The sequence below is a fragment of the Calonectris borealis genome, chromosome 2 (assembly GCF_964195595.1).
Source record: "Calonectris borealis chromosome 2, bCalBor7.hap1.2, whole genome shotgun sequence".
NCBI classification, from domain to species: Eukaryota; Metazoa; Chordata; class Aves; order Procellariiformes; family Procellariidae; genus Calonectris; species Calonectris borealis.
In genome coordinates this window covers 22,539,884-23,635,522 of record NC_134313.1, presented here as the reverse complement: position 1 = coordinate 23,635,522, position 1,095,639 = coordinate 22,539,884, and the positions used below count along the sequence as shown (strand labels likewise).

Sequence of the window (1,095,639 nt, the reverse complement as noted above, 5' to 3'; positions counted from 1 at the left end):
ATGGATGAACGCTTTATACAGTATTTCCACTACCACGGGTGATATTAACGCAGCACTAGAAAACTGATGCCACAGCTCAATGTATATACATTTTTATTATAGTGCTAGCCAAAACAGCAGTCCTGTTTTGTCTGGAGAGGCAAAAGGTAAAAAAGCTAACACAAAATTTCCTTCTGCCTCATTAACATTTCTCTACACTCGGTTTTAATACTTGGATTCCTAACCTTATATGGCTCCATATGCACATTATATTTCATAGATGACTAGACTAACAATTCACGTTTTGTTCTCCAAAGATAAAAAGGCAGCAGAGCACAAAATACATGTCCAGCCCTGAGTTCCCCTTACTTCCAACTGTGAGGCACTTCTACCACATTTCCTTTTTTTTTTGCCTCCACATTTTCTTTTCAGCACGGTTCACAGTTGGATGTAGACAAAAACAGGTGTTATCCCTATGACGCAGATAAACCGGAGCAGGAAAGACACCCTTCCACCTCGTCTTTTGGAGTGCAAAAAATACTCACTGGTGAGGCAACCCAGCGGTCAGGAGCTTCAAATTGATTTGGACAGATGTCTGAAGGCTGCATAGCCTGATGACCTTCCCCACTAATCCCAAGTATTTCCTTCTCTTTATGTCTTCCTACAGGCTACCTCTTCACTCCTCTGGTTCTCCCATTTCCTCTCCCTCTCTGATGCACCCTCTATCACCAGACGTCAGCAGCAGGGTCGAATTCCGCTCCTGCAGGTGAGAGAATGAGATTATTTCCTCCTCTTCCTCTTCCCTCACCGCTGCCAACTCCTGCAGCAGTCGGTGTTTTTTCGTAAAGCCTCAGGTGCAGGAATTATGTGAATACACAGGAATTTCATCTTCCATTGAGAATAAAATGTCCCTAGCTACTGAAAACTGAGCGCAACAGAAGACAAATACAAATAACGATCCACCTTTGGATGTAGGGAAAAGGTTGCTTAGATTTCTGAATGCTTGAACTTGACAATGTGGTCCCTCTCCTGGCTCCTCTTAGGCGCAGCAGCACTCAGTGCCTGGTATAGCTAACAATCTGTAGCCGTCCAGCTGGAGCACCCAGCTGTTGCGGTGGGAGGAAAGAATCAGTCCAAATTGCATTTTTGTCTGAGCTGCTTGGGGCGGGAACGCCCATGCACAGGGCAGAGGCACAAGAAAAGAAAAATGAAGGCTGTGACAGCTCTGGATCCCTTGTGCCCAGTGCTGTAGAAATGCTAGAGTTCAAATAGTCTCTCTTTTTAGTAAAACAACCTGCATAAATAAGACCTTGTGGAAGTAATATCAATTGATGCTCTGATCTTCAGACCTTTTTCATTGCTGCATGCTTCGGAGCTATCACTGTCCAGTTGACAGAAATACTGATAACCAGCTGGAGGAATGATTCATAATTATTAAAAGCCCAGAGGTGGTGGGAGGAAAGACATCTGTGCCTTAACTCACATGGAGCAGTCACCTCTCACCTGTATTTACTGAATTGTTTGCTGGATCAAAACAACTGGGGCAGAAATAAGGTCCCAACTTCCTTGTATGGATTAGTTTGGCTTCAGAAGAAGAGTAAGTTTAAGTGTAATTTAAACACAGAATAGTTACAGAATAGATCTCATACATATGCTAAGTCATTTACACAAAGGAAAGGTTAAAAAAGGTGTATATACCAGCATTATTTTGACTGACTTAGCTTCTACAGATGCCCATGGGGTGATGTCACACATGGAAAATTAATGGAAGCAGCAGCTCAAAGCACTATATAAAAATATCACAAGTAAGTAAAATTAAGTTGGGGTTGTTTTACAAAATCAAAGGTAGAAGGAAAGAGCAAGAGAAAATTCAATCCTGTTTTAGGGATATCCAGCAATATATCATAAGCCCAGTTTTGCTTTTTACAGCTACAATCTCCTATCAGTCCAATGCTAGAATATTTTCACCTCCAAAAAATCTAGATGGATGGACAGAGACTAAAAGAAAATGACTGTGAACTAAATATCTGAGGTATTAAATAAGGACTATTGAAAAGCATATTCAAATATGAGCATTACTTGAGAGTCTAGCGACCTGCATGCCTACACCACATTAACTAGTAAAGAAGACTCAAAAGCTTTAAGTATCTGCAACAGGGTATGGATTTTTTACTGCTAGGAAATGTGCCCAAGTCCAGCCCAGGTTAGAAATGACTTGGGCTCATTACATGATACTGAGTTGTGTATTAATCACTCACACTCTAGTTCCAAGTATCCATGTGTCATGGATCATCACTAAAACCTGAAGGATCAGCTGGAGGCCAAGGGTTAGGCCTCTGTGGAATTTATCATTTCTCATTACAAATACCTCTGGATCGGAGAAGAGGCATGGGGTTTCCCTCCACGCATAAACATGAGGCGGTGGTTCCCAGAAGAGTAAACTAGCCAACAGCAATAAGACTATATCAATTTAAAAATGCAACAGTCCAAACACTAAAGCGGGATAAAGTGGTCTGTGTACCATGCAAGGAGGTTAAAAATATGCATATCATGTGCTGTTACTGGTGGTTACCAAACGGGGAGAGTCTTTTTTATTAACTCTTTCGGAATGAATACTGTCTTTGTTGTTGTTTGTTGCATTTGCAAGGGGTTTTTGTTCCCAGATGTTTATTCTCAGCCCTATAGTTCTTGTGTAAGTAGTCTTCCCCAAATGTGGTCCTAGCTCTATCTAACGATTAAGAGTGTTTTCAGGCTGCTTGGCTTGCTAGTTGTTCTTGTCAGTCACCTTCCCGTTTGCCGAATATGCACATGTTCTTATTTTGACTTCTAGACACGGTGTCCCCTGGCAGCCCCCAGTTTTGTTGAGCATCCCCTGGCTGGTAAGGCATTTCATCGAGAGTGAAGACTCACAGTCTTCAAGAGGAAGATTTCCAGCTAACCCCTGAAGAAGCACTTTCCAGTTGTTAATGTCTTTCATCACCCTCCCAGTTCTGAGACGTGGTGGTGATCTCCCCCTTGTCATCTAAGAGCAGCGAGAAGGAAAGTGTCTTTTGAGATTGCACTCCAGCGCTGTCTGAGATGCCTCTAAATGTGCACCTGCATTTTCTGTTTCATTGACAATGTTGTCTCACACATTTTTGGAATAAGAGAACCACAAGTCAAGGCAGAGGCCTTTCCCACCAGGGCGAAAGGGGCGGGACTCTTTTAGACAAAACCCTAGCAAACTCTTTCAGTGCTTTCAAAGCAAGTGACGACACATTTCAAAAAAAATATTTGACCCATTTAAGATAAATCCTGTTTACTTTGCTTGAATGAATAGAGTTGCTAATGTTTGCAGGAGGAAGGTGAGCAGAATGTGGCACTACTTGCTTCCCTCTGCATTTGAATTTTCCGTCACACGTGCATTTTTCACTTGGATGTTGACAGACCTTTTCAAAAAGAACTTCTTTTTTTTCCCATAAAAACCAGAAAACTCATAGATGGTAGGCTGGCAGTAGTGACCAGCATGAAATAATTATCCCTTTTACACAGTTAAAAGCATACAGAAGAATCTGCAGGATCCATGTCACGTTGGAATGAACAGGCTTTGGACTTGTGCATTTGGTTGTCAGACCACTGCAGTAGTGATGCTGTTGGTTTTTGGGGCCTTCAAACAGGTGGCCTGTCAATATGCTTTTGAGTCCCTAATTGTATGCAACCAAGTTTGATCTTCACCTCTAGGAAACTGTGTTCGTGTACCTGCTGCTCTTTCTCCCCTGGGGCTGGCCCTTAACTCTAAGATTTGTAGCTTGCAATTTCTTTTTCCAGGCTCTGCCTTTCTGTGGTCCTCCTTCCCCTGTGGTTTCCTCCCCTTCTGTGGGGAAGGAAATCCCTTTTTAATTTTCTTGCCATTAAGATCCCTGATCTTGTTTAGGGCTTTAGCCACCGTCGGCTCAAGAATATGGGGCAATGTCCTGGATCAGACATAATGTTGTTGGAAGTGAAACAATAGCTATGGATATCATCTGCTCAGGATACTGTGTCAGTTCTATCCCCCGGCTTTGCTATTGCCAGTCAGATATGCAGAACCAATAGGAAAGTTAGCAAAGCAAAGCAACCAGGGCTGAGGTTTTTTTATTACACTCTATTTCCTCACAGATGGCCAAAATAGTCAGTACCCTCCAAATCTGACCAGCTTGAAATGTAAGTGAAAGCTAAACGTGAAGGGAGCATCAGGCAAGGCTGGAGCAGTGTCTTCTGGTTAGTACCCCATCCTCTTTGTCATGCCCCATTTTCAGCAGCAAGAATATACGACCCAGCGTGCACACTCAAACCAGAAGACACAGTGCTAATCCAGAAGATCTCAATTAGTTTTAACATCTCCAAAACCCCAAGGCAAGACCCCAAGGAAGACATCGTGCGGGGCAGGGGGGTCACGCACAGCCAGGAAGCACCCGGGAGCAGCGGGGGCTGCAGCTGGGGCCCCGCTGGGTCGCTGCAGAACAGGAGGACCGAGCTGCTGAGAGCTGCTGACCTGAGCCCAGCCTTCAGCCCTGGGCAGTCCTTGGGCATCCCTGGCCCTCTCCCAGCCTTGGGCATCTCCTGGCCCTCTCCCTCCCCCGGTGTCCTGCTGGGGCCGTGCGTCTGCTGCTTACCTCCCCGCAGAGAGCTCCCAGGCCAGGGGACAGCAAAGCACCCAGCCCCTACAAGCTCAACCACTGCAAGGAGGAGAGAGATGGTCTTATTCAGGAAGCTATTACTGGTACCAGTAAGCATGCTGTGGCGGCTGCTCCCTGTCTACTTACCCTGCATCTGCTCATGGAAAACACCATTGAATCTAGTCTTTGGCCATTAACTTTGCCTGACGCTCCAAGACTGGGATTTGTTTTTTTTTGTTAAAAACCGTTTTCCGAAGGGGCAGATAATTGCTGTTCATTCTTGAAATTAAAAAAAAAAATCTTTCTTGTTATATACAATTTTCTTGCATAATTTAGAATTTGTTTTCCCACTTCTCTGCCTGGAAGGGTGGGGCAGGGACCCAGCACAGCACCTGGGAGGCTGCTGCAGTCCCACGGCTGAACTGGACACCCACATCAGCTCAAGTGCCGCTGGAGCTGGAGGGAGAGGCGGGTGCCCCAGTGGGAAAGAAATGCTTAAAGCAGCATGTACTTAAGGTTATTACCTCCCAGATGGTCCCTTACTCAGGATATCCCAATATTTTTCTAGTTATGGAGCAGGGCTTTGGGCTTAGGTTTACTCTGAGAAGCCAAAGAAATGTTTAACATTTTCTGTAACAGAAGCAGAGTTTAAATGAATAGCTATAATAATATCTAGGGACTGAGATTTTACCACATGTAAACACAATCATAAGCGTAATCAATGTCAATGACTTCCATTTAATTCTCAGACAAAGTTGCCCAGCAGGCAGCTAAACACCACACAACTGTTCGCTCACTCCCCCCCAGTGGGATGGCGGAGAGAATTGAGAAAAAAAACGGTAAAACTCATGGGTTGAGATAAAGACACTTTAATAGGACAGAAAAGAAAGGGAAAATAATAATAATGATAAAAGAATATACAAAACAAGTGATGCACAATGCAATTGCTCACCACCCGCTGACCGATGCCCAGCCGGTTCCTGCGCAGCGGACCCCTGGCCAGCTTTCCCCCAGCTTTATATGCTAAGCATGACATCATATGGTATGGAATATCGCTTTGGTCAGTTGGGGTCAGTTGTCCCAGCTGTGTCCCCTCCCAGCTTCTTGTGCACCCCCAGCCTACTCGCAGGTGGGGTGGTGTGAGGAGCAGAAAAGGCCTTGACTCTGTGTAAACACTGCTCAGCAGTAATGAAAACATCCCTGTGTTATCAACATCATTCTCATCCTAAATCCAAAAGACAGCACTATACCAGCTACTAGAAAGAAAATTAACTCTATCCCAGCCGAAACGAGAACAATACCACACCAGATTTGACGCGGCCAATGATAAATGGAATGCAATTAGTTCTACTATTTGCTTTGATGATATGCTAAATTATTTCTTACAACAGACCATTTATTATCCAAAGCTAATAGTTATATTCTTGCATTTAACAAGTCTAATGTATCGTAAACCGTGGCAAACTGATAAGTTTTGAAATTGAGATATTAAAGTCTAGAAAAAAAGTCATTCCATGAATGAGTTTCATCTAATAAATCCTTGACAATGCCCAAGTCATCATTTTTGCAAAGAAATCTTAAACTGTAAGAATTTTGTATGTATTTTTCATCATTACATAAATAAAAAATCTTAATTATGCTGCGTCTTAGTGATTTACAGTCACTTAATGAATATATAATCTTAAGGAAAATGTCTGAATTTAAATGTTCTTATGGCATTTTTAACATAATGCCTGTTCTAATTGTTAACAAGACAATTATTACTTTTTTTTTTCCTGTATTTTATCATGAGCTTATCATGGTAATTGGAAATTAATGAAGAGAATGTAGTCCCTGAGAAAACAAATATTTATCTTATGAATTGTTATGAATTGTTAGCCCTTATACTCCAGTGTTGCTTGCTGTGGAGCTTACTCAACTGCTCTGCACTCTGAATTTCCATTATCGCTCCTTTCCTTCAGTATATGCCTTCTTCATATGGACCTAATCCAGCTGAGGAATGTAAATGCCTTACAAAATAAAAAGCTGAAAACAGGTAGCAGCAGAGCACCTGATCCCAGAAATCATATTTGGGCTGCAAACGTAAGTGGCTGGACTTAAGGAAAAATGACTTGCCCAAATTTTACCATTTCTGCAAGGTATTAAAGCTACCTTGTGAATGCCAGGCTTTCGATGCCTGTTGAATTTCCATGGTGGCAAAAGCAGGGCACACATAAAATACCAGATCTCCAAGACTGCGGAAAATCTTCCTGTAGAGTTAACTGCTACAGTGGAAAGAGTACTGAGTTTTTTAATGTGCCACACTACACTGACAGCCTCAAGTCTTTTTTTTAAAAAAGGAGCAGCACAAAATTATCACAGGGACTTTAAAAATTCAACTGTAAGATTTATAAAAAAATAATGTCTTCATATTTTTCACCCATACTCAAATTTCCTCCTATCATCAAAGGACAGATCTGTCCCACCTTGATTTGTTTTATTCCAGGTTTCAAAATAATGCAGGCACAGCAAATTCTGGTTATTATTTAGAGAAAATGCTTTCCTTTCATCACATGAGGGGTTGCAGAAGGGGGCATTTAATTCCCCTTTCTGTGGTTACCTTACTAACAGCAAGCCAGGCCCTGGGCCACCTACATGGGGGTGCTCTGTCCCAATTCTGCCCCCCTCACCTGGCCCTCCCAAACCCCCCTTCGCTCTCCCAGTCCTTCCTCCCCTCCCTCTTCCACCCATGCCTGGCTGCAGCCCCACCAGGCATATCTCTAGTCTTACACTCTTCTGCAATTCCCCTGATGTTTCTTCTTCCTTCTATTTATCTAATTCCTCGGGGATCTTTTCGCATCCTAGTACCTTTCCCCATTTTCTGACCTCCACGTTTTCTTGCTCCTTGTCGTGCAGGGGACTCTTCTTCTTAACAGTTTAATCGCTCTGAAGGTGACAGGAAGAGGTGATCACTAGCGATAAAGGCAAACTCAGAAAATGTACCAGTGTTTTGTGATGAACACTTAAAACGACCTCAAATACATTATTGTTCTCAGTAAAATCCTAAAAATTAGCAACCATGGATTGTCCCTTCTGCTAAGGACTAGAAAATGGGGATGTAAGGGCATCTTAGCATTTTTCCTGAGGAGAAAAAGAAATGGACTAGACATTCAAATCATCCTTCTTATTCTGCTGTCCATACTATGTGTTCATAAATCTGTTCACCTTGAATAACAGGAAGATTTGACAAGGGTAATCCCACTTGCAGGACCACAGCTAAGACGCTGCTTTGGTGTGTTTGGTACCCTTACTCTAAAGCTCTGTCTCATTATTGTCTCTGTAAGCCGTCTGGTTTCTAAATTTTGATCAGAAGAATATTTCCATCATCCAGATGACATCCTGTCTCCTGCCAACCTTTTGGCTGGGATAACGTTTCCTCGAGGTTCTCCGTCTAGATAAAAGAGCCCTCAACAGACTCCGCATGTCTCTGCCGCAAAACTCTGTAGTAGGTATTCATCACCCCTCCATTTATCACAGAAAGATTCATAAAGATTTTTGACAGATGATACATGACTTCTAAACTTCAGTTTTCTAATAGAGATACCAGAAAGCGGCAGACAGCTGCTTCTTTTTCAGTTTGAGGGAAGGCTACAGATACCAACAGTAGCAGTCTATCATTGCAGCAAAGGCAATCCATCATATTCGCTATACCTTCCCCTCAGCTCTGGTCAGATACAGGTCTGTGATTTTAGCACTCCAAAGTCTCTGCATTTCTCCAGTGTAACCTGTCTTTTTCTAGGGACTCATGTTAAAAGTCCCACCTGCAGCAGGTCTGGTCTTCATCTTTTTCTTCCAAGTAAAAAGGATTTATTTAGCAAAGAGAGTCCTCTTCTTTTGGTGGGAGGGCACTGGATAAAACTCGCATTCTGCTCATCATTTTTTTCTGCAGCGGAGCGGCCGCTTGCACTGAGATGAGGCGTCAGCAGGAGCTCAGCGATCATCTGCTCTGTTTAGCCGGACAGCAACGGCTTGGACCAGCTGCCTCCTCCCTGGCCAGCCTTTGGCAGGCTACCGTGGGCAAGGTATGGGGAGAACCTGGGGCTGTGGAGAAGGAAGGAGACAGGGATATGATAGCATGAGCTACAATTTCTGCAGTATGAAAAATAAGGCGCAAATCATGGGAAGCAGACGTGGTTACTCCTGATGACCATGGAGCAAATTGTCTCTTCCTACCACAACCTCGATGAGCTTCTATGGGTCGGTGACACCACAAAGCCGTGGGGCCCACGTAATGTTTCTATTTGCCGGAGTCCCATACGGGAGATTTAAATCACACGTTCACATGGCATCCTTAATGACCCAATGAGTGAAGTATAAAATAAAGGTAATAGTGAAGTGCTGCAGTGAAATCCCTTAGGGCATCGGTGAGAAAGCACGCAGCTCTGCTTCCCGCAAGACGGGTGCTGATTTCTTCCGATGGCAGTACCAAGCTGTCACTGCGGCTGCTTGCTTTAGCGTGAGATGCCAGCTGCACAATGCCATTAGCATTCCTCATCAGCCGCGGCTTATGTCTCTCTCTGTGCACAATGTTGGAAAACCAGGTCATTCTCTTGGCTCATCCTCCTCTGATAACTCCTCTTTTCTTCCACTGCCGGGAAGCTGAGGACAGCGTAATTAGTTTTCACTGATGTTCAGCTCTATGTGCAACTGCTGTTGGCTCGAGCCAAAAATGAAGTTTTCACATAGTTTCATGCCCTAATAGGAGGGAAACTTGAGACAAATTTGAGAGGTACCCATTTTCCTTGTGTTACAATGATTCAGCTGATACTTTTCAAAAGACCACAAAGAATACTAGTAACATGTTAAGCTTCCAGTACTCGCAGAACAGAGAATAAATGAGTGAGATTCCAATGAAAATACACAGTTATATACCTACCCATGCCAGATAACAACTGCTCGGTGTTTGCAGGCAGATCAGAATCCTGATATTCCAAAGAAGCTGCAGGGGAAAATAAAAAGGAAAAAGTGAACCCCAACCCCAGACCAGAAGTTCAGGTTTTCATAGTAAGACAGTGGAAATAATGGCTTTTATTCCTGTGAGGAATAAATTTTGAGAGGGCTGTATGGAGCGTGGTACAGAGAGATAAAGCAACAAACTTCACTAAAGGTCACGTGATTTTGTGCTGCGGGTAAATACATAAACATAAATGCCCATGAAGAATTATCTGGATAGTACAGTGCAGCTTGTATATTGGAAGGGTAACCATATCAGTAATTAAAGCTGCATTAATGTGCTTGAGTGATGCTCTGAAAGTGTCACTGTAATGGCAGTCACAGCATCAACTGAAGCAACTAAGCTGTGAGAGGAGGAGCTATGAGCTACAGAGACTCCTTGCCAAGAATGTGCTTAGAATTTAACATGCTGGAACACTATTAAAAATAACATGATTTAAATAATAATAATAAAACCTCCGCAATATTAGTATCCATTACAATAATTGCAAAATCAACCGAATTGTATGCAGTATTTCAGGAAATAAAGTATGAAGCAGAGAATGCATTAACAGTCATTCATGTCCCCTCATCACCAGGTTGGCTCTTTGGAAAGAAGCACACCAAATTTCAAGGAACTAAATTGTGTTTTGTATACCTTGGGGGGCTGGGAAAGATCAGAGGGACCCTGAAATTACAGTTGGAATTGGTGACCCTGGAAAAATTTTAATTTCTCTTTTGCAGTGATTTAGGTTAAGAAGTCCTAAACATGGGGTATAAGCTGTCCAAACCTCTGCAAACAAATACGGATCTGTTCATTCAATTTGGTGAAAGTTACAACTCACTGGGGGAAAAATATCAACCAGAAGAGTTTGAAGATGGAGTTAGCAGGAATACTTGTGCTTCTAAGGAGAGAGAAACATTTTCAAAAAAATTCATACTCAAGCATAGGTGATCCTAGCTGCCCAAGTTCAGCAGAGTAATTTTAGAGAAGTTTCAGATACATTAATTTTACTATCACCATTATTGAAATAGGATTTGGCCCAAAAGGCCACACAGCAGTTAAACTTGTCATATATAATAGAAGCCCAAGTTCAAGGTATACTTCAGATGTGTGCTCCTAATTGCAGATATTAGAAGAAGTCTTATTTTTCAGCTTCATCTCTTGCAGGCCATCAGGTTACAAATAGATCATGGAGAAATAACTTCTTTTGATAAGTCTAATCATATATTACCTGTTTCCTGAAGTGGTTAATTTAGTAAGAGCTATTTCAGTGGTATCCACAATCAGTACCAATGTAATAACGAGTATCATCTCAATCCTCTACATTGTATGAAAGCATTACTTTGGTTCACAATTTCGTACATATACGAGACCAATACTGAGGACTCAATGCTTACAGATGATGCGCAAAGAATTAATTCAAAGAACCCCAGGACAGAAATCCTTCTTTGAATCATTTCCAGATTAGTACCTTGAATGTTAATTGTTCTTAATACGTAATTTGCAGCAAAGACCATTTTACCACAACTGGGCTTTTCTTATGCATTGCAAGAAGCGAGATAAAGGAACTTCTGTGATGCTTTTAGGCCCAGATTCTTGCAGCCTACGTTCTTTGGTGATATTTAGATTATATAAATATGGGCAATATAGGTGGTGGTCTTATTTGTAAGGCAGCTACCAAACTGTTAGGAAGAAACCTAAACCTTGCAGTTGCCTCCTCCTGTAAAACAAATGGTGCCTTCTTCATCACCGGAGGTGCAAAGTAGCCTCTAGTCAGATCTTGTACTGAAGAGGATCACAGTGTAAAAAGCCCTACTGTAGGAATAAACTCTGCAAATGAAAAAATACAACAAGCCACAAATGTTTTTATATGTTTTAATACACATCTCTGGGGGGAAAAAAAAAAAAAGAGATTTCCATATTCACAACATATTACAATAAATGCCCTTTTAAAAACATTGCATAAGATATTGTAATAGCTCTGGTTTGATTCACTATTCATGCCTTATGATTTTCTTTACAGACGGAGGGACACCTCTTCCCACTGCCAGCCCTCGGCCAGCTGCTGCTGCTGGCACTTTGGGGCTCATCCTGCAAACAGTTCGCTTCCAGGCTCTAGCAGGCCATCGATCAGTTAGTAACACTTACAGTTGAGCAGAGACTTCCAAGGCAGGAAAAAGTGACAAAAGCAGAGGAGGCAGATTGTAAAAATCCGACCAGCCATTGTAACACGCGCTGGAGGACAGCTTGAGTTTGCATATTAGCTTCTTTGTTTGTCCTTCTCTAACAGATGATACTTCTATTGCATAGTAAATGAGCAACATTATCTGGTATTCTGCGTATGATTAAAAGCTAAAAAAAAAAAGCCTAAGTCCTCTTCTGTTCTTATTTCTTGCACCCAGTGATCTTAAAGTTTTCACCAAACTGTTGCACTAATTTTTGTAGTAACGTATCGGGAAGTGGGAAAAGTAGAGAACATCGAAGCATAGATTCACACAATATCCTGAGTTGGGAGGGACCCAAGAGGATCATTGAGTCCAACTCCTGAATCCGCACAGAGCAACCTAAAAGTTAAACTGTGTATCTATGAGCGTTGTCCAAACGCTTCCTGACCACCAACAGACTTGGGGCCATGACCACTTCCCTGGAGGCCTTGTTCCAGTACAGATCTCTGAGAGTATGACCTGAAAGCTGTGCAAAGAGACCCTTTGTTGACAGCACTGCCATGGAGAACACAAACCTTTGCTGTGGTTGTGCAATTGTGTTGCAAGGGCATGAGAGAATAATAATTAGTTGTGTAGGAAAAGTAGGTCTGTGGGACTGAGTTGAGGCCCCAGGCTCTGAACATGAGCCAGCACGGTGGAGCTGCTCAAGTAGAAGACCTAAAGACTTTGCCTCTTCGAAGCTGGTGGAGGCACTACCATGGAAACACCTGTAGTTGTTGGATCTGGTCCAGAAGATTTGGCTTCAGCACCCATGGCCCATTAACATTTAAGCAGTGTTATATATTACAAATAAAAAGCAGTTCTGTGTGGGTCTTTTGTCCTGCTGGTGACAAGGAGATTTTTTCCACGGTTCCATCCACGCTTTTATAGGAAGAATGGTTTCTAGAGCATTCGTTTCTCACAAAAAACGTTGTGGAAAGAGCCTGTGATCTTCTTTAGGATCCTGAAAAATGTAGCTGTAACAGAGCAACAGAGCCTTTCTTCACCTGCCTTTTCATTAAGAGAATATTTTGTATGCAGATCAGCTTTATTTGCCTCCGGCTTATCGCAGTTACACATCTGAAGCATCACTGCCCTGAATGTTATCCATGCATTATAGTCCTCTACTCAATCCCACAAGGCATACACAGCACTCACCTCAGAGATATAGCCAAACTGAGAAGGGATACTCATGGGGCTTCTTTTTAATAAAATAAAATGATAGGGCCATTTCCCTCTGCCTGAAGATATATTTTAAATAAGAAAATACCCTGATGAAAATATTCTGAAAAAGGTCAGGGCAACAAATGACCCAGTAAAGTGACTGGCTCTTTGGGCACTAACACTGCTGAGCAAAGAACCGCCTTCTCGCTCTGTGCATCGTAAATCCTGTCCTCAGTTCTTAAAGTGTTCACAAATAATCTTCCAAAACAGAACATAAAACCAGTTTCTGCATATCCATGTTCATTTCTGCATAGGCTACAAACAAGGGCTTTCTCCAGGAGCAAGCCTTGCTTCTCCAGCATCACCATAAATTACCTACAGTAATTACCTACCTATGCTCCTACGTTTCACAGACCATGCCTGATGCTGAAAAGAAAGTTTTATTACTGAAAAGAATTTTCTGAATATTACTGAAATTATTTTAAAATGCCATCCCAAAATACTTACATGGCATCGTCCTAAAACACATATGGCTAATACAAGCTGTATTTGCAAGCACAGGACAATTTTTGTATTTGTGTGCTTTTAGAAGTGAAAAGGATTTAGACCAGCACTTCTAAGTTCATAGCTGATCATTTAAGGAGAATGTAGTCCTTACAGAGGAACTGATCACAAACTGCTATGCACTTTTTCTCTGAAATTCAGGTCCCTTTAATTCAGGTTCCTCAGAGTGTCTGTAATGTTCAGTGATATGGAAATCTTGGGTAGGCAGGCATGGAAACGTCACTGACGTTTCTGCTCGTCTGGCAGAAACCTTGTGATGCCTTCGACTAGGGTGTGTTATAACACAGATGGTTTCAGTCTTTTCTTTTATCTCTCTGACTAAGACATCAGCATGACAGAGCAAACACTTCCAGGGCATCAGAGGACATGACATACAGAGCAGGACTGATGCTGTGTAGGCTCTTGCAAGCCCCAAATGGCTGGGGAGCTGCGGGTCAGCCTCCTCTGGCCTCGTGCGCTGCACTAAAGCTTACTACAGCTTTCCACCTTAACTGGGTTCAAAGAAAGGCCAAACCAAACCCCAAACCAAACAAACAAGCCCTATGTGCCCCTAGAAGCTTATCAGCACGGCCGAAGCTTTTCTTTAATTTCTTGTTTGCTTGCTTGCACGAAGAAATCTGCAGTCACTTAACAGGCTTGGCATTGTGTGTGACTCCCTGCACTAACAACTAGGTCAACCGGCAGGGTAAAGCACTGTACATGCGAGAGGCTCCCTCGGCTCAGCCGGTCCCTGCCGATTATATTTTGGGAATTAGCTAGATAGAAGAGAATGTCCTCCCAGGCATGTGCTACCCTGAAACTTAGTCCATTTGCACAAGTCATTTGAAACCTCTTCTTGGCCCCAGCTGAAAAGGGTGCTAAATCCACAGCAGCTAAAGCAAGACTGAAACTGTGGAAACTTCAGGGGGTTTCTCTTCTTCCCTCCCTGCAGCACGTGTAACTACCCAGTAATTAGTTGCCTTTCCAGCACCCAACACTATACAGGGCTTCTACTGTGTTCGGAGAGTATCAGCTTTCCAAAGCAATGCAGATAACTCTTGCATAAGATAAAAGTGAGAGGATAAAGACCTAGGATATTTTTCCTAGGACTATTTTTATTTGCCATATGAATATAATTCCTACCACTGCCTTAGGCGAAGACAAATAAAACGGCAAAGATGACAGCTACCCTTACGTCTAGGCAGGCAGATCTCTCCATCCTGCCAAAGCGTGGGTTTGCCTGCTCCGTCTCTAGCGGAGCTGCCTCTGTTGTAGTGCCATCAATGTGGAAACACTGCTGCAAGAACATATTTTTGGCCGTCACTCAGAAACTGCCGCCAGCCCTCCGCAGAGCCTGGGAGACCTTTCACGCTGTAAGCTTGCCTTTAAGGGGAAAGTCCTTACAGAATATATGATTTCCACATCACTCTCGTAGCTCAAATGTTCAGATAATCTGTAAATGGAAAAAAAAAAACCAACTAACAAATAAAAGTAACAGCTCTGCAGAGTCCTACCTGGGATATACTATTGCTCTAAAAGCTAAGGAATTACACCCAGCTTCCTTCCAAACTCACCCATATGATCAAATCCTCCTTGGACCAGCACACCAGAGAGTTTGTGGCTGCACAGCAAATGCAGAGATCACAAACGGAGGGACACTTCTGTCCTACCTTCTCCTTCTTTGATTGCTTAAAACCTAATCTTCCATATTACCCATAATTTGTAAAATTGCAGCCAAGTAATCTCTCTACAACCCTCTCTGTCCCTCCTTTTGCACTGTGCCCAGCCATCCCTACACACACGATGACAGCACTTAACCCTATTTCAGGAACTATAGAGTCAGAGGGGCTTAAAAGAGGCTTTGGAGGAGGTCATCAACAACGTCCCAGAGAGGATGCCTGCACGGGGAAAGCGGTGGAGGTTGCCAGGGAACATGGTTGTCCTGCCCAGGTGGCATTGCTGTGCGGTTGCGCCTCGGCACAGGTCTGCCCCACTTGTTGAGGTATAGTGGGAAAAGACCTGAGCTATGAGGAGTAAGCTGCGACTTTTGCAACGTGCTCTCTGCGTGCAGTAGAAGTAAGCTGGAACACATTTTAAAAAGCCCTCCAAGTTTGGAGCAGGGGTGGCCACACAAGAAGCTTGTGCAAAATGGTATTGCACTTTGAATTCACACCCTCACTTACTTGTCAACAGCTTATTTCCAGAGATAAGTCTGAAGATGGAAAAGTCTGCTTAAGCACAGACACACAAGTAACAGAAATGCATGAGATAATGACAATATAGAAAAGGCGTAGTACATATGTCCATTCTCTCTCATGATGCAAGAAGAAATGCACAGCTGAAGAAATTAAAATGTGACACATTCAGAAGTCATGTGACGTTAGGCTGTTTCTCATGATGGATAGTTCGACTGTGGGACTCCCAGCTACTAGATGTTACCAATGGCAAAAACTCTGTAGGAGTTAGTAAGGGCATGAATACTAACATGAGTGTTCAGAGTTGCAACAGTTTGAAATTTTGAAAGCAGTCAAGGTTTACCCCAATCCTCAGCTAATCAAGATTAGGACATTTCTTGCCCCTTCCTCTGCTGACTACTGTCAGGGAAAGGATATAGGGCTACGTGAGCCATGCGGCTAATCCAGCAAAACAGCTGGTGTGACATACACATGGATGGCACATTAAAAATGGTGTGACTTTGTAATAGTTATAGCCTTGGTGACAGTGGCATTCCTTTTAAGCAGTTTCTCACCCACTTGTGTATTTTTCTTCTCATAAAACTTCATTAATAACTTGAAAGTGAAAATCCAAAAAATGTCGAATCTAGTGAACGAACTACCCAGTGACTGGAGCCTCCCAGGAGTGTTTCTTTAAAAACAGATAAATGTCTTAGATTACAGGTATGTTATGGCCTTAGATATATGCTAATTCTCAATCATAATTAGCCCTGCACACTTCCTTTCCACACAGGGACACTTCTAAGAAATCTATTTAGATATATATGAACTCTCTGTTCATAGCCTACTCTGAGTGTTAAAAAGTCAAATTTAAAAAATAATCCCACAAGCAGAAATATCCAGCAGTCTGTGCACATCGCCAACTCGGCAAAGGACATATCAAGTATTAGATCTCACTACAACATCCCAGTTTCCCTGCAAGCACCAGCTCTTATCAGATCACGAAGTCTGGATTAATCCATTGGGTTGGCAGTGTGACATTAAGACCAATGAGACGTGCGAGCTACCAAGGCAAAAGATCTCTCTGCAAATGTGGGAAGCCAGCTGCAGTGTCGCAACGCTTGCTAAGGGATTGCGAGAGCCTGTGATATTACATGGGTTTTCTGCCCAATTGCCACAGTGAAGGGACCTGCATATTCATTAAAAGAAAAAAATCATGGGCTGTGTAGAAAAACTGGAAGGTGGGGATCGTTAGTGGTATCAGAAAGGAGCAAATATCTCTAAAATGCAATGTAAGTTTTTTTTTTTTAGTTACTTATTTTGAGGTTTTCAGAGCTGACAACGCTGCAGTTTGCTCATTACTATCAGAATTACAGTTCTGAGCAATGAAGCACAGAAACATGCCCTACTCTTTCTGCCTGGCCAGCCGTTGCTCAGCCGTGGGTTCTTCACACAGACGCAAGATTTACTTCACCACAGAGATGTAAATAATTTACTTTTATCAGAAACAAGCTAACATGACAAAGCAAGCTGATACGCTGTGTGTACCCCGGACACCAATCCTGGCTCCCTGGACACCTCCTGATGCTGATGCGGCTCTCAGCAGGGCACTGCAGAGCTGGATCACCCCAGGGAGGTATGGATATTCCTATGTATATGACCAGTGGTGGCTGACTATGGGGGAAAGGGAAGGTAGGAGAGCAGAGCCATCCTAAGGAGCCGCTTGATGGTTTTCCTCGGCCCCTTCCCTGCCATGAACCCCAAATTTCTGCTCTCACTCCTATCACTGGCTCGCTGCAAAAAATACGCGTCCTCTCAGGCCCATTGCTGGGGGCCAGATTTCCATGAATGTTAAGCATTCATATTCCTAAATGAAATTAACGGGAGCCGTGGATACTCCAGGCATTGGGAAGCGTGATGTTAATCCCTCCATGCGCTAGGGCACGCCTATAATGGAAAAACTGCCCTACTTTAACTAGATCAGTTTTAAAATGTGAGATTTTAATAGTGAGATTTTTGCAACTTAAGTAGTTCAGACAAGGCCTCTCTGCTGTGTCTATAAAAACGACTGTTTCTACTAAACAGGCTTAATTGTGTGTAAAGCCCCTGGATGAAAGGGACTGAGCCCCAAGCATTCCTGCTGCGTTTGTTACGGTGGCACTTTCCAACTGATCCATGGTGTTTGCAAAGAGCTGAAAGGCCGCGGGGCTTCAGTTCCCTCCCTTGGGTTGCAGACCTCCAGCCCCGACCCCCAGGCCTCTCGCTTCTGCTTCATCTCACCCCGCGCGGGCTTTGAGCAGGGACTCAGGCTGGGGACCTGCAGAGATCCCTTCCAACCTAAATTGTCCAACGTTTCTCTCTGAATATCTGAGTGGGCTTCAGCTTTCGTTTCTCTAAACGCCACAGAAAGGAGGAGTGGGGGCAGGTCCATGCTGAGCGCTTTGCTTTGCGAGGTCGAGGAGGTCTCATGGCGAGGCTGCCCTATTTCCGCTGGGGGCTTCGGCCTAGGCCTGGCTGGCCCCCACGGCGCTGCACTGCTGCCCCTCCACTGCTGCCCCCCACGGCGCTGCACTGCTGCCCCTCCACTGCTGGCCCCCACGGCGCTGCACTGCTGCCCCTCCACTGCTGGCCCCCAAGGCGCTGCACTGCTGCCCCTCCACTGCTGGCCCCCACGGCGCTGCACTGCTGCCCCTCCACTGCTGGCCCCCACGGCGCTGCACTGCTGCCCCTCCACTGCTGGCCCCCACGGCGCTGCACTGCTGCCCCTCCACTGCTGGCTCCCACGGCGCTGCACTGCTGCCCCTCCACTGCTGGCCCCCACGGCGCTGCACTGCTGCCCCTCCTCTGCTGGCCCCCACGGCGCTGCACTGCTGCCCCTCCACTGCTGGCCCCCACGGCGCTGCACTGCTGCCCCTCCACTGCTGGCCCCCACGGCGCTGCACTGCTGCCCCTCCACTGCACGACTGCTGCATCTCATCCGGGCGTGCGCTGCAGGCACGTCCCAATGGCCATAGCATACAGTAGCTCCGACCAAGCTGCAGTATAAATATAATCCTAGATACGTGTAACTCCTCCAAACCCAGTGATACAAGTAGAGGACCAGGATAAGCTGAACTCTTGCTGCCGGTACCCTGGAAACCTGTGAGCCGCTGGGCCAAAAGCTCCCAGGAGCTGTTGTTATTTAAGAGGAGGGGTGGAAGAAAGTTAAGGGCCATCCCCAAATCAGGGCTACCACAGCACAGCAACCAGAGTGGTCTTTCACTCGTAGCAGAGCCTGGCGGGCCCTGGGGGAGAGGAACAGATCGATGTGCAATGGTTTGAAGAGGTTTGAATCCGCAAATTGGAATTTAAAAAAATATGAAAAAAACATATTGAGAAGAAGAAAAGCAGATGGGAGGGAAGAAGTCAAGAGCAATTAACTTGCTCAAAGAAGAAATAAAACACACAAAACACCGTTAAAGAAAGGAAAAAATAGTTACTTTCCTAATAATAGTTTGTTTTAAAAGCAGTTGCTGCAGTTAGCACAGGGACCTCGTTCAGTTGCAGAGGAAGGCAAGTGATCCACCAAGCACTTTTGTGAGCAATATATGCTCTGCATTGTCAGAAGCACTGTCTGCCAAAAAGTCTCCTTTTTCTAAATGGGAAGAACCAAAGCTTTCCATGGAGCTACTGTCCAGCTAGATGACTTTCCCCTCCATCACGGCCAAAGAGGCCATTTCTTTCCCATTGGCAACTATGGCCTTCCTGAGCACATTTTTACCTGTTACACAGCTAGTAAACAGCATTTAGACAGTTGCTTTCAAATATCATAGAATCATAGAATAGTTTGGATTGGAAATGACCTTTAAAGGTCATCTAGTCCAAACTCCCCGCAATGAGCAGGGACATCTTCAACTAGATCAGGTTGCTCAGAGCTCCATCCAACCTGACCTTGAATGTTTCCAGGGATGGGGCATCAACCACCTCCCTGGGCAACCCGTTCCAGTGTTTCACCACCCTCATCATAAAAAAATTCTTCCTTATATCTAGTCTAAATCTACCCTCTTTTAGTTTTAAACCATTACCCCTTGTCCTGTCGCAACAGGCCCTGCTAAAAAGTTTGTCCCCATCTTTCTTATAAGCCCTCTTCAAGTACTGAAAGGCTGCAATAAGGTCTCCCCAAAGCCTTCTCTTCTCCAGGCTGAACAACCTCAACTCTCAGCCTTTCTTCACAGGAGGGGCGTTCCATCCCCCTGATCATTTTCATGGCCCTCCTCTGGACCCGCTCCAACAGGTCCATGTCTTTCTTCTGCTGAGGACTCCAGAGCTGGACGCAGTACTGCAGGTGGGGTCTCACCAGAGCGGAGCAGAGGGGCAAAATCACCTCCCTCCACCTTCTGGCCAAGCTTCTTTTGATACAGCCCAGGACACGGTTGGCTTTCTGGGCTGCGAGCGCACATTGCCAGCTCATGTCCAGCTTTTCATCCACCAGTACCCCAAATATAATGATTCCAAGTTGAACTGTACCGTTTCTGTCCTTTTCTAAGCTCTCCTTTACAGGGAAGTGCATCCTTTCAGGCAGCCTTTGCGTGGTAGGAACCAGCAGTCCTACTAGTAGAGTTGCAGTTCAAATTAAATCTAAATTTCTGCTGTCGATGAGAAAAGACAGCCTGGAGAAGGCAGCCATTCCCTCAGCGGGGCCATTCTCACCCTGAGCTAGGGGCTGAACGCCTGGGTTCAATCTTGCTCTAACACTGCTTTACCAGGAGCAAGTGAGGTCCCTTCCCAATGCTTCACTCTCCTCATCCATAAAACAAAGATATACGAGTGACACATATCACTGAGATTTACAAATGAAAGTGGTGTTAAAGAGACATTGTTGCTGTTATTTATTATTATTCACACTTTTACATCTCATTTCTCAACTGCAATGCGTTAGGTATTACCTCACATGAAATTTGTAACTGCATCTACTAAATTTGATTGTTTGCCATCCAAGTTGTGCTTTAGGCAAGAAAAGGTGCCTCCTTATCTTACAGCTGCCTCCAATTCATGTAACAAGTGTCAACAGTTCTTCTAGCTAGCTATCGTGTTCTCAGTGCATGCCTTATCTTAAGAAGCTCTTGTTTCCTATTGTATATTTGAAATCCAGGGAATTCAGTGCAAGTTCATGTCTATCTTCATTGTTTAATTGAAACACAGTTGATCCATTTATTAATTCACCCAAGCAGAATAAATGTGATTCAAAGGAATTTGACATGGAAGAAGCTAGTACATTATTTAACCCAAGTCCAGAAGAGCCCAGTAAAAAGAGAGACCTTGAATATTTTCAGCTGCAGAATAAACAAAGGATTAAATGATGCAAAGGATGGTGATGGAATTAACTGAAAGATGTATATGTGTTTCTGCGTTCCAGGTGTGAGAGAGAATAAAATGTACTCCTTGCCTGAACTTTAGAATATACTTTTAGAATAGACTCAAAGATAAAATATCCAAAATGCCACTGCTGGGTGATCACTCTTAAATAAGCTATAAGAGCTACAATAAACTCCGGTGCCTCCTGTGAGGTCATTTCATTCTGGTAAAGGAATAAGTATCTTTCCAACGAGCAATGTTTTACTGGGAGCAAACGTCCTGTCTGGACTCCCAAACTCTACTGTGAACACACAGTAACTCACCTTTAAAACAATCTTTTTTACCCCACTTTAGCTAATACACAATGCTAAACCACTAGCCTGGCTGTGTTTCAGGTCTGCTTTTCATAGGAAAAATCAATATAGTTCTATACAGCAGTAAAAAATCAGGTCTAAGATGACATGGCTTGCGACTGTGAGCAGGTTGGATGGTCTGAATGTTTGTTTATCTGGGCCTTGCTGTTAAAACTCACTTCTTGCACATACACAGATTGCAATTTTAATATGCTTAAATTGTATCCCAAGGATGTAATCCTATTCCATACATTCAACAGAAGCTTTGCAGCTGAATTAGTCTGGCAGGATTTAACTTTATGTTTCTTCAAACACAGCAAAGACAACAGCCTTCTCCTAGACTCATCCATCATTTTCAAAACCAGGCTTTGTTTCCATGTCTACTGCCCGTTTCAGAGTATACTGGTCACCTTAACCTTATCCCTAAGTTAGAGGGACCTCAACAGCCATGCGAAAACTCCCAGAATTTGAATGTTGTACTGATGAAGACCATACAAGTACTTAAGAAAAGCCACTAGACCAAGCAGCATTTTCATTTGAAAATCATCTTAAAACCGAGGCTTTTTCTGCACTTTCATTAATGGGCAACATAACAACTGCTGCGTTCACCTGCAGCTTCTGTAAGAGTGGAAAAACAGAGCCTTGTGTTTCAGTTTTTGTGAATAAACCCCCTGAATTCTCCTTCCCAGTGATAGCAAAGTGAGAAAAAACATCCCGTGAGAAAGCAAATATGAGATGGAGGACTTAGCTAAATCTTTGGAGACCATAACACTGCCTCAAAAATCTTCAAAGTTTTGGTGCTTCCTGCTTTTACCAGGGCTGGAAACATCCATTTCAAACACTAGACAACAGCAGTTTTTGTTAATTTTTCACTGAAGATCCTACTTGTACCCTCACATCTCCCTGAGACCAGCCTTTCCCGAGTCTTTTCCTGCAGGTTGCTTCTTTTACAGAACAGGACCAAGAAATCCTGAACAATACAAAGATGAGCAAAAGAAGCCACAGGTTATCAAGTCTATTGAAGATGTAGTTGTGCTTTGGGCAGAGGCTTGGTTGGTTTTAACTGACTTTGCTCTTTCTCACTGTATTGTCCATATTGAGCATTTCCAATACACTGCCTGGATTTTAGCACTTCTGTAGTCCATCTGCCCATTGGTAAAAAAACCCACTGTGAGAAGAGAGGGAAGACTTTCCACTGCCACTTGGGGAATATACTCAAAGATCTAAATTTACCAGCAGGTAAATCACTGCCCTTTTGGCAAATTAAAAATAAACAGGCAGTGATGTCTAAGTGTCAAATAGTCCATGTGGTCGCCTTGGAGGTATGCTGCGCAAAATGAGACTTCAGCTCCCGGGAACCTCGAGAGAAATATTAGCTTTGCTGCACATCTGTGAAGAGCCAAACATATCATCATTTATAGACTGTGGGAAACGAGGGCAGAACTAGTAATGACAAGATGAGCTGTACTAACATTGCCCTCTATCAGAAATTTTAAGTAAAGATAAAATTTACATGATTTATGAGTTTTGTGTTTTTGTTGTAGTTAGCATAAGAAACATATAACACCATATAAACCATAAACACATACATAATTTTATTTATGTGAGGACATGATTAGCCGTTCAGTGGAAGTGTTGCACGAATCAGCCGTCCAGCACGGTGCTCCTGTGTCTTCTGAGCCTCTCGCTCTCACACCAGCTCTCTCCTCCCAAGCACTGGCACATTTACACAGCCACTGAGTAGATCAGGTTAAAGAACAGATTCAACTGAAAAATAATAGGGGTGGGGTGGGTGGGTGGAAAAAAGGTTGTTTTTCAGCCACATGAGTCCACTGTGTGGCTGCGGACTGCTTGTGCTGGTGCAGCACCAGGCAGAAGGGGAGGTAACGTGGGGTAGGGACTAGCAGGGATGGAGACGATGACTTTGTAAGCCAGCTCCCGTATCAAAGAGTTTCTTATCAAACTATGCCCTAAAACCTTTTCTAATATAATGCTGTGATGGGGAAATATTTGACCAGGATTATAGCCAAAGGATTTGAATGAGAAGAAACTGAGAATTTAAGGTAACACAGTAAGTTATTCAAATTGGGGTTTTTTTAAAGATTTTTTTTGGTGGAAATTCTCTAGGTCAGTTATATAGGAGTGAGACAGGGCTTTTGTTTTTCCTGTCAAAACCTCTGTGGTAGTAACCTGTATTATCTCTACTCTAGCCAGCAACTTCTGTGTTCAAAAGTACTATCTACAAAGGCACAAGGGATGTCCTGCTTAGTTAAATGAGTGCTTGCAGAGCTGGGTGCCAAGTTATAATAGTACTTTATTGTCACTCGTATCTTCACAATCTTTCATAAAATGTAAGTTGCCAATCCATTACTGCTATTACTGCTGTGATTATATATTGCTTCCATTTTTCAAAATATACAGACATATAATTCATTTAAATACTATTCTATCATACTGAAATTACCTAACCTGACTTTTAATTCAGTGAAGATTCACAAGGGGGTTCAGGCATTTAACTACAGTGAAGTGACATCTGGCATCACTGGTGTCCACAGAGTTTATTCCTGGCTGCTCCCACAGCTCCCAAAGCACCCAACCATTCTGCTGACAGACCCCCCCGGGCTCCGAGATTTCCTCCGCTGGACAAATTCGTAACTGTCTGAAATACTGTGCACCCTGCAAGTTCTGCTGGTGTAGCCAGGCCAGCCGAGCTCTGCCGGAGGTGCAGGTGTGCTGGCCAAAGAGGACATTGCCTGACTTTGCGTTATTTGAGAGTGGGACTAACACGAAGCCTGATGCAGCAGCATGTGGATGGAAGCGCCGCGCAGCTACGGGGCTGAATGTGGCCCTGGGCATTGTTGACCTTATGGAGTTACAGCCTTCCCAGTCCCTTCTGATCAATCCAAACCTGGAACTAGAGCCCAGCAAGAAGCCCCCATCAGCTTATCTCTACAACAGAGCTCTAAATCAGAGGCTCTGAAACACAGATTCATGACAGCACTGAGCTTCCCGGCTCCCCCTTCCACAAATCATATGCTCTCCCAAATACCTTGGCTCCGAGTCCTGCATCAGTAGGGTACTCAAGGACTCTCTGCCCTGCACTGAACAGGCGAGGCAGTGGTCACTGCTGCCCGGCTGGAGCACGCACCCGGGATCGCAGATGCTGTTCGTAACTTCCCTCTGCTTGATTTGGAACCAGGCTTTGGACGTGGATTTCAAGTCCGTCAGAGTACCTCCTGCCCCAAAGCTTTTTAGGCATGCTGATTTAAGTCTTTCTGCACCTGTCTGGATGCTGTCCACATTGTATAGAATAATTAAATGCTCATATGCATAAATACATATAAATGGGGACTTCAACATCAATTGGGGTAATTCAGGATTTTTAAAATTTTTGGAAAATTCAAATTTATTATCTTTCTCAAGTCCTTGATCTGAAGCTGAAAGCCAGGGAGGCAGTTTTAAAACAGAGAAGCAGCTAGGGAAGAGACATTCTGTCTCCTTCACAAAGCTTGGCTGAAGAAAATACACCATTTCTGCTCCGGTTTGCAAACATCTTTTTTCAAAGACTTAAATTTCAATCTTAAGGCGTGTGTCTCCCAGGCAACACCAAGAAAGATCAAAACGCCATGTGTTTTGACAGGTATCTTTTATTAAAATGCTTTCAAAAAGCCACCTCCAGGAAAAAGAAAGGTAAATAACAAAGTAAAATAAGTTTATTTTCTCTCTACTTCCTTTGAATAACTTTAGGAAAACAATAATATTTTTTCTCTCATTCTCCTATCAGCCAAACTGATGGAGGCTGGAGGACAGAGTCTTATACAGCACTTTCCCTGTGTTACACAGAACATCATGATCTTACCCCACTGTATCTCTAATTTTTCAGATATTTGAATCCTGTGCAAGTTGATACTGGGACAAATGTATAGCAATATTATTCTTTTCTGTATTTTGACCTACAGATATTCTCAAGCTTTAGAAAATACAGCTTTCCATTTTTAGGGCTTTACCCCTCCAAATTGTACAGAATCTTTATTTTAGCACCTTTACCATCGGAATAAAAAAATCCCACTGACACATTAATAAAACTGTGAGTAAAATTCTGATCATGTTAAAACTGACGATAGTATTTCCATTGTCTTCAGGAAGTCAGTATGTCAGCTTTTTTTTGTATAATATCTAAGGAACACGCCCTCAGAGAATGCCAGAAAGCAAGGGAAATCTATACCATCTCTGCCAATCTCTGTTGTGTATGTAATCTACATACCAAAGAAGAACACATAGCTCTGCAGAGATCACTGCAGAAAAGTTGGCTACACATCAAAACAAATAAATAGAAGGAAAATGGGTGGATAATCAGAGTTCAAATAAAATCTGTATTTCCCTCAGAAATGCTTGGAGATGTTGAGAGTCACTGCACTAGAATGAAAAGCTAAAATCCTTTCACCATGTTCATTTTGGAAACACTCGTCGCCGAGAGGGAATATGGAATGGAAACCTCGACTCACAAATGAGAGCGTTTCACTGGACGGAGTCCCTGGATGGCTTCTGACAGCAGCCTGCATGGTCTTTTTGGCTGAGGCTCCCGTGCAGCAGGCGTGGATTCCCCAGCTGAGGACTCCCCATCGCTGCCTGCTGCAGCACACATGCTCTGGGTCATGTAAGCCCTGTGGGACTCTTCTAGCCCTCGGTAGCGTTACTTTCATCACCAGGATTTTTGAACGGCAGCAGCTACTTCCATAAGCCATCTCATGTGTTCTTATTTTCACTCTCCAAATCTAAAAGAGCAACCACTTTCCACAGCCTGTAAAAGATCACGCCTAGGGACAACCCTGCCCCCCTGCCACCTCTTGCCTAACTCCTAGGTATGCTTTCTCAATTCTAAGTAGTTTTATCTGCAAATATCTCTGTGCACCCCTGTGCACACTGAAGTCGGTCTGTGTTTAGCCTGTGCATAAGAGTTTTCCTGAACAAAATAAGTCATTCAGATATTCAGAGCTGAATACAGGCCTATGGGGAGAGCTGATCTAAGGTCTTTTTTGACATAAATTTGGGTTTTAGGTTGAGATTTATATGCAATGATTTAAAGAGAGCATTATTTTTCAAAAAATACAACAGAAAACAACTGAGGTCAAAAAGACCCATTACAGTGTCATTCCCCCTCCCCCCAATGAAACTTCAACAAATAAATTTCTCAAGCCATAAAAAAAAGCATGTACTATTTCTTTCAGGCTTCTGAGTCTTCATAAAAATATCCCTGTCAGGCCAGATGGAGCAATGGTACAGGCAAGTACATTTATAAAAATATTTGTGAACATATCTGTTTAATCTACCATACCCGCTCATATCGTAACAGCTCTGGTTTTAAATGTATTCTTTACAGTATTTTCCATGGTACCATTTATAATTACTGCCCACCTGGCTTGGGTTTCTCACTGACAGCTCACTTAAAGACCAAGTTGCAGCTCATTGTTACTGTGTGTTTTTTCTGACGGTGCTAATATCCCGATTATTTAATTTGTGTTAATTCTTTTTTCCTATTTTGTTTTCTAGTGAAAAGTTATAGATTGCCTACAGGCCTGCTTTGTACCTCATTGACCTTAATTAACCAAATGGCAAATATTGTAATAAAACCAACCACATTAGGCAGTGGACTTTAAGTGGCAGATCATAGGTCCTTGTTCTCAGAATCCCCTCCTGCGGTTTTACAATCATGTTGTCATTGTACAGGTTAGAAATGCTTGCTATTCTTCTGTCAAGTACTTATTTTATAGTATCATTTACTAACTACTCTGTTTATTTACAGAGGTTAATGCCAAGTTTCCGTCTGGTAGCTTCAAGCAATGCATCACTCAAAAAAATCTTATCTTGTTCCAAAAATAACATAGATAATGACTTGCATTTGCTAGTTAGTGTTGGCATATGGCATATACTGCCACATTTTGAGGAAACGGCTTGCAATAATAATGAGAAAAGGTGTCTATTTCAAGTTTTATAGTAACTTCCACTGAAAACTGGATGTTAATAATTCAGCCATTAAGAAATGGTTCTTGGTGGAATTTGTAATGCGCGTATTTAAAAATAAGTTTGCCCACTTTTGATGTGGGTAAGTTTCTGTTTTACTAAGTTATTTTAGAGTATGCTTTTTTAATGCTGATACGAGAAATGTCTCTCTAACTAAATTGTACCAGTTGGAGCATGTTGAGAGCATTATAAATGTCTGTGGGCAGTTCAGTAATGGGAACATTTTTAGAAGCCTCTGGTGGTTGAAAAACAACATAAATGGCTGAAGGAAGACTGACTTGCCACATTAAGAGTTGTTTAACAACATTCACATTTTGAACTTGACTAAGCAGAGTTTGGAGCTAATAGATCTACAAACACTTAAGGGGGAGAAGACCACTGGATCAGAGGAGTTGCTCCCAGAGACATGCAGCCACATCCTTTGCTGGGCTGGGACTATGTGAAGTTACCTTTTTGGTATCTGCAATCACATTTGTGCCTCCTCTGTGCTGCAGTTGCCCGCTACAGCTATAGGATAGCCCCAACTCTTTCCTACTTGAAAAAAAAGAGGAAAAATAAGAATGAATTGTTTGGTTCTCCAAAACCAGCAAACCAAAGTAGTTGGTTTGTATGTAAATGGTACATACCATTTATGTATATGGTTCCTGCTTTCTCCAGATAATATTGCCAATTAAGATGATAAGCAGTTTCACATAATAAAAGAAATTGGCTTCTCTAGTAATACAGCAATTTACAACCTGCTATTTTTTATTTAGCAACTACTGCACAAGGTAAGAAAAATGGGTTTTGGTGCCAAAATAAAACTGCAACAGTTTCTAATTCCATCTTTTCCCACTCTTTACCTGCACGCCTATTGTCTTCTTTCCCAAGTCCTTCACAACAGACCAAGAGCACTTAAGTACACATATACTGATAGTTTTGATCACTGAACTACCATTGTATTTTCCAAGACTGTGTGTTTTCCAAGAGCCGATCTGAGGAAAATTAGCCAACTGCAGCAAGAACGAACACACGTTTTCAAACCTGACTATCCTTCTCTGCCCTAAGGACAAAATGGTATAAAGCCTTTTTAACACCATCTGCTTCCTTGTGGTGGACGAGGCTACTCTGATCCCCATATGTTTTTCCCACAAATTCCCCAATCAAGCCCAGTTTTATCAGAGGTGGCTGAAGCCTGCTGGGCCCTGAGGCGCCCATTGCTGAACAGGCCCTGAGGCGGCTGGTGCCCACTGGAGCCTGCCGGGCCCTGAGGCGCCTGTGGCGGCCGCAGAGTGCTCTGCTCGGCGCCCCGAGCAGGCTGGCGGTGTCCGTGACGGCAGCGGTGCCTCGGGCGAGCCCTGGCTGTGGGGTGGGGAGGAGTGAAGGGATGACCGCGCTGGGCCCGGCCGGGCCGGGTCTCGAACCAGGGGACCCACCGCCGCGAGCTCCTCGAGCGGACCTGTCAGTCACTGCGCCGCTGCGTCAGCACCTCCTCCTTCTCCTCCTCCTCCTTCTCCTCCTCCTCCCCCCGGCCCCGGCCCCGGCCCCGCCCCGCCGCTCCGCGGTCTCGTGACCGGCGCTGCGGCGGCGTCAGCTGACCCGGCGCCTCACGTGACCCGCTGGCGGGTGTGCAGGCGGCGCGCGGCAGCGGCTGCCGGCGGGGGATGGAGCAGTGACGGGTAAACGCCGTTGGGAGCCGCCGCCTCCGGCGGGGCCCGGGCCGCTGAGGGAGGAGGGTGCGGAGGAGGAGGGCCTGGGCCGGGCCGCGGCGCTCCCCGAGCGGCTAGCGCAGCGATCCGGCCTCCCACGGCGGCGGGCCGCACTGGGCCTGGCGTGAAGGGCAGCGCCGGCCGGGCCCGGCGGTACCGTGGGGGCCCGCCCGCCGTCGCGTCTCTCAGGGGCTCTGACAGGCCTCGGCGCCGCTCCGGGGGCTGCCGGGCGTCGGGGCTGCCGGGCGTCGGGGCTGCCGGGCGTCGGGGCTGCCCTGCCGCCGCTCTGCTGCTACACCGCGCCAGGAGTGAGGTAGCCGCTGTGGGGTTTTTGTCTTGCGGAGGGCGAGGTGAAAGCGCGGTCCTGGGAGCCTGCGCTGGTGGCTGCCGGGGCAGCTGCTGCCTGCCCGCGTTATGGGAACTGTCATCTAATCCCTGTGATCCAGATCAGCGACTCTGGGGAGAGCAAAGCCAGTCCCCCCGCCCCGTGTGCCAGCCCCGCATCGCCTCTGCACAAGGCATGTGAACTCTCCATTGTGAAATCTTCCCGGGCGTAGCTCTGGCTTCCTCACTGTGGCCACTTCTGTTTATGAAATGTGGAGGCAGTGAAGGCCAAACGCCAAGCGTCAGAAGGGATTTCTGAGAGTGAGCTTGGAGAAATAACATCCCAGGGGCTTAGTGCTGGATACTGGGAGACTTCTAAGTCATGTTAGTAAATTGAGCTTTCCTGTTGAGCTAAATAAGAAAGAAGAAACAATTGTCCCATCCCCCAGACTTGTTGTTTTTGAAAAATGCAATGCAAAGTGTCTTAGTTGAGATTCTGTTTTGACGTTGCTATATGTGTTTCCAGGTATGGCATTAAAACAGCTGTTTAGTGGTTTTATTGCTTAGATTACAGTATACTGCGTGGAAGACTTTTCTTTGGAAATCCATTTTTCTCTTATTGTCCACTTTCCTAATAACATAGAAATTAAGCAGTATAAATTACAGATAATAAAACAAAATACTTTTAAAATAATATATCAGACTTACTTTGGGGATTAAGAGTACTTAGAGTTCAAAACCAGGTAAGCTTCAAGGAAAGCTTCAAGGGATGAAGTATTTCAGGCATTTTAGAGATGAGTTGTGCTTATTTGACTAGCAGAACATCTTGGCAATGTGTTTGTTACTTAAATCTCTTTGTAACAGCACATGGAAGACTATTAAACTTCAACGTTATGTTGCGAGTATGCTTATGAGAAAGTGTCAAGGGAAACTCAATGACATGCTGCTCAGAGAAAAGTATGTTCTAATGAATTTCTAGTATTAAGCCCTTAGAAGCGAGAACTTGCATTCTTTGTGAGTACTAAACAAAATAAAGATGGGTCAAAGCACTGCTGGTCTTGCAAGATTAAATATTTTTGGTTTTTGGAGAACTAACAGTTCAGTCGATCAGTATTAAAATAGTAATTTCATGACCGGCGGAATCATAAATATCAAAATAGTTAGCTTAGTGCCATATGTAATCTTGGAATTCCAGAACCTGTTTTGCAAAGTTCCTGAACTTTGCTTCAGTGTGGTCTATAGAGAGATTCTTGTATAAACTTTGATTCTTATTTTCCTGCCTTTTTTTTTTTCTTCAGTTGTATAGCAAACAGTTTTTGCTGAAGTTGGCCAGAAGATACTTACAATGGCATCTCAGAAGCAGTTTAACTCCTTAATGGGTGGCTTTACCTATATTCAGCAGAAGTAGGACCATAGTTTCTACTCTCGTAATATCATAGTGTGGTAGGGTACTGAATGGACAATATTTAGGAAAAAAACACCACCTTGAAAGCATTAGCTTGATTAACTATACTTGTGCTATAATATTGAATGTTTTTAGATTGGTAGATTTATGTGTTGTAGACAATTCCATTTGTGTATGCGGATATCCATTTATGATACAATTGAAATAGTAAAGATAGCTAATAGCAATTAGGTGAAACTATGCTATGATAAATTCTACTCAATAATACATTACAAAGAAGTGCTGGTCATGGAGGTACACAGTGTAAACAATAGTTCACTTGTCCATTCTTATTGCTTATTCTAGGTTTTATACTTTCTACCTTTTTTTGGTTATTCCCTTGGTTTGTTATCTAAAAACCTAAAAGCAGGAAAGTCTGAGAAAATTTGACTGGAATGATGCAGCTAATGGTCTTTGGGAGTGAGGAAGGTGAGATGATAGCTGATAGGCAGCTTCTTGTTGGGGTTATCCTCCCTGCTTCTGCTTTAGATACTCAGCTTTAATGAATGCTTTCAGTTGCAGTCATGAGCAAAGTAGAGAAAGGAAAGAAGTTTAATCATCGGGTTGTTAGCCAAGTACTTAAAAACTTGAACTGTGCCTTTGGGGTTTTCTTGGGATATGAGATGACTAAAAGCTAAACAAGACTTGCTTCTGCCAGCATGCTTGTTGTAACTTCTTTGCTGTTTTGCTTTTGTTGTGTTTTTTTCCCCTTGTAACTTAAGTTTCAACATACAGTGCTTCACACTGCAGATGTTTAAGTTAGGGTTGTATCTTTATACAGACAGTGCTTAGTACAATGGAATCCCAGTATGCATTGGACTAGAATTTTTGGGTGATCACATATTTGCAATAGTGTAGTTTTAAAATAGTGTCAAAAGTATGGATAAGTCTTTTTAGGGCAAGGTGCAGCTAGTAAATCATAGTATCTGTGTAATTGATATTCTAATGTTAAGGCCAAAAAGAGACTGGTGATAGGTTTTGCAGACTGCTGAGATGCCAAGGCTTGCCAATTCACAAATACCTGTTGATCTAAAGAAAATAAATTCACCACAGTGGTGAATCTCAAGGCAGACTATATACCATTATTTGCAGATCAAAGGAATAAAATAATAGTTTAGTAAAAAATACCTGTCAATGTGCTTAGAAGATTTGAACACTTGGTATGTCCTGCTTTATTCTGGGTCCTTCTCTTTAAATTTCATGGCTTTCATTTTACAGTGGGTCAGTATGTATTTTTTGGCTGACTAGCATTTGTTTCTGTTTTTCTTACCATTCTGCAGCGCTTCTCCTTTCTCCACTTCTTGTTCGTTATTCCCCATAGTTCTGAATTCAAACTCTATCCCCCCTCATGTAAAACAAACATTTAAAACTCTTCTACCAAACTTTTTTTCCTTGTATGTATTTGAAAATACCTCCATTGAATAGGTACCTGAAACAGGGAATCATCTTACTTCCCATGACTATTAGAAATGAAACAGAGCTTCAGGAAAACCAACCACGCAGACAAAAATGGTGAGGGAGGAAGGGAAGTCCTCTAGCTTAATGATTCCTGGGAGCTGCAACTGTTCCACCTGTGCCTCTTCGCTTTGAGCAGTAGAAAAAGAACCTTGGTTATTCAGTGGAACAATCCATTTTTGCCTCTGATATTAAGGAATCATGAAGTGCTCTAGTTCATTGGTTTTTAAGCATGAAAGAGGATTTGCTGCAAGTCTGGCAGGTGTTTGTAACTTCAGGCTTGTTTATGGTAGTCTTGTAGTCATAATATGAAGTCTGAACAGTTGGTCTTTGAAAACTAACTTTAAAACTAACTTTAAAAGGTTGGAAAAATTTACTTATTGAAAGCAATTATTCTTTGCAATGCGTCTATTAAAGATTTTTTTTTTTTCCCCTGGGAAAAGATGTTTAGATTTTTAATGGTGAGCTGATTTTCCCAATCTGTAATGTAGGGAATGAGACTGTGTCATTGTAAACATGTAACTGTTTCCTTAGATGATATAGTATCTGGAAACTTTATACATATTCTTTAAGGGCTATTTATATTTTAGTGGAAAACATGAGAATGCAATGCTCCTTCCGTTTTCCTGAATAGGAGCCTGGATTTCTATATTATGGCTCTTCTGTCTTTTACTCGGATATTTGCACTCTGCTGCTACTGCCACCTGAAGTAGTTCCTCTTATTTATCCAGCGTTCATTCCAAAGCCTCTTCTAGTCCTAGAGTAGTAAAATACAAACAAAAACCAATTTAAAGCTTAAACACTTTGAGTATGTGTGTCAGCTGCAGTGGTGTCTCCCTGCATAGGAGAAGTTTACTGTAAACTTGGCCGTGTCTTTTATAGGGCCAGGGTTCAGTGAAGTGTAGGAAAACATCATGTGCAATGGATTCACAGTTTGGCATGTGTTAGGGAAGATAATGCATCAAAGTAGTCTAAATAAGAGGAAATTTTGTCTTGTTCCAAATCGTTGATAATTAGTAGACCTCCCATGGATACCCATTATGTGAGATAATCTGGTTAGTGCTTCCCTAAACAAAGAAGCCCCATAACATGCTGTGATGTATTGGTGATGACTCATGATGCTTTAATTTTTCATGATACCTCCCGATACCAAAATTGTCAGTACGGTATGACCAAGGATTGTTACAGTATGCGCTTTTGACAGTGAGGGGCCAGTGGTGCCTGAGGGGCTGTTGGCATGGGTTTCACCCCCCTCTCTGATTCTGCTCTCTGGGACCTTCCCCCAACAGTCAAGGCCACAGCATGGTGGGGCAAGTAGACCCAGTCTTTCCACCTGTCCTTCTCAGGTTTTTTTTCCCACCCATACTATTTCCAGGAGCAAAGCACTTCTTATCCCTTCTCCTCCCAACCTGCTTTGGCAACTTGTTGAGGGAGAAGCAAGAGTAGTGCCAGTGAGGAGAGCACAGATAACTTCCAGGTCCTCAACTTTCTGCTGGTGAATAGAACCAGCCGTGCAGGTGCGTGGCCCCAGCACAGGAGAGTGCCTGAAACTGGGCTTGGTCAGGCCATACAAGCTTGTGTGGAACATGTATCCAGTCTTGTAAATATTCTCATTTCTCAAATATTTGTACCCTCCTTGGCATTGTCTGCATTTAGGATTATAGCACTGCTGTGCTACTATCTGGTAATGGAGTGTCAGACATCATGGAGTGTGCGGTATCAAAAGCCTTGATAACTGGATGTCATCATCCCTTGTTATAAACAAGGGCCCTTAATTGAAGGAGGATGGCTGTTATGCCAGTGACAAGATGTGCTTCATGATATTAATTTAACGGTTGGTAAATTTTCTTCAGCTTTAGGCTTCCTGAGTAGCTGAATGAAAGAATCAGCTAAAAGGCCTTTCTTTAGCTCATCTCTAACTTCAACAGCCTTGATAACTTGTTGACCCTAGAATGATTACACAGATGAAGGACCTATATCTGTTGCTTTGGGCAAAGTTTGCTACTGTGTATTAATTCTTACAAATACGATATTTGATTCTCTCTCTCAAAAAAAATTGAATGCTGTAGTCTGTGCTCATTATGAAATGTAGGTTAGTCTCTACTCTTTCAAAGCTGCTAGAGAAGACATTAAAATATCAAAATTTTACATTTAGATTCTGTCAAGGTATGATTTGATTTTGTTCTTCACACCCTTATTAAAAAAAAAATCAAGTAACTCTCAACTGGCTTGTTCTGTTTCTTAGTGACAGAAGAATGTGTGTACTATTAACTTCTTGAGGTCTTTTGCAAAGTAGCTCAACATAATTTGTATTTATAACTGATACTCTCTTGACTAATGCCAGTTATGTAATGTTATTGAAGGTCTGCAATGGCAACAGAGGTACCAAGACTAGCAAGTGTCCTCCTTGTTGTTGAAATTTTTAGCTGCTAGGAGAACCTTCTTTGCTTGAAAGAATAAACTAAAGCTTATCGGATTTAAATATTTTTTAAGCATTTACTCACTTTAAAACACTATCCTAATCTGAAAAGTGATTGGAAAAGCTGTAATGTCAGAGTTGAAATTTTTTTTTTTTCCTCTTATGTGTTCAGAAAAAGTTGTCTGTTGTACAGATGCTGGAAAATATATGCAGCTGTGAAAATATGATTTGGGTCCTGTTTTTTTGGATTTATTTTCAGTTAGATTGTTTGCTTATAATCTTTTGTGGAATTGCAGTTGAAAGGTGCTAATGTTGCAAACTCAGCCCACTTTAACTTGCAGGATGGGCAGTTTAAAAAGACTTTCCAACTGTGCAAATGTGATTTGGAAGATAGGAAAAAATGAATTTGGAACCACGTGATACTCTTGGTAAAATCTCTTACAGTGGCTGGAATTGCACTTTAGTAACATGGAATGAGATGTTTTCCTTCAGGCAAAGCTTTGAATTCTGAACTAATGGCAGATATTCTTTCTTCCTCCCCCCGCCTCGCTTCCCTTCTACTAGCATCTTGCCTCTATCTTCAGAAGCAGAAAGCGTCAAGATAAAGACACAAAAATGACTGAGTTTTGGCTGATTTCTGCTCCTGGGGAAAAAACCTGTCAACAGACATGGGAGAAACTACATGCAGCAACTACAAAAAATAACAATCTTTCTACTAATTCAAAGTTCAATATTCCAGACTTGAAGGTATGTAAGCCCCGTTTCATGTCCTAAGAAGTATGTCTGGTTTGCATCATCTTTGTTTCTTTAGACTAAAACTGTAGATGGGGAATACTTGCAGACTTTTTAGAGAGAACAGCTGACTTCTTTTGATAGTTACGTGCGGATCTAAAAAATAATTTAAACATCAATTATCTTTTTTCTGAAATTCTAAGTTAAAAATTCTTCACTCTAAGTTTTAAAGGTTCAGCTGCATTCTTTCAGCTAATACAGCAGTTTTTCCAGGGATAGTAGTCTTAACCTCATATTGCTAGCAGTAAGCTGGAGAAGAAAATTAGAAGAAAAATGGAGACTTGTAATCTGAGTATTCAGATGTTACGTTTTTCTTTGATAGTTTTCTGTTTTGTGTTGGTTTGTTTGGGGTTTTTTTTTGTTTGGGTTTTGGGGTTTTTTTTTAATTTCTGGATTGTCTGCTTCTCCTTTTCTGGCTGAGATGCAGTGAAAAGGCTCGATTTAAATACAGAGGTTGATCAAACAGCTACTGCCTTTTTTTCTGTCCAGAAGTAACATTCTTCTATTAGAACAGTGGTTGTCTCCGGCTGAACATTCCAGTGTGACCTGCCGATGTGTGTTACAGAGAATGGGAAGAAAACTGTTTGAACTATTACTGTGAGAAGTGAAGAGAAACAAAATCTGAAAGCAGTTTCTCTTGGTTAGATACAATTATTAGGGTATGGAAAAGTTATAAGCCAGTGTATTCGTTATGAAAAGGTCTATCCTGACACACAAATGTTTCTTGAACAAGAAGAATTGTGAGCTCAGTTTAACTGAGTGAAAGTTCATCAAAACATATCAAAATGAAGAGGAAAAAATGCTACCAATCTCTGTCTACAGAATGGATCAAGTTAAGGTGGCGTGATACCTTGTTCTTGTCTCTGCTAAGGAACGGGCCCAGGGCACAAAGTGCTTCAGTGTGTCTTTTAAGAGGACCTTCCAACTGCCATAACTTACATTCACATTTAGACTGTCCTGAGTTATTTCAAGAGAGACACTAGTAGAGGTAAGAAGAGGGACTACAACAAATGTCTGTCTCCTCCCAGGAGGTCCTTGGATATGAGTCAGGATGCCTTTCAAACTCTAGGGTTCCTACAGCATTTAGAAAAGTTATCACTGAAAATTGATGTGGCCCATTAGGATTATAAATGGTTGGTTTTGTTTTTACTCCCTAAAAGGGGCAGAAGCTGAGTATACTTTATATACAGTGGGAAATAGTCTGGCTTCTGTGGACTTGGTAAAACTGTTTGAGGAATGAGATCCTGTAGTTAAAACTCATTGAAACAGTGATGTAGTCTCTATTGAACAGCAGCCTTATTGCTTGAAGACTTACTGTGGCCACATTGTCCTGTGGCTTGTAAGTGACTAGTCAAAACATTAGCTTCCTTATTCTGCGTATAGCTCAGAAGAAGGTGGGGCATGGAAAGCGATTTGGTTGTGATTGTTACTTAAGTAATTGTGCTCCTTTCTGCTTCAAGGCTAAAGAGAACAGGAGTCATGTAAAGTTGAGTGGTCAAATATATAGAACAAAGATGCTAGACTAAAAGTAATGTTAATAGCATCTTGACTAGCCAGAAGATTTACTTATCCCTAATAATATTTCAGCAAGAAATATAAACTAGTAGCTAAAATATTAAAGATATGAAATGTCGTCTTTTTGGAGGTATCTCCTACTTTCATTGAACAGAGTGAACAAATATGTAAGTACTTGAAGAGAGAACCAAAGAAACACTGATATTATATGACTTATTGAAAAATAATCACCCTTTGGCTGTTTAACTTGAGCATAGCTGTACTGTTTTTACACTTTTTGATGTCTTAGACTCATTTGAGACTTGTTTATGAAAGAGCTAAACAGAATATTTTACTGTGCTGTAATTTTTATATTTGAATTATACAAAGTCTAAAATGGTAAGTGTCATCCCTGGCCCCAGAAAGGTATATGTATTGCTCTAGATTATTACATGAAATTAGGGAAGAAAGTGCTTTCTGGAGCAGAAGGGAAGAAAGAGTGAAAGCTTGTAGACAAGCTAGATATTCCATTACTCCAGAGGCAAAAAGTCCAGACTCTTGTTGGTCTGACTGCTGCAGTACTCTTGTATCTTCAAAGTTTTTAATGTTCTGGTTGCCTCCAGCACAGAGATACCTGATTACAGAAATTTCAGATTTGATCTAAAGTAGTAAATCAAATGGTGAAGCAAGTGACTTGTGGGAAATGCAGCCAATTCATAATGTAAAAGTTGTTTTAACATGTTTTGGATGGCTGGAATGCAGGACTGAAACTGTGCACCAAACCAGAGTGAGTTAGATCTGATACAGTGGTGCTTTAGGGGTATCTTGAGCAAATGATCAACAAGTCTGAAATCTTAGAATACAGTATTTTATGTAGTTCTGCAAAGCTACGTGTTCAAGAGATTTAGCTTTTATTGTTATTTGGTTTTATCTTTCTGCTAATACATTTTGATCTTTCCTTCTAGGTTGGCACACTGGATGTTTTGGTTGGTTTGTCAGATGAGCTGGCTAAACTGGATGCGTTTGTGGAGGGGTAACAATTTATTTTTACTAGCATGCAAAATATTAGAATAATGGTGTAATGGTTTATTGAGTCGTAATAATACACAGGTTATTTCCAACTCTTTGTTTTATAGTGGTCCTCTGCAGGCAGTCAGCAAGCTAAGATTTCAGAAAGCTGAGCTGCTGGTTTTTGTAGTATCTGTACTTGAAAAAAAAAATCTGAACTTCTTGTGGAATAGTGGGACATTATGCATTGATGAAGAATGGTTCTCCCTACAGCAGTGCTGTGTGCTGCTGGGTCCTGGAGAACTGTTAAGAATTGAGCCTGACAGCTATAGGAAGTGATGATGAAATGGAGTAAAATCTGTTCTTTTAGCAAGTTAGAGTACTATTTACAGACTTTGAGGTAATCACGTTGTTTCCTAATCCACAGAGATGATTAAAACCATTAATATTAAAATGCAAAAAAACCCTATTCATTTTGAAGAAACTAATGGTCCTTTGAAACTGATTTTGAGCAAATGCAACAAAACTTCACGTAACCAGAACTTGTGGAGCCATCTTCTGTTTCAAGGAGAGAAGTGTTAAGTAGTTGTTTTTAAGTAGAAAAGGAAACTATTTGGCATGGCACATGTGAGTAATATTAAACATAGTTTTTCTAGTGAGGAAGGTAGGTCTTGCGTGTCAGATCTCATGAGGGCTTAGGGCTGGGGTTTCTCCATAGCTCTTCAGTTATCTTTGGTGTTTTGTTGTCATGGTTGTCTTGTGTTTAATTTGGATTATTGATGATTTCTACCTTGCTATCTATTTTTAGAGAGAGGTTAGGATTTTGAAAGTACCACAGCCTTCAAAAAAAGATTGGAATATAGTGAGATTACACCTGAAGTCAACCCCTGTTACCTGGAGGCAATGGAAGTAGGCCCACCTTGTTGAGAACTGATGAGTAGCCACACTAGAGAAGGATTTAAATAAAGTTCTGGCATGTATTTGAGAAGTTGGTCTCCTTCAGATACTGAGCCCAGTTTGTGCTCTTGGAAAGCTTGTATGTAAAGCAATCAATTCTTCCTTTTTGATCAATCTCTTCTGATCCAATCTCAGGCAATTTGAGATCAGTTTCATAAATGGTATTTCTCAAAATGGCACGTTTTTTCATTCTTTTTTTCATATCTTTAACTTTCATTTTTCAGTGTTGTAAAGAAAGTGGCCCAGTATATGGCTGATGTTCTAGAAGACAGTAAAGATAAAGTTCAGGAGAATCTTCTGGCTAATGGAGGTAAAGTGTTAACTGTGATATATGCATCCTAAAAGTGTAGGAGGGAAGACAATGATCCTGAAACATACTGAATGCTGCTTCTCTGTATGACATTCTGAAAGCCTAGTTTAGACATGGAAGTACTTTTTTCCATGAGTCATTTGCCCTGAAACAAATTATAGGATCCAGAATGGCAAGAAATTAGATCTACATGTTAAATACTCACAGAAGCCTTTTGATCCTTTAGGGCTGTATTTTGTCATCACTGGTTTCTGGTGGAACATAATAATTACTGTTACTGATCACTGTAAATGTTCTTTGTATTAGTCTGTCATCTGAATAGGTATGATTTTATGTAAGCTATGCTGGAATACTCAGTTGTTCCCAAATTGTGATAGAATGTCTTTATAAAACTAGTTGTCTCATGGAAATATTTGTCTATTTTATTATAGTAAAGAGTTGCACTGATCTCTAAATCAATATTTTGTTTTCAAAGCCATTTAATAAAATTTAACACAGCTTGTATTGATTCAAGAGGGGCTAATACGAGAGGATTAACATGAAGACAAGTGCAGCGGTCCTAATTAACAGTTATTCTTAGGGGCTTGGAGTAGTCTCTCTCATAAATAGCTTTACAAAACTGTTGCTTCAGGTGAGCCACATAATTGGGTGAGCCACAGAAGCCATAATGCCTTCTTTTTTTCCAGCATAACCCTCCCTTCTCCCACCCATTTTTCACATAAAGCAAAAAATAGTTGGTCTTGTCTGTACTTCTCCAGCCATCATTGACTTAGTAGTAAATATCATTTAGGGTCTACAGAGGTGGAGAAACCAATATCTGAAGGCAGAGGTCACAGATAACTTACAACTTGATTGTTTATTTTCAAATTTCTTAAGCAACAGGGTCCACACATGTGAAGGTCCACGAACAGTCTATTACAGTACTCTTCTGTTGCGGCAACCCTACATGGAATAAAATACATCGGTCTTTTTATTGTCTATCTTAACAAAGTTCTTCTTTAAAATTTTAGTTGACTTGGTCACCTATATAACAAGGTTCCAGTGGGATATGGCCAAATACCCAATCAAGCAATCCTTGAAGAATATTTCAGAAATTATTGCAAAGGTAAGGTAATGGTTTTATAAAAAACTTTCCTACTTGAACTTGAGATATTTATGCACAAAACTTGGTACTTAAAGCTATTTGTCTATTTTTGTTAGCTTCATGTAACTTTGATAACAATAGTAGTGAACCTGGTAGCAGTGTCTGTGTTTTAGTAATCAAAGAAGTGTATTAGGATGGGGATAGGATTTGGAGAGTGCTCCCTGAAGGCCATCATGCTGTCTTTGCTGATTTTGTTTCCTAAGATCACTGAGTTAAGAAATAAATAGCTAGCAAATGATGTCGCTTATGTTTAAATTTTGTGATACTGGCATGCCATTTGTCTGATGTTCTCAAACTTTGTGGGCTATTAGCAGTGAACCAGGGAACTTATTTACTTTCTGAAAGCTATCGCACTCAGTTGTGCGGGGAAAAATAAGCCTTCAATGTTAGATGTAAGGAAAGCTCATTTGAGTGTTGTCATGGGTTTTCCCCCGTCTTTACCTTGGTAAAGTTTTTCGCACTTTGGGAATTTCATTTGATTTGTACTTGCTGTGAGCATAGATAGGGTCCTCGGCAGCGACTTACTGTATTCAAACAGTGGAAGAGTTCTCTGTAAGCTACCCTTGCTTTAATATCTTCCCAGCTTTTTCTTTTTTTTTTTTCTTTTCTGTTTTCTGTAATCTGCAAACTGGTTCTTGGAATTATCTGTGTCAATAAAATATAACCCAGAAAAAAGAAGCAGCTGCTCCGGGTACCTATAGAGATAGTCTTTGGTGATGGATATGTGGGAACTATAATCGGGGTGGGGATGGGAGTAAGTGCTGGCAGACTCAGGCTTTGCTATAACTGCAAATTCTCTAGATGTTAGTTTCTTTTCTGAAACCATTCGTTTAAAATTTTTGCAGAGATTACAAAATTTTAATACAGGGTACATCGCTGACTGAGAATGCAACTAACACTTTCATTTTGGTATTTTCTTTGGGGCTATCACTGCGTCTTGAATTTACTCCACAAATTACACCCAGTAACTATTCCTGGAAAATATCTGCAGTGTGGAGTTTTGTTGGGGGAAGACTGACTGTCTTACAGCTCTTAAGATTTGCATATTAAAAATATCCCACAGATAAAAAATTATAATCTTAATATCTGACACTACTTAAGTACATAAGCTTTTGCTTCTTCAAAAGAAGGTATTGGAATGAAGCGTTCAGCTGTTTTCAGCAGCTACTTGGCAGGTATAAGCATGAAGTTTAAGTTGGGAGAAGAGGAACGTGGTGGGGAAAGAGGGATAGGGAGAACATAAGAAGACAGGATGAAGTGGTTTCTACAAGTCTTATCAAGGAAGAGGTTCTTGAAAAAATTCCTTTCCTTTGGTTTAGCCTTAGAATAGCAGTGAAAATTAATGAACTAAAAAGAAAAAAAAAGTCTTCAACTGTGTTTTGTCTTGTTTTTGGAACTTACCTGTTGCCATAGTATAGAACTTGTTGCTGTATCAATTAAGTTTGTTGAAAAAGCAACAAAGAACAATAAGGGATATGCCCTTTACTGAAATATTATCAAGGATTCAGTGCATGTTATCCTGTGTCCTGGAGTTTGCTAGATAAATCATCTGCTTGTAGCAAATCAGTACTCCAGAACCTGAACTTTAAATAACTGGCTTACATGCTTCATCTAATTTAGGGACCTCATTGAGTTGTTAGACTGGATACTAAATGCAGAGAAACAGGTCTGCTGGAGTTCAGCCTGAATTATCCTGTTGAGGGTTTCCATTTCTCTGCATGTTTAGCTGTACCTGTCTTCTATACTAGGAAACTCCCTGGTGTGGTACAGCCCTCTGGTTATTAGTTACACAGGCTGGCAGTGATGAGGTTGCAGAGAGAAGTCCAAAAGTGATCAAAAGGGACTTCAGGGCACTGGGGTGATTGGTTGAAGGATCAGGAGCACAGGTAGTGTGCTTTTCCCCAATCCCTTCAGTGGCAGGGGAGAATACTGAAAGAAACAGGAAAACTCACCTGATTAACATGTGGCTCAGGGGCTGGTGCCATCGGTGGAATTTTGGCTTTTTTGATCATGGGGAGGTTTACACTGCACCAGGCCTGGTGGTAACAGATGGAGTTCAGCTGTCTCACAGGGGGAAAAGGATTCTCGTGTATGAGTTGGCGGGGCTCATCGAGAGGGCTTTAAACTAGGTTCGAAGGGGGAAGGGGATAAAACCAGGCTCACTAGAGAAGAGCCTAGGGGTGGCACGCCAATGTTGGGGGTGAAATCGATAGCCCAGCTCAAGTGCATCTACACCAATGCACGCAGCATGGGCAGCAAACAGGAGGAGCCGGAAGCCATTGTGCAGCAGGATAGCTACAACTTAGTTGCCATCACAGAAACATGGTGGGATGACTCTCATGACTGGAGTGCTCCAATGGATGGCTATAAGCTCTTCAGAAGGGACAGGCAAGGAGGGAGAGGCGGTGGGGTAGCCCTGTATGTTAGGGAGTGCTTCGACTGTCTAGAGCTCAACGGTTGTGATTATAAGGTCGAATGCTTGTGGGTAAGTATGAGGGGGAAGGCCAAGAAGGCAGATATCCTGCTGGGAGTCTGTTATAGACCACCCAACCAGGATGAAGAGGCAGATGAAGCATTCTACAAGTGGCTGGCAGAAGTCTCACAATCGCTAGCCCTTGTTCTCATGGGGGACTTCAACTTACCGGATGTCTGCTGGAAATACCACACGGTAGAGAGGAAACAGTCGAGGAGGTTCCTGGAGTGTGTGGAAGAGAACTTCCTGACGCAGCTGCTAAGCGAGCCTACCAGGGGAGGTGCCTTGCTCGACCTGCTGTTTACAAACAGAGAAGGACTGGTGGGAGATGTGGTGGTCGGAGGCCGGCTTGGGCTTAGCGACCATGAAATGATAGAATTCTTGATTCTTGGTGAAGTAAGGAGGGGGGTCAGCAAAACCGCTACCATGGACTTCTGGAGGGCAGACTTTGGCCTATTCAGGACACTGGTTGAGAAGGTCCCTTGGGAGACAGTCCTGAAGGGCAAAGGGGTCCAGGAAGGCTGGACGTTCTTCAAGAAGGAAGTCTTAAAGGCGCAGAGCAGGCTGTCCCCATGTGCCGTAAGAAGAACGGGCGGGGAAGACGACCGGCCTGGCTGAACAGGGAGCTCCGGCTGGGACTCAGGAAAAGGAGAGTTTACCACCTTTGGAAGAAGGCACAGGCAACTTGAGAAGAGTACAGGGAACTCATTAGGTTGTGCAGAGAGGAAATTAGAAAGGCAAAAGCCCAGCTAGAACTCAACCTGGCCACTGTCATAAGAGATAACAAAAAATGTTTTTACAAATATATTAACGACAAAAAGAGAGCCAAGGAGAATCTCCATCCTTTATTGGATGCAGGGGTGAACATTGCCACCAGTTATCCTCAGGATATTCAGCCCCCTGAGCTGGAAGACAGGGATGGTGAGCAGGATAAACTCCCCATAATCTGCTGAGGCCAACTGTATGAGGTTCAACAAGGCCAAGTGCCAGGTCCCGCACTTGGGTCACAACAACCCCATGCAATGCTACAGGCTTGGGGAAGAGTGGCTGGAAAGCTGCCCGGAGGAAAAGGACCTGGGGGTGCTGATTGACAGCTGGCTGAACATGAGCCAGCAGTGTGCCCAGGTGGCCCAGAAGGCCAATGGCATCCTGGCCTGTATAAGAAATAGTGTGGCCAGCAGGAATAAGGAGGTGATCGTGCCCCTGTACTCGGCACTGGTAAGGCCGCACCTTGAAGACTGTGTTCAGTTTTGGGCCCCTCACTACAAGAAGGACGTGGAGGTGCTGGAGCGTGTCCAGAGGAGGGCAACGAAGCTGGTGAAGGGCCTGGAGCACAAGTCTTATGAGGAGCGGCTGAGGGAACTGGGGTTGTTTAGTCTGGAGAAGAGGAGGCTGAGGGGAGACCTTATCGTGCTCTGCAACTATCTGAAAGGAGGTTGTAGCAAGGTGGCTGTTGGTCTCTTCTGCCAAGTAACTAGCGATAGGATGAGAGGAAATGGCCTCAAGTTGCGCCAAGGGAGGTTTAGATTGGACATTAGGAGAAATTTCTTTACTGAAAGAGTGGTCAGGCCTTGGAACAGGCTGCCCAGGGAAGTGGTGGAGTCACCATCCCTGGAAGTATTTAAAAGACGTGTAGATGAGGTGCTTAGGGACATGGTGTAGTGGGCATGGTGGTGTTGGGTTGATGGTTGGACTCAATGATCTTAGAGGTCTTTTCCAAGCTTAATGATTCTATGATTCGTGAGGGACAGCTTCAGGGACACCTATGTAATAAATCTAATTTCAAATAGTTTAAAAAATGTTTTCAATTGTGAGCCACAGATGTGTGTCCATAAAGTGGAGCAGAGAAGGAAGATAACTGAAATTGCCTTACATTCTTGTAGAAGTGACACCTAGGAGATAACATCACGGGACTTTAAGCAGTTTTGTCCCAAGGCAAAGAGAGTCCTGACATAGTTAAAATCTTCACTTTGGCATGTGATTAACATGAAGATATAGGAAAATTGAGAGACCTACATTAATTAAAATCTGTGAAGCCTCTTGACATGTTGATGTTAAAGTACCTCGAAAAGCTTGTCAAATCATGACATACTACTTTTCCTGTATGGTTTTATATCCTCCTCACTCATTATAGCAGCAGATTCTGATGTCTGCTAAAATGAGAGTAATGGCAACTGCAGTGGGGAGTTTGTCAGTTGAAGAAAAATTACAGCAGTGTTGGAAACATTTAATAAAAGGAAATCTACCGAAACTATCCATCGCATTTTTTTCAACTTTTAACTTTCAAAAGTATTGTGAACCCCAGTGTCAATACTGAAGACTTTGTAGATGGTATCTCTGCTGTGTGAGAGCTATTACTTAATCTAGTCTTTCTTTATATTTGAAATTACAGTCATAAGACTCTTATGCAAGGAGACAACCTCGATAGCCTTAGTGCCCTAGTCCAACATTTTCAGCAACCCAGGTATCTACTGAAGTATAACAGCTCAGTTGTATGATTACAAGAAGACACTTGTGTATTGCCAATGTCTGTGTAAGTGGTTTAAATATCTGGGTTTTGCTTTGTGTGGAAATAGACCCACTATGTTAGATTGATACTTTCTTTAGCAGTATCATGAGTCTGCCTCATTTTGCAATGACATCTGTGAGTTATCCACCTATTCTGCCACCAAAAGGAAGTTTGGATTGTCGCTTCATTTGGCAGTTTTACACAAATATGTTTTCAAGAGCTCTGCTGTGATATTGAGGTTTGCGGTTCTGCATTCTCTAACATTTTAATAGGAAGCAAAGCTGATTCTTGTTTACAGTAAACTCCAGTCAGTGCAGCAGTAACAGACTTTTGTCTAAGCAGTCATTTTTTAAAAGGTTACCCACTACCCACTTTACAAATTAGAGCAATTAGAGTATTGACAATTAGGAAACGATGAATGGAACTGGTTTGTAGAGGCAGTGTTTGGTATCAATGGTTTTTGCTTTTTGTCATTAATGCATAGTTAGACTGTTGTTGAAAGTTTTGATCCTTGGAAAAGGTGGAGGGGAAAGTTGTTGGTCTGGGAAAAAGTCCAAATGCACAAAGGTACTAGCTTAATAACTTCTGATTAATTTTTTCCCTAATGCTGTCTTCTAGCTGTACAAAAAAAAAAAGTGTTAGTGCCATTTCTTGTAGTATAAAGAAGTTTTCATGAAGATGTGTGCTCTGTGACACCTGCTGAAATGTTCCACATGCTTTGCTAAAGGTTACATCAGTCAAAGAATTTAAATAACCTTAAATACTCATGTGTTTAAAAAGTAAATTGTCTTACTTTCTGAGTATTTTGTCTAAAGCATTGCTGTATCTGTAAAGGTGCCAGCCGTTAACATGTTGCCAAATGAAACTGTGAGAATGTTGAGGCTTTTATGACTTCTTCCTGCTACAGACAAGTGAACTTATGTGCTGCCATAAACAAGGTCACTATATAACTAAGTGATGTTACTTTTAAGAGAGATTTATTTTGTGGAAGTAAAATCATATCTGGATCCCCAAGCTCAAGTGTTGTATGCAAACAAAATGTTTTGTCAGTGGTCTAAGCCCAAATAAAGGGAGAGTCCCTTGACTGTGTTCAGATACTTGTCCCTGGGAATTTTTATATGCTTGTACCTACATACCATAGTGAGGAAGCAATGAAGGGGGGAGTAGGCAGCATTACGATGCCAGGCCAATACTGTACCACGTTCTTTCAGGTATCCAACTGTTACCAAATATATTGCTTTTAAAATACTTTCTTGTACAGGGTACATGCTGATAGGAGTGTGATTGGATGTTTAAGACCTACTAATTGCTTAATTTGTTTTGTGTACTTCCACTTTCTGCCAAGTTACCTAGCTGGGAATGAATAATTTTTGGTAATAATTCTAATTAATTGTGGAGGATGGATTTGAGAAAGATGGCTTACTTGAGCAGCAGTGGCAAGCTGATGTGAGAGTCTGAGTCTAAACAGTAAAATAGTTAGAACTTTGATATGAAAGTTTGAAAGATGATTGAAGGCTGCCAGTGACATTAAATGTAGAATGCTGCCTCTACATGATTCGACAGATATATTCACTGTCTGAAATAAACTGGATACAAGTCTGAAATACTGTTTATCTGTCTACCCTGGAATTGGCCCTGTACACTTCAGACATTCCAAAATACATAAGTTTTTACTAAATGAAGAAAGTCTCTATAAAACAGATTTTTCTTTATAGTTGTAAGCCACTGCCAGTGTAAAACAGCAGCATAAAAGATGACTTTGTGAAGGGAGATGGTGATTGTATTTTCCTTTGCAAACATACAGAATAGGAAATAGCTCCGTTTGGGGGGGAAAAAAAGACCTAAAAAATTGTGATAATATTTAGAACTGTAAATAGTAACAGCCATTTGGAATCAGGCGGATTATGCATTTAGTTGATATTCTATCTTTGAGTGACCAAGGCTGTTAATCTCAAGGAAAGGTAAAAATTGCAGTAGGCAAATACAGTGCAACAGAATCTCCTCTTAAGTTGTAGATGATGCGAAGCATTGATGCTTTGGGTTACTTAGTTCTTGATTTGCTACTCATAAAACTGTACCATCATTCTTTTCATGAAACTCTAATGAGGGAAAAATATAATGAGAAGTGAGGTAACAGCTGGAGGAAGTGATACCCACTGTTCATGAGTGTACTTCTATCACAGTAGGAACGTAAATTTCAAATGATCTCTCCTGTCAGCTGAGGTGGAGGGTGGTAGCCTCAATGTGATGGAGTAATGATCAGCTGGACGCAGTAGCATGTCCACTTGATACCAGAAGAGGATGTGTAACTTTTATTATTGGGTGATTTTCCATTAAAGAAATTCTGACTTAGTTTTCTGAGTTTTGAGTGAAGTTTGTCAAGCACTAGAGAAATAAACATTTTAACTTGTCTATTTTTCATTAAATTGTTATTGGCAGATCTAAGCTTTGAAATTGAGAAATCATTTAAAAACTATTCTAGTTCTTTAGACACTGTTCATTTTGTTTTTATCTTTAAGGGAGTAAACCAGATTGACAATGATCTGAAAGCAAGAGCCTCGGCATACAATAATCTGAAAGGGAACCTTCAGAATTTGGAAAGAAAGAATGCGTAAGTCACATAGTTTTTTGCTGATGTAGCACAGGAAAGTTATCTAACCATGAAAACTTAGTAACGTATGAACAGGTACAGGCTCTAAGCTTAATGTATTTTTGAGGTGTTTATCAATCTTTAATAGCAGCTGTCATAAAAGAACATTTATTACCAGCTGACTTGCTGGTAATAGCTCACTTGTAATTGAAAAGCAATTATGAAATACACAAAAGCATGTACAAATAGTATAAATTGCTGGAGCTTTTGAGAGAAGCTTGCTGTTAAGTAGCAGTGTTACACACGACTTTAACTGTCTGTCTAAACAAGGGAGTCTTTCCCTTCACCCCAATTTATGCTTTAAGCATATCACTATTACTGGGTTTCTTCCCTCAAAATTAACCAGCAGAGAGACAGCTGCTGCGTACAGGCAGATAATAAATTAAACAAGGACTGCGTGCTGTCTTGACATGTACATGTGATGATTATCTGAAATACAGTTGAGGTACAGTAGTTCTTCTGTGCAAATATGGTTGATTAATTTGACCCAACCCTACCATTACAGTTAATGGTACGAGCCTGCTGGCTGATTCAGAACCATGAATAGCCATTTTATGAGTGAGCTTTAAGTTCCGTTCTTAAGCCATGGTAATTTGTCAGCTAAGCCCCATTAAATCTGTGTATGTTCTTAGTCTTTTGTGAATATGAGGCAATATGCTGCTTTAAATTTTTATTGAGGTTCTGTACGTAGGTCTGTACTAGGTTAGTTGTAACTTTGAGACTCTATATACTAGACTTCACAATTAATGGTTTTAATGGTTCCTGTGTTTTTAAATCACTTTTAAAAAGAGAACTTGGCTTCTTAAGTGTGTGAGGTATTTGGAATGTGGAAATGACGCACAGCAGTGGAACTACTGATAAAAACTTTCAGTGACTTTAGACAGTGAGATATGAAATGCGTATAAGGACATTTTGTTTGCTCTGCTAACAGTGAATGCTTAAGTAAAATATAGTTTTGAAAATGTTATACTATCAAGCACTGGAAACTGTTGCCCAGACATGTCTTAAACATGTATTTACTCTGGCTGTCTTTGTTTCTTTGCAGGGGAAGCTTGCTAACCAGAAGCCTTGCTGATATTGTAAAGAAAGAGGACTTTGTACTTGATTCAGAATATTTGGTCACGTTATTAGTGATTGTACCGAAGTAAGCTTATTGTTTGTCCTAAGAGCAGAATAAAATAAGAAATTTAAATCAAATAATAGATTCCACAACCCTACAATACTGTAAGAAAGGACATCTGAATTTGTTTGGGGTTTTCCTGGGTGGACTAATACAAACTTTTGGATGCTTAGTAGAGGCAAATGAGCCTGTGTACCTGTATTCATAAGGAATGCTGAGTGCTCATGAATTTCTTTAAGAAACTGGAGATTAGACTTATGTCTCTTATCTAATATTAGCCATGGCTAGTCATGTTGCAGAAGTATCCTTATGAAAATAATAAATGCTGAGTAAAAACATGACTTGTTTTACATTAGAAAGCTTAATGATTGAATTATCCTGGTTAGGACTGGCTGGCTTTCACCACTTAGTGAGTGAAGTGAACTCTTTACTTCTTTGTTCTGCACTTTTTCAGATTGCCAGAATGCTGCTTTTTCACTTATTTAAGTCTCTACCAATGGAACACTGCTTATGTCTTGTCAAAGGTTTGCTGGGAACAGGTTGTTCCTGTCTGAAATGTTTAAACAACAAAAAACCTACCTTTTCCCCTGGCCAAGGAAAGTGGTGCTACAGACGTTCTTAAGACTTGTAAAATGAGAAAATGGCACTAGGCTGTCTTCCTGCAGCTGGGAACAAAGAGAGCTTCTAACTTGTAAAGATAGCCAGTAGGCTGATTGTCACATGAAGCAATAGTCTCTGTCACATGTAAAACTCTAGTGAAGGCAAAACAGTTTTGCAATGGCTTTAGCAGAAAACAGGTGGTTAGTATATCTCGACTGTGATTTTTCTTTTACCTTTGACTTGTTTTTGGTGTTGCAAGGGTGGAACCTCTTCACTACCAACTACAGAAAGGCAGGGCTTCCAAAATTCTCAGTGGTCCTTCAGGCAAGTGCAGGACCCTGGGGAACCCATCTGTAATTGCGGAAAAAGTATTCCTATTAGTAACTCAGAAGAGCAGAGTTACATAAGGAGTTTCTGATAAACCTTGACAGTTAAGTCCATTTGGTCCCCTGAGATCTGTACTTAATGATGACTAATTTAATTTCATAGTTCTTTGATTTCAAAAATTTTACACTTGTAAATTTACATGAAGACTGAAGATAAAATATGTTACTTCTGCTGTCATTATAGTTTATTTAGCAATAATATTAAAAACAGCATGAGGAAGACTGTCCCTGATCTCTTGTGTATTTCCGACAACCTACGCCTGGGTTGGAAGATGTGCTGATTAAATGTTTTTAACATTTTTTTGGAAAAACTTGATCCATTAATCTAAGATTTCTTACTACACTACTAAAACTCTAACCATAACCTGTGTATTCTCTAGGCTAAATTATAATGACTGGGTTAAGCAGTATGAAACACTAGCAGAGATGGTTGTACCACGTTCCAGCAAGTAAGTTGTTAAATGCTAAATCTCATATTTGCATGTGCTATATTTTATAAGTGTTCTTTATTTGTAGTGACTTTGAATTTTGAAGATTGGTCAAAAACTTGTCAAAATGTCTAGCTTTATAGCTTTATCTGATCAAGCTTGATTATGTTGTAGTTGAGGAAAAATTCAAAGGATCTCTAACTCTAGGATTAACAAAGTCATCAAACTAACTTATGTGGGAAGAGTAAAAGAATTGAGAAGTTAATCTAGTTCAGGTCAGGCACATTCAGCTTCAAGCTAGCGCATGGTTTAGCAATGAATACTAGCTGCTAGCCTGTAAGCTTTATGCCTGTATTCAGAGGACTTGAAACAAGCTACACATGCTCTTTGAAATCTGCTAAAGAATGAAGAACTGGAAGTGTAGATGGTTTTCTTGTGTGCAAAGTAACTCGTCTCTTTCAGGCTAACAAAGGTCCTTGGTACCTTAGTTGGTGCTTGGTGTCCGTGATGGGCAAGACTGAGGCCAGGATTTCATGATACTGTTAAGCCATTTTAGCAATCTTGTAACCATATTGAAAATAAAGTCAACACGTAGCACAAAGCATTGCTGTGTTGTTAATTTTAACTGACAGAGTGAGGTTTTGATCTGGCAGATCTGATATTACAAGCTCTATGCCAGTTATAAAATCTGAACTTGCTCTGGCTAACTTCACATTTGGGTTGGATCAACTTAAGCCTAGTGGGAGATCTGCTAATTATTTTTATTTAATTGCCGGGAAACCATGATCTAGGGATAGCTTAAGAAGAGGTGACTTGTTAAACTGTTGGATAATGCTTGTATTGAAGACATTACAACGTTGAGGAACAGTCTAAATCTCTTCAAGTTTTTTCCTAAGACGAGGTCTCAAAAGAAGCAATGTTGTCTATAACTATAAAATAGTAAATCTAGGGGTCGTCTTTACAGCCTAAGAAACACTTTTTCTTACCAACCTATGTCTTTTTAATTTGTGTCCTTTTCTATTTTAAATCCATTTCCTTTTTCTTTAAAACACGCATTTCTAAGAATTCTGTAGTCAAACTTTTCAGTATTAAACCAGCTTTAGTTCCTTTTTCTGTAAAATAATTTTAACTTGAACAAATATCCAGACGTGTGAAGTGTTTGAGTGGTGAAGTCTCTGAATGTGAAATGGATGCTGCCATCCTTTACGAAGGGAGTAATAAGAACAGTTGCTAAAGTTTCCGTTACTTTCTGTATAAGGTGTTTAATTTGGGAACTAATCTCATGTGATTATCTACATTTATGTTCTTGCCTAGTAGTGATAAAGTACAACTTAAGCTACTGTATATCAGATCTGTGGTGACTTGAACTTTGTTAATTCTACACTTTTTTTTCCTGTGTAGTGTACTCTTTGAGGATCAAGATAGTTACCTTTGTAATGTCACCTTGTTCAGGAAGGCAGTGGATGACTTCAAGCATAAAGCCAGAGAATATAAGTAAGGCTTATTTTGTGTGTGTTCTGTCTCTCATGCTTTGAAGGATCTCTAGATAGCCACTTTTGATTTTATTCACTTCCAAATGCAGATTTATGGTTCGTGACTTCCAGTATAATGAAGAAGAGATGAAAGCGGATAAAGAAGAAATGAATAGACTGTCAACTGACAAGAAGAAACAGTTTGTAAGTCTGTACAAACTAGTCATTATAGAAACATGAGACATCTAAGACTTGTTGTTGCTACATAACAATTTCATGAACTTGTGATTCTGAGAAAGCATTGCAAGGATGACATGACATAGTCAACCTTGCCACCCAGCTAATCTGCTCAGGGATGATTGCGTTTCCTGTAGCACAAATGTTCCTCGCTGCATTGAACCAATTGCTGATATTGCAGCTGATAATATATGATGTTTGAAAATGGACAAGCATTTGAATGAAATAATTGGATATTACTAAGGTGGTCCTTAATATAGTTAGCCCATGGCAGCTGAAATGGTGTACTGAAGAGACAACAGAAGTCTCATTAAATTTCTCTTTACTTAGTATTGAAACACCCTTGAGCCATTATGTCCATAGTAAACTCTGCTTTTAAGTTGTCTTTATTATCATGGTACAGATATTGAGTATCTGCTCAAACATGCTTAATGGGCTGAATCTTTTTCTAAAGTTTGAATAATGTAAATTTTTTTTTCCTCTTCCCTTTCACAGGGGCCTCTGGTTCGGTGGCTGAAAGTTAATTTCAGTGAAGCTTTCATTGCATGGATTCACGTGAAAGCACTACGAGTTTTTGTTGAATCTGTTTTAAGGTAATGAGGCAGACCTGAATAGTGCTTTTCTTCCTAGACTTTGTAAGAATTTACACCTAGCTTGGGTTTGCCAAACTGAGGTGTGTGAATGCCACTCTTCCGGGAAGGACGGCAAGAGGTAGGGCAGTAAGAATAGCTGATGGCAATAGCTCTTGTTGCCGGTTGTGGAATATTTGAGGTAGATAATTGTGTATCTTGCCCCTTGGATAATCTTTACACCAGTGCTTTAGGAATTACAGGCACTCTGTAAGTTGCAGCAAGGCATTTCTGCTGATTCTTAGCTTGCTTTATGAGCTGCTTGTAAAAAGAGCTTACTATATCTTCTATTTAAGTGGGAAATGTGAGTAATTCAGAATAAAAAGTATTCAGGCTTTGAGTAATATAGCTTGACATCTTGAAATGTATGCTTTTTCTTTAAAACATGCCTTTCTAAGAATTTTGTAGTCTAAACTTTTCAGTATTAAACCGTTCAATATTCTAACTATAAAATCTCTGCTTTTTCCTTCATACCTATCCAGAAGTTTAGTTGCTAAGTTGACTTAAGAACAGCTGTAGTTGTTCTGCAGAAGGAAGGACGTGGATTTTTTTAGAGTTGAAAAACTTATGCCTTATTCAGAAAACAGGAAGATTTTTTTTTTTAGCCTTTTTGATAAGTTATCATAAAAGAGACAACCAGAGGAGAAAAAGAAAAAAAATCACATCAACTTGCATTCTAGTCTGTTTCATAGCTGCTATGGGCTTATTTTGAAGACAAACTTGAGTAAGGAAGAAAGCTGAACTTGATTTGAATATTGGCAAGTGTTTCCACACACCTAGAAAGGAGGATTGAGTAGAGACTAGATTCTCCACCTAGTGGCATAAGCAAAGTCTTGCAAGTAAACTAATTGGAATGTTCAAAACTCAGTCCGAGACTTCAGGTAACTTTGAGAATTGTGCTAAGTACTCAAGGATTTAAAATTATTTTAAAAGCATTTAGACTTCTGTGTTGTTATTTTATTTTAAACTTGAAGAAAGAAGTTCTACTTTATTGATGCCTTATGAATTGTAGAAACAGAATAGTCTTGCAAAAATGAAAATGAGCAGAATTTCCTCTCCAGCAATAGGATTCTTTCTCAAAATAAAATAAATTTCTTTGAAAGATAAAAGAAGGGTTATTTCAGCATTTTCATAGTTTTCTGCTTGACTTCCTCAGGTATGGTTTGCCAGTTAACTTCCAGGCAATGCTGCTTCAGCCTAATAAGAAAACAATGAAGAAACTGAGGGAGGTTTTGTATGACTTGTACAAACACCTTGACAGCAGTGCAGCAGCTATCATTGATGTGAGTATTTTTGTAACTGCTACTCTCCTTCAATATTAGGTTTAGTTTAGAAAAAAAAAAAGTCTGTTGGCTTTATTAAAAAGCTGTGCTTCTCCATGTTCTCCATCATTCTGTCACAGTACAGAAAATTATGTCTCTGTATAAAAATGCCACTTCTACTTTATATTTTTGCAAAGCAGGTGGTATTTAAAGTTGCAACCAATGCATTTGATGAGCTGTCTGGTATAAAAGTCTCATGTAATTTCTTCTTACTGCATTCTTTCCTACTACCGATGGAAAGATATCTTATAGACTGCATACATATTCATATCCTCAAAGAATTCAAAGTCAACTTTAATCTGAAACTAGGCTTAAGGAACTTGAACACATTTCAGGTCTTTTTTGAGCCCCGAAGGAATACATAAATTGTCCACAGTCTATGGTAACACTGGCCTTAATACTGAAACAACTTTTTTTTTTTTGGTTGCATTGCTGTCTTTGTTTTTAAGTTAACATAGTTGTCCTTCTCTACTGAAGGAGGCTGAATTGATGTCAAGATGGAGTCATCCTTTCCATCTGTAGAGGTCTCATTTTCATGTTTAAAACTGGTTTGCTGGGAGGCTTATTCTACTAATTTGTTTTGTATTGAAAAGCGGTGTTTTTCATAGTTAAAGATTAACTAAAGATAGACCACACAATGAATTTAGCTGAATTTAAAAGGATTGAAAATAATCTTTCTTAATGTTATATGTAATGTAATGTTTTTCCAAAATATTTCCAGGCCTTTTTGGGGAAAGGGAATTTGAGACAATTAAGGTGAAAATTAAAGATGCTGAACTTCATGTAACTTCCTGGATCACTCAGCACCCTATAACATTCTTTTCATAAACTGTCTGTGTTTAGAAGTAATAAAACATAATTCCAGTACTTTTCCTTCCATTTAGTGGCGGTGTGTTTACTATAGCAACAGATGTGAATTATTGATACAAAACTACTTAGATTTTGAAAAAGCACTTGTATTTCATTTTGAAAAATACTGTTATTCATTTGTCAAAGTTCTAACTTGTCTGTTGCTTAAACAGTCACTCAAGCGTAAAAATTTAAGCTTGAAGTCTTGCCTGGCCCCTATTTGCTTTAAAACGTATATGAATGTTTCATCTACTTCTGAATAAGAGTCTGAATTGTAAGAGTATAACTGGTTTCAAAACTTTGTTTGCAGGCAACTATGGATATTCCAGGCTTAAACCTCAGTCAGCAGGAGTACTACCCATATGTGTACTACAAGATCGATTGTAATTTGCTGGAATTCAAGTAAAAGTTCCCTAACATGACAATCTTCTCAGTGTTGGTGTAAACAAACAGAAGTGAGGTTGAAGTACAGTAATACTTTTAACACTCTACTAATCATATGCTTGCTTCTTATGTTAGGTGAATTTAACACACCGTGGTCCATCTCTAGACATTTTCTTTTTAAAGAACAGTGTAGGTAATCTGCTTTTAATCAATTATGTCTGTAAATGTATATTGAGAGAATTGAAGTATTTATAAACAGAGTGATTTATTTAAGGAAAAGCTCATTCCTCTTTCATATGGTGGTCTGTGTTAATTCCATTTACCATTGTTTATAAAAAAACTTGTTTACAGAAGAATAGTGTAAATGTTCATGGCCATTTTGTTCATTTGATTTAGTAGATACAATTGTGTTAACGTTGTTGAACTGTGATGTAAAGTATGTAAAATTGGTATGAAATTGTGCTTTCTGAATGGTTTAAAATCAAAGCACTGTAAACACAGGAAAAAATAAACATACCTGTGCAAATGTGTCACTTGTACCACATATAACTGTAGTTACATTGCTTCAGTTTAGACACATGTATTAAGTCTTAAAACCAATGCTACATCCTGCATGCAGTGGTACAGAAATGCAATTGACTTCAGCACAAAGACTTTTAAGAGATGCAGGTATTCCTTTTGCTTTGTGCAGAAATGCTAAAGTATGTTGTTTGGCGAGCAAACCTATGTATGAATGTTTTTCATGTTTATATCTTCATGACTCTAAAGAAGAGATCTGAGATGATTATTGGGAAGATGGGAGTAACCTGTGACGCTAACAAGCTAGGCCGATCTAGGATTTTTTGATAATTCTTTGTTCTTTTCAATCAGTTGAAGCTTAGGACTACTTTATGGCTTTGAATGTACTAGTAGATGCTTGCTTTTTTTTTTCGCAGCATCCTTTCTACAATACAGGGAATATGACAGCTTCCTTTTAATGTGTATAGGAGGGGTTGTTTATTTCAGTAGCAATTATCACAACTATTACAACTGTTCTACATATTTCAGTTGCTAAATATGTGGTAAAAACTGCAGTACCTTTTAAAACTGACTTGAATTAAGACTGAGACTGGAGGAACACTGATTTGTCAAAATTAGTATTTGAAGTACTAGATTTTTTTCTAATTTGGTCCCTAACTGAAAATACCAGTACTGTGAATCTAAGCAATGTAGAGCTATAGAATCTCTAATCGTGAACCAGAAGCACTTTTGAGGAATTTGCTGTCTTTGATAAGCCAACATTGAGATCTCTAATTATTAAAAGAGAAGGCTAGCTTTTGAGTGTAAGAGTTGCATCTAGTTACTGATAATGAAATGGGATTTGAAGTCCATAAAAAAAATGTTTACTGTGTAAAATTATATTTGCTTTTCTTACTATTTTTTATAGGTAAAAGGGGAAAGAGTGAGACCAAGTGTTCAGTTGTACTCACACTTCCATGCTCTCTCACTTCCTTACAGAAGATAACAGCTGCTTACTGTGTTGACCAGGTTGTTAAAGTGTGTGAGCAAGTGGAAGAGGTTTTCCCCTTTATCACCCAGCTTCGCCCCTTCCACTGGCTTTCGTTATTACTATGTACAAAGATAGTCGCATTGGTTCTGAGCCCACTGTGACTGAGATAAACTACTTAGGGGTAAAGAGTTGGTTTTTTTTTTTTTTTTTTTTGGTCCACTGGAAGCATTTAATCCGGCTTCCCTGATCACAGAAGAAATCAGGCTAAACTGTTGTCTGTTCTTCGTCTTAGTTCTCTTTTGATTTTGTTTTCAAAGCCTTTCTACAAACAAGTGCAGTGTAAAGGCTTAGGATTCCAGTAAGTACTGTACAAACTGCTTTGCTGTATACTTTTCCCTGTTCAAGGTACCTAGTGCCTGCTAAATCAGCACTAGATTCTTCTCAAATGAATGGAAGCAAGAGGCAGTTGGACAATAGAATGACACCACCATCCAAGGTGAGGGAAGCAGTCAATGTGCTGAAAGACAGGTTTGCTGCTCAGAGGGATGTGGATATGCTGGAGAAATGGGCTGACAGGCACTGCATGCACTTCAGCAAAGAGAACTGCAAAGTCCAGTGCTTGGGGAGGAATAACCCTTATGCACCAGTACAGGCTGGGGGTAGCAGCTCTGCAGAAAAGGACCTTGTTGCAGTTGCACTTGTGGCAGAGGCCAATTTTGTCCTGTTCTTAGTAAGGCAGTAGCCATCCTTCCCCAATATTTGGCACTTGTGAGGTCACGTCTGGGCTCTGTAGTACAAGAAATGAAGTCCCACCATGGAGGAAGTCCAGTGGAGGCTACCCAAGCTTGTCAGGGGGCTGGAGCATGTGACACGACGACATAGGGGGAGAATTGTGTCTCTTCATCCTGGGGAAGAGACAGAGAGAAAGCAAAGGGCAGATGTTACTGGTATTTACAACTGCCTGAGCAGAGGATACAGAGAAGGTGGAGCCTTCTGATGTGCCTGAGCACTTCTCAAAGGTACATGGTAATAAGATGAGAGGCAGAGGACACAAGTTTGAATATGGGAAATTCTCATTAGAGGCTGTGGTGGGTTGACCTTGGCTGGCTGCCAGATACCCACCCAGCTGCTCTCTCACTACCCCTGTTCAATGGGACGGGGTAGAAAACAAGGTGAAAATGCTCATGGGTTGAGATAAAGACAGGGAGATTGCTTACCAATTATTGTCACAGGCAAACCAGACGTGACTTAGGGAAGATTTTGTTTATTGCCAATTAAAATAGATTTGGACGGTGAGAAGTAGACAAGAAATAAAACATCTTATCCCCCTTATTTTTTCTGAGGCTCAACTTCACTCCTTTGTTCCCATCCTCCTTCCTTCTGCCTAGTGGCACAGAGGGATGGGGAATGGGGGATTATGGTCAGTTCATAACAGTTCCTCTCTGCTTCACCTTCCTCCTTACACTTTTGCCCTGCTCCAGCATGGCTCCTTCCACAGGCTGCAGTCCTTCAGGATAAACCTAGTCTAGCATGGGTCCTCTGTGGGCCACATTTCTCTCAGGGCATGTCCACTTGGTCTGATTTGGATCCTCCAGAGGCTACAGTGTGGGTATCTGCTCTGGCATGGACTTCTCTATGGGCTTGCAGGACAATACATGCTCCACTGTGGTCCACTCTATGGGCTGCAGGGAAATACCTGCAGCGCATTTCCTTTCAGTGATGCATCTAGACTGGAGTTATCTGTGGCTGAACAGACTCAGAATTGCTGTTTACAAGGAAGGGAAGATTATAGAGTATTAAATGTTAGTGACCAGCCGTGGAATAGGTGATGTCTGATACCATTGGGCTTTCCTAGTGGTGAAGAGAGATACTTTGGATACAGGGGGTGGGAGTTAGTCTGGGTTAGATTTGATTTATAGGGAAAGGCTAGAACCAAAACCTTCTCTCTTTACAGTTTATTACATTTCTGTGGTTGTTAAAAGATTTCTGGCAAATGGAACAGGGTTTGAACTGTGTAGAAATGGAAAACTTTCATTCTGTTTCTGAGAAGCATGCCAGGTGATTAAGATAGAAAGTAATTTGTGGAAGAAATTAAGAATGTAGTCTACTCTGGAATGTGAGGAGTATAGGAATTTTATTTTTATCATAATAAGTAACTACAGATGATTTATGTCCTAATAGGAAAAGCAGGCATAATGGATTGTCACAATTTACATGTCTGTCATCAAAATCAGAAGGGGAGACAGTGCTGCACAGCAGAAGTAGCTAAAATAGCAATGTACTAATATTTAATAAATTTAACATAGATCTTGAAATGCTGATGGATACCATTTGAAAACTGACAAATTAAACCACAAATGAACTTGTTGGAAGAAAACAAACATCGCTCTGTCTTGAAGAAGGGCAAGAAGAGGATCTGGGGACATACTGTCTGGTCAGCCTCACCTTGATCCCCTGGAAGATGATGGCGCAAACTGTATTAAGGCCAAGAAGGTGATTAAGGGTAGTCAGTGTGGATTTGTGCCTTACCAATCTGCCTTCTACAATGAGATGACTAGCTCAGTGGATGAGAGGAGAGCAGTGGATGTTGTTTATCTTGACTTCAGCGAGGCCCTTGACACTGTCTCCTATGGCATCCTCATTGACGAACTGATAAAGTACAGATTAGGTAAATGGACAGTGAGGTGGACTGAAAACCAGACAAACTGATGGGCTCAAAGGCTTGCAATCAGTGGCGTGAAATCCACCCAGAGGCCAGTTACTAGTGCTATACTCCAGGGGTTTATACTGGGGCCAATATTGTTTAGCATTTTTATTAATGACGTGGGTCAGGGGACAGAGCGTACCCTCACCAAGTTTGCTGGCGGTATAAAACTGGGAGGAGTGGCTCATACACCAGATGGTCCCCCACTTGGAGGGCCCTTAATACACTGGAGAAATGGGCAGACAGGAGCCTCATGAAGTTCAACAGAGGGAAGTGTGAAGTCCCGCATCTGGGGAAGAATAACCCCATGTACCAGTACAGACTGGTGGCCAACTGGCTGGGAAGCAGTTTTGCGGTAAAAGGACCCAAGGCTCCTTTTGGAAAAGAAGTTGAGCATGAGGCAGCTATGTGCCCTTGCAGCAGAGAAGGCCAACAGCATGCCTTAGGAAGAGCATTGCCAATGGGTCGCGGAGGGTGATCAGTCCCTTCAACTCAGCACTGATGAGACCACATCACAGAATGACAGTAGTTGAGGTTGGCAAGCACCACTGAAGATCATCTCGTCCACCCCCTGCCTTGCTCAAGCAAGGTCGGCTGGAACAGATTGCTCAGGACTGTGTCCACTAAGGTGTTGAAAATCTCCAAGACCGGACACTCCACAACCTCTCTGGGCAACCTTCTCTGGTGTTCAAACACCCGTGCAGTATAACTGCTTTCTTATGTTTAGACAGAACCTGCTGTGTCTCAGTTTGTGCCCATTGGGCACCACTGAGAAGAGTCAGGCTCCCTCTTCTTTACATCCTCCCATCAGTTATTCATAAACATTGATAAGATGCTCCTGAGATGACTTATTTTCTTGGTCAGAGGGTGGCGAATGCCTCTGCAGTATTCAAGCACTTGCTTCTCAGGCTGCTTTTGTTTTAAGGAATATAGCAGTTAAACATGGCAATCCACAGTGACCAGCAGATGTGAGATCTTTGGTTTGTTTGGGTTTTTTTTTTAAATATAATAGCATTTTGAAAGGCTTAGCTTTTAAATCTCTGTGTTAGTTTAATTTTCATAAAGATAATGATTTTGAAAGCTTTTTGGAAGATAAATGCATCTCTGTTCTGCTGAACTATTTAGATATAGAAAAACATTGCATGCAGTGACTGGTTCCTGAGCAGAAATGTTTAGAAGGGAACTTCTTCCCAGATACCTTGAGTTTGGGTTTTTTTTGTCAGAATTCCCACTGCAGAAGGGATGTTTGAATTCTGCTCCGTCGCTTATGTCAACAAATGCGGTGTTTGTCTTCCACTCTACTGGGACTGGATTCTTAGAGTGAAAGACTCTAACGTTTGCCAGCAGCTTAGTATTTGTCTCAGGCAGACAGTGTATAGTTTATCTTATACTGACTTAAATATCTTTAAGAGCACAATACGTGATATGGGTCATAAGCAAATGGCATCATCCTTCACTTTGTGGGGATGGGATCCCCGCTTGGGATCTTTTAATGTTGCTTCGGTACAAACAAATGAACTCGGTCACTTTCTGTACTATGGCATTAACTGCAAGAATCATGGATAGAGTAAATCGTGAATATTTCGTCTTGCAGAAGTCTGGGTTTTGTGTATCACCAAGCAGCTCACATTTTGTAGGGTCAGGGGAAATACAAGTGTAATGTTTGAATTCCTGCAACTTCATTGAGTTGAATGTGATTTTCCTGAGGTTCATTTGAGTCCATAAGCAGATTATTGCAATGTTATATTTCCCCGAGACTTTGGGGCTAGATGGTGGTGCTGGTGGGACCTGAGAAGCTGCGGTTGTTTGGACGCTTTTGGAGAGCCCTGCAAAGGACAGACCCAACGGGAAAACTACAGGGAAGGTAAGTTAAGAAAAGTATGTGCTGGAGAGCCAGCTTTGAATAGACAACTGCACTTTTACGTTGAAGAGTTACAAAAAGAAGCGTGAGCGTGCACAATGTTGTAGGGCTGTTTGCTATTTATCGACCCCAGTATTGCTCTTCTAAAAAGTGTGGTGGTTTTAGCTTTTGTCCTATGTAGGCTCATTAAAAACCTCTCCCGTCTTACAATATGTCTGTGTGAGCAGTCTCTAATGAATTGTTTTGATTGAATGGTCTTCAGAAATGAAATCTTTATTTTTCACCTCTAGAGAGCGATCTCGAGCTATTTTCAAAAAGCTGCCGGGGCAAAACTCTCACGAAGCCTTTGCTGAATGATTTGGGTTTGAACTGAAGTGTTTGATCTTTTAATGATTTTATCTCGTGGTCTCATAATACCAAGGAAATTTTTAATATTGTCCATAATTATTATGCTTTGCTTCCCCGTACTCCCTAGAGATTCATATGGTGCCGTGCACATGTTCAACCTCTCACTGAAGAGCCTGAAGAGAGGAGATTGACATGTCCTCACAGTGGAAAAGAATTCTGGTGGACTTAGAATTGCTGCTTAAAATTGTATATGTCTAATTTCAGGTACATTAGGAGATTTCAATATTTTAAAAGGGATTTTTTGACTACACTGTTTACTATTTCTGTTGATTTTACCAAATATTACATGAAGGGATTGTTAGGGATCACGTCCTTTTTCCATCAAAGCAAAAGTCTTCAACTTTCAACCTTCTGTACCACCTCCTTTTGCAATATACAACCCTGCTTCACACCCACGGCAACACAGGGAAAAGACAGTGATCCTGCAGCTGAAGGCTGTAAAACATTTTTGCTGGCCTTTTAATCTTTTTCTCTTTTTTAAATAGATTTCTGAATTTTTTGATGTGTGAAAATATTCTATAGTTCCTGACCTATCAAGTTTTCCTCCCACAACAAACTTAGATTTTAAGTTAAATATTCAAAATGTAGTGTTTTGATAACTTCTGATAGAGCCTGTCAGAGGTTGCCTTCTCTTTCCAGACTCTTCGGGAGAAATTCATGGTCTCTGGGGACAGAGGCACTGTGGACACCATTACACGGTTACTTTATTCTTGCATACATCTGTTTTGCCGTTCTCTACCTTGTGTCAGTAATAGTGTCAGTCCAAGGCAGATCTGCCAACTGGTCCAGCTGAAACCCACCTGTTTTCCCACGTACCGGTTACCTGCTTTGGCTAACAGAAAAGAGAAAAACTGTTTTCAACTTAACTTCATCTGTAAACATGATGGAGAAAGCAATTGTAAGAACAAACGTCGATCTGGGATACACGAAACAATCTCACCCGGTAAGGACCCGCTTTCCACACCGGAGCAGCCAAGGGCAACGGCTTAGCCCTGCTTGCTCCCCAGTCGTGTTCTGCTCGGTCATATCACCTTGGTTGCACCACTCTCTCGTAGGTCATTGCAGGCTCCTTACTGAATCTCTTAGTTCTTTGTCCTTCTGCTACTCTGACTTTTCCGTCTTCCCCTTCCTCTCACTCTTTTACACTCTTCCACTGCTCCCTTCCCTTTTTCCTCTTGGATTTATAAACTGCCACTCTACCAGAGGCTGCAGTTTTGAATGTTTTCATGTTCCTAAGCAATATTCTTCCTTTCTTCTCAGCAGCCTGGTTTTCTTTCAGTATCTGCAATCCCCACTTAGTTGCCCTAAATTCAGATGCATCCTTGTCTTTATCTCCCATAGCTAAACAACAACCTAACTTGCCAAATTCACCCATGTTGAAGTTTGTAGACATTAGTAAAACTATTTCTTGGACAATACTGTTTCAGAATTGGTTATATTTCACAATGTACTTGTTGACTGCGTTGTTACAAGAAATTTGTAATCTGCTCGTGAAGGCTTATCCAACCTGGACCAGGCACTGAGGCCCATCGTGCTGCAGCAATCATCAATGTTCCAAAGCATTATAAGACAAAGGGTACGCTGACCAATTATTTGATCAATCTACTCATTACACTCCATTGATTAAGGGTCTGGAAAAATTAAATTGTATGGATTTTTCAGTTACCAATAGTACAGCAAATGTTTGAAGAGGCAAGATGAAAAGACAAAGTTTTCACCAGCTACTGAAGCCAAACCATCCCCAAAATCCCAGTTGCCCCTTGCGAAACTGTGGATCAGAATTACTTATATAAGTGTTTTTACAGCTCAGTTCAAGATTAAGGTTCAGTAAATAGGTGCCAGAAAAGAACATGAAAACAAGCTTAGATGAATGCAATAGGAAACACACAGCAAAGGCAACCAAAGAGAGGTTCATCACAAAGTGACAGGTCTGTAATGCTGCTGGGACTGTCGTGGGAGAGACGTTAGTACCGATACGGCACCACTGGCTTTATCAGCCTATCATTTATATACTGGGCATCGAGACTGCTTAGAAGTACTCTGCACGTTTAGAGACACTGTAAGGCCTAAATTTAAATTTACTTTTTCAGACCACGACGAGTAATCTTTGCATGGAGAGAAATGTCTGTGATGCAGAGCCCCGCCCCATAGGAACTCCTTACTGTCATTTGCTCTAAACTAACAAATATTTTTGGCTTCTTTCTACCCCCCCAGCAGATAATTTCCCATTAAAAATTAATGAATGTTGAACCAGTGGGATGCAGTTACTCCGCCACTGCTCTTACCTGCACACAAACTGTACTGTGATGGCTACACCAGTGTGAAATGGTGGGGTCTGCCTTAATATGCCATCGTAATACTTGCTGAGTCTATTCCCACATGCGAAAAGGATTAGTTCTGATGCCATTCCTATACTGGTGTATCATGGCTGTACTCGTATTCACACCAACAAAACTATTATTAGGGCAACGAAGCTGGTGAAGGGCCTGGAGCACAAGTCGTATGAGGAGCGGCTGAGGGAACTGGGGTTGTTTAGCCTGGAGAAGAGGAGGCTGAGGGGAGACCTCATCGCGCTCTACAATTACCTGAAAGGAGGTTGTAGCAAGGTGGGTGTTGGTCTCTTCTGCCAAGTAACCAGCGATAGGACGAGAGGAAATGGCCTCAAGTTGCACCAAGGGAGGTTTAGATTGGACATTAGGAGAAATTTCTTTACTGAAAGAGTGGTCAGGCCTTGGAACAGGCTGCCCAGGGAAGTGGTGGAGTCACCATCCCTGGAAGTATTTAAAAGACGTGTAGATGAGGCCCTTAGGGACATGGTGTAGTGGGCATGGTGTGTTGGGTTGACGGTTGGACACGATGATCTTAGAGGTCTTTTCCAACCTGTACGATTCTATGATTCTATGATTCTATTATTTCAGCAGAATATTGTACGGCTGATCCATGTATCTCTACTTACAGAGAAACTGTAAAAAATCAGATTTTAATTCCTGGTGGCAACAAAATCTGAAATTAATAGTGATGAACAATTTTGTGCTAAATAGTAAATCAGTCACATTTTAACTGGGGTACATGACTCTGAAGAATATATATACAAACTTACTTCAGCAGAATGAAATAGAAATAGAAAGTTTCTTCCCAAATACCAAACTGGTGTAATATGAATTCTTCACTTAAACTGTCCAAAATGGCTAGTTTCTAAAAATGTGTGATACACTTGTAGTGGCAAACTTTCCATAAGAATTTAGAAAAGTGCTTTTAAGTGCATATCTATGAGCATCTTTGTTACCAGGTGAAGGTGCTTTTGATCTAATTTTCACTCTGGTCTCGACCTGGACTTCTCAGCTTGTGGAAATGCTGTGGCTTAGAAAAGCTTCTTTCCTCAGCTTTGGAAGAGAAAGCTCTGACTGACCCTTTTTGCAAAGTGGATACATCAGTAATTCCTCTTCTGAAAATATGAGGTGGTCCAAAGGCAGTACAAATGATGCCTTATTTTTTCAGATGAATGAAAGAAAAACTAAAATTTTCAGAATCGTGTCTCTGAGACGACAGTGCTAAGCCATCTTGAAACGCCTACACAGCTGGCCTGCTTGCGCATATTTTTTATAGATGCTGAGTAGACATTTACTGCCATCATGTTCAACAGTATGACTGCTGTCGTAGTCACTATTAATACAAATGACAATTTCAAACCCATTACTCTGAGTGTTTTCGAGTGGGACCAAACCTGTGGAAAACAGATAATTAAACTATTTAGGAAGAACTAGCCCAGCTGATACCAGAATGGATTATGGTACATGCATCTTGGCATTTTTCTAATGATTAATGTAGTTAGTACTGTAAAGTAGTGGTTTCGAATAATTTTATAATTTTTTCTAATGGAAAAATTTCCTAAGATAATTAGGTAAAAATAACTTTACATTCTTAAAAAAAAAGCTTTAAATTCTTAAAAAACAGCTTTAGATTCATGAAATACTTCAGCTCACCTTATGAAAAGGTATTATTTAAGACAGATAGAAAAGGATTCTCTTGTGTTTAGGTGGCAAATATAAATATACAAGCGCTTCAAAACTGGAAAAGCTAAAATGAATGGGTTAAATATTGTCCCCATTTCAGTTAATGATGGTCTTGCCATTTGTTTCCATCAGGCTAGGATTACACTCAAAATGCTGAGCCAAACCTATAATTTTCCTGTTGCTCTGCTTTGCTGGAAGACAATTCAGTTCCTCATTCAGGCCTCTGTATCTCTCGTTGGCTCTCACGCAACCGACCCCAAGGAATTCAACAGTCAGACCTGAACAATAATAAAAAATCCATTTATGTTTAAAATAACTATGTGGGAACATTGTTCCTCTTGAACTATTTCCTAATTAAAAAGAAAAACAAAACAAAAAAAAACACAAGAAGAGAACCCCCGCAACCGTAAAATTTGAGTTTTAGAAGAAGATAGTTGTGAATTTCACAACCACCTTTAGAAGAGGGTCAGCTACTTTACAGTACTACCTACATTCATTTTTTTTCATGTAATTACTAACACCTTGCTGTATCTTAAGTAAATCTTTGCAAATTATAATATCTCAAAGCAATAAATTCTGAAGTATCCAACCTTTTTGCATAACACGGCAGGAATCAGGATGTGTGAGCATCTCCTGCGAAAGAATGGAAGGAGCAGAGTTAGCAGACAGAAGGCAGCTTAACCAAGCACGACGAGGTGTGAGATTCAGCTCTAAACAGCAAAAATCATGTTGTCTGCATGTAAGCCGGACCATAGACAACCTGAGATGTAGTTTGTTACAGCTGTGTAAACAGAGGTGTCCAGTGCCACTTCACACACCGTAAGGCAGCTGAGATACCCTGGTAGAATAATAGAATCGTTTAGGTTGGAAAAGACCTTTGAAATCATCGATTCCAACCGTAGGACTGGCAGGTAAAACATGGGGCCAACAGGGGGCCCGTATCCTTCTGGATCCTACCTGGATCACTAGGTGCTTTTCCTATCTACCTGACTTGACCCCCCTCTGGCTGGGCAGCTGAACTGCCCTCCGAGCTGTTTCTTAGATCCCCACGGACTGTAATGGGCTATAGATAGGGTTAGATGTCTTTGACTCTAACTGAATCCCAAAGGCTTCATTTCCACACTACAATGTCTCCAGCCTCCCGTCTCAAGCTGCAGTTCTTACACAGAGGTCCCTGCAAATCACTGTTTTGTAGTGTTATGCCGGGCTGCTCCAAGCTTTCTATTTTTGCTGTTGCCTTTTAACTGTTCTTGAAGCTATTTAAATTTGTGCTTTTTCTCCCTATCCTTATGATGAATCGCACTCAGAGCGTGAAACAAAGGTGCTACCATCCTGTTGCGTGTGAACCCAGCTGAATGTTGAACGCACTGGTGTCGTATCAGTGATACAGCTGTGGTCTCCGCGACAGCAGATTCAGGCTCATGACTTTGTCTCAGCCATCAGGAATGCAAAGAGCAAACAACAACGGATGCCCCCCTAGGTATCGGGATACCATCCTCCGAGGTCAGCTGACTCAGGCCGCTCTGCTTGCACAGATGTGGTGCAATAAACCCGCAGCACTCAGTAAGGCCTCCCAGGTGCAGAGTGAAACTGCAAATAAATAATCTGTGTGCTGAAGTGATGTTGCGGAGAGACTTAATGGCCAAGCGAGGCAATGCCCTCCAGCAGTGTTTTGGTCTGTAGCACAGCTTCTTCCGAAAACAGCAGCTGAGTAAATCCAAAATTCAGGGAATGTTCTCGGTGTGAATGAACGGACTTCGCCTGTGTGACGTATGGAGAAGGCTGATTTTTCTCCAAAACAACTGTTTAATCTCTGTCTCCTCACTGCACTCAAAGTAACCTCACGATTATGGCTGAGATAAATTTTCTGTAAGTATACTGGGATGATAGCTCTTGTTCTCTGGCCTCTCTTCTTTATCTCCATCTTTCTCTTTCCTCAAAGCCAATGAAAAAACATACTAATCTGATCTGAAATTAGGCTTCTCCCATTCTCTGATTTGCAATGGCGTTAGTGATAACAGGGCTGCAGCCAGGCTGCGGTTACAGAAGGCCATATGGCTGACCAACACGAAGGGCTCATACCATTGTGTTTAAAAATAGGCCTCGAGGCCTTTACAATTGTGACTAACACTGTGGTTATGCACGAATTCCCCCTCCCTTTCCTGGATCATTTCCCAAAGGCGAACGCTATTTGCACACAGTGGTATCAGCAGGCAGTCTTGCACAAACCTCTGACTCTTCTCTTCCTGAAAGATGGGAAAAGAAAAATCTTCCTTTAGCAGGGTCGGAATTGACTTTACTAACCCCCTCTCACAGCCGTATTGATTTATTTTGAGCAGGACTCCTCATGTTTTTGCATGAGGATCTTCACTGCCAGAAATCACCAGAGCTTAATTTTCCCCTCTCCCTCGCCTTGAGGTCTGCATCTGTTCAGACTCTACAAATCTCTTACGTTTCTCTTCACACACTAGGCTAGCATCAAAGAAGATCAGAAAGAAGATCATAATTCTTTTATCTTAATCTACAGTCCTTGATGCCCTCTCCAGGGAAGAGCTCTAGCGTGGTGAGTTCATCTCATGAACCAAGAGAGACGACTAGCAGGAGACCCAAAGGGGAAGGCAGCTAACGAAACGCTCGTGTCATGGTGGGACAATTTCTTCCCAGGCAGCTCTCTGACGGTTTTGTACATAGGTAGTACAAACTGCTTCCCTTTTAAAACCAAGTAGCAACAGAAGATAGGGTTAATTCTTAGGAGATGGTGATTTTCAAAGCTGTCAATCTTTTATATAACATTTCTGTTGTATTCAATCATGACTATGATCTTCTTTTGAAGACTGGAGAGTGAATGTGTTTAAGCCCAATAGGACAGTTATGTGTAGCAAAACTCACAGAATTTCAACAAGTAACTTCTGCAGCTGGCTCGAAATGGCTCACTGAGCTAGTGCTTATTTGCTGGTAAAACACATAGTCTTAAACAGCTAAATAAATTAACACTTCAGGAAGCCATAGTTATACTTAAATGATTGCAGTGCCATTGTCTCTGTTTAAAAATGAAAATAAAAGTTTGTCTCATTTTTGGCTCTTCTGTGTTAGCATGAGTTTTCAGCCATTTGAGATCAGCTGTATCCTAATGAACTGGCTTCTTCCCATGTTGATATCAGGTGGGATCTGCCAGGTTAAAATGCCAAAAAGTAGGTAGGAAGAAAACCTAAAAGGAAAACCGTAGTGTTTAAAAATAACAGATTTTTATTCAGTATATAGCTCCTCTGCTTTGTGCTTTTGAAGTAGAACAGCAGTATCACAGTACTCTAAGCAGCACTTACTAAAAATGTCTTGCAGTGAAATGTGGTAACTGTTTCAGTTGAAATTTTGGTGCTGTTTGTAAAAAAGCAGAAACTTCAGTTCATCATTCAACCACACCACAGCAAGAAAGTTGTAAATCTTTGTTTTTAAACTCGGGACAATTCATCACTCTAATAAATAAAGTTAGTTATATTGAAATGGGTTTTCATAATCTAACCAATAGCTAATGATGAAGCTCTTGAAATAAGGCCAAAAAAATTGAATTATTATTATTATTATTATTATTATTTGCATCCAGATCTTTGTTCAAAATATCTGTGATAACTAGTCAAGAAGAAAATGGTCTGTTGAAAGCAATTCAGCTGGGGCTGGGACACAATCTTCCAGCTGATGAGAAGCTCCTGCATAGTCTTATTTTTTGGTTAGTTGTAATTACAAACAGATGTTTAAAGAGGAAATAAAGTAAGGCATGGAGTCAGAGTAGGAACACCTGTCTTTCACCTGCAAACAATTCCTAGGGAAAGGTAAATCCTTGAGATCTTTTTAAAGATGTATTGTTTTATGTGGAACTGAAGGCCTGAAAAGTTACAGAAGAAGATAAAGAAAAACTTTCTGACAGTTAAAAACTGGCATGAACTTAGGTATGTGCAAGGGAAAGTGGTGCCTGGAGATTGTCTAATAAAAAATTGTGGAAAATGTTGGAAGAGCCAGATATTTATCAACTATCACATATCAGTACGCGTGCCCTGGATTATAGAGCAGGGGAGTGAAGCTGCTTCTGGAGCGTTTTTCTTTAGATTTGGGCCTTCAGACTGGGCCAGACCTGAGAGCTCCATCAGTGATGGGGAAAACCGATGAAGGCAAATTTAAACACAGCCAGGGAGCCCTGGGGTCCCCGGAGCGGGACAGACGGCTTCGGCTCAGCAGCCGCGGTGGAGGGCAATGCTCCCTTGGCTCTGCGTGCCCGTGCCTCCTCGAGAGCAGCCAGGCTCCTTCGTAGGATAGATCTTCCTCTTGATAGACCTTTTTGCTTTTATACAGTATGTCCTAGTTTGTGTACCAGCATGGCATCCCGTACAATGTGTGCATGTTTAGTTTGGCAGCAACCCAAAGGCCGGAGTATTCCCTTTTTCGCCGGTTTGAGAAATGAGGCATGGAGCTAAACCTCCAGATTTCCAGACACCTTCAGATTTGTAAATCTATCTGATCTCAATTTAATTTAAGCCCAAATATTCAAATATACTTAAACGTCATCTACTCACATTTAGACATGAAGTATGGCAGAGCACAGAACCACAAAATTCATAATTTAATAGAATTCCTCAAATAAATAAGAATGCAATTAATTATTTAATATAATTAACAGGTCAAAATCGGTTATAGTGCTTCCATAATACTGAGATAGCGTGTTACCACTGGAGAATAACTAGTTATTCTAAAAGAGACTATCTTCATTTTCCTCTCCCAAATCGACTGACTTCCCACTGCAGTTTGTTTGATTAAGGTGTTAAAAGCAGTAGCAAATTTAAACTGAGGCAAATGAGTCTATCTTAAGTTAAGCAGCCCTTGAGTCGTCATCATTTACAGACTGGCACGTCACGGCAAGCAGAGATCAGCGCTACCTTACGTTAATTCACAGATGAGTCAACTCTTTAAGATAGAAATGAATGGACCTGCTCTTAATAGAGGCAAAAAATCTTAGCTGAAGAAGAAAACCTCCGTCACAGGAACAGGGCTGGGTCATTCAATGGAGAGGGAAGATGCAGCCCTTGCAACACAGCATTTCTGCTCCGTCTGTAAGCCAGAGACCTTTGTTTCTGGCAAACCGAGCTGAACTGGCCAGCCGCAGCCGCCAGCCCTGCTCCGCTTCCGAGAGGAAAACGCGTGGCCGTGTTGTCGTCATTCAGCGAAGGAGTGGAAGGAAGAAATAAATAATCTGCTGAGACGGGCTTGGATAACAGAGATATATTTTGAAACTGATGTAAATCCTGTTCAGTGACGTGCTGGTGAGTCACTAGGGTGGGTGGAAGTGATTTTGCATAATAACGGTATCATCTGCTTTCTCCTCTTGCACTGACACACAACAGCAAACACAGGCACTGTGCAGCAGCCGGTGAGTCAGATGCTGTGTACCAACCTAAAAGGGCTGAAACCTCAAAATATTTACAGTTGCATTTCACATCTCAGTGTAAAAGGGCATTGGGAGTGGGCACCGGTGTTGTACCGCTATTTCGGTTTCCCCTGGGACTGACCCCATCATACCAAGGAGTCAAACTTTGGAGGAGTCTTAGAAAGAAGCAAGTCTAGACTCCATAGTGTTTAGACAGAATAAAAGAGAACCTGAACAGGAGGACAGGCTCTTTCAGAATTAACATTTATACAGAATGAGGTTGAATTCAGAATAATTGTACCGAGGTAAGTTTTCAACTTCATTTTTAAAAAAACTCAGCAGAAGCACTGGAGCTCAAAGGAAGACTCATCAGGAAAGGCTTGTGCTGAAGCTTAGAAATATTCAAAAGTGCTTATTGAATGGAGATGATCTTTATTTCTCATTTTAAAACATTTTAATTATTAAATGACAAAACATGATTTAAAAATTGAGCATGATTGCTCCTAACTGAACTCTTGCCTAACACACCGATAACACAAAGGTAATCAAACCCTGCCAGTTTCCCTCTCCTTAATTTCCATCCCCTTGGAGCTGTAGGGAATGGAAACAAAGCCTAAGAAGAAAAGAGAGCAAAATATTGTATTTTGTCAGGTTTATAGTTGACTGAATGGACCCTGTATGTATAGAATTAGCAATGTCTCAACTTACAAAGCTTTCCTGTACACAGGAAAGCAGTACACAACTAATGGAATGTCTGCCTACTTCCTTTTTAATTGCATTTAGATTTCCTTGCACTGTTGCTTTAGGCTGTTAAAGGATCTAGTCTATAAAAAACAAATGAATTACCTATAAACAATTAAAACGTATCAGTACCTGCTTAATCTTGTAATACCTGCAGAGAGGAGAATGCATCTGAAGGAAAAAGTCAAAGCTATTTTAATTAAGATTTAGGTATTAGGGCCATAAAATTTCAGACTCACTCTGCCAGGAACATCTTAAGTGATGAATGTTTACCCAGTATGATACTTAGTTACATGAAATACTGATTTCATAACTAGGTTTTATGATTTACCTTCTTAATTAGGGACAAATTGTAGTTTTGGAACAGAGTACAAGGTAAACAGATTTTATGCGGAGGAGCTCTGCAGAGACTCGGGTAGATGAGAATAAATCCATCACCACACAGTGCTACTACGCCGTGCGCGGTCTGAGGTTTCCAGCCATGTTACGGTTTGTGCCAATGCCAGCTCCTGCAAGGCGGCAGCGGTTTATTTGCACCTTTTTAGTGATAAACTCAATAGCTCTTTCCTCTGGGGAGCGCCACCCACAAATTCCCTGTGTGAGCAGTTTTGAGCCTCTCTCGGTATTATCCTTGCTGCACTTAGGCTTAATATCCTTGCTGGATATTACACATCATCTGCTACACAATAGATATTTAAACACTCTCAAATAAAGCCTGGCGCACAGCTGACAATTTTTTTCCCGTAAAATAATTTTATTTCGCTAGTTGCCTGTTTATTTGGACAGGTCTGGGACACCCAAAGGGACTGCAGGAAGACCTTCTACCCTCTTTAAGAAGGAGAAGATCTCAGCTTGGCTGTCACAGCCTAGCAATACTTCGTAGGATGTGTTGCCACAGGTGGTTATTATGCCCTTCAAACACTCCAGTGAAGGGAATGGCTATTTAGAACAACCAGCAGCTCTCCATGTTACAAAATAATATGGCCAAAGCTTCTTTATTGTGCCCATTTTCATACCTCCTCCTCTCTCGATCCCTTCAAACTATTTGAATTCACAGGAAAATATTTGAGAAGATATTTTCCCTGAGGGCAAATATGTCTAGTCATTAGCAAGCATGCTACCCCTATACCTAGCATCCCACTTTCCTGAAAACCCAGTTTCCATTGCCATCCAACACCACATTTCTGCCTCTGTTGAGTGGTTGCAATCCACTTTCCATCCTTGTCTGCAGATGGGGTGACACTGTATTCCGAGTGCAGCAAAAGGTACTGACCCTCACTTCCCAAATGAAGCAAATATTCTGGTGTAACTTTAAGATGTTTGAACTCCCAACGTTTTAGAAGTTAGATGGAGGCAAACCTAATATTTTGTCTTTCCACGTACGAATATTGAAGATTTCTTTGCACACAGCACACCAAAAAAGCACAATGGACACTGCACAGACATGCACGTCTGGCCCAATTTTCAGTCACAAAGTATCAGCGAGATGCCACGCAGCGAGGACACTGATGCCTGCTACGTAATAGTTTTCCACTACTTGCTGGGAAAGTGAATATGCTTGTACTGATCCTAAACCTCCCACTTATGCAAAACTTACGGTTGGTTCACTAGGAACCATTCGCTATTCGTGGGGAAAGAAGGCTGGGCCATTGAGAAGTACAGGTCAGCATTAGAGTCCAGCTGTGGTTCAAAGGCTGAGAAAGCTGGAATGCTTAAATGACGGCAAAATTTTCATGATAGTACATCGTCACTTCCGTGCTGCCAGGGTACAATTATTCACAATTAGGAATCTGGGAAAATATTCTTTTTGGGGGGGTGGGGTTAATCCAATTTAAAACTAAATTGGCAGGCTCGGATGGGGGACTTCAAAGCCTTGCTTTCTGACTATGTGGATGTTGGGATTTGAGGTTCTGTTTCAGAGTCATAGAATCATAGATTACCAGGTTGGAAGGGACTTCAAGGATCATCTGGTCTGACCTTTCTTGGCAAAAGCACAGCCTAGACAAGATGGCCCAGCACCCTGTCCAGCTGAATCTTGAAACTGTCCAACGTTGGGGAAGAAACATGAAAAAGAAACATCTTCAAACATGAAAAGGATCCAATGGAAGCGTGAGTGTTGTGGTTTAAACCCAGCCAGCAAATAAACCCCATGCAGCCACTTGCTCACCCCCCCGCTCCGGTGGGATGTGGGAGAGAATCGGGAGGGCACAAGTAGGAAAACTCCCGGGTTGAGATAAAAGCAGTTTAATAATTGAAATAAAACAAAGTAGAACAGTAATAATAACAAGGAAAACAACAACAATAACAGAATATACAAAGCAGGCGATGCACAATGCAACTGCTCACCGACCGCCGACCACGCGTCACGAACTGGGGGCGAGGCCCGGCCCCCCCTGGTTTTTATACTGAGCATGATGTCCATGGTATAGAATACCCCATTGGCCGGCTGGGTCCACCACCCCGGCTGTGCTCCCCTGCCCCGCCCCAGCTTGCCCTGCACGTGGCAGGGCATGGGAGGCCGAAAAGAGAAACCAAAAGTCTCCCCGGTGCAAGCACCACCCAGCAACAACCAAAGCATCAATGGGCCATCAACGCTCCTCTCATTCCAAACCCAAACCACAGCACCCTCCCCAAGCTACTGGGAAGAAAGTTAACTCTGTCCAGCCGGAACCAGGACAGTATCCACCCCTTATTCTATACCATCTACGTCATGTCCAGATCTCACATTTTCCAATACATTCCAATTAGTCATCACCACTTTTCCTGCCTTTATATATATACACAAACACACACAGAGATATTATTCGCTTAGTCCATGGACCATCCTTTTAAAATGTCCGTTGAGTTCATTTAGTCCATGACTTCGGGCTCCATCTGTCATAACAGTCTTTCAGGGCGGGAGAGATGGTGTGTGGTGTGGGACTCTTCCATGCTGAGGCCAGTTCTGATTCCTTTATTACTGCACTCGTCCAGTTCTATCATTGTTGCACTTTGCTCGGTTTCGTCGGAGTTCATTCTTCATTAATCTGAGTGATTCTTACTGTAATACTGTTAATATGGCATATAGTAACCACCGAAGTGATGACATACAGTATTATATCGTAATTAACATCATACAATTCAGTTCATTGGCTATTTTCACCTAAAATTAAATCCCCTTGATGTACACATTGGACTTCCCCATCCTTTCGCATTACCCACCAAGTGCCCCGAGGTCCCTGAGCAAAAGCAATCCCACGGATGGGTTTTCCCTTGCCAGAGGCGGGAGTAACCCAAACCGTCTTCCCCAGCATATTTCTCATATGCAAGACAGGGACTTTATCTCCATCTACAGTACGTAAGGGTTTGGATTGGGCAGGGCCAGCTCAAGTGACAGATCCCCTAGTGTTGACTAACCAGGTGGCTTTTGCTAAATGTGTGTCCCAATGCTTGAATGTCCCACCACCCATTGCCCTCAGTGTTGTCTTTAGCAGTCCGTTGTATTGTTCGATTTTCCCTGAGGCTGGTGCATGGTAGGGGATGTGATAGACCCACTCAATGCCGTGCTCTTTGTCCCAGGTGTCTATGAGGGTGTTTCGGAAATGAGTCCCATTGTCTGACTCAATTCTTGCTGGGGTGCCATGTCACCATAGGACTTGCTTTTCAAGGCCCAGGATGGTGTTCTGAGTGGTAGCATGGGGCACAGGATATGTTTCCAGCCATCCTGTGGTTACTTCCACCATGGTGAGCACATAGCGCTTGCCTTGTCGGGTTTGTGGGAGAATCAATCTGCCAGGCCTCCCCATATTTATATTTCAACCATCGTCCTCCATACCAAAGAGGCTTTACTCACTTGGCTTGCTTGGTTGCAACGCATGTTTCACATTCATGGATAACCTGTGCAATAGTGTCCATGCTCAAGTCCACCCCTCGATCATGAGCCCATCTGTATGTTGCGTTTCTTCCTTGATGGCCTGAGGTGTCATGGGCCCACCGAGCTATAAATAATTCACCCTTATGTTGCCAGTCCAGATCTACCTGAGCTACTTCGATCTTAGCAGCCTGATTCACCTGCTGGTTGTTTTGGTGTTCTTCAGTGGCCCGGCTCTTGGGTACGTGAGCATCTACATGACGTACTTTTACAGCCAGGTTCTCTACCCGGGCAGCAATATCTTGCCACAATGCGGCAGCCCAGATGGGTTTACCTCTGCGCTGCCAGTTGTTCTGCTTCCACTACTGCAACCACCCCCACAGGGCATTTGCCACCATCCATGAGTCAATATAGAGATAAAGTACTGGCCATTTTTCTCGTTCAGCAATGTCCAAGGCCAGCTGGATGGCTTTCACCTCTGCAAACTGGCTCGATTCACCTTCTCCTTCAGCAGTTTCTGCAACTTGGTGTATAGGACTCCATACCGCAGCTTTCCACCTCCGATGCTTTCCCACAAGGCGACAGGACCCATCAGTGAACAGGGCATATTGCTTCTCGTTTTCTGGTAGTTTGTTATACAGTGGGGCCTCTTCAGCACGCGTCACCTCCTCCTCCTCTGGGGATATGCCAAAATCTTTGCCTTCTGGCCAGTTCGTGATCCCCTCCAAGATTCCTGGGCAACTGGGGTTTCCTATTCGGGCCCGTTGTGTGATCGGTGCGACCCACTTACTCCACGTAGCATCGGTTGCATGATGTGTAGAGGGGACCCTCCCTTTGAACATCCAGCCCAGCACCGGCAGTCGGGGTGCCAGGAGGAGCTGTGCTTCAGTACCAACCACTTCCGAAGCAGCTCGAACCCCTTCATATGCTGCCAATATCTCCTTCTCAGTTGGAGTGTAGCGGGCCTCGGATCCTCTGTATCCCCGACTCCAGAACCCTAAGGGTCGACCTCGAGTCTCCCCTGGTGCTTTCTGCCAGAGGCTCCAGGTAGGGCCATTCTCCCCGGCTGCGGTGTAGAGCACATTCTTTACATCTTGTCCTGCCCGGACTGGCCCAAGGGCTACTGCCTGAACTATCTCCCGTTTAATTTGTTCAAATGCTTGTTGTTGCTCAGGGCCCCATCTGAAGTCGTTCTTCTTCTGGTCACGTGATAGAGAGGGCTTACGATTTGACTGTAATTTGGAATATTTTCTCCAAAAACCCACTACGCCTAAGAAACCTTGCGTTTCCTTTTTGTTAGTTGGTGGGGAAATGGCTGTTATTTTGTTGATCACATCCATTGGGATCTGACGACGTCCATCTTGCCATTTTATTCCTAAAAACTGGATCTCCTGTGCAGGTCCCTTGACCTTACTTTGTTTTATGGCAAAGCCGACCTTCAGAAGGATTTGGACTATTCTCTCCCCTTTCTCAAAAACTTCTGCTGTGTCACCCCACACGATGATGTCATCAATGTATTGCAGGTGTTCTGGAGCCTCACCCTGTTCCAGTGCAGTGTGGATCAGGCCATGGCAAATGGTAGGGCTGTGTTTCCACCCCTGGGGCAGTCGGTTCCAGGTGTGCTGGACGCCCCTCCAAGTGAAAGCAAACTGTGGCCTGCACTCTGCCGCCAAAGGGATGGAGAAGAAGGCATTAGCAATGTCAATGGTGGCGTACCACTTGGCTGCCTTTGACTCCAGTTCGTATTGAAGTTCTAGCATGTCCGGCACGGCAGCACTCAGCGGCAGTGTGACTTCATTCAGGCCACGGTAGTCTACTGTTAGTCTCCACTCTCCAGTAGACTTTCACACTGGCCATATGGGACTGTTGAAGGGTGAGCGAGTCTTGCTGATCACTCCTTGGCTCTCCAGTCGACGAATCAGCTCATGGATAGGGATCAGGGAATCTCGGTTGGTGCGGTATTGCCGCCGGTGCACTGTTGTGGTAGCGATTGGTACCTGCTGTTCTTTGACCTTCAACAACCCCACAACAGAAGGATCCTCTGAGAGACCGGGCAAGGTGGACAGCTGTTTAATTTCCTCTGTCTCCAGGGCAGCTATGCCAAAAGCCCACCGGTACCCTTTTGGGTCCTTGAAATACCCTCTCCTGAGGTAGTCTATGCCAACGATGCACAGAGCCTCTGGGCCAGTCACAATGGGGTGCTTCTGCCACTCATTCCCGGTCAGGCTCACTTCGGCCTCCAATACAGTTAACTCTTGGGATCCCCCTGTCACTCCAGAAATACAAATGGGTTCTGCCCCTTTGTATCTTGATGGCATCAGGGTGCACTGTGCACCGGTGTCTACGAGAGCCTTATACTCCTGTGGGTTTGATGTGCCAGGCCATCGAATCCACACAGTCCAGTAAACCCGGTTGTCCCTTTCCTCCACCTGTCTGGAGGCAGGGCCCCTCTAGTCCTGGTCATCATATTCGCTATCCACTTCTTGTAAGTATGAATCAGAAGTCCCTTTGTGAAGGTCGGAAGTGGAATCAGCCCTTCTACTCTGTCTGGGGAACTGCTCACTGGAGACTGGAGCAGCAGTTTTCCTGGAAGAACCCCCTTTTGTGGTTGTTTTTCCTTGCAGCTCATGTACCCGTGCCTGTAGGACTGAGGTAGGTTTTCCATCCCACTTCCTCATGTCCTCTCCGTGGTCACGCAGGTAAAACCACAGGGTGCCCCGGGGTGTGTACCCACGATATCTCTTCTCTTGAATGGAGGGACGCTTGCTCCTAATGGCTGAGATACTGGCCTGTGCAGGTGAGGAGCAGGACATATCCTCTTTGAGTTGCTGGACCTCCCAAGACAGTTTCTCCACAGCAGAGACACAGGCCCATAGGGAGGAAGAGAGACTTTCTTTATATTGCCGGAGTTGGCCAGCCAATTCATCCACTGTTTGTTCCTCTCCATCCCTCCAGGTCATTACTGCCAATGAGTTTGCATGTGACGCTGGTGCGCTCCGTACAAACTTCCGCCACATGGGTCGGGTGCATTTGACGTCATCTGGGTCTTCGGACAACTGCTCGTTGTTCAGGTCATCATAAATCACCTCCAGCACGGCTAATTCCCTCAGGTACTGGATACCTCTCTCCATGGTGGTCCACTTGCCTGGGTGGCATATAACATCTTCCTTGAAGGGATACCTTTCCTTCACACCTGACAGGAGTCACCTCCAGAGGCTGAGGACTTGTGCCCCTTGTCCAATTGCTTTGTCAATGCCCCCTTCCCTAGAAAGGGATCCCAGCTGCTTGGCTTCCCTACCCTCTAATTCCAGGCTTCTGGCCCCATTATCCCAGCATCGGAGCAGCCAGGTGACAATGTGCTCGCCTGGACGATGGCTGAAGTCTTTTCGCATATCTCGCAGCTCACCCAGGGGTAGGGATCGGGTGGTCACCATCTCATTTACGGGTTCTGCCTCCTCCTCCTCCTGTTCTCGTGATGGCCCTGGTTCATCTTCATCCCTTACTAGACGAGCTGATTTTCTTGTGCATTTTCTTTTTTGTATAGGGGCGACTGATACCGGCATGGGTTGGTTCTCTGTCGCAGGGGGCGGAGTAGCTGCCGTGCCTGCCGTGGGGGTGGGGTAGCCGCGGTGCTTGCCATGGGGGGTGGGGTAGCCGCAGGGCCTGTTGCTTTGTCATCAGCTGCAGAGACGTTTTCTTCCCCTTGGGGGTTCTGAGTGGTGTTACACAGGGCTCGGTAGGTGTGGGCCAGGCCCCTGCACATTGCAGTGATTTGCGTCTCCCTAGAATGGCCAGGGTGACAGCATACTTTTGCCAAATATTCTACTAATTTTTCAGGATTCTGCACTTGTTCAGGGGTGAAGTTCCAGAACACTGGGGGTGCCCATCGCCCTAGGCATTTGCCCATGCTATCCCACTCGCCCTGCCACTCGTAACTATCCAGCCTTGGGGCAGATCTCTGGATGACATTCTTAAATTGCTTACTAACCTTGGATAAAACCAAAACTATATTCCCAAGGAGCACCAATAGATGTATCATCTTAACTACCCAGGGATGTTCAAGGTACTGACAAGTTAATTTAACAAAGGAGACGACATCATAGAGGAAGGTAGCGAGGGTGCCATTCTCTATTTCCTCCATAAAAAACCTCTCAGAGGAAAAGGTATAATTGCTAATGGTCTCCATGAGGTGGTACCCGAAATACAGTAACGGCTTCATTACAAATCCCAAATACCAAATAACCCCCAATGCCAGCGTTTTAGTAACAAATCTCCCAGGCAAAACATCATTAATCACTGCAGAGCACAGCAGACTACAAAACCCAACTCCAGTCTTTAACAGGTACAGCAAAAACAACAGCATGATACAGAACAAATTAATATGTTAACAGATATAAATTCCTTTATATGCTCTAATTAATCTGTTGTTATCTCAACCCTTCGCTGCCCCACGTTGGGCGCCAAAAAGGACTGTCGTGTTTAACCCCAGCCAGCAAATAAACCCCATGCAGCCGCTCGCTCACTCTCCCTCCCTCTCCCCCCGTGGGATGGAGGAGAGACTTGGGAGGGCACAAGTAGGAAAACTCCCGGGTTGAGATAAAAACAGTTTAATAATTGAAATAAAACTAAGTAGAACAGTAATAATAACAAGGAGAACAACAATAACAATATACAAAGCAGGCGATGCACAATGCAACAGCTCACCGACTGCCGACCGCGTGTCACGAATGGGGGGCGAGGCCCAGCCCCCCCTGGTTTTTATACTGAGCATGATGTCACATGGTATAGAATACCCCATTGGCCGGCTGGGTCCACCACTCTGGCTGTGCTCCCCCGCCCCACCCCGCCCCAGCTTGCCCTGCACGTGGCAGGGCATGGGAGGCCGAAAAGAGAAACCAAAAGTCTCCCCGGTGCAAGCACCACTCAGCAACAGCTAAAGCATCAATGGGCCATCAACGCTTCTCTCATTCCAAACCCAAACCACAGCACATCCCCCAAGCTACTGGGAAGAAAGTTAACTCTGTCCCAGCCGGAACCAGGACAGTGAGTTAATAAACTACTTCTTATTTATAAGCTGTTTGGAGACATCTTACCAAACCTTCAGTTGTAGCTAATGTTGAGTTTAACCTATACATTTTCAGGAAGCTGTGAATACTAAATTGAAAACTTTCTTAGTTTGAATGGCCATATGAGATAAATGAATGCTATCATTTCCTTGTTGAAAGAAATGCATAATTAATGCAGAGCAATGTGGAAATTGTATGATATACATTTGAAAATTGTTTGAGAGAAATATTTGAGCAATCAAGCCAAGAAAATTACATTTTCCAAGTACTCACAACAGTAAAGATGAACGTTTTGTCATTTACTTGAAGCAAATATCTGCTGTCAGGAGGAAAGCTGACTCAAATATACAGTATGAAAGCTTCGGAGGCAATCTTGCTTCCAGGCATATTGCAAGCTTGGAGTGATGTCAAATGAATATAACACAGCTAATTAATTTTATTTCTCCTCAGATACACAAAATACCTGACTAGAAAGAACAAGTTTTACACACAAACCCTTCTCTCCCCTCTAATGATGCCCTTGAACCACAGCGGTCCCTAGGTAAGTGAGTAAACTGACTTTCTTTCTGCTTTCCAGTGCAAAGTGAACAGGTTTATGAGAAAAGCTGGGGCCTAAAAACAGATTTAACTGTGTACTTGCTAAACACCATCTAATAGAACAAGCAGAGGTACCACACAAAAAGCTGAAGACAGGCAGAACATCTTTTGCCTAAACCTCCTATTGCTTCTTCTGCACTTAACACCAAAAGCAAATATAAAAGCTAATAAACAGCTAGTAATTGTCTTTGGGATCCAAAAGAATTAATTTGACCCAGTAATTTTGAGGGGAAAATTAATAATGGGTCCTATCATGATTTCGTATGGATTTTAGGAGGAAAAGTATAAAAACAAATAATTTTAAACCCATTTTAGAAAAATTATAAACGGAAAATCCCTGAGAGTCCCTTCCCTTTGCTCATCCCCTGCCCGTCCTGTCCCTTTACTTCCTACTCCGGGGTTTGAAGTATCGTGTTTTGAAACCAGCATATACAGAGCATATACATATACATATTTTGAAACCAGCATACACAGAGCAGACATTACTGACAGTGTTAGGAGGAGAAACATTGCTGCATAGTGTGCATCAGGCAGCACAAAACCAGAACAGCTAAAATACAGTCCAAGCTCCACTAATAGGATCCCTGGGAGACCATCCTTTTGCTAATGATGAATGGAGAGAGGTCACATTTTACTGCCTTAACCATCTCCTGGCACGAGGGGAGATGACAAATTAAACGAGACCCAAAATACTGCATTCTTAATCTTACTCCTGCTAGGCTACACCACCTCAGGGGCTGAAGTAAAGGAAGAAAAACAAGTTGTGAAGTTTCTCCCCTGACAATTTCCACAGATTTCAATTCTTCGCTCACACATTGCCATCAGCCTCTTCCTGCTCTACACCGATCGCTCCACCCGCCTTCTCCGGCAGATTAGTTCCCATCTGGTTACGCCGCTGGAGGAAATGGACTCAGGCCAAGGATTCGTCTGATTCTGGGTATTTTCTGTGTTTCTGAGAGCAGATTTCCCTTTCTGACCACTTTCTTCCCTGATACGATTCCCAGTGCAAAATTAATATTATCAAATTAATATTCTTGTATTGTTCCATTGCTGTATTAAAACTGCTATCTGTTTCATGTCAGCCAACATGCAAAGAAAAACACATTTCATTGCCATAGGTTGTGGCACTTTATAGCTGCAGCATAGGCTCATTCACACAACTGTTTCGTACCCCAACTGAGAAGTAATTTTCTTAGTTAATCAGAATGGATTTTGATACAAAGGTACCTGCGATTGATTGCATTTGACTCTTTTAGGAAAACAATGCAAAACTCTGTTTTTCTCCTAGTCTCTTAAATTAATTTAAAACACACCAAAGAATAAAAAATCTTTTAGCTGTGGAAAGAAAATTGCAGTTTTGAAAAGTGGTTCTCGGTTCCACTAGGAATTGATGAAAATAAAATCAAACTGTTTACTTACTAGAGCTAACAAATGTATTTTGTTTGTGTTAGTCATGCAAACCTTTTTATTTTGAAGGATTTTCTAAATTCATTTGAACCTTGTCAAACCTTAATATTTGAGAGTGAAAATTACCAGATCTTATTGCTGTGCAAGTGATTTAATAAACCAATCAAAACCGACACCAGCCACTCAAATATGAAAGCAGTGGTATTTGCATTATTACTTTCCTACAGTAATTTGCTCCATTTTCCACCAAAAGCAGAAATTTGAAAGTCGATGCAAAGTACATCTGCAAAGCAGGCACCTCTGGAGGGCTCAAGGAAAATGAACATGGTTGATATAATGCTTTCAGACCCTACTTTACATTTACAGTCTAATTTCTCTCTAGTGATGGTAGTAATAACAGAAAAGAAAGAGAAGCCTTTTGTTATTCTCTTGCCAGCGGCTTTTCAAGGGTTTGAAAACTGTGCTAGGAAAAAAATATGTCAGAAGACGAAGTTCCTGCCAGTACAGCTAGAACTGAAATCCAAGTGATGTGAAAGTACACGTGCAAGGAGGCAGCATCTTGTCAGAGTCCTTTCAACTTTTAAGTTAGAATGAAACAAAATAAAAAGACTCCCCCAAGGTTCTGTTCCAGCATTGTTTAGTGCTCTGTTGCTTAGTGCTCTCGGTCTAGAAAGTTGCTTCACCTAATTCCAGTGTGAGACATTGACTGTGTCGCTCAGGTTTTCATTTGGAGACAAGCACGTCTGGCAGTTTTTCCTGGGCCATGCCCTATGCCGCCTAGGGCACACACGCCTAGGCAAGTGGGATGTCTGTTAGACCTCTTTGATGGCTTCAGACACCACCATATTCCATTGGCCTGTCTGATTGAAATAAAATCTCTACTGGAACCCCCTTTTTATAAGGAAAAGTCTTATTGATCCACAAAAACATTACTACAGTAATGCAAATGTAGCTTCTTCCTCTCATATCGCTGCCCCGCTGATCCTGGGACCTCAGTAGCACAAGTACGTGGACTATAAATGTCAGCAGCAACCCCATGTTGTGAGGGATCTCAGCAGATCTCAGTAGGAAAGTAAGATCATCGTGAGTCAGTATTTGGCTGAGAAGCTGCTTAGAAACATCTCAATAGTCATTTGCGTTGGGAAGCGTAATGGGTGATTCAGCAACCCAGGCAGCGCTCTCCGAACTGAATCACCTCTGAACCAGAATGCGGGACCTACTGGCTGGGATGCAAAGCTAAGACCTGTTGGATCCTCTTAAAGATCTTTTACCAGCCTTTAGGAACAAGAGCTTTTAGCTCCAGAGAGTTTGTGCTTCTGCTTGCAACTCTAATAACACACAGCAGCCTGAGTTTCTCCAGATTTCACTGGATATATCCTCTTTAGCCAACAGACGTGTTGTGTAGGGCCATGAAGTGCAGTGCACATGATTTCTGTAAATTGTCTTAGGGGAAAGACTTATACCTGCTGCTCTACTATAAAATGATTACAGGAGAGAAACATTTATTTGGGATGAAGTCTCCTTCTCATGATATGATCCCACAGTGCCTAGTGTTCATGGGGCTTGCTCCATCCCTGACGGGGGCCTTGAGAAGCAGATATTGCAATACAAACTACAACCACCATCAATATGACTCAAAACAATGTCAAATCTCTCTCTGTGTCTGTCATTTAGATTACCCACAATAGCATAAATTACAGTCTGTTTTGCAGGAATCTGATGTTCTCAGTTGCTTCACAAAGTGTGTATCCAAGAGGAAAGAGCGGAAGTTTCTCTGGAGTTGAGCACTCAGTATGGCATCTTCAGTTCCCAATTATACAGCAGCAAATCAGCTAATGCCAAAGGTGGAAGCAAGGCTCTCCCGGCTGAATCAAGGAAGGGGCAGATGCCTTTATGAAATGGGGCGCAAGACCCAATCAGGGTACATAAATGGGGTGCAAAACCAGGCCAGGAGGACTGCTACGCAAGGTTAGCTGCCTGTTGTATGCCTGTTAGCAATGTTGCCAGCCTGTATGTATAAATGTGTAAATCCCTAACCTAGGGGAGAGGCAAAGCCTGCCAGCCCGAGGCGTGTGCCTGCTCCCGGCCGTCCCCGCCTGCCGCCCGCGGGGAGCCGAGGGGCTCTGCCGGGCAGAGCCAGCGCCGCAGCCAAGGCAGCGATGCCCCCCTCCTCGGGGCTCCGCCGCCGGCTCCCGGGGGCTGAGGGTGGGGAGACATGGGGGACGGGCTGGGAGGCAGTGGGACGGGAGAGCAGGGAAAAGCGGGAGCGGAGGGAAGGGGTAACGGCAGGAGAAGGGGAGGGGACAGCCCGGGGGGGGGAGCTAGTGGAGATCATAAAGCCGGGGAGGAGGGGGAGAAGGGCGAGCGGAGCCGGGGAGAGCCGGGCGAGCGGGGATGGGGCGGAGGGCGTGAGCGCGGGCGGAGGGGGAGCCGTGCCCGGCGGCGCGATGCTGCCCGGGCGGCGGCGGCGGCAGTGAGCGGGGAGCCGCCATGGGCTGCGGGGGCAGCAGGGCCGACGCTATCGAGCCCCGCTACTACGAGAGCTGGACGCGGGAGACCGAGTCCACCTGGCTGACCAACACCGACTCCGAGAGCCCGCCGCAGGAGGGCGGCAGCGCCGAAGCCGGCGGCCGAGAGCAGGGCGCCCCGCGCCCAGGTGAGTGGGGCCCGCCGCGGGTGGGCACCGCCGGCCGGAAGGGGAAGAACCGTGATGTACATATATATACACATACAGATAGTGTATATAGGTATGTATATCCTCCTAGCTATCTGCTTTCCCTGCTTTTCGGAGACCATCTTTTTCTACCCCCACCCAGAAATGTAGATGCCAAAGTCTGCGCTTAAAAATACCGTGGGTTCGCCACGGCACCACGGTGCGCTCAGAGCACCTGTCGTTCCCTGCCGGCCCCCCGCGCCCGGCCAGCGCGCCCAGACTGGCCATCCGTGCTCCGGGCTTTCCTTTAAATGAGCTGGTTCAGTACCTGCAGGCCTTCTCACGGTGGTGCTTGGCTATGAGAGAGAGCATGTAAATGCCATCAACGGTGTCATAACATCACCAGAAAGGAAGAGGACTTGGTCTTTGAGGCTCTTGTTGCGGAATATCCCTTTTTAGCAAAACAAGTCATTTAGGTTTAAAAGAAGGAAGAGGTAGTGATATGCCAGCTACCTTCTACACTACCTCAAATTAGGAGAATATGCAAAAAAGAAAACTGATCAGGTGGTGTGGGCTGCCCAGGAGCGGACCTACAAGTTTGAATTTCCTAGTTCCTGTCAGTGTAGTACATGCTTAGCTGAGCACCTGAGGTATTACAGTAGCGGCAGAGGTGGGAAAGGGAATGAGGAGCTCTGATCTGATGTGGGTTTAAAATGTTTTCGGAATTATTAGGTATTGCAGCGGTGTCTAGAAATCTCAGTCTAGGTCCAGAAATTCATCATGTGAGATGTTGTTACAAACACAACATGAAAATGGTTGCTGCTCCAGATAGATTATAATTTGCATATAAAGCAGTAAATGCCTATAGGGAGCTTCAGAGGAAAAGAAGCAGCTTTATAGACTTTTACAGTGAGCTATGAAGCACAAGGAAGAAATCATGAAAGTGCAGGAGTAAAAATTCACAAAGGTGGGCATCACAGGCCAACTGGAATAGGGAGATGATGACTCTGCGCTGACTGAAATGCAACAGGGAGGGAGAAGTCATAAAGGATTTATGTTGTACTCTTGAAGGCTGAAGAAAGACTGTAGTAATCACACGTGAAATTATGAGAATTTGAAGGTGAGTTGGTATATGAAATGCTGTATTAAAAAAGATTATATAAGGAATTTAAAGAGGTTCAAGATGATACTGGCTGGTAAGCTTGAATGACAGGTAACAGTCCTGTCTCCAGCAATGAAGACACAGCACGTGTTCCCTCAGTACCCATCCTTAGCATTATCTTAGCCTTATTTAATTTGAGTTTGTGCCTAAACATCATATACAGAAGCCAGATAGTTTGAGATCTGATATTGAATAGGAGGTTATAAAGAGGTAGATCAGTAAGTTTTCTTCATAGAAACATGCGATAACTGAATTTGTGTTTACAGATGAGAATACCAGAGATAAGGAGAAGAGGACAACACTCAAGTCCAATAGAGACTGATTAGGGTAAGAGAAATTCTTTACAAGAAAACCTTGCAGAAGAGATTAGAGAGGAAGGGAATGAGGAGAGGACAGATAACAGGAGCAAAGGAAGGACTACACAGCCGTGGTGGCAGCAGCTTCAGGAACCTGAGGAACGCACACTGGTCCCAATTAGTGCCTTGAAAGTCATAAAGTACTTCGCTGAGAGCTGTTGTAGGGTAAGGCTTGAGGTAGGAAAGGAAAGGAATAAGGAGAGGTACTCCAGGGACTAGAAACAGCATGTTCAGTGAATTTACAGATGAAAGGGAGAGGAAGCAGCAATTGGAGGGGCAAATGAGGTCAAGTATGGGTTTAAGACGTGAAGAGGAAAACATGCCTTTATTGTGAGAACTCAAAAACTACCTAAGAGTGAGACACAAAAGGGAAGAGTAAGGGAGGGGATAAGAGCAGGACGGGGGAGATGAGGAGATGGGATGTGACATTGGCGTAAGTGGAGGTAGGAAGCTTCTGTAACTGGGACATAGAAGGGGAGGAGGCCGCTGGGGAAGGGGGGACCAGCCAAAGGTGGCTGGGGAGAAGAGGATGAAGTTGTTCTTTGTCATTTTTCGCTTGGAATAAATTGGTGAAATTCTCTGAAGAGAGAGAAGTGGAGGCAGGATCAAGGAAAGATTTCAGGAAAAAGCCAAAAGTAGTAAAAAGTGGCAGTGATTGTCAACGTGTTTCAATTAAGTGCAAAAACCAACACCAGACACTGGACATCAAAATAGAGAGAGGGGTAAATCACTCAGGGATGAAAGAATGTATGGTATACAGGATCAGCATGTCTATCAATTACTAACCAGGAAAGGGTTAGTAACTACTGTACATTAATCTTAGCAATCTCATCCCACCCCAAAATTTCATTATATCATTCTCTTTTTGTCAGCTAGCATATTTAGCTTTCTGTGTCTGCTCTCATTGGAACTATATGTATTTGTGTAGCCAAATGTTTGTATCTTTACTAAAGCATTTTGAAAGCTAAAATATTATTAAATTAAAAAGGAAGTAATGAGGTTTTTTAGTTTTCCCTTTCCTTTCTTCCTATTCCAACCGGTCCTTTCTGAGAATATTTGTTCACTTCCCTACTTGATTTTTTACATCCATTTTAATAAAGTGTATTGCAATCTCCCTATTTTTTACAGGAAGACATATAGGACAATATCAGTTATAATATAACTAAAATAAGACAGATGACTTTTCTTAGGTTCATGGCAAGTCACTAACAGCCACTAATATAGGTGGTAGCAACTTGTTGCAGTACACTGCTGATGGCAGTGATGAACAGGGTAAATTGATACGGCTGAAGAAGGGTAGAAATGTAACCAATAACTTCGTGAAGCACTGCAGGCGGTGAAATTGAAAGACATCTTCTAGAAGACAAGTGTACGTTCATAGGGCAAGTGGCTTCCAGGAGGGAGGAAAAAAGGAAAGACTCACAGTGAGCCCATACAACAGAGCAATTTCTCTTAAGAACATCCATCGCTATGTAATCAGAGAACTTTTCACAGGATTCAGCTATTGCATAGGCTATAGCTGGGGAAAACAATAGACTACATTTCTGCTTAGTAACTGTTCCTTGATCCGTGCAACCCTCTGCACAAATTACCTTCTCTTTAGAGGATCTGATTCAGCTAAGTGGAAGTGTTAGCACAAGTAATGACTTTCTGGGGAAGTAAGAATCTGCGGGAGCAGGCGAGCCCCCAGGACAGTCACCACGGGTTACAAGCAAACCGCAGGGAAAAGGTTGAATTAACAAAAACCTGCACAAAAACTGTCGAGTATTTTGGAATACATTTGCATATTCTGCTGTGTTACATTGGGATAACTTGCTGATATGTGGATATGTGTAGGCTAGTAGCTTAAGATGCACAATTTCCTACCAGAAACCAGTACTGTAAAAGTGCTTTATAAACCCGTCCAGTAGCAACTATAACAAAAATTAATATTTTTGTCTAAAGCAGGCTTTAAGTCATCTTATTTCTATTTCTTTCCATTTTTCAGTGATTAAGTTAGCTGCTGTATTCAGTTATTTTTTCTTTATTATACTTGAAAGGGCCTCAGAGTGGATAAAGTAGCATGTTGGCTTGTGGTCAGAGAGAGCTTACAATCATGATTTAGCTCACGGGTTGCAAACTCCGTAGGACAGGATCTATCCTTACTGTTTTCCAACAGCGACCAGCACAGTAAGACCCTGGTCTTGGCTGGAGATGATTGTTACTGATATGCAAATAAAAATAATTAATTTTTAAATGACGTAGCAACCAAGTAAAAAATAATTATCTTGCATCAGAACTGAAAAGCTGCGTATTGATTGCCTCAGGACTCATTTGTTCAGTGCCTCAACTAATATTTTTTGTCATTACCTGACTCACAGTATCGGCTAAGGCTTTAAAAACAATTGCTTTTTATTCTTTGTACTTGGCCCTATTTCTATAGTAAAGTCTTTTCTCCTGAAGCGTATTAAAGAAAAACATTATCCAGTTTTCCCACAGACTCACCAGGTGCACTTGGGAGAAAAACTTGCTCGTGGCATCAGCAAACGTACCCACAGTCAGTGGCCTGCCAGGAATGAAATCTGCAATTTAGGATCGGTTCATTCCCTAGTGAAGACATTTGCAAAATAGCTATGAAATGGGAGTAGAATCGAGTCCTTAGTAAAATAAATAAATAAAGTCAGAGGAATTCAGGAGAAATTTTAACGGTATCTAGCAATCTGGCTGGCTAACAGTTTATCTTGCATAGTTGCCTTTAATATAGTTGTGCATTTATGAATAATTGAGGCTTAAATGACCCGCTTATGCTGCTACTCTGCTATTTTGTGATCGCTGACAACTCTGGGAAGTTTTATAGACCAGGTTCGTCTTTGCAGTTAGCCTCTGGTTGAGACTCCGTATGCAGAATCCGGGGTTGAAGTTCTTGGAAATTGCTTTTCCATCCTTCACAGCAGGCGAGGCTGGAAGCAGCTGCAGCCAAAGAGCAGGGCTGTGTGAACACCAGTTGCCATAACAACAGGGACTGGTGCTGGCTTGGACCACAGCTGCAGTCATCTGCTCCTTCATTTACCAGGTATACCTGAAGTTAAAAGCTTAACAGAAACGCATAAGCAAGCATCAGGTTGTAAATGAAGACCTTATTTTGTGCAGCAGATGGTTTCTTGTAAATTGGACTGCAGAGAAGTATCTAATAAAAAACCTATTTTAGGTTAAGAGCCAGAGAGGGATCACTTTTGCTAGTGCGTAATATGGATATATCAGTATCTCCTTGTGCTCTTATGCCCATTTACTACTGTTCTTTTATTAAAGGGTTGGTTCAAAATCTGGTATGTTTAAGAAACAATTATAGCAGTGATTCTGACAAGTGATCCTTTTAGGAGATAACCTTATTACAGTTTTACAGTAAAAGTGAATGAATACAGCCTTTTCCTGGACTGTAGACATATTACAGTAATTCCCTATTCCACCTTAGTCCAGACCTTGGATATAATGATATGGTATTTGGTAAAGGATCCCATTTTAATATTGTTTCTGGATTTTAATTATATGACCTCTGCCATTTCAGTTGTCACCAGCCTCTGTACGGAGGACGGTACTGAGAAAATCTTTCTAAATCACACAAAAAGGGGAAGACAATTTAAAATAGCATGTGGGATGTTTCATAGAGTAGGGAGAGAAAGTTTTTGGATCTAATTTTTACCACCTAGCTTTCAGAAAGCAGCCTTCTCATGTGCCTGCTCAACTTTGTACACCAACTTTTTGTGTGTTAACATTTATATGGATGGGTAACAGACTTCTTATATATGTAAAGTGCCTCTGCAGAGTGGGTTTGTGTAGGCGCGTCCATCTGCACAAGAAGAAGATTGGGTTCAAAGCCCTCTGAAAATCACTCTCTTAAAAGCCTGATTTGGTAGGGCTATTCTTCAAAGGGTTTCTTTCCAAATGGCACCTAGTTTTGTGTCATCCCTCTGCAACTTGGCAGGAGGGAGGGCAGGGGCTGCGCAGGCATCTCCAGCTGCCTGCTCCTTCCTCGGCAGCCTCTTCGTTGCACTTTCTGCCTCTAGAATTCTCTCAAAGCACTGCAAAAGCTGTAAAAAACCAATTTAAAATATTTTTAAATATACTATGATAACTTTTCCACAAGGTCTCTTACTCTCTGATTAATTCCCTTTTAGCTAATGGCCAACATTCTTGCTAAATCCCTCCTGCCGTCTCAAGCAGACCTACTAGGGTTGATCACCCACAGCTTACCCCAGAATAGTTATTCACCCACGGATAAAATAAATTCATTAAAAATACAATGTGTATGAACACTTGAATTACATGAAAGGCGTTCTTAACTGTCACAGTACCAGAAAGCAGGAAGGTTGTTGAGCATCAATAGAGATGTTTTGCAGGAGAGACGATTTGGAACCTTCTCTCTGGATAATTTTCCAGCAGAAAAAAAATCCTTCTTGCAGCATTGAAATCTTTCATGAGAACAATTTTCTTAGTTACTGAAAGCCAAAGGGCTGTCATTAACTACGGGAAGAGCTGTTGCCCTCTGCCTCTGCGGTGGGGAGGAGGGATGGTGAGAGGGGGAGAAAGGGTTTGAGCAGGAAACCTGAGCACTGTTTTTTGTCAATGACAGGTCCTGCCTGCAGGATGCTCAGAAGGAAATTGCTCTGCGAAATCCTTCTTCTTGTGGAAAAAGCTCTCCTTTTTTTTTTTCCCCTTTATATCCTGATTCAGGACATTTAAAAATTATTTTTTCTTTTCCTCAGGAATTAATTTACACTTTCTGGCCAGTTCTAATCCTGTATTTTCCAGTTTAGGAAGGTATAGTTCAAAACTAACACTTAAAAATGGAATTAGCTTTAAGTGAAGACTCCTGCCAATCTCAAAGTAGAGGTATAATGTATTTCATACAGGAGACACAGTTTAGAGTGCAGTTTATCTTATTGCCCATTGATTAAAATTTCCAAAATTTCCACATTGAGCACATATTGCAGTAATCCAGCATTTAAGTGACAGAAATCTGTTTTTTCAGTACCAGTAGTCAGGCATAGAAATATATTTCTTAATAGAAACAGAATTGATATTGCTAGTCCCCCTTTTTCTCAGGTATTCCTGCAGTTTAAAAATGAAAGAAATTGATTGCAGTTAAAAAAAATTCTGAGATTCAAAGTTGGGTTTTATATTAAATTGAAATGTAGTAATAGTTAAGACTCAGAAACCGAATGATCGAAGCCATGAGTTTATTGTAAGGCTTTTTGTTTGAGTCGCATAAAGCAGCACTCTTTTCTAGATTATGCAGATAATATTTCGAAAGCTATGTGATTGCATGCATTTCTTGGCAGTGGCCTTGCATGAAAAAAGTGGCTTGGTCCTGTATTGTATGCAAATAAATAATGCGTTCCTATCCCAATTTAATTATCTGATGAGTACATGCATAATTACTTCCCTAGATTGTCACACTGCCTTTTGTCTTCTGTTTAGGAAAAATGGAGGTTAAAAGTAAAACAAACAGGTAGATGGGGGAGCGACATTTTACTGATTAGCATGGGCAGCTGTAGGTTGCGAGGCAGGATTTTCCATTTTAAGGTTTTCCTGAATCTACCGAGCGCCTCCAGATTGTTTCTGCATTGCTGCTTGCTCGACTGAGCCTTAAATTTTAAGCATCTGATGAAAAAGAAGTAACGTTGAGCCTCTCATTCCTCCTGGAAGATCATGGATTCAGGCTAGCCTGTTCAGGTGGATGCTAGCTGCTGAAGAGCAAAATAATCAGCCAGTTCCTCTATTGATTGACTGAAATATTTTGATTTTTTTTTACCAGTTTCCTAGCAATGCATACGATCATGTTTCTGTCTCTGTACATTCATATTGTCTTCACGTTGCAGTTGTCACTTGTGTAAACTGCTAGTATTTCCCAGGTGGGCCATCAGAATTGTTTTAAGCACTTGCAGTGCTAAAAGTATTAATTTCTGCCACTTGCATAAAGCTGGTGCCCAACTGCTTTCTGAGTGTTTAGCACTGACTGTGGAAAAGATGAAACAAATGTCATGTGGGAGATTGTTAACAGCAGATGTCATTAGGTTTTAACACAGCTACGGCCCTCGTTTTAGATTGAACACTAAATGCGAGTGATAACTTTTTCACATGCACGCAGATATCTTAAGCCAAAGCATTTTATGATCACAGTGAGCCAATGAAGTCATCAGTATCCTTTCATATATTTATAGACTGTTAGGCTGGAAATGTCACTTGGCCATACAGCCCACTGGTGTTTCCTAAATTTATTCCCAAAAGGAGTGTACTTTTGGGATATTCAGACTTAATTTACAGCTTTCCAGTGGCTGATATTTTGCCTAAGCCTTTGTAAATTAGGCCAGTAGCTAATCACTCAGCATGTCTAATGTCTTACCTGGAACCTTTAGCATCAATTTCCAGCTGCTGAACCTTGGTGAACAAAACTGAAGAGTCATTTCAGCTCAAGTTTTATGTACATACAGGTGCTTTCATAAGGATTTCTGTTTAGTCTGCCTAAATATTTTTGCTGCTCCTCAGTACGATTAATCGAAAGGATGCTATCTACTCATCTTAAAATTCCACGTGTGATTAGGGAGGTAATGCGCATGATAATAACACTTTCCATTTCTGTGTTGGAAACTAGTCTAAAACATAACGAGTGATGTTTCATTACTGCATCCCTAAGGAGAAGGAAAGACCATGCGAACATCTGCAAATCTAAGCCACTGTTCAGAACCTGTCTTAAAAGAGGGTGGGTACAGTTGTGGTCAGGGTGGTTGAGAGAGGGACATCAGTCTGCTGCCTGTTTGCCATCTCGCACAGTGCTTTTCTGTAACGGGAACTTCTTTCTTTGTATCTTAAGGAAAGGTTCAGACAGGAACTGAGCCAAAAGCGAGCACCTTTGGGAAACAGGCTGACTTGACTGGAAGGAATGTCCTATGAGGAGCGGCTGAGGACTCTGGGTTTGTCTAGTTTGGAGAGAAGGAGGCTGAGGGGCGACCTCATTGTTCTCTACAGCTTCCTGAGGAGGGGAAGTGGAGAGGGAGGTGCTGATCTCTTCTCCCTGGTATCCAGTGACAGGACACGTGGGAATGGTTCAAAGCTGCGCCAGGGGAGGTTTAGACTGGACATTAGGAAGCATTGCTTTACTGAGAGGGTGGTCAAACACTGGAACAGGCTTTCTAGAGAGGTGGTCGATGCCCCAAGCCAGTCAATGCCCTTACAACATGCTTTAACTTTTGGTCAGCCCTGAAGTGGTCAGGCAGTTGGACTAGATGATTGTTGTAGGTTCATCCAACTGAAATAGTCTATTCCATTCTGTTCTGTTCTGTTCTGTTCTATTCTATTCTACTCTATTCTATTCTATTGACTTAGTTTGGCCACCTGTGATGTAAGGTATTGTGCATGGAGTTTATCAATTTTAAGGTGAATTTTTCATGGGCGGTACTGAAACATAGCCCATATCTTTGCATATGGAGAAGCAGATCCCTGCACTGCCTATCCTTCTAAAATGCAGTATTATGAAAAGCACTTCAGAGGTTTGCTATTTGTATGTTAGTTTTTCACTTTGGAGGAATGAGTAATCTGTTTCTGGCACATCACGTGGCACTGGTAAGTTGCTTAATCCATCCCATCTCATGATCTTCCCAGGTATAATATGTACTCAGCCTTCAATGTCTTTGACTTCTCTGTGTATTTGAAGGCTTTTCCAAAATGTTGCTGATTCTTATTCCACAATTTAGTGAAATTTCTGTTCTTTCCTGGTGCAGTTATTAAAATTTGTATCTTCACCCATTGAACTCTGTTGCCTTTCTGCCATTAAGTCCTCCCCCCTGGCACCCTGATTACAATTCTTTCAAGTTTGTATTTCCTGTCTTCCCTTCAGGGTCAGCCCAATTGCCCCTTATTCTGCTTCTGGAGTCTATTTTCCATATAGTAGCCTTTGTCTTGAGCTTTGACATGATCACACATTGTTAAAGAGTGTTGTGGTGTGCTTCTTCTATATGGAATAAATATAAATTTTATATTCACCTTTCATTTCACAGATGTGGTTGCAAAATTGTTACGTTTGTTTACAAGATAGTTGTACCATGATTCTGTATCATAATTTGAAATCAAAATATACCAATATGCCAAGATTTAGCATCTGCCTGTACCTGGGAAATTAGGCCATGTAAGGAATATCAAGGTTTGCAGCTTTAATGCTGCCTTTTTTGTATTCTACTTGTCAGCTACAATCCTTGAATACTCTAGCAGAAATCTTTATATTATAGTAATAAATCTGATCAGACCTTCAGAGCTATTTATCATATGCTTATTTATGCACGTGCATGTTAAATTCCAGTTTTAAAATCTTTTCAAAATTCCTTTTATCTGAGAAAGAGGAGCCTCTTGTCTCATTTCGAAACAGCCATGTTAAGAGAAGTTTTGTAATACAGAAATCTATAAGAATCTCAGGCAGGAAATAGGAAAATAAGCAAACCTGCCAGCCAAAACTGTCGCAAGATGTAGTGCTGGGTATCCCAGTTTTGCCAGGACTCCAATGCACGAAAAGTCATTTAAAAGCATTAAATATATTCATCGTGAGCCAGTTCTTTTAGTACTGAATGAGACATTTAATACCATAATCTTACAGAAGAACATAATCCCATAAGGCTCCTGAACATGACAAAAGCATGACCAGAACAGGATCTAAAAGTCTGATTTGCCTTCTGTATTAGCTATTATGTGAGCCTTGTTGTATTGCATAAATATAGAATTTCCTCTTATTTATCACCTACTTCCCTTAGCGCGGAAAGTAAAGCAGATACCTTCTAAACGGAGAACAAAGAGGCTGTTTGTGCTTTCAGGCGAGCTGAGTTCAAATAAGCATCCCATGGAAGTAGGGAGGAAGGCACGCGGCTCCCCGCGCCCGTCTGCGCAAGCTGCACGCCGGGGCATGGCTCGGCCCTGCCTGGTTCAAGTCCGCTTCAGAGGGACCTGCCGTGCACGGGGGGCTTCATGTAAGGAGAACAGGTCTCCTTCCCCCGCTTTTCCGCAGCCCATGGGGGAAGCGTTTCTGTGGCACCTCTAAAGAGAGACTCCACAGAATTTCGATGGCTGATAGAGAATGTGTCGAAGATGCAAATATGTTTGTTTTGGTTTGTTTTGCTTCACTGTTTAAAATTCGTATTGCATTAGAGTTCAGATAGATCATTCTGGATTCTCCGAATGTCTGGGCAGTAAATTTATTGCATTATTGTATTTGCTGATTCAATAAATACAAAACATTGTTTCTGGTGACATTTTCCTGCTGCAGCAAGTACTCCCTCGGCAGATCTTCTCAATCCTTCATCCTGCCTTACAAACCCACTCTCTGCTATGTCTGAACATTTCTAAATTCTTTCTTGTCAGGGAAAAAAGCTATTGCAGATTTCCTGAGCATCTGGCCTCATCCCCGAGGCTACTGCTTTGGAGGAAATGACTTAAACTTGACTTTTGTCACAACTCCACTCCATTCTATGTTCTATTTATTCAGTGGAAGTACATACCAGCACTGAGGCCAGCAGATGTATAGTTTTCTCAAACATTAATAGTTTCAAATCAGGAAAACAGGTCTAGAAAACAGGTATTTCAGTGCTCTCGGTACTTATTGTCACTGTGTAGCATTAAAAGCAAGAAACTCAGTGATGGTAACAAATAGATATTTCCTCTGGAAGCAACTGCATGTTGTGATAACATGCAGTTTTCTTAGAGTCCATTTTTACAGTGCAGTATCTTATTATGCAGGCATTTTATGAAACAGCATCTTATGCATTATTCATGAGATAACAGCCACGATAAATAAAAAAGGGTGTTGCTGAACCACAAAATTGAACCTTATTTGTTTGTTTGTAGTCAATTCCAAAGATATAAATTTAGCATACTAATCAACAACTAACCACTTTAAACAAATTCGTTCTTGTTATTCAATAGCAGAGCATGTGACAGCATAGGGTCCATAGCACTGAGGCAGATCTATAGCGTATTTGGGTCAGAATTCATGTCCAATTTTGGCCACTACCTACTGTTTTAAAATCAGTTTGGAGAATATTGTGGCAAGCACATGTAGAATAATTTTCTCCGCAAAGGTCCATTCCTTTTGGCTAAGATTAACTTCACCTCCGTACTACAAGGCTTCCTACCCCTTCCAAATTTCTTGCCAGCATTAGCTATTGCAGCACTGCTGCTTTCTATTAGTCACAGACATTTTCAGTTCATCTTGGATCTTACTAAGATATTGCTCTTTTGACAAGGTCTATGCAAAGAGATCCAGGCAGAGCTACCTTCATGGCACCTGTGGTTTGAGAAGTTTCCTGTAGTCCTGATAATTAAGGGCAACCCCTAAATGTTGCTGTCTGGTTCCTTCTCCCATTCTTGATCATTAGAAAATATATATTAGCTTTCTAATACATAGATAAGGTCTAGCAAAAAGCCTTGAGGAAGTCATACCTTTATCTTTAGTCATGCACAAAATTGACCCCCCTAATTCTCTTTTTTCCCTCTCTCTGTGTGCCAGCTGTTGATCCATGACACTATTTTGCTTTTTACTCCAGTTTTACTTTCATAGTCTGAATTAATTTTGTCGTTTTCCCACTCTTCACATCATCTTTATTTCCATACTAAAATCTGATTAGAAAGAGTTAAACCTTAAGAGTGAAAATTTCCTCTCATGTTTTTGAGATACTCTCCTAAAGGATCATTTGAATTCTTAGGTGTAACCAGACTGTATGAAGAACTACAGCAGCATTTATGCAGTGTTTATCCTTGGTTTTATTATCACTAGTGTTGTCATTATAATAGAAGAAAACAGAAATACAGGTCTAATGTCTAAAATTTCCATTCCGTGTTTTACATTTTCTTTGACTTCTCTGTGATGAACATCCTATTTACTAAAATGATTCTTTTAAATTCTTTCTTGGACTGCTCCATTTAAATGGTTCTAAAGAGCTATAAAGTATGAGTTAAGCATGCTTTATTTTGAACGGGCATAAGCTTGCAAATCTGTGAGCAACTTTTTCAAGTACAATTTTAAGTATATATCTCCTAAAAACCAAAATGCCTGAGGTATTAAGAACTTATATACTTTAGTATTATTAATAAATTGCTTTCAAGTATCTAGTGCTTACACAAAAGAAATGTTGCAGGGATGGCCTTAGTATTATGTAATTAATTTTCTGGTGATATGTTGTTGTGGTTTAACCCCAGCCGGCATCTAAGCCCCACACAGCTGCTCGCTCACTCCCCCCCGGTGGGATGGGGGAGAGAATTGGAAGAGTAAAAGTGAGAAAACTCGTGGGCTGAGATAAAGACAGTTTAATAGGTAAAGCAAAAGCCACGCACGCAAGCAAAGCAGAACAAGGAATTCATTCACTCCTTCCCATCGGCAGGCAGGTGTTCAGCCATCGCCAGGAAAGCAGGGCTCCATCACGCGTAGCGGTTACTTGGGAAAACAAACGCCATCACTCCGAACATCCCCCCTTCCTTCTTCTTCCCCCAGCTTTATATGCTGAGCACGATGTCATATGGTATGGAATATCCCTTTGGTCCGTTGGGGTCAGCTGTCCCGGCTGTGTCCCCTCCCAACTTCTTGTGCACCCCCAGCCTGCTCGCTGGGAGTGAGAAGCAGAAAAGGCCTTGACTCTGTGTCAGCACTGCTCAGCAGTAACGAAAACATCCCTGTGTTATCAACACTGTTTCCAGCACAAATCCAAAACATATAGCCCCATATAGGCTACTATGAAGAAAATGAACTCTATTCCAGCCCAAACCAGCACATATATAAATGAATCCTATCTGTACGTTATATCTTATTTTCACTTTTCACAGTTCTGGGATGCTGCTGTCTGGGAATTCCTGAAAACTCATTCAAAATTTAAAAATTACTAGGACTGTAGACAAAAGAACACATGCTAGCACATATTAAGAGGTCTCGTAGAACATGGTGGGAGATGGGACTTCGTGACTCTTGCTCTTAGAGAAGTGAGGCGCAGTCTGCCAGGAAGATAAGTGAGGCAGAGAGGGAGATGTTGAGAGAGAGAAGTTAGGGCATAAGTATGTTACAGCAGCAGAGAAAAAAGGGCATCATGGATGGATTTCTCTGAATGCATTGGTGAATGTGCATCGAATTTTCAAGTGTCATTTAGGAACTGAAAGATGCCTTTGAACAGTACTGTTTGCTGCCTACAATTCTGTTATGAAGAAAACATCTGTTCTTTACAAAATGGTCCTACCTGTGATTAATACACTACTTAATAGTCTGAAACACAAAGAATTGTGATGATAATAACTATGGTTAATTAATAAAGACGATTTTAGAGAATTAGGCTAACAGAAGCATTGAAGTGTTCGGAGCCTTCTAAAAACTAATTTTGATGTTTGCTTGGATGTACTGAATTTTTGATTACATTTACAGCAGAGAGAGTAGGAGGTTATCCCAGAAAGACTGGAAAAACTTGGTGTCCTACTGGCAGTCTGAATATTCAACATTAGGATAAACTATTAATTATGAGTAGCAGCAGTTCTTGGAGAGCTAATTTTATTTATACTGTTTATATGAACTACTTAAAAATACCAGTGCCTTTATTTTTGTGTTAGTAGTGACAATTGTCATGTTCTATTCTCTTTGTCCGCTTCTAGGAATTTATATTACCTTTAATACGCCTGTTGTTCTTCACATAAAATACATATTTCAGACAGATTTGTTCTGTCTTGCTGGTCTTCATACTTGTATTGAGATACCTCTGATTTTACGTAGCTTTCAGTTCATTACATATTGCTATAATTGTAAAACTGTTCTTAAACACCCCTCTTTTAGATTGTGGAATAGCTAAAACATACCCAGATATCCTAGGGACTGATTTTTAGTTTTGGTTTGTAAAATTCAATAACTACAGTTGATTTTTGTCCATATCCAAATTTTCCAAAACTTTTTTTTGGGGGGAATTTTGAACAAAAGGCAGTAATTTAATGCCAGCATTTTAGTGGAAAAAAACTTGGGCAAATTTGGTTTTTCAAGATCTATTCAAATTTTGAATGTGAAAACACACAAAACGAAAGATCATTTGAACTGCCATAGTTCAGTCTAAATCATCAGATTTCTTAGTGAAAGAGATTTTAGAAATAAAGTTTCTTTGTATACGTTATTTGTAATCAGTCAGTCACATCACGTCTTACTCTGGGCCAGCAACTTCTTTCGAAGTCTTTGGGACACTGTTTTTCCTGGAACACAACGGGAATCCTTGGTGAATCCAAGCTAAATGGGTGAAACAAATGTATGTCCCCTGACGCAGGGGTAGTTGGAAGCAATGTGAATATACCTCCAGAGGATTTAGCTTGCTCAGCAGGGCAACTCAATGAGAAGAACGAGTGTAGCTGGATGAGTGGGGTTTGGTTTTGTTCTGTTTTATTGGACAGCGCACCAACCTAAGCTGCTTCCTGCTGCTTGTTTCGATGCCTGTGCTGCCTCCCAAGTTGCGCCAGTCCGACTGCTTGCGTCATTGGGTGATGAATAAAGTCTAGGGATTGATTTCAGTTTAAAATAACCCTTTTTTTCCCCGGTGCTGCTGAAAAAAGTGTTTGTCAAACTGCAGCCTAAAGGCTTTCTATTGGACTGGTAAGAAATGCAAGAGTTAGCTCGCCTGTGCAGCCTAGCAAGCCAGTGAAAAGGAAGACGACAGTAAGCATTGCCATGGGAGAGCAAATTCTTTTAAGCACATTTCCTGCTGGAACGATGGGCTTGGGTTTGTGAGCAAGGGGGCTGCTGCTTGGGTATTCTCTCCGCATCCATTGAGAGAGAACTCGTGTATGTTTTTTTTAAATAAAACTGATTACATGCAATGAAATACCTGCCTCTTGTCATCCATTCCTCCGCATAATGGGAACAGCCTGGCTGTCCCCCAAACCTTGACTACCATTCCTGAGGGAAAGGTCACCATCACATTGGTGGGGGTCTGGTGATCACCCAGAAACTCAGGTTTTGGGAATGGAGCCATAAGAATATTCTGGGCTTGCCAATTCATTTAAAAATAAAATACATGGATTTGACAGAGCATTGTGATGGGATCTTTTTTTTCCCTCGCCTCAGGAGGCCCACAGACTTTTGGCAGGGTTTGTCCTGGCAGAGAACATGAAATGAAAACAACATTACTGAACCCGTTTGTTTAAATTTCTACTGAAGCTCTACAGCAAAAGACCGAGGAGGTTATTTACCAAACCCATGCTGTGAGGATGATTTAAATGTCTCGAAAGTTAGCTTGGTTTAAACGACACTGAGGCAAGACTCTGAGCATTACCACCCTGCTAGCTTGCAAATTCTACGTTGTACAGAAGAAAGTTAACTTTTCCATTTTTGTGTACTGTGGCAAACCCCAAACAGCAATGCAAAAATATTTGCTATTTAAAAAACAAACGTGTTCCTAATCATTTCTTTAACATCATTTCTATTTTGCAATCAGCATTCTGTGTTATATATCTGGTCTATAAAATAGGTGTCACTTTATGAATTGCCAACAAATCTTGTGCTCTTACTTCCACCGCTCAGGCATTCTCACTGTAATTTCTGCTCAGCGCTCATACATGAAGAGCAAATCATTGAAGCCTTTAAACTGTTGCCCACTCTGTAAATCACCTGTTTGCCAATGAAAAAGAAATCTAAAAGTTTCTTAACTTCAAAATAGCAAACATATTTCAGAATAAAATAAAAAAGCTTTTTGCACTGCTAGGATACCCTAGTATTGGTGACCACTAGGTCACCCATATAAAAATATAGTGGGAGTGATAGTGGAAGGCTCCGATGCTGATACCTGGTTCATTTTTGACAAGTATTGCAAAAAATGACTCATCCCTGCACTGCAGGATGCAACAAGGATGCTCGGGCTGCAAACTAACAGAAGACAAAAAGTGAACCAAACATACCATTTTCAGGACTGAGATTTTCCATCATCCTCCAGAAATGGATTGATGTAAGAAAAATTGTTCTTTGAGAGACCAAAAGATGCAACATAATCTGATACATGAACAATTGCCCTTGAATAAAGTGGCTTTTCAGCTGACAGCTACTTCTCCAGACAACTTAGAGGCCAGATGGCCAAAGGGACACATGGTGGAAAGCAAATTAGTAGCATGACTCCACAGAAGGAAAAACTCATAATTTGTATATGTTTGAAACATCCAAGATTCAGTTAATGGAATTAGTATGTAATGCCTAGAGCATTTTGCCTGTTCAAAGCTGTGCTCAAGCTTGTTCTCACAGCTCCACTGCAAGGTGAAACAGTAGACTACGGCGTGACTCCTGACTCACACACGGCTAATTGCCTCTCCATCTCCGTTCCTAACAATTGATTTTGTCCAACATACCAGCCTGTGCCACTTACTGTTCTGCACCGAGTCATTTTTCTGCTTCTCATCTTCCATTGTGGAGTGGTAGGAAGAGATAAGACCTAAAACACAAGTAGATATGGACTTTCAGGAGATGCAGGAGAGGTGACTTTACTCTTGTCTTATGGGAAGTTGCGTGTAGATTTAAATGGGAGAACAACATTAGTTTTTATATCTAGCAAAAAAGGCAGCTTCCAAAGACTAAAGTATTTTTTAGTTTTTTTAAATAAACTATAATATAACATTTTCAAGTTCCAACTCAAGTTTTTTTCCACCAAAAAGTAGATGTTTTAGCACTATTCTTAGTGACCACCACCACAAGTTAAACTGTCTCAGGAAAACTCTAACACCATCTTCTGACTGCTCAGGGAAATGCAGTGACTAGTTTGTATTTAGACTTAAGTCTTACACAGCTTTAGATATTTTCAGTATCAAGACTTGGAATATTTGGTTGAAGCTTTATTGATTTCACTCATTGCCTTTGCAAGCTGCTACTGATGTTGCTTTCTACTGATAAAGCAGCTTTTCTTACAGATTTCTGGGAAAGAATTCAGGACTTTGCTTCCTTTTTAGTACTCTTAACACTGTGGTTGAATTCCCACCTGATTTATGGCAGAAGGTTTTGATGACACAATGCACACTTCAAGTAGCAATGAATTGTCATTGGTTCTCCTCATATTTATTTTTCCCTTAATATCTGTGATTCCTTGCTTCTTCCTCCAGTTTTGATACCTGCATTGCCAGTTAGTAGTCTGGGGTTTTTTTCTATTTGAAAATAAACTTGTTATAAATAAGCTTTGCCAAAAATAAAATTGAGAGCTACAGTCATGCATCCCACTTGCTCTTTGTATTTGGATTTGAGACCCAGCGTTGCAACCAGATGTTTAGTGCTCTGCACTCACCATAAATGACAACTGATTTTTGTTAATGCAGTAAGATGAGAAAATTCTTTTAGGCTGGCCAATATCATACTGTACAATGCATGCCTTATCCACACAGCTAGAGCAGAAAGCAAATTAATCATTTATTTGATTCCTGATAGTCAAAACAGTATGAAATATATTTTTCCTGAATTTCTTTCCTCAACTTCTGATTAAAAAAAATGTTGAAGGCCATAAATAGAGCAACCTCTCCATCCATATCAGTCTCATCTGTCATGCTTGCATCTAACCCCTTCATTTACCAGAACTGTGACAGATTTAAGGGGAGCCCCTTTGGGTCCTTAGTTAAACCCTTGGTCATGCAAGCCGCTGTGTGTGTGGAGAAGCCAGTGGAGATCTGCAGGTGACCAAAAGGCTACTGATATGCTGAACTCATTAACCGGTTTTCCACGGTTCCTGAACCAGTGTTTCAAAGAGCAGTGGACTATAGGAGAAAGGCCAAATAATGGGAAGTGTGAGGATAAAGGTGACAAAAGGAGATAGATTGCTCTCACTGTAGTACCGTACAGCACCTTCCATGACTTGCGCTATCACAAAAAAGTGGAGAAACAGAGGGAAGCCAGAGCTGCAGTTATAAACTGCTCCTCAGTATTAATTGCCCAATTTCATGTGGCCCTACTAGGTGTTCTGGAGGATGGAAAATCAGCTCAGACAGGTGTAACTACAGCTGGAACGCTGAACACTGAGAAGAGGAACAACGGTGGTCCTCAGTGTGCAAACCCCGTGGTCCGTGGTGCGGGAGCTACGATGCAGAGACAGAACGGCTTCAGAGCAGCAGAGGTAAGAGTATAATTATGTTCCCTGACGCTCAGCTTCAACCAGGTGAAACTTATTTTTGTGACAATCATCTTCCTCGCTGCAGTCAAACTGTATTTAATGCCTTGGGATAAGAGAAAATGGCTGCACCACAGCCACAGCACGACTGAGCCTAGCACCTCTGACAGTGCCTCATGTCTGAATGGCCACAAAATTGATATTTTATTCAGCAGAGTAACACACACACTTGTTACAGCAAAAAAACTCTAGACTTTTTTTTTTTCAGCTCAGTCCAGCTGTGGCAAGTATTGTGCAAGCTGTTTAAATCAATTATCTGAAAGGGAATGTGTTTTTCCTTAATTGCTGCTTTTCTTAAATTATGTGCACTGCACAAACTCTGTTTCATTCAAGGCTGGATGTGAAGCCTGAAAAAGTCAATGGGAGTCTTTTCAATAACTTCAGTAGGCTTTGGGTCAGATCGTCCCCTCTTCCCCCCTCACATACTGTAGACTTTGCAGAATGATCATCCAGTGTAACAATAATGTACGAACACTCAAGGCTTTGGGGCTAGACCAAAACCCAAACTTCTCCTGTTCAGGCTGCCTACCTGCCTGTCTCTCACAGGTTTCCACCCACTGCCCTGTTTGTGTAGCAGCTGCTGAGCTGCCGCAGATGAAAGTAATCCCAACCTCACAGTTGGTGTACTGCTTCCTCGGTTTCTCCGATGGGCAGACCTCTCAGCACGGTGTGTGGTGGAACTGTGACACCCACTCCTTAAGAAGCTGTCCCCTCTTGGGAATCACGTCCTTGGGAGAGGCAAATGTAAAGCCAGAGAGACTGAGCAAATGAAAAAGGGAATTTGGATTGAACTTCACCTTGCATTTGCTAACAAACAACGCATTGGTACACGTGTGTTTATTTTATACGTTCATTGTATTATCTTCTGTAGTGCTGTAGTACAGAAATATTCGCCGGTGACATGGATCCTGCTGTATCTTTCCATGAGATATTGCAGCTCCAGATGTATAGGGACACATTCTGCAGCAATATGACATCTAGAGCCATGGGTTTGCTGTAAACGAGAAACATAAATGCCTGTCATAGCCACTAGCCCACAGAGAAAAATGAATTGGTCGGGTTGGATATGGTTGAACAGAGCTAACATAATTATTAATCCAATTTCAAATAGACTTGGCCACACTTGAAAGTTATAGTGTATACCTGACATATTGTTGGAGAAAATTGTTTGTCTAATTTTGTAAGTGATTGAAAAATTACTTCTGTATTTAGATTTAGTAGGAAGTATGGGCAAATTCCCGCAACATCTTAATAATGTGAGTGTTGACTGTAATGGGACTACTCAGTGAAGTGTGGGGTCCTGACCTGGGGCCCTCTGGCTTTAAATGTATCCTCCCACCTTTTTCTAGCTAAGATGCATTCAGTAATACGTATCTCTACTGTTGCAACCCAGTGCAAAGAAAATTTCTGATGATAAGTAGGGCATTTACGTTATTCTACGCATCTAATGCAGGTGTCTAAGAAAGGAAAGTAATTTGTCTAAAGTTCTTATAGTCAAAAAAGAAATGTATTTTCCTACAGTGAAAGTGTAGTATCTAATTTAGGCTCCAGCTCCGGTTTGCCATTCTGAACCTCTGTTTCTCCACTGACTGCTTAGGGAAGCATGAGTAGGTTTCCAATTTGTACACCTAAAGTTTAGATGCCTAGAGTAGAGAATGTGACTATTCTCCCCAACTCAAAATGTGCCCATTTTATTCATCTGAATATTCACATTGACTACAGTTTTTCTTTTACCCCCACATGCTGTAGAATACAACGTGATGCAACACCCGGTGCTCTCAGGACACTTGAGTTCTGCCAGCAGCCTGCTTTACTTCTCTTGCTTCTCGTTTTCTCAGGCATCAAGCTCTAAACCATCCTACTTGTGTGACCGGGGGCACTGGGGGAGTAGATAGCAAAGGAGCAGGTGTATTCAGGCTACAGAAATGTGCAGTAATACACACTGGCAAAAAACCACCAGATTTTGCTCTCAGATAAATACGTACCTTCCACTCATGTCAGTGGAAGTTTACCAGACATTATTGCACCTGGCATTATTACCATGTAAATGATGCCTAATCTACCTGGTATTCTTGAAACACTGGGAATGCAATAATCAAATCCACCTAACTCAGCTGTGTGTCTCTATCAGCCCGGTTCTGAGTGTCCTTTGCTAGACCTATCCAGTTTACTGCGCAGTACAGTGCGTTGCTTATGGCAACAAGCAGACAGACTAGGCGATGGAGAAGGATAAATTTAAATTAGGGATGCTCTTGCATGCATCAGACTGACTTTTTTGAATATTTGGAAACAATCTGATGAAGCTCTGAAAGGTATATATTGTACTTGGGTCTTACATGCAGGCAGAAATTAGTGTTATTTTGAAACTGTATTTTCACTTAAGAAACATAAAATAAAATAGAGAAAATTCTGTCTCAGGCTAGTCACACTCAGCTCCCAGTGACATCAAAAGGAACCTCTAATTTCCACTTCTGGACTGAAACCAGATTTATTTGCTCCGCTTTTAGAATACACGTGTGCAGATACGCTAATGATAGCCAAGAGGGTTGATCCAAAGCCTACTGGCATCCACAGCCTTTATAGCAGTTAGAAAAGCTTGCATCCACGCTGAATGAGAAAGTTGCTCCACATCACAGTACTGTGTGAAGAATGCTGGAGTCTTTCTGTTTATTAAGTAGAACTGTTTTCATAAATTAGGAGGTAATCGTCAACGACTCTTTGTGCTGTCAGTGTGGAACTCACTGTACTGTTTAAAACTTTCACAGAGTAAATGGGACGCACGGAAAATGTCCACAAAAGAAGTCACCATTAATGTTACAAAAAGCATCAGACAAAGCGACAGAAGGAAAACAAAAAATTGTATCAATTAATGAAGCAAAGAGCAAGCGAGGATGGACCTAACAGTGCTTCACTGCACTTTCAAAGTCATCAGTCGCTGAAGATAATGAAGATCTCCAGATGTTCACATTGAATACAGCAGGCAGCTGCTGCTGAGTGCCTTCAGAAACATGTCTTGTAGAAACCAGCTGCAGACTCTGCAGGATGTTCAGATATCATTTGTCTAAAGCAGTGGCACTGCACAGACATACGCCGAAATTTGTGCCATTTGGATTTTACTAAGTCCTACATTATCTCCTTGTGTGTGTCTTGTTCTGCATTGCTATTAGGATGAGGCTGGACGATGAGAGGTAGAGTTCATCGCAATTTAAAACAGGAAATGAACAAATGAATCTGCATTTTCAGTCATAAGGGGTTTCGAGTGTGTACATTGAAACCCATGGAGTTAATTTAAAGAGCTCACTTGCATAAAACTCAAACCCAGAGATCTCAGAGAGAGACACATAGGTTGCTTCCATTAAATCTCTTTTAAACTATATATATCAGTTATATATAGTTAAGTCATATAGTAACCTTTTTATATATTAATCTTTTAATTACTTTGTTTTAATTTATTTTCTGTATTGACAGAATTTAGGTCTTAAAACAGTAGCTTTCATATGGATCAGCCTTACTTGAAGTTCCTAGTCTTAGCTGGCAGGTAGGGTTCTGGCTACTTTGTTATTTCATACATGCTCCTTCAATTATGTTGAGGCCCAGACTGACTTGGAAAAAAGTGATCACTAACAATCATGAAAATAACCATAATTCTTAAAACAATATTCCAATGACAGCTCCAAAAATTGACGTTATTTGATCAGATATAGTTGATTTGCTGTGCAGAACTTATTTAATTGCATTGTAAGCATCCTGTATCATACTACTCCATGTTTATCATAAATATACAGCTAAAAAGAATATAAATGTTCAGTGTAGTAAAGACCAGGAATTGATTCAATATATTACTTCTTCATATAGAAGTAATAATATATATTCTCTGTGAGTTTATATGTTTATGAAGATAAAAGAGGTAAATTTATTTGCCTCCCCCATGAGACATACATGAGTATCCTTAGAGGGCCATTTAAAATAACTATTCAAAAATTGTTCATAACAAACAGATGGCGTTGGGAAGAAAATCCATGTATGAACTGCAAGAAGTCCTTTTTGCACGTAGGCAAATAAGTATAAATAGAATTGTGGGACTGAATCCTAATTTATTCCATATTAGGATCATTTTAATAACTTGTTGCTAGGTGTGTGAGTATTTAATACTTTCCTTGGAATACAAGTCTATGCAATAGGGAATTGTTTATTAATTATTCCGACACAAAGGCAAACTGAAATCCAGAGTCAGTGCGAGATTTTTGCATACAATAGCATATGTATAAGAAATATTTATTTTTAAATGTCCTAAAAAGGGGCAAAGAACTTGTGCTAAGCTTTCTGCAGGTCAGTGTGTTATCTGGTAAGTGATCCTGTGCTGCACATTTACGTAGAAGAACTAAAAAAAATTGAAAATAGTGTTGTACGGGTAAGACAACGGCAGTCTGCGTATGTCCTTCCAACGTGTGGCTCTCTGCCAACTTGCTGGCAACATCATAGGAAAGGAAGGGACTTGACTCACTCTAACAACAAACAGTGGCTGTAGCAGCTCAGCAATATTAATTTAGAAATGGATAGCCATTGTTGGTGGCTGTGTCCTGACCTAATTGAAAGCACGCATTCAGGATTCTGCATTATTTGTGTAGAGCAGAAGATGAACCATTTCAGATCTGTGCCAGACTTGTAACCCGCTTCTGTTTCAAAGGATTTACTGGCAGAGAGAGTGCGTATAAACCCGTATGATAGAGGAAAGCTACAGAAAGTGATTAATGATGATGGTGCGTGAAAGGGTAGAGGGGATTTTGAAGGAAGGCAAAAGGGAAGGTTCATTGTGTAAGAAGGTGTTCCACAGATAGTTGCCTCAGGTGGATACCACGTTAGGGTAAGTAGATGCAAGAACAAAGGAGTCCTGGCAGTAAGATTATTTACTAGCTAAGAAATTATTTCGTAATGATGAGCTGACCAGATGCATCTGATGGCTTGGGTCACACAACAGAAGCAATGCTGCATAGCGCATCAGTATGAGAAACAGCCCTAGCTGCATGTCAGCAGTCAGCAGGGAAGCAGTTTTTGAGTCTCGTATTCGGAGCGTGAGATTTGACAGGATGGTTAGCAGGAGGTGGCCTTGGTACCTAATTATCTGGGCAATACTACAGACCTTGCTTATGTTGACCACATTCCCCATCAGGGTGGCAGCTGTGGAGTGGTGAAGGCTGACTGCCCTGGATGACCCCTCTGTCTGCTCATGATAACTTTCTTGAGCTACTTCAAGGTCCCGTAAACCTGTCTATATCCTTAAACTTAACTTTAGGGCATTCAAAGACTGGATCCAATTTCTGTGGTACAAACCATGTCTAGTTACAAGCAACTTTATAAACTCTTCTCATGTAACACATTACTGTTCTTATTCGTTAGGTGGTAACTGAAAAGAAATTACATTATGTTTTAGGTGGCTTCTTAGTTCTTGATGTGTAAGCTTCCAATGACCTTAAAAAAACTAAGTGTGTGTTGTGGAAATGTGGATCCTGCCTCTGTACATAGATAAGGTTATATTTATGTTTTCTTAACTTTCTTTCTACTAGAGAAAACCACCAGTAGAAACAACAAATTTGTTTATAAAATAATACACCGCGCTGTATAATTAAGGGTGACAGAATCTAGTCTATACTGCTTAAGACAATTTAAAGTCCTAAAAATAGATTCCTGTGCTAGTTTTAGTGGAAGAAGTAATCTCAAAGAATCATTTGGACATCTTCACTCCAGATGGCCTTCCTAGGAGTGAAGAGTCTTATTTACAGGGTCTGTTCTTTGAGTACCATCTTTCAACTCTAAACGGCTCAAATACAGGAAATAAAATAACCCTGTTAGAAGACACAGACTTTTAGATAAAGGACCTGTGGACATCTCTGTCTTCTTATATGACAGGATTTTTGAAATGTAATTTTCCCCCAGAAGATATTATGCCACTTAATTTGTTCAATGTCCCTTGGCTGCACACGAGGATTTCTACAGCTACAGTGAAACAACACACTTTCTGCTGGAATGATTCGCCAACATCTGGTGAGTTTTTATGATTTACCTGAGTTCAGGTTTTAAACACAAGCAAACTTCGTCATGTTTTTATAATTCCAATACAATGTATAGATAGGATTTTCCTCTGATATGTATACACGTATAAAATACAATTTCTTCCACTATGTGAGAAATGGAATCACTCAAAAGAAAATGGACATTGGATGAAGAAGAGAGAGAATTTACAGTTCCCAATAGATATCATTAAGCAAATTCATCTTCTCAAAGACTCAGTGCAATTTTATCTTTCAGTATTCCTTCATCTTGTCCCTTATGCTTCCTTAACATATTTCATCATTTCACCATTACTGTAGGACATTGACTGGAAGACACGCAATTTTACTGTGTGACAGAAGTGATCTTGTACTGAAAAAATAGGAAAGTGTAATTATCATGTAAGCAATTTATGAGTACTGGGTTGAACATGCATTCTTGTTAGCTAAATGACTGAGATCGCATACAAAACAGAAAACAGATATTTTTGATCTTCCTAGTATGTTCATATACATATATATTCATATGTGCATGTCTCTGTGTGTGTACATTGCAATGTCTTTAGTGTGTACTTCTGTCCTGCAGTTCAGGCATGGTTTTTTGGGAACCTTTTACTTGTGTTTTTAATTCTGACACCCAAGTGTAAAATGTTTTAATGTTTGAACTGAAATCTGTTTTACATGCCTTTTGAAAAGAATGAGCTATATAATTTGTGCACAGAAATGGTGTTTGAAAAAGCAGGCTTTGTTTTATTTGGAAGTAATGAATAATCTATCTAAATTCAAACGACGTAACGGGAGCGTTTTTGTACTCTCATTTTGTCTGCAAATTATTGAAGATTGACCTTGAACTTGAAAATTAAAATAAAGAAAATTTTTAAAGTCTCTGTTTATTACTCCATGCATTTTACATTCCTGTGTTTGTGGTTGATTTATCTTTAAGAGCTAAGACCAAAGACTGCGAAGGTATAATGAATGGTTCCCACCTCCTCTCTTCATGGAATGAGAATATTTCTGTATCTGATGTCCTCAGGCTGTGGCTCATGGACTGTGTGGTCACATCAAAGAAGCTAAAATACATGTATTCCCCATAAGAAATTGTTGTATTTGCCAAAGAGGGCTTATGAGGTCAAAATGAGAGGAATTGTAGCTCTGTAATTATAAATAGGAGAATTTGTGGTTGCTGTCATGGCTAAAGTGGAAGACATTGGGAATCCAAGACATTTTCTCTAGTAAGATGTGACGCCCATCTACAAGAAGGGCCGGAAGGAGGATCCGGGGAACTACAGGCTGGTCAGCCTGACCTCGGTGCTGGCAAAGATTACGGAGCGGTTGGTTTTGAGGGCGCTCACGAGCCATGTCTGGGACAACCAGGGGATCAGGCCCAGCCAGCACGGGTTCATGGAAGGCAGGTCCTGCTTGACCAACCTGATCTCCTTCTATGACCAGGTGACCCGCCTAGTGGATGAGGGAAAGGCTGTGGATGTGGTCTACCTGGACTTCAGTAAAGCCTTTGACACTGTCTCCCACAGCATTCTCCTGGAGAAGCTGGCGGCTCAGGGCTTAGACAGGTGCACTCTTCGCTGGGTAAAAAACTGGCTGGACGGCCGAGCCCAGAGAGTTGTGGTCAACGGAGTTAAATCCAGTTGGCGGCTGGTCACGAGCGATGTTCCCCAGGGCTCAATACTGGGGCCGGTCCTGTTCAATATCTTTATCAACGATCTGGATGAGGGGATCGAGTGCTCCCTCAGTAAGTTTGCAGACAACACCAAGTTGGGCGGGAGTGTTGATCTGCTCGAGGGTAGGAAGGCTCTGCAGAGGGACCTGGACAGGCTGGATCGATGGGCCGAGGCCAACTGTATGAGGTTCAACAAGGCCAAGTGCCAGGTCCTGCACTTCGGCCACAACAACCCCATGCAACGCTACAGGCTTGGGGAAGAGTGGCTGGAAAGCTGCCCGGAGGAAAAGGACCTGGGGGTGTTGGTTGACAGCCGGCTGAACATGAGCCGGCAGTGTGCCCAGGTGGCCCAGAAGGCCAACAGCATCCTGGCCTGTATCGGAAATAGTGTGGCCAGCAGGAGCAGGGAGGTGATCGTGCCCCTGTACTCGGCACTGGTGAGGCCGCACCTCGAATCCTGTGTTCAGTTTTGGGCCCCTCACTACAAGAAGGACATGGAGGTGCTGGAGTGTGTCCAGAGGAGGGCAACGAAGCTGGTGAAGGGCCTGGAGCACAAGTCTTATGAGGAGCGGCTGAGGGAACTGGGACTGTTTCGTCTGGAGAAGAGGAGGCTGAGGGGAGACCTCATCGCGCTCTACAACTACCTGAAAGGAGGTTGTAGCGAGGTGGGTGTTGGTCTCTTCTCCCAAGTAACCAGCGATAGGAGAGGAAATGGCCTCAAGTTGCGCCAAGGGAGGTTTAGATTGGACATTAGGAGAAATTTCTTTACTGAAAGAGTGGTCAGGCCTTGGAACAGGCTGCCCAGGGAAGTGGTTGAGTCACCATCCCTGGAAGTATTTAAAAGACGTGTAGATGAGGTGCTTAGGGACATGGTTTAGTGGGCATGGTGGTGTTGGGTTGATGGTTGGGCTCGATGATCTTAGAGGTCTTTTCCAACCTTAATGATTCTATCATTCTATGATTCTATGTCATATTATTGGGGGGAGAGAGGAGACCAAGAACTGAGAGTTATAAAGCCAACTCAGACTTGCCTCTATAAATAGCAAATTTGGTACGTGCTGAGGTAATCCTCCCCCATTACGCAGCCTCAGGAAGGTCCCTGCCGAAGCAATCAGCTATTTCTGGCACTTCACTTTAAGAAAGTTGGGAAGAGACCAGCAAAAGCAATTGGCAGCCTTGGAGGCACAGTCCCCCAGGAGAGCCCGAGGAAGCCCACCTGCTTAGGGCGAGAGCACACTGATGGAAGCATGCTTGTAGTCTTCCTTTATATTGCCTGTGAAGAAGACAAGAAGAAATGGACTTAAGGGGATGTTGGAAAGGTTAATGCTAGAAAATAAAAAACTTTGAGGATCAATAAGTACTTGACAGATTATTTTAGGAAAGTTTATTAAGATCACAGTAGACAGATACCTGTTGTGTGGTGTAGGGACAACTGATTCTTCACTTCATGTGTTGTTCTATCACAACCCACAGAAACCCCAGTTCTACTCAATTTTCTAGAACCTCTTGTTCTCCAAGGAGGTCTTCCCTGAGGCAACCTGTGAATAAAAAAGACATTTGACATGCAGTTTTAATCTTGTACTACTCAGAGCTCATCCAAATATAATAACTGTGGGGAAGAGGAATGACATGGTCCTATCAGGCATGACATGCCCATGTAATGAAAGCCCCAATTCTCCTTGGGTGATAATGATAGCTATCTGTCCTTCTTCCTCTCTTGTCATTTTTACCAGTTGCACCCAGAAGATTCATTACTGAGATTACCGTGTAAGAACACAGGATGAGACAGTCCTTGTCCCAAGAGCATTCTCTGAGACAAGACATGGGAACTTGGTATGATCAACAGCAAAAAAACCCAAAGCTTGCTAAGGAGGAGGATGATTCTGTACATTAGCCATGTAGGAGTGTTCTGCTGGTGAGGAATGTTTTGAAATCTTGGAGAAAATCCGTGTGGCATGGCAATAGATAAAGAAGGTGTATATTCAAACATGCAAAAAAGACAACATTGACTTCTGAATCATGGGAAACTGTTCAGTGCTCAGGTAACATCCAGAGGAATGGCGACAGGACATGCTATATTCATCAGAAAGGCATTATCAAAAATGTCAAAAACCAAGTTCAGGCTCCAGGATATAGCTATATCCTCTTCTTCGTGCAGAGAATATTAGGCACTTCTGATGTGTTTGATATAACCATATCCTCTTCTTGCACAAGATATTAGTCATTGTTGATGTGTTTGAGACCATCCTGTAATGTGGTAAAACGAGTGTGCAACGAGTTACTGCTACAAAGGTAGCCAAATGTGAGAGGAGGATTAAAAAGTACCACAAGAGACAGCAAGAAGTGAATCCTGCTTAGGGGCCTCGCCGCTATACACAGCAGGTACAAAAAGCTCTTTTTTATACATACCCCAGTGACATACCAATATAGACATGACTTTAGTGAGGGCTGTGCATTTGGGTCCCCATTAAAGGCAATATATCTATGGCATTTAGAGTTTTCTGTGACGCTGAAAAAAAAATCAATGAAATAATGACAAATTCTAGTCAGTACCCGTGCAAAGATTAAAAAAAATATGCAGTAGTCTAGAAAGAATGGCAGCCAAGTACAATGCTGAAGAAAACAGCACAAAGCTGCTGCTAGAGAAATTGCACAGCCCATGCTAGCAGCAAAGCTGTTAACTGCCTATTGAAAAGATCCATGGTCTCCAGGACTCCAGCAGCAACGGATTAGCAGCCAGCAGCCTGATTCACATCCAGCAGGAGAATCAGCAAGGGGAGGAGACTAAAGTGAACATGGTTTATTCTCCCTCTTTATTCAGTGCAGGTGTTGTGAATGTATGAGGCAACTGGAAAACATAGCTAATAAAATACCCTTGCTCCTGCCTGAACTGGAAAGCATAGGGTGGAGAAAGTAGCTGCCATGTTGTTTAACCTGTGCCATAGAAATAAACTCATAACTTTTACAGATAGCACTTTTTGTTTCAAAATTACACTAATTTTTTAAGATATTTTTCCTTTTATATATTTTTTTTTTTCCTTTTATATATATTTTTTTCCTTAGTGCCAGAAAGGGTTACTCTTGCTGAAATATCATCCCCATCCTAATTGCCTATGCCTCGGGTGTTGTCTGACAAGTAGCTTATTCTCTTTGATTCCTGGCCAAGATGCTGACACAGCAACTGGTTTGTTTCCTGTGGAAAAGGAAGAATAGTATCAAAGGAACGGCTTTCAGATCTGCCAAAAAGAAAAAGGATCTGGGGACATGAGGAAGCTGTAGTCCAGCAGTCAGACATGTAAGAGCCCATGGGGACCCTGCGAACAGGCTGCTTCGAATCTGGGGGTCAGACTGTGCCTTGCAAGCAGAGCCCTTGTTTCTGTAGGGAGTGATGGAGGGGGGGAGCTTGTTGCAAGCAAAACCCCCAAAGCAGCTGAGGTTTAATGGACTCTGTTCCTCTCGTGCCTCCAGGGAATATGTGCCGAGGTGGCATTTCTAAAATTAAAGCTTAGGAGGTGTTATGTGATCTACAACCCTGTGTACACAGTGCGTCCACAGTACATTTTCATTCCACAGTGAAGCAAATTTGGCCTCATATTTTGAAGAACTCAATACACTGCAATGTTTCAAAATTAAACCTTCAGTGTCCTCAGGCCAAGCATCCCCCATTGCACTAGTGCCTTCCCACATGCCTCCTTTCCAGATTTTCTCAGTGAAGGATGTGGAATAGGTAACAGAAAGAAATAAGATGTGGTGGTCTAAGATGCAGGGATGCAAGACCTCTTGTTCTGTCCTGTTATCATCCTGGGGTTTTCAAGTCCTCCAGTCTGATTTTCAGATTTTTTTTCAGGTAGCCTATGCATATTATCCAGCGTTAAAAGCCATTCTCCTGCCGATGAGTAAACTAATGGCAAAGTTGGATCATTAATATAGGAGAAAAAGTGAGCTGATTCACCAGAAAAGACATTTGTTGACATATGCCACTTTAACAAGATAAAATCCAAGTTTATTTGCAACGGCTCCTTGCACAAAAAACTCAGCAAACAATAAAACAGAGGAAATGCTCTAATCTTAATGGTAGAACTAGGATGTTCATAGCAAGAAGGAAGAAGGGAGAATGTAATAGCTTTTCTTTTCTTTCTGGAGGATTGAACATAATTTAAGTTCTGAGTGAGGGAAGTGGGATGCCTCTGTAAATCTGTCCTTGCTAGACTGAAATAAGCAGTTCTAGATTGCTGTGGGTTGCCTGCAGAGGAAAAAAAATAGGGTTGAGGGAGAAAGAAAGAGCGTGTGGTGTGTGGTGTCACAGGTCAGGACTGAGCTGTGCTGCCAGTTGTATTAATTAGCCTTGCTTGCACACTCCTGCATTATAATCAGTATTATTCAGCTTTAATTTAATTTCCATTAACCTTTGCAAAACACCCACATGTTTGGATACAGGGAAAAATGTCTGGGGCATTACTGCATGGAATGAAAGAACAATTTGCTCACAGTCAAAAAGCAGCTTAAGAAAAGGCACCATAGCTAATCAGCAGCCTATTCTTTATCAGCTATAAGGAGCTATCAAATGCAAAAGGCATAAAAATATTTATGGTCATTTGTATCTGTTCTTACCAGGAAATAAAAGTATTGGGGTTGTTCATGCAAGGCAGATAGAACTTTCCAGGTCACACTTAGTAAGCAGCTTAATGTTCAGTTTGCCTAACTCAAGGGCTGAAGAGCTGATTTGATCCTAAAACATCAGGTGCTGAGTCTTGCCAGTGTCCCTCAGCCAGCCCTTCTGCAGTGCTGTGGCATCTACCTTATCCTCAGATTCATTGTCCCCCGCCCGAATGTTCTTTTCCACTTCATTCAGAGTATTAATACGACATAATTTTTGCAGCATGTTATTATACACATTATTATATTATAGAGAGCATAATTTTACCAATTCAGAGATGGATCTGGGAAAGCTAAAGCTCATGATCAAAACTGCCAAGCACAGGAGCAAAGTTACTTCCCATTGATTCACTGACCAGCCACAACCCCACATAAGTAGTATCATAACCCCTGGGAACTGTTGGGACGTTATGTTAATATAATATTAATGCACAGGTATAGTGCTCTATGCAAATGATATTAATTATTCATGTTTCCAATTCAAAACCATCTTTCAGATGAACTAACATATTTAAAATCATTGCTGAGGCAAGTATTTTACACCCACTTCTGGAATGCAGTACTTTACCGCTCTAGCTGGGATTTCACACCTAGCAAATAAGGATTCTTCTGTCCCTTGTCTGTGGTTGATATCATGCCAATCTTTTGACAATTTAGAAGAATAATTAATAAATACAACAGAATAACTTTCAGAATATATACTGGGCCACATTTTCCAGCAGGAAATTGCTGTGATCGATGCTTATCTGTCTGGATGCTGTGTTTTCTTACAACGCATTACTTACTTACATCCATGGTAAGAAAGCAGCTTCTTAAGCCTGTACTCTATAGGTATTTTTCAATTCCCTCTAATAAGATGTCACTGGCGTTTCACGTTACAAATGCATTTATATCACGAGGTGCATCTATGCTGCCAAACCACTTAGCTCCAATACTTGCTTCTGGATCCTAGTCCCAGACCATCTGCACCCACATATGCACATGTGCGTGTTCACTCCTGGTGAACATGGGAACAAAACAACCAGTTCCCTTTGCGATAAAACTGGGCTTTAGCCCAGGAAAAGGCCTGGCCCAGGAGCTGCTCCTTGCAGGTGGTACGAGCTGCATCTCTCTCCCTCTGCCCTACAGAGACCCCTACCACCCCACAGGCATCCCAGCCTGGCACACCCACGGACGCCCTTGCGTTACGCCCCAGGGCACATCTCACAGAGCATTGGCAGCATGTTATAAACAGCTCCTGTGAGCTGCAGAGCAATCCTTTAATTATTCTCAGAACCGTGTTTTCACACATAGTGAAAGCCGGTTCCTATCAGCTCCTCCTTTCCAGCTTCCTGGGGAATGCCACATGGGCAGCCCAACCGCAGCCCAAGCCCTTAGCTTTTAAGTCTCCATCCTCCTTCTCCAGGGAGAACGACCCCGCACACATTCCTTGTTTCTTCCATAACTCAGCCCTCCTGGGATCTTGCATTTTTTCACACACATTTCATTGCAATACACCACTCTTTCCACTTTCATTCATCACACGTTTCTGTCCGCCTATGTACACGGATGCTTTCCACTCAGCTACACAGTCACCCTGTGCTCAAGTTACAAGTACTATCCCACTGCATCAGAAATTACAGGCTGGGTAAAATCAGTTGTTATCTTGTGTCATTGCTGTAGGCTGGTGCCTACAAAGGGCTGTTCATAAAAATGCCACGGGGCTCTCGGAACAGCTCTCTGTGTCAGTGGCTGTACTGAATTGTAACTACCAGTCCTCCAGGACAGTCAGTACAACTTACAGGGGCTAAAGAAACACGTCTTACATGCACAGCCAAGAGTTTATTATTAGTCTAGTAAAAATGTTAACAGTCTAATAAAGTAATTACTATCAGTCCTGTTATACAGCAATATACTAATACTGATAGTCCAAATTGCCCAGTTATTACAGCCCATTGCCAGGAAGGATATCTGCTGCTCAGCACCCACCCTGCTGTCTGGGGCTGTCCTCATCCTGCCCGGCCCTTCTGCGTCCTAGGGTCAATGGCACTGGTCTTCTCCAAGAAGGAAGAGGTGAGTCTGGGAGGAATATGATGTTAATGTTCACAGTTTTCCACCTCATCTTCTCCAGGAGGAGTATGAGTGATGCTGGAGGGCATCTGCACTTGCACTTGAAGGCCTCTACTATCACCCTGTGCTTGTACTGGCAGGGACTCCTGTTACAACCCCCTGTTTTCCTTCAATCACCATAAAGCTGTAGCTTTCTTATAACCTAATGAATGTTTTATTAGCCCAACCTAGTCGCACACACATCCTTGCTTTAGAGCCAACTCTGTCACTTTACAACAAGAACAACCCACCAGAAGACACACATTCAGACACATATAGCCACAGACACAATACTCGTATCTACTAGTTGTGGCAATATCACTGCTAAGTTGTCAATTTATAAACACACCTAGTGCACTTAAGGAGAAACAATCTGGATGATGGCTTCAAAAACTTCCACCATGATCATACTTCTGTAGTCATAAATTGGTGGTCTTAAGGGTGACGAGGTTTCAGAGCACTGTCCTCTGCCATGGACTTCTGCCAGCTGCCTCCAGCCGTTGGAGATGCTCCCCCATACAAGAATTTGGTATCCAACCCTGGTCATCCCAGGTGGTCCTGGCACATCTTGGTCCCACCAGGAACACTGCTATACGGGGTCACAAATCTTTTCTGAACTACAGAGAAACTGGCAAGAATATAGTCCCAGTGACTCCTGGCAGTTCATGTCTCTCAAGCCCATACGCTGGCTTCCCTAGGATGGATGGCTGCTCTACTTGTCAGGATTGATGTCTCCAGCTCTTTTGGGGAGACTTTGTTCAAGAGTAGGAGCCAGGTTTCGGACAAACCACAGATAACATCAAAGTTTCTTCAACATCAACGTGAGCAGTAAATACAGCAGTGGCAGAAGCACCAAAAAGCAGTTGCAATGGCAAGTGCAACGGCAGCAGTGGTGGGCAGCATGTTCTTGCAGGGATATCAGCGTGGGGAGGGCACAGACAATTTTTGAGGAGTCTGCTGGAGCAGTCACTTGCCATACATGAGGCAGGAAAGTGCCGTATACGGCACACCAGAAAAGGCCAAGGGGTGAGCTGGTGGAAAGCCTGCTGGATACGGACCAAGAAAGCTCCATGGCTATGCAGTGTGGATGCAGCTAGCCTGCTCTAGAAGGGACTAACCTCGACATTTTGAAGATAAGCTGCAATAGGGCTGATGCCTTCAGAAGTATAGCTGCCAGCTGCCCATAGCTGAATTTGGATCTGGACAGAATTTGGGCTAAGGAGAGTTCATATGATACTCCTCCCATGAAAGGCAAAGTTTTTCATTTATCTCCACTCTTACAAAATTGTGAAGTCTGGGTTACTTTTAATTATATACCTGGGAAAATCAATAAATTAATACTTCCAAAACTGACCATGTGTTACCCTTTTTTGATCAAAGTGACTAGCACAATTCACATTATTTGATTTAGGAGGACATTTTGATGACAGATCCAGATATCTCTGATGTAGTCCTGTTTATTTATAGAGAGTACACAAAGTCAGGTTGCCCTGGCCACGGCAGGATGCAAGCAATGGGAGATAATTTCTCTAATGTCTCCAAGCACTTCCATGACCAATATTTGCTGAAAAGTTTTGTCTCAGCTCTTTCTCCCGGCCACATCAGCACTGCTTCTCCGACTCAACACCCTTCGAGTTAAGCACATCTCGTGACAGAAGCAAGTGATTCACACTCACAGTCTCTATGTCCTCCTTGGAAGATCCTGCAGTGATACAAAATTTGCCTTTTTCATAGATCAGAGAACCTTCCACTGGTGGTTTAAACACATGAATTACATTGCAAAGCGATGAGAAGTTGCCCCGGGGATTGGCAATCATCCTGTCTCAGGTGGGAGGTCGGTCATTCAGAACCAAGGAGGGGTAACTTCTCAAATGCATTTGATTACTTGTGGTTATCCACTTAGATTAATGGAAAAGTTTTTCCTATTGCCTCAAGCACATTATGTCCTGGAAGTCCACTGTCAGAGGTATTAATAACTGAGGGCTTTTATTTTGGATGCTTTTGAGGCAGCTGGAAGGCTGCTTTCTAAGAGGAGGTACTGCATTTACCACATTTATCATCACCTTACGGACCTCTCCAGTGGTAAATTAATGATCTTTTCTTATTAGCTCAGGATATCCTGATTTATGTCTGCTCAGTTCTTTGAACTGTTTCTCTTCAAATTCAAATGGCGTTTATCCCACATACCTGAACAGTCAGTGCTACAGAATTCTTAGATATATTTCTGTCCTCTCAAAAACCTGTTGGAGATTTCCTTGAGCAAACCCAGGTGACCACTTTTTTGACATGAGTAGTACAATAAATAAATAAATCTTGACACTCCGCTCAGACTGCTTGTCAGACTCTTAGAAAAGTGATAGCACCTTCCACTTCTGCTGGGTATTTGGGGTGTCTTTGAGGTCAAAAGAAATAATGATTTTCTTCCTCACGTGACAGACAAGTTCAAGCTTTGCTTAGCCACATCAGTGCAATTTAGTATAAATTTCTGCTCTACAATTTTCTTCCATATGTCTAAAATACCAGTTTAAAACCCAGTGGGGATAGGTCTATGTGACATCTTCCTTCCTCCATTGACTGACTACTTTGGTTGCACCTACCAAAGGTAAGTTTTGATTCAAGTGACACTGATTTTCACTTCTACTAAGACCATTGCATACCACGCTGTCTACTTTGTTAGCATAAAGGCTTTAAAATAAGTGTATGTTGCACATTCTCATGAATCCCTTTATATTGCCAATGTGGTATAAGGTGACTTTGGGCAAAAATCAGTGGGTTTGTATTTTTTCCAAGGTTTTTGTTTATATAATTTTATACAATATAAAAATAAATCACTTTTGTGCATGTTCACAAGTGAAAACAGCCTTTTTCTTTATTCATTCAACATGTATTATGCTGCTGCTGTTCTCCCACAATAGCCCATAATCCAGAAGAAACCATGTTGCTTTACTACGAATTAGTATGAAAGTAGAAAGCTCTGGTAATGCAGGTTTGATTTTCTTCCCTTTTTATTGCTTTCAAATCCAGAAACAGGTTAAAACCAGCACTTGAACTGACACAGCTAGAGCTCCTGAATATAAAGCAGCTTTAGATTCTTCCAAATTGGTAGAAATTTGAAAATTCTTTCCTGGCATTTGACAGTTTCACTCACACAGTTCACGTAAAGCTCAAACAAAAGCTTAGCTGAATTACTCTCTTTACTCCCAGGAGTGTAGAAACTTTGTATTTGCTAGGAGCTGAAGAAAAGACACAATGCAATTGGCAGAGATGCAGAACCGTGTATATCTTGCCAAAACAGGCACAGAGGGGAGAATGGAACAAGGGAAACATATGAATTATGGAATTATGGAAATGTCAGTCCATTGGATTAAATCCTTATGCTAGTTATATCAGTGTAAATCAAGGAATACATTAAAATTTTTTATATGATAACAGAATTTGTTCTTTGTCTTCTATTAAAAATGTTAGTATCTGTTTTTAGTATAAATTACTCCACAACACTTGCTTAAACACCTTCACCTGCGTTTTGCAAAGGAAGTTGAATTAATTTGATGCCAAATATAATGAGGCACGTGTTAGTATAATGCAAGTGCAAAGAGGAGAATAGAAACAAACCACTATCTTTGTCTATTACTACTGATTTGAATTTATTTTCAGTCCCTTTGCGCAGGAGCAAATAACTGCTCTTGAGTGGTGAAGAATGAAGTTCCTAGATACTTATTTTCAGCTCTTACTCTATGCTAACTGTTATGACATTTCATGCACAAAGAAGAGACAGTAAATTTGGATTTATGAATCCAAGGGCCAAACTGAAAAATCCTAGCAACATTACTCCAATTACATTTCCAGCAGAAACTGAGTTGGGTGAGTTACACTGATTTTGGTGTTGTCTATCCATTTTGCTCTATTGACATTTTGAAAAGGTCCCAGGAGCTGCGTTACAGTACTTTTGGCATGGAATTTCCCTCTCTTTCTGACCTCTGTAAACAATGCTGACATCCCTGGATGTCCCTGCTCCCCTTTTTAGAGACCTGGACTTCTCGGTTGGCCTAGTCCCTTAAGTCCTGTCAGTGTCTTTAGGTCTGTATCAGTTACCAGCCATGAGCAGCCTTTCCATCCAGATGCTCAGTAGACCGATGGCCTCTACTACTATGCTGGTGGCACGGGGTGACTCACCATGGTCATTTGTGCCCAGATGGCCTAGCAGAGATATAAATGCAACTTATAACAGTGCAGGTCTAAAATTAATGCCCTGAGGCAAACTTGCAAGACAGTTAAAACTGATAATGAACACTTAGCCGTTGCTAAGCCATTGCCCTCTGCTACCGTGAGGATCTGAACTGTGTTCTGTTGTGGGACAGGGGCATCACACCAACATACATGAGTGTCTCTGTGGAAGGAGACATGGGCATCACTATCATTCAAAGGCAGTTTGGGTCCTCTGAGGACAAAGACAACCATGATGATTAGGCTGCAGTTAGCAAAGAAGGCCAGAGAAGTTTCCCATGAATCTTAAGTGTCTCTCTGTCTCACAGAAGCTCTCTAGGATCCAGGAGATGATAGTATGAGTGCCTTCCACTTTCCCTTTGTAAGAGGGAATGCTTTACAGATACTTCTCAGCCATATTCCCAGTTTGGAAACCAAGACCACAGGCCTTCACGAACCCTTTCTGAGAAGGGTAGGTTAGGATTCCTGTGTCACAGACATGCATAAATCCCACCTTGCATCTCATCCCATCTTGCTTCTCTTTTCTTATTGCTTATATGCCACATTTTTGCCTTGCTCTGCCATTCTGGATGCTTCGTAAGATCCTTAGCAATCGGCCAGAGCTCAGCTTGATAAGTTTCATCCCCATCCAGCAAGTAAACTCTAGCCCAGGCTCCTGTCTGCCCTGCTTAGAGAACCAAAGAGCTTCCTGGCTTTTTTCCTCTGCTTCTCATCCCACTGCCCCGGAGAAGCCCGTCCTTCTGTCCCTTCCCCCGTGCCTCCTGGCCTTCCTTCTCTATTTGAAGCTTTCCGTTTTGGCTTTTGGCTTCCTCTTTCCCCTTCAAGTTGAACATATCCAGTTACATGGCAGAAAGTACAAGAAAGAAAATGAAGGCACAAGCATGGAACCAGTACACTTTGTTACAAAAATCATGTAAAAATACATAACGGAGTAGTGGTTAGCCCCTTCTCTGACTCCCCTTCTCTCAAATCATCTGTCAGTCATAGCTGATGATACCTGTGAATTACTGAAACTCTGCTATGCCAGGTGGGAAGACAAATTTGAACGTTAACTAGATGTAGTCAAGAAAATGTATTTGTGCTTAGAATCAATTCCGTGCTAATGAAGCATTTTTTTCTGTTTATGACCTACTGAGATTTATGACCTATGGACACATCCTAAAGCCTTTCCTTTCTCATTCATTATTGGCTTTGTTTATTTTTATTTTTTTGTCTAACAATTATTTTACATTTCAATTTTCTGCCACAATTTGTTTTTGAGATGCTTTCACAGTCACACAGTTGGCTCCATAATCTTTATGACTACAAATTCCTGCACGGAAAGGCTTCATTTCTAGACATTGACTGGTGATATAATGGTTGATCCTAAACAGCAAGGATGAAAAGACACGGAAGGAGACTGAGAAAATGAGGTTTATATCATTTGTAAGTCTTATCAGTGGTCAGCACTATCTCCCAGGACATGGTATAACTGGTTCCATAAGCATATTTTGCAAATCCTAGTTTAAAACAGTAATGCTGACACAAGTCCTGGAGTGCAGCAGATTTTATTAACCTGAGAAATTAGTTGTTTTGTGGTTACAGTTACCCTAAGATCTAAAGTGTGACTCATTTTTGTATCCTGCATTGATCTCGCCAGAACTGTATGTCTCAGCTGAAAACATACTTAGTATTCTGCATGATGTTTCCATTTTGTAATAGCTCAGGAGCAGCTTAGGAAAAGCAGATCCGTTCATTATTTCTGAGTATTAAAGTCGTAAGATTCAAATAATTTTACTGTTATCATAAACAGTGACAAAAAAATTGACAGAAAACAACTTGCTGTTCTATTTGTAAAGATAATGGATACAGTGATCATAATACTTTCTACTTAATTCTTACACATTAACAATAACTTTACTCCATAGAATTTCAAAGAAAAGCTATTAAAGATAAATATGAAATTGTGAAGCAATGAAAACCAAAAATTTGTACTTTCTATCTGAACTTCTTCCTTCGCAGTTTAGCAAAGAGTGAATCTGCCACTCCAGAAATCCCACTGGAAGGGGGTGTTGGGAGGATGTACCTACAGACAGATCTGGTTTTTTGTACAAGGGACTCTGTTATGTAGTTCCCCAGAACTTGGGAAGTCCCTTGTCTTGGGAAGCAGCACAGGGTTGTTATGATGGGATGACAGTATGCATTAGCTGGGTATGGGATGGGTGCAATTATCAATATCCTGGAACAGTGCTGTGGATACTCGTTAGTCTGCCTTTAACATGTTGATTAGTACTGTCCTGGTTTTGGCTGGCACATTGTATTGATAGGGACAGTTCAACTCAAGTTAATGCATCAGTGTTTTGGAGGGAGTGAAGAACGAAGCTACACCATACCCCATTAAGTCAGGACTTTCTGTTTTGCTGTCAGCATCACCCGTACCTTGCCTGTCCACTCTAACAGACTGCTTGGTTTGTATCAGGTTTTTCCATTGGAAATGACTCATGCCCTGTAGCACAGATTTCCTTTCCCCCAGTCTTTGTGACATTGTCCAAAGTAAGTACCGCCCCAGCTGCAGAAACAAGGAGATAAGAGGGGCTTCGTCGGGAAAAACACTCAGTGTCGCTGCTACTGTTACTGTCACCCAAGAAGAGAGGCTGCAGATTTAACAGGAGTGAAGGCGGCTGCTAAAAGTCCACAAGGAATGAAATATCCTTCATCATTCTTAGGAAAGTTTACTCTTTACAAGCATATTTTCTGTTTACATTGTGCTTAATATCCGAGGCTAGGTGAGGTAACCTGTTGGGAAAGGAATACTATTAGCATAATCACTGTTTTATTGAAGAAACGCTATGAAGGCACAGTGTTGTCATTTACAGACAAATGAAAGATGAGATCCTTCTAGCATAAAGGAAATCAACATCTTCTTTTGTGTGGGTGCCACAACCCACACAGCCATAATATTTTGAAGGACTAAAGTCTAAATAGGTCATACTTTGTTCAGGGAGGAAGATGACACGGGTTCCAAGTACCCAGCAATGCGGTTAGCACACGGCAATGCATAAACCTTCTGGATTTCTCAGTTTGCTTCCTTCTCTGGTTTTCATTGCTGTTGTGGGGTGTGGGGGGGTTACAGTTTAAAGGCTTTATGGAAAAAAATGTGTTATAAAGAAAGGTTTAAGCTGACACAGCTGCATGAGATTGGAGAAGTGCTCAGAAGGCATTAACTCATCAAAGACTCTATTTTCCAAATACCTAGGAAATTACTATAACACATCTGTGTGTTCTTACTAAGCCTTTCTCACGAGTTTGTGTGTTCAATTAAATGGTAGAGTTTTGACTTAGGAAATGCATTCTGTTTATAAACTGAAATGTTTTCCTTGACTATTACTGTAAACTAATAAGTATAAATTATATCAATAATGCTGTTTTGTCTAGGTTTTTTTCATTTCCAAAATGCATTTGAGAAAAAGACAAGAATTACACTTTTCAATTTTAAGTCTCACAACAGGATTTATTGGTGCCATCTACTGGCTATTTAGTCCTTCTAAATTTCACCAAATTATGAATAATGTGTTTTAAATGTAGAATAATAAGAACATTACGTACCTTTTAACTGAATCAGCCAACATCAAACTATGTAATTGACAAATCTGTAATATTTAAATTACATTAAGTCAAATTTTGGTACAATGTTCCAACAATGTAATTCAGTTATGAAGCTTTTAAATGTGCCAACAGGAGAAAGCTCGAGCCAGCGTACAACTGCTTGCGTGCAGAATCCAAGCACTAAAGCCACACACATACATACCCCTTGTGCCTCAGAGGTAGGCTTCTTCCTGACAACTGCCAACCATTTTAGAACCTTCCTCCCTAGTGCATGAGTGCATTCTAACTGTTCCCGCAGCAGGTAAACGTGGTCACATTGTTGTTTGCCTTTCCTGGAGGGATGTCCCCACAAAAATTTGAAGGAGAAAAGGGTGCTTCAGTTCATAGCCCAGGCAAGCTGTCAACGTTTCTGTCGAGGATGGGTTTAAGCTAGTCGGATGGAGCGTGGGCAGACAATCTGTTCCACCACTTCCGTCGCACAAGTAGTAGGAGCCAGCAGAGCTTGGAAGGGAGCTGCCGCCAGCCACTGCTGAAACCCCCTCTGCTACATTTGTCGAAAGGCGTCTGAAGATGACCTAGGATTTAAACAAGGCTCTAAATCACTTAAACTCTTTGGAGTAAAAATTGCTAAACTATAATCGTTTGAAGCGGTGCCAGAGAAAGGTCAGGAAATTAATATTACATTAGCTGAAATGTTAACAATATCTCCAGTGCCAGGTGAGCAAAGTACTTACACATCCGAGTAGTTGCATCCCTAATCAGCAATATATTTGAGCACATACTTAAAATACTTAATCATACTTAAAGGTGCTTTGCTAGATACCAGTGAGAGTGCTCACATTCCTCACTCTGGTTAGTCAAGACCTTTATAAAGCCAGAAACAAATATATTTAGATCACAGCTCTGAGAACCAACCTCTGGAATAACTCGCTTAGCAACTAGGTTGTGAGCAAAGAAAGTATATTAATAATGTGATTGAAGAAAGGGCTCATCCTTTCTTTTCTCTGCCTTTTCCCATCATCTAACAAAAACATGAGAGTCTTTAAGGAAGGGAAACAATGTTATTTAGCCATATCTGTTTTTCAGCGATTTAATTTATGTGTGAAAATGCATTCTGATGGAAGGAACTAAGCCATCACTTTATATAATGCCATATTTATACAGTATGATACTAGCAGAACTTACAGCTAAGGCTGCTAAACTCCTCACAATACCCTATTTTCAGGTGCTTGTTACTTTGACAAATTTCTGTGGTTTGGCTGAAATTTCCACATCTTGGATTTTTGTCTGGTTGTTTCAGCAACACTTCTTATGAAGCTTTCATGAAAATCATGTAAGACATGCTGTTTTTCCCATATTAAAATTATAACAGAAGCTTGTCTGAGAATTTGTCAACCCTAAATACTGGGAAGCAGAGGCTTTTCACTTGGTATAGATGGTCCTGTTGCTGTTTCCATGAAAATGCCTATAGGCTTAGTCAATGAAGCTAGAAAGGAAACAGTAGAAATCTGCTGGAGTGTGAATCTGCACTGAACCCGTCCTGTCCCTGCAAGGTTTCGGTGTATCTGAGGAACCGATGGTGTTCCTGGAGCAGAGAGCAACTCAGCAACTTCATCAAGGGCTGAGCAAGAACTTCCCTAGAACGGCTTCTGCAGACGTGGAGTGCGGAGACTCTCTCTTGCATGCTCCTGGTGCTTTCCCTGCCAGAGCCGTAGAGTGTGCGGCCTCTCAGAGCTCATGAAAAGAAAAATGTTAATATTTCTAGGATGGGAAGTTGCTGCTGAGAGAGACTAGGACAGAAGCCAGCTGGAAGATGAGAACTGGAACAATGACAGAGGATAACGTAGGTGTCTTCGTACACTTGAGCACATTCACTTCCACAACCTGCAAACATGAAGATTTCATTAATGTCACCTGTGAAACCTGCTGGGAAAATGTCAGTCACCTCCCCATTCAGTTGCTTGTTCGCACAGCAAATTTAACTCCATTACAGCTATGTGGATCTGCGGTAGGTAGGTATAATCCTCCTCATGATTCATACAGGTACTAAAATGGTTTCACATAAGGGAATCTGGAGGGGTTTCGTGTTTCCGTGGGGTGATACAGGAAACAATACCCAAAAGACCTGCATGAAGAGAGAGTTTTTAGATGCTTGTGGTCCTCTGAATAACCTCCACCACCGATGGATGGATTCTCTGGGTAGATGTGCCTGACTGCACAGACTGCCTTCGGGCGCACTAGCAGAAAGGCAGCGCTGCCTGAACGTTGTCAAACCCTTTCTACACCTGGTTTGCATGTCTCGGCATCTGGTGTTTCCTGTTCCAGTCCTGGAGCACAGAGTTGCATGGCTAAACAGCAGCCTGATGAGACCTCGGGTGGCTCCACGCTGAGAAATTTGGTCATCTCTGCCTAGTAACCTTCAGCATTTCCATAGTTAGGTCTCATTAGCTCAGGCCTGTGTTTGCGAACACAGCTAGGCACTGCCGGACGCGTACTTGATGTGTGCGTGGTCTCAGCCAGCAGCAGTCGGTGCAGCGGGAGGACAGCTCTCTCATCCTTGAGCCGGGTCTCTGGAAGACAGCAGTAGCCTGAGCGCCAGAGTCTGGTGCTCCTCCTTCGTCCGGACACTCATTTCCCTTTGTTCTCACCTCAGCATCCCTTTCCTTAGCAAACACCTCATATCACTTCCCTTTCCTTCGTTAAATTCAACCGTTCCACACTGACTTCTAATATCAACCTCCTCCTCAGCCACAGCCCCATCTAACGAGCATCCACACCCCTCATCTCATGAGGATTAGGGCATTTTGCAGGACGGTGGTGGCAGCAGGGGTGCCTGGCGCGGGGCCCGGCCGCCGACCGCCCGCGGAGCCCTCGCACCTCCCGTCCCACGCGCTGGTTTGGAAACAAGCCTCAGAATGGCTTCCACGCGTGGGACAGGTTCATTTCCCGACGCTTGAAAGTCTGCAAGTCGCCTTTATGTAGCGTATCGCAGAGGAAACATTGGGTATTTTTCTGAAAAGCCGGGTGCCAGGTATCGCTTGGGAGGATTTCCATGCCGCTTGCCTCTCTGCGTTCAGCCCCGGGCACTTTCTCACCTGGGGCTCAGCCTGCCCTCAGGTGCGCCGGGGCACGGACAGGCCTGCGCGCCGCGGGACCGCGGGCCGCGCCGGCGGTGGCCGAGCGGGTCGTGGCCCTCCGCGGCGCCCGCGGCCCCGCGCGCTCGGCGGGTGCCCCGCCGCCACCAGACCCCAGCCCGCACCGGGGGCGGCCCCGCCCGCCAAGTATCGCGCGAGCGCCCCCCCCGCCGCCTCCCGCCGCTAGACGTCACATCCTGCCGGTGGCGCGGGGCGGCCGCGGCCATCGCAGCCGCGGCGGGGAGGGAAGGGGGCTGCTGCCGGGCCGGCCCGGTAAGTGCGGCAGGGGAGGGGGCGGCGCCCGTCCCGTCCCGTCCCGTCCCGTCCCGTCCCGTCCCGTCCCGGGGAGCGGCGGCTCCTCCTCGGAGCGGCGCGGGGCGGCCGCCGAGGGGGAAGCGTCCCTCGGGAGGCGGGTCCCGGTGAGGGGGCGTCGGGGGCGCGGCCCGGGCGTGGCGGGGATGCGGCGCCGAGGCCGCGCCCGGCGAGCCCCGGCTCCTGGGCCGACTTCTCGGCCGGCTCCCCGCCCGGCCCCGCGGGCGCCGCTTCCCAGGGCGGGGCTGGGAACCGAGCGCCGACAACGGGGCGTTGGGAGCAGCGGTGGCTCCGGGGCCCGGGCGGGAGCGGTGGCCAAACGCACCGCTCCCCTTGGGCGAGGCGGCGCTCCCCGGGACGGGGCGCAGCGGGAGGGCGGGCTGCGCCGTGCCGCGGCCCCTGCGGGGTATGCGGGGGCCGAGGGCAGCCGCGGGCGCTGCCCCGGCGGAGCGGGGAGGGGGGTGCGGGGCGTGCGGTGTGGTCCCGGCGGGAGCTGCCCTGTCTCCTGCGGGCTTGTGAGGAGGCCGAGTCTGGCCTTCGGACGGGTGGTCACGGTCGGGTTTTTTCTGCTGTTAATTACTCTGTCCGGTCTTTTCCTGCTTCTGCAGCGTATAGGCTCGAAGAAGAAGGGATTTAGCAAAATCACGGTCAGCCAAAATGGGGAAGTATCTCAAACAGCGGTGAGGAGCCTGATCGTCTGCCTTGCTGCCCGTGTCCTTGCCTTGCGCTGGAACCAGCAGAGGAAGATGCGTGTTTTTATCCGTGTGCAAAGCCGGTCTGCCTAACTGCTGAACAGAGCTATGTGCTGAAGTTGGAGATCCTGACAAAATGGGAGGGCTCGTGTTCTCTGCGACTTGCGGTTTACTTCTAACTCTGGTGCAAGGGCACAGTTTATTCACATGTGAGCCAATTACTATTTCCAGATGTTCAGGAATGCCTTACAATATGACTTTTTTCCCAAACATCATGGGACATTATGATCAGGACACGGCTGCTCTCAAAATGGAGGTAAGTTCTCCCACCCCTACTGTAGTATAAGAGTAAATAGTAAATATAAACACTGTGAAACAACCTTTTTTGTCATTGAGAAATGGTTTGTGATATCTGTTGCACTGAATGACAAGGCAGATAATGTTTAGTGACTAGATGTTTCTTTAAATCTTTTTGGAGTGCACTAGAGCTGCATGGTTGTATAAGCACTGTGTAAGGGAGCTATAGACACTCCCCGGCTTGGATCCTGTATTAGAGTGGAAGAGGAATGGGTGTAGCACAGCAATGTGGCTATCAGAGCTCTTTGGTAGAGCTGATCACATATAGCCCAGGCACCTCACTGATACACAGAGCAATTCTTGAAATTCTCTGGGGACATAGCTTATGATATCCTGGCCTGCCTAAACTCAGGTAGTGCAAAAATAATGTTTAGAAGTTGCTCTTTGTTCTTCTCAGCTTACGTCTACTAAGGAGAGGTACCTAAACTTATTCTTAGCCCTCTTCTCCATTGTGGCTTTTGCATTTTGTTGTCTTCTGACTGGATGCTGAAACTTCGGACTGACAGAACAACTTTCCTCTTCTTTTTTTTTTTTTTTTTCTTCTGAAAACAAACACTTTCCTACCTGAACTGACTGTAACATATGGCTCCCTTGAAGATGTGCCACCTTGTGGAAAGGCTTTGCCGATAGCGATAGCTATAAAGGACGAGATCCTCTCTGGGTGAGAGGCTTGTAAAACAAGTTTTAAACCTGTTTTAATAATGGCTTTTCAGTGGTAAGAGGAGGGGGAACATCTTAACACAGGTCTTGAAAAGCTTACTATCTTGTGCTGTGTAGAGAGTGAAACAAGTGAGTTGAAAATTAAGTTTCTGGTTTGAAAAAAATTATACGTGGTATTGGAGGTGGCTACTATTACTAAAATCTTATTTGCATGTTCTTTACTGAGCTTGGAGGAGGAGCTTGGTTCAGTTGCCAAAACATTTTTTAGTGTTGTTTGGATAATCAGGATTCCTTGTCTGGCCTCTAGCTTCTAGTCTGGAGAGGCACAGGCTTTGGTCTCGCATTGTGTTTGCCAGCCCAGTATAGATGTATGGGGAATTCTGGTATCAAATGTTAAGACACGTGTATGCAAGCAACTGAATTCAGCTGCAGATCTCAGATAAATTGTGGGCTTTTAAATTGGAAGGCAGGCTTCAGTTGTAAACTCTCTGTAGTGCTTTTTCCAGTCATCATTTGTCAGGAATGCTTTCTACAGCATCTGCCACTTTATCTCGTCAGGTATGCTGCTGGTTCTGACTTGGTGTGTCTTAACTATGACTGTTGAGCCAGCTTTTGTCAGTATTCGTGCCTTCCAGTCATGCTGCTGTTACAGCAGAGAGACCACAGAGCCATTTTTATTGGTTTGTTATGACTGACTTTTCTGAACTGTCAGTAACTTGTGCCTAGTGCGTGCCTTCTGCGTGGAGGGAGTTCCTTCTGGAAAGAGTTCATGGCTTACCTGTTTTCATATAGCTACTTCATAAAAACTGCATGGTAGTGAGTTGTTTTGTTGTTTTCTCTCTTTTTCCATGCTGTCTCCCTTATAACCACCTTTGACTACTGCAGTGATTGATCGGTACTCAGCCAACTGCCTGGGTGGCTATGTGGAACAACAGTGTCTGTCAGGATTTGATTTCCCTACCCTGTTTCATTTGCTTCCTGGTGTCCTGTCATTGCCACTGTCTGGCCTCTAATTTGGTATACCTCACTACTGTAGTGTTGTGCAGACATTTCTAAACTACCTAATGTGTATGTGTGCTGATCTGCCTGCCTTTATTTGTGATTCAGCAGTGCTGATTGACTGCTTGGTCAAACTGAATTTTTTAGACAGCTGCTTTACTGCTGAAAGAGTAAGGAAGTTTCCTTCCATTCTGTATGTAGCTTGTGTTGAATCTGTTGCTAGCAGTTAGATTGGAGTCGATATGGTAAGCTTATGGTGGTTCGTTGCTGGGCCTTTTTTCTGAGGGAGACCAGTGCATACCAATGTCACTTACATGGTATTCAGTAATGGCGTTCTACATGGATTCTACATGGTATTCAGTAATGGCACCAGTATAGTTTGTCCATGATTGATTGAAACAGGGAACCTTCTCAGTATTGTCAAAGGGTTCTGCTTTTCAGGGGACTTGGTGTTGCAGCAGGGGAGGAGGAGCTGGAATATTGACTTCTGGAATATTGTTTAATTTCACTTTGCAGCCATAAAGAGGCAGCAGGTTGGGAGGTGGAGGAGACTTCTGTTGTTTTAAGAGCTTGAATTTTTCTGTAATTGGTAGTCCAAACTTTGTTCATACCAAAGAAAGAATTTTAATAGCATGTTGGTTAAAACTTCTTTCTTTTGATCCTCAGTAGGAATGCTTAAAGGCTTTGTTTTTTAATTCCACTGCTCTCTTCCCCCTCCCCTCCCCACAGCCTGTTCTCAAGACTGGGCATGGTCTTAGGATATAAACACTAGTTTGAGATTGAAGCTTGTAATATTTTCCTCACTTTATCTTAACTGACTTTGAGCAAGCTGCTTAATCATGCAATCCCAGGGCACATGGTGGAGACTTCTTCCAGAAATCCAAGTATTTTGTGCAGAAAGGGCCTTGGTGCTAGTCCTGTTTTCTGCTCCTATCCTCTCTGGAAACTTCTTCCCATTACTTATTGGAGTGTTTACTCCCAGAAAGAACAAAGAATTGTGAAGGGGACAAGTCTCAAGGAGAAGTTCAGTCTCCAAAACAGTGATAACTCTCTCCTGTATCGCACTCTAAGATGCTCTACAGGTGTGTTCTGCTGTGGGGAGTCTTGTATAGCCAGAAGAACTGTGTTTTCCATCTGCTGGAGCACAAAGGCTTCTGTACAGTTTCTCTATTTTCTGGAAAGGTGTTAAATTGGCATTTCTGGGATGGTGTCTTCATAGTAATCCTCCAGGAGAGGATCGTGTGGAGCCACTGTCTCAGGTGGTAGTTGTCCTCCAGGAAATCAGCTGGACCACCAGCTGATCTGTGGTTTTATGTTTCTGCCTCATGTATCAACTCCTCATAATGATGTGCTGTAAACCAGAACACTGAACTGATTAGAGCAGGAAAAAAGACTAACTCAATCTTAGGGCCTCTGTTTTGGGTGTTCTGGCTAGTGATGATAGTCCCTCTGGGATCTTATTTTCTGCAATAGAAAATTCATCATTTCCAGTTGCTCCCTCCATCTCTGCTTTCAACTTGGCAGACTGAGTTTAGGCTACTTGAGTTTTGCTTTATATTTGGATTAATTTTGTTTATACAACAAATGGTGATTTTTAGGAAAGTGAACCCACATGACTTTGTGGTGTGAAGTTCTGTGTATGTTAGCTAAACAGCTGCATGACAGTGGAATCTAATTATTTGCAGATGCTTACAGTATCTGTATCTCAAGGCGGTTTAACGGTAACGCTGCTCATGTTACTACTAGCTCAGATTGGGAGACTGAAGATCTAGGGTTTGTCTAGTGAGGAAAATGGATGGACACAGCAGAATAGCTGGTTCATTACAGCTATACTTAAATAGGTGTAACTCCCCCTCGTGGTCATCCTCAAAACCAAGTCACTTCCAATTCCAAAGTAATTCCTACTTTAACTATCATCGAATAGGTTGTCAACATAAGGCATTATTCCAGCAAGGCAGAGAATATTACTGTGTCGTAACTTTTTGTTCATATCTCTTAATCTTTTCTGTTGCAGTTCTGGAATGTGTCCACTGTAGACAAGCCCTTAAGACTTCCTGACCTGGGTAAGATCTACAGGTCTGTAGAGGTACAAAGGCAAAAGGCTGGCCAGTGATTTTTTTAAGCAGACTGTACAAAACACTGGAAAATGTCCCACAGAGAACAATAAAGTACCTCAGAGAGACTGGAAAAATGATTCAGTAGTGAGTTTTCCGTTCACTTCTGAGTTCATGACCATGTGCCAGAATATGTGTGTGTGTATCTATGGAGAGTTCAGTGCAACTGGCTGCAGCAGCAGGAGAAACTGTATGAGAACCAGGGTCGGTTTAAACTAACAAAACCAGTTTGAAGTGGATTAAAAAAGTAAAAAGTACCTTCAAAAGCTTAATACTGAAGCTCTGTGAGTTAATGTAATAATTTAATTTGTTTCCACTAAATATAAATTTACAATTAATTCAATATGAAGATGCTTCCAAAAACTGGAAACCTGGTGTCTGGCAAGCTTAAATGAGTACATGTATGTGTGTGTATATACACATAGGGAGGAAGAAGCTGTCCACCTTCTGTAGCTTGGGAGTTTTGGGGAAATAAGTGCTGTTTTGTGTAGAAGGTTGTTACTGTGATGTTCTGCAAAATAGCACAGGTGTGAATTTACTGAAACCTCTACAGACAGGCATCCTGCCTCTCTCTCTTACTCCATATGAGCAGTGCTTGGTAAAATACGTGAACCACTATTACTTAAACCTTGAAGCTTAAATCTCTCTGCTCTTAAATTTTTGGTAGCTCAGCTTCAATTAGGAAAGCAATCAATATTCTCTATCTCCTTGGAGTTACGTTTTGTCCCTGATGCTGCCTCAGAGCCTGAGTTGGAGAGAGTGCAGAGGTGTGGACATTGACCCAATGGAACAAGCACAAGGGGCTCTTTAACTCATATTTTGCTTGTAACATTTTTGCTGTTTCTTTACCATATATTGCTGGTATTAATGGGCAGGGAAGGCTTGTGTAAAAAGTAGTAAATGTAGCATACTGTACATCATATGTTACTTAGGACAAACTAAGATAACTTTTCTAGCTTATCAGAACAAAGTGGTGGTCACAAAAGATTTTGGTCGTGAAAAAGCTAAATTGCTGCTTGTTAAATGAAAGTTGGCAAATGCCAAAGTATTTTCTTTATAGACAATTCATATGGATCAAGGGAAATACAAAGCAGTATGACTGACTTCTGTGCCTTGCTAGAAATACGGAATAGTTGGACATGAATAATTCTGTTTTGAGCATCACCATGTCGCTTGTAGAAAAGCTTTGGCTAAGGGGTCAAAACCATATGAATTATACACATCTGTGTCATTTCGTACAATACCATACAAATCTGGGAAGTGTGTTTTTGTTTTTGCACTCTCTTGCTCTCAGGTGTTCCAAAGAAACGTAAGTCATCATTAGTTCTTACAGTGGTTCTTACAGCAACACATTCATAAACCATCTTTGCTGATTCCTGTGGGTACACTAAATTACAGCCACTAAAAAAAGTGTTTGCTACTTATAGTACTGAGGCCCTTCAGCAAGTGTGATTAGCTTGCACAGATTGTCTGAAACCAGACAGGCAAATGCGTGTAATCCTATTACACTGGCTTTAAGCGTATCAGTCATCTGCAAAATCTAATGTTGCTTTGTCTGAAGAGCATTCCTTGTCCACTTGATAATGTGAATAGTACTGTCTTGCTCCTTGTTCTGGAAAGATACTGGTTGGAATGCATGGGGGTTCAAAGTAGTGCGTGGTTGATGAAGAGAGGGTATTTACCTTATGTTAACTGGAGTCCATTGAGATGGTGCTGACAGTGTGATTCCCAGAGCCTCATCTTTATCCATGTTCAGAGGCTATGTCTACACTAGCAAGTAATTTGGTGTTACAGGAGTGGATCACTAGTTGAAGTTGTTAGCACACTTCTTACCTGAACACTGCCTGAGACTGAGGGCTTTTATTCTGGACTAGATTTAGGCCAGTTCTACTGTGCATGAGGTCTGAAGTTGGCTTACGGAAGGCTGTCTTCCAGACCTTTGTCAAGAGCAGTCCTTTCTGGGAAATACCATGGTATCCTGTTGTTGTTCCCCGGAGATTTCTGTCCCTTCCACAGTGCCCTGTCTAGTGTTCATGTGTAGCTGTAAGACCTGGTGGTTTCTGAGTCTCATTGTGCAGCCTGCGTCTCGGACCCCCTCTTCTCCACACTCGTGTGCTGAGTGTGGTCACTGGCTAAACCAAGGCACCGTAGGTGTGGAGTGATGGGCTTAGTTCTGTGGCTGTAGCCTACTCCAGGAGGACACCTGTGAATGAATGGAGTCATGCAAGTTGTTTATATAGAGAAGGAAAACATAGACAGAGCTACTGGGTTTGGAACTGCTTTGCCTTCATTGATAGGAGGCAGTTAGGGCTTGGGAGCTGAGCCCAGACTGGTGGGAGCACGTCAGTCTTGGAGTTGGGGAAAGCCAGCAGTGGGTACAAAGCTTGCAGACCATTGTCTCATTCAATTCCAAGATTGTCTCCATGTTTTTAAGGAAGTGGCTGTTGCCCTGTGGAACCTCGTGAGCTTCACTTGGTCAGTAGCAAATCAGATTAGGGAGGACAAGTCTGCTAAGGGTGATGTGGTGACCACGATTTCAAAGGTTATTCTTCACATTATCTTCCTTTGAATAGTAGACAAGTGGACAAAATTGTGTACCATTGTGTACAGGTGGCCCACAGTGTTTTCCCTCTACTCTCCATGAGTTGTCAAATTGTGTGGGATCAAGCATGTCATCAAGCAAGCTCACATCCAGCGCATTGGCCCATGGCAGCTCTGGCAACAGCAACTTGATTGTCTTGCAGGCCTTGGTGAACTACCAAGGTACATTTGTGGACATCTTTGCAAGGCTCGTGATTCTTATGTCTTCTACAAATCTAGCCTAGGAATGGAAGAGGATTCTGATGCCTTCTTTCTGAAGAGGGCTTTGTGGTGTTTAGGTGCCTTCCTGCAACTGTGAGAGAAGCTGTTTGTCCACAGTGCTGCATGGGTCGTAAGGCTGTATGGAGCCCAGGCCCTTATTGCATGCAGGTGGAGGCAGAATGCGAGTTTAGTTTTCCGCTTGCAAGATGGATGTGATGTCAGGATGACAGCTTGGCTGCAGGATGTTATCTATGCCTTTGTTCATAAAGACCACAAAAAGAGAATGGTCCAGGACAGGAGTGCATGGGATAGGGGATGTGGTCAAATGTCAATGCTTTCTTTTCCAGTGTGACAATGCAATAATTAAATACGACAATTTCTGAAACTACTACTGTGTCATCTCTTTAGTTCTCTACCCCCTTCCAAAGGAGAGGGTTGGAGTGTCTGCACCACAAAGCTTGCTGCCTTTTTCTCTCTCTCACTATCTATTTGCTGTTGATTCACTAGCCCTTTGGGGCAAACATGGTTGCTTTGTCTCCTGTTGCCTTTTTGGACCTTTTCTGTGTATTGTGTGCAGCTGTGATTACTGCATCACAGTAGTAATTTGTTTGCCAGAGGAAAAGATGCATATGTCTGCCCCCTTCTCCTGAACTACATAGCGGAGATGAGCGGAGACTTGCTTGCTTCCTGCTTAGCTATTAGAAGAAGGGGAGGTGTGCAGGGGACCATAAGAGCTGTGTAAGCAACTGTTGTAAATGGGGGGAGAGAAACTTGCTGTGATATAGAGGCGTAGGGGACAGGCCTGGATAATCAGTCTTCGCAGGACAGAAAGGATGTCCTCTTACCAAAGATATCTGTTCCCTTCCAACCCTGTAGTGAGACAGATGAGAGCTTATGGGGGGGGGGGGGGGAGTGGGGGTGGGAAATCATCCTTCTTTCCTGCGCTTAAACTTCTGGTAGATCAAGTTCTTTCAGAGAATAACCACATCCTTCCCAGTTTGGCCCATGCTATATTCCCCAGAGAGCCTGCGCAACCAGATTTCTTCAATCCCAGTAACTACTGCCACACAGCACTTGGTGGCCAAACTCTCCACACATTTATCCTGCATAAAAAAATTAAAAGCAGCTCTTCAGAGAGGGACTGTACCCATCCAGCCTCATGATGGCCTAGCAATACCCGGTTACCCAGACTCCATGTCCCAGCTCTGTACTGCTTCACATGAGCTGATGCTCTTTCTAGGAAGGTACAAGATGCACTATTTTAAGCAAAGCTTAAGAACCCATCTGGGTGGGGGATCTCTCTGGGGAGTATGCCTGGACCTACAAACAAAATGTTATATGCTGAAGGTTAACATGGCCCACAGGTCATAAGATGAAAGGATAGAAGAAAATGTGGCCTTGAGTTTTTAGAACAAGAGGAATAGGGAAGATAATGGGGTAGAAAGGCACCATGGCCAACAAAATGAGCACTGTGGGCTAACGATAAGGAAACACTGGCTAATACAGGCATCCAGAACTGGGGAGAACAGGAGGCATCCCAGCAGCTGCCTTGCTGTGTCAAGCATGCTGCCTGCCATCCTCCCTTGGGTGCTCAGGTGCCTGTGGATGGGGATAAATAGCAGTTATGGATAAGGATGGAGGTCGCTCTAGGATTGGGCTGACTTTTTATAGACCTTCATGCATCTGCCCTGCCGGTTGCCGCTATAGACAATAGTTCGGCAGTTCTGGAGGGAAATGGAAGGTCTCCTGCAGAAATTACCACCCCTGTCACATGTCTAAAGCCTCCTGATCCTTTACTAGTTGGGCAGCAGGGTGGGGCAAGAGCTGATCTGGTCCTTTTCCATGTCCTTGGTAGGCCTGTCAGTGACTACGTGCACGGTGTTGTTTCTCTGTCTGCCTGCCCCAGTGCCACCTGAGCTGCAAGGGCTGCAGCATCGCCTCAGGGGCGATGCTGACTTTTGCTGCAGTAGTCTAGGAATGAGATGCTGGGAGAAGGGGGAGAGAAGGAAGAGGTGTCATTGCTTATGCCTCTTATAAGGAGGTGGATGCATCCTCCTCTTTATAAGAGCCATCTGTGAAGGAGAAGAAAAGCAAATGTGAGTCCTTGACTGTGAGGTTACAGTACAATAACATGGCTTGTGAGCTCCCTACAGCCCCCAGCTTCTCACGGGGGAAGGTTTCTGCAGTGTGGTGGAGGTGCTGGGGATGTACCTGTTTCTGTTTAGACTGGCCCCTGTGAGGGGTGGGTGAAAGCTCACACCAGATTGTGCTATCGAGTAGTGATGTAACTTCTGTGCTACAGCAAGCAGTGAACTGTTGGGAAACTGTCTCTCCTTTGACTCTTTGATCTCACTAGAAGAGGAGGCAGGGTGTTTAAGGTGTCAAGGATTTGGGTGGAGATTTTGGAGGGATGGAGGAGAGACTGTGTGAGGCAGTGCGTGTCAGGAAGAGGCTCCTGTAGTAACGTCATTAGCTTTGTTAAGAGAGCCCTTTCTTACATTTGGATATCTGGCATTTGGAGGAAGGAGGAGGTGATCATAACGTAATGTGGTAAAGGAATTAGCTTCTTTCCTTAACAGTTGCCTCATCAATCCTTTAGAATTTGGATTTTTTAATGTTATTTAAAAGCAAGTTGTTTTTCTTGCTTTCTTGCCTCTCAGGTTGGCCTGTGTCTCAGAATAAATGAAAATTAAGAGTAAATAAAAGTTAATAAATAAAAGTAATTTAATTAAGATGCATACATATGTCTACAGAGCAAAAATCTATAACTACTCAGGCTGTAATTGTTTTAGACATTTTATCTTCATAAAAATAAATAACTGAACAAAAATGCCACAGAAGAAATATACCTCTGTGGAAGATAAGAACTATTTCCCACAAATACTTGGGAATGAAGTATGACTTTTTTTTCAAAAAGAGATTTTATGTATATCTTTTTAAAAATCTTAAGTACTGCTTTTCCTATTACAATAATTATCTACTCTGAATAATAATGATAATTATTATTGATAATTATAATTTTATGTTTTCAAGCTATAGTGAAGATGATACCTATAGAAGTGAATTTAAAGTGGAAGGCCTGGTTTTCCATTTTGCACATACACTGGTCTTCCCAGAAGCAGTGATTTTACAGAAGATTACTCTGGATCAAAATTTACGGCAGATGGTGGATGCTAAGTATATAGAAATTTGGCTACATGGTGAAAGCTTCCCAAACACAAACAAACCGAGGCTGCCATCCAGTTTTCCATTGTTCTTTTGAACTGTCTCTGGTTTGTGGCCCAGACTCCTAGGTCATTCATTTCTAGTGCTGTGTCTGACTTGTGTTCATCTGTGCTCCTGTGTAACTGAGAATTCTTTCAGAAGATCCCATCCTCCTTGTCAATCCGTGTGCATGACAGAAGCGACTTGTACAGATTTTCTAGGGACTAAGCCAGTCTATTTGAAGTCCAGGAAAGCATTTGATACTGTACTGCATGAAAATTGTTAAAATTACTAATTTCTGAAAACTTTCACTAATCCATTCACTTTGTTGTGATGTAAGAGACAACGTCAATCAGGCATGCACAAGTCAGATGACTGAGTTGGAGCCCATGAAGCTACAGTTATCTACCTCACGACCTGCAGTTCTTTCCTCTGTCTTCTCATTTCAGGATTTCCAGTTGATCATACCTTGAGACACTGACACACTGCTTGACTGGCCATGAGACAAGCTATGTCTCATTTCTATGAGATATGGGCAAGAAATCAACGGATGCAGTTACTTTTCATTTTGTTGGATTTGGGAGGCTGAGGGCGGCAGTTTGTTATTCCCCGTTAGCATGGGAATTAACTTCGTAAGTCAGGAGATTTTCCAACTTAGGTACAATATCTCTATCCCCACCTAACCAATCATGGCTAGCCCAGATCTGCGAAGAGTGGAAAACTTGATGCAGGCAACAGTGTGGCTCATTGCAGAGCTTCCTCAGGTCTAATGGGGTCAGCTTTGAGCCAAAGGTGTCATGCCATATAACCGTGTTCCTGGGTGGACTCCAAGTAGGATCAGCAGTCGTGTAGAAATGGCACCAGGCTGGGCTGGTTGCTGGTCTGTGCAGAGCTGGTTCAGATGCCTTTGCATCAGCCAGCACAGAACTGGCTTTCTTGCCATCCTGGTAACTCTGTGATGGTAAAGTGCGTCGAATACTCTGGTGTTCTCCTAGTATTAGCATGGCTTGGGTTTAGAAAAGGAGAGTTAAATAACTTGTGGGGAAGAGGACTGGTTGTCCCTTCCAGGCTGAGTTGGAGTGATAGGAAAATCTCTAACTGCAGATTGTATGGCTTTCTGGCACAGAAATGTCTCTTGCTTTTTTCCTCTATCACCTTATTTAAAATACTTAAGGTCAGTGGAACAGGATCCCCAGTTTCTCTCCCATGAGCATACCAGTCACTGAGCTATTGACTTAAGTTGTTCTGGGGTTTTTTGGAGGGATTTTGGGTTTTTTTGGTTTGCTTGTTTGGGTTTTTTAAAACTGCTTAAATTTTTATTTTAGAGACTGGCAAAGGAGGTGTCTGAACATGGATCCCTGAGCATTCTGAGAAGTAGTCTGTTGCATAAACGCTGCCTTGGAGCTTGGCGTTAGTTGCCCAACTTTTGGAGATATTTACTAATTCCTGCTCCTCTTGAGCATTTTATTCTGGCTGTGAGGTTATCTCTGCTTCCTGAATTCTGTGAATGTTGAGTGCCTCTCTATGTGGACATCAGATAGGGAAACTGCTGTGAGGGCTTTGTGAAGTGCCTGGAAGTCAGGCATCACAAGTTTCTGTTGCAATAGCCAGTCCCCTTTGTGGATCTGGCTCTTGATTGCTTTACTTGATGTTGCAGAAGACTGACAGAAGATTGCTTGAGAAGATCAATCCTGTCATGACTGAGATTTTCCTGATTTAGTTTGTGTGTGAAGTACGTAAGGAAGAAAGCATGGCGCAGGGTTACTACTCTGGTAACTTGGGTGGTGCTGTTCTGCTAAAGTGCATGTCCACACTCACAAAGACAGAGGGAAACATGAATCTGGTCTGATGTGGACCAGAGCATTTTTGGAACCAGAGCATTAACGACTTCTGCTGGAATTCCCTTCAAATGAGGAGCTGTTTTATAGACAACAGGCAGTTTATCAACAGTATTACTGGTAATCTTCTAAATTGTATTCTACACAAAAAGTTCAGTAATAAATCCATTTACTCCTGTAATATGTGGCAAATACATGAAGAATTTAAGATTATTTTGAGGTTCTTCTGCTACCACAGCCCAGATGTAATGAAGCTCTGTCTAGACTCAAATGTTTGAGGGCCCGCAGTATGCTTTCCTTCAGTTAACTTATATTTTTCTGTCTTTTATGCTCTGTATAGTATACATGGAGATAAAAGCATATATAATTGAAAACTTTGTATAAATAGTTCAGTTCTGTAATGCTTGGGAAAACTCTGTCATGTTTTGTTTTGGACTGTAAATTGCAGAGGCTGGAATATCTATAATTTAGGTCAAGCTATAATTTAGGTTAGAACCACAAAATGCAGTGAATTTCACTAATAAGCTATTTTGAAAAGTATTGGAATACTTGAACTTTAGTTTGCTTCAGAATAACTTCTCAGTGAGATGTAATATTCCTGTTTATATTGTTTCTAACCTCTGCTATAGTTAAAAAAAACAGGGATATATGTATTTTTATTTTGCACTTAAAAATACTTAAAGGGAAAACATGGAACTAAGTTGTTTTACTACAGAAAAAAATTCTGTAGTTGCTAGTTAATGCAAAACAGTCCGGAGCCCATAGAAGTAAAAAGCAGAATAGCCTGCTTTATCTTTCTGTGTGTGTGTGTCTCTGTATACTGGCAATGGCAATGGCAAGTTTAGTGCCCAGTTGTGGTGGTAGAGTGTTTTTTTTTGGGTTTTGTTTTGCTTTTTTGAAAGTGAGTGAGTGTCTTGCTGCCCTACTGACCTCTGAAAACCTTCTCCTATGTGCCTTGTCCTTACCCTGATTGGATTTCTCATTAATAGTCCCGTCAACTTTGAACAGCTAGTATGAAGGTTCACAACTGAATGTGTATTAAAGTATATTGCGTATATAGGTGTAGGGGTGAATGATGGTGAAGAGTTTGCAAATATACTTGTGATTTTATTGCAAATATATTGAACATTTAGGTGATGGGTAATTCAGCTCATTGAGCAGTTGCACAGCCTGCGATCTGAACTGATGCCTGGCTAGTTTACCTTGAAGTGGGTGGTGAAGGTCTGGCTCCCCAGGGCCTGCACTGCACGGGCATCTGACTGCTGGCCAGTCAGTCCCTGAGCCACTGGAGTTTACAACATAGCATTTTTAAGATCAGCTGCTATATGACTTTGCCTTCTAAATGGTGATGCTTCAGGTGCTGACCAGTCCGCAGCTCCCACACCTGTACGGCTGTGGGAGGAGCTGGGAACAGTTCAGCTGATCAACTCTTGCAAGTTAAGCTGTCCCCATGCTTTGTTCAGAGCTCTAAAATAACTTGTTGCCTTTGAAAGTCCAAGTGCATGCATTGCCTTTGCTGTTCCGCTGGAGGACAAAGATGAAAGCTCGTATCTTTGCAAACATCTTCCATTGCAGCATTGTTTGGTCTACTTGCTTGTTTACTATATTTTTTTTTTTTCTTCTCAGCTCTGTGAACTCTAGATTGTCCTTGAGTAGGAAACTTAAACTATTTGTGTCTTTTAAATTACTGGGTTAACCTGATTTCTACTCTGACAAAAGATTTCATTCTTATCTCTGTAAACGCTAGACTGATAACATTTAAAAAACGTTTGACAAGCTTTTAAATAAAACATGATTGTATTTTCCTTTCCTTTCTGTTTTGAAAGCTGTAGAAAGTAATGCTGCTTTGTTTAAAAGCAGATTATTTTAGTAAGTCAAATTCATGTGCTTTCAATGGTTTTCTTTTGCCTCTATCAAATTACCGTGCACTAATGATGCATATTAAATTTATATGTATTCATATCTAAAATATTTTATTCCTATCAGTGAATTTTAGTCCTGAAAAACTTCGGTCTCAGAGGAGTTAACCATATAATTTTGACTGAGGTTAGAAGATATAGATTATGACTGATACTTGCTGCTGGCAGCAATAGTTGATTATTGCTCATAGCTCAGGTAGTGACGTGGAGTATTTGGGCCCCCTCTAAATCAATAGCAAATTAGTTCATACCGTCTTCATTGGTTGTTTAAAGGATGGTTGACATTGCACTAATGTTCATAAGCTGCACCCACATTTCTGTTTTACAGCTCTGCTGTTGAAGTAGGAACTTCTAGCAGACATGTAGCAACAAGATGCTGACACTTAAACTGCCTTAGCCTCCTGCAAAGTAGTTTCTAAATCCTTACATACCAACTTAAAAGTGTCTTTAACTTGCCTTTGATCTGAATCCATCAATATAGCATCCAATTGGAAGAACCTAGTCTTTTCTCAACATTGCTTTGCATCTAATCAAATCTGAAAATTTCATCCTTCATTTAGTTTTGTGTGTTAGGACATTTATTTACCGTGACTTAATTAATTGTGCATGAATTAGGAGTTAAATTAGCATTTCTTGGCAGCTGATTCAGTGTGGCCATGTGCAAATTACCACCCTTGCCAGCCCATCTGGGAATTGTATGAAGGCATTAATCTCTCTCGGTATGATGCTAATCTCATTTGCATCCAGTCCAGAATAGCTCTATTGAAACAATAGTGTAGGATTAAATCAACCGTTCCATACTTGTTTCACTGTTTTTAATTAGATTATCATTATAAAAGTGGCTAAAGATACCACAAAGGTTGTTAATATAGCTCTGTGAGTATAAAGAGTAATTACCGCCTATTCTTTTGAGACCATTTATATACATCATGGTTGACAGTGGCTGTGTTTCCTACATATCACATGTGAAAGTGTATATGTAAAATATATTGTGTTTAGGTTTTGAGATTGTACTTTAATTCTATAATGACACTGGACAGTAGTTGTGTTTGAGTCTAGCACTGTAAATTACTAATCATTATTTATTAATCATTAAGGTGAGGTCTTATTTCCTGTAAAGCAGGTAAATAGTTTCATGAATAACAATGTGTATCTGTAATATAGATAGGAATCTGGAGTACACAGTGTAGTGTGATTGTAGAAATTGAGATTTAAGGCTGTGTTCGCTTCCACAATTGAAATACACGGTTATGTAAGTGACAAGGTTGTAATGTTGTTGCTTTAGGTCACAAGATTCATATCAAATCATGAAACGGGTACCATTGCTTCACAGTGAGACAGCTGGTGTCTCTCATTGTTTAACTTAGTTAACCTCAGTGTTAACTAGGTTAACTAAGCTAAATGTTTTAACTTGGTAGCTAGATCTCAGTGGTTAGGAGAGCAGGCTGTTACTGTCTTAAATAACTGGCTCCAATGGCTGAACAAAGGCTCTTGTCCTCTGTATATCTCAGCAATTCAAGATATTTCCTGTCTCTTACAATGAAGGTTTACTGAAGCAAGAGATTGTAACAAAGACCTCAATATTTTGATCCACCATTTGCTATATTATTTAATATTTCTGTGACATTAATCAGCAGAGTACAGAAGAACATTTTCACTTACTTGTTTTGACGTATGTTAGTAGTTATTACACATCCCAACCCTAGAGACATGTGATCATCTCTGGTAATACTTTTCTCTAGGATAAAACTGAGATGAGCTAGGACAGAGCATCTGCACTGTCTGCCTGGAATAATGAGCTTGTTTCTGTTGTGTCTTGGACTTGTAAGCCTGCTAAGCACGAAACAGAGAAGGATGCTGAACACGAGATTCATATACAGTTCTAGGTTGCAATTTACTTGTTGGCAAAGCATGTTTAAGAGCGTGTTTGCACCTAGCCATTTATTCTGTTCTCTGCACCATTTGTTTTCACTCATCTCAGTTGTGTTATTGTTTGTAGGACCATACCATAACTGGAGATAGTCTGGCTTTTTGCCTCTGGATAAAATATAACATAGACATACTTTGTAAAGAATCTAGGATTCACTAAGTAAGGTGTTGGTGTTTGTTCAGTGCAGAGGATATTCATCTCAGTGGCTAGTGGTGCTCTACTCCCTTTGATTGACCGTATTCACACTCCACAGTGGGTACATGTATGCTTCACGGGGTTCAGTTCAGACTTTTGCACTGGGAGGTTTCTGTACAGGGCACTGACAGAGCACTCTCGTACTCTGCACTGACAACGCAGTGGAAAGTTTGCATTTCACAACCCTCAGTTCTTCACTGCTATTGCTTGAGGCAGCGCTTCTCCTCTTGTTACAGACTACATCATCTTTGGCTTTACAGTTGTGATTAGTTTGTTGGAGGTTTCTTTGGTACATTGTTAGCGTGTTCTAGTTTGCCTCATATTGCTGTTTTTTTTTTCCGTTGGCAGGAAGATGAGAATTTATATTTTAGGACTTGTATTGGCTTTGTGAGGCTTCATTCTTGGTTTTAAAAAAGCCTGGTCTCACTCTATTTTTAGCACTGCCATCACCAAATCTGCAGGTTTTCATCTCTGTCCTTCATGTGACAGGGCAATGGTTGCTAATGCTAGATATGCCAAGTGCCTTTTCATGTTGTTGTGCCGCCTGCACTTCCTGACCTTCCTGAAGAGGAGAGGAACATGGTACTAGATTCTAAATTCACCAGCTTGGTGAATCTGCGAGTTTAATCTTAGATTTGGATGCTCAAGACATTAACACGTGCATGTGTGCAGGTTACCCAGCTAACCACTTGGGTAAAAAATGATTGGTGGTTGGGACACCCGTGATCCAGATAACACAGCCTTGAGGCAACCAATTCATACTCTCAGTGAGCTTGTGATCTTGGTTTTACACTTTTTGCTTATACGCTATCCAGCAGGAGGAGTGAACACTTTGGTTTCGGTGAAATTTTGCTTTTATGGTCCGTCAGGAAATGCAGACCTATTATTTTCTATAATGAAACGTTTCCAAATTGGCTAGCTGGAAGTGAAGCCCACATTTAAAGATACATAATTGTTAGCAGAGTTTCAGGCACAATTCATGACTTTTTTTGCTGTTCTTAAATGGTAAAAGTAGGCAGTAGATCCTATTTGTATGTGCTTGAGGCAAAGTTTTACATTTTACAGAGTTTTTTTGGTTGAGGGAAGTCATTGCCTGTAAAATGTATTGGAGTTTCTTTTGATGGTCTCAACTTTGTTGAAAGGGGTGATTCAGTCTGCATATTGCACTTCAATTTTCAAAAAGGCTTTGACATGGTCATAACCTATGTTTTTTAAAGAAACTATGGTGGTAACCCAACGGGAACTTTCTCTTCCAATGCCTACTTAAAGGACAAGAAGGAAAAGTAGGAATAAATAAATGTTTTGTCACAAAGTAGGGTATGAAATCATTGGCTGGTAGTTTGGTCCTATAGCAAATAAATGACTAGTGTGGTTCCCCCTAGTCATCTGTACTGAAACCTCCGACACACAACTAACTCATAAATGACCTGGAAGAAGGATGGATAGTGAATTTGCTAAGAAAAAAAGAATTGACTAAAGAGTTGCAGAAAGGTCTTGTGATAGATGCAATTGGACAATAAAATGGTAGGTGACATTTAGAGATGGTAAATGCAGAGTAATAAATATAGGGAAAAATAACCCCCACTATTCATAGAAGTAGATGTGCACGGTATTATATTAGTTACTGTCACTCAGAAAAGAGTCTTTGTCGTCACTGTGGATAGTTCTGTGGAAATGTGAGGTCAGTGTTCAAATATAGTCAAGGCAAATAGAAGGCAAAGTATATTATGAAAGGAGTAGAAATCAAAATGTAAAACATTATTATGCTAATACATAAACATAATATGTAAAAGATAGCAGGATGGCAAAATGGCATGGAAAAAGTAGAGTGTGATCTGTTAACTGTCAAAACACAAACTAGATTGCAAAACCAGGTGTTACAATAAAAAAATGCAGTATTTTCTCGGCAGTGCCTGATCAAATTATGCAATATAACTTACTGCTGTAGTATTTTACAAAGAGTATAAGCATAAATGGTTGAAAAAGGGATTAGATATGTTGTGGGAAGAAAGGAGGTCTGTTGGTGTCTTTTCAACACAATGCTGGAGTTACAACCTGCTGCTCATAAAGTTTCCTAAACCATTGACTGTTGGAAACTGGGAGGGATGTCAGCTTGTCATCTTGTACCCCCCTTGCTATCAGCTGGGGTGAGAACTGCGTGTTTGGTATGACTCGGAAGGTCTGCTTGTGTTTTCAGAACACCAAACCTCCTGCTCCTGACTTGCGCTCATACTTTCAGGTGTCAAAATGTAAATATCTTTAGCAAGCTGAAAGGAATACTGTGAGAACAATTGCTTGTCAGTCAAGTCCTTGGATTTCTACTCTGATTACATTACTGGCTGAGCATAGCTTCCTTCCTACAGTTTTGCATTTTTGCATTTATCTGTTAGGGTGGTTTTGCACTTAAATAAAGTATGTTCTTTAAACAACAGTATTTATTTAGCCAATGACAAGACACTGTAGTAAAACTCTTGCAGGCATTTAATTTTCGCTTGTCATTATTTTCCTCTAATATACAGTATTATTCTGTAGTGATTCTTGTGATATTTCAGCTTTTAAGTTAAGTAATTTCATATAACAGAAATTCTGCTGGAATGGTAAAGGTTGGTTTTATGTCCTGACTTTCTTCAGCAGACATCGCTTTCTTTATACTCATTTCCTATATCAAGGGAGTGAACTTATGATACGTAGCCTTATTAGCTGTGTTGGAAAATGCTATCTAAAAATTGTTAGTTGCTAATCAAAATAGCTAGTAAAATATCTCTTTAGATAAAGTTGGTTTCATAGATATTAATTTTTTTTTTAATTCTTACTTTCTAGAGAAAATATTGCTGATTTCCCTAAGTCTGCAAAAGTTCTTGACTGGCACCCCAAAACTTGCTGTAGAAAATTAATTTTGTTTTTTATCAACTGAGATGAACTGTGGATGATAGAAAGGAAGAATTCATAACAGTCAAGACAATTTCTACAAGACTGAGTTTCAAAAGTAAACTCAATTTCTATAGGAGATATATATGACTACCCAGGCTATTATCTTTATTGTATCCTAAGTGCCAGGAAGAACAGAGCTAACATAAATTAAACATTGGAGCAAATAAAATTTAATTGAAAAGAAAACAAGCATCATAATTGTGGAAATTTAATTCCTTTAGGGTTAACTCCTGATTACTTTTTTTCATTTGAAGCCACGGAGCATTTAGGAAATAATCCAACTTATGGAGCTGGAACACATTATACTAGAGCTATACTTCTCTCCTTTCATAAAATACTCAGGTCTGGGGTTCCTGAGAAGGTGGCTCTAGAGCAGACATCCAGAGGGGGATCAGACTTCTGTGCGCCTGCTGTAATGGCATCTGCAGATGCAGCATGCAGCTGGAGTGCTCTGAAGGATGGTGCCAACATTTTTTTGGTTTTTCGTAAAGCGTTTTTCTGTTACTCTTGCTCTGCCTTATCTTTTCCCTTCTCCCTCCTCCCCCCCATTCCTATGTTTATTACAAAGGTGTCCCTCCCTGCTTCGGTTTTGAAGGGGAAAATTTATTTGTCAAGGTCTTTCCTTTTAAATTGCATGCTCAGTAGTAATGCTTGCTCTTGGGGTATGGGTGTAAATATATTTGGGATACTTAAAAGCGGACAAAAATAAGGATATTATTCTGGGCTCAGAAGTTAATCGTTCCTTTACCGGTCGTTTGTTGAATATTTGAGATACATAGCTGTTAATGGCAAAGAATTAAATAAAATTCTTACTAAATAAAAATCTTACTAAAAATTCTGCCTTATTTGAAAATTTCATGCAGTGTCCCTATTTATCAGTGCATTTCAAAGTGTGTTAAATACTCCTCATGCATGAATTTGACTATTTACGTGTGATACAGAGATTCCTTTTTCCTGAAATCCAAGAAGCATTTTATCCAAAAGCCTACGTTAAAAGGCTGCCCTGATCCTGCAGATTGATTTCACCCTCAGCGGTGGGTTAGTTCCCTCAGAATGGTGTTTAAATTAGCTTGTTTTACTCTCATGAGCTGGATCGGGAATGTGTGCCCGGCGTGGCAGGCAGGACAGTGAAGAAACAGCAGCCTGCAATGGATCCAAAGGCTGGGGCTTGCTCAGCGGGGTGGGAGCCTGTCAGCACACGCGCGCCCCACCAGCCGCTCGCTGCTTCCCTTCCTTTTTGCTGGGCAGTCTCTGCAGGCCCGGTGAGCGGGGTGGAGGAGCTGATCCGTTCTGCGCATCCCCACCGGCCTGCCGCCCCAGCGCTCTTTACGTGGGTGAAATGTCGTGCACCGCACATGTGCCCTGTGTCCTGGCAATGCCTGGCACCTCGTGGCCCCAGCTGATCTGTGATCTAGTCTCCACGTATCCAGAGAGTCACCAACAAGTCACCGGCGCATGGTTGGCTTCTTCAGTTTTATTTCTGCCTGTGCTCGCTAACACGAGGGCCTGCTTACACAGCCCCCAGCACCTCCGCTCCCCGCTGTTGGCCCCGTTGCTTAGACATGCGCCTTGGAAGTACTGGATGGCGATGCTCTTAGCGTGTCATCGCTTGCTTCCTTCAATGAGCTGCCCTTACAACAACACAGCAGTTGCAAAAATGACCGACAACTGGTTTGTCTGAAGTTTGCACACATGGTAGTATTTTAGCTAAAGTAATTTTCCCTAATAATAAAGTTGATAAAGTTGATAAAATGTAGAGAAGGAAGGTTGGGTTTTTTCCCAGAAAAGCTTGTCTCACTGTAAATAATGGATTGAATGAATTGGGGGGGGAAGAGAGTTGCATTAAATGTCATTCTATGAATTCTCTAGTAACAAACAGTCATCAGTTATTCACTGGCTGGTGCTTAGTAATACAGGTAGAGAAATTCTCAGTCGTGTTGAGATTTTGAAATGCAGTGTTTCAAAAATGAGGAATAATGATATTTGGACCTCATTAATCAAAAAAACCCAAACCTCTCTAGCATGAGAGAAGATGATGAGTGCAACACACCACTTAGGTCTGGAAATGTAATCTAACAGGGGCTACAAGGACAGAACACCTTTAAAAATCTCAGGGCACTTATTTAGAAGCTGACTGGTGAACGTAGGAACTTAATGTTTTACCCTATTTTTTAAAAATCTTGGGTTTTTGTAATACCTTTCAGATTTCTAACATTGTCAAATAGGAAAAATCAGGTTTGAGTAGTTACAGATTGGTCGAGATCCCGGGGCAGGGGCTGGCCTAGAAGTGCTTACAGAGCTTCTCGCTGCTCAGGCCTCTGGGTTTTGCTCTTTCACAACTGCTGAACAAACACTATTTTCTAGTATCTTTTCAAACCTACAGGAGAACAAATGTGAGCCATAATGATGAAAGTTAGTCTTGATGCCTTGAATTATCTTTTTAAAATTACTAACCAAAGCCTTTTTCTTCCCCGTAGCCTTTTCTTACGCTTATGAATCTTCACTGTTCGCCAGACGTCCACACATTTCTGTGCAAAGCCTTTGTCCCTGCCTGCCTGGAGCAAGTTCACGTGATTCACCCTTGTCGAAGCCTCTGTGAGAAAGTGTATTCTGACTGTAAGCAGTTGATGGATACTTTTGCAATCATATGGCCTGAAGAGCTGGAATGTACCAGGTCGGGTATTTTTCGTGTTGACAGGTGGTGGGGGTGATATTTTCATATTTGACCTAGACTGAGTTGAAAATCTGAGGCAGAATGTTAAATATCACCTTGCTGTAGCTTCCTCGTCACTGGTGACCCTACAGTGCTCATGCGTAGGACTATTTTTATATTAAAACTTTTTCATTATTCAAATGATCACCTCCATTTCCTGCTTGTGACTTTTTGCAACAAAGTTCTGCAGCAGTTCTTTGCAGTATACAGATCCCTGCAAAAAGAAGCTTTTCAGTATTCAGATCCTAAAATTTAAAGTATTAAATGTTACAGCATAGATTTTGCATTGGTTTCTGATCTCTAAGCTAGGGATGATCAATATTTACTTCACAAGGGTTTTATAAAAATTGCTCATAAAATAATGAAATATGAAATATTCTATATTTGAATGGACGCAGAGCATTAAGTAGTAGAAGTCTTATCTTACTGCTAACCGCTTAAATGTGCAAATTCAATCTTGTATTGCTTTTCCTGTACTGTCTGCCAAAAGTATCTTTTTTAAAATTTCACGTTTTTCTCAAATATGTTCACATGTCTGTTTCAGAGAGAAGACAGTTAATACTACATTTGGGGAACAGATGAGTCTATATATATTAAATGGAAACCACTGAAAACACTCCAATGTAATCTTCTTGAGATTCTGACCTTCAACTGCAGATATTTATAAGTTATTAAAGCCAGATGGGGTTTTTTTAGACGCACATCAGGGCAAGAAGTACAGGAAAGGAACCTCTGCTCCTTTGAGTGAAAATTCAAATCATTTTTCTAGTCCTCGTGCAGCTGCTAATATGTGATGGGGCTGAGGGAGAGCTGGGACAGTAGTTCTGTGCCATTATCTCCAGTAGAAATACGTATAGGAATGAATATGACAGATGGCATTAATGCCATTTCCCTTAGTTCTGCAGAAAAATTGAAGTTGTGGGGTTTTAAAACAAGAAGGCATCAACTTTTCCCATCTAGTGTGAGCTTCTATGCAACTGTAGTGCCACTCAGCGCAGCAAATGTCTTCAAGAATTGTTTTGAAAAATTAGGAAAATTACAAGTGGATCCAGTTTTTCAATATAACTTTCAAATGACATTTTAAATCAAATTACATTTTTGCAGGAATCACTGCAGCTTTAAATTATTCTGTTACTGCTAGCATTTATTGAAAATTAATCTGCTCTGTTCATATGTGAAATGATGTCTCCCCAATAGCCAATACAGAGAAGTCCACGTAATGCAGGATGTTCTTGCAACAGCAGGCATCCTGCTGCTGGAGCCCCTGGAAGAGGAGCTGGCATGAGGATGGGCAGTAAACAGAATCCTGAGATTCATACTCCTGTATTCTTACAGACATACATAATGCCTATTAAGACATGGGTGAATAAAGTTCGCGCTGTTCCCGTGCATACTGGTCCAGCCCATGGTTAATGAAAGAATCTGCTACAGAATCAGTTTTCTTAATGATTAGTCTGGATTTATTTGGACAGCATGATAACGCAGAGAAACAAAGAACTGAAGTTGTTTTTTTTTTTTAGCTCAAGCCGAGCTTGCAAACTGACATTGAGGGACTCTTGTAATAGCGTTTGACAGAGAATGTTTTGAGATGAGAGTCTTACGTTAAAAGCTAGAATGCAAGACTTGTTCTTTTTTAAATATATGCTTAAACTCAGAATGCATATAAATATAAATCCCATTTTGAGTAAATGCTTACCTGTTTGAGTTATACTTACACGATCTAGTTTGAAGATACGTCCAACACTGCTAATACTATATTAACTATATAGAAAGGTCACATATTGTGTCCAATTAAACCCTTGAGCAATCGAGTGTTGAGCCATTTTTAAACGAACCTTATGGAGCTAGAAAAAAAATTGCTAAAATAGTGATCATTTTTTACAATGCTTATTTTTTTGCTTTTGTCTTTTTCAGTTAGGTAGTTTTATTGTTGTCGACAATGAAATATCACTATAACACAAAAAATTATAATAATAATAATATACTAGTCATCAGTTAATTCTAGATACCGTCAGTTGTCTTTCTTTGTTTCTTGGTTGAAGCTTGCATTTTGACAAGATTGTTTGCTGTCTCCAACAGTCTATTGTTATCCAGATTTAAAAAAAACAACTAGTGTAAATATTTTTATGTACATACGTAAAAGTTTAGTAGAATTTAAGACTCTAAAAGAACAATTGCAATTTGAGTAGTGTTTCATAAGCAATAAAACAACAGGTAGAGATCAACAGCTAAATAGCTGTGTTTGAATAGTCTTCTAAACTGAAAATATTTGAAGTCTGTTTTTTAAAATGCCACCTGACTTTTTTCACATAATGCACATTTTGCATTATCTACAAAATTTAATGGTGCTTAGAATCAGTTTTTTTTCATGTTTCTAAGAAATAATTATAGTTGAAAATGAGGGATATTAAGATATTTCCTCTTCTGTTTATTTATGTAGACTAGTCAATTGTGATGAGAGTGTTCCTGCCACTGCTGCTGTAACCACAAACGTACACGGAACTCAGAAGACCCCAGGCCAGACCCGAAGAGATTATGGATTCTGGTGTCCACGCCACCTACACACTACGAATGGACAAGGCTACAAGTTTCTAGGAATTGATCAGTGTGCACCCCCATGTCCCAACATGTACTTCAAAAATTATGAATTGGATGTTGCGAAAAGCTTCATTGGAATAGTTTCAATCTTTTGTCTTTGTGCTACACTTTTCACATTCCTGACTTTTCTGATTGATGTTAAAAGGTTTAGGTACCCAGAGAGGCCGATCATATATTACTCTGTCTGTTACAGCATAGTCTCTCTAATGTACTTTATCGGATTTTTACTTGGGAACAAAACTGCCTGTAACGAGGCAGATGATAAGTTAGAAATTGGTGAAACAGTTGTTCTTGGCTCCCAAAACAAAGCCTGTACTGTCCTTTTCATGGTTTTGTATTTTTTCACTATGGCAGGAACTGTATGGTGGGTGATTCTTACAATCACTTGGTTCCTTGCAGCGGGAAGAAAATGGAGCTGTGAAGCTATTGCACAAAAAGCCATGTGGTTCCATGCAGTTGCATGGGGAATACCTGGTTTTCTAACCATTATGCTCCTTGCAATGAACAAAGTTGAAGGGGACAATATCAGTGGAGTTTGTTTTGTGGGTCTCTACGATCTGGATGCTTCTCTGTACTTCGTGCTTTTGCCGTTGTGCCTTTGTGTTTTTTTCGGTCTCTCTCTTCTTTTAGCTGGTATTATTTCTTTAAATCATGTGCGGCAAGTCATACAGCATGATGGCAGAAACCAGGAGAAGCTAAAGAAATTTATGATCCGAATTGGAGTTTTTAGTGGTTTATACTTGGTGCCACTTGTAGCACTTCTTGGATGTTATGTCTATGAACTGGTGAATCGGAGGATCTGGGAAACGACTTGGGTATTTGACCACTGCGACCAGTACCATATTCCTTGTCCGTATCAGGCAAGTAGCAGTTTCCTTTACAAATAATGCTGGAAAGTTAATTGGCAAAAACTCTTATGCATCACCAAATCTGCCATGCAGCTAGTAAATTATTTTCACATTAAGTAATCAGTTCAAGAACATGCAGTGATTAGTGGCTTTTCAAGTCAAAATCGGTGGTGTCATAATTTGCTTTGAAATTTTTCACTAATCAAATTGATAGCACTCAGCAACTAAATTCCAACTCACAGCTCTAAAGGGAATATATAATCTTTATGATATTTGGACTTCATGTTACAAATTGTGCTGAGGGGAGGATCATTTTTCACAGTATCTATTCCTAAAAGTAGTTGCTCAGTATTTGAGTGCCTAGCTCAGTATCAAATTACCTAAGGTGAGTTTGCATCGATTTCAGTTGAAGCTGAAATAATGATTCTTGAAAATTGAGTCTAAATTGGATTTAAAATGTTACTTATCACCGTAGATTTAAAATCACTTTCATCTTTTTTTCTTCAAAGTGTAGGAGTGTAAAACACTTGAAATTACAAAACAAATTTCCAGTATATTTTTTCCACAATAGCTGTCCTTTGCAGGCTGATGCTCAGTAATGTAAAGAAATCTTTAAAAAACCCAACCAAACAAAAAAGGAAAAAACAAACAACCCAACAGCACTTTAAATTACGGAGGTCTTCATATTTAACATTTGACTCTTAAAAAACAACTTCCTTGGAAAGGCTTTTAAAGTAAAGCTGCCTATGTTCTGTACTGTCTATGGATTAAATCTTTTGTAAGTACATAAAACTCCCTGCAATCGCAAGTAATTTGTGGTTTGTTTCTTTCCATTTAAGAACAAATATAAAAGACGACACCATCACTAAGAGAAATGCAAGTGCCTTGTGTCATCTTTCATTGCTTTGCACTTACCATCTATGTTTTTACTGCAATAAACTACCATTAAAAAGAGGAATATGAACACAGGCATTATGGAATGATAAGGCTTGATCCTTCCCCATTCTTAAACATCCTTTATATCCTCTGTATTGAAGTCAGTGTAAGCTGAGAGTAGCATGGCTCACAGACTTCTTGATTGTTTTTGCTTCCATTACCATTCTTAACAAGTGCACTTCATCTTCAGCAGGTTTCGCGCTGAGCTCTGTATCAACCTAAATGGTCCAAAATATACAAGGTTGAAAACAAGGCTTTTATGCTTTTTTAAGAAATATCCTTGTTTTGTAGTGCTTAAATATAACAGCTTGGCATAATAAGGCAGAAAGAGCTCAGCCTTTAATTAATCTATTGGAAAGGGTAAATAGCAACATTACACAGAGACATACTTAATGGGACCTGTCCCTGTAATAAACAGTGTGTGCTAACAATGGAGTAGCTTAAAGTGGTGTGCTCGGCCTTGGCTTACCTGAGCTAGCTTGTAGACTTTTATTGCATTGGCCAGATAAACCAAATAAAACCAAATAAAACCAAATAAAAACAAACCAGTTTAAGTAGCTAAAGTTACCTGGCCATCAAAAATAGTGACTTTCTTAGATGGGACTGGCAGGTATGCCAGGTAACGTAAATTAAATTTGCAGCATGGGAGCAGAAGATAATAATCTCTTACTGAGTTAAATGTCTCAGCTTCTATGATCCGGTTCTGCAAATAGGTAGATTAATTTTGCAATAAACAGAGAACTACTATGTAGTTCCCTGCGGCTCCTTGAAGATGCTGTCTAATCTGATTAACTCCCAACTCATCCACTTACTGTTTCTTTTAAGTTGAAGGGATAAATCTTATACATACAAACTATCTCTGAAGAGCATGGTTACTAATACTATTACCCCCCCAAATTATCTCTCCTTTCAATTTCAAAGAAAAATATTTCCTTCTGACTAATCTCCTCTCTGTGTATTCAGCTGTAGACATTAACCAGGTCTGACTTGACTGTACATGTCTAATGTTTGTCCGCAGTACAAGCCTCAACAAAGAACAGCAGCCATAAGGAGAAAGCCTCTCTTTTACATAATTTCTTTTCTGTGTTTAAAAAATAAATCAACAAGTATATTTTCTTCTTTGCATTTATTAAACTTTGTTATCTTCTAGGCAAAGGCACTAGCAAGACCAGAAATATTTTTGTTTCTGATGAAATATTTGCTGACATTAATTGTTGGCATATCTCCAGTCTTCTGGGTGGGAAGTAAAAAGACCTGTTCTGAATGGGCCAATTTCTTCAACAGAAACCGCAAAAGAGAGTAAGAACAATTTTTTATTCCTGTTTTTTAAAGTGTATACTTTAAAATAAGTTGGATTTCAGACAACGTTTCTTAAATATAGCTCAGGTAATCAAAATGTTGTCCTTAGACCCTTTCTTTTTCAGAGTCTGCATATGGCAGATGCTGCATATGGGCATCAGCAAAATTCCATTGGAGTCTGTGGAAGTTTTATATATGCAATGACTTTTTGACAACATTCTCAGAAGATAGAAAATATTTTCCTCTGCTGATTTGTTCTCTTCATAGAGCAGAAGACATATTGTTGTTTTTAGCATTGATTAATACATCTCTGGTTTCCAGTCAAATGAGGGAAAATTTCAGCCATCAGCTTAGATCCTTTCATGTGTTCCGAGTACTTCATTTGGCACAGTACTTAGCTGTGTTTACTGTCATGCAATAATAACATCCCCTGCTTTTCTCCTGTGCCAGGCCTGTCTTATTTTAAAATTAATTTTCTTTGAAGCCTCCTTAGTATCACTTTTATTGTATTAATTTACTGTTCCTTTTTTTTTTCTGAAACAGAATCATTCAGTTTTATTACTTAATTTTAGTAAATTCCTATCTATGGATTTAAACAGATTATAAATGGCATCTCAATTTCTTGTAGTTATCATTTTTTCCATTCCTTTTTATTCCTGGATTATTTCATTTTAGATTATCTGTGTTACTCATAAATTATACTGTATTTTTAAATCTTTTTATTTCTTTGGATTTCCCAAGGCAGCAGTCCTTAAGCTCCTTTTATTTTACATCTACATTCCTTGATGGTGAGCTTATAGCTTCCTTTCCCTCTCCCCTCTTTTTCCATTTCCTGTATAATTTTTCTTATGTTTCAGATGTTAACTGCTTTCAGCTATAAGAATTTAGAAATAATGAAGTCAATTTTGTAATGCTTACCTTTTTTTTTTTTCACTTGAATGAGGTTTACTTTACATAAAGTTAATTTGGTAATACAGCTGCTTATGAGCTAATCCTGCTTTCCTCTCTTAGATGATTAATCTACTGAAGTCATTGGACCTACTTGCAGAAGTAAGAAATGTAGAAATCTGCTTTATTTAATTGTTCCACAGACATAATTACTTTGGAGCTATTATGATCAGATTTTTTTCTCCTCTTTTCACATATAATTGTTTTCCTTGTGTTCGTTAACATCCAGCTCAGATTGCATCATTGGTTGGTGTTCTTTCGCATTTTTGTGTACGAAGCTATCTTACATTATATTTAAGGTTATCCTCTTTCATTCAGTTACATGCTTGTATTTTCTTTCAGTCCAATCAGTGAGAGTCGAAGAGTGCTGCAAGAATCATGCGAATTTTTCTTGAGGCACAATTCCAAAGTTAAACATAAAAAGAAGCACTACAAATCAACTTCGCACAGATTGAAAGTCATTTCGAAGTCGATGGGGACTAGTACGGGTGGCACAACAAATCATGGAACTTCAGCAGTAGCAATCACTAATCATGATTACTTAAGCCAAGAAACTGTTGCAGAAGTTAAAACCTCTCCAGAGACATCTGAGAAAGAGATAGAAGCAGACGGAACATCAGTCCGAAGAGTCGAGGAAGGTGAAAACAGTGGAGATCAAATGTTATCTAGTTCTAAACTGACCATGGATCAGGTGGAAAAAAGAAACAAAGCAGATAGCACATGTGATATGAGTAGCTTGGCTGAGAGTATGAAGAGAGTAGGTGAAGGAAGGTAAGGTTCCTTAACTCAGTCCTTTTCTTATTTGTGTGTATTACCACTATTTTTGTAAGTTTTCTATTTCTTCTCTCTGAAGAATCAGTATACTCTCAGTATACAGTTAACCCTCAGTAGCTGTCAAGAGTGCTGGAATTCTTACAAGCTATTTCATATGGCCATGTATCTTTAGCATATGGGCTATTTTATATTTTTTTAGGATTCTTCTTTTCCTTTTAAGCATTGAGTGCTGGAGCTTAGCTCATAGGATATTTGTGTATTGTTGAACAGTGACCCTCAAGAAATCTGTGACTGCAATGCAATTATTTTGAGATGTGACAAGTCTGAAAAAGAACAACGCTTGGAAAAGTATACAGAACTGTATTGTGTTCTCTTGAAAGGAATATAGCTTAACATATATTACAATTTTGTTGCTAAAAATGTATTTTTTGTACTGTAATGCACTGTGCTTAAAATTGACTCCCTGTGTTTTATTTTTCATTACTCACAGAATAACTCCTAAAAATGATTTTATTGAATCTCCTCCGTTACAAAGCAGCTGTTCCCAAATACCTGGTGTCTCACAGTCAGCTTCCGTATCACTACTTGTCTACTCGGCTTCAGACACCAGAAGAGAGCTGGATTCAGGAAACAGTTCAAACCCTTGAAAGATTGCAATTTTATATGAATATTTTCAATGTATAAAACTGATACAGATTCTGTGTTACACTGGAAATAACTGATACTCTGTGCCTTATTAAAAAACACACATATCTTGCTTTGCACTTAAAAAAGGTTTGTTGTGGGGACAGCTAGCAATAATATACTATATTTAATCCTATCCAGGAATTATGGAAATTGAAATTCTGTAGGACATGCCTGGATTGACTAGCAGTAACTTAAGAAAAAGATGAGAGAAACAAATATTATTCCCAACATAAAGAACACTTTGTAATGAATTGCATTAAAATAATGCTTAGAAAGCACTGTTACTTTTCAAGGCATAAAAGTTACATCTGCATCTTTGATGTTTTTCCAAACTTGTTAAAATTTTTTTTCTTTACTGTGTTTTAAACAGCAGTATCACTTAAGGGATACACAAATTTATAAATACTCTCTAAATTATGTGTCCTGATGTATCGATTATAGCACTGTTTTATGGTAGTTTGTACACTGAATATGAAAGGGAATCTGGAATTATAGTGATTTATTTTGTACATAAAAATGAATTTTGTAAATAACTGACTCTGTAAGGTCAATATTTAGAACTACTGTTTTGTATGTATTGTACAAACTTGGTAAAGTTAACATGCTTCTGTTAGGTGTTACTAAAGTCAACAGGCCTGTGGTGATCAGACAATGTTATTTAGTTCCGAGTAAAGCAGATTGTACCTTTATATATAACACACACCATACACTGTGCATTTGGGGCAACTGGTCAGACGTCTGTGCATCCTGGTGCAGGGATAGTGCATTAGATGCAGCACTGCCTCAGAAAAATGCTTCTTGGAGCCCCTCCTGGTGTGGTGTTCAGTGCATCATGCCAAAGAAGAAAACACTTCAGATCCCTGGTGGCGTGGGGGACAGAATCTTGAAGTATACGCTTTGGGGTTTTTTTACTGAGCTGCAGTGAAAGTGTGTGTTTCATGTTGTTTCTATGCAAGTAACTTAATTTTTTTTTTTTAATTCTGTAGAGAAATATCTGGCAGAAAATAAACTGTTGAGTTATTAATAATATACAGGCTTGTTTAACAATATATTTACTGAAAACAAGATACTTTTTCTACAAAGCTTAATTTTCTATATACTACAGCAATATATTTTCTTTAAATCAAAAAGGTCTTCATACATGTAGCCTTTCTTATGATAGGGTGGTTCTCAAGAGCAAGCACTACTGACGTGGATAAGAATTTTATCGTTTGGCTTTTAAGAAATCCTGGCTCCAGTGAAGTCAATGTGAGTTATTACTTGAGATAATTTGGAGCCAGGATTTTGCTGTTTTCTAAACGTAAATGTCAATGCGTTTTGTAAGACCGTTCAGAATCTTGCATTTGATTACTAACAAGAATATTTCTCAATATTTTGATAGTATGCGGAGAAATTACTGTGTTCCAATTTGGGCAGCATTCATGGTGATGCTTTGAACAATCAAGCAAAATTGCGTGGTACAAAGGTCACGTAAATGCTGAATCAACAGGAACTACAGTTCTGATAAACCAAAGTTATTTGTTTTATCTATCATGCATTAAAAATTGAATGTATTTACCTTTATAGTACGGCATCGGCGTTTTAGCATTTGTAATTTATTGCCTTAAATAGGACATGCTGTTTCTTTTATAGTTTCCCCATTTAAAATATACAGAATTCTTGCTGCTGAGAAGGACAGTGAGAAAGAAAAGTCTCCTGTGAAAATGCACACTAAGTACTCTTCATTCTTGTAGTCATGTTTGTAAACGGATAACTTTATACACATGTTCAGTAGTTTTGTTATTACTGTCTTTGTTAGTAATAAAATACACTGTTGTATAGTAAGAGCTTCTGAGTTGGTATTTCTTAATAACTAGATGTAGCATGTTTGTTACTGTATTACTGTAGTATTTTTGCACCTAAGACACTTTAATGTGTTTTTTCTTAGAGCTGTGTGAGGTAATAAGTATTGCAATGTTTTTATCCCTCCTGTGTAAGTGAGAAACTGAGACAGAAGAATGCTGGGAATTGTTCACATGAACACGGAGAGTCACAAAAGAGTGAGAAACTGAACAAGTTCTTTCACCCTAACATTTAGAGCATTCATTCTTTCATGACCTCTAGTTAAAGACCTCCTTTAGATTACATAGAATATGTATTTCCACACCATGCTCTTGCTTAACCTTCTTAAAATATTGATACACATTTTTAATTTATTTAATATTATTCCCTTTTTAGGTAGTTCATTAAAAGTCATGCTTTTGTGGTAACTGCTCTAAAAAAAAAGAATACAAAGTAATTTTGAAGTTACAGCAATACAGTGGGCTTAATGGATCTCTGTCATAAATCACTTCAAAATATGCATTACGTTGAGTTTTGAGGTTGCATAGAAAATCTTTCAAAGGACAAGATAAATTTAACATACGAAATCATATTTGATTTGTGATATAAACCGCACCTGAGATTACCACTACAGTAGTTTTATGGTACATTTTGTGTATACTCTTATTTTACTGCCCTATTTTGCTAATTCTTTTTAGTGAAAATTGGGATAAAGTTTACCCAGAGTATAAAATAAAGCTATGCACATATTTGGAAAAAATAGTCCAAGTTTGCAAAACTAACCCAGGATATGGACAAAAATGGTATTTTGTTTCTATTTGTAACATTTGAAAGGTGCTATTAGCAGAGAATAAGAAAAATATTTGCAGTATTTAAAATATCTTTAAATCTGTTTGCTCTTTTAAACTTCAAAAAAACCAATTCAGGTATGGAGTATTAACAATCTGAAGCATCATAGTTTTTTCTTTGCCCATTGTTCAACTGATTTACAGAGAACTGTAGGTCCTTTTTCTTTACAGGATGCAGAATATACTTGGTTTAAAGATGGTCAAATGAATTTCAGAAGCGAAAAAATATTTAAATACGAAAAGTTGAACTTTAATAAAAACAAGTTTAGTGTTCTACAAAGCACTGAAAACCGCAGTAGCTGAATAGGATGAGGAGTCACGTTTCCCTTTGAAGTTTGACCACCCAGTCTCAATGGGCAATTCCGGATCGCTGCACATCAAAACAGAAATGCTACATCCCTCCCTTGACACTGGCCGCTTGTTGAATCGGTCTTTGAAGGTATCTGACCGCTCTCTGTTTGGCGGCGTTCACGGGTAAAGATCCCTGCCAGTACTAACCACTGGTATTTGCAGTAATTTAGATGGCTGGCACCAAAGGTATTTGAGTGTCTCATGAGAATAAATGTTATTTCCTGTGCGTTACCTTTTTTTGCACTCATTCTTTCACTCTTTATTTTTGTCCCTTGTCTATTTTTTTAATGGACTAAAGTTTAACTGTAATTAAAAATAAAGATGTTGGGTAAGCTATACCACACCTTCATGAGCTGTTGGCTTTGTATTTCTAGAAGCGGAGCTCAGAGTATCTTTCTGATGTACATCTATGAAATCCGCTTCTGTATATTAACTGGATTTTACTTCCTATTAAAAAGCACTTGAGATGCAAAGCGTAATTAAAAGATTAAAAACAAGCCAGGACATTTATATCTGAGCTCTTCGCTAATGCTTATTCCCTGTATTTCAACTTTGTTCATCGAAACTAAATCTAAAATAAAAGTTTGTTTTGTTTGAGGTCTTACTAGTTAAAGTAATGACAAACATGAGATATCTTTAAACCTGCCTTCACTGAATGGCTCACAGCTGGTTTCTCAGCACAAACAGGAGCTGGAGAGGAGAATAGTTTCTGCAAGAAGAGCTGTGTGGAAGAAAGCAGTTTTTGTGGAGGGGGAGTGCTAAACTGGGCGTAGGGGAACTGGAGGGACACTGATCTCCAGCCTCGAGAGCATACTCTCAGGTATAGCAGTATAGTCCTGAGGGAACATCAGGTGGTTTAAGTGGAGAGGAATACACTGACGTTTTAGGACTCACTCTTGACATACAAGGTGAAGAGAAATGGCCAGAAGAAATCTTACTTCCATGAAGTAGGTTTGTAAGTTACAGAGGTGATGGTGGCATCATTAGACATGGCCACCAAAGGGATCTTAACAGGAAAAAGTATGTTCCATGTTTGTCGTGTATGAAGGATGAGGAAAGTATGTTTTTATGAAGATAATGTGCATCCCAGTTTATCTTCCTGATGCTCTGCTTGACCACATAAAGCTGGATAACAAGAAATGACATGGGGACAAAAATAAGTCACTGCCAGATAAGGTCCTAGAGAAAATTATTAGTAAGTTATTTAATTAGTTGACCACTTAAATAGCTGGGAAGCTGCCTTCTCTCCAGACCCAGCTCTAGTAGTATCATACCTACTATCCGAGAGTGCATGCAAGACCCAGCTGAAGACGGAGGATTTGAGGATGCTGAAGCAGCTGAACAGGTTTCTTGGCACGGGGTTCAAGTCCCTGACGTTGCCCACTGGAGACACTCCTCTCTTGGACTTGCTCCCCTTCCAGATTCCTGCAGATAGGGCTGCGATCCAGACTTCCAACTAAAGAACAAGTGGATGCACTACAGGGATTAACAATCCAGACTCGTATCATTCTGTGAAACATGAAGAGATGTCACTGACAGGGGTGTGACATGCCGCTGAGCAGATGAGGTGCAAATGTGTTGGGCTGCCTGAAGTCAGGACTCACCATGGAAATTAATCGGAGCTACTTTTCTTAAAATGTGATTTTAGTAGGCAAGATCATCCTGAGAATGGACACTGAGAGAAGCTGATAGTCGGGATGAAGTTCCCTGTAGAGAGAAATGGAAAGTGACCAGGCCAGCAGGAAAAACCAAGAATGCACACCCCAAAAAAGAAAGGAGGACTTTGCCTTTTAAATTAATATAACCTCAACAGCGTTAGATATTTTTAGGGCACACATATTGAAGTTTCTCTACTTGGCAATGGGAAATTATGAACTCATAAATGAGATTTTTAATCAATCAAGAGGTGCTGTAATTACAGCAAAGTTACAAGGACAGAAGTAAGGAAACCACACTAGAAACAAAGTCATGCCTCACAAAAGCATAGTTAGATGAGCAACTGCTGTAAAAAATACAACTCAAAGAAAGACTTGAAAAGACATTTTTATTCACAGGAACCTGGTTGGTCTTCCGCTGTTCTGGCCAAGCACAAGTTAATCTCCACGTGAGCCAGGGATTCAGTGTTGTGCTTGATCCTTTCCAGCGCCATCGCACTAGTCAGTTGTTGATGCAAGTCAAATAAGATTTCTGTTTTAGCACATATGATAATTTTAATGCAAGAGTTTATCTGTTGAAGTATCCTCGGGGCTAGCTATGGGATGACCCCACTGAACTGCTCGTGGTGAACCTCTCTTGCTGTGCCTGACCCAGCAGCCCCTGTAAATCCATTGCCCTTTTGGTGACAGTGGGTCACCAGTGAACAGATGAGGTAGGTGCTGCCCAGAAGCTCCACAGCCCTGCTTGCAGCAAGCCATGGCGCTTCTTCGCTGAGGTCGGGCCACCTGGGGGGACAGTGTGGATGTGAGAAGCCGGATCTTGGGAATGCCATGGTCTCCAGGCTCCACCACTACATTCAACAGGCAGAGCTGCAGCGACCATGCATGTTCAGATCTGTCATTGCTCTTGTGGCTCTGCCCCTCTCCCTCTGTCCCTCCTCTGAGACAGGAAGCTTTGTGCAACTGTTGAGTGTCCTGGGCCAATTCTTTTGTTTCTGTGACCAAACCCTCTCGCATCCACAAGCTTCTGTGTATTTTGTGTGTGCCAGCTATGGTGGCTATTGACCTCTGGTTTACTGTAAGCCACCCCTATAAGTTACGCAGCCCTTCCTCAGCCTGCAGCCCACTCCTCATTGCTGCCTTGCTTATCCTGAGGAACTCCTTTTCAAAGGGCTTGCTGGACACAAATAAAAATAAACATTTCGAAGTTCAAGTCCATTCCTTTAATTTTAGGATTATCACTAATTCAAGGTACTATCTTCCAAAACTGGAAGGACAGACCTGTGGCAGTGCACCTGATGAATGGTGTAGAAAACCCAAGATTGTTCCCTTCATTCCTCTCTGAATGAAGCATTGTATTTCACATCCTAATAACTATTTACTAGTGCAGGATTCAAGGAAAGTTAGCTTTTCTGTTCCGCAAAAGGTCTTTCTATTCATTGAGAATTCAATGAGACAGCCAAGTAATTTTTTCTACCATTGACCAATTCACAATCATTCTAATGCGCAAACGTTTCTTCTGAGCCTCAGCTCTCTCCTTGCACATGCTGATACACTGGAGGCTCCCCTGTATGTTTATTCTGCTCTCTATAATCACCATCTTCTTCAAGAATTTAACTTAAAACTGGACTGAATTAATTTTCCTGTTCTACCATGTGCACAACTCCTTGAGCAACCCAATCTAACTGGACCTGTTTCAACCAGACGAGCTCCAGATGCCCCTTCCAGCCCAAACATTTCCATGACTGCAGCCAGGATTGCGCCGGCTGCACTTGGGAGACGGTCTTGCAGAGCTACAGACCAGGCTCCTTCAGAGGCAGACATTTTCAGCCAGCAATCAATGAAAACAGGTCTCAGTACGGGCTTTTCATCATGAAGTTTACACTGTGGAAATGTCTGGATATCCTGAGTTACCCTTTATCAGCGAAGCAGACAGTTCTTCCAGATAGTTTTATTAAAGTTTATCTAACTCCGTCTAATTTGTGAGTGGTGTTTAGTTTAAGATATTCAATGCTTCCATTATTTTGTAAAAGCCACAGCTATAGGGAAATGCAACTAGAAATCAACTAATGACTTGGACAGAAAAAAAAGATCTGCCTAGAAGCCCCAGCAGGCTATGAAAGGAGCTCTTTCCACAAGATGAGCTCCTTGATATCTGACTTATGTCCTGGTCTTGACTTGCTGGTAACAATGTTAAAGATTTATCTCGATAGAAAACTTAATTAATCTGAGTAATAAAAAGTGTTAATCCTCTCTCTGGTGTTTTCTACTGTGCAAAAATACAATGTTTCCTATAGTAACATTAAGAAGTGCCATGTGCTTATTCAGAAGTCAATAATTAACACTTAACTACAGGATTCTTCTCTCACACTCAAAAAATGCCATCCTCCGTTATGTGGACGCAGGAATCTTCTTCCGCAGACAAGCCTCCGAAGAGTTAGCATGTGCTTTCCTGACAGTTACACCCCTCTTGCCGTTAAATAACTCTGTTATTATGCTCTAACCTCTGCCTGTCCTTTCTGGCTGTCATACAGATGATCAATTTTTTTTTCTCCACGGCTTGCATAGTGAACTGTTAGCATGACTTGATTGTCACCAGGAGGTATAGAGTCTCAGCAAGTAGAACGTTGATATGACTTACACTTTTCTCAAAAGTGGAAAGAGGACATCAGGGAGCATTACAATCCACTAAAAATCTGCCCCAAACTAGTTTTTTAAGATTCAAATGTTAATATATGTACCTGCAAAGCACTACTGTGAATGCAATGCCACGCTTATGTTTATGTAGAAGCTGCTGGAAGATTTGTTAAATAGGTGTATCTGTGCTAGTAAAGCACCAAAATAGAGGGAGAGAAGTTTTGGATTATTTTAAAATATTAAGCATGCTATATAAAAAATATGTTTAAATTAAAAGGTGTTAAAGTGACCAAGGCCACGATCCCATTGATTTTTATGCAGCTCCAAAGATTTTTTTTTTTTGGTGGAAGAAAATGAAATCTATTTCTTAAACCTGTAATAAATTTCCCTGAGAGCTCTTACTTTGGTTTTCTTCTACAGCAGCACAGACGGCTCTTTGTTTCCTTGATCAGACAGGCAGGCTGCAAAGAGTCATTTGAGAAATTCAACAGTCTTCTCTGATCTCAGCCTTCTACACCAGCTCACAACTCACCCTAAAATATCAGTAATAAAGGGAACAAGAGCTAAATGATGAACTCCACAATTAAAAGCACCAAGGGTAGATCAGCAAAGATCCTGAGCGTTGCGATGCTGAGCACTGCAGTGCCAACCCTGAGCGCTCTGCTGCTTACCTTGGGGTATGCATGTGTTCCCCAAAGCAATGCATAGACAGGACTGCCAATCAAAATTAAAATCCCCAGACATCGCCAGAACAGGGAAATGTATAAAGCAATAAGAGTTAAAAGCAGATGAAAGGTCCAGGTCTTGGCACTTACCTTACTGGGACTCTTTTGGCTCAGGATCCTCAGCCTTCAACCTTCTGTAATATTTAGACACCTAAGCCTGGTTTTCCTGGTTGTGAAAATCACAAGTAATATAGTTCCCATCTGAGAAGAATCCATTTCTGAGTGGTTAAAGCTTCTTCTCACTATGTAAGGAGGCTGTTCTACCAGATCTGGGTCTGTTCTACCAGATCCGCTTCTCTTCTACCAGATTTGGAATATGGACTTTGCCTTTCATTCCCAGGCTCTGCACTAACCATGGGCAATGATAAACAATGATAAAATGCTCCTAATCTTTCCTACTGCAGTTGTTTCACTTTGTGAAGACCAAGGCATGAATAGCAATTATTTACTGGTTGAATTCAAACCAATGTTGTAATCGATAGTATTCATAAACTGGAGGAGTTTGCACAAGAAAGGCAGAGAGACCCAATGACCCAGTGGGCAGTGACCCCCTTGAATTTCAACATTTTATAGCTGAGGTGAATGGAAACACGTATGTGTATGAGCACATCCTCCTCTCCAGGCTTGCGTGGCTGGTTTTTGGGAGGCTGAGAAGCTATTTGAGAGGGGGGAAACAGCTCAAGTTGCGCTCATGGCAGCACCTGGTAGTGTGAGCACCTGCTGTGTACGGTGCACGAATGGTGCCACAGGGACCTTGCACGAGCCTGCCTGGGCTGTGCAGCAGCAGACTGATCGTGTGGAAGATTTTAGTGACTTTTAAATGGTGGATGTATGTTTCTCATCATCTTTGGCGATGTAAAGGCTTTGTTTGTAAAGCCACATGTAAAAGATAAATACTATATCATATGGCAGTTTGGGTAAGTTGAAAGAATCACTAGTTGACATAATATGGATCCTGGTTTGAAGATGCTCAGGCAAGTTTATTACAACAGCTCCTTTTGTCCGGGAAATATTTAAGTCAAAATAGATCAGTAGTTCTGATTCAATTTGAGTATCTCACCAGCATTCCACAATGGTTGCTGCCCTCAGAAGCATTTAAATACATCAAAAGCCCACAGAGCATAAGCCTAGCAGATGGCAAGGCTTGCTCGGACTGAAGCAGGCTAAGGAGGATGTTGATATTTCTGTTTCCAGATGGTAATGCACATTGCAAGTCAAATGAGCACTAGGAACTGCACAGTGCACTTACCAGAGCTCAACGCAGATATCCCACCATTATTTGCTAAGACCTTCTTTTACAGCGCTCCTCAGTTTGCTTCCCCTGCCAAAGCCAGCCATTTGGGATTTAAAAGCTTCTAGCCCAGACCCAATCTCTGATGGTGAGCAAATCCAGGTGGGGAAATGCATATGGATGTATGTGCAAACTTTGTTATCTAAAATACTGAGTAATTGTATTAGGAAGGTGTACAGCGGTGCTGTGCTGTGTGCCTCAGCTATTGCACCTTGCTTGTAGAAATTAATTCTGTAACACAGAAGTTTGGCAGTCTGGGAAGGGACGTGCCTTAGTAACAGCCCGTATTGATGCTGGGGATGCCCAGCCACTTGGTAACGATGCTTGTGTGAACATGCACGTGACAGAGAAGTCAAAAGTTACCATCTTCACAGTCTCGTCACCAACCTGGACCAGAGTCGGGAGGGTCTGCTGGCAGCAGCACACAATTGCACAACAAAGCCTCTGCGTGTGCGTGTTCGTGGATGTACACTGAGGCTGTCACAGAAGCAATTGTTGCAATTAAGGATTTACATCATTCCATAAATTTTCCCAACGGGTTTAGGGAACCATTATTATTTACTAGCTGTTTTATGAAGTCGGCTGGGTGTATCGCTGCACATCTCCACAAGGCAGGAGCCCACAGCTCAGCAACGCGGCTGACGTCAGTCCTAGTTCTCAGGACAGTGTGTGACAGGGTTGATGATAGCAGTGTGACCTGTGGTGCAAATCTCACTTCACTGCTATTGTTCAGCCAGTATGGACGTGGAAAGGGGAGAAAGACAGAAGTGGCTTAAAGTGCAGCGGTAACTGCAGTCAGAGCAACATGAAGAGGTTTAGTGTAAACAAAAATCTGGTTCTGCGCAGTCTAGCGTGAATGGCTCAATGTCTTGTGACATGCACTCCTACAGGATAAATGTGTGGTTTTGTTAAATACTTCAGAAAAAAGATGTATTGAAGCTTATCTCCCCCTTCTGGAAACTCTACCTCTACAAATCCCACGATGATTGCAGCATACAGAAGTTATCTTTCAAATATTTGTTACTTCTATTTTTAATGCTTAAGGACATACAGCATTCTTTATTTTATAGTGCTTTCATTTCTAGTATGATGAAAAGTAAAATATTACTTTAAATGACAGCAAAATGAGATGGTTTACACTGGGTTGTCGAGGACTTTTCTTGTGTCATTAACCTGACAATGTTCAGTCAGGCAATACCAAGTTCCTCGATAAAAGTCCAAACTCCGCCGCTGTTCAGAAAGATTTTGTGTCCTTATCTTGTACTTCTGTTAAAGCGAAATCAGTGATTTATACCCAGCCGCTATTTAATCACTGTTTCCACTCACGGTGCATCAGGCTCCTGCTGTGGCGTTACGCGGTTTCTTGGCAAAACAGTTTCATCAGAAAGGTGTTACCGCCTGCCGAGCAAATGCTGGAAGACTTGGAAGAGGGCTGCTCGGTGCTCTGAGGGGGCCGGGAGGGCGACCCTTTCGCGCCGCGACCCCGCAGCCCTGCCGCCGCCCGACTCGGCACGGCACGGCGCGGCCGGGGGTGCCGGCACCGCCCGGGAAAGCTCCGCGGGGCCTGGCCCGAGGGGGCGGGAGCCCCCCGGCCCCCGTGCCAATGGCTGCGGGGGGATGGCTCTGCCTGGACCTTCCCGCTCGGTTACAGGATGGAAATTCCCGGCCTCCCCGGGGAGGGAGCTCGGGCTCAGCGCTCTGAAAGGCTCATTGATCCCCGCGCTGCCGCCCAGAGCGGCGGACACGGGCCCCTGCGCTGCAGCCTCCCGGCCCCGGCCCCCGGCCCCTGGCCCCGGCCCCGGCCCCGGCCCCGGCGCATCCCCGCGCCCCCCGCCCGCACCATGCGCCGCGCCGCGGCCGCCGCCGCCGCCCCGCTGCTGCTGCTGGCGCTGCTGCTGGCGGCGGCCCCGCCGCCCGGCGGCGCGGAGAGCCCGAAGGGGAAGCAGAAGGCGCTTCGCCCGCGGGAGGTGGTGGACGTGGTGAGAGCGGCGGCGGCGGGGGCCGGGGGGCCGGGGCGGGGGCGGCGGCGGGGGCCGGAGGGCCGGGGCGGCGGCGGCGGGGGGCGGCGTGCGGGGGCGATGGGGCGTGCGGGGGAGCCGCGCGGCTGCTTTTCTATTGCAAAGATTGGGAAAAAAGCGAAAAAAACAGCGGTTTGCGAAAAACCTCGCTGCCGCACCGGGCCGGGCACCGCCGGGCCCGCCGCCCTGTTTCCCTGCGCCGTTTGGGTTCTCTCTTGATTTTTTTTTTGTTACGCCCTGGTTGTGCTGAATCAGGAAAATGCTGAGAAAGGGTTGGAGGAGCTTTGACAGAAACCGCCAGTTTTCGGCGGCGGGGTGCGTGTCTTCGTGTTTCCTACCCAGGGTCAGAGTCTGGGGGCTTCGCGGTTGGAGCCGGCGTGGTCTCCGCTCCCAGCCGTGCCCGTACGGCCGAGCGGGGCCGAGCCGGCGGGCAGGCATCGCGGCGGGAATAAAGGCTGCACTGTGAGCAGATTCCGGCCCTCTGCAGAGTGCAGGGACAACGCTGAAACCTTACAGCCCTCGCAACACAAATAGTAAATGCGGTTTAGTTCCTAAAAGGCTAGTGAATAAATAATAAACTACAAAAAGAGAAATAAAAGGACTGCTCTTTAGCAGCCATTAGATACCGTGAAAACTATCTGCACGCTTACTGAATCCACTTTTCCTCAGGGTTGCATTAATTTGGCACCTGGAGCTGCATACCTCTGTTTGCAATTCCATTGCAACTAGAAACCTGAATGCGTTGGGACTATCCCATCTCAGGCATAGAAGAAAGGAGGGAGATTTTCCAGTCCTTGGAATGTAGAAAGCAGATGTGAAGCTATTTCCGTGAGCTGCTGGACTGCCGTTCACCTCCTATAGAAAATCAGTGGCATGGCCATTTCTTCCATGATCTCCACAGAGATGCCCAAAAGCGATGTTCTGGAAGCACCACGGGTGGCAAAGCTCCTTCACTTTCACACTACCTCATTACTCATTCACTTTTACGGTGGAAATTGAATTCCATCGAGAATCATGAGTTTGCACACATGGAGGAGCTTACATTTTCTGTTGGAGCGGTATTTTAGGGTCCTTCATACAGGGCGTTTCTCTGGTATTGCCTCGTGCTTTCAGGTGCAGTACAGTGGGCAGCAAAGCGCAGGTAAAGAGATGGCAGCTGAGTCAGCCACAGCCTGGTTGTACAGACTGCTTCAGCTAAAGCCCTTCCAGGGCAGAATGCAGGCATGCCCGGGAGGGGATCCTGCCTTCAGTGGACATTTTCACTTTAAAAGATGTTTTATGCTTTTCCAGCTTAAGAAAGCATGAAAAAAGACTTGATTTGGCAAGCGTAGATGAATTTAGTTGGAGCGGAGCCCAAAGCTCAGATAATTCTTTCGCTCATCAATTTTTTTGGGTGTGCAATGGCTTAAGCTGCTCTCTGGAAGAAAGCAGTGCGGCTATAGGCGGGCAGCGGTGGCAGCTCCTCTTCTGGGGCAGCCCTGCCGCCTCGTGGTGCTGCCGCCGCCCCGGGGGCTGGGGGGGCCGCAGGTCTGAGCCGCGGCGGGTTCCACGTCCTCAGGATTTCTGTGGTGAGTAACCACATGTAAAGCCAGAGCCAGTCACTGCTTCAAATAGAGTCCAACGGGAAAATAGCAGCAAAAGCAGATAACCAGTGCTGTGTGAAACAGAAATGTCTTTGCATCATTCTCGTCGTCCTTAAGTCCGTGTGTGCTTTGCCAAGCAGCCTTCTCTCCAGCTAACTTTTACATGTGGCCTTCTTGATTATAACATCCCACTATTTCCACTGCCAACAGTGTTTTCTTTGGTGAAGGTAGTAAGGGAATGCCAGCATCCATTAGTCCAACTCTCATCTTACCTCTTACTAGAACTCATAGTCACGGATTTTACTTATAGCGTGGCTCCAGCTGAGCCTGTGTTGCCCATGCTGGTTTTTGCACCAAAGCACAGGAAAAGGAACAACTCCAGAAGAAGAAAGTTCACCAAGCTGACGCAGGAGAGAGGGCAGGGGCTGTAGTTTACAGCTCCTGCGGTGCAGATAGTGGCATGGCTTGCAGGAGGGGGAATAGTTGCATGATCTTTTCTTTCTGAAACAAGTGGGGATTAGGTGGTTTAAAACGATGAAGAGAAATAGGTGTGAGAAAGGGGAAGAGCAGAATATAGTTATCATCTGTGAGGATTTGTATGAAGACTGGAGCAACCACTCAGTCACCAGGTGGGAAAGAGCATTTAAAGTAAAAGGCCTGTGGTTGCCAGCCCCTGCTCAACGTTTCCGTGCCTGCTCCGCTGGCTCGGCACGGGTGTGCTCCCCCCGGGCACCCAGCGCGCGTGCCGCCGGGGGAGGGAGCTCTGGGCTGCACAAACCTACTCTCCAAGGACAGCAAAACCAAATCTCATAAGGTATGAAGGCAGTGTGTGTGAACATGCAGTTTGGGAGGGCAACAATTGACCTTTCCTAATATTGTGATGTTAGGGAGGACATTAGCCTGCCGTCCTCCCGTGTGTGCCTTCCCACCGCTACGGATGGGATCCTGAGTTCAGGTTGATTGCCGGGTGCAGCTTCCCATGTCCACATCAGCACCGACGCGCTGTGTGCTTGACTATCTGGAGTCCGACTCGCGTGGCTTGACTATCGCGACGTGATTCTGTCCCGCAGGAATGGCGGCAGAAGAAAAGCGGCGTTAACCTCTGCTCCCTATGAAATGGAAAAGTTTCTCTACTTAAAAAAAAAAAGGAAAAAATAGTAATGAAAGCTTATCAGCCAAGACAGTTTTACAAGCAATGGTGGGTTAGGAGAAAGTAACTGTTAACATATAACTCTTTTTTGTTTCTATATTGGAATGTTTTGAATCTTCTGAGGTTTTTCAACAGGTTATAATCCTTGCACTAGGCCAAATTTTAATTCTAGGATTTATGCATCTTTTCATAAAATAATTGGTGTCTTAATTTACAGCAAATTCTGCTGGCACTGCCCATCTTTGAAATTTTATTTTTTCTTTTTTTTCCTCTATGGAACCATTTTCTTGGTGATCTAGAAATAGCCCATTAGCTTGTGTCACAGCAGGGGGGGGTTGTGTTTTGTTGTTGTTGTTTGTTTGTGTTTAACTTGGTTAGCCTCGGAGTTAATGGACGGAAGCAGCAAGATCTGTTCTGTGTTTCAGTACAACGGCATGTGCTTGCAAGGCCCCAGTGGCGTTCCTGGACGGGATGGAAACCCAGGAGCCAACGGGATCCCCGGGACACCTGGGATCCCAGGACGGGACGGGCTGAAGGGGGAGAAGGGCGAGTGCATGCGCGAGAGCATCGAGGAGTCCTGGACGCCCAACTTCAAGCAGTGTTCCTGGAGTGCACTTAATTATGGCATCGATCTTGGGAAGATAGCAGTAAGTTAGCTTTGCCTAGGGTGCTGCACTTCACCAGCCACAGCAGCTCTAGACCTGCCTCTATGAGCTGGGTAGCAACAGTCGTACAGATCTCCTACTGGAGCCTTTTTCTACATGTAAGGGTGAACTTCTCAAAGGATTAGCTACTTCAGATTTATCTCAGCTGTGTTTCACAGCTATGTGCCCATTTCAGTTCTGTAATTAATAGTGCTTCAAAAGAATGATGTGGCTGATGTAAGAGTACATTTAGAGACCAGATTTGTAACTGTAAGGCTGAAAGTCACACTACCAAAAAAGTAGCTCCAGCTTGCCCAAAAATAGGGCAAGGTTTTTACCATTTCAATCATAAGGAACAGGAGAGATGTACGTCTTTAATCTGTTAATTGTACCTGTCTTTATACTCCTGCTTCAAAATGGTTGTTCACTGAAACTCAGTTGCAGCATGCTACTGCAGAAAGGATCAGCATTGTTCAGGAGCAGAATTACCAAGTGTTATCCAAATTAACCCAAGTCTGACCTCCACTGCAGCCCTGGGTATAAAACTTTCAAACACAATGGTACAAGCCTAGAAGAGCGGAAGAAATCCCAGCTCAATCCCAGCTACAAAGCAATGCCCAGATTGGTTGGAGTAACTTAACTGCTATTGCTGTGGCTAGAGTGAGAATCAACTTTTTTGAGTAGACATTTCTCACTGCCTTGTACTTGCAGAACTGTCCCTAGCTTCCCCTCCGCCCGCCCCACCATGATATCCAGCATTTTGAAGACAGAATAACAACCTCTTAAAAACCTGAAAATGTTTCTTTTTCAGTTGTGGAGCTTTTATCAGGGTTTAAGCCTCTCACAAATCTTGTGATAATTGTTAAATCCAGGATTTCTGCTAACAGACAGAAATTGTACTGTCCTCTCATGTAAGGACTTGAGTGCAGCTTTCAGACAGCTCATATCCCTTTACATAAACCCCAGAAGGTAACTAGGTTACCAACTTAACAGCAGGTACTATCTAAATAAAGTTAAGAATTTCCATAATCCCCCTTCTCCATTACCATCCATGAGGTGCTGTTTCTGATGTGCATCTTTGCACCGTATGGTATTTGCCAGGCTCTACTCCAGAGGGAAGGGACTAGAGAATAGCCAAAACATTCTGAAATAAATATAAATACATTCCTAATATATTCCTGAATATAAATATACTTCCTAAGTGTAAGTATATAGAAAATAAACAGGTTCAAAACCAGAGGTTGCTACCAAATCATTTTTGTCTCCTCTTAGGAATGTACATTTACAAAGATGCGCTCAAACAGTGCTCTCCGCGTTCTCTTCAGTGGATCGCTTCGGCTAAAATGCAAAAATGCCTGTTGTCAGCGCTGGTACTTTACTTTTAACGGAGCAGAATGTGCTGGGCCACTTCCTATTGAAGCCATAATATATTTAGATCAAGGAAGCCCGGAGCTGAATTCTACTATTAATATACACCGAACTTCTTCAGGTATGTATGCCAAGACCGCATGAACAGAGATGGAGTAGAAGCCAGTAGCAAATCTAGTTACCAAATGCAGAGAGTACAGTCTGCCTCAGAAAGTCAAAAGACTGGACGAAGAGGCAGAAGAGTGGCCAGCTAACACGTGTTACTCTTACTCTGCCGTCTCACAGTTGACTATCAATAGTAACAGTATTAGAATTATTTATTAAGTGGTACTTTATTACTATGGTATTTTTCATGGTACTTACATCCTGCAGTTTAGAAATGGAAGAGATTTCTATCCAGACGGTTCTACTGATCTCTGCTACATCATGAATACAGAGACATTCTGTCCTGTATTAGCATATGGAGAAACAGCCTTACTGCCAAGTAGACACTGTCATCCCGGCTTAAAATACTGATATTTGTGCATTATCTGTGCATAAAATGAGACTTGTTCCTCCTGGAATTTCTGCTATAATTTCAGGCGGGCACAAAAGTACCTCCAAAGTGAAGTATCTAGGAACAATTATTCAATTGCTAAGCAAAAGGCAAATTAGTGAAGTCATTCAGCATAAAAGGAGGTGACACTAGGAAACGGGGACTGACAGCAAGTCTATACTCTTTTGACATTTTCCTCCCTGTACTATTTCACTACTGCATGAAATCCAACATCTAGAGCTATGATAGGTTTTTTTCATCAAGGGGTAGGACCCACCTGTCTTCATTAACCCACCTCCAACTAGTGGTGCTAGTGGGAAAAAAAAGGGCAACAGAAGTGGAACTTTGTACAGAAGCAGTGAATTAGGAGTGGAAAAGATTACAGGGTGGCAATCACCTTGCAGGGCTTAGCTGTGGAAGCTAGGTATGGCTGTGTCCCCGTCCCCCATGCCCATCACTGCTAAAAAGATGGCTGGATGGGATTGAAGCGATATCCCAGCTACGAGTTTGTAAATTTGGACATTTAAAGAAGCAGGTATACCTCCCATTTAGCCATCCTGTGGATTGTGATCTGCTGTAGGTACTGCAACAGATGTCAAGAAGCAACATGGATAAAGTCAGTGCATGACTCTGTAACCTATGTTGCCGCCTCTCTAAGTAATAGTTTTTATTTCTAAAAATGCTATTCAGGTTTAACTAAATAGCGTGAGCTTGCAACGAACTGCTGTTCTTAAGTACTTGTGTCCGCCTTCAGTTGTGAAATACACAGTGATTGTGTCTGCTGAGGTAACTCGATTTTTGTCTTTAACCAGTGGAAGGTCTGTGTGAAGGGATCAATGCCGGCTTGGTGGATATTGCCATCTGGGTCGGGACTTGCTCAGATTATCCACGGGGAGATGCTTCTACTGGATGGAATTCAGTCTCCCGAATCATCATTGAAGAACTGCCAAAATAACTTTCCCTCCCTTTTTATAATCTCTCCCTTTTTTTTTATTTTGTACAATTTTCTTCAGAATTTATTTCTGTAGAGTTGGATGCAAATATTTGACTGAAAGGCACCAAACTCTTGCATCTGTAGTCTTTGTGTAGCCCTTTTTTGCACATTGCAGAGGCTTTTTATAATAATCATTTTTGAATATAAATACCAAGCCCAAGTTCATTAACTTTTTTAATTCCTTGTTTGACGTATGAAAATATACCACCACCATTTTACGAATTAACTGTAACTTTTTGTATCAAATAAATAAGACCTTTTACAAAAAAAGATCCAGGCTATTTTATTGATCATCAAACTGTTTAAGGCATTTTACATTGTGTTATGATACACAGTTTTTTTAGAAGACTTTATAGAAAGTTCTAAGAAAGTAAACTCAGGTCTTGGCTTTAGCCTTCACAAAACATATGTAGCATCTACTCCTGTAAACCTGACTACAGAACAGGATGCTCTGCTCTTACAGTCTTAAGTCTCTCAACAAACTCCTGGTGACTTAACTGTGACCTAGATGATGCGGTAAGCGTTAAATACCTTGTTCTGAATAACTAAGTAAAAATAGACTATCTAAGCTCTCCTTCCCTCTTTTGCTTCTTGATAGACTGGATTTCAGTATAAACTATCTATTATTGGTCTCCACTATTAGCATGCAGATACTAAACAATATTACAGTTACAAAACTTAATTTCTTTGCGCCAACAAAAAATTCTCCTGGATTTAGCCTTTCAGATATATACAATCACTTTGGTGTTAATTAAAAGCTAGATATATTAAATCGTTTGGAAGATACAGAAATCGGGCAGGTTGAAATGCCTTGGCTTTCAAAATGCATACTGATGAGTGAAGAATGATGTGACAGCTATTTGACTGCAGCCTCCAGACTGGACAAGTGACAACACTAATCATGCCAGCACAGCATGTTCAGTGTTTTAAGTATTTTCTTTCAAATGCAACAAGTGATGTACTCAAATATTTTTAAAAATTGTACAGATTCTGAAGGGAAACAATAGTCGTGTTTATCTTACAAAATCAATTTTACATTAATGAAATAAAAAACCCAAGAAAAAGCATGCACGTACAACATGCAGAAATCTACACTCTTCCCAGAAATTAAAAGGAAAAAACATTAAGTCTAAGAGAAGGAATTTATTTCAGCTATTTAGGATTAAATCTCAGCTTTTTTTTCTGAACAGGTTGTAAGATTTTCCTCAGGCATCTCTCAAACCGGTAGCTCTTGTCTGCAGCTTTTGTTAAGAATGCTAGAGGAACATACCTGCAGCTAGGAGAACATTCAGGCTTTCCCAACTGCAAGCTTATGCATGATATTGCTGCAAGCCAGCAAATTATACAGCTGGTATTTTGTCTCTGAAGAACTGTACTGTTTTCATTGGCTTGGACGATGGGTTTTAAGGTATCTGAACACAAACAAGTTACTGTGAGCTAAGCTATGGTGTGAATTTACAGAATGTCAGTTAACATACAGTAACCAATTGTGTACATGCTTGTAGCCTGTCTTTGCATTTATCATGGAGCACGAGTAAGCTGTTCTGGGCCTAGAGCACACTAATCCAGGGTAGTAAGTGCACAACTTTTATTCCTTTCTTAGGATTTATTCATATGTCTTCACAATATTTTTTGGACCCTGGGCGGCAGAGTTAACTCAGTGTTCCATTAAATTCATTCTGTGTACTAGAAAAAACACAAAACCAAGTAAACACCCTCCAAAAACAGAAGTAGTTAGTAGCTGTTAGGTATCTATACAGTAATTTGCATGGTAAACTTCCAGTAAATTTGATCTTCAGCTAAATACACATGGAAACTTTCATAATAAAAACCAAAGTCAGCCACAATGGCCACATGCCCTTTTCAGATGAGATTATCAGCTGTATCAGTAGAGGGGATGAGATCGTGGTGGAGAAAGTGTAAATTATTAATAAAGTTAAGTATACACAAGATGTGGTATGTGGAAATAGTATCAACAGAAACAAGCAAATGGATTGCTGAATTAAGATTCAAAATATTGAGCAGTTTCTGTAGTCTTCCAGATTTTAACTTAAAATTGAAACCAATTCCCTAATATGTTAAATTTTTATAAAAAAGCCTTATTTTTGCTTTAGGTTAGTCTTCTGTTAAACAGGAAACTTCTCTAAGTGATTATTCAGGGGTTTTGCTGGACAGTATTCTCCGCTTCTTACGAAACTTTATTTCCCCCTACCTGTTGAATAATCTTTGCTAACTTATCTCCTCCTTAGTTAAGTGATACTTTCTAGATACTTCTTAGTACCTTCTTACTAAGAGCAGAAGGCAGATGTTATGGCCAGCAATGTATTTTCTTAAAGAAGAACTAAAAAAAAAGAACAAACCCAGATCTTCAAAAAGTACATATCCTTGACAGCAATTATTGGCATGCAAATAAACATCATTATTACACAAATTTACTGAGATGTACTGTAATTTAGTTTATCACTATGTTAGCAATCAATATATTCTTAGAGTCCTTTCCTTAGACCAAATCAGAAGACATTAATGGATTGTTTTGATTTTTTTAAAGAAAGTCCTGTGCACAATATTTTTTAGACTACTTATGGATTTTCTTTTTTTCCTGAGAATAGTATTGAAAATAAGCATGGTCGTATGTTATTACAGTGGTTTGAAAACTGCATAACTATGGGATTACTAGAAAAAAACCTCATTTTTAAAACATAAGCCTACTTTCAAATATGCATTTACTTAGTAATATTTGGTCAGATGTATCAATAATGGAGACATTATTGAGAGAAAGAGGGGGCAGGCAGGGAAGAGAGAGAAAATGAATTAAGTAAGTGGCCAGCAATGCACACAACATACACTTTGGTCTGGTGCTAAAAGCAAGCCAAAAACCACAATGCAAGTCTGTCCTGGTATGAGACAAGAACTGGGTTTCATCAGACTGGCAATTATTCAAACCCAAGAATGGACAGCTGTTTTACAAAACAATTTGAGTTTCCAAACTGCACCCCACTGAGACAGCATTTTTGTGTTGGATGAGCAATGGAATTTGGAGCAATCCATATCCTAAAATCCGACAAATAACACAGAGGTGGATTCAGAAGACATTGCTGTAAATAACTACATACATACATTCTTCATGAGACTCTCATAAACATTTAAGAAAGTTTTGACAGACCCCAGGGTTGCTTTTATATGAAGTTTTCCACTTCAGTAGGGGTAGAATCTGGCCAACTGTTATCTTGAGACTTGTCAAAATAGATTAGTCCGTTATTCCAGGCAGGTCAGGATGAACTGAATTGCTGCACAGCTGCCTTCACCCAGTCACAGTGCTATTATTTCACAGTTGCAGAGACATCTGTTATAAGCAGACACAGCTGATTCAGAAAGGAAGGCAGCAACGCAGGAACATTCAGCAGAAGAGATGTTGGCAGGGTTTTACTACCTCCAGGTTCTTTCCTCAAAATACTAGATCAATTCACAGTGTCAAAAAAGACTGCTGAACTAAATCTCTCCCAGATCATAAATATAAAAAATAAAGGATAGATTCCTTATGAACACAAGCTCATACCTTTAATTATTTTCCTTTCTAAAACCAAGTAAAAAACCAGACACGTTTTCATAAACGACAAAGGTAATACAGCAGGCAGGAGTCACTCTGATCACATTGGGGATAATTCCTTTGTAAAATCCATGAATTCCTTCTTTCCTTTAAAGACACAGAAAATTTAGTTTTAATTAATGTCTTTTAATAGAAATCAGACATAAAACAAAGCCCGGCATTTTTCTTCTCGCGCTCTCACTAAGAGAGGTACTTCAGGTTAGGAATAACAATTTCAAAATAATTTCTTCCTGTAGTGTTTAAAGAGCCATAATATATCAAATCTTAACCCGTCATTTTCTCTTCCGAACATACAATAATATTCCGTAGGTCGGTTATTTAGCCTAGGGTTTGGGTGGTTTTTTGTGGTTTTTTTTTTCTACTGTCTAAGTAGGAGGCAATTTACTATCTTCCTTCATGCCACAAGAACTGGTTAAAATAACTTAAAATTTCTGCAGCCTGTTCCAAAAAGCATTTACATATTTAATCTCACTGAAGCCATCAGGGCTGAAAGGCTTAGTGGTTTTGGGTCATGTAACAAGTGAGCTGAAGGTCAACCTAACTAAGGAAAGTCAGCATTTATTTTCAGAGAATTAAATCACCTCCTCCAGAATTTTGATTCCCCTGGCCAATAAATGATAATCTAACCTCTCCCAATTTGAATCAGAATATTCATGTTAGGGCTGATAAAAAGTTTCAAAGACTTTTAATCTCAGCTCCCTATTTTCCAGCATCATAGAGGCCTAGGACACCTGGAGCAATGAGTACAGTTAACACAGATCCTGGAAAGTGCTTGGGTGTGGTTTGCACTACCCTCCCTAGGGCTCTAGGTTGCATTTGTTTCATAATGAGTACAATAGTGGCCCCAGAATGGCTGTATACATTCACATTTTATCGGAACTAATAAGCCTTCGTATAGACTGCAGCACTGAAGGGGACAGTGCTGAGACATCAGAGCTATTTTCGCTAGAACTGGCTTCAGTCAATATGGTTTTACTGAGTCTGAGCCAGGGGTGGTCCTGAACAACACAGCCCCATTCACTCATTCAGGTGGCACCTCTTAATACCCCAGGAGTTAGCTGGCTCCATTCACGTCTCTCTAGCAATATGCTGCAACCCAGAAACACTGTCCAAAGCAAGATTAATATTGATTGCATGCTGCGAAGGTGGCCAACCTTAGTAACTAGAGTTCTGTGTAGAAACTCTCACGTGCCCTGTGGAGCTGAGGGAAGAGGGTTTGTGAGAAGATATGCATAGGTGTGAGGTAACAGTTCTCTAAAGGTCCTACGGGAAGCTGGGACTAGACTACAAATGCAGTCAGGCCCCAGAGTAACCCAGGAACATCGGTACAAACAGCTCTGGCTAGCTCACTTCCTCCTGCCAGGAATTTGGATTAGCCACAACTCCCAGCAGCACAACACTCCTGTCGTATGTGATAATCTAAAACAGTTCAAGTGAGACTTCATTGTTTAAGAGCCCCAAAACAGCCAACTCAGTTATTTTTTAACTGTAAGTGGAATTTGCTGGGGAAGAGAGAAGGGAGACAGAATAAACAACAGAAGCCTGCAGGCTAGCATTGACCCTCTCCTATCTCCTCCTTTGTCCTTAGATTATGGCTGTTAGTGGCATCTCGCACAAAATGACTTTGTACAGCTAACATTTTGTTTGCTCTGAGCTCCAAATCAGCATGGAAGCCAGTAAACATAGTTCTGATTCTGTAAGACTCACTTTCCAAGACATAAGCTTTTAATTCTGCATGCCTACCTCCATGTCCTGCGGATCACATCAAACACACCAGAATATGTATTATGCTGATCTTGAAGACGAGCTCGCACAACTTGATAGGGATATGTTGCTGACACAGCGAATATTTTGGATACAGCTGCCATTGTTATGTATTCCACAGTGTTCTAAAAGCAACAAAAATTACCAGGCTTGCCTTAAGTACGGTTTAAATTAGCCAATTTACCAAAATCTTATTTGATTTTAAAATGTTGAACTAAACAATACTCTAGATTTTCCCCCTTACAATACACACATTTAGAAAAATGGCAACATTTACTATATACAGTGCTACAAGCAATTAATTGTAAAATGTGTGTTGCACCCTCTCATTCCTATCAAGTGAAACACTTCTTCCAAAAGTAACTACCCTTGCCCAACTTGCACCTGACCAGTTTTCCATGTAAGTGTTTAAGACTACCACCTATGGTTCCACAAAGTAAGACAAAAAACCACTCCTCCCTCTAAAATTCTCAAAACACTTGCCAAAATAAGAAGTTGATTTCCCTACAGGAAAACAGCACTAACCAGTTGCTTGTTCCTAAAAAGTGAAAAAGTATGATTTCCTTCTATATATTCTACATTCCAATTAATGTATCAATACTTTGTACATTTGGCTGTCCTACGACGTAGACAAATGAAATAAATTTCCGCTTATTCACATGCCACAACACATATTTATTCTCAAGAATCGTACCAATTTTGTATCTGATACTCTGTTTCTATACTTGTTGTATCTCAGTTTCAAATCCTCATATGCCATGAACTGAAGTGCTCCATGTGAAGTTCCAAACAGACCAGGCACAAATCCCTAAAAAAAGGAATAAAACAAGGTTAAACAGCAATGCACAAAAACTATACAACTGGGCAGAGCTCAGCTTACATACATACGTATGTCCTCCATTACTTTACGAATTGTGATGGCACAACTGTCACTGTGCAGTATGATTCAAAGCCGATTCCGGGTTTGTATTCTTAATGGCAGGCATCACACAAAAGTTTAATAAATGTTACATTTCTCCACAAGACATACAGGCTAAAGGAACCTAATGAGTGAGCAAGATAAAACAAGTGGCCTAGGGACTCCACCTCATAGAACACAAGCACAGGTCTTAAAAAGCTGGTAACATGGATCAGGATTGTAAGAATACAAATCAAGCTGCAAATGTGCTGCACAGTGCCTGCCCCTTTCCAGGGACTGGCACTAAGCTCTTTAGTTCCCACCTGAGACTGGTAAGGCAATGACAGAAGCTGGCGTCTCAGTAAGGAGGGCCATCAGGAGTAGAGGTACAAAAAAATTCTTGTGATCAAGTCCTGGAGTTAGGCATGTAAGTGTGTGCATGTGTGTGTGTATATATAAATGTGTATATATGAGATGTATGTACATTTCTATACAGAAAATGTGCGTATATATAGAATCATAGAATCATTTAGGTTGGAAAAGACCCTTAAGATCGTCGAGTCCAACCGTAAACCTAACACTGCCAAGTCCACCACTAAACCATGTCCCTAAGCACAACATCTACACGTCTTTTAAATACCTCCAGGGACAGTGACTCAACCACTTCCCTGGGCAGCCTCTTCCAATGCTTAATAACCCTTTTGGTGAAGCAATTTTTCCTAATATCCAATCTAAACCTCCCCTGACACAACTTGAGGCCATTTCCTCTTGTCCTATTGCTTGTTACTTGGGAGAGGAGACCAGCACCCACCTCGCTACAACCTCCCTTGAGGTAGTTGTAGAAAGCAATAAGGTCTCCCCTGAGCCTCCTTTTCTCCAGGCTAAACAACCCCAGTTCCCTCAGCCGCCCCTCATAAGACTTGTGCTCCAGGCCCTTCACCAGCTTCATTGCCCTTCTTTGGACACGCTCCAGCATCTCAATGTTTTTCACACACACACACTTGCACAGTGGAAAGTTGAAGGGCACAGATGGAAAGCTAACTCATACAAGGACTTATGGATGATTTACATTAAAAAAATAAATCTCAGATTCAGATCAGTTTGAGTGCATTCCTCATCCTGCTCAGAGCACATCCGAAGGCAGCCCAGCAGAGGTGACCAAAGGTGTAAACAAAACAGTCTGGGAAATGTTCCCCATTTGTAAGAGGCAGTAATGGACAGTAAGAGTATAATATGAAAATATACAAAAACCTTTTCGTTCAAAAAGTTGAAATGAAGGGGGAAAACAGGTATTTCCTGAAGTCTCTCTACAAGAAAGAGAAGGCAGGTGTTCCTTCAGGAGCAGGACTAGCTCAGTTGAAAATGAGCTGACAGCTGCATGGGTTCCGAGAAGCACTAATTCTCTTTTTGAAGAGTTGGTCACTTACACTGGAAAAATACAAATAAATGGGGAATTAATCATCTTGGCCAGAAATTACTTAAGGGAGCCAAAAGCTTGCCGAAAACTGTTGCAAAGGGACAATTACAATGGAGTAAGTGATCAAAATGTGGGTAAAAGGACTCAAAGAACCAAAATTTCCCCCAAAATACTGCTATCAAACAGTTTATCTTATTTCCCATGATCCCATTCAGGAAGACAGAGGAATTAAAAGACATGTCCAGACACAAAACTCTGTATTAGACTAAATCTGAAGGCCAGAACGTTGAATAAAGACTTATCAATATACTACTAAGAGCCTGGAGAAGGAGGAGAAAAAGAGAAGGGATCCTGGTAGTGGAGTCCAGGAGTCCACTGGAATAATGTAACAGGACAAAATGATATATTACTTCATATACTCCTAACTTGTAGAAAAAAAAAAAACCTATAACAACAGCAGGCATAAAATTGCACAGAGCTTCTACCACTTCAGAGATTAGCTCTCTGCATGCTATAGATTTCTTAAGTTTGCAATATTACAGCCATTCAGGAAGTGATTTTTAGGATGTCTTTGACAAATGAGGATGAATTTCTCCTCACAGTAGAAAATAATGGTCATGAACTAATCATCAGTGACCATGAACTGTCAAAATGCATTAAGGGCTAGCTAAAGTCTCAGAAAAAATACTTCCCCAAACGAGTACAAGCAAACATCTATATTTCGTCAACTGTGAGCATAATCATAGAATTTTGTGAAGTTTGAAGCCAAAGGGCCACAACAGAGGGAAAAGGACAACTTTGGTTTTCCTTTCCAGGATCAGAGAAAAAAATTAACCACTGTTATAAAAACAGAAGAGGAGGAACAGAGAAAAGCAAAATTTTCGAAAATATCAAAGAAAAAATTATCTGGGTCAGCAGAACAAGGAACATTATGAAATTTACGTATAGTGATAGCAGGGAAAATCTTCACAAACATTTGCCCATGATCAGACAGTAAAACCGTTACAAGACCGAGAAAGTAACTGCTCTCTACTTGGAAAAAATTAGAATGATGTGTTTATATCATAAGAGAATGAGGTAATATTTTCCCCACCAACAAAAGAAGAATGTTAAACAACATTTAAGAGTGCTAAACTCTTAAATTTAAGCCAGAAGATTTGGATAACTTGCACCCAAGAGTCCTAAATCATCTACTGATGGTACTTGCTAAATGATTACCAGCACACTCTAAGTCTTGTGCTGATGGGGAAAGCTTCCAAAGACTGAAGGTCTTTTAATGTTGGGCCAATATTAAAAAATGCAAAAAGGGAGTGAGGCAACTGTCGGCCAATGCGCCTCAGTAAAATAAAAGCTGACCCAGGCTTCTGTTTATCATACAAAACAGTATGTTCTTATGGAAAAATGTTTCAAAGCAAAACTGATTTCTTCACAGTAAGGAAATATCTTGGCTGAGGAAGTTTTTGAAAGATATTCCTATTCTATTTTCTTATTCTTACAATTTTACACAAAAATCTTTCTTGCCACAAAATTTGATAGAAGTTGTTATTTATTTTTCATCTATAATATGACTGTGAATATCAACTTTAAAAACATTTCACTTTATGTACTTCTTGTTATTTTTTACTTTAATATTCAAAACATATCTTTAGAAGACTTTTGCCATGAGGGCTTGACAGGATCAATGGTTGCTCAAAGAAGTCCTGTTTGAATTCTCTTTTGGAGAATTAGAACAATAGACAGAATAGACAGAATTAAATATATAATTAGAAATTTAAATGTTAAAGCATATAATTCTGAACAGTAGACAGTGGGAAAAAAATTGTATTTTAAAGTTGGCTTAAACAGCTGTAAGTGTCAAAGATCCAGGACAAGAGAAAAATGTCCTGTTGGTTAGTGTTTCAAAGATTGCCCATCACAATGAAAAGGAACACAGGCAAATGTATATAGTGGAAAGCCTATGCTTCTTAGTAAAGTAGGGAACAAGGTTCATTTGGTGATGCGGTACTCGCATCACTGCCTGAAGTATCTGAGAGCGCTCATGCCAGAGTAGCCTCTGCTATATGTTTCGAAAGAATGCAGCAGATTCCCCTTGTAATCTGTTTAGTGTTGTCTTCATTTGGGTTCTCAGTGTGCCAAAGACCAGCAGTATCAGAGTGCCCAGCTCTGACAACTTATGCAGAAAGACAGTGGAAGTATGCCATTATTTCCCCAGGCACCTTGATTCCTTCATGGTGAAAAACAATACCACCTTTTATGTGAAAGTTACTTACGCTTCTGCCTATCTGTAGAACCTGGGACTAAAGTTAAAATCAAGATGGCCAAATCTCAGTGGATTTTGCTATATACAAGTACAAAGACATAGAAAGTCGCTTAGCTTACAAGCTTCACATTTGCAAGAAGGAAAATAGCATAAGCAAAAGCATAGCAAAATAAAAAGAGCTAAGTGCCTTAGACATTAATGGACTGGAAAAAATACTTTATCCTCAGAGTGGAGAATCTTGCCTACCAAAGGTGAAATGACAATACAGAAGTGTCCAATATATCTATTTCACTTGGTAACTAGCACACTAGGATTACTGCTAGGATATTTTTGTTGTTGTTGTTAGCATACTGCATTATTATTCTCAGTCTTGATGACTCTGTATTTTCTTTTAATCTCCTTACATTTTCTGCACTTCCTGTTTATTTTACTGTTATCTATTAAGCATTGCTCTATTTCTAATTGCTGCTTCTACATCATCGCTGAAAAGAGAACGAAACTGAAAATGCACATACAGAAGCATGGAGGCCAGGAAGAACGTTAGTTGCATTCTTGATTGATGTTTTAGTAGTCAGTCACTCTAGACTAGACATCTAACCGTTTCCCAAGAGATATTTTATGTTTTCCTGAAAGTGCCAACTCCTACAATCTTATAATTATTCTACAATGTTTGGTCTCTCTTGCCTTACGCTTGAAAAGAACCGTACAGCGCTCTTAACATGGAGATGGTTGTATGACATTCAACTTCATGGCAAAGTAATTTTTAGAGCTCAGATCTCCAACAAATCTATAGGCATGTTCAAATTACATAACCACAAGCTGTTTTCTTCCTCAGCCTGGTGTGCAGCAGAGCAGCTCTGTCCCCAGTCATCTGGAGGTCGGAGGCCAAAGGGCAAAGTCTAATGGATGGAGGGTGGGGAAGATCACTGACTAGATGATTACTGGGATAATCAGTGAAGGAAAGACTCCTGTCTTTTCAAAACCAGGCCAAGTTCAAGAACAAGTTATTGAGGAATCCAGCTTCAGATAAACTATAGTTTAATGATCGAACAATACCCAACAGAGCTAATAAAGACAGCTTTGATCCCTGCTAGAAAGATTGATGCACCCTGACATTACTAGCCTTGTACCCCAAAGGACTGAAAGGAATTGATCAGACCAGTAACAGCATCTCGTGCAATAGAGAGCAAGATATGGAATTGCTTGGACAGAAATACCATTCTTTAGAAGACTAATCTCAAATTAGTCAAAAAGAAACTTCCAAATTTTATCTCCAACTTGTGGTGGTATTCTCCGAGATCCCCTTATTTGCTGTAAGGAACTCTATCTGAAATTAAGATTATGAGGAAAAAGACGACATTTGTGCGCACTACACCTCCTGCAACTCAGGACAATTAACATAACTTCAGCCGTGAAATTTCAAATAAAGCAAGAAAGAGAAAAAACGAAAACTCCCCCAAAAACAGAAAATGGAGGAAGGCTAAAGTAAGGACAAGTCAAAGAGCCACCTGAAGAGGTGCCTTTTTCCCCAGTATAGATAAGGTTGAGAGAATCCTGACGTCAAATGAAAGTTGCTCAGTGTGCACAGTTATGTAGGTCATTCAGGATCTATCTAGGTCACCTTCTTTGCAGATTTAAGCAAGTAATTTGCTCTTTCAAAGGAAGTACCTGGTTTAGTTCCCTACTTGCAGATTAACACTAACAAAGAAGTGTCTAGTGCCAAAGGCAACACATGCTACATGCACGAATAATCTGAAAAGTAATTCAGTGGAAGGACATCTTAAACCCTAACAGATGCAAGAAATTAGAACTTTTCTACATGGAACAGAGCAGACATGCAGGCAGGCAAATCAGAAATGCTGACAATTTCATTTTAGAAATAAGTAAGGTGCCTTGTTCCTGGTGTCAGAATTTCACATTCATCTGTATGTGGCATACTAGGCTTTCAGTATAGGAAGGATTGTATTTTTCACTGCAAATAAAAGAAGTTAATGCTCAGTAATCAGGACAATTCCTAAGAGATAGTGTTCTTGTTCTGTAGCATTACTTGCAGGAGAAATGCCAGACTGAACTAAAATAGGTTTCTTCACACCTTCCAGGCACTGATGAATGCATCTTGATCTAATGGCCTAAAGGAAGGAGGAGGCAAAAAGTCCAAATTCAGTTGCCATCTGTTTCCCTAAATTAGAGGGAATAAAAAACCCACACATAGGTAGACAATATTTAGAAGTCTGCAAATTTTATGGATCTAGAGATGACAGATTACAGACCTCAATAACTAGAGGACAAATGAACAGTTGTGAAACCGTCCATTGTGGAAGAAAAAATTAGCAACTACTTTAGACATATGTTATGTTCCACAACATGTCAGAAAGACAGAGATAAGGGATGAAATGGAAGAAACCACTAGCAGCAAGATAGATTACGCTATTGCTGGCCTCCTTATCAAAATTCTAATTATAGGAAGACTCCAAAAAATTAAAAAGCAGCTTGTAGTTTACTCTCATTTCAGCATTATCACCCAATAGAAGATGGCTTAGTCATTCTAGTCTTCAGTGATTTCCTACATTTCAACAGTATCATAGTTTTTCTTCTGATTAAGCCATTTTGCTGCAGTTCTTCAGTGGGAAAGAAGACTCACAGAATAAAAGTAAGTGAGCTAATACAAAAAATGACTTGCATTTTTTTTGTAGATGAGTATTTCCAAGTCTCACCATGCTACTGAGTGGTGCCAGCCAATCCTGGAATTTTTCTTAAATTTTATTACCTTATATAAGCCACGTATGCCCTCTGTCTTGTATATCTTTATAAGAGCATCAAACATTCCTCTGTATTGCCGCTTTGATGGATCAACACCAGCGTTATATTGTAGCACCAGCCGTGTCTTCGTTACCCATATTGGGTTTGTAATACAGAGAGTCATGGCTCCTGAGAACAGATGGAAGTTAGACTGATCGTTATGCCAACTCCAAAGCTTGTCCCAGTTTGTTCAGTCCAGTGTAACACAGGCTTCTATAACGACAAAACTACTTATCCTACAAGAGTACTCATATTACTTAAAACAGGAGAAGTTTATGCCCACCATTGTTCCCTCTCTCTGCCTTCAAGGCTCACAATCAAGTCCAACCTACTCCTGCTGGGGGTACTTCTGTAGAGCATATGGCTTTTTGCATATTCCTAGTACATCCCCTTTTTTGCCTCACCTTTCCACAGTCAGTAGTGTAATCTGTAGTAGACAGGAAACATAAGTAATTTCTTAACGTACTCCTGATTATCTCAGCTATTTTTCGGGTATACAATTGTTCAAAATTTAATGGACACCTCAGTCATAAGAAATTTGCTTAATCATATTGACAGGTTAATAGAAGTAACCTGTTATAGCTTTATAGGTTATTGAAAATACAGTTGTAAAATAACCCATTACTATTTTTCACATCAAACAATATGCCTTATATTTCAACATTAAATGAATGCTCCAGAAGCATGTATAGAATACATGTTAGAAAAAACATATTAAAAGTCTTGCTGATAGGAGTTGTATTTTTACTTCAGATCTTTAGTTTCGAAGAAAACTTGGACCATACATAAAGATTTTCAAAGACCAATGACCAATTCACTTATTCTATTAACTTCAACAGGCCTTCTCTTTTCCAGATCTTATTGTTAAACATTTAACGAGTTAACAAGCTGATAGCAGCAGATTTGTATAGTTATATTTTGGGACTCAACATAGTACTAAATATGAAAATGCTTTTACACAATGAAAACAAGGTCAAAAGGTATTTTGACAATTGCTATTTCTGAGCAAAACTGAAAAGACCACAGTGATCCACCTATTCATCTTAGACATCACTAATTCATTTACAGACAATAAATGATTGCATTTGGACTCAAACACTTACACTTGCCATCTGTAAGAAAAAGCAGCACTGACACACAAAGGCAGGGAGCAACATATGGAAAGGCTAGAAGCAAATATTAATCATCTTTGCATTTAAACTCACCAGCCTCTGCAGCTGACACTAGGTGTTCGGTTGCACTGAGACTTTCCAGCTTCCCTTCCTTTTTGTACGCTTTGATGGCATTGTAACTGGAAAATGTAAAATATATTTTGATAAAGGTGAAAACAAAGCTACAACACTAAAAAAAAACCCAAAACAACAAAACACCTCACTCAAGATCATGGAAAACATTAGGTGGTACACAGCCTTTGAAAACAGATATCTAAGCAAACTATCTTTGTTTAGTTGATTAATTGATCTCTGAGAAGTTAGCTCTTTAAAGTGAACTACTACATATTTAAATTGATAAAGTATTACTGTCAGTATCAATGGGACTGCATCTTGAAACAGCTATTGGATCTCAAGAATTAACTTCTAAAAGAAACCAATTAGATAGCCTCCTTTTTATCGAGAGCAACAGTGACAGTATCCATCTTCTAGCTCAGAAATATAGTGAGCTTTTCTTCTCTTGATCCAGTTTCCAGTCTTTGTGGACTGTCAACAGGAACTGAACCGTCAACAGGAACCTATAGCAAAGCTTGAGGACTGAGGTACAACAATAACAGAGTCTAGCCAACTGACAAGTGAGGTTTGCATAGGCATTCCAACTAACTATTCCCTAAAGTGTTTCAATTAATAGGGATCAGCAGTAAATCAGGTCACAGTTACACAGCTAATAAAGTAGAAAAGATTGAGTATTAAAAAACAGGCTTTATAAGCAAAGCCCATCAACTCACAAAAACAATGAAAGAACTGACTGTCACTAAAATTATTAAAAATCAGTTAAACATTTAGCTTTAGTAGAACACTTTATCATGTTCTCTAATTTTTAACACATCAGTTTAGGTACTTCTTTTTCGTGATGTTTTAAGCACAGTGTATTGGCACTTTTAGAGGATTCTTCATGAATGGTGTTACCATCTCTCAAGTTCCTTAGTATTTTCACAGCATCAAGGGAATGCACTGTATTTGACAAAGTAACAGGTCTCTGGTTCAAATTGCTTAAATTCTAAAACAGCAAACCATAATAAAGGGTAACAGACCTGGACTTACTGAAAGAATCACAAGTTTATAAGCCACTTAGCACATTTTTATACCCCCAAAGAAGATGCAGTGTATATCTGAACATTACACTGCACAGGATATGACACATTTTACAGTTCTACTTACAAGAAAAAGTAAAGTCCCCAGGAAGCCCCCGCTCCCAACATGTTTGGAGTTACGCCTTGATATAAGCCTCGTAGTCCTTCATGCTTCCAGACAGTGGTCATACAGTGGAGAATCCCATTGTATTTTGGCCTCAGCTCCAATCCATCACTTACTATGAAAGAAAGAAATTATACTGAAAAACATTTCAGGAAGCATGAAGTTCAGCTGTGTAAAAGCCACTACAGAAATGCACAGGCTCCAAAGCAAGCTGCAAATGAACGTGAAACCTAACCGATCAGCTGTATTTTAAAGGTATTCTTTTAAAAGCATGAAAGAGTTGAGATTTACAGCTTCGTAAGTCTAAAGTTAAAGAACTTAAAAAAAAAAAAAAGAAAAATAAACAAAAAAAGAGAAAAAGAACTTTTAAGCTGTGCAAGAAGAAAGTTCCCGTCAACCTGACAAGGCTAAATAAATGCACTGCTGTGCATTTTTGGTGAGCAGTAGCTTTGAATTGAAGTTTTTTGTCTCTTCTTTTTAGCACCCCAGCAATTTCGCATCATATTTCAAGTGATACGTGTGGGGTCTTTGACAACACATTTCTATAAGGAGTTTAGACAAGCCCCGAATAACAACTCTTAAATTCAATCTTCCTCTTTAAAATGTTCTGTAAAGATCTGAATATTTTCAATGGGTCATGTCTTATGGATTCCAAAGTCAGCTTTTACCAGAACACTCAAAGGTTATTTCCATCAAAAATTCCTGTGTTCTCCTTCCATTCTCATTGAACACCAAATACACACACTTCTCCCATCCAATAACCAAATAGCTGGTTGCCCAAATATTCAGAAAATATCACTGTCAAAAAGACAAAAACCATGTAAGTTTTTGTTTGACAGATTTCACTTAGAACACAGACTTTCACACAACTTACAGTGGTAACTATTATTGCTCCTGCCGTAACAGCAAGCGAGTAAGTTGATTACTGATGACGTGTGATACAGTGCATGGTGAGATGACAAGAAGTAACAGACACAAGCTGGAACAGAAGGAATTCTGACAAGAACTTTTTCTGCATCAGAATGGTCAAATACTGGAACAAGTTGCCTGAAGAGGCATCTTTGGAGCTACTCAAAACTCTAGCAGACAAGACTCTGAGCAATCTGATCTAAGGAGACCTTATCTGAGTAGGGGGTAAACTCTTAATATAGACATAAGGCTAGATTGCAACTTTACTGAAAATTAATCTCAAAGTTTTACAGTTAGCATAGTTTTTGTGTCCCCATTGAGATTAATCCTGGTAATCACGAATTTCAGAGGTTTTCTGTTTGGTGCCACATTTATTATTCATTCTCCTTTGAACTTTGTGTACAGTATTGTACATTGTGACAGACTTCAGGACTAAAGACGAAATGCTTTTTCTGACAAGGCCTCAACACCCTGACAATCACTCAAAACTAGAACACAAATTAAATGCTTCTTTTCTCCCTCCTGAATGAGCACTGCTAGACCTTTCCCAAAGACCTTTCTGAAATTTTTTTACCATGCTGCCATTAGATTGCGTTTATAAACACATTAAACAACGTGGGAAATCAGAGATATGAATGTAAGTCTGCCTGTCAATGATGCTGCCAAGAATCTTCACAACACTGATTTCTGATATCAGCTCTTATCTCCTGGTTGAAGACAAAACATAGAAATCGTTATTTTCAACCCAAACAAGCATGTGAAAGTAAGTGACCTCCAGAGGTCACCTAATCCAATCCCCTGCTCAAAACAGATCTTATTAGATCAGGTTACTCAGGGACATGTCCAATCGGTTGCTGAACATTTCCAAGGCTGAAGAGATTACAGCCTCTCTAGGTAACCTCTTCCAGTATCTGACCACTCTCACAGTAAAAATCCTTTTTCCTAATAAATAAGAGGAATTTTCCATGTTCCTGCTTGTGCCTGTTCCCTCTTGCCCTACAACTATTCACCTCCAAGAAACTGGCTTCACTTCTCAGTGTCCTCAAATCACATAGTCATAGACTGCCATAACATCTCCCCTCAGCCTTCTCTTCATGAGACCGAACTAATCCTGTTCCGTCAGCCTGTCCTCCTATATCATGTGCTCCAGCCCCTTCACCAGTCTGGTGGTCTCCACTGGAATCACACCAGTATGTCAATGTCTTCCTTGTACCGGTGAGCCCCAAACTAGACACAGTACTTCAGACGTAGTCTTACAAATGTGAAATAGAGAGAAAGGAGCACTTCTGCTAGCTACGCTCTTCATAATACAGCTCAGGATGTGCCCACACTAGGATATGCAAGAAAGTGTTTAAATCCAACTTTGCAAAAAGCCTGTTTGGAAATGTAATGCTTCAAATTTTGTAAAACTTCTCTGTGATAGCTCACTATTTTTTTGAGATCTTAAAACACCCATGTGTCCATTGAAGATAACAAACCAAAGATGCAGCAAAATGTTTCAACCGCTATAAAAGAGAATACGATAAAAGGGCAACGTGTTTCTCATATTAACAGCAAAATCAATAGGGAGAAGCTGACAGGTTTCCCTGCGGAAAAACAAACAAGTTAGAGTTTTCTGCAAAACAATACCACTACTATTAACAACCAAGATTATTACAAAACTATTGTTACGCTTTGAGTGTTGAAAGTCTTTGGCACAGAGGTGAACTTTGAACGTTGGCTTGAGACAATCCGCCTGTTAAAAACAGGCAAGCTTGCTGTGTCCTACGGCACTGGTGGTCATGAAAGAGAGCTCTCTAATCTGCCTGAAAACAGCCTGAGGCACACAGCACATTTTAGAGTCCCTAGAAACGACAGGAAGATTAAGCTTTGGTATAGGGGGGAAAGGAACCGGAGACCGTCCCTTTCGGCCAACAGCCTGTTTATTCCAAGCCGTGGGGCTACCCTGCCTACTGTCATGTAGCCGCACACGTGCTTGGGAAAAATGCGCAGGCTCATTTGGCTGTACTCTCCCTCAAAAAAAGGCCGGTAGGTCGCTGGCTTGAAACGGCGAGCTCAGAGAGATGCGTACGTTCTCAGCACAAAGCACGGTCTGTCTTCGTAGCCCCCAGCGGCAGGCGCTGCGGGGAGCCGGGCTCGGGGGCTTTCCCTGACGGCACGCCCCCCGCCTCAGAAGGCGCCCCGGCCCCACGGGGGCAGCCCCAACCCCGGCCTCCGGGAGCTACGGCGGCCCCCGCCTGGAGCACCGCGGCCTTGCCGCGCAGGGCCCGCAACCTCCCCGGCGCAGGGTGGGGGGCGGCCGGTACGGCCTCACCTGCGAAGCGGATCTTGACCAGGTCCAGCGGGTGGAGCACCAGGGTGGAGACGACGCCGCCGCTCAGCCCCGCCGCCAGGTTCTCCAGCTGCACGTGGCGGAACAGGGACCGCACGGGCGGCGCCGCCGCCGCCGCCGGCTCCCCCGCGGCGCACGCGGGCCCCTGGGCGCTCATCGCCAACGGCAGCGGCGCGCGGGCAGGGGCGGGGCGGGGCGGGGCGACGCTCCCTCCCTCGCCTGCCGTGGGCTGACAACCGCTCCCGGCGCCGCGGGAAGCAGCGTCGCGCGAGAGGAGCCCGCCCGGCGCATCCGGTCACGTGTGCGTGCGCGGGGGAGGGCGGGGCGCGTTTCCCGGCGGCGCGTGGGGAAGGCAGGATGCGGGTCAAGGTGCTGAGCCGCAACCCCGACGACTACGTCCGCGAGACGAAGCTGGACCTGCAGCGCGGTGAGCGGGGCGCCCGGAGCGGAGCGGGGCTCGGCTCGGCCCGGCCCGGCCCGGCCTGCCTGCCGCCCGCCCGGGAGGGCCGAGGGCAGCGGCGGCGGCGGAGGAGGGAGGGAAGGCGCTCAGGCACTGCTGAGCTGCCGCCGGGGGAGGGTGCCGGCCAGCTGCGACCCGCGTAGCCCCTGGCGCGCTGTGGTCTCCCCTCCCTGCCGCCGGGCTCGGCCGGTCGGTGGAGGCGGCGGTGACGGTCGCCGTGCGCATGCGCTTGGGCGGTCCGCCCCGCTCCTCGCGCGGCGGGGCCGTGACCTGTCGCGAGGCGCTGGCGGGGCCTCGGTGCGCCGGGCGGGCGTGCGGGCCTTCCCCGCCGGCTTCTGCCCCGTGCTGCCCGCCGGCAGGACCCGCGGGTGTCTGTCCCGGCGGCGGAAAACGCTCGCTGCCCCGCCACCGGGCCTGGCTGCCGGCATCTGGGTGCTCGGGGTGCCAGAGCGTGCTCTGGAAACGCCGTTAGGGCTGCAGTGCGGAGTGGGGGTCAGTCACCGGCCTGGCACTCCGAGATTACTCCTAGTATTACCTAGGTTACTCTTAGCGGTCATTTGCACTTACTACTGTTCCTTTCCTGGTACATCTCGTGCCGCTTCTTGCATATCCTTTACTAAAACTGGCAAAAATCGTGTAGGTTTCACACATTTTTAGATGCAGCAGCTGTAGCCTGGTAGATGAGATAATGACTTTCCATGCTCTGTTCTGCTCGTCCTCCATAGAACTGATCTTACGCAGTCTGCAGTTTTACCTCTGTAACATGGTAGAAATGAGGTTTAGTTTCTACCTAGTGTCAGAAATAAAGTTTGTAAAATGGCCACCCTTTATCAGAAAGAGTAGGAATAAAACTCTGGGCATCTTGCATGCACTAAATCAAACTATTTTGAGCAGGACAATAGCCCTGTATTATTTTAAATTGCATGTGCTTCATTATTTGATTGAACTAGAGGTAGGTGGCTATGTTGTGCAAAGTAGCATCATAACTAATGTTTTCTAGTTATTTAATTGTGGTTATATATGTATAACATGGAAAAATATTATTGGAGTTACCCACTGGGATAGTAGCTGAATACATCTTAATTTTCTAAGTGGGATTTATGTGTAAGCTTTTAAATCAAATTCTCTGTCATATTACAGAGTGATACCCAGCTCCCTTTCATCAGAGATTTTATCAAGTAGTCTTTGGAAACAGGCAGACTGAACTATGTATCAATTCTTAAGGAGTGATCTGTGGTCAGTTGCTCTGCTGACTTTTCAACCTTTTTGCATGAAACGGAATGAAAGAGACAAAAAACAGAAGCACAATGTCAATATCCACTGTCTTTCAATTTATTGTAAGATATATCTATGCAGGCAGATGCAGAGAGACCCTTGCTTGAAGCTTCTTGGATGTAAACACCTCTGTCCAGGAAACCAGATAGCATTAGCAGAGGACCAAGCTAACGAAACTAATGAGTCTCATTTCTGAGCCAGGGCTGGCTTGCAGCTGACTAAGCCTGAAGAGAACTAGGTTGCCTCTCTTTGTGCATGTCCATGTAGCCGTGTCCTTTCTGCGTATGTTAGAGTTTAGTGGTAGGAGGTTGGTATTGTGGGGTGTTTTTTTCTTTTGCTTTGTGGTTGTTGGGGGTTTTTTTAAGTTGTTTTTTTTTTTTTAATAGTTGCAAGATATCTGCAACTTCCAGTTTGTTGTGTGCATTCATATCTTCCCTTGAAAAGGTCATCAAATAATTTCAGAGTTATTTCAGACTTTATTAACTTTGACCTTGTTAAGTGAACATACTAATGATCCCACAGACCAATTTCAAAACAGGAGGAACAGCAAAAATCTTAGTGTTGCAGAAAATTCTCCCATGGCAGGAAAATCAAAGAGAAGAACTTTTGAATTCAGCTTACCTTGAACTACACTACATACTGTGGGTTTCTAATGTGTTACTCTTATTGCAGTTCCAAGAAACTATGACCCTGCATTGCATCCATTTGAGGTTCCACGAGAGTACACAAGAGCTCTGAATGCAACAAAGCTAGAACGTGTGTTTGCAAAACCCTTTCTTAGCTCACTTGATGGTCACAGAGATGGAGTTAATTGCATGGCCAAACACCCAAAGAGTTTGTCTACAGTGCTGTCTGGAGCTTGTGATGGAGAGGTAAGCTGCAGTTACAAACCACAACAAACAAGGTACCTTTATTCCTTCTTTTCTTTTTTCTTTCTCTTCTGTGGTGTGTTGTGTTTTGTTTGGGGGTTTTTTGTGTTTTTTTTTGTTTTTTTGTTTTTTTTTTTTTAAATGCCCCCTGCTTACCTTTCTTTCGTGTCTTTGTTCAGCACGTTACCCTATCTTCTTTCAGAAGGTGCAGCTTACCCGGTCTGTGCAGTGTTTCTCAAACTGCAGGTTGTAATCTCCCAGCACACAAAGGCAGCAGCTTTCAGCTGTGAGCAGAGGGTGTGACATTCGGTTCCTCAGGATGGAGCAGTGAACGTTAATATTTACAGTCCATAGTGATTGTTTTTTGCTGCCCCTGTGACCCCCCTCCTCCCCTTGAAGAAGTTAAACTGCTGCAGATTAAGATTACATGAGGTCAGATGAGCTAGGGAGAAGGCACACAGCCAAAAATGTTTTTGGAATAATAATTTATCATATTGCCTGAAAAATGTTAACCCTGTATTTGTTTGATTATTTTACATAAATATTACAAATAGCAAGCAAGGGCACTTGAATTGGAGTCAGTTGCAGAAAAAAATTGCCTGTCTCTTCTGTCTTCTCTGCCCTCTCTCACCTTTACGTTGTTCATTTGATAGTACTTGTATATTTTAAAGCTGTCTTCTGGGTAGCTGGTTGCTTTCTGCTTTTTATAGAAGGTGCATATGTCACGCAGTAACGTAAGGGAGATTATTCCCCTCCTCTCTGAAAAAGGTTAAATTTATATGAAACGTTGGCCAGATTTTTTATCCGCTGATAGAGCGAGTAAAGTACTGGGTACTATAAATACATCCAAATATAAAAACTGACTTCCATTTCTTTCTTTTTTACATGGGCCCAAATGCTTTGAAACTGAAACCTCTGCGAGAGGTAGACATCTATATAAAATGTAGTACAACAACTGGACTGAAAATATTCTGTTGATTCCAAAGGCTGTTTCCTTGTGCTTTTCTCTTTAGAGGGGTATTTTTTGCAAAATTTATCACTGCTGCTGTCTTTTAGCAAGAATTCTAGTTCAAAAATAGGGGAATGCAAAAAACAGGAAGTATACAGCTTGGGTTGGGTGGAAAGGGTAAGAAGGAAAGAGCCGCACTATTAAATTTTTTTTCAAGAAGGGAATAATTAAGTAGTTTTAACGTCATAAAATCTGGCCAGTGTTCAAGCCAGCTATGCCATTTCGTTACAACATGTGTGATCTCTTGTACTTGAACTATGAACTGCAGTTGTGGACTGTAGAAAACTTAAATAACAACAGAATACTTTCCTGGTTTTAACAGGTTAAAATTTGGAACTTGACCAAACGACAGTGTATTCGTACTGTACAAGCCCATGAAGGCTTTGTTCGAGGCATGTGTGCTCGTTTCTGTGGTACATCGTTCTTTACTGTAAGTATAGTGTGTCTCCTTAGTACAGTGTAGCAGTACAGAGTGCCTGTTCACCATCTATTTTCCAGTGAGCAACTTACTCTCTGCCATACAATATTTAAATATTGTAAGCATACATTTATTAAATTTGTCAATGAACCTGACAATTCTATTTCTGATGAAATTTTTTTTGATGCTATGATATTGATGTTATTCAAGACTATAGAAGGGATAAATACCAGAAAATTGCTAATGGATGGTCATGTAATTAAAACTTGAGTAAACTAGTTTTCATTAAAGTAGTAGATAGATTATGTTCATTGAAAGATGTACAAACACTTAAAAAAAAGTAACCATTTGCGTATACTATGATTAAAGATAAGCTGATTAAGTTAAGATGATTCCATGTTAATTAAGCTTTATTAACTTATAACAACCACAACTGATTCAGTTGCATGTAAACCATCTGGAAATAGTATGTCTTCCTGTTTGCATTAAAACAATTCTAAGATGATGCAATAAGAAGAATTGGTTTTGAAGACTAGAGTGTCCTGAGGTTTTACTTCTTTTGAGCTGTTTTCACTACTATACATTTATCTTTTCTGAAGTACATACCAGGCCTTGAGGACAGTAGTTAAAAAATAGCAAAAAATTCTGAGTGACTTCAAATTACAATCCCCTTATGACAACCCCTCTGCCTGAAAATTGAGAGAGGGAAAGAAGAAACAGTAGTATTGCTGTCAGGAGAGGAAGTTAAACTTGTATAGCTAACATTTTTTTGGCCAGTTTGCCTGATCCAGGTCACTGCACAGCCATGTAAAAGCTTGTGCTGGCATAGTGCAAGAGGTAGCATGGCATTTGGAGCAGGCAACTGGAGCAGCTGAGGTGCGAAGTGCCTTCTAACTGTTTACATGCTCATCAAAATGTCTTCCAGAAGACAATTTGCAGTTTAAGGTGCCATTTGATTAAGAATGGCACTAAAAAAATAGTCATCATTCCAGCTCACCTTTTTCCTATTCGACCCTGGAAGTATCTCTCTTGAAAACTGGAAAAGATTTGTGGATCGAGATAAAGACAGTTGAATAGGTGAAGGAAAGGTGGTGGTGGTGGGGCAAACAGTGACAAACAGGAAATCAGTCACCTCCTTTCGCAAGCAGACAGATCGCCAGACAGTCTCTGAGCAGCAGCCACTTTGGAAGCCAGCCCCTGCCTCCCTTTTCTTCTTCCACTTACCCCAGTTTTTATTGCTGAGCATGATGTTATATGGTATGGAATACTCCTTTGGCCAATTCAGGTCATCTGTCGTGCCTCTGTTCCCTCCCAGTCTATTGCCCACACCTAGCCTACACGCTGATGGGGGAGAGGTGCTGGCTGATGATGCGGGATGATGACTGACAGAGAGTGTGCGGGGGGAAAATGCCTTGACACTGTGCAAGCACTGTTCAGCAGTAGCCAAGACATTGGTGCCTTTTCAGCACTGTTTTAGCCACAAGTCCAAAACAGTGCCATAGGGGCTGCTATGAAGAATGTTAACTCCATTCCAGCCAGACAATGTACATGTACCTTCTCAGTTTCTAGTGAAATATTATGACAAAGAGAACTAATCTTCAGCTTGGAGGTATAAAAGGGAACAGTGAATAGGCAGGAGAGAGCACTTTACTTTTGTGTATGTTATAGATCATTCTCTTTTCAAAGGCTGCCTGTACTTAATTGCAAAGCACATCTAGTAAAATAAACAGAATATATTTACATAAAACTGTACATGCTTTCTCCAATATTTCCAGGTTGGCGATGACAAAACTGTGAAGCAGTGGAAAATGGAGGGCCTGGAATATGGAGAAGAAGAAGAGCCTATTCATACAATTCTTGGAAAGGTAGTAAATCTAAGTTTTCATTTTCCCACATACCTTCTTTTGAATTAAGTTTGAACCAATTCTTGCCTAGCTTTTGCAGGAGAGAGAAATAGTTTGATATCACCTGTTACCGTAGTGGATTGTAAGGTGATGGCAATAAATTTTATAATGGCTTTATATATGACTATAACTTTTAAAGTATCTTCAAGTTTTTATTAGTTTTATTTTACACATAACCAGAAAGGAGTATCTCAAATGCCATCAGAGACTACTTAGATCTGTCTCTACTAATCATACCTTTCCTGCAAACTGGTCAGATCTTTCTGTAGTCTCTTTCTCTTCAGATGTGTGTTGTTAGTGCTTAGTCCGCTTTAAATAACTTTCTTTTCATGTCAATACCTCGCAGCCATTCAAAACAAAATTTTAACTTTATGTCTTTCTTTTTGACAAAAGCAGACTAAAAATATATACTTCCGCACTTTCGATTTATGATAAGCTTATTTTAAGAACAACATTAAATGCTTTTCATAAATAGCTTGTAACCCTTTAATTATTGTAATGTCTATAGAATCTGTTCAGGTCCCCATTGAAAATTTGTAGTTGTACCCTTAACATTTCCATTTGCTTTAAAGTCAGCCAGGACTTTGTAAATGCGCTTCTAATGCTGACTTCATTGTAAATTAACAAGAAATGCATGCATGCACACTGGGTGAGTATACAGAAAGCTAGTCTATTGTGTAAGGGTACATCTGATAAGACTTAGTTTCTGGTAGCAGTGGTGACTTGGTTTTCAGTAATATAAATGAATAAAAACATGGCAGACTCGATATGCAATGATTTGTTGATCTTTTTTGTAGCAGAACATACTTGCATATTTATGTATACAATTGGTTTTGTAAATGGTTTTGGGTTTTTTTTTGCTTGTTTTTTCTTTTAAAGACAGTGTATACAGGAATTGATCACCACTGGAAGGAAGCTGTTTTTGCCACCTGTGGCCATCAAGTGGACATTTGGGATGAGCAAAGGACAAGTCCCATGTGTTCTCTGACATGGGGTTTTGATAGCATAAGCAGCGTAAAATTTAATCCCATTGAGGTAATGTTGCTGTTATACTGATCAAGAAAAATACTGATTTCCAATATATAAGATTTAAACTCTATTAACACCATCCTTAATGGCTTTTCCAAATTTAGATTTTGATATATGTTTCAACATAATATTTAGGGGTGTGTATATTTTTATGGCTATATTGCTTTGGAATGTGGTACCAGATATTTTCATCTTTTTATCTTTTGGCTCTGTTAGTCGGGGAGAAGAGAAAGAAAAGGAGGGTAGTCTCTGTTCTGCCCACAGCAATAGGTATCCCATACCTCAATCATACAACGTAGCAGTTATGTGGCTGTGGAGCTCTCATCTGTTCCAGTGCCAGTGACCTGGTTCCCTGTGACCAAGACTTCTCCCCCCTCTCTGTGTCAAAACAATTGTATTTGATCTTCTACAGCAGTTCCTAAATACCTCTTGGCTGGGCTGTATTTGTAGATGAAGTGTTCATGAGGAATTGCTTGTTACTAGTAGAGAGGACTGGGTGGATTCTGAATCTTACAGGGAAAGCTATTTAAAATGTTTGTGCTGAATAATTAGCTGCACAGAAAGAACGATGAATGTATTTCCTTGACTGAAAACGTAACTATTTGACTACCAGTTTTGTGAAATAGCTTAGGTATCTAATGTAAGCTGTTAACCATACTCTAGAAGTGTTTAGAAGACCATACATACTGGTTTTCTTCTTTTTTAGACATATCTTTTGGGAAGCTGTGCTTCTGACAGAAATATTGTGCTATATGATATGAGAAAATCAACTCCATTAAAGAAGGTAATCTTTTTCTTTTTAACAGAAGCTTATGGCACTAATAATCATACTGAATATGTAAGTAGTCTGTAACTGTTGATGACAATAGAGAAAAGGCAGCTCTGAACTCAGTTCACTGAGTTTTCATCATCTAATTTCGAGTCTTTTAACTGAGTTTGAATTAATGTTGGGATTTAAACCGCGCAGAGTTAAAAGCGCCCTTTTCTGCATTCAAACGGGCTGTCGTGCTCACTCTGTTGTAATTCTTGATAAAGTGCCTGACCTGACAGCAATTTCACAATAAGAACTTTATGTTCCTGTATTGCATTCTGTCTGTGCATGTGTGATTTTTTTTTTTTTTTCCCTAATGTTTTTTTCCCCCTCCTCCTTGCTGGAAGGAAACAAGGTAACTTCTAAGGCATTTCCTTTCCACCATTGGAGAGCCTTGCTCTGCCTTTGAAAAGGTGTTTTTCTTTTGCATGGAGATAAACCCTCCCCTATGCACCTGGTATAAACATTCAGAAATCCTTCGCAGTGGAATCAAAATTGTATTTATATGTGGAATTTACCAATGATATGAAGATTCCTATTTATCTTTAAGAGAATGTATGTATTTATTTAAAACAAGAAGCCACTAATTCATGCACAAATATTAACCTTGATCAAGTTCAGTAGTTTTGAGCCCCAGAATTATCTTAACAATTTTCTTCTTGAAATACAATATTCTGGCTTGTGAATATACACTCAGTATCCTTTTGGTATGTTTTGTACTGTCTGCAATGACGCTGGTCTGATATGCACTGAACACTATAATAGTACTTAACTTAGTTATAAAAGAGGAATGTTGTTGACATAACAATATTTCTTTCTCTCCCTGTGCCCCAACAATTTTTAATGAAGTTTCGTTTGGGCCACTGAGACAGTGCTTATAAAAAATTGTCAGTGATGCCAGGTGGAGACCTGAATGTCGAAATGAACACAGCCAGTGCTGTAGATCTGCAGTTACAAGTTAAAAGAATGTAGTTTGAGCCTTTGTGAATTAAGTTTGAATCTAATGGAGTTTTACATATGTATATATGCTAAATATATGAGAGTATACATACATGTGCATATATACATGTGTGCACATATGTATATATGTGTATCTCATGTAGTAAGTAGCATGCTTAGGTGCATTTCCTGCTATAGAAGTAAAACACTGAGGAATACTTCCTTGCATCCATGGATACAGTACTGGGTTTCCTGCTGGGACAGGGATGATTCTCCTGTGGAGAGGCAGGTTGAATGTCCATTTCTGCATTGAGAGCTAAGAGCTCTGTAACTCCCAAGAGAAGGGTGCGGCTTATTAGAGGTACCTTACCTACGTATGGGCACCGGCTTCTAGCACTGCTGTGTTCCTGGTGTTTGATCAGCAAAGCAGCTCACACGCTGTCCTGAGTTTGGAACTCAGTGGGAGTCCTTTCCCTAACGGAAGTAGGAGTACAACTTTCCACATCATGAAGCAGTAGCTCTCTTGCCCGTTTGTCCTGTCTGTGAGCTTCGAAGTCTTAAGTTTGAAAGAGGGACGGATAAGATGTTGAGATGCTGCCTAAGTGCAAAATAAGAACTAGTCTAAGAAAGCTAGGAAAAGATGAAGAGAAGCACTCCTGTTGCATGACAAGAGGAAGATGTTTTCATAGAAGTTGGTACACTTTAAAACTGTAAGTCATTCTTGTGCAACCTGGAAAGCCTAGGGTGTTTTAAAGATAGACTTTCGCATTTAAATAGCTGACAGGAACTGTTGTCCATTGCTTGTAACATTTTTAGCTGTTCACCTCAACCAAATACCTTGTAGGTAGTAAAGGAGGACTGATTAATTATTTGGGTGATCTGGTTTTGTATTAAAGTAATCTCAAAATCTCCAGGCTGACACTCTTTGTAAGCAAGTGCTCGCAGTTAAAATAAATAAACCAACATAGCCAAGTCTTCAGGGACTTCACAACTTTGACTTGTCTTAATAAGGACTTTTTCTTATGAAGTTACTAAATGTATCTACAATTGATTGAAAAATAGTGTCAGAAGATGGCTCTGCTACAGGTTTAGATAGTTCTGAAATGCCATTGTTAATGTATTTACAGCAACTTAAATCACTTCCAGCCCAGGTTGCCTTACCTAGTTGTTACTGAATATAATGCTAGAACTGTACAGAAAATCCTTTTCTTAGGTACTATTTTAATTCCAAATGCCACTGCTGAAATAAACTGAATGCTTGTAAATTTGGGTGAAAAAATAGTGAAGCAAGATGTGGAGCATGGACTTTGACCAAATCTGACCCTTTTTGAAAAAGAGCTGGATTTTTCAGCAATATAGAGTTATTTTGTGGCATGATTTAAAATATTTATTATACATAATAATGTGTTAACATTAATCGTGTACTCATTTTGCAGTGGCTGAAAAACTTGGACGGGGAAAAATAAAGAACCATCCGTGATTATTAGCTTCCCAGATATGTGCAAGGTTTATAACTAGAAGAACAATACTGAAATCTGAACAAATTCTAGCTGTCACATTACTGTAAACATAGCGCCTTTCAGTGGCCTATCCTTTCAGTAAAGTCACTTTTTAAAGTAGAGATCATTTTAGACATCTGATGATTACATTCAGTTCTGGATGCATGTAGTTTCTGAAAATGAGCAGTATTTTGCAGCGCAGGCTTCATATTGAATAGGATAATGTCACCTGGGAAATGAGGACTTATGGAGAATGAGAATCATGAGAATATGCACACACATAAAATCACAATCTTTTTTTTTTGGGGGGGGGCAGGGAGGCATTCAGTAGTGGTCATGACTATTAACTTGCTTTGAGATTGAGTTCATTATTGTAAAAGTTATAATTGTACAACTATATTTTGTTTTATGTGTGTAAATTTATGGTGTTTGGTATAGTAAGCTGAGAACAAAAATGAGTTTGGAGTACCATAGCGTTAAACACCCAAATTTCAGGATTTTCAAGTAGGATTGTGGCTGACCTGGAGCATTGTGGAAAATCCTGTTTAGAGTTGTTCAGTTTGTTAATAAGTTGCTCTGTAATTATACATCTACTTTGTGTCAGGCGTACTGTATGGGATTTATTTTTAAACACGGTGGTTGAAAGCTCCTCCAAGACTCAGCAGAAGCCAAAGCTGTTGCGTCGTACGGGCTGTCAGATGACCTCCTCCCTGCCTCCCCTTCTCCCCCAGGGGCCCAGCTGTTACTGCCACAGCTGTCCTCCATGGTGGGGGCATCTGACATACAGCTTCTAATACCTCGTGTCTAATCCACTGTTAGCAAAGTAGAAGGGTCTTATTAGGCTGTCATCAGCTGCCTTCCTCCCACTCAAGGCAGACTGGCCTCTTTGTAGCCATCTGCTTACTAGCAGCAAGCAAGTCATATGAATGTGTAGCAAATGATTCATTGCTAATACAGTGATAGTGGTGAGTAGATTACACCACAGTAACTTCTGCACACATTGCTTGGCACTTCAACAAGAAATGGCAACTGTCCTGGAGAATTCATGAACTGTGATTTCAGAGATAAAATAATGAAGGGATAGTAATAACTGGGAGAACATCAAAATGTTATAATAGCTTTGCAAATGCTGGTTCACAGTGTCAATTAATGACAGTAGCCTTTGAAATAACCATTTAATTAGGCATGTTTATGGATTACTTTAACTGAAGGTTCCTGTAAATATGATGGAGAAGGGAAATTTTTCAGAAGTTCCAGGTTTACATGTTGACCACTAATATGTTTACATGGTTTATGTGTTAAAAGACCACTTAGAAGAACTTGCTTCTAAGATGACTTACAGAGGAAAATTTAATTGCCGTGTAGCACAACGCAGTGAGCATATGATGAGGGACAGGAGGTTCTTGAGTTCCAATTCTAACACTGCTAAGGAAACATTCTGTCATGTCGCTATTCCTCTGCCATAGTTCTGTATCTAGAAAGTGCTTGTTTCCAGTGGTATAGAAAGTTTTGAACTATAGTGAGTATTTTACTGCCTATAGCAAGGTAGCAATGTGTAAATATCTTTCAGGTTATCTTGAACATGAGGACAAATACACTGTGTTGGAACCCCATGGAAGCTTTCGTTTTTACTGCAGCAAATGAAGATTACAAGTAAGCGTGACCTTGCTTTTTGATGATCCTGATCATGTTTTTAATCTGTATCTTGGTGATTTATCATCATGCTAAAATAAAGTTTTAAAAAACTACTTAAACTCTAATTTGACTCACTTAAGTAATAACCTAGAGCATTATAGGCTCTTGGATTTTAAAAAAATATAATTGATAGTAGACTGCCTATTTCTCTGTATTTCAGTACTTGGGGGGAGAAAAAAGCAGTGTAACTTAGAAAAAGTGCAGCTGAACCAGTGCAAGTGTAACTTGCAACGGGACCTGGAAAGTAAGTACTATTGGTCCAGTCTGAGGCAATAAAGTGTTTGTTTTCTTGCCAGCTCCTGTGAAGCTTGATATATTGTACTGGTCAGTTATTTTTGATAAGAACATTTCTTAAAAAAAAAAAAAATTAATCTTTTGTGAAACAGTTCAGAGACTGCAATACTTATCCTTTCAATATCTCAGAGCAGTTTTTTACTTTTGAACAATACTATTCATGTGAACAGCTAATCTGATATTGAAAAAGCTGCCTCTTCAAAACTAGGCCACTGCAAAATGTGCTCCACATCCTTTTTTCCAGGAAGTCAGTGATCTAACAATAGATCACTGTTTTCTTCTAGAACATAGGAATTTTATCACTTATCTTAAGGCTGTTTTTCCAAGGAAATAGAATCTGGCCCAGACCTTGAAAGTGTGTGTTGTATCTAATGTACTGCTTTTCACCTATTTTGGTTATGGTATGGTAAGGCTACCAGGCTACCTATGTTTGTTTGTGCATCTTTTTTTTTTTCCTTTTTCTTTTTTTTTTTTCTTTTTTCCCCTTGCTAAACTAAAAATGGTAGATGTTATTGTTAGGGGCAACTGTCCTCTTGCAAACTAAAGCAATTAGTATAAGCACAATGGCAAGTGCATGTATCGACAATGCCTATGCAAGTGTTAGCTGATTGTATGGAGAGCAGTTTTGAATATGATGCTAGCATACTTTTTCTTGGGAAATTTAGAAGGAAGAAGCAATAGTTGCCAGTAAACTCTTGAATAAGAGACATTGAATTAATTCCAGTTATGCACTCATCTGCAGCAGGGAGGGTGAGAAACCTGCTAAATTACAAATTTTTAATATAGTAGTTCTACTAAATAGTATATCTTAAGCAGGTTTCATTAAATGCTTTGTCTGTAAAGCACCTCTGCTTATTGGCACTAGGCAAATTAATGATCTACTCAGTTATGCCTTGCTATGTATCAGAGTGCTTGTTGATTCAGAGAAGGTGCAGGTAGACATCATCTGAGCTTTGAAGTGCTTAAGAGCAAACCAGCTGTGGTCCAGCAGCTGTGTGTTTATTTTTAATGTAATGCTTTCTACAGAGAGTGTGCTCTGCTAAACTACTATCTCCATGTATTGAAGGACCAAGCTTTCCTTGGGCTCCTACATTGTCTGGCCTAAAGACAATGAAGCAGTAGGAAAGGGTGCCAACCAAATGGGAACTTCACAGTAGACTCTGAATTACTAGGAGTTCCCAATATGGGAATATCTAGTAACCTTGCAGAGTTGATAGGCTTGCCGTAATGATTCAGAGATGCTTGTCCAAGTTCAGGTTATATACTTCTATCTGGAGATGGAATAAAGAGGACAGTGTGGTGGTTGGAGAAGTAGGTTTGGTCAGTGACCCCTGAACAGATGATGAAGGGAATAGTGGAGACTATCTGTTCTTTGACAGTGAGCAAGAAACCTAGGTCTGATCCAGTAACTAAAGCCTCTGGTTAATAAACTTTTTTCAAGTCCTATACAATGCATCATTCTTTCTTTTCATGTGTTATGAGCAGTTTTAAAGAGTTCCCTCTGCAATATGGATCTATCCTTAAGTGTGGTTTATGTATGATTAAAGTAGCTGTTCAGCAAAAATTTACTGTTTACTTAGGAGCTGTTAAGATATTAAGCTGTTGGTGTATTTATTTTAAAGCTTATATACTTTCGATATGCGCTTTCTTGAATCACCTGTGACGGTGCATATGGATCACGTGTCTGCTGTTCTTGATGTGGATTATTCACCCACTGGGAAAGAATTTGTCTCTGCCAGCTTTGATAAGTCTGTCCGCATTTTTCCTGTAGACAAAGGTCACAGCAGGTGAGTGATTTTACACCTTTCTCTCTTGCTGTCATTCATTCCAGGGACCTTCAACCCCAGTCCTCAGAATTCTTAATTCATTCATTAACATCTTCATTGGGGCATTCAATTCCTGTGAATATTGAAATCTTATTCTGTATATAACTTGAGATTGACAGGTCATGTAGTTGACAGATAATTCTGGAGTATGTATTAGAGTAGAACTTCTACTTAACGGATAGCAATACTTATGCAGTTTTGCATTAAGATTACAGTGGATTGTTCTTCTTGGGTGTACTCATTTGTATTCTACCAAGATGAATCCCATCTTATTTCCCTCTATATGTATCTTTAATGTTTTTAGGTCACTTTGTACTGTATCTGTCACCACTTAAGTTTGCAGTGCCTTACAACATTGTAGCATTTGGTTTTCTAGGGACTGTCTTCATCCTATATGGATGATTGCTAAAGACGTTATGTGAAAAGCATTGTTGTATAAATTCCTGAGGATCAGTTTGGGACACTTTTGTTATCTGTTTAGGTATGCTTATTACCTTTTGTTCATATTTTGTTAACCAGGTTTTGATTCATGTGACAATGCTTTGAATACAATTAATTCACTTTGAATTAGTTTTTCATCTAAGATTTCATAAGGCAGTGTATTAAATATTTTGCTGAAGTTCAGATTGGATCTACTATCTCTCCTTTTTTTTTTTTTTAATTTGTCTGGTGTCATTTGTTCTTCATAAACCTACCTTCATTATTCTCTGTTGTCAGTTCTTCCTCTTTTTTCTTTATTAACTTTATTTTACTTCTGGTTGCCTTCCTCTCTCCAACTTCGGCCCCCCAAAAAGTTGCTACTAAGTCAATTTCTAGGTGGTTTGGGGGGTAGAAATGTTGAAATATTGATGGGGGAGGAGTATATTTTTATTACTGATAGATGCAGCTATGTATGTGTTATTCGGCGTAACTGTTTGTATGCTCCTATACTGCATTAAAGATTGAGAGGGGTTGTTTACGTTTTCCTTTATATCTAATCTACAGGTAGTTTTCATTTTCTTCCTGTCTTGCAATAATATTTTAAATGTAATTAGGTATTGCAGTTCCTTTGTGGGTTTGTTTTGGTTTTTTAAATTCTTTTATTATTAAACAATATGGTTGGCAGCTCCTGTGTTCTACAGGTTTTTCTTTCTATGGAATAGTAATGTTCACAAAAGTGGTCATATGCAAAGTTAAAGCACATCATTGAGGGGAAGTTTGCAGACCCCATAAGGCAACAGTAAAAGGCTTTATTCCACATTATAGCAGATTGTTGCCAAGGCCTGTGGAAGGAATTTTCCTCCTTGTCCCCCCTTTTTTCCCCTTCTGTGCGGTGGCCATAAATCTAGTGAGAAAAAACCTTACAAATGAAGAACTTAGTCTCATATAAGCTGACTAGGGCATTCTGGGACACTTAAAATTCTTTAGAAGCTGGGCTTTTTCAGAATTGCATAATTTCAGGATTAATTGAAATTAATCCCATGGAATGGAGGAAAGTCTCCAAATGGAAGGTCTGATCCCACTTGGAAAACTGAGAGGGCAGTTAAGAGTATCTGTAAACAAGGATCCTGACAGTATTCCAGTTTTGACTTTTGATCTCCGGCCAGTCTGAAAAACTTCTAACTTCCATTGCTTTCTATTTTATTTTAAAATGAAAATTTAAATTAGGAACTTGATTAGCCATAAGAAATAGGATTTATTATGAAGTTGATTAAATTTAGTAAATTCTTGGTAAACAGAACCGGATGTCTGTGCAAATTTTTTAAATGACACATCCAGGTTATTTGGCCATGTTTTGTGTTTTTCCTCTCCCTGAGAATGATATTTAATAATTTGCGATGACAGCAACAGGAGAGGCAAAGGCTGAAAATTCAGAGTAAGGAAAAGAAAAGTACTTAGTTCCCCAAAGGTGGGTGAAGAAAAGCTTTGTTATTGTGCCAAATAGTAAAATTAAAGTAAACATAAAAGATGCTTATGAAAACGCGTATGTGCACACATGCTATTAAAGATCAACATCAGTAAAAAGCTGATGTGAGTATTTATTATTAATATTTTCTGAAGGTACTCATGCTCAGTCTTCCACATGGTTGTTCTTGTAGAGCATCACTTGAGTGTGAATTACAAGAGGTGGTTAATCTTCTTAAAGCTTATTGAAGGTGGTATATTAATTACTTTTGTTTCTGCACAACACCTCCAGCTCAACCCCAGTCTAGTTTTTCCATGGCTCTTGAATAGATGTTATTTCCGTATTTCCTTTCCATTACTACTTGGGTTTTACTTGTAAAAATAACTGGGTAGAAGAAAGAGAATGGTCTATAAGCTGCAGTGCGTGACTGATATACCAAAGGGTGGTGGGTATTAGTGGACAGTGAGTAGGCCTTACTTATTGTTCACCTTTAGAATGCTAATAAATAACTAAAATTACCAGAAAAGTGTACTTAGTACTATATTTTTATAGCAGAAATAAAAGAATTAACTTCATGAATACTATTGTTCTGCTTGTTTGGTACATACTTAATGAAAACTAGATAAGCATTTCATTTAAATATTGGTTTAAATGTAACATGTAGAAACATTTTTCAACAGGTGCCAGCACTTGTTGAGCAGGAGTCTGATCGGTGGAAATTAAATGTAGCTTATGCTTTAATAGTCACACAGCTGTTCTGAATCCTTTTTTACTAGCTGATATTTCTTCTTAAGTTCTTGTTTGCAGGACTGGAGACTTTTCTTTGAGTTTTTAGGGGTTTAAAATTTTTGCTAGGAGTCCTTTAGACAATGATAAGGAAGTCCATTTTTGGGGAAAGGAGGGAAATCAGAATGAAGAGTAGCCAGTCCATTGCCATGTCATAAATGGACAGCTGGAGGTGTTTTTTTACTGTTCTCTTTCTTGTTCATAATGGTGGTGTCAGATTCTTTGGCACCCATTCTTCTGCAGTCCCATTCTGTAATGCTTGATCAATATAACAGCATATCAATGAAAATTATTTTGGGAACAGTATGCATATTGTATTATATACCCATGGCATGTTTTGCAAAAAGAGTTATTCTTTAGCTATTTACTGTAATTTCTATGAAAACACTTATTAAAAAGCATCTTATCCTAGGTGATCCTTTATCAGTCTAACCATCATACTTTATTTGAATCTCTCTATATAGATTTAAGATCAGCACAGTGTTTAAAACAAAGTCAAAAAACAACAACAACGAAAAGTAAAAAATATATTTTGCCTTGAACAGAATGCTTTCTGCTATTTGAAAGGTAATGTTGGTGGGAAAAGTGATAGATCGTTTAAAAATGTCTCTCTTTGCTTTAGGGAGGTATATCATACAAAGCGAATGCAGCATGTCATCACTGTAAAATGGACTTCAGATAACAAATATATCCTGTGTGGCTCAGATGAGATGAATATTCGTCTGTGGAAAGCTAATGCTTCTGAAAAACTGGGAGTGGTAAGAGTTGCATTTTACTTTTTGTTATCACAAGACAAGCTGTTTGGGTTTTTTTTTGTTGTTATTACAACTGGTTAGCATATTCAACTTCTAAAAACTTGTTTCTAAAGGGAAAATGTAAAATTGTAGTTTGACATTTGTATTTAATTTGAAAACTGACGTGCAGTATAGCTCATTGCATTTACTACTACTTATAATAATAATAAGCCTTGTTATTGCTACACAAGGTGACTTTTTTTTGGGGGGGGGTCTTGTTCAATGTTAACAATAATCACCAGTTCTAACTAAACTGGATTAGAGTTTTTTACCTGAGTGCTACAGGTGAGAATTCATCCCTTTGCACTAGAGAAAAAGCAATACATTCTGGTTTGCCATACATAAGTCATTCTACTGAAGCTTAGGGTTACTACTTTTAAAAAATTTTGACTGGCGTGCAACTGGTTCACGTGCAGTTCATACTGTGATAAGCATATGCATTGTAAAATAGACCATTTGCACCCATGCATAACTGAGATTGTCATTAACCTATATAATTCTCAGATATCAAGTGGGCAAACTAGTGTGGGGTCTGAAGTCCATTTAATTCAACGTAAGTCAGTTTGGTTAAAGTGTTCCTAGTAGGAACAGACATCAGTCTAATTAGACACATGTCTTTTCAGTTACACTTGTTCAAATGTTTTGTATAGACAAAGCCAAAATGTTCTATTACAGTTGCCATTTGCATGTATTCATCTGCACAGTTGTATTAAAGTATTGAATGATTTCGGAGAATGAATTTGACGCTTTGTCCGCTGGGAGTAATCCCTTTACATAGCTTTATATTGTTACGGTATTTTGGAGGTGCTTACATTGCTTTTTCTGAGCCCATCAGCATAGCTGTCAAATAATGCTTGGGGGAATTTCTACTTGATCTTGTGAAAGATTGAGAGGGGGAGGAAAGGGAAGTTGTAATTCAGGGAGAAATACTGTGTAGTTAAGGGAATGGATCTATTGCATAGTTATGTCTAGGGCTGCTTCTGGTTATCTGAAGCTCCATCAAGTGATAGTATCTGCGTAGGAGGGAAGCGGAGCGGAGCTGGGAGAGGTGGCGGGTGAATGAGAGTGGTAGGAGCACTTAGGGCTACAATGCGGAATGGGATAGTTTATGGACTGTTGTGCACTGTGAAGTACTGGATATGGAGTAGTGCAGCTAAAACAACATATATATCTTTAGCCATGGCCCACCATAGGTATTTGGAAGTCCTCATCTTTGCTATAGATAAAAAAACCCAACTTTGTAGCCTGTACTGTATTTGTGGTTATAAACTACTATTTAAGTTGAATTTCTTTAATGGAATAACTCTTCTTTTTTTGTTGAGGATGCTATTTTTTTTTTCCTGTTCTGAACTGATCTTCGGCTATCAGCTTCAAGTGAACTAAGTCAACAGCTATCTATAACACACAGGTCAAATGGCATGTGGTTTTTTCGTTTGATTTTTTGTTTGTTTGTTTTTGATTGTGTTTTGTTTTTTTTTCTATCAGAAATGAAAGTCATCCCATCATTTAGAATACAAAACTTGTCATCCTGTCTTAAAAAAACACCTTGCAACATCAAAAGACATCTTAAGAAAGAAAAATTATTTAGAAATACAGGAAGAACTTAAAGAGACAGTGAATTATGTAGAAAAGGTGCTCTCATTTCACATGGACGACGCTAATGAACTTGTAAAGAATTATGTTATAGTAAAAAGACATAATGTTTCACATCCCCATATCTTTTGTGGAAATGTGTTCAAGCATGATGCTGTTGAAGTCTTGAATTTAGCAGCACACAGAATTTGGATATTAGATTAGTCACTGTCTGAAGCTGCTATAGTTGTTGTTAAAAATTTTTTTTAGAAGCACTCTGAAATTTTATTTTTCAGATGTTTAGAGAGTAATTGTTGCTAATAGAACTTAAGAGTGGAATCTTTATGGCGTATCATGTTCTTGGATATACGTTGGAAATGTTACTTGAGTTCAGGCAACTGTACCAGTCCTTGTTCCATCCAACCTGGTAGTTCCTGTGATTCTTAACGTTGCAACTGTTAATGGCTATTTATCAGGTTCCACTGTTTTTCTTTAGTACCTACTCCTTCTTTTTTAGAGGATTGGTGTTCTTATCTTTATAGACATATGCTTGCTCATTTTATAAATGTCCAGTTCTATAGTCTGTGGCTTTTTTTTTTTGAATATTTTGAATATTCAAAGCTGAACATTCAGTAATTCTGTCGGAAGTGTCAAAATATGTCTTAAATGCTTAGTTGCTTGGTCTGCTGTTTTTCTTCGCTGAGAAGATTTGACTGAATGACTCATCCAAAAGTCATTGTATTTCTGATACAATGCTAACATCTTGTAATACATTGTATTTTAAGATGGATATTTTTGGGCTAGGGGTGGATGGAAACCAGCATCCTGAAAGAGAAAGGAAAATGGTAATCAAACTTTTTTTTTTCTTTGGTGAGTACTTAGTCTTACTTGTTTTTAGCATTGCTGGGTTCCAAGGAAGTTGTACTGAATATATAGTACTTGTGTTGTTACTGATGAACACTTATTTAGTTGGAAAGTTGTACTTTCTGAACCATGGCTACCCTAGCAGTCATCAGTTCTGACATGCATGTTTCTTTTGGTTTTTAATGTATTTGGCATCACACTCATTATTTAAAATCAGTGAAACATTAAAGTAAGAATGAAAGTCTCTGGAGGAGCCAGAGGCATGCTGTGTCTCCACTCCACTGACAATTAAGACTGCATGGGTTTTACGTAGGGGTAACAAACCCCAAATCTCTTTTTGGAGCTACTGCAGAAGTTGCTTTAAAATAATCTGCTGTGTTTAGTTTTTTTAATAAAAGTTGATTAAATAATAAATAAATATTATTGAATAGGACTTAACAGGTTTTATTTTTAAAGCAGTAAACATTTAGCTTTGCGTGTCCAGAAGCAAAAGATCCAATTCAAATACTGTATGTAAAATATGACGTGTTAAGTATATTGAGGCTTTTGTACCTGTGCTCTTGGAGAGGTTTGGGATTTCTGAAAAGGTAAATGAGTTTGGCTTTTGAAGAAAAGAGGAGAATAGAACCTTGTCTGAGTGAAAAGGCTAGAAAAGCAGCAGTAATAGAGTAGGCTTCAGTTAATAAAATAGAATTAATCTAATTAATACAAAGAAAGGGATAGATTGGGTTTTTTGAATTGTAGTGAAAGCAATGAACCATCAGTAAAACTTTAAAAAGCTGTATTGTTCTTCAATCTATTGACACAGTAGAAAAAATCTACACCCTGCAGTTCTTAGAATCTAAATGCTAAGTAACGTTACTTCTGTGAGTAACAGCTGCAAAAGTCGGCCCTGTTACATTTCCAAAGTAGTTAAGAATTGGAACAGAGCACTGGACAATTGAAGAAGAAAACTTTCTGCTTGGGAATGATTTATATTTCAGTAAGTGTAGAACTAGCGTGAGGAGTGTAACAGTAGTGGAGCATAGGTTTGCTGCTTTTTTACGAGATGCAGAAATAACAGCTTTTGAGTAAGGACTGAAAAAGATGGGAGAAAGTGCAATTACAAGTCTTGGTTTTGATCTCGCAAAGTGCATTAGCAGGAGTGCATCAAAACTGTCTAAGTAATTGTATATCCTTTCAGTCTGCTTCTAGAATACAATTCCATTTTGTGAGATAAGGCTGGTAACAAGCAGTACCAGATACTGTGTGATATGGCATTCTTTTCGTAGTGATTTTGGGTTTCTGATTCAATGCGCATGTAGCTTCATCCCTTTAGCTATGATTTTGCACTCTTAACATCCACATTACCGTTCTTTTTTTGTCATCCATTTAGATGTAAAGAAGCCCTAAGTTTTTGATCCAAGGAAGCAATGAGTGATAAACTTTATGGCCATAAATTTAGAAAGGTGTTTTCGGCGGAGGAATGGAAAAAAAATTAAATAAAGGCAAGCTATGGTGTAGAAAATTGCTGGGATACGTTTATATTCTAAAAATATGCTGCACCTGTGCTCTGTCTGCCCTAATGTAGAAGGGCAACCTGGACAGGATAGATAAACAGCTGTTTCATATTCTCATGCTGAATCACAGGAGCCTAATAGTGTGGAGTTTTAAATACTGCACAGTACAAATACAGCCCTCTTTAAGAGGAGAATTTTTTGTTAAAGGTGGTTTTAGCTCTTCAATCAGGGCTCTGGAAAAATGCTTACCTTCCTTCTGCTTAGATGGGAAAAATAACCAGCCTCTATCATCTGGAGGGAGGAAAGAGGCATAGGCACTTTATTCGAGGACACATTTTCCTATTGCTGACAACTTGGTTGCATTTTGGAGTTCTTTTTCTTCCTTTTTCACTCTAGGTATTTGCTGTGAAGTACTGCTGTGGTAATGGCACAAATCAGCTGTCTTTCCACCACATAATTTGTATTTCCCTCATATAGAAAGAAAGTTGCACATACACTTTTGGAATGTATGAAAAAGGGGTCATACATCATCTTTGAGCATGTCTTCCACTCATGATGTCATATAAAGCCTAATTTATTACATTGTAGAGTGTTCTAGTCCCTATAAACAAAATCTCTAATCCTGCTAAATCGTGCTGTGTTTACAGCATCTTCTCCAGCTCAAAGCAGAATGGGAAGTAATGCTGTTCTCTTCAGCTGTTTGCATTGACCTTTGTAAAATGACTTGCAAGAGAGGCATTGGAATTCAGGGCATTATTGCAGTCTGCTTTCTTAGCTATCTGCTATTCTCATAAATAGACAGAAACTTGTCATTACTGTAAAATTTTCTTTTACCGTCATGTAGATGAGGGTGCACTTAGCACAGCCTGGTATATGGGACGTTGGCATTCAGGCTATTTGCCTTTCTATATACCACATTACACATAAAAATGGAATCAGACTCAAACATAACCACTGCTTGATCTATATTAATTTTTTAAATAAGATATCCTGGATGTATCTTTAATTTACAGATTCACCTCTTGTCTGTAGAATCATCAAGGTTATACTAAATAGGCAGCAATTTTCTCTTCTTAAATTAAAGGAAAATCATTGCATTTAATTAAAATAAAAGCTCTTTAATTTGGATTATGTTGGCAGTTTTCTGCAGAGTGGGAACACCTGGGATTTATTGAGAGTGAACCAGCTATTTAGGCTGGCTCACTAGAAGGATTTTCAGTAAAGGGTTGGGGGAGTAGTTTTAGTGGGTTAAGATTGTAAAATTTACTCACTTGCAATTTGAGAGGTCATGATAAATGTAAGTAAAGCAGAAGGATTTGTTTTTACGAATAAGAGAGTGTGGAGAAAGAGAGGTTGAGAGTATTATGTGTTTCTGATGCCTGAATAAGAATTTTCTGAGTGACGAGCAACACTGCATCTGGTACCTGGTTTCTTTATTGCCCCAAAGGAGAAACTCCTTTGCCATATGTTTTATTAATACTTGCTTTCAGACCATTAATGGTATTTTGGACAAAAATTATTTGAGTATAATATTTATTTTTTCAGAAGTTATGAGGTATTCTAACAGAAGTCACTTCTAAAAGTGACCTTCAGAGGGGAGAAGAAATAGCCAATTGCTGATTTCAAAGGGGAGCAAAGCATGTTTCATGTAGGTGAAATTTCCAAATTTTTGTGTGTGTAATAAAGTTATTGGTTTTGTTATTGCTTTTTTTTGGTACTAGTGTCTGAAACTCAGGTTCTGTTTTTTCTTGAGAAAGTAAGAAATTAGTGAAGCTCAGTCAGCTGCAAAGCTGAATAAATAGAAGTTGTCTGAACTATTGTTTTGCTTTTAATACTTTAGGTGCAGGTAGTACTGGATGAAATAAATGTGGGAGGGCAAAAGACTTGTGCCACTGCTTGTTAGAGAATATGAAAGGTTTTTAGATGTCTGAAATACTGGAGTTATAGAGTGTGTTTTGGGAGGGCAGATAGGAAGACGAGGATAGGATTATCCTCTGTTAATATTAAAAGATTTTCTGTTTAAAAAAACACTAAGTGGCTTGGGAGTAGAAGACTTTTTTTCCGTAAAGATTCACTTGCTGGTTTGGTCAAAGTCTGAAAGCTCACTAGACTGAAATGCAGCTGAAATTCCCAGAAATCCAAGCAAATCCAAAATACATAGAAACTGATATCCCTTGTGAAGCAGTGCATGCTTTAAACAAAAACACAGCTCACAGATTTTTTTCCTTTTGATAAATAAGCATTAGGACCGAAAGAAACATGCCTGATTGAAGGAAAAAAAAAAAAAAATCCTCTGTAGGTTAGCTGTCAGGAAAAGGTGTTTCTCACTTTCAGTGTTGTTAATGGTGACTCAGACAGAATTTTAAACATGGATAAAGTTAAAGTATTTTGTGGTAATACTAGCTCACCTGCATTGCATGTGTTTGTGATACTAAGATATTTTTAGCTGCGTGATGAAAGTTGGAACTCCCTGTGTGCCATATAGTCAAGCTAATACTTGAAAACTGATACGTACACTGTGCTTCCTAATGGATCAGGGCGCTGGGTAAGATTTAGGCCACCTAAAGAGCTGTCTGTAAAGCTGTTCATGAAGACAGTTCATTTATAGCATTGGTACTTACACTGGCTACATTTATAGCATTTGTACTTACACTGGCTAGTGATTAAGATGCCTGCAAATCTTTGTTTCACAGCAAAAGTTGATCATCATCAGAGGTTAGGAAAGCAGGCAGACTCTGATTAAAGAGATTTTATTGCCAGCTATTTCCATTCTCTCTTTTTTCTCTACAGCACATTAAAAACTGTGTTCTGGTTTCGGCTGGGATACCGTTAAATTTTCAGGCAGTAAATTCTGAACTTTACTGAACTTTGAAACCTGTGATAATATTTTGTGTTTGAGCATTGGGGTATTGTTGAAATTGTAGGTTTTTAATACTTATGTACCCTAATGCTGAAGTTTTTGTGGCTACAGCCAGTTGCTAGAAGCAAGCCGTTTGAATTAAAAGTTAATTTTCTCTACAAAACAAAATTTTGTGGCGGTTAAATCCCTGTTCTTTTATAACATGTTTATCTGTGTTGTTTTCCCCATAGCTTGCACCACGAGAGAAGGCAGCTATGAATTACAATCAGAAGCTGAAAGAGAAGTTCCAGTATCACCCACAGATCAGACGCATAGCTCAACACCGTCACTTGCCTAAAAGTATATTTTGCCAAATCAAGGAGCAACGTATCATGAGAGAAGCTCGTCGGCGAAAGTATGTCTTCCTCTTCCGACTTTGTTTTCTCTTGATCTTAATAAAATGCATCACTGCAGTGCTGAGGCAGCAATGTATAGGAGTGTTAGAGCTACAGTGTGTGGGAAGAACAAGTATGAGCTACTTTTAGTATCTGAAGAAGTGATCATGAACTACTGGATTGATTAACCTTTGATTATAAAGAAAATACAGACAAATGCCAGTATCAATGAGGACTGGCTGCTTCCCAAAAGTTCAATATAGGAATGGGAGCAAATACCATGTTGGAAGGAGCCACAATGCTCTGTTAAGCATGACATTAGGAGAAATGGACATTAAGAGAAATTTCTTTACTGAGAGAGTGGTCAGGCCTTGGAACAGGCTGCCCAGGGAAGTGGTGGAGTCACCATCCCTGGAAGTATTTAAAAGACGTGTAGATGAGGCGCTTAGGGACATGGTGTAGTGGGCATGGTGGTGTTGGGTTGATGGTTGGACTCGATGATCTTAGAGGTCTTTTCCAACCTTAATGATTCTATGATGCAGTGGAAACTGAATGGGCTGTTTGGCGATGTGGAGTTTTTGGGGGTTTGGTTTGGTTTTTTTGTGGTGGGTTTTGTGGTGGTGTTTTGTTTTTTTTTTTTTTTTTTAATGCCAGACTCCAGGATGAGTGTTTGTCGTCACCTGGGTCATTGCCATATTGGAATTTCTAGGAGCAAAAGGTGGCATACTTTGCTGTAGCCATTAAATTAACAGTAAAACCAAAAAGTGGTGGGTTTTAGTCCTCTTTCTCAGCTGAAAGACTCTACAAACTTGAGCAGCAAGTAAGCTGAGCTCCCAAGAAAAGGCTCGATTTGAAACTTTTCTAAATTAGCCAATTTTAAAGTTATTTTTCAAAGGGACAATCCTTCTTCTCAAAGGAGGAAGTACATGGCTTTTGATTAATAAAAGCAGAGCAATTCTTAAATTTATTTTTCTTTAAATTGTAAGATATCTCAATTGGTAGCTTAAGGAGGAAGCTAGTGTTTTTTAAATCTTTGTGCTGACTACTGAACTTCATTTTTCTGTTTTTTGTTTCTAGGGAACTGAATCGTCGTAAGCACAGCAAACCAGGATCTATGCCATTTGTGTCAGAGAGGAAGAAACATATTGTGGCAGTAGTGAAATAATTGTTTTCATATGTACAAAATGTCACAATGAAAGAAAATGTCACTATTGAATGAATCCACTGTACAAAATTTGATGGACATTGGTAAGACTGTATGGCTCCAGAAACGTGGCTTTTCTTCCAAGTATATGCATGCTCTGACTTCTCAAGTCATCAGCTTTGGGTAGTCATAAGAATTGGCCCTGTAACCTTTTATTGCCATTTGCCTGTCTGATGTTACCGGCCCAACGCTGGGTATTGCAGTGGAGTTTGACCCTTTTGATATAAGCAGATAACTTGGTAGTTGGATTTTTTTTAACTACAGAGTATCTGTAGTTCCAATCCTATTCCTTGATACTGCTACTACAAAAGAAGGATGAAATCGATTCAGATTTGTCAGAGGCAAAAAAACCCCTTTGTTCCATATAGAGTTATAAAATCAGTTGTCTTTACGCTGGTGTGCTGGGTTTTTTTTTAAACAAATCTAATAAAGTAAACAAGTGACCTTAAGGCAATGGAGTAGATCTTGATTATTCCAACTGATAAATATACTGCATTATACTTATTACAGTATGATTTTTTTTTTTTATCCAAAAGGAATGCAACGGGATTCTCAGACATCTGTAAACATATTTATAGTTTTGTTCTGTCTTCTTAGCTATTGTTATGACTTGACAAAACTTCAGACTGTTGAAGTTGCTAATATTAATAATGACATAGTTGAATAAATATCTTTTCTCTTTAACTTACTTAAAACTTCTAAAATCTGGATGAAAGATAATACAAATTATATAAAACCCAGAAACTTCTTTAGGTGAGATTTATTATAAACCTTCTATTTTAAGTTCATATAAAAAAAATAAAAACTTCACATTTCACAATGTACCTGTAGCCCAAAGTTCTTTTACTGTTTGACTGGGAAATGCTCTGCTTCTCTTCCAATGGGGTAAACTTAGCTTTTTACTGAAGATACTAAGGTGGTCAGAAAACTGTGCTGGAATTTATCTAGGCCTTCTAGGCTGAAGGCTTCTCTTGCAGAAATATGAGATATTTAATAACCCTAAGTGTTGCTTAACATCTTCCATACTAAAGGATTTTTTTAAGCCTTTGCACTACTACGCAGTCTGTAACTACACTCCTCCACCTCCCCAAGTTTATGCACGAAAAAAGTTTATGAGCTCAGTTAGAATAAACTTTATAATTCAACTTTTTTTTTCATTATTTTAATCTGGAAATTGAGCACTTTGAGCACTTACCTTCATATAGCATCCTGTTTATTATATCTACCGACACTAACATCCATGTGCGTTTCTAGTTCTTACTCTTTCACTTGTCTCTTCCAGCACTGATTGGGCAAGATTCCTGGATCATCATGGCAAAATTGTGGCTATTTGGTGATAAGAGGCCATAATGTATCTTTTACTCTCTGGATCACTTACCTTATGGGGTGATGCAGGAAGAGGAGCAGATCTGAAGAGCTAGAAGTAGGATGATGAGAAGCAGTGGAACAGAGCAGGGAATAGACTGATGCTGGCTGTGTGCCTGTTGTACTAACACAGTGCACTCTGTGCCAAACGCAGTTTATTTCCTTCCTGAAACACGGAGAAAATTGAGGGAGAATGTGCGGTCCAAAGTATGGCTTGTGACACAGCTGTAGTCAAGTCTTGCACAATTTGCAAAACCAGACTAATCTTCTGGAATGTGATTAAAAATTTTCAGCCTTGTCAGTTCAGCTTGAGTTGATGTAGTTGGTTGTTGATTTGTTGAGTCATGATAACCTCTGGTGTGAGCAAGCCTGTCGCTTGGAATTTATTAGCTTTGGTGCAGAACTCTGAATGTAACCAGAGAGCTTTCAGTTCTGAAGTTAGTTTGGTTACAGTGTGGTATCGGTGTGGAGCTCTACTGCATGAGCCGTGTCCAGAGGAACTCTACCTTCAAAGACCTTTGTGCACTATTGCTTTCAGACAGGCCCCCAAGTGGAGCAACTCAAAGGATCAGGGTTGGCCAAGACTCTTGCTAGAGAGATTGTAACAGCATGCTGAAAAAAGGCATTTTAAAATTAGGAGGGTACTTGGAGGCTGTCTATTCGGATATGAATTTCTTTTCCAAATTCAATGGGTGTGGACTTGTACAGAGATCTTAGTCTTGTCATCAAGTGGGGCACCCTCTTAGCATTCCAGGAAAAAATCTGTTTTCCAAAATCAAGTCTTGCTATGACTTCTAGAAACATGTTAGTTGTAAAACCAGGGTAGGTGTGGGCTGGGGCTTTTTGGTTGGAAGTCAGTTGTTTGGAATTTTGCAGGTGGTGTTTGCAGTCTGTCTGTTCAGAGGATCCCTGGCCATGGATTTGTACGCTTTAGGGCTAGCTGCTGTTGATTTGTCCCTTTTGGAAACCCTTATAGTTGGTCTCCAACACTTCTTGTGGCCATGCACCAAAAATACATAATGCCACAATACTCAGAGTAGGGGTTCTAGACTTATTTAAATATAGTAATTGCTATTTAAATCCAGTAATTGCAAGCAGTGCTCATACAAGTCTGTCACAGGCCATCACTGAAATGGTTTATAAATTACATTAAAGGACCTGGAGCTCTTAATTTTTTTATTTGGTGGTTTGGTTTTTTATTTTTTCCCTCAGTGATTTGAGAGGTATAATCAGGCCTCATCTTAATCACCTTAAAGGAGTTACCTAGATTTATCGAAATCATTATATGCAAAAAGAATATGGATACATGCATCTGCATGTATGTGTAACTGAATATATGTAGAATAAAATCCTTAGCATCATATAAGATACTGAAAATATAAAGAAACTGTTAATGATTGCCTTCAAAATTTTGGGGTAGTTGATCGAAGAATTAAAAAAAAAAAAGGGGGGGGGGAAATGATGGACTATTTTCTAAACCAAGTGCAATGCCTATGTACCTGCTGATTAAAAAAAGATAACTTATGTATGTATTCTTACTTTGGGAAGATATTTAAATGCTGTTTTGAAAGAGAAATAACTTCTTTGAAACAGAAATATTTAAATCAGTATTCATAGCCTTGGTGAATTTTTGTTGATTCATGATAAAGCATCTATGGAGTCATCAAAGTTTTATTCCTGTTTTATCATAGCCAGGCTATGTAATGACACAGATATTTGAATAAAATAATTTCTTTTACTCTGTGTATATTCTAGATATCTAAAACAAGCTAAACTGCCACTCAGGTTTCTGAGGTGTGTATGGAAATAGATTAAAATTTTAGACCAACCAAAAAAATTCCACAGGAGTTTTTTTGCCAGTGTCCGTGTGGGTATTCTTCACTTTGTTCACAGTAGCAGAATCCCTGGCCTTTGGGACGGGGGGATTTTTCCCCTCCCAATCCAAAGGATCCAAGGCTGCTGTGATTCTGTATCCACAAGCCCATAACAATACAACCTGTGTGCAATACAACAACAAAACTACCTGTGTGCACTCCTACACACAATACAAACAATAAACACATGGCCAGCTGTGAATCAACATGGGAGAGAGCAGTGCCTTTGCTGGCACCTGTGTAATCACAGGCTGCACTCGCCTGTTACAGCTCCACCCTCTTCCTTCTCTCCAGCGGGCCAGGGTTGAAGTTCACCTGTGTGTGTGTGGGGGTGTCTCTGGTAGCTGCTGTGAGACAGTCCACACAGTGACTGGCATCCGGCCCGTCTCTCCCAGTTGCTGGCCCCGAGACCCTCAAGTCCCTCAGACATGTGGTCCTGCTCCAGTGGCTCATACTTTTTCCTATTGTCCCACTCAGGGGCTAGTCCCACTTGAAATTTGCTAGCGCTGACACGTACATGCACACAAGACCAGTTAGAACTAGGGTGTAATAAGAATATCAGATGGACTGCAGCGATGGAGTGCAAGCTCGTGCACTGAAGCGTAATCCGTAAGCTGTCTACGTGGGACTGGCCCCCTTTATCTTCTTTGTCCTTGGTTTTCCATGCTTGTTTCTCTCCAGTCTACCTTAGTCCCTCCCTTTACACACCTTTGGTGCTTCCCCTAAACATCCCATAGTAAGTTTTGCACATTGCTGCAATCCCCTTAAAAAAATCCCATACTAAATTTCACATAGTCCCCAAATTCTCTCTGTTCTGTCCCTGAATTCTCATTCCCCTGTATCCTGTAAGAAGTCTTATATCCCTTTAGGTAATCCCTCAGTTTGCACAGCTTTCTAGGGAGTTTCCTACGCTTGTTTTAGTGGGTTTTGCATCAGGAACAATGATCTGAATCGTTCTCCTTCGATGGTTTTAGGACTAGTGCGTCAGTGTGCTCGGTTTTCACTAATTGTTCTTCTGATCCTCGCCATAGCTTTGTATTTAATTTGCTTAGCCTTTATTCAAATAACCTAACACGCGCTGTTATATGAAAATATCTCTGCAGTGCCTTCTGATCCTAGTTATTGGACCAAGAATGTAGTGGTTGGAGTAGAATTCATCTTGCTTAACCTTAGATGTCTGCAGTACAGGCACGGTGGACAGCTTTGTGTACCCGATCTTGCTTTATACTTAGTGGAGATAAACAGTTATTTTAGGGGACATTTCTCCCATACTTCAGACATTTATATTATGATTTAAAACTTTGTTTTATTTTATAATTAGCATTGTGATACGAAAGGCGGCTAGTTAACTTGTGAATATCTGTCTAGGTTTGTACAGAATCGCACACAGAGGCGATTAGGTTTAAGACGAGAAAAACCAGCGACAAGTTAACACCTTCTGGAAGTTCCTGTCTGCTATTCGGCATCGCAAAAGTCTAAAAATGTTTGAAGGGAGATGAATGAGGTTCTGTAACTGAGGACAAAGGAATTTCTGCGGATAACAGTTTGTGGGAAACTTGAAGAGCTCAATGTTATACCAGGGAAAGATGGAAAGACAGTTGAAGAAGAGGGACTGTAATTGGAAAGAAAAGGCTGATGTGTGATGTGTGGCTGAAGGTGAGCACATACCTTTAGAAGGTATGTGAAGAATTCTAGGACAAAATCAAAGATCATAGTTCAAATACTACCAACTAAAAATTGCTGAAAGTGTCATTTCTTACTATATTAAATGAAAAAAATACACACTTCCTGAGTTGAAGATCATGTTCTTTATACACAGTTCAAAACGAACTTAAGGACTTATTTTCAAAGGTGATGAGTAATTACTGTTATACTGACTTTAAGCAGAGCTGCTGTTTTTCAGTGCCTTGAAAGTTTGATCTGGGATCTCTGTGGATTTTAGGATATAAAGTAGAAGATCTTGGGTTTTGAAGTTTTTCTTATATTAATAGATGTTAGTATACTTAGTGATTTCATTTTGTCCAAGTCTGGAGCAGTTTCAGCAGATGCAGACGATGTGTTCTCAGTGGGTAGATGGATATGATCAGGAGTTTATAGCATGTTGCATAATGTTTTCTACTTTTAGGGCTTGTGTGGGCAAAATCAAAGATCTTTCAGCAGACAAAGGAGCTTTGCTGATTATTAGGAAGATAAATGGATGGAGATGGTATTTTGACTGTCATTGTAAAAACAGAATTAAAAACCACAATATGATAGAAAACCACAGATTTAATATAGATTTAGTAGACATGCTGCACTCACGTATTTATTACAAGACTGACATCCAAGCCTCTAACTTGTGTTCAGGCAGAGTGGAATTACTTGAAGATGTGACTTTTCTCTGTGAGCCTTATTGTAGAATAAGACAATTTTTTTTTCAGTGACTTGGAAAATACCATTAATTTACAAAACAGCGTATAAAAGCTGTCATGGCATAAGGTACAAGCGAACGGCGGGAGGTAGCAAGGGATAGGGGATCTGTTACGTCTGCTAAGAGAGGCCATTGCGTCAAACACCTGCATGAGACAAGTCCACGCGTTCATGACAGAGCCAAACCTTATCAACAGCTGCAGAGTCTCAGTCTGAGCGCTCCTGCTTTTACTATCTGGGGCAAACATCCCTGGGTAGCTAGGCAGCAGCGTTCCGTCATTACTCATTTCCCCTTCACTCTGTCCTGCAAGAACAGCTGTTTGCTGTTTTTCTGCACTTTGAGATCTAGGGTAGAGATTGAATAGTACCTGAGGATGAAGTCACTTCTTCGTATTTGTAAAATTGGTTTGATAAGAGGATTACAGATTTTCCAGCATTATGGTTTTCTTTCTTTCTCATCTGTTTTTGTTCTCTTCACATCCCTGCTTCCCTAAATAGCGCCTCAGAAATTCTTGCGTTCTCTATGGTCATCTTTGACTTGGCTGTATCACTTAGCTTTTGCTAACCAGAAAACAGAAATACTTCTTTCTTGAAGTTATTTCTACAATGTAATATTATCTGGTGGAACATTACCCTGAATCCCTCAAAAAATGAGAATCGTTAAGCTCTGGAAGACCTAGGGTCACTTTAATCATTTGCAGATGCCTATGAACATACACCGTGGTGTGCATAGTGCTTGGGATGTGTTAGGGGAAAGGAAGCCTGGGCTCAAAAATGCTTGGAGGATGAGAAGAGAGGAGAGCCAAAGGGGAAGGATTATTACCAGAATATAACAAGGTTTTGCAAACTGGCCAAAGGGGTAGGCTTTGGCATGGCAGGAGTCGGGGGAGCTGCAAGGCACAGATGGAAAAGGAAAGAGCGTGTCAGCAGTTTTCTCACTCAGTTTGAGTAAAGACGATAGGGAAAATCAATCTCTCTTATGCTATGAGAATGTAAGGCAAAATATCTAAAATGCCTACGTTTATTTTTTTTTTCCACAAGTGGGATAATCCAGCATTTAAGTCTGAAGGCAAAGATTCATTGGCTCAGCTGGATATCTAAAGGTATCATATTTATAGACCAGCTATTTCAGGAATGGAGCCTGTGTTCTTTTGCATCACTTAAGGCAAAATATAACCTTGGCAAACAAAACCACTGGCAATATTTGCAGTTGCGTCATTCTCAAGTGAGTATTTAACATCAGAAAATGTTAGGACATTCATGATAAGCCACTGTTTTTACATAATTCTGTCAGCTATGGCTGTCCAGTGGCTGCAGTACAGTACCTTGAACAGAAAATGTTCACTATCACAAGTTAAAGCAGCTTGGGGTAGGTAACTGGATTATGATATTGGTGTCAAACTGTGAAATAAACTTAATACAGTAATAGGGTGTCAAAATGTGATTTGAAACTAAAGTTTAAGAGGTTTATTTTTTTCCCCAGGAATAAAAAGAATAAAAACAGGAATCTGGCTCAATGACAATTCTTTAAGTTATGGACAATGCATAGTAATTTGCTTCAAAAGACAAATACCTTTATGGGTTTTGTGCCTTATTCTGTGGATAGTCTTTTATGTGAACTGTCCTAGACAGAGATTTTGACTGAGCTCTGTACTTTGAAGAAACTTCATAACAAATTTTGGACCGAGTCAAGATTCAATTGGGTAGTCACGCTAAGGGGTGCATTTATGGTGGCAGACATGGAAAAATATGGCAGAACAGATCAGAACTAAACGCTCAAAAAAAATCTATTAAAAAAAGTTTTGTTAAAATGTTTACTAACCAAAGACTTTATTCACAAGATGGGAAGAGCTGAAATAGTGTGCAGTGGGATGCCAACCTAACCAGTTAAGTCTTTCAGCGAGAGATATCTGAAGGAAGAAACTGCAGATCAGTCAGGTTCTCATTTTATCTGTCTGTCTTAATTCAACCTGCTTTTCATATCATCAGAAGTGGAAGAGTTCGGCTGCCTTAAGCTGTCCTATCAGAAGCCCATGCCTTCACAGTTTTCCAAATTTTCTTGCAAAACTGCTGCTTCAGTGAACACTCTGCTGAAAATGTCCCCCGGGTTTGCTTGGCTTTGGGGATGCCAACGTTCATGTGTCTTGGGCCATGATGTAAAGGCATGCCCAGTCCAAGAAGAGGGCCTGCTTTAGTCTGTGCAACTACGTCTCTCTGAGTAACCAAGGGGAATACCAATGTTGAAAGCAGTTTTCCATCCATTCCTTCCTGACCCGCAGGTATATGTTTAATGCATAGCTACAAAAGACTCCTCGCTTGTCGTGGAGGGCGTTAGATTTCCCTGCTGGAGGCCAGCCACAGAAAAGCAAGGCTTTCCACTCGAGTCATTTACTCACAGATGCAATCGTGCAAAAGTTGCTGTTTTAGTAAGTGAGCTAATAACACTTCTCAAGACTTCCCCCTTATGGAGCAATACAATCATGTGAGGTCACACTGGTTTTCACCACCTTTGTTTTTTGACTTTCTGACTTCAGGACATTTTATTCAGTTCTGACAGTTCTTTAGCAGCATGTTTTTTATCAATGTCTCCAGGAGGCAGATACCATCAGCAATGTCCAGACCTACACGTGCGTGACCTGACCGCAGAACTTCACTGTCTTGAAGATCTGTTACCTCCAAAATACAGTAAATTCAGTATTAACTCCAAACTGACTGGTTAGAGATCTTGGCCCATCTGGTGTCTTAATGAAAACCACAAAATTTTCTGGGTATTGTACAGAGTCGCTGAAAAATTTCAGAGATCCTCTTGAAAGCTTTCTGAAAGTCAGCACCGTCTAGGTGTTTGGTATGTGCCATGTGTTGCTGGTGTGCGTTGGTTGTTCAGTGACAGTGCCCAGCCTGAAAATACAGTCAGCAGAAGATCAGGCTGCCAGAAGTAATTTCTTGTTCTTAAAGTACCTGAAAATGCAGCGATGTTGCAAATCTAATTCAGCGTAAGTATGTAGAAGAATTTTCTGGAGAGGACTGTGATGTTATGTCAGTTTTACAGTTGCTAAAAGTGTCTTTCAGGTAGTTTTTTGAAGTTTTTTCTTCTACGTTCTTCTACAGTGGACTCATTCTCTTGTGCTCAGATTTAGAGCATCATTTTCTGTTCCTCTTTGGTGCCTTCTCTGAGCAGATCTGATCTGTTTTACCCTATGCTGTGCCTTCCAGTTCTTCATTTTTAAGCTACTTTAAGCTTAACGCAAGATGATTTTCTCAGAGTTACTGTCTTATTTGAATTATCCAAACTGATTTTTTTCAGGTGACAGGGCAGTTTCAGCATGCAGTGAAAGTTTCCTCTCCTCTTTAATTTGTTTTTTTGGATGGTAATAATGTTTCCTCATTTGTTTTTTATTAATTCATTCTAGCTATGATTAAAATCACCTGCAAGCTTTTTGTGGTTGGAAGACAATCCTTGGGAGCTCCCTTTTTGCTGCCTGCCAATGTGATTGTCTTTTCTTCATAACAATTTATTCCCTTTTTCCTTTTTTAATGGCATTTTGGCCTTATCATTTGGGAGGTTCTGCTTTGCCAGTCCCTCTCTGATGATGCCACTCTGTAGCAATGCAGTGACCCACCCTCCTTTTTCTAGCCATTGAAAAATACCAGAAAATTCTTAGTTCTACTAACATATTTTACTAAAGATCCTCAAAATTTCTTTACGTGAAAGCTGAAAATTATACCTGTCTGTGGAAAACTTGTTTTTTAAGAACTGACATTTAAATTCCATACATTTGAGTGGTGATTTTCTTATTTGTTTCTTCTGCAAGTATTTGCTTTAAATTTATTTTCACGATGACAGCACATATGTTGTACTCACTGTCGGCACATACAACTTACATGCCCAAACATTCAGAGGAACAAACAAAAATTTCTGCAGATTAAAACCTGGTATGCCTGTGTTTTTGTTGCAACCAGTCTGATGTGATTTTGTGGGCAGAAGAGCATGTTCTTGCCATCAATGGATGATTTAGTTATCAAAATTGGATGAGCACTTCATCGGTGCTGCTGTATGAACAAATTCTTGGTACCCAAGTCATGTTCTGTCCATAATTAGTTGTCCCTACTCTTCCATTCATGCCCAGCCATGTCAACGAGGGTGTCTGCTGCTAATGAGGTTCTGTAAGATGTTTTAGAAAGTGGTTTCATATCATGGTATCACTTGGAGGGTTTTCATCCTCACCTATTACTTTGAACTGTGTACCTGCTCCTTTGCCATTAATTGGTTCCTTGTCTGTCTCACAGGGCTCTTTACATGGTGTCACTCAGAATCAGTGCAACTCTCTCTTTCCCTCCAGCTGGGGAACCTGAGTAGTTCATGATTTTATTATTGTTCTTCAATTTGATACAATCTGTTCCTGACCATCTGTACCCACTCATGCTGAGAATATCAATACTGTAATTTTCCATCTCCTTCATAACTTGAGCTGATTTTTCCAGCTTGCAGCATTGTATGTACATGCCAGAATCTTATACATAACATGGAGTAACTCTGGAGCAGCAGCTACTTCAAGGTTCGAGCTCCTTGCTGGGGCGGGATTGGACTGATGCTTGTTGCACACATTCATTTGGGACTATCCGCTAATCCAAGGACTGAGATGGAAATTGTCATGGAGACAAAGTGAAGACTTAGCCAGTAATATTTTTAAAGAGGAACGTGGTCAGCCTTGCATCCGGCTCCCACGCTTGAAGAATCGAGAGAGAAATTTCTGTCTGGCCTCTATCTTTGATGTACCCAGCCTTGGTAGACCTGTCGGGAGCTTACATAATCCTGCTGACATAACTCTTTGGATCAGAAGTCTCCTAAGCAACCCAACACAGCAAGGTACTAGTTTCAGAAATGGGGAAAAATGTGGGTTTGCCTGAAAAATGGGGGGGGGGGGTGTGCGTGTGTGTGTGTACTCTGCATAATTCTGGCAGTTTGTATTCTAGTATACTCAGAATTAAGCAGGTTAATTTAGATTTTCGTCTATTTGTTCATATCTGGTGCTTAGAGGACTTTGAAAATCCTGTTTTCAGCCATCAGCTAATTTCATTTACATAGAAAATACTACAACTGTCTTTTGTTGTTGTCTGGTGGACTATTTTATTATCGGTTTTTTGAAATGCTTTTTTCTTCACATAATGTCTTGAAGTAAAATGCTTCTAAATGGCATGTGATTAGAAATCTGATAAATTAGGTCCTTTCAGTATTTAACTAATCTGTCAGGTCCTGCAGATTCCTACATTTGTGTGTGTGTGTGAGAATATGAGGGAAAATAAAGATGCATAATGGATGATAACAAGAGGTTTCCGAGATGTTATAAACCACAGGAGTGAAGTTCAGATAGTTTATGGTCCAGTTAACAGAAACTCTCAATAGAATTCTCTCTCTATAAATCAAAGTTTGTCTGTTGCTTATTTTCTATATGTGGTTCTGACTCATGAATCTGTGCCCTGTAGAAATTTCTATTCCTTCTTGAGTCATGCAAATGTTACCTCCTATCACCCAGATCTTGTTTTCTCCAGTGGTTAGCTCTGTTGCACCCTACTCTGTTGTCATGTATTTTTTACTTCATGCAACATCACTGTTTTGGGAAAAAAATATCATGTTGATTTTTCTTCTTTTTCAAAAATAACGTAGAATTCATTGTACCAAAATTGGAGAAGTACAAGAGGCAATCAGTATATACATGATGTAGAACCAAATAGGAAAAAAGTTAATGTAAACAGAATACTTTATGCTACTTCCTTCATGCTACCTTCATCCTGCTTCTGAGGAGGAAGGTCTGAATAGAGCAAAACATCATTGATAAGCACATGTGGGCATCATCAGATAGAGAGACAATATATTCCTCCCTATGAAAGGGTTTAGTCAGGTAGTGAACAGGTTTACCTTTTCCTCTTTAAGTTATTCTGTGAAAGAGTAAAGCAAAGCTGAAACATCTTTGCATATGCTTCTCACCCTATGTACAGATACAGAAAAAAACATGATAAAGCAATGGAGTTAATGGGATATGAAATCATGGACAGTAACAGTGTCTTCAGGGCAATAGCAGATGAATATATAAAAGCCTAAGATGCTTCATCAGGTGGACAAGGTCACAGGAGGCAACTTTCTGAATAGAAAAGAGGAACAGTTCCTTGTGAGAGAAGCAAGCAGCCATGTGTCCAACATGTCCTCGTGGCTTTCAGGGTGTGAGTCAGCAGTGTCGTCACTAGCTGGCCTGCAGTCATCTGCTACTACGGGTTAGATGCAGCTCTTCCATTTGTAAATCTTAGGCTGCATCTGCTGAAGGATAGAAAGAGCTTACCTTTTTCTTCTGTAGCAGAAAGGTTGAGGTGTTGAGCAATGGAAGTGCTTTCAGTAACAGCCAGATCGGCAAAATCTGACTGCCTATTTTGAAATGAGGTTGTCGATGGTCTGCTGCAGGCAATGGCCTAAATGACATTTTTATGTATTGAAGTGGGTTGTCTTTGAAGTGAGATCAAATGTCTCATCTGTTGGTCAATAAAGGGCAACTGTCATGGTGTCATGGTGCTGGTGAAAGGGCTGGAAGGAATGTCCTATGAGGAGCGGCTGAAGACTCTGGGTTTGTCTAGTTTGGAGAAAAGGAGGCTGAGGGATGATGTTATTGCTCTCTACAGCTTCCTGAGGAGGGGAAGTGCAGAGGGAGGTGCTGATCTCTTCTCCCTGGTATCCAGTGACAGGACACGTGGGAATGGTTCAAAGCTGCGCCAAGGGAGGTTTAGACTGGATATTAGGAAGCATTGCTTTACTGAGAGGGTGGCCAAATACTGGAATAGGCTTCCTAGAGAGGTGGTCCATGCCCCAAGCCTGTCAGTGTTTAAGAGGCATTTGGACAATGCTCTTAGTAACATGCTTTAACTTTTGGTCAACCCTGAATCGGTCAGGCAGTTGGACTAGATGATCATTGTACGTCCCTTCCAACTGAAATATTCTGTTCTATTCTACTCTACTCTATTCTACTCTACTCTATTCTATTCTACCAAAGACAAAATTGGTAAAGCTTGCAACCTGGAGACTGGATCCATGGTCTGTATAGTTAGGGAAAGCAAAGAGGGAAACCCCCTAGGTCACTGCTGTAAATCATTATTTCCTTGGAGAAGGCAGGTTGCCAGTTTCATTAAAACTAGATGACCAGAAAAGTAACCCGTTTTTGATGCTGATTTGTCAAATGTTGACTTGTCGTACACTCCTCTTGGGGTGCAGTGATTTTTATGTAAGTTGCAATGCTTTATTTCCATATATAACTCGTTTTTCTGTATCTTTTATGACTGAGTTTTGGACATGGGTACGTTAAAGGCTACTCTTCATGGTTTTTGCACTGCTGACAGCCATTAATGCTTCTGAAAATGATGGTGAATGACAGGTAAATATCTATGAAATCCATAGTATCACCAACAAAATGCCATCAATTGTTGTTGATGGCTTCTTGCTTGCTGTCCTTTGAAATAGCTGGCACAGGGGAGAATACGCCCACAGAAAGGTGGCTACTCATCGGAACAGCTCATATTCAAGACAGAAATATAGGAAAGAATGCACCCAGATAACTAGAGGAATTTATTTGGATATTTACTGTTAACACACTGGTGGAAAATAAAAAAGATTATTAATCTATCCACTGTTATGGGGAGAAGTACAACAGTGGTGAGGTAAGCATTGTAAGGACGGCATTACTGAAGCAACTGTAAACATCTGACCCTCAGTGCAGCTGGATACCTTCTTGCTTTTGCACATTCAACAGGTTTATTGCCCCCCCTAAATTAATGTATAGAACAAATTCAGTCCACTATGTGGTCAATGCTAGAAAGTTTCAATGCCTGCTCATTTTGGTCTGTGGGAGAACACGTAAATTTGCTGTGGAAATCTTTGCTGCGCAAAAGTAGAGATGAGGCTGGGAAGTCTTTCTGCGCAAGTGTATCCTGTTTGGGCTTTGTAGTACACCAACTTTGTAGCACTGATCTGAGTTGTAGTACGGTGGTTAATGAAATACAGGCTAAGCAGCAGCTTTAGCTCAGCATTGTGTACTTTCTAGGTATTAGGGTAGTTACTGGTTCTGTTCTTTTCCTTTCCAATTCATAAACCCCCTGCTTTTGAAAGTGTCGTGCACTAATTTTATGGTGGATGTAGTCCCTTTTATAAGAGACAAGGCAGGCTTTAACAGCTGATAGTCTAAAGTATTGTCTCACTAAGAGATTCCTTGCACACTGAGAGTGAAATAACTCCCTTTAAATTCAAAGAAGGAAATTCACTACGCTTTATTTTTTTTATATACCTCTTTGAAATGCAAGATGAAATGTCAAGAATTGGCTCATATTTTATTACCTCTTCCCTTCAATCCCTTACTTTGCAAGACAATTCTTCACAGAGAATGCTTTTTTTCCTGTCCACTGTCAAAACAGATAATTTGTCCAAGCTGCTGCTTCTCCTACCTCACCGTCATCAGGAAAAGCTGGAAATAAAAATAAAAATATAAAGTTATTATCCACTAATGTTTTAAATATCTTCGTTGTCTGTTATCAATCCTAACATATACTTTTCAAGTCGATTTGTAAGATACTGTAGCCTACGGATGGTAATAGTTGTACTCAAAGGTTGTATATTTTCTTAGAATAATATTGCTAGTAAAAATAGCCAAGCTTTTGTGCACATGAATCCCTTCTCAGAATGTTTTGATTTCCTACTTATTAGGAAATCATTATGAATCTAATTATATTAATGTAGCTAGTGAATGAATCTTGTTTTAATCATACTTGTGCTTTTAAGTATGGCAGAATCCTGGTCTGGAGAGCAGAACACAAAGCAGGCATCGTCGTGTTACCATGCGTTTGCTGACTCTCATTTGGCTTAATGCAATTTTTCCCTTAGCCTAGTAAAATGCCAAAGTTGATTAATGTTGATTAATACTGTTCTTCATAAACTTTTCATGCTGCACAGTTTGATTTTTTCTGAGGTATGTCAACTAGTATCATGGGGAGCTTTTTCAGGAAAACAGTACTAGAAAGTGTCAAATAAGTGCTAATGATCTCAATATACAAGAAAGAAATTGATTTCCAATTAGACTTTAGCTTTTGTCATTCTAGTGCCTTCTGTCTCTGGAGTATAAAAAAATGAAAATACTGGCTACTTTCTTCATGTACTGGAGCTAAAATTGTAATGAAAGACTGTTTGCTTGAATTAAAAAAAAATTACCTGTACCCTTATGCTTTTAGAAGCAGTTTAGCAGTGCTACCACTTCTGCCTTTACCTATTATTTGAATTAATTGAACTTCCTGATTAATTTTCTCATCATTTAGCAGATGTGAAACCTAGATAGGTAGATTTCTAGACAGAAAATACCATATGCTAAGCTTTAATTATCATCCCTTTCAGGCATGTTTTCATTATCAAACCTGCTATATTCCAGGTCTAGGAGAATTAACCTTAGTTGAAAAACCAAGTGCAGCTGCCTTTGAATTTTGAGGAAAATAAGCAGTCAAACCAGTGTTTTCTTTCTCTCGCCAACAGAAAGGCCACAACTTAAACTGGGTGCAGTGAAAGAAAGACCTCAGTAATGGGCTGGTTTTGCATGGATGGATGTTACTTTGAGAACTTCCCACTCGTGTGATACTTTGGGAAAAGCTTAAACAGTTCTTCTCCAGCAATGCCCCTCTGCCTCCAAACCCCTCTCTCCTTATTTTTCTTCAAAGATCTTACATCTTACTATGATGTCCTTGAAAAAATAGTCATCTTCCCCTTATTTAATGTTGCTACCTTTATCTTATTGCCGCCTTCTCATTTCAACCTGCTGCATTTATCTGAGTTACCCATCCATTGCATTTTGTCTGTGGCTCTCTGAGCTTTCTGTGGCAACAGGCTATTGTCTGTGCTATTTTTTCTATCAATATCTAGGGCACTAGACTCTTCATACATGACTAGGCTTTCTAGGCATCACTGTAATAATAATAATTCAGGATATTATTCCTACTTTTAATAATGAATAATGGATTGAGAGACAGAATCACATAGTAGAGTCCATTAAAAAAAAGGGGCAAACAATCATTTCCATCTTGTATAAAATCGGGAGATTTGGGACTTTCAAGCTGTCACTACAATAGGACTGAATATATTCCTGAGACCTGGTACAGGATACTCTGTACCAACTCTGAAGGACAATCTTATGACTGAATGAAAAAAAAATCACATGGGGCTTAAGAATACTAGTGTTTCTTCTGAAGCAGCTTGAGTGTCAGAAATGTAGGAGGGGTCAGGGAAGAGGCATTAGAAGGCAGCAAACAGGGAAGGCAATGCTGCATCCATACCTTACAGGAACATGTAATAACGTTCTAGGCACCTACTGTGCCAATGTGAGCCCGCGTTTTATGTGTTGAATAATGTCTATATACTCATTATTTTGGATTTTGAAACCCGTACAGTATCTGACAACTCAGAATGGTTACAAAGAAACCAAAGTGCCTAATCTGGGGACAATTTTTCATACCGATGAAGGTATTAAATACCAATGAATGTCCTGTGAGTGACCAATAAAAATAGACTCTTGTATGGTTTTGGTAGGATTCTTGAAAATTAACTGGACAATTGCTACATTGTTGAAAACAAAATCCTTGACTTATTACTATCAAGGCCTGTTAGAGTGCAGGAATTAACTTACTGCCCAGTTACTTAGAAACATTGGTGGTACAGGTCAGGAATCAAACAGAAATATATAACCGAAGAACTCTCATTATGCAGGAATTTTTAACTTCTTTCAAAAATTCCTCCTTTGAGTTTCAACTGACTAACTGAACAACAATCAAAATTGAATTGTCAAATTCAGACAGAAAATATTGAGTAAGTTTAAGATCCTCTAAAGATTTCTACCTACACCTTTAATTTAGCATGTTATATGTCACACTTGGTTCAGTCAGAGCATTTCAAACTGAGCATGTAAACAGAATTGCAGGAATAAGACATGATAAAGTTTTTAGAATTGATCAAATTTACAACCTTATGAACCGTATGTCTGTGTAAAATTGCTCTGAACAAAACATCCCAAGCTCTAGAAATCATCTTTATCAAGTATCCCATTCATAGAATCATAGAATAGTTTGGGTTGGAAGGGACCTTTAAAGGTCATCTAGTCCAACCCCCCTGCCATGGGCAGGGACATCTTCAACTAGATCAGGTTGCTCAGAGCCCCGTCCAGCCTGACCTTGAATGTTTCCAGGGATGGGGCATCTACCACCTCTCCGGGTAACCTGTTCCAGTGTTTCACCACCCTCATTGTGAAAAATGTCTTCCTTATATCTGGTCTGAATCTACCCTCTTTTGGTTTAAAACCGTTACCCCTTGTCCTATCGCTACAGGCCAACTAAAAAGTCTGTTCCCATCTTTCTTATAAGCCCCTTTTAAGTCTTGAAAGGTGTTCCCAGAGCCTTCTCTTCTCCAGGCTGAACAACCCCAACTCTCTCAGCCTTAAAACAGAAAACAATCTAACCGATCTGATCCTTTCTTCAGCTTTCAGCCAACTGTGCTTATAGAACACCTATATGCCAGGGCCTCTCCCACACCGTATTTCAAAATACAACCTGGATACCAGCTGCTCGGTCCGCTGAGAGAAGGCAAATCAATATTTCTCGCCACCCAAGCTGATGTAGGAACAAGGTTGAAACTCCTCCGTTCCCCCAGCAGCTACCATGATGCCCATGGTGAGCCCCGACTCCTCTAATCCATTTTGCTAATGGTACTTCCTGAGCAGAGAAAGGGTTTGAAAGTGAGTAGGATTAAATTACACTCTTCAGCACAACTTAAGGACTTCCCCCTTCTGAGTCTGTGAAGATACTGATCACATGCATGGAGAGGAGCAAAAAGTGGGGGTACTAGCTAAAAGACCAATGTTTTTCCATGTACTGCAGACAGATTGTTTACACCAGCGAAACTGGGAGGGGCTGTTTCATCGTGTGTAGTTGACATAGGGATATGGGCAGTACTGTGTAAACTATGGATAACCCTCTTTTATGAGAAACGAGAGTAACAAATAAAGAAAACTAGCTTTTACCCATAAATATCTAACATTCTTCAAATCACTTGTGGGGAAGTATCCCACTAAAAGACATTTGCTTGGAGCCGAAAAAGATTGCATATAGAGTAAGCAAAATCCTCCTGAAAGAAACCAAATGAAAATGTAGGTGACATTATACAATATAATTAGCTTCCTCAATTTAGACAGGGGAAAGCTGGGAAAGATCCAAGACTGCACCAGTAAACCAGTCCATGATGGTTTGATAGCACTTAGTATAGGATCTGGGAAACACAAATTGTTGCAGTGTAAAGTTTTGTCCTTCCTCAACAGGAATTGGAGGAGTCCCTTGCAAAATGCTGCCAGGAAGAGTCCTACAGGATGCATTTCTTGCTGGTTATTCATCTGATTTGATCCATCGAGAGTCTGAGTATTGAAGGTTTTCAACCAAGAACATGTTTTTCATTTTTTCCATTCACTGATCCATAACAGAATACTTAAAGTTCCTTTCATGTTGTCCTGTTTTGGCTGGGAAACTTTCTTCTTAGTAGGTGATATAGTGCTGTGTTTTGGATTTAGTATGAGAATAATGTTGATAACACACTCATATTTTAGTTGTTGCTAAGTAGTGTTTTCACTAGTCAAGAACTTTTCAGCTTCTCATGCTCTGCCAGGTGCACAAGAAGGGGGCACAGCCAAGACAGCTGATCAAAACTGGCCAAAGGGATATCCCATACCATATGACATTGTGCTCAGTAGATAAGCTGGGGGGAGTTGGCCGGGGGGCAGCAATCGCTGCTCAGGGACTGGTTGGACATTGGTCAGCAGGTGGTAAGTGGTTGCATTGCTTGTTTTTCCTGGGTTTTGTTCCTCTCTCTCGTTGTTTTCCTTTCCATTACAATTTATTATTGTTGTTGTTGTGGTGGTGGTTGTTATTGTTGTTGTTATTATTATTATTATTATTTTATTTCAATCATTAAACTGTTCTTATCTCAACCCATGAGTTTTCTCACTTTTGCCCTTCCGATTCTCTCCCCAGTCCCAGCTGCGGAAGGAGGGTGAGCGAGCTGCTGTGTGGTGCTCAGTGGCCGACTGGGGTTAAACCACGACATGTCAGCTACATAAAGATGCTTTCCAAGTGAATGTTTCAACTTGGGGAAAAAATAGTGGAAAGAGTTAGTTACACTGGACTTCTCCCTTATAAAGCAGATGTTAGCGTTACATTTTCAGGAAAGAATTACACTTAGCATGCTTGAACGATGAATCTACCAACTCATTTACTCTTGTAGTTGCTATGAGGAAGGAAATGGGAGTAAGTATAATGAGACCCTTAGTGAAAGACATTTTGTGGTGATATATAAAACCAGGTTACAATACCACTGTTTCCTTGGGAACCCCTCTTGTCTAACAGAACTGGAAAGGAACAGAAAGAAAAAAAGGGTATCAGAAAACTTATATTAATAACCCTACTGGTGACTGTACATTTAGATGACTTAGAGAAGCCACCAAAAGAAAGTATCATGTACCTTTGATATATGACTGGAGTGAATTTTCGGTTGCAGATTATACAGCGGAAGAACGATTCCAACAGAAGAATGTAAAACAGGGATGGGAATCTGTTTTTTCAGAGTATTGTAGTGAGTTCGGAATGAGAGCTGAGATGAACAGGAAGGGCAGGTACCTGGAGACACGTGAACGTGAAGGTCAGAATTTATAGATGTTTCACTCCTGAGGGAATTACAAATGAACACCCCTTAAAAATAAGTTTCATAAATGATCATACTACATGATAATAATTTGTCTTGTTGGTTGATTGTAGATTATTGTTGACACCATTACTCTGAAGTAGGTAGAGAAGTCTGTGCTCTGAGTATATTTTCATCAGTATGTCACCTGGGTAATGTAAATATCAGTAAAAGCATGAGACAATTCTGTGCAGGCTGACAGGAACATGAACAAATAATGTTTTAATTTAATTGCAGGAAAATGCGAGGAGTGATAGGTGGAACTGATGGGGAAAAAGAAGGTAGAAGCATAGAAAGGTCAAGTTGAACCATTTCTTCAGTGAGTCACAGGATGTCTTCTGCTCTGAATCTGCTCTCTCTTTTCAAAGCAAATAGCTAGATAATATATGGGGATTACAGTTCCTGTCCCTGGCTTTGTTTGTTTATAGTTACCCACATAATGGTACAGGATTTAGTGGGAAGAGGGCAAATACCAAGCAGAAAAGAAAGCTCTTGAAACTCAATAATCATGCTGAGACCAGTTATTCGTAATTTGTGGATGAAAAATCACAAGCGCGTTGAAATGATTACAGAAGCAGGCACTGTAAATCCAGAAAGTTCAGAGGTAAATATCCATCAGAAAGAAATTCAGATGAATGAAGCAATGCACAAAGAACTGTAGTGATGTCTTGCAACCAAAACTACAGCCAGAATACTGTTAGTGTTTATGGTTGAGACATGGCATGAAATATTTTTGAAACAACTGTGTAACCTGACAAGGTGGAGAGATTGCTTTCAAGTGGTCTGGTTCTTTTTAATTATTCTTAGAAGCGATTGAGTGGTTTCTCTCTTTCCTCACTTCCCCAGGATAAGTCCCCAAAGGGATCAGTCCAGTTAATTCTTCCATTCAACATTTATAGATTGATAAGGACTGTACTATCTTTGGTAATCTGATGACACACAGTTCTACATTTCCTCCTCTTTTTGACTTCGATGCCAGATTTATCTAGTGCCTGGAAGAAACAAGGAACTGGGTGAGAGCCAGCTGGCTGGAATCCAGTCCGAAAGGTAAAGGTGATGTGGACTGGAACAGCAGAATGCTTTCAGGACTTGATGAAAAATCGTATCGTTTATTTTACAAGGGTATCTGCTTAAATATAGTATGCTCAGTTTCTATACAATGGTTTATGTATAATAACAGAAGGTCTATTATACATAATTTTACATCAAGAAATGGAACACGCTCCTTTCAGCTAAGGATGCCAATGACATCTCTTAGACAAAATTAAAATTTGATGAATATATGTGCAAGATAATAGGTATGGATTACCGTTAAGACTTGCTTGTGGAACCAGTTTGGAACCACAGCCAACTATCATGTCCTTCTGGTGATCTGTTCCTCCAGAACTTGTTTTCCCAAAAGAATGATGTCTTCAGCCCAATATTGCATGCAGAACTCTTTAGCTAGTGGAGCTACATCCTCAAATTTATTCTCTGTGGAAATACAGCTAATGAGAATCAGGATACTTTCAGGAAGATGACTTCTTTTTTCAGGCCTTTGCACCTGGTTATAAGTTGATGTCATAGTCCATTAGAAATAATGCCAGCTCCAGGAATGTATGATCTGTGGTGGAGATTTCAAACTGTCCAAACTAAACCTTACAAAACCACTTTATTATTACTACATGCACTTATATGATATCCAACACTGGTGTGAAATAAGAGTTATGTCTCATAATGTGAAAGAACAGCAGGTAAGAACTCTGCTGTCTGTAAATAGATTGAAAACCTACAGATCTGGATTGAATTGTTTATTCAACGTTCTTGGATAGGTTATTTCCCGTTTATTTTGGGCATTGTATGATTCTTTTTCCAGAAATTATTTCTTGCCATCAAAATGATGGCTCAGGTGGGGGATTTAGAGGTAGCAAAAGTGTTTTGACAGGTTTATTCCACCACTGCCTGGTTTCCGGGGCAGGAGGAGGACTTCCTTCTCCATCCTTCTCTCATCAGTGTCACATTCCTGCTCTTCTGGGTTGGAGGACTCTGTCCAGACAGACGCTGGGGCAAATTTCACACCTTGCGTTGGCTGAAGGACACTCCAGCAGGACGTAATGTAGGCCGTCGTGGAGCAGCTCTGTCGGGCTGGACCCGCACGGCCGAACAGCGATGCCGTTCCCGGCGTGGGGGAGCCGGAGGCCCGCCCGGCGCCCGCCCCACCGCTCCCCCCGGCGTGGCTCTCCGGTTCTCAGCCTAAACTGCAGAGCGCGCCGTCGGGCCTTCGAGGGGACGGGGCTGAGGCGGCCCTGCCGCTCTCCCGGGCTGCTTCCCCCCTCGCCTTTCCCTCCTCCTCCTTCTCCTCCTCCCGGGGGCCTGCGCTCCTCCCGCCAGCTCTTTCACCCCAGAGCTGCTCTCTGGGACGGGCCCGGCCGAGCGCGTGCCCCTCTCCGCCGGCGGCCGCGCAGCGTCTCCCCGCCCTCCCCCCTCGCCCCCCCCGCGGCCGCCGGCTCGGTCCTCCCAGCGCGTCGCCGGCGCCTTGGCTCCTCCTTGTCCTTCCTCGCGTGATTTTTATCGCGTCCATTTTTTGTGCGGGGATAAATAAATAAATAAGGACAGCCGCCGCCCGCCCCCCGCCGCCCCCCGCCCCCCAGCCCCTGCTAGGGGCGGCAGCCGGGCCCCGTGCCCCGCGCCGCTCAGGTGGGGGAGGTGGCTGGGCGATGCGGAGCCCCCTCCCGTGACTCCGGCTCTCCGCCATGCCATGGGTTAGGCGGACTCCATCCCGCAGCCGAGAGGCCACCGGCCAAGCGAGGCGGCGGCAGGAAGCAGCGCGGCCCGGCCGAGGAGCGGCGGCGGGAGGCGGCGGCGGCGGGAGGCGGGCGCGGCGCCCCGCGGCCCCCTCCATGGACGGCGGCGAGGAATTATGAGCCGCGGCCGGCGGCCGGGACTGGCGCTCGCCCGCTGGGGCTTCCTCCGCTGCGCGCCCCGGGGCGCCGGGGCTCCGCTCTCGCACGCCCCCCGCCTCGCGCCCCCGGCAGCCTCTGCCCCCGTCTCCAGCCCCCCCGGCGCTGGCTCCGTCCCCCCTCTCCCCGCTGGGTGCTCGGGGTTGGGGTAATCTCGCTCGCACCCAAACCACAGCGCTCCCGCTCCCGCTCCCGGCGCTAATCCTGCCCTTTCCCCTCTCCCTCTCCACCCCGCCTCCGGCCCTTCCTCTCCCGGCGCTGCCCTTTCTCCTCCCCGCTCCCCCTGCTCGCCCCCTGGGCCCCGCCGTCCCCGTCCTCCCCGCTGCCCCCGCCGAGCCGGCGGCGGGGCGGGTGGGTGCGAGGTCGGGGCTGCCGGCCACCCCGCCCCTCCCCGGCGGGGCCGTCATTAGGCTGCCGGTTGATTACAGGGTATTGATTTGTATGTGCTTCTCCCGGCGCCGGCGGCGGCCGCTCCCGCTGGAGTCAGGGCAGCGCTTCCCGTCGTGGCGGTGAGCTCCCACCAAACATGTCGGCTCCCGCCGGGCCCCGGGGCGGCCCCGCTGCTCCTCAGCCTCCTCAGCCCGAGATGCCCGACCTCAGCCACCTCACGGAGGAAGAGCGGAAGATCATTCTGGCCGTCATGGACCGCCAGAAGAAGGAAGAGGAGAAGGAGCAATCCGTGCTCAAGTAAGGGCGGGCGCATCCCTTCCTCGTCCTCCCGGCCCAACGGGCGCGGAGGTCCCTTCCCCGGCCTCGGGGGCGGCACGGCACGGCCGGGGCGGGAGAGAGGAGCCGGACGGCCGGGGGCGGGCGGGGGTGTCTCTCGCCGCCGGCCGTGCTCCGGCGGCTGCTCGGCGCCGGGCGAGTGTGGGGCGCGGCGGGGGGGACCTGCCGCCGCGGGAGCGGGCAGAGACGGGACCGGAGGCCGCCGGGCCGGCAGGGCGCCACGGCCCGGGCTCGCCGCCTGCCTCAGTCGCGCTCCGCGGGGCGGGCGGCGGCGCGGCAGCTCCGGCTCCGCACGCCCCGGCGCTGGCGGGGGCAAGGCGCCCAACATGGCCGCACAGGTGCCGTTCTCACCCGGCGTGTGCCATCAGGAGGAAGGGGGGGGTGGGTCGAGGCGGCGGCTGGGGGCGGATCGGCGGCATCGGGCCCCATCCCGGGGGCGCGGCGGGCTCCGGGCTGGCGGCGGCGGCCCTGCCCAGCGCTAGCGCGGCCGCCCGGGGCGGAGAGGGACCGCCGGGGCCTAGGCTCCGGCCGTCTCGCTGGGTGGGTTTGCTACAGCCGCCATCTTCCCCCGACAACGTGTCTGCCGCCCGCCCCCGCCCCGCTGCTCTTTCCAAGCGTAAGCCCCGGCGCCAGGGGAAGCGGGGCGCCCGGCCGCCCGCCCGGCGCGGGCATGGGAGGCGGCGGCGGCCGCGGCCGGGGTCCAGCACCGAGAGCTGTCCGCGGCGGCCGGGCTCCAGCACCGGGAGCTGTCCGCGGCGGCCCGGCTCCAGCACCGGGAGCTGTCCGCGGCGGCACCGCCCCTGCAGCCCTGTGCGGGGCTGGGCGGCCCCGGCCCGGCGGCGCGGGGTCTCGTCCTGCCGCTGCTGCCCGGGCGCGGCGCGGAGCACGGGGGGACGGGGAAGCGTGAGCTTTCCCATTGCGCTGAGCCCCAGCCGCGAGGGGGAAACCGGTCGTGCTGGAGGCGCGGCGGTCCTGCTCTCGCGAGCGGCGGGGGTCGTGTCCGGCCCTAGCCTGGCTGGGAGGCCCCCAGTAAACTCAAGGAAACTGTTCTCCCTCCGTGGCAGAGTAATCACGCTGTCTTCTAACGGCTTAAAAATAAGCAAAGCTACTACTGTCGTGGACATGACTTTCATGAGTGCAGTGAAGCTGAAGCATTAAGCATTTTTTTACACCAAAATTAGTATCGTGTCTTGGACATGTTAACTGCAGCTGGCTCTTCAGTACCTGGAAGCTGTCTTCTGGGCTTTAGTTACTGACTTTGGAAGTCTGTTTCCAAGATTCGTTGCATTATTGTTAGCATCATAATGAAAACCTCAGATACCGTTTGTGTGACAGCTACTAAGCTGTGAGGTGATCTCCTAAAAACATTTCAATGTCTGTTTAAAAAGGTTTTTTATTGGGTGAACATTTTGAAGGATGTCAGTGTAATGTAAGCACTGGAAATAAAGTGCCATACTCTGTTTTATCACTACCTCTTAGTCTTCTGCTATACAATGTGCTTCTATTTTGGTACTTTTATTTTAAAGCAATTTAGATTCCTTTACATTGCTAAATTGTGTGGCACATAAAATAGATGCAATTTTTTTTCTAAAATTTCTGCACTCTTAAAAATTATTAACAAAGAAGGAAGTGGAAAATTATTCAAGTTGCAGTTTAAATATGTAATAATAGCATTACAGTTTTAAAGAAGTCTCCTGGCAACTTGTGTTGCGGATGATAGTATTTATGATCCAATATAAAGTATGATTTCAGTATGACACTAGGATCAGCTTGAACTGTTAAGCTTACAAATGAAGAATAAACTGTTCTCAAGTAATGACAAGGTAAAACCAACTTAAGAAATGAAACAGAACTGTTTTCATTTGTAATCTTCAGAATCTTGGAAGCAGACAATGGACAAAAGAAAGGTCTTCATCAAATCTAAAGATAGACTATAAACTTCATGTGGGGTTTAGTTTCCCATTATGTCTCACTAAAGCTTCCTCGAGTTCTGTGTAAGCCGTGAGGGAAATAGTATGGCGTAAAGTTTATACACAAAGGATAGCCTAAAACAGCTCTCTTAGGAAAATGCTGTTGTCAATGGAATTTGGATAGATGGCCCACAACATTTCACAGGATACTGAGAAGTGATCTGTTGTCAGATGAATAACTCACCAGTTTCATTTTTCTTAAAGTGAAATGGCTCTTTGAACCGTCAGGTACATATTCTGAAAATATCTACAGATTTATTAAGCACATTCCTCCACAAAAGTCTTACCAGAGCTTGTTCTGCATTTTTAGGTAGGTATTGCTGAGTTTAATTCTCTTGACAGATGTTTTCCTTCTGTCAAGAGAAGAGAAAGAAGAAAGAAAAAATCCCATATTTATATGAATGAACTACTGTTATTGCATAGAGATAAATATAGAGCCAAATCCTGCAGTCTTTGTTAAAGTGTAATTCTCCTCGAAGGCAAGCTCCTTTTGAAGTGGAAGGTATTTTTGTCTGACTAAGCAATAAAATTGTGCCATTTCATTCCATGGAGAAATATGGAAGGATAAAAAAAGATGCTGAAAACAAGAGTTGACATTTAGAGATATTATCACAAGAACTGTTCAAATGTTGTAGAAAGGGGCAAGCATGGTTTTCCTTTAATTTTTTTTGAGGATTTATGGCGATTGAGTGTCAGTATGAATGGCTAGTCCCTGGACTCTACTTCCTTTCTCCATTCTATTTCTATTTTGTGCTTTTCAAATTTTTTTGCTGTGCCTGTCACTGTGGTATTTGAGCATCTTCCAAAAGTGCATTAAGTAGTGTGACTCACATCTGTAATGTGGACTATTTATTCTTTTCCTTTCACTCCCTGGGGTAAATATGTGTGGATTTAAAATAGATACATAACTTCTTCTCCTTATGCTTGTTTTACTCTTTTGGGGGGAAGGAAATGCAGATGGTATTGAGTTGTAATCTGTAGCAACTAATAGTTATCAGGTCAGCATGAATTCTTGCCAGGATTTGCTGGAACATGATGGCACGGAAAGCAGAAGCTTTCCAGATTTGCTCTCTCCTTTGGCCTGGTTCGGTCTGTGAAATACACCTAGCCACAGTTGTGCACTGTGTTCCTGTGGCAGAGCTTCCGCTTTAAAAGTAGGATGGGCAGCAAACTCTGCTGCTTCGACTGTCTCTCTTCTGGAATTTTTGGGACCCTTGGAATGCATTTTGAATGTCATGTACCAAGAAGGTGCCTTTTTGACAAGGTTATTGAACGTATATTTTGCATAATATTTAATATGCAATAGTGCATGACACTCAGAGAGAGTGAATTTATGTCTGTACACTGAGTGTAAGTCCTTCTCTGCCATTACAGGAATATTTACATATTTTCAACGTTTATCTTTGTGAGTGTTTTACTTTCATGCATACAGCATAGAACTTTTGATGATGGCTTTTCCTTTACATTATGCACATCCTTCCTCTTATAAATTCTAGTTTTGTGTGTGTAAGCTTTCTAACAGATTTTAGATAACACATTTCCTCTATATGCATTGATTTATGGGATCAGTCTTGTGCTTTTTTGTTTTTCATTTGTACTTTATTTCTATATCAAAGGACTGGCTTGAAAGGGTGCACGCAGAAAAAAGATTTGTAAAAGATACTAGGATGCTGACATTATTTGTAAAGACTTATGTTTCAGCCTGTGTGATATGTGCACTTTTCTACTTGCACTATCATGAGTTTCCAGCTCCTTTGCCTAACTATTCTAAAGATAAAATGCTCTCCTTGTAAAGTCAGACTCGCAGCTCTGAAAATACATGCATTTCAGCTTTTCATGCGTATGGACAATTTGGCCCAGTAGAAGGCAGGTTTTTCCAAGAGAAATTTCATTATGAAATCATCCAGTTTTTCATATAATTGCAAAGCATCACCTCATTTACCATGAGGTCCTTATAAAAGATCTCTTTTGTATGTGTGTGTGGCTGAACTCAACTGGCATTGTCATCTGTTTTATCTGGAGGGAGAAGACAGATGGAAACACGGTGGGCTAGGTAGAGAATGGTGGCTCTCCGTTAGCCACCATTGTCAAGTCCAGAGTAAGCTTTAGGAAGGCAGGGCTGACTGCAGCCTTGCGTGTGCTCAGTTGCTGTGTCCGTGATTGCACAGCCATGGTAAAAATTGGATAGCTATACTGACTGAAACAAAATCTCTGACAAGCAGACCTCAGAGAAGCTAGACTGTGTGGGCTCTGTATGGCACTGTGGGTGAGTGAGATGTGGGGCAGGATCTGGGCCTGGGGGAGAGGAAGCAGTAGATTGATGGCTGTGAGTCACAGCAGTGTAAATATCCGCCTCACAAAGCTATTGTACTGCTTTATAAATAATTATCCTGCTTTATAAATAATCAACTCTGATTTACCCAGCTTTAAAACCATTGTACATTTAGGATTTGGATTTCAGGGCTGGAGGGATGAAAGACATGTAGGTGGTGATTATTGTTTTTGTTTTTTGAAAATAGAGATACACATATGGGAATTTGCAAAGTTTATAGGGTAATGCAAAAAGATTTGATTTTGGCTGGATAGTAAACTAGGACTCCAGAAAATGTTAGTTGTTTAAGTCATGCTTCCATAACTTTACATTGCGTTTTGTTTGAATCCGGAATGCTGATCAGCACAGTCGATTGCTATACCACTCATCATTTTGCTCTTCTTTCTATGTATTATAAAATAAAATATGATCAAGGTGACTTTAAAAGTAATAACTTTATGCAGTGTAAAATAAGTGATAGTGAAAGTTATACAAAAATATATAATTGAGGAAGATAGTTGTCCCCTTCACTGCCCTGCCCTGCCCTGCCCTCTTCCCTGCCTTTTCCCTGCCCTTTTCACTTTCTACTACCTCATGCTCCACTCCCTCCTAATATTCTTTATCATCTCCCCTTTCTTTTGTTTTAACAATTTGTACTGCTTTTTGGGCATCTCTCAAAATTGTCATTATTCCTTACTCTTCACTCTTACCACATGCTTAGACATTTTATACTGTAGATAATACTTGTCAGGGTGTTACAACTTGTACCATTTGCTCTTTGAGAAGGCCCAGTGTTTACAACTGTTCTTTAAAGCATCTAGCACACTTTTGGGCACTGTCTACAAATAATAGCAGTAGTACTTCCTCTTAGTGACTAAGCAGAATGCATTTGGAGATTGTACAGACTGGCAGTTACACTAATTACTGGGTTTGCTAATATTAATGTTGGGTAACATTTCAGAAGACTGCCATAGTGCTGATGTTCCTGCATTCAAAAAGTACAAGCAGGATGGGTTGGATGTAGAAAGGCCTGACATCATATGGGGCCGAAAAACAGAAAAGCTGTTACAGGATTTAGTTAACAAAGAACCCCCAAAATAGTTATTTAACACCAGCCAGTATGTGCTTTCTGAAATCTTGTCAAATAAATCTGCTTTTGCATTCTTTGAAACAAAAAGAAGAAAACATTAAATTTTACATCTTAAAGACAAGTGAGTGGATCATACTTTAAAGTGCTGGGACTGTATCCTAGGAAGTGGTGACTGGGTGAACTTTGGTGGTCTCTGGAAGTGAGGTTAGGGGGATGAATGGTCCATTCTGGATTTTGTCTGCATGCATCTGTGAGCTGGGTAATGTCTAAATAAGTGAGAATGTCAAATAATTGATTTTTCCATTGAAACAACAGCTTAATTAGTGTATAAATTGTAAGTGCAAAAATACACAGAAGTGATAGGTTACTACAGAACTGATATAAAATGTGTTTTTACGCTGCCAATGAAGTTTTAAAATACCTGCAGCATATTTGAAGTTCCATAATAAGGAGAAAAAAGTAATATAATGGTATGAACTTTGAAACTTAATCCAGTGGAATGTGAAATTAGCCATGTATATAAATATTCAGTTTTTATCTATAAGGTAGACTTGACAGTCGTGGGAATTTTCTTCAGCTGAATGCCATCTCTCACCCCTCTGCTTTACTGGCTTCCTTAAAGTTTTACTATTGTATTCACAGTCAATCAGAAGGCTATGAAAGTTTCTAAGTCCATTAGGCCTACCTTTGCCAAGAAGGATTTTTTTTGTGTTGCTGTCTTTCCTTTTTTCCGAACATCTTCTCTGATGGCTTTTTTGACAGGAACTTGGGGAGGTAAAACCCAAAAGAACACAAGAAGTTATATACTTGTTTGACTGCAACAGACATTACACCTTAACAATGAGCTTTGAGGTGTGGATGATTTTTTGAGTTAAGATTAGATCATATGGGTTGTCTTAATCATATGTCTTACTATATCATGGTTAATAGCTACAAGTTATCATAGACAACCTAATCTCTTTAAAAGAGAGCAACAGTGAGTCCTCGTAATTTAGACTCATAAGCAGGAAGAATCTCTTTAAATACTAATTGTTGAAAAATGTCATTCAAAACCAGTTGTTTTTCAGATGAATTAATTCATATTAGAAATCTTAAGTTCAAATCAAACCACATTGTTTTCAATGCTCACTGAGTTTAGATTTTGTCTCTTTTACAGGACTATGTGGTGTAACAGAAGGAACTGTTACGTCCTTGAAGTGTACCCTCTGTTGAGGGTATATTATAGTTTATTAATAACAACAGTTTACATCTAATCTGGTGGTGCTTTTGTAAACTCAGTAAACTCCGGCAACTGCATCTCGTGATTTGTTAAACTTCTGGTGATACAATAAAATTGCAGAATCAGTGCTGTGCTGAAAAGCTGCTTCTGCATGACATTATGTTTGACTGTTTCCTCATGTTGTTTCTCCAAGGTATTGTCTTGAAGCTGCAAAGGGATCAGTCAGGACTGAGATCATAAGAGTTAATATAATAGTACAAGATTGTACAGGGGAGTAGTAGTGCATTTAAGAAGTTAATACGTATCATTTTTGGAGAGTAAGCGTTCAAAGTAATTTATACTGTTCTCTGCTGTTTTCATTGAAGGTGGAAGACAGTTCTTTTATAGTCTTGAATTCAAATATCAGCTATCATTACATTTCTCTGCCTAAACATGTTTGCAGAGTGATCTTAGTTGCATGTTGATAAACTGAAACTAAATTAATGCATTTTGATAGGGGAGGAGTTTATAATAGTCTACTTTATGTATCTTTTGGAGTTTTGAAGTTTTGATGTGAGAGCCTAAAGAATATCTTTGATTTAGACCTTAAACTTTTTTATTAAAATCATAGTGAGATATCCTGTTTGTTCTAGCAGGAGTTAGTGAGAGCTGAACTTGTGTTTCAAAAAAGTCCGAGTGCTTCTATTTAGAAAATTCACAAGGAAAATCTTTAAACTTTAAATAAAACGTAAAAAAGTTATTTTCTTTCTACTGTCTGTATGGGGTTGGTTCTTTCTTCTTAAATCTCATATGAAGTTGTTTAAATACTTCCTGATAACTTATTCTTTCTTTATTTAACATTAATATTTTTAAGGTGAGTGGTTTCTTACAGCAAATATTGTATTGTATTTGTACATAGAATATCTCACAGGTCATATAGCATTACTAGGTATTTGATATAATGTGGCATTTTTGTTCTATGTATTTGTGAGGGCAGCCTTTCTTTAGAATGTGTATTATCTTAAGCATATGAGGGACATCAAATGTTCTGACCTTTAAATAAAATTGCGAGAAGTAGTCAGCCTTTTTTGGAAAATGTTTTGCAACCATCTTTCATATAACTTTTCAGAAATGAGTACTGCAGTGTGTCAGCAAGAAATCTTTTTCGTTATACTGTTACTCTAACTCTTGGTGCATTTATACATTTTTCTCTTTGCAGAAAGGATGAGTGAGAAGTAATGCTTTTAAAGCTGTTTAAAGCCCAGATAACCAGAAAATAGGGCTGGTTGGGACCTCAAGAGGTCTTCCAATTCATCCTTTGCCTCAAGGTATGACTATAAGATAGTAATTCCTGACACTTATTTATCTAATCCAGTGATTCCCAACTGTGAGGGCCCACATAGCCAGTGAAATAAATAGGCTTCATGGCCGACGCAAGGGCACATAACAGACAACACACAGAATTCGAGCTAATCCGCTCTGCAAGAGCTGTGCTGCCTACATAGGAGAAGGTGACGAGTGGGCCAAACAGATCTTAGGGTAAAGCTCTTAGATCCAGTATGAAACTTTTACAGTTTTTTCAAATGATAGTTTACTACTGAAAGGTATGATAACAATGAATCCAACTACTGACCTAACCAGGGACGGAGATTCCTTGAAATCCCTACGTAACTTGCCTCGATTACTCAGTCATTATCTTTACTATTAGATTTTTTTCCCCTACTGCTAAACCTAAACCTCTTTCTTGCCATTTGCTACTTACTCTGTCCTCAATGGAAATGCAGAGCAGTCTGTTATTTTTCTGTTTGCAGCAACCTTTTATATATTTCACAAATGTGATCATATCTCCTCCTGTAGATTCTTATCATCTCCTTTCTGTAGACTCAACAGGTCATATTTTTTAGACTTTTGACCATTCTTGTTGCTGTTCTTTATAGACTTTCTAACTGATCTTTTTTGAAATACAATGTCTAAAACCAGAAACAGTATTCCAGACAAAAGCTTATGGGGAGGGCACAAGGATAACACAATGTGTCTTGCGCAGAACACTTTCCTTGTACAGTCAGTGTCATGTGTATTTGGGTTTTTTGTTGTAATATGGCATTATGGACTCATGGCCAGCTTGTGATCTACTATACCTTCAACATGCTTTTCTGCAGAACTGCTGTTGAATCAGTCATTCCTCATTTTGTATTTTGAAGTTGATTACCTCAGCTATGCATAGAGTTTGTCTTCATCCGCGTTGAGTTGTATTGTGTCTGTATCAGATGCCTCTTATGAATTTTGCATTAGAGTGCTTAAATAAAATGTACAAACAGCCCTTGGAGTAAGAACAAGGATTTGCCTCTAGAGTATCCTAATCACAGAGCTATTTAGACTTTCTCTTGCTTGTCCATACCTTCACATTTCTGACTGCACAGTTGCACCACTTCACTGGTAGGGTGCAGAATAATCTTATTCCAGTTTTGCCCATAGCTTGTTCATTAGAGAAGAGAGAGCTGTGTTCAAATCTCCTCAAGCTGAGAAGGGTCTACAACACAGGTCTTGCATTTCCTTGGAAAGACATAACAGCTACATTATTGTAAATGAAACAGTTGCGTCCTCTGCTATATTTATTCAGTCTGTGGAAGCTGTTGGCTGACTTGCAACAAATTTGACAAAAAAGTTGAGGTCCCAAAGATACTTAATTAGTAAGGGTCTAATGAAAATAAGTAGATGGGTAGTGGAAAGGGATTGTTCACACTCCTGACTGTGGAAAAGTCTGCTCACACCATATTACATACCAAGAAGAGAGAACGAAACATAAACATAAAAATAAATCATGAGCTGTGAGTCCTCGTGAAATTAGACTTCTTTAGGTTCAGCTCTCATAGAACTGCTTGGTTAATGAAAATGATTGCCTCAGTTTTGGTATCTTTTTCATTCCCGTGTTGCAACATTTAGAGCTTGGGTTAAGGATTGAGTCCAGAGAATCTCTGGGATTCTTCTGAGCAGATGTGAATATCTACAGTGTAAGACATCTACATCTGAAATAACTTAGATACAATTTAAAGCAAATGGAAATAAAGAGGTGCCCTTAGCGTGTGATCCATCTCATCTTAAATTAGACATTTCAAATAGGCTGGATGAATTGCAGAGCCTATTTCTGGCTATGGACTTAAAAAGAAGATAGAGTGAATGCGTCAGATGAAGAGGTCTACCTTGTAGACGTCGTGAGTTAGGTAAGTTGAATCTCACCCTCAGAGTTCTGCCTTTGAGAGTAACTCTTTGCTGTTTGGTCTTATAAGAATGCCACAGCCACTTTCCCTACTGGCACTGACTTTTATGGTTCTCTAGATTTCTTTAAAAGCCTGTTTGTCAATCTGCATCTTTTGCTTATATTTCAATCAATTATTAATTAGGACATGCTCATTTATCCATATCTTTACTATTTGAGACTCACTGCTGGGAACCTGAGTATGTTTCCCTTCTAGACCAAGGTTATTCTTAGGATTTGGTATATCTTTTATACTAAATTCAGAAAGCCTTCGAAGAATGAGATCTAAAAGAAGACCTTGGAATACAAGATCTTTCCAGCACGTGGGACTAAGCATACCTATCAAGAAAAGTACATTGCAAAGAAAATCTTCACATGCCATTCACCAATAAGAATGATTAGTGGATATTTTAAGCCAGAAGATAGAATCTCATAGCTGAAGCTAGTCTGATTGCTAGGTGAGAAGTTACAAGCACAGGATTTGCCTACTACTTGTAGACTTAAAACAGTGTAACATTAAGACCCAAAGAAAACTCTGTAAACTCAGTTTAAGTTGATAATTTCTTTCCATAACTCACACATGATCTCTCTTTTGCTATGTATCAATGGCAGTTAGAGAGATTTCAACATATGCTTTGAATATCTTCTATACTTTGAATTTCTTCTTTTCTTCCAGTTAGCCATTGCTTTAACAATATTTGTTTAGCTACTGTGTATTTACAAGTTGATAGGTCACTTTTGATAGTAGCCTGTTAAAAACATGCTATTGAATTGCTATGCATTCTGAATTCAGCACTTTCTTGCTTGAAAAGCCTGGATAAACGGGTATCTGTGGAAGATGTTGTGTGGTATAGAAATCAAATATATTTTTGCTGAATCAGGTCCTAAGAGAGTTTGGGAACATGGGTTTTGATTCAGCATGCCTTCATTAATTTGGTTAGTCATTGCGATTATGATTCATTTCATTCTGTGTAACCGACTGCTGCACAGTAAGTGACAGCTGAACCATGTATTATCTAACAGCTAGAAAAATAGCATCACTGTCACATTTAGAAGGCTGAGGATTATACTTTCCTTGAACACGTGTTTTGTACTAAAGTTAAAATGCTTCGGGAAAATCTTTTTTCAAACTACTTGTAGCATTACAGATATGAAATACCACAGTAAACAATATCAACTATTTAAAAATAACAACTTAATTTTAGTTTATGAATAGAATGAAGCTTCTTGTTCTGATTTTTAATAATTTATTAGCTTTTTGGATTGGTTGTAAAATTATGCCTGTGAATGCTTTGCTGATAGTCTGATTTACATATAAGTGGTAGGTTTGAGGAGCTAAATTTAACTGAATGGGAAATGTTTCTCAAGTGCTGATATTACTTCCATGCTAATATATATCACATCAGAAGACATTTCAAGTGAAGCAGTAATTTTAATTATTCTGCTAATATTTACCAAAAATGCCAGGGAAATTCGAAAGTTAGCAGGTTGTAAAGTTAAGCAAAACCCCAATATGATTGAAAGAAAATTGTATTTTTACCCAGTATCCACATTTCTTTTTAAAAATTGTATCTTCCATGTTTAAAAATATGTATCAGAAAATCCAAATATATTTTTTATTGCCCTGTTTATGGTTTATCTGAAAAAATGCTGTAGAGGGTGCTGTGAAGGCACTGAGACAAGAAAAGGTATTTTCAGGGTATAGTACAGAGAAAGTACTTGGTATTTGAAAGTGTTGAATTCTTCTGTCTGCTTGATATCTGAACATGCAGGTGGCCAAAGATGAATGAAATTTAATGGACTATTACATCAGCTGAGCACTGATTTACATTTATATATTTTGAATTTATTTAGGCCTGTTTGGAAGATAAGTGTTTTTAGCTACTTTGTAGTGTTTATATGAACATGTCTTCTGCAGAATTTACTGAGTGTTCTTGTCTAAAATTTGGTCTGAGTTATACATTTGAAAAGTCTATAACACAGATATTCTCTTGTATAAAAGAAGCTTTGGAGAAAGACAAAATAAACATTTAGTTAGATTTTTAACTATTAGTATGAATGGTCATATTTGTTCTGTACAAACAAGAGTGATAATAATTGTAGAATTAGGCCATGATCACACTGACACTTGTGCCCCAACTTAACTTCTCAGACATAAATAACTATTTATTAACTCAGTAGGACCAGTTATTTACAAGTAAGAGACTCGTTAATTAAAAGGAATATGGGTTAAAATAGTGCCTTTGTTTAGACTTTATAATTTTGCCTAATAACACTTTAAAATAACAAAAAAAAAAGCATTCACTGAAACTGGAGTTCCACTGTGGAAGTTGAATCATGGTTCAATAGTTAATAATCAGTTTGATTTTTTTTTTTTTTAGTTTTTAAGCATTGTGCATATAAAGAATATACAATATGCTTTGCAAATTACAGTGTTTACTCTTTTAATAGGAAACGATTTCCTGAAAGTTTACCAGTAAAATTCATTAGTTTAGTGGATCATTAAATAAGTAAAGGCACTGTTGTATACTTTTTGTTGTTATTGTTGAAATAATTGAATGATATACTCCTAATTTTATTCTTAGGTTAAATAAGAAAGAGTAGTTCAGAATTGGGAGCATTTTTTGTCACTCTTCATAGCCACAAGATTTTTCTTTGACAAGGGCTTAGGAGTGTTTTATTATAGTAATCCATGAAAAATTTGTCTTTCAAAGGGACTACTGTTCCTAACACAAGTAAGACTAAGCACTTCCTTAATAATAATGACCTATTTTAAAACAGCTCCTGCCTCCCATTGGCACTGCTGGGTGTTCAGTAAAGCTGCCCATAAGAAAGATGGTGGCTTGTGTTAAAAGAGGGAAATTGCCATTAAATATCTTTGATCTCGGACATAAATAACTTTTATTCAGTATTTATAAAGTTATATGAATGGTATTATCATGACGTGGAAGGAGGTTTATACAAGAGCTCTACTGTACATTTCCATTGCTTAATATGTTTGGTCATCATTAGTATCCTTTTTAGGGATGGTTTGAACATCTGCATAATGGTTTTTACATTTACATTACTGAAATGTATTCTAGTCTTAGTATCAGTTTAATAAAGTTTTCCTTTAACAAATTTCTCTGTGTGTGAAACAAAGGGAGGAAAGGATTATTATTGAACTCTTGCCCATCAATCCGATTATTTTTTGCCTTTTAATTCATAATTAGGCTCGTATTGCTATAATAAATGAAAACTTACATAAGAATTTATATGGAAGCATGTAACTCACTAGATTCATAAATAAAAGTTGTATCACTTCTTTTTCGGTATGGAGTAAGTATTTGTATTGGGTTTACATGTCCAGGTGTTGGGGGAGGGCTGCAAGGATGGCTTCTGTGAGAAAACACCAGGAGCTGCCCTCATGTCAGACAGAGCTCGTTTCAGCCATCTTCAAAATGGACCCGCCGCTGGCCAAAGCTGAGCCCACTGGTGGCATCTCTGTGATAGCATGTTTAAGAGAAGATAAAAAATGCTGCACAGCAGCTGTGAGAGAGAGGAGTGAGAAAAGTGTGGGAGAAACAGCCCTGCAGACACGAAGGTCAGTGAAGAAGGAGGGGGAGGAGGTGCTCCAGGCGCCGGAGCAGAGATTCCCCTGCAGCCCGTGGTGAAGACCATGGTGAGGCAGGTTGTCCCCCTGCAGCCCGTGGAGGTTAATAGTGGAGCAGATATCCACCTGCAGCCTGTGGAAGACCCCAGGCAGGAGCAAGTGGATGCGCCCTGAAGGAAGTTGTGACCTTGTGGAGAGCCTGTGCTGGAGCAGGCTCCTGGCAGGACCTGCGGCCCATGGAGAGAAGCCCACGCTGGAGCAGGTTTTCTGGCAGGACCTGTGGCCTGTGGGGGACCCCTTTCAGAGCAGCCCATTCCTGAAGGAACTGCATCCGGTGGGAAGGACCCCATGCTGGAGCAGGGGAAAAGTGTGAGGAGGAAGGAGCAGCAGAAACGGAGTGTTATAGACTGATCATAACGCTGCATGGGGGGGTGGAGGTAGGAGGTTCAGGAGTAAAGCTGAGCATGGGAAGAAGCGGAGGGTGAGGGGAAGGTATTTTTAACTTTGTTTTTATGTCCACTGTCCTAGTCTGCTATTAATTGACAATAATTTAAATTAATCTTCCCAAAATGAAGTCTGTTTTGCCAGTGATGGTAACTGGTGAGAGATCTCCCTGTCCTTATCTCGACCCACAAGCTTTTCCATCTTATTTTCTGCCCTGTCCTGCTGAGGAAGGGGAATGAGAGAGCGGCTTGGTGGGTGTCTAGCAGCCAGCCAAGGTCAACCCACCATAGTATTTTGAAAATATATTTACAAAGGCTAACTTGAGCCTAGTGACACCACTCTTCCTGGGTTCCCTGCGGAATCAACACAGCAAGAGAAAGAGAGGCTTCTCCAGAAGGCAGCTCTGAGGGGCTAAATTCAGCTCTGGAGCCCCGGGCAGTTCGCTGCTATCAGTGCAGCACAGGCAGCTCCAGCAACAGCCCAGCTGCTGCTTCCTGCTTTCATGACATCATCATGGCCCTGGTGCAAGTGTCTGCTGAACTGTCTAGTGAAACTGCTTCAGGGAAGTTAAGCTCATGAAAAATATTTTCCCCTTCACCATTTTGGCAGAGCATTTTTTTAAGCTACGAAAAGGAACTGGTCTGGTTTACTGTGCAGTCCCGCAAGCTGCTGAGCTAGCACAACTGAGGGGCTGGGAGAGATTAGCTACAGTACTTTTGGAGTTTCTGGGAGCAATGGACTTATTCCACCATTATTTCCACAGTCTGCAATGACTGGTCATGTTGCAGTCATTGAGAAAAGCAGCAGTCAACACTTAGGAAATAATTTCTGGTTTTGAAGGTGTCATTTGAAGTCTATGAGTCAAGGCAGCCAAAATTAGTGTTCAGAGCTTTTCTCGTGAAGAAAACAAAGAAAATGCTCATAAAATTGTGCTGTTGAATAACTGGAGCTGGAAGACCATTGCTGGTGTTAGTTCAGATACAACTAGGTTTTGTGTCTCCATATCAAACAGCATATGCAGGTTTTTTTCTCAGACACTTTTAAAACTCTGATTTTCTGACATAATGGAATAAGTTTGTTCAGCTCATAAGATGTGGAAAGAAAGGAGAGAAGAAATACCTTAGATGAAACTGGCTAAGTGAATGGGCTCTAGAAAGCTGTGTTGTTGTATTTTCCAATGTGATCTGGGACATAAATAATGAAAGATGTGTAGCAAAGGTCCTAGTTGTAATTGCTGCACACACAAGCTCTTATATTTTCACAGGTGACCAGACTCTTTTTATTGTATAAAATAATGGGAGACCTTCTTTGCCCCTAGTATTCCAATTTTTGTATGGAGATAAGATTGTTCAAATTATGTGATGGCTTTGGCTCTAAGTTTGTTTGCAATTTACTTGGAGTATAGGCTACATGGGTATTTTAAAAAAGAGGACATATAAATATTTTTGTTGTAATTTAATATGTTATTAAAACATCATTTTAAATAGTGAATCCTGTAGATGACAACAATTATGACTGAACTTCCATATACTAGGGTCATGAACGCATGAATTATCGAAAGTTTATAAGATTACAGAGAAACACCAAGTGTGAACTTACATTTGCTATTATCTCTGCCAACACATAAGAAAAAGATAGACCTTGTATCAAAGCATTTAAATTTTTTCTAATTGTAATAAAATTGATTCTGCTAAGTTATGGACTTGCGGACTTACTTGTGCATCTGATATGTAGCCTCATTGACTTAATTGAATTTTTTGAAAAAATGACTGTTTGAGAAATATCGCAATTAAAAATATTACCATGCTCGTAGCAATTTTCTGAATGCCTACCTAGCCATCTTATTTTTAAGCAATGCTATATTTAGAGGGACATTTCATTCTTTCAGAAGAGAAATAAATCTATTAGGACTAGGACTATTATGTAGGACTATTAAATATTTACATATTTTATACTACTCGGTTGATAATATTAGCCCAGTATTCATTAGGATTCATTACATTCTACTATTGGTTAGAAAATGTTTTGTTCTTTTTTTTCTCGTGGATTGCTATAACTGTCATCTTTGATCTGCATTTTATTGAAAAATAAAACAGCTATCCCCTTCCTTATGCCTCCCTGCTAGAATGCTGGTAAAAATTACTACAGAAGCAATATTTTAACATGTTAACATGTGTTACACCCCCAAATGAGTGTGATGGTCCTCCTTTCAGAATCAAAGCCCACTCTTCTGGAATGATTTGCTGCCCCCAAATATGAATAAATTATACATTTTTAAAATGCCATATTCACTCAGAAGCCAGTAGTTTTATTAAAACTGAATTCCTTTTGAACATTTTTCCTATAAATATCAGACACAAATTTCTGGAGGGTATAGTAGGCTTTTACTTTTTCACAGGTTAATATTCAGACTGTCTCAGTGGCTGGTTCAACAAATGTCCAGTGTCTGACTTGATTACAGTGACTCCATTACTGGTTTGTACTCCTGCTTGAATGCCTGTGTTATTGTAACATGAAATACTAAAAGGTCTTTCATCCTAATGCTGTATGTAAAGAAGATATATTTATACTAGATGTTCCTCTCTATAAAAAATGAGGACGGAACTTCAGTAGAGGTCTATCTGAAATGATAATGGAATTGTTCTGAAAAAAAGGAAGATATTATGGAGGGCATGTTCATCTTAAACAAGACTTTTTTTTCCATCCAAGAAGTGATATAATTCTTCCAGTGCTCCAAATATGTTTTAAATTATATAAGTGCTAGTTTAATATTTTTAATTTTACTTACATTTAGGTTATACAAGTTAGGATTTTCCAATTTTTATAATTTTATATCCATTTAATATAAAAAAGTGTTCTGGGAGATTACCATTTAAATCTATCAGTCCTATAGATTTTAATACAGATTAATTTTAAATTATACACTTTCCCAAACTCATTTTTTATGGATGAAGCTTGTAAGAAAATATTTGGGTTAGACCATATCACCGGCAAATAAAACACTGCAGAGCTTTTTTGTGATGCTTTCCTGAAAATTTTGTTTCCATAATAAAATGATTGAGCCTGATTTTGGTTTAACTTGCATTCTTTTATTCTGTTATAAGTCTACTGATGTCATTAGATCACTTCTGATTTAATCTTATTGTCAAAGAAAAAAAATTAGGCCCATTATTCCTCATCATTTATGTCGAAACCTATAATGGCCATGCAGAAGTGAGAGACTGCAGACAGCCTTGCTCCTGTCCTGTAGAATTTAAGCAATGAATTTTTAGTTCCTGAACTGGCATTGCTGCCTGTGGAAGAGCAGAGAGAACAGCAATCTGAAGTGAGGTGTAATGCCCATCCTGGCAAAATCTTGAAACAAATAAACCCCCTTTCTGTCACGTTGGAATTGTATTCTTTGGTCTCGTAAGATTTCTTCCATTCTCACTTGATACAGAGGACCCTTATCGTACTGTCATAATCACTGTACAGGCTTCCAAATTTTCATATGTTTACTGTTAATACTGCTTGAGCTGGAGATGTATGTATTGAAAGCATGGATTGTAGATTGGCTGCTAATATTTTGCTGATGTCTTTATTATTCTTACACAGTAAGGTGTTTTCTGGTAATTTCTTCAAAGATTGATAATGTTTTCCCTTCTTAGAAGTGGATTAATATCATAATGTCTAGTGTTCCACGAGATGTAGATAAATGAATAAAATCTGTAAAATAAATACAGAAAAGTGAGACAATTTGCACAGAATGCCCTAGACAGAGACTAAAATGACGGTTATCCATTATAAGTATTGAAATTAATCAAGCTATTCACTGTACCTGTTAAAAATGAATTTACAAAATAGTGAAGAAGTTAGCAAGCCTTGTAGTGTCAGCACTTCTTGTGTTCACTGTCGCTTCTAGAGTTTTTTCCTTTCTATTTCTTTTTTTTTTGATCTTAAATACTTTGTTAATCTCACACATCTTTGGCTACTCTGCTACCTCCAGATATTTTTGTGTAACATCCGTTTGTGGAATACACAAACAATACCAAAAATAAAGGTTAGCATTTTAATAAACAGTGAAACTAGTGTACATTCCGCAAACGTGATAAAGCTTTGGGGTTAAAGTTCAAGAATAATCACATGTGTAACAAGTATTGTGCTTACAATAATAAAAAGTAAGGGAGTTGAAGGAAATTGCAACTTGATATCTACGCTTATGACATCATCTTGTATACAGACAGCTTTAGGTTTTTATATGTTTGCAATAGATAAAGGGAGGACAATATGGCTTTCGATGCTTCTCATTCTCTCTTTTTTACAGCCAGTGATTAGCCTTTAAGAGCACACTCACTTTTGAGTTACTTGAATCAGTTTTTATATAAATTTTTCTGGAATCTAAAAATATTTAAAGAATAATTCTGATTTAAAGCTAAAAGAAAGCTATTTAATTAATAAAGTGCAAAGTAGAAATTATGCATGCATTTGTCTAATATTAAAAACCTAAAATGTCCTCTGTATGTGTGTACATATGATTTTTATGAAAAATGAGAATTATTTTTGAAAAATAAGCAATACAAGTCAATATCTTTTGGGGTCTCATTAAGAAAATCTTTCTGATTGAAAATTTTTTACTGTCTGTGCTATACTATAAAACACTTCAGCGTGATTCTATCTGTAGTAGATAATATGTAAATATAGTTGTCTTACTGTCTTGAATTATCTTTGTCCCTATAGCTTTCTTTTAGCTCTTTTTGGTGGCAAATCCCTATATGTCTGCTGCTAAAGGAATGCATCTTCATAGGTGCTAACAAAATTAACTCCTGTCTGTATTTAAATTTATCCAGTTCAGTCAAGTAAGAATCAAAGTACAGAAATTTGAAGAGGGCATATTTAATTAATGTTATTTCTAACAGTTGGTGTTTGATAGCTGAAGCTTTTTTTTGCACTGTCAGCTGCACCATTTCAAACTGAAGTGCTGTTTTTAATTTGCTAGTGACAGACAGCCGTGCCAGTCAAAATGCGAGAGCCTGCATACTATCAGTTTCTGTTCATTTGCTTATTCACTATCTTGCTTTCCTACAACCTACTTGTGCTCTCTCAATCTGTCAGACACACTTAGGAAGGAAGTTGTAGTCTACATTTCTACACTAGTTCTATTTTCCTATGTTTCCTTATTTTAATAAGCTGTTTTATCCAGTTTTAGTTAGAGCAGATTGATGTATATTCTCAGAAGATGGATAGATTGAGTCAAGGCGCCTGTAAGAATGACACCAAAATGCTGAACGTCCAGTGAAATCACCCAACCCTGTTGCTGATTGTGCTGAAGAGGGTTACAAAGCTCTTTTCAGGGCCAGGAAGGAGGCCTGCTGCTCTCCATCTCCAGCAGCTATGAGGGTGTTTCCTGGGCAGAGGTGGAGAGGGAGTTGACCTTAACATTTGTTAGCAAGTTTTGGGATTGTCTGCACTCTCACAAAGAAGAAGTGATTAGAAACAAGAACAAATCTGACTTAGATTATCCCTTTGCACTCCCAAAATACATTTTCACAGCCTTGAACAAATGTTGCCCCTGAAGAAGCACAAGCAGGTTTTGTTCCTTTCTCTGGGCTTTTAGTAAAAATAGAGCAAACATGCATCATCCACGAGACTGATATCTTAGTGTGTTCATCTTTGTCTCTCTCTGCTTCTGTAATTTTCTGTCCTTGAAGAAGGATGTTATTATTACAAAAAGTTTTCAATGGGAAGGTGGGCCATTCCTTTTAAGGGGCATATGAATTTGAGCTCAGCCTAGTAATTGAAAATAAATAGTTGCAAAACTTGTGTTCGAGACTGAGAATCCAATTCTCAACACTGAGAATCCAAGAGTTTCTCAGAATACATTTCCCAATATCTGCAGCTTGGTACATGTTCCAGTCCTCTGGATCCAGATATGCAACCCAGCTTCGAGGTTTTACTCCATAACAGGACAAAATTAAAGTGTGTACCAATTCTCTCCAGTTCCTGTGTGCCCTGGTTTCCACAAAAAGGAAGCATGCCTGTGTGCATCAGATGAAAACCATGGCATATTATAAAAAATAGCTGTTTTGGATGATTCAGAGGTGAGGAATCTGGGTCCTGATGCACAATGAAAGATTTGTTTAGGTTCATCCTAAGTCCTCTCCTGAATTCCATTACCTGCAGTGTGCATTGCTTTGTAGCATCTACTATCTATGTAGTATAGCAGTATCTATAGCAGCAAAATCTGTAGTTTGGCCCGCAGTGATATTTTTAACCATAGAGTGTGTGATGAGGTATGTTTTCCCAGGTTATTCTTGTTTGACAGGGAGGTTGCTGAATTTTATGCAAGTTATGTTTTCTCATTCTTGTTAGAAAAAGTTGAAGTAGTCTGATCAGGAAATGATTAAAGCATGAATCAGGGTGACAGTGTCCTCATTTGAAAAGAAAAAGTGCAGCCTCCTGGATACTTAAGGTTTTAAAAACACTCTTTGCCATCAGTACAACTGTGCCTCCAGGAGAAATGAAGAATCCAGTACGACCCCATGACTGTGCACTTGATAATCATTTCACTCTTAATAATCTAATCCGTCCATTGTAATGAAGCAATTAGCTTGCTCTGCCCCTAGCTGTAGTCCAATAGTGAATAATGGCATTTATTCTTATTTTAACAGTTTTACTGTTGAATACTATTAGGTGGGGTTTATTTGACCTGTCCTTTCAGGCCTCGTACACAGTAGAAAAAATATTTTTATAAGTGAGGTTATCTGTTGTGAGGACATTTATGATGGATGAATTTAGCTCACTGCCGTAAATTTCTTTAGGTCAGAAATCAAGGCAATGTAACATTGGAGGAAAAAAAAGGAAAAAAAAAAAGAAAAAAAAAAAAAGAAAAAAAGGGCAAGGAAAGGATAAACCACAGCACTAAATCTGGCTGCTATTAGTTCCTCTGGTTTCATTTGAAGTGATCAAAGAAGTGATCTGTGACAAAGTATTACTCATTCCTGATCTCGTCAGCAAGCCTCAGAATCTTCCCTGTATTTTTCAATTTCTTTTATGGTCTAACACTCCATTTCAATATAGGTTATCTTCCTAGGGTGCTCTGTTTAAAATGGGACCAAAAATTCCTTGTATATCTTTAAGTGGGATAAGGGAAAGATATTAATTTGATGTGTAATATTTAAGGATAAACTATGTCTATTTTGACTTTGCAAAAACTGGGTAGCACTTGTTTTCTTTCTTCATTCACTGTCCCTCTTTCAGACTTCCTTTCACTCTCCTTTTTTTTTTTCTGCAGTGCTTATTCCTTGTAAGAGCTTCTATGATACAGGCAGTTTTTGTCCAGAGCAACCGTTACTCTGCTCCTACAATGGCTTTTTTCTTTGTAGGAGTGGCATGCAGTATCAGATATGGCATTCAGGAGATGTGAGGAGAAGAGAGGCAAAAGGAAGAGTGTCTGGGTTTTGTTCATTGTAACCACTGAAAGGCAGATCCAAGTAGAAGGTGACATTAGGAAGTTCTTGAGAGGAGAAAGCACCTTTTTTGTGTGTAGAGTTTTCAAGGTTTTATTTAAGATTTTATTTATTTTCAAACTCTACCAATAGAATTTCCTACTGCAGTGTATTGTGCAGAAGTACTACAACTGTGTATGTTCTTGTGGGCTCCTTGGGATGTTTTCAAATGCTCAGTAAGTTCTGGATGTGCTCAAGGCTTCATTAGACCTTCTCAACTTTTTGTTGGGAATTGCATGTTCACTGAGGTAATGAAAAAAATCTTTTCAATTTTTGTCAGGATTTTTTTTTGACGGAACTTTTCATGCGCTGCTAGAAGCCAGACAAGTTTTGATATCTGGATTCTGCTGGAAGAAACCAGAATTTCTGCCAACTCCTCTCCCCAACTCCTTGGCAGCCTCACTGGCAGGCTGGTGGGAAGCTGTATTCTGCATCCTTTGAGTTGTTCAGTCCCTGGTTCTTCAGCAACAGAGACAGCTGGGGCTTCCAGGACCCTTAGTTCTGGGCAGCATGTCAGGCAGCTTGTTGCAAAACCCAGACACCCAATTAAACTAGGTCAAAAAAAGTAATTCCACTTTGTGGAAAATTTCTGAATTTTTGGTGTTCATTCTTCCATAAAACGGAATCACTGCTACGTTTGAACCTTTCATCTTCCTTTCCTTATCTGGATTTTGAATGTTCTCCTATCTGGATTTTTTTGGTATCTCGAATGTAACTCCTTTCTCTCTTCAGTCAGTTACAGAAAACTGTTACAGAACAATGTTTATGCCTTAAGAGTGTTCTCACAAATATGAATGAAAATATTGAATTGTTAAGAATGTGTGATCTGACATGTGTCGTGGGTAAGAAAAACAATTCAGCCCAGCAAAGCTGTACAGTGAGAGATTATTATTAACTCTGACTACCTCTCTCTTTACTGGGGACTGGAGTCTCCCAACTAACTACTGAAACTACATAAAACAACAAAGTTTTCACCCAGAATTGGCTGTGATGTTAAATATTTTTTGTTCTATTTATGTATTTGATTAAAATCACTTGCTGAATCAACACTTCTTCATTATATGAATCTGACAGCATAGTGGGCTAAACCTCTGCCTTAAAAACTCCCATATTATCTATACTCTATAGAGTTTAAATATTCTTTTCTGTGTATTCAACACAGCCAACAAACAAAATGTACTTCTAATTGTTGCTATCACTTAACAAATAGCCTTCTGTTGTCTCATTTAGAACAAGAAACTTATTTAACTCCTCAGAAAACTACATTAGTCACATGCTTAGAGAATAATAGAGAACAAATTTAATTGCCTACCTTTCCCTATTCTTCCTTATCTAATTTATATTGTGAGCATTTGGGGGCAGCTCACAGGAGTTTTTGTTGGTTTAAAAGTGTATGTCTACTCTGGATTATGCTAAAATTTGTGGTAACTATTTGTCTTTCTACAAGTTTTTTTAAAATGTATCTGTGATTGACATTCCCTAAAGGAACTGCTCTTAAATATGCCTCTTTGCTTTCATTAATTTTTGGACAACCCAGAAGAAAGCTCATGCTGAGAACATACAAAGAGGCAACAATAAACATTTATGAATGAAACAGGAGAATAGTAAATAACACTTAGAATTAATAACAATTTCAACCTTAAATTTCTTTGAAGGCTGCATCTTTGTTAATCAGTTTCTTTAAATATAATTGGAGCTAATTACTAAGTCAGACACGTGGATTTTTTTTTCTTTTTCTGTTTATCACTGGATATTATTCAAATAGATTAAGATAAAAAGTAAGCAGTATTTCACACTTTCACCTGTTTTTTAGGGGTTCTTTTGGTCACTGTAACTGTCAGAATTTGAAAAATTTTGGAACAGTTTTCTGAAAAAAGTTGGGGCCTGAGAATAAGTCCCTTCTGTTTCCTGGTTTACAGCTTCCTCCACCATCTGAATTTCATGTCGGGCCCTTCTCCCAGGACTACTTTACTGGCGCACTTCCACAGGCTCAGACAACTGCCCTCTTAGTCAGGGGTCAATCTCTGAAAAAAGAAGAGGTAGCTGCACAATGAGAGGCAAGAGAATAAGAAGGGGGATCTGTCTGAGTTACTCACAGATGAACAGCTTGGAATGCAATTTCTCCTATACTGTCTTTGGACTTTGCTCCAAATGATGAAGAGTGGGTGTCCTAGTCAGAAAAGTATTTTGGAAGATGCTGATTTATACTAGCTGAGGATGTGGTTTTACACCTTTATTATAAGACTAAACTACAGTCTACTCTCACTTCCCATGCTGGCATTGAGGAAATTACCACGATATCCTAAGAAAAACTGGAAGAATTTATTTTCATATTTTCTCCTGTGTTTGTTTAGCATTCCAATGAAAAAAGCTTGAAGCTTGACTTGTGGGTGAAGCAAATTGCTCATCTGCACTTGGGAGCATATAACTACTTCCCTCTCTTTTTAATCATTCCTGCTTCAAACCTGAATGATTTTATAGCACATTTTTCCAGAATTGTGTTTATTCCTTGTTTTAGGCTACACGTGCAAATCTGTGTGAAAGCACGGAGCGCTATGGTGCTGTTGCTGTTGATAAAATAGCAAATAAACACAAATTTGCCAAGACTGTTTATTACAGATGGACAGTTATTTTATTGAAAAAGGTGGTTGCTTTTTCTGAAGATCTTTGAAACTGAGGAGGAATTTTCTATTAGCTTAGAAATCATTTGTGGTGTGGTGATCAGTTTTGATTCAGTCTCTGTACCTGATACCCATGGCAGATCAAAAACATATAAAGAAATTTGGATCAAACTGGGCTTTTCACCTTTTAGCTTGATACGTTATTCCCATCTTGAACTCCTTGCTCATTCTAAATAAGAGTTGGACTTTCTGGGGAGGTTTATGTGCCCAGATGGTGCCTGACCATCAAAAGCTCATTGTCCTCAAAGATGAGAAGTCTGTCAAGAGGATTTTCAGGGCTTCTTCTGGAATAGAATATAGTGATGCAACTGAAAGCATGTTCTTTCTCTCCTTCAGAAATTTGGGTTATTTAAATTCTCTTTTTTTTTTTCCGGTTTCTGTTAGAAACTGACAGGCCTTCCAAAGAGTCTGAAGGACTAGATGACAGAATATTAAGCTGAATAAAGAGAAATTTGAAGAATTCTGAATAAAGAGAAAATTTGAAATTTCCTCATGTCCTTATTTTGAAAAGTAGGCTCTTTTCTTTCAAGTACAGAGTAGAAGATCACAGACCAGAGGGAAATCTCTGGGTTTCCATCAAAAAGCTTTGCATTCTTAGAGTCTAGTCACTGCCCATTTGTTCCAGCCAGAGAATGAAGGAAGGGTGGATATCAGATCTTTGTCAAATGTTAGCAAATAAATTTTGAGAGGCTTACTTTTTGAGACTGTGTATTGAAATCAGGATTCCTGTTTAATTTTGTGTTCATCTGATGTCTTCTATTTGGTCTACTGAACATTTAGGAGAGAGGCCACCCAAATGGTTATATGACTATCTACCAGGAATATTTTGTGCCATATTATGCACATATATTTTAAAGGACTTCTCAGCACTTTCTGAGGGAGTTTTAGGGAGGTTAAGGTTTTTTTTTTTAAAGCGGCACAGATCAGAATGTCTGTTGGTAATATGACCATGTAAAATCACCAAGCATGTTTTATCATGCTTTTTTAATTTACTGTAACTATGCCTATATTTAGCTCTTGCTTCACCCTCTTTCTATCTTTCTTACACTACTGGCCCGAAGCTCAACAGTACTCAAGCCCTGGCAGATCATTGCCAGTTGCATTTGAATGATTCTGTGGGTCTTTCCAAAATGCTATTTTTCCACCTCTGGGATCCATAGGGACCTAGCTTCGTTTGTATATTCCAGCATTTACAGATTGGGTGCGCTGTTGGACTTCTCTCAGATTAAAGGAACCAGAAAAGCCATCCTGTCTTTACAGCAAATGTAAAATGTGGGATTTGGGATTACTTTCATAGGCTTGTGATAATTTAACACAAACTGGAATTCCAGTTTGTGTTAAACAGAGGGTCATATTACATTGCATATTCTTATTTTACAAAGATATTTATAAGTAATCATTTCCCAAGCTAAATGTATAAGATGATACAGAAAGCAATCATCACATTTACTAGCATGCATGCCTGAGACAACTGTCACAGCTAGGAATTTGGCTTAATGTTGCTAGGACAGTGACTTCTGAAGTGTTGAAGAAAATATATGAAAAAAGATATAGTAGAGTCAGAGACTGAAAAATGTAAGGGATAGGCTAGAGGGCTTTTTTACAGAACATGACACACAAAGAAATGTTATGACAGCTCCCAGACTTTGCAGGATATGTTATGGTAAAGGCCATATAGGAAACTAGTGTTGATGGGACACAAAGAATTAATTAATGAGGCAAAATAGTCATAGATGTGTAAATGCATGCTGAGAAAATGTATGTTAATTCTAGACTACTATTTTCACTTCCTACAGGTAGCTTTACAAGAAGGCACTGCAATTGAAGTGATTTTGCAAACCAAATATGTTTTACATTTTGTAATATCTATCAATTGACCTGTTTACTGGGAATGAGTCATGTAGCTTCCAATGAAGTTTGGTATCAGGTGTGTAACACTAGCCCCTGTTGTTCCACTGGTTGGTGAGGAATAGAATTAAAAGTAATGTGAAACTTGTTGGATGAAGCTGGGGATATAAATATTGATTTATTAGTTTTAAAACACATAGTATCTGGAATATTATTTGCTATGGAATGATCTTTTATTCAAGAGAGATGCATAGAACATAGCAGACATATCAGATAAATTGGGGTTTTGCAGAAGCAGCAAATAAGACTTTGTTTTGATTTGGGGCCACAGGGGGCTTTCACTAATTCAGTAAATGATACAGTCATGTGGAGGAGATTAACAACCCTCAACATCAGGGATGTCATGTGAGTGTGTCCTTAGACTTTAATATTTTCACCACAAATAGTGGTGAAGAAATAAGCAATATTTTTCAACTTCCACGGGAATATGAAGTACTAAGTTTGGCATTCTCTTGAGAAAATTCTAGACAGGCAATAGTAAGATGAGGTTAAGACAGACATGGGATTTAGTATGTTGACAAGTATTTGAAATTCTGTACTAAGTAATAATTGATTGTTCATTGGTAAATGTGCTGGGGAAGAAACAGCGCACTACGTCTTTCTAAGAGGCTTCTGATGTATAACTTGATGTACATATTGCAAAAGTTGGAGACATCAGGAATTGAAATAGTAAAGGAAACTATTGTTTCCCTGATTTTTAGTACCCTGACTAGTAAGAACATACAGTGGAATTCAGGAACTAATCTTTAAATACTAGAGGAGATATGTCTTTTCCTCCCTCTCCTGCAAAATGGGTATAAGAATATTTTTTTCTGCATTTTTGTAGGTTTTCTAAGAGTTGGAACAACGTCTCATTTATTCCATCTTGACAATTAAGGAGGCTGAACTACACTGGTTTTACAGTTCAGTGTAGAGTGGGGAATGGTCTGGATTACCTGTGCATTGTAAATCTCTTTGAATGTATTTAATATATACCTTATTTTGTCTCATCTTCTCAATAATACAAAAGACAGACAAAATATTTTTATTTTGTGAATGACAGACTAAATGATTAAAATGTACATATTATCAAACTGGTCCCCCTGGACCTGATATCTAGGCTGATAGCTTTGACAATGTCCAGGCATGAATGTTTAGGAAATAATATCTCAACAGGCATTTTCATAGCTATCCTTGTTCAGAAAAGTTTTTGCCAGAATCTAGGACTTGCTGAGCTGGGTATTGTACTCACACCACTGGGCATGAGAGGCACCGATGATCGGTTGTGTGTGAATTTCTCTTAATCTTAATCTTATTTGAATCCATTCATACCTCTGGTTTCAGCAACATACCGTGTACCATGTTCCAAACTGAATGAATGAATGCACTGTTGAAGAAAACCCTTCAGTTTTGTTTATTTTTAAATTTGCCACTTGATAACTTTAGTAGGCACAACATAGCTCTACTATTCTGAGGAAAGTAGTGAAGCCATATTCACTGTGACCACATTCATTGTGTTTGGATAGATTTTTTTTACATCCCCCCTCAACTGCTTCTTTTTACAATTTAGACAATCTCAGTCTATCTCAGTTTGATCTTGGGTCCTTAAAAGGATCATGTATAGATTTTCCAATATGGAAATCATTCTCTGCTTCTGAACATTCTTATTGTCCTTCTTGCTATTTTTTTGAATAAATTTTATTCTTTCTGAGGGCTGGTAACTAGAATTGAGATGTTAAAGGTATGAGCATACCATATTTTTATCAGGTCATATAGTAATATATTGTCTTTCATAATAAACCCCCAAAGCTATTGCTTTTGCCTTTTTGACCACCAGTATAAGTCCTTTTTCCTGAATCATAATAGCTAATTTATTAGTGAGCTTTGTATCCGTAGCTGGGGTTATTTTCCCATGTGCATTGTTTTGCACATATCTACACTGAATATTATCTAACATTTAGTTGGTTGGCTATTTAGTCTTTTAAGATTTCTTACAATTCTTCTCAACCAGCTTCAAATTCCAGTAACTTTGTGCTATTGGGGAATTTTGTCACCAAAGTTTATTTTTTCAAATTTGCCTTGAGTTTAGATGACAATATCGAAGCTTTGAGAACTGACATTGTAAAACATGAGAATGCACTAGATATGGGATTAAACACATATTTCTTAATTAAAACTGTTTAATGCCCCATATGAATGTTTTCTCAGATTTGTTTTGTCCTAAGTACACTACAGATGAGGAATTTGTGTAGTTTGATAATTTTATTAAATTGATAATATCAGAAGTTGACTTGAATATAAATATTTTTCAACTGCCTTCTAATGTCCCAGTTACTGAACTTAAATCTTTTTGCACCTCAGAACTACAACAGATAGTTTTCTTATTATATGTTGGATTGTAATAGTTATATCTGCAAATATAAGAGAAATTATAAAAAATGTGGTCTAAACATGATTGTAACCTTATGTAATAACAGTTGGCATACTTTTTGTTCAGAATTTTTGTAAAGAATTTATAGTTTGCCTTAAAAGGAGTAAAACAGTGCTAACTGGAACAATTTAGAGAATATGGATGTATGTGTATATGGCCATAGTATGAGATTTATTTACTTAGCTAGAAATCTTGTTAAAATGGTATATGCGATTATAATTTAGGTAACAGAATAGATGGAGTGCTGTTCTTGCCAGGTGTTAATGTTTTTAAATTTATTTATTTAACTCTTTATGGAATGCAGCCATTTCCATCTCTTTTTTTTTTTTTTTTGTAACATTTAGAAAATTTGGCATTACAGTGTTTCCTGATAGCTTTGGGAGGCTTATAAAGCAACTACTGTACTGCATTTGCACTATATTGTGTGAGTGCAGCGCTTGGAAGAAGTACAAGGCTCCCACAAACCAGAGGATTCCACATAACACACAGAAATACCTATTGAAGACTATTTTCTAAGTCTCACCAGTAAGTCTGAATATCTAAGGCACCTTTATAACCAACTATTGAAATTGTAGATATTTTTATGTGCAGGGCATATGCACATATAAAGATATGGAAGTGTTTGAGGCAAAGGGGAGAAATGCCAAGTTTCTACTTGTATACGCATCTTTAGTACCAAATGTTATAATTTAAAAATCATTGTTTGGCTTTTAAAAGGAAAACTGATAATTATCTTCATTCCTGGTTTTCTAGTGTGTAGCTGGATGGAAGATGAGTCCCTAGAAAGAATAAATGATTCTTAGGTCACCAAGTCCAGACTCTAGCTCTCAGACAAGCATGTCTTAATAGTCCATTTCATAACTATGTTATAGGTACAGGTTGATTAATTTAACAGTATTTTGCTCTCACTTTTCTTATTTGAAGGTGTGCTAGTATACCACTCTCTTTAGAGCCAGAAACCATCTTCAAATTTCCTGCTTAAACCAGTCCCAGCCGACTTATACATGTTTGTTCTTTAACGTTCATCTTTCTCTGATATTTGCCTCTACTTTTACTCCATTTTTTTCAGTTCTCATTTTACTACAGTTCAAATCTCTCATCCTGTTTCTTAAATTAGGCTCTCTCCCTAAGCATCCTCCTAACTCTTCAAGTATAAGTTCATCTTTCTCGAAGAGGGATAAACAGGACTGTGTGTGGTGTTAAAGGTGAAGTTTCACAAGGATCAGTGTCTTGGCTTTAACACTCCTTCCTTTAACAGCAGTGGCTGGACTGGTTCTCTTTCTCCAATTGCTCTCCTCTTTTATTCTGCAAATTATTGGCCATTCAGCAACACACTTAATCACAGATACATTTAACGTTAATGAGTGACACAACATCCCTGCTCCGCAGGGTACATGGCACAGGAGCAAAGCTGGGGGTCAGCGTTGCACGGCCTCCTGTGAGGAGAGATGGCCCAGTCTCAGAGGAGGTCGGGCTGATCAGGTTAGTCCGGGCGCAGAGCTGTGGGGTGCCCTCACCTCGCTCTGAGTGCAGAGCTGTGGGATGTCTCCCGCTGCCCGGAGCCCTCTGCGCTCCCATTGCTGCTGCTGCTGCTGCTGCTGCTGCTGCTGCTGCTGCTGCTGCTGCCGCCGCCGCCGCCGCCGCTGCTGCCTCCCCCAGCTCCATTACCAGGACTCCTCAGTGGACCCCAACCCCGTCACTTATAGGTGTGGGGAGGGAATGCCCCATTCTGATTGGCTCAAGATGCCGTGGCGACTGATGATTGGCTATCACTGTGGGCTCAGCCTGCCCTTCTAGAAGGTTCTCCACAGGCTCGTGGCAGCAGCTGTGTGAGGCTGCAGGTCCCAGGCTGGTTCCGGGGGAATCACTGGAGAGTAACGACTGTTTCAGCGGTCCCAGCCCCATGTGACACCGCCACACTGGCTCTCATCCCGCTTCTGTCGTGGTTTTACTTCAGGTCGGCCAGTTTGTATTGCACAAAGTGTTGATCTGCCTTAGTTCTAGTGGTGTTCCTAACTTGGTGGTGTCAGCAAAAGTACGCTTTGTGCTCTTACTTTTATATATGAGATTAATGACAAATTTTAAAAATATCTTCCCAAGATAGATTCTAGAGGAACTTTACTATTTATGTTTCTTCAGCTTAATGCTTCATCTTTTAAGAGGATACAATGACATCTTTTTGGGCCAGTTCCTGACCGGTTTAATTCATTTCCCTGGGGCATAACTCAAAAGTTTACTGAAATCTAGACAAATTAAGTCTGTTGTTTTTTTTTTTCCCCTCAAGAATCAACAGTTTTTGAAGGAAAAAGATTAGTTTGACTTACTTTTTAACTTTAATTAGTCTGACTTTATCTTGCAACTGCTAAGCAGACTTAAGGTAGAGGCAGACATGAGGTAGGCCTGTCTGCTGCGTGCCCGGTAAACACGGAGTTGCTTTTGCAACCAGAAAGAGAGGTAACTTCACAAAAGTAATCTGAGCATTTAGAAGCCCAAGCATCACTGGGACATTTAGGTGAGATCTCTGCTAGCATAAATAGTGGTATAAAAATGTAATTAACAACTTGCTGTCCTGGCAAAACATGAATGGAGACACATTTAAACTTTTTAAGCAGGATGGCATGTTCAGTGGAAAGGACTATTTTATTCAAGTGTAGTTTTTCTCTTATAACAGTTTTTTCTTTTAATTAGTAAGATTTTTTTTCAGTTGTATACTAGAATTCTTATCCAGGAAAAACATTCCTAATATAGGCACAGTGCGTGAATTAATTTCCATTCTTTTGGAGATGTAACCTTTCCTCTCCTGCTATCTTCTATGTGACCTTTGCTAGAATATTGCATTCACTTTTAAGGTCCCCTGGTCAGAAGTAAATTGATGGATTAAAAGTTGTTCAGGGAATTACAAAGCTTACAAGAACCTGGGAAAGGACCAAGAATATGAATTCTTTTATTTTTTGATGTTATTACAGGGTTTAATGATAGTAAAAGGGGAAGAATATAGCAGTCTGCACAATTTTAGAAGCAAATCAAGGGGAAGAAGTAAAAAAAAGTATGAATTCTTAATAAAAATATTCTGGGAATGAGGATTTATTAGTCTATGGGGTAGTCTATTACAGGGATTGCCAGAACTTTTGTTACTTGATACTTTCAAAACAAGACTGAGCATTGTATCTGTAGGTACACAGTAAAGAACAATACTGATGACCAATGGAACAGTTATTTCCTTTTACTTTATGCTTCTACAGTTCCTAATATAGACTGAGTGATTTTTTTAATGGTCTCAAGAACTTAGTGATTTCTGTGCAGCATACTCCTCTTCAGCCCCATATACTTTCCTCAGAAATGCAAATGATGAGGCACATCCTGGATGCCATATGTTTAAGTTGGAACAGCTTCTCTTTGTTTTGAACCTCTTCTATTTTTTTTGTTTTGTTTGTTTCTGTATTTGCTTTATTTACTTACATTTTATTTACTTTTTTTTCTTTTCCTCACTGTTCATATTCAGTGGGGAAGTTAATTTCCTATAACTTTTTCCTGGACTTTAGTTCATTTTCTTCACAAAACTGCTTCTTAAAAAAATCCTCTGGCTTCATGCCTTGCTTGGCATGCAGTATAGCATCCTCCTGTCAGACAGCCATTCTTAACTTCTTAGATGTCTGTCTGGGTGAAGATATGGAAGAACTATAGTGATTGCCAGACGTTTAAGCTCAGAAATAGGAAGGAACGGCAAAACAGTCTCAAAATTACTTGTCTAAGAGTTTCACTAGATAAATTTCCAATCTGCCACTGGCAGTTTAGGTCAATCTAATTAGAATGTCACATGGGCTTCTCTCTGGACTTGTGCTTGAACACGAAAGGAGTTTTCAAATTTAGTCTAATACCTAGTGTGTATCATCTGCAGAACTGGTTTTTAGAACATAATTTTGAACTTATTATCATGCTCTTTCCCATTGCACAGATACACTAGAGGAAGCTCTTCCTCTTCTGCTTTGGTGAGTTCACTCTGGCCAGCAGCTAAGCATAGCTGCTCGCTCCCTCCCCTCTCCTGTGGGATGGGGAAAAAAATAAAAGGAAGATGAGAAGATTTGTGGATCAAGATAAAGACACTTTAATGAGTGAAGCAAAAGCTACACATGCAAGCAAAGCAAAGGAATTTGTTCACTGCTTCCCACTGGCAGGCAGAATTGTTTAACCAATTTCTGGTAAGCTTGGCCTCAGCACTCAGAACAATTCAAACGCCATAGCCATGACTATGCCTGCTTCCTTGTCCATTCCTTGAGCTTTTACTGCTCAGCAAAACATCATATGATATGGAATATCCTTTTGATCAGTTTGGATCAGCTATCCCGGCTGTGTGTCCTCCCAGTTTCTTGCCAACCCCAGCCTACTTGTGGAGGGACAGACTGAGAAAAAGCCTTGACACTGTGCAAGCACTGTTCAGCAATAGCCAGAACACTGGTGTGTTATCAACATTATTAGTCACAAATCCAAAAAAACCCCAGCACCATACAGGCTGCTATGAAGAAAATTGACTCCATTCCAGCCAGACCCAGTACACCTGCAGAGTTTCTGTCAAAGAAGATCCACTATAGAGATATGAGAATGGGGGATTATTCAGAATCTAGTGGTGTTGCATGGAACAAAGAAACCTCTTTAACTTGTGACATACGGCTACTCAGGTGGTTGGGAGACTGTAGTGGCATTTCTTTGTTTTACTTTCAGTTCCTCAACTGTTCTCATTATGAGTAATTTTTTCACTATTGTACCCTGAGGTGACCTTTCTTTTCCATTCAGACATTGACAAATGATATCACTGATGGTGACGGTAGATTCATTTGGTGCCCATGTGCTTCACTGTGTTTTATTCTCTGGCAATAAAGTCACTCCTTCATATCTGGACAAACACATCTTTTCTGTTGGCTGCCATTTTTGCCTGAAAAGTAGACAGACTCTTATGGATGATTCTTCCTATATGATGTTATTCTGAGTAAGGTTTCACTTAGGAAGGGATCCAGGACAAGTTCTAATGTGTTCTTTAAGTTCTAATGTGTTCTTTAAGTTAAGATAATTCTTCCCTTTTTTCATGAAATTCTTCCCTTTTTTCCAGAACTGAGATGTTGCTTCACATCCTGGATGTCACTTTCTATCCTGGGTGTCTAGAATAATTTACATTGTTAACATGTATGTTAAACAAAATTCTGTTGTCTTTCTGTCTCTGAATCAGAGGTACATGAAGACCCTCACAGAAAAGGTTTATCAAAATTGTTTCTTGATTGGTATGAAAGCACTAAGAAATAGCTAGCTACACTGGGGCTGAGAGTCAACTGCCTGAGGCAGTGATGATAGTATCAACTGCAAAGAGAACCTGCATCCTTGAGGTCTGCAGATCAACCACTTGCTCAGTGACCTCCAGATGTGATGCAGCATCTGGCAGAGAAGTTCTGCCATAAAGCTGTTGGTGAGCAGCACAAGAAATAGTGGTATGCATGTGAACTCTCAAGCTAAAATGTTTGATCTTGAGTGTTTAAATGTGATTTTCACAGTTGGTGGGAACCTGTTTATGGATTACATATCTTGAAGAATTTCCTACTAGTGATAAATAACCTTCCTTTTTTAAAGGTAGGTTCAGATTATAGCAGCAAGAACAACTGAGAAGTCCAGTGCAAATACTGAATTTTGTGGTGAGAGCGGGATTTGAATAGTATACATTAAATTCAGCATGGGGCAAATGCAGAGATCTGAAATAAATATTGAAAAGAAAATACTGAATAACTGCTGCTTAGCTGAACTATGCTAAGTGAGGCATAGGATCTTTGGTAAAAATGATGTCTGATCATGTAATTATTGTAACAGATGCATAGAATCCAAGTAGAAATCACAGAAACAACACTAATTTTCTAATATATTTTCTAACTCTTCACTTCTTCATTTTATAAACAGAAGTGATGATGTGCAAACATAGCACATCAGGTTGCCTTGCTCTCAGAAGTATGGAATCTTTAGGATGACAACTCTTAGGAGCTAATAAAGTATTAGCAGTGACTGTTCATTAGTTTCTGCCTGAATGCATAGAAAGTGCGTGATGGGATATGCTGCCAGTGACTGTCAGCAGTATTAGAAGAGGAATGCTTGATAGTTGTAGGTTCAGTTTTTAGCTGAGGTGGGAATTAAGTGTAATACGTATTAGGATTTATAGAGGATTATAAGGCATCTCCTGTAAGATGCCTGATCCCAGCAGGGAGCTCAGGAGAAAGAGCCTTTCTATTCTCATTTCAAGTGTCTGGCTCAAAACCTGATATGACTCATAGAAGCTCAGAGCTATCATTTCAGATAGGGTTTTGTTCAGCCCAGGTTAGAAGATTCGTCTTGCAGATGAAAATTTGGAGGATTTGCCTTCTAAAATCTAAGAATACTCTTTAGTATGTGTGATCTGAAGTTACTCTCAAAGCTTTTTTTTGTTTGGTTTCCATATGATGACGAATGGCACATCCTTTGTCAAATGTTAAGGCGTTCCCCCCAAGTATGTTGCTCAATATGATATAATCAAATTTTTTGTCATTTTTTAAAAATAAAACAGTTTGTTCTCTTGCAGTTTTGCTTATGTAAATAGAGAAACCTTTAGAGAGGTTATTAAAGAAATGCAAGAGTGAAGTAAAACCTGCGATGTAGAATATCAGGCCAAATGGTTGAAAAGTGACAGTGTTTTATGCAATTGAAAACAGTATTTTATAATGGAAAGCACATGGTCATCCTTGTCTACCAATAAAGAAGAATATTCATGAACCTATGCCTACCTGAGTTCATATGTGTGTATACACATATTTTTTTTTTTTAAATTATAACGTCTTAATTGATTTATTTTGGTTTCTTACCATAGAAAAATAATTTATGAGAAAGTGTGGCGCACACATTGCTAAAAATAAAATCCGAAATCTACTCTAAAAACTCAATAAGGTTAATTTTACATTTGTTAAGATATAGGGGCTGGTGGTCTGTCTATGAAATATTATGTCTTTGGTACAGTATATGAGAACATAGAGGTTAAAGGGAACCCATCATGTGGTTATGCTTTGAAAAATACCAAGTGAAAATGACAGTATGGAGTTCCGTATACACGTGGTTAAATCTATCACCTTTCAGAAAGCAGAAGAGAGACAAAACCTCTGAAACAAAATCTTAGCACTTCATAGTTGCTAAGCTTTAAATTCTGGGAATTTTAAATTAAACTTATGGTTTTTTTCCCCTTATGTTCTTCATCATAAACAAATTCAGATATCAGGAAAAGGAATTTCGGTAAATAATCCTGCTAAAAATGAATAGAAGTTAAAGGTAACATAAAATACAACACAGTGAAAAATCAGCTAGTAAATTGAAATAAAATTTGTTTCATTGTCAGAGCAATGCTATCTTGAAGATTTTAGTGGAGGTGAAAATTCATGAAAATGTACTTATTAAAGTAGGAGTGTGACTTAAAAACACAAAGAGAACATATAAGACAGTAATTTTAACTTTTTTTTAAATTTTATACACTGTAAACAAAAAATTGCTCTATTTTGTGGTCTCTGGCAGCACTGGGAGAACTCTAGAACAACTCTTAAGTGTAAAGGAATTTTTTTTTTCATTGTAAATATATTTGTGGGAGAATCAGAAGATTGTTTTCTGTGAATGTATACTCACACTACAAAAGTGGTATGCCTCACATATTACAGAGAATCGATACTTAAATTCATAAAAAGAGAATTTCAATTTGCTTTTAACTATGCATTGATGACATGATTTTATGTCCTGACATTAGTTTTTATTGAGAATAGGTAGGATAATTTGGTTAACTGTCTGTATTCAATACATGAATTGTTTATGCTTTATGTAACATTTTCTTTCATGTTATTAAGGAGTACAAAGCAGAGAAAAAGTGGCAAATACAGTAGTGAGTTAATTTTTTTAAGTATGCTAAGTGAAGAAAATATAATCTGATTTGAAGTTAAGAGAACATCTAGCTTGATTGGTGTAAACATGGAATAAAACAATTGACTTGCTGACTTACTATTTTTATAAAACATATCAGTGTCATTCTCCACACCAGCCTGTGACTATAGAGGCTCTGTATTACTTGGAGCATGCTTATGTGCACGATGGAGTGTGGACCAGAAATGGTCGTTTCCCCTTGATGGCTCCTGGTTCGGAGGGCAGTGCTATATCTCAGCTGTGATGCACAGAGCCTGCCTAAAGCACAGAAAGAACCAGCATTTCCCGCTATACAAATTTGTAGATTTTCTTTCGAAGATTCTAAATAATCTCTTAAATTGTATTGAAAAGTTTGTGCAGTAAATCAAAGGATGACCTCAGTTATTTTTCTTCCGAGATAGAAACAGGGATTTAACTTTTTAAAGTATACTTAATATTTATATAAAGATTAAATTACATTACGTATTTGCTGTTCATTGTGTTATATCAGTGTGAAAATAGATTATTTGAATACAATGTGAACATTGTTGATAAAATGAAAGGCTAAATAGCTGTAGTTCATGGGCATTTTTGTCTTTGCAGCAAACCAATAACTTCACCAGATCACAATGTAATTGATAGTTAGGAAAAATAAATTCCAGTTCACTTCTTTGTTCATTAAATTGTGTTGATTTTTCTCAAATAGAATTGTGAAACTAATGATTTTGCTGCTTTATCTCACAAAAACCTTGAGTTAGCAAGATGTGCTTCTGACCTCATGGTGATGACCTACCTTGTCTGTATATGGCATGACTAACTTGTATGTTGTATTACTTTCCCCTGTCTTTTTTTCTGTTTAGTGATTGAAAGTTCTGATTTGGTATAGGAGAGGTCATGATACTTCATACAGCATTTAACACTCAGGAGGCTGCCAGAGTGCAGATTAATAATAATAGACTAGCTGAGCTGCGATAGAGGAGTGATATTCTGTCAGTTTTGAGGGGATGAATGAGTTTAGCAAATAGTTTAACAGCATAGATTTATAATGCTGAACAGATAAAAGAAGTCCAAAGTTTTGAGAAGAGAGACCTGGGCCTGCTTAATCCTACGGAAAGGATGACCACAAAAATCTCTTAAAAGCTCTTGATTAAGTGACAGGGAAAGAAGGAACAATTAAAACATTTAAAAGTGTAAAATGCTAAATAACACTTTTTTCTTAACAGTATCTCTTAATGTTTTCGTGCTAGCTAGGGTGTTTTTAAAAAGAAAACTCTCCTTCACAACATCTGACAGTCCTTTAGATGTCCCATTAGGAAAAAGAAAAGAGCTAGACAAGATGGGCTTTAGCTACCATTGCTAGTTTGATTCTTCTTCCTTTTACTGACAAACACACATAAAAGGAAGGTAAAAGAAAGCAAGAGAAAAGATGTATCTTTTTGTTAATTTTTATTTGCAACTCACTGCTGGAGGAACACAGGCAGAGCACGAAGTCTTGTTAGCCTGAAGTAGTTAAGACATTGCTTTTAGCTGTCTTATTCATCGTTGGCTCATGGGGGTGCTGCAGCCATGAGGCTGTGGCTATGAAGGAAGTTTCTGATCTGGTGGTGGCAATAGGAGAGGAACAAAAGAGGAAGTAAAACACAAAGAAGAGAAAGAACCGTTGAGACAGGTTTTGAGTCTTGCCTTCTAGGTTTTTTCTGTGATTTACAAGTATCTGCTTGAGATGCCTTTTTAAAAATTTTGGTCTGGTTGGGGTATTTCTTAGGATCAGGCCAATGAATGCTTATTACTATTGTTTTGGTTATTGGGCCGTAGGACATGAGGGGATGGCAAATTTTCCTTCTAGCAAATGATGACTAAATAAATAATCCAACGTAGCCCATTCTTCAATTGGTATTCTTTCCATCATTTAAGGCTAATTTCTGACATTCTGATTAGTTTACTATTCATCATTAACACACTGTCCTTTGGTGATAGAAGTATTTTTTGAAATGAAAGTTTTTTTCAGTTGTTAATTCACTTCATCTGCCTCTTGTATCTTTTCCTGTCAGTATCAATTGTTCTAAGTTATTTGACATTTTAAGAATCCTTCTAGTAATTCCATATGCAAGATTACTGATTTATTGCAAAAGTAAGATTCCTTCTTGTTCAGCATCTTCATATCCTGAATTCGTGAGGAATGAAGCACAGTGACAGACCAACAGAGACTTCAAGAAGCACATTTCCAATACAATAACCCAGCTGGTATTTTAAGTTGAAGTTTAGGTCTCCAAATCTTGACATTGTAAACTAGTGATAAACTTAGAAAGCTTTTTTTTTTTAGCCCACAGTTATCATTGTAACAGTTAAGATGTCATGTTAACCTCCTATTCAAGGCAGAGAAAACCACGATTGCATTCGTGTAAGCTGACCTTTCTCAACCTTGAGAATTCCTTCTTTTTACTTTTGTACATGAAAATGAAAAGGAAGAATAAAAGAATGTATACATTAATCACATATATTGTAATAATTGCTTACTGAAAGTGGGGTGGTTTGATTTTTTTGCTGATTTCCATTTTGTATTATAAAAACTTTCAAAGCAAAAATAAATATATTTTAGTGGAACTAAAAACATTTCATAGAAATAAATTAATTCAACCAATTTAGAGGGGAATAGTTGTGCTGATGTATTTATTTATGATAACTTCTAAATATTCTACTTATCAGTGTCATTATTTCTAAGTAGTCTTCTGTATTAGATTCGTATTGAAAGATCAGTATATTTGATGTGATCACTAAATCATCATGAAAATGAAGAATGACTTGCTATTGTAGGATGGAATAGAAACCTTTTTATTTAAAAAAATAATGCTAATGATATGATAGTCACTATTTGACATAGTTAAGAATTTTTTTTATGTGACATTTTAGGTTTCTCTTCAGAAAGAAATTCAAAATTGCTGTTACTGGTCAGTTCTACTCAAAATGTTTCAAGCTGTCTTAAACTTCATTCAGCATGCATCTTAATAGTTCATGGTTAAAATGTTCAGTCATAGATTTTAAAGCTATGAGGAGCTCCTCCTAAAGAGGAGTTATTATGACCATATGGTCTAACTTCCGTATAACAGATTGTAGAATTTTTGTAGTGGTCTGTGTTAAAAACTTTGGCTATGAAAGCTAGAAATACCTAGCCTGCTATATCTTCCCCTTATTTTTGGATATTAAACTTTGTGGTTTGAGGACTAGCAGAATTTGTCTCCTTTTGTTGTAAAACTAAAAATAAATATTGATAATAGCTAGTAATCATGCTATTGTCAATACACAGCACATGATTTCTTGTCTTCCAAATGTGTATTAATGTACGCACATAGTTTTTCAAATTTTTGGTCAATAGGAAAAGTCGTGAAACATACTCTTTCATAGATTTTGTCCAGGTGTACATTTCCTGGGCATGTTTCATTTGCCTGCTTATTTTAGTCCCCAGGTTTGAATGACTTTTCACGGTGGGACAACTTTTGGAACTGTAACTCTCTTGTTTTCCATGAGAAAGGAAGACATCTTTTATATATCAATTCATTGAAATGTCTTAGATAACTTCTGTGAGCTTCTGTGAACTGAAGAAGAGGAAATACCTGTTTGATCTCCATGAATATCAAGGTGATGAATTTACCCCTTTTTGTACAGTATGCTTTGAAAATATTAAAAATAATTAAAAAATGAAAGTAGCCCGTCCACGTGTTGCCATTTGTGGTAAATCCTTCAAAAAGCAAATGTTAGGAATGTTATGTTCACTTTGTCACTTAGTGACATCTTGTTCTGTATTAAACAAAGAAGATCAGTGGCATCTGTCAGAAACCACCTGTCATGTTGCTTGATGTGGTTGCTTGTTAGACCTGTTTTGCTTTAGGTAAGAACAATTACAGGAACTGTGTTTGCACATTTCAGTACAAATATTTATTACCCTATTTAATTTTTTTTACAGCTAGTACTTTTTGTAATAAGTTCAAACAATCACAAAAATGGAACATGCATAGATTTTGCTGTTTCAGCTTTTCAGATGACAAAGCTAAATTGATAATTTGTCTCTTTTTTAGACAGTATTTGCTTAAATGAAAATCATAATTACTTTTTTTACACTAGTACTTATCTATCATTTAGCAAAATGGCAAATCTTATTTGTACAGAAGCTGCTTTGAATCCTCATTCAAATGTTTGCTTTTGTAAACTGCATTAAGAATTGTAAATGAATGGGCAGTGTGATGAATGATGACAGAATAAAATGTAATATAAAAAGTGGAGCAGATAATTGTTTGTGGAATGAGCCATTTCTGCTTGAAATAGAATCAAAACAACACTGATACTAGCAATGAACAATTAATGTGCTATTTTGCCTTGAACAGCCATGCTTAACTTTAAGAAAGTGAATAATCTCTAAAATTGCTAAGGTTACTCACAGTCTTAGCAACATATGTGAGATGCAGACGTTTAAGAAATTTATCTTCTGCCATACACCTAACCATCGCCTATGCAAAGAGGTATTTGTTCTAAAGCTCCTTGCGTGTCTAAGTTTGGGCACTAGCATGTGCACAGAAGTGTCTTAGCATGAAGATACAGGAGATTCAGCTTGTCATAATACAAAAACTAATCAGAGAACTTCCTAAACTCTGTCTGAGCATCATCAGACATACAGTGAGCTCACCTTATGAATATCTATGGCTTTGAGTCTGTCATAAAACACAGCAAATGTGGCTATATTTAATCAAAAACATCTTATATTTTTAGAAGGGAATGAGAGGAGGTGGTCAGAATACAAGCCCAGACAACAGAAGATCATTTCATAGAATCATAAGTTTGGGCATGCTGGAAGGGACCTCTTGAGGTCATCTAGTGGTCCTGCTCAAAGCAAGATCAAGTAGGCGAAGTTGTTTAGGAACTTGTTGAATTTTGCACATCTTCAAGGATTGAGATTCCACAATCTGTCTAGGCAACCTCTTCTGGTATGTCACCACCCTCAAAACACGAGATGTTTTCTTTATGCGTAGTTGGAATTTCCCATGTTCCAAGCCGCCCGCCACTTCTTGACCTATACCTGTGCACCTCCAAGAAGAGTCTGGCTCCATCTTTTCTGTGCCCCCCATTAGGCAGTAAGACCTCCCCTTGGCCTTCTTCTCTTCTTAAGGACTACTTAGCCTCTCAGCGTCTTTTTGTACATCATGTGCTCTAGACCTGTGACCATCCTGGTGGCTCTCTGCTGCACTTGCTTCAGTATGTCAATGTTTCTCTTGCACTGGTGAGCCCCAAACTGGATGCAGTACTCCGGATGTGGTTTCACAAGTGCTGAGTAGAGGAGAATAATCGCTTCTGTCAACCTTTGGCTAAACTCCTACTATTATGGCCTGGGTTGTGATTGGCCTTTGCTGCAAGGCACACTGAGGACTCCTGTTCAGCTTCTCTGCTAGGACTTCCACATCTTTTTTCAGCAAAGCTGCTTTCTAACTACTTGGGCCATGAGTTACTTCCAATATGCTGTACTTTCAACTTATCTTTGTTGAAATTCATAATACTCCTGATAGCCATTTTTCCAGACCTTTGATGTCTTCTGCATAGCAGCCCTGCCCTCCTTGACAGATATATTGACAGATTCCCCTTGTTCCTCCCCAATTTGGTATCACCCACAAATGTGCTGATGATGGATAGCATCCATGTTGTTAACAAAGATAATACAGTGTTGGCTTCAGGACTGATCCTAGTGGAATATCACTAGTTCCTGGCTACCAGTTGGACTTCAATATCAGATTACTATGCCTTGAACCTGGCAGTCCAACCAATTTTTCATCTGCTTGTCCAGTCCAGTGCTAAAAAGATCTAAGCTATCAATTGTATACAAGGTTAGGAATCCTGGGATATAATTCCTTCCAAGAATGATTATAGAGAAGATGCCATTCTTTCCCGGGGATGAATGATAATGAATTTGTGTTTTGTTTCTTTTAAAAATGACTTAGAGTATCCACAATCAATGGATTTATATTTAAAGAGCTATATAACTTTTAAGTAGTCATTGACATTCCAACCAGAATATACATTTTTGTATAGTTATCGTGGAGATGACAATTTAAGATAAAATATGTTTGTTATAACATATAACATCACAGTGTCATCACAGATGCTGCTATTCTGCTCTGTTTTATAGAAAATAGCTTACATTTCCTGTCTACTTGAAATTTCAGAACAGAAAAGACTACACTGGCCATTCCACAGATATGTTTCGTATCATACATATTTTTTTAAAAAAATTATTAGTTGACCACCTTCTTTAGTAATTCTCTTAACTTCAACTAGTATATAGGAAAGTGGTTAGCATTTTCCAAATATTTTTAATGATATTCAAACACATTTAAAATTTAAGTTCTCCTTTTATGGGAGTTTGGGTTGAACTTCAAGGTTTTTAAGTAACTGCCAATAAATTATTATACATTCTTTTAGATGTCACTTTTAATATTTTTTTAATTATAGTTTTTTTTCAAAGGTAGTGTCAGTGATGTGCAGAACAAATATCTTGTTTTGTTTAAAGAAAATCTGAGTCCACAATCATTTTTTTGCTGCTGTGATAATACCTATAATTAATAATACAATGATTATAGGAATTCTGACATTTGTTTGTGGTTTCAGTAATTAGTTTGTGTAGTGTTTATAATGAAGTCTCTCAATCCTGAAATCATACACAGGAACAATATAAGACATCAAATATAGAGTATTATTAGTATCGATCAGTTTGACCACAGTGCTGTGTCATCTGTGGCTGATTTAATGTTAATTTTGAATCATAGTCTTCTGGGTTTTTGGCAGGCTTTATAGCAAATTAGAAGTTCTAAAGCATCTTTGTTGGACATTCTATAGTTTTCAATTTAATTATATGTGAAAAAGAGAATTGTCTTTGTTCTTACTTTATACTGTTCCCTCATCTTTAACAATTAGCACTGAAGTGCTAATCCCATTCTATTCTGTAAAGGTTCTTATGTTGTCCTCGTCAACATAGTATCTTTAGTCTTTCAGTCATGCATTAAATGACATGACTAACATCTGTTACATTTGATTTGTTCTCTCACATTCTCTCCCTGGGGGAGGAATTTCATGTGCAGTTAATGGGGTTATTTTAACATGGTGTTTTTTTTAAAATACATACATTTCTTTGTGTTCATATTAAAAAAGGTGAGATCAGTGCACCTTGCAGCTAGAACAAAAGACAGGGTGGTTTAGGAGTCAAGGATTATTGTAGAAAAGCTCTCTTCTTTTATGTATATTAAAACCATTATTATGCCTGAGGAGTGAAACTGTTAACCGTGATCTTCATCCTGGACATGTTGGTCACAACACGCTGAACATTTTGAATATAAGAAATGAAACTTTTCACTTGACGCTCTCTTCTGTTAAAAATCAATGCAGAGAGTAGAAAACTAGGATACAGCCCTTATGGTAGAAAATTGTAGATGGGAATTTGATAATGGCTGATAGCTTCTTGCTGAGGAATTTTGCATTATTGTGGTTGACATAGGTAGTGATAATGGCAGCTGATAAATATGGGCACCCATAAAGATGAAATGGAATCTCCTGACAAGCTAGGAAAGGAGAAAACAGCTGTAGGTGCTGTATGGTAGGCCATTATCAGGAGGAATTCCAAGAGAATTCTTAAATATTTGACTGAGTTGACAGTTTGAGGTTATATATGTTCAACAAAACAGGGATACAAACATTTCAAAGTGGTCTCTTCTGCCCATTCACTTCATCTTGTTCAGCTTCCACCAGCTGTTCATTCCTGAAGAGATCTTTTTCAAGTAACGAAGCCCTGTTATTGTTATAAGTGATAAAAATCAGCACATCCAGATGCTAAGCTGGGCTTTGAAGCATCATAGAAAAATTAGGCAAGATTTCTAAAGCCATGATCAGTGTAACTCTTGTGCTTATTTGCAAAGATATAAATACATTTTATTTATAGAATGCCATTTTATTGAAATCAAAAGAGCTTGCTATTTCCTTTATGAGAACTGTGGAAGAAGGCAGAGTACTTCCATCACTGCTTTCTGTTCTAAGGACATTTTGCAAATCAGTGTTATTCTGCAGCATTGTATTAGCAGTAAAAAACTGTATGTGTAATTAATTAGGTAGCACATAATTTTATTATGCTTTTTATAGGTTAGTCTAGAGTGGTTTTATTTTGTACAGAAATTAGGTTGCTTCCACACTTCTGTTTTCTAAGAGTTTCTCTTCCAGGTATGATCTTTTCTTTGAGCTGCATTATAAGCCACTGTATACAAGTTCTCCAGAAAGTAAGAAAATCCTTTTTCACATAAGTTGGAAGAATTTTTTATTTTCTCCTTCTGAAGTTCAGTAATTTTGTATTTTTATAGTTTCATCTAATCTTATTGAATGTAGCCTTTTTTTTGCACAATGCTACTTTTTTTAGTCACAGCAGTCAATGAGATAATATTGCGATATTTTTAGCATTGCTTGCTATTATCAGAGATGTTGAAACAAAATAATTTCAGGCACACTAAAAACTGACTTCTATTGTTTCAGCTATGCAAAGTAAAGAGATTTGTTTGAAAATGCATGAACAAAATGGACACGTAAAAAACCTATAACTTTTATTCATTGTTATTTAAATATCGTAGAATCACAGAATCATAGAATCATTAAGGTTGGAAAAGACCCCTAAGATCATCGAATCCAACCATCAACCCAACACCACCATGCCCACTATACCATGTCCCTAAGCGCCTCATCTACACGTCTTTTAAATACTTCCAGGGATGGTGACTCAACCACTTCCCTGGGCAGCCTGTTCCAAGGCCTGACCACTCTTTCAGTAAAGACATTTTTCCTAATGTCCAGTCTAAACCGCACTTGGCGCAACTTGAGGCCATTTCCTCTCGTCCTATCGCTAGTTACTTGGGAGAAGAGACCAACACCCACCTCGCTACAACCTCCTTTCAGGTAGTTGTAGAGCGTGATGAGGTCTCCCCTCAGCCTCCACTTCTCCAGGCTAAACAGTCCCAGTTCCCTCAGCCGCTCCTCATAAGACTTGTGCTCCAGGCCCTTCACCAGCTTCGTTGCCCTCCTCTGGACACGCTCCAGCACCTCCATGTCCTTCTTGTAGTGAGGGGCTCAAAACTGAACACAGTATTTGAGGTGCGGCCTCACCAGTGCCGAGTACAGGGGCACGATCACCTCCTTATTCCTGCTGGCCACACTATTTCTGATACAGGCCAGGATGCCGTTGGCCTTCTTGGCCACCTGAACACACTGGCGGCTCATGTTCAGCCGGCTGTCAATCAGCACCCCCAGGTCCTTTTCCTCTGGGCAGCTTTCCAGCCACTCTTCCCCAAGCCTGTAGCATTGCATGGGGTTGTTGTGGCCGAAGTGCAGGACCCGGCACTTGGCCTTGTTGAACCTCATACAGTTGGCCTCAGCCCATCGATCCAGCCTGTCCAGGTCCCTCTGCAGAGCCTTCCTACCCTCGAGCAGATCAACACTCCCACCCAACTTGGTGTCATCTGCAAACTTACTGAGGGAGCACTCGATCCCCTCATTCAGATTATTGATAAAGATATTGAACAGGACTGGCCCCAGTACTGAGCCCTGGGGAACATCTGTATCATCTGTATGGTATACATTTGAAATAACTTTAAATTTGTGTGGTGGTATTGTATTAACTTAAAATATGCCCTGTGCATAAAAACCCTTATTTTTTCAGTGCATATTATTATTTAACCTGTTTTTAAAATGTTTACGTAACTGTAAAAATATTCACATAATGTTCATTTCAGATATATCTCACTTTTCAGTTAGATGGTTATTAATAATGTATGATTAGGACACAACAGATGATGGCTTATCTTGGAGAGGGGTGATCAATTGAAAAAGGCTGCATGTTTGGATTCACACACATCGGAAAATTTCTGAGTGCATAATAAGAGAAGGGAAGAGTGGTTAAGTCGATTTTTTTAGTCAGAGGAGGGACCATTATGATCTGACTTCATCCATCACATATGTAATACAATCTCTTTGAGAATTATTGCATCAAGCTCAAGAAAGTGAGATTAAAATAGAAAATATTTAGAAATGCATCCAATATTGACTTAAAATTGTGACTATTATTGTGAGTAAAATGTTTCAATATTTAAAAAACCTCACCTTTTAAAATTTGCATTTTTGTTCTAATCTTCCCCCCCCCCCCAACTTCTATTCCTTGAGAATAGATATTTCCTTCTATATCAATACTATCCTTTTACATATGTTAGGAAACAAGCCCAGGCTTCCAAAACAGATGGTACTTGTATTCACTCTGCAGACCAAACTTTATTAGCTTCTCATTCATAGCTGCCTTTTCTGCATCAAGATGACTGCTTGGTTCAGCCATAATGGGCCCGGCTGCAAACTAGTATCTGCACACTTTGGATGATCAAGGAGCTAGAGTGCCAAACTGGAAGAGAAAATGAACCTGCTTCGCAGTCAAAACACTGCTTAAGAGTGTCTATGTCTCCTGTGTATACAGAAATTGATAAGATTGAAATCAAGTTACTGATTTTATTACTTTTCCACTAAGGTTAAAAAATCCTGAACTCACGTCTCACTGACATTTCCCCAGTCCTCACGCCATTCTTGCCCATCTTTTCTGAAATCTTTAATATTGCAATTTTGCTGGTCACTCTTTTCACCCCTCTTTTGCTGTACATTGTTTGGAAAGAAAGATTTAAGTAAATTTTTGAATTGTATACCCTGTTCATGAATTGGGGGGGTCAATTTAGCTACTTAGGTCCTTCTTCTCCTTATAGTTAGTGTCTCTTTTGAGGGGAAAAATAGAGAGTATTATTTGCTATATGAAAAAATTGAGTAAGTCTCAGTTTCAAAATCTGTTATTTCTTCAGCTGGGACAAACACATCCATCTCTCTGTGCTTTTTCTGTTCTCCATTGGGGTCAATTCTTCTAGTAAGAATTCAGCTGTGACTAAGAATCCTGACATCTTGGGGGAATAGGCCAGCTAAGTTAAAAAAAATCTGGAATGTTTGATACAGGCAAGCAGTGCCACACACAGGCCTGGCAAGGCTCTGATAGATGAACCTTCTCTGTCTTTGGTGAATAGGGATCATCTGTATTAGTAAGAAACCATTGTGCTTTCCAAGACACTGTTGCCCAAAAGTATTAAACAGTTTTAAATTTTGTTTCTTGGTTAATACAAGTGTTTTAACTATAGGAGAGAGCGTTCAGTACCTACGCAGGACTATTGAATTTTCTTTTCAGGAATGGGAATGAGAAAAATTTTGAAAGTGGTCACAGATATTCTATACCTTATTTTGATCCTAGAAGGCCAAGATTAGACTTTCTACTAATATTTGTATTCAGACCAAATGGTCTGAATAGACAGGGCTTTAGAAAGTAGTTTTCTGTTTCTGTTGACTAAAATAGTATTTTAATTAACTGAGATGCTAGGATTGTCTCTAAAATTGTGAATTTAAATGTCTTTGTGAGTCACAAAGTAATAATAAAATTACTAATTAGTTGAGTCTCATGGATTTTATTCTAAGCTATTTTAAATGTTGAGGAAATCTCATGGAATCTCTTTTCTGGATATGCTCTTAGAGAAGACTAGAAAGGAGCAAACACAGAATCCTCCTTTAAAAAGTGGGAGTGGCATGGGTGGAAGAAGAGCCATAGTATTAGAAGTGAATCAGACCACTTTAATTCCCAGAAAAACAGTGGAAGAAATAAGCAAAGTTCTTGTAAGTATCTAGAAGATAAAAAAGAAATTAATAATAGACAATGTGGATTTATCAAGAACAAATCATGCCAAAAAATCTAATTTAATTCTGCAACAGGTATCAGGTTCTGTAGACAGAGAAGTGGCAATAGATAACATATCTTGACTTGAGGAAGGCTTTAATATCATCTTGCAGAACATATTCCTAAGCAAGCCAGGGCAGGTGATATAGAGAAAACTTCTGTAGAACAGTAATATGGTCAGTAAGTTACAGTCAGAGTTACTTACTGAGTAACAGTCAGAAAGTTTTATTTAGTACATAAGGATGGTTTTCTGTCTAAACAGAAAGATGTACCAAATGAAACTTTTCTGAAGTTGTCAAGCACATTCATTAATGTCCAGAATGATGGAGTAGGGTGCACTTATAAGCATGCTAGAAAAGAGGTTTAAAATGATTTTGACAATTTAGAGATGGTCTAAAATTATTGAATGATTTTCAACAAGGACATTATTCAGTAAGTACTATGCTTAGATGTAATCATACATTTAGACTGAAGTTAGCAGCTGATTAGGTAGCAATTCCGAAGTGCAATATCTAGGTTCTAAACTGCCTCTTAATTGTCCATGTAGTTATGGAAAGGGTATTTGCCATCATAGGTTGCATAAATATTACTATGTCCTACAAAACTGTGAGGCAATCCTTCAGTTCTAATCAGCACCAGTAAATGCCCAGCTGGAATGTGTCCAGTTTTGAAAACTGCAGCTCAAAATAGCGGTGGATTAGTTGACAGTAGTCCAGATGAGATCTCTAGAAAACATGCTGTGAGGAGATGCTGAACAAACTTGATATGCTTTTGGACAGAAGCCTGAGGAGAACTTAGGATTTTCAAAGAACTGAAAGGCTGCTGTTTTTCATGCCCATAGTAGATGATGGGACAAGAAGTACTGAGCTTAAATCGCAGTTTGGGGGATTCAGACAAGATATAAGGTCTAATTTTTATTACATGTTAAGCTATTTAATGCACTGTTTTCTCATTTGCCTCTCACATGTGACTGTGTGTATTGAACTTGTGCTTGGGATAGATAATGACTAATGAGAATAACCATGACTGAAATGTAGTAAACTCATCCTTCCATGAATAATTTCTGCCGCTTTGAAAAGTCTACTCCTTGGGCTGATTTTGGGTAGGTTTTTCATGTATGAAGTACATTTTTTTCTCTCTCACTGTCTCTTTAAGCAAAAATGCATGTACCTCATTCCTCAGAAGAAAGGGGTTAGTATTTTCCTTACAGAACAGCAGCATACAGATTCACTAATTTATGAACGGGAGAATCGCTTTCAAACTTGTTTTCTGTAGATTGCCTTCTCATTTATACTACTAGTGTGGATTTAAGAAAATACTGAATTTACAAAATTTAGTTTCATGCTCCCAGTTAGAAATGGATACTAGTAGTTGTAGCTCTGCAAAATGTTTTAGCTAGTGAGTTTTTCAAGGATGTTTAGCATGTGCTACATTTTAAATTATAGGACTATTGTCTGGGCTGTTTTTGATGTCACTTTGTGTTTACTAATTTTCATTTATATATAGTGTTTTTATGAATGGCAGTTCTATTAATTTTAAATGCACCCTAATTGCAAACAGACATGAGTGAATGCTTGTAATTATCTGGAAATGAGAACAATGAGTTTCTGCATTACAATAAACATTTAGGAGTTAAATGATCATCCAAAGCTGCAATTCAGAATTCCATTATTCAACATTTAGAACTCCTCTTCACAGATGAGTTTGAATAAAATGTTTTTAATGTTTTAAAATGCTCACGGAGGTAAGTACATGCCTTTAGTACAGGTGTAGTTTTGCTGGAGAAAGAATGTGAGATCTGAGGGAACTCCGACTGAAAAAAGTTCATTTTTTCTACCCTGCCTTCCCCCTACAAGTGCTTTTAACCTATTATGGCCAGTCCTAAGTTTCTGGAATCCAAAACTCTTACAAAGAAGTATTGAGCATTCCAGGTAACATGTATGCCAGGGAGAAGGTTCTGGGTTATTAATTGGTTCCTAAGTTTATTCCAAGGAAACAGAAAATAAAGGGGGCAAACTTCAGATTCTTCTTTATGATGCCATGCAAGAGACATTACATCCTTTCATGAAGTTTATGTGTTGAGTCAACATTGAAATGTTAATAGTTGAGAGAATACTACAGTTTTATTCAATTAGAGTATGATGTTTCATTGAACACTTAAAAGTTTCATTTGTATTTGGTGAAAAGGTTTAAAGGCTACCAACCTAGACACTTGATTTTGCCTCTGACTGCTGGAAGATTTTTTGCAGCCTGACTAGGAAAGTTAATCTTAGGAAAAAATAGAAGAAAGCAAAGTCAGACAGAAAACTGTAAGACTGTTACAGTTTCAGTTATATTTTATTTATATATTAAAAAAATCTATGTTAAAAGTAATCACATGATTGAAGTTTTTCACCACTTCTGGGAGAGAATTTTGATTTTTACAGAAATGTCTGTACTACTTTCAGGAACCACTGTGATGTATTTTTGAACTAAAAGAAGAATGAAATTAAAGGTTTGAACAACTTCTATTGATTTAGGCTATAATTTATGTAAGATCTCAGAGGTTCAATAGTTTGCTCAGAGGAATAGTTATATTTGTGTGTGAGAGTTGTCCCATGAAACCCAATTAAAGGAGTGTAAATAAACACAGAATTTACTAATTCATAATATACTTTTTGTTTAGTTATGGTCTCCCATTTTTGGATTCCAGTGCTCTTTCCTGGAGCCTATTTAGAGAGTAGGTGTTTTGCTTTCATTGAGCAATGGGAATAGTTACGCAGATCAGATTCTCATTTCATTCTTCATTCTACGATGCAGAGAGAGATTAAATTTAAGAATTTTTTCACTGGCTATTAAACTAGTTTGCTGAATAACCTGTAAAAAGACACTGAAGGAAATTAATAACCAAAGAGAAAATAAATATGTGATGTCACTGCAGCCTTGAAATTTCGTACAGTCTGATTCATCAATCTACATTGTACTCTGGAACATCAAATCTAATGGACCCAAAACAACACACTTCTCAAGTTTTGGTGTAGCAAGATTTCAGTAGGCTGAATAAAACCACAACCAGGAAACGTCTCAGTTAGATTCAGCCACTGGCCACTGCAGAGATTCATATGTGGCAGGAGTTAATGAAAATTAATTAAAATGAAATAGTTTTAGCTTTTAAAACTATTGGTATTCTCAGCCAAAACAAAATATTTTGTAAAGACTAAGGAATTCTGATCAGAGGCCCTTTCATCTTAGTGTGAAAGAAATAATTTTCATGAATTTTTATAGCAGATCATTTAAATGCTTTTAAGCTTCTGCTTAGTGTGCAATTTGTGATATAGCAGCTATTTGAAAGAATAGGCCAAAAAAATCAAAATTGTTAAAGATTAATCTCACCAATGTGTTCTGCAAAAGTTTTTCTTTCTTTTTTTTTAAAGAAAGTAATGAATTAGACCAGATGAGTTGATTTCTGTTTAGAATGCTTTTACCAAAGCAGTTCCTGTTTTAAGACAGGTAGTATTCTTTGAACATCAATTTTAAAACCTTAAAAATTGAAACTAACTGTAGAGAGAGTGTGTGTATGCAAATTTGTCAGTAATTTCAAATCTGGCTATGTTCATAGTACTGGATTATGTTCATCTCCTGAGCCTAATGACTAGTCACTAGATAAAAATAATTGTGAACCTTTACAACACTCCAGTTTGATTGGCATCTGTGATAAAGCATTAGAATCACTTTTCTTGCTAGTTGTAAATACATCTCTACAACATAAGAAATAAAAATTTCCACAAAAATTATCAATTTAAATAAACTCTTCAGACTAGGAGAGCCTTATTCATATCACAATGAGTACAAGACAAGGAGATTCAGAAAAAGAATCAGAAAAAGTCTAGAAAAATTTGGTGAGTTCCAAGTATTATCTAACTTTAATTTACTTTAAAAGATGCAAATAGCAAACAAACCCCAACAGACTACTGATCAAAGGAGACAGGCAGACAGAAATAGCAAGCCATTCTGTAAAAAAATAGACAGATATCTTTTATTTCTTAGTGGAACATTGATTCAGGCTTATAAAACCAATGGAAAAGAACATTTCCACTATTGTAAAGTGTGTTACTATAATTAGTTCTGTGGACAGTTTATAATAATATTCTATTTATGATTCTAGCTCTTCCATGCATCAAATGAATCACCAGACAAGATCTGTTTTTAAAGAAAACCACTTGTGCTTTCTTTCAGTAGCATGTAAACTGGGCATTGTATTTACCTCAAATATCTCATGTATTGGGTAGATGAGATTACATCACATCACAGTAATTTCCAGTGATTTCCCAGATATAAATTAATAAATTCTGTAGACTACCTTAATAGAGAATTCAAAGTGCTGAACTAAAATTATTCCCATTTTTATTTTTATTCAATTAATTATATTCTCAGAAAAAAACAGTATTTTATGTTTTATTCTCAGAACAGAAGTTCTTAAGAATATTAGAATTATTCCCTTAGAAAGTATTTTAAAAATTGTCTTTAATAATATAATTTCCACCTCTCAAGATTTATGTGAATAGCAATGGCAAATCAGCAAAAATGAATGATTTCTTGATAAATTGGCTATTAAAGATGGCCATATCTAAGATGTATGTAATTACATTTTCTGTCTTTAACAAGAAGATGGGACAGTAAATTTTGTGACAGTAAGAATAACACTTTCCTGGATTAAAAAATCTATTTGAAAGTATTGTCACAAAATTTGTATGGAACAATAGACTCTGCGTTACCTTGTATTTCTCATTTACGTTCTTCTCCTGCATTTTCATTTCCTGTTTAAATCTTAGATTCTAATCTTACTTTCATAGCAGAAGCTGTGTTGTATTTCTTTTTTGGTAGGGAACTTGTATTTTTTATGCCATTTAGTAAACCAGCCTTACTGATGAAGTACTTATACTGCCAATACCACTGTTTATTATATGATAGTCATTCAGAGCTGCGTGTATGAGTGGATGCAGGACATAAGTCTGCCCTACAAAGGGGCTCTCTGTAAGGCTGATTTTGAAGAGGCTGAGAACAAGAAGAACAAATTAATGATATTTGTTATTTCTGTTCCTGTTATTTCCTCTGCAAGCAATCCTTCTCTAGGATTGCCTGCACTCTGGAAGAAATCTGAATCCATTTCGTGCAATTAAATGTCACAGTCTGAGAAATACTAACTTACTATCTGTTGTGTAGTTGTTAAGCTCTTTGTGTATATGATTTTCACCTGGTGAATATACTATAGCTAATAATGTTATAAAATCCTTATTTAACAGGCAAAATAGCATATCAAGACTAAAGTAATTACTAATGCATTTCAAATTAATTACAGAGTTAAAATGAATTTTTATTTCATTCACCTGCTAGCAGCTGAGCCCAGGGTTGCATATTTCACTGTAGCAGCTGGTGACAGTACAAGCATCTAGGAAAGCACTTTCTGCAGGAGATGCTTGGAATGCCATCTACTGTTGAAGAAGAAAAAAAAAAAAAGAAACCAAAACCCCTAGCAAAAACTGCTTTTTTGGAGTAGTTTGTTCTAAAATGAAACTTTACTTACATTGTTATGTCTGTACATTTATTACTTGTGCGGCATCTTTTTTGCAGAATATTTAGAATATATTATGTAGAATTCAACTAATGCTCTGAAAAGGGATTAAATGTTTTTGTTTTCAGTATCCTAGCTTTTGTATCAGTTTTAAAATTAGACTTTGTGCTTTGTTTTATGAGTTCCCTGAGAATTTCAGTTAGTTGCAAAACAGAATGAAACATAAGTAAAAAATAAAGTCTCATCTTTCCGATATAGAATTAATGGAAATTACATTAAATAAGGAAAGTTGCAGTTGTCCCTTAAAAATCTCTATGATTAAAATTTTCATATAAATGGAATGAAATATTAAGAGAAAGACCTTTCTCTGGAAAAAAAAGGCATTTTTTTGTCTTTGTAAGAAAAACAATTGTAGGACAACAACTAAAATGGTATTTGATTATCTGTTACTGAAGTTCATTCTGGTAAAATTGTGCATGGAGATTACAGATTTACTCAAGCTTGAGTAGTCTTGTAAACTTGTATGTTACATTGGGATATATTTATGCATGTGTTATTACTATCAATGATATTGGTAAATGTTTGCATTTTGGTCATGAACAAGACAATATAATTCACAGTCGTCATGTTATAGTCATCTTCATTTCCAGAAGTAAAGTATTGCTTACTGTAATGCAGCTATTGTGGTACGTTTCACACATCCTGTAGGCTAGACTATAAAACATTTTTTTTTCTATTACAAAAAATATAAAAGATTACGGTGGTAAACCTAAGACCTAAATGCTATTCCAGCACTCCTATGGTGAAACTTGATTTTTTTAGATTAACATGAGGTATAAGAGCAGAGTATTTGTCTTAAGGATTGTATTGGAGGAAAGTTTTCATTCCAATTGGCTGTTTGTTACTGTTCTTAAAAATGTAGGAAAACAAACAAACAAAACCAAAGCCTGTCTAATTTCAAACTAAAACCAGTAATAAATTAAAAGATAATTAGAATTTTCTTCAATTTTATTTTAAAATAGATACATTCAAATGAATTCTACTTCTCAAAAATTAATGTTTGTTAGGAGATCAGGTTGTAGTAGTATACGTAATTCAAACACTTTTCAACCCAAATCTCGCCTGAGACTTGCTATGGGGTCCCCATAATTACATACAATTGCATTTAGTAACAAATCTTACGTTAAAATTGGACAATTTTGCCTGTGTACCTCCTTTGAAAATGAGGGGAAAGTCCAGTATTTTTTTCTGATTTGACTCCTGCTATTTTAGGTTGAATATTTTTTTCTCCTTAAATCATCTGCCTGAAATATCCACATATCTGCAGGATTTATGAGAGTAACATTTATTAAATTGGAGAGAAAAAATTAAACCCAAATAAACCTGTTTTTTTTTCAATAAAGTTAAATATACATGTTTTTAAAGCTTGACCAGCTAAAATTTTGTAACATAATTTAGAACACCCTGAACATCCTGAATGAAGGCAGTTACTGCTTACATAGAGGCCTTGAAGAAGTGTCAGGCCCCCACGTGAGGCTTTTCAGCTTGTATATAGTATGAGCACTGAGATTATAAAGAAGTCAGGGCTTTTCAGATTGTGTAAGAGAGACATTAGCGTGACCAAATACACTGCAGGAGAGATGACAAATGATTAAACTATTGTCTCACAATGTAGCTTCTTAAAGAGAAGAAAATGGATATTTGTAGGAACATAGCCTTTTTTGCCTAGAAAGGAGTCCACTGACAGAACAAACCAACTGAATTCAAGGAGGTATTTATCTGTATCTCACATCCTTGGAATTGGATTTGGAAGTTCATTCTAGTGAAGAATTATGTAATACTAGCTGCTCTTTAAATGAGCCAAGAGAAACTGAATAGGTAAACTTCTGTTAAACAAATACTTACTAAGGCTCAACGACTCCTTAAAACTTGCTTGCTCTTTTTAACTGCTGCCCTTGACAGCCTTCATATGCATTGATTGGATCTTTTTTTTGCTCTTACTGCATTTCTAACACAGACTAATTTTTGATTTTACATGCTATAAGTTAGCTGGTCTGATCTTGCAGCTATTATATATGGGGTCAGAGGTGAACAACTAACAGGTAATGGGTAATTTACCCAGAGAAGATCAGACTGATGAAACTCCTAGTTCAAGAAAGTTGATAATGTGACAACCTGAAAAAAACATCTGGAACTTTAAGAATGGAAGATGCTTCTTCACTGAATATATTTTCTTATGTTAATATTGTTTATACAGGATGAATAATGCTGCTGTCTTCTAGCTATTTTTATTGCCCCTCTTTGACAACTTTGCTTGATCCAAAACTTTCTATTAATTATTGCTTTATAATTTTTGTTTTTCCTAGTTTTTGTACATGCCTCATTCTCTCAGCAGACACAGGATACCCAAGTGGGAAGCAGCTGGCATATTCCACATGGCAACCAATTATAATGCTGACGGTTACAAATTCCCGCTTACTCTGTGATAACCAAAATACTCGGGTTTTTTTTGCTAAATACAGGAAAAAGCCGCAGTAGCCCATTTTAAACAATGTGGTAGGTTTGGACAAACACTAGATTTTTAACATTGACCTTTTAATATCACCTCCCTGGTCGAGGCCTCCTGCTTGCAATTTTGGATAACCTTCAAAAGAAAGCATTGATCCATGAATGAATTATTGGAACTGCACATAACATAATGGCTACGATTCAGTGTAGTACTTATTTATTATTAGAATTGTACTACAGTCATTTCCTCATGTCCTGATTTGTGATTTTAACACTCATTTTATGGTTTTACTATCAACACCATAGCAGAAAGGAAAAAGTCTGTCCAAGCTAGGAAATGCATGAGAAGTGTGGGAGCTTTCATTTGTAGAACAGAGTGTCTCTATCTCTTACCCCAGAAACAAGTAATAGGAAATGTTTGCTCTGAAGAGTTCATATCCTAAGATAAGCAAAGTCTGAATTATTGTGCTGGTTCTGAAATAATCAAAACACACTGTCAGTCTCTTCAATTTTAAAGTTGAAAGTACAGGGCTCTTGAGCACTATGTTTTCAGTTGCAGTGAACCACATTTTAGTATATATTTTCTAAAAATATTAGTGTCAAAATTTCACTTTGAGACTTGTTTGTCTGGAACCTTTGATAAACCCCTTCCATTTCTAATTATAATATAAATGTCAGAGTAGTCTTAATCTTACAGAATTTGTTATGTTTTTGGGTGATGTTCATCTGAGGTTCATTCAGGGAGCTTGTTCAGCCTGGACTGTTATTATACAGGAGCACGTATAGGTCTCTGCTTATCTGTAAAGTGTGTATGGTGCTTTCTTGTTGTTTCTCTTGTATCTTTAACATCACTTCAGGGATGTTTAACCTCTTCAGCTTGCATTTTGGTAGTTTAAAATTTATTCTGTGTTACAGGTATTGTTTCTAGCCCAAGTACACAACTTCCCCACCTGCTTATTCACGAATATCAGATGTTCAATTACCTCTCAGCTAGTGATTTTGGAGATGTTTTTGTGGAGACTGCTGATACTTTTGTTACAAACAGGTCAAAATTAGTCAGGAAAATCACCTACACACTTCTTCAGGAAAATCTTTCCTATGAAAAGACATTACTTTATTGTCCAAAATATGATCCTTCTATATTCAACTACCTATACTCTCTAAATGAATAAAAAACTTGGTGCAGTCATGTAAAATAAAGACTTTAATTTTGATCAAAAATAATTAAGCTTAATGTTCTAAGGTGAATGTTCTTATAGCATCAATAGGATAATCAATGCAGAGAATCAATGCAGTTAATATGTAAGTATTTTACCGTTATCCAATTGACATGGCATTTATATTTAACATCCTTAACTCTCTTTTCTTGGAGTTAAACACACTTACATAGTTTAACTTAATTATTCTGTAGAGGTACCCTCTTTCAAGGAAATATCTGATTTTACACATATTTGACTGTGTGACTCTGTTAACTCCACTGCTTTGTGCGACTGTGTTAACTCCCCTGTTTTGTCAAGAGTGGGTGTAGGCAAAGTTATATGTTGTGTATGTGTCATATATCTTGAATTCCGATGTGTGAGCAGATAGTCACTACATATTAATCCTTTTTTTTTAAGTTTACCACTTGGTGCAGGGCATATAATTGGAATACTGTTACAAAGATTTAGAAAAAGAAGAGAAAGAGTCCACAGCAGGCAATCTAGGAAAATGGATTAATGGACGTTGCGCTCTAAGAGGGGGTGGTGAAACCTCTGAAAGTGGCTGGAGCTGATAATCTTCTCCCTTTTTCAGCACAGTCCCTAGTTAGACCAAGGGAACAGGCATCCCCACAGTGGTTTAGATATAGTTATGCACTGAATGTCATTTTTGGTGAGAAAGAGTGGGAGGCAAGGGGAAAGGGGGATAGAATTTTATTATTGTTTTTTTAAATCCTATTTTATTTTCAGTGCCATTTTCCAGAGTATATCAGAGAGGAAGTTTTTCTACATTAAGAAATATTGCTGATGGTAAACACTTTTAAAAGATTATGGTGTTCATGTACTGTAAGAATGGGAATATATAAATTCCTGAGAAAGACAGTTACATACCTTAATCAAAATCTTTTAAAAGTGCTGAAGACTGAAATCACTTGCTTTTGCTTTCCTTACCAGCTTCCCATGCAGTCTTCAGCCCAGTTCAGCCCATATTGGGTAATGCTATATTTTTTTTTGACAATTGTTGCAAAGTATTAATTAGGTAATTGCATTTTTAATCTGTGAAGAATTTCATGGAGGGATTCAACAGTGATCTCCTTTTTACTCTTTTCCTTTAATGTGTAATCAGGGTTTTGGAAGGTAAATGATGAGCCACAAAATGCAGAACTCCCAGCTTGTTGATGATATTTAGTTACATAATTTCTTCTCCTTTGTAAGTATGGCAAGGATTTACCTGTAACCTGAAGTTTTTACAGACTTTGACAGGCATTTGGTAAACAGCATGTATTACCACAAAACTCGAACAAATTTGTTAATCTAGTGTATGTTAGGTACCTACAAAATTTAGTGTATTAAGCTAATTTAAGTTGGTTTTTTTTTGATCTGCTTATGAATTTTTGTTGAAGTGTCTTTTATTTAAAACTGTGTGCCCTAAAGGATGTAGGTCTCTGCCTTTCAGATGCGTTAGAACTTCTCTGGTCAGGTGAAGGAAGCATCAGCTTGTAAAAGATGGTTTTAAAAATATCTCCTTGTTAGGCATTTGTTAGTAATAGACTTTTCATAAGATTTATCACTTTTATAGCAACTATCACAAGCATCACAAGCACTGAGATACCCTGTTTTTACTTCTTACAGGACTTGGCTTCTATGTAATTCTGTTTACTTTTCAGAATACTCTATAGTGTGGTGTAGTCACAGTAGTCCTACCAATTAGTAATATTTCCATTTTCAGACTTCTGTGCAAGAAATAGCAATATCTACCTTAAAATCCATAAACTGAATTTATAGTTTTGTCTTCACTTCTTGCTTTTCACTAGGTTTGCATTGAGAAGACATTTGCTAATTATCAAATGATTTTGGAATAGTTCAAATCTGCTAATAGTTAGAGACAGTTATTGAAGAGAGAGAGAGAATACTGTCTTCCCTTCAAAGACTGTGCTTTGGCATCTTGACTTTTGAGAGAGCTTCTGGCCCTGTACTGTCATCTGGACTAGTGGGGTCTGGAATGCAAAGAAAAATGAATGCAAATCCTGAGGATGGTATTCACTTTAATTCACTTTACAATATATGTGGGTGTCAAGTAGTTAGCGTTCACGCTGCTGTTTTTATTTGAAAGATAGCAGCTCTATAGATGTTTTTTTATGTGAGACAAAATTATTTGCTTCAGTCTTCTCTCAACTATTTTCTGCTTCTTTGCTGTGAACACAGCTGGAGGTCAATGTCAGTATTGTATCTGTAAAGGAAGAAAAAAAGGAAGATTCTTTTTATAGATCTGAGACTATCCCTTATTGTTCCTGTATGATTTGCTTTAGGAAAACCAGATAGTCTGCACATTAATATTTAATCTCATCTTAATTCTTAATCAAGTTTAGTGTAACATGCATTGTTCACTGAGACTACTGTACATATATTCTGCTTTAGGTTTTGGGCCATTAGGCTCTATATTCTCTAAACTTAAAATTTCCTACAAGTGTCCCACTCTCTGGATTTCATAGGCAATATATTTAATAAAAATAGCTACTGTAGAAGCATCAACAATTTCATTAAACTGATACCAGCAACATCAATTGCAACATTAATTGTAATAACGAATAAATATTTAGGTGATTTTGTTCATGGATGAGGGAAATCAGAATCACAAACAAAAGATTGATTTGTATTTCCAGTCCTCTCAGCTTCAACAAAAGGCCTAGAAAAAACTTCCATCCTAGTCTATCCTCTTCTAACCACCTCACTGAGGTGGTTAGGAGATAAGGAGAGCATAGAAAGCTACTGAGCAAAGGACGGTAACTACTGGCTTGTAACATTTTAAAATGAAAGTGACATAGAGCGCTATATGCCTTATGCTCAACTCAGTGTTTCTAGGAGACATTAGGTACACCCAGACTATTCCTGCAGATGAGATATTCTTGTGCTTGCATGTCCATGGATGGCAAAGTTGTGAATCTTGAGAGCACTGTTGGGTTTCAGATAGGTATTAAGATGTTTATCCCTGCCAAGGATGGCTGATTCTGAAATCTGGATTTCCCCAAACTTCAGTGGAGAACTAGATACCTGTTTCATTTCAGATATCTAGGAGGTGTAGAGTGTGTTTTACGGGTCATTGTCATGGATTTAGGCATCTGAATTCTGCCCACATGCTTCTGTGGCTATGTATCCAAGTATGTAAAAGTGGAGAAGAGGTCTGATAACAGAGTGCTTGTTGGTTTACCTGTGACCAATGCATCTTTTGGGAAGAATGCCTTATGAGTTTGGCATAGTAGATTTTAGAGAGGAGCTTTTACTGATGGTAGTAGATTAAAGAATAGAAAAATAGGAGTTTAAAGGGCTAAGAAAAATTTTTATGTTAATATTTTCACTACCTTTTCTCCTGTTTCCATTTTTCTTGTTCTCTTCCCTCTTCTTTCTGTTCTGTTCTCCTATTCATTCTCTGTGCCAGTGGGACTAGCCATAATCTTTGAGGAAATTTTTAGTACATGGAGAGGATCTAACATCAAAAAGTGTTCACTGAGACTTGAGGCCTAACCTAATGATGCTAGCTCCTGGAAAAGATCAAAGGGGTCTCTCACTTGCACTGTGTAGGCTTGCAGAGGAACACAAGAGGAATGGTGCTATGAATGTTTGAAAGGGCAGAAGTTCCTGATGACAAAGTGCAAGGTGCAAAAATTCTTTATTGTTGACAAGTAGAAAAATCCTGCCTTGTTTTCAAGTGAAACAGTATACGGAGTTATGATCTGTGCAAAAAAATTGTGATAAAAGCTTCAGATTCTTCTAACATTTTAGAATTAACTTGGTGCTTGTGCAAAGTGTCGAATGAATTCCTATAATGACAGAAATAATCGAAATTGAAAATAGATGGTGAAGTATTTAATATTCTACACTGCTAGAATGCATTGTCCCAGTCAATGTTGATCACCAACATTACTTGCAGCCTATTGGTGGTTTTAGTAAACAGGTATCGATCGGAAATTTTTTCTAGTGAATAACTAGGACCGACATTGCTCTTGGCAGAATTTTGAGAGGATAAGATTGAAAAGATGCAGGAAGGTAAAATGGAGACAGGTAGAAGAAGCAGAATGCAGTCATACTGCTTGGGATTTTTCAGTTGGTCTGTTCAGTAAATGGCGGTTTGGGTTTTTTATGACCTATCAGTCCACTTCTTTTAAGCAATTATTAGTTGCTGATTTTTGAAAGGAGGGGAGAAAACAATGCATATATATTTACACCATCTAGTAAAACACAAAGCAGTTCTTGTAACCAAAGGAAATACAACTGTATGTGTGTATATAGACAGGGTTTAAGAATCTGGAGTCTCTTCAGTCCTTTTCTGTCTAGAAAAAGCTATGTAAACCACAGCAGTGGTTTAACCATACAGTTAAAAACACATTCTGTGTATTTAATCTAATATGTAATTATTTCTGTAAGTTACTACAACTTCTACTCCTATTTTAATCTGATTGAAGAGTCTTTTGGAAAGAGAGTAGCAGGCATTAGCCTGTGGTTTGCTGATTTAGATCCAGAATTTCTATCTGTTCTCTGACCTTGAAAGATAAATATCTATGCTGTACACCTGAAGGGTCCAGGCCTGTTGATTCCCAATGTCAATATTAGTTTAATTTCATATAGTAGAATTTATTTTTTTTCAATAGATTTTTTCATAATTTCTTTTAAAATTGTAGCTTGCCCTCCATTGTTGTTATAAAGTCAAGGAAGATTGTTGCCTAATCCAGGGACTGAAGGATGTATAGAGAGTGCTCAAGGAATGCATCACATTTATATAATAATGGAAGCTGTTGTCCTCACATAACTGCAGTGTTGGAAAGTGTATAGTGGATGAGACACAGAGTTGTAGGAGGAGAAAAGATTATTTCATAGGAGATATATTTTGAACTGTGGGGTCAAATTATATCCTGACTTAGAACACAGCGTTCCTGTAAAATGCTGGTAAAATAATTTTAAATGCAGGTTTTCAAAGCGTCTTCTAATGGGCAATGTCTTTTATTTAATGGTGTTAAACTAAAAATCTGATTGTAAGATTTTCAAAACTACCAAGGGTTTGCAGCTGCAATTGAAGTCACCAAACATATACTGTTATGTTAAGATGCCAGATCCTCTTGAAAAAAACATACCAAAGATTTCAAACAGCACACTCGGAATTAGTGTGCACTATTGCAGTTTTGATCTTACTCTATTTTGATCTCACTCTATTTTGATCTTAGTTCCACGTGTGAAAAAAATTGACCATGGTCACTATCCAAAGGAAAGATGTTGATTGTAATCTGATTATGTGAAGCACTCAGATTTCCTTTGTTTACTTCAACAGAAAAATTCACAATGAAGTAATAACTTAAAAGTGTCCAGTAAATATGTTTGGGAGTCATGTACAGAGAGGACTATAAGGAACCATGGATTAGCTGCATATTCAGTTTTCTTTGTCCAGTTGCCAAGGAGGTGATATTTATACTGTATAGCTCTAGGCATGTGATTTAGGAGCTCTGAATCATTGTCTGGGAGTGTTTCCTTCTCACAGTTGAGCTTTTAGGCTCTTAATGTTGGGGGATCTGAATTAAATGTCCTAAGTTGCCTAGTGAAAGAAGTATGGATATGCTTTGATTCCCTCCCCCTCCCCACCCCCAACCCCCCCCCCCCTTTGAATGTCCAGTGTCGAAAAACTAGTATGGAATTTCTTGGTTAAAGATAATATGATTAAGATGCATGGTAGAGTGAAATTGTGACTGCATGAGAAATTTTTATTTTCATATTTCTTAACTTTGGAGTATATCTTCTGCTTTTTTTTTTTTTTTTTTGTACTGGAACATTTCTTTGTATATAAATTTCTGAAGTGCTGAAGAGGCAAAACCGTGCTGCATGTTCAGTTTTCCCTTTCTGTAGTGAATTTTGGAAAATTTTTAGTGTGTCTTAGTGTCCACTTATCTAGTTCCTGTGTAGTCACTGAACCCTGTTTATAGAGGTATTCACTGTGATATCGTATGGAGGAGGAGATGTGGATCTATTTTATTGAGCTTTAATTTTTTGTCTGATGTTAAGCATCTGCTTAAATTGGGAGCCTGCACTCCCTGTTTAGTTAGGTAAGAGAGTATTCTCCATAGAGACATTCAGAATATCTATTTAGGAACCTTTTTGGTTTTTTTGAACATATAGGGAAGCTAGATCCTAACTTAATATTTAAGACACATAACTGCAATTAGAGGATATAAATATTCCTGTGAGTATAAGTCTCCATTCTTGGGTTCAGTGGAGAGGAATTGCATAGAACATCGGCTTGGTCAGTCAAATTAAAGCGTGTATTTCAGATAGAATATTTTCCTAAAGACAGTGGACAAATATTAATCAGTACTGTACAGACATAGTGTATGTATTATCTAATTTTTTTTTAGTAAGTCCTAGTAAATTTTACTCAGAGTAAAATTCCTTACCTTTCTTTCCTTAGTTTTCAGTGTTACATTGTCTGCAGACCCTGACATCACTGTAGTTTAATAAATACAGTGCAGATTTTCCCTTAATCTATTAGTTCAGAATATTGCATTTTAAATGGCATATTACATGTTATAAATTCACCTTGAATTGTGATAGGTGATTTGGTTATAAATAAAAATAAAAAAAATAGATTATAGTTAACATAATCAAAGCAGCTTCCTTTGCATTTATAGCTGAATGCATTGCTGGAAATGTTTTAACGTGATATTCTGTCCAAAAAATTGGAAGCCAGTTATAGAATATTACCAATTTCATTTTGTAACTAAAAGCTTTAGACACTTGGCATTCCCCACTTTTAATCCTAAATGGAAATAAGCACAGAATAAAACTTAATATAAATATACAACAAATTTCTTTTAACTTAAAGAAAGAACTTTCTCCTGCCCGTGTGGTACAGATTATAGAACTTCAGGGTAGTTGTTTCACAACATTTTGCACTCAGTTGTGCAAACTTATCTTTTTAGGGTCAAAGAAGAGCAAAAACCACAGCTGACACAGTAAGTAAAATATCTTAAAAATGCAGTAGGCTTGACTTTTCTACCTTTGCCATGTTCTGCTTTCTGCACCTTTGATGGTATTAGCTTTCACTAATACCTGATAGGCTGCAGGTAGTTTGTCATCTGCTTCCTGACTGGCTTGTAGGAGAGCTGCCTGCAGCTTCTTACTTCATCCACATGTTAGCTGGATGTAGGTTCTTGCTGCCTGCTTGTGAACTGGTGAACTGTAAAACTTTATTTCCCTTACATCCTTAGTGGCTGACTTAGTATTGCAGCTAACATTCCCATTGGCTCTAGCTTTTCCGCCTGTATATTTCTATTAACATTGGATAAGAAAACATTTAAACTAGTGTGGTTTTATTGGTTATTCAGTCACATTATTTGCTTATTTAAACAGGTGGTTTCCCTTTAGTGGGATCACTGAGCTGGTAAATAACGTTCTTCAACCACAGCAAAAACAGCAAAATGAAAAGGAGCCCCAGACGTAAGTAAGCTGCTCTCTGTAGACTAAGTAATATCTGTATAGCATTAAAACATACTGTAGAGTATGTTTAAAATAATTGCCCATTTAGAACATCCTGCTGAAGGCATTTTACAAGCTGACATCATTTGCTTTCTGACCCCTCATTTGCAAAAGGAAAACTGAAAATCAGGTTGTACTCTCCTTATCAGTAACTTAAGTGATTACATTAGAATACAATCTGAGGAGTTACTACTGCTCCATTTGCCTTTTTCTGCAAATGCTCCATACATGAAACTCCCAGTGAAGTGATGAGTTTTCTGTGCATGAGGAGCTGGAATGATAAGACATATAGCATTATATATAGCATGTCTATGCACATGCATGGTAATTGTGATATTCGTCATTTTTTTTCATGCTTCTAAAATATCTGTAAAGTTTCAAAACTTTAGCAGATATGGGTGGAATCTTGGTTCTGTCAAAGCTGATGGAATTTTGACTTTGATGGGGCCAGTATTTCATCCATGGACCTTTTACAGTGCTGAGCCAGTAAGAGAGCCATATGAAAAAGTTTACTTTTCTTGCTATCTGAAAACTTTAAGATTTAACAGAAACTGGCAAAGCTAGGACATTCAGTCTTAGAGTAGAATGTAAAGCATGGAGCTGAAAATATTATTTTCATAATGAGAAATTAAAGAATATTTATTATTTCAAATTTTCAAATTCTTAAATTGTGACTTTTGATATTATTTAAGCTTTAAATAGTTAAGTTGCTGCCTTTTCTTTCTTCTAAAAGGGAATGCCTTGTAAGTTCACATGATAAAAGAAATGTTTGGTTTTGAACCCATGCATAACTGGTTTAAAACATGCATATTATTTGTTGTTAATTATTTTCCAGGCAGAATCAGTTTTAGTTTATTTTTAAGTATGTATATTTAAGTGGAGTTTCATATTGGCAGGCCACAAAAGCTGTGACTTATTTTTTGAGAATACATAGTGAGAAATTTTCACAAAAGAAATAGGCCATAGAATTGATGTTCTGTAAAGCAATATATTATTCTGAGCTCTGTTTCTGATGTCCTCGCTCAAGTTCTTATAATATTAATAATATTAATAGCGGGGCTTCTCTTTACTGGTTATTGTTAGATATTGGCAATATTACACTTTGTTCACAACACCTCAGTACCTCCTCTCTATTCCCAATTTCCTTAATACAGCAAAGTTTGTTCTTACCAATGTTGTACATATGAAGCATATGGCTTTGAAGAAACCAAAAATACTATATACTTAATGTAAACTGTTGAGTTATAGTCACCAAAAAGTATTTATAAATGGTAACTGTTATTATGGAAGGATTTTTTTGAACAGTAATCTCTTTGGGAACTGGCTTTGTTCAGTGTTTTTATTGAATAATTAAGAAATGAATTAAATTGTTTATTCACTGAATTTACAGCTGGCACAAGGCTGGGAGAAGTGTAACATCTAATAGCAGGATTATATTCCAAAATTATCCTGAAAAATTCAAGCTATCGTTATGAAGTTATGATGCCATTCAAAAGGATAAATGCAAGGTGGTGTAGTTATGTAGGTATAGTTTATGTGGTTAACATCAGATAGAGAAAAATGGTGTAGGTAGAAGTTCTTTGGCAGAGAATCTGGGAGACATAATAGTATGTAAGTCGAGCCAGTATTGTGAATGAGTTAAATATCATACTGGAATGTATAGACACAAGTCTGGAAGCTCTGTGAAGGAGTTTTCACTCTGCTAAGCTTTGGTAAGTCTCACCTGGAATAGTGTGCCCTTTTTTGGACACCATCCTTCAAAAATGATGTGGAGCAGTTGGAATTCAGTGGAGAGTAAAAAGAATGAATAATCAGATGTCTAAGAAACATGGCATGTGTAAGGAAAGATTGAAATATATGAGGTGATTTAGCCTCCTGAAGAGAAAATCCCAGGGGATGGAGGAGATGGACAAATCTTTAATTATGCAGAAAGTTGCTGAAAAATGGAAGGAAATAATCTCTTCTCCATGCTTTTGGTGACAAAGCAGAAAGGAGTGAGCTTAAGTTGCATCAGGGAGGATTCAGCTTGGTAGGGAAAACTTTTTAATGGAAAGAAAACTTAAAATGCTTGCATAGTTTGCCCAGGGCCTGTGTGGAAGCTGTGTCACTGAAAATCTTAAGGAGTGGATTTGGCAAATGTCTGCTAGCAGAGACACAAGTGTAGCTGGTCCTGCACTGGGATAAGAGAATGGACTGAGTTACTGTTTAAAGTGTCTTCCAGCACTGTTTATTTGTGATAATTTCATTAATTTATTCATGAACATTATTTATTTTTATGATTATTGTAAACTTTCAGGGAGAAAATAGAACAGAAATACTAATGGTGCAACTTCTTTATTTGATTTATTTTTCTGACTTTAATGGCTTGCAGAGAACTCTTGTACTTGGGAACATTGTGGGACGCTGGGGAGCAGCATGGAACTCTGTATGTCTGAAGAAATTTTTACTACTATCCATATGTATCAGGGCTTTTTCCACTTGAAATCACTGTCAGTATCTGAGTCTGTAATGGATTTCAAGATATGGCTGTCCAATTTTGCTGATGAAAAAACTTATTTACAGTTAATCTGGGGAGGATAAAATGTGGTAGGAGAAGACAGAAAAGGAATCATAGTAGTGATTGAAAACATAAGGTATCATGTTACAAATTTCAGTTTTGCTCTAGTGAAAGTATTTTTGAAAAATGGTTGACCATGTGTCCTTATGGGCAGAGGCAGGATTAGGCTGACACCCTTGGACACGAATTCTGTACCACAGAATCACAGAATGGTTGAGGTTGGAAGGGACCTTTGAAGGCCATCTTGTCCAACCCCCCTGCTCAGGCTGGGTCACCTGGAGCCGGTTATCCAGGAACATGTCCAGATGGCTTTTGAATATCTCCAGTGATGGAGACTCTAGAACCTCTTTGCGCTAGAGATACATGTCCTAGTGCTCAGTCGCCCCTACAGTGAAAAGTGTTTCCTGATGTTCAGATGGATCCTCCTGTATTTCAGTTTGTGCCCATTGCCTCTGGTCCTGTCACTGGGCACCACTGAAAAGAGCCTGGCTCCATCCTCTTTGCACCCTCCCTTCAGGTATTTGTATATATTGATAAGATTCCCCCTGAACTTTTTCTTCTCTAGGCTAAACAGTCCCAGCTCTCTCAGCATGTCCTCATATGAGAGATGTTCCAGTCCTTTAATCATCTTTGTGGCCTTTTGCTGGACTCTCTCCAGTATGTCCATGTCTCTCTTGAACTGAGGAGACCAGAACTACACACAGTACTCCAGGTGTGGCCTCACCAGTGATGAATAGAGGGAAGGATCACCTCCCCTGACCTGCTGGCAGCACTCTTCCTAATGCATCCCAGATAACCATTCCCATTCTTTGTTGCAAGATCACCTTGCAAGATCCTGCAAGATCACCTGCTGCCTCATGTTCAACTATCAGGACCCGCAGGTCCTTTTCTGCCAAGCTGTTTTCCAGCTGGGCAGCCCCCAGCATGTACTGGTGCATGGGGTTGTTCCTCCCCAGATGCAGGACTCTGCACTTCCGCTTGTTGAACTTCATGAGATTCCTGTCAGCCCATTTCTCCGGCCTGTTGAGGTCCCTTGGATGGCAGCACAACCTTTTCTGATATATCAACCACTCCTCCCAGTTTGGTGTCATCTGCAAACTTGCTGAGGGTACACACACTGCCCCATCATCCAGATCGTTAATGAAGATATTGAACAGGACTGGACCCAGTATTGGCCCCAAGGGTACACCGCTAGTTACCGGCTTCCAACCAGACTTTGTGCCACTGATCACCACCTTCTGGGCCCAGCCATTCAGCCAGTTTCCAATCCACTTTACTGTCTACTCATCCAGCCTGTATATCATTAGCTTCTCTGTGAGGATCTTATGGAAGACAGTGTGGGAAGCCTTACTAGAGACAAGATAGACAATATTCACTGCTCTCCCCTCATCCAGTCATTTCATTGTAGAAGGTTATCAGGTTGGTCAAGCATGACTTCCCCTTGGTGAATACATGCTGACTACTCCTGATCACCTTTTTGTCCTTCATGTGCCTGGAAATGGTTCGCAGGATTAGTTATACCATCACCTTCCCAGGGATCAATGTGAGGCTGTGACCAGCCTGTGGTTCCCTGGATCCTCCTTCTGGCCCTTCTTGAAGGTAGGAATGACATTTGCTTTCCTCCAGTCATCACGCACCTCTCCCCATCGCCATGATCATTCAAAGATTATTGAGAGTGGTCTATGCATATCTGGTCTTTCTTGATGAAGAATACTTTTATTTCCAGCTCATGTGTCCTTCATCATGAGTTTTATCTGCAGTGCTTGAGATATTTCCATGTTGTCATCCTTTCGGAATAGAAATCTTTAGCTGCCTCCTGAAGAAATTGCTTTTGGTGCCTAGCAATTGGCCTGTCAATTTTTGTTTCTTCAGATTCATATGGCACATATATTTTGTAAAAGGTATATTCAGATTGTTCCTCATTAGAATTTGGTGGTGGTCTCTGTGCCTAAGGGTTTGACTTGGAGTTTGTATTTTTGTTTTGTATGAATCTTGGAACATTATGTAATGGTATTAAGCACCTATTAAAATAGAGGAATTCCCATGTTAGGAGGCACTAAAGATTCGTCTAGTCTAATAGTGTATTGGCAGTGCCCAGCAATGGATATTTAAGAATGCACACAAGGAAGAGGGCATACATAGACTAATTCTGATACAGCCACTTGACTTCAGGTATTTTAGTGGCTTCCTGAGGCAAAGGCTGCATGCCTATTGCTGTGTTGACTTCATGGCCATTAGGAATCTATCTGCCATAAGTGTTTTCAGTCCCATTTTAAACCTATTTATATTTTTGGCTTCAGAACTTGGTGAAAATGAATTCTAGAATTTAATTATGTGCTGTATAGAAGAGTTGTTATCCTTTGTTTGCTTTAAACCTGCTGCCTATTAATTTCATTGGGGAGTCCTAGTCTTGTGTTACGTAATTCCTTAGGTACTTTGTCTATACTATGCATAACCTTTACACATTTCTATTATATTCCATACAGCCTTTTATATTCCGTACTGCATCTCCTTTAAGGCGCTGCTGCATAAAGTTGTGCAAAAGAGCAGAATAAATTGTAAGAAGCAATACATACAGCATATTTTTGGTTTATGATGCAAATTCAGTCTTACTAGTCCCCAAATTCAGCATTTGACAAGTAGACTTTCTTAGGTTAGATATTGTATTTCCTTGATAAAATTAGAAATGTCTGGTAAGGAAATATTACTGGATATTTTAGTCAGTGTCTGAATTAAAGCAATCTTTGAAATAGATTGCTCCATTTATAAGAATCTTTAATGAATTCTAGTTAAAATTGATTGGCATTTCTCAAATACTTAACATAAATCAATGGATCATTATTTTTGTATTCTAAATTTACTGTGTAAAGAATATGTCTGCAAACCACTAGCTAGCTTTGAATTTCTCCAGATTATCTACCCCAGGGGTGATAGCAAGCCCACATAAACAACTGTTTAATAAAATTTACACTATATATAGTCAGCGGGTTTTATTTGCAGTTTATGTAGTTCCTGTTCAGTATGGTTTTTAATAGAACCTGTTGAAAATAACACACTCCACTTGAAGGAATATTTTTCTTAAAAAGAAAAATTTGTCTCTGCAGCCAATATACTTGTGAAATTGGAGTCATGAGAAGTCTAGCACTCTACTGTGTTTATTTTCTTAGGTAGTGAGATGGAAAGAAAATGGAGAGTAAATGAACTAAAAATAAAATTATAATTTACAGTATAAAAAAAAAAACAGGGAGATTGTAGAGATAGCAAAGTCAAATATAAATCCACAAAATACTTTCTTAACTATAAAACTGTTGTTGTCTCCATAATAAAGTAAATATGAGGTACCTAAACAACTTCTGTTGTGTGATTCTGATGACTGATCATGACTCTTACTGCTATGAGACTGTAAAATTTACCATTTGCTACCTAAGATTATGGTTGCCTGAATTGTAAAGATGCCCTAGACTTTTTTCAGATTTTTTCCTTATAGTATTTAATACAAGGAAGACTTATTTATGTTGGTTGGATTGTTCACAATGTTATTAAGGCTAAGACAGTAGTCATGAATATGGTGGATGTCAGTTTTATTAGAAGGCAAAGATAAACTTGTTGGGAACATCATAAGAAATATATTTCTATATTTAACTTGGAATCCAACTGATCTATTTTAATCCTAAAATGTAAACAGATTTGTAATTCTGCAGATGAACCCACAGAATGTGATAGTTCAAAGATAATAGATTTCACATTAAAAAATACTCAGGGACAATGTGAGCAACCTATTGTTTAAAAGAATGTCTATTTGTGAAAGAAAAAAGTAATCTTTAATCAAAAATTGGGTAGTATGGTATAATCGGGAATTCCTTGAGGATCTGGGGTTAAAAAATGGACTTGCAAGAAAGAGAAGAACATAACCAAAAATACTTAGCTGGCCAACAGTTAATATTATGGGCAAGGAAAAGGTCAAAAAAGCCCCCCAAGCTGAGATAATCCAAGTGTATATATTTTACTCAAATAAGAAATTGGTTAAAATAGTAATAAAGGAAAATAATTCCAATTCCATTTATTTATAAGGTAGGGCTGAAATGGAGCTGTATCTGAACTATTTAGTGTACTAAAATCTCTAGATATTGTGTTATGCAATGTAATAAGAAGTAAAAAAAATTGGTATGACCGAAGAACAGAATGTTTCCGTGTGTATGGAAACATATGGAAATGTGCTATCTAGACAATACAGACTTCAATATGTTGTATCATAATTAAAGCAGCTCCTAAAAGCTTTGTGTGAGAGTATTTTCTGTCTGTTATAATTTTTGAAATTTTTCGGAGTTTGTGGATGTCACGGGCTCTGGTGCTACTAATATGCTGACAACATCCTGCTTTGAACTGCTTTCCAAAAGAAATGGACAGTACCCCTAGAGGGATGACAGGTTGTCTGAATGAGATAAGCAAATAGATTTAGAAAATGCTGGCTTAAGCTTAACTTAAACAAGCCAGAATTGATACTCTTACTATAATAAGAGGAAAGCCTGTTAAGCATGCAGCTGAATCAGTGACCTCAGTCTCCAATGGAATGTGCCTTCATGACAGTGGCAAAAAGGGTTCTTGCAAGACATAAAGGCTATTCACTTATTTTGGCATTGACCATAACCATAATGGATATTTTCATTTTTTTTTTCCAAAGAAGAGTTGTGCATTTCAGTCTGTGAAGAACTGATGATAAAGGTCATACAGCAAGTTCAATTTGTATGATGTTTATCAAATCTTCTTTTAGGAAGGTCAAAACTTCTAGAGACGATCACATCACAGCTGCTGCACTTTACTGGCTATGCATTATTCTTAATAATTTAAAGTCTTTCTCCTTAAAATGACAGGACAAACTATATTTTGTGGGTAAAAGTGATGTGAACATTATTTTACTTGCAATATTACTAGTTCCAAGACTTCTATTTTTATCAGAAATTAGTCCAAAAAATGGAAAAAAATGTTTTTGACTTGCCAAATAAAATTTGAACCTTGCTTTCCCTGATGTTCATGATTATTTTAAACTGCAAATGATCATTTACATGTGTAACAACATGTGGCTATTCAGTATAGTTCCTACCCCCTCCCTGGTGCTAAGTGAGCAACTTCCCTCATGCTCCTATGTCTGAAGGGTGTGAATATTCATTACTTACATTTTTGTTTCCTTCCTCTAACATGCTTCTAGTTTCCCATGCAATTTTCAGTCCATTACGGATAACTGCTCCTTTATCTCCTTTTTTTTGTATCTGTCAAGGGCTAAGCTGGTAAAGGAGTGGCTGTTTTTGCAGAGGCAATCTGACTAAACCTTGCTGAAAATATTAAAAAAAGCTTCAATTTTTATAAAGGGCAGACTCACTTTCAGAGTAGAGCATATATGGAAATGTAGGTAATTATTAATTGTTGAAAATACAGATTTACACTGTAGAGACATCTGGATTTTTATTTAGAAGTGACTGTTCAGTACACCCATAGCTGCTGCTATGTATAAAGTATTTTTCATGGATTATGTCTCAATTTTTAACCATTCGTATTCATTTGGTGTCATGGTTTAACCCCAGCTGGCAACCAAGCACCACACAGTCGCTCACTCACTCCCCCCAGTGGGATGGGGAAGGGTTACTACATTCTGTTAACATTTTGATCCTGCTACAATTTGAAGATTAGCTAGTCATGGTGATAGATAATAACAACTTAAATCAGACCACGATGTGGTAATTAATGAGGTAACAAATATCCCAAATCCCTATAAGGAAATGTGGTGTTTTTTTTTTTTTCTTGCAATGTAGAACACAGTTAACAAAACATTTTAATATTTTGAGTGTATGAAAAAAGTGTCTTAAATGTCCTTGTAAATAAAAAATATAGCCATGTAAGAGGAAGGATCTGAAGTCAGCAACAGAGCATGAAGTTGTATGTTTGTTTTATTTGTGTCTCTGAAAGCTGAAATTGTTGTTTATTGTTTCCTTATACACCGACCTCTGACAGAAATAGTCGGTGTGCACAGATTTATGTACTGTAAACATGCAAATAGGACCCCTGCAGTGTGTAGAGAATTGAGATCTGCAGCACACAATTGTCATGACTAACTGAAGTATTTCTGGGCTCTGGTTAGAAAAAACATTTTTGGGGACCATCTTTTTCAAACTCAAGATTTCCCTTTTTCTAGTTCGAAGATTTCTGTGTCCATCTCTCTTTGGTAAGTTTCATCTCCCAGTGTATTTTCTTTTGGCTCTCTGAGCTTGGCCACTCTATTACAGTTTTCTTCCCCATGGAAATCGGTTACTGTTATCAGTATTTTCTATGATGCATATATGTGAACATGGCATCATGAGGTTGAACTGTCTAAAACACTAGTTACACAAGATTCATATCTCTCAATTATTCTAGTGCCTCTCACTTGTATCATCAGGGACATTATGTTCATGAACTTTTCAAAGCAATTAATCCATAGTATTTCCAACAGTTTGTTGTTGTGTGTTGCGTTTTTTTTTTAATGTCTTCAGCCCATGATGTTTGCCTTAGTGAGATATTCAACACTTTTGTGATGTTCTAAACATTTTAAATTTTAGTTGATACTAGTGGATTTGAAGAACAGCTCAACTCATTATGGTGTTGTCTGTATTATCTAGTTTAAAAATGTGTCAAAATAGATTCTTATTAGTTAGTATTCTTTTGGTTGAGGTTTCCAGAAGAAAATAAGAAACTTAGCCGTCAGAATCACAAAATCAAAGGATGTTATAACTTATTAGTGACTTCAATGGAACTAATATATATATACACACACACGTATATACACATAGTGTGTTTAAAGTCTCCCCTGAAAAGATGCTTCTGTAAGTCATGTTGCTACCCTAGTAGCACTGTAAATGTAAAGAGTGTGTTCAGGAAGCACTCATACAAGACAGCAGAGATATGGGTGTCTATCTTCATCACTTGGGAGATATTTTTATGGCGCAGTTAAGTTGGGCTCATTTTGGCATTACAGCTTCTGTTTTCACATGAAGACTGCTGACTTGAGCTCCCTGTTGTGTTCAACTCTTGTAAATAGGCTCACCTGGTACTATAGGCTAAGAGCTACTTTCTCCTGGGATGGTTCTCTAGACCTTTTGCATGAGGCTGTAGATTAAAATAGTCCTTCAGTACCTCTCCTCAATTTATTCCTCCTTCTCACCTTCTTTCAACCTCTTTCATCCTCTTAAAATTTCACCTCAAAAAACTCAGAATGGCTTTTACCAAAGTGGAATAAAAGCCCAGAATATTGAGTATCACCCATGGTAAGGGTAGGACTAATGTAGAGGTGGTGACTTGTTTGGTTTTTGCAGAGCAGTAGCTTTCTCCCAGAGCAATCCCTGTTTTTTTCCATATAAACTGATAGTAAGAAAGCATGAACAAAAGATACCTTCATTTCTTTTGTTGTACATGTTACCTAGTGATTGGAAAGTTTCTGAAAATAACTAGGAGACATTTTTTAAATAGTGGATTAATTGGGAAGAAAGTTGACCAAGAATTTGAAGTCAGAGATGTATAAAAGGTTATTTAGAAGTCGAAATAACATTTCCTGAAACAATCAGAGTGACTTTACTGAAGACTTTTAATTATCTTTATCAAATACATCAGACTTCTTAAATCAGTGGTGTAATAAAAAAGGCTTTCAGAAGGGTAGTTTTAATGAATGGTAATTTGAGATATAAAAGATTCTAAATATTTTTATTTTGCACCAAGGGTAGAGATTATTCTTAAAACAAGTAAACATTAGCAGCCTTTTGTATCCTGTATGATTGATATTAAGACATGAAAAGAGCATAATGAACAACGTTGAATAAATATTCAGGAGGGAGGAGAGATTTAGTGATCATTGTGAATCAATTATAACATCGTAACTGTGTAACTACCCTCAAAAAGGCGCATCAAATTCTAAAAAAGAAAAAATCAGGTTCATGAATCTATAACCAATTTCAGAACCAAGAAGTAGGTTCTAAAACAGCTAGTGACAGTAACTCTAGAAATGCTGGTGGATACCTTTTAACTCCATTGGGTTTCTTTGGTGCTGAAAGATGTTTGGCAATTCACAAAGACTACCTGTGTGGTTTAAGCCCTACATCTTAATGTTTGCTATCAAATGCAAGTACTGAGAGTAGTTTGTACCTGTGCAAATTACTTCTACAAATGACCCAGTTGCAGGCAGTGCTGAATGCTACTATGAGCTATTGAGCACTTCCAGCTGCTAATGATACCAGTGGAAACAGTGGTTGGTTTTTGTGCTAAGTTTCACATAGCAGCGGGTATTTTTGCTTACTTGCAGGTTGAAAGCAGAACCAGACATGTCAGGCATCAGTATCTGGGGAATTCCTGTCCCCTGGAGTCAGGAAACATAATTAGGCTTGCTGGAAATGCAATTAGGCTTCCCAGCTGCAGAGCTTTTCGGAAGAAAGTTCAAATGTTGGTTACATGTTTTTAAACTCACAAGTCCTTTCAATAATGTTTCTGTTTAATTGATAGCTATGGATCAGTGTTGTGTTTGTCTTTGGAAGAGTTTATTCTCTCAGTTATATGCTTTTATTTTGATGTATTTGCAGTGGTTGGTTGTATTACATGTTTCAGAGTGAGTGAGGTTGACTAAAGTGTTCTTTTCACTGTTTTTTTTTATTCCTTTGATAAGGAATAGTTGGAGTATTTGGTCAATTCATTAGATAAAAATAAAATGAAGTATTGATGCTTTAATTGAAGAGGAGTGGAGGAGCAGCAAGTCTAGAGGAAAGAAATGTCTAATTATGCTCTCTTATTTAAGGCAGGAAAGGACTAGACTGATTTAGAAAGGCTGACTATAGGATGTGGAGCTCTGTCGTGTTTACCTAGGGAAGGTGTACTAGATGAGATAGTTGTCCTTTATCACCAGGTGCAGATTTTTGTGATGTGGTGGTAGTCCTCACTCTACTTTTGGTTTTAGAGATTTGAGGATGACTGAACAGATATCCAAAACATTTCAGGTATGTTCCAAAAGGAGCATGGTCCTCAAAATATTTATAACTTGAAATCCTCAGTCAAGTCTTCTATTTTACAGAGGAATGTATTTTTTTTAATTTTGCAATGTAATCATTCCCATTTGCTTTTACATGTGTGCTCATGGGTGGCTTTCTGTGATGACAGTAGAAGTAATACTGATTTTACAGAAGAAGGAAATTGACTTATCTCTTCCTAAAGATGTTTTTCTGATTTTGTTCTGTATATAGAGAAAGCTGAAGTAAATTCATAGTGATGTGGCTCCTGGAGTATCTTGGACTCAGAATAAACATAGACAGATGGTGCCAGGGTGAGTCGATCAGAAGCCTGGGGTGAGGATGGGTACAAAGTCTCATCTATGAATAACATTAACAGACGGTGAAGATTGTCACAGAGCAAAAAAAAGAAGTCTCACAGAAACAAAAATCCAGTTTTTATTGTGGCCTATTGGGAATTTTGATCTGTCACAAACATGATTCAATGATTCCAAAATTTGAAAGCTTGTCAGTAATTCTAGTTATTCATTCTACATGTGACCTTTTCCTCATCCTTTAGGAAGCTTTACATCCGCTTGTATATCCCCTGCTTCCACAGCTGATTACTAAGGATAGGTTTTTTTTTAGGAAAGGGATATTATTGGTTCAGTGCAAGGATTCAGCAGAGAGAACTTAGGTTCTGTCAACAGGAACACAGTGAGTCTTCTCATCTCAAGTGTACTTTGTCCATGGATACGGACTGTGTCAGAAAACAGTTTTGGAACAGTTGTGGACCCCATCATCTCCCAGTTACGTACCTAAGAGCAAAACATATTTTATTGTTTCTAGTGCAGTGTTCACCAGCTGGGTGAAAATCACTAACGTTTGTATGACAAAAATCTGATTAACAGGTGACTTCTGAAACAGCAGAATGTTATCTGTTTCAAGATTAAATGTGTGTTTAAGGTAACAAATGTATTCCAGCCATGTTTCATCATACATAGTGATGACACTGCATTCTCTTCTTTACAGCACTCTTACTGTATCTCATAAGAAAATGTTAGGCTATCTGTTCTGTTGGAAACTATTCTCTAAAAGATTTATATTGAATTTGTGACTCCATTGTGTATATTTCTTAGCTGTTACAATATTAATTACCTATGTACACTAAATAAATATTCTTTCTTTCGTTAAACATGTGACATTGAGTTGTGATATCCTAGGATCACAACTTTATCTCCCCTGATTTGTTCAAATATTGGCTGTTATGCCCTAGCCAATGCCTTTGCCTCTTTTTTTGACCTTACCTTTAGAGGCCAGGGAAAGATGAGAGAGGGATGTATTTATAATCAGCTTCTTTTTTGGGTGTCCATATTTAAAGATCCTATTTCCAGCGCTGGAAACCTACTGTTTCAAAGATCCTGTTGTAACAGCTTAGTTACATTAGCAGAAAGAAGAATTGGAAATTTATCAGTATTGATATTGTGTCTTCTTTGATTAGTAATGTCTGGTCAATCCTGGATACAAAAGACTTATGTAAAATAAGAATGGCAATTGATTTTGGACATCTGACTTTATTTTCTTTAGGTGGAATTGACCATGTTCTGCAGTAGGAATGATAATAGATATTTTTTTCTCCAAATTATATTCCACAACCTCTTTAATTTAGGATAGTAGATTTGTTGAAAGGCCATGGCAGTTGAAGATACCTCAGTGAGAAGGGGCAAAGGGAGAGCAATACTATGAAATAAGTTTTTCCTTCTGCCGGAGTTTGCCAAATCTGATTTGCTTTGAACATCTGAGCTGGGCTGAACCTTCCCAGGGGTTAGGTCTGTAGATCTTATTATTTAAACAAAAAGACTTCTCAGCAATTTACATGATCACATAACAATATAGTAATCTATGAGCCCTGCTCAACGATATGAAAAAATGGAATGCATGAACATGAGAACTATTATACAGGAAAAAAATTGGTTGATGAAGAGCAGAACTAAGACTTGTTCTACGTGTTTAAGTGCAATTACGCTGAAACAAATGTGAGTAGAATCTGTTTATATTTACTATTTTTCCAAAGAGAAGTACTTCAGGAGAAGGCTTTAATAATATAAATAATAATATAAAAATAATAATATAAAATAAATATAAAAAAATAAATAATAATATAAAAATCTTGGCAGAGAAAACTGTTCAGGCGTTATAGGAAAACAGATTTTCACAGAGCTGTCTCTGGGATAGTTCCTGGCCTTTGAGCATCACAGTGTCCTTGCTCCCTCTGCTAGTTTACAGGGCGTGCTGTTACCCTGTACTTCCATTCTATGGGACTATGAACAGGAAAGCATGATCAGCAGGCCTACTGATGACATTGTGGTGGCCTGACATTGTCTCTTACAACCCTCATTTATACCCAGTAGCTCTGAACTCTTAATGGTTAATTAATAAGCTTTAATTAAGAGGTTAAAGGATTTAAATATAGGATTGAATTCTGATCTTCTCTCTAGCACTGACTTTTGGAGTGGTTTTGCACAACTCCAATTATTTGGAAAACTCACGCATTGTCTCTCAGGAATCGTATTAGATTAACTACTATTTATAAGAGGCACAAACCCCTTAGCTTTTTAATCATTATCAAATACTGTTTATCTAAAATGGAGAAATACTGCCGCAACCTAAATTGACATTATATTTTACTTCTGAGAAGTAAAGTTTGAGTTCAGTGCACTTTTTGAGTAAAGGTGCATGGGGTTTAGATGGGTTTAGATATAATTAGTATGGGGAAAATTGTTACACACCTTGTTCATGTACTTATGAAAAGTCTGTCCTGCAGGTGAGAGCATCCTTCTACCTTTGTGAGATCCTTACTCATAAAAAATCATAATTATTTTTTATATTTGAATTTCCATTTCAAGACCGATTTCTTTTGTTTGTTTCTAGAAAAGGTTACATGAGCATGATTAAAATAATTTGTGTTTTGGCCCTACTTCCTGTTACTTTTAAAGTATGAACAGTATGGAAAATTACAGTCTTCTGAAAATTGGGAAACTGTTTCAAGAGGATCTCCCCCTCTAGTGCTGCTAGCAATATGGCTCCACTGTTGGTACTTTTACAGTAAGAATACTGATACCGTCAAACCCAAGATGCACCACAACTAATTACTATCACCAGTTCTGGTGATAATAATTCAGCATTAAGCATGTTGATGTAGTTTGCTTAGATGAAGTTGAGACAGCCATATGGTGAGCACAACTGAGACTTGCTTACACTGGCTTTCCTGGCATTGCTCAAATTTATTTCCTGTTTGTTAAAAAAGGAAAATCATCAAGATAGGAACAATCCTGTCACAGAGGTAAAAAGATAGGGGCTACTTAATAATTGAAAATGCTCATGAATGTTGTAAACAATGTGGAATGAACTCGCTCTAATCATGATACTATAATGTCAGGAGGTGTTACATTTCGGAGCCAAGACAGTCTGACCTATTATTTAGCATGTATTTATTTTGGTTGTGTGTTTAATTGTCTAATGAAAAAGTAATTTTGCCTTTCATAGTAAGGATAAAAAAGTTTAACACAGTAACTTAGTTATTTTAGACATTTCTAAAAATACAGGTGTGAAGTTAATGGCTTCCTTTTGTAAGTCTACTGATGATGCAAGTAAAGTAACCCGAGTGACTGTGAGAAATATTATCTCTGCTGGAGATGCCCTTTATAAATGTAATAATGTTGCAATGTGCTTTACCGTCAGCAACTGAATTAGCCTCTTTTTAAGTTACATTTGTTAAATATTGCATGCCTTTAAAACGAAATTTAGTATAAAGTAAATAAAAGTATGATTATGAGAACAAGTCAAATATAAGATAAACTGTGAAACATTTTTGTGGGTGAATTATTTGGATAGAACAGTAATTTGTATACTTTTTAGTAATGAGGCTGTTTAAAAAATAAAAGTCTAGTAATTAAAAAGTATATAGGTGTGGCCCAGCTTCTTTAAAACTGATATTTATTTGGATTCCTAACACAAACAGTATCAGAAAAAATGTAGAAATAGCCAACATGTAACTATATTTCTAATGTTTTTAGACTAATATAGCATTTCTGTTACAAAATATTTCAATCGAGTGAATCAGGAAGAAACATGTAACAGTAGTCATAAAAATCAGCATGGTTTTTAAATATAAAAAGTAGAATAATAGGATACAAATAGACTGTAAAAGGAAATCTTTATGAGAACCTCAGCCAAGTGTATTCCTCCGTGATTTAGATTTCAGGTGAGAATTTTTGCATGGTGGATGGAAGTCTCTGTACATCTGTGTCAAGTGTGCATGGAAAATATCCAAACAGGAGTCTTAATTTTTACATAAAGCTCAAAAGTTAATAAAGGTGCTGCAATAACTGCAAAATAATCCTAATTCTAGTTTATAAAGTAGCTTTCTGTTACAAAATAAGTCATGAGATGTTATTTCTCTTCTGTTTAGCAAGGAGCTCTGACTCTTCTTTCTACCTTTTTACCTGGGGGTCTGTTGTGGCTGATTGTCCTAGAGGTCTAAGAAATTTTGGTCTCTGGTTGGGGTTTTCCAATACCTAGACTACCGCAAGGGGTGATAGTCAAGAGTGTCATGATTCTAAATGTGTATGATGCTACATCACACCAAAACTTTGATGTGCTTATTTTACAGCAATATATATGCTACAGATTTTTCCTGTCCTTTGTGCCTTGTCTCTCAGAAATTAAGGAAAGATGCTGGTCATCAGCAATATGAGACTGACTGCTGAAAGAAAGACTTATTGCTCCTATGCACAGTCTCTGAAAACTCCACTGCCACTTGTCCAAACTGCTTAGCTGCAGCAATACGTGATGATTTTATGGTATCAGTACAGCTGAAGATTCAAATAATATCACCCATCATAAGGTGTCTCTCTCTGATTATATCCTTTCTAACATTTAGTAAAGCTTGAGCTCATGATGCAACTTTACCCTTAGAAGTGACAGTTTCAAAATTTCCCCTTTGTCGCTATGGCTATTTTTCCAAACTTGAAACCCAATTGTCTTTGAGACAATTGTTGTTTCACATCAGAATTGGCAGAAATTGTTCAAATGAAAGTATCTGGATATGTAAGGCTCAAGGATTGACATCTGGATATGAAAGTATCTGGATATGTAAGGCTCAAGGATTGACTTCTTACATCTTGTTTCATAACGACTTAGTAAAAAAAACCTGACCATAATTATCTGTAATTTTTAATCTGTAATCTTGTAATTTCTTTTACTTACTATAACTGGGATAAAATATAATTGAAATGACAGTACAAATGCCCATATTCAGATATCTTATCCTTGTGCTCTGCCACATACACTTCCTGGCATCTTACTTTTACTGGAAGTTCCACTACTTGCTCCTGATCTTCATTGTCAGCTGAGGATTAGTACTTACAGTTTCAGCACTTTACCAGAGCAGCTCCTTTGGGATAGTGTGGATTGCAAACACAGGGACAAGGCCCATGGAACTGGAGATAAAATATTTTTAATTGAGGGAATGCAGCTGTGGAATGAACTTGGAGAGTTTCCTTGGAGAGTGAGGCACTGGAAGATTCCCTTTTTCAATTACAACTGGCATGATTAATCTTACTTTGAATGAGACCTAAAATTACCTGGGAAGTGTTGGCTTTGTCACAAGGATAAAAAACAGAAGGAAAACCACCACTATGGTGTATAACAGTATGGATTTAATTTACCTGCTTGATGCTTAAATATTAAAAAAGGAGTCCTACTGATATTTCCAGTATAGGTGGAGAAGTTAAAGAAGTAAGTGGCAAAATTTATTAGAAGAATAATGAAGACTTTCTATGGAGAAAGAATGAAAAATTAGCTAAGGATGTTTATTTTAGAAATAAATGAGAAAAACATGATGGGAATCTAGAGACTCATAATGGTTTAAAGATGCTCTTTTACAGCTTTTTTTTCTAATACAAGAGCAGCTAATGAGAATGGGGAAAAAAACCTCCAGTATAATCACCAAAATATTTGTATGACAGTTGTGGAGACTTCTGTTGTAAGTTAGGATTTTAAATAAGATTCAGAAAAAGATAATTAGAACCTTCTCAGTTACATTGAAATAAAACACAGAGGGGTATGAAGATATTCAAAGGTGTAAGGTAATTTCCATCTGGAGTTATGAAGGAACCTCCCTTACTTTTAGGCAGCTAGTCTCACAACTGTCAGTTATGGAGAAATTAGCTAGCTTTGTCTGAATGATTTGGCCATTGTTAAACTATTGGAGGAGTGTGGTATTCTCTTTATTTTTAAATGCCCCTCTTATTTATTACAGCTAATAAAATGTGTTGAAAAAGCTCTAGATGAATTGGATGCGTTACTATATTCTGCCTGTTTAAACCTAATTGGGACTTTATAGCTTTTTGTATATTACAGATCATAAAAATACAATAAAAATTCAGTTAAAGATTAATTTTAACAAACAAGAAGAAACAATTAGTCACAAAGATACCACTTCTCAGTTTAATCTTGCAATTAGTTTGAACTGCTACAGAAAAGGTAGAAGCAAGTATCTGTCTGTTGTTCTGAGGAAATGTGGAAGTAACAAGTACAGCCAGGCGTTACCTACTTCTTTTTTCCTTTATATACATATTGTCTAGCTTTATCTTGATATCATTAAACCCACATAGAAATAAGGTAATGTTAATTGGGTCAGCCTTTAATTGGCCATATGTTCATCTTCTCCATGTTCACTTTTTCTTATAGCCTTGCACAGGACTGTTGTACTTAGCTATTGTTCACTGCTACCTTGCCAGTAAAGAGCAGCCTCACTGCTGCTAATAAACAAAGTTAATAAACAAAGGCTGCAGTTTTATTCAATACTGAGCATTATAAACAGAGAAAAATAGACAGGTAAGGTAATCCTGCCAGTTCCAGCTAGACTTTTTGTAATCCGTTGATTCATTCACAGAGTCATATCCTACTCGGTTATTAAAACTGAGGGATTTTTTTTCCACATCCTTTCTTGTCTTTTTTTTTTACTGAGTTTCTGAATGTATTAAAATAAAGTAGATTCAGTGACATGACTTCATCTGTAATTACAAACTTATTTAGGGTCATACCACATTAATTAATCAATTCATTATGACATTGGAAGAGTGCAATGAAAGGAATATTTGCTATTTTGTGAGGGATGTCAATTAAGTGGGGACAAAATGTGGTAAAGTATGAACTGGAAGCCTTTGCAGAAAGCCCTAGTAAATGGGGAGAGAAGAGGATGGAGCCAGGGCAGCTTGAAGGCCTCATCTTGGCCATGTCTTTCACTTCTAAGAGTGACTTATACGAAGTTCCCACTAGCAGAGAACTTTTGGTTCCATTCCTCAGCGTGAGGCAAATTCTATTAGGGCATAATAGGAAGCCTTTACCCTGCTCCCTTGCATGACAAGGAGGGACTGAAACAGAGATCTCAGTTTTGGATGCTGATAAGCTTTGCTATAGTTTGCTTTTCCCATTTGAGTTACAAGTGAGCAGCAGCACTGGTATAAACCAAGGGCAAGATCATTTAGCAACCCCACTCCTTTCTTTCCATTTTCTTAGCTCTTTCCCTTCTGTTCAGCATTTCAGGCACAGCAGTGTAATTCGCTTAGATTTAGGGTATATATACTCACTTAGAATAAGCGTATATGTTTTTTATACAATAAAAATATATTTTTTACAATAGTTCTTCCAGTAAAATTATCAGAAAACATACTGTCCCATACGTGTGAACTGCAGTAACTTATTTTAGCTGCATCTGTGTCTTTTTAACCTAGGATTCAGATTTTGGCCACCTTGTGTTTTTCATGTGGATTCAGTAAGAGTATTGTATTCATAAAGAAATACTTCTGTGCTTTGAGAGACAGGTAGTGTTTTTCTTAGTGTGAACAGGGCTATTTCTTTTGTAAGTAAGTCTTTCACCATGTTTAGGGCCTCTGTGAAGTCCTTATTCTGTGACTACTCTATTTTGTAAGCTCTTTAAACATGTTCTTGTACTTAAGGTTTCATCATGTTGATCTGTTCCTATTTCAGGTTAACGAATATCGCAGAATAATTGAAGTATATATTCCTTAATAAGTTAGAGAATGGGAAACATGAAAATCATGGTTTTTCCAGTTAGCTCCATCTGTAAAACAACTCAAATCATATATAGGTGAAAAAGAAAAAAATTTCAGAGTTTATTTCTACTGTCAATTTCAGGAGGATTTACTCTATGTTTAGAAAAAAACTTAGAGTGAAATATCTTACTCACTATTTGACACTGCTGAACATGGCTGTTTTTGTCATTATATGGCTTATATTTAACCTCCTTGTTCTAAACAAAATACCTAAAAAGCCAGCAAAAATCTCTGTATCTGTTTAACTTACGTTTCAGAGTTGGGAAAAAATGCATTTCCCACCTGAAAAAAATAGCATGGAGTTAATTTTCTCCTACATTCTTCACTTGAACAAATTAAAAAAATTCACAAAATTTATACAAAGTGCTTCCATAGGAGAGACTACGAACAGTTTTGAGATAAGCTTGGGAGTTACTGTTCCTGCATAGATTGTTAAAGACTGGGATTCAGGGCAGGTAGAAACTAAAATCTAGGTCTCTTACATTTCAATTAAATACCCAATTGAATTGGATTTTATGGTATCTTCTGTTTTCTGGACATTATATCTGAGATAAAAAAAAAAAAGTTAGTGAAAGTTTAGCTAAAACTGGTACTTTCAGCGGGAATTAAAGTAAGTGCCTCAAATGAAAAGCCATTTAATCGGAAAATTCTGACTAGCTCTTTTCAATATCTCGGATTTCTCCCAGTTATTGTAAATTCCAGGGCACAGATTAAAAAGTAGCACTTTAGTCTCCAGTTGTGGTTTTTAACCCTTTTTAATTTGCATTCTCTAAATATTTTTTGGTGAAATCTTTTTAACTAAAGTTTAAGCTTAGAGATTTCACTTAGGTAGATTACTCTGAAGTTAAACCTACTGACAGTAGAAAATAGTTAATTATTGTTTATTTGAGGAAGTTAATTATTGTTTATTTGAGGAAACCAGATTGTTAACATAATACGTCAATTCTGATGAGACAGTAGAGATTTCATTTTGCCAGCAAGAAAGTTAAAGTGCTGTGGATTAAGTGAATGTAGAAATCTCTGCTGACATCTAGTTTCTGTCAATACTTCGTTTTCACTATATGAGTTGTGAATGGCATCAAGACTGTAGTTGTGTTATCTGCCTAGGTATGATAATCCATTAATTTTAAACAGAATTGGATGTGAAGTTAGGCTTGAGTCTTCAATTGCTTAATAATTATTCTTTGTCTGCTAGACTTAAAGTAGAACCATAGTCTTCTGAAGAGGAGTTTTAAATGGTGCCCTTTCTCATTTCAGTCAAATACTGGCAAAACTGTCATTTGGTGATTAAGAAAAGTTCTATTTTACATTGCTGAACATAGTGTTGTTTTAAAAAAATGGCTTTTTGATAGCCTCCACACATCAGTATGAAAACATAAACTCAAGGTTTTTCTGCCCATTGCATTACATGGAGCTGAAAATACATGTGAGGTCATTGGTCAAACTTTGAGAAAGTTAAGTATTTTCACAGTAGTTTAGAAAAAGCATGAAGAAGTTTCGTGGTGTCTTTTTGTTTTTCCTATTGGTAAAAGTTAAGTCACTACTTTATTTTTTCAGCATTGCTGAGCCAAATATTTGCTGTTGAATATTTTCCCCTATGTTTCTGCTTGAGTTTAGACTTCGTATTTCTTGTCTTGTTCCACAAAGCCATTGTCAAGTACATAATCACAGAAATGCTGTTTGAAGGGGATCTCGGAATCAGCCTCCCACTTGAACCATGGTTATTGCCAACTCTAGATCAGGGCAATTTGAGCTTTGTCCAGGCGAGTTTTGAAAACCTCCAGGGATGGGGACCCCACAGGCTCTCAGGACAACCCATTCTAGTGCTGCACTGCCCTCCTAGTGAAAAAACTTCTCTAATGTCCAACCTGAACCTCCCAATGTGCCATTATAGTGCCTTTTGCCCCTTCTTTTGGATTTGCAACTATGAGGAAGAATTTGGCTCTGTAATTTTTAGATTAGATAGCTAGTTTCAGGCAGGTGTTAGATCACTCCTTAGTCCATTCCTCTTCACTGGATTGAACAAACCCAGCTCCTGTATTCCCACCTTGCAGATTACATGCTCTAGGACCCTGACAATTTTTTTTTGTTGTTGACAAATTGGACAAGTCCAGTTTGTCAACAACCCTCATGAACTGGCGGACCCCAGTCTGGACACAATATTCCAGGTGCAGCCTTGCCAGTCTCAACTAAGGGGAAAAATAACTTCCCTTTAGCTGCTGCTCATATTCTTGCTAATGTAGCCCCATACATAATTTGTCCCATTTGTAATGAGAGCACACACACCACTGGCTCATAGCCTGGTTTCCACCCTATTTTCCACGGTTTGTTATCAGCAGAGCTGATGTTCAGCCAGTTGTTTCCTAACCTCTACCAACACATGGGGTTATATGTATAAGAATAGTATCAATTCAGAAAAGAAGTGGGTGTACTCAGTGACAGGTTAGCTAGCACTATTGTAAAAGTAGAAAGCTTAAGTGTTTAATACAGTACAGGGAAGAACGTTGTATGTTATCAGATGGTCATTGCCACCAGGCAGAAAAATCATTGAACGAATGGACTTGGCAGAACTGAAAGTGAACAAACCCTTTTTGAAGCCTGGATTCCAGCCACATCCGTGCTCCGTGCCTGGGAATAGGAAATAAGGCACGGACTACCGTCAGTAATAAAACTTTGAGAGAAGTGTAGTCAGGAAATGAGAAGTGGCTGCTACACTTACATCTGGCCTCAACATTCTGGATACTTGCTTAACAGACGGCCTTTTAATGGCAGATTTTAACCAGCTTTGGAAATTTCTGAAACATTTAAGTGAACTTTTGGAAGGCAGGAATGGCTTTGGAACTTCTTGTCAGTATTAAGGATTTTTTTTTGGAAAAATGCTGAAAGTTTTGTGGGCATTTCTGGAGGACAGGAGAAAATAAAAACTTCTGCACAATAAAAGAAACATCAAACTCCTGAACTTGTTTTTCTCACTTGCCTTTGGCAGTAGCTCATGGATCATGAGAGACCCACGGATTGCTGCTTTTTGATTGATATTGAATTTCTCATTTCCAGAAAGGTGTGGGGAACCAAGAATAAGCAGAATTAAATTAACTCCATTCCAGAACAAAGCAAATATTCCAATAGAAACTATTTCTTGACCTTGGCAGAGCAATCCAAGCTCTTACAAACAGTTGCTTTTGACACTGAAAAGTCCTCTATGCAGCTGTCTTGGATATGATGTTTTACAGTACAAAAAACATCTTGACTAGTCATATAAACCTCATGAACTTCACCACTGTACCGTCCAGCAGTTATGAGTGTGATTCAGGGAACTCATTCTCACAAGAGATGAAAATGAGCAGAACTTAAATATCAATTTTCCAGCCTAACTTTTCATTATCATTAGGTCTTTGCATAAACTCATACCAACTTCTCCTTTTCCTCTAAAATTTTAACAGTTATTAAAGTGGATACTTGTATTTTCGGAAACAATGTGAAAAAGGAGAAAGACTTTGCATCAGTACAGGTAGATGGCATGTGGTATTGAGGCCATTGTCAAAATACACATATATAAGGGTTATAAATATGCATTGCTGAGTTTTCTACCTAAATGTTCAGATACTGTATGGCTTGATGTAATTATCTGGGTTTACAACCAAAAAAACCCTATCATGACTAAGAATAAGATTTCTATTATGGATAAGCATTTTGGCCTAAAATGCAGCCCATCTGCAGAGCCTGTTTTTCCAGCCTCACAGCACGGATCTCGGCCACTTGCATTAACAGGGTAACTCACTGGAGTATAGGGACTGTAAATTGTGGTCTTGGGATACCTGAGTTCAGCTCCAGGTTCTGAAGTTTGCCTTGGTACTGGTTACTTTCAGTTCCCCGGTAACTGAACTCCTGAGGCGTCTCAGGCAGCAATGTTCTGAGTACAGACACGAGTGCAGACAACTTGAACAAAATGGAGTTTTATTTGCATTGCGTTTTCTGAAAAATGTGTGTTATACAATTTTTACTAAATGCGTTTCAAATACTGTGCTATTCTAAACACCTAATTATTGCTGCGTGTTATTAGTTTAGTTTTTGGCTTAAATCCTTGCAGGCTAGATGATAAAAAAATAATTATTAATCTATAAAATAGATCAGAAAGCTTTTTTTATGGATTTCTGAAAATGAATTCTTTGTATTTTGTTTCAATTATGCATATTCATCTCAAGTGGTTCTGCTCAGTAAGTAGAACACATATTGTGCATAACTGATTATTTAATAGATTTTTGTCTTCTGTGTTTAATTTTTTCTGACAGCTATCAATACATGTAATATTTTTCTTGGAACAAAAAAAGATGTAATAACAAACTATTTTGGCAGACGATCAGTTGTTTGCTACTAGAACAAGGATTTTAGAAAACTACTCTGTATAACCTTGAGAAGTTTATACTTTGAGGCAAAAGTTGTGACCTTTACATAGGTTCTTGTGCCCAAGAGGAAACAAAAATAAAATTATTTCAGTACACGAGGCTTAAGAATTGGCAAAAGACTTGTGCATTTTATGCATCAGTGAAACCGGTAAGCAAATAATCATATAAACAAAGGCTGCATATTATAAGGAAGCCACAAAACTGAATGTAACCTAAAATAAACTTGAAGTTCAGCATAGATAATATGCGTTAAATGAAGAATGCAATGTTTGGCAAAAATTAGAAGGCAAGCAAGGTCTCAGAGATTACATGTGTTATTGGTGGAAACGGGCCAGACTACCAGCTACCAATTATATACTGTTGTCAGTGTAAAACGTTGAAATCTGCCAGGTTTCCAGGCTTCCAAATTTTGTTCTCAACTTCATTCAGCTCTTTCTTATTAGTAACTCGTGTCCTGCCCCATTCAACAAAGAACAGTCAACAACTCTTTTTGAACCAGTGAGGAGGCAGAGGAAGCCACTTACTCCTGACTCCACAAATGCCTGTTAGGGCAATGACGACCCTCGCGTCCTTCCCAGGGAGGCCAGAGACATGACCCCTCTCACTGCTCTGCCACAGGCCAGAAGGCTTACGCATGTGGGGGAGAAGGGCTGAAAACGAGAGAAAAACGCAGCTGCTATGTCCTGAGGACAGCGTGTGGACTCAGAATTGAACTCGAGTGACAAGAGCAGGTAGATTAGAAAAATGACACATAAGCAACACGAAGAAACCCTGCTTTCCATCTTTCTGGAAAAGGGTCAGTGGCAGTTGAGAGCTTGAAGCAGCATTTTGGTACACAGAAGAGGCATGCCTCCAGCCTCCTGTCTTGCCTGATGGAGAGAGGGAGCTACCTGTTTGTTCCTACAACTCCTCTATGGTACACCGTAAAGTACATTCTTAGGGGAGTTTTCCTGAAAAAACAAAGCAAATCCCAACAATTCTTGACATATGTGTGAATATTCATTGTAAATACTTGTTTGAGATAATTTTTAACTGACTTGGTATAACACTTGTTTTGGTAAGAGCCTCTGACACTTCTGATGAAATAATTTTGTATCATTAGTTTATATCTGAAGGATGTATTTCTGCATTAAGGAAGTTGGTTTTCCGGATTTAGTTTTTTTCCAAGAGGTTATTCTTTGTTCTATCTTAGGCTTCATGTGTGTTTTTTAATAACCTCATCTTAAGAATCTCTGGAAGGATAATTCTAAAGAAAAATAAATCTCTTTTGCACTTCTAGTTTTTTGGCTTAGTATACCATTTTAATGTTTCAGAGAAAATGCTTCACTTTTGGGGTTTTGCTTGTGCCTGTTCAGAGAGCTAAAAAAACTGCTTAAATTAGATTAATAATTTTTAGATTGCTAAAATTTACAGTCTCTATTAGCAAAATTAGGTGAGTTGAATTCCATGCTGAGAATTTAAAGATGACTGTTCAGACCCCTTTAAATCACAAGGATAAAAACAAGAGAGATGTCCAATTTCTTTTTATTTTCTCTTTGTATTTGAATCTCTTACAATATGCTATGTCACATTTTCCAGCTTTTCTCGGCAACTACAGGAGCTAAATATTATAACTTTTTACAATGAAAAATAAATTTCCTGTGACATCATTCACCTTCAAAAATAGGGGCTTTGGGAAAAAACTGCCATTAGAGAACGTGAAATGAGTCTGTAACTTTGGTCGTAATGTGACAGTTTTAACTACCATGTATGGAGATTTGATAATTGTGGGCTCAGAAATACGAATGAAGTAGCATGCCTGAAAGAATCACTGCAGTTCTGTATGCACAAGGTGGCTGACTATGAATGTGCTCCTACTCCACTGGAAATGGAAGGTAAAATGTGTATGCGTATCTTAAACTACTGTCCCTGGATTTTACACCTAAGGTAGTCTTCTACCTTACATTTGGCATGAGATGGTAGTACCTATATGATCATATGAATGGCTTAAATGATTTATAACAACTTGTTACACTGAGGTAACTTTTTATGGGCTTGCACCCAGTGCTTGAAAAGTGATTGAAAAAGCATTTTAGAATCATTATTCTATGCAGTATTGTTGGATAAATGAAGATAAGCTATATCAAGAGAAGATATTTGCACCTGTCTGGTGGAATTAGGTAAAAGTACATTTGGAAGAATAAATTAGATTTTCTTTTTCTGCTATTAACCAGTTTATTGTCTAGTGCCATGGGCTCTTGGATCATTCAGCCCATGTTTCCTACTGTTGCATTTGCAGCTAACAGCTGGTTACATCCTAAAGCAAAGTTACTTCTCTTTGTAACAGCTGGATTGTGTGCTGCATGTTATCAATGTTGGGCCTCCTCCTAGAGTTTAGTTATAATGAAAAAGAAGTAATTCTTGAACGCTACACTTCTGGAGCATCATAAATTAAATGTATTTGCTTTACTACAGTATTTCTCTCTGATTTTTTTTTTGAAATTGATTGCAATGATTGCAAAGTATTCGTGGGCTTAAGTAAAACAACTGTTAATGATCTCTTCTCTTCTGCAGAAAGTTACATCAGCAGTTTGAAATGTATAAGGAGCAAGTGAAGAAGATGGGTGAAGAATCACAGCAGCAGCAGGAGCAGAAGGGTGATGCCCCAACCTGTGGCATCTGCCACAAAACAAAATTTGCTGATGGCTGTGGCCATAACTGTTCATATTGCCAAACTAAATTCTGTGCGCGCTGTGGAGGAAGAGTATCTTTACGGTCGAATAAGGTATGGAGTTATGAAAGTTTAGTAACAAGCTTCTCCTAAACTCAGTATCTCTTATTCATTGCTTATGTATCCAAATCACATAGCTACTGAAATGGATTTCCTTTAAGGAGGTAATGATATCTGCTTTAAGGGCTTTTAAGACATCTGTCCTCATTTCAAATAATTTCCATTTGCAGATGGATTTGTGACTATGGCTTTTAAGTTAATACATGCCACATTTCTACTAACAGACTCATGAAACTACAATTCTTTGATTGGAGGATTGAGTCTCTGTGTTGGAGACAGGGAGGTATATCTAGTGATCTAGTGATGCTAATATTGAGACACCGATTATTACAAGTTAGAACAAGGATTTGTTTCTTTTCTGCTTGCCCAGGCTCTTTTGTACAAGATTGTTGTAAAACTAGTGTTAGAACAGTATATACAATATATTATGGAGCTTTTAAACCTTTATTATCTATTATACATATGCACATATATTATGTATATGTATATAAAAATATGCATACAGATGTCAAAATATTTTTAGGAAAAAATTAAATGCACTAACAATATAGAGTTACAGCTAGTATACAAGTGTTTATTGTATAACAACAGGTTAAAGAGCAATCTGAATATTTAAAAAGTTGGATCATAGAGTAAAGAATTGAGCAAAACTGAGGTAATCGCAGAAAACAGTTCCGAGACCAGTTTATTCAACATTTTAGATAAAATGTTCACATTTGATACACATACCTTTCTCAGATTCTGACAGATACTTGTAGAATATTCATGACAATACTCAAGACGTCTTATGCTAGTCTTTTGTGGAAACAGATCTTCTGTAAACTAATACAATAACTTAATAATTTAATATTTATTAATATAATAATTTTCCAGTATAATTTATTTCCATAAATCTTTTTTTTCCTGTAACATGTTCATTACAAATACCATGCAATCTGCAAATATTATCTTAATCTTTTGGAAGGTAGGAGACAATGGTATAAATGTTATGTATTTCTTTGTCCAAGATTGAAAGGTGGGCTTAAATAGTGGACTCAAGTTTTTGATTGACAACGTATAAAATAAACTGCTATTCCCTGATGATTAAAGTAACAGAAATTACATGTAAATCTCTTAAACTGCCTTGGATTTTGTTAAGGTAATTTTAAAATTTTGTCTTCAGTAAACTCAAATATTTTAATTGGTGTTTTATAACTAAGTAAATCATGTTGCTGGTAATAAAAGATATAATCATTTCTATATTAATTTCATCTGATTATAAAAGGCAATCAGGACAGATATTTGAGTCCTTATGTCTACATACTTAGAAACACAGAAAAAGTGCATTAGGAGGAAGGCTTCATCTCCTAATGAAACATTCCGATACATCATTTAGACTGTCCTCAGGACGGATCACGTCAACTTGGCAGATATTTGTCTGACTTCTCTTGACAGATTTACAATGAGATTCTTCCACACCCTCTTGGGTAAATTGTTCCACTGCTTCACCATCCTCACCATAGAAAGCTTTTCTTACTGTCTAACCTAAATCTGTCTTTCTATAAGCCGACTTCTCCATTCAATATTATAAGTCTGTTTTGCAACTCTTCTCAGCTGGCTTTTTTCCTACTAATGTTGATAATTTAGTGCAATAAATAAGCTTTTCTGTCTCTCATTCATTTCTGTTCCAGATAATTTATGAATACACTGGACAGAGCATCTCTAGACAGGTCCCCTATGAGGCTTCACTGGTGATACCTCTCCCTTAAGAAAACCTGACCATTTCTTCCTGTTCTTTTCTTCTTTTCATCAATTAAGTTTTCTCATGAATGAATTTATTCCTGTTCCATGGCAGCTGAGATTCTTTAAAAGCCTGGAAGCCCAACTCAGCAGTATGAATAAATCCCATTTATTCACTTTCTCCGTGACTCCTTGGAGGAATTCTAATACATGTAACAGACATGAATTCTCTTTACTAAAGCCATTCTGACTTTTCCACGTTTTGTCATAATTTATTCATATGCTTGCTAATTTTATTCTCTCTCTTTTGGTTTCTACAAATCTGTCCAATGTGGATATCAGACTCACTTGTCTATTATTCAGTTGATCCAACTCTGAAATTCCTTAAAAATTAATAAATTGGCATCGTATCTGCCACCTTTTATTCTTCTTGTATGAAAGACTCTGTATTACAGTTAATACTTAGCTATTTTAGACTTGATGTTTTACACTGAATATCATCTGATTTTAAAAATTTGTTACTGTTTTTTTGTTGACTCACTTTATAGCTTCTTTTTCTGAAATATCAGTGCAAAGCATATCCTCTGGTTCATTCTGCATAAAATAATGTTCTAGAGTAAGTATCTCTCTAATAACTGTGAACATGATTTAATTCAGACAGACTGTGGCAGTCTCCTATTAATGATCTGTTTTATACCTATACACATTATTCCATGAAAATTATTTTTGGTCCACCAGAATTTACCAGAATTTGTTCTTTTCCATTTTCCTTAATGGATACAACTTCAACTTCTTGAAGGACGACTTCTAATAACTTCCTGGTTTAACTTTGCCAGATTTTCTTTGGTCTTTGTAGACGTTTTTGACAGATCATATATCTCTGCTTTGGACCTTATATAAGGTGATTCTTAAACTGCCTGAAATGTTCTTTGGAGCTGTTTAATCCACTTGTGATCTTTTTCATAATATCAAGTTTCAAGCCAAATTCATGCCATTTACACCAGATTCTGCTATTAAATAGTTTAGTACAGACCGGTGTTAGCAGCATGCATCTCAGAAGATGTAGAATTGCAGAGAATACTTCTCCTTCAAAGGTCACGAGGAGGACTACTGCTTACAAGGTTCACGGTCATGAGTAGAAACAGAGCATGGAAATATTTGACTCTTGTCAGAGCATTAGATTAGGATCCTTAGAATGATTGGATGATTTATTCCTTTTTCATTTTAGTTACAGTGCCTGAAATATAGGCGTTAAAATTCAGTTCAGGTTGTACAAAAATTATCATTATGTGGGAGTTCCTTCTAGATCAAACAAATAAAGCTGATGATAATGGTAGTACTGCTGTTTCTGTATTGATTATTATCTTAGTGAATGGAATATTCAGCCAGGATGGGGGCTTACATTTCATGGGAGTAAGGGACCTTGAACTGTCATCTTTTATGTTTATGAACAATTTCAGATTGATTAAAATTGAAATAATAGATCACATGACAGCAAGCAGTAACTCTTCTTAGTAATATAGGTACCACTGGTATACAAAATATACTACTGTTCTTTTTTTAATTATATACTGATTTATACAGGGAAATGCACACTGAATGAGTCAGTAGATGGCAGAATGAAGTTTATGCAGCTGAGAAATTTACATGTTAAAATATTGGACAAATACAGCTTCCACATAGATACAATTTTGTGTGCAGTGAATATAAATTTCAACAGCTCAGTAAACCAACATTTCACTTGTGGAGGAGGAAAACAATACTTGTCTGAAAACTTAATTTGACGCATGCTGAATACCTTCTTTCAGGGTGTTTGGCAACCTGCGATCCATTGCAGCCACTGAAACATCCTTCTCTCTTTGCTTTGAACATTAAAAGTGAGAGATTTTCAGTTGTTTTATAGGACCCAGCAACTGCATGTGAAACACATAAGGCATAAGTAGGGAACTTCTGTCAGCTCCCTCTGGTTCTGTGAAAGAATCATAGAATCATTAAGGTTGGAAAAGACCTCTAAGATCATCAAGTCCAACTGTCAACTCAATACCACCATGCCCACTAAACCATGTCCCTAAGCGCCTCATCTACACGTCTTTTAAATACTTCCAGGGATGGTGACTCAACCACTTCCCTGGGCAGCCTGTTCCAAGGCGTGATCACTCTTTCAGTAAAGAAATTTCTCCTAATGTCCAATCTAAACCTCCCTTGGTGCAACTTGAGGCCATTTCCTCTTGTCCTATCGCTGGTTACTTGGGAGAAGAGACCAACACCCACCTCGCTACAACCTCCTTTCAGGTAGTTGTAGAGCGTGATGAGGTCTCCCCTGAGCCTCCACTTCTCCAGACTAAACAACCCCAGTTCCCTCAGCCGCTCCTCATAAGAGCTTTGCATTCTGATTATTTCTCTGGGCCTATGCTTGATTTTCAGAAAACCATCAAGTTCTTTGTTGAATTATTCTAACTGCAAGACTTGCAGTGTGACCATCCGTATGGAGTCACAAAACAAAATTTTAGCATGCTTGTGCTAATGCCTAATCCATTTTATTCTGTAGACAATTGGCAAGCACTGAAGAATTAGTCTGTCACAATCAGGATTTCTAAGTCACTAGGATTTGGTATAAACTCAATGATTTCCTATCACATACAAATAAGTTGGTCCTTAGGAGACATGATTTATTCTACATTTCTCTAGAAAAGACATGTGAGATTGCAAACTTGAGGAAAGGATTTCTCTGCACCAAGTGTGGTTTTTTTTGTTTTTTTTTTTTTTTCTTTTTTTCTTTTCAGTTTAGTCCATGTAACATCTGTAAAATCTGATAACCTACAACTGTATTCATCTTTCTGGAGAATCTCAGTACAAGTATCTCTGAAAGAAAGGAAAGTCAGCTGCTAAATTATTCCAAAGACAATCTCTTATTTAGAAGTTGTAAATTCACAACCGCAGACTGTAAAAGTTATCCTTCTAATTAGGATGAATTTCACATCTCAGTCTCTCCATGAATAGAATAAAGTTTGTCTTATCAAATATATTAAAAACTTCCAATCTGAAATCTGGTCCTGATTATATGAGAACAATGTTAACGCCATAGTGAACATCTATGATTGTTAAGACATCTCTAAACAATGATCAGCTCCATTTTATTAGAGGTGATTAGCCTCTTTATTCTTTTGGAAGTTATACCCAAACTTACCAGGACTACAGTTCAGCTAGTATGCATCATGGTCCTTAGTACCATTCCCCACTCCTTCCCCAAACGGGGTTTGACTGCCTGTGCTCACGGGCAGCTCTGATGTGGTGCAGCTGTGACTGGGGATCAGCCTTGGGGAAAGAGCTGCGTGAGACAGGGCTGCGATGAGCCATTTTGGGGCCTCCACCCGCTCGCCTGGGAGCTGCTTTTCAGCTCAGGCACTCAGCCTTGGTGTCTGCCTGAGCCATGCCGCTGCCTGGCTGGTCCCTCACTGACCCAAATCTGTAGGCTTGGCTTCCTGGCTGGCCTCAGCTCTGCCTCATCACCATGGACCTGCTGGGGACCTGGATTCTTTGCTGACCCTAGTTACAGTCCTGGGCCCTACCCTGCTCCCCTTGCATGCATGCTGTGGGACGCAGCCCTGTAGGTGGGGGCATGGCCTGCCTCCTGTCACCCTTCGTACCCTGCTCCTGGCCCTGGCCAAGCTGCTGACCCGCCTTGTGCCTGAACAGTATAGAAGTAGCGCGCTGTCCCAGCAAAACATTTCTTCAAATCGCTGCATTTAATACTAAGAGTAAAAACCTTGCCACAACTATCATTTTGAATGCGGAGACATTGCTCCTTTCCAGCCTGTAAACTTTTCTTGCAAACTGATGCCTAACAGAACTGATATTCAGAATCTGCATTTCTGTATTGACACCTTGGGTTCTATTGATTCTTCAAAAGAACCCTGTGATTTTAATACAAACTATGTGCATATGATCATTCCCTTCAAATGACAACTGCACAAACTATTCCTGTTATTAATTTTATTTATTTGAAACTATTTTCATTTGTTAGCTGGTTTGAATCTCATTAAACAGCAGATGATATTCTCAATTTCAACAGAGTCTAGGCATGTTTGAATTCATCACTCTATTTCAAAGTTTTCAAAAACCTTAGAGGTTATTATAATCTGGACACAATGAAGAACTGATAATTTTAGAAAAACTGATAATTTTAGGCATTTAAGGTGAAAAAATACTGTCCTGAAGAGTGACTTTGGCTCACGCAGTCAGATGCCAGATTGACCTTCTAAGAGTTTTTTTTTTTAAAGGATAAGGTGTAGATATTGACTCATTCTAGATTTATTTTGAGCATGGGATAGAATTCCAGTCATTTTGCTATGTGTCTGAATATTCATGGAGTTAAGGCCTTTCCCCATAAAACGGATATTAAAATATACATGTATTTTCACACGGAACAGAACAAATACTACCAAAGTCTGACCAATTTTTTGCTTTTTTAGCATCAGTTCTTTGAGAACTGAGTTGAATAATTTCTTAAATGCCTTTGCTATTGAAATGGCTGACTAGGCTGTCTCTCATATGGTCAGTCATGTCACTACTTGCATTACACCGCTATGAACTCAAGAATGTTTGGCAGCAATGTTGGGGAGGCAGCTGAGAGGCTGGAGGTAGTCTTAGGTGTTTAGTAAGTGTCATGGCTTGTCTTAAACTTCACATATCTTTATATTTCATAGCCTGTTTCTGAAAAGAGATTATTCAACATAGGTAGATTGTGTGAACCAAGTCTTGATTACTGTTTTGATCACAGTGTGAATTACAGGATTTGGAGTCTTAACTGCCCTTTCAAAACCAACAATTTTTGGGATTACTGCTTTGTGTTGGAAAGCTTACACTTATATGTGAAGTGTTTGAGACTCTTCATTATGCCATTAATTTCTGAGAAAAATTTTTCATCTTCTTTTAATATATAGTTTATAAATACATATGTATAATATTTTAATTGTTGCCTAAGTGGTGCTTGTATTTTGGGATATCATTTGAGCTAACAGAGGGTGAATCTTCTCTACTGATATTTTTGATACACGAGAATTACTGATAAGCCATGATTTTCACTAATATAGTCTGACGTTTTAGGAAATGTGCCCTGGTACTTTCTCCTTGCTTACAATCTTAGGATGCGTTTAGTATGCATTTTAGCTTTTCTGTGATTAAAGTTACGTTTGGTTTTTGGAAACTCTTGATTTGAACAGAAATTAAGATTTGGCAAAATGAGACAGTGATGGAACGGAACAGTGTTAGCAGATCAATATTTATGAGCCAATAGTTTCTAATATTAGAACCTCGTGGCACAAGAGTAAGTATGAGAAAAATGGTTTTAAAACTCTTAAACTGTCCTTTTAAAAATATATATCAGTGTTGTGGTGAGAGTTTGTTTCTGTCTTCTAAATTTTTTATTTCTGAGTCGTCTTTATTACTGGTTTGTATGTATACTCCATTGTGTTGTCATCTGAACTTACTTTTCTTATATGAATTTACATTTCTTCTTGTGTATTATGGTTTTACTCCTCATAAGTATTTTTAAAATCCTCGTATCTTAGATGAAAACTACTGAGTGAAAAAAATAGATTAGAACATAATTTATAGTGCAGATCATCTGTGTGTTTGCAGAAGACTATTAGAATAATTAATAGGTAAAGTTTTCTATATGTAATTATCACTTACAATTTGGCTAGACTGGAATACTGTGTTAGAATGGCATAAAAGTAGTCAGGACAAAGGATAGATTATATTAGCCGTTATTTTTGGAATAGAGATAAAATTGGTAAAGAAATCCATATGAATGACAAAACAGAATGTTTAAATATATGTAAGTGTATTGTATGCAGGAGAAAGTTATTTAAAAAGGGTAATACAGCTAGATTTTTTTCATGAGTCAGGAAAGAGTATCATAGAATAATTGGGTTGGAAAGGACCTCTGGAGGTCTTCTCATCCAACCTCTTGTTCAAAGAATGTTGAATTACATGACGTTTCAGAGGGCTTTGCCCAGTTGAGTTTTGAATCTTCAAGGATGGAGATTCAGCAACTACTCTGAGCAACCTGTTCCAGTGCTTGACCACTCTTATGATTAAAAAATAGAAGAAAAATTTCCTTATATCTAGTCTGAATTTCTCATGTTCCAACTTGTATTTGTTGCCTTTTGTCCCATGTTTCAGTCTGTATCTTTGAAGAGAATACTACACATAATACTACTTGTCGTCAAATGACCAAACTATGGGTCTTGTGCAGTGAAAATTATAAGGAAATAATATAACTTCTAAGCATTTTCTTGAAATATTATAGGCCTTACTTACAGTCTCTTTTAAAAATTTAGGGATAGTGGTGCAGTGCAGGATATTAAAAACAGAAGTTAAAACTGAAGACATTAAAAGTTATTAAGACATTAAGGACTGTGCTAGAAACAGACAATCCTGCTCTAAAGAATAGTCAGCCTAGGCATGTAGAACAGTAAGCTAAGCTATATGATAAAAAAATGAAATAATAAAGATACTTTTAATCTCAAATTTTGTTTTGTTAAGGATCTTGCCCCTTTTAAAACTTTGTATAAGTTTTAATATCTTCTATTTAATTTTTAGATTTTTCATTCATTATCGATTGTTTTAGAGATGTTCCTATTTTCTAGTTTGAAATATCACTGCGTCTGTTTCTTTTTTTTGTGAAACCTGCTACCTTTACTTTTTTCTTCAGTTTAATGTATTTAAAATCTTCATCTTTGTCATGTACTATTTTACCTACTGTGTCTTGTTGGAGTTTATTTAATTTTCTCAAGTTCTTTTGTTTTAAAATTTTATTTTTAATTGCTGTCTGCATCCTTAAAGTGGGGACCTGGACTATTCTGACTTAATTGCTCTTGTGTGCTGTTTACTTATCCCTTCCAGCAGGTGCGAGACATTCACTGAGAAAGCAACCTAATTGGGCATTTACAATTTTAAAAATTTCTTAGCCTCTGTACTAAAAATACCTGCTTATGGATTATGGTCCTTTTGCATAGCAGAGTATATTTCTTCAGAGATGAGGATGAGAAATTGAAGCACTAGATTTTTCCATTCAAAATATCTATAAGCACTACTGCCACTCTTATTGCAGTGGGACAGGAAGCCCTGCTAGGAAAGTAGCAGAGCACCTGGTACTGTGCAGATAAATATGTCTCTGCACACAGAGTAATAATGCTTAGAAGTCCTGTGTTTTAGATAGCTTTCAATGATACTTGTTCATCGTATAGCAAGAATGTCACTAAAACCTGAAACATCTTTGAAAATACTTTAATCTTTTACCACTGCACATAGGATCATAGAATAAGTTGGGTCAGATGGGACCTGTGGAGGTTATCTAGATCAATCTCCTGCTCCAAGCAAGATTAACTTCAAAGTCAGACCAGGTTTTCAGGATCTTCTGCAACCGAGTTGTAAAAATCTGCAAGGATGAAGAATCCGCAACCTCTTTGGGCAACCTCTTTCAGTGCTTAACCACTCTTGTGATTTTTTTTTTTCTTATGTCCAATCCAATCCCTTGATTGTTGCATTTTGACCATTAGCTGTGCATTTTCAAGAAAATTCTGTCTTTGTCTTCCCTATAGCTCACCTTTAAGTAGTTGAGGAATGCAAGTAGTTCCCCTCTTCCCGCACCCTTCCCTACCCCAGCCTTCTTTTGGCTAAACAAGCCTATCTTCCTCAACTTCTCCTTGTATATTGTGTGCTTTAGTACCCTGACTGTCTTAGTTGGCCTCTGTTGTATTCTTTCCTGTTTTTTTGTATCTCTAGTATTGGGGGGAACCTAAAACTTCTATAAGAGCACAGGAGCACAAAGTTACATGTCATATAGGTATTCAAACAGCAAAGCTATAAAATGAGTTGTCACCCTTTCTTGGTGAGCAGTTGTATTTCCAACACAGCTAAGTGCTTAATTGCATGCCTAGACTTAGTCTCTGTATTGGCATGTGAAATTAAGGTACCAGAAAAAAATTATCATTCATCATTTACAAAAATGGGGAATAGTTTTGACTGAAAACATTTTGAATATTTTTGTTTTCTAAAATATTATTCCATTTATAATATTAGGCAGCTAAAAAGACAATTCCTTCAAGGAAAATAATAATCGATGGGAATGTTTGTATTTAATATTTATGGGTATGAAAAAGAAAGTATAAATGATATAGATCTGACATGACGTGCAGTAAACATTTGTGACAAACTCTGTCTCCTTATGCTTTAAAACTCTAGTATTTTAAAGATCTCTTGAGTGACTAACATGCACTTATGCCATTATGCATACCCTGTATCCAGCTGTAGTAAACAAACATTCTTCATTTCACTGGACTCTTTGCAAGTGCAACGGGTTGGTGCATGCTAATCATTTGCAATACTGGAGTCCAAGGCATGTAGAGCTAAAATCTGCATCCTTTTTATGAGATGCCCCATTTGTTTTATTAAGGGAATTTGGGCACGACTCCTACATTATTTTTATCAAAATAATTTTCTTTGTGCAGGTTTTTTAGTACAAATATTTTCTTTGATATATAAAATCGTCTTAATTTCACCCATGAAAGGATTAAGAAAATTATTAAAATGTCATATTTTTCACTAGATCTTCGTCACCACTAGGGGAAATAAGAAAGATACATATTAATTCCTTCAATATTTGTTTGCTTATTTTACTAACAAATACTACTGCTTGCTTTCAAAATGAAAGTGACTCTTTCCTTCTGTCTTTTTTCTGTCCTTTCTTTCTTGCTTTCGTGGATATGAACTCCAGGAGGACAAAGTGGTTAGAGCCTTTTTTCTGTCTAAAGTTCTTTTCTTTTATGGGTAGACTTATTTCCTGGCCTACATTTGCTTTCATTTACACAGGTGTAATTCCTGCTGAAGGCAAGGGGAGTTACTGTCATTAAAATGAAAGCAGTGTTTGGCATGAAAGGCTTACCTGTTTTTCAGATAACTTACTAATAATCTGTGAGTTGTTGTGAACAGTCTGCATGATATTCCTCTCCGTTTGCAGCTTTTGTGAGCATGCTCCTACTTTTCCTTTGGTTTTGCAATATGATATGTGCACAGTTTAAAAAAATTAAATAGGCAATTTTCTCGTAGGTGTTTTCTCTTACAAAAATACAAATGAATTTTATCAAAGTGGCATAAAGGTATCAAAATAATTTTTGCACCTTGTGGTAGTCATGTTTGTATCATTGACATGTATGCACTCAATAGTTTAGCTGGCAAATTTTTTTTAGCATGGTAGTTCATTTGATTTTTAATGACAATACAATTAGATACCAATAAACATTAAGAAAACATATTTATTCTAAATGTTTAGGAATATACCAGCAATGTCATAGAGTTATCCACTGATATATAAATTATTTTCTAAATTAAAAGGTTTGTAGGCATTCCTAAAATGTAGTGCACATATTGTATTGAGCATAATGTTGAAATAATGTTAGACGTTATGCATGTCACTGACACTGTGTTTGTCTTGCTGATATTACACCTACAGTAAATATTTTAATCTGATTTTATTTTATGTTTAGAAAAGGTAATATAAATCTGAATTTGAGAATAAGCCTGGATATATTTCAATATTTTACCAAATTAAATGCGATCTTTTTTTTTTTTTTTAAATAACAGAATTGAGAAAACTACCTGAGCTAGCGTAAATCTGCTCTTCCATGAAAATCTCTAATGTATTCTAAAGAATTGCAATTGCAAAAGCAACTTGCCCTGTAGTGCTTGGCAAGTAAGTTCCTATATTAGACGGAGTAAAGACATTCTTTAGTGTTCATATCCATTTAGTGAATGTATACAGAGTAAAGTCTTTTGCTACAATAAATGTAATTTTTTCTTACTAATAGCAGTGTCAAAGCTCACATTTAACTCGCATGTATGGTTCAGAAATACTTTGCTTCATACAGAAGTTGTAAGCCATCTGCTGTGGTTACTGTTTAGGATATGTTTTCACTAGCGGGCAAGCAATCTTTGTGGTGGGCCACACACTGGTCCCCCAGTCTGTTAGAGGGTTACATAGTTTTCTTTTGGCCTACATCATTAGAGTTTTTCACAGTTAAAAGGCTGTGAACTCATAGAAGCTGTGAAGTAATACCAGTTCCTAGAATACAGAGGTAGCTGCAGGGTACAAAAGGTAGATGAAAAAAAGGAACGATTTTCTCCTTGAAGAATTTACCCTTTTGGTATAATCTTGTAAGTAATTGATGCATGCTAACAGCATTCCCACAGTCAATCCAACAACTAAAATCTGTGAGGTACTCCTCTATATTGTAGCAGTATCAAACCCTAAATTCACTTGGAAAATAAAAAAAAAAAGAGTGAAGGAGGTCACAGTAATAAGGTTATATGATTATCTAGTTTTACCATGTACATGTGTTAAGGAGGGAATGGACAGGAATTTCTCTAGCTAATCAACTAGTTAGATTTTTCCATAAATAATGATGGTGCCTCAAGTTGCTTTAGGTAATATCTGTTTCTGTTGATTTTGAAATAGATGTTTTAGAAGTTAAGAAGGCAGAAAGAACAATAAGTATTTTAGGTCAACTTTTTCTCAACTACAAACACTGTAAAGTAGGGACAGCAGTGGTATTCATCTTGCTATTTTAGTGCTAACAGTAGGGTTAAAAACCTTGGTGTGTTGTATGCAGATACCATCAAAACAGATACTTCAATATAAACAGGATTTTTAAATTTTGTATGATACAGCATTTACCACTAGGTTAACCCACTTAGAGAATCCTTAATATTACTGGTTATCCTTCATTTTCCAGTGTTAGCATATCAGAGAAGGTGTGAATTCCAGTATTTCTTAGGAGACCTATTCTGTATTTTGTAACCATAGAATGGCAAGTTCAATCTACAGTGCTCCTTGATAAAGCTATAGTGACTTCATGACTGTTGGTGGTATGTTGACCCAATTAAACAACACAGATTTGGAAAATGAGGTATATTCAAAGCATCAGGTCTGTGAGGAGTTACACGGTAGAAGAACATTTTAGTATGTCCACTGTAGAAATCTTATCACATCTTTTGATAAAGATTAAGATTGTAGGGAAAAGCTGGGACAACACATGGTGTTGAATGATTGGGACAATCACACGCCAGTCTACTGGTGCTATTTATGGTGATGGGGAATGGAGGTGGACATGAATTCTGACTGTGTTGTAATGTTGTAGTTGTACTATTAAACATGCATGCAAGGGAACTTACTCCAAAGTGGTATTAGTATGTAATATAAAGCTGTCTGTGCCTTTTTCCACATAGAACATGGGAATGAATAATGAATGTCCCAGTCCTTCATTAGTCTGGTATCACAGTATATAAAGAAGTACTTTTGCAAAATGGAGACCCAAATGTGCCAGAAAGGAATAATCTATCTTAAGTTATAAAAGAGTAAGATCATCTCTGAGAAGGAAACTGTTGATTTTTTTAATTGAAAAATAGTGTGATTAATGAATTTTTTCTATCTTCTGGATTCTTTTTTCTTTAAGTAACAAAGATACATTTTAAAGGATTTCCTGCATTTGTGTCACTATTATTCAATCAAAATGTGACTGTGAGATAGAGGAACGCTCTTTGAGAAACCAGAGTCAGTTAAGGTTGATTGAAATGAAGTTTATTTCAAAAAATAAAGATTCACAGGATTATCTTCCTTTTACTTAGATTTTGACAATTATATTCCTAACCAAATAACTTTATTAAAATGAGCAACACTATTAGCTAGTGTAGTGAAATTGTATGGCTATATCACTGAAAATCATGGAAGGTGTGATTAAAAAGATGAAGAATTAAGAAGTGCAATACAGTGTGTGTAAAAACATTTTTTCATTGCAAATAGTAGGAAATAAAGAAGTAGTAGAATATTTTAATTTTGACTGAATGTTATCCTGAATTTAAATGAAATTATATACTATGTACGTTACCTTGGAGGCAATGGCTTTAAAGTAATCACTGATATTTCTGGAGAAAACAAATAAGTAAGCAACCTAATATAGGAAGATTTTGGAAACAGTTGGCAGGAGAAATCAGGTTCCTTCTGATTTAGGTTCCTTCACTTGCTGGTCATGGTCTGGCTTTTTAAAACTTTGGTAAAATCCTGTAGAGTGTTTAGTTAGGGACATTTGAGGTTTAGATACATCAATTCATGTTTTTCAAGTGTTCATTTTCAAGTGACAAGTTTTAAAGTTACATGAAATTGGTAATTCAGTGGCCTGGACTTTGGAGGTTCTGATACTTTCTCTGTTCTTTCACCTCTTTTAGTGGGTTCAGGAAGTTGTTTTTAGGGAATCTGTTTTAAACTGCTACAGGTAAATCAAAGCTTTCAACAGAACTGTTTATAATTCTATAAAGGCTAAAACTGAGGAGCAATGCTAGGGAACTTCCTCGTTCTGTCTTTATTTCCTGTGAAGGTGGATAAAACATTTGACACTTTTCTTGAAGTAAGTCTTCTACCTTTGTAATTTTGAAATACTTAAGACAAATAGACAAATTTTGAAATTCTTAATACTTAAGACAAATAGCTTGTCTTTAAAAATCAAGTCTTCAACCTTCCCCAGTCTTAAGAACCTGCAGAATCTTTTTTTGGTAAAGTCATCTCAAAGACTCCTCTAAGCAAATTCAGAATCGAATGTATTTACTGAATAGTTTCCTAGGTTAATTTCCCTAATAACTTGACTGACTTTAGAATTTTATTTGCACTTTAATTATTAAATCAAAGTTTAATAATTTTTGACATTCCTAGACAGAGTTCAGATAATGGCAGTTATTTTTAGCGAATTAGTCTCATAAAATAATTCTATATAAAATTACATTAAAAAAGATCAAAAACAATTATCATAGGGCATTATTCTCCCTCCCTTTGTCTCAGTGCAGTTAAAACTTCCTATTGCCCAGTTTTCCTTCTCCATGTTCCAGAGTAATGAATATTATTATTCCAGTTAGGAGAGACCAAGGTGGTGGTGAGAATGCTTCCTGTCATTTTGCAGAAATTTCATTGTTAAACAAGAAAGAAAGTTTTTCTTGTTTTGCTTCTGTCATTCTGAACAGATCCTGGGCCCTACCAAGAATCCTATTGTTTCTAAACCATCTGTGTTGCAGGTCTGTACCTCCACAGTGCCCTGCAGCTTTCTCACCTGGAATTGCACAAATGTGACAAGTATTTTTAGAAACCATAGGTTGCTCCTCCTACCACTGCCTTCTTGCTATTGGGTAAACTCTTACCCTTTCTTGACACTTGACTCAGACTGACTTTGTGTCTTATGAAGAAACACACTGAGTCTCATCAAGGTTTTCATGGGCTGTATATGCTCTAAAGGATGTGTTTTTTTTTTAACAAAGAGATATGTTCATTTCTAGATTACTGAAATTTGGAAAAAAATACTTTTTTATGAAACGACTCACAAAAACAATAGAATATTTTCTATACTTAGAATACCTCTGACAAAAGCCTTCTGTACCAGCTATTATTTAGGATCGTTTCCTGAGATATCTCTCTGCTTTGGGAAGCTTAATGATTTTCCTCAGCTGTTGAGTATTGTCTTTCAGATTGGGATCTCTAAAAGTAATTCAGAGAGTTGGCCGCTTAGACCTTCCTGTCTTGGGCCACTTGTCCTAGGCTGTTCTCTGATCCTATTTCTCATGTATCCATCTGTCTAAGCGGCTCTCCTTTATCTTACTGTGTTCAGAGCTCACTCTTGTTTCCTTTATCACTACAGAATGCACCTCCAGTAGCTGAAGGTGCTTTTAACAAACATGGCACTGAAAGCCTATGGTTTTTCTGTCTTCTGTTTCTTAGAGTTGGATTGCAATACATAAATAAAATGGACTCTCTGTAAATATATTTAAATACTAAGTTGCTTCTTTTCTGTCTGTCAAAACTACTCTGATTGCACAAGTCAAATCATGTTCTCTACTCAAAACTATGTTACCTAGCTTTCCATTTTCACTGTTTTCAAGACTGTCACGATATGTCAGGTAATAGAATGTAGTCAGTATACATACATCTTATTAAAGTTGCAGATTTAAACTTGCCTGAAATCCTGATGAAGACCACACATAGTAAATGCATCATACTGATGGTTAAATTGACAATGTTTTCCTTAAATTAGATCTCTTCCCATGTGTTTTTAACTTTGACTGCCTTACTGTCATACTAAGATACACCCTGTGTTGGCCATCACAGTCAAGGAACAGGAGATTACACTATGTAGTCCAACTTCATACTAACTTCTGTGAGTTGCTGGAGAAGTTGGGGAGCAGGGACAAGGAATGAGGGTTCTTCATTCTTCCCCCCCCCCCCCCCCCCCTTCACCACAATGCCCTTTGGTCCATTTCCTCATGCACAGATTAATGGCACACCCTCCACAGTATTCAAGGAAAGGGGGATGTGGTCCTAGGAACTGCCAGTCTCCTTTTCCAGCTCTCTTGTATTTGAAAGTTAATTGGAAAATAAAAATAAAACAACTTCTTGACACAATGTAGCTTCAGAATGGTCTTAACTAGTTCAATCTAATGACTACATGGGGTTTTATATCTATGTAGTGAGACTTTGCTTTTGTTAGCAAGCTCTGTGCTTGAAGAACACACTCAGATATGCTTCTTGCTTAAGAATGAACAGAAAACTAACTAGAAGAGTAAGTAAGTCTGAAAATGTTTTTACAGTCATATATGTACTTCTTCTATATTAAATGAACAAGGGTTTGCATGCCCAAAAGCTTGTATACTCTTTTTACGTATAACAGTCAGTATAAGAAGGTACTAGTTCCTCCTATAAACCTTGTCCTGTACATGTACACTATGGTGTTGTAATTTTGTAGTACAGAAATTAGAAGTGATTGGTTTGTTTTTAGATGGTACTGAATTTCTGAAAATCATTAGAGTTGATTTAGAGAGAGCCTGGTGGAATTAGAGGAGCTGGCTTTCATTTTGCTAATGATTTCTCCTATCCTGATAGCACTAGAAATTTATCTTTTAATTTTAAATTGTGCAAAATAGATCCATTTTCCATTTAATTTCTTCTTCAATCTATCCTAAAATAATCTTATCTTAAAATGTGTATCTAAACAGTGTAATAACACTATATACTTTATCACATTAATAAATTTTCACTTTCTTTTTTGTTCAAATTAGTAAAGCTATTTGCAATTCTGGAACCAGAAGATGAAACAGTTCTTGAGCAGTAAGTTATATTTGCCACCTGTTGCAATATTCAGAAACCATATCATGTGCTATTAAGTTCCAGGTGTAGACCTTTATCAAAGGTAGCTCAGCAAATTCCTTGTTTCAGTCCCAGGTGTGTAACAGCACACCTAGGTCTCTTTGGACACAGTTAGACATTATGGCACAGCAGGGGATGGTATAAATGTTTAATTATCTAGATTCAGCTTCAGTGGCTGAAAACCAGTGCCTACATATATAAATAATGAAGACATTGCTAGTAATAAAGCGGCAAACCTCCCAAGGTGTCTTTTTTGTTGTTTTTTTTCTCAACTGTTTACTTAGAGCTTTATTTAGCTAGTGTCTTCAAGGAACAGTTTATTGATAGGTTGAGGAATTAAACGAAAAAGGCCTTGCATTTGGGTTAATATTGTCTGTTTGCTGTTTAGATCTGCTGTGTGAAAAAGGAAATTTGTATGGCAAGCATCTGTTGATATATCAAATATTGGATGCACAGGCAAGACAGTTATTCAGCATAGTATGAGTGACTTTATGTAGACAACTTCAGCAGATATTGGACTTCAGTGCATTCATGGAGAAATCTAAATAAATGTGAAAAATTAAAAAAGATGTCACCTATGCAGTATAAATAGGAGGGTATTTAAAAGTTAAAACTTCCTTGGTTTGAATTATAAAGATGCCTTCATTCAGCATCCAGGGGATCTGCGGAAAAGCCTGGTAGCTAATTCAGGTAGCTAATTCAATTTCAGTCAATTGATGTGTGTTAATGTTTTTAGTTTTTTGAGAATTAGTTTCATGTACTTCACAAGTCCTTCTCATCATTTTAGATCTGCCAGAAATGAAATACCTATGCCTTGTAAACCAAATACATAAAAAAATTAACAGGAGTTCTGTTTGATGTTGGGGATAATATGCTTTCACAAAATAAATCCCTACAGTGTTTTTTATACTGATAGAGTCGTAGATGTGTCTTTATTAACTGAAGTTATAATCTTAGTCATTTAGTTTACTATGTATACAGGTACACCTCCCATTTATCTTTAAATGTTTAAACTTGGACAGTGTTAATCACTAGTGTACATTTAACCCATTCATCTTTCAGTTTCAGTGTAATTGCTACATAACTTCGGAGTCATGACCTGGTTAATTAAGGTGTTCTTCCTCTCAGATACTTGGTCATGTGATTATGAAAGATGATATTTATTATTGTTAATGATTTCTTACTGTTCTAGGTAGAGAATGTATGGTATCTTTCCAAGAGATTAGAATAGTTTTACCTCTATGTTGGAGTAGGGTTCAAATGCTTATTTCTCCCAGTCTGTACAATTGTCTAGTTGTCTGTTTGCATTCAGTATTAGTTCATTTTTAAACTATAACACCATGATGATTAAATATATTTTTAACAATTTTGGTTTTGCTCTGTATGTGGGAAGAAAATTCTTCTTAATCTGTTTTAAATTCTTTTTTAGTTTTATCTAATTCTGATTTTGCTTCTTTTTGTCATGGACATCATTGGGAGAGGCCAAAGAAAACTTTCCCTATAGTGGATATCTGGCCTCAGTCTTTTGGGAAGAACAAAATTGTTTGCATTGTTATTAACGTATTTGTTTTGTAGCAAAAAGTGAAAATCAGCTCACAATTTAGCCTATAGAACCAGACATCAATCTCCAGTGCTTATTAAAAATGTGTAACAAAGTTATTTTTTTATTCAAGACAAAATGCTTTATTATTATGGACCATGTTGCAAAGAGATTTTTTTGTGATAATCTATGTTTCTGGGCTCTTTCTAGATTAATATGATTATTTTTATTTTATGCCCTGGTGGCATACGGGGAGAATGGGAAGGGTAAAAGTGAGAAAGAAACTCATGGGTTGAGATTAAAACAGTTTAATAATTAAAAAGAAATAATAATAAAAAATGAAATTGTAAGGAAAAGAGAAAAAAATAACAAAGAGAGAGGAAAATAAAACCCAAAAAGACAAGCAATGCAAATGAAAACAATTGCTCACCACCAACCGACTGATGCCCAGCCAGTTCCTGAGCAGCGATGTCCGCCAGCCTCTCCCCCAGTTTATTGCTGAGCATGATGTCATATGGTGTGGAATATCCCTTTGGATAGTTGGGGTCAGCTGACCTGGCTGTGTCCCCTCCCAACTTAGTCACTGGCAGGGCAGTCTGAGGAGCAAAGGCCTTGATGCTGTGTGAGCACTGCTCAGCAGTAACTGAAACATCAGTGCGTTATCAATATTATTTTCAGCACAAATCCAAAAATAGCTCCATGCAAGCTACTATGAAGAAAATTAACTCTATCCCAGCCAAAACCAGTACATCCTGTGGCTTTCATCCTTGCATCCTTGTGTGTTCAAACTCTTGTTATAGTTATATATATATGGTGATGCTAATTTTGATGTGGGCAGTTCTTCCTCCGTCTTATGTGCTTATATATGCTTATAGGAAATCAACTTGTCCAATAGGAGTGAAGACATAACTGATCCCAAGAAATTCTGCAAATAAATGTTTAGTAGATGAAAAATATTTGCTTTTCCAATCACTTCGACCCAGGTCCCAAGGAATCCTTTAAATTACTGAAGTTTGATTTCATCTTCATCCTGTTTTTCTTTAACAATCAGTGAAATTACATGAATGTGGTTTTTTTTGCCCATACTTCATAATTTTAGTATTATGAACTTCTATATTTTGAAGAAATCATCCTTCAGAACTATGAACTTCATACTATGTCCATGTGAGGACCTGGTCTGAATGTGATGAAAATGATGACAGTAGCTAGTTTTATTGACTTGTTTTTTTGAGTAGGATGACTTTAGCAAATTTAGAAAAAAATCGTAGAAAAATTAGAAAAATGCATATCCTTACTCTATAGGCTTTATTGAATGCATGCTCCTCTAGTCATCAATTTAAATATTTTACCATTTTATGACCTGTAAAGAAGGATAGCAGATTCTGATTTTGGGCATAAGAACTACTATTTTCAATTCTTTTGGTTGTAGTGTAACTGCATTAAAATTTTTTAACAAAATTGTAATTCATTTTTTGAAGTAATTTGTCTCTGAACAAAATTTTTGTCTTTTCTGATAGAACATTTGAGAATGTTCAGGAAACTACTCTGAATACATGAGAAGAAACTATACGGCATTCTTATTGTTTTGATGTTCCTTTTACAAAAGTTGAAAGTGGACATACCATTTGCTTTCAGAAGTCAGAGCAGGTGTGCATTTACTACAGTGAGGTTAGCTATCTGTGAGTTGGTCTCTCAAAAACAGTGTTATTCAACACACATTTTTCAGGCAATATATAATTCTGAACCAGATACAACAAAAATGTGGTACTATCATATTGCTTCAAAACTGAGGACAGAGTTTCCATTGTTCATTAGTATTAGCTGAGTCAGAGTCATAGTCGGATACAGCAGGCTGTAAATTGTGTATCAGCTGTGTCATGGGAACATGTTTTTCAGATTAGATACATTAAAAAACAGAATACCATTTCCTTTTTCCTGTATTATATCAAGCCTTCTGTGCTGTCTATTGGTAGCTTTATTGCTTTCACACTTAACTAATACATGGAATCAGTCTTTGAGAGATTTATCTCTTTGTGGCAGTTTAATTGAAGCTGGAACAATTTTGCCTTTGCAAACATTAGTTGTAGTAGGGGAGCCCTCAATCTTTCAGAATTTCTTTTTTACAATTTACCATTTTTAAAAAATCTTTTGAAATACTATCAGTATACATAAGTGTATTTTGAAGAATGCGCTGGAATTTTAATTCTAGAATCAGTGATGGGGTAAGCTGATCTTCATAAGCTCAGTTGTGGTCATCCATTACATAAAATCAGGAAGCAGTTCACTGGCACACTCATCATGTCATCCACTTTGATTTAAACATATTACTGCAACTAGTGTCCTAATTGTAAAAAACAAAGAACAAAACCAACTGAAAAACTACACAAAAGTTTGTCAGTGCTTCTATGACATTTAAATTAGGATTTCAAACATTTGATTTCTTTGTACTGGCAGATGCAGGAAAAAAGAGAAAGGGCTTTCAAATTAGGGAATAAAATTAAAATTCTTTAAGTATATTTTAGTCAATTGCAAAAAAATAAAACACTTCATTGGTTCTAATTTTGAACTTGAAAGATGCTGCTACTGAATGCTCTGATAATATGAGCTGTGCAACAGTAATATAAGGAAATATTTAATTTTTTTTTTGGTCACTTTAATATATTTAAATGACTCTTTTATTTGGAACCAGCTATTTTAAAGAGAACCTGCATACTATTGAGGTGGAAAAATCTTTAAAAAAAAGAGGTGAAAGCAAACCAAACCAAACTGTTCTAAGAATAAAAACAGTTAAAGCATCTTGACCTGTGGCTGATGTTCACTGTTGATACAGGGGATTTTGCAAATTCAGCAAGATTCAAGGATTTGCAGTGTGAAAATTTGTATTTCACAGATTTTAAGAAATCCTAAAGTACCTAAACTTAGTTTTGTTTATAGAAAAGCTAACACTATAGCATGAACAATTTCATCAGAGAAACTGTAACAGGGGAACACTATTCAAATACTTAGGTATTAGATCAATACATTGCTGAACCAGGGCCTTTAAGCCTTTCAAGTATCTAGATCTGAAATCTAAAAGAAACGAAAAATAAAATGAAAGGGAACCTTTAAAGAAATCTGGCTAACGTTAGGGTTGTTTTTTTACAGAAATGCCAGAAGTATTGAGGGAAGACTTCAAAGTTTTTGTTGCAACTTTCCAAAGCCTTTTACTGTTGGTGTGTTAGTGTAGCATTGCTAACATGATACACGACTAAAACCCACTAGAGGGAGCCAGAAATATTTTATTATGATATTGCCAAGTCAGTATTTCAGATGATTTCCATTTCTACTTTTTAACCAACTCTAGGAAAGTGTAACATAATGCTGTGTCCTTTATGGCACATTCTAATCTGCATGTCATATAGTTGTCATAGGTAAGGGTTTGTTCATGCCCCAAATGCACAAAACAGGAGCTGTCTGCTGTGTAAGGCAATTATTTGAGGTAGAGCATGCCGCCAGTTACAAGCTTACACATAACTAGTAGGGAAGAAAGGGATGGCTTTATCAGAGAGAAATAGATCGCTGTCTTCGCCTTCAATGGAGTTAAATGTGGGTTAGCTCTGGTCCAGAATTGGGAATGAAAACACATTTAACTTCACATCCTGAGAAGATAAAAAATTCTTTCATAAAGAAACCATTGTGTCAGGATTTAATCTCAACGAAAGTGCCTGTTTAACCACTTTTTTTTCTGAAGCCTCAAACATTTAGCCTCGCCCATTTATATAGGCTGCATGCGGTGTCTCCACAGACCTTGATTTGCTTCACTCAACATTGTCTGTAGTGTATGCTGAAAAAATGAAGGGAGAAGCAGAAGCCATATGGAGATGACACTAGTAAGATATGCTGGTTTATCAAGGTAAATTGATAAGAGCTTCCAGCTGTGAGCTGTAATGTAATAACTGCACAGCCTATTTAAAAAGATTTCCTGACAAACTACATGCTCTTTTTTAGGCAAACTGCATGTCATTTTTAAGGCGCAGAACTGGTTTCCAGGACATACTTCTAGAAAGCCTTTTATTCTGATGAGAGCTTCAAATCATGATGCAAAGTTTGCCAGGACTAAATTATCTTTATAATTAGGTAATATTCTTTGAAAAGTCCACTAGCTGTTAGCTGCTAACTGAAATCACAGTGTGGACTCTTTTGAAAAGAGATTACTAGCTTATTCAGCTATTGGCATTCTTCAAGACACTTAGTCCATGACTTATTTCCCATTCTTACTTCATCTGTATTCTCATATTAGGAGTTATAGAGGACTTAGGGTATGAGACTTCGCATTGTTCTGCTTTATACTGTCAGTTCACATACACATAATGTGTATGTGAAGAGTTTTACCACCTTCTATCTCCCTTTCCCTGCAAGAGGGAAGGATGCAAAAGAACAATAAAGCAGGAAGTGGTCGTTAAACCGTAGATAAAATTGGCTGAGTGAAATGCGAAGTAGTACTTATTTTAGGGAAGGCAGTAAATTTCAGTAATAACACTTTCGAAGCCAGCTATCTTATACTAGCAGCGAAGGGGAACGATTCATCTAGCTACCTCAACAGGCTGCTGAAGTAGCAGAAGGACTTTGCATATGTGAAATTTGTAGATATTTTAAAGGAAGAAATAATTATAGAAGTCCAGAGAGTTGTCAATATATATAAAGTAGAAATGTAGGAAATTGACCAGATGTGTTTCCTAACAAAGGGCATTATTTGAAACTGGAAGTAAAAAAAAACCACTTTATTTCATTGTACATAACTTCCTTCTTCCTTTTGTAAAATATGGTGGTTCTCTTCAGGATATTGATAAGTAATATACACCTGACTGTGTTAGGTGTCACTAAGACTGTTACTTTTCTACTCTTATTCTTCTTTTCTATTTTGAAATTCATTAGACTGACATTTATATAAAATATTTTTTTAATCTTAGATTTTCTTACTGTTCTGTCAGGGTTAACTGTGGCTGCACCTCATGTAGGCATAAGATGTGTTTCTGTCGTAGCATGCAACTCAGTGTAGGTTTCCAGCCTGGATAGCACAGCATAGCTAGCCGGTCAAGGGAGGTGATTGTCCCACTCTACACTGCACTGGTGCAGCCCCACCTCGAGTGCTGTGTGCAGTTTTGGGCACCTCAATATATGAAGGAAAACAGACTATTGGAGTGTGTCCAGAGCAGGGCGACCAAGATGGTGAAAGGTCTCGAGAGCAAGACTTATGAGGAGCGGCTGAGGTCACTTGGCTTGTTCAGCTTGGAGAGGAGAAGGCTGAGGGGTGCCCTCATCACAGTCTACAGCTTCCTCATGGGGGGCAGTGGAGAGGGAGGTGCTGATCTCCTCTCTCTGGTGACCAGCGACAGGACACGAGGAAATGGAATGAAACTGTGTCAGGGGAAGTTCAGACTGGACGTTAGGAAAAGGCTCTTCACTGAGAGGGTGGTCGGTCACTGGAGCAGGCTCCCCAGGGAAGTGGTCACGGCATCAAGCCTGCAGAGTCCAAGGAGCATCTGGACAATGCTCTTAGTCATATGGTTTAGGTAGTCCCGCAAGGATCAGGGAGTTGGACTTGATGATCCTTATGGGTCCCATTCAACTCGGGTTGTTCTATGATTCCATGATTCTGTATGTGTTATTTTTTGGCTGAGCTTTGCAGCCTGTGCTGAGAGCTGTGCTGCTGTGACTAAATTGTTAGAGTCTAGGCATAAAGTTTATGTTATATTGAAGAACGTTTATGTGGGTTTCAATACAGCAATAACTGCATGATAAGCATCTCAACTTTTCTATTATCATTCTGTTACATTTCATTACAGTTGGATCTTTCATTTTTCTCAGACAATTTCAGTAATGAGTGATGACACAGATGATGTAAATGGTGTAGTTCTGTTGACTTCAATTTAATGCCGTCTGCATACAGACCCCAGGCTTATTGTGGTTCTGTCACATTTTCTCCCTTTTTGGCCTCTTGTTGATGATATCATGTCTTGCAGTGGTAAATAACCTGTGAACGCTTAGTGCCATTCATCTTCAGACAGTTTACAAGCGTTAACTAATGAATATGCTCAGCACCTCTGTGCTGTAGATAATTTGTTATTTTTATTAGCTGGTTCCTTAATGAAGCTGTGACATTAGTACAGAACTTTGAACACAAAGCAGCATAAATAACATCTAATTGAGACTTTCAGGCAACAAAAGTCTCAAAATCAAATCACTGTGGGATATTTGAATATTTTTACCAGTGCCTTTGAGAGTAAAAATCTTTTTTGGAACTTGGAACTGTCATTTGGACAATTTCTATTGTGTGCCAAATCTGGTGGAAGACAGTATTTATTTTGCCTGAATTAATTATTATGAAAATATTTGAGAAAATAAGAAAATGTTGTAATAATCTTTTCTTAAAGAAAACTTAATATTTTCAGACATCCTGGATTTGTGTTATAACCTATTAGAATCAATCACTTTGCTATAAAATCGCAAATTAGTAATTCTAATGTCTATTTATATTACCTTACTTGAGCCATAACTGCCTATTTGTATTTTTCTACCAAAAAATTTAACTGCCTTTCCTCCACCACAACTGCCTTTCCTCCACAGCAAAGTTGCTCTAACAGCAGTCTCTACAGAGAGAATTATTTTTTGAGGAATTAAGGGAACAAATAAGCAAAAACAGTAGGACTGAGGAGTTCGAGAAACTCATTTGTGTGCAGAGATGGCTAGAGATTAGAGTGTAAAAATTAACTGTAAATTCTTTGCAGAAGATTAAATGATACAAGACCACCTATAAATTACTTCTTAAACTGAAACAATGAGGATTAATTGAATAATGATATAGAGGGGAAAGCTATAGGCAACTTCCTAGCTGAGTTCCTTATGCATTAGTACTGGGTAAGATCTTTAATATTTTCACTAGTGGCCTGGCACAGAGAACAAGAATAGTGTAATTAAATACATTGGTGACACAAAGTTGGATACTTATCAGTACAGGGAAGCAATGGGATACCGTATAATAAAGAACCAGATGACCTTGTGAACTCCAGTAGTAAAAATGAGTGAGATTAAATAGCACTAAGTGTAAAATCAGGAATTTAAGGACTAATAAGAATTTCTACTCTGAACTACAGGCCAGGGACTCCTGTGTGCTCAGTCCTGCTCAACAACCCTGAATTCTGCTTTTCATAGCAAGGTAGCTGTGTCCAAGCTGCTTATTAGGAGCAGTTCTTGCTCCATGCTGTTCTCCTACACTTTGTGCTGGCATGGGAGATGCTGGTTAGCAAAGGCCTAACTGTGCCAGGAATCATAAGAATTAACAGGCAATCTTGGGCCAGCACCTGGGCCTGTGACATGGTTATGTCTTACTGGTATAGGCATAGCCTGGAAGAGCAAAATCTGTTTGCCTTGAAAAATGAAAGCAGAGAGAGTATGTGATTGGCCTCTATAAAAACATCAGGCAGCAAACACTGAGGAGAGAAAGGAGCTATTTAAACTAAATGACAACACTGGTATAAAAATAAATAGCAATAAACAAGCTTATAATAAATGAGCACTGGAAATTAAAAGGCATTCTTTCCATTGTAGCTGTAGGACTTGGAAAAGCATTTTGACAGATTTTGGCCTTATTACTTCTAATTAATTTTAAGATGGAACTTCATTAAATTATAAAGTTGTTAAAAAAATGCTGTTGCCTGAAGCAGCAGGCAACTGGAATCAATACACGAGGTCTCTTTCTATCCAGTATTCTTATTTAGTGAGCTTAAACTTGCTGAGAAAAGTGACAGCAAATGTATGCTCGGTTCTCTTGCTTTCTTAAGACTGTTACAAATCTGAAACTTTAGTAAAGGTGTAGCTTGGTCAACTGTACATTCTCAATATACTACATAATTATGCAAGTTTCCAAGGTTAAAGAAAGACTTTGTGGAACTGTGTGGTAGATTCTGTTCACTTATGGCAGGTTTATTTCATGCCAAAACCCACCACACTTATTTAATGAGCCTTCATGGCCCTGTGAAGTACTGTGTGAGCTTACAAACTCCGTTTTGGAAGCAGTGCAGCTGTATTTGCTGGGATATAACACTCACCGGTATGTACTATGTCCAGATCACACTCGGTTTCATGTTAGCCATTTCCTCACTGGAAGTCTTTACACCATCTAATTCTTCATGAAATCATGAAAGCTCATGAAAGAGTTGTGTATGGTCAATATGGCACTATGCAGGAATTATGCACTCTTACCATTGGAATTGATTAGAAGCACTTTGGACTGGACAGTGTTGAGTTGTGCCTGTGCCATAATGAAAAAAGCAGATTAGTGCCTTTACAGATCTTGGAGAATATCAGTTATTTTATATGTGAACTGCTTCTTTTTATACAGTATACTTTAGGAAGGATGTGCTTTGGCTTATATTAACCCACTTAGATTAGTGCTCCAACTAACAGTTTCTAGTCCTACTGTGCATGTGGAGGCCTTTGTCACATTTTTGAATATAAATAATCTGTTTTCCTGGTCAGATATCTTATTCAGTGATTGTACTCTTGGTTGAAAAAAAATGTATGAACAAAATCGCTAGTATACGCCTTAAAGATAATAAAAAAAATTGATACAAGAGAGAGATCCCATTAGGATGATAAGTACAGCATTAGTACAAAAGCGTGAATATACCTTTTTAAAATTGTAGTCACTTATGATATTTTCTTTTATGCTTAAAAGATAGAATCATGTAAATATATACTGTATCAAATGCATGCACAAAAAGGGATATACTCATTTTATGCCTACTTGGTTGTTTATGACCATCATAACTTTTCATACATAATATATCCATTCACCACAAACTCAAGAGCAAATGTGTAATATCATCACCCTCTCAGTATACACAATTTTTTTTTGTGCAAATACACATATCCCTTAAAATATATGTAAAGATGTTAGTCTCATGCTAGTATTGTAAGCTTTCCTGCTTTTATTAACTGGTACTGGAATCCTTGTGGTATTTAATACAATTTTGGGGGGATGGGTATCCATGAGTCATTGTGGATATAGGGCCAATAAACATTATATCAGTTTTGGCAGCTGGTCAAACTGATTATAACTTTAGTACTTGCATGAAAGTGAAAGTCAGTACCACAGCACAGACTAGTGGCGTAGCAAAATGTTGAAAAAGTAGGTAATATTTATTAACTCTTATAACAGTCACAAATCCAGAGATTTTCTTTGCTCCTGTAATATACCTCATTGACTAATTACATTAATTTCACAGAAGAAAATGGTGTGACACGAAGGGTGAATGTATCCCATATAGTTGAATGAATAAGGTGGAGTTGAATGGATAAATACTAAGATATAACCTCTGTTTGCTGTAGTGCAGTATCAGAAGAAGCTACCATGCAATGTCCATAATGTTACTAATTTCTTTTTAGAGGATACGAAATCTTGCAGATTCATTTTGCTTTGAAAGAGAAGTAGTTAAATTGATTGATATCAAATAAAAATCTAAACCATCTTTAAGGAATATTTCACAGTACTGTAACCACTGCAAGGAGTTTTTGTTCTCAGTTACAATCAAATCAATCCAGAGTATTTCTGTTGACCTTAAAATAGTTATTTGGATTTATTTTTATGTAGAAAAATAGTTACCAAAATGCAGTTGTAAATGATCATAGAATCATTCAGTTTGGAAGGGACCTGGGATTTATCTAGTCCAACTTCCTGCTCAAAGTAGGATTGACGCTGGAAAAGAAAAGAGAAAAAGAATTACGTTTCAAAAAAGAATAGAATCGTGGAAAGAAAACAGCAGGAAACAAAAACCAGGATTTCTTTGGAACAAAAGTAGAAATTGATGATGGGCGGGCCCTCATGTTTACATGATGATGACTCGTCTGTGCAGTCAGAACAGTAAAATGAATTGGAAAGGTTTCTGCTTCACTAAAAATATATCCAGACTCTGCTATTTACAATGTTTGAGCATAAAGTAGGTATGATTTATTCCATTCACTCCAAAATAATGAATTTGTGTCTTTAAAATAGATCTTAGTAACTATAAAAGATGCATCAGTAATCTGGACCTGAACCTCTAGAATGATGTCTCTATAGATGAGCCCTAAATCCTCCAGCTGTTGTAAAAGCCTCTGTGTTTTCCAGAAATATAAATGTTGGCTACTGATAGCACATGCTATGTATAAGTCTTACACACTCGTAGGCAGTTGCTTCCATTAAAAAGGAATATCACAATTAAAAATTTTAAAGGAAGGCCCTCATAGAAAGGAATACAAACTTTCCCTAACCAATAATGGAAATCACTACTCTCAGCTGTAAGAGAGAATACAGATTTCAGATGGGAGGAGAAAAGTGAATTATTGTTTTTTAGAGGAAACATGAGCCGCTTTTTTTGGTGGTGTGTAGAACCAAATACATAGGATTTTATATTTTGGCTAACTTCAAGAAGCCTTCTATTCTAATTCAAAGAGCTTTGAATGCTAAATAATATGCAGAGTACTAAAAAGTTTTACTTCTGTCAGGGACAATTAATAGTGCTGTTGCTATTTTACTGGAAAATTTTGGAGGATTTTAATGTATTCAGAAACAAACCAATAACCAGAAAAGCAGATCAATCTCATTTTCTGGGGAGACAATGTTAAAAGTGACCCTTGCAGTCCCAGAACCAGAAGACCCACTGATTAAACTTATAGTTCTTTGGAAACACTGTTATATTTCAAATAGGCAAAATGGGGAAAGATCAGCAGAAATTGGGACTAGAAGTAAGGAAAATACCATTGCGCCCTCCTTATACTAGGGCCACATTAGCCAAAGATGCATAGATTTGCTATATAATCGTAACTTCCACGACTGTACAGAGGAAGCTGACTCATGTTACTGTGTGCCAATGCTGATTCAGCGGTGTCTATTCCAAGTCGATGCAGTGACTAACGGAGAGATGAAGCACTCTTTCCTTGAAAAGCTACTCTACTTCCTTGGTACAGGGTAGTTTCAAACATTGCACTGCTCCATGATGTAATGAAGCTGTTTTGCATCTGTGACAGATTGAAAAAAAAGAAAAAAAGGAAAAAAAAAAAAAGGACTAACTGTAGTATGTTAGTAAACATGATTAGTTACCTTGATGCTGGACCCAAGCAAAGAGTTTTCCCACTATTCCATTTTTCTCCCCCTTCCTTTCAATGCTGTATTCTTGTTACTTTGTATAATGTTTAAGGAATTGTATCTTACATAAAATATGAGGACAAAAAAACCCCAAACATATATATTTAAACCAAGTGAAATTATCTGAAGAACACTAGCAGTAAGCACAACAATTAATATAATGCTAATATATTAGGTGCTTCTGCCAAGCGGATGAACTCCAAGATATTTGGTAAAACCATAATAATAAACCTTACTGTCCTATGGAAGCCTCCCAGTAAAATTTTGCACCTCTGCATGTCTGTAATTCAAAGTAGTGTTCTGAAGGCTGATGAGGATTTGGTGTAATTATTGCTTAGATTGTGGCGTCTAAGCTATCAAACTCAGCCTGATATATAATCAAATATACTGTGCCTTTTAATCTAATCTTACATAAGGTAAGATTTCCATTTTGTTCTTAGAAGTTAGTCTTAGGCATCTATAATTATACTTAGGGGAACAGTGAATGGTATTTTGTAAGGTAGCTGTCATTTTCACATAATTTATCTGAAAATATTAAAATTATTGTCATACTGTATCCTTTTTATTAAATTACATATTTTTTGCTTTACAATGTCTGCAGATGTAATTTCTTTATAAATGTCTTTTCCATTTTATTGAATTTAAAGTGGTGTGTGAAAGTGTTTTGAAAAATTTACTCTAATAGACAAATTTGTAATGTTTTATTTAGGACAATACAAAGGAGTGGGGGTTTCTGTGCATTAATTATGTCTGATGTGTAGATGTTAAATGGCTGATTATTTGGATATTACAGGTTTTGCAGAATTTGTTTTTGTGGGATTATGTAATAAAAAGTGCTAATATTATGTGACGAAAGCTTTTGGGTAGTGTTAGCAGAAGTAAGAGCGTATTATGAATAATCTTGTAAAAAATGGTGAAGAAATCCAAAATGAGTTAGAACTTGTTTGTTCCATGTATGGAATTAATCTTCGCAAATGGAAAGCACGTGGAAGGTTTGAGGTAAATCTGTCTAATCCAAATTTGGAATACTTCTTTTCAGCGTTGTCTAAAAAAAGAAATTTGTCTTAAAAAAACAAATTAAATTAAGAGTTAATGTGAAAATGTCAGGCTAGATATATTTTGTGTGGTTATTTTCACAATTTACAGGAGAAATTTCTTTGAAAAAAACTTCAGCAATTCTTATCCTAGGCACTAGGTGGTGTTTCAGCCTTTTGTACTGAAATGCACATCTCGATACAGTGCCACTAGCACTTTAGATTCTAGTTTTAAACTAGTACTTAAATAATAATTAGAGATATTGGAGAGCAGATTTTGTCCATTTTTTGCTTTTCAAATTGGCAGTGTTCCCATGCTGAGAAGAACTGGCACCCACAAACTGCAACACTTCATGTACAAAATGTGTTCACGACTGTTGAACTCTTCAGAGCGGTGGTTAGGCAATTTGAAAATGGGTGCAGTAGGCAGCGTGCCTACTTTAGAGTGCAGATTTCTGATGTAAGGGATTAGCCCTTTTTTAATTACTTTTCTAGAAGGGAAACTTCTGTGGTTCGTCTTTGCAGATATGTCAAAATGCATGTATTAAGCACGCGATCCACTTCTGTAGTCTCCCTTTCCCTTCTCTGCTGTGCTGCTGTCACAGTCACGTGAAATGCTCTGTCCTGGCGGGGGCTTGGCGGGGACAGAGCTGCTCTGCGTGTCTGTGAGCTGCTGAGCGCTCTGTCACAGGCCCCTGGGAGCAGAAGGAGAAATCCTGTCCAGGAATATGCCACCTTTCCCTCTGTGCTCTTATGACACTATCTTACATGCGTGTCTGTCATTTAATTGGGAGGTCTACACTGTAAATTACCAGTATTTTTTAAGTTGCAAGAATGTTTCTACATGCTACAATAAGATGGAGAAGTCAGTTTAGCCCTGTACTAATTAAGGGCTTGAATTTCTTGGTGTTGACTGAAAGCACATAAATTTCTATGTCTGTGTGAGAATTGCCGTTCGGCTCATTGTGTGTGATTATTTGAAGCTAAAATTATAACTGCTTGGGTCAACATTATGGAAGTCTGCACGTTGAAAGTACATTGGAAATAAGGCTTTATCAGAAGTGTTAGCTATAAATATTATGAAACACACTTAGAAAGGCAGAAAAAATCTGCAAAATACATAAATATATGCATTTTTCATGCAGTGTGTTTGAATTTTTTTCAACATGAAATACCTTAAGCAATTTTTTCTTTTTTTTTACATTTTCTTTGTTTCATGAAGTGCTTTCATTTTAAGCGTTCATATTGTTTCCTTCAGGTCTGACCCAATTACTTTGGTAGTCTGTAAGAAACATTGCACAATGGAAACAGTTGGAACGAGTTTGACTTCAGTAGGGCCTGGGAGATAATATGATGTCTCCCTTAAAGTGTCACTGAGAGTCAGTGAAAAACAGCTTCCAAGATGTAGAGATGGAAATAAAATACCAGATGATGATACAGTAGATAGCGACAACAAAGATAGGCATAGCATCTTTAATCAGGGACTGTGTTAGATCAAACTTTTACCATAAAATATTTGCTTGTTTCATATGGGTCTCATAACACTGATAATTGGATTGCTCTGTTCTGCTATACATCGTTGTCTACCCAGTTTGGCAGGAGCTGAGATTTCTGTTGAAACAGATCACTAAATTTTGTGTGCCACGGGTTTGGTCAGGAGTACTCTTCCTGATTCTACTTTTAGAGGAGGAGATATTAAATCATATTCATTCAGAAGGACCTCTCATTCTGTTGGGTACAAGAGAATAATACTGGTCATCCTGGAGTGAATTGTCCTGGGACAAAATGTGGCTGTCAGCCAAGGACATAGTTGCTCAAGTGTTTAGACTGTTATATCTAGTTTTTGTGACATTTTAACATCTACTAATAGAAGGAAAAACAAAAATTTTAGGGAGTTTCATCTTGTAGTCATTCAAATTGTTATGTATTTGTATACTTAAATAATGGTTTCAGATCTGGTCCTTTCATTGCGCTGACACATAGATGGAAAGTCTAGAACTTCTTTCAGCTGTGTACAAACCAAGTAGAAATATTAAAGGTTTTTAGTTGTTATTGATTAAAGGGGGCAAAAATACTTCTGTCTTTGGTGCTGAAATTTCAGTTTGGAGCTTTTGTGTACTTTCTAACTTAATTAGCTAAGGTAAAACTGACCTGTTCTTACGTTTGTATTTGAATACAATACAAAGGTCCCCCCAGAGGGACCTGGACAGGCTGGATCGATGGGCCGAGGCCAACTGTATGAGGTTCAACAAGGCCAAGTGCCGGGTCCTGCACTTCGGCCACAACAACCCCAGGCAACGCTACAGGCTTGGGGAAGAGTGGCTGGAAAGCTGCCCGGAGGAAAAGGACCTGGGGGTGCTGATTGACAGCCGGCTGAACATGAGCCGGCAGTGTACTCAGATGGCCAAGAAGGCCAACAGCATCCTGGCCTGTATCAGAAATAGTGTGGCCAGCAGGAGTAGGGAGGTGATCGTGCCCCTGTACTCGGCACTTGTGAGGCCGCACCTCGAATCCTGTGTTCAGTTTTGGGCCCCTCACTACAGGAATGACATGGAGGTGCTGGAGCGTGTCCAGAGAAGGGCAACGAAGCTGGTGAAGGGCCTGGAGCACAAGCCTTATGAGGAACGGCTGAGGGAACTGGGGTTGTTTAGCCTGGAGAAGAGGAGGCTGAGGGGAGACCTCATCGCGCTCTACAACTACCTGAAAGGAGGTTGTAGCGAGGTGGGTGTTGGTCTCTTCTGCCAAGTAACCAGCGATAGGACAAGAGGAAATGGCCTCAAGTTGCGCCAAGGGAGGTTTAGATTGAACATTAGGAGAAATTTCTTTACTGAAAGAGTGATCAGGCCTTGGAACAGGCTGCCCAGGGAAGTGGTTGAGTCACCATCCCTGGAGGTATTTAAAAGACGTGTAGATGAGGCCCTTAGGGACATGGTGTAGTGGGCATGGTGTGTTGGGTTGACGGTTGGACACGATGATCTTAGAGGTCTTTTCCAACCTGTATGATTCTATGATTCTATGATTCTATGAATGATGGCCAGGCTTGAAGCGTACATGGTATTGACCTTTGTTCTCAGGACATCTAACTGACTTCAGACAGCAAGCTGCTACTCAGGGAGTCTCTCATTTTCACCCTCAGTGCTTTGATAGCTTGTTCTGCCTTGTTAAAATAAGCAGACATGAGTTCTCAAAGATGGAGTATCACCACTATAAAAAGTTAAGAAGGAAATTTACCAGGATGGGGCATATTGCCACCACTAAATGGGCAAGTGATGCCTCCTTTTCCTGCCCAGCCTGGCAGTTTGTGAATGAGGCAGTCAGTGAGTTAAATTTGAGTACAAACCTTGCATCCAAGTAGCCTTCTATATGAAGCTTTCATCAAAACGTTTTTGGTGAGACTTGACTAGACAGCATGGCCCAAATTTTCTATTAGATAACTTCCTGGGCAATAAAAGTAAGATACAAATTGCAGCTTCTGAAACCTTTTCTGGTGGACTGAGCTAGATGTATTGTGGAGGTAGAAACTACATTTTCCGTGTGATTCAACCATCGAGCTAGCTGCATTTAAAAGAATAATGAAAAGCATTAATGTAAGCCTTTGAATGTCCTGTACTGTAAACCCTTGAAAAAGAGGCAGCTCCGTGTAGGATTAGAACTGGAGGCATGATAACTAGATCGAAGGCTGAGTGTAGACATTCAAGAAACATGTAGTAAAAATGATACAATTTTGTCCATGAACTAAGGCAAAAATATATAAAGAACAGAAGAGCTGAGTTAGGGCTAAAGAGTAATGAAGATTAAGGAGTGAAGGACTAAATTTACAGTGAATTAATGCTATCTGCAATCCAAATTCTAAGATAACACAGTAACCAGTTTGAATGTGCCATTGTATTAATAACTGGCCTGTTGTATTTGATTCATTACATCCTGATTTATTCTCATATAATATAAGAACTGAATGTGAAATTAACTCACAGATAATTGGCACTGGCAATTTCCTGCACTGCCATATGACTAAGGTGATCGGATACAAAAGCTTTGCCAGCAAATACATTTTAGAATGTTAAAAAATCTCATTACTACACACAGGATCTCACAACTGGGAAACTGTAATTGTTTTAATAATTTAGTAAGCATACAGTGAAAGCTAAATCTTGGCTATGAAGCGGAGAGACTCACTACCTTACATATTGTTTTACTTTATTTATAAAATGGCTTTAATTTACAATAGCTTTGAAAATCAAGTCACTTCTTGAAGTCAGCTTCTTTATGTAAATACAAGATACAGAATACCGCTGAAGTAAATCAGCAGAGCATTTTGGAGAATTATAAAATTACTTGTTTGCAACAGCAGAGGATTTATTCTAAAGTTCCTTACTCTGATTTAGTAAGAGAATGGGTTAAATATTTAATGAATTTTTTATTCCTTTCTTTTTTTCTATCATCCTATCATCCTCAACCTATAGTCTTCATTTTCAAATCTTACATTTACTGCCATTGGAATGTCAATAGGTAGATCCTTTTCATTTATATTGCTACTATCTGTGGTTTTCCCTTGTATTATAAATGATGAAGCAAAAATAGAATAAAAGTACTTTTGTGTTTATATATTTTTCTAAAACAATTTCCTCCATGGTTGTACAGACATATTTTATTGTAATTTTAATAGAAAGAATTAAAATAGTATTCTTTCTACCTTTGGAAATGGCAACGATCAGTTGATGTATGCTTGATGAAAACTTTGTACACAGTATTTACAAGCTAACAGATTTTCCATTAAATATGTCTGAACAGGTAATGTGGGTATGTAACTTGTGCCGAAAACAACAAGAAATCCTCACAAAATCAGGAGCCTGGTTCTATAACAGTGGATCAAATGCACCACAGCAGCCTGACCAAGAAGGTATTAGAGGTCTGCGGAACGAGGAAGCACCTCAAGAGAAAAAAGCAAAGCTGCAGGAGCATTCGCAGTACCACGGACCATCAGGTGACATATCCACACAAGTTTTGGACAAAAACAGATCTCAAGGGCTCACAAGACAAGACTCAATTAAGAATGGTTCAGGAGTAAAGCATCAAGTAACAAGTGACACAACATCAGACAGGTAAGAAATTATTTAATGTTTACACTGATAAGATCTGCTGAATTTATGCTACAAATTTTATTTTATCTTTTTAAGTTTTATCTTATTTTTATTCTGTAGCCTATAAAATACATACTGGGCTTTTTGAAACAATCCAAAGAAGCAGCAGCTGAGGAGTCTCTTATTGTATTCACGTGGTCATGGACGATGTGTGTTCTTCATTCCTTCTCATTAAAAAAACAACATGGAAAATGACAGTTGCAGTGTGACAGAGCTTGTCCGTGTGCTTGCAACTTTGTCGAATCACAGTCGTTGCACTGTACAGAATGTTACCATATTTCTTTTGCGGCCACTAAATTTATAGCAGAATTTTAGTAATCCAAAATAGGGCTCAAAAAAGCAGGTTAATGGAAGATGGTGGCTGTTCAGTCTACTGAATTAAAACATCTGGTAGTACTTGCAGTATATAGTGTTGAAGATGGTGAAATCTTTGTGTGATGACCTGAGTCTTTTCATGGTTTCTCAGTTTCTTGCTGTTAGTTATTGTCATTAGTATGAAAATTATTTCTTCACTGGTTGTGGGAAAATAACGAATATTGGCGAGGGGGATTGTAAACACGCTCAAATGACTTGCAGCTGGGGAGTCGAAAAACACATATATCATACTAATTGTTGTTTGGCCTTGTGTGTTGGACAAGTAGAACATCTGTGTTTAGATAACATAGGCCTGTGATTGACTTAGAGGCACCGTATTGAACGCACTTGAGATTCCTGCCCTGCTGTGGGAAAGATCAAAGCACAGTGGTATATTACGCCTGCGTGAATCCCTGAAATACAGGCAAAACCAGCAGGTTCGGTGATCTTCTAGCATGGACTGAGCTCCATGGTGCCTGCATTCCCACTTGTGTGCCTCTGCCTGGGTGCTGCTTCGGGGATCCCCTGGTTGGCGACATAATGAAAATAAATTTACTCTTTGCATTCCATCTGTGGTTTTGTGGTTGTTCCTGCATCCTGCCTGTGCCGGCTCACACACTGGTTTATCTCAGTGCTGGCATTGGTTGAAACTGTGGCTGTTTCAGCGCTAAGGTAGTAGGACCCAGTTTAGCCAGAGGCTGGAGCTGGAACTTCCCTCCCTTTTTTTTGATGTGATTGTACCAAAAGGCACCAGAAGGCTCTCAACCTCTGCAGCTACGTTTTACTGGAACACAAAAGTAAAAACTGTTTCACTGAATAAATTTAATTTCTTTCTAAACAAGTCCAGAATTGAACTTTAAATATGGTGGGAGGGAAAGAAGAGAGTGAGCTTGCTTACGTGTTTCCATGGAAATGATACCCTCTCTCTCCAGAGGCCTCCCCCTGCCTTGGAACTTGGTAGCCAGATCAGTGTAATCTGGCAGCCTTCCTCTGCTGCCCAGCTATGACCTCGTTACAATATTTATTCCGCAAGCTTGAAACAAGTTAGACAGCTATAATATCTTTTACAGCTAATATAATTAAAATTGTTTTCCTTTTCCTTCACCTCTTGTGTTCCACCATATTTTATTTCTTATTTTTGGTCTTATTTGGGAACAAATCGAATGTAATTTATCTAACCCTTTTTGTTTCACTTATTCTGCCTGTTGCCCTTTGGTCTGATTTCAGTTGATGGGTTCAGTACTTAGTTGCTCTGAGTGCTCCTCAGGTATGAGCATGGTCTCTGAGAAATACCGCTGGCAGCTTAACTTGATGCTATGGAGCAGGAGAGAGAGACTGGTTCTTCTGTGGTTCTTTTTTTCCTTAATTTTGTCAGGAAAATGGAATGATACATAATGTGATGATAAAAAAAGCCCTTCTTGTTCTCAGCAGTAATTTAACTCTGAAAGTGTTTTTATATTATATGTATGCAGAAAGAGAGAGGAAGAAAGGTATATACAAATAAATTTATAACTCAGATATGTAATATGCATTTACCCTAAGCAGAGTTATATGATAAATATGGACAGTATAAAGTAATATTTACCAACATGAAGAATGTAGACTGTGCCTGAAATCAGAACCATTCTGCTGATTGTGATCACTTCTACGCAACATTTTGCTTAAATCCAGATTGTTTTTTCAGTGATTATCCCCTTTCTGTTTTATTTGGATACTAATAATTAGTGTCCCTAATTAACATATACAAGTATGCTTAGAATATATTTGTGATCTATATGACATGCTACTGAAAGTTAGAGGGTCTTCTGAACAATTTTCTTCCCTAATATTCCTGACATTAACTGTCTTTCCATTGCTGGAGATAATGAAAAAGACTCCTCCTTGATGGCCAATCAATGTCTGATTCATCAAATGGGCTTTTAGAGGAGAATATCAGCATCTCTGAGAGAGACTATCCCAGAATTCAAGGATGGGGTTAGGCCTTAAGTTTGGACCTGTATATGCTGTGGTGCCATTGCTATTCTCAACAATAACGCTGGGAAGGCTTACAATTTTATTATATTCATCCACTGTTAAGAGGAGAAGATAATATATTATTATCTTTATACTGACATAATGCATGGAATATGTATCATAATTTAATATAATTTTAGTATTAAAATTTATAAATCCATATATGTTCTGCTTATTATTATTGATCAAGTTAAGAAAATGCATTTTATCCATCCGAAACTTGAAGTTGTGGTCAAGCAATTGTATATAACTTTTCCTAAAGGCTTCTGGTCTTCGCAATAACTCTCTTGAAGTAGGAAACAACCCATGCATCTTCCCAGTGCAAGGTTATGACGACATAACTATTTCTAATCCAATGCCTATCTGAAATGATGTTATATAGTTCAGGTAGATGTCAATGATTAAGGGTTTTGGTTTTTTTTTTTCTTTTCTTTTTTTTTCTCCCCTAATCCATGCTGTATGAATCCAAAATGCTGTCCAAAATTTGAAAATGTTAGCTTTGAATTTACAATATATATTTTTCATGTATTCTATTAGTGTAAGAAAAGCTCTCCTCAAGGATATTTTTCATGAGATTCAATGCAAAAAAAAAGTGAAAATATTGTGAGAAAGTTTGTTTTCATGTTTCATGAGTCAATTCATCATTGCTGCATCTATCAGAGGTTGAGCTATGTCAATAAAAGAGAATTGGTTCTTAGTATCTGTAAAGATCATGATCTGTAGGATCATGATTTGAAACAAGACAAATGAATAAAGCTGCCTGAACCCTTTTCAGAATAACTGTAAGGATATGAGATTAAATAATAAAAACCAGAATGAAAACAATAAATTGAGAGAGTGAGCAGCTGCAGAGTTGCACAACAGCAGTATTTATTTTTCAGGCCAGCAGACACAGATAAAATATATTCTCCTTCCCTCTTCCTTCCCTTCTCCTTTCAAAGATACATATGTATTTTGGGGATTCATTTTCTATCATCGCTTTTATTCTCAGGAAAAAACAGGATTTTTATGGTGGTTTCCACACACTATAGTAGGTTTGGAGGATGCATTTTATTCTGAGTAAGAACTGCAGACAAGGCTGTTGAGGCTACGTGGGTCTGAAGATGCAGGTTTTGTGCATATATTCTTTATGGAATGTATACACGTGTTTCCCACATATAAAGGTTTTATTCTATTGCATTACCAATGGCAGTAGAATGAAAGTGGTCCCCTGTGTCCCTTTGCTTCCGTTCTTGGAAGGAGTGCCAGTATATGTTGGCAGCGTAGGCTCTGTCTTTTGGGACTGCAGTTGGGGATGTCAGGGTGTGAACAGAGAGAAAAAAGACACCAAAATAAGAGAGAAGAGGAGGAGAGAGGAAAAAGCAGGCATAAGCGAGCTGAGAAACATCAAAGAGCAGCATGAATTAAATAAATGAAAATGTGTGTCCATCTGTTTCATGTTATATCTTTTTCAGATGGCTCTTCTTTAATTGCTGGATTATGAACAACTGATACTGGGAACATCATTGATGGTAGTTTATTGCAATTTAAAATATGACAATACAATGTTAAAGAATTTATCAATTGCGTTTCTTTCTGAAAGGCTGAAAACTGGCCATTTCCCAAGATTATCACTATTTTTCTTCTGCAACATTTATGACACAGCACTGTAGTGCAGCCTCTGATTTTGATTGTTTCTATTTCTGAGTACCTGAGTTGATAGATCTTTAGCCCACGTGTCTTAAAAAAGCGTACAATCTTTACTTGGACCTGTGGAAACTAAGCATATTTGAAAGCAATTTCAAGTAAAATAGAGGCATTTTAACTTTTTTACCTATGTTTTTCTGCCTGCTGACATATTTAAAGACAGTGAGAAATATTAAAATAATTGTATAGAGACAGTGTTTAAAATAAGGGAGTTGGTATCCAATAGTCAGCCTGACAATGCTATGTGCAGATTTGTTCATGTTCAGAAGTATCCATTAAGGACAACAGTGTCTCTAAACTTTTTGGAACTCTTTATGTAAGAATTAACTAATATGATTTTTTTTTTTTTTTAACATTGTTGACCACTGCAGGAAAAAACCCACAATTTTTGAGAAAGCATAATGATATTCTTTCACTTCATAAATAAATCTAATACTCTGTACAGGTATTTTGCAGGTTGAGTTTAAAATTGAACCAATAGTCTTTTCCATGCATGACTGCAAAGAGCTGTCACTGACTTTCCCTGGTGCTAGAACAGGATGCAAACTTTGGGCATTAGAGATACCCTACAGTATTTTTAATATATTAACTAAAATTTAAGTTTTATGGGATTTGAACTGCATCCAAATAAGGGTTTATCTTCATCTTCCTGCTCCCATTCCAGCATTTTTCACCACTTTGATAGTCAGTCCTTGGAGCTGTAAAGTGAAACCAATGTCAATCTGAAAACTATAGTCTCAGTAGTTTTGCTTTTGTTTCTTGTGCTGTTTATCTTCCTTTTCGGTGTATGCTTTGTGTGATTCTTGAGGTAATAACTTAGAACAACCGAGTTAGTTTCTTCTTCGCGGAGCTCCTCTTTTAATGATTTCATTCCTCTACATATAGGTTTAGGAGCGTGGATCAACATTTCATGGCTATTCCAGTTTTCAAGTAGAAAATAAAGCTATGCTTATCTGCTGTCTCAATCTGGAATGGCATAAAAAGGAAATTAATAATAACTATGGCCAGAGGAAGCAATAGAAATATATGGGAAGGGAGCCAGAGAAAATGCAGTATTTAATTGTTGAAAAGAAGTACCTTGGGTCCAAGAAAGTCAGAAATCCTTCAGTGCAGAAGTTTTAATGAAATAATTAGACACTTATGACAAGGATTAAGCTACACCTACTTATGAGGATGAGTAAGGAGTTTGGTACTATCTGTAATGCCTACATGCAGAGTCTCTGTAAGAAGTTCCTGAATGGTACTGACATTGTCTATTAACAGCCCAGACTACCTATAGTGGGTATACTATATTTCTACCTGTTATTAATAGGTTGCAATGGGTTGTAGCATCTCCATTCTATTCTAACTTCTGGAAAAGAGGGGGAGCTTTTCCTCGCCATTACCTTTGCAGAACTGTCTGTCTTCTGAGAAACAAAACTGCTTGTACAACTCTGTCTCTCTCTTAATGTCGGTTTTGTGTGTCTCCAGCTCACATGAACAGTGACAATGCTAACACAACATTCAGGAGATGTGCAGCCATGCTGTGACTTCAGTGTGGTTTTTCTGAGATATGCATTGCTTCCCCCTTCCCTCCACTTTTATTTCCCCCAAAGTAGCAGAAAAAACAATAAGCTAGCTGTTCTTAATTTTTTTTCTGATGATGTTTTATTAAAAGAAATACTTTTTTTTTTTTAAAGCCAACCTTTATCTAGCTGTAGAATCTCTACTGAGTAGCGTTGTGCTTCTGACCAATGGTAGATACAATTTGGGATCCTTTTTTTAGAGAAAACTAATTTGTTTGGAGAAGAGAGAAAGAGAAGAGGAAACTTCCCTAAATGTAGCAGAACTAACCTACTTTAATAAACAGTCTAAAACTGCTGTGTTTCTTTTCAAACATTAAAGAGTGTTTTAATTAAACACATAACAAAGAGATTGAATTCCAGCTTTAAGTGACAATCTGAACTCAGCTGCAATCATTCTCTGCAGTGAGCGGAGAATCTCATATTGGTATTAGGGAATTTCATTTTCACAATTTACTGTAGAGTGCCTTTTCAAAAATAATTCCATTGCAACATGATGTTTGTATTTTGCTTACTATTACCAATTACTCGATTTTTTTCTTAATTATGCACATTTATTGCATACTGCTTACTGAAAACTAGCACTTACTATTTTACTTTTCTCATTTATGCAGAATATGCTCAGGGAAGTTATGATATTTAGTGCTGATATTTGGTATCTTTGAAGCAGAGTTTGGCCTTCCATTGCAGTGTTGTGCTTCTGTATATCACAGCTATGTCTTTAACTGTGCTAAAAGACCATTAATAATCTAAATCTGTAAACACAGATCTCAGCTGTATCAGAATATTGAACATTTTTTATTAAGTACTAACTGCAGCTAACATTTATGGAATTAAATGTAGTTTTGCTTTTAGCTAAATTGACCCTGAAATAAAGCAATGCCAGAAAAAAATTGAGGGTAGTAGCATTTTTAATTTAATTTTTTAAATTCATGAGGCCAGTACCTTTCTGGGTTGAGCATGTCTCCTTAAAGTGCTGTATTGTTGACCTTGCACAAACATGAATGTTAGAGCTCACAGTGTGCTCATAATCCTTAGTTGTGCTATGCTCTGTTCTTGAAGGCTAATTTCTCTTCAGCAATATAAATAAGAGATTTTGTTTGAATTTCATATTTACAAAATTGGTGTGTAAAAGTGAATAAGTTACATCTGTGGAGTACAGCCGAGGGAAATCGCTAACATTTAATAAAGGAGTCCACTAACTCAAGTTTGTAGTTTCTGGCAGCAAAGTGGTTCTGGAATCTGCAGGAGGCAATTCAATGAATGGCCTTTTATTTTCATACTTTTTACCATAGCTATATAGACTAAATTAAAATAAAAAATGAGAAGAGTAATTGTTACTGGTACAAATTCTTTCTTTGGCTCTTTCTTTGTGCCCATAGAAGTCACAAATGATAAAGCAATCACTGCTCTAGTGCAATTGAGTTGTCATTTATCTTTTACATGACAAGTTTAATAATTTTAGTAAATGTCAATCTGTTTTATTAAATCAGATCTGAGGAAAAAATATAACTAAAAATGAAGGTAATAGGACCAGGGTGGCCATATTTTCATAATTAAAAATTACATTATTAAGCAATAACATTTTGTTTTCTACCTTGTCTTTAGCATGATTATTCTGTTTCTTTTTCTGCCCCTTCTTCAAGCCAAATCCTTGTTTGCCCCTTTGTCTACTCTGGAACGTCTTTATCTATTTATTTATTTATTTTATTAGCTCATTTTCTTTTGTGTATCGTCATCTCTTTCTCACTGGTGTGAGTTCTTACCAAACTCTGGCTAGACATTGTAAGTGTTTTCAAAGATATGGTATTCCTTCACTTAAAGACAGGCATTCTTTTCTTCTCTAACCCAGTTCTTTTTCCTTCCCCTAGCTCTAGTTCACCTCTCCCTCAATTTCCGACAATTCTGCAACCATTCATAAGTGTCCTTTCAGATCTGTGGTAAAGTAAGTGGACGCTTCTCTCCCAAGCTTTGGGAAATCTTAATTTTGTGCCTTTCAGTGAAAACGGGCCTCGCTGCATTCTTTACTAACCAAAAGGAAGACAGCCACAGACTTTTTAAGGGAATAGTTACCTGTTCCAGCAATGTAGTGCAGTACAATGTCATTTCAAGTTAAGTAGAAAATGTAGGTGACTGAAGTCAGTGATTCTTAACTTAAAGTGGAGTTTTAAAATCCAAGGTGATATCTATGTATGATATGCAGTGGGTTGTGTATATGCAACTTGTTCTGACATCTCTGCACTATGCAGCACTGTGCCCTGTAATCATGCCCTGCTGCTGCAGAAAATGACATCAGAAAGTGCCCATTTCCTGGGCTTCCTGGAAATGTTATTAGGGACCTCAGTAAGTGTATCATCTTCATAGAGTAACAGGAGGTTAAGTTGCTCCAAACACAGTTTTCCCAATTTCTGGTCCAGTGTTTTCTCAGCTGATATTACATGCTTGAATGGGTCCCTAGATGTAGTTTATCTGCCAAAGTAAGTTTTTATTATGCAGCTTGTAATACGGCAAAACATGAACTTTGCTGTAGAAACCCCATTTTCTTTGGCAAAAAGAAAGCAGCAAGGACAACAGTTCTTATGGTAATATCTTGATAGAAAGCAATGCATTTTAGCTGCAAGATGTTTTATTCTGTAATGACTTTGTGAAAATCCTGGACTTTAAATGACAGACTTCCTTGATGCTCACTTAAAAAAAAAAAAAAAAAAGCGCCATCGAGGCAGATGAGACTGAAGCAGAAAGCATCTGATTTTCTTAGTACTTCCAAATAAACTGGGAAGCTTCAGAGGGACATTGCATTCTAAAGTTCCAAATCAGTGCACAAACCCAATTTTTTTTTCCCAGAGGTAGATTAATTTTAATTAAATCTTGTTGACTCTGGCATGAAGTGCTGGGCTGACAAAAATGGACCTGCCTCAGTTGTACCTTTATGCTCCAGTTAAAACTGTGAAAAATATTTAAGGTAGAAGAGGAATCACAATTAGTTCAATAATCTCACCTCTTGAATATAAAAAATTTGACAACTCAACAGTTAGTTCAGCAATTTCACCTCCTCATGATGCTGAGATAATTGCATTTTATTCCTAAAAGGGGCATGTAATGATTCATCTTCCTGTACCGTTCATTAACAGGGATTGGAACAAAAAGGAATTCTTGAAAGAAACCCAATTTAACTTGGTTTGCATTTTTTAAAAAACAAGGTCTATTTTGGATGCTTTCCATGTCTCATAGCTCAAGTAAATACAATGATTGGAGAATTCATTTTCATTTAGAGAATATGTATCAATATTTGAAGCAAGAAATTGGATCTTTGAGTAAAGTAAAGTTGAAAGTAAAAATAATTTAATTGTTACTTAGCAGATTTTTTTTTGATGCAGAGATTCTTCCCTAAACGAGAATATTAATTATAAAGACCCTGAGAATCAGAGTGAGAAGGAAAAGAGGAAGATATGTCACTTATGGAAAAGGGAGGAATATTTTGTACATGAGACTCACTCAAAACAAACTTTGGAGCTTTGGATATTAAGACCAGTATTAGTAGTGTCTAAACTTCTCCTCCTCAACAAACTTGTTTTGGATGATGATAGACTACATGGCAGTAATGACTGATGCACTGGTGTAGATCAGGACCATTCATTCTTCGTTCCTCCTTCAAGTAATTAAGAGTGTTTTTAAGAATGCTTGTGTCCCATTTCTAGATATTCACAAAAGTTGCCAGTTATTTTCAGAGTTAAGCCTAGTGAAGCTAACTAAATGAGGAGATTTCCCTTAAGACAAGCATTTTAAAATCCATGCTCTATGTGGCATATGGGAACTTCTTTTGGAAGCATTTTTTTTCCCTCTGAAAATGAAATTTCTTTGGAAATTTATACTGTGGTATATCACCAAGTATCATGAAGCCTTACAGTTATGATAACAATCAATTATGAATGGCCAGCACTGCCTTTATTCCACTAACAGAAAACTCCAGTATTAAATGGATATCTTTCCAAAGTAAAATATTTACACTGCCTTAATGCTTATAAAACCCTTTTGACACTGTCAAAGGAAATGAATTTCAGAGATGTGTGATCATCAGGAAAATATTCTTCTGGTATTCTAATCAGCTGAGATAGGAGCAACCCGGGAGACCATAAATCTTACAATGACATAACAGGAAGATAAATTAGTCTCTTTGAACTTGTTCCCAAGATATGGAAGGCTCCAACTCTTATCCAGTGTACTGAACAGCAGAAATTAATAAACAATCCAGTGCATAGATATGTTCTCTTAGCTCCTGTTTCGCAAAATGAAAAGGCTATTCTTGATCTTACTGTAATTTGGAGAATGATCTATCTTCTAGTTTACACATATATTAGCCTTTGTTTCCATCACAGATCACCTGGACATACTGACACCCAACACAAGTTTGGAGGCCTTTTAAGGTCCAAATCAGTCATCTGAAAGTAGAGGTACTGCAATAAATCTCTTAAGATATTTTCCAGTTGACTAAAAGGAATTTCTAAAATTAATTAAACTCCCAAGTTCATGGGGAATGAGAGCCAATTTCTGCAACGTATAACCACCAATGGACTTCAAGATCAGTGTAACTGTTACTTTCTTTACATCATAAGGAGTTTTATGATCAGTCTGCTCACCCAAAGAAGTGTTTGTGCAAAGGATCTCATGCAAAGAGGGTAATAACTGTGTATTTCACAAAGAGAACATTATGTCTTTACCTGAGTGTGTATATTGAAATCATTACTGTGCTGGGTGCATTTATGTTCTTGGTAATCATCAGCGGATTGTTGTAGGATTTAATTTTTGCTGTCTGCTTTGTGCTAATCATGTCATCTCTTAAATTGATATAATTTGGAGAATAAGGGATATAAGTACGAACTGCCTGTGAGCACTGAGGAAATCAACTTTCACCTTGATTACATCATCCTGAGGCGGACAGAAAAGACAGATGTCTGAAAACTGTTAGTGTGTGCATTTTCAGCTTCTGTTTTTAGTATTTTCCGTTATTAATCATGCATAATACTTTGTTAGTAATATTTTAAATCACCTTTTGAAAGGTGACAAATGATAACTTCTGATGAAAGTGAAGAACAGAAATCTCTTTTGTAGCAGATGAAGTTTTCAATGCATTGTTTCAAAGATCGATCAAATCTCTGTTCTAGGCCAGCTCTGCTTGACTAGTGAGACACATCTCATTGGTGAACCATCCAGAACTGCAAATGAGGCATAAAGCAGGATTCATGTACTGTAATGAGGTGCAAAGAAATATCAATTGATTAAGAGTCAGCTGAAGGTAAAATTGGTTGAAATACACTACCCTAAACCACGCATTCTGCAAAGTGCAACATCTACTGCATATTGAGCCTGCTGTATCAACGTGTATTACACGTACTCATCTGCTTATTGAACCAGAGTATAACAGCTTTCTGTTCCTGTCAGGTAATGCAGCTATTCCTTCAGTCGGGGAAATGAAATCTCTTAGACCTTTTCTAGCTCTGACTGCCCGATTCTTCCACCTTAATAGTATTCCTTTAATACTTTTAAGAATATTATTTCTATATTTTATACCACATGTATGAACATGCACAAATGTATATATTTGTACTAAAAGCTTAGGATGTATAGCCATTTCAGTAAACTGTCAGACACTCTGAAGAAAGTGGAGAACTGATTATAGGATCATTCTATGACCCAGAATTTACAGACATTATTTTATGGAGAAAAACAGATGCATTTCTCCTGTAGGAAGCCTACCAGTCCTGCAGACATGACACAAAATTAGCAGTATGTATGAATTATTTTAGTACAAAGTAGAATCATGGTCTTGCAGGTTGAAGAAGTAATTTCTACATTTATTAGACAAACAGGTTGGGTTTTGTTTACCAAATGCAATTTCTGCCCCAGCAGCTTTTTAGATAAATTATGTCTTAGGTCAGAGCAGTGGGTTAAAAAACACGTATCCCTAGCTTTTAGGGCTTCTTTTTTAATATGGGAGATCTACCATCAATAGGAATTTTGCTAGAAAACATGCAGATCCATAAAATGCCTGGATTATATGCTGGGACATTGCTTGGGTAGGAAAAAGGTAGAGAATATGCACACCTGGTCAGAACACAGCTAAGGCAGGAATTGGAAAGTGTTCTCAGATCCAGCAATAGAAATGCAACCACAGAGTTATATTCATACCTCCTAAATAGGGTGCTTAGACAAGCATAAGAACACTTCATTAAACCTATTTTTGGGCACTCATGCAATTTTTGGTCACAGGAATTTTTTTTTTACATGCTCCTCTTCCTCTCTATTGATTATACAGGAAGAAAAAGATGGCTAGGCTTCTAAACTACGCACCTTAGTCATCTATATTTAAGTGGAATGAATGTTTGTGTTAATAACTTCAGACAACGATCCAGAGAATCTAAATTCAACCTCTGAATTTGCCTAAAATCAGTAACATCTTCATTTTAAGCATAGAGTTGCCTAAGCAAAGAATACTTAGAAATGCTCAGATCTGGCAAGTGAGGCAGGAACTAGGCACTGGAGCTTTGTTGTGGACCAGAGGTAGGCAACAATGTACTTAAAAATTAGTGTTCAGAGTTGTTTTTGTGAACATGTCACGTAGCATATAATATTATTATCAAAATAGAAAAATCCAAAGTGCCTTATTCCACTTGTGCTGGAAAAACCCTCAAACTCAACACCATACCGTTTTATGTTTTTAAGTCACAAGATGCAGCTTGTGCTTTTTCTCTATTTTGTGGTGTGCCCTAGCAATAGAAGCTTTTTGTTTCACCATGTAAGTTGATACATATTGTGTAATATTCAGAAGGGTGAGAAGGATAGAGATAATTTAATTGAAATTAAACATTTCATGTAATTATTTTCAACTATCCTATGCCTTGTCATATTTAAATAAAATTTCCCATATTGCCTTTCAACTAATGTATGAAAGAGAATTCCATGGAGAGGTTTGAGAAGCCATAATCTATATTGAGATAAGGAAATTAACCAATAAGTCAAAGTTATTCATGTTAAAGATAGCTTAAAAATAATTATAGTGGGATGTAAACCTGGTTCTGAGGCATACCTGCTGATTCATTTCAAGGAGTAGTACTGTCATGGTATCATCATTAATAACAAAAGTATTTTAAATGATAATTTTCATATTTCCATTGTCGGATTTATTTGGTTTTTTTTCCTCTATCTTACTCATCCTGGAATGCACAATTTTTATGGTCAGTGCCAGTTTTTGTATGTGTCCATACTAGGCCTAACAGCAGGATTTCCCAAGTGAACATATGGCACATTTCCTAGTACCTGCATAAAAAACAAAATCAGACCTATGATTGTGTTATCGGAGTTTTAAAAATGTAGACTTTTTTTAACACTGAAACTATTTATAATAAAGAAGTCATCTAGCATTTTACTTTCACAGGTCTTCATTTTTTTCCTTTCATAGATTTAGAATTTAATTAAACCATAACTGGTCAAAATAAGATAAAATCTCAGCTTCCAAATATTTTATTTGTAAAATGTATTCTTTCCAAACTAGTAAGTATGCAGTTAAAATCTCATGTTTAGCTTGCTTGGCACCTTTTAGAAAGTTTTAAAGCTGTACTGATCAGTAGATCGTAATTATTTCTGTCATTTACTTAGACCATGATGAGACGCAGGGAAATGAATTGTTTGGTCTCATCACAGAACTTCAGCACACCTAATTAGAGACAGTTAGCACTTTCCTGCTTAGGAATTCCAAAGCTTATTGGAATCTCCCTTCAAGACTTGGCCTTTTGGGCTGATGTAGTCTATACTCCTTGACTTTCTTGGGAATCTATACATACCAAGGTTAATTTTGTCTTTCATTAAAAAATAGGCATTTGCTTACCTTTTTTTCCCCCATGTCAATGTCATTAGTTCTGAGAATTTTCAGAGATGGGAATATCCAGATTCCTGTAAAGGTGCAAAATGTAAACTGACAGCTTATCTTTTGTTTTATCCTGAATGTAAATAGATTATTTGGAGCATCCTCTTAACCATTCAGCGTGATGTGATACTTGCTGGGTGAGTTCATGACTGAGGAACAGGGCACAGACTGCTTCCACTGGCACTAGAGCAGTCCCAAAATTCGGAAATGTGCTAGAGGCATAGTGCTGAAACATGCTTTTGGGCCTTGATACAAAGACTTGGCATGCAGTATTATCCCTGATTTCACTGGAATTAGGCTACTAAACAGTTGCTGCTACAGGAAACGGTAGCTCAACAGACTTTGGAACAACAAAGTTCTAGTACCCTAAACACAGCAAGTAAGAGAATGGATTGGGGTTCACACGTCTTATCTGGAGCACTGACATTATTCTTATTTGTAGCCTGAACCAGATCACTTAAGCTTCATTTCCTAAAGTATTTGATAGATAATGTACTTACAACGTTTGTGATGATTAACTATTTTTGTAAAGCTCGTTGTAAGGATAAATTATTATTATTTCATTATTTGGCATTACTGCTGGTGGAACAGAGGAAAAACTTTGGTGAGTCCTTTGTGCATGGGATACCATTAGCAGCAAGTCCAATGGAAACTGAGGAATGAGGGAGTTTTAAATACAACAGAGACAGGTGGTTCCATGAGCACCAGAATCAATGCAGCCTATAATAGTGTCTCAGGTTTTTCTAGCCTCTTTCCTCTATAGTGTGGTGGAGGTTCGCAATAACCTAAGCATCTTTTCCTATCACTTATGATAATTTTGTCAAACTTAACATGGCAATGATGTGGCTATTTACTGACCACATTGCAACTGTCTTTCTATGGCCAAAGTCAATGGGTAATGGCTCAGTTCTACCCACCCTTCCTCTACGCGCACTGACTTGGGTCTTTCTCCTCCTACGATGATGCTGATTTTCACACAGCTTGTTGGAATATAACTATTTTAATATTTGTGCCCCTATGAAACTAACCAGTCTCCTCAAGCATATTAGTTATGGTGATAAATGATAATACGGATAGAAAAATGGATAAACAGACTGTCCAGATTTCTAAGTCTCGTATCCTTGGTTTAAAATCTATAACATAGACTGAAAGGGGAGTATAGATTACTGTTGAAAGGATAAATGGGAAGAAGATGAAGAACTATATTTCAAAAGAAGGACGTTGAAAAGAATTATATGAATATGGATAGAATGCCTCAAAAATGAAAGTAAGGAAACAGGGAAATGTGGAAAATACTGAGATAAAAGCAAGAAAAAACCACAGTATTTGATGGTTGAATACTACGATGAATTTACTTTCTTTTACATTACTGTACTTTGTTAGTGGATATTTTCTGTAACAAGGTTTGGTCTCTTAGCTGGAATTTCAGTATCTTTCATCACAGATCTGTGACCTGACTAAGGGGTAATAAAATCAGTATCACTTTTCCATTCTCAATGAATGTTTAACTCAGTGAATTAAACAGTTCTTTCAATATTTAATTATTTTACGGGAAAGAGAACATCCTCAACAGCAAAGACAAATTCCCTTTGCAATAACCAAGAGGGTGTTGAGGAAGACTTTGTGGGCATATTTGAGGAAGCCAGAAGGGAAACTTGGAACTCAGTTTTCCATGTTCCCAGACACTGTTCTAACTGCCGGACTTCCTGTAATAAAAAGAAGGGTGAGTTTTGAATGATTGCTTAGGTGCCAGCTCAAGGATAATATTCATTACTACAATTCTTGAGCAGAGACTGACACTTCCCTGAAGCCTGAATTTAGGTACTTTTATCCTTTTGGGGTTGGGGCTTTATCTGCATCCCTCTCTTTATTATTTCCTATCCTAGATATTCAGGATACTGGCTTCTATGACTCCTGTTCTTATGTGATAAAATTTACAGTTGTAGATTTTGCCTTAGTCCTTGCTAAACTTCTCTTGTGAAGCTGAATCTTTGAATATTGACGTGATGAAATACAAATGAATGTGTGCTTTACCCCAAAAGAAAGTCTAGTTGCATTTCACTTGCAGTAACGAAGTGAAATGTCCATCCTTGAATTTAATTTATGTTAGTCCTTTAAAATCATGTCCCACCTTGGAGCATCAGTTTGCTAATCTGACCCCAATATAGTAGTCTTATAAACTGCAATAATACAACAGCAGCTGATGTGCAAGGCCACTATTGTTAACTGTCTGAAAAGCATTTGTTCAGATGTTTTTTCTTTTCATAAAGAGAATACTTAAACGGTCAAATTTTTTAAATCTTAAATATTTAACCAAGTGTTTTGGTAAGGACATATTGGAGAGCAATAGTAGCTGCATTACAGGTATTTATGTGCTATTAATTATTCAATTTTGTTTGGAGTCTAGATGAAAAAATAGAGGTTTGACTTTCTGTACATTTCAAAATCCTACTTTTACGCCGAAACTGTAAGTGACTCACCTCTACCATTTTCTTCTGTGATTCCATCAAACTTTACTTACATAATATCCAGTAAATGAGAATGGAATTGAATCCAAAATTGTGCTTGATAGTATCTTTTATCACAGAACAATCTTTGCTTTATGAGCTGTAATGTATGTCTTTAATGAGGTTGCATGACTTTACCTTGTTTAAGCTACAACTTTCTATGAAATGTATTTTCTGTGTGGCTATAACAAAGAAGTGATGCCTAGAAGTAATGTCTGAGATAACATATTTGTTCATATTGTCAACTTTCTTTGTATAATAGGTTTACCTTGAGAGCTTTCTGAATTCTAGAATCAAATTCAAAGTAGTTTAATTTATATTTGAAATATAAATGTTTTATGTAAGTTGAAAAATATCCATACACACTTGGGAGATTTCTAGAATAAGTTTTCTTCCAAACTCCTTGTAGCTGGAGGGTGTTTATTAGGATTCATCTTGGCTAGAAAAATAAGTATCTGTATGGATCTCAGTATAGCCTAGCTTAATGGATCCATTGATGCTTTCCCAGGCTTGTCTTCTCATTTTGAAATAGGCTCTCAGCCATGTCAGGTAGTTGCTTAGACTATCTGATACTTGTTTTTCCCATTCTTTGCAATCTTTAAAGCACTTTGTGTTCGTGTCTATGAAACCCTTTGTAAAACTGGTGTAGAAATGAAATCTATTATTATTAAACCATAATTAGCAAGTGTGTGTACATATATACGCAAGTATAAATACAGAAAACACTGTAATAAAAATCACTCCTGCAACTGCTGCCCACTGCCCTTCTTGACGGCCTTGGTGGGGCCCGCGCTGCCGCCACCACCCGTCTTCTTGGGCAGCATCACGACCTGGATGTTGGGCAGAACGCCGCCCTGCGCGATGGTGAATCGGGCCCTCAAATGTTAGGAAATGCCTGAATCACAAGTGCTTGAGTAGTGCTTGGCTTACCTGGTGCATGTTGAAGTATACAGTTAGGGGTGTTTTGAAAAAAGAAGCTTGGGCATATAGGACCTCTTTTTCTTTTGATATGGATATTGGAGGGTGTAGCGTGAGTGACCTGAAGAAAAAAAAAGATCTCAAGTGTAAGAAAGTTAAATATCAAACAGGGGAAAAATTAATTCCTGTCTTTTCCAGAAGTCCTACATGAGGTTTTTAATCTGGGAATGCTGAGGATATAATTGTGTATTTGCACAAAAAATACATCATAGTTGAATCTTCTGCTAATAGCAACTTTGGAGTATTTGCCTTTAAAAGTATCCCTTTACTTTTATCTTTTCTGCATTAAAGGTTTTATGTGCACGAATATCTGCAGAATTCTCTTCATTCCTTACCTCAGAATTAAATGAAAAAAAGAGAAGTTTTAAATATGTATCCCATTTGGTCAGTAGTTTTAGAATAATTTAAAAAAAAAAAAAATTACCTTTGACAAAAAGTATGTCATAACTTCCATTTTAAATATCTGAAAATGAAGACATAGAAAGGTGAATGTCAAATGTCCAGACCTTGGTTGAAACTACAGGAGCATTTTGATTTTGATGACCATTCATAAGGCACACAACAAAATGGTGATATAATTGAAATATATGATAAAATATTGGTCTTGTACTGACTCCATGGTCTACATTGTCTCCAAACTGTTAAGTGGTGCGTATAAGACTAATAATTTTTTTAATAACTTGAATCATTTGTAACAAGATGATTCTGTTTCTTGCAGCAGACACAAAAATCTTGTCTTTTTGATGGACTGAATGTAAAGGCAAATTTTCTTATATTAAAAACATGAACTCCCTGTAATGTAGGCAAGGTGGTTACCAAGTATTAAGTTTTCATTTTACTATAGCAAGATAGCCATAAATACTCATTAACTCCTACTCCAGGATCTCAACAGCTTTGCCATACATTTGCTAGTACTTTTTACCACAAATTGTTATACATTTCTCGAATACAGATGTTTCCATAATGCACAGTATATTATAGACATAAATACAGATATTAAAAACTATTTTGTGTAGTACTTTGTAGGCTTTCACATAAGTTTTGGGAACAGTTTTATCAGTGGATATTTTCTCTGTTCTTTTTTTAAAAATATTTAACATGGTGTTAGTAGGAAGTCTTCTATATCTCTCTTAGAGGGGCCTGGAGATGAATTTGTTCCTATTTCTTTTTTTCTTTGAAAATCTGAGTTGTAGCTGCCATCCTTCTGGCCAACAAAGCCTGGATGTGTACTCCTTTCTGAGCACATCAATACAACACTTTAATTAGCTGGAAGATTGCTTATTCCCATATCTTCTGGGATTAAAATCGCTTTCAGTGGAAAAGCTTTAATAATGGCCCTCATTTTATGTTGGTTTATTTGGAGATTTTGTAATTAGTGCTAAGATGTTAAACGCTGTGGATAGAAAATGAGATATTCTAAGGAAAATCTTTTTAATTGTTATTTTTCAATTTGGCAATGATGGAATATATTCTGTAATGTTATGTAATGTCATCCTCTGGAACAAACATTGAAAGAAAAGAGGAAAAATATGTTTTGTAGTCAGGGATACTTATTTTCTGTACATGTAATGGTATTCACCATGCATATTATGCTGCAGAATCTCACTGTGTTTCGTTAGATGACTGATTCTGCTTCTTGCTCTTTGACATCCTGTACTGTATGTGTACCGGAGATGTACGCTCCTAAGACAGTGGGTTTTCCTGGAACTAGGCAGGTATGGAGCACCCAAAGAAGTGATTGATTTTGCTTGCTTCCATTATAGCTGATTCTGTGCAATAAACTTTTAAAAGAGGCTGAAGACTTCTTATTTTGAAATTTGTATATATATAATGCAGTCATTCCTTTTAGTGATTTTTCAAGTTTGCATGATAAATCATTGCCTTGATGCTGTATTTACAGTACCTAACAGAGCAGTTACATCTAGAATGTATACTGTTTTCTTCAGTCATGAATTGATATTACATTTAAATGTTTGCAATGAAAAACCTGTTTTCTCATATAAGGTACGGTATAGCTTTTCAGATATGAGACAAAAGGTCTATTGTTACAGACTCAGTGCTACATGTTGTTTATTACATGAAGAATATTTTTAGAGTGGTCTTTCTGTCCTGTAGAGCTGCCTTCACATTAAAAAAAAAAAAAAAAGACCTACATACACGGTCACTGATGTTAGTCATTTTTACAGGGGAGGGAAGGAGGAGGGGAAGATGCAGAAATCCTCCTCCTCTTAGACAGTAGTAACAGTGTGAGGATGCCTTGTCCTCATTTTTTTTACTTCTGAGATTTTATTGCTGGCAGCCAGATGTGCTGAAACTCCTGACGACAGCATCTATTCACTGCGTGTTTTTAATAGGCTTAGAGAAATATGAGTAGAGTACATGAAAGCAGCTCAGCTTCACACTTCAGCTGGGAATGTCCAAAAAGCTTACTGCTGTTTAGAATTCTTGCTACAGTCAGGAGAAAGCCGCACGGGTATTAAATCTTCTACGACGGAATTAGAAGAATAATGACTGTACAATTAGCTATCAGTCCCTGCTCATTTAGGCACAGTTTTTATAGAGATCAGGAGAAATATGGAACTTGATTGGCATGTTTGCATTTGATGGTGTTTGCAAAATAGATGACTTTTAAGACAGGTGGTGAAGAAAAATAAAAGGGAAGGAAAGAGAGAAAATGCAATTTGAGACTCTGCGCCAGGTCTGCAATTCTGTTTTATCTCATTTTCATGGGGTTTTCTCATCCCCTCCAAATATTTTACAAAATGATCTTTTTGGACAAACGTTGAACAACACTAGGTGAGTAGAAAAGAAACATTTTTGCCTTACCATTTCTATGCTTATGCTGATAGTAATCTATTTGCATGTTTTTCAGTGGGGTACTTTTGTAATTGCACTCTTAGATATTAATATATTTATGGTAGCAGTGAGTCTCTTCTGTTGGTGTTTTTATGTTTTACGTAAGGATTTAAATGAGAACTCAATCTGCAGAAATAAAGCCAGCAAAGGCAGAATAAAATATTTAAGATGGTTATGTATCTTTCAAATACATTGGTTACCATTAGAAGCTAGCATTATTAGCTGTAATCCTTAAAGCATATTAAATATTCATAAAAAAAAATTGTCTGAGAAAATGATTTCTATGTGGATGTGGCAGTGAAAGGATTAAATGCTCAAAAATGTGTCTGTTTAACCATACATAATTTGCTGGAAGATGTAAATTAGTAGTCCTGCATATCATTTGCAAAATAGTCAGAAAGCAGCTTCTTATTTTTAGAAGGCTTAGATTCTGTGTGCGATGCTTTTCAATAATCTTTTTAACTGGCCAAATTATAGCTGATCAGTGGATGCTTTGCAGCAGGTCAGTCAGCTCTGTAGGCTGTTTATGAATAGCTATTGTTTTGTGGGAATTAGAAATAATAGGGAGAAGTTGTTGGTATGAAATGGTTATTAAATTAGTTTCTTAGGATTTTTTTGGGGGGGTAAACTGAATTAATAGTGACTCATTTTTGTGGCAATATTCAGTAAACATGCTATAATACTGATGTCAGAACTTTTTCATACTGCTATTAAATATTAACAGTAAATACGCTTAAGAATTTTATCTAAAAGAGCATGAGCGCAGATAAGGGAGAAAAAGAATCCTGTAGTTTTTTATAAAGATAGTGCACTGATGGAAACATTCTGGAAAAAGGGTGGAAGTAATATTGCAGAGACTATATCCAGCATTTTAATCTTCTTCTCTGTATCTGTGGGAGAAATCCTTTTTCAATGGGATATTATTTCTTAAATACAGTGATATTTGCATTTAATACTTCAGAAAATTGTTATCATTTTATTTCCCGGAATATTGTTGTAAGGATTCTTTCCCTTACTGCTGGTGTTTCCTTTATAAATATTTTAATATTTATTTAATGTTACTGTTTTCAAGTTTTGATATCTTGGTTATGAATTTCTAATTAGGCATGTAAAATTATGGAGGTAGATTTAGTAATCATAATCACTTCAGTGAATTAAGATTTTCTTAGGCATACATGAAATCTGTAGTCAATGAGATTTTTCTTACATCTTTGGTGTACTGTGAAATCTTTGAAGCTCTACAGAATGGAGCAATAATTTATGTATTATCAGCTGTGATTGTAAAACAGTGCATATTTCCAAGTGCATAGTTTCAGGCCTGCAGCAACCAACAAAGCCCTTAGCAACTGTTCTAATCAGCTACAAACCAAGTCCTCATTCTCTGGATCTGTTTTTGCAGATCAAAGTGCATGCTTTTTGCAGATCAAGGTGCGTGCTTTTTGTTAATTTTTTTTACAGATACATGTGCATGGTGCTTTTAGGCGTGTATTTTGCTTGTAAGTCTCTGGCAAAAGCTGCATATAGCGTTGGTTTCAAATGAAAAGACATCAGAGAATTATTTTATTGCATTTGCTGTGCCTGAGATTTAGAATTATATTTATTCCAGAAGACCGGCAAACAAGAAAGGATTGTTAGGAAACCCAGCCTCCTACTTAGTATGAGCTGTCTTATTTAGGATGAGAATATTTCTACATTTATAAGGAGCAATGTCGTGTTTTTCTAGGTGCCAATGATTTTGGCCTCAAGAAAACATTGTGCAATTTTTCATCAATATGCAGCAGTAATCATGAGAGACTAAGTCATGTTTTTTGTGTTTTCTGAAGTCAAAGTTAGTTGAAAGTTATTTAAGGTTATTGAGTAAAAAGATTCTGCCTTCTGAATAATTACCAGTTTTTTAAATTTGATCTTGATAAAAGGCCTTTGAAGAAGTCATCTATTGAATAGACACTAAAAAATCTTGCTGACATTTATTTTGGAGGCTAGTCCCTTTTGTTGTCTTACTGATTAAAAAAATTCTATTTTATTTTTTCTAATTAAATCAATGTAGTGTATATTTTAGGTAGATTTTTCACTTAAAGCTTTGCACAATTAATGTAACGCACTTGCAAAAACTAATTGTTCATGCATTAAGAGTTAATGTTTCAGAACTGTAGTAAGGAAAACAAAAAACCTCTAGCATGTAAAAGATTCTGCTTTGATGAGGTATAATGTGGTCTGTCTCTTCAGACTTTGAAGTTAAATATTTCGTGAGACTAAAAAGAGATGATCCTTTTTCTTTTTAAGGTTTTTCTTTCTGATTTTACATCTAAAAAGTAAAAGTCAGAGTCCAGAAAGATAACAGCTGACATTAAGCACAGAATGATTAACTGCTGGTTACACAAAGTAATAAAGTGAAGAAAACAGGTCAATGCATACTAATAGTATAGTAGATAATGGAGTATAAAACAGAAAGTCATAGGGAACTAGGTAGTATGCATATAACTGTAACTGCAAATACATTCCTATTAATTTTCACAGGATCTGTTCTTGGAGTTCTTCAGTTCTGAAAGTTTAGATATGCTGTGATTTTGTTGCAGGAAAGCCAGTTATATTGGCCTTTGCTTTCTGGTATTATACCAAACATTAGCAGGAATATATATTGAACTGGTTTTTATAATTTCACATAGAAACCTTACATGAGTTGGGGTTTTATTTGCATATTTTTTGCATTTCAGTGGCTGGTGGGAGAGGACTCAAATGATATTAAACTCCTTGTGAGCTAGATTGATTTTACTGTTTAAATGGGTTTAGTTATCATCTGCTAACAGCTTCTGTTGGAGGAATATTGCAGTTTAGTTCTCTTTTGCCAGCTACACGGCAACACTTTTCTGTAAGATGCTATTGTGAGTGTACAAGAGGTAGCTGCTTTGCTGGGCCTTCCTCCTGGACCTGCACATCTCTGTCTGACATTACCAGCTCCAGCCAATTGAAGCAGTAAGAGCTCTGACTTTACTTCAAAATTGTTTCACCTATGTTGGGGACTGTAGTGCTATTTCCTGTGTAATAAGTTACTTTCTGTTGAAAAATGATTAGAATTACCTTATGTCAGGAAGTCACAAGAATTGTTTTGCATTCTTAGCATTTGGCAAATAGGTAGTTTGTGGAATAAAGTCTTCATGTGTCTGGGAAGAGAAAGTATGGGAAAAGAAATCAGGAGACCTTTTCTGACAACATACTAACTGCTTACATTACATCCGAATTCTAAAGCAGCATCTAAAGGAGCTTCAGTTTTTTGAAGTCTAAAAATTTCCTGATGACTGTCAGTGACATACTTTTCATTCAAATAACTAAAGACAATGAAATAAAGTTTTAAAATGTCTTTAGAAACCTTCAGTTATCAGATAAGCTGGATTTTCTGATTGCCATTCTTCATTTAGAGGTTAGTGTACAAATACTATGCTGTCAGATGCTCTATTTGTAGCAGCATGCTTTGCGAAATCACAGTTGCTTTGGGCAATATTCAGATTAACACATCACTGCATAATAGCAAGTGTCCTTTGTGACTAAAATTGATACAAACTGTACAGAACAGTACAAGTCCGATTTTACCATTGCAGTTTATACTAACAGCTTTTCCTGGTTTCTCCCACGACACATTGTTATTTCTTTGTCATGGCTATGTGAATGTGAATTTGTGGTCTAGGCTGGCCACACAGGGGCATAAGATAACTAATATATTCAGCCCCAAAATAGTACAAAGGTTTTTCAAAAATTCTATGTATAGCAGAGATTTAGGAATGGTCTGTGTTTTGAAATTAGACACACTTAGTTTAAAAAAGTAAACTGTATTTTCTTTCATTAAATAAAACCCCAATATTTTTAAAGACTTTTAAGAGTTTGCACTTTTTCAACCCCTTGATAAACCTCTTTGATTTTCAAAAGATTTTCAAAAGATTACTAAAACACCTAATATATTAGCCTGTTCATGAAACTAGATATTTACACAGAAAATATCATTTTAGCAGAAAAATGTTATTTATTTTCTTTTTTTTGTTTGTTTGTTTTGTTTCCTAATTATAGCTATGAGCTATTTACTGATGCTCCGCTTTATAATGAAGCCATCACATGATGTCAAGAATTACTGGCATAGACAATTGTATTTTTTGTCATGGTGCAATTAATGATTACTTTGACATTGAAGGAAAAAGATAATTTTCTATTCCTTGTTGGGAAACAATTTTGTAGAGATATTTCTGTAGAATAGATTTGAGGTTTTTTTCTTACTCTCTGTCAGTTCAACACAGCAATGGGTTTGCTATAATTCTAAGAGTATGTTGCATTTTCAAATATTATTAGTCCAAGAGTCAAGGATAAAAACACACTGATGGCATTAGAACTGAGAGTATATTGTCCATATTCTGACATAAAATAATGAATAATAACTGAAACTGCCTCTCCTCACTTTCAAAAAGTAGCTTGTCTACAACTACCTCCAAAAAATTTTTTGTTGGGATTTTCACATCTGCTCCCTTTTTACCTCCATACTAGATTCATATAATCCTGTCTTAAATAATTTCCTGAAATTTGCAGCTGGTGTGCTTTCTCAATTGAAAAACCATGCACTACTGGAAAAAAATCCAGAACTTTTATTTGTATTCCTTCTACATATTTTTCCTTAATGAGTTAAAGGCATAGCAAAGCTATTTCCCCCCGGGTTGTTAATTGTTTGTGTCTTGCATTAGACACAATCAGAATTCCAGAACTAAGCTAACACCAGCCCTAGATGTCTATATTACTTCAGAGAGGTTATCCATGTCAAATGATCCTCTATCTTTTTTTCTTCCTAAAATTAGAAGCATAAGCCATATTCAAGTGAATCCCTATGTGGAGATAGATATATATATATACACTTCTGTAAACACGAGGGGAAGACTGGCTGGGACAAAAAGTTGTATATAAAAGGCAGAGAGAGACTCTTACAACTGTACTTCCTAGTATTCCATGAAAGACAGCTCTTGAAACAAGGAAAGGAAAGAAACCTTTTTACTTCCTCTTCTTTCTGTAAGTAATTTCAAAAATTCCAATTTTTTTGACTACAAACTTTTGGTCTTTTTTGCGCCTTTGCCATGTGTCCCTTATGTCCTCTCTGAGCTGTAATAAGAATATCTAATACCATTCATTCTTTGCCCCTTGATTTGCTACTTTGGGAGAAAGTGGGACAAGTAGCATGAGTTTTTTAATCTCCTCATCTTTCTATTTCCCTTGGTGGAAGCAACTGAACGTATTAACTTGCCCCAAAGCTATTTCTTTCTGGAAAGAAATTCTGTATTCCATCCTGTCTTGGCAGCTGTTGGGTTTTGGGTTTGTTTTTTAAATCCCTATTTCTAGGAAAAACCATCCCTGTAACATCCTGTTACAGATATTTTCAAAGAGAGAAAAGTATGAGATTTCCTTACAGAACCATTTCTCTTCCCATCTCTTCCAGCTCTGGAGAGAGATACCTTCTGTTACTTCCACCTCAGTTGCTACAGATTTAATAAGGTGACATATGCTTCCTCCGTGAATCTCAGAGAGCTGTGGATATTTGCAGCCATAACAGGTTTCTCTCTATTTTCATTGTGCATCAGCTGCTGTATTCTGATGATGGTAATAAAATCCTAGCTGGCATATAATCTTAACCTCCCACCAGGAAGAAAAAAGAGGATGGTCAGAGGTGGATAATTTATCTCAGTTTAGATAGTATGTTAAATTGACAAATTTAAATCATCCTAAATTTGGAAATGATTAAACATGCCTTAAAACTCGATCTTTTTTTTTCCTCACCTGGGTGAGAGCAACAGATATCTAAGATATATTTAAGTTACCATGTACAACATTTTTGATCAGAACATATAAAAAGAATCTCTTTCCATTCCTGAAGATCGCTGACAATTCCTGTCATTCCTCAGAACATCCACATAAGATGTGGGTATTATCTTCTTTTTCTAGAAGAAGAAAAGGCAGAGGCCATGATATTAAAAAACGACTAGTGATTTTGTGTACTCAACTTGAAACTTTTAAAAGAGATTTGTTCAATGACAAGAGCCCAGTAGTTTATGAAAACTGCATGTTCCAAGACGGACATCCAGAAATCAAACTTGCTAGTCATGACCCTTGATTAGGTAACAGATACATTTGAGGATAGATTGAGCTGTGATGACTGAAACAATAACTAGCCCCAGCTATCCATTTTACCCTTCTTCAGGGTGTTGTCACTTTAGTAAAACTGGCATGAATGCTATGTGAATCTGCTCCATACTGCCTCAGTTTAGAGTTTGGTATATTGGTATAAGGCAAAGTCAATATGCCAGACCGTTTGCTGTAGCTGGTCAGGTGCATATTCATAAATATTTCAGTTTTCCCACCTATATGGTCAAAAACTCCTGATGAGAGTCTTCGCCAGTCCTGCCTTGCTCAGTACCAAGTACCTGAAAAAATGGTTAACAGCACTCGTGTAGTCCCTCACCTTGTTTTCACTCCTTTCTTTACCCTTTTAGCTCTTTTCCTTTTGGATCGGTAAATTAAATCACATGCACATTTATGGCATGATGTGCCTATTAATGGCACTATTCATTTACCAGGTCAGCAATAGTAATTATAATACGTTGTAGAAACATGGGGCTTTGAAAAGCAAAACTTTGCTTATTAGAACTAAGATATATCTTCGCGTTCCTTGACAGAGAAGTTTTGCCAGCTGTTCCTGCCACCATTACTGACTCACTGAAGCAGTGGAACGGAGGAAGACCACTTCTGTTGGTGTGGGCCCTGCCATTTCTTGATGTATTTTTTTCTCTTTTTGATCTTTTTGGCATAGTGTGGTTCTGGATAGGAAGAGACTTAGAAGGGAAACAAATCTATTTACACCTTTACTATCACAACTTACAGGTGGACAGAATAACACAAATAAAATTGGGAAGTTTGGCTGTGTAGGTCTGGTTAAATTGGGGAAGATGGAAGAGAATAGTATTGCAGCTGCACTGTTTCTGTCCTTTTAGGTGAAACAAAGCTTCCTACCCGTTGCTAACTATGGACCTAGCATCCATTTCGCTTTCTCAGGAATACACTCTTGATTTTGCACTATAAAGGTAGAATGAAGTTTTACTCATAGAACACACTATTTTTCAAACAGTTCAAGAAAGATTGGTATCGGGGCCTCAGGTCATTTACAAGGTTCTGAGAAAAGAAATAAAAAAAATAATACCGGCCCCTAAAAAACTGTGAAATCCAAAATGAGTATTGGAGGTAACAGTATCATTTTAGTTTTACCCTGAGATAAAAAGTTTGAAACAGAAGTTGGAAGTATTTCAGGTCCTTGGCTTCCCTTCAACATGTACTTTGCAATAGGGAGGCAAAGGCAGCTTTCTGGTAGCTGCTTTTTGGTTTCTGTTTTTTTTTGTTTGTGGGTTTTTTTTTTTAAATCCCTTAACCTGACAAGAAATAATTATGAGAATGAGAAAAGAAATAAAAATGTTGTGTATTGAAGAATTTTGTCCCAAATTTGTATGACAGGGATTACAGACTGAATTGCTGAAACATAACTTTTATTGGTTTCAGAATAAGAATTGGGTTGGATTTATCTTTACGAAGTCAGAGTGAATTTGCATTGTGTCTTTATTTATAAGATTGAAATTTGTCTTGATTAATACACTTTATTCTCCCTGCAACTTTTGACTTATCTTTCTTATTAAGATACACTTCCAAATTCCTACCTTCTGGTATTCAAGATAATTTTTTATCATGAAACTTCATCAATATTTTCAATAAAGTTGAAATTTAGTCCATGTTTTAGTTTTTAGTCCATGTCTCTTAGATAGTAATAGCCATATATATTATAATAGGAACAATAACCTTTACTTGTTAAAAGGTGCACAAAATTAAGTTGACAAGCAAGGAAATGTAATTATGATAATTCCTTTAAAATATTTATCATTTTTAACCTATAAAATAATACATAAAGTCACAGAGAAATACTCTAAAACAAAGATGTTTAGTATGTGGTTTAACTATTGTGCACCAAAGATGGGGCCTTTTGGCATGTATTGTGTACATATATTTGTAAGTAAAAAATAACTCACTTCATTATTAAATAAGTAGTAGAATAATGAAATGAGAATGTTTGTTACAAATTTTAGTATTTTTTCTCCATATAACACATTCAAAATATTATTTTTAAAGTGACTTAAGATGATGAATAAAACATTACTAAAAGATGGAACCTCAGAATTTCAAGACTTTACACTCCAATTATCGATTTATTATCTCTAGTCCTACAGAATTTATTTGCAAGTATAGAAAAACAAACATAATTAAAAAAAATCTAACATAACATTAAAAACTTTGGCTGAAACGGCAAGCATAAAATCTCTCCTCCCCTCTTACCCCCTCCTCTTCTATATACCAATGTTTCTCTTTACATTTCTTGATTTTCTTAACATTATTTTTTATGTTGTTCCTCCTGTGTTTTCAGATTACACTCAAAGCAAGTGCATTTTACGTGGAATTTAGGACCCAGGGGTAGTCAGCATTTCATTCACTTGAGAACTTCAATTTTTCACTGCTAATGATGGCATTGTTCTGCTGTAAAATTACAAGAAAAATGTAGTTTTTAGAGAAGACCCAAATTTTATAGCTCTTCTGTATTACAGTAACTCTAACACTGTTTGATCATTATTCAAATAACCTATGGTAAAAGCTTCTAAGTGTCCTGTTTTCAAGAACTTTTCCAGTAGAACCTGCTTCATCTAACTGTCATACTTTTGGAAGTTTTGGAAAAGTGTCAGGGAGGACAGAAAAGATTTTAAAATGCAACAAGAATTATGATTTCAAAAACACACCAATTCAAATAATTTATGTGCACAAAAGCTTGCTTGCACTTAGCATGGATCTTTAATGTTAAAGTATGCTTATTTGTAGGACGCAGCATAATCATGGTGTATAAGTAGTACCTGTAGCAGTAACTTAAATCACTTATTTTAGAATGAAGCATGAGAAGGTGGTATTATGTCATTCGGTCAAAGAACTGGGGGACGCAGGGGTCTGAGTTCTACACCTGCCACTGTCAACATCAACATCTCCTTTGTAGTGCCAGGAAAATCATATAAACTTCACTGCTGGAGTTTTCTGGGATATATTTTATATTTAATACTTCATGGGAGTCTCTGAAGTTTAATTTATAAATATTTGCAAAGGTCTTACTGATCCTGGGTTTGTAAGTATACGCAAGTGAAAGATCAAATTAAATTTGTATTCTATTTTCTGGGAGTTTATGTTCCTAGAATTCTAGGAATTTAGATTTTAGGTCATGTGGCAGAGTAACTTAAATACCTTAGAGATGCACAAGTATTTTGTGCCATACCCTTCACTTGCAACAAGGATGCCCTCCATCATACCAGCTGCAAATTGCATCATTTTACTAACTGCATTATATCCTTACATACTGTCAGCTACAAAGCTGATGTGTCCTCACTACAGTGATTTTTTTTGTCTTGGGATAGGTCTTTCAGAAGTTTTTTTCATTAATTTAAGAACTGAACATAATTTCTCAATTCTGTATTCATATACAAATAAAGCAAATGTGTTTGTATTTGGAAAGAAATTCTTAACAATTGTGAGGATGTTGTGCAATAAGCATGTTTGGTAATATTTGCCAAGTGTAATGGAGACATTAAAAAATTGGGTAGCTCTGCAAGATAGTCAGAGACTATGCTCACAAGATTGCACTAATGCACAGGAATACCTTGTTCTCCTGCTAAGCACTGAAAAAAATTGTAAATACTGCAGGGGGTGTTGTGTGGCCTCCTGATGGTAAACTGGGGAAAAACCTGCAGATCTGCATTTTTGTGAATTTTATTGTTACAGTACTTCCATGCAACTAATGCAAAGGGATCTGTACTGGATTCTGGTCTGTTGTTGTAATCCACTATGAATAAGGCTGTAGTTTAGAATTCACAGCTAAATATAGAAATAAACGCACCTGAGAAATTTGAACATTTCCTATTTACCTTTAGTTGGGAAACCTTTTGAAAAATCACTGGTGTCTAAATGCTGTTTCAATAATCACCTTTCTGCTGATGTTATGCAAGGTACATTAATCAGTATTTCATTTTGATTGCATATGGGTGATATCTGAACTGTTCTTGTGTCATATAGAAGAAAGTCTGTTGCATATATTGACCTTTATTGGAGCAAGTGGATATTGAAACAACAGTTTAGGTCAGATTGAGATCTCAAATCTACTGCTGCTTCAGCTGAAGTGAGATGAGCTACCTAAAAAGAAGAAAGAAAAATAGATTAATAGATCTTTGGCAATACATCAGCTTTACTTGAATTCTGGGAGTTTTGTTATAAACAATTACAAATTTGGAGTGATGTGCTGGTGATATGATATGTTTTTTTCTCCAGAAAATAATGTTAGCTCATTGTAATTGCCATGAAAATGTGTGGGAAAAGTACACTGAAATCTAGGGAATGCAACAGTGTGGAATAGATAGGAAATAGAGTTTATCATATAGACCTATTCATCGAGTTGCAGTGTGTTATTTCTGTCTCTTGCCTATCTGTATTTTTTTCCTTCTCCTGCTTCAGTTCTCTCCCCTGACAAGAAAATGCTGCAAAATAATAGAATATCCTTGTTAAATCATGTGTCATGCATCCCTCATGTAATGCAGAATTTAAACTATGGCAATAGAGTGCAATATTTCATTATCTCCATGTGCCTAAATAACACATTTCAGAAACTTTCATTTCTTTCCTAGTTACTTTATATGGGGATGCATCTCATTCTACTGCATAACAAAAGCACTTCATTCAAAATTCAACGTCTTTCCCTGCTTATATCACTAGCTAAAACCAAAAAACTTATCTTTGTTTCAGTTTTTCAAATCATTTTGCACTAACGGCCATTGGTTGCTTTTTTTATTTTCTAGAAGAGAATGCGCTACTTTAAGTTATATAATCAAAACCAAGAGAAGGTAACATGTTCTCAGGCCAATATATTAATTTCAGATTTTTATCAGCACTGTACTGGATTAATCCATGTACGAAGCAGATCTAGAAAGAAAATTTTATTTTCTTTTATTTTGACAGGTTTTCTACTTAATCACTTCTATGCAGTGTATTTCTAGAATGTGCTTTAGCAAAGACTGAACTAGGTACACTGAAAAAATATAAGAAAATGCTACAATGATTAATTTTAATGCACTTTATACTGATTGCAAATTGACTAATGCCATCATGAAACTGATACAGTCATAGTAGGGACCTTTGGATATAAACCATACAGCCGGACTTTGCCTGTACTCAAAACATGTCAAGCAGTCCAATTTAGAAACATTACTGAACTAGAAGAAGAGGTTTATGAGAGCAACTGTGAGGAAGGATACTGTCAATATCACAGCAGAGGTCTGTATTAACTCTGCAGTGAAAGCATAGCCGCCATTTCGCCTGATTATATTTTCTGTCTATGCTATACTTTGTGCTGATTAGCTGCACTTTCTGCTGCAGGGCTGCTGCATTTTATTTGTAGTACATAACCATGTGTAGTAAATAAGGCAGTCTGAATACTTAACCAGGAATGATACTACATTTATACAGGTATCCATGTATTATCATAGATTAATTATGGTTCCATAGTTAATGTTAAATCCCTTTTTTTGTTTTCTTTGGAGCAGAAAATTTAACTTTGTTGCTTGTATGAAGCAAAACAAAAATATCAGGTATTCCTAGCATTGTCTCAAGAACACTAGATTTGTCTGAGTATCTTGAAGAATCTCTAATCCTGTAAAATAATATTTTAAATATGTACATACTGGGTCTCATTTTTTTCCAACTCTGTACAAACAATACAAGGAATAAGGTACTAATACAGTCTTTTTCAGTTTCTTTGTAGCTATATGATCTATTAACTAAAAAAGACTAAAACCAGATAACTAAAGATTGCTTTCCATGAATCTTTACGGATCTTGATTAGTCAATAAAGATTGGTTTTACTTTGGTGGTTTAATTATTTTAAGTTATACATACAGAAATAATATATTTGTTAAAAGAGGATTACAATATCTACTGCTGTCCTTAGTAAATCTAATACAATAAAACAGGTATACATTTTGCCATGAAAGGCTCTTAGAGTATTCCTCCCAAACATCCTTATATTCCTTCTCTAAACCATCTTTCTATATGTTGATGAGAATTTTGGCTTCTAGTGAACTAGTTAGAAAAAGGAGCTTTATATTTGAACTCTTAGTGATGAACATATGTTTATTGTGTGTCACTTAGGAACTGAGATTGAGATAATTTAGACTTTTGGAAAATAGCAGTGAACTTTAGACAAATATCATTTGTAGAATGGAAATTCAATGTTTTCCGAATAAAGCCCACAGGTGCCTGTTGGGGTAGACCATGACTGACGGGTTATCACCTAATTAAAAACTTTTGAACACCATCTTAGGTTTTGAGTAGTATCTCTAACTGTTAAATAGAAGGTGGAACATGCTGTCCTAAACAACTCTGAGACACTGACACTGGGATCACGGTGCATAATTCTGGACATATATTTTTAGCAAATCTAGATTTCAGGAGAGTAATAAAAGGGGGTAGAAAAATCCAGAAGAGAATAGTGAAGAGAAATGGAAATATATCCAGGTTGGTTTAGTTTGGAGTCGAAAGGAGATAGATTAGCAGCACATATATGTATTAATTACTTAAAGAGCAAGAATGAGAGAGATTTATTTAGGAGATTTAAAAAAAAAATCATGAAGTGTGATGTAATCGATAGAATGTTTTGACTGAACGCCCATGCAAAGTTCTTAATCTACCGCATTATAGAACGAATCACATAGGAAACGGTATAAACCTTAAAAAAATAAAAACTTCTGAAATTAGATTGAGAAAACTCTAGAAAACGTACTGTGGGAAAAGATCCTTCATTGTCATGGAAACAAATTAGATGATCTAATAAGTGTTTTCCATCTTTAGCTATATTTTATTTCTGCCATTTTTTTTCAGGTGAAGTCAGAAAAGGGAGGCATTTTTGATTATTTTTACTGTCTGGCAATAGTATACTAAGAGCGGAGATTTCAGCACTATCTCTGAAGTTTATCTTTCATTAAGATTAAGTAGGATTTATTGTTTACAGTGCATCAATGCCTAATTAAAACACAGGGACTAAATAACATTATTAACAGAGCAAATACTACTGCTACTATCTCTGTTGTTTTCTGCACCATGCCAGCATCACTTCTGTTATATTTTGCTAATTCTACTGTCTTTCAGTCCAATGCAAGGCAAGTCAGAGAACTGAAACTAAAATTAATTAATTTTACTTATCCTTTATCTAAATTATCCCTTTGACAGGAAAGGCCTTGCTTTCAGAAAAATGTTTGGACTGTATTTGTATGTTACCTTTTAAACAAGTTTTTATAGAGTAAATTATTTGCTTGGAAGATTCTGTAAGGAGTAATATCACAGAAAAAATATGTGCTTCTTCCCATAATGTTAAAAATTCATTTGACCTAGCACCAAGCTAACAGCCTTTTTTCCAAAGAGGTAACTGTCACCTGACCACGCAAGAAGTTTGTAGTTAAAACAGCATCAGAAGTTGTGTTTGCTTAAATTCCAATTCTATATTTAGTCTTCTTTACAAGACTTAATTCAGGAGTCAAGTATCTATATAAAGAAACAGCAAAAAAACCCAGGGATAAAATGTATAGATTCTGAAGGCTTTTTTAATGCTTGCTGCACTTATCTGCAGTTTCTAAGTTTTCAGCAGAAAGGTTTTACCTTTTGCATTGCTAAAATAGTTTTCAGTTATATAAACATTTTGCGTCAGACAGTATATTTTCAAACACATGAAATTGAGCTTGTATTAAAAGTTCAAAATCTAGGACGACTATTTCAAAAGCTAACACTTAAGAGCTTAAGAGACTGGTATCAGGCACCAAGAACTTTTTAGGCTGCAGAAGGAAATGAGACCTTTGCCCAGCTCTGTCTTGCCTAACTTCAGATACTGATCAAAGCACCATAGGCTTCCTGTGAAACCAGTGGAAGGACATAGATACTTTAGGGCAGAAACCAGCTGACATGTTTTAGGCATGTTTTAGACACATTAGTTTAAGTGTATTGCTGACCAGAAAAGGCGAGGTAGGAGTAGCTTCATCTTTTTGGGGAGCTAGCATTTACAGAGAGATGTGAGTGCAAAGGCTATAATTACTACTATTCCCTGAAAATTTCCTTGCTGCCTAGATCCCACCTTAATGCACCTGGCTCACATTGCATGCCTAACATTTTACATGCTGAACATATTTAACCAGTTAATGGCAACTATAATGAAACTCAGCATATTCTGAGAAAAAGAGTGTGAGACAAATATTAATTACCTCATATGAGTATGACTATTAGATGCACCCAGATTTTGAATCAGTTGTCTAAATGAGGTCGGTGTATACTTGTTACAGTGATTTGTGTGGTTATTTTGGCAGTATAATGATGTGTGGAAATATTTAGTGATGATATAACTTCTAAAGAAAACAGAAGCTGCTAAAGAATAAATATTTGTTTATAGCATTAATTATTTCTTTACTTTTCTTTAGGCAAAGGCAGTTCCTTCTATCTAGATTGTAAGAAGATTCATATATAGAAAATAAATAATTTCTCAAATAGCGTGATAGAGAAATGCTATCCTTTTCTTTCCTCTAGTAGTTGACAAGTAGTGTCTATATAAAAAAAAGTCTTGTTCTTTCATCTAGCTTCTACAGTTGTTGACAGGAGGAACAGTGCTGATCAGAGAATAAACACAAATTTTTTTTACATAAAAATTAAATGAAATAAGTAATATAAGATTAATGAAATTCAAATTACCACAGCCTGAGTCTGTGAAAACTAAAACTTTGATTGAGGCTAATCTAATAAATTTACTGAAATACAAAAAGTCTTTGAAGTCTTTTTTAAGTGGGGGTCCAAGCCTGCAGCAATATTTGCTTATCCTTGCATGCTTTGACAGCAGTGGAAATTTTCAGAAGGTAAATTTGTCATTGGGACAATTCACTGCAAGCACAATTTGATGTGGTTTGCCAAAAATGCGCTCTGTATCATTTACCATAGAAGCAGTTTATTTCCAACTATACTAATTATCAATATACTGCTCTCAGAGTTATTTTTTCAAATGCCTTCACTGTTTAAGACCATTCAAGTTTCTGCACTTTACAAAGATAATATGATTTCTAGAGTGAAGAGAAAATATCAAATATCACCTTACACAAAAAATTCTCAGAAAATATTGCAGACTCATAAAAAAATCGTCATACTCCCAAAGAGGGTACATTTTAAAATAATGTATTTCAACGTATACAAATTTCACTTAAATCTGTTCTACATTCATGTTAGTCTAGTGATAACTACTCTGCTGCCTACCTTTTCTTCCCTTATGACTGTCAACAGCAGCTGTTGCAGCCAAACCACTGAAATGAAAAAGAATCAGCACAAAATATATCTACATTTTCCAGAATATTAATTTAGGCTCTGTGCACCAAAAGAAAAATAGGAATACTAATTCATTAAAAGTAATAAGCAACATTTGTCAGATATTTATTTGTCTAATAAGATGGTGACATTGATTCTGATTGTGTTTAAAGAATAACCACAGGAGAAAAAATTAATATAAATATTTGAAATTAAAATTAAATTTATCATTAGGTCTTTATTTCTGTTCTAACTTTGTCTCCTGTGCTACAGTCTCCAGAACTTGTTTTATAATTTTTTTTTTGTAAAATAGAGGCCACATAAAATTTAATTGAATAGCTCAGAAATACTGTACAATCACAATTAATTCACTCAAGTAAAAAACATTCTTCGCCAAATGCTTCAGGACACATATCCAACTGCACTGTCAGTCTGACTGGTTCCAAATAAGTTTTCTGTTCAGTCATCCAGAGATGCAAGGTTAGACTATAAATTATTGTAAAAATCCATCAAGGATATATATACACACACACACACACGCACACATTTTAAAATACATTTAATAATTAACACAAATTTATGACTGTCATAAAGAAGAAGAATTACTCTTTTTGTTTATTTGGCTTACATTTTGAAAAATAAATCTGTATGCATCTTGTAAATTAAACAGTTCATAGAAATCTGTGGATAAGTACTTAGGTAGCTGATAGATCATAGACACCCACATTTTTATGACTAAATTTACATACTGCTTGCAGTTCTGAGAAGGTCCTACCAGTTTTGCGGAGCTGAACACCTTATCACGTAACAAATATATAGTACTGTATGGGATTCCCAAGTGAGGCACTCTCTGATGCCATAGGCATGCTCAGAGGCACAGAGGACAAACAGAGAGCCCTGAGGCCAGCACAAGACACACACTGACTGTGGACATGCTCACTCAAACATAGCTTAGTTATGAGAATACACAGCTGTGGCCTGGGATCTTTTGTCCTCCTGTTAGCGAAAGCATAAGGACCTCCTAGAAGGTGACTAGAGTGAAAGACGCATTGGAAAAAAGGGAAGTATTGTGAGGGTCAAAGGCTCAAAATCGGATCACAGAGACACCAAGCAGAGCATTCCAGGTAGTGGCCACTACTCCCTGGAGGCACCCAGGAGGTGGGGGATGCTCCAGTCAGAGACACAAGGGAGTGAGTAGAAGCAGGACATGAGGAGCGAGAGTAAATCCCAAAAATGCCAAAATCCGCAGAGGATTTTCTTTGCTGGTGACGCGGATATCTTGCTTCACCAGGGCTGGGAACTTGGTGGAGTCTTGGAGGAGGGCCATCTATTTGTTGACTTAGGTATCCCATATAATGCTTAGAAACACAGTGAGTCACATGCTTAGATTCCTAAATCTTCTCGTTTGCTGTGTAAGAACTATTAATGATTAACTTGGTATTTTGTTTCCTACTTCATGAACTACATACTTACGAGGCAATTGTCATTGTCCCCATACCTAAGTTCTTGTAAGGGAGCAAGATTATCTTTCCTTCTCATCTTCGACTCTGCACCATTAGCATAGCCAACTCCTATTTTCTGATTTTAAGATACTGTTTATTAGAACATGGGGCAAACAGTTACACCTATTTTTCTCTTAAATGTGTTATGGATATTTATTTATGCACATATGTAATAAAATCTGGCAGCAGCACTTTTTTTAATATATTCATTACCTCTTAGAGTAAGAAACAAAGAAACATTTTCGTTTCAGTCCATTTCCTGTAAATGTTTAAAAACTAAAGCTTACAAAATTTCAAGCAACAAATAAGTATTAAAAGAAGTATGCTGTAGAAAGATACTATAAAATTGGAGAAAATAAAGGGATTTTAATAGCTTACTTGAAAGTGTATATAATTAATAATTTATCTGTTATTTGGTTCTACTTTGATACCTTGGTTTTTATACTCCCTGGCTTTTACATGAAATGCTGAGATTTCGATAACTGTAGTTAAACATCTTCTTAGCTCTTGAAATGTACTGCATAAAGTTTATTTGCTAAGCACATTAAGCAAAATGTTGTAGATATTTTTTGTGGAAAGAGACAATAATACAAAACATGCCTTGCCTCTACTGATGGAGAGATTGAAGGAAGAAATGGAAAACAAAATTATTATATAGTGCAGAGATAAGTATGGTCCAGCTTTTTGAGCAAATGGGCTGAGTGTTGTATCTTAAAAATGTCAACAAATCACAGTCATAACTTGAGGGCAATTTGTTCTATTCACTCTTGCTCCCTCTCTGCTATTCAAAGGAGCTCAAAGGAATCCTAAACTGTCAGTGGAGTCTCCTTCTAGGGATTCTCACAGTTAGTGATGCTACCAGGGAAGTTTAAAGATACCTGTTAGACTTTAATCTACAATACTAATACTTTCTGTGTTATCAGCAGCTTTTTTCTGGGTTTTCAGCTCTAGATAGTAGTGTAGTAAGTTAAGGATCTGGCAAGAGATACTGAAAAATAGGGAGTTATCTTGCTTCTGTTTTCCTCAGTTTAGTGGGTTAGCAGCCAAGGCTGGGGGGATGGTGGGATGGAGGAAGGAATATTGGTCAGAGTGCTTTGACATCCCATAGCATGAGATTGGTCTTGAAAACATGAAAAGCAGGGTTTGTTGTCAGAGGCAGTATAAGAGAGGCAGGACAGATTCAAATATTTTCATTTAAAGGAAATTGTGTATCTGAAATGCATTTTCAGACTGTAATCAAACATATTTTTGGGTTTTGATGCAGTAATCTGAGATTTTCTCTTTACGCCAGAAGTAGCACAGGAGTACATGCTGTTATTATCAGTTATGTATTAGTTAGCCATTTGTCCTTAGATTACAGGTGACCTTTCTGTGAAGATTTAATTGTAAACATAAGTAAAGTGAACATTTTCCATGCAACTCTCTATTTTAAATGATTTATGGCCCAGTGTAAAAACTTTGTAATCCATAAATACATTATTAATTATGAATTGCTTAATACATAAGTAGATTATTATTGTATAAGTTTGCAGACCACTATTGTATTTATTGTAGTCTTGTAGCCTGAGTGATCAAAACCTGACAGAAATAATCGCTTACAAGTCGTGGAGGAGAATAATAAGGTAGATCTTCTTCTGACACAGTATACTGTGGGAAATGGTTAAATGGTGTCCAGCTGGCCTCAGAACAGTGCATCCATCAGTCAACCTGATGGATGGGAAAGGATGGGTTAATGAAAGGGGGCGGAAGAGGCAGGAAAGAATCAGGAAGCTCTTCCCTGTGGCTTTGGTTTAGGAAGAACCCTATCTATGAATATAATGAGTGAAGGGCAAAAAATCTGTCACATTCTCAGCAGCATGTGACTTATTATCATTATTGTGGTTATTGTGTTACCTTATTATGATTATTGTGATTAAACCTCATATGTGAGAACAGAGAAAGAACTGAGGAGGCTCAAGCAGGACTGGAGGTGAGGTGTAGTTTGGAGCAAGAACACGAGTATTTGAAAAATTGAATGCACTGCTAACATTTCATGAACTGCTCACGTGAGTGTTGCAATCCCAAAGTTGACTCATGATAGAGATAAAATTATAGGACAATTAGTTGGGTAGAAAAGTAATAAAGGAACAGTAAGAGTTTCAAATGGATGAGTTCCTAATGGCTTGACAAGTCAGTACCTTTTTTTTGTTGACTGTAGGATTGCGTTTCATGACTTAATCTTCAATTCAGACAAAATTTTGTCTTTCACAGAGGTGCGAACATAAATCAAGTATGACCAGATTTACCCATGTGGGAGATAAGTGTGAAAAACATTAGTAAGATCATTAACTGTATCCAATTTTAGGTTCAGGTCTTCCAAAGGGATTTTCACTCCTGGGAAGAGCTTAAGAAAGCTCTACCCGGGGGCTTCAAAGTCTGGAAAACCTGCCTTAAAGTTTAAGAGACTAAAGATGCAGTATATTTAAAGAAGGTGAAATGTTACCTCAAAAATGATTGATAGGTACCTGCTGCCTGAAAAATTTTCTTAGATGCAACAAAATTCATTAGCTGAAAGGAAAGTGACATCTCAGACTAGAAAAGGGTAGAAGTTTTGTTCTAGAATTGGGGGACTTTACATCAAATGACTCTAAATCACAACTGAATGTTTTTCAGAAGCTTATTTTGCAACTCAAATGCAATTTATGGTCTTGAGGTAAGAAATCTTCTGGTCTTTGTAATCTGGGAGACCATATGGGTTGATAAGAATAATTCTTTTAGAATTTAATTTATGAACTAACTAAAGGCCAAGTGGATGATAAAATCTATACAGAAAGCCATACCCTCAAAGATTTGAGACAAAGGGAGGTAAGGAAGGCTATGTTTAGCTCTTGTGAACATAATATTCTTCCAATTTTATTGTTTTGTTTATATAGAACAACCGGTATGTATTTATCAACAATAACATGAAAAAGCAGCAATATTAATTGGGCACAAGCAAATGAACATTATTTCACTTTTGAAGCAAGCTTTCTGAATTAATTTTAACCATTCATCTTGCTAATAAAACATTATACACAATGATGTTATTTAATTTTTTTCCTCAGACATTTGTTTTGTATTATGTTCTTCTTTCCCAGTGAACCAGATTACTGAGTTTCAGAAAATTTTCCTTTTCTTTTGACATCCATTAGTAATGCATTTTGCGGCTGCAGTCAATCAAGAAGTGGTATTTTAATTCAAGCAAATTTTCCATAGCAGGCATTCCAAGTAATACTGATTTTAGCATTAATTTTGTTTTAAAACAAGCCTTAAAGGCTTAGCTATCTCACCTGAGAATATAATTTTAAATCTAGTTTATTACTTAAATATGTACTACTGTATGTTTTGTATGTATTCCTGCCTTATGTTCATTTTTAGCAGTCCAAATGAGTGGAGGGTGGATATGATTTCTGTGCATTTTAAGAAGCTTGCCCAGATGGTGGGTATTGCTGATTCATCACTCCAGCCACAGGTAGCTGTTTCCTATGGTCCTCATAAAAATATTTATGATGATTCTCATCAATTTATCTGTATGCTTATCAATTCATCTGATAAATACCGAGACTAAATGGACCGATGGCTTAAATGATATATATTTTTCAGAAAATTTTCATATTTCAATCAACAGTTTTCATTACACTCCATATTAATCTGTCAAAATCATTCCAATTCTAAGAGTTTTGTTGTTAATGCACAATGAGCACACCTCATCATTTAGTTTCCATTTCCATGTATTAGATCTTGTTACTCTTTTTCCTAAATCAAGAAGGTACCTATTAGGAAATTTATTTCCCATTTGGTAAGCTAAATAGACCCTATTAATCGAGTCTCTGTTAAATGACATGTTCCCAGTGGTTGAACCATACCTATCTGTACTTCCTGGAGTTCAATCATAAGACCCAGACATGATCTTCAGAGGCAGTTGCAACATAACTTTATATTATGGAGGTAATATGGAGCAATAATGGAGGTAATACAACTTCTGTAATTAATTCAATTTCCTCAGTTCCTTATTTATACATTCAAGGATTATATTAGCTGCTTTGTTCAAATTCTTTCTTGAAAATTGAAGCAACCACTTTTCAGTGTAGAGGCTTCCATCCTAATGATATGGCTTACCTGGTTTTTCCTAGCTGTTAAGATTTACATTCAGCTGTGCTGCAACATGATTTTTGAAGTTATCCCTTTCCTTTAATAATTCAGTTGATGTCATCCTGACAAGTTCATGCTTAGAGTTATGGAAATATCAAAGTGTAAATCATAGAATCATAGCGTAGTTTGGGTTGGAAGGACTTTTAAAGGCCACCTAGTCCAACCCCCCCTGCAATGAGCAGGGACATCTTCAACTAGACCAGGTTGCTCAGAGCCCCGTCCAATCTGACCTTGAATGTTTTCAGGGATGGGGCATTTACCACCTCTCTGGGCAACCTGTTCCAGTGTTTCACCACCATCATTGTACAAAATTTCTTCCTTATATCTAGTCTAAATCTACCCTCTTTTAGTTTAAAACCATTCCCCCTTGTCCTCTTGCTAGAGGCTCTACTAAAAAGTCTGTCCCTATGTTTTTTATAAGCCCCCTTTAAGTATTGAAAGGCCACAATATGGTCCCCCTGGAGCCTTCTCTTCTCTAGGCTGAACAACCCAACTCTCTCAGCCTTTCTTCATAGGAGAGGTGTTCCATCCCCCTGATCATTTTTGTGGCCCTCCTCTGGACCCGCTCCAACAGGTCCATGTCTGTCTTGTGGTGAGGGCTCCAGAGCTGGAGGCAGTACTGCAGGTGGGGTCTCACCAGAGCAGAGCAGAGGGGCAGAATTACCTCCCTCGACCTGCTGGCCATGCTTCTTTTGGTGCAGCCCAGGATATGGTTGGCTTTCTGGGCTGCGAGCGCACATTGTCAGCTCACGTGAGGTTTTCATCCACATAAATAACTAGTGGCACAACACCCCTAGTGCTTCAGGATTTTGAAAATCACTGTTCACCTTGCTCTTTTTGTAGCCCTTTTGAAGCTACTGGGTATGAACTTATAAACTCTGTATCATTTAAAAATGTAAACCAATCATTACTAAAATTAGAGATTTCCTTAGCTACTGATGGAATAGGAAATATTTATGACCATTACCACCTAATATCAATGTATCATCTGGCTTCCTTCTAAACCACAGGAGAGCAATATTTACAGAGCATTTCTGTCTGTCACCTGGAAATTTTCCACTTCATAACAGACTCTCATAATTGTTAGAACTCCTGTGCTCTTAATATACTTGCAGAAATATTTCGTACATTTTTTGTTCTCATCTCATCTGACAAGGGATTTTCCTTATACATGTTTGCTTCCATTACTAGATTTCTGTTAACTTCTAGCTTCATATTAACTATTCTATGCTTCCTCTCTTTTCCACTTGTTATATTTGTGTTAACTGCTTTTACTTACTGCTGAAGTAGAGGATAGCTGCTAAAATATTCCGAAGAGTACTTGATCAGAATTTCCACTTTTCAGTTCACATTTTTTTCATTCATTTGGATCCTGATTTGGATTTGTTTTCAGCTTTGGGGCATAAACTACTTTAAAGCCCGGAGTATGTATATTATAGGCTTGGACTTGACAGTGAATTATATAACAATTACAAGTAATTGTGATCATTTGTACCTAGGATGTTACTAAGTTTTAGTTATGCGACCGGCTCCTCATTCTCTTAGGATGATGTCTGTAAAGATTGTCTTGTGTTGATGAAATTTTTTTTTTTCACTATTGACAGCAATCTTTCTAAAAAATTCTAGGGACATTTTGGCATTGATACCCTGAGACTTCCAGTATGTGTGGCATATATGCTTATACTAATGTCTACTCATTATGAAAAAGCTTTTCTTTTGTTACCCTATAGATGAGTCTTAATGCATTTGTCATTTACTTAGCTAGTGTGACTAGATGCTTTGTAACTAGTCTGAAGCTCAACAACCATAATCTGAAAGTGGTACAGCTGATTGATCCTATATCACATGACACAAAGTATGTGATGCTCATGGGTGGTTGGGAAATTATAGCAAGCTTGTAGTCTGTCCTTTGGTTTTATATGTTAAAACATTGATTTAAAAACATTTGAGATAATTTCACTGAAAATTCTTCGGTGAACAGAAGATAGGTAAAGGAACTAAAGGGAACTCCTTTAGTAAATTGAATTATCTGATTCCTATTTAGTGACATGAATTGTACAAAGAAATGAGTCTTTTTAGAGATGGTGCATTTATGTTCTATAAATCCACACCTAGACAAAAGTTCACTTCCAAAATGTGATCAATAATGTCTTCAAGATTAGTCATTAGTTCTTAGTGTTCTGAAATCATCTATAACCTGCAAAGGTGTTGTGTGGCAGTGTCATTAATTCCGATATGTGTCATTACCAGTAGTAGAAGCCCATCAGGCAATAATTATATCTTGTATCTTGACTTTAGAAGGCAGTATGGCATCCAGTAGTGTATCTATTTCTTGCAGATTTTTTTTTTTTAAGTTTTTGTTACATTCTATCAGCAGAGATCATCAAAGACCATATCTATCTCTATGGACGTGTTTGTTTGTCTTGCTGTTTGAGCTGAGTAACCATTAAAACAAGAATGTCCTGTAGTTTACTCCATTCCAGCGAGCAAGATATGGTTACATTCTTGGGCAGTTTTCTTCATTGACATCTTGGATAACATTTTCTGACCGTTTAGAGACTTTCAAAAGATCTTGCCTATACTTTTCTACTAGTGAGAAAACCAGTCCCTTCTTTGAAATTACACTTGGTGGATTAAAATGCAAGGCAAGCAGCATTTGAATCTCCAAAACTTTGTTCCTTTGCACAATTATTACTTAAGGCTGCCTTCTTATAGCCATAATAATATCTGGCAGATATTTTGCAAGATTGAAGTTCCTAGTGGTTTACTACTCACTACAGGACATATAGGTGAAGTGTCCCTTAAGTCACTTTCTTACTTACTTCCCTAGTATTTGCACACTTTCAAGTCAAACAGACTATTTTTCTCTTTTTCCTTTAGGCTCCTGTCTACTCAGGAAAAAAAGCAACAAAGCAACAACCCACCAACCTTTGCATGCCCTTAATGTGAAAAAGAATCCTTTTTTTGAGAGAGAAAGAACAAAGACCTTTAAAAACTAATATGTAATGTTTGTACCCTGTGGCGAAAAGTGCAAAGGTGATTCCATTTAAACATTTACCAAATGAATGAGATCATGTAATAAAACTTACTAGAACACATAAATTCTTAGTGTATAAAGAGCTCAGCCAAGCAGGGCTATGGTCACATTTCTTTGAGGCACATTCAATGCTGCAGTCTATAAAACAGTTCTTTGTAGCTGAATTCATCCATTTATTAAATATGCTTACTCTGACTTAATGTCTTATTTCTGATTTGGGGAAAGCTATGTTACAGTCTTTGTTCAGATGAGAATCCTTTGGTTCTTCTTGGCTGGGTTGTGCTGCTAATTAACGTCTTACTTTCAAAAACGTATAAAGGTTCTCAAAGGAGATCATATATCCTCAAATAGAGCATAGGGTGAAAGGTACTAACATTGAGTTCAGTCCCTTACATTGCAGTTAAGGATGCAAGTAGATACTTTTGAGAGGTCTACAAAATACTGCTTACTACAAAACACTTTGTTTGTTTTATTTTGTTTTTTTTTTTTTCTTTTTACACTTAAAAACACGAGACCTATAGTGAGAGATTTCAGGAAAAAGGAAGGAATGACCAAGAGCTTTACCAGTATCTTATATTTTTGCAGAAGGGGTAACACCCATAGATAAGAATGCCAAATGACCTTAAAAAGCAGACCATACTTTATACTCCAGAGAAAGACAAAAAATCAGTCCCTGCCAATCCGACATAGCTAAAATTCATTCTTGACCTCAATTGCATCAATTAGTCTATCCATGAAAGGGTAAGGAAGACGCAACAATAAGCAGCTGAGATTTTTTTCATACCATCTGGAGAATGCTTGTCCTCCTCTCAAAAATCTGTTGCTAGATAGAGCCAAATTCTCACACATCAGTGAAAACTAAAGTCTAGCAAACCTAAAATCAAATCATGCTTCTGGAAAAATAAGAATGTACATGTGAGCACTGAAAGTCACAAAGCAAAGGACTTGTTAAATAAGATGGTGGAACAAGCAGGATCCAAACCTTGTTTTTCAACATTTCCTTATGTGTGATAGTTAAACAGACTTCTATGTGCTCATACCTCAAGCTTATATTTCTATATGTTTTAGAGTGGGTTTCGACGATTCCTTTAGAAGGTGAGCACACATAGACAGGCTACAAGGAAGGGGAAAAGCAAGCACTTTATTAACTACAATCATGCATTACACTAAGGGTATTTTGCAAAGCGATTGTCTTACCAACCCGAGGCCCATGAGAAAGATGAACCATTCGTACATTCTTGTATCGTCTTGCGCCGCGAACTCAGCCCAGCAGTCGGTAGGTGCCAGCTTTATGTGGGCATCCCCATGGAGGCAACGGTGACCTCGCTGTACACTGGCCCGCTGTTCTTCAGGAAAATCCTGGTATTTATACATTTGCGAAGGAAACGGATTTCGACACACGTGGCCAGCGGGTGCCGAAACACACCTCGATTGGCAACTCTCAACATGGGGAGCCTATGGCGCATGAGCGCACCGATCAGGCACGCTGCACGAGCCACAGCCACCCCGTCTATTGGTTCGTAGGCCTTGTTCACGCGACATATTACCATAGTCCAGCATTTACGTATTAACCTATACTCAAGCCAACAGCAAAATGTAACAAAGCAAGCAAAATTATACATTGTACTTTATATTTCTTCATTATTGCACATCTTCCACGTCCTTCCCTAACATTTTCTCAACCTTCCTTATCCTTCTGTATTCAGCATTTTCACACAATAGACAAGAAACCGTCTGTTTTCTATGCTGACTGCGGTTTTCTTAGCTATCTATTTCTCACCCAGTGTCCATCCACGGACCAAAATCCCATCTTTTAACCCTTCCGTATACACTATATCATGCTCAGATAATACCTTGTTTAAATTTACTGTTTCTGTTGTAAAACAATGTAGGTTTTGTGTCTCTGCTACTGTTTGGAATGCAATCCCGGAAAAGTACTTAATAGATTATTAGATACGTTTTCAGTTTTTAGTCTTAGTTTATTCATGACTGATTTGTATCTATCTCATCTTGTTACAGCATTATCCTGTAGCTTAATTTGTTCTTTTCTCTCCATGTTTGTCCTTAATTACATACATAAAGTCATAATATTCCCCCTTGACTTTCATTTTGCATAGCTAGAGAAGCCAAACTATTTTAGTATTGCCTTTTAGTGAAATTCTCCATTTTCCTAGTCATTGCAGTAGGTCTTCTATGTGATTTACTTTTTTTTGAAGGTAAGTGACCAAAAGTGTACAAGATAGTCTAACAGTACCTCCTTCAATGATACCAATACTTCTTTCTGTTGCTGAAAGTAAGTTTTTGATTAGTCCTAGAATCACAACTGCCTTTTTCACTATATCACACCTTTGTATTATACTACAGTCATGCTGTGATTGGCCACTGCATGTATCCTGCATTTGGTTTAGAAACACCTCCCTTGCCTCCTTTAACAGCTTCAGTCAAGGACCACATAAGTTGCAGAAGAAGTTTTTGCGTTTAAGCAAGATTCTATTTTTTAATATTAAATTTTCCTGTTTCTGTTATTGTGTTTGATTCTATTTGTCTGGAAACTCTCAAATTCAGCTGATGCACATGAATGGTTCTGGGCGTCACATTTCTGTGTTTAATTTCTGCTATACACTATATAACTTTATAAAACAACACTCGTGCAGCCAACTTTTCAGAGTAAAACAAACCAAAACTGTACTTCAAAGATTCAGTTCAGGTTGGTTGTAAAATCAGTTTGTTTGTTTGTTTTTTTCCTGTTCCTAAGAATGGATGTTGTAGATTTCCATTTCAAAATCTTTAGGATTCAGGTTTTCTGCTTTTTCTCTGTAACTAAAAGGACTACAAACTTATCTTATAAAAAAATTATGTATTTGCTTTTTAAATGAGAGAGCTGAGATTCCTTTTTTCTAGTTAATGTGTAGATCATCTAAGTAATATTCAGCTTGCATGAATTTTCATAAGCAGCAGTGAATCCATCAGTTAATGGAGAGTAAAGCATGGTCAAGTACACAGAACTCACCATCTGCTACTTTTGTGGCAAAAAGATTTACTAGATATCCTATTGGAAAGCAAACATTATTTAGAGAAAATAGAACAACTATTTTGGATTTATAGTTGCCACTTATAACTGTGCACTTACTTTAATAGTATAGACTATGACGTATAATGATAATGTAACAGTCTGGTTCCTTGTGCCTGTTGAAGCACCACCTTTGTATTTTCTTTTTCCACCCTATTGACTTTTTCATGATGTAAGCGAGGCCATACAGGTCAGAGATTTGAGTACCTCAGTGTCCTGTCTCTGACAGTGATGAGCAGCAAAGGTTTAGGGAGGAATATGAATAGCAGTGAAAGTGTAGAACGTCTTAGCTGCTAAGAAATTGAAGTTCAGGGACTTCTTGAGGTATTGTTACAGCTGGATTGTCTCTGGTAGCCTTGTCCTCCCATTTTTAAAATAGTTTTCTTAATCCAGTTAGTGTTTTGGCATCCACAGGCTACTATTGCAATACGTGAATTGCGTCCTTATGGAAAAAAGTGTTTCCTTTTTGTTTGTTTTAAAACCTGTAATCTGACAGTTTCATTAGGTGCATGCAGTTTTGTGAGATACAGTGAGTGAGTAATTGTTTCCTGTTTATCTTTTCATTTTCGTACATGATTTTATGAACTGATATCTTCTTCCATCAGCCTTCCCTATTTCTTTTCAACATTTCAAAGCACTATTTCTATGCTTTTTACCACTATTGACCACTAAGCTGATATTTCAGAAATGCCCAGAAATGTCCACAATGCCTCTGTTTTTTGAGTAGATAATAGCTAATTTATGATCTTTTACAAGTTAAGTCTGGTTAGGTTTATTTTTGCCCTTTTATGTTTTTTATCATTTAATATTATCTGTCAGCTTATTATCCAATCATTATTGTAAGATTTCTATTGTAATTCTTAGCAGTCAGTTTTCATTGTATTCTAAATAACTGTGAAAACCGTAATGTCAGTATTTGAGTCTGTTTAGAAGTCATCTATAAATATACTGAATATTATCAGCATAAATCTTTTGTGCCCATGACAGAGAAACAGGAAACTTGGAACTCAGGTATGTATTTTTACAATTCTACAGCCATTATTACCCATCCAAACTTCCCAAGTTCACATGGTGGATTAGTTAGTCATAAGTTATCTAATACACATTTTGCTCAAAGAAGAGTAATCTTTCTCTGGTTCTGCTTTCTTGAATGCTTGCCTTTTCTGTTGCCTTTAAAGACCCTTTTTCTTGAGTATTGAGCCTGTCTGGTAACATTCCCCCCACCCTACAACCACTGGCTCTAAAGATTGTATAAACCGCAGGTCTTTTTAATGTGTAATGTGATGGAAGGAGAGAGAAAGGTAGAGAAGCACAGAGTTTTCCTTTTTCTAAGTGCTTCCTTCTTCCTTCAAATGTGGTCCGCAGATACCCAGTCCCTGGAAGTATAAGTGCTTCTTTGAGGTCCATTACGCTTAGTACTTACTGTACGTACTCAACCACCTTTGTCTACTTTAATAGCCTAATTCAACTTCCACTGAGATCAACAGAAAGTCTCCCACTGACTTCACAAGGAGGTGGATCAGACCCTGTTTGTTTATTCACTTGGAGTCTATTACCTTTCTTCAACTTTATTCACTAGTTTGGTGATTTCAAATATCCAAAAAGAATTCCAGCTTAATTTGGCTAGTTGCTGTATCTTAGATTTACACAGCTTTAAAAGTTAGTAAAAACATGTAGTGGGATGAGATAGGATATGTAGTGTGAATCTTCAAAACTATGGTATGTAAACCTGCCAAATTCCATCTCCTAAATCCAGCTTCAATTCCTAGTAAAATAATAAAAAAAAAATTAAAGAAAGAGAACTGAAAATCTGTATGGGCCCTAAAACCAATTGTTATTTTGAAAGTAGGAAGAAAGAATATTGCTTAACAAACTATTTTATTTGACAAAATTGTGTAAGAGGATAAAGAGGATGCATAGTTTACTGTGCTCTGCAGAAGAGTTCAATGCAATCTCTTAAGTTGTTTTACTTCAATTCAAATCACCTGGGCATAAGCACAATTGCATGTATTGAAAAGAGATAGAATGACACCATACAATAAGTTAGGATAAATGGTGATGTTCAGGATGGGAGACTAGTGAGTAATACATGGATTTGTGTAATCTGATCACATGCTACATTTTTATCAAAGTATCTAGAGATTAATATTACATTAATTAAATATTTTGATCATACTAAATGAGAGTTGTTGCTAACACTGGAGTTGAAAAAAAAGGGTAAAATGGCATGAGCCCTAGAAAAATACCATCTATAGTGAAACGAATATGATGAAAAATGGCTTTAAAAATGCAAGTGACTATCTCTGTGCAGGAAGATAATGAAGTGTGTGCCTAATTTTGAATATGTGAGTCACCAATTAACCTGCTCAGAATGCAGTTTAGATGACACGTTGTCTTTGATAGCTTAAGAATTTTTTTGTCCATTCTCATCTGTCCCATATCTGTCTCACACATTCCTACCTCTAAAGACACAATTTACCATCCCTTTGGGCAGATGTGCTGCAAGTACTCATTCATAACTCCTTCAAGGCAGACAGTGCATCCTAGAGCAATGTGTTGGATGACTTCTTACGGCATTTTAGATACTGAATAAATGAACAGCAGTTGAGTCAAACTAAAAGCATAGATACTGGGGACCCTGTACTTTCTGTGATCCCATTAGGGGTTCTGCTGGACCATAGCTTTGTGTTCTATAATTTAGTATTAGTATTTGATTATGATAGCAGAGGTCAGAGATAATGTGTTAGTCCACTTTTACATTACTGGACTGCTATTTATTGTAGTGAAATTACACTATAAAAGAAACAGAATTGGTTTTATATTGTTCTTCCTCATACATCTTAACTCTATAGTAGCTACTAAAAATCTATGACCTAAATTTTGATTTTTTGGTTGCTTAGGGATAATTTGTTAGTTATGCTTCTGTACAGCATATATAGTTTTTTTTCTTTTTTTTTTACCTTTTTAAAAAAAAAGTTTGGAGTAGAGATACCGCCCAATTACAAACTGAATTTTTACTCATTGTTCAGACTTCTATTTTTACCCTCAATGCCCTTAAACACCTACACCAACTGCCTTTGAAGGCTAGGTAATTAGGTCCCATAGGCAGCTTGAGCTTTTGTTTGAAGCTTCATTTAGGAGAAAATCCCTTGTGTACCATTGTATTTTTTTTTACTTCATTTGCCAGGCTGAATTACAAACTGTTATACATATATAATGCTTACACAGCTAAAATAGGTATCTCTTACCTTCTCCTGTTCCTTGTCTTTTTTTTTTCCTTTGACTAATGACAGACTCCTAATATTTATACCTCTTAAGTAAATGTGGCAAAATGGTCACTCCTTGCTGAATTATTATTTCTGGGAAGTAAAATTTTAAATGAGATCACACTGTAAATTAATTAGCTCATCATGCTTTATGCTTGGTAAGGTATCCATGTAACCTCTGGCTTGAATGTGGATATTCCTACACAAATGAAAACATTGCTTAAAAATAAAACTATAATTATATCTTTTGTCTCACATTTTTTGGTTGCAGAGTGATTTTTTCACTTGACAAGGCCTAGTACAAAGGACAAAAGACATTAAGCATAATTTGTGAAGACATTTTACTTTGCTCACATTATTTTTGAGTAGCTGAATGGTTGAATAGGCTTTTTATCTGAGGCACAAGTATGTTAAACTACAATATTAATGTAATATAGTATAGAATGTAGTAAAGCATAATATAGCACACAGAATAATATTCCATTACCAAAAAGGTAGGGTTTTTCCCTTAACAGTAGAAGAAGAGGAATTTTAATCAAGTTTTTACTGTTTTGGTTTTTCTTTTTCTGTAAATTTCTTTACAGTGAATTAACGCTCTTAGTAACTTGGAAGAACAAAATGTAGAAGCTAAAATTTTAGTTGAAGCTGATGTTATTTTGGGATGAATAGCTGACTAAAATTGCAGTGAGCTGCGAAAGTACAGTTGAGAATGTTGAGAATGATCAGAATGCAAAATATTTCAGATTTCGTTGTACTGTAAATACAATTACAATACTAATTCGGAGTGACAGATTATTTGAACAGCTAATCTGGATATACTGTATTTAAATTGGACTGTACTTTCTTTACTGAAACATCTTTTTCTCTCTGAATGAAATTGAATTATATTACTGCAATGTTCGTGTAACATATTTAAAGTTCAACATTGAGTCACGTACCTGTTCCCAATAAATGACTTATGGACCACTATACACGCTGCAAGCGTTACTAGAAATTAAGTCTTCATTTGTCGTTAAAGAAATAATTTGTTCTTAAAATATTCCTTATTCCTTTTTAAGCGTTCTTATAAAAGTCTTTACTTTCCAACAGTTTTATTTCATTTTGACATAAGGTTTTTTTTGATTGGCTCTAAATATATACTATTCTGGCTTCCATAGCTTTTTATGACAAAGGTTAAAACTTACATTTTTCTATTCTGATTTTAACATTAAGAAAGTACTATTATGGAGTTTTAATTTTCATTGTGGCTTTACATTCCCATAAAAATGTGAATTGCCTTTGAAGCATAATATCATTTTTTTTACTGTGAAAGTCTACAGACAAATAATATTGGGGTATATTTTGACTAAGGATGGGAAAAGGAAGGTTTACCTAAGCTGTTTTCCAGGTTTCTGAGCATTTGCCCTTCTGATCCTCATATTTGGTGGGTGTAAAAGCAGCTGCTTAAATAACTTCCCATTTTCTCTTTCAAAAGCTAAATAAATATTTAAATTTGGATTCTGAGGCCGATGTAAGAATGCAGATATCAAGTTTCAATAAAGTCCTTTTGGAACTAGAGTAGTACCATAATTTCCTAGCATGAGAGTGTGTTGAAATTAGGGAAGAATGTGCTGCAATCTGCTTGAAGTGTGAAAAGTAAATGGAAGTTTAAAAATTTAAAACCTTTGATCTAAGTGATTTGGCTTGGTGTACATTGTATATGATAACAAAGTTTGTCTTTCTTCTTAACAGCATCACACATAGGAAGGATGCAAATGATTTGCATTTGTTTTCCTTAGCAGGATTGCAAGATATCTCCTCTTACTAAATAACTTGAATAGAGAAAAAAAGGTGACTGAAGATGCTTATTAAGGAGGAGATATAGCAAATCAGATAAGGGGCAATAGCTAATGTTTGATACAGCTGTGAGTGTTATCAGATGTAATCTCAGTAAATAAAAATTACAGGTGCTAATACAAAAATGATTGCTTAATGACCATGTTTGGCTTCCAAGTGCCTACCGAAGCAATGCTTGTTTAGGGGACATGTTTTCTTGACTCACTAGCTGAGAACCTTTTAAGTCAGGAAGTGCAGAAGTTCAGATCTCATAATAAAGCAACACAGATTCTACTAAATTGGAATTAACTCACACAAGAACCCCTTCTCCGCTGTAGTGTTTAACCATGTGTATTTAACACAGCCCTGCATTTTGACCTTGTGATCATGAGCCAGTCAGTCTGTCAGCTCACATTAATGCTTAAACTCCGTAAAATTTCTTAATGAAGGCATTCAAGTTCTGGAACAGACCCTGTTAGGGAATGGGGCTTTCAAGGCCAACTGCAAAAGATACTTGCTCAAGTCAGTAGGTAATAAGTGGTGCCTGAATGTCTCTCAGAAGAAGAATTAGTTTGTATTTCACTAGCAGTTACTTAGTTAAGAAAATTGTTATACTCGATAACATTTAAATAGAGCTTTTGTATATGGGCTGGAGGTGTTCTGTCAGAGTGGCTGTTGTATTTAGGATAATAATGTAATACTTCAGCATACTATTTAAAAACACATATTGGCAAGAAAATCTCACATTATCTAAAACCATTGACTTTTAAAGTTTATTTCTCTGTTTTGCTTTGGCAGATCAGTTTAATAAAACAGAAGAAAAAAGTATCATCTTCTATGTTTAACAGAAATCTAGAATTTCCCATAAAACTTTGATGAAGTGGGCTTCACTTAATTTTATCTAAACTGGTATCAATAAATAGTCACAGTAATCTGGATTGTTTCACGAGGCACCAATACACCTCAGAAATACGTATTTTTCTCAGTGTTCACAGCAATATGCCCTCACAGCCCAGAAAGCCACTCATATCCTGGACTGCATCAAAAGAAATGCAGTTGAGGGAGGTGATTCTCACCCTCTACTCCACTGTCATGAGACCCTACCTGGAGTACTGTGTTCAGTTCTGGGGTCCCCAGCATAAGAAAGACATGGACCTGCTCGAGCAGGACCAGAGGAGGACCAGAAAGATGATCAGGGGTCTGGAGCACCTGCCCTATGAGGACAGGCTGAAAGAGTTGGGATTGTTCAGCCTGGAGAAGAGAAGGCTCCAGGGAGACTTTATTGCGGGCTTCCAGTACCTAAAGGGGGCCTACAGGAAAGCTGGAGAGGGACTTTTTCAAGTGCACGTAGTGATACGACAAGGGATAATGGCTTTAAACTGAAAGAGGGTAGATTTAGATTAGATATAAGGAAAAAATTCTTCACTGTGAGGGTGATGAGACATTGGACCAAGTTGCCCAGAGAAGCGGTGGATGCCCCCTCCCTGGAAGTGTTCAAGGCTAGGTTGGATGGGGCTTTGAGCAACCTGATTTAGTGGAAGGTGTCCCTGCCCGTGGCCGGGGGGTTGGAACTAGGTGATATTTAATGTCCCTTCCAACTCAAACCATTCTATGATTCTATGATTCACTTTGTATGTCATTTAAAGCTCTGTAACACATCCAGAATAGTAATTTTGACTAAATTAAATGGAATCATTCTTATATTTGTAGACAGAGCCTTGAGATGTTCATAATTCAAGGTTAGAAACTGAAAAATTGAGCGAATAGTGCAAAATAATTTTATTAAATATCAACTTAAAAATCAGAACCCTCCAGGAGCACTTAACAATACTCAGTTTCTTTTCAGTTTACAAAATATCTTTAGGCTTAGGGTCATTTCCCAGTAAAATTTTATGAATGTTTATAAAAAGATGTAACAGAATATTTGCCTGCTCAGAAGTAATGTAGTCTTGTTAATAAGGACTAAAAAGACATATTTTATGTTTTAAAACATTTACTCAAGATACATCTATCCTATAACAGCTTTTTTATTAGTCCTTCAGTGTTTCCTGACATTTAAATTATTCTATGAAACCACTTATTAAAATAAAGTCAAAGCTCTCTGAGTTCTTTTGAAAAAATTCTTTGAGACTGTTTTGGAAAATAAGCCAAAACCAGCTGAGGCATTATCAAAGAAAAAGGCATTGCTGTCAGATCCTGCTTTAAACCTGGCAAGGTCTGAGTCAATCCTCTTTTTGTCTGAAAGTTCACATTGGACATTTGGAGGGCAATGTCGTCATCCTGGCTGTCAGTTATTGAGAGAGAGAGAGAAAAGAACATTCATGCCAGATGGGCTCATCCTTTTTATCAAATATGTAACGGTGATAGACAGCGTGTGAGTTAGGCAGCAAGAAGAGAAATGAGATGGAGGAAAGAATATAGATGTCAAACAGATATTTCAAGCCTTCTTTCTTGCAGAATAATGAAATAGGTATCAATGTGGGGCAGGAATCCTTTGCCTCTGAGGAAGCAATGTAGATGTTAATTCTAGGTTTTACAGTACACAAAGATGCAACATTAGGATAATAGTGATGCAAAAATACACTATATTTTCTCAACTCTAGTTCTTGTTCTACAAGAGGTTTTATGTTTTTCTGAGACTCTAATTAATCTTGAAAGATTTAAGAGAAATGTTAGCATTTTTATGTTGCCAGTATGCTCAGACTAGTTTTTCTTTTTTAGCCTGAGGACAGTTGATGTTTTGAAATGCCAACTTTTCTGAGATATTACATATCCAGTACTGAGAGTGTAATTCAGAAAATGAAATACACTGATTTTGAAAGGTTTTATGATTAACTTTTTTGGTAAAATAATCTTATATCCTGATTCTTTGCTCTGGTGTTACACCAAGTCTTTCAGCTATGAGAACAACTGCCCCAACCTTTTAGTGGAAGTTTGTTAAAATAAGAAAATCTGTGACACTGTTTAGCATGCCACATTTTCCTCATCATGTAGGATGGGAATTGATTATTCAGTTCTTGCAGAGTACTGTACAGATTCAAATCGTGTCCTGGGCTGCATCAAAAGAAGCATGGCCAACAAGTTGAGGGAGGTGATTCTTCCCCTCCACTCCACTCTGGTGAGACCCCACCTGGAGTACTACATCCAGTTCTGGGCTCCCCAGTACAAGAAAGACATGGACCTGATGGGGTGGGTTCAGAGGAGGGCCATGAAAATGATCAGAGGACTGGAACACCTCTCCTGTAAAGAAACGCTGAGAGAGTTGGGATTGTTCAGCCTGGAGAAGTGAAGACTCCGGGGAAACCTTATTGCAGTGTATAAAGGGGCTTATAATAAAGATGGAAAAAGAATTTTTACCAGGGTCTGTAGTGACAAGGCAAAGGCAATGGTTTTAAACTACAAGAGGGTAGATGTAGATTGGTAGGTGTAGATGTTTTATGATGAGTGTGGTGAGACAAAGGAACAGGTTGCCCAGAGAAGTTGTGGATGAACCATCTCTGGAAGTGTTCAAAATCAGGTTGGATGGGGCTTTGCGCAACCTCATCTAGTGAAAGATGTCCCTGCCCATGGCAGCGGGGTGGACTAGATGATCTTTAAAGACCCCTTCCGACCCAAACCATTCTATTGTTCTATGCAATAGTGTCTGTCCTGGTAGTAACTAAGCAGCCTGTGGATTTCTTCTTAGTGAAAACACCATCAAAGGGAGACCAAGATGCAGAGCGGTCCTATTAAACAGATTATTTTGATATTGTTTCAATGTATTTGGATTTCTCATGTCATGACAAGTTATACAAGCATTGGCAGAGTATTAGCAATAGACAAACTCTTAAACATCATCCAGATCAGGTAAGACTACATGTAGTGTTACTTGTTTAGTTTCAGGTCAATGTGCTATTGGTCTCAATTCATGATGCAGCAGCTGCATCACATATACCCCACCTATACCATAACAGTCCTAAAGTTAGTGACAGGTTTTTATTTATATTCTGATCCTAGTAAAACTTTTTTTCTGTCACTTATTTCACAGCTTAGAGCGGGACTTTCTTATTTTCCTATTCCTATATTTCCTATTTCTCTAAATGATTGGTTTGCCTTTGTGGGTTTTTTTTGGTTGGGATAGTGCTTTTGATATTCTTCATTTTGGATTCATCTCAATTGGTTTTAAAAGTCTACAGTGTAGAAGTCTGTATCTTCGTTGTCTAGTCTTCCTTCACAGTAAATGGAGAGAAATAAGCACTTCTAGGGAACAGTTCATCTCTTCTCGTGATAGACATCTAAAATTTCTTAGACTCTACAAGTGCCATTTATTTTTAGTGACTCTAAGGGAGTGACTGGTGACTTAGGGAGCTTGCTCTGGAGTGCCTAAACTGCTGTTTTCTCAAACTAGGTGAGATCACCGAGTCCCTTGGGTCTGAGGTTTGTTGTTCCATTTGTTTTAAAGAAAATTTAAAATAAAAAAATATTTTGTTTTAAATAAAAATGTAAAAAAGGCAGATGTCCTATTGAAAACCACACTGCTAGTGTCTTTAGGCTGCTTTTTTTCTGGATTTACATTTGACTCTTAATGATGACAATGATGACTGCTAGTTTGAACATCTTAACACATAATGTTCAGTATCAGAAAGGCAAAAGTTTCAATTTCATTTAGTATTTTTGGAAACTTCCAACTTCATATAAATGAATGATTCTTCTGATTTTTCACAAAGCATTGTCCATAAGGTACTCAATGCCTTCTTTGCCTCAGTCTTTAATAGTAAGACCACTTGTTCTCCAGGTACCCAGCCCCCTGAGTGATGAGGAGCAGAATGAAGTCCCCATAGTCCAAAGGGAAATGGTTAGCAACCTGCTACACCACTTAGTTATACGCAAGTCTATGGGGCCAGATGAGATCCATCCAAGGGTACTGAGGGAACTGGCGGGAGTGCTCACCAAGCCACTTTCCATCACTTATCAGGAGTCCTGGCTAACCGGGGAGGTCCCAGTTGACTGGAGGTTAACAAATGTGATGCCCATCCACAAGAAGGCCCGGAAGGAGGATCCAGGGAACTACAGGCCTGTTAGTCTGACCTCAGTGCTGGGGCAGGTTTGAAGGTGCCATCATGTGGCACATACAGGACAACTAGGTGATCAAGCCCAGTCAGCATGGATTTATAAAAAGCAGGTGGTGCTTGACTAACCTGATCTCCTTCTATGACAAGGTGACCCACTTAGTGGATGAGGGAAAGGCTGTGGATGTTGTCTACCTAGATTTTAGTAAATTTTTTTTTTAGTAGATTTTTGACACCATTTCCCAATGGTGTCTTTCTCATGGAGAAACTGGCTGCTCATGGCTTGGACAGGCATGCTCTTCACTGGGTAAAAAACTGGCTGGATGGCTGAGCCGAAAGAGTGGTGGTAAATGGAGTTAAATTCAGTTGGCAGCCGGTCAGAAGTAGTGTTCCCCAGGGCTCAGTATTGGGGCCAGTTCTGTTTAATATCTTTATCAATGTTCTGGATGAGGGGATTGAGTGCTCCCTCAGCAAATTTGCAGACGACACCAAGTTGGGTGGGAGTGTTGATCTGCTCGAGGGTAGGAAGGCTCTGCAGAGGGATCTGGACAGGCTGGGTCGATGGGCTGAGGCCAATTGTATGAGGTTCAACAAGGCCAAGTGCCAGGTCCTGCACTTGGGCCACAACAACCCCAGGCAACGCTACAGGCTTGGGGAAGAGTGGCTGGAAAGCTGCCCGGAGGAAAAGGACCTGGGGGTGCTGGTTGACAGCCGGCTGAACATGAGCTGGCAGTGTGCCCAAGTGGCCAAGAAGGCCAATGGCGTCCTGGCCTGTACCAGAAACAGCGTGGCCAGCAGGACTAGGGAAGTGATCGTGCCCCTGTACTCGGCACTGGTGAGGCCGCACCTCGAATACTGTGTTCAGTTTTGGGCCCCTCACTAAAGAAGGACATGGAGGTGCTGGAGCGTGTCCAGAGAAGGGCAACGAAGCTGGTGAAGGGCCTGGAGCACAAGTCTTATGAGGAGCGGCTGAGGGAACTGGGGTTGTTTAGTCTGGAGAAGAGGAGGCTGAGGGGAGGCCATATCACTTTCTACAACTACCTGAAAGGAGGTTGTAGAGAGGTGGGTGTTGGTCTCTTCTCCCAAGTAACTAGCAATAGGACGAGAGGAAATGGCCTCAAGTTGCACCAGGGGAGGTTTAGTTTGGATATTAGGAAAAATTTCTTCACCAAAAGAGTTGCCAAGCATTGGAACAGGCTGCCCAGGGAAGTGGTTGAGTCACCAACCCTGGAAGTGTTTAAAAGACGTGTAGATGTGGTGCTTAGGGACATGGTTTCGTGGTGGACTTGGCAGTGTTAGGTTTACGGTTGGTCTCGATGATCTTAAAGGTATTTTCTAACCCAAATGATTCCATGATTCTATGAAAGAGGTGTAGATGCCAGTTCTTAGCCATGAGGACTGTGGTAGTTTATTCACACTTTACACAATGTGATACCATGTAACAGATTCATAAAAGCTAACTTGAGCTTGTAACTCAACTCCCTTGGCTCCCGTCGTAGTCAATGGAGAGACACAGGTTCTCTAGGGGATGATTCAGAGAACCTAAACTTAGTTTTCTGCTCTGAATTCCCCATTGGAGTCATTTGCCTCTCTCTGTTGACTGTAGAGGGAGCCTGGGGAGAGCAGATTCCCTGAGCTAACTTGAAGAGTGTTTGAATATCCCCATGTAAGTACATAGACAAAATCTAATGCTCTGTAAGCACTTGTAAGTCAGTGTGCATCCATTAAGGTATATGTTGAAAATTAAGGTTCTTGTCCTCTATTGTATAGAGATAGTTAACCTCAATCTATTTTCATTGCATCTTTAAGAGCAGTATCACAACGCAGCATGTCAGATGGGCTAATATCTGTTAATTCTAGAGGAAAATATTCTATATTTGATGTTTTTTTTTTAAGGTACAGAATGATATGGTTTCTGGTACTTGTGTTATTTAGTTTTCTAGTTCTGATTTTTTTCTGGATATGCTGAGTTTTGATAGGAGATTTCACACACACACACACACACTCATTACATTATAGATCAAGTTTTATTGCTACTGAACAGAGCAAAAATGTATGTAATCATGAATTTTATCTTGATATGGATTTTATCTTTATGTAGTCTTGATAATGTTAGGCATAGTATTTATTCACTTTTAGTTAGGTAAACATGATTTACTAAAATACAATTATATAGGCACCTCATCTATTTATTAAAGTAAACCTAAAATATAATCCCTGTGTATACATTCTTAACATATTTTGAATTAAGCATTTAAATTTTCCAATGTCATTTGCCAGTAAAATATAAATTATTTTAAACAGATAGGGATAACTAGAGTAATGCAGTATAAGGCACAATGAGCAAAATGGTTTAGAAAATAATTCTTTTTTCTGTTAGCAAGACTGAAATTTAATGTCCCTTTGACAGAATCAGTTTTATGGTCAAGTTTATTTTTATAGTGAATTTGAGAAGAAAAAAGGTTTTATTTATGACTATCCTTTTCATCACATTTATCAAACCCTGAGTTAAAAGATGTTCTATGATGTTTCCCTGTAATTAATTTTAAACAAGCTTACAGAAGCAGAATTAACATTTTCCCCCTTTCTTCTTTATTTTTCCTTTCTGGGAAGGCAGTCTGCCCAGAATAAAATACTGTGAAATGTTGGGTGATTTGGTATTTTGGGGGCAGGGGGGATTGTTTTTTAATATTTCAGTGAATTATTTTAAATGAAGATTAACGCTGGAATTTGAATCCTCACTTTCAGGACTGTTTTGTAGGCTTTCTTAAAAAGCTGTTCTCAGGGGTTTAATATGAACATTTATGGGATACTATTTCTTTATGAAGGCTTATAGGTATGCTGCTCGTTTTGGCAGAATCATATGAGTCATTTATAGATAGACTTGTAGCATCTAGATTCTGCATATCAGGTTACTGTTTGTGAGTCAGCAAAAATGAGTTGCCGATGACCAGTGATTTGAAAAAGAAAGCGGATGTCAATACCTGTGGTTCCTTGAGGCGTCCTGTGCATATGGAGGCATGGTACTTCCTCCGTCCTCACCACTGAGGGATCTCCCATCGGGATTCTGCAGTGGCAAGGGAGCTGCAGGTCCTCACATCGCCCTTTTCATGCCTTGTAAGGAGTAGGGTGGGAGCAGTCAGGTACAGCCCCAACAAATATTGATGGCCTTAAGATTACATGTTGAGTGCCTGAGGTGTCTGAGCATCAAAGCGATACATCTCAAAGAACTCCAATTACTGTAAGGTAAGTAATTATTCTCTCCTTTTTTTTCTTCTCATGATTATGCCTACAAACAGGCAAACTGATTAAGTCTCCATATATGAGAGAGTAAAAGGGATTATGTGCAAAAGTGATGACTGCAAAAGCTAGTTGTAAAAACAAATCTTGAATCTTTTTGTTACCCTTTGCTCTTAAAAATAAACTACCAAAAAGTCTGTCTGTCTCTTCCTTTTGAAATGTTTATGTATCTATCTCCCTGATCTGCAGTGGCTAAACAATAAGTAGATAAATTAAATATTTTTATTACAGACACAGGTGGAAGAACTAAGTACAGTTTGACACATAGAGATCTATTGCATAATATGTGGTGATTCATAGCAGTGTAAAGATAATAGTTTTCAAAAGATCTCAGTCTCCTTTTAAGGTTTTAAAATCTGTGGTCATCCTAAATATTCTTAGAATATAATGGTCTTGAATAACTGATCCAGTACCTTAATTAATCACTGTAGATATTTCTTCTCTTTTGGTGTCTGCACCTTGGAAAATAACTAAAAAGCAGGCTGCTCATGTATCACTGTATATTTTCCTCTGATGATTTTATTTTCACTGGCTTTTTCTGAGAATTCTGCTGAAAACCTGTGTGTTTGTACATGGCACTGAATTCTCTGAGAAATCCAGCTCTGATTAGATTCTTCTGTTGTTTCTTGGCCAGTTAATTACATTTCTTAAGCACAGTCACAAATATAGACTGAGGCATATTGCTTTTATGGTTTATTCAGTAGACTGCATTGCATATTTTGAATTGGTTAGCTGCATCCTCTTATTAAAAGCGTCTGTAAAGGAGCATGTCTTTGTGATGCTAAGTGTGCAGTTACATTTTGTATATTCAGTGACCCAGTATTTTGTAGCATTTCATATGAACCATAAGAGAAAATGAACAAAGACTAAATGCATGAGTCATTATTTGCTGAAAGGATCTTGTATTCACATTTTTACTGTGTTCCTCAGAGTGAACATGTATGTTTTTTGTTTTGCAGGGGGATTGAAGGTTTTTTCTAGTGAATATGAGAAAATGTTCAGTTGTCTCCTTTTGCTGTTCTTTCAACTGGAAAGTACAATGCAGCCCCAGCATGTACTCTCTAGTTCTGATAATGGCAGGAAAAGTATGGAGCTTTAGAGAATATCATCTAAACACTATGGTTATTTTTTAGAACTGTCCCTTTCACTGCAAAAAAACCCTTTAACTTTTCAGAAAATATATGCATTAGTAGAATATAAAACCACTTTGACATTAAAACAGTTACTATATATAATTATTTCATGATATAATTAATTTTGTGGAAAGATAGGTAAAATGAGTTAAATAGTCTATGCCAGAAGTCTGGAAATTTGAATAAAATAATTGTAAAAATTTACTTATTTTAAAAATAATTTTGTTTCTGAATACTAGAAAAATATAATTTATTTGCATTTTGGTATATTTTCTATTCTAAGCTGATAATAAAAGTTTGTCCAACCTCATTGGCTTTGAAGTAAGGGATGCTGTAGATTTAAAAAGCCATGATGTGTAGAGACCTCAAATTAATGAATTCACTGAAGTATGATTTTCAAGAGAGAAAACATAAGTAAAAATTTCCAAGGCTTTCTAAGCCTGAGGATCATACTTCAGGGGCATATTGAATTTTGATAATTGAGAAATTTCCATATAAATGTTGTTGGAAATGTGACAAATGTAGGTGCAATATTCCAAAGGAAGATAAGAGAGCATCTTTTCTTCTCTCCCTCTTGGGTTTTTGATCCAGCAGTCGTGTTATGCCCTGCACAATGTCCCCATTAGATCCTGACAAGAAAAGCAGTTGTACTTTTTAACTACAAGACCATAACACATTTAAGCTTACCTTCATTTATTTCAAGAGTATTTTACAAGTCCTTGTGAATTGTTTTCTATTTTAGAAGTAACGTAATCTGGGATTTAGGAAAATATTTGAATTCTAAACACATTTACTTCCCATGTTTGCTTTTATGTTCATTATTGAAAACATAACAGAAATATCTGTCTTATTGAATAGAATGTGGTAAAATAGCAATATTTTGATTTACATAAAGGTATAAATCTTGATCTATATAGAGTGGGCCAGAGAGTTCGTAAACATGCACTTTATTGAAGGTTTTGATGTTAGCTGTTTAAGCACTGAAAATTGACTTACAGTGAAACTGTCTCACAGCATTGTCAACACTCTACTGGTTAAAAGATTTGAAACTTTATTAAACTTATGGTGTGATTGCCCATTGTCTCAGCCAGCTTTCATCTCACTGACAGGTCTCTGGACGTATTTTAAAAATTGGCACTATCTGTTGGTCATGACTGGAATTACAATTTAAGTTATGTCTGTTTGGACATCTTTTTCTAAAAATCAGGCTCTCCACCAATACTTAGTTTTAGCTGCATAAAATAAGGCTGAATTTATCCATATATAGACATTTTTTCTGACATTCTCGTTTTCATCAGGAAATATAGCTTAGTGTGAGATTTAGCAATGAAATATCTCTCTTTTTTTTTAATGGCCTTTCTTTTTCAGATTTAGGGGTCTGGATTTCTTTAGAGGATGCCACATTATTGTTAATAGTGACCTTGGTAGGAGATGGTCACAGATAAATGTCAGATTAAGCTTTGTTATAAATGCATCATTTTGCATTTGGCCCAATACTTTTAATTTTTTTGTCTTCTTTTTATTATAGCAACAGCAAGGAGCAAATGAAAAGTTTTAGTAAAGACAGCTACAACCAAAAAAATCCAGTAATACATGGAATAATTATTTCCTGTTGTCAGTTTTCCTTTTGAAAAATCGCAGCTTTAAATCTTGTTGAAATCTCTTGAATTCTCTGGATATGACTGAGTATGTGGACTTGATTTCGTGATTTTCATTTTCAATAGACTTTGAAACTTCCTGGCTCCTGATAGTTATTCTGACTGGATAACTTTTGTGTTATTAACCACCGCTACCAAACGTGTGACAGGAATGTCACCTCTCAAGGAATGGGTGACAAATTCTTCAAAGATGAGGCAATACATGTTCTGTAGTCACACTACAGAAAATTGCTAGTGATACTAGAATAGCTTTTACTCTTTAGCATAATAAGTTTTTTTTTAAAAAAAAAACCCAAAACATTTTGTTAAAATGGTAGTCAGAATATAAGAACAATTTTTGTTTCAATCATTCACTTTTTTGTTAAATTTTCTATCCTGAATATTCCAAAAGAATGTTCGGACTTAATAGTTTTTTCCCACATTACAATTTACTCTGAAAAAAATTAATCATACTATAGCCAGGGCTTATTATTTTAAGAAACATTTCTTTTAAAAAATTTTTCACATAAATTTGTGAAGTTCAGACTGCTATTTGTCTGGGTGTTATGGAAAAGTTATAAATATGTTTTATATCCCCAACAGCAGCATTTCTACTGAGATATAAGTCATAAGAGGAAAATAGCTTTTCTGGTGAAGATGATCTGTCTTAAAGTAATGGTTTTGGGAAAAGCCATGAAATATGGAGTCGGATGTTAGGCACTTTTGAGAATCTTAGTCTCCTAGCTGGAGTAAATTTGGTGATATCGGAACCACTAAATCGGTATTCTGATGTAATGAAAGGAACCTCATTTACAATAGGTGCAGGTTATGCTGCACATGCTCTCTTGCTTCTCTTTCTATTTCTTTTCTTCCAGCCTTTTCTTTGAAGTTCTGCAGATGTATGCTTTCCTCTTTCTTCTGTCTCTCCACTCCTTCTTATGCTGAAGGCATAGAGGAATAATCCGAAGGTGGTCACATTCTGGATGTGCAGTAGCCCATCCATCACATAACTACTTGTCTGAAATTTTCAGGAAGTTTGAGTCATATATCGCCCTCCTCCTTTGCATTATCCATCTGAATTCCAAATAAAGGTTTTATCTTTGCCATGGACCTATTTCTTTTTTATCCATTTGTTACTAAAATAACAAATTCAGAAGACTTAAATGTTATTTCTAATCAGATTAAGTGTGCATTTGTGTTATATGCATCGTCGCTTCCATGTAAGAGAACATGGACAATCAGCATTGGAACTTCCTCACATGGCTGCAACATTGGAGGCTTTGCATACCAAACTGCTGCTTAAGTGTTCTCACACTTGTGATTTCACCCTGGACTTGTATTCAAGGCTAGGTGTTTTCCACTTTGCAATGTGCAGCACAATATTGCGTAAGAATGGTGAAGATAGCATGTTAAATCATTTCAGCTGTAAAAGTAATTGTTAGTAATTGTATAGTAATTGTACCACTATTCCTTAGTGTACTACTTACTGTAAGAAAAATGTGCAGGTCAGTTCAAACCAAGAAATCTCGGAGTCTTCTAGTTTAAATTGCCTTTTTAAATCTTGCTATTTTCTTTGTATCCATTTGTGATATCAGTGTGTTTCAATTTTACCTCCCATGCTGATCTTGAATCATTATTTAAGAAAAGCCTCCATAACGCCAGTTCATATGAAGAGATACAGTTCAACCCAAAGTCTGTTTTTTTGTTGCCTACCCTCAGAATGAGATGTCATAAAAGATGACCCAAAAAGATAGTGTGATCTCTCAGGAAAAGGCTCTGAAGACAAATGATTTAAAAATGTGTTTTATGGGAGGCCTGATGCAAACAGATTCTCTACTGGAAGAGATCTGATTTGCAGTTGGACACAGTCATGGCACTGTGCCTGAAAGCTAAATGCCCCTTGTTAAAAGGTGTATATAGGTCCTGGATGCTATAAGGTTGTGTGATAAGGTTGTGATTTTGCCATGGTCACAAGATACTTTTGATGGCAAAGAACAGGAATATATGTGGATTCAGGAAGAGTAACTAAAAAAATGAAATGCATAACTAGATAAGGCATGTTGCTTTTTATTTGCTTTTTTTCCATCTTGTGTTACTGACTTCAATATGCCAGTCAACTATAGAACATGTAAAGAACTGGAAAGTTTAAAAAATCGCATAAGCAGAAAGCAATTTTTGCAATAAAACTAGTGTGCAGGTTGTGTTACTGGAACAAACCTATGTTTGGTTTTTGGGCACCAGAACAAATGAACCCATGTACTAGAATATTTGGAATATTTATGTTTTGCTGTACTGCATGAAACATTAACATAATTATTGTTAGACAGCTGTTAGCTTCACAACTGAGGAAATCAGGAAAGGAAATCATATCTGTGTTGAAGCTCCCTTTAATAGTCAGCTAGCTTAAGAACGAATTCCGGACGACTAATTTTCTCTTGATCTTTGGAAGTAATATATATTAAAAAAAAAAAATTTTGTTATGCTGGTGCTTGAGCTTGGTCATTGAATCAGGTGTCAAAACTGCTTTTCACATGTCCCCATCAAAATCAACTTGTGATTCTTCACTTCCAAAGGCTGTTCATATGAGCATTTTTATAGGCACACCTAGCACCGATGTACTGGCCCTAACCTTTTTCATGCAGTCATTCCTTTTTTTTATGAGATAATCATCCCAGAGATATTTTCAAGCACCTTCAAGCTTGCCATTAACAATGAAACATGGGGATTGAGCTTGTTAAACTCTATTAAGGAAATTTACTGAAAATTAAACTAATTAAACTAAACTAAAAGTTTGTGAGTATATGTGATAAGGCCCTTAGATCTTGAATTCTTAATCTTGGCCATCCACAGACTTTTGGAGTGCAAAAGTGTGTGGTTTTTTTTTTTTAAAGGTGAGGAATAAATGATTATTGTCGTGTTGCTAGTCTAAGGCTGATTAGGACATATGTTTCTCACCTGACCCTCTCTTTTCCTTTGAGTCCATAGTCAAGGAGATATCAAATGCTGTAGGCAAGAGATGCTGTCCTGTTCCAGACTAGAAGACCCTTTGTGGCAATTTCCATTCTAAGAAGGAAGAATAAGGGGCAAATCATGCCTAACCATAGGAAGCCAGAAGACAAAGTTTATGAATAAACTAACAAAACAATATTTTGAAAATTTGGGAGTGGGAATGATAAGAAACATCTTGAACACAGGAATATTTCTCGTCATGTGTGCAGGCAACTAAATAAACTATGATATCACAGTTTGTTCCTGCACAGGTACTCAGCCGTACTTATACCCAGCAAGTCCCAGCTCCTGTACAGTGTACAGGAGCAATGTACAACACTCCCTTATTGTTTCCCACAAGCATTGCTATTACAGACAATGTAAAGTAAATGTAATGTAATGACAGAAACTCAGATTAGAAATATCCTGGATTGCATTTTATTTTGTGTACGTCTTTCCTAACCCTGATTTTTTTTGGTTTGATTTCTGTAGGCAGTATTTGTAAAGCTGTAATGTTGATTTACAGCTTTATCTTTTTGTTAAATTGTTATTAAGCAAAATTTGATTATCTTTTTGAGTACAACTTCATTAGATTTAACATTTATCACATTCTTCATTCCTTCATGAGCTTTTTTGCCCATTGTATCAACTAGTGCTAAACACTGATTGAAAGACATACAACTTCCAAATAAAATAATTAATGAAAGCATTTTAGTCCACTTCGCTGAAATGCATATCTCTGTGTTTGCTTGCAGCTCCCCTGTGTTTTTAAGATAATAGCAGAGTAGTCCTGATCAAGTCCCCAGTCCAGGTTCTTGCAGTATTTATAGTATTTATATTTATAGTATTTATATTTATATATTTTTATATATATTTATATTTATAGTATTTATATTTATATGCATAAAATGCCAATCATCTTACTCTTTCTACTACAATCTTTAATCACTTTATTTTATGAGATGAATAGATCCATTATCCCTGATAATCTGGAATGAAATGTCAAGTCCAGGTTCCTGTATAATTGAAAGACTCTTTTTTAAATCCAGAATTTTTGAACTAAAAAAGTACTGTTTGCAGGCACTGAGACAACATGGTCCTACCAGTGTTAGGCTGACCTGACCTGAAAATGGCTTTTTATTCAGTAAGTGCTCTCTTAAGGCAACTTGTTGAGAAAGAGAGAAAACAGAATTTCTTATTAAGTTGAATTAAGATGAATTACATAATTGCCAGTCTTTGCCAGCCTTGCTAAGTCCTCAAGTATTTTGCTGGGCCAGCCTTTGCCTATGAGCCTGTATCTTCGATGATTCTTGACAAAGAGTTTTCAGAATGTCTGGCAAAATATTGGATCTCTTGGCTATGAACATGTTTTCCATGTTAAGTTTGCTATCTTGCAGAAATGTGTACTATTCCTAAGGACTTTACAAGTTTGACTTCTTTTTCTCTTATTTCCTCCAGTAGTGTAAAAAAATTCCACTTGACATTCTCTTAAGACAGTGCTTTAAGGAAGAGCTATGGCAAAAGTATACATAAAATCGGGCAGCTATAGTGCCTGTCAAAGCAGAGTAGGTGAACCTAGGGTGGCACTTGCCTCTAAAAGACTCTAGGGTTGTTGCACTCAGAGGAACTATCCTGATGCTATTAATGCTGGTGTAGTCTAACTTTGTTGTATGTGGTTAAACTGTCTAGTGGGACGGAATTGTCACAAGACACAAGAGCAGTCCTAGTGCAGAATAAGCAATCAGCAAGATAAAGAATTAATACAGCATAGAGCATAGATAAAATGCTTTGCTGTTAGTTTAAATGACTGAGAAAGAGAAAACAAGTCATAAAGTTCCTCTGTTTTCCAAAAGATATGTGTTTTACTGTTTTATTTTTATAACATGGAGTATACTTTTGAAGTTATAGGTAAAGTTTCTACTTTCAATTAAACTGATCTAATACCTTTTCTTCTCATGTTTTTGCTAAACTGGAATTTTTCTTCATATGCCCAATATTTTATTAACATTGGGCAAATGCTAGCTAGAAAATGCTTTTATACCATTAATGTCAGTTTTTAGCCTTTTCACTATTGATCAGTAACTGCGCCTGAATTCTCCATTCAGAGGTAGTCTCTAATGCATTATTGAAGGTACTTCTAAAATAGTCTAAAAAAGCAAAAAGGAGCAGAAGAAATATCTACAACCTCTAGCACAGTGATATTTTTCTGTCCACTTTTCACAGAACTAGCTTTTAGAAACCCATTTTTTTCTATGATGTATTGATGATGGTAATTCTCTCAAGATTTTTTCTGTATTTCAAGTGTTTATATCTGCAGCAATAATTTTCTATTGATTTATGAATCAAACTCAAAATTCCAACTGAGTACCATTGGTTCTTCTCGCCCTGCTACAGGAGAAGGTCTTGGAGGTATTCGTGGATAAAAAACTGAATATGGGCCGGCAATGTGTGCTTGCAGCCCAGAAAGCCAATCGTATCCTGGGCTGCATCAAAAGAAGCATGGCTAGCAGGCCGAGGGAGGAGATTCTCCCCCCTCTACTCTGCTCTCGCAAGACCCCACCTGGAGTACTGCATGCAGCTCGGGGCTCCTCAGCATAGGAAAGACATGGACCTGCTCGAGCAGGTCCAGAGAAGGGTCATGAAGACGATCAGAGGGCTGGAGCACTCTCAGCCTCCCTTATGAGGACAGCTTCCCTTATGAGAGAGTTCGGGTTGTTCAGCCTGGAGAAGAGAAGGCTCTGGGGAGACCTTATTGCAGCCTTTCAGTACTTAAAGGGGTCTACAGGAAAGATGGGGAGGGACTCTTATCAGGGAGTGTAGTGATAGCACGAGGGGTAATGGTTTTAAACTGAAAGAGGGTAGATTAGATATTAGGAAGAAGTTCTTTACTGTGAGGTAGTGAGATATTGGACCAGGTTGCCCAGAGAAGTTGTGGATACCCCCTCCCTGGAAGTGTTCAAGGGCAGGCTGGATGGGGCTTTGAGCAACCTGATCCAGTGGAAGGTGTCCCTGCCAATGGCCGGGGGGTTGGAACTAGGTGATCTTTAAGGTTCCTTCCAACCCAGATTATTCTATGATTCTACGATTGTATGATTCTATGACTTACAGCTGTAAGGAAATGGCCAGATAGTGGAAAGGTAAAAGTTCTTTATGTTGTGCTCTTAATAGCATATCATCCATACAAACCCAAATACTCTAATCCATTGCTTTGGCAAATATCACCTTAATGATTAAGATAAATGAACTTGGTGCCACAGTAAGGCCAAATATAAGAAATTTAATTTGATTTTTTTTTCCCTTCTGAGCAAAGTTTCAGTTATATCTGGCATTAACCTAATTTCTAGAATAAACATCCTGTGGAGGAAGGACATCAAACTATGTGATGGTGGTTATCCTTCTCTCATTATTATATATGAATCTATTAATCTTGTAACTGTTTTGTGTTAGTTCATCTGGATATGCATCTCAAAATTGCTATATACCATGAAATAGTCTTTGGCAATTGTAAAAGTTGAATCTGTCCAACTACCCATTTTGATTGTTTTTCTCCTCTAAAATTACAGAAATTTGATCTTTTCTTTCTGCTCCGTCAACTCAAGCATCCTGAATGTCTCTTATAGTCTCTTGCAAAGTTAGCGTGGCTCCCCAGCCTAACATCCAGTTGCTCTCATACTTGAAAACTGCTTCAGTGAGCATACATTTAACCTTTAATTTAACTTAGCTCAGCAATGAAAGTAAAAGTTAACTTAAAAAATACTACAGATCCCAACAATCTGACAATAACAGTACCGAGAGTGATGAAGTCATCACTAATCTCTAAAAGCTTTCATGAGTGTCTTCACAAAATATTTTAAATCATCACTTTCCTTAATTATTTTTTTGCTGTTCCTTTACTGTGTTGTCTTAGCTGATTGCTTACATTCTACTTAAGACTGAGTTATTGAGAATACTCTGTAATTTTTATAATAGGCTTGTGCTATCGAAAGTGCTGAGAACCTGTATGATTTGAACAATCCCCTCTCAGTGTTTCTCAGCTATTTGCCAATTGAGTCTAGTCGGGCTTGGTTGGCCTTTTTTTAATTAGTTCTCATACCTTTTCTAGAAATGCTGTTGTTGATGGAAGAAGTGACCAATGTTAGGTCCAAAATCTTCTAATATGCAGCCCTGAACTTTAGTTAGAATTTAATCATTTGTATCTTGACTTTGGAGAATCCTGGCTGAAAACCAGCTTCTTGTGTAATGCAGGTTATGTTGGTGACAGGAACTGTCTATATACCCATGGAGTTACAAAGTGAGCATTCATTTCTCCTGTGGAATATAAAAAGCTGGCATCTTTTTTTCTTTTTTTAAGTAAGACTAGAGTAATTGAGTCTATCTTCTTAGCAGTAGAATGCAAAATACATCTAAGGGCTTGTTTAGGTTACAAGACTGGATTTATTTTTGTTGTTTCATTTTAAAGTGCCTTTGATACCCACACAACTTTTGTGGAAGAGACATAGTTATATATTTCAGTAAATTTTCTTCATGGCTATTGTATTTCTAGTAGTTCTGCAAGGACTATTCAACAGTGGTTTGCTTCCTGCTAGAAGAGGTCTGTATTTTCCTCTGTATGTTTTATACTGTTGTCATCTTGACTGGATGCCACCTTTCCATATAAACCCTGCTAGGCAGCCAGGGTTATCCTTTTCACTTCCAAGTGTTCAATTCCACACACTTCCTAGAGTAGCTAGTGATCTTTCATATGGATTTTTACAAAGATCCAGGAATAAATTTTCTTCTTTGGGAAGCTGCATGTTGAGCCTCTTTTATAGAAGACTTGCTCTAGTGCAGACAATTCTAAGAGATGATCAGAAACTAAGAGGGGGGAACATCCAGAGCTGGTCTCAGCACTGTAGAAAAGCAAAGTAGCTCTGGTAGAAATACCAAATTCAGGGATCTGATCTGGATATCTGAGGATGACCGTGCTCTCTGCTGATGTTTCAAGAAACCAGGTTGTTGTTAATGCATGTGATGATGTTACTACATGGTAGTCTGGTGGGAAGTTTTTCATGTAGCGTCTCTGAAAACCTGGGCAGCACAGGCGTGGTGGACACCTCCCTTCCTCCTGTCTGAGCCCTGGATAAACTGAAGGATATCTGGGCAGCCGTAACTGTTCGATCCTGCACATTGGGGAGCACATATGGGCTCACATAAGGACTGTGGATTGAGAGCCCGGTACTTAAACTACCGTGGAACAAGTTCTTTTAGCTTGAAAAACATTGTAAAGTCATGTCCTACCAATATATAATATAAGTGCTATAGCTTTTTACAGAAAAACAAACTATTCTTCTGTAAACTTGTGGTCTGCTTCTATGTTGGATAGAGTTAGGTGCTGCTTTAAAAATACACACTTTTAATTCCAGTCTCACCAGCATGTTAAGAATGACAGTTGAACTGGAAATTTAAAGTTTTATGTACCATGGTAATTTCCAAGAGTTATTGAATGCACCTGTCTCATTTCATAGTGGTCCAGCTGATGTTCCCTAGGATGAATACGTTTAGCCTGCCAGTTTTGTCTTGGAGAAGCTGCTGCACAGAGTCCACCGTTCATCGATGAGCCACCACTGATTTAATTCACTAGATTTAATAATGGGCCTTTACCTCACATTACTGAAGAAACTGGACATTTTCACAGCTTTTTTTCTGCTTGCTCTTTTGTGGAGTCATGAAAACAGCTCAGTATGACCTATTTCATCTCTTCCAGACTGAAATACGAACAACAGAGATATTTTAAAACTGAAGTTCATTGTATGATATCACATATATATTGTAATTGTGGATACAATAAAGAGAGGAAAAAAAAAAAAGATACACTGACTCACATTCATTAGTAAAGTTACAGTTTCAGGAGTTCAACAATCCAAAACGGCCTGCAGAGATGTTATTAGGCAAAACAATTCTCATATGACTGTCCATGTTGCTGATATTTTCTTACTGTTTGATCATTATTGAAGTAGCTATCTTTTTTATTTAATGGTGATAATACCCTAGGAAAATGGAGTGTTTCTGTGAAAGAAAATTCTCCTCTTCATCAGGCTTAAAGGTTTCCTGAAAAAAGGTTTATCCTGAAAAACCAGGATACTTTCAACCGCTGGGAAAAGCACCTGCTGAATGATCTCTGTGGTAAGAAACTGAAACACTTTAAAAAGATTAGACTCAAAATCAGATGCAATGATGTATAGATGACATGTATTATGATATATTCTCTGTGATGGTTGAGGGAAAATATTTTGGTGTCAGAATGCCTTTTCTAGAAATATGAACTCACTATTATTGAGGTGGAGAAAATCTAGGTCGCTGCTGAGTCTGTATTTTTCCCATGTCATACCACTTTATCATGTCTTAAGTTTATTACAGTCAAATTTGGCTGGGGTATGGTGCTTTACATTAAACAATTTATTTGTAAGCTAGTTTGCATAGATAGAAGATACCTTGCCTGTGAAATTGTGGAAAAATATGTTTATAATTATTTAATGCAAATGAGACTGTCTACACATTTGTTTTCTATTATTTTCACATTCTCACCGTATTTTGAAAGTGAGTTATGATGACTGAAATAATTAGTCCATTGGGTTTTTTTAAACGGTATGCAAAAAAAAGTATTTTTCGTTCTACAGTATGTTCAGCACATCAGACTGAAAAGATGCTATAGCTATTTTAGCCTAATGGTTGAAAATTATGTTAAAATTTGACTTGTTACAAACTAAAAATAATAGATATTACATAATTTCATTTGAGATCTAGAACACAAAGAAGATGCTGAACCTAGTAAAATAAAACACGAAATACTGGAACTGCACAATTTTAAAAATAGTTTAAATTAAATGCCTTGACCAGCATGTACATTTGTAGGCAATAGTACTGTAGCAAGGCACTAATCAGCTAAGTACCATAATCCTCCTTACAGGGTAAATTCTTACTTGACCTCCAGCTATATACAGCACATGGTAACAGCATTAAACTATAACACTCCTCTCATGCTCTCAATAGCTTCCCATTGGGTCAGCTCTCTGACTTGAATTGCCGTTGTTTCATATACTAGACCTTTTTTTTTTTTTCCCTAGATGCCTTATATTTTGTAATTGCATTTTGAGGGAAGGGAAAGGATTGTAAAATATATCTAAAAAATTGTGTCTCAAAATTAAGAGACTGTTCATATGATTTCACTGAACCTAGAGGATTAAATGAAAGACCTAGCCAGAACAGAAGTTGATGTATTCTCATGAACCCGAGGCTTTCTACTTCCCAGATGTGCAGTGGCTGATCAAAAGGTAAAGCAGGGAAGAAAGATGCTGAATGTGTTGTGTGAAAACAATGCATAACACTCAGCATTTTTTGCTCTTTTTTGGGATGGTTAGGAAGATATTTTTTACTTTTGGCAAAAAAAAGCTCAATGGAAGTACTGAAAAACTTTTTATTGTGCTTCAGGTATATGAGAATAGTATCCTTAACAAAGTCTTGTACTTTTCTTTAAACTAGTATTTTAAATTGTATTATATTTTCTGTGACAAAAATATTTTGTGAAAAGTTGGATTTCTTTTCAGAAAAATAGTACATGCAGGATTTTGGAATTTTCTTGTGTTTTATATTATTTGAAGTCCTTTTTAGTAACAGTTCAGTATTGTATTAACTCATCCTTATGTTTTAATGTTTCTGTGACCTACTATTCTTTTAACACCCTGGGTTTTAAACTCATTTGAATCCTGCTGTATGGCAGCTGTTAATTGATTCCACCCTTCTGCAAATGATTTCTATGGTGTCAGTACTCAGACAGATAACTAGAATGCACATTCTGACCAATTTTTCTCAAAAGCAATTTAATCCATTTAGCATTGTTTTTATGATAGGTTTTTTAACAAGAGATTTTAATGAAAAAGTAGGTGAGATATTTCTTCTTTATATATTAAGTGGAAATAATCCACAAAATATTAATTTTGAAAATGTTCAAAACTAGAAAAAAAGAAAAATGTCAGGATGTTTAACCTATTTGTGAAAGATAAGCATTCATCAATGTAGCAGAATGAACAGTAACATTAAAATACAGTTATTTAATTTCTCTCTTTGCAGTTCTCTAAAATCAAATTATATAATATAAGGGCTATTGAAAACTCAGTCAAAATAAAGGAGGACAAAGCCATTTCTACTAGTAGTCCCATTTTCCTATCTGCGATGTTTTTGATGTAATAAAAAATCGTGAAATGAACTTATTACCTAAATATTTGTAGATTAGCAAGGGATACTTAAAATCACTAGTTTTGTTCAGCAGTTCCTCATTTTTTCCATGTTATAACTCTCTTTCCCACACAAATTGAAATTAGCCCTTGAAAGCTGCAATGCTGAATTTTTGCTGAATTGCTTGTATAGAAACTATGTGATTCTGAAGTAATTGTGTTGGTTTATACGTCTGTGCAATCATGTCAAGTTCAAAGCAAAGTGTTATCAGTGGTAAATTTAATTATGTTAATGTTTTGTTACTACAGATTTCCTTTCATTCCATTGATATCAGCCTGCAGTCAGTGAATTTGTATTTTCAGATAAAATCTAATAGAGATCAACATCTGCAGTATCACTCTCATGCTTCAGTAAATTTTATAATCATCATTGCAAACTTAATTCATTATTGTTTGGAGATACTTAGCTGGGAGGTATTTTAATGGTTCAAAATATGGTCACTATAAAATAAAATTTGTAAGGCATGGCTGAAATGAGAAATGAAATAATGTCTCAGATGAACTTTACTTAGCGAATTGCTTAGACATCTGACTGTTAGATGTACTTCAGGGCAGCTTATTTAAAACTCTATTGGTCAAGAAATGCAATAAATACCTTTTCTTTTTATCAGAGTAGGCTGTTTAAATGAATTAGCTTGCAAATCGTACATTGGTTGATCACCTTCTTTCTTTTTTTTTGGGGGGTGAGAAACCAAGGAGAGGAGAGCAGACAGATCAGAAGATTAATCTAGTATAAAACTAGACAGGATAGAAGAACTGCAAAAAGAGATCTTGGTAGAAACTGGAATTGTTTAGAAGTCAGCCACAGCTGCTTTAGACAGTGTGCAAAATGATTTCTCATGCACAATGTGACTCAGCAAAAGCAAAAGTTATAAGCAGAGAATGAGAAAAGGAGTTAAATCAATACCAGCTAGTTTCTTAAGAACACTTCCAAAAATAGGTAGACATTTTGCAGATTCTTCAGTATGGCAAAAAAAGTTGTGGAAATGCTTTCATAAGAGCACCTAACAGTGAGAGGGATTTTTCATTTTAAAAATACCTGCTACAAATACAGTTGTGCAATGTACCCTCCCTGAGAAAGGCAGCCAGATCTTAATTTTGCACGGCAATTTTTCTGGGTTCATTGCACTCATGGGAGTTCTGGTTGCAAGGTCCGGAGTGTGTTCAGCTCACCTTCTTGCAGCCTAGGAACTTTTTTGCAAGGTGTCATGATGGTGTTTTATCTGCTCCCTGTCACTGTTGTTTTAAAACAAGTGCCTGACTGTCTGTTGAATACAACACATAGAAGTATAAAAGTTTAGAATAGTAGAACTATTCTTACATGATCACTCAGGAACCAACAAATGCTGTTTTCCTGACAGGAGCCATATAGTGAAGGAGAGACAAAGCTGCGCTCAGTGTATTTGACGAGGTCTCTAACAACAAGCCCCCTCTCTTGCATGGTTTTCAAGACAGAGTTCCAGTGGAAAATGTGAATTTTTACCTACTCTGAATTTTTTATTCATGTACTGAAAGGATCATATTTTGAAAACAGTTAAGCAAAACGACAATATGTGCAGGAGAAATATCTTCAGTTTTTATTTTCCGGTCAATTTTATTCCTTGCTAATTTATAGGAAAGAGAGAACAAAATATTAAAGTATTGTCTAGTAAATTATAATTAGGTCTTACAAGTAACTGACCAATATTCAGTTTTCAAGTAGCTGATGATTGTTCAGGCCCACCGAGCCCTTACTATTTTTTAATTGACCCAAAACTTTTTATTTATAAAAAATTCCAAGTAAATGTAGATGAATTCAGATACCCATATGTTTGAACATATCTTTGAATGATATTTTCTTGAAAGTTTTCTCCAGCTCAAATGTGTCTTCTATTGGTTTGAGAACAAGATTAGTAGCCAGGAAGATCCAAGACCTAGTTTTGACCATGATATAAATACTTTACATATTACAGTGTTTCTGAATATCTGTGGCTTCTGAAATGTAATGGAAACTTACCTTTTAAAATTTCCTTTTCCTCAGTACATTTGGGTTAATTTTTTAAAAATCTAAATCAAAACAGAAGAGTGTTTTCTCTTCAAGGAAGAATACAAATTAAGACTTTCAAGCTATTTAGTTCCATTACTGAAATCAGAGTCATTAAAGCAGAATAGCTGTCTTATATTCTTCTATGCCATATTTTAAGTACTTACTTCCTATTGTAGTGTGGGGGAGTTGAATAATTTATGAGCAGGAAGTCAGGTTACAGTCAAGCTATTTGCTTTTTCATAGTACTAATGATATCTGTAGTGCACTGGAAATAAGTTTTCCATCAGTGTAAGGTTAAGAGATGTGTGTTAAAAGACCAAATGTCACGTATTGATAAATTTCAGTTAAAAAAAAATACTGTGATAATTAGTAGAAAATAAGTTTCGGTTTCTACATCTGAAAAAATAATATTTATAGAATGTGCCTGATGAAGAGGTTTGTGCAGATTCTAGAGTTTTCGAACCATAATAGAGATTTTATTTTATTATTGTTTCAAAGAAGCAGTAATCCCAATGGCCTGGAGGATTTTTTGGTGGTGTGGCAACCTTTTCAGAGAAGGTGGTAATCCTTCTGACAAGAGATATATAGTGCTTAGTTGAGCTGGCAGCTGGAGGGTGTGTATCACAGCTGCTGACACACATTTAAAGTTCTCTTAACTTTTAATGTTCCAGGAAAGTCCTGGAAAGGCAGGAGTAGTCATTTTCCATGGTGTATCTAGCTGGAGATACACGAGGAAAGGTTTTTATTAAGGTATCTTTAATGGTGAGAAATGGATTAGACAAAGGCTCATGAAGGTGAGTGAGAATTAGCTTGTGACCTAAAAATAACAGCAGATTTTTAATAGTAGTGACTGGCCATAAGTTTTCACGAGTACTGTTCCTCTTACCATGATTTAATAACACTGGCTTAAAATGTATCGCATACATTGCACTACTGTATTTGTAGCAAGTATTTTTAAAATGAAAAAAAGTGACTAATGGTAAAAGGGGGCTAATTGTATTGTGATGACCAGTAAAGAGAATGACAGGCTTGACTACTAAGTGGTATGGTGACTGCTGGGCAGGATGAGCCCTTTCCTGCCAGCAAGGTTTCTGGCCGATCAGGTGTACAGGTACGGTTAATTAATTTCTCATGGGTAGGATTACAATTTCTGTCATTTGATCCTGGTAGTGAAGCTAGATCCCTTCAGCAGGGATGAAATTAATTAGAAAGGGAGTTTGATAGTGTCAATCAACATAGGCCAGGAATTAAATTAGTTACTTTTATCTATCAGGCGGCTTTCTCTGAAGAAAAGGGTTGCGTTTTCAGGAAGGTCCTCATTCTTGCATGTGGCCTAGTAGTTGCCACATGCAGGGCACCTGTGCAAAGATTTTTCCTTCGTGAAAGGTTGGAATAGATTGAGGACCCAGCTGATCTTTACATTACTGTCAGCCATAGTTCCTATATTCATGTCTTAGCAAGAAAATGGAGGAAAGGTAAATGTAAGAGAGAAGGTTAGAAAATGTTTGTTTGAGAGATATAAAAATATAATGCTAAATTGGCACATCCTCCTCTCATTAACAGAGTTCATGCTAGAAAAAAGGGTGGATTTTTTAGTAAATCTTGTGCTAGTTCCTCAGATGATGTGTTTTCCTGATGATAGAAGTACATTTGCCTCAGCAAAAAGTCTACAATAAGTGTTTTTACTCCTACAGAAATTCCATCTTTTTTATCCCCTCAGCCTCTCCCTCCATGACTTTGTAGCAGCAATGTTTCCAGAAGAGATTTGTCCACTATTCTTTGCATCCATATGAGGACACTGTGACATGGAGTCATATATATATACACACAGTGTATGTGTGTGTGTGTATATATATATATATAAAAAATATTCTATATGTAGCTAAAACAATTCTTACTATTCTGTTGTTCGTATTACTATAGATACATGTATACAGATATTTAATCCTGAAGAATGTGTACACTCAGTCTGCTCCAAGGCACGTGTGAGATTTGTCAAACTAGATTCTGCATGGTTTTGTGTGTTACACTGTTCATGATGGAGTTGGTGTTAAAAACCATACTCACTAGATGTTTTGATGTCTTGGAGGATCAAATCCATGCAAAAATCTGTGGCTGTGAATCCATATGTAATATAGACTGGGTATACACAGTGTGAGTATGTGTACACTCCATGTGCACGCATATTTGTCTCAATCTTGCAATGAGATCCACATGGATGAATGCCACATCTGTTGAGTGCCATTTATTCCAATTGGATTTGCAGAGAGATAAAAGATTTTGCGTATATGGGGGACAGAACTGGGGAGGAGAAATTAGGCAGATTTTTATTATAGGCATCGCAGAAATTTTCAGCAATGTAAGTAATTTGCTATTGGAACAAATTATTTTGGGATGTGGCATATTTTTCATCAGCTGAAGTATTTAAATGAAAAATATTTATCTTCCTTAAAGTAAGTTTCCACACCTATTCTCTGTTGTCTTAATGAAAACTTCTATGTCTTTACAAATTGTCTGGGTTCTGGTAGTTCTGTTGTCCTAATTGTCTGTTCCTGTTGGCCATTCTGGTTTTAGACTTATGAAACTCTGTTCATGTCACATTAGAATGATTCAACTTGAGTCCCCAGTAGCAGGATCCATAGAGTTTTTGTTAAACTTACAGAGGTTATGATTTGTGCTGGTACTAACATGACACTTTAGTAAGGCAGATAGGACATCTTAGCTTCACCATAAGCAAATAGGCATCCAAATGATGCTTATATTACTTGTCACGTTTCACAGGAAGAGTTGCATTTTTGCAAGATTGAATAAGTTTCCCCATTTGCAGATGCCATTGTAAGGCTAAAGTACTTTAATATTTACAAGGCAAGACTGGGTCCAAATCTTTCAAACACAGCTTAATGACCCTGTACGGTACCTAGGACAAAATGCCAGTTTGTGAGTCACCCTCCTGCGCACACTCTCCTCAGACAGTTGTGGTTTTCCCTTGCTGAGCAGAGACCGCATTTCCTTTCTGGCTGTGAGAAGAGCATTTTCTCTCCTACTAGCTAGGCAGAGCCCTTTCTACTTTCCTGGCCACCAAGGAGAGCCAGTTTTTCCTTCTCCCCTTCACTAAGCTGAAGCCTTTCCTTCCCTTATCCCTTCTAGGACAACTGTGGCAACAATAGGACTGTGTCTTTGATCTCCTTTTTCCTGTCCTTCCCGACACTAGGCAGGATCTCCTGGTTACTGCCTGCAAGGCTGCCCTTTAGGATCCGTGGCCATTTGTAGAGGGTAGAAAACATTTTCAAAGGGATCTTAATTATAAAGATAAAACTATATATAAGGGGAAAGGGCTGATAACACAAAAATAGGTTCACATACATATTTTCACTACTAAAAGCTTGAGCTGATCTATGTTATTCCAGAGAAGGCCTACCTCTCAGTCTCTTTGCTCCAGTTTCCTGCAAGTAACTCCTTCAGGTCCATCTGGGGTGAAAAACTAAATACGAATCTGGACATGTCTGGAAGTAGCATTTTAAATGCTCGTTACCCTGTTAGGATTGATAAAGGCAGGATCTGAAGCTCCAGTTTGTTTTTTCCCTATGAATCACTACTCCCTATTTAATTGATCCCTTCTAATCAAAGTAGCGAACGATGTTGTATCAAACAAACAGAACATATAACATTCATAATATATTCCAGATACATCCTCTATTAAAATATTGCATATAATAAAATCACATGCTTCAGTCAATCATTTGTCAGTGTCAGGAAAGAATATCTGTTGATAATTCTGTGTTCACCTTCCTCTGAAGCCTCAGAAGTTGTCTATGGCTAGATATCGTCTATGACAAAGAGTCAACGCTTAATGTGGTACAGGAACTCCATTCTGGTATCTGGCTGATGTGTCTTGCTCAAATGCCTGGACTAATATTATTGCCATCCCTGTAGGGATGGGAAGGATTTTTTTGTCAAGTCAGACGGACAGGACTTTGAAGATCTTTCCCTTCTTATACAACACAAAAAATGTTTTGTTTTCAGGAGTTCAGTCTTCTGAGTTCATCTGATTTAGACAAGTGCTGCCATTGGATCTTTGTCTGTCCTGTTTTCTGCCCTTATAGTTTTGTGGGAACTGAAATGTATGTTTTTAAGCAATAATGGCTGCTAAAAGATCAAACTAACTGAATGATCCACCTAGCCTTAATTTCTATAGTGATTATAAAACCCTGTGAAATAGAAGTATATGGTGAAGTTATATTGCTGTAAAATAATTGTAAAGGATTATAAAATTTTGGTAGTTGTAAAGCAGTTATGACTACAAAGTAGTGTATGTATTTGTATTCTATATTTTATAACGTTGTATTAGCATTTTTCCTTTAAAGCTGTTTTTGATTTAAACTGTGCACCATAAGCAGATTTGTAGCATGACATGCTTTCTTTAATTTAGTACAGAAAATGTGCAAGCACATTCACAAAGAAATGCAATGAACGGATTTTTTTTTTCCATCAGCTGATCATTCTATCATTTAATTAGCATTAACTGTATATTTGTGCTACAAGAAATATTGACAGAATTCTCTTTCTTCTTTCTTGTCATGATTATTTAGGAAAAGAAGCCCATCAATATCAAGAGAACAGAACAGAAGATACGACCAAAGGGACGAGAGAGACGAATATTCACAGTATGCTACATCAGACAGTGCGATGCCCAGGTCACCATCAGATTATTCAGATAGGCGGTCGCAGCGTGGGCCTCAGTTATATGAAGAACCTGAACTGGGTGATTATAGAGATTCCAACAGAAGGAGTCGCAGGCGTTCCAAGGAGTATCCGGTAGAAGAGGAAGATGCACAAAACAGGGAAGAATATGAAAGGCAGCGGAGGGAAGAGGAATACCAGGCACGATACCGAAGTGATCCTAATTTGGCTCGTTATCCAGTCAAGCCACAACCGTATGAGGAACAAATGCGTATCCATGCTGAAGTGTCCCGAGCACGTCATGAACGGAGACATAGTGATGTCTCATTGGCAAATACAGAGTTGGAAGATTCTCGGATGTCTATGCTGAGGATGGAACGACCATCAAGACAAAGATCAGTGTCTGAGCGCAGGGCTGCCATGGAAAATCAACGTTCATACTCTATGGAAAGAACTCGAGAGGCTCAGGGACCAAGTCCCAATCGTCAGAGGACCACAAATCATAGCCCTCCTACACCTAGAAGGAGTCCAATTCCTCTGGAAAGACCAGACATGAGGCGCTCTGATTCATTAAGGAAACAACACCATTTGGATCCCAATTCTGCCGTACGGAAAACAAAACGTGAAAAGATGGAGACCATGTTACGGAATGATTCACTCAGCTCAGACCAGTCTGAATCTGTCAGACCTCCACCACCAAAGCCCCATAAAACAAAAAAGGGAGGTAAAATGCGCCAGGTTTCATTAAGTAGCTCAGAAGAAGAATTGGCGTCCACTCCGGAGTATACGAGTTGTGATGATGTAGAGATTGAAAGTGAAAGTGTTAGTGAAAAAGGTAAGATTTCTAATTTTTTGACTGTTTCAATATATAGATGTGGTTTAGTTTCCATTCTGTTGTATGTTTATTTTACCTATCAGAATTTATTGCAACCATGTATCTACAGCCCTTCACAGGTGACTGAAGTTTGTTGTGATGGGAGTTGTTTTTTTCTGATTTTGTGTTTCATTTACTTAAATCTAAATGTAATGATTTACATGGAAAAGAACATCACAGCTACTAGAAGTATTTGGATATGTTAAAGGAAAAAACATGCCTATTGAAAAACCTATTAATTAAATCTGCAAAGTATCTAAAGCTGGGCTGTCATATAAGGCCATGGTTTCATGTCCATTAATACCAGATTTGCGTACTCCTGGATGACAATGAGTGCATATTTGATCTGGATCAAGTGTGGGTGCATGACCGCGTTTCTGTTGAATTAAGAAGAGCACATGATACAGAGCTTATGCCAGTTTCGTGCTGACTGCTGCAGGTTAAAGAGCATCTGATCTGCAAAAAACCCTGTGTGTGTAAAGTCAACCCATTCAGGTTTTTAAACAAATTTAAAATGACTGATGCGGTTTATACCAATAGAAGTTTCTTTTTGCTGTGGGACTATGGTGCTCTTCGGTTTTAGTGCTTTTTGGATTCATGATGTTGGAGTTAGTTGCTCCACTGTCAGAAAGAAAAGCTAAAATTAATTGAAATGATTCCCAACCTATCCAAAGGTAATGCATGACTTAAATATGAAAGCATTGGGGACTGTCAGTTTAAACTAAATCAAATTAATAATATTAGTTTGCTTACTTTCATGTATGTTGTTGGTCTAAAGTACAATAGTTAACACCTGTTTTCAGTTATTATTCTTATGCTAATGCATCTGTACTAATTCTCATGAATGGTCGTCTGCTGTTGTGGATTGTGATTAGAAAATTTGCTACTATATTTTTATTAATATTGCTATCAAATTGGTTCTGAAGCAAGTAGTTAGTAAGAGTGAAATAACTCTGAATTTTCATGGTCTGATAAATAAGGAGCAAGATAGTGTAGAATGGAAGGAAATTTCACCCAGGTCAAAGTAGACAGTTACATGCACTTACATGAAAAAAACTGTGATGAAACCTTGACTCCCTTAGTCTTCCTGATGAATAGAAAAACTTCTGTCAACTTCAGGGTGTTCACAATTTTGTTCTTAATAGCAACCTTGAGGAAAATAGACCAAATCAATATACAGGAAGTAGTAACAAAGTGTTTATTTAATGAAATTCAGCATAGGAAACATAGTATACAGAATAGTATACAAACAATATATTTTTTGTACACATAACATACAAAACATATATGTTTAAAACATACTATACAAACAATGTTAGATTCTCTGTCATTATCATAATCTGACATAAATTATAGCTTTTACTTAAATAATTCTATATTTTAACCGTCAGGAAACATTATTATTGATAACAACATTTAATAATAATTATAATGTCATGTCTGTGCTGATTTCTGAGGTAGTGAATGAAGCTAAATTGAGCATGTATTTTACAAATTAATGAAAAAAGCTTGCAAAATTTTACGGGAAAAAAATGCTCTGTTTTATGTTTTGTTAATCTTGACTGAATTACGGTAAGCAGTTTTGATGATGTATAGAGCGTAGCTGTGTCAGCATGGCCCAGTGGTGGCCTGTGGCTGGAACCAATGTGGAGAACAGCCTTGGTTTTTCATAGAGGAAGAGAGCAACGCTTGAACTGGTGAAGAGGTCTGATTGCATCTGACTGTGCTTGCTTCCAGCCTGAGACGGAGGGTCCTGTTTCTGCCCTTGCTGATGGGCTGGGAGGCAGTGACCATGCATGGAACAGGCAGCCATCCCAGCAGTAACACCTGTACCTGGAGCCAGAGCCAGCTGCTGCCAGCCTCAGCAGCCCTGGTCATGTTATCGGGTGATATCCTCAGCCCCATTCATACTTCTCCTCCACTCTTTAACCCGTGGAGCGGAAGCTCCAGAAAAGTATTTGTTTGAGTGGGTTTGGGAAGATTTGGCTTCTGCTAGGCATGGGGGAGGAGACAAGAGATCTGCTAGGATGAAGAGGAAGAGGGGGTCTCACCACCTGGATCCAGCCTTCACAGCTACTATAGGTAGACCCACAAAGTCCTACCTCATTCTTTTTATTTTCATGAATCTGTCTTACCATGTAAACCAGCCTGCACTTAGAGTCCCTATAAGCAAGTGATTTCTTCATGAATACGACCAAAAGGAATCCAGCACATAAACCCCCATCTGTCTTCCTTGTATTGCAATACATTATTTCCTTAATTGATAAAATACAACTAATTATTTTAAACACCTCCTATAAAAATGGGTTTATCCTCCCCCCAAATTACTCGCTTTCTGCCTTCAAAAGCTCCCCAGACCTGAGGATTTCTCAGCTGTCCTTCCGCCACATACAAAATCTGTTTGGCCAAAGATATAATGCTAAATATAAAACATTTGGCCTTGGAGTGATGAAGGGTGACAATGTTAGAGTGAGAATTTGGATGCAGTAATAATGAGTTCTCCAAAAGAGGACAATAATTTGTTCTCCATCCCTTTCTCTGTGGAGTACACATATCCTTTCACAGATTCTGCAAATAAATACTAACAACTGCTCAGCTGTGAGGAGCAGCCTGGGCCTGAGCTGCAGGAACAGCTGTTCGCTGAATTACATCTGAGATTTTACAAGGCCCTGACATCGGTTTTAAGAAACTAGTCTGAAAATTGTGAATTATCTGAAAATGTATGAAAAATTGTAATCATATGCTCTTACAAGGGCTGATCTCCAAAATGAAAAGGATTGTTACATATATATGGTTGGAACATATATATGCATACAAAATGAAGATAGCCATTTCATTTTACAAGTCCAACAGAGACATGGACCAGCTGCTGGATTAAGAGCTCTGGGAAGAACATCCGTTATTACTGAATGCCTGTGACTTTAAGTATTTGGGTCTGATCTCATTTCAGTAGCTGTCTGCTTTAAGGTAATTTTTTCCTTAATTTTAAAAAATGTAATCTCATTGTTTTCAGGGAGGGGACAAGGCAAAATTATTTTTCTGCACGTTTCTGGTAATGGCCAGAGAAACCATTGCCTTGAGATGCTCCTGCCTCCTCTCTATGGGGAACAAGGGAAACTGTGACCAGAGAAAGCTGATGAACACCCAGACAATACTCAGGCACCCAGTAGACAGCCATGAGAAACACAGGCATGGTGAAGAAGCATTGTAGATGGAGATTCAACTGCAGAAGAGAAGAGATAGATTCTTAAGATACTGCATAGTTTTTGTAATGCAACTATATTTGGACCAGGCAATTTGGGTCATAAACTAGGCTGAGGACTGGCATATTGGAAGGCTTCAGGAGGATGAGCAGACAAGGGGAAGAAGTTTAGGAACTGCAAAACAAAATGCCATTGGGTGGTTGGAAACCAGTGGATTGAGATGGAAACAGGCTGAAGAAGAAGAGGGGAGAGGAAAGCTGGTAGATCAAGTAGGCTAAACCTGTGACCTGTAGTTTGGGCAGAACAGATAAAGTGAAGGAAACAGATCTGATAACTGGGAAGGTGAGAACTGGAGCTTCCTGAGCAGTAGGTTAGAGGATTCTGAGATTGGCTGAGAAGCAGAAGCGGCAGTTTGGGAAAGACAGTGGGTGGCTGGGAAAAGGGTGTTCATAGAAAGGAGGGCTGAGCTGGGCTTGGGAGCTTTGGCAAAGAGGGACTGTGACTCCCTGAGCAAGGAATGTGGGCCTGGCAGCATTGACCTGAAGTGCTGGGAGGGGGTTTGGTGAGGTGAGAAGTGCAGGACTATGGTGAGGAGCCAATGGTGTGACAGACCAGTTCATTCTTTAAAAGGTCAGGAAACAATGCATGACAACAGTGTTATATGGACATAACTGAGATTATAAATCTGTTTACTCGAAACTTAGGTTGTGCCAGAATTAGACATATTTTGCAGATTGAATTTTGTGCAGGTCTTCATACACGTTAAAACTCTCCTTTGTGACATAACTGAATACTAATTTACCAGATGGCCTCTGCCTTTTTCTGTGCATAGGATGGAAAATTCTTACTTATTGTGCTATTCAAAATTTTCTGAAGCTCCAAGACTTTTTCCAAGTTATCTAAGGGACCTTTCTTTACTCTTGCTGTGAATACCAGGCTTCTGAAACGGCAAAGACAGTGTCACCATTTGCAACACTTGTTACCAGTCTTGGAGATCATGGTAGCAGACAGTCCAAGGCTGTATCTCCATGGCAGGATTTGCTGTCTGTGTTAGGAAATACACTTTACAGAAGAAAAAAAAAAAAGAAGGTGACCATATGTTTTGGACCAAAATATTAGGTATATTTCTATTTTCCCTAATACTGAAAGAACAAAATTGCTTAAAATGTTAGAGAAAAACAATTCTTGAAATGCCAGTGCTTTTATGAAATCATAAATTTTAAATGGCAGTAAAATGGATCCTCAATCAGTAAACATAAAGATCATAATAACTTATTCTTAAATGTTTTAGATTGTTTAATTCACCAATTCTTTCTTAAAACCATCTCAGTTTACTTGGTTCAGTTTTAAGGCTCTGAGAAACATGATTTATAAAGTAAGAATGGTTGTGGTGTTAATTGCAGTAAAGTGAACATTGAACCATGTCACCTACAAAGTTCCAAATGAAGCTATGTTTTCTGTGGTGGGCAAGTTAGGCCAAGCTGCCTCCATTGCTTATCCAATTTAAGTGTCTTCTATTGTGAGGGAATATTCAAATATTTTTTATTTACATTTTCAGTTAGATGTTTGTCAGTGCAGTTGTAAGGAATAGGCCTTAGGGCAGGTTTGAAAGGGCTCCCATAATTTGTCAGCCAGTGTGAAGCAGATGTGAAGCAAAGTGCTACAGGCTTGTTCTGTGTGGCTACAGGCTTTCCAGGTAGAGTTAGAAAATCAAACAGTACCATTGCCCATAGATTCTTGTGGCAATACTGCCACACCTGCAGTCCACCAAAGTGCCAGTCTGAAGAGACTTGCCACAGCCACGCTCAGGAAAACCAGTAGTCCCTGGGACTGTCGTACCCCCGCTCAGAATGGCAATGGAGGGGTGACCTGTGCTGGCATTGGGGTTCCTTCTGCTCCTTCCCCAAACATTTGAGGGTCCTGGATGTCCTACAATTCTTCACAAATCTCTCAAACTCCAGAATTCCAGCAAGAGATAATCTCTACATGTGAAAAGAGAATTCATTCAAAGAAATCTAGGCACATGATAGCTCTAAATACCGCTCTAATTTGCTCTAAATATTAAGTAGGACATAGTAGATTTTCCAATGGTGGTAAACAGTTCAGGCATACGTGCATACTGTGCTCCCAGTCACCTTCCAGAGCACCCTGTGAGAGGTATCTGTTTGCACAGACGGTGGCTGACATCTGATGTGGGTGGAATCTGTGGTGGAAAAGGCAAATGTGTCTGTGTTTTGTCACAGGTGCAGTTCTTAAGTTGAGTGCTTTCTCTGTTCTTTTATTAAAACATGATAGCTAGATGGATGCCCATTTTTATTATTAGAGAAACTCATATAGAATCATAGAATCATATAATCAGTTGGGTTGGAAAAGACCCTTAAGATCAACGAGTCCAACCATAAACTTAACACTGCCAAGTCCACCACTAAACCGTGTCCCTAAGCGCCACGTCTACACGTCTTTTAAATACCTCCAGGGATGGTGACTCAAGCACTTCCCTGGGCAGCATCTTCCAATGCTTGGCAACCCTTTCAGTGAAGAAATTTTTCCTAATACCCAGTCTAAACCTCCCCTGGTGCAACTTGAGGCCGTTTCCTCTTGTCTTATCGCTTGTTACTCGGGAGAAGAGACCAGCACCCACCTCGCTACAACTTCCTTTCAGGTAGTTGTAGAAAGTGATATGGCCTCCCCTCAGCCTCCTCTTCTCCAGACTAAACAACCCCAGTTCCCTCAGCCACTCCTCAAAGGACTTGTGCACTAGACCCTTCACCAACTTTGTTGCCCTTCTCTGGACACGCTCCAGCACCTCCATGTCCTTCTTGTAGCGAGGGGCCCAAAACTGAACACAGTATTTGAGGTGCGACCTCACCAGTGCCGAGTACAGGGGCACGATCACCTCCCTGCTCCTGCTGGCCACACAATTTCTGATACAGGCCAGGATGCCGTTGGCCTTCTGAGCCACCTGGGCACACTGCCAGCTCATGTTCAGCTGGCTGTCGACCAACACTCCCAACGTAACATATGGATAGAGAGGCTCCAGTGATCTTATATACTTCAACGTCCCTGTGTTGTTGATTGAAAGCTACAGAGCGCAGGTTGTGAGAGCAGAAATGTGTGTATGCAGGACAAGGGGTTAATACGCTGTTCTTTGTCACTAAGTGCATTGAAATCATGGATATATAACCTTGCCTTGGCTGTGTTATGGTCATTTATAAACATATGAATAACTGCACTTTTTCACTATAGAAGTTAAAAAGGTCCTCATGTCTGGAACAGCTTGCAGGACCTACTTGTTTATTGCAATGTTGAAACCAATCTGGTAGAAATACAGTTTAGTTTTTGCCAGAGAATAACGTCTATTTGGAAACAATATACTTGGCACAAGTTAAAAATGTATGGTAGCTCATGGTGCAAGGAGCAGAAAGCACACTTTCTGAGTGCTATTGCAAGAACAGTGCATGTCTTACAGGAGCAGAGATGCCAAGCAAGTGGGATACCGTCACAGTACTCTCACTTCTAAATTCTGAGAGATAAGGGCCCTGATTTCAATCCTACTTGTGCCAGTTTCATACATCTTCAACAACTTTGGTTTCAAAGTTACACTGAGCTAAATTAGATCAGAATGAGGTCATTGTTTCTAAAATTTGCTTCATTCAGGTTAGAGAGTTCCTGAAAGTCTAACTTCTCTGGAACAAATTATACTAGAAGGCAAAATTTCAGGACTGAGCTGCAGCACTTGACTTGAACACAAGAGGCTTTAAAATTCCACCCAGTTTCAGTATGGAGATATCTTGGAATTCAAAGTATGAAATTTTAAATGGTCATAAGGAGACTAATTGATTATTTAAAATACTGAAATGTTTGACATGTTTTATTAAAAGCCAGATTTGAGGGAGTCACAAAATTTCTTCATATTATTTCACTTAATATTGCAGTGTAAGAGGTCATGTTTTGCATTTATAAAGAAATATTTCTTTCCATAGAGACCTCTAGATCTCATGTAAGTTAAATGTGGTTTTAATGTGTAAAGAATTTGACTGGAAATTCAGAAGTCTGTTTTTCTATTTCTCTTTTTTTCAGCTTTCTCCTATGAACTGCCTCTATTTTAAGAGCAAAGATAAGAAATATTGAGAGATAAGAAATATTACACTTTTCTCCTTATGTTTAAGCAATAAAAAAATCACTGCTTTTAAAGTACTTCCTACAACACTGAATGAGAAATATCTTACTACTTCAAAATATAAGTATTGGGTATGGTAGAATTTTCCTACAAAAATATTTTTCATAGATGAATAGATGATAACAGAACTAGAATGTTTAAATTTACAGAGATTTCTAAAAGTAAAGAATGCTTTTTTATATTTTTGCCTAACTGTCTCCTAATTAGATGCTTCTATGTTCTTTAGAAGATAAAGGGAAGGGCTGTGATCTTCTGAAGCATTTAGAGGAATCTACTGTATAATATTTTAAATTTGCAGTCACTTAAATTTGGCATAAGCCAATAATATCCCTCACAAAAAGAGCTCTGCCTTCTCCCAGTTCTTGGCTGCATATTCACATCCTTATATCACTCCTTTCGCTCTGCTGGCAGAAGCATTCAGGCAGGTACACGCTGCATCAAGCCAGGAAACTTTTATGGGGTAACACTAAATAGGCAAAAAGATGGTAAATATTAACATTTGAAGTTTCTTGATAAAATTAGATTGAATGTCTTCTTAGATATTATAATGCATGCTGAAAAAATGGTGTATAACTGATTATGCCTTATCAGAATCTAAGGATAGATAGGGATTTGCTGAAATAAGGAAAAAGAAATATTTTCATATAATAGACAGAGAAGACAGAATATTTTCTGATAAGTAAATGAACATGAATAATTTCATAGCACTTTGATTCCAACAAAAAAGTCTAATACTCAATTTTATTGATTAAAACCTTAACTGAATTACAACCTGAACCTTTTATATGCAAATGTACACAAACCATTAAAACTGTAATGCTTTAATCATGTTTCCTTTTACTCTGGGACTTTGCTGGAACTACAGTTATAGCAGACGTGTTGTGCAGCCATCAGATCAATTCTCTCCTGATATGATGCAAAGGAATAACTATGAGTTATTATTAAAGTATTTTAGTGCATTAGTTGTAGTTATTTATGGTTCCAGATGAGATTAAGTTGATTATTAATAGGACAACATGATTTAAAATATTTTTAACTTAGGGAAAATTTTTATCATTGGAACTTATCTTCAGTTTAACTCTATATTTAATACAAGATGTATTTTGCCCTGGAAATTGTCAAAATTTTCTATTCTGAAGGTAAAGATGTTTCTTTTTCTTTTTCAGTTGAAACTGTAAGCCATTGAATTGTCTGGGTGACCAATCTTAAAAGTATCGTAAAAAATATTATTGCTTTCTCTGAGCACTTTTTAAATCTTTTTCAAATTTAAATAGAAAGCAAAAGAAACTTATGTTATAGATTAAAAATAGTTTCCCATTATCTTTTCATATCTTGACAGCTAGAATATTTACTGCATAAACTCAATAAATATTCATTAACCTTTTACTGTAAACAGCCATGAAAGAAATTACTGTCCAAACATGCCTAGAAAGGGTTTCATCCTAAGAAATGCAAGGCTTCCTATGGAGGTAGTTCTTCTTATCCAACCCGGTCTACTTATTTCTAATCAAAATTTCAGTTTAACTAAGTTAGAAACTTGGGACTTATAATCTGAGACTTTCATCAGAAATAAGTGCTATTAATTCATACAGATTTGGCAGAGATAAGCCAAAATGAAGACCTGCTGGATTCTGTGTAAAACATTTCGGTTCTTTACAATGCATGATAGAATAAAAAGCCATCATGGAATTTTTCTCTAAAGTTTTCAGAATATTTAGCTACATACTGTGATATTTGTAGCCTTTTCACAGAAGAATCCCAGCAAACAGAAATAATGACAGTAAAAAAAATGACATGTAATGTCTCAAGAATACACGGAGCATATATTTGTCAAATTATAATTTTCTTCATACTTTGACGAAGTCATTATTCTTCTAGTAAAACAAAACACACAAACCTATCTGTCACAGACCTAATGACTGGATTAGAATCAGTGTTTTAAATTATTTTAGTGCTTTCCTATGACATATTTAAACTGATTTTGCAGGTAATTTTTCTACTTCCCCAATTAACTAGCAGAAACTAAAAGGGCCATTGTCAAGTAATTTTACTTAATTAACGAAAAAAGAATTATTTAGTTGGGAGTATTCTATCAACAATATCATATGCATTTTTACATTTTCTTTAAAAATGTAAGCATATTTCTTGTTCTGCTGTTATTTTTATGTGTATTTCATTAAAAATAGGATAATCAGAAGGGAAGAAGTAGAGAAACAGAAGTGGAGGGGGAATAAGCAGAATGGGCTGCATATATGTCATTTACCTGAAAACTGGGTTCCTAGGATGCTCTGTCATTTAGCTCTATTGCCCCAAGCTTCCCCCATCCAAGAGCTGGAGTTAGTCACAGAAGCTGCTTGAGATTAAACTGAATATTGTCAAAGGTGAGAGCTGGAAGCATATGTTTGCCAGAGAAAGCATATCCTTTCCAGCTTTTCCCAGTTCTCTCCCCACCCAAGACTCATCCATTGCAATTCAGAATCTAGGCACCAGAAATATTTGGCATGAATAATCTAGGTAGTGTGGCACCAATTTCTGTGTCCTTTAGTGAGTCTGGCTGTAATTTCAACCACAGCTGTTCAGAGGCTGCCATATAGCTAACATATATGCTAACATTTTCACCTTTTCTACTGAACTAATCCTATTTGTCATGGAAGGGTTAAAGACTATTGCACAGAGAAAACAAGAATAATGTTTAGCCCAGCATTGTTTTTTCTTGGCTATAAATCATCACTTTTTTAGTTATAAAGTTCTCTACATGGCTTTGAAATGTGAAAGCATTTGAAAAATACGATTTATAATTTATTTCTGAGAATATTTCCTATAAAATGTACCATGTTCTACTGTTAAAATATTTACGTCTTAGAACATCCAGATGTGTTGAGGACAAAGCAAGTCTACAGTCTTTTGGTCCTAACTACTAGATGATTATGGTTGGGCATTGTTACGTGTTAAAAGAACCATTGCAGGATAAAAGAAAGAGAGAAAAACGGAGAGAGATCACATCAAAATTTGACTGAGTTCCTCATGGCAAGATTGCCACTACTTACACAGCACTGCTTTGTATAACCCATCAAAATCTTGCATTATTCAGTGGTGCTTTTTCCCTTTACTGAATTTTTAATTTTTCTTGTACATTGGTTTTTTTCCTTCCCTCTTTTTTGAAGCCGTGTAATTTAGGCAATGATTTGATTGATCATGCTGCAGCACTTACAGGCTTTCAGACTTGAAGAGACTTTTAAAACCGTTTATTTCAGTCAATATTTAACTTGTTAAATTGTCACATGTACTGTGGGAAGTCACACATATCTGATTTCTCCATTTCACCTCATTGATTAAGTAACTTGTTGTAAAGGAAAGTTTGAGTAGCATTTATGAGCATGGAGATGTAGATTGTGAAAGAAAGGTGTGCGGTAATGCAGGTTCTGGTTTACGTCTCACCTGTTTCAATAGAAAAGTGAATTTAATAGGCTGTATTCATGCAGCAGTATTCTCTGTATTCTCTATGTTAAGATATTCCTTTGAGATGTGTAAAGACAGATGAACTGAATGAATACATACATAAAAAATACCTGTGTCACACAGTGAAGTTTAGACCAGATTGAAGATAACAATTCTCATGGAAATGTACTTAGATCAATGGTATTCTAGAGAAACATTCTTTAAGAAATAGTTCCAGTGTTTATACTTTCAGCCTTTCTGAACATTTAGATTATGAATATCTTTTAGGGCCATAGTTATATAATCTGTTTACTTGGAAAATGGAAATATATGGACATTAGTTACATAATTTAAATAAGAATCAAATAAAAGTTTTCATCACAAATCTCGATGACTATTTACTGCTATGCATATTTATAGGCCATTTTTATGTACATATGTAATAACAAGGAAAGGCTTGGCTTGTGATGCACTATGTGGGGTATCTAGATGCTACATGATACCTTATTTAAGAAGTGACTGCAAGCAGTATTTTTCATCAGATTTTATAATCTTTAAGAATTTTAACATTTCTTCTGAATACTATAGTTTGGATTTAAAAATTTTTCTAAGCTCTGTTTTGAAAATCTGTTCATAGTGAGAGTTTCTAAAAGCTGAGTTCCTTTGAAAATCTTCCTGTTCTATTTTCATCCTGCAATTTTAATACACTTTTAAAAAGAAAATTACACCAAAAAGCATTTTTTTAAGCTAGCATATTGATGAGCAGAATGACTTGGATTTATTCTTGAAAGGTTTTGACTGATGAAGGCCACCTGAATTAGGTTTGAACTTCAGACTAATCATCCAAGAACAATTTAAAAGGCTGCTATTGTCTCTTCAGTGTAGAAAATATATTTATGAGGCTGAAAGTTCCTTGTTTTTAGACATACGTAATCCATTGCCTCATATCAAACACTATGATCCTTTACAAAAGCCAAGGCTGGTCAGTGGTTGAAACCTTCACGGATGTAATTCAGTATGACTAAGGCTAGCTGCAGCAGGTTTTCTGCTATTTGTTTTGTGTACGCAGTGTTGCAAGAAAAGACAATTCCATTCAAAACCAGGAATTTCATTGTAAAAGTATAAAATTATTGTGGAAACTAAGGCCAATAGAGTGGCTGAACCAATTTAAAGTCCTCATTAAAAGCTGAGAAGACACCAAGTGGTAGTGTCTCACTTTAAGCAGTGAGCAAACAGAGAGCACAAAGTTTCGTCTTGAAGCGTGGTTCAGTAAGGCGAGCTGTGGTGAGCCAGCAGCTCATTGCCATCTTGAATGAAAACCCCGTTCCTCTGGACCAAATCCAATATTTACCTGACTTTTAGTGAGCCAGTTTAGGTCACTACGCTGGTACAAAACTAAACCGGTACAAAACTAAACCGTTACAACTAATGACTACTTTTCTTTCACCTTAGTAAGCTGAAGAATTACTGTGGCATTTTGCACTGTTACCAGAACTGTCACAAAAGAGCACAGTCACACTGCTGGGAGCAGCATGGAGAAGAGGAATGAGACAGCCGTTCTTTGTCACCACAGTGACAACGAGCTGTGAGGTAACTCAGCCATCTAATGGACTACATTTGCACTAAGCAGTAAATAATAGTATGACTTTCAAGCAACACTGGCAACATCATAGGCAAAAATCCAAATTTTAAAGGGTGATGCATGTGACAGCTTGAGAGGTGACAGAGTTGGTGAGGATCTCTTGGAATTCTTATTTTCCTAAAATTGAAACCACATATCTTCTCTAAAGATAGGGCTGCACTGCAGTCCGAAGTGTGACTGCAGCTCATCTTGACAGATGAGAACTGGTTTTGAGGGTGGTAGTTAACATACTGATAGAGCTGGAGCTGCAGAAAATGCTGACTGCTGAGACCCTGGGTAAATATTCACGTGACGAGTCTGTGCTGAGCTGCTATGCCTATGTCCTTATTACTACAGAGGCTGACTATGGGTGTACAGAGACCCTGTGAGATAAGCAGCTTTTCAGCCTTGGCCTCTGGGAAAAGATGACTCTCTAAGCAGTAAGCTTGAGCAAATAAGAATCTGTTATGGCACCTTTATAAGATGAGAAAAAGCATCTAGGAAAATGGCAATACTTTGTGTTACTGCTGTAGGTTAAGTTCACAAAGATATATGGTTATGGCAAACTTTGTACCAGAAAAAGGTATCAAGTGCTCAATGTTGATGTAGTGGATAAAGTCTGTTAAGATTTGTTGCTTAAAAGTTAGGTAACTAGCAGATGTTGTGTCTGTAGGTATGTAGATAAATTGGGTATCTTGGAAGCTTTGTTAAGAAAGGAACAGTGAAGAGACATGAGATTCTTTGGTTGAAATGATGTACATGGGTTAGGAATGCTTTATTCAGTAAATAAGTTTTTCAGAGGCTTCTTCGTTTCAGTTCACTTTGTAAGTCATCTGTTTCTCCTTCCTGGGGTCAGCAGGATGTGGAAAACATGTCAAGAATACAAAGTACATAGTCTTTCTTTTGTACTCCTGTACTGCCTTGGTCCAGAGCAGTTACAGGGAAAATCCTCTTGTGACTATGAGTACCTAGGAGAAAACTAGTTAATAATTCCTTAGGAAATGTCCCTATATATTGTGGGTATGAACAGGAGCTTCAACAAGGTCAGTAGAACCATAGATATTAGCAACTGAATACTAACAATTCTCTCCTAAACCTATGTGAACTCTGATTTTTGCTTATAATGCAGCCAACTCTGTGCCAGTTTTCATAGTGACATGAAATGCACACCTGCAGAACAAAGGTGATGCACCACTTCAAACTAGTGTCTTAAGTGTTTTAACATGGACAAAACAAGACATTTTCCTCTGGACTCACCCTTCAAAATGGTTGAATTACTTTTTCTGAATTGTTATGTTTTTTTAAAAAAATCAGCCTGCAGCACAAATCCAGCAAGGAAAACTGTAGCACAAACAGCCAAGTCTCACTGAGATAGAAACTACAGGTAAAACAATCTCCAAGTAGGAAGTCTGAGAAAGTCCTGATGTAAGGCAGTGCTAGGACCTGTTTTTTTACAAACAGTCCACATGACCTGTAACTGTTATCTATAATTAACAACTAAATTATATACTTTATGAAAGTACAACAATGTACTTTCATAGTACTTCTTACAGCACATTTTACCGTTGTCAATAAAAAGCCAACTTCAGCCTCACTCAGCCCTGTAAAATGCTCAGTGATGTGTCTCTGTGAAGAGTCACTGAAGGTCATTGCCTTCGCAGGGTGATGGGATTTCACACTCACGCTACACAAACGTAAATGGCTCAAAGAGGTAGGGCACTGTGTACAAGTCTCTTTCCAGATATTTAAAAAGAACAAAGCTGTTGACTAAGCACTCTCTGCTCTCATTGAATTTCATAGGCACACTGAGACTTTAGCACTTCCGAAAAATAAAGCTTTTATCTTCCACTGGGATGCATATTGTCTAGTCATCTGATCTACCGTGAAGTGAATACAAGAAAGGTGTTAACGTTAGTGCCAGCAAATCAGAACGGTAATGTTTTACACTCACTTTTCAGTCAGTTTGTACAGATAAAAGGGGAGTGGAGCAACAGAAAATAAAGCTAAGAGAATGCTGAACAGGAATCATGTCAAGATGCCTTCCTGCATATCTATTTTTACTGCATTTTTCCTGTCTTGCAGAAAACTATTATTGAAAAAGCAATAACATTGAAACGAAGAAGTCTCTGACAAACTCTCTAAGACTCAATTTAGAGTTTTAGAAAGCAGGTATTCTTTATTGCAGCGCTGGACACACAGGGGATCACTCCACCTAGTGTGCATGCCAAATCACTTAACCATAGGGGTTAAATACAATTAGAATATACATATTCATTACATTTCCGAGAAATGATTTAAATATTCATGTCATTTCCCGGAATCATTAACATATGCAAAAGTCTCTGACGCATGCGCCCTTGTGCTCTTTGGTGGTCTTTCGGGTCCTCTGGTGTCGTTGATAGTCTTCATCACAGTGCCCTCTGGTTGAACTCAGTCTTCACGCATGTTCCGTCTATCCCTTGGCTTGGTTTACATGTTTTTCACGTGTAACAAGCTGGCTTATTCCAGTATACCTTCCCTATCTACCCTACAAGGTTAGCTTCTCTATCTAATTTACGTAGAGTACTAAGTTTCAAGGTTCTTTTATTCACTGAATGTGCGGCCTATCTATTATGAAGCATTCCTAACCCATCTACATCATTCGAATTAAAGAATCTCACGTCTCTTCACTGTTCTTTTCCTTCCTTATAAGGTTGGTCCGTTTCCATGGTTACTGCTCACTGGAGCTTAACAATACTTCCAAGATATACAATTTATCTACATACCTACAAACACAACACCTGTTAGTTACCTAACTTTTAAACAACCAATCTTAACAAACTATATCCACTACATCAATTTGAAGCTTATGATATTACTCCCTATCAGGACTAAAGGTAATTTCAGGAGGAAAACCACTAAACTGGGACAAGAATTCTGTGGCAGAGACTGGAGATGGAGATGGAGGTGCAGAAAGTGTCCCTAGGAGTAGATGGGTGAGACAGAAGTCTGTGGGAGTGAAAGGGGGCTGCTGACTCTGGCAAGGGCAGACTGGGGCTGGGGAGCTGGGAGAGGAGGAAGAGGGGAGGACTAGTGCTAACCAGTGGGAATCTGGAGCTGGTAATGAGACTGGGATTGGTAGTATTAACTGTGCCATTTCCCAGTTTTTTGAGCACTTGATCTTACAACTGTATCTGCATTTCTTGTTCTTTTCCCTGTGTGGGTTTTCATTATTTTTATTTGAATGCTAACACCAAAAAGATTCGACATCTAGAAAATATAGCTGAACAGAGGTGATACAATTTTTGTTAAAATTAGCTTATTGTGATATTCTGCAAGTACATAAATCCATTATTTATTTAGTTCTCTCTTTTACCCTATTTGCTCTGCTTTTCTCCAATACTTTGTTTTTTAAACTAGAACAGATCTTTAGTCTAGTGCCTTTCTGTTTCTTCTAACAGTTCTGTTCTAACAGTTCTGTTAGAAGAAGAGCAAAATAAATGTTTTGTTTGCCTAGATATTTAACTCCATAATGTCACTACAGTTATGCAGATCTGAACTGGACAGCTGGTCCAGGGTTTCTACAATAAGTATACTCTTGCAAGGTCCCATTTCCTTCGTGGTCTTGAACAAGTGTTTCTTTTACCTGATTCCAGCCCCTGCTATATGTTTTTTCATATTAGGAATTGTTACAATATTCAAAATGCCTCTTGCTCAAGGGGAAGCCAAAGTTGAGGAAGGAAGAAATATGCAGAGAAAAAAGAGATTCATTCACCCATAATACTTCAAGAGAAGTTAAACACTTTTCCCTCTGTCTGCACAGTTGATGGTAGATCCTTTCTGACAAGTTGAAATATGCTCCGAACAAGAAGTTTTTAACAGTTATACCAAATAATTAGAGATTTGAGTGAGAGCGCTACATTAAATTCTTGTGGTATTAAAGGAAAATAGTGTAATACCCTTTCAAACAGCACCTTTTTCAGCCAAAACCCTGTGTTAATATTTTGTTCCTTATGGAACAGATCATCGCGGACCCATGCTTAAACTGAGCTACTCCTTATATTGGTTGGGGACAATTATAATATGTTAAATATTGTTCAGATAGTACTTTTTGCAATTTACTTAAGCTCATTATTATAATTATTTTGACTTCTAAAAATATTGTTCTTTGAGTAAATTCCTACAGTCAGGGCCTCTGGTACAGATGCAGTAAACAGCATTATTAAGTGATTTCTGTGGTAATAACAAGCCATAGAAACTGTCTCCAACTTCCTTTTGAAAACTCTGCTGCTGCAAGAGTGGAAGTTATTAAAGATTAATCCTTGTATGAGAACAGCTAGTACAGCTGGCAAATCTTTTCTAATCATATTTGTCAAGAGGGGTTGTAAATAATTTTGAAATGGATTGTCTAATAGTGAATGACGCAAGGGAATTCAACTCAATTGTAGAAGATAAATTGATGGATTTGCATTTTCCCTTCCATTTCAGGCATTGGATCTGTATTCATTTGTAGATCTTTACTCATCATGTTTGTTTATTTAATATGTAACTGAAGCTATATATACAACAGCTCCCTAAAGCTCTACTTTCTTGGGGGACAGGGCAGATAGGATCTCAGTGTGACTCAAGGTGGATACAGCTGCAGTCTAGCAGTTGCACAGCTGTGATTATACTGTATCAAATCAGCTTGTGATGTCTTAGTGTTCATTGGAAAGGTAAATATGCTTTTGCCTCTGCAATTTAAACTTTATTAGGTTAGGCTTGCTGTGGTGCAGAAATATTTTGGTTCCACAAGTATACACCAAGTACCTGGCATTTTCATTTCTATGCTACCCCAAAACTTTCTCACACTGGCCAATTCATCAGATGGCTAGCTAAGTCCGCTTTGATGGCTTAGGAGTGCACAGTAGGTCTTTTTCAAGGCCAGGGATCTGGTCTGCCTATCAGAGGTTTAAATTTGGTATTATGTAGCATAATCCACCAAATGCTTTGGCTATTATACTCCCTGTAAAAATAAAGCAGATTTTGCTGAACTAGACAGCCCCATCAGATCACGTACTTGCAAACTATGATAAAAACATAAGCATAAAATAGTAGCTGCATTTCCATATTACAGCCTGAGGCATACTCAAGAGGGCCTTAATCCTTGACTGCTGCTTTTAGCACTATTGCAATAGCATGAATATATTGCTATCTAGAGTCTAACGTGGTCAACTGACAGTGCTTTATTGAGCAGGAAAGCTCTGCTTTAGTACTTGTGTAGTATTTCCGCTGTTTTTTCTAAATCACTTTTATAGCTTCACAGAATTTAAGATGAATAGTTACCATTATAACATGTAATACAGCCTGCTATTTATCAGAGTCCACTCAGTGTCATGCTGTTAATTTATTGGTAAGCTCAATAACTTGTATGACTGAAGAACCTCTTGTGTTGATCAAAGGGCATTTCTTGAAAGGCATTCAGTGTTTGTATGAAGGAGAGATGAGAATCTATGATATCTCATAACAGTTCATTTCAATAGATGATTTCTATTGTCCTTTAAGGTGAGGATTTAGATTCCAGACATTCATGTAGCCTTGCATGTGTTTTAAACCTTCATCTTGAAAGATATAGGGGCTTAATTTTATGCATTCTAAATCATCCTGGTAAAGTCAGTGGTATTAATCATAAAGTATAAGTTTCTGCATTTACGTAAGACTGCGTGGGAACAAAAATGAGAGCAACACTCATACCTGTATGTAATCTGGGCTCCTAAGGTTGCTGCAAATGGCAAAACTTCATCATCCTATTAAGTTTGGATGCATCTTCATCAATAATTATGAGGACTCAACCTAAATAAAAGATAAAATATTCTTAGTTCGATCCCTAAACAGATCTCCTAACTGCTCTGCTCTGGAGTTTAGCTAGATGTTTCTTCCACCTTTCAATATGAGGAGTTTTGAATTTAAAAGATATGAAGACACGAGCAGAGAAGATAATATTGTGTTTTAATTAAAGAATGATATTTCTGTTTGAGAATATGCTTTGTTGTGTGCAATGTATGAACTGGCTGATTTGCTTTATGTTTTCAATATAGTCATTTAGAAGTTGTGAGCTAGCAAACCTGTAAATGGATTAATATTATTTAAAGAAAAATATTAAAATTAAATGAAAATTAATATAGGAAAAGATCTACAGAAAAGAGAATGATAAGTTTTATTGGAAGAAAATTTCAAAACCAATTACATTTAGATTAAGTACTTTCCTGCCATTTAAAATGAGGATCCAGGAAATCAGGTTATGTCTATCATTATCATTCGGGTGATAAGAGAATATATTATATGATGCTATGATTTAACTCATCTTTTATTGCTGAGCATGACATTGTATGGTATGGGGTATCCCTTTGGTCAGTTGGGGTCAGCTGTCCCAGCTGTGCCCCCTCCCAACTTCTTGTGGACCCTCAGCCTACTCGCTGGGGGGACGGTGTAAGAAACAGAAAAAAAGTCTCTTGCCAGCTCTTGTGGGGTAGCATGCTAAGCTTTTGGTGGCAGAGGGGATCCTGTTGCAGGCTCATGCCAGGGAGGGTTTGTGCCGAATCAACATACCGTTCTGAAAGTGTGAGCAGCTGTAACAATTTTTGCGATGCATCAGGTAGCACCAGCCTGAAGGAGCAGAGGTTGAAATGCTTTGTAAAGGTATTTTCTATCCTAAAGTACTTGCAATGAATCAAAGAAAAAATTAGAGTTCAAGTAAACTATGAATACTCTATAAACTTGGCATCAAATACTCTGCAAGGCCTTTTCATGTAGAAGTAACATATTGAGACTATTGAAATAAATGTGGCACCAAGTATTTCAGGTTTGCTAAAAAGAACAGCATTTTCTGTGTCTCTAAAATTGATGTATTCTGTTACCTGGATTGGCTTGAGTTGTTAACAAGATGCAAATGGGTAAAATTAGCACTTGAACATATCCACAGAGTGCTAGCTCCTTCTGAACTCTGAACCAGAGGGGCATTTGCTAACCCCAGTTCAACAGCCGTTTCCACATGTTAGTATGTGACTGATAATAAGCTCAATAGAGTGGCTGGTTTTACTAGCATGATCGCTGTTTACATAAATACAATTATGCCCTTTCCAATTAAATGCTTGTTTGTGCATCTTTGGCAGAGGTGGTAGAAGAAGTAAGCATGTAGGACTTTGCAGCTGACTGGGTTTCAGGTCAAATCTAAGTAGGCAGCAGCCCAGGATAATCAGGGTTGGTGAAATTGCCCAGTTGATTATTCTGCATACTGAGCTTGCTGTTGTGCTGCAAGAGAGGTTAGTGTTTGGTGCAGTGGTTGCTGCTGGAGAGAGGGAGAGGATGAGCTGAGCAATCTCCTCAAGTTGCAGTGACAGCCATGGCCTGGAGGAAGCAGGAACAACAAACCTGGCTCTGAATGTACTCTCACCCTCATCTTTAGCTCCATCTCTTCTGCCTCCCTGACCCTTACTATGGGACATCACTAGCCCTCAGTGCAGAAAAATTCAGTTCTGTCTATAAAGTTGAGAAACTTTGCTTAGGCTCTGTGCGTATGTCCTAGTACTGCTAGCCTCCTGCAGGATAGAGTGGATTAAAGTGCGAGTAGATGTCTTTCTAATGAAATTTATCAGATCACAATCTAAACCAGCATATCGACCTTGCTCCCTTTGACTCTATAGATGACATCTATTATTCGGATGGGAATAATATGTGTAAAGGTACTACTTTACTTTCACTGTTGCAGCAGCAGAACAGTTCGTTATGGTTTATGGGGCTTTGATGAAGGGTTTTCTTTCCCAGAAAAATAATTCTTTCAGTGATTGCTATTGACATCTATTACACCTACAAACAAAGAGAAAGGAATTAAATAACTGCAATATGAAAGTTAAATAGTTAACAACTCTCTTTTGCTTTCATATTCTGTAACATCCTCACAAGGAAAGAAAAAACCCACCTGTTAAAGTGACTCTCACAGGTGTAATTGTTATTCCTGGGGAGAAGGAGAGGCAAAGAAATAAGGTGGTTTGCCTCATTTGCATTTGCCAATGTTATTTCTTCAATTTAGGATCATGGTACTGATTAAAAAAAGGGAGAGAGGCGATAAAGAATTAGGGAAAGACTTTTCCCATTGGTGATTGCTTTGTTTGGTGCAATGGTACAGGACTATGTAAACACATTGTTTGAGAATGGGAAGGCTTTAATCTCCAGAGTTTAGTTTGGGGCTATTTGCTTTGCCTTTTCTCCTTCTTTCTTTTTGTTATCAGTTTGAACAATATTGCTTACTATAGCTTAGCTTCTCATATTGGTTATGATGGTGATGATAGCATGAAGTCAGTTCAAAAGCTGGACAGTTTTGGAACTGGTTGTATAGAAGTCAAGAAAATGACAGAAGAGAAAATTCAATGTGGTGAAGGAAGAAAATGTAATAGTGATTACAACAACATTCACCCAGTTGACCACCTCACAGGTTTCTGGTCTGTCCTACATAGCTGATCAGCAAGAACAGCTGTGTCATGAGTCACAGCGAGTAAAGCAGTCTAAAAGCAAAGGTTTTGTTTTCAGGATGACAAGATGAGAATTGCAGATCCCTGATGGTCGGTAGTATCTCTCAGTTGCTCTGAAATAGTGAAATCTAGGCTCCACTGAAGTCAGTGGGAGTTTTCCTACAGTCTTAAATGTAGCCAAGTTTCAGTCTAAATGCTGAGAGGGGCATTATCACTGATTATAAAGTCACCAAAGTGTCCAGTTCTAGTATAAGAAAGTAAGTTTCCTACATTTTATTTTAAAATAAATTTATACTTTAATCTGAAGAGTTTGTGCAAAGATTTAGACATTGAGATTCTGTTCTGTTGAATTCATCTGCTCAGAATATTTTTGGCTCCCCTGAATTTAGTAGAAAATCTCTCATATGCTTCAGTTGGAATGAGGATTTATGTTTTAATTACAAAAATGAATCCAGACAATCTAAGCACCTTCAATTTAACCTGTTTTAACAAATGCAAATGCTCAGCCACTTTCTTGTGAAGATTAATGCTCACAACCTAGATTTTTCTGGTAGAAGCCAATAGAAGCTAACCATGACAGTAATAATACAGTTTGTGAAAGTGTTAAGTGGTCATTTGACTCAGATTTCTTAAGAAACCTTCTTCTCAAGTAAAACAACATAAAATTGAAGCTGGCAGAAAATTGTAATATTTTGCACAAGCAAGAGTGAAAAAAGATTATTAAGCAATAGAGAAATATTTAAATATCTGACTGGCAAGTGCACATTTATGTGGAGGATCTGTATAATACCTGGAGTTTATTGTGCTTGATATTTTTAATCCTACAAAACTTTAAAAGAGAAATAAAAAAGAAATTATTCTGCTTGCTTGCGCACTTTCAATGACAGTGTGTATTTTTTTCCTAAATTTTATTTTGAAAAAGTCTTGAAAATCAAACCAATTTTTTCAGGGAGCCACAATTTTGAATGAAATATTTGCTGTTGAGAAAACTCTAATTATTTTCTTTAAGAGGAAAAAAAAATCAGATTAATTAATAGTATTATAAACCTTTGTTAAGAGTTATGATAGCGAATTGGCATACCACATTAAGTCTGTTCTCAAATGCCTGTGCAGATGTGGCTAAGTAAAGCATTTGTACCTCTGCCATAAAAATCATCTGCACATAATTAATAATTGCATCTGTGCCCAGTCTGCAATGTTTTTGTAAAGCTATGCCTCATCTTTGATTGAAATTTTTAGTCTTCTTTTCAAGTACATTGATATTATTTGTAAGAGAAAGTGTTTGAATTACATTTATACAAATAGTCCCATGTGAGGGCCCTGGTGAGTTATCTTAACGATTTTTTGACAGTTTCTTTTTTTTAGAATATTTAGAAAAAATATCATCACAAATGTAGTTTTAGCAGTGCAAGAGAGAAGTATATTGGTGGAAGAGTAATATTCAGGCCAGGGAAATTCAAACTGATGGTGGATAACAGATGCACTTTTGAAGTCCAGGGTTAAAATATCTCTCTGATAAGAAGGTTGTAAGGATTACATCTTTTTATGGCATCACAGATATGACTAAGCAGTAAAAAGCATGTAATCTACATTCTTTTTTCAAAAGTAGGTTGTGTCATAACACTTGATTTATGGCATGATACAAAGTAAGATTGTAATACAGTTGAAAAGTGTGCATATGATGTGTTCTGCTTCCTTGATGTGCACTCCTCATGGAACAAAATACTCACAGTCTGAATAAATTATAGAAGAAAAAAAGGTAAGTAACGTTTTGCTTTTAGCCAGACATTTCGATTAGAAAATAATAAAACAGTGCCTTGGCACAACAAATTCTTAAGTATGATAAAACCGAGATAATGTGATTGTAGACTTTGAATTTTTAATATTATATTCAGTCAAAGTGACAATGAGATATTATAAGTGTTTAATCTAAATTAATCTCCCAGTTTTCTGTCCCAGAATTTATTTTGCAGTTGTAGACATTGATATCTACAGGGACTTTTATTTTTCATAACTAGTTTCTTGATTCAACTTAATTAATAAATCTATGCATTTTTATCTTTTGTTTGACGTTACTCACATTCACAGAAAGAGTTCGTTTGGGATGGGATGCTCTCCTAAGGCAGTGAGGAGAACAGCACAACACATTCTTTGTTAAGAATGGAAAGGACGAGAGAATACAATCATTATAATGTAATGCTCGTTCACTCAGGTGAACTTAAAAGGGCAGACTTGTTAGTTGTGACAGTCTTTCTATCCTATAATTTGTCTGAGTATTAATGATTTTCTTTATGAATGCAAATCATAAAGATTTGCCACACATGATAGTTGCAGTATAACAGTTATAAACTATGGAAAAGGGTTGGGGGATGTAACTGAAAAATAAGTAAACAAAGCTCCTTAGTACCTTTACAAAGTCTGTAAGCAAACCAGAGCTTGTTGAGCAGTTTTGAAGACTGCCTTTATTACTAGGCATATCTAGGATGTGGAAAATCTGTAGTCAGTGAAAAACTATGCATTTCCCCCCTCTGTTTGCTTTTTATGTTCTGTGACATCAGTAAACAAACATCTGCCCTACAGGAGCCCCATAATCCTCTATAACCCAAGTCTTTGGGATTAACCACCTTTTATCTGAACATATTTCTGTGTCTAATCTTCAGTCTTTTCTATGTTCTTTTTCTTTTTTTTTTTCCCCCTGATAATCTTGGTTTAAACATTGTCCTTAAGAAAACAGACTTTTAATGTAATAGCTGTGTTGTAAGATGTATATAACACTATTAAGAAGATTTTAGATTTTCTTCTACAGATATATATATTTCTTAGCAAATAGAGAAACTGGAACTTTTGGGGAAGGGAGGGAAAAAAGGCTGTTTGTGACCTAACTAAATTTCAAAAAATCATTCTGTCACAGGATAAGATTTGATTAAGCAAAGTGTTCATATTCACAAAAGGAATTAAATTAGGATTGCATTCTGGAATTGAAAAATTTGGAACCTTTATATCATGGGCAAAAATTTATGTTGGTTTGCTCACAATTTGTTCACAGTGGATTCATTTCCATGGTATTTTGGTGGTAAAACATTTGGCAAGCTATTTCTTAACAGTGATGCCACCATGGCCCAATGCTATGAAAAAATTTGGTTAATGAAGTAGTCAGAAGTGTCTGCCAACGTGAGGAGGCAGAGTCATACAGCAGAATCAGTCTTTGCTTTTTCTGGCACCGGAACAGTTGGAATGGAGAGCAGAGAGAAAAAAAAAAAAAATAGAGAGAGCAAGGAAAAGGAAGAAAAATGAGAACTGTGTGGACCTGGCAAGAGGCATTTGCCCCAAGGAGAACTGGGACACAGGGCTGATCTAGGTCTGCGTAGTAGGACAGGAGGGCAGTAAATCCGGGCTAACACCCTAGATTTGCACATAAGACTACAGAATTGCAATGCAGCAAACAGAGCGATCGTGATGCCTGTCATTGACATGAGTAGGACTGTTAAAATGGCTAAAAGCATTGCTAATACAAATCCTGCAAGTTCTCTCACGGCTGCTCACGGCATGGCCCCTCTAAAGGAAAAAATTCCAATGGTCTGGTTTTGGAACTTTGAATCTTTTATTGCAGTTTCAGCTTCTAGAATACTGTTCTGTTTTCCTGAAGTTCAGTGATGGTTTGGTCAACAAATAGCATGGGATGATATAAGTTTTTGAAGAGAAAATTAATTGTAGTGGGGGTGGGGCATATTTTCTACCCTGAACATTTATCCTTTTGCTTGTGTGTGTCAGATCAAACTAATCCCACCTCCAGCTCAATGACTAAAATAGAGATACAAATAAGCAGTTTTACATACAAAGTAAATGCATGCTTCACTTCTTTCCTTCTCCTTTCTTTTTAACATTTGAATGATAAAGTTTTGAGAGAATTTATGAACCAAAATTTGATTTCCCCTCAAGATTGTTAGATGCTATACTCTTAAATAAATATAAACAAATTCCCACTTTTATGTTCTTCTTTACCTAATCTTTCAAATCTGAAATATATTGTGAATGATGTGATTTTCTTTTTAAAGTGTTCTGAGATCTGAGGGTGAAATTTGCAATATGTGTTAGGTGAAGAAAATAGGCAGGTATATAACAGCAGTCCTGATGAATCTGTAAATACATGTTAAATACTACCAATATTTTATAAAATACAATTTTTTTTTTTAATATGAAATGAGTCCATTATACCAGAGAAATTTATCAGTGAAGGCTTTCATTGCAAACTTTGAAACTGTAATACAAATAAGTTTATTATTATTTCAAAAGGAAAAATGTAGAAACATTAGTAAATTCAAGAACTAGAAAAATCCGATGTTTTACAAATAAGATAAAGCTACTTTTCCCATTTCCTAAGCAATCGAGCCATTAGAAAAGATGCAGAATATGTACCATATAATAATGTAAGTTTGCTCTAGAGTTTACGTATGTATGTTTGCTTATACCTGGTATCTCTGCAGTGTTACACAGAATTCACAGCTGAAGAAATAGAAAGGAAAGTAGAGGCAAAACAGAGAACTTGACACCAAGAAAGCATTTCCCATTTCTTAATACTTTGTTTTGTGGTCTTCATGATTTATAACAATGATGTTTTATGTCTTCTTTGGCTACAGCTGAAAGGGCTTTCTTTCCTCTGAAAGACTACTGTAAAATTGGCATCTTGGTGAAAAGACCTTCCATCCCTGTCAAATCTGTTAATTCTGCTAGCCTGTTTTTTGCTGTGCTTCTTGTAAGCACCCCAGAGAGCTGGGAGAACGAGCTGGTTTGCTTCTCATTGCCAAACATCAGCAAAGTTCTACTTGCAGAGTGGTTTACGGTTGGAGGTGTACAATCCTGAAGAGGCTTTTAAGGAGCAGGTTGATTTTCCTGTGAAATCGGTGACAAGAATTGCCATTTAAAATTGTAATATGGGCAGATTTCATCCAGAAATCACTGAGAGTTCAGTGTGGAGAACATTTTTATAGTGCCTTTCAGTTGAACAATGACTGGAAATCTCAGTTCTAGTTGTGATATTTAGTAAAAACATGTGCTTTTTGTCTGGGACACTCACCTTTGCCTTTTTCTGGTGTTGGTTGCTGAAGTTCTCGTTTTGGAAGTAAGAGCTGTATAAGAGTTTTCACTTATGCCTGTTCCTAGGAAATTAAATGCTTGATTTCTTTTACCCAGCATCCTATTCAGGCATTTACAGCACTGCAAAGAAAATGGCTGAAAAATACTAGCAATTGAAAGTGGAAGTCCAGCGTGGGAAGTATATGCGGTATCTAATGTTGGCTTATGGGAAGCTCTTTATTAAAATATGGAACTTGCTTTAGAGAAGTGTTTTAGCATGTGCACAAAAATACTTTTTGCCTGTAGTTGAAAAATATTTCCACTGGTAGGAAAAAGTACAAAAATTGAATTCACTTTTCAATTTGAAATGTTAATGTGTACTGGTATCCATTATCCTGAGTCATGAATAATGAACACGGCAGAGCAAAGGGCAGAATATGCAAGTCATGAATTCAGAATTTCTCTGTTTCCTCTGGAGGCATTTATATGGATTATGGTTATCTTTTTCAGTAAGTATAATGTTAATGTATAATCAAATCTAGGAATTTAATGAACAGGTTTATACCTATAATTTACTCCATATTCTCCCGGTAGCTAACAGTATGAAATAATATGGTAATATGAAACATATGGAATGTGTTTCCAGGAATAAGTATTGAAACAGTGTGGTAATATTTTTAAATGCTGACTGTTGACAGTAATGATGAAACAGACTGATAATACTACCATTTTTCTTATCATTATGTTCCCCATAGGCTGCACAATATAGTGTAGACTTTTCAGAAAGTTCTTATGAGAAACAGGCTGGGGACTTATGTGAATTGTGTGTGGAAGAGCTAAATAATAAAAATATATTTGATGGTAAACTGAGTAAAAAAGCTGTATTCAATATCTGAAAAATGTATATTGTTTTACTGTAAGCTGTAATGATGAAGTTCTGGAACAATTCCATTAAATGCAGCATTATGTGCTTACAGAAAGACAAAAAGATTTGTGAATATTAACATAAGGTTTTTGTAACAATGCTACCTTACACATTTCAGCTTAGTATAACCCATGTGACATTAGTCACCCAAGGTGAATTTTTTCAAACTACAAAAATAATTACTCTTGACAGATGAAGGTGAGGTATTCTAATTTTTACAGTATTTTATAAATTCCAAAATGACAATTTTGTATATGAAGAAACACATTTTTCCTCTCTATTCCATCAAAAGTGTGTCCATGAATATGTTTAGTGCATTTAATGTAATTTAATTAATGAAGATACTTCTGTTTGTATGATCGTCATTTCTGTGATATTAGCAGAAAACAAAACAAAAAATCCCCATCAACACTTAGAATGTATGCATTTAAAAGGGCTATATTTATATAAAAGAAAGCCAAGTATTTTCCTAAGCCAAAAGAAAAAACTACTTTATAAATACAATTTGAGAAATGCTGACCAGATTCTCACTTACGTTTGTATTTGCAATGCCAGCTGGCAACATTCTGGCTGATTCAAATATAGACTGAGAACAGTATTTTGATGTTTTTATATAGAACATGGTACCTGTTAAGGTATAATGAAGGTTTTTTAATACTGAAATAAATAATATCCGAATTATGTATGTAAAAAATTATGTATGTATATCCCAAACATCACAGCTGCAAATACTTTTTTTTTTTCATTTTATTAATATATAGGCGAAGTAATTGAATTTAAATTCATTTTATGCGAAAGAGCTGAACCAGGCAAACTTCTGATGTAATTTCTTTTTGTTTTCCTAATTATCCTGCTAGAATGTGATTTAACTCAAAAGCAAACAAGAACTGTAAATAGGAGCTTTATAAAAAAAGTATTGGTGTAAAAAATTAAGATTAGTCTTGAAAACTAAATTTACAGTGTGACCAAATAAGCTTCTGCATACGAGCCTAAGGAGTCTCAACCATAAGCATTCACCTTTGAGAAGACATTTGCACCTTTGTGCATCAGAGCCCATCTTTGATTACTTCTTGCCTTGAACTGGAATGCATACAACATTGTTGTGTTTCAGAATCAAGTATGAACTAAAAAAAATTGGTAACCAACCAGATTTCATGGTCAGCGGTACTTTGCTTCCTTAAATATTTGCTTTGTACCAGTATCTTTAATTTGATTACCCATGGTCCTTTTTGAGCAGGCATCTGCCTTTTTCATTGTAGGGAATAGATGGTATCTGGAGAAATGAGACATATTTATTTTTTAATTCTTATTGAAAGAGCCTGGATTATTGTAGCTGTCCATTGTTTTCATGATCCTTTGCAGAACGCTCATCACAGTAGTATTTGAGTAGCTCGCATTCATTCCTTTATCTCTGAAGGCGGAAGAAAGCTTTATTATCTTGATTTTATGGACTGGAAATCAATGGATCACTGTCAGAGCAAAGCCTAGCATTCAGATCCCTTGTATTTTGAATTCATTGCTCATTACTGTTACGGGAAGAACTGAAGATTTACATTTCAGTCAACCTTCGTTATAATTGTTAGATCTCAGTTGGGGATCATTTGCCAAAATTTTGGTTGAAGTAATGTTCTGTTCAGGCACAAAGCATTTAAACAAAGATCTAATTTTTTCCTCCATTCAGTTCACTTCCCTTTAACCCCCAGGACTGCTTCTTTCACTTTCTGTGTGCTAGTCTTTTTCCTTTGGTTCCCTCTGGGTCTTGTAAGATTTTGCAAAAATCAAATTCTTCTAAATTCTCGAACTGTGATACCCATTTAACTGTCTTCTATTAGCACTACTAGCATTTGTCCATTCCTGTACATTGACTTCGTACCCCTTTTGCTATGTTCAAAGCTCTCCTAAATCTACTCTTTTTATGATTTATCTCTTCTAGCAGATTAAGTAACCAAGACATTTTTCAAGGCCAGAGCTGGGAATACGGCCTAAAGTCTCCAGTGTTGAATATCTGCCTTTGTTATACAGTGTTTGAGAAAGAACAGTTCACACCAGTACTTGCTTGTGCTGTCTCTGCCCACTAGTTCTCCTTTAGGCCAGGGAAGGAACTGCAGAGTTCATACCTGGTTTGCTGGTTACACAGCAGTTCTGAAACTGTTTATTACCAGAACAGACAGCTTCCACAGAAGCAAAAAAGTGCACGAATTTTGCAGAGTCGTCTATTTTATTATGCCTGTCATAGATGAGATAGCTCCCATTCCTCAATATACCCAAGCTGTCAAGATGGTCAATGGTCACCTTGGTCTTCTGCTACACTGTGGATTGGTAACTCATAACCTGTGGCTCAGAGTAAGGTGTTGCCTGGAATGCTTCCCTGTCTTGTTCAGGGCCACACAGAGTTAAGTATGAAAGCTGCAGCTCCAAGTGAGAGGACTATGGCGTTGCCTGCAGTGTAATGCTGGCTCAGGAACTTTTCTCATGGTGTGATAAAGGTTGGGACAACTGTTGTAGCTGAGCAAGTTTGTATCCAAAGTTATCTTTCACTAGCATTGCATTCACCTATTTATTTAGCTCCCATGTCTGATTACATGTTGTTGATTGCATCTGACAAAGGTTTTGGAGAAAACAGAAGATCTTGGAGATAAGAAGAGGAAAAGATTTTATGGTTGTAAAGGACACTTTAGTAAAAGACTGTGAAGGGTCCTATTGAACTCCTCTCTAACTACTAAAAGTTCTTCGTGTGTGCAGTACCTGGAGTTAAAGAAAAAGTGCTGTATGTTTTTTACCTTTCCCCCATTGGGACACCTTTACACTTGGAAATATATGAAAGCCAGGGAGTAGGGGATTTTTGTATTATCAACCTTTGTTGCTTCTGACTTTACTAAAAGAAATAACAAATTGCTTATTAGACTTTGCTTACAAAAGAAAGGATGTTTTGAAAACAAACAGAAAATTATAAGAGACTGATCTTAAGAACACAGTCATATATGAAATGTGGAAGCCATTTTTCTGCATAAGATATCATTTGAAAACGACAAGGAAAAAGAAAAGATGCTGAATTGTGGCAGAGAAGCAGTTAAATTTTATAACTGTTTTCATTGAGACATGTAGTTTGCCAAGGTTGTTATTCCCAAAGCATATCATACTTGCCAGTTCTTTATCGGATTTGACAGAGGATGATCTAAAAAAAAAAAATAGGCAGGAAGAGCAATGTCACCCTAAAAAGTCATTAACTGCTTGTGTCGTTTACAGTGTATAGCTATGAACATAGCCAATCCTACATTTGCAAAAACCTGTGGTATCTGTTTATTTCATCAAATCAATTCTAGAAATGGGAATTACAAATCACAGTCCATTATGAACAATATAGTAATAATGTTAATAGTGTCATTATTTGTATTTGTAGTATTACTAATCAAGATTTCATTTTAAGCTAATTTTATTTTCTTTTGATAGATACAAATAGTCCAAATTTACGTGCGTAATAGTAAGCAGCAACAGAAGAATAATGAGATTAAAATTATTTCTAATCACATTAAAATAAATAAAATATTATCACAGACTTTTAAAAAATGACAGATTCAGGTAATAAAATACTCTAGTCATAATAAATTTATTATCTCATAGCTTATTCAAGGATTTGCTTTTTTATAAAACCTTAACTTGGGCAAGGACTGCAGTTCTTACAGCACAGCAAAGACACTCTATGGTATTTTGTCTGTGCTGAGCAGACACAGGCAGAAAAGAAGAGTGTTTTGGGGAGTTCTAAGAAAAATTTTCTGAGTGGTCTTTCAAGGGACTAATGGGCGCATTTCCAAGTGTTCACTGCCAGATTTAAATCAGGAGAATGATCCTTCCGTTGTTTATAAGTCAGGTGGCCATATCTATTAAGGTCATTGTGATGACACCTGTGCCAGCTGGATCCCACAACTATTTTTTCACATCTGAGTCCTGTACAGAGATACTGAGAACGCATGATGAAGAAAAAAGGCAGCCTCTGCCCAACTTTCCTCTCCTTTACCATAAAAGGCAACAAAAATTTATTCCTTAACAGGAAGGAAGGAAGATAATATTACTATTATTAACAATAATATTTGAATAATGGGAATTCCCTGGAACTTAATTTCAATAGATTTCTGATACTTTTAATTTAAAATAAAAAAGAAAAAAATTATATAATTTTCCTATTTTTTGTTATGTTTCCTCATCAAAGGCTTTCAGTTTCATACTCCACAGAGATGAATAAGTAGTTCATGAGTGAAGTGCACAAGTCTCTGAAGAGGATAGGTGATGGAGAGAACATAGAATCATAGAATCATTCAGGTTGGAAAAGACAACATGATGCATTTGTTAGTCTTCTTTAGGTAGCAGTGGTTTAGTACAAAAGCAGTTTATCTGAAGATAAAACTGATGTGAAGAGCCACAAGGTGAATGTAAAAAGCCTTTTATTTGAAGAGTTGTGTTAATCTGGATTAATTATATTTTCAAGTAAGGAAGGCACACACCTAAGGAAATAAGCAACTGAAGCAAGGGAGAAGAGGGTGTTTTGAAAGTGGCTGCACCACAAGTGTCATACACAATTCTCTCTGAAATCACTTGGTGGCTTTTGAAGCATTTTGCTTTGTTATCCTTGATATATTCATAATGAGAATGAGTTATTAACCTCATTTGGAGCAGTGTGTTTACAACAGAAATGTGCAACTTTTATTTTGTGAATATAGTTGTTCTACCTGGAGAAGAGAATGGTGATCCAGGCTCATCTACACTATAAGGTCCCTTCCAAGCCAAACTCTTCTAGGATTCTAGGAAAAACTCTTTTGGTGTCAACTACACAAATTACACTGGCTGAAGGACTGCTTTGTGCAATGAGAATCTCCATAATGTAGGACCTGGTCCAATTTATGAGGTGAAATTCCCTGCTGTTTTTGCAGGCATTAAGTGCTATGACTTTTTTTTCTCCTCTCACCTCAACTTCCCAGAAGTTTAAAGATGAACAAGTAGGGGATGTGAAGGAATTTTCCTTAAAAAGTAGTGAAAAAACCTGACCTTTTGCTTAAACTCATTCTGGAAACATTTAGCTTCAGGAGATATATTTTTGGATAATTGTGATCATATAAAAACAGGAGACTGAGATTAGATCCCTTATGCAACTTTTATTACAGCTTCAGCTACCATGAAGGCTATAATTATGGGAGTAGTTCTCGTTGACTGTGAAAAGGTCCCTGAGCAATGTGCTTATTTATACATTCAGCTAAATGAAATAATTACAGAGCTAACATCCACCAACTATTCCTTCGTGGAACCTTCTTCCATTGTTCTGTATTCCTTCGAAATCATGAAGACACTGAAAATTACAATTAAGAAACCTACTTTTTATCATTAGGATTCAAAATTAATTTTGGAATGTGAATGTATCTATATTTCTCTCTGTTAAAGTCATATATTGACTTTAACAATCTTAGCCTTATATTTCCACAGTATTTTACTAACCATATTGGTTCTTTTTGAAGAACATTCTTATACAATTTCTATTCAAAGGTTTCCATCCACTTCGTATACATAGACATGAACAGTCCTGGATGGATATTGGGAAGAGGAATTTTTTTTGTTTTAATCATATAATAAAATTTAATGCTTGTTTGGTAAGCAGATTTCTATAAATTCTTGTCATTTACTAAGTATGAGTATAATAGAGCTAGGAAAAGACAGAACTACAACCCTAGAAATTATTGAAGAAAAATCAAGTCCTATATTTCTCAAGTTTGGCACTGAAAATTGTTTGGAACATTGCACAGTTTTCGCTTCTATGTCTGTATGTCAGCAGCTCATTTTGAAAGAGGATTATTGTAGCATCCACTTCATTTCATTATGCAGACAGGCCACAAAGAAAAATTCCTTGAATTTAACCCCAACTCCTGCAAAACTAACATACCCTGAGAGCGCCAGAGAAATACTCTCAGGAGACAAATAATTTTGTATTTAGATCTGCATTTAGATTATGTTCAGTAACTGATGAAAGGGGTCATTAACCGAAGAAACAAAGATATTGATTAGTTACTTATTTAATCTACACCCTTTGTTCTGTGCACAGAAGATGATTGTAGTCCTGGGAGATGGGGGGAGTTTGCCATCATATTATGAAAGTTGATACATTAATACATTTGTATAGGGACTAAATTAATGCTCCATGGCAAACTAAGTCTTATACCATTCTTACCTTCTGAATATTTCATTTTGCAACTTAACCTTCCTCTTAATGTAACAAGTATGTGAATTTTCCTGCATGCGCATATTACATATAAACGTATATAGGCACAAAATAAGGTTGATGGTGCTACAAAAAGGTTTATGGTGTCTTAAAAAACAACCACAGTCATTGGTATTTTATTTTTGCACATCTGTTCTTTAAACTATAAACCAGGTATTACAGATAATTGCCCTAAACTAATTTGATTATATAGTATCATGCTGTCAAGCCTCTGCATAGAAGATATGAAACTAAATTAGACAGCTCATTATGATTGTTTCTTCTGGAATCCACTGGAGTTTCATTTTCAGGTTTTCTGTTCCTCTTTAAGGAGGTAATTAATTTCCTTCAAAGAAGGTGGTTTGACAAAAATAACCTGTAACCAAACTCAAAACTAAAGGTGTTTTTACAGATGCCAAATTACTTTCTTCATTGTGGTTATTAAAGGGGAGATCAATAATTAATGATCCAATTACTAGTTTACAGAGGCTTTTATTGCAGTGTCAAGGTGATTAAAAACCCTCTCACACTGATTTTTTTGCTGCCACTCCAGCTTACTGAATCAGCAGATGCACTGCGTGTTTCTAGACTGTTTATGGCATGTGTGCTGCCAGGGCTGGATGATACTTTGGATTTACTGCTGTGATTAAGCTCTTGTTTCTTAAATCAAATAATTTTAACAGTGAAGTGACCCTATGTTGTGTCTGCTGCAGTTTAGAAATCAGTTTTGAGAAGATAGCAGGTTGAATTAGTTAAAAATTACACTTGTTTAGACAATCAGAAAGGTTGTTATTAGTATTCCACATGTGAAATATTAGATCAGCTTTAAAGAAAAAAGCTGCTATGATTTGTATTGAAATGCTGTATTTCCTTGTTACAAAGGAAATGGTTGGACTCTTATGGATGATCTTAGAGGTCTTTTCCAACCTTAATGATTCTATGATTCTATGATTCTATGATTCTATGAAATAGTTGAATCTTAAACTGGTGATGTATACCACAGTAGTTGTATTTCCCTCTTGATTGTTAGGTAGAATTTTAAAATTTGCCTATGTCTTCCTGCATAATGCAAACTGAGAATTACAGACAAGAAAATAAGTCATCTTAACTCCTGAGTGGTGGTTTGCTATTCAAAATGCCTAGGTGTTCAAGTATGTAATACAGAAGATTTTAGTTTTAAGGTTATTCTTATTTCTATTCTAAAATTTAGAGTCCTTTTCTGTGCCCACTGAGGGCCTATAATAAATTATTGGGAATACTGTGTTCAAAAATATGGACTGGACCTTTTTTGCCTTACCCCTTCCCTCCAGCTGTCCTTATAGGATAACAGCTATGTACAAGGGTAAAAGTGGAGGATATTTTTTCCATCCAAACAAAACCTAATAACTGAACAGAAAAAGGCAATGGTGAACTGGAACTTAGATATTGGTTTGATTATTTTATAAGATTGTTTCATTTCAAAATTTTAAATATTTCTATTTTTAAATGATTTGTTATTATTATTTTTATTTTTATTGTATTATTCTATTACATACACAGATACATTATTTGTTCATTGGTTATCTCATAGTGAAAATCACAAGATGAGTTTTTCTTAATATCACTTTTTGCAAGCAAGATGTCAGTGATCCTGACTGGAAGTAGTGGAGAGAAAGGAAAAAGATGTGATCAATGAAACAACTGGCTGATCCTCAATCATAATATATGGGAGGCTGTTGGGCTGATGATGGAAATTGATTCTCGATAATGATGTGACTATGATAGGAGGCATCTCTATGTTAGTAGTGTCTCCTTTTATTAGGATTATGTCTATGTGACTTTAGGGATAAACGTATAGAAAGCTATTATGAATTAATATATTTATGTTTCTTTAAAACTAAGCTAAGAAGATTTTCCTTCCTGACATGTTCACTATTTCAGATTTATTTATGGCTGATTGTTCTCTTGATGAAATTAATACAGCTTTGTCATGAGTACAACTGACATGCTAAGTTTATGTTCTTGTTTGTGAATTTGACATCACATCTCATAAAGAATCCATTCCCTTGCTGTCTTTCATAGTTTCCTGTTGTCTTCACTTTGTAAATTTGAGGCTTACTTAGTAATTAAGATATACTGATTCAAAGTAGCTTACGGTTATTTTCTGTAATAATTAGTGTTGACATCAAAGCACTAAAGTTTGAAAGTAAATAAGTAGGCAATAAAAGGGGTTAGTTTTTCTGTATTTTTTTTTCTGCTGCAATAAGTATTAGAAGGATCTATGCATATGTACACATGTGGAGAAAATAAATATATATTTTTATTATTTGCATTGTCTTCAGCTGTTCTAGTAGCCTTAAATGTATTATTTGAAGAAAACAGTGGTATAGACTCCCTGTCAGCAGATGCCCATTTCTAAAAGAAGTTAAAAGGCACCTGGTTAAATGCTGCCTCTCAAAGGTAGACAGCTCACATGTCTGTCCAAAATGTCCAAATAGAAATAGGTTCACATTTAGTATTTAGTGGATGTGCAGTAAAGCCTATGCCCCTGAGACTTCCAGGTGCCAGGCAGCCTTGTTGGAGCTACTGTGACAGTCATTTTGCCAAAGTCACAACTTCAGGATGTAAAAAGAGTGTATATCTGTGGAAAGCTGAATATAGGCTAAGCCAGCACAAAGTGAATTGCATAAGTAAATACATCTACTAATGCTAAATAGAGTTTTCCTGAGGTTACTTATTTCTTCAGTTTAAACAAGCCTCGTTTGATGAGTGTAAATAAAATGGTAATGCAAAGAAAAATCTAATGGAAATAGATATCACGAGCACACAAGACCCAAACCTGTTTCTTAAACATTGCAGCTGTTTCTCACAAATTTTCATAGTACTCCAATTACGAACTGAGTTCTCTTCCAGGTTGCTATAAAGCTCATTTCCAACTGGCTTGGCAAGGTTTTGCTGTTGCCTTGCTGTTGGCAGCAAGACCATCGAATTTGCCTGGACTATTTTCAAAGTCTGAGGAAAGAATTTGTTGTGCATGGGCAGATCAGTTCACAGTTGTGCAGCAGCTCCAACACATCATAGAACCGTTGGATCTTCTGTGCTTGTATGACAGAACTATGCTTCCTTAGCAGTCATTTTCCAAGGTGACTCATTTTTCTGAACCAGCGATTTCGGAAACAGGGTTTTTTCTCACCTTCCAGACACCAGTTAATTTCTATGTGCATTATATCCAAGAGCTTGTTAACTTTCAGTAGACTAGTCTGTGAAGAGAGGTAGGCTCATTTGGGACACCTACCTACTTTTAATTTATGAGAATATCATCACAGTGTTACAGAGGACTGAGCTGCTGAAACAAAGGCCAGATATGGGATTCTTTAATGATATTAGTAGGTTTTATTTTCCCCTGCATTACTAATAGTGCTTGTTTCCTCTTTAAATGTGTCCCTCATTCAGGTATAGTCAGGCTGGTATTGCTGATACTGGTTCCAAGCCTGAGACAATGAAGAACTTGCAATGAAGCCATCAGTTGGAACCCTGGGGTGGAGGGATGCATAGTAATGACAGATAAACAAGGAAGGTGTTTTTAGGTCAGCTCATGAACATATGTATGGTCTTTGCAGATGTGAATAGGGAAGAAAAAGGAAGAAGGCATATCCTGTAAGAAGGGATTGAAAATTTAAACTATTTATAATAATAATTGAAAAGTAGTAAATTGCTTTTGTTTACTTACTACTGGATATGATCCAGAAATACTGTCTTTTCTATACTTTCCAAAGCATGTTTTCCTCCGTATTCTGCTGAAGGAATCTCCTTTTCCAGGCATAGCCTCAAAACTTCCTACAGAGAGAATAAAAGCGAAGGAAGAAGTGGAGAAGTGAAAAGGCCAGAAGCAGGGTCAAAAGTGTAATTTGGAGGAAATATCTTCCTAAGACGAAGTCTTAAAGACAATAACACAAGAAAGAAATCCATAGGATATCATGCTTCATTAGTTCCAATTTTCCCAGATATAGAGTAGCAGGGAACGTACAACACGGGTGTGCAAATCTGAGAAACTTGAATATTAATATTAATCAACTGGCAGTGGTGGACTGGGTCTCCAGTATAAAATGTCTGGCTGTTTCCCATGACTTCTTAACAGTACCGGTCCATTTTCTTGGTGGCCCAGAGTGTGAGTTTGTGTACTGGATCGCATGATACCAGCCATGGTATGACATACAGGAGCAAACTCCAGGTGTCATATGAGAGGTATGGCTGTAAGTGTATGAGGTCATCTAGTATGTGACACTGTGCTGAGACTGGAAGCATGTCTTCCGGTGGGAGTCTGGTGAGTGTGGACTTCCATTAAGAAATTCTGGTATTTCTTTTTCTCTTCTTCTTTTTTTTTTTTTTAGCTCCAGCCCACTGGTTTTAATGTGCAGTAGCTTTCTACAGGAAGTAGACAATTTATCATACAAATGTACTTGCCATATTGATATGCTTTCTTTCAATTTATTCCAAGGAAAGACATTTATCAAAATATATTTGACTAATAGACTAAGCCTAATTTTGTTTTAGAAAATGTAATTTTGAAGAAAGTCTTTCCTGTAATTTAAATCCTTCCAGCAAAACATACTTAAGAAAATACTTCCAATAAGTATTCTTCTATCAACAGTGATGCTAAGTCTCAGTTTCAGAAAGAGAGCCAGAACAAAATAGTCATGCTGAAATGCTTTCAACCTTCACATTGGATAATTCTTTCCTTTAAGAGTTATATCCTTTCTGTTGGGCAGTACAAGTAGCAGTTGGAAACAAGGCTACATATTGTTTAAGGGTAAAGGAGGGTCTTCAATTTTAACAACATTGTTCCCCAAACAGTATCACTTTAAAAAAAAAAAAAAAAAAAGAAATCAAGAGATTTTAAAATTCTTAATGACTGACCCATGTAGACCAAAGAAGTTTCTTTGGTGGCAGTCTCTCTAGTCAATGCCCTAATGTCCTCATGCTCTTCATGTCATCATTCTTGCCACACGAGTATGCATTGTTATGTGCCCTCCCCTCCCCCAATTTATTCTCTCACCTGCCTTGTGGGATGCAGCACTCTGCTGTTGAGGATCTTCTTCCAACTGTGTAGCTTCTCTTTTACATTTTTCTTTCTTGGCCATAAGAACTTCAGGTGTTAATGGATGTTCACGATTAACAAGGACAGTTATGCAGGGTCACACAAAACCACTCTTAGACCCTTTATCACATGTAGTGGTCCTATCAATCTGTAGATCCATATATCGGAGCTGGGATTCCATCTGACTAAATGTAAACATCCACAAACTAGACATCTACACCCAAGCTAATCATCTTGGCTTCTTTTACAGTCATTGAAGAAAAAAAGAGAAAAAGACAATTCTTGAGTACAATTCATGTCAGCCTTAAAGTGGGTGTATAAAAAAAGTCAGATGAATGGAGTCAAGAGTAACCGGTTCAGATATAGAAATCTAAAACTACCTGAGATTAATTTTGTGTATCTCTATTTTTCAGGTGAGGGACACTTTCTTACTTATTACAACACCTGCTAGTATTCTAAGCTCCAAATCAAAAGTTTCTGTTGAATTGTGCAGAGTGATTTTCTTTTTAGTGCTCATGACTGTCAAATTCCTGTCATGTGCAGAAGTTTGATTGCACTACTTAATCTTTGACTTCTCTTAAGAACTGCAGCATTGAATGTCACAAGTGGGTCAAGGTCTGCTTTCTAGGATATTTGACAAAAGATCCCCTAGATCTTTTGCATTTATTTATCTGGTTGCCCGAGACTTCCCAGATCCTACAAGTAAGGTTCTTGAGGCCTTTAAGTACGGCTCTTAGCATAGGTGTCACTGATTTGCATTGTCAGGGCTAAGTGCAAACATCAGAGTGTGGTCCACAGCTTCCTTATTACTAATGAAGATTGATAAATTTTTCTCCTGAGATTATTGCATTTCTCTGTATTTCACATATTAGAAGTCAAGACTGTACTTCATATCCTTTACATAAAGAGCAGCTTCTCTTTTGTTTTGGTAGGACCACATCCTTCAGATATTTTCCTAGTCTGTTCCATGTCGAAAGCTGACAAATCCAGAGGAATAATTATTTTCAAACAAGAAATATTGAAATGCATGGTAGGAAGTTTCAAAGCCTGCAAGAAGAAGCTTCCTTTTGTCATCAGTACTCAAACTGCATTAGTGACTGATGAAAAATATTTCTGTGCTTTACGTGTGCCAGGCGACTTTGCATTTGTTCCTGCACCGAATGCTAACATGTTCCTGAAGTGTCCAGAGCTGACAAAGCAATTGTTTAAGCATTTATATAATCACCTCCAGGCAATTCTGGCTTGTAGCTCCTCTTTGGAGTCACCCATGGTGTAGCAGTCTAGATGAATAGTATTGCAAACACAGAAAGGAACTTGCTTAAATGAGAGTTCTTCAGTAGCTGTAGTCCACTTTCCACTTCTCTCCAGAGTTGTTCTGGTATAGAGCTTCACTGTAAACCTTGCAGTTAAGAGGCGGATCAAGTGACGTGGGATGTGCTGTGCTCACTGTAGCCTTAGGCTGAAAATCAGCTTGGAGGGGGAATATACTCACTCAATTGCAAGGCTAAATCATTTGTACTTTTGAGTAATGACACGTGCACAATCATTGGCTCCTGTAGTCAGTATGTGGTATATATGCATTATGCACTATGTAGTCAGGTAGACTCCACATTTTGAAGAATTTAAAGTTATATGACCTGTCCTTTTTGGCAGTGAGATTTGAATTTGAGGAAACATGTTTTGTTTTGCTTGGTTCAAAACAAGGTCATGTTTTTAATTTACCAAGGGAAGAACTTTCCAGTTTAGATAGGTCCTTGTTTAGATGGGAAGCGTGTGGGTCCTCCATATATCCTATGTGAAGGTTCTGGGCACCTTAGAGCATCACAAATGACTCTGCATGTGCAGAATGGCCAATTAAGTTGAGCGTCTTATGTCTAAACTGTTTGGAAGATAAATGGTTTTGGATTTGACCACGAACTTGGACACCACTCGAGAGAGTAGACACATACTGTGTAGGTTAGATTCACATTACTTAATGCATTTTAAAAGATACTTAAGTAAGTACTGTATTTCTGGGTGGGAAAACTGTTCTAAGCAGCAAAAAATACATAATTAAACATTAAAATATAAGGAGAATGGAAACTGGACGGAATTCTTTCAAATATACACTGTCATTCAAGGTTCCCATCGCTATGAGAAGTTCCCATTGCTGCGGGTTCCTGGGTGGAGAAGAAGAAAAGCTGTTCCTCTGCCTATTTGGTTTTGGTTAAAGAAAAGGAGCAAAACATACTAAACATCAGTAAGCTTACAAAGGCTTCAGCTTAACACCATTTATACAGAAAAGCTAGGTCACTGATGTGATTTTTCTCCCAGCCCGATTTGTCCATGCAAGCTTTCTATATACACATAGAGCTCACCAACATTAATAAAAGCAGACCTCACATATGTCCTTTCTTGTATCCAGCTGCACTCCTGAACTCATGAGGCATCTGAATGCTGTTATAATGACATTAGCTAAGATAGTATCTTGCTTAGTAATATATTACTTCCTTTTTCCATGAAAGATGGCTTTGATGTTATAGCTTATATAATTAATCAGCAAGGTGACATTTTTTTCCTGAGTCATTTCTGCTGCACATCCTAAATGCACATATTCTCAATAATAAAGCATCTGCTATTGTGGAAGAGAAATATCTAAAAGACCAGCAAGTGCGTTCTCTGGTAGTCAGAATCAAAACTATAGAGTCTTTGTTACAGAAAGATTATGGTTTAACAATTTTTCTTGTAAGGACACAAAGAACTGTGTGTCTTACATGTATTACTTTTAACTTTACAAGATTTCACAAATCATTTACCCAGTCAAGATTTTAATATTTGTAGAACTTGCACTGAAAAATTTATGTCCAGTGATTTTATCAAGTCATTCGTTGTACCTCAAAAAAGTGTGGGTGTACTAAACAATACATGTCATAGAAACGTAATATGCTACGGGGCTTCCAGAGTGTCATGCTGAGTATATTCTTATAAGTTTAAATATTTTATTATTAACAGTTTGATTGTATTTAATTAACTTCTATAGTGTTTAGACCTGTCATTTAGATGACTTAATGAAGAGTTAAGGGCAAAATCTAGATAACCTACAAGGGCTTTATCATTTCTAATTTCTATGACAATTTTTTTGAAACATATGTAGCTACATATTTTAACGGAAAAAAGAATACAGATATGAACAGAACAGTCTATGGGTGGAACTGTTGCTTATATTCTTATCATTTTAATTTTAAAATAATTGGTATTTACTGTGAGATGTAACTAAATTAAAAAGAAGGTCAGCTTTCTACATCTTGACTGAAAAGGAGAGGGGAAAATAGTAGACCAAGAAGTGTGAGTGCTTTAATCTGGCAACAGGCTCAACTTTGCATGTGTTCCTCCGCACAGGTTTAGGTTCAGGGCTTACCACTTGATAAAGAGTAACTGTTGCTGAAAAATAACTGGATCTTTTACAATGTAAGTAATTTCTATATGCTAATGCCTCGGGTATGCTGGGCTAAATGTGTCTAATCTTGGACACATAAAGTATGTGGATGCACCATATAGTAATACAGGGGTGAGAGGAGTCTTGGAAACCTTTTTAGTAAGCAGAAATCAGTTACACCAGCAGATGAGCCTGGGACCTATGTTTAAAGACTTGAACATAGAAACTGGTCCAAAGATCCTTTTAGTCTCCATTACCACTGCTAAGCTAAAGAATGAAAAAGAGAATATACAATACCCCTGTTCAAATGACAAATTAAGAAATATTTGGTATTTCTAATTGTATAAAATAAATCCAGTCAACTTGCCTTTCATGAGACCTTGAAGAGTCCTGGGTTCTCTCTGTGATAAATTTGGTATTTTCTTGGATATGTAAACAAATAGTTGAGGCTGTGTCAAAATAGTAATTTAGGGTAGTAGGATCCTCCTGATGAAAAGATGATGACCATCTGAATGAATTCTGAGACCTCATTTATAAGAAGTAGAGGAGAAATAAGACATTTTGGGTATGATGAAGGTATGATTTATTTCACTTGGAAGTACACATCTAAAACGGGTCAAATGAACCACATCTTAAATAGTTCTGTTTCCCTTCACTGATTGTAAAAGGAACATAGACTGATTAATTCTGACGTACAGATCTGTACAATAAATATCCAAAGTTTGGGTAGAAGAGTTAGAGGTCTCTAGATTCAATTATTTGAGAGTTGGCTCTAAAATTTCTCTAACAGGATGTATCTTAAGAGAATTTTTTTTTCCCTGAAACTAGAGAGAAATTGCAAGTTCTACAGTAGGAAAATAACCAATGTATTTTATTTTTACTGTATAGTGGAAAGTTTTTTAAATTTTAAGTTATCACTCTCAAAAATTTATCACTCTCAATAACTTAAATAATATGTGATATCAATAATATCACATATTACTGTATGCATTAATGTATGTAGATTGGTATTTTGGATAGCTCTATTAAAAAAAAAAAAGATCCAGAATTTCTTTCTCTAACTGAAAGTCAGTGTGTATGTTTCAAGTGTGGATGTGCATATGCCAGACTGCCAGAGCCCAACACTGTTCCACATTTGGTCATATAAACACCTATAGGATGAACTTATATATGTACAGCCCATCTGTACTGTAAAATACAGTTACTGTAAAGATAATTTCTGTCTTTGAGTATATGTCTATATGCACATATTGTGGACATGCAAGTAGCAAGAAGATTGGACCCGTTTTTTGGTGATTAGGTAATACGCACATTTGCAGTGGGAATGTGTATATGGTTGTTGTGCTTTAACCCCAGCCGGCAACTAAGCCCCACACAGCCACTCGCTCACTCCCCCCCAGTGGGATGGGGCAGAGAATTGGAAGAGTAAAAGTGAGAAAACTCGTGGGTTGAGATAAAGACAGTTTAATAGGTAAAGCAAAAGCCGTGCACGCAAGCAAAGCAAAACAAGGAATTAATTCACTCCTTCCCATCGGCAGGCAGGTGTTCAGCCATCTCCAGGAAAGCAGGGCTCCATCACGCATAGCGGTTACTTGGGAAGACAAACGCCATCACTCCGAACGTCCCCCCTTCCTTCTTCTTCCTCCAGCTTTATATGCTGAGCATGACATCATATGGTGTGGGATATCCCTTTGGTCCATTGGGGTCAGCTGTCCCAGCCGTGTCCCCTCCCAACTTCTTATGCACCCCCAGCCTACTCGCTGGTGGGGTGGGGTGAGAAGCAGAAAAGGCCTTGACTCTGTGTCAGCACTGCTCAGCAGTAACGAAAACATCCCTGTGTTATCAACACTGTTTTCAGCACAAATCCAAAACCTAACCTCATACTAGCTACTATGAAGAAAATTAACTCTATCTCAGCCAAAACCAGCACAATGGTCAGTACATCTCAGGGGCCTCAAATTTTCAATAACTTATTTTCCTATTTTTAAGAAGTTATTTTCTATGTAGACACACAAATGAAAGTTCAGTTTGATAGGAATCCTTGCTCTTGACAAGCTCATAAAAAAACTATATAATTGATATGGGAAAAGGCATGAATAAGAGGGCGGGCAAAGCTGTGATGTGTTTCATAAAGTACAGGTAAAGTGCTATGTTCACTTTAGAACAGCAGGAACATAATAGCTATACTCCTGGATTCCTTTCTGGTGGCTTCTTTTGGATTACAAGTGATAGTTGAGATTGTTGCTGAGAATTTTAAAACCTTAAAAAATGGCCAGTTTGCAGTGGTAGATTCTTAATGCCTAATAGTAGATATCTACATTTAAATTTAGTCATTTCAATGAAAATACACCATTTCTCAGAAATAGTCAGGAATTAGAATCAGTGAGAATGATCAGTTTTAACAGTTCTGCTTATAAAGTCCATTTTATTTCAGTGCTCTGCTCCTAGAATTAGGTACCAGATTATAGGGAACCAAAGTATCACTTTTTTAGTCAGTCTTTGGTTTTGGGTACAGCAGTTGTATTGATGGCACAGAAAATAACTGCTGGAAAAAAAACAGTATGGGCTAAAGTGCTGAGAAGTCATCATTACTTAATGAGATGAGTTTTCCTCACTTAAGATCCATTTTCAAATATATTTTAAAACCAGGATTTGTAAAACAGGCAATATGTAGAACGGAACTCTTGTGATCTTCTGGATATCTCTAAATGTATATTTATGCAGTAAAAGCTAGATCTTCATGAGCTCACTGATGATTTCACTCAGTTCCTCTGAAGCAACGTCCTTGGAGACAGAGCACTGGAAATTCCATGCCAGAAGTACCTTTTGCAAAATGTTATTATATTTCAGAAGAATATTTCTTTTCCCTTTAGCAGGATAGCCATACTTTTATCTGTAATATAGTCAAGATGTTAACTGTCATGAGAAAGCAGTTTTGGTGAGAATTTCCCATTTTAAAATGTTACCTTCCTTTCAAGAAACACAGTTAACACATTTGCAGCAGGCCCATTTATTACTTAGAAAATATGAATGAATTAAAGCTTCAGAATAATTTCATGAGGTCCCTTATCACTGTTTTTATGAAATCAGGTGATATTTAATATGCTACAATATTTCTGCAAAAGTTCTGTAAAGTTCAAAGTATCTTTTTGAAAATAAAACCTTTACATTCTGTACATTTGCTTCTTTAAAATGAAAATGAGGCTTCAATTTTTTTTCCAAATAGCGTATGCAAGTCTATATATTAGGAGAAAACAGTGAAAGTGAAAAAAGTGAAAAAAGATCATATTTCTCATTGTACATAATATCCCTCTGAGGAGACTATATTTTACTTCTCTAAAGCATGTATTAGCTTTTTGTAGCTTAGTTTTATGGGGCTGTATCTTCACATCCTCTCTGCAAAGTTTTCTAGACAAGTGTCAAGTCTGTGATTAGACCTATTAGTTATATTTCACAAACTTATTGATGTAGTTTCAGAGGAATAGGTTGAGCAATATCAAAGCAGGATCTGAAGTAATGGAAATAGAAAAATGTCTTTTGTGGTCTGTACTAAAAAGAGCAGAGCTACTTTGGTTTAGTGTTCCTTTGGTCATGAAATTCTATAGAAAAGTCAACATTTTTTCCTGCATACGATAGTATCAAAATATTATGTAACATGTAGTAACAAAATATTTTTCATGTAACATGTAGTAACAATGGTGAAAAAAAAAAGAGACACAAATGTAATAATGCAAAAAGTGTGGGCATAATTTACAATTTAAACTACCTACATAAAAGAGAATGTTTTATTAAAATATGTGAGTCATTCTCCAGTTTTATGACAGCAGCATTAATTTAGACCTTTTCTTTAAAACTGTTTTTAAATCTTTCTTCCTACCATGTGTCTGCCATACAGGTTAAAGTCTGATTCTATAAAAAATATATATATTTTGTCAAAACCTGACACATTTATTCCTAGTTGTGAGGTACCTGTACTTACTAGAATTCTTCCTAATATTTAACCAGTAGACATTTCTCTGTGAATTTCAAGCAAAATTAATATGCTTTTTATTCTAAAAGTATTTTCTATATTTGTTTTTCTTACCAATCTATCATATTTAACAGAGCATTTAACCTTCCTTAAAACATCATCTATTGTACAGCTGAATATAGGGTACCATTGTTTTAAGTATTTTATTGAAGTGATTAGAATAAATACTAGTTTGTATTAGAAAAGCAAAGAAATATGTTCCTTAAGAAAAAACTGTTTCTTCAGATTATAATAAAAACTCATTCATATTCAAATGCTTTCCTTTCTGAAAATTCTGTTAGGAATACAATACAATTTGCCTTTTCATTTAATCTACTGTAAGTAATTTTATAGGAACAGTTAAAAACTCTGAATTCCTCAGAAAAACTGCAGGATGATGCTTTACACTGTACATAATTTTATCCACACATGGACACACACAAACGTACCTCCTTCCTCACTGTATTTCATATTCCATGTACTCTGTTGTTGGAGCCTTAACTTTTTCTTGGAAGCACTTTTCAAGTCTTGCTAGCAGAGGTTACGAATCAGATAGGATAATCAGAAGCCTTTACAATTTTACTGTATCTTTGTCTGTCCTTTCACCTTTCCTTTACTGCACTATCTTGTCTGTCTGATTCTCGCAGGAGACATGGATTACAACTGGTTGGACCATACGTCTTGGCATAGCAGTGAGGCATCCCCAATGTCTTTGGTGAGACATGTGGAGCCTTACCATTTAGATTCCTTTATCATTTCACAATTCCTTTGTTTTATTTACACCTTTGCATGTTTTCTTTTTTGTATCCTTTTTTTTATCCCACACCTATAGGGGACAGTCAAAGGGGAAAAAGAAAAACTAGTGAGCAGGCAGTTTTGTCGGATTCTAACACCTTATCCGAGAGGGAAAAGAAAATGGTGTGCTTTGGTGGCCACTCTTTGGAAGAGGATTTGGAATGGTCTGAGCCTCAGATAAAAGACTCTGGGGTAGATACGTGTAGTAGCACAACTCTAAACGAGGAACATAGCCATAGCGAGAAGGTACTGAGATTATGGAGCCTGCATTTTAACCTGCTCATTTGGTCTTTGTTTGCTCTCTGTCACTCATTAAAATAGTGCATAAAATAAAAGATAGGGTGTTTCTAGAGACAATGTAGCATTTCTTAAGGTGCAGAAAAGAAAAACAAATGAAAAGTCTCTGCATGCTTGCAGCTTTTACTGTTTGGCAGCCTAAGAAAAAAACTGAAAGGCATAAAGGAATGTTGTTCTTACGGTTGCATAATAGCGTATCATGGTATTACCTTCAAGTATAAAGTACTTAACAATAAGGATTCTACTGATTGGCTTATTTGATTTACTATGTTCAAACTCCTGGGGCTGAAATTAAATTAATAGTTTAAACCCCAGGTGAAAAAGGGAGAAAATTGGGTCTCTCTGCACAGAAAAGTTGTTTTTCTTTTTTCCCTTTCACTGTCATGGTTGTTCTTTTGTTTTGTTGCCATGCCATTTTTGTGCAGTATTGTGCAGAATTAAAGGCTTTGCCATCTGCTTTGGTATTTTTTATTTTTGCTTTCTGTTTGGTGGAGATTATTATAAATCTTTTTAGAGTTATTAGTTGTAATGGTAGCAGATTTGTCTGTGCCTGCTAATTTTGCATGAAATAGAGCATGAAATAGTATTTTTCTGCAAAAAAGTGCTATGATTACACAAAATAAAATGTTAAAATTTTATTAATTATGCCAATATACGGGTATAACTGTGCCCATGTATAGTAATGGAATAATAGTGTTCACTGTAACTATGCTTCATATGTGAAGTAATTATTCCAAGAAAGAAACAATACATTTAAATAGAGTAATGACTCTACCTTTTAATGTATTCTATAACTTTTAATACACTTACTACTGAGAGAGAGTAAAACCCTGAAGAAGCTTGTCAGTCTTAGAGAAATCCGACATATTTGGAATAGCGGAAAAAGAAGAAATGCCTTACATCAAATTTCTGTTTTGAGTTAAACTTCTTTTTCAGTATTACTCTTATACTAGACCTCTACAATTTTTTTGTCAGTACTCAGGTGTGATTGTCATTGTGTGTAGATAACTATGTATAGTTGTCTATATCTGTCTAATCAGGATGCAAAGATCATTCTAGATACTTACAAATTTGATTTAGTAAAATAGATAATGTTATTAAATATTAGATATACATTGTGATGGACTATATATCCAAATAGATCTTTTCCAGCACATTTTCTGTCATTCTATTACATTAAATATTAGTGTAATCATAATACTTTCATGGCATTTTAAAAATATATCAGGAAGTGAAAAGTATTACTGAAATATTTCTCTTTAAAATCCTATTCACCTTATTTTCCATTAACACCATATGATAGCATCCAGTAACTTGGCAACCATCCAAAGATGGAGACCGTCTCATTGGTCGGATTTTGTTAAATAAACGACTAAAAGATGGAAGTGTGCCTAGAGACTCAGGAGCAATGCTTGGATTGAAGGTTGGTAATGAATAATTTCGGAACTAACAACTCTCTCAGTTAAACTAGCTATCTTTATAATAAAAGTATTCTCATATAGTATATGCATACCAATATCTATGATGTCTTATCATTCTCAAAATTACAATATAAAGACATTTTATATTCAATCACCAAGAGTAATTTTACAGGGTCCCTGACAGGCTCAAAAAGTTGTATTTTTCTGAAAGACTAGACATGTTTTTACAAATTTGCGGAGAATGTCTGCTCTGCAAGGTACTAATTGCATCCTTGCTGGGCAAACCAAGCCCTGTCCGCTTTCTTCAGTATTGAGCATTGCACCATGGTATAACTTCTGTTCCCCAAAAGAGGGGAGAAATGTGAAAAATAAATTATCTCTTTTGAAGATCTGGAGGGACATCTGGAAGTTAGTGACCTTTCAATCCAGAGAAGAGTCTGCCAATGGAAGGTCCTGTTTCTGGATTTTTTTCCCCTCTGATTATTTGATTTGCTACATTTTAAATACATAAGACAGAAAATTATTTAATATTTATTGTATATTATCACAAAGTAATGTTTGCATCTTTTCCCTGATGCAGTACTCTTCAAACACATTATGAAGTTATTTCTAGCTCATATCTTGATCTTATTTTTATGTGATATTATTGTTTGCAGTTCCAGCAATACTAGTACAAGAATGAGAATGAATTATAGACAGTAAAAGAAACAAGAAGAAGAAAGAAGCATGTATTTATTTTGATTCAACATCCTTGTTGTGAGAAATAATTAAGAAGTTTGATTAATTCTCCATTTTCTATTTAACATGACACTGACTTCACTTTGGGTACACAGATTAGGCTATAGTAATACACTGTAAACAGGGATTAAATCAGTGTAGTTATTTATAACATATACTAACATGCTTTGGAAAATTTTTGAATTGTTTATTTAATTGACAAATGATTTTATTTTGAAGTCAGTTGAGAAGCCAGTTGAGCTTTTGGTATGTGTGTTATTGTCTTGATGTCAGAAAATGCAAGAGATGAGACTAACAGTGCCACTAGGAAGTACTTTTTGTTTAAACGTCTATGTATGTTTAAAATTCTAAAATCTTCTATTATAAAGATGAACTCTTCACTGAGATTCATGAATAGTTTAGATTCAAGAGTAACTACTTTTTAATCTCAATAGACATCTGAAAAGACTGATTTTCAGCAGTTATTCCTGACCTGAATTGTCAAATATTTACATTATTGAAAGTAACCTAAACTGGATTTAATATTACAAATTTTAAATCCCAGTTTGAAGACTGTTAAGAAACCTTAAGAATTTGAAGATTATACAGTTATAACCAATTCTGATATGTGAAACTCTTGATTCTAAGATAAATATTAAGGTCAAACTTTTTTTGGGTGGTAATTTATAACACAATGAAATACTATACATATATTTGCTAAAGTTTAAAAGCTTTAGCATTCTGTATTTGCATCGTGTTTAAATTACACAAATAGCCAGAATAGGTACAAACATAACCTGTCATAGCCAAAATTCTGTGGTGTTTTTTTTCAAGTGTATCTGTCTTACCTGGGCTACCTGAAAGCCAAGGAAATAATTGAATTCTTCTTTCTGTTGTCAGAACATTTAAGTCATTTAAAGTAATTTTCATTCTATGAAAATACTTCCTCTTTGGAACAGGTAGTAGGAGGAAAGATGACTGAATCAGGTCGACTCTGCGCATTTATCACCAAAGTTAAAAAAGGAAGCTTAGCTGATACAGTGGGACATCTTAGACCAGGTATGTATCTGCTATAGATTTATACTGCTGACTTGCTTTTCCAAAGGTGATAACAAGTGAGCGAGTTTAATTAGATGTGAAATTATGTTAAATGGGTGTGATGAACTACTGCAGAATTCAACCTGACATTCAGTTAATGGATTATTAATATTACTGTTTTTATGAAATATATAAATTCTCATGTTGTTCAAAATCATATTTTAACATTTTTGTTCATGTTTTTGTACTCAAAATAATATTCCACTGATGTCCTGCCCAGTCATTTTGTGGTGTATGTTTTATTTAGAGCAAACCAAACTATTACAAATGTGTGAACAGAGCCAGCGCAGCTAAGAAACTACTTCTACCCCAACATGCAAACCATGGATTGCTAGAGAGAATGTGCAAGAAATATTAACTATTAACATAAGAACTATCTGAACCTTAAATATTAAACTTGTAGAGGTAAATGGATCTTCAAAATAGTAAGTTGGTGAGATATGCTCTTTTAAAGATCTGCATTTTCCAAAGAGCGTGTTGGGATTTCTGTAACACAGCTGCCAAAGCGAGTAAGAGCTATACGTAACTCAATAGGAGTCCTACTGATGATATTATTGTTTCACTGAACTTTACATATTTGAAACTGAGCTGCAGAATACTTTTAATACATACAGGATTTTCCTGTATGAAGACTCCAAACTTGTTCTACAACACAGATTTCACAATTCAGTAAACTGACAATAGAAGGGCTTAAACTGTCATTGTAAGTACAGTTCACAGCAGACATCCTAAGCAGAGTGTTATTACTGACATTATAGGTGATGAAGTATTAGAATGGAATGGAAGGCTACTACAAGGAGCCACCTTTGAGGAGGTGTATAACATCATTTTAGAATCCAAACCTGAGCCACAAGTGGAGCTTGTTGTTTCAAGACCAATCGGGTAAGTAATTTTGTAAATTTTTGTATTAAATATGATAAAAATGTTGCTAAATTTCACTTTTAGGGCAGAGCATATTGAATAGATTCATAAACATTGTAAACAGTAAAACTGTATGGAAAATTCTGTAAACCAAAAGCATAGCTAGAGTGATAGATCTACTTACACCAGTAAGCAGAACGAGCTGGTGTGAAATCCTGTATTCTCTGAGAGAGTCCCAGGCGTTATCTGCTAATATGGTAAAAAATGGGTTCCCTTCTGTGGTTGTTTAGTTGGTGATCCAGCCTATATTGGCTTGAAACTCTGGTTATACTCTTCATTGTTACAATTCTTGATTAATAACTTGACTCTTGATTTTTATTTCTCCATTCCCATTTTTATATCATATATAAAATTATATATTCATATTTTGCCTATGAACTAATGATGAACTCTATTTTCTGGGAATCTGCAATGTAGAATTTTGTCCAAAATACAGTATGTTAATGATATAATCAATATGCTTTGGAAAGTATCTAATCCACATTCTCATCATCTTCATCTATGAAATCTATTAAATTATTGCTTATTATCTAACACAGAACGTATCTGAATGAATAGCTAGCTCTAGTGCTTGTCTAAATGGTGTGGCACTTTTTCTTTGGTGCTTTACATTGCCCAGTTTTCTTAACTTTCAGCCCTACCTCTCAATGTCTAAACCTAAATTTTTCTTGCGTAGCAATAGGGCATTTCTAGTTATTTTGTTATATTAGACTGTGAATACTTCCTTTTCTTCACCTGTTCTTTTTCTTCCAAGTTCCTACAGCCTACAGTCACATCCATCCTTTTTTTACTTCTCCATTGGAAGTTCCATAGCTGATCACACCAGGGCTGTGAAGAGGGGGATGCTTATCACTGAATTTGAAGATGCTTACAGTTGTTAAGAATTTTCTCTTCCCCCCCCCCCCCAGTATTTATTGTGATGTATATGACACAGCTGGACAGGGTGCTAGGTAATCTCATCTAAGCTCTCTTTTCCATGTGAAGTTGGACCAGATGATCTTTCAAGATCCCTTCCAATGTGAGCTGTTCTATGATTCTATAATTATAATTAATTATAATTAATAAATATTTATCCCTTTATTTTGTATAAGATGCACACAATTATCTTACCTTCATATGAGAAAACATGGGTAACACAACAACTAAAAATTAAGAAGTACTAAAAAAATGTAGGACCATATAATCTGAGGATGGAATTTCAGTGAGGATAACTTGTTATGGGTTCAGCTATAATAGGAACTTAAAGTGTTTGACACATCAGAAACTTAATGTATAGGAACTTAATTTGGTTTGATAATTCTAAACAAAATTGATAATAACAAAAACTGCTTTATCTTGTCAGTGAGATGAGAGGTTATCTCCTACATACATACATATTGAATTGCAACTCCTTTAGGGTAAAGGCTGTATCATCTGTCTTATCCTTAAAAACCTTTGCATAACTTGGGAGTTGTAGGTATAATAGTAATGCTAAAGGACAGAGTACATTGCTAGAAGAATATTGTCTCAGAAAAGGAGGTTTCAAATTCATTTCATACAGGCATAAGATCTTTCATAGTTCTCTCAAACAGCAGTTTATAGCAAAAGTTTCAAAAAAACTGCTCACATCTTGAAAATATTCGATTTTTTTTTTTGTCTTTCTGCACTCTCTTCATTGTGCGAAACCTCCTGTATTCTTTCCTGTGCTTTTATATTTACTGTCTGTTGTTTACCTTCCTTATCATCATGTCTTCTGTTATGTTACCATGTGCTCCACTTGCTGTCACTAAAGCAGCTCATCTATAATTTCTTAAAGAAAGTGATGTGGGCTCTCAAGATGCTTTCTTCAGCATTAACTGCTTGCCACATAGTCTGAAGAACTGAGCCAGATCAGAGCTAAAAAAGTTGTTCTGTGTACTCGATTCCCTGTGTCTTTTTGCAGCAGATATAAAAGAGAGTTTTTATCTCCAAAATTCCAGTTATAAATCTGAATGGGTTTATAACTGAAGTCTCAGTGATGAATACTTTCTGCAAGTTGGTAAGGTTTTAGATTCTGGTTAGATGTAAGTAACTCTTTGGATTTTGACCCAAAGTTACATTAACAATGTAACTTGAGAAATGTTTTTAATGAGATTTGAGCTGATGAACTGGAAATACCATATTATCTTCTCAGTTTAGGACATTTCTGGTCATAATCAAATGGACCATTGAAATTAATCTCTTATGCTTGCCCAAGGAAACATAACACCATAGGTCTGTGTTCTGCCACAGGGAATAAAGTTTCAATGTATTTAAAATAGTTAAAAGTTCAGATTTACCAGATGTCTGAAGTGGTAATTATTTTGGTTAGAATAATTGATGCCCACTTGAAGGATTTCACTTTTGCATTGAGGTATATCCTCTTCCTTATAGAGTCTCTTGATGGTCTCATGGCAATGCACTAACTTATGCCAGAAATCTTCACACAGTTACTAGCAATTAACTTAGTTGAGAAAGAGAACCTGTTGTCATATCCTGATATTCTGATTACAAAACCAAATTCCAGTAAACATGCTTGTTAGTTCTTCATTTTATTATGGGCTCACTGCTATGAAAACTGAAGATGGAAAGCTAAGCTGATACAGGAAGACAAAATGGAAAGCTCCTTTAAAAAAAAAATCATACCATTTTGGCATGCAATTTATCCCTTTTTCTATCTTAAAATAAAAATTGATGGCCAAGTTGCTATTCGATGTGATCTGGCTGTCTCTTATACACAAGAACTTATCTATTTTCTGCTTTCAAATTCTCAGAAATAGTTATTTTAAAATGCATGTTATTTTCATAGTTAATAATATTTTGAATTTGGAAAGAATGATGCATTGTGTTTTATTAATTATTCTATACAATCTGCTTGCAATGGAACTTATCTTAAAACGTAAAGAGATGCCTAAAAGTACTTCTGCTTCTCCTACGTCTATTTATCTCAGTGAGAGTTCCTAGTAAGAAATACCATTCACAGTATTGTGAAATACTGGGATCTATATGCTTTAGGAACATAAACAATAGCGTTCAAAGCTTTCAAGTTTGTTTTTTTAGCTATCTATAGAAAACTCATATTCAATCCGTTCACAATGACACATGTTTTCAAGGTTTTCTTCTCAAACTCATATGATAGAAATACTTTTTTAAAATTACAGGTTAGGTTCAGGAGTGTATTTCTGAGTAAAGTAATAGGCGAGTATTGGGTCCCTTTATAAATTCTACAGATATCAAATATGCAAACTTAAATATTTACTTCTTCAATAGCCCTTGTAAGTTTCTGGCAAGTTTTGCTTACTAACAAGAGAGAAAGTGATTTTTTTCTTATCTACAGTGGGCAGTTACACCAGTTGCATGCCTCCTGATTAATTTGAATTATTGGGTACTGTGCATCAATTCACTTGGAAAGGTTCCTCAATCTGCTTGGTAAAGCTATCTTTCTAGTGAGTCTTGAAAAATGTTTGGAAACCATATACCAAAAAGGAACTAGATAAGTTTTATTTATATATAGTACAGACTCTTTTTTCCATTGTATGAGACAGTAGATATCACTGAAAGCATTTTTAGCTTTCCCTTCCTTTTCACATACCTTAGTGGTAGGTTGACCTTGGCTGGCTGCTAGACGCCCACCCAGCCACTCTCTCCCTCCCCCTCTTCAACAGGACAGGGGGAGAAAATAAGACAGAAAAGCTTATGGGTCAGGATAAGGATGGGGAGATCACTCAGCAATTACCATCATGGGCAAAACAGACTCAACTTGGGGAAGATTAATTTAATTTATGAGGAATTAATAACAGAATAGCACAAGTGAGAAGTAAAACCAAAACTAAACCCACCTTCCCCTCACCTCCCTTCCTCCCAGGCTTAACTTCACTACTTTGTTCCTGACTCTTCTACCTCCCCCTCGCCGAGCAGCACAGGGGGATGGGGAATGGGGGTTAGGGGAAAAAAAAAAAAAAAAAATACTTAGAATCATACAGGTTGGAAAAGACCTATAAGATCATCGTGTCCAACCGTCAACCTAACACCACCATGCCCTCTACACCATGTTCCTAAGGGCCTCATCTACACGTCTTTTAAATACCTCCAGGGTTGCGGTGAGTCCTCCTCCCCCTCCTTCTTCTCTGACCTTGGTGTCTGCAGGGATGTTTCTCCCATGGTTTTTTTCTTAATCTTCTCTCTCAAAGCTGCTGCACAGCTTTTTTTATCCTTTCTTAAATATGTTATCACAGAGGCACCACCACCTTGGCTGACAGGCTCAGCTGTGCCCTATGGTGGGTTCATTGGAGCAGGCTGGAACTGGCTGGAACCGGCTGTGTCGGGCATGGGGCAGCCCCGGCCTCTCCTCACAGAAGCCGCCCCCGCAGCCCCCACCGCCAGCACCTGGGCACCGACACTGAGTGCAACCTTGAAGAAACCAACGGCACTGAAACACATCATGATTTTAGATGTTGTTCTTGCCGTGACTCAGAGCTGAAGCTCTTCAACTTGCTTGGTTTTGCTCAAACACCTCCGAAATGCTTTGTTAGCATATTGATAGTTTTTATTAGCATACTGTAATGTTTGCCCCTCATAGGAAGAGTATGTTCCTTTGTGGGGTGGGTGGGCATAATGAGGTCCTTAGTCATTGCGACTGAGTGCTTTGAAATTACATAGCTGTACACACAATTTAATACAGGTGATGCAACATCTCATGTATATGCAAGTATGCAATTTTGCTGAATGAAATTGCTCATCTTATTTAGTCATGGAAAAGATAAGAATGTCCAAATTTGGGGTTCAAGGACACTGAAGGACATATTGGGATAGCCATTATTGGCAGTCTAGTATGTTTGAGTGAGGGTCCAATAAATTTAGTTAATGTATAATGTCATAATAAAGTCTACTACTCACAGTTTTAGTCTATCGTTAACTCCGAGATTGTTCTTTTTTTTTTATTTACTGAATTATTTTATTTGTGACTGCGCAGCCTCTCTCCTGCATTCATGAAACCACTTGTTCTGTAGGCTTTAATTTGCCACTGAAATTATTTATACTGGGTGAAAGATAAATCTTCCCCTGGCTGAAGACAACCAGCAGATCATACGCCTTTCCTGAGGCATTCCTTGGGGGCTGGAGAAGTGTTATGGTGTAACTGAAATTTGAAAATGCTTGTCAGATAAAGGATCAGCCTGTCTTAATTTTCCTGATTTCAGGGACATTCCCAGAATACCTGACAGCACACATGCACAGCTGGAGTCCAGTAAGTTTCAATTGTGGGGTAGGAAAACCTTCTCTCTCTTTTATGTAAGCACAAATAGATTGAAAAATGTCATCTACAGTCAGTATAGCTCTCGTCTCTTTGTCTGTATTTGTCTCAATATGTCATTTTACTGTATTATCTATCTACCTTTGTTTAATAATAAACTATCAAAAATCAGGATATTTTGATTTAGGCTTGACATTTGGTTATAAGCTCACGCTATTTTTGATTGAAAAGAAAAGCATAATTCCAACTAATATACAAGAACATTAAGAGTAATTTTTAATTTCCTGTTTTATTGTCTTGCATTTCAATTGAACCTTATAAACTAAAAATGGGGATGAAATGTGCTTTATTTACAACCTGAGAGATAGCTACTTTGAAATCAGAATAATTCTACTTTATTAGAACCATTCAGCACTCTTTAAATCAGCTAAAACCATATTTCATGTGGGGAAAAATAACTAGTTCTTTGGCTTAGATCTGATAAGATGGATTGCAGCCTGGAGTTATTTTTTATCATTGTTTTAGAACTCTTTTATAATAAAAGCCATGAATAAATGCAATGGCATAAACTTGATTATAATATGAAAAACTCCTCCGATAACTTTTCACTGATCAGCCAAGTCTTAAAATAAAATCCATTTTATGTTTTGTGAGATGTGGAATGTCTTTTGTATTTATAAAAATACTTTACTTTTACTTTATGTTTTACATGTCAAAATTTGTCCTCTGACAGTATGCAGACCTTGTAGATTTGAAACAAAATGCACAAAAAACATTACATGCCTCTTGATATTTTTGTAAAACTCTAATTACAAATTAGTCTGATTGTACAAAATAATAAGTGCCCTTTAGACGACTGAATTCCTTTGACCACAGTAAAGTATTACTTTACTATTTAGGAATTTTGAGCCTTCAACTTGCTGACATAATTACAGTTAGAAATATCTGAATAAGCTATTTTTCATTTTATATGCTTCAGATGACATTTTGCAGCTATAATAAACTTGGAAAGCTTTTGATTGCATCTGAGCACCAAAAGATTGAGTATCATTATTTGGTAATTTTAAATAGATAAAAAAGTGATATTTATCACAACTTTATTGTATGTTTGGTTATATTTGTACTATTTTTTTTTTAAAGAACATTGTGAGAAATACATAAGTGCTACTATTTATAAAATATTTTTATTTATAATTACAGGTTCTAGTTCATTTGAATCTCAAAAAATGGACCGACCTTCTATTTCAGTGACTTCTCCTATGAGTCCTGGCATGTTAAGGGATGTTCCACAGTTCTTGTCTGGACAACTTTCAGTATGTAAACATTTCATTAATATTAGTGTTGTGCTTTTTGCAGCATATACAACTCTCACTGCAGAGTGCAAGCTACCTCTAACATAAATTTCTTGTTAAACTAGCTAAATTGTTTGGTTAATGCTATACATCTCAGTGTAGGCAGGGCCATAGTTTTATAAGGACATTCCATTTTATTTGCTTCTGGAAATTTTATATGTGTTGAATTATATATATATATATGTATATTTATCTAGTAAGCTAGACTGTTAGAGTCAAATTTTCAGAAAGGCCTAACCTTGGCCTCCAGTTATGTTTGTGCTGTTGAGTGTATACACTTTTTCAACTGTAACACTTACATGTACAGTTGGTAGATTTTATTACCTGCGTGCTTGGACATTAATATTGCTAATTTCTTTTGCCCTAGCTTTCATACATACCTTTCCCCAGATATCCCTTTGATTGTTTACTAACGTTGTATTCTTTGTACCAGTGTTATTCACTTTTGTTCTTCATTCTCATTGAGAACAAAGTTCATTACCTGAATGTTTTCTTTAAAAAGGTAATTTTTTGTACTAAACTGAAGAACGTGGGTTTTGTATGCCTTTCTGTGTCATTTACAACTCCAAAGTGTGATTTTTCAAAAGTGCTTCGTTGTGGCCTGGTACATATTGAAAAGGAGAGGAAAATGAGATGGAAGCAGTGCAAAACTGGTGATAAACAAGTTTGAAAATGTCACATTCATATTTCTTCCAAGTTGTTTATGTTAAGATAATAAGTGTGCCATAAAAATATGCATAAAATCTAAGCAGGCTGTTTATAGGTCTCGCAGAAATGGTTTGTGGTGTTGATAGAGGAAAGGAAATATTTTTTTGTCTGTTCAGCAGCCATGTTGGCTCCATTTTGCAATGCATGGACATTATTTGTTTTGCTCATCAGACCAACCATCTACAATATATAATTTTTAGTTTTCTGTAACTGTTGCACTTAACTACTTTGAAAAACTCAATCCTTTGGATAAATGGAAAAACTAGAAATCTTGACTGTAGAGTGCAGAATGCTTTGCACAAAATACAATGACAAGGGAACATGGACATGAACTGTCAAAATACACAGACCGAGGTTTCTAAAAACCAATTTAATTTTACAAGACAGCAAAAATTGTTGACAGTGGAAACAGGGGGGAAAGAAATATCTTTTGGCTAAACCTCATAAAAGATTAGGCTGTCAAAAAGTTTTTGCTCCTAGCTCCCAGCATGAAATTCAAGATCCAGAGTTAGCTGCTCAGACATCCTATGCACAGACACTGTGGAATGATGATCCAAATCGGAACCACACAGAACCAACTTCTTCACTTTCTCAGTTTCCGAAACAAAATCTTCAGGAGTTTAAGATTAGGATTTATTAGTAAAGTCAGTAAGTCTGTTGATTTTGTGGTTTGATAGGATATTGCAGTTTGAAATGAATAAGAATACTATCAGGAGATTTGGAGATATATTCTAATTTACTGACAATAACAGAATTCACAAGGTTTTATGTCTCAGAATGGCATATAAATTTCATATGAATGAAATGTTCCTATTTTTAATTATTTTTTGTTTATTTCAAGATATAAATGCCTTTATTAATAAATTTATAGCATTTCTTTCCATCTAAGGAAACTAAATAATGTTAGGAGACATTTAAAGATCTTTCCTACATTTGTCCTCTGTGTACTCCCTTATGTACTGTATGCAATTATATACAATACTCCCTACTACACAATATCCTTGTTTCCCTCAGAGAGCAGCTGATATCTGAGAACACACAGCTCCAGTTGACACTGGAGTCAGAAATGCTCAGTAACTCTCTAAATTAAAGTCCCACTGTCTCAATGTAGACACATTAGTGGACAGTTTGAAAATTTGGACACCTATCTCACATCACCAGCTAAAGAAAAGTTGGAAATAGCTGTATTTCGTGTTATCATGTTAATGGGACAACCCAGCTCCTGCTGCTGTTGGCGCAAGGCTTTGGGAAGTTAGTACTAAACCTTTTGCTTTGCGGGGAAGGGTGGCTGTCACAATGTCTGAAGATGGTGTGGATAGATAGCAACGTAGCACCTAACAGGGCACATTGAAATGTGTAGACTGAAATATATTTGTAGAAAAAGATTACTTTAAGACAATTGAAATATTCTACAGGAACAGTTTTTTCAAAACAATAAATATCTGTAGTTTCTTTTTGATCTGATATTTTAAGTTAGTTTTGAAAAATCACAAATTTTTTGACTTTTCAGATTTGGGGCTTTATGTGTCATGAAGGTAGTGCAATTAATAGTTTTTCCTTCACTTTTTAAAATTTTAGTTTCTCATTTTATAACTTTAAAAAATTTTGAAAATTTGGAAGGGAAGAGTTAGTGAAAAAAACAACTCTTTGTAAAGTTAGAGATGTTTTGAAAAATTAGAACGGACTATGAGATTTTCTAATTTTGGATCCTTAGCAAAGGTGAAGGAATAGGGAAAAACTGAATTTCAAAAATCTCAAGTTCCAAAAAATATTTTAATTTGAACACTACAAAATGGACGAGCTTCAGTATTTTGGTTTTCCATGTTTTTAATCAGCTCTTTCCTGACAGAACAGTTGATGGAACACTCATTCATTCCAAATAGCTAAGTAAGATGGAAATGGAAGGAAATACTAAATTCTGAATGTAATTGGGAATGTGCTCTTTATGGTGACTGCCTAGGCAGGAGAATAACTGCAGAGCCCTGGCAGTAGATGGGGACAGGATGCTGTTCTTTGTGGAAATGGAGGGTCACTTGACATTCTGGGCCATGGTGACTGAATTCAGCAGATGTGACAAATCTGAGGGAATGGATGATAGGCAAGATTTTGGAAGTGTTTTCTGTATTTTCTGTACTTTTTGACAATACCATGTAGTCCTGATGGGCCATTGTTAGGGCAGCTGTAGTTAATAGGCTGTGAAATACAAGACTTGTGGGCACAAGTGGAGATACCTACAGTTCAGGTGGAGGTCTGAAGTATTTGAATAAATACTTGGATATATACATCTTTATACAGACAGTGCTACAGATCCTTCAAGGGTTTTTATATTAATAGTGATCTGGAATGTATTTCTTTATGTTCAGTACAGTTTTAGCCAGTTTAACTGTAGTGATGCCTCTCTATTATTCAGGGATGTCTTTGTCTGTTCAGTCTTCCGTGCTTTCCTCTGCATTGGCATTGGTCCGTGTACCTGTTTTCTTCAGTTGAGGTTACAGTGACACTCCAGAGCTGCCTGATAGGATTTCCCATGAAGCAAACCATCTCACATAGCTAGGAAATCTTCTTTCCATTAATAATTTTTCTGCCCAAATACATATTTAGTTGAACAAATTATGTGCAGCTACAGTAAGCTATTGTGTGTTATAATTTACTAAGGCATATAAATAATTTATCTGTATTCTGTGCAGTTTATTTTATGGCATTTTTGATCCACGTTATTCTTTCAGGAGAATATCTGGCTGTTGTTGCAATTATTGTTTTATTATGATTTGCTTTGTCTGGTTCCTGTTTCTGTGGTTTTTCACTGATTTGTTTTTCCTTTAATATCATTTTGAAAAAGTCAGTATTCTTTGTGTGTTGGTGCTCTACACTTCATTACTGCATTCTGGCTACTTTTTCAATACTGCATGAAAGGTATAACTTGGAATGCATTTGCAATAGTTAGGTTTAGAGACCCATAAGATGACTAGAAGACCATGTAAATGGATACAGGTATAAAATAACAATATTTCATTTTTGTACTGGTGGAAATTATAACAGAAAAGGGATGTAATTTATAAAATTAATCTATTTCCTTGTAAAGCTGAACCACAGAACCACTTCAATAGATTTTCTATACAAATTCAGTTTATAAAGCAATACAAATATGGTATATTAATTATACTTGTAATATCTGTAGCATATTAGATAGCAGATATTGTACAATGTGAAGGACATAATATGTCAGCATATTGAGGGGATGAGGTCAAGTATGAGACATGCGCCCCTTTCCCCTTTCATCTTTTCCTTTTCCCCTTTCTTTTCTCTTCTTTCTACCTCTACACAAGTAAATTGCTCTTGCTCTAACGTCAAAACCTGGGAAGTTCTAGGTAGTGCACACAATGCGCTTATTGCCCTCCATTTTCCAAGGCAGAATATGGCAGGTGAGGGTCCTTGGTGCATGGTGGGAGATATTCTATCCCTTTTAGGATTGGAATATTCTGGAATATCTGTATTTCTCTTGTAATACAGAGCAGAAGCAAGCTGAAGATCTACTTTTATTGTACGTGAGTAGGTCACATTCTGGCACCCATATGTTTGGCTATGCAGTACTGCCTGTGCAGGGGGGGGGGGGGCAGTGTGCAGCTGCTGCACCTTGCAGAGCACAGGAGCACATCAGACAAAACCCGTGATCCAGATTGTCAAATTTTCTTATATATCCTCTTGCTTTGGTGTGAGAACAGATTACTTCACACATTTTGTGGAACAGATTTCTCCAGCCAAGAGAATTTCTCCTGTGCATGCCAAGTAAGCAAGGAGGGTGGCAGAACCATCATCACACTGCCTATCTCCACGCTTTGGGTACATTTCTTACTGAAGTGAATATTGAGTAGCAGCTTCTTTCCATCACTTTGAAATAGATCAATAATCTCAGGAAAACTGAGCAGGAAGGTAAAGGAGATTCAAGTCTGTCAGATTGCTGTGCTTATTGTGACCTATTCCCATGCTCCTGTTCCCCCACTCACTGGCCCTCTGAGATTTCGACATGTGCTCCTGTTCCTGTCCATTCCCCATACTGGGTACCCTTTCTGTCCGGCTCCATCAGCTGTTGCCCTAAGCTGAAGATGGAGAGTGGTTGGTTGGAGTTTGTAGCTGGTCCAGGAACTTAGAAGTATTGCCTGAACTGATGTAGTCTTGATGTAGCCACCGGAAGCCACAAGGCTGTATATGGTCTGAAGTGTTACATCACAAAAACAAGCGGTACAAAGGCATCAGTGTGTTCAGTGCAACTACTAAGTTTGCTAGATGCTCTAGATCCCATTTCATGCAAGGGTTTTCTGTATATACCATATGTCATTTCTGTCATGAATGAATCTCTAGCATGACTGCTAGAGAATTGAAATACATTGATTGTACCTTCCCCCATGTAATGATAATACCAGATAGCACTAACTTTCTTTTAATCATTTTTGAAGTATGTAAGATGGTTTTTTATAGAAATGCCTCTTAAAGTTGCAGAAAAGGGAAAACCTTTTACTTTACTTGCTTTACTCTAGAAAGCAACCAAAACTGTCAGTGCGTGAACTGTACCTGTTTCTGTCTCTGAATATGCATCTACAATCTTCCTGAATGAGATGATCAAGCTGATCTTATGTTTCCCACCCCACTTTTAAATCACACTTTGCTGACCTGCTCCTTTTGTTAATGTTATTTCTAAATCTATTGTAAATGTTATCTGTAGACCTGTAAAGTGAAATCCTTGCTCCTGGGGAATCAGTGGCAAAATTCCTGCTGACTTCCCTAAGGCCAGAATTTCCATCACAGGGTTTTGATATGATTTGGTAACAGATTTGCAGATTTAATTTATGCATTGCATTAAAATACTTTGTGTTAGATAAATATGTTGTTGGTGTAAAGCTGTGTTTAAAGTAATAGTTGTGTGTCTTTGTTTTTACTTTTGGTCTTTTAGTTTCCAGCGTGTTGTCCTTTTTGGTTTTGTTTTATTGCTTTTTCTTTAATTTTGCTTACCAGAGCCAAAGCCTTAGTAGAAGAACAACGCCTTTTGTTCCTAGGGTTCAGGTAAAGACTTCGTCTGCCTGACAGAAACTAAAGTTGTGGTTTTTTCTTTTGTTTGTTATGGAAAATGCATAGTAGGAAAACGTTACATTATAGTCCATTTTCGCATATTTTTAGTGTGTTGCTTTAAACCATATTAACAAGTTTCATGTCATCTTGTGAGCAGCTTGTAAAATTCTGCATGAGGGTTAAAATATTAAATTAAAATTTAAAGAGACAACTAGTTTTTGTTTGCTGTTTACCCAATATTAAACTCGTACAGGTTTCAATAGTGATGATGGCTATGCATCCCACATTCAAAATGTGTGTACTATTTAAGCAATAAATAATTTTGTGCTTGAGGTCATTATATAAAGATGAATGTCTCTTTAAATCATTCATTATCATTACTTAATACATTCTTTTTTTTGCATTTTCCAAGTAATAGTAGTGCCTTGAGTGGAAGACAGGCAAAAAATTTGTACCTTGTTTAAAGAAACAAATTTCTTGTGTATGAAACTTGGTTCTTGCATTTTAAAAGTACAACAAAATAACCAAAATACTATTTAAATATAAAATGAATTCTCCCATTTTGTTACTGAATTTATTTAGCTTTGGTATTCTGTTTAGGTACAAATTGTTTGCCTTTTTTCATTAGGAAACTCCTAAGGTATTGTAGATTAATGCAAAAGTAGGTTTTACTAATATGTTACAATGCTTATCTTGCTTTGCTGCATGTTTTTCAGTTTTTTGTAAATAGATTATTATCTGCTTTTCTTACAAAATATCTTTATGAAGATAATCTTTTGTGTGGGAGCTGTATAAATATTTCTCTTGTTTGATCAATTGCTCAAGGAAAGATGTAAAGGATGATCTAAATGATCAGAATGAGATGACTAAATTTCATATTGAAATGGAAAAAAAAGATCATATATATATATTTATAAAGGAATTCTAAATAAGACTGTAGGAAATGGTTTGGTCATGACTCGTATTTGATAAAGTACGATTTTTTTCACAATATATTATTTCCCGAAAGTAGTCCTTAGAACAGCTTAAATGTAAATTCAAAATAAAAAATCTAAGAATGAAATTGAGATTAAAAAAGTAATGTCTTGATAGAATTGTCTTAGGTTAACATATTATTATGTGCTGCTGACATAAACTGGCTTTGTATTAAAAATTTAAAAGATCCTTTAGCATGATTAAGAATGTTGGTTTCTGCTCATGGTAATGAAATCAAAGAGGGGTTCAAATTCAATCACAAGTTGTTAAGTAGTTCATAAAGGTAAATATTGTATATGACATAAGTAGTCTTTTAATATTTATTTTATTTTTAGATATGTGCAAAATAAATAAAGAAATTATATGACAATTGATTGTTCAATTTAAAAAGGAAACGTCTGCCTGAAACCTGCATGTTTCATGAAATAGTATAATATAGAAGTAACATCTAGTAGTTCCTTATTTGAATCACATTATATAAAATAAAGAAATAGACATAAAAATTGCCAGTTCTACTTAGACTAGTATCCTCTAATGAAAAAAAAATTACTTTGGTCAAGTGATTATGGTAGTCATTTAAGAAAATAAAACAAGTGTAATGCATGATAGAGAATATTCAGCAAGAGGTGAAAGTGTATAAGGCTTACTCTTTCACCTCTGGTTGGATTATTTTTTATATTGTAGATAAGAATTGTCTTTAGTCCCAATTTTGTTTCTGCACAATGTGCAGTCATTGTGGACCTCTCTAACAGTTTTTTGCAGAGCTCAGTGACAGTCAAAGCTAAACATAATGTTTGTGACCAGAGTTCCTGAAGTACTCAAACTTATGACCTTGGCAACATCTTTGCAACTAGACTGAAACAAAATGTCCCCCATCTGCCCACTTTTAGTAGGGATGATAGATAGTTTAAAATGGATTCATTTAAGATATGTTTACAATGCAGGCTGCAGAGAAGAAAAATTCTTCAGTGATCTTTAAACAAAGGTATTAGAAGCAGTCCAGCAGCGGTGCAGAACTCTGGTTACTTTTTGGCATGAGAAATTAGCTAACTCAGCTCTGAACTGTTGATTTTGGTTGTCAGGAAGTATACATTACATTGTGGGCTGCAGTATAGCTGTGTCTGTAGAATTCCCTACAGGAATGTGGCTCTCCAAACATTTCTGTTTATACCTATTTGTTTCATTGCTCTCAACAGGAAATGCACATCTTTATTCCTGCTTGCATCTTCTTTACTTGTTAGTCTGAAACTGATCCTCGTGATGAATGTCCCAGATTCTGGCACAAGTTCCTCTTCCACACTTCTCTCCACGTCATTCCATTCATTTTCTAGCTCTTGTATCACTGGATGATTTAAAACCTATCATTATTATTTTATTTGGAAGAAAAAACACTCAATTTCCTTTTTTCCCTACCATGCTCCCTTCTCCTGAATTTTTACTAATTCTACAGTACTTGGAAAAGTGCATATTTATTTCCTGAACTTTTAGATTCAGTTTAGCATACCAGCAATTTTCTAACTTACAGAGCGATGCTTTGCGATATCTTTGTGGGAAACGATCTGTTCTTAAATTTATGTTTTCCATGCAGTATCTCTTGTTTACTCGGTGGAGCCTCCTTTTGAGCCAGAGTTGCCATGAAACCACTGTTTTTTTCCTAACTTCAAAAATTTCAGACATCTTTTCTGCTTTAATACAGAACATCAGTATATTTGATCATGTATAAAAATATATGCATGTGTCTATTTGGCATTATTGAAATCAAGATGAAGCCACTAAAAAAGAAATTTTTAAAGGAAATCTAGATTAGGGCTGCCTAAATACCTCTATAATTTTCTGGCCTTCATATCCTAGAAGCTCTTCAATTTGACAGCCTTTTCTTGTATTTTTTCCAGCATATCAGACAACAACTGAAGCAGTAAGAAATAATAGTTTGGTTTAGCAACCCTCAGTAGTCAGGATTTGTTAGAGGTATGTTTAACAACATCCAAAGCTCACCTCAGCTACACAGAAGATTTCACCACCTCAGGGCACTTTCTGCATCTACATAAGCTTAAGTCCAAATAAAATGATTGCTGTAAGCACTTTTTAAAATAAACTGAGAATTTTTTTTTTTGCACTAACAGATCCTGCTGGTGTATCTCTTGTTTCAGAATAATGCAAGAAAGAAAGAAAAGTAGTATCTCAGTTTCAAAATATTGCACTAATAAACAGCTATGTAGGTTACATGAAAAATTATAATGAACAACAGAAGAACAAAAATGCCTGGCCAGCTGTCTCTCAAACCCAGTGATGTCTGAGTAGGCTGTGGTGGTAGAAATCAAGCTGCAGGGCAGGCGGTCTCTCCCAGTGGCACAAGTTTTATCTCTTTTCCATGAGATTCATGAAGCAATTATTATATAACAAATAAAGAAATAAAGTGTAGCATAGAATTAAAAATTTCAAATATTCTCTGTTTTTAAATCTAAAGTTATCACTTAAGATATGATGTGCCTGTATATGCTGTACACAAAACCACATTAGAATTGCATAGTTAAGCAAACAGTTAAGCATTCATGAGACAGGAATATAGGAAGCGGCAATGATAATATTACCTAGATTTTCTTAACTCATTTCCCTTATACATATGTATTAGAGTATGGGTCCTAATTACAGGATTACTTCTTTTCTAGAGCTCTGACCTCAATCAGTGCTCTGAATAAAATTTATAGTTAAGATGAGATCTAAAAGAAAAAGGATGAAATCTAGTAAACTGAATTTATGTGCTTAATTTGTATAACAACTTATGCTAGCTTCAAATAAGTCTGAGGTGCCTTGGGAAGGAGCTTAGACTTGTACAGTTGAAGGAAAGAACTAAGTACCTCAACACCTGCAGTGAGTGATCCAGCCCAGATAAAGGACACCTATCCCCGTTAACTCCATTTGAAACTTAGGCTACTCCAGAAGGTGTGTCGATTCTCCAGTGGGAGGTTTCTTCTTCTGAGGCTATAGAGGCCCAAACAGGAATACTAGATACCTGCATCCTCACTTCTGAGAATGCAACACCAGCAGTCAGCTTTTATATACTGTTCTATGTGTAGGAGACTTATTCCAGAAAGAGGACATCTGTGTTTTAAGCCCTGTTTAGACTGAAGAGATTGAATCTGTCTCTCAGAAAAGTGCCTTTATCATCAAGCTATTGCACACCCTTTTCTTCTCTGGAGTCTGAAGTCTCATCTGAAACTGAGATACTGTGTGGTTGGGAATATAAGTGTGTGGTGATAGCAAAGAAATCTGAATTTTAGTGTAGCACATTCCAGACCTGTTAACCAGAATGCATATTGATCTTGTATTAGGCCACTATTGGTTAAAAACCAAATAATCCTATGAAGCTGGGACCAGACCCTCATCTCTGCTTCCCCCTGATGACTACCTTCATCACCTGACTGCAGAAGGGTTCTTGTTTCTTGCGCTCTGCACGGCAGGTATTCTTACCTGGAAGCCTGTCTCAAGGAGTGCAGGAGATGCACCACTCTATGGATGGCAGACCATCTCACAATTTCAGGATGCATTGAGTTTAGATGCCTGTTTGCCTGAATGTAGATTACAATGGAAGTTTAGTCAAGAATTAGGTGCATATCTGCCTAGAGAAGGAGCCTAGGGAAGGAAAGTATTATGAACATGTGTGGGGCAAATAAGTTTCCAGGACTTCAACACTAATTGGAATGATCTTTAGAAAGCATTCAGGTTGGATCACTTTCTAAGTGAATTTTAGGTTCTTACATCCTAAATTATCTAGGTCAACAAAGTCCTATTCAAGAAGTTTTTTACAGTTGTTAACCTCCACATTAACATCAGCCAGCATGGTTTTCCTGTGGTGTGTTTCATGTGTTGTAATTTTAGCCTTCCCATTCCTTCATTTAGATCAGGATTGCATGGTCACAGTTTCTTAGATGTTCTAGGCTTTTAAAAGTGCCATTCCTGCATGTGTTAAAAACTGCTGAATGGGGGTTTTGTAGATTCTGCTCTGCCAGTCAGCTGCTTAAGTCTTTCAGTGCTGAGCATCACACCTGTACATTCTTGTGGGACTTTCACCCTGTGGCTTGAATAATTAAAACTTCTTCACTTTTTGGCACTAAGAATCTTTTCTGCATACTACCCAACAAAGCTATAAAAGAAAAAAATAATTTCCTCATCAGCTTTTCTGTTATACATGGGCTTATTTATCCCAGGTTTATTTCACAACATAAAATTTATATAATATTCTATGAGGTGTGGTAGGACTATCCTGCATTTATCGATTAAGAATTGAGAAACTATGATCAGGGTCTGAGACAACCAGGTTCTGTCCAAGCATAATACCTCAGTCTTCAATTCTAATGCTTTACTTAGCACTACAAATCAGGCTCCAGGGTCTCGTACCAGGCTCCTAGACAACAAAGAACATGCAATTTGTAAACACCTTTTGAAATATTTTAAGGGATCCACCCCTCAATACACAAAGCTCTGGGAAGGCGGAAGGGGTGGAATCCAGTCATCTTGGACTGCACCTGGCTGTCTTAAATGGCTGTCCTTTCTCTCCTTGTGAACAGAAAAGACAAGGTTCTTGTAGGAAAATACCATACCATCCAAATACTGTCATAATACTTATGCACAGGAGAGTCAGAATTAGATTAGTCCTGTTCCCAAACTCATTTTCCATGTTCAGTATGCTAGTCTAACTCCTTGTTTCTCATTTTCCTTTCCAGTTTCCTGCCTTGTATTCTTGTCAGATTTTCTTTCATCCCATTCGCTCTGTGCAACGTATTTTATGCCAGTTACAGAATGGCTGGTTCTTTTTTCACCTCGTTCCATTTCTCTCATTCAGTCTGTTTTTGCCGCTCTGTTCTTCTGTGGTCCCTGACATTAGTGGCTCCATTCTTCCTGTGTTTCACCAAGAAGCATCCTGTATCCTTTACTTTCCCAGTAATTCTAAAGCAGTTTCTGATTTGTCCCGTCTTCCTTCTTCTAACCCCATGAGAATGCAATCCTATCCCCCCCTCCATGAGGTACTTTTCTCTCACTCCCAGTTTCTTCCTTTCTTCTCTTTGCATCCAAGTCAAATGACTTTTTGGGTTATAGTGCCTGTGCTGTGTATTGGAGTGCTAGCAGTGTGAACACAGGAAAGAGAGCACCTTCTGGTCATAATTCTGCCTCCTGACCTTTCCTGTAATAAGCCAAATTGCAGGGAATTATGGGGAAAATATGCCCATTATGTAAAATTTTTTCCAAATTTTTTTCAGAGCATCAAGAGAAAAGTAGAAGGTATAAGTCAATTCAAATTTCAAGTTCTTGCTCCAAAACACAGATGTTAGAGTATCTCAAAGAAATGGTGTCAGGTGATTTAACTTTCTGCTTAGAGTCATTCTCCAAACATTTTGGCTGAAGTTTTCCTGCAAAAATCCAATCTGAAACAAATATAAGGAAGAAATATTTAGCTTGAATATGAATGCATAATTCTGGTTATATTTTTGGCACCCATGTCTGGATTATCTCACATTCACTCCATCACAGATTGTGATAGTGTCTGGATCACAAATATACTGCATTCTGCTTAAGCAAGGCTAATTTTTCCCAAAAAAGCAGCAGCAGAAGATTGTCTTCTATGCTATTCCCCTTGGGGTGTGGGACTAGCCAAATCTGTTCTTTGCTCAGGAACTCCCAAGGAAGCCTGAGGGTGGATACATTCAGCGTCAGAGAACATTTAACTTGCACTTCAGAAGTCATTAAAGCTTTGCTTTGGACTCATACAGTTGGTGCAAAGCTTTCTACTTGTGATCTGTAGCTGGATGAAGATACCTATACTCCAGACAATTCTCAGTTTAGAAAAAATACTGACAAAGCCCCTTGCTTTGCAGGAATGTAGGAACAGTATCGAGAACTCTCTTGAATCTAACGTATTAAGGATAATTTCTCTCACACAGTTTTCTGCTTTAGTAGCCACAGAGCCCTTTAACTGTTGGTACCAGAAACCTATAAAGTCAGCAGCAGGGCCAACGGCATGATAATAGAGGACAGGTATCCTCCCCTTTTTAATATCCATTCAAACACTGCTGGTTGGTGGCTACAGGAGTTGCAAGATCTAAAGTAACGGAGAAGGAAGAAGTACAGTGCCACCATTGATTGAGTTGGTGTATCTTAGTGTAATCTCACTTACTGAAGTATTAGGAATGGCAGAAAGCTAAATCAACCTCTTGTTGGTGGGTCAAAAGTCTTGAGAATTGCGTCAAGACTTTTCTTTGAGTGACTGAAATGCTGACGATGAGGAGCTATGACAGCAGATGGAGACCCTGTCTCTGAAATTATGTGAGATGGGTTCCACAGAAAGTGCACCTTCCCTTGGTTATGTTTTCCTTACCTAGGGTATATTCATGCCTAAAGGTGCACTGCTTGGTTAGGTGTGGAGTTGGGCATTATCCTCCTTGATTCCCTTAAGTTCAGGCAGAGTCAGCATTTCCTTTAAATGCCCTAGTTTGTCCTCTTATCAGGAAAACTCTCCATGAAGAGAGCCTCCTCTGTCAGCTGTAGTTAATGATACTGCAGGGGTACCACCATGTAATGACTCCTTGGCTATTTGGAAAGCTTTGTTTTGTCCTAACTGCCCCATTTCCCCCTTCCACAGTGAGTGTTCTAAAGTAGGTATATCATCTCGTTGAATAAGTTATTTGCAGCTATAGTATTCAAACTGAAATACCTAAATAGCAGCTTCTAATGACTGTAGTAAAAAAGGATAGCAGACCAAGTCTAAGACTGATTAATAATAATTTCTACAGATGAGTAATAGTAGGTTTTGCCTTGTTGTTGCTGAGTTGGACTGTGAAGTGGGTTGGACTACTGAGCCTTCCTCTCTTACAATTTCTGGAGGGCTTATATGATTTCAGTATGAGTCTCTGCACTTTGAAAAACATTTAGAGATTTGAAATATTTCTGGTCTTATCCCATAGTCTTTCCAGCACAACAGGACATGAAAAATTCATTCATTCCTTGTGGATAAACTCCTTAGAAATGTATATATATGAATACGATACATCAGTAATGCAAGTAATACAATACTACTGCCAAGAGAGAATAATCCTAACCAGAGCACCATGTGAAAAACAATTAGTATGAAATAATGTACTTATGTACAGGGTTTTTAAAAAAGAGTAACTCCTGGTACATACTGAAGTTATTATAATATTAATTTATTTTTGTGCTTTGTTATAAATACAAAGTTGAACATGATATTTTCTGTTTAAGTAACCAATATAAATAGAAGCTTGTGAGCAAAATTAATTTTAGGATTAATATGCTACTTTGCTGTAGAAATGAGTTCACTAATTATTATTTTCTCATTACAGATAAAACTGTGGTATGACAAGGTTGGTCATCAGTTAATAGTGACAATATTGGGAGCAAAGGATCTTCCTTCAAGGGAAGATGGGAGGCCAAGGAATCCTTATGTTAAAATTTACTTTCTTCCAGACAGAAGGTAGGGTGAACAAAAAGTCAAGGAACATTTGAGTAAGAATTAGCCTGATACTCAGATGGCACGCACAGCTGAGTTTACTGGTTACATATATATAGAAAAATCTTACAGTTTGGAGTTTCTTTATTGAACGTGCTATGTAACAGCAACGTGTCTTTGAACACTAAACACAAACTCACTTTCACTGGATATTTTATTAAATACCAAATAGAAAAGGAAAGGTATACATACATCATTGCATGGGGATCTGTTATTTGCAAAGAATGTTGTTAGTGTTTTATAATGCCCTTATTTCCTGTGACAGTTTTTCCTGTCTAGTGCAAAGAAAATGCTAAAAAGTTAAGTTCACAGATTTCTGGACTGATCAGTCCAGCAGTTTGGTTTGCCCCACCTTTACACAGCAAAGCAGGAACAGGTTTGGCGTCTGAAACCCATAGATAGTGAGTTAAGGCTGAAGGGGACTCAGCTGCAATTTCCCAGATGCACCTTGAAAATTTCTTCTTGAAAACCTGAAAAGCACAGGACTGATATTAATCTGGACTAGCATTATATATGCGTTTAGGGAAAATTAAACTGTGGTAGGGACCTTTATTCCTGAATAGCTCCTTCATTTTTTAGTCCATGATTTTCTGCCATTTCAACTTAGGTGGTGGGAAGAACAGCAAAGGGGATAATGTGTTCCCCAGCTGTTTTTTTAATTGGTATTTCCTCAGATTGTGTCAGTAGGGGAATATGTTTAGCTTTGTTTTGCAGTGTATCAACCAAACAATTCAAAGATTTAACCTGACTCAGTGTATAAAAGATTGACCAGTGGATTGCTGAATCTATAGAATAGGATGTAACTTTACAATTTATATTTTTACATACTTTGCTTTTCCTAATAGCTAAATTGGGAAGATGCTAACTATCTCCAGTACCAATTGACTTCAGCAGGAATTGAAGCTATTTAGTATTTTGGAAGACACTATTTTTCCGCTTTCATTGTATACCACATGTAGACAAGAAAATTTTCTGTGACTGCATAATTTGCTGTATCATTGATGACAAAAAGTTTTTGGATGGATTCTCTTGGTCTTACCAATATTTGAATTGTTGGACTAGATTCTTAGTTTATTCAAATTGCTGTAGTGGGTTTGGAGATGCTGAAGCTGTGCTAAACTGAGAATCAGGTCTGCTTAAATTATCTTATCTGCTTTTTCAAGATTAATAAAGCTATCAAAAATGTCTGTGTTCAGAATGCTTCACAATGTAAGTTCTAATAACTAAAAATACATAGAAGAAAAATATTTAATTAAATACTTTCAAATATACAGATATAAAAAGTTACATACATTAAATTTTATTATGCTCTACTGGTGTTTCCCATTTATGTGAAGTATTCAGAACTTTTTCTTTAATTATTTTATGTGTTTTCTATCACTTATATAAGAATCAGCAATTTGTCTTACTGAATTCTGTTTTTTTTCTGATGTGCAAATTCATTTTTCTTTCCTTAGAGGTAAAAGCTAAGTAAGCAACAATATATTTCTTGTGTAGTAGAAAGAAACATGCTATAGGTAAAATACACTTAAATAAGTCAAGCGTTTAATGAGATGAAGACACTGAACTCTCTCTGATTAAAAAAATTTCATTGGAAAAGCTTGTCCAATGTAACTTATTTCAGTTCTCAAGGGTAAACAAATCTTTAGTATAATAGAAATAATTACATTATTTGCTTTAACAATGTGTCTAAACATATTATTTCTTAGTTAATATTTTAATCCAGCTTATAAGTAATAGTTCAGAAATACAATAACTATATTACAGTTGCAAATATTAGCAAACGGACAGTATCTGCATTGCCATATTAAAAAATCCACATAAATTAGTACCATAGCTGCATTATGCAGCAATCAGCAAGTTTAAAATTAAGCACTGTTATGACAACTCTCATCAGTATTCTCAGTAGAAGGAGCATGGGTGTTTTCCAGCAAAACTAGTTTCTGTTTCCATTAGAAAATACTAATTCCTTCAAGCAGAAATATTCTGCAAAACACATTGCTTTCAACAACACCCTGGAGCCAGAGCCAGGAGTTCCATGGTAGCCTTACATGGAGATCCCACTCGGCTCTGAAACACAAGGCCAGCCTTGTAGTCAAAATCCACCTTCAACTTGCATGGTTCCCAGGGTGGCCCAAAGGATTTTGGGAGCTGTTTTGAGAGCACTGTTCCTTCAAGCGTTGCTGGAAAAAGATGTGTAACTCATTCTCAGGGCTTGTGGTTTCCCACCTGTGGAGCCCTTAGTCAGGAAAACCCTGTGGAGAAGGCCCTGCACTGCCCACAGCTCCCTGACCATTCCTTCATGTGGGCCAGCTGCTCCCTCCTGCTCTGCAGTTTAAGAGTTGGCCACTGGAGGACTGGAAGTTTGAGTGAACCAGCTGGCTCGTTTATCTGAAATGCAGATTTTTGCTATGCCCAATGTTGTCTGCATACATGTTCTACTTTCAGACTGTGCCTCATGGAAATCCCATTTACAGTAGTATATTTTGCTTTATAAAATGCTGTTTCCAGAACAAACATATTAAAACATTTCTGTTTTTCAGGGAACTTCTTAAAATTGGAATTGGCACATGAACTGGAAATCACTTAACTTTAGTTTTTAATATGAAGTTCTGAATTATCCTCAATATATGTCCTGAACTTTATTTTATCTTAAAGGACTAATCCTGTCATAGATTATAGTGCCCATAATACTATGAAATGTACTGCTAATTTAAGATTTCCTACGTTACATGATATACTTATTACAGTATAATGGTCTTTTGAACATTTTTAATATTTAATTGTTTTTTGCAGTGATAAAAATAAAAGAAGAACAAAAACAGTAAAGAAAACATTGGAACCTAAGTGGAATCAGACATTCATTTATTCTCCAGTTCATCGGAGAGAGTTTAGAGAACGAATGTTAGAAATTACTCTTTGGGACCAAGCACGAGTTCGAGAGGAAGAAAGTGAATTTTTAGGAGAGGTACACAATTATTGCTAGTTATTATAGAAAAACAGTTGCTCATATATTCATCTCTAGATACAGTATCTCTGAAAAAATTATTAAATGTAGCAAAGCAAAACTTTTTAAAATCGTTGTATTTGTCCTTATTTTATTTAGTAGTAAACAAATAATGATCTCGCACTTATCATATAGTACTGATATGAGATTCTTTCTGTGTTTGTTCTCTTTTAGTAACATCATGCACATGGTTTCTCAATTTCTTTTAGAATTTTTCGTTAAAATCCATATTATCTATTGTTGTATTTTATCAAAATTTTGGAATGTTGCTGACTAACTTGCTACAAGATATATGAATGCTGTAAAGGTCATAATGTAATAAAGTTTTTGTGAAAGATTTTTGGTATATTTAGTGTTGTAAAAGGCGCAGGAACTCCTTTCATATTAAAAGCAAGATTTTTATAAAACTTTAGACAAAGTCCTTAACAATAAGAGAATAACAGAATAAAATTTATAAGCATACCTATTTTAAAATATTCTTTTATGTAATGCTTTCCTACTTTTAAACTTTTTTTTCTTTTTTAGATTCTTATTGAGTTAGAGACAGCATTACTAGATGATGAACCTCACTGGTACAAACTTCAAACACATGATGTCTCTTCATTGCCACTTCCCCATCCCTCACCATATTTGCCACGCAGACAACTCCATGGCGAGAGTCCCACACGGAGGTTACAAAGTAGGTTGTTAGCTTTACACATTGTGTATAGTTCATTTGAATTAATGTGTAAAGTATATAAAGTTCTTGTAGATGGGAAGCTGACAGAATTTGTGTGTTCATTTGTAGCTGTTATGAATTAGGTAATTTATGATTACTGATGAGAGTCTGACATGCTACAAATGGTAATATTGAACATTGTGCAATACACCAGTTTTTTCTTATGAGATTACCTAGTTCAGATCCTGAGCTTGAGCAAATTATCTTGGTCTTTTGCAATGTGCTGTTTTTATCTTGAAGTCCTATGTTCTGTATTATGTTTATTATTTCACTGTTTAACCAAAAGTGAATGTGCAGTACCTTTCTCTTTAGTTCATACTTCTTAAAAATAAAGTGACCTGTATATAATGTCTTATGTAGCTAAATTAATACCATTGCCCATTGCCTTCTTTTGATACTATTTTACGTGGTTACATTCACAAATGGAATTTCTCTTAAAATTCTATTTCGTAGAGTTTGGTATACTTGATCCACAGTAGTTTGATGTTATCAGTAGATATTTTGAAAATAGAGTATATACAATATGCTAAGAAAAATAGATACATAAGACAGTAAAGGGTGAAAATCTGTTTCCTTAATACTTCATTGTTTCTCTAGTTTAACTGCTCAGTATTGTCAGTGATTTAAAGCTATCCTTCACTTCAGTTAATTTTATAAAATATCAGTTGACATTGATGTAAAAAAACCCTAAACCCACAAACCAAAAACTATTTCTAAGAATTCTTTGGGGGTTTTTCGGTCATTGTATGAGAGTGTGTGTGTGCATATGTTACACCCAAACTCACAGAAACATATGCGTGTGTAGCCATGCAAGCAAGCATATTTCACATGTTCTATGTGGATTCTCTATTAAATAATCCCCTGTATATAAGTATTTCAAGTAGTTGACAGTTTTTGTGTCTGTGCACTGGATGGTGAGAAGGATTAAAATGCTCCATATCATAATAATATGAGATAGATACATTAACAGAGAGATACAGTGCATAGCCTTCAAGCTGTAAGATTATACTTATCCACAAAAGGAGGAAAGAAATGACAGTTAACAGGTAAGGAGTTCTGTTTCAATTCAATCCTCTTCAGTCTTCTCAAGTACCATGACTGTTGTTTAAGTAAAGTTTTTCAATTATTTTTCTTCTGTATTTTCTGCCATCTTGTAACACATTTTAGGAAGTTAAATTTTCCATGTAAAATTACTTTTACAGACCAGCTGGACATTTCAGTATCTGTTTGTATGTAAAGTTAGTGAAATTCTGGTTTTCAGGAAATATTCAGTCCTGCAAGCAAACCCTGTTTGTTTATAGTAATTCCTGTCTGTGCAATAAATAACTGCCATGAAGAATGAATAAAACAGTAACTGCTTTATTTTGGAAAAGGTTGTAGTAATATCTGACTAAAGATCTGTTCAATGATACTGACTCAAAATTTGAAAGTCAATAAGTTTTTTTTAATACTAATACTAATGCTAATGCTAATACTAATACTAATTTATTAGTGCTCAACTGAACAATCTTGTATGCCTGTCTGGAAATGTAGAGGGAAGGATTTATTAAAACTTCTGGTTTGGTGAAACACTAAGATTTGGTGTAGAAGACCTGCTTTTCAACGAAGATGATTTAGCCTGACTGTTCCCAGAGCGGTACTTTGACAACTTGAGGTTCTAAAAACTTCAGCCAAATAAGCAGTGTCAGACGTTCACTGTGATTGCTGGAGAATTCACATACTCCTACAATAAATTATATTATTTGCATTCGTACTGAGATCAGGATCCCATAAAGAAGGATTTTCTCTAGTCTCCTGGTAATATACGCACTTCTTGAATCCTTGTGTGTCATCAATAATTTTCAGTTTAAACAGATAGTTTTACATGTACAGAACAAGGTCTCTTGGAATTAGAATCTCTCCTTTTTGAGGACTGGAAAAGCATCCAAATGGAAATTTAGCATCTGGTCAGAGTTCTGCAATGGTAGCAGGATCCATTTAGGAATTAAAAAAACAATTTTTTTTAAATTGATGTCACACCTGTGAAATGGAAATAAAAAGTATTTCTTGGTGTCCAGAGAAGTGGTGGAATATCCTATTGGAGATATCCAGAACTCAATCGGATAAGCAATGCAATGTAAGCTGGCCAGGCCTGAAACAGGCATTGCACCAGATGACCTCCAAAAAGCCCTTCCCAACCTAAACCTCATCACCAGGGGACTGGTGAAGGGCAGACAGCACATCTTATGACTGTTTGCCTTCACTAAGTAAAATATTTATAATATATTAATAACATATAGAAGTCTGATTCTTTTACTTTTTTTTGGAGGTTTCAAAAGAATATTAAGTTAAACTTAGTATCTTAGTTTCTTGTGTCTGAAGCTCTTTTTGTATCTTTCAATAACAACTCTTCTGTATGATGAAACAGAAGATATTATCCAGTGGCATATTACGACAATGTGGAAAAAATCTCCAGAATGAAGGCAAGGCATGTCTGGCAAGTCTGTCTATCTTTTTCAAAGTACATCTTAGAACACTTACTGTGCTGTTACACAGTAGGCTGATTTCAATTTCTGGGGCTGCAAAATCTGAGCAGTTCAGTCCTCCCACCTTCTGTTCATTTCTGTGATGCCTCTATGTATAGAATTAATGAGTACAATATGAAGTACTTTATTGCATGCCCCCAAAAATTGTTAGTGTGAGAAATAACAGGAGAGAGATTTTGAATTACAAGGTTGTTTATTGTTTGTATAAATACACATCTACACATCTAGGCTTTCTTATCTTCATGATTGCCAAGTTGCTATAAATACATATATTTCAAGACAATACTTAAATGTTATTCTCCGAAAGTAGTTTAAAAGAACCGCCTACATTTACCACTTACTTCTATTCTCTTTTTAATATCACTGAATTGTAGCGTTCCTGACGAAGAGCAGACTGTCAGCCCTGAAGACTGAACTCCTATATTTACATATAGCCAGTAGCAAAGTGCAAGCTTCCCACAGAGCCCCATATGCCATTTTTCAGTAACCAGGTTTCAGAGACAGTAGGTTAGTTTCTACATATATTTATCTCTCAATAACTTTGAGTGGGCACTATGTTGTGGTACAGACTGATCTAAGCCAGCTGTCCACTTTCTCTTGCCCAATCCTCTGATCCATACAATCCATTAACTTCCTAGAGATGAAGGATCATTACCATGCTTTTTCCTTAGTATTTTTAGAATAGAATTTTAGAATTTTTTACTTAGAAAATGGAATTAATGCAGAACATAGGATTGTGACTTACTAGGTCTTTCAGCTAATTGTATTTCAGATTTTCATAAACTGACTGGTTTTTATCCAATGAGTATATTTTAAGCTTTTTCTTATGTGAAATGTGAGGTAATGAATAGGTCTATTTTAATTATCGTGCTGAACTTTTGAAATGAATTTTTAAAATGGCTTCATTTTTGCTAACATTTGACATAAAATCAGCCATACGTTAAGAATTCCAGACAGCATTAACTAGAATTACAGACAAACTGAAGTTCTTTTTATATTGCCTCTGAAAAGAGATTGTAAACAGAAAATTAAAGATTATTTTTAAAAAGATTTGGGAATTTCTGTTGTTGGTTAGGCCACAGTATTATTGTTCCGTCTCACATTAGGTAAAAGGCTTACTACAGATTACATGGAAAATTGAATGTTGTGTTCATAGTTGTTAGGATCAATGGGATGGAAGTTATTGTTAGTATTACTATGCATTGAAAACTGATACAGAAATCAAGGAAGGTTTATTCCATGGAACTGGAAATCAAAAATTACTTTGTCTTCATGTAGCTCAGAATACAGAGATAACAGACATCAAATTGGATCTGAGACATTCTTATTTAATCTTTTACAGTTATGTCCATGTAATGTGTGCATTTGTGCAGTGTGAGCTGGTACCATTTAGTTGATAAAGAATACTGGGTTATTGTGTATTTTGAAGAACAACAATTGGTTTTAGTTCTATATTGACTCTGAATTTCTTTTAGAAGCAGGTTTTACTTCAAGTATTTTAAGAATTTCCCAATTAATTAGGATTAAAAAGTAACTGACACTAGTTTTCTAAGTCAGATTTTGTAGCTTTAAAACCTAGCTGTCTGAATTATTGATCTGCAGACTACAGAGAGTGGGCATACAGTGTAGATAACAGCTAAATGCCAACACAAGGGAAGAAATGTGAAAATAACAGTAACACCAGACATTTTCAGGTCTCTAGTTATAGCATAGGTATGTACACCCGTGGTAGGAGAGCTTTTAATTGCCATGAGAATGCACAATATGGTTTGAAAAAGAAAAGTGAAGTTTTATATTTTGAGCATCGTCAGTAAGAGGAAAGTAGTAAATCTAAACTCTGCTGAAAACAAAGTCTAAGAGATTTTAGAAATGACAGTGTTTGGAAATCAACATATAGAAGACCAAAATGCTGGATCAAACTGTATTTTTTCAAAACTGAACACCAGAAAAATCAGTCAGGATCAAAATAATTGTAAATAAATAGGCTGTGAAGTAGCTTTCTTTTAAAGGGAATTTGACTTTCATTACTTTTAGAATTAAAGTCATCAATGACTCCATTCATTGAGTTTCGTTATTCTTAAGGCATATAAAAAAAAATCTGGAGGGAGAGAAATTATAGTAATGAGTATTTAAACTGTGGGGACAAAAATTGAGTACAGTTATGTTCTATGAAAAAATCTGCATATAGTGTGCAAAAAACTGTATATAACATTCCTTTTCTGAATTTTATTTATTCATTCAGATGGGAATAAAAAATTCTATAATGCATAAGCAAAGTGTTTTGAATCACATGAAAAGTTTTTGTCATCTTCTTTTGTCAGCTTTGTATATTTTCCCGAGTCATTTCTGGGACAATACTGAGACTTTAACATATTAAAAATTATTACATCTGACTAGAAGAACCAAAGTGATAGGCTGAATTCACAAATAAAGGAATATTGCTTATTAATTTTTGAAAAACATTTTTAGATGGACTTGTCCTTGCTGGGTGCTGAGGGTTTTTTTTGAAAGTTCTGTGGCTGTACCATCAAATCAGAGTTGAATGTTATAACTGTTAATTCAAGCCGTCTCTTCCATTATGTAAATGTTAACATTTTCAAGTTATATTGTAGAACATCGAGAGATACACTTGGTAGTACCAAAATCATTAATGTTTAATAATAGTTAATTACAATATATCTGAAACTTTACCCTGTGAAATCTGAGCCCCTGCATTTCAAACCTCAGTTTTTCAATGAAAGCTATTGACTTCCTTGGAACTCTATAGAGTCTATTTTACTGCAGAATCAGGATCTTGCTGTCTCAGCAATTTCCTTTTAGTTTGCAGTGAATATGGTAAGTCAGTACGATAATTTTAAATCAATGTCACTGAATCTTACTTAAGGGAATTATAATAATGTTGTTGACTAGTAGGTAAGTGAGTTGTACTTAATGGAAACATGCATCAGTGACTTTTTTTTCAAATTATAATATGGAGCATTTTATGGTCAGTGGCACAGACTATGAATGATGAATAAATTATAAGAATTTTACCTTAGAGAGCAAGAATAACACTTATTTTTCTCTTTCATGCTTCTTTCTTAATTTTTCTCTTTCTTTTATGGAGCACAGGCCTTGGGCATGTTATCTTTGTTTGCATGCATTGATGTTTTATTCATAGAATATGGATATATATATCAGTATTGTAATTATTATACACCTATGATTTATTTATTATATTTATCGTACATCTATGGTTTATTAAATACTTTAATTAAAAGGTATTTAACATGATACAGGGGTGTATGAAAAGGCCTTAAACTATCAAAATATTTTTCTTTTTCCTAAATAAAAGAAACTTATTTAAGATATTAATTCTGTGCTGTTCAAAAATTTTAAAATAAAATTTATGAAATTGTAATTAAACTACAAAAATACTTAAAATCCTGTTTTGAAGCAGTTTAAGGGCATTTGATTATTTATAATACTGTTGCTCTGGTTACTTGATAGAATCATGTTATTAAACTACTCTTCTGTCATGTAAAGATGACAGAAGAGCAATGATGTTCTTTGTTGAAATTACTCAGTGGATAGGGTGAAGTAACCTTGCTAGGTAGTCAATAAATAGGAAGTCAGGTGATCCTTAAAAAGATTCTAAAAGATATAGGTTCATTCAATAGCTTCCTTTTCTGGCTAAATGTACTGTGTATTTTTTTTTAATTGTTGAAGCATAATAGACTATCATATAACAGTGTGATGGTTCTGATGAAGTTTTCAGATGGGTTTAATACTATTCTGACTTTTTTCTTTCTGTGTTGTAACCATACAGAAACAAACATGGCTTCGTTAGTCCTCATTCCCATTGTAATGTCAGTATTTTTATATTCTTGTGCTCTTCAAGAAGCTATACCCTTTTACAGATCATTCCAGAGGTTAAATTCAGAAAGTCCATCATTTTTAATTATATAAATAATTTCTAGACTGTGTTAATTGATTTTTTTTTCCCCCACTCTTGAACCCTTGGTGACTTTCTGATGTTGCTGAAGTAAACTAGAAAACTTCCCCATACTCCATTTTTCATAATTTTGCAGCCAAAGAAGAGTCAATTTTTCATGAAATTTGTAACTGGAAGAGATTAGTACCAAGGAATACAAATATTAGAGAAGTTATGCACTAAAGCTCACATCTAAAAGTTTGTAAATTATGCTGAAAAAAACCCTTATTATTCACTTTGAAATCATACAGCTTAATGGAATTCTGGAGCTGGACCATCAAAATTAGTTGTGTTTATCAAGAAACCGAATTTGAAAATATAGAGAGTTAGAAATTGCAAGTAGTAGATGATTTAGTGGTATGGACTACATATTAAAATACTTAGTATCTGGATGTCAGAAAAAGTGTAACTTGCCAGAAGGGACCTAGTCATCCAGTGAATTCTTAACAGCACTTGTTGGCAAGAAACTGAAATTTTCATTTTTCCTCTAATACTGTCATATCTTGTCATCTGAGGTGCATCATTTACTTGTGGACTGTTACTCTTTAATATTTAAGATAATGTCTATGAGCTGTTCAACTGTAAGGAATAAAAACATTCATAATATCTTGCTAATGGCAAGATACTATTCATGTTATTCTGACTTCCTGACTTCTTCGTATTACCTTATGGAAGTCACATTTACAAAATCTGTAAACGCAAAGTAACATTTCACATTTCCATAATTGTCCAGATGTTTGCATACTATTATTTTGTCAAGTTTAGAAAAACTGGTATGGTTGTATGGAAAGCTAAAATACATAAACCAGCCAGCAATGCAAACAATAAATCAGATTTTGCAAGTATTTAATCATGCTCACATCAGGACTCTTAAATTCACTGGTAATAATGATATGTAGATAAGGAGTTCATGTATGTACATATTTACCAAATCAAGACCTAGCTGGAGACAGAAGATTGACTGGAACGTCACTTCTGAGTCTGTTAAATTTAAAGTAGGATTCATAGCTACATCTCAGGAAAGTTCTGCTAATAACTTCCTGCTGAGGTGCCAACAGCAGTGTGCAGTAATTTTAAGGGGAGCAGCTCGTATTGTATGCTTAGTTGAATATACATTTTGCCCTTAAAAATTTCTTATAGTAAGTGTGGAGTTGTATTTCAGAATTGGAAATGACCGTAATAGCTGTACTAGTCCTCTGTGACTACTGAGTATAAATATTGATCCAGAAGTGATTGGCATTTTTGTGGTTTAATTTCTCTTAGCTTGAGTTTTATTGTTTTGAATTAATGTGGCCTACGATATCAAATTGTTCAGTCTCCAGAAGCAATTATAATGAAGTTTAAGGTTCTAACCATCCCTGTTACATGAATTGATTCATATATTTTTCCCTGACACTACTTCATTTCAATATTTGTTTTCCAGATAAAGGCATATATTCATATAATTCAGGTAAATTTTCAGCATGCCAGAAATGCTTATTGCTTTCATATGCATGCAACATCTAATTTGATATTTTATTGGTGTGCTTTTGCTACCTATTGTGCAGATGCTAAATTGCCTAAACATTCTTTGGCTTTTCTTGTCTGCTTTTCAGTCATAGGTCTTCTGTTGGCTGTCTTCCTCTATTCTTAACATCTCAGTATTGATATTGGAGCAGTATTGTAACACTATACTTGCTTTGCCTGCCTTTATTTTAGGTAGAGCTTTGGTAGGTAAACTGTAGTGAGCTTTATTAACTATACTAGGAAAATGCTATTTTGCTTAAGCTATATTAAAAGGAACACTGTTGTATTACAGCTGTTTGAGAACTAGTGTAAGTATTTTTAGAATACAGACATGGGGTAAGTGAATTACTGGCAAAATCAGTATTTATACTGATACATATTTTTACAGTTTCATATTGATTTAAATCCCCAATTACAAATCCAGTTGCTATATCTGAGAAGCTTGCCTTAACTAAATATAAATAAATTCATAATGTACAGTTTTTACACATTTAAATTTTGTAGTGCATTTCATGTGGGACTTTTTGCAGTTCCTGCACCTTTAATTATGGGAATCTCTTTGAGAATTATGATTTAGTTATGTTTAAGAAATGAAACACCCATTGTTAAGAAAATAGATCCAATACCATGGTGGAGAGAAACAAAAACCCCACAGGATGCTTCTCGAGAGTAGTACTAATAAAACCCAGTTTCTGTTATGTCTACCTTTAGTCTCCCATGTTTCTTCTATTCCATTATCTCCTGAAATAATCCCACATTCTTCTCATGTTTTACAATATCTTCACATGGGAAGAGACCATGTGTGCTGTGGACTTGTGCACGTGTGGATTAGCCACAAATTTTAGCTTGTAATGTTTCTCTTTCATTAAGGGGTTCTGATCTCTCTTCTACCCAGCAACATTTTCAAAGATCTGTAGGAACTTAATTAAATTTGGTATTTATACCCCTCTATCAATGTAGATGAAATTGGTCAAAAACTTTAAAAAAACACTATTATGTGCAGGAGGATAAAGTGACAGATTGACATGGAGACAGTGGGACTGCATGAGAAGTTAGCTCACTCTAAGAACCCTCAGGCACACACTGGATGAATATGAGAAAGCAAATTCTTAAGACAGTTGTTGTGAGACTGATTTTAGAGTTGCTTTGATGTCAGCTTTGAACACAGAACACTTACAGGCAATGCTAAATTAGTTTAAGTGGTTGTGAAGGCCTTCTGTGAGCTTCAGGGAACGAGCTCATAGGCATGCTTCACTACCCTTTGTTCCCCCAAGGAGTCCACAAAACCTTGTAAAAGCTTCCTGCATTGTAAGGGGCAGGATCCCCAGCTTGGTCTGCTTTCTTTTTCCTTTTTTTTTTCCCACAAGAAAAACAGAGAATTACTGAGCCATAAATCTGGCACTTCCTTCTGTATTTAAGCTAACTCACCTTAATTTTTTTTCTCATTCTATCCCTTGTCCTAGTCCGTTCTGATAACTGTATTCGTTGGTCATATAGGCTTTAGTAGAATTTTGAACCTCATGTGTTGGTCTTCTGTTGAGGCCTGTATCAGAAATATCAATGGGCAATATATGAAGCACAGAAGGTATTATATCTTGCATTGTTTCCCCTATTAATAATAGAGTGGAGCACAACTCTGTGCCAACTTTAGTTGTCATGCAGAAGTCAGAAGATCTTTCAGAACTCTCCACAGGTTTAGGTTGTCTTGCAAAAAAATATTTATGATTGCATATCGTCTCATTCATTTGGAAGAGTTCCAGTTATTTAGAATATTGTTATGGAGACAAATGAGATTCTGTTGAAGGAGAATAGAATAGAATAGAATAGAATAGAATAGAATAGAATAGAATAGAATAGAATAGAATAGAATAGAATAGTTCAGTTGGCAGGGACCTGTCTAACTGGTCATCTAGTCTAACTGCCTGACCACTTCAGGGCTGACCAAAACTTAAAGCATGTTATTAAGTGCATTGTCCAAATACCTCTTAAACACTGACAGGCATTGGACATCCAAAGAAAATTCTCTAAAAATTTCTTAGATGATTTCCATATTATTTTTATTCAGAAGCTGATAAAGCTTTCCATGGCTACCAACACTGCAGCCCATGAAAAGTTAACAAAAAAATGTGTCTTTGATTCATAAAATGGAATAAAACACCTCACTTTTTTCTTCACTTTATTGCTAGCCATGAAGATGAAAAATGGAAGAAAACTAAGAATGGAAGAAACCATATTTTAACTTATTTTTCTGCCTAATAGAAAGTAAAAATGTAAATAAGAAACATAGTAAAATAGTAAAAATTTAAATAGAAAGTACTTTTTAAATGGAAAGTGAAAATAATGGGTCTAATGGTTTTTAGGTGGGGGGGTTTTCCCCAACCCTGCAATGAAAGCTACAGTGCAAGTGCCCTAAGCTTCCAGTTCTAGTGTGTACATGCTCTTGCAGAGTTGTTGTGCTGGGTGGGATGGTAGCTTGTGCAGCAGCGATAGGGAAGAAGTAGGTAGATGCGGGAGGGAAGGAGGATGCTGAGGGTTATCAGGTTCTGATGATGAGGTTCTCCACTCTCCCCGAGGTAAGCTGTCCCTGGAAAACAGTTTTGTTGATAGTTTAAGACTATTAAACCAAAATCTGCTGAAGTGAATGAGAATATATCTTCTGATTTCACTGAATGCTGAATTAAGGCATTTTTTATGTGGCTTACGCTAGCTAATCATACAGCATGGGGTCTATTTTGCCTTCAGTTTGCAACTGTAATAACCATTAATCATGGTGGAAGGCATTCGAAAGTCAATATTTACAATCTGTTACCACCCAGTTATCAGATAAAACGGTAATAATATCCCTAAGAATGTTTAATTAATAAGCTATATTCCAGTGCAATGCCATTCCTCATGTTTAAAATCTATCAAAGAAAAAGTTAATTATATGCAAACCATTGGCACCAATGCATTTATTTGATGCACCCGATGTTCCGGGTGTTACATGCTTAAACTTTTTACTGAATTTTGAATTTATGTTAGAACGGATTTAATCTTCTTGCTCTTGAAATAAGCACCATATTTTATAATGTATTTGTCAAACCCTTTAAGATATTTATTAAAATACTAAATAACAGTTTCATTAGGAATAGTCCTTTGGAATAATTTGTGAGAGGCTTCATTGACACATTTCCCAGACAAACGATGAATTTTTCTTTCTCTGTTATACAGTCAGTGGTTCAAATTACTTAGATAATGAAGTGGTATTTTGAAAAGATGCGGCTAAGGTGGGACTGAAGCCTAAATCTTCAAATTTACATTGTCAATAGGTTAAAAAGAAAATTACCATCTAAAATTAATATATAGCAGATGAAATTCTTTTGCAAAAATTATAAGAAATATTAAACTAAGCTGCCAGCAATTATATTGGTATTTCAAATACTCGGTTCAAGAAAAGATTTTGACCTGTGCACTTTCTAGTCTGTTCCATTTCTGAAGTTAATGGAATACATTTTAAGTAAACATAATCTGATTCCTTTGCAGAAGTTACATGTTCCAGGCAGTAATTCTTGACATTACATATGTAATTGACATGCTTTCCTTCCTCTGTCCTTCCTGAAAACATTGATTTCCAAAGATAAAACCAAGTAATTCATTCTGGTTTAAATTTCTTCTGACTTCTTAACCAGCATTTAAATTTACATTTATAAGTAAATGTGAAATATTACTTAAACATTATTATTTTTCAGTTTAAGTCTGTTAGTAGTTAGAGTTGGCTAATGGTAGCCTCTGCTTGAGGAGATAGAATAGATGACCTGATCTCAACGAGCTTCATATCTCGTCTTACAGAAAAAGTTTTTGTTTTTAAGGGATGTCAGCTATTACAAAACACTCACCTCTTTGCAGTAGCAAAGGCAATCGAAGAAAGCCCTGAAATCTGATTCTTCCCTTGACTACTCTTTCTCTACTCCCATCCTTAGGGCATGTCTCAATCCTGGCCTGTTTACTTTCCCCATGCCCCGGATCTTCTTTACAGCTTAGATGGGAATGAATCATAGAATCGTAGAATAGTTTGGGTTGGAAGGGACCTTTAAAGGTCATTTAGTCCAACCTCCCCGCCATGGGCAGGGACATCTTCAACTAGATCAGGTTGCTCAGAGCCCCGTCCAATCTGACTTTGAATGTTTTCAGGGATGGGGCATCTACCACCTTTCTGGGCAACCTGTTCCAGTGTTTCACCACCATCATTGTACAAAATTTCTTCCTTATATCTAGTCTGAATCTACCCTCTTTTAGTTTAAAACCATTACCCCTTCTCCTAAAAAGTTTGCTGCCATCTTTCTTATAAGCCCCCTTTAAGTACTGAAAGGCCGCAGTACGGTCTCCCTGGAGCCTTCTCTTCTCCAGGCTGAACAACCCCAATTCTCTCAGCCCTTTCTCATGGGAGAGGTGTTCCATCCCCCTGATCATTTTTGTGGCCCTCCTCTGGACCCGCTCCTACAGGTCCATGTCTGTCTTGTGCTGAGGGCTCCACAGCTGGATGCAGTACTGCAGGTGGGGAGTGAAGACAGAGATCTGTATATAAAAAGGGAAAAGAGTGTCTAGATCCCGGAAGGTGATTTGGAGTTAAGGTATTAGGAGATTCAGGAAAAGGTGGATGTGGTTTGAGGGGACAGAGAGAGAGAACCCCCTGTATTTTATACCTGTGGTCTGTTGAATCTTCTTTGTCTCTCTTTTCCGCCAGATGTATCCTGTGACTACTACAACATTTAATTTTAGCTATGCAACCGGGAAGTCTAGAGCCCACTGTGACAACAGCTCACTATTTTCATCCTCAAAGATGCAAATCTTTTCTCTAGAATACAGAATATTATATTCTAAAAGTATGTTAAAGCAGATGTACTTAGCTGTAAATATAAACATAAACAAAAAGCAACCTCAGTTGTAATTAATTAGATTCATTCATAAGGATTAACTAGATGATGAGTAAATGACATTAATTCGAATCGTAGTTGATTCAGCCCTCTTATGTCTTTCATGATACAAACCTTTCCAAGCATCCATGTGATGAGCATCAGCAAACTGTTCGGTTGCCCTCATCTTCCCATTTCACAATCCTCTCTCTCGGATAGGGCCTGAGTGATGTTACTGGCATCTCTGCACGGCAGCCAGAGTCCCACTGCCAGGTCAGTACCAGGGTTACCAGAGGCCAGAATCGCACTGCTCTGCACCCCCTTCGGGGGCTTCTGCCTTTTAATCCCAGCCAAATCCCAGCCAGACTAGTAGGGCTCTCTTGCTTAGTGTTTGGTCACTAATATTGTCCTTATTTAATGACCTGGTTTTGAATTAGTGGCTAAGGAGAATGGAGACTAATCCTTCTTGCTCACTGGCATGTGTATCACCATTCCAGTAGAAGGCTCTGCTGAAAATGGCAGCAGGAACAGCATCACAGGTGGAATGGATGCTCTTGCTTTGGGAAGCAAGAGAGATTTTCATTGGGCCTCTCTGATACTATAATAAAGAAAATAACCAGGTTGTATATTGTCCTTGTCAGACTTAATTGGTTTTAGAAATCCTGATCTCAGAAAGTCTATTAGGAGGCTGAAAACTTTTCCTTCACTCCTGCCCTCATCTTCTAGGTTTTCTCAAGTGCTAGTTGTGATCACTTGCTTGCTATTTCTTGTTTTAGAGAAAGACTTTACTTGTTATTTCTTGAATTCAAAAACACCTTTCCCCCTCACCATTGTAGCATGGCTATTTCTGAACTTTTATAATAAATTGATCTAATAATTCTACCATGTAAGAATTGCAGGGTGTAGGAAACCAAAACATGGCTTTCCTTGTACTAATTTTAATTTCCTATTTGTGAGGAAACGCCCAATTTTTACTGCAATTAAATAACAATAATTAACATTACTCTCCTGGAATTGCATAATGTAATGGCAGGCTCGATTGTGTTTTCTAAGAATTAACACATATTTCACTTATACCATTGAATAATTTTTAACAGAGCAATTTTTATCCCAAAAGAAATAGTTTGCAGTCTAGTTTATAAATTCATACACCCACATCTTGATTGCTGCAATCATTTCTGACTTCTCATAAAAGGCACAGAAGAACTAGAAAACATACAAACAAACACAGCAGGAACAATCAGAAATACGGAATGGTTTGCGTATGCAAAGAAACTAAACAATGATATTTCAGCTCAAAAAAAGAGATGACTGTGGGAGAATACAGAATGTTGATTCATGTTTCGCAGAATACAAAAGCTTGGAAGGCATTGTCTGAAATAATGTAATAGAAATAAAACGGAGGGAAGTCTATTTCACACAATGCAAAATTAAACTGCAGAACTTACTGACATAGCATATTATAGAGGCCAAGAGAATACAGTGGCTCAAAAAGAAATTATATGAATTTGTGCAGAATGGGTTGATTAATGATTTATGGTAAACAGGATGGCTTAGGAGAAGTCTCAGTTGCCAAGACCCCTGCCTGCTGAAAGCTAGAAGGGTGCAACACAAAACTTTTTCCATACAGATCTTGTAAGCACGCTCTTTCCGCTAAAGAAGGACCTTCCACTATTCCCTGGTGGGTAGACAGATGTTAGGCAGTCTGACAAATGACAACAGTTCTTATGAGTCAAATAATTTCTAAAATTTCTTTAAATGGAAAACTTTTTATTTTTGTCAAAAATCCTCTTAGCACTTGTTTTCCCAGTTTTCTGTTGGGAAAGGAAGGTAGGGATCCTTCTGTGCCAGTCACCCAGATAGAACATTAATCCTCGTTTGTCCTGGGCTTCCTTAGGTTTACTCCCAGTTTTTACTGGTATTTTTGTGTGTGTGTGTTTTTCAGAATAAATCATCCTATGGTAGGAATAAAAATATCTTGCACATGATTGAAGGTTTGGTGACAATTAGATTAAAGCTTCTACCTTCTAGTTACCTATTTTCAGATGGCCAGAGAATTAGAACAGACACACCGTCTTGCTGAAGAATAGGGATTTTCACATTTAAAACAAGTAAATGAATAATTATCATTCTCATGCCAGTGTTTAATCCTGATGTCAGCAATCAAATGCTGTTTAAAAGATGCCACAGAAGACAGAAGTAAAATTAAACTAAACAGAAACTGACATATATATTTGACCCACATGACCTACATTTTGGCTCTAATTGTGGATGTGGAATCTGCTTTTGCCAACCAAGCTCTAGCTATTTTGACAGGTGTACTCTTATAGAGCATTTAATAGTTTGCTTCCTCTAAAGTATCACAGAGAGATTTTGTTTTTCAGGACACACTATATGTGTGAAGCTGCCTGTTCTCCTGATAATGCTCACTAATACACTGAAGAAGATATTACATCCATTTAATATTATTGCTATTATTAATTTTTCTGGTATTCAAAAACTTTGGGGAGGGATGGTGCCTTGTATATGAAAACTTGGAAGATGAACAGTGTAATGCCAATTTCTATATGGAATGAATACATATAGATACGAAGTATTCTATTTAATAGTTTCCCTTATATGCTTATATTAATGCTCCATTGTCTAGTATGAGATCCTTACATTTATTTATGTATTATTGGCTGAGGATGGTTTTATCTTACAGGAAGATAAATGATACATGTCTGATTTTTTTTTTTGGCAGGGTCCAAAAGGATCAGCGACAGTGAAGTCTCTGATTATGACTGTGATGATGGAATTGGTGTTGTTTCAGGTACTACTGTCTAAATTTACTCTTCTACATTCAGTGGAAATCTTTCATATTTATAATTTATTATTATGAATTTTATAATGTTTTTCTGGTGAAAAATAAGTGGAACCTAAGTGTGTATTTTTCCAACAAACACAAAATAAGTGTTATGGGTAATGCATATTTAACCACAAAAAATTACCAACAGAGGGAAAAAATCAATGTGTGAATTTCCTTGTTGCTTTTATAAAATGATAAAAATAGCACAAAAGGTTTTTTTTATTAAATGTGAAGAAGTGTTTATTTGATTTTTTTTGACAGACATTTGAGTTTGATATAACCTTTAAAACTTCATGGTGGAATAATAACACCGCCAAAGGTCCGAAACCTGAACATTTAAGGCAGGATGGGAGATAACTCAATAGATAACCTGTTTTACTAAGAAGTATTGGAATTGGGAGTTTAATGAGTATTTGAGATAAAAGTTGTCTTGTGAAAGAGTATTTCTCCTCCTCTTCTAAGAGAAAAGGTAATACTGTAATCATAGCCAAAAACAATCAAATCAGAGAATCATATGCCTTTGCTGACTACAACAGAGAATATATTTAGGGTGCAGCCATGCCACGTTTAAACCAGTACTGATGGCTACTGATACCAGCACAAGTTGGCTGCACAGCTCAGTGTGTACTCTGTACCCTACTGCACTACTGAGATTTTTAACCCACTCAGAGTAGTCCGTGTTAGACAGTTTTTGGTTCCCTTGGGTCAGGTCTAGCTAAAGTGCACATGTACAGTGATTTGTGTACCTTACTCTGCAAAGATGGAGCAGTATATGCTGCCCGGTCTATGCAGCAGCTGTAAGACAGTGATCAGCTGGTCCGTCAAAACATGTTCCTGCCACACAGCCACCCGTCAGCATATGTGCAGCTTTTACACCAGGTATAATACATGCTGCTGGCAGGCTAAGGAAGGGTATATAGGAAACAGGAAACAGAGGAATACAGCTGGGCCTCAGGATAGAGGAAAAAAAGGAGGTAAAATAGTCAACCCTGGATATTGCAAGATGGGGTGCAGCCAAGTATTGATAAATCCAAACATTTAGTGAGCTACTTAATTACTTGAGTTTGTACAGTCCTGTCTTAAAAACTGTTACCAGTCTGAACTTGGATGCATTTCTGTGTTGTCTATGTAGTCATCCCTGTATTTCCAGATATTGTATGGTTATCTCTTAGGCTCTGCTTAATTTTAAACCTGCTATGTTGTTATTCCATAGCCATAGGTCTTGTGCTTGCTGGGAAAATGGGATAATGGATTTTTTTATTAAACAGCATGTGAATTTTATCAAGAAGCCCTTTTTTTAACTAGCATAATATTATATAGACTTGTGGTACAAACAGGGCAAATCATGTGGTTAGCATGTTTATTGGCTGTGGTTCATTGTAGGTCTCTTACTAGAATATCTAGAAAGCAGACATTTTTAAGTAGAAGTTGTCCTTGTTCATGTTGGAACAATCTAACCTTGCAGATATTCCACAGTAAAACTTATTCTGTCCCAAAGCAATATTTTTTATCTTTTCTGCATAAACATTCAGATTTTTGTTAAGGTTTTGCTCTACTCTGAGCAAATTTTACCAGAGATTGAATGAACACTGTGGATACACGACAACTAAATTTTCTATCTTCCTTAAATCATTTATCTTCAAACAGTAATAGGCTCAGTTTTCAGGTTATTACCTTAATTAGAAAGATATTTAGGAAAACTTACAGCATTTTTTATATTCCCACTCCCCTGTTTGATTTACCACAGTCAGAAGACAGGAAGGATATGTAGCCAGCGTGGTGTGAAGTATTGGAACCAGAGAGGCAGTGATCCTCAGAAGTCTCTTGTTCCTACTCACTGTACTTTCAGTCTTTGGTTAGCTTTCTGTATGTGCTTAGTAGTCACTAAGGCTTTCAGATAGACTGTCCTCTAAAAGGGAAGGACTTTCATATTCCTGTAGGTCAGTTAAATTAGAAATGTATCAACCTAACTTTGGAGTTTAATAATAAAAGGAGGAAAAAAGGGGATTTGATGGATATATGTCTAGAATGCTCAGTACAGCGCCATTTTGACTGAAATGAAACTGAAATCTTTGTATTGTCCTGGAAAAAGGTACTGAGTTTTGCAGAAGTTTTACCAGGTGCTTGAACATCATCGGGATTCTTGTGAAACACCTGGATTTACAATTTCATAATTTCATAAAGTCTTTTGACAGCTTATAAAATTATGGTCTTCACAGTTCAGTGAATGAGTCTACTTCCCTTACCTGAGTTTTTGAGGTATCTTTAGTTCTTTTGGATTTCTGCTGACAATTCTACATCTTAGTTGCATTTTAATTCAGACTGACTGTGTGGGTGGGAAAGTATTTTGTTCTTTTGGTTTTGAAATATTTATTTATTGCCTTTCTTTTTTGTGCTGCTGTCGCTATGTTTGCAAGTCTTTTGATTTATCCTTGTCTTGTCTTATCATCCACATCCTTCTCTCATTTAAGGTTCTTCTATTCATTTGCAGACTCATCACAATCTTGGTTTAAATATATGCCTTCTTTGCATGAAGCTATTTGTCTCTCTTTGTTTTCTTTCTTCTTACTTACCCCAGTTCTTTCATTTTGTATTTTCAGGTTTTATTTAACATGACACTTCACTTCGCTCTTTTTCCTTCTGCCATAAAAACACTTTATCACATCAAGTATGTTTGCTAACATCTGTCAGGTACTCTCAGTGATCCTTTCCAAAATTAATGCTTATTCAAAGTATTGGACCTGCGAACTAAACTCCAGAAAGCTTTAAGAAGAGAAAGAATCTTCTTTGGTTCCTCTGTAATTTACTTTTATTCAAAACAGTGGACTAGACGACTTTTAAAGGTCCTTTCCAACCCAAACCATTCTATGATTCTATGATCCTGTGATTCTATGATTCTATGAAATCCATGGACCTTCCTTGATCTCATTATGTATTTATTTATAGTTCATTGAAAGATACATGTCATGTTCCTGATTGAAGCTGAGATTGTCTCTTTTTCCACAACACCTTTTTATATAGCTTCTCTGGTATTGATCCCATAAGGTCAATTGACTTCGTCTTTGGATAAGCTGGTGATAGGTAGAAAACTAACAATGGAAGATCTTTCTTAATGTACATCTGTAAGCAGGATTGTGTTAGACCGTATTTGCTGAAACAGAGAGAACTTTATAAGCTACGATTCCTTGCATCATCATCTATTTTTAATACACCTGCAGTTTCTGTTTGTCACTGCTTTGGTACTTTTGATCCACTAATTTAATTTCCTGATGATAAAATGCTTAAATTATGTCTATTTCCCATAATATTCTTTTCTTTAATTTTTACAAAAAGTTCAAACATCTCTTGGAAAAATTATTCATAAAAGCTATCACTTCTGGTGGCTTGGATCTTATCCTGCTTAGACAAACTTAATAAACTTCAGATTGTTGTTTCTGTCAACAGAAAAGGCTTTTAAGAAAATAATGATAAACCAATTGAAAAACTTCAATGTCTTCTTTCTGGCTATATGTGTATTCTATGCCAGCTACTGTCAGAAAGGGTTATAACATATTATGTATTCAAACAAGTATGCAAAAGTGATTTTTGGCAAGATTTTAAAAAAGCTCTCTTCATATACAATATACATTCATTTCATCTTGGGATCAAAAATACTGGAACAGAATCTCTATTATATCTCATCTCTGCTGGATTTAATCTTAGCACAGGATAGCAGAAGGAGCGGCACTAGCAGTTCCGTTTTTGTCTTTTAGATTGCTTGTACATAACCTTCAAACCCTTTAAAGCATTCATTTTGCTGTCCTGAACAATAAACTTTGGCCCTCATAAAGTTGTCTGTCATCAGCGATTCTATGTGGGAGCACATCAACATCTTCATGTGCCCCTTACAATGCTCTTACGTGCTTGTTAATAAAAGTAATACAGTATTTTTATATTGATTTTAGAAAAATTCCAGAGCGCTTTACAAAACACCATTTAAATTATCATAATACTAAATACAATTCAATGAAAAGCAGGATTTTTTTTTTCTTTCTATTGACCAGAGTTGAACCGGCATTACAGTTAATGAAGTTCAATGAGTATGGACTACAAATTCTAAAAAGTTTTCTTCCCAGGTACTTCCTCATAGTGTATGTGGAACCTGCTGTAACCTACTGAATACAAGTAACCTACTGAGTCTGACTTTATGAACAGAGACATGTATTGTCAAGACCATTTAATCATAAAAAGTCTCACCTATCATTGTAAGACTTAAATATTAAATGAGATATTAATGTTTAAAATTCAGTTCTACACCAATATCTCATCTGCACTACATCATTTTATGAAACAGTTGTAATCTGAGATACGTTTCAACAGATGAATCCTGAAAGAATGTAAGGCAGTTAATTCTGCATAAACTGCATTGCAAGTCTGTAGAGAAGATCTTTTCCAAGTAAAAAAAAGCATTCTCCAGCCTTGAGAAGAAAAACATTTATTGTGATAAGTTTTTCTCACTATGCAAAAGATAGCAAGATGTTTCAGGAGCAAAGAATAATACAAATAAGATATTTATTCAGAGGATAGTTAGATAGTAACAACCAGTGAAGAATTTCTTATTGAACTTACAAAAATGATTCTGTTTTTGAAGAAGAATGAAAGGCAATTATTCATTTTTGCTTCACTTCTCAAAACACCTGAGGAGTCCTTTGTTCAAAAGAATTCTTTCACTGTCATGTTGCAGCCTTCCCTGCAGAGGAAACAAAAGTCCTTATCTCTACTGGCTGATAATGTGAACTGAATTTTTATACCTGGATCCTGTTGGTGATTGCTGCTTAAAGCAGATACAGAACACACAAATACTTTGGTTACAGCTTGAAATCAGCTGCCTGTTGAAAGACATCTTACAGCATTAGTACATAGAGTGGATGACTTCTACCCCTACTAAAATAAAGGATTTCATTGTAAATCACCAGCTAGCCCTAAATGGGAGTCTGTAGTGCCCCAAAAGCCCATTAACTACAGACATAAATATTGACAAGCTTTTTCTTTTATTATATGTTGATACCCATTACCCTGCTCTAAAATCTGTTCTTTGTGGGTTCTTCCTTGAGTAAAAAATAGCTTAGTGTCTATGTGTCTCGAAAATTCTCCCCAAAATTGGAAGTGAAATTCAAGCAATGTTAAAATAGTCCTTATGTTGACCCCTTAGGTCAAGGGGTCTTTAACCATTTTCCTTGCTTTTAAACAAATGAGGTGTATGTTATTTACAACTTTATGCCTACAGTTCTTAACACAGGAATTTTTATTATAATTCTTCAAGATTTTCCTTGTATTTTTAGTTTCAGTTTTAATGTATCAAAGGCAAAGTTTAGTAATACTTTTACTATTTTAAAAAAAAATTCTTTAGTATCATTTCCTCAGCTGACAAAACATCTTTCTCTTCAAACATCCAAATTCTCTCAATTAATACTTTTTTTTTAAAACTAGTTTTATAGTTTTAAATATAAGCTGTATCACTCCACTTTGAAAGTAAAGACGTAATTAAATTCATGTTTTACTTTCAGATTATCAGTAATTATCAGTAGCGTTCTCTTATCTGAGTAAAGTTAAGCAAATATGAACTCAGCGTGTTAGTTCATGTTCTACCACAGTCCTAATATCTACAGAGTGACAAAGGCATCTAATAGATGGAAAGCTGTAAGGAAGTTGCATTCCTATCAGAGACTCTTCTCACATAAGGGAAAGCCTAGCTGGGATGAGTTACAAATGTGGTGACAAGCACTTCTAAGAAGGAAATGCTCCCTGAAAGGACTGATAAATTCCAGTGTCAAGAGGAGGCTAATTTGGGGGACTTGCTGGACAGCAGAAAATATACACGGATGAGTATTTAAATAAGAAGAAACATTATCTGTATAGTAACTGTGTTTTTTTCAAGCTTTGTATGTCATACTGGGTGTAGGGACAGCACTGATAACTCAGCAAGCTCTGGTTTATTACTGTGTGGCAACCTTCTTCATACGCATTAATGATCAAAAGAATTGTCTCAAGTGTAATAGGCCCATATCATTAGTGCAGTAGAGCTAAAAACACATCTTGAGGAACTGAGTTACTATGCAGCAAGTAACCAATTGTTCCTACTGTAATGTTTTCTGGTTCCTTTCACTATATATTCATTCTTCTCATATTTGTAGAATAATAATTTGATGCAAAAAAAATCCCCAAACCCATGCATAATGTATCTTCAATTTATAGAGTATTCAGATATCAATAATTCAATTTATTCGATCAGTTACTGTCAGCACTTTTTCAGAGGACATCCAAATTCTGCATTTAAATGTTCAAATCGCCATATAAGCTGAGCACATTTGTATAAAAGAACTGAACTCTCTCCAAAGAGCCCATGTGTGAAATCTTGGTATGGTAAGCATTCCTGGCAATTTGATTATATAATTGTTTTTAATTAGTGCTTGTTCTAAGCCCAACCACAGTGAGTGTTAGAATTAAATATCTGATAGAGAGAAAGCTCGACACCTCAATCAAGTAGAGATGTTAAAGTGGAGAAAACGCCTCTTAACATCACCATCTGAAACAAGTCAATTATTTTGCCTGTGATGAACGGCAATTCTAATGTTGCTTTTCTAGAATAATTTTCGTACAAAGAGTTTCTCTCAAGTCAATCAAACAGCAAGACATCTAAATTAAAATCTTCATTAGTACTTTTCAGTTGGTTTTTTTAGGGTTATTTTAGTGCTGTTGATGTGAACTTCATATTTGGATGTTTGTGATTTTCTGTAATCAGACTGCCTGAAAGCTGAAGAATTTGATAACAATTTGTTAATTCTAGTATTTACTGAACATGGACCCTCCATAGCATAATATTAGCACAGTACAGCCATATTGTGTGGATGAATACTTTAAGTCAAATATATTAATATTCTCTCTTAAAACAGATAAAATTAAAACTTCAGCTCAGAGGAAGCTATATATAGCGTGCCCTGTAAAATCCCTCATTTGATGTGTATCATAGTTTTTAATGAAACCCTCTCATGAAAAGAAGGTGGTGGTGGTGTTGCAGATGTCTTTGTCATATGCCTATCTGTTAAGTGTCCGCAGCTCACACTTGTTTATCGCTGATTATCTCTATACTGATTATCAGGTTCTGTGTGCTCTGTATGTTGGTTTAAGAGGCTTGCCATGCTTATAAAACCTTTGATTCTATGGTAATGACTTAACATTTATAACTGCAAGCAGATTCCAATGTTTATCCTATTTTTACTACTGCTATAAATAACTATCTGCTTTGCTTAATAGCAGCTCCTTGGTCAAGTTGCACTTATGACCTGTTTTTACTGTCTATAATTTCTTTCTGAAAGAAAATATTTATACTTTCTTTCTCTCACCTTATTTCCAAGACATGGAATATTTTTTTAAATTGGAAGTTAAATCATACTTTTTTCAATTGAGAATGTTGTCATAATTTTTGGAATGTCACCTGTCTTGAGAGAGACATGAATGTTTCAACTCCTGGGCAAGCAAAGCCAGGCACATTCTACAGAGAATTAAATTCTCAAGTTAGGAGTACCAAAGCTACCACTTCATATCCCATGGTCAATCAATCATCAATAGCAGCTTTAAAGTCTATTTGGGGTTTAGAAGAACTCCAGTATTGATTGCTAAATGTATTTATTACAGTGTTGGCCACTTCTGGGGTGTACGGATTGGTGCTAGGCATGTTGTTAAGCCTCCCGTGTAAACTTTGTGTTACTGTCATCTTCCTGAAGCTTTGTAACTGAGCAGCTGGCCCATTGCACTCTCTGCATCTCTTGTGGCTGCAGGGTAATCACAGCTTGCTTGTCTTTCCTCTGAAGCTCATGTGTCAATAAAAGGCACAAATTTCCTATATACGGAAGTATTTTATTTGATAAATAGTAATTGCAACAAAAGCCATTGAAGTTCAATGAAAGAATAAACAAGTGAAAGATGATTGAATCAATTATTTCAGTATCAGCAGAGTCTCAATATACTTCATCTTGTGAAGTTCATTCTTAAACAATTTCTTAGGCACTTTTTATATTCCTGCTGTATCCCCTCTATCCAGGGTGGTTTCTTACACTTTCTAAATTTTGGTTTGAAATCCCATACCAGTTGAAGTTTCAAGGTAGAGTCTAGTATGTGCCATCTTTTTCGTCTGGTTTCAGCTGGAGAAAAAAATCAGTGCATAAGTGGTACAAAGACATGGTGAATCCCACTGGATGGGCACACAACATGAGCTGTCTGTGATTCCAGCACAGACAACTGTTCATTCTGGAACAGTAGTGGTCATGCTAAAAAAGAAAAGATATAATTAACTATACTTTTCTTTTAACTATACTATTCTGATCTTTAGGTTCAGAAAGTAAAATAAATATTACACTGGCCCTGAAGCTTGGAAATCTGCATTTAATGTAAAAATAAAACAATAAATAAAACAATAAACCAATGACTTTTTTAATAAAAAACTAATACTTCAAAAAATTCCTCTTCTGTTTTAAATAAGAAGAGCTTGTTTTTAAATAAATATAAAGACTCGAACACCAATGAATCATTAAACTGTGATATACTGGGTCCGAGTGCCTTCAAGACTGATGCTGTAACTCCAAACTATTTGATCTGCCAAAGCTGGCTTTAGGCAGACTTGCTTAAGTCCAAAACTGATCAAGAAACTTGCTAAGCTCTTACGTTTTGGATCTCAACATTTTGTACATGATTATACTTTTTTTCTCTGAATGTGTTTCTCAGAACTGGCATAGTCTGAGTGACTAGTCAGCTAGCTCCTACATAAGCCTAGAAGTTTTCTTAGATTCCCAGGAAATGAAAAAAAACAGTTTTTACCTTATCCCTATTCAATTATTTTAAAAAATACTCTAAGATATATTATCTCAGGAGAAAATGCAGGGCTTTGGATCCTGAGTGGATGGAAACATCCTCCTTGCATCCTTGATTTTGGCAACTAAGTTCAAAACATAGCGTCTTCTGTGAGCTGTAGCTACATGGCTGTATTAACAACATGTAGTTTTTTGGATCATTTTTCGGAAATATCTGATTTTCCTCATGCATTCATACAGTTTAAATATTTTCCTTTACAGCTTAGATTTTGTTCTGGCTGTAAAGTGTTCGAATGATAATTACTATACTCAAGAAACCTAAGAACCTTACTGGATCTATCCCCTACCTCCTTTCTCTCCACATTAAACACATGTTAATATTTTCTGGTATTGCGACTTTATAGAATGGACATTTTTTATGGAATAAAAGTATTAAATTCTACTGATGTTCACAGAAAGTTGTGTTCTGTGAAAATCCTATATGGTTATTTTCAGTATGAGCTAGCATTCTATGTTGCTTTGACTCCTAGCTAGCGAAAATACATAGTGTGAAATAAGGCAGAGAGCTACATTAACTCTTCAAAACTGAAGGATGACTTTGGAATTAACTCATGTTAGTGGGTTGCCCTACTGAAACTGCTACTTTACAATGTGTGACCTGTTGGCAAAAGAGAAGTTTATAAATAGAGTAGTTTTTGTTTTGAGTGAATTAATTATATATTTCAAAGTTTATTTTCTGGCAACAAAACATAGAGAATGTTAATCTGTTCCTTCAAACACAGCTTAACATGTCTAGTTTTGTTGATGCAAAGTTATTAGGAGTGCTGATAGTTTCTGCCTTTTGAAATTGTTATAAGGAAGCATTATAAGGAAGTGTTAGTTACCAGAAAGCATTGCATGTCTGCTTCCAATTAAATGTAAAACATTTTTTGATCAGGATTATACTTGACAATTTAATTAGATAGTCATATATTTTGATTTATTGCAACAATAATGTGCAAGCAGTCAATTACAATAACAAACTAGAGTTGCAGGAGGCTTTTTGTTTCAAAGTAATTAATTTGCTTATGTAAACAGATTTAATAAATTTAATTATTTTGATTTACTAGTTCTCACTTCTAGGAATTTTTAGACAGAGTAGGTATTTGTTTGTGTTTTGTTAATTGAATTCCTTGCCTTTCACTATGTTCATTCAGGTAGAACACCTTATGCTATCACTCGTTCCACTTGTACTTCCGTGTCTGTACATACCAAATATTGTATAAAACTGCTGGTTTAAATGTTAGATTTTTCTTTTAAAGGGTTTTCCCATTTCTTCATATTACTGCTCTTCATTATGTTTTTAATCTCCAAATGCTACAAATGCTCCCTGTGTATGCAGAATACTAAGAACCATCTCTGCGTTTTTTATATCTATAGATACAGATATCTATATCTATAGATATTTTCATATCTATATTATAGGATAATAATAAACAATATTCTGTCATGTGTACTTGTACAGTAACTCATGGGGTTTATTTCATTATATATAAGTTCATAATAACTTGCTATTCACTTATGTGTGTGGTGGGTTGACCCTGGCTGGACGCCAGGTGCCCACCAAAGCCGCTCTACCACTCTCCTCCTCAGCTGGACAGGGGAGAGAAAACATAATGAAAGGCTCCTGGGTCAAGACAAGGACAGGGGGAGATCATTGACCAATTACCGTCATGGGCAAACCAGACTTAACTCAGGGAAATTAATTCAGTTTATTACCAATCAAATCAGAGTAGGGTAACGAGAAATAAAAACTAAATCTTAAAACATCCTTTCCCCCACCCCTCCCGTCTTCCCGGGTTCAACTTCACTCCCAATTTCTCTCCCTCCTCCCTACCAGCAACGCAGGGGGATGGGGGGGTTGTGGTCAGTTCATCACACGTTGTCTCTGTTGCTCCTTCCTCTTTGAGGGGAGGACTCCTCACACTCTTCCCCTGCTCCAGTGTAGGGTCCCTCCCACGGGAGAAAGTCCTCCATAAACTTCTCCAATGTGAGTCCTTCCAATGGGCTACAGTTCTTCACAAACTGCTCCAGCGTGAGTCCTTTCCAGAAGGTGCAGTCCTTCAGGAACAGACTGCTCCAGCGTGGGTCCCCCACAGGGTCACAAGTCCTGCCAGCAAACCTGCTCCAGCTTGGGCTCCTCTCTCCACGGGGCCACAGGTCCTGCCAGGAGCCTGCTCCAGAGCGGGCTTCCCATGGGGTCACAGCCTCCTTCAGGCCTCCACCTGCTCCGGCGTGGGGTCCTCCAGGGGCTGCAGGTGGATATCTGCTCCACTGCTAACCTCCATGGGCTGCAGGGGGACAGCCTGCCTCACCATGGTCTTCACCACGGGCTGCAGGGGAATCTCTGCTCCGGCACCTGGAGCACCTCCACCCCTCCTTCTTCATTGACCTTGGTGTCTGCAGGGCTGTTTCTCCCACATGTTCTCACCCCTCTCTCTGGCTGCTGTTGCTGTTGCGCAGCAACTTTTTCCTCTTCTTAACTATGTTATCCCAGAGGTGCTACCACCATCGCTGATGGGCTCGGCCTTGGCCAGCAGGAGCCGGCTGGCATTGGCTCTATCGGACATGGGGGAAGCTTCTAGCAGCTTCTCACAGAAGCCACCCCTGGCCCCCCCGCTACCAAAACCTTGCCACACGAACCCAATACAATGTCTTTTCAGATTATGCCTTCCTGTAGATAACTTTCTATTTTCCCCAAATGTATCAATTTGTCTTTTAAAGATTAAAACCTTTCTGCCACTTTAAGACTATCTTTAGAAATTTGTTCATTTCTTGTTGCTATTTACAATACTTTTTAATTAATATTATCACCAAAAATAACTGATTTTTTTCCAGATTTTTCAGTTTTTTAATTAAAATTTTAAACATTGTCAGAATAAGTTGTTCACTGTGAAATTAGAAAAGATGTGGTTTGCATAGTAAGGATGCTGTTTGCGATTAATCACCTATTGTAATAGTAAAAAACCAAATCTTTCTAAATTATCCCAGTTTCAGTTGGACTTCTCTGCAGAAAATATGGATTTGGGATATTGTTTCATTTCAGTATATGGTATGATATCATAGCATAACTGCTGGTTGTTTCAGTACATTTCTTACTCTGTACAAAATGCCTTTTAATCAGTTCAGTGAAACACATAGCTTGTTGTCTTAGTGATTTATAACATAAATTAAAATCAGTAAAATATAAAAAAAATAACACTTAAGAATTGAAAAAATAACTTCTAGTCTATCAAAAAACAGTCTGCAGAGCTCTCACTTGTGGTCTTAATTCTCAGAATTACTTATAGCTCTTTTGCTCTCTGGGGTAGCAGATAGTGGCCTACAAAGCTCCTCACAGGTCTCTTGTATTCCCTTGGTTGCCTGTTTCTTACCTGTAGAATTTTTCTTTTGGTGTCATCTTGGGCAGAGTCTTCAAATAACCTGTAAAATGATCCTCTTCATTTTTCTGCCTCTTATGTTGTTCCAGCTTCCAGGCAAATTAAAATAAATATCTTGTATGTCCTTTCCCTGCTTTCTCTAGAAATGCTGGTTTTATCAATAAGAAGTAGTTCTCTGTGCATTATTTTTGTAGTGAGGACAATATTTGTTTAGTGTATAAAACTGGCAAATATCTCATGGATTTGCTTAATTAAGAAATTTGTCATTGCTTTGTTACGTTTTTTATTTTAACGTTGTTGAGCTTTCAGCTGTTATTTTAACTCTTTCTCTTTTGGTTAAAGAATTGCAGAATTGCAGAATCTATTGATTTCCAGACTGACTTGCAAAAACTTTATTCAGACATCTTCTATGCTTTACTGGTTAGTGAACCACACCCTGTTTCAAACACAGATAAAATTCCCCCTGTCTCTCCTTTGGTGATTTCACCCATAACTGTGTTGCACTGGTCCTTATATGCTTTATCTGTGTATGCTAATAAGTGTACTTCATACACAGGATAAAACTCTGTAGTTCATTACTGACTCTCAGCTGAGACTACACATAACATGACTTGATTGCTTTGAAGTGAGGAGAGAGTATCTGATCCTCAACATCGTTATATTAATGTAATGTAATGGTGATGTGCTATTTTTCCCCTTTATGTACACACATACACAAACACACAAAGCAGTTTACACCTAAACATAGGAGGAAGAAGTTATTTATGAATTAGAATGGTTCATATATATCCTTGGTCCTACGGCCATACAACGAATATGAATACTCAATTGGAAGTATCGAACATTATTGAAACCATAAAATGGACTGATGAGGTTTTGCTGAGGTGCTTACTGAACATTTTCCAGGAAGAAAACTATGTATAATCTGGGGTAGAAGACCAAATACTCTTGGATTCTTAGAAGATTCTCATGGGAAAAGAATTACAGTTTTATGAACCAGAATTTTTCCAGTGCCAGGTGGATCTCTCTAAATATTCTTTACTCAGTTACTGTCTTCAGAACAAAAAGTCAGTTATATCAGTTGTCAGCCACCAGGAGCTGTCTGAAGACCTATTTCTGCAAAACATTATCATCAGATTAAGATTTGCAGTTCTTCCATTTCTTATCATCATATATTAATTTGATCCTCACAAAATTTGTGGAAACTTCTTTGAAATTGCTGTATATATGGCATCTTTTTTTCACAGAGAGTATTGTACCCTGGGACAGTGAATTCAGCTTTTTCAATTAGATGCAGACAGGCACTTTAATACATCCAGCTTTTTAAAAAGATTTTTCTTAAAAGCCTACGTAAAATGTCCATGTGGTACCCTTTTAAGCTATTGTAATTGGGAAGGCTTTTGCTTAGACCATTTATGCCTTCTATTATCCTAATTCAAGATTAGGTCCAGGTTGTAAGCAGGTGTCTGCGTGGCCTTAGCTCATATATTTGTGAAGGAATCGTTGTTTAAGTTAAGTTCAGAACAGTGAGTGAAATCTGATTTCACTGAGTCATTGTTACTTTAATTGTTTCTGAAATACAAACCTTTGTTGAGCCCAAATTCTGTATTTAACTCCATAGTAGTTTCCTATCCCAAATTTTTAAACTGAACTTTGGATTAGTTTTTAATTGTGGACATTTTTGTTTGAAGTATATTATACACAATTGTTACAATACAATTTTTAATTAAAAATGCAATAATCAATTCCGTATGCTATTCTAAGGAAAAAAGTCAGTTTTATTAGTTTTAGTATTAATGCATCATACTGACCACAAATAAATGGTAAATTTGGATATTTTATTATAAATCCCCAGTTTGGTGCATGGCAATTTATTTCTATACTTTTAAAGTATAACTATAGAAAGTATAGCTGTACTTAAATTAAGCATAACATCAGGAATCAACTTTATGTATGTATTTTTTTATTACAAAAAACAAGAAGAAGACATGAGAACATTCTTGATCAAATTAATTTCTTTTATCATGCTTCTAACTACTACAGATATGGTAGGAAATTAAAATGTGCAATTTCAGATTCATTGAATATTTGCGTCTCTTTTTAGATTATCGACATAATGGGAGAGATCTTCAAAGTTCAACGCTATCAGTGCCAGAACAAGTTATGTCATCTAATCATTGCTCTCGATCAGGGTCCCCTCACCGTGGAGATAGTATAGGACGGACTAGATCGTGGTCTCCCAGTGTCCCTCCCCCACAAAGGTAAACTGTTATTTGACTATGCAGGTATATAAATTTAAGTGGTATTGATCCTGTAACAATACTGGAAAGACTCTGCAGACTTTCAAAATGGCAATGAATTAGTTAGATCTTGTGAAATTATGTAAAGCCAATAATGTTTTTTCTTACATTATACTGATGTGCAAAAATTCACCTAATTTTGTCTTATTTTTCACCAAAAATCAGTACATTCCAATCTAAGGAAAGAAAAATATTTCTCCAGATTGTCATTTTCAAGAGCTATTTAGAAGGTGCCATGTTTTATAATGTGATGGTTTGACATTTTCTTAGCGTTCATTTGTCAGTGGCTGTTTTCAACCCTTTTGTCTGTGTAGAATTAAGGTTCTGGGAGAACCATACTTTATGCCCATAGTAGCTTTCTTTCTACTATTTTTTTCAAAATTTTAAAGCATGCAATTTCATACTGAAAAATGTCGACTCCTGATCTTAGAAGGCCTCTGATAACTATTTATCTTGTGAAACAAAGATCAGGACATTTCTTCCAAAAGCTAGCCATTTTGGGTAATGACTACTACTTGATTGAATATACTGTTTAAGCCAGAATTAAGAATTTTCCTGCATGGATAAGCTTTCTGAAGAGGAGCAGAAGGATAGATGTAAAGGGGAATAAAGCCTATTTTCCAGCATTTTTGTCACTATCTATGGGTAGGTTTCCAGCTGGTGTCATTCAGCTGGAATAAAGGGGAAGTTACTTTCTTTGCCCATAATGTTCAAAATTCTCATTTAATACTGAAGATCTGGTATCCAATATTTCCTGTCAGGTACATGTTTATCCCTTTCTTCTACAGCCATTCTGATTCTCTTGTGTTCTTCTTTCCTTTCTGTTATCTTTGTTCTTTTTATTAGCTTAAAATTCTCTTGACTTCATATTCTCTTATGTGTTTACTTACCATTTCCTCTAACAGATACAGATTAAATGATATCCCTTTGCATTAGTGAAGTATTAGGATCCCAAATTATCCCATATCATCACAGACAGTTAATAGGCAGAAACTGTAAGTTTCTACTTGAAATCTAAACCCATATGTAAATACAGCCTGACTTTAAATGAGACATAAACAGTAGACACAGAGGGGCCTATTCTGATTTCTACTATACTGGTTTCAGTCTAAGTAATTGCCTATGCTAAATCTCCTGGGGTTATTTGTCTTGGATATAGACATAAATGTGAGCAAAATCTCTTTGTGTGTCTGTGTATGTTTGTGTTTTTGTGTGTGCATTTTGGGCAGAACTTTTACCCAAGTTAGTAATTAACACTCGTCTGACACCATTGGAAAACCTTTTTTTCATTTTCTTGTAGTTTTGCATTTTTTTACATGCATGAAATGTTTCCTGCTTCCTGACTTCCCTAAAAGCTAAATTTTTAAATATAATTTTGAACTTACAGAGGAAAATGTTTCGGCTGTTTCCTACAATCAAAGTCATGATCAAATGCATTATTTATGTAATATTTCCCTGCCCACACACCAAATCATTTCTTTGAGGACTTGTTGAGCCCAAAGAATTGGGTTGCCAGAACTTGAGAGTTTGTAGAAAAGAAGCATAATCCTTGGGTTACAGAAATGTCTTTTTTAAGTCTAATGAAAATCCAGGTGTACTCGGCAAAGCTATAAGCATCGTTAATCGCATTTGCACCATGTTTAGTTGAGTTTGTTATACATGTGCTCCTCTAGACATGTTCTAACTGCAGCAAGCACGCTACACACCCAGAGATCTCACAATTACTGATTGATGTCTCTGCAGGCAGGAGCTGTTGGGCCATAGAAGTGCAAGTTGCTGTTATATCTTAGAAGACATTTTGCAGTCCTCAGTCCTTCTCCTGGATTTTGTTGATAAACTCCACCAAAGCCACACTGCATAGTAGCTGACAAGAAATTGTTACTGCTCTTGTAATGTTTTCAGCTAATATATTTAATGGACTGTTATTCTCTCTGTAGATCAGAATGGAGTTTAGACTGTGACAGGCACTAAACAACATCATGTTTATCTTTTTCTAAGAATGTACATTTGAAAAAGCAAGATGAAGGTGACTATAGCAAGTGGCTAGGCTGAAATGGTGTGGTAAATCTAGTAGGATGCTCATTAGTCTCTACCATCACCACCTGCAATTACAGCTTTTCACCTGCTTACTTGTTATCTGGTTGCTCAGTACATGTTCTGTCAACTGCAAGAAAGTTCCAAAGGAGTGAAGACATATGTTGTGAAAGCAACTTTTCTTATAGAACAAGTTTCATGAGAAAGTATGTGATTTTCTATTAAACAGTAAATCTGGCTGACAAAGACATCCTTAGCAGAGTGAAACAGAACTGAAACAGTAGTTACACTTTGAAGTAGAAGAAATACAGTTGTGTAGGATGTTAAAAAGCAGCATGAAGTCAGAATCTGATATAATAGAGAAATTTAAAGAAGAAATTATTTATTTAGAACAATAAGCCAATAACACAATCTTATTGAAAGTGATTTGAGCAGACAGGATAGTACTGAGTTTTCAGGACTAAGGCTTATAATCAGAGTTTAGGCAGAAGTTTTGATTGTGTGGGCAGACAGCAAAGGTCAGATCTTTGGGAAGTTTTGCAAAGAAATGACAGCTTGAGAAAGCTTAAATATTTAAGTCAAAAGAAGAGATGAGTAAAATAAGATGATAATACTATAGATAGAAAAAAACCCCAAAAAACAAAAAAGCAAGATTGTCTTTGAAACCTGAATGATAAGAGAGACCCTGAGGAAAAGGGTCAGACAGAAACTAGAATTTAGAAAGGAGGAATGAGAATTGGTTGTTGGGAAAAGTAAAAATGTTAACAAAGAACAGCAGAGGAGCCCTGTCAATGTCCATTTTAGAGTACAAATATACATGAAAGAGTCCAATGGCAGGAAAAGGTTATACTGGATTTTCTATCATTTTGGTATAAATAAGAGGGTTAAAATCACAGAGAAGTGGCAGGAAAGAGTTGTAGAGTATAAGGTAGAAGAATTATACTCACTTTTAATATGGCAAATATAAAGTTTACTAGCCAGAGTAAACTTTATATTTGGCTTCGTGAAAGCCAGAGTGGAGAAATGCTTTATGAGAAATGAAGTAGAGCTGAAGGCAAAAGTTTATGTGTAGTGCAACATCTTCATAACACTTATATGCAGAAATAAACGACAGCATGGCGGCAGCAGTGAAGGATACACATACAGATTAACACTAATCAGGGACTGGCAAATGACAAAGGATAAGGATGACAGGTACCAAAAAGGCAGACAAAGTGACAAGGAAGGACACAGGAACTGAATGGTATAAAAGTGAAAAAAAAAAAAAAATGAGGCCCAATTAGGGAAGACTGCAGGAAAGAACAGGAAGCAGAAGAATTTTTTGGTCTAAAATTTGAATTTGTGTGGAGGGAAGCATGCAAACTGTTATTTTCAAATCTATGCAAAACAATTATGTTTTAATTATCCAATAATTATTACAGTTAACTGTTGTCTTTCTATCTTCCTATTCTTGTGGATTTGTTTTACAAAGCAGAAAAAGTGAAGTTAGTGTGTATCGGTAGGTATTAATGGTTAAACTGAGTAAAGCAATCGGTGGTCAAAGTTTTGTTCTCAAATAGTACAAAAAGTGTAAAGGTGATTGGTGCTCTTTAACGAAGCCTGCACTATGTGTACCACTTATACCTAATTAAAGAGTTCTGTCTTTGTCAGATTCTATTTTAGTGAGATTACAGAATAAGCTTTCCAGTGCAAAACAAGCATCTGTTGTTTAATTCAGATACCAATGTTTTCAGCAGACTGCACTCTACCTTAACAGCCAAAAGTCCTCATTGTGTCTTACTACAGTTTACATCTTTATAGTATAGCCAAACTCAAGAGCTCATTGAAAATTCTTTACAGTGTATGTTTCAGCTAGAAAGGAGATTTTCCTTGAAAGTACTAGTCTGGAAAGACTAATGAAATTATGTCTAAAATTAACCTTTTTAATTAAAAAAAAAAAAAAAGTTATCCTCTCATTTCCAGAACAAACAAACATCGAAACAAAAGAAGAAAACCCGATCCCTAGCATGGACTTCGCACCTTTTCCTGTAGGAGATTTAAAATTATGTGAGAGTAAAATTATACAAAAGGCAGGTCAGCTAACACATCTCATTACCATCATGTTTGCTAATAATTGTCTGTACAAACCAGTGAGGGGATGTGGTCCAGGTGCACCCAGAACTCAGAATCTGATGTCTTTTATCCTTAGTCGGAATGTGGATCAGGGACCACGAGGGACTCGATCTACTCCTGCACATTACAATACCCTGAACCGAATGGATAGACACCGTGTTATAGATGACCACTACTCCCCGGACAGAGAGAGGTAAATACCTGACTGGAATTAGAAACAGCTGTAGCCTACACTTATCAACATGAATTACTTCAGCATGGTAGCTCACTAAAGTAAATAGTTAAAAAATTACTTACCTAATCCCACAGATGATTAGGTGCATTTCCCTACTCATTTATCCACTGGTTACTGATATACATTAAAAAGTGTGTATCAGCCTTGCAAACAAGGCTGTCAAGTTAGTATATCTTTGCCAAGAGGGAATCTGAAAAATCTATGGGAAATTGTACAATGCAAAAGAAAAATAGCTTAGTTGTCCTTTTTTATAAAAGTATTTTTATGTACTATATTAATAAATTCTTTAAGTGCTAAATATCTTTAAAAAAATCTAACAGTAGATTTGGTCATTTTTGCTGCTGAATAAAGAGGCATAAAAATGGATAATATCAGCTCAGTATTACTGTAATGCTCCTATTGGATACAGTGCAATTCACAGACATAACAAAAGTATATTTAGCAGTGTATTTGTATTTTCTCAACTTTGTGAGCCATTTTTGTGGAGGGGAAAAAAAAAAGGTTATGGCAGTGTGTTTGAATGAAATCGGGGCCTTCGTGTTTAGAGGCACATCTTACCGTGACTAACGTTTTGCCTAATGGAACTTCCCAAAGACTGAGCAGAACTGTAGCAACCTCTATGAATTTTAACGATGTAAAAAAGAATTGCAGGTAATAGTTAGCTAATGTAGTTAATTTTGCTGAATTAATTGTGGTAGTGCCTTTGTGACATTAAAAAAAAAATTGATAAGATCTTTCCCACCTCATTGTCTTCGGGCAGAAAATCAAAAGAAAAAACATTTTTTACCTTTAATTGTGAAAATCTTCCATCTTCTTATACACCAAGTTGAAAAACTGCACATTATAATCAAAGGCATGATTGTTAGATATTGTGCCATTTCATAATTGCATATAGCAAGGAGTAATACAGATATATTTTGTAATCTTATTGAGTGCTATATGACTAGTATTTGAAATTAATACTTTCACAGATGATTATTACAGGTTATTCCTCAAGTGACATCAAAACACATAATTGGTGTTGTTAACTGTAATACAAAGAATTTAAGAAATGAGTGGCTTTTTCTTAACAATATTGAACAGAAAAGGTGAATATGTCTTAAAAGAACATTAATGTGATGGTCAATGATTGTAAGGAACGTAAGACAAAATTATTCAGAAAAAAAATTATAATTAATTGCTCCTAATTAGGTAAGTTGGAAAAAAGTGTACCAAAAGAAATAAAAAAAGCAGCATATCTATGCAAGTGAATTGTAATTGAATTTGGCCAAAAAAAGTCAAATGGGAAAAAAAATTAAGATATTGAAAAGCAATCAAGTATTTATCATCCAGATGGTTAACTGTATTCATTACAAGTATAATAGATCATAGGTGAACCTCTTTTTTGCATTAAACTATTTAATATTTCTTTTTAAGTTATAGAAAAGAAGAATGCTATTTAGTTGGCTTCTGAGGCTATCTGATTTTCATACAGAAGACAATAACTTAAGGATTCTGAGCTCTTTCCTTAAAAGAACAGAATGATGTTGGCATAATTTTATGTTGATTTTCAGACTAGTCATCCTTGAAATAGCATCTAAACTTGCCCTTAGAGCCTGTATATGCCTTATGGAATGCTCCTGGGTTTGTTCACTGTGCAAGTTTGCTTGCTGCCTCTCAGATAAATACATAACAGTGAAAGGTGGCTTGAAGTAGAGCACCACAATCTTTCCCCATCACTTCAATCAAATAACCCCTACTGGACTGGCTTAGCTTAGAGAAAGAGAATTGGGTTTTTAGAATATGTCAGAAAGTTGTTGGTGATGAGATTATTGAATTTTCACACGACCATTCTAGATGAATACATATTCGCTTGTTAGGTGTGCTCTGAATCTCTGTACACAGGTTTATATGTCATCTGTATTTTCCAAAACACACACAGAAGTTCTCCTGTTCGTACATGGTGAGTGGTTGCCTGTGTAATCAGATTGTTGACTAGTTATGCCTTTATTGCAACATACAGGCTCTGAAGCATATTGGTTTTAGGCAACACTCAAGAGAATAGAAAAAGACTATTCCCAAACATTTATCATGTTTTATATTCATTGTTAATTTGACAGTGGTTTTATGAGTGGAAAGATTATTAGACTTCAATTTTTGTTAGTGAATATTTCTGATACTGTCTGTGTTACATAATAAAAAACAATGGCGTGTACACAAGTCCCTAAAGTAACTCTTTAATGGTATTGATTCTGGAAACTGCTGGAACTGCAGGCAGTTTGGAGAAGTGGAAAAAATGAACCTTTGTATAGGTTTATAATCTCTCTACTTCTCATCCTTGTTTTGTTCCATACTTATGTCTGAAAAAAAAGTCACACTTTGCTTTCCCACAGTTCTGATGGTTTGTTGTTTCCATGGTCCATTTATCCCTTGGAGCTGTTTGCAAAAAAGGGACTTTGAAACAGTACCTTCTTGTAGACATACTCAGTTGCTAAATTAAAATATGACTGAGAATATGAGTAAGAAAATGATTTCCTTCCTTTTCTAGAGAATTCAACATAAAGTTCTCTAAGGTATATGGCACTAAGGAGTTAGTTGAAACCACATACAAAAATGTCTAATGACCTGAAGACTAATGGCAATATAAACATTCCTTCAAAACTGAATGCATAGTTAGAAGTGAAACTCAAATTATTTAAAAAAAGCTGAAAGATATAAATTTTTTAATTTTAATTGAAGGTAATTTTAATTTCAAACACCAAGCCTTTAAATATGTCAAATGTTGCTATCAAATCATATACTGATTTTTGTTGGCAGGGTAAAGTTACAGTTAAAATTTTATCTGTTGCTGTATTATCAAAAATGTCAGAATTGTACTGTGTATACTGGTAACTCAAAGTGGGAAATCAAGTTAATCTGTTACCTATATATTTAATACAGATGTACTAGTTTATTTTTGTCAAAATGCGAGGAGTTTTTTTGCAAGTACTCACACTCTTTTATGAAATAGCCTAAATTTGTAATGGAAAGAAATATGAACGCTTATGACCTAATACAGCCCCAAGTTCCATAAGACCTTTTATCTGTAGTGGAATAACCTTGTAAACTTCAATCTGTAATGGGATAACCTTGTAAACTTCAGTTTGACGTGTTTTAATAAACTCTCTTTTACCTCACTTCAGAAACTGAAACTAATCAAACTATAGAGAAAATGTTGGAAACAGCCAGATTTGACCTCAGAGTTTTATATTTAAGCTATCAATATGATTAGGTGAATTAGAGGAACAATGTGAGAATCTTAGCATAGTTCCAAAAACAAGACATCAGCCAAAACTGTATCTGTGTATTACTTTCTGGAAGATATATCGGCAGTTAACAACAAACACCAAGAGAGCGTAAGGAAATTGTACTCAGGCCCACAGCTCTAACCAGCTTAGATATTATTTAGCAACTATATTCTTTATCCTAGATGTGCTCTCCCTGAGGCATGAAATTGCTAACGGTGAATTTAGCATAGATATAGTAGGCCAGAGCATTCAGAGAATGCCTAACTCAAATACTCTTGCAGTGGAAACGTATGAGAAAACTCCTAAAACATAAATGTTTTTCTACTAGGTACTTACAAGAAAACAAGAGAGAAAAAGCAAGTTAAATTTTGGGTCCGCTATCCCTTCATCAGAACTATTGCACAGTTTACATTTTAAAGAACAAAAGTTATTATCTGCTATGTTAAAGTAATGGGGTAGTCATAGCCATGATCACTTAAAGAAATATTCTCCGTTATCTTTAAATCACTTCAAAGATGATATCTTGATATGCTGGGACTAGCATGACTATCACACCACTATTACTGGGAGATTATTTCATTAACACATTTAAATACAAACTTTCTGTTGAACACTTTGTTTCATGCTGTTGAAAGAAGTTTTTTTTTAAATGTGTCTTAAACGCCAAAATACATGCCAAAAATTCTGGTTACTATAATCAAACCAGTGAAGACGAAAATAATTCACTACCACGAGTCTGCTGCATGTTGGATAAGATGCCATTTAACTAGCTGCTTCCATTATTTAACACAAAATTAAACGTGGCTAAGAGCAATATAAATTCTACATTTCTGAAAGTCATCTTACACTGGCAGTTGTTTTATCTATAAGTAGCAGGCTCCTAATCCAACATTGTTAATAGCTAGGTGCCAGATTAGGTCAAACTAGGAAAGAGTTTTGTGAGACATCGCACCATAGCAAAAACCAGAAAACTTAACAGATTCACATTCTTTATTAAATACACAGCTGAATAATATGTAATTAGGAAGTCATTTGTTATTTAGTTAATATTTTATAGTACAATGATTTAAGTGTATATTACAGATACAAAGATATTGTAGAGTATAAAGGGTACCTGATGCTTTATGTGGAAATTCTAGGATAACATTTTCAATTTTTGGTTATGTATGTCATATGGGTACATACCCATATGGGTACATACCATATTTGGGTATGCAATGTCACTGTTTATTTGCTTCTTCAAACACTCAGTATAGTAAACGAAATGCATTGCTGAAAATTTGCTCATAGCTATGTTATAAAATGTACACATCAACTTAAATCTCAATAATTGCAGCGTTTCTTCAAGTTCTTTTTCTTCTTTCAAAATTTTACCATATGCATTAATAGCATATTGCACTTCCTAATTATTTTGTATATCTACATCTACAATTGCAAGTAAAAAACATACTAGAGATTGTACCAGTAGGGATTCCTATAAGTAAGACTATCCTACACTTTCCATTAACAGATTCTGTTTTCAGTTACTTATAATGTTGCCAAATACAATTTCCTCTCCCAGGGCTCTGACTCATAAGCCCTAATGGATTTAACTGCTGAAGGGATTGCAGTCTGAGCACACTGCCATGTTTTAGCTTTGCAGTAAGGATGGCAGAAAGGAGAGTGTTTTCTCTCTAGATACGGTTATTTACAGTGTGCACATTACTTCACAGTAAAATCACTGTTAAATTGCACAATTACCTGCACCACCCCCCTGGTGCCTCCATGTGTCCGCTGAAGGATGGTAAACTCCAACAGAGGGATGGAGTAGGAAGATGGCAAGACAAGTGCAGTCTTGCAAATTTAGCTTCATCTGTAAGGACTCATGATTCAAAAAGTTTGAGCTGAATTAAAAAACAAACAAACAACAACAAAACGTCATAGATACATTCCTCAGAATAAAATGCACATACAAAATGCTCATGTTAAAAATAATGCAGTTCTGATGAAAGACTTCAGTGTTATGCCCTTTGGAGCAAGGACTGAAAATATATTATGGGGAGCCCTGTGATAATGTGATACTGATTTTCTTCTTGAAAGTTATCTTGATTGAATATGCGTCAGTTCACAAATTCTCTGCTGATAATTGTTATTGTTTCACAGCTAAAGTCTTCAAGCTGTCAACTGAAATCAGTCGGAATATTTCTAGGATTTCATCTAGGAGATAGGCAGGAATTTCTATACAACTGATGCGACAAAAAGCATCCATACCATTATCAGTGGAAAAACTATTGATATTTATACGTAAAGAAAATTCGTTCTCCTTTAAAAAAACTAAACTATTAAATAAATCTATTCTGTTAATCTTTTCTATGAAATGTAGCAGGGGAAATTATATAACCAATGTTTTATTCTTGAATGGCATTTGCTATTTTCTAAAGGTTGAGAGCTTGACTTCACATTTTATTTATGTAGTTTTTAGGTGTGATTTCCCAGGTGTTTGTGAAGCAACGTGGAGAACATTCTGCCACAGTGAACATTAACTTCTGCTTTGTTCAGATGAGAATCTAAACTTTTAGAACCATATCACTGGCCTCACCTGTTTAGAAAAAGTAGTTGTAGTAGTAGTAGTTGTAGTTGTTGCTTACCATCATTGGAATGAGTAAGCTGCTTACAGGAAGTATAGCACACCTTTTCCCTGAAGCCACATCATTTTATTCGTTCCAGCCTCCTCTTCCTTTGAGCAATTCTGCACCCAATCTTGCAGTCCTAACTTGATCCCAGGCCCAGTTTTTTACTTCATTCCTTCCCACAGTACTTACCTTAAATTTTATATGCCAGCCCTCCCTCTTTTCCCTTCTACCACTTTCAGTGGCTCTTTTCCCCAAAGAACTAATCTGCAGTCTGATTAAGCTAATTCCTGTTTTTTCACGTTGCTAGATTTTCAGCAAATTGTAACTTGAAAAGTTTGGGAGTATTTGGTTAAAGGCAAATTCATACCAGTAAAAAATTATATTTATTTTTTAGCAATCTTAATAATGTCATATTTGTCATACATTTAATTTGCTATTTCAACTGAAAAACTGTAAAAGAGTGTTACTAAAAATGGAGGATAGTAGTGTTGCCAATGATACAATGTATTACTTAAATTAAAATCAGATAATACACTGGAAAAAGCTGACTGTCAGAATAGATAAACAGTAATAGGTTGATAGAATTTTCTTGTGTCAACTGAGTGTGATTCTTTCAGGCTGTAACAGAGGAACAGAAAGTCTTGTTTTGCATTCAGAATTATTTATGAGTATTCCAATAAGCACAAGATTGTCAGGATGTAATAGTACTCCAGTACTTCATCTTTTCCACAGAAATACTTGCGAGTCAACTTCCCACTCTAATAGGGAAGCTGGAATATTAATCAAATTGTGGGACCTGGTCACAGAGGATGAAAATTGAAAAGAATACATTATCTTCTAATACCTCATCTTCACTATTGAATCAAATATCCCAAGCAGTAAAGACCAGGTTAAACTCCCTTTGCACAGTAAGAAGAACAGGATGGTTCAAGTGAGGCACTCTGCATATGTGTGTGTGTTTGCAAGTGTGTTTCTGAGACTGTTCTGGTATGTCAGGCATGTTCCTGGACACTAAGTACTTCCAATTAGGCAATCTAATTGGTCACTGAATCACTGATCTCTGTTTTGTTACCCTCACGGTTCATAGATTTTTTATGAAGGTGTAAGGAAATGGACAAATAGGTGAGCGATATCAGAAAATTTTAAGTCATCATTTTCTGTTCACTTTATAAAAGGAAAGTTACCATGTTTGCCTGTATGTCTGGAATCTTCTTGTCAGAATAGTGGAAATCTATTTTCACCTGATGCAGGCGTGGGGGGGGGGGGATATATATGTGTGTGTGTGTCTGTGTGTGTGTACATTAATGAGCATATTGCAAAACCTATAGTGCTGCCTTATCAGACTAACTTCATTATTTTAATATAAGTGAAATGAGTTGCTGCTGCAAATTTTCCGTCTATGCTATCTGTAACAAAATATGTAATGTTTCAGAAATCTGTGAGGATGCAGACTAATATTTTCATTTTGCCATACCATCATTTGATATATTTCTGCCATCAACTACTATAATGTAGCAAGTAAGGAATGTGTGGTAAAAGGCTAGAAGTCTAAATGAAGGTTGCCGAAAAAAAGTATCTTGGAATTCTTTTGTCTTTTTAAAAATCTGCTGTATCTAGATTTTGTCCATGTCTCCATGGTCTTCCAAGCATTCCCATCTACATGTGCATATGACATCATGATTTTCATGAACAGCTCAAAAGACATGTTTATTTTAGATGCAGATCTGGAACATTTCTGGAACATTTTGCACTTAGGCAATGCAAAGCTTAATGATTTTACTACATTATGATTTATTTACATTATAATTTTAAGTGTTTTAGACTGGCTATTAGCCAAATGGAAGTTGCGTATGTTTTAATTTTGGACAGTGAGAATTAGGTATGTCATAGGCATTTTTGGTGTTATGTTGTTAACATATTTATAAAAACATAAACAATTGATTTAAGCTAAATACATAAAGTATTAATTATAGAGAAACAAATAGTGGAGTATTGACTGAATGCTCAGAAGATAGATGGTGTTTAAGCTTTTTGCTCTGCATGTTGAAATACAAAAAGCACAGAAAAATATGCTGCCTATTGCCTACTATGTGCATACTATCATTTTTTGACCTATGTGATGTCATTCTCTTTTCCATGCATATATGGCAGGCACCTTTCCTTTCGTTTTTACTAACTATGCATATTTTATGGAAAATATTACTGTACTTCAACAGAAACCATTTCCAGACAGAGACAGATACTTACATGAATAATAACTCTATAATTGTTATTGTTACATAGTTAGAGATATTATGAAAATGCACAAACATCATTAGGTTATATATTCTTGATTTATGATGAATGCACTGTACTCTAGTAAGCTACTGTGTTAATTCATGTGTAGAACTGATTTTTCTTCTTAACAAATTCAGACATAATCTCATTTTTTATGTTGTACTTGTAAGAACATTTTATAGTGAGTTATTATCTATTATGAATTAGATAGCATGGATAACATGGGCTCTAAAGAATAGAGAAAAGTATGAATAGCCGGTAATGCCAGAGGATCAGGTCAGGTATAAGCTAAAGCTTACATTACTTCTCTATATAGAAAAGCAGAGTTCTGGGTGATGAGGAAGCATATTTCAAACTTGTTAAAAGTTATTACATATCAAACTGTATAAGTGGTTGTATCTAAATGCCTGCTTACTCTGATTCTGAATTCCTGAATTTAAAAAAAAAAAAAAAGTAAAAGGTTGAACTGCCTGCCATACATTCACAAGCAAAAGTCTCAGAGCTCTAAGTTTCCAGAATTATTAGGACAAAACTTCGTACCAGAGGTTGGGCACTTAAAATAGTTTAGTGGGATTTAAAAAGTAGGTAGGACTCAAATCCTAAGCAGAACATTAACTGATGGTGTTTCATTCACATACAAGTGAAGTGAACAGTCTGGGGTGTTCCCTTCTTATGGACAGTAAGTTAAGCTGCTTGCAAATAGCAATTGCATTCCCATGAAATTCATGTTCTGCAACACATGGTCTGCTTTGTCCTATATTTGTTCAAAGCTTTGCTCTTTAAAAACTGGTTGAATATATTATATTTATTGATGTCTTATATTTTTAAAAGACTATCAAGAACACTTGTCAACAATTCACTGGAGAGATAAAAGGGCAAAGATAATAAGTGTAGGTGATACAGCTACCTGTAACAATGTGTTTGATTACTAGAAAATCATTAATTATAAACAAATTAAGATATGAGAAATGAAAGTGGAGGATAAACATGAGGTTTTCCGCATTTCTTGTGAAATCAGTTTACACTTCCAACGTGGGCTTTTGTGATTAGACATTCCTTTAAAATATCCTGACTTCAGAGGAGCTGTAGACCAGGGACTCCTTTGCATTCTCTTAATTCCTTGTAAATTGGAAGAAAAAAGCTATTTTCAAAACCATTTTTCCTGTACTGTGTGCATATATTTGTACTAAAAGAGAAGCAACATTCTTCTATTTTTGATAATTGGAAAATATGTAGTGCTGTAACAAATATATTTAAAATATATATACATTTTGACATATTTTCAAAATACAAACAAAATATAAATATCTTGGGTTTATTATTTTGAAATGCATGCATTTGTTTTTTGGCATATTCTGTTACAGATGTTATATCTCTTCATTAATTATTTAAATAATAACAATGCTTTCATCTAAATTCATCTTTTATCACAATAGGATAAATAGTAGGAAAACTTACACTCAGAAATGGGAAAGCTCTGGAGCTAGCTATGTGGGGACAGATTTCCCAATGATGGTAGCCTTTCAGACAGACTAGGTAAACCTCTGTCAAAGATATTATTCATACTGAAGTTATCACTGCCTCCAAGCAAGGGAACAGGCAATCTGACTTCTTGAGATTGCTTTCAGACAGAGATTTACACGTTTTTTCCTCCTAACCGAAATAATGTAGAAAATCCCAAATTTTAGCTATCTGCCATAGTCTCCTACTGTCTTCTCAGAATAAATGTGTGAATCATCTAGATAATTTTACTTTTAGAACTGTATTTCAGATTTCTAAATTTGTTAATAATTTCAGTGTTCTATACGATGCTTTTGTAGCTCCTGTATTCTCAGATTTTTATGTCTTCTGTTGTACGATGTGTATCATTTCTTCTCCACTTTATTGTCTCATATTTGTATTTTTCTTTCTGCCATCTACTCAGTCATTATGTTACTTTACCTCGTTCCCGGTACACCACAGATCACCATTACAGAGATGCCAGGTATATGTTTTCCTCTGTGTGACTCTGTGTGGATAATGCATGTACTTCTATGTACCTACATGTCCACTTCTGGTTTTATTAGTTTGTGTATAGTGGTAGAAAACTTAGAAGTGTTAAGCTAATATCAGCATTAGTTTTCATAATATAGTGTCTAGACAAACGCTTTTCACTTTTTAAACATTTTTTCACTGCCAATAGTCTATAATTGGTAGTCCATGAAGATGATGCTATATTTACATCATTCTAATGTCTTTTAAAAAGTCAATAAAGAAAATTATTTAAATCAACAAACACAAATACCTGCTAATACTGTGATTTTCATATACAGAATGTCATACACGTATGGCTGTGTTAAAGGTTACAATAGATAAAACTGGAGTGTGATACCTTTCTCATAGTCTCAGCTGCAGGCCAATATACCTTAATTTTTAAAAGTAGTTTTGCAAAATTCACCGAAGTTCCAGCTGTGTTTTGTTCCAGTGTTTTGTTCTGTTGCTGACATTGCTTGCTCTTCATGTTGTTTTGTCCATCTTTGTGTTGCTTTTCATTGTGTTCACCCTTTATGTTTTGGCAGCCAGGACCACACAATGTATCCTCTATTTTGTGAAGATGCAATCAGATTACTTCGCTCCCGTAAGATGTGCCGTACCTATTCTGAGGGTGCTTACTATGATCTTGAGAGGTATAATTGACGTGGAGCATATTGTTAGCTCTGCTGCGTATACTTTGACAGTACTGTGTTTGGTTTCCAAACTGAGAATGTGATCTATGTTTTAAGTGATACAGACATACAGTGAAGATGTTTTATAATACTCTGTGAGTACGTATGCATCTAAAACTGACTACTCAGGACTATGGGTAGATCCCAAGAGAAGCTGAATAGCTTTACAGAAATCAGTTTCATAAATTAGGTTACATAAATATTATATGTAAGTGTCTTTGTATAACCCTTATTTTTGCTGGAATTTTCCAAAGTGCTTATAGTACTTATTATTCTCTTTGAAATAATGAGGAAAAGCCTATCTACTTCAAAGTACACAGAAATAGAGTCTTTCTGAAATCTCATACTTTGCTTAACTGAAAAATAGAGTAAAAAGTAAAAGTATAAGCTTATGTTGTAGATATTTGTATAGTGCTTATTCTGTAATTTATGAGTACTTGTATACATTCACAATACCTGTGTGTGATTACAGAACATCAGAGTTCTTACTGATATATGAAATATATGGCAGAGAGAAATTAAGCCCATAATAATTTCTATGAAATAATTATACCTGAGATACAGTAGCTTTTAAGAGCTGTAAAAAGACATGCTGGTGTAGTACTGTGATTATGATATTTTTGGAAGTACTGCAAAACAGGAAGAAGTCTACATGGTTGTGTGTGAATAGAAATAAGGATATAAATCTGATAAACTGTGAGCCAATAAAAAGGAAGTGGTGGCTTCAGATCTCAAATAGCAGATATAATGGTTGATATGGTTATTGCTTTACAAGAGGGGCCATATAAAATTTTCCACAGCAAGAACTAAGGAACTTATGATATATTAACTTCATGGCTGCCCTCTGGATATGAGTTTCTCTGAGAAGTTCATTAAGGTTTGCTCTGGATTCAGATCATGTATAACCATATTTTTAGTAAGTGTAAGACTACTTTTGGATGCAGAAACAAAATAGAATCTGAAACTTTTATAGTATCATAGAAGTATTCCTTCCAAAGAAATATTGCTTTTTAAAAATTCTCCAAAGCTATAGTATAGTAGACCTTTAGAACTCAGTTAAACATTTGTTTTGAAATGATGCTGTTTTACATGAAACCTAATATAAAGAAAGTGTGTAAATAGTTCAGTCCGCATGTAGAAACTTTAATAAGGAGAGGGATTTTTGATTTGTTTTCTGAAAATATGTGATGAAATGTGTTCATATGTATGTTATTTCAATAATTAATTTTTATATACTGTTTCTTACCTTAGTTACATACTCAAGTTTGCATTAGTTTATCTGAACCTGTTTCAGATTGCTGGTTGTATCTATGACTGTTCAGATATTGCTGAAAGTTGGAGCTTTTATCAAATTGTCTGAGTTTGAGGATCTTGACTTGCAAATCTCAATCTTTTTTTCTACAGAAATTAATTTCTCAAAAATAAAGTAAAATCAATGAAAATAAAGGGCAAAAGTGACAGTACTGCATAAAGATGAAAAAGCTGGGATTTAAGCAGTGAGATGGAGGAAATGTTTTGCAGGCCTTTATTGAAGAGAAGGCTATTAAAGCTAATTCGTCCTGCGGTCAGAAAGGAAAATCCAACATGAAGTGGAATATCTCTAGCTCACTGTTAGAACAGTATCTTCAGATTCCTTGGGCCCAGGAACTAACCCTGGATTCTCTGGTCCTCTTGAATCCAGGTTGCCTGTTGGTAATGTTAGTGTTCAATGTTACTTGAGTCATCTTACCAGATATGAACTACTTTGAGTACCTCACAGCCACTATGATTTTTCCTAGTTTTTCATCCCTTTTGTCTTTCCATATTCTGGCAGCAGTTCTCTAGGTATTTAAGGACCCTTTAAACATATTCTTTATCCAGTTCCTCCTTATCCATTGAAAAACACTAAGTAATTTCCTCTTCCATATTTTATTTATTGGAAATATATGAAAAAATACTTTTTAAACAATATTTTCACATTTATCTTTACACTTTTTCCCAGTTTAATGCTTACTTTCAATTACATTATATTTGTAGCTCAAGGTGTTAGTCCTGTCTTCTTAGTTCCATCTGCTTAATCAATGTCATGTTGATATCAGGCAACCACCTCTTTTCCTGTCTTTTACTTTCACTTTATTAAGCATGTGAAATAACTTTCCAGTTTCCACTATTCATCAAAATAGCAAACATTGTTCTGCACAGTGCAGCATTCAGGGAAGAGTCTCTCACCTGGAACAGAGAGTTTTGCATCTTACATCACTGTGAATCCACCAGTGTGGGTGTCCTGCAGGCAAATATGTCATACAGAACATCAGTCAAAATTACTTGCCTTTGTTATTCATGGCTCCTTTCATTGCTTATCTTGTAGTCATTCACAGCCAGCCCATTAACTCTTCTGGTCTCTTCTAGCAGTTTTTAATTTTTTTCCCCCACAGAGTGATTACTTGGTTCTCTTTCATCTTTCCTCTGCTGAAGTTTGTTTCAGTTACTGTTTATCAGATTTGATAATCTTTAGTTCATTAGTTCTAGGACACATTTACATTATCAAAAACTTAATTTCTGAGTTCATTCTTAGGTTATGGCCCTCGTCATTTTGTCTTTGTGATAGTTTCCCCCTTTTGAAGGAGTCCAACTGTTTCCCTCCCAAAAGAAACGGAGGCGGCATTGGCAAGATACTTACTCCAGCATATGCCTAAGAAAGACAAGAGGCACATGTGCAGCTTCCATGACTTCAGTGCCCTTTGGACCTGGGGCTTTCTCAAGAACACCCTGCTGCTCAGTACCCCACTCCAATTTTCCTTGACTCTTTAATGTGATCGTCAGCACGGTAGTACTAGCTGGTATCGATTCACACTGCTGCAGCTACTCAGATTGAACATATGTAAGACATCATGAGTGGACATATAAAGCTTTATTTATGCTTTTATTTACATCCCTCAATTCACAATCTTATGGAGTTATACAGGCTAGTTCATAATTTGACAGTCACCCATTTTAAATTGGCTGACATACATGATCTCAATAACAGAGTAACGTTCTCAAGATTTTTATCCCAATTGTTTTTAGAATTAAAATATTAGCAGTTCCTCCCAAATAAAAATCTGCTGAAAACCTCACTGTATGAAATACTTTCTCAACTCAGAGCTCAACTTAGTCACTGAGAACACCACACTGTGCTATTTTCATTTTTTTCGCTTAGCCTTTTCAGGTTAGTGTTTGGAAGTCAATAAAAGCTGGTTTGTGCAGGATGTGAGATTTATTTCAGGCAGAATTTCTGTTGTTTCACATAAGGAAACAAAATTTTGCTTCCATTTTGTTTTCTGACTTTCATTTTACCAGTCAGAAATTTTCTAACATCCATATCCTATTTTTGGTGAAATTTCTCGGTTGCTCAAATACTGTTTTCCTGTTGATGTAACTTTTCACTCCTATGAAATATGTGTGCATTAATCAAGTCTTCTTAATATGTTGTTAATTATTTCTGAATATAATTTGAAAATACAAGTTTAAAAGGACATATATATATGAAAATATACATTCAGAATATACTGCTGAACTGTAGATAAATGTGCTTTATGTTCATCACTATCTTAATAATACAGTGAGGGAAAACATCATAAAAGAAACACCCTTTAAAACGTCTAAAATATCTGTGCTGTTTATTCCATATTCAGGAGGACTAGGCAGGAGAGAAGAGTGCCTAATTCATATTATGACGACACAACCTATATTCCTGAAAGGTATTTTAATTTACATAGTAAAAATAGATAAAGTTGGGTAATACATTTTTTCTGACGTGTAGTCTAAAATTTTTAATTGGCCTAGACTAATAATATTTGAATTTACAGTGCACTTTATGCAGTATTTCTCTAAATACAGAACAACTAATCTCCATAGTTTTAAGTACCTCATTTTCTTTTAGCCCTCCATTAACTTGACTTTGGATTTTTTTTTAAGCATAATTCTTAACTTGAAAAAATTTTATTCATTAAATGTGGGAGGAAAACTGAATAGTACAGAGGAGCTAGGTACAACTGAAGGTTTTTTCCCCACTTAACTGCAGCATATTTCTAATGGCTAACTTTTTCAGTCACTAGGAGTTATTATAGGGCAATTTAGAATCCTCAATTTTATTCTTTTAGTAACCTAGTCACTTAAGAAGGTCCTCAGCTTTTGATATGTTACTGCCCATATTGACTTAAAACAGGACTATATGAATGCCTTCAAATTGATTTTGGGTGCTTGCTGTGCTAGGACCGAAAGTGCTATTGTTCTTCCTAAATTTTGATATGCATATGCAATATGAATATAGTTCACTATGCATTAGTGAACACGGTATAACTAAAATCTGACGTGTAATCTGAAAACTTTTGGAGTGTCTCTGGAAATAGTTATTTGATAACAGCATTTCATGTTTAAAGAGCTAGGCAAAGTCCAAAAATAAGGAAATCTGAAGAAAGAAGCAAGTTGATGTTCCTCTCCCTTTGTACAATTAGATCTTTTCTATTTCTCTGTCCATTTTTAAGACAGTGTCTGATTTCTGTCTACAGTATGAGAGCAGGTAAAGCAAGGATTATTTTCTAACTAATTGCAAGAAATTTTGTTTTTATTTGATTCCTATGAACAAATACAGTCATATTTAACAAAAAATAAAGTGCACTGCAATTTTAAAACCATGCTTATGTATTTATGGTGCCTATAATAAAGTACTTTTACAGAAGAATCTTACTTAAAATACTGGCTAACTGGAGAGACTGGCTTCACTTTTAAGGATACGGAGGATCAGGGAGAATGTAAAGATATACCTGTCATTCTCCAGTTGTATTCTAATTTAGACTGAACTAAATCTAAATCTAATCTAAAACTAAATTAGATTAACCTAAAGTAAATTTCATCCAGTCATTGATCTGGTTACAAACCATGCAAAAAAAATGCCATTTCCCATACCATCCAATTTGATATAGAAAAAACAAGAGCGGCTGAGTGACATTCACATATACTGCACTCCATACTGTCTTCCCTCAACATAATGACCAGGAGGTGTGGGGTTATTTAGTTTGTAAACATATTGCAAAACCTCAGATTCTGAAATCTGAGAAGTTTGGAAAAAAATTGAGTCATGCAAAAAATACTGCTGTGATTCCCAGGAACAGATTCACGAAAACCCTTGGATAAGTGTATTCAAGCCATTAAAAAGTTCATCCTGCAGACTTTGGCTAGGATTTTCAGTACAGACAAAGGAAGATTTATATCCAAGTTGATAATATGGTGCTCCCTCAATCTTTTCTGAAAATCCCTGCCTTGCTTCTCACTCACTGCCATATGGAAATCACTGAATAGTGAGTGGGTCTATTGCAGTTCCAAGGCTTTATCCAAGCAAGATCCTGAAAATACAGAACTCCAGAGATCCAGTTGAAACTCCGTAACCAAATGTTGGATGATTTGTATATACTCTTAATATGCTGGAGTAATGGCATATAAACAGTTTATCCCCTGTTTTCTGAAATGAAAGCAGCTTTTTTGTCCCCTTACTTCTTTTCTCAATGGGTCTACTTATGATAAAATATTTCTACATGTGTTTTATGTTGTCTGCAACTGATTTGCTGAAATGATCCTGCAGATGTTTAGGTAGCCCATGTTCAGTTCTTCCATATACCTGGAAGAATAATACAGGTATAAAATTTGATTAGTTTTTATTGTTTGATCTGAGTGAAGTGAGTTTTCTTCTGCTTCTTAAATAATTGTGAAAACAAACCACCCTATCAAATAGAAAAAATAATAAGTTTGAAAAAGTTCGATATTTGAAGTTAAAAGCACTATTTTAAAATATTGCTACATAGAATGTTATTTTTGTTAATGTTATATCTCTACAATTACTTTTTAATTATTCCACAAACTCAATAGCTATTGAAAACATGAAGACTTTTGTGTAAGAAAAGATAAAGGATCAGTTAGTCTTTATGGACTGAAATTCATGGCTAAACTGCTGAAAAGAATAAAAGTGAAATACATTAAGAATTATATCAGGAAAAATTGGACTTAATTTGCTTGTTTTTTAAATAAAAAAGATATGGTTTTCTTCATATCTGAGAGAAAATAGGAAATGTACAAAATGTTTTGGAAACATTTGGAAAGCTTCCCTTTTTATTGGGAAGTGGTCATGTCATATGAATTAGAGTGTTAGTAATAATACATATGTTTCTTTATAACATTTCTTTATTTTAACTGCATTGTGAAGGTGGTACAATGGTGCAAGTTCATGGGCAGATCATGTAGTCAATGGTTCAGCTGAAAATTATGGGTAAGTAAAGAGTGTAGCACTGCAGATATAGCTAAAATGTTTTTCTAATCTTTATAATAAGAGTTCATTTATAATTGTATCAAAGTTATTCCTAATAAGTATCTTTTTCTTGATGTCTTTCTTTCTTGACTCAGGACTAAGGCACGTTTATGTGCTAGCCTTTTTCCCAAGATTAAACTGTTTTGTTCAGTTACAAATAGAAAAAGAACATTAATAATGTTTGAACTATTTTTAAAATATGTTCTCACAGTTCAGGGCCGCTTTAATGAAAAAGGGTTTTTTGACTGATAATACCTGCCTACATTCACAGTGTTGGGGAATGTGTCTTGAGACCTAATACTTTTTAGTTTTAGAAATAATCCCAGTTCTAACTGTCTAACCTATCTTCCCGTGCAATTGATGCATAACCCATGCAAAGTGCTGTGTACTTTACAATCTTCAGCTCTTCCCAGCTGCAGTTGGCTCCTGATCAAGGGAGCGCACAGATATTCCTTGCTATTAGTTCTTTGACTTTACTGCTTCTCCCTCATTTTCTTCTTGCTCTCGCAACATTTTTCGTCTTTATTTTTACTTACTTCCTTTGTGAATGTGCACAGAGCTTGCTTCTTTCCGCTCTTCCATATCTTGTAAGTAGGAGCTGGACTATGCCGGTGGCATATTTTGGCTGACTAAAACAAACAGACATATGGTGTGGGTCCAAAATGCTGGTAAATCCTGAAGTTCTTAAGTGAAACTCCCACAGAGTTACTGGGAACTTTTCCTTGATGAAGACTAAGAGTTACAAAACTGTATCTCAAAAATATTTCTTGTGAAATTCTATAAAATAATGCTATATATTGATGTCTCAAATGCTATAATTTTGTGCATACAAATACTTAATGACATGTAAATTGTGCATGAATATTGAATTAATAACTTATTAGTAAATTAATTACTGATCATACTTTGAATTTTGTGTTTCTATTTATTCTTTTGTGGTGACACAAGTCTCTCTCTGGAGAAATAGTTATGTACCTAAAACAGATCACTGGAAGGCTATTAGACTATACTCAGTTGAATATAACAAACCATATAAAATGATCCTATATATTGAAAACAGAAGATACATATATAAAAGAGATTAGTCACAGTTCACCTGCAGTCCAAAGGCCATTTAAATAAAATTATGATTCATATTTGTCCTGTGTATGTTGACTAAAACAGGAATTCTGTTTAAGGAATTCAGAGACTGAAGGAGAACATAAGAGACGTTGTCGACTTGAAACTAAAAAAATTTGGTAAAAACTAGAACTAATCCTTCAATATTTTAATGCAAGTTTCTCTCTTCTCTAGAGAGGAGAGATTTGTAAGGGTCTTTTGGCTCAATGTTAGTGCAACCACAGAGACTTACTTGAGACCGTATTTTTCCCCTAGTTTTTTGAACCAGAGTGCCACAGTTTGCTGACTCTTCAATTTTAAGTGATTGAAGTACACACTTAATTTGTACTTACGGCAAGGGCCATGCTCATTAGTTCTTCCTGGGAAAGTGCACAAGCATACTGAAAATGGACAGCATTTGAAGAAGGCTGGAAAGTGCTTAGTGTAAACAAAGCTTTTGTATTTGCTTTTGATAGTCACATTAAATAGTTTTGGTTTACTTCACTTGTCTTAGATTTAGTACTGTATAGATTATGTAGGTAAATATCAGGGGAAAAAAACAGATTTGTAACTTGAAAAAGAAACTTATTTGTTAGTACTCTCTACCCCCATTTAAATTTAGCTCCAAAAAGCTGTGGAAAAAGAAATAAAAGGTAATAACATTTGTTGTGAACCAATATGACTTTTAGGTAGACCATAAGGCATAGAACGTACTTTAATAGAATGAAGACTACTGAAATGGATCAGATTCTGTTAAAATCAATGGATTTACAGAATGCCTTTAACAGAAACAGTATACTATACTGCTCTTACGTAATTTAAGAGCTTAAAAGATAATAAAGTCTTACATAACTGCTTATCTTGGAATGAGCTGATTGAAATCCTGGCCTCATCAAGTGACAGAACTGTTGTTGACTTCAGTGAGGTCAGAATTACAGGTCTGTTGCCAAAAGCTGAGAAGACAGATAAACACATATTTGCAGTATTAAGCCCTGTTTGTGATAATTTACTAACTAAATGTCTGCCATATTACTTTTAAAATGTTACTTGAAAAAAAGAGGCCAATTAAATACAGTGTTCCGTGTACAAATGAAGTTATATTTAAGATCTGAGGAAAAAAATCCCACAAAATCCGCCAAGAACCAACTACTTTTCAAATTCTGCATTTAGTACCACACTGTACAAAGGCATATATAGGTACATGCTTAATTTTAAGCCTACAAGTAATTAACTTGATTAGTCTATAGTCTAAGTGCTCTGCTGAACTTCATTTGAACTTTCAAGCCCTACTAGGAAATGCTTCTCTCTCATTGCTCTCTCTCAAGCTTCTCCATGCATAGTCTTATATACCACTTACTCTTCAGTCACAAAATACTTGTTCATTAAAACCCTTGAATGTTCCTGTCATACATTATGATACAACATTCAAGTTGAGTGGGTGAAATATTGTGTTCTGAAATGGGAAAAAAAAATGTAATAAAGTTATAATATAAAGTTGAAACACTTATACTTCGGAATATTTCTAACATTTTTATTAAAATTTAAGATTATTATCTTGGAGAGAATTGCAGCAGTATATTTTCAGTTATAAAATTGAGCTGGGGAGGAGAGGAAAGGATTTCAGCTCTCTGAGAATTTTGTGTTACCAGTTTTTGAATTCTAATCAGTTTTATATTGATCTTTAGTGAGTCATCTCATGAATGTAGAGATATGTGTTCCTGCAGTGTGATTCTTTAATGTGTGTCAATTGAGGGTCTATGTTAAAGATGTTGAAAGTTGGAAGTAGTTGGCAAAATACAAAGTACTATAAAAGGCAACTGGCTATATAAATAAAAATGTATGTTACAAGTACCAGAAACAATAATGTAAAAACAAACACTTAACATATTACATGATAGCAAAAATCTGCCTAAGTCTCTCAGACTTTTAAATTAGTAGTGAAGGAATACCTCCAAACATTTCATATTGCAGGCACAAAATAAAAATATGAATAAATGTTAATATTATAAAGTTAGTGTAAGCTAAATAAATTGGTAAGACATAAGGTAACATATATGTTGCTTGCATTCATTGCTTCACCTCTGTGTAAGGAAATAGTAGCCTGCAAGGTTCATTTTTTGAGAAATTACCTTTGAGTAAAATACTGGAAAGAGATTCTTAAACTGTTAAAGTTAAAGTTAACAAGTTAAGTGAAATAAGTATTATTATTAGCTCATTTGCTGTGTTTGCTTTCATTTGAATGCAGTTACAAGTAGTGTTAACTGGAAGTCAAGAAGCCTCTTTCTCAAAAGCATTCACCACTTCTTTTTGTTTAATGTTGAGATTTTCTATGAATAAGAAATTGTTTACATATTTTTACTATTTTCCCTTCAAATGTACAAGTTGCTTTTCTATTCCTCCAAAATACACAAAATTAATTGGGTCTGATTTTACAGATAAAGAGGATATGAAATATTTCAGCACATCATTTCAGTCTTAATTGTTTCAGGACTGACACTACTTATTGGTTTTATTATTTGATTGTAATAGCTAGCATAAACCTCTGACTGCATCCATAGAGTCATAAACTAATTTGGGTTGGAAAGAACCTAGAAAAAACTATCTGGTCTAACTCCCTACTTAAAGCAGGGCTTTGCTATTCCTCAGTAAATCTATCGATGATGAAACATATTTTGGAGAGTAAATCTCTATAGATACAGCTATATGTGCTTTCTTTAAGCATTTTTGTAATTGTACCATGCCATCATGTGTTAGCATGATTAGATATGTCTACAACAGAATCACCAAAGTGACTGCAATGCCATGCACAGATACCTAAGCAAGCTGTAAGCAATTGAGTGTCTGTAGCTGTAGCAGTCTATGCAGAGCAATGTGGAGCACAATGTGCTTGGGATTGCAGCTGAGCTCTCTGCTCTGTCTGCTTAGCTGAGTTAGCTAGTAGAAAAGTAGTTCAGATACTGGCATGTTACAGTTTAGTCATGCCTATGAGTGTCATGTACATATACCTGTAGTTATAACATACACCACAGTGTAATGTGCATGTGAATAAATCATATGTGTGTGTGCATGTATGTGTATAGATATATATACTACATATACATAAAGCATGATAGAATATTACTGCAGCAAAAATATCATGCTTTGCTTCCTATTTTTGTTTATTTTGCAAGAGTACCTAAAAGCTTTGCGTTCCTGGCTTTTAAAAACTATAGCAGCACATAATTTTATATTAAGCCTCTTTATAAGTATAGATGAGTGATTTGGTTAGATATCCAGTCACAAGTTTATCTAGATATTTGGCAGTATACTGCTCCTTCCCATTTTCCCATTTTCCATTACAATACTTATGACTCAAATTTAAGTTTGCTTGGTACTAGAAATCTCAGTTGTTCGTAGACATGCTTATCTATGTTATGCTAACAGAGGATCTTGTGTCTGTGACTAAACAGCAAAGTTCCTATAGCTAGTAGAAGAATAACATGTCCAAGGATTGAAATCCAGCAGCCATCCACAGACACTGACAGGTATTACCATTGTATATTAGCCGGAGTTTGAAATTATGATAATTAGAAAATGTATCGCTGTATTTTTCTTGTTCTGTGCTCAGTGTTACTAGATGAAAAAAGATGCACTAGGAACTGAACTGTAGCGTACTGTAATCCTACAGCAATTCTATTTTTATTTCTTCATTTTTTTCTTACAAGAAAAACCGAGTACTAAAATTGTGATTGGCATGATCTCATAGCAAAACATGCTTTTTTAGTCTTGCACACAATAAAAGAATTTAACATGGGCTTTCAAATAAAGTGCTTTCTGTTATTTTGGGGAAAAAGTAACTTTTATTTGTGTTATAAGCTGTTGCAATTGCTTACTATTGAAAAATGTTCATCTTTTATACGGCTTTCTCTATGCATATGTTTAGATAAATGAATGTATTCATTTGTTGAAAAATCTTTTTATTTGTTAAGAAAAGTAACAAATCTGAAAAATTAAAAATTAGAAATGGTTATTTTCTGCATTGGGAACAGAGTTAGCTTTTGAAATTTCCAGAAATATGAATATAGAACAATGCAGATAAATCAGTAGCTGAATCAAAATGTTGTAGCACCTTTGGTTAGATACTGTAGTTACTAGAACTTACAGGGGTACCTAAATAGTATGGGATTCTAATTCTAATTTTTGATGGTTTGGAATATAAAATTAGATTGTCAATACTCACAGAGCTTTCTGCATGGTGGCTTACAGAGAGCTCAAACAGTTTCAGAGTGATAGGTGTGCTTGGTTAAGAAGCAAATGCTTACTGCTGTACTCTTTCCTCAACGTAGGGGAGAGTTATACTCACAATCTTGTAGACTTTGACAAGGGAATAGGCCACCTACCTTGCATGTTTTCCTTAGCAAAGGTAGAATGATGCTACGATAGGCAATACTAAGTGGAGGTGGTCACTATTTGACATTTTATTAACTATATTTTTTATAAATAAAAGTCTGTTAGCAAAGATAAACAGCTCTAGCATACATTAAAATATTATATGGATGTTGAATACTTTAACTTAGACTATTATACTTCCCTTTTTAAAAACCAGTAATTCATATGATATGAATTATAATGAGAAAAGAGGAAACTTTCATCTAGATAACTTGGGAGCATAGAACGTTACCTGAAAAGTTATGAACTTCTGTTTTTAATTTACTGAGGTGTTTTAAAAACTCCCCTGCATGCTTATGGCTGGATTGTGATATTAATGCACAGTTGTATACTGTGGTAGGTGAAGAGCTTCACTGCCCGAGCAGGTTATTGGAGTGATATTTTTTCTATAAAAGGGACAGTTCTTTTTTCTAAAGACCTGGATCATATAGCACATGTGTTTATTGTTAAAAGGACAAAAAAAAAAAAGGGAGAACAAAGGACAGACAGTAAAACTGTCTGTTGAATTTTTCTTTATATGTGTATGATCTAAAAGCACATAGTGAAGCTTTCAAGTGGAAGACTGTCAGTATGCTTATATAGCCCTCCATTTGCTGCTGTGGGTACTGAGAGGTTTGCAGCATGTAGCTTGTAACTGGAGGGTAATAACTCAGTCTCACCTCAGGATTCAACTTAGTCTTCCAATCCTTCAGTCTACAAAACAACAGTGGTGCCAAAGCTTCATCTAAAAGCAAAAGTTTCACTGCCAAAATCCATGTTCTCCTTCACTTCTGGGAACTCCTGGTTGTTTTTCCACTTGAAGTAAATGCCATCTGCAGATTGTGGCAAACTGAATATCTATATTAACTATTGAATATGAAAGTTCTGAGTCCTTCATCTGTTAGCATAGTGGTTAGATATAGTGGCTCCATGATGCTCTACAGAATACAAAGCCTGCCCACTAAGCCGTTAGTATTGATGCTAATGGTAAAAATGCCGCTCTGCCTTCTAATACAGGCAATGGGTCAGATTCCTAACATCCTGAAAAATACTTTTTATACTACAGCTAAAGAGAATGAGGCCTTAGGAGTAACAAGTGAAAGAGACTTAACTTCTCATGAAGTGTTTATGAGCATCAAGTGGTTGGTACTTACCTGTTCCTCTGTATGTCCTACTGGCTGTTGGAAGGAGAGAGAAACAGAAAATGGAATGATACCTCTTGCTGTATCGCCCAGTCCCTGCTGCTGTGTGCTCCGCAGTCCCCCACTCACTGGAAGGAGAAGGGTTGTTCTAGCTCTCTGTGTGTGACAGAACCAAAGAGGAAAATCTTTGTGGGCTCACTAATTTTCTTAAATACATGGGTAAACAAGGTAGGGTTGGGTTGTCTGGACCTTGGTCATATTTTCTTTTTTTTTTAACCACCATGCAGATGGCTGACACCTTTCTCACCTTCCATAGCACTGAAACCTCTCTTAAACAGTTACCTAAACTAAACAACACTCCTATCAAAGCTAAGGTTGTGTTTCTTTGTCTATCCACAATATAAAAGAAGCGAGACAGTGGATGTTTTTGCTGATGAAGCTTCCCATTCAGAAACAGAACTGATAGAAGAAGAAGTGAGGTAATTTTGTTGTGGTTTTGTGCCAAGCTCATTGTACTTTTCCTCCAATCTTTAGTGCCTCAACTTATAATTATCATTATGTGTCTCACTGTGGTGTGTTTCCTTGTCAGGAGCTTATAGATGTAGGTTCATGGTGAATGGTATTATTCTGAACCTGTCTGTGGCAATTCCTTCATATGCTCTAGGAGTCCAATTATTACCTCATGGAAGGCCTGAAAAGACATTCATTTTAATGAATCTTTTATCAACCCATTCAGCAAAGTTAGCCACCCTAGAGTCAACTATACTCTGTCTCAATATGGTTTTTAGAAATAAAATGCTGTTAATAACATGAGACTCTTCATAATGAGGCTGTGGTATGTCTCTCTCTTTTTTGATACTAATTAAAATTCGGCTTCTTGTTACACTTAATCACCATCCAGTCACTCTTTGTATTAACTGACTTCATTGTAAAATGCATGACTTTGCTCAACGAAAAGTCCTGAAGGGTACGTGTTCCCCATTTGTATTCTATAGCTGTTCAGTTACTGAAGGAGAGCTGGGAGGAGTGTGAATTTAATAAGTAGCTCCATCAGGGTATGGATTTTACTTTTAAAATTACCTTGATTTTATGTATTTTAGGATATTGCTAGCAAATATTACTCCTTGCAAACAGACCAATTACATTGTGAAAAATGGTGGGGCTTGATTAATTTCTGAAAGTAATGGCATGATTATTTGCCTAAGATAGTAGAAGACCAGATTGCTTGATTGAGAAATTATCTTTTCCTTAGTCTAATTTCTCCCCATTGCATCTCTGATGGTAACTTTTTGCACTGCTGTTTTGGCACGGTTCTTTAGGCTGTGGGTTAGAAGATTTCTTTTCATTACAAACCAAACTTTGTCTAGTTGGTGGAACCTCTGCAAGTACTAATGATGTTGTAGATTTTCGTCTGACTACAGTCCGAGCACGGCGTATGAATCCATCACTATAGCCTAGCCTATATTTTGACAGACATCCTGAGTCTAATAATAATTAACAGTGCTACATGGTAATTATAATATCTGGAATGTGGACTTTCCTACAAACAAGAGTATTACCTTTAAAGATAACGCAGTCTGTAAAGATCTAGTCATATGAGTAAAATGCTCAATTAAACTACACAATTAAATGAGTCCTTAGCTTTAGTGAGACTTAATATTATGTCAGCTATTCTTTTCCTCTAAGGTTGATGTATTAATTAACAAAATAATAATATTTTTACCCAGAAATTGTCAGGAAACAGACTATTGCATGGATAGTCATTACTGAGACATTGGAAACATTTCAGCCCATTTATCAGGAGTATGGAGCAAGCCAAAGCATACATGTATAAAAAAACTGTATGTTATCAAGAAGCGAACTCAGAAAATTTACCCCCCCCCCAAAAAATGTACATAACAAAATTATTTGCTCCAAACCAGTATCATGCAGCATATTTTATAATTAATAGAAAAGTCAAAGGTCAACTGAGCTGCTTTTTGACTAACATTACAGGAATTGTGAAGCAGCAGATAGACAGCCATATCAAAGATCCAGATCAACAGAGCAACGTCCTATGCTAGAGCGGACCAACTCCCGCTCCCGATCCACAGAGCGTCCTGACTCAAACCTCATCAGGTCGATGCCTTCATTAATGACTGGAAGATCTGCCCCTCCTTCACCTGCCTTACCGAGGTGAAACAGACAAATCAATCAGACTAATCCCCTTCTGCCCCACCAGCTCACCATTTTATTTTCCCCGTAGCTAATTGGTATCGCCTCATCCTTAGCTGATCACTAATAGCAATAGATACTAACCCTTTCAGTGCCAACACACTATTTATATTCTACTCTGGATATAATGGTGTGGCTGCCATTGCAAATTGTTTGCTAACAGTATTTAACTACATTTGTTTGTGGTTTCTCATTTATCAGGAATCCTGGATGGTTTCCCACATAAAGCACCTCATGACTACCATATTCTTCTCTTACAGAATGAGAAATTGTTTGTGTTCATCAGACATCGCTTATGGAACAATCATCTTAACAACATCAAATGAAACTATTTTTTTAAAAAAAAAAAAGTTTCTTTAAATGGACTGTACTAACTTTGTCTATGAATTACCATTTTAACCTCCATTTTCTCTGACTACATTTTACTGTGCCATAGTCTGTATTGTTCCTGTTTGAGTGCTATACTTTACTGATTGACATTTTGAAGATTTCTATACGTTACTCTGATCTTAAATAAACATAATACAATAAAAAGATGAGTACATTTTGGTCCAATTGATGTTCAGTAAAGCCTCTCCTTATTTTAAAATTACAGAATACATTCTTTTGTTTTCTGAAAGTCAGAGTTAGTAACATCAAATCCCCAGTGAGAGTTAGAGTCAAATATCAGTGTCTTTTCTCAGTTTATTACTTTGTTTAGACAAATCCCCGTGATCTCATTGCCACTTAATGGTAATTTAACCAAATACAAGCTGAGTAAAGATCATTGAATTTGACTTGTGGATAATTTTATGTGTATGTGGGTATTATATCTGTATACACATGAATATACACGCAATACATTTTCTGGTTTGACTGTGCAAACAAGCATCTTACGGATGTTCAGCCTTAGTTTGGCTTTCTTTTCTTCTTTTTCACAGAGAGATTCCTCTTTTTAATCAGGTCTTTTTCTGAAAAGAGATAATAGTTTCACTATGGGACTGCAAGGGTCTCAAGTGATCTAAAGCCTACTTAGTCATGTTATCAGTTCTTGATGCTATTTAAGGATGAATTTGTCATTTAATGGCTATGGTTTGTTTTGATATGTGTCTCATAGGTCACATCCTCGAACTGGATCTGTTCAGACAAGTCCATCAAGTACTCCAGTAGTAGGGCGAAGGGGCAGGCAGTTACCACAGCTCCCACCAAAGGGGACGTTGGAGAGAAGTAAGTGTATGGTTTTCTCCTTAATGATGTTGCAAAATTGCTCATGAAGATCGATTATTTTTATTATTTTTCTTTTGGCATTTCTGTTGAAATCTCTTGAGTTTTTGTGTACAGAATTAGGATTTGACAGTAGTATTGTATTTTGTATTGTATTTTCTTCTATTATGTTTTAATATCTACAGTACTCTTGACTGAAATGAATCATCAGCAGTACAATAATCTTCAACAGTGCAATACACATGAACCAAGATGGACTAACCATTAGCATGATCCTGTTCCTTTTGAACTCAATAGGTTTTTGTCATTGACTTCAACAGGCACAGGAAATGATCTTTTGTATGTTGTTTAGTGATAAAACCGGCTCTTTTGGGAGTTAGGAGTATAGCTGATCACTTGTGGGTTCACATGGAGTGTGTTACAGATTGCTAATATAAAACCTCTGCATCTTGAAACAGGAAGAGCAAGAAGAGAGGTAATCTTTAAAATAGGAAAGGTCAGCAAGATATTTTATGATTCATGTTTTACTGGTACTGTAATTGCACTTATCTTTAATGTCTTATAAAAGCACTGGTCAATGGAGACATTCTCCAAAATGTTCAGAAACAGAGGTGTATAAACACATTCTTGATAGCAAATACATTTTCACCCTTCCACTTCTGATAATTAGATGTGCTGTGCAAAATCAGTCTAAATGGCCATATACACGCCTTTTTTTTTAATCCTTCTTAACATGTATATTGTATCTTTTATAGAACTTCTGTTGTTTTTAACCCCTGTGCTTTGGTTCCCTTTTTTTTGTTTGTTTGTTTGTTTTCTTTTTGTACTTTCCCTAGACAATGGAGACAAGGAGATAGAATCTTATGAAGGTCTGTACATAAAGGAGGGTTTGTTTTTCACCTGAAAGCCTTTTTGAGAGGCTATATAGGGAAAAATAAACCCAACTGCAATTGATGTTACTTGATTGCACAGACATAGTCAGAATTATTGTCATAATTATTTAGTCTTTTTTATATTCAGACCTGTGGCTTATAAATTGTACAGGGTTCTACATGAAAAAAAGACAGTATAAATAATACTATCTAAATGCGATCATCATTAGAAAAGTACCTAGACATGGTACTTTTTTAAATAGCAAGGGTTTACACTGCAGCAGATAAGAGTATTTCAGTTAACCTACGTATGTATGTACCTTTTCAGGATTAGCACTTCAGGCACATATTTAAATTTAAATGTTTGAGGATATTTGGCATGTTTAAGGTTAGCCATGCATTTAACCAGAACGATGTTTTTATTGCAAAGATGTTATAGTCTTATACAGTTGCTGAATTACTAGGTAATTTTCAAATAATATAGGAGCAAAAATTAATTGAATCAAGATAGTCTTTCAAAAAGTTATAATACTTTTGCTTAAAATTAAATCCCCTTATATTTTATACCATTAAAACCATTTAATTTGCTTAACAGAAAGCCACAAGATATCAATTGCAGTCCTTGGTTATACCACTGAGGGTCTATATGTAGTATTACTGTATCTGTCTCATCAGACTTCTAATTTAGTATTTACAAAGTTTACAGTGTTTATTTCCATTTTGAAAGCAAAACTTCATGAAAAGAAAACTCTGTTTTCTCAGCTCATCACCCTAGTATATTCATTTCTTTGTCGTCTTATGTGTTGTGAAATGCTTATATGAAATACAGTCTAGATATGCCAGGAAATAATCACACCTAACCACATGATGTTTGCTGTCATTGCTGTATATGCTTTCATGTTTTACCACTTCCCTGCTCTTTGCTTAGTATATCTATTTAGACTGTGAGCTCTTTAGGGCAGCAATTGTGAAGTACTGCATATTTTTACTGTGTTTGATTAGAGAGGGTAGCAGTCTTATTTACATCATTGGTTCTATAGAGAGAAATACAATAAATACAAAAAAAAAATTATTTTTATAGGAATGCTAGAATTGTTTGCTCTGTTAAGTACTGCTGGGACTTGAGGAACTCTACTTGTTTTTACTTGAAGACTGAGTAATATTTTCCTGTACCTCTGTCTAAAGTAGTCTTTTGGAAAATCTGGGTTATGGAAAATTGCCAAATCCACAGATATTGGAGTTTTAATATACAATCAAAGCATCATCAAGATACAGTAACTAGACACATTTCATGTTGAATTTTACACGTATGAAAGTGGTAAACATAGTCCATAGATACAGCTTTCACACAGTATTCTATATAATTTTCTTTCATGAATGAAGAGCTCATATTCTAATAACAATATAGTTCTACTCTGAGGCTTTTTCTATCCTTTAGGATTTTCTAATCCTTTTCTTTAAGGGGAATAATAATTTTCTTTAAAAGTAATAACGCTCTACAAGAACAGCAGATTGCCTAACTTCTTTCAGTGACAGAACATAATACGATTAATAGCAGTTTTTTTACTGTGGAGAATTGAATTTTACAAAGAGTTTTTTTAAGCAAATGAAGTACCACTGATAAAAACTGAAATTCAGTTGAATCAAAAACACTGACTATAGTAGAAGGGGTTTATGTTATTATTTAACAAATAAAGCAGCAAGTAAACCTGAAAACTTTACAGACATTTGAGCAGATTTTTATGTATTATTATATGCCCCGGTGAAAATCAAGAGAGTTGTCTGTTGGTGATAATCAAAACAGTTGCCTGTTTTTGGGAAGGTTATATGACCTTACTGGAAAATGTCATTGTCACAGAGTAGTCCTTTCTGTTCTTATAGAAGCATATACTTGACTTAAATGAGAGAGGGAATTTTATATTGCATGGAAACATGCTGTGAAGGTTAACCTTTCTGTATTTTGAAATCAAGGGTTTTATTGTTGACCAGATTAAGTCAAAATCATACTGAGGAAAAGAGTCAGTAAAAGGTACATGATAGACAAAAAGGAATTGAAAGTCATCTCGGTTTTGTAAAAGAGAAAAAGAAAAACTTCTATGTTTGTAACTCCCACAGTAGTCTCATTTAGTCTGTATACATTTGAATAATCTGTATTTTTACAGGGTTGAAACTGCATACCATTTCTTAAAATGTAGTAGAAATGCAGGGACTCAAGTAGAAATAAGGGAGTAATTTGCAGTTGGGGAGATTTTTTGTTATGATGCAGCACTCAGTATAATGTGGAATATGGTGTGCTTATGTCTATGTGACTAGAACTGGAAGGGAAGGAATCTATAGGAAAAAAAACCTCTGGGTAACTGCTTTCCAGATTAGGATCAGAATTAAAAGACGTTGATTTGGGGTAAATTTAGTTCAGTGAACTGTGTTATGTGGTTGCAGGTTTTTGCTCCAGGACATTTAGGTTTCCCCAGAATAATTTATTTCAAAATTCTGGAATAGCCAGAGAAGTTTGTTTTTAAGAAATCTAGCTATGAGTAGCTATGAAGGACCTTTCCTAACAGTAGTGTATTGACCTATATATCTTTTTCTCAGTGTCCTACATGATCAGTAGGAGAACATACAAATATCATTAGCTACATTGCATTTACAATTTTTTATGGTCACGACATTTTGGCTAATTCCTTAGCTTCCCACAGCTGTCTTGCTGCCAGTGTCAGATTTACCTGTTCAGAAGAAAGACTGGGTATCTCTGTCATTATCTTATCTAGCCAGAATATACCATAAGCATCTAGGCAGTTAGACTTTGTTAGTTTAGTATATTTTCATGTTAGATGGCTGGAAAATAGTTCTGAAAAGAAGTCTGGGACCACTTGAGGTTTACTGGATTTTCACCACTGAAATACCAGAAGACTGTTTTTATAGCTGAACTTTTGTTTGTATATTTTTAAATTATGCTAGAGATAAAGATAACTTGTTTCTAATAAACGTTTGTAGAAAAACAATAGTATTAAATTGAGGGTTTTTTTAGCAGTGAAATGGTTATGTACTCTTAACTGTTCTGTATTATTAGCGCTGTAGACAATAAGTGAATACTGGAATATTTATAGTTCTTAAGGGCTAACAAGATTTTTTTCATTTATATGTGATATATTTCTTTATATATTTCTTATATTCTTCTTACTCACCTTGGTAGAAAGATGAACTCAATGACTGCTTGCTGCTAATTAAAATGGAACACCATAAAGCGCTCTTGAAAGAATTCAGTATTAGCCCTTTCAGTCTGTTAATTATTAATCGGAGTATTTTTTCCTAATACAGATTTTTCCTTTTCCTTTTAAAAACAAATATAGCCCTTTCTTTCTTCATCCCTACAAAAAAAAACCCCAACCATCTACCCAACCATAAAAACTAGAAAATTATGTCAGGCCAAACTAATGTAATGAAACCTTTAAGTATAAAAATGAAGTGCTCAGAAATTTAGCAAATAGTAGAGCTCAGCGACCATTTGCCTTTTTAGTGATACTTTATGGTACAGCCTTTAATTACATGATCTCATAATAATCTTGTGTCTTGGGAAAGTTATTTCAAAGGCTGTTAAAGCTGACATTAATGCTGATTAACTGTCCCCTCTTAACTTCAGGTATGGGTGATCTTATTCCAGAATAAAATTATCTGTGAATGGAATTAACAGGGGTAGTTGATTAGGTTTAATCAGCGATAGCTATCAGCCATAACTCCAGCTTTTGTATCTCTCAGATACAATTTCAAATCTTTAAAAAGAAAATATCTATACCGTATTGTTGTTGCAACTCATGCAGTATGGAGTGCAAGTTACTGAGACACTCTGATGGTTAGGAAAACACAGATACTATTGAGAGACAGAAAGACATGCTATTTATTTTAAGGGGTTTTGCCTCATTCAGAACATACTTTCTATGTTAAATGAGACATAACTTTGCAAAATGAGAAGGATTTTTATTGTGTGTTTTCCAGTGCCCTATCATAGTTTGATGGGAGACAGAGAAAGACTATTATAATGCAATTGCAGAGAACCTGTATTCACATTGGTCTTAATTCTGTCATGCTCTATCAGCTGTGATTTCACAGGTTTTTAAAAATATATGGCATACAGGCATACAGGTAGTTTATTTTGTGAAAGGTGATTGATCACATGTGTATGATATACGGTAGGAACTTAACTTGACTACCTTCAGCTTGGCTAGGAACTTGATGACTTAGTGAAACACAGCAGTCTAAAAAATGAAGTCTAAAAACATCTTTGCACCCACTCCCTTTTTGTGTGGATATTTCTGTGGTACTGTGGTACTGACTGATGATGTTAGATGTGATGATGTTAGACTCCTTTGTGCTTGTATGGGGTAACTTGCATTATGTGCATTTGACAGGAAAATAAAGAGAGTATTTTAGTTAACATCAGTAACAAGGTTGCCTTAGGATAACGTGTGAATCTACCTTGGGTTTTTTATTTCAACTAGGAATTTGCAAAAATACACCTTTGGGTTTTACTTGTGGATGCTCAGTTCACTCTCCTGAGAGGTGGCAGAGTCCTCAGCCCCTGAAGAATATTAAAATATTTTATTTGCATTAGTACAATTTCCATAGAAGAACTTGAACCAATGTTACCTATAGCACTGGGCTTAGGATGCTTACTTGAAAGATTCTGACCTTTCAAGGGAAGTAATGGTTCATCATTTTCTCTTGGATTGCCAAAAGGAAGAATTAAAAACCTTTTTCTTTATGTCAGTTGAAGGTCTTACCATCTAGGTCTGAGACTACAAAGGGCATAAAGTAAAATGAGTAAAGAGTCATACAGCTGTGCTCGTAACAGCTGTTGTTTATTTATGGTTCAGGGTACCAACATGGCAGGAAGATTTTAGTTCAATTCTACTGGAATTGATTTTTTAAAGTCTTTGGCACGCTTTCTATACATTCTTTACTATGAGAGAAGGTTGACTGTACAGATAGTGTCCCTGCTGAATATTTTAATTGGAATTTTCAATATCATGATTTCAATTGGAATTTAAATGTCATTATTTTATCACAGAATTATAGAGCAGAAATCTATGTAGAGATTAGTTTCCACTGCATTGGCTTTGATTATAACCTAAATCTCTCTCCCTACTAGCAATAACCTGTTAGAACAAGTAGTTTTAAAATTATTATTATATGCTAGCTAAACCTGAAGTCAAATAATTCAATGAGCTATTTAGTTGCACATAAACCTATACAATTAATGAGAGAACATGGGAACAGAGAACACAAAAAATCAATAAGCAATCAAAATCTGAACCTTGAAAAACTATGGTATATTGCATCACATCAAAACAGTGTTTAATGAATAACTGACATTTAAATTAAAGCAGGCATATGGTACACCAGTTATTCAGCTCAACATTCTTCTATATAGTTACTGTTGTTACCCTGGTATTAGATGAGCTTTGTCACAAAAGAAAGCTATCATTCTTTATTAATGACATAAAAGAAATATATTTGCGTTGCTTATCATTAACCATACTGCCACCATTGTTTCCAACTATTTCAGTGTTCTCTAATATTTAGATATGCTCTAGGCAACTGTAGTTACTGATGGAAAAGTGTCTTTCCTTCTGAATTCTAACTACTTTGAAATCCAGGTAAAAAGCGTATTATCTGGCAAATTGAGGATTTTTTTTCCAAGCTGGAAAAACATTTGCATTGTTTCTTCTGCACTTATTAAGATACTTGGTATGCCCACTTGCTTACGATTCATACACGGTTTTAAATATGCTTTTGAGAATAGAGGCTTATATTTCTAGAAAATCTAAAGCAAAACCGACCAGAAGATGCTTTTAAGCCAATTATCTACCAACATATGTCTGCTTTCTCTGCTTTGGTATTTATTGTGTGCTTTCCAGTGCTTCAATAAATAAGAAATCGGCAACAAGGGATATTAAGGGCTGCATATGACCATCATTACTTACCAGTAAACCAGAGATATTAATGAAAAATAACACAAGAATTTATTTAATCTTTGATTCACTCAAAAATAATTTATGCCACAGACTGAGGGTTTGTATGTTATTGTGAATGTCTTTTGTTTGAACAGCTTGTAACAAAGCATGCATGTTTTTGTCTTGCTTTTTTCTCCCTGTCATACCTTGCTTATACAAATGCAGCAGGAGATGAAGAAAACAAGCGTACTGGAGTTCAGGAATCAGAGGTGGAGGCAGGTCTGTCTGACCACAAGTGCCTATCTCCTTTAGAAACATTTTCCGCTGAGCATGTAGGGAAGCTTTACCAGCCAGCTTGTCAATATACCAAAAGTCAAAATCTAGGCAATAATTGTATCATTTCATGTAAGAACAAGACAAACAAATTCAATATAGCATAGTTTATTTACCAGTTTGTGAACACTTAAAATAGTTCAACCTGCAAAAAATCACTTAACTTTTTAACTTTTTTTTTATCCCTGTTTATGAAAGTACTCTGCCACTATGATCAAGTTACAGCCTTAGCAGATCTGGGTGGACATCCCTTAGATGTGGTACCCTCTACTTTCCATTGATAGTTTTTAGCAGCAGAGAAGTAAACATTATTGTATCATGACACTTTTTTTTCCCTGGTTTGTGTAGGCAGACTGATAATGCTGAACAAAAATAGTAGGAAACTGCATTATATGGAAATACTTTGAATATTTTGTATAATGTCCCACATCCTGCTTGGAATACCGTTCAGTTGGTAGAAAAAGGAAATTAGTGTGATGAGAACTAATAGATAATGATCAAATCAAACATGCAAATATTTTTTCAACTCAAATACCATGTGATTAAAATATAGAACTTTACCTTCTAATTTCAGAAAACACATACTCTACAGGTTCAAAGACATGCAGAGATCTAAAGATTTTTTCAACCACCATTTTTCTGCTCTTAAATTTCTTTCTCAAAGGAAGAATCATAAAAGCATAAATGTGCATTTACATGCACTGTTGATAGGTTACATTCTGTTATCCCTGTTAATAATTGTCTGTGACAATTCATCAGCTGTGGTGGATGTGGAAAAGCAGCACAGATAAGCTTTTCTGGTTAAAAATATTTGGGGCTAGACCAATGCTAAACTTAGCTGCCTAAAAGTAGGCAGTGCGGTACATACTTCAAGGCCTGTGGAAGGAAGCCCAGAGAAGGACAATGCACTGAGGGTATTACTGCAGTTATGCGGGGAGAATTAAGTGCTCCAGAAGGGTGGCCTGAAGAAATGACAATCTGAGCAAGAAATACATTTAGTACTAGCTGGTAGGACAAATTACTAGCTAAACATAAGTATGCCTAAAATGCTATCCCTGCTTAAAAGCGTAAGTGTGTGAATCACAGTTTACTTGGAATCCCGTGCTCTGGACCCTACTCCCATTGTTATTTAAAAGAAGAAAATATGCGTCACTATTTTCTTCCTAAAACAATGTCAGGAATAATTATTGTGGTAGGGCTCATTACTTGTTCAGAAATCTGGATGTTAGAGTAATTTCAAGATTTGGGAGCTGGAAAGCAGGATCATTATTTTTTTTATAGTAGTTTTCACTTAAGATCCAAAGTGTCCTTTAAGATCTTTGCCTTCCCATTTTTCATTATAGTACAGTTTACATTTTTTTTTCTTTTGTTATGGTTCTGTCTCTAAGTGTGTATTGTTCACTGGTGTGTGTACTGTGTACTCTTCACTCTGTGTGTTTTGTGATAACATAGTGCATGAAATTGTGCTAACATAGTTTGCAAAATATTTGTGTGTGCTATAGTTATGTTGTTCATCATAGCAGCTGTTCCAACTGTTAATCATCATTGTCTGTTTTTAATGTTATAAAGATTATGAGGAAAAACATCAAAACCCACCTGTTAATGGGCGAAAAGGCAAGTTGATGATAATATTGCTAGTGAATTGTGGGTGTTTGAGAAGTTTTACTTATTTTTAGCTGCATGTGTGTGTGTTGCTTAGTTCTACTAGTTCAAAATTAGTAAGTTCATGTATGTTCATTTTTAATGTGTGTTTGTTTTACTTCTTGCACTTAAAATAATTATTTTCAACTGTGGCTTTAAAATCTTTCTTGGAATCAAAAGCTCCAGGTTATTTTTTTTTTTACAGCTAACTGTATTACTGAAGATGTAGTTTACACCACCTAGATATGTGATCATGTTGCCTATTTAGAACTAGTGGGATAGTTTCTGTACTTTTGCTCATTTAGGAATTGCCAGTATGCCTTGCCCTAAGAGACCAAGTAGAGTTTGCAGACATCTACAAAATTGTCTGCATTGTTTTCTGCTTTTTACCAGGTCTATATACTTTTACATCACTTGGCTCTATATTTTACAAGTTTGGCACATTTTTACTAGTCACAGGAAAGCTGGACCATTTCAATTAGCATATACTGGTAGAGAACAGCTTATGTTATTAGCAATCACCTCTATTGTCTAGTTCTTATTATGTTTGATATTCTCTTCTATTTCGAATGGTGTAGAAATAAGCTTAATTCAAAACACTGAAATGTTAACATGGAGATTTAGATTTATTATCTAAAAATAGAACAGGAAAGTTGCAATGAACAACCACAGCTTACTTTGAAGTTTTATTCGAGTTCATGCTTCCAAATTGCTTTGATAATTTTGAAGAAATCTGTTATTATTTTTCCATGTACTTCTAAAGCCACATTACATTTAGACTTTGTCTCATCAATATCTTCTGCCAGTGAATGAAATATCATCTAGATAATGCCTCGACTTTATTAAAATTTGGATATTCACTCTTACACTTCCCTCTCTACCAGGAGCCCACATGAGGAATAGCCCCAGTTACACTATTACTGGCTTCTCCTAGCTTTCTCTTCCCTAGAATAACTTAACAGAGGGAATACAGGTATCAGGACAGCAGCATTCAGTTTTGCCTGTGCTAGTTCATTGTGTTGTAGGGAAAACCACACAGTTTTTAATACACCGCTTATTTTGCAGTGTAGACAGACTGAAGGAGGTGCCTTTGCAGAGAGGGTGCTGTGTCGGCAGCCCGGCAGAGCAATGCATGGGGTGACCACCCTTACTCTAGTGGCTGTGCCAGCGTAGTCCTGAGTGAATTCAAATATTGTAAATGTAATGCATGTATTTATCAGATAGTGCAGTGTTTAAAACTTTTAAGGTCCAAATTCGAATCCTGGTAAAGTTGGTGGCTTTTGCCACTGATTTGATAAGGTTGACTAAGTCAGGCTAAAGCTGTTTTTGTTCTCAGTTTATCTTCCACTCCTCCAACAAAACCAATATTTTATATACTTAATTATAAAGCCTGAAAGATGTACTTTGCACAATAAACTAAATACTACTAACCTGTATTTAAGTTAGTTTGTTTGCATATATTTATTAATTTCTCTACGGTGTCCATTTTATGTTTTAGAAGTTTCTTCTGCAGAGCTCTTTTACTCTAAAAGAGTAGTCTGTGCCTAATATTCGATTTCAAATATTTATTACCAAAACCACTATCCCTTTCAAATTTTCCTCAGGTCTTTTGCATTTCTCTTTCATGTATTTTGTATGACACCTTTTGATCATTTGAGTTTGTGAGAAAAGGCTCCAGGTAATTCTACCCTTTACTGTCTTAATTTAGGGTGCATAAAGGATGATATAGTTACCAAAGCAAAATTTTAAGCCTTTCAGGTTATCAGTTCCCTCCCTCGTTAGAACATTTTACATAATTACACAACAGCTTTTTCTATATTGTGGGAATCAGGAATGCTTTCCAGTTCTCATCTCCCAAGTTGAGAAGTTTCTGGAGCCTGTTTGTACCCTGAGTCTATACTAAGACAAGACCCAAGTCACCGAGTCCTCCCCTTTCTATGCACTCTGGTTTCTGCATGCATGGGAGCCCCACCACTCTGTGAGCAGTCTGGATGCCTGGAGGACTAGAATTGAAAGTATGCTGTATTCCAGACTTGCTGCACAGTTTAGATACAATGTAAAGAATTTGGGTGACTGAAGTGCAAACTAGACAGAATACAGGGAGCCCGGTCAAAGAAGTGATGACAGATGGACCTGCTTAACTGACTTGCAGAAATAGTGTATACATATGCTTTTTTGAAAAACAAGCATGTGGCTGTCATGCCAGAGGGAACTCTCATCCTGCTGGCTGACCTGAGCATCTTCTTCCACCTAAGACCGTTTGGGATTCCTGGAAATGGGGCCTACATTTTGCCTGAACTACTAATGATGACTGCTGTGAGTCTTTGGTGTGTGCTCTCTATTCCCATGGCCCACTGACTCTAGACTTCGCTAAGAGACCATCACAGCTTCTGAATGTTGCATGAAAAATGATACTGAATATCTGTTTTGTGTGTGCTGTGAGAATACATAACATGTTCATATGTGTTATGAGTACCTAGAGTAATACTACATTTTAATTAAATTCTGGTTCAAGCAAAGTAAGGTTTAAGTAAGGTATAGACCTGTTGAGACTGTGGTAATTGTAGGCAGGCACATAACGGAAATCTGCATGCTGGGAAAATGGTGAAATAAAAAAAAACCAACACAACACGGTAGAAGTAAAGCACCCATAAGATGTAAATTCTCCAGACTGAAGAATCTACATCCTGCTGAAATTCCTTATGATATAGATTACTATTTTACAAATTTAGCTCTAAAACTACCAGGGAAATATGACAGATGAGAAAGAGTCTTAACTATTAACTTGTCCATAAATAGCTTCAAATTTGACTTATTTATACAAAATGTGAGGTGGCATCTTTCAAAACAACATCACAATATAAAGTAGCATTTCTAAGACTGATACATGGCAATGTGATGTCATTTTGCTAGTCAAACATAGTTTATCTGGTTACTAATCTAACGTTTTATAAGTAATGTTGAAAAATAGCACAGGTATTTTGCTGTGGACAGCATTTGCATGTAAAGATGCACGTAAAATTTGCATGTAAATTAATTTGAGCAATAAGAAAATATGTGTGTTATTAATTAGTAGTAATTGATATTCTGAAGAATCTAGAGCTTTCTGAAGAAACAAATCTATATTTTTCATCTTTCTGTAAGCCATTTATTGTATTTTCTTTACCAGTTGGTATTAGTGCTTAAAACTACTGGCTTATTTTCAGAACCATTTTTTTAACTGAAGAGTTTTGTAACATTTTAGACTTGTGCTATAAACTTCAATCTTAAATGTGCTTAAAAAGGGTAGAACACCTGTGATTGCTTGCAGAGCTCTTTTGTGTGTGTGTGTGTGAGAGAGAGACGTATGGTCATATAATAATAAATTACTTTTCTGCATAGAAAATACTTGAAGACTTGCTATAAAGAATAAAAATAACATTAAAAAAGCCCTATACCAAGCTAAACCTTACATCCTGCATTCTGCAGGGTGGATTTGTAGGCTGTTCACATTTCCTTGCATGCACAGAGCACTCGCTGACACCCAGGGAACAGGAATGCAAACTGAGCAGAGACTATGGGAGGGAGGTGCAGAACAGAAGCTTTCATTTTGCTCCACATTTATGTTGGCCATTACTTGTAATTTGCCTTGTTTAAATTCATTAATCATTAGACTCTGGAGATACTTTGACTTTCTTTGTGTTTAGCTTTCATAGCAGTATGAGGATAGCCATATCGGGTCTGACTAAAAATTCTTCTAGCCCAGTGTCTGGTCCTCAGCAGACCAGGAGTGGATGCTGGGGGAAAGGAATATGAGCAGAGTATGTGTGTAGTAGTGCTTATTCAGGATACTGGGTCCCCAGTCTCCTACGACTTGTGCCTCAGGAACCTACAGAAACATCAGTGGTATCTTTACATGGTGTCTTCCTCTCCCTCATAGGCTCTCTGCACCTTTTCTCCCGTCTTAAATCAGTCCTGCCAACATAAACTGGCAGTGCTTATCCCAACAGGTGACTTAGTAGTGCTATTCTTCCGAGATATTCAAAATACGCCTATTGATAATAAGCCAGGGGGCCAGCTGTATCGTGTTTGTTTCTAACGTGTTTCAGGCATATAACCAGAAGAGGGAGCAAAACTGCCATATTTTAAAAACATATAAGAAGATATGAAACAAACAAACAAATCCTCCCCCTGCCCCAAAGTCCTGGAAAAAAAAGCCTTGATAGTGGCTTAAAAATAATATATTTACTTTGTGATATTTAAATATACTTTACTAAATATTAATATACGCTTATTTCATGTACCATGAACTGACTGTATTTTTTCTTCTGACTAATCTGGTGCATTTATGTTTTTCTGGTGTTTCTTCATGTTTAACAACTCTATTATATTTATAAAAGCAGCAACATGATACTTTGATTTTTAGCTAAAGGTAGGCTATGACTTTACTAAGTGATGTTGCAACAAGCACTCTTTGTGACCTTGCTTGAGTACATCTACAATTTTTCTTTAAAATAAGCAATAGAAGTTTCTAATCAATTTATTTCCCGTATGGAGGGATCTACTAGATCTACATTTTAAAAATAAGCTTAGAACACAATTGATGGGATTTGCAGCTAGAGAATATGATGAGAAGAGGCTGCTACTGGACTAGGCTTGTTAAATGATTTACAGCTACAAATAATTAATGTAGCCTTGAAGGCAATTTGAAGAAAACATTTCTGGAGTAAAGGAATAACCTACAGTGCACTATCATTTTTGTTACACTAGTAATGATTATATTAAATGTAGATATGTGGCAATATATTTTATTGCCTTCCTAATGACTTCCATTAAAGTTCTTTTAATGTATTCCCACTGCAGCCCCAGGGAATGAAGCCCAGGGGTTTTTTTGCAGAATGTGTAGTTCAGTAAGGAAGATGAAATCAAAACAATAAATAAGATATGTCAGAATTTTTATTGAAATGCTGTATTAGTTAAAATCATAAGTGATGCTTACATAGCCATTTATGAACAGCAATTTTTTTTTTTTTAAATTTTATTAAAGTATCCCAGCATTCATTTGTTGATTTGGCACAAATTTGCAAACTACTTTCATGTGAAGGGGAGTGTGTGCATGTGTGTGCATGCGCGCTGTTTATCTGGCTCATAAAATGCCCAAGGGAGAGGTGCTGTCCCTGCCTTTATACTGTCCACACTTTACCAGCATTTAGGACAATGCTCTAAGATGCAAGACCCAAATTCATTTCACTCTTTGGAGGAAACGCAGATCATCACATCTCAGATGAATGGCTTGAGCTCTAATGTGTAGAAACATTCTTTAAAATATTCTTCCAGCGTGTGGAGGAAAACAAGTAGATCAACTGTTACTGTGTCAAAACAGGAAGCTAAAAAATGGTGCCCTCAGATTTGCTGTAGAATGTTACCTGGAGACACAGGAGGTCTTGCTCTAAATTTGTCAGAAAAAGACTATGTGTGTTGTTATTTGTCTTCAGATATTGGATGAATCTTGTTCCTGTTACAGCAGGGTAGGGGAACATCAGCGCTGTTTTACTGAGGCATCTGAAGGTTTCTCTGATGTAGGAGCAGCAGCAGTCTGGCATAAAGCCTTCATTGCTGACTTTGGGTCACTTGCAGCTGGCCTTGATGCCATTAGCAGCATGCTGGTGGTGCAAGGTGGGACTGGATTCATTCCAGATATAATGTAGTATGTCTGGGACAATTCATGTATCATGACTTGAAGCCATTTGCTTTCCCCTAGTAGACGTTTGACACAGCTGAGAATATTTCTCTCTGTGTGAACTATTGAGACTGATGGCTTTTTAAAATTTTCTTAGGGACTTTGTTTTGTAAATTAAAACTTGTATAACATGAATTTAGCCTTTTCTGTGTCTTTAATTAATTCTTCTTCTGCTTGTATTCTTAATGCATGAGTTAAAGATCTTGAGTATCTGGTTCAAAACATAGTTTCTCAGCTTTTGACAATTTATTCCACAGTTCTAATGGCTTGTTATTGTGCTGCTTTGTGTTTAAGAAGCACTAGCCAAATCCACTTTTGACTCATTTTTACAGTAGTTGTCAGCATACATTATTAAGAACATAATTCCTTTCTGAGCATTCATCTTATAAAATTAAAAATAGAAAAAAGTTCTGAGGATTTTTCATTTGCAGGAAAAGATGACTAAATTAAGTATGTCCTAATGAAAAAGTGAAGACTTTATGATAACCTAATTAAAAGTCTAAAACTAGAAATGCACTGATAAAAATTGGTTCACAGAAATTTGCTGAAAAGAATATAAAAACTGAGTGGATTTAATAAAAAAAGAAAAATTCAAGTAAAAGAAAAACTATATAAAAATATTTCAAGCAAAGGGTAATTGTGAAAAGGACTATTACTGTCTGTGGTGTGGAGGAAAAAAAGAAGGGGGGTTATATTTGTATAAGAAAAATCCTCATCATTAGCATCCGGTATTTTGCTGCATCATCTTGTGTTTCTGCAGTTTGCTGCATAATTCCAGTTCAACTGCAACATTCCTGGTGCTAAGTTGGCATCTTTAGAAATTCAGAAAAGCTGGAGATATGCAACTGTTCTTATCATATATTATTTCCATATTTTTAATATTTTTCATATTGAACATTCTAAACAAAAATGTAAGAAATACTGAGGTTGTACTTAACGCTAGACGTACGGGAGCGCACCACCCCCCTCTCCCAGGCAGCACAAGTGAGTATCATTCTCAAGAGGGAATGGCACACAACCAAGAGTCATCCGGATGTGCAGCGGGGAGAGCCCAGCTACATAATTCACTGTGGTGGGCAGTGCCCAGGGGGTAGGTGCAACAACGGCATCTAATGAAACAACTGCATCTAAAGACTGTACCTTTCATACGGATGGGAAAAATCTGGATCAGTGCACCTGTCAAATCTTTCTAGCCCCAAAGGTGCTTCAGATAACTAAAATATTCTGACTCAAGAATCTCCTATTTCATATAATCTATATAAGGTCTTTTTGTATAAATATTCAATAATTTTACACCTTTCTTTATGCACAAGTCAAAACTGATTATCGCAACAGCAGACAGATTGAAGTTCATTTGTATGGGAAGTGAGAGTGGTAAGAGGTGAATGATGAATTAGAAAACTGTATGGTTACTTTCCAAATATTTACAATTTGACCAAAGTTGGCTTTGGTTAAAACAACAAGGGGATAGGTGGTGGCCCTTTGCCTTGGAAAAAAAGATATTTTAGAGACTGTAATGCATATTTATCTAACCAGAGAGGATATGGGCAGCACTGACATTTAGCATTTTGCCTATTCATCAGCATCTCTTACTAGTTCCCAAACAGAAAGCTCTCATTTAACAACACATTTTCTTAGCTTTGTAGAGCGTGGAGATGGAAATGGAATTAGGAAATGGTGAAGAAAAGGTTAAATGTTGGAGCAAATCTAATGTATATATCTATTTTTATTTCTCAGTTCAAATAATAACAATTACTAGCCAAACTCTTGCAATGTTCTAGAAGTCAGTGAAGCTTTTCACCTGATCTGGAGTACCTCCAACCTGCATATACTCAGTCCAAGAGTTGTACTTAACTGCTGATAAAATTAAGCAGCCTTTTGAATTTAACGCTGACATGCTGTAAGAATAAATAAAGCTATAGAAGGATGGTCACTGGAACCTTTCCTGAAAGTGTTTACGTGTTCATACTATCACTTTTAGTATAAACATAAAAAAGTAGCCTGTCTTGTTTTTTATAAAGATTGTTTTTTTTTCTTTTTTAAGGTTAACACATGGCAAAAATATGTATTCAGAGAGATTTATTTTTATCTGATATTTATTTCATCATGCTTGTCAATTCAAGTGTTATTATAGAAGCACTTCTAGAGTGCTCCCAAGTGGGTTAACTATTTTCTAGATACTTAGCTCTCAAAAAATTAGCAAGGCTTAGAAAAGCTTTTATTTTGGTAGGGAACTCTGGTATGATAAGTGATTTTGGTGACAGAGCAAACTACAGTTTTTAGGTTCAGAACTGAATCAGAAGTTCTGAGAAAGAACTCTGACCGAGAAGGTCCTGTCTTCTAAAACTGCCATAAAGCTAGCATGGAAATCAGTCTGGGCTTCCTGATGTTCTTCAGTATTTAGACTATTCGTTATATAACCTGACAAAATCCTGTGTTTGAGATTACTCTGCTTACTTTTTATCTTATTCGAAGTATCTCCACTATTTGACCTAAATGATTGTCTAATGTTGTTTTTTCCTAGCAATGACTATTCCTTAAATTCAAAGGTAGTTTTACTAAGGGCATTGAATTTTTTTTGTGTGTTAGTTAAGAAGACACTTCTGGACTCATCCAAGAAAAAGGAAGCATAGATGACATCAGTAAATATTTTATTGCTAAATGTGTATTTTCATAGAGAAAAAGAAAGAATCACATTTTTGTTAGGAAGAAGTATAACAAGATTTTATTTCCACAGTTTGGAAACAGAATGTTCCTTTTGAAATTTCTTATTTAGTACTTACTACACATGGTACTTCAAAGATGACAGTTTCTGTTTCAGCATGCATATCTGTGGTGTCATGAAATCATTATATTGACAATTTTATTGATGTATTACTTGAAACCTACAACTCCATCATTTTCAAAAATCAAAGCCACCTTTTATAGGACAGCAGCCTGTCATAGAACAACAACAGCCACAGATAAGAAGGCTGCAGGAGGCCTACCAATAACATTTTTACGTGTTCACATTTTGAATGCCAGATATCCATCAGTCTCATTTAAAAAAAAAAAAAAGTCATAGGCTAGTATCACTTTATGTTAATTTATTTTTAATTTATAACATTGAAAATGTATTCCATATCTATCATATTCTTCTCCATCACTGGCTATTTCTGTGACCATAAAGGTGGTTATATCTGTGGGCAATAGCTGTGAGGAACATTGCACTTTGCGGGATCAGCAAAATAAGTAGATTCTTAACAGCCCAAAGCAAAAATGGAGTTTAGGGTATTGAATCTGACTAGTTAATTGGTCTAGATTTGGTTTTGGCATGTGATACCAAAAGGATTAAAACCTATAGTATTATGCTAACCACCCAGTTTAATTGTCAGAAGATGGAGAATTAAAGTGTAGACCAAAAATACCTGACAACCTCAGAAAGACTAATGTCTTGCAAATCTAGAGAATGGAGTCTCTGCCTGGAGGAGAGTGTACATGCTCCTATTCATAACTCTTTCTGAGCAGTTAGGTCAGAAATGCCAGTTTCATGGTACAGGATCCATAATTAGCAAGAAAGTTTATATTGAGTAACTTAATCTGCCTAAAATAAAAACTGAATTTAAATCAAATCCCAGATTTAGAAAGTAAATCCAACCTAATTTTGGCTTAACAATTAATTGTTAAAAATACTTTGTCAATTTAAAGTAAACATATATATGATTGCTGGTTCAGTTTGGTTTGGTTTGGTTGTTTTTTTTAATTATACCTTTGCAAAGACTTTTTTACCAAATATTTTTAACTTCCTTTTTAATTTACAGAAACACAAAGATATTGTAAGAAGCTATAGAATATAGAGTACTAACTTTTAAAAATGGAAGAAATTATTGTGTAAATAACCTCCTGGTTTTTTATTCTAATTGTTAAATATAAAAGAGAGCAGAATATTTGACAAATTACATAGATACTAATTTTCGTATAGTATGTTCTGTTCCATGTTTAAGATGTTTACTAATTCTCTCCACCACAGGCCTCTAAATTAAAGAACTAATCTAAATTTTTGCCATGTTAATTATAGTACATTTGTTTAGATCAATGTCATTGTCCCAAATGACATTGGGTGTCTTATAATGTAAGTTACATAATATTTCTGATTTTTTTTTGATTTATGCTAGAAGTGACATGGGAGGACCAGCAGAAAAAGGTGAATGGTACAATAACAGATGACAAACCATTGCCGAAAAAGAAACACCATTCTCAGCCAGGTTTGTCAGGGTTTGGAAAACCACATGAAAGCATGAGACTATAAAAACACATTTCATGCTTTTGTAATGCGTGTGTGCTTGATGTACCTTATTTTTTTTCACTTTGGTGTGAAATTTTTAGTATGTAGAGACCATTTAGATTACATAGTTCTGTTTTAGAATAGACAAAATAGATCTGCTTTTGTAAACAATTGTGTTAGAATGCACATGTATTAGAAAAGAAGTGTTCTGGCACAATATTAAACTTAGCCTGCTTTTTAGTTTTGAATTTTGTTATGATTTACCTATGTGTGCAAGCCTCAGGAATCCAAGTATGAGTTATGCTGATTCTTATTTAGTTGACCAAACCAAGGTATCTACTGCATGTATGGTGAGAAAGTCATCTTCTAAAGACTTGAATCTGAAACCTTCTTGCACCATCACACATGGCAGAAATAATGTTCCAATGTAATTTTTTATACAAGGTGCATTTTATATTTCCATACAGCTGGAGTTCTCAAATCTAGGAGAACTCTTCCTTCCTCTGTCCTGGGTTGGATTTCTTCTGAAACTAAAAACTACCACAAACTTTCTTCCAGCCCAAACATAAACTGCAATTCTTCAACTCTATCTTCGTTCCTACAAATGCATAGCAATAAAAAGTAAACCTAGTAATAATCATGATGATAATGATGATGATAATAATAGTATTGTTCTCTCCTCTGAATCAGACAATAAAAGGTTCTAATCATATTAATTTATGCACTTGCAAAAGGCACTGAGATATTATGGTGATAAGCACACTGTAAGGAATAGAGAAGAAAAGAGAAGAAAAGAGACGAAAAGAAAAGAAAAAAGAAGAGAAAAGAGAAAAGAAGAGAAAAGAAGAGAAAAGAAAAAAAAAGAAGAGAAAAGAGAAAATAAGAGAAAAGAAGAGAAAAAAAAGGAAAGGAAAGGAAAGGAAAGGAAAGGAAAGGAAAGGAAAGGAAAGGAAAGGAAAGGAAAGGAAAGGAAAGGAAAGGAAAGGAAAGGAAAGGAAAGGAAAGGAAAGGAAAGGAAAGGAAAGGAAAGGAAAGGAAAGGAAAGGAAAGGAAAGGAAAGGAAAGGAAAGGAAAGGAAAGGAAAGGAAAGGAAAGGGAAAAGGAAAAGAAAAAAGAAAAGAAAAAAAGAAAAGAAAAGAAAGAAAAGAAAAGAGAAGAGAAGAGAAGAGAAGAGAAGAGAAGAGAAGAGAAGAGAAAGAAGAGAAGAGAAGAGAAGAGAAGAGAAGAGAAGAGAAAAGAAGAGAAGAGAAGAGAAGAGAAGAGAAGAGAAGAGAAGAGAAGAGAAGAGAAAAGGAAAAGAAAATAAAAGAAAAAAGAAAAGAAAAAAAGAAAAGAAAAGAGAAAAGAGAAAAGAGAAAAGAGAAAAGAGAAAAGAGAAAAGAGAAAAGAAAATAAATCTTTAAATTGCAGGTTTCTTCATCCTGTATTTAAAGGTTGATCCACGTCTACTCAAGTGAATGGGAATTTTTTAGCTCCAAGAATACTTAGGTTCATTTTTGGGCTGCAAATCTCTCTCCATTGGGCATATTAGTTGTCCCACTTACTCTAATAACAACACTTTTCCAATCACACAAGTTAAAGATTACAAGACTGGCCAATTGTGCCACCTCCTAAATGCTGTAATCTCAGTTTTAGGCTCACCTACATGTTGATCATTTCCAACTTTTTTGTTGAAGCTCAACTATTGTACAGCTGAAAGTGCAAGAGTCAGAACTGAAGAAGAGCAGCAAAATCTGGATTGACTCTGTAACCTAGGAATTAGGGAACCTAGCTGCAAAAGGCCAGACCTGAAGTTGCATTTCCTGGTCCCTGACTTTTTAATGCATCAGAGGAAGTTACAGGATAAAACGAGTATTGCTCATAAGACTCAGGATCAGAATGTAATTTATCTTCTTTTCCAGCTGAGTGTTTTAACTCAGATTCAAAATACAATGTCTACAGATCTTCACTGTTGCCTTTCCAGGGTGAGTTCTGCAGAATAATGCCTTTTCCCAGACTTTTCTCTTACGTAGTATCTAGGTAAGAACTTATCTTGATCTCCCAGCTGAGGTGGGCTTAGAACTGTGGTCTAGGCAGATGGCACAGTCATAGTTACTAGCAATACTTGTTTAGAGCCACCTTTCCCATTTTTTAGAAACAGGAGCCATAATTTGTTAGATAGCTGCTCTTGGGGCATTCTAGATTTTGGAACGAGTGAAATCTTGTAATTGTAAGACAAAAAAAAAAAAACAAAAACAGGTAAAAGAATGGAAATGGACAGTAAAAAGTTGTGACTTTAGAAAGGTTTTGTATATTAAAACAATATTTATCTGATTTTGATCTATTTTTCCTTCTGGAACAGACCACTGATCTCCAGTGCTGCAGGGAATACACAGAATTTGTTTGGAAAGCCACAGTCGTAATTGCCAAAGTCTAGAATAGATACAAAGTTGAGTAAAAACTGTGTTCTGCACTCTACAGTCCTAGGTCTTTCTGTGAGGGCTGATGCCTCATAAAAGCATAAATTCTGCTCTGATTTACTTTATCAGTAATGTCTTCCATGGAATGTTCATATGGGACAATGATACCTGAGGCAGAAACATCTGAGGTGGTTCTGAACACTCTACACTGGGCACCAAAGAGTGCATATCTGTATTCCTAGGATGCTTTTCCAAACTGATTCTCTCTGTCAAAAAGCCCTATGCACTGAAGTGGTAGAAGTGGAGGAGTACCAGTGTAACAAATCAGTGCAGCTTCCAGGATTTGCATTATCTGCTACGCGTGGCACACTACTGTCCCCTATAGACATCCCTATATCATTACAAACACTTAGTTCATTTTCAAGGCGTAACAGTCAGGACATCTGGAAGGAGGTGCCATAACACTGTACTCACCCCTGGATGTTGAGATACATTTTATCTGTGACCATGATCTACCAGTGATGTAGCCTGACGGAATCTACCTAAGGAAGCTTCAAATTTTTTGAAGCTTTCCAATATAGGATTTACCCTCTGCACAGGACTATGCTTTCTTTCAACTGAGAATGCTTTAAATGTTCTGTTTGCACAGAAAACAGCAAGGTGATACTAATACAACTGCAGTTGGCAGTCTGCAGAGAGAAGCAAGGAGGAATACAGGCACCTCATATTGCTGTTGCCCTGTTTTGATTGCCTTTTCATACAAAGATTTTTCTGCTATAGCCTGTTATGAGAGCTTCTCCTGTTTTAAGTTCAGTTTGTCTGTTAAGAATTTAACCTAACCAGTCACATGGAAATAGCCATGGCAATATTATAGCTAAGAAAATCTGTGAGGAAAAATAGATATTGATTACATAAATACCTTGAGTGAAAAATTGAGATTCTGCACAAATTGTAGATTAAAACATAAATAGATAATAAAAATCATTCCAAATAACAGAAAAAATAACAGTAGTACTGTATCATGTGAAGCATTAATATTCAAGAAATATGCATGACTAGAAATGAGATTAGCAAATTTGTTGGAGGGCTTTTAAATAGAAGATGCTGATAAAATTCCTGTTCCTGAATATCAGAAATCAATACATTTTCTTAACAGTGCCTGTAATCTCTAAGTTCTGAGGCAATTTGCAAAACTATATATTACAGAGTCAATAGTATTTATGCAAAGATTTTGAAAGATTTGAAGGGTAAAATTGCAGAATCATAGGTAAGCATAGCATCAAAATTCAAGCCATGTCTTGACTGTGTGTGCCCTTCCTTTAGCCGTTGTCAGCACTGTCAGCGAATACTGCATTCTCAGGACACCACCAAATCAAAGAGCATGTGGAATAGTTATTTGTTCCTATCTAATATTATTAAACATTTCTACTTTCAGCACCCCTGCCTCTGAGCTGTAATAGATGGCATATGAAAGAAAGTGAATAAAGCTCTAGTCCTCTAATCGCATTTCCTTGGCCAGTGAAGGGAAAAAAAAAAAAAAGAAAAGCACAGCATGCAAATATTTTCATATGGTTTTCATTTTTATATGTGAGGCCTTAAGAGAACAAGTTGGAAAAGAAGTAGGCTATGGGTAGGGAATGTGTCCTATACTGATAGAGATCAGGTTAGGCAAGATACTGTTTTTCTTAAAAAGCAATTATTTTCATCTAGTATCATCACTAGTGTCTCTTGAACCCATCAGGGTTATTTAAAGGGAGAAAGCACAAAGTTTAGGGTTCCAAGCCAGTGATTCTCATTTCTGTTCTTTGTCAATTCTTTTTGAAGTGTTCAGTCAGTCTCACTATCCAAAATTTTGGAAGCTGAATGCAGTCTAGCAAACTATGTCTCCATCCAGAGATGATACAGGTAATGCAGAAACTACTTTCATGAAATAGCAAAGGAAACACTATTGTTTTTCCTACTTGGAGACAGTAGATTTAATGGTTATTATCTGGAAACCATCCTCTAATGGTTTCATTATTGTTGCCTGTTGAGAAGATTGCATGTCATCAAATATTCAACCTTTGCCACAGACACTTTTAATTTCTAAGTAACAGTTGAAGAACAGAACCATGGGAAAGTGCTGACATATGTCAAAAATATGTGTCAAAAATAACCACCAAGTGGTGGTTATTTTAAAAGAAGTTTGTAGTCAGAATTGAAAGTATGATAGATTGAAAATTATAAAAAAGGAGATATGGTTACAACTGGGGAATGAATGAGGCTGGAAAAGACAAAGTAATGATAGGACAGAGAGAGAGAGAGGAGAGCACACTCGTACTTCATATAAATGACATCATGAGCATTGGAAGAATGAAAAATTATGGTTAAAGAAGGCGGCTGGTATAAAATTACCAGCTTGTGAAAATGAGAGGAGCAGAGTGGACTCATGGACTAATTTATGATTGCTGAAGAGGAAAAGTGACAGGACAGTAGAACAGTTTTCAAAAGAAATGGATTGGGAAAGGGAAGAAGAAAAATTCCATGGCCCTGATGCAGTTTCAGTGTGCTGTGGAAGGGCAGGGGAAGAAGGTACAGAAAAGGATCTTATGAGGATGCTGTGGAATCTGAAAAGCAGTGAAGTGGGCAAAATATACAAAAAGAGCTATATGTTGAATCTATGAGGATCTTCTAACCTGTAACAAGTGAGAAGTAATGTAGATTGAATATATAGCATGACTAATTGTTTTCTTGAAAAAAAATGAGTGTGTGCACACTTGCCAGGGCCTCTTCTTGCAATTAATAAATGATGTATTTAATACAGATAGTCCTCTCATGTATTTGCATATTTCAAAATTTGCTTTCATTTTTTTCCTATACCACTTTGAAAGACAACATGCCTAGTCTGTACCAAAGTAACAATGAATTGGATTCAAGAGAGAAAAGGAGACCCTGTGGATGGTAACTGCAGTCCCAGTGTGAATAGGGCACAGATGTAGTCAAATATTGCACTTCAGTGTCCTAGCCAAAGTGCATTAATTCAGGGTATAATTGTAATTTATGATGGATCACAAATAGTGAGGTAGCCTGAAAATGTCTTACAAACCACGCACCTTTTTGTATATATCCTTTTACTGCTTTTTCATGTTTTGGAAACCATTCCTGTAGTCTGAACTATGTGATCTCCTGGACAAGCTGATTCTGTAGGTAGTGAAACTTCTTGACATCACTAGGATGAGAATAGATTTAGAATAGGGAGATACCTGATTTAGGATAGGTCATCTATCCTTTATTGACAATAGAAGGTGTATTTGTATCTATGCTGTTAGGTATCTTTTCTGAAGTAATATTGGTGTTTGACTACCTGAATCACCTAACTTATTAGTGAAATTTATTATCTTTTCAGGATTTATGATATTTCAAATCCAATGTGTAAATATAGTGCATTAGTATTTTGAAATGTTACTATTTAGTCTTGTTTTCCCTTATAAAATTATAATATGAACTTTATTCAGATAAACAAAATCATAAAAGCTCTCTCTCTGAATTCCTCATTTAATTTATCTCTTGAGACTTATGAAAAAGTAATGCGGTCTACATGGTTTCATTTGATTTATAGAGTTCATGCTACTGAGAATATTTAAGATTTCTTCTTGTATGTTGTTTTCAACCTTCTCTGTTACTCTTATCTTTGGGTAGGAATAACCCACATTTTCCATATTCTTACTGTCTTTATCTAGCATATATTATATATAGCGTACATTATATATAGCATATACTATGTAATTGCAAAATTAAATGTATTGCTTATGTCTTCCCTGCATTTTCTTTATCCTAGTCAGTCCTCTGCTTATATTTTTGAGGAAAAATGTCAGCGTCTGTCCAGTATACAGCTGCGATTTTGGGTGTATGGATTTACACTTTAAGATAAAGAACTCACCTTTAAATAGTAGGGAATTACCTCATTTAAAAAAAATCAGAAGTGTGGAGTAGGCTCTGTAACTACAGGAAGGGTAACAGGAAGATGTGGCTTAATGCTATTAAGGATGATTAAGGAAAACTGATTTTATTCACACCTCAATGTACTCAAATAGCTTTTCACTCTACATCTTCTTTTAACAAATATTTCTGCTCTTAACTATTCTGCTATCTACTCTTCCTCTTTTGTCTGTATCCTTAACGTTGCAGAGTTTGAATGGTGTCAAGGAATATCTTTCCTGAGAGTTAGGTGCATTATGTCATTCTTCAGGTCTAATCACATCCAGACTAACGACATATATTTATGGAGCATACAGACTCCATGGAACATTTCTATCTTAAAGTCTTTCCTCCATGTTTTAAGATTATGCCTATTTAATTGTGCTATTGCACACCTTATTTTGTGAAGAGTGAGGCTTTCCAAATCTGGAAGTCACAGAAATTTCTGAGACTGTGTATGCAGTGAAAGATCTTTGTTTTTAAGGAGAATAGAAAACTGAAATTAAGAAAAGCCTTGAGGAAAAAAAAAAAAGAATAATTAGCTTACATCTCTTTGTCCTGTGCTGCTTTTAGAATTTCAGATGGGCATGTTGCTGTGTAAGGTTTCAAGCATGTTTTTTTGAACACTCAGTCCCTAAATACTTCTCTTTACTAAGTGACATTACTTACAATGAAAAGTTCTGTATCAAAGCATGATGAAATAGGTGGTATTATTTTGTTTTATTCAGACTTGCAGTACAATACCTGGTTTTCATTTACTTTATAAGTTCATTCATTGAGAGTCTCATTGGTTTCTAAATCTGTATATAATACCTTTATACATACCACTCTCGTACGTCAAGATGAACAATTGATCCAAATACATGCTAGTTCCACAATAAAGCAATAACTATGCAAATGAAGACTGCCTATTGACATCATGTAAATTTAACAGAATTTTATTCCATTATTTTGTTCTCAGATTTTAATGTATTTCTATCAACAAAAACCTATTTTAGTGGATTACAAGCTACAGAGCCAGAGAATTTTCAAACTATTGTTTGGGATTTATGGCATGGCTTCTTAATCAGGAGGAGATTGATTCACATAAGTGCTATTGTGTCTAAATTAATCGGCCTACTAGTACTTCCTTCTTATCATCGTTAATTGAAAGAAGTTGGTGCATTACCATGCCATAACTTCTACTAATTCATTAATATTTGCAACAATTAATACAAAAATACTATAAGTCATTTATCTCAAGAGATGAGATATCAGCTGAACCGGTATCCACAGTGAGAAGATACCTATTATCTTTTATTTTCCTCTCTGGCTTCTATTAGAATTATTCTTCTAATATATTTGATCAGTAAAAACTTAAAACTAAAAAATATTTATAATTAGAAAGTATTTTTGTTTGCCATTTTGATGTGTAAATAAATTTTTTCATAACAAATACTTTGCATGAGGACTTTTAAAAAAGCAATTTTAAAAAAGTATTGGTACATGTGACTGATATGCAGCCAAATACTGGTCATTTGGTTCTAAAATCTTCAAAGGAAGCCTCCCTGGTATTCAGTTGTGTCCATGCTGAGCCCCACTGACACTATTAGAATGCCTTGCATTACCATACCAGGCATGTTTCTAATTTGGAAATAATGTGATTCCAAACATCCTTTGAAAATTTCTTGAGAAGGATTTATCTTAATGCAGTATATGTCTCAAAGCTATGCATTATTATGGATATTAAAAACAATAAATTAAATATAAGGGGGTCATGACAGAGACTTTCTAATAACTGTTTTTGACATAGTAGGAGTGCTTGCTTCAGTAACATGTAACAGAAAATATTTTCAGAAAATTTTAAGTACTTTAGCTGGATTTTGGTGGTGGTAATAATGATTTATTCATTTAACAGTTATAGCAATTATAGCTACACTATATTAATACAGGCTCTAATACACCAGGGACAAGTAGATCTTTGTATTTGCTTATTTGTATTTCATCCTATGGATTCATTGTACTTGCCCAGATAAAAAGATATTTATATGCCATTGCCTTTTTTTAACGTGTGAATACATAGCATTCTTTGTCAAAACTGACAGCTGCTATGCTTTCATATTACATATCTCATATATAGCACTTATGTGTATTCATTCTGTAAGCAAATTTAACTGCCTAAAAATGCATTCTAAATATATATGTTACAAGCTGCTTCTGTTTACAACAAAGTTTTGGTACAGTCTTGGCATTTGATAGTAGATAAAAATTATAATTTTCCAGTTACAGAATAAAATTGTTTAACTATAGAACACAGTGGTTATCAGATGAAATTAGTGTTGTCTTTCATTTCATTTTATGGATTTATATTGCTTATTCTAATTTTGTATTTTTCAGTAGTATCTTGATATTGACTGTAAAATGTGGATAAAATTATAGCATATTTTTGTGGTGTATGAACTTTTCTGGAATTCTTACACATCTGCAATATTAATGAATTATGAACAATGTTTTGTGACTCATTAACAAACTGCAAGTTGAAATTAGATCAGGGCTTAGATATATATTTTTTTTTAATTTCTGATGATTTTTGGAAGAATGCATTTGTTCTGCTAGTGATGGTAGCTTCACAGTTCTTTGTAATTATTATTACTTTTCAAGACGAATTGCTCCCATTCTTTTGCTACAAATAGATTTTCAGTACAGAGAATGACACTGTCCTTCAGATGTTCTCCATGTCTGAAATGGCAGTGTGTTTTTGAAATGTGAAGTAATAAAGTAAGTAATGAGATAGTTGCTTTGGCATTTAACTTGCATGCATTTGCAATAACTTAGACTTCTTTGAGACAAGAATAACATATGGTTCTGAAAAAGTATCTGCTGAATTGACCATGAGAGTTAATAGCTATACATTCTCTTTTCTCACGTTCTGTATTTTGGTCTTGATAATATTGCCTTTGGCAGAGTGTTACAATAATGCAGTCCTTTCCAGAGTGTGTTATGTGGATTCTGAAATTCCTGAGCTTGTATATCCTTTTGAAAAAAATCTGTTTTCCGTTTTGGATATGTGAAGTTTGGTTCAGCATAAAATACAACAATTTAATTATTGAAAAATCTAATAATAGACTTCCCATTGGTGATGTTAAACTGAATGTTCAATACTTGAAAGAGAAAAATAATACTTGTGTTCAAGTAGATAACGTTCCAAAAAATTGAACAGTCATGAACAAAAGTGTCTATGCTAGTTAACATACCTTTTACTGTCCAGCTTTTTCTTCAGCTTCATTGCACGGATTGACTTTGCTGTCAGTTATAACTTTTGTTATTTCCTCAGCTCCTATACTAACTCTGTCTTTACTGTTCTTTTTCAACAACAGTAGTTTAACCACTTCTTCCTCAGCTTTCTTCTTCCTTCTGGTGTCTGTGTTATTTTTTTTCCCCATTTACTAACTCTGCTTTGCAGATTTCTCTCTAAAACAATTTTTGGCCCTTTCCCTCAGTGTCAGTTTTAACCTTCTGAATACATCCTCTCACGCCCATCTCCTTTGTCTATGTCTGTACATTACACGATGTGATCACAGAAGAAGCGGAATCATCAAGGAGAAGAAACTCAGGTCTGTCTCTTCTACTGCTTTTCTCTGTGTTTTTTTTTTCATTTTACCTTTCCTATAGATTTTGTCACAGCTCACCTCACATATTTTTCACGCTTTTCCCTCTCAATATATTTAAATATTGGCAAACTGTAAGAACTTAAGATGCTTATGTAATTTTTATTACCTATAAACTATGTACTCTACAAAAAAGTGTTAAAAGGTAACTGATGACACGTGTGCTATACCTTAAGACTTTAAACTGATTTGATTTCTGTCAATCATATCAGTTCTTATTTCCCATCTCCATTACCTGTAAATTAGCCTTTAAGCTTCCAACTAGCACATTAAAACAATCTGTAATTTGTTTTTTCCTTGCCTTTGAAAACTGTTACAAAAATTATAGAAACTCTGATATAACTAGTTATTTTTCAGATAATATATGGGGAGGATATAATTTGAGAATTGAGTAATTTTAGTAAGTTAAATTTCATGCATTGGAATTTCACACTGAGCTTCATTTAATAAAAACTATTTTGATTAGAAGTAGAGTTGTTAGTGATCAAAAGCTATTCTGTCATGCCAAAAAGTATAAAACAAGGTTATGATAACAAGAGAGAGCAAGAAGTCAAAACACTGAAGGAGCTCTAACTTAGCTGTATTGTTCATGGCTTTTCTTTCATATTGTGCATTACTTGTGGTTTCATCTTTCATATCAAATTTTAATCTGCCATTTTATTGAATTTTCCAGGTACTTTATATTACTGGCAGAGAACTCATGTCTAGCAAGGCATCCTAGCTCTGAAAATGCAATAGTTCACACTTCCTTGCTTGTTCAGTTGTGGTATGTCAGAACAACGAAATTCCCCATATTTAAGTTAATTAAATTCACTTATAAAATTTAAATTTTATAATTATTGTGTCAAAGCTCTAATTAATTTCCCATGCCTCTGCTATTGTCCCAAGAAATTAGAGAAGCCACTTGGATGCCATTTATCTTCTATCTGAAGCAGCAGGGTACATTGACTGGTCCATTACACTTAGGTGGTATTTAGTCAAACATTTTTGGCTTTTCTTTACTATGGCTGGCTCCTTCAGAACTCAGTTTTACCTTTGGTACTACTCTTGTCCTAATCAGAGTCAGAGATTATCTTTACGGAATCTTGCAGATGTTACTTGCTGTGGTTTTCATATTAAACAAATTTCAAGATAGAAATCACTTAAATTACAGGGGAAAAAAAAGTTAAGTATGGATAGAGAAGACAACTGGTAGTGTGATCTGAATTCCATCTTCTGTAAATTACCACTGTTAGAAATTAATAAATTATGCTGTAGAAAGACTGAGTTTACTTACCTTGTGCTTACGATCCATTCCCAGTTCCTGTGCAGCGATTCTGAATCTCTCTCATTACAAAAATGAAATTAGAGGATTAGATGACCCGTTTCCAACCTGTTCATAATAAAAGAAAAGGAAAATTGGACCTTTTTCTTCAAGAACCTTCCTCTGAGTTATTGATTGAATCAATATATTGAATCAAAATATTGAATCAGCCCATCTGATTCTTGGGGTTGGAAGAAATCAGACCTTAAAATGATATCTAGTGTCTCAGAAAAACACATATTTTCTTCACCTACATTTCTTGAACATATGTGAGAAGGCACTACCTGTGTATTATTAACTTTTTTGGACTTTCCAATTCAGCTGCACTTTTGCAAAACACTATTCTAGCTCATCAACAGTGTTAAGTAAATTTATTAGGCATGGATAAATTTAACTGTCTAGTATGGAAATGCAAAAGCATGATCAGCAGTGCAGTTGCAAAAGTTGTTATTACTGCCCTTAAACTCAGGAGCAATTAGCTTATTCTGTGCATAGTAACATATTTTCAGATGTACATTTGAAATGGGTACTTTTCCATGTTTTACCTCAATAACAAAATAGCTTACACATTTCAGTACAAGGCACTTTGAGCAGCAATGCACACAGCTAAAAGCGAGAGTGAGATTTCAAAGGCATACCTTTAGAAGGAGATGTCTTCCCATTGTTTTAGAACTTGCTTTAAAAAGTGTGGAACTAGGATTATCCATGTACAGGTTTCATTAGGAAATGGTTTTCACAGTATTTACCATGCTACCAAACATTCACGTGAATGAAAGGATTAGCTATTGATTTTAAGTTTATTAGACCAAGAGGTGTTGTGAAAGCTAAATATCTGAGTATGTGAATATTGTATTGAAAGAAAAATATTGCCATTTTCTCTCTCTGGATATTATAATCTTTAATTGCAAAAATGAGAAAATTTTATTCCCTGAAAAATATCTACCTTTTTTTCTAATTGAAAAGTCCTATGACAGTGCATGCAAAGCTTATGCTGTATATTTCAAGCACAAAAGCAAGTTCAGAAAGCTAACAAGCAATAATATTTTTATATAAGTTTTGTTATTTGACAGCAGTACAGCTTGATAGCTTCTTTAATGACTAAACCCTATTTTCCTTGGTTGAAGGAGGAACTTTGCTATGCAAAGTTTTCACAATTTGTTTCTAAGATAATATTTTGGAAGTAATTTAATATGTTTCATAGGATTTAAGTATTGTGAAAACTGTAGGGGAGACATATGCCTGCTCACCTCCCTATGTATTCAGTATGAGCAATGGAAGTAAGTCCCTGCCTGCCAAAGAACCTTAGTGATGAAGCAGACATCTTTCTTTTCATCAGTAAGATGGTTCAGACCAACCAGTTACCGTTGTGCCAAAAATTGCTTGCAATTGCAAGTAATACTTACTGTGGTCTTCAAACATATGAGATACAGAAAACATTCTTCAACCTTGCAAAATTAATCTAGGCCTAGATGTGAGCTGACTCAAGTAACTACACCCAAAAATTTATCACCAAACTATGGAAAGGCAGATTCACGACAGTTTAAAGGCAGTCAGTGTACATGTAACAGAAATAGTGCTGGCTAAATAATTCTAGGATTATTCCAGGATGAGAAGGGATGGAGTAGTGATGCCCAGTCATTGCTGCTTTCTAAGGAGGCGGATGGAAGTTAGAAGATGCAGCAGTGGGGACAGCTCCATTTCTAAAGGGCCATGAAAGGCAGGGAAACAGAGATTCCGGTTCTTTTCTGCAACATCTGGAGCAAAACTCTCACGTTAAGAGCACAAGAAGGATTGATTAGAGTTTTTGCTAACTTTGAGAATGAAATTCAAATAGGCAAGGTCTTTGTAATATGTTTTTTTTCTGTGTTTTATCATTTTAATGGAAAATGATGTTTCTTTGTAATAACATGATTGCTGTGGGTGAAGCCTACAAAAACTAAAAAACCCTATTAAAGATGGGTGACCAAGTTGGAAGAGCTCGTAGTCCTGGACAGTGGAGAGCCAAACAGTAGAAGGGTCTGGCAAATAAACTGTTGGAGAAAGCAAGGACAAAAAATTTGTATCATTGAGAGAATTTAAGAGACCAACTGCAGTAGAAGACAAGGATTTGTTGTTGTTCTTATCTTACAGTATCATGAGAGGTTTTTCAAGCCTTCCAAGAGTGAATCTACTGTAAGTATATCTCAGTGATATACTTACCCTTTATAAACAGAACATGACACCCCTCTACTTTTTATTTGCTGTTATAGTCAGTACTCAGTGACACACTTTCCTTTAAAGACCAGGATTGTGCTTTTTTTTGTTTCCATCTTTCTTATGTTGAAAAGAAATTTCTGGGTGTAATTTGTAATATTTTAGCACAAATATGATTAAATGACTTGTGCATCTCTTAAGGCTTCTGTGATATTTAGTTTGACAGGCATGTTTAAAATCTGATGCCTTAGACTGTGACTAAAGACATTTAAAAAGTATAAACTGTATTTGGTCAACAAAAACCAAAGGGATAGGTAAACTCCAAATTCAGCTTAAAGGTACTTAGCATGCTAACAGATGTATCATATTAGATGGCTGGGAGGCTCTTTGCCCTTATTTTAAATTTTGATTAGAATTAAAACCAGAAGCCAAAGGCCTCAAAATCCAACCCCCAAAATAGCCAAATGTAAATAAAGGCTGATCTTCAGTCTGGTGAAGGAAAAATAGTAAAAATATCAGATTATATAATTAAAAATGAGAACATAATTGTGCAAAAGACAGAATAGCATTAGGTATATATTTTTTATCAGTAAAGGTTTGCTAGTGGAATTTATAATTCTCCTGGGTCTTACATGCAGGTGCATACACCACTGTTGTTTTTGTGTTCTTTGGTTAAATCTTTGCCCATATTTCTGCTTATTGAGATACTAATGAAGATGTCTTGCATTCTTAGGATGGCTGAAGAATCTCTATTAATAGCTGTTTGCTTTTCTGGAAGCAGAAGCATAGTTATCATCAAGTGTTTGTGCCTATGTTTTGAAGTGGCTATATCAGAATGTGAAATATTCTGTGGTTATACTGTGGAGTATACCAGTGGTGGGAACTCTGAGGAGCTTGCATGCTTGGCAAACAGGATCCTGGAGAACTTAACAATAAGACTGTGCTGAGGCTTTCATGAAGACAATGCAGAGTTTACAGCATGGTTGATCTGAATGGATTTTTATGAGTACAGAATGTAAGAGCCCACTGACCCCTTAGATATATTTCTTTTACATTTTCAAAATCCTATTGCAGATCATTCATATAGGGAGGATCTGCCAGAATTCTTTGGAGAAGCGAAATGGGGTGTTTTAGCTAATACTCTTCTTACCGCTTCTTTCTTTCTTCCTTTTTCCATGCCGGCGCTCAGTATTTTTCAAAGGCCACCAAAATGTATGTACACCTTTGTATGAGGTAGCAAGGACAAACATCACAGAGTACCCTGCAAAAAATCACTTTGTAAAAGGATCCACACACCATAAAAAAAAGCTAGTCATAACCCTAATCATTACTTTAATAAACATGCAAAATAGAATTTCCCAGTTTGCTTCAAAAGACCTTTGTCCTTTACCAGCTGCACTGATCTATCCCTAGTGATGAAGACCTGAGCTGACCCTGTCAATTTATGAACCCGTGATTCTAGAGATTTTTTAACTTTCTAGCTTAGATCACCACACCATCTTATTCAATTCTTTTACTAAGCAGTGCCATGTATTCTGCAAATAATCCAAAGTAACATTGTTAACATGGTTTAAGCATTGTGATAAAAATTTGTTTAATTGGTGAGAAATGTCCCCCGGGTTTCAGTCTTTGTTTAGTGTGACAAGTTTAAAGCCAAGAAGAAAAAAAAACCCAACAAAACCATCAAGCAATTCTCAAATAGAAAACAGGAATGCAAAGGCATGCTCCCCCAGTAGGAAGCTGGCTAACCAAAATTGTCTTCATTCTAGCATTCCCTTTTAAGGACAGTAATTGACACTTCAATCTCATTTAAACAGTAATATAAAAACACTTAAACAACCTTTTATTTTTTTTCTTGTTCCACATTTCTGTAGGTGTCAACCATATCCTTTTCATTCAGATTGTGACATGGATCACAGACTTCTTGGAAAGGCCTTGCTTGCTGCAACAATAACTTTTTTATATTTGCTATACATTCAACATAAAGCCCTGGAGAGAAGTTCAGCAACCATTTATATCACACATCACCTGATATTTTGCTAGACCTGTAGCAGTTAGGCAGTTATATTTTTCACACTGTAGACAGCCAGAATGACAAAATTTAGAGCTAATTTCTTAGACATAGAATTGGAATTGAATGGCTCTGGAAATAGGAGGAAATGTAATCCTTTGAGTGCAAGACCTTTAACTGACAAGTTTTGATGTTCAAAGCAAATAACTTTTAGATTTTTCATTTAGGAGACAATCTTGTCTCCTTTGCCTGTTTTGATAAGAATATTGTTTCAGGGATTTTTTTCAGTATAAAATTGATTTTCCTGTATTCTCATAAATAACATTTCAAGAGAAATCTCTAGTAAGCATTTTGGCTAGCATTTTTAAAAGTACTTACCAAAAGTTAGGGTCCTATGTGTACATTTGAGTTTTAAAATAAAATGTTATTTAATAATTTGCACTATTTTGAAAAATCTAACTCAATTTTCAATAAAGCACTTAAGTAAAGAAGCTAATTTATCCACTCTATAAATACAATTGCTAGTCTTATTGCTGATTTTAAGGTTTGCAAATATGAAAGATAGAAGCATAAAACATTTTATGTCATTGTCCTATCTTATGCCTAAACTCAGAGACAAACAAGGAGTTCCACATCTGTCTGTTCTAATAAAATGCACATCCTCCACTGTTGGAGGCTGCAATTTCTTTCATTCAAAGCAAGGAAGTCTAGGTTTATTTTAGGCCCCAGCCTGAACTGATGCAAATCTCTTACTTCCAGATCCCAGGTGAAAGTACGGTTCTGAACCAGCCTGTTGAACTGATCCCTGCACAGCTAAAAATCATTGCAGGAGAGACAGTTAAAGAGAGAACCAGGCTCTAACCTCAAGTTTAGGGCAGTCAGCTGTGAGAGAAGGAAGAAACCCTGGGAGGAAGGCTATTAAGCCCAGCACCTCCCAGTTGTAACCTTAAGGCTGCAGAGTCAAGCTCCTCCTTATCCTCCCAAGGAAGCCAGCAGTTTTTGAGCAATTGTTCAATGCTGCCATCAGTATCCATGGCTAGGGAGAAGTCTGCTATCCTGCTTCTTCTGTGGAACTGTTATTCTATTCAGACATGTATGGAGACGGTCATGTTCTGCTCCAAGGGACTTCTTGGGGTGAGGTGGGTGAAGCCTGCCAGCGTGCTTTGGCCGTGGCACCTCCAGGTTCCCGTCAGAACAGCAGAGCTCATTGAGTTAAGGCATTTCCAAGAAAATATAGCTATCAAGGCCATTTCAGATCAGTTTTAGTTCTTGTTAAGTCTGCTCTTGTATGAGTCTCTTGATTAGAACTCTTTTCTGTTCATTTTATCTTTCAGATATGTGTTCGATTGTTAGACACCTATAAGATATATTAGTAACCATTAGAAAGAATAGACCATTACAACACCAGGGGAACATGGTTGTGTCTACTATTTTATGAAATGTCAGTGGTCATTATAATAGCAACGTCAACTGTGATGGTGGAAGAAGGTTTTGAGGGAGGATCTTTCAGCATTTCAATCTCTCTATCCATATAGTTCATCTCTATTTTTCATCAATATACTTCGATATATCTGTATTCTGATTAAGCTGAAAATATATAGTTATTTTCTGTAATGTACAGAAGTGTCTCCTTCATGAAAGCTTTGATTTTTTTTTCTCCAAATTGTTTAATTCTGAAAAACTTTAGTTCTTAAATTGAGATAATTATACCACAGGATACAGTATATGCTTTCCACTTTGTAAACCAAGGTTAATTTAAGTGATGTAGAAAAATATTGACTAATGTGATGATATTATAGAAATCATGTAAATAGAAATAGGCAAAGATTTTTAGGAATGACTGGTGACTTTGTCATTTTATATTATTCAGTTTGAGACATTTTAAAATCATCTTATAGTGATTTATTGGTTTTCAGCATTTTCAAGACATTAAGGCTCTTCATGGCTTTTTCAATTTGAGCACATAATAATTGGGGAAACCAAAAGCATTAATTACTTCAGTATCAACATTCTGAACCTGCTCTGAATTCTTTTAAGAGGTGATGACGAGGCCCGTAGCTGTTGTGAAGATCTTTGCTGTTGAGAAGTTAGCATTGTTTTATTTGGTCAAGGGACAATATATGTTGTTCAGTCCTGCTGTTTCCCACCCAAGTGAGATCTTTCTCAATTCAGTCTTCTGTTCTTTCTAGTACTCTTCACAATACAACTGCAACCTCAGTTTGGAGAGTAGGATCCACTGTGCTGACCTTTCTTGTAAAAATCTAAAGGATTTATTTATTTTAGAGATTTGTAATAAATGTCACAGCACTTCAATTACACTTTTAAAATTCAAGAATCTAATAGAATTTTATGCTTGCTAATACTATGGTATTCTTTTCTGTAAGTCAATTTGGAAATATTTTTCTATATACTTTTTAAACATGGAGCAAGAACAAGTGAAAGTCGGACAGGTTTCAAGTTTCCCTTATTTTGACAATTTCTTTGTTTAAAGACTCATGGTTGAAAGATATCCAGACATGGATGAATAGACTTCTAGGCATTTTAAAAAAGGAATTATCCTATATAGTATTAGTTTTCTGTATTAAGATGATATTTCAGGCAAAGTAAAGATTTCTTTTCACCATGCGTATGAAATAACTTAGAAATGTCATCATTCTATCTGAGCTCAAACTCAAGGGTATTTTAATGACTCTTACTTCACTTTCATCTATGTTGTGTTATGTTGAATCAGTGGTATTGCTATCAGATTGCTTCCTGCTTTAGAAAGTAATGAGGCCGTAGAAGACTGTTTATAGCTTTTACATTGGCAACAGCAATTTAAAAAAAAAAAAAAAAATGAAAGCTTGAAAAGCAAACACAAGTATTTCTCTCTTTCTGCTATTTTCCTTGCAATATCCAGAACTCATATAGATAATATAGGCCAGGCTACCCAAAGGCCAAAGCAGAAGAATTCAAAAGGCCTTATTTATAAACTGTGTACAATATAGGGCAGGAAAGGTCGGGGAATGGGAGAAGTTTCACGAACCCATTGGGTATCCAGTGATTTCCAAAAGTGTAGGCTTGTGACTTGCCGTATCAGTTTCACATTAATTTGCCTAACAGTTCCACTAGGAACTGCCACCAGAAGAACAACCTTGATCCTACACAGGATGGGATGCCAGATCCTATAAAAGTCTGGCACATTATTTATGCTCTCTGCAGGAGCATATTTTTCTTTCTCACAATTCTACCTTGCCCCAGTATGATTTCTCTTTAAGTATGACTTCATCCTCTGCTTTGATACCCATCTCCAAAACGGCATTTCCTTAAGATATAACAGCTTTGTTTCCCTCTTCAGTCTGTGTACTATAAAGTAGATCATAATTTTGTGAGCAACCCTCAATAACCAATAATTCTGGAAAAATGTTTAATTCTAATAATACATGCTATTTTTGGTTTGTAGCTTGAGGGTTGTTGCTCCATATTCATGGGATTGTTTTAATTGAATTTAATATCATTTTGGCTTACAGTAAGAAAAAGAAACAGAGTCTGTTTAAAAGTTAATTTATTTCTAATTAAAGTAAATTTCATTTGACTTAAAATTCTTTCACATTAATTACCAAACTTGGATTTCAGAGTGCAGTATTTATGGACTGCCAAACTATTTGATAGGGATCTAATGTATTTTTATTTCTTTGTGACAGAGGAATGCCCTGAGCCATTTACAACCTTTGATATGCATTCAGAATATTTGTTGGCATCAGCTGGATTTATGTGCATGAACTGGGTTCTGAGTATTGCTGTTAGTGTCTTTTGTTCATCATTTTTTAATTCTAAGACAAGCTACAGTAATATAATTATTAAACCTTTTAATCTGTAGAAGCTATGAGAATTGATTAAACCAATGAAGATTTAAAGTAATTACTGAAAACTATTCTGACACATTCAATTTTTATGCTTGAACCATTAGCCTGCATATTGTGTGTGCACTGCATAAAACATACAGCACAAGCAAATTTTTTACTTTTATTTTTGTGTCATCCTATTCAAGGAAACTGTAAAGTAACTATATCTGACACCTGCCTTGCTCTCTGTTGTGTTGAGTGTGTTAATGATTCTGGAAGTGCACAAAATACCCATGGGTTCCCTCCAATAATTCTTAAATAAGAGTGCACAAATGTATACACTAGCATGCAGTGAATATGCCTCTGGATGTAGAGCACCATACTTGGTTGGTTGACTAAACTCATCAAATTAAATTAATTTGGTGGGTTTTATTCATTTTTCCTTTTTAATGCATGATTTATATTACTTTTATTATTATTTCTGCATTTTCTCTTTCCCCCTCTTTTTTTTTTTTACATATTGCTTTCATTTGTTTATAGAAGAAAAGAAAGCAGATCCAGAGAATGGGGATACAGGTAGGGTGACTTATTCAAAATATTTTCATGGTTTTGCCCTTAAGTTCTTTGATCTATTATGTTTAAGCAAATGTATACCATAGAGCTGGATCACAATTTTGATGTATTTGGGGGATTTCAAAATAGACACTAGGAAATGGAAACTAAGAAAGGACTTTCACAAATGCATTTCATTTGCTTTTTTAAGGGAATCAAATTAGGATGAGAAATGGGAAGAAAGAGATCAGAATCAACTAAAGAAGGTTCTCGTACACCTTAAGACTTCTGTTCTGTCCTCCCCACTCCAGGCACAGAGTGCGCTTACCTGCACACTGCCTTTTTCCTCTCTATTACAGGTTTCCAACTTCCAAAATCTCAGTGTTTCTGTAGACCCTCATTACTAGTTTTCCCCATGCCTGAGCTGCTGTGCCTCCCAAATTTTGTATCCCTCTTGTCCATGCCTATCCAAAACTAAATCTGTCCTAATATTTTAAGAGAAACTCCACTCTACTTCCATATCCCAGATTTCCCTTTTACTCTCTGTGCCCCAGAAGCCCCACTGTACAGCAAACTCCTCCAAACATCACCATTGTCAGCATCTATAGTAGCTAGAACAGTTTAATAATTCCCACTGGAGAAGGCAATGAAAGAAAGAATGAAAGAACACAGCTCCCAGCTGTTTTTATTTTTATTTTTTAAATAGGTAGGTGTGCCTTAGGCTAAGCTGGATGATGAGGCCATTTTGTTGTCCCTTTTGTCTCTGGTGTGGACCACAGGCTATCAACTGAAGAGTCTTACCCTAGAGAGTAACCAATATTTGACCTGAAGAGCAAATAACAGCCTTTAGCTCCAGGCTGAATTGAATGATTGCTTATCTCCTTGTAAAAATGTGATTCTCTGAACAGCTGAGGTCAGGAAAAGTTAGGTATTAATCACACCACTGATTACAGCCCCTGAAAATTTTTAGCATGAAACAAACATTTTGTTTTCAATTATGAGGAAAACTTTAATGGTGAAGTTTAAAAGCTGAATTTAAAGCTGATTCTTATCTTATTTCAAGTTAAAACATGAAAATAATGGTTAGCATTCGAAGCTGGAGCAGTGATTCCAGTGCCTGTCCTGAGCCCTGTTGTAGAAATTATACTGCTGCCACCTAGACCACGATAGGAATTATGTGGATGCCACCTCAACAGGGCTTGTCCCTAGGTTCCACTTTAATAAAAGAATCAGAGTTCCTTCTTCTACTATGTTTAATATGCAATAGTAGTTACAGCTTGAGCTGGGTGCCTCTGAAGAGGGGCCCTGCCTGCCAATTGTTACTGGATTTTATAGTCTCTATAGGTCACTTGATTTCCTGATGGCACTTCTGCTCATCCAATCCTGTTCGCAGCGTATGGGATCTTCTCTTCTCCTGATTTGCTCCCACAGCCTCCAGGCACACTTTTTGTCTGTGTCTTAAGATATTTTCTTATCTTTTGCTACAGATTATCCTGCAGTTAAAGTTTTGCTTATATTTCCTTATCTACTGGTTATATTTCCATAGATAAAAACAGAGGCTAAAGTACAATTCATGTGGCCTAAGGCTTAATTTACTTTAGTCACTAGTGCTAAGCTCTGGCACAAATTAGTCTCTCACTAGAGTCCTCGTGGCAGGTGACAGGGTTGCTGTGCACAGTACTTGGGCGCCTTACTCAGGCATTTCAGGACTGCGTTTGCACTGTTGTTGTGCTGCTTTCCCTCAGCACACTCTCTTCTAAAAATATGGAGAATGGCTGGTATTGAATCAGCAGCTGGCTCTTTGTCAGCCAGGAATTTCCCTGGGCTGATGAAAACCCCACTGAGCTAACCTTCAGGCCACGGGTTTTTTAACGTTAGAGAATTGCTCAAAATAAGCAAAAGTCCGAGATGTTGCCTACAGTGTAACGATCCCAGTTGTGTTTGGTAAGCAACATCAGGCTTTGTTCTTCCATCAGTCTTTCTTAATTTTTTGTGTTCCTATGGCTGAAACTTGAGTGTCTGATTGGCTGTTTCTGTTGGAGGCACAGCTACTAGAAGCAAACTTCTGGAAGGAAGTTAAGGCAGAAGTGTACAAATGAACTCACTTTTGCCTGGCCAAAATTTGGTTGCATACACTTTGGTACATTGTGGCAGTACATGAAAGTATATCAGAAGTAACTTTAATTGTTCTAGCGTCAGTGTCTATAGTCCTGAAAATGTGTTGTGCTGGGCTCTAGCTGAGGACCTGAATAACACAAGGGCTCAGTCAGCCTTTTGCTACCAGTGTGAAAACTGATGCTCCTACATTTTCACCACTATTCATAACTAATAGTTAGATTCAGGTTAGTTCTGATTTGTCTACACACACTCCATATACACCTTCTGATTACAGTGGAGTCCTTAGCATAGGACTGATGTTCAGCCTTGGTTACCAAAATCATGTTAGGAGCTGAAGCTTCCTAATGCACCCGGACAGTTACTGAACTCTCTGGAAGTACTTTCTGCTCCTGCTAAACTCCCACACATAGGTTTCAGCTGAGTATAAATTTGCCAGCAGAAGTGGAGATGATGATAGCCCTGCATTTCCATCACTTAGTGCGACACGCATGCACGCTGGGCTACATGAACGGGAAGTGCCGTGACACTCTCTCAGCCTTTCCTACTCCCATCCAGATCATGACTGCATCTGGCTTTAGTGACACCAAGATTAGCCTGCGGCAGGCAGTAATCCTGCACGCTCTTTCTGCATGTCAGCTCCATGCATAGTACAACCAAAGCTGATCTTCTGCATTATGAACTTTCCATTGCCCTCAGGATTCCCTCCTTTTGCATGTAGCTGAATTCACTTACTTGTTAAAGGCAGTTTCAAAAATACATAGCAAGTTAGATTTTCTTTTAATAAGATTTTATGGAAATTGATTTTTTTTCCTTAAATTTTGCTGTCTTGTTTTTCTCTTGAGACTAAAATATGCCACCAATTTTGCTTATTTTCTACAGAGGACTCACACTGAGGGCTTATGTGTTATACTTCCCTTTCAACTGCATTTTTCAGAGTGTTTGGTTTTGCAGACCATGAGGAATTGGAAACCTAACTTTCATTTTGCCAAATGATCATAAATGAGAATGAATATTTTCACAAGTAATTGTGACATTTCTAATTTATGCTCAAGAGGTGTTATTTCATCACTTCTCATAATTTCCTGAAATTTGGCAGAATATCTGGGGAAAAAGAACATATGTGATGATTTAATAAGAAAACTTTATTAAAAAAAATTGACAAAATTTCCCTTTTGGTGAAAAACAACTCCTTTGTTACATTACTGAAGAATGACAAGTGGATTTGCAGAATGTTACGATTTCAGCAAAAGATGATTTCTTTCTTTAAGCAAAAGTTAGTGTGTTTTACTTCAAAACCACTATGTGTTACTTCTGTCATTGAAAAAAGAAAAATATCATTTTCCAGTTTAAAGCTCTTGTTTTCAAGAGAGAAAAAATATCTTTAGCGCTTTTAAAACTAGATCCTTAAAAAAATCACTGCATCTCATTGCAAGTGCAAGTATTGCTTTGGGGCCTATAATGTTTGAGGAAAATTGTGATAGGAAAAACTAGCTATATTTTATTTTAAGAGTGTTCATCTGCTGCTGTCTTTTTCATTTTGTTTCTCCCTATAAAACACCAGGGGTTTTTTTTCATTCATTTTTGTTGATTTTCATTTCTCTTAAAAGTTTTGATGAAGGTTTTTCATTCATGTGGTTTGTAGAGAGTAAAGATGGAGAGTTTGAATACAAAAATCAGAAGCCAGAGGGTTTATAGATAACAGTACTGTTTAGCCTTATTCCCTTCCCTCTTCCTCTCACCCTTTTCCTTCCAGATTTCCTACAAAGTGCCACAAGATTTAGCTGGCAGGTCTCTCTCGTAGTATGTGCTATTATCGTTACTGTTGTCAGGAAAGAAAATACAAAACTCAGAGGCCCGGTGCGAAGCCCCACTTTACTATCAGATTATGACTTAGAACTGAGATTTAGAATTTAAATCAGATTTATACAGTACACTGGAATCTAATATTCCCATCTCAGTTCCATAAATAAAAGTTCAGATTGTTCAATATATGTAATGTACAGAAACTTCCATTTACAACAAGTGGGATTCTGAAATTTTAATCCTACACAACTTCTGTGTTAAAATTATGGAAAGTTTAAGACAAATGTCAGTCAAAATGGATATTTTTTACCATTGAGTGGATAATGAATTACTCTTTATTTATACCATGTTAAAGTGGAAGAGAATCAAACCTGTGTGTGTATAATAGATAACTATATTTTGTTTGAAAATCTTTTTTTAATTCTGGGCTGTTGTCTTCCTCTCATTTTTCTATTTCTCACTCTTCCACCTCAGCTTTGGTACTTACTTCCTTATTATTTTACGTAGTAAATTGCAGTGTTACAGTACAGTTGGCTGAAACCAGCTGCTGCCCAAGTCATATCATCTCATGACCAACCCATGCCTAACTGAGACTAGTCATGTATTTGGTCCAAGAATAGTGAATCCTGAAATCATTCCTGAAGTGGTGTATCATTAGAATGTAATACAGTGATGCCACTGGATGGCTTTTTAACATTCATTTATACGTCTTTAAATTGTTTTGAGCATACCAAGAATACGCTCAAATGGTAAACGGAAGCTCTGCCAGCCTGTGGTTGTTACTTGATTAGTAATTTGGTATAAAAATGCTGGTATCACACTATAACAAATGCAGAACCAGGATCTCCACCCAAATAAGCAGGTTGTCTCTGCATTCCTTTTTTAAAATGAAAGACTCATTTTCTCTTGAATATTTTTGAAATAGTAAAATACTCTTCTGTGGAAACATTTTGTTCCATTTACATTCGTTTCTTCCACAAAGTTGGTTTCATTTGAATTGTGTAGATAATACAACACCTATTAAGATTCTGCTGAAATACTTATCTACTCTTTTCCTCCTCTTACAATTTTTTGTTTTTCTGCAAAATTATAATTCAGAAACTAAACTTATATACACCGTAATTTAAGTAAATCAGATTTCATCTTTTTCTGTTAAAACTTCCATGAGCATAACTTTAAACTTGGAATTGAGGACTGCTTGTGTATTTATTTTCTTTTTTTTTTTTTTAACTTAACAGGTGCAATGGATGTAGAAGAGAGGCATCGCCAAATGAAAATGAGCAAGTACAAACAGGTAGCAGGATCAGATTCCAGGCTGGAACAAGATTATCATTCTAAGGCAAGGGAGTTTTGTTTTGAAAAGCAACAAAATATGTTAAACTGAAATATCCAATATCCTTTTAGAAAGTAATAGATGAGTGGGAGGTTGTTTCTTCAGTAAAAGTTTCTTATGTGTCTATAATAAAATTATTGGAAACGTACAGCAAAACCCTTAACACAGAGTGTTCTTGATTATTAAAATTTAAGAAGGATAAGTTAAATCAAGTAAAAGTGGCAGTGTAATTATCCATTGGAATGAACAATAGGGCCATGATTTATAAGCTCAAAGAGAAGGAAAAAAGAGGCTTATTGAGTGACAGATGGAATGAGAGCTATTGAAACCTGTTCATGGCTTTCATATAGTTGAACACAGGGTTATCTTGATCTATTGAAAACTGGAATATGTAGTGTTACTTAGTTTAATAGTGGCAGTTTAGCTTTTGGAAAAGTATTTTATCCATCAACACAAGCTTCCACTCCAGCTGTGGCAATTTGCCAAAAATCTGAATTGTTTCATAGTCGTATAGCCCCAAATATACTATCCAAAATTTCCTGCTATCTGGAACAGGGTCATGTCATATACAGTGTGTTAATTAAAATAATCAAGATATTTTCAATTTAAACTTCTATTATACAAAAATAATTTAGTGTCCTCTAAAAAGCTTCATTAATTGAGGTCAGATCGTAAGTGGGAAACACAAGACTTCTGACCTATAAAATCTAGCTGAGGAAGAGAAGTCTGTTTTAGACTTTTATTTCCAGGATGTAGTTCCTTGCTCCAAGGATTGGCAAAGTTACTGTAAACTGAGCCATTTAATATTTGAAGACAAAGTCATCAAATTTATTAAGTATTATTAGTTTTGCAGATAATGTAGACTAATATACTTGATATACTATGTTATAATTACTTTCTACAATGTACATTTCTGTGTGGGAAAATAGAGGAAGAGCTTTAGTGAAGCCCATGACGAGGTGGAAAACACTATTAATGAAAATAGTTAGAACTGACAAAACAAAACAAAAAAACTGTGCAAATGGTTTAAAATACTTTAAAACTCTGTAGATGTGCTGCATGATTATTTGGGTATTTTACAAATGTAGTTTTTACTATAGAAGGTATAGGAATTTTTATTAACATGTAGGAGGGACTTGGTATACTGTCATGTTTAGATGCTTGCTTTATGTTGACACTTATGGCAAAATTATTTTCACGTATGTCTATATTGTCGGCTTTGAAAGGTGTTACTTTTTAGAGATGAGCGTAATACTGTGAGCAGAACTTCTCGCAAGTGTTATGATTGTATGTACCACAGAAATATGACTTTATGTATTGTATGTAAAACCAGACTTATTCTGCTAATTTTCCTGCTCCCTCAATGCTTGACTGAAATTTGAATCAGAAGTAGGACTGGTATGGAGTAAAGACAATAAATGGGCTCTCATGTGAAGGAGCTGGATAGAACATAACTACCTAAGGAAACATTTCCTACCCTTGTTTTTCCATTTCACCACACCATATTATTGGGCCTCACTATACATCTTTTATCTTTTTTATTAAAATTTTACCTTCAGTATTATTGGAATGTATTAAAGAGGAAAATTATAAATGGAATTATTTTATGAAAATGGTGATTTATTTATTGCACACATCAAACAAATTGTCTCCAGAAATAAACAGTTAATTTACTCTTCTGCCAAAGTGTAGTTTCAGTATTTGAAAATGAGTTATTTATTCTATCACTGAACTTGTGGAACTAGATACTGAATATTCACATATATGTATTAATTCGAAATGCATTCTTAAAATTGTGTAGTTTTAAGACCATATGAGAACCATAACTCTCATAAGCCATATGAGAGTTCCGTCTTCACTTTTTTACTACCACTGTTTCAATTCCCCTTAATTAAGTGCTTATATTATCTAGAGACAGAAAATGAGTAAGTACAATTTATCTACTGGTTTCTACAAAAATTATTCTAGAATCATGAACTGAAACACATATGTCAAATGCTAACTGAAATCTCATGTTCTGTATACTATGATTTTTAAAATCTGTCAACTGGCACAAGCAGACAGTCAAGCGGGCCATGCCTGAGAAAAATGTTATTAACTAGGCATTAAGTGACATTCAGGAAAGCTATCACATGGAATTTTCTTTTACATGTCTGTTCTATTTCTTTCTTTAAATGGAAGTCAACAGCAACTGTATGTCCTTCATGATTACTTTGAGTTAAGAAAAAATATCATTCCTTGCTGAGAAAGCAAAAGCTATAACAGTAGAAGTTATATTAAATATTAAAATATTAAAATAGGCATCCTGTATTATACCTCTCTAGTTTTGTTCTACCTCTGGAAGTCAGTACTAGAGGCTTTAGAGGAAGGTACATACACTTCTATGGTGCGTAGTCATACATTAAGAAGCTTGTGGGAAAAGTTTACTTCCAGACATCTGTACTCTTAGAAGCTGCTGAAATATGAAATTGATTTTCCCATATATTTTTTCCTCATAATTGATAAAATTGCAGATTGTATTTTTATTATTCATATATGTGCCTCATTATTTTTGGAAAACTAAGTATTCTGCTTCCATAATATTTTGTATACATGAGTTTGGCAGGTAATATATTGTGTAAAAGAGTTATTTCCTTAAATGCAGAAGTTGCTTAAGTATGGTTTCAGCACAGACATAAGGAAAGCAAGCAATATATCTGATTTTCATATAAACATACTTACAACTAAGGAGACATGAGAGGAAAAATATTGTGGGCATTAAGGATTAGGTGAAAGTATTTCTGGTATTGGAACAACTATTTGTTTCTGAATATTGAGTACTAGTAGACTTGTACTAAATAGAATATATACTAAAGTCTGAATTGCAGTGCTGGTAGAAGCTGACATGCAGGAAGACCCAAGTTCTGGTAATATAGAAAAAAAGCACAGTAGCACAAAAGTGTTCCACCAGAGGAAAAAACAGCTATTTACCATACTGTGGCTCTGCAACACTAGCCTGATTTATGCAATTTTCCTCAAGAAACTTTCTAGGACTAATTTATTGTTTTGCATAAAAACTAAGCTTCCCGGTTCTTAAGTGTTTAAGCAAGTTGCACTGTGAAGAGGGAAGGGCCAAGATGGGAGCCCGGAGAAGCTGAGTGAGCAGCATGCTAGATTCACTTCGGACTCATTTGGTTGATCTGGCTTTTGAAGTCAATTCCCAAACTACCTCTTAAAACCTCTCTGAATCTCTCTGCCTTGCTTCTTGCTTGGCGCTGCTGCCATTACCTCTTCTGGCAAACAAATCGATAGCACTATGCTTGGTGAGTAACTCCTTCCCCTGGAGATTCCCACCACCGCTCAGATTCAGGAATCCTTGCTGACAAACGAAGGATAAAGGGTGTGAGGAATCGTGCCGTTCCTCTCCCCTTGCCCCCACGGCTGGAACCTCCCCAGGGGATCGACTGGGGAGAGTTGAAAAGCTTTGTTTCCACTGAGAAAAAAGAGAGAAGATACTTCTTATATGTGGAGCCCTAGAAGCGTTTGCAATCAATGTGAAATCAGCGTAGAATCAAGCGAGAATTCCATCAACTCAGGCCATATTAGTCACTACAAAAGGGTCCAAGTAACTGAAAGTGTTCAATGCCAAACTAAAGGAAGTTGGATTTATGTAGGAGTTAGAATAGTGAAAAAAGATTGTTTTGTTTAGGAACAAAGGTAAAACAGACTGGCAACTAGCTGACACACATTTAAACCTCAAAGTACCATGAGGGTCATTTTATTTGTTTTATTAGGAGAAAATAATGACCTACAAAAAGGCAGAGAAATCCAGTTATATAATATAGCAATTAGTAATAGTCAGTAATGTAGTAATTAGGAATATAGTATATTAGAGAAACAAGGAACCTCTTTTGGGGTAAAAGAGGTAAAAGACCAGATAAAACCTGAAATTTTTGCAGAACTGGTGACAAGATTATTTAGCCAAATCTAGAAAAGATAACACCAAATAGAGAATAATACAGAACACTGGAGGACTTTCCAACTCCACCTTTAATAATTCATATTGATCATAAGACTGAAACTTTCTGCATCATAAGATGTATGTAATGCTGCAGTTCCTGTTAATCAATAACCACAATTCAAGTTTTAGATTTGCAAGATACTGTGCATCATAAATATATGAGCATAATTATCTGTGTTTGATGTAGGAGACTAGTAGTATTAGGCATACTAGCACACTACTTTGCGATCTTCTAACCTGTTAGCAAGACCAAGACAAATTAAGCTGTGGAAAAGAAGAGTTAAGCACGCACTCAGTTTATTTAAATAAGGTGCAGCTGAAATGCCCTTGCAGCATGCAGACACAGAAAAGCTGCAGTTCTTCAGTCTGAGACACTTTGATTCAGCAATGAATCGAGTACCACCTTATGGGTTACCTGTGTGAGAGAATGTGCAAAAGGTAAGAGCTGTAACACTGGAGGTGGAAGAGGTTGAGTTTGAATACAACAGAAGCAGATCTCCTTAACTCTCAGTCTTGTCGCAATGTACAAGTGTCCAAGAACTGCCTTTTTCCTCTGAAACCTGCAGTAAATAGTTGTATCATTGGTACAGCTACATGTAGTATCCTTTGACCTGTGTTGTTGATTGAAACATTTGATTTAATGGTGTTTTGGGAATGCCCTTGTCTCCTCCTTAAAAATCAAAACAGAGCAGTACACAGAGCAGCAAAGATTGCTAGCAGAAACACTTGTCACTTTTCTTCTTGAAACCCTTGCAGAGGAGGAGTTGAACAAATGTCCAAGCAACAGGATGATGAGACCTTTGATATTCTTACAGTATATAATCTGTAGTTCATTTATATTGGTTTTGAATTGGCAATTGTTTTTGAATATTTAAGCTTAGAGTTTGGGAGTTCTGGGAACATCATGATATGCCCAGTAATAATTCGATAATTTATAACAATTATGAATATACCTCTTTGACCCTATAATTGTTTCTTACAACTTCTGTTGTTAAGGATGTAATTAGAAATATTCAAAATATTGACTAAAAAATGGAGGCTAGGTTAAATAGCCATATTCCCTCAAAACAGTTCAGAAATTGGAAATCTGTTTTGTATACATTTCCTTTTAACATACCAGTTTAAATTTTAAAATTTTAGATATCTGGATAAAACTTGGAAAAACAAAATAATTAGAATGGAGCTATGCTGAAGAATAATTAAGGTGGCAAAAATTAACACAGATAATACCACATACAAATATTCCATGCAATTAATTTCTGTAAAATATCTGTAAAACTAAAGGCCTAACCAGTAGAATTTGATAGACTTATAAATGGGAATAGCTGTGCATAACTTTATGGGGTCCATTTATCTTCCGCTTCCCCACCTCCACACCAATAAGCTCTTTGCTTCAGGAAATAAACTAAACATCAATTAGGCTAACAAAGAATTTTCCATATGAAGAAACTGTTTAGTTATTGCTTGTTCTATGGCTTTTGTGCTTTCCTATGGACTAGCCAGTAATTGTATTTTTGGACAAGAAACTTGATAGCTAAACCAGCTGTCTGGTCTGGAAGGATAGGTTCTGTCACTCTCAATAGGCTGTGAGCACTCAGGTTACCTAATCAATCACGCTCATTTGTGATATTTACTATGCAATGGCAGAGAGAATCTCTCTGGCCCATAGTGTTGATAGCATTTATATTTTCAATCAGGTATTTCACTGTATTTTTAATATAAAAATTTTGTGGAATAAATTGCTGATGTTGCAGTTCTGGTTCCTATAAATACAGGGTTTAAAGTTCAATTATAAAACTTAAAAATGTAGCTAGGTGAAATAAATTCAGAATTCTAGATTTGAGCTCTATACCTATGGCAATGTAGAAAACATCTCTTCTTTCACTTCTATTTTTATCAAACTGTATTTTGCTGATGGGTTAAACATAAATTTAGTGACTTTGAATACAGATGTGGATTGCTGTGATTTCTAGTATTTTCTTCTTTCGTCAATGATATGCAAACTCTCAGAAAAGATTTCTGTTGCTGTGATTTTTCTTTTTCATTTAATGCAAGCTCTCTTTTAATTTATTTTGGTTTTGATGCTTTTCTAATTTATTTTTTAATCTTGAGTATACAAGTCTCTATTAGAGATTTAGGGTATTCTTAAATGTAATACTGTGGTTAACACAAATACTGCATTCACATATCATGATCATGGCTGAAATATAAATATCTGAAAGTAGACTGATAGTGGCTGTCTTTATCTGTCAGCAGGTATTTTCTGTTGTCAGCCATTTTCTTAGTTTTGTGTAAATTTCTATTGCTAATCATATATCTAGAAAGCAGAGGTTAAATACATTATAAAATGTTGTTAAAGTACCTTATAATTTTACAATCAATCTCAAAGAGAAAAAATGACTCCGGAAAGTAAAAAATAAAATCATCAGTCTATTTTGGCTCTGAATATTCATTAGTTCTTGGAGTTTATTGGAAAAAAAGGGATTTCAATAGCAGAAAAATATATTTTTCCAATTAAAAACCCACAAAAAATATTAAGTGTAACACAAAGTCTTCAGTTCTACTCTTACAGCAGAGTTAAATATTCTTTTGCAAAAGCAAATATTTTCCAGAAGAAAAATAATTTATCAAACACATATATATCAAATACACATCAAAATGTATATCAAAAGATTTCTATCAAAGCCAGATTCAATTAAGTAATTGTAACCATTCCAGTAATAATCACATTTAAAATCACCTGGGTGCCGTTTTGACCGATTTCCAGCCAGAGTAATCACTGCAATTTATCTTAAATCCTTTCATTCTTTTTGTAATAGAAGGTCTTTTCGTTTCAGAACTGCTTTGTATAGACAGGTGAATTGCTAAACCGTTAGTCTATTTTGGTTCAGACTGGCTATCTTTTCACAGTAAACTCAATTATGTCTGTTTACAGTTCTTATCGGAATTTAAACTGAAAAGTTCCAAGATGCTATTGAACTGAGTGACAATTAATGTATAAAATAGTGTGACTGTGATTGGATTAATTATCTAAGATGTACTGAAACTGATGTTATGCTGATAATAAATAAGAAAATCTACAGAAAACAAGAAAGAAAATTAACTGGGAAATATGTACTAAATATCTGGGTGCCAAAGTGTGACATTCAAAAATAGAGAATATATGAAGTTAATTGAATTGCTGCAACAGTCCGGGAGCTCTAAGAAATGAGAGTAATAATCTATGATAACATGTATCACACCAGACTGCAGTTTGTGCTACTTAATTCTGTGCCAGGCAGAATAGGCGCAAAAAGAACATTATTCACATTTGAAAGATAAGAAGGGTAAAGCAGTGGTTCCAGCTAGGTGGAAACATGTTTGCTACATCAATTTGCTAGGCTATTGACCTTGAAAAATCAAGGAAAGCAAGGCATGCAAGTAGAAAGGATAGACCTGCAGTCCCCGTGCAGTGCTCACATGGAGCCTGCTTAAACGCATAGGATTCGAAGTGAAGAAGCAGGACGTTTGCCTGTCTGCTTCACAGGGGGTGGTTCAGGGGCCAGAGGCCGGAGAGCTGGCTGGCCCCTCGCCCCGCGCACCCCCTGCCCTGCCCGCCTCTCCTGCACTGCGGCAGCACGAGAAGGCACTCCGGGGCCGGGCACCGGAGAGACACTCCCGCTGGTTCAGCTGGGCGTACGATCGAGGATTCGCCCAGAGTTTACTGTTGTCTTGTGTAATTCTGACTATAACGATGAGGCCTGTGAAGTGGTTTTAGCAGTGTGGATATTTTCTTCGGTTCGGTCTCTAGGAGTGCTTCTCTTTATTAAATGCCTTGATTTTCTTTGATGGCAGCCCCAAAGTTATCCGTGGAAATTTTGCCAGTTTATCAACCTTTTTCCAAATAACAGATTTGTGGTTTTGAGGAATTTTTGCCATCTGTCATACAAGAGAAAAGCTATGTATCTCTATCAGATTTCCCCAAGGCATTGTATTTCTTTGATTCTTTTTTTTTGAAGTGTCTTACCTACATAATCTCTTGCAGTTAATTTTAGTGAATATAACTGTGACTTCAAGCATCCGTATGGCAAGTAGTATATATGAAGGATTTGGATGGATATGTAACACACCACCATTATTCTGTAAAAGCTGGTTCTGCACAACGGAGCTAATCAAAGTAGGGTCAGGACCTTGGAGTCTCAGCAGAGGGAGGTCTTTTCTTTGTAAAGCCTTCATGCCTTCAGCAACACCTCTAGTGAGAATGTTACTAAAACATGAAATTATCTCTGTGGCCCTTCTAACCTATGGTATTTCTGACTGTCATTTGTTGGAAGTAAAGTCTTTGCTTACAAGAATTAATATTGATTTAGTGTTAGGCAATAGCACTTTCTTTAGTGATACATCAGAAGGAATATTATCCTCCTCCTGCAGATGGAGATCATTGTTTTACCAGAGATTTCACTGACAGTCAGTGAATAATAACAGGAAATAACAAGAGAAAAAATAAAAAGCAGTTCTGAAAATTTAATCCTTACTTCTGAACAGAGTAATGATGTACTCCAAAAGCGTTCATTTTTGTAATACAAAAAGTAGAATATTTAAATTATTGCAGCAAACTTATTCTACTAGTAGTATTCCAAGATAGTAGAAAATGAAATTTTAACAAAATTATTTAAGAAAGTTAAAGTCTGCGTAAACAAAACCTCTTTTTTTTTTCCCTAAAAGAGCATCTTGTCCTAAATCTTTGCCTTGAATATATATAGATTTTTCATCTAATAACCTTAAGTATCATGCTGAAAAGAAATTTGGAAATTGTGTTTCTTCCAGAGTCAGTTTATGTTGAGGAAAAAAATTCATCTATCATACAGCCAAACATACACAATTTTGTCATGAAGTTCAACTTGTGTTACACAGTAAAATTTATCTGATATATCTTTTTTCTTCAAACTGTGTAAAATCTTTAAAAGATGCTATGTTTGTTTCCTCATATATAGTATCTTAGATCCATTAAATTTCAGAGAACCAGGATGCACCTTCCTGTTTCTGTTCTCTCTCGAGTGACATGCCATCAGGTAAAAACATTTCTAGTAATTTGTATACTTCTGCAGTTTAATCTGAAGCAATGAGCTAATTAATAATATATGTATGTTACTTAGTTTGAATACGATTTTCTAAAAACAAAATTCGAAACACTGTGACATAGTTTTCTGTATCTAAGAGACGATAATGTAAATTCACTTCTGGTAAACAGGTTGACTTTCACTGTCAAGAATTGTGAAGAAGTAACTTAGGTGTTTTTTAGGAGGCAGTTAGAAATGTTTCCTTTCCCACTTCTAAGCTAGTTTCTAGTCACATAAATTTAGGAAATGCTATGCTAATGCTATGTTAAGGAAACATCTGTAAAATGAAAATAACTTCAAGGGTTCTAATAATTCATAGACATTAAAGGTCTTCAAAAACGTTCACAGAAGTTTTTGATGCCAGAATAGTTCCAATATAGATAACTGTCTTGTGAAATGATCTCAATTTCTCATACAGTTTCAATTGAATTATTTTTTCTTCCTTTTCCAGAAATGTTACATATTATTGTCCTACTGTTAAAGTGTTTTATGTGGTGAAGTTGAAGTTGTAAGTAATGTTAATAGGTGTTGCATATTTTCTGTAAAAGTGAATTCAAATTAACCTTCCAAGCAAGCAAGGAGGTAAATTATTATAGTATTTACAATGCGATATGACAGACATAAGTAATACATGTTTTCTAATTACTCCCTCTTTAAGAACTGAAGCAAAATTACTAAAGAGAAAAAGAGAGAGTTCAGTTTTTCTATTCCCTAGGAGCGGTTTGTATGCTCAGGATCTGCCTGCAGCCTTTTTTCCCCCAGTTGCAGGAAACAAATTTTAGGGAAAAGTAATGTTTTCTAAGCAGTTTAAGTCGCCTTGGAGGGATAAGGAGATGGTGGTATCTACATCTTGCAGATTTGTTTCCCCTTTAGCTAGATATGAATCAGCAGAAAATTTGTAGGTAAATTATCAGCTGAGCTCATAGATTTCTTATTGTACAGGGATTTTCCAAAATGTATCTTAATAATCAGTGAAAACAAGAGATTAAGAAAAAAGATTATGGGACCTTCCCTCCAGTCATGCTTGATTTTGGAGGTTACCCTCTGATATCTATGGATTTAAGGACTTACAGAGTGGAATCATACAAAGATATATTTATATCCTGTTCTTGGGCAATTGTGTTACTCATGGTCCTTAGGCACTTCTGCTTACAGGAATAAGCACTCACCAGATGGCCCATGTGTCAATCCAGGTGTTCTCTTCAGCATGAATTCCTTTGAAGGTGCTGTGTCTGAGGACAAATTTGGTGAAAGTCATATTTAAATGTTACATAGAGAAAGTAGGATTAAGGGGGAAGTTCATATCTCTGTTCTCAAACCATCAGGTATGCTGAAATACTTAACAGGCTTTTAGGGTAAAATAAAGTGTAATGAAACAGAAATTCTGTGATAAGAAAAGATGGTTGCCTTTCCATCTTTTTTTATTTGTTTTTGTTTTTATGAGAGACCCAAGGACTAAAATCAAATGATGGAAATGTAGTTTAACATCCAGGTTAAATGAGAACTCTTTAAAATGCATATTGTTTGACTTCCTAGCTTGCTTTTGCAAAGTAACACCTCAAAGAAGTCCAAATTAGGTAGAACAATCAGAGACAAAGAGGATTTCTTAAAACAGAAATCCTGCCTTGTTACCCTCTTTAAAAAATAAGCTGTTGCTTGGATGGCAGGACAATATGAAGTACAAGAGATTTTGAGTTCAGTAGTGACAGAAATGGCACGTGAACCACTTGAGGAACGGAAATAAATACAGGAAGCACACTTTGATTCTGTTTATCCAACGTAAGTAGGATTCATTAGAGTTAGAAGACCAAAAAGGATGAGAAAGAGAATTAGGAGTTATCACTGAAACTGAAACCATTGAACAAGTGAGTTAACTTAGACAGGCTCACCAGTTTGTCTTAACAAACATGCTGGAGTTCACCAGGAGATAAAGCACTGGAGATACTGTTAAATGCAATTGCACAGTAGATTGTGAAGCCCTGGATACCTGCATTTTTGTAATCACCCTGACTTGAACAGCTTAGATTTTTTACAGTGAACAGTGCCCATGATGATGCGTCTTCGGGAGACTTGGCACAGCATTCTGGAAGGCTAAAGGATTGCTGATTTCTATTTTAAATAGTTTTTCTTCCTTCTGTATAAGACAGTCAAAATGTTAATGTGTGGCAGTTAAAAAGATGCTGGGAAGTTTGAGAAGATCTACATCAGGAGTTTATTACCCACCATCACAAAGCCAGACTGTGGACCTGTTTCTCTAAAGTGAAACTTGGTGACTGACTCTGCCCTGTTTTAAATAGCAGTTAAAAATCAGGAGAAGGTCAGCAGTATGAAAGGGAATCTGGATAGAAAATGTTTCAATAAATCTTAGAAAGAGCTTTGATTTATTTTCCGTTTTGCCTGCTTTCCTGAATTCTTTCATGTCAGAACAGGAGGACTGATTGTTGGACATCCTTCTACCCTTAATTCTCATTAAAGGGTTCTTCTTTTGAAGCTCTTATTTATTTACCTTCATACTATGTAGACTCATATTTCTTCAAGATCTTTTCTTTTGTTCAAAAATTGTTGGGAATATTCTGGCTGCATGAGAGCATCCTATGGTTCACGTATAACTTGTTAAGGCATGTTGGAATCATCAGATCTTGTAACAAGGTGAAGTCAATCCACAGGACACGTGAGATTTTCTATTCATTCCAATTTATATAGTCAATTATAGCTCTTTCACCCTAGCCGTGTGCTATACCTGGATTTCTCTTCTACCTCATTTAACCTGTCAGAATCAAGTAGAACCATGGAAAAGGTCATCTTACTTCAATATTCAGATATGAAAACTCTTCTTAAAAATCTCAGTTACTTTCCTTGATTGATAATAGAAATAAGTTACCTTCATTTTTAAAGTAGATTCTAGTTATATAGTACATGAGGCATACCACCGAAGGATGCAGGCCAGTGGTGGTAGCCTCTTGTTATTATGAAATATCATGTCCCAGAGTGCTGTTCCAATGACTTGATGATTTGGAGTAGAAGCTCTCTCTATGAGCAGTGACTTTAAGGTAGCTTTTGATGAGATATTACGAGACACCTACTTGGCCATTATAAACCTTACATTTTCACTTCAGTGTGTAACACATCTTGGATTGCCTTTTAAGACTTTTTTGGAGGTGATGCTTACAATTGTTCCTGTGTTGTTTTACTTGTCTTTTACTTTAGCTTAAACAACAGGCTTTTACCCACTGTGTTTTTCATAGGAGAGATGGGATTTTAAACAGTGTCTGTGTGATTTTGAACAGTATTTGGAGTAATGTAGTAACTTTATATACCCCAGCAGAAAGTTTGCAGTGCTCTCTCCTTTCAAAATTTGTAAAATTTGGTCCTGACTTAAAGTAAGATTAAATAAGAACAGTTAGTTCCCCAGACTGGATGAAGCTATCTTTGTGAATTAATTCCACATCAATAACAGCTTGATTTCAGAACAGATATCAGGACAGCTGAAACTAGAGGTTGTCTTGATCTTCCAAAAGTCATATTGTATGAAAAAGAAGATCAGAACAAGAGACTGCGTGGTGTTTTGAAACTGACTGCAGGAACAGATTTTTTTGTAGGAAGACAAACTTGTTGACAAGATAATTCTCAAGCTCACTAAAAGACCCAAATACTTCTTAAGAGCTGCCTTACTGCTTTCTGCTTTACCAAATATTTGCAGGTCCTGCAAGTTCTCCTTAATGTAATCCCAAAATATTTTCTAGTGCTATATTTATTTCATATTGTGCACCTAGGGAGTTCTTGAAAAAATTGCACCATATGCCAACATATGTGAAGCAAACGATTTTTTGTCTTTTGACTTGGCTGGCCTCCAGACTACCTCCCTCTAGATTTCCAGTTGTCTTTAGACAGTGATCCATTGGTGGCTTCTTCATTACTGCTGCCCTTGTAGTTTCTTCTTCAGCTGCTGGATCACCTTGACCTGTAGGATGACAAAGTAATTTGGGTTGGAGGGGACCTCAGGAGCTGTCTAGTCCAACCCCTGGCTTAAAGCAGGAGTCAGCTGTGAGATCAGTAAAGGTTGCTCAGGGCTTTATCCGGTCAGATCTTGAAAACGTTCAAGGATGAAAACTGCACAACTTCTCTGGGTGACTTGATCCACTGCTTCACTGTACCTGTGGTAAAAACGTGCCTTCTTGTACTAGTCAGAGCTGCTGTGAATTGCTTAGCTCTGTCTTTTTGACATCCTCCCTGTATGACCTGGCAGGCTGCTGTTAGGTACTCCCAAAGCCATCACTTCTCCAGGCAGAACAAGCCCGGTTCCCCCAGCCTCTCCTCACAGGGCAAATGCTCTGGCCCCAGCCATCTTGGTGGCCCTCCAATAAACTCATTCTAGTTTATCGATGTCATTGTTGTACTTTGGGTCTCAAAACTGGGTACAATATTCTAGATATGGTCTAATGAGTGCTGAGTAAACGGGAATAATCACTCCCTTGGATCTACTGGTTATATTCCAGTCAATACATCCAAGGCTGCCTTTCTTTGCTGTCAAGGCCCACTGCTGACTTGCTTGATCTTTTTCATTTTTCAATTTTCATTTACTAATTTAGCAATAGGATGCTGTTTGCAACATGTCTTAGTCCCGTAGTGAAATCAGGTTTTAGGAACTCCTTTGTAAGACTGTATATGTGAGCACTGGTTAGTGAAATCGATAAATAGATGGCACCAAACCACTAAGGGAAAAATGTGAGAACGTTTAAAGTTTTTTTTTTTTTCACATGTTCAATAGAAATATGGATGTTCCTTCTTACCAACATGTTTCAATTGGTAGCCTAACTTTATTGGAGATTAGGATGGTTTACAAGGTGCATTTTGCAAATCAGGTTACAGTCAGTTCTTTTTATTCAAGGCAGAAGTAGATTGGAATGATCTGCGTAATGGGAAAAAATGATGCTGGATAAAGAATGGGAGTAAGGAATGGATGTACAGGGAACCACTGTATATCCAGCTAGATTTACTGGTTCAGGCACCATACTGCTCAGAAGTAGCAACACCATGTGTAGTTCTCTCTTTTATGCTAATGCAAGACAAGAATGCCAAGAGAGGCACGGTAGGGCCAGGGTCAGGAGATCAAGGGGTGCCTAGTGCAAAGCAAGAACTGTCTCAAGGGAGAACAGGGTTGGAACAGTGCCAATGGGACTCATCAGAAGCAAAATATAGGGCTAAGAAAGCAGGATCCAAGAATTAGGAATAAAAAGGAGGAAGATAGGATAGGATCCAGGACTACAAAGCAGAAGTCAAGATCAACAACCAAGAATGAGTCTGAGCTAGAACTGGGTGCAGCTCCATATTGAGAAGCCCAAGGCAACCATGGAGCTTATTATATACCTAATACCAGAGCAGTGCAAGAATTATCTCCTTGGTCAGTCCTTAAATCTCCCAAGGGACTGAGGGATGCCACGTGCAGCTGATAGCTAAAGCAGGGCTGGTAGAGGCTGACCTGGCTAGCGGTACCTCAGTTGCCTTGATGGAGCCTGACAGGAGTGACAAATGTAAGCACAGATTATTGAGTTGGCCAAGTATGAATTACATGCAAGGGCAGATTCATCATAGCCTTCATCTCGGGTTTGTGTGTATGCAAGCTACAGATAAACATATATTCTCTCTATGTATTCATTTGTATATGGTGTTTTGTAAAAATGGCTTAGAATCTTTTGCTTTATATAAATGTAATGCTATTGTTGTAAATATTACTAAGTATTCAGTTTTATTTTTAATGGCAGACTTCATTAGGCAGCCATTAACAAATGTTTTAGAAAGAATCAAACAATCCAACAACATTCATTCAAATGATGTGTGGTAACTAAAATTTGTGATGCCTTTAGAAGCTGTGAACTTGTACTGAAAGCTACAGTTGAAATTACAGAACATTTCATACAATTGCTGTGCTCTGGCTGCTCGAGAGCTTTTGTCAGGAGGCAAAGAACTATTGAAACAGTCCAGAATGGTTCTTTAATCTTCTTGTAGTAGCACAATGGACAATTGTTTGAAACATCTGCCCAACATTTTGATCAGTAAAAACATTGACCAGATTTGTATGTTCCTATATAAATGCTAGCAAATAAAAACTGATGAGTAGACTATAAAAAAGAAAAAAAAAGATAATAAAATAGAAAGACGGTTGGAAATCACTGACAATTTCAATTGCCTGGACAACTGCATGACTGTATAGTCCAAGATGGAAGACTGGTAACAATAGATTAAAGCAATATGAAACACTTCAAAACTCCCTTTGAATTAGAAGTTCCAAAACAGTTTCTTTCAAGAAATAAGTATCAGAGCAGTTGTAGCTCTATGTGGCCTGTCAGTCATGTAGTGGTAGTTCACAAAGAGGTCAAAACGTTTGCAGAGGTGGTTGTATTAGGAAGCAGAGCAGGTATTTGTTTTTCAGCTTTAATAATCTTGAATTCGTCATTTCAGGAAAGTAACCTATTGAAGTTACGAGGTATTGGCACAAACACCTAGCTGTCATTTTGTTAGGGTCTCCAGCTAATTATTTTACTCATGCAGAGGAAAGGACATTTGGAAACTTTAAAACTTGTTTGATAGAATCAAAAACTTGTTTGATAGAATCTGTAATATTGACATTTATCCCGTTCTTCAACACAGCAAAATAGGACAAAATCATCTTACTATTAAAAATACAAAAGTTAATTTTTGTAAAAAAAAAATACAAAAGTTTAATCAACCCCTCTGCTTGCAGCAGACTTCCTATTGTTGAAACAACTTGAAGAGCTGGGTACTCTTACTGCTTTATGGGTCATAAAGTCCCAAATGCTGCCTATTTTATATGAGTCTTGATTGGGTTGGAAATGAAAATTTAACCTTATTCCAATAAAAAAGACATCTATTTCCAGCATGGGGAAAGTCAGGAGATAATTTTCCTACTGCTGTGACTGTTATTTAAAAAATAAAAAAGAAAAAAAAATTAAGGAGAAACAGTATTTAAGTAACCTGCATAGTAGGCAGGTACACTTCACCACAACCTGCACCTCCTCATTGTCCAAACCAGGGGAGCTATCAATGCCCCTGAGGCTCCCTTACTGTCCTCATGCCCATGTTTTCTTCTGAGGGAAACTGAGCATACAGGGTAGTTGCTCGATCTGATGACCCAGACCTGTGGCCATGCTACAGCCAGGATCCAGCCACGGGGGCTGCAGTTCCCCAGCAGTGTGCATTCAGACGGTGCAAACTCCTACAGCACGGTACGTAGGGACAGCAGTGGAGATGGATGGGTAATGGTGGCAGTGTTTCAGATGTAATGGGTGGATGGCACTTGGTTAATATTGACCTTTTCAGTCTAATAGTTGATCTTATCATACAGTTGGTGACATTTAGAAAAAAAGAAAGTGAAATTTGGAGGAAGAAAACAAGGAAGGATATGAAATTTGTGAAGATGTAATGTCTTGGGGCAACTTTAGCCACACAAAACCAGAAAGAATAGTGCAAACTTGTGCAAAAATGGTTGCGTTTTACCATCAGAGTATATGACATGAAAGAACTGAATACTTTTTAAAAATCAATATTCACACAATGGAAGTGCCATTCTACTTTTGAGGCAGAGAGCAAGGAGTACTTCAGAAACTGCCTTAGACAGAATTGCAATTTAAGAAACAAATGTGAAACTGACATGCCAGCATGGCTTCTGTCAGACAAGCAGCATGTTTCCTTTTGTCTTCTGTTACTGAAGTTAACTGCAGTTACTGAAACACTAACATGCAATGCCCTTACTCTTACAATCCACTTCCTAAACAACATTAAGTCAGATATAAGGTCAAAAGTAGACCTTAGTAGCAGAATAAAGGGCAATTTGGAGCAGAGTTAATGGATGAGTATGAGGTATCTGAGCTTTGTCTGAGAAAGATAATTTAGTTTCGGTTTCTAGATGTTACTTTGGTAGACAGCTAGCAGATGCTGAGACTGTAACTCAGACGATGTGTACATAAAACTTTTAAAAGCAAATATTGTATATAAAGAAAATCAGATTTAATTAAAGGATCAATTAACTTTCCCAATTTCAAATCTGAAACATCCTGAAATAGTGAGGGTCAAATAATATTTCTGTGCCATCTGACCCAATTCAAAACATTTGATGGAAAGTACCTTTACATACAACTGAGAAAAAACAAGACAAGGTAATGATCTGATGATCTTTTTTCACATTGTATTTCTGAAATGATTTACCTTTAAGCTGCTTTTCTTGCCATAGCAATTCTAAATCTTCACCTTATATCACTAGATTATTACTATTGCATTAGCTTTAAAAAAATACATTTTATTTATGAAAATGTCTGATTTGTTATTTACAGCACATTGCTATGAAAAATGTATTTTAAGAATTGATGTTCTCCAGGTGTGGAAATGAAACAGTCAAAATCAAAACCATAGGTTTTTGAAACTGTGCTGCAGAATGACTCTTTAGAATAACCTTGTGCAATGCTGATACCGTTTGCTGCTTCATGTTGCTTGCATGTATTTAATTTAGAAGGGCTATTTCCATGGACTACTTGGCAAGCTCAGTGTGGGATCTGAAGTTCAGATCTGTTATTCTATGAATCACCACAAGTAATTATCTATCGTCTAATTGGAATGTAATTAACAATTCCATCAATGATTTACATCTGTCACTATGGTCTATCTTATTTCCCCAAAGGATAGCCACAGTAGGTCTGTAATGCTAGTGCTGCGTCTACCCTGAGGTCACTAGCCACTGTCCAGACAACAGCTGTTCATATAGGCATACACGACTTGGCTGTACCTTGGCTCTGTTGGGAGCCAATAGTAGCCTTGGCAGCACAGGGTTCGGCATGGCAAGTACATCTGCTTGGGAGCCTCAGCACATACCGAAGGCCTGAGGGCAGCTCTGCGTTGCCTTTTCTATAGCGCGTGGTGGTAGCCCAGTACACCAGGCTGTACTTCCCAGTCTTGGTAGTTTTAGGCTAAATCAACACAAGCTACACTCATAATTTTGTCTTCAGTGCAGAATTATTCTAGGGAGGGTAAGGTGGGTGGAACTGAATAGATAGGACTCAATATATACACATTTCACTAGGCAGAGTTCTTTTTTTCTTCTCCAAAGGTCTAAGTAGTTGCTCTCTTAAAAGGAGTTGCTGAAAAAGAACAATCCTTTTATTCTAGTGTAATGTTCCATTATCTCTGATGATCAGGACAGCTGTTTAATTGTTGTTTTTATGTTCCCAAATGAATATATCAAGAATAATATGTACTGTCTTCTTTATCAAGCAAAAATATTAATGGCATCAATAAAAACAATCAGTAAATATTACAACATTTAAACGTTGTAATGACAGAGATACTGTGAGTTTATAGCTGGCTAAGTGCACTCTCACACTTCAAGGCTGGGGAAGGCTTGAGTGGTTTGTCAATGAACACAAATACTGTAAATTAGCACAGATCAGGAAGCCAGCTGCAGCAGTGCAACCATTTTACATACGCGTGCAGTTCAGGCTGTGCTTGGCCACTGTCTGCAGCAGTGTAACCTGCACGAGCATTTTTCCTTGTCTTTATTTCATTTCCCTGCCTGAAAACGGGCAAAATAACTTACTATTTCTAAGTGTAAAATTCATTTATGGTAAACAGGCACTCAAATGCTATTCTGAAATGCTATTTAGACACTGCACAGTCTTTCGGAATATTTCCCAGTGTAACATTCCTTGCAAGAGAACAGAAGCAAATGATCTGTGTACTTCATGAAAGACAGTTATTCTAAAACTATAAAAAAGGGACAAATTTGATAGCCAAACCTGGACACCTTCTCTTCTGCAGGACTACACAGGTCTGCCACTTTACATTACGAATTATTTTCTCCAGGTGGCTGAGTCCAATGTTGCTACCCTCAAGAGTTCAACAAGCCACTGATGTATTATGCAGATTATTTTCTCCTATTGTTTTTTTTTCAGTCCTGCCTGTGCTGCTCATCACATCTTTCCATACTGTCATCTTTCCATGTCAGCCAAACAATCACCTGGTGATCACTGACAATTCATCTTGCAGTACTATTTTTCTGAAAAGATTGTCAATAGCAACCCATCAGATTTCTGTATACACAGAAATGTGTGTATATGAAGAGGAGAGCGAAAAACACCTTTCTGCTATTTATTGTATCTGCACATAGTGCAATGCAGAGTGGCACAGACTTAGCATTAATTTAGAGCTAACTTGTGTAATAAGAACAAATAGCCACACTATTTTGTTCAGATTTAACTTGAATACCTCTGCACAACACTGCTTTATGTTGTATGGGCTTACTGCTGATCACCAGTCACCTGCCAGTTCCGTGTTTGGAATATACTGTTAACAAGCTCAAATATTATTGTAATTTTTTAGTTTCTGAGGCATTTGTACATTGCCAGTACAAATTATTTCTAGTCCTGTCCTATCCTTTCAGACTTCCCAGCCTAGCAGTTCAGCAAGATGTGGGGTTTGTTTGTACAGCTACAACATCGCTTTGTCTTTTGGTTTGATAATCTCATCTATTTACTTAAAAAAAAAAATTGTTAACATTTGTCAACTAGTTCTTGTAAATAGGCTAGGCCCCAAAAGAGACGCGTATTTTATAGATAGCATAAAGGACATTCTGTCTCCTGTTCAATCTTTCATGAGTTCACTAATCATGGGCAAGTCACTAAGTCTCTCTGCTTTGCTTTATGCACTGGTGAAACAGTTGTGGTAAGAATATTCTATGATGGTTTAGATGTCTTTGCTAAGGTTTGTGAAACCTTTGGAAGCGCTGGAAGTTTTGTACAAGTCACTCTATGGATGAAGCTGAGAAGCTAATAACTTGAATGGGGTAGCAAAGCAGAGTAAAATTAATAGAAACCAAGACATAATTTGTATTCTGTATCAGTTAAAAACTTCCTTATAAAAATTCAGGCAGTTTGGTGACAAAGGCAATTTAGGTAGCATCAGGGACCAGGTCCATAGTGGATTTGTGGTAACGTGTCGTTGACAACATCTGTATCTTTGTCCCTTTCCTCTTGCAGTATCGGTCAGGACGGGATTCTCAGCGAGGCTCAGACAATGTTTCCAATAAGTCTTCAGACAGCGATGTCAGTGATGTCTCCGCAGTGTCACGGACAAGCAGCGCTTCACGTTTCAGCAGCACAAGCTACATGTCCGTCCAGTCAGAGCGTCCAAGAGGAAACAAGAAAATAAGGTGAGCACGAGGAGCTGTGGTGCCAGCCATAGCTGTGTGATTTAAGTAACTGAACATTTGCCAATATTTGTGTTTGAAATTAATATTTTGCCTAGGTTGAAATTTGCAGGAAATTTGCAAAATACTGGTTTAAATGTCTTCTTCATCTAATGTTTTTTGAAGCCTTCATGCTATTTGTTTTTAGACGAATTTGGTCATCTTGGGTTATACTAACACACACCAAAATAACAAACGTGCTGTCAGCAAGCATTAGACACACTTAGATTTGCACTTTCTGAAAACCGTTTTGTAAAATACTTAATGTGGCTGAAGAGACGGTTTAACTTGAAAATTTGTGCGGGCAATGTCAGAGGCATTCCTTTTAAACTGGAGCTGCTGAACTTTTATAGAAGTCTTATTTAATACTTACACAGACCAATTCAATTTATTTAATACTTACACTAGTCCAATTTAACTGTAGGCATACAACCACTGAACTACTCTTCCACAAGATGTACATACGGTACCTGTGAGCAAAGCACAGTATCTCCTTTGCCTGCGCCCTGTGTACACTTTGGCTGTAAAAGGAACGAAAGATCATTTTTCTTGGAAGGTGTAACCCACCTGCATCTCTCGACAAAATTCAGTGTCAGCCTATATTAATTTTCAGAAAATTGTCCTCTTGAGAGAAGTGGTGTGTTTGAAAAGATTATTTAAACATCTGCTTATATGAGCATTGTTAGGACCACATTGTTTCTGTCATACAGTTATGAATACATTTCTACATGTGATGTATTGCCACACAACTTTTATTCAAAGAAGGACTTAGAGACTGTCCTAAGAAAACGTCCCAAGGTTCTCTAGGCTGGAGTCTTAGCCAGCATGATTTAATTTATGACTGCTTCCATCTTTTATTTTTTATATAATTTCTTTTGCATTTCCTTTCTTGTGAGTTCATGCTTGCTCTTCTCCGTGACCTTAACTTTAATTTATTCTTTTCTTTTTCCTTTTTGCATGCCTTTTTCAATTTTTGTTGACTTCAGAAGGACAAGGGATATAGAGGGGAAAAAAGAGGGAGGGCTGGAAGGGGATGAACAAGATGGAATATTTCCTGAGGAGGAAGAAAAAGAGGAGGAGGAGGAAAAAGCAAAGGAGCAAGAAATTAATGAAAAAGGGGAAGGGCAAGAGGTGACAGAGAACTGTGATAAGGAGGAAGTCAAAGGATCAGGGCATGATGAAAAACCTCAAGAAGACCAAGCTGAGGAAGGGAAAGAGGATGACAGGTAAAATATACTTTTGTTTCTATAGACCTATTCTTTTTCCTCCTGTACCAGGACCCTCCTTGTCTTTCTTTTCTTTTCCCTTTGCTTAGCTTATTGTCTATGTTCTTTGCAGCTTTTTTTGCTTTCAATCATGATGCTTTCATATTTAAGCAAGTTTCACTCTCAGCTTCAGTGAACTTGTTCTGCATACCAAATGATGCAGCACACTAACTTGACTCATTATTATGCATGCAAATACAGCACATTATTTTTTAAATTGGTTTAGACTAGAGTTTGGGTTTGACTATAATAAACAATAGAAATTGTAAGATTCCTTGTTATATTCCCCGCTTGAATTATTATTTCAGGGAAAAATCTTTTGTTGAGTGATATCTCATCAATATCAAAGCCATCTTTACTTTCATTTGTGGCAGTACTAAAGAAGAGAATTTGGATTTTTTTTTTTATCTTCTTTGTGTAGGCTGATAAGTGTGCATATTGATTGACAATCGATGTGGATAAGCAGAGACTTCCCTTTTTTTTTGTTACATGTGAATAACATGGGTTGCTGTATTGTGGAGGGGTTGTGTACCTCTGCTGCTGTCCAGAAACGTTTCAGCACAATTGGCTCTGGTTTTATCAGATAATATTCTAGATTTATACATTTTACCACAATTCCTTTGAACCATGACTTTTAACATAAATGAGTGACATTTTGCATTGCAAAATCCATGTAATTTGCATTAAGAGAAATACAATATTCCTTCTTTCTTCATTAGCAAAAAATGAGTTTGAGATTTGCTGAATATTCTTGAACACCTTCTCATTTACACAAGAATGGCAGAAAATCTCAGAAAAAAAAAACTTTCTTTTAACCTGCTAACTCTGCGCTACCTATAGATAACTTATGCCTGTAAAACTGTGCTCAAAAATATTAGGGTAAGCGCAGAGCACTCTATGACAATCCACTTTCTTCCTTTGCTACAAACTTGCACGCGTACATGCCTGTACATACACACGCATGTGAACATGCACTAAGCAAAGATGATACAAAAAGAGAATCAAAATGCATAGTGTTCAGTCTGGGGTGGTATGGGCCAATATAGCCATACTACTTTTATACATTAAGTGCCATCATTCCTTTACCCATGTGAGGGCATTTTAGAATTCAGCAAAAGTAGTTGTTTAGAATAGCTGTCTTTAAGACTGCCTTGGCATACGTGTTCCAGGGACTGCGAAACGGTAGTGTGGGAAAGAATGTTTTAAAGACCTTTTTATCTCCTGGCTCCCACTAAGTTCCCAGTTTAATGGATCTGCAAGTCCTGCCTCTCAAAAAGCATGACCCTGTTCCTGGTTTCCAGCTTTCACTCAGGTTAGTCCTCAGCCAAAATGCTGTCCCTCGCAGAAAGTAAAGTCCTCTTTGAGAAACAAGTTCTTGTTCCCTGCGCCAGCTTGTTCCTCTGCCTGTTAGCTGCTCTCTGCCTTCAGGAAGAAGCAGCACAAGTCAGGAGTCCCTGCTTGATAGAGAAACAAGATGTTATTAAGTGACTGCTGTACAGGGACTTCTGTTTGTGTTAGATTTTGGCTCCCAACATGGAAATCAGCCTCTAGTATTATTTGCCCACTTTGCCCATTTTGACCACTTTTAGTAAGTTGTGAATAAAAAGGAAAGTTTCTGTATATCCACCTTCCTTTCCCGTTGTACAATAAATGCTCATCTTTTTAGTGTTGTCTGAACATTCTTCTAGGGTAAGAAGCAAACTGAAAAGCACAGATTGATTCCTATATACATACAGGTATATGTATATGTATAGATTTATATGCACACATAGTTGTGTATCCTTAACATACTGAAATATCGTGACTTGTGTATTCAGTGGACAAACCCAAAGGCAGGATCGATCCTAAGCATTGTTGTAAATTCAGTGCCTTCTGCTTGCTTGTTTGGCAATTTATAAGATACCTGATACCTGGCAATTTGTAAGATATTTATAAGTTAACAACTCCAGCTTTCCAAAAAAAGTTTTCAGACCCACCACCAATATTAAACCATCACCAAAACATCACTTAATAATTAAACATATCAACAGGTATTTGAGAGGCCCAACAGAACCAAAGCAGCCAGTTCATCCATCACAGAATAGTAGTAAATTATCATATAGTTCCTGAGACCTTGGACATCAAGAAAAGCTATATTGCAGATGGGAATTTTCAACATATATTTTTACTTCAGAGGTGCATCTTTAGTTGAACAGCAGTTCCCTTTCCTCTCGGCAATCTGGAACATAGGGGCTGCTCTTAATCACTCCACCATCAAAAATTAGTTCTTTAGGGATACATCATACCTCTTGATGTCACTGTGCTTATATACTTCATGGATAATGGTAATAGTCACACTAAGGGCTTCAATCTGCTGAGATCATAGGTGGGGTCAGTGTAATTTAAACGACCATGAAGACAGATATCCATCATGGATTCATCCGATGCCTATTTTAAAGAGACCCTCAGCGCAATAAACTGCATTAGTTTTTGGAGCACTGGAGCACAATAAATCAATAAACCTTTTTTGGCAGAAATAGCTGCAGCATCAGATTTTGCCTTCATTAAACCTTGTAAAACTAAACCTTGGCATATGGTTGACCTATAGGGAAAACATAATTGTGTTCTTTCTTGGCAATACATGTTAGCAAACAGAAAGCATGGATCAAACTTCCCTGCTGTAATTTTTAAAGATTCCTTATGTACAGTTCTCTGGTATTATTACTTATTCCAGCTCCCTGATGATATCAGGGACAAAAAAAGCCCTCTTAGGTCTAATGTGTGAGCATTCATAATTTTTATTGCAGGAAATCTGTTTAAGACTGCTCTAAATCCTAACCTTCCTTAAGGTTATTTTTCTAAATATCAATCCTAAGCATTAATTCTGATCACCACGATAGTTTTGTTTTATCATATGAATACACAGCAATTGTAATCACAGGGCAGGATTTCACTGTGCTACACGCTGTTGAAATACAGAAGAAAAATACAACCTCTATTCCAAGCACACAGAGTCTAAATCACAAGATGACATATCCAGGGTCCAGAGAGGGAAACACATGAGAATTAAGAAATGTTGCACATGACAGGAGATCATTACAATACTGGGTGGGGAAATCGTGACAACAGAGAGTACTGAGGGGAGATTTAAAGAAAGAACGTAAGACAGCTTTGTGAATGTTTCTGGGGAGCTTTTTTCAAGCGTTAGAGGCAATGAGGAAAAAACATCAGGTGCTTTCCAAAAATATATCAAGTGGATGATGGGGCAAGTCTGATGAGCAGCAGGAACTGATCTTTCAGTCTTGAATGTGAGAAGATAATATATAACTTATATTATAATATATATAAGATAATATGTGTCATATATAATAAATGTGATAAGGATCAACAGCTAAAATACTAGAAAACAAAGGTGAATTTTGTACAACTAGATAAAAAAGAGTACAGCTTTTTACTGATGTATGGAGAAAGATGACGCAGCCAAATTGAAAGGCTATGAAACTTATCTTTCCTATAGTATCCTGGAAGGGATTAGGGTAGGTAAATTGCCAGGGCTGGAGAAAAGCACTGCAGTAGCTGGCATCTAAAATGGTGAGAGAGTGGACAAGACTGTGTGGGTGGACAGAGAGGGTGGAGATGTGAAATAAAAAGCATGCGCAAGTCACAAAGAAGTGGACCTAATATGAAGCCTGAATTACATACACATGATCCACATGGCTGGGAGAAGAAGCAGAAGAGAGGTCTTGGCAGGAAATACTAAGTTTAATGATACTGAGTTGAGATTGGTGATTCACAAGGAGGTGCCAAAGAAAGATGGTTTAGTGTAGGCAGGAGGATACAGGGGAAATGAGAGGGAGTTTTTGTTGTGGAGGGGATAATGCTTTGATGTACTGTTGATGAAGGGATGATGTTTGAGGGATAGCAATAGAGGATACAGTGCTACAGTCCTGTGGGACCATCACAGTTAACTGGGTGGGCAGAAAATGAGCACATTTTGAATGAAAGGTTAGAGTGAGAAAAAAATTGAGAGGGGGTGAACTGTGGGAACTAAGGGAAGTCATATTTAGAGCATGGTTAATTGTAGCAAAGCAAAGAAGAAAACAGTATACTTTTGAAATCTTAAGAAATCATTAAAGATGGCAGGAGTATTGGCAGGAGTAGTTTCAGCCGAATGCAAAAAGGGAAAGATAGTTGTTCGGAAAGGGTTTGAAATGTAATTGGAAAACAAGAACTCAAGAGATTTACTTAAAACAATGTGTTCAATTAATTCAGAGATGAAAAGGAGAAAGGAGATGTGGCTGTAGTTGCAGAACTGATGAGAGGAAGACCAGGGGTTCTGCATTACTTTCTAAAGGGATATGCTAAAGCATGTTTCTATGATTTGGGGAAAGAGCCAGTGATGACCAGGTGGCTAGGGGTAAGAATAAGGAAAAAGGCACGGGGGAAAGGAAATCGGAAGACAGCGTATGATCACTTAGGCAAATCAAACAGTTGAGGAAGAGATCCAGTGAGAAACTTCTGCACCCCCTTCACAGGGGCAAGGGGAGAGAAATGCATAAAGAGGAGAATGCAGAGACAGCACAGAAGAATCGGTCACGTGTTTTGCTACATATCGGAAAAAATCAATGACATCCTGTGTGAAGAAAAGAAGTGAATGCTAAAGGACAGTAGAAGAAATAGAGCTGATTAAGTAGGAAGATGACACAACCGAAGAAGGAGAATTTGTAGTAGAAAAAGTCAGCTGGGATGTAATTTTGCAGAGGCACTTAAAGATACAAGAAACAGAGTGCAGGATGGAGTTTTAAGTAATCATTTTTTCAGATACAAAACTTTTTCTCTTCCTAATGGTTCTTCATGCTCTCTGTGCCCTTTCCCTTGTTGGGTACAAAGATTTGTTTCAAATCCACTTTCTAGTTCTTTTTTTGTGTCAGTCAATCAAAAAAATCCTTGAATAATTTAATTTGTAGGTTTTAAAACTGATTCCTGATGAGTATTTGTTCCTTAGTTTTTCATTATATTGTAATCTTAGTATTTCAGTTTTTATGAGCCTTCCACTGTGATTGCAGCTATTATCAGATAAATGCAGTGTTTTGCAAAGCTGGATGAAAAAGCATGTCAATTCAGTCTGTGCAAGCTCCTTCACAGGGGTGGAAGCCAGCAGCATTTTTTGAAAATCTATATTCTAGTAAAAATACCAAAAACTGTGCAAAAGAGCTTGCAAAACAAGCATTAAGAATCCATTTTCAATGTGCATATGCTGTTTGGTTTCTTAAAGCTATTTCAGAATGATTATAATGATTGCTCCAACTGCACTACTGGATGAAAGAAGTTAATTGTGCCTAACCCTTCTAACCGAACAGGCCATATGTTTGTAAGGGAAAGCTGTAGCCTGAGACTCTTTCTCCACTGCATGATCGGTCCTTTAGCAAAATTGCAGTACAGGCAGTCTATGCTCCCAATAGCTCTATCTATATATAGAGAGAGAGAGATAGATAAGGTTCACCCAGCGTAACTTCTGGCGTGGGGGGGGAGAGAACTTGGGTACAGCTATGTCAATGTTCATGTAATTTTTCAGCGAAAACATGTCAGCATGCAGTTTCCTGCAGACCTCAACCCAAGATGTTGGAGTAACAAATTTTTTAACATCACAACAAAGTGACCTTGCCATTCCCGAAATGAGAACAGCAGGTTGCAATACAATGTTCACCAGCTCTTTTCAACAGCAAAACATTTTGTTATTCAGGCAGTTGGGGCAAGTATGATGGACTAAGTCCTTGAACAAAAAGTAGCAACTTTATTTTGTGTTCCCCTAACATAACTCTTCTGCATACTTCTGACCAGATAAGCAGAGAGCTTCTTACGTATTGCCAGTCTGTGACTCTGAAGTCAAAGGACCTAAAGCAAACCTTTTTTCAGTAAGATTTCATAAGTATTACTGGGCTGCGTAGAGTCTGTTAGCAGTTCATGGCAAATCCTTGCCCCATTTGAAGCATAGATTCAAACCCACTACTGTTTGATGTAAGTTTTTTAACTTTTGTGTTCCACATCAAGGCAAATCTTCAAAAGCTGTAAATTCATATAGCTCTGGGACTGTTAGCAACACACGCAGTCAGTAATTTTGCCATTTGTTTTTTTACACTTTATAGATGACATGCAGAAGAAAATTATCTGTGATTTCTGGAAAAATATTATGGAAAAGGATACAAAAATAGCAATGGTTCAGAAAGGAATTATATGAATTCATATATTTGTTGTGAAATCTGTACTGAGAGTAGTATACAAATCATTTAAGAAATCTAGCAAAGTCACCTGTTTCTATGTTATTCATCATCATCTATCAAATCCTTGGAGACCCATTTTCTCCTGTTACTTTGAAGTAAGCACAAAAGATGTATAGACTCCTTTGCAGCTAGTAAACTTATTTCGATCCACTGGGAAATAACAAAGTAATGAATTTGAAAGTACACATTATTAACAGGTGAACAGTGAAAATACCTCATTTGAAACAGTCTGTACTTTGATATATGGTGCCCAGCAGGGAACTCAGACATTTTTTTCTTTGACAGCAGCACAATATCATTGAGACTGCTTCCCTCCCCATGAAAGGCAGTCTGCACTTCAACCTCTGTTGAGTCAGCTCTGATCCGTGGTCCAGAAAGCTCTGATGTTCTCCTGTTACAAAAGGTTATTTAAAAACAGTGCATCAGTAGGTTAACAAAAATAATAGAGGTGCACATGGAAAGCCCTGGAGACATGCAGGGAAGCAGGGATGAAGGGAAAAATTAAAATGAGAATTTGAAGTAAATCTAAATGTTAAAATTAGTTTTTGCACTTTTATGTGTGTTAAAAAAGACTAATTTTCTGAAAATATTTAAAACTAGATTGAATCATAACGTCTTCAATAAACAGATTTTTTTATCTTTTTTTTTTGTACAGGATTGAGCACAACAGGTCTGTGGATAAGAATAGCAATAGCAACAGCTAAGTGTGCGGTAGAAACTTATAAAAACAAGGAATTGAATGTTGAAGCCCATCAGGCTTTTCTTTCTTTGATATGATTCTGTGGTTTTGTCTTAGTGCTGTACATTTTCACTAATTTTACCTGAATACTATTTTAATAGAAAAGTGAAAAGATTCTGTAAAAATGATATAGTTTATTTTCTGATTCCTCTAAATGTACTTCATTAAAAATAATTAATAAGTTTATCACTTAGCCTTCTAAGAAACAAACGTAAACTCCTTCTTGTTACCTCATAAAAGTATTTCTAAAACAGTTACTGGTTTTGTGTCAGTGCCTTTGACCCGTCTGGCAAGTATGATATTTTAACGAAGGGTCAGGGACCCAGTGCTGGTCTTACTATTGCTTACTTAGTATCTATGGGAGGATGATACTCCAACAGTTTGACATTGCCCATCTATCTGATTTTAATGTTCCCTGATCGAGCATCTGAACATTTTGGTTCAGCAGTATCACTGTACCTGCATGGTGTTTGTACTCATATTAGTCTATAAAGTCCATGAGGTGCTACCTAAACAAGCTGGGAGATGTGGTGGCCTCTAGTAGGAAATAAGCCTATATATTTCCCTACAAATACCACTGGGAGCCCGGCGCTTCCCAGGTTGTAGCCATAACATGAGCATGATTCCTATGGAGGCCCAAGGTAAATAAGATGAGCCTTCGCTCCGAATGTGCATGGTGTACAACATGCACATTGCTTCAGCAGGGAGTTTTGGGCATAGATCTATCCTCCCCAGGTCAGAAAAACAAAGTTTGCAGACCTGTGTTCAGAAAGATGTAAGCCAAGTTTCCTCACAACATTTTCTTTTTATTATGGTCTTAAGTTTTCTGTATGCTTTTCTAATTTCCCCCAGAGGCCCAAAGTGACTCAAAGTCATTTTGTCAAAGTGACAGAAGTCAGACAGGCAAAATCATGATGTCCCAGATAATGTCTCTTTGGTTGAGGTAATTATGGCTTCAGATCTCTTGCTCGTGTCCATTTAGCTCAGTCCCAGAAGATCAATTCAGAGAGATGCTATGGGTTTATGAGATGTTAGCAGTGCCTATTCTGACCCTGATTTTTTTGAGTCCTCAAGCAACCTGAATTTACAAGGAATGAAGGAAACGTCAGAGTTGCTTTATTCTTTACACGCCCGCTGCCACACACATACATATAAGCGGTACAAGGAGCATGAGCATATCCACATTGTACAGTACCAATCAAAGCAATCTAGTCCTTCATGAGTGAAGTGTAGATGCAGCTATAGTGAAATCCATATTGACTACAGCAATTTATTTAAACAAAGCCCTTTTATGACATCTGGCTCTTCCCTGTGTATTTTGTGATTTTTCCCTTAATGCAGTCTCAGTAGTGCATCCTATCCAGTCTTTCAAATGAAAGAGATGTCCATCTTTCAAAGTTTTCTAGCTGTCAATGTGTTTTCTAAATCAGAAAGTCTTCCTTATAGCGAATTTCTGTTTAGCAAGTAAAGATGATAAATCATGGTTCCTCTTACCCTGAGGTAATACATGATGTCTCTTATCTCTATATATTTTTGAGAATTTCTGCCTTCAAGGCTGAATTTTTTCTCATTTTCCAGACTTGATTTTATATTATTTCTCTGGTGGTTTTAGGTCTTAGACACATAGTGGATTTAAAGTCTGGTTTATCAATTCACTGCTTGTTTTTCATTTCTTTTAAGCCCTTCAAGTAACAAATCTGGGCAGCACTAAGCAAGCTTGCAGTATATCTTGTGATTTAGTCAGCAGTGTTAATATAGAAAACAGAATGACCCCTCTCTTCCATCTCTGTTGGAAGACTGTAATTCAACAGTATGTTTGAATAAGCACATAAAATTTAGCTTTCAGATTAAGTACATGCGAGGTGCATTTCTGTAAGAGATACTCTCAATTAAATCAGGTTGCCCACTGTCAGTTTTGTTTTGGCAAGGGCTTGTTGTTAACCTGCATTTACAAATGTAACTGCTTCTTTGCCAGGCTGGGTTAAAGAAGATGCTTTCTAAACTCAAAGATTTTGGTTGTTATTCAAAACTGACTCTGTCTTTGCTTGGAATTTACTTACTTTATGCCAAACCTTCGGAGCTCATATGGACTGCTTGTATTTACAAATGAATATCAAACTAATATGACAGCTGACTAATGCAAGACTTTTGGACCTCAGCTAGTTTTCTCACTAGCCTTCTTTTGAATTCACACATAGTAAAAGGCTGGTTTGGTTCACTGTATCAAAGGAAGGGATTTCTGCATAGATTCACTGCTGTTAGCAGGGTAATAAATCTTTTCTGTAACTTTGTAAAGGAAAACTTGAAAGTTTATCAACAGTACATGAATATAAATATAATATTTTTGTTATAACTTTAATTTAAATTAAAAAGTTGTTATAAATTTAAAAATTGTTGTAAATTGTATTTCTATATAAAAAATGGCCAATTATCCTGCCAGAGATGGTGAGAATTTTTATCAAAAATTTCTGAAGCTCTGTGAAGAATTCAACTGCTAGTGTTTGGAAACAGTTATCTGTTACAGTGGTTTTTTCTGCATCACTCATTCGTTGTGGCAATGTTTGATAAGTAATCCAATGGCCTGATCCCAAACGATTTTTAAATTTGTTCCTATTTAAAAAAACCATGCTAGTCATGATATGGAAAAAGCTATACATATGTTAATTTATAATAATAAAGCAGTGTGCAGAGCCTGATATCTAGCAGAGTGGGGAAGATCCAGTTCAAGTCAACCTATGTACTGTAACAGGTGAGGTATTTCTGATTTGTAATGAAAGAGACCTTTGAAACAGATACTTCATATAAAAATATTGTTACTTTTATTTTGAAATGTGCACACAAGTTTTCTTTGAATAGTAATATACATTAAAAATACATTATAATCCCTGCTTTATTGTTTCTCACCAAATTTCTTGTTATAATTTCAGTAAAATAAACCTAATAATTAAGTCAATCCAGTAGCTATTAGACATTTATATCACAAATGAGTTAGTAGGATAATTTTTGACCAAGTGAATCTCAGGAGACTACGTCATTACAATTTTGAACCTGCAGTGTCTCTCTTTGATGTGAATTGGCAGATGAGTACGTGCATTGGCCGGAAGCATTGTTCCCATGGAAATGTTATTTCCTACATCACAGCTGTCCCCATAATGCTGATTTTGTTAAATTTCTTCAGCAAATTAATGAAATAAGAGCCACTCCAAATGAGCTAAGAGGTCTATTAAGGATGGCATTAAAATTCCTCTCCTGCTTGTAAAAAGCTGTAAACGAATCTTCAGCGGGTCTTCCAGTCTCACAGGAGACATGCATTAGAAAATATCTATTACAACAATTGAAAATTTTTTAAAATCCTTTCCCTAGGACGTCACAGCACACAGCTGTACTCCACACTTGGATTTTTACTATTGCAGGTGGTTTATTTTTGTTAGGGATCATTACCAGAGAACTAAGCTAAATGACAGGGAAGTAGTAATATTCACTTTGCATTGGGCAAAAAAGAAATCTGCAAGATCTGCCAAATGACTTAAGTATAAATCTGATTCTCCAATACATACATTTTTGATAGAGCATCAAGATTATAAGTTTTCATTTCCAATTCTGCTGTAAAGAAGACTGCAAAAATGCAAACAAGATCCTTAAAAATCCCACTGACAATATACAGTGCAATAGACTGTATTGATAACTTCTCCTTCACATTTAAAAATATTAATAATACTGTAGATTGAAAAAATGTCTGTGCCTCATAATACTGGTTTTAGTAAAGTGTATTTGTTGGTAAGTGAAAAAAAAATCAAGATTGTCATAATAATTTTAGTCTATCAGTCATACTTAGAAACAGGTAGAATAGCATTTTTATTTATTCTTTGTAGAATATGCGATGTTCTTCGTAATTTGTTAGTGATCACGGAGTCACTGAGTGTAAGGATTCTGTACTGCTCATTGTGCTGCTTTCTTCCATGGACTGTTACGGTCCAGGGCCAGGGCCTGATTTAAAAGTCAGTTTTACATAACTTCAGCAGTACTTTACTCCTGCAGAACCCTGCTCATGTGATGTCTACTTACTAGGGCAGTGAAGAGGGAAGAGGAAACTTTTCTACACCTACTAACACAAAATATCTGTCTTATTGGTATGTTAGTGAGGAAGATGACAGAAGGAAGAGCGGGGAGAGGAAGAGATGGGAGAAAATGCCGGGAAAGTTATGGGTTATGGAAAATGACCATTCAGTGCAGCGAGGCACTAGCTGAGCTACAGGTCTGGGGTTCCTGGTGCTGGGACTTATTTTGAGCTGGCAGATGTGTTATGGTATTATTTAACAAATGAGATACAGGGAAAGAGAGGTGTTCACCTTACAAGAGTCTAATTATCTTTTTGATAATTTATGCCTGTCATAAGTCAAGGAGAGAAAAATTAGATGGTGGCAGAGGATGTCTGAAAGGATATGATCTGTGGTTTTTTAATGACCATGGTGTCCGAAGATTTGGGTTTGGGCCTGTTGTTTGTATTTCTTGTCTATGGAGAAAGACTGAGCCAGTGTATTTTCCTAGTTTAGCCTTTCTTGTTGCTGCTTATTGGATTGCTTAACGTACAGAAAGAATGGGCAGTACTGCCCTGTGCAACAACATAGGATGCCTGCAAAAATCTTAATGAGGTTCTTTAACCTAAGGGACTTCATAATTGCTTTTTATAGCAGTAACAGCTTTCAGGGGAGTCATTGTCTTTAGTTCCCTCATCCCCATTCTGGTTGGTTTGCCACATACTGTAAATCTCAACAGGCATAATAAAGCATAAGGACTCCCAGGTGTCAGTGGTTTTTTTTAGTTTATGTTTTGTTTTCTTTTCTTTTTCTGGCCTAAACAAAAGGTTCCTGAGGAAATTTGGCACTTACCGTACTAATCAGCCAGTTTCTATAAAAAGTTTCTGTTTCCGTAGGCAAGAATCTGACCAACTAGTGAGATGCTGTCCAACGCTGCAACTGGTTCAAAAGCTGCAGCTAAAGACTGTAGATTTTTAACTATGGAGACAGGATGAGACTCTCCATTTGGTACATATGAAACAATGAGGATTCAGTGTGTCTGCAACTGCTTCACGGAAAATATAACAGCAGATAACAATATTATCAATTAGTTCTAAAATTAGTATTTTCTTTTAAGGTTATTAAACACCTTTAAAGCACTAATAAGTCAGTCAGAAATTGGGAGAGGTTGGATGAAGTTTTTTTACTTCTTAACATCCAAAAATGTTGATTAAATCAAGTTTTTTTCTGGAACCTGTTTATCTAGGATCTGGAGCATTTGCCTACACCGCAGTCCATCTTAGCTGGTGCAAGAGGTACCAGCTATACTGTTGTATATAAAGGGGCTTCAAATCATTTTCTCTGCCTTTAGGGTAGGAAAAGCACTGTGAAATCTTCCCTCTTCTTAACCCAAACCTCACAAACAGTTGCTTTCCTTCTTGGTCAGATATCAAGGAAATGATCTGTCTAAAGTAGGAGATACCAAGACTAAAGCAAAGATCTTCTCATGAGACCTACTTCTCTGCCTCCTTTCTATGAGGATTTCCTTAAGCACTTTACGGTATCCCCCTCTGGCTATGCATCAGCTCCAGAAGGGGTCATTTTCCAAGTAGCCCATCCTAGGCATTGTATTTTGGGAGAGTTTCTCTGCCAATGTTTTCTAATCTTTCTGTAATTCAGGACAGATATTGACAAACTGGGGAGAAAGACAAGGTAATTTCTGATTACTTGCTATAGTAGGAGTCTGGAAAACCTTGACAGCAAATTTGATTCCAGAGAATAATTGCACTCCCTGTTTTGAAAACAAGTGGTTCTCTGCAAAGAGATCTTAAAGATTAATACCTTTAAGAAATCCAGAAACGAAGCATCGCGTTTTCCAGAAGGTTATGTATGAATAGCAGTTTTGTACTTGCTTACTGTTTTGCTTTAAAAGCATTCAGAAAAAGCTTATGGGATAGAATTGGCCTGTTGAATATCAGAATTTTAAAGCAATCTGAGATTTGTAGTATCATCAAGGAATTTAAGGCTATGTCTATATTGGTAAGGTAGACAGGGCTAGGACATAGTCTTGATCATCCATATTGTTTAAACAATTTGTGTCCTCCTTGGCATTGCTTTGTGCTGGACACACCAATAAGGTGCCCCTGATTCAGCCCAGGCACAGTTCAGGAGATAGCACAGGTCAGGGTCTGTTTCCTCTAGGCAGCATGCCTGAGAAAACCCTGGTTTGGGAAGGATGCAAGCTAGCTGCATGTATGCAGGCTGTCAAGGTCAGAGAACAAGCCTGAGCCATTTTATTAACTACTATAGGTGTGGCACAGGGGTCTTAATGACAATAAGGACCATATTAAATTTGCTGTCATAGGTATCTGTCAGTCTGACTCCCTTCAGTTGGCTAGTATGGTATATTTTTAAGAATAATATCTGGTGCTTAGGGTTGTCGTACTCCACCGTGGCTTTAAAGTACAGATATTTATAGACGTCTTATTCTAATTTCTTTTCTAATGTCTTATTTTTCTCTTGTTTGTTTTGAAGAACTTTCTGCTTTAGTTTTGAGAACGTATTCCTCTAAAATTTATGCATAGTGTAACAAACAGTTAAGGTTAAGAAAATGTACTGTAAAATACATAGGAAGCTTACACACCCAGCTTGATCCTGACTATTTGGAATAATTATCACTTGGGAAAACATGAATATTCTTAATACTTGGTTTGAGTTTGCTTTAAGTAGACTATGTTAATTGATGATCAGATTTCAGAGTTTGTTTCACACTTAGCTGTTACTAGTCATTTAACTTGCTTGAGTATTCCCTCTGCTTGTTTGTGAAGAGATTACAGAGGAATACTGTATTTTAGGAAGGGTGTATAAAGATACGTCTCAGAACTGAGAAAAACTTTTTCTAGCGATTGGAATTGAAGGCAGAGTAGAGAAATCTTTTCTTTTTCTCTGTTCACTGGAAAATTGAAGCATCTGACTAGAGTTTCTAAGCCTACTTACACAGACAGAGACCTGTCTGCAGTTCTCGGTGTCCTCAGGTAGTTTCCTGAATTTGGAAGGAATGTTCCCGTGTGAGCTCTGCCCATCGCCCTGCTCTTGTTGACTAGTTGGTCCCCATAAGCCAAAGTCAGTGGCCTTGCTGTCACCTTCACTCTGCTGTTGCTGTAGGCTGTAGGCTGCCATGCAGCTGGGGTTGTATGATGATTTTGTTCTTGTTTTGATTCTAATAAGGGTGATTATTATGCCATTATGCACATGTGATTGGGACTAGCATAGTTAATTCTCTTATTTAATTTTGGAGGTTTTTCCCCCCCTCTGGCTGCATATTCTCTTTGCAGAGGATATTTTTAAGATTAATATCTTATAAGGCACCTTGAGAACCCTGTTTTTAGTATATATCTATTCCTCAACTCACATAATCTCATAAATTACTTTTATTTAATGTCAGTTTTAAAATTTTGTTGTACATATTTAACTGGAGGTGTGTATGTATGATTATGTTTGTGTACATGTACATGTAAAGAAAGCTTCATGTATAAGTAATTTCTGTTTCCTGTTAAGAGAGAAGGTTGTAGGATTTACTCTCTTTTAATTTACTCTCTCCATCTTATATTTCTGTTACCTCAGAAAGGAACTAAACCTGACATACAACACACTATTTTTCTGGGAATAATCAATTTCTGGCACTATCAGAAGACAGTCTGGGTAGAAAGATAGATTCACTGGTGAGGATACCAAGCATCTACGAAGAATAATTAGTGAGTTAGAGTTTGGATGGCCAGAAAGGGTTCAGAGTGCTGATGAAGGACTTGGCTTGCTCATGACCACTGCAGATTTACTATGAGGTACTATAAGCCACTCAGAACTCTCCTAGTACTTATTTCTCAAAGCTTTTTTGGTGAGAGAGGAATTGAGAAAAAACAAAGCTGTGATGGCTTTCTCCAGGAGCAGTTTGCTAGTTAGGAGCATAACAAAGATGTCTTCTCTGCTGCTTTTACAAAGAGAAAAAAAAAAAAAACACAACAGCAAACCTTTAATTAAACCAAATTTTTTTAGAACTCTACTGGAAAAAAAATAGTTTTGTGAATGAAGTTTCAATATTAGCCATTATATCCACACAAATCTAAATCTAAATCCCTTTTTCCTTACTTGAATTCTCTTTCCTACTTTTCTTAGTTGGTCAAAAGAATGAATTCCACCTCATTGTTGGCAGGTGTACACAGCAAATCTTCATTTTCTGATACAGAAGCCTTTAGACAGCAGTCAAGGAGCAAATTTTTGTAACGCATAGTGATTTCATAGTTAACTGCCTAGTGAAATTATAGCAACTTTGTTTGCATGCCAATCTTTTTAAGCACATCGATTTCTTTAATAAGGGCAATTATTGTAATCCATTGCACTTAAATAGAATTATACATCTTGGGAAATGACACATGGAGCACCCCAAAGGCACATTTGACTCAGGAAATGGGAACTTTCTCCTCAGTGTAAGTTTTATGAGAAAACGGAGTATTTCTGTTTTCACTGCTGTGACATAAGACCTTTCCTAAATGTTAATATCACTTATAAAGCAATGCCATAATTATTATTTCCTATTAGTAAATATGACAGGAACCCACTGATTTTCTGGATATCATTCTTGAAAAATGGATCATTGGAATAGGTTGTTTTGCAAGCAGTAAAAATGTTATTTCCCCTATCAGTCTGTGCTGTGCGAATGAGCTCTCACGTGAAATAACAGAGATTCAGTAATGACTTATACTACAGTCTTTCCCCAAAAGGGCGTTCATAAGATCTCTCTCCAGGGATATGTTTTCAAAACAGTTTTAGAAACTAAATAACTCCAGTCTTCTACTCCTGTGTCAAATTTGAACTGATAAAAATATTGAGAGACTGGACAGAAAACACAGCCACATTTATCATATTTCCTTAGAAAACTTGGGTTAAAATAGGATAAAGGGCTCTAATTTTCTGATTCCTAGAAGAATTTTGCATAAGATAAAGTTGAAGATACTAGCTCTTCTCAACACTGTTCTTCCTAGATCTCCCTAGTATTTCTTATATGCAAGATAGCGTTGAAACCAAGAACCAGTTTCTGTGGCATCTCCTTTCTGTAAAACAATCCCCAAAGGTGTTTGAAAGAAAATACAGCATGTGATGTTATCATCTAACAAGTTAATATAGTGCTGAAGAGCCCCAGAAATACAGATCCACTTTCTTTTTCTTCCCTGCCTTTCTCTTTACCCTCATCCTGTCCCGCTCTTTGCTTAGTGTTAAATGTACCAATGTGAGTCAGATACTAACATATAACAACAAAGAGAGTTAAAAAAGGATAAGAAAAAAATTTTCAGGTTGTCACTGTGTTCCAGTCTTTTGTTATTGGTGGTCCAGGCAAGGCCACTACGGCTCACTCTCATCTTTGTTTTGTGCCTTTCCATCTCTTGATCCAAACTCTCATTCATAGTTTCCCTTATAACTTCCTTCAGAAGCACACACAATTTTTTTTTTGACGTAATGGCAGAGGTTCAGTTCTTCTATAAAACAGCTCTTATGTTTTCCTCTGTGTTGTGGCTTAACTCCAAGTGTTTTGTGCATTCATGCACATGCAGCTGTCACCTAAAGAGCAAAGCACTTTATGGGTACCTCTCAAATATCTTAAACAGTTGCAGCGTTGTTCCAAATCTGATTCCTCATCCCATTTCCCCTTGAGTGAGTGGGAAGAGACCCAGTGATCCCTTTGCTTTTGAGGGCACTCCATTAACTCCATAGATAAGTTTTGTGTGACAGAATATGTATTATAAAAACTTCATAAAGAAGCAATACAACCTTCCTTTTTTGAAATAGATTCAGGCCACTATAGGTAAGGGGAAAGGAGTGTGGCTATACCCACTAAAATTTACTCTAGAGCCATTTGCTGAGCAGCAAAGCTCTAGGAATAGCCTTTGTATGTTTTTGAAAATCTGTTTAAAAAGCAAAAATATTCTTTGTTAGTCTCTATATACTGGTGATTTAACACAAAAATAATTTCCCCTGATTTTCAGAAATATTGCAGTTTTGTGGATTGTCTAAGACTGTATCTAGTGGGGACTTTTCAGTGAGATGCACGGTACTGAACAGAACAATAAAGGTCTAAGTTCTGTGCAAGAACTTCACTGAAATAGAAATATTCTCTATGTATTCTCAGGCCCACATGTGCTCCAGAGTTTCCAGATCTGGATGTTTGTCCGGACACCTACCAGTTAGATGTCAGGGCAAAATTTGGAGAGGTACTGCTGTCATCACTGTAGATTGTCATTTCTGTGCAAAGGAATCAGGTCCCCCTGGGGCATGTTGTGAACCGCTGCCGCAGATAATTTAGACGCAGCCATGTAGAGCGTGTAGAAACAGTCTATAAATGAGTACAAAAGGTATATTAGAATTAAATTCCATTTATCAGTAATGATGATCTAAGTCACATAGCAGCCAAGTGTGGTATGAAATACATATATAATACATGTATTTGTTGCTGAAGAGAGGGAGCAAAAAACCTACGGCTGTTCATTACTGTGTAATTTCATCAAAATCATAAGATGACTGAGCTAAGCCAGATTACTGAAAACATCCTTGACATGTCTGGAAACCAAAGCTAGGCTTCAGACTGATATCCTTTCATTCCACTCAGTAATGAATCAGGTATCTGTTTCCCGGAGGAATATAGATTATTTGTGTGTATGTATGTGAGAAGAAGAGGGACAGAGCACTGATTGCAGAACGTAAATTTCTCTAGCAAAAAATGTATATATGGTATACTGATGTATTAATTCTTTCATATGCTTTTGCTGGTAATGTATTTTAAGACCATCAGTAAATAAGAAGTTATAATTTAAAGCGAAATTTTGATGAGTCAAGTGTGTTTACAGGAGATCAAACAGGAACCTAGAATTAAAATTGCTCTTTTTTACCTCTCAAAAACCAAACCCTACCTGTGTGAATTAGCTGCTTTTACCCTCCCATGTCCCAAAACCTTCCATCTGAAACCTGTCCTTTTCTGTCTTCCCTTTTTTACTCTTCTTTGTCTGCGCTTTTTATCCATCCACTGCCTGACAGTGTCTTTACATCCAAAATGCAAAGCAGACAGATGGGCGCCTCAGGAAAGAACATGACTAAGAGCACCAGCATCAGCGGGGACATGTACACACTAGAGAAGAACGATGGCAGCCAGTCGGACACGGCAGTGGGCACTGTTGGCGGTGGCGGCAAAAAGAGACGCTCCAGCATTGGTGCAAAGATGGTCGCCATCGTGGGTCTCTCGCGAAAAAGCCGTAGCACGTCACAACTCAGCCAAACTGGTAGGAAACAGATTTTTTTCCCCTCTCAATTATCAATTAAATGTACATAATATGTATGTATTACAGTTTAATCATTTGGCTATCCTGTTGAAGTTGCCTAATCAACAATATTCTATGGAATGAAGAAAATGGTCAAACATCTTTTTTCTCTGGACATTTACTAAACTTTTTTTTAGCAAAGGTCCTTTTCAGGTTGGATGGAGGCTTTTATTTTCTGCTTGCTGGAACCTGCTTAATGCACTAATTCTTGCTTCTCAGGAGCCAACAAAAGCTGCTGTACTTCTGTTTGAGGGGAATCCTTACTGCGAGTTTGTGAAGGGTCGCTTTTGTCACAAATAGTGTTTGCGTATTTCAATACGGATTTTATTTTCACATTTGAACATGCAACCTTATTTTGAAATGAAACATTTTTCCTGAACAAAATGATGTTCTATTTTATTCTTTAGTACAACTGTTTTATTGCTTTTTAATTAGTTTCTTTTCAGCCTACAAGCATATTCGCCATCAGTATAAATTTTCCTCATTTCTGTTTATCTCAGTTAACATTTGATACTGAAATATTCTACCTAGGAAAAATTGAGAGGTTTTCTGCTTTGATGCAGAAAAAATCTTATGCATTTTTTTCTATTCCTCCTATTTCGGGGAAAATCCATATAATGCACTCTGAAAAGCTCTCATTGTCAATTACGGAAGCTCTATAGGACAAGTGTATTTTACATGGAAAAAGATTACTTGTATTTAAATGTCATATATATAAAAAAAGTGTTTAAGCAACTTATATAGCTATGCACATATATATATTTATATATTTCAAGGTATATACATAAGATATATTGTATGTTCAGTATTTAAGCTAAACCATTGTAACGTTGTCATATGGTTCAACGCAAGTTTATAGTGTTCAGCTGTGTGTGGTCCCATCTGAAGGTCTCCATTGTGCTAACCACCATTCAAACATTGATAAGAGATTGTTCAGTTCTCTGGGAAGTTTGCAGTTTATATTGTGAAACCAAAGTGAGAAGAGTTTTAATGTGCAAGTAAATGGAGCAAAACAATGATGTGTGACTTACTTTTGTAAGTAAACTTTTTTAGGAAGGGGATTTAAAGTACCTGAAAGAGTAGAAGTAAAAAAGAGGGGAAAGGAAGGGTAAGCAAGAGGGGTAAGTGCAGAAGGAGGAGGAGCATAGAAAGCAAGCAGGGAGCTTGAGTGTGCGCCTTACTGAATGTGATATGAGACAAGAGAGAACGAAGAAGAAGCGGGGAAAGAACGTATATAGTGAAAGCTCTGAATACCATGCAGACACTGATGACTCCATCAGTAGGCAAGTCTTTGCAGCAGCCTCATGTTTTACCAACTCACTTGCGGGTTATGGAAATGGCAGTTTCATACACGTTTCTATTTTCTCTGATCTCAAATGAATGCGAGGCAAAAGATGAAGTCATCTTTATACAGATCTGGGAAGTGTCTTGTCGGGTAAGAAAAAAACTTAGCCACTTGCTCACCTAGAAATCTAAATTTTACTCATGTGATAGTACACAGGTATGTAACTGTATTGATGTATTTGGATATCCAATCAAATACAATGCACTACATTACTAGATCTGATCTAATCTGGTCTCTCTTACTGTAAGAGATATTAAATTAAGGATGTCAGCTCTTTGTATGCTGTTCAAGTATGTCTCAGCACTAGAGAGAATCTGTACTGTGTGGCTTGCCTAGATTTGATTTAAATACCATGCTGTCTTAGTTATTTGGGACTTTTAATCTGAAGTTTTTCTCTCTATTATATCCAATCAGTTGCCCAACAACTGATTATATGCTCAAGTCAGGGACAAATGTGAAATGTAACTCTTTTAAAAGTATTCAAGGTCTCTTGACCCATTGACTGTGAATGGGGTGTTCTGAAAAACTCTTGAATAAGGAGCTGTATTTCAGTGCTGTTAGAGGTGCAGCAGAAACGTGGGGAGCCTGCACGGCTCTGGCCGGCAGCCCTTCTCCCTCGGCTGCTCCCTGGGAGAGGTCTGTGCCCAGCGCTGGCCTGCGCCTGGCCCAGACGAGAGCTGCCAGCGCGTCTTCTGAAAAAGCCCCTCGTGTATCGGTTGGATAGGGGTTGTTTTGTGCAGCTGTTACCGCACATCAGCTCCTGCTACCCTATATGACAGCACTCCTGAGGGGGCTTGTCTGGTGGCCACATGTGGCTGCACCTAACAGGACAGGCACGTGCATCATCTAAATAGCTGGGTCATGAGAGCATGCTGGTCATGCGGTGAGCAAGCCTGTGGCCACGTGTCAGCCCCTGGATGAAGTATGTGTGCGGTGCTGTGTCTCCAGTGATACAAGGTGATGGCCTGTTGGGAGGGTGACCGTGAGGTCACATCACGAAGAAGTGTCTTGCGTGGCTTAAGCATCCATTGGCACTTCTTAAAGAAAATACCAGTGTTATACATGAATGCCAGAGGTTTAAAACTTGCAGGTAATGTATTTAATGAATTTATAAATTTCCCTGGTTTATCGCATCATGTTCCTGTTTTCAGATTAAATGCCTGCACAAGGAATCGTGTATTGGTACAAGCATTGATACAAAGGCTGGGATCAAAACATTAATGTGCTGTAGACGTCCTGTCTGAACTGAGAGGCAGGGGATACTCAGGTGGCAAGGCACTGGTACCACATAGAAACTGATCAACGTATAAAGGGTTCTTAGGTAGTTTCTGAAGAAATTATGTCATTCAATTGATCAGCTAAATATCTCCTTACATATCAGGCTTGAAAAAGCATGCCGATATCATAACAATATTACTTCTATAGAAAGTTGTGATCATATTTATAGCAACTAGGCTTTTATAAACTGTGTGCTCATATGGAAGTCAATGAAGAAATGCCTATCAGTATCTCTGAAACTTTTTTCAAGTGTTTTGTAAAGCATAGTTGTATTTCAGTGTTTTTCTTCATTTATATTTTATAACTAAATCTATGCCAGAAGTTTTTTTGAAAGTAGGTCATCATAACTGCTTTCAGGACTGTGAATCAGGCTTGCAATAAATGCCTTAAAAGGTCAATTTTTACTGTCTTTTCAAATTCATTTTATGTTATTTCTTGTTATTTGGCACAGTATTAAGAAATGGACACTCAAAATACTTACCACAAAGTATTTTTTATTCTGGTCTGTAATTCTTTTAGTGTATTCAGGTAGGAAGAGTTCTTTGGGTTTTTTGCGGGTAAAGGTATGTTGATTTGTTGTTATAGGTGGGAGTAAAAGGAGTCATTGTAATAATAATAATAATAATGATGATGATGATGATGATGAATTTATTATTTAACAGTGGTATTTTTATTTCATTCAACTTTGGCTAGTGTATATTCTGTGTTGGAAGCCCTCCAGAGAAAGAACTGGATACATCTGAAATATGACAAAAACCTGAATAAGCAATGGTCTTTTCTCTTCAGACATGTACAGTCTTAAATGCCTAGAAAATTGCTAATCAGGTAACTCTGCTGACCAAGCCCATCAAGGGTAATTTATGAGAGTAAAATAATAATACAAAAAATTGAAAAGATCTGACCTCATTAACACAGGCACTAGGAACTGACCTTTTCAGATTATCATAGCAAGAGAATCCAAGTGTGTTCTCATATCCATCACATGAAAAGATCTTGCATGGTGCTCTGTGGATCACTATTGTTATGGGAAAAGAAAGAGCTAAAAAAATGCCCGTGTTAAGACCATGGGAATACAGAAGACATGAATAAAAATAGATGAGACTCATTCTCTGGTTTCCAATTGGGCTTAAAGGAGAGTTGTAATTTATTTTTTAAAAGTTCATACTCCTTTTAACAATGTGTATCACTGCTGTGATATTTCTTTCCTATTATTTGATTTAATGAAATTTTAAGCATGAGAATATACAGGATCAGTATTTTGTGAACTGATTTGATTTATTTCAAAGCAATTAAAAAAAAAAATGGAGCCTGGAAATTCCTGCAATTTCTTTAACCTTGGAATCAAGCTAATGGTTGGATGACACAAAAGTAATTTTACTTAAGGTAACTTTTACTTAAGATAAGACTTTAGTAAAAGACAAGATACTATAGAGTAGAGTGGCAAGGTAAATCAGAACCGATTTTAGTTCTGGTTCTTGTACCTTTTCAGTGCTACAAAAAATAGCTAAAGGAATACTCCCTACACTTGAGTCAAGCTATCATTCCTAGAAGCTAACATTTGGTGGGTTAGAAATAATTCAGGTGATTTGAAGCAAGCTCTTTGTTTGGGGTTTTATTTCCTCTCCTATTCCAAAGACAGATTGCTAATGTTAATAAATTGCTTTAATGTGTAGTATTATACTTGTATCAGTATTCTTGATGTGTAATCTGATTTAGTTTCAAAATAAACCCATATTACATTGATAGAAATATAGGATTAGCAGTTGACAAGAGATTAAGGCCAATTTGTCCTACTGATTAGTTGAGAATTGTGACCTGAATCCTTTACCAAAGAGAAAGTACCATTATAATAAGTACATTACCAAGTGCATTAATCAGCTTTTACTAAATAAACTCTGGAGAGGATGCTAATAAATAAATAGACTCTAATTGCAAAGTAAAAAGCTGACTACACAGGCTTTTAAATATATTTTACTAAGGTGATAGATTTTTGGTTTTAAATTTTTTTCTTCCACATGGAGGAAAAGACTAGGAAAGAAGATAAGGCAATACAAAATTTATGCAACTCTCCTCAACGGATTTTCTGTAGAGGAGGTAGGTATATATTTGAGTCGTCATATTTTCATAAAGCTTCTGTGAGAGATGGGTGCAGTAAAAGGAAATATATAGCTGAGGTGTCAGAACTGAACTCCAGGCAGTGCTAGCTATGATCTTATAGAAGTCCTCTGGAAGTCACTTCTCACACACAAAGTGTGGGAGACACCTTATGCCATATATAAGCAGAAATTCCAGGCAGATGAGAAGGAAGCCCTGTAATGAGACTAGGAAGTAAGAATAAAAGGCTTAATTTTAGGAAAAATGTGCAGATCATGTACACCAACTGAGCCATACTGCCCCAGTCACAACTTACTCATTGAACTTCCTCTCTGTAATATGTAGTTACCAACTCAGTGAGATATACAGCTGTGAGATTTCCAGCTGACTGTGGTAGAAATAAAACTAAATCCCCTGGCTGTAGGCATTTATATGATTAAAAACCTCTACTTATATTTCCAAAAATGATTTTCTGTGTTGCCAACCCTTTCCTTAAAAAGCAACTTACTTATATTACCACTTGATCTCATTACTAAGGGAAAAAAAGGAGAAAGCTACAAGTGAGATCAGAACATTTAGCTTGACCTTCCACAAGATTTTTTTCTTTCCATAATTAGAGGTAAAAATAGAGAGAGAAATGTAGGGTGATCTTTCTTGGTAAGAATACTGCTAAGCTACCTTTTCTTATTCAGAGCAGAAGAATTCTCATAAGATCCCTGCTAAAAAAAAAATACATCTCATCAAAAAACTTTAAAGCTGTTTTCTTTCTGTTTTCACAGTAAACAAGATTTGTTCTTTGTGTTGTTACATAAGGAAAACCCATCACAGTCCTTCCTGAATTAATTCAATTTGGAGAGCATTTCTTTTTTAGGCTATGTGAGAGCTATTCAACTGAGTAATTTAGGCTTTCCTTAAGAACGTTTCAGTTTGAAAACTCCTTTTGGGATTTTATAATCCCTTAGTTAACATGTGATATAATATATGTGAATTTCTTGTTGGATATTCTGTGAAAAAGGGCTCTGACTTCATTCTACTGAAACTTGAGAGTGAAAAGAACTTTATAGGGCAATTTCATCCTTTTACTCTGGCAATTATTCAGTTTCCAGTTTGCCTGAAATGTCTAGGATACTTACCTGTAGTTATAGTTCTGTGTATCTATGTAGTCTATACTTTAGGGAAGAAAATAATTTTTCTAGTATTGTCAATTTTTTACATAGCCACCTCAATGAGTACTGTTTGTATAGTTCCAGAAGGGTAATACTTACCTACACATTGCTCTATGAACCATCTTCAACTAAATAACGATGTGCACTCTCACATTGCCCATTTCAGCTGCTGCCATATGCCTGTATTATAAATAAGAGTAATCTGTGCTCTCCGTAGGATAAAATGGGGAGGTAAACGTAATAGTATTTCTGCTTTTAAACACCGCACAAGATATAGAGCTCATGGGAAATCACGCAGATACTGAGAATACAGTCGTGGGGGCTCTTCATGCTTCTGGATTCTTTGTGCTGATGTCCCTCATAATGAACTGGGATCTGCCTCCTAGGCATCTCCAGACCGTTTAGATTGGCTTTGTCTTCCATGGAAGAAGTGTGATGATGCTATCGCTCAAAACTTATATGTGCCACTAACAGAAAACTCTTACAGGAGAAATGATATTAACAACAGAGTAATTAAAAATTAGCTAAGTGTACCAGTGATGATTCACAGAAAATACACAAGCAACCATTGGATCAGGAAGCTGAACACTCTACTCACAAACAAATTGCCCTGACCATTAGCCTACAGTCACGGCTCTCTTATCAATGCTTTATTTGACCTAATGGGTCTTCCTTTTTTCTTTTTTTGGGTGCTAGCAAAAACTTCAGTTTGCAAAATTGTGCATGTCTGGTATGTGTCAGATGGTGTGTGCCAGGAACTCTCCAAAAAAGTGGGAAATGTTTTACTCTTCTCCAGCAGGGGAGGGGCTCTGAACCCAGATCTCCCTCCATCGTGGACACATCCTCTTGGTTGCAATATAAAACCGAGATTCGGTTTCTGCTTCTCTAGAGATGTAATAAAAGAAAGCAGTGGCCAAAACTACATTTCTTGAGCAGAATCCTGTAGCTGCAGTTTGTAAAGCTTACCAGATTTGTCCCTGAGGCAGAATGTGCAGGACCTGTGTTTTCTGAATGCTGATGTGTAGGATAGGTCCCTGCCATCTCCATGTTGGCAAGAGTCAGTAGCTTCTCAACATACACAGAATCAAAATTAGAGGGAAAATTAGGATAAAAAAGCTGATTTGGGGGAACTTAGGCACCACTGGAGCTCTGAGCAGGATTTTTCAGGCTTATTTCTTTGGAATGAGATGCCAAATTCCTGTGCATTTTAGGCACTTGTACCCATTTTTAAACCATTTTTTATTCATATCTGACCTTTGCAGTCTGTATAGAGAAGTGAGACAAACACGGGGAAGGATAAGAGAGGAACAGAAAAGAGAAGTTACCTGAGACCAGCAGAAGTCAATGGAGAGCAGGAATATAAGCCTAAAACTTGTCAAGTCCCTATTTCATGCTTTAGCAACACAACAATAAAGAATTTGTGAAATTATTTTTTCCGTCCTTCTGGGTGTCCATTGTATGTATGCTATTGGACAACTCCAGATTAAATTTTTTTTTTCAATTTGATGAAGTAAAACACATCCTTATACTTAGCAGTTACCAAATGCTTTGCAATGGATATTGAGGGTTTTGAAGACATCACAAGTGCATCTAAATTCAATGGAAACTTTAGAATCTAGTTCAAGGAGTGCACCGCTGAACGGCATATTTTTGCTACAGTTTTTTTATATTTTAGTAGTTTACGACTGAGGAATTGCTCCAATATTTTTCTTAAGTGTCAGCACAAGTTTTGTTACTGCATTTTGATTACTGCTTGAACAAAGTGATAGGATTTTCTCTAATATTGTTAGGCATATGTAAGTTCAGTTAAACTCTCTCTTCCTGCTCAGGGAATATATTAAGAAGCAAAAAATTATCATTGACAACATGTCACAGAAGGAAGAAAACATGCAGGTTGTTCTCAAACCATTCCTAATGGAGCATGTTTAGGAAAAGGTGAATGATTCCTTAAAAAAGGCAAAAATTTATTTTTTTCCTCATCAGCTAAATAATTTGTGTATGGTTCTTCGTGTATTTGCATAAGATGAACAGACCCTTTGGGAGATATTTTCTTAGCAGTCCTACTTTTTATTGTAAAGTAATCAAAACATAGCCTCTTTAACATTGGGAGGGGGTTTGTCTTTTTATACATATTTTTAGGAGCTTTTCCTATGCTTAAAAGTGCTTGTGTGAACGACATCATGGAACTGTTTTATTGTGATCTTTTCATTACAATATGAAATGTTGAACTATATATGTTATCTTACATGAATTAAAACCCTGCTCAAAAGTTACATTCAGATTTTATCCAGTTTTTTAACTATAGTACTCCAATATTTAGGTTTTGCCATTGTCTAGGTAGAATTTGGTGCCAGCAAAAATTATTTTTAGCTCAGTCTATGAAATCACATTGAGACTTAATTGAAAATATTCACAGTAATAAGTACTCCTCTTGTTACTATTTGCTGCAATAAGACCTGTCAAGAACAAATTGTACTGTGAAGGAAAAATTACTTCCCTGTGATTAACTAAATTAATTAATAGTTACCAACATTACTGAGTTTTTTATAAGGTGGAAATATTAAGTATTTTTCAAAACGTAAAATTAGTGCAATATTTTGTGTGAAACCTGCCATGATTAAGACAGTGCCATATTTAACTAATATGTTAAGTGGAAAAGATAACATAGTAACATCTTACAAAATAAAACTCATTTTTATAGAAACTCTGTATCGTAGATGTTCTAAAATCTGTAAATTACATGTTCTAGCTAGGCAATATTCTACTTTTGTTTTAATACAGCATAAAAATATGCTATGATATATGAACATCAGAAAAATTCTTTACAGATCTGTTTTAATTTAATAACTGAGGTAATTGCTCATTGATTTCTGAATTTTATCAGTAACAAGTACTTTTTTTTGCAATAAGCATTCACATAAAACATTATGACTTGATTAAATGTCAACATTTTATAATTTTGACATGACTTTTTTAATATTTGTTTTAATATTTTCAGTCATTTCAAGAGAATGCAAGATAGGGTAGTATTTTTGAAACCTTAAACTCACAGATTGGAATCATTATCTTGTGAAAATTCATGCATCCTGAAAGAGTCTTCAAAACTAAAATAGGACCACTATTGAATTCAAAGGTCTAATTAGAAGCATTGCCTGTGTTTCACCAAAATGTGCTTTTTCTTGAATAGGGCAAAGAACCTCTTCTCCCTGACACCAGCTATATTTCCTTGTTATGCCACTCTTTCTCAGTTAGATATGTCCTCTTTCACAAGTTTCACAAGTCGTACTGAGCTCCCTGCTGTTCTTGGGCATATCTGCAGAGCAGACATCCCAGTTATTTCTTCGGTGGAGTTTGTAGGCAACTGAAAAGTTGTTTCAGTTTGTGATCTCTGTATACCATGAATTGCATTACTTGACTGAAAATTGAGCTCCCATCCAGAGGATGCAAATAAAATTGTTTTATATGAATATGTGTAACTCGGAGGAAGAAAAACATTTAGGCAGACTTTTTATTGTTTGTCTGTTGTAAAGACATTCTGATTTTATTTTTGAGAATGAATATTACTTATGAATGTTGGAAATTAGCTGAGTACATGTGTTTGCTGTTAGGCATATGAGTAGTTCCACTGAAGTTAGTGGTACATTTGAGGGATATTGACCCTCACAAAAGGAGGGAAGACATGTGAATCCACTTTTCACACAAAAGTAATCCTGTTTCCTGCTTCAGCTCTCTTTCTTTGCTGGGACTACTAAAGGATGAGAACTAGAGAAACCCTTCAGCTGTCTTGCTGTTGCCATTACTAAGCTTTGTGGTTTAACTTCACCATCTTATCAATAGCCAAAGTCATGACTTCATCAGTAAAGGGACAGAAATGTCAGAAAGTGTAGAAAATCACTCCCAGTTAAATAGGTGAAATACATAAAAGTCTGGAGAGAACTGTTCACTGTGCTGTTCCATCAGCTACCCAGGAGTTACCTCTGCCACAGGAGTTACCTTTAAAAGCACCACTTCTCAGCTAGCGTGCAAGCTGAGGCTCCTCATATTCCGCTAAGGTACTGACCGAAGCCAGGTGCCAGCAACAGCTATTTGTTAGAGGTCAGGCTGCATGAAAACGAACAGATCAGCCAGTTCAGCAGCTTCCTTTCAGAGAGGTCTGTAAGTGCTCAGTGCACAGTAGAAGTCATTACCTTGCATGTCTTTTGCTATTCCATTTCAGCAAGTGCTTTCATGCAGTGCGTTGGCAGATTATAGGAATTTTTGAGCAGAACCCCATTGGGAAAAGGATTCTTTACAATTTTGAAATGAATTTTCTCAGACCGTCCAAGCTGGATCTTGGCTTTTGCCACCATGCTTATCTCTTCTCAGTGGGGAGATGAATCTAAAAACATGCCAGTTGTGTCCGTATTGCATATTCTCAGCTTTCCTGGATTGAGGAAGAAACTTTCTGTCATTTGATTTTACCTTGGTGCCATCCTGTACTCATCTGGCATTTGGAGATACTCAGTACATATGGAAACGAATCTGAAGGTCTCCTTCTGGAGACACCTCTAAAGCTCTCAATCTTATGATCACTTAAGGTTACGTTTGTACAGATAAATAAAAAGACCAGGGTCTGTCTCTGGTTCTGAGAGCAAGATCTGGCTGATGTCTATATGATATCTAACCTATCTTAAGCTTTCCTCAGAACAGGATCACCTCATCCCTAAGATCTATTGGAATCCTCCCATGCTGTCTCCTGAACCGCTTTTTGGGAAAGCTCTGCTGGCTTGGGTCAAAATAGTGGCAGGGAGTGGGCTAAGAAATCATGAGGATGGTTATAAGTCAGTGTCTTGCCCCTGTAGATTTTGGTACTATAAATATAGCCTGAGAAAATTAGTTTCATGCAGTCACCCCTCCGTGGTAGAGGATTTATTTGCCTGTGTGCACCCTCCATAACACCTTGTAGTTTTATAATGCCTTTGCTAATCTCATCTACATTTGAATGAGTAGACCACAAAGATAATTAAATTCAGGAGGATAAGGTGGATGGCAAAGCAATGTGCTCATAATACTTACCTGCATGTAAATCCTACTGCAGCCTCTATCTCCACATTAATTATTCTGAGTTTTATAGCTTTGTGTTTCATAATTCTTTTTTTTACATATATATAGAGGTACGGACAGAAAAGAAGTGGCTGAAATCACAGTCAGTGATCACACAGGTAAAACTCATTAAAATCCTTGAACTTATTTTCCATTTAATTTTTTGGCATATCACCAAGAATTCTGTTCTTATCTGAAAATACTTTGTAGGTAGCTAATTAGCCATTTTTAGCTAATTTGCATTCCTTCCCTTTAGCAGAGTTAACCGCGTTTTCCAGTTCCACCTTCAGCCCAACAATTCCTGCTGTTTCTGCTCCTCTCATCCTGAGTTATGGCATGTCTGTCCCATGTCTAAATACCAGAGACCTGAATACAGTGTTGTTTTTTTTTTTTTAGCGAAGAGAGAGTTTGGATCCCAGTGAAAGTAAGTAGCCTTGACATGGAAGCAGACATGAAAGCAGACATGAAAACTGTCACCTCCCAGGAATTTTCTAGATTCTGGAAAAAAGACTTCAGAATTAAAAATATTAAGAAGAAACTGTTCTATCAACTCTTATGAAAACAGATGCCCATAAGACATTGGTCTTCAATCGGTATGAAAGGAAGGTACGAATATCATAGGATAATATTGATATCAAAGGAAGGTAGTAAGGTATATCTGACTAGTAAAAGTGTACAGATGCAGGATGAAGGGCTCAGTGTCTGCGTGGCTGATAGCCTGTTGAGAAGACTTTCATCAAAGATGAACCACAGCCTGAAAGCAGAAGAGACTGGTGAGGATGAACAACAGCAGGAGGCAGCAAGGCAGACTTTAATGTGAGAGAAAGAGTCAAGAGGTGAGGGAAGTGGAGTACGGAGAAATGCAACATTTCGGTGAAAGGAGAAGTAGGCACACACGGGAGAGGTCTAAATGACAGCATGGGCCTGACTGCAGGTTAGACTGTGGGAATCAGGAACAAGGGAGTTAGAGGAAGAAGAGCAGCTGGGGAAGAATATAGCAAGAGAGAAAAGCTTTTGTGAAGGAGGACTGTGTAGCACTGCTTGAAGTGACTAGGAAAATCCTTCTGAGAAAGCAGAGTACATGAGCAACTCAGAAATTCCTTTTTTTCTGAGATGTCATGCTTTCTTCTTCCCCATTCCTCGTAATCCTTAATTAATTTTTTGTTACTCTTTGGACTCAGTAATTATTTATTGTTAGTGCATCACCTGTTGTTTTTTAATACTGAACAGTGTTATAGTTTCTAGTAAGCAAGAACAGTAATTGAAAATCACTGCTTTTTTGGGGACAGAAAATCAGATTATAGTTTCACAGGCCCATCCTCAATGCAATAAACAAAAATAAGTCAGCTTATTACATTATTATTTATATATTATTATATTATAAATATTCTATTTATTTTGAATTTTGTCTGAAGTTTGTCTGGATTTTTATCTGTCACCTTAAGATGATTTTTAAGGTGCCTTTTTGAAGTATCCCATTTGGTAATGAAAAGTAGAGGGGAAACGTCCAATTCTTTGACAAAAAATTTAGATTCAGCAGTCTCAAATAAAGAAAGCTTGATTTAAATATGTTTGAGATGTACACGCAAGTTTGAAATGTACATACTTCTCACGTACATCAAAAGTACATCAAAGATACATGTATATAACATACACACATACATACATATATATATACTATCTATCTATATATAGAGAGGTTTTTTCTTTCTTCCTAACTTCAGTAGTTCTACAGATATTGTAGGTGTTGGAGCCTACACCTCTCCTCTCAACAGGGTAATAATCTCACCTCTCTTACTCAGCCTACTGTCGTTCTTGATCAAATCTCCTAAATCCCTGGAGCTCTCTTGTCTCTTCCACATCCCCTGCTTCTGGCAGACAAGCTGTGCAAATGGTGACTGGCAGCGTCCAACCTGAGCTCAGGCTCCTTCACGGGAGCACTGATTTGCAGCTCTTAGCAGACATTTGTTTTCATTAAACCTGTAGGAAAGTAATACCTTTAAGATCTCTATCTACTGTGGAACTTGAATGCAATCGTTCCATAGGTTCAAACGTTAGTAAGGAGAAAAAATATCCACATGGGCAGACAGCACAACCATATAAGAACCTTCTCCTTAGGAGATGTCTAGAAATTGCATACTTCGCTTTTGTACCCAGCAGCTGCAGTTACCCTGTCGGTTGTGGCACTAGGCATTGGTGGGCTCTCGGTGCATCAGGAGAGGATAATTAATATTGATGGTATATTTCAGGCCTGAAATGGAGCTTTTCTCATCTTCACTTCTCAGCCTGGGCTGAGCACAGAATTGCCAGCTGGATGCTTGAAGTGGGTTGGATGCTTGGTCATAAGTTTGTTACGTCTTTCTGAGGGATTATGTCATGAATTGGGCTCTCGGTCAAATTTAAAGCCAAATCTATGTAAGTGAAGCTAGTAAATAAATTTCTTCCTAACAATTAATAGTATATTGTAGACACGCTGAGTTATTTTAAAAAATGTAACTAACTCACGCAACATACAGCAACTAATAGCATTACACCAGTAGGGTCTTTGGTCCTTTTCTGAATGGGCTGTCTGAGAGTGAACACCCTTGCTCTGGCATTGGCAATGACTAGCTGGATTAATAGAGATCTCTGTTTCTAATTTCTGTAATCCTCCCGGTGAAAACTGATATTTTCTATATATGTGAAAGATATTATTCTGATTTAACTACTTCATTCCTGTGTTCCAAACTGAGACATGGTGAGAAAGTCACCGTGTAACAGTACCTATGCTGACGCTTTCTCTGGCAGCCAAGCAACAGCTTGATTTCTGTGACTTTTCTATGCAAGTTCTTCTGCATTGTGTTAGTTCTTCAGTTCATTTTGTAATAAATTTGCAGTAACAAGGGTATGGGACTTTTTTCTTCTGATCTGTCAAGAGACAGCTTCAGAGACAATCTACAGATCCTTCTCCATATGCAGATCATGTGCAAAATTTAATATATTTCAGGCATGAGTGAAGAAGGCCATAGAAGTGCTCCAAGAGAGAAGGGTGAGGTTCACATGCAGGTGTGGAAATGATTTCTTAGTGATGACTGTTACTCCCACCCACTCCTTACCGGATTGGAAACGCACTAAAGCTTTGTTATGCAAAAGCCTAAGCCCTAAGCAGGAAGAAGATCAATTGAAAGAATGAATGAAATGAAATTAAATGAAATGAAATTAAATGAAATTAAATGAAAGCCCTCACCATTGATTATTCCTGGAGCTGTTTTTTCCTGTTACTTCCTTCAGCAGTTTATGATTGATCCTTGCTTAGCTTAATAAGCATGAAGTACCTATTTTTACTAGACAGGAGTATGACACAGGAACAGTGAGACTTGATATTGCTGCTCTCTGAGCAAAAAGAGATTAGTCTTGGGCTGCCTGTAGAAAAAATTGTAAACAATGTAGGTTTTAAGGCAAACACTATTTTATAGTAACACCCTTCCTCAAAAGCAGGCAAGTCCTATTCTGATGCTATCCAGTTCTGTGCTGTATATGCACTTCTTTTCTGCAGCTCAGGATAGCTTGGTTTCTCCTGTATGTCAGCATGCCCTCATGTACTCAGTAGTTAAAATAATCTTCTTTACCTGCTGCTCTGACAGACTTTCTCTCTCCCTTTTTATCCCCATAAATTTAACCTCAGTGTCCTGAACTTCAACATCTTTCAAGATTCTTCCTCTTATCCTTACTCAGTTTTGTTTCTCATCAAGTTACTTCTGTTCCTTTCACTCTGACAGCAGAGCTAGATGCACAGATAGCATTTAGACTGAATAAAAATTAGCAAATTATGTTTGTTCACAACTGTGGGTAGACTGTGGCAAGGAGTGCATTATCAATACCTATTTAGACATTGTTTATGAGTAAATTCCTTTGCTTCATTACAAAATACAGGCTTGCACACTCATAAACTAGGTAAATGGTCTCTCTTTTACAATTTTAGGCCCTCAGGCTTGGGTTACATGGTTGTTCAGTGGCTAGGAAACAAAATGGGGCGTGTGAACAAAGTGTTTCCTCCCCATGAAAGAAGGGAGGGGAAATGAAGAATGCTTATTATGGGACAAGAAAAGGATTGTTCTCTCTCTCACTCACTCTGGTTACATATACATATACAGCACTATACTTCATGGAAAAAATTATTTAGATTATTATAATTCAACAAGGGAGGTAAGATGAACATTCAGAAAATAAATTTTTGAGGGGATACTGTTCAGTGATGGAGAAATGAACATAAGCTATCAGGCAGGGTAGAGCTCAATAGAAGTGACTTTTATCAGAAGATTAGTCCTGTGCATGGTTGACGTGTAAAGTTTATCAAATGCCTAAAATAATTCTGCCCAACCTGCACTTCTGTTATGTCCTTGGCTTCCTGACTGCTTTGACAGAAATGTGATTTTCTGCACACTTGGTGCTCTTCCCATTTCCTGAATGTATGTTGAACCTTCATTCATATCGTCTGACAGGCATGAAAGAGTATGCCAGTAAACTTCTTACTCATATATCTGTACACCCTATTTTGTCTTCTAATACCAAAAAAAACCATTTTAGTTTTATCCTAGCCATTAACAGGTGATGTTTCAATACCTTTTTGAACATTATTGTATTTTACTTCATCTGGTCATAATAAATCCTCAGAATTAACAAGTTATTTTGCAAGTAATTACATAATAAAATTTTAATAATTTAGAGAACTACTGTGTTTCTTTCTATTTTGTGAAAGCAAACAATACTGTATTTGTTCATAAAAGTGGTAACTTGCAGTAATAGAAATACAATATAGACATACTGCTGGAAAATAGTATCAGCAAAGGAGCAGGCATAAGCAGAGTGGAGCCATTTCACAATACAAGTGTTTATGCCAGTGAATGCCATGTGTTCCTTTTAAAACATTTTTAATACAATAACAAAACTGTTAGCATAGAAGGATAATTACAATGTTACTTCTATTTGTACTGAAAATAAATTGCCGGTACAGACAGACATTTGAGAACCATAAAAGGAACAGGAATGCAACTTCATTCCACTCTCAAATTCATCATTTAGAAGTTCTGAGCACATACGTTATCTTTTGATTTTGCAGAAGTATTTAATACAATGTTAAATAATAAATGTGTGATCTTGAAAGTGCAGCTTTTTAAAGAAAAGGTCACTAAAAGTATCTCAGTCACGAGGAAGAACAGATGAATTCCTTGCTATTGAACTCCAAAGCTCTTTTAAAAATGTTAACCTGATTTTCATATGACCATTTACCCAGATTCACCATATTCAGTACTTACAATGATAATATTATTTTGTATCAGCATCATTCTTTCTTACCCCAATTAACCTGCATTTAACTGTTTCCTCCCACCACCTGCTGACTGAAAAGATTGTTTTGCAGTCGGATCCAGGTATTCTCATTAGTTAATCTTCCTAAACAAGATTGTTGCAGAGAATCAGATCCTAAGGCTTACTGCACCTTTGTCACTCTTGTAGAAGTACAACAAAGCAGGGCAATTGATACAAAGCATCTAATACCTCTCGAGCAACTGAAAAATAAAGATGTTAGTATGGCCATTTGCAAATGCTAAGTCTCTTCAAACTTGATGTATTCCAAAGTCCTGCAGCCTCAATGACCCAAGAAGTCTCTTCTAGCCATGCGTTCTAGACTGTCCCCCCCTCAATCAAAGTACTAGGTCAGATTTTTGATTCAAACAGAACCTAAAATAAACTGAGGCTAAAGAATCCTCTCTAATGAAACAGTCACTTTCTAAATACAATAAGTTATGATATATCTCACAGAGCAAACTTTATTCTCAGCAAATTTCTTCCGTTTTCTTGGGAAATATAGTTTTTTTTCACGTAGTGCTGTTTTTAAAAATTTTAAATTGTTTTATTTTGTAAATTTCATTCATCCTGTATTTGAGTTAACAATAGTTCTTTACAAAGTCTAAATTAAATTATTGCTTTTACTTGGAGTCCACGGGGATTAAAAACTACAGTTTTTTCCCTCCTAGCTTCCTTTTGTCCTCTTCAAAATCCTAAGTAAAATGAAAAGGTTCACAGACTCCCCTAGAAGTCAGCTATTTCTGATCTCCAAGAGGAACTACCTTTGAAAATGAAGGATCCTTTTCTAAAAATACCCTGCTCTTACATCTTTTCTGTTTGATAGATTAGGTATCACAGGTACTCACTAGTGGAGTAATTACAAAAGGAAGAAGTAGTTCTTGAGGTAGCCATGACACAAAATGCATAAGCCTTCATAATTTAAAAGTGCCTGTTTAGGTAGCTTTTGGGTGCTAATTTGTGTGTTTGAGTTAAGAATCAAAGATACAACATCCTCTTATAAGATACAAAACAGCCTTCATGTGAAGGTCCACACACAATTTCTAGCAGTAGCCTTGAATGTCATGACAAGATGTAGGACAGTAGTGAGAAAGCACAAGCAAACAAAAGAAAATATTAGTCTGGCTAACAGAAAATGCAAAAGCACTTTTGATGACTGTCAATATCAGACCTCCTAAATCTTAGGTGCTGAGCAAAGACCCCTCTTTTGTGCCCTTTTACTCCCTCACAGCATCTGGAGGCCATGCTTTGCAGTGTAGTTGTTGGGTCTCGGTCCCATGAGTGCACCTCAGCTGGCAGAGAGAGCTGGTCAGAGAGTACCAGCTGGAAGGACCTGCTTCCCCGCACCTCGGGGAGCACATGGTAGGGACTCAAGGTAGTGGAAAAGGCAATGACCACATTACTTGATGCTTTAGTTAGCTGAAAAAACAAGTCGAATTTCCTATAACATGAGTTGTGTGTGTTATCTGGGCATTTGGTAGGAGCCCAGAATATAACCAAAGCCTCTTTGGTCTCTATAATGGAATCACAACAATAAAAATAGATACATTTTTCTGCTAGTTTCACCCAATCCAAAGGAATAAATTCAGTCTGTTTTGAATTCAACAGTGGCTCCACAGATCTCAGGAGATAACGCTCCCAGCACAATCTCCTGAAGCTGCCCCTGTCTGTGTCCTCTGTCTACTTTCCCCCGTCTGTATATATTGCAGATTTCCCCATGTGCACACTTTTCCTATGCTTACTGAAGTTCCCTTTTGCAACTAACTTCTGTTTTAAATCTTTTCTACTTTATAAGAAAGCCTATCCTTGGTCATACTGAATCCAGGAGGAGAACTATTGCAGCCATTGCTTGTCTTCCAACTGACCTGTTTGTTTAGTTGCCTATGGCAAAAATCCCTTTTCCTAGGGTGCTGATCCTGCATATGGCAGTCCAGGAGCCTTTATGTCCCTTTATGCAGAATTTCATTAGTATCACCAGGACTCTGCAGGCATTAGGGTTTGTGTCTACAGGTTCCTTTATGTGACTTGAGCCAAAGATTTTACTGGGTACTTGGCTACAGTCATCCATCTAGTTCAGTCTCATCTGGCTACCCAAACTGCAGGGAAGGGAGGTTTTTTCCCTTCCTGTTGAAATTTGGCAGTGATGATCAGTGGTTTCTCCAAGTCCCATATAAAAATTAATTGCACAATTTGCATCAAATCCCATATCGAAATGTTTTCTAGTTAAATATATATATCTTTGACTGTCATTGGATGGTGTGTGCCTAAGAAGCAATTGCTTTTATTTTGTCATTCATTTATAGATCATCTTCACCTAACATTTCAGTTCTCTCTCCAGGCTTGTTTGCTGGCTTCCTCTGATGGATCTCATAACCTGTTTGCCAACATCTTAGCCACTAATTTTCCTTAATCCTGAAACAAAATTTTACCTATCTTCAAAGACTTTCCTAGTTAGGAAGTCTAAAAAAGTTTCCCATTTTTCTCTATAGTCTCATTTTGTCATATGGCAGTAAAATGGTCCAGGTTTATAATTTTCTGTCTGTGTCAATCATACATGCACTTGAAATGGGATTATCTGATACACCTCAGCCCAGCTGGATGTAACACAAAGCAAGCATAGAACCTGAGTCAAAATTTGTATACTGAAAGAGACCCTGAGTTGGTCACTGCTTTCTCAGATCACTGTGTGAACACAGATTTTTATATGTTGAGGCTTTCCAAAATAGAAGGGAAATATTTTCATCACTCTTTACAGCTTTACAGCTTAGAAGCTTATTGTTAAAAAAAAAAGAAAGTTTATTTCTTATTAAGTCATCTCAAATTGAAAGTGTGATTTAATGTTTTCCTGCCTCTGTTTTGACTCCACAGTCAAACTCCTATGGGTTTTTTTTTCCCCAAATATGAAGTTACAATTATTAGGAAAATAATATAACAAAGCAGAGCGGAAAATACCGTTATTCTGTTGTATGCATCTCTGATGGCCCCACAGCCTCAGAAAGCACACAGAGCTAGACAAGTAGGGAGAGAGGCAACAAGGGTGATGAAAAATATGGAATAGGATTTTTCAGTTCAGAAAAAAATGACTGAAGGAGATGATTGAGGGCTGTAAAGTCAGGAATATTGTGGAAAAGGTGACTACAGAATGATTTATTCATTGTTCTCGCAATGCAAGAACTGGGGTATTGCAGGCAATTACCAGGCAAACAAGCAAGAGGAAGTACTTCTTCACAGTACAAATTTAAACTGTGGGACCCATTCTATAGGATACTATATGGACCTGATGTATATACTGGCTCAAAAAGAGACTAGACAAAATGAGGTGGGTTGGAGCTCGCAATGGCAATGAAACACAAAAGCCTCTAACTCAGAGAGCCTCTAAACCAGCAGTCAGTGAAACAGAGGTGTTCCTTCCTATACGTTTTTTTTTCCTTACATGCATTTCTTAGGCATTGGTACTAGCCATGCTGACAGAGAGGATATTGAATAATTGGACCTTCAGTTTTTCCTGATATGGCCATTTTTGTTCTTATGTTTTGTCCATATTTGTCTCTGGTCTGGGACATGAAAACATCTGATTATTAGACTATATGGATGTTGGAAACCAGAAGTTTGTGTGATTTATCCAGCATGGCAGATTCAGCTCTATAAAGAAACTATAAAGAAAATCTCTTTTTTCCTCACTCTGAAGACTTCATCCATTGTAAGTTTTACTTGGGTTTTTGCAAAAGTCTGATTAGCTCATATCAAAGCTGTTTTTCATTATCCCAGTTAAACAGCTTAACATTGTGTTAAGCTATTTGTCTTTAATCCTGTTTAAGAATACTTATCCGTCCCCTAAGAACAATATTCTAACCATGATCTTAGCTTAATTATAGAAGATCTTAAAGCAAATAGGTGCATAACTCAGCTGATTTCTACGCTTACCTGATATATATTTATGAAAACTCAAATTTAATGTGAACCTAGAGAGGTTCATGGAGTAACTCCATATTTGCACAGATTTAAGCAAAGCCAGGAGGTGGCCCCATGTCTTTAGTAGACACTGGCACCAACAGTTTAACGGTGCAGTCTGTACCTTTCTGTTATATATCACGTTGCACAGAGTAAAATAAGATTTAAATTCAAATTTAAAACATTCTCTAAATATTTACAGGAAAAACTGTTCCGATATGGTCATTTGTTATCTTTGTCCTTAGAGAACATTTTTCCTCTTTTTTCACGTGTACAGGACTGAACTCATCTATATATTAAATGACCCTGAATATAAAGATATTCCCCAAACTAAACACAAAGATATTAAGATTATTAAACATGGTGGGACTGAATGAGGGTAGCATATAGAAAAAATTAGAGAGGTTTATTAACTAAACTATATTAAAACATTAACTAAAGGCCCACATTGTAAAAATTAAGAAAAGAGTCAACTATCTTTGACGCACTACATAATAGGCAGACGTAGAAAAACTGTATTCAAATAACTCATTTGCATTAGTGGGTTGCTTCTATTCTAATTGAATTTTGTAGAGCTCTCTAAACAAGAATGCTGGTGCAGAATTCTGATGAAAGTCTGACATTTGTTAAATCCACAAAAGATTATTTTAGAAAGTAACAATAGCCAGTATTCATACAGCAAAAAAAAAAAAAAGGAATTTTAATTAACAAAATGTGTATCTATTTTATTTTGTTTCTGAAACAAAAGGAGCAGGGTAGGGGGGGAAGAAATAAGCAAAGAATTATTGGCTTGACTGTTAGGGTTCTGAGAACCCAGAGTTCCTGACAGATCCCTCCAAAAGAAGTGGGAGGGAGAGTTTCTCCGCTCCTCTGCATAATAGCTTGTGTACTATTCAGCTGAAATTTATGGAGAAAGGCTTAACAATCATATATTTTTAATAAAAACTTAGTTATATTAATTATTTGGGGTTATTTTTAACATATCATTTATATATAAGGATATTTCGTTGTCTGTGAGATATGGCAAACAGATAGGCTGTCGTCCTGATTGTTTTTTTCAGTCCGTCATCAACTCCTACACTTTCTGCAGTACATACCCATTAAAACATGATGTGTGTGAATAAACACAAAATAGCATTTCTTATGCATGTGTGTATTTTTATATATGTATATAAATATACATGTGCGTATAGACAGACACACATGTATATAGTACAAAGGAGCAGTCACAGTGTAGCTAGGCATCTCCATCTGGACTGGGAGGTGGGAGGCAACCTGCCTATTTGATCTATCTGTATTCTGTTGAGTTCAAAACTTGATGTGCCTTAACTATACTAGTCCAATAGCCCAAAAATGTTTGAGAACCTCTTTTACATAGCTGACAGTCACCAGCAGTATTGGTCATTTGGGTTTCTGCCATCTTCTAGGTTTGGTTCTGTTATTTTTATGGCTGTATGTAGTTCCTAACTGAGACCGTAGGTTTTCTATTTTCAGTTAACATTGGCTGTTAACTTCTCCAGGACTGAAAATTCATTCATTTGCCATTCTTGGTACTCTGGCATTACAATCTGCTACGATCAGATTGTTTCAAATTTTTCTTCATTGACTACAGAGGGAGCTTAGGCAGCTGGCTTAAACTGGACTCCTACTTTTAATACGCAGAAGTGAAATGAGATGAATCTTGGTGCATGTCAGTGCCACACAGCATAGCACTGTCACAAATACCTGAGCTGACTCCAGACAAACAAGTGACATATTCTGCAAAACTATTTAGCCTGGCCAAACCCAGCACTGATGCAGTTTCCAGTACCCAAGCTGGGGCTGAAGTACCAGCTCCATTGTGTTGCGTAAGTAAACACATTATGTCACACAGCATGATCTGTTCAGATCTTTTTTTTCCTTTCTTTTTAGTTAGATACTCTCTTTTAGTCTCTAACCCAGAGAAACACCTTTGCACTTAGTTGAGTCACTTACCACTAGCAATGGGGACTGCCGTGACCCTTGAAAAAGAACACAATTACTGGATTTTGTACTGTTAAATGGACCACTCTTTATTAGAATTATACCAGTGCTGTTTTTTATTTAAAATAGCTAATACAAGCAGATAGATAAAGAAAAAGGCACACCTTTCACTTTTCTTCCACTGAGGACATCATAGGCCTCACTTCAGTAAGCCAGTCTGAATCTACACTAGTTAAATGGAAATTGATACAAACTGTCTCTTAATATATATAGGTAGGCAAAGATTAGTAGGATGTTATTTCCTATATATCTGAAATATTGTATGCTGATGGAGGTTATCCAGATGGCAGGAAGTTTTTGCTGCTGATTTACTGAGGATGGTGTAAATTTGGTGCCATTTCTTTCTACTCTGCAGCCTGTGATTTTTATATACTGTGCCTTTCAGACTTTAAGCTCTTCTGAGCAAAATCTTGAACTATGAGTTCATACAGTGCCTTCTATATTCAGGTCCAAATTTGTCTTGGTCATCTAGCTTTATCATTACGCAAGCGTTGACTAAATAGGACAACAAAAAGTAGCCAGCTGAAGCTAAAGGACCAACATTTTGAAATACAGTCAAACAGCAAATATAGCATAATCCTAGGAAAATTGATCAAAATTGTGAACATTATTCACAGACCCATGCTCATGTGTGGTTTTGCAGATGAACAAAAGTGGCTTGAGGTTGACATCAATGATACCTCTCTCACCTCTTTTATTTTCAGTCGTTTACACTTTAGGTGGCAGCCTAAATTATACCTGAAAGATACTGAACCACATATCTGAGGGAGCTTTGGAAAGTCAGTCCGTGCATGATTTACTGATTTGATAGCTTATGTGAGCCATAAGTATTGTTTACGTGCATGAGCTGTGTGCTCAGTGTGTATTTTCAACACACCAGAACTGCTCGGGTAGCTGAAGCAAAGCGATTTCTAGACATTCTCTTCCACACACCTACTTTCCTTCAAAAGCAGCCCAAGTCTGGGGACTTTCTGACTTCATGAATTTCCTTCAGTGTTACTAGCAAACAGCAGTTTGAAAACTATTTTGAAGGTATTTGCCTCTCTGGATGTGAGGATATTTCTATAGCAGTTTGAAAAATATTTCCTCTAAAGTGATCCTTCTAAAAATTTAAGAGGAGCTGTATAGTGTTGAAAAGGTGGCAAGGCTGAACACGGAGGATTCAGTCTTCTCAACAGACGTGATTCAGCTCATTATCTGTGGAAGACTTTGAAGGAGATGTTTAAAGCCCCGTGTGCTGTGTGAAACACTAGCAATCACAAAGCACTTTTCCTAGGACTTTCACTTTGTATCTTTTTCTAGGACTCGGTGATGTGCAATGTGCAATGTGCAATTTGACTGCACTGTTTGTTTACTCTTTGTAACCAAGTTACCGGAGAGGTAACCCACGCAGCCCAACATACCCGTTAACCTGGCGTAACAGTTCCTGGATCTGCTAGCTGCCATGGCAATGTATTATGCGCTGCTGTTATTCCTCATTTAACATTCGGATTGCTGCATTCATTTCCGTCAAAAGTGCCTGAATTATGTCATGAATGATACCCATTGATGATTGATATGATTTGGTTCTATTTATATTAACTTAGAAAAAGAAAATATAGACATTCTACCTAATATTTTCTCCTTATTGTGCTAAGAATTTAGACCTGGAATTAGACATGTCTGAAAAACACACTTACTTAAAGTGAATGTGTATACAGAAAGATATGAAGCACAGGAGGAGGGCCACGAAAATGTTTGTTTTCATGGAGCAGGGCCACAAAAATTATCAGAGGAATGGAACACCTCTCCTCTGAAGAAAGGCTGAGAGAGTTGGGGCTGTTGGAGAAGAGAAGGGTCTGGGGAGACCTTATTGCGGCTTTTCAATACTTAAAGGGGGCTTATAAGAAAGATGGAGAAAGACTTTTTACCAGGGTCTGTAGTGATAGGACAAGGGATAACAGTTTTAAACTAAAAGAGGGTAGATTTAGATTAGGTATAAGGAAGAATTTTTTTAATATGGGGGTAGTGAAACACAGGAACGTGTTGCTCGGAGAAGTTGTGGATGCCCCATCCCTGGAAGTGTTCAAGGTCAGGTTGGAGGGAGCTTTGAGCAACCTGATCTAGTGAAAGATGTCCCTGCCCATGGCAGGGGGGATGGAACTAGATGATCTTTAAAGGCTCCTTCTGATCCAAACCATTCTGTGATTCTATGGTTCTAGGATTATGATGTATAAATGCTTTCATTGTAGCTTATTGCAAAACGTAGCCTATTACACCCTTAGGACATCATTCTACACTATTTTTAGACATTCTCTGTGTTTTATGTTCTTTTTAGATCATCTTGGATGATCTTACAAGCTGGAGAAGCAAATTTTATTTCGTAAAGGCCAATGTAGGTAAAGAAGCTAAAGTTGCTCAGCATTTTGCAGGATCCAACACAGGTCATGCCTGGGGCCAAATCTGTATCAGCACATCTGGTCTGCAGTCAGTATTAGCTAGTACTAGTGATAATAGTGATAATAACAGTGACAGTAGTCATAGTAGTGATAATAACAGTAACAGTAGGAATAGCATACTAGTCTATGGAATTTTACAGCGATATAGTAATAGCATGGCTAACTGGCTTTCAAACAGCTAACTTGTTTCGTAAGTTATTTGTAGCATAGTGATTCTGAAGCCAAATAAGTTGTTTGGCAAGCTAACGTACCTGCAATCCAATTCCTAGCTGGCTGTTTTAAATCTGTAGTAGTGTCATATCTGAAAGAAATAGGTGTCCTCTGTATTACAGCATTAAAACACACAGAGTTGTTCTCTGGCACTGAGTCCAGTTGGCACAGAGTTAGCCAAATCCATACTGTGATACTCTCCTACTCTCCAAAGCAGCCTTTTGGAATTGTTTTCTGGCCCATTTTAACCCCTGAACCAGGACTTTATTGGAGGTGCTCTAGAACTTCAAGCCAATACTGTGCTAGAGACTTCTAAAAATGTAGCAGCAAAATGATCTAGTTCCCGTGCATGAGAATGTGTCTTGGTGTTGTATTTACTCATGTAGACATAGCGGTAGATTACCAGAATAAAAACAAATGAAACAGAAAAATAAAATTGTTTTTCATCAGCAATGGGATTTTGGGATTCATGTGATTGTGTGATCATGGCAGAAGAGACACTGTTATGACTGAAGCACCATGGAAATGAGAGCAGGGTAATGACAACAGCACACATTCCTCTGCCAGAAATACAGACTGAAAACTTATAGAATAAAATTAAAATTTCTGATTTTGTCAGTTAAACATGATATCAGTAGATAAAAATATACGTCCTTCCTCTTGATCATTCAGACTTTGCTTGGAGAGTATTTTTTATTGTTATTTATGGACGGATCCCAGTGCACAGCAACTGACTCAGAGTCTAGTCAGTGAGTTTAGAGCTGACCGTTAAAATTAAGGTGTTTCATTAGTGAATTGAATTCTCTAAATATGGTCCCCTTGTAAAATCCTCATTAAGAAGTATTCACACCACATATATTTGCACCCTTAAGAAGTGAAATTCATGACCTCATTAAAATGGTGTGGCTTCCACTGAAGTTCTGGCACTTTCAGGCATTCAGAGATTCCCACCTACCAGGCAGCATTCACCATAAGGATGTAAGTGGAAGCTAGGCCGGCTGGCTGGCGTGGATCGGTTGGTTACCTGTGGACTACACAGTGCAGGCAATTTGAAAGAGCATGCTTTACAAGATAGATGGGGTAAGTGTGCAGGCTTTGCATAGCAGAAGAAGCCTCAGAAAACTTCTGTTTAGTTGTTCTGCACTGAAATAATGCACTGGACTGTGGCATATAGTGTTTCCAATAAATGTAGTCTGCGTTCTCAAGAAAAACAGATGACTTAACAGGCACAGAATTTTGCAAAATCATCCCTGCTTAATGTACATTAACCTTCTACAGGTTACGTCAAAATTACGTTACAGACTTGTAGGACAAATGTCTCTGCAATGCCGACATTTGGACTCACCAAAGCTTTCACCACTCGATGATAATGTAATACTTGTATACGGCAAACAAATCTCACCAGACCTGCATTGTAGTGGCAATGTCCTCAGCCAACTATGTACTCTCTAGACATTGCAGCCCTTGAGTGCAGAGAAGAGTGCGTGACAGATACACACCTTGCTTTCCATCCTGCTGTTTTCGTTTTCACAGGTTGTTTGCAAAACACATTTCATCTCAGTACTTTTTTTTCTTTTTGCACTTTTTTTCTGGAAAAATACAAGCGTAAAGATCATAGGGTGCTTTTCCACAGTATATCTTCCTAACTAACATCAGCAGACTGCTGCATCAACACAGGTGCATTGACTGGGTGCATTCATTGTGCGGTACAGTGTGCTCCACAGGCTGCGCAAGTGCCAATACTTCTGTACTGGTTTTGTTCCTTCTGTACTGAAGAGTAAATTATAGAGAGGAACAAATCATGTTTGATGAAGTTACAGTTTCAGAAACTAATTACACTGCCCTCGTCCACAACGTTTTGAAAACCTTCAGTGGAGTACACACGCAGCTGAAATAATAAGATTTGAGAGTATACGTGAATAACTGCAGCTTGTTTCTAAGCTGATGGGTCTAATGAATTCTAAAGAAGATTACTCTCAGAGACAAAAAGGTAGATTAGGATTTAAATAGAGAGAGCAGATAGCGTCCATGTATGCATTTAAAAAACAACCCCACACTTGGCTTTGGTTTTTTTACAGCTTGATGTTGTTTCCTGTGAGTTTCTTTCTCAAAAACACTTTTTCCTTAGAGTAGCACGTACATTTTTATTTCTGTGCTCTTTGTTTCTCACTCTGATGAAGCATTATGAAGTAATATATTTTTGCTGAGCTCTAAAACACCTTGTGGTTTGCAGATTGCCTTGTGATCACGAAGGTGTGGAATTATTTTAATCAAAATAGAAATACTCAGATGTGTAAAGGTTTTCTGCTCCAATTCTGTTCTCTTAGTTACTTGTGAGCTAGCTACACTGCATTGCTGCATGCTAGCCCATTAACAACTCCCTTTGTTATTTAGAAAAATTATGACTTTATTTTGGTTTTGTGGTTTTATCGTAAACATTGGAGGGGAAAGTTAAATATATTTTACTTAAGTAAGAACAGACAGTTTTCACATGTGACTAATATTAGCATTAGAGCAACAGAGAGACTTATTTTTACAGATTTCCTTCATGTTCGTTTAGGAAGGCATAATACAGAAGAGAATGCCAACTGCTGGACAAGCAATCTTACTATGTTGTTTAAGAAACTAAAACTGATACTTCCATAGATCTGAAAGTATCCTATGTTTCCAGGAAGAAAAATCTTACTACTTTTCCATCTCTACCTTATAAAACAGTTTTATGTTAAAATTTCCAAATTGTATTTTCAGAAATTGAAATCTGTGGTTTTGGGAGAGACATAATAAAGCAATTTTGTTTCAGCTCTTCAAATCTGTATAGTCTGAAAATGTGCAAGACTTTGAAATGATCCTTATAAGGGCTAAATTACTTACAGGTAGAGTTCCACTGGCACAGACTGTTAAGGCAATGGGAACAGTGAGAGCACTTTTCCAGTGTAGGAATACTGGAATCAGGTACCAGCAAATGAGTCCTGATGTGGGCATGCAAAACAAGCAGTTCTAGGAGAATCCTGTTTTGCTGATATAACCGCACTTGCACTAACGACTAGGGAATTCTCCCAGAACAGCTGTGTCAGTCAGCAAAGCTATTTTGGTAGAAATCTGTACTGTGTACCTAGCTTGATATTTGAGGTGGAGTTGACCTTACAATAGAAAATGCCAAAAGAATTGGGAGAATGGAAAAATTTACTGCTACCATGTAAGCAGAAGGACAAGCGTGGCTGCATTCTCCGTGACTGCTTAACAGGGAATGCTCAGAAAATATTAAATGTATTGATTTTAAAAAAACCAGAATTTAGAAAACTTTTATCTGATTGCTGGGCATAGAAATGATGTAGGAGTGGTCATTTGGTCATGAAACGTCAAGGAGTGTAGGAGGCCACTGAAGGTTAGTGCTGTATGGGTTGGGAGCCATTGCCCTGGGACAGAGTCATGATCGAAAAAATACTAAGGCAAGAACAGTGAATTGTTATATGATGGGAAACAGTAAAAACAGCCATTACTTTGTGAAGGACCTTGTAGCTTTCTGGAATCTGCCCCTTACAAGTGCTTGGCTGGAGTTGCCACATGCCCCTCTCCGTAGGCATGGGGACAGCCAGCACAGTCCTAACATTTAGCAAATTACAATAAATAACCGCTTGTTACTACATGTTACACGTTTTCATACATAAACCCTGTTTTACAATGACTGGGCAGTACTTTTAATGATCTTTTCAGTGTATTGTTTTAGCTTTTTAAAAAAGGGGAAAAAAAAAAGTTTAGTTCAGTAATAATTGCAGTCATATATCCCATCAATACTTAACCTGGACAAATTACTGGAAGTTTCTGGAACTTATTTGGAGAATAACATTTCCTCCAATAATACTGGTATTTGTTTTCCCTTTTCTGTCTTAGTTAAGTGCTGGGTTTTCAAACTGGGTTATTTTTTTGGAGGGGGAGATAATTCAGTTAACTCCTTTTCTGAGGCCCTTGATGTTTATCAAGTGTTTCTTCTCTGTTGAGGTGCATTGACTGTCTCTGCTTAGTGAAGGCTGAAGGTATGAGAGGAGGCATAAACTCAGTTAAATAAAACACTGTCTGGACTGCACCTCAGTGGGAGGTGGGGGGGACTGTCCCTCGTGTTGGAAGAGGAAGCCATTTGCCCTTCTTGTAGCTGACACATTGCACAAAGAATTTTCCTAACTGATGAAGCCTTTGGGTGGAAAGTCATTATAGAGTTTGAATTACACTTGCAGTATCTTACACCTAGTAGTTGATAGGTGTAGTGCAAGTTAAAGATAATTAACATGTATAAAAAGCTAGGCAGCTGCACTGCCTTTTCTGAAGACAACCATGACCAAAACAAATCCCTTCTGTAGCAAACAAAAGAAATCTGTGAGCAATGACTGAAGAGCAGAAAAGGTGACGAAGAAAGGGGCAATAACTCCTTTCCAGCCCCATTCCCAGAACACCTTCCTTAATCGCAGGATTAAAAGGGGGTGTTCAGAAACTTTAGATCATCTTTCCATAGAGTCTCCACTGAAGAATCCTCTCCAAAATGTGCACAAGGCCTTAAGAATCCCTTTATGGCAATATGTGCTTTTATTTTGCATTCAGGAGATGGAGCAGGCTTTAGGAATTAATCCATAATACAGGCAGTAATAAAAAAATCATGTGCACAAATAATTTTGCATTCCTCAAATTCAGGAAATTATGACCTCCAGGTTCAGTGCACAGAAGTAGCAATAGAAAGTAAAGAAACTTTCTTTTTTTTTCCCCAGAAAAAAAATGTTTTCATGAAGGAATCATCAAATCATTGTTTTTCCTATGCATCCCCATTTAAAGTCTAATAATTTGTGTTTAGTTGGAGCACACTTGCTGAAATTTACCCAGTCACATCCAAAGATGGAAAAAGATGGAGAATACATTAATTTCCATATTAATTTTTTCTGTGTTTAATTACCATACATACTGTATCTATATAAAAAGAGAAAGATACATGTATTAAATCCAGAATCCCATGATTGGTTGCCTGTATTTAGAGCAGGTTGGCACTGAAGATGCAGTGCCATAAATTCACGTTACATGACATTTTTTAGTAAGTTTCAGGGAATGCAACTAGTAAGCAATTGCTTTCCTAGTTCATTAGATGAGCCACCAAAATATTTGAAAATACATCCAGCTCTACAAATAGAATTGCCTCAGGACAGTACATACATTTATAGCAGATGTTTGACCTTGTTCTGTTTGACCTGGATTCTTACAACGTACTGTTCTTTCAGCAAACTATCAAAAAATGTTAAAGAAATATGGCATCTGGCAGGCTCATGCTTTGTCTTGATATTTAGCATTGAGATGGGAGTTCGGATGCAGTTCCTTTAACAGAAATTTGATTCACTTGCAACTGTGACACAAAAACATGAGTAGCAGTTAAAATAAAAAAAATCAGCAAAACAACTGGGGGATGTTGTCAGTGTCAGGGTAGTAATCTTGTTTTCTGCAGTCAAGGCATGTGTCTAGATTGCTGTCAGTTAGATTATTTGTATAATGCAATCATTAGCAATTGTTCAAGGAGAGCCTCCCCAAATCCCACAATCCTGACAATTTATGGCTTTTTTATCTCAGTTCTTTGTCTTTGTTTTCATTCTTCCATTTAAATCCTCATTTTAAAGAAAGAAAATCAGGAGAGAGAAGCATATTGAGGAAGCTTGGACGGGATCGTGATCCAGTGCTTTGTCACAGGTTTGCTGAATAGGTGTCTTGTATCGCATCCTCTATTTGGGGTAATTTGGAATTGACTATGGGTTGTGGAATATTTAAAGTTATTTTCTTGGTAGAGGCTGATTTTATCAATGACAGTAACAGGTTTTTTTATGTACTGTGCAATATTAGCAAAAACATCAACTCGTTATAATCGCTGTGGCTGCTAGGTCTTGTTCAGTGCTGCGGGCTGAGAGGCGTGGGGGCCCTGCCAGCGTGGCACAGCCTTCAGGGCGCAGCCAAATTCCCACCGAGGCCACATATCCCCAGCGAAGTGCCCTGTTAGCGCCCTGTTTGGCGCAGCATGCCGACCACTCCTGCGGTGGCCGTGTCACGCGGGACGTCAGGCCTCTGTGTCAGAAGGGGACTCTCAGTTCCTGCTGAGGCCAGATCTTAGGGGGAGTGGCGGAGGTGCTTACCCTCTTATTTGGGAGGGAAAACAACAGCAGGCTGCTTGAAAGCTTGCTGGCTCCTAAGCAGGTGTTATTTCTTCCACAAGGGCTACTTCTAAACGGAGAACTTACAAAAGGAGTATTTATAAATGGGAGTGAAAGTAGATCAAACAGATGTTACAAATCAGTTGCTCTTCTTTGAATATGTATTCTACAGTTTGCCTGTATTTTTCTAAGTCATCCAACCGTTGTTTTGCCTTTCTCTGCATCCTCGTCATCTTTTTCAGTTTTATTCAGCTGTTTTTATGAAAGTCATTGGTAGTTCAACTGAAATGTAATGAACATTAACTTTTTTTTTTGCATCCAACTTCTCAAAAGCAGTGATGAATTATTATTTAATCAAGCCACAGACATTTACTTTTCTGCCATATCTTACATTGATAAAAATGTTGAAGGAAGTTATTTTGTCTGCTTTAGTATTTATAGATAAAAATTTCTATATTCACTAAGTCTTTTTAAAATACCTTTAACAATTACTTCAACACATTTTATTTTTACCAGTTACATGATAATTGTATTCTAGAGATGTATTATTATTACTATTGTTATCGTTATAATTTATTTTAGAGCTGTTTGCTTTATAGTCTTTTAGTAACATCTTTTCAGAGTAATCTGTAAACAGAAAAAGTTCACTCTGCAATTCGAATATACTTTAATGTGATGTAGCACTGGTACAAACACAAAGGGTGATTTTAAATGAAGTGCTGGAGGTATTGCAGGCTAACCGGGTGTCCACCTCAAACCCGAGTGGCTCAGCAGGTTTCCGTGATCGTGACCTGGCCATGGCTCTCATGAAGAGTTTCAGTTGGCTTCAAACTGGCATTCTGTCTGCAAAGTTTGTTAGATTAAACCCTAAATATCATTGACCATTATTTTGGGGGAGTTAAAGACCTTTGAAAGAAAACAGAAAAAAAATCACATTTACTATCATTACTGCTTAACAGGCCAGTAAGAAAACAACAGCCATGTGCAAGATTAGACACTGCTTTTGCACTGTCATGCACTATACTGGAATAAGTGGAATTGATGCTGCAAAAGACTGCTACAGCAGCTTGTAGCTCATTTTAATGATGTCCAGTGCTTTAGTTTCTTATCATTTTGGGGGGGAGGTTGCCAAATGCTATACACTCCATTAATATAACATATGGATAAACAGAAAAGAAAGGTAACGTTAAATACTGGTGAGGAAAATATGGAAGTAAAATTGAAACAAAAATAAAAATGTGTTGTAGCTATAAGCAAATTCTGTGACTTCAGAAAAGATACACCCACATTTGCCAAGGAGGAAGGTGTGCTTTAGAGAAAAATAGCTTGCTTGAAGTAGAGAAGAGGTGAAGGATTTGCCTGTGGCTTGTGGGGCTGGTTCCTCGCCAGATGCTGGGCCCTTAACAGGACTAGAGGCGATGGGCTCAAGAGGGTCCCTCTGAAAATCAGGAACAACTTTTTCACTGTGAGGGTGACCGAGCACTGGCACAGGTTGCCCAGAGAGGCTGTGGAGTCTCCATCTTTGGAGATACTCAAAGCTGTCTGGACATGGTCCTGGGCAACCAACTCTAGGTGACCCTCCTGGAGCACGGGCGTTGCTCCCTTCCCACCTCAGCCCTTCTGTGGTTCTGTGATTCATTCCTTCTCCATACAAACACCAGCACAGAGCAGACACTTTGCCAGCTGGCTGCAGGTGTGTCACGCCGGCCACGGGCGCTGGCAGTGCCAGTGGCCACCAGCCTTGGCGAAGCGCATGGGCCACCCCTCCACGGCCTTCTCCCCATTTTCAGTGGGTCCCGGCCGGCCCCAGCGCTCCGCTCCCGCCTCCTGCCGCGCTGGGGCCGCCCGTCGGCCCAGCGGGGACCGGGCGGGGAAGAACAAAGTTTGCGGGCGGTGCCTGCGGGACGGCCCGCCGCTACCGGCCGGCGCCGTTTCCCGGTCCTCCCTCCGGCGCGGCCGGTATTTACAGCCGCCCGCGGCCGGGCCGCCCCGCCGGCGACACTCGTACGACGGGCGCCGTCCCCCCGCCCGCCCCGGTGACTTACGCCGCCGGCTGACGGCTCACCCCGCTGATAGGCGGCGGCCCACCCCGCCGTGAGAAGCGCCGCCGGAGGCAGAGCCGGGCACCGCGGGGCAGAGCCGGGCACCGCGGGGCAGAGCGCAGCTCCGCGGCGCACTGCCCGCCCAGCGCTCCTCGCCGCCCTCAGCCCCGCGGCACGGAGCGCCCGCGGAGGGCTCCGCGCCGCTCCGCCGCTGCCGCTGCCCCCGCCCCGCTCCGCGCCGCGCCGCCCGCCGCCAAGACGCCGCGCTTCTTGTACCGCGCCAAAGGCGGGTGCCGCTCGGCCAAGATGGGCCGGCAGACGGCGGCCGGCGGGCGCAGCATGCAGCGCTCGCAGAGCCGGAGCAGCCTCTCCGCCTCTTTCGAGGCGCTGGCGGTCTACTTCCCCTGCATGAACTCCCTGGAGGAGGAGGACGGAGGTGAGGGGCCGCGGTCGGGGCCGGGGCCGGGGCCGGGGCCGGGGCGGTCGGCGGCAGGTGTGCGCGGGGAAGGGCCCCCGCCCGCCATCCCGCGGGGTCTCCGGGTCGCTCCCGGGGATGGGGCACCCCTCGGGAAGGGCCGGGGGTCGGGCGCCCTGTCCCCGTCCCGGCGCGGAGCGCGGAGCGGGGAGCGGGGACGCGACTCCCGGAGAGTTACTTGTGTTGAGAGGGCGGGTGGTGGCACGGTGCTTGTAACTGGAGAATGAGGTGTGATTTAAAAGATGGTGCTTATCATCGCATTGGAAATGAAGCTATTAGCTGAGCTTTAGTTATGTTGAAAAAAAATGGGGTAGAGGGTCTTTTCATTTTCTGCTCATTCACGAGGAAAACAAACCACACTTCCCCACGAGTGGTTTTCTGACACATGGGCTTGCTCAGGTATCCCTGGTCCGTTATTACAACATAATTTACAAGATTTGAACAATTAAATACTGGCCCTGTTTAACTTTTTCTTAGGAACAGCAGTGTAGGTAGAAGGCTATCCGTACAAGTAGACCTTGCAGGTGTCACTCACAGTTAATCTCTACTCATAAAAGTAAGTCCAACCAGTAAAGCGCGTGTGTAATTTCCATATATTTCTTGCAGGACCAGGACTTTACATAACAAAGAAGAGAAATGCAATGGATTTTCTGTGTAACTGTGGCCAAAAAATAGAAAAGAACAAAACCTAAGCTAGCTATCAAAAAAACTGAAAAATGAAAAGTTCCAGTTGCTATTCGGAATGTGTGTAACAAATGCACATGTATAGTTAAGCATGGCACCAAACCCTACCGAGGACAGAACTTGTATTTCAGGAGTTTGCTTTGAAAATACTGGTTTCATAAAGAAAATAATCTGGTGTGTTTAAATATGTTTACATACAGAATGAACTGACGGTCTTCCCAGTGTTTATCAGAACTAATTCAAGGTCTTTAATTTCATTAAGATTGATGGAGTATATTGCACCTTCAATAGATTTGAGCAATATCAAATTAAGATATCAGTATTTGTACAATGCCGCTAGACAAACATATATCAGCTTTTATGTACACCATTCATAATCTGTATTTAAAATACCTGCATATGCATATATCACCTTCCACACGTGAGGGCGAGTCTTGATTTATCTTTTCATATGCAACTGTCCCTGAAGTCTCTTCTCCAAAGCATCTTTCCTTTTCTGATGCGAATGCCGAGGTGTGGTCACTCGCCTTTCCCCTGGACCCTACTCTGGGGCTGGCCAGGTTGCCCCTTTCCATAGAAAAGAGGGAGCTGCTCCCTGGGGCGAATGTGCTGTCCTTCAGTACTCTCATCTGCTCCCTGCCTTGAACAATGAAGTGAACTGCAAAATATTGCCAGTAGACTGCAGGGTAGGCTTCAGAGGGCATTTTTAATCTTTTGACATGCTACCAAACACTGTGGCTGAAAACACACATTTTTAAACCACTGAAAATATCTTAAGTTATGCTAAACGTGCTTAGGTATTCTTTAAAGATTTTTTGCTCTATCATTCCAGAATAGTTGTCTTTTCAGTCCTGATTATTAGTTACAATAATTGCATTAATCTTGTTCAAAATCAGAGTATTGATTTGTTTTGTTCTGGTCTGTATTCTTTACTTCTGTAGGAAACACTTAACTTATTCCTCACTTGAGATCTGTGTATGTTTAAAACGGTTTACTGGTTTAAAGAAATATGAAATATATGGAAGTCAGTAGAGGAATATCTATTAATTTAGGGGTAATTGTAATGATTTATTTAGTTTGTGCTGGCAAGTTATTTAAACCGAAGTGTTAAAAGAATGGACGCTGATTTTTTTACATGTTCTGCTGATTTACGTTATCTGGTTCTATTTAGACATAGGGTACACTTGAAAATGCATTTCATGTAATTCCAATGAAAAAGCAGAGCTATAATTGCTATGCAGTTTTTATGGAGCTGAGTTTCTGCTACCTGAGATTTCAGACATACCAGGTTATAGAGGGAGTGCCAGGCATGACAGCTAAACTCTTTTCCCAAGCGTACTCACTGAAATTAAAAAGAAAAAAATGTGATGGGTTTTTTTGATGGCAAGTCACCTCTGCACTCAAATTGGAATTTGTTGTCCTCTGAGTGCTTCTATGCAATTATATTTATGTACCACCAGTGTCCTTAAGTGGGTGTGGTACATGCACTCCCTTGTTTATGTACTTAATGCCCTTTTACAGTTCAATCTGAAAAAGATATATGATAAACCCACTTCATAAGTTATCCATCCTCAAGATGTAGTTATTTCTGCATATGATGGGTAGGTTAAAAAACGATAACCTGCTACAGGGGTGCTTTTACGTTTTCCACTCAATAACATTTTTAATACAAATAGAAAATCTGACCTGTTGAGACATTTATTTGTGATACTCCCTTGAAGGCTTTTGCTGATTGACTGCTGAAATGAATGCACTGGCCCATAGGTATATCTTTGGGTATGAAAGAATATGAGTAATGTCAAGTTCACAAGTAAATGAAGAGTAAGTAACTCAATACAATGTATTAGTAGGAATAATTTTAGAAACCGTTTTTGAACACGATGATTGAGAAGATCCGTTTGAGTGTCAGTTGATTAAAGAAGGAGACTTCTTAAGCCCTGACATCCAAACTGTAATGTACTGAAGAAGCAGGCTGTGGAAAGGTCAGCCAGGTTTACAGCCCAAGGAACTGATACTCACTCTTGCATTTCCTACTTGCTGATCAGTTTCATGAATCCTTCAAGATCTGTTATTTTTAAAGGAGGTTATTATTCTTAGCTATGTCTAGTAAAAGGTATTGAAAAATCGATTTTCTTATCATCAGTTTACTTCTGACATGTGTGCATGTGCACATACAGAACTAACGCTTCATATGGTACCAGAGCAAATTACATATGTTATCAAAGTATCAAGGTTATCAAAGGGTGTCTTTTGCATTTTTTGTTATATTCCTGGTGATGATAAAGTGCACAGCCTGCATTGTAAAGTGAGAACTGGCATCAAGTGATGCTTGGAACAGATTTAAATTGCATGGAAATTGTTGAAGAGAGGTGTGGGGTGTAGAGGGCAAATCAGTACCTGTCTGAATTCCAGATGCTCTTGAAGCATCCCAAGCCTCACATTTTGTCTGAAATCCTGGCTTTGTTGAAATTAAAGGAAATTTTGTCATTGAATTCAAAGGACCAATGTAAATGGGTGTGACATCCTTTTAGATGTCTGTGTAGTCATAGTGCAAAATTTCATGCACATAATATAAAGTAGTGGATTTGAGTTTACTAAACTTTCCTGTGGACAACTGGGAAATGTGCTAGAGCAAGTGAATTCTTAGGTAGAAGAAGGTTACTGGAGGAGAATTACAGTTATCCAACATGCACTGAGAAAAGAAGAGAGAGGCTCAGATCGCATGTGGTCACTAGAAAGTCTACATCTATTTTTATGAGTGGTCTGTTTACTTGGTGCTTTCTTAAATTCCACTGTGTGTATTGTTTGCTGTAATAAATTTGTGCTATAGTTTCCTTTTCATACTCTATTTACATTCACTTCTGATTTGCATTTACACTGAGGTGTTGATATAAACTGTTAAACAGCAGGTTGCCAGGTTGCAGCTATGGAACTGCTCGTCATGGCAAGATCTGTGTGTAGAACTCTGCCTGCCTAAAGGCAATATATTTCAATTTAATGTCTTCTTTTGCAAAGTTTTTGGGTGGTAGCAAAGCTATGAGATTCAAGGGGAAAGTCAAATGCTTTGCAGGTGCTGAAGACAATTCAAGAAATAATTTATGATAATTTAAGACACAAATTAATTCAGAAAGAACTGGAAAGCATCTTGGTCTCCCAGTATGTTAGAAAAACAAAAGGCAATTGAAAAAAAAAAAAGCCACAGAATGTTCTTCAGCCCAAGACAATCATGCCAAAAATAGCAAGGATTAGTTGTGTTAGCTGAGGAGAAGATACATTACAGCTTTGCATATTGATGTCTACCGAAAGAAGTATCTGAGTGTTGCTGCAGGAGGTTGGTAGGAATAGAAGCACATTACATGCTCCTGTCACCTGGCTGATAACTATCTGGGAACCTTGCTCGAGGGATTGTTTGATCCCACATAGATATCAACAGGAGTGTTGCCATCTATGCTAGTGAGTGAAGGAGCGGGACTTATTTAAATGTATGCTGAACTGCTCAGTTAAGCACTGTTAATGGCTTCAGTGGCATTTCTCACCGATTAATCATTTGCTCATTGGTAGAGCTGGAATAAAGCTCGGCAGTTCCTGGATTCTGTTCCTGTGGTTAGGCCGCCAGATCACACTGTCCCTCTGGAGGTCCCAGTAGACAATAACAAGCAGACAATAATTTAACCAGAAATAGAAAACAGGGGAAGTAGTAACAATAAATTCATTAACACAGTAATTATTAAAGTGAAGAGAATCCTGCACATGAAGTAGTTACGCTTTAAAATTATCCTCTTAAAAAGAATAAAGTAATAGTAGGAGTATCAGGCAAGGAAGAAAATGAGAATAACTACATCTTCTTGGGGGAATTGGCCTACTTTTTGGCCTTGGTGGTAAAGATGACCTTGTTTACATGGAATGTTCATAGGCAGAGCCAAGGTGGAATTTGAAAGAAGGGTATACTGCCCTGTGGCAGGGTATGCGCTGTAAAAGATGAAGCTTTAAAGACCTTGGCTTGCCTGATGCTAACAAGCCAGAGATTGTCTGCGGCGTATCTCCTGCAACAGTGGGGTGGCTCATCTGAGAGGATAAAAATCACTCCGAATATGGAATAATAGTCATTCCATACAGAATCTGTATGACATTTCAGTTTATGGTCGACAATTTTTTATGTTTGCTGCTAGGGTGCTGCCCAGGGGCTGAGCTGAGTCAGCCGCTCCGTCAGTGTGGCGGGGCTGGGTCTCTCCCACTTCTGCAGCTCCTTGGGCTGACTCCAGGGTGGAGACAGTACAGAAGGCATTTCCAGCAGTTTGCATCTCTCTTTCCAGTCCCAAGTGTTCTTACCAATTACACTCAGGTAGTATACTGATGGAATAGATGTAGATGCCAAGATGGATTTAAAAAAGAAGCATAGAAAAAGCTATACTGTTGCTGGCGAAGTGAAGTGCGACAAACAAAACACATATTCTGGGAAACATCTGGAAAATCAACAGAAAAGTAGAAGAGACTGCAGAAGGATTGACATTCAAAGTACAACATACTTCAACCTGACTATATGATGGAAATGCCCAACAGAGTTTTAAAGCTGTATTTCTCTTGTATTTGTTGTATTTCTCTTCTGAACTGCTAGTTGCAGCATGTACCTGAATAGCTAACAGATAACTCGGGTATGGCTGTATCAGCAAGCAGTGAAGCTACAGTGTATGACAGGTTTCATCTCCGATGGTACCTACATACACCTGAAAAAACCCTGTCTCACTTACATCTATGTGCTGTAATTGTCATTTTTCAATGGCAAGATCGAGAGTGTAGTCAGAGCAGCGGCATGCTGTGTTGCCATTGTTTCAATTGGAGAGGTAAATATTTAACAGCAGTAGTTTGAAAATGGGCCATTACAGTGTGAAATTTGCTCAGAGTTTTGGGAACTGTGGTTATTTAAATAATGATATTTGCATAGTATCATTACTCATCTTAGACAAAGCTAGGAGGAAGAACTGTTTCTAATTTGTGTAATCTCAGTAGCCATCCAACTGCTTGGCACCATCTATCTCATTAAGCCCTAACAGAGAGTGTTGAATTGTTTCAATACGCTACATCATTCAAAAATGCTGCACAGATCCGTCTGATAGTGTATGTAATGACCCTAGCTATACTAAAAATAATCAAGTTTGTGTTAAAGAATGGTGTTACTGTCATTATTACATATTTAGAAATCTCAATTCATATAATACAAAAATAAAACAGCAATTTTAAGCTCCTCAATATACACACTCTTCACTGTTTAAGAAGTTTTAATCTGCTCTTGGCACTGCATGGAATAATTAAGTGCACAAGAATGCTACACATCCAGAAAATTGAATGTGCTTATAAACATAAAAATGTTATCACTCAAAACTGCAGTGATGGTTTCTTTTTACTTAAGATGGTCATTCTTTGTCATTGGCAAAATCAAAGACTGGGTGTAAAGATTTCTTGTGAAGATGTGTACCTATTTAGTGATTCCTTATGTAAATGGTATATAAAATTAGAATGTAATTCCACAAAATTGCTTGCTCTATTTTTTCAGGATTTTAATAGCTTGGGGATGAGACTGATTTCCCACTGCTTTGCACTTTTTGTAGTCATGTAGATTGCTGTACAGGATGTACAAAGTGGATATAAAATGCTACCATTCTGTTTTGACACATGTACAAAATATGCACAAAGTCAGACCTATTATATTTGAATGATAAGAACACCTATCTGTGTGGAGATCATAACTAGTCTAAAAGGGTTCCTGAAAAACTGTTCATTCAGATCACTTGGCACATGGGACATGCAGCTGTGGGCTGCAAAAAGCCACGTACTTCTTTATTGTCATATCTCTGCGTTCAGGTTTACAGCAATCGTACGAGGCTTTTGGCAGGTGCATCCTCTGACCACACTTAGAAAACCGATGGTCTTACCAGTAACAGAAACAGAGACTTCTGCAGAAGTGCTGGAGAGGCCTGAGTGGCTGTGTGCAGTTGTGTTCCTGATTCACATCTCACTGTCAGGAGTTGTACATTTCTAAACACAAGTAATTGGATAACATATTAATTCTGCATTTGATGTCTGCTATTTTTGTATTGCATCAGAACTAAACTTTTTTTTAATCCCATATTTGAGCCATTTAATGTACGACGGTATTTTTTCAAGTTAGACTGGCTAGCCAAGAGGTTGTTTATTACCTCAGTAAATCTCAGTATAGCAGCTGACTTGGAAATACATCTTACACAAATTTGAAAAAAACATTCCTTCTTGGCGCTGCAGTCATACATTTGAAAAAAAATAGCATAAAGGTAATAGAGATGTCCTGATCTCTCTTGGGCCAAATAGGTCATTAAAAAATATAAAAAATAGTTTATTTTCTTTCTGTGTATTACAATTACAGTCAACATCTGTAAAACAAAGGATCCAACCAGAAGTCTGCGTAGCCAGTTTGTAGTTACATAGGCAGAGCCACGTAACCAAAAGAGAGGTGGAAATCAGATCAGTACTAACACCTCTCATCCTCACAGGTACGGTTATTTAGTTTTGATTCCCTGAGATGGCTCCCAGTGCGTTGGCTGGCTGTTACCAGGGGTAAATTCTTTGTCAAGGCAATGGCCAAGCAGCAAACCTCCGTGCTGTGGTTCCATATATACTTAATTGGGATTTCCAAGGAGTGTTACATAGCACAGGTATTCGAAAACAAGCTCTAAGCTATCAGAGATGGCTATTTTTCCTTTTTATATGTAGCATGTTCAGTGGTGATTCTGAATAATAATACAGGGAATACAGGAATTTTAGGAACATTAAGTAATTGTCATGTATGTGGAAAAACTGCTCATGTTAACAACTCAGGCCTGTAAAAATGTTTCAAAAACTTTTGGGATTGCAAGTGTTGAAGAGCTTAAACTGACGGATGCCCCACACAGACAAAAACAGTTTCTATTGTCTGATGCCCTTGAGAATTTGCTGGAGGGTCAGTTAGGACTGAAGAATGGACATCAGCACAGCAGTGAAATTGAAGTGGCAGAATACAACTTTAAACACATTACAAAGTGGGAGAGAATAAGGAGCAGGTGCCTGCCTTAAGCCACAGCATTGCTTGGGAGCAGTGTGTGGTAAACTGACTTCACGTCGTGCGGCCACAACAAGCTGGGGGGATCTTTTCCAGATTAAACGTACAACCAGCCTTGCCGTGAAAGGGAAATGAAATACAGACAAAGGATGCTGCAATCTGGCCAAAGCTTTATATCCCAGGAACAACCAAGATTTGTGATGGCTGCCTCGGGTCCTGTATATGGGCATTCATCAAGAATGGGACCTGAAAGCTTCATACCAGCCTTTGACCAGAAGCTCAAGCAACACTTTTGCAGTCGATTATTTCATTCGGTTCTCTCTTTCTTTCACTTTTTCTTAGGTGCTGTCTTAATTAACCTTAATGTTAATTAACCATGCTTCCAGTATGGCCAGAGGAAACAGAGAGGAGGAACAAGAGTGAAGAAGTATTTCTTGACTGAAAATTAAAAACTAGTGAGGCCTCCCAAGAAATTTAAAAATGCATAGTGCAAACTGAGGCTGTCAGTCCAGGCTCTCTCAGACCTTCCAAACCTGGCTGCTCCCATACTGAAGAGCTTCCCTACTGAAGGCAGCTCTGGTTTTGGGCTGGCCATCCCCATCCCAGTTGGAATTTCTCAGTTTTATGTTCAGATATTCATGGGAGCGGGAACTGGAACACGTCTTCCCTTCCTCCTTACAAGTGGAAAGTAAGGGAGAGCCCCTGGCTACAGTTTCTCCCTGGCCCTGCAAATGCTCTTTGGGCCTCATAAATGCTTACGGCACGCTCTGTGAAAAAACTTCATCAGAAGGACTGTATCAGGACGCTTCATAAGCTGGTGCTTAGCCCTGGCCTCTGAGAATTGGTGAGATGGGCTCAAAGCTTCTCAAAATGAGGTGACAGTGGAATCTGGGTTTCCCAAAGCCTGCCTCAATTAGTAGATCCTAATCCGTGGCTGCTGCTTGGTCTGTTGGTGACACAAGGAAAGAAACAACCCAGCTGTGGTTCCCAGCAGTGCTTCAACAGGAGCTCAATGCCTCATTCAATGCAGCCAAAACCTGGGCTGTTCCAGCACAGAATTGTGCGGCTGCAAGGGAATTTGAGACCTCCCCCATCCCCCTTTTCTTAGGTAGGATCAAATGTTCTTGGACTGTCTCTGATGATTTTATCTAACCTGTTCTTAACGTGCCCAGAGCAGATCTCTAGATACTCTTGAAAAATGGTCACTTGCAGGCAGCTAACTCCTGAGTGAAAATACTGAAGCAGTTTTTATGCAGCCTTTTTGGTGAGGTGAGGAGAGCTGAGCAGAGGCACCTCAAGCACTTGAGTGTGTTTCTGAAGCCACAGCTGCTCTGTACTCGGTGCAAGTCCTACCAAGAGGTCACGCACCGCCGGGGACTGGCGTAGCCAGCCCGCCTCTGCCTGCGCCAGCGATGTCCTTTCTCGGGGCTCTGTGCCTGGTGGTGAGCAGTTGTTGGAAGCTCTTGCTGAGAGCGAGCTGAGGGTTCTTGCTTCTCCCCACCGGAGGCAGATTTCATCTGGCTAGATCCCAGATCATGGAAGGTAATCTGTTGCATTCAGTGCAGGTTTTGACTTGTCCTCATCTGATATTGAAGATCATATCGGTAGTTTTGCACCCCTAATTTGCAAGTGATTTGCACTCCAAGTTGTGGGAACAAATAATTCCATGTGTAATTTAGAAAATGTGGCCTGTGGAGTCTATTTGCAATAACCATATTAGTTAAATTACCAGTGTGATTAACTGTAAGAATGAATGTGCTTTCATAAATGCCAAAGCAATTATTTCTGGTAATTTATTCCACTCCTTACAATATGGCTGCAAGAATCTGAATTAGTGTTTTTCAGTTAATATACTCCCTATTTTGTGATGGGGACTTGAGAGAAATTTCTTCTTTCTAGGGCAATTAGATTATGCTAATTTGGAGAACATTTTTGATGTTCTTTATTAGAGTTTAGTAAACTGTGAGTAAAAAGATTTTCAGTGTAGGTGGTCAGCAACATACTTAGCAACAAAGTATACTACTAAACTCTCTTGTTTCCGCATCTTTTCATTTGGTAGGATTAAAAACAGTGTGCATGAGGTGAGTGTATATCTATCTATACTTTATGATTATAAAACCACTTTTACAGCGGCACCAGTTACATGTGTTAGTGTCAGATGCATTCCCAAGTTGCTCATCTAGCTAGAGATTAGCATCACCTCAACTAGGTTTATTCAACTGTATGTTTTCACAAATGTTTTTGGGAAATGATCTGTCTTAAAAGAAAAAGAAAAACTTTAAAACATATTGTTGGTTTGTTCCTTTTGGGCTGGGTCCAGTACAGAATGCAGCCACCCAAGTAGCTGAATTAGCACAACAGAGGAGGTTTTAATTTCCAGGCAGGAATGAGGGAAAACAGATTAGATTTACTAGAGTGACCTTCAACCAGATTTTCTACTAGCTACAGCTTGGAAGTGGGGCACCAAAGGCTATTTCTTTGATTCGAGTAACTACTTTGCATTTTCATTGCTACTTGCAACCTTTTAAGTATTTTAATGCTGAATTTGTGAAACACAAATTATGGATTATGTAAATACTGTCTTTGCTTTTAAATTGTTTGAGGAATTGTGGGATTATTTTTGATTTATTACATTTTTCCAGGGACCATTGTATTCTAGTATTGTGGGCAATCAAGTGTAGGTATTTTTTATGTGTACTATTGCATATTAGTTTAGCCAAGCTTAATCTGAAGGAATATTCATCTCTAAAGCAATGGCTCAGGAGCCATGCCTGCGATCTGTACTTCTATTCCAAATTGCCATTTTGCTGTTAAAATCGTCAATTCTTATTTCAAGAAGCATCAACATCATGATTAGGAGCCTTATTGCTGAAAGGTCAGATCTTTCTCTTTTGAGACCATCAGAGAGCCCTGCCTGCTTCTGTTGAAAACTGGAAAATAGTTATTAACATAGCCTCCTTTCAGCCCTCCTTAAATTCAGTGTTAAGGTCAAAATTATTACTGTTTACCACCTGCACTTACAAAAAGTTGGATATAGTATGCATGCCTAACTTTCATGCTGTATGAAAGTTGGATCTTCCCAGCTGTCAGCCTGTCTTCTTGTGAACCAGAGCACTTATTTCAGTTAAAATAAATGCGTGAAAGTAGAACTGCTTAAAAATAAGATTCAGAGGGATGCTAAGAACAGCTACACATGTGCCTCTATGAAGACTTGAATGGCAATTGCACCAGTTCTGCCTTCATTTCTCAGTAAATTGATGTGCAACAGATGTGTTGATTTTTTTCTGTGAATGTTCTGCTAGAGTAAAGGCATACGGACTTATAATTCTAATTCAGAAAAAAATCTGCCTTACTAATTAATAAAAGTTACTATATACTCCTTCATATATCACACATTCAAACACATATTTATCCCAAACCCCCAAATCTTTGAAAGATATGATGAGATTGAAGAATCATGCAAGATGGAGATGTTCTGTTAAATCTGCATGAGAGAATTCATGTTTGCAACAATGAACTGAGAATGACCACCATTCAAAAAGGCTGAACGAAATGAATGCTTACTAATCAAAAGAGCTCTTACAACGGAAGAATAGTATCCTGTAACAATAACTGAATGAAAAGAGCATGGGGCTTCAGGAGTTTTGTGCCTTTCACATGTAACTATGACACAGTGTACCTTTTCTGCAAAACTATGGCACAATTTTTTCCTGGCAGTTTTGTGGAAATATTTCTTTGATATGAGTGATCGGAATTTAGAACAACTCTGGACCAGTGTTGGAAGTCAGCTTTCATTAGTTTAATATGAATAATAAAACCAGCAGACACTTGGAACAGTACAACCCAATAGAAATGAAATTATTGACTTCTGCCCTTCATTTTTCATATGTCATGTTAGCCTTATATCTTTTTTATTTGTATTTATTGCACCAGATATTGATGGGCATTTTCAGATGTAGTTTTGACATAGTAAAAAAATTATTTCACTCTGTTGGGTACTAAATTCATGTGGGTAGCTGAGTTCCAGAGGAAAATTATTACTTCTGTTATTTTCACATACTGATTAAAAGTTATAGTCTAAAGGAATGCGTAGAAGGCTTGTAATAAGCAACAACGCATGATACTGCTATAGAAATGTCTCACTACTGCTAAATATTGCAAAGTTATTTATCTTTCTTGACAAGGGGCCAGTGGGTTTCAAGGTGGTTTGGGTGTCTATTTCCCACTTCACTAAAATTCCTGTGTTCTTTATCTGACCTAATATCCTTCCTGACTGGAGGGCCTGGGAGACTTCAACCCACACTGCAGCCTGCAGGACAGAGTGACACTGAGTGTGGACACTGAAATTGATGCCCCTCTCCTATTCCCTGTCCAAGGGTGCAGGTCCTCTTACTGTGGAGGACAGCCCCTGTGCTCACACGTTCTCCTCGGAGTGTGAGAGTCCTTATCCCAGGACAGTCTCCTCCCTTGCTCATTTCCTTTCTCAAATCCCTAGGGCTTCACCGACCCCACAGGTCCAGCAGTTCTTCTGACCTCTGGTACATGATGAGCTAGAGAAGGGGTAAAGGGTAGCAAAGGCTACAAACAATTGCAGAAGGGGGCAAGTCCCTAGATATCCTAGGATACTGGATATTCCTCTACCCTCATTGTGTCAATATTTAAGAATTCTGATATTATTTGGTGTTTGTGTACATTTCAAGTTATTGCTCTTTTGTAATATTATTAGTATATCACAGCATATTCAGTATATTCAGCACATCACTGTGCTGAAGTCAGTGGGTAAAAGAAATTGGAACATAGAATTCCATGCCCCGTTGCAGGGAACAGCATTGAAAATCAGAAAATGACTGTCTTATTCATGAAAGAAAAACTGAAGTTTCATTCCTATTCATTTCTTCCTTTTCTTTTTTTGGGGTTTTTTTTTTGGTAGTGCTTTCAATATATCTTCCAGCTGAGGTCTTGGTCAAAATTCCTACACTAAAATGCTACTATATTAAGTTTTGAGTATTTTTTCCCTTGTCTGATACCCAGCTATCTGTCACTTTGCTGTTTTTACAATTAAAATTAAATTACGCAAGCAGATACAAAAATTGTTACTCTTGGAGGTGGTAATAAAGTTTCATATTGTGCATAAAAGTCAATGCTGTATTTTTTAGATATAAAGTTAAAGCAGCTAGTGAAATTAAAGGAACGTGAATAGAGAAGAAAGAATGGGAAAGGTTCTTGATTTGTTGTTTACTATCCTGACTAATGGATATCTGTAACTTGATTTAGCAGATAATGACCAAATGGTTTTAAATCAAATAATTCATCTGAATTAGAACATTCCTCAGACACTGCAGGTTTTGACATAATGGTAACATTTAAATTGAATTCCTAAGAGGGATGTATTCATCCAGAGAAAACATATTTTAAACACACTAGAGTGTGGATAGTATAAATCTGGTTACCTCCGTGGGCAGACTTGTGTTGTGCGTATGCTGTTTGCCTTGGAAGGCAGGCGGGGACAGAACTGAGGTCCTGTAAAAGAGATTTACGATGCTGCTTGCCTATTATTAAAAAAAATGATAATTTTTAAATGGAGGTTTTGGTACAGGTCATTAGTTTCTGGCTTCAAGTGTTTCTGCCCCATGGAGTGGTGGTGTGCTGCCCGCAGCGGTGCCCCACAGAGCCGCCCAGCTGCCACAGCGCGGTGCGATGGGGGCTTCTCTTTTGTCTCCACAGAAGCAGGGGGTAAGAAGCTGCGGAGCACCGTCCAGAGGAGCACTGAGACAGGGCTGGCTGTGGAAATGAGGAACTGGATGACCCGTCAGGCCAGCCGGGAGTCGACGGATGGGAGCATGAACAGCTACAGCTCTGAGGGAAAGTAAGCAGCAGTTGTAACTGTGGGTACCTGATGTTTCTCATGAAACTGGTAGTTAGACAAAAGTGCGGTGAACGCTGTAGGTCCTGTTCAGTCAGAATTCCCTTCACAAGCTAGTGTCATTGATGGACCAAGCCTAAGTCTTCCCCTGTGACCAAAAGAGTCTCCCATTGTTGGTGCAGGAGGGATGAGGATCATTTCTGCCGTGCCATGAGAAAGGCACCTGGTGGGTCAGAGCATCAGCATGCGGTGTGGCAGGAGGGGAAGCAGATGCAGTGCACCGGGTGTCTGAAAACTCCTCGCATACGTCTGTGCTTTGCAGAGCAAAGCATTTCCAGAGCATTTCCAGGTGTCATTCACTGGGCTCAAGAGTTTTTCAAAGATTCTGCTAATTAATCCTGAAGAAATGATCTGGGCAGAAGTATGAGACTGTCATGTATCATGCTTTTCATAAAAGCCCACGTTAAAGACTTCTGAGTGGTATGTGCAAGACATTGCCCAAAAAAATCTTGTTGTGGATAGATTTATTAGTGGTATTCACGGCACTGGATGATACACCTATACTGTACAATATATCTTACACGTCCAAGTTGATGCACTATTGGCACTCGAGATGGACATTTATGGTTGGTCATTACAAATCTCATTAGTTCTTGTTGCCTTGTAATGGGTCACAGATAATTTATGGCAAGAATTTGAATTTTAAGTTACTTTGGTCATTTGCCACAATGGATTTCAGTTCCATTATTGAATAGACATCATTCTCAAAGACATTTTTAACAAAATGTTATAATGAATGCTGATTTTAAAAGGTGATTTTAAAAATAGTGACCAGTATTCAGTCTAATGTAAGAATTTCACTGGATACTTTTGACATTCAGCCATTGAGTTCGCATTGATTGAGAAACGTGAGCAATTTTATCTTCATGTAATTAAATTACTGGTAAGGACATGTACTAGTATCTTATTGAACTGGTCTCATATGAATACTACAATAATTAACAGTGGTCTTTAATATATTGGGAAAAGAGAGCATGATGGAAAAATATTACTGTGGAAACTAGACTTAGTGAGGATTAGTGCTTCATTCACCTGTTCGTTTAGATGCTGGAGGCCAAACTGCAGCTTGTTGAACACTGAAGTTTTGAAAATTACAGTAATTGTTTCGTAATCTTGTCAGTGGAAGTAAGTTCCTTGTAACCAGTAGTACCAAAAACATAAACACTAAATGCAAAACACCTAGAAAACAAAAAAGGGCAAATTAAAGTGTATTTGGTTTTGGTTTTTTTTCAATTTTTTTTTTTTTAGTTTGATTTTCCCTGGTGTGAGGTTGGCTGCAGACAGCCAGTTCAGTGATTTTCTGGATGGACTTGGTCCTGCTCAGCTTGTAGGACGACAGACTTTGGCAACACCATCAATGGGTAAGCATTTATGTCCTATAGATATGATATAATCTACTGGGTCTGGTAATTAGAACATAGAAATTATCTAGATTCTAAGTCTTTAAATACGGATTTCCCATGTGGTTTTGAACAACTCAGTTAAGACCAAAACTATAACCTCAGCCAAAGTTGAACATAATTGTGGATGTTCATTAAGACACTCAAAAGTAGAAAGGTGCTTTGAAAAATTGAGTCTTTTATCTCTTCTTCAGTTTTCCATCTTTAAAATGTGACTAATGAGACCAATCCTTTCTCTGAATCACTTGGATAGTATTGAATAAAAATGGGAGTTTAGGTGCAAAGTATTTGTTATTATTGTGCTTACAGACTTTTTTATATTCACAAGTTATCTTTTCATACCTTGTCTTAAACTAAAGGCACGGTGAAGAGATCTCAAGCAGTTCTACAGAGCTGCTTTGTACTAATGCCCTTGCTGCTTTTTTTTAATCTGAAATTCTTAAGACAAAAAAAAGAATTTAACTTGAAGTGATAGGGGCGTGGGAAATGGGAGACAAGATGTAATTGCAGGGTTTTTTAATTGTTTACTAAGGTAAATAGCAGTGAAGAGGATAAGTATTAAATTATCTAGTAGTGTTAAAATCCAGATCATACTTACTGGTGGAATGCAGATGATACAAGTCATCACGTATTCATCCTAGAAATTCCCATAGCTTTTCATATTTTTAGGTATTTCTGAATTACAATGCCAGGATTTCTTTTTGTTGTCTAGGAGATATCCAGGTGGGAATGATGGACAAGAAAGGACAACTGGAAGTAGAAATAATCCGAGCCCGTGGCCTTGTTGTAAAACCAGGTTCAAAGACACTGCCAGGTAAGGAAGAAAAATCTTAGCAACAAGAATAGGATTCTACCAAAAAAATCCAACAAACTCCCAACTTCTGAGGCTTTACTGTTCAACTTAGGTAAACTCTTAGCAAATTCACATATCAGTAGATTACAGTATTGTGCACTGAAATGCTTAATGTATTGAAATGGTATACAAAAAATCAACCCTACTTCAGGAGGAAAAAAAAAATCAGACTGCTGTCTGGGCTACCAGAAAACACAAAAGTTATTTTAGTAATAGCAAATGCATAGAATCATAGAATCATAGAATCATAGAATCATACAGGTTGGAAAAGACCTCTAAGATCATCATGTCCAACCGTCAACCCAACACACCATGCCCACTACACCATGTCCCTAAGCGCCTCATCTACACGTCTTTTAAATACTTCCAGGGGTGGTGACTCCACCACTTCCCTGGGCAGCCTCTTCCAAGGCCTGACCACTCTTTCAGTAAAGAAATTTCTCCTAATGTCCAATCTAAACCTCCCTTGGCGCAACTTGAGGCCACTTCCTCTTGTCCTATCGCTGGTTACTTGGGAGAAGAGACCAACCCCCACCTCACTACAACCTCCTTTCAGGTAATTGTAGAGCGCGATGAGGTCTCCCCTCAGCCTCCTCTTCTCCAGGCTAAACAGTCCCAGTTCCCTCAGCCGCTCCTGATAAGACTTGTGCTCCAGGCCCTTCACCAGCTTCGTTGCCCTCCTCTGGACACGCTCCAGCACCTCAATGTCCTTCTTGTAGTGAGGGGCTCAAAACTGAACACAGTATTCGAGGTGCGGCCTCACCAGTGCCGAGTACAGGGGCACGATCACCTCCCTGCTCCTGCTGGCCACACTATTTCTGATACAGGCCAGGATGCTGTTGGCCTTCTTGGCCACCTGAGCACACTGCCAGCTCATGTTCAGCCGGCTGTCAATCAGCACCCCCAGGTCCTTTTCCTCCGGGCAGCTTTCCAACCACTCTTCCCCAAGCCTGTAGCGTTGCCTGGGGTTGTTGTGGCCGAAGTGCAGGACCTGGCACTTGGCCTTGTTGAACCTCATGCAGTTGGCCTCGGCCCATCGATCCAGCCTGTCCAGGTCCCTCTGCAGAGCCTTCCTACCCTCGAGCAGATCAACACTCCCGCCCAACTTGGTCTCGTCTGCAAACTGACTGAGGGAGCACTCGATCCCCTCGTGCAGGTCATTGATAAAGATATTGAACAAGACCGGCCCCAGTACTGAGCCCTGGGGAACATCGCTCGTAAGCGGCCGCCAGCTGGATTTAACTCCGTTGACCACAACTCTCTGGGCTCGGCCGTCCAGCCAGTTTTTTACCCAGCAAAAAACTGAACATCCTTGAACTGAGCATCCCTGAACTGAGCATCCTTGGTTATAGGGATGTAGGGAAGGTATATACTGAAGATGTGATATAGGAATCTTAAGGATGAAGAGGGAATCAACAAGAGGTGTGGAATAGGTACCTACTCGAAAAGTAGACCAGTAGTTGATACTTACGCCTTATTTTATAATCTGATGTCCTATAACACTATGTGAAAAGGACAATATAGTGATATTTTTAGCAAGTTCTTCCGCCAAAATAGAAATTGTGTCAGAGTCTTTTTTTCACTGATTTTCACCTTGTAGCTAATTTTAAATTATTAATAATTTGGAGCATTGATCCAAATCTCACCAAAGTCAATGCAAGTCATTCATTTACTTAACAGGCCTATTTTGCATACTGTACAGTATAGGGATACTATATATAGGAATATCTGATTTTTCCAGGTCAAAATCTGAATTGTTTCATGGCAAAAAAGACATATAAAAAGAAGAAAAGAAAAAATTATACCAGGGTGAAAAGTAAAGGAAATGCATAGATGCTCTGCGTGTGAATAAATGTTAATATTACTTATGGAGATTTGTTCATATAAGTTATATATCCAGTAAAAGGCAGATTTTATCATATGGTGATAGAACAGTGCATCTGTTACACAAAAAATCTGGACAACTTCTTTACTTATTGTTCTTTATTTTCTTTCTTCGAAGCACCATATGTAAAGGTGTATCTATTAGAAAATGGAGTCTGCATAGCCAAAAAGAAAACAAAGGTAGCAAGAAAAACGCTGGAACCACTTTATCAGCAACTTCTATCATTTGAAGAAAGTCCCCAAGGAAAAGTTTTACAGGTAATTTGCATCAATATTCTTCTGAATCTGAAAACATCACCTGTACAGTTTTCACTGAATGAGTTTCAAATTTTCTTTCACGCTTCATTTGGCAAATTCTGCTATTTCAAATACTTGTTGAGCAGATAAATACTACAGTAATAACTGTTGATGCAAGTAGAAAGTGCTGAGCAAAAGTTAGTTTTTAGATTATTTTGTTTCTACTATATGTATGGGCTGCTTCTCTCACTGGGCTTTTTTAAGTGTCATGGGTAACTGCTCTGTTACCGCTCTGTTACCGCCCAGTCATTTCACTAACCATGTCACTGCATCATGGTTAGTATACACAGAACTAAACTATGTCAGCAGTCAAATATTTCATTCCTTACTGTAATTAAATAAGCAGAGACATTTGACGAATCAGATTGAAGCTCTCATCATTTTTGCTGAAATTTTTCTATTTTCTTGTGTTTCCTTTGCCAACAGATAATTGTTTGGGGAGACTATGGACGTATGGATCACAAATCCTTTATGGGAGTGGCACAGATACTTTTAGATGAACTGGACCTGTCCAACATGGTGATTGGGTGGTTCAAACTCTTCCCTCCTTCTTCCCTAGTAGACCCAACTTTAGCTCCTCTCACTAGAAGAGCTTCCCAATCATCTCTTGAAAGTTCAACAGGACCTTCGTACGCTCGCTCATAGCAGCTGTGAAACTGTTGTCATAGCAACCAGCGTTACAAAAAAAATAAAATTACAGGTCGCAAACCCTGGTAACACTGCATGCTTAATGTTGTGTCTTCTGAGCCTGTTTCTAGGGCTGCAACGCGATCCTGTGTTCTCAAGGAAGTTGCACACATTGTGCCCTACGGAAGGCCCTCAGGTGAAGGACTGAAGTCATGAAGAACTGATAGGTTTGGAGTTCAGGGACACTCAGTTTTGGTCCAATCTGAAGCCATGGACTAAACTAAAAGAATCAATCTGTTTCATGCAACAAAAGTCCTTTTCAATGGCATATCTGTTTCGTTGCTCCCGTTTCTTTATTTATCTGCCCTCCCCTCCCAAAGCTTGGTTATGCCACAGAAATGGGAGTTACCCTCCCATGAAGCCATGTTACAAGTCAGTGGATTAGCAGACATTGGAAGAAAAGAAGAATGTAAGGATGCTGGAAAAGTCAACTGTCGTTTGAAACAGTTGCTTGAGATCCGAAAACTCTTCATACTGAAAAGGTTCAAGACTTAAAGTGGCGGGCTTCATACCTCCAGCTATAGACACAGTGAAACCCCAGATGTGATGGACTCTCTGAAAAATAAAATTCTGTGGATATACTGTACTGTATGAAATTAAAGAAACTTTTTTGCATGGACACAGATTTAGCTGAACACTTAAATTATTTTCTTGGGGCTGCAACTTGCAAAAAAAAAAAGAATAAATCAGCCATTTTCAACAATTTATATTATTTTTAAAAATAAATTTCACTAGTGCATGGTTTTAAAGGGAAGAGAATGCAACAGGGTGATACAAAGACACACCAAGTTTATCATTCTTTAAACCAGTCATGGTCTGTATTTTTGCAGACGTATATTAAAAATAAAAAATAATTTCTAGCAAATATTTAAAATTCTGTTTATGTGACAATTAAGTGTAATATATTAAATTTATTTAAATGTAAAAGGTACAAGCCTTGTAAAGTTCAACATAATGTGCAAATTGTACACTTCTTTTACTTCCTCCTTTCTCTATCTCTTCTCCCAGTCTGTCTGCTTCCTTTGGCTCTTTTTCCCCTCTACCTCCCAGGATGATCATCATATTCTAAAATGGCTACCTTTTGACTTATTACTCTCTTATGCCCCATATTTGGTTCAGGGTTGCAGATTGTTCTGCATTTCTGAATTATTTGAGAAAAATATTGTTTTAAGAACTTACTTTTTTTCAAGCATGTTGAAAAGGATTTTGCAACATGGCTTGGGAGTACATTAATGTAATTCAGCATGTATTTGATAAAGAAGATATTTGAACTTTTTGCAATTTATTGTACAGTGCATGGTAACTTATTTTCATTTTTTCTCACCTTCAAATTGAATTCTACAGCAAAATACTGGAATCATGTGGCCATTGTAAGATGTCTTCAATAAATTTGTTTTCAGCACCAGCATCTTTCATTCAGAGGTTGAACTATCATTTCTTGAAGGTTTTTGGAAAGAGGAAAAATTAAGTATCTGGTTGATTTTTAGGAAATAAATTTAAACACTTTTATTTGCACTAAACCAAATTAATCACTACATTTTTGAGATTACAAAAGCAACAAAGGTTACTAATTCGTACAGTTCTTCTGCTGTAAAGTTCAATTTTCATAAACTACATTTGTGTTGCAAAAAAAAAATATTAGGGAATATCAGTCTGGAAAATATCAGTCTTTGGTTCGTAAAATAGCCTTAAAGAAAGCTTATCAGTACCACTCCGACAGCTATTTGACCCCATTACCAGAACCCTCACTGCAGTCAATGGATCTTCAAAAACCTGTTTTTTGTAGCAGACAGTAACTACCGTTGGGTGGTGCTGCAAGTTCAAGCTTCTCATTAAATTACATTATTTAAAGGGAATGTAACTGGCTAAGATTTAATAACAAAATGTCCTTTTCTTCTGGGTCTTTGTATGCCTTTAATACCTATCTAAGGTTTAATATTGAAACCTTGCAATAATTTTTGAAATATAAATTACATTTACCTTTAAGGCCACACAGAATTATTCTGATTTTATTTGAAAATCTATTAAAGTTTCCCATTAAGAAATTGTACATGCCTCATAAGAGGGCAAAAGTAATAACAGTATCACTTAAAATGCCTTTTACTTTGTGCAATATCATATAAATCAAGATTGTGTCTTGTCTTCAGAGTTTATATAATGGATTATTGTTAAGTTAATGGACAGACTGGTAAAATTATATTTATTGAAATAATTTAGACACCTGTCTACCAGCAGCAAATAAATATTACTAACATGCAGTCTACAATATCCCCTAGGATATTAAAGAAAAATACATAACCATTTTCCTGATACTGTGAGATGTGCTCACACATTCTTGTATGCATAGTCCTATATAAATTATTTCAGATTTTAAAACCAAGGACATGACGCATGGAAGGTTTGTACATACTTGTCATTATGCAGTATTTATTTTAAAAAAATTAAATGTATTTTTTTTAATTTTCACACGTCTGCAACTCTACTTATGGTTTAGTCATGTAAATAGCACTATTCCAGTGATCACTGCTGTCTTGTACATAGTACGTTTTAAAAAGCTAAAAGGAATTACAGTTGGGGGAAAAAAAAAAGGGCAGATTAGGCCTGTAATGAACACCAACTAATGTAAATCAAACTCATTCTGGTGATGGTATTTAACACTTTAAATAAAACATTTTCTTTACAGAACTTGTGTGCAGCACTCTGTTGCTTTTCTCTGAGACGGCCGGCAGCATCCTTCAGTGAAGTTCGTGGCAAACAGCACATGCAGCTGATGAACAAGCAAGCTTTTCTTCTCGTAACACTGCTGCAAATGAAATACCATTTGTAAAATAACACGTTCACGGCCAGAGGTTTTCGGACCGTGCGTGCCGCAGGCACGGGGAGGCTGGGGCCGCCTCTCCCCCAGCCAGGGATCGGGCTCTGCGCTCCGGCCACGCTCCTGCTCCCACATGCCGAAACAGGCGCAGGCAGCCAGGGCTGGGGCTGGCTCTAAGCTGCCGGCCCTGGCTGCGAGGACGTGCTCGGACTTCGGTGTAACCGGCACACTAAACGTGCTGGGACTGTGAAGTGCTACCGCACAGCGTGGAGTGGCCGTGCCACCCAGTTAGACTTCCAGCATTTGAAATGGGTGGCCACGCTCAAAGCGGCTGCTGGGGATGGTTGTGGATCGAACTGCTGTGCTGTTCCCGGGTGTGTGGGGAGGGCTCTGCCCGGCCCCCCCGGAGCAATGCCCGTGGTAGTCCCTGCCCAGGTAAGGTTCCTTGCCACCGCTTAATTCACTAAGAAAGCTGTGGCCTTAGATTTTCAGCTCTTGAACTGTAATATTATACAAGTTGGACTGTAAAAAGAGTAAGTGTGTAAGCTTCCACCCTATCCCTAGATACCACCTAATATTAGCGGCCTTTTTTCTTATGAGCAGGGCACAAATGAGGACAGAGTACCCAGCTGGCAGTGGTAGCTGCTGGGGCTGTGCAGCCTCTGCAGCAGGGAGCGGGCAGTGGTCCAACACCCCTACAGCTATGTGATGGGGATGGGGATGGAGATGGTGGGAGTGGAGGCTTTTCTCTCTGCCTGACTCCTCAGAGGCAGCATCAGCGCAGGCAGTGGTGACTGGGCAAAACTCAAGCACTGCCACTACGTCGGGTACCTATGCCTTGGAAATTTACTGAAGACTGAGAGGCTGGCTGGCAGTTTGCACGGGAAAATCTGCGCATTTGATGCCAGATATAAGGCAAAAGAAAAGCACTGCGGTACTGTCAGGAGATAAAAACTCCAAGAAAGCAAGTGTATTTTGGGCAGAGTACTGGTGGAAACTGTGAGGAAGGAAACTCCGTTTGTTGTACTGCGCCTGAAAGTGGAATGCTGGGGAAACAGATCCAAATTTCTGGCATGTTAAACTACTAATGTCCCAGCAGGTCACTCTTCTCCTCTGCTAACACTGACATTGCTGTTGCGAGGTGACAACTGGGTTGGAGCCAGGCTGTGGCGGTGGGTGAGGCTGCCCCATGCCCTGGAGTGCATCACCTGCAGCCCTGTGGTGGGGTGGGCAGCAGGGCAGCCACCCCCCTCCTGCCACAGCTGAACACACCAGAGCTCGTCTGCCTTTGGCACTCTTCAGGAATAAAGGCAATTACACTCAGCAAATACTTGAGAAGGCACGCTGGTACAGCTGTACAGGCCAAAAAAAGGCCACAATATACTACTTTTCTAAAGGGTCCTTTTCTTCCTTGAGGCAATTTCTCAAGACTGTTTGCTGTTTCCCCTCACCAACACCTTCTTGCCCACCTCCACTTAATTTCAAGCAAAACAAAACTGTAGATCATTTTAATCTTAACAATCCCATTTTACTCATAACTACTGAACATTGACTCAGATGATTGATTCATGCTGTTATTCTGGAGTGTTTGTGCCAATGAAAAGTGCGGTAAAACACTATGTCACCCTAATCGTGGGGCTTTTCTGCTTCCATGCCTTTACAGCAGATCTTTAAGGCTTAAGTAGTGAGATGCTCTTGCCATGATGAGGGTGAGCGCGTGGCCAGCACGTGCTAACCAGCACACCATTGCATTCCTGTAGCCTCTCGCTACTGTCGAATAGCTGTTTACAGCTGTATAACTAATTAAAATATAAGTGTTTTCATATGGAAGGTTAAATACCAATGCTTTAACATGACATAAAAGTTAACAAAGCATTAGATTTCACAGCTTCCTCACAAAGTTAGGTAATGCTGTGGGGGAGTCTAGAGCAGTCCGTATTTGTTTCCTTAGCTCACGCCTCTGTGCAATTCTCACCTCCCCGTCACTCAGGCAGCAAAGAGCGGGCACCAGACTTAGAGGTCTCACAACAATCTTCCAACTGTGACTAACCTCTCTGTCCCTTCAGTCCCTTTACAGTGAGGCTTTACCAGGAGCAAGCAGCTATGCGAGAAAGAAGATGCACATTTTCCCAGGCAAGAACGGTCCACATTTAGGACAGATTAATGGGAGCTAGCTTTAGCTGGCAAAAAAATAAAGCTATATGCTACTAAGACCAAAGATAAATTAGCTTCTGGAATTATTGGCTTAATACCTGCCTATTTCAGATGTCTTGTTTAGGATGGGATGAGTCACTCTGGGGAGATCAGATTCTCTCCCTGTCTCCTCATTGACCACAGAAGCAGAAAGCGATGACTGGCTTGGGTTGAATGTCTAACTTCACAGCAGCTGAGGTTAGGAGAAGTGGACCCAGACTCAGCAGCCAGGAATAAGGACAAAGACTCCATGGCCCTTCATTAGCAAGTCCTATCTGAACTGCCTGTATAATTATCAGGTCTGAAGGCAGCAGGCAGCCGATGACTGATGAGGGAGGAAATGGCTGGCAATTAATTTCCCAGGTCTGACACACTGCCCTGTCAGGCCACTCCTCAGCCCAGCCCCAGGGAGAAAGAGCAGCAGGCATACTAATTAAAACATAGGGCATTAATGCCCCAAAATATATTTGACATGAGGTCACGCAGAAAGAAAAGGGCATCTTAGATCTGGAGAAAGTGCATGACACAAGACTGAGGAAAGTTTTGTCATAAATGCCTGTCCTCTGTGACCATTCCTGCAACCAAGAACAGTTTATTAAGTGCCATCCAAAACATACGTATTGCTGAACTGGTGTTGGCATGAAGACGGAATGGGTGAGTGGCACTGGATGGCGTTAGCTTTATGGACATGGAGGCTTAGGATACCTCAACGAGATGGGAGTGGATTTGGCACTGGTAGACTATTTCGAGGGCAAGACTTATGAGCAGCAGCTGAGGTCACTTGACTTGTTCAGCTTGGAGAGGAGAAGGCTGAGGGGTGCCCTCATCGCAGTCTACAGCTTCCTCACAGGGGGCAGCGGAGGGGCAGGTGCTAATGTCCTCTCTCTGGTGACCAGCGACAGGACACGAGGAAATGGAATGAAGCTGCGTCAGGGGAAGTTCAGACTGGACATTAGGAAAAAGTTCTTCACTGAGAGGGTGGTCAGCCGCTGGAGCAGGCTCCCCAGGGAAGTGGTCACAGCACCAAGCCTGCAGAGTTCAAGGAGCATCTGGACGATGCTCTTAGTCATAGGTTTAGTTTTAGGTAATCCCACGAGGAGCAGGGAGTTGGACTCAATGGTCCTTATGGGTCCCTTCCAACTTGAGATGTTCTATGATTCTATGATTTCTCTGGACAGCTGTTAGCAGGGCTAGTGTAAGAGTTGTTAGTCAAAGCCCTTCCGTCTAGCTGCAGTTTTGGTAAGGGAATGATCAGTGATTTAGAGATTATATTTATATTAAGGTGACAGCACTCACTGAAATGAAAGCAAAACAAAATACCAACACTCAATAGGCCAAAACTCAACCAGTGGGTCCTGCTATGCGAATAGTGCATCTGACACATGAAGAAAAGGCCAGTACTACACTCGTCAGTGTATGTCAACCTAGTTTGAATGCCAATAGAGGCCAAAATTATTATCCCCTTGATGAGAATAAAAAGCAGATTTAGGGAAGACTGAGGGATGAAGTAGGAATGTAAAATTAATCAAAGTAACAGTGGGCAGATATTTTATTGATCCCCCGTTTTGTTTCTGGTTAATTAGCACTTTAGCTGCAGCATTCCTGAATAGTGGCAGACAGCTGCCCTAAAGATGAAGAAGAGTCATTTATATCAGGCACCACCTCCCAAGGACCAGCACACTGGGAGTGCTGCTGCATGGGAAGCAACCTTGTTAAGAAGCTTGGGGACTTTTCAAGTGCCTTCTTATGGTCTACCACACAGTGGAAAAGACAAAGATGAAGATTTTCCTTATTTAACAGTTTCTCAGCCCATATTCTGATTCCATACCAACTTCCAAGCTGTGATTTTCTGTTTCGGAGTCTGAACTCAAGACCTGCTTACCCTCAGATCTGCTAACTTGGACTTTCAGAAGCCTTAGCTACCACCTGCCACGTGCCTGAGGCATAAGTGCACATATTTACACACCCGCATGCACGAACAAGTGAGTCCTGCCCTTCACTGAGTTTCGGCTGTACAAGCCCAACTGCCTGGAAGCTAGCAGCTCTGGCTCTCTAGGAACAGCCCTGGGGTAATATGGCACTTCACCAACAGATAACTTCCTTCCTCACTGGCAAAGATACAAGCTGGAGAAAAGACATTTTTGTACATGTCCTGATGCACTTTGGCCATTGAAACAAAGCTGGAGCTAAGAAGAGTAGATCTCAGAGTGCGCCAAGAAGTGTTTGGGTCACATGAAAGGAATGAGGCCACCAAATCAGCTAAAAACCACATCTCAAATCTGTCCCCTAAACACACGAGCCAGGTGCTAGACAAGGAAATGTTGACTGTAAACACAGAGGTGACATATTCCTGCCAGCACCTTAAAAAACCTTAAACCAAAAAAAAACCCATTGGCACAGCTCTCAACTCTGAAAGTTTTGGTAAGATGAAAAAGAAAAAAACCAAAAAGAGCATGAGAATGCCCATTTCGGATTTCTGTGAACTATGTTCATTTCTAATCCAGGATTTCTTGTTTTCAGTTAGCACGCTGAGGTATCAGTAAAGATCACAGCATCTGTACAGCTGTAGGGTGAGTTTTCTTTAGTTACACACTTGGGTAACTAAGAACTTATTTTTATATAGTAATTGTTTTCTTCATCTGCTTAGGCAGTTTTTCCTTCCTTGTTTTCTTTAAGAATGATCCATATACTGAGAGCAGGACCGAGCTAGCTCCCTCTGATCTTTCCACATCTAATATGTGTCTGGTTTATACTTAAAATGTGAGCAGATGCCTTAGGCGATAGATTCAGAATAATCTGGCATATAATTTTCTCCCTCCCTCAGCAGCTTTGGTTTCCTAACCAGTGTTAACAAACTTAATTGTGACAGCTAGGTGTCAATGCAGTTCAGCACGCCACACTTACAGCCCGAGATGGATACTCAGGCTGTCTTCAGACATCTAATTTAGGTGAAACTCAGAAGGTCAAAATTAAGATTCTATTTAATTGTACTCAATGGAAAGAGACAGGAGGCCCTCCAGGGTAATTCTAATTTAGGATCATCTGGAAAGCCATTTTGAGCACCTTTCACTATCAGCTGCATAGGAGGCCTAAGGCAGTTCAGTTTCCATGGTAGGCCATGCAAATAGCTCCCGAAACGACAATGCCACCCTCTGTATAAGACCTAAAAGAAGAATCATTGCTTATTCCCTTCAGTACTTTCTGCTCCCGGAAAACGTCTGGTCTCTCCTGAGACCTGAATGACAATGAATTTGAACATTGTGAAGGCAAAAATCTGGGGAAGGGAAAAATTTACCCACTGAAGCTTCTCCATCCTCTCATGCAAAACTCAGGACTTCGGGCTAACACCATGGCTGACCTTGGCCTTGGTGACAGACCACGGCATGAGGGCTGGCCGTATTTCTGCTCTCAAACGGCTACTTGAGTTTCACTTGCAGACAGGCAAGACGCCAGCTGGCTGCTGGACCCCTGCGATGGCATCGTCCCGGTGTCCCTGCCTCGATTCAGCTTCTGGACCTCGTTCAGTCAAATCCCACCTGCACAGCTCCACCACGTGCGCAGAGACCCAGCAGCACGGCTTGCTTTGCACCCGCACGTCTGAACTCTCTTCCTTCCTCACTTCCATTCCCCTCCTGAAATAAGATTGCCTCTCCCAAACTGCTGGGAACGAGGGCTGGCCTGTGCTATCTCCAAAGCGTTTCCTGGGACAGCACTGTCTATCATGGGTTAAAACCATAGCAGGGGCCATGCCAGTGATGGCACAGTACACACGGTACAAGCCAGGGCTTGAGGGTATGGCCTGCCCTTGCTTACAGATGCAGCCTGGCCACCTTTACACATGGGGATGCAGAGCCAGATGGGAATTCAAATGGATGAGAAAAGGATAGACCAGTCCTTTCCAAACTGGGAACACGGCATCTTTCTTGCCAGATTAGAATCCTGTTCCTTTCCTCTATGTGGTCTTAAATAAATGCTTAAATAAATGCAGATCTATTAAGGGAGAAAGGCTGAAGCCAACCAGAATTTCAGGAATAAAAAGCTGTTGTAAGACAGCTAGGCTCCTAGGCACTGTGAGCAAAATTGGAGATTTTGGCCCCAAGCGTACAAGGGCCAATTCGCCCCTGCCCCAGGAGGGCCAAGCTACATGGAGTTAAAAGAAACATCTGGGTGGTTTGAAGAGCCACAATGTGCTGCTGCCACCACAGGAGAGATGGGAGGTGTGGGAGCTGGAGAGGGCACTAGAAAGGGCTACAGCACGTACCCTGCCCCTCATCAGCAGGAGGGGTAAGAGCCAGCCAGCTTGCTGAGGACTTGCTTCAGGAAAAGTAAGCAACAGGATCCATTTTCTGCCTTCCCAGAAGTCTGCTGTTCTAGCCAAATATTTACCTTGCTCAAGTTGATCCTACTTGTACAAGTTTGCAAAAAGAGAACAGACTCATGGCCAATTAATCACAATTAAAAAGGATAACATGCACAAAACAAGCAAAGTAATTAAAGCCTGAGGAGAGGGGGGAAAAAACCTACTAAGCAATTTAATTCATTCCTCTCCATCCCTTGGCCACACCCAGGGTGTTGCCTTGTCTAGCTCAGCACCTGTGATATTGTCCCATAATCGTTTCAATAGGTGAAAGAAATAAACCAGCATGCAGGTGGTTTTTCCAATAAAGAGCCATGACTGACCTCGATATCACAACTGCTCCTAACTGATTTTTGGAAGGGATGCAGTTACTTGTGTTTCAGGGCTGAAGCTGATCTTCAAGCAGCAGAGACAAAGATAAGCTCTTTTGGTGGGGCATCTTATCCTGCTCCTGTCTAGCAAGGAATGTCATGTACTGTCTTTTGAAGCATTTAGCGGGGTACTTGTCAAACCAAGGTGAAACAAGAGGCTGGGATCCAGCATGGTGACTCCCATGGTCTTCAAGGCTAGCTGATCTGCAGTCTTTAAGGATGCCAAATAACAGTGAAATGAGATGACATAAAGATCATGTTTATGAGTCTCCAATTGACATGCTCTTTCTTTCTCAAGTTCCCTTACACCCAAATGTGGTTTTGGTTTTTATTTTACTACCCTATTATTTACTGAGCACATGTATCCAGGTCATAACCATTAATACAGCTTGAGTTGTTCAAGACAAATTCTTCCCTGAAAAAAAAAAGTGTTGTCTTGGGTAGAGGCCAAGGAGAAAATGGCAAATTGGAAGGAAACAGCTCACAATTCATGCAGAAAAGGAAAGTTAAGGGATAAGTGCCTGCCTTGCAAGGCTCCACAATGGGCCATTGTCAAATGACGCCAAATCCTATACATCATCTCCCCTGGAAGTGAACAAAATTGAATTTGTTTTAAGAAGAACTATTACCCAAAGCTCCGCAGGGGGAGAAGAAGCTGGAAGAAGCTGCGATGCAGTTGTCTCCCACTGAGCCTTTGCAGGAACTTTCTTTTGTTGGGAGAGGAGTTCAGTCAGCCTCAGAGGAACCGCTTACTGGGAATGTGAAACCACACAGATCCTCAAGATCTTCAGGGATAATGGGCACAGCTAAGCTAAATGGCGATCGGCATGTATCCAGGACTGGATTTTTTGGAAGTGTTTAGACGTCTCACTAAAAATGAAAATGCAGGTACCAATTAGGACTATTGAAATGGTGGTGAGGAGGAGCTGGAAGGACTCCTAGGCTCTCGAGAGATATGGAGGCACCATGAGCTGTGGGACAAGACCTGCCCTCTAATTATTGCTCCAGTCAGCATTATATTATGTTATACCCAGCAAATCCTTTCAGAGCAGTGTCTGAGAAGTGCCCTCTGCCAAATGCTCCGCTCCTCTGGCAGACTGGGACTCTCCAGGGCCGGTAAATAAAACTACCATTGGTATCTGCATAAAAGAGGCACATTATCTCCCTCTGATGGGTGTTCCTGCAAGAAGGGACTGTTTCAGCTTTTGCATCTAATGACACTGACGGATTTCAAGGCCATTGATCCCTATTAGAGATTGGGCTCTCCTCCTACACTGGCACCAGTCTCTATTCCCTGCTGCATGGGTCGCATAAATGCCTAATCTGGGGTTATGCACGCACCATTTGTTACAACATTAACTTTACCACCACCTCCCCAGCTCCCTGCGCTGTGTTTCACAGTGCCTTCTCCTAGGATTCTCCCTCTCCCTTGGTACTAAAGCTTGAGGGTGCTCTGCCGTCTGGCAGGTCTCTAGGGATAGGACTCATCTCACCTTATTTCAGAGGTCAGCCAGGTGGGCGTGTGTATCTGAGTGGTTCATTCTGGTCTCTCTGTATAGACAGTGGCAATGGTACTTTTAGAACCCAGTTTATTTGATATTTTAGATGTCTCCTTTAAGATGGAAACGGATCATAGCTTAGCTGTACCTATTCTCATCACTGACTATAAAGGGAATAGCTCAGATGTACATCTAGTAAACTGAATCCCATTAATTGAGTCTTGCTATTGACTCAGATGGGCTTTTGACGGAAGCCTCCTACATGACTCCAGCACAGAAGAGGCACTGCTGTGGCATCCAGTCTGAGGCCTCTGGAGACAAGTATCGAGTGCTGCAGAATGGCAGCTGAAATAACGTCAGTGGTTGCAGGGCAAGAGGCGCCTTGAGGTAACCCAGCAGAGACAACAAAGACATCTCTGGATATGTCTGAAATTGTAGGGGTTCAGGAGTTGTTTCTCGGGTGCAGAGTGAGAGCCCTCTCCCAAAGCCAGATGGCTGCAGCCTTTCTTCTCTCAGGTAGCTAATTCTGCCTCAGGCTGTTTTTTGAAAGCTTGCCGAGCAGCTGTATTGCTTAGTCTTTCACCTATAGCATGAGCACCAGATGCTGGAGAGTGAGATTGAGTTTCCCCTTACTCCTGAAAAACTTCACACCCAAATCTCTTTCCGAGCAGGAAGGGGCCCCCAAGAGCCAGCTCTGAGGCATGTGATGGAAAAGGGACTTTCCCAGCCTGTGTGACACTGCGTGGCTGGGTAGCCAAGGCAGAGATGGACAGACGTGTAGAAATGCTGGTTGAGCTGAGGGGTTAGGCGTGCCTGGGTTCTGGTCCTGGATCTGAGGAACCTCTCTGTATTTTTTATTTAAGCTGCTGAATGAAATACACATCAACATCGCTGGGTAGACACTGTCCACCCCTCACAGACCACACCATTCACAACACGGAAACAGGCTTCAACTCCTTTATTCTCCTCTGATGCAGACTAAACCCCATGCCTCCACCACGCTTTCTACAAGTGACATGGCCTTCCCACATAAGCAACCTGTATCTGTTGTCTGAAAGAATACCTCTTCTTTTAATCTTCCTAAATCTTCCAATTTCTTCTTTTCTTTACTATCAACTATTATTTTAATTCTAAAATCATACAATTTTATGCCTTTGATGCATGTTCGCTCCAGTTGAAGAGAAATTATCAGTTAGTGATGCAGCTACTCCACAGACATGGTGCTCACTGGGAGTCTTTCAGATCTGCATCTTGTACTAAAAAATATCTTCCAGCATGAGAGGAGACCGGTGGCTTCATAAAGAAGAGTTTATTTCAGAGTGGGGTTCTGTAGCCCAAATATGCCCCATCCCTTCTCACATTGAACTCTTTTCCTTTGTACTCAGAGGAAGAGGAAATGATCATGGCATCCAAACCAGATTTGTGCAAGTATGTTGGTAAACAACTAAGACAACTGTTGCCTTGGAGAGCGGATTTGTGCAGGTTTATTTTTATTATTCTATATATATTATCTGTAAGGCTGCTGAAATTAAGCCATATGCCATTATTTCTACCCTGCTTCTCTGCCTGGCCATCTTCTGGCTCTGCTATTAACGTTCAGTTGAACTGATTATTATTTAATTTGCACCTTATTTTGAACCCTAGCTTGTAGAAAAGATATTGCCTAAAGGAAGGAACTGGAACTTGCGAGTTAACCTCTGTGATTTCAGCACAAGCTGAGAACACAGAAAACCAACCCAGGAATTGTACTATCTTTTTTAAAACAATTTATTATTTAAACCTGAGGAGCCCACCCTGGAGATATCTGTCTCAGATCCTTATTTCATCAAAGTCAACAACAAAATTCCTGTTGACTGATGCAGTTAAAACTGTATCCGGTGGACTTCTGTCCATTGACTTTTAAGGATCTGTCACTTGGGAATGGAAAAAAAGTGTGTGAAGTTGGGTTTTTTTATATGGTGACTATTAAGATGAGCAACACAAAAGGACACTTTCTTGAATGTCTTCCCTTCTAGTAAAACTCTCATTTCTGTTAAAACTTATCTTTAAGGTTTAGCAGAGAAAAGAGAGCAGGACTCGGTGCCAGTCAGTGTGAATAGAGGAGGAGCCGGATTCAGCTGTGGTGTAATGTCAGTTTGCTGGCTCCGCTCCAGAGGTCGAAGAGCAGCCCTTAAACATGCTTTTGGTTTAGGGCAGCGCGCTGTAGAGCACTTCCATAAAAGTTTTATACCTGCTATTAAACCAGCGTTGACAACAGCTGTTGAGTGTAATATATTATCTATACTAAAACGCTGGATTTCTGCAGAATTTAACAAAGGTAAACAAACCGTTACGCTGAGAGGGGCAGACAATTTCCAGGCTGGCTGAGGATGAGAGCACTGAAAGAAGCAGTCAGCTGAGGGTGACTGATGGGGAGGAAGATCTGCAGCCTCTGCTCTGAGTCACTGGGGGCCCTGCAGAGCCCCAGGAAACCGGTGGAAGATAACAGGCTTGCCTTGTGCACCGAAGAGTGGCAGGGAAGCAAAACGTTAAAGGTTTTATCTCCACTACAAGCCTCCCATTTCCTATGTTAAAAGGTTTGCTCCCTACAATAAATTTCAATTTTAATGGTGCTCTGAATCTTTTTGCTTTCCCTGGCCCAGGAAAGGAAAAGTGGAGTTATCAGTACAGTTTGTTCCCTGCTAATTAGTTCTGAGGGCTCTGCCTCACCTGTGGAGAAAGGGTTTAGGTCCTCCTTCTCATCCTTGCAGAAAATAGTGGGTTTGTACTGGAGGATTAATTTATTCCACTGCAGATCACAGAATATGCAAAAGAAAAAAAAAAGAGCTCTACTGTAGATGCTTGTGCTAAGTGTTATTGGCAAACGACAGCAGACCCACAGGCTGGCAGCAGCCTCTCCTGCCAGCACGCGCGCGGCCCTTGCCTGCTTGACTGCCTGCCCGTGGCAGCCTCGGCAGTCACACTCCCAGGCACATGATGTGCAGGACGGAGATGAACTTCAGGTTGGATTATTTCGCTCGTCAAGTGCAAGGCTCTGTGGAAAGCATGGCTGCAACCAGACACTCTCTGAAGAGCCTTTTGCTGAACTGTGCTACATCCACTGCTTTTTTCCAGCTAAAACAGAGCATTGTTTAGTGATGGACTTTTATGCCTCTCTCTCAGTTTTTTCTGTTCTACCTTTCCCTGATGTTGAGAATTATGTTCATACATACACTGTATTTGACAGACAGAAGTCAGACACATGCATACACAGGCACAGTGAAGACACCAGTGTATGGACAGGCTATGGAGTGAAATGAATCTGTTCAATGGTGTCCTGACACCCTCTCTTCCATCCTCCAGCTCTGATGGCACTTCAGTAGATAAAAGATGCATCACTGTCCCACTTAGCCTTGTTATGTGACCACTAGACTACATGGTTTTATATTTTAACCTTTTTCTTGGAAGAGAATCTTATATTAACATTTTTAAAAGAATCAATACTTACAAATGAGACCCATGAAATCTTGAGAGTAAAAGAGAGGGAAGCAAACAAGAGAAATTTTTGCAGTCTGCTCAGGCTGCATTACTTTCTGCTCAGTTATTCATCTCGCACACAGAGAAAGCTAAACCCTAAGGTCTACAAACCACTGATGTTAAGATGGTGCAGTTGTTTCACAAGCAATGACCTCTGCTAATTGCAGCAACAAATTTCACTTCTCAGCAGTGCCTCCCTGGCCTACAAGGCAAGAGCGATTGTGTACAACACATGTGCAGTAGAATCATAGAATCATAGAACAGTTTCGGTTGGAAGGGACCTTTAAAGGCCATCTAGTCCAACCCCCCTGGCGTGGGCAGGGACATCTTCAACTAGATCAGGTTGCTCAGAGCCCCGTCCGACCTGACCTTGAATGTTTCCAGGGATGGGGCATCTGCCACCTCTCTGGGCAACCTGTGCCAGTGTTTCACCACCCTCACCGTAAAAAATTTCTTTTTTTTATCTAGTCTAAGTCTACCCTCTTTTAGTTTAAAACCATTCCCCTTGTCCTATCACAACAGACCCTGCTAAAAAGTTTGTCCCCATCTTTCTTATAAGCCCCCTTTAAGTACTGATAGGCCACAATAAGGTCTCCCCGAAGCCTTCTCTTCTCCAGGCTGAACAACCCCAACTCTCTCAGCCTTTCTTCATAGGAGAGGTGTTCCATCCCCCTGATCATTTTCGTGGCCCTCCTCTGGACCTGCTCCAACAGGTCCATGTCTTTCTTGAGCTGAGGGCTCCAGAGCTGGACGCAGTACTGCAGGTGGGGTCTCACCAGAGCAGAGCAGAGGGGCAGAATCACCTCCCTCGACCTGCTGGCCACGCTTCTTTTGATGCGGCCTAGGCTATGGTTGGCTTTCTGGGCTGCGAGCGCACATTGTTGGCTTTTCATCCACCAGTACCCCCAAGTCCTTCTCAGCAGGGCTGAATTTCAGCTCTGGTTTTAATTTCCAAGGGTTTGGGGATCAAAAATCTCAGAAATTCAGTCATAATACAGACATTCAATGTTTAGCATATTTCAGACTGATAAATATTCGGGCTATAACATCAGTGGCTGCTTGGGCGAAATTGCCTCAAATCTTTGCTCAGAAGGCAAATGCCAAATCACTACTTTTATCACTGAAAATTGCATGAGTATTTCTACTGACTGTGCAAGGGGTTTTTGTCCCTTTGTCATCTTGTTGTCATCATCTAAAACTGATTTCACAAACTCTTCTCTCAGCAAACACTGAACTGAAGTTGCTGGAGACAAACTTAGGGCTGGCTTGATAGCCCTGGGCAGTATAGTCTTCCTTTTACCTATTGAGGCAGTAGTAATGCAAGCATCCCCACACTGCCTCTGAATGCTGGTAGACTTTAAATCACTTATGCTATTTCCAGAAAAGATCTCAGGAGCAGTCTTGCACTAAAACCTTGGCTCCAGACCTCCTGAATACAACAGAAATCAATAGGACTGTTTGTGGCTATTGGGACTTTTTTAGGAACTGGATGCATTCATGAATTGTTGAGGCTGAGACATGAAACCTGAAATTTCTGGATGCTATACAGCAGCCATATAAAATATTGTCCACATATTTCCTTAGTGCCAAGAATATCTTTTGGCACTAATGTTAATACAATTAATAGCAAGTCAGAAAGTATAAACATTCACTGAAGGAACTGAAGCTCTATGTCAAGAGGGAGCGATAACTGGTTCAGTTTTCTGTAAATGGAGAAGTAATTCTGTGTGGATAAACCATGACAGGTTTGAGAGGTTTCTAACGGGATTGATGTGGTGCCTGTAACTGGAAAGACTGTACTTAGTGACTCTTTCTGGGATGCCTGCCTTGCACAGACTCCTTGTGAAATCATGGAATAGTTATTGAAGTCATATCTAAGTACACTAAACACATTCCTGTGCACCTCAGTTCCCAATTTAGAAAAAAAAGAATACTGTCACACCTCAGAGCACAGAGCATTTCTGTGTATCTTGCTTTTGTGCTTAGAGGGTGCTTCCCAAAAACAGAATCCAATTAAAAATTGTTATATACATACTTCTTATTTTCTACCCCTTTTCCTGCTCACCCTTCCACTGCTCCAATGGGTCCTAAGGCTGGTGGCTGCATTCTGGTGTTGGTGGGGGAGTTTCCAGTACTTGCAGTGCCTCTCTGGATGATTATGGTGTTCATGTTGATGGTTTCCTTTTCCTCTCTCCAAGACCCACCTGGGGTCATCCTTCGCTAAGACAATCTTGCACCTTTGTTCTTTCTTCACTGGTCTGCAGCTCCATGTTGTGTCCAAATTTACTGTAAATGGTGCCTTTTACATATGTTAGATACTGCTTCTTATTTTCTTTGTTACCCTCAAAACGAGTTTTCTGCAGCTCCAGCTCTGTATTTCTTTAACTGACCATTAGGGAACTGTTTACAGCTAGAGGGTCTCCGGTGACAGCCTGCGCCCCATGTCTTATCACCCCTTGCCCGTACTCCTCTACGCTGCATCCTGTGTCCCTGCTTCTCAAGACCCCTGCTGTCGCACCAGGTCTGTATTTCTCTGCACCATATCCTAGTCTTGCAGTGGTAGATACCTCATTCAGTGCAGAAGAACTGCGTGTTACTGCCTGGTATCCACCTAAAGCTAGGGCTGTGTCACACAAAGTAAAAGATATCAGCCATAGACACCTGAACAATTGGAGAACTTGCTGTCACAGCTAAACCAAGTAAACCAGAGCTGCAGGCAGGTCAGGGACAGTTCAGACAGGGCAAGCCTGACCAGCCTCAGTCCTGAGGCCTTCCAGACTCGTATCAAAGCTTCCGGCCTGTTACTAGTGATAGCAATACTGTAGTACAGGGCTACACGGTTGCACAGTCCCCTGTGTCCCAGCGCTGCCTGTGTCAGTGAAAGCAGAGCAAAAGCAAAAGAAACAGCAGAAGCAGATGTGATTTTTTTTCCTGACAATGTGTGACCAACATTATCCTCAGAAACTGCCTCTGCTGTAAATGCTGAAGACCAAAATGATGCTGGGAAAAAGAATCATGTGAAGGCTCTGGAATGACTCCACGAAACCTATAGGCAAATACCTCCATAACCTAGAGGGAGCAGATAACTTGGAAAAAACACCTCAAGCACCACAGCCTACAAAGCCCTGAGGCCTTCAGTTTACAGGAGTTCGCTCTGCAACCTCTCCTCCCATGTTTGTAAATCGTGATTTCCAGCTTTGCTAAGTCGGCTGTGAAAACAAAAAATGCTATAGAACAACTGGAGGAAGATTAGGAAAAGCGTTCCCCCAAAATGTAGCTCTGAGGAGCCTAAAGTCATGGTTTATCTCCCACACCCACATTTTATGTAAAATGTGTCTGGCTGAAGGGATTACTTTTACCAGCCTCCCCCAGGGCTGTGAGAGCACCCTGTGCTTGGCACCCTGGTGTGGTAGACAGGGGCTGGCACGCAGGAGGCTTCGCAGGAGGTGACTGGCAAGGCTGGAAGCTCTCTTTCACGCTGGTGGGAAGGTTTCTGAGTAACACAGGGTTTTGTGCGGTAGGCTGGGGGCAGCCTCTTGTAATACTGGGTATTACACGTTTACATAACAAAAATAAAGGAATGTAATAGCTGAATACATGATATCCTGGTTTTAATAGGAAGGAAAACCACAGCTATGTTGTGCAGCCAAACATGTTCTGCAGCCAGACCAAAAATGTGAAGATTGCCTCTCTGAGCCAGCTATTGTGTTTTAAAGCAAGGGGACAAAGATTTACAATCCCCACTCCAATCTGTGAAAGCTTGTCTTCCTACAATGTCAGGGTCAGATGAAATGCAACACTTCCATAACTGGTGTTTCTCCATAGACCATGAGAAACATTTGAAACCAAGTACTTGACACTGTAATGTTTGCCATACCCTACCTTTGACTCATCCGAGACAGATCTGTATCTCCCACCACAGTAGTCATAGCTATCAGCAGAGACATTTTTTAAGTTCCTCTCATTGTGTTATTTGTCAGACACAGCCATTAAGGGATCATTAGCAGATAAATGCTACTCAAAATGATGTTCTGATGCCACCAGAAGGCTTTACTTCAACTTTTACATATACCCTTGTATTTTTATGTTTACCTGAGGAGCTGTGCTATACAGACCTTACTCAGTTCCCTTTAAACTTAAAGCTAAGTTTTTCTTATAAGTTAAAGGGAGGAAAATCAGCCCAGAAGAGGCCTTATAAAAAACGGAGCAGAGAGCTGAAAAAAGGACTGGCAGAGAGCGCTCATATGAGCAATCTGCAAATTCCCTTCTGTAATTATTTTGGTATCGGGAAAAGATGAGTCTGCTTCTTGTTCACAGAGTCAGCATGTGACCCTTTGGAATGATAACAACTCATTTTTACCCACCCTATATTGGGTTTGGTATTGGGTTTGAACAACCCTCTGTTCGTCAAAGTGAAGGATATAAATCTGTGTGGGATTTCAGGTCAAGTTAGACTGAGCTGTGTCATACTGCCAATAAAAGTAAGCTGTAGGATGCCCAGGACTAGCTCTCATTAGTTCTCTGATCCAGTAACCATGTAGTTGTGTGGATCCGGGGCCGGCAGAAGGTGGAGTTGGGAATACATGGGCACAGGGTAAGGGCAGGGAGGACCCTCCTCCCATGGCAGCAGCTTAGATCCAGGCTGCAGAGCTGCACCCTAAGGGCAGGTCAGCCCTGGGATTTCCGTGCTGTGCCAGGGACCTGCGCTGGCTTCAGGCACCACGCTTCGGAGCTGCCCAGCTGGAGCAGCTCACATGTATCTCCTTAGCAATAGAGCAGAGCCTTGATGCACGTGTACCCTTAGTCTCTGTTAACTGCCTCTGTAAACATCGAATTCCCCATCATGCAACTATTAACAGTTATCCTCACGGATCACAGGTGTCAGTCAGGTTTTAAGCAGTAAAGCTGCATTGGCATCTGAAGATTTAGTTAAGCCTGCCCGCTACTGCCTAAGTCCTACCTGGATCTACAAACTAGGTGATCCTCTGCCTACATTGGCAGAGGGACACAAACTAAGAAGCATTTTCAGAATATGCTACCCATACTGTTAAGTGTCCTCTATTCTGTGTGTAACAATCAGATATTCACTGGCTGGAGAGAAGCACCAGGCCAGGGCACTGCTACACAGCTGTGGAGACCCGTGCTCTAGGCACCGCTTCCACAAATCCTGGAGTTACTTCTGCCTCTGCCTCTACACTTACTTAATTGTTCCCATGCACAGCTTCAATCTCACAACACACACAATTGCTTGTTCTGTGCTTTGTAGCAACACGTGCTTACACATCTGTAGGTCCTATTGCCTAGAGCTAAGTCCAGAGAGCAGATGGTCTCCAGCTGTATCGTTGTGTGCTCTGGTTTCATCCATCTTTCCTGAGCTGAACCATGCCTGTTTGAGTGGGGTGTCTCAGGGTAGGGAGGAGGCTGGCAGGGAAACTGAGTAACAGAGCAGAAAAGCAGCACTGTCAATGTAGGACGCAGCCTTTTCCCACTGAGAACCGCTGCACCAGTCCTAAGCATGGAGTTAGACATAGCATTCCCCTAAAGGGGTGGGTTTGGTTATGGTTTTGAAGGTGAGCCATTCTGGTCACTGGGCTATGTAAGAAACGTGGTGGGAACTCTGCTGTCCCGGGCAATTGTATCTTCCTGGCAGAGGGAAACCTGCAGCCTCAGCTAGGAAGGGAGCTTTGCATCACTTGTCTCCATGTGAAGAGGCTGGTGTGATTAAGGAGTCACTTAATTGTTCTTACTGAGCAACATCAGCGGTGCATGACTGATTTATGCCACTGTGTCTGCTGTGCCTCACACATAAAAAGCATGAGTTTAAGCACTTTAGTAAGCTCTGTTAAAAATGAGGCCATAGTATCTGACCTGATATTTCTATCATTATTTTCTATAGTTAGTCTTTGTGTGAAATTCATTGATTATAATAGACTTAGGATCAGGTGCTGTGAACGTGAAATCCACATTTAATTTAGAAACCCATGGGCATGATCCATTGATTTTGGTGATATTTGCTCTGATAGAGTGCAGCGTGTTCTCTACTTGTAGTTGAAGACAGAAGAAACTGCCATTACAATGCTCAGGAAGCATGTCAAGTGCACGCTAGAAATTTCGTCCACTCTCAGACAAGACCTGAAACAGGAACAAGCCACATTATCTCTGGCTTTGACGTGGCATCACAACGAACACAGCTTGGGACCCTCGGTGGTTCAGAAGGTATTTTTGGATCACTGACCGGCTACTGTTATAACCTGCAATCATTGTGCATCCTGCAGCCAGAGTCATTACAGCTTCTTCTGTGTGCGTGGAACTTCCACTTTCTAAGGGGATACGCCACTGTCGGAGCCTTAGCCTGACCCCGAGGTTTTGCAATGCTCAGTGGCTCATACATATTCCAGGCAAAAAACCTCCAACCCTTTGTCCTTGGTTCAGTAAGTTTAGTCATTCCTGTATGTACAGTTTCAGTAACACAAGTGCTTTATTACAAGAATAGTCAGAATTTGAGGAATTTTTCTTAGTAATAGTACAGAACGTGTATTTATAGAAGAACTTGTAGAGGGAGGTGCAGCTTCAGTTAGCAATAACCATGTTTGCAATTTATTTGTTTAAAATGCATTGAAAAACTGGAATTGGTTTGCTTGTTGATGTTCCCAGACATGTTAAGATGGCATTGAAGGAAGACCAAGAAGAAAGCACAGAGCATCACAAAGTTATAACTTTACTGAAACTGTGCATTACAAACCTGGAAAATGGTATTTGGATTGTGAATTGAAATGAACTAACTTGAAATATCCTCAAAATATCCAAACATCCTTACCTCTGCCCTGCAGAAATGAAATCCCAGAGCCATCCCTTTTATCTTGAGAGGGTGCTGGCATCAGCACATTAAGCATGGAGAGGGAGGAAAAAGGAGAGAGAAAGAAATTATGAATGAAGAAACAACTGATTTTTTTTCTCTTTCTGTCTTCCCTGGGCACAAGTGCCTACCTGCAGCCCTGAGGCACTTCTGTGGGACTGAGTTTTGCACAGCCACATTCTTTGGATGGGAATGACTGGCTTACATTTCTTTCCCTAAAAAGTGAGCTGGAAAGAAGCCATTGTGTGTATCTTTTGCCCAGTGGCCCAGTGGAGGGAGGCTTTGTTTCAGTTCCTTGCACTATCTAAGGTGATTTAAATTTTTCTTTTTCTTCCCCAGAAAATGCCTTCAGCACAGGGCAACTCAGGGAAGGGCTGAGGAGCAAAGGCGAAGCAGTATGTTCTGGTGCCCCGAGGCCAGACCATTACAGCCATGGCAGTAAGCGGCAGCATCACACCTGTGGGATTCGGACACTGTGTTGTCAGCGTGTGTCCGACGCTCAGCGCACCTCTAAAAGCAGGCCTCCGAGACGACTTTGCTGGGGTGTACTTAACCTGTGCTTAGCTGCAGCTCCTTGTAGATCTGCTTCTGCTCAGGCAGCTGCTGGTTTCCACCCTCCCCTGTGTGGATACAACTATTTGGGCAGAAACATAGCTCAGTTGAAAAACTAAGCTATTTTCTGTTATGTGTTATTTTCAGCCCAGGTCAGTTCCCTGTTCATCACCTGGACACCCAAGTGATGTCTTCACTTGGCAGTGAAGGGTGGGAATCACAGGAAAAGGAAGGAAAGAGTAGCATCATCTGGTGTCCTGCATTTTCCTGTGAAAGCATGGAGACCAAGGGATGGATTCATTTGACCCAAGGGGTCACCTAGATTCCCTTTACAGCAGATGGAAGGACGCAAGCAGCAGTGCCATATGACCCATTTCATCCTAAAGCAGTCAGGACAAATTGTGTCCCACATGCACACATTGTCCATAAAGAGAACTGCGAGTGGCAAGCGCCCATGCAGAGATGTAAAAGCAGATGAGGTCAGTCACACTCCTACAGCCTCTCAGGACCTGAAGATAGCACTGGAAGGGCTCTTGGGTGTGTAAGGTCCACCTAATTGCTCTGAGGTGCCGAAGTAATTTTGAATGTTGCTCTTATTTTTTTCTTGACAGGGTAGATTAAAAGGATTTTCATGCACCACCACAGGCTGGGGACCAACTGGCTGGGAAGCCACTTTGCAGAGAAAGTCCTGGGAGTGTGGGCAAGAGGTTGACCATGAGCCAGCTGTGTGCCCTTGGGGCAAGGAAGCCAATGTATCCTGGGCTGTATTAGGCTTAGTGTTGCCAGCAGTTCAAGGGAGGCGATCCTTCGCCTCTGCTCAGCACTGGTGAGGCCCATCTGGAGTGCTGTGCCCAGTGCTGGGCTTCCCAGTGCAAGAGAGACAAGGACATACTGGAGCAAGCCCAGTGAAGGGTCACAAAGATGATTAAGGGACTGGAGCATTTGTCACACGAGGAGAGGCTGAGAAAGCTGGGGATTTTCAGGCTGGAGAAGAGATGGCTCAGGGGGATCTCATAAGCGTGTGTAAATACCTGATGGGGGGTGGGTGTAAAGAAGAGGAGCCAGACTCTTCTCAGTGGTGCCCAGTGCAGGGACAAGAGGCAATGGGGGCATACTAAAATAAAGGAAATTCCATTTCAACATAAGAAAAAAATATTTTTACTGTTTGATTGGTCAAACAGCGGAGCAGGTTGCCCAGAGAAGTTGTGGAGTCATCATCCTTGGAGATACTCAAAACCTGACTTGACATGGCCCTGAGCAACCTGCTGTAGCTGATCCTGCTCTGAGTAGGAGGCTGGACCAGATGATATGCAGAGGTGTCTGCCAGCCTCAAGTACTCTTTGATACTGTGATTTTTTTGATGACCTGGTTTTAAAATATTTTTCCTCCACATTGTCATTGCTGGGAAGCATTAAGCTTTTTTGGATGTCTCAGTAATACATCAGTAACAGTCAACATGGTTCACTTCAGTTAGCTCAACTTTGAATTTTCTGGGCTCAGAATAGGTAATTTGGAGTATGTGTTTCATTCTTATCCTTATCTTGCAGCTGAGAAGCTTTATCTCCATTTTAAAATACGTGTTTGTCTAGAAGTATCTTTGGGCTTTAAAAGTTAGCAAAGAGTTCATAAATAAACACTGAACAACATCCCTTGCTATTTTTAACGTTTTGCTCTTATGGAGTCTGGTGGCAAAACCACTCAAATTTTTTCAACTTTTAAGGAGAGATTCAGAACAGACCAAAGCAGTCAGAGCACACTGGCCAGCAAAACCATGTTTGCATTGCCAGAGCAGCACAAAACCGGCCAAGCCTTTCTTGTCTTTAGTTCCCAAATGTCTCATTTCCTTAGCACACTCTGTTATAAAGACCAGTATTTTGTGAGGGGCAGACGAGTCCTAGTTCCTCTTGTTCATGTGTCCCTGATTCATTACAGAAAATACAAGCATTACAGGTCAATGGTAACAGTCAGACAGGAGAAAACTCCCAGCTGTCAACTACAGTGTCATATAAGATAATCAATGAAATAGCCATTGTTTAAGGTGTTTATAATGTAATGTTTTTCTAAACCTAGTTGACGCATAAGATTACTCTGACTTTAAATTCCAGCTGAAGTTTGGATGATCTGTGGTTTTGCACTACCAGACTCATTCAAGACAAGAAAAGGACATGTGATGAAGCTCTTAAAGGTTCTGGAGTTGACACGAAAAATGGATGAACAGACCCACACGGCAGTTCTTAGAAAGCTCAAGAAGTAAGAGCTGGCAGAGCATGTGCTCTTTTTGCAAACATTAAGTCCTTCAAGTATCAAAGTTACGATGTGACAGCCTAAATGGATAGACAGCTAGATGGGTAAAAAACTGATTGGGTGGTCAGGCTCAGAGGGCAGTGGTTAATGGGCCGTAATCCACCTGGATGCTGCAGAAGCAGAGTGCGTGGGTCTATCCTGGGACCTGTCCACTTAAACATCTTTACTGATGATCTGGAGGAGGTGGTGGAGTCTGCTCTCATCAGGTTTGCATACAACACCAAACTGGGGGCAGGAATCAGCCAATATACTCGAGAGCTGTGCTGCCGTTCAGAGGCATCTAATGAGGCTGGAGGAATGGGCTAAAAGGACAAACTCGGCAAAGGCAAAGTCCTGTACTTGGGGAGGAATAGTAGAATCATGAGATAACAGGATAATTCAGGTTGGATGGGACCTCAGTAGGGCTCTAGTCCAGCCTCCTGCTGGGGAGGGGACTTGAGGGGGTACAGACATCAGTGTCCAGGTAGCGTGGCCTGGTGGGGCAGGCTGGGATGGGAGGCTCTTCATTTTGACGCAACACATGTTTGAGAAACCACTCACCTTTTATGAGATTCAAGTTCTGAAGTGCAAAGTGTGGTGAAATTTTAACCTGCAGGATTACTGCAAAAGACTACTTGGCAGGATTTATTGCATTTAATAGTTTGCTATAGGACTAGCTCCTGGCTTTAGTGTAAAACAGGAGTATTTGAAACGCTGTAGAACAGTAGAGGTTTAGTGATGGTGTTTTTAAGAGAGAGCACATACCAGCCACTCTAAATAATCTGTCAGCGTTATTCCATGCCGACTTCTGATACTAATTTGGGAAGTGCCTTGGAAAGGTGTTTCCAGGGCTGCAGAAGCAGGCAGCTGCCTGGCATGGGGCATGGGCTCTGCCAGGCATGGGCTGGCACAGCATGGGGCTGGTAGCTCAGGGAGCTCAGGGAGGTGGCAAGCTGCCCGCAGGGACACGGGTGCTGCCAGCCCAAACCTAGGCTGGCTTTTCATCAGGGATCAGCCAGGATTGCAGGCTGGCAGTGGAGGTGCCAGAAGTGGCAGCCCTGCGCTCCCCAAGGGAGAAGTGGGGAGAGGGAAAGGACGTGGGGAGGGAGCAGGGGCTTGGAGGGCGCAGAGCTGGAGGATGGCCAGGAGGAGAGCTCGGCGGGCGTCTGCACTTCCAGAGCCTCGTGGGAGTTTGACAGCACAGCCTGAGCGCAGGGGCTGTGTCCCCATCTGTGTCCCAGTGAGCTGGCGGGGACCGAGGAGCACCGCTGGGCTCTCCAGCAACCACGGGCAGCTCTGCGGGCGGCTCCCCGCCGCCTGGCAGCTATCGCTGCCCTGAGTCCCACAGTACTGCTGGGATCCAGGTCTGTCCTGCACTCTCCATGGACCCAAAGGGTGCAAACTGTCTGTACTGTAACTTTTACCTCTGCAGGGACTTGCTGTAAGTTGACGGACTTGGACTGACTTCAGAGTTTCTGACTCAGATGAATGTGGCTTTATCCACACCCCTTTTCCTCCAAAATTGTTGATTTGGCAGTTCATGAATGCCTGTGCCGTGCTGCCCTACCAGTTGCGTTTGTGCTGGTGAAGGCTCCCTCGGTTATTTCCCCTCTGATGGCTGGTAGGTAGCACTCAGCATTGCTGCTCGTGTGCTGCAGCCTCGCTGGCTCAGGGCAGAGCCTCAGCCACCTTTCTGGGCTGAATTTGTAGTGGATCCGTCAAATCCAAAGCAGGTAGCACAATGTATGCTTGGATAAAACCTAAATCCCTCTGTTTGTTACAGTGTGGGTTGAGAGTAGTGTCCACGTTGACTCCAAGGACAGCAGGACAGATTGAAAAGTCCTCAAAATATAAACGTTTCCAGTGACAGCTGTCAATGATTTATAAACCATTCTCCATCCACATTGACAACTAGCACATGGATAATAAAGAATACACTTAAGACAAAACATTTTGTACAATTACTGTTTCCTCAGATGGTCACATTATGTTACTCAGAAATGTAGTCTATTCTGTTGCTTAACTCCGCTCTGCTTGTGTTAACACAAATGACTACTTTTGTCACCAGTTGGCTAAACTAATGCAGAGCTTGGAAAACACATTTCCTGAGCTAATGGCAGGAACAAATAGCCACAAAAGAGTGAACTATTTACACGTTTCTCCTTTGGGATACAAAGTTCAGAATAATTACCACAAACACAAAAGATGCTGTACTAGAGTTTTAATTAAAAACAAAAACAAAATAAAATACACACAATAATTTTGAGTTTGGGAAACAGAAACAAGTCCCATTCTTTTTTGCCACACAGGCTAATAACTGGTTTTAATGTGATGCGTTTGTACCACTAAAGCCATTTATCTCAACCTTTTTTAAGTAAAGAACTTAAACTTTGAAGGAAAAAATCCATAGGCCATTTTGTATGGTCTTCCAAGAATTGGTTATCATTTTAAAGGGAGGGAAATAAATAAACGAAGTACTTCACATTTAAATAAACAAAATGATAATATTTTGCAAAAATTATAACTTTTCAGCCATATTAAAAATATTATTTAAGCTTGGGGTGGGGGCAGAACACATCCTGGCCAGCTGCATGGAGTTACGCCTGCAAAGAGTTTTGAAATCAGTTTAGTGTAGTTTGAAAGCATGTTTTGCAATCATGTTAGGGTGAAGGGTCACTGGCAAGCCCTGGGGTACACGCTGAGTAACCCTGATTTTGGATAGGAAGTGCAGAGGACTCTTTTGCCATTGGATACCCCAGGAAGACTGTGTCTGCCCACCCAGACACACCTTAGGGCACTGTCTGCACCAAGCGCTGTCGGTAATGTGTATCGCATTGGCATCCACCATGTATGATCAACTGAAGAGATGCTTTGCTCTTCTTATTCCTTAAAACACTCTCACAAGTGGAAAGAAGACATTTCAGTCAGGCTGTAAAAGGGTCTTACGTTTCTTTTGACACACACCCACACACAGGCACACCCTGCCACTTGGAAACTGAAAAAAATCCATTAAATGCAAAGACGTATGAGAAAGGGCCATCAAAGAAGGGCCCGAAAGGTAGGTAGGTATTTTACTGACAAAAAGCCAAGTAAACTTCAAATGTGCATAGAGTTATTACACAGCTTTACACATGGGTGAGGCAAAATCCTCCGAATGTTCCCTTGGGAAGCCAGCTCCTCTCTCCCAGCACAAGCCCAGCTGTTGACAGCCAAGGCAGCATGTGAGTTTTCTTCATGTTATATGAAAAAGGAGAAATGTAGCCTGGACATGGGAAAAAAAAACAACAACAACCAAACAAAACAAAAAAAAACCCCACCAAAAGCCAAGGAAGAGAGGGAGTGACCATGGTCCCAAGCAAGGTAAAGCAGGGGAGAGGGTCACCACCCCTTCCTTCCTTCCTTTCTTTCTGCCTGTTCTGTTGTGCTGTCTTGCCCCAGGACTATCTGGTCTGTCCTTCACAGCACGAGATCTGCTCATTTTTTTCCTTCATAATATATACACAAATTTAGTCTGGGAAGCCTGATCACACAGCTGACACAAGCTGTGGGGTTGGAGAGAGGGGAGAGCCCCCAACCCTGTCTAAAGAGGGAACTATGTATGTGAATGACCATGGCATGAGAGTGGACCAGGGCTAGGGGCCAAGGCTAAAGCTCTCCTTCCTCCCCCCTCCTCAGAAAGTTCTTAAAAATAGCTAGTTTAGTTTTTTCCTCAGTTCTGCTACCGTCCCAACAAGTATTTCCTCTCCCACTGTGCAGGGGGAGCACAGGAGAGCACTGGGTGCACTGGGTTGGTACTGGGGAGCTGCAGAGAGCTGGTAGGGCTGAGTGCTGCAAGCGTGCTGCTGTTTGGGCTTTTGGCTGGAGGCAGAGAGGGCAACATCTGTGATGCAGGTAACAGCTCTGACCCTGTAGCAGGGTTCAAGGAAATCTGTCCACCGTGGCAGATGTGGCCTGCATCATTTCACACGGACACTGAGTGAGACAAGCCCATTTTCAGCCAGTTTCTAATGTATCGAGGCTGAGGAATACAACCACCATCTCTGCATGGCAATTTTGTGATATGAATCCTATTTATGGTGATATTTCCAGATGAGGTCATGAACTAAAAAATGCCATTTTGATTACTGGACTAGTCAAATCTGCAAATTTTTTGCCTTCATCTTGGATTGAAATTCCTGGAAGTGGTGACACAGGACTAACAACAGATGTTTGTGAAGCTCTAAAACACTTCTGCTTCAATCTCTGGGCAAGGGCATAGCCAGACCAAGAAAGCACCTGGGTTGGCTGGTAGCTAACCAGTTAAGTAGCAGGTCTGGTGAGGACAATAACAACAACATGACAAGGGGTTCGTTCATGGCTTCATCCTGATATGGAGGACAGAGTGTACAGAAAGGAGGTTTGAATGTTTTAGAAAGGAAGGAGGATCTGAGAGACCCCGTGATTTGAAGGAAATGCCTCGTGTGTGACAAGGGGTCTCTGGAAGAAAGGTAAAACCCTGAAGCGTAGTCAGGAGTGGGGAAGCACGGAGGCATGGGAAGGTGTATTTTATTGTTTTCTCTGGAATGGTGATTTGTTTGGGTTGCATAAAGAAAGGAATCATTAATTTATTAGAAATGTTAACATAGTGTGGTGGCTTGACCTTGGCTGGATGCCAGGTGCCACAAAGCTGCTCTATCACTCCCCTCCTCAGCAGGAGGTGGGGAGACAAAATAAGATGGAAGAAAAAAATTACCAAAAAAAAAGTCAAGCATCAAGATAAAGGCAGTTTAGTAAAGCAAAAGCAAAGGCCACACACAGAAGCAAAGGAAAACAAAAGATTTATTCTCTACTTCCCATCAGCAGGCGATGTCCAGCCAGTCCCAGCAAGCAGGGCTTCAGTACGTGTAGTGGTTGCTCCGGAAGACAAATGTTGTAAATAACAAGTGCCCCCCAGCACAGCAAGGCCATTAATGCCAGGGCAAGGCACATAGCCATTGTTTGTACTAGCCTGTTCCCAAGTTCCTTCATCCTCCCCACGAAATAGCTCCCCCAGCACAATAAGGCCATGAATGCCAGGGCAAAGCACACAGCCATTATTTGTATTAACATGTTCCCAAGCTCAGCAAAATAAAGAGATAAGCAGTGCAGCCAACAAACTCCGTGGCCCGCACAGGAGCTTGCCACTTAATAACTACTATAGCTATAACACGCTTAATACAAAACTGCCTTGTGCCCCACGTTGGGTGCCAAAAGGGACTGTGGTGGGTTGACCCTGGCTGGACGCCAGGTGCCCACTAAAGCCACTCCATCATTCCCCTCCTCAGCTGGACAGGGGAGAGGAAATATAACGAAAGGCTCCTGGGTGGAGATAAGGACAGGGAGATCACCCACCAATTACCGTCATGGGCAAAACAGACTCAACTTGGGGAAATTAGTTTAATTTATTATCAATCAAAATTGAGTAGGGTAATGAGAAATAAAAACTAAATCTTAAAACATCTTTCCCCCACCCCTCCCTTCTTTCCAGGCTCAACTTCACTCCCGATTTTCTCTAACTCCTCCCCACCAGCAGCGCAGAGGGATGGGGAATGGGGGTTGTGGTCAGTTCAGCACACGTTGTCTCTGCCGCTCCTTCCTCTTTGTGGGGAGGACTCCTCACACTTTTCCCCTGCTCCAGTGTGAGGTCCCTCCCACGGGAGACAGACCTCCATGAAATTCTCCAACGTGATCGTTCCCACGGGCTACAGTTCTTCACGAACTGCTCCAGTGTGGGTCCCTTCCATGGGGTGCAGTCCTTCAGGAACAGACTGCTCCAGCGTGGGTCCCCCACGGGGTCACAAGTCCTGCCAGCAAATCTGCTCCAGCATGGTCTTCCCACAGGGTCACAGCCTCCTTCAGGCCTCCACCTGCTCCGACGTGGGGTCCTCCACGGGCTGCAGGTGGATATCTGCTCCACCGCTAACCTCCATGGGCTGCAGGGGGACAGCCTGCCTCACCATGGTCTTCACCACAGGCTGCAGGGGAATCTCTGCTCCGGCACCTGGAGCACCTCCTCCCCCTCCTTTTTCACTGACCTTGGTGTCTGCAGGGCTGTTTCTCTCGCATGTCTCACTCCTCTCTCTGGCTGCTGTTGCTGTTGCGCAGCAACTTTTTCCTCTTCTTAACTATGTTATCCCAGAGGTGCTACCACCGTTGCTGATGGGCTTGGCCTTGGCCAGCAGCGGGTCCATCTTGGAGCCGGCCAGCACTGGCTCTATCGGACATGGGGGAAGCTTCTAGCAGCTTCTCATAGAAGCCATCCCTGCCCCTCCTGCTACCAAAACCTTGCCATGCAAACCCAATACATATAGTTTGTGTGGCTATGAGACATCATGTATCTTAACTGAAAACTAGATTTTCTGCTTGGATGGAGGACTGGAGCTGTCAGAAAAGGTCAGTTACCACTGCCCTAAAGTTTTGCCAAAAAGAGGACAAACCAATTGGCTCAAACCAATTACCTCCTACATAAATTCCACTGATGTAAAGAACTAAGCCTTTTCTCTTGGTAGGGACATCGGGGCTGTGGCACTTAAAAAAAAAAAGTCTCGTGAAAGGAGCTAATTGTATCTCAAGAGAATGAACATTTAGCAAGCTACAGGAAATGAAGAGTTAATACATAACAGACTTCAATAGTTACCAGGCTCATTATATTGGAGCAAGATTAAACTCTCTATGGGGTTGGTATTCTGAAAAAATGGTAGCAAATCAATTTGACTAAAAGTATGACAAGGTTTTTCTCTTCCCTAATCTGAGCTGTACTATCCACCTAATAGTTAAGTAACTAAGATAGAAATCTTCTTATGAAACTTCAGTGAAACAAGGAGTATATTCACCAACTTTTACTGAGAAGACTTGGTTGCATTTCCTTTTACAGACATTTCACCTCATTACTATTTAAACAATCTCCATAGAAAGGGTAAAGAAAATAGAATGAAAGCTTTCAGTATAATTGTGATGAGGGGGGAAGATCCATCAAGAATTGGTAAATCAGGAAAAAGGAAAAGTAATTACAGTGTATTGAGCATCTTCCTTTATTCCTATCCAATTGACTTGAACATTTACAGCATGCCAGAAGCAAAGAAAATGCAGTAATTCTGTCATAGCACTGATATTTTCTTTGGGATCGTTGAAAAGTACATAATAGGGCATTTGTCAGCTAGGAGCAAGTTTTTCAGCAAGAATTATTGATTTTAATTATCATATGGTAGAGCTTTTAACATATAACATAATCTACGTTTCAGATTGAGCATATCCCGGGCTAAGTCTCTTTGCAAAGTACTTCCCTACTGCTGCAGGTCCTCACGGGGGAGGAACCAGCCTCAGGTTCTCTCCCTGTTCTGCTTCCAGGAGGTTTGGCTAGTGTCTCCAAACAATCCTTATTAGCATCATGGCTATAATCGAGCTCTTTCAGCACAGTGTAATTCAGCCCATTAGTAATTACAATTCAACACAAATGTGTCCTCAAGGCAACTACCTTTCATATAAATCTGTTGGTTAAAATCAGTTTTTAACCATATTTTCCCAGTGCTGGCATATGACCCATATTGTTTGAGTACTTGGAGAAAAACCCAGGCTCTGGCTGGCTAACTTCAGCTCGAAAGTTGTCTTCCTCAAAGCCTCCTCACACCCCTGTTTTCTGCCAAATGCCCTATTACCTATGAAATCTTTCATGCTGCAACCTCTTAGCTGATCATAAAATGTATGTTTCCCCCAGTTTTCCCATATTTACAGAATGTTTTGTAGTTCTAAAGTGGCTTATCTCATCTTGAACACAATCTTTGCTTGATTGCGGGAAAGGAAATGGCTGATTAGCTGTTTTCTTCCTAACAAAATACAAATGTTGATAAATGGTAATTGAAGTTGTGTTGCTGAAGAAAGGATAATATACTGGAAGCCTGAATGTTGCTTTCAATAGAAATGCAGAAGGAAGTAAATCTGCTAGAACAGAAACTCCTTTTCTTATAAATCACATACTTTAACTTTTAGTGTTGTTTTTCATATTTCTCTTCAATAGATGTATGCTAAGAGTGCTTACCTGTAACTTAATTAATTGCTGCAATCATTGTACCGGACTTATTTTAAAACTTATAATAAATCAGTTTAAGACACCAAAAAATGATATAACCACAGAAAATTTCTTCCATTCTCCCTCTTTGCAGCCAACTAGCAGTATTTTCCTGTGTTTACTATCATCAATAAGAAAAAGGTTTTCTTTTACTTTTGCACTACATCAAATTTCTCTGAAAATGTCATACAGTTAATCCTCTGATTTTATTAGTGAATTTGGGGGTCAAGAAAAGCAGCACCCTACCTTTCAGCTTTTATCACTGGGAGCTCATTTTTTACTGCTATTACAATTTAATAATTGTAACATTATTTATAAATAAACATTTAACTTCTCCATATTTGAGTTGTCTTCTTCCTTCTGACCAGAACTGTTGTGAAATGCAACTTCCACAATGTATGCTGTCTCTCTTTGCTTGTTTCCATAAAGAATAATTTCATCGACTGCAGTCAGACAAACCAAATAAACTAAAAAAAAAAAATCCATTACAGAAGCTGTAATGGCCTGATATGAATCTTTCCCATCTTACTTTGTCATCATTCTCATTGCGGGTCCTTCCCAGGATAGCTCTGCTCATATTTGTCTTCACTCTGTGCCCTTGGATGTCCTGCAGCTCAGGGCCCTGCCGAGGCAGAAACGGGAGCACCACTTCAATGGTGGTGCGGTTTGTGAGTCCCCTCCTTGCGGGGGTCCCGAGAGCCTGCCTGCAGAGGAGGACTGTGACAGGGAGGGTCAAGGTTAAGTTTTAGGACCATGGTGGGTCACCATATGGTGATCACTCCCTTTCCTGTCCTATCTGTGTCTTTCTCTTTTCTCTCTTCTTCTTGCTAAAATAAAGGCTCCACTACCCCTTTCCACATCCATGCAGAAGCATTAAACTACAGCTTTTTGCCCTAATTAGCTGGGAGAGCTGCTGGATGATGCATATTCTTGGTTCCTAAGTAGTTCAGGCTCAAACCTTCATTGGTTTTATAACTCTGAGGAGAAGAACTATGCTGTTAATTGTTTAATGGCTAGAGAACTGTTAATATTTTTGCAACTGATATAGGCTGTGGCGGTCTGGGAAGGTGGCATGTCCTGTAAAGTTACAGGACAGATGGGAACCCATAACACTACATATTAATGTCTAATGAAATTCTAACTATTTCCATAACTCTGCAAACTTGTATGTGTTGAGGTTTGTTTTATAATGCTTTGTGGGTTTCATTCTGTGCCTTCCCCTTTGTTTTACCAGTTCTTCTTCCTCAAAACACTCTATTTCTATACTGGTTTTAGTATCATATACTCATTGTGCACAAGAAATAACTTCATTGCATCAACCACTTCCTCCCCCCTTTCTTTTCATTTAAAGAAGCCATTCTTTAGCTAAACCATGTGAGAGTCAGAAAACAGAAGACAGAGAATTCAGTCTTTGGCCAGAAGTAGACAACACAAGGAAAGGCTTTGGAAAGAACAGTGTCAAGTATTGTCTTGTAAGCCTTAGGCTGCCTTACTTTTTAATTCTTTTTTTTTTTTTTTCTTTTTTGTCAGAAGGAACTTTCTTATTAGTCACTAACAAAACCCAAACATCCAAGACTGGAAAATAACACTTTATTGCAAGTTTCAATCAAGTTAGCAAAGTTATAAACTCCTTCAAAGTAACTGAGGGGTAAAGATGGAAATGCCAGACCTATTTTATAGCAACGTTGCCAGATGCTTTGATATATCCATTATAAATTCTACTTACATTATTCTAAGCAAAGACTGCTATCCAGTTGCTGTTCCTTGGCTACATTATTTCTTTCCTTATCTCACTGATTCTTTTCACAGCATGCAGTAAGGAATTTATTAGTAATGTATCAGATTTCCTGGTAAGATAGGGTCCAACAAATGCTGTTATTACATTTTTCTTTTTTTTCCATATAACCTTTTTACTTTATCACTTTGGCAGTCTTTGCTGTATGGGCGCCTTCACTGCAGCAATGCTGACTTCAGTTATGTGGAATAGCATATATTATGGAAAAATTAGATTGGAATAATTTGGTATTTCATTACAGTGTAACTGTTTGGGGCAAAACCTTTTTGTGGTGCATCCTATTTGTTTTTCATTTCCTTAGAGTCATTTAAAAGAGTCAATTTGTATGTCTGGGGTATCTTCTACTTTGGTGAAAAAGATAATAGGGTATTGAGTGAACAATAGGATGAAAACACAAAGGAAAAAAAAGGAATGAAAAATTAGTTATCAATGTATGAATAGCTTGGGCTTTACTGATGAAAATGATCTGGAACCCACTTCTGGAAAATGTGCTTTGTGAGTATCCCCAGGTGTCCCCCAACTAAGCAGGAGCTTACACAGCATCTTCAGCCTGAGAACTTGCCTTGCTCTCCCCAGCCCATCCCCATCATCCTGGCTTGGCAGAGATTACTTCCCCTCTCAAATTTTCTGGGATAACCTCTTGTGCAATCTCTAGCTAGTCTAACAGTGTCAAAGTGATACCACTTATTTTAAGGTTTTTTAATAATGTACTTTTTCTAAGCAATATGATTTTAAAATGAGTTAAAGCAGGAATACATAAGCAGTTGGGCATGTGATTCTAAGGAGGCTGGGAATGCTCAGGCCAAGGACTCACATGAGTCCAAAACAAGGTGCATGACTGCACCAGGGGAAGCTCCAGCCCAAAAGCATGTGTCTATGAATCTGCCGAACAGTTCAGGCTGTGGAGCGAAGGGCAGGAATCCACCAGGCAGCCATGACCCAGCAAGGATTTATTTCCAGATAAAGTTGTTATTACAGACCCCTTAAGTCAGGATCTCACACAGGCTTCATCCTCCTTTTTAGTAGGAGGTTAGGCAGGTGCAGCTCCTCATTATAACTGTGAAACTGCTACCAGTGCTTTTTTAAACGTTCATTTTATGTTTCATTTGAAATGCCTGTTCTCTTTGCAGTTGGAGGTAGCAGCTGTAGCTGGCTGCATAATTTGTTGGAAGTGACATCTCCAACACAGAAGAGGTTATGAAACATAAACAAAGTAAAGTAACTTACAAGAGCGAAGAGAGGCATTTCCAGCTTTCATTAAAAGAAGAAGGATGTGACAAATCTGTGACTTGGGCAGTCACTTCACGATATCTGTTGGGCACTCAATCAAGACTCCATAGAGAGGCATCAAGATCTCAATCTCCTGGGACCAAGTCAGGAGTATTTATGCGGCCATCAATGATGATTATTCAGCTGAAAACTCCCTGCCAAACTGCTTTCCTGGAGACTGTTAGGAACCTTCCCCAGCTCAACTTACAGGAATAGTTCTTTATAGCAAGCATCAAGTTAGTGTTTGCATAGTGACTTAAACACTATCTTTATATCATACAAAGATTAGCTTCAGCTACCAGCAGCAGATACAAGCTTTACCCAAGTTCAGCAGTATTTGGATCAGGTTTTTCACTGGAGCCTATCAGAAGTGAGTTTCTGCAATCCTGATTCATGCTGAGAACCATTTACTCATAGCTGTTGTGTCGCTGGCTCGAGACATACTGCTCATCCAGTGGAGCTCTGCTCACTGTGAGTAATGATCCACTGTCATTATTTAATTTCCTCGGATATTTAGAAAAGAAAATGTAATTGTCTTATTTTAATCTAAATTTCTGCTGTAGCAGTAAAACAGAAACGGTAATTAAAACCATGACTCAAAAACAAGAGCACGAATATTTACAAACGCTGATCTTTGTTTCTTTCCTGGCTCTCTGGAAGCCAGCCGCGAGGAAGGACTATTAGCTGCTAGGTGGTCTTCCTTAGGCAGAAGCAGGCAGAGCAGGATACCGAGTGATTTCAATGCGACACAGTGTTCACAGCTCTGAACTCACTTCGTTCTTGCAGCACACAGATATGTCACAAAAGGAAGCAACCTTCAGCATCCTAAAGACAAACCCAAAGAAATATGCATCCAGCTTGCATGTTACAATAGTTGAAGTATGGTGTTATCAAAACTGTGTTAATCACAGCATCGTTATCTGTTGAAATGCATTAAGGAACTGCCAGAACAGCAGGATCTTGAGCAGCGACATTTTTAATACTTTTTATGTGCAAGCAAATTTTGCTTGTCATTCTGCAGGGATTAAGAAAAAAATGGGAAAAGAGGTCAGAATGCACTAATTCTGAAACCATCCTCTCTTCTTTGGTGCAGACAGAGGGATCTGTACTGCACTGGCAGACGGAGCAGAAGAAAAAACCAACAGCCATTACCATACTGTTGTTCAAATTAGTAAACTGTCAGTTCCTCCCATTTTACAGTGGCCAGTACTGGACAACATCAGCAGGGAAGTCCAGGAACCAGGCAGCCCCAGCAGCTGCTGTTAGCTGGAGAAAATATTCCCCCAACAGAGGCTTGTGCTGTAATTTGTGACCTGGTGGCCTCGGCCACCTCCAGCCAGCAGGCATCCACCTTGGTCCCAGAAAATGTGTTTGACAGTTGTCCTGACACAATAGTTTGTGAGGGTGGGCTGTGAGTGGGTCACTAAAATATTCTGCTTTAAAGGAACTGCCAAAAAAACCCAGTGACACCAGCACACCTGAGAGGTGTCCCTGATTGCAGCATATGGGTTGGGAAAGACCAGCTGAGGATCTTTATCAGCATGCTATATCACTGAAGGGAGCTACGGCCTTAAGTAATTGAAATGTTAGGACACTTCCAGGCTGCAGGATTGATTTCTGCATTGTCTGTATGTGGTTTACAGGTTTCTTTGGTTCTCTAGGAGAGGCTAGGAGCACTAATACCAGTCACTGCCACAACTCGATTTGAATTGGTGAGTATGGGTAAAGCCTGCCCACAACTCCTTGTTCTTGAAAACATAAAGGGTGGAAAACGTTATTCCACCCAGATGACCACAAACTACTTTCTTTCTCATTTATAACCCAAGTGGATGCAAAAATTCATCCCTCTCCACCCTCCTCTTTGGGCCTAGTTGGTTAAAAGCTGCTGACCTGGCCAGCATTTGGGTTATTATGAAAGAACTTTCAGTGCCATAACTGGCTGGTCATGGAAGAAGAGTCTTGTTGCACACTCCCACTGCTTGTAATGGTGCTGTGGGAGCCTCTTTTCTTCCTGGAGTCCCTAAGGCGTTACAAAGCGCTGCAAAATTTCCATCGCCAAGAGAGAAAACGTGCCTAAAAACATGTGCTTAAAAACTATTTTATTTCACTGTATAAAAATTGACTAGTAGACAGAGAGTATCCCAGGTGAGGAAAACAGTGCCTTCTCTAGACTGCATGCAGAGATGAAGAAAGTGATTAGCAGTGAACGCTTGGTGGATGTTGAGAAAGACTTAGGTCTCTTCAGAGATCTTCTTGGAAGAATCCCACGCGATATGGCATAGGATAGAAGAGGGGTCCAGGAGAGCTGGTTGATATTCAAAACTCACCTCCTTAAAGCTCAAGAATGGTTCTTCCCAACTAAATCAAGAAAAGGCAGCAGGAGGCCAGCACAGATGAGCAAGGAGCTCCTGACAAAACTCAAACACAAAAAAGAACCATAGAGGAGGTGGAAGCAGGGACAAGGGACCCAGGAGGAATATAGAGGCACTGTCTGATTGTATAGGGATGGGGTCAGGAAAGCCAAAGCCCACCTGGAGCTGAATCAGGGCAAAGGGCAAAGGGCAGCACAAAGGGCTTCTACAGGTCTGTCAGCGGCAAAGGAAAGACATGGGGAAATATGGGTCCACTGCTAGGTGCAGTAGGGGTCCTGGTGACAAAGGACACGGAAAAGCCCAAAGTACTCAATGTCACCTTCAGCTCTGTCTTTGCTAGGAAGATCACTCTTCACGAATCCCAAGCCTCTGCGGGCAAGTCTGGAACAAGGAATACTTGAGCAGAATCAGGTCAGGGAACATTTAAACAAAGTCAGTCCATGGGACCTGATGGGAGGCAGCCACGGGTGCTGAGGGGGCTGGCTGATGTCATTATGAGGCCACTCTTGATTATCTTTGAAAGGTCAAGGTGCCTGGGAGAGGTTCCTGAGGACTGGAGAAAAGCAACTGTCACTCCTATCTTCAAGAAGGGCAAGGAGGAAGATCCAGGGAACTACCTTGATCCCTGGGAAGGTGATGGATCAACTAATCCTGGGAACCATTTGCAGGGAGTATTCAACATGGACTTACAAAGAGGAAGACATGCTTACCCAACCTGACAACCTACAATGAGGTGACTGGCGTGGTGGATGAGGGGAGAGCAGTGGATGCTCTTTACCTCGACTTCCGAAAGGTTTTCAACAGTGTCTCCCATAACATCCTCATAGACAAGCTGACAAAGTATGGGTTAGATAAATGGACAATGAGGTGGATTGAAAACTGGCTGAACTGCTGGGCTCAGAGTGTTTTGATCAGCAGCACAAAGTCCAGCTGGGCAAAGTTCACTAGTGGTGTGTCCCAGTGGTTGATACTGGGGCCAATACTGTATAACACAGCATCATAGAATCATAGAATAATCTGGCTTGGAAGGGACCTTTAAAGGTCATCTTTAAGGTCAACCCCCCTGCCATGGGCAGGGATATCTTCAGCTAGATCAGGTTGCTCAGAGCCCCGTCCAACCTGACCCTGAATGTTCCCAGGGATGGGGCATCTACCACCTCTCTGGGCAACCTGTTCCAGTGTTTCACTGCCCTCATTGGAAAAAACTTCTTCCTTATACCTAGTCTAAATCTACCCTCTTTTAGTTTAAAACCATTACCCCTTGTGCTATTGTAACAGGCCCTGCTAAAAAGTTTGTCCCCATCTTTCTTATAAGCCCCTTTTAAGTACTGATAGGCCACAATAAGGTCTCCTCGAAGCCTTCTCTTCTCCAGGCTGAACAACCCCAACTCTCACAGCCTTTCCTCATAGGAGAAGTGTTCCATCCCTCTAACCATTTTCTTCATTAATGACCTGGAAAGAGTGCACCCTCAGCAAGGTTGCAGATGATACAAAACTAGGAGGAGTGGCTGATACACCAGATGGTTGCGCTGCCGTTCGGAGTGGCTCAGAGGCTGGAGAAATGGACCAACAGGGATCTCAATTGTCACAGAATCACAGAATAACAGAATCACAGAATGGTTGAGGTTGGAAGGGACCTCTGGATGTCATCTGGTCCAAACCCCCCTCCACTCAAGCAGCATCACCTACACCATGTCCAGATGGTCCAGAATCACCATTCTGTGATTCTGTAAACATCTGCTACATGCTGCTATCAAGGCTGAGATGCTGGGCTCAATGGACACTTGGTATGCACTTACTGGATCACTTTACAGAATTTTCCCCTATATAATACTATGAAGGATATGTTCTGTTAAAAGATCATTTCATTCGTTCATCCTATAATGAACAGAGACGTTCTTCAGTTATAGATGGTCCACTGTATCTAATTATACCATTACATTATGCATAATTTAGATGCTACGAACATTATGCTATGTTCATCTTGCTGCCTGCCAGCTTTCTGAACTTGTTCAGTAGCTGCTTTTGAAACAGAAGGGATATGGCTGCTCTGTGGAGGAGAAACCTGGTCTTACAGTGAGCCAGTAAGACCTGCTACTTCAGTGCTATCAGTACCTGCTGGAAAACCAGCTATCTGGAAAATTACATGCAGGGACATTTCACACAAGGGCAAATAGATAATGTTCATGCCAGCACTTCAGTAGTTGCTGATTGGACTAAACTCTACAAAGAGACAGAGGACAGAACTGTGCCTGATGTACAGCCCTGGATCTTTGAAATCAGAGTCTAAATGAGAGTTAAGCTCCAATTTAGAATTCCTCAGGTGTAGTAGCTAGCATCTCTGCAATGGACCTAACCACCTATGACATTTCGGAGAAAAGCAATGGATACATTTTATTCCAAAAATGGATCTGGAAGTTTAAACACAAACAGTAAAACCATAATTGCAAGTTAGTTCTGAAAGTGGCTATAAGAGACAGTGTATGGAGGATGTTATTGGAAAGGTATCATAGGTGCTTAGTAGATTGTTGGATAAGACTCCTCTTACTCTTTCTGTTGCTGTTGTCCTTGTAAAGTGTATCAGCCTTTGATTTCATTTAAAGTATATCTGTAGTTCTCTTTATCAGATGGCTCTGATCACAACTGAATGAAAGGACTGACTGGTTCAATAGATCAGTCCAATAATTGGTAGGTAGGATCCATGTGACCCATTTCAAGTGAAGAGGATAGGTGTCCAGAATTATCTTCTTTCTCTCCCCCCCCACAAATATGCATACAGACTGTAGTGTCTGCAGAAACCAATAGTTTATTTAAAGTAACATTTTAAGTGCCAAAGTTAAAGCAAAATAAGATTCTTATGTATTTTCCAGAAAGTTGTAAGAAATAAGATCTTATTTGGCTACTGAATGAATGAGAAGTTATTAAAAGTCTCTGCTGTGTGTTGTGTTCATATCACTGTGATAATGAAACCTCTCCCAGATTTTCAACTCTTTTCACTTTTGAACACAAATTAGCACTTCTCATCATTTTTTTTCTCAGTACCATGAGCAAGAAGCAAATCCATTTGCCACATCCAATAAATGAACTTTTCATTTCTCTGCAGGAAAACTACTTTCTTGCAAAAAAAAGAGAACATATGTCCACTTACTCAAGTTACAAAAGCTGTAGGGTATTTAAGATTCCAACATCAATCCCTAAATTACTCTGCAGTCCTTTATGCGGATAAACTTCTGGAAGACAGACTGACTTCACCCTCTCTTTAGGACCTCAAAGCTACTAAAGTAATAATATTTTGTTGTGGATTTTTTTTATTACTGAGGTAGAATGTTTTACTTTTGATAGGTGTGTAATATTCATTAAACTTATCTAGAGCAAATGTAGAATATGAACACGGCACATATACATGGTACTGTGCCAGTAGAGATCAGAAGCAAGTTTAAATGGATTTGATATCTCAGTCTTGACCTTCACCAGTAAGGAATCCGGTGAAGAATGAAATAATTTAGGTTGGAAGAGACTCCTGGAAGCCATCTAGTTCAATTCCCCGCTGAAAGCAGGTCCAGCAAGATCATGTTGCTCTGTTGTACTGGGATTTCTTCGCTGGACACAGCACTCCACATGTGGTCTCACCAGTGCTGAGTCGAGGGGAAGAATCACTTCCCCTGACTTGCAGGCAAGACTCTTGCTAATAAGCTCAGGATGCCATTGGCCTTCTTTGCCGTGAGGGCGCATTGCTGGTTTATGTTCAACTTGTTTTCCACAAACAGATCCAGATCTTTCTCAGCAAAGCTGCTTCCCAGCCAGTCAGCTCCAGCCTGTTCTGGTGCCTGGGGTTATTCCTCCCCAGGGGCAGGATTTTGCATTTTCCTCTGATGAACTTCATAAGATTCTTGTCAATCCATTTCTCCAGCCTGTCAAAACTCCTCTGTATAGCAACTCTACCCTCCTGTATATCAATTGTCTTTATTAACTAAGGACTTGTACATAATTTGAGTGTCTGTTGGATATTTAAGATGGGTACCATTCTAAGGGCCATATTCTGACAGATTGTCTACAGAAATATTTACACAGACCTCAATAGGAACATTTGTAGGGTAAAAATGATTAGAGCTTCAAAGTTATTTGGGCACTGAATTGCTGCTAGTTTCAACGGGAAGCACCAAAATAACTTAGATGTTCTTAGACCTAAGGCATTATTCAACATAAAATTAAGTCTTTGAAATCTGGGCCCAGAAGTCATTTGCTGATATCTATTACTCTGCCAGAAAAAAAGGTGGAAAGTGGCACTTGCAAATTATATACTATTTTGGTCTTGTGCATAAGTTACTTCCTCATGAATCTTTGTCAAAACCAGAAGAATTTCAAAATTGTAGTGTGCCTGACTCATTGAGGGAGGGTATGGGAAACAAATTACTCATGTGAAATTTTTTACTAGTCCCCATCTTGTTTCCTCACCAAAATCAAGAGACACGCCGCACTGTGAAGATCGTTCATGTGCTTTACAGGAGGGCCTGTAAGTAACGCTTTAGGGTTAATATCAAGGAACTGGATAGTAATCATGGACTGAGTTAGCTGTTCTAAGGTAAAAGGACTTGCTTTAAGTTAATTGTTGTCACCTTACTGATTGGACGGCCTATTCCTAAAGTTCATGAAACAATTTAGTCCTCAGCTCTCCCAAAACTATGTATAGTGATATTACGTGTAGGAGAAGGGACTATGTAACCTCCCATGTTCCCTTCCATCCCTCATACTGGAATTTTCTGTTTTGTAGAGTTGTTTTTGTCAATAGGCAAACTACCATTTGGTTTCCCAAACTGTGCCTCCATTCTTGCCTGCACTTTAAGGGAAGAATATGTCCGTGGGTCTGCTGCATCAGAGCTTCCAAACGTAACACGGCCCATAGCCGTATAAGTGAGAAAATTTGATTTCTTGTTCCATGTTCCTTCCATAGCTGTCCATTTTCTACGGCTGCCCACAACATGTTTTCTGTGTCCTGCTCTAAGTGCCCAGCTCAGTCAAATATAACCTGTGCTTGCAATGGAGAAACACAGGGAGAGGTTCATCTCACCTGACTTTGGATAGCTCTATCTGAGTAATCCAGACTCTTTTCATAGTCGAGACAGACAAAAATCTCTTATAGAATGCAATCCATCTCATGTGAGGGTGGACTTCTAAAACAGGTCTGAAGTATGGCTCTGGGTAACTGCCCTTTTCTCTTCATTGACATGAAGACAGGTAGCTCAGATGTGGACATTACACTATAGACATTTGATATTAGATGACATTTAACCAATTTGTGGCATCCTAAATACTTGATAATATCTTGCAGTGTTCAGAATTTTCCTGAGCCATGTATTTTAAATACATGAAGAAAAAGAGATCTTGATCAGTTTTTATTTTTGTTTGTTTGGTTTTGCATGTGTATAAATTGTTTTATTTGCATTGCTCTGTTGTTTAGTATTTCAAGTTCCTATGTGCACATATTTGATTAGATATTTTAGTTCTCACCTGTGTTTGTTGTGTTTAGTACCATTTACTCTCCTTCCCCCTGCAGTTAAAAGCAAATAACGTGAACATGAGAAATGACAGGGGTCTCAGCGAAGTCCTGGGGATAGTTGCAATAACGTTGCCGGATTTTTGATTGGGCTTTTATTTCTTTGCTGAATGCCCTGCATTGACTGAAGGAAATAATGTGCAACTCCCTCCCGTATTCTTGCCTCTTACTAAACCATAGTTCAGCATTGTATTTTTTGACAGTATCCAAAAAAGGGAAGTAGTTCTCTCACATTTCAATGTAACTGATCCAGGCTAGGAGAGAAGGCTGCTGAAACTGCCAAAAAAGGAAATACTTGTTTTTATATTCTTATTGTGTGCTTTCTCTTCCTTAATTCCTGTATAAAATCCAAGCAGGATTTATGAGGCAAAGATCACTGTGTAGCTGAAGCTTTAGCATCAATGGGATATAAGTTTCCCACTTAACCTAATGTCTCTCTTAATAAGACTTTCTTTTTATGTATGAGGATCCTGTGCACTGCACGGGGCAAAGGGCCTGCCAAACTGCCACGGTCCTCCTGAGATCCGCTCAAACAACGGTGCTGCACAGAGAAAAGTTATGTCAGACTTTGTGTGAGGGCACAAAGACTGGGTGGTACTAATCAGTCCCAACTCAATGGGTCTTGTAGTCCCCAGGCTTTGTCTGAGTTAGGTCTGTGTCAAAATAGAAAGTAGACTTAAAGATCTGACTCTGTTTGTGATGCTTTGCCAAATCAGCTGTGTCTCTACTAAAAAAGCTAATTATGTAGTAAATCCCATTCTTTTTCTCACTATACTTTTTTAGGAGACATTCGCTTCTTCCATTGCATTAAAAATTGGCAAAGAGTTTGCATGGGTGGCTAATCCATATACTAGAAATGTAGGCCTGGTCATCACCTCTAAGTAAGCAGTAGCCTGGGTAGAGAAGATTTCAGAAATGCTCCCTGCAAATATAAGGAGTTTCCATGTATCGCAGTTGGTCTAGATGATCATTCTAGGTCCCTTCCAACTGAACTAATTCTATCCTATTCTATTCTATTCTATCTAACTGTAGCAAGCCATCATCAGATACAGGGTGAGCAAGGGACTAGGACAGGACCAAATTGCTAGTGAAGATGGCCACAACTTCTTGGACAATGATTACAGAGGAGTCTCCACAGCAACCAGGGAAGAAACCGTACACAGTGTGAATATGTACTGTATAAAAATGACATAGCTCTAGCACAGGGCTCATGGCTGAGCTAGAAAGACATTTTCCAGGGACTCTCGATGCTCTGTACTTATCCTCTGGTTACTTAAAAATTGTAGCCAATATCTGAAATATCACAAGCAGGATCTTAAAAACTCTTTAAATTTTTCCTCTTTTATTTTAAAATTAAACTAGAAAAATACCTCTTAATTATATTGCATTAATTTCAGTACATCATGAGCCTTAAGAAGTATGGCCCAAACTCCTTGCTGGAGAGGCTCCTTTTGGGAATTTGTTCTCATAATTACTCCTGCCAGGATGCCATATGGTAGATGAATACCACACTTCCATAGCAGAGTAAGTATTTCCTAGAGAGGGAAACTAAGGCATAGAGAGGTTCCCCTTGGACCCTACAGAAAAATCATGTTCAAAGGCAGAGCTAGAGCACAAGAGTTTCCAGCTCCCCTCTGTGGTGTACATCACAAGAAACTATGGTGGAAAGAAACTGGCACTTAAGAGCAAGAAACTGCTTTCCAAGAATAATTCTTTCCCTATGCTGCATAAATGATGGTAGCAGTCCCCACATTAGTTCATGTTGCAGGACAGAAGAAAAAATGTTTTGCTTCAGACTGCAATTGAATGAAGGCTTTGTTCTTGTCAGCCTCCTGTTAGAAATCATATCTGCACCTAACAGCTTCAGGAGAGCTTTTGTGATTTATGTTTTCAAGACGAATCATTCCAGAAAGCTCTTAAGGTTTACTATTTCTTTAAGCACTGAGTTAGCCCCTTCAGTTGAGCCAAAGATTTAGTTCTACCTCTGAGCCAGAGTGTTATTTTCCCTTCCCAAGCATTCACAGCTGTTTAAGTGCCTGCTGATACAAGAATTTTCAGCTTCCACTTTTTTTTAGGTTTAGAGTTTTCATCCGTCGCGTGATTCTTCTGTGCTGAATATCTACTTCTGTTGCTGATGTCTTATGGGGGAAAACGGAGGTGTCAGACAAGGCACAGAGATGCACCCTGTGAGCCTGGCTCTGACCCCGGTGGTGGCTGAGCTCAGAGACAGGCTCTGCAGGGGACGGGGACGCTCCTTTCCCAACCTTCAGCCATCACGCAGAGACACCTGAGCATCCGTGCCACCGGCTCCAAAAATCAGTGGCTCCTTACGATGCCTTTCCTGCCTTAAAACTCCGGGTTCGTGCAGGTTAGGGACAAACCTTCCATGTATGTGCTGAGTAGTGCAGTGATCTCACATAACAACCTTGAATCGGCCCAGTAAAGGAGACTTTTTGATTATTTTCAAATTCTGTCCATATTTTGCAAGTCTCCAGCCTCCTGGTCCAGAAGAACAGCTTTTATTAATTCTAAGGCTTCGTTCTTGACTCTTTCTCCAGTACTTAGATGCAGTCATGCCAAACTCCCAGCCACATATTGCAGCCATTTACCGAATGCTTATAAACACTAACGGGAATACACTATACCCATACACACAAACACAGAAAACGATGCAGAAACGATGCCTGAGAACAGCTGTGAAGTCAGTGCCGCAAAAGAAAACTCAAAATGTGTTATTTTCTCATATGGAAGTTTTTGCAGAACATTACATAAATGCTAGCTTTTTAGCATTTGATTTTTATGGCTTCTTAAATCAAGAACAGAACTCCAGATCTATTCACTGTACAGGGCAATTTTTCTTAGATCTACCAAGAAGATGTGGCGGCACGTACTGTTTAAGGATCCGACCTAGGAAGTTCAGGATTCGCGGGCGGTGTTTGCTGGCTGTTAGGTCCTTGACTCCAAGATGATGGATGGGCTGGATCGATGGGCCGAGGCCAACTGTATGAGGTTCAACAAGGCCAAGTGCCGGGTCCTGCACTTCGGCCACAACAACCCCAGGCAACGCTACAGGCTTGGGGAAGAGTGGCTGGAAAGCTGCCCAGAGGAAAAGGACCTGGGGTGCTGGTTGACAGCTGGTTGAACATGAGCCGGCAGTGTGCCCAGGGGGCCAAGAAGGCCAAAGGCATCCTGGCCTGTATCAGAAATAGTGTGGCCAGCAGGAGCAGGGAGGTGATCGTGCCCCTGTACTCGGCACTGGTGAGGCCGCACCTCGAATACTGTGTTCAGTTTTGGGCCCCTCACTGCAAGAAGGACATGGAGGTGCTGGAGCGTGTCCAGAGGAGGGCAACGAAGCTGGTGAAGGGCCTGGAGCACAAGTCTTATGAGGAGCGGCTGAGGGAACTGGGACTGTTTAGCCTGGAGAAGAGGAGGCTGAGGGGAGACCTCATCGCGCTCTACAACTAGGAGGTTGTAGCGAGGTGGGTGTTGGTCTCTTCTCCCAAGTAACAAGCGATAGGACGAGAGGAAATGGCCTCAAGTTGCGCCAAGGGAGGTTTAGATTGGACGTTAGGAGAAATTTCTTTACTGAAAGAGTGATCAGGCCTTGGAAGAGGCTGCCCAGGGAAGTGGTGGAGTCACCATCCCTGGAAGTATTTAAAAGACGTGTAGATGAGGCACTTAGGGACATGGTTTAGTGGATATGGTGGTGTTGGGTTGACGGTTGGACACGATGATCTTAGAGGTCTTTTCCAACCTTAATGATTCTATGATTCTATGATGAACATCTCCCTTTTAATTATGTTTCCTAAAAATGCCTCGTTAATTTCCAGTTCGGTAGGAAGAGGGCAAAGCAGACTGTCCACATAAGTAAAGGATAGTTCTGCTCATAGCAAAGCTGGAGTCCAGCAGCTTGTGTGCTACCTCTCCTCCCCGTTCTACCTACAGCTCCCTCAATACTTCACGGACGTTAATTAACTGATTTCGCTCCTGTGAAGAAGCTGCTAATTGCTGTTATACTCCCTTTACAGCTGAGTTCACTGAGGCCCTGGAGGGAAGCAATTTCCTCAGCCTTCCCAAGCAGAGTGAGAGTGCCCGGGATTGAGCCCACCCTGAGAGCTATTGCCCACCCTTCATCCCTGCTGAAGCTATTAAGCACTGAAAACACTCAGCATCTTTCAGGATAGCCCTCAGCACTAGAAAGGATCTGGCCCAAGTGCGGCCAAGGAAAAGCAGCACGCCCAGCACAGCAGTCCAAGAAGGTCCCAGCTGGGGTCAGATGCCTGCTCCAATCACCCTCAACTGCTGCATGCAAAGCTGATAATGACATAACTAATAACTAATTACAATAAGAGGAAGCGGAAAATGGTGCAGTGAATGCTAGCAGAATTCATAAAGTCAAATGCCAGTAAAGTACAGTATGTGTGTAAAATAATAGTTTAGTTCCTGGCTACCTGGTGTGTTCAAGCTAAACAAAAGACAAAATAATATCGTCAGGATGTATTTGCAAAGACAACTGTTCCCTATTATGGGATAAAATTGCAACAGTTTATTTTATTTAATTAGTATCTCATTTGTTCTACTATGTTAAAAGACTAATATGCATATAAATTGATCTTGCATCTTTGGACAAATTGCACTATAAATATTATATTGTAAAAGCAGGAGGAAAGATGTGAGCACTGGACTGTCTCCCATCAAACTGAATTGAATCTCGCAGGACTACTCTGCAATTTACAGTACGGGCATGCTGGTAGGCAGGAGAGATGGTGACAAGTACAAGCAATTAGGGTTAAAAGTGTATATGGGCCAATTTGTAGCTGTGCTATCCCAGGAGAAACCCAAAGGAGGAATGATGCCTCTGAGACACACTTTCTTCCCTCTGTACTACCCTACCTCCAGCTGAAAAAGGAGAGCTTCGCTCCCCAGCCCGGGGCCGCGTGCACGTGCTGCTCCGCCCGTTCCTCCCTCCCCGGCGGCTGCTCTGGCCGCTCCCCGCGGCATCAGGGTACCGACGGGAAGTTTCCATGCTCCCCTCTTTCCCTTCCCGGCGCCCTGTAAGGCAAAGCTAGTGTCTGCGGGGAAGCACTGGGTGCTACAGGAGGCTTGCGTCCTTCTCATTCTCTCCTCATACATACACAAACGCATGTATGTACATATGAACCGCTGTGTCTATATAGCAAATGAGAAATCAAAGTGTACAAAAAGTAAAAGGACAAAAATACTTTGAAAAAAAGATAGAATACCTTTTAGAGTCATCTCTTGCATGTTTAGATATGTGATATTGGGGATGAAGATTTGGGTCTCACGCGGGGCAGTTTGGCCCCCATGTGAGTCAGACCTGCATTTTTTGCAATGTGAAGTACTATTGATGAGCCAGTTAAAAGCACATAATTGTCAATAGTGTGACCCTGTAACTAACAGTATTTTTGTTTTCCCTTCCTTTTAGTTTGAGCTATCGCAGTGTCAGCAACAATCAGAAGAAAATGCAAACATTTGTCTCAATAGCCCAGAATGCCTGGGGAATTTTTATATCTGAAAGGAAGCCTGGCTGGAAGTATCTGATGCAGCTTTTCGCAGTTTGCTCTGCAGTTGGCTTCCTCTCAAGCTTTCTCTTATTCCTTGGCATGCACTTCTCCCTGGCACACCACCCTTTGGGTCCCTTATTGATTTCTGGATTCATCTGGATCTCGCTTTCTATTGCGCTCTCCTGTTTTAAGCACCTGCGCTGTTTTAGCGTCCTGTTCCTTCTTTCTTGCGGACTGCAAAATGGCAGGAATGCTCTTATTACTGCTGGCACAGGCATCGTGGTGGCCGGCAACATCCAAAATATTTTTCACAACCTAAAGATTCTGGCAGACAGTATAACCTGTCATTTGGAGTATGAGCAATTTGCCTTGATAAAATATTACGTTGAGGCAGTAAAATGGATTTACGAGGCGGCCAAGCTTTCCACTGAACTATCTAAATATATAGCGTTCCTACAGCATGAATTCACACCATCTTATTCGATTTCAGATGATGCATTAAAACAAGAACTAAATGACACAAAGCAAGAAATCCAGAGAGTTGCTAATCAGATATCTTTTATGCTGACTATACTGCCTTATATAGGCCAGAAAGTATTGCCTATAGTGGGGATTTTTCTAGCTTCTTTTGGAACTGGCCTCTTTATCAAAAAATTTGTGGGCTCTCACAGTGCCAAATTTAAGAATACTTATATCACTAAACAGTTCATTGCATTTGATGAGCACCAAAAGCAACAGCAAAGACCCTGCCTTCTGCCACTTAACAGAAAAGAAAGAAAAGATTATGTGACAATCCCATCTTTCTGCCTCACAAGGAAGGACAGAAAAAACATGCAGTATTTTTTTCTCCCTGTAATTATTCATCTTTGCACCTGGCTTCTGTTTGCTGCAGTAGATTATTTGTTTTATTGGTTAATTATTTCTGTGAATAAACATCTCCAAGAAGTACCGGATCTAGAGATTCAACTCAGCCTCTTTCAGCAAGTAAGTACTTACCAGTTCTTAGTTTAGTGTTGAAAAATTTCCCTTCATCTTCAGCAGCTGCAGGAACAGACATACAGCCAATGAGCCATCAGTTCTTTCATGACATTATCATTCATTTTCTTTCAAAAAGGGCCATTGCCTTTACAGATACATATGTTGGATGGAACCAGACAGTTCTCTGCACTTTCCAAAGTGTCATCATATTTCTAGAGTATAGTAAATATAGGAAGAAGGACTTTCATTCCTCCATTTATATATGTGAAGACCAGAAGCTTAAAATTGGAAACTCACAGTGCTGACTTTTGTGAAGCACCACTTTTATAGTCAAAATGCCACTGCGACACTGATGTAAGAGATGCCTACCTTTCTTTAGCTGAGTATTTGAGGAGCTCATCATTTAAAAAAGCATGGCTGCATACACACAAAATAATAACACGTTGCTGAAATCTCAAAGTTCTTCTAGCAGGAGCAGCAGTGGCGTACAGAACCATAGAGTAATTAGGTTGGAAGGGAATCTGGAGACCATCTAGACCAACCTCATGCTCAAAACAGAGCCAACTTCAGAGTCAGATCAGATTGCTCAGAGTCTTGTTTGTGAATACTTCTAAGGCTGGAGATTCCACTGCTGGAGCATGACCCATGGGATGCTGTGCAGGCACAGGAAAGTTTTGGGGATTGATAGCTTGCAAGATCAGGCTTAAAATATTTCCTGAAAGCATATAACCCTTTGATACTTTCAGGATACAAAGATTTCAAAGGGATGCTTGACTGTTAATACAATATGATATATGCTCTTTCTTCTGTCATTTTTTTCTTACTCAGCATTTTCTATTATTTCCTCTTAGAGTTCATAATAACAAGAATTCATTCCCATTTCTCCCCATTCCCCCGAAATTCATCTAGCCCAAAGCAATTCCAGAGAGTAAGGTTATTAAGGTGAGCAGTGCAATAAGTGTGTTGCTTAAAATTACAAGCAAACAGAACAGGACATACAGTCTTTGGCAGATTCTCATTCTCACTTTTGCATACATGACATATTAAACCTCTGAGCTGGCTTCTTCAGCCAGACCACATTTTCTATGACACACTGCTAAAACATTGCAGGTTCAGCTTAGACAGTGTTGTGGCAGACTGGTGGTCCTGGTGTATCATGGGACGTTCATCTGGTTGGGACTGAACCATAAAGGAGAAGGAAGATGTAGTGCACAGCATGCTTGAGGCATGGGAGCACTTCAGGCCAATGTAAACTACTAATGAAAAGAAGTCAAGCTACTGGTCAAATTCTGTCATACTTCAGATAATATTTTGTATTGTATATCAAAATATCAAACTCTGCCATGGGATAAAAATTAAATTATTGTCCAGTTTTATCTTAACAAAGAGCAGAGAAATTCAGAATCTGTATGGCAGACATAAGACAAAGGTTTCCAGATTGTGTCAGTGGAAAACCACTTTTCCTAAAGGATGGAGGCTGCCAGCTTCTAATTGTTACCTTTCTAATTGTTACCTGAACTTTCTTTTAGGAAGGTAGGTGCAAAAGCCATTGGATTCACTGTAACTGTGCCATCAGCACATGTATAGCAAGTCAGACCTATCCTGGAGAGGTCAGATTCCTGTGCAAAAGCAGAGAGGCTTTCATCGTCTACTCAGTCTAATGTGAGATATGTTGAGGAGGCAGATTACTATGCAGGATAAGGGGGCTTTACACCTCATATAAACCCTGCTGCTGCACATCCAGCATCACCAAACCAGCACACAAAATGGTCCTGGTCTCCTGGGATATAGTCCTTCAGAGAAGAGGGGTCCAGGAGAGCTGGTTGATATTCAAAACTCACCTCCTCAAAGCTCAAGAATGGTTCTTCCCAACTAAATCAAGAAAAGGCAGCAGGAGGCCAGCACGGATGAGCAAGGAGCTCCTGACAAAACTCAAACACAAAAAAGAACCATAGAGGAGGTGGAAGCAGGGACAAGGGACCCAGGAGGAATATAGAGGCACTGTCTGATTGTATAGGGATGGGGTCAGGAAAGCCAAAGCCCACCTGGAGCTGAATCAGGGCAAAGGGCAAAGGGCAGCACAAAGGGCTTCTACAGGTCTGTCAGTGGCAAAGGAAAGACATGGGGAAATATGGGTCCACTGCTAGGTGCAGTAGGGGTCCTGGTGACAAAGGACATGGAAAAGCCCAAAGTACTCAATGTCACCTTCAGCTCTGTCTTTGCTAGGAAGATCACCCTTCAGGAATCCCAGGCCTTTGAGACTTGCAAGAAAGGCTTGCCCTTGGTGGAGGAGAATCAGGTCAGGGAACATTTAAACAAAGTCCATGGGACCTGATGGGAGTCACCTATGGGTGCTGAGGGGGCTGGCTGATGTCACTGTGAGGCCACTCTTGATTATCTTTGAAAGGTCAAGGTGCCTGGGAGAGGTTCCTGAGGACTGGAGAAAAGCAACTGTCACTCCCATCTTCAAGAAGGGCAAGGAGGAAGATCCAGGGAACTACATTCTGGTCAGCCTCACCTTGATCCGTGGGAAGGTGATGGAGAATATCATCGTGGAAGCCATTTCCAAATATGTGAAGGCCAAGAAGGCTATTAGGAGTATTCAGCATGGATTTACAAAGGCTAAATCATGCTTGACCAACCTAACAGCCTTCTATGATACGATTACTGGATTGTTGGGTGAAGGGAGAACAGTGGATGCTGATTGTGCATTTATTAAGGCTTCCAACGCTGTCTTCCATAACATCCTCATTGACAAACTGATGAAGCATGGGCTAAATAAATGAAGAGTGATGTGAACTGAAACCTGGCTGAACTGCTGGATCCAAAAAGTTCTGATTAGTGGCACAAAGTCACTTTTCATGTCCCCCAGGAGTAGATACTGGAACCTATACTATTTAACTTCTTCATTAATAACCTGAACAGAGGAACAGATTGTAGCCACAGAATTCTGCAAATAATATAAAACCGGGAAGAATGGCTGAAACACCAGCCTTTCAGAGGGACTTGAAAAGGCTAGAGAATTGGGCTGACAGGAACCTCACAATATTCAGCAAAGGAAAATGCCATGTCTTGCAGTCCTTGGGGAAGAATAACCCCATGCACTATACATGTTGGGGGGGCAACCAGCTGGGAGGTGGCTTTGCAGAAAAAGGCCCTGGTAGTTCTGGTGGACACCAAGTTGACCACAAGCCTGCAAAGTGCCCTTATGGCAAAGAAAGGGCTATCCTGGGCTGCATTAGGCAGAGCATTGTCAGCAGTCTGAGGGAGGTGATCCTTCCCCTCTGCTCAGCACTGGTGAGACCCATCTGGAGTGCCCAGCCCAGTGCTGGGTTCCCCAGTACAAGAGAGACATGCATGTACCGGAGTGAGTTGAGTAAAGGGTCAAGATGATGATTAAAAGACTGGAGCATCTGTCATATGAGGAGACGCTGAGAGAGCTGAGGCCGTTCAGGCTGGAGAAGAGATGGCTCAGGAGGATCTCATCAGTGTGTATAAATACTTGACGGAGGGGGGGGTATAGGCAAGAGGAGCCAGACTCTTCTCAGTGGTGCCCAGTGCAGGGACAAGAGGCAATGGGCACAAATTAAAGGAAGTTCCATTTCAGCATAAGAAGTTTATTTTTTTTACTCTTCAGGTGTTCAAACACTAGAACAGGTTTCTGAGACAGGTTGTGGAGTCTCCATCCTTGGAGATATTAAAAACCCAACTGAACACAGCCCTAAACAACTTGCTGTAGCCTCAGCTATTTGTGTACTGCTGCGTGTGGTTTTGCCTGTGTTTCTATCCTTTGTACCTTGAGGACAGCCCCTTATCATGACCTGCCTTGGGTGTGACCCAAGTCAAGGCAAAGAAGTAGCTAAGTCCCACCATCCATGGACAGAGAGCCTGAGCCTGACCCTGTCTGGCTGATTCATCAGTCCTGTACTGTGAATTTGCTCTCTTTATGTGTAGTGTTCACTCCTGTGGAGAGCTGGTTGACTCTCCCAAAACAGAAAATGATGCCATCATCAGATTGTTTCTGGTACCCCAAGGAAGGCTAGTCACGTTAAAATGTAAAATCTAACCTCAACAGATTCGTCATAACAAGCCTCAGGGCTGCTGACCTCAGGAAGTGTAGAAAGCTGGCTGGGTGAGCAGAACATACTCAACGACTTCTTTAGATGTTTGTTCTTGGTGTGAACAGTAAAGTTCTTCATGACTTGTGCCACTGTTTCATACTGAGTTCCTAATGCAGTTTTTTCTTGGTTATACATTGGTTCAGTTTAGGGATAAAATGCACTGAGATAGATTGGAACAGGATAACGTCAAGGAAAGGCTAACAGGCTGAAAATGGGTGGCATACTTTGGGCACCTGATTTTTCCAATGAGTATCTAACAGAGGTACCCGGCCTCTGTAAGGTGGTTAGAAGAGCTACAAGGAAGAGCTACATATTCCCCTGACACGGTCAGAAAAGAAGGCTGGGTGATTCAGTCTTCCTACAGTGTTCCTACACGCAGAGTAGAAAGTTGCCTGCCAGTATGAAATACTGGTCCCAGCAGCGTGTCTCATTTAGTCCCTCTCATTCAGCATTTCAATCCACAAGCAGTGCAAGACATCAGCTCTTCTCAGCAAAGGCACCTACTCGAGGAGGAGAGGTGGCTTGGTTTGCCTGGTAACCTTGTGGTCAGAGCACCTGCCTCGGTGGGTGTAGAAGCACTGCTGATCGTGTACTAAGCCACAACCAAGGGGACAGACACACTCTGCTCTGCTGTTTTACTCTGAAGGAAGGACCCTCCAACAGAGGATCTGAGCAGATTCATGGAGTGGGAATGTATTAAACCATTATAGCCAGATTAGCTAAATATTTGTCTACCAGAGCCACTGAGAAGGTAAGTTCTTAACAGTCCAAATTGTGGGACAGACTCCCAAGAGAAATGGTGAAAATGCCATCTGAAACATTTATAAATAGCCAATAAATATATTCTTATGAGCATAGCATATAGAGACACTGGATGGACTAGATGATTTATGGTCCTTTGTAAATCTGAATGTCCAATGGGAGAAATATTAAGAAAGGAGGGAATCAACTCTTTTTTTCCCCTTTTCTTGTGCAGAGGAATGAGAACAGCTTTATCATTGGTATGAGAGAGCATATTGCAAAGACTGATCCTTTCAAGATCTCTTTGTTTAAGCATGATTGCATCCCTCAGCCAGAGCTCACCCTCTCCACGACATGGATCCAGCTTGGAGTCATCATCTTCTTCTTAATAATTTTTGGGTTATTCTCTGGCCTCCTGACCCAACTGAAAATACTCGTGTCAACTTCATTTTATCCTGACACTGAGATGAAACGGATACATTATTTGCATGCTAAATTACTCAAGAAAAGAGCAAAGCTAGAAGAGAAAACTGGGAAGAACGTATTTGCTAGAACGGTAAGTCATCAGCTCTAGGAAAAAAAAAAAAATCTCCTTCCCTCAGGTTAGTAATCAGATCCAGGAAATACTTAAACACTTACTAATTTCAATTATGGGCTAATAGACTTTCCCCAGTGCTCTCCTGCGCAAGGGCCGGAGACAAGTTGCCTATTAGTAAGATTAGGTCATATAATTGTTTTGTTCTGTCCTTCAACACACATGCATCAGACATGACACGGGTACACCCAAATGCGTATGTACCAGCAAGAAAATACTCCTCAGACTTAGAACTCTCCAGAGAAGAAACTTGTTTTTCATGAATGAAAAGTACCTCCAGCACAACAGGTATTCCTGAAATCTAGACAGCAAATGTTAGGCATTCGTGAGCAGCCTCTTAATGTTGAGAAAGATGTTCAGTTGTTGCTTAGCAAAATGGAAGGTGATATATTTCTGTTGTAAAACACAGTGGGAGTCCAACTGCAAATACCATTAGGAAACAGAACTTTTTGCATGCAAAAACATTTGCCCTGTATATGTATGCATATATGCACCAATGGAAATATAAACACATATGCATATATTTATGGCAAATCCAGATAGATAGCTGCAGACACACACAGTTTGTTTTGGTTTGGTTTTTTTAATAGCCTTCAGTACTGACTATACAGGATGTTAGTGTCTAGGCGATCTCTAACTCAGTGATACCATGATCATAGAATCATATTTCTGTCTTTTCAGGTCAACTTTTGGTTTCCAATACTCAAGGCAAGAGAGGCAGTGAGGAAGAAAGAAAGAAATGACAACATGGTGTGAAAAAGACCAAGTGAATCTTTGGATAAGGCTGAGATGCTCTAGCTCCACAGGGACCTGTGTTTTGCACCCGTCTTTCCTATGGAATTTCAATTTTCAAATTTAGAAATAGGATCAATGGCTAATCAGCAGTATTTTGGAAACGTGTGGAAAAGAAGCCACAGGAGATAGTGTGCTCTCCTCTCAGAGAGCTCTGGGTTGCATTAATACTTGTTTTTCAACTTGGGGTCTGCATTGTCTGGTACTTTAGAAAGCCATGGGGGGGTCTGTTGTTCTGTGTAAAAGCAATCAAACAGCTTGGAGCTTTTAGGATTACAGCACAAACCTCTTTGGGTTGAGCTAACAGAGGACATAATGGCAGCAGCAGGTTTGTCTTCCTCACATTTGCCAGACACTGAAGATAGGAGACACAGCAGAGGTTGTCCATTGGCTTCTGGGCTGGCCAAGAACCTGACTAGTGGGCTTAGATGTTTCTAGACATTTCTATCAGGCTCAATCCTCAGCCTGGTTCTTTCCCATCCCTAGCTTCATACACCTGCTCTTGCCTCTGTAGCCGCCTCTTCTGCAGGGCCAGTGCTCTATATGCCCTGTCAGTCTTCTAGCCCAGCCAAACTCTCCCTCCCACCTCAGCTCCCCCACTTTCAGACTGTTTTGTCTCTCAGAAGTTTCTAATCCTAGTCTCCCACCCGGAATTCCTCACTCAGTCTTAGTCTCCTACTTTCACATATCCATAGACTGTATAGCTAGTGCAGATTGTCCTGTATCTTTGATGATCATGAGAGAGGTAATGTAGCACGCGCAGAAGTGAGAATGCTCACAAGAGCTGGAATACAGAGGAATCAGGTGCTGTGGGTGCAAACAAGCTGGTTTTGAGGTGTAGGGGCATATGAGCAGAGGTGAACAATGCTTTGAATCTTGCAGTCCGAGGGAGCTTGCAGAAGTGGCAAAAATGGGCTTAATTATGTTGCTAAAGCCACCATTGACTTCAATGAAACAAAACTGAGCCAATACTGAGTGCTTCACCTATGCACCTAACATTGGTGACGTGACCTTCATATGACACAGGAACAAATGCTAAAAGCATAAAGACATAGGAACGGCTTGACTGACATGGCACTAGAGATTTAACGTAGAGCCAAAAATCCACCCAACATGCAGTGTACTCTTGATTTTCAGCCACAGCCAACTTCCTTCCTTAGGTTGCGTAAGAACAGCAAACTCTACTCTGTTCCTCTATAATACGCGCATGGGCTCAGGACAGCCAATGATCGATGTGTCTGTTATCTGAATGAATAAAGGCTTATGTAAAACTTTCCAGTAGCAAGTGTCAGAAGTTATCTTCCACCTGAAACACTGAAAAACACCAAGCCTTTTTTCCTTTGGATCTTCCAAACAAAGTATCACTCCTCCATGCACACAGGTGGTTCAGCTTGTCAGTGTGCCAACAATTTGTCTCTAGAAAATGGGGTGCTAGATTAATGCCATGCATTATTGAGGGTTGTGCTGAATGTCTCCGAGTTGTCCTCTTTTGCTAAAGTGGCACAGCCCTGGAGAGTAGCAGAACATCATTTATATCCCAGGTACTACCGTCAAGGACCAGTAGCAAAAAGCATCCTGGTGAAAAAGGAGCAAAATAAAGTGTGCTCTAAATTTGTTTTCGCAAAACAGACTAGCTGTCCAGGTACTATTGACAACAGGATATACTCCTTCACTCTTCTTATCATTGCAGATAAAAGGGGAAAAGGAGTTAAATGTCAGTAAGAGCTGAGCATTTTTGGCTGAGTCCTGACAAGTTCATTGCTGGAGGAGTTGGATGTGCTCCTTTCAGTCCCAAAGGACAAGGTGGTGAGAAGCCCTGATCTCCTACTGATTACAACGCCCAAAGGCGGGGGCAGGTCTGATTGACACCACACCAGCACTACCACAAAACACTACCCGCTTCATTTGGCATCAGGAGGCAAAATTTGTCTTGGAGTTTCTTGCTTTTCTTGTTTGATGGCATGTGGCCACCCAGCATATCTTTTCTCTCTGTTCTGCAAGCAGCAAGTGAAAGCTTTGCAGCACACAGGAATGGTTCATCAAAATTACTTAGATAGGGGTCAATGGTTGGGATAGATACCTAAATGTGTTAGGATTTTGAGTTTGGGAGTACACCCTCAGGACAACCGCAATACTTTGTATTTACTTAAGGAAATTAAGTAAGATGACTAACTACGAAAAAGAGCCGTTAGTCGTTGGCAGGATAGGTGAGACCTTGCAGGGTTTACAGAACAGTGTTGTACCTGAATGCTGGGACTTCCACCGCTAACTGGCAGGGCAGCTTACTGAGTATTGCTTAGCTTGCTCCCTCAAATTGACAAGGGTCATGGCAGCGATAAAAGGTAATCCTTCTTGGAAAGCTAATTGTAATTCAGTACAAAATGTTCAGCTCTGGTGAATATTTTACCTAGACGCTTGACCCCACTCCCAGTGACAAAGGACATGGAAAAGCCCAAGGTATTTCTTTGTCTTGGTCTTTACAGATAAGACTGATTTCAGCCATACCAGGCCTCTCAGACCAGAGGGAAAGCCTGGAGCAAGGAAGACTTACCCCCATGAAGGATGACATGGTTAGAAAGCAGTTAAACACACTGGACATACTTAAGCCCATAGGACACGATGGGAGCCACCCATGGGTGCTGAGGGTGCTGTCTGGTATCATTGTGAGGTGACTCTCTGATTATCTTTGAAAGGTCATGGTGATCAAGAGAGGTTCCTGAGCATTGGAAGAAAGCGAATGTCACCCCCATCTTCAAGAAGGGCAAGAAGGAGGATCTGTGAAACTCCAGCTTTGTCAGCCTCACCTCAATTTGTGGGAAGGTGATGGAGCAATTTCCCCTGGAAGCCATTTCCAAACGTAAAGGCCAGGAACCTGACGGGGATATCACCTAAACATAAGAAAAACTTTTTTACTGTGAGGATGGTTAAACACTGGAACAGGATGCCCAGAGAGGTTATGGAGTCTCCATCCTTGGAGATACTCAAAACCAAAATAGTCATGGCTCTGAGCAACTCAGAGCAGCGGGGTTGGAGTAGATATGTCTAGAGGTGTCTGCCAGCCTCAGCCTCTGTGGTGACTTTTACAGAAAGCATTGCAGAAAACATATGAGATGTGCACAGTAAAAGCTTGTGTTAATTTGTGAATGTGCTCTGCCAAAACCAGGGTGCCACCTCACAAATATTGTTGCCATTACACTAATACTGGAGTCACGCACTTGAGTGGACTAATGCACTGTTTGCTTCCCTGACTATACACGTGCATACCCGTGTGCTGAAGGTGAGCTCAATGGCAGGCAAAGGAGATAAATTTGCTCTTCCCCATCTCCCTAAACCTGGGGTACCAGGGAAAATGGCACATTCTGCACATTTTTTTAAATTCTAAAGACACTGGGGTTTATCTCAGTGCTAGAACAGTTCTTACCCCAATCTACAGTATTAGGTCTATTCCTTCAGCTGCCCTGTGGTTGAGAAGAGAGTATAAGAAATACCCAGTAAACTGAGGTCTTCTTTAGTTGCACAGATGAAAGGGCAGGTCTGTCCCTCCCCTGGCATTACACTGAGACATACCTCTCATTCTCTGCAGACCTTACTTGGTTTCTGTTTTCTCCCTGTGAGCTGGGGACGTCTGGGAGTTTGTTTATCTTCAGCTGTCTCCTCTGCAAGTTGTTCAGCTATTCCCTTTGGCCTCTCTGTTTACCATAACCCTCAACCACATGATTACATTGTTCTTTTTGCTTCTTTTTTTTTAAAAAAAGTCTACAAGTTACAATAAAAAAACAGTATTCCATCCACAATTATTTCTGTTCCTCTTCTTGCCTACCCTCTCGTCACATTTCCTACATTTTATTTTGGCTCTTTTCCCCTGTCTTTGTCATTCAAAGTCTTCTTTCTTCTTTTGGTATGTTTTCTTCTGCTCCAATAGATCATTCTTCCCCATACATAAAAGCATATATTTTTTCTTTCTGCTGAGCACAAGTGAACTACAGGTCCAGTTGAAATTAAGGGTTTTATTTATTCATTTATTGGCTTAATGGAAATTTTTAATATCTTTCACATTACTGGGCATTGTCTCTAACTGCCTCTCTAGGGCTTCTCAGAAATATATTCATACACCACCAGCACTCAGAACAAGAGTCTGAGGAGAAGTCTGGATTTGGCTTTTGACTCATTCATCCCTTTCCTTCCCCCAGCTCACAGCAGAGCTCAACTTCCTTTTTAAACATCCTTTACTGTAGAGGCTGTTTGATTTACTGTGAAAAATCCCCCAATTGGACCAAATCTGGTTTGCAAAATTAATGAAAGGCTGACCTGATTGTCTTGTGAAGATAATTCAGAGAGACATGCTAGTGCTCCTCACCCTCCTGAAGCACAACACAAACGAGGCTGTTTCCTTTCAACAGCTGTGTTTATGGAACTCTCCTGACCACCACCTCGTACCCCCAAACGTGGCTTTCTTCTTAGCTAAGCTAAAGGCTTTTTTTTCTCTGTGCTAGTTTTGTTGCAGCATTTCTGGTGGTCAGCTGGGTGTGCAAAGTCAGAGGATGCTGGGTTTACAAACTGCTTTCACCCTGATCCCTGCTCTGTCAATATTGTCACGCTGACTCACTTTGTTTTCATCACGGTTTAAATGGCCCAGAGATGCTTGCAGTTAAAGAAGAAATGAACAGGCAAAGCCTTTCCTCTAGTTCTGTTTTACATCGCAAAAGTGGAGAGTAAGGACCAAAGGATCACTCTTTGCTGATGATGAAATAAAGCCTGAAAATGGGGATGTTATTGTCGACTTTATGGCCACAGACCTCAAAATATGTGAACACGCTTGATGGGTGCTGCTGTGCATGAGAATAACCTCCTTCTCATCCCATTGCTGATACATAATACCAGCCCTGCCCTCCAGTGGCCCAGTAAAGCTACATACCCCAGTATGGCTGCTCTGCAGAGATCCCCTGGTACTTCAGCACTGCAGGTGTGGGTGCTTGCACCATAGCCATGAGCTCTTCACAGGCAGTGAAACGATAGCCATCAGACAACCGGGCAATAAACACATACTGGCCATATGAGGATTTCTCTGGCAGATGATGGGGATGAAAGCAATGTTAGGTATGCCAGGATCAGATCTCCCAAATTCCTTCTCTGCTCCTGCCCCTGGAATCCACGTCACCAAGGAGAACGGGGTACTAAAGATCCTGAATTTCTGTCTGGCTGGGGAGAGTGATAAAAATATGGTTAACAGAGTTTTTTCCTTACTTTAACAATGTATTTGAGTCTTCACCTTTCCATACAAGAGCAGAGGGGAAACCAGCAGAATCCCAATGAGAAATACTAAGCAAGGAAAGGCTGTTCTGCGTTTCAGCCTTGACAAAACAGATCCTTGGCTCCTCTGTACTGAGATTTACTGCTTCAGAGAAAAAGAGTTTTACTGCAGCAATGACATCTCTCAAAGCAATCAGAAATAGTCCACTCTTGCTGAGTGACCAACAGACAGAAGGAAGAATCAAAGAAAGCAAACATGTTTCTCAGTTAGGCACTGGAGAAGCCTGAGGAGTGTGGCTAAATGAGGTAGGATTCAAACATCTGGGAAAGCACTTATTGTCTTACTTCCCTGTGAAAGGCTTAAGGAAACTGTGCTGCAAAAGTCATCTCTAAACCATCTTTCCAACCTAGAATGGGGTATCTGTTGTTTTAGGACTACCGTTATAGCACAGCCCCAGCAACAACTTTGTGAGAATGTCATGAGCAAGCGATAGCTGCGATGAGATTGTAGGACAAATTCAGCAGTCTTGCCAGGGTCTAGAGACTGAGGCAGGACTGAGAGACCCCTCAGTGCTCTTTCCAGTGCTCCAGTTCAGGACCTGTGCTGACATAAATGCGTTTTATAATCCCATTTCATCCCAGATTAACTATATGCCTACTAAAAAAAAAAAAAATCCTACTATGTTTGGCTCTGCTATCACTCATTACTGGTATTTTGGAATAGGGACCTGGGCAGTTTCAAAATTATATCCCTGTGAAGATCCCACCATTATAGCGTGCCTCACGTAACTGGAAAAAGAACAAGGACCACAGGGATTTGGAGCCTCACAGTCTCAACTTTAGTAGTAGTGCTTGAATAGCACAGCTGAAATACTTTTGATGTCACACAGTTTCTCAAGGGCTATTACTTGGCACCTTGTGGCTAGAGGCAGGATCAGGTACTACGGCCTGCACACGTCATGCAAAACAAATACTCATAAATTTCACAAACCTGACAGGCTCAATAACTTGTTGCACTCAAGGACATAAGAATACAGCAGATGCTTTGGTGTAAATCCCAGTTCACGATACGCAGGTAATTTTTTCCATGACATCTGCACAATAGTTAAAGCAGTCATTGGAATTAAAAAGTAAGAATTTGTTAAGAACAAAATCCAAAGGATACTCCCTATGAGGAGTATAATCCATGGTACAGAGCAGTAAATACCAACATAGGGATCAGGAGCTATTTGCTAATTGTACAGGGAGAAGCTTCCTCATTTCTAATCTAATAAAAATCTGTAGGAAACCTAAAAACATTATACATTTTTCCGCAGATAATACACTTTCATGGTTTGGAGAGCTCAGTTCACAAAATGGGTGTTTTTTATATAATTCATAAAACTACTTGTTGTTATCACACTGTGAAAACATCTGTTTTTAGAAAAATCACTAACTTTGTTCCTTTGGGCTTTCATGATCTGCAGTCTTTTGTATCACTTTGATCTCAGCAGGTGTCCCAAGAGCCCAAAGGACATTTGAAAGTCCTCAGCACGTCCATAGTATCCAAAGGACTGGCATCCTTTACTCCTGGGTTTCATTTCTGTCATAATTGAGTCATTTTGGCCTTGAGCAACTCACTTAAGCCAACGCTGAATGTTAAACATCAGGCAACTACATATATTCCATCACTTGAGTGATTTCAGAGCTTTGAGCATCTCACAACTGTAAACTTATTCTAATTATATTTATTTGTCTCACAGGTGTATCATGCAAATGCAAGGCTCTAATAATTGCTAAAACCTGAAGCCTCAGATGAAAGACTCCACACAAATGTAAGTTATTGTTAAAAGTAGAAATAGGTACTTTCTTCCCCCTGCTTTTTCCCCTACTCTTCCCAAATTTCTGCTCTTCTTCCAAGGTAGCAAAAGATTAATGAAAACGAATGGATTCATGGTTAACATGCACTCTTGATGGATGAAACATAAGAAAAGACAGGCATCCTTCATACCAGAAAGTTCCAGTTCTGAGAGGCAAAGGTGGAAGGCAGCTGCAGAGTAGACATCTGCACCATAGTTAGTCACATTGTATTCTCTTTGTAGTCAACAGAGCCAAACTGGCATTGCAAGAAAACTACTCATCTCATCCCAAAGGAGAACAACTCTGGACAGGTTCATCTAGCTTGTTTTAGATCTTGATGCACAGATGAATGATGTTCCAGAAGCACCCTTCTCTCTGTTGATTACAGCGGGAGGCTAGATAACAAACTCAGATGCAGACCACTGCAGTATAGAAGTCTACATCGAACAGTGAACCCCATTCCCTTCTAATAGTCATTGTAACAGCGCTGGATGCCTGGTTCTGCTGTTCTGCCACCCCAAAGACAACCTGAGAAATGGGAACCTGTGCTAGCTCTTCCTGAACATCCCCATGATCATCCTCCATCACCTTACAAAGAAAAATTCTCCTTTGCTATTTAGAGACGCAAGAACTACAGACCTAGTAGGAGTTTGTTTCTTATACAAGCTCATACATCACTGTATGCCTATGAATATAGCAGGAACTACAAGTCTGCCTTCCCCTGTCAAATTAAAAATAACAGTAATTATGATATGCTTTCACTGTCTGTCTTAAAATATGAATGTCTTTCTGTGCCTGTTTGACCCACGGGTTGCACAGAAGTACAAGTTATACTGTTTCTACTAGGACCATAAACTCATTGTACTTTGTGTTTTTGTGTTGGCCTCATTTCTCTCTTAAATATTCCCCAGTGACAGTTGCTTAAAAAGGGCTATCACATGGGAAAATGCAACTTTAAACAACATTCTAGGTTTCTGAGTCAAAACTTGTCTAGACATGGTAACAGAGTCATGCTTCTAAGAATACAATTACCTCTCAAATGGGAAATCAGATAAATTGAGCAAATGAGATTTTTTTAAAATTAGGAATCCTATCCTACAAAAAAACCCAAAGTATTAGTTACATTGGGGAAAAAAACCCTCACATTTTCAGTAAAAAAAGTTTTTTGAAATGAATGCGTTATGCTCTTGCTCTGGTGATCCCCCTTCAAGCCTTCAAGTCTCCATAAAGCCAGAACACAAAACAGTATTGTAGGTGAGTTCACCAGTATGGTTAGCATACGTTTGCCTATGGTGTAACAAAGGAAACACTTGAACACACGAATAAATGCTTGGCTGTGTAGCTGACAGGGACAAAATGTATAAACTCCTTTAAAGACAGGGACAGGGAGATGTAGCAGCAGCTCTAAAATAGTGACAGTACCCCTGAATCAGCATTTTTCTGTACCTAACCCCTTCCAGGAAGGGAAAAACAAAAAATCAAATTCAGCATCTGCTATCAGAATTCTCTGCATTGCTAAACACAACAGAGATCTTCCTAACACATGAAATTAGAGAATTAGGATTCATCTCCTGTGACCTAACAGAGCAAGAATGTAGAAAATGTGCTTAAAGGCCATTGCTCATTGCTTTGACTTTATAGGTTAGCTGATACTTTCTAAAAATAAATATTAAGAAATACCATCCCCAAACCTACCTACTTTTAAGAACCTACTGAGCTGCTGCCACATTATAGTTGTAGTTATTTTATTATTACTCCATCTTCTAAAAAGAATAGTTCTAATAATAAAATTCCTTTTAAAGAGAAATTGCAATGACAACTTTCATGCAGAAGCCCAGTATAATGCTTATTGGTTACTGTCGTTTCATGTTGGCTCTTGAGAAGTTGATTGTGGACTGATTGTTGGACCCAGAATGCACTGCTTTGGTGGGGACAGCAGGGTCATTTTCATTTGCTTTTATCTACAGAGAAGAAAAAGACAATTTGATATAATCTTTCAAAAGAAAACCTCTGCTTTGCAGTTTGTCACTCAGAGAGGTAATAATGGAGAAAGAGTGGTAGGAGCTAGAAAGAATGATTATTGCTCCCTCACTCTATTGCAGCTTTAGCCTTTAGTCCTCTCTATTACAAAAGCTTTCTCCCTTATGACAGAGGAAAACAAATAGCATGCTGCACTCTGTTGCTGCTACTGATGCCCTGGATGAGGTTCACCGTGAGGGAACTTTAAAGGAATGATACAATGAAATGTGGAAAAGCTAACTTCATCCTCCCACCACTGCAGGTTTTTTCCTGTCCTCATATTAATTAGCACTAAGAACAGACCCATTTTATGTGAGGTGTGAACTTTACATCCATCTACTGGGAAATCATTTCTCAAACTAGCTGATCTCATTGTTGGTACACATATGCACCCAAAAACGTAGCCTGGATTTTGTCATGTTTATTGCCACTCTGTCCCCCGACCCATATTAATCAGCTCCCCTGTTGTAGCAGACAACATTTCAGCTGCAGTTGGCATACAGCAGCATCATGTCTCAATTGTGCTTGCTGAAGGTCTTACCCAGTTCTTTTACTCTTTCCTGAAGCATTTCTTCTGCTTCTTAAACAGTTAAAGAGTGAGGTGGTGTCGCCTAGTCCTTCTCCCCAGCTGCCTTATCCCACCCATATGTTGCACTGGACTGATCCTTGGTAGGTTCTTCTGAGAGACAGTTCCAACTCACTAAGCTAACAGAAAACTAACCCAGAAAAACAAAGCTAATTGTTTTCTGCTGGCTTAACAAGTAAATCACCCCACAGAAAGATCGACCAAGCACCAGGGCATATACAGGTGAGGGAGCATCAATAACCAAGCTACGCGCTGTGGACACTGGAGAGGAGGGAAGGGGAGATGCTGGGTGTTATTTCCCTGTTAGCAGCACTGAGCCTTACAGCAGCTCAACCACCATTAGACCACTGCTGCACTGACTGCAGCACCTCTATTGCATGAAGACAGCTGTTGTCCTTGCAAAACAGATCTATCAGCTTAACTCAAACAGCAAAATTGGTGGAGAGTTATTGCCTGTAACACAGGGACACTAGAGAATTTAATTTTTCACATCAAGCTGGTTTTGCTTTTTTTTCTTTAAATTTGCAAGCCTAACATTTATGCTTTGTACTCCTGGTGCTAACTGAACTCAGGTTTTCTATGGGCCTTCATACCCATGTCTCAGTCTAGCGGTTAAACTCAGTTTGCTTCTCTCAAGTGAACTTTTAAAATGAGACTCCAATCAGAAAGAGGTCCTCCATACTTGGGCTGCCACACATTTTCATCAAACTTAAAGATACCAAGACAACTCAGCTTCTGAGAGGGCTTATTTCAGACAAGCCTGTCAAAAGCTAGATGGCCTGCTGCACTTTTGTTTTCTTGAAACTTCAGAGAAGCATTAAGTAAAGTAGTTTTCACTAATTAAAAGAGAGAGTTACCTGCAAGAACCAAAACTGGGGAAGGAGCCTATTATTTTGGTGTGACAGATGTTCCTGAGACGACGTCTGTATATGGTGCTCTCTTAACAGGAACAGGCTGACAGACCTGCAATAAAGTATTTCAAATCTTTCACTATTATTTGTCTTCCCCTTGCAATTGCTAATTGTACACAATGAAAATAGCAGTGCTATGATAACCCAGCTTTGTATGTTATGCAACCCAACGCTTTCATCAAACCTCTCTCTTGAAAAGATCCCTTACACTGGGATTAAACTGTTCAGTTCTCAGCTTTCACCAGGAGTGTTTAATATCTGCAGCATGTTCTCTTACGTGAAAAGGAATGGCCCAAGTTTTTGCTGGTGTAATGCCAGTACAAATCTGGTTTCAATAGCTGGTTTCTATTACCACTACCTGGCATTTTATTTTGCATTAAAAGTCAAAGGGATCAACATTGCACAACAAAGAAAGTGCTATAATAAAAAGCAGCCCTCATTAACAAATACCAAATATCTTCAATGTCCAGTGGATTAGACTCACAGGCACATACAACTTCGTGCATGATACATATCCCACTGAAGATAGATCCAAAGGACTATGATTTCTAAGAGGAACACTGCAAAGAGAATCTATCTAGATTAAAAATGCAGAATGAGTCTACTGTAGGTGAATAGTTCCCACTATTTAGCCTGTGAGACAATCTTATCTGCAGCTGGCCATGGAATTGCATGACCTTTGGAGCAATTGTTTAAATTCAATTAAATGTTCAGTGGAAAGGGAAGATCTTTTCTCCAGACAAATTCACAGTTAGGACTACTAGTTCACTTTTCTACTAGGTCTGGGAAGTCCAGGCACAGATTATTTTCTTTGCTCTTCCTTTCCCCTAGAAACATTAACCTTAATTCACATTGAAAAGGTGAATAGAATATATAAATTTTGTGGACAGATTTAAATGAGGAATCTGGTTTCAAAATAAAAAGCAAAGTAGAAACAGCATAGTTAGATGCTAACATAATGCAAGTGAAAATATCTGTAGTTTACCTAATTTTCACTGACTCGTACTGGTACAAAGAAAAATGTGTTCCTTTATGTTTGGAAAATCCCAAAATGCAATCATCTGTTTTCTGTTCTTAGTTCCCAGGGAAAAAACTGTGTGCTCATGAGGGGACTTCCCTGCCTACCCACTGTATTATGTGTATCAACTTGCAGATGGCCCATCAGCTGCTGTGAAAGTGTGGTCTTTGGAGGAAAGCCTCACTCAGCCACTTTTACCTGCCTTTCTCAGTCCATCAAGACAACAGCAGGAAGAAATATACAGAATTATCTTGGAAGCATTTCAATGGGCCATATGTCACATGGATGCTAGTTTGATTCAACTTTTAGATCCAGCAATGAATCTCACTGATTCAGGTTGTGATTTTCAAATATACTTAGTCTGGGTGCTTTTGAAAATCCTACCCACAACAAGTAACACTAAGGACTCAAAAGCATTCTTCATAAATGCTTGCATGGTAAATAGGCACTGAAAATTCAATCTTCATGTATTTTGCAATATTTCTCTTTAAAAAAAAAATAGAACAAGAGCTTGAACAGAGCTATCTTGCTTGATCCAGCAGTACACTTTGCACATGTTCAGCTTTTAACACATTCTTGCTGGAACAGAGCCAAGTGTTCAATATTCTACAGGGTTTAGCTCCAAACATCTTTTCCATAAAAGAGTTGTTAGAAAATTATTGATCTCTTCCTCAGTATAAGATTTCTTTCTGCATATGATGTTAAGCCTCTCCGATTTTCAGTGAAATCAGTGATTAAATCTAGCAGTTAGTCAGATTATCTATGAGCAAAACTTTGTCCACTTTTATTGCAGTGGGATGTGTTTATTTTAAAAAGTACCCAGGCTTAGTCTACGAGTTGTACAGACTACCCTCAGAGCAGGAACTAGTCTATGGTATTTTTCTGTAAGATAAAGAGCAATAAAAATTGAGTCCTTAAGTTTCATTTCCTCCCACCTTGGCAGATTTTGATTAGTAAGGGAAATTACCATTGAATCCCCAAACCTCTCTTCCCAAGAGCTAGTTATCCTCATGTTGTACAAAGCATTACAGAGATTTATTAGTTTAATTAACCTGCTCCCGCTGCCTGACTCGTTTGTAGACATATGGAGGGAATGGTGGACGGGAGACATATTTGCCTTCTCCTGCTGTGACATTGAAAGCTCCACCTTCATAAACCACTTTGCCTCTTGAAACTGTCGCAACTGGTACTCCGTGGCAGATCATTCCTTCAAATATATTGAAGTTGTTGGCCTGGTGATGTGTCTTTGCAGATATTGTCCTGTGTTTACAAAACACAACAACATCCAAAATTACTATGAACCTTGCATTTTACTTCTTCATTATAAAATTTTGAGAAATTCATAAAGGAAGAAAATTTAGCAGCATTATTAAACTATGACATTGTACAGTACATCATGGAACAGCTGTAAAAATAGGGTAGAGCATTAACATTTCATTGAACAGTAATTGCATTTCAAAAGAATGAAGACGGAGTCAAAAGGACAGAACGTTGCAGCCTTGAAACACAAAATTTTCCACTAGAAAGAGATTAGTGGGAAAAAAATCAGGTTGTAATATTTTATTTGGATAACATGATTTCATTCGGCCTTGTCAAGCAAATATCTATACACAATAAGGTCAGAAAAAGCTCTGACCTTTTAGCTAGAATGACTTGCAATTTCAAGTTTGAAAAGTATGGCTGCAATGTTTCAAAGATTGAGACTCACGAGTAAGACAAAGACTATTTCACTGGAAAGTCAGTAGATGGTAATGAATTTTGGTAACTCTTAATGTGAGCTGGATTGATCCAGTGACTGACAGCTCAAATATCTCGATGCTGCTAAATAATGACAACATGATACTTCTACATACCTTTCCTCCAAGGGTATTAGCAAATTCTAATTTTAGACCTCAACAGCACTGATTTGAGCTACAGTATTACTGCTTTCTTTATGCATAGACCTCACTCTTTATGATCACCATTTTGCTAGCCAATTTCTCCAACCCTAACTGGCTACATAAAAGGCAGAGCCAATGCTAGAGCGGACATTAGCATCTGGAAGTGCAGGCTGTGTATACTTCCTTTACTACCTATTTTCCCTACTGAGCTACCTACTATCTACTCTATCTAAAATGGGTCACAAGATTTTGCATTTTAGTTAATTATTTTGTTAACTTCCTTTTTCCAATCTACATATATTTTTATTTCTTTTTATAATTTGGAGAGTTTATAATTTTATTGTCTTCTGTAATTTCTGAAAGGAAGGAAGCTCCATGCTTTTGGCTAGCAGTCAGAATTTTTCAAAATGGGTGCTCACACAATCAAAGACCTATCATGCATACATAGCATTAACATTATTCCAGAGACTACATCTTTTGCAAAAGAATTATCGAAGCCAAAACTAATATGAAATATTAATAGATTAAAATATTGATCTATTTGAAGAAGACATTTTTAAACTTTAGTTAACATCCTTATCAAAATGAGAAAACAACAACAAAATCTGTGTCTTTCTTGAAGTATAACCATTTTCAGAAGTAATCCCTTATCAAATATTTCAACTGAATACTTATACAGAGGAAAAAAGAATTTGTGGAAGGATACTTAGTTTTCCTTTCATATCATTCTGTTGAACTAAGAGAAATTGGTTCTACTAAGGGCTACATTTAAATCTTGGTGGCAATGGACTTTTCAATGGCTGTATATATAGAAATACTCTCTATGGCCAATCTGCCCATAGGAATAAAAACTTTTCCTTATTCAGCAAACCTTGGATAGAAAACTTACACATGCCTGCTCACCAGTATCAGCATCATCGTGTAGATTCACAGCGGAAAGAGCGAGCAATAGAAGTCAGACTTCTCGTATTCACCAGTCCTATGAATACTGTCGAACAAGTTTATCCATGGGTGTTATAATAGCGCTACAAAGAGTTTGTGAACATATTCCTCTAGCTTATTGCATTACCCTTATGGGTCCAACTGCTAGAAGAGTAAGTCAGAACAACTGTAATATAATTAACTTCAGCATTCTCTGGGTATACAACATATCTATTTGCACAATAGCACTGGGACACGAAAAGAAAAATGGAAAAGGTAATTTGAGCAAACGAACAGAAAAATAAGCAAGATCTTTCAACTCAACATGTGAGCTGTTTAAATGTGCTAGAGCAGGGTCACTAGCGGTAAATGTGCCTCAGAGGCAAGTACGTCCTTCATAAAAAGATACAAAATGAATGGAAGTTAGCACATTTCAAAGAAATATCCATTTGTACAGACAAACCCTAGAATACGACAAAACACATTTCTCAGAGCTTGTCTCAACAACACACTTGTATAGATCTCCTTTATAACTCTTCTGTTGAAACAAGCCTTAGATCACACTGTTCTTTCTGAAGATAAAGTACATTCTCCCTGATGGAGATCACCAAAATTCATCTGTGTTTAGATTTAACCCTTTGACATTACCAATGGCAATGAAAGTTTCAGGTAGCAAGTGAGCAACCAATTAAAACAGAATTAGCAGGTATGCTTGGGCCTGAAGCTCACAACTCAGCAACCTTATGCAACAGATTGTTTACTGCCATATCAGCCATTTCAGTAACAGGCAGCTTGCTGGGAATCTTAGCGAAGTTCCAATGTTTGCTCCGAATGTCTGAACACTATTGACCACTCGGCTGATGGCAAGAACGGCTGCAACCCACTTACAATCCAAGAAACCACGACTGCCACTGTAGTGAAGTATAACGTAACAGCTATCTCCAGCATCCTAAATGATGTCTGACATAAGGGATGACTCAACATGAGAAAGCAGATTCTGACCCCAGGCTTCAAAACCCTGAATTGGAATTTTTTTATAAAATTTGTAAAATTCTCTAATTCTGGTTATAAATTACAGTGGCTTGTTTCAGACAACCCTTTCTCAAATGGAGACTGAGATTAGAATAATTACTTCAGCATTTAAAAGAACATTCTCCTCTACAAAGAGGATACTGAAAAGACATCAGACCCTGTTTTGTTCCTACTTGCATCTGTGTTTCCATGTAATTCACTTCAGCTGCTTTTGATACACCTGTCTTGCAAAGAGGTTTTAGGCTATCAATATAAAAATTGATATTCCTTTAGTACCAAACAGGACGACTGCTTCTGAAATTGCCTTTTTTCAATCCAGTACTTCTGTCCAACTAATTTACAGTCAAATAGCAATTATTTTAGTCTAAGAGCAATTACCAGATTTTCTCTGACCGTGTGAGGATTCAGTGACTAGTAATCCTGTATTTATTTATGCTCTATGTGAGAAAGGGCTTTACTGCCACTCCTAGAATATTAGATCTAAATAAACTACAAACTGAAGTTTGAAATTCAGAAAAGAGCATCAGATTAGACTAACGCAGCAAGCTGTAGGGTGAAATTCAAGACTGTACAGGTAGTCAGCTCAAAAATTATACCCTGAAGTTTTGTTAAGGAGTTAGAGGTACCAGTTTTCCTTTCAAGTCAAACACAACCCAGGAGCATCATAAACATGTCTACGTCTCAGTCAGAGCCTGAAATACTAAATAGTGAGTTACAGTCATGCAGGAGGGGGAACTGGATGAAAAAGGAAACCATTAGATATTAGACTAATCTTCTACCCCTCATAATGCATAGGACATGAAGCTATCATTTATAATGATAATTAAGTTGAACTTTGTTAAAGAGTCAGTTTTATTCAAAAAAAAAGCAAAGGAGGAGGGAAAAACGAGAAGAAAAAGAAGAAAGATAAAGTCTTAAAATGTGCAAAAATGCTAGCTATAAGCCTATGTCCTGGTTTTGGCTGGGATAGAGTTAGTTTTCCTCCTAGTAGCTGGTATAGTGCTCTGTTTTGGATTTAGGATGAGAATAATGTTGATAACACACGGATGTTTTAGTTGTTGCTAAGCAGCGCTTACACTAGTCAAGGACTTTTCAGTTTCTCATGCTCTACCGACTGAGAAGGCTGGAGATGCACAAGAAGCTGGGAGGGGGCACAGCCAGGACAGCTGACCCAAACTGGCCAAAGTGATATTCCATATCATATGACGTCATGCGCAGTATACAAACTGGGGGAAAGCTGGCCGGGGGGACCGCTGCTCAGGGACAGGCTGGGTATTGGTTGGTTGGTGGTGAGCAATTGTTTTTCATTTGCATCACTTGTCTTTCTTGGGTTTTATTTCTCTCTCTTTTTGTTATTTTCCTTTTCATTACATTTATTATTATTGTTGTTATTATTATTATTACTACTATTATTATTATTAATAATTTCAATTATTAAACTGTTCTTATCTCAACCCATAAGTGTTCTCACTTTTACTCTTCCTATTCTCTCCCACATCCCACTGCAGGGGGGGCAGTGAGCAAGCGGCTGCGTAGTGCTTGGTTGCCAGCTGGGGTTAAACGATGACAGCCTATAACATGGATTAAAAACCCCATGGCCTATTTTATGTTAAGGAATTGCAATAACTGCACATGCAAATATATGCAAGCAACTATTTGTAAAGTTGTATTTCTAGCCTCTTAAAAAATATCTTTAAATAAGCATTGCCTTTGAGTAGCCATATGAAGTGAGATCTGTGGATAAAATAACAGATGCAAGAAGAGGTAGGAAATAAATGTTTGGGAGCTCCAAGTCAAAGTGACTTATCTGAGGGATGGGATCTCTATTTCATGCAATCGTATCTCCTAAAATTCATCATTTTAAGATGGGTTAGAGAATGACAACAAAATTATTTTTCTGATTATGGTAAGTAACTCATTTGTCAACAATACCATCAGTCTGGTCCTATCAATCACTGCAAGCTGATACAGGATGGAAGTGAAAATTGTCAAACTGTATAATGGGCTGGAGGGAAACAGTAATGGGAAATTAAGCTTGCAGAAAAGTATAAAGAGAGAGGAACATACAAATGAGTCTATTCAATGACTAAAGAAGATCTGGAAGTGATTACCGGGAAGAAAAAGGCAAGGTTATATAAGGAGAAAATAGGAAAGATTTTTTTTTTTGTAACATTTCTAAGATTCAGTTATCTAAAGAGAGCAGCTGACATTTTGTGAGACAGCAAGTTACTAGGGAAACGTACATCATGGTCTCTCAGAGAGGCTTATTTTGTTACAGTCCACAGAACCACAGAGTCATTGAGTTTGGAAAGCATCTCTGGAGATCATCTATTCCAAGGCCTCTGCTCTGATCGGGGTCAGCCAAAATAGGTTTCTCAGGGCCGTGTCCAGTCGGGTTTTAAGTACCTGCAAAGATGGAGACTCCATAATCTCTTTGGGCAACCTGTGCCAGTGTTTGATCACCCTCGCAGCAAGAAGTTCTTTCTTATGTTTAAATGGAATTTCATGTATTTTAATTTGTGCCTATTGTTTCTTTCTCCATGCCCCCTTAATTTGACGTAACAGGCCTTTGACAGAAACTCTGATTCTAATGAATTAGTGTACATTCATATATGCATAGGCTTGCACTTGTGCAAAAGAATATGGGGCTATTGAAAATGCCAGAACATACTTGTCCTATGCATACATATTTGTATGCCACATTATTTCATTTTGCCTCATTGTGTCTAGATGCAGTTATCCATATACTCAATATTCAAAATTATGCTCATTCATCAAAAGAGTAAGACAGTTGCAGCACTATTAATTCCAATCATTTTCTAACATCTTAGTTTCTTCCTTTCATGTTATGAAAAATTACAGGCAGTTGCTTGGCAAAGAGTGCTTAAATGTTGTAACTTGTCCTCTTAAGCCTCTGAGGCTGAAGACTTGACTAGAAATGAGACAGTTATAGGCTGCAGATTTTCGTTCTAACAAATGCAGAAGATTTCTCCATTAACATATCTACACGCAAGCAAAGGCATTGAGGGAACATATGCCAGGAGATTGGGGTACTCTGACTTCTCACTGATTTCCATCCAGTGACTCTTTCCCCTAAAATGCATAAAAAACACTCGAAACAGGGGCTAGAAACCACACCTTCCCTAGTCATGTCATAGCAGGTAGATTACAGAGTAACATGTCCCTTTCCTCCCTCTCCTCCTCACCTCCGGACTCCTGCCCTCCCCGCTAAACAGGGACCCCGCTCCAGCACCTTTGTGCTCGGGGCTGCAGCCACCACTGCTGTGCAGAGTGTTGAGCCCAGCTCCGCTGGCACACGTGGGGCACATGCTGGGCCTGCTCCAAGGAGGATGGGGTGAGAGACTGCTACCTGCATGGCCAGCTCTGCCTCTGCATTCAAAAGTAGCTAACTTTTAGGTTATATTTGATGAGTGGAAAAAAACTGGTGGGTGAGGCTTCCCAGACTGCATGTTGTTATAAAGAAGTGGCTGGACTTAGAAAGTTAAACTCCTTTCAGGATGGGTTTTTTATCCCTATAGGTGTTCGATCTTGCTTTTGGGGCCTGATCCAGGGCTTATTTGCAAGGCTCCAACAGGCTACAGTGGGTTTATTGAGCCCCAATATCTGCCAGGAGCTGAATGTCTCTTATGAGATCTTTAGCACCTTCTGCCCCTACTTTACAGATGCTCTGCTCTTTCCACGGTCTGAACTGGGTACTGCACTATTTAGATTCCTTGCTGAGCATTTCTGAAACAAGCCCTAGAGATTTTGTATTCTTGCTTGCTTTCAAATAGCTAAAGGCATCAGCTGTAGAGAGCACTGACTTGCTGACAGATGACATTCCCTTTTCCTTGCTTACTCTGCCCTCTTCTTCTGGAACAGTCTTTACAGTTGCTTTTGTTTCACAGACTTGGGGCTGTTATATTATTTGGGTGGAGCTGAAAGAAGTCAGTGAACATTCTTGAACAAAGCACAGGTTAAAATAAGTACAGTGAGTACACATTTGCTGCCTACATGAGTTTTTCCAAGAAGTTCTCACAAAACAATCCTGTGTGCACAGGCTGTACTTGGGATGCTGAGGGTGTTGAGGTCTGCAGGATGATGTTTGGTAGCACATGGCTGCAATAACCAAGAGGTCCCTTCGGTATTTGTGTGTTCTTTAATGAATATGCAGTGAGTATAAGGAAGCTAAGAAATAGACCTAACCTGGCAGAACTCACAACCCATCTTTTCTAATGCAGTTTCTAACGAATTTATACATTTAATGTGTTTCTTTGCAATACTGCTTGCTTTTATGCAGACCTGCTAAAACCAGTATTTAGAAGCCTTACATACAATAGCCAATCTGAGAACTGTTCATATAATATTTTCTGCAGAAGTTACCAGAAAATGCTACAGAAATAGGCCAGTCACTGAAGCTGATCCGTAGAAGGAAAGCCTCAGCTAAAGTGGCAGAGTGCTACAAGTGGAACCTCGAATTGCAATGGCTCCCAGCTTGCAGAGCTGTCACGTTGAATTCACTAGGTTTTTGCTACCTAGAAAGAGAAAATCCTGAATACCCAGATAGCACCCGACATGTTGCTATTGTGCAATGATGTGGGAGGGGAAATGCAGCCGATTTTGTAGGGATGTAAGTTTTTGTATTTTTGTATTTTGTATTTGTATTTGTATTTTGAAGAGCTTCACTAACTTTCAGAATGACTTCAGAATCTTCCCTATAGACTTCAGCTGACAGATTGTCATAAAACCAGTTCCTCACAGCAATACTTCAGCAATTATCTAACTCTTTAGGCTAGTATCAGCCAGTATTTTAAGATTACAGCAACACAGCATCAAATCAGAAATGGAAAATTGCATTTTCCTCTTACAAGATTTAGATTTATAAACAGGAAAAAAAGTCATTCTTGAAAGAGGAAGGACTTTGCAAGAAAGAGGAACAACCTATTGTGAAATTGAAAATCACTCCCCAGAGTCAAAAAAAGCACATAAGGCTGCATCTTGTGTAATATCTTAAATGGCTGAAGCCCATTAGCTAGATCCCTTTTTTCTGCTGGGCTGTTTGTGCCCTCTTCAGGATTTGTAGTGAATAGACAAGCACTAGTGAAATTTATTTATAATTACTCGTGTAGTTCACAAAATTGCACCTGCAGAGAGGCTTCTTCCCAGCAAAGCCAAAGGGATAAACAATGGGAACAGTACCAGATAAGAAAAAAAGTATTGGCTGAACTTAAAATCAGCTTGCTCAGTAAGAAAATACAGATTAATGTTTGAAAAGCATATTTGAAGAAAAACTGCACCTTTACAGCTGCAGTGGGCAAAAAGGCAATTAGAGCACTCAGGAGAGAGTGAAGGGAGGCAGAAGGAATGCTTGGGAGGCAAAAGGATAAATAATTTCAGGAGCTGACAAAGCACCTTTAGGACAATGTCAGAACTCTGCTATGCTTCTAGATTCATTTGTCCCCAGGCAGAGCAGAATTGAGCTCAGAAAAGAATCCTTCAGGTTTTTTTAATCAGAGTTCATAGCTCCACTGTCCTGAAATAGCTCATTGCTAGTATCTCAAAATATGCTTGCTCAACATGCCAGAAGGCATAACACACAAGAAAATCTCTCTGACACAGCACTGGGCAGGCCTCTATGTTTATTGGGGCAGACACTCCTAAAACTTCCTTTGATGGTGCTGCCAGTTTTTGGTGGGACTTCTGAATAGCAACCTCCATGTCCTTAAGCTTTGCAGCTTAAAACACAGAATGCTTTTCCTCTCCATCTCACATGTTTTTCGTACTCATGAATATACTGAAATGAGTGAGAATTGCATTATCAAAAATTAAAAAAACAGAAGATTGGTCAAGAAAATTTTGTTTGTGTAAGGTAAATCTAGGATTAGGGCTTTTTTTCCTCCATTTGGCTTCCAAAATCAGATTTGCCCAGTTATGTTTCAAAAATTTCCTCTACCATGAGGGGAGTCTTCAACTCTTTTTCAAAAAACAAAGGCTGAAAATCTAATGCCATCTGAGTTACAAGAGGTCAGGCTTTAGGAACACCAAACACTGTGATACCTTGATGAAAGCTGGCCATACTGTCATCATGCCCAACACCCCACAAAGCTCATCTAGGGTTAGAGATTGCTATCCTCTATGGATTTACTACTTGGATGACACTGATGAAGAGATTTCAGGGAAGGTCAATGTGTGTCTTCAGGGCAGTTGTATGCTCAAACTGCTCACTAGAGCTGAGCCCAAGACAATTCCAGCACACCTCCTGACCTGCTGCTGCTATGTGCAGGGTTGGATGTGGTCAGATGCAAGACTCGGCTGTTAAAGTGCCTGCAGATTTAAGCTAACCTGCTGAGCACTTGAACAGTGGAGATGCACTCACACAGCCCATAGGCATCTCAGCTGAGAAAGACAACTCCGCAGGTGAGCTGGCGCTGTGACAGCTGGCTGCCAGACCATTTCCAGGCAGTTTAAACAAGACCAGGATGGGCACAAGAGCCAGAGCAAGACTCAAGATGTATAATTCTCAAGAAGTTTATAGTGGCCTGAGTGTGGAGCTGGCTGATGGTGTGAATATACCTGAAGACAGGAATCAGCTGTAATGCACAGTATTCTGTGTGAATTGAGGTTCCCAGAAAGACACTGCATGCCCTTTGTAGCAAAAATGTAGCATGGCATCAAGTCATGCAGGGTGAGACATAAGCACCTGTGCATCTGTTGTTGGTGTGACAAGCTCTATTCTAGCAGACTTACTGTGCACAAAATCAGTGCACAGTAAATAAAAGCATAAGCATGCACAGCTTGAGCTTCAGAACTAAGCTCACTCCTGGCTCTACCACTATATTTGCTCCATCAGCTAGGGAGAAAAGATTAGGAGGGCAAGACCCCACACTTTCACCACCCATCCTGACCACCTCTGAATGTGTTTGAAGTAGCTGTAAGTTCAAAACACAAGCTTGCAATGGGTCATTCTGCAGGAACACAGGCTCCTCTCCCTTCTCTTTGCAGTGGGAGGAAGCTAAACATACTCTAGCACTTAACAGAGTTACCCTAAGATCCGAAAGTGGTTATTTTTACCCTTAGGATACCAAGCCCTGGTAGCATAATGTACAGACCTTGCTATTTTTGCACTTGGTCAGCAATCCAGGAGAATTTTTTTAAGTCCGTCTAGAGATCAAAAATCTCTGCTTACATACACTATTGTAGGAGACAAATAACCTGTAAATAATTCACGTGAAGTGCTGTTGAAAAACACCAAAATCTCACCCCAAAGGCTTACTGCTGTACAGAGGCTTTGAGATATTTTTTCCTGCAGAGAGGCTGGATGGGAGGAAATACCTACCCATACATACCTTGTAGCTTTGGGATCCCAAATTACGATGTCAGCATCAGAACCCACAGCAATTCTCCCCTTCTTTGGGTAAAGGTTAAAGATTTTTGCTGCATTTGTGCTGGTAACAGCTACAAATCTGTTTTCATCCATTTTTCCACTGTACTGCAGAAGAGTACACAAAAGCAAACTCATTACTTTTTTAAACAAGGAATAAAAAAATGTTCCTGTTGTTTAAAAGGCTAGGATTAGTGACAGCTCTCTGCCAACATCATATCAATTTTTTTTTTAAAATGTCATACTGAAGAGTTTAAAAAAAATAAAAATAACTATTTGTCTCAGATGCACATACTGCAATGTACATTCACTGAATACGATAACTTTATCTTACTTTATCCCACAGCAAAGGGAAAAAAAGACAACTTTAAAGCCAAACGCTCTGTGGATCCAGTCCCAAGTCAATTGAAATAAAATTTTTTAGCTGGCTTTGAATCTGTAGTCCTGCTCAGCAGTTTCCTCAGGAGACATAACATCTCTCAAGTATCTAGGTTTTGGAAAATGGTGAGACAGTATTAAGGAGAGCCTAGAAGATGATAAAGGAGAGGCAAGGCACAATGTGTAATATAGGAAAGGTGATTTGCAAATCTCTTTAGCAATAACACAGAGGATATAGTACTGTTCAGTAAATATTTGAGACCAAGTAGTATAAAAAAGATTTGCTGATGTGACACATCAGCAAAATGGCAAACAGTAATGGATATACATGTGTCTTGGGACTGTCCACTGCTACATAAGTAATTTAATCCAGCCTCCATGACTGTTGTTTGCTCGGAAAGCCAGCTACACTGGCAGTAATACTATACATAGGTCAGTCTAGGAATCAGAATGTTGTAAAAACATGTTTGTATCATGTCCTGTGAGCAGTCATCTGAGAAGAAAAGCATAATGAAAGTGGTGAACACTGCTCTTCTAAATAATGGTGTGTGGGAAGGGAGGGAAGCTTTCCAGAAAAACTCTCACAGTTGTGTAATATTTTACGAGTAAGACAAGGGAGGATATCACTGATTGAAGAACCTTTCGAAAAATTATCTTGCCCAACAGGATACAGTGTTCAAAAGCAGCACTGATGTACATATTCATGTCTTCCTTTCATACTAACCACAAGCTAGATTATATTCCAGTTTACACCATCAATAATCACACTAGAGTTATGCCACAGGTGAATACAGGCAGAAGTCTGCTTTGTACACACGAACTGGACCTGAATCACAAATACAGATAAACAAGAGAGATTCTGAATCACATCCTTACCAGGTGTGTGAGGTGGATAATTCTACTACGACAAATAAATATGCTTCACAGTACATTATCAAGACTTCACTACTGCAACAGAACTTAACGTTCATTAGAAAGTTGAACTAGAGCCTCCAGAACTTAACAATATTGTATTAGCCAGAGCAATCGTAACACACAGTAAGCAGCAGATCCCTCACCAAATTGCCTCACCTCCGCCCCTCATCAGACCACCCCATATCCAAAAAGCCTGGCCACTAGCTTCCATATTTGTATTTGTTTAGAGCCTGAAGGGCATTGTCCTGAGAAGCACCGAGCATTCTTGTGATGGCACTGAGAATCTGAAGTCAATGGGACTTGAAGGTGCTCATCTCATCATACCACAGGACTGAGCCATGCATTAGAGAAGCATTTCTTATCTCTACGTTATTTCCTCTCGCTGAAAACACAAATTAGAAGTTGACAGGTACACACCCAGTGTAGAAGCGCCTCCAACAGCTATGTTTGAGAGAGATCAAAGAGGAAACAATACAGAACTGACCAAGTCAAAATTGCGGGCACCTCTTTCCTCTAACTTTCCTTTCATCTGTTGAAAAAAATGCTATAAGTAAATGTACTGTGCCCTACTGCTGAAACAACAGCAGTCCTTTGCTGCTAAACGATGGAAATGATTCTGTAGTGCTATTTTTTAAGCCCTAAGAATCTTCTTTTATCTCCCCAGACCATAAAGTGACAGTTAGTAAGGACTCTGTTATGGTATTTGATCCAAGGAGTTATCCTACGATAAACATGCTTGATGATACTGCTGAGAGACTATATTTTGTTAGAGAAATCAATTACCTCCATGTTCAGACATCTTGATATACTTACAACGCCTTTTTCCCATATGACCGACATTCTGTCTTCCACACCATTCACTCCATTAGGGATTTTTGTGAAGTCATCCTTCCCCAGAGCTTTCTGGCATATGTCAAAGGTGCAGTTGTCAGTCCCTGTCACAGATAGGTCATCACTATGGAGAAACAAAGTTCATTATGAATCAGAGCAGTACCAGACAGTGCCACATAGGAAAATTTGTTTCAAGGCTGGGTAGATCCAGCCATCCCTTCTGCAAGGAAAAATTGATATGCCCTGCCAGCCTGTCTTCAGTCCCATCCTCCAAGAGTAGCTCCACAGTAAAAGCCAGTTCCCCTATGAAGCAGTTTCCTCTTCAGAAACCCCTCAGAAGAAACGAAGCACCAAAAATAACACTTATACTTTGGATATGTCAAAGGTGTCCCTCAAATGGAGGACTGTCCCACTTTGCCCAGAGCAAAGGGCTTGTTTCCATCCTCACTTAGAGCAATTTTAGACTGTGTCACTCCATATACGCTGTGAAATTACTCTGGATCTGCACAACCATCAGTGTTAAGGCATACCTTCACAGACTCTTTGGTCAAATTCAACCCTTTTGTGGAATTAAGCTTTATTGGTAATGAAATACCAGTAAACCCCACATTTTGTTAACTGCAAGTATATGAAGGATACAACTTGTATCTACCTTCAGAAGTCAGCAGGCTTAGTTTTTATGCAGCATCCAAATTTCAAGTGAAAAGGGCAGCTGACAACAAAACCCAGAACTCTCAGCTGTGACCCCACTTTTTACACATTTGCAGCTGACTTTTACACCCTTACTTTCCCCCGGTCATGTTTCAATTTTTGCTGCAGTATTAGTAAGGCAAGGCTTATTGATTAAAATCAAATGGGGACAGAAGGCCACAAAAGTTCAGAGAAACAAAATCTGAACACTTTCTAACTTCTGTAACAAAAAATGTTTTTCATCTATGGTTTCATCTTCCATTTCTCCTTCCTGATAATATAACATTCTGTACTTAGAAAATCTCCAGGGCGTCAACTTGTTATTATATACTCGAGACAGAATTTGCTGTGTATTTGGGCATCAGCTGTCACTGTTTGTTCATCTACTTACTTGGCCAGTAAGTTCATGAGGAAACCAGGAGTAGATGGATCTGGTCTCAGAGGAGGTCCCATGACATATGCTGCAGCATGTGCCCAGTCTTTATTCCAATAGTGGGTGCCATCGGTGCCAAGACTAGCAGCAATAGGCTCCCCATAAACCACCTTTCCTGAAAAATGTAAAGCAATAGTATCATCACCAAACAACATAAAAATGCATATCTTGTATTTTCCCTGTTTGGGATCTTTTTGGTGGCAATGGATTTACATTTGAATGAGTGTTTCAACCAACATATGGAAGGACATAATAAACTAAGCTATAACACAGCATCTGTGTTCTGAATATTCTGCTGGTGATCTCCCAATATATTTCCTCATAAGAACATTGCTTGGGTAAGTTTTTTAATTAAATTGTTGACAGATATATTATAACAGGGTTTACATATTGTTTACCAGGCATGTGATTGAGATTTCAAAAGGAACACAGTCCTCAGTTGCATTAATTATGTTCAAGATCCATATATTTCTTGGTAGCACCTGTTTGGTGCTCTGAAATTACTGACTGTGTAACAATGTAAGTTAATATATACAGCATACAGACTTTGCAAGGTGGTACTTTTAATTGTCAGGCTATAACTGTTCCAAGAGAAACAATGTGGCACCAGACATAAATTTAAAGAGTGTAAAAACATTTCCCAAATAAAAAACTATAAATAATTTAATTTTAAAAGTAATTTCCCAAATTTTAATCTTTAATTCTTTGCTGCACAGTATTCCAGATTCCTCAGAAGAGGATAACAACCCAGACTGGCTGTTAGCCTTTGGATAGAGCTAACATATTTTAACTATTTTTTCCTCCTAGGAAACATGGAATTGAAACTCATCAGAACAAAATGGGAGATGAAACAAGGTGTTTCACTCCTGAGGAGGTGGTCCAGCCACTTTGCAGTCCTGTAGGTGACAGGTGGTAATGCCTCTGACTGTGATGGTCACCAAAGACCCAGAGTGAGCTGGGACCTCACACACCCACTCACAGGCTGCTTGATGCTGGTTAAAGGCAGCCATTGCTGGATTCCAGCAAGAGCCTTCTCCCTCCCCTGCTCCCTACAGAGAGTGGGTATCTTGCTACAGATCCCAGATTTCACTCCAGGGACAATTTTTGTTAGAACTATCACTACATTACCCCAGGAAGGGCTCAGCTGGTAATGGCTCGGTGATACAAGACAGTGACCTTTCTCTGGCTTTCTGCACATAAGTGAGGCATTCACTGTACTGTCGGAAAACAGCAAAGCAAACCTTTGCAGATTTCTCTCTCCACATTAGATTCTGGTACTTCTGTGAGCTATTGGATTATAACTCCTACACTAGCATATGTAGCTATTGAGGAGCTCAATTCTTTTCAAAATATGTTTCCCACTGCAGTAGTGCCATTTGTTAAATTTTCTGTGCTAGAGTTGCAAAAAGGCCTCATACCATTTAAAACCCATAGTTCTACAGTTATTTCTATAAGGTGTCAAGACCTGCTCTGACATTACTATACTGTACATTTACTCCAAATACTGCATAGTTTAACTTCTGCCACAACCTAAAGACTCCCTCTTAGCATTATTAATTTGCTATAACCATCTCAGCATGCTCTGACATGCTGTACGTGCTTGTCTCAGACTGACACTTCGGCTTGGAGCATTCTAAGCTCCCAGTCCCACTTATCTACATATTTACAGGTTTACACTTGGGCTCAGAGGGAGACCACCACCATTTTTTGGACTGGAAATCATGACTTAAGCAGTTATTTGCTGTTTTTTGCATCTTATTTTCAAAACCTAAAGCACTGGATATGAGGCCACCCATGTAAGTGATAGGTCCACTCCGTGAATGAGGAGGTTCGAGTCAGATTAGTGTTTTCCTAATTCAGAGCTGCTGCAGGAGTTCGGGGGATCTTGGTCTTCCTTGGGCAACTCCAAACACAGTATTTGAGGGCAGGCTGCCTCAAACCTAGATATATACAGAAAAAGTCCTGTATATATAACCAATCTCCTATATTTACCTATTAGGCTTTGGACAGATTTTTCATGAGCAAAGTCAGTGGAAATCAGGGGAGGAGGAAGTGTGGTGTGGTGTGATGTGCGTCTTTCCTACTGCATCTAAATATGCTAAAGAAACTTCCACCCAAACCTAAACTATGAATCTTTAGGATGTAGCTATAAATGATGAAAGTTAAAATGCTAGGAAAGGAGTAAATGTTTAGCTTCCATAAATTATTTTCTTATCTCAGTTTCATAACAGAAAAATGAAGTCTCCAAGCTCACAGCTGTATATGCTGAGTTGATTCTAACTCATGTACCACAGCTGATGACAGTATTTCTGCAGTCAGAATTTGACCTGAGCAGCTCCGCTTGCTCCCATGAGTGGGAAGAGTACAAGCCATTTCCTCAAGTGATTTTGCGACTGAACACTGCAGTTTAAACGGACTACATCTGGACACTTCTGCTGACTGTGCAATTGCATTTGATTTGGACCGTGACTAGACAGACTGAATATATCAGTAATATCAAGACTGTGCTTTAATTCAAATAACAAGGAAATTCTGCATTAAGGCTCTTTTAGCTCAATTGGCTTCTGCCATAAAACTGGAGTAATGCAGTAATAAATCAGGTCTTTCCATTTGTTATATTTTCCTGCATTCAATAAAAATAGTAAGCATAAAATGTTCTGCTGTTTGGTCTTTCTGACATCTCTGAGCTGCTGGAAATTAGCTGTGGATTTTGTGGCTTCTTCATCAGATGCCCAAATTGGCTGGCAAGAGCTATTTTCACATAAATTACTTTATAACAAAGAAGAACACGCAACTGCAATTTATTTTACCACCTATCAGAACTCAGAAAGAGTTATAATCTTGAGAAACACCAACTAACATTTACAGGCTTGAAAAACTGGTCCCTGTGTGCTTATTCTAGTAAAAGTTTCAGAAGCACTTAAGATAAGGTCATATGGGGCAAAGATACTCACTGACCAGCTATGATCTGAAAGAAGCAGAACTGCAAGGCAGTGTTTATTGAATCAGGCATAGCATTGCATCAATTAGGCTATCTACAGTCTGGACTTGAGCTGTCCTGCATGAGCCAGCTAAAAAGCTGGCATTTTTAGTTGCACTCCTGTGCTCAGAATTAGCTTGAGAGTCTGTATACCCATAGCTATGGGCATGCCCTTCCTCTCACTAAGAGCAGACCTAAGCCATGACTGATGGTAGGAGGTACCGAATTTATAAGTCTAAGCAAGCTTCTTGTAATCTGACCAAGTACATATTTTTGTATGCATTTTTTTAAAAGGGAGAAACCTTTTAAAAACTGACTTTTTAGTAAGATGCTGCTCTTCAGTTCTAATCTGCACTAGAAAGTCTTATTTCCTTAGCTGTAACAGCACAGTTCAATGGGCAAAGGAACATGATCTCTAGTCTTCTGTACACTTAGAATGAAAGCATTTTTAAGTGGGAGGCAGTATAAGTCATATATCCCTACATCACATTTTATTAGCCTTGCTTCCCTGTAGGTGTTACTGGCCAAAGGAATGGGTGACAGGGCCACATTAGTTTTCCCCAGTAAGTTCACATCAGGTAGTCCTAACAAGGAGAGGGAGCTGCAACTGCTTGACACCAGCGCTCTAGAGCCTTGTCTTCTCATTGTAGGGAAGACACACAATAGCAGAAAGAGGATCCTCTTTGACTTCCCACTCAAGGGAATGAGACTGAGCACACAGAGATAATCAGACTGCCCTTCTGTGGAAGCAGACAGTTCCTCTACCTATTCTAGCAAGATTCAAGATCATGTTCTGCCTAGAAATGAAGAACCATCCCACTGAGATGAGCAAGAACAGAGAGGTGTTGTCTTTGACCCTCTCAAATGGAGAAATGGTGAACCATTGCTTTTGGCAAACAGGCTGGTCGGGCCCAAAAAGAACAGAATGGGAGCATGAGTTAACCTCTCCCTCTTCAACACAGTCACAATATGGAAATCTTGGATTTCCTGTTGAATATTCAGCAGCAATGTAGCTGTTGCTGATGTACATGAAAAACATGCTGCTACAATCTGGAGAGTTCCTTCAGTGGCCAGTGTTGCTGGAGATCAGAGCAGACATAGATGGTGGACTTTGGGATGGAGGGGAGAAGGAAAGGTGGTCACTCATGTGATTCCCCTAAAGTTTGCTTATTCTAGTATAAGAACTAGTATCCTTTTACAGCCTGTGTGATTGATTTTAGCCTTTAAGGTCTGAGCCATAGCTTACTGAAGACAACAGAATTATGCCTACTCTCTTTAGCAAACTGGATCAGGCCTTTGGTCTCTAGCTCTAATATTATTGTTCACCTTCTATAGCTAAATGAGGGACAAAGAAGAACTGGGCTCTGACTTACATTTTTGACTAGGAAAATCACCATCCCACAGAATTTGAGAAGCAATGCTTCAACTCTGGTATCACACTGTCACCCAGAAAATAGATTACGCTCACTGAAGATCAGTCTCTCCCCTTCTGAGGTCAGTGATGGAATAGGAAGGGATATCAATCTTCCCCTGACATGAGCAGGGAGGAATATGCACCCACACACTGTACTTCCTGCTAAGTGCTTGGAAAGGATCATGAACAATTTCACAATTGTAAATAGCAGGAAGCTAGCATCAAGAAATGGAGAAATAATCTTGAAAAGATGAATAAACTGCATTAGAGTGTATATTTCAAATGCTTGAGAGCCCTCCTGTATTTAGGAGTTTACACAGCTTTCATATCAGAATGATTTTAACCTGTCCAAGTTGCATATCTTTCAGCAAAATATATGGGCTTTATTTATGTCATTCATACAATACTTTGAGAATTTTTTTTTTTTTGTCTGGAACTCCTTGTTTTGTATTATCACTTTTAATTGAAGAATGGAAAATAACTTTTACTGAAACTAACAACAATGAATTTATAATTGCCAGAATTTATACAGATCAGTCTCATTAAAAACTATAATTGTACCTACCTTTGTGGTACTATCTTTTGTGTGTAGCTATCTTTTGAAATTTCTTAATCAATCCTAGATTTCCGTTTCCTAAACAGTATACTTCCATGCAAATAGGAAGTAATAATTAAGGAGAGATGTTTTAGATTGCTGTGCACAAAGGCAAGCATTGATGATTCTGACTGCATGAACCCAGGAAGCTATAAAATCCAGTTTGCACCACAATAAGTATAAGTTGTACCAATTTCTTCTTTTTACACATTGAAGAAGCATACTGTTATCAAGTCAGTTATCATACTGGCACTGCAGACTATTCTAACACACATGCCTAACAATATTTTACAGTATTTACTATCAGCATAGAATTTTGTACTTGAATACTGTGTTATAAAACACCACCTCCTATCTTTGCTCTTTTATGCTCACAACCAATGTTTCATCTTTAATCTAGGTATTTTAACTGTTGTTACAGCTCTTGTAGTTAATGTTGACACCACACCTGTGAATGTACAAATAACCGTACACTGTGGATATAATCCACATTACCAGCAGCACTGTCATCTAGTGGAGGAATCTAATATAGCACAGTACCAAAAGATGTGCTAGTAAAAAATATTCTGGTAGATTCTTTTATAAACTTGAATTACTGGTAAGTCTTACTAGAAGTCATAATCAATACATATTCCACATAAACATATCTATCTATATTAGCACAATGATATCATGCTGGTTTTGATTGCACTTTCCTCAAGCTCTAATACTTTGCATTTTGATATTAACAATCTACACCCCCAGTGTAAGCATTATCTAAAGTCAAGAAATAAGGAAACTGAGGTCTGTATGCAATTCATGTTGGGTCAGATGAACACAAGCTGAGATGTAAAAGGATAACAAGGACAGGTATTCCATAACGTTTTAGGCCCTCCAAATCACGTGCCTCTGTCCTGCTCCTTCCACCCACATAATGTCTCCTCACAGCGCAGTGGTTCCACAGGCTACTCTGGATGAACTTATAGATGAGGAGGTAAAAACATCCTGAATCCCTACAGTCTAGTCAAAGGTTGCTTCCAGCCTGACCAACAGATGGTCAAGAGAGTCAGGTTCCCTTGGCTGACCAGAACTATTCATGAACCCTGCAGTGTATGACCTGAGAAACCCTTCCCTGGAGGGAATCGAGGCTTTCAGACACTGTTACCATCACTGTGATTTCTAAGTGCCCAGTGAATAGAGTCCTGGTCATGACATGGCACTGTCTGTAAAAACATGGTGTGGTCTCTGTTGTAGAACTTCTCATCTAAATAGCTGGTAATAATAGCTTGCAGACTATAAGTCAAGGGACGGGAATAGCAGAGCATATATTGTCTTGGATGGTCGCATCATTTTTAATGCAACAATGCTGTCCTGGCCATTACTTTGACCTTGGAGGTACAGTACGAAGGAGAAAAATGTTTGCTCCAGGGAGAAGGGACAGTCTCAATCTCAGTTGCTGTTCTTCCACACTGCTTAGCTCCCCTTGGGCCCCACAACACACACAGATAGTTTAGACATCTCACTCCAAGAAATTCACCCATGTTCTGAGGGTTATGGCACCCATGACAAGTAGGACACTGATGCTATGTTTGGTTTTCCACGACCCTTCCTCCAATGCCACTGACCAAGCATAAAAGAATTAGGACTTTTACCTTCTCTTCGTGCATTACTTATCACCCTTGCTGCAGATTTGCTCATTACATGGACTACAAAAAGGGGGCAGTTTACAGCATTTGCTATGGTAATTGCTCTCTGTGTAGCTTCAGCTTCCACTTCTTCAGGACGACACAGCTCATGCCCCTCAGGGCCAGTTACTCCCATGGCCAGCATCTTCTTTGCACCCTGAAAAACAGGTCAGAGTGGAACCATAGTGTCATGAACATGCTGTCAGCCAAATGGATCCTAAAGCAGCCACTGCAGCTAGTTGGAGGAAAAAAAAAAGGCAGTTATGATTTTTTTTCAAGAGAAGTTATTGTTGTGTTATCTGAAATCCAATATATCTCTCAATAAACACAGGTCTCAGAACACCTAAGTGACTTCAAAGAACACACTCCACTGGCTTGCAGGGATAAATCACTGCTTTTGAAAATTCTACCTCTTTCTCAATATGTACTCTTAAATGACCACAGCCGGTAACTGAGATAACAGTACTAACCCCTCATTGAAAAAAAAAAATGGTAAGATCCTTACTAAGCACAAAGATACACTCCAGAGCCTCTGAATGAGGCTCCAAGGTTTTAAGAAGCATAAGATTTTGTCCTCACTATATTCCAGGAACTTATGCTTTGCTGATTTGAGATCACTTAGCAATAAATTCATTTCCATTATGGGACCTGGGCAGAGTCAAAGCACTGTTGAGTAGAAGAGTTGAAGAAACTCGAAGCCATCAGTGTAGTTATACTCCCAGTGCCTCCACACAGCACTAAGATGGCAGTAACAAGCGTGAAGCGAGGCTAACTATGCATAGAGGGACATTGAGACTTTTGTGCTCAGTCAGTGAAGCTTTCTCCATACTTCTGGATTCACTCCTGATGAGCTGACTATGTTTGGAGAGACCTAGGGTCTCTCTATCTAAATACTTGGCTGAGTGCTCCCCCTTTGACCTGGTCGATGGTCAGGCTCTGACTGATGCCTTCTTTGTCAGTCAAGTATACATATTATATTGCAGCAAGTATATATATTATACTGCAAGTATAACTTTCATTATAACAGGATCATTTGCCTTCTGTCTACCCTGAACCCAGGACTCCAGGTTACAATTTCTTAGCCCACCACAAGCATCCTTTAGGATCTTGGACAAGATGTTTGCCTTCAGTTCCATGGAAATAAAATAGGGTAGAAAAGCCTTTTGCTATGATACAACGATGGTACTAATACATATATTGAAGTGCTTAGATAACAGGACCATTTATATTCCTGTCTTTGATGGACAAAATGTCAAATGCCTACCTGTGCAATTAGCTCCCCATTCTCTGCATGGACTTGAGCAACTGCTCCAAGTTCCTTACAGCAGGAAAAGGCTGCATATAACTCCTCATCATTGACCATATATATATCTTTATAGGCCATAAACATCTTGAAGGAGTTGACGCCTTTCTTTTGAACAAGACTTTTCATTTCTTCCTTCACCTGAAAGACAGTCAGCAATTTTCAAAAAACAGCAATATTATATTTTACCTGTTAATAATTTTGTATAAAGGAATTGTAAGTATGAAGGGTGAGCCTTTATTCACCCATCAAACATATGTTCAGTCCAAACAGGGTGAGCCTTTACTCACCCATCAAACATACAGTCAGTCCAAACAGCCTAAGTCACATATATAAAGACTGACTTATCTCTTCTTCTTGTATCAAATTGATTCTCGAAGTATATAAACCAGTACCACTGCAGTGCAGAAACGAGAGGCAAATTGCAGGAAGGGAATGCTTTTTTAAAAAATAGTGAAGCAGAATTTTATTCCAAACAAACCTCCTGATGTTGAAAACACCCTGTCCAATATTACAATAAATGTATCCAACTTATAGAGTATGGAAATTGTGCAAAATTTCTTTTCAAAATTGGATCGTAATAGGCTTCAGTTTCTGGCAAATAACAGAGTGACAGAGCTTTGTCCTGACTCCAAACAACACACAGCCTTTTGAAATATTTTGTCATCCAACAAAACTCTCAAACTCTAGCTGCAAGCTTGCTTTTTTTCTTATATGCCCTCCTTAATAGGATTCCCTGCTTCTGCTAGAGTCTGTGAAGCCCAGCAAAACATTATGTCCCAAAGAAAGAAAGATGCAGATTTTAGCCCAAAGGTTTCTTGTGCAGCTGGTTAGCTAGAACTATTCATTACCTAACTTTGGCTCTCCCTTCCCAGTAAAATGATGGTGACAGTAATTGACGTGTATCTGTGATGTTATTACAATTTCCATGGGATGAATTCCTTTCAAGAAGTAAAACATTATTTTTCATCTTCTCTCTAATAATCTGGTTGGATCTTCCCAAGAAAAGTGAGAGATTGATATAAAACTCAAGGAAATTTTCTGGACTTATCCAGAGGAGGACTTATCCAGAGCATATCTTGAGTGGGAATTATCAAACAAATAAATACCTGACATAAGGCCCTGCTCTGGCGCAAATACAGAGGCACGTCATTTATTTTCTTCTTAGCTAATTACTGTGAATAAGGGAAGGCATTGCAAAGAATGTATGTTTTTAATCAATACTACAAATTAAATCCTGAGGAGATGATAGCTAATTAGAAAGGCATGAAATATCGAAGTCTTCTTTACCCAGGTCTTTTACAGCTACAAAACATCAGATCTTTCTTTTTTCTTTCAATCTTGGCCTTTAAAAACAGTTAACATAAACCAGAACATTTCATTGATTTACACCTCCCTAGTTTTATTGGATTTTTCAGTACAATTCCACTCTTCTCTGCTAAGGCTGTTTCAAATGCACATTCCTCAAACTTCACTGGAGAATTTATTTTATGTCTTTGCTTTACAAGTTGGGGTCAGTTTATTTAGTGCTCAGTGCACAGAATACCAAAGATGGGGTGTTTGCAGAGTGAAGTCTTTGGTTTATATATTTTAAAAGTTAAAAAGTAGAGGAATTACTCATATTTAAAAATGGAATTTACTTTATATCTATGTGCTGATGCATGTTCTCTGAGGATCCAAAGTGGTCTTGTAAAACCTGGGTCAGGTTCAGAGAGATGTCAAGCACCTGAAAAGTTAATTTATTCAGTAAAGCTGTCAGGCTATCAGCAAACATTCACACAACAAGGACGATTCTCACATATGTAAATTCCAATAAGGTTTTTTAGATAATCTCACATTCAAGTGATTATTGGCTCCAGTCCCGCTTCACTTTAAGGAGATATTACTGCAGTCACTCAGGAATAGAACTCTTCCTTTACAAATAAAGTTAAGTACCGTATTTTTCATGTATAACCTTATTTAAAAAAAAAGTAACACCAAGACTCAACAGGAGCATAGATTATCAAGTGTTCAAGTAACAAAAGCCAAAATTTATGCAAACACCTCTTGCCCATTCTGGCCTTCCTGGTCTTGGTCTTGCACAACTGCTTCCTTTTCCTTTAACTTTGTGCAGTATTATCCAAAGTTGTAGGCTATCTGTAGACTTTCTTTATTTTTTCAAATACATGTACTTTTAGAAGGATGTGGACTATTTCAAATGTAGTTTTTACACACAAAAATACACTAACTATTACACTGTCAGTAAGCTATATTTAGCAAGTGAGGACTAATTCAAAGTAGGTGTGGTACCAATTCATGGAATTGAAAATCAGCTATTGTGCCTACCTTGTTGCTCCACCACGTAACTGCCACGTGCAGTGCATAATCACAGCAGACTTTAGGGTCTGCCCAGCTTTTCCATGTATCAAAGGCTTCAATAAGAGAACAGCCTTTCTGAGGGATGGCAAAGTCGATTATCATAGTGGTTCCTCCTGCTATAGCAGCCTGAAAGCAAGAAAGTTAATATTTTGCAATCAGAGAGAATGCAATTTTCCTCCCACCCTCTCCGATTCCCCGTGCAACAATTCATCTCGATACACGGAAAAGCCGAAAGCCACTGAAGAGTTTCCCTGAGTAAAATCTGAATTTGCAAAATGATTGTGGAGATTAATTTCACCTCCTTTGAGGAGGATGTTCTCGAACAGGTAGGTATTCAGGAGAATCATGGGGAAATTCTCAGACTGAAGAAGAAGTTTTCACACATGTACAAAATCTGATCAAAGATTTGGAGATGAGTCTGCAGCATTCATGTATCAGTGAGTTTCCTTCAGCGGGTGGGATCACTGAGAAAGAAGAGCACCAGAAGACCATAGTCAACTTGAGAAATGCTTCCTCAGAGCCTACGTAGCTGAAAAACACAAGCCTGTGTGACAGGAAAGTATTAAGGGGCAGATACACAATGAAAAAAAAAAACAGATTCAGTCTGAAAATCCAGTGTGAAAATCCCCAAACTCTTGCCTAACACCAAAAGGATTTTTAAAGTATTTTAAAATTATTTTTGTTACTGGCAGGGTATAATTTAGTAAAACTGCATAGCAGGTTTTGAAACAGAATGAGGTATTTACATCCTCCATATAAATCAAAAATTTTACTTTATGTATGTTATGAGGATCAAAAATTGCTTTTGAACCAATAATTTTCACTCTCCTTTATGGACAATTGAATTATTACTTTCTTTTTTCCTTTGAAGGATCTTTATTAATCACTCCCAGAAACCAGATCCTCGACTAACAGAAATTGATCCAATATAGAAATTCCTTTGCTGTAATTGTTGCAATCTTCCAAATTAGCCAGAGAAATCCTCTCGATTGCTCTGAACAACATCCCTTTGCACAACAGGTACAAACAATTCAGATCAAAATATAGACAGTTCAAATTCATGCTAAATTTTTCTTCCTATTTCTAGATCAATCAGTCTCTTCATTCCTTCTCTCCAGCAATCAGAAGCACAATTATAAATATGTCAGAATATTTTGCAAAAAAAGAAGTTTGGATAGTGACATAAATATTTGTGAATCTGTGATGAATTCTGCAGAACACTTTCTCCACGAGTTGTTGTTCAAACTTTCAAAATTTTTTTTCAACAAGACAGATTGACTTCTTATTTGTTAAACAGGATTTAGAATTAAAGAATATTTATAAACTTCAAGAAAAAAAAAAAGTCATTGGTTCCACAACTCCACTCAGAGTCTCTTTTTTCCCCCTAACATCTTTTTTCCCCCCTCTTTGTAAAAAGACGTATTCTGTGCCTTTATTTATTCAACTGAATGGGTAAATCTTAGCTAATCATTGTAGCACATTTTGCAATAGTTGGAACACAACTTTGTCTCTCTGATTCTCTTGCCAAAATACTTGTCAGACTATGACCTTGAGTAAATCGCACTTTCCATGCTTTGACCTGGGTTAAGAAGGTCTACAATATCTAAATTTTTGACATCTCATTCACTAGGCTGGATCTAGAGTCTTCTTTTAGGCAGCAAAGTGACTATCTGGACATCCTGTTTTGTGTATGCAGTCTCCGATTTGCAGTTTCTCTGTCCAGTGCCTCAAAAAGTTATTCAAAACACCTATATGCTAACTGAAATCAGTACTTTTTTTGCAAGTTAGCACACAATTTATCATCTCCTTTAATTTGGGATTTACGGTGTGGGCACCTACATCTGAGTTAGTCTGCATCTTCGGTTCCCTTTAAAGTCAATGGAGGCACTTGAAGAATGAGATCACTTAAACCTCAAGCAGATGTCTTAAAAGAAAGCCACAGTCATTGCTGTTTCTTTCACATGTTTTCTCTTGTCAACCAAAATCATCTTCTGGCTTCAAGTCACATTTGTTTGGTTTCTCTTGCGATGTCAAATTTCTAAATACATTGTTGATAATTAGTTTACAAAAATGGTCTTCACAGAAAAATAAAGGATTGTTGCAGAAAATGACAAAACATTAATATGTATTTCTGTGTACTGTAAATTATGTAAACTAAGTATTCCAGAAATCAAATTCTGCACTTCATTCAGCCAGGAAACATACTTTGTGATGCCTGTAGACAAGCAGAACAGACATTTTGGACTTGATTTTTTTCTCTCCATTTATCACAAAAAGCAGTGTGAAGTCCAAAAACTGCTTGTGGAAGCCATTTTGGTAACTACAATTTTTTTCAGGACATCTGAAAAAGACAGCATTGTGAGGCCCATATAATAATAGATTCTCTCATTTCTACCAGATAGCTACAGAAGAATCTTAGTTTGGGGAAAAAAAATCCCATGATCAAATTTATAATCCTTTTCCAGCTATTGGTTTTGGAGGTGGAAATTCAATGCTGTAGCTTTCCTTTTATATCTTATCTTACGTCTAACTTGGAGAGACATGTTATGTTTGACATAGCAGCCATTTTGGTATAGCAGGAAAGATCTCCTGTGATGGACAAAATAATTTTTTGTCAAAGTTTTGCAGAATAATTACAGTCTATTATAATGAGTCACTATAGAATCATAGAATATCTCAAACTGGAAAGGACCCATAAGGATCATTGAGTCCAACTCCCTGCTCCTCGCAGGACTACCTAAAACTAAACCATATGACTAAGAGCGTCATCCAGACGCTCCTTGAACTCTGAACAGGCAATAACTTCTGTGCTCATTGAGAAGAACAGTTCTAGTGCTTAGAACTATCCAGTGTAAAATATTTCCATTCCAAATATAGCAGGAACGCCAGCAAATCTACCTTGAGTTGGAATAAATATTGTTATTGAAAGAAATATGCCAGTAATTTAAGGATAGCATACAGGACATTTGTAGCCCTCCCTTCAGTACTCTGGGCTCAACATTAAAAAAAGCCAAATCCTTGTTAGACTATGGAAATGTACAATTACGCCACTCAAACAATCTAACTCACACTCTCATGACATGATGGGGCAAGCAAGAAATGAAATTTCCTGTTAAAGAACACGGTCAATCTAAGCAGGACTGCAAACTTTAAAGGTTCTTAAAAGTTGTGTGGTTACTGCACCACACCATTTGTCAAAAGGAGTTGAATTTAACTTAATTCAACTATTTCAAAGAGGCAAATTAGTATTTTGCACATCAGAAAAAATGTACATCAGTGAAATCCATTTCTTCAGAAGGGATGCACTAGTGCTTTCTGCTTTTTAGCAAACCGCAGTTCTGTGGTGAGAGGGACAGGATATAACAGGCTCTCTGAGGATGCTAGCTAACAGACAAGCCAAGTAGGGCAATATGATCCCTTCCGTGGGCAAAGGATTTCAGCCTGCACAGTAAAGCTTTTAGAAAAGTACCTTACAAATTTTAGGGAGCTTTGTATGAGTATTTTTACTGTATGGAGATGATGCATAATACTGTTAACACTAGTAATTGATACACTGCTAATGCAGGGAATGTAATGAGATCAACTAAAAAGCTGAAAAAACCCACTGCAAGTGTAAAACTGGGAGGAATGAGATACTTTTAGAAAGTGTATTTGACCTGGACTTTCACCGCAACACACAGTAAGAGCAGAAGTGAATGACAGAAGAAAAGCTTGCATTCCCCCATGCTAACAGAGGAGAAAGATCAGATGACCACAGAAGCGCTCCCAATGCACTGGGGAGTTAAATTGTTGCTTTAGTTAACCTTTGCTCGGAAAAGTATGAAGCTTGTGGCATGTAACAGTGCAAATTGTAGTCTGCATGGCAACAGTCAGGGTAAATGACTGCGCTTAACACTTGCCACCCGCAGCCCGAAAAGTCTCTGAAGGAACCCAAATGACATACTCGTTGAAGGTGGACCTCTGAGTACCCCAAAAGCTTATTACAATGTCCCAGCCAAGGGACAGTAACAATTGCCTGTGCTTGATTCACACTGTTCTCTCTTTTAGAAGTAACATTGAATAACCTTTCTAAGAAAGCTCAGATGGACACACAAACACGCATATGTGCACCCACCTTTGTTCCTGTATAGAAGTCATCTTTTGACCTGCTACCCATAAAAGGGAACTGCATGTGTGTATGAGTATCGATGCCCCCAGGGATCACCAGCTTGTTGGTCGCATCCAGCACGACAAGTCCAGTGGGTGGCTCAGGGTTTAGGTTCGGTCCCACCTGCTGCACCACTCCATCTTCCACGTACACATCAGCCACCACAGAGTGGTCATCGTTCACGACTTTTCCCCCCTTGATCAAAAGTTTCTGCTGAGCCAGGTTGTGGGGCGGCATGGGAGCCTACAAGGCGAAAGTGAGGCCTCAGCTCAGGAAGTTGCTCTTGCCTGAGAGTATTTCACCACCCACCCTTCTCCCAGAGCACCAGGTTATCTCCAAATGGCCCTAAACACACACCACACAGTGCTATTTAAACAGACTGCCCTCGGCAGCTCCACCTACCGCCTCCAGGGAAGCACCAATGCCCAGCGACTGCAGCGAGCCAGCGCACAGGCTGCTGGCAGAGCCCTGGCTTCAGGCCCTTTCTGCTTGAGTTCTCTTTGCCCGGAGAAAGCGGGGCCAGGCTTTCGGGAGGGTCCAGCTGATGCAGTAGGTACAGTCTGTTACAGTACCTACTATTCCATACTACTCGCTTCTTTAATTCTAAAGAATGAAGACTTGTTACTTAGGAGTTAGGTAACTAGCAGGTATTGTGTTTGCCGGTGGCAAACAATGCTGGTAGCATTGTTAGACCCTAGTAATGATTACCCTTGGAATTAAGAACCATAAATGAACGTGGTCCAGACAGGGCTCGGAGACAAACCTCGACCTTATAAGGAAAGAAAGGAACGGGTTCATGAAGAGTTCACTACCCTACCGACCACCAGAGACCACTCGAGACCCTCAAGAAGACCCTAAAGACTTTAGTGCGCATGTGTCTAGGATGATGTAATATTGTAATTAGTTCTTGGAAATTTAATGAATACGTAAAAGAGAAACTTAAAATATGTATGAGAAGCATGGATATAAACAGAAAGATGATTAGACCAGGTGTGCTTGATTCGTGGCAAGGCCACCGAGCACCCAGGCCTGAATAAAACAGTATCTCTCCTGAGCGTGTGGAATTGGTTACTTGCACACCAGGCACGAATTCGCTTGTCGGACAACAGTTTTTGGTGACCCAGGTGGGACTGCTGTGAAGCCTCGCCCGCATCGACTTGCCGGCTCTCAGTGGGGAGACCCTGCTCTCTGGACTCCAGCGCACACCGACCTTTTGATGGGGGACTCCATGAGTATCCTCCCCAACCACAGCAGGTGAGCGACTCAACGGTGCAACGCTAAGGTAAATGAGATATTGTTCTGGGGTATAAAATTGTGCATGCATTTGGTAAGGAATTGTGGCCAAAGGTAAAAGGTAATACGTTTGACAGTGATGACTGGAGTATATGAAATTGTGGCACCAAAGGTAAAAAGGGTACATTCATATACGTTTGACAGTGACGACTGGAGTATATGAAATCATGGTTAAGAACGTTCTTTTTGGGCAAAAATATGGGAACTCAGTAGTCTAAAGTAACACCTTGCTCTCCCCTTGGATGCATCATAAAACACCGGGGAAAATTTGGGGAAAATCCTTTGAAAAAGGAGAAATTAATTGAGTATTATACTAAATGGTGGTCAATGTATAAATTAGAAGATGAGGTGAAATGGCCAAAATTGGGAACTTTGCAATATAATATTATCTTGCAACTTATGTTATTTTGTCGACAACAGGGTAAATGGGATGAGGTCCCTTATGTGGACTTGTTCTTTACCTTGAGAAATGATCATGAAATTCGGCAGAAATGTAAACTTTTAGACTCAGATTCTAATGTGATGATGATGATGGAGGACAAGGAACCAAAAATGCATTGTTGTTCTGCTTGTAGTATAGGAAAACAGTGTTTAAAACTAGGAGAAGAGGAAGAAGATATACAAATATTGGTGGCACCGACTAAAAATGAAAGTTTTGAAACTGAAGCAAGGGGAATTAATACATTTAGTCCAATAGCTGGCAGAACTAGGACCCAACAGGGGTCTGTTTTATTAGCACCCCTTCGTCAGGCTGTGGGCCTAAGGGGGGAACCAGTGTTTGTGAAAATACCTTTTACTACTTCTAATTTGATGAATTGGAAAGAATTGGCAGGATCATATAGGGAAAATCCTGAAAAGGCATATAGATCTTTTAAGACAATTATTAAAAGTCATAATCCAGATTGGCAAGACATTCAAATTCTTTTAAATAATTTATTAACTCCTAAAGAAAAGAGGATGGAACTAATTGGAAATATGGAAAATGAAAGGAAAAAAAATAGGAAACAGAAAGCTGCTATTCTTGCGGCTGCTTTTGTGAATGCCCAAGGATCTGCTGGAGGTAGGGGCAGAGGATATTTGAGAGGTAAAAGCAAAGGGTACTTAAGGGGCAGAGGCAGAGGATGTGGAAATATATTTAAACAGTCTACTCCGTTAGGGATCAATCAATGTGCTGTATGTAAGAAGCAAGGACACTGGAAAAATGCGTGTTCAGAGAATAAGAAAGTTGCTGTGATTCAGCCACAGCAAATTCCACCTGCAGCTGATCTACTTATGTTGGGAGAGGATTCTGAATGATGGGGACCGGGAGCAGAAAATTATATTCTCCCAGCTGAGCCCCTGGTTCCAGTAAAGCTGGGAGACAAAGTAGTTGATTTTTTAGTGGACACTGGAGCAAAATATTCTGTTATAAATACATGTAAAGGACCAATGAGTAAATTTAATGTATCTGTTGTTGGGGTCACAGGAAAGAAAGAAGGAAGGCCTTTTTTGAAACCTTTAAAGTGTAAAATTGGAGTAAAAACATTGATGCATGAATTTTTATATATACCGGAATGTACCATGCCTCTCTTAGGACGGAATTTATTGACTAAATTGGGAGCACAAATTAACTTTAGGAAAGGAAAAATCCAAGTTCATTTTCCTGAAGATAATGCCTGGCAAGCCCAAGTTTATTTATTACAGACAAACACAGAAGAATCTGAAGAAATACCAGAAGAAATTAAAGATGCAGTTTACCCTTTTGTTTGGGCGACAGAGAAACCAGGAAGAGCAAAAATGTGGAACCCGTAAAAGTTGAATTGAAAACAAGAGTTCAACCAGTAAGAAAGAAACAATATCCTATTAGTAAAGAAGCCAGAAAAGGTTTGGAACTAATAATAAATAATTTTCTCAAATATGGACTTTTAAGAGAATGTCAATCCGATTACTCCTATCCTTCTAGTGAAAAAGCCACATAACCAAGGATACAGGTTGGTTCAAGATTTAAGAGCAATAAGTCAATTAGTGGTGGACATTCATCCAGTAGTCCCTAATCCACATACGCTGCTAACAACTATCAATGAATCAAATGCACATTTCTCAGTTTTAGGTTTGAAAGATGCTTTCTTTTGTATAGCTCTGGAAGAAAACAGTCAAAAGATTTTTGCCTTTGAATGGGAAGATCCGTTGACTGGGAGGAGAACTCAGCTCTGCTGGACTGTGCTGCCACAAGGGTTTAAAAATAGCCCAACCATCTTTGCAGCAGCCCTGACCAAGGAATTGGCCGGCTAAAGGTAAAAGACTTAATATTTATACAGACTCCAAATATGCTTTTGCAGTTGTTCATGCCCATGGAGTGATATGGAAAGAGCGAGAACTTTTGTCTGCCAGTAGCTCACCTATAAAGTATGGAACAGAGATTTTAAATTTATTGGAAGCAGTACAAAAAACCCAAAGAAATTGCTGTGATTCATTGTAAAGCACATCAAAGAGGAAACTCAAAAGTAATACAAGGAAATTGAAAAGCAGATGAAGCTGCCAAGCATGTGGCGCTAAATACCACAATCTATGTTTTAATTCCATCAAAAGAAATTCAAATAGAATCCCCAAATCATAACGAAAAAGAAAATAAGTTGGCTGAGCTATTACAGTGCAAAAAGAATGATCAAGGATGATGGATTACTTCACATTGACAATGTATAGTAACTCCTGAAATCATGAAGAAATTGATGGTCACAACCCATGCTGAGACACATATGGGAGCAGAAGCAATGGTCGAGTCGGTAAAACGATACGCAATAGGGACTAAAATGTTATTGATTGCTAAAGGTATGAGTAATAAATGTGAGATTTGTCTTAGGAACAATCCGAAAATACAAATCCGACCCCCTCCTGGAGAGGTACGGAAAGGCGTAACTCCTGGTGAGTATTGGCAAATAGATTTTTCAAAGCTTTCCCGTGTCAAACCAACAAGGCAAAAGAGGTAACAAAACACTTACTAGGGGAACCAAATTAATTAGGAATTGTGGGTTTAGGATTAGAAAATATGGAGCCTGTGGATATTAGTTGTGGCGATCAGTAAAGCTGAATCCCAATTTTTACTGCCAAAATGGAATAGAAATCAAAATATCTGGGAACTTTTAACCCGAGAATTTTCATGGCTTCCAAATTTAAATTGGCTCAGACAGTTGTTCTTATTTGCAATACTGATCGTCATCTTAGTTATAATTACTTGTTGTATGATTCAATGTATGTCTTTTCGTAGACCAAATGCTTATAAGTGAATGGTGTGAGACTCATGATGCTCAACATCGTAAGTCTCAAAGGGGGGAATTGATGCAGTAGGTACAGTTTGTTACAGTACCTACTATTCCATACTACTCGCTTCTTTAATTCTAAAGAATGAAGACTCGTTGCTTAGGAGTTAGGTAACTAGGAGGTATTGTGTTTGCCGGTGTGTAGCATTGTTAGACCCTAGTAATGATTACCCTTGAAATTAAGAACCATAAATGAACGTGGTCCAGACAGGGCTCGGAGACAAACCTCGACCTTATAAGGAAAGAAAGGAACGGGTTCATGAAGAGTTCACTACCCTACCGACCACCAGAGACCACTCGAGACCCTCAAGAAGACCCTAAAGACTTTAGTGCGCATGTGTCTAGGATGATGTAATATTGTAATTAGTTCTTGGAAATTTAATGAATACGTAAAAGAGAAACTTAAAATATGTATGAGAAGCATGGATATAAACAGAAAGATGATTAGACCAGGTGTGCTTGATTCGTGGCAAGGCCACCGAGCACCCAGGCCTGAATAAAACAGTATCTCTCCTGAGCGTGTGGAATTGGTTACTTGCACACCAGGCACGAATTCACTTTTTGGACAACACAGCTGGGTTCTCATGGCGCTCGCTCCAGCCTGCCCTGTACACCCCTGAGTTTGAAACACGCTGGGCTGTTTTGAAAATGTGGCCATTGATCAGCTTGTGATGCCCAAAGGTGACCCAAGCTCTTTGCAAAGGGGTTTGAGGAAACCAAGGATAACCCAAGCTCTCCACAGAGGTGGCCGGGGAGCCGAAGGGTGACCTAAGCTCTCCACAGAGGTGGCTAGGGAGCCCAAGGATGACCTGAGGTCCCTGCAGCCGTGCCCGGGGAGCCTGTGCAGAGGGGCCGGGAGAGTGCAGGGCAGCAGAGGCCCAAGCGTCACGCCTATCTCAGCTGAGCCCCCACAGGCTGATATGGCAGGGGGCCCTCCGCTGCCATGGGACTGAGCTACCGCCGGAGGACACCGGCCATCAGGAACTGCTGCCCAACCGTTTCTCAGAAGATGATTTGGGACACGCAACCCTCAGGGCCCAAACACAGCTCTCCCCCCCACCAATGCCACTACTTGGACAATACACCGGGCTGAGGGGGGAAGCCGCTCGGGGATTTCCAGAGGCTGTCGAGGCCTCTCCTCACCCTGACTGCAGGAGGATCACGCGCCAGGGGCGTGCGGCCCCTGTCGACGGACCACGTGAAAATAATCTTCCGCTAGCTGTTTCCTGGCGCTGTCTCTGCCCCCGCGGCCCCGCAGCCCCTGCCCGGCGGGCTCACGCCGGCCGCTCCCCGCAGCCCCTGCCCGGCGGGCTCACGCCGGCCGCTCCCCGCAGCCCCCCGTCTTGTTGCCCGCACAACTGCCAGCGGCCCCGCCCGGCCCCGGCCCGCGCAGGCAGCAACCGCCGCCCCCCGCCGGCCGCGCCGGGCCGTGCCCGACCCCTCGCGCCTTCCCCGCCCGAGAAGGGCCCCTGCCCGAGGGCCGGGCGGCCGGGTCTGCCGCCGGGCGCTGGGATCCAGGGGAAGGGGGAAGTCGGGGCTTGTGCGGGGGGTTTCATACAGGGCTGGCGTGACCGCGGCTGGGAGAGGTGGCTTGTGCTTTTCAGCATATAGACCTGGGAAAAGAGGAGGGAAAGTAAAATTAAGAGTGCTAGAAAATGAGCTGAAAGCTTGGAGCAGAAGGAGAGGAAAGACTTGCTCTACACCATCCCAGAGGCACCTGCTTCTATGGACTTTTCCTGCTTCTCTCCTCCAGTAACCGGGGCTTTGCATCCTCAGCAGTGACACTGCTCAAGCGTGTCCTGAATCTGCTGAGCACCAGCACCTTCATCCCCTCGACCTCTTCCAGTTCAGTGATGATGGCTTCAGAAGACAGAGTATTGTCTCTGAGGGCCATGGGAGGGTGCACACATATGCTACTGAAAAGACACTTAGACAAATGACACCCGATTTGGAAAACGCTCACCTTCCCATCAGCGTGTCACCTTTGTTCCTTCTCTCCCAGCGGGTAAGAGAGCAGTGCCAGAAGTTTGCCTTTGTATCTGCTCATCACACATTGTCTTGTCCTATGCCTCACCTTTGTGCAGTGGGAAAGAGACCCACCGGGATTCATCACACCACACAGCAACAGAAAAGGTCAAAACTTGTTTGGAAAAGCAGAGCAGAGAATGAGAACAACAAAGAGAAATGCCCCAAGGCTCCTAGGGCAGCTGTGTGGTGCTGAACGGGCAGGAAAGGGCAACCTGCCCCTACCATGTCTGCTGCATTTAAAGCTGGTAAAAAGACAAGGGTCAGGGTACTGTGATGGGAATTCAGGCAGGAACTCTGACTCACTAATTACAATGGTATTGATGAGCCAGGAACAGTTGAGTTTCAGCAATGGGGTTTGAGGAAACTCCATTGAGAGCTGGGGAATAAAGATGCAGGAGGGAGGTCAAACTGTGGTGCTCTAAGATAGGAATCTAAAATCTTAGTCTAAATGTTCTCATTGTGAACATTTAGAGAGTGAGGATGGAAGAAGTCCAGGTGGGCACTGAAATGGGGCAACCAGGCTATACTTTGAATCACTGCTGCTGCTGAGGCAGTGAACCCATTTCTCCCACTGTGCAGATGGGCACCTGAATAGCTGTACTGCCGGGGCTCTGAGATGAGTGTGTCTCAGGTGCAAAAGTTTCACTTTGTATAAATGAAGTGACCTTTGTTAAGTGAGGAGAGGGGGTGGCAAAGACAGGTTCATTTGATCATGCGCAGTCACGTGGGGTGCAGCAGTCAAGTTCATGTGCCTGCCCTAATGAGTATTTAATGATTTCATGTGGAACAGCATCAACAAATTATTCAATATTTATTGGCAAAGAGGCTTCACCCTGAATCTCCCGGCTCAGTGCCGAAACGGCCGACTTAAAATAGTCACTTTCTTACTATTTCTCCCTGGCCAATGAATATTTAGTTATTTCTATGAAATGAGTTTCCACATGACAGACCTACATAATCACTTCCAAGTATGCTCTTGGGCTAGTGGCAGTGGTAAACTGTTCCTGCTCAAATCCTTCCCCCAAATTGGGCAGAGGGGGATTTGAAGGCAGGCCTGCCACATCACAGCAGACTATGGTGAGCACCAGGGTATTCAGTTCCCGTTTTTTGCACAGGAAAGAGCTGGCATGACTTCGACACCTAAATGCATGAAGAGTGGCACAGCTCAAAAACCTATTTACCTCTGTTTCTGAACAGCATCGGGCTTGAGCTCCATTTCCCCTCCTCTGATTTCCTCCTGGCTAATTTAGACTTTGTGGATCCTACTCTTAAGTTCTTCCTACCTGTAACTTCATGCCCAACTCAGAGCGGAAGGTCCCACAAACCAGCAAGGTAATTGCATGTCGGGTCTTACAATGCTGTGCCTAGGAAAGCTGAATTTAGCCCACAGGTGGTTTTGAACACATTAAATAGGTTATTGGTAGATAACGACGTTCTAAGCAGTCCTTTTGTTTAGTGCCGTTGGACCAACAAGGTAATCTCACATCAGTTGCATTTATGTACATTTGGTAAATATTTGATGTTTCACAGCTCAGGTGAGCCTGGAAAGAATGGCTTGAAAAACCATCTGTGGGACAGAAATTATCCTTATAATACTGTGAGAAGACAACTGGCCCCATATTTTTAGTGATCACTGAATATATATTGCTGCTGCAACAAGGCTTCTGGCTCCTAATTGGCTTTGTAACCTTCGCTCACCCACAAAACATTTTACTCATTTTATCCTTTTCTTTGCACAGTTTAAAACAAATCTTTACTCTGTAATCAGTGGCTGACTCCGCACTGTTGTACTGGTTTTGACTGGGATAGAGTTAATTTTCTTCATAGTAGCTACTATGGGGCTATGTTTGAGATTTGTGCTGAAAACAGCGTTGGTAACACAGGGATGTTTTCGTTACTGCTGAGCAGTGCTGACACAGAGTCAAGGCCTTTTCTGCTTCTCACACCACCCCACCAGCGAGTAGGCTGGGGGTGCACAAGAAGCTGGGAGGGGACACAACCGGGACAGCTGACCAAAAGGATATACCATGCCATATGATGTCATGCTCAGCAATAAAAGCTGGGGGAAGAAGAAGGAAAGGGGGAGCATTTAGAGTGATGGCATTTTGTCTTCCCAAGTCACCATTACGCTTTCCTGGAGATGGCTCTAAACACCTGCCCGCTGGTGGGAAGTAGTGAATGAATTCCTTGTTTTGCTTTGCTTGCGTGTGCAGCTTTTGCTTTGCCTATTAAGCTGTTGTTATCTCAAACCCATGAGTTTTTGCACTTTTAACCTTCCAATTCCCTCCCCCATCCCACCGGGGGGGAGTGAGTGAGCGGCTGTGTGGGGCTTAGGTGCCAGCTGGGCTTAAACCGCAATAACTGTGCAGACAAGTTTCCTGTTAAGAAACATTTACTCATCCTAAAATATTACATACTAGTTCAATGATTTGAGAGACATTGCAGAAAGTCATCAATTGCAACTCTGAATTTGAATCTTATGCTAATGCTTTTGTGGTCTGCAGCAAAACAAATAATCCTGGAAATCTAAACATTGGAATGTCTAGCTATCACAAAAGTATAATCAAAGAGATTTCTCAGTGACCTAATGATTAACTTAACTGATTTAATTCTAAGATGAAGAACCCTGAAGAAAACCCAATTCACGTCTATTATTTACCAAAAGAAAGTAGTTCAGTAAATTAAGGAATAGGTTTGCAAGAAATGAACAACTGAAGTTTGGAACATTCAGAAGATCTTGAGGACATCTTCTGATAGTCATTATAATGAAGACACAATCAGTTTAAAGTCTTCTGAGACACACACACTCACCCACCTCCCCCTGGAACCTTTAACTGCTACTTCCCAGCACAAAATGTTATTAATTCCTATCTTCTGCTGTAATTACCTCATCTTACTCTTATCCTCCCTTTGCTTCCATTTTCAGATCCTTCCTACCATATCCTATTTCTGAAAATAACTCAGTCTTCAACTTTTTCTTGACCCAAAGATTCTTACTGGCATTAAGCTTCAAATAAAAGTTGGCGAAGCAAAGATGTATCTCAAAATGCAGGAGATGCAGACAAATAGGCTTTTGGACAAACAATAAAGATGTTTTGTGAAGGAAACTAGAGACTGATGATGAGCAGTGGGGAGAAAGCTCAGCTAATGAAGATGCATTATTAATCACGTTTTCCATTTTTGACAACTTTCCTCCAAGGAAGAAAGACTGGATCATGAACCAGATTTTCAGCGCTGGGAAATTAACAGAAAGAATACCACCAGCTTTCAGTAATGCTGGATAAAGCACTTGGTTTTGGATAATCAGTTTGAGGCGAACTCTGGATTTGCAGAAGGGGACGAATGGTTATCTTTTCCCATATTCAGAAAGTCAGAAGGACTTCAAATATTCTGTAAGCATTTCTGGGCAATTCCTGTAAAGAATCCATAACGCCTGTTCACCTGGGATTTACTTTCACACCCCTCTTTTCTGCAGTGGGAATTTAATGCTCATTCAATAAAATCAGATGGTCTACATGTAATTGCACCTGGGAAGTCTTCATAATTGTGAGAACAGTAAGGTGCCCCTTTTCAAAACTTCACAACTAGTTTTCTGAACAATCTGGTGCTGTCTACTTTCATGAGATGGATTTGCAGACGCAAACAAGTGGTGATGTTTTAAAATCTAATCTCTAAAGTTGTAAATGCTTTCCAAAACTAGTAAGTACACCCTATTGGTTTCCTATAATAAAACAAGGCTAAAAAAGGATTATGAAAGGAGTTGAAACCTGTAGTTCCACATCATCTGTACAATCATAAATATGCTCTCCTTAGTGTAAGTACTGGGCCACATCAAGGCTCCTAGTGCCAGTCTTTCCCCAAATACATTGGAAGTGATGCTGCAGCCCATTAGCACCCAGCCTTCGGCCCCACACCTGTGACACGAAGGAAGGCAGCCAAAGCTGTTGCACGTGCTGAAGACCATCCTACTTTTTAAAGCAACCATAGGTAGTGACCGTTCTCTCTCATTTTCATAAGCTTAAGTGCCTCTTGCTCCTTGTACTTGCTCAACACAAACGATGGATCACAGACAGCACAACCAAGGAAGAGAAAAGAAAGACCAGGAACCCAGCAGAGGAGCATCTAAGAAAACCTAATACTATGCTCTTTTCACTATTCATTTCCCATAGTGGTTTAATAAGGGCCCAATAAAATGGCCACCTTCTAAAAATCTGAGACCACAAAAGCAGTTCAACTTGGGCATTGAAGTCCTAGGTCTCAGGACGTTCTGGGAAAAAAAAGACTCATCAGATCTGTCAGTTGTTTCCTGCGGGATAGTCTCAGCCAAAGAAAGCCAGTTCGTAGGTGGGATTTTTCCAAACTCCAAGAAACATAACCACAAAAGCACAGAGATTAGCTTCCTTTGGAAACTGTTATTTTTACTAATCAATTATCTATAAAAACACTGCAAAATATTTATATTGTTTTGGCCAATTCTCAAACTCAACATCTCTCTTTTGAAGGAGTGTGAAGTCAGAATTATAACTGCTGCCCAACATACCAGGCAAGAGAAAGCAAAACTGAACACCTTTGTTCCTTGCCATACCACTGCAGAAATAAGATGTCTTATACATTCCTGATTTGACATGCCCTACCCATTTTGACTCATTTTTGGGGGGGTCTCCTACAATTGCTTATCTCAAAAAAAAAAAAAAAAATCCTTTGCGCAATGTAATAGATTATAATTGTATTCCTTTAGAATTTCTAGTCCATTTTATTACAACTCTCCCATCATTCAAATTCAAAATACAGTGACTCATCTTTTCATCTTAATTTTTTTGCCTCCTGTGTTCCATCCCTTTCCTTCCTGCACAAGCAGCATACAGGGTGACTGTAATGTGGAATAATCTTTCAAATTGAATGCAAGTGAAGTATTTCAAATGGTATCTTTTCTTTGGGACTTTGATAATATCATGCAACTTGGTCACAAGAGGAACTAACACTGAAAGCTAAACTCTTCTGCTAGATTTCAGTGTGTGGGGAAATATTACAAACATTAAGTTGTGCGTGGATATTCACAAAAATTAGCTACATTTTGTTAATGCTGGCTTTCCCCAAAAACTCTTTCTCAAAGCGCGATTCGAAACCACTAATCTAGGTTGCTTATAGAGCTACTTCTCTCATTTCCTCCATCAGTGGAGGATCTGTCTATCAGAATTGTTAGATAATACTTTAATTTAGTGAATACTACATTCTCTTCCCCCAAGTTACTATTCACCAGAGAGACCATAGTGTGGTAGTGGATGTGAATGGAAGCCTCAACTGGACAAATATATTGACATGAAAGGAATGTTGTGCTACAAAACTTCTCTATATCAAGTCCAGTAATTATGGACTTTAATTTACTTTGATGAGGGAAAGCTAACTACAGTAGTCGAATCCCAAAAGAGGACAAAAGGGAAAAAGTTTTAACTATCAATCTGCTTACCTCTCCATACTTTCAGTGACTTGGCAAAGGGAAAAGACAGACTTCTCCCTTGTCCTTTCAGAACATACCCCATTTGGGGCAATTGAATCATAGCTGATGTCCTGGAGGAGTTCAGTTACCAACTGCTTATTTTCAGAAACCCACAGGTGGGGAAGAAAAGATGCTGCCAAAAAAACCCTCACAAACCAACAGAACAACCCCAAAAAAGACTCATCACAACTACAGAAGATTAAAGCTGTTGACGTTTTTAAAATAAGTTTTACAGAAAATGTGCAGTACTTCCTCAGGACAACTGCAGCAGTCAAATAGCTGCAGGAGAATGAAACAGGCCAGGAAACATTCACTTTTCAGAAGGAAGCAAAAACTCCTCCTTTTCCTGTTGAAAAACCGTGATTAACTTTGATCTGCAGTGAGTATTTAATGTAAAGACTCACTGAAAAGGTATTTGTGTCCCAAACTTGAACTGTGATTTCCCTAGACTGAATCCAAGCTTTGCCACAAGTTCTTGCTTTGGCATTTAGATAGGAAGTGGAACACAAGAGACTGTGTTCCAGCATCCTCTCCGGGAACCTGTTTTGAAAGAAGAGTTATCAGCAATATTTGCTGAACTTGTACGGAAAATGGACTTTACTTTGGAAACAAAACAAGCCCTTGCAGCATTGGAAGTTCAGTCAGCCCCCTGAATGTTTCAATGCAAATCAAATGACAAGAAAAGTGTGCTATGTGAAAAGGAACAATGACAAACTCCTTCCATGGTTAGAAAGCTTTACATGAGGAGAAAACTTGCCTCACAATAACCTATATTCTTCAAAGCTTTCAGATGAAAGTGATTTATTACAGAAAATAAGATAATTCCACAGTGAATCCCTCTGACTTTTGTTAAAAATGCCCTAGCATTAAGCACAGGGCTTAAATCAAGACTCATTTAAACAAAACACTAATTCAAGCTCTCCAGAATAAAAAGAAATTAAGTAATATGACTTAATGGAAGTCTCAGTAAAAACAAACCAAGCAAAAAACCAAAACCCCAATCACTAACACATTAATTAAAAGAAAAATTGATCACTCCCTTTAAAATCACTAAGAAAAAAAATCACTGCAACAAATTAGCCTCATACAAATATGAATTTTATTTACAATTTTCCAAATTCTCAATCAAATGCAACTTCTCAGTTAAACGTGTAGCATTTCTCCTTTAAAACAAAATAAACATTGTGTTCTTTTTCCATCTGCAATGTGGAGTCCATAGGTACATGCTATTTGGGGCATCTAATGGAACAAATTTAGATCACTCTGTGTGTTTAACACCGAAGGTATTCTGTGAAGACTCTTTCTTCAAAATACATCTGCCTCGGGGAGAAACATTTCCATAACCACCTTCTAATGACAATTAGTTAGGAAGGTTTAAAAACCCAGTATTTTATACCAGGACATACTGTTCACATATATTTCAGGGTGTGTTACCATGTTCATATTGCAAAGTTGCCTGCTCTATAAGCAATGCCACTGAAATCAGACTAAAGATTACCCACAGATTTAGATATTATTCAATGTGAATAAAAATGGCCATTGATGACTTTTACTCGAGTATGTGTAATTATGGGCCAATCTGTACCTGATCTGGTACCAGTGTGATGTGATCTGTTCTGAAACTTGAAACCGCATGGGTCATTATAATAAAATCTTTTACAACTGTATTGCACATAAGGTTCCTCAAAAGCACAAATCTACATAACCATGTCCTGAATTTACCTGCTAACTCTCATGAATAAAATCAACCAGATGCTAAAATTGTTTATTTTTCTCATCCCAGTGTCTGTGAATGAAGAGAAGAGGGAGAAGATATATACACTTTGGAATCCATTCAATTATATGTTTCTTCTGCATGTGATTTGTACTTCAGAGATGAGGGTTTTAAAAAATAAAATAAAAAGCCAGACAGACCTTGGATTTATCTTTAAAAGTACCTCAAAAACATAACAAAAATTCAATTTAATTTTGATACATATTAAAACATTTTAGTCAGTTCTGCCCGACAGCATAACACGACAGAAATGCACAAGACTTTAAACATGCTTTAAAATGACATTCAACAAAGTATTTAAAATTTAATAAATAGCATACAATCACACACAAATACATTTCATACTGGATCTTTAAGCCTACTAAAAACAGACTGGCAAAGAATAAATAAAACAGTAGTTGACATTTTTGTTTTTAAAAGGTGTAGATTCTTGTTGTCACGCTAGTAGCCACGTATTAACCTGCTTATCACAAAATTGGAAGTTATGAGCTTTTTCCCACTGATCTGTTTTGCTCCAACATGTAATATGATAAAAAAATACACTAAAAGGGATTTTTTTTTTTTTTAAAAACAACCAGTCTGCAACCAAGTAAACCAGTTTTTAAATACAACGAATAAATAGGGAATTAGTAAAGCAAATTCAATTGCAACAAAAATGCAACACCCCAAGAAAAGAGCCATGGAAATATATAGCCATTGCAATATTAGACAATAATAGTACTTAAAGTGATAGTGCTTGTGCACTAAGCTCATTAGAGACTTTAATATGATTTTAGTGCAAATCCCTTGAGTCCAAACAAGCGTTATACCCTACAGTATTAGGGAAAGATCTATTACCAGTTGGAACTTATTCTGTAGTGTATTTGTACATATCGGATATTTAAAGAACTAACACATATTGTAATATCTTCGGCCCTTTTTTACTTCAAATCGAAAAGACTAATGACTGGGGATTTTACATACTATTTGGCTGTACCATATTAGATTGCAGTTTAGGAAAGTCAGTGCTATAAAAGCTTTTGCCATCAGTTTATCTATTAAATCTAAATTTCACAAATCATTGCATTTTGTACTTCTGAAAGAAAAAGAATGCTCCTGGAGAAAGTTTCTCCTCCCTTTAAATAAGTTCACATTATGATGAAATTCAAGAATATTTAGACAAAGTGTTTATAAACTCAAAGAAAAGTACATATTTTACATTAACAATCCTTACCAGTATTTAGTATATTAAGTTACAAGTATGTTGGCAATAATACAACAGAGTCAATTCCTAAAGGAAAGTAATTCTGTACATATTCACCTGTTAATATGGGGTTAAACAGGCAGCCAAATAAGTCTTGAGCAGCCATGTTTCTGGTTTGAACTACAGTACCAGGATAAACTAAATTTGAAACTAACTGGGATAACTTCAGTTTAAAGAGTAATCAGATTATACTGGATACACGCATCGTGTATTCAGAGCCATTAAAATGTTCACTCTAATAGTTCCATAACATCATCCAGTATAAGAAATGTTTAATCAACCACACAGGCTAAAATAGTTTTAACATAATGTTGTCCTGGATTTTTTAAAACTAAAAACTAGTTTTAACTGTGAAGTACAAAACAATGACAGATATTGCTCCAACTTGTACACAATCTTTCCTAAACAATCCGTACCTAGCAGAGTAATAATGCCTCATCATCACTAGTTTCATTTTTCACTGTTGCTTCTAAGCAAGTGTCAGGTATCTGGGCAGTGTGTACGATGCCACAGCTTTCACAGGGGCCATCTCGACTGCATGACCTTACACCGTGATGTGTTGCACTGTAAGGCTGCCTAAGCCCTGGTCCTTGATCTGAGCTGAGATCAAGTAGAGGTCTTGAACAGTCATTCATGTCAAAGTCTGATGCTACATCAGAGACTGGAATTAACATTTCAACATCATCATCCTCTTCTCTTCCACTTACCCCATTATCAAGCTGTCTCAAAGGACTTTGGTTCTGATTCACTGAGCTTGATCTCCCTAAAGTAAAGCGTACCCAGCGTAAACCTTGAGTCATACGACTTAGCGCGCTAGTGAGCTGGTGACGTGCAGGACTTGTGCTTGGGGGCTCTACACTCGTCACTTCTCTTCCACTATCCGTGTTACCGCTACTGCCGCTCTGAGCAGAGGAACTCCCACATGCTCCAACTGTTGCTTCTATTGCTGTTGCAGGTGGGACTTTCTGAGGCAAGGTGGCAGCAACACCACCAACTGCTCCTGCTGTGTCTCTTCTTTCATTTTCTGTGTCTGTATCATCAGATTCAACTGAAAACAGACTTCTGTGAGTATTATTTCTTTCACCTTCTCTACTAGTACTTTGGCTGGCAACATCATCTCCATCCGCTGAGACCAATGCCAGTGATCCAGAATGACGTGACCTTGCAAAATTAAAAATTCGATTCCAAATGTTACTTGATCTGCCAGCAATAGGAAGTCTGATTGAGGTAAATCCAAGCTGAGATCGTACTGCAAGTCTCAGGTTTTCCAGAACTGAAGCCTAAATGAGAAGACAAGCAACAATCAAGTGTTGACAGTATGTTGGCACTGTTCCAACAAAAGAAGAACGACAACTATTGTTCAAAACGGCATATAACCACAAAGTTAAATGTAGAGTCTTAAACATTAAAAAATGTTGCATCTTTAATATTAAGGATCTGGTGTATGTAGCAATAGGCTATTTTAAAAACAAAGCAGGCATGAAAAAAGTCTAGATTCTCCTGAGGAAAAAACATTATGAACAGGGAAATTACACGGAAATACATATGGAAGAAAAAGGGGAATAAAAGAGCAATGAAGTATATAAGGTACGTTTCTGCCCAAATCAACGACCTCTAAATAAAGGCAAAGTGAAAACCAAGGTACTATAACCTGGATATGGAACACTGATTACAGAGAAGTACATCCACAGACCCAGTACAGCAGGCATGCAAGATCTGTTACATACAGCCTTACCAAGAAGATAAAGTAGTCACTGTGGATTTTAGAGTACAGTACATAGAAACATGCCTCAAAAAGTTTAGGATTTAAAAACAAAATCTTCCAGAAAGATTTAACAGAGGTGACCTCTCCTTATCCATTACCATGGGGCTGCCTAGAATAGAGGCTAAATTAAATATCCTCTCTAGCAGAGGCTTGTAGTTTGATATTTTTCCCATTCTGGCATAATCAGTTAATTCCAGTTTCAAAATGCTTTCATGCTTCTGTTTAATTAAAATTATCTTATGTATTATAAACGGTACATTACCCAAATTTAGTATACATTTTCTAGTCATGTAGCTATAGAACAATGCATGCCTGAATTTCTCTGCTTAAAACCTTGTATAAGTTTTAATTGTAAGGTAATACAAACATATTAACACCTTTGACTTGGGGATCTCTTACTCAAACTTACAGAAAACAGTGCCTCAGCTAAGTGGCTCAATTCTCAAATACTAGGGTAGAAGATCTGCCAGATGCCCACAGTTTTGAAAATATTCACAGAATAAAGTCCATATTCACATCTTTTAATGAAGATTATGGCAAAAATATAGAATATTCTTCAGAATAGCCTTTTTATGCCCCCCAATTAAACACTTAACATATATGCATATATTTCACTGTTTACAAACACTGAACTTGAGTGTTCTCATGCTGTCACCTTCAGCTCCCTTCCACAATCCTTCAGACACCACAGGGCATACACAGCATCCAAACAATACTTCATGCACAACCTACCTCTTCCCTTCCAATAGTTCACAGAATGATATTTGAATTCAAGCATATAAATACGTAAGTTCAGTAGCCTTACTTTCAAAAGTACTGGCGAGACTGCTACCCATCCTTGAAAATCCAGCTCTGAAGGCATGTATCAGTTTTAGGCAGAAAGCATTACATACAAATCAGAACAACCAAGATTCCTCTAGCCTGAGACTACTAACTTTGAGGAAACCTTGACTAAGTACCTTCAGTCCTACACAGATTTGCAATCTTAAGATGTATATATTGCTCAAAAAAAAGAAAGCCGAACACATCCTGACTTAATATTGATTCCCTCCCCCCAACACTTAACCATATTAAAAATTTAATTTGAGCTTTATAATTTATAGAATTCAATTTACATTGCGTCTTAAGCTTTTACTCTTACCTGATGTTCTCTCCTCTGAAAAACAAATTTTTTAAATAATGCAACTTCATTGATTAAATAAGAGTAAAAATTTTTATCATGGAAGCATTAATGCTCTAGAATGACTTTTTCATTATTTTGGAAGGTGGCAGCCTGCTCCCTACTATTCCTTATTTTTATGCTAGTTAATTTCCCAGTATAGCTATTTAAGTTTTCAAGGCCGCAAGTCTTACCTGAAATATTGGTCTTTATAATGGGAATTCACTAACACTTTTTCACTATTCAAAACTATTGTACATGCATCAGTATTTTTATGGAGTGTGAAATCGTGGTTACAGAGAAAGACTATGAAGCAACTACATTTTTGTTATGTGTCATTACGGAAGATTGCCATTTTCAGTAAGTTTTTCAAATTTCATTATATTTAAGTTCTAAATAATAATTTAAAATATAGCCAAAACAACAGTGGTTAATTCAATTTAAGTCAAACTAAAGATAAAAGAAGATTTCAGTAATTGCACAGCTTTTTAAAAGCTCCAGTACCAATCTCGGACTGCAGCCACTACATGTCTGGGTTTTCCAGAATTGTTCTCTCCATCAGGAGATTTCATTTTAGTAAAAGCCAAGATCTTTAGGCCACCTTTGTGGGGTTTCATGATGAAAAACACGTCTGAGCAAGCTAAATTTGTCTGGAAACTGTAATGGTTCCTAAATGTGTTCATGTGCACCAAACCTGAAGTGTCCCATACAGGTAGCTATTTGCAAGAAACATTGGATTGTTCCAAGTTACCTGTACTAGAGAACTTACACATCTGGGCACGACAACTGCACTGACTTACCAGACTTTCCTGAGCTAACCCTACCTCAAAAGGCTTGTGAGCATAGCTGCATCACAAACTGGTGAAGCTTAATTTCGGAAAAGAGGACAGCAAGCCAAATTTGTCAAAGTACAGAATTGTTTTTAAACAGAAACATACTGATCATTATTATAACCACAATAACCCATCCAACAAGAATGAGGGATTCTACAGTGTTCATTATAGGCATTCATTAATAAGCGCATTAATAAGTTTAGTGCTAATTTAGCTACTGAAAAATTTTCACAACGTCTTCTTTCTGATACGTTTTCAAAGTCCCTCATTCAAACTGCAACTTATTCTCCTCTTTTCCTCTGCAAAATCCTTTGTGACGGATCACAGCTGCTGCTTGTGAACATGTATGCATGAAAGAGTAAGTGAAATCTATGGCAGAATAAGTGTAATGAAATCAGTTCTGTTCAAAATGAAAAAAAAAACCAACAATTCCCCTTCTTACGGTCTTGTAACTATTTTTCTTACATGCTGTATTAGCTAACAGTAAACTTTGCTGTATTAACTGCAACACATAATACAAGTTAATGCCAACTCTAATACAGCACCACAGCAGGATTCTTAGACTGAGACTTTTCCTCTATTTCACAAAAGAGCATTATAACTAAAAATCTTTTTTTTAAAATTAAAAAGTTTTCTGACAGAAATTCATTCATCAACCAAGTAAGAATTGTGCTAATGATCCATCTGAGAATCAAGATGGCTAGACACTGTTAACTGCCATTTACTAGCTTTTACTTTGTTACTCATTCCTGTTAGTTTTATATGATATTACAGCCTTGCCTTTGTTATCATCTTTTCTATGCATAGTAGGCATGATCGTACCTAAACACATATGCACAGTGGAGATGAACTACCGTTTTGCATTAGAAGTCTCAATTCTTCTTACCCAAATTTTGAAGTGCTATCTTGCAATCTTAACTTATACAACAACATCAATACAGAACATACAACTAGATCTACCAATCTATTATTTTTCGTGCAAGAGGGATCTATAATGTGCATTACTGGCATTCATCAACAAGAAAAAAAGCCTGCAAAGAAAACTGTGTGGTGCTACCGTGTCCAATGGCAAATCCTTAGAATACTACTATTGGCCTGAAAGGAAGAAAAGGAAATGCTATAAAACAAAAAAATGCAGATGAAAATTAAAATACCTTTATTTCAGTCTCCTTAAAATTTAAGTGGTCTGCCTGCTATTTTGGAATCTTACCTGATTTGGTGAACAAACAGGAAAATCTTCAACTGGTGGAATTAAACCCTGGGCAATTAACTGTCCATAGGACGGAGGAGCTTCCCTTCTTAACAGTTCAGCCTCAACCCTTGACAAATGAGTTTCAAATGATCTTTCAAAGAGAAAACAAATTTCACAATACGTAAGACTATGATGTGTATATATATATTTAAGAGTAAAACTACATCAGACTATTATAATCTGAAATAATAAATTTCAGCAAATGAAGTTTCATTAATTTAATTGAAATTTAATTGACAAAGAATATACAATTAAGTCCTTGTAGTCATTCCTATGGGTCTGTCCAGCAGAGACAAGAACAACAAAACCAACCCAACAATAAATTCCTAAACAAACCCTCACAAAACATGGGTTAAATATAAAAGGTACCATAAGAGATGCTTATATTATTTTATAAAAATTGAAGAATTGTAATCCTGGTATGAGATAGTCTACAATAGAAGAAACATGCTATTAAATACAGAATTGAGATATTTAATCGCAGAAATACAGCTTTTACACACTTTCTTTTTGGTACCAATACCTGAAAGCTTAACGCTCAATACTTAAGTGATCAGAATACTTCTATCCCCTTTTCTTCACTGAAAGGGTGGTCGGTCACTGGAACAGGCTCCCTAGAGAAGCGGTCACAGCACCAAGCCTGTCAGAGTTCAAGGAACGTCTGGACGACGCTCTTAGCCATATGATTTAGTTTTAGGTAGTCCTGCGAGGAGCAGGGAGTTGGATTTGATGATCTTTATGGGTCCCTTCCAATGTGAGATACTCTATGATTCTATGATTAACTAACCTCTTTTTGCTGACAAAGAAGAAGAAACAATGCCTTTAGAAATCACATGCAACAATAATTGTATGTCAATAAAAATGTTTCAAATATAACAATAAAAGATATGAAAATATTTTAAAAATTTAAGTTCTTGAGGCCATCTGTTCTACTTACCTTCGCTCAAACATCCTGAGTGAGTACAATTTACAGGTACATCCCAGTGCAATGACAAGCAGCAATCCGCAAATAAGACTCCCAATGACAGCTGCAGTAATTACTCTCGTGGGCACAATGACTGGGCAATTCTCTTCATCACTGCCATCACCACAGTCATCTTGAGAATCACAAACCCAGCTCTCAAACACACAGCGGTTATTTTTACAATGAAAATTTCCTGGCTGACAGAAGAAACAATTTTTTTCATCTGAACCATTAGGGCAATGATTCTGGTAGTTGCAGCGATCTGAACGAGGGTAGCAAACACCATTTCGAGAGCAAGGAAACTCATCTCTTTGGCACATGGTGCAGTTGGTTTCATCCCTTCCATTTGGACAGTGCCAGTAGCCATCGCAGCGTTGCTGCTCTGTGTAGCAACCCCAATTTCCACCGCATGGAATTTCCCATGGCAAACAGAAGCCGTCTACTTGATAGGTAGCATTGAATCCTCTTGCAGCATTCACTTTGTCAGCACAAAAATGCACTCTTATCTGTCCTGAGGATGAAACAACTGTGAGGGGAGCATGAGAGTCAAATGCTGTTAGCACGCGCAACAGCCTCCGTGGATTCTCCTCTAATCCATCATATATTTTGACATAGTCTCCATAACCTGTACCATCAAGTTTAAAATCAGTGAATCGCAAAATTACTTTGCGATGGTCACCAGTGTCTATCAGCCAGGTGCAGTTGCTTCCAGGTGGATAGAAGTCAGGATAGTTGGGAGAACTGAAAGTACCATAAAAGTATTTTAACCACTGCCCACATGTTGGCACATCACAGTCTATTTCGTCTCCTAGGTCAAGACAATCAATGTTACCATCACATTTTAAAGACTCTGGAAGGCAAGTGTAAAGCTTGGTGAAACGAGAAAGACACTGGAACTGATTACAGGCACAAGGTTGAAAGGAAGAAGCTGTCGGAGGATTAGCTTTGGCACAGATTTCTTCATCCGAGTTGTCTCCACATTCATCCATATTATTACATTTCCAACTTTCTGGAATACACTTCCCATTAGCGCAATGAAACTGGTCACAATCACAATTTGGTTCATCAGATTTCCCTGAAAGAAAAAAAAGAAATTATAAAAAATATTATCTTTTTAGCATTTAGCACTTTATGGTTTGCGTCACATATATATTTGCTGCACCAGGTAGTTCAGAATGGCAAAACAACTATTTAAATTCTCTAAGTCATCACAACTTTCAGTAAGTTTCAGGATAAAACATTTTTTTCAAGTCGAAATTCTGTCAGCATATCAGCACGAGCTTCATCCATAGCTGCTTTCAGTTACATAACTTTAACCCAAGCAAGAAAACACCACTCATTTATAGTAAATTGAAAGATCTGGCTTCTGAGGTACTAAAAATAAGTCAGAAAAATACTGTTTCTCTCCTCTATATCACTCGAAATACAGAAACATTTTGTCCTGCAGTACCAGTTACCTCCTCAAATTCTTCCTTGTAAAAGCAGTCAGACTTCTCTCCTGTTTTTGTAGGTTCCTACTTCGTGCCAAGGGATCTATGGCAGGAGAGAAGCTGACAGTTGAAGATTACCTATAACCACCAACCAAAGAGAGAAACCTCTCTCCTCACCTCTTCCCACTGTTTGCTCCTACCTCTCCTCTGGCAACTAAGAGGAGAGTGCAGCAAATGCAGGAACACATACTTAAAACATACAAAAACATACAAAATTACGCGTTAAAAGTTAAGGATCCAAGTAGCGGTCCAGAAAACATGGAAGTGTGGTGCTCTGGGGTTTTTTTTGTTTGGCTTGTTGTTTTTTTCGTTTTGTTTTTGGTTTTGTTTTTTTTTTAATTATTCTGAAAAAAAAGTCAAGAGACACCTTTATTTAAGAAAATGTGATCTACTGGCTACTACCACACTTGTAACATCAAGAATATTTTTTTCAGGGATTCATTTACTGAAGTTTCAACCATGTGAAACACTGAAGCATACTTGGGAAGCAAGCTATTTCAGCTCTGCAATGACTTAGCTGAGTCAAATACCGCTGTATCATTTTAAAACACTGCAATTTTTAAAAACCATGGTACAGACTGTAAAATTGGCTATAAAACAAATCACTGTGGTCAATCCTCCAAAAAAATTTCAAAAAAAATCTGCAATGCAGATGGTCCTACACAGCAGTAATTCAGGAACTAAAATAGACAAATATATACTAAATCTATATAACTCTATACTTAGGGTTTTAAAAAAGAAACAGGAAGGACAGTATGATGAACTTACTGAAATACAGACTTTCCCAGAAGAAGCAAGTTCTATCTTGCTTTACAACAGAACAATTCAGATTGGAGGGGATCTCTGGAGGTCACCTAATCAAATTATCTGCTCAAAGCAAGGCTAACCGAAGTTTGATTGGGTTGTTCGGGGCCCTGTCCAATCAAGTATTTTCAAAGTTCCAGCACTTAACCACACAAAGTGATAAAAGTCCTCATATCTAGCCTGAATTTCCCTTGCTGTAACCAATCTGCTGTGATAGGTCAAGTCATATCACACCTCTGTTCTCCTTTTTGCTATTTTAGTACCTTAGAAAGCATTAAAAAGAAATACTCTACCTTGAAAAAAAATTTTTTTAAAAAAAAGGTGCGTCAGCATTTTATAAATTTCACAAATGCTAAAGTTTTTAAAAAATGAATGCAGGAAAAAATGAAACCAACAAGAGTGATAAATGTTATAAGCACTGCTGAGGAGTGTTTAAGTCAACAAATTTGCTGACAGAGAGTGAAAGGAGAGCAAAATGTATGTGCTGCCAGTGATTAAGTTTTAGAAAATGTTTATTTCACTAAGGAAAAAAACAAAGAACAGATCTGGTATAAATGATACAATCTTCTTGTTCTGTTACATACGTGTGTATATATATATATATGTATTTTTAAATATACACTCACACACATGCACATCGTTCATAATATTAGTATGGCAAATACTTAGTATGAATCTTGGCCTTGAATCTGAAACTTGTAAAAGTGAACTCCTAGACCTGTTCTGCCGAAATTGAATGACTGTGCCCCATAGACAGTGGGCAATATAGTAGAACATGCATAAGAAGAGTCATTGAACTTGCTCAAGTACTGATTAAATTCTAGCTCAATGCTTCCACCTTGCAGAACCCAGAAAAAGGCTGAGTAGAAAGCTATAATCTGGAGCTGTAAATATTAATGGCAATATTGTAGTAACAAAATAGGATACGATTTCAACCTCAGCTCTTCCTTCTGCAGGCTTTTAAACATCCCAGAAAAGAGCTGCCTGCTTGATCCTGATTTAGCATTTTTAATCACCGATCCTGAAGTCATTACATCCAGAAAATTTACATGTGAATCAATAATTAGTCGTAAAATAATAACAGATGTAAAAATAAGACTATCCTCGGAAGCTATACCAAAAAAGACTTCAGTATAGTACAAGATAATTAGCAGAACCCACGTGCAGTTGTAGCCAAAGGACTAACACAATCCTTCCATGCATTTACAGTGAATATAAACCTCTGAACTTTTACTAAATCTATTTTCCGCTCTACATCACCATTAGTAAACTCCATCCCATTTCGATACCCATAATCAAAGAGGCTGATAAATTAAAAGGGGTGGGAGGAAGACAGTGGAAAGACAGACAAGTGACACAAAATATACCTTCTAGCCAAGTACCCTTCCTAACTATAATGCTTTTTTATTGTAGTTTTGTTTGTTTAAAATGAAATATGAATATTTACCTGGAAGATGTTATTTACTTTGAACAAGAATTAATTCAAACAATTCACATGGCCTATCTTCCACATCAGATTTTAAACATGGGCCTCCCTATGGTCCCTTTTACACCTGTAATCTATATTGTTTCTATCATTCCAGCACAAGTAGGCCTAATTTGCATCCATGTAACTAAAGTATTACTATTTTTCCCCTTTTTCTAAGATCACATGCCACCTTTGAGAGTAGCCTTAACACCACTGAATTAAATAGTCTATTGAGGAGTTAAACTGAGTACTGCTGCATGATGCTAATGAGAACAAATCAAACAACATAATGGCACAGTTGAATGTACAGCAAAAATGTTAGTATTTCAGGAGTCTCCTTTTCACACTGGAAAACAGAAACAATCAGATGATTATTGAAGCAGATTTGTCAACTTTTGCCCTATATACAGGTCGGTTTACAACATTAGAAGACTACTCTGATCACCACACTTCCACCTCAGTCATGAAATACTTCCTAGGTACCTTCCTAGATACCAAGCTCAAACCAAAGTTTCAGCAAGGTTCATTTAAAAACAAACACACACACACAAAAAAAAACCAAACCAAAACTTTTTTTTCCTGAAAAAAACATTTAAAAACATTCAATTAAAGTCTTAAGTACTCTAAGCTGAGTATCACTGCAAGAAGAAATCACGTAACAGTAAAAATTGCTTACTTCTTGAAAATGTTACAGCTTCTTCCAAAAGGGGTTATGTACTGAAATTGTTTCAAGATTGGAGGAAAAGAGAGGAAAGGATTTTCAGAAAACCTCTACTGAGCCTTTGGCTTGCCTCCTCTGCCCATTCCACACCCTTATCCAAGATGTCCTTCCTTCTCAAAGCTCCTCAGGCAGGAACACTGCGCCCACGAGGAGAGGGAGGTAAGCAGGGCAGAAGCCAGTGCCACTCACAGAGTAACAGCGTGTGCGTGGGCAGTTAGCAGAAACAGTAGTAGCGGATGACTGATGAGACAGTGGCTTTTTTTTCCCCCCATCATGTTCTTTGGTGAGACAGTAAGCAAAACCCAGGTAGAACATTGCCCTGAAAGCTGAGCCAGCATCAAATGCAAGGCTGCATTACTTCTCCCAAAACTTGCTAAGCTGCAAGGAGCTGAAGCATAGAGAAAGCTTTTTCTCAGGCTTGAAAACAAGCGATGGAAAGGGATAAGCCTGCCTGGAAACTTCAAGTTTGTGAAGGACTGACAGGGTGAAGGAAGCCATTAGGTAGAAAGAGTGCAGAACACAGAACAGGGGCAAACACGGCTTAGGGTAGAGGAGATCAGAGCCCGTTTTACTGAATCTTGGTGAAATAGTTTTGAAGATGGGTGGCAGTGGATAGGTGTAAGAGTATGAATTGTTTTATGGAGGAGAAGAGTTAAAGATTAGTGCACAGAGATTTGGAGCAGGTCAGAGAGTGGAGTATAGGCATACACTGAGAAAGCAAGAGAACGCGAAACCATTATGAAAACAAAGAGGAATCTATTTAATAGAGTATTTTTTATGATCAGGAATAGAACACCATGATCATGCTATTATATAAAATCCTAATATCGCTTAAGGCCAGAAAAAAGTTTTGAGCTAGTCTTTACCCATGACTGTCTTCCTCCTCTCTCTTGGCAACAGCTATTAGAGCAAGAATTGCCCACAAGACAGTCTCAAACTACTACTACTGGTAAATAGCTTATATTGCATACTAGCATGTACATTTTGCACATACAAAACCATGTCTATACTTGGCTAGAGTAATTTATCATATTAATAGGTTTTTAAATTGTGGGGTTTTTTAAAAAGAGAGCATACCTTCTGGAGATGGGAAAAAATGATGCAAATTTTAAAAAAATCCCACCGTTTCTTCCTTTTCTTGTCCTATTTATGCTACTCAGAAGTCTACCCAATTATTTTAACAACTGATTTTATTCTGATGAAAAAATGTCAAATCTTAAGCTATGTTAAAAAAACTCCCAAGTTGCCTAGTATTATTAGTAAACCTCCCCCCCACCCCCAAAATCATTCACTCTGCTTATTATTGTGAACACTAATTCCCGCTTCGGGATCAAAATAATCTACACAACATATACTTTCAATAAGCCTTGAATTGACTATAGGAAATGCATATACTGTACCCTGCTACAAGGAAATAGTTCTTCAAACACAAAACAAAAAATGAAACGATAAAACTGAACTAGGTATCATTTGAAACATACCAGCAAAGTAGGCTAATCTGAAGCCTTTTCTGGAGATGCTATCATCTGAATGAAATCTGATCCAAACATGATCCTGTGAAGAGATGTATGGTGAAGGAATGGAGGAGCCACACGCTCTATAGCCTTCAATATTCTTGTAGCTTCCAATTGTTAACCAATCTGAGCTGCATCTTCGTGATCCCTGAACATCAAAATCTTGAAAGCTGGGGGGGGGGGGGAAGGGGAGAAAAAAAAAAAAAGGTCAAAATCGCTACTGAACTGGTTATCACACAACCAAGCTAATGAATTGCTACACATAAAAATGGAAATTAGCTGTAAGTTCTTTTCTGGTCTGAAATAAAAAAAGCAGCTTCTCTACCCATGTAAGAATAGGATTTAACCTTGTGGTGATGATAGTTTTATTAGGACAGCAAGAATCCATTCTGTTAACCAAAATATTGCATCTGCTACTTAAAGAAGCTCAGTTTTGCTATAAAAAACACATTAAGCCTTCATCTAAAAAAAAAAATATTAAATAATTCTGTTAATGAAATTGTCCTTATGAGTCTCATTTAATGACTTTCATATACTACTAAGTGGTTTTATTTAACCCGAATTCCATCAGAACTTTCGCTAATGCTACACTCAGCCAATGATACCACTTGATATTATAAATACAGCTAAATTGTTCAAAACTAGGATTTCAGATACGATTGGCTCCCAGTTGCACTACTTGGTTACCCAGTGGGTATGTCATGGAATGTCATGGTATGGCTACAGCTATATCAAGACGTGCTGCCATGGTAATGAAGTGTGAAGGGGAGACAGTTTGGACAAAACAGGTCAGTACAGACAACACAGCAGTAAACTAGAAATGAAATGTGAAACGTCTGCTAGGTAGATGAGTGAAAGGAAACAATGTGAGAGAAAAAAATGAGTTTTATGAACAATAAACTGTATGAAAAAGTTTAGAAAGCATTCTAGTAGATGAACAGCTCTACCTACTTTACATTGCATTTATGCCAGTTTAATATTTAGTAGAAAGACTGTTTAAATTAAATAGCAGTACTTTACAAGAGTAACTCATGTTAATGAAGAGCTGCTTCTTAGGTCTGCAAGTCTGTACTGAAACTGAAGTAAATATGCAGCTAATGCAGTTTCCTGCTAAGCAGTACTAATTTGTATCTTGATGCTAAAATTAGCTTAGATTTCCCTTGTGGCAGTAATGGGGAATGAACTCATGAGAACTTGAACCTACGATACGACTTTTTTACATTACTTCTTTAGAAAAGTTGTAAGGTACATGAAACTGTGAGGAGCTCCCTGCACCAAAAGTCAGCATTTCCAAAACTGCAATCATATCTATTGATTTACTATTTATACCCTGCCACTTTTAAGCACACCATGAGACTTCATAGCAATGAAGCATTACAGAATTTCCCCTACACATTTTTTAATGCAAAATTCTTATATTGCAGAGATATTAAAAAGAAATCAAATAAATGAGTACACAGAAACTTTTTCTAGTCGCCAACTCTCCAGTTGAAACCAAATGCTACGTGGCTGTGTAAGAGCAAATTAGATAAAAGGAAAGGCAAAAACCAAACCAAACAGAAATCCTACATTTACAGGACGGAAGAGGAAATTAGTACATACACAATTGGCAGTTAAAAATGTCTAGTCAGTACTTCTTCAATCCATGTAGTTAATACAGGAGCACTGTTACCTTATAGTAATGATCTCCCCTGGGTTTGCATGGATGTACCAGCTACAGTTGATTCGGGCTGGATACTCAGAGGGCCACCCTGGACTTGTGATTGTCCCGCTGGGCGATCGAATTTGTTCTGGAATATCTCCACAAGCTAAAAAATACATATATATTGAAAGCAACTTGATTAATGCCATTTTTTTAAAAGTCAGTAGGACAAAAATCAATCAACACCTATCAGGGAAAATATCCCACTGAGTTAGATGAGGTAGCAATAAAAACAATGTCTAAAGGAGTTCATAATGGACACAGGTCACAACATGTCAGCCAAAACATGTTTTCTGATGTTGCCAGTGCAGACGTTTACGCTAATGTCAATTAGTACTACAGATTAAAAAAGATTACTCTATACCGACTTGGACAACTTTATTAGTAATGTGAAAGATTCTGTATTTCCTAATTTTATTTTTAGCCTTCACAAAGACTCAGTTCAATTTAACTATGCATTTACACCTTATACTGAAAAATGCATTAGAAGGTGAAAAATAAATTAAAGCAAAATAATCAAGTAGTTGAAATTTCCTGTCTTAAGAAGACCCAGTGCTATCATTTAAACACCCCCTTTCAGCCCTTGGCATGGAAACCATCTTCATACACATGATTCCAATGCTTGGAAGGCAAAAAGCACTTACTGCAGCACACTTCATTTATAGGTATTAAAAGTTAGGTTTACAAGAGATTATTCTTAGAGGGGCTTGCATAACTACATTTCTGATAATGGACTAGAAAGCTTGTATTTATAGGACTAATTCTATGCCACTGAAGTAACTCAGCCATTTGTATTCTTACTTTATTATAGGTGTAGCTTTCTGTATTGGCCTTAACTCAGTTGCTTGTTCCTTTCACTGGAGTGTTCTCAGCTCTGCTGATTTTATTTCAAGTAATGCAGTTATTAGTTTTGTGGGTTTGTTTTGCTGGGGTTTTTTTTCCCCTTAGCAGCCTTATACCAAACACCTGTCATATAGCATATTCACAACCTTCACATAAATAGGAAGGCCAGAATACTCTCACTACAGAGCCTGAAATTATGAGGAAGTTTCAGAGGTCAGAAAACACATTAAAAATAATTGCCCTCTGTGCTTTTATTTTACAATTTCCTCACTGCTAATCCAAGACTTGTTGTGCTACCAGTAACTTCAAGAGCCAATCAGTTACACACAGTAGTTTAAACACAAGAACTATTACAAATGAGGATGCATTTTCATTATTGTCTGATGATCAAAAGCTTTTAGAATTTTTTAAATTTTGAATATGAATTTGGTTAAAATAACAAACCAGAACTGATGCAGTGAACAAACACGATGAAGAATGAACTGCATTTCTGCATTTGTAATAGTGCAAAAGTTGTAATAATGTAATTTGTAAACAGGTTATTATTTTTTTTTCTATTTTTATCCACAATCAAGCTTTTAAGATCACTTTTCAAGACTACAGGGACCTGAAATTATTGACTAGCTCCAATACAATAAAAAGTTATATTCTTAAATGATCATTATTACTTTAAAATATTTATATATGGCATAACAAATACATTTCTAAAAATAGGCTTAAAAGGATTAAAAGACAAAAATGTTAGCATATCCCTGCATTTTCTATATTAGCTTAAATACAGAACAAAATAAAAATAAAACAAAAATGAAACTCAGTAAATTTACTGTTTTCATGTACAACTGGAAGAAAACATAGTTTTAAATTGTTTTTCACATGTTTCTTATTAGAGCTTCATATATGCTGCACAGTTAAGTATTAACAGACTTTGGCTATAGAACGTAGGACCTATCCTCATATCTATGGACAAAAAAGTCTCAAAATACAGAAAGATATTATTTTATTTGAATATTCAACCAACTATTCCCTGGAAACTTTCTTGTTTTAATTTTGACCAATCCCTATAGGTGGTGCTCTAACACCATGATACTTTGGAACACTGTTCCTGCGTGATCGATCTGGATATACTTTACATCTGTTCAGACAAGAAATGGACAGACAGGAAAGAAAAACTGGTTATTCACAATTAAATGTTGACGTAAAATAGCAGTTTTAACAGATTCAAAACAAAAACACGTGCAAAAAAGTAGAAGAATGTGTAAAACATTTTGTACCAAGCTTGCAGATGTTGGCAAGCAATTCCACGCACTACGTGGTTACTACTGGAACAGTTCTCAGCTTAAAATAAGTTGCCTTCAGTTGCCTACAACATTCACCTGGTTTTTGATATTTACAAATTGACATACGAGATTTTGTCACTGAGAACCTCTAAGGTAGCTTTTAAATTTGCCTGACAAAGAAAAACCTTACACTAGAAGATAAAAATAATCCATTCAACATGCGTTCATTCAGTTTTACAAAGTTCACCTCCAAAAACTTAAGCATGCTATAAATATATGTGCAGCATGTGTCTGTCAAATAGGAACCTCCAAACACTGCTAGCAACTGTAAATTACTACGTAATTAGCTTTGCAACTTCCTATGCCGCACAGTGCACCCTGACAACTATAACCTACTCAATCCAATCCCTGCAGCAGTCCAAGTGGTAACTTTTACTTGTTACACAAGTTTGAATGGAAGAAATTCCACATGGAAAGCCTGTATAACCACAGTAGTATTTTCAGAGCACCATGAAAACTTCCAGTTTTACTCAAATTCAGGTTTTTTTAGTCTTTGTTTGCAATACCACCCATATCCCTATATTTTCTATATTCTTTTACTTAAGATGGCTTTTTCTCTGTTTCCACTAAACCTAGCACTAAAGAGCTGAGCGCAAAACATGACCACTTCCGGCACCATCCCATATGGAAAGAGAGCAGCAGACTAAGGAGCGCATGGGGAAGCAAGAATGATCAGAGGCACTAAAATACAGGGTGGAGCGAACAATACTGTACTTCTGCTGTAGAAGAGAGAAAAATCAAACTGAAGAAAGTGTGCATATGACACATTGGGGGTTCAAAAAATAAAAGGGAATGGACTTGAAAAGGGAATTACAGCTTCCTTAACTGAAGGTTAGCTAGATAAGCCAAATGTACTTGCATACTTGGTATACATTCATGCACTGAAATCTCTTACTTCTAACTCAGGAGACAACAGAAATCTTCCATTTGCTTAAAAAGTGTATAAAGGTCAAGACCAGCTTGACTTCAGAAGTGCTGTCATTTTGAGAGAGAATAACTTCTCAGAAAGATTTTTAAAATCAAGGATAACCTTTTGAAATAGAGCCGTTTTAAAGGGAATCTACTTTATAAAGATAATATCAAGCCTTTTAAAATCAATTCCTGACCCTCTGCTTAACTAGAACGTTTCTTCTAAAGCTTTTGAGAATATAATGTAACATACATTTTATTGATGTGTTTGTAAACATGGAGAATGTGAGCAACATCAAGAAGGGCATAGGAATCAAAAAAACAATTCAACTGACAGCACGTAAAACAGACATGTATGAATAGAGGCAAACATCTTTTCACTAAGTTGCGGAGAATTTGCACTTCTAATTTAAATTGCTAGTGGCCCTGCAGGCATTTGTCATACAGGTCAGTTATATCTATAGGAACTTAAAACTGCAGGAAAACTGACGAGGTTTGGAATAATTTATTAAAAGTATTAAAAATACATAAGAAAACAGCACAATGAAAATTAGAGGAGTTGGGAAAAAAAGGAGATAAGTTTGGAAAGGAGGCAGAAGCACAAAGCAAATCGAGAAGGTTGCATCGTAGAGAAGCAAAGATACATAGCAATGCATGCCAAAACGTTTTCAAATCTCATGCTGTTGGTTATAAGATTTTTGGGTGGGAACAACTCCCTCCTGCACAACCATTTCTACATGGGTGTTGTCTCTGCCTACATTCCTCTCAATTCCCCTATATTCTTTGGTACAATTCCACTCATCCATCTCCTACCTGGTTTAAACTCTTTCCTTTGTCAGCCTTTATTTTATTAACAATCTGTTTGCAATTCTGTTTGTTACTTTGCCATAACTCTGTTCAGTAGATTGTGATACTGTGATGAGGACTGAAGATGTTTCATAGACTAAAGTACAAAATAACAGTCAAAAATACTGCTGAGAGGATAAGCTGTGCACGTGGTTTTCTGGTGTATATGGATTTTCTTGTAGACTTTTTAAAAACATGTACAACTGTTTCCTTATTCCCTTCTTCCTGAAATTTGTTCACCACCCCACATTACAGACTATGACCGTAAACTACCTACGGGATGTTGACTGGTAAACAGAACAGAGGCAATTAAAACTTTAGAGTACAAAATTCAACTTGCAAGTTATAACAAGAAAATAATTGAGAAACCTATGCAAAAATTCTGTAGCAAGATCTAGAGAAGTACCTGTAGTAACAGTGAACAACATGTCAAGGAAAAAAGTCACTTCAGAAAAGCAGGGAGAGGGAGATTAGGGATTTATCTTCACAGTAATGCCAGGAGATTAGTTGAAAAGATAAAAGAATTAGCTTTCAATGTGAACCACAAGATGATAAGGTATGCATTATATTGGACATGGTAAGGACATGAATGCAGCTGGATAAATGATCTGAAGGTGTTTAAAACAGCTTAGAGTAAAAAGAGAATAATGTGATAAAGTCTAAACCATGAATAGGGAGGATAATTATTGCATTTGTAACTCTCAGGAGCCACTGAAACTCTTATTTGGAGAACTACGGGGGAAGGCAGCATAGGAATCTTTGCCTCCAGCTCAAGCTCTAAAGCTTTAATTTAAAATGCCCTTTGCTCTGCAATACAGAGACACACTCAGACAAAAGGAACAATTTTTTTAAAATTGTTGTGAACAATTGTTTTCACCAGTGTATAAGTTCTTTAAAACGGGGGGGAGGGGGGGGGAGGGGAGGGGGCAGGAGTGGGTGTTGGTTGTGCAGTTGTGACAATTACGGTGTTACATACCCCAAAGACAGACCTGAAAATATTTCTCAATTTTTCAGATTTTAAAGGCATAAACACTTGTTCTCTAGTGATAGCTTATACGCAAGAGACAACATTCCATTATTGCTGTTGGTAGAAAAAGCGTGCTCATATATTAGAGGTGTACCTGCAACTTGGCAGATATAATATACAGCAGAAGCATAAATACCAGAGACCACAGAGGTCTGTGCTATTAAAACATAATTTAGTAAGGTAGGTCATGTAGCCTTACAGCAGCAGCATGACAGGAAATCTACCATCAAGACAATCATTTTATTTTAAATCCCTTCTCAGTAGCAACTGTCCAAGAAAATCGCTTGCTTGGTTTCAACACCAAGTTAAAGTTGGATTTAGAAAGATTAAAGGCCAGATGTCTTTGGTTCTATTTTATAGAAAGTCTGCTTAAAATTGTTCTGATAAATATAAAGCTGTCCAGGTATGCTTGATGAAATATATAATCTGCAAGTTCAAAAACACGTTTGGGAGACCCAGATTGTTTCAAAGGAACTCAAAAATCATCTAAATCCATCTCCGTCTTTTATACTTGGGCCATACACCTAACATTTCAGATGTACATATAAAGAACTGTAAGGAAAATGCCACTGTGTCTGCCTACACGCTTTCTTCAGGTTTTCATTAACAGACCAGCCTCATCCCCATTATCTCAAAATTCTCCAGTGAAGAAGTTTCACTTTATATTAGAATAGAAACTTTAAGAGTATGATATTTATTTTTCCCCAGCTGGAAAGCTATTTTAGAACACAGAACCGCCAGAATTACCTTTTTTTTTTTTTTAAAATTTATTTTTAAATGGAAGTCCTCACTAGATCTTTCTTCTCAGTAGTTAAAGGTCTGTCTACCAGCTGCTGTTATCTTGCGTAGAAAGTACATTGTGTTCTCCTCTTCTTGGCACTGCCTATTCAAGCATGCTGGCCAAAGTACTGAAAGCAGAATCAAAAATTCCATTCACCTCTTGCCCAGCAGATGCTTTTCTCCCTGTATTGCGACCTGTGACATGACTGTTGCAGTAAACAAAGGGGTGAAGGGTTGTTAAAGCATATCCTGAAAGCTGCACAGCTAGGTTTTAGGCTGTCTGTGTATCTTGTACAATTCAATGCCAGCAACAATTTTTCCAACCGTGGCAAGTACCTGTGCTGTTATTTATTATTTATAGTGTACCATAAATGTACTATATATGATAATTGGTGCATTAATGTTGTTGAAAAGCAACAACATTCTTCATGATGCAGCACAAGAATCGATAGCAAAGATCTTCTATAATTAGACTTTTGACAGTGTTTGAGTGGCAAACAATGGAATGGAAAAAGAAGGTAGCATGGTGTAACAGAGACCATCCATTGACCATACATTTATCCAAAAATTTAACTGTATGCACAAGTAGCAACGTAACATTTGAAGCGATAGTGCAAGGATAAATACAGCAAGATGTGCAAGCTGTTGTCAAAAAGGACGAGTTTGCATTTTGACTCTTATTTCAGGAGAAGGGTGTGAAAATCAGTTTGATTTCCAGGGATTAGTGGCAGCTTCCCTATGGAAAGAATGAGGCTTGTATTCTTCTACCCACTGAAGAAGAGTGTTTGTCTCCCCATTTGCACATATGCTGAGTATCTGTATCATAGAACACGACCAGCAGCTTAGCCGACACTGCTTAACATCTGAAGAACAAAGACTGTACGCTGGTATCGCCTAATGCCTCAATGGACATACAGTCACGTCACTAACACAGAATAGTCCCAACGGTGGCTGCTGCCCAGAAGAGGCCTAAGATCGACTTACTGGAAGAGAACGTAGCAACCTTTGAGCAACATGCGCTGCTGTTATACCCAATATTCTCCCAGCATCTCATCAGTTTCTCAGTTTCATGAGTTCTAAAATTCTTTTTTTCTTGTATTAAGGAAACTGTGCAGTCAAGTGTACAGTACTTTCAGTTCCTGCTTCAATCTAATCAGGTGAAACGCAGAACTCCTGGATGTATATTATTTGATAGTAGCAGTGTCCAAAATTGCATTTCAATAAATTTCATTTCACAAAAACTTTACTGTGAAAAGAAAATATCAATTCAACTTAAACCAACTTTTCTCTTAGTTCAATGTTTGTATGGAAAAATAATTAAGCAGTCCACTTAGAAAGGCATAATCTGTTCATGAGCATGCAGGTATCAATTTTATCTTATGAGAATTTTTCCATGTTCCAGTTGCTTCATTCCTTATTACATGCTGCAAAAGGCAGTAATAATTTTTATAGCCAAATATCTCTTCATAAGATACCAGGTGGCTTTCAATATTTACTATTTAAGTCATGCATGAAATTTAAACATTACAAAAAATGACTTACCCGTTGACACTCCTGAAATATGCACATTTTCAGAATGTTCTGCAAGAGCACCATTTCCTAAAATTAAACATAATGAATAAGCTAATTTCCAAGATAAAATTTGTAAAAATTCTTCAGATACCCTTTTACAGAACAGAAAGAACAAAACTGAAATTATTTTAATTAATATTAAACATTAAAGGTCCTACATACATTTTATAATAAAACTTAGAGAAAAACTAGAGAAAAGTTACTATACAATGAAAATAAAAAACAACATCATTAGTGCACTAGGAACAATGGAATATACTAGAAAGTTAAGGAACAAGAGACTGATAGTAGCAAAGAGTTTTGAGAAACTTCAGGCATTTTAGATGGTAGATTTTGCATGATTTTGCATCAAATGTTATTTTCTTTTCAAGACAGGTTTATTTCGATGCATCTTCCCCATCTCCTCCTGGATCAAGATTTCTAAGTAAATGCTATGCAAATAAAGACATCCGGGGGAAGACATCCATCTATTTCATAATGAATTGCAGCCTATACTGTTTATCCAGAAAGATGTTTCAGATCTAGCAAGGAACTAGCTACCTTCAAGAGTAACTCCCCATCAATGTTCATTAAAACTAAGTATACTTGCGAAGATGAACAACGAGACCCATGTGGTCAGCAAGAGTTAAAGGAAAAAAAGTTATTCCTCCAAATCTCATACTACTTTGTACTCCTCCGGAGTAAAATAAGTCTGCTAAAGCGAATACATTTGCTGATGGGTGGTTACATGATGTGACAGATCAAGTGGTATTTGTGCACATTGCCCCCACTGAACAGCTCTCGTCCTCCTCGCCTTTATTCAACGCCTTTTCTTTTAACCTTCACAACAAATTTTTAATAAAATCTTTCAGGCATTTTGGGAGGAGAGAGCTACTTTCATAAATAAGCTGCTTTGAGTATAGGCAGTGATCTAAAATTTAAAATACATCACTAAGCAAATTTTAAAACCACAACTCTTAATCCCTCAAAGTTTTGTAATAATGAAGATCTGCCATGTTACGCAGATTTTCATACGTGTGAAATCAGTTGTTCTACCAGCACTGCAATGTAAGTGTGATGTGTTTGGGTAACAAGAACCTTAAATACATGAAGAAAACTCAAATTCCTTTTATGCCAAGCTTAAAGACTGTTAGAGTTTACTTAGAACATACACGCCTAAGCAAGCACCCTAATGCTCCTCCATTGCAGTGGTTACAAATAAAATGTTTCAGAAATTGCTCCCAGGGTTGACACCAAATGCACAAAGACATATTTTTTTACTTCCTAAAGACACAATGCAGTTAGAAACCTGAAGATCAGAATTTGTAGAAAAATACCAAGTCTAATTTTTCTTCCAAAAAAAAAAAAAAATTCTTGGGATCTTAAAAGTGACACGTTCCCTGCCCCCATTTTTAATGTACTAATTTCACTGCATATATTTACATACCAAGTTGCTTTGTCTCAATTTAAAAAAAAATTCCACACTCTAACAATTCCCCTCAACATTCAAAAGACAGAAATATTTTAAAACAAAAACTATTTCAAATACTGTATTAGTGAGCAACTATTTTCCAACTAAACTGTTCTCAAAAATAAAATACCTGTAAGTTTTAAAAAGCTATTCTCCAAATAATTTCTCCATTTTGCATACAAACCGACGTGCTAAGGAATGTTTGCCGCTCTGATTTCATGTCTTCCGTAACACTCAGCTCTAAATTTACAAAATTTTTGCTGTAAAGTGATTTTACCCGTAACTGATTCCACAGAAGTACATTTCTGATTGTCTTGTTTTCTATTATTTCCATCAACATAAGGAAAACATTAACACATTTCAAGACCTCTTGTTTTAAGCTAAAAATCACTTACTGGTTCTTCATCTTTCAAATTACAGTAGGGATTATTCACCGGGTTTGAATTTCCAAAAAGGGGTTATTAGCACATACAACTATATCTGTAGTTGTTATTGAACAGCATGACAAAAAAAGAAGGAATCCACCAACATTTAGAAACATCAAAAACCCTGAAGTAATTACGTTGAAGACAGTCAATATCTGGGCACACCATTGATAGTCCCAGAATCTGAATTACAGACAAGCTGCCTATATATAAACACCAGGAAAACAAAACCTCCAGAATTTTAATTATATCAGTTCTGACAAAAATACAATGACAAAACATGAAAATACTGACATAACACTGAAGTGATGGAAAGAAAAGCAATGTATATATAAAAAATGGACAAAAACTATAAATCAGTAATAACGAGCAGCATACTAAAACGGGAACTCACATCCAAATCCCATACACATTGACTTAGAATTAATGGTTTACATTAAGAAGAAAACTTAAGTCAATATCCAAAATGGAACACTTTAATATTTTCCATTTAACTATGCTTTATGATCTAATAATTAATCTCTTGACATAAAGTGATGTCACATTTATTGTCAAACTAACTTCAGTGATTAGTCAGAAGAAGCACTAATGTGTGATGATGAAGCCTCAACTCAGATCCAAGTACTATAATATCAGGGGTTTTTTAAGTATCAGTGGTTTTTTTAAAATTATTTCCTTCCCAATAATCCTTCATTACATGAAAGATGAAACTTAGAAACTTCTCAGATTATTACTTCCTTTTTTATTGTCACTGAAATAGAGTGTGTTCAGATGCCATTTAAGCATTACTAACTGCTGACATCTTTATGAAATTTTTAGGCAATGATCCTTATATGATCTCAACAATTATGTCACATGGTTCCATATAAACTGAGCCCACTATAATAATAATATCTCAGATAACAGATCAGTAATTTCCATGAAGATATGGGAACATAATTATCTTTGAAATTCCTGTTAGTCTATCTATTTAATACAGCAGAGTATAAGTGTATAAAAAAAAAACTTCTTAGGTCACCAGTAAGCTTTCATATTCCTTGATGTTTTAAAGAAATATTTAGTATTCATTCCCATTTGAATCTGAAGTTTAAAACTGAAACAGGTGCCACCTAACAAAACCTGACACAAAGTTTGCCCACATCAGTTACAGGAGCTGGTTAAGTACGTATGACAGCAAAGCACTGGAAGACACACACCAAGAAGCTCCTGCACAAATCCATTCTGCCTGCGAGAAACCAAGTTTGTTTTTCAAAAACTGACACCTTCCATCACTTTTTCTTTTTTTGGTGACTTCTTAAAAAAAACAAGAACTCACTTGTGTAACCAGGACTATACCCATCTCTTCCATATCCCTTTATAAATACTTAGGACAAATGGACCAGTTATTTTAAGTGGTATTAAATATATGTCAACTTTAGTCCTGCAGCTTAAGATATGGTCACCAATTGCATTTCAGTTAAAAAATTCAAATGGACAAGGCTCAAGATAAAAACACGTGTTTACTATGTTTTTTTCTTAAAAAAAAAAACAAAAATCAAAATAGAATCTTTGGTAAATAGGATACAAGATACGTTAAACTACTGGCAACCTATAGGTTAAACAAAGTATGGAAAGTACTTTTAATGGCTTTCTATTTAAGTCACATGAGTTTGTTGCCGCCACTGCTGGTAATATCTCTAAAGATTCCTTGACTGCAATAAAAAAAAGAAAAAATCAGCCAATTGGTTATTAAATGAGTTAGACTCTATAAAGAGTGTGTTTACAGTAAGGAACAATCTTTAATTTCTGAGGTGCCCTTCTGACTTGAATAACTTTAAAAATCTCTTAAATGTTCTAAGTATGGTTATGGTCAAAGTTGGTCCCTGATTCTGATGGACTCATCCATAAAATTTTATTTTATTTTCACAGCACAAAGCCAGTCCCTTTGACCTTCGTCAGTTTTTTCTATCCCACTCAAATCTTCCGAGCTGAGATGCTGTCTTGTCTTAGGACAGGCAGAAACAGCCAAGAAGTAGTTCCACGAATACTTGAATTAATTCCTTTTGATCTGTGTCTCACTGCTGACTGACTACAGAAGCAGGCAAGAAGACACTAGGTTTGCCTTCAGGTTTTTCAACTGTTGGGGCATTTCTCCCCTATCAGTCTATATGAAACTACATTGAACAAGCCCCACCCCACCCTGAAAAACCCAACACCCTCACAACATCACTTCCAAACATCCTGGTCAAAGAGCCATGAGCCCTACACTCCTATATGGAGTCTGGAGAGGAGAACAAAACTACGTAGAAGATAAAAACCATAGCCTTGGAAAGTATTTGACTCACTAACATCTTCTGAGTCTCATCACAGATAGGAAAATAAACACAGGCCAGGGGAGTGGAGCTGGCAACACGGAAAACGTCGCAGCAGCAAACACTCCAACCAAACTGCAGAAAATTATAAGGGTGAAGTGTGGAAAAAACAATGCTTTCACACTTGAAAAACTTGACATGTTTGGAAAAAATAGCTGCCAAGTTCTATATATTTGAAACCCAGACAGTAGCAGTGATGCTCAGACTAACGTGGAGGCTAACCACAACGCAGCAGCCTTCATTTTAGGATGTTACCCCCCTACGTCCCTCCTTCCCCATAGCCTCCGCAGCACAGCTCGCTCTCAAAATGGGAAGAATATCAGACTCAAAGGATTATCTGCATATAACTTCAGAGCATAAAACTGCCTACAGTCCTGAAATAAGCTTCTCCTTTAAGTTTTACTTATATTCATGCAGTTTTCAAAAAGGATAGCCAAAGAGATTCCCCCCGCCCCCCAATAATTAAGCATCTCTCTTAGTCAAAACATTCAGATTAAACAAGACAAGCTTCTGCATTCCAGATACATGAACTTGGAGGTTTCAGACAAAGAACAAGAAGTTTACCTAAATACTGATATACTTGAGATAGCAAATAATGACTCTTAAATGAAAACCCCATTTTAATTTCAATTTGACTAAAACTAGTAATACAAACACACAGTGAAGTGATAAACATTGTAAAAGTGCACCCAAAAAATTGAGTACATGTGACTTTGTCCACTGTGATTGTAAAATTGAATTTTATAACTTCAGTTTAGAAGAACATCATGTGTCTTGGGACTCAGTTAAATCCAGATTGTGTTTTACAGAGAAATTAACTTGACTGTTGAAAGGAAAAGGAAAAAAAAAAAAAATCCATAGTGGCAAACACCACATTTAAGTTACCTTTATTTTTGCTGTTAGACCAGGTAGTTACTGTCCACAAAAAATAATCATGCACACATGTCGTGGTTTAACCTGGCAGCAGCCAAATAGCACGCAGCCGCTCGCTCACCCCCCCGCCGGGTGGGATGGGGGAGAGAATCAGAAGGGTAAAAGTGAGAAAAACTCGTGGGTTGAGATAAAGACAGTTTAATAGGGAAAGCAAAAGCCGTGCACGCAAGCAAAGCAAAACAAGGAATTCATTCACCACTTCCCATCGGCAGGCAGGTGTTCAGCCATCGCCAGGAAAGCAGGGCTCCATCATGCGTAACGGTTACTTGGGAAGACACACGCCATCACTCCGAACGCCCCCCCTCCTTCTTCTTCACCCAGCCTTATATGCTGAGCATAACGTCATATGGTATGGAATAGCCTATTGGCCAGCTGGGCCAGCCTCCCAGCCCCCTGCACATCTGGCAGGGCATGGGAAGATGAAAAGTCCTTGACTAGCATAAACAATACCTAGCAACAACCAAAACATCAGCGTGTCATCAACATTATTCTCACACTACATCCAAAACACAGCACTATACCCGTTAATAGGAAGAAAATCAACTCCATCCCAGCCAAAACCAGGACAACACATATCTCCATTGAAGCTAAATTCTTCTATATCAAGATTAAGCCTCTGCCGTTACTTTTAACAGCCAAATATAAAACAACCCCCCTATACATAGAACTGTGTAAGTTGAGGAACTGCTGTAACTGAATGGCTATGAAGAGAGCTTTTTCTAAGCTACCTTGAGTTAAAAGGTACTGTGCTGCATAATGAATGCTACATAAGCAGACTGGACACGATATTTCTCTTGAACCACAATTATCAGGGACAAGAGATCAACAACACTTCCTGTATATCATGCGTTTCCAAACAGCCTTATCATGGTACGTGTTCTACTTGCTTTACTTTAGACAATGTACTTTATGACCAAACTTCCTTTCTTCATCCTACTCCCAAAATTCCTGTCTACTCTGTACCTTACAAAGAGTAAGCTTAACTTGTTTACACTGCCTCGTCAGCTGAAGTTACTTTGCATTAATCTTCACCAAATTTTGCTTCTAACTGACCAAGTGTGGATGATGCCACCAGAATAAGAATCTTACTATACACTTCCATGAACAAATTGGTGCTGCCTTACGTATCACCCCACTAAAAAGCCTATGGTCCTATGATGCCCTAGCCCAGAAATAGCGGTATCTTTCTTGATCTAGAGATATGGGAGCTGGAAACATCCATGATGCCTACATAATATTCCAGCACGCTTCTTGGAAATGCCCCCTTTTGCTAGCACATTTTGTGACAGTTCCAGCCAGTGGCCATCCCACCCCCGCACTTCCCACAAATATCTAAGCACAGTTGTGCAGAAACAAGCTCTACCCGAAGACACCGTGTGTTGGGCTGAACTGCAGTCATGCTCATCTGCCGAGTCTGTGGGAGAAAAGTGCAAAGGCTAACTGCCTACATGTCATACCTACAGTTAATCTAAGGTTAAGATGTTACAGCTCAGAGCAGAGCATGTGGGAGACCAACAGAAAAACAAGTACTACCACCCGCCTCCAGATAAACTAGATGATCTTTAAAGGTCCCTTCCAACTCAAACCATTCTACGATAAAAACATTTGTTCCGTATGTAACCCAAAATACTATATTGAATTATTTACATGTAAGTCACATGCAGTTAATGAGCTAAAAAAATTAGGTGGGATCCTCCTCAGTCTTTTGGCTCATCGTTTACAACCTCCTCGTCTCCTGAACACTTTGCACTTATATTTGTTAAACTACTGTGCATTTAGAATTAAATGCATTAGCTGGAAGGATTTAATGCTGTAACAACATATCTCTAGGTAAATAGCCATACTGCTGCCAAACCCTCCTGTACTGCAGAAGGAGTAGTACACAGTAAACTGAGATTATGCAACTGAGGGAAAAAACCACTTTCTATAATCTCAAATGAACATAAGGGTACAAAAGGGACTAGACTTGTTTTTTCATCCTTTATAACCTAAAAAAGTCTCTGAGAATATGGCTTCTCCTGCACTTTCTCTTCTATCTGTGCAAAATGTGTTCTGCTAAACTTTATTACAGAAATTCAGACTTTGCCTTCCTCAGAAGACAGCAACAGAGCTACATGTGCAACTTCAACATTACAAGAGACAAGGCACTGAAAATGGAGCAAATAGCAAGGGGGGAAAAAAAAGAGCAGTCTAAGCATTTGAAACTTACCCTCCCAGAACAGTTCATGAGTATTATTGCTACAGGGAATGCTTCAAATTAAGGTGCGGCAGAGCTCAGAGTATGCAGTCCATTGAAGCCAGGCAACATGTGTTACATCTCTATATTCAGTAACAAAGCGAAGCAGCATGTCATTCCCAGATTCCTACAGAATCAGTCACGGCTTTTACAGGTGACACCATTTTATTATTTCTTGCCTTCTGATGGCTTAGTTTGCAATCACTCCTTTTGATTAGATATGCATAAAATCAAATTAACACATTTGTGCACCAGTATGTACTTGGATTAACTACTCAAGATAAGATTAATGATCCATGGTCATCTCATATTTTCATGTCTTTATTGTTCTTTTTTATGTGGTGCATTGCATCTTTGACCAGAACTTTTTGTCCTACACCCAACTGCTGCTTACTTCCTTGACAAAGGGCAACACATGCTTTTGCCTAAGTTCATACATTTAATGATAAAAGGCAATTAAAAAAGCATCATGAGAAGTGACAGTATTGACTTTTATGCATTCACTGATCAATAATGTCCAGTTTAGCTGAAGAATCTTTGCAAGAGTTATTGACAAATTTTGTATTATTTATTTTTAAATCAACAGTTTGGTGTTAACTAATTATATGCAATTCTCTTCCATACTTCATTAGGGCTAAGTACTGGAGTCATAGGAATTTCAGGTGGTCATTTGTAAAATAGCATTAAGCTGTGCAGCAAGATGTAAATTATCCTTCAGGTAAGGGAAGGATTAAATAACCATTTCTTTTAATATAAAATTACACATGCAATAGACAGAAATGTTGAGAGAAAGCCTTACTGCTGTGCAGACATCAGTCAGAATTCTCTAACGGCAAGCTGAGCAACAGTGACAAGATTTATTCCAAATCCCTATAACAGAAGAATATTTGCTACAAAGAAGATACAGTAAATATATCTAAAATTTCAAACAGTGAAAGTGAGTGTTTGTGAGAAATGAGAAAGCGTATACTCAAATACTACAACGGCATAATTAATTTCTTTAATTAAGGAAATAATAAAAATTACTAACATTAAACTATACTGAAATAGTGGCTTATTTAAATGTGTTTATGATAAAAAAAGCAGAAAATACGCACATAAAATTTCACTGTAAAAACAGATAAAGTACAGAATTTGTTTACAATACTCAGTGCTGTTCTTTTATGTGGTACCATTTTTATTTTAGACCAACTATGATGTAGTTTTATTTAGAAAACTATGATAAGAACTAGAGAATCAATTCTGAAATGGAATTGTTTTACGTAGGTTTTAGATTTTTATTTTTTCTTTTTACAACAACCATATCTACCATTTTGTGCTTAGCAAATTATTTCTTGGGTAAAAAACAGTGGGTATGGTGCTGCCAAAAGTCTGCACTGTATACTTAAAACCTGTTGTCCAACACTGCGTTTTTTTATCACCCCCTCATTCTTATACTGCCCTTTCCTCCTCACAGAGGGACTTTAAATGATATGTAGCTGCATGATACTTTTGAAAATCAGTTTTTTATTCATCTCTTGGTGAATAAAACACAGCCACGAAGTTTCCAAATCTACATTCACTGTACAGAGCCTAAACCCAAAGTTAATCAGTACTTGAGTGAACAGCAGCACATACCTTTATTCCTATAATCTTGATAACACTGACTTAAAAATCTCCAAAGAAAAATATTCTACTTCTTTTACATTCTTTAGCATTGTAACATTATTCCCCCCACCAAAAAAAGTCTGCGTTTGTTCTTCAAAAATTGACTACTAAAACAGGTACTCTAAAAATCAAAGTTTACTACATAAATAAATGCTTTGAATTTGAAGGATATATAATGATCGGGTCATAACAGATTTATTAACTTCTCTGCCAAAACATAAAGTATCCTTTATTCCTGATAATTTTATGATGCTAACTTGGGATTTGTCTACATTAGTATTTTATTTCAGATAAGGAGCATGCTTCTAAATCTCCTGATCTGCTCCACTTCATGTGCTTTGGTTCACATTATGCTGTGGCCTTGGAACCATCAAACTGGACTCCTTTCAGATGACACTAATCTGGAAGACATGCTCCTGCTGGTAAGGGGTACTCAGTCCTCTGAACCACGCTAGAACTGGTCCAAAGAAAAACCTTCAGAAATGTATATGGCACACACATTACATTTTCAGCCTAACTTGTTTTACTCCACAAATCTGCTCCTGCCAGGCCATGGGATGTGCCAATGCAGAGACACCTCCAGCTATCCAACACCAGAAGCGTGCTCTCTGCTCACCGCAGCTCCAGTCCTGTCAGGGAAGCTCCACCTCGACTTCAGGCATAAGCTTCAGAGCCTCTGCAGTCATTTAGTGTGAGCAACACAAGTTCTCCTTCTGGATTCATTAAGCGCTGCATACATTATTCACTAATATTACACCAATTGTGAATGCTGTTGCAACACACAAAAGAAAATTTACAAAATTCCACACACAGTAACGAGATGCTAGCATAACGCAAATTTGACATAGATGCTGCCAGCCAGATGATGCTGGAGTATCCAAACACAGCCCTCAGCACCACTGGGATACATCAAGTAAATATTTGGAAGATGCTGCAGTCTACAATGTGAGCTCTCATATTCTTGCTCTATAGATGTAGCTTCTCAGTCACTTTCCACTCCGCTTCTCCGTTCTATAGGAAGGAACAGCTCTTCCTTATTGCCAATCAAACATACAAAGCAACCAGCAGTTCTGTACTCGGCTGTGTTTAATGCAGCACAAAGCTTTTCTCTGGGTGTATGGGCAGGAGAGACTCTCACAAGAGAGAGAACAGGAAACACTTTTGAAAGAGATCTTTGCACACCAAATTAGCAAGATAACCCAAGGTTCCTTTATCCTAGGTTGCAAAAGAGAAGCTAGAGTAGTAACTACAGCAACTCTGATTTAATGATGCAGGTTGAAAAAAGAAATCTGGTCACACCTGTAAATCCCACAAGACAATTTTTAATTGAGTCTATTGTCATTAAAATACAAAATTTTAAATTAATAACTAAACTAAATTGACTTAAGAGAAGGATTTTTGTGTTAAAGTTTCAGAAAAAAAAAAACCACAACAGTTAAAGCTTCTTGGTTGTAGTTTGAAGAGGTGGGGACAGAAAAGAACCTGACTTTTGTTTTTATTCTCACTCAAAAATTCCACAAACTATTTATAGACAGCTCTAATACTTGGCAGCAAGCAGTGGAAATTGGAAATCTAGCAGAGACACTGGCTCAGCTTCAACAAGATTCCTGATTTTAAGCACATAAGTAGTTCTATTCATGTCAAACCCTATACTTCTGCTCAGCCAGGTGTAAAGGAAGTCACTTGACTGACCATTGCCTGCAAGTTGTACATGTTCTCAGGTGGTGATCTAGTGTAGCATTTCGGATTAGAGAGAGAGTAGAAAGAAACAGATTACTAAAACCAAATAAACAGTTCAAACAGTGAATACAGTCTTCTAAATTACAGCTAAATCTCAAGTAACTTTAAAAAAAAAGATAAGGAAATCAGAGGAAAAGGGAGTAGACCAGAAACGGGGAGGTTGAAAGGCAAGAGAGACTATACTGCCTACCCATCCATAAATTAACTATCTCCTTTATAAGGCTTAGGTGCCTATTCTTAACGGATTAGACTCTATCATTAATGCAAACCTAACAATTTGCCCTCCTATTTGAAAACATTCCACTGCCATATTACTTACAAGCCTAGAAAAAGCCAAAGTTTCTAGCTATTTTAAACAGCTATGTTTAAAATAATAAAACTCAGTTATTTTAACAAAGGCCTTTGTACATGTTCAACTGTAGTAACTATTCTTTTCTTCTGAAACTTCATTTCAGATACTAAAAGTATTTCACATTTGAGAAGTGCCAGACTAGAGGAAAATTTCGATGTGTGGGCTGCACAGTGCTTAGGGGAAGAGCATTTCAGATTTGATTCATACTCTTCACATGCTTCCTACCTTTATCTACTACAGTTTCTTTAAATCGCTGTTGCAGTAAAAAACCTGGTTTTGTTTTTGCTCTGTGCAGGTTTAGATTGCTTTCCCATCTTTATTCCTTGTAACTACAGGAACAAATGGCAGTAAGCAACAATCTACATACAGCTGGTATATTATATTTAAAAAAAACCAAACCAAAACAAAAAACACCAAACAAAAAAACCACCAAAAAACATCTACAGTCAACCAGAAAATTTCAGGTCTCCATCAGAAATTAGATGGTAAAAGCAGGGCTTCAGGTCATATATTCCTAAGATATAATACCACTGGTTATCCTGTTTTCTTCAAATGATTTGATTCCATTCCATCTTGAAAAAGTGGTAACAGAAGAAACAAAATCATTATTCATAAACTAATAACTGCAGCCATCATAAATGTATTATAAGCTTGCAGAAATGAAAATATTATCTGCTATTACCCCATGGATCCCTACCAGGAACCCTCAAAACATCCAAGCTTCTAGTTCTAGATGACAGCATGACTCAGACTTACAATTAATTTTTTTCCAAAAAAGACTTAAGTGGTGTAGGAGTACTTGATATTGGGGGGTGGGGGAGAATCACGAGGATTTTTGAGAAGGAAAACACTGCTCCACTGCTGCATCTTTGTTAAGGAGCCTACATCTCACGTGATCAACAACTCAAAACAGAAGAGAAAAAGAAAAACACTAGTCATGTTAGAAAGAAAAAAAAGAAAAATAATCATCACCTAAGATACATCCAGAGAATAATGGTTTCAAAATCCAGAAAGCTCACTGGATTCATAAAATAAAACTACAAAATCTATTTATTTTAAGTCTTCATTCAACAGAAGGGCTAACATGTTACAATTCAGGCAGAAATCAAGGAGGAAATTTCATACTTCTGACTGGAACAAAAGCAGGGGATTGAGAAATCTAACCATAATTTCCAGATTTGCTAGATTCTTTCTGGAACACTGGCTTTGAGCAAACCAGGGAATACTGGAGTTAAGAGTATATACCCACTGAGCTTCAACTCTGCCTTCATGAAGGTAATAGCAATAAATTAGAATTAACTGCAAAGCATCCCAGCCACATTCACTGTAATGACATAACTGAATTGAATGCAAGCCATTTACTGGAAAGGGTGGTGAAGCAGCAGTATATTTACATACACATCTTGCACATCCATCAAATATAAAAATCATAAAAGCACAGCATGTTTATTGCATCTAGGAAAAACATCCTCATCTGAAAGATAAAACTGTGTTTTCTTCCCTTCTCGCTACTTATTACTAGAAATAAAACTTTGATTTTGACAACCTTTTATACTCTTTAATGTGTTTTGGTTTCTTTCTGATAGAATTAAAAAGCACTGCAGAGTTCCCAAGAAAGCTCATTTTCTTTAATTTACAAAAAAAGTTCACAGAAACCACAGACCTTGCAAATACTTGTGCAGACTTGTTTACGCAAAGTCTGGCAACCGGAGTTTTTAGACCCCTAGCACCTATTCAGACTGAAACTGAACTTACACAAAATGTCATGCAGTCTGCCCAGCCATCTTCCAACAATACAGGACAGAGTCTCTGTCCCTTATTAATGCTTCACTGAACTAATTAAAGTGTAGAAGTAACCTTGCACAGCGTAACTCAGCACGCCACCATTCATACGGACTGCAATAACACAGTAAAAAGCACAGCCAAAGGAGGGAAGAACTCCCAAGGCGATGTACTTCTTGCCTTCAACATCTGTAAAACAAAGCTTTTTGTTAATCTCAAGCAAACACCCACATGCAAAATTAATTTCATTATTTACTCTGAATAATTTGATCTGCTCCAGTTATAGCAGACAGAAGTGGAGATGTCACTGAGTTTCAAGGGAACCACAACACATAGATGCTTCCATCCTCACTATTAAATCCACATAGCTCTTTCTCTACTGTTATTTGTTAGCTTCAAAATCTCAATCACTACAATAGCAAAGGCTATTAATTAGCCACACTAATTTTCTAGACTTGCCTAAACTATGCTGTTTATTAAATATCCTCAGGACTTAGGAAGAATAAGAGATGAACTTGCTATAACTTGCCAGTCATAACATACTGCATTCCTCAAAATGCACCATGAATTGCTTCTATTCAAAAAAGACAGACATTAATAGAAGACAGATTGCCTGCAAGATATGAAATTGATTTTACTCAGATTAAGAACTTATTTAATTAAGAATCAGATCTTAAAATAGCCAAGGCATACTCCTGGTACGAACATGTGTGCACCCATACTTGCATGAGTACACTCAGCACCCACGTAACAATTGTGTGCATGGCAGCCTTGCTACTTTTACATTCTTTTGTTCAAACAAATTAGTTTCATCAAAGCAAACAAATGATAAGAGAAATATCCAGTAAAATTTATAATCCAGTAAAACTTATTTTCTCTCCAGTGTTTTATGCAAGACCTGTGTACACTTCAAGAAAACTCTGCTACAGCTACTGCATTGATTCAAGTCGTTGATTCTAAAATAGGAAACTTCAGGAAGTCCCACAGATATTTTAAGAAGTCTAGAAGTAGTCTATATGTATTTATATAATTAAAAAACAATAGAGAAACAGGTGTAAATCTCTAAGATCCAAACTAGTATTTTTTTCCCCACTCTTTGGAAAGCAGATCTTTTCTTTTTTCCCCCTTCCGTGTTATCTGCTATTAATCCTGTGATTCTTGTCCTGCAAGAATGATGCTGGTGCTGTACCTCGCACATTAGCATGAGTACACCTGTAAAAGAGTTTAACACTTTGTATTTCAGACACTATGCAGTGTCTTAAACATAAATTTGCAAAAAGTTTAGTCATCTTTACTTGGCTTATGATATCTGTAAAACACAGTAACATACTACTGCATTTTTTCATAACAGCACAAATAAGCATTTATCATTATTATAGCTTTATTGTGTCAGGAACTGTACAAACAAGAAAAACAACTCTTGCTCCACAGAGCTCACGGCTTTGTGAAAACTGTGTATGTTACATTTTTTCAGGTAAAGGAAAGGACAATAAAAAAAGCACAATAGATAGAACAATTGGAAATCCCAGTCCACCAGGTGCCAAAACATAATCAGATGGCAGTGCTTTATAGGAACCACAGCAGAGTCAAGAGGGTTTGAAGAAAGCAAATATGATGGCTTTCTGTTTCCCATGAACAGATCTACCCAGGTGGTGGGAAGCACAAAGGAAAGAATGGATAAACTTGAGTAATGCCAATAAGTGACAAAGCTATCAGTATTAAAGAACCACTGCAGATCAACAGGATAGTAAAACCAAGTGAAACAGAACTTTGACTTACAGCTATCCTGTGCTAAAACTCCTCATCGTGTCTCACCTTCCCTCTCTCCTCCAAATCACTCAGAACAAAGTTCAAAATTCTGAACACTAAAGGTAAAGGCTTGTCCCTCTCCCAAAGTGGAAACTTTGGGAAGCATTTGGGAAAGTCTGAATTACATTAATTGTGCTGGAGGTAGCTATAGAGACAGGAGAGCTTATGTGAAAACAGTCGTAAAACAGTAATTGCAATATAAAGAGAGTTAACACCGTCACCTTTATATGCAAGGAAAAGAAGTGCACATCTGACAGCCAAAATACTTCTTTTCACGTTGCACAGCACTGCAGGGTACTGGAGTCTCTTGCCAGGGGGATCCCAGTAGATAGAAAAGATAAACACAATCTCCTACTATCAGGAACTAGAAACAAGAGTGTTGGATAGTACTATGACTCCACAATTGCAAAATGAAGCAAAGAAATCCTTTCTGTAGAGCTGAATAAGCATTTGACTTGACAGCCAGTTTAGGCAGCTGCAATTCAGCAGAGTACAGGACACTTTCAAGATAGCCACAGCATATGTAACATCAGCCTAAGAGGGCAGAACAAAGTTTGTTTCAGAACACTTAAGTATATCATTTCCCTGCTGTCAAACTACATCCCTGAGACACACAAATTACCACTGGAAAACTTTAAATGTGTTAAAGCAGACACACAGCTAATTTAGTATATGAATTCTGGTTTTGGCTTTTTGCAAGGGGAGTATTTGTTACAGAAATTAAAAGATCACAATGACTTGTAGATGCCATGGTGTACAATAAAGGCTGTTTGTATGACCCTAAGTGCAATTTCTATGCCTACGCTCAATAAAGCCAGTAAGAAAAAGTCTCACATTGTACGGGTCACAAAATTCCAAGTTCTATTACATTACAGTAGCTCTAAGCATGCAAGAGAAGTCCTGCATCCTTCAGCTTTATCTCACTCTTTTTCATAACATGGAATTTGAACTACATCCTGCTTTTCTTCTCAAACACGCACAGATACACCCATCCTGCCCCTCTGTCCACCACACACATGTACCCCAGTGCAGCAGAATCATCATTTCAATCGGAGCACTTTGCAAGAAATTGGAAATGTCTATAAAATTCATGATACTTTATTTGTTTATCTCAGGGTCAAATAACCCCAAATTTGGTGTCCCATTGCACTCTGAACCTTCATGTTTTAGATGCAAGTTCACAGCAATTCAGAAGAGCAAACAGATTTCCAAGAAGTTAGATAGTGGAAATAGGCACATTTATGGAGGTGTGAATTGGCCCGCTCACTTCCACCAAATGTTACCATCTTAATGAAAACGCCCTATGGAGATGAATGACAAAAAAATAAGCTGCCTCCTTTCACCGAACCACAGCCATACTTGGGACTGTACCATCCCTCTCAGCTTCAATATGGCCAGCATGAGGCTTCCGATTCCCAGTACCCCTGTCCTCAGGCTTACCCACATGCCAGTACCACTGGCAGAACTAGGAAAGGGGGTTCACACACAGAGGCACTCCCCAGCCCCTCCAGGTCCTGGGATGTTCACCAAGAAAACACAGAGCACCTCACACTGCACTACACTGAAAAACATTACCAAACCACCAGCTCCCCCATGGAGGGAAAAGCAGGTAGCCATGAGTGAGTGTGTGCACAGACACACACGCAGACGCTCTCTCTAGGACAGAGGTCCTGTGACAAAAGCAGAAATAGGAAGAGAGGCTTAAACATAGTGAGAGGAATGAACGCCTTGGAGAAGAGAATGTGATCTAACAGGTATTTCCAAAATCCTTACCACCATTTACCCTGACATTCGTATTTATAATTACCTTCCAGTGTGCTATCCCTACACCTAGTACACCTTATCTCCACTTTTGCCTTGACACAAGCTCTTCCAGCTCTTCTTCTCATCTATTCCTTTCTTGACCGAAAACATTCTCACTACACGTTTACGTGAGTCATTAACTTCCTTCCTGACAACAGTTTTAGCAACTTTTTTTTTCTGCACTCCAGTTTCCTAAAAAATCTTATTAAATACATGGGATACTATACCAAAACATGTTTCAACTATTCCTCCGAGGAAATCCCTGCCAAGAGTCATTCAGATAAACACCAATGACTGAAGGTCAAGTTACATAATTACTGCCCACCCCTTTGTCCACCCAGTTCACAATCCCGTACTCCAAAAGCCACTTCAGCTGTTTAGTTTGCACATATTCACTGTTATCTGGTATCTGAGCATCAACTTGAGCCTGGTTTCCCATGGATCACACAGCATAAGAGCAGTTGTGCACATCTGTACATTCCCCACAGCTTCGAAATACTTTGGACTATTTCTACCACATTGGCAGAAGAGCAACAGTCCCAAAAATCCAGTTAATAGGAATTTAATGAAAAAATTATACATTTCTACTTGTGTTCCAACATAAATGCTACATTGTAAAATTTCTCGTTACTAAAAGTAAGAGATTCCACATAGAATACAATAATCCACGAGAAAAAAAAAGTTCTACCTGTCTGCTTCCAGTAAAAGAGAGCTCCTTCAGACCAGCTATCTAAGTGTCAGCAGCAGATCATCACTAAACCTTTTAAAGCAGTCTGCATCCATTCACTTAAGAAACAATAGCTGAAATATACAAGGGAGTGCTTCTTATGAGTAGAAGAGGATTGGCATTTTGGGGGATGAGAGAAATTATTTGGTAGTCCATTTGTAAAAACAGACAAGGATGGGAGTTGGGAGCTTTACATAAAGTAGAACAGACACACTGCTCTCCAAGTAGCCTATTTCCAGTTCCACAACGAAAACTAAGCAACTGCATCTTTCCCAAAAGGGTGCTGTTTGCATTTAAATGCTTCAGGACCACTCTTCATCCTTTATCTTCCCTCTGAGGGACAGACTAGTCTGCCTACACCAAGAATTGAGACTTCTCCGTAGAGCAGTTCAGATCAGTAAATCACATCCCTGTTGCCTCACATCCCTTTAGTAAGTCTGCCTTTTCCCACACTGACTCTGCCTTAAGTTAAGGCAAACCAATACTCCCCACTTCACACTCACACACAAAATCAGCATAGGACCAGAAATGTGGACTAACAAACTCTATTCAAGCACAACCATCGAACAGCTATTCCTTTTCTATGCTTCAGCTTCTACCCTGCAAACAACAATATTTTACAGGAATGCTGTTGGTGTGAGGGGTATTAGTCTATCTTAATACTCAAACCTCAGATGATAAAGAGCTTTCAGGCAACTATACAAATAATATTTTAAAAGAAAAATATTCATTGAAGGTTTGTTTCCAAGCATGTCACATCACTAAAGCACAGTAAATTTAGATGCGAGTTAGGTTTACAGTATTCTTTTGGTATAAGTCTATGTTTAAGAAGAAAGCTCCATACCAGCAAGTTACCACTTGATACACAAGTGTTCTTTTACAAAGAGATGCCACATATAAAGTAACAGCCAACTAGGGAAAGAAACTCAAACAGCAGCTGTTTGTTGGGACACTCAGATTCAATCAGTGTATGAATGAAACAAAATGATTTTTTGAAGAAAGGGATGAAGAATGCTTTGGAAAAATAGCTATGTGAAAAAGATACTAGTATTTTATGTTAATACCATTTACCAAATTTGACAGGCAGTTGTATTCTTTTGGATGTAGCTTCTTTTCAATTTGCATGAAAAGCATTCTTACACTTGTGCACTGATGAAAGCAGATTACATCTCTCACAATTCCTTACTGGCAACTCTGCCTAATGAATAATAATAAGCCACAGTTTAAGGGCATTGGTTTCGCTGTGTGTTTGCTATTCAAAAAAGGAAGAGGATATCACTACAAGAGGTACCGTTCTGAGAAAAGAGTATAAAGGAAGTCGGGAATATTTCATGGTATCCGAGTTTTCCATTCCTCATTATTGATAGTACATACATATACTACTTTCTAAAATTAGGAAGTACTTTCAAGTCGATGTAGATTGCAAAACTGAAGAGCAAGGCTTATTTGTGATGAAGTAGATACTAGGAAGACAGAATACTTGCAAATTCTTACGCTGTTTATACTTCACCACTGATTGTTATCCTTTTGACTATTTACTTGATTTTCCTTTCTGGATCATCTGCAGAAGTACTCAGAGGCTCGGCATTGACATTACAAGACTACTTTTACACGGATTCAGTCATTACCAGTGTTGGGGCACCAAGACAACGTGATTTCTCAAGAGATCCGTATATTCACCCTTGAAGTATTTTAGCTGGTTCAGTCCCCAGAAGGAAACTGTTCAGCTTGCTGTGGCTAAAAGGGATGGTAGAGATGGCACTCCTGTTGGCCTTTGTCCTCTCAAAGCAAAACAAACTGTATAGGTTTCTAATACGGACCACCTACAACAGAGATAAGTGGCCTACAATAATCCTGGGTGGGTAAAACTTTCAAATGTAGCTTTTTATAAAAATAATTTTGAATTAATAAACATGCCACTGAAAATTCCTAAGGTCTAAAGTTAATTTCATCACTCATAAATTATCAAAGTGCAGGTAATTTTACTACATTTTTAAAAGCAGTTAATTTTGATTTGACTTTGATCTTACTGATGCCAGGATAAAAATTTAAACTGATCACAACAAAGCACAGCAAAGTCAAGGCTGAGCATGGATTAAAATTCCATACCCTCCCCCTTCCAAATATGTATATACATATTCAAAGCAATCACAGGACTTAGTAGTACTTACACAAAATCATACGTGCATTGGAAAACCAAAGATTTACCTTGATTTTGTCAACTTCCGCTGACACAGAATTATGGATTAAGTCAATTACTAACTTCACTAAGGAAGGGCTAAGGCAATGGTCAACAAAACTAACAGGAGACAACCTTAAGCACAGAGCAAGTTAGTCTTGGCTTAGGAAACAAAGTTGTGGATTAATGACAGAAGTTCTTAGCCTGCCCTACACTAATACACAAATCCTATCTCTTGAGAAGTTTAACTGAAGTATACAGTACTTGGTAATATTTTTTTTAAATAATAATCATGACCATGCTACAACAGGGGTGCTTCACTCTATACTGCTACACAAAGGTTCTAAGACTCAAATAGCTATGGGTTTCCTTTTTGAGGAATGTAGTTTGAAGAGGAAAATGGGTAAATTAGGCTTCAATGCACTAATTCAGCTGTAAAATAAACAGTAAAAAATTACATATACAGGCAGACATTCCATTCTATTAAAAGCCAACCTGTTAACAAAATTCAGCACTTGCTCCTACGTCCTTTTTAAAGGGAGGCACTGAATTTTAAAATAGCAAAAAATGTGACATAGCATAGTGACAAGTACAAGATCAATGTCAGACATAATGCCTACATGGTCAAATTTCTATTTATCTGCTCTTATATAATGAAGTACATCACTCATTTTAGTACACGCCCTTCCAGTTTAATAGCAGATTCCCAGATATAGGGAGAAAAGTAGACCCAGAACAATGGGGGGTCTATGACCCCATAAACTCCAAAACACAAACTCTGATTACATGTCTAAATATATTAAAATATCTTCAGACACTTCAAAAATACATCAAAGTACACAGTATTTCAGTACAGGCACGAAGGAGTTGCTTAATAAGAATCTGATGCCATGATCCTTACGTTCATAGCAGTAATTTATAAACTATGTTCAACAACTTACAAGTTTAAAGCTAATTCAGACTTCCTTCCCATCAGAGTAACTCATCTCCCTTGAAAAAACATACTGTTTGATATGATCATTTTACTTGAATAACACACACATGCCTGAGAAACTGTGCATGATTATTTCAAATTAGGAGCTTTGAGCACTTTATTGGCTCCCAAATGTGCAGTATGGTCAGCAAGCAGGATCTCAGATTAAAAATTTAAATTCAGTTTTATTTTGGTCATTAATAATTTCTGAAACCTATTGCCTTTATGCCGAATTCCTTGATGTCCAACGCTCTAAATGGCTATCTAGAGTTCAGATCCACCTCCTTTGTAAAGCCACGAACTAGGGACAGTTCCAGAAAACTGGTGAAAGAGATTCTAATATAGACTTACTCACTTGATTCCCACATACATCTTCCTGGCCTCCATGCTTTTAATTAACATTAAGACAGATGTACAGGTGAATATTTTATGATACGCATTCCAAAAAGTCACTATCAAGTACTGCTGGAACTTTCTGTTAGTTAGGAGTACAGATGGGGGTCTCTTAATTCCCCAGCCATGACCTCAACTTTTCACGCTGGGAGGATCTGTCCCATGTCATTGCATGGGACAAGTTTGCAGCACTGCTGCTCCTCCCAATCTGTATGTTTAGAAGACAGGATTTCTTATTGCAGGAAAACTCCTCATGAACCCCAAAGGCACCACACACAAACTGTGCGGTTCCAACAGATAGTGGGGAAAGCGGACTGTGTTCCTCACTAAGGCAAGGGGATAAAGGAATAGTCCTTTTCCCAAGCCTTACTCATCTACAGTGTAAAGGCAAAAGCTGTACAGGCACTACTGCCCCAGATTTCCACAATGGATGAAGAAAAAAAGAAAGCTGGTATTGTGGACTTAACAAGAGAGTAGTAACATTATCACTTAGCTTTGGTATATTGGATTGCAATTTACATTAGAACTGTGATACCACTGAAGCTTTGTTACAACAGTGTGCACAGATGACAGACACAACAGAACTTGAAATCAGGGATTGAAGTGAGACAACACCTAGGCACCAGGCATTGGAAACAGCATTAGCTGGATCAGCAGCAACAGGGAAGTCAGTAGTAACTGGACTCTAGAAACATACAGCTCCCAGGCACATCCAGCAGTAAAGCTGCTAAAGAGCGCACAATTGCCAAATGCCAGCATCAGCCAGAAAGGGGAAAACACAGCAGGGTTGCAAAAAAGGATGTTTCAAAACATTGATGAAAGCCATACGCTGAGTTACAAAATGCTCAAAAATATCTGTTTGTTCATCCACTTATTTTCTAAAGCACAGGTAAAACGCAAGAATCTAACGCTTCCGTAACATCCCCCTGCCTGAGAGTACTTGGAAGGCCTGAAAGTAGACCTCATGCAATTCCTGAGCTCCTCCTGCACTCAAACCCCTTTTCTTGCTTGCTCATAACTCATAAGAGTAACTAACCTCTTAGACTGATTGCAGTCTCACTGCTCACTCAGCCACCATAACACCCCTTAAAATGAAAGAGCTAGTGCCCTTCTTCCCTTCCACTTGTACAGCCTCTTAAACAACAGCTCTTCTCCCAGACAGCTTGGCTTCCTCTTCCACACTGAACAGTTCTGCCACCTTTAGCTGTGAACGTGCCTTCCCAAGACGTCCCAATCTTTCCCTCCCTTGCTATCCCAGCTCTCCGGTCTTCATGAATATCTCTAACCATAGGCACTAGATGAACTTCAGCCATGGAACTGGTTGCTTTCAGTACCTTTAGATAGGAAACATGAACAACGGAAGGTGCTCTGACAAGGGAAGCCATTTCTACTAATTATACAACTACCCAAATCCATCCCAGACAGTACCTCCAGCTACATGTTGCTGTGATCAAGAGACGTGACTGATGATTTTATCACTCATTTTTCTGACAGACACCAATAGGCATCTCTTTCAGAATATTTAAACTGATTTTTACATGTTGGAAAGGAGAAGCGTTCTGTCTCCATACCTTTAAAAAATTATCAACTGTGGAAAAAAAAATGAGATAGGTACTTTCCCAAGTCCAGTTACAAATATTTCCATATGGTTTAGACACACATTTTGAGTTAAATCCCTGGGCACTGTCTCTGAGCACTTCTTTAGAAGAGAGCAAATGGGGAAATGTAATTGCTTAGTATTATGAAGAGCAGAGTGAAGTAAATACAAGAATATTATGAATAAAACAGCATGCTAATTAGGACTCTAGAATCATTCTTTCTTTGGAAAGGACTCTGTTTAGCTCTATGTGGAAAAAAAGGAGGGGAGGGTTAAAGCCTCCACTTAAAACTATGTGGTAAGAGGAACACATATATATGGATTTGTTTACTGCATATGACCTATTCATTATCTGTCTCATCCCAGTTACTACAATACCCTTAATTGAAGCTTTTACTTTCTTTTACTTGAGATACTCAAAATACAATTTCATAGAAGGAAAACACCTTATCAGGGTATATTAATTCGTTGGATTCTAACACACTTTGTAAAGTGTAGGGAAAAAAAAAGGTGCTAACCGAAGTCTTATGAAAATTCATATACGGCTAAAATCTAGAAGCCAGAGCACATGAATGTAAGTGTATGCCTTCCCTCTACAAGATGCATCAACAAGACTTCTGTTCTAAATTGCTCACCTTCAGTTACTAAAAAGTTCTTTCTAAAGGAGCAGTTCCTTAAATGAGTAAGATCACTAAATTTTTAAGAGACATCATTGACTAGAACAAACTTATTACTAATAACACTGTATAAATTAGAGGAAAAACAAAATCCTATTTTTTTTTCATGAAAGTACTATTCTCACAATCTGTACTTTCAGAGGGACCTATCTATGACTCCCAATACAAAGCCGGAGTAATAAAACCAAGTTACAGGAGCCTCTAGCTGAGTCATTTTTTCCTAACTGTTAAACACAAGCAACTTCATTATAGACCTACACCACATGCCAAAGTGTGCTCACACTGCTTGTTAGAGGATCACTCTCCTGTTTTCTGGCTGCAACTGACTTAAAAGGTCTGCTCTGGTTACCCAGAGTCAGTCCTGGGGGCTTCCACTTAGCAGAGGAAACATCCCAGAGGGTTAAGGGAAGGGTAGTCACGAGTTACAGACAAACAATCAGATGGGTGAAAACATGCAGTTCACATCCTAATACATAGTTCAGGTGTACTTTCCACTTACAGAGAAATACAACTAGTTCACTTTCATCGCTTTGCTGAAAGTTTATAGTTCACTGTAAGAGTGAGCAAGTTCAGGTTTCTTGCATATCAAAAAATTCCACAAACAACTAAAGGTATCTGGGAAAGTACTGACAAGTCACAAGATGCTTAAATGAAAAAAAGAGACCATCTTATGACAACTCAAGCTACTAAACCAAATGTTTTCATGTGACTTTTTTTTTCCCCTTCAAAATATGCTCTACTCATAAGCTTTCTTAAATTTTTTGGGGCTCTTGTTTGCTAACTTACTTTTGATCCAGTAACAAATAAGTCAGGGGGGAAAAAAGATTCTAAACTTTTTTTTTCCCTGACTACTTCCAGAAAGTTGTTCCTTGCAAAACAGATGAGAAAGTTATACAGGAATTCCCTCAGAACCTAAAATTCAGAGCGTCAAATAGAACAGGAAGAAAAAAATCTAGCAGATAGCTACTAAATATGCTTTCTTTGCTAAAAAACCATCAGCAACACATTAATAATGTAGCAAAACTTATAATATATCCAAATTTAAAGCATCTGTCCAGAGAAACAAGTCAGAACCACAATTTAGAATAGTACTTTTGAACATATTTGCACTGATCTGTCACTTATGCCGCATTTAGTAGTTTAAACTTAGATACTCGCAAGAATCAATACTATGTATTTCAATGCAACTGTAAACCTTCATGTAATAAAGCATTAGTAAACTAACAACTGCAGCAAAAAGTCAAGTGTAGGGAAAAAAAAAAAGATAGTCAGAACAACACAGTAGTTCAGAGTATGGTATTATATACCTGCTATAAACCACTTAGGACATTTATTTCTACTGAGGGGGATAAACACAGGAACTCAGATCTAGAACCAGCTTCCATGGTATCAAATGCACTGGTATCCAGTGTTTTCTTACAACCATGTACACTAAGTAGGCTGAATCTTGCCGACGAGCTGACACCTCAGTAATAATCGTTATGGCAAAATGTTACAGCTAGTAATTCTGAAATGCATACAAGCCAAAAAAATCCCAGGCTGTTGACAAATCACACTCTTTCAATTAATGCCTAGCTAGATATCTCAGCTGTTCCAGTATTTAATATCATCACTAACTATCTGGGACAAATGGAACACTAAAACTGGAAAATGCAGAGACATCTAGGAAAGCAAAACCACACTATTTATACAGTACAAACAGTACTCATGAATTTTTAAAAAATTGTAAGGAAATTAGTGAATTATACTTAACAAGTATGAAAATAATGTCTACAGCTTGGGAAACTGAGGCATATGGTAAAAGATAAACGATGTGTGGAGGGATGTACTTAACATACCAAAGATACTAAGTTTAAAAATTTGAGATCTGTTAACGAACCACAAGACTAACCATAATTGCAGGTTTTAGCCAGGACAAATATAAAACAATATATTTAGGGCTTAGTTGAAAATAATACCCATACAGTTTACATCTATTTGATACTAAAATAGGAGTGACTAAAGCAAAGGAGTCAAACAGATTCACCTGTAGGGCCCTTCCAACACTAACCCAGCAGAGCTCTTCCTCTCCTACCAATGACAGAAACAGCAGAAAAAGCCATGCTAATTATACGCTTTGCTCTGATGACAGAAATGGAGTCAGGTGGCTTCTGTCCTGATTCCGGTTACAAGTACCTCTCTGCTCTTCCTCTGGCGACGTTCTCATTTAGTGCATAATAACAACCACACCAACTACCTTAGATTAAATTTTCAAACTCTTTTTGCTATGAGGTTGTCTAGGATGTGGGTTTTTTCTTCTTCCCTCGAATGAACACTGCTTTAAATATTGTCTGCCTGACCTCATAGATACTTTGACTACAGACCTAACTGTGGCTCTGAACAGCCAGTTGAATATGTATGTACTTGCACAACTTGACATATGATCAACTTATTAGACAATATAAATTTCTGTGGCATTAAAATGAGGACATTTTCACTTCAAGGACTACAAAACCATTCTAATAAATTAAATGCAGCAGTTCTGCCAATAATACGATTTACAGCTTAGCAAAATATATCTGTTCAGTATATCACAAAAGTAACACTAAAGAGTGACATTCAAGAGTTTAAGGTACAATAATTTATTAAGCCAAACCATTGCTTTAGGACAGTCTGTTCTGGCTTCATAGTTCAACTTCTTTAGAAAATTAAATAAACTGGCTGGCAGACTTTATTTGCTTACATGATTCAGACTATTCTTTCAAAGGTGAACGAACCTGAAGAATTATTTATTCTTCCTCATATCATCATTAGCAAACTGACATGTAAGTAAAATTTGGGTCCTGACTGGTGAACTTTTATGACAATTTTACCTGCCTTACCTTAAAACCAAATGAACAATTAATTATATATATAGTCTTGTTGTAATCTCAAGCAAAATTTGTACCACAGAAACCTGGAATGGTTCTAACCAAAGTGAGTGTTTTAAACTAACCAAAACTAAGTGTTTTAAAGCTTATATAAGTGTAATATGTCTTTCTTTAATGGGTCAGAGTAATGTCAATAGCATTGCAGTCTCAGTAGTAATATACAACATTGTTTCAACTACATTTTTTGGGAATAATCATTTCCTGATCTCTGATAATATTTCTCATTGGTACTTCAAGAAGTACTCACGAAAGCCAAACCCATCCTGGAGATAAGGAGAATTAAGACTGATCTCTATCTGCCCCCACTTCTACCTTTGTATTGTTTTAGTCTCGCTGTCCTACTACTGTAAATATTTTTCTTTGATATTCATTACATCTGGTGAAGCCAGAAGCAGGGAAATTTACCTACTGTACTACTGCATTGACTACTACCAACTGTACAGAACACTATAAAAGTTCCCTGTAGTCTTCTGGTCAGTGGGACAAAAATTCAAATTAATATATCGAGGTGACAAGTATAATCAAGGTATAGTCAAGACTATAAAAAATTTGACTTTCCAGAAATCTGAAGAAGCCAAGTATCCACGCTTCTGGACTCCTGAAGGCATGTCCTAGCTTTTGCACTGTGCCACCTCAGAGACTTTTCGTAACTCGACCTCTGCTCTGGAACACCAATCCCTCCCAAACTGGTCCTGAAAATGCTGCAACACAGTACCAGTAAGATATAAACCATCATCCTGCCAAGAGTTAAATAAAAATCAAACAAAATGGTAACATTAGGAATTCAGTTCCCTAACCTAAGCTTGTGTTTTAACAAGAAAACAAGTAAGATTAATTTGGTTTCCAGTCAATCAGTCATCAAACTTTGGTTTGAAAAACACTGCCCTCAAGAAGAGAACCAATTTCTCAAATGACATTTTTCCCCTAAAGAAACTACTTTGCACCACGTACAGTTCTGTTTTGAACCCAGATAACTGTTAGGGCCTTTGAGATATGCAGAAATGTCTTCCTATTTGTCCCAGTAAAAGCCATGCCAGGATTATATAAAGACACATACAATCAATTATTTCTTGGATATAAAACTCTCAAGCCAACAGGAAGGCCAGACATATTAAAAACAAATACCATTGCCCAACACCCCACCAAGCTATAATTCTTGTTAGTCGGTGCTATTCCAATATTTCACTCATCAGTATTCCTCCTTCTCAAATTTTTATAAGTATAGTCATCATCATAAGGAAGGTTTGAAAAATTCACTAACTACAGGGAAACAGAAACATTCCCTGGAGAGCTCAATGCCCACATATCAACCTTGGTGAATTTAGTTTTTTAATTGGTGGAAAATTCTAGATATTATAGCTGTACAACTGCATAATGGAAGGCAACCAAAGCAATGCACTACTGCTTTTCCAAGCATGCATTTACCTTGAGTACCGCCTACTGTATTCAAAGCCTTAACATGCAGTAACATAATGATATCTACAAGGCTCTGCTCAGGATCAACATCACAGTCCAGAGCTCTGCTGTCAGCAGTGCCTTGGTCAAATTCATGCTGATATTAAATTAGTTTAGTTTGGAAGAGCTAAAAGCAGTTGTACAGGAAGGTAAAATGCTTTAATTGGGAATAGTTCCCACTTTCTTCTCCCAAAAGAAACAGGAGAAATCAAAATGACAGCTCAAGATAGGGCTACACTACACAGCGAACATTTTGGATGCTCTAGCCTGGGGAGGAGAAAGTTCCTTTCCTTCAAACAGTGAAACTGCTCAGAACTTCAGACATTTGTAACAAAACCTGTTAGGAGAAACTAATCCCTCAGGAGGATGAGGCAGGCACACTGATCGAAATTGGAAGCAGCTTCTCCTTCCCAGCAACGGCGATAACGGATGGCGATGTGTTTCTCAGCAAGGCAAAAGAAACTTATGGAGCCTTCAATCTTGGTTGAACTTTGGAAAGCCTTGATTAAAGGTCTATGAAAAACATTATTCAGCAAGAATTTTAATTGGTTGTTTTTTCTCTAACTAAAGATTGTGCTTGTAAGTTTAAATTTTTATAGTGGAAATAATGACAATACTACCTAAGTTACAGCATCACAATCCGAATCTATCTACTGAAGTCAGGCTGATTGACGTATATCACGACAATTATAATTTTTACTTTTTACTTCAATTCTGTCATAAGTATAATAAACAAATACAGAGTTTGTTAAAAACCTTCGCACAGAAGTTAAATTTCTCAAGTACATTAAGTATACAAACATAAGGACAGTTTAATATATCCAGACTTGAGATTTTGCTTACCAGTCCCTGCTCTACCATAAGTGAACTCCTTTTTAGTTATGCTTTCACTTCAGCTTTTGACATATCAAATTTTTAGCAGCCTATATAGACACTAATACTCTTTTCCTTGACTTTGTGTGCATTTAAAAGATTGATCAGTACCTCGCTTAGTTCATGCAAGTAGGCCCCCTCAAAAATTAACTTATACCAGTTTAGCTATTCAGTTACAGGTACAGGCATAACTGTAGTTCTGTTTGAAGAGGCCTATCTTACTTCTACGCATGTAAATATGAAATGTTCTTATAAATTTTCATGGTACATCTACACTTAAGAGTTTGCACTGATCTTTGCAGCACAGGCATGGGCTGGACAAAGCCCTTTGCACAGACAAACCCAAAGCATTTCATATGCTCAATCACGTGTTTAAAGCAAAGGCACCTACTTAAGAAACTGCTAAATCAGGGCCCCTGTTGCTGTCCTCCTCAGAGCAAGGCACATGCCCAGCTCCGTGCCAAAGGCTGCTTCCCACATCGGGGGCCCACGGACGCAACCTACGCTCGAGTTCATAAAACAAGCACAACTCCGTGAGAACACACGCGACGACTTTGATTGTCAAGTAGCTGCGTTTTGATCTATCGTGTACTGCTGGGCCACTTACATACTGTAAAACCCAACATAAGTACATTCCCTCATGCGTTGACACAACTATTTTTCATTAGCAGGTCTGTTTAAAGATGGGTTTATAACCATAAAGGAAATGCTGTTCGGGTATGAACCGAAAGCAGGCTGAGCAGAAGCAAAGGTCCCTGGAAGGGCTTCAAGGCCTGTGCTGATGTGTCACAAACTCATCACACAGCGCCAGCACCCGTCCCCGCAGCCCCTCGGCCCCTGGAGGGGCCCGTCTTGCCCCCAGGCACCAGGCCGCGTCCGTCCCAGCCCGGCCGGACGTGGAACATCTCCCAGGCATCCCCATTACCCACAGCCAGCGATTATTCGTGACTCAGAGGATTTGGGGTTGGTTTGTTTGCGCGGCCCCACGCCAACTCCGGAGTTCCCGGCAACGTACGTCTGCGAGACAGAAAGCCGAGGGCAGCTGGGCCAAATCCCAGCCTCAGTTTTAAGGACTTCCCTGAGGAATTTCCGCCCACCCCCCCAGATTCGACAAAACCCGGAGCGAGCCCTGGAGCAGCCGAGCTCGGAGGGGAGGACGGGGCTGGGGGCGGGGAAGTGCGGGGACACTAGTAGGGCAGCCTGAGGTCCCGGGAAGCGCCAGGGCCCGGGGCGGGCCAAGGGACCCCGCCGCCGGAGGCCGGCAGGGAGAAAGGCCGCTTTGTTCCCCCCTCCCCTCCCCGCGGCGGGCGGCCGCCTCCCGGGTCGGGAGACGGAGGCGGACGGGTGGCGTCACTCCCTCGGTACCTACCGCAGCAGGAGACGACGAGGAGCAGGAGCTGCGCTGACCTGAAAGCCGAGGAGCCTTCTGCGCTCCCCCAAGGGGCCATAACACCCGCCCGCAGGGAGGCGACGAGGAGCCGGACCTGCCACCGCCGCGCCCCCGACACGGAGCCGGAGCCGCCGCCGCAAGAGGGGCCGGCCGCGCCTCGCCTCCTCGCCCACCGGAGCTGCCGCCTCGGGGAGCGCTAGCGGCCCGCACACCCGCGCCTCATCCGCCCGCCCGCCCGGGGAGCCATGAGCCGCCGCCACCTCCGCCGGCCTCGGCCTCCTTCCCCTCAGCGCCGCGCCGCTTCCTCCTCCCCGGCTGGGCTCCGCCGCGGCTGCGCACTGGCGGCCCGAGCGCATGGAGTCGCTCCCGGCAGCCGCGGGCCGGGCGGGCGAGCGGGGCGGAGCAGCGGCCCCCAGACGGCGGGGGAGGGCCCGGGCCGCCACGCTCCGGCGCGGCGCCGCCCCGCCGCCCCCTCCCTCTCCTCCTCCTCCTCCTCCTCCCTCTCCTCCTCCTCCGTGGCAGCCGCCAGGTTTCGGCCCGCCCTTGGCAGCGCTATGCCCGCCCTGTCCCGGGAGCCGCTGCCGCCGGCCCCCTTAGCGGAGGCCGCGTTCACCGGGGCTGGGGCCCGCGGGCCGGCCTGTCCGCCCGGGCCGCGCCGCCGAGTCGCTGACCCGAGGAGGCGTCCTCCAAGGAGAAGGGTTCGAACGGGGGAGGGCGGGTGAATCTTCCCGTCACTACGGCGGCTGAGCAGCCTGGATTCCCGGCTTACACGCAGGATAACCAAATGGGTATTTGGGCGCCCTGGCTCTCTGCCCTGAAGAAAACGCTGTGTGTGAAATCAAACCCAAGCTATAAAGCACAGAGACACCCCGGCAGCTGGCGGCCGCTGTGTTTCTGACCTCCAAATCTTCATTTCACCAGTGAGACTGAAAAACTACTGTGGGAGCAAAAAGCATAACTACTATAGATGCATAGCATCCGAAATTATGGACCCCCCAGAACTTCCTTGTGAGACTTTCAGTTCAATTACAATTGCCCATTTTTCACCCTTCAACAACACCATTTTCCTGTGGTACGGTTACCTATCGCACTCAGTTGTTTAACTGAGTGTCAAAAGCAAGTGGGATTCACAGCACGACTTCTATATTTAGCTTGAATTTTGAAGTGCCTGTTGCAGACTGGGAGAAGTGTTTATTGCCTCTGTTCTACTAGATCAACTGATCTACTTGGAAAAACAAAATATTACCATTCTTGAGAAAAACAAAAGTTAATTTACATTGGTAGGGCTTTGTAGCTACACCAAGAGAACAGATGTGTTGGATCAGACCAGAGTTCTTGCTCCACGAGAGGTGATTGCTGCGGGGAGTGGTCTATGCGATTTCTCCTTATTCCTCTCTTTTTTCACAGAATTGTAGAATCATTTAGGTTGGAAAAGACTCTTAAGATCATCGAGTCCAACCACAAACCTACCACTGCCAAGGCCACTACTAAACCATGTCCCAATGTGCCACGTCTTTTAAATACCTCTAGGGATGGTGACTCAACAACTTCCCTGGGCAGCCTGTTCCAGTGCTTGACAACCCTTTCAGTGAAGAAATTTTTCCTAATATCCAATCTAAACCTTCCCTGGCACAACTTGAGGCCATTTCCTTTCATTTGTTGTTCTCCAATTTCTCCCACATTTATTTCCCAATCCCCATCCATTTGGGAAGGAAGTATATTGGGGGAATGTCTTTTGGGAGGAGAGGTTTATTTAAGGGTCGGCATCTGGATGAAGATGCAGCATTAATAATAGTCACCAAAGGAGGAAGGTAAACCAGACAAGCATGAATGCTCTCCAACTCCCTGAGAAGTTGTGGCTCAGGAACACCCCTTACTAGAGATGGTATCATTGAGTTTAATAATCAGCAATGGATTAGTTGTCAGTAAATTTGTCCAGTCACAGTTTGAACCAATGAGGGATGTGACTGTTCATCTCTCAGAAGCCATGAGCATGCATACAAAATTAGTACTTTAAGGGAGAAGAAAACACAACCTTTATTTATAGGTTTATACAAAAAAGTAAAGCATTCTCAGCATCTTAGCCAACAACCTTTTTGGTTTCTTTCTACTTGCAAGTCTAACCAACTTCTTCAGTGAAACCTCAGCTGTCCTATTTTCCACTCAGTGTATCCCATTCCTCTTTTTGTTTTTAATTATTAACAGGGGGGCACTAGAAGGATGCTCAGGAAGTCTGGTCTGTAGCCACTGAGAGAGACATTACAGCTTTTATGAACAGACACCACACAGAGCCTATGAACACACAGGGACTTTAACCCTCCCACAGTAATTACAGCTGTATGTGCTAGGTGCAAGTCATTACTGGAACCTGTTAAACTCTCTGCCGTAGAGATAGGTCAACATTAAACAAATCAGCACATGATCCATAGGCTTCCTCCACTCCTCCCAAAGTTATTTTTTTCTGTCTAGTGCAACCCAGTTTCTGCCACCCAGTTCGATGTTATTGAGATGTGATACTATTCTCTTTCCATAGATTTTAGTTGCATAACAAAGATGACAACAGTAATTATCTTTTCAGATTAAATGGTATTCCAAACAACCCAGATATCTCTGTTGGCAAAACTGGTTTCAATCACTTGCACAACCAAGTGGCTACCCTTTACCACGTACCCAGATTGATTGTTCATGGCAGCAGAGAGCAAAGTGTCAACCCCTGGAATCACGTGCTTAATTTCAACATTGTTCTCAAAGATGCAGAGCGAAGGATGATATGCAAAAGAGTGCTGCCTCAATACTAAAAGAGCTTGGCAAGCGAAAGGTGAGATACTGAAGTAATGATCTAGAGAAAAAAACTCTGCAGGAGCAGCTTGCCTGCACATGAGATGAGCTGGATCTTGTAAGTCCAGGGAAGAGAATCTGTTAGTAGTCCAGATAAGACACTCAGGATGTCAAGCAGCATCTTCCCATGTTGCACCCTTAGCAAGTTCACCAAATCTATAAAGTATTTCAAAAGACTTCTTCCCTAGCAAAGTTATCTGAGTAAAAAGTCTTACTCCTTTTTTTTTGCTGCTCCTTCTGCTGGCCTCTGCAGAAAGCTGTCTGTCTTAATCTCTTTGATGTTTGGGGAGAAGAATATTGTTTCTCCTATGCCTGAAAAGTACGTAGTAAATCACAGACATGACTTTATATAAATGAAATTCTAATCATGACTGCAATTTTTGTTTGGTTGGCTTTTTTACTCTTGTCTGAAGATGACTAATAAAAGTTTATCAATAGGAATCATTTTAAGCTGGCACAGAAGTTGACACTGTCTTTCTTTCGTGTTTGAAGGCAGGTGAAGTTAAAACATCCTGAAAGTGCACACATGGTTCACCTTGAACCAAACCAAGATTGTTGTAACAGGCAGTCATTCTTCTGTTTGAACCTCAAGGTTGGCACGTGAAGCTACTGAAGCAGCTTCCGCAAGAATTATCAGGCGCCCACTGATGATATCAGCATACAATTTTTTCCCCCTGTGGTTTTACTTTCAACTTTGTTTTCTTTTTAACGATTGGTCGTTTACAGTCACTTCAGCTTCACTTCATTGCCTGCCACACATGCTTCCTTCTCACCATCTTCTTTTTCTTTTCATACCCCTTCCTCATCGATTCTCCCTTTCTTTTGTCCCTTCAAACTATGCTGTTAGCAAATGCCACCCACAGATTTAACAGTGGTTTTATGACCCGTTGTAAAAGTTCTCCCCAGTTCATTCCTTTCTCTCTATTCCTGCGCTGACTGTGTAAAATGGTAGGAGACAATCTTACAGAATGTCTCTCTAATGCCAAGTCCTGGTTGGGACTCTCGGCACCATTTTAATACACAGTAAGAATGGGGACAATTTAAGATGTTGACTAGACCTCAGCTAAATGAAGTAACAGTGGTTTTCCTTCACCAATTTCATTACTTTCTGTCCCATATCCTCCGTTCAGGTGAGGTCATAAGAAATGTTGGTATGTTCAGTACCAGTGTTTAATTTTTGGTGAGACTTCTACCACATCTGAATTTTTCTTCACCTGTTTTTTGCAGAAGAACTCAAGTACTTTATCATAAAAAGGACATCAATGGAATTCTAAATACTCTTATTTTGTGATATTAATTTTTCCAAAACAATTATTTAATTGTTAACTTAAAGTATGAAAAAGTAGGCAGCAGATGAAGTGGATTTCTCTCCCAGACTTGCATTTGTTTTGCAGCACAACATATGAAGACTGGGACAAAAATTATTTGTTCCATCTATTCAGTGATTTTTTTTTTTAACAGAGTTGTTTGCGCAGCAGCTGTCTAAAGAGTGCTAATAAACTATATTTTTATTCTACATTATTTTTAATACTATACCACAGCTACCTCAAATCTAGAGTACCCTACATAACTTCACTGCAAAATGATGAAAGACAGTAGAAGATGGTGCCAGAAATGTCTGGATCAAGGCCATTGTGTTAAAAATATATAGCATACATCAGAATCTGCTTGTGTTGTGCGGGTGTACATATTAATATTGCTGTTGTGTGCTGGAGAAAATACATCAAATGTGTTAAGAGATCATTTATTTTCCTGGTATTTATTATTAGTATCACTATGCAGTCTAGAGGCCAATCAAGAGTAGGGTCCCATTATGCTAAGGACTGTACAAACATAGGACACGCTATACGTTGTGCCATGGAAAACAGTCCAAATATAGCTCGGTTAACTGCAAATGAAGTATGTCCGGAGCCAGTGGCAGTGTAGCTGCATCCTTGTAGCTTGCACCCAAGCTAATTTTGCAGGGCATATTATTTTAAGCAGCGTGGTCCACTAGCTGCTTCTGGGATTCACATTGGTTTCTTCAAACCACTGCAGAGCACTTGGAGTAAGTCAGTGCTCTTCTTCCATGCTTTATTACCTGGGGACTGTAGATTTGTAGACAGTTTGTAATCTAAACAGAGTAACTGGATCCCCAGCAGGAGAAAGGGATTTGTGTACAAGCAAGTTTTAAGACCTGCCTACAAAGTTTGTTACCTCAGTTAAAAGTAATTCATGTCCCTAATGTAATAGTAGTTATTTTTTCTTATTAGTCACCCAAATCTGGACTGTCTCTCTTACATGTATCAGATATTATGCATTAAATATTATTACAACTGTTTTATGTTGTAATAAAACTGACTGTTCAGATTAAATCACGAGTTGTAGTCACAGGCTCTGTAGTTTCCCTGACTATAACAGCACTTCTGTCATATGCTGCATGAATTGCTGTTGACTAATTTTGTAGTTTTAAACATTTCTGTAAATGTTGCCCAAGCTTGTTCATTTATTAAAGTACATTGCTGCTGCTGCAAGGACAATCAAACAGAAGGAACTTCAATTTGGAGTAAGCCGCGTGACAAAGCGTGACCTAATTCAGCCTGCAATTACACTGTATAACATAATGCTTAGGTGAGTAGCTACAACATGGTACCATCACCGGTGTTAAAACTGCTTTTGTTCTTTCCTTACCGTTAACTAAAGCAGCTTAACTCCTACTGTGGCAATGTGGACCTAGATGGCAGCAGGCAAAGATCAACAAGTATGGTGATACCTTCATTCCTCTGCCTGCATCCTTAGTAACAGCCCCAGAAGTGGCTTAAGAACAACTATATTAGCATTATTTTACTACAGGATTTCCAGTGCACTGGAGAAGCATCAGTGGTTATCTAAAGTGGTTGAATAGCATCAGAAGATAGGAGAGAATCTGAGTCTATAGTCACATCACATCTCAGAAGAAAATCTAGTCCTTCACTCCAGTCATGAGAGACTTAAGGCTGCTCTGAGCAGCCATTCTGTTACCTTTGGATTTAGCTTCTCAGGATCTCTTAGCTGATACCTGGAAGAAACTTCTATCACTACAATCTCTTTTTAAAACCTATATGCTTTTTACACATGTATACACATTACTCTATAAAACATTATAATAAACCCACAAGAAAAGCCTGAGTTTAAAGTCTAGTCAAAACAATGAATTCATAGGCAAAGATATTTGTATAAAACTTTCAAATAATTTTGAATAATTATCCAATCATGGAAAGAGCACAACTGTTCAGCTGATTCATGGATAGAATGAAGAACTAAACTATTAATACTCTTTTAATTTTAGAGCAGACAAACACAAAGACCAAGGGGAAAAGAAAGGCAAAAAACCTGAATATGCCAAAGGAAAGAAAAAGTCAAGACAAAAGACTTCATGATTGCAAAGAAAACCAAAAAATCTCTTCAATACTAACATTTCTTGAGCAGTTTTCAAAACCTAAGAGGCTAATTAGCTAACGTGGAAGGAGTTATTAAAAAGCCTACAGGTTTTTTTGTGAAATTTTTCATTTTCTGAATTCAATTTATTTTTTCTTACACACAATTTTTGAAGCAATTATCTTTTCAAGCTCCATACTGACACTGGTAATATCCTTGATTTTTAATTAGGTTAACTCAGAACCTCCTTCATCTGGCCTGCACATGCACATCATGTCCCCACTGGTCATTAAGGCAGAAACAGCATGAAGTCTGAAGAGGTGAACTACTTCTAAAGTATAGCCCAAAGTTCAAAGAAGCAGAATGAACTCTAGTTTTATAGCGATAATCGTGTTCTGCACGTTGACAGGGCTGGAAGAAAACACAGCCAATGTAATGTGTTAATATTTTGCCCAAATAGATTGTTTTATCTTGTTGAGTGCAGCTAATCTTTAGCTACAGTTCCAGATCATCTGTTTGTCATGTGCACCTCCACCTCCAGGTGGAGGACTTTGAGACGGAGGGCAGGATCTCAGCCAGAGGAGCTCTGTAGCCCTTCAGCGCAATCAGGAACTTAAGCCAGTCTCCTTCCCTAATTCGTGCTAAAACGGATTTCTACAATTCTCCAGGACCAAGACTTTGGTTTTCTTACACAACAGGAGTTGAGATGTTGCTGTTTTAAAATTCTGAACAGAGTTTGTTGGCTTAGCCGTACCTAATGCCATTTCATAGATGTAAGTTGCAATTTGAAGAAAACCATGGGGTGTAGAGGTGGGCATGAGCACTCTGTAGGATAGCTGCTAGTTTCAAAGGGAGGAACCCCTACAAGAGCTAGACGTTCAGAGAAGGATTACATTACTTCTTCCTTTCTATTGTCCCATCCAGTGGAAACTATCCTTCGAACTCATAATTTGGCTCTTAATGCATGACTGAACCGGATTTGGCAAGAGGAACGCCAGTCTTAAATCCGAAAGCAATGATATGTCTTAGGTGAAGGTTCATGAGAACTGTGAGTCAGATCATCTAACTAACTGTAGTAAGACCTTAACATAACCCACAGGTTAGCCAAGGTGAGAGGAGAGGGCTTCTAAGAGCTTCTCTCAGGCTGCGAAATACAGACACAGTAACTGACAGCTACTGGCTTGAGCAAAAGCTCTCTAAGGAGTACTACACTTTTCCGTCTAAACTTCTGAACATGACAGTTATTCTGTCAAAGGTCCAAAATGATATTAGACACACACACACATGTGTATATGTTTGTATTATATTCATATATGCTGTTACACCTTCCACTCTTGTCTAGGTATCTTAATCTTAATAGTACTTATTCCAAACAGTCTAGGAGTCATTCTAGGTCTCGCCTTCCCTTGCGCCAAATCACATGGTTATTAAAAAATCATAAGACTCTCAATAAGACTTTGCATATGACTTGACTCATAAAACTTGGCAATACCACCATATGCTCACCCATTCAAGCTAAGTCAAAAACCGCGTGGTAATACGTTAAGAATGCCAGGGATTTGCAAAGCTCTGCAAGTCCCCAAGACAAACATGAACTTTTTAGTTGTGAAGTGTGTGCAAATACACATGTAAATTAGAACGCAAAGCAGTTAATTTTTTTTTTAGTTTGTTTCCATTTACAAAGGTATTTTATAGACCATAGTAGTCTACTATGACAAAACTACCTTTATTTGAAATCTAATATACAAACTTACCTTTATTTGTAAAATCAAACCTATATTAAACTGCACAGAAGACGGAGTAAGTGCATATTCCTAAAGATGTACGTTAGTATATTCAAGAACAATGTTCAGCAATATAAATTAAAATAAAATGTCTTGAGTTTAATAATTCAATATTTTAATTGGACCTTGTGGTAGGGTGATATCTTGTAGTGAAGAAAGATGTCCTACTTTTTTTTTTTTTTTTTTAGCATTTCTCCGTCTTTTAATTAAAATACAAGAAAATGTGAAAGGAAGATTAAGATTATGACATTCACATTCTGTCACCTATTCTTCAGAGAACATACCAACAGTACATTTTACATCTAGTCATTAGAGCTACAGGAGTAAATTAAGGCCTGGGTGTCTAAATCCCATTTTTATCTTTCAGTGCATTTGTCGTGAGTGAGAGTGGGAGATCCACAGCAGAAGAGACCACCTCGTATTCCCTGTTGCCTTATAGCCACAGAGATCAGTGGGTTAGAATTAGCCTGGTCATGTGGAGAAGCATTTCAGTATGCTAAAAAATGCCTTTAGGACTAGACTCAGTTGTTTTATATTTTAGTTTTCTACTGTGCAGACAGTTTTGCACTTCATTTTTCCCTTTCAAGCTTTAGTCCTACTACGTTATGTTGCTTATTTATTGAAATGATGTTTTCAATATATTTCTGTCAGGCTTGTAGAAGTCTTTGATACACTCCAAGTAAGCCATAGCACAATAACACTGAAATATTTTCATGGCAATATTCAGAGATTTTAGAGCTACAGGCTGTATCATGAACTGCAGGAATTAGCATTGTTCCCCGAAACAAATGAATAGGTTTTCCTGAAATCACTCTTGATCAAGCTCCAAATTTTCCATTTGTAAAAAGTTCAACCATTTGATGAAGTTTCACTTGTCTGCAAACAGACAGCTGGCTTTTTTTTCCCACTGGAAAAAAGTGATAACTGCTAATAGACAAAGGCTTTTGTTTGTTTGCTGCAAAACAGCTGCTTCTAATCTACCTTGGACTCGCACTGGTATTGCAATATCAAGGAGGATGTAAGCAAACAAACAAGAGGACAATGAGATCCTGAAGGGCAGATTTCCAGCCCCAGAAAACCCACTAGTAGTGGATTCAGATGCAATCTGATGCAATAGCAATGTAGTTCACTGCAGTCATTTATTATATTGTCCTTTAGCTCCAAATGTGCAGAATAGTTTTCTACTGAGCCTGCATAATTGCATTGCAGGAGATATCTGGGACTCCTGGAAATGCTGGCAGCTGGGATCATTTTCTTCTGAACTAGCACGTGAGGCTCTTAAAATTCAGAAAGGCATTTTGTTATTTTTCACCGTGTTCAAATTTTGCTTGTTTATTCACGACTGTCCAGGGCAAAAGGGTAAAGACAGAGGCTCTGCCAGTAATAAACCCTCCGTCACTATCTGCAATCCTGTCCCTGATGACTGGTCTGTGTCACAGAAACCCAGCTAGCTGACACTGCAGCACCTGCCTCTCATTTCACTCCTCTGTGCACCCTCCCCCCCGCCTCCCTATTCATCACAGATCTAGAGCTGGAAGGATAAAAATTGAGGGGAAGCCAATATTTCCTCACACTTAATCTGTGTGTCCAGAGACAGTATACACTCTGGCCATGCTGTTAATCTCTAAATCCCCTAAACAGATAAAGCTTTCTAGAGAAGCTGCTGTAGACACCAAGGAGAAGATAAAACTCACTTGGTTGCTTCCTTGGAAGACTTCAACTTCCTAGCCTGAATGTGGACATAAAGTGCAGGAACAAATCCCTGTCTTGGTCTGGCAATTTCTTCCTGTAGGAGGAGATAAAACCTGCTGAAAATAGGGACAGAACTATAAAACTTCATTCCAACAATCTGGGACATCAAGACAACCTCCAACTCGGCTGCTGTTTGCAGCGAACATGCTGGCTTCTCCTGGCCAGGCTCGGTACAGACATGGTGCTTGTTACTCTAAGGATTAAAATGTCCTTGACGAAGGAAAGGTCACAGAAAGCTCCACATATTGCTGCAACTTTTCTGTGGACTCTAAAGGTCTCTTCATTAGTTACTCATTTCTTGCTCTTCCAACCAGTAGCATGGAGAAGTGGAACGTATCACATATATTTCAGTTTGCTGCCTACTTCAACTACCTATTAAACAGACCCAGACTAAAGTCTCACTTTCAGTACAGACAATTCTGCATAGGCTAGTCCAGCCTAGCTGCAAGATCTACTTAGCTCTGCGACAATTTGTGACATTTAGGCTTTGCCAGAAAAGAAAAAAAAGGAAGGTCAAGAATAATACAAGATTGGAGTGCTGCTGACAGGACTTCCATGGGAGCTGGCCCAAACTGGCACTAAATCAAGAGATAACTTTTTGACTCTGCCACAGTTATCCTCAGTGACCCTAAGAAAAACCAAAGTCTTTCTGAGTCTCAGTTTCCAACGTAAAGAATGAGATAATGCCCCTTTGCCCGCCTTTTCTATTTAAACTGGGATGATTTTGATGGTGGATGTCTCATTACATGAATGCACAGCGCCCGTAGCGCAAGCATTCTGATTTCAAGTATGCTCTAATGTGTATAGTAAACTGAATTAAAGAACTGCCTTTTTGAAAGACAAGTACATTCATTAAATGTATGTCTGGAAATTCAGCAGGCTGTTAGTGTAACTCATTAGTAGAAAGCCTATTCATCTGCTTTCTTTTAAAAAAAGTAAGGACAGTGCAAAAGCAAAAGAGGCATCCCTGAAGTAAAGATTCACAGAGAGTAGGGATGCAAATATCCTGCATCAAGATAAGGCCTCTGATTCATTTGACCGCAGCCATTAAGTTTCATTTCTTGGGAAATGCTCTCCACATACAGATTTGCACCAAACACCTCGAAATCTCCTGAGTGAACTTTATAGCTGCTAGTGCAAATTGCTTGCAAATTAGATTTCATTGGAATTTCAAGCCCCTTCTCCTCCCCCGCCCCTTTATTTTCCTCCCTCCAAGAAATGCCCCAGCCCACATAAGGAACATACAAACATTTTTGTTACACATATATACACCTGCATAATTTATATGTTAAGAGAAAAAGTACTTTAAACTGCAGTGCATTCAAAAGTGAATACATTTTAGCAATGGATGCACATGCAGCCTTCATTCTGTCTTTGTGCTTGTTCATTACATAGCATTCTCCAAATAATAAATGGGTATTTATTCTCCTACTGTTCTTCTTAGGTGACTAGCAGATAATATTCCCAGTATCAAATGGTTTATTTTTTAAACCTGTTGCTAATCTGTTCAACAGAGTGCTCGGAAGCTATACGTCTGGGGTAGAAACCCCTTGACTAATAATTATAATTAAGTAATGAAGATTATGTCACTATATCTGGTGATCTGGCAGGTAAGGGAATACATGAAGAAACAGAATATATAAAGATGAGCTAGTCTAGAAGATATGCATCCCATAGTCTTCAGGGTATTCACTAATAAAATTACTGAATGACTTATAATTATATTTTGTAAGCTAAGGGAGAGCCAGAATCATATCTAAGGAATTGGAAATTAAAAGATGGACTGATTAATTTTTTTGTTATATAAAGAAATACTAGTAATTACAATTTGCTAAACATATCTTGAACTATAGTAAACTTAATTAAGGTAATAAGAAAATCTATATGTATCTACATCAGTGAGGACTAATAACAACAAGTCACAGGATGCAGATGCAAAAGCATGTGACACCTTCATATTTTAGTTCAGAATTTGATCAGATAGCTATTAGATACAGCTATAAAACCTCATAGGACTTTAGGAGTCATGGAGAGAGGAGGAATTCCATAGTCAACAGCAACATGAGTTTGAGATCATAGAATCATAGAATGGTTTGGGTTGGAAGGGACCTTTAAAGGCCATCTAGTCCAACCCCCCTGCTGTGGGCAGGGACATCTTCAACTAGATCAGGTTGCTCAGAGCCCTGTCCAACCTGACCTTGAGTGTTCCCAGGGATGGGGCATCTACCACCTCTCTGAGCAACCTGTTCCAGTGTCTCATCACCCTCATGGTAAAAAATTTCTTCCTTATATCTAGTCTATATCTACCCTCTTTTAGTTTAAAGCCATTCCCCCTTGTCGCAACAGGCCCTGCTAAAAAGTTTGTCCCCATCTTTCTTATAAGCCCCCTTTTAAGTACTGAAAGGCTGCAATAAGGTCTCCCCCAAAGCCTTCTCCTCTCCAGGCTGAACAACCCCAACTCTCTCAGCCTTTCTTCATAGGAGAGGCGTTCCATCCCCCTGATCATTTTTGTGGCCCTCCTCTGGACCTGCTCCAACAGGTCCATGTCTGTCTTGTGCTGAGGGCTCCAGAACTGGACACAGTACTCCAGGTGGGGTCTCACCAGAACAGAGTAGAGGGGCAGAACCACCTCCCTCCACCTGCTGGCCACGCTTCTTTTGATGCAGTCCAGGATCCAGTTGGCTTTCTGGGTTGCGAGCGCACATTGCTGGCTCATGTCCAGCTTTTCATCCACCAGTACCCCCAAGTTCTTCTTGGCAGGGCTGCTCTCAATCCCTTCATCCCCAACAGCCTGTATCGATACCGGGGGTTGCCCCGACCCAGGTGCAGAACCTTGCACTTGGCCTTGTTGAACCTCATGAGGTTCACACGGGCCTGCTCCTCAAGCTTGTCCAGGTCCCTCTGGATGGCATCCTGTCCCTCAGGCGTGTTGACCACACCACTCAGCTTGGTGTCATCTGCAAACTTGCTGAGTGTGCACTCGATCCTACTCAATGAAGATAGTAAACAGTCATTGATGAAGATATTAAACAGTACCGGTCCCAATACAGACCCCTGCGGGACACCACTTGTTACTGATCTCCATATGGACATCGAGCCATTGACCACTACCCTCTGGATGCGACCATCCAGCCAATTCCTCACCCACTGGATAGTCCACCCATCAAATCCATACCTCTCCAGTTTAGAGAGAAGGCTGTTGTGGGGGACCGTGTCAAAAGCCTTACAGATCCCTCTCCAGTGAGACAGTACAATGATAAACAGTAAAATCCAAACTTGCTTAGTTAAATAAGGAGAAAGCCCTCAGTTATAAAAAAAAAGAAAGAAAGAAAGAAAAAAAATTATTCTAAATTTGATAGAAATTTTCAAGAAAACTTTCAAATTAGCTTGAAATAGCATGGGTGCAATTCTACATGAATTTGAAGTCAATAACAAAATACCCATGAACAACTGTGGGAGCAGACAATGTTTCTTGCTATTTGATTCAACATATGTTTTTATACTGCGTTTATTGCTGTGGTCTCTGAGTATCTTGCAGGGGATTAGGAAGACGACTACCGTCTGTCACGTGGTCGCTCAGCTGTTCCCCTGGGGCAGAAGTGAGTGTGTGCCGGGTGGTGCGCTTTGCTCTGGAGGTGAAATGGAAATATCCTGCCAGGTAACTCCAGTGCTTCTTTATCAAAAAATTGCAATGCGTGTGGATTCAGGAGGTAAAGTATATCTGCAACCAGGCACATATGCCATGTGGCTAGCACCCGGATTTGGCCACTGTAAGGAGCTCTACAATGATGCCAATGTGCAGAGGCTGCCAAGAAAAAGGTCTGAGCCCATACCCATACCTCTCCTCACCAGCTTGACTGTACACGCGCTTATACTACAGTCTGGACAGTGCTAGTAATGAGCAGCTGCAAGGAGAAGGGAATTCACAATCACATTTCCCTTTCATAGCATTACATTGCCAGTCTTTCATCTGCTGGGTTATCTGACCTATATTACATCCTTTCCAAAGTAGCTTAACTTGTAAGAATCTTCCTCGTTGTACATTTTTAATTCAGAAGAGTAGCTTGTACTGATTATGCTACAGGACCTCTGAGTTTTACCACAGGTGGAATGACTACCTACATTTATTTAGCTTGCTCAGCAAACAGTCCTTTAAGAGTAATTACTGACAAATTAAAAAAGTCGAGTTAACCGCTACAGGAATACAAAGGGATCACACACTGTCTTAATCAGAAAAACACTGTTCGAAACAAGACATCATCAAAGACTGGTAAATTGAAAAATGTAAAACATCTGTTAGATAACCATTTTACTATTTGATCTACTGTCGTAATTCTTAAAAATAAAACAAACCCTAAAATGCTGCTGTAGCTGCTCCCTGGTGGAATACAGAAGATAGAATTTCAGCGATCAGGTGATACAAAATGCCCATGTCTTAATTTCAGTAGACTCTAAAGGTATCCAAATGAAATACTCTGAAACTATGTCTTTCTAGTAAATACTCAGTTTAAATGGTGTACTTAGAGATTAAATTGCTAGCTCTGCAAAGCACCAAAATAACATATCAGTCATCTTATATTTTATAAATTTGAAGAGTACTGATACTAGATCCAATGTAGCATTTCCTCAAATGCTGTTCTTCATTGATCTGAATACAAAGAAAGCAGGCATGATTTTTTCCAGTGTAGCAGGTAACATTTTATAAAAGATTTCAAGACTAAACAGTCAACAAAGTCTCATTACAAATGCAAGAAAATTAAACACCATCATATTTAATTGTTATAACTATTAAAACATTCAGCTTGTTTGTCATGCACTCCCTGCAGGAAAAAACAAGTTCAGCATTACGTAAACAACAATGTCCATAGCAGTGGGGAATCTAGGGAAAGTCACACCATGAAAATTTTCAGTGTAAACAAACTAGTGAGGTAGTCTCCTCCACTCCATTCATACATTGTATTTTAAAAGTCAGTATTTTTCATACTGCAGCTAAATTGAAATCTTAGTTATTAAATTAAAATAATAAATAACTGTAGTATCACAGATATAACTCAGTCTGTTGACTACTACTAAATATTGATATTTTAGTTGTGAAATAAAAAGTCTGGTTTTCTCTGGATAGCTCTTCCAATTACAAAAGATTCTATTCATTGTAAATATACATGATGGCAACAGTCTTGGAAGTAAAATACTATCAAGATGACACCGCAGCTAGGATTTTAACTTAAATTCTTTAAATTCCTTCTATAAAAAGTAATAGGTTAAATGCTACTAGCTTAAAAATAATAAAACCAAATGTTTGTAAGTATAGGTCATTGATGTTTTTACCAAGTAAGACATTTACTTCATTCCTCCTGTTGAAGTTTTCCCATACTCTGATCAGCAGAAGTCTCTTTCCTTCCCTAAGGAACCTTCACATACACACTTGCTTTAAACTTCGCAGTATTTTCTCTTAAGCGATCCAATTGTGCTTTTTAAAAATCTGGATCTATAAGTCTTTTGCATAAAATTAAATAGCGCCCACTCCTATTTTTTGTATCTTGGGAAATTCCGAGCTGTTAGCAGTGATGGTCCACACCAAAACTGTGGCTCTGACTTTGGGACACGCACATTTCTTCCCAAACTCGGTGTTCATATTCCTTTCTTAATCCACATGTGCAAAGGGTCTCCCTTTTCATTTTGAGGGCACACATTGTGTAATGTGAACATAAATATATATTCAACAAACGCATCAAGTGGAACAGGCAGCATCATAATTTTCTTATGCTCTCTGCAGGTGCTAGCCGTAAGATAACATAGACAAAAAGAAACAAATATTCCCAATATTGAAGTTACGGAATTTTAGGAGGAAGCGTTTGTGCTGGTGTGCTGGGAGAAGCCGGTGTTTGTCATGAGCAGAACACCTGGCCAGAGTCCATGGGCAGGCAGGGCGGCCTCTGTTCCTGCTAAATGAAGGAGCAATTGAACCTGAAGCTCAAGGCCAGGAGGTAGGACGGCAGGGCCAGGGCACGGCTAAACCGCCACGGAGTGACAGCAGATACGTGCATCTGTTGATCCAAGGCAAAAGGGAAAAGGAAGGGCGGGCAGAGTCCTCGCCCTGAGGAGCCACGGCTGCAGCTGTGTGGGGAAGGAGCGGGCTGAGCTCCTGAGGTGAAACTCGCTGGAAAGGACAGCTTGGAAAATGTGAGGAAGTGAACTGCCTGCTGCTATTTGGTCTTAGTGTGTCCACACAAGCAGGACGCTGTGTAGATTTCTTTGTAAATAAACTGAATTTCGCTAAAGAAAGACTTTATTGTAAAAATCAATTTCCTCTACCAGCAGAGTAATTGGGCGCAGCTCTGAATACTGGCTAAGCACTTGAGTCAAAAAGCAACAAGATAAAGCTTTGAGCTTGGTAGAAAGGTTACTAAAAGAATCTTTTCAAGCCTATTCTGGAACATTACAAAACTTATTTCTTCTCCAGCCTTATCCCCAATGCTCACTGCCACCGTTCTCAGAGGTTCCTTTCTTACTGCCAGAATGTGAAAAGCATAAACACTAGAGATAGTCTGCCTTCCTACAGCAGATTTCTTTCATGCCTGTTCAGGTTTCAAAGCAAAGTCCAAATACAGATGATGTGGGAAAATCACCCGTAACAAACAGAAAATTGATGGCAAATAAATGGGTGGAGGCATAAGAGGAATGCTTATCTCTTACCAAGGTTTGTTTATCTTTGCATCAGTGTGGAAGGCATACACCGGTCCTGACTGTTTTTAAAGGGGAGGTATTCAAAGGCCTGTGTTGGCACAGAAGGGTGAAGAATCAGGAGAGATTCCAGCTAAGAAACAGCTGGACTCACTATTAGCTTGCTTCCTCCAGCTCACAAACCACCCAAATTGTCCCTCCATACCTACTGTCATTATGCAAAAGCATAACGCTTGTCTTCTGTAACACCCCAGTACACAATTAGCCTAGGAAACTTAGAAGATGCTATGTACGTATATGTATATATGCCTTTTTGATAAAGCCCTATACTCAGAATACATCACTGAAGAAATATTATTATTCAATAAGCCCGTGTTACCTTGTGCTTTATTCTGAGATGAAGCAGACTATCATGCAACAGTCAAAAGAGTACAGTATCACTTGAATGCATGAGGGTTTAATAGGAACAAAAGGTCTCCCTCATACAGGTGTGAACACTAAGCAGCTTCACCAACCGTAGTGAAATTACTCCCTGTAACTTAAGGCAGTTTACATTCTTAAGCGTTTAAATCTATGGATGTGTCTTCAGTCTTGAGGCAATTGGACAGTAATATAAAACTTTATTTGTATTATGTGTTGTTCGCTTGTTTACATGAAAGTACATTTCTTTAATGAAAGGGTTCCTTTTCTTTAGAAACACTTATATTTTGAGTTTGGGGCACTGGGTAAATAAGATAGTATATGCAAACTAAGTAAAAGTAACATTTGCACTGTGAATTATTTTCTTTTCCCTCTTGTTGGAAACATTCTCTCCCTCCCTGCTAGTAACCATGAATCTTTTTCTGTAATGCTCTGTTAGCTTTAATAAGTATAGCACAGTAGCCTGTGCTGGCTTTCACTTACTGTAGCTGAATGTTAAGCAGCATTGCAAAATGTTAAGTTGCAAGATAACTGACTAGTTTTCTTAAGACTTTTTAGGGAGATTGAGAATTAACAATGCTTCTCACCTCCCTCTTCACACTCCAATAGGAAAATGCTAATTTACTATTAACCTCGTCACAGCTGTCTCACATTCCATTTTCTCCATTTCACAATTCAGACAGGAACATATGCGCTGGCACCGTGCATCGTTGATGGAAAAGCAGTTGGAATTCCTCTCAGCAAAGATTCTGCTCACAAAACTTCATCCAAGAGAAGGAGAAAACTTGCAATATTTAGGGCATAAAACCCATATATCGGAATTGCAGTACTTTCTCATATGATGTTGTTGATAACGTCCTGATGCTTTGTGGCTAAGTTCCTAACTACAGATATCTATCACCTGACTTCTGAAAAACAAAATATGACTTTAGTTCTCTTAACACTGACAGTGGCAATATGTACTGAGAAGGTGTGTTTATGCTGTTGGACTGAATTTCTTGCAGGAGTCCTAGTCCACAGTCATCCATACTGCCTATATGTTGATATGTCTGCAAGGAAAAGTTTGGAGGCAGGCAGATAGTTTCACAGCATCCGCAGGCGGTCACAGCACATCGCTGGATTCCAGTTTGCCCGCCCGCTGCCCCCCAAGGTATCCTGCCCCCTCCTCATTCTGTGCCACCGGGCACAGGCACCGTGACTGTGCCCGATGCTGTGGCATGGACATGCACTGCTGGACGGAGCAGCTCTCACCTTCTCACGTCTGCTGTAACAGCAGCAGAGGTGGTGAGGATGAGCACTAGTTTCCCACATGCGATGGTTTGGTTGCAGTGAATCTGTCCCAGGCCTGGTACACAAGATCAGGACACCATTTCACTTCGAAATAAAACTCCAGTGTGGAACATGCTTGTTCCCCTGAAAAAAATCTTCAGTCTGGAGCAGCTCAGCAAATCTACCCCTGCTACCACAAGCTGGACAAGATGGCTATGACCAAGCCAGATCACCCATCCTGTCTATACTAGTTTCCAAGACACAGGAGACAGACTATTTCTGCCCAAGCCCAGTCTGCGGCCATGGCAGCGACACCTTCCCTCCCCTCCAGGGCGAGTCAAAGCTAAGCTGCCCAACCCAGCCAGCTCTGCGACATTGCTCTGCGGGTGTGCTGGTGCAGGTACGCATGCTGCCGGGGAGGGGAGCAAGGCTGAAGGGAAGACAACGTCATCTTTAGAGAGAGGACATGGACATGCTCTGCACACCCCTGTTTATGGAGGGCATACTGGCACCTAATGGGCAGACCTGAGTGCCTGGGGCTGGGAAGGCTCTCCAAAAGACTCCCCCCCTCTCCCAGTCTCCTCCACTTACGCGTCTTTGCTGTTCTCCCTTCATCCATCCAGCAATATAGAAGTCACAGTAAAGGGGTTATATGCTCTACCAGTCACACTCGCAGCTCCTCAGACCTGTACTGCAAATCTAGTCCCCACCTATCAGCCATGTAAATCAGCAAATTTCAAGCCCTGGTATTTGCAGGCTGTGGTCAACAGCCTGCAGGAGTTAGAACACTCCAGGCTAGAGCACTTTTTGATCCAGTGTGGGTCAATGTGGCATTAAGCAGATGTACTGTGACCATAGCACACCATCACTCCACTAATCTCAAATGCCCATTTTACTTTCCAAGGACATATGAAGAAGCCATAGGTTCTCTGTCCACATAGATGTAGGTCAAGCATCTAAGACAGACAGACAGCAGGGTAGTACCATTAGCATGGTGCCATCAAGGAGTCTCTGCCAGGCGCCTGGGTGTTGCCACCTGGGGCCAGAGATCTTCTCCAGGCAATTCTCCTGCGACAAGGTCTGCAAAGAAATGAGTCCAGCCTTGGCAAAGGAATGTGAGTAGTGATTTGGCCTGACTTCTAATCATGAGTCTGCCCTCTTCTCTTTTCCAGCATATTGGGAGACAGAGGAGAGTGAAGATTTGCTCCTGGGAGACTCCTTTGCAGCTCCAAGTAGAGGCTCAAACTGGCAGAGTAAGGCCATGAAATAGGAGACATTAAAAATGTGAACATCAGTGCCAAATTTCTGTGCCTGATTTTTGCCCATTCCTGTTAAAATGTCCATAATCAGAGAAGATGCGTTGCAGCATGTTCACAGCTTCTGTAGCACCAGTCACCATGCCCATGCAGCAGCCTCTGTCAGGGAGAGCACTCAGACCCAGAAGATGGGGAGGAACAGAGCGTCTGTGCCTTCTTAAGATCTGAAAGAGTAACAGGCCACACTAAGCATATGTTCTGGAAATCATGGACCTGATTTCCAGAGGGAATATTTTAAAAGATTTCCAGGCCAAGAAGGAGAGAGAAGGATAATGAGATTTTTGCCTTTCGGGTATAGGTACCTCAGAAAGAACAGTTAAAAAGCAGACATCCCTGTGGATAGGGCTGTTCTCCTAAGAGGGACACATACGTCTTCTCTGTGATGTAAAAGATGGGTTTTTCTTTTGCTGCTAATTAGGCAGAGTTACCCTATTTTGCTGAATTGGAAGTGTCTACTCTTTGGTTTTGTATGGGAGTCAGCTCTTGGTAGAAAGAAGAGAGGACACTTTCCTTCTCTTGGGGTTTTGTGCACACTGTGGGTTGTGGCAGATGTGGGAAGACAAGTGGTCTCACTAGTGCATTTTGGTTTCCCTATTCTAAAACTGCCAAGAGTAGATGGGACACTGGTCCATCCTTGACTGGAGACTTTGGCCAATTACTTCTTAAACTGTAAGTGCTTGCAGAACTGAAAATACAGTTCCAAAGTCAAATAACATCAATTCAAGGTTCCAAAGTGAGTCAAAGCCTATATGTGCTTGTCCATTCATTGCGTGAGCTAGGTGGCCAATAAAGTTGCAGCAATAGCAAAAAAAAAAGATATGGGTGCTGACATTTATATGCAGAGGGGAAAACATTCTTTTTGCGTCTAATGGTATACATTCAGTTCTGCTGTCTGTGTAGTCACAAACCAAAAAAAAAGATGCTAATACAGAATGGTGGTCGTTTCTGAGGTAGAGGTGTGAATGCTCGAGTACGTGGTCCTAGCAGCAGCTGGTGGTCTCTCATTACGCAGTGGCAGTTCCACCCAGAGATGGCTCTCCAGAGCTGCTGACTGTGTAGGGTCGGCAGAAGCAGGTTACCAGTTGGCATAACCTGCATTAATTCCCTTTGATACTGAGGAAAAGGTAAGTCTAGGTGAGTTGGGAGTAGGCATCGTATGGCCTTCCAGTCCCAGGTCTCGTATGACTTGCTGTTAGCTGTGGGAGCACTAAGCAGCAGGGTCACGCAATTGCTTAACAGTCTGGTGAAGGGCCAGATAATGTGATTTGTGGTGACTGTGGACTGTGGATAAGGCTGAGATTCAGATAAAGGTGGGAAAGTGTGTACTAGGTGGGCCCGCAAGGCTTCAAGCTTTGTAGGACCCACAAGAACATCTCCGTGTGTCCCAGTTGATGTGACAAGCATAGAAAGATGAGGTACCAGAAATAAGATGAAAGGTAAGACTAGACACCAAAGACATAGCCCACACTCTTGTACTTAAGTTTCAGGCTGTATACATAGCGGTCCCATTGTCTCCAAAAAGTCAATGGATGTTTAATTTGAGTAATGCCTGAATACAAACTCAGTAAGGCTTCTAGATTGTGGGCAAATATTAAATAGTGTGTCCCCCCCCAGATTGCTTCCTCTTACACATAGAAGAAATACAGGCTGAATATCTTAGCAGGCTTTAACAGCCTCATTTATAACACCACATGATTCTATGACATTAGGAGAAATTTCTTTACTGAAAGAGTGATCAGGCCTTGGAAGAGGCTGCCCAGGGAAGTGGTGGAGTCACCATCCCTGGAAGTATTTAAAAGATGTGTAGATGAGGCGCTTAGGGACATGGTTTAGTGGACATGGTGTGTTGGGTTGACGGTTGGACACGATGACCTTAGAGGTCTTTTCCAACCTGTATGATTCTATGATTCTATGATTCTATGATTCTATGATTTCAGCAGATACAATAGGTAACTTCACTGGGATTCAGACTTTCCTGGTGCAAAGGAAACATTTAATTGCTCACATGTATTTTAATGGTTCTGGTTTTAACTGACAACTCCATTAATGTCAGAATACTATAAAGACATACAAAACAATTTTACAAGAAATCGTTAGTCATTAAAATGTTCAAAGACAATTTTCTAAAGCACAAATGGAAGTTTTCAATTTTCTGAAAATCCCAAACTGCACCAGCTTACAAGGCTATTTTAGTGAGCTTAAAAATATTAATTCTATTAAAAACAACTTGATTTGATGATTTACATCTTGTCAATGCCCATATTTTTCCTGTTTTAAAGGCTGAAATCATATGTCCTCCTGTTTTAAAGGCTGAAATCATATGCTAATCATATTTACCATGTTATCATCTTTATCTTATTATTATATGTAAAATGTTTACTTTAAATATTTTGGACTGCTAGATTACTGAAGCCAAGCAATAACTTTAAAGCAAACAACAAAATAATTTTAAGAATGCAATGAGAAACAAATTAAATTACAGCAGGGCTTCTGCTGTGACTGTAATTCAATTTCTCACTGAGCGTGATGAGCTCTTCCTCTCTTGGCGAGGAGTGCGACGGACAGGACCTGCCGTCTGCTCTGTGAACAGATGTAGGGCTGGTGGGGCAAATTGTTTCTGGTGACAACTGCTTTGGCTCACCAAAGATATTAGGAGACAGGAATCGGCTAATTACAAAAACAGTGAATTGTTGCACTGGTGGTCCTTTCTCCAGCATTAGAGAGGGTATAGCAGTGTTACCACCTATTCTAATTCCCTGCATTATACAGCACATGTGGATGAAGGCAGCAAATCCTTTCCTTTACCTCAAGCTATGAAGTAGTTAAACCTGCAACAAATTAAATCCCCTTGTGCTGGAGGGAGAGGTAAAGGCAGTGGAAGGGCCAAAGGTGGGCAAGAGGTGGATAAGAGGTGGGCAGTCAAGCTGTCTCTTCTCAGTCTCAAAACTCATTCAGTTGTAAATCAGATGACCTTTGTGCTACTTTTCCATTTCCTTTTCTTGGCGAGATTCAGAGAACCCAGTAGCCTAAAGCAAAAGCTTAGCGAGCCAGGCTGCAAGTCAAGGCTTGTTTATCGTGGCCATTACTCATGAAAACTTTCAGCACTTTCTGAAATGGTTTTCTCATACCCATGTGGTAGGTATTTTCCAACCAGAAAGGAAAATGCAAAACTTATCCGAAAAGCATAAAATTCACAAACAGTACTTGAAAGGATACAGCTTACAGTAGGCTACATCTTGGTAACTGAGCTTGGCAGGAAAATTTTCTTCTGTTAAAATGCAGCTTCTACTCCATAAAACACACTTCGATGATATCAGTTTGGATTTCCTTGACTTCCTAGAAGAGGGGAGTATTCAGAAGAGATTCAAGGCTTAGAAGGCAACGTGATATAAGATGTGACAGGCATTGTACATGGAAGCCTGCCTCACAAACACAATCAATAGGATGATGCAAAAAGACTTAAGGTAAACAGAATTTGTTAGAAAGGTTCTAGAAGGGAAAAGGAAACTCAGAGCGATAGGTTGAAAAGGGAGGCCAGCTTCAGATGGATGCGGAGGTGGCTGCGTTTAGTCTGTGCCAGAGGGAAGACATTTAAGGCTCAAGAAGGTCAAGCTGTAGCAAAGCTACCATAGTCAGGATGGGAGATTATGAACATCTATAAATAAGTTATGATCTAAGAACTGCCTAATAGGATATGAAGGGTGAAGTGAGGGCTTGATTCCAATTCAGTTGGAAAACTTTAAGATTGCAGTAATAACTCCAAAATCCACTTCAGAACTGAAGTGCAAATGGAGCAATACATTATTCATTCCCCTCTTTTTCTGTATTTCTCTTTTTTTCCACTATGCTGCCAGTGTCTGTGAGTTCATTTTGGATGCATCCTTCTCTTCCAGCAATGATTCTTCTGTTTCCATCCTCTTTCTTCCTCCCTAATTTTCCCAGGCTCTTTCCTTCCTTCTGTTTTTTTTTTTTCCTAGCTTCCTGCCATTAATTTCTATCTACTTTTCCCTATTCTCTCGTGTAGTCCCATGTCCCTTTTTACCAGCTCAATTCTAGTGATTGCTTACAGTTAAAAGCCATGTTAGATTCACCACTGACTACTCCTGTTTTCAAATGCAACTCCTCTGGTTTCAGCAGCCAGCAGCATTTCACTGGCATGGAGCTAGAACAGCAGCACAGGTGGGGAAGGGAATTGGCCTCCCATATTTACAGTGATTAAAATCACAGACTCAGTAAGGCTCAAAAGGAGTTGAAACTCTGCAGTTAGTTCTCCATCATGCCCTTACAGATGTAGAGCTGTCTCCCCTCTCAGCTACACCTCCAGCGTATGGGGTCAAGGTGCAGGAGGAAAGCTGCAGCTCGCAGCTGGGGGAACATGTATGGCACCAAGACACATCTCTTTAAGAGTGACTGACTTTGTTTCCCATAACTCATGGCAAGCTGCGGCACTGCACTAGAATCAAGGGGTAAATCAGGACACCCTTGACTGTGAGCAGGACTACCAAATGTCTGGGGTTTGCCCAGACTTGTCTTCTTTTCCAGTCCTCAAAATCTTTCTGGGTGAATGTCTGACATATGAAAGCCCTTTGGTGATAAAATTGTTGGCCCTACTACACTTTGTTGTCACAGAGTGACATTGGGCTGATGCTTCTCTTAGTGGCTGTTACATAGCAAAAAGGTCATATCCTCTGTGTTTGGCAGCACAGATCCTAATCCTGATCCTAACAACTGTCTATCAAAATTTTCCCTTGGCCAAAAGACCAAGAGTTGAATGCAGCGGTTAACAAAGAGGAAAACAACAATGGTCCAGCTGTAAACTGGGAATGGGTGTACCGCTGGCCCAAGGATGACCCCAATCTAGTATTTGGATTATCCAACAGTGTTGGGCAGTGCCACAACCCTGTTTCCAGTTGTATGATGTGGCCTTGGTGCAGGGACAACCCTTGAACTCCTCTTAAGCTAAACGGAAATCAACAGGCAAGGACTAGTCAACCTGATCTAACATTTTCATGGATGGTCCAAGTGATAAAAGCATTAAAATGACTGTGTGTGCCTTGCACAGCCATAGCACTCCTATGAACATGAAGGAAAGATGAGATGATAAGCCACCCCAAACACAGGGTTTGCCTATGACACAGTCACTGGCTGTTTGTGGCACAAAGGGTCACACAGTGACAATGGGCTGCTACATAGCTGGAGACTGTGCCATGGAGGGGAAACCCTTGAAAAACCTAAAATACAGCCAGCAAAATAGATTAAGTTATATATATATTTTTTTTAGCTATTGGCATATTTTCTCTGGTTGCATTGCAAGCAGAGAAATTTTTGGAATTTTTGGTACCATGACTGTAAGGCAGCATGTGCCAACACACATGTCCTTACACAGTAAGCACTGCTGATAAATATAATTTTTACGTAAATGCTTCCTCTGGGAAAAGGGGTGATTTCTTCCTCTCTCTTTGTTATGATCATTTATACCAACTGTTAACAACATTTTCTAAAACGTCCGTCTTTTGAGCAGTACATTGTCCTAGACATGACACTTTCAAAAAATGTGCTTAAATTAGGCACCCTATTTTCAAACCCGGCTTAAACTTAATTGCATAAATAAAACTGTGGTCAGTGAAACTTCCTACTGGTCCCAGTCAATTAGCATCAGTGATGACGAGAAGTATCAGTTCTCCAGAAAATTAAGGCTCCATCAAAATCATCCAGATTTGTCACTAATTAAAAATGCCAATGGTTGTTTTAATGATTTATTTTGATATCTGAATGTTAAAAGCAACATAAATGAGACATATGCAGAACTAATACTCAGTACCTAATGAACACTCAACTGCTGTCCATCAGTTTATTAATAATTACCACATGCATAATTAGAATTAAAAATTTATCTCTAGAATTGCAGCTTTATCTTGGGTTTGATAAACTGATTTACAAAAGGCCTGTAGCATATCATCAGTGTAAAAGCCTCTTTTGCCCTGAGCTCAGTAAGATTATTTTTAAACCCCTGAGAGCTTTTGTTGGTTAGCTGTTAGAGCATGTGGGAGGACAGGACCAAGTGTACAATTTTGGCGAATACAGCTGCCATTAGTTAAGCACAGGGCGTGAATTAAAGTGTCTGTACTGCTGAAAATGTTCAGAGCCTTTAAAAAAAAGCCTCCATTTTATATCAGTCAATTTAAATACATTAGTTTTGAGATTTTTTGCAATTTTTCATTTTTCAGGAAGTCAAGATATTTTATGCTTTTTCATATAGAAAAAGCGTTGGATTATGTTAAATACATTATATATATACATTCCATATAAAAGCTATCTTCAGAATACATAGAGACTGCAAAACCAGCCAAAGTTAAATGTGTCTGCACAACCTCTTGCATATTCATTACATGCAGGCTTTTTGAACACATACTCTTATACTACTGTCTATGGAATATTTTAAACCTGTTTTCACTAGGAAAACCTTCCTCTATATAGGAACAACCATAGCAGCACACCATCCTAAAATAAGCTTTTGACATTTTTACACACCAATCCTGCAGGTTGAGTGTGCTATCACTTTCCCAGCTCTTTGTTACCTACGCTTTGGTGGGAGCTTTCACCATCCCCGTCCTGCAGGTAGGAAAATCAGGGGACCCTTCCCTTCTCCGTTTGCTCCCAGCATGGCCAGTGGATTCAGTCCACCCAGGGCTCCAGTTTCAGGATGTCCAGCTGGGTCAGAAGTGGTGGCATGGTTGTCTTCATCTGCAAGACTGTGGAAGGGGGCAGGCAAATAATGAGCAGTTTGGGTACAATAATATCTCCAGTCAGTACAGCCCAGCTTGGCCAAGGATGGATGTCTACAGCCTCGCTTACACCAGCAAAATAGTATTTTTGCTGACATGGCTGCTACCAGTTCCCAGAATTAATGAGCGTAGCCCTTGTTCATCTGCTTTCTTTTTTCCCTTTTTTAACTTCATCTCTCAGTGGAGTCTTTGCCTGTATAAACCAAAAAATGACAGTGAAATACCAAGAGATTTTAGATCTAGACCTGACATTAGACTTTTTGCCTTGAAGAGCATCCAGAATTTTTAAAGTGATTACCATATGGATCACAGGTCTGCATTTAATAATCAGTCCTTCTAAGAAGCAGTGATTAAGATGTGGATCACAGGTCTGCCTAGTAAATCCTTTTAAAAAACAGAAATAAGCTCCTGAGGCAAAGCTAATGATTTACTTCTTGTACTTGCTTAACTGAAGTTCCTGCTTTGATGTGTTGGGTATTCAGTTCCCTGCTGTATTGAGTCCTGGGAGTGCACATGCCTCCGGTGGTTAGCACTGTAAAGATATGGTCTGCATAGGCCTGTGGTGTGAGCAGCATCCCAGAAACATTGAAGTTCCCATGTCTGAAGTTCTCCTCTTAGCAAAATTCTTGGACCCTGGTTAATCTTAGAATCATTGAGCTAGAAATCACAAACTTGGTATCATTTTTTTACCTCAGTGAATTGAGAGATTAGCTTTCATAAGAGGTAGGCATACCACAAATCTTTTCATATTTCTAATATTAATGTTCTTTACAGTCAGTAAGTTCACTTTGCACAATTCTGAGTCATTATATTCACCTCTTCCTAAAGAACGATTCAAATTAAATAGTACGGTTCTGTAGTTTGATACCTACATTGAGAAGGTAGGCGACTCCTGTTCTTCCTTCGTAACAATTTTTTATTCCAGATGTACATGAAAAACTTGGAATAAATCTTTAGTTCTTCCCTCCTGACCTTGATTATAGGACAAAAAAAAAAAAATCATAACCAGCTACTCCTCTGTGACCCATTATAGTAATTTTCAGCTTGGCTAATGTTGGTTGCTCACCTTGAATGTACGTTTCCACTGCTCTAATAGATACCATATCCTCTGGGAATGAAAGCTTTTCTTTAAATAAGACAAAAAAAATCTAATTCAGATTTTCTGCAAATTCCTTGACTACTGCAAGAAGAAATCCTCTTGGAAAGTAAATTATAAGAGTGCCAGCTCTCCTGCTCCATCCTGCCAACCTTTCAGTCATTTCTCTGAGAGACAGAGAAATTTGATCTCTACAATCTATTCATTTTTTGTCCCTTCTTTGGAGTTGGCCAGCAAACTGGGTCAATTAACATAAATGGCAAAAGAGGCTGGACATCTGGGGAATGACACCAAATTCATTTTCCATAAACTTCCAAGTAACCAGATGGCAAATGATTCAAAGGCCTATCTTCAAGAACCAGCTGTGTAGTCCAGTTACCAGACTGGTGTTAGAAGTCAGCCTTTACAGTAAGAAATTACACCTACAACTTTGCCAATGACCTTGCATAAAAAAAAAAAAGTTAAAATAAGAATTGCCACACTACAGAAAATTTAAAAGGCGCTTATCTGTAAATGGGGTACAGGCTATCAACAATTAATTGTATAAAGATAGTACTGAACAAGAAACTGGTTACTACAGTGTACACATCTTACCTATGCAGGCTGTATATTCAAAACAGATTAATGTTAATTAAATGGTCCATCAAGCTGGAGTGTGCAAAATCAATGAGCACTGACAGCAGTATAATAGAGATAAATCTAAGACACTGCCAACTATGGAAGGAAAACTTTAGACATGACACAAAAGCCATGCCATCAAATTTTGATTTGGACCTCCTCTCAGATTTAGTGTTTACTTTGGATGAGTATTAGGTTCAGTTCACAGTATAGATGGGGACCAACTTTCAGTGTTAGTGGCTTTCAGACTGAGATGTGTACAAATCATCTCTACTGATCTCACATATTTAGGCTGAATTTCCCCCTGCAGAAGCTAGATGAAGCATGACTCTTAGAAAGAGCTCTAAATCTCACGCAAAAGCTTTCTGCTGAACATTTACACTAAAGTCAAAGTGACATTTGACTAAGCAACACCCATCGCTTAGTAATTTGTTATTTCAGCTCCCTTTGAAGAATATGCAAATTTAATTAGCACAGTTTTTATAACATAGCATTGTTCCTAAAGAAGGGATTTTGGTCCTTCTGGAACTTCCCCTCCCTGGTCTTTGTATTAATAAATACATTAAAATGTCTTCCAGTTCTGAAACAAAGCAAGGTTTTAAATCAAAATGTCATGGAGTATTAACTCCATACTTTATGAAATGCAAGTATTTTAGTTGTTTCTATTTAACATCAGTCTGGCCTAGAAATCCTATCTAACAGTCTCATCTCTTTTTCCTCAGAAGACCTACTTGATAGCAGGATGTCAAAACAAAAAGGGAACAAAATAGAGTTCATAAACCTCATCCTATCCAACATCAACTCTTCTTTCTGTAGCAATCCTGCTCCAAGCATAGCACTGTGGCATAAACAGAGACCAGAGCATGCTGTGATCATGTATTGAGATAGCTACATGACAAAGTGGAGAGAAATAGATCAGTCATACTGAACATGTATTTTTAGTTACTTTTCTTCCCTTGACACTTTCCAGCCAGGACTGCTGCAAGGTGGCTGGAAGCTTTGGAGAACTGTGGGAACACAAACATCTCACTGAAAGACTTTTCTCTGTCAGCTCCTTAATTCAGGTTCAGAACTTCCTTCTTAGAATGAATGACTACCATGGGAGCAACAGGCAGAGGGAAAGAGAAACCTTCTCTTAAAACATTACAAGCACTAAAATGAATGATGCCTGGTTTCTACAGTTTGTACGTCACTTCTGTTTTACTTGTCTAGAAAGGTGCAAGCTCATCTGGAACTTCTTCTATGGCCAGCTCATTTGTGTATCATCCCTCTGCTGTTGATTACCTAGTGTCTAAAAGGCAATGAGCTCACCCAACATCTTTTCCTGAGGGCATGTATGGTATCATCTCCTTCCTCTAACCAATCACCTGTTTTCACAGAGTGTAATTATCTCTGAGGGCTGATTTCCACAAGGACAATGAGCTCAAAAGTGATTAAGAAGGGAATCCACATCTGTATATGCTTGCACAAAGGCAGTATGATTTCATTTCCGTGATAAGCCAAAAACCAAAGTGCTTCTTAGATACTGGTCCATCCATGCAGTTTCCCACAGTCAAAATTTGTGAGAAACATTAGGCAGCTACTTTCAGTTGATTGCTTTGGTCACCAAAATAAAATAATAATTAAAAAATTCTCTCAAGAAACTCAACTAAATGAAATAATAGCATAGTACAGGTATCAAAGGAGGATTTATGGAGGTACATCCACACAGAGGAAACAAGTAGTAGCACATCCTAGACAAAAGGCTAAGAAAAGACTTGAGTCACTCAGTCTCATCAACTGCACTATACATGACAAGCAGTTCTCTGTAATTCACATAAAAGCCTGATCCAGTTTGTGTACCCAACATTTCATGGTGCCATCACTGTCTTTTGGGAATTCCTCTTTCTTTATTTGTCTTCCAGAGCATCTTTTCTTCCTTTTGGGACTGATCAAGACTCTCACAACCATTCATTCAAATGTTTTCTAAGCTCAAATATTTTGATGTTACTTTTGTTCCAAAACTAAATACCAAAACAATCTGAGAAATTGTTTGAAATGTTTTGAAAAAAACAGAAAAAATTTTTTTTTCCTCAAACCAGAAAGAGACATTTCAGCATTTTCATATCAACATATTAATTTTCTTGCATTAAAACCAACTGAAGAAAAGCTTATTGAAGGCCACATGCAGTTGCAGCCACCTGTGATGTTGAAGTGCCTGATGGGACCTGTCATTCTAGAGCCCTCCCTCCTGCCTAAGGTTTAGGCAGCCTTTCCTGCAGCGCATGATTGCCATGACAGTATGTCATAATGCATCATGAGAGAGCTGTATAGGCAATAAGAAGCTCAGACCATAGAGGAAAGAAGGGCCACAAAACATTTGCACAAAACCATGAAACCATCCATAACACTTAAAGGTTGAACTGACTTCAGATAAAAAGTTTTAGTGCAGTTCAAAAGATTTTAATTTAGATCAGATGTATTCAAGACAAGGCCTTTTTTAGCTTTCTTCTTAAAGAAAATGAAATAGTGCCATTTGAAAAGTTATCATCACAGCTTCATGGTTTTGAGTAGAAATACCACTATTTCTATAGAGGGTATTCCTCTGCTATGCACGGAAATATGAGCCTGTCAATAAAGCTTTCTGACGGACAGTCCCTACATCCACATTGCTGGAAGGAAGTTTTCTGAACAGGTTTGCCTATAAATCCCATTCTGTCCTTGCTGCATGAGGCAGCAAGCCTTTCTGGGACAGAATCGGAGAGAAACTTTTCTGCTTACCCTGAAAGCTCACCAAAAGCCAGCACCTGAATACAGGTGTCAAAATACTTTGCACGTGTAGCTCATTTTGACTCAACTGTTCTCAGCTGAGGTTCTCAGGTTCACATAAAAACCACAACATAGATCTGCCCATAGTGCACAAGTTTGGCAGCTTGCGACGCTTTAAAAGGCCAATAGCAAATGTGCCTATTTATGTTTAACTAAGCCAGTAAATGGCAACGACGGAAACCATTACTTAGGGCTGTCTTGGGTAAAGTTGCAAGTTCCTGCCTCCAGTCCAGCAACATTTTTTCTGCCTGTACCATATGAACTGATGAATGCCATTTCTGACCATATGTTAGAATATGTGTCTAACACAACCGCAACTTCAAGCACACCCTCCATTGTCAGTAGACTTGAAAGGCCAGCACAGAGTTTAGCAGCTTGGCACCTGGCATGATTTTATTTCCAAGACAGAAAGGCTGTCTGTATGATAGGGAGGCATAGGGCTGTCGTGGTTTAACCCCAGCCAGCATCTAAGCCCCACACACCCACTCGCTCACTCCCCCCCGGTGGGATGGGGGAAAGAATCAGAAGAGTAAAAGTGAGAAAACTTGTGGGTTGAGATAAAGACAGTTTAATAGGTAAAGCAAAAGCCGTGCACTCAAGCAAAGCAAAACAAGGAATTCATTCACTACTTCCCATCGGCAGGCAGGTGTTCAGCCATCTCCAGGAAAGCAGGGCTCCACCACGCGTAGCGGGTACTTGGGAAGACAAACGCCATCACTCCGAATGTCCCTCCCTTTCCTTCTTCTTCCCCCAGCTTTATATACTGAGCATGACGTCATATGGTATGGAATACCCCGTTGGCCAGTTGGGTCAGCTGTCCTGGCTATGCTCCCTCCCAGCCTCTTGTGCACCTGGCAGAGCATGGGAAGCTGAAAAGTCCTTGACCAGGGTAAGCACTACTTAGCAACAACTAAAACATCCGTGTGTTATCAGTGTTATTCTCATACTAAATCCAAAACACAGCACTATACCAACTATAGGAAGAAAACTAACTCTATCCCAGCTGAAACCAAGACAGGGGCGAACGAGGAGCGCTGCTGTGACACAGTACACACGCAGACCCTGTGAGGAAGGGAGCCCAGGGCAGAAACTTCTCCCTTTGTGCTGGAGTGCATCCGAAGAGCAATGAAGCTTGTGAAGGGTCTAGAGCACAAGTCTTATGAGAGGTGGCTGAGGGAACTGGGGTTGTTTAGCCTGGAGAAGAGGAGGCTCAGGGAAGACCTCATCACTCTCTACAACTACCTGAAAGGAGGTTGTAGCAAGGTGGGTGTCAGTCTCTTTTCCCAGGTAACAAGTGATAGCACAAAAGGAAATGGCCTCAAGTTGTGCCAGGGAAGGTTTAGGTTGGATATTAGGAAAAATTTCTTCACCAAAAGGGTTGTCAAGCATTGGAACAGGCTGCCCAAGGAAGTGGTTGAGTCACCATCCCTGGAGGTATTTAAAAGACATGTAGACGTGGCGCTTAGGGACATGGTTTAATGGCGGACTTGGCAGTGTTAGGTTTATGGTTGGACTCGATGATCTTAAGGGTCATTTCCAACCTAAATGATTCTGTGATTCCATGATTCCATGAGAGCAGAAGCGGCTATGAAGGGAGCAAGATTATAGTGTCTCCTTTTTTCTCAGTCACATCTGGAAAATAAATCACACTAACAAATAAAGTGTGAACTCAACCAACAGTGCTTTTCTAGGGCTGCTGAAATTGCCAAGAAACAGAAGACTGTAAATCCCAGTCAAGTCAGGCTCGCCCTGCAAGCCAGACAGCTCTTGTCAGAGGCCACCCATTGCCTGGACTCACATGCCAGCTTGCCTGCCTTCCTGCAGTTCTGGAAGGAAGCTATTTCTGAGTCATTTATACTCGCAAAATACCGGATTAAAGATCCTTTTAGTTCCTAGGAATAACATCAAGATATAATCCTCAGGATATGAAGCTGAAACATGATCATCTATCCAATATAAAAATTGCTGGGCAAGTGTAATCTTGCCTCCTGAAGAAAATGATCTTTTTCTGAACTTCCTGAACTAACAGACTGTCACACACAGGCTTGTTCATGTTTCTGTCCACTGCCGAACTACAGCATTGCTGGAAATCCAAAGGTTAATCACTGCACTTTAAAAGAATAACTCTGTTTTATTGATTACACAGTGTTTGGGGAAATTGATAATTATCTACTAATAAGCATATTAAATTATCTACTAGTTTACATATTATTGTGAGAATTATCAATGCATATTAAATGATCTGTTGTTTTAATTAACAAAATATTTATGATGACAGAAGCTTTACTGAAATAACTAATCCTGAATCTAGCATTGTTTTAGTATGCCAGAGAGATGAAAAGTGCACAGAAGAATTCAGGCTTCTCTGTGGCTTGATTTGGTTCTTTTTTTATTGGTCTCGGTAGAAGTTTATAAGCAGGAAACAAACTATCTGAAAAATTAGGCTGTTGACAGTATTTTTATAGCAATATGAAGTTTCATTGTCTTTATGAAACTGTTTTCTGGTGCTTGCATTTTAACTGTATTTGACATTTCCGTAAGGTTTTCCAACTTCAAATCTCAGGCTGCTTCGGAGAGTTATTATTAGTGTCATATATGAATAATGTATTAGTAGAATCATTGTGAGACCGCACCTCCAATACTGTGTTCAGTTTTGGGCCCCTCACTACAAGAAGGACATTGAGGTGCTGGAGCGTGTCCAGAGAAGGGCAATGAGGCTGGTGAAGGGTCCTGGAGCACAAGTCTTATGAGGAGCGGCTGAGGAACTGGGACTGTTTAGTCTGGAGAAGAGGAGGCTGAAGGGAGACCATATCGCTCTTTACAACTACCTGAAAGGAGGTGTCGGTCTGTTTTCCCAAATAACAGGTGATAGGACGAGAGGAAATGGCTTCAAGTTGTGCCAGGGGAGGATTAGATTGGATATTAGGAAAATTTTCTTCACCGAAAGGGTTGTCAAGCACTGGAACGGGCTGCCCAGGGAAGTGCTTGAGTCACCATCCCTGGAGGTATTTAAAAGACGTGTAGACATGTAGACATGGTGCTTAGGGACATGGTTTAGTGGTGGCCTTGGCAGTGTTATGTTTATGGTTGGATTCGATGATACTAAGGGTCTTTTCCAACCTAAATGATTTGATGATTCGATGATTCTACACTTTATTTTAAAGCAAAAAACATTACTTTACTGGTACGTTAACTTTTATGAAGTTGTATTAGCGTGGACAAACTATTTTGGACAAAATAAAAAACATTTTAAAAAATATGTCAAAACTACTTACGTTAAGAGTTTATAAATTAAGGGGGGTTGTTTCAGAAAAGACTGTGTGGAAGATTACTTATTATTTATTAATGAAATGGAAAAAAAAAAGGAACATTTTAGAAAGAACAACACTCTCTTAAGCCTCTAACATTTCTGGAATGAGAATCTTGCATTCTAACCTGGTCTTATTTTGTCTATCAGATATATACAAATGCCTGAAAAGTGATTATATTTTGGCTTAAGCTAAAAGGTGGGCACATCAAAAGTTGGAATTGTCTTTTCCTTGGACATTCTAGCAACTTAAAATTCCCAAAATTTAAATAAAACCTCAAATTTTCCCAAAAAAGAAAATATCTTTAAAAAGTCAGTTCTGATATACCTAAAGTAAACTTATGGAAGAGTTATAGTCTAAAGTTAAAATGATAAAAATTAAATTGAAGGACTTCAGCGTTATTGAATCATGCCAATATGTGTTCCTGAAGATTGCTTCACTAATTAGATCAGAAAACAGTTCTTGGATATTTACTGAAATCTTTTAGGAGCCAACATATTTAATAATTAAGAAACTTGTACTCAACGAAGAAAAGGCTAGAATTATTAATGTTTCACTTAGATGACATCAAGAGTTTAGCTGAAGTCGAGAATAAACAGCAGCGGTTTGTCTATCTTTGATAATAGCGCTGCTGAGCTTTGGAAAATCCTAGGTTCATCACTGTTTGATCCATATGAAAGTAAATGTAAAGTAAATTTCTAGAGGAAGAGTTTCAGTTTGCTGTAATGCCAGACAAAATGTTGGCAACCTAAACCTGTTCTGGGGTGATTTACGAATACACTTTCCTCTGATGGGTAAAACTTTCTAATCTCATTCTGAACCAGTTTGAAAGTGTTAATAACGTCCCACAATTTGAAGAAATAATTCTTCTTCCTAAAAGGTGTGAAGATTCAGGTATCATCCTTTAGGGACCCTTGAAAACATATTATTATATTCAGGAGAAATATCCATAACCTTGCACACAGAGAAAAAGCCTTAGAAGGGATTAGGAAATACCAGTGTTCTTTGTCAGTAAGTACATAATTCATTCAATTTAGTTACTGCTAATCTTTTTTCTTTACTTTTTTAGAACTGACCTGATGTGTCAAATTTGCATACATTTCAATAGAAGCACATTTTCTAGTCATACAGGAAAGATTAGCTATATAGCATGGTCCTTAAGAGTTGCAAACTGCTTTTAAATCCTGCACAGCAACAGTTTATAACTATGCTAAGTGATCTTTTTATATAATTGCTAATAAGAACATTAGCACTCTTCCTACACTAAAAGTATCAATTAATCTCTTATATTAAAGATAACTTGGAGTTAATGTATCATTAGATCAACAGTGCTGATTTCAGAAAGTTTTTATTAGGTATATACGTTTTAGAAAAATCAGACTAAAGTAAATTTTATTTTATAAGTGTCCTTTTGCATATGCTTATCATTATTAAGCTTTTTTAATCACCATTTTCCCAGTCACACCAGGGCAATGATAGTAAACTAGTCAATCACATTGAAGAAACTGTTATCTATTAGGGTCTTTGCAGCAACCACTGCACAAAATATCTGCTTAAAAACTAAAAAGAAAATAATAAAGAAAAGGCTTTCTGTTGAACAAAGAACAACCCAAAGCTAGCAGAGAGATTGGCTGGATCACCATGTGATTAAAGGCTTGGGTTTACAATTAGAAAACACAGAGTCAATTCTTGTATTTACCAATTCACTTCATGTTTCTGTGCCATAACTCTGCATTTGTCAGATGAAAGGAAAGCACTTTGCTACTTAAGCAGCTAATATGTTGGAAAGGGACTGTTTCTCCCCGTGCTTCTGTACTGTTGCTACACAACAGCATCCTGGTGTGACTGCAGACTGGGCACTGTGGTAGCACACATTAAAACCCCTACAGAAATATTTATACAGGCTTTAAGATTTCAAAACAGAATTGTTGTGTGATAGGTAGGAGGTAGGTAGGAGGTAGGAGTTCTCCATAGCAAAAGTAAAATGAACTGGCTACACAAGCATGAGAGACTAAATTTAAGGTCACAGAGTGAGGTACAAAGAAGTTTTAGAAGCAACACATGGGTTTTGAAGCCACCAGAATAAAGGTTGTCCTGACTGTGTTGTCGTTCTGGACTGAGATGTGCACCTCCTAGTCACACAGAGAGGAAGAGATCAGCTGTGTAGAAGCGTGTGCAAGAGCTGGAGATGACTTCAAATCTCACAAGGCGGCAATGAACATTTTCTGTTTGTTTCTTCCTCCCCCCCCCCGCCTTGTTTTCTTGGGTGGATTTTGGGAGGGAGGAGTAAGGATGAAACACCCCATGACTACTGACCTCGTGAGAATGGGTGATGTATGTTATTTCCCAATTCTGTGGGAATTCGTCAACCCCCTTCTCTACCAGTTGAAAATCATTATGCACATCCTATTTTTAGTTCACATGGTATTTGTTTGTGTATCTTTTTCCTGTCTCTCCTTCTTCCCACCAGACTGAGGGCAGGCACTGTGGGAAATTAAACTCTTGTTTGATACATATTAATTTTGCTTTTGTATGTTAAGTAGCAACAAAATCTTTGGGATTAAAAGGCTAGAATGAACCACTCCATTAATCTTTTTTTCTTATGGACAAGACTATAGAATATCCTTGAATAAGCAACCACTTAAAAATGTACAGATCTATTAAAATGGTTTAGATCTATTAAAAAAAATAATAAATGTGGTAGGCAACCCACAGCATCCATTGGTTAATTGTTTGCCCTCACTGTTCAAACAACAACAAAGAAATGATGAAGCAAAGTAAGCCTCTGGGTTTAATTTCTAGACTGAATTTTGTCGAGCATGAGCTACTGGCTAGCAGTCACATCTTCATCTCCAACACTGAAAACCCCACATCTATCAATTTCTCATCACAGGCTATAGTTGGGAAACAAGTCAGCCCTTAGCCTTTTCTCTGTCACGCTGAAACGAATGGCACCCAGAAATCTCTGTCAACGATGGCTTAAAGGATGGTTTCCAGACTCTTCTCTAAGCCTTCATTTAGTGAGGGGAAGAACACAGCCCTGAGACATCTGCATGGCATTCAATCCATGTCCTGTGCATCTGGTCCTCCCAGCTCCCGTCCGCCTTCTTCAACCCTCCAAAAAAAGCTGAGAGACCAGCTCTGCCAAGGTCTCTTCAACTGCACGCACAGGACCTGCAGCTACTCTCCCAAATTTCCCATTGCCGCTCCCGTCCTCCTGCTCTGCTCTGGGAGAGCCCTGGCAGCCGAGGTCCCCCCAGGGAAAGAACACTGTGTGTGTCAGCTCCTCTCTGGACTGCCACAGCACATCATTTCCAGAGGTGAATTGCATCCAGCTTGTAGTAGACACAGGTAGGATACACTGAACTACAGCACACATAAAAGAAGTTGGAAAAAGTTGTGCGGCCAAAAGTTTTTAGCTATGCAATTCCACCCCTTAGAGGTTGCACTGCATTATTTATAGGTTCCCATATCCTCTCATTCTGCCCCTTTCCAGTTAACAAATCCCAGGTATGCTTGGATAAGTACTTCAACATTGTAAAGTCAAAGAACAGTTACAAAAGACAGTGAATATTTACAATTGCCATGGAAAATAACCCTATGCCATGCTCTGTCATTTTAAATCTCCTTTAGGCCTGACGGGCTGAGCAACTAAGGTAATTACATTCAACATACACCTAACCAGAGTCAAGCAACTATTCTTTCCTAGACTGCAAAGCCATAAAGAAGATGAGATGCAACACTGATGGTAGTAAACTCGGTGATAATTTTAAGGCTAAATATGCTTCTCTCTTTTCCATTTACATGTCTTTCCTCCGGATGGGTCTTAAAAGCTTGGTATCATTTGCTAACCGATTACTGGCTTAACTGAGACCCAGTTAAAAACAACAACAATAAAACCCCCAGATCTCTCAAAGGCATTTCAATACTCTTTTTCTTACCAAGGAGTCACCGATGATCCCGAGTGTTGGGCCGTCCCTTCCACGCCCTGGCTGGGTGACGCAGCCCTGCCAGCAGCAGCCGCGTGTGCCGAGTGAAGCCTTGCCACCCCTCAGATCAGGAGGAATTTGTCATTATCTTCTGAAGAGAGACGGCAAAATCCTTTCCACAGAAGTCTGACAAGGATCAAAGGGGGTGCGGCACAGTTTCTACTTCTGTCATCTACCTGAACCTTGCAAGAAAGCAGATGACCCTTATGCAGATGTTTAAGCACTCCAGTAATTATGGAAAGCTGTTTGCATACATTGCAGGAGGACCATCTGAAGCATCTATATAACTCTTAAACACTCAGTTGTGCAAATGTTTTCCAAAACTGCATGATAAAATGGTATTAAATTAGCTGTCTTATGGGCCTCTTTTAATGCCAGGCCATTTATCTATTTTAAGAGGAGAATTTGGAAACTTAAAAACTTATGGTGAATTGTTGCATAGATCCTCTAGAGAACAAGGTGTTGAAGATGAGTATATTTATTTTGCCTAGTTGATCTTTGAGAAAGAATTAGAAAGCAGCTTAATCCCCAAGTTGGCTCTGAGCAAGTACGGACCTTTAAGGATGTCTTTAAGGATATCTATCTTTGGCTCCAGATCTAGAATTTGGGTTTTATATCAAGTCTGCCTCTATTAATAGCAGGCCAGAATCATGCAGTCATTAACAAAGTAGGAGTTAATTGCACTTCTTTCCCACTAGCCTTAACAGGTAAGTGAAAAGGTGATTGCATATGCAGTCTAACAATCTTTACAGGAGACTGAACTGAACAAACATGTCAAATGAGCTAAAATAAATAGTTATAATGATCTAATCAGCTGTTGGTTAATTCTCATTTTCAGATCAAGTCCTGTGTTAACTTTTCTACTGGTTACATTATGCAGTTCAAGGGGTAATCTATCTAGCTGTTCATACTCATCGAAAGACACATGAAATTTTTTTTTTTTAATTACACCACCACTCATTTTTACCCTTAAAGATTATAATTTTCAGGATTTTTTATCATCTGTAATATGGATAAAATCTGGATACACTGCAGTTTAGTAATCCCTAAAGTGCTGCTTTTCAGGCCAAAGAAGCCATGCAGAAAAAGCTCTGTGTTGGAGAAGGATAAAAAAAAGATTTTAATCATGAAGTGTGGAGTTGCAGTATACAGAGACAGCTGAAACCTCCTCAGATGCGTTGGTAAAATTGAATTTTGCCACTCCAAGGGTGGAGAAGCCAGGGCTTCAACCATGGGAAAGGGCAGAACCGCCATGGGAAGCTGGTGAAGGTACAAAGTTTGCTGGTTTTGCTGCTGTCAGAGAGGAGGACTGGGCACTCCTGCGGGGCTGGGCTTCCTACGCGTGCCCTCATCTTTCAACAGTGACTTTCCCGATTTTGCCACAGACAATGTAAGCAATGTAAGCAATGTACATAGCCACGTAACAGCCTTCAGCAGTCTGCTGTCTTAAGCAAGCACCAATTCTGCCCCTACACACAGCTGGCGACAGTGTCTCCTTATCAAGATGGCCCTGTGGCAGACAAGTTCCTACTCCTAGGATCAGTGCCTGGTATCACCTTTTGAATGCATAAAGCAGTGTTTTTGCAATCAGTGCATACATGAACGCAATAAAAAAATACAAGCACGCGTATCCGATGTAGAAGGATCCTCAATTTGCTTCCCAACAAAAGTCTTGTTTCAAGTATTAAGGGCAGATTCTCAGTTGCTATAAATTGCTACATGGTACAGACATTCAGGATTCATTTGAAATTCACAGATCTATGACAATTTTCATTTTCAAACAAATCACACATAGTAGAGCACGGTAGCTGTAATTATTTGTTTTGTGATGTACATAGATGGCTGGAGCAAGTGGGAGCTGCGTTATGCAAGACAACAGGCAGGCACCCAGCCGGCTGCAGGCACCATGCAAACGGACAGTGTGTAGCTAGTGGATGAGACCAACAAAAATCATTGCGTGATGAAGACAAGACAAGTCGGATGATGAAGTAACGTAACAGCAAGAACATGGTTTAGTATCAACTAGTCAGGTGTGTATTTTATGTAAAAAAGAAGCCATTGGTAGCAGCAAGCGCAGTATGAATGTTACAGGAAAATAAATACATTTTAGCTGATTTTAGGGCCTTTTTAATTTCCACATTTATTATCAAATTCAATTTCTCTGAATTTGCTCACTCATAGCTATATTTGCTTTCTAAAATAGCTTCAGGAGAATGTCCGGTTCTCTGTTGTCAAATTGGTTATAGAACCACTCATGAAGAGTGTTGGAAGTGGAGCTGCACAAAGTGTGGCAACTGAGGTATTTGGGCAGCTAACCTGTTAACTTCAAAAATATATTTGAGTTCATCCTGCTTACTCAGTTATCATTAACGATACTCAGTTTCCCTTTCCCTTATTGAGTTTCAGCTGACCAGGGATGAGAAGCAATCCCATTTGGCAGGACTTGACAAAGCCCATATTACCAGCAGTGAAGAACAAATAGCCAAAGAAGCCTTAGGCTGACGTACATGCTGCGTGTCCTCACACAAACATTTCTAAGACTTAAAGACATTTTGTGAATAGTTTGCAAACAGAAACAACTGCAGACTGAAAAGATTATTCATTATGAATGGCTTGATGGGATTTATTTACCACAGCAGCTGGAAAATGTTTATTATTCCTAACATTTTTACTAAAATATTTGTATTTTTGAAGTAGAATCAAAGAGGAAAACATTCAAGCTATATAATAGTCTTCTACTCATGTTGACTGGAAACTTCTCAATCTTTGCAACAGAAATAGTTATCAATTAACAACACTAATTTTCTAGACTTGTTCAGATTACACTGTTGATTAAACATCCTTGTCAGTTACACAAACATGACTTTCAGCTACCAGGAAAGGCTTTAAGCTACATAAATACTTACTGCATTCCTACAAAACATGAACCACATGGTGAATCGCCTCCATTTAAAAAAAAGAAGGCAGCAGAATTGGATGTAACTAGTCATATGCTTTTTCACTGCTTAAATTGTAACTTCTTAATAAACGAGGAAAAGCAAAGATACTGCAAAGCGGTCAACACACATTTGTGCATAAACCTTTGTGCCCACACATTTATGCAAATACGATCAGCATTTGTTTTTCCACAAGTGTCACTTTTTTCCTACATTATTCTGGCTAATTCCTGCATTACTTTCTAAGATAAATAAGTAGTAGGAAAGGGAACAAATAATAGAGGAGACAAAGACTGTCTAATTAAATAAGGTATCTACCTCCTCCCTGGTACTCCATTACATCATCACACTCCCAGAAAATATTTTCTGAAAATCTATTTGTTCCAGATATCTCCTCTTCTCTAGCTAATACACACATAGCTTATTCTGCTCTTGAAACACTTCAGTCTTAATATTCTAACCGGTTCACATTGGAACATTTGTCTGGATCCATTCACATAGGTTAGAAATGGCAGAGATCCAAGCACAAATCCTTGCAGCACTCTGAAGAGTATTCTTGCTGGCATGAGAGACCTTTTCTTTTCTGGTGCTAGCCATTTCTTAACTTAAGCCTATGCTTCTTGGGTGTTGGTCCTGCACTGTGTGCATGAAGACAAAGAAGCCTGTGAGAGATCATTTATACTACCTGCAAACTCAGGTGCACTGGACCACAGAATGTTCCTCTGAGTCATTTCCTCTTCATTTCCCTTAGAAATAAACCTTCATCTCCTTCTTGTCTGCTTCGTTCTCTTTACTACCAAAAAAGTACTGTAATTTGTTGGTCTGTAGTACAGAACACATCAAGGATTTGGACTCCATTGTGTTAGAAACTACACAAACAAGGACAAAAAGAAAATCCTTGCTCTAGAAAGCTTGCTGTTCTGAGAATTATGTATGCTAAGTTGCAAAACACTAATGGAATAGATTGATACGGCATTTGCTATGTCTTCCCTTGCTTTGGTCCTTACGGAAAACAAGGAATTGGCTCAGTTCACTAGCAGCCAAGCTGTAATCAGGTAGCAGGGAGTCACAATGGAGGTAAATCTTGCGGTAGATTTGAGGAAGGCTGTATGAGTGTCTGTGGAGAGCACAGAAAAAGTAGAAGTATATTTGCAGGAATTGCATGCAATTACCATAAATTTATGATGACAAAGGTATTAGCCTTCAAATGACAAAGGTTGGCATAGCTTAAAGACCAGATGATGAACATTCACAAGACGTAAGATCCTTTCAAGCCTAGAGGCCCCATAAGCGCATACCATTAAGACATGGTAACAGAAGGAGAGAGACGGCTGCCTGTTTGTGTAGCTGCTGGCAACTCTACAGCCCAACGAAATGGGTTTCCATTTGCACTTGGATCGATTAAGGAGCGCTGTGGAAAGCTCAAGCTGCTCTCTGTAGAGCCGTAACACAATACATCAGGTTGTCTACCCCCACATCCTGACAGGGTCAATGGCACAATAAAACCGAGTGACAGCTTTTCTAGCTCATCTCCTCTCCTCTCATTCCATCAAGCCATTCGCCTTCTAGAAACCATTCATGCAGGAACACTTACTCCTTGCTGCCCAGCACTTTTGCTACTGCAGACATAAATCAGAGGCAGCTACTGCACTCTGATCTCACACTCCAGGGCTCCAGCAGCCCAGCCAGGACAGCAAACCAGGCGGCCTGCAGGACGTCCCACCAGCTGACTGCCAGGCTCTGTCCTCCCGTCCTGCTGGATTACCTGCTCCCCCAGCCCCTGCCTCCCCCCACATGCAGAGAACTGTAACTGCTCAGCTGGTATTTCCTTGGAGGGGTTTCTTCTTTGGTATTTTGGGGCAAGTCACAGAGCATGACTATATAGAGGGCAGGAAATGGCGCACTGGCATAACCAATCCCCATGTTCAGGCAACACAAGGAAATGGCCTAGGAACATTCAAAGGAGAAAAGAATTAAATTGGATGCACTGCTTTTTACTGCATGCCTCAGTAATGCTTTCCCAGGAGGCGATGGGGGCCTACTTGATCGACAGCCAGAGGCATGAGTTAATTCTACATCTCTTGACAAAAAAACTAGGAAGATCTTATTAAAACAAGCAAACCCCAGCCTTTTTTAAAGGTCCTTATGCAAAGACTGCCTGGCACAGGCTGTGCGGTGTCTCCACAGTAACTTCATACTGACCCCCATTGTTCATACACTGTGAATACAGACGGGCCTGGGACAGCCTGGATTTCCCATACATGCACAAAAGTTAATGTACGGCACAGCTGCTTCTTCCTGAAAGTGCTGGCAATCACTCCGCAGTGGAATAGCTCAGGATTTGCAGACACACAGTACATAGGCTGGAATACCTGAGGAATTACTCTGATCGGGTTGCTGCATGCCAGGAAATCTGGGACAAAAGGAGAAAAAATTTAAAATCCACCTAGGGAAAGTTTTCAAGCGGAAGGAGAACGCATCTGAGATAACCTAAATATGCAGTAGCCTAGAAGAAGACAACCTTTCAGCCCCTCCAGAGGACCCGAGGATCACTCAGCCCATCAGGAAAGGAGAGCGCCAATCCTTCCAGCTTCCAGCTTTGCCTGCGTTTCCCGACCCCAGTTTCTTTCCCCCTGCCACTTCTCCCTAGGATTCACTTGCCGTTGCCCTAATTTCTCTCTCTCCCCACATCTGGATTTACTCGCCCTCCTGACCTACACAGGGCTCTGCCCGTGCTGCACGCAGCTCCTCCATCCCCTCCCTGCGGTCCTCTGTGTGCACCATTTCTGTCCTTTCTGACAACTGAACATTTTCGGAATTTTCCACTGCACACAGACTACACCTCTTTTTACAGCCCTGGCCTTCCCCCTCGCACCTTCCCAAATCACTTTTCCCCCAGAACATAAGGAGCTTTATTTCCCCCCCCCTATTTTTTCTACCCAGATTACAGCTCCAGTGGCCACTGGGTGAGTGTCAGGGTCATTTCCACTTTCCTGTGGAAAAAGCTACCTAACTCACATAAAAACTGGCAGGCAAAAGGTCTTTTGGCACCTCTGCCTCCCATAGTTTAGGTTTGCAAGTGAGGCTGACAATCCCCTGCTTAGAGAACTTCCCCTTTTCCTTTTTCCTGTGTTTTGTGGGGTTTTTTTAATATGTTATTCTTATTCTTCATGTTGTTCTCCCTGTAGGGCAGTGAGTGACAAGCTTTAGCTGGGGTAAGCTTCAGCCATTGGGAAGCACAACCAAAACATGTTTTTATTTCTCTGTGTTTCTGGAAAACTGCGGCAGAATGTGACAAACCTTAAGCAAAGCTATTTTTAGCAGAGGGTTTTATCCCAGAAAACTTTTCCAGAAACGGTACCAAGCGCACCTTGCTGCCCAGGGCACCCCGCGCCCCCCCGGCGCCCAGGCGGCTGCCGACCATTTCCAGGGCTCTGACCTTTCAGCAAAAGTCCACTGTAGCTGGCATTTTGCCCCAAGATGAGTTGTGATACTGGCGCTGGAGCGGAAGGGGGGAGAGCCTTAAAGGTAAAGAGAAGTCTTTATCTAAAGGTGGAAGGTGTCATCGTGTTTTTTAGTGGCTGGTAGGTGCTGGGAAGGTTTTAGTGACAGGAGGAGCGGCAGGTATACCAGTCTATAACTTCCTTTCTGAAGACAAGGCTATAAAAAAACAGAGTTTAGGGATGCTGATATGCGAATCTAGCTTGTGAATATCTGCTGGATCATTCCTGGAAATAAGTTTCTTTTTTTTTGACCTGATTTCTTACAGGATCAAATCTCGCTCTGTGTTTTGCAGAAGATACCTGTTAGAAGAGCTCAGGCTGCTGCCTCTCTGATGCGGAGTTCAGGATTATGTTGCAGTTTGGTGTGTTCAAGGTCAGTGGTCAGGCTATGCTGGAGCCCACAGGCTCCCCACTAAAAAGAGAGACTCGTGGTGCACTGCAGAGCTGCTTAGCAAGGGCAGTTTGTTCAAATAAAGGTCTCTTTTTCAAAAAAATTGCTTGCAACACAAGCAATCCCAAATGTTTTCTGCAAACCAAATTTACCATAAAAGTTCATGTCTGCATGTATATTTGTTTCCAGTACCTTGGATGTAATAAATACTAGGATGTTAAATCACAATAAAAGAAAAGGGAATTTTTTTCAGTCTTCTACCGACACAGCATGTCAGCTGCTTAACTGGAAGCCCAAAGGAGGTGAATAGCTCACTGAACTTCAAATAAAACCAAATGCAGGCTGAGAAGATTTGCACTGAGTAAAGAGCAATACAATGCACATATGAAAAGCAGCAACTCTATTTCCTATTTGAAAATTTTATATAATATTTCTGGAATATGACTGAGCTTAAAATTAGACATCTGTTTGGACAGATTACTTAGCACCTTGGCACAGATGTTCTGTGTGTTTTATTATAGTGCTTTAATTAAAGAACATTCATCAGCATTCACTCAGTGCAGTTAAGTGCCACTTTGAATAGAGCAGCTCAGGGAATGAGTTCTGCGTGCCATTTGTAATAGCGGCTTTAAATCAGATGGTGATGGCAAATGATTGCACGAAACCAGTCACAACCTTTTTGCCACTACCGAGTGGAGAAAGAGGTCGGGAGGGGACTCGCACCCTCACATCTGTGCAGCAGATGCTGACACACCTTCCACCCCCCCGCTATCCCCAGTGTCCCTGGAGGGAGGGGAGCAGGCTCTGAATAAACCAGACAGGGCCTCCCCTCTGCTTCCCGCTCCGGCTCTGCCCCGCTGCCTCCTCCTGCTGCTTTCTGCTCTCTTCCCACTGGCTCCCCAGCAACAAGTGTGCTTTGCCAGTAAGGGGGTTTCAAAGTAAAAGTGGAGGGGAAAAAGTCATGTCAAATTTATCATAGCTAAGCAAGGTAAACTACAGAATGCTCTCCAGGGAGGGAACAGTCCTTCAATAATATGTGCCAGGTGATGTAGTCCAAAAAATAAATTCTTAAACACTGTGAACCGAGGATAAACGTTTACAGGTTTAATTCCACGTCCCTGAAAAGTACTTCTGGCAATTGAGTGGATTGATCTCACAAACGTCTCGCGTCAGCCTCTTGCAGGTGCAGCATGCCTTCTACCCTGGGCTCTGCCTGGCAGAGACCTGCAGAAATGACTGCTGCGTACCACAGAAATGTGCTGGGTGGGTTTGATTTGTAGAGAGCCTATAATTTACTTCCTATCTCTTTTTAAACCCATTACATCCCTAACAATGGAAGCTGTCAGCTGAAGTGATTTTGTCAGCCAAATTTGAGAGACTGCACATTTTTATGACCATTAAAGTTTCCTGTAACTTCTCACTTGAATTTTTCCATGTCTAAGAACGTTTTTTTCGTTTGTCAAATTCCAAAATAAGCATCAGCAGTGATAAGAACTTGTCAGCTCAACAGGAAAGGAACTGGGGATTTGTTCCCTCGGTTATTTCTATTCTTTTAACCTAATGAATGTTAACATAAAATGCATAGACAACCTATGTCATTAAGTTACAGTCACACTCTGTCTTACGGCACTCGTTTTTGACCCCATGGGTTTGGTTTGCATTACCCACAGAGGCAGTTCTTCAGCAGTAGGAGGAGAAATATGTTCCCCAAAGCTTCATTTCACCCAGCAGTTACGGTACTTTTCTGGATCATGTAAGGTGCACACTTGTTTCAGGCCGAGAGGGTGCTGAACCTCAGACTCCGCTAAGGCGTAGTCTGACCTTCAGCAGAAAATGCCCAGCTGGGCCTAAGTGGGGAGTAGGCCTACGGCAGCCTGAAGCTGGTGTGTCAGCTTTTGCTTTTATTTTAAGTAGACATATCCACACATTTATGCTCTCCCGATGCAGTGCTCTGTTGGGAGGTAGGTAGCTCACCCACCGAGCCGGGAGAGCAGCCAGCTAACGTGTATCTTGAGGTCCACCTTGTCGCATGGGATCCCAAGTGATTTCTTTTTATTAAAACCATAGTTTCTTCTGAAAGTCACTCTTACTCGGACACTTCCCTGCCATTTGTGGTTTTTAAAGCTGCTGTCAGTATCTAACCATAAAGGACAGCAGCCTGTCCTTTTCCTCTGTGCGAAGTAGAGCACACAGCAGAGGCTTGGCTAAGAAGCACAGTGCTCCCTAGTTATTCTGCTGGGGCACCCTAGGATAACTCGCTGGAGCTCTGGGGCAACATACACAGTAACTCTTTTTAGCATTGTTTCTACAACAGTTCTGTGAGTCTCCTTCTGCATGTGTCCCTTCTCTTTACTCTTCTAGAGGTTTTTTCTGTCCTATTTTATGTCAGTACAGAAATACAGTATCAGAATTCTGCTTACATACGCTTTGATTCCTGTTATATGCCGATAAAACAGAAAAACAATTGAATGGCAACGATGGCTTAGTCTCTGTTCTGGTTTTGAAGATGTTAAGAAATCTGGGAGACTCTGTATTTTGGAATGCATTTCTCATACTTTGATCCCTACCCTGCTGTCCGTAAAAGACTTTCTGGGTGAAGGGTGAAACCCTGCGTGCCCTCCTTCAAATGCTGCTATTTACCTTTCATAACTACATGAATCAACAAGTTGGATAAATATTTTTCCACAAGGAAGGTATGAGAGAAAGATGGAAAGAACAACATGTCACAGGTCTCAGTGAGTTCACTTAATGTGTTACTGGAAGGCATTCAAATACTTCAGTAAGAAAAGCAGGCCAAGAGGAGGCAAGGATGGAGGTAAGAAGCATTGAGTGTTCATGACAGAATGAGCTTTTTTGAAACTACTAGAAAGACTGAAGTGACCTCTCGATTTTCTTACACGCAGGGCAGGATATTTTGTAGGTATGGCTACTTAAAACTGTGTTTGACAGGACCCAGTCTTCAGTTAAACATCAGTGTGGCTGTATGTGAAGATGCCATATTGCAAGAGTAGGTACAGTTTCTCATCAAAGTGTCCAGTTAAAAAACAAAGCAGGTAAGAGGCCATTTTCTGCCTAATGTAGCTGAGGAACCTGAGCCTACAGGAAGGTGGCCATTCTGCAGAATAATTCACAGATCAGTCATTTTTCATTTTTTTTAATTCAACTTCTCTGAGACTAGTGTCATATTCCCGACTTGCTTTGTGCCTTACAGCAGAGTGGTACATTCCCTCCTTTCAGATGCTAAGCCTGCTGTCCCTCCTGCCTCCCAGATTTAACCACTTGTGGCAGGCAGCCAAATACCTCACAGCCGCTCACTCACTCCCCCCTCGGTGGGGCGGGGAGAGAATCGGAAAGGTGAGAGTGAGAAAAACTGGGTTGAGATAAAGATAGTTTAATAGAACAGGAAAAAAAGGAAAATAATAATGATGATGATAGAATATACAAAATGAGTGATGCACAATGCAATTGCTCACCACCCACTGACCAATAACCAAGTAGCGATCGCTACTTCCTGGAACACGCCTACCATTCATATACTGAGCATGACGTCACATGGTATGGAATACCCCGTTGGCCAGCTGGGCCAGCTGTCCTGGCTGTGCTCCCTCCCAGTCTAGCTTGATAGCAGAGGATAGTTGTCCTTGACAAGGTACTTAGCAACAACTGAAAACATCAGTGTGTTATCAACATTCTTCTCATACTAAATCCAAAACACAGCACTAGGAAGAAATGTAACTCTATCCCAGCCAAAACCAGGACACCACTCCATCAGCTGCACCCCCGGATCGCATGCTGCATGCACACTGGGATGAGCTGATGCAAGCAAAACACACACATTTGTTTTGGGTAAATTTCCTCATCCCTTTAGAAAGCTGAAGAAAAAAATTTGATTAAAACAATTTTGTTTGTTTGGGGCAGGGATGAAATAGATTTGAGATTTTTTCCCTAAATTTCATCTCAATTTTAGTTTGATATTTTCAAGGCAAACCAATTCCGAATTAAACAAAAATCAGAGCATTTCTCAAAATTACCTTCAATTGAAGGCTGAAACTCGAAATTAAATATTTTATTCCATCCCCACCAAACGTTCTCTATCTCAGAAATGGTCTGGAGCTGGCAGTTCAGATCGAATGTACTTAGGCACACAAACGTCCTTTCCCATCACCCTCCCTCCTACACTGCCTCACTATAACGTTCCCCTGGGGTTTTGCAGATGAACCTTTGAGCCCGGGGAAGTGACAAAAACAGCATTAATCACCTGCAGGACAGGATTTTCTCTTTTTCCTTCACTCAGTGCCATCAGGAGCAGAGACGACTTCTTCGAACGTGTGGATCACTGTTTCTGCTCCCTTCAAACTACTTTGTCTGTGATGATGATCCAGTCCTTGTCAGAGTTCATTTAATCTATTCTGCTTTCTGACTTAGTTTCAAAAGTCCTCTTAGGCCTATATCCAAGCTAAAAGTAACTTAAAGTCACAACATTTATAAGAGAAAGCATTAAAAATAAAATGCAAAAATCCCTCAGTAGTATTTGCAACTTGGAAAGAGAGAAGAGAAAGACAGTGGTCCCCATCAGTTTGAATGAATGTAGAGCAAGGCACAGACAAAGCTCTGTCTGCCATCTCACTCCTAGAAACCAGTGTGAGATAAATGGTGACAGATACTGGAAAGGACGTGCGGGGCTTAGTTATGTAAGCTTCATGGGTCAGGGAACTTACAGACTACCAAAACCAAACGCCGATGTGCAGAACCTGTGATCTCCTTTTTAACAAGCTTGGCTGCGGGACTAGACAAAGAATACAGCAGCCTGCAGTATTTTGGAGAGTTTTTTCCAGTGTGATTTAGTTAGTACTAACATAGAAACAGAAAAAGATACATATACATCCAAACAGCAACAAAGGACCAAGGGGGCTATCTAGCATCCAGATACTGTTAGCAACAGTAGTTTATAAACTGTAAAATTGAAGCTGTATCCAAAGGACAACTCTGAAATTCTAGATACAGGTCTTCAGCAAACTGAAAGACAGAGATAACTTGAGAAATAATGAATTTCCCTCTGCAGCAGCAGAAGGTATCTCAGTGTGCAAACGGCATCATGGTCAGAGCCTGACCCCTGAAAGAAACAGGCTCAATAACAGAAGGGTGGCTGAAAGTTACATGCAGTGGCTTATAGACAATCCTTTTCTACCAATTCTGTTGCCATTATGCTGAGATTCTGACCCACATTTTTATTTACTGAACAGATTTGTGTCATTGCAAAGGAAAATTCTGAAAATTAATAGATTTTTTTATATATATATTCAGTTTCACAAAAAACAATTTATAATCTGTTATGGAAAAAAAAAAAGAAAAAAATTGGTTTAACTGGCTTTCTTATTAGAAAATGGAGCACTGCTGCACCGAGGCATTAATGTGTACTTTAGTGTAAAGCTCACTGTAAGTGTGTAAATAATCTTAGAAAAATTGGTGCTGAGAGAATTTTGGTTTGAAAATCAGTTCTCATGGCCATATGAATGTAGAGCTGGTTAGGTTCATGTATTAGAACACAAAATAACTACTTTTTTTTTTTTTTCAAAAAAGCCATGAGTTCATGCATACAAGGCCCATCAGCTGGATCCCTACATGCAGAGAGACAGGGAAGACCTTTGCTTGATCAACTTACACCAAGTGACCGAAAGAGAAGTGTCCACAAGAGCTGTGCATATATATATAAGCAGAACTGTGCCTATATAATATGAGCCGCTGATTCACAGGTCACTGCAGGGGAAGAAAAGCAATAGTCGGGAGGCAAGACCTGTGTTCTGTACATAATCTTGCTGCGTGGGTTCTGTCTGTTCATTGTGTTGTAAATACTGCACTGGCTTTATGAAAATACCAGGGTGCCTAAATAACATAGCTGAGTAGAATTGTTTCATAGATTATACATATACACAATATCTTTTTTTTTTTTTTATCCCAGAAGGGGTTGAATCTTGTACTAAAAAGAAAACATGCCACAATCTGTTTGAATTTCTGGACAAATTCCTAACCTGTAAACGCCGTCGCCGCGTCCCCACCTGCAACCGCAGCGGAAGCCGGCGCGGGCGGGGCGAGGCGCGCGAGCCAAGCCGAGGCGCGCGGCCGCAGGGCGGGCGGGGCGGGGCTGGCGGCGGCGCTCAGCGCTGGCTGCATAGCGCCCTCTGGCGGCGCCCGCCCCGCCGCGGCGGGGGTCTCCGCCCGGGGGGGGAAGGAGCTGAGGCTGCTGCAGCCGCTTCCCGAGGCTTGTTTTCTGAAACCGGGTGTGGACATCTGCTGGTGAACGACTACGGCCTGATCACCTACTGTAAAGTGCCATAAACCGGCTGGTACCGCTTGCTGAATTCTGCAGCTCTTAAAATAAGCCAAAGGAGTCAGAAGGGCGGTGAGAATGCCCACTGACCAACTCAGGCTCTCCACTAAGAGACTCGCCTCAGTCAGGTCTAAAAGTCTCATGATTTTGGGCCCAGTCCGGCAGTCCATCCCTATTCAAGTAAGTCATGTCAGCCTGCTACTAACTTAATTGTTATGGGTAACAATTTCCCGTACTTCAGGGCTCCCCATCCAGATTTTGGCTGCGTGCAGAGGCACAGAGACCTCTGGGGAACGCTCGCTGTTCCAGCAAAAACAGGGAGAAAGGGAAACGGGAACTGTGAGGGTGAGACAACTTGCTGAAGACTATAGCATAGGCAATCAGCTGCCGATTTGCCAGCAGAGTTTATCATCTCATGTCTCAGATTAGTGTTCCTTCGCTAATGCCAAACAGGTACATCCATATTCATCTGTGAATGAACAGATAAACATAAAATGTGTTCTGCCAGAAATCAAGGAAGATATGAAACTATGTTTTCTCTTTCACACAGTTTACATTTATCTGACCAAATTCAAAGTCTGTTCTGCGGATATGTAGATCTGTGAATCCCGTGTGTTTAACACTTCGCTTTCATAATTTACAATTTGTTGAGCTATTCAGTGAATATTATTTACACTCGCTGAAGCAACCCAAGCTGCAGGAGTGGTTCTTCAGCAGTACATCTTGGAAGTGGATCCTTCAGGTAACAGAGCATACTCTGCATCATACCAACACCATCAATGTCAATGAAAATCCATGGACTGACTCACTCTGGATCGAGCCCTTGAGGTACACTTTACAAACACACTAGTTTGGTCATCGATATTAGCATAGCAGCCAGCGACACTTGAGTTGGGAACAGGGTTGCATCATGCTGGAGATTGAATAAGTATGATTAAGTATGATTTCAATAAGTATGATTTTTGTCCTTAAAACTGCAGACAAATTGAAATCAAAGTGTGAGTAGCATGTGAGACTAACACCAGAGGCACACAGACAGTAGAATGAGAACGGAAACAGTAATAACCCCGCAGTTCAACTGAACTGTCATAACAATCCCATAGCAGACCTGCACTGTCTGGATCTAGAACCAGTGAGAGATCCTCTATTTCTTATCACTGTCTTGGAAAACAGCTTCAATGCACCATCCCAGTTCCCAGCCCCAGGGACAGAGGGTGTGCAAAGCATGCTGCCCGCCCCTAAAACATGGCAGTGAAACTAGAAGAGTGGCCTGGGAAAGGTCTTGTTCAATAACATGTCTTCAGCGTGCTGACATCTGCTTTGCGCACCACAGGTTGACTGATAGTAAACTTTTTTTGCTCCCGATAGTTCTGCCAAGCCATTCCTGACAATCCTGTACACTGTATGGACTGAATCGTATAGATTGTGTAGTGATACAATAAAAAAAGCATAATCATTTGGACAGTTTTCCATTTAATTTCCAATTTTGTTTCTACAGTAGAGGCTTACTATGCCAAACAGATCTCTGTAAATTCTTTAATACTTATAAAAATTGTTCAAAGTTCAAGTTCCTGAAGCTTAAGAGCTTCAGCCAAAGTTGTGCAGCAGTATTCTGGATACTTATTCTGCCTGAAGAATTCTTCCAGAGATTTCTTTCTTATGGCCCTCATTTTTCCCCTGGACTTTTAAAGTTAATAACAAGTAATTTTAAATAGTTTCAGCTCATGAGTCTTGATGTATTTATTCAACAACATAAAAGAGCTGCTCATCATCCAGTTTTGTTAGTGTCTCATAGCTCTAATCTTGACCTAGTTTGTGAATGTTTTATTTATCGACAGCGGGCTACGCAAACAGCCTCATCTCGGAGGAATTCCAAACACAGCTCAATCCAAGAGGACGCAGCTTCTCCAGGGCATCCCCACCTCACCATTTTTGTTTTTGTCAGCTTCTCCCTCCCTCCTAAAAGGTCTTTCAAGCTTCATTTTTCCTTGACAGGATTTCTATTTTTCTTTCATCGAGAAACATTGCCAACAACATATACTTACAATTACTTTCTCCTTTCTCCTACGAACCATGACTACAAATCACTCACACAAATCTTGCGGCATTATTGGGAAGTATCCATGATGGTATGACTCATTTCTCAGCTGAAATTGCAAATGCTTTGCAAGCTGGAGCTTTGCATTTTTCTCATCTTTCAATAAAAACCTCGGAAAAGAGACGGGAAGGAGGAGCAACAAAAACCCTGAAAGTAAGTTGAGCACTTACCGCTAGCTTCATCAAGATCCACACATAACAATGTATATTTGTTACACTGGGCCTCCTGGTCCTTTATGGCACTTCTAACTTAGAAAACAAACAGAAGTATTAAACCGTTAATGTCAACATCTGAGAACGTCCTTCAGCCAAAAGCCCCCAAAAAAACCCAAAACACAGCCAAAGAAATGACCCATGTAGAGCCACAGAAGGGTTTTTCCCCATTTAATTCTAAAACATAACATGACGTTTCATAGTTGCATATAGAAAGAAACTAGCCATTTATACCCTCTACCTCTTTCTATACCTTTAGAAGAAGCTGAGGTAGGTGGGCTCCCAGCAAATTCTGAAACTACTTGGACAGAAGGTGTCTACTTTCAAGATAGCCATAATGCTGTTTGCAATACCAGAGTAATGTACCAAACAGCTTGAGAAAACCAACATCAAATGAGAGCAAATAGAGACTTCCACTGCAGAAGAAGTTATTTCAAGAACAAAAATAACAGGCTTTAAATGAAGCAAATTGACCCAAGAGAAGTGAAATACTCCTCACCAGAGCATGGCACAGGCATCCCCAAGGGAGCTACAAAGCCCGCAGAGTCCCCGGGGAGGCTCGGGTCACGATCCTGAGACCCCAGGTCAGGCTCGACCCCAGTGGCACCCCAGAGCTGCTTCAACTCTGAAAAACCTCCAGCAAGATACCATGGCTGCTACAAATTCCCGCAAGAAAAAGGAACCGTGGCATGAAATGGGCAGAGCTTGAGGGCGAGAGTGGAAAAAAGAAGTCAACTCCTAACCTCTCTAACCTCATCTCTCTAACCAGCCATGGCCGTGTGGTCTCAGAGCAGGTGTTGCTTCCCTCTGCCCACAACATATTTACAGACTGAATTTACTTTATTATTTTCTCGTCATATGCCCAAGGTCCACCTTCTGCCCAGCTCTTTGTCTCTGCCTCTCCCCCAGCTGTTACCTTCTCAGCATCTCATCAGCGTACACTTTCAATTCCCTTTGAGACTATTTATAAAGTTGTAAAGGAACATAAATTCACATTTTTTCCTCAAAGTATATTAAAGATTTGACTACTTTGCAGCATACTAAAACTGGACTCATACAAAGAGGCTTTGAAAAGGTCAAATTCTGTGAATATCCAGTTTCTAACTACGTTACATTCAGCTGTGCTTGCACTCGTGTTTGTTAATTTTGTCAGGCTATACTAACAAATGAGTTTGCTGATATTATTTATGGGATAGTAAATCTTATGGGCAACAATATAAAGTTCATACTAATGAGCAGAAATCCATCACTGATCTGTACATTTAGTCAAAACAAAAATAAATATCTGAGACTGTGAATACCAAATTCTTAATAAGTCCTGAAGATACACAATTTGAGGATTAAATTATTCATGAAATTTCCACTGACTTCATATAATAAGTATATTTGACAAATTTGTAACTCATTTGTGGTTAATTTGTAAATGGGAAAAGGTAAAAATTGCCATATACGTGATTCTTGCAGTTTATTTCAAATAATAACCTCCTAATTTTAATCAATTTAGACTCTTGAAAGTTTCCTAATGAAGCCCACTTCAATTAGTTTCAAGAAGATTTTATCACATTCCAAATTGATTTACACTGATATGATTTCCCTGCAGTCAGTGGTGCTAAACTGATTTATTCCTGATGAAGATCTAGCCTGTGACAAGGTACTAGAATCCGAGAGATGGGTTGCACAGAAAGTGCTCCCAGCTGGAGGTGCCTGCGGTGGCACCCCTGGGGCAGGGGAGCTCTGGCTGGTAGAGAGGTCATGCAGTTATTTCCATCACACCCTGGGTTGCTGCTCCCCTGCACGTCCAGTCAAAGAAGGGCTTGTTGGGTGTAATCCCAACATGGCATGGACGTGACACAGTAGAATTCGTTGCACCCATCTCTCATTTTATTTTGAGCATCTGAGGGTCACAGAATCGGAAGCTGTGGATTTCTCCACGCTCCGTCCCTTCAGAACAGTGAGATCTTGAACTTTGCAGTGAAGATTTCACTCCTGTAATACATCTAACATGTGCTAACATGTAATTTCATCTCATCAGGCACTCAATGAGGGAAGCTTTATTTTTATATAAACCTTTTTACAAAATCTTTGCAAGCCAATTAACAGGGTTGGAAAGAGAGAGGAAAAAGTGAAGAACAGAAAGCAAAACCAGAAAGAGAAATGAAGAAATGAAATCTAGGAGGAAAATAACAGAAGAAAAGGAGACAATTAATAAATATAATTAAATATGACTTGAAGATGTTAATGCATATAGTGGTACTGTGGTCATCAGCGGAAGGCTATAGCATTCAATAGAGATTGTCAGCTTTTGTGATTAAAGTCTCCTAGAAAAGAGTTTGTCATTAGATGTCTGCCCTTGTTCTGCCCTTACATCATCTTTCTTATCCTCACAGCCCTCAGCCATGCTGCCATTCAGTTCCCTGGGGATTCTGTCCCCTGTCCTCTTCTCTTCTGCTCCCTTCCAGCCACATTTCTGCTTCTTTTACCATTCCTTTGGCTTGTGCGTAGGCACAGCTTGCCCAGCCAGGCCTCCTGCACCCAACAGCAGGAGTGGGCTTGCCTCTCTGTTACTCACGGGTGATAATAAAGAGAGCAGAAGGACGGCTCTAACACCCTCCCCACTTCCCCACTTCTGCAGGAACAGACCCCCAAAGGAGAGGGAATGAATTTCTTCCATCTCCTGCAGTTACCCCTGTTGGGGTATCCTTTCAGAGGCAAACGTGGGGAAAGCGGTCAGGTACACAGCGCTTCCCAGCACACCATGCTGGGAAACGATGTGCATCCTTTGGATGCATATCCAGGAGCCACTGCGGCCTGTCATGCACGCTCTTTGTCTTGGGATTTATGATTAATAGTAATTTGTGCTGTAAGCAATCTCGAGAGATTGAAACCTCTTTTTAACCATGTGCTATGTCCTTCCGCATTCAATTTAAATACACAAAATAAGGAGGGGGCCAGGAGGCACCGACAGCTGGAGGGGTTTGTGCAGCACAGGTCAGTGATGGTGGCAGAAGCAGAATGCAGTCCTCCTGCCCTTCTCTGTCTATTTACTGAGATGGTCCCCCAATAAAGTGAATAATTTATAGCTCTGCATATTGCTAAGCCATTACAGCTCTGGGCTTTTACTCTGAATTATAAAAGTTGAATCTATTCTATTAAATGACATATCGTCAGATATCTTTTGTGCCAACGCTCTCTTCTCCCCCATTTTCAGTCCCAGACCCCTGCCAGTGACTCGCTGATTTCGGAAGTAAGGGAGAGAAAAAGAATGAGAAGAGAATAGCAACATTGCTTCTTTAGATCCCGATTACTAATGCAGACCTTGGATTTGTCTTATGGATGGTGTTTGGCTTCTAGCAAAGTTAGCGAGTACTACTGCTCTTCATCGATGTGGGGGAAATCAGATTGACTGCACAGATCAATGGCTCAGACACAAAAGCCTTCTGCATGCAGGCTAAACAAAGATCTGTTAAAATGAGCCATATAATCCATGTTCAGAGAGCTGAAATTCTCAGAAACAAGCTGGTATTTAAACCAGACCCTCGGTGTGAATAAATCTCAGTATCTTCTGCTGGAACTGACAGAAAAGATCTAGTGGATTTCCTAGAGAAATGACAGTCTGCTATTTGGGAGCTGCCAGAGAATGAGGATGTTTCCTGTATTGATTGATGCTGTAAAATACTCACCCACAACCAACTCAAGGGTACTCCTTCCAAGAACACAATGCTTGTGACTTTAGTGGAAATGAGAGATAAGGAGAAGATCCTTCAGGCAGCCTGGAAAGAGAGAAGCATTGAATTCCAAGGGCAAGTGATAACAATTTCTCCAGACTTCAGCCAAAAGATACAAGAAAGAAGGAATTGCTAGAACTTTAAAAAGCCTTTGTAGATTTTAAATCCAAGGCTGTCATCTCTTCTGAAACTGGGAGTTCTACACGAAAATAAAGATTACCTCCTTTGGGATGCAGAGCGAGGGAAACAGTGTTTAACAGATATCACCCTCGTTGTTGCTCCGGGCCATTCAGATGGATTAATTCCTTGCGTTTTGCTGGCAGAGCCCAGGTAGCGAGTCCCGGCGATGTGTGCAGGGGACCCGTGGGAGTTACAAGCAGCCCACCAAGTCTCCTCCATCACGGGGACTGAGACAGATGGTACAGCTGCCAAAGCTGGCGGGGCCGAGCATCTGGTAAATGTGTTGATTTAAAGCAGCTCTCAAGCAGCGTCCGCTGCTGTGGCTGAGACAAGCACAGTTCAGAGCTGCTTCCCCGGCCGGAGCCCATGGGGGAGCCGGGGCGGTATTGCCACAGCCTCTTCTTGGAAGCGACTACCAAATGTTTTGGAAGATGAAGAAAAGCAGCCTCCCTTCTGGGCAACCTGTCAGGGATTGCTGATATCGGGAAGGGAGTCAGCGCCGTGGAAGGTTATTGCTACCACTATTTCACAATGATATTTAGATTCCTCTAGGAAGGCTCTGGTCAGGCTTTTATTTTATTTCTTGGCTTTGTCAGTATCTTCTGTCTCTCTCTCTCTCTCTCTTGAATAAACAATGTCTGGTTTAAATATAACTATAGTTCAGTTTCTTACTATTCATAGCCAGAGATGAGTAACGATTTCCCTGGGGTACAAAGAGCACACAGGGAGAGTTTACCAGCCCAAAGCTTTTGTGGCTGCACCCCAGCTAGTTTTAGACTGGCGGTGTGGAGGGCTGGGCATGTTGTTCTCTGTTTTTATTCGCAGTCTGAGACAGCTTTTGTCTCCATTTGTCTATACTTGTGTTGTACCGAGCGATAGCACGCTGCTTAAGGGCCACATAAATATAACCTTAAAGATACCAAGTCATCAGAAGACGACTGGTGGGAGGGAACTGAGGAAACGATTACAGGCTTGCAAAAACTACTGCAATTTTTTAATCTGCATGGACAGCACCAGAAAAGGCTGTAAGCCTACTATTAAATACTGCTGTCATGCCCAAGAAAGAGCACCCATGAGCTAAGAGGCCATATTAGCCCAAATACTAAAACCATTCCCACAAATGCAATGGGAGGTGGCCCCTCAAAGCCATAGATAGATACTTTTGAAAAGTACACCGCACCACTCTGGAGATGTAATTATTTATAAGAAGAATTAATTTCAGTAGAAAACAAATACTACTAGTGTGTGTCAAGCCCACGATAGTAGAAAGTTATTGCTGACAATGCTGTCAGGAAAACTATCCCAGTATGCCTCACATGAAAGGCTAAGCAAGACAGCATGCTTGGTGGTCAGATGCTGAGGATGCTAGAGAATCAATTTATAACTGTAAACCTTGTCAGTTTTTACAGCTGAAAGCTTCTCTTCACCAAGAAATCCCTGTGAAATGGCCACCCTGCCAACAGCAGTGAGATCACTCTGCTTCTGCCAGCTCTTTTTTGGACAAAAACTTTGCATATGAGACCAGAATTTGCCTATGTCTTTTAGTCATACAGTCTCCTCCACCCTGCAGGTCCCTTTGTTTCTGTGACTTTTGGTTTACCTAAAGAATTAATGCTTGATATAGTAGGTCCTGGTTTACACCTTAAGAACTGAGGAAATTTTTGCACGTTGATAAAATTTGACGTTTTATCTGTGTCCTGCCATCAGCGTACTAATGTGAACCCAAAGGTTTTTAGAACTCTTTAACTGCCACACAAACCGTCAGGAGAGATACCCTATCTTTAAATCAGAAAATAGCTTCTTTCCTGCTATCTTATCAAACAGCACCACATAGTCCTACAAAATGTATCCTGGCCGAACTACTAATGGGGAGATGTTTACATACTAGACAGGAAGCTATGAGACCTGATTTGGGTAATCATAGGAAATGGGGGAAGCAAAGTGTGGTGGATCTGAAGAGTAAAGAAATTTGGATATGAAGGCTCCTCTTAAAAGCACCAGGAGCACGGATAACAAGGCTTGATGAATGTGGGTGGAAGAGACGTAGTGACCAGTGATAAAGTGATTATTCCACTGGTACATAGAAGATCATGAGAAAATTGTTGATATTCATTTTATTTGTCAGTTTGCCATTTCCCCATCATTTATGTTAAACAAAATATTTAACAGTTTATGTAAGTGCAGACAAAGAAAAGCCAAGGATTTGTGAATTAAAGGAAGCACACATGCTCTGTATATATTTATATGCAATACAGTGCTTTACCCTGAGACAGACCAATGGGAAAAGTCAACAGTTTCTGTTTAAAAATAAAAGAAATTAGAAAGTTTTGGAGATATTTGTGCTTCTAACAATCCAAGAATACTGGCATATAGAATATAATTATATATGAATTTAAAATTTTCCGATTACTCTGTGAAAGATGTAGTCTTACTTTGAGAGAGAAATAACAGTATTAATAATCACCAAAAAAAGGTCTTTGGTCCTCAGCCCTTGGTGTTTTAGTGATTCCATAGAGGAAGAAAGGCACTGCTTTGCCCCATAAAGTGCATTGCCTGCACTAGGCTGATGGGATTTTACCCCTTTCACCTCCTTTTGCTCCTGTGTTTTTCACACTTCAGCTGTCAGGTGCTCGTCCTCTCTCTCATCCTCCATGTCTTGCTTTGGTCTTGACATGGTGGATTCCCATCTCTATCCACCCCGTGAGTGCCAGCCGTTGCTGCCTCCTTTTACCTTTCGCCGGAAGGATCTTCATTCTTTCTCCTGTGCTGCCCCCAGACTTAGGAGATATCTAAGAGAATGGTCTCCTTCACCTCCATCCTTGAAACCCCTTTACCTTGGTGTCTACAGGGCAATCTAACACTATTGAGATGTTTGGTGGATAACTTTGTCCATCACCTGCAATAATTGTCGTCTTCTTTCAAGGCTGTTTATATCCTTCTGACTAATAGGGCTTGTGGGCTTAACTCCTATTAATTCTTTTGCATTCATTCAGCTCCTGGGACAAGCGTCTGACCAGAGCTGGGAGGCACTACCTCTGTAGTCTCTAAATTGCAGCAGAAGTATGTGGTCTTTTTGTGTAAGAAAGCCCATCCCGGTCTGAAAGTTTAAATATAGAGAAGACAGAGCATTTTATCCTTGCCTTACAGAATATCCACCCGGATTTAAGAGCCAGCTCAGAGAGCCTTGTTCACTCGCTGAGTTCAGCATGGCTGTAATATGCTTAGTTACAGTCCTGCTCTTGAAAAATTGATTCCACTTTCAGAAATATTACCAATTTAGGGGCATTCACCACTGTAAATATAAGGAATATTGCAAAAACTTGGCAACCTCAACGATCTTAAGCATCCTTTCCAACCTAAATATTTCTATGATTCTATGAAATCATGAAAACCATGGTCAACTTTATAAATGTGCTCATGAAGTGTTCTAGTTCATGTGAAGGGAAGGAGCACAAGCCCCAGGTATCTGCAGGCTCATTTCATCCAGACTGCTCTAGCCCAGGAATATCTCAGAAGAAGAAATTTTCTTACAAATTTTTGTATACTTGTTACAAACCTGTTGGAAACAATATTGAAAAACAACCTTTCTCAGCAGCTCAGCCTTTTCTGGTTTGTTTTTAAGTACAACTGGCATTCCCATAACGCTCTTCCTCCTCCTCCTGAGTTGACTGTGGCCAGCACTGAAGATACATCCAGAACTTCACACCTGAGGGAGGCTCTGAGCCATGTAGCCAGCAAGGCACCATGTGCCCTAAGACCCCTTCATCCAGGACCATAAAATGGATGCGTAACAACCCTGTGTGTCCCTTGATAAACAAGCGTTTGCAGGAATCTACGCGGCAGTCAGGAGGTGTGGGCCAGCACTTCTGGGTCAAGCTGAGCTAGCACTGGGCTTGAGCAGCCGAGGGGAGAGTGCCTTTTTCCTGTGCACAGCCGTGCTGAAGCCCACGCTGCTGTTTCTTCCCGCATTGCTAGCTAAAGGACACTGGCTGAGAGGTATGTGCTGCATACAGTGAAAAGATTTTTAAAATCCCATCCATTTTTCTACCCAAACTAGAGGAAGCATAGAGGAGTAGAACAAGAGTGAGGGGAAAAGGAAGAAATCCCTCCCTTCAACTTTAAACAGTCTTTTTAAAGACTCTTTTTAGTGTGTATAATAAGTTTGGATTAAATATTAAGTTTTTTTATTTGCCTGGTTTTTGTAATTGCTGTCCATTGCTGGATCGGGTGCGGGAGCATCCCGTGGCCATCGCACCCTGCGTCAGGCTGGGTATTCCTATGGGAGGGGAACGTGCAGGTCCAAGTGGTAGTGACAGAATGCAGGAGCTTCTCAAACCATGGTACCTGCTGCTGTGAGCACACAGCACTTTATTCTGATCTTGCTTTTTATGGTAAAAATTCAGACTAATGTGTGCCTATGCAGTGACAACGACAACGGAAAGCAATTAACAGGAACCCAGTTGGACTTACAAGCCACACTTCCCCACAATATAACCTAGTTAAACATGTCCCTAAATATAATTGCTACTAAAGAGAAGATAGAAGAAAAATACATGGCATATGTTAGTCATATCACTTAGTGTACTCCTTAAAGATTCTCATAAGCAGTGGTGAGGAGGGCAGTATAAGGACATGAATAGAATAAAGTAGAATAGAATAGAAAAGAATAGAAGCAAAGTGACTCGTGAAGTGAAGAAAACCAACCAGTGGTCATAAAATGAAATATAGAAATTTCTATATCATGGTGTACTATAAAATGAAGAGACCTAAAACTTCAGAGAAAGAAATCTTCTGTTTGGTGTTGTGGGGATTTTTTTCTTTTCTTTTTTTTTTTTTTTAATTTAAAACACCAGTTTTTAAAAGGTTTTGTTAATCTTCTTGTGGACGCTAGATGGGGATCTTGAGTCAGCCATGCAAGAGACTCCTTTATCCTTCTTTTTCTTTATTTTAATCTGTTTTATCACGGGCAGAGTACATGCAATGCAAGTTTACTCTTCAGGCATTTATATTTTTACTAAGGCTTTTTTTGGGGGAAGGGTAACCTACAGTAAATAAATATTTACTTTTAAACATACAAGTTATAATTAAGGTTACACTGCATCTTTCAAAAGAGAAGGGAATGCGTCTGGAACTGTAGAGCACATGCTCTTCTTCGTCCTAATTATTTGTTTAATTCCAATGGCACATTGCAATTGTTTTCTCACTTTTCAGTGCGGGATGCGGTTTACAGTGACAATTGTCTTACTGCCGTGTAGCACAGATTATGACAAGGGGAAAGACGGCGGAGACGCTCACTTGCAGCAGTACTAATGACCCAAGCTTTGTTATTTCTATAAATGGGATCTTTGTGTGCTAAATAAACCTGAGCAATACAACTGTGAAAGCCCCTCTCCTTCAATCTTCCCCAAATCTCCGTATGACTTGTACACACGATAATAAATTAATCTCTCTTGTTAACATGTTGTTGTTTGTTTAATAAGTACCTCTTTCTTTCATGCGGTGTCAAGCTCAGCCATAATATGTGAATCATATTTTAAGCCATTGTCTTAAATAGTTCCTTTCTTGACGGATTCTTTTTTCTCCCTTCAGTGAAGCGGGCTTTTGCAAATTGCTTTGCAGAGTAGCACATAGGCACTGACCTCAAGCCTCGGACACTGCTACGGACTGGCCTTAACTAAAATGAGCCTGGCTGTCTCAGCTCATTTCGTAGGGACACGCTGGTCCACATCATATAACATGCAGTTTGGGATTATTGCCAGCCTCTGCCCAGAAGATACCCAGAAACAAATTAGTGAAAGGACTGTATGACTTCTTGCTGCATCTCTAGAGACAGGGTATATCCAAGGTGAGATGGGATCATTCCTCGGGCAGCAGGAAGGAGAGACAGTAAAAAAACCAACCCTGCAGCGGGCCTGTTGTTCTCAGTGTCTCATGCCATTAATGTTGGAACATTCTGTACTGAAACATGCCGGTGGAGGAATAATTCGTGCTGCAGAGAAACAAGCCGAACGCCGAATCAGTTCTTTTAAAAGGATCAATTTTTAGAATGTATTATAAGTAAACAATTGTTTCTCGATATGGGGAATGATTTTATTTGATGGCACACAGTGCTGCTTCTGCAGAGCAGATTGCTCTGTCAGAGCAAAGGGAAAAAATAATGTATTAAAGACATGAGATGCATGAAAAATGTCATTAAATAAGTCTTTACTAGCCTTGAAATGGGGATGGTTTGCATAATTGATTAATCATAAGGGGACATTTTTGGTCACAGAAATTATCATTAGTAGAGCTCCAAAGTTAAATAATCTTTATACTAATAAAAAGTGCCATTTTCCCCTCAGATCTTTCCAAGATCTCTTCTTTCTTTTAGTCTCTCTGACTTTTACAGGCCTTAATAATTGAATGATATTTAACTAGAAGTGTGGGTGATGAAACCATTGCGAGCAAATTTATCCCCACGGCGTCCTGCAAGAGCAGCAGCACGCTCGGGCCCAATCCTGCCAGCTTGGCCGTGGTGCTCCACCTGCCTGCACCAGCGGTTTGGATCTGGGCTTTTCTCTCCAAACTCCGTGCAATGGGAACTCCCTGAATTTCCGTCTTGTAAAAAAAAAATATAAACATGCCAAGCAGCACCTTTGTGCACCCTTTTTCATTCTGGTGTTAAAAGGCAACTCTCCTGAGTGTTCCGAAAATTATTCTGACAGATAATTTCACCTCCTTGTGAAACTGTGGGCATGACAAGCACGTACACACGCTTTGTGAGACAGTTTGCGGTCCTTTTGGCTGAATGTCACTGCGTCTAATTTGGAGATATAATAATAAGTATTTTTTTATTGCCAAGAATTTAATTAAGGGAAACAGCTTTAGTTACACAGTTTGCAGAAGGATTTTCTTTAGCCTGCTTTCTTTAAGGCTGCTTTATATTGAATAAAACAGGGATTGCCTGGAGCAGGAATGGGTTAACCAAGGCTTGCCATACCTGATTTCATTCATGAAATAAATGGAGTATGGGTCCTAGCCTGTTCCTGCACAATGAAGTGGCCATCTTCTCTATTTCTCATTTACTGTAAATCCTTCAGGAGGTACAAATGGTTGGGAATCATGTCCATGACAAAAGGAGGAATGCAGATGTTCGACATCGTACAAAAGACTTTCCTATTTGGTATTTTGCTATGGCGAGTTTAATTTGGTTTATTTAACTGGGAAATGATCCTTAAATTGAGACATATAGTACCTTCTTATCACAAATGTCCTTCTCAGGAGATCTCTAATCAAGTGTTGCAGTACACTGCAGACAGGAAAATGTGGTCAAAAGCTCATTTATTACTCCAATTTTTTAATGTGAAAATAAAGACGTATTCATATACCTTAGTAACGTATTGTAATGGCTTCCAAACATGAGCATAAAATTGGGGTAAAATTAATCCCAGTCTGTAAAACTTTCTGATTTGTTTTTGTGTATTTATATACAGAACATAATATATATGTAAACACAAGCTCACTATTCACACTAGCTTATATATGTACTGAAGATAATTACACAGAATTGAATATTGATACATATGGGAAATACATTGTGTAAATATTTAAAGGACAATGCAACAAACTTATTTAAGAGAGAATTTCAATGCATTTAGATATTATTGTTGTACAAAATCAAGATTTCCTTCATGAGTAATAGTGGTCATTTATAACTGTATTGCAACGTGAGCACCTGTTTTCTAAATCTGTAGTTATAGTTAGCCAAATTTAAAGCTGAGTCTGAGGGTTTTGAAGCAAACCAGATTTTCAGTTTGTTACCAGTTGTTTTTAGTGGAGTGGAATCAGAGCAATGCAGAGATTTACATCTTTCGAGATTCCCTGGGGCAAATTTATATATGCCTTTGGCTGTAAAGAACACAAATGGTGATTACTGAATACCATAACTAGTACTTAAAAAGCCCTTACCATTCTCCTCCAAATTTGCTTCTATTCTATCTATATTTTATTAGTTCAATTTCTCAAATTGATTTTTTTTTTTTTAATTTCTTGAGATTTATTTCATTATCTTGCAGGTATGTAAAGCAAGTGTATTTTAATCCTGCATATGTTTTAAAAGAACTCTTCCATAAGCAGGGATTTGCAACTTAGGCAAAATTTTTTTTGTGTGCTTTTTTATCAAGCTTTAATGATAGCTGTATTGAAGTTCATCTCTTTCTGCCTCTGTTTTGGTACTCTGTTTTTCAGTATCAGCCTGCATTGGCTGTTCACTATTATCAAATATTTGTATGAACAGGAACACATTACAATGCTGCAATATACTCAACCAGTGTGTTGTGGGTTTTTGGAGAATGCATATTCCAAATTACAGTCAGATCGTAAGCCCTCTCTATCACGTGACCAGGAAGAAGAACGACTTCAAATGGGGCCCTGAGCAGCGACAAGCCTTTGAACAAATTAAACGGGAGATAGTTCATGCAGTAGCCCTTGGGCCAGTCCGGGCAAGACAAGATGTGAAGAATGTGCTCTACACCGCAGCTGGGGAGAATGGCCCTACCTGGAGCCTCTGGCAGAAAGCACCAGGGGAGACTCGAGGTCGACCCTTAGGGTTCTGGAGTCGGGGATACAGAGGATCCGAGGCCCGCTACACTCCAACTGAGAAGGAGATATTGGCAGCATATGAAGGGTTTCGAGCTGCTTCGGAAGTGGTTGGTCCTGAAGCACAGCTCCTCCTGGCACCCCGACTGCTGGTGCTGGGCTGGATGTTCAAGGGGAGGGTCCCCTCTACACATCATGCAACCGATGCTACGTGGAGTAAGTGGGTCGCACCGATCACACAACGGGCCCGAATAGGAAACCCCAGTCGCCCAGGAATCTTGGAGGTGATCACGAATTGGCCAGAAGGCAAAGATTTTGGAATATCCCCAGAGGAGGAGGTGACACGTGCTGAAGAAGCCCCACTGTATAACAAACTACCAGAAAACGAGAAGCAATATGCCCTGTTCACCGATGGGTCCTGTCGCCTTGTGGGAAAGCATCGGAGGTGGAAAGCTGCGGTATGGAGTCCTATACGCCAAGTTGCAGAAACTGCTGAAGGAGAAGGTGAATCGAGCCAGTTTGCAGAGGTAAAAGCCATCCAGCTGGCCTTGGACATTGCTGAACGAGGAAAATGGCCAGTACTTTATCTCTATACTGACTCATGGATGGTGGCAAATGCCCTGTGGGGGTGGTTGCAGCAGTGGAAGCAGAAGAACTGGCAGCGCAGAGGTAAACGCATCTGGGCTGCCGCATTGTGGCAAGATATTGCTGCCCGAGTAGAGAACCTGGCTGTAAAAGTACGTCATGTAGATGCTCACGTACCCAAGGGTTGGGCCACTGAAGAACATCAAAACAACCAACAGGTTGACCAGGTTTTGGCTGGGATAGAGTTAATTTTCTTCCTAGCAGCTGTATAGGGCTCTGTTTTGGATTTAGGATGAGAATAATGTTGATAACACACGGATGGTTTAGTTGTTGCTAAGTAGTGCTTACACTACATCAAGGACTTTTCAGTTTCTCATGCTCTATGACTGAGAAGGCTGGAGATGCACAAGAAGCTGGGAGGGGGCACAGCCGGGACAGCTGACCCAAACTGGCCAAAGGCATATTCCATACCATGTGACATCATGTTCAGTATATAAACTAGGGGAAAGCTAGCCGGGGGGCCACTGCTTGGGAACTGGCTGGGCATTGATCAGAGAGTGGTGAGCAATTGCATTGTGCATCACTTATTTTGTATATTCTATTATTATTAATAGTAGTAGTAGTAGTATTTTCCCTTCCTTTTCTGTCCTATCAAACTGAATTTATCTCAACCCATGAATCTTACTTCCCCCCCAATTCTCTCCCCCATGCCACTGCTGGGGGGGGAGTGAGGGAATGGCTGTGTGGTGTTTAGCTGCCTGCCGGGTTAAACCACAACAGACATATATTTATTTTGCATTTTGCATCTGAGGTTTTGTGGTAATTTAGTCTCTAGACCTGCAGCTGGGATTTACTAACATGGTATGACTGCATTAGAGGTGCAGAGACACCCTTCCCTTCTGCATCCATCTGCCAGTATATTTTAATAACAATCCTAACAGCTCATTGAATGCTGTGATTATTTTTTTTCCAAAGAAGTTGTTCAACAGATACATCCTTTCTTCCACTTCATCTTTTCCTTGTATGCTCCAGTTCAAGAAAGCTTCCTACCTTCTGTATTTAGGCAAGTTCTGAAAAGCATACTTTAATTTTGACAGGCTCAAGCATTTTCCTGAACTTGGTGTGAATATTCCCAGGAACTGAATAATTATTTAATATTTATATTATGAATGCATGACAGCATGCATACTATCATGACATTTAAAAGAATCAAATATTTACAAACACAGTCGTCATTTTTGTCCAGCCCTGGAAGAAACCAGAGTTCAACTGGTGTTAGGGGGAATACTTTCTCTTAAAAATGTGAGGTTATCATGGTCTCAACCCATGTAGAGTACTAAAAATCCATTGGATAGTAATGACTCCTAATCACAAAAAAACTGGTTGCCTTCAGACTAGTGACCTAGATAAGATGGGATCTGTATTCTATTATCAATCCCTAAACTACTTAGTCATGCATGGCACTTTATCACCTTTCATATCCCAGTGTGTTACAATATGCTGCTAGATCACATAGCACAGGATACTGCAGCCTAACAAGTTATTCCTGTATTTATTATGCTTTATATTTACTATGCCTTTATGAAAGAGACGTCTAGCCTACTGGTCTTGATGCAAACTATAAGAAAAATAAAAATAAAATGAAAGGGACTTTTCCTGAGACAGTACCATTAAACCCCTAAGAGAATGAAATTTCTCTCCTCACCACATGGAGCTCCATATAGCCAGTCAGGACAGACTCCCATCTACCTCGTCATGCACCTTCTCCTAATGTGTATTAGATGTACATTGATTCAGTCGGCTGCTATTCAGGAGCCTGAGTGATTTGTCCAGGGAGGGAACAGAATATCTTTACCTGGAAAGACCAGTGTTGTCCACAACCTGCTAGGTTAACCTATTCATAGAAAGCCCACGTTATTTCTGGCACAATTCTGTTCAATACAGATACTTTTCATGGAAAATCTGTTTCCAGTATTGTGCACATGCCACTATTCCCTCTCTTGTCATAGTTGAATGCTGACATAAATCTTTTTCTTATAAAATGAACTATTCAAATTATTTCTTTACCGAATGATGTCTGAAACAGATGTATTTTAATCTGCTGGGCATAGAAAATGAAATTTACATGTCAGTGAGGTCTTTCTGGTTAATAAATGTTTTAAAAGAGAGAAAGCAGGAAGCTAAATATATGTAAAACTGCACTGCTTTGCATAGGGTGTTTTTAGCAGAAAATACAATATTCTAATACTAAATTATATCTTATTTATGAGACAAAACGTACACATATTTTGTGATAACAAATATCATCATAGGGGTATCATATAAAATGCTGGGAAGAATACTGGTTTCACCAGCAATACTTTCCTTGTGCTACTCCCAGTAATATTTCTTTTTTTCTATGTGGGAACAGCATCTGCACAAAGCATTTTGTTTATTATCTCTGTGTGTGTGTAATTTTGAACTCATTATGTTTTCCTATTATTTTAGCTGTTTACATAGCACCAATTTTAGTACATTACTGCAGCTTTCTCTTGTCTGAGAGAGCTGGATCCAAAGCCCACTGAAATCATGGAGGGACCCCATTAGCTGAAGTTGACTTGCCATTGGGGATGGAGGTTAAGACAATGAAAAGTTGGCTTCAGTGTCCCCTGGAGATTCAGATGGGTTTCCAAATAATCACGAACACTTCTAAAAATATCTGGATATGTTGTTGAAGTTTTAGGTTCCTCATCACAATAGTGTTACTCATTTTGTAGCGTTATTTGGTAGGCAGGCAAAGAGCATACCTATTAAAAATCAAGCTTTAAACCCGGTTTACTTTACTGTCTGAACTGTTGCCAAATTTGATAAAGGTGCAACGGCGGAGTTAGCCTAAATTGCTTCTATGAAAAGCCCACAGAGAGCCCTGCAAAACGAAGGCTGCCTGACTGGTCTCTGCCACACACCGATATCCTCAACCAGGTCCTTCTCCCAGCCCCTTCCTCTGTCTCTCCTCTCTCTCCCTGGTCCCCGCCGCTCTCCTCCCAATAATTAATAATAATTATTATTATTATTATAATTAATAATAATATAATTAAATAATAATAAAATAATTTAATAATAACATAAAATAATGTTCTCATGCTCAATACCCAAGGGATTCATGCCTGGGAAATAAAGTGGTAGCTGAGGTGACATGAATTGTACCTCAAGCAGGACAATGCCGTGAGAGTCATCAGAGTCAATGGTCGGACAGTGCAGGAATTCTCTCCTGAATACACCTCTTCTCCCGTAAAAAATGGGCCTTAAACACCACAGTAAAAATCATTCCCCAAGCGTCTCAATGAAAAGCTCAGTTATTATCTCATCCCGATTAAAAAGTGCTTGAGTCTGTATAAGTTTTCAGCCAGAGAAACTCAGCAGTGATGTCCAGGTTCATTTTTTAACAATTAGCAACTCTGTGCCTCAGACTGACAGATTACCGCGGTTTGGCAGTATCACCTATAGACAGGGAGTTGTGAAATTATAAGACGTTATTGTATTGTTGGTAGCCTGAGTAAATCTAAATCTTTTCAAGCTTTGCTTCAGTGGGTTAATTCCAGGACCTGAATTACAAGTGCAATTTGAATTACATTGCAAAGACTGAACTTACTTCACTTTAGCAAAGTCCTTTTTCTTAAGACTTATGAATTCCAGTTATTTTGAAATCCTGAAATGTTGAAATCTTTTGATACCTTTCTCATTATTTCCAAGGAAAAACGAGTAAAGGTTTTCAGTGACTTTCCCTGCCAGTACCTCTTTATTTAGGTGTGTTTCTTTGACTTTACCTTTATTTTGTGGTATCTCAGCTGCTGCTACACACTGTGTACATCCACGGGGGCTTTTTATTCTCCCAGCCCTAAACCCGAGATATTAAAATAGCAGAAGGAAAAAACCTTGACAGAATCAGAAAATAATAAAAAGAATATGAACCAAATAAATATGTTCTGTGTATATTTAGGGCAATTGAAGACACCTGCAAAAACCAAGGATGATTTCAGTTTGTCTCTACATATTTTGTCTGGGAATTTTAAAATACTCAACTGATTCTATCTAATTAAGTCTCAAAGCTTGATGCTGAGCTACGTGAGGCAGGGCAGAGGACATCACCCATTTTGTAGGGGAATGAAGTGAGATGTGATTACATGATTTGCTGGGTACAGAAGATTATTAAATATTGGATTTGTGAATAAAGATACATATTCCAGTTGCAGTTTAACCATTAGGATTGATTTTTTACCAAATAACAACAACAGCAGTGACAATAGAGAAAAAAGATTCTGCAGTGAAATGTCTTATAAAATAATTTTTTTCATCAGTAGCTTGTTGTTAAAAGAAACTGTATCTGACAATCACCCATACAAAATTTTACTTAGAGTAAAAGGGCTATTATTGAGTACTGGCTTGAAACTATAGTTTTTCAGGTTATTGAGGTATTTATTACACATTCTGCACAATAGGAATACTGAATGAGTAATGGTTGCAGAAGGCAAAAAATACAGGTGAATATTAGCAATTCAAAAGCTCAAATTTTTTAAGAGAAACAGCTAAATGGGGCTGTGGCCCTGCAGTTGTTTGCAGTAATCAAGGGTTTTCAATAGACAAGTCCTTATTCAGTTTCTCACAACTGTATGGAACTGAATAATCAGACTGGAAATTGGGTACATACTGTTCAGGTTTCAGCTTGGTTTCTGAGAGCTTTGGTTTTCTTCAGTGTAGCACCAGGATTTTTTACATCTCATCCGAGAAATTCTATCCGTGGAAGGTAACACTATGCTGTGATGCATATTTCTGCATCTTTGCATTTCTCATGTTAATAAAACAAAAAGAACTGGAGATGGACAACACCTGTTGCTAGAAATGTTTAGTCTTCCACATCTACCAATTGCAATTTTCTCCTCCGAAAGTGTATTTGTGTTTTTCTTAATCCAGCCTTAAGAGACTGAAGTGTTGGAGCTTTTTACACTTCCCTTCAGAGAGCATTGCGAAGTGTAATACGCACCACTCTTCAATATTTTTCATGATATTCTGGTTATGTTTAGCTTTTTATCTGAATTCCAGAAAACTGATACTTATTTGTAAGAACCCCTCATTATGCTGGAAAAATATATGCTATTAATATTTCCAGCCAGTTACGCTAGCCTCCCTTAATTATTCTTACTGACATATATTTCCAATGATTTTAGAAAAATTTAATGCTAGGAAAATGTGTCTGCAAAACAAAATTTTGGTCAAAATATCTGAGGAGAGTATTTTTACCTTATTCTGTCTGGAGATGAATTTAAGTTTTGGCTCAAGTTGAATTATGGGTGCAGATAACTTATGTGAATTTGCAGGTGTGCCCCTGTGGTATTGGGTCTGTTTTTCTGTGCTGTTCTCTTCAGATTCTCAGATTTCTCTTACAGTAAATTCCTGGGCATTTTGGGATACAATACAAACAGGGGTAGTAATAGAGGAAAGCAAGATTCAAATTAACTAAAATTTGGTTTATGTTGTTCAGAATCCATAATGTTTCAATATCTATAACACTTTGTGCACTCTGTTCCTTGTTTATGTGCAAATTCACTTACTTCTCCGCTCCCTTCTCGTTATACGATGTGCCTTAAATCTCTCAGGGTAGTGCACTGCAGCCACTGATGTGCTGCAAGAAATGCCTTATGCAGACTCCAAAGAATGTATTGGAATCGGCTCATAATTACGTTCAAATACGTATTATTAGCTCTCCCTCTGATTACATATAAACTGTCTCCTGTACCCACTTGAATCTGTGAAGCCAGAAAGGGAAGGCTGCACATTCACCGATTCCAGTGGGATTTAGATTTCCAAAACCCTGACATGTCCCAGATGTGAAAGGAGGGAGGCTCTGACCGGGACTGGTGAGCGGTGTGGCTGACAGCCACGTTACATCATAACTACTCGGAACCAGGGGATGTTCATCACACAGGACACCCTCACTGGGGGAAGGGAGAAGGAAATGGAAGGTCATTCTGGGATTCAGGGTTCACAATGCTACACAAATGCTTAACGTCCATAAAATACATCCTGGAGACAGCAGCAAGCTATTTTTTGATGCTTCCCTCAACACAAGCAAGGCTTTTTCGGAGGTTGTTTCAGAATCTGTTTTTCTCATTAAGGTTTTAAATCCATGGCTTCTTACTTTGATCTCATCAGTTGACATTAATCCTTATTTTAACATTCTCTTTTTTTTTTCTTTTTTTTTGTCCCTCAAATCAAGACATCCATCACTACTGCATCTGAGTAAGCAAGCAACCATTTCCCAGGAGAAGGCACAGATAGGTCTGCTTTCCCCTAGGCAGGGAGGGAGGAAACGTAGAAAACAGAACAAGTTAAACACCACTGCCAACATCTGGATGCAACCCTTTGCTCGTGTGTTTACTGCATTGCATCCTGGATTTTTGAAACTGGATTTACACATAAGACTATGAGAGAACAAGCTCTCTGAACTGCCGAAACCACCCTTTCTTCGCTTGGCTCCGCTCAGCACAGCAGTAGGTGGATGGGTTTGGAAGAGAGAGAGGGAAAGGAACTTTCTCCCAGTCAGGTAGGCTTTGACTGTTGAGTTTTATATGTGAATGTCACTAGCATTTCACGGCAGGTCATATGTGAGGCAAAAGAGAAGTATGGCTGACGGTGGTAACATCTGCCTCTGTCATAAGTGCAGAACAGAAACATGTATATGGACGCTTTTTATTTGGGAAACCAGAAGCAGAATGAATTTAGCATGACCACATATCTACACATCACCTTATAAATGTGCAGGAAGATACTCTTCCTAAAGGGAGTGGTGATTAAGTTTTACTGGTTCAATACTAGGCTTTCCTTTGCCAGTATTGTCTCCATGCCAGCAAGACCTTTACCTGGCAGAATTTAATTCAGGGCCAGGATCTGGAAAAATAGGAGTCCAAATGGAATATCATCAGCTCTATATTTGCAAATTTGCTCAGTTTTTCTCAAATGACTTTCCTGCTTCCTAGCTGGTCTTCCCCTTAGCACAGAAAAAAAGGATTAAGGCTGTCAGGGCTGTACTTCAGAGGCAGCCCCAGCAAAACCCCTACAGAAGAAGAGCAAATGATCATAACCCATCAGGATCCTCTCTAACATAAGAAAGGATAAACTAATATTTTTAGCCCTTGTCAGGTTCCACAGTCAAATAAACAGCACCTGACAGCCTCTGGAATAGAAGATAGCAGGTCACTAAGACCTGGAGTTATTAGTAAGGACACTGAACATTGTCCCATTGCCCTAGGGAGATTTCCAGGCAGTGAAACTGATGCCCTTCAGATGCCATGTCAAGGTCTGAAACCTGACTGATTGGTGTCTAAAAATTAAGAGCAGATGCTGCTAGACACTATTTGCTATCTATCATCTCTTCAATAATCTTGCCCAGAAATGGGAGGTTTAGCAATCAGACAATAGTTGGCAAGAAAATTAATGTCAGGAGAGGATTTATTGAGTAAGGACCCAATAAACACATGCTTGAATGCTTCTGGCAGTCTGCCTTTTCTTAAGGAAAAATTACCAACAGTAGGCATTTTCCCCTAATTTTCACCATGGGAAACATACTTCTCATCTGTGGAGTGCTTAAGAAATTTTCCTTAGAGTATCTAGGACTTCTAATTGAAACAGGGCAAAAATTAGTTAATTGAATTATCTGGTATCTTCATTCCTTTTTGGTAGTTTTATAGTGACAAATCCACACCCAGCATTCAAATATAATGACAGCTTTATACAGCATGAAATAGTACAAGCTAAAACAGTTGTAGGTAATCTTGGTTAATCAGATAGACTAACATAATAGTTTACTGAGTTTTTAAGATTGCATGACATATGCAATAGTAAGACCTGTCAGGACTGGATTTTCATTGGAAGAACGCAAGTCCAAGTGCTGTGGGCCATGCCCTACGAACATTGTAAGGCCAATGTAATACGCAATAGGAGAAAATGAATGTTAGAGGTGCATAATGATAAAAAGGTGACATCTTTAATTTGATGCATCATTTGCTGATTCAGAATTAGTTACAATTTTTGGCTCAGTGGAGGACAAAAAGAGCTTGTGAAGAAGGTACAGATAAAGTTTGGAAGGCTGGACTTGGCATTCATTAGACTTGATGAAAAAGATTTCTCTTTTTTATCAAAACTGTGGCATCTTCTTTATGTGAGACAGCCAGATGAAGTACTTTCCCTTAGGTGTTTTAAGTACATTTTATTTGAACATAATAACCCTAGTTAGAGATGTACCTACCAAGAATAGCCCTTGATCATCATTTGGGAGAAGAAAATGCAAAGTTTTTAAGTCTACGTCAAACATCTTAAGTCCTACAATCTTATTGAGACATACTTTTAAAGTCTGCAGTCTTAATTCATCCTGCTTTGTAAATGAGAACCAACCATAACATTTGGATACAGAGCAAAACAAGAACTCTAAATCTAGATATCTTTGGGGTCATGTTTTTTACCCACATAAACACAATCACAGGCTCAGCCCTACTGAGATTTAAAGGGGTGAGAAGGGTGGGGAGAACAGCTAAAAATTAGCTTGAAGAAAGAGCATCTGTAAGTTAATTATTAGAAAGACTTTGTGTCAAATTCTGTACTTACTTTGTCTCAACAGTAGCAGTTCTTTCTATTTCCTTTCTTCTGCTACTCTACATTAGGCATCTGAGCTTTGTTCTCTCTCATCTAAGTGGAATTGTATTTCTGGGATTGCCAATAAAGCATGTCTTCCCCAGGCAAAGAATTTTTTGTCAGAATATCTATATTGGAGTTCAAAGACAAAAGCTCCGTTACTCTAATTTCTATTCTGAATTCTGAAATGCTGTTACCATTTCTCAGTTCTCAGTTTCAAAAGGATATGTGCATCTTGACTTATTACTTAAGAAGTCCAATTATCAGTCCTCAAAATAGTCTTTGCAGTGACCCACCTAGTGTTCATCAAGAAGTAATGGCTTTTCTTGATGTTAGGTGGCCTTGCCTTTCCTTAATGTAAACCAACATAGTAAAGATGGATTCAGCCTGCACTGTCTTGGGTATGATGGGGGCTGACAAGAACAGACTTCTCTGTATACTTACAAGAAACAGTCCAAAAGAATAGATGTTAAACAATGGAGCTGGAATCAAGCTGACATATTACAAAATAAAATGGTGGAAGCTTTCATCGGGAAAGTACAGGAATAAAACAGCCTCTTGGAGCAAAAAGAAAAGATGTAATTTGCTCAAATAGTAATCTGCTCATAGTTTGTCCTAAAGTGCCTCTTCAGTAGCTCAAGGCTGCAATCACAGCTTTGCAAAACGCATTTGAAACAATGATATTAAATATACTTTTTGTATAATACATGATTTTTTTTAAGCCTCCTGGGTAAAGAACAATGGTTCTTCAACAGCTAAGGAGGGCTTGCTTCTTTCCCATTTTCACTTGTTACACAACTGTGTAACTTTGTAGATTTCATGGTTGCTCTTTTTCATTCATGCCCTTGTACGGGCTTCATCCAAAGACTACTGTATCATTGGAAAAATTTTTATTAACTTCCACAGGCTTTAGATAAGGCATAAATGAAAGACGAAGTCTCTGAATCATTGTGCTTCATTATTTCTATTACAATTATAGCCTTGATCATGCTGCTTCTGACATAGGGCATAAAAAGAAGAACACATCCTCCAAACATTTATTCATATGAAAGCAATTTGCAGCAAGAGTATTTTAAAAATAATATCAGACCACAAATATTCCAGATCCATGTATTCATTCATCCATTAAATTAATTTCATTAAATTCATATGGGTGTGGATGAGGATTTTCCTTGGTTTTGTTCTATGCCTGCTGAAACACTGGAGAGTCTTGGCTGAGATTTCAAGCAAAATACTGAAGATAGGATCATCTTACCTGATGTTGTATTCTGCCAAATTACATTTGGATTTCAGAGTAGATATTTACTTTTTACAAGACACACAGGGAATTAGAAGTATTTTCTACTTATAGAAAGTGACTACAGGTGAAGACATGCAAGTTGTCAATTTATTTCAGGTAATGTATATTGCAGTACATCATAAATTATGCTCTTCTTGGAGGAAAGGGCCTCTTTTAATCTCAGAAACTAATGTACAAGACTCACAAAACCTTTCAATTATATCTATTAGAGGAGCTGAGTCTACAAATCAATAATAAAAAGTGGATTTCTAGCGAGAGTCAAATGTAATGGTGAAGAAGGAATTTTGTAGAATCTCCTAAGTATGCAGAGACCATAAGTTAAATGTCAAACAGCATAAATCCTCCCTTGGCCGGGGAACAGGAAAAAAAAGACTGTGTTTTTATTTTTCCTGTTGATTGTTTTGCTGTGTATGTATAAATGAATATGCTGTAGTTTTCTAGGTATGCCATTGTAACACATGTTGTAATATATAATTTTATACTGTAAATGAATAAGAAAGTTTTGGGTTTGTATTTGAGCATGTATTGTAAGAAGAAATTCATTGAAACGTAAAATCATGGCTGCATTTGCCAACATATATTGGCAGTTTGAGATGTATCTGTTGGAAGCCTGTGAACCAAGCAGTACTCGGCTGAGGACGGTGCGCCTGCCTCTGAAGGCTTTTCCCTCAAGCTGGTCTATGGTGTGCCCGCTCTTTGATGACAACCTATACTGGGACTTTGTTGTGTTCTCTTCTAAGAGAATATTTTTTTGTTTCATACCATACTTATTGGTACAGAATGAGCCAGTGAAAACATGGTACAATTCTTTACTTTATTTAGCAACAGAAGGGCACACTGCTATGAGTTTGGCCGGTTCTGGCAACTAATATTTAGTCCCAAAGAACTGCCATGGGAGTTCCTGGGTTGGTGACATTGTGGACTGCTAGGTAGAAATCAGAAGTGAACTTTTATGAAAAAACTAGCTGCAGCATTTGACAGTTGGTGAGCTTGTATACAGACTCTCTGAAGTTGCCAAAGGGGAACACAAGTTTCTTCTGCAATGATAAATGCAGAGTGGCCTCTGTTATGGCACGCTTGTGTTGCTGTGCAAATGTCTTGCAAGTTTTGAAGCCTTACACTTCAGTTTTGTTAGCCTGTTGGAAGAAATCTCATTTAACAGGCATTTTTACATCTACATTAATTCTTTTAAAACACTGAAGTGAGTGTTCTACAGCTATGTAAAGAAACGCATTATCAAAGCATTAAGATATGATTAAACTGACATTTTCTTAAGAAAACGAAAGGAGCAGGAAAAAGCCATTCTAAAAGGACTGAGTGCTACATACTCCAGATATTATCTTCAGTGCTTACTCAGGGATCTTTAAAGAAGCTTATTACCAAGTACCCTAAGAAGACAAGTGTGGATGTGTACAGATCAGAGGAATGCAAGTTAATGCACCTGCCAGATTTTACTATCGTACAAAGCATGTCAATCAGCACTCAGACCTTGCATTTAAAAATGTGTTCCCTCAGATTTTTTTCAGTGCTGTATCTCACATAGCTAGAATTTCCTAAGTCAGTAGCCATCCAGTGCTGCAAATGTCATAAATTATGCTACTGAATATATATCACTGAAATTAATGTGAATAGTCTTTCGTTAGCCTCAGTGATGGCTTATACAAATACTAGTAGGTATGGTTGCTGTGGGTACATATATTTAAGTCATCCTGCTCTTCTCAACGGGACAGAAAAATAGTATTTGTAAAGTAAAAAAATAAATCCATTCTGAATATGTTTTCTTTAAGAAAGATAAATTAAAATGCATAGTGAGTTGAACAGATTGGGCAGTTTATAACACATGAAAGTAAAGTTGTTTGAAGCACAGCTACTTGATAGCTACCTACAGTTCATGTCCCACAGAGCCATTTCTAAAGTGATGGCTTGGTCTTCATTAGGAAAAATATGATCAGAAACCCCTCCTGAGAGCTGAGAGGTCACCAGCTGGAAATGCCTGTAGCAGAGGAGGGCCTGGTGTACCAGATCATCCCAGGATGGCTGCAGGCTTCTGGGATGCCGCAGCCATGAAGAAGACAAATACAGAAGAGAACTTACGAGAGAGAAAAGGTATTAGGGCCATCACGCGCTATGCTAATAAGGTCTCCTTTGTTGCCCTGTACAAAAGTCTGGCATTAGTATCTAAAAAAATTTAATCCGAACTGGAAGAGGTGTAAAAAGGGCTACCAGTAGGGTGTGGGGAAAAGAATCTCTTTCAGAAGAGAAAAAGCTTCATTTGCTTTGTCTACAGTATTTAGGAAAGATATGACTACTGCCTATAAATCGGAGCCATACAATCCAAAGGCCACTGACTGCACAAGAACAAGCATGTCTATAACAGCAGATGGGTGAAAAAGCTGGTGGCAGCAGGTGGCTGGGCTTGGTTGCCCAGCAGGGCCCTCAGGCTTAAGTTTCACACCGAAACCAGGAGTCCAGCGCTTGGGAGGTTCTGTGGTCACCTTCATGTGCCCATGCTCTCTCACTTGTAGCTCTCACTGACACAGAGTGAAGGATGTTCAAACTGTGCAGAAGGGCTCAGCACCTTGCAAACCTGTCCCTATTCACAGTTTTAATTGGTTTCAAGATTTAGCCCAAATAATATTTTATTGAGTGAAAACTCAGTATTTACTGAGTTAGGACATCAGGTTCTCGTATTAGATGGAAGTCACTTTATAAAAAAACTAGAATAAACATAAAGTGACTGAAGATATTCAAGTGACACTGTTGTACTGAAAATATAGTCATATAAATAAATGGGCTTTATCAGTTTGCTGGTACCTCCAGCAATGTTGACATTTGCATTCTGCTCTCCTACCTCTGTCAAACTTTAGTTCTATTAAAATAATGAATTCTCATACTGATATTCGCCTCTTAGCGTGAGGCATTTAGAACAAGTCAACACATTTTCAGGGATGAATTTTAGAAGTCTATTAAGATGCACAGATTTAAAAAGGAGAAATCTGTACAGATGTCATGTGTTAGAGATTTCTCTTTTTATCAGTTCTCATAAAACATGTCCATATATGCTATGTTTTCCAAAAGGAAAATGAAGCACAAATCCTATTGGGATCACCAGCAGGGTCTGATGTCCAAAGGCAGATATTTTATTTAAATGATCTTATACTGCTCAGTAGGAAATATCATTTTCAGTGTGTTTACAAACATGTTAGCATTCATTAAAATGTTTTTGTGCTGCCCGTAAGAGATGTATTTTAAAAAAGCTTCTCTAAAGCTTTTTTCCTGAAAAGCTTTAGAGAAGTAGAATTTTTTAAGACTGGTAATTTGACAGGTGTTACTTCACATTGAAGCTCCCATTGCAGAGGACTAGAAGCCAGGTGTTCAGAACAGCTTGAACATCAGAGAACGACTGGACCATAATGTACTTCATAGTAGTTGCTCTATAACTTTGTGGCTACTTTTGAGGTCAGTATAATGGTATTTACCTGGGATATGACATACTGTGCAATATAAGCCAGTGGTTTCCTCAGTCAACCCCATGCTCTGCTTGTACTTATCAGCATCTCAAGACCATCATTTCCTTTTGATGAGTTCTGCGTACACAACTTCAAATGCAAACAGCTACTGGCTAGTTTTGGCATCATCAGTTTTTCTAAAATTGAGTATTTTAAAAATAGTCCTTCAATAAATTCTAAATATGTTATGCTCTGAAGACTGTTCATCGTCCCAAAATTTTCTATGGGGCAGAGACACACTTTATGGAGAGAGAGGAATGATTTTAAATGCTCAAAAAACGGAGCATCCCAGTCCCATCTTGCGACATTCTGGCCTATTCAAAATTTATTCTCTTCACTTTACTTGGCTTTTAATATAATCATCTCTTCACTAAGTGTTCACCAGCCGGGAAGTCAGGAGTGCAGGAGAATGATGATGCTGTAATAGGTGTGGTAAAGGAAATCAGGGAGTAAATAGGAAGCGAGGGGTGAGGCTCATATTGAATGTGGGGGAAAAAACCCTAGATCGTAGGTTATTCACCTTCAGTCCCTCAGAAAACGTTACTGCATATTGATTATTTGTATTGTGCTGCTGCCGGCAGGCACTAATCACTGCTTTCAAGGAAGAGAGGACAGAGTTTACATGCTACAGGGGAACAGAGTGGTCATCCTGCAGCAGCAAGGGAAGTGCAGAGTTGGGGACAGAGGAACGTGAAGGCAGCTCCTGGGGCTTCACATAAAAGAAAAACGGGTCTTTAATGAGGAAAACCTTTCCTAATATTTCATTAATGGCCACTTGAATCCTTTTATCAATAAAATGAAATATTTTAGGTATCTTTAAAGCATATTTGTATCTTGAAATTAATATATATTTATAAATAATTACTTTACAAGTAAAACATTCTGAAAAAATCAAAATGGGATTCTTAAATATTTTTAAAGCATTTTTCACCAACTGTTTTTATGAAATATTTTTAATCAAATGAGCATCTGAAACAGGAAAACTTTGTCATATTTCTTATGACAAATTCTGTCTTAATTTGAAAATTTCAGGCCTCAAAAATTGATCCAATTTTAATATATTCTCAAGACACTGCAGCTCCTCCTTCAGAGGATTTAAGAACCCAACTTAAGTCACTGATAAGTCCATTTTTCAAGAAGTGGGTGTCCAGTTCTTTGACACTGCCATAATAGGATCACTGGAGATTTCTCTACAATAGAGAAATTTTGGAGTGATATGCAATTTCTTTTCAGATCTACCCCAAAGCCGTTTGCCGTTTGTTGCGGCAAGGAGGGAATGATGACAGGGAGCAGGAGGTGGGGTTCTTTTCTATTCCAGATGTGATACCCTGATACAAGTTTTCATATGCAGCCCAAAAAGCCAAAAGATTTCTAACAGAGGCAGGAGGCTGCTTATGTAGCACTGCTGAAATAATCTTTTAAAAAGCTGGAAAGGTCACTTGGTGTTCTTCCTCTTCAGGTGCATGAAAGGATTGTTAGAGCAGATATTTCTCTCAGTCTGTAATTGTGGTTCTTGTGATCCTCTTGCAGAAATGGTACAATTTTTAGCAAAATTACTACCACCAGCATTGTCTCAATATGGAGAATTTCCACAAAGATTGATTGTTTTCATGGTGTAATACAAAAAATATTTATTACCCTCTCCTCTGACTTTGCCTGAATTTAGGGGTCTTGCAGAATGTTTCAATGAAGAGAAAATAATTATAGAATTTAGGTATTTTTTTTTGTTACAATCCTGCCTAATTGTAAAGAATATTAACTTCCATATACTTGCCTTATGTGGGAGGTCAGATGACATTACCAACATTTTTTCTAACATTACAGCCTGGGAATGCATGAATTAGCCACCAAATTAAAATAACTTTTTAGATTTAGAAGGATGCTGAAAAGATTTCAATAGTTCATTTACTTGGAAAATGGATATTTAATTTCAATCAATAAATATTGGTTTATAGTATTTCCATTACAACATGCAGTGCTTTGAATACAATCAATCTTATTGGTATATACATTTGAAGAGACCTGGGCTGTCAGGTATGATGAGATGGATTTCTTAGCTTAGTACTGGTAAAGTGTGTATTCTCTAAGCACTATTTTCTACTTGAATATTGCATGTTACGAGAGTGATTGTTCTGTTGAGTACCTTAAACGTACACCATAGTTTCTTACTTTGGGTATACAAAATTGATAGGCAAACTTTAAAAAATAAATACCCCTTATGACAAATTTTCCGTTATGGTTAATAAAGTTGTGTGATATAGCTTCCTTTTTTTATTACCCTGCTAGATTCCTGTGCTAAAACGTATCACCTTGAGATACTTTTAAGTGAAAGAGGTGTTTCCAACTTTCAGGGATGCCCAGCTCTCCCAAGACCTCACACCATCCAGCAATTACTCCACAGCATACTGAACGGTTATGATTATATTGTGGAGATGCTAAAGGTTTTTTAGCCATTAGGACAAATGGAGAGCTTTGTATAAAATACACTTTTTAGAGCACAAACCAACTGGAAAACAGCTTCAGCAACAGTTAATACTTGACCTTCTGTTGGACGATACTCCTTTGAATGATTTCCTCAAATCCATAATTTTCTCTATTTTCTTTAAATAATTCTGTTTTTTTGAAAACGGCTAATTAATGTGCATGAATAACAATTAATATTCATGACTAGGGAGAAAGCTGCATCACCCTTGTTGATTACACTAGCAAAAAGGTTTTTTTTTGGAATAGTATAACCATGAGACACTGGGAGTTTCCAATTTTGGGTCACTGTTGGTATGCAGAATCAAAGGCAATCACTATTACAAGACGACTGTGAGCCTGATTATATGCTCCTTGTTGGCAAGTGATTACTCCTAAAAGTAGTTCCAGTTGGATCACCACAGCTGTGGGCGTGCAGTGTTCCTCAAAGTAAATTCTGTCTACTCATACAACAGAATTTATGTGTGAGCCTGCCCAGTGAACCCATTTAACAACCTCTTGGACCAATTTAAGAATGGATTATTTCATGTAGATACATTCCTCTAAAATCTTAAATTATTTTACCCTCTTACCACTAAGATCTACTCACTATTACTGGCAAAATTCCAGGATTTTTAGAGTAAACTCTGTAATCCAACTTTCATGCAAAACGCTCATCATACCTCTAATTCTAAACTCCTTGAAGATGGGAAAAATCTTTATATATGTTCCCGTCAGTCCAAGATAATAAGAATTTAGCCATAATTTGTTTAGATAAAGCTACAAATGACATAGAGTGCTGGTTTTGGCTGGGATGGAATTAATTTTCTTCACAGTAGTCTGTATGGAGCTATGTTTGGGATTTGTGCTGAAAACAGTGTTGATAACACAGGGATGTTTTCGTTACTGCTGAGCAGTGCTGACACAGAGTGAAGGCCTTTTCTGCCTCTCACCCCACCCCACCAGCGAGTAGGCTGGGGGTGCCCAAGAAGCTGGGAGGGGACACGGCTGGGACAGCTGACCCCAACTGACCAAAGGGATATTCCATACCATATGATGTCATGCTCAGCATATAAAGCTGGGGGAAGAAGAAGGAAGGGGGGACATTCGGAGTGATGGTGTTTGTCTTCCCAAGTAACCATTACGCGTGATGGAGCCCTGCTTTCCTGGCGATGGCTGAATACCTGCCTGCCGATGGGAAGCAGTGAATGAATTCCGTGTTTTGCTTTGCTTGCATGCATGGCTTTTGCTTTACCTATTAAACTGTCTTTATCTCAGCCCACGAGTGTTCTCACTTTTACTCTTCTGATTCTCTCCCCCATCCCACCGGGGGGGAGTGAGCGAACAGCTGTGTGGTGCTTAGTTGCACGACACTTAGTATTATTTATTTGGCCCTCGTATGATTCATTCATGAAGTAAATGCCAACGTTCTTCTGCACGAGTAAAAGTTCTCGTGATCTTCCTCATGTCAACTTTATCAACTTTCATTCTTAGCAAGGGAAAACTTCTTCATTGAATTTTCTAACAGAAACCCAAAGAAGCTTTTATATTTAAAACAAAATAACCACTATCCAAAGCAACCATCCCACAACAGTTCCATTCTCGCTCTAGAGAGAGTCAACCCATCTGGAAAACATAAGTTTAATGTACAACTTGAATAATACTGTGATGTGGGTGATAGAAAAAGTTAGATAAAGGTGATTATCTTTTATTTTCACTGTCTGTACAGAGTAAAAATGGATATGGTTTAACATGTTGCATAACATTTTACAAGCCCTAACTAATATTTGAAACCACACTGATTTATGTACACAGTAACTATTTGCATCCTTCTACTTAGCAGAGAATTAAAAAAGAGATTAGGACCAAGGTTCAGGATGAAGTTGTCTAAAGCTAAGTATTTGCTATATTGGCCTAGTTTTTAGAGCTGCTGAGCACAAATACGTCCAAATCAATCTTGTGATAGCTACAGCTCTTACGTGATGAGGAATCTGTCCACTCTTTGAAGTGCCTATCATGGGTTCAAGTGTCTGTTGATGTGCTTAATTTTGAAAATGTTGGCCTAAGGAGCTTGCCCCAAAACAGGCTAAGCAGTTAATCAAAGAGAGAAGGAATCCCGCCAGAGGGACAGCGAGCTCCTGCTCCCATACAGCAGGCAGAAAAACTCCATGGGGCAGGGCAGCAGCAAGAGCAGCAATTAGTGTGGTTGCCCTCGCCTCTGCTATATCCACTGGATCTTAACGGACACCTGCACGATACTGTACAATAACATAGAGTGAGCCCACCTAGCAGCTGGGAACTACCCCTGGCATCAGGAGGCATGATCTTCAACAGCATCTATGTTGCTTCTGAGTCCCAAAGCATTATCTTTTTACAGCACCTTTCTTTGCTGTGTGGGTACACATCCCAACTTATACTTAACACAGGTGCCTCTAGGATGATTACTGTTGTGCTGGGGGGGGGTCTACTCTTGGGTTTATTTGTTCTCCTGAGTTGAACATATTTAAAGATATCCCTTTTCCGCTTGATTTTCTCTACCATAACTTCAGTCTTTTTCAGATTTGTGAGCTCTTTTCCACACGCCAGTTGTGATTGCAACTGCAGTTTGAAGAAATTTATTACACATACTCGTATGAATAAATATTATTAGGTAATGCTCTCCTTATTCAACAGACTTTGCTTTTACCATATCCAGTTGTCATTCTGGTAAGGCAGAATCTAGGTAATGCATCAGTATTTTGCACATCTGATTTTTTCATCAGAACTATAATTTACCCTTCTTTAGCCATTGTCAATGGCTACTCTAAAAATACAAGCATGTGCGAGGCAATGTTGTGTTTCTTCCACTTCATGGAACACTCTTAATTTGTTGCAAAACCTTCAAGTATGTAGATGCTAGGGTTTCATTTCCTAAATTGATCTTGTTTTACACTGCAGAATGATCTTACTTTGTTGTGTCATTGTAATAATATGTGCGTTAATAAGCACAAAATCAGGCACAAGGATGGATTTGAACAGAAGGCATACTATTTCAACTTGATAATGATAGGGATGTTCACACACACATCAGGCACTAAATTGGTTCCAGTGAGAGCTGGAAGGTTTTATACCACATAACTGTTAAGTAGAGATTGGCTTTTCTCATCCTGTCCCGAAAATGCCATTCATTTCTGAACACCGCCATCCTCTGCCCTGATGGAATAGAGGCAAATGAAGAGGGACTTCTGACATGCCAAATGTTAACAGCCCCATGTCTCAGTTACCTCTGGCAACTGGCCTCTTTTGTCTTCATCTGCAGGGGACTGCAGTAGTAACATGCTCAATATTTCCATGTCTTCTGCTAACATGAACTTCCTATTCATTTAATCATGACTGGTCCTTCCCTTGTGATCCTTGCCAGATAGAGTTATAAGGGGAAAACAATCTTCCCAATCTCTAGACCAGGTCATTCATCATGATCACCATGTCCAGGGAGCCCAGATTGTCAGAGAAGGGGGTCAGGCCAGTGATGGAAGAAAGAAGACTCTCGATGCCCAGGTAGGAATGGAGGACACCAAGAGGATCATTCTGCTTCTTGAGGAAGGACTTAGGAAAGTTATAAGCAAAATCCCAAATCCCCAAAGTTTTCATGCTGCAGACTAAGCACTGTTTTTGACTGTATACTGAAGTAGCCCTGCAGTTTAGGTACTGCTAGGCAATATTAAAGATCAGGGCTCTCTGTCTTTGACACCACATTTCACTGTGACCCAGGCAAAGGTATTTGGCCTTTGTTTCCTTGGGAGTAGGGGATAATGCTGTCTCTTCACCTCACACATGTGCAATTGCCCGTATCTCAGGGACAGGAGCCATCAGCACATGTAGACATACGATGTTAAAAAATTGCCCAGGCTATTCCTGGGGCTGGGTGTTTTAACAAAACCCCATGCAAATAGGGTTGTGACTCGTAGCTGTCACTTGGGGGGTCCAGGAGAGGTTTTCCCGGTTTTGTCTTTTTGTAATTTAATAATAATAATAACAGCAGTTAGCACTTCTCTCCTACTTTACAGTTTGCAGAACACAATATAAATATCAACTAATTAGCCCACCCCAATCAAGACAATGATTGCCACATATTTGCCCAGAAACGTACAATGAGGCTGGGATATTCACATGAGCCTGAGGGAGTTCCCTGCCCAAATCACACTGCATGTCACAGGGAGGTGGACACTAACTCCCTGAGGTACCCTTGAAAACCCGAGCTTTAATAGATCATGTCTACAGTCAATTTAGCATACAATTAAGCATTTGCACAAAGCAAATAGCACCAGAACTGTTGAAAATGTAATCCTGCCCCCTTGTTAAAACACGCTTGGCTGTTTGGCATTATGCAGAATGACTGTCATCACAGTGCTTTGAAGTCACTATCGCTAATGCAAACATGCGCAGGTACAAATAATTCAGCAGCAGAACACTGATGCTACCCAAGTTTCTTACGCCATGTATGATCCTGAAATCTTCAGGATCATATTTTAGTCTATTTATTCTCTACACAAAAGGTACTTTACAAAATCTGCTAAATAGCTAGGCCTACTTACTGGGTCCCAGGAATATGCCCTGCACACGTCTCATCAGACACATCTGTTCCTCCGGCTCTCGGCTCCTCTGTTCTCTTTCACCAGCAGCTGGTCTCTGAACGGATGTCGGAGACTGATCTCTTTGCTTTGCTCAGGCTGCGGGATTGTTTCTCTTCTGCAGAGATCTGTCAATATTAGCTTAAATGTAGGTTCTTTTTTCTTGTGAAAAGAAAAGATAATAATTCTTCCTCCTGATGGTGGCTTAGAGCACTTCAGATTATCCCTTGTTATTTCTTTGCAAGAAGAAATGTATATTCTCTTTTCATAAGAATTATACGAGTTAACAATCCTCTGGCCCAAACTTTGTCCCGTGAAGAACTAACATCAATGGGAGTTAGCAATATCCGCTAAGGGTAGAATTAGGATTCTCACAGAAATCTTCAGGTTCAAATAAGACAATCCTCACTTCTGTAACCATAGCAGCTCTCATGTCCTACATAGTACTTTTTATGGATATCTTGGTCAAACATAGCTTTCAAAGTAAAACATTTTTTTTTCTGACTCTAAGCCATGTGCGTTTTCTACCTATAGGTCTCCGTTCCACAGAGCACCAAATTTTCCTTGGATATCAGGAGTTCTGGAGAATACATCAGCCTGGTTATTTATTTGTTCCTGTTTCAGTCTTGTTTTCCAGATTATTCCCCAGGTTCTAATTTAACAGTTTAGGGAGAAAAAAGTTCAATTCAATTATTAATGATTTATATTGTGTGCTGTCTTTGTACAGTTATTAGTTATTTGTATAATTAGTTTTCCTTTTTACTAGTATTCTCTTTGGCCAACTTTAGATGCCTAATTTGTATGCCTAAGTCAGGAGGCTGTTTTTTCTCAGCTTCCAATATAGCTAATGAAGACAGAGTGTCTCCTCTAGAGGAAACTTTAGGCTGCCTAAGTTAATTTCCTACCTGAAATATTTGCTGAGGAAACCTTTGTTAGAACCAAAGACTTCCAGTTTAGGCACCTAAAGTACCTAAGGTTTGGTGCTAGGAGAGCCTCTTCATGTTTTCTGTGTCTGTAATGGCAGTGGGTCACATATCCCCTTCTCTAGGCAATATGTGCCCTCCCTATGCAGACAGAGAAAACCCCTCCACATGACATATGCTGCCATTTGGGTTGCTTCTGACCCGAAGTTACTAATGGGCTGAAGTAGGGCCAACACACCACCAGGCGCTGAATCATGGACTTGCAGCCAGTGAGCCAGGCTAGGACCTCGCCAGGGAATCTGGTTTCCAGTACGACCAGTGGAAAGGATGCAACACATATGATTTCATTTTTTGTCACCATATTTATTAATCTGTGCTTGGCCAAATTATGAGATTTTTCAGGTTTGAAGAAGCATTTGCCATACAGATTAATGTTTCTGTGGCAGTTTTTAGGACTAATGATGAAGCATCAATCAATACCTGTTGATTCAACAAGTGGAGGCACTGGAATTTTCTACAGCACTGATTTTGTTTATCTTAAAAAGGAAAATACATTTAATTTGCGGGAGAGTTGAAATTGGTATATGATACGTTGCGGTGAAACTCAGTATTAAGTTTTAATGCAAGTAGGTCACACTGCCAGGGAGAACAGGATAAATAGCCATAAAATAAACAGCACAAGGACTTGGCTGAAATGTCAAAAGAGCATGATTGTGAGCAATTAACAGCTTCGTCCTTCATTGCTTTACATATCTTCTAGTTTACAGGACCAGTTGTCCAGCGTGGGAGTAAGAAGCTGTTCACTGGGCTGCAGTAACAACTACAGTAGCATGGGGAGAAAATAGGCAGCAGGGTCAACTTTTCTCCAAAAAGAGATAGTATCATTAGAATAAATCATAAGTCTTGTGAACTGGCTGATGATTTTGCCTGTCATCAGTATTTTCTCCTTGATCTATCATTCACATTACAGAGCCACGGCAATGGTAATAATTTCTATTTGCTCTTTTTGAAATGGAGGATTATTCTAATTTTAGCATGAGAATATCCCAAATACTGTCCTTCTCCTACCATCTAAGTATGTTATGTAGTAGCCTGTACCCTGCCTGTTTGATGCAGGGTGTACAGTAAGCATTAACAAATCTGTTAAATCTTTACTGCATGTGCCAGAAAAGTGAAAACACCTTCCTATATTTGAAATGTACCCTAAAGGACCTGGTTATAAATAATCTATAGGGACACTGTGTGCTTCGGCCATTCTGAGAGCTGAATGTAGATAGCAATGCACACTCCCTTCCCTCAGTGAAGATTTGTAGCAAAAAACAGATATGTGCATGTACAGTACTGTTAAAATGAATAGTTTCCAGAATGTAAGTGTATTTAATTATGGAGTATATATGCCTTACAGGATCACATTCAGATACATGTGCCTTCCACAATGAAAAATGGATTTGCAATTTTCATTTTCCCTAACTATAAATATTTGTATACCACTTAATTTAAAGATTATACTGACAGATATTGTTTTCGATTAATATGCTGTATTTTACACCATTTACATTCCATTTCAATATGCTTGCCTTCTATAAAATGTATTTCAAGACTTCCTAAAAAAAGAGAAAATAGGCACACTTTAAGCAGTTTACAAGAGACAGATCATTATCTCCTACAAAGGAAAGGAAACAGGAAAGCTGTAAATAATAAGTTCTGAATAGGAATGACATAAACAGCCTAATCAATGTCTTCCAGAACTGGCAAGTGACACCTCTTTGTTTTTTGCAAATAAAAACCTTCTTAACATCACAATATAAACCATTATCTCTGCAGGCAAGGTATATTTAGAAACGTACAAAATGTACATTTCCTGCCAGCCACTAGATCAGTAGGTGGAGATCTAAAGTCATGCAAATATTACAGTAAATGCAGGCAACCAATTTCTAATTATTCCATATCAGCAGATTTGTGAGGAATATAATTTATTAAAAAAGAACAGTTTATGATCAGCAGACCTTAGTTATGACTGTTTAGGAATTCAGTGCATTTTGATCTAATCACAAAATCAAAATATTCATGAAACACAATGATATCTCCCCAAAGCAGCCGGGCAGCCATTAATTTTGAAATTCGGGTAATTTATTAACACTTATCTGTAGCTGTAAAAGCTTACCTCTGTGTTTGTAATACGGGTAAAAGTGAAAGCAGTTTTAAAACTGATTCCTAATGATTTATAATGGTTTGCTGTAATTTGAGCCAGAAATTCAATTAAAATGTATGTCTAGTTTTGTTTCAAGATCTTTAGTTAAAAATTCTATTAAAATTCTATTTCCTTCTTGCATTAAATGTATCTGTTATCTGCATATATGAGAAATATAAGAAAATTCTATCATTTATTCCCCAGACTCCACAAATGCCTTTAAAAGCATTCATTTTTATTTCATAATTCTGCCAAGGTACTATTTAGAATTTATATACAGTAGAGGAGAAATAAGTGTGCATGCTATTTTCTTTTGAAGAAAACCAACTTCTCTACTGAGTGCTCATGCAAATATTCAAGTGACATTTATCAGTTCATCAAAGAAAGGAAAAACAAATAACACTGAATTATCGGATGTTTTAAAAGCTTAATTACAATACCAAGGGTATAGCTTCTTTCTGTATATTTCCCATTACAAATCCCTCTTGTAAAGGATATGTAACTTCACTACCAAAATTCCCTTCAGAGATAACACCTTGCATTGTTATTTTTAAATAATGAGAAGCGAAACTGGCCACTCTCTTGTTTATTTATAGGGGAACAAAAAAAAGAGACTCATTGCTGATGTTGGTGGAGTCGCTCCAGGTTAAACCAGAAGTGAAAGAGCGAATATTACTCACTTTCCTTCTGTGATGGTCTTATCTCAGAATACTTCACTACTTGTAAAGGTAAAGAAGGACTGACTTTATAGATGAGCACGTCTGTTAATGTTGATGAGAGTGATGTGGCCAGTCCTAATTCTCTGTGTTGGGAACTGATCTTTTGTAATGCAGTTAATCAGTAGCTTCTAGATAAAGAGAAAAATATTCAGGCACCCAAAGAAATGTTACCTTGTGAAAAATACTTCCTATTTTCAAATTCAGTTATTCAGCATTTGCCATACTCCAGTATAATTGACTTGGAATAGTGGTGAATCAAGACCATATAACAGCAAACTAAGATTGCAGTTCAGTAGACTAAGTGGCACTAAGAAAGCACTGAGGGCTTCTTTCTTCTCTTTGATCTGGTTCAGTAGCAGCTACTGACCCTGTGAAAGTGAGTTTTACAGAAGACTGGGACATTTCATAGTCTCTGCAGTAAAGATAAAGCCGAGAAGAAGAAGGTGTAGATCTCTCAGTGTAGGATAATTACTGCACTGGATTTACAGGAGAAATCATCCACTAAATTATTTCATCAGCTTTAAGACTCAAGTATTTCTGACTAGACAGTAAAGCATCTCTGCAAGTGAGGAGCTTCCAAAAAGAAAGGATTTCATATGAACAAGGAATGTTTGCTCTGGGGGATATGGATTAACAGAGTCAGAGAGGAAACTAATAGGAAGAAATTGCATGATGCAGGCTTTCACAAGAAGAAGAGCAAAGGATTAACTTTTCTGTCCACTGTTGATCGAGTGGTAAAGTTAAGGAGGGAGTATTCTTTCATTGTGTTTTACCCAGAAGCAAAAAAATCAACGTTGGCACTGGCTGTTGAGAATAGATGGGCAGGGTTTCTGAGAATCTTCATTCCCTAGGTTATCTCACCAATATATGGAACATACCGTTGTCATGTTTCTGTTCTTTCAGACCATTGCACTGACAAGGGTTTCTGCCAGGTGAGATGAAGACGACTCTCCATATAAGGTGTGGCTGTTACAGAGATGGTATTTTGGACATGCTTGAGTATGTCTGCCATTCTTTCCTGTGGAGGGCAGTGGTACTCTTAAATAGTAGCTCCAGCCTTTAATAGTGTACTTAATGGTCTTGAGATGAAGCACCAGCCAGCATGTTAACAGTATTATTGTATACTAAGCTGAATGAGAGATACTGCAAGAAACAAGAAATTATACAAAGGACCATAGAGAGGTTAGAAACATGGGCAAGGAAATAACAAAACTACTTTATCTTTCAAACAAAATACATAATTTTCTAGTTGTTTCACACTTGCAACAACAGATCACAACAGATAACAGACAACAACAGACTTAAGGAGTGGGTGAAACTTGGAGAAACCTGCTACACCAAGAGATATCTAGGGGTGAGACAACAAGAGACCTTAAAATGAATGAACAAAAGATATATGAGTGATAGCATCAGAGACCTTATGGCTATAGAATAAGAGATGTAGGAGTGATAGAAGAAAGCAAACTGGATGATAAGCGAGATGCACGTAGGCATATGGGACCTGGGATACAGAAAAAGACTCTAGAAGCATTAAATGAAGAGGAAGAGTTTCTGGGAGCTGAGTATGTGTATTTCAGCAGCCGGTGGGTGAACAAAGCTTTTACTGTTTTACCGGGTTAAGTCAAAATGCCAATAAATAATTTAGGCGGCCTACTGGGATGAAGAAATACAAATGTGGATAATTTGAAGGGACTGCGAAGAAAATCTTGACTCCCAAACTTAGGGCAGTTAGAAAGTGTTTACAAAGGACCTTGACAGAACTACTTAAGATATTCAAAATCAGCTAGGGTAAAACACTTCTTTTATTAACATCTAGAGGGAAAATTTGGCTTAAGGGTTTTTTTGCCTCTTACCTCTATTATTCTCTCAAGAAAATTGTCTGCATTTCATTGGTGAGGGCACTGCCTCTGCCTGTGCTGGGGTCATCATCTCCTGGCTTGTCTTCCCTCTTGAAGCAGCCTCATGCTTGCTGCTCCCTGACACCAAATCCCATTGAAACTATTAGGGGTATCTTCACTGGGCTTCCATTTACAGTCAACTGGCTGTTTGCTCTTTCAGTTGGCAGAAGGACTGACATTTTTCACCTGAGTTAATATGATCTTTTTCTGCTCTTTGGTTGGAAGACTTTTTTAAAACAGAAAAATGATATATGAAAAATAGTGAATAAAAAATAATACAGTTCTGATTTTTTATTTATATTTATTCCCAGACAAATGCTGCTTTTAAAATAATTTCAGAACTGAAAACATTTTCACAAATACTAGATCATCATCTGAATACTTGCAAGAAATTAACAGTGTAACCCTATGAATAAGCATAAGGTTGATCTGTTCATTTAGGAAAAAAAATGAATCTGTTTTCCATTGTTCCTCAATTCCCAGGAAAAAACCAACAAAGTACTGTCAACAAATGCTGACAATTGTGCTTTAGGCTGAGTTGTATTCCTCTGAAGAAGGAATATTTAATGGTATGCAGTCCATAGGAAACAGTTTAACTCCTTTATGTAACTAGTAGCCTGCCTTCGGGCTAGAGAGACATGTCTTTACCCAGAATATTTTTGCAAAGGGTAAGTAGAAAGAGTTTCACTAGCTTTTATTTACTGAAAATTTTGTGCAAGGACAAGAAACAGCAGGAACACAAGAAAGGAGAAGGAGGAGACCCAGAGCCCAGTTCTGCAGTGGCATAATCCCATCTAGGTGGGATCTGGAATGGCCTTCCCTTCACCAGCTCTTGGCTACTTATTTCTGGTCATGAAATTGCTCTGTGCACTGATTCAGGGAATGAACTAATCTGTTAAAAAAATAGTCACCGTTTTGTCTTTATTCATATCACTGCTCCCTTTACTGAGTCACCTTCGTGAATGGAGTACAAATAGGTGATACTGGAGGGGGCACAGGCTGTAATTATGGCAGCTCCAATTTGGACAGTCTTAAGCTGTAGCAGGGCTACATCTGCAGAAACACTGACATCTTAGCCTTGAGAAAGTATCTATGAAAGACATCTGGGGAAAGGTACTAGCAAAATGAGGCTTGGAGATATAACCAAAAAATTACTGCCTGTTGTTTCTTACAATATTCAAGGAAATTGGACCTCATACCTTCTTGATAAATAGATGGGATGATACCAAAAGTAGCTAATGCTATCATCAATCTGTTCCCCTTGGGCAAAATTTATATGTCCCTGAACCGTGCCAATAAATTATTTAGCTCTTACAATTGTGCTGAGTATTTTAAGTATGTAAAAAAACCAAATCCAAAACAATTCCTGTTCCCCTTCTTCAAAGCAGGTTCCCAAAGATTTTGCAATGTCGTCTTCCAGAGGCCTATGATGTAGCCCTATGTCTCACTGACATCAGTGGGCCAATAACAAATCCCATCCTACTTACGAGCCACCCTTCTGACAACATGTTAGTGTTTAACTCTGGAGGTGCCTGAAGCCTGTGGGAAGCTGGTGGAACTATTCACCTGATTGAAGTAAGTGTCTAAGACTTTGTTTGCATCAGTCTAGCACATTCAGCCTTCCTTGTATGAAAGCCAACCATCACCCATATATACGAAGAATCAAGCACTCTCACGTCTCTACTGTTTGATCCCTGCTTCTCTCCACCTGATTTCAATGGGATTTGGAGCAAACTACGAGTAAAGATAAAGCAAAGAATTGAAGGTGTCTTTCATGTTTTCATAAACATGGTTTGCATAGGAGAATAGAGGTCTAAAATATTTTGTAGGCAGTCCTTGGGTTTTCCACACCCCTGAATGAATGGTGCTGGCCTCGCCTCTGAATTAGCCATAATATTTTATAAGCATACATAGCTATACTAGTCTCTGTTTACCAACTGCAGTTACTCTTTTTTCCCATAAAACAGGAACATGGCATTATGTATCAGAAAACTGCATTGTTTTCTCATAGAGCTCTATCTTCTCTGTGATGTATTATCAGCCCTTTTGCACTGGAGAACATTTTGTATAGTATGTTTCCTAATTACTTATGAATTTGCTGCTTTTATTGTTCTATGTCACAGCCTTAACATCCCTTTTAATGTACTTTTATGTGCAAATTAGAATAGCAAGAGTTAAGAAGTAAGACTTTCTGTACACGGTGGCGGATGTTCAGAGCAATTCACCATGTCAAGCTGGGGTCAAATGGAGAGGGAATGTCATTACTAAGTGGTAACATTTTCTGTGGGTTTTAGAGAAATTCAAATCCTTTTTTAATCTAAATTTATTTTATCTTTCTTTCAGGGTTAAGTGTTGGACTTCCAGTTCCTGTCAGACATTTGTGTATTAAAATGACTTTACATTTAATTATTTTCTAAATCAACTTTCAAAATAGTTATTCACAGAATTGCCATACCAGAATGCAATCTATTTCAATAGGAATTTTTATCCTGACTCACATATATTTTGTATGATATACTTGCCTACTTGTAAGGCATAGAATCACATATCCTCTAATTATTTTTTTAAATCTCACGCCCAGGAAGTGTCTACTGTCATTCTAGAAAAATCTGGGATGCGATTCTATATCCACCATGTATATTCTTAACAATTCCTGACTGATGCCTAAATCTCACTGATCTAGTCTGAGTAGTTGAGTAAGAAATTTAAGCCACAATATCTATTGCATGCAAAGTGGAATAACAAAAGTTAAGAAGAAGGTTTTCTATCCGTGACACTCATGACAGTGGTCAGCTGCCTTATTTTTATTTTTCCCCTGTACTGTACTCAGTGTGCAGTTAAAATTCCTATTTTCCTTTAATTCTGCAGTGATGTTGAAATGAGTTTGAAATGGGGTAATGTATTCAAAATCATAATGGTTTAGAAAATTACTTTCTATTTTTTTAGCTATTACCACAAAGTCTTGTAATACATTATCATGAAAACCAGAAAGGAAAGGACAAGGCATGACGGGTATGCTGTAACCTGGTCATAATTGTACTAATGTGTGTGGGACTGTGTGGCTGCAGATTATCCCATATATCTTTCCCCTTTCCCATTATTACCCATTTCAGCTAGTCAAGGGCAACTATCAGCAACAAAACTCTTCTTTCTATACTGAGGACGATCTCTGATGGCCTTTCCTTTTCCTGCCTACCCAGTTTTCCTCCACTTCAGCCACATGCACCTTGTTAACCCATGGCCAAGAAGTACTCCTGAGACTCTATGAGACTCACTAAACTGCATGTGACACAATGAGGAAAAAGGGATTGCTTTCTTTTAGTACAATATGTTACATCACATACACATCTTCCAGTTTTGTTCCTGGCTTCTCCTGTTCCTGCTTTGAATTCTGATTTCTTAGCAAAGCAAGCCCCAGCAGAGTGCTTACTGACACCTAGGTCATGAAAAATGTGTTAGCCCAAAAAGCAGGGGGTGGGAGAGAGACCTGAACTGAAAAAATAATCCTGTCTGTACCACTCTATCAGTGAGGAGATTCTTCCCCAGCTCAATATGATGCCTGGAGCAAAGCCCTGAAAGCACAGTCCAACAGAAAACCTAAATAGGTTGAAGACCCACAGGCAGATGCACATGTATTCCCATGTATACAAGACATTTCTGAAGCTAAGTGAGGTTGCACTGCTGATGCAAATTACTCTGAAATGGGCCTGAAGCTTTTTAGAAGGCTTCTCTGTGGAGCACTCTCCATCACTCTTTATAATGACAGTTTTCTTTCACAAGGCTTGCAATATTTAAGGTGTATAGCAGGTTAGCCTTGTAAAAATAAATATATTCATCTGGTCATTTCCCTGTGGGGCCTATATTTTATTGATAATTAGCATTTACTCTATCCATATAGTAGAAATTCCTTGTTTTGTTACTAGCAGGGAAAAAAGAACAAGTTCACGTTGCTGGCATGTTCAAAGAATATATTTAACAAATTGTGTTTTGTGGCTTTCTTTTTCACATTACAAATAGCCTTACAATTAGAAAAATGTACCTTTTCTGGCATTCTGAGACAGTGACCAAATATAAACAATAGTTTTCAAAATAATTGTTCCACTGCAGAAATGATTCACCAAGTATCTACATTATTTCAAAAATGCTATGAAGAAACAAAAGGTCTTTTAGTTCTCCCATCTTCATAAGTGGCATTTAAAGAGTGCAGATCAATGTTTACTAAAAAGATGAATCCCCTGATGGGGGGCTGTTTGAAGCCCCAATATTTCTTATTGTATTCAGCCTGTATTTCTGCACTTCACAACAGTAGCCCAGATCTGTAGTGAGAAGTACCGCTTTGATTTTCTATAAGAACCCCGCCTGATACTCAGACTCCAATACTGTCTACTGAGCTGTGATACAGGTGAGAAAAGACTTCAGTTTAAAGTAATGAAGATAGCCATGGTGTCATTCTTTAGCTGAAAATGTCTAGCGAAAAATAAAACAGATTTTGTACTCATCTTCACAGCTGTAAACTCAGGCTGACTCCACTTAAGTGAATCCAGATGTGTATTGCGGTAATTCTGCAGTTCCCATTAATTGACACACTGTTCCCGTTAATTGATTTCAGGAGTGTAAGTATCAAAGACAACATTGAAAATTAAATGTTCACAAAGAAAATGAAAATTTAATTTTTCTACATTTATACAAATTATTAAATTCTTCATACATTCAAACTGAGGACTGGTTCCTCTCCCTTGCTGGCAGCTCTAGCCTCATTTAGAGTTGACTCACAGAAGTAATAAGAGACTTTGGACCTAATTCAATAGTTCCTCTCTATGAAGGGAAAGTAATGGTACAACTGGACACATTATGCAGGACCTTCCAAGCTTTTTAAATTGTGTAGCAGAAGGGGTGCCTTTGAAACTTCCACTGCTACACTGAAGTAGCGAAGCATCTCCCAAGGACCTGCGTGCTATGCTCTGAGAACACAGCTGGTGAAAGAAAAGGAAATATCTCAGTGAAATTCAAGTTCAGCTAACTCCAAATCCTCCTGTTCTAAGTTGACTCTATGAGATTTAGAAGAAGGAATGAGACAGAGATTAAGGAAGACCAGTTTTCACGATGAAATCGCTCTCCTTGTTATACTGTCTTCGCTCTAGCCACAGAGAGAAACAATATCCCGAAGGGGTCAAGTCAGAGACTGCTGCACTCACTCACTCTCCGACATAGCCTGTAACTCTCTATTGACTGTGAATGAAGTGGGGACAAACTTTTTAGCCTAAATTTCCTTAGGCTTATGATGGCTTTTAAGATTCCTATTGATTAGGCCCACACAAAATATGGTCGTCAGTATAAGTAATGATGGTTGGGGTAACATGGTTATAATATTGTCTGTATTATGTTATTAGTATATAGGGTTTTATCCAGATTGTTTTTGAAAAACAAAAAGGATGAAGACCACAGAACCTCCCAGCAGGTACTGACAAGATGCTCTTAGGTGCCTGAAATTGCCCCTTCTCCAGCCTGGAGCAGCCCAGCTCCCCCAGCTTCTCCTTACAGGGCAAGTGCTCCAGCCTGACCAGCCTGGGGCCCTATGCTGAACTGGCCCCAGTTTATCAGTGTCCTCCTTGCACTGGATGCAGTGTTTCAGACATCTCACTAAGTTTCAGCTCTGTCTGTATGCTTTGAATAGAAGTCCTTACTGAATGTGTAGTTGCTTCCCAGCATATCATCTTCTATAAACGTCTATCTATTCCAGAGTCTATTTAGAGAAAGTAAAATGAATCATCTGGTATTGTGGACAAGTGGAAAGTCTTTTGCCTGATTTTAAATCTAGGAATAATTGTTCAAAATAAATTTCTAATTAACAAAGGCTAAGATAACACTCCAGTTGTTATATCCTTTCCCTTTTTGTGAATTCACCAAGCTGAAAAGAATTGCTAAAAGACTGTAAGGGGAAAGAACTGGAAAATCTGCTCCATATGGGTACGTTAGAGGAATTACCTGTTCCTTGGTACAGGAAAGGATCTGTTTTGTTGGGAGGTTCAGTCCTCTGGTTTAATTCTCCATCCTGTTCTGTCTAGCCAGCTCTTTGCACAGGGCGCTCTGTGACACCTCTGAAATCCTTTTAGTGTCATTGTGATCTTTTTCCCATTTCTATTGTATATTACATTATTTTTCTAGAGAAAATAAATACCAGAAGTTTATACCTGATGGAAGAAAAAGTTTTATCTTCAGGAATAACACCTAAAAGAACAACTTTGAATCTGGCAGATTATTTTTGAGCTGTTTTATTAATTCTTTCTTATTCTTTCTCTGTATTTTGGAAGTTTGTCATGTTTTGGATAATTTGATTCTATTGTCTTAGCTTTCTCTATAAAGTAGAGAAGTGATCCTACATATACCATGAGCAAATGTATGTTTCACTTTCCAGTAAAGATCATTAATTAAAAAAAATATTGAGGTTCTGCACTAATTGTTATATTTTATGTGAATATGTATCAATTCTCCTGTTTCACTATGCTGTTGAAGTCCCAGATATATTTTCTAGAAAATTTCTTGTGGTTCCAATTTTTTATCCATTACATCAATAATTGCATTATAAGCATGAGTAACAAATTTAGTTATATCAAGTGCATTTAGCATAAAGTGTTCTATCCCATTAGTTAAGGGTGGTGTATTCAGATCTCTATGAATGGAAATGACCCAATGTTGTATTTGATAAAAAAACTGTATTAGGAAGAGAAAATTGGATCTTGAATTGCTTGAAATCTTGAAAGGATTTAAAATAATATGAATCAGAAAGATCACCCATAAAATTAACACAGCTTACCTTCCAATTCTTGAAATCTGAATTACCATAGAAGAGTGGTGAAAAAGGGTTTTGCCTCAAGGATTCAGGATGCCAAGCTCTTCTGCTAGAGAAGAAGGATAACCCTTCTTGGTCTAGGTATTTTTTTGAGGCTAAGAGATGGATTCAGTTCTATGGTGCTAAGTTTGGCCCAGATTCTTCCAAGCCATGTCTTCCAGTTACTGCAGTACCTATGGCCAAAATAATCAGCTTCAGGAGGGAAAGTCACATTGCCTCCCTGCTAAAAGTTTTCTGTAGGGAGTGCTGGATCCTTAACCACATTGAAGCGCTGAGCCTGAAACTTATGAAGCTGGGGAAAAGTGGAGGCGACAGGCATTGCCCGCAGCCCTCGCTCCTCTGCCCTGTTCTTTGCTGGTGGGCCAGTGGACTGGTCTTGAGAAGGCCTCCTTACAGAGTGGTTCATTGTTCTTTGAATGACAGGTACAAATACAACCACAGCGATGACAAATGCTTAAAATAATTTCTGAAAAAAAAAATCTGCTGTTATTTCATATGAATGAGTGCTTCATGCTCCACTAGCTCATACTTTTATACTAATGCCCCACTGCATAGAGCAGTCTAGAGGATGCATTTATGAACTGGAACTTCTGAAGATTCAATTTCTGTTGGAGCGTTTCATCACATATACTTTTATTTTCAAACTTCAAATAATGGGCTGGCAGTTATGTTTTGTGAGCTTCTTTACACTTGGTTAGAGCAATTTGGGCACTCAGGTGCCTTCATGCGGAGTGAAAGTCCACCACCTGCTTGACAATAAGGGACCTTGTCCTATTCATTATTGTGTTAACATAACAGTGTTTCATGAATGGCTAAGTAGCTCTCCTTTCAACAGCTTTATAGCTATGGCGGTATGACACTTATTTCCCCAACATCCACCATTTATTGAAAAGCCCTGATTAGCTCTTCTCCCCCCCACCCGCCGCCCCCCGGCTAGGTGGTACGCTACCCCTCCAGCTCTGGGCTGTCGTGCTGTGGCAGGGGTGAACGCCGCAAGGCAGAGGAAAGCGACACTGTTAGTCAGCTCTGTCTTGCCTGACCTTAGCGACCAAGACTGGAGTTAAAAGCAGGGTAGTTGTGTATAAAGCAAAGTGTTACAGACATGTTAATAGCTTCCTCTCCCCACCCACTGTATCAGTGGAGATGCCACGTTCTCTAATGCTTCAGCTGTAACCTGCTGGCTTTTGACTTTGCTTTGTATGAAATGAAATCCCAAATTAGAGGTTAGTTTAAAGTTAATTTATTGTCCTCACAGTAAAGCGAAAGTTCAAACAGGTTTCAGGGAAGGCTACAACGGTGCTGTTGTTGAGAGAGGTGCTCTGGAGATAAGGAAGGGGCTGTGGAGTATAAATATATCCCATATTTTGTTTGTGTGTGTGTGTCTGTATCTGTATGTGAATATATATCTAAATGTGACAGTCATCTAGGTCTATATGCATATATTTACTTATTCATATGTTGTATGTGGTTATATGTGATATAAATCTCTCCCTTTGCATTTATTCACCGTATTTTCTTATTTTCTGTATGAAGGCTGTGGCATCCAGCTTGCCCTGTCTTCCATCACAGACCATAATGTAGCATGGGAGAAGCCCAAAGTGACTTTTTCCTTCCTTTTTGAACTAACTGCAATTCTTTCTCCCAGTAGCAATCCTCCTGTTCAATAAAGCTTAGTGTGAAAATCCAGAGGTTAAATACTACCAGCAGGAGTTTAATGGTAGCAGGATTTCCTTCTTGTTTATTCACATGCAGTTTAAGTGGAGCATTCAGCATCTGGATTTTGAAGCGTGCTGATCATTTAGCTTTATTTGGAGATGCACACACATTGTATGCTTTTCTCTTTCTTAGGCCAATGAAAGTAAAACTTAGAAAAAAGCATGCTGTTGGTCCTACTTAAGAATTTCAGCTTCTCTTCTGTTTTGTCTTGAGGTTGGTCCTGACTTGTGCTGTTGCATAAACCATGTCCAGGTGTTGTCACAGAGAAAGCTACAAGGCATGAGTGAAAATTTTGCAAGGCAGTGCATTGACAGTGAAGCACTGTAGTTGTCTGTATTATAGTGCTCAAAGCCAGGCTGTCATCATGTCAATCAAGGCAAAGCAGTTCACCTACATCTGGAAGAAGAGTGAACTCTCTCAAGAACTGGTATTGATTAAGATTTGATTGCAAATATATATATTTTACCTTACTTCTTTTCCTCCTTCCTACAAAGATTAAAAAGCTAATGAGTCTCTAACAGTTGTTGAGAAACGCCTGAAAATGTGAACTGGGTGCACACTGCAGGCTCAAAACCCAGAAGGCAAATGAAACATACCTTGTAAGACACTTAAAGCCATATTTTAAAGCCAATTTGATGATTTGTAGGGGCCTGACTTGTGAGTGTTGAGTACTTGGGATAGGTAAGACAGCATCAGGCACCCCTATCTGCTGATTTACCAAAATAGGGCTATTCCCCTTTTGAGATCCTCATGGGAGCAGTTCAGCTCTCACTACCATTAACAAATTTCATGTGATAATGCAAAAAACCACTTGCCCATACTTAGAGAAAAGCAGTACTTAGTTCACATTCTGGCTCATATCACCCTAACTTTGTTTATACTTAGGCATTCATCTGATCATGGGAATAACAGTTATGTTAGTCTCCAAGGTTCAGATGCTGCAGTGAACTCCTGCCATTGATCAAAGACAGTGATATTGGTCTCGGTTTATGTGGTGATTGTTATCAGCTACAGAATCACAGAATTTTATGGGTACCTAATTCACTGTAATGAAATAGGAGACTACCAACCCAGCAGGCATTGTCTTTATGTTCATTTTAGCCACTTATTGGTTCATGGTTTGACAAGCAGTCATTTTTCTTCTAAGAAACAAAATATTTCCGTATTTCATGTTTCCAAGAGAAATGTGTTCATTTCACTTATGTGAAGAGTAAATAGGACATCTTCTTACTCATTGTATCCATGTGTATAAACTCACATTATTTATTGTTTGAAGAATAAGCATAGTAGAGACCTTTACTGGGGACACGTGAGCTCTGTAATTTCTGGGACACACAGGAGAGTCAACAATGCAGTCATACAAATGACTGTCAAGAAGCAGTCTATAGATATATCTCACAGTATCCTTTTGTGTGTCTGTGGAATCAATGCTTCATTGTCATGGGAATCACAGATATATAGGGCTGGAAGGTATCTACAGACATAAGCTAATTCATTCCCTATCCTGACTGTACATAAAACAAACCTGACATATCTCACTTGTTCTTAAAAACCTTCAGTGAAAGAGAACCTGCAACCTGCCTCAGTGAACTATTTCAACCCTTAACTGCCCTTTCAACTGGAAACCTTGTAGCCTGAATCTCCTTTGCTGCAAATTATACTGCTTTCTTCTTGTACAAATCCCACTCAGGCCCTGAGAATAATTGATCGCTGTACTCTTTCTAACAAGCTCTCTATATTTGAAGACGTTATCACGCTTCCCCTCAGTCTTCCCTTTTCCAGACTAAACAAATCCAACTCCTTCAACCTCTCCTTGTAGGTCACGTTTTCCAAACCTCTTATCATTCCTGTTGCTCTCCTCTGGATTTTCTCTACATTTTCTGTATCTTTCCTGAAATGTGGTGACCAAAATGGGAAACATTATTCCAGCTGAGTTCTGAGCAATACCCAAGGAGAACAGAACATCACCTCCAATAGCTTATACACAACACTCCTGACTTCCACTTGAGCTCCAGACTTTCTTGCAACAGCAAGAAATAATTTAATTTGTGGCCCACTATGTTTGTTTGTTTTACATTAATATTGCCTATTTATTCCTCATTTAACAATTGCTCATATAACTTTGCTAAGTTTAGTATTTTACATGTGTATTGATTGCATTTCATATTCACTTGTGAATGCTTCAAGTCTGGACTTCAAGAACAGCTTGTATTCTGACTGAACTGCCAAAATGCTTTGCAGTTCTTGTCTCATTCCACTTACTCTTTAGACGTTACCCACAAATGTCAAGTATAAAAAATATAACTGTGTCCTCCATCCCACCATCAAGATTGTCAGTGAAAATCACTCTAGAACAAAGAGGCACAGGGACAGACTCCTGCAGAATCCTATTTGAAATACCCTCCAGTCTGACAGAGAATCAGTACTAATTATTATGTTGGGTACTGTTTTTCAACCACGTGGTCACACATCTTTTCATGAAATCACCCAGACCACATTTCTCTTCCTTGCTTATGAGAACAGTGTGCAGAGCAGTGTTGAAAGTCCTACTGAAGTCAGAATTTATCACATCTTCTGCCTTCTACTATGCTGTTATCCAGTCATCCTGTCAAAGAAAGAAATTAGATTGATGTGATCTGTTATAGACAAATCTATGCTGGCTGTTTCTTTTCACCTTGTTATCTTCTTGGCACTTTCAGCTGGATTGTTTAATAATTTGTTGGTGTGTCTTTCGGGCTTTCTTTAACTGGGCTACAGTTCCAAGGTCCTATTCTTCTGCTTTTTAAAAACAGTTACAATATTTGCCCTTCTCGTCCCCTGGAACCTCCCCGATACTTGACAAAATCTTGGACACAATCACTGATGGTCCAGAGATTACTTCACATAGATCGTTACAGCCTGGTGGCTGAATACCATTTGGCAGTGCAAACTTGAATACACGTAACTTATGTAAATACTGGGTCTTTAACCTGATTTAATTAAGATTTTGTTGGCTTTCTTCTTAATATATTGCTGATACTATCATATGAATATGGCATTTTCATGAAAGAAGCATTGTTTTTATGGGGTTTATTTTCTGGCATGTTGAAGTATATTTGAAAGAATATCTAAAATCTGTTTACATTTTAAAGAGGCCATATGGTACAAGCACTAGTTTAGAAAGGCTTTGGCTCCCAGGAGTATGTCTATGCTCAAGTGAAGGTAGTGCTCTAAAACTGGTCAAAAGAAATAGGATTGGAAAAGTAACAGGAGGAAAGTAATGGAATTACTCAACTGCGAGGCTGAAAGGCACCTCAGGAGATCGTGCAGGATCGTGCACCTCAGGAGATAACCACTTTCACAGAAGGAAGATCACAGGGGAATAGACAAGCTCCAGCAGATCTTTTATACCCAGCTCTTAAAACCTCTAGTTATGTGGTTTCCATCAAAGCCCAGAATATCACAGTTCTGATTATGAAATGCTTTTGCTAACAACCAATCTATATTTTTTCTGCAAATTAGGGCAATTTCATCATGTATATAAATACCTGAAGGGAGGGTGCAAAGAAGATGGAGCCAGGCTCTTCTCAGTGGTGTCCAGTGACAGGACAAGAGGCAGTGGACACAAACTGAAACACAGTAGTGTCTGTCTGAGCATAAGGAAACACTTTTTTTACTTTGAGGGGGACTTAGCACTGTTAAAGTTTGCCCAGGAAGATTGTGGAGTCTCCATCCTTGAAGATATTAAAAAACTGTCTAGACACAGTTCTGGGCAACTGGCTCTAGGTGGTCCTGCTTGAGCAGCTGGGTTGGACCAGATGACCTCCAGAAGTCCCTTCCTACCTCAGCCATTCTGTGATTCTGTGATCTCATCCAGAAGTCAAGAAGAACATTTGAATATTTTCACATTTATCCACAAATTAGGCTTTTGCAATTGAGTTTCTTCTAATCTAAATAAGCCCAATTCCTTCAATTTTTTTCTTATATCTGCTGTTCACTTCTAACTGTTCATAGATTTGGATTGCTAAGATAGTTTGGTATTGATATATCTCTATCTTAGGAAGGCTTTAAACATTGGCTTACATGTCATGTTCATAAGCAATGAAAACATAATCATCACTGTTGACTGAAAAATCTCATCAGAATTGATCAATTATACATTGCCAAATTGGGAGGTGTTTCAAATGAAACACAGTAGGAGTCTTTGTCAGGTCTAGATTTATTCAAAAGTTCCACTCAGGAGCTTCTCTAGCTCTGCCTATCTTCACATCAGCCAAGCAAATAGCGACGTCATGTATCCCTGGGGTTTGCATTCAAGCAAGGTGAGGAGCAGAGAAGAGGCACTCTTTGATAGGTAATTCACAAAAGAGTTAAAAAGTGAAAGGGTTTTTAAAAGCAGATGTGAAGAAAAAAGCTTTTTTACAGTAAATCTGATGATGTGTCTATAATTAAGTCAAATAGGTTAAAGGCTTGTTATGCTAGGATTAACATATGGTAAATACATCCATTGAATTACACTGAGATTCATGTGATGATTACATATAAAATTCCATGTAATGAGATATATTTATCATCAAAAGGTCTTTGGCCTTTAAGAAAATGTTACAACAATTATCCTGTGAACGTGAAAAGTCAATAGAGGTATAAATGCATGTCTTTATGCCATTATTGTGACTGGATTAATTTCAACAAGACCAGCCCTGCTGACATTAAGCCATCAAGGGGGAAGCCTAGTGTTGCTGATACAGCTCTCAGCATGCCCTCTCATCTCTCCTTGACTGCTTGGACAGCCAGAAAGAAATTTTTTCCTCAACTCCATCCTTTTAGAACCACAAACATCAAAATGGAGATTCACAATGAATATTACAAGATACATAGTCCTACAACTCTTCCAGTTTTTTTTCTCTTGGGTCTCCCAAATCTCTCAACGACAAAAGCTGTATTTGACAGCAGCCACTAGACTTCAGTGGTCACTATTACGATTTGGAGTAACATATGACTATTAACCAACAAGCTCAGCCTCATACTCACTAGGGCAAATAAACTGTGGAGCAATAGCAGAATAAAAATTTTCTGCCATCTCTGTGAAAGTGAGATGCAAAAATGAAGATGGAGTAGAATTCATGGGAATACATGGACAAGCAGTAAAGAAATTTATCAGATAGGTACACATACAGGTAGCAGGGCAGCCTGCCCCTCCTTCCCCCTAAAACAGCAAAAAACAGCCATAGAGAACAATATGAAATGTTGTCTCTTCTTTTTCTACTCTGTGTCTTGCTAGTTATTTTCTTCCTGTAATATAACACTTGAGAGAGGAATATTAGGCTATAGGTTGATCCTCTGCGTTTATTCACACCATATTTTGCGTAATGGCATCAAGTGAAGTCTTTTTTTTCCAACCTCTGTTGGTTAGTATCTAGACTGATCAATCTCAGGAAGACAGTCTTTCAGTCACTGGTACTTAATAACATGTGCATTTGATTGTTCTGCTGGATTTGAACACAAACACTGCATTTAAGAAGACTGAAAACAGATCTGGAGTGGACAGTCTGCCTTGGATCCTGAGAGGGCTGGCATGTTGGTTTCAAGGACAAAATCAATCAGGTGTAATTCTTATTTATGAAGCAATATTTGTTTTAACATTTGTAACAGCAGTGCTATACCACTTGACCATTTTACATCAACAGCAATATTCACCCACAAGATGATATAATTATAAAAATCAATAACATTGTTCTTCAGTGGACTGATTAACCAAATACATTTTATACCTCTATTTCAGTTGGCAAAATGTTAAGGATCTGACAGAGCCCTAGATGACTATTTACTCATAACTTATTTCTTTCTCGTTCTTTAACAATGTTCTACATTGCAGAATATTGTTTTCCACTATTGTCTTGCAAAAGCCAGTGAAAGACAGGAAGAGGAAAATATGTAGACATATCAACACTACTTATCATTTCACATTCTTCATTTTTTTCCCAAAACTGATTTTTACATTTAATAAGAAACCAAGCAACTAAGAATACTGTTCTTGTCTACAAATTGCAAATTAAGTTTAGCTATGAGCTCTCGTTTGAAAGTATAAAAGTTTACATTGTATTATATTTAAAGGCAGCTGTCTTTTGTGGAATTTTAAAATAGGCTAATTTTTATCAAAGGTTTTCCTTTCATGTCCTTTGATTACTAAGCTATATAAGTTAACCAAAAGATAACTAAGCATTAACCCATGTTGCAGTTTTTATCTCCTTTGGCAACCCCATGAGACTTCAGCTAAGTACATTAAATGGAGCATAAATCTTTAAGTTGTTTTCATTAAGTCACATATTTAGAATACATATCCCAGTTTATTTGATCAATTGTAAAATATTAGCTGCTGCACTGAAGATTTGTGACATGCTTTGCAGCAAGTGAACAAACATTTCTGAAGAGCACTGAAAATTTTTGCTGGAATGCATGGATAAGTTACAACAATTAGGGTTTGGAACATTAATTTGTGTTTTTTTTTCTTTATGTAACTTGCAAATGTATGCTTAAAGGCCAGTAATACCACAGGCAAGCTTTGAAGATAATTCTAACATCGGCTTAATATTCTTGGTTTGCATTTCTGTTAATTTTCCCAGTTTTCCGATCTTCTGTTCTTTTTTTCTAATTTATTGGCCAGCCCTAAAACCCAAGAAGAACACTAGCAGTAAAAGGGCAGGTGTTGGAAATAGCAGTTTTAGTGTGTGGCTTGGCTTACCATAGCTTCCTAAAAAACTCCATTTTCAACACAGTAATGATGTTAAAATATCATAAAGGAGTAGTTATGATAAGTATTAACACATTAATTATGTGTGTTGGTGGGTGGTCTCAATATAAGATTTGTATTGAATAATTTATTGAAAGTTTTTGTCCTTGAAATAATATGTTGTACTTTCATATTTTTGTCTGAGACTTTCACATTGTTCTATAAGCATTAGCAAAACATTATGTTCTATAAGCATTAGCATTGTGTATCTCAGTACACAGTAGAAAGAGTTGGTTTTTTATTTACAGAAAGTGAAGCTCAGGTACTGAGAAACTATACAATTTATTCCAAGTCACAGCCAATAACAAAGCTTAGCTTATTGCCAAAATGTATGGGCTTCAGACAGAGCCTTGCACTGACATGATCCTTAATGTCCTTGTGTCTTTTGTGGCTCTTGCATTTTAAAAGAGAACAGTTTAGCTCCTTGGCTAAATTTTCCACAGTGAAAAGAGCCTGCTTTAAGCACTTTCCTTATACACAGGGATCTTAAAAGCTTAATCAGGCCTCTGTCCTACTAATTTTACTCACAGGGGTATTCTTTTCTTATGTGAGCATCCCTGTCCGAAATCAGTAAGGCAGTTAATGTAATAGCAAATTTTCTAAATGAACAAAGGATTTTGTATTAACTTTTGTATTATTAAATAAGTTTGCAATCATACTATTAAGGTTGTGTCTAAAGCATCTTGAATTTCAAACCCTCACTGCCAAGGGAAGAATTATAATGATATTTACATGAAAAGTATTCTTAAACTACAACCTATGTTACTGTTTCAGTATTTCTGACCAGATAAGTAGGATTGTGGATTTGTTAATACAAAATGGTATTATAGAAAGTCAGACTAGCTGCAGAAGTACATGATAATTTGGCAAGAATTACATATATACTAAACAGTGTTCACTTTTAAAACATGCAGAAAATGCCCTATGGACATTTGTCATATTTCCTTTACCAAGATAATCCTGCAGTGATGCTATCTAGTTTTACAAGTGTTCAAAGAGAGTAAATGAATGGCCAGTTTTGGTTTTAAAATTCTAACTCCATATTTGACATGACTGTTCAGTTGGCAGCTCAAATACAAGCATTCTGAAATTTTAAAAAATACGATAAGCCTGATAACAGTCCTTCTTTATAAGCATTGTTAAAACTTGATTCTTAGTAACAGCAGATGTGGTAGTTCCAAAGTAAAAGCAGGACACCTGCATGTGTCCCAAATCTGTTTGATATAGATGGCATAGCTTTGTCTTCATTTATGATAACTGCATGATCTTCTTTACAGCACTGGGAGGTCTGCAATTCCTTGTCTAGTTGTGCATCTTTTCTTAAAGAATTTACCTGCTACTAACTCAGCAAAATGGGATTTTAGCTACCAAATATTTTGAATCCTGGTCTGGAATTCTTTGTTTTCTCAAAGACAAACAGCTAGGTAATGCTCAGCAAATGCAAGAGTGCTGTGCTTTACGCATTCTAGGGGTGATTATAAAAGCTAGTTCTGCTATCAGTAACACACCATTTGGGAATCAGTAACACATTGTTAAAAACTTGTGTACAACAGTCTTTTGTTGGCAGTGAAATACCCCTTTTGTGTTAATATACACTGCAGTTCTGCTTATTTTAAGCATGCTATACATTAAGTAGATATGATAGGTTGGCATTCATTGACAAATTAAGTGAGTTGATTAGCAATCTGAAATCTGCATGGACCTTCATTATGTTTGTCATGAATTGTAGGCCTAAAAAGTGCTTTTCAGATAAAAGACACAAAACATGAAAGTGAAACAGAGGCTGATAACCCTTTCTGAAGGAAGAGCTATTAGTAAGTCTCATTGCTTAGCCATCTAGTAAACACTTCAATGACTTCTGATTACTATTAACCAACAGAATGATGTTTTTCTCAACAAAAAAAGAATTACTTGTGTTTCCCAAGCTGTGCATTTCAGTTCAATAGAAAAAAAGTAGCTTGGCAAGCCAACTGTGCAAATGTTGGCAAAATGCAAGAAAGTAAGAAATATAGGCAGATTTCACTCTGTTAAACTACCTGTTTTATCCAAGGCAATTAAAGGGTTGTGAATAGAAATTACGACCTTTGAAATGTTTATTTGGACAGATCCAAAGTGGTCATCACATTTTTAGAATCAGAAGTTCATTGAGTCTTCTTAAATCAGCCATCAGGTGAAAATCACAGGTCTCACTTGTATGCACTTGTTAGTATTTTCTGAGATAAACGTGGTTTTTTCATTGCTTAGAATATATCTAAATATATAACTAGGTGATGAATTGAGGTCCCATACAGATGACGAGCAGGGGAACAATTCTTTCCCAACATTCATTCCTGAGCTCCTACGGGAGCCCTGACAGCATAATTTAGGATATCCTTAAAATTGCTCTAAATTGCATCCAATTATCTGGAGCTCCAAGATGCTTCCATATAAGCAAAGCATTGCCAAATGCAGAAAAATTTCTACCTTTTTCTCTCCCACTCTTATGGGAGAAGCTGTGAAAGTGACAACTTAGGAAGAAGACCTTATATCAGTGTGAGTGTTGATGGGAAAATATAGTCAGAGTTCCTGAGAGAATGATAACAGAGATCAGAATCAATGTCCATGAGCATATATAAATGCGTTCTAGCTCATGAAAGACAAAACTTTTAAGAAAAGATAATACGTAGCTGGAAAAACAGGCATGCTTTCAGGTGCACAGCCTCTTCTTTGAGTCATTCATAAATCTTGTTTCATTTAAATTTTTAGACTATCATGGCTACCACAGCAATATGGATATCCATGGGCCAAGGCAGTTTTGAGCATTTATTTTCGAAGGAGGCAGTTTCATCAGTGTTGTCAAAGGCAATGGTTAAAAGAAATGAAAAATCACCGGATAGGTACAGCTAGGCTCATTTTATGAGGAGGCGGGACATGAACAACTGAAATTGTCTTCTAGTATACATAGAGCACAACAAGCCACATGAAGCCTAGGCATGCTGTTACTCTTTTGTTTGAGTTAGGGCCTAAGTCTGCATGCATCAAAATTATCAAAATGCTGTTACTGATTTAACTTGGATCAAAACCTCTTGTTGGGGAAAATAATTCACATCACATTATACAGACAAAGTTTATCTCTGTTGTGTTAGAGTATGTCTAATACTCTAGCATCTAGGTACTGGGAAATGATTTATAGCTATAAAAAAATCTCTTAATGTTTCATTACTTCAGCCATACTGCAGCAAATTACATCAATATAACAAAATATTTGGTATGCAGCAAAATTTCTCCCATCATTTTTGAAGGAAACTCAAGTCTTACAACATCTATAGCACAGTAGAAATCTTTCATAAACCTGGGAAACACAGTCAGCTCAGGTGCATGCTGAATCATGAACTTATTTCTGCACTGTTTCCCGGTAGGCTTGAATAGTTCATCAGAAGGACAAATACATTTATTTATTTACTAGATAATCAAAAACAGAGTGAACCTCTTAAGTACTGCTCTGCTGTCAAAGAGGGGGTTTCTAATGAACAGATCTATTTTGTCTTTTGTCATCACTTGTTCATATCAAGGAGCGTAAAATACTTCTGGTTTGTTTAATATGTAAATTATGTCTTGCGTGATCTAAGAGACAGCTCATAGGTCCAAAGTCCTGGGAAGAACCAGTCTATTCTTAGGTACAGTTAGGTCAGCAGAGGTTTTTCACAGTGAAGGCATAATCCCAAAGAAATTCACAAATAAAACCTTCAATGACTTTACTGTGTGTTTAGGTTAAACTGTTTTGCATAAGTGTGGAAATGAATTATCTATTCATTTTAGATCCATTGTGTCCTTATTTAGCACAGCTCTTAAAGAAAGGCCAAAGAAATCCTGCATAACACCAGTGGAGCTTTCAAATGCTTCAAAGAGCATGGTATCTATTGAAATATCTTCAGGCGTACTAACATGTAGCTGTCAGGTGAGCCTGATGGGCTGTTATTACCACTGTCATGACTATTATTGCTATTATAATTATTTGCTCTAATTCTAGGATAAGCCAGGACCCCACTTCTGTAAGTGGTACATAAACACAGAAGGTCCCTGCCGCAAAGGCTTACGAAGTACAAACTTGGTAAAGTCTTCCCTGGTTCTGTGTCAGTTAACGTATGAACCTTAGCAATAGTCAGGTATGCAGAAAAGGAAGAAAGGAGGGACTGACTTTCTGTATTAATGAATTATGTCCGGTATATATATTTACTGCAGTTAGGATATGCTACATTTGATGCATTTACATTTTTTTTGTGACTACACAATGCAAACTTAAGCAATTCCTACCCATTCAAATCAACTTCCTCTGGTCAGTTCTGAGCATCAGAGAAAACCTTTATGTTCTTTTCAGCCTTTGGTATCCAACACGGGGCCAAGCATTTTACCTTGAGCAATTTTGATTCCCCTTTACATTCCCAATGTCCTTCAAATTCTGGGGCCTGTGGCCATAGGTTTAATGAAATTCAGACACCGGATCTAAATGCTAATAGTTTTGAATAATAAATTTGAATCATTAAGCACTTCAGGAGGGAGTAAAGCTTTCGTGTAAAGGGACAGATTTTTACGGAAAGTGAATTACTGATGAAAGATGAATGAAGTCCAGGAGACGAGCAGGACGCAATTCATGTTCTGTTTCCAACTGAATCTTGAATTTTGTGGGAAAGGGATCATTTAGCTATGTTAAATACTGAATTCAGATTAGAAACGCCCCATTTGATTTTTTCCTTCTAGTATAAGATTTCACAAATCAAAACTGTTTCATATGGAAAAATCCAAAATGCTTAAACTTCTGTGGTACATGTTTTTCTTATTGTGTAAAAGTTGCCTTGCTTTCATTTATAGGCAAAAAGTTGCCTTGCTTTCATTTATAGGCAAAACCTTTAAGATTATTGATAGCTTATATTTTGATAAAAAAATAATGCTGATATTAAAAAATGCAACATTTAAAAAACAAACTAGGATACAACCTCTTTTCATAATATTTTTGCAGGTTTCAGTATGAGGATAATGAAATGATCTTAAATGATTTGCAGAGTCCTTTTCAAAAATAATAGCTTTTTCACATTTCTGTAATCATTTTTTTAAGATATGGATACCGATTGTGCATGATGATTCATAGTCTCTCTTCTACATCTTAGTTTTCCTTTCCTTTTTCTCCCCTTCACATATTCTCAGCTCAGCTTAACTAGTACCATTTTGTGTCTCTCTCCGCTTTATGATATGATGAATGCAGCCATTCTTCTCTCCCCATCATTACAGCTGGTCTTTGATCCAGTACAGCTAATTTATATTTACCATCTATCATCTACCATCAAAACTTTATTGGAAAAGAGGTGCACCTGGACTGAATGAATTTCTTTTGATGGAGTTTGAGACTATTTTAGGACTTGTGATTAGGATACATTCATCCTCTTAATGGAACACAACAGAGCCATCTTCAAATTTGTGCCAGCAAGCACTTGGTTTGTTTCAGAACATCATGGATGTTTCAGAGTTCATCCAGTGTTAGACTTGGCTACACTCATTTGTTAGTGATTTGATCAGAAAAGTTATCTTCCCTGGTAAATTCTGCTGTGTTTTGTACACATACGAATTGTATTTATGTTTGTAGTACAATCCTAATCATGGAGGTTGGACTAGATGACCTTTAAAGGTACCTTCCAACCCAAACTATTCTATGATTCTATAAGTCATTGTAAAACTATGCAGATGTATCTACGCAACAGACTGTAGAAAAGCAGAATATATTAGATAAATATGACGCCTGCTGTTCCATAGCTGAAATGCTACAAGTACCTGAGCTTGTTGGTTTTATCCTATTTAGATATGTCTTCATTGCACATTAAGACAATATGCAATGGGCAATTAATACTCTGAAATTATAGATATAAGTTAAAATAAAAGTACATGCCTTATACCTGTATACAGCCATCAGAAAATCTATCATGAATTTTCTTTAGATAATTCATTTGTAAATGACTCTTTTACCACAAATGGTGGTGTTATGCTAACAATTGAAAATCTTGCAGATAAGCAAATTGGGACAGTTTCTTTTATATCAAACGGTTAGATGCAGCTGTGAAGTGTGGGTTACATTGTCAATTCCCCTTTATGTGATTTGAAACGTGTTGCACTAAGGGGTACCGGTGGAAAATATCTACTCACTACTGATATAGCTGATTCTTAGTGGGGTCAGCTCGAGGTTAAGACACTTAAATTCAGGACTCTACAGGCAGATGCCCACATGGGCACTAAGTGCCTAAACTTTCGTTATAGTTACTGAGAATCTAATTAATAGAGTCGAACGAGTGATTTAACTCACCTAAAGCAGAGATCTACTGTGTGTTCAGTAAATGAATATCTAAGCATGGCTGACTCCAGTGGGCTTGATTCAGTTGCCCTTAGACAGCTAACTAGTATCGTTTGAGATGCCCCAAGGTATCTCAGACATGTGCAAAAGCTTAAGAATACGGCACAGGGCCTAAAGGAGGCCAAAGACCTTCTGGAGTGGCAGCAGGAGGACCAGTGGGACACTCCAGGGAAGCTCAAAGGGCACAAAGCTTCCCAACGCAGCACACGGAACTGCACTGACTCAGATACCTAGCACAGAGGTTTATATGTAGAAACTTAAATTACATTGCCTTAACCTCACACTGAATCTGACCCCAATTTTTTTTTTTTTAATAAACTGTTATGTGTTGTCACATTTTTCTAGGAAAAAAGGAGCAGCCAGGTATCCCAGCTCCTGAGAACTCATCACACTGTCCCCAGGCAAAGAACACAGAAGCTGTCTCTCACTAATGGGACTTAACTGGGGAAACCTGACTTGTCTGAAAGGTCTGCATCATTCTGGGGAAGTCCCTTGGTTCAGGGAAGCCCCCTGTCTCAAAGCTGGAGGGATAGAAGTCTAGAAAGTCACAATTCAAACTGAGTCCTGCAAAGCTTCCGCTCTCCTGGCCGCGGCAGAGGTCCAAACGTCATCACAAGCAGGTGGTGTAGGCAGCCCTAAGTTGCAGTCAGCTGGCAGGGAACCTGGAAGATCTCCAGTCCATGTGCTCAAGGTAGTCCAAGGCAGTACTGCCCCAGAGTCACTGAATCTGGTGGACTAGTGTGTCCTAACAGCCTTCTCCTGCCTACTGAAATTCTTTTTGTATATTGATGATAACTTGTCAAATTCAGCATACTTCTGCAAAGCATTTAGATAAGAAAAAGATATTAAGAATTTCTTAGGTTAAGAGGCTGTAGCAGTTCCCTCTTAGCATCTTCCAGTGAAGTGTGCTTGCTCCATGTCACATGATGGAGGAATGGTAGTACAATCGTACATTAGAGCTGAATTTGACCTCATGACGTATGTGAGAAAAACATCTGAACTGATCATTTGGAAGATTCTCTGAGTAGGAAGAAAAAGACTTCAGGTGGAAAATTCCTGCCAAACTAATATTTGTAGTTCAAATTTCGTGCAGAAGGCTGAAACAGAGAGCAAACAGCTTTTTGGAGTGAAGTGACAGATTTTAAGAATCGAGGACTTACACAGCACCTTAGGCAGTAACATAATGATGCTCTGACTTATAACAGGGTCAGTGGTGGATTTGCTGTGGATGCAGGAGAAAGTGCAAAGGGACCTCTACTCCTCCTTCCCCGTTCAGATCCCACTAGCATGACCTGCTTTGGTTGGAGAAATGATCCCCTGGTGCCTCTACAGTCTGCTCCCCATCTTGTCCCCATCACAGCTGCATCCAGTCACCGGCTCACCATGGGACCGATGACAGGTTGTTCATTGATAATGACCCACACTTCATAACTCTTTTTTTTTCAGTCTTCCGTGAGAGATCATCGGTTCCAGCAAACCTGTGCTAGGCAGTGACAGAAATGCGAGAAGAGACTTTATTAACAAAAGCATAGCAGACTCCGAACACCTAGGCAGAGTCAAGGCATCCATACTTTGTCATGTTAGAATATAATAATAACACAGAACATCACGCTTAAGTGTTGATATAATCTTTTTCTATATTTTATTTAAAATAAAACCAACAGTTTTTACAATAATCAGGGTCTATTGGCCTTGGTCAAGTGAGAGGATTGCAACCATTTATTAACTTAATCCTTTTCATGTGTTTCAAGCTAGAGAATAAACACCCATTTCTAAGCATTGTATCTATCTGTTCAACTTTTATTGTAGCCAGAGCACTGGTGTTAATTAAATGCTGTGTGGGATTTTAATCCCTATCATTTGCCAGGATGCACACAAGAAGACAGCACCTTAAAGAATGCATCACATCAGAGAAATCTGTTTAATCATTTGCTTTTTTATTCAGGGAGTATAAAACTTCTTCTTATGGTATTGTGATGCTCTGTATTCACAGTCCCCTGATAGCACAAAAGTAAGCCAGTTAGAGCATTAGCAACCTCAAGTTTGCAGAAAGCCTGAGACTAGTTTAAAAATAACAAGATTTTTAAAAAAATACAGTTTAGGGTTTTTGCCCCCATTTCTGATCTTTTTTTTCTGAGCTTTTTAGTTTCAGTTGGGTGCATGTCAAGATTTCCTTAGCCTCCACATGGTCTAGGAACTCCTTTTTAATGAATGTATTTCTGTTATTTCTTGATTCCAAGAGCTGAGGCTTTTAGGAAAAAACCCAAAAACCCAAACAAAACAAAACAAAAAACCAATAATGGAGTGTGACAGAATCCTGACTTAGTCAGACATCTGAGAGGCATCTGCCTACATTTTATACACTGCAAGTGACAACCCCCACCCAAAATGCCAGGTTTTGTTGTAATCTAAATTAGGGTAATTAAAAAATTCTTATACAGAGAAAAAACAAAGTAATTAAGTCAGAGTGCACAGAAGTAACAAGGAGGGAAGAAAGCCCTTTCCTGCAACCATTCAAGTCCTCCCAGGTCTGTCTTTGCTTCCTCACTTGGTTCGGGCCACTGAGAAACTATCATCTGGATTGCACCAGTTTTGCACACTCCTCTCTAATCCCTGGGCTCGTTCTTCTTCCATCACCTCAAAACCCTAGCTGGGCATTTCTCCCTTGCTCTTCCCAGCGCCCCCTCCTAAGCTGCAGTCTCCCAATCCTCACAGTGACTCCCTGTGGTTTTCATTTCTGACCAGACTGGATTTCAGAAGCAGCTTCTCCAAGAGCCCCTCAGCTGCTCGGACAGTGCAATGTCCCCTTCCCTCCAGGACTCTCCCCTGACCCAGTCGCTCTCCTGTAACCCAGGAACAAATAAAGCAGACACTGATCTGTCACGCCAGTGTTTTGCAAGATTAATTTTACTATAAAATGAAGCTGGCAATATCTAACCTGCATATGTCCTTTATAACCTGCTGTGCTAACCTCCGAGTTGGACAGATGTGTGTTTCCACAGTCTTGGTCCGGACTTCAAGTAAATTGCTATGTTTTGTGTGTTTATGCACATATATATATCACTCGTGTGCTTTACATTGCATGTTTTCACATGCATCTAACTACGCATCTAACTATATGATGTCTGCTAAACTCACAAGTAGCACAGTTTAAGGCTCTGCATGCACAACCCAAATTATAGCATTAGATAAAAGAGAAGAAAGTCATTACAGAGTTAGAATGTCCTTTTACAGTCATGCTCACTCTTGCAGTAATCAAATATATTTACTAGTTTATTATGTAAGTTAAATATAAATATATTCTGCCATTGTGTCCCTCTCAGAAATCTAAAGTAGATAGCAATTCTCTTTCCGTAACAAACACGACAATATATGAACGGTTCTCATTCACTTGACTAGATCTTATATATTGATCTATAAATGGCCAGTAAATGGTACTAAATGTTTATCAGATGTGCTAATAAATGATTTACCAATAGTTATGAATTGTTTCAAAGCCTAATGAGTAATTGGGGTTTTTATATTCATCGCTCACAACTCCTCTAATAGAGATTCTGAGAATCATCTATGACATACCATACATGCTTACACTATCAACTTATTTTCCATTTCAAAATGAAAATGCCATATAAAGTTTGATCCAAAATAATGCTTAAAGATATTATCTCATCCTTCTTTAAAAACACTATCATCCAAATACAAGCATGAATTAGATACAAATCTACTTACTGGCAGATGGGGCTGTTATATCCTGATATATTGTCTATGCAACTAGTGTAGGCCTTGGAAGTAAATCCTTGGTAGGAGTTTCAAAGTGAAGAGTATAATCCAAATATAAGCCAATAAACTTTGTAAAGAATAAGCCTTTGAAACTCAGGACAAGAAAACTCTCTCACTTCAGGAGAGATGTTTTTCTTTCTGTAGCTAAGCAATCACTTAGCTGATATTTGAATCTTAACTTATGTTTCTTGAAGTTGTTCTTTGATCCAATACTGCTCAGTCAAAATCCACTATTGTAAGTTTATATATGGGATAGAAAAGTGACCTCAGAATGTCACACCATGTGTTTCTCATGAGCTGTTAGCATGCTATTGCCTCATGATTAGAAACGGCGAGATTCCCCTGTGTTGAATGATCTGGTGATATCATGGGACTTGCATTTCTCTGGATCTTTAGCTACTTCATGAAGACAATACAGCACAGAATCTTTTCTTTTTTTCAAATAAATGTAAGACTTCTATATCATCAGAAAAATGGAATTTTGTGTAAGCGTGAGGGCAATAGCTGATTCAGGCTGGTGTTCTGGGACAAGAACTGGATATTTAGTTAATAGGCTGGAAATGTCTATTAACTGGAGACTAGGTAAATGATACTGCAAGACACAATGCACCTTTGAAAGACTGACTCTATGTCAAAATGAAAACACAGGCCTGCAAACCATGAAACAAATTTTACTTTCATACAGTGCTGTCTATTTAAATATAGTGACAGCACGCTCAGTAGAAGAGCGCACTCCACACACATGTGCTGCTTACGGCTCGTTGTAAAATGGCCATCTGCAAGAGAGAGGCAGGAGTGATCAAGAGGTAAAATGGGACTGGAAAGAAAATGAAGCAAGACTGATGGTGAGGACCAGCCAAGAAAGGCTGGGTTTGGGGGTGGGAGGAATCTTCAGATAAATCCCAGCACTTCAGGCATTAGGGCTCTAGGTGAATTGGCATCAAAGAGAGGGATGAAGGTGGTGGAAGGTGGGTTGCAGGTGTTCTGCTTCCTAGTCACAGAGCAGAACTGTAGTCTCAAAGGAGGCTGCCTTTTCTCTGAAGGAAGAAAAGTGCAGTGATTATGTCTATTCCTATAAACTGTGGGGAATGAGATTATACGGGGGTGGGGTGGAAGGAGGAACAGAATGAAGAGATGGGTGAAAGCCTTAGGGTTCCCACACACACACGAGCTAATCTCCCGAGACCACATGTCTTGGAAGAGGAAGAGCTCATGCTAAGATGCCCGAGGCTCTTCCACTGCTGAGCTGCACACTGTTCCTGCTGTGACAATACCTCCTTTGGAGGAAATGCTAGCGGGAAGGAGGAAAGGATGAAACTTGGAGCTTTCTGAGTTTATCACCAAATATTCACCCTGGACATACTCCGGATGCAAGTGTCCAGTGTTAGTCTGTAAGTAAGAATGGAAAAGCAGTGACTACAGTTTCAAGCCACCATAGAAAAAACCTTTATTTGCAAGTGACTTTGTGAGTTTATTTGGAAGAGCTGTCTCTTTCCTTCTTCTGCTCTGTCTTGAATCAGAAAGTGCTATACAGTAAGGACTTGGTGAATATAGTTGTTTCTGAGTTTCTTACTTAACTCTGAGCACCTCAGAAAAGTTCAGGAATGACTTTCAATCAGGCATTTTTAAATTGTTTTTAATTTATCTAAAACCAGGCTAAAGAGTTTAATTAACAGGCTCAGAGTAATAGTTATACCATTTTTCCTCTGCTATCAGCTTTCACTTTTATTTACGATGGGAGTCCCCCTTGTATCTCCTTTCCCACAGGGCCCACTATCACTAATATTTCTGTGATCTGTGAATAAACCAAAATTTAAAGTTAGTACTTACAATCAATGCAAATTAATGATTTCTTAAAAAAAATATTTCAATCAGGAAAAGCAGCTTTGTAGTTGAAAATCCCATGCTGGCCTTAGAGTGGGAGTTTTTCCAGCCTCTGCTTAAATCCAAAAAAATACTGCAATCTTCTGGCACAGGCTCACTGTAATGCTTTAAAAACAATTTAGCAACTGTCATTGCTGTAATTACAGTAACTAATTACCATCCTTAGCAAACAAATAGCTTAACATAATACGCAAGCCGAATCAATTTTGAAGAAATGCAAATTCCGAAAGCGAAAAAGGGCATTTTGGCAAACCTGAAAGAGAAGCGGGAAAATAATACACTTTGTTTTATCTGCACATAATTCCCAGGGAATATCATATCATAAATATTTGCATTCAGTTCTTATCAGGACATTTGCATTTGCTTCTTATCAGTCTGCAGGCCGGACTCTGCCAGATAGAGAGTAGAGCTCCACACCATGCACATATTTCTAATGAATCACGTCTCAGGCCGAGAGAATATTTTGGCTGGAACTTTATCACTGAGATGAAGAGGTCATTTGCTCTCAGAGTCGGTTCATCTTGGAATTGTCTTGAGATTTTGATGTGATTCAACTAACATATTTTAAAACGAAAAAACAAACCAACTTTGCATTCTGTTCATTTCTGTAGCACTTATTAAGCCTGACTGTCTGAGAAGCAATTCCTCCCCCCAAAATCAAAATCATATGTAAACAGGTTTGATTCCTATTTATGTCCCACACTCCATAACAAACAATGCTGCACACTTTCCAGCGTACAGAAAAAGAATAAAGCAATAACAGACTAAAAATAAAGACTAAGAATGAAACAAGCAGCACTTAACAAGCATTATCTTGAAATTTAATGCCAAATCCTTTTGTAGTACTTCAGAAATACGTTTGATTAGTGGTAGTTTTCTCAGTAATGAGAGGAAAAGTTTATGATAAGAAAACAGTCTCTCTAATGAGCCATCAGATTTCCTTAGCATTTTCCCCAGAAAAGATATTTTTTTCACCTTTTTATTATAAAAGGTGCATCTCACCTGTAAGAAAAACAACTGGAAAATGTCATAAATCTGAAAGTCACATACATTTTCCTGTTGCTAGCTTAGACACGCAAACAAAGGGACCATACACCAAAAGCACTGAATCAGCTCAATTCTGAATTCTGCGTTTTGCATGTATTCAAGGAGGTTTTGTTTGTTTTTACTTGGAATACAAGTGTGAGCCCATAAATACATTCTGTGATGGCAAAGAAGTCACTCATGACCTCCTATACCTAAGTATAAAACTGATAACTATTACATGCCATCTGGGAAAAGGCAGATTTTGCACATTAATTCAATGGTATAACATTTCCAAATATTTTAATTGAACTAAGTAATTATTTTCTGTGACTTTGGTTCACTGCCAGAATACCCCTTTTTTGTTTTTCTATTCATATACATTTTATATTCTTGTAGTCCAATTCAGAATTTAAAACAACTTTTGTCCCAAAGTGTGTATTTTAAAGCCATGCAAATTACCACTTTCAAATTCCTGAACTAGGCAACAGCCAGATCCTCACCTGATGCAAGTTGGTATTGTTCAGTGCAGTGTTGCTGTTTACACCAGCCGACTATTTGGCACTACTTATTTTTATATAACTTCTGGAAAGTTAAATATTGACTAGTGATCAATCTACTATGTGGTGTGTGATTTCTTTTATGTGTTGTAACATAGCAAACAAATTTGTCTCCCGGTCATTTGAAGCAGTACAAAACCATTTTAAAATGGATCCTTTTTTTTTCTATGTAATGATCACTTAAAGTTAGTTTCACCTGATGCCCAAGTATTCCACTTTGATTTATTTGTTGAAACACACTGTGCAGTTTCTAGTTCATTATTATTCAAATGACTGATACAGCTCATTTGGACCAAGGAAAACATTGCATCAGCGGTGTCAGAATTATCTGAAAACAGCTCCTGAAGCCATACTGCTGTTGCCAAACTTGGGACGTTTCTGATAATATACGGCGACCATTATAGAGTGAATGCTGTCCTCCCTTTCCTGATGCAATATTTGGATGTGTTATTGCAGTGCTGTAAGCATGGGGCAGGACACTTGACTGCCATTCAGCTGTAACGAAGAAGAGTGAATATGTGCAGCACATATGCAAGAAGAATTGATGGATATCTACAGTTACAGAAATCATCCAGTCATTGTTTCTATAGAAGAGTTAGCGTCACTTAAATTTCCTCCTTGAACCATCAGAAACTAGTAGAAAAAACTCCAGCAGCAGAGACAACGACATCCTCAAGACCTCTCAGAGATCTCCTTTGGAATAAGTACATATCTGAGCTCCTGAACATTTCCCCCAAACATAAAATGTGTATGAAGAGGAAAAAAAAGAACAAGATTTTCTCTCTCTAATATACTTCTATGAAATCAAATGTGATTTCATTGAAAACTAAAATTTGCTATTTGCTGTAAAAATAGAACAGTTAAGCTCTTGTTTCTGTGTTGCTGAACATATACCACTGCAGTCAGTGATAATTTAGTTATTTTAGCTCATTGGGAGCAGTTTCATCCTCATCCATGGCCTTTTTCTCCTTGTCTCTCATTTTAAATTACATTCATATTAAACTAGGACTAACAGTGTAGTGCAAAAGCCATTTTGAACATGCATTTGAATTCCATAACTCATCTGGTCTAGAAATCATCTCTATGGTTGACGTTTTATCATTTGTTTTTAGCTCTTTCTTTGAGGTGGGAAGGGCTTACAGTTAAGAGCCCATTATCAGAGTGAAGGATGCAGGAAATCCAAAATATTTATGTTTGTTCATGGCACATGGACAAGAAACAGTGCTCAGGAAAAGGGTTTTCTGATTAAGTGATTGAAAACACTCTGGTGTATGTTAATGGCTTTGTCTGTCCAACAGATAACATCATCTTTAGCCTTATCGCTGTTCTTGAACTTATTTTAAACATTCTCCTGTGCTCTTCCAATTATATACTATGCTCTTTTGGCATCCCGTCTCTTCACTGCAAATCATCTCATTTGTTTACTTTCTAGTTTTTTTGCCAGCAGGTTGGGTGTAAAAAGAAGCATTTAACAGATACTGAAGTTAAAAAATACTTTCCTGAGTGAAATTAATTTACATGGAATTAAACCATACACTTACAGAAAAAAAAATTGGTTTTAAAAAGAATAACGCTTGAATTTTAATACCTTGATATCATTCTGGCTGCATGAGCACTGTGAAAAGATAAAGATGAAGGAAGATCTGATCATTATTTAAATGTATGCAGAAGACTCCCAAGATAAAATTAGGTAAGATCATGGTAGATCACAGTTTTTAAAATACTGAATATGTCCTTGTCTTTTCAGCTGTAAGAATCTGTCCAGAATAAGACACTATGAAGGCTTCTGTAGCAATCATAGTACCACTAATAGTAATTTATAAGACACCTTTCATTGTGAAAGATCCCAAAGAGGTTAACAAACTATGTCTGCTGCTTCTTCATTAAATGATTACTGCTTCTCATAAGAGAGCTATATCAGAGGTACATTGTTATTTAGATATACTCTGTCTGTATCAGTAAGTGGGAAAGATGACTGATCCAGAAATCAGTACAAAACTATAGGCCTGGATTTGACCTCCTAGCCTATTGTTGAGGGTGCAGCAGATGAACAAAATAAAACATGACTGCTCTGGTGACAGAGAGAGGGAGGGAGAAGACGAGGAGGGAGGGAGAGCATAGAAGAGGGAGGACTGCCTTCCGAGACCTGATTCAAGATTTATTTCTGTATTTTGCTCAGTTTTAAATACAGAAATGGTTCTTAAGCCATGTCTAAAATTCAAGCCAACCGGTCTTCTCTCTTGACCAGTAGGAAATGTGTTTAAATCCCTTCAGAGTGAGCTGGCCATTGAAAGAAGTCTGATATTTTCTTGTTTGAGGGACTAATCACCATGCTATTTTACAAGAGGTAGGCTGCTCCTGTAGAGACCACAGTATTTTGAAAGAAAAGGTGGGATGAGCTATAGGAAAGGAAGAGAGCCAGGCTGTGCACCCCAGGTGGACAAAGGCACCCCGGAGGAGCTCTGAGTGAGGGAAGGGCCAGCAGGGTATGAAGCACCCACCCTTTGTCAGCACTTCTTGTTGACTGGATCTGCTGGGGCATCTAAGATGTAGATCTTATTTACTGGCATTTATCAACTGTCAGTAGGTAAAAGTTCCTAGAAGGGACTTATTCTGTCTTTGTAAAAAAAATCCGAGTCAAGGTCTGTATTTCACATCTCCCTATCCCTGGTCTCTGAAATGAGAATAGACCTCATTCAGATGTTTATTCTCTTGGGGGGGCGGAAAAGAGTTGATCAAAATTTGCAAGGTGGTCAGTATTAGAGATGTACTAGTATTTCTTTATATAGAAATTAATTGAAGCTGGTCATATTTTTAAAGGACTAAAATAATTGAACACTTTTTTTGATACGTATTACCATTGTTCATTGAATTATTTATTCAAGCATGTGTAGGATTCAACTACACATAGAATTACTCTAACACCTCATAAAACTACTTGTTGAACACATTATTTGATGAAAAATGGTAAAATTTCTCAGATAATGGATTCCTTAAGTACTATTCACCCAGCTATAATACAGATAAGAGATTTTTACTAAAACACAAAGCACTTTAGGATCCCTTTGAATTGAAGGACCTACATAAATATTGTATTCTATGCATAGAAGGGTATACATCAGTCTACTCCATTGAAATTACAGCAGCTATATCCATTTCTACTAATATGAATCCAACCCAGGTTATAAGCATTGCGTAGTACATGTTGACTTTTCTTTAACGAACATACCACATGCTTGCCCTTTTATCTATCCTTATGTCTTTGTCTAACTTTGTATAGGATATATACGTGAAACTCTTCTTGCATCACTGAAATGCTGGCATCCATTGAGGTGAAAGACAATTTCTGTTTAACAGGAGACAGAAACATAAAACAAATGTTTAGGACAGGAAGTGAAGGAGAACTAATCCAGCTGAAACTCCAGGGGATTCCAAGCAGACAGAATAATATTTGCAGATGTGATTAAATTCATTGTTATGAATGATTTTCTCTCATGAATTTAGGACTTTTTTCCCTGTATCTTGTTGTTGTTGCTGTATTATAAACTGTATCATCAACTGAACATAAGTAGATATATTTTAGTCACAAGTATTTACTTTTGACTTTCTCAGAAAGTTATTACTATCGATATATTTTTGAAGCACTGATGAGGGCCAATCATATTTAATACTTGTTGTCCATAGGGCATAACTGATCATCTAAACCTTATACTATTGCTCTGGATTCCTAATGGATGGCTGATACTTTCTAAAGATCCCCCCTACCCCCAAAAAAATAATACCAAAGAATGAAAGGTGAATGCCAAAACACCCTACTTGTATAAATATTCATGCTGAAATTACGCAAAGTCTTGGGAATCATGGACATTACGAATGAAGTGGCAGTTTTCAGCATAGTCTAAAACAGATTTAGCTATAGTGGCAGAAATAAAGAGCTGAACAGTGTTAACAGCTTATTTTTTTAAACTAGTCAGCACTTCTTGTATTCATTCTTCCAACCACAGCAATTGTCCAAATTGTGCCGCAGGTGTCTCTTCATTCTCAGCCAGGACTACGCTGCCGGTAAGGCGATGCAGGTGAGCACAGGCACTGTAACAGAAGGATGCCTCAGCACCATTAATTTAACCCTGCCTCTATTTTTTGCACAGCAGACTTTTAAAGGAGTTTAAGGAAGGGTTATTGGGCTACTTGTCAGCTTAGTTTTGGATCTCCTTGCCTGCATGGGCACTAAGCCACCCTGGAAATCACAACTTACTGGTTGTAAGTCCCATTTGGGCTTTATTCCTTTTGGTCAGAAGTCAGTGTCGTGACAAACTAAATGTTCATCTCAAATTCCCAAGTCCTTCTCCTTTTACCAAAACCCTGTGGTGCTGTGAGGAGGCAACAGGGAGGGAAGAAGGTCCTGGGTCTGCGGCAGCTCAGTGGGACGGGAATGCTCGTCCTAGACCCACAGCAAGTGCTCCCTCCCACCCACCACCTCGGGAAACACCGCTCATGGGCTGCGAGCGCCAAGACAAGGGTGAAGGGGCTGGAAGGAGTGCAACGGTGCAGGCATGTGGGCTGGCAGGCTGCCCATTCCTCCAGGAGCAGGTTACGTGGCCACGGCCATGCCTCTCTCTTCTCTTGGGCCACTTCCCACCAGCCCTTCCTGCTTCTCAGTGTACGGCCATGGAAAAAAGAGAAAAAGAGCTTGCTGATAGAGAAGATCACTGCGAGGGGTAGTGATGACCCCTGTGGAAAAGTTTCTGGACCTGACAGGTTTTCAAACATACATTTAAGCACCTATTCTATACCCTGATTCATGTCCCAACCTTCAATATTAACTGTTCTTTTTGATGCAGTCTAGAACAAAGAGAGGAAAAATAGAGTCTCTTTGCATCTGGAAAACACACCAATTGAAATATCGTCATCAGTAAGTCCGCTCTACAGACACTAATTGATATTGTCTGAATAAGTGGAAGTGCCTGTCAGAGAAGCCTTTTAAACTGCTGACTTGTTTTCCTATCCAGTATACTTAAAATTGGCACGATGTTAGCTTCCCTCTTAGAAACCCTCGTATTTTGATTTATGAATGTTTTCAAATTTTTAAGATTCTCAAAAACGTTGTTTCACCTGTAAGTAGAGAGATAGCTTGTTTGGCTAACTGCCTTGAATGAGTGTGTGCCAGGTAATGAATAATGCCATGTTCAATATTCTAAATTTGTGTTCCAAATTCTGAATTCCGAATGAGCTGCATGGAAGTATACTGATAAGTGACTGATTTTTACTGCAAGGATTGTCTTATTTTAAACTTTAAATTTTGTTGCCTTACTTTACTCAAAGCATTTTTGAGTGGAATGGATTTAAAGTGATAGTCAATAATATTCCTACATCTTTCTAAGTCTTGGAAGATGCCAAACTGAATAAAAGAGGGATAAATCAGTGCAATATATTTCTGCAAAATAAAAGGACCAAACTCATCCCTGGGTGTATCTACCAAGAGTTAAACCGAGAATGAATTTTGACGAAGTATTAAAGTGTCAAATCTGTTGAGATATTCTCCTGAGACCAGTCAGTCTTTATAAATAAACACTATATTTTAATTCCAGCACTCCTCTTAATTACATTATATAACAAAATTGGAAAAAAATACCAAAGTGAGGAACTCAGGGAAAGCATTTACCAGGGGTGGGCTCTGAGATACTGTACTATTTTCCAATGTGGAATATAAGAAAACATTGTGTTTGTTTCTCATTTACATAACCTTATGATAACTGCTGACTATTTAACAAGCATTTCTGAAAATTGAGGTTAATAAAATCAGTGTTGACAAAGAGACAAAGGAATTAAGTCTTTTATTAGAGATTTAAAGTGAACACGAACTAGATTTTATTTGAATATATGACTAAGGTCATCACTATGTAAAGAAATGTGAGATAAAGATAGTTTGCATTTTTGTTGCTGCACATGCTACAGAGATTATATATTATTCCAAGTTCTCTTTTCCTCTTTAATTAACACTTAGTGTCATATTTACAGACGTGGAAAACTACTAAAATGGTGCAACTGATAAGCAAAATAACATCAAGAGTCCATTACAATTATCACAATATATTTTGCTCAGTGTAATAGCATGGAACTGATAATCATTATTTAAGTGCAATTAAGTAGCTGCCTTAACACCAATAAAATGCAAAATAAAAACCAGGTTGGATATCAAGAAAGTCATAGCAGCAGGATTGCATTTGCTTAGTCAAATATATACAGTGGTGTAGCTGTGGAAATGATTGAATACATTAGCTACCACTGCATATTGTGATTGCTCTTTACTTCACTTGTACAAATCCTTCAGGTTATTCTGGTTTATTAGTAAATTATGATTTACAGAGAGTTGCTACCACCTTTGTTCCTCCTGGTGTTGTTTTAGTCCATTTTATCAGGATATTCTCCATCACTAGAATGCTCTCTGGAGAAGTGCATTTGTTGACTGTTAACACAAGAAAAATGGCCATCATCCTGAACAATCCATAAGCCTCAATGTTTTATTGGCTGAACCCTGTGTGAATTCATTTACACCTCCATAGTTTACATGAGGAATGTTCCTACTTTAGTATGGTAGAACACGTTGTTTTGCACAGTCATAAATGGCAACAAAAAGTGCAAGTCAAAAGTGAAAGAACATAATCACAGACAGACCAGATTTAGTTCACCGGAAAAATAGTTAATATCTGTAGAAAGCTATTACTGAAATTTTAAAAAGTAAATTTGCTACAGATTTTAGGGGCATAGGCGTGGAACTATTTGAATGCCATATACATCCGTCACAACAATTTCACAGCAAGATGTAGAGAGCAGAAGGATTTCTAAAAGTCATTTGGTCACCAATGATCCTGGCTCAAGACCAAAGTCAGAGATTAATTAGTAAAATTAGTGCCAGAATACCATAGTCTGCAGTAAGAGATGTAATCCCTTTTCATAATGCATAGTGAAACTGGGTCCCACGCAGACAATGGATCTTCTCCTGTCATAAATTAGTATTCACTGCAAACAAATTAATTGAAATATGGCTTAGTATTGATACCCTGTTACAAAAAGGTATGTATCTTGAAACAAATAGGACAGAATTTGGGCATGTTAAATTTTTTTTTCTCAGACTTTGTTCCAATTGAAATCTGCAAGATATTATTGATAACATCTTATTTCTTGTCTTCTGTGTTATTTTTTGCCTAAAAAGGAATAGACTTCTGAGGTTTTTTTCTGTAGGGGTCCTTCTCTGTAGATTAAAGCTATTTCATATACGTAAGGAGTTCTTCAGGTGCTTCTATCATGAAAAAAAAATCCAGAATACTCTTTTTGAAACTTCTTGTATTATTTTCACTTCCCCAGTTGGCATATTGCTTTCTAATGGCATTTACTGTTAAAAACTTCGGCTTTCTTTTCTTATCTATTTTTTATCTCTGTTTCCTTATCTGTCTCTCCTTGTTTTTCATTACCCTTATGTTATTCATCAAGATAAAGGGGGGCCCAGAACTGTCTTTCTATTTCCCAAAAGATTCTTTGTACACTCCATCTTTGTAGGAGAATTTCCTTTTTTAGTTCTTGACCTTTAAGAGGAGCTTGTGCCAAGATGGGCTCTGTACATTATCTGAATCCTGCTAAATATGTTTGAAGTTCAACCCTATGTTAATGATGTCCACAGAAGTCTTGGCATCATCTTCAAAGATATGTAGGGCCATATTTTAAAGGTATTTAGGCACCTAAGCATGTTTTTATCTGTAGTTTTAGGTGCCTAAACATGGATTTATCTGCTGTATTAGCTGATTAAAAAAATGTGTTTATGTGCCGTTTTAAAAATCTGGCCATAAATTCTCAGGTAACTCAAGAAACGTTCAACCAGAAACAGAAAAGGTTCCAGAGGGGAATACATCACTGTATGATTTGGGGAATTTGGTGGCTGCTTCTTCAGTGTGAATTCAGGACTAGCCTGTAAATCCAGTGATAATTCATGTGAACATTAGCATGTTTGTACTGGAGACAATGAAACATCCATCTAGCCCGCTGTGCTGGGTCCAGTAGTTGCCAGTGGCAGACTCAAAAAAAAAATCCCCAACCAAAGAAACCCAGGGCAAGGAGAGAACAGTACTTCTCCTGGCATATCTTGCCACTCTCAGCATGGATTAGGGATTTCCTGAAACAGAGGCTGCCCATTTAACAGCTCCTTAACATGCTGTCAGCACTTAGTGGTCGCAGTACAGCATTGACCTGAGGTTTCAAAAAAAAAAATAGCCACAGTATCTGCAGAATCTCCTTTTGAAGGGTAATAGCTATCTAGTATTCTATTACTGCATTTAATTTACAGTCAGGATTATTTTCCTGACATACCTTATTTTGGATCCATTGAAATTCAATTGCATCAGCACAGAGATGTGTGGGTACGTTCTTGTAACCTTCGTCCCCTGTTGAAGTATCCCTATTCTTTGTTTCCCCTCTTTTATAGGCAGTGATTAACCTCTCTCTCTGTTCCGACCAGCTTTGCTGGTACAGAAATGAGACTTACTGACCCGTAGTGCCAAGAGTCTCCCCTGGAGCTCTTTTAAGAAACTGACATCACGTTTGCCTCCTCCCATGCTGCCGGGACTGAACCGGAGTTAAGCAGTGAGTACCAGACCACAGTTTAGCAACATACTGAGATCTGTCAGAGCTCTTGGGTGAATACTGTCTGGTCCTAGAGATTTGTTACTGTTCATTTTATGCACAGGCTCTAAAACCTCTTCAATTTACACTTTTGTTTGAGGCAGTTCGTCAAACTCATCAAACTCCAGTGTTGGACTCCCTCTATGCCCCTCAAGAGCGAACATTAATGCAAGGAATTCTCTGTAGTTTTTTGACTGCTAAAGCTTTATTTTCGTCGAGGTCCCCTTTTGCACCTTCATCAAGTATCAGCTCTACACACTCTCTGGCAGACTTCTGATTTTTTGATATGTCTGAAGATGACTTTACTGTTAGTTTTTATGCCGTTAGCAAGTTGTTCCTCAAAACTTTTTTTGGCCTGCCAATGGTTTTATATTTATGGTTTGCATTTAACTTGCTGGTGTTTAGACTAGAAAGAATTTGCAGACAAGCTAAATGCCAAGATTATCCATGGAAGTAGAAGAACTGGATCAGATCAGGAGTCCACTTTTCTTATCTTGACAGTGGCTAACCCCAGATATTTCAGAAAAAAGTGCAAAATAGGGAAAAAAAGAAACAGTATATTTTCAAAGGACCTACTCTAAGACAGTACAGTGGCTGGATTTTTCCCTGAAGCATAAAATTTTATATCACTAATATTTTTAAATCCAATCCTTGTATGAAACTCTTCCCTGAAGCATAAAATTTTATATCACTAATATTTTTTAAATCCAATCCTCGTGCAAACTTGACTCCTTGCTTTTACAATATCTAGCAGCAATGAGTTCCACAAAGTGTTTATTGTGGGGGAAAAAACATCTTTTCATTAACTTGAAACTTACCAAATTTCAAATCACTATTTTTTTCTTTCTTTTGTACTGTGAAAAAAAGATTAAATAGATCAGTCAATTCTTATTTTTCATATCATTCTTTCTGTTCTGGATTGTTTTGAGGGCAAGAGCTTTTATTTTGGAAGAAAAAAGAAGAAATTGGATGCAGTCAACAGAGATTTGATTTACTTGGGAGGGACTTCAAGAAATTTGTGGACAGAAGGCTCATGAAATGGAAAGTTCCTGATTCTAGTGAAAGGAAGAAGATGAGGAAAGTAATCACAATAAACTTTGAAAAGGAAAGTATCAGTAAACTATGGCTAGGTAAGTCCCTTGGGAAAGAATTCTGAGAAGAAAAATGAAGTTCAAAAGAGCTGGCCATACATAAAAGAGACAAGATTAAAGGCATAGCAGTAAACTATCATGAAGCATAAGCAATGCAGAACCAACATTGCTACATCTGGAAATCTTTAATGCAATCAAAAAATGAAAAATGAAAAAAAAAGAAGAGGACACAATGCTAAAGAAGGGAAGGGAAGGGAAGGGAAGGGAAGGGAAGGGAAGGGAAGGGAAGGGAAGGGAAGGGAAGGGAAGGGGAGGGGAGGGGAGGGGAGGGGAGGGGAGGGGAGGGGAGGGGAGGGGAAGGAAGGGGAGGGGAGGGGAAGGGAAGGGGAGGGGAGGGGAGGGGAGGGGAGGGGAGGGGAGGGGAGGGAGAGATGACCTACCTGAGAGTAGGGGGAAAAAGGCCAGATAATACTTTGATAAATGAGATGTATTTTCCTAGACTTTTCAACAAACCAGTGAAAACAATCCAGTAAATGATTATATTTAGGAACTCATACAATATGCAGGGGATTCACAAGGCCAAGGAATGGAAACCAGAGTACTTGACTTATAAAAATGAAAAAAAAAAAAAAAAGGACATATGACACTGTAGATTTAATTTTGTTACATTGAACCTAATTATTAGCCAATAATTTGTAAGCACATAGAAGATAAACATGGCTTTGTCCAAACAAAATTATCTCAACCCTATCTATTTTCTTTCTTCGTCAGAGTAATTGGACTAAGCTGAAAGAGATAATGATGATTTATCTTGACATTTGTAAAGATTTTTTATGCTGTCATATATGACACTCCCAAGAAAATCAAGGGAATATGAACTAGATTAAATAATTACATCATAGATGAACAACTGGTTGAAAAACACTACTCAAAGAGAATATATCAATAGCACTCTATAAAACTGGGAGTCAAACTGAACCATAGACAATATTTTTTATGACTTGGATTAAAAACTGGAAAGCACAGTTGCAAAATTGGTGAATGTCAAAACTGAGCAGGAGAATTACAGACACTATGAAGAATAAAATAAAATAAAGCATTAAAATCTACAATTAATGAGACTAAACCTAAGGGAAAAAAGTAGAAAGTGATACGTACAGAAAGGAGAAACCAAATACATAAATGCAAAATGGACAGTAACTAGAAAGAATGCTGTCCTGCAGAAAACATCATCAGCACCACAGACTGAATGTGAGGCAGAAACGTGCTGTTGTTTCAAAAAGAGAAAATCTTAATCCAAGATGCAGAAAAAGGACTGTTGGATGGGAGATTTGGGAGGTAATTATTCTGATCTACTACTGGTGGAATACTTTATCCAGTTTTGGGCACCATGCTTTAAGGAAAACTGAGCTTGGAGGGAGTCCAGGAGAGAGTGACAAGAGTGATTAGAGGTTTAGAAAGCATGGTGTATGAAGAAGGGTTGAAAGAATTTGGTTTGTTTAGTCTAGGAGAAAACAGACTGAGAGAGAGACATGGTAGCAGCCTTTCAATATGTAAGAGTTTGTTACAAAAAGACTAAAATGCCTTGTTCTTCATGTCCACTAGGTAGGTTCAGAAATAATTGGAACTATTTTCTGTAAAGAAGATTTGGGTTATATATTAGACATGACTTTGTAACTGAGATTCTTAAGCAATGGAGCACACAAATGAAGAAATTTATGCAATTTCAGCTGATGTTTTTTCATATCAAGTAAACCAAACATTTATGTACTGTTTAGGCACGTTAGGTCCTCTGACAGGGCAGGGGGAAGATTAGATGGTCTCCTCACAACCCTATTTTTCCATTATCCACAGTTCCTTATTCTGAATATTTTGTACCTATTACCTAGAAGCATGAATGAAATGTGAGCAAACTAGCAAAAACCACTGTCTTATTACTCACTATTTTTATGACTTGAGTTTCATTTTTGCTTATTCTAGAACAGCCAGACACATTTTTTTAAGAATAATTTTATAACAGTTCTCTTATGACTCTAATAATAGTAATCAGTTGTCAGTAAACCTCTTCTCTACCTACTGTCTTTGCTTTAAGATAGGATAACCACAGCTGAACACTTTGTTCCCATTAAGGATGTACTACTTGTTTATATAACGACCTGATATAACTTGTTAGGGTAATTGTCTGTCCTATTCCGTATTCAATCTTATATATTATTTCCTTCTTTGACCATTGTTGACACTGAGCTGACTTTTCTTAGGATGCCCATTCACATAGACTTTCATGGTGCTCTAATCTCCTTATCTTTATATGTGCTGGTTATTCTGAATGATGTTGTGTCATCTGAACATTTTGTCACATTGTTTTTCATCCTTTCTGCCCATCGTTCACAAATATTAAGAAACAGTCCTAGTTTACTGCCTTTATGTTCTCCAATCTTAATCCATTGCCGGAATAAAACTACCCCACTAATATCCTCTGCATTTTTGTGTTCCACACAAAAAATGCTTATAAAGTCACTCCATAGCCTTTATTTTGCTTTAATCCCTTATATTGAGGGGCGCACAGTAAAAGTAACTCCACATCTGACTTGGCCACCATTGAATGTCTTTTATTTAGTGGAAAAGAACAGGGTTTTAGGGAGACTATTTTAGATATCTACCTTAGATGACATGAACTAGTTGCCTTTTACACTCCACTGAATATAAAGATAATCTGACTGGCTCAGATGTGGAGTTTCAATATGTTGCCCAGGTGAACTCTCCTAAAAGCGTATGGGGATCTTGGAAGAATCATGCTGTTTCATTGTGACTGAGAAGTATATTTTGGAAAACATTAGCCGCTAAGACTTCAGAGGCTGAAATTATTACATCTGGTAACTACTTCAGCCTGAGCACATTGTTCAGTATCATAGAATACCAAATAAATATCAGAAAATTCTTTGTGGTGGAATCCACAAGAGGACTACAATGGCATTGCCTCTTTAAGTGTGTGACATAGCATGGACTTCCTCAGTAAATGGCACACAAGGGGGATGAACTGTCAAAACCATAAAGACATCAATCCCAACATAAAGGGATCATCAGTCCTGTGTAAACTCTGAGATGCTATTCAGCATGAAGAGAAATCAGACAGCTCCACAGACAAGCTGAAACTACCATCTTCTGCAAAGCAGTGTTTGAATACCAGAAGGACATTGTGAGATTCTCAGCTGACACACTACATTAAAAAAGGCCTGATGACCATTTCCAGAAAGATTATTCTCAATCAGAAGACAGTGGATGCTACACACAGCAGGAGAGCTTGCTGAGACATGAAAGCAGAGGTGGCCTGTACTGAGCGGTCTCCATGAGGACATTGGATTCTTTACAAATTGAGCATAAAAACCCAACAGCAGCAAAACATGGGAAATGAGACTCTGTAGCTGAAGCCTAATGGAAGAGAAATATCATAGAATCATAAAATCATAGAATAACCCAGGTTGGAAGGGACCTCGAAAGATCATCTGGTCCAACCTTTTGTAGGAAAGGGAGCCTAGATGAGATGACATTTTCTTTACAAATGAGCCAGGATGTCTACCCTTATGACTGGGCAGATTTGCTATTAGATGACAAGAGCCAGGATGAAGCACGTGTTGTTGGCTGAGATAGGTAAAGGCCTGCAAAAATCCTCTTGGCTTCCCCAACCCATCCAGATTCAACTTCTCCATGTATGACTGCATGAGGAGGTCAAGAAAAGAGAGGACATGAGTAGCTCAACAATGTATGTAATAACAGTAGAAGAAGTCTTTTAGTACCGTCACCACCAGCCTTGTCTCTGGATTCCCTTACCACTTCCAGCACTGACAGTAATCTCACAACTAAAGAGAAAGAGACAATTCTGCTTCTGGGCTTGCTCATTCCCTGAAAGTCAATAATGAAAGTGACCAAATTGAAGCTATGATTGAACCATAGTACAGATGGTTTCTAGGCAACTTCTTATAGAGCAGTAAAGCTTTGTCCATGTCATTCACTTGAAAGAAGTCAACCACTTGAGATAGCTACAGGTAGAGATGTCAGGTTTTGGAATATAAAACCCATGAAAGCCTACAACCTAAGATCACAGAATTAGTACTGGTGGGTCCACCACTGAGTGGATCTGGTTAACCTAGATTTTTGCAGTCACCAAGCCTATAGGGATTATTGCACTGTTTTATGTTTAAAGCTAAAACCCTAGGATTTTCAATGTGTAATTATCTCTGGCTGCAGAATCATCTCCTTGATGTTGAATCAAAAATCTTTAAAAAATAAAACCAGCTACCATATGTTCATCAATGTGATCTTTTAAATCATGCACCAGGTATGAGCTGATAAAAATACTCTTTTCTGAATCTTCAGGGAGCCTGAAATTTTATCTGTAACAGAGATGTAACCAAACTAGTTCATTCAGTTGGATTGTCCATTGTGAAACTTAAAGATAACAGAAGTGCCACAATTGTTAACTATTTAAGTGCTGATCAAGTGGAAGGATATTTCTGTGACTGTTCCACACCCCCAGTCCTCTATCATTTTTTATTTGTGTCCTTACTTGTTCCTTAGAGCTCTCAAAATCCCATCTTTCATCTTTCCCTATCTCTGCCCATGTAAACTTCCACAATGCAGTTCTGTGCACACCTCCCAAAATCTGTAGCACACTGAAGATATCTGTTTAGTGTCAGATAAATGAGATGAACCAACAGCAAATGAAGAAAACAGTAAGAAATTTAAAATTTCATTTACGTTTTCAAAAGTTTCTGGCTGTTTCCCTTAATTGACCAAACTGTGACCATCATAACTGCTGAGCTCAATCTGAAACAAGTGGGATCACTGAAACCAGTGAGAAGGAATGTGGCTCTGCCATAGGTGGAGGTTTCACCATCTGGTCCAGGCAATGATGCCTAAATTAGAACTGATTGCACACACAAGAATCCATCACTGTATATCTCAGCGGTTGTTTAATGACCGTAACTTCAAGCCCCATCTTGGGCTGGGATTTATCTGTGGTAGATGTTACCATACTAAGGACAGGGCTTCAGTGTAAACTGCAGTATAATGCAAAGATAACTAAGCTAGCCTGGCTACCAGAAGCAGTACAGATATGTTAGCGTATAGGCTCACAGTATGATAGGCGCTAGTTAGCCTTCCTCTTTAAAGCTAGCTCAGTTATCTCTCTAATGCACTGCTGTCTGCAGTGTGACATACCCTTATTCCAGGAAAAAATAAGTATTATTAGCATGGTCGCACAGGAACCCTGTGGTAGAATAAGAAACTCACTCCCTAACTCTCAAGCTCCAGTGTTTAATTAAACTACCAGACTGCTGTGTGCTCTTTGAGGAGCCTGGCTCTGATGGTACACCCAGTACCAGTTTGGCAGCCCACATCCAGGCTGCTGCCTGGTGCCTGGGCACAGGCAGGGCACCTTCCCTGCCCGGCCCCAAGTACCCCAACCCGACCAAGCTGCAGATGGAGTTCCTCGTCTCGCTTCCAGAGCTCTGTACCAGGGCTCTGGGCACCACGAGAGTGATTTCCAACCCTGGGTTAAAGGACTCTTACATCCAAAGAGAGAGGGACCTTGCTGTCAGCTAGTTGAACCAAAATGAGTCATGACACAAGCCATGTTAATGTAAAAACAAGTAAGGTATTTATGTACAAGATATGAATGTAAAAAATGTTCATAAAGCAGGTGTAGAGAAAAGAAGGGAACTATGCTAATTTTAAAGGCTTTTTTCATAGTCTGTTGACAAGTTGACAAGCAGTTTATAGGCTATTTTGCCACATGGCTGTGAACTAGAACTCATAAGAACTTTTTGTCCTTAATTTTGTACTCACGGAACAAATTCTTTGTTTGCAGGGAGACACTTGCTTCAAAACCTAATTCTTACACCTTTAGTTCATTCGTTGGGAAAATTCCCTTCCTTCAGGAACAATTATATGAAAACCAAAGCAGAATGTCCTTGGCAGAAGAGGTTTCCACTGCTGTGTTTGTCCTTTACATTTCATATGAACCTAGCAATGTGACAATTGTACCTTATACAGGCAAATTAGCTCACTAAGTTCCACACCACTTCTGGTTCGAGAGCAGGGAAAGTCATAAACAAATTTTTTCAGGTGAAAAAGAGTTCGGAAGCGTAACCTGTTCATTAAAGGGTACCTTGCAACAGACTGTCTTTCTTTGGACTCTATTAGAAAAGTTGTATTCTGAAATTACTTCATATTTGCCTACTATGGCTGTGTCTGCTACCACAAGGTTCTGTGAGGAACAGGAAATTTTTGTAATGAGTTATTGACCTAATTTTCTGGAAAGTGCATGGATATTCACCTAATTCCCTGGGAAAGCATGAATTCCCTCAAGTTCTTCTTAATTTCCATACCTACAGTTCTGTATGGCTTCCTTCAGTAATGTACTATTGAATAACAAGATAATAATGGTGTTTGACGTGTATTGATTCAAAATAGTTTTGAGACTATTAACCCAATCAAACTCCTGAAGTATCTATTGGCCTAAGTACTTGTTGGGAAATATTCTGAAATGTTGTAGAATCAGGAGGATTTCCATGTCTGAATATTTTCACCATGAGAGTCATTAAACTGCGATTCCAAAGCAACATACACGCAAAGCCATTGTAAATCATTCCTTTCTCTTTGGACTCCACAAGGAACATGCCAAGGCTCTCGCCTCATTTATGTTGAGATGAAAAACAATTAACAAACACATGAGAAAGAACTAACTTTTAAAAAAAAGGTGTATATATATTAGCACTGTGCCCTATAGCCAGTAGATTTTATAAATATACAAAGAGATGCTAATTAGAGACAAAAGATTTTTCGACAGAGTTGAACTTGTTTCTGACTTATGCTGCTTGGCTGAGAAATCCCCCCAATCCTGTCACTCTCCTTGCTGTGTTCACACTGCAGAAATCACAGCGAACATGCTGCCAAAGCAGATTGTGGTGGTTTCTTTCTTCACCAAACTATAAAACTGTTGCATTTATCTGTACAAAAATGTTAGAGCTACTTTCAGACTCATGAAGAAACAGCACATCCCTCCACTTTCCTTTGAGTATCATTATGCCAGAACATAGTAATGCCTGACTTAGGCAAACTGGCAGCCCCCAGGCCAGAAATGCAACTAATCAGGCTTTAAAATACACAAGGTATGATATTAAATAGATCTCCCAGCATATCTATGGGTTAAACAACAAGGCAGATAGTGGTTTGCCCTGAGGAAAAAGCTAATGAGACAAGCAGTCCCTGCAAGATTTGTCTGCAGTTAAGCCGTTTTACTTTAGACACCAACCTAGAATTGTTTCGGTTTGTGTCATTAGAGCACTTGGGAACACTGACATTCTAATAGAGTCTTCCATTTCCACTTTTTCTAGGGGTTATTAGATCACTTGTGTGGCATGCTTATCTCTAAAACATCTTTAAGATCAAGCTAAAATTTATTACAAAGAAGACCGTGATTAGTACATGGAAATGCAGCTGAAGAAATCTGGATCCAGTTGCAGGTGCTGCACAGCGCTCTCCTGTTGCCCAGGGAGTCCATAGCATGGATGATTCCTCGCTGAGTCCGGTGCTTACCAGGACACTCCAGCTAGCAGCTGGTCTTGCTGGTGTGCAATGAGTGAAAAATAACAGACTGGGGCATATGTGTGCCACTTTGAGAGCCTGCCTTATAAGACTGGCAGACGCTTTGAGTTTCCAGCCTATGGCAATAAATATTGGCTGATGGCAGATTGATTAGCAGTCTGGTAGCACGTTCTAATGATCTTTCTACCCTCCAGCATATTTGAGAAGGTCCCTAAATGTAGCTTTGCCTTTTTCCATCATGGCTTACAAATAACTTGCAGTGGGTTAAGTAACAGAGCCCAATATTTCTACCTTCTGGTGGAAGTCCCATGCCAAATTTGATCCACTGCAACACTGAGAAATTTCGATGGTGTATTTTGCGCCTTTGCAGGAGATGGAAAAAAATTATTTGTCTTCTCTCTAGTTTCTGCAGGGTGATTGATAGCCTGATTAAACCAGGCTGACTCCATTTGGTTACAGAACTGAGGTTTTGTTACTGTGAAAAAAGAATCCTGTTATAGCACTTTGCAGGTTTTAAAAAAAATCATGTGGATTTAGACAGAAATATCTGCCTCCATGGAGACAGAGCAATGTTCGGAGAGGACAAATGTTAGTTCTCAGTTTGAATATTACTTGCTACTTCCAGAAGTTCAGGAGAGTAAGGCCCTCACAACAGGGAGAACTACATCTATATCCTTTGTGGTGAAGGCAAAGGCAATACAATTTAGGGAACTAAGATCTACTTCTGGTAGATATGAAACAAATTTATAACTATTTTCAGTTAGGCTACATGCTAAATCTGTGCTTATAAAAGGCCTATTGAAATGTATAATAACTACATATTTGACCAATGAAGTGACCACCTTTTGTTCGTGAGTTCAGAATTTGAAGAGGTAGGTCTGTATTTCAAGGGGTTTTACATAGGGATTGGATTAATCAAAAGAAATAATTATACCTAAGCAAATAATAAATACCATTTTATTTGAGACTTGGAGGTTAGCAATCATGAAGTGCAGATGGCAGATCTCTGGGTGAATTAAAAAGAAACTTTTGCTAAATTTCTAGAACCTGTTCACATTTTCAGCATTTCAGTCCCTCATGTACAACCACAGAATTGGAGAATGCCTTTATATTTCCTCACAGGTTTCTATTTTAGTGTCACAGGATCTCCACTTCTTTTTGCCATTTACTTTATGCATCCCAAGGTTCATTGTAAAAGCATTTTCACAAACAGCATTGGTTTTTACTTGCTACCAAAAATCTTACTAACAGTACTTTACTGAAGATTGTGCATAAAGTATGTATTTGTTATTGCCTAAGTGAATTGTATGAGTTTTACATCACTTCAGCAATTATGTCAAGCTGATGAGTGCAATGTAAATAATCCAACAATTGTTTTTGTGTTGTGCCACTGTATAAGGATGCTGCCCTAACCACTGCGTCCTGATTTAACAAAGGTTATTTTTTTTAATAAGGCATACTAATCCTACTGTATTGGTAGCTCTGTCCCTTTTTTGAGTTGAGCTCTGCTATCCCACAAATTGGATGGAAATCTCATTAGTGGAGCTGTAATGAGCTGGCAATGAAACCCCTTCAAGCTTGCGTGCTTACGGCCATTTGCCTGTTTGTCTTACTCTTCATCATGAGCCTGAAATTGCCCATTAGGATTGCAGTGAAGAGCTAGTCTGACTGGAGCTGTGATGCTGACGGAGCCACCAAACAGGCAGAAATCTGTCAAAACCAAAGGGGGCCCTAGGGTACTATTTACGGGGAGACTGCACTGTGTGCATGTGTATATGCTTGTTCATCCTGAGGTCAAACTATAGGGCGGGAAAAAAAAGAAAAGAGAAAATAGAGATAGAATAGAGGGATAGAATTAAGAGGGGAGAGGGAGCAAGGACAGTATTTTACTAGAACTTTTAAGTGTGAGCCAGCAGCATTTTATGGTACCTGAAATTAGTAAAATGTCAATGAAAGGAACTTCTAGCAAGCTCTTGCTGTAAAGTGCCATGAATGCCAGCATTAACGTCAGAATAGGGAGAGGCCTAAGCTGGTTATGCACATCCTTTGAATCAAAACTGTTTAAATCTGACTCCAACACAGAAGAAAAGAAGTGGAAACTCTGGTGAAACCACGGTGACTCAAATGGCAGGTGCTTCTGTTGCCTTCCAGAGAGACAATATTTTAAAATGTCAATCTCCAGGGTATTGAATACTTCAGAAAAACTGAAGTCCTGTTGTGATGGCAGAAGCCTCAAAGCTGCCGAGACTAACAGGAGGTTGCCCAGTGTGTCACGGGTACAATGAAGGCACACATAGTCTCTACAATAGACTATCAGCATATTTTAGTGTATCGTACATAGTCGACAAATATATTAGAAAATCAAGTTGCCAGTAAACCATTACAGAAAGCCAAGAAGTTTTTTACACTGTTATTTAAAAAACACCATTGTGACATACATTTGAAACTGCAATCCAGCTACTACTTGAATGGAGAGTTAACCAGGCACGGAATATCAGTCAAAACTCTCACTCTGTTTATCGAGAAGATTCAGCCTTAAAGAATCTTAAGAATATTCTATTAGCACTCTCTTAAATGACAAACAAATAAAAAAAACATCCTTCTCAAATTAACGCATTCCAAATAAAAAGAGAAAACATAAAGTATTTTAGAAAAGCTCTGAAATTTTGCTAGCGTTTAGCAACAAGAAGAAACCCACGAAATATAAATGGGAGGCAAACCCAGGATGGAGTTCTTCTCAGAAAAAAGTATGTTCCATAGGATGCACTGTTTAGACCATGAAACTGCATATCTTCATTTTCTTGCTTTTATACTTTTCTTTTATAAATATGTTTCCTGCTTTGAAATCAGGAATTTAACCCTTTGCTTTGTTAAACTAAAATTTGTTCAAAATGGAGTCAAGAATATCTGATTGGCATAGAGCTTTTAATGAATTCTGTGTATCCAAACAATTAAACTTGCATTGCAGCCAGGCTTCTAAGGTTTCTATGTCCCAAATCAAGTGTGGCAAACCTTTAAAATGGTGAATGTTACAAGTTAAAACAGAGTTAGCATTAAGCACCAAGGTAAGAAACAGAGTCATGTATCAAACCAAAGGTCAACGTGATGACAACTATAAAGCACCTGAGGTGAGATTCACTGTACTTAAAATTAACTATCTAAGAGTTAGAAATATAATCTAAGCTAGTCATACAGAGTTCTGTTGTCAATAAAGAAATAGGAAACTCCAGAGAGTGATTCATCATACTCTATGATGAAGAGTCTCAGTTCATTGTCTACAGAGGGAGCCTAGATGACAAGCGTAAGCTTTGAGAAAGATACAGTAGAATATTAAAATTGGATAGCTGAGTTTATTACTGCCCCACAACCATCTGTCCAAATTTCTGAAAAATATTTCTGCCCTTAAGGAAGCAACATCTCGTCCACACGTTAATCAGCTCCTAAATCACTGCAGCTTTCAAACCTGTATAGGACACAGTGGTTCAGGAGTAAATTCATGTGCGGATCAGGTGTTCCTGCCTTGGGTTGGCTATTCATGTCACAGACGCAAAGTGGACTTTCCTTCTGCTGTCCAGTTTTTAAAGGTTGTTCTTTTTTATCAGAGCCCTCAAGGTAGACATCAGTTTTCAGACAACTGAAGTTAGATAACATCAATCTCCCACTTAGAGATCTATCACGCTAACTATAAAGTATTATCTATCTTGTGCGAAATATGTTAACTGGAAAGAGAATTAGTGTACAGGAATACAATGGAAATGTTATGATTTGCACTACAGACCTTGGAGACTCATTATAACTTACTGAGTTTTGCAAGAGAGTAAAAAAGCAAAACCAAAAAAAGACAATTTGAAGTCCAAGGGTTTTTTTTCTCGTTTAGTTTTAATTATTTGTTACAACATTGCATGAAATGTGTTCTGTGAAAATAATGAAGTCTTAATAAAAGGAAACTACTACAGCACTTCACTTTTAAATTTTTCTTAAATTGAAAAAGATGACGAAAAGTTTGTTAGTTACAGGTCATACATATCAGTAATTATAAATTAACTGCTTTCTTTTTTGCAAGTTTTGTTAATCATAAAATAGTGATTCAGTGAGTGTTGAATCGATATTGATTCCCCACAGCTGGACCCAATCAAGAAGTCTGCAGCTTCTACAATATTGTGCTACGCTACTTTTTTCATGTGTCTCAGAGTAGACCGACAGTCAGCTACTTTATGCCATACTGTGCTCTCAGCCAGTGTGTGTGCATCAGTAGATGTGTTTAGCTTTAACTCTATCTGCATTAGCTAAACAGCATGTAGGAAGACACAGAACCACGACCAACTGTATCATTTTCTTCTAGATGAAGTAATTTCTTCTCAAATTGTATAAGAGACAGGACCATCTGATAATGATGCTGGAGAAGAGAAATGAGAACAGTAGCCACAATTGATCAAATACAGTGTACTGTTGAGATCACCACTTGCGTTAACAAAATTCACTCTGGCAATGGCATAGACTAAACGCGCTGGCATTGAAACAGCTGTAGAAGACATAGACTGAAGGACCCGAACACTATGATACAAAACTGGAAAAAGCAGGAACAAGGACAGGGATCACATTTGATTTCTTATGCTGTGCTCCACGCTAACATTGCTGCATGTCAGCTCTCTGAGCCAGATCCCGTTTGCTTGTGCAAATCCAAACTGCTGAAGTCAATCCTGTTTTTCTGTCTAAAGAAACATATAGTCCACCATGTGAAATGATGATGAAGACTGATTTTCATTGAAAGCTCTTTATTGTTTTTTTACTAGAAATGCAGTACATGCATCAACATATGCCCAGTGGGCAAATGAGTTTCACCACTCTGACAGTGACACAACAAAACAGTCAATCCCAAAGGAAGGGCAACAGCTTGATAATGGGATCTTTTTTATTGACCATTTACACTCTTTTCCATACACTTTTTTTTTTTGTAGATAACATTTTTTTTAATCTGAACTATGCTAAGGAGCTCCAAAGTCAAAAATTTATTTAGGTTTTTTGAGTAGCTAATACTCAGAGTAACTCATCTCATTTTGTCCTGGTTTACTCTACCCTCTTCTGCATATTGTCCACACCATGTAATGGTAACTATTCTTGGGCTATGTGAAGTTGCATTCGGCTTTACATGACTTTCTTAACACAGAGACAGTGGGTCAGAGTAGATTTTGCCAACAGAGAACAGATAGCAATTTTAACATGATTTTTTTTAAAAGGAAGGAGGTGTCACCTTTGAACAATATGTTGCAGAGCTTGCAATCATCATTGGTTTTACGTGGGTATTTTATCCTCTAGTTTCTTGGAATAATTAAGTTGCCAATTATTTTTTGTTATTATTATTTTTATGTATCACTTTCTAATGGATTGGTGTCATTGTTTATAAATTGGCAATGTTTCACCTCCAGCTAAAACCCAGATCTTTAAGGTCAGAATGTGGTCAAAATGTGAAAGATGTCAGGGAAAGAAACAGCCAGGTTCCCAGGGACTCTAGTTACTGATGGAAATGTTCAGATCATTGTTCAAGTCGTTGAGAGGTTGTCTAGGGGTTTTAGGCTGAGCCACAGAAGTTGTTGTAAAAATCAGTACTCCTCTGATCATTCTCCTTCCTGTTCTTTTCAGTGCTCTCCTGAAGGCTTATATTCAAAGTGGTTGTGCTGAAATATTGGAATTGTGCTTCCCTTTCTGTCGAATGTTAAGCTTATGGGCAGGCAGTGTTGATAATGGTGATGATGATCTTGAAGTCTCTGGAATCTGTTTTTCTGCCTTTTACTGATCTATCCAGATACAAGATCCCAAAGGTTCTTCCTTTTTCTTTTATCTGCCAGTAGATCAGGCTTCTGATCTCATTGTTTGTGATGTCTGGGAGGGGAATATTGGCCACACAGATCCTAGTGAAGGTCAATGTTGATGCTATCTGTGGTTTACACATTGTGCCAAATGTATTATGGCATTATGTTTTATAGCCTTTTACGTGTGTTATCCCTCCTCCCTTTGTGTGTGAAGAGGCAGTGCGCAACTGCAGCCAAGACTGCAGTGAATGACTTTAGCTGAGCTATCTTACCCAAAAGAGTCTTTATTGACATTTTAATGTCTCTTCACCCATTTCCTGTATCAGAGCCTCCTGCCTCTAAAACTTTCTTCCTACGATTGGATTTCTTTCCTGCGTTTTCCACAATTACTCTCTTACCCGATAACTTTAAAGCTCGTCTGAGAAATAACTCTCTAAACACAAGTTTTTCAGAATTCTTCCAGCTTTCCTCCTAAGTATATTTAATATTTCAGCATTGGTTTTGGATGTAATGCTCTTTATAAAGTCACTTTTTTCGTTATTCTTCCAACTGCCCCAGTTCTATTAAAGCAAGTCCCTGCAACATATAGTCAGGATAGGGTATGGAATTATTTGCCTTGAAGAGAGGCTGTTTCTGCTAATTTGGCATTTAAGGAGTCAGTTTTCTCTGAGGGATAACAGTTCAATGGCTTCCTCTGGTGTTAAACGTAAATAATTTCTTTCAACTTGTCCGAGCTGCATGATTTTTGGAAAGACTTCATGATCTTCATGAGGTTAGGATAACTTTACCTGAACTAGTAATCATCTGAGTTTGTTTATACATGGGGTGGTTATTAGTAATGTTTTGCAAGATGCATTGAATTTCCATTCAAATTTTCCTTTGAAGGCTGAATAATGGCAAGTTGTAAATTATGAAAATTGGGATGATAACAAGTCCCCCAGGAAATTTCCCTGGGGGTTATGGACTGGGTATATGTTGCAATTTGGAGGGTAAGATCTGTCTTTGAGATGTTTTTATTTAAATTTGCAAGAATTATGTTATTGTAGTGCTATACATTCTTAATGCTTTCTTTATTCATGTATGAGGGACACAATCAAAGACCTCGCAGTCTTTGCATATTGTCCTGAGATTTTCTGGCTTTGGCAGTCTTCATAACCAACGTGTCAATCAGAAGTCGATCCCCAGAAGTACTGGTATTTCTTCCGCATCCTTTTCATTCCCATGTGAAATTTGCATTGGTAACCACACTGTAGTAGATTTGCTCTGATATGATCAATGTTAGCAGTTTGCACATGGTTGAGAGACATGTGATTATTTAGGAGTTGGGAACTACTTGACAGCCCATGCTTTTGTTTTCCATAATTAACACTACTCTGACATGCATCTTAATGATTACTCCTGAGAGAACTGCCTGGAGTTTTGTGCTAGTCTTGGGTGCAAAAATATAAAGTACTGAAGCCAAAAACTACAGATAACATCTGGTCCTGCCATTTTTTTTCTTAAGGGATCTCTTGACCATTTCTGCTGCTAATTTTAGGGTTTTTTTGTTGTTAAACCTCTGTTCCACCATTTTTAATCCACCTGGTATTGCTTTTCTGTTTAATAAGGTTGTTTGAGATTTTGTTACACAACTTTATGGACTCCGGAAAGTTTCTAGAGATTCCTCCTAATAAAGTCTTTTGTTTGAAGGTGAATGGCTTTACTGTCTGCATACCTCCTTTGTGATATTTTATCTTTTCATATCTTTTAGCCTGCAGATAAGGAGGGCATAGCTCACTTGCTCACTGTTGGATAAATGATAAATATTAATAGTAACCTGCATATAACAAATTCGGATAAAGATAAAAAGAGAATATTTTTTCTGGCTTGGCAACATTAAAGGATAGGTTTTGGGCCATTGCAGTTTTTTTGATGTACTTGAACAGTAAAAAATTACTTGGTTCCAGAGCTTGTGATTGACCTTGTTCACTGGAAATGTGTTTTTTGTTGTTAGTGGTTTTCCTCTTCCTCCAAATGTTACCCTCATCTTACCTGAACTTATCTCTGGATAATTTTGGTTTGTAGGGGTTTTTTTTTTGTTTTATTTTTTATCATTCTCCTGCAGATACTCTGCTGGAGAAATACTATTATCTGAACTCCTTTTGTTGAAGAAGAGATGTTCTTGGGAATAATCCACAGGCTGGAAGTTTGGCCATCCCACCAGTTTTACACAGGAATTGAATAAGAAAGGTTGAAGGATTAAAACCTCAAGAATGAAGAACAATTACCTATTGTTATCTCTGGAGTCTTTCAGAGAAGCTGGGGTACAGTCACTATAGCATTCGTTTATTCACAGAGAGAGAAGCCTCAGAACTTTGTGATCCATGGTAGCAAAAGCAATTGATAAAAAAGACAACATTAATGTCTGCTTTGATCAGTAATGTTTGTGACACCTCGATCAAGGCTGTAAGATTAGCTATCATTACAGCCAGAGGCATCTCTCTTCCTCGTTCATTTCAATAGTCTGCCTGGAAAGATTTGAAATATGGATAGGAAGAAATTATATGCCACAGGAATGGGATCACCATTACTTTTCAAAATGAGTGTGGCCAAGTAGCAAAGGTAAAAGCTGTAGTGATTATTTCCCAAATATATTTCAATTGGCAATAAATTAAAATTATTTTCCCCAAGTCCGGTCCTGTTTTGCCTATGACAAAAACTGTAAGTGATCTTCCTGTCTTTATCTCAGCCCACAAGCTTTCTCACCCTATTTTCTCCCCCGATCCCCTGCAGTGGGGGAGTGAGTGAGCAGATGAGTGGGAGTGTGACCACCAAAGTTAGCTCAGCACATTTCATCATAGTCTGGTTTATTGTCCTGTTTACTGAGGTTCATGCCATAGGTGCATCTTTGCATTCTTGCTTGGTGAGTGTGGTTTTGAAGAGACTGCTCTGACCATGCCCAAGGGTGACATTGCAGAGAGGTCTCAAAGGATGCAAGCTGTATTCCCTTTGGAGGAAACTAACCAGAAGCAGCTCTAAAAGGACTACTCCTGGTGTAGGCCAGCCACTAAAGGGTGTTCTGGCTGCAGGAAAGGCTGAAGCTTGTTCATCATGAAACACTGTCATGGACATTGTGCCTAAAAAAAACCCTTTTGTTATACAGATCCATTCCTGTAGCGATACCTGCTAAAGTAGACAAAGCCCATGGCCTCCTTGAAGATGACTTTCATTAACGATAAGGAACATGGATTAATTAAGTAAAAGACAAGATGGATTTGCTTTGGTGTTTTGTAATTTCTGGCTGCATCTACAGTGCTGTGGGAATTGTCCCTGACCTATAGACCAAATGGTACAAAATATCTCCCACACTGATCTAGGCCAACTGCCCCGCAGCCATGATATGCAACACTTGGTCCAGATATTTTCAGGCCATAGGAACCCTTCTGAAATATACCCTAAAACAGAAATTTATTTTCAGTTTGAAGTGACTAAGATGTGACAGCCCTGTCATTGCCTATGATGTGGAGTTTATAGCAGCATGCTGAGGATGTGATGCATGCTATGGGCAGTGGCAAGACATGAAGCAGGCAGGGTACTTGTAGGTATAAAGTTCACAGATGCAGACTTGGACTTCAGTCTCCTTTCATCTTAGAGCAAACAACACACAAGACCACATCTGAGTTTCACCTCAGAGGGAAATAACTGGGAGAAAAATGCCTAGGAGCAAATGAGAGTGTGTGTAGTTTGGACAACCAGTGGAGCAGAACTTGAGAGAAATAAATGGATGAGCTGAGAGAGTAGGTGCACCTTCTGGTGAAGAGCAGACCATTCCCCAAGAGGAGAGTATGTGGTTCCTACCAAGATACCAAATGTTGCTAGCTATGCAAATAGTTGCAGTGTATTTCCATAGATTCATACTGAGATGAAATTTTGTACAGTTATTACATGTATGGCGTTCTCCCTTGATATAACTAAATGCTTATCACCAAGGGGATTACAAAGAGGTATTTATGACTCCTTTCAAGCCTGGTTCATTTTCCTCCCTGTTAAGCAAAACAGTCTAAAGTTTCAATGTTGCCTTCAAGGATAACCTTGGTTTATAAGTAGGCAAAGACAGTCAGGATAAACAGACAGACCTGTTGCCACCTTCTGGAATACCTCAGCCAGGCAGGATTTAAACAGGAATTAAAGAATAAGAGAAGGAAAATGTCTTCAAAACTCTGTGTGCCATAACTCTTGCCAAGACCAGCTTTTAAGACTTTTACTGATGACATTCAGGTTCAGACTCAGCGAAGTTGCTCTGAACTTCCCATTTACCCAGGCCCTGGGTCTTCATCTCTTTCTGTTAATTAGTCTTGGTCTCTGAAGAATTTTGATGTCTTGTGATGCCAGCACCGCTCTGAAAGGTCTAAGTTTGTCAGTTAGTATCGCTATCTCCTGTTTGCAGGGTTTTATCAGTCCTCCAACACACTCATCTCAGGGAAGGATAGCATCCTTCATCAGGATGTTCTGGAATCCACGTCCCTCAGTGTCCTGCTATTTGGTTATTTTTAAAGTGTCTGAATGAAAAGAATTAATCACTCATACTTTTACAAGTGTTTAAAATATATCACTCCTTTACCAGGAATATTACTAAGTATTACGTTGCAAGGGGTATGAGTAACTCTAGGAACAAAACAGTAACTCTAGGACAGGATTGCGAAGGTGCATGAATCATTCACTGAAGTTCAGAGCAAATTCACATGCAATTCTCAGAGGATTAATCATTTTAGTACAAAGTTTATGAAGTACAGCAGTTGACAGCTGGGGTTTTTTTGTTTGTATGGTTGGTTTCATATGGAATTTTCTTTTTTTGGGCAGGGGCAGTGAGGATTTATGGATGTTTCAATTTGCAGTGGATGTCGTGAAACAAAATCTTTATTCTGATCATTCCTGAAGTTTATTTTCATTCAGTTATTCACTTTGGTATGAAAGGCTGATATTTTGGTACTTTTATTATTCAGGTTACACATAATGTTTTTTGTATATGCTATGAGGGCTTATATTTAGGTTTAGACATGTGCACCAACCTTGGAGAACTGAACTTGCTCAATACACAGAACAATTTACTGAAAGAGCCACCAGTGAAACCCTGGTGGTTTGGCTATGGTTCTTAAGCTCTAAATTGCAAGTTACCCTCATTTTCAGTTGAACTCATACAAAAAAAGAATTTTTTCAAGGTCAGAATTTGACCATATTATAGGAAAGGTGTTTATTATTATTAATTGTTGTACATCTGGAACACTAGTATCAGGTTCACTTTTATTTGATTGCACAAAAAGTGAGGAAAATTCAGGTCTTTACATGGATAAAATCAGCCCCAAAGGCATTTCTAGCATTAGCAGTAAAGATGAAGGAACTTTGAAAGCCAATGCCACCAACTATTGAGAAATATAAAAAGAAAAGTTTTTTCCATGGCACACTTATAGGGAGAGTGGAAATGAGATATAACATAAAATGGACATTAATCTGGGCTGGTAATCTAGCATGTAGATAGCATCTCCTCCACTGTTAGTCCTGCATTGACAGTCCAGGAAGATGTTAAATGCTGGCGTGTAGGAATGGGGAAAGGAGGAGGAAGAGATGGGCCAGATTGTAGCTTGAACCTTCAGGAATGACTTCATTAGATCTGTTTGTCCAATGTAATAAAATGATAAAGCAAGAATATTTGCACTTCTGGCAGAATATTTTTATTGGGATTTGCTGATAAATGGAAAGCAAAGGGCTACATAATAGGGAATCAGAGAAAAAATTTAGGGACTCTGTTGTATGTTAAAATGAGAGGCTGTATTCTGAGTACAGAATTAGGTTCTGTCCAAAAAATTGTGTATCATAATAGACTGAAAGACTATCAAACTGTGTAAAAGTCAGAGTTACAGCACTGAAATCTGTTTACTTACATGAACAGGTCAAAATTTTATCAGGTTTTAGGGACTACTTTTGTTTCATTCAGTTTACTGCTCTCCTAAGAACTGATACATTCTCTGGTGGCATAAGTGAGTGAAGATGAAGGAGCTATTCCCATTTGCACCAGTAGGAAGTTTGCCTCATGGTATTTCACATAACATGATTTTATTCTTAAAACTGATTTCTGTAAATCATATATTTTGCTCTTCGAGCTTGATGATTATACTCTGCAGCTGATTAACGGCAGTATGTTTTTTAAATTTGCATTTTCTGGAGCATAAAATCTGTGAAAATTTTGCCCAATATATATGTCAATTTGTGTTACTTCTACAAAGTTAAAATGTATAATATTAATTTGAATGTATTGAATGTACCAAATTGCTAAAAAAGAGTAGGGTGCATAATTGCCAATGAGCAGTAAGTGCTTAGAGAGGCGTTGAAGTATGGTATTTCTAGACAAAACAGGTAATATTTTCTGTGTCTTCTCACAGTTCGTCTTCCTGCTTTAACACATTACATGTTATAAAGTAATCTATGAGATAGAAACAATACCAGGAGTCCTAATTAAATTAAAAGTAATTACCCGTTGTGTAGATACGGCTTTGAATTGAGCAGCTGCGAGTTGATATTTTGTCATCCTCAGTTTATCTATATGCACATACGTGATTCTTTGTATCAGTTATTAATGACGTTTTCTCAGTAGTCATGAAGCGTTGTGGAAAACAGGAGAAGAAGAAAAGGATGAATGAAGAAAGTATTATAGGAAATGCAGACAGTGAATGGGTACATTTACTACTGGAAGTCTTCAGTGGGGATGCTAGTTCCTCGCTCTCTTATTTTCTGCTATATCTCAGAGTGGTCTGAAAGAAATATCAGATAATGCTTATTTTTTGCTATTGTTTTTCAGGCTATCAGCAAATTTTAAAAACAAAGAATCTGTCAGATTAAGCACAATTCTTTTGCTTTATTAAGGTCCTTCTATTCTGCCCTGGAAATGTCAAAATATCCTACATTGAATGTAAATAGAATTTATTTGTTTAATATATAGCTATAATCAACACATCTTTTAAGAACTTTTACATTATTGTACCAGAGAGGAGAGGACAGGAGAAGGGAAGGGAGGGGAGGGGAGGGAAGGGGAGGGGAGGAAAGGAGAGGAGAGGAGAGGAGAGGAGAGGAGAGGAGAGGAGAGGAGAGGAGAGGAGAGGAGAGGGAGAGGAGAGGAGAGGAGAGGAGAGGAGAGGAGAGGAGAGGAGAGGAGAGGAGAGGAGAGGAGAGGAGAGGAGAGGAGAGGAGAGGAGAGGAGAGGAGAGAACCTCAGTGAAAATAAGACCCCAAAGGGGTTTGGTGTTTTTTTTTTTAACAATGCAGTAGATTTTCCATATTTAGAAGAAAAAGTTTCTGGCTTTTAAGCAGACTTTTATGTGAGAACAAAAAGAAACTTCATTACAGAAAAAATATCGCACTAGAGTGTTATTCAGACTGATTTAGTGTCTTTTTCAGCTGCATGGTTCTCCTATAACAATGGGATAGAACATCATTCTCCAACTGAGAATATTATGCAGCTGCTTAAGAGTGTACGCAGGGTGATGTCCATTTGAGTGACTGTTATCTTGCTGGCATAAGCCTGCTACCAAACGGGAGCAATTACTCCCAATGCAGTCAAATTAAATTTTCATAACTACGAAGCTGCATTTTACCTTGGGGCACTACCTGATGCCCAATTCTTCATTCCTTCCTTAATCCTCTATATTAAATCTAAACAAATCAATGTTTACTAACATTAATATTTTAACATACAGTACTTCTCTGCCTTCTGACATCTTGTGCCTTTATTAGTAGCATTGTGAAGGCTTTCTGCAGTGAACAACAAAAGGCCCTTTTTTGTTTTCCATTCTTGTTAACCGGTTTATTTCTTCATGTGCAAACATGCACATATAGCATATATTTTTCTGCCACTTAAGTCACCAAAAATTCCTAAGTAATAAGAGAAAACAAAACATCATTTCACCACTGAACAAGGGTCATATTATGAAGAGACTAAGGGAGCATTAAAAAAATCCTGCTTCTATTCCTGCATTAATCAAATGAACCAAATGGGTTCACTTCCCTTTAAAGAGCCATCAGTCACTTCCTGGTCCCCAGATTTACCAGTACAGGTCCATACACCTTTGATCAAAGCACCCCTCTGCCTAGAGGCTGAAGGTGAGGGCTTCATAAGCCATATCAAGAGCAAAGCACCTCTGCTGCTTGTGAGCTGCTTCCCAGATACAGTGAGCCCGCAACTGTCCTCGCAGCCACAGATCCCTGATTCCCACCCTGCAGTTCCTTCATATTCGTATTAGATGTCTGCCGAATACCTAACAACAGTGTTTGACTGGCTACTCAATACCTGGAACCAATGTTTGTCTGTATGTGATACAATGCAAATTAATGGATAGGAACACAAATCAATTAAAAAAATAATTGAAATGGTATTCTATTTCCTTTCCGCTTCCCCTTACTCCCATCTTTCCCACTCATTTTGTAATTTTTCTGCCTATATCTGTATCGTAAGTCCCCTGGTGTTATTTCTCTGTCCCCAGTGAAGTTTGAAACTCCTTTCAATTTAGTATCAGCAAATGTAATTACAGGCTAGTTACTTGCACTTCCAACTCATTAATGAAAATGTTAAATAAGACTGGACCTAACGTACCTTCCTAGAAAATCCACCATATAGTGCTTCCAATTTCTATAAAGGGGTCTCTCTCTCTCTTTCCAGAAAAACTTTTCAGAAAATATCAACATCACCTCTTTACTTCGTTGGTGGGAGTTCCTGGATAGTCATCCAGATTCCTCCAGGACTAAGTGTAATCTCTCCCATCTCCTTGAGTTTCTTGCCAGCATATAAACTACCAAAGCAAGGCTTGAAAACTGAGATCCTTGGCACACAGCTACTGTTAGTTCAAGGGTTTACTCCCTTTGCAGAAGATGAGGAGATGGGGATAGAAAGAAAATTACCTTTATTTAAGGCTTTATAACACTAGTGCAGTTTTACCTATGGCTAGGACTATAAACTTGAAAGTAGAGTTCAGTAGGCTGTGTCCATCAGCAATGGGAGAAAAAAAGACAGATAATATGGAAGCTGATAATTACCAAACTAACATCAGCAGCCACATTTTCTCTGCCTTTTCATTATTAGAAAAAGTTAAATCCTGATATCTAGTTCATTCGTTGTGTTTTCTGGCACACACTGGATGTTTGTATGCCTGCTGGGCTGGAATCCTGATGCTGGAAAAAATAAAATAAAGCATGCTGCAATTTCTAGCTGGCTACTGGGCTCTTCTCTGCACCTAGCTTCAAAGATTTTTTAAAATATATTTTTCTGCACCACAGCTCAGAGTTGCTAAATCCAGAAATTGAAACATTCTGGGAACCAAATCATTTGGGGGCAAATCAAAGCTCTTGGAATGTTGCCCTAGGATTTTGAAGATAGCAGTTAATAGTAAAAAATGTTCAATACTTTTAAGGAAATCCCAATTATAGAAGGCTGCACCATTCAGATCCTTGGTTCAGGAGCAGAATGAATGCTGCATGTTTAACAGAGGAGGAAATGCATGCCTGTGTTGTGAAGGCAGGAATTAGTGATGGACAAAAGGAAAACCTTTGTGGTATTTTACATCTCCTATGCATCTATATTTACATGTTGGCAACAGTTGCTTGTGAATCCTAAGATGAAGGTTATTTAGTCATTCAGGTAAGTCTCTACAAGAGGTCTGAAAACCATTACAGATCCTTATCCAATTTATGTAGTTCATTTTTAAAGTATTGGTGGTGTTTTCCAAGAGGAAAGAATAAAGATTAGGGGCAGCAAGAGTGTAAATGTTGGTAAAGGCTCCTTTCCCTGCTCCACCAGAATTCCCTAACACTTGAACTGTGTAATGATACTTTAAAGCATAGCTTAGTTGAAGTGTAGGTTTGCAGAGGTGGTAGGTAGATTGTCGCTTTCACCTGACACACATAAATGTGTGCCCTGTGTGAAAGGGATGCTCAGGACACCAAGACTCAGAGCTGATCAGGCTAGTTTTCAGGTTAGCTCTCAACAGTACCCAGCTCTCTGAACAGCTGTGCAAACGCTGGTGCCAGCACAGTGGAGTTAGCAGAAATGAGTAGCCGAGGATGGAGGGAAGGACCTTAATGGTAATGTGAATTTACATCAGGCTATAATGACTATGAAGCTACAGTCAGAGATAAGCCAAACTGACAAAAATAGACCTTTAAGTTTTTTCCATATGCTCCCAATCCCAAAGCCAGAGTAACCTCAGGATTTCAAAGATAACAATTGTGTAGCCTGAAGACCCTGTCTTTTTAGGCAGATTACTGGTGATCCACAGGGAATGGTCTGTAGTCAAGGCCTATACAACCACTGGGCAAAGCTGGAGAGCTGAGGAATTGGAAAAGCGTAAGACTGCAAAGCACGCTTGTGGGTTCTGCCAACTAGAGCCCTTCTATCATCGTCATTCGTACATCAGAAGTCTTGTATAGAAAATTCCTCAAAATATTTAAAAAACGTGACAAATTATACTGTAATTCACTGTAATATACAATAATTTACAGTATAGTCAGTCCAGAAACACCTGGGTTTAGAGCCCCTGTGCTATTAGACATTGGGAGCACTGCATAACATGCACCCATGAAGTAAGGATGCAGTAACAATGGTGACATATACATAGGCTTGAGGTGTGCATATTAAACAATAGCAGCATGATGTTTTGCATGGGACTTAAAGATGTTATGTGCAGAAGAACAGCGTGTCTTCACAGAAACCGAATATATGCATTATGAAGAGAAAGAAAATATTTCCACCAACCTGGCTTCTTAATACTTATATTCAAATGGTAAAACTCCATGCATTTTTTTTTCCTATACCTTTATTAAGTACATTATTCCCCTCATCTGTGTTTTGTTAGCTTGAAACACAGCCTCATACTCAGTTATCTAATGTTAGGCACCTGACTGCAGTGTCTAAATTAGGGCTAGAGATGCCCTTGACACTCTGAAGTCAGAGAAGAGGGCGACATGTTTCCAGAGGATGATTTAGGACTTTGATGCCTGCATTTCTCCAGTGACTGCAAAGAGACTTAGGCTGATTCTAGTTTCAGCAGCTTTAGTGAACCTCCACATGAGTTGATATGAACCCTATTAACAAGGATGGATATCAGTCACGTTTGCCTTTCTGTAGACCTCACAGAGTATCCAATGACAAGGGTTAAAACCTGCGTTGGAGTCCTCATTCTGGAGTCTGTTTCATTACTTCCCTAGTATCACCTTCCCATAGAAAGTTTTTTTATTCATCCCAGCAGGAGATAGAGTTTGCAAAATATTTTATCCATGAAGGTGTAGTCCACAGCACAACAACTTTTCTGCACATCCTGGTAATTGCCTGGAAATTATTTGTGTCTTATTGTTCTTTTCCCTTGAAACATAAGAGCAAAGGGGAGATCTCTTCCCTATCTACAGATACATCTGAGACAGCATCATATGAATTAACTGCAGAATTTGAAGCAGAAAAACAGTACTTTGGCAGTGCTGTGCCTATCTAAATGGCAGATGGACCGGGCAATTAACCTAGGAAGGCACATGCCACAACACAGCCAGAGCCAACCGGGGAGCATGGCTGCCCTGCGTGGGGATCCCGATTCAGCACTTCAGGGCACTGTTTAGACAAACTTGTTGCTGCTGACAGCTAACGGGGAGTCTCTTCATGCTCAGGAAGTGGGGTTAGTTAGTGCATCCATTGCTCTGGCTTTGTTGTTTACTTGCCAAGCAAAACAAGAGCTACAGCTACGGAGCGTTTGCAGCAGCAGGGCAGGACAATCTCCTTTCCCAGAATTTTTTTCTTTTCCCCAGCGTGTCGACATGGCTCACTTCCTCTTCAGAAAAGTAGTATCTTGGAAGTATGACCCAGTTATTATGAAACAACAAGAAGTAATGGATTACATGTTCACAGTTTAGACTGTTCAAAACCTTCCTGACAAGATATTTTTGTTTCAGAAAACAAAAGATTTTACTGATGATAGAACATTCCACAGAAAATGACTGGGTTTGGTAGATTTTCGATTGGGGGTAAAATATTCTATTTTGGTAAACAGTAGTCTTCACGTACTACCACAGTCATTTCTGTGTCCTCCAGGTCCTTACCAGCATTCAGCTGAACTAGGTTTAAGCCTCTGCAGTGTATCATGGTATCCTGCAGTCCAGGTGGTTGTAATATATAAAATGAACTTTAGTGGCTTATTTTTTCTGGAATTTACTTCTATACCAAGCCATATCTCTTGCACCATGCTATATTAAGTGCTGTGTTTGGTTTTGTTTAATTGTCAGTACCAGCTCCACATTTTCTAAATGTTTCAAAGATGGTTAGGACATTTATTTTTTTAAAAAAAAAAGACATGCATGTGAAGACGGATTTTTAAAAAGTCTTTACTGGTTTAACTCAGCTCTCTTTGATAAGGATAATACTAAGACGGTTCCAAACATTTTTCACAGTCCCAAGCATTATGTAGTGAACCTAAGATGCACTGCAATACTCATGTTTCCCACTCAGTATTACCTACTTTTATTTCTCCTCACACTTAGTTTGCCTGACTGATTATGGGTTCTTTTTGCCAGTTTGCTATTGTCTTCAATGCTGAAAGATGTGGTAGTGCTGCAAGACCTTAAGCATCAGAGATCCTGCCCTTCTGGTGATATGATTGCTATAAGTTCTGCCCTTGACTCGTGTTTTTTCTAGATGAGTTATGCTGATAAAGTTCTCTTCTGATATCCAAGAGTCATTGCAGTACCCCCTCCACTGTGTAGTTTGCTCCATGTTTTAAGAATAGCTTCCCTGTCTTGTGGAATCCCTAAACCTATGTTTTGCAAATCAGAAATTATTTCAAGAATACTAGTTTTGCATATTAATTTAAGAAACATTAAAAAACATGATTTCATAATATACTGAACTCAACCTTTTCAGAATCGGATCTGCTTATAGGCTTGATGGTTTCTATCTAAAAAGCAAAAAAATTTCAGAAGGCAATAATTTCAGAAGTTTAAATCGTATGCAAGAAAACTTAAACTGGGCGTTAAAGACTGGTATCTTCAAAGTTACGAGTGCTTCTTTTGGGATTCTTGCCACCTATTTGGCACACTGCATTCCTAAACATTGCATACTTTAAATTACATTAGCTACTAAGTGCTCCAGATGTGAACAATACTTCAATTCTGATTCCAACAAAACCATCAGGTGTTTATTCTATTTAGCATTTCAACTTAAAGTGAACCGTTTCAGGATGTGTCAACTTTAGTACTTTTAACGTCATAATTCTAGTTCATAATGTGCTCAAAAAGAGACCTGCTCTGTATTTTCAAAAAAGAATATGCACATGAAGATTAAAATGTGCATGATTTTTCTTCTCCTCACAAAACATTCTAATTACTCTTCCCTTGAGAGAAAGAAATGATACACAAATAAATTTTCTAACCTCACTGACCAGATTGCTGATGAAACCTCCCTTGCACTCTAGCACTTTCTTTATCACATTTATGACATGTTCAGAAGTACAAAGTGTTATTAGTAGAAAAGGAACGATTAATTTTTTTGCAAGTTAAAGTGTTAATATTTGTGACCTTTGTAGAAATGCTAAGGTTAAAATGTAAAAGTTAATAAAAATTCTATTTGAAATAACAGCATATGGCCATGTATTGAATACAAGCTTAAAATCACTTTTGGGGCTCTGTTATGTTCACAAACTGCTTCAGCTATCAATTACTATGTATGTTGCTGATGAGAGGAAAACTGAACTCCTGTTTCATGTAGTGCACCTTAGGTGAGTATCATCTGACATGAAGGGCTATAGAAGGCTCTGATTCCTAAACAAATCCCCTGTAGAGGTGCCTGGCATATTCAGTTAAAAGGTATTCTTTTAAGATTACTGTGGGATTTTTTCCCATGAAAATTTTCATGAGTACAACACAGATTAAAAAGTCACATGATAATAAAAGAAATACTTTAATTCCATAGAGTATTGCTTCTGAAAAGATGAGAATACTGAGCCATCTCGTGTAGAAATGGAGTTGCGATACGTGAAAGCAAATACTCAGTGAAGGAGAAACTCATGTCTGATGCTTTGGAACTTGGACAGTGAGTCCAGTTTCCAAGAAGCTGGAAAGGCAATAGCAGTATACAGCAGAAGGAAAAGGAGCTGGATGAAAAGCATAGAGAAGAAGATGTAAGCAGACCCAGTGAAAGAAGCAAGTGATATAGCAGAGATATGCAGAAAACAGACACTCTCTTCTATTTTTATATCTTCTTTTTGAATAGCTTAATCCTTACTGACTCTGGTTGAATTTTTACTAGCCTCTCTGACCTAATATGCCCTGTGGAGGAGAACTTTTTTTTTTCTCTTTGGCAAAGGCAGACAATGCAGGTGGTAAATTGTTATTCTTTGTTTCATTTCCTTCTTGTCCTGCTGGCAGGTATTTCTAACCCTTATTATGTTTTCTTTTTTTATTTCCAAGGCTATGCGCTATGTTCTTCAGGGCAAAAGATAGGAATGAAAAGAACTATCGAAATAGGCCTTTCTAATAATATTTTTGCCTTTTTTTTTTCCTTGCTGATTCTCCAGCAAACCTCTAACAAAAGTTCATCAAAAAGATGATACAGAGTTTACTTGTATTAAATTTAAATACAATTGCTCTAATTTTACCGTACACTGGAAAGACACATGCAGGAAATGGTGGCCAGGAAAAGTGATGTTTATCGACAGCGCCTGATATGAAGACTTTAGGGAGTTCCTCAAGTTCATACTTAAAGAAACATAATAGTGGATATTTTCACAAAGGTAAGAACATAAACCCAGCCATAATGGTTCGACAGCTCAGTGAAAGGGGCTTGGTCTGACAATAGCCACGATGTAAACATGGAAGAGGATGTCAGCAGAGGGTATATGCACAGTGCGAGGTCTGCTGTACGTCCTGTCAGCCTGCAGCATATGGCGAGGCAGGGCTGGCCTGAGCTGTAAGCTCTTCGTAGTTGATTTTTGTGAAGGTAAAATTCTCTGCTTTGTTTTCTCTCTATCAGGAGAACCCCTTGATCTTTGTTGGTTCTTCTGTCAAAACTGCCTAGTGAAAAAACAGAGAGTAAGGGATAAGCAGGGGGCATACCTTAGGGAAGAAAAGGGGACAAGGGGGAAAGCAGATCATCAGCTAAGCATGAAGGATCCACTGCCCACAGACCCGTGGGTCAGCCTTAGTCACTCAGCTGATCCTAAAACCTCCCAGGAGACATCTTCACATCCATTCTTAGCTGCCAGCTAATCTGGATGGCATCAATGCCTTTGGTTCCAGTTGTAAGGTGATGTAGACAATCAAAAGGTAAAATGCTTGCAGGTGTCACAGATTAATTAACAACACTGCATCTGGGGTGCATAGCATATAGCAACACTCCAAAGAGATCAAGGAAGGGCTGTTACAGTAAAACAGCAAGTAAGGGAGGTTTGCTGAAGCTATAAGAATTAATCACCAGTACTTTTTCTGATATTTCAGGACCAAACAGCCTTTCTGATGATCTGGAGGACCAATAGCTGACCAGAGCGTGCAGGGAACACTCACAGAAAACCTGGCTGCAGCAGGAAAGCTAAAGAAATTTTTTGCATTTTTGTTCACTGTGGAGGAGGTAAAGAGGCTCCAATTCTAGAACCTTCATAGGGAACATCTTAGAGAGTCTGCCTGAAACCAAAGTGTCAGAAAAAGAGATTTTAGAATGTGTTGGTAGTCTGAATAGTAACAAATCTTCAGACGGGGATTGTATGTGTGCAAGTGCACATTATGATGAAACTGTGCTATGAAATTCTTGACCTTCTGTTTACAGAGTATGACTTATCACTCAGAGCTTCTTCCATGCCTCTGGAAAAGAAGGTTGCAAATATGATACTAATTTTTAAAACAGGCTCCTGAATGCTCTGCAAGTCTGATGTCCAGGCTGGGAAGCTTTGTAGAAATTACCATAAAAAAAATTAATCAGCCAGCAATTTGACAACTATAGACAGAAGTGTTAGTATGGTTTTTGTACAGGGAACTTCTGTCTCACAAGTCCATTAGGTAATCTATTTGAGAGAGTCATTGAACATGTGCACAAGCAGGAGCCAACAGATACAGTCTTCTGAGATTTCCAAAGGCTCTTCACCAATATTTCTTGTAAAAACTTACTTGTCATCAGTTTAGCACGAACAGATAAATATCTCCTACAGATAAATGTCTTCTTAAAAGATAGTAAATGAAAGGTAGGAGTGAATGGTCATCAGGGGGTGAAAATAGTGTACCCTGCAGAGACCTATGCTAAGGTTTGCCCTATTCAGCATATTCATACAGGATCTAGAAAAGGTGGTAGAGACTGATAAAGCTTGATGATGTTAAATTATTCAGTGTAGTAAAAATGAAAGCTGGCTCGGAAGAGCTGTGGAAGGATCTCACAGTATTGAGTAATTGGGCAGTAAAATGGGAGATGAAATTCAGTGCTAATAAATGCAGAGTAATGCAGTTGGAGAAAAACAAGCCTAATTTTACAAACATGGTATTGGTCTCTGAGCTGTTACCACACAGAAAGGAAATCCCAAAGTCATAATAGGTAATTCTAAGAAAACATTAGCCTAATGCACAGTAGCTGTTAAAAACAAACAAACAAACAAACAAACAAAAACAAAACAGAAAGTTGGGAATTATTAAGAAAAGACCAAGGCACAAACAAAATATATAATTCTGCCATTAAGTAAATCCAAGTATCCTCCGCGTATACTTTTGATGCTTCCATCTCTATAAGGATAGAGAGATTTGACTATATGTGATGTTCTCCTTTTATCTATGAAGATCTGAACACATATCTTCTGTTGCAGTGGCTGGACCTTAGAGATTCAGAAGTGGGTGCATTTACAGTAGTACTCCTTTTGAATTCTTTTCACTTTGCAGGACTGCTTATATGTACATATGTATACCTTCACAGCAGTCTTGGTGTGAATGTAAAAGCCTAGTTCAATGAAAGCGGTGCTGAGATAAGCATCAATGAGCAGGCTCACCAGGATACATGAACTGTGCATGGATGGATTTGAGAAAAGATTTCAGATGCTGATGATTGAGTGAATTTCAAAGGAAACATTGAAATGAGGCTACCTGACTACAAGAGCAGGTGAAGACAGGATACAAAATGAGAAGATGTTTTATGTGCTGAAACAGCAGCAGAAGTCAATAGAAGCAGCTTGTCTGGTTGTTCGGATGCTGATTTGAGAAGTGTGTTGACAGAGATGGCTTTCAAACAGCCTTTGAAGGGGAGGTGATGGTTTTACTTAAAGGCAGGGTGACCTGAAGGAAAAAAAAATCATGAAAAAAACCCTGAAATGGTTCACTCAAGCCTAATTATGTATTAGAACAGTGTCCAAACATTGTCCCTTCTGAATACAAAACTAGGCTAATGTTTTAAAATATGATTGGGTTGGCGATGGTTGGGCTCTGGAGGCCCGGGTGGATATTCTGCTTCTTCACCCAGAGAAGGCTGTTTCTGGAGCCAGGAGAGTCCCACTGGGAAAAAGAGTTACCAGTAACATCCTCTGGGAAGATGTGTAATAGGCAAGGGAGAAAAACCAGCCCAGCCCCTATGCTTTACAGAGATTTTACTCTCAGATGAAAACAAAATGTTGAGTATGATGAGAAACAGAAAAGTTATGGGCAACAACCAGTGATTATACCAAGTCCAGGGGCTGGAAGTCCAGCTGTTCTGTCGTGCATTTCCTTTTAAAAAGTATTGTTGTCAAAAAACATCCCTGTTTTAAAATAAAATAAAGAAGTCCAGCTGCAAGAATACAAAGGTACAAAACCAAACAAAACCTGAGTGAAAAAAGGAAAATGAAAGTAGTAGACTCGGAGGAAGGGATCTGGGGTGTGTGAAGGGGAGCTTGTTTGGTCACTGTGCTGGTTTTGGCTGGGGTAGAGTTAATTTTCTTCATGGTAGCCTGTATGGGGCTGTGTTTTGGATTTGTGCTGAAAACAGTGTTGATAACACACTGAGGTTGTAGTTACTGCTGAGCAGTGCTTACATGGAGTCAAGGCCTTTTCTGCCTCTCACACCACCCCACCAGCGAGTAGGCTGGGGGGGCACAAGAAGTTGGGAGGGAAGATGGCTGGGACAGCTGACCCCAACTGACCAAAGGGATATTCCATACCATATGACGTCATGCTCAGCATATAAAGCTGGGGGAAGAAGAAGGAAGGGGGGACATTCAGAGTGATGGCGTTTTTCTTCCCAAGTAACCGTTACGCGTGATGGAGCCCTGCTTTCCTGGAGATGGCTGAGCACCTGCCTGCCGATGGGAAGCAGCGAATGAATTCCTTGTTTTGCTTTGCTTGCACACGCGGCTTTTGTTTTCCCTATTAAACTGTCTTTATCTCAGCCCACGAGTTTTCTCACTTTTACTCTTCTGATTCTCTCCCCCATCCCACCCGGCGGGGGGGTAGCGAGCGGCTGTGTGGGGCTTAGCTGCCAGCAGGGGTTAAGCCACAACAGTCACCCAAGCTGACAGCTTTTCAGTAGGAAACCGAGGAGGATGACTATAGCATCGAAGGCAAAGAGGGGCTGGCGAGGAACTAGAAGCCTGTCTCATTTTCTTCCTGCCTTGCTGAAGGGCTCTTTTCCCTTCTATCCCAAATCCTCAGGTATTTCTCCTTCTTCCTCTTCTTACCACTTGTCTTTGTGGATCGCTCTCCTTTCTGGTCTCAGCGCTTTCCTTAGCCTGGGTCCTGCTCTCCTGTGGCACAGCTCATTTCTTTCTGAAACGTTTCTTTCCTTCTTTCTGCAAGTTACTTCCTTTTAGATCTCTGTTCTGTTCTACTTGATTTCCCCAATTACTCTTTACCATGAGATAGGCACAGAAGAAGAGACACCTAGCCAAGTCATATGACCAAAAAGCACAGTCTGGACAAGTCCTTTGGAAACAAAGATTTACAAAAGCTGAATTTGTTTACTGAGAAACCCACCATAGGATGCAAATCCAATCCTTCCTTTGACTGTTCAAATGAAGGCCTTTGCCCTCAGAGCCACTGTTACTTTTCTGCAGACTTCAGGATGGGTTCGGCAGCCCTGCCTTTTCCTCGGGGAGCCCGCGAGTACTGCCGCTCTGGTGCGGGGTTTCTTCCCACAGCTACGAGCAGGTTGAGCCAACAGCTTTTATTTTGTAAAAAATGACGTGTAGAATCAGCAATAGACATGCATTGACTAACTGACCTGCTTGGATTCTTTAAGGCTTTGTGAAAAACCTGTCAGCTCCTGTACACTTACAGTCGCTTACAGTCTCTGATTTTTATGATCTCCTAATTACAGTATGTACAAAAGAATTTCACATATGTTTACAAAACAAACACTTACCCTACTTGTGTAATTACAAAGTCTGCCATTAAATTAGTGTTTCATGTGTTTGTGTTTTAATTATTAACTGTGGCAGAATATAGCTAAAGCAGAAAACATGTAATTTCTATGATAATAACTGAACACGATTAACTGCATATCTTTCTATAAACAAAATGTGTCTTTCATTTGCATTCTTCCCTTGTCTTAGTTGCATTTAGGGCAATGCAAAAGAGTCTGGCATGCTTCCTCTTCACTGTAGGTGAATATATAGCATTTTATTTTTTGGAATCTATTGTGCTAAAACTGTTTATTTGCAAGGTAACTTGATGTAGCATGATGTAAGGATTTTTTTATACATCTTGCCTCCTACTCATCCACACATAATTGTCTGTATAGCAATTTCTTTGTCCTTTTTCTGATGTACAAATGCCCCATATGTCTACTCCTGACACTTCAGTTATATCCTCATGGGCCTCTACACAAGTTTCCTCTCCTCATCTGTGTAGTCCTAGTAATTTCAAAATACACTTCATTATAGATCCTGCCTCTACTGCCGTCTGTTTTTCTTCCCAAGATTTTTTCTCAGATTTTCACCCATTTATATATTTTCTCCTTTATTGTTGCTATTGAATTCTGTGATATAAAATAATTTTTCAATGTAAAATTCTCTCACCTTGTTGAACTTTTTTTAAACCTTTGTTACAGATTGCTAAAGTTAAGGTATTCTAAAGAAAGGTGACTAGTGCTTCTGGAAAATCTGATTTCTAATCACATTTATCTTCCTAATCAGTATGAAAATAAGAGAGTTTGCATTCTTTATTGGGTGACAGTCTAGCCATCAAGATTTTTCCTCTGAGGCCAGCAAAAAGCAATCGTTCTTCAGTCACCTGAAAGACTTAGGGAAAAACCCAGGTTACCCTTCCCAGTCCCGGTGAAACATGGTAGGCTGGTTGTAACTCCTCAGGCTTATGTGCAGGGGTCTAAGTGGGACATTGGATTTCACTTAAGTCAGGTAATTTCCTCCTTTAGCCTCACAAAAAATTGCATGCAGGTTCTCTATAGGGTTCCCCATAGGGTTTCCCTCACAGAACAGAGGGGAACATCTCCATAACTCCTGGAAGCTGCTTCCATGGTCTGTGAGCTGGGTGTGACAGCCAACAAATCTTGAAAATTTTCTAACGGCTTATCTAGTTACATGAGTTGCTCAGATTACAGGTGCTCCTTACAGCCCAGTACAGCACTGCTCTTGCAGCTTCTAGAGATAGACTAGTCTCAATTTCCATATAGCTTTATTCCCTTACTCTAGGCATCAAGATTTGATACCTGCTTTGGAAAAGCTGCCTTGACGGACTATTCAAAAAGCCCATAAGTACAACCTCCTGACCGTGGGGAGAGAGCTTGCAGTTCACGTCGAGTGGCACATCTTAGACAGCCTTTGAAGGCTCACTCCATTACCTACCCAACACTAACTACAGTCCTCTGAAATGTGTTATCCTCATGTACTCTATGACCTGCCCTCTTTCCCCGCTCTTAGAGATTCCTACAACCTGGATTACATATAAGCAAAAGAACTAAAGTACGTGCAGAACCTTTTTAGACTCAGTGCCATCAGGGCAGGAATCCGATGGGAGGCGGAAGAGAAAGAGGGCTCCAACAGACACTGCACGCCAGAATGCCATGATGCTGAAGGGCACGTATAGACCACCTGCATAACTAGTGTGGCAATAAACATACTGCAGGTGGCAACTACTCTTTGTTAGGGGGAGAGAACTAGGGTTGTCTTCACCGCAACTCATTATTTTCTTTAGAAGAAACGACATATTAGGATTTAATTAGGTCACCTTTTAATTTTATTAAGATTCACAGAAGGAAAAAAAAAAGAAAAATTTGACTGAGAAAACGTCGCCTGGTGAAGACTTCCTTGGTGATAGATACATTCATTTCAATAGGACTCTGTATAGCAAAGAAACCCAGAATTTCACAATCCAATTCCTACTGAAAGATAGGATAAAACTGAGCTCTCATGTAGGCTCATAATTTCTTCATGGGACTCTCACCCACTTCTACCATGGCTGAATTTGATCCAAATTGCTTAATACTATCTTCCTTAAATATTCATTTTTCAGAGAAAGGGTTTATATAACCTGTCGCCTTATATTATAGCTGATGTAAAAAGTTTGTGACTGCAACCCTAAATGTTTTATCACCTGTCAGACATTTCAATGATAATAAAAAGCAACATCCTTTAAATTAATTAGTCATGATTAGGACTTCAAGCCCACAGGCCACTTCATTATGCAAAAATTATAAGTTAGCTATTTAAATTACCATTAAATTGATTCTTATGTTAATTGACATCTCACTTATAACCCCTGTTTTTAATTTCTATAGGATCTTATTAAGGTTTAATACAAGTAACTAAAATGTTTTAAGCAATCATTCAAATAAAGAGAATATACTGAAAAAATGATGATAAATATTTTTCTCTGCTTCTGATTTATATGAAAAATAGGAATTACTTTAATAAAATATATCAGACATCCCTCATGCAACCCTATTAGTATGCAAATTGTTGTGATTTTCTCCTCTGTTCTGCCATTCAGCATAAGCAGAAAGTTCCTTCTTCTACACATGCGCAGCAGAGATTTTCTGAGATATGCAATGATTTGCACAGAGTATCGAAAGGCAGAACTCAGGTCATGGAATACAATCAAACCAGTAATGCAGAATGTTAGTAGTGGAGATGGGCATTCGAATTCATTTAAGTCACATGTTAATGCTTAGACAGGATACACATCTCGGATTTTCAAGGGCTGTTCGCCTTGCCTATGGCAAAGGACCAAAATTCTTGGAAAATGTGTCATTTGTTCCTCAAGTTAGGGTCTGCCAACACAATAGTAGAACAGACTTGTTTGTTTCTCCAAACTGTTCCACTTTCTTTGGTTTTTATTAAACCATGTTTAAGTTAAATGAACTCAGTTTAGTGACCTTGCCGTTTTAGTTTGCGGTATTTGTAATGAAATCTCATCTGCCAGTTAGTTTCTGTCCCTGATTATTAGGTTTCTGAATAATATAATACACATAAGAAGTAGAGATATAGGGATGTATCTTAGCGGTGTTGTTGGCGATGGTTGTGCTGTTAGTGATTCAAGATGAGACAGTATTCCTCTCTTGGTCCTTCCCAGAGAATTCAGAGTCGCTATGATGAACAGTACAGGCTAGATCTAAAAAGAGATAAAAGAACATTCTTTATGTCCCAAATAGCCTCAAAGTTCTTGTCCGTATCACCATTACCTTCAAACTTCATTCATGCTCCCAGGCATGCAAAAGATGTTTTTAGTGTTGTGCTATTAAAAATACCACTCTGGTGGCCTGTGGCACAACTCTCACAATATCAGGCACTTCCAATTGAAAAAACATCACAATTTTCATTGTGATGAAAAAAAGTCCTAGCACCCCCAGCTGCCAGGTGGGGCCCTGGGACATCTTGGCCCCAGAGCCAAGCATCCTGCACCGCAGAGGTGGCTGACCCCCTCTGAAGGAAGCCAGTCCTGTGAGAGCAAAGCACTTGGCCAGGTATCTGGCACTGCATCAGGGAGTATACAGAAATAGCCATATGTTTAAATACCTTCTCCAAAACAAGAAGTACAGCTTTGATACCAGCCTATGCTTTAAACACTTGATAATCTGTCAATATCATGCGTAGATGATTAAAACTTCTAAATACACCTGAGATGATAAAGATACTAAACATAGCTAAACTCTGGAGATTTTCAACTTGACTTACAAATGATATGCATTATCCCTCACACTATAGCTGTGAGAGCTCAGTCCCCAGAGACTGCTGGATCCAGAATCCTCTGAAACACCATTGGATAATGCAATCCATGCTAATGGGTGACAGCAGGTTTCAGGTGACAACACCCTACCTGGATTATTCATTCTCAACAGACATCTTTTATTAATGGGACTGCCACCTGACATTGTTGTAACAGAAGAAAACCAAAATAATATTTTTCTCTAAACTATTAAATAGTGGTCTTCAGGCACAAAGCAAATAGTGCTTCAGATGGTATCAAGGGTCAGATACTTAACAGTTTAACAACACCTTTCAGAATTCCCATTAGTCTGTTAGTGACAGAGAAAAAAATCTTAAATTAACCTTACCAAAGTATCTGTTTTAACTAGATTGCCTTAGATCACATTGATCTGTTGTGTGTTAATGGCTTTTTCTTGAGGAATGAAATGTGAATAAATGAATTAATATTACAGTAAGTAACAAGGGTTATTGGAAGAATGGATCTATAAAGGGTCAGTAAAGTAATAGTTCAACAAATAAGAATCAGACTCCATTATCATAGTGGGATAATCCCTGAAATAATGTTCACTTTTTACTTTTATGTTTCTTTATTTTATATTTATTGTTATTTGTTATTTTTTGTATTCCTAGTCTAAGAATACATTGTAAATTATAGCAGCACCCAGTGGCATCGCAATAATTAGATTGTATAATTACTTGCATTATGAACTTTAATTTCTGAGTTTTAAAGCTCAATAGTAAAAAAACCACACTGTAGTCTGAAACTTGGCATCCAGAGCTTCAAGGATTTAGCTTGGGAGTGATGCGAGGTTTTAAAATAAATTTTCAAAGATAGTGGTTCAGCTGTTTGGGGTTTTTCTATCGAGGTTTTTTTTAGTATTTGTGTAACTTGAAAAGTGTTGCAGTGTAAGCAGTAAAATTTACCAAGGAATTAGTTCATAATATGGTTTAATTACTTTTGGCATTATACATATATATTTTAAATAGTGAAGATATTTGAGTTTGAAAAACGTGCTCAACACAGGTGTATTCATGTGGATTCTTTTTTAACATAATCTGTCATAAAACAGTTATTCTATAAAACACACTTTCAAGTACCCATTTCTTAAAAGTGCTCAAAACTTTCTAAATGCATTCCCATATTTTCCTCACTGGTAATGAGACATCCATCAGATTTTGCAGGTATAGCAACTGCAAGTCAATCTACAAAAATTTATGGTGAAACTATTCCTAGTTTAGCTTGTATCTTCAAAACACAAATAGATTAACACGAATTCTTAACATCAACGTAGCGCTTTTCAAGCTAGATGTCAAAGCTTTTTATTAGGGAAGGTTTCACCATCCTTATTTTATGAACGGGCAAATATTATAGAAATAAAACCCAAGTTGCTGGCCAGTGTCATACCAGGCGACAGAAGAAAAGACTAATTCAAAGCGATAGCTTTGATGCTAACACGGCCTTGGACAATAGAGTGCATGCATTTAAACTGGAAAACTATAAGAACTGTTACAAAGTTTAACTGAAAATAAGGTAGAAGAACCAAGTCTTTTTTTGTCCCTTGTAAATCGCATATATGCTTCATTGGATCATGGGGTGGAGTTGATATTTCAGAAGAAACCTTGTTACTAGCCCTGAATAGAATCAGAATTTCCCTGGTTGGAAGGGACCTCGAAAGATCATCTGGTCTAACCTAGATGAGCCTAGGTGAGATTATCTAGCAACCTGTCCAGTTGCATCTTAAAAACCTCCAGTGATGGGAACTCTACCACGTCCCTGAGGAAGTTGTTCCAGTGAAAGTTTGTTCTTACTGTAAAAAATTTCTTTCTTACGTCAAGATGAAACCTCTCCCCTGTTGCCCCTTGTCTTCTCCAGTGGCTCCTTGTGAAGGGAGAGCCTCTGTCCTCTTTGTAGCTGCCCTTTAAGTACTCGAATACTGTGATGAGGTCCTGCCCTGAGCCTTCTCTTCTCCAGGGAGAAAAGACCTAATTCCTTCAGTCTTTCCTCATAGAACAGGTTCTCCAGGGCTTTGATCATCTTCATGGTCCTCCTTTGGACCCTCTCCAGCCTGTCTGCATCTTTCTTGAATTGCGAGGACTGGAACTGGACACAGTACTCCAGGTGCAGTCTGATAATTGCTGAGTAGAGTGAGATGATCAGGTCTCTATCTCTGCTAGTGATGCCCCTGTGGATACAGGCCAGGATCCAATTTGCCTTTGCTGTTGCAGCGGTGCACTGCTGACTCATGGTCAGCTTGTTGTCTACCAAGACCCCCAGGTCCCTTTCAGCAAGGCTGCTCCCCAGACACACAGATCCTAGCCTGTAAGAATTTGCACTTGTTGTTAAACTTCATACAGTTCTTGCTAGCCCAATCTTCCAGTTTTTCCAGGTCTCTCTGTAAGATGGCTTTCCCTTCTGATGTGTTCATCTCACTACCCAGTTTGGTGTCATCAGCAAACTTGATGAGGGTGCTTTCGATCCCATCATCCAGATCATTTATGAAAATGTTGAACAGCGTGGGGGCCAGTATTGATCCCTGGAGGACCCCACTTGTGACAGGCTGCCAGCCTCTGAATGTGACCTGTTAGCCAATTTCCTACCCATCTCGCAGACCACCCACCCAATTTGTATCTTGCCAGTTTGTCCAGGAGAAGACTGTGGAAAACAGTGTCGACCACTTTGCTGAAGTGCGGAGAAACTCCAAGAGAAGTTCCAGGAACCAATACTAAGATCTTATTGCCATGAGAGGGGACACAGTTCCTAGAAAATATGTTTTCGTCAATACTGAGATAGAACGAGAAGAACATGTTGTTTAAGGGTCCTTCTCCCCCACCCCACTCCCCCCCTCCCCTTTGGCTCATCTGTGCTACTGGATGTAGATCTATATAAGGAAAGGGATAAAAACTCTGCTGTCTTTCCGAAGTCTGATCCTGCTCACATGTCTGGATTAGTGATCCCTACCCCTGAGATCAACATAGTCAGGTGGGGTTCTTATACATTAGATGCTTTCAAAATATTGTTCCTCTCACCTTTACACTGCTCAGTATGGGGTATGTTTTTTTGCCCTGTCTGGTTAGTCAGTCATGGGGTTACCTACTTACTGTTAACCAAAGTTTATCTTAGAGAGTTCTCTAGTGAAGCTATTCAATCTATGGTGGAAAACATTTCCTCATGAATCCACATTGGAAATGGTTTTAGGGGAAGGTGTCTGTTAAAGAAATAGTGGGATAGAGTTGCGTTTCTAATATCTAATAAGCAAATGAGTCCAGTAACTCAGTGGGGTGGAGCTAGTGGCAGTCCTCTTCAGTTGGGAACGATTTACAAATGACTTCATGGTGCAGATAATGGTTCCCAAATAAATTGAGTTGTGGCTTAATTAAACAGCATCCTTTGCTTCTTTTTCCCATTTACCTGAAACAGCCATAACTAGGATTAACTGTTGTGTGAGAACATAAAATAGACAGGCAGTCTCCAGAATTGCAGACCCTAAAGCTTTGTAGGGATTTAAAGATTATAACCAACACTTTGACCTGGCAGTAGATGGGTAACCAGGGAAAAGCATGGACTACAAGTACAGTGTACCATTCTGATAAAATGAACCATAACATTCAATACCAGATAAAGCTTCCATGTACATTGGCCTCCCAATGTTATGCTGTGTGTCAGCTCCACTCTTCGAAGACATTAATGCTATAACATTTCCTCAGCATCTGATATCTGGACAATTTAGTTAAATAACCCAGCTTCAGCTGCCATCTCTGTGCAGATGAATCATATACATGTATCTCTAATGCTCTGTCCTGAAATAGATCTTTATGTTGAAAAGCTAAACCTTTATATCTCTGCATGGATGTGGCTTTCAACTTGAGTGCAACATGACTAAGAAAAAGCTCTTTCCTTTCTGCCCCAGACTTTCCTCTGTTGCTATGAGCAGCAGCAGCATTTTGCCTGCTGCTCACACCACTAACATGGTTGACCCTGGCTGGACGCCAGGTGCCCACCAAAGTCGCTCCATCACTCCCCTCCTCAGCTGGACAGGGGAGAGAAAATATAACGAAAGGCTCGTGGGTCAAGACAAGGACAGGGAGATCACTCAGCAATTACCGTCACGGGCAAAACAGACTCGACTTGGGGAAAATTAATTTAGTTTATTACCAATCAAATCAGAGTAGGATAATGAGAAATAAGCCCAAATCTTAAAACACCTTCCCCCCCCCTTCTTCCCGGGCTCAACTTCACTCCCAATTTCTCTCCCTCCTCCCCACCAATGGCACAGGGGGATGGGGAATGGGGGTTGTGGTCAGTTCATCGCACGTTGTCTCTGCCAATCCTCCCTCCTCGGGGGGAGGACTCCTTACATTCTTCCCCTGCTCCAGCACGGGGTCCCTCACATGGGAGACAGTTTTCCATGAACTTCTCCAACATGAGTCCGTTCCCCAGGGTGCAGTCCTTCAGGAACAGACTGCTCCAGCATGGGGGTCACAAGTCCTGCCAGCAAACCTGCTCCAGTGTGGGCTCCTCTCCACGGGTTCACAGGTCCTGCCAGGAGCCTGCTCCAGCGCATGCTTCCCACGGGGCCACAGCTTCCTTCGGGGCTCCACCTGCTCCGGTGTGGGGTCGTCTACAGGCTGCAGGTGGATATCTGCTCCACCACTAACCTCCATGGGCTGCAGGGGCACAGCCTGCCTCACCATGGTCTTCACCACGGGCTGCAGGGGAATCTCTGCTCCGGCACCTGGAGCACCTCCACCCCTCCTTCTTCACTGACCTTGGTGTCTGCAGGGCTGTTTCTCCCACATGTTCTCACTCCTCTCTCCGGCTGCTGTTCTGCTGCCGATTTTTTTCCTCTTCTTAACTATGTTATCCCAGAGGCGCTACCACCGTCGCTGATGGGCTCGGCCTTGGCCAGCGGCAGGTCCATCTTGGAGCCGGCTGGCATTGGCTCTATCGTACATGGGGGAAGCTTCTAGCAGCTTCTCACAGAAGCCACTCCTGTAGCCCCCCCATTACCAAAACCTTGCCACGCAAACCCAATACACATGGACATAATCTTTGCCTCAGATTTTTAGTTTTCGTGTCCAAGCCATGGCTCAGCTTTACATATTATGGCATAGTATCTCTAAAAAAACAACAGATGGTGCAGGCAGCCAGGGAAGCTGAAGAAAATAATGAGATTATGTTGGTCTTTGTAACAGCTATTTTGTAGATCCTTGCAGGAACACCAGGTTTTCAAGAGAATCCTCTCTATACAGATCTTCAGTGACTCTCTATCCTTTATCACCTGAAAAAAAACCCTACTTGTCTTCATGTACAAGACCCAGCCAGTGTTGTCCCCACTCAGCCCTGATTCAATATCTAAAGGCGGATGTTGACTCCCAGTAGGCCAACATTCTATTTTTTGTGCTTTCTTCTATACTGCCCCTCATGATTAAGAGAAGATGACACTGAACGACTCTGAAGTTACACATTATCCTCCTTTTGTCTCCCAAATGTTGTCTTTGTGACACAGTTTTCCTTTTGCTCTGTTCTGTGCAGTCCCAAGTACAATGCAGTCCCGATCCAAAGCTAGAACTGCCAGATGCTACATTAATATTGTACTCGGCATCGACCTCTTTTAACAGCACCCGAAGTCTCCTTTCATGGCTGTGAGAAAGCATGCAGGATTGAAGAGGCATGAAGATGAGGGAGGAGCCCTCTGCCCCTCGCGGTGGAGTCAGGCCAGGGCATCGGAGGACTTGGGCCCTTCTGAAACTGCACATCAGAAAAGAAACTATGATTCGTGCCCCTGAAGGCAATTGTGCTGAGGTTAAAAGAGCTGAAGTATTTAACTGGACCGTTATTTCCAACAACTGCTCCCTTCCTCCTCTCCCCAAAATACATTTTCATTTACAATTTCCAGTTTTTGGTGAAAGACTGGAAACTCTTAACATTTTTCACTTATTGGTGTGTGGGGGGTTCCATGAAAGGATTTTTAGGGGTATGAAAAATATTTTTTAAATATTTAATTTAATCTTTTTCTCTGAATCCAAAAGCAAAGGTGGCCTGTGGTAAACTAGGATCTGCATGGAGGAGCTCTGTGTACCATGGAAAAGGTGGCTGCTCGGGGTAGGCAATGGGAGCCTTTGAACTCCGAGTCTATTGGAGATGCCCTAGTTCAATCAGGAATTAATTCAGAGAAGTCCTGTGGCCTGCATTATGCAGGAGGTCAGACTAGAGGGTCACAATCATCTCTTCCAGCATAATAATCCATGAATCTGTAAGAGCTACCATCTTTTACGGTTCATTTATTCTAAATGCCAATGTTTATTTGTAGCTGTAACATTCTTTGGTATAACATATATAACTGGCAGGGTAAGTTAATGCTAACACTTTTGCTCACATATTTTAATTTTATTTTTCATCAAAAAATCAGAAAATGAGTCATAGATAAGGTGATGAAAACTTATTTCAGATGTCATCCTAAAAGAAACTCTAACTTACTTCTCTTTCACTGGATCTTTTTCCTAGGCTAGAAGCTTTTGTTTTCAAAATGTTTTAACTGAGTCTAGGAGAGGATCTTGGGCTTTTGCATAGGGTCAGACTACAAGAAGGTTTATTTAAATATCAGCAGAACTTTAGGTACATCTGTCACAGAGCTCTCTACTTTTGGCAGTTATAGGCCACCTTTATTCTGTGCAATGATGAAGGTTTGACTTCGTTTGATTTTTCTTTTTTAGCCAAATGAATGGTGCATCTTTCTTTAATTGTGATCTTCACCAACCATTTGGCCTAGTAATAGTATGCAAATTGAACTCTTCAAAAATTAATGCTAACATTTATTAAATAATGCATCATACAATAAGTTAATTTGAAATTCTAAGTTGAACTCCCTGCTCATGAGACAGGGATTTTTTTTTTCCGTGTGTCATCTTCATAAAACATCTTTACTGTCTTTCTAAATACCTTGAAGATGTTATTTGGGTTTTGACAAATTGATCTCTGCTGAGGCTATTGATAAGGAGACATTTTCTCTGTTCCAGAGTTTTGATATTTTCTATTCCTTGATATCTTCTATTTCCACATAATTGTTAATATCAGGGAAATCAGAATCGGGTCCTAAACGCAGACGACAATTTATATTATACGTGTCTTTATTTAGTTTGACAAAGGCAAATGCAGATTTCCACATTTGCCTGTGTTTAACCATTCTGAATGCCCTTTTGAATATGCCTTTTTCTGAGCCCTGCTTGGGGTTTCTCTTTTTTTTTTTCTCATATGTTTAATGTGTGCGTCAATCTGCCGCTTTCCACTCATTCATTCACTGGCCATGACAGGTGCCGAAACAGAGGCTGGTAAAATGTCTGAGTAGAAGTAAATACAGCAAAAGGTAGTAAGGTCTGTTCAGTAGGAGAGGATCTTTGCAAACACAAATCAAGCCAGGTAACAAAACCATCCCTCACCTGGCGATCAGCAAAGCCCCGAGTGAGCGGGCAGGCAAGCATGAGCTCTCCTTCCCCGTCTCCGCAGCAGTCCTCAGCCTCCTCCCGCAACACCTGCTCGCCCGCCGGAGCCAGGCAGGATGCGCTTTAACCTCTTGTGCTCCTGCACACTGCTGCGTGGAGAGAGCAACAGAAAAGCCAGTGTTTGGGGGGGAATGCATCCAAAAAAAAAAAAAAAAATTCCCTTTGATATAATATTGCCACTAGTGTGCGTGAGGGCGCGTTCTCAGTGGGGTCATGAGTTTAGGTTATTTTTTGCTTCCTGCATCTTAAGAATGTCTTCATGTTTGTGTTTCAGAGGAGGTGGACCTTTAGGTCAGGCTGTCTTTAAGCAATGGTTTTCCAGTTGTGTCTACAGTTTCCTGGAGTGGCAACTTTGCCAAGCAGCCAACCAGCAGTGGCAATGTGTGCAGATAATGGCCTTAATTAGGAGGAGAATAGCAGTGTGTAAGGTGGCAACCTGAAACCTTCCAGCCTGGTTTCACCCTTCTACCTCTGTACAGCCTAGCCAGGCTGAGATAACAGTACAGCTAAGGGATATAACCAGGAGATGTGGAGATGTGATCTGAAGTTTTGCTTCTGGTTTGCGCTGAGGACTGGCTCCATTCAGCGCATCAAGAAGCAGGCACTGGCTGTTTGGGCTGCAGTTGGATGTGCCCTCAACCATTTCACTCCCTCGCACGCCGCTGCTTTCAGCAACTGAGAGGCCTTACCCACCTTTTAGCCTGATGCGCTTCTCAGTTGGGGAGGCACTTCTGTCTTTTTTGTTTCTTTTGACTAGAAATCACTTTAACAGTCCAAAAAGCCACTACTTTATTAGTGGGAAAATGTGATCTATTTGAGTATGATGGGCTCCTACGTGAGCACAAATGATTTGGCAAATTTTGAAAAGAGAACATGTGGCCTGAATAATCAACAAGAGGAATTCACAAAGGTTTGGCTTGGTTTGCTTAATTTTTTTCTCTGATTTGTCTGTTCTTATAACTGCCACCTGTTCTTTTGTTTTCCTGTAGATCTGCAGTTTTTTAAAACTAGAAGAGACATAACGATAATTTAACTTGACTTTCTGCATAAAATAGAAGCTATAATTTCATCCACTGCTTCCAATGCTTTTGCAATAAAGCATAGCCTTTAGAAAGACATCAAGTGTAGCATTCCAAGTGATGTCTATCACCTCCCTAGGTAAAAACTTCTTATAGTTAATTATTTTCAGTGTTTAGAACATTACATCAATTCCACCTGGAATTTGTCTGACTTTACCTGCCATGTATTGAATTTTGTCCGGTCTTTGACTGAAGGTAGAAAAAGCAGAAATCTTCTGCCTCAGCACTTACTTGTAGGCTCTGATCAAATTGCTTCTTTCACATCCACTTTGACAAACTAAAGAAATAAAGCTTTATACATCAAGGTTCAGTGTTCCAGTAATAGTTGCACTAAGCCTACACCAACTTACTTCTAAGAATATTCACATATATAGGTAGACAAAGAAGTCATCTATGCACATACTATCAATCTTGTGCCAGAGTAAGAAATGTGGTTCATCTTCAGCTTCCAATTCAGTCACGCCAAAGACTTCTGATTTTTTTATTCAGATGGGGAAAAGCTGTATCATATCACTCAAGGTTCCTACTTTTAATTACAATTTCTACTGTAAAATACCTGCAATTAAGCAAATTAAATTGAGCTGTGTAGGTAACAATGGCTGAAGAAAGATGGTTGAATAAATAAAATCTGCTTCCCATAGGAAGGGAACAGTTTTCAAAGAGAACAGCTAAGGTAATGCAGAATGGAGATCTTCGAGCTTTCTTGGGCATATTGCTAACTGAAACCATACAGGTCATGGCAGTTCTTTGGAGATTTGTTTTGAGATTCAGTTTCATTTCTCATCCAGTGCATGAGAGAGAGGAGGTCAAATGGATTGAAACAAACCCATGTTTATATGAAACCATTTGCTCTGAAACTCCACCTGCTACAGAGGAAGGAATACCTTTGATTTTAATCACTTTTAATCAAACCACTTAGTCAAACCTCTCCATCTTCAAAATGAATTCTGCTGAGGGAGTGTGTGAGCCCACAGCACCACAGAGAAAAGTGTCAATCTAATTGGAAAATACTTCCTATCATTTTGGCAGATTTGTAGGCTGCCTTGATTTACAGTTGTATAGACCTATTGACTTTTGCACAGTGTATATGTCCAGGGTATACATTATGATAATTATACAAATGATAATTATATTTCATTCTCTAATTGGTACTAGTAAAAAATGTGTACTGTCAGACTTAAACTTTTAGTATCGAAACACTCAAGGGTAAGCTCTACTCTCCAACCTACACATGCAATGTATATTCACACACAATTTTAACTCACACATTATCTAATGAAGTTACTGACTTCACCTAATACTTTCTCAGTAGCAAAGAGGGACAGTTTTGGGAGCCAGAACTCCTTTCTCTCAATTCAGGGAGATAGTACATACCCTGCTGAGTGAGTGATTTAGGAGCCGCCTTTCCTTTTTCTTCCCCACAGAAACTGCACGTAAATTGCAACTTCCTCTACAAGTCCTGCTTGCATTAGATTTCCACTCTGTGCAGCAAATTATAACACACTACATATGGAATCTATTTATTTCTTCGCCCAAATTCACTTAGGTATTCCCCGTGCATTCATTACAGAATAATCCATCAAATAATGCATACCTCTATATCTTTACTTATCACACACAGCATTGTTTCCTTATGGAGTATCCATCCAAAAATTTTTCTCTTTTACATGACTAGGAAGAAAGAGTGACATTGCCAGCACTTAGTTTGCTTCAGTTGTAGATTTCTGTATCTTCATTTCTGCCACTGTTTTTATTTTTTAAATGGGGTCTTCAGCAGATTTCAGCCCCAAAATCAGGTGCATTGATACCATGAGCTTTTTCTGTTATTCTTGACTAATTTTTTCTCATGTATTTTTAAATAGACTTTTATTCCTAGGGATGCTTGTCTGCTTTCTGTCTTTCTTTCTTTCTTTCTTTCTTTTTTGCTTTCTTCTTTTTTTAAGGAGGATGAGGGGAAAATTGCTTGGCTATTAAGATTTAAAAAATCAGAAATATCTCTGGTTTTATAAGTCAGCTTCAAAATTATGTGTTTTTCCATGAAGCTCAATGCTATTCTTTGTGCATGTGTGACTTAGTATATGCTGGCATTGTTTGTCTTCTGTTACAGGCTTATAAGATTCTTTCAGACTGGTAAGGAAGACCATAGATTGAGTATACACAATTTTGTTTTTAAATGTTGGACATGTGCTGTGCTATCTTTTTCTGTAGTGCAGCAGTAAATTCTTCCTATCACACTGAGAGGTAAGCATGTTCTATGTTTGCTTCTTTTTTTACAAGTTTTAATAAAAATGTAATTAAAAATCTTTCTTAGGCTACAATATGTGTAGTACACACTTTCTATTTCTATAGCATACAGTATATAATGAATAATATGATTACTCTAGATATAATATAAGGCTCCTCAATATGAATATGAATTATGTCCACGCAATGGTTTTCTCTATCTATCTTTTATTATGTGGCACAATTTGCTTTATTTTCCTCAGGGCACAGCTTGAGCTCAGTTACCACCTCTGATTTTTGTGTGGATAATAAAATATTTATAGTCTTCAAAATTAGGCGCTGAGACAGTGATTAGTGCGGTATGAATGAGCAACTGAATAGATAAGGGCATGACATTTTGCACATGCATTACCACATACTGAACTTATGCACACAAAATCCCAATTTGTGTGTACGTACATGCTTGTGATTCCAATTCAGCAATTACTTTCTTCTTACCTGTGGCATTCCTCCTTCAGTGTTACCTGCATTCTTCTGTTTGGAAGAGATTTGGCCGCTGCAGCTTTGCTGTTCCGGATACAGTTGGGGCCCTGTTCAGGAAGGCTATGATTTTTCTAAGTCTCCATTCAAATTACAATGTGATTCAGTCGACCTCCTTGCATAAATAACAGCATTCCTTGCAATTTTCTCTGTGCTTCCTTCTTAGGTTGACAATACCTTAAAAGTCAAAGAACTCTTTTCCCTACACAGAGCCTGAGGAGCCTGTGACACTCCAGAAATGCTTTTGCCCAGGTTGCTTTGCTGAAATACCTTCTCCTCTCACCACATCCTATATTGCACTCCTACTTCTAGTGGCCACCTCTAACTGTAGACCATTTCTGTGTCCTGGTACTTATTGATATAAGTTTTAGAGACAATTCAGGTCCAATGAGCTATGTTAAGGTAAAGAAACCTTTAAAGCCAGTCACCTCTAGCAATGAAATTTTAGGATGTGAGCCTACTTTCCTTGCCTGATTCCTTCTAGACATAGTATTGAATTCAATTCTTGCCTGCTTGCCTTGCTTGATTCAGATCTATTTTAAAGAGCCTATAAAAGCAGACATTACTTTACATAACCAATTATATCAGGAAAGTGTAAGCTTCTACAGTCCCCAAAGATATTATATGCAGGCTTATTTCTACCAGATTGATCACAGTAAGCAAGTTATCTGCCTGCACAGAGCCCTTAAGAATATAACCAGATTCTAGCATAATTCATTAATCTGTTCAGTATTTTTTTTAATAGAAAGCCAATTTCTTAATCTTATGTCATGTCCTTGAAAATTATTTTTTTTCTTTGTCAACAAGTTTCTTCTATGACAAATTGTGTCTTAATAATTACAAAGTAATTACAGAGGATCCTACCACACTGTGAGTCTTTAAAAGTAGTAGAAAATTCAGCCAAAAAATTGATGGCATGATACCGATCCAAAGGAATCGTACATTTGTATGTTCCTTTAAAACTAAAATGGTACTATACTGAAGTATCCGAGCTATTGCTGTGCAAGATTCTTCTGCTAGTATCCTCTTTTTCATAGTGCTTGAAATCATTGTTTCATCCTTCCCCAGAAGTAATGCTGACATTCCTGTGGCATATACATCTCATATAATAAACTAGCTTTTAGCAACATGACTAGCTGAAGCCAGGTTTATTTTCCCAACCAAGTTGGGAAGATTTGGAATGGTGAAGCAGCATTGATCAGACAGTGTGTTTTACCACAGAATATCTAATTTAATATTAGTTAAACTTGATCAACAATTCAAGAGTTTAGGGTCACATTATTAACAGAAAACATCAATCCTTTGGATAATTCAATTAAAAAACATCAATAAAAATCTAATTTCAAAAGTCACTAGTATACCAATATACCATATCCGACAGACAGAAACTGCTCAGCCACCATTGAATCATTGCCTGTTTTAATAAGTATTCAGAAATTATACTGAGACTTCAAAAGAAATTGTAAGGAATTGTTAGCAGGTTTATTAATGTTTTATGTTTTATTAAAAGTTTGGGTGTACATTTCACAATGAGCAACATCAAAAATCAGACTTTCTGCCTGTAATTTTGCTTCCTCCTGTCTTTCTGCCTTTGGGATTCGCTCTTTTCCTTTCATCAGCTGCCATTTTCAGCAGCATGCAGTAATTTCATGGCTCATTGCAAGCGCTGAAAACCTTTGAAACCACAAATGCTAACCTACCTGGCCTGCAGCCATTTAGGAAGAGATTAATTTAGCAAACAGAAGCAAAACACTTTCTACTTCTAGCCTGTGCATAATTTCACTTCTATCTATATTTATTTTACAGTGAGCAGCGTAATGACAATTTCAGTAATTGCAACTCTGTAAAAATTTGCCTACCTAGCTTATCTCACTATCACAAGACTGTGAGTCAGTCAGATTAGAAAAAGTACAGCATGTGAAACTGCATTGGTTGCCTTCCAAAAAATATGTGCCTTATATAAAACTTAAGTGATGCTTTGCACTTATTTGTATACTTACCTACAGGACAATGGATTCTCCTTGATATTTGCTTGGGATGTGTGTGCCTTTTTAATGCACTGTGATTTATGGGTGCTTTTTCCATACAAAAAGATCACCAACGCTGGTAGGCTGCAAGTGCCAGCCCATTTCTGCAGACTTAGTTACAAATGGCTGTTATGGTGCTGTCAAGCGATTTGAACAGAACTGAAAGTCCATCTGGGGCAAATCTAAGCTATGATGCTTGGAATGAATTCAAGTTCAAAATTAGCCTACAAACTGTTAGCTGAAAAAAAGTTCAAAATGTTTTATTGTTTCTAATTTAACTCAAAGATCAAATTTTGTAAGTAAACACACAAACTTTTCTTCTAATCCATTTTTTTATTCCATTTGACCAGCATTTGCAGAACAAGATGCATAATGCCAAGCTTATAAATGTTTATTTATACGGTAAAATAGAAACGGCTTGATTTCCCTGTTCCCTTGTGATTTCTCTCAGTGCTGAGTATCCTACTTCTTACCAAGTTCGTTGACCACCAAGGTTTCTATGTTTATCCTCTGACAAATATAAAGGTTACAATAATTGAACCCAAAGCCTTTGTTGCCATGTGCTGTGTAAAAAAAGGGAGCAACAAAGAGTTGTTGTGGTAGCATTTTCAGATACACAGGAGGAAAAAGGTTTCTTTACAATTCCCACGTCTGCCTTGATAGCCAGCATGATGGCCTGAGGTACGAGGAATCCCTAAGGTATCTCACAGCTCCTGACTTCTATATTGATATCCTGGCACTGGTAGCAGGGCAATCTGGTGCTGCTTTCTGGCAGTCATTGCTCCAGGCCTGGGCTGGTTGGAAGGGATTTTAGCGACCTTGAGTGACCTTGTGGATGGCAGTCGCTGGGTAATGATTTTGACTGCAGGATTATATAGCAGTGGTACTTCCCACCGTGAGGGGCTGCAAGAAGGTTGCTGCCAATGACATGGAGGGAAATGGAGTCAAAGGGAGAGAGGGGGTCCTCAACGCTGGAGATTAAACGATTTAAAGTGCACAGCTTTCCAACTTTTTACACGAGAGTAGTGAAAAAGCTATTGAATATCATTGTTAGCTTGCTTCACTGTGATTCAGATACTTTTATATCAGCAAAGGAAACTGTACAGCATTAAACTTGTTTATGCAGTGTTTTTATAATAGCTAATTCATTTAAGCATACAGATACACAGACGGCAGTGGGATGACTGGCCAACCCACACAGATGTACACCTCCAATCTGGCATCCCATAACATTCATAAAATATGTCAACACAGCCTGGATTCCTTCCATAGTTTATGTTAAACTATTGATGTTCATACCATACAAGCAAAATATTTCATGTTGTTAAAATTTGTGTCCCTAGTAAATAAATATAAAAACTAAACACATTCCCTCTAAATGCACAAGCCGTGCGCAGCAGCGTTGAAGCAATATGTACTGTTTGTACTTCTAGTAACGTTGGAGAAATTAACATTTGTAGAGCTGTTTATCATGCAGGCACGTGATAATATGGAGGCTCCTGTGTTTTATTAGTATTCTGCTTTTAGCTGTGATGTCCCTCATACGGCGCCCTCTCTAGTTACTAGATTCCCAATACATGGGACTACACATCAGAACAAGCAGTGAGGAAAAGGATCTGGTGAGGGACATGGCCATGTGTGGGGAGTCCCACGGCCTAGACATGCCCCCCATATTGCCGCCCCGTATCCTTGCATTGCCCCCTTCGCTCACCCCTGAGCCCCCAGCTACAGGCACAGGCAGTTGGCACAAACCAGCTTTGTTTGGCATGGAGTGTCCTTGAGCGGTGGGAAGGCAGCAGCTCTGCTGAATATGAGTAAGTGCAGATGCTCTAGCTCAGGATAAAGGCCAAGAATGAGTCTGGTGTTCAGGGTGTAGGAATAAAAGCTGAATCCTATTTTTAGACCAGAATTCACCCAGAATCCTGAATGTAAAGTATATTCACAGACAGAGTCCTTATGATCCACTGAGCACTTGAGCAGTCTTGGCACAATGCTGTTGCGGTGCTAGTTCCCCTGAAGAGGACAGCAGAGTTATCCCACCTCCCCTCAGCAGAGCTATCCCACCCCTACTTTGCAGAAGACCATGATGGTCTCGGCAGCTGCGGACAGCCAAGATACTCAGCTTCTCTTTGGGAAGGTCAGCAGATATTTCCCTTTCTGAAAAGGAGAAACAAGAAGGGTTGTTGCAGAGTAATAATCGGTAGCTCTTGCTGGGGGCCTTTGACTCCTTGGTGCTTGCCCAGGTTGGGTTTTTGACTTGTTCAGAGGAGATCTTTTCCAAACATGATGATCTGAACTTCCCTAAGCATGGTTACTTAAAATGTTGCAGCTCCATATACCTCTGATATTTACATATTGTTATGCAATGATGTAATATTATTTTTATATTTAGATTGTTAAATTATGTCACTAATAAATTATGTCACTAATATCTAACCATGTAAAGTGAAATAGATTAGTGCAGTACTGTGAAACACTGTAGTATATTAATGTATAGTAAAATCTGTTGCCATTATGTTTAATGAATACTGTTCCCCATTAACACACATCTCTGCGTTTCAGTAATTCCAGAGCTATGACACAGACCAATCAAGGAAATGCATGGTAAACAAGCTATAGTTTTGCTCAGGCTGTGCAACATAAAATACTAAGTGAAATTAGTGAGTGCTGTACGCGGAGGCACTGTAGGATTAAGCAGATGTTCAGGTGTACCCTCATCTTTCCTTGATTAACAAACATGCCCATCAAGATAAAGGAATAGTGTGGAGAGAAGAAAGCAATACTCGATCATTAATACACAAATGCAAAAATACACTGCTGTTAGACATGCAGAAGTCAGTAAAACCACATGCTGTTTGGAGAGGATTGAATTATCTTCAAGCACTACCATCTAATTAAATATGCATATATTTCTAGGGCCCGAGCTCTGGAAAGCATTCCTATTCAAGAGAGCGCTTAAGCATATGCTTAACAGCAGAATGGGGGCTTGGAGGAGGTATTAGCATGTGTAGTCAAAAAGTACATTTAGCAGATGAGCGAAAGAACTTGTTTCACAATCAAGACTCATGACAGTTTGCTATAGGTTAATCAATTGCCTGGTTTCATTACTTCATTTGAAGTTGTTTTTTTTTTCTGTTAGATGGTGCAAAACATTGTTATAAACAAGTAAATTGTTCTTTTTGATTAACAGATGGCTCGTGACTAGCCACAAAAATGATTATTTTTTAAATTGAAGGAAAAGTGTTTCTTGTTGAAACCTTCTATGTTGCAGTTCATCCAAGAGAAAATTTATTAAAATGAAATTATAAACTTATGAAAAACAGGATTTATAATGGAAACACTGATACAGCCATAACTATAACCATACGAACCATGCTGCTATTATTTACTATGGTAACATTATAAAAAACTACATTGTTTGGGCCATTATCCTTACAGTTTTCTTTTCAGTACAAATCATTATATTTATTATCTGTCTTCTTGTATAGAGGGTCACGGAAAAGGCCAATCAAAAGCAGACGAAGTCTGCTTTTCAAAAGGAAATTGGACCTATTTCTAATTCTTCTTCTTTATCAAATACAAGGAGTACAGACCTTTTTTTGTGAAAAATTGTTTCATGTAAGATAAAAGTGCAGATTATTGGTGAGAAAATGACACACTTTTCCCTACATCTTGAAGATTCTTGGGAGATATTGCCAGTTTTCCTAAGAGATTTTTACCTTACTGACAAATGCATTTCCTTACAGACTTCAAGCAGCAGGTGCTGGGGCTCTGAGTCTTTATTTTGGAATACACTGTATAATTCAGCTATTGTGACTCGGATAGATGTCTTAGCAATGTAGTATCTTGGAATGAATATTGTGCAGTGTGTCAGACAAAATGGATGTTTTTAGAAATACTCATTTCTAATTTACAAGATGAAGAAAAACAAAACTGAATTTGTGTTTGTTTCCCTCTTTCATCACTTCTTTCTTTCTCTGTGTCAGGAAAAAATATGAATCTTGACACTGTTATTCCTGCCTCCTTGGAAATTGTCATAAACATACCTGTATTCCTATGTTTTATCATACTTATTGACAGTAGTCTAGTAGATAGACCACAGTATATGGACACAGAGCCCCAATGCCTGGCTTACACAATCGCCTTCCTAATTATGACTAATATATATCTGCCAGTTTTTTAACTCTTTCAAGCTGTAAAAGGGATGTGGTAAAAGTTAACTCTCTCCTATAGGTTGGACAAGATGTGTTACACGTTCAGAAAACCTTCAATGTAAAACATGAAAAATAGCCTTGAAATTATATTTAGGAAGTGCTCCATGACTGTTGACTCATCACTAATCTGAGATGAAACATCAATGTATGTGGAACGTCTTTCTTTTTTTTTCTGAAACATCCATTTGACTTAGACATCAGTGTAATATAGCACAATATGATTATTCCATATTTAAAATAACTTTTTACTGTGTTCTGTTTATCTGTGGTAAGATACCACGCATTAAAAGCATGGCTTGGAATTGTAGTGAGTCAATATTAATACGGACGGTTTAATACTATTATCTGCATTACAACTATGCTTAATTCAGTAAACATTCCTGGCATTGTAAACATGGCCAGTATAGCTGTTAATACAAAGTAGGCAAATTGATTGACAAATATGTTTAGAGATATAAGTCTCTGAGAGACTATGGATCAGTTGTTTACTGATAACCAGCAGGATGCTCTGACTCGATTGCTAACAGTTAAGCTAAAGAAAAAGCCACTTTATGACTGTTGCTTGATGAAACAATATTCCTGGGTTTTTTTTCAGACTATGCTGCCAATTTAGGAGTATCAGCTCTGCACAAGAAAGCTGTGGCACAAATGGAAAACGATAATGCTGCTAACACACAATGGTGTTTCTAAAGTTGCGACACCCGAAGCGCTTCACAGTATTTGATGACTGCTTACGACAATTAAAAATTGCTTTATTTATTAGGAAAGTAGACCTTGAACACAAAAGTTAACCCAAATGTATTTTATTTTAGACTACCTATTGTTATCTCAGAGTATGTCAATATTACGTGCTTCAAAAGAATGGATAGGAAATGTTTATCAGTAGACAATGAAGGCAAATAGATTGTTTATGACAGTATAGGGAATACATTTCTTGGCAAGATTTTGAAGTGCAGTCAGGAGGGTCATTCTTGTGGCTGCTTTTGTTGACATTCATCATAACTGAACATCTAGATTGTAAAATATGTAGTGTGCTTGCACCAAGTGATTCTCTAGGTACAGCATATTGTGTTTGTATTGGACTTTGACGGCACAGTCACAAAAGATAGGATGTTCAAATACTGCATATACCACTGCTGCTTCTATTTTAAGTGTTTTTTGAATTGCTCATTGCAATTTACAAATCACTACCAAGCTTTAATTTGTTTCTTTCCCTATTAAATTTTTTGAGTATACTTGGATATATTTTTTCAGCATTCATGATCTCCCCTTATTTCTGACACTAAAGCCTAGAATCATATTTTGAAAACAAATAAACAAAGCAAAGATATTTTTTAATTTTAAAATACCATACACAATAAACTAATATTTGTATTTCAGTTTGAGTTTATTTGGATATTCTTGCTAGTTTTTGGTAAACTATTGTCTTAATGCATTAATTTTACCACATCACAAATACAATGTCAGGCAAGGTAAAATCATGTCGTGGATATGATCATGGAATATTGCTGTTGTGAGGATTACAAGAACATAGCTAGTTTCATAAAAATATTGCATTTCATATCACCCCATTTTGCATGTTAATGTCTCGTTAGTAGGATAGGGAATTCCAGTTTTTACAAGGTCTATAAAAACTGCTGAACAATAGGCAGTGAAAGGAAGCCTGGAGAAGCAAAAGCCTCATCACCACCCAGACCCTTTATACTGTTATTTCAACAATGCACCGGAATCTTTACAACTAGTCACCAAAAATAATAGTCTCAGTGTGTGTAATCATTGCAGATAGTACTGCAAATTTTATTTATTACTGAAGTTATTAATGGTATTGTATTTTTAAGACTTACGAATGACATTTCCTTTATTTACTACAACTTACATGACTGTTCCACTCTATCCTGAGCTTGCCCTAAGTAACCTGTTCATGATATCTATCTTTTTTCATTTTAAGTAGTAACTCCTACTCCTGTTCCAGAACAGGCTGGCTTTGTTCAACTGCTCGGTTGCCAAGCCCTGCATTGAGCAGTGGTTGCACAGATCCGCACAGCCTCCCACCATGCTTTGTCCTTCTGCTAAACGAACGTGCACAGACATGTAACCATACGCAAGATTTGGTCCAGTTAGAGCATATGGATTTTATTGTTCCTTGCATAGGTTTATCACTGGCTGAAAGTGGATATAAAATAAGGGCTGTACTGATTTGGCATTGTCTCATACCTACTTCGCACTCACCGGTGTGAGTTCACAGCTGGTTCAGAGCAAAACAAATTCAGGCATTATCAGCACAGATACATTTTTACAGAACAAAGTATTGTCAGCATGCCACACTCTCCATGTTTGATTAATGTGCACATTCAACACAAATCAGGACGGACCTTCCAAAGAGCTCAGTTCATGTAATTGAGGCCAAATTTTAGGAACTGCTGATTGGTAAGGTGATTTTGAAAATGTGGCGCTTTACACAGAGGTCAGCGCCTTCCTGCATTGATGTCATACAGGGAGTCAGAGATCTTTTTGTGCAGATCTGTTGTCTGAAGGTGCAGTCTTAAGATGTGCATGAGTGAGGGGGACAACGTCGCTGCTCCCATGTGTGCTTTAGTAAGAAAAATGAATTATTTAAATATCACAGCAGCCCTGTGAAGCAGATAGTAACACACTCATCTGAAAGACTGGAAAACTTGAAGTAAGGACCCAATTGTGATAAAAGAAGAGTAAATATCTTTGACTCCTGATTTGCAGTCCAAAATGCAGCGGGGAAGTATGCGATGATCCACTCAAATACTTAAGTGACATTAATGGAGTCCAAGAAAGTGTAACTCACAGGATAAGGAGCCAGAAGAAGGAAGCTGGAGGTTCATGATATGACAGGGAAACTAAGCTAAGGGAACAGATATGTAAGGGGAACTGTAAGTTACAAAACCAGAGGCTTATTTCATACGCACTTCTCGTTTTGGTCTTGTGGTCTAGCCACAACACTACGCTCCTTTTCGCCATGTATTTGAAGTATTAGCCTTTTAACCAAATTTACATAAATGAAAAAAGTAGGAAATATGAAAAATATAAATAGAAAAGCAAATTTTTAGGTGAAAATTTTGGAAACTGGAATGCAATCAGAATATTTATGTATAAAATGCTAAACTAAGAGTTGAAGATAATGTAATGAGTTCACAGTAGACTTTGAAGAGTAGACAAAGTCCATCTGGATTTCCTAACTATAATACTATATTCAGATACAATGCAGAGGAAAAAATACATCTTTAAATGAGTCTAAGTGTAAATAAACCCTCACTTCAATTTGGCTAAATCAGAGAAGAAAGCAGCTTTGTTCTACTACATTTCAAAGGGCATTAAAGATGCTTGCAGTTGCATGTACATGAAAACCCCACCCTCTTCACTGTTTTCAGCATTGAAATCCATTATATTTGCTAAAAAGAACTTGGCACTAAAATATCTGAAGATTAAAAGTATTTGGAGATGTTTAAATCATCAACCTTTACTGATACGCACTTCAAGAGAAATCACCTAACATTTAGATCAGATACCTACCATCCAATCTGGAAAAAAGCTATTAAAATTGTTCCCGCTCTCCTTTGTAAGTTTGCCAGAGTCTCACATGGTATGGGGCATCATACATTGGCATACAGCATAATGCTGCATAAACAACAGGACTGTATTGTACATCATCAGAAATATGTGAAAATTCATTTGGATCTGCCACCAGCTATCAATTTCGACAAGGAATGTATCTGCTCCAGCTTAATTAGAGAGGATGAAAGCAGGGCAAACAGGTCAGCCTCCCCAGTGCTTGCACATCAGCAGAAACTGTGCTCTGTGGCAGTCTGCTAAAGTAGTCAGGACAGGTCAAAACCAGAAGTTTTCTCTATAAAACATTCCATTTCCCACTTCAGTGGCATTAGCCATATCTGATACAACACTAGTAGTCACAGGTTGCAGATGTGGAGTGACTTAAAAAAAAAAATTCAGGTTTTGTTTTCCAAGTCAGACAGAGGAATATATTAATCTTTCCCCTTAGCCAGTCTCAGAGGTGGGATTTGACTGACTTTGGTGGGGTACCTCCTGATTCAGAGCGATGCAAAAGAGAGCAAACCCAAACCTCTGGGAAAAGATCTTCTTTGACTGTAAAACCGGTGTCATTCCATTTTGCACCTAAGATATGGCCTTCTGTGTTTGATTTTTGTATATTTGTGGGGGGTAAGTATAAATATATGTATGTTTATATGCATACATTGTTATACAGATCAGGGTTATAATACTTTTCATACAGAATTATCCTGTAACTGTCATTTAAAAAAGAAAAAATCTTCTTTCCTTCCCTTGATTCACTCCTTTTATCTTATTTTAAGTCTGCTTTTTGAGGGTATTACATTTATCATAAATTTCCAAAACTGCAAGGAAAACAGATTTTTAAAAATCCTTTAAATTTTTTTATGTCCTTAACTTCATACTGTTTCCAGTACAGTTGCATTTTACAAAGTAATTACATTACTACCAGCCCACCCAGATAGTTTGTGGCCTGTTCTTTTACTGGTCTAAAGGTGACTTTCATTTTCATGTTGACTTTACTCTGTGCCTATTTGGAGGTTCATTCAATGAAATAAAATTGCTTTGCAATTATTTCTACTTAGAGAAATATGACAGCTAGATTTTTTATGTTAATTAATCTTTGTTTTTTTATTATTGTGTGGCTGCCTATCATAAATTTCCTTGCAATCCGGTTTTAATGCGTTCTATAAATTATTGTGGTTTCTCCTAGGCCCATCATGCCTTGCAAATAGTTAACTTTGCATGGATTTCTGTTGTTTGCCCTAATAACATAATATGTGTAATTCAGAGGGAATAGTTTGCATCTCTGAAAATATATGTGATTAGGAACGATACTCATCAGGAATGAGTCCTTGGTCAGACTGTAGTCTTGTTACAAGTATAAGTGTGTGTAAAAAAATTAAAATACATTAAAAAAAAAAAAAGTCATATCAAATCCAGTGCATACTGGACTAAAGGGAACAAACAAAGCATTACGTTTCTTCTTGTTTTGCTGGCTCAGTGAAATTAGGAAGCCACTGTTTCCTCACCTGCATGCCCAGTTAAGGGCCATCTGTTTCCTGTTTAAATGTAGTATCTTACATGGTTTTTCCAAAACCCCTCTTGCATTAATCAACACAATCCCAATAAACAGAAGCACCAAATCTTGCTTATCTTTCTTACTCAAGGAAAGCATTTTGGTAGTTGCAACTTAAACACAGTCTAGCTTTGTTTCACTGCTTTGTTTTCACTAACATTCACTTTTGTTCTCTGCATTTTTTAAATTTTCCATCTAATTCTAGGCTGATTTTGCAAGCTTTCTGCAACAGCCTGAAGTCCTTTTTGTTACTGTAGATTAAACCAATAATATGTTGATTTTGTCACTAATGCTTTTAACCTGAGTCTCGTGTCATGTGTTGTACTTTAATATCCTCACAAATGTTATAAATTTAACACTGAGTTAAAGATAATAAGGTCAAATGTATCCTTGACGTTATACTTTGCCTTTGATGAAGGTAACAAATAATGAATGTGGCCTGGTCTCCTTATTATCATGGTTTAGATTTACAGGAAATCATTGGTGGATGGATACTTCTGGTAGTGAGAATCAATGAGCCAAATTGGCTACTTGGATTGTGGTAAGATTTACACAGAGAAATAATACCTTTTATTATATCAAATAATTACAGTATTACAAAGCCACCGCAATGAATGCAGACACTATAAATATCAGGTGTCATCTTTAGAAGATATTCTTTGATGAAGTACCATTATCATTGATATCAGGATACTTCTTTAATTTTAAATAAGAAATGCAGATTAATGAGTATATGTAAAAAGTAAGGAACAAAAATAGCTTATAAAAATGACCGAATGAAGTATTTAATTTCATACATACACGCACACACACACAGAGAAAGGCTTTGCAAGAACTTCATTAAAGTTTTCAGAATCAGCCACTCAAATGCTAGAAAAGATGGCTTGGGCAACATTGATTTGGCTCATTTTTTGCATTCATTCTGATACAGCCCTTAACTGCATGGCTAATGTCTAGCTGTACATAAGGCCCTATGCCATCCATCGTACCTGATGGACAACCCCCACTTAACAAGCTGTTGGTTTGTATTTTGTTGTCTCCTCATTGCTCAGTGTGTGCTGTGACACTATATTTATAGTACGCTTTTCATACCTTCCCTGAAGTCAGAGTCAGTTATTTTTGGGTTCGTCTCTGGTGCTCGTTGCTAGCAGGATAGCTGTAATGGCAGCGGGGAGAGCCATACAACTCCTGCGGTGGCGTAACGTGGAGATATAATACCTGCAAGTGCATGCCATGCAGCGCCTCCTACAAATCCTGCCCTGCCAGCAGTGCGTCTGAACGCTTTGCCAATTCATTTTTCTCAAAAAGTGGGGATTGTTCTCAATAAGTCTCATGAAGTGGGTAGTTACAGTGCTGTTATTATTTCCAGGCTAAAGCTGAAACAAATTTTGATGAAAATAGAAAGCTTGCTCTAATTTTGGATTCTCAACTAGATATATCTAGAATCTGATTTTTTTGAGTCCTTGGGAGGACTCTGCAGCATCCCTGTACACATGCAAAACCCCTTTCATTTGTGTCAGACATGAATGTTTACCACTTCCAGAAATCAAACATCCCAGTCTAAAATCAGGACCCAGGAAATGAATAAAATACAGTTATTGATGTCTTGTGGGAAGTCTGGTTTAACTTATTGCCCAGCATCACCCTACAATCCTGCCACTTTATGCAATATATCTTGCTGGAGTCCAACCCTTTACTCTGTAGTCCTACTGTCATTTCATGTCCGTTCTGCACGCAGACCTCTCATCTTTCTTACCCCATCCCCAGTCTGTGAGTCACTTGGTGCCATGTTTCATCCTGAGGTCTGTGCTCAAGTCCCCCCCCTCACTCCCCGTTTCAGCTGATCACGTCAAAGGTTGGATGCAGCTACTTGTGACCTCCCTGACATGCTCCCTGGAGCCTACATCCCACAGAGCAACAATGCGTGCAGGTCACAGCAAGAACTGGGACAAATTTGGTAGAAACAGATCTGCTTTTCACAGTCCTAGTGCAGACCTGGGACCAGCAAAGTTGCAGGGGCTGCACGTTCGTAGGAAGAGGACTTATTCTCACATCAGCTCTGCCCTCCTATCCTGTGACTGTGGGACTCCAGTAGGGAAGCAGCCCATGGGGGAAAATAGGGAGATTAAAGCCTGCTTCCCCACCACCACCACCTACAGTGGCATGTATTACCACTTAAGTGGGCTGACTTTCAACAGCAAGTCAAGCTGGGACAACAGGCAGCCCCATGCAGGCTGGTTTTATCTCGCCTGTAGGCTAGATACAAAGACCACTTAGTCCAAGCCATAGTCCATGCCTCAGTGCAAAGAAAAGGTGAAATTCTTCACAGCAGTGATACTAGTATTTTTCAATATGAGCAAAACTGCATAGTATCCCTCATCTTGCTCTCGAACGGAGCTCGATTATCTTGGCTGAAATTTTCTCAAAAAGTCCAGCCTAGGGCAGACACAAGGCATAGAACATTATTTTATCCCAAACAGCTGAAATTTGGCTAAGCTCTAAGTAACTGAAAGCAGCAGTGTCTGGCAACCTTAAATGAGAGGCCATGTTTCCAGTCCCACTTATAATGTGCTGAAAAGCAAGTGTGAATGCAAAACGAAAGCTATTAAAGTGAGCCGAACAGCCAGAACATTTAGCAGCTCAGTCAGAAGAAGAGAAGTGCACGGCTCAAGACAAGGAAGTTATTTCAGCTTGTCAGTCAAATAAGTAAGGATAATAAACAGAGATTGGCATAAAGGGTTAACATTTATACAGCTGTTTCATCCTGAGTGTATTGAATTGAGCTAATATTGTTAGATGACTTAAGTGACTTACATTTCTATATAATAAGGTGATTTTATAAGTTTATAGAAGCAACAGAAAATGTAAAGCAGGTTATATAAAGGCAAAAAAAATCCAAAATCAACATTGCTGAAAGGAACAGTGTTGCTGACAGAGACAGTTTTATGGGAGAAGAAACACGGGGCTCAATTTACAAGGGGGACTTACAGATCTCAATGCCTCCTTAGGCACCTAAGTCCAACATTAGGTATCGCTGGTATCTAATGACATTGTATCACCTTGTCTAATCCTGTAGGTACCTTAGCTTCCCTGACACCTTGAAAAAGCAAGAAACTCCTAAATCCAGAGAGGTCGAAACATGTAGGCTCACTGCTCACTACTCATGCCTTAGTCACAGGTTTGTCTTCCTCTGCTTATGCCACCAGTGTGGCTGGATCTAGCAGGCTCAGGTAACACAGAATAAGAGGAGGAGAGAGTGACTGCATCCACGTTGCTACCTAAGAGGTCAGTGTTTTGGTTTTTTTTTTTTTTAATTTGAACTGTGAAAGGTCCAGCTTTAAAACACCCCTTCCTGTTGGGCCCTTAAATCACATCTTTTGGTTCCCCAGAGAATGCCCTTGGCTGCAAGGTGACCTGCAGTGAGACCTCCTCTGCCTATCGTGTGAATCTGTATGACATAATGCAATATTTATTTGGGCTAGTGAATGGATAAAGGCAAGAAAATGACTCTGTAATGTGATTTTTTTTAAAGACATTTGAATTAGACTGAATATAAATAAACCCCCCTCCTTAACAGGTCAGCATTCTGTTTTCATGAATGCGATTCTTCATACCCACCCCTTCCTATTCACTCAATAGGGGACCCCTGAGAACTGACCGAATCAGGACTGGGAATTCCATTAGATGGCAGGACGCTTTAACACGACAAAGTTCAACACAGCAGCAAATAAATCTCTCTGTTCACTTCCCCCTTGAGATGACTTCCTTCCTTGTTTCCTGTAGCTGGATATGCGCTATGCAGGAGAGGGGGCAGGGTACCAGACTACCTGGTGTAAATCTCCACCTGCTGATATTTTTAATTAAAATTAACCTTTTAATGGTATATCTGAATTGGCATATTCCTGACTTCATTCTACCCGTCTCTGTTGTAGTCTTCTGAAGACGGACTGGTAAAGCTGCAACACATCATCTTATCTAACACAGTAAATGTGCAACCTTCTTACTATAACGAGTCTTTCTCTGTAAGCCTCATATTAACACTAAACATGACACCACAGATACTGGAAATTAAAATGGAAAACTTTATCTGAATCATAGAATTATAGAATCCTAGAATCATTTAGGTTGGAAAAGACCTATAAGATCATCAAGTCCAACCGTTAACCTAACACTTCCAAGTCCACCACTAAACCATGTCCCTAAGCACAACGTCTACACGTCTTTTAAATACCTCCAGGGATGGTGACTCAACCACTTCCCTGGGCAGCCTCTTCCAATGCTTGACAACCCTTTTGGTGAAGAAATTTCTCCTAACACCCAATCTAAACCTCCCCTGGCGCAACTTGAGACCATTTCTTCTTGTCCTATCCCTTGTTACTTCTGAGAAGAGACTGACACCCACCTTGCTACAACCTCCTTTCAGGTAGTTGTAGAGTGCGATAAGGGCTCCCCTCAGCCTCCTCTTCTCCAGGATAAACAGTCCCAGTTCCCTCAGCTGCTCCTCATAGGACTTGTGCTCCAGACCCTTCATCAGCTTCGTTGCCCTTCTCTGGACACGCTCCAGCACCTCCATGTCCTTCTTGTAGTGAGGGGCCCAAAACTGAACACAGTATTTGAGGTGTGGCCTCACCAGTGCTGAGTACAGGGGCACGATCACTTCCCTAGTCCGGCTGGCCACACTATTTCGGATACAAGCCAGGATACCATTGGCCTTCTTGGCCACCTGGGCACACTGCCGGCTCATATTCAGCTGGCTATTGACCAACACCCCCGGGTCCTTTTCCACCGGGCAGCTTCCAGCCACTCTTCCCCAGGCCTCTAGCATTGCATGGGGTTTTTGTGACCCAAGTGCAGGACCCGGCACTTGGCATTGTTGAACCTCATACAGTTAGCCTCAGCCCATCAATCCAGCCTGTCCAGATCCCTCTGTAGAGCCTTTCTACCTTCGAGCAGATCAACACTCCCACCCAACTTGGTGTCGTCTGCAAACTTACTGAGGGTGCACTCGATCCCCTCGTCCAGATCATTGATAAAGATATTAAACAGAACTGGCACCAATACTGAGCCCTGGTGACAAGCCACCAACTGGATTTAACTCCATTCACCACAACTCTTTGGGCCCGGCCATCCAGCCATTTTTTTACCCAGCGAAGATACGCCCGTCCAAGCCATGAGCAGCCAGTTTCTCCAGGAGAATGCTGTGGGAAACGGTGTCAAACATCCACAGCCTTTCCCTCATCCACTAAGCGGGTCACCTTGTCATAGAAGGAGATCAGGTTAGTCAAGCAGGACCTGCCTTTCATAAGCCCGTGCTGACTGGAGTCACCTGGTTGTCCTGCACATGCCGCGTGATGGCACTCAAGATGATCTGCTCCATAGCCTTCCCCAGCCCTGAGGTCAGACTGACAGGCCTGTAGTTCCCCAGATCCTCCTTCCGGCCCTTCTTGTAGATGGGTGTCATGTTTGCTAACTTGCAGTCAACTGGGACCTCCCCGGTTAGCCAAGACTCCTCATAAATGATTGAAAGTGGCTTGGTGAGCGTTTCTGCCAGCTCCCTCAGTACCCTTGGGTGGATCCCATCCGGCCCCATAGACTTGTGTGTGTCTAAATGGTGTAGCAGGTTGCTAACTACTTCCCTTTGGATTATGAGGGTTTCATTCTGCTCCCTGTCCCTGTCTTCCAGCTCAGTGGGCTGGGTACCCGGAGAACAACTGGTCTTACTATTAAAGACTAAGGTAAAGAAGGCATTAAGTACCTCATCCTGTTCCTCATCCTTTCCTCATCCTTTGTCACTATGTTTCCCCTCACATTCAATAAAGGATGGAGATCCTCCTTAGCCCTCCTTTTGTTGCTAATATATTTATAGAAATATTTTTTATTGTCTTTTATGGCAGTAACTAGATTAAGTTCTAGTTGGGCTTTGGCCCTTCTAATTTTCTCCCTGCATAACCTCACTAAGTCCTCCTCAGTTGCCTGCTCCTTCTTCCAAAGGTCATAAACTCTCCTTTTTTTCTTGAGTTCCAGCCATAGCTCTCTGTTCACCAGGCCAGTCTTCTTCCCCGCCGGCTTGTCTTTTGGCACACGGGGATGGCCTGCTCCTGCAGCTTTAAGATTTTCTTCTTGAAGAATGTCCATCCTTCCTGGACTCCTTTGCCCTTCTGGACTGCCTCCCAAGGGACTCTGTCAGCCAGTCTCCTAAACAGGCCAAAGTCTGCCCTCCGGAAGTCCAAGGTAGCAGTTCTGCTGACCACCCTCCTTCCTTCTCCAAGAATTGAAAACTCTATCATTTCATGATCGCTATGTCCAAGATGGCCTCCAATCATCACATCATCCACAAGTCCTTCTCTGTTCACAAACAGGTCCAGTGGGGTGCCTTCCCTAGTTGGCTCACTCACCAGTTTTGTCAGAAGTATCTTCCACACACTGCAGGAACCTCCTAGATTGTTTCCTCTCTGCTGTGTTGTATTTCCATCAGACATCTGGTAAGTTGAAGTCCCCCACGAGAACAAGGGCTAGCTACTGTGACACTTCTCCCAGCTGCTCATAGAATATTTTATCTGCCTTTTCATCTGCTTGGGTGGTCTGTAACAGACTCCCACCATGACATCTGCCTTGTTGGTCTTCCCGCAGATTCTTACCCATAAACACCCAACCCTATCGTCACCATCATTAAGCTCTAGACAATCAAAACAGTCCCTAAAGTACAGGGCTACCCCACCGCCTGTTCTTCCTGAAGGAAGGCCTTCAGAAGGCCTATCCCTTCTGAAGTGTTTATCGCCATCCGTTGCAGCACTCCAGTTGTGCGAGTCATCCCACCATGTTTCTGTGATGGCAACTATATCATAGTTTTCCTGCTGCACAATGGCTGCCATCTCCTCCTGTTTGTTGCCCATGCTGCGTGCATTGGTGTAGATGCCCTTCAGTAGGGCTACTGATGCCACCACCTTTTTTGGGGGAGAAACCCTAATTCCTACATGACCATTCTCAGGCGCTTCCATGATTTCTAACACATCCATAATCCTTACATCTTTGCTGCCACATGGATCTCCATCCCCTACCTCCACTGAGACGTCAGACCGAAGGACCTTGCTAGTACATTGTTCCTCAAACATTGGTGTGCTGCCCCCAGGCTTACCTCTAACGAGCCTGGTTTTATCCTTTTCCCCCTTCAAATCTAGTTTAAAGCTCTTTCAATGAGCCCTGCTAACTCCTGTGCAAAGCTCCTTTTCCCCCTTAGAGACAGGTGTACCCTGTCTGTCGCCAGCAGGCCTGGTGTCGTGTAGACTGACCCATGAACAAAAAACCCAAAATTCTGCCAGTGACACCGGCTCTCAGCCAGGTATTGATCTGCTGGCTCTTTCTATTTCTTTCCTCATCATTCCCTGCAACTGGAAGGATAGAAGAAAACACCACTTGTGCTTCTGATCCCTTAACCAGTCGCCCCAAGGCCCTGAAGTCTCTCTTGATTGCACTCGGACTTCTTGTTGCAACTTCATCGCTGCCTACCTGAAAAATCAATAATGGATAGTAATCTGAGGGCTGTACCAGGGTAGGAAGCTTTCTCTTCACATCTTTAACCCGGGCCCCAGGAAGGCAGCAGACTTCCTAAGAAGTGGGTCCGGCCTGCATATTGGGCCTTCTGTTCCCTTCAGAAGGGAGTCTTCTATGACAATGACCCGTCTTTTTTTCTTTATGGAAGCAGTTTTGACGCAGGGCGTAGGTTGACTTAACCTCGGCAACACCTCCAAGCTATTGTTCAGTTCCACTAGCAGAGCCTCATCCCTATTGTGCAAGGGCACCTGGGGAGGTGGGGTAGTCACAGAGGAGACGCGCCTGCTGTGCCGGGCAGGAACCTGTGGCCGTTGCCCCCTGTCCCTTAAGTCACTGTGTTCAGCCAGGCGGAGAGAGGATAGGGAAGCCTCAGTATCATGCGTCCTGCCCGCCTGTTGGGCCTGTCCCAGGGAAGGTCGGGTACGGTTCCAGCAGTCTATCTTTCTCTCGCTGTCCCTGATACCTCAACCTATTCACCTCCTCCCGGAGCTCTCATCACTAAGTGGGGGAGTTCCTCTACCTGGGCGCACCTCCCACTGCTGTCCAGTGCTGGCATAAGAGCAGGGCACAGCTGCAGCCTGGCACCCGGGCGGCAGCGCGTTCCCACCGGGGCTCTGCCTGGGAAGCTGCGTCTGTCGTGGCGGGTGCGGAGCTTAGAGAGGCCATGCCTTCCTGCTGGGCGGGTACCACTGCTCCCTGGTCGAGCTGGCAGAGCTTCAGCGCCCTTCCTGGACGCCATTCCGCGTGAACTGCCACGCAAACTGCCGCGCCACGCCCTTGCTGACGGCTCCTGGTCGCTAGCGCTCCCTAAAGGCTTCTTTCAGACGTGTAGGGGGGCGTGGCCGCCATTGCTCCTGGCCCTGCCCAGGTCTCCTCAGCTGTGGTGCAAGCTGCGGGCTCCTGGCGGCTCTCTCGGCTCCCCCTGAGGTTCCCCCGGCTCGGGAACCCCCCTGTGCACCGCGCCGGAGTGCTCCACTGCTGATCGTGCCAGCACCAGAGCTGCTCGCCTCGGCAACCGAGTAACATTCCAACAACCTCTGCTCTTGCTAAAAGGGACATTTTCTAGAAGAAACAGCTCAAACAATGTCTGTCCCTGAACTGTTTATTATGCTGTGTTTTGGACCTGGAGCAGCCTCCCTCCTCATGCAGGCCAAAGACCCTAACCCTTCTCTTTAAATTCCTCCTAAAGAATCAGGGGAAGGTTGCTAACATGCACCAATGCATACTCACTCATCTTGCTGCTTCACCTTATAGTCCTTCCATTTAACTCAGATGATTAACAAATTCAGAATAAATCAAAAGGATGTAGGAAGAGGTAAACTCCAATGCAAGGACTCTCTGCTTTTATGTACATGGTGTTTCTCGTCCAACTATAGCTTATACAATAGCATGTATAATACAGTAGTCCCCGGGTTTTCACTTTTATAATTTCACAGCGGCCAAAGCACTGAAAAATACATCCACCAGCCTAATGTTAGCTGCTTTGTTCTTCACGCTAGTATTTTTCTTTCATCCCTTCTTTCTCTTTTGACGTCCCCTTTCTCATTTCCAGTTCTTTGTCCCTCTTTCCAGTATTATAATGCTTTTCCTTTCTTACTATCTTCAGTTCTACTTCCAATCACCGTGGAACTTGTTTAGTTTTTCCTTCTTCTTCTGTCATATTCCGTTTTTCTCTTTATAGCATTACCTCTCTTCCTTTTGCTGATCCATTATTTTCTCTGCTCATCCAAATTCTTTACTTCTTTCTCTCTGTAGAGATTCCATTATCTTTCTCTTTTTGTCTGCCTTCCACCCTTCCTTCAGTTTTTCCTTCTTTCTCTTCAGACACATTTTCTTTGTCTTATTATTATCCCAGAATATTTCCTTTCTGACTTTAATCAAGAAAGTTTTATTCATTGTCTAGCTTTTCCACAGGCTCAATTCTCTCTCATCTCTCTCATTTTGACTTCTAAGTACTTAGAAGCCACAAATATCCATCCAGGAAATGGAGTATCTTAGGTTGACCAGATACTGTTGATCAGACATAGAAGAGATTAAAGCGTAAATGAAGAGGACAGCTGGACTGATCAGGAGCATACAGGTTGTCAACGTGGGACTGCCTGAGAATAAAATAAGTTCACCAGTTTTGAGGGTCTCAGGAACTCTTCAGTGCTGTCTACAGCTTAAAGGGGCAACCTGAGGAGCTGTGAAGAGAGGCATAGAGGCATGTGGGAAAGGCAGGGAAGATGAACTAAGAGAATATTAATTTTATATTATGGTTCTTTATGCCTTTCAGGTCATTAACATTTTGGGTCTGTCGAAGCAGCTTGAGAGCGCCATTTATATTTATTGTTAGAAACTTCTCTAAGTTGTGTTATGCAGAGCATTGTTGGCTCTGCTAAGGTTATTTCTAACATGGGAGCAAAGTTAATTCCTCCCAGAACAAAGTTATTATCATAATCTCCTAGCATATGTCTATCATAACTATGTTTTTTCTTTGGAGTCCTTCCAGCAGGTAATTTTGGGACACCACTTAAGACAGCCCCTTTTTTAATTGTGGTTGCACCACACTTTCCTCTACTACATTAATGGGGGCTTGGGGATTTTGATTACTATTACCCCCTTTTTAACTTTTAAACTGTTATTTTAAAAACTGAGGGTTGGGTTTTTCATTCTTCCCATTCAGCTTTCAGAGTGCAAAATGAAGGTCTGGCACTCCAGGGTGTATGTTAGCTACAGGATAATGTTTGTGGCAGAGAAGTATACAAGGCAAAGAAATGGCTTTTGTGGGTGATTAAATGCTGAAGTGAAGCTGAGGTGTTTGATAACCACAGAAGCTATTTATTGTGTGTATACTCCAGTGCCATGAACATTATTCCTATTATACAACAAGACAAAGGAAGATTCAACAAACCATAACGAGAGAAGGATGAAGGGTTTTTTTGGTTGCTGCATTTTTGCTTGATGGAAGTTTGAAAGTTCCGTTCCATTTTCTGCCTTTCCTAACATTTCCTTTAGGGGGAAGATTAAGGCCAAAAGACAGATATTGGCCTGCAAAAGGTAGTGACTAAATTCTGAAAAAATACTGGGAGTTATCATATCTTATCATCAAACAGCAGTGCTCAGTGTTCTGCTGGGACACAGAGAAAGACCATGCTAATAGTATTCATAAAAAGCATTTCTTTAGGTTGTGACAAATAAGCTTAGGAAAAGAATCAACTATTATCAGGTTTAAAAAAACAACAATGAGCTATATTAAGAAGATAATGGTAATATACATCATCTACATGTTCTATTAATCCTCACAGGAGCAGTGTGAGTTCAGGAAATATTGCGAGACCAAACTCACAAATACTACTTAAATTCTCAGCAGCAATTCTGTTTTACTAGTTCCCTGCTTGTTTGCTGTTTTTCCTGTGGAGTATTTTTGGGTTTTGGGGGATGGCCCTCAGCACTCATCAGTGAGCTACATCAAGACCTATGCCTGTTCTCAGAGGGAACTGAAAAATACAGTGAGATTTGAATAAAAAAGATCCAGCATACGGGAAAACATACCTGTTTCTCACTGTCATTACTTAAGAGGTGCCATTTCCTCTTTAAATCACCTGAGTTGTTAAAAAAAGCAGAAACAAAATGGTGTGGCTAAAATGACCAATAACCCAGTGGAAACCCTGAGCAGAGGAAATCAGAAACAACCAACCCCACCGGTGGTCTTTGTTTGTAAATGTTGCTCATTAAACAATTATGAGCAGAGAATATATTTGTGAAGTGAGAACTCTGTTTGCAAATTACTTGCCCATAAATAAACAAAGCCTGCTTTGTCAAATCATGAGAAATAATTTAACCATCTGCAGTCACAACATCCCTGTGAGTAGCAGCTATTTTTACACCACTTCAGAGGTGGGGAACATAGAGACAGAGAAAAATTTCTTGCATCAATGGCAAAGTGTGAATTAACTTAAAGCAAAAAAAGCAACTGTTAATTGTGCTATGATTTTGTTGTGTTTGCGCCTCTCCTGACAGGAAATAATACAAATTCCCTGGCAACTTTTATTACTGTAATGAATTAACATTGAATGAATTTCAGTGTTAACAACACTTGTCTGCCTATAGACATTCCTTCAGACCAGGCTGTTTCTAGAAGTTTTTCTAAGTCATTAAAATATTATCTGAGCATATTGTTGAGTACTTACAGCTTTGAAAGGTGCTGGACTGTCATCGCAAGCTCACCTAGCAGTGAGTGAGATTAAGGGGACTTGCACCTGCCAGCTGCGAAACAGCAGCAGCGCACAGTCCTGCTGTCCCCTCTGAGGTCCCTCCCCGCCTTCGCTGTGCGGGACGATGGCTAAGGCAGGCTCCAGAGCCCTCCATTGCCTCCTGCTCACGTGCGAAAAATACTTCCTCACTATCAATATGTGAGTTGTTGCCAGCCAATTTTCCTCTGTTTTACATATCATCATATGTGGCTTAACAGATCAGTGCCCTCTCTTGCGATACTCCAGCACCCTACCGAGCACATCCTCTCATTTGGATGATTGATTACTCTAAGTACCCTTGAAATGCATACCAGTTTTGTTCAAAAAGAAGGTATTTTCTCATTATTACTTGTGTCCATGTTTCATATTATTTATAGCATCTAGACATTTTATATACTCATTTTAAAATGATAGCTGCTGTTGAGTTGTATATGGAAAATAAAAATGGACTAACGGAAGTTTATTTTAGTGCTTAATACAGCTACACAAAACAACGGTATGGACTCGATGATTCTTGCCATTGTTTTTCAGGTACAAATTTCCATATGAATTATAGGATAATATTTCGGCTCTTGAGTGGAATGTGAATACTGCTTTCTTTGTGGTATTCAGTGCTAATGTGCATATTTAAATGACAAATAAAGTTCTACTTATTCTAAATTATCTTGAATGACTATAGTATATGAAAAAGGACTGTTACATTCAGATGTATCATTTAGAAGAGGGTTTCCATTCTCCTATGACGTGACCTAATTTCAAAAAAATTGAGACTGGGAGTTGTGCTCTCCTTGATTTACACAGCAGATGTTAATGCCATTATCTACTTAATTTGAAAGCTGCACTGATTTCCACTCTGTTTCTTCCTTTGAGTGTCATTGCTTTATAAAAAATACTATCAAGTGTAGCAAAGGTCATTTGAAGTTACACCAAAATGCTGGCCTGACCTTACAAATAATAACCTATTTTTTTTTAAAAATCATATGACTGTGGATGGCTGTAACATGACTATTGGGTAAGGCTGTGTAGAATAGTAGAATAACAGAACTGGGATTGTTGTCAGAAAAAAAAAATCATAAAAAAACTACTGATGGCCATATTGTCTCCTGGCATACGCACTTTCTTGAAGGCAAACTGAGTTGGGGCAAAATAGCACTGGCCCATATTTTTGCATACTATTTTACTGTAGTAGTTTCAAGATCAAGTCTGCTCAGTTTACAGGTTTACTTTCAAGTAAATTATACTTGCCACAAGTTTTTGAGATTTAACTGTATTCGTCTTGGCTAAATTATCGTCAGTCAAAGATTTTGGAAC

At 38.6% G+C, this 1,095,639-nt stretch overlaps 10 protein-coding genes and 1 long non-coding RNA gene across 20 annotated transcripts; 8 read left to right on the top strand and 3 right to left on the bottom strand.

The window, feature by feature from the left end:
* The first annotated feature begins 28,916 nt into the window (after positions 1–28,916).
* On the top strand, positions 28,917–56,006 carry ATP6V1C1 (ATPase H+ transporting V1 subunit C1). 4 transcript variants are annotated; one of them, XM_075141309.1, is made up of 14 exons: positions 28,987–29,042; positions 29,519–29,590; positions 35,279–35,461; positions 37,966–38,033; positions 39,190–39,275; positions 40,286–40,380; positions 47,921–48,012; positions 49,097–49,195; positions 50,538–50,606; positions 51,987–52,079; positions 52,168–52,261; positions 52,790–52,887; positions 54,080–54,206; positions 55,405–56,006. In XM_075141309.1, the coding sequence occupies exons 3-14, from the start codon at positions 35,330–35,332 to the stop codon at positions 55,498–55,500; spliced, it is 1,149 nt and encodes a 382-aa protein (XP_074997410.1). In that variant the 5' UTR covers positions 28,987–29,042; positions 29,519–29,590; positions 35,279–35,329; the 3' UTR covers positions 55,501–56,006. The 4 variants fall into 4 exon arrangements, with proteins under 4 accessions (XP_074997409.1, XP_074997410.1, XP_074997411.1 ...); XM_075141308.1 differs by lacking the exon at positions 29,519–29,590 and having other exon boundaries at positions 28,917–29,042; XM_075141310.1 differs by lacking the exon at positions 28,987–29,042 and having other exon boundaries at positions 29,353–29,590.
* Positions 56,007–64,555: 8,549 nt separating this feature from the next.
* Positions 64,556–82,676, top strand: LOC142078586 (uncharacterized). The gene is made up of 5 exons (XR_012672280.1): positions 64,556–68,644; positions 70,747–71,262; positions 74,015–74,216; positions 81,474–81,564; positions 82,340–82,676. It is a non-coding gene; the product is annotated as an uncharacterized LOC142078586 (long non-coding RNA).
* A 2,841-nt stretch (positions 82,677–85,517) lies between these two features.
* Positions 85,518–111,283, top strand: BAALC (BAALC binder of MAP3K1 and KLF4). The gene is made up of 3 exons (XM_075144579.1): positions 85,518–85,683; positions 104,146–104,303; positions 107,123–111,283. Exons 1-3 carry the CDS (start codon positions 85,518–85,520, stop codon positions 107,225–107,227), a joined length of 429 nt encoding a protein of 142 aa, XP_075000680.1. The 3' UTR covers positions 107,228–111,283.
* Positions 111,284–129,962: 18,679 nt separating this feature from the next.
* FZD6 (frizzled class receptor 6) lies at positions 129,963–162,349 on the top strand. Of its 2 annotated transcripts, none has more exons than XM_075141306.1 (7): positions 129,963–130,042; positions 130,690–131,089; positions 152,200–152,396; positions 154,876–155,893; positions 157,968–158,116; positions 159,407–159,835; positions 160,329–162,349. In XM_075141306.1, the coding sequence occupies exons 2-7, from the start codon at positions 130,910–130,912 to the stop codon at positions 160,483–160,485; spliced, it is 2,130 nt and encodes a 709-aa protein (XP_074997407.1). In that variant the 5' UTR covers positions 129,963–130,042; positions 130,690–130,909; the 3' UTR covers positions 160,486–162,349. The 2 variants fall into 2 exon arrangements, with proteins under 2 accessions (XP_074997407.1, XP_074997408.1); XM_075141307.1 differs by lacking the exon at positions 129,963–130,042 and adding an exon at positions 130,333–130,487.
* A 9,121-nt stretch (positions 162,350–171,470) lies between these two features.
* Positions 171,471–178,408, top strand: CTHRC1 (collagen triple helix repeat containing 1). The gene is made up of 5 exons (XM_075141305.1): positions 171,471–171,619; positions 171,655–171,832; positions 175,030–175,251; positions 176,521–176,737; positions 177,964–178,408. The coding sequence occupies exons 1-5, from the start codon at positions 171,471–171,473 to the stop codon at positions 178,104–178,106; spliced, it is 909 nt and encodes a 302-aa protein (XP_074997406.1). The 3' UTR covers positions 178,107–178,408.
* SLC25A32 (solute carrier family 25 member 32) lies at positions 178,403–196,755 on the bottom strand. 2 transcript variants are annotated; one of them, XM_075141303.1, is made up of 8 exons: positions 196,522–196,745; positions 193,263–193,413; positions 192,096–192,181; positions 190,859–191,019; positions 184,211–184,324; positions 183,496–183,641; positions 181,702–181,839; positions 178,403–181,488 (listed from the first exon to the last, which is right to left on the bottom strand). In XM_075141303.1, exons 1-7 carry the CDS (start codon positions 196,694–196,696, stop codon positions 181,704–181,706), a joined length of 969 nt encoding a protein of 322 aa, XP_074997404.1. In that variant the 5' UTR covers positions 196,697–196,745; the 3' UTR covers positions 178,403–181,488; positions 181,702–181,703. The 2 variants fall into 2 exon arrangements, with proteins under 2 accessions (XP_074997404.1, XP_074997403.1); XM_075141302.1 differs by having other exon boundaries at positions 178,403–181,839; positions 196,522–196,755.
* A 28-nt stretch (positions 196,756–196,783) lies between these two features.
* DCAF13 (DDB1 and CUL4 associated factor 13) lies at positions 196,784–224,941 on the top strand. Of its 3 annotated transcripts, none has more exons than XM_075141299.1 (11): positions 196,784–196,966; positions 198,947–199,146; positions 200,475–200,582; positions 202,346–202,435; positions 203,354–203,509; positions 204,210–204,287; positions 208,323–208,405; positions 210,364–210,528; positions 213,861–213,996; positions 221,058–221,221; positions 222,279–224,941. In XM_075141299.1, exons 1-11 carry the CDS (start codon positions 196,897–196,899, stop codon positions 222,364–222,366), a joined length of 1,338 nt encoding a protein of 445 aa, XP_074997400.1. In that variant the 5' UTR covers positions 196,784–196,896; the 3' UTR covers positions 222,367–224,941. The 3 variants fall into 3 exon arrangements, with proteins under 3 accessions (XP_074997400.1, XP_074997401.1, XP_074997402.1); XM_075141301.1 differs by lacking the exon at positions 196,784–196,966 and adding an exon at positions 197,386–197,527; XM_075141300.1 differs by lacking the exon at positions 210,364–210,528.
* Positions 224,942–245,188: 20,247 nt separating this feature from the next.
* Positions 245,189–729,863, top strand: RIMS2 (regulating synaptic membrane exocytosis 2). Of its 2 annotated transcripts, XM_075141296.1 has the most exons (41): positions 245,189–245,468; positions 337,031–337,262; positions 372,737–373,047; positions 454,286–455,211; positions 501,751–501,959; positions 503,314–503,437; positions 505,112–505,207; positions 506,005–506,128; positions 511,363–511,409; positions 512,616–512,728; positions 518,486–518,533; positions 526,870–527,000; positions 529,833–530,004; positions 530,569–530,722; positions 538,683–538,709; positions 546,401–546,469; positions 560,875–561,031; positions 565,293–565,409; positions 575,531–575,590; positions 576,165–576,272; positions 579,965–580,030; positions 582,529–582,591; positions 587,178–587,252; positions 589,685–589,756; positions 591,273–591,452; positions 592,588–592,697; positions 593,531–593,563; positions 599,743–599,796; positions 601,420–601,464; positions 611,365–611,454; positions 621,391–621,423; positions 631,349–631,384; positions 636,520–636,620; positions 656,756–656,928; positions 657,951–658,190; positions 676,328–676,569; positions 723,705–723,846; positions 725,152–725,264; positions 726,016–726,117; positions 728,159–728,298; positions 728,764–729,863. In XM_075141296.1, the coding sequence occupies exons 1-41, from the start codon at positions 245,308–245,310 to the stop codon at positions 728,980–728,982; spliced, it is 5,715 nt and encodes a 1,904-aa protein (XP_074997397.1). In that variant the 5' UTR covers positions 245,189–245,307; the 3' UTR covers positions 728,983–729,863. The 2 variants fall into 2 exon arrangements, with proteins under 2 accessions (XP_074997397.1, XP_074997398.1); XM_075141297.1 differs by lacking the exons at positions 245,189–245,468; positions 337,031–337,262; positions 372,737–373,047; ... (31 more) ...; positions 657,951–658,190; positions 676,328–676,569 and adding an exon at positions 710,059–710,188.
* Positions 729,864–771,445: 41,582 nt separating this feature from the next.
* Positions 771,446–785,351, top strand: DCSTAMP (dendrocyte expressed seven transmembrane protein). Its single transcript, XM_075141298.1, has 4 exons — positions 771,446–771,498; positions 777,986–779,048; positions 784,140–784,460; positions 785,181–785,351. Exons 2-4 carry the CDS (start codon positions 778,023–778,025, stop codon positions 785,253–785,255), a joined length of 1,422 nt encoding a protein of 473 aa, XP_074997399.1. The 5' UTR covers positions 771,446–771,498; positions 777,986–778,022; the 3' UTR covers positions 785,256–785,351.
* Positions 785,352–794,108: 8,757 nt separating this feature from the next.
* DPYS (dihydropyrimidinase) lies at positions 794,109–826,163 on the bottom strand. Its single transcript, XM_075144578.1, has 10 exons — positions 825,804–826,163; positions 821,657–821,815; positions 819,293–819,472; positions 817,996–818,185; positions 811,334–811,490; positions 810,235–810,376; positions 808,094–808,236; positions 797,967–798,174; positions 795,843–795,948; positions 794,109–794,341 (listed from the first exon to the last, which is right to left on the bottom strand). Exons 1-9 carry the CDS (start codon positions 826,071–826,073, stop codon positions 795,874–795,876), a joined length of 1,524 nt encoding a protein of 507 aa, XP_075000679.1. The 5' UTR covers positions 826,074–826,163; the 3' UTR covers positions 794,109–794,341; positions 795,843–795,873.
* A 12,867-nt stretch (positions 826,164–839,030) lies between these two features.
* LRP12 (LDL receptor related protein 12) lies at positions 839,031–891,934 on the bottom strand. 2 transcript variants are annotated; one of them, XM_075141293.1, is made up of 7 exons: positions 891,634–891,934; positions 861,924–861,980; positions 854,610–854,745; positions 852,905–853,107; positions 846,914–848,015; positions 845,935–846,067; positions 839,031–842,247 (listed from the first exon to the last, which is right to left on the bottom strand). In XM_075141293.1, exons 1-7 carry the CDS (start codon positions 891,710–891,712, stop codon positions 841,384–841,386), a joined length of 2,574 nt encoding a protein of 857 aa, XP_074997394.1. In that variant the 5' UTR covers positions 891,713–891,934; the 3' UTR covers positions 839,031–841,383. The 2 variants fall into 2 exon arrangements, with proteins under 2 accessions (XP_074997394.1, XP_074997395.1); XM_075141294.1 differs by lacking the exon at positions 861,924–861,980.
* Positions 891,935–1,095,639: the final 203,705 nt, after the last annotated feature.

Coding starts and splice junctions, on each gene's coding strand:
- ATP6V1C1 (XM_075141308.1), top strand. CDS start 35,330: ATGACTGAGTTTTGGCTGATTTCTGCTCCTGGGGAAAAAACCTGTCAA. Junction 52,888..54,079: donor TTTGTTGAATCTGTTTTAAG/GTAATGAGGCAG, acceptor TGACTTCCTCAG/GTATGGTTTGCCAGTTAACT. Junction 54,207..55,404: donor GTGCAGCAGCTATCATTGAT/GTGAGTATTTTT, acceptor CTTTGTTTGCAG/GCAACTATGGATATTCCAGG.
- BAALC (XM_075144579.1), top strand. CDS start 85,518: ATGGGCTGCGGGGGCAGCAGGGCCGACGCTATCGAGCCCCGCTACTAC. Junction 85,684..104,145: donor GCAGGGCGCCCCGCGCCCAG/GTGAGTGGGGCC, acceptor TGGCCCTACTAG/GTGTTCTGGAGGATGGAAAA. Junction 104,304..107,122: donor ACGGCTTCAGAGCAGCAGAG/GTAAGAGTATAA, acceptor AAACTTTCACAG/AGTAAATGGGACGCACGGAA.
- FZD6 (XM_075141306.1), top strand. CDS start 130,910: ATGGGAGGGCTCGTGTTCTCTGCGACTTGCGGTTTACTTCTAACTCTG. Junction 131,090..152,199: donor CGGCTGCTCTCAAAATGGAG/GTAAGTTCTCCC, acceptor TCTTCCCCGTAG/CCTTTTCTTACGCTTATGAA. Junction 155,894..157,967: donor ATATTCCTTGTCCGTATCAG/GCAAGTAGCAGT, acceptor GTTATCTTCTAG/GCAAAGGCACTAGCAAGACC.
- CTHRC1 (XM_075141305.1), top strand. CDS start 171,471: ATGGCTCTGCCTGGACCTTCCCGCTCGGTTACAGGATGGAAATTCCCG. Junction 171,620..171,654: donor GGCCCCTGCGCTGCAGCCTC/CCGGCCCCGGCC, acceptor GCCCCGGCCCCG/GCCCCGGCCCCGGCGCATCC. Junction 175,252..176,520: donor TCGATCTTGGGAAGATAGCA/GTAAGTTAGCTT, acceptor GTCTCCTCTTAG/GAATGTACATTTACAAAGAT.
- SLC25A32 (XM_075141302.1), bottom strand. CDS start 196,696: ATGAGCGCCCAGGGGCCCGCGTGCGCCGCGGGGGAGCCGGCGGCGGCG. Junction 193,414..196,521: donor GGTCAAGATCCGCTTCGCAG/GTGAGGCCGTAC, acceptor TTTCTTTCATAG/TAAGTGATGGATTGGAGCTG. Junction 184,325..190,858: donor GCATACGTGGCTTATATAAG/GTAATAAAATTT, acceptor TCCTTTTTTTAG/GGATTTGTGCCTGGTCTGTT.
- DCAF13 (XM_075141299.1), top strand. CDS start 196,897: ATGCGGGTCAAGGTGCTGAGCCGCAACCCCGACGACTACGTCCGCGAG. Junction 202,436..203,353: donor TTCATACAATTCTTGGAAAG/GTAGTAAATCTA, acceptor TTTCTTTTAAAG/ACAGTGTATACAGGAATTGA. Junction 213,997..221,057: donor CTTCTGAAAAACTGGGAGTG/GTAAGAGTTGCA, acceptor TTTTCCCCATAG/CTTGCACCACGAGAGAAGGC.
- RIMS2 (XM_075141296.1), top strand. CDS start 245,308: ATGTCGGCTCCCGCCGGGCCCCGGGGCGGCCCCGCTGCTCCTCAGCCT. Junction 518,534..526,869: donor CTTTTGTTCCTAGGGTTCAG/GTAAAGACTTCG, acceptor TTCTCATTACAG/ATAAAACTGTGGTATGACAA. Junction 575,591..576,164: donor CACCATTACAGAGATGCCAG/GTATATGTTTTC, acceptor ATGTTTTGGCAG/CCAGGACCACACAATGTATC.
- DCSTAMP (XM_075141298.1), top strand. CDS start 778,023: ATGCAAACATTTGTCTCAATAGCCCAGAATGCCTGGGGAATTTTTATA. Junction 779,049..784,139: donor AACTCAGCCTCTTTCAGCAA/GTAAGTACTTAC, acceptor TTTCTTGTGCAG/AGGAATGAGAACAGCTTTAT. Junction 784,461..785,180: donor AGAACGTATTTGCTAGAACG/GTAAGTCATCAG, acceptor CTGTCTTTTCAG/GTCAACTTTTGGTTTCCAAT.
- DPYS (XM_075144578.1), bottom strand. CDS start 826,073: ATGCCGCCCCACAACCTGGCTCAGCAGAAACTTTTGATCAAGGGGGGA. Junction 818,186..819,292: donor ATGGGGAGCTAATTGCACAG/GTAGGCATTTGA, acceptor CCTGTTTTTCAG/GGTGCAAAGAAGATGCTGGC. Junction 808,237..810,234: donor TCATATGGGAAAAAGGCGTT/GTAAGTATATCA, acceptor ACTCTTCTGCAG/TACAGTGGAAAAATGGATGA.
- LRP12 (XM_075141293.1), bottom strand. CDS start 891,712: ATGGCCCCTTGGGGGAGCGCAGAAGGCTCCTCGGCTTTCAGGTCAGCG. Junction 861,981..891,633: donor CCTCGTCGTCTCCTGCTGCG/GTAGGTACCGAG, acceptor GTTTAATTTTAG/GAAATGGTGCTCTTGCAGAA. Junction 854,746..861,923: donor TATTTCAGGAGTGTCAACGG/GTAAGTCATTTT, acceptor TGTATTTTTTAG/CTTGTGGAGATATTCCAGAA.